The sequence below is a fragment of the Mesoplodon bidens genome (assembly GCF_964165515.1).
Source record: "Mesoplodon bidens genome assembly, chromosome: 10".
In the NCBI taxonomy this organism is placed as follows: Eukaryota; Metazoa; Chordata; class Mammalia; order Artiodactyla; family Ziphiidae; genus Mesoplodon; species Mesoplodon bidens.
Genome location: NC_138172.1, coordinates 104121067 through 105215916, shown reverse-complemented (window position 1 = coordinate 105215916; position 1094850 = coordinate 104121067). Strand labels below are relative to the sequence as shown.

The 1094850-nt window shown below is 48.0% G+C and overlaps 4 protein-coding genes, 1 long non-coding RNA gene and 1 pseudogene across 11 annotated transcripts; 3 read left to right on the top strand and 3 right to left on the bottom strand.

Moving 5' to 3' along the window:
• Positions 1-306024: 306024 nt before the first annotated feature.
• LOC308624519 lies at positions 306025-373800 on the bottom strand. The gene is made up of 4 exons (XR_014016977.1): positions 373583-373800; positions 368900-369014; positions 361998-363169; positions 306025-306292 (listed from the first exon to the last, which is right to left on the bottom strand). It is a non-coding gene; the product is annotated as an uncharacterized lncRNA (long non-coding RNA).
• An 11443-nt stretch (positions 373801-385243) lies between these two features.
• On the top strand, positions 385244-387315 carry FOXQ1 (forkhead box Q1). Its single transcript, XM_081247799.1, has one exon. It carries the CDS (start codon positions 385341-385343, stop codon positions 386475-386477), a length of 1137 nt encoding a protein of 378 aa, XP_081103925.1. The 5' UTR covers positions 385244-385340; the 3' UTR covers positions 386478-387315.
• A 48608-nt stretch (positions 387316-435923) lies between these two features.
• FOXF2 (forkhead box F2) lies at positions 435924-441038 on the top strand. Its single transcript, XM_081246201.1, has 2 exons — positions 435924-437180; positions 440154-441038. Exons 1-2 carry the CDS (start codon positions 436028-436030, stop codon positions 440318-440320), a joined length of 1320 nt encoding a protein of 439 aa, XP_081102327.1. The 5' UTR covers positions 435924-436027; the 3' UTR covers positions 440321-441038.
• A 123416-nt stretch (positions 441039-564454) lies between these two features.
• FOXC1 (forkhead box C1) lies at positions 564455-567950 on the top strand. Its single transcript, XM_081246250.1, has one exon. It carries the CDS (start codon positions 564552-564554, stop codon positions 566181-566183), a length of 1632 nt encoding a protein of 543 aa, XP_081102376.1. The 5' UTR covers positions 564455-564551; the 3' UTR covers positions 566184-567950.
• Positions 567951-576638: 8688 nt separating this feature from the next.
• GMDS (GDP-mannose 4,6-dehydratase) lies at positions 576639-1071329 on the bottom strand. Of its 6 annotated transcripts, none has more exons than XM_081247795.1 (11): positions 1071101-1071329; positions 982450-982494; positions 973938-974025; positions 972330-972439; positions 859498-859690; positions 858507-858611; positions 833677-833804; positions 670064-670182; positions 644184-644280; positions 577129-577197; positions 576639-576947 (listed from the first exon to the last, which is right to left on the bottom strand). In XM_081247795.1, exons 1-11 carry the CDS (start codon positions 1071200-1071202, stop codon positions 576885-576887), a joined length of 1119 nt encoding a protein of 372 aa, XP_081103921.1. In that variant the 5' UTR covers positions 1071203-1071329; the 3' UTR covers positions 576639-576884. The 6 variants fall into 6 exon arrangements, with proteins under 6 accessions (XP_081103921.1, XP_081103920.1, XP_081103919.1 ...); XM_081247793.1 differs by lacking the exons at positions 576639-576947; positions 577129-577197 and adding exons at positions 630611-631070; positions 631359-631545; XM_081247794.1 differs by lacking the exons at positions 576639-576947; positions 577129-577197; positions 858507-858611 and adding exons at positions 630606-631070; positions 631359-631545.
• Positions 728698-730619, bottom strand: LOC308623633 (small ribosomal subunit protein uS2-like; annotated as a pseudogene). The gene has a single exon. The product of its transcript is annotated as a small ribosomal subunit protein uS2-like (transcript).
• Positions 1071330-1094850: the final 23521 nt, after the last annotated feature.

The following is a 1094850-nucleotide window of genomic DNA, read 5'->3' as shown; positions in this document are numbered from 1 at the left end:
AACAGCTTTTCAAACTGTAGACTTGTGAGGCTCCCTAACAAAGTTTTGTTTGAGAACTAGTGGAGACCTATCTCTCTAATGCTGTAATTATAATTTTATCCTAGAAATTTATATGCTCTGCTTGCTGATTTCAAATTGTGGAAGAAAACTTCAGTGACTCCTGTTAGCCCTTTCATGCCATTTGTGTTTTGGATGTGTTTAAATGTCATTGTCACTGCTGTTAACTGGCCTTCTCTTTGTAAGCTTGTATTTGTCAGAACACATTTAGAAGGAGGTTTTCATTCTTTACGAAAATCAGTTTTGAACCAGAATTTACAGACCATATTTTCCTTGGTTACAGTGCTGGCTTGCTCTGAAGAGCCAGTTCTCTTCCACTGTCTAATGGAAGAGCGACCAGCCATGGTGTGACAAGACACAACATGGGTTAATAGCCAGGAAAAAAATTAAACACCATCCAGTTTAATAGTTTTTGCATAAACATGCTGCTAACTACTGACTCTAAATTTGGCAGCAATTTTTCTAGTAAATATAATTTCAGACCAGAAACTGTAGTGTAAAGTAAAACATCATCCAAATAAAGGAGATGCAACGCATTGCTGTACAGCCCTGGCCGCCTCCGACCCCATGGGTTTTGGCATGCTTTAAGAGAAATAAGAGTTAAATTAATTCTCAGAGAATTGAGAATGTTCTTCCTGAACAAGACCAGGCAGCTTCCCACATCAAACAGAGGGGCAAGCTTTTTGCATTTTTAGTTGATTTCCTATACTTACAGAATTTTCACATTGCTTTCCTTTCTTGGTTTACACACCGTGATTCTTTCCTTTCAAGATGTCTAATTTCCAAACTCACCAAATTGTATATATTAAATGTGTGCAATTTTTGTATTCAATCCTACCTCAATAGAGCTGGTAGTCATTTTTTAATGTCTAAGATATCTGTTTAACTGGTGCTAGAGGCAGTTGAATTCTAACAAGCACTTTCAAAAAGAGGTTTGTTTTCTGCACAAAACTAATCATCTAGCCACTAATTCAGAGAGGTCCTCTGTACATGCATTTTGCAGCAATCCGAGCTTGCTTTTCAAATCAACAAGTATAGGCACAGTGCCTCATAGTCTGGGCATTGCTCTTTTTCCCTACACGTCCTCTCTTTGTTTCTATAAATTAAGCTTATCTGCCATTAAATACATTCTAATTATTTGTTCACAATATTTATTTTCCAAAAGTAAAATAAGAACAACATATTTTGGATTGTGGAAGGTGATGATGATAAATGAAAAATCCTGTTTTGTCTTTTTATTTTTTTGCATGCAGGTCTTGTTTCATAAATATTTACAATTAGGGCTGAAGCAAATTCATTGTCTGAGAGAATCTTTGGGGGAAAGATTTTAACAAATAAGAAAATAAGAGCTAAAATTCTGAAGAATCTGTCTTTCCTGCTTGTTTTTCAAACATACTCTAACATATTTAAATCAGCAAATTTTGAGCAGAACCATGTAAAGGACTGGGGTGTTGGTTAGGTTTGAGTTAACACAATTATGTAAGCAGAGTTAGGGGTGGAAATAATCCCAGGCACAAGGCTATTGACACAACTAATCTTGTTACAGTGCTAGCCCAGATAAACACTGCTTTAAAGTGAGCGACCTGTACACTATTAACCTTTGAATTTTTTAATGTGAACTTATTCGTGTAGGAAGAAGTATATGTGTTATAATTCACATTATATGCACACACATTCACATTATTGTGATCTCTATTGGAGATATAGAAATATAGGCCATTTGTAAGCTTCATACGAGAATACAATTAAATACACATTATTAAATATACATTATCACCACTTTTTTTTTGTAAAAGGACAATAACAAATCAAATGTACTTTGAAACTATATGCCCATCCTGATTAGGAATCTAATAACTGCATGTTAAACATTTTAAAATTACCATAAATGTTATATATTTCATGACATTTAATGAACCTAAATAACTAACTTAGAATACTGACCTTGCTTATAAAATATAATTAGAGGATGCAGGTAGCTCTTTTATGGAATCAAAGCGTTCTCCTTTATCCAGTGAGATTTCATGTTGTCTTAGCATATATACAGCAACAGCAAATTAACTTTTACAAACTTGAGAGACCTTACATTTTTTAAAGAGGGAATTAGAATAGTTCTCATTGTAGAAGCATTTAATGAACTGCACTTCTAAGAAGACTAAGCAAGCAGCTTATTTAAAGATGAAAAAATTAAAAATTAAAAATTTTAGAAACTCTGATATATGAATTTAGGCTGACTTATCTTTTCAGCATATCTGTAATAGTTATAATAAAATTAATATTGCTAACAATATTTACAATTAATAGTAGTCTGCAATTGCTGAGAAACACCTAGAGACAAAAACCTTCTTTCATGTACAAAATCTGTGGGAGTCTGAGGTATAAACATCTCCATCCAGTTTTGGAGTTCTTTTCAGGCCATCGTGAACATAATCATACGGAGGGCCTGACGGCCAGCCCAGGGGGCACCGCACCCTGGGGGGCAGGAGGTGGTGGCCGCTGGAACATTCCAGAAGCCTGAAGCAAGCACTTGGACCTGCCAGAGATGGTAGCAACAGGTGTCAACTTCTTATCCCTTTTGCATAAATAATTTGTCTTAGATTCACGGGGGTTGATTATATCCTGTGGCTTTTTATTCCTGAAAATCACACTTTCGTAGTGAAGAGAAAAACTGTAGAAAACCAGAAGAGGCAGCCGCAGGCAGGCGAGGACTCTCAGCTGACAAGTCAGGGTGCCTGGGGGAGAACTGAGTAGGAGGGGACGGGGACGCGAGGGCACAGACCAGGGCCCCTTCCCTCCTGCCATCCCCCTCCCTTCCCTCCTTCCATTTCCACTTCCCAACAGAACAAATGCTTCTCAGAGAATTGGAAGGAAGAGTAGCAAGTGACTGCACGGACTTACTGGTGCTTTCGGCTTTCACCTTGTAAAAGCCACGGGAGGCGGCGGGTGAAGGCAGCCAACCCAAGGGCAGGGCTGTGCCCTGCGCAGGGGCCCCACCTCGTCTTCGGGCAAAGACTCACCTGGCAGGTAGACAAGGGGGCTTGCTGAGCTTAGGCCGGCAGTGGACACCGTGGGCCACTGCCCGCCCCACACACCCACGCATATGTGCACGCACACATGCACACGCACCCACACCCTCTAAGAAACGAATGAAAAGTTAAACCGAGCTTGGAGGTACCAGCTGCTGGGAAGGGCTGCAGGGGTGAGGGGCGGCCCCTGGGGGTCGCAGTCCCACGGACGGCGGGTATGAGGACCGGGGGCCACCATGGGGGCTGCAGGCTTCGGATGTTCAGACTCCACGTGTCCTAACCCGCCTCAGCCCACCTGCCTCATCCTGTCCTTCAGTCACAGTTCAAAGACTTGTTGTCCTCGCAGCTCTTTCATCTTTTCTGTAAATTGAGGCCTTCCGCAGAATGCTATGTGAAAGGAAAGCTGACGGCAACATTCTGATGTTTAAAACATTCTCCGATCGACACACTTCTCTTTTGTGGCTGGCCTCCTCATCACAGGAGGGTTGTAAACTGTGCTTTGCTTTCAATGGCTCTTGAGATTGTCTGAGGCCGTGTAACTGGAGAATCGAGTTTGGGAGGGTCTGGGCTCCACTCCCCGACTTGAAGGGAGTGGACGGTCTACACTGGCAGATCTTGGCCTGGAAGTCTGTTAGGTGCCTTGTTCTCTTAGTTATGCACCGCTTCTTGCCTCTATTACAAGAAAGTGTTCAGAAGAACCAGCTTATTTTCTCAGGAAAAAGAAATCAGGACCTGGTTTATTTTGCCTGTGCTTTGGATAAACTAATCCAAATCAGGTAAGTTGTCAGTTGTATACAGTTGGATGTCAGATGCAGAAAACCGATACATAGATCCAACGAGTCTGTTCTCCAACACTGTCCATGTACCTCATTTGCTGTCCAAGTCGTTAAGTTTCCAGAGAAAGCACAGATGAGAAGATGTTCGTACTCAGGCTTTCGGTTTTCTGTTCTGTGCAGTCCCCACAGCAGCCTGTTCCCCTGCAGGTAACGGCCCACCCCTGTCATGGAAATAATCCTCCAGCCCAGACTTGGCGGTTTTATTAGGAGTAGTTTCGACATTTTAGGAATTAATTTCTGTTGGGCAATTCCTAAATTCGGCTGTGAATTATGTCTACGCACAAGTTGTAAAATATACTCTGGAGTCATCCTGCATCCCTACCCAAGGAAGCGGCAGCTCCGCCAGACGCAGGGAAGGGCTGGTCACGAGAAGTGGTTTGGTTCTTGTTTGTTCTGTGAAGTACATTTCTTTTAAAAAATATTTTGCTATTTCACATCTAGGGAAGAAATCGTCAGCCATGCTCAAATGTATTGTTAATTCCAGCAAAGTGGAAATGATACTGGGAAATATTAGAAATATGTAATTTTTATTTTTGACACTTTGTACGAGTATATCTTTCCCCATATCTGTTCTGACTCAACTACAAACGGCGAGTCTCCTAATGGACTGTATCTCAGATGGCATTTATTTTCCTAAGGTGTAACTTAACGTAACAAGACAGACATAAGAAGAGGCCCACTACTGGAAAAAATGATGTGAATGTGCATAATGCGGTATTTCCTTTTATCGTTTTATTAAAGTCAGTGAAATGAAAGGAAAAATACTACATAAAATATATTTGAATTTACCAAGCTAGTGAAGTTCTGCTAGCTTGTTTTCTAAGCTGTTCAGAAGGTCAGAAGAGCTGCACTGGATCAAACATTTGACACGGCCATCCAAGGCCAAGCATCTTCTTTATTTAAACTGTAAAATTTTTGTGTTTTTCATGCTTGGTTCTATTCCTATGTCTATGTTTTTAATAAACATACACTTACTTTCCTTTAATACCTTTTCTTAAAGCACAAAATTTAATGTGCTTTTTAAGCAAGCGAGCCTCAAAGAATTATTATGAACCTAAATTACATATGTTGAAAAATACTTTTGAAGTTTATGAAGAGCTATGTAAACGTGAAGTGTTACCATTACTATGTGCACAGCATTTCTTATAGAGTGAGTTTCAAATACATAATCAGTAGCACATGAAAAACTATAATTATGTTATTCAGCTCACATCTGTATATTCAAAATCGGTACTTCAGCAGTATTTGCATAGTCCAACAGATTTTTTTTCCCTCTTTAACACCCTTAACTTTAAGACAAAATGTGTGTGGAAAAGAAATCCTATTTATGAATTATAGTGAAGCTTTAATAAGTTTGTTCACCTGAGAAGCCAGATACCTTTATGTACTTATTTTTATGGGAAGATATGTGCCATTGTCATTGATTCTTGGACAATTTAGCACTATTTCCAATTTTTAAAAAGTAACTCAGAATAGCAACTTAATATTATTAATTGTTTGATTTAAATGAACAGATGCAATTTCTTTATTTCCCAAATCATCTGCCCAAACTAGTTCAGACGTTTTTGAACATTTTACTTTCAGTTCATAGCCATGGCAACTTTGCTCCATGAAAAGGTCTCATCAGTGTCCCATTCTGAGGTGAATTGATGTACCGTTAGTGTGCCCATCAATTACACCAATGGCAGAAGTGCATACAAACCGAGGGGAGGTAGCTCTCAAGATTAAGAAAATGGCCTAGACTCAGCCCTATTTAAGAAACAACACTGGAAATGTACTTGCCCCTCAACTGGCACTTTTTCAGGGAGTTTTATTAAAGTGATTGTCTTTGGTAAATAAGTTTATTTAACATGTGCATATATTTTCAACCATTCTAAATTTTTCTTTTAAAATATTTCATGCAAAATGTATCAGATATTAAAAATTCACTCTCTATATACTGTTATTTCAGAAATGAAAGATGCACACATTCAGGATGAAATCAAAAGGCAGTTTTAAGGTGTAAACTCTCTAAGCCACGTGTATAAATTCAATTTTTGCCAAAATTGTGTTTTTACACAACTTCATTGAAATAGAGTCCTCTTTAAATATTAAGCAATACAAAACTTACAGCAGTGGTAGATTATTAGAATAACATGGGATAACATCTTGATAAAATTAAAAGTTCCACCGTTAGCCTTCATATTGCTGAAGAGAAATGCCCATGCAAACCAGGATGTGATTTGTACAAAACTCCAGTGCCACTGTGAAGCTTTCTTACATGCACAAATCCAACAGAAAATTCGAGCCAGTGCATCTTATGAAGATGTAGACGTGGACAGTGAATTGCTGAATTTTACCAAATAGTTTTGAATGTTACCTTCTATTTATCTTTCATTTTTTGTGGTAACTGAGCCCATCACCATGTTTTGTTTTGGTTTTTTTTTTTGGTTTTTTGGGGGGGTTTTTGGGGTTTTTTTTTTAGGGAGAAAGTCAACTTGTCTTTTTAGTTTCCTGGAAAAAGCAAGCATTTGTGATGGTTTACATTTAGTCACAATTTATAAACGCCATCCTGCAAATCCAAATTGGGTACAGTCGTCTTTTGCTGATGGGAACTGGCTTTTCTTCTCATTGTCCTAGTTTGAAATTGAAATGCTGCACTGCTGAGAAAATGCCATGAAAATATAACCCACTGCATTCCAGGAAAATAAATAAGCAAGGCCACCCAAATTTTCAATTAGTGCTTGTGCAGAATGCAGGAAATGGCAAGAGATCCGTCCCAGGCGCCCCAGGCAGGGTCGTGGACACAGAGCAGTGGCAGGAGGGCTGGAAGGGGATGCAGGCGCAGTGTGAAGATGGCCCGTCTCCAAGGAAAACTGCAGACCAACGGGGGGATGTGACGCCAGAGGCAGGCGGCGGGCATCACGTCCTGCCCACGGAGCTGCCAGGCTCCATGATTCGGGGGTTTAGTGGTGAAGTAGCCCTTGAAAGTTCTGCTAACGTTATATATTTAAAGCCTAAGCTTCCCGAACGTTCTCAGTATCGCCTACGTACAGAGTTTTAGCCTCTGGAAACAGAAATACTCCAGACAGTTGGTGAAAAGTATAAAATGCTCATGAGTTAGAAGTGTCAGGCTTAAGGGTGGGTTGTCTCCCACTTGGTGGGTGGCACGGCTTGTAGCCAGTGGGTGTGTCATGAGGTAGGGAGACGGGGTGCCTTCCCTCCCCAAAGCAAGGGCCAGTGTCTCCTGAGTACAGATTTCTGAGGGAGGAAAAAAGTTATGCTGTAAATGTGTTTTTCTGAAATGCTCAAATCACTGATTTGAAGGTAATACTTGAAAGCCACAAAAGGAAAGCTGGAAAACAAAGGACTCTTCAAGGTTTGTGCGTTCGTACCCGACTCCTGCGTTGTTCCTTCACTTGCTTTCTGTTTCACTTCTCAGATTTCACTACAGCATGTGGAGTTTTACAGCTCATCATGTTGGAGTTAGTTAAGGAAAAAGGAAAAAGGGTTGGTTTTCCAGCTGCATGATGTTGGTTGAGCTTACAGAACAGCCCCTATTATTCTGATGGATTTTATCTGTGTTGTGGGTCAACTGGTATTTAATTTCAAACCACACAAAGCCTTGATGAAAAGTGAATCTACACATCCGATTTATGCTTACAACCCAAGGAGTGCAATGACTGAGGAGTTACTGTGGGCTACAATCGTTAGAACAAGGAGTGAGGCTCGCAGGTGACCTCGCCAAGCTGCACCGCGGGGCGGGACCGGCAGGGCTGAGCGGAAGACAGTGCCCATCACTCACTCCAGCTGAAGATAAAATGTGAAACCCAAATCATGCTTTGTAATTATTGAAATAAGAATGCTGTGTATTTGTCATAAATATAGGAGAGCTTTAAAAAATGATTATTCATCACCTTACAAAAACAGAGTAAATGGGACCCAAGCACTGACTATTTTTCTTCCTGGTGGATTCCTTCTAGCTGAGAGCATTTTCTTGGCAAACCAGCTATTTTGTTAGGTTCGAAAGGCTATCATTTCCTTTTCACAGTAAAAATCAGGAATTTCATTTTTGCATAATACTGCAGCGTTTCCTATAATTGAATTCTAATGATTTGGGAGTGTGCTCTTTACCTACTTTCCTTGCACAAAACACGGAACAGGGAAAAAAAGAAAGAAACCTCTTTCCATTCGCAATAGTTTCAAAATACTTATGCCTTTAGATTTAGTAAGTTAAGCAGTTTTCAGCCAAGGAGAGATCCAGAGCCGAGTCCCGTGGTGACGGAGCTGCCCTCAAGGGGACGTCCCAGGAGCCGGGAATCCCCAGGCTGCGTTGTCGGGCCTGCCCTCCCCAGGCCCTCTCGTGCTGCGTTTTTGTTTCTTCTCCTTCTTCTCTTCCTTCTCCACCAAGGCGGGGGGCCATGAACCTGCTTCCAGGAAATCATCTATTGAATTCCCACTAAAGCGTAAGCTATTCATTAGGTTTAACTTATTTATTCAGCCAATGTTCTCACGCACTGCACTTGGTGAGAAATAGAGAAATGATACTGGCGCTTGTCCTTTGGATAAGATAGCAAAACAGATAACCATGAGGCACGGCTTCGGGCTCACCGCAGAGTTGGAAGAGACCTTGACACCACGTGGACCAAACCTCGGATTTTATAGGTGAAAATGTTAAAGTCTAGACCCAGACAATTGGAGGAACTGTATTTCCAGTAAAACTCAGTCGGAACCTGCTCGTCCAGCGTTCTTTCTGGACTGCTTCAATAGCACATCTTTCTCACAGGTTGTGGCGGGTGACATTACTGTTTAGGACAGTCCCTGCCCCTCCTACAGGCTTCCCGTCCCCCTGGGGTCCCTCTCGGCCCCGGGCTTCTTTCCATGGTGGAGCAGCAGCAGCAGCAGAGGACGCCTGAAAAGCAATCAGGGGACGTGTCACCTTCTTTCCCTCTTGGAGAATGTCTGCATCATTCTGGATGAAGACTGCTTCTTCAGCCAAGGTCCTGGGAGAAAGACCGGGTGGGGCAGAGCCGCGGCCAGGACGGGGTCACCGGAGTGAGAGAGAAGCGCTGTTGTCTTCACTCCTGAGGGTTCAGTGTTGTTTGTTTGGGCAGCAAAGCACAGCTCAGCCGACGTGGTGTTGCTGCGAAGGCAGCATGGTTCCCTGCCTTCAGCACGGCTTCACCGTGATCGGGGGCCCTTCTGTACATCACCGTCCTGATTTTTTGCACTAAGCTCAAAAAGTGGGCTCCTGGAAGGCAGACACCCATGTGCTCAGCTCCAGGGCTCCATGGACGGGCCCACAGGGCTCCCCGAGAAAGCACGGGTCCTGCTGCCCAGCAGCAGCAGGGGCCCCCTGCACCATGGGGTGCTCTCCTTTGACCAATTGTCAGAAGCATCAGCTGGGCTGCCGTGACAGGACGGTCTCGCAGGAGAGCTTTCTCTCTTTGGTAACTTCAGGTGGCCTCTACCTGGGCCACGTGTTCCCGCAGGCAAAAGGCAGAAACAGTCACCATAGCGGGCTAGAGAATTATCTGTTTCTAAGACAGCAGTAGAGCCGGCAACAGAGTGTACTCAGGGGATCCAGAGGGCCCTTTTGGAGGAGGCGGCTTTTCGGAATGAGCAGGAGCTCAGCATTCAGAGAGCAGGAAATGGCCACTGGCCCCACGAGTCCTCTGTGATGGGGAGCCACGGAGGAAGGCCTGGAGAGCTTCATAAAGTGTGTTGCATCTTCCGGAACGACTCTTTGACTCAGAGAGTTAGTAGTTACTACATTGGGGCAAGCGTTCGCTTATTTCGTTTTTGTTTCGATAGGAGAGGAGGTTCTGAAACGTGATCTCTCCCAGCGTTTCGCTGATAGTTTGGCTCGAGTCCTGCACTCGGCTGTTTGCTCTCACTCCTGCGTCCCACCCACCATTGGGCATCAGCACAGGGCAGCGTCTGGCTGAGCTGCGACCCTGAAACCGAGTACAGCTCTTGATACAGGCCCTCAGTGAAGCACAGCCCAATCCACGCTGTTGGCCTCCCTCACTTCTACATAACACTTTATGAAGTGAGGGAAATCCAGGCCCGTCTTTAGCATGTAGAAAAAACATCAGAATCACCGTCAAGGTTCTCCCAACATTTATGATGACTTTTCCTGAACAGCAAGTCAAGTGTCTTCTTTCCTTGAAGGTCACAGCTAAGCCGCACATCTTCTTATTTTATACATAATTGCCTGCGCCTTTACAAATTCATCGGTGACTAAAATAAAAAAAAATAACTGGAAAAAACAATGTCTGATTGTCCTTTGGAACTGACTGACAAACCATGGCTTTATTTCAGCTCAGTGTTCTAAAACGATCTTCTCAACAATCTGAATTTCTCGTCCTGTCTCAGCTCCTGGAGGGTCCGTGTACGTCCCTGAGTCCAGAGGTAGAGCCTTAGCATCCAGGGAAAGCTAGTCCTTGGAGGGACTGCTCATCTGAGAACATCTGTCTGCTGGCCGGTGCGCAGCTGGTGGGAATTGCCAGGGTAACATGGAAAGAAGCACAAAGACTATGTAGTCTAATACAGATTTTCAAGAGGTAACAAATTTATGAGCATAAAAATGGCCAGAATGGGGCTTCCCTGGTGGCGCAGTGGTTGAGAGTCCGCCTGCTGATGCAGGGGACACGGGTTCGTGCCCCGGTCCGGGAAGATCCCACATGCCGCGGAGCGGCTGGGCCCGTGAGCCATGGCCGCTGAGCCTGCGCATCCGGAGCCTGTGCTCCGCAACGGGAGAGGCCACAACAGTGAGAGGCCCGCGTACCGCAAAAAAAAAAAAAAAAAAAAAAAAAAATGGCCAGAGTGATTTACGTAGACAAAATAGGCGCTGCAGAAATCAGGGTCTGTTGCTGCTCTCCTCATTGGTGGCTGTGTGGATAAACGTACAGAGATGGAAAATGGGCTTTGGAGCTGAAGCCCTGGTTCTGCCCGGTGTTGCTTTGGGCAACGGGACCCCTCCAAGCTGCAGTTTTCTGAGGAGCTGCATGGAGACCACGTCTTCTGTTTCCCAGCATCGTGGTGTCTGGCACAAAGCAGATGCTCCTGAAGGATTTGTCTCCTTCTCTTTTTCCATCATAAGTAAGCACCTACCGTGAACCTGGTAAATACAAAATACTTAACAAGTTCCTTCTTGCGCGAGGCGGTTGGCTCAGGGCACCGCACCCAGTACTTCTTCTTTTCCTGCCCTTCAGTCTCCCCCTCCCCGCCCCCGCTGAAAGACAAACCCAAACCAGAGCCTGTTTAGAGGTCATGGCACAGGGCCACCTCCAAGAGAGCAGGCCACTCTGAATTTAAATTTGTCACCGTTTCCCTTAGAGGGAAGGAGGGAGAAAATGAATTTAATTTAGTATAAAAAATAAACATCTCTGGGTGCTGGAAACGTCTGTGGGGTTTTAGAGCTGTTATCATTAATCAGTCAAGCGTGTTTACCCGGAGTCCTGACGGCTGTGAAGCTGAGCCGCTCGCCCGAGCCCTTCAACGGAGACGCCACTGCGGCCGGGACACAGGGACACATGTGTCCCCAGCCACCACCTGGTGCCTACTGGCTCACGGACGTGGTCCCTTTCCATGACTCGAGGGGGAGGGACAGGCGGGAGGGTGGTCTGGCTGCAAAGCCCGGCTGCCCTGGGCTTGCCTGCGGGTCTCTACCTGCGGCTAAAGCCTTTCCTCGCGTTGTGTTTTTAATAGTGTCTCCTGCTGCAGTTTCGAGAGGCAGTGTCTTCTGTGAGCTCTCTGTTCCCTGGGTGTAAAGGAGCGTGGTAGTTGTTACCATCGGCTCACCCTCCCTAGGAAGGGGAGCACGGCATTCCGGGGGCGGGGCGGGGTTGCTCAGGTGCAGACTTGCAGCGTCCGTGGTCCAGCATGGGTGGGTGAGGGCTGCAGCGGGAGGGGAGCTCTGATCTTGTCCCGTGGCTGTGCTCCTACCGTGTACAGAAGAAACCTTCCAAGGAAGCTCAGTGCAGAAAATGGGAAGCCTTAAAAATGAGCAGGTTTCCTGCTGAGAACAGAATTTGGCCTCCAGTAGACACACGTGCGTTAGCAAGTATTATTCTCACTATTATCAGTGACTTCAGCAGCTCGGTGGGTTCGGTGCCCACGGCTGCGACGAGAAGGTGGAAGGAAACATCGGGAACTCCGCTTCGGAGGTGTTGCGTGGAAGACGGTGAGCTGGGCAAGGGCAGAGCTAGAGACATGGATGTGATCTTTCAAGCAGGGGAAGGAGATCGTGAGCGTCGAGAGGCTGGGGAAGGGACAAGGAGCCGGAAGGAGGGCCCCGTGTGCCGGAGGGAGATCACACATTTTCTGAGGGAAATGGTGCTTTGAGCCAGAGGCGTGTTCAGCTGTGTTGCTTGTCCTTCAGCAGTCGGTGAAGTGGGCTCGAGGCTTGACCGTGGAGTGCAGTGCATGGCAGTCCTGGCTCTGGGACAAGAGGGGCTCCTGTAAGGTCGGAAGCCCACGTGGCGTGTGTGCAGAGCAGGAGGTGACAAGGTGCAGGTGGCCCAGCGGGGACAGCACCCCGGCTCCGTCCTTCATGCCCTCCCGCCTGGGGTATGCAAGCTTCACTCTTCAAACCCTCAGCCTTCAGGGGGCACCTCTGTAGGGACCACAGTGTCCTCGGCTCCTTCCCAATCTTTTCAAGAAGAATTGAGAAGCAGCAGTGATGGTTCAGGTGCTGAAAACGAGTGAAGCCCCCTGACACACTCAGCTGAATGATGCAGAAATTGGCTCAGGGATTTGTGGGTGTAATTTGGAAGTTGAGGGGTCCTGTGTCCTGAAACCAATCTATAGATGGTGCTCTGCAAGCAGCAGAAGGTTTTCCTGCCCTTCAAAATGATCATAATATGCTTAATATATAAAATAAATAAGACATAAGTAATAGCAACGAAGAACAATCAAGCAATTCATATAATTTTGGAAGTCATTATAGATGCTTCCTAACCTAAACAGGTCTTCCTCTTCTTATGGACCGAATCTTGTTCTCCACAAATTAACATGTTGAAGCTTAATTCCCAATGTGACTGTATTTGGAGATGGGCCTTTAAGGAGGTAATTAAGGTTAAATGGGGTCATAGGGTGGGGCCCTAATCCCCTAGGACTGGTGTCCTTATAGGAAGAGAGACACACACACTGTAAGGACATAGCCACCAGCAAGTCAAGGAGAGAAGGAGGCCTCAGAAGGAAGCAGCCCTGCCGACACCCTGGCCTCAGGCTTCCAGCCTGCAGAACTGGGAGAAATAAACGTCGGTTGTTTAAGCTGTGCCCCATCTGTGGAATTTTGTTGCAGCCCCAGCAGACGAGAACACTTCCAACCCACTTACCTAGAGAGTCGATTCTACTGCTACAGTATTTCTCGAGCTTATTCACTCTTCGCCTTCCCCTGCGGGGGCCTTGGTTCAGCTACTTATCTCTTTCCTGGACCACTGAAATTGCCTCCGTGTTGGTCTGATGTCTGCCGTGATCCACTCATCCTTTGTCTGTCTCGGGTACCAGAGCCAGGAATAGAAATGGAGTTGGAGTCTCCCTTTGAGGCTCTCCTGGTGTTGGGGCATGGAGGACGTGGGAGGGGGACGCTCACCCGGCCCAGGCCCTGAACACAAGTGGTCTAGCGGGGAGGAAATCAGTACAGCCCGGGACATGCCCGGGAAGGGGCAACTCACAGCACCACTGATGCATTCGTTGATTTGTTCAGTAAGTAGGCCGCGTCCTGAGTACTTGGCGTGCAAACCCAGTGGTGGCTGAGCAAGAGGAGATCCCTGACTCGGCCGTGCTTACGTTCTGGTGGTGGAGACACCACACACAGGAACCGACGAGACGATTCAAGACAGGGAAGGTGCCGTGCAGGCTGAGAAAGGTGATGGGGTGGGGGCTGCTTTGACGGGGTGGTCAGAGGAGGAGACGCGTGCGGGGGACCACGTGCGTGCAGGGGGAGCAGACGGTGCAGGGGCACAAGGGCGGGCGTGGGGAGACAGGTGTGGAGGTCTGGCGAGACTGGATGATGCAGTACCTTGTTGGCCTTGGGGGGGAGCTGTATTTCCTTCTGATTGGAGCGGGCAGCCGCTGGAGGGTCATGAGCTGGGAGGCCAGAGGGGTCCAGTTCCCCTTAGGAAGTAGGAAGGAAACCCGAGGGACCACTGGATGTGGGCAGAGGAAAACGGTGGGTGCATTTGACCAGTGCCGGTCCAGTCGATCATGGGATGGAAGCTGCCCTAAACTAGCGTGTCTTAAAGAGAGCAGCGGAGGGTGAGGACGGAGGAAGAGGGGAACGAGGGCAGGGCAGTGGCGGGGATGGGGTGCAGGAGGTGACGTTTGCGATGAGCAGGATGGGCTTGCTCGCCCCCGAGTGGGCTGGACCGCGAGGGACTTGGAGCATAAGTACTTGCGCCCAAGTCGGAGAATTGACGTCGGAGAATTAAAGTTTTCTCCCAATTTTAAATGTTTTAAACCTATGCAAAGATATAAAGTTTCTGTCTTATTAATTTTTGTAGAACAGACAATTCATAATTAAAGAAATAGCTTTTGTCTTTCTGCACCGTGAATGTTAAACACTGTCTCTGATAGGGACGTATATAAATGACTTATAAGTATTAACATTAACGTTATAATTTTAAGGAATAATTTAAAGAATTTAAGACTATTCAAATATTGCACTAGAGTTTGCCACAAAGTAAAACCCTCTCCCGGTATTTCTAGCGAATTAAGGAAAAGGTACTTTTGTTTTGGGGGCAGGTGGGCATTAGCAATGGGGCAGCTTTTGGATTTGAAATTTCACATGAAATTCTACTGTGCAGAGTTCTCACTCAGATGCCTGTTCTCTCCAGCTCCAAAGGAGCTGCCACCAGAGGGAGTCTAAGGGCTCCTCCAGGAGAAACGTCAAACGAAATCTGAACAAATCTCCATCCTAACAGTTACCACTCACTCACCTATCTCCTAGGTGGCTGATTTGATAGTGATGGTCAAATGCTGAAGTTGGAGAAGTGAAGTTTTCTCCTTATTTGAATATTCCTCTTGTAAAAGCATGTCTGTTATAGAAGTTTCAGTATTTTTCAACATTTGCAGAGACATATACATTCCTAATGTCTGTAGAGATTTTAAAATGCAACCAAAATACAAAGTGAAACAATGACATATTCTGAAATAACTCCTCTGTTGTATTATGTTCTTAACCAGCCTTAATAAGAAGTAAAAATATAGGCTTTCACTGCTGTTTCTTTGTGGAATTCAAGCCAAGGAGATCCCCTTCCCCTTCTTAGCAGTCTGTTCCCTGACTTTAAACATTCAGTAAGGTCTCAGCCAAGGAATGCGCTTTTTCCCCTTTTGATACTTTTCTGTGGTTCCTTATTATCCTTTGCAGAGTGTGCTGTGGTTCTGTCTACCTCTGCCGCCGTTTCCAGACCGTTGTGGTTTCCTCTACAGCTGTGGCTCTTTCCCACGTGAAACCACAGGTCAGTCCAGAACCACAGAACTGATCCTGGCAATTAGAATTTTAGCCACTGTCCTGTGGGGTTTTTAGAGCCACAACTGTCTCCATACTTAAATCCAGATCTTAAATGACTACCATCTGCTGCCTGAAATAATCACAATTCCTCCAGGGGGCCTGGGTCAGCCTTTCTTAATTTTGTTGCACATTGCTGGGTGCCCCTCTCCAGCTGGAGCTGTCTCGGACAGGAGACCCACAGGAATGAGGATTCCACCTCCTCCGAGCACTCCGTCACCTACCTGGTCACCCCGGGCCTCGTCTCTGCAGCAGGAAAGTGCCCTGCGTAGGGTCTCCGTCTGAGCAGTGGGTCTCAAACGTGTGTCATCACCCCAGAACCCACCGAGGGCTGGATAAAACCTGGGTGCCACGCCCCACTCTCAGAGTTTCTGCTTCACTAGGTCTAGGGAGTTTGTTAGAGAAAACAGCGATTCTGCTGCTTGTTGAGGACGGTAAGGAAGGCGTCACTCAAGGGGGCACTTCCACAGGCCCTGTAGCTGGGGGGAGAGGTGGGGCTCAGTCAGAGCGCCACAAGGGGAGTGAGGGTTCACAGCCAAGGAGCAGGGGCTGGGGAAGGAGGGTTACTCGGAGGAAACCTCGCGGTGGGGTGGCGGGGCACAATGACTGAACTGACCCCACGGGATCGCCACCGAGGGCGATCGGACAGCCCGGGGGCTCTGGGGCTGAGGAGACCAGTCAGATGGCGGCCGTGAGCAGATGTGGGTGGTAGGGCTCTGGCTAAGCCCACCTGACAGGCTTCTTGCTAGAACTGGACAGCGCGGAGAACACAGGAGCCCAAGTGAGGGCCCAGCTGAGAAGAGGGCTCGGAAGCCAGAGCTGGTCCAGGAGAGTCTTGGTCTCCGTCACGGTCACGGTCATGGTCACGGGGGGAGAACTTGTTCCAGGTGATGCGGATGCTCTGGGCCCAGGAACCCAGTAGGAGCCCCGCGGGTCTGGGACATTGTGAGCTCCGTGGGGAAGCAGAAATGCACGCGTTGTGGGTTCCTCCGTTCCCCCTGAAAGCGCTGGCGTCTCTGTGACACCTTGGGGTGGAGCCCCGCACTGATAGGACAAGAGCCCCCTGTGTGTCAGGGCCCGTGTCAGGCGTGGGGAGGGGGCGTGGAGCCGTCAGACGGTCAGTCTGGAGGTGGGTGGTCCCTTGTGCTATTAACACTGTATGAGCTATTAACTACATGTGCTGTTTGACACAGGAGTGTTTGCTCGACCTCCCCATCCATCTTTGCGAGGGGCGGGTTTGGCCCTGGCCCTGGAGCCGCCAGTACAGGAGGCAGGAGAATGGCCACGTGGCCCCGCATCTGTCTGGGCCGCAGCCCGGGCTCCCGGGCTCTGCACGGAGGCCGCTCGGCCCTCATCCCCGTATCAGACTCCACTAACGGCCTGGGGTCCTTTCAACCTGCTTATCTGTTTGTTTCAAGGCACCTAGACTCACAACATCCAAGGCCACGCTCCTCCAGCAGGTGTGAGTGGTCCCTTCCAGGCTGGGCGATGAGAAAGCGCGGCGCCGCCCCAACCGAGCAGGACCCTTGGCGGAGCCGGGAGGCTGTCTGACTCCCCTGGGGGGGCGGGTGCCCCATGCTCCCTCCCCACCGAACCCCTTCTCCTCCGGCTCCTCTGCCCGGGTCCCTCCAACACAGTTGAACCCCGGGAAGTGCAGGAGGGGTAAGGCCCCTGGGGGCGATGCCCGGTGTATGTGCTGGGGGCACTAGTGCACACTCCCCCGGCCCCAGGTCTTGGAGAGGAGGGTCTGCGGTGGGTCCTCAGCAGATCCCACTGGAACTGGCTCCGTCCCCAGAGGGGCAGCCCGCTCAGCTACCCCTGCCCACCTTCCCTCCTTCCCTGTCTCTCCCTCTGCTCTCTCACTGCACCCAAATCTTTTCTCAGGCTCTGCACTGCAGGAGATTCAAAACTAGAACACAGACTACTCCACATCACTCAACTGCAAAATAAGTAGAGTGCAAAACTGACACAACAATTTGGGGTACACAATAGCACTTAAAGAATTGAGGGTGGAGCTGTAATGACGTAGCAGGCGTTCACTTTTCCTTCCACGAGGGAAAAAAATGGAGAACAGTTGCTCTAAATTCTGCAGAAGATTCTCTGCTGTCCCTTTTCCTGCTGCACATTCACCCCTCAAACCCTGCACTTTGCCTCAGACCCACCTCGTAGCCGAAGCTCCTAATCAGTGACTTCTGATGAGCCGCTGCCTTTGACAGCGATGCCGCCGTCTCCTTCTGGAAACTCGCTCCCCCTGTTCTGGACACAGACTCTGTGGTCTCTGCACCTCGTTCTTCCTTGTGTTGCTCACGTTTCTCAAGTATGGCTTTTCTGTCACTTTGTCTGGTAAATAAAAGCTGCTCCCCCCCACCCCATGTTCCACTTATTTGGGCTGTTTATTCTAGAATGTAAACTAAAAAGCAAACCATTTAAAAATAAGTTCCCTTGATTCATATTGTTTTCATTGGTATAGGGATAGAAATAGGGTTGGAACAACTCGAAAATTCATACTTGACCCCAGACATGCGGAACTTGCAACATCCCAGGTGCAGAGTGATTAACGTGTCAACTGGTGTGATTTGTCATCTTTGAACCATGTGTAAATAGTGATCTGTTAGACACCTAGTAAACTTCATAGAAGATGATTGTATCGTGTCATCCTGTGTAAGAGACCATGGTGACGTGTATTTAATCATGAGAATAATGATGGAAAAAAACTGACACTCAAGAAATAAGATTTAGATGTCTGAATAAACACAATATGGTTCTTCTGAAAAGTATCTGATATGATAAGCGAATGCATCTTCAATAGAGTTATTTTTATGTGAGAAGATTGAAAAACGTGTTTTAGCATAATACTGCCAAGCAGGCTGTCATTTTCGGGCCAGAGATGCCTAGAGTTGACAAGGCATCAAAATACGGGTGTTTTATTTTTTATTTTTTTTTATTTTTTAAATGTTGAGCCTTCTTTTAATTAATTTATTTCTATTTTTGGCTGTGTTGGGTCTTCGTTTCTGTGCGAGGGCTTTCTCTAGTTGTGGCAAGCGGGGGCCACTCTTCATCGTGGTGCGCGGGCCTCTCACTGTCATGGCCTCTCTTGTTGCGGAGCACAGGCTCCAGACGCGCAGGCTCAGTAGTTGTGGCTCACGGGCCTAGTTGCTCCGCGGCATGTGGGATATTCCCAGACCAGGGCTCGAACCCGTGTCCCCTGCATTAGCAGGCAGACTCTCAACCACTGCGCCACCAGGGAAGCCCAATACGGGTGTTTTAAAGATAAGAGGGAAGAGTCTCAACCCGGACATGAAAAAAGAACTTGCCCCCATGACCATAAAAGTGCTGATGAAACCCAAAAAGTGTAGACTGAGAGGTTATTGCTTTATTGGAACATATCGTATTCCAAGGATCTGTTTTAATAATCATTTAAAATTTTTGTTCAAAGTTAGTAGAAACATCCTGTCTTCTCCAGCAATAACTGATCTGTCGTAGGAAGGGTGTTCTTCCTCGCACAGAAACGAGGTCACGCCTCAGTCACTCAGCCTGCGTCTGCTCTCCACTCCTCCGCCCCCTCCTCTTCTTCACACTCAGATGTTCGCACCGGTGGACCGTGCTGGTCCCTCTTCATAAACATCATGCTCTTCTCTTTAGCTCATAACTGAGTTCCCCGGCCAAGCGCTTTATGGGCGTCAGGCAGGGAGTGGGAATGTCACATAAAGCAGATTGGGTTGTGAAAATAGGCAGTTCCCATCTCTCCCAAGACACGCAAATCTCTGAACAACCTCCCGGGAGGAGAGAACCAAGGGCATATTCCGATTTTATAGCATGGGGCTCAGGATATTGAATGAAATACAGTTATGACATGATTGAAAATGAAATGCATTTCAGAAAGACTTTAAATGTCCAGGGGCGCTGAGATAAGTTTTACTGTATTCATGATTATTCCTTTCGCTCTTTCTCTTCCCATGTGAACCGCATGGCAGAATGAAACAAAGCACTATTCCTGCTTTCCAAAGGGTTCAGTCAATACATTCAAAGCTGTTGTCATTTTCCTCATCAAAGGTGGCATTGTTGGAGGGAGCATGTATAAACTTTCCTTCCCGCTGAGTAGACCACGTGGAAAAACGCTTATTTTATTTTTTCTTTTAGGAATAAAATTGCAGTCTTTCAACAGAACATGTTGATTATGCCATCTGGCACATAATTTCCATGCTTAAATTAAGCTGAGAAATCAATTCAGCGTTGAAAGATATTATCCGTTTAACATTTTTCACCCCCAAGCAATTCGAGAAAGTAGGGCAAAAATAAGTTGTTTTCATTTCTAAGTATGTGAATGATACAGGTCTTGAATATTTTCTTCCACACAGAGGAAAATTATAATTTATAAGTGGATCTCTGTGATCTACTGGGATTTCTCGTCCTGCAGCTACGCTCGGCTCCGCTGTGCTGCTAACCGGAGCCCAGCCTGCAGGTTCCGGTGACGGTCGCAGGGGCAGCTCCAGTGAGTGGATGTGAAATGATCCAGTTTGTGTGAGGACCTGTCCTAAGAGTCGTTCACATTTTGTTCAGACTTTTCTTAGTTAGGCAGTTTGTGAGTCCGGGTTGTTGCCAAAAGTAAAGCACAATAAACAGAGTATAATACGCAAATAAGGGCTATTAGTGAAGCTAAGTAACTAAGGGGTGGTGGAAACTCAAAACAAAAGGAGTGAAAATGGCCACTTTCTACCTGGGGATGGAGCGTCCTTCATCAGGATCTCCTGAGGATGTAAGCCACTGCCCAGGCACCTGAGAACTTCCCAGCCAAGAGCTGAAGCCACAGTAACCTTTGCCCAGTGCCCTGAGCGGTGGAACTGGGCAGCCCAAACAGTTGCCACAAACTGCCAGGAAGAAAGAGCTTTGAAACTGAAGGTGTGGATTCATATGGTAGAAAAATGGGGGAAAGGTAACGATTGGTTAGAATATCCTCTTTCATTTCTTGGAGTGATTTTAAAAAGTCATCTTTAAAATAATGGTTAAACTTTAAGTTTTGCTATTTAGATAAAGAATAATTTTTTTAATTAAGAAAGGAAGAATGAGCAGTTCACATTTATGGGGGAGGAAGAGTTACACAGCTTTAACCATCTAGTGTCACCCTGTCCCTAGTCTTTGACTCCCACCTGCCTGTCGCGGTTAGGGTGCACCTGCCCACTGCCCAGGGGCCCCAGGAGAACAGAAGGTTTAAGTGTTTTCACACCGAAGGGAGCTTATGAAGACGCTGCAAGTGGGCAAACGGAGTTTTTCAGGAAGTATAGAGTCTAGCTCTAGTTCAGCGATAGATTCACAGTCTATCTGGAAAACAGATACTGAAAATTTTGCTACAGGGACTTTGCATAATAATAATAGTTCCAATGGCCCTTGACATTACTGTGAAGTAACTGGCTGTGAGCTAATGCAGCCCAGGGACACTGACTGGAGCGGGAGCCAGGGTTTGGAGCTGAGGTGGGAGTCCTGGGTCCGCTGTCTACTGGGCACACGTGCTCGGGAGAAGCTCTCTCACTGTGGTCCTGATTTAAAATCATGGGGAATTTCTTGCATTTATGAAAACAAGGGCAGCGTGTCCAGGAGTCTGGCCGGGGAGGTTCTCAGGCAGTGCTCCGTGTGTGATTGAGCCTGAGGCACGAGGACCAAGAAGCAGGCAGACAGAAGCCCCTTCCCGCCGGCGGCTCCTGGCGAGGTCTTTGCACTGCCTTACATTCCTCCCGGACACAGTCTGTACGTCGTGGGAACTGGACACCAATCTTTTGGCCCTCGGCTATCAAGAGAGATGGAGATGGAGAGTCAGAGACAGAGAGACTAAGAGAGACAGAGGGACACATAGACAGAGAGACAGAGAGAGATGGAGAGAGAGGGGTGCCAGGCAAGAAGCTAGAAGAGACACAGGAGCATTGGCAAGGACAAGCACAACCCAGCTTTCTGGCCAGAAAGCTCCAGCAGAGGCCACGCTCTGGAAGGACCGGCACAGAAGTGTGCCTCGGAAAGAACCTCTCTGCTTGATGCCTTCACTCTGGGAGGCTTGTAGCAGTGGATCAGGCCCCACCTGTGGAAAGAAGAAAGCAAGTGATGGAATGATGCAAGCTGGGGGCTTAGGAGCCAGACCGCCTCCCTGCCCTCGTCCAGGGTCAGGGTCAGTGGAGCCACCGGGGGCTCCTCCAGTTTTCCTGTTGGTTCAAGAAATTAATGTAAAAGTGGATTAGAAGACTATTAAGTTCAAACTCATCTGGTTCACCTCTTCACCATATTTCACAGCCCAGCAACGTCTCCCAGCTTGCTGACCAGTTTGTCAGCTGCCACCAAACTCTCCGAGTTACAAAGCGTGATCGAAATGAATTGCCTACATTTTCAAGGCCAGGAAAAGGCGTGAATCAAAGAAATACTAATAAAATTCTGAGTCTCGTACAACTTGAACTTTCCACCTTTGCAAATATGAAATGCATGTTTTATACACAATTTCCGTGGCCATTTATAGGTGTTAGATCAGAAGCAGGAATTGGGACAGACAGGGGATAATCTAATAGAACAGCTACACGGTTCAAACAGAGTTTGTTTCCTTTTTATATTATCATCTGGGTGCCTGCGAAATTTCATGCAAATCAATCTGAATTTACCACGTGTTTTGGGTCTTTCATAAAATATTCTGACTACGGTATTTCTACATTTCAGCTGTAAAATCCTCCATAAATGGGGGCACTTATTACATTTTTTAATATGTGGAATGATTCAGTTAGTACAGAATCCAGAAGAAGAAATACTTACCCCAGGTAGAGAAATGAGCTTTTCACCAATTCCCAAGAGAATGGCTAACAGACTCGGGGGGAAGGCAGTGTTGGAAGGTGCCGCCCCTCATAACTCCCTAGTATATTTTTCTACCACAGTTGAGGTTACCTGTGGCCCAGCTCTGCAGATGGACAAGTTGTGAAACTAAGTGAGCACTTTGCAAGAACACTAAGGTAAGTTTGGGCTGAACAGAAAGGTTTTGTTGGTCACCTTGGTCACCCATTCCCGCGTTTCAGTGAGCCTGGGCTTGGCTGTCCTGAGATTCACCAGATCACATTCATTTTGGAGGCTGGTGAGGAGAGGCCGCCACAGTTTACGGTTAGAAGAAAATAAAGTATGAAGCTGGGAGGTTATTCTCAGATGGGGGTTGATTAAGCCGGTCAAGTAAGTATCAAGTTAGGACAGCACAGCAAAGCCCAACATTTGGTGTTACTTAGGGGAAGTTTGGAAAGTCAGAGGGCTCTTCAACTTTAGTTGGAAGGATTGGGGGCGGCACAGAGATTCTGCAGAAGGCCTCCTCGAGGGGTCTTTTAAGCATGTGTGTGTGTGTGCAGGCCCTTGTTCTCACAGGAGAATCATCCTGCAGACCACCCGCCCGTCTCAAGCAGGCAAGCTCGTCGTAGTCCCATCTTCCAGGAGGGAGGGGAACATCGTGGGGCTTCTGCTCTGGTGCTGACCTGGGAGGAACAGATCAGCGTGGGGATGTTTGGATTTAGTACGCTCAAACTCATTGCTTTTCCACATTCCAAGAGGATTTCTTCCCTGAAGAAAAGGGGGCACAGGAAAGCAAGCTCCAGTGTTTTTATTCAAACATAATCCCAATATCCTTTCTGCACACTCCCCAAAAGGACTGTTGTTTTTAAAAGGAAAATATCAGTTAAGACAGACCGTGTCAGTAAAGGGACCTTTAAAGAGTCATTGGGTCTCTTGGCAGGACCACACTCAACGCAGAGATCACAATCTCTCCCTTTCTTGAAAATCTCCAAGGTGGTTTTGAAACAGTTAATAATAATAAACGCGATAAGGGAAGCCAGGTGGCCCGGCAGGTGTCAGCCGATGTGTGTTCTGAGAACCGAGGGTTACGTCCCTTTCAGAACACGTGCTTCTATTCATTCTTCGGGGGCGGCTGGGGCACTTGGGTCAGCTTTGCGCCACTGCACTCGGACTCCTGGAGGAGGAGGAGAACTCTGGTCGTCCCAGCTGTGATTTCCCCTGTGGGAGCACAGGAGCAAAAGCCTCCTGGGACTTTGAAGCCCTGAACTTATTTGGAAAACACCCCCTATATTTGGAAAGTATTACTGCTGTTTATTAAATGCCCAATTAAAAAACAACGTGGCTCTTCGTAAGGGTAATAACAGCAGCAAATAAAAATGAGCGTGCAGTTCGTGTGGTGGCGGGTTATCATCACCGTGGGAAGAGCAGGGCTGGGTCCCGTGTTGCACATGGACACTGGGGCAGTCCTTGCTGATTATCCGGCAGGAACGCGCTGAGCAGGGCCATGCCCATCTCGCTGATACCTCCGGGGACCCTGGGAGACAGCTCTCGGCATGCTTGTTATCCAGACAAAGAAGGAGAAACCTGCAAAAGATGTGCCAGGCAGGAACTCGGGCAGCGGGCTGGACCCCAGGCAGCCTCTCTTCCCAGCCTGTGGTGGGGCCTCCCGACGGCCGGACCCAGAAGCCCTGTGAGATGCATCCACACAGAACGTGGAGGAGCCGTAAACCTCCCCTAGTAGTCGCGTGTTCATTTTGATGTGTCTCAGAGAGAAGAATAAAGCTAGCTGGCTCATCCATCCGCTCCCCCGCCCCCATCACCATGGGAACCTTGAGTGGTGCCCAGAACTGCTCCCCAAGGTCTGTTCTTCCCGCAGGAGCCCCAGTGATGACGATAATGGAACCCCCAGTTACCCACAAAGGAAACCCGAGCTCCTCCCCGGGGCCTGTGAGGCCCCCAGCCTGGCCCCTGATCCCGGTCCCCAGGCTCTGCCCCCGACCCCACCTCCGCTGTCCCCTGGGAGCATCTTCCCTCGTCTCCCACTCGGAGGCCACCTGGGCTCGCACTCAGGTCTCCGCTGAGCTGTCCCCCCTTCAGAGTCTCACTCACCCCACTTCTCTTTTCCCCTCACCTTCCTTTAGTTTTCTTTATCTCACGCAGCTGACATGGTGTTTCTGGAACACCCTGTAAGTATTTGTTTACTGACTCTCTCCTCCATCAGAATGTAACCTCCCTGAGAGGGGGTCTTGGTCCCTCTTCATCACAGCTATATTACCAGCTCCCAAAAATGTGTCACAAGGTACACGCTCAGTAAATATTTATTAGATGAAAGCATGAACCAAACCAATGATTTGGTAGCTACTGTTACTTGGAATGAAGGTAAAGGTGGGTTTGTAAAGAAAATTATTCAGGAAATTTAAAGAGTGTCATAGAAATGAAGTACATTGGAGATGACACAAGTTCTGAAAGCAGAATGAGAATGCCTGAAGTTTGGACAACACTGGGTATGCTGTATTCCACATAATTAGCTAAAAACGAGGTTTTTCCTTTTTCTGTAAACTCTAAGTAATGAATAAGATTCATAGACAAAATTATCCCCACCAGTTAAAGATCTGCACCTGCCTATGTAGATGACTAGATTTCTGTAGAAGGCCAGGTTTGCATCTGGACTTTGAGTGACTGACTAACTAGCATTATTAAATCGGTGGAGAAATTGTGTTATACTCCCTTCAGAATTCCCCAGGACAGGTGACAATAAAAGACTGGCAGATGAATAAATAAATTTCCGTCTGCCTTAAAGACGGAGCAGTGGCTACTTGGTGACATCTTTTTGTTTCCACTGTGGACAAATGCCACCTGACTTCACTCTACAAACTAGGTCAATTGTGCTGAATTAATAGATAGATGGAACCAGTTAGGAACCAGTGTGCTGATTATCCTATTCTTACTCATTTTCCTGTTGAGCCAGCCATGGAAAGTGGACTGAAGCCAGAGCGCAGGGAAAGGCTTTTCAGTCTGAGACACCCTGCACGGCTCTATTTCTCCAGAAGGAGTACATGGAGGAGACCCATGCAAATTACCATTTAGTTCTCATGCTGAGATTGCTCTAGGATTTTACAATTGAGCGTGTAAGGAAAGGACTGACTCTGTCGGGCTTTGAGCTGATTTGCGGGGGGGCGGGGGGCCCCGGTCCTGGTGGGTCTGTCACCGTCACTCAGGGCTCATGGTCACCATGGCAGGACTCAGCCCTCTCAGTCCCGATCCTAATCGCTTTCATCATTCCTGTAGTGAACATGCACCACTGAAAATACCAATAATTAAATCTCTCACCAGGAGAAATGAGCAGATCCTGAAGGTTTAAGAATGAGGAGAAAAACACGGCGTGGAAAGTTCCTGAGAAAGGCAGCGGCTGACTGACTGCAGGCTCATTCCCTGCACTTGGTTCCTGCCGGTGGGGAGCTGGCTCTGGAGCATTGTTTGGAGAGTTATGGCAAAACCTACTGGAAATAAAGGATGTTTCTATAATGTTCATTGGATTCGAAAAGTGGGCAAAGAGAGAAAAATCTCTGGTGCGTGTGCCCTGCTCTGCAATCCTGATTTGGCCGTGAGGCTCAGAGCCCAGAGGATTTCTGCCCCGGGAGACTCTGCCGACCTCGGTGACTGAAGACCCGGCCTCTCCCGAAGGTCCATAGGTGGGAGTCTTCCTCTCGTCGTTATTTGAAACAAGTGAACGTGGGTGGCTGCCTTCCATTCATTCACTTGGGAATATTTCCTGCCCTTCTGCTAAGTACTCGGCCCTCCCCCACCCCAGTGCTGGGGACACAGCAGGAACAAAAGGACAAAAATCCGTGCACCCACAGGACTTACACTCTAGCGGGGAACGCAGACAATAAAAACACTTAAAAAGTGTGTAAGACAATAGATGTGACAAAGACTGTGGAGGAATAAAGGGGTGAGGACTTTAAGCCAAAGACTGTAAGAAGAGACAAAAAAGTTATTATATGACAATAAAGGGTCAGTCCAACAAGAGGATGTAACATTTGTAAATATTCATGCACCCAACATAGCAGCACCTAGATAGGTAAGCAAGTGTTAAGAGGCCTGAGGAGAGACTTCTAGGGAGGGTTGGGTACAAGGGCATAGCCCTTCAGCTGTAAGATGAGAAGGTCTGAGGATCTCATGTAAAACATGGTGACAAAACCGTAACGTATAGTTGAAATTTGCTGAGAGAGTAGCACCTAAATAGTCTCACCAAGAAAAAGAAGAAGAAGAAGAAGAGAAGAAAAGAAAAAAAGGTGAGTGTAAGTATGTGAGGTGACGGACATGTTAGTTAACTCAATGGGGCAAATCCGTTCACAACATATATATATTAACTCATTATGATGAGTGCTTTAAAGGTCTTACAATTTTATTTGGCAACTGAGTCCATAAAGCTGAAATTAAGAAGAAGAAAAGGAAGAAGGAAGAAGGGATGGGGGCAGGGAATGCTGGGGGAGGGGCTCACAGAAAAAGATGACATGTGAGGAGAGACCCAGAGACCTGAACAGAAGCCACGTGGGCCTCTGGCTGGAGATGCTTCTGTGGAAGGAACAGCAGGTGCAGAGGTGCTGAGGTGGGAATGCCCTGTGCGTGTGGGGTGTAACCAGGCGGCTGACGTGACCGGCCTGGAGTCCTGCCTCTAAAGGCAGTGCTGGGAGAGAGGGGCATTTACTCCTGGCCTACAGCTGTCCTCAGGATGCTAGGTCTGAAGGCTAGGGCCATATTTCAAGTGAATCTAATTAAAATTACAAATCGCAACATCTCTTTTGATTTCTTCAAATACTTAACAGAGAAAAGATTAACTTTAATATTTCAACAGCTGGTATTTTCTATAAGTGGTTTGTGGGCTGTCAGAAACATCTCCCCATTAATAAAGCATTATTTGGGTATAATATAAATTAAGGAAATTGATTCTTTAAAAACATAACACAAAGTTTTTGACTTTTGAGTGAATGTTGGCCTCTTCAGGGTTGTTGTTTGGGAAGCTGGACACATATTCTGGTGAGTGGCCAGTCCTCAAAATGCTTCTCATTTCCTATTTGGGACTGTTTTCAAATATTGGAAAATTAAAATAAAACCTTATTTTTGGTCATTCTTTGTTTGGGGTGTATGAATTTGATTTTTGAAAACTTGCAAGTCATTCTTAGCAATCCTGGTGATTACAGAGGGTCATCTGTTACAATCTGACAGCAAAATGAGTATAGTGGATTTGGTGACAGAGTTGAGCTTCAGCTAATTGGACAAACCAAGGTTTGGTATTCCTCTGATTCGCCAAATGCAGGATAAAGCAGAGGAGGTGGGTTATCGCAAAACTGTTACAAAAGCATGTCCTCTGGGGTGACTATATTCACAGGTATTTTTAACATATTAGCTGTCCTTTTTGTGGGCAACAAAGGTCATTTTCTAAATTGAAATTGCCCTTGATATTTTGACATGGATTTGACTTTAGCAAAGTTGTTTCACATCAAACTGAAACAACCTGATGGAAAGAATGCGTGTATAATTTGGGGAATAAAAAGAAAGTGAGTCCCTGGGTACCCACCACTAAGGTAAGAGTCAAGTGTGCACATGCAGTGGGGTCTCCTCTGTTCCTGTGTTTCTCCCCTCCCCAACCTCCTGACCGGAGCAACCCCCCTCCTCCAGCACTCTTCTAGTCTCTCAGCGAAACTTCCAGCTGTGCAGGTCCTGGCTTCCTCTCTCTCCCCCAGGGTACAGTCCCCTGAGACCCAGAATCGAGGCACCAGGACTGAGTGCAGACCCAAAGGCCCCCCGGGCTTCAGAGCCTGCTTCTGTCCGCGGACAAGGGGCCCTGCTCTCTGCCAGGCAGGCAGGCGTGCATCCCCCAAGACCCTCCCACTTCCCTGGTACCGCCTGCTCCCTTAGGACTGGTTTCTGCAGACATCCAGTCGACCGGGTCTTATATTAGACTTACACTTTAAGAATAATAACTAGTTCTAAAAGATGATCTTGCAATAACTTCGGCTTCTTTTTATTCGATGTACACTTTTTGGATTACGTGACTCCAATAATTTCATGACGGAGGAAAAACAAGCTTCAGGGCACTGACATCAGTTGAATGCTCTGTAACAAGGGAAAACAGTAGTTTTTAAAGAAAAATCCTAGAATGTGGCAAGGGGAATAAGAGCAAGTAGAATTTAAGTGCCACTAAGGTCAAATACTTTCAAAAGTAATACTTTTCTTTCTAGGACTGATTTAGTGCCGGCATCAAAGCAAGATACCGAGTCCTCTGGTTTTCCTGATGCATCAAATTAGAGAGTCTGGGAACGTTTCCAGTGGGAAAGTCCTGTGCTCACTTCATGTTAGAGCTCTAGCAGTTTTCAAGTATGTCACCAGCTTACAAAGCTTCACTGATGGAGAACATGCTTCTTACATGGGAGGAGACTTAAACCTGGGAAAGTGAGTCAATTCACATAATTCCATCACTGTGTTCGAAGTTCTGGCAGAAGGGCATTGAATGCCGCCTTCAATTAGAATTCGTTTGACAAGATGCAGGGCAGTCAAGCTAAGTTCTTGATTTAAAATTGTAATTTGCAAAGAAATGACCTAACAAAGTATTCACCCCACATCAGCATGTAGAAACCAGGTGAGGAGAAAAGCGTAGTAACCACCATGAGTATGTAGAAACAGGGAAATGCTTGGTTTCTGGAACACGGCTCATGGGGCATTTGCTTTCACTAATTAATTCCTTATCTAAATATAAGTTGGACTATTCTTGCGAATTCCTCGCTTAATTTTTAGTGAACTCCTCTATATCCTGAACATTTTTTCAATGTTTTTCCTACTACTTCATCTGAAGCCTGGCTTTCCCTCCGTGCTTCCCCCACAAACCCTCCCAAAAGGGGGCTGGCCCTTCTCTTCCCCCAGGCTCTTTCTTTATCTACATCTCTCCTGTTTTCATTTCAGGGGACTGTCCTGGCATCTCTCCTTCCATACGTGCCTTGTTCACTTCTCCAACTTTCACGCTGTCAGAACTGACGCCCTGGGCACCCTCCCAACAGCTAAGCAACTTGTCTTCCTCCCTGACCTCTTGTTACTGAACTGAACTTGGGTCTTCTCACCTGGCAAAACTGCTCTACAGACACGGGGGTGTGGCAAGCCCAGCATTAATTGCAGGGTTGCCAGCAAGAAGAATGGGTGGCTCGTGCTCAAAAGACCAGAACTTCCTGAGGGCTGTCAGGGAAAGGATTTTAAAGACAGGGTGAGGGAGCGGGTTTCAGGGAGTGGGACCAGCTCGTGAACCTTATTCTGCTTGGCTGGTGCTGAGGTGACAGGGTGGTATTTCAGAAGTCAGCATCGTCAACCTGGTCCCAACCCATCTGGGGTCTACAGGCTTGTGGTCAGCAGTTTCCATCTGGTGGGAGTCTGGTTTATGTAAAACAAGTTAGGGGTGAGCGTCAGACATTGTTATCTGTGCCCTTCAGGGAGGAGCTAAGGGTCCTAGGACTCTGCTGATCTGTCATTTAAATTGTCACCGGTTTCCAACCCAGCAGCTCTTCTTTGTTTCTACACGTTCACATTTTCTTCATCATTAACTTCTGAGCCAGGCTTTTGAGACTCAGGGGAGGCCTGATGCAAGTCCTTTGAGTTCATGAGATGGAGACATGGGTGTGGGGCTCTTACACCCAAGAGGGTCCTGAGGGTCCTGCTCCGGTTCACTCCCTGCTGCTGAGACTCAGCCCCATTTCTCAGCCTTCTAAGCCCCAGCCGTCACCTGCATGTCGCCCCACAGACATGGCCTCACAGTCTCTTAGACCATGTTCCCCTGGGCCCCCTCCTGCACCTCCTGGCCTATCCTACCTCCCCAGCCCTCAGTAATAGGGGACGAAGGGCATTTGAGTGCACACGTTCTCTATCGAGATCTTGGTGGTGATTACACGAGTCTATTACGGTACACGTGAGAAGTCATCTAGTTGTGCACTTCATGTGAGGCACACCTCTGCACAAAAGAAAACTTCGGGCTGGTTTGGAAAGAGCCTGGAGTGTGTACGTTCTACATAGGTGAGAGGTGCCTGTGGACTTTCATTCTTGCCTCAAAGAGGTTCCACCTCGTTGTGGAAGTTAGCTGTAGAGTTGACCAAAGACAGAGCCAGCTTTTTCTCAAAGGAAGTTTGGATTTGCTCATGTATGGGGCGATTATTACTTGAGATCATAGAATTCCATCCATAGGCAACAGAAGATTAAAGGGGCAGGTGTTTACAGGTAGTTGTGTTAACAGTGGATGAGCCCAAGGCTGTGAGGCTCTGGGTACTGTTTTCTAATGGGCCTGCTGGGACAGGCGAGCTGCAGAGATATTCCCGTGGACCTGAAGACTGGATTTGGTTGATATGAATGTTATTTCGATTCTAGTACAGTGAACACTGAGCTTTTCCTTCTCGTGGTAGTTCAGTTTCTAAAGGTCGTTTTCTGTTCATGACAGTCAGACTACATCCTGTATACAGTTTAGTTTTACTTTTAAGTGCATTTTATTATATGATAAATCTTTGAAAATTTATGCTTCACATTGTGAACTAGATGGCAATTATCATTCAGGACATTTAACTATTGAATCTATATATCCAGCCCCATTGCAGATCTTATGTTTTACACTTTGCTGATTTTCCTAAATTTTCTGAAACAAGCTTCTGTTACTTTTAAATCAGGAGAATAATTCTATATATAATACATATTTATATATTTTAGTTATTGTGTGTATATGTGTATATATATATATTTTTTTTATATATATATATATATACATACATATACACACATATATACATATTTGCTCCAGTGATCCTTCCCGAATTCCATACCCATCTACTGGGGATTCAGCTACAATGTGTTTTTTTGTTTGTTTTATAAATTTATTTATTTATTTTTGTCTGCGTTGGGTCTTCATTGCTGCATTCCGGCTTTCTCTAGTTACGGTACGTGGGCTTCGCATTGCGGTGGCTTCTCTTGTTGCGGAGCACGGGCTCTAGGCGTGCAGGATGCAGTAGCTGTAGCTCACGGGCTCTAGGACGCAGGCTCAGTAGTTGTGGCGCACAGATTTAGTTGCTCCACGGCATGGGGGATCTTCCCGGACCAGGGCTCGAACCCGTGTCCCCTGCACTGGCAGGCGGATTCTTAACCACTGTGCCTCCAGGGAAGCCCTATACAATGTGTTTGTTTTTTGTTTTTGGCAGCGGTGAGCCGCTTCTAGCATCTTAGGTCCTGATTGAACCCGGGTCCTCCACGGTGGAAGTGCAGAGTCCTAACCACAGGACTGCCAGGGAATTCCCTCAGCTTCAATGCTTAACAAGCACCTCTCTAGACTACCCTGTCTCAAACCAAACTCCTACTTCTCCCTCATATCTAAGAGGAGCACCTTCATGGAGACAGTGACCCAAACCATCTTCCTCACCTTTCTCGTGCCGCCTAACAAGGAGGCCTGCCTGCTCCACCTTTTTAGAATTTCTCCTCCCACTTCATGTCTTCTTTCCTATATTACTGTCCCTCCAGCCCACCCTCCATAAAGTCATGGGGGTGATCATTCTGAAACACAAACTCACCAAAAATACCGATGCCTCTTGGATTAAATTCAAAGCCCTCAGCATGCCTGGGGACTCGATTACCTGACTCCTGCTGGTGTGAACCGGTCCCCACCCACACCCAGAGCTTACGATCCGGCTGGCCAGACCTCTGGGAATTACTTCACCTCCTGGGCTAATTTAACTGTCCTGCCTGTTCTCTTTAATGTTCTCACCATCCACCGACCACCATCCACCTACACATCTTTCAAGACTGAAAGTAACCTCCTACTCTTAATAGTTCAGCCCACTCACTTTTCACCACATAGGCCCTATGGTTTTCAGTGCCTATGCTTGTGACGGACTTAAATGCCTTTATCAATTCTCCTCACATTTCTAGGCCTACCATATTCAAGACTATTTTAAGAGCTAGTAGAGATAATTCTGCTCAAGAACCTGTTCTGGGACTGAAGGATTGGGATCGCCCATTTGGTTTGGGCCATCCTAGCACCTGATATAAGCAGCCCTGCTGACGAACAGGAGAGTGGGGGCCAGATCTTTGGTCACGTTGTTAAGCCTTGACTGTGCAGGAATATGCTTTAAAGTAAAGTAAAGCAAACAGGATGCTGAGAAATTGGCCAACTGGAGACTTTCCTGATAGTCATTCTGGATATTTAAGATGAATAAATGCCTTCAGACTTGGGCTTGGATTAAGGGAGTCAGTTTGTCAACTGCTGCCTTATTGTGTGGATACAGCTGGTGCTAGACATTCGCATTTGATTATATTTGACTTACTCTGATGTCTAAATCTATTTTTTGACAGGGAGACCTAAAAGAAAAAAAATCTGCCTTGAAGATTCTTTGTGAAACATTCAGGGCTATATTCAACTTCTTTCTTCCACACAAATCAGAATTGTGCCTTTAAATGAATAAGGAGTTCTAAGGTCACCCTCTGTTACACAGTGGGAAACAGGACAGAGAAGAAAGGAATGTGTCGGAACACAGCGGGCAGACCTTGCCACTGATCCTCTTCCTGTGGCCTAATTACAGCTGCTTTGTGGAGGGCCAATCATATAACAGACAAAATTGAGAGATTTTTACACTAGAACATTCTGCGTAGAGAAAAAAGTCTGCAGCAAACTGACGATTCCATCTGGAAATTAGTTTTGTCATTTGCTGTGGTGTCTTGAGTCCTAATAAACATGTTTTACAAAACATTAAGCTTCTGGCAATGTTATAATGAATGATGATTATATTATGTCTATTTTAAAAATCCTTTTTTCCTTTTTACTATCACAATAATTTGAAATGAATCAAGCAGCTGCCCCATTGTTTGAGAAGCAGCTGTTTCAGGGCTAAATCAACCCCAACTCCAGCAGCTCCCTAGGGATTTACTTTGACTGTTTCAATGGTAAGTGACAAAGTCCTCATGTTTAAGTATATTCTGATATGAGTCACACCCAGAGAACTTGGGGAAAAGGGAGAAATAACACAAATAGTCAAGCTTTTTGTTTGTTTGTTTCAACTGCACAGTAAGGTTACTGACAGAAGGCATGTTCATTTCTCCTGACCAAAAACCTTCATTCAAAAATGTCAATATCATTTAACAGCAAAAGCAATATAATTACTCAATTCAATAAACAGTTAACAAGACACAGACATTTTCAGCTAAAAGAGGACTTACAAGAGTGTACCTTTTAGTAATTTAGTAGTTAATTAGTAAAAAAAAAAAAAAAAAAAAACTTTTTTTTAACAACATCTGGTGAACAGTCAGTCTCTAATTTCTGAAGTTTGGGGATGAAAAGCCACTGCACAAATTAATTGCTATGAACAGTCTGCCAGTTGTTTACCTTTATGCCAATCTCATCCCCTACCAGACAAATATATTTCAAGTGTGTTTCTGTATTAAAAACCAAAACAAAACAGAAAGCAATTTCAGATTTCTGGGTATGATTTAATGCCATTCAGTTTACTAACTGCGCTCCATGGGTTACGATGCCTTCATGGCTTTGGTAGTAAAATCAGCCATGTTGTACAGAAAAAGGGTGAATGGCGATCCCTTCAATTTGCTGCATCCTCCAGACAGGCCATGCCCAGGAGCGGGGTGGGCAGAAGTGGCGCCGGATCACCTGCCTCACCTCAGCTGGTACCTCCCATGCCCTCTTTCCCCTGTGAGAGGGGTTAGTGTGAACGATCTTATGAACAGATTGGGACAAATCTACCTCTCACAAGAGCCAGTGGTCTGTGCCACGCTGTCAATGCCGCAGCAGTAATGGACAGGATGGCAGTGGGTAGCACCAACATCCTGAAATACTTATATTGTTCTGTAGTTTAATGACTTGACAAAGCCCGTCTCTTTTAAAATTTTTAAGAAGTTTTTACGGCTGAGTTAATTTACATGGCTGGTTTACCCAGACAATATCGGGCTACATTTTGCTTCGAAATGCATGACATCAGTCACTGACATGCAACCGAGGTCAAAACTTGATCTTAGTTAGAGCAACACCTTGTATTGATTAGGTCTCTTTCTTCTAAGAAACACACAGTATGTTCACATTCATAATATGCGTCCTCATAGAAGCCACTTGAATTTTCAAGGATAAGGCGTAGCTTCAGTTTATAGATGAGAAAATAAAGATGAAGGACCCATTTCAAGCAGAAAGTTTGTCCTTACTGGGAGGCACTCTTTAGTGGTAAGAAAGTTGGGCTATAAGTCAAAGGATAGGGTGACCTTCCACAGTTTGCCATAAGCTTTGAGAAATTGGACAGGCCACCTGTTCTTCCACTGCCCTGCCTTCTCCATCTCTGAGCGAAGGTAAGTTCAGTTCATTTTTGTATCTTCAGAACTATAGATTCGGAGTGGCAGTGGGTAGCTAGCTATATGATTTCTATAAAAACCCTTTCGAAAAAGTACAATTTAGACACTGTATGGGAAAAGGTCTTCTAAGAGAGCAAACCTGGGTCTTGTATTTCCGGAGGCACGCTGTGGCAGCTGCCTGTCCTGGGAGGTGAGGTCCCTCGGGGAAGGGTGGATTGTCACCACGAGGCTCTGAGTGGGTTCTGCAAAGTGAGGGTAGGCACACCATGTGTGGATTAGGGGGAAGCAATTGTCGCAGGTCTTCTAGGGAAAGAGGTGGCGAGAACTGATCTCGTCCTCAGGGAAGGGAACTGAGGGAAAGAACAAAGCTGCTTCACGGGAACTTTATTTACCTCCTTTGGGGTGTGTGCAGCTTGATGCTTCATCCATGTGCCCGGGTCCTGAGCGGACAACCCGGTGTCACCCACATGGGTCTGGCTGGACTGCCATGAAGCTGAGGAGAGGGGCTGGCACGCGGGGTTTCCGGGGGAGTTGCCCCCAGGGGCTTGCTTACACCCAGGTGGCAAATTTTTCAGGGAGGAAGGAACATCTGACCAGAAACCTGCAGATTAGCTGCAAAATGTGTCCCATCACTGCAGCAGAAGGAAAGGTGATTTTTAAAATATTTGAGTCATGCATTTAAGTTCTTCATAATTTAGGCTTCGTGAACAGGGACCAAAAGAAACAGTCATGCAGATTCGTCCTCTTGTAGGGTGCGGACAAGTGTGATGCTTTGATTTTGTCTCCAGTTTAAGTCTAACCAAGTTTTCTTGAACAGAAGAGAAAGTGGCTCTGCACGAAGGAGCTGAGGGCAGTTACAGACGAAGAGGTTGAAGTTTTACTGTTACATAGTACAAGCAGTACAAGTGTTAGCCTTTACTATTATTATGCCAAAGGCTACTTGTCAAAAATATGAAATAGGAGAAACGCATCTTCCAGTCAGAGAGAATTACCTCTTAAACTAAACTCAGAATTGTCTAAGGATTCTGATTTCATTGGCCTGGACATTTTTAGAGCTCCCAGGTGAGAGAATGCACAAAGTTGAGAACCACTGCCTTCAATAGACCCAAAGCTGAATTCTTTCAGTGAGAGAGGGGGGAAGAGAGAAAAAATATATAAGAGATGGAAACAGCTCTACTTGTACAAAGTTTTCACTATGATAGTGCTGGTTGAGGGATGGGGCATTGATAATATTTAACAGGAAATATGACAGTTAAAGTTAGTTTTGGGCGTTAAGTATTTTATTTCCTCTGATTAGTACTCATGCGGGTCTTTGGCTGTCTTGCGGTCTAGTTGGTTTGTCTGTTTTCTAGTTTGGTTCAGGTTCTATCATAGCAGACAAAAGATTCACTCCCCTGGCTGGCAACAATCGAATCAAAGTGCAAATCTATGTTTATTCCACAGGTAAATGATAGAAATCTCAGTGTCACTATTCTAATTGTGTGACATTCTCATAGTTGTGTGAGGAATCTCACTGTTATTTTAATGTGTGATTCCCTAACCCTACGATGTTGAGGATCTTTTCATGTGCTTATTTGCCTTCTGTACATCTTGTTTGGTGAGGTGTCTGTTCAGACCCCATTTTGTAATTGGGGTGTTTGTTTCCTTTTTTCCTATTACTTTTGTCATTTATTTACATAGTTTTTGATAAAATTGTATATATTTAAGGTGCACAACACGACTGATACATATACACAGAGTGAAATGATTCTTATAGCCCAGCTAATTAACATATTACCTCCTCACATAGACCATGTTTTTGGTGTGATGAGTGCACCTAAAATCTACCCTCTTAGCATATTTCCAGCATTCACTGCAGTATTATTTAGCCATCATGCCGTACACTAGGTCTCTAGACTTATTCTACATACTGTAACTTGGTGCCCTCTGACCAACGTCTGCCCCCTGCCCACCCTGCGAGCCAGCCCGTGGTAACCACCTTCTACTCTCTGCTTCTATGAGTTTGATGTTTGTTTTCTTCTTATTTTTTTTAATTAGTGCATCTTTTATTTTCTATCTCTATTTCTACTTTGAGGTTTATTTAGAAAGCAACCTTTTGAAACCTCACCCTGATGAGACAAAATGTGATCTCTTTTTTTGCCATCCACAGCCTTTTATTTATTTATTTGTTTGTTTGTTTGTTTTTATTTTTTGGCTGTGTCAGGTTTTAGTTGTGGCATGTAGAGGCATGCGGGATCTTTTGTTGCAGTGCACAGGCTACAGGATGCGTGGGCTCTGTAGTTTGTGGCCCACGGGCTCAGGAGTTATGGTGCACGGGCTCAGCTGCCTTGCGGCTAGTGGGATCTTAGTTCCCTGGCCAGGGATTGAACCTGAGTCCCCTGTATTGGAAGGTGGATTCTTTACCACTGGACCACCAAGGAAGTCCCTGTTTTCTTATTATTGAGTTTTAAGAGAAATTTGTATATTTTGTATACCAGTCCTTTATCAGATATGAGTTTTACAAATATTTTCTCCCAATCTGTGCTTTGTCTTCTCAATCTCCTGAGTGTCTTAAGCAGAAGATTTTAGTTTTAATGAAATTCCACTTACCAACTTTTTCTTTCATGATCCTGCTTTTGGTGTTTTACCTAAAAAGTTATCACCAAACCCAAACTCAAAGTCTCCTAGATTTTCTCCTATGTTATCTTCTGGGAGCTTTATAGTTTTGCATTTTCATCAGGTCTATGACCCATTTTGAGTTAATTATTATGAAGGGTGTGAGGTCTGTGTCTGGATTCTGTGTTTTGCCTGTGGGTCCCAGTTTCTCCAGAACCATGTTTTAGAAAGACTGCCCTTCCTTTATTGAGTTGCCTTCACCCCTTTGCCAAAGGTCAGTTCACTGCATCTGTGCTGGTCTGTCTCTGGGCTCGCCATCCTGCTCCACGGATCTATGCGTCTTACTTTTCCACCAGTGCCACACCGTCCTGATCACTGTAGCTTTGTAGAAAGTCTTGAAGTCGGGTAATGCCACTTCTCCAACTTTGTTCTTCTTCCGTGTTTTGTTGACTATTCTGGGTCTTTTGTCTCTCCACGTAAACTTTAGAACCAGATCGTCAATATCCATAAAATAACTTGCTGAGATTTAGATTGGGATTGCAGTGAACCTATGGGTCAAGTTGGGAAGAACTGACATCTTAATTTTATGTCTTCCTGTCCATGAAGATACTATCTCTCCATTTATTTAGATCTTTGATTTCTTTAATTAGTTTTGTTGTTTTCCTTATATAGATTTTGTACATATTTTGTTAGGTTTATACCTAAGTTTTAATTATTTGGTGTTAAATGATGTGTTTTTAATATCAAATTTCAGTTATTTACTGCTGATATCTGAGAAATCAATTAAATTTTGTATATTAACCTTGTATCCTGCAACCTTAATATACATGCTTATTAGTTCCAAGAGGTTTTTGGGGTTTTTTTAATCAATTCTTTTGGATTGTCTACATAGACAATGATATTATCTGCAAAAAAAGATAGTTTATTTCTCCCTTCTAAACTTGTAAACTTTTTATTTCCTTTTCATATTTTATTGCATTAGCTAGGACTTCTAATACAATGTTCAACATGAGTGGTAAAAGGGCAAATCTTTGCTTGTTCCTGATCTTAGGAGCAAAGCATCTAGTTTCTCATCATTATGTATGATGCTAGCTGTGGATTTTTTTATAGATGATCTTTATCAAGTTGAGGCTGTTCCCCTCTATAAATTTTTAATTAGAAAATATCATACAAATTATATACATGAACACATTCTCAGTGCAAAGACCTTAGTAAAGAACCATATATGATAAAACATTTATTTTACTCTCTCGTCATCCCTGGTCTCCATTCCCAGTCATACTTATATTCTCAGAGGTGATGTTAATAGTTTTATGTATATTATTCCACATAACTTTCTGTGCACACACACATTTATATCTACTCAGCAGTTTGGGGTTACTGCTTGGTTTTGCTTCTCACGTATGGAATCATGCTATGTGGCAAGAACATCTGTTGTCTGGCCATTATGTGCTAGGCACCATTCCACACAAACTCATTCATGCAATCTTCACAACACTGCCTTTGAAGTAGATGCTATTATTATTCTTATTTTATGATTAATGAACAGACAGCAAAGTTAACTAGTCTCTGTTCAACTGAAACTACTCCTTCCAAGGTCAGCTATGGCCTCCCCGCTTGCTAAATCCAGTCCTCGTCTTTTTGATCCAGCAGCTGGTGATCCCTCCTTCCTCTGCGATGTGCGTTTACACTTGGGTTCCAAGAAGTCGCTCTTGCTCAGTTTTTCTTCTATCACACTGGTCGCTCTTTTTCTATCTCCATTGCTGCTTCCGCCTATTATCACTGAGTGAATGAATGTTGGAGACCACAGGGCTCAGACTTCAGTTCTTTCCTCTGTTTATCCACATGTATTCCCTTGGGATCTCATCTAGTCTCTCGACTTTGAAGACCAGCTATGTGCTGACAGCTTCCAAACCTCTGGCTCTGAGCACTCTTCCAAATTCACATTTGTAAATCCAGTTGCCTATTCAGTGCATCCAGTTGACATTTAAAAGACAATTGAAACTCAACCAGTCTAAAATTGAACTCCTGATATTTTCCCCCTATGGGCTCTACCTATGCTTCCCTCTGAGACTTTCTAAATCTCATGCAAATGTGTCTCATTGGTGGACTCTGCTACATACACCAGATTCCCATGTTCAGGGGAGTATGGGAAATGTTGTACTTTATTTTATATCCTGTCCAAACAGAAAGGGGGTCAAAGAGGGTTAAACGAGCCATGTCAAGTGTTTACCACTGTCAGTTTACTTATTTATTTTTCAAGAAATAAAATCATTTGAAAATTTTATAATTTATTTATTAATGCCTTTATTTTAATTTTTCTTTGCTTTCCTTAAGTTTATTATAATGTTCTTTTTCTAAATTTTTGAATTGGATGCTTAATTTATAGATTTTCATCCTTCTTATTCTGGTATATATATTTAGGGCTATATATTTTCCTCTGAGCAGTACTTTCTTGTATCTTATAGGCCTGATATTTAGTGTTTCCATGAAAACTTACAGTAATTTCTATAGTTTCATGAAAAGTTTATAGCTATTCTTTGTTTAAATGAGAGTTCTAAAATTTTCAAGTGACGGATTTTTTGTTTCCTGTATTATTATTAATGTATAGTTTTATTTCATTTTGTTCTGAGAATGGAGCCTGTGTTATACTTTTTAGAATTTATTGAGAGATTTTTATGACCTAGTATAGGGTCAATTTTATGAATGTTCCATGTTTATGTGAAAATAAGATATATTCTTTCCTTTAGGGCACAGAGTTCAATGTACATCCATATATATGTATCTCGTTATATTAATTAGATCTTTTTTGATCACTTGATCTGTCTTGGGTTGAGGCAATGTGAAATAAAGTTTCCTGAAAGTAATGTACCTCTGTATATTTCTTCTTATAGTAATTATATAATTTGATCTATGAATGTAGGTACTGTATTATTTGGTTTATAGAATTTAATAAATTTACCTTATTTACTTGACTTAATACTTTTGCTCTGGGACTTCCGTAGTGGCGCAGTGGTTAAGAATCCGCTTGCCAATGCAGGGGACACGGTTTGATCCCTGGTCCAGGGAGATCCCACATGCCGTGGAGCAACTAAGTCTGTGCACCACAACTACTGAGACTGTGCTCTAGAGCCCGCGAGCCACAACTACTGAGCCTGCATGCTGCAACTACTGAAACCTGCGTGCCTAGAGCCTGTGCTCTGCAACAAGAGAAGCCACCGCAATGAGAAGCCTGCGCACCGCAATGAAGAGTAGCCCCCGGGCTTCCCTGGTGGCGCAGTGGTTGAGAGTCTGTCTGCTGATGCAGGGGACACGGGTTTGTGCCCCGGTCCGGGAAGATTCCACATGCCGCGGAGCGGCTGGGCCAGTGAGCCGTGGCCGCTGAGCCTGCGGGTCCGGAGCCTGTGCTCCACAATGGGAGAGGCCACAACAGTGAGAGGCCCACGTACCACAAAAAAAAAAAAAAAAAAGATTACAAGAAAAGAAAAATAAATATACCAATATATTGGGGGCAGGAAAAGAGAGTCAGGGGGACACATGACTACAGCAGGTCAGAGAGATGGGACATGGCTAGCTTTGAAGATGAGGAAGGAGGCCCTGAGCCCAGCACGTGGGGCCTCTAAGAGCTGGAAAAGAAGAGAAAACAGATTCTCCCCTAAAATCTCAGAAGTGACCCAGCCCTGTCAAATGTGTGATTTTAGCCCGATGAGACTGTCAGACTCCACGCCTACTGACTGTAAGAGAATCTGTGCTGTTATCAGCACTAGTTGTGGTCATTAGTTACGGCAGCAGTAGGAGCCTAAAGCATCACATCTGGAAAGGAGAGAGAAGGACACTGCAGGCAAAGGGCGCGTTTGCACAGGAGGGGAAAGTGGGGGGAGGGGGGAGGGCGCTGGGGGAGAGCCCGTCAGAAACAGCTGACAGGTAGCCGTGGGCTGGAGCCAGATCTGGAAGGACCTCAGGTACTGTGCCCGGGTTTGGCCTTTACCTTTAGAACAGGAAAAGTCAGTGAAGTGTCTGAGCACTGCCGTGAAATTCTTGGTTTTGTCTTCTAACAAGAAAAAGTGGTGTTTTCAAGCCAGAGCGGACCTCAGGGGGTCATTGGGAAAGGCAGACGGACGTTTCTGTCTTGAGGGTGTCTTCACAGTGAGGCTTTACGTTCTGTTGAATTCCCAACATGAAGCCATGCATGCTGGTTTGTAAAGCCAAGGTGGGGACGGGGAAGGTGCCGCCACTGCTCTCACTCAGGAGGCCCCTGGATCACCAGGTTGTTGGGCCCATTCTGCCTCCCTTATCACATGTCAGTGTGAGTACAGCTCACTCCAAAGCTAATTCCTTGTTATTTTGTTGACAGTCTACAGCTTTGGATTATCTCTGTGTCTAGTTCCTGTCATTGGTGTAAATAAGTACAAACTTTGATTAACCAAGTTGATTGTGAAGGAATCGGCCATTAAAACAGCAAAATATAAAAGAAAGTAAAATAAATCTCCACCCTTCTCTCTCCCTGGCTGTGCACGTTTCAAGACAAGTTCCTGGCCCACAATACCCAGGTTGTGGGCCTCTAGGTTCTGTGACGACGTAAGTTTGGAAAATGCTGGTTAAATACAGTTATTTAATTGTGAATCTCTGTGTGATAAATCTGCCATAGAACCCAATACGTTCCTAAACTTATTTTGTGATAAAATTCTTTTGCTTGGAGTGTATTTTGTGTTCCTCCCAACACACTCTGGGAAAGGAGGCAAGGAAAAGAACCGTGTGTTGTGAGACTGAGTTTCTAGACCAGGGGCGAGGCCAGGAAACCTGAGTGAGAGCCCTTACATTCTGGATCCTCGGTCTCTCAGCTCTGCTAAATTAGCTTATTACCTTTGATTCTGTGATTCCTTGGAGTAACTAGGAATGATCTTGTTTCACATATTATTTCATAATCAACAGTAGATTTCTTTTCTTTTTTTTTTTTTTTTTTTTGGCTGCGTTAGGTCTTCGTTGCTGCCCACGGGCTTTCTCTAGTTGCGGCGAGCAGGGGCTGCTCTTCGTTGTGGTGCGCAGGCTTCTCATTGCGGTGGCTTCTCTTGTTGCGGAACATGGGCTCTAGGCACATGGGCTTCAGTAGTTGTGGCTCGCAGGCTCTAGAGCGCAGGCTCAGTAGTTGTGGCACACGGGCTTAGTTGCTCCACGGCATGTGGGATCTTCCCAGACTAGGGCTTGAACCCATGTCCCCTGCATTGGCAGGCGTATTCTTAACCACTGCACCACCAGGGAAGCCCCAAGAGTAGATTTTTTAATCAGGTCTTCTTGTAACCCATCATTATGGTTCAGTAATTTTAGTGCTGTATATAATTGCTGGACAACAGAAGGGGTATCCCCAAACTGATGTCTGTAGTAGGAGTGCGGACATTCAAAGGGGAAAATGACCTCACTGGTGAAAACTAAGGAGTTTCATGAGATGTCTTCCTGCATGTGTTTTTTTCTTTTTCTTTCTTTTTTTTTTTTTTGCGGTACACGGGCCTCTCACTGTTGTGGCCTCTCCCATTGCGGAGCACAGGCTCCGGACGCGCAGGAGCAGCGGCCATGGCTCACGGGCCTAGCCGCTCTGCGGCACGTGGGATCTTCCCGGACCAGGACACGAACCCATGTCCCCTGCATCGGCAGGCAGACTCTCAACCACTGCGCCACCAGGGAAGCCACCCTGCATGTGTTTTAATCCTGGTATCAAACTTGTGCTGTCGGAAGTGCAGGAAATGTGCCCACATCATACTCAGGTTACTACCTGCTGAAGTTGTATCTAGATCTGCTGGTCAGACTGTGACATCCTGCCACTTTGGGTGGAAAGTAGGTTATCATTGCATAGTCTCCAAACATCTGTTCTAGGCTGTAAGTTTTGATACACTCTGGATGTTTTTGAAGGGTCTAATTTGACCACAAATTAATAGAGATAATTGCTGGGGAGGAAAAGGGGACTTATAAACCAGAAATGCGAAAATATAAAGTGTCATGATGTTTTGAATTTTATATGTATATATATGTATATCTGTATCTCCATGTGTGTGCATGTGTGTGTGTGTGTGTGTGTACACACGTTTCTGGATTATACATGTGTATGTTAATGTATGTAGGCGTATATGGCAAAGCGTGTTTGAGGAAATACACTAAAATGTTGAGAGGATACCTCTGAAGTGGAATTATATATGATTTCTTTTCTTTACTTCTTTGCATTTTACAAATTATCTAGAGTGAACATGTATTATTTTTGTAACCAGGAGAAATAAAGATTCTTTTTAAAAGTAAAAAAAAAAAAAAAATCAAGTGTGCTTTCCTATGATATATGTGTAAGGTCGGATCTTAACAAACAGCATCGTGAAACAGAGGAAAGCTTCAAGTGAGCTTTATTAGGGGGCACTCCCAGGTGAGGTTCACTGGTCCGAGAGAAAGGGGCCAGAGAAGTCGCCCCCGGGCGAGGGCTGGGCAAGATTTTATAGGGGAAGAAGGGAAAGGGGTGTGGTGAATCTGGGAGGGCGCAGGGAATTCCTTATTTAGTGGTCTCTTCAGGTGTCGTGGCACTATCTGGTGCCGGTTCCATCAGTCTTGGGACCGCTAGTCCCGTCCCTCGAAAGGCGGGAAGGCTGGGCCGGGTGGAAAGCCCCCAGGTCAGTTCCTGGAACTGGGTGGTCCGGAATGTCTCCAGGTCAGTTTCTGGAACTGGGTGGTCCGGAGAGTTTCGGTCTGATGCAACCTGTGAATCTGATTGCGTTCCCCTGCCTCGGGCCAGTTGGCCTTACAATATGCAAGGCTTTTTTTTGATGTGGTACAAACGTTATACATTTGCAGGTTGGGTAGGAATACCTTTGTCTCCCACGTTTTCAATCCATTTACATCTTTAAGCTGTAAGAACTGAGACAGGTCAGCTGGTTTTCCTTTATCTCTGAACTTTGATTGGAAAAAATGGTGCTGTTGCCCCTAAAAGTCACATAATAATTTCATCTTAGGCCAATTGAATCTTAAAATAAGTGAAATAGTGACCAATCAAATATGGACAAATGATTTTAAATCTTGGGGTCTCATTACATTAGGAATGTGCAATGTTTAATTTCATGTGTCAGTTTGGCTCGTACCCAGTTACCTAATTAAATGCCATGAAGAGATTTTGTAGATGTGGTTAACATCTACCATCAGTTGACTTTAAAAAGGAAAATGGAAAACGTAGGTAGGTGTCACCCTATCAGGCAAAGGCTGTAAGAGCAAAACTGAGGTGTCCCGGAGAATTTATGCACCAAGACTATGGCACCGACTCCTGCTTGCCAGCCCCACACATGTTGGACCAGCTGAGTGCCACAGCCGTGTGAGCCAATTCCTTCAAAGCAGTCAATCTCTCTGTCTCCTACTTTTCTATCTATCTATCTATCTATCATCTACCTACTATCTATCTATCTACCTACCTATCTATAACTAATCTATGTATCTATCATCTGTCTATCTGTCTAATCTATCTACGTATCTTATCTATCATCTATGTATCTGTCTACCTACCCATCTATCTGTCATCCATCTATCTCTCCTATTGAATGATTCCATTTCTCTAGAGGACCCTCACTGATACAGATTTGGGTACTGGGAAGAGGGGTTCTACTGTAACAAACATCTAAAACTGTGGAAGTTTCTTCTGTCTTAGGGAATATAGATTGTCTTGATCAGAACGTTGCTAGAGATGTGAACCTTCAAGGTACCTCCGGTGAGACTTGAGAAGGAAATGAGAAAAATGTTATTGGACACTGGAGGTGAGACTTGTTATATGGTGGTAGGGAATTTGGCTGAATTACGTTCTATGTTGGGTGGAAAGTGATGAACTTGGATATTTAGCTGAGGAGATTTCCAAGCAAGGTGTGACGGAGGGAGTGGCCCGATTGCTCCTTGCTGTTTACAGTAAAATGCATGAGGAAGGAGATAAACTGCAGAGGGGACTGGAAAACAAAAAGAACAAGCATTCGATGATTTGGAAGATTCTCAACCTGTCCATATGGCCGAAGATGCCAAGGTGTGCTCTGGAGAAAGGGCTGGGGGTGAGGCTGGACAAGCTTTGGTGGAGAGATTAGGTTTAACCCTTGTGGGTCCCTGAACCATTGCAGCAGGAGTAAGGGACAGGGATCGGTTGGTCCAGGAAAAACCCATGGAGGACCCTTGTGTCTGGTGACATTGGAACCTGTGATATCCATGGAAGACCAACCGGATTTATGAGAACGTCATTCCAGCAGAAACACTGCCAGCTTGGACTGGAGTGGACAGACACAGGATGAGATGAGGGAAGCGTGTCAGGCTTCTGGGCTCCACGGGCAGGAACGCATTGCCCAGAGAGCAGGGCTGATCGGACTTTTCCTGGGGCCTCCGTGGGCCTGGAGGTCAAAGCGTGGAGACCCATGGGATTATTCCCAGGCCTTGAAACCTGGCGGAATTTGCCTTGCTGTGTTCTGAACTTGCTCGAGACAAGTGGCCCCTTTGTACCCCATCTAGGACTAGGAAAGCCTATCCCCTGCCTGTCCCACCTTTGCATTTTGGAAGCAGTTAACTTGTTTTCTAGTTTCACGGGTCCCCAGAGGGAGAGGAATTTTGTCCCAGGAAGGCTCATACCCAGGGCCTCATCCATATCTGGTTTAGACAGTGAGACTGGGACTTTTTGAGTAGATGGTATTTATTTGAAATTTTGGACTTAGAGATGATGCTGAGATAAGACCTTTGGGGAAGTTGGGATGGGGTGAACGTACATCTCGGGGCCAGCAGGGGGCGTCTCCAGGGTCGAAGGGCATCGTTCCAAAAGTCACGTCCACCTGAGATCTCGGAACGTGATCCTATTTGGAAGTAGGGTCTTTGCCGGTGTCAGTAGTTACGGTAAGATGTGTTCACACTTGAGTAGGGTGGACCCTAAGTCCAAAACGTCTGGTGTCAGAGAGGACACCGGGTGACCGCAGAGATGGAGAGTCCAGCTTCCAGAATCGCGGGAGAGAGACTGAACACACTGCTGCCGTTTGAAGTTACCCAGTGTGTGATGGTTTGTTCTGGCAGCTGTGGGGAGCTAACCCAGAGTGGTCACGCATTTCCTTACGTCCACAACAGGACGCAGTAGGAGGACGGGGGGCTCACCTTGTTTTCTCTAGCCCGGGGCGCATGTTCCCCAGCAGGGCCAGTTAAAGGGGAAGTGAAGTGTTGAGGGTGAGACCATCCAGATGGTCATCGTAGCCACACGCCGCCCGACTCATGCGCTGAGTTGTGCAGCCAAAGCAGCCTGGGGAGGAAGCGCGGCACCCTCATCCCGGAAACTCCCGAGATTCCGAGAAACACGTCTTCTCTGGTCATCACTGGTTTTGGACCCAGAAGAAGAACAAGTTCTTTGCTGGTATTTAAGCTTCTGATTTTCATTTTGTTGCTTTCTAATGCTAATTGCCTTGATCAAGATTTCCCCTGGGGATTCACACACGTGAACTGTGGGCAGCCGCTCGCGGGGCCGGCACCCCGCACTCAGGCCAGAGTGTTTACTCTGGGCAAAATGCAACTTCCTGTTTCAGAGAAAAAGGATTTAAAAAGGATTTTAAATGGGCTCCCAAGGCTCCTTGAATAGCAAATAGCTTTTAAAAGACAACGCTTTAATGGGATATGGGTAACCAGTTCAACAACAAAAGTATTGAATATCCCTTTAAATGTACATGGGTTTAAAACACAGGAAGGGAATAGATTTGGCCGTTTCTTCTGGATTTTACAGAATTCAAAATGCTTGAAAAATTTCTACACATACGCCCAAACACAACCGCAAAGTCTTTCTCAACGACCTGGGGAGGTAGCAAAAGTGATGGGTGCAAATCCAAGCAGCTTGTGGGCGGCCGTGCCGGATGGAAATGGTTATCTCTCCTGGGACCCCCTCCTCGGAGGGTGAGGGGCACCGCCGAGCGAGCCGGGGCGGAGGGGGAGAAGCAGCCCCGTGCACCGCCGACCTGGCTGATCTCAGTCCTGCGGGGCCATCTGCGGGGCCATCCACTACACATTTTATTTGCTCACATTTGGAAGATAGAGGCCGACGGATCTTCACGTCAACTGTGGATTTTGTGACAGCGAATTCGCACGTTCATTCGGCAGAAAGTAAGCAAAGCTTAGTGCAGGGCTGGTCCATTGTAGAACCTCCCTTTGTGCTGCTCACTGAAGTGGTGCTGATGAAGCCCAAACAAAGAGCTTTGTGCTCTGTACGCCCGGGGAACATACTTCTGGGTTGAATCCCCGTGGGCAGTGACAGCTGGGTACCTGGCGGGACCACAGGCTTCTGAGTGTGCAGCAGCCGCTCCTGGGTCTTGAACTAACAAGTTACTACACTGGCTTTAGGACAGAGAAGAAAAAAGTAGATACAGTCAGTTCTGACAAAGCCCAACCTCTGTTAAGTGCCTACTGTGTGCCAGACCACGATGATGCGAAGGAAGCAGGTGAGCCGCCGGAACTCCAGGGAGAGCGGGAAGGCGGGGCCTGCTTGTCTCGGTTTGGGCCCCAGAAGCAGATGCTGACATGAGGGTTCGAGGACCACGGGTGTATCTAGTGTGATCCCAGGAAGCACAGGCAGAAAGGTGGAACACGTGAGACCAGCTGTGCGGTGCGCGCCTGCTGGTTCCACCAGGATTCCGACGGGATGCAGCCTGAGGCTGGTCCACCCAGAGCGAGGGAGACGGGGCAGCGCACCCGCCATGGCTGCTTCGGGAGCACCACCGGCCTGGGGGTCCAGCTCTCCCGAGCAGCCGGGGCGGGAGCCAGGGGCTGCTCGGCAGGTGCTGAGGGCCGAGCATGGGGTGAAGGGTGCCCGACAGGTGCAGGAGTCCAGAGGAGGGAGCGCGTCATGGGATGTGGCGAGGGGGACCTTTACGGGCAGGGTGGGGACGGAGGGTGCAGAGAGTCAGGGAGGTGGGGGGGGGGGTCTCAGGGTCTCCCGAAAGCCTGAGCTGATGGTGGAAGTTTGATTGAGGTGCATCTGCTCGGGGTGCCCTGCAGGGCACCCAGCTGGCCGATCATGGACCGTGTTGCAGGACTGCAGATATTCAGCGTGAAATTTGAGCAGAGACACGTGAAGAAGAACTTGGGTATGGAGACGCTCCTGCTTGTCTCCCAGTATCCATCCTCTCGCCTCCCAGAGCAGTAGGGTTTTCAGCTGGGTCCATAGCTGGCTGGACACACACAGACGTCATCCCAGCCTCTCTGGCAGCCAGGTGTGGCCAGATGCCTAAGTTCTGGTGGAGGTGTGTTGGGGGGCTGTGTGAAAGGAAGGCGTGGAAGCCACACCTGGGCTTTGCCCCTGCTGGACAGCTCCCCCCTTCCTCTCCCCTCCTGCCTCGTGGCTGGAGTGTGCGCTCGGTGGGGGAGCATCAGGCAGATGAAGGTAGCACTTTGGGTAGAGCAGAGAATCAGGGCAGGGGGACCCTGAGCCCCTGGAAACTTTATGGAGCAGGAGCACCCGTCAGCCAGGCTACACCTGTGTTCAAAAGTTAGGGAAATCAACCCAGCAGGAATATTCAGAGCAAGCCTGGGAGGGAAGGAGGCAGGAGGACCACACGTGCTTCTCAGTCCTGATCCTGCGGCTGGTGTTATCTGTTAACGCCGAGCTTTTGCATGGTTCTGATGCTTAAATCTTCGATTGTTACTCCTTTTAGACCTCAATTTGCATATTTGCAAACTGACATTATGGTGACAAGAGTCCCTAAAGTATTGGAAGGGGGGTCAGGACTGAGAGCCTGATGGAGAGGAGAGGAGAGGAGAGGAGGTTGACGGAGGGTCTCAGCCTGAGGGAGAGAAGACGCTGAAGACCACGTCCTGGGGAAGGTTGAAGGAGGAGAGTCAGTGGGGCGGGACTCTCAGCCCGCTGGGCCCACATCTGTGTGTGCGTGCGTGGGAACGTCTGTGAAGGAGGGGCGTCTGGTTGAGAAAATGGATGGGGTCGGGGTGTCTTGGTAGGCCCTGCAGTAGCAATCATCTTAAACGAATTAAGCTGACATTTGGCAATTAACAAATTGTAATATTGCCCATGTACAATCTAATCGAGTAAAATAGCCCAGATTTGTGTAATACAGCACATCAGAGATGAAAATCGAATGTGCCTTTACTCTCAGTGGCTTTGTGATGCTTATGCTAATGTGAGATTAGAATTTAAGAGCAGGCGGCTGTGTTTAGGGCTCACCTCTTGGCCAGAGGCATCAAAATAGCATCATCTGCCTGCATCCTCGGGACGCCCCAGGCAGTGAGCAGTAGGGGTTCCCTGGGAGTCACCCCCTGAAGACATGGGAACTGAGTCTTCCCCTTCGGGTGCCCCATGTGGGCACACGTCCGTGGAGCATTCAGAGCAGGGGCCTCAGTGCTGTCAGTTGAGCTACCTTGTGTCAAGTCTTGTGCCTTTGGGAACTTTGCGCCTAAACCCCAAAAAGAGCTTCCCAGGGATTGTGATACCGGCACAGGGTAGAGACTCAGGAAATGTGTGGAATAAGTCAGGCCATGGATGGAACACAGGCTTGGTGAACCGTCAGGGCCTGTGTGATGGATCGCTGAACAGCCCAGGCCTTCAGGAAATGCGTGCTTGCTAGAACCTCTGTTCCTGGGGGCGGGGGGAGGGTGGTGTACATCCCAGCTTTTGTTCAAGCTTCTTTTCTCTGTTGAGGGTTCAGAGAGACCCTGTGCCCTGTCCCTTGCCTAATCAGCCTCTTTCTGTAGATCAATACGTACGTTCATGTCTTTAACTTTTATTGGGCAGTAATTTTGCAACCCATATGTACTTCATTAGTATGTAAAATGCTCTGCTATTTGAGCCAAAATAATATCCAGCCTGTCTGAAAAGTCTGGCAACAGAGGATAAACTTATTTCAAATAGTTTATTAGTTACTTTTTCAAAGGATAGACTTAATACGTTTCCCCTCAACCTCCAGACACCTTTTTAGGTAAAGTAACTCAATTTAAAACAAGAAGTCTGATCTTTAGCCTGAAAAAATACAATAAATATACTATTTTCCCCATGTTTCCAGAATATTTGGAGTGTACTTATTGCAATTTTGTTTCAGATGTTTCAGGATCATTGCTTTAAATTTAGAGGTACTTCACTGAAAAGCTGTCTGGAGGTTGAAAAAAACATATTGAAGATTTTTTTTATAATGTAAATAACATGTTTAAAAGTAAGATTTTCATGTGTTTGTGGAATTTTTGTACATCGTGTAATTGATAAGCGTCTCGGAAAGTTTATTTTAAATTCTTTGTTATTGGTTTGGTTAAAAGAGACCAAGTGCTTCGACATGTATTTTCAACTGTCTACTCATAGTATGTTCAGAAATAAAATATAAAGATTGAGGTTTTGGCTTGACCCAAACTTTACACTCTGCAAAAAAATATTTTAAAAGGAGAAAATAATAAATTCGAAGTAGGAAATAGGGAAAAGTGCCTGACGTTCTCCATCAACAATCTGTCTTTGCGATAGAGCTCCACATGCTCTGTAAACCTTTACGAGGACTTCATGCGTGGGGCCTGCAGGGGGGTGAGATGAGATTTTTTTAAACTGATGCAGTGTTCACAGGCCAGTGCCCTTCACTGAGCGAAACCATCTTGTTTGCAGATTGGGGCACATTTCACTGTCAGCGTGGGTCAGGTGACCCCTCAGATCCCTGGGTTGGGTGGTGTCGTAAACAAATCCCAGTTTTGTTCCCACAGCTTATCAGGATCTCATCCAACCTTTGATGTATTTATGTCCAAGTTCAAGGATTCTGGGAGAAGCTCTGCCACGCTCTCTGCACAGCGACGGTGGCTCAGGCTAGACCTGTGTCCGGGAGCCCCTTCGGATAAAAGTTTGTCTTTGTGTGTAAACCCGTCCCAGGGAGCCAGACCGAGCGGGGCTGCCCACGCTGGGTTCATGGTCATCAACCACAGACCCGAAAACTGCCACGGTTGGCAGATTTGAAGTCCCAGCAAGAAGTAGGGATTAGAGAAAATCAGTAGAATAGTAATAACCCATTAAGACATTCTGGAAGAAATTTGCTTCCAAAACAAACTGGGTTTGTTAATCTAAACCCTGCTCGCGGATTTGACCCTTCCCGAGTCCTCCCCGGCTTCAGGGGCAGAGCTGGGCAGACTCGCTCCCAAGCTTACTTGTGCAGCCGCACCTCTTTAAATCTTTTTGAACCAGCGCTTACTGGCTTGAAATGTAATATATTTTATACTTGCATTTTCCTCTAGTTTTGTCTATATATGCCTCAGGGGGAAAAGGCTTATATATCCCCTTGACCTTTTAATAAATTACTGCTGGGCTTAGAGACACGTTTTTCTCTGCACCTAGTTTTCCTGCCCTGTGGATTGAGATTCTCTTTGCCAGCGTGTCCGAGACCCACCTCCCACACGGGTGGAGGGGCCACGCCACCGGGGTGCTTGGTGTTTTAAGGGGCACATCCGTGTGGACTGAGAACTGTCAGTCGACAAGCACAAGCCTGACTCTCTCAAGGCGGGTGGGATTAACTGTCATGTTGGTGCAGAGCTTTATAGTCTCATACCTGACGCCAGCATCCTGGACTGTGTGACATGTGACTGACTGTCTGAAGCCCCTCCTCCTGGGAGTTGTGGGGCCCATTCTGGCCACTGGGTCCTCCTTCCCTCCCTCCTTCCCCATAATAGGAATAGGCTTATATGACAAATGTAAACCCTATGTAAAAATACAGTTATAGCCTCAGCTGCCTACAGAGTTGTTCAGAAGCCATAAAATGTAATAAAGGGTCTCAGACAAGACCCTCTCTGATGATGCAGCTGAGAGTCACCAGGACCCCGAGCCGCGGCATCCATGGCCAGAGGCAGCAGGATCATCTCCTTGTGAGAAGAGGAGAGCCAGGCAGGGAAGGCGGGATTTGAACTTGGCCTTGAAATGAGTAGGTTGTCAAGTTCTTAAAGCTGGAATGCGGGAGAGACCTCATTACGGGGAAGCAGTGCTTGTCGGTGTGGCCAGCGTCTGGGCAGCGGGGAAGGACGAGGGGAAGCGGCAGGCGTGGGGCAGGGCGGCAGGCGGGGCCCGGGACGGCCTGTCTGACACGTGTGCCGAGCGGCCAGGGCTTCTAGGGACCCGTGATGGGGACTCAGTGCTTCTAGCCATGGCTTCCTCTGTTTATCTCTTTGAAGCAGTTGTAACTCATCCTCAAGCTTTTCTCCCAAGCTGGTCGCTATCTGCACTGGGACTGTGTAATTATTTGTGAGACTCTGAAATCAGAATTTTATATTTTTTCAACTTTTATCTCTAATAAATTGATCTGTTTGTTCTTCGCTCCTTGCTCAAGGCCTGAAGATCGTTCTGATGTAGATTCCGTCACCTGGCATGTCAGCCACCTGCACAAGCCTGGCCTTACGAGGCTCTCCTCCAGGCCACTGTCACCTGAGGGTCCACACCCGTGGGTCATGGGAGCCCCTCAATTACAGACACATGTGATAACACTTCCTTCACCACCAAATCCTCAGTCGCTTCACGTGGTTGGATGCATTGTTTATTCCTCTTCAAGTGCAATCAAGCTATCAATAAACTGACTATTCCATTAACGTTCTTCTGTATCTGAGTCCCATATGCCAGTTGAGAACCTGAGATGCGTCTAGTTCTTTCTTACACAAAGTTGGCGCTTTTGTCATTCTCCAGTATTCACGCACCTCTCTTTGTTCAGCGTGATTCCTCAGATGTGACTAAACGTGGTCAGTTTAAGATTTCCGGAAGAGGATTATATCCAGATGCGCAATAAAACGTGCCCGGGGAGGGATTTCCAGGACACGAAGGAGGTGGCTGGCCAATGAGGCCCTCAGGTTGCACCCTGCATCTCACCTGCCCCGCCGGTGCCCCCGGGGCTCAGGTGAGGTCCCCGGCCCCCCACACTGTTCCCAGGAGACCAGGGCGCAGTGATTGGAGGAGTCACCCTGGCGGGAAGGTTTCAATAAATTCAGCCACTCTCTCCAGGATGGCCTAAGAGAAGCAGGGTCTGGAATCAATTTGCAGCTTTTCCCTGACTCCACTCTGACTGACTTCTTTGATAGGCAGTTTTATGGAATACTTGCCCTGCTCTGCTGCAGGCCCTGATCCTGGGGGGCTGTGCGCCCGCCGAGAAATCTTGGTGTCTCTGGGCTCCAGGCCCTCCAATGCTGAACTCAGGCCCACAACATCCGTGTTTGTGGTGAGAGCAGCTTTATCTGGGTGCTAATTGTGCTCCGTGATGCATATCCCTTGGAGAAGATGCGGGGCCAGATCAGTTCTCTTTCTGAGGGATGTGGACCGTATAACATTATCCCATCAGTGGATGCCCAAGGAATTTAGGAAAACACACCTACCAGGCTGTTATGCTACATCCAAATAATGAGATCATTTCTCTTTTTCCTTTTTTTTTTTTTTCTGTTTGAATGCTGATTCTCTTTTGTCCAGCTTTTCACACGCATTTGAACTGGCTTTTCTTGGTGTGTGTCCTCTTTTGTTTAACCACCGGAAATTGGAGTGCTTCAGGGCCTTTGTTCTCACATAAAACCTTGGCTGCTTTTTCTCCCAATATTTGGAAAAGTCGAGGTGCCACGTGGGCTGCCCACACACAGGGTGGGGCGTGCAGTTCCTCTCCCGCCCGCTGGGAACTTCTGTGTTGTCTTCCAAGGTCGGTAAAATTCCCTGTAAACTTCCATCCTTTACACACTTTCCCTCAAAGAGGCTAATTCCAGAATTACCCGCTAATCTGGACTAGATTAGCAGTCAGCTGTGTAGACAGACTGGCAGGGAAGCTCCTGGAAATCACCACCTCCTTGGCAGGGGTGCTGGACACGGACCTTAGCGGGCTGGCTGTTGGGTGAAGGCTGAGACCCAGTTTCCTTTTGATTTAATGGGAACAGGTCAAAGGGCCCCTGAACAGTATACAACACTCCAGTTCAAAGTAGATCTTGGAAGACACTGAAAGAAGAAGGAAGAATGTGGGAATGCAGTGGGACAGGGTTCTTTCATCCTAACCCAGTCAGGCTTTTGATTAGCTGTAGATGTTAAGACCAAAAAGAGGGCACCCCCTAGAGCAGGCTTCCCCGAGCGAAATGGAAGTTCCGAGGAATGATGGACTTGTCCCGTTTCCAGCTGAATCCGTCATGAAATTCCGGGAGACTCTGAATGAGAAACCTTCCTTGTTTCCATGTATTTTGAATAACTAAAGTTGTTGGTGATTCAGAAGTTGTCTTTACAACAGCGAGGATTGTTAGCTATGAATTCTCTGCTGTCTGTTACACACACACACCACGTAATGGGGAGAACTGCCCATCCTCTCTCCCTCCCCTGCCCTCCCCCAGGTCCGCCCGAGAGCTCTGGGTAAGAGCACTGTCGAGGAGCGGCTTCAGGAAAGAACCCGGGACCTTCCAGCCCTCGGAGGTGGAGCCGGACTGGCACAGGTGCCTAAGGCAGCAGCCGGGAAGGCGGAAGGCGGCGCAGAGGTGGGCCCCACCTGGAGACAGCACGCTAGAGGCGCTGGGCCGAGGCCGCCGAGAAGCGGGGTCAGGCGAAGCCAGGAAACTGCAAGAAGGAGGCCCTTGCTGAGCTGGACAGGAGTGACCTCTGTCAACTCCATTCGACAGGCTTTACATAAAGGAGTTCAGTTATTCAAGAAATAGGCATGTGCGTTGTTTGCAATGACGACAGATTTAGGAAAAAAATCCGATGTGACCTCCAAGTCCCCCCCACCCCCGGGACAGGATCTCTGGTCCTAATTCCCACCCTCCGGCCCGGGGGGGCTGTGGCCATTACAGAGCATCCCAAAGCCCGGGTCCAAACTCTGAGATGTTTAGGAGACGAGGTGACACAGATGAAGGAAACGTGGGGCAGGTCGGTACTGCTGGGGGAGGGAGGTGCTGCCGCCCACGCAAAGCTGGGCTTTATGGGAGGATGCGAGGGAGGGGGGCCCCCACCAAGGACTGCATGTCAGTTCCTCTGTGTGACTTGTCCCAACTCTTCCTTTCATTCCTTCCTTTATTCAGACAACATTTTGGTCTCTCGTTATTGCCACTATAAGAGATAGATGCTGGGGAGGAAAGTAACCCACAGACCTGCCAAAGTCTCTGCCTTCACCTGTCATTACTCCCATAGAGATACCTGTGTCCTGTGCCCATACGTAGGATGTGTGACAGGAGGGCCAGCTCAGGCACGGGGTACCCGAGGGAGTCATTTGAGTGCTCAGGCCCCTCCCCGATGGACTGAATCATTATGTCTCGGGGAGCCCCAGGCACGAGCAGTAGTCTCCCCAGGTGATGTCCAGGTGCAGCCAGAGCTGGGGCCGCCGCGTAGGGCAGTGTCCCTCCAAGTGTGGCCCTGGACCAGCAGCAGTAGCCCCTGGGACTGCAGAGGTGCCGTCCCACCCAGACCTGTGGGATCGGTGTCACCGAGCCCTCTGGGGGTTCTGACATGCACTAACGTCAACTCCAGGAGTCAGACGGGGAGAGGCTGGTGCAGAGCTGTCACAGGGCACATATACTTACAACCACTCCACACAGGGTGGAGTGCCTCCTATGAGCCAGGTCTACGAAGAGCAAAAGAGAAACATTCTTGCCCTCCAGGGATTTACAATCCGTACTGGGAAACATGCAGAGCAATTGGACATCAGTAACAGGATAGACTAACATGTAAATAATCGCAGACTTTTGGATGGTTTTCTGGTGACATGGGTGACGTTCAGAGACTATTTTTTAAACTCCAATCACAAGCTGACTGTGTGTACTAGTCCACAGTTACACTTCCTTTCCTACTGAGTTTTGTGGACTTTTTTCCCTTGGTCTTTGGCATTGCTTGTTGGAAAACTGAGCCTAAAAGGAATTTTCCCCTTGGTAGATGACTTCCTTTTTCTGCTTGTATGTTGGGAAAAAATGTTCATGATCCTTGCAATTTGATAGAAATTCAGTAACCTAACCAGGATGTGTCTCAGTGACTGGCCTCTATTTTTTTGTTTCTGAACAAAGATATGCTGTTTTCATCTGCAGATTCAGTACTTCACTCATTTCAGAATGATTTTTGTGTTGTATCTCTGATTTTTTAAAACACGACTCAACAATTCTTATGTGGCTAGACCTAGCCCTTCATGGCTATTAAAAGTTGCTAGAGGTGTTTAGAGTGGGATATTCTCATAGGCTGGCATTGTTTTCTCACATATCACACCAAAAGCACTAGCAACAAAAGAAATAAACAGATATATTGGACTTGACCAAAGTTAAAAACTTCTGTGTTTCAAAGGACATTATCGTGAAAGTGTAGTGACAAACCACGGAATGGAAGAAATATTTGTAAATCACAATATGATAAGGGTTTAATGTCCATAATATATAAAGAACTCTTACAATTCAACAATAAAAAGGCAACCCACTTTAAAAATGGGCAAAGGATTTGAATAGACATTTTTTCAAAGAAGGGGTGCAAAGAAGGTTTACAGGAAAAGATATTCAACATACTCATCAAATGCAAGTCAAAACCACAATGAGATATCACTTCACAGCCACTCGGACAGCCACGATGAAAAGGTGAACAATAGCTGGTGTTGCACAGGGCGGGAGATGTTGGGACCTGATACAGTGCTGGTGGGAGGGCAAGGCGGTGCAGCCACTTTAGGAAACAGTCTGGCAGCTACTCAAAGCTAAGCTGAGTTACCACGTGACCCCGCAATTCCACTCCTAGGTATATACCCCCCAAACTGAAAACACATGTGTACGCAAAAACTTGTGTACATGGATCTTCACAGCAGCATTATACACAAAAGGCAAGAAGTGGGAAAAACCCAAATGACTATGACCTGATAAACGGATTAACAAGATGTGGTGTAGCAGTACAGCGAAAAGTTATTCAGCCTTAAAAAGAAGACTACATAGAAAGGAAGGTTACAACATGGATGAGACTCGGAAACGTTGTGCCACATGATTGCAGCCAAACACAGAAGACCCCATATTGTATGATTCCTCACATGTGAAGCTTCCAGAACAGGCAAATCTACAGAGATGTTAAATAGATCAGGGATGGCCTGGGAGAGGGCTGGGGGCAGGGGAGGAAGTGGGAGTAACCCCCAGTGGGTGAGTAAAGTGCCCAAAATCAATTGTGGTGAGGACTGCGCCACTCTGCGACTGCGCTAAAAGCCACTGAATTGTATACACTAAATGGGTGACTCTTGTAGTCAGGGAAGTATATCTCAATAAGGCTATTAAAAACTTCGTAGGTTTCTGACCTACGTGCTTCTGGTCACTTCCATATGCCACTAGCCACACCCAGAGGATATTTCAAGAATAATTCTCAAAGTTGCTTACTTTCTTCGCTTTCCTGCCCTCAGGACCCTGGCTCCTCCACCCCTCATTCTTGCTGGGCTTCCTCCACTCCCCAACCCCCGCCCCGCCCCTGGCCAGTTTCATCCCGGAAATAACTGTGGAGGCCACACCTCCGCGTGCTCTTAGTCATGTTACCAAATGGGCAGGGGTTACGCCTTTTGCTCTCGAAGGCTCTCCTGGTTGCCTCTGTTCCTGCTTGGATCTGGAATCACTTGGCTTTTCCTTTCCTTAAGGCTCCACATTTCTGGACTTTCTCCATCCACTTTCATATCTGCTTGCTGTGTTCTGTACCAGTCTTTCCTGAGACCAGTTCTTTCTTGAAACACCTTGATGAGTGCAGCCAATGCGGCCAACACGCAGCACTCACCTAGCTCTTTTAAGGTCTTTAAAACTTTTCTACTTTGAAAAAAGAAGCAGAAACAGTACGATTCAACTCCCATAAGCCTAAAACCAGGTTCACCATTTCCTAACATTTTGGCCCTAATTGTTGTAGTACTATAAATTGTGGCCTTACGGAAAGACGAGGGTACAGTAATTTCATACTAGGAAAGCTCACTAACAACATAAACCTACCAAACCATCAATCAGCCAGTCAATACTTGGTTCCAATTTTGTGCTCAACGTTCTGAGGATACAAAAGGAAAATGAAATAGGCACCCACCCCCTGAATTCTAGGTGGAGAGGCCTGATAACTTACCTGAAACCAGTGTGGAAAGGAAGAGACTGTAAAAGTAATAGAAGTTCATAGAAGGCTGGAAGAATTCTAAAATTATCATTGTGAGGAAACTTAGAAATTGTCCTCCAAACTCCTATTCTGTGGACAAATCCTCTCTACATCTTTTCTTACCAGTGACCCTACAGTCTTGGCTAAAATATTTTCAGTGTTGAAACCCACAACCTAGCAGTGCAGTCCATTCTGCCTGCTGTGTCAGCGATTTTCCTCATTCTCAATCAGAAAGGGCTTTGCTCTAAGCTTCACCTCTTGGCCACAGGTTAGTCCCAGCAAGTGGCTCCTGGCAGATTCCATCCCTGGGTGGAGCTTGAACGCAAAAGGCAGGGCAAGCACAGACTCCGCACTGCACCTGTAGCCAGCTGAGATGGTCTCCACCCCCCATCCCAGCGGGACATTCTGGATTCTCCCTGTCAGGCCCCAGTGGGCTTCTTGACCATCCCCAGCATCCATGGTGAGGACCAAGAGCTCCGTGTGCTACAGGGCGAGACCGCCGTCTTCCTCAGCCATCTCCCCTCCCTCGGCCATAGGGATCGGGGCTTTGGGGTTTGGAACAGAGCCCTAACACCCCGTAACTGAAACCCCTCCTCTTCCGGCCCCGTATCACCCTGTCGGGTGAAGGGGTGTGGGACTCAGTGTCCTCCAGTCCCCATGGCCAAATACTACCTCCGGGTTTGCCTCAGACCACCAGGCTCTTCATCCCACTCACATTGTCTCCATGAGAACCCAGGGCTCTGGGGTCACCCCACACACACGGCTTTGTGCATCCTCTCTTCCCACAACTGTTTCCCTTCTCCCCTCAACTCCTGAGGCCATGACACTAACCAAGCTTGGTTTCAGGGCCCTCAGGTTGTGTGTCCCGTCCAAGGCTGGGACCTTCGTCCCCAAGGCAGGGTGCTGGAGGCCTGACAGTTGTCCGCCTGGGGGCCCTCTGAGTCCCAGAAGTGGGGACAGGGTGGTCTCGAGCCTTTGCAAAGGGTGATGCAGGACAAGGCCCCTCTAGGACCTCCTGGTGGTGGGGTGACCTCAATAACTTAGCCAAGACTGCAGTGTCAAACCAATTGCTGCTTTTTTTTTTTAAGGTAGAATTTTAGTTATTCCCTTCACATTTTAGTTTTTTATTTAATTGGTATCATAAGCCATGGCTCAAAAGTAACGGAGGCATTGCTATAATATTAAGTAGATACTCCATATTAATGATTTAGTAAAATGAATTAGAAACAACGTTTTCTGAGGGGCATTTTGCCCACTGAAACCTGAATAAATAATAAGGATTCTAGAAATCAGAACGAGAAGCAAGAAGCTAGTGGATCTATCAACATAATAAGAACAAACAAAATAATCTCCACAGTGGCCACAATCACAACATTTTAGAAACTTGAGTATTAGATAAAGGAAAACTGAAGAGTTTAGTAACCATTGACATGAAAATGTACTAACAACAACTGGTAACAATGTACAGATGGATCAATTCTTATGTGTTCAGATTAACAAGGAAAATTGAGTTATTTCGAGCATAAACTATGCCAGCTACATATTAGTTTACATAAATTTGGATGCTAGCAGGAAAGCTAATTTTTGCCTTTTATAGATAGCAAGTATGGCCAAGTCTTTTGATATTTATTGTGCTTCCCAAAAAGAAAAAAAAAAAAAGGTGGACTCCTCTTTTAACGGGTTATAACTTTCCAACATGAGAGAGAAGTCAGAGCTGTGTGAGCATGCTGTCAATGTCATGAATGGCCAATGTGTCGATCACAAGAAGAAATGTTGTACCAGAAGAAAGCATCTCAAGTGAAGTTTATATTTGTGTCCATGAAAATGGCAGATGAATGAGGATGGCGTGGAGCCGTCCACAGACAAAGGGAGGTGTGGGCAGCCAGTCCTGTTGGCTTTCAAAAGCCCCGGCTGAATTCCTTGGTGCCAAGTGTCTGGAGGACACACTGATTTAGCCGTAATTCCGGATGGGCTACGGCCAGCTGTGAGCTGCAGATGGAACTCAGTGTGTGACTTAGAGGACTCAGGAAGGAGGAGAGGAACAGGTGGGCGCAAGACTGGGCTTCCCTGGAGGGGAAGGAAGTGGCCCCGGGGACCAGCGTGGGAGTCGAGGCTTCATGCGAGGCTGAATATCAAGAGGCAGTGGTCTAATCCCTTAAACACGTGGCATTAGCGGTGCCTTCCACTCTGTGGAGCATGATTTATTGCCTGAAGACAGTGATGGCTGGGTGTCCAACAGCCAAAGCCGGCGATGATGAGAGGCTCACCTGGGTTTCCTCGAGGGTGGGGCTCTGCTTTTGAAGATGAGAGGTTTCTAGTCTTTGAGGATGAAGATTGAAATTTGATGCTCTTTTTTCACACTTATTCTGCTCGTGACATATTTGCAAATGATAATTCTGAAATACCAGTTTGTATTGAAATGTGTTATTTTTTATTTCCTCTTCCTACTTGTATTAGTAGTGGGGCTGGATCTGCTTTCAGTCATGTGCAGCATGACATTATACTTCCTCCAAAATTATTTTTTTCTGTATTCTTCGTAACTTAAAAAATTTGGTCTACATACACTCTAACTACTTGTTTAGGAATTCATTCAAAGTTTTATTTTGCTGCCTTTTTGAATAAATTTTTATTGCTATATTTGCCTCTCATGTGTTCTATTAAATGTCAGTCAAATTATTTTATCATGTGGCTTTTTAGTTCCTCATATTCACTAGATACAGTAACACTATTTGCCCTTGCAATAGCCATGGATACCGTGAGACAATTTTCCAGCAAATATGCTCTGTTTTGTTACCTAGTATATGTCCGTACTAACCATGAGACACAGTTTCTTTAGCGTTGTGATGTGATATTTTCCTTTCAGAGTTAATGGATTAGGTTGCATTCCCAGAACTTTAAAATTGTTCTCAGTACAAGTTACATTTTTTCAGAGTATTTTCTTATAAATTTGGGGTGCGTTTTATACATTTTGTGTGAAGTAAATATGATGTTTATAGCAAGTAATCAATACTCTGAGTATCAATTTCCCTGTGACCTGAAATTGTCTCATTAATGCAAAAGCATAAATATACTGAATTGTATTTATCTTAATGTGATTTTCATCTTGATGTAGTTGGTTTGACAATGAAGAGACAGGCAATAGAGAATTTGAGGAATTATGGACATTTTGTATCTTATAATAGATGATGTAGAAAACCAAAATATTAATTAAGTAGCAAACACTACTTTGTGATTTCTGAATTCTTTCTTCTTTTTTCCAGGGAGGAAATATTCAAGTTATTAACAAATTTAGGCATAGAAAAATAAAATACATATCTGATTTAAAATTTTCTAAGTTAAAAACCTCTCAGGAAATCTTAAATTTCTTGTTTTAATATTTTATTATCTTTTGCTGCCTTTTCTATCGGAAAAACAAAACATACAAGTACTGAAAATAATGTAACAAAAACTCAGGTTCTCACCTTTCAAGATGAACAAATGCTATGTCTTAAAATATTTGCTTCAGTCCAATCTTTGTACAAGATAAACAAAGTATGTAGGTAAAAGCAGAGTCTCTGGGTCGCTTTGCTACTAACCTGTCATAACTGGAGGCGAAAGGGACAGAGGGAGCCCCTGCTGTGGGCTTTTCCTTCTCCAAACGGAGCCACTGGCGGCTCCACAGAGTTCGGTGCCATCCGAAGCTCTCCCTCAGGCCTCCTGCACTTAAACTTTGCAGGCTGTTGGGAAAAAGCACAATAACAACCAAAAGGACGGGTGAGGGCTCGAGGACATAAAAGCCCGAGGTGCTTAGACTTTGGGGGCAAGTAATTTGGATCCAGGCCACTTTGTTGCTCACTCGCCCCGGGCAGGTTTGTTCAGGAGCCTCAAAGGCCCTGGCGGTCAGAGCCCTGAGCTCGAAATGCTGCTCATGAGGTCAGGGATTTGGAAATCAGGCCTGGGTTATGCCTGGGTTAAACCTCCCGCACTTCACAGGTGAGGACACTGTGGCCGGGGCAGAGCAGGCTCTTTGGGCTGCACCGTGAAGGTGACAGCGTGAGGCTGACCCCATCCTCCCCTCTCGGCCGCCTTCCTGTGAAGTCAGCTCTTCCCTAATCGATCTGAACCAGAGCCAGCAATTTTAACATTCAGTAGGTTTCTGGACCGTATTTCTTACACTGGGCTTAGAATGGAGGGGAAACAAGAAATGTATTATTCTGCCTACTATCTAATGGGGCTTGAGTGCTAAAAGGAGAAGCTGTATGAAACAGCAGAAAGGGCTTCTTCTTCCAAGTAAGTGTTGCATGATTAAATGGTTAACAGATCCAAACTTCCCAGAGGTCGTGGACTGCCTTCAAAATGCTCCTGGGGATGAAGTAGCGTTGGCTGCATACCCAGTGCTAGAAAAGGTTAGTGCTGTTTGCTAATTCTAGAAGGTCCCTGTGCCCACGGAGGGGTCTTTTATGTAGATCTTCTGAGAGAATCCTGTGCGTCGTCTTCACGCGTTTTTCATCAACTTTGCTTATCATTAATGTAGACTTAAATCCTGGTCCTCGTGGGAGGAGAGGTGTGCTCACCTGCCCACTTAATCATATGGGAGCCTCCAAGTGTGTGTTATTCAGCAGATTATAAGCATTTTACAGACAACAGCCTCAAGAGAGAGTTCCTTCCTTAAGAATGAGTACCCACAATGGGGTTACAGCTGTGCGTACCCCATACCCTCTGTAATTTTGGTTTCTGTGGTATAGATTTGGAAATAGTTTATGCCAGTGATCAATCTGGGGACCCCTTCCAATTCTACCACCTGGTGATGTGACATGGCTACAGTAAACAGGCTCAGAATATGACACAACTGGCACAGTTACAAGCTGGGGGAGCTGGAGTTTGTTCTGTACCTTCTCATCTGTAAAATGGGCACAGGGCATCTTGATTACCATGAAAATCAGAGCAGGAGCTGTTGTTGTTGTTATGCAAATATTAACACAAAGTGGGCCTCCGTGGAAAGATGCGTGAGTGTGTGCCAGGAGGAGACCCAGGTTAGACTCTAAATCTGGGCCTGATTCTCCACAAAAGGACACTGCTTTCTCCTAATTCTGCGTTTTCTGCTGAAAGGTCCTACTGACTGCACCTGCTGCTGAGACGAGATTTTCCTCTGGGTCTGCAGTTATCCCCATGGGAATGGCACTGTTGCCAGTGGTGCTGCTCAGAGAGGTCTTGGGGCTGATGCTGCAGCTCCCGGGCCGGTGACTCTGCTGGGGTCAGTCACTGCCTCCCGTGAGGTGACCGGAAATCCTGCGGGGTTTCAAACACTGGTGTAACCGGCAGGCTTTCTGGGAAAATAAGACGAATCCTCAAAGCTCTGCACAGAGGCTTGGTACCAGGCCGGCTTGGGGAGGATGGGTGTCTTCATCTCGGGAAGGACAGGCGTGGCCACCTTGTTCAATGTGTCCTCTTATCTCCTTGGAGGAAAGTAAATGATATGAAGATCTGCCCGTTCTCATGCACTGCAGCAAGTTTATCTCTTTATCTCTTAGTTAAGAAAAAAAATCACAGGAGCAATCCAGAATAATGACCATCCAAAAATTATGTGTATCTGGCTTTGGGTTTTGCTTTTGTAGGTACATGTGAACGTGTGCTTGAAGTTCTGTCTGAAATTTTGCCTTTTACCAAATAAAGACACTCCCCTCCCCATGAAGCTGCGGAAGAGCAGGAGAAGCCAAGATGCTGTCCCCCTTTTGCCACAGCTCGCCCTCCCCCCTGGCCAGCTCTGAGGGCCCAGCAGAACTGCCCTCCCTGCCCCCCAGACACACCTCTGCCCCCCCACCCCCACCCCCCAGGAGAGAGGAAGGGCAAACCCTGCGATGCGAGACCGGCGTAGCCGAGATGGGGCTGTGAGGAAATCTTCACATGAGAATTGCCCCCGGTCCAGGAGTCCACGTGGTGGAGGGTCAGGTCCACTGGTCACTGGAAACCTGCCTTTGTCCCTGGCCCCTCCGTGATCACCGGCTCCTCCAACCCCCCGACCTCACACTTCAGTTTTCCAGCACCATTAACGAGCCCCAGCAGGTGTACAATAAACACTGCTCTCTGATTCAATTTTGACTCAGCTTCTTAAATGGCATTAAATGTAACTAATGCAATCTCTTTCTAACCTCAGTTTTTTGTATTTCATTTGTAAGCTCTACCACGAAAAATGAGATTTTCTTAGATCATAGAAGCTAGGAATTAAAATGCAGTTTGAAAGACTTCTGTGGGTAATATTCACTAAAATATTTTACTTTTCATTCATACACTTAGATTTTTTAATAGAAATGTTATTCAGTGTTTTCACCAGAGTTTTCTGTAGAGTATTTCAAGACCCTAGACCCTAGTTATATTCTGCATAGGAAAAATGATTTTCTTTTAAAAGTGGTATTTATAAACTGTTTTCATACTTTTAGCAAAGTTTAAAGGAATTCATTATATCATTTTTTTCATATGTGTATATAAATACATACATCCATGTAACTTTTTATTGTGTTTGTAGGAAGCACTTATGTGTTCAAGATCAGCATGAGTTTGTGATGGGCGCCCTGATCTGGAATGTGTCACAGGGTGCAATGGTAAGTTTCAAGTTTAAATCCAGTAACGGGGCTTTTCCACAAACTAGCAGCCACTGTGGTCAGGTGCCTCCTTAACGCTGGACGTTCCTGCGTGATTTTTGTGATGGTGGCTTCACCCCTGTTCCTTGACTTGGCCGCTCTGTTGGGGGGCGGTGCGGGCCGGGCCCGGGGTAGCCCAGGTGACCTTGACGTCCAGTCTTGGGAGACGGCGCGTGGCTCTGCTGGAGAAGGTCGGTTTAACGGGAGCGGCCGCTCCAGGTGGAGCCCTTTCCGCTTCCTTCCCGTTTATGTGTCTGTTGAGGGGCGGGGAGCGCTTAGCACTGCCCCGGAGCCCTGGATCTTGTCAGGCCCCAGTCCTCAGGCGCAGAGAGCAAAGAGCAAGAGGGTGAAACTTTGACGTTATACTTTTACATGTTGTTGGGAAGTTAAAAAATAGGTTCATAGATATAATGGCACCTAGGGCTTTGTGTCCATGTACATGTAAGACACATTTAAAATATTCACAGAAGGTTTTCAGGGAACATCACGTTCACACACGTCACTGGTTCACAAGCAGATGCAAGTGTCTATCGTATAGAAGGAGGTGTGATTGTGGTCACTCGGAAATCTCCCCGTTTCCCCTGGGCCTCTGCCCCCAGGCTGGAGATGCTCCTGTCACCGCCGTCTGTTTCAATGTCCCCACTTGGATGCGCCCAGTGATGGATTCCTGCCCAAGACACAGAAGCAGGAACAAATCCAGGCTGGTAAGAGATGAAGGAGCTACAAGCAGGAAACCCCAGCACAGAAACAGGAGCCTCTGGCCACGTCTGGCCGTGCGTGCCCGTGACCTCGGCGGGGTCATCGGGAGGTGGCACCGGGTTCCCTGCCACAGTGAATTATGTTGGGGGGCTTGGCGGGGGCCACAAGAGGCCAGGTGTCCCCACCCAGGTCTGTGTCCTGGAGACTCACTTTACCCACACCCTCCAGCCAGGTTTCTGGTTTCTAACTTCTCCCTCGCTTTAAGAAACATCCTTGGAGACGGCTCCGAACTTGGCTGCTTCTGTCACCAGCCGTCTTTGTCTTTTGTCCTCAACCTCTGCATCTCAGGAGCCGATGGCAAGGGTCGGGTTTCAGCAGAACATGTGTTTCCCTGCACTGAAATGTGGGCTGCTCCCTGGCATAAACATCGGTGTATCTGAGGCCAGAGACAGACTCACCGATGGTTATCAAAGCCTGCTGGAACCGCAAAGCGTTACTGGTTGTTCTCTAAGGAAAGGTAGTTCCTGCAAGACAGGCCCCCCGTCCTCGGTAGGCCCTCATGACTAGAGCAAGCACCTAGCGTCACCGGCCAAGAGAAGAAAGCCTCCTCTAATTGCTAGTTCTTTTCTTTTGGTAGGAGGGATGGGCTGAGCTAGCTTCTTACCAAATGTAAAATAAATTAATTAACAAAAATTCCTAGGAAGTGTTTCTCTTTGACTTTTTGACAAAAGTAAAAGTAAAGGACCCAACAGCACAGAGATATTTGTTTTAAAACACCCACAAGAAATGAGGGAAGCTAATATTCTTTGTAGGCTTGAAATATAGGAGAAATGAAGGCTGCTTTATTTAAGAGGAAATGGGTTGTATCAGTCTTGTGGGCAGTGATACATAATAAAGAAGGCAAGGGGACCCATCCAGCATTATTTTCTATATTAAAATGTGTGAGTTTTGCCATGCTCAAGAGGAACCAGTAGTGAGTAGAGAAACATGCTTTAAATACGGTAAAAATCATCATTGTGAACACATTCTTCACATCCAGCTTTTCCTTTACACACAGGACGGGTAACCCTGAAATGACACGGCCTCCTCTGCGGTGACGGATGCTGAGGTCCCTGTGTTCAAAGCACTGGGATGGGTTTCCTGAGCCTCATCATGTTTGTCAACCTTCAGAAACCAAAGCTTTCTGTCTAAATGCAGATTTAATGCAAAATTCCTCTCTTCATTGTACTTTACATATACATAAGAACTCTGTATTTTTCAAAGGACGTAATTTATTATCCATATCTTATTTATACATTAAAATTTTTATTTTAAAAAAAGTACGGTAAACCCAATTTGCATCCTTCAACTCAAAAGTTTATTTATTTACACATAAACTGATTAAAAATTTCTTTGCCTTAGGTGGTACATGGACATGTTTTCAAATCTCCGTAAAATAGAATAAAGTACTCCCTGGGGAGCACTTTTACCTGGGGCACAAATAATAGTAAAATAACTGAAAGTCTAACAAATGTACTTATTCATCTGCCCCAAAGGAATTTTTGATGTTACTTCTTCTTTGTTTTAAAACCAGGAGAGAAATTCAGAGTAACATCCTAAATCAAACATTCACTTCTGAAAAATTCTTAAACTTTCTGCGAGGTTGGAGATAATGTTTTAAAAATGGCTAAGTGCCTACTGAGACTGCTAAGCATGGATTTTGAAGCACTAGTCCTAGGATTATGGAGTTTTAGTAACAAATCAGAAATAATTTTAATGTATACAAAGCTGAAGCACTAAACTATTACATTATGAAGACCACAGAAAGTGGTTTGTAAATTTTATTTTCTTTTGCTGTCCATTTAAATTTCAAAAAACCCCCAACTCTTAAGGTTAGGAAAAATATTCAGTAAATAGTAAAGTTTCCATTTTAAAACCACTTAAAAATTGAGAAATACTCAAAGAGCAATAGATAACGTTAAATAACTAAAAATATCTTTCACACGGTTCTAAGCCTTACAGGAACGTACTGTTATTTATGCATGTTTCGAATTTTTATATTTGTTTCTTCCATTTTTATTAGTAGTCTTCACACATGGTTTTAGTAAAATCTTTATCTCTCATGAGTTGTATTCATTTAAACAGTAAAGAAAGCTTTCCAAGTTTATGTTTTTATTAGGATTGAAATAAAATTCTTTAAGGTTCAGCATTTTCCTTGTGAAAAAAGAAAAATGTTAAGAAGACGACATTTTTGAACGAGGCTTTGATAAGAGTTTTAGGACTGAGTCAAAGCTTTCAAATTTCTAGGCGAAGAATAGGATACTTACATCCGAGCGACCACACTGACGTTTTACACCAGTGAATAGGCCTGTGCTCTGTTCAGTATTTTAAGACCTAGGAGGGCGAGGGGCGACTTGGGAACGTGCGGGGGCAGCGCCAGCAGGGGGCGGTGGGGAGCAGAGCCGGCGGCAGAAACCCGAGGATAAGACCGAAACCACGGGTCACGGCCGGGAAAACGAAGCTGAGCTCGCTTTGAAGGTCTGCATTACTGAAAAAGAGAGAAGAGGAGAGATTGAAAGAAGTGTTTCTGATCGTGAATTTCGGTAGGAATTTAAAAAATGGCTTTAATTAGTTTAAAGACTCCGTATGGTTTGGTTCCATTTACATGAAATGTCCTCAACGGGCAAATCTACAGACAACGCAGGTGGTCGCCTGGGGCTGGGATGGAGGTTTGGGGGATGCTGAGGGGAGGAGGGTTTCTGTGGCGTAGGCCCCAACCTAAAGTCGTGGAGGTAAGTTCAGAACTCTGTGAAATACTAACAGCCGTTGAACTGTACACTGTAAATGAAAGAATTATGTGGTGTAAGAATCGTATCTCGACAAAACTGTTGCTTTAAACTTATGGCACTTTAGAAATCTTAACGTGGAAATCTCCAAATGTATTTCTAACGAGTATTAATGTGCTCCTGGATAATAAATTATAATATGCCCTAGTGACTGAAATTTCTGTCAGCAGTTTCATTTCAAGCAGATAGAGATTAATTTCTGTCGTATCAGGTGAGCCCAGGCAGTTTCTCAGGAGCCCCGGGAGAGAGCAGGTCTGCGGCAGAGCTCCCTGGTGGTCTCTGCTCCCCTCCGGGCCCCCCCACCCCCCGCGGACTGACTGGGGCCTTTACCCCTCAGCTGTGGTTGTAACTCTGACATCACAGCACTTCCTCTTGCCTTCGCTCACTTGTGACTGAGTGGAAACTGAGAAGACCTTCCATTCATTTCCAGCAACTTCTGTACAACCTTCGCACATTTGAGTGAGGGGGGAGAAACGATTTTATTGTCGAAAATTTGCTAAGCCCACTTTGGAAGCAGATGTTTGAACCTTTTGTTAAATTGCTAGAGTTTGGACGTCTGAATAAAACATTACTTATACTTTAAAGTTTTAATAAAATTAGCTTTTTATTTAAAATATTTAATTAAAATTGTAAGAATTTCCAAAATTGGGATTTTATGTGTAATAAATGATAGAGCAGGCAGTCAGATTCATATATATTTAATAAATATATGTCTAACTCCTGACTTTTTAACTCAGCATTTTTAAACTTAGAAAAGTGGGGATATGTATTTTTCAGACACAGGACCATTTCTGGAGAAATGTTTTTTGAATCACAGAAAGAAAAATTCCAAATTGATTAACTGTATACTCCTTACTTTTTTCTTTACGAAGAAAGATCTTTTGTGTTCACTCTTGAATTCTTTCATTTCACTGGATCTCTATACATCCAGTAATTGGAACATACTAGCTTATTTGTTTTTTTTTCTTCTTCAGGATAAACACTTTAAAGACATCAAAACAAAAAGTCACCCATCTGGTTCTCCCAAACGGTGCTCCGTCTCACAGAGATGTCCCGCCCCCATGGCGTCCTGGAGATGAGATGGCAAAGCGGTGACATTTTTTTTTTAACATCTTTATTGGAGTCTAATTGCTTTACAGTGGTGTGTTACTTTCTGCTTTATAACAAAGTGAATCAGTTATACATATACATATGTTCCCATATCTCTTGCGTCTCCCTCCCTCCCACCCTCCCTATCCCACCCCTCTGGGTGGTCACAAACCACCGGGCGGTGACATTTTCCTTGACAGTTTTCACTTTGCAGGTTTACCCAGCTCCCCAGTCCTTTCCTTTTCTCTTCTTACTGGCCACCACCAGCAGCCAAATATGCAAAAAGAAGGTTGAACCCCCCCCGCAAAGTGTTGACGCAGAAGAGCTGCAGGAGCCTGGTGGAAGCAGCCTTCCGTGATGACGTGTTTACACGTGTGTCTTTGCTGAGCTCCAGTCCTCACAGTCTGACTGCAGTGGCCACGTCTGCCCCGTCTGTCTTGAGGCTTGTTTCTCTGTGTTGAACAGGTCACCTCTCGGACTGTGTAGAGCGGCTCCCATGTACGGGGAGAATCTTAGCATCTCAGAACTGGCGGAGTGGTCTGAGGCTGTCTGGTTCACCTCCCACCCCATAAGGCAAGTGATTTCATGAAACTCGTTCTGTGTGGAGGATGTGGTCTTATTTTTTCCGGGAACAGGCGGCCTCTACTTGCTTAGGCTAATGGACGGCTCTCATGGTGACACAGCGTGACCTTTCTTGTCACACAGGGGGTCTCTCCACTTGTCCATGGCTGCCTGTCACACTCAGGCCATCGAACCGCCCCCCCAAAGCAGAAAGAGGGTCACCATCTCAGAGCCAGGCTGTGTCGTCTTAGACCCGAGGTAAGGTCACCAGGGAGGATCCTTGCCGTCCAGGTACAAACCTGTGCTCCCTGAGCAGTGCTCCCCACTTACTCACATAATTTGTATTATAGTGTAATATACGACAGTAACCCTGCAGCTGAATATGCCTTCTGGCTTTAGGATTAGGAGCACAAACGCATCCGTGTACTTTTATCAGGAACAATTAACTTAAAATTTCTTTTTCATAATCAAAAGGCACTTCCTGAGCAGTGACAGGCTCGGTGCTGCTCTGTGGTTAAAACAGAGAATATTGCTTGATTTGCGTCCTGTCCTCTGGTCGAGTACAGTTTATACAGTCAGAAGACTTGGAATTACACTGTAATGATGCAGAGATGGCAAAATACAAGGTCAAAGCTGTGCATTATTAGACATTGATGTAAAGATCATCTCAGTGATATTAAGCCTCGCATCCTTTCTGCTTTCTAGTCTGCCCTCCAGATGCTTTGAAGGGGACGGAGCCTAAAGCATGAACTGAATGAATCTATGAGTGACGAATGAAGGAGAAGGCCTGTATGCACGTGGGTGGACACGCACACACTCACACGCACGTGCACGCATGCACACACAGATGCCCCCCTTCCCCAGGCACAGTTCCTGGGTGCTGCTGCAGATGAAGCCAGCCACGCACCTGATGTTGCAAGTGAAGAGGAAAAGCCAAGTCGTGGAGGCGTCGGGTTCACCTGCTGAGGTTTCCCGGGATCCCCTGGATGTCCCTGGCAGGGACACGTCTGGTGTCACAGAGAATCTGCACGCAGCAAGTGAAGGACGGGAACCCTGACCGACCCGTTAGAGTCGGGACTAGGGGTATCTTGGAGAAGTAGAGGTGATCTAACTATGTAAACAATTTTATGTAAATATTTGTAGTCGCTTTTGAAGTTAACACCAAAATAAATCCGTGAACTAGAGCTACAGAAGTAAGTTTTCTCACAGGATATTTACACAGTATGTTTATGTTGCAAATCGCAAAACAATGATAACTTTTAACCACATCTAATCATGCCTAATGTTCCCCCCCAGCTGCACTCAGACGGTGGGGTGTCGTCTGTTGTATTTATTTACCAATTCTACACGCTACAATTTGCTGTAATTTAACCCAATTTCAGAAATTATATGATATGCACAATTTTCTCTGAGGAAAGACAACTGAATTTGTTTTTAGAGTTGCCAGATGTCCAGTTTTAAACTAGGCCGTCTGGTATCTGAGCTTTTACCCTGTGAACAAATTGGGACCAGTCTGCACACAGCTCCACAAATGGGTTCTAGACGAGAAGACTCCGTGGCTCCAGGGCCCAGGGCATCACGGGCCCTGGGGACGGAGGGTGGCCGGCCCGACAGGTCCCCGCCAGGAGACGGGCAACCCGTGGAGGAGAAACATGTTCTCATTCTCAAGTTGTGATTCACTGGAGAAAGTTTTCATTTTAATGGAAAGAAGGAGGCATTTGAGAAATGGGCTGGTCAGTGATGACCACGCATCCCGAGCACACGGCACTCCGTGCAGCGAAACTTCAGCTGAAAACACAAAGCACAGGTACCCGCTTGGCGTCTGGGCCCGAGGCGGATGTGCCGCGTCCCGTTCGATCCCAGCTTCCAGTTTCTGGCCGAACTCAGCTTGCAGAAGCAGCGGCTGCTGGCAGTTGGAACGGTTTGTTGTATAGTGTTGTGGCGTCATTTCTGGGCACGTGCAGAGCCCAGTTCTGTTTTTACAACAATGGGCTTGTGCTCCGCCTCTTGCCCGGCACTTGGCTTTGTCTCTTACATGCACGCACGTGCTGTTATACACACACACACTGCTTACTGCCCCGTCCCCCTTTCTTTCCTTCCTGGACCCTGTTCGCTGGGAGCCGGGAGCCACTTTGAAACACGAGGCAATTAGCCCCACAGGGCTGCTCAGAGCCCCGCCTTCAGCTGCCAGTCTTCGTTAGCTGCGTTAGCATCTTTACAATGTCAGGGTTTTCCAGTGGTTCCCTTCCTTTCTGTGACCGTGGTGATGCCGTCCTCACTGTGAGGGGTGACAGACACTACCTATAAGAACACCTGGCTCTCACGTTTTCTACGTGGAATACTTTGAATTACAGATCCATTTTATTTCATTATTCTCGGATAATCGATGTTTTAATTTCTTCCTAAGTCAGTTTTGTCATTTTTCCCCTGTATAATACATTTCAAACGTATAGACAAAACTTGTTAGGAGAGTCTGTCTCCGATGAACTTTTAACACTTCTGCTCTCTCTGGAGCTCTGACTGCCAGAGGCCAAGGCCTGGAAGGGCCGGTCTGTGGCCTGAACTCCCAGGGAGGCTCCTGTCTCTCCCTGGAGCCCAGGATGAGCTGAGGAAGCTGCTGGCCTTCTGCTGGGCCTGGGCTCCTCCCCCAGGGCCAGCCTCTGGGGAGTCAGGCTTTCCGCTGGTTTCTTAACGTGAGTCCCCACCTCCCTCCTGCCAGCCCGTCAAGGTCAAGACCACCCGCAATGGTGGATCCCCTCCCCCCGAACCCCCAGGAGCCAGCGACTCCAGAGCTGTGCTTCCCATTCCCGGTCCCACTTCATTTCTGGCTACAGGAAGTTTCCTTACTCTCTTCACAGCTTATTCATACATCAGAAACAGTGCTTCGTGTATTTTACCCTTTTTTTTGTAATGAGGGTTTTCTGTGTTTGCCATGTAACCTGAAAGAGGGCTCTTTCTCCCAGCTCATAGGTGAGTTGGGATACAGAACTTTGTACCCATAGTAATTCCCGCCGGAAATCTGAGGATTCTCTTCCGTGGTTTCCTGGCCTCTTTGACGCTGAGAGATTGCTGCCATTCTACTGTGTGCCTCTGTGTGTTGTCTGTCTTTTCTCTCTGAAGCTCTAATAATTTTCTATTTACCTTGATGTCTTCAGCTCCACTGGGTTGTGTCTGTACGTGGGTTTAAAGGAAATCATCTATGTGGTCCTGGCTAGGGTTTCTTCCCTCATTCTTTCATGTTCTCACCCGTTACCTCTGAGTGTTGCTTCCCTGCCCTTCTCTCTATTCTGTCCCCGTGGAAATCCTTCTGGAAAGGAGTTTCTTTTTCCATATACCTCTCAATTTCTAATTTGTATTCCTCATCTCATAACTACAGTAAATCCTGCAACAGGCGCTCTGATTTATCTTCTAATTCCAGCTACATATAGGCTACTATTTAATCTAGCTGCAGAGATTCTTTCTGATTCCTTCAATATCTACTCAGTATTTTTTCTTTTTATTTCAATGGTATTCCTGCATGAATTTCTTTGACATGTATATTTAATTAAAATATGGAAAAGTACAAATGACACAGAAAGTCATTTCTGGGAAAGTGAAGCCTCACTTTGTGAATTGTCATGCCCATTCACGGGGATCACTTTGAGCATTTCCTCTCTATGTACATAATTCAGCTGTCAGTGATGTCTAGTTTACACACTGGTGTTTCTCATATATATTCTCATTATACAAGGGTTTCTTTTAGCTCTTAATACGTTTCATTAGATCTGAAATGCAAACATTTATTCAACAAATATTTATTTATTTACTAAGTACCAGGCACAGTGCAATGTATTCAATTTTATCTCCTAATTTTTACACTGTTTTATTGAGTCAGTCACCTGATTACTTTGCATCATATAATGCAGCTGTGGGGAATTTTCTTGTTTACTTGGTATGTGTGTGTGTGTCTGTGTTTGGAATTTTTATCTTTTGGTTGGTAAAGTCTTTCTTTTTAAAAGTAAATTCATTTTTTCTGATATATGTTACATAGTTGCCATGACATTTGGTAGCTCTGTCCTGACATTTTGGTCACGCTTCTGTGTGAAGGTAACTGTTACCACTCTCTTTCCATAAGGCTACTCGAACTTCTCTTCGCGAGGGCCTGGCAGTGGAGTGTTGGCTGGGAGGAGGGGGAGGCTCTGCCAGTCCTTCTTCTGAGGCACTGGTAAATGTACACACTGGGGTCTCACCCTCACCCAATTAAAAGTACGTTTTATTGTGGTAAGAACACTTAACACGAGGTCTGCCCTTTCAGCAGAGTTTGGAGTGCACACAACGTTGTTGACCGTAGGCATCTCTCTACAGTTCATTCATCGGCTGAACTGAAACTCTGTGCTCCATTTCCCTTCCCCCAGTCCTGGAAACCACCATCCCATAGTTTGATTCTATGAATTTGACTATATTAGATCCACTGTATAAGTGGAATCATGCATATTTGTCTTTGTGACTGGTTTTCTCATTGAGTGTGACCCTCTCAGGGTCCGTCCGTGTTGTAGCTTGTGTCAGAATTGTCTTCCTTTTAATGAATAGTATTTCATTGTGTGTATGGACCACTTTTATTTATCCATCATCTCTTGATGGACACTTAGGTTGTTCCTGCATCTTGGCTATTGTGAAGTGCTTCAGTGAACATGGGGTACCAATATCTCTTTAAGATCCTGATTTCAACTCTTTTGTATAAATACCTAGAAGTGGGACTGCTGGACCATATGATTGTTCTATTCTTAATTATTGAGGAACCTGCATACTGTATTCCATAGTGGCTGCACCATTTTGCATTCCCCCCAACAGTGCACAAGGATTTCAGTTTCTCCACATCCTCGCCAAAGCTTGTTGGCTCCTGTTTTTTTGATAATAACCATCTTGAAGTTGTGAGAGATGGTATCTCCTTGTGGTTCTGATATCTGGTGTCTCCTTTGCATTTCCTTGATGTTTAGTGACATGGAGCATTTTTCGTATACCTGTTGGCCATCTGTATGTTTTCTTTGAAGAAATGTCTATTCAAGTCCTTAGCCCATTTATTTATTTATTTATTTTTGAATTTTATTTATTTTTTTATAAGCAGGTTCTTATTAGTCATCCATTTTATACACATCAGTGTATACAAGTCAATCCCAATCTCCCAATTCATCACACCACCACCCCACACCCCCGCCACTTTCCCCACTTTGTGTCCATACGTTTGTTCTCTACATCTGTGTCTCTATTTCTGCCCTGCAAACCGGTTCATCTGTACCATTTTTCTAGGTTCCACATATATGCGTTAATATACGATATTTGTTTTTCTCTTTCTGACTTACTTCACTCTGTATGACAGTCTCTAGATCCATCCACGTCTCTACAGATGACCCCGTTTCATTCCTTTTATGCCTTAGCCCATTTTTAAAACCAGTTATTTGTTTTTTAGCTGTTGAGTTGTAGGAGTTCCTTATATATTCTGGATATTAACCCCTTATCAGCTATATGGTTTGGAAATATTTCCCCCATTCTGGAGGTTGCCTTTTCATTCTGTTGTTTTCCTTTACTGTGTAGAAGGTTTTTAGTTTGACAGAGTCTCATTTGTGCATTTTTGTTTTTATTGCCTTTGCTTTTATGTCATATCCAAGAAATCATTGCCAAGACCAGTGTCATAAAGATTTCTCTCTATGTTTTCTTCTAGAAGTTCCACTGTTTCAGGTCTAAAGTTTAAGTCTTTAATCTATTTTGAGTTGATTTTGTGTGTGTCATAAGATAAAAGTACAATTTGATTCTGTTGCACGTGGATATCTAGTTTTCCCAGCACTAGGGACAGGCCTTTCCCCCTTGAGTATTTTTGGTACCTTTGTTGAAGACCAGTTGACCTTATATGTATGGACTTATTTCTGGGCTGTCTATCTGTTCCATCAATCTATATATCTGTTTTCTGCCAGTACCAAACTATTTTGATTACTGTAGCTTTGTAATATGTTTTGAAGTCAGGAAGTGTGATGCCCCCAGCTTTGTTCTTCTTTCTTAGGATTGATTTGGCTATTCATGATCCTTTCTGGTTCCACATGAATTGTACAATTTATTTCTGTAAAAAATGCATTGGGATTTTGACAGCGATTGAATTGAATCTGTAGATAGCTTTGGATAGTGTGGACATTTCGACAATATTGTTTTCCAGTCCACAAACACAAGATGTATTTCCATTTGTTTGTGTCTTTAATTTTTTTTCATCAATGTTTTGTAGTTTTTAATATACAAGTCTTTCACCTCCTTAGTTTACTGTATACCTAAGTATTTTATTCTTTTTGGTGCTATTATAAATGGGATTGCTTTTATAATTTTCTTTTCAGAAAGTTTGTTTTTAGTATATAGAAATGGAACTGATTTTTGAATACTGATTTTATATCCTGCAACTTTACCGTATTTATGTAATAGTACTAACAGATTTTTTTAGTGGTGTCTTTAAAGTTTTCTGTATATGAGGTAATGTTATTTACAAAGAGGGACAGTTTTACTTCTTCCTTTCCAATTTGGATGCCTTTTATATCTTTTTCTAATTGCTCTGGCTGGAACCACTAGTATTTTGTTGAATAGAAGTGTTGAGATTGGGCATCCTTGCCTCATTCCTGATCATAGAGGAAAAGCTTACGGTTTTTCACCGTTGAGTGTGATGTTAGCTGTGAGCTTTTCATTTATGGTCTTCATTATGTTAAGGTACTTTTCTTCTATTCCTAGTTTTTGAGAGTTTTTATTCATGAAAGGGTGTTGAATTTCATCAAATCCCTTTTTTCTTTTATTGAAAAGATTGTGTGATTTGTATCCTTTATTCTGTTAATGTGGTATAGCACATTAATTGATTTTTTTTGTGTTAAACCATCCTTGCATCCCAGGGATAGATTCCACTTGGTCATGGCGTTTGATCGTTTTAATGTGCTATTGAATTCAGCACCTTTTGCTAGTATTCTGTTGAGGATTTTTGCATGTATTCATCAGGAATATTGGCCTGTACTTTTCTTTTCTTGTAATGTTTTTGTCTGACTTTGGTATCAGGGTAATGCTGGCCCCATAAAATGAGGTTGGAAGCATTCATGCCTTTTCAATGTTTCAAGAGAGTTTGAGAAGAATTGCCATAAATTCTTTAAATGTTTGGTAGAATTCACCAAAAGCCATCTGGTCCTGGGATTTTCTTTGCTGGGAGGTTTTTGTTTATTGATTCAATCTCCATACTAGCTATAGATCTGTTTAGAGTTTGTATTTCTTCATGATTCAGTCTGGAAAGGTTGTATATTTCTAGAAATTTATCCATTTCTTCTAGTTTGTTGGTGCACAATTGTTTATGGGAGTCTCTATGGCCCTTTGTATTTCTGTGACATCATTTGCAATGTCTCTTTTTTCATTTCTGGTTTTATTTATTTGTTTTCTCTCTTTTTTATTTCTTAGTTAGTCTAGTTAAGAGTTTGTCAATTTTATTTATCTTTTCAAAAAACCAACTCAGTTTCACTGATTTTTTTTCTATTGTCTTCCTATTTTCTATTTAATTTATTTCTGCTATAATCTTTGCTATCTTTTTCCTTCTACTAACTTTGGGCTTAGTTTGTTCTTTTTTATTTTTCCTAGCTCCCTGAAACGTCAGGTTCACACAATTTTTAGTATTTGTTCAGACGGGGAAAGGACAAGAAGTAAACTCCCCTACAGTTTACTTATCTTCTGATTCTGAGGTAGTACTGAACATTCTAAATAAATTTTTGATTCACCTATTTGGCTTCTTTCAAGGAGAGAGAAAAAGAGGTAGGTTAGGATTAGTTGCTGAGCTTTGATGCTTTATTCCACAGTTGCATGTTTCTTTTATTGGTTGCCAGATTTTGAAGTTTATAGGATTATATTATTCTGTGAATAGTTTTTTAAGTTGTGGTAATAACAGAGAACCTGAGACCTACCCTCTTATCAGATTTTTAAGTGTACACTATTACCAACTATAAGCTGAAATGTGGTCAGCCAGTCTCTAGAAATTGTTCGCCTTGTATGACTGAAATTTTGTCAGTCATACAAATTGCTGTTCAAATTGCTGTTGAACAGCCATTCCCCATTTCCCCCTCCTGCAGCCCCTGGAAACCACCATTCAACTTTCTTCTTCTATCGGTTTGACTATTTTAGATTCCTCCTTGAAGTGGAATCATGCAATGTTTGTTCTTCTGTAACTGGCTTATTTCACTGAGCATAATATCCTTAAAGTTCATCCGTGTTGTTGCAAATCGCAGGGTTTCCTTCTTTTTATTGGCTGAGTAATATTCCAATTTCATGTATCTACCACATTCTTTTTATCCATTCATTTGTTGATGGACATTTAGGTTGTAGGGAATTTTTTTGTAGGTATAGAATGGGGAGATTTTGCAATGTGATTTCAATTCACTAAATTGGCACCAGAAGCAAGGAGCCACCAGTACCCTGGGTGGAGCTTGAGTAGCCACGGCTGGTGGACAGAGAGATTCAGACTTGTGTCACAGACAGGCAGCACATCATGGGATTTTGGTTTCTCACGGACAGCCAGGTCTGCCTCTTGTTTAGGTCTGGGACCTGCTATTTTGACTCCTGTTGCTTGAGCCATTGTCAAAACCCCAACTCCTGTGATCCCCTGTGCACTGCAGCCTCAAATCCTACTTACTGCTATGTGTTCCTGCTTCCTTTAATGCTTTGTTCCATGCTTTAGAGATTGACTCTCAATACTTAATATTCTACCCGGCATTTCCATCTGTGCAGAGAGGAGCAGGGGGATTTCACTTTGTGCTTTATCTGCCATCTCAACCCCAGAATAAGCCTCACAGACATAAACTACCTGGAGTCACAAGACAGAACCAGGGCTGGGAAATAATCGATGTTAATCGATATATTACACTCAAACTATTCACGCATAAAATAAAACTTAGAGAATAAGGGAAATGTACAGATGAATACACAGGACAGGAAAATGAAGCACTGAGCCTCAAGTCTGGCCCTGCCACTAAGCCTGGATCAGAACCAGAATAATAATGAGAGAAAACAAGTCGAAAGGAATTGTTTTTCAGGCGAAAGGAAAAAACGTTCTGTAGCCCAAGTGGAGCGGATTTGTACCATCCCAGCACGAAGCACGGCAGGAGAAGAGAGGAACGACCATGAAACCACCTAAATTTTTACAAAAAGCCAGATGTTCTTGATGGAAATATTTACTTACTATAATTGGGCCTTTAGGATACATTTCTGCTCTTTGTTGGAAGAAACCGTACCTAAATGTGGTGAATAAATATCACACCACACCCTTCTTTGAAAAAGTACTTTTGTGATTTAAGGATGAGGCTTTAAAAGGACATGCATAAGCATCTCACAAATTTTAAAAGCACGCATGCATCTATCTTACTATGGTTTTTAAGCTTTTTAGACTTTGATTTGACTATTGCTTGAGACCTGGGAATGTTCATAAGAAAATTAGTGACTAAAAATCTTCTCGGTCCTACAGAATAAAGTTACGAAGGAGTCAGAGCAGACAGTTATACATCTTGAACATTTGTATTTAAAGTCATGAGAGCAAATTTGTTTACAACTTTGCTTAATGGGATGTACACAGGCATGGAGAGGTAGACATGACAGTCAAATGATTATTCGACTGAGTTAATTCACTTTACAGACAATAAACAGAGGCCCTGGAGGAACCACGTGATTTCTGTATGTTATGTGGTCAGTGAAAACATCAAGCTCTTCTGTAGGCAAACAACCTTGTTAATATGTTAATATTAATTTCTTTTTGCCCACTTTCATCCTTTATCTCATCATCATGGACGTTACTTTTAGCACTTAGGTATGTCAGAGAGCTCTCCGGGTCAGTGTCCGCATTCTCTCCTTGCAGGGTTTGAAGGCGCCACCCCTCTTGAGCTCTCTCTGCCCTTGGGTTCTGCGGTACCACGTTTTCTCGATTCTTCTCTGTTTCCAGCCACTCCTTGTATGTGTTTCAGCTGGGGCCCCTTCATAAGCTGTTCTGAAATACAGGCATCCCTAGGCTGTGTCTTTGCATTCTCCTTTTGTAACCCAGTTTCTTCTCGGGGAATATTCACTTCCACCTCCTACTGATCTGCTCTCTGCAGATGACTCACAGAGCTTCACATGCAGCTCCAGTAGGTGTTTGAGCTTAAATTCTGTGGAATCTCTGTGTGTGTGTGTGTCCCCCCCCCCCGCCCCGCCATCTAGTCTTCCTCAGGGACAGCTTCCTCTCCCGCCCTCGGGGCTTGATTAACGCCACCACCAGCGAGGGCAGAGACCCTCTGATCATATTCACCTCTTCCCTGTCCTTTGCAGAACTAGCCAATTTCTATTTATTTATTTAAATTTTATTGAAGTCTAGTTGATTTACAATATGTTGTGTTAACTTCTGCTGTACAGCAAAGCGATTCAGTTATATATATACATATATATATACACACACACATATATATATTCTTTTTCATATTCTTTTCCATTATGGTTTATCACAGGATATTGAATGTAGTTCCCTGTGCCATACAGTAGGACCTTGTTGTTTATTCACCCTATATAAAATAGTTTGCATCTGCTAATCCCAAACTATCCAGTTTCTTGATCTTTATCAGCTCCATTCATCAAATACACCTTATATCCTATCTTTAATCTACAATATTGCTTCCTTAGCCTGAATTTTTACTGGGCCTGATGGAATCACAATCTTCAGTCTCCCCTTTCCCAATCTATAGTCTTTATGTCACCAACGTTCTTTCTAAAATGCAGGTTGAAGCATCATTTCCATTGCTACACAGGGAAGAGCAGACACCTTACCATGGATCTCAAAGCTCTCTATACCATCAGCCCACCTGCAGTTCCAACCTAGTCTCCATTACCCACACCTTCTATAAGCACGCTATTCTAGAACTAAATATTTTCTTCCTTTCTTCCTTCATTAATTCATGCTAGTGTAATTTGGTAAGTACTATGAGCACAAAACTTATGCTTTCCTAAATATCCCAAAATTTCTCTGAACAAGTATTACTTTGATCATCATGAGAAACTGGTTAAAAGCCTGCATAAAATGGTGGAAACAGGCAAGAAAAGAGAGAATTAGGATATCGTCTGTTAGGTGTTAAGACAGAGGGACACGTGGGGCTGAGTCGAGATTCAGGCCCATTGATAGAGAAGGGGTTGGGATGCCAGAGGGTGAGATGCATTTAAAATGCACAGAGCATTTAATTAGAGGGGAGGAATTTCAAAACACCCATTTTTGTGACTTGAAATAAAGCAAATCAAAGCACTTGATTGCACTGAAACCCTTCTCTCTTTCAAATCTGTAGCAACGTGGACGAAGACTAACACTGAGAGGAGAGGGGATGCTTTCGGTCGTGCTTCCTCGGCCCTCGGCGGCTGCTTCTTAGCATGTGAGACAGAATAGTGAAATCTTTCTCCAGGAAACAATGCCAAGAGTTTCGAGCAAAGCATATTAGTCATATTTTTTAAAAGATTGTTGTGAAGTGCTTCCAAGTGGGGAAGATTTAAAATCTTATAACCAAACCCAGGTGTGCACTTATACAACCAATATTTTTTATTACAGTAAAGGGAAATAAGAATCACTGGAGTTCATAGTTGACCATAAAATCGCTAATTTTAGCTTTTATATAATTATCTTGCTTTCCAATATTTTGCAAGAATTATTGAATATCAGTGAACCAGAATTTGATGGATTTGACATTTTTCCTTTGACCCTGCATACCTTCTGTTTATAACCCATGGTGAAATGATGGCTCCAGAGGAGGCTCTACATGCTAAACTGTCTTTCTATTTGTCCATCCAACAGTCCATCTTCTACCTTCTGTCTCTCTTTACTTAGGGAGGCACTGAAGCTCAGAGCAGGCCTCAAGATCCAGAAAAAATCTGTCTTTAACCTTGGCTTGAGTCTCAGCCTTTAGAAGACAAAACAGAAAATGCACATCTAGTATCATTTCTGACCTTCTGTGTGGTCAGTGATACAGGTGATCGTCACACCTAGAGGCCTGACAAGGTCTGTAATACTTATGAGGCATTCAGGTTTATTGTTAGTGTCTGAATATTCACTCTCAGATAAAAGTGCCATTCGAAGATGTAACTCGGAGTAAACCAATATCCTTACAATGTCCTTTATAGGTTGAAACTGTAGGGCTCAGTAAAGCACAAATGCATGTTTATAACTGCAAAAGTAAACTGCTTTAACAATTAATGATTATTGTGTACAAGGCTGTTTGTCCCCTCATGCAAGCAATGGTCTCTGGTCCAGCTTCTACCAACATAAAAGTAGTCGTTCACGCCTGCATCTCTCTCCGTTGGTTCTGAACCCGGGGGTGTGTTGAATTCTTTTTTTTTTTTTTTTTTTTTTTTTTTTTTTTGCTGTACGCGGGCCTCTCACTGCTGTGGCCTCTCCCGTTGCGGAGCACAGGCTCCGGACACACAGGCTCCGCGGCCATGGCTCGCGGGCCCAGCCGCTGCGCGGCATGTGGGATCTTCCGGGATAGGGGCACGAACCCGTGTCCCCTGCATCGGCAGGCGGACTCTCAACCACTGCGCCACCAGGGAAGCCCTGTTGAATTCTTGACTAACAGCAGATGTGTTTGGTGGCCCCCAACCCCCAACTCCATGGGCTGAGATCTCGGTGGCCTCCTGACCTGTTACTTCAGTTTTGTTGCCCTTATATCATGGGATTTGTATCCACAAAACAAACGGTCATGTACCTGAGCTGATTTTACCCGGTGTCTGTTCCTGCACCTACACGTGAGACAGGAAGCCAAGTGCCTTTTATTTCATGCAGCAACTTTGGTTCTTCATGAGCTCTACTCAGTGGTGATGAGAATGGTGACTTCTGATGGATTGAAAAGGACTCTAAAACCTGGAAAAGGAAGTAACTTTACCAAGGTCACGTGAAGGAGCCTAGAAAAGGAGTCGAAAAGGGGGGGTCTGGAAAGAGGTGTATCTGACCCCAGTCACTGGCTGTGTGTGTGTGAGCCCACAGACAGTCCAGGGCCCACGGCTGCTGGGGCCATGGCCATGCACTCAGCTCGGGGCTGAAGCCTCTCAGTCTGAGGGTTAAAGGGACAGGTTTCAGGTTAAATAACTTAATTTCTTCACTTAGCTTTAAAAACCCTGATATATTTTGTGTAATGGCAATCCTTGTAGGAACTTAAAAACGTAAAGAGGGCTTTATGTTAGCTTTGTTACTCCAGGTGTCTTTACTTCAAGCGGTGGAGAGCTGGCAAGTTCCAGAATGAACTTTTATTTATTTCAGATGGACCTGTCCAGGATTTCTATTTCAAACTATTATAAGATAATGTGACCCTTGCTATAGCCGTGCAGTCTCGTAAAGGCAAACTCCAAGAGTCAGGTACTGAATGTATTTTTCTCGACTGGCTTATAACTATTAAGGTTTTGGGAGGGTCAAAAAAAATAGCACTTTTCCCCCTTCTGTGTTTGGAACCACGTGAGAGATAAGGCCCAGGAGATGCTCGAGTGGAAATCAAAATTCCAAGTGTGCTGCTGACAGTGCGGGAGAGGCCCCGGCCTGGACGGTGAGCACCTGCTCACCCCAGGCGGCTGGACGTGCGACAGGAGGATCTGACGGCTGCGGGACAGCGGAGCAAGCTCTTCCTCTGCTGGTCAGTTTCTCCTCGAACTCACCAGTCTGAGAACCGTTGGACAGGGGCAAGTGAGGGCCGGCAGCGCCCGGTCCCATCCGGCAGCACATCAGCACTGCTGAGCGGCTTCAGAAACCCGAATGCCCGGGACCACTCTGCATGAGTGACGTTTCTGCGGGTGAGACCCGGGCACGAGCACTTCCAAAAGCTGTGCCCTGAGCCCAGCGTCCAGCCAGGGCTGCGATGGACTCTCCCTGGGGGACACTGGCCGGGGGTACCCCACCTTGGCCTCACCCAGAGAGACTGACTGAGCCAGGGTTTCAGGGTCTGTCTTGGGTCCTGTCATCTTCCTTTTTGCTTTTAAGGTTTTCTCCTTAAATAAATCCAGTATTTTAAAACTTTTTATTTTGAGATAATTGTAGATTTACATGCAGTTGTAAGAAATAATGTGGAGAGATCCGGGCGCTTTCCCCCCAGTTCCCCTGGGTATGGGGCGGGGGACATCCTACAAGACCACAGCACGACACCCCAGCCAGGAAATGGACTCTGGTGCGACCCCAGGTCTCGCCCGCTGTCACCGGCTCTACCTGCTCTGTCCTGGGTGTGCACTGAGCCCCACCACGAGTGCAGGGTCCTGAGACACAGTCAGGACACAGAGCAGAGCGGTTCTGCCCCAGGACCTTTGTGCTGCTCTTCAGAGACGCAGCCAACTCCCAGCCACCTGTCCCGGACTCCTACGACCACGGACCTGCTCTCCATCTCTGTAATTTTGTTATTTCAAGGTGTTATATACATGGAATCACACAATATGTGATCTTCTGAGACTATTTCTCACTGAACATATTTCCTTTGAGATCCATCCGAACTGTTAAATGTATCAATACTTTGTTCCTCTCCATTGCTGAGTAGTGTTCCATGGTACGGATGTACCATCATTTGGTTTATTATACGCCCATTAAAGGACATCTGGGTTGTTTCCAATTTAAAAAGAAACATGTATTTGGCATCTGTATTAGTCAGCAAGACTCCACGTGGTTGCCTCAGACTTGCCCCTGTTTTGGTACTTTCTTATCCTCCGTGTCTGCCCTGTGACTTCCCTCTGTTCCTACCAGCATTGCTGGCCACTTTAAAGGAAGAATCTTTTTCTAAAATCCGAGGTAAAGCTCTTCTTTGACCTCAGGATAATTGCTCATTTTCTCTTTGCTCCATTTTCCCTTCTATATATGGGATGAGCGTTTCTACTTCTTGTGTTGAAAAGGTTAATGCAATCACCTCTGTTTACACAGCGGAGAAGAAAAGTGTGATAAAGATTATGCTGACATCCCGGCGTGAGCTGGGGTTCCAGGCACTGGAATCCAGCGCCCCCCGCGGCCCCTCCCTTCCTGGGATCACTTAGTTCCCAGAACCTTGTCTTTCCAGGACTTGGCGCTCACTTGGTTTGTGCAGGCACAGACCACTTAGTTCAAGTTGGCAGGTGCCCCAGATGGTTCATTATCAGCTACTTAAGAAGGAAGGAGCTGAACCTGCAAAGGCTTGGACTTGAAACTTGATTAAGATGTGAATTAGAGACGTGACTTGATAAAGTTCAGGCAGACCCCACACGCACGCTCTCTTCAGGCTTAAAGTTTGCCTTTTTCGTACACTCTGTGGTTAACGTGTCTTATTTTTGTTCATCCACGTGCCCGAAAGAGATGCTCGTGCATTTAGGGCCAGCATGCTAGAAGTTTGGAAATTCAGACTCAGTGGAATTCCAACCAGGCCTCAATCTGGATGAGGACAGAATGCCCCAGGTTGCAGGACCGCCATCTGGACACCCTGGTTCCGGGAGCCACAGCCCGGAGGGCACTCAGAGCCCTCCTCCTGGGCTTGCCGCTGGAAGCCCAGCACCGTCGCGCCAGGCCTGGGTTGTAGCAGGAGGCTGGTTTCTAAATTTCCCCAGTGATGGGGAACCTGTTCTAGGGGCATCGCAGGGAAGCGCCGTCCACATCTGTGCCTCGTCCTGGGAACATGCAGGGTCAGGAAATGATGCAGCGATGCAGAGACTGAGCCGGGATCAGAAGGAAGTGGAAGGTCGGTGTCTCAGAGGAGGCTGTGCGGCCCCAGGCAGGGTTGTTGGGCGCCAAGGCAGAGCCAGCGCCAGATCAGCCACTGATCCGTGGAGGATGTTGGGATGGATGCTCTCAGGTCACTTGTAGATCAAACGTCCTGCAGTCTGATTGGTACAGAGCTTCCTTGCACAGATCAGTGAGGACAGTGACCCTAGGACCCTGGGAGGCCGAGCAAAGTGATGTGAACACGTCACAGCTGGGCCATACACTGGGTGCCTGCAGGCCTGGCTGCATCAAAGGGCAGTTGCCTGAGAGGTCTGGGTGCTGTGACCACCCGACTCGAGGCTCACAGAGCCTCCCCGCCTCCGCCTCCTAGGACTGAGGTTGGGAGAGACGTAGGAAGTTTGCTGAGGTGGGGACTCCGCTCTGTCATTTCCATGCCGTCGAGGGGGATTCACTGATGATAAATCGACGAGTTTGTCCCCAGAACTCTGCAGTCCCATGTGTTGTCCTGCTGGTCCACAGAACCCCATCAATGCCTCTGTGAGGTCATCCTGCACAGCAGCCAGAGACTGTAAGGTTTCTGTGCCGTAAGCACTGGTGACAAAATCTCACTGAAGCTGTGCCCTGAGACCCTGAAGCACAGGGCATTTGGTTGTAAAAGTAGTAACTCGTGTCAACTTTCGAAGTGAAAATATCTGCCGTCCTGTGACGACCCCGGTCAGAGAGACTTCTGGTCCCAGAGACAGCTCTACACATAGTGGGGAGGGTCTGCTTAACTAAGGAACAGAAATCTTGCAAACGGGATGTGCCGAAGGGCTCATATGATGCTGGTACATAGCTCAGAGCGTCAACTATGATACTTAGAGCAGTACTAATGCATTAAACAGAACAGAAGTGCAGAGGAACCAGCGTTTTCACCTCTTGGTACCTAGTGTGGGAGCCTCCTTGTTGAAATTTTACAGTAATTGCTGTAGAAAATTATCATGGATTTGAAGGACATTAGGAGAGCTCTGATTTCTAGAAAATTAAAAGCAGGCAAAAGGAACTTTATTATAAAAGAGGAAAAGTTTTATGAACACTGACATGGAAATAATGCTAATCTGTGAAGCTCGTAGATTCAAGGTCAATTGCTGTTTGGCCCAGAGTCCAGATACCTTGGTTTATTTCTAAAAATCACATGGCAGGTAAATTTACAAGTTACATTTTTCAGATAATTATCAATCTGCTAACTTAATATACTTTTGAAATCTCCTTGCTTTTAAACAAGTAAAGATACAGGCCCGGTGTTTTCTGTAGCATCTGAAAATCGTGTGAGGTGTGGCTCATCTTGCTGTGCAGGCCAACCCTGCGTGGGTCTCACGTGCATTTCCAGTTTTGAAAATTTCAGGGGCTTGATATATACTTCTGAGTGGATGAGTCAATGGATAGGGTTGCCTGTCAACAATAAAAAAAAGTTGCTTGTGTTTATCTTGCTTTAAGGAGAATAGAATTACCTGAGAAGAATATAGATGACATCATACAGGCAATGGCAAAAGGAAGGACTTAACGGTCCCAAGCGTCTGACCACCTTGTCTGCACAAGTGCAAGCCAACAATGTATGTTTGATCAGTTAAAGTACAGATATTTTCGAATCATTCTTTACTCACTGTTTTAGGCTTTATTTTTCAAGTTCCACGGCTGTGATATGTGAGACCAGTGATATAGGGTCATGGCTGCCTTTTTGAAGTGGATTTCTCCAGCAGGCAGGAAATACAACATTTTGTTGTTCTCAATTCTCATTGTTATTCTAATTCTTTTACCAGAACTCTTTTCCTCCAGGACTAGAATGTTTTCTGGTGGGAAGGTGGGTCCTTAGGACAATGAAGTAGGACCGTGTCCCGTGGTGGGGGTGGGCATTAATAGCTGTTCCTCCCAATAAACCACGTCCTCCCAATAAAGCAGGTTGACAGTATTTCTTTGAAAATCTTTCTCTCTCATCTATCATATAACCATGTATCATCTCTGTTAGGAAAACTGTGCACATTTTTTCTTACTAAAATGTGACAAGCGGGCTTCCCTGGTGGCGCAGTGGTTGAGAGTCCGCCTGCCGATGCAGGGGACGTGGGTTCGTGCCCCGGTCCGGGAAGATCCCACATGCCGCGGAGCGGCTGGGCCCGTGAGCCATGGCCGCTGAGCTTGTGTGTCCGGAGCCTGTGCTCCGCAATGGGAGAGGCCACAACAGTGAGAGGCCCGCGTACCGCAAAAAAGAAAAAAAAAAAAAGTGACAAGCTTCTCTCCAGAAGCCAGAAAGAATGTATGCCGTGCTTTCTGGGCCCGGCTGCAGAAGTGGCCCTTACCAACCGGCCGTAGAAATACTCCTGGCCTTCCTGTAAGAGTCCCTGGAATGCAGGAAGCATTTTATCTTTAATTTTGTAACCCAGACATCTTCTGAGGCTTGTAAGGGTCTAGACACTATGACTTGCTCTGTGAATGAAGCTTGTCCCCAGGAAGCCACTTACACCAAGCGTGAATGAGTTCTGGTTCTTGCTTTGTTCACAAAAATCGATCATCTATCGGGTCCCAGAGATAAGTGTCAGAAAAAAGACATATTTCAGACGGCACTCTCTGGTCACAGTGCAATAAAACTAAATATAGTTAACTAAGAACAAAGCAGAAATGTCCTTCCACATGAAAATGTTAAAACCTTCTATTAAACAACTCAGGGAGAAGTATAAACACAAAGAGAAATTAACTAATTTTAAACAAATTAATGATAAGGAAAGTCTTGCAGATCAGTATCTATATCTACATTTACATAAGTGAAGGGGGAAGACTAGATCCTTTCGACCCACATAAATGGAAAAATTCTGCATCGTGGGCCTGAACTGGTCACACGAACCTGCCTGTGGGTGTGAACCTGTCATCCAGAGACGGTGGACTGGGGTGAGCCCGGGAGGTCCTCCCGCCTGCTTGTACATCCCGCTTTTGTTCAGCCTATGATGTAATTTCTCAAAATGGGTGTGTAGTATTTAAGAATATGGACTCCAGAACCATATCATCTGAGTAACTCAAGTTTTGCTACTTTCTAGCTGTGTGCCTTGGCTAAGCTACTGAGCATCTTGGAGTCTCAGTTATCTCATTTATAAAATGGGGATAATAATGAAACACAACCTTGAGAGGTTGTCGTGAGGCTTATGTTAATGGACGTATTCAAGGTCTTGTTAAGTTTTCAGCAGGTGTCAGTGTTATTCCTTAAAGTTGTTTTCTGGATGGACACCTATTGGTAGATAAACGGAAGAGTTGGAATAGAATTTTAAAATTTATTGTCCTTTGAATGTGGGCTGTTCTTTTTTTACATATTGCTGGAAACCTTTCCTACATGGTATCAACCCAAAGTCCACACTTCCTTCCTTCCTTTTCCTCTCTCTCTCTTTGTTTCTTCTCCCCCTCCTTCTTTCCCTCCCTCCCTCCCTCCCTTCCTTCCTTCCTTCCTTCCTCTCTTCCTCTTCCTCTCTTGGCCACACAGAGAAGACTGCAAGTGAGGCCTTAAGCAAAGTGACAGCTATAACACACCTGTTCTCATATTTGTCAGCATAAAAAGCAATGACACTGGACAGATTTGAAGATCTTTGGTTTTCGTGGGATTCCAGAGAAATTGATCTCCATGGTTCCCATTATTTTTAAATGAATTAGCTTAAAGTTCACTCATTTTCAAGACGATGTTTTAATCGGGATTCACGTGGAATTCGTTCTGTGTTTCCCGCCGCTTCCACCCCTCCTGAGAGTCTGTTATCGACAGACATTTGTGCTCTGGGGTCTGAATAAGACCCTCTCAGAGGGGCTAAGCTCTATCCCTCAGCACCATGTAAGGCAGAAATAATCTCCCTTTACTAATTGCCTTAAGATCTTCAGGTATAACGTTTCATTTGAAGGATTTTGTGGGGAAATATATACATGATCAGTGTTCCAGTGGATATTCTTGCCTAATTCTAGGGTTTTACAGTTGCTTTTGGTTATGCCTGTTACTAACTTACAAAATCTTTCATCCACTGCAAAATCCCAGGATGATTCTCACATGAAGGAAAACTTTTGAAGAATAAACTTTTGATTGTGAGTCCCTGCTAAGGCAAGGCTTCAGAAGAAAATGATTTCTTATGGTTGTCATCTTGTTTTTTAATCTAGATCCAACCGAGGAGATCTACGTGTACGTTATACGTTGGTCTGTGTGCATGCAGCCTGGGTGTTTGAGGGTCTGTACTAGCCCCCAAAGCTGTATTTACTCCAAGTTTAATCAGCATTAAGTAAAATTGCAAGGACAAAGCAAATTTACATGAAGTAGCATTGTAAATACAAATGCAATCCATAAAAAGAAGTGGGAAGTGCAGATAAAAAGAAATTGAGCAATGTAGGTAACTGCCCAATGTTTGCACCAAATAAGACGCATAGCAGCACTTAGAAATTTTACTAGAAAGACCAAAAGAAGCAACTCTAATTTTCACAAGAAGATTCAGGAGGAATGATGGGAGGTAAAACAGAAGTATTGTGGAGACAGGAAGAGAGGCACACGCGGGGCATGCCGAGAGGATCAGGACGTGGGTTGGCATTCAAGGAGCCCAGGGCCGTGACTCGGGCTGTTGGACGGACGCAGAGCAGTTGGAGAGCTCTGACTGCCGAGCGTCTGTGCCCTGCATCTGAGGCTCTGATCTCAGTTTTTATATGAGTGGTTTATGAATCTTAAAATAGCAGTATTTTTATTTTCTTCTAAACATTAGGCTTGACTATTCCAGATTCATTTCAAAGGCCCCTTGCAGGTGGGTGGAAACAAGCAAGAAAGCCATAGTTGTTTTTTTTTTTTTTTTTTTTTTTGGCGGTACGCAGGTCTCTCACTGCTGTGGCCTCTCCCGTTGCGGAGCACAGGCTCTGGACGCACAGGCTCAGCGGCCATGGCTCACGGGCCCAGCCGCTCCGCGGCATGCGGGATCTTTCCGGACCGGGGCACGAACCTGTGTCCCCTGCATCGGCAGGCGGACTCTCAACCACTGCTCCACCAGGGAAGCCCTAGCCATAGGTTTTTAAGCTGATTTAATGAACATTCTTTCATACTCCTGAGACTTCAGTTTTGCCCCAGTTTTCATGGGCAATGAACACAGTTAGGTTTGAGGGCTTCTGCCCTGTATCCCGGCACAGGCTGCCCTGAACCACCTGGTCCGTGACCATCCAGTTTCAAATAGTAAAGTAGCTCGGGAATCCCATCTGGGCTTAAGGTCGCCACCAGTTCCTTGGATGTGCTTCGTGGGCTGGTCGTTAAAAACACAGAGGCCGAAACTCTAGGCAGTTCCCTGCGACACGAGGGAATTCGACAACCTCGGGGATGTTTCCAGCTGTTTCTCCCCACACAGCAAAGATGTAGCCAGTCACCCCTTCACAGAAGGGAAGTGTCTTCACTCCGGGCTATGAGCTGACCCAAACTGGGTTGGTCGGGCCTGCTGGGAAGGGGGAGGTTTTGTGTGGAGACAAATCCCATTTCAGCACATTCATGGACCTTTTATTCAGGGGAGTGTTGTGACCGTCCCCGGGACTCGAGGTTGTTGGTAACTCACCCGGCACCTGCTCTCTCCTCTCTTTCCTGCTTATTTGCGCCAGGTCCTTTGGGGAGACACGGTCATCAAGGAAAGGACAGTCCCCGCCCTCAGAGAGCAGTGGGGCTGGAGAAACAAGGTCCTAACGATGCAGAGGATCAGGCCACAAGCAGGGGCCGGAGGGGCAGCATCTACATCCAACAGGAGGGTCAGGATGCCTGCCAGAGTGGGTGACATTTGAGGTGCATTTTGAAGGTCACGTTGCTTCTACGGAGAAGCCTAAGAAAGGGTGTTTCTGGCCAAGAGAAGAGCCTGGAGCGTGAAATGACGTCAGGCTGAAACGACAAGAGATCCCAGGTGATGAGATGCTGCCTGAGCCGTGTCTTGATGGCTGGGCCTCCGCTCACTGCTGCCTGGGGTCGGGGCTTCTGTGGTGGTGGTGATTGCGCCACTTAGACCACACTTGTCCCTGGATTCTCTGGTCCACCTTGTACCACCGCTGCCCCGCATCCAGGGGAATTCCTTGGGCAGAAACACCCACTTTTGGATCCTTGAGCACAGATTCCCAAACTCCCACCCTAGGGACAACTCGGCGGAGGGGTAGGGGGGTTTGTTAAATAGAGAGACTTGAGGGGTCGTCCCTGGAAATCCTGACTCAGTGGGTTGGGGGATAGCTGTGGGCTCTTTATTATGTTTTTAATAAGTGTCCAAGCGATTCCTATGGGCAGGCTGGTGAGGGAAACACAGTGTACTTAGCACATTACTGGAAACAATATTTCTTCCTACAGCATGCCAGGCATGTGTGATGCTGGTGGGGATGACACCGGGCATTTTACAGATTAAGACCTAAAGCTCCAAGAGGAAAACTTACATCAAAACACACCACTACCACTAGTAAGGGAATGACCTGGCCTCAGATCCAAAGCTTTTAGGTTCCCTTACATGATAGACTGAATGATAGACATAAACATGGCGAGATCCGAGGGTGACATATCAGAGCTTCAGAAGTTAACTTTTATTTTTTTTACTGGACTCCATTTTTTAAAAAGTTACACTACATCAGCTGTCCATAGTTTTTAATGTAGTGATTAAAAATAGTTGTTCAGAGCAAATCAAGCTAAGTTGAGTTCATTGGAATTGAAAATTTATGAGTCTAGAGATAGCTAAGTTAAAATAGTTTTCTTTCCAAAGAAGGTTATATATTGTTTAAAAAGTTAAAAAATGTAAGTTAAATATATGTGTTTGTCTCTTTTCAAAATTAAACAAACCAAAAATTAAAAAGTAAAACAAATCAACACACAAAAGTATACTAGAGAATTATCTGTCAATCAAATTACTTCCTGTCGCTTGTTATTTCCTACAAAACAGCTCTTTCTAATATTTGCTAAATAGTACTAAATAGTTAATTTAGTCCATCTTAATTCATGATAATTTTATAAGAACCAGATTGAAATTTGCCTCTGAATTACTCACTAGAAAACTGTTTGCTCAGCAGATTGGTATCATAAGGCTATGTAGGGAAAAAAATGCATTTTTTCCCAGCTGTTCCATACAAATGGACTTAAATACAAATCACTCAGCACAGACCCTGCAGAACTTGTATTTGGTAAGCAATGTTATGTACTCATATATATCATAACAATGTTTAGATTTTAAAAAGAATTCTCTAAGCTTTTACATTAAATTCTATGATGCATTCACTTTATTATATTTGTTTCTTTCTGATTAGCTCAACATAGAATGGTTTTACTAACCTCTACAGTGAAAGAGATTGCTTCCTGTAGGTACTGTATTTCAGTCACGTGTGATGCAGTGTTGGATTTTCTAGATTGTTTAAGGGACAATGTGATTATAATATTCATGGTGGTAGCTGCATTTGTGTATTTCAGTGAAGTGCATTTATTTATTTATTCATTCAGTAGCGATGGTTTACTAGGTTCCTTGCTGGGTGGTTGGAATGGAGACGAGCGAGTCACCGACGCCACATTTCAGGAGCTCCGCGTCCTGCAGGACGGCAGGCGTGATGCCCACCTTCACTCCCTGGTGGGTCGTGGGCGTGGTGGGATGCTCCCAGGTCAGAGAGGAAATAACTCCCTCCGCCGGGAAGGGCTGGGAGAGGATTTCCAGAGGAAGATGTTTTAAAGACACGTCGTTTGACCAGGTGGAAAGTTTGAACCCGGGAGCGGGGTGGGAGGTGCTGGCCGGCTCCCTACCACGTGGTGGGTTTTCTCTCACTCCTTTTGTGATTCATTATTATTGCCGCATAATCAAACTTTTATTTTCCCTTGTGGAAGCTTCTGTTTATCTTATGGTGGCATATGGATTTCATAATACTTAAAAATCCCCAGGATTATTTAAACATCACTGTCCTTGATTCTAGTATTACTGAAGTGTGATTTTATATTCTAATTAATTTCTCTTGAGAGTCACTTCTGCTAACTGGAGCTTTCCATTTATTCCAGATCTTTCAAAGTCAGAACTTTAATTTTCAGTGTTCCCCCCCGGCCCCGCTCCAATGTTTTATATCCTTTAAATAGAGAAAACTTTGGTGATTTTGGAGTATTACCTGTGGCAGTTTATTTTAGCGCTGGGGGATGAATTTTGGAGCTGGTCATGTTCGCTGACAATATTCATGATGCCAGTTAAGTCGTCCTGCTGCACATCAGTCAATTTTGAAAAACTTGACCTCGTTTCATTGCTCTGTGGGAGACCAGTGTGAGGTGTCCCAAGCAGGGGCTTGTGCTGCAGGGGAGCTGCCCTTACAGGTGGAGTTGAGGGAGAGCCTTTGCCTCGTCCTGCTCACGGGTTTTAGAGGCAAAGGTGGGGCTTTATGTTCAAGAACACATGTTGAGTCACAGGTCAAGCCCCTCAACTGACGTTTTTCCACTGCCACTGACCTCCAAACCATGCAGGAAATCCCTGTGTAAGCAAATTCCCACCCCGTCCCCTGGCTGTTTAGTCTATGCCGCGTTGAGCCTGGGCTTACTTACTCCTTTGATTGGCAAGCCCAGTACTAGGAAAAACAAATGCACCAGCAAGTCCCATGAAGCTCTCTGCCCTCCGCCTTCCCAATCTGCAAACTCTTTCAGATCTATTTGGACTGAAACTTGACAAGAGCTTCACAGGAAACACACCCCTCCTCCCGAAAACGCCACCGACCGGAGGACATAGTTTCTCACAGAAGCAGCTTCCAGGCTGCAGGGACCTGAGTTGCTCATGGCTTGGGAACTTTGACTCTTGTCAAAGAAGGAAATAGCTCTAATAGTTTATTTTCACTGAAGATGAAGTTAATTGTTTGATTAAAATCTACAGTTCCAGTGGCACATGAAACTGGTGATTAAGATGGGCAGAAACAGTAAGCAAATCACAAGACACATGAGGTTCAAGAAAAAAAAGAAAACGATTTGAAGATAAGAAAAATTAAGGAAAATTTTACTTTTTAAAAAGCACAAACAACAAAAGAAAAAATAGATAAATTAGACTTCCTCAAAACCATAAACTTTTGTGTTTGCAAAGGACACTATCAAAAATAAATAAATAAGCAGACAACCAACAAATGGGACAACATATTTGCAAATCATAATCTGACAAGAGACACGTATCTAGAATATATAAAGAGATCATACGGCTCAATGAAAAAAGAAACCTAGGGGCTTCCCTGGTGGCGCAGTGGTTGAGAGTCCGCCTGCCGATGCAGGGGACATGGGTTCGTGCCCCGGTCCGGGAAGATCCCACATACCGCGGAGCAGCTGGGCCCGTGAGCCATGGCCGCTGAGCCTGCGCGTCCAGAGCCTGTGCTCCGCAACGGGAGAGGCCGCGACAGTGAGAGGCCCGCGCACCTCAATGAAGAGTGGCCCCCGCTTGCCACAACTAGAGAAAGCCCTCGCACAGAAACGAAGACCCAACACAGCAAAAAAAAAAAAAAACCAAAAAAAACCCAAAAAAAAAACCTAACTAAAAGTGGGTGAAGGATCTGCTTGGTTCTTCAAGAACAACACACAAATGGCCAATGAGCACATGATAAAAAGATAATGAGGATGAGTCATTAGGGGGCACAAATCAAAACCACGTTGAGATACCACTTCCCACCACCAGGGTGGCCATAGCAACAAAGATGGACAAGAGCGGGTGTGAGTAGAGATGTGAGGCTGTGGAACCCTCATACATTGCTGGTAGGAATGTGAAACGGTGCAGCCACTTTGAAAAACAGCTTGAGTTTCTCAAAAACCTAAACATAAAATTACCAAAGGACTCAGCAATTCCAGTCTTTTTTTAAAAAATAAATTTATTTATTTAATTTTGGCTGTGTTGGGTCTTCGTTGCTGCGTGCGGGCTTTCTCGAGTTGTGGTGAGTGGGGGCTACTCTTCCTTGTGGTGTGCGGGCTTCTCATTACGGTGGCTTCTCTTGTTGTGGAGCACGGGCTCTATGCGCACGGGCTTCAGTAGTTGTGGCATGCGGGCTCAGTAGTTCTGGCTCACCGGCTTAGTTACTCCGCGGCATGTGGGATCTTCCCGGACCAGGGCTTGAACCTGTGTCCCCTGCACTGGCAAGTGGATTCTTAACCGCCACGCCACCAGGGAAGTCCCGGCAATTCCAGCCTTAGGTAGATGCCCAAGAGATTGAAAACATACACCCACACAAACACTTGCATGCATCAAATTATTGCTGTTTCATTAAAAAATTTTCCCCACTTTATTCTTTATTTTATTGTTTTCCAGTTTTATTGAGTGATAATTGACATATAACACTGTACAAGTTTAAGGTATACAACATAATGATTTGATATATGTATGTTTTGTGAAATGATCACCACAATAAATCAAGTTAGCATCCATCATCACACATAGTTACAATTTTTCCTGTGATGAGAACTTCTAAGAAATACTCTCTTAGCAACTTTCAAATAGACCATACAATGTTATTAATTGTAGTCACCACGCTGTGCATCACAACCCCAGGACTTACTTATTTTACAGCTGGAAGTTTGTACCTTTTGACCCCCCTTTGCCCATTTTGCCTGCCCCCCACCTCTGGGAACCACCAATCTGTTTTTTGTTTCTATGAGCTCAGCTTTTTGAGATCAGCTTTTTTAGATTCCACATATGAGTCAGATCATTCATGTCTTTCTCGGACTTATTTCACTTAGCCTATTACCCTCAAGGTCCATCCATGTTGTCACAAATAGCAGAATTACCTTCTTTTTTATGGCTGAATAATATTTCATTATATATATCATATATAGAATATTTCATTATATATATATATATATCACATTTTCTTTATCCATTCTTCTGTTCATGTATTAGGTTGTTTCCATATCTTGGATGTTGTAAATAATGCTGCAATGAACATGGGGCTACAGATATCTCTTCAGGATAGTAATTTCATTTCCTTTGGGGATATATACCCAGAGTTTAATTGTTGGATCATTTGGTAGTTCTATTTTTAATTTTTTGACAAATCTCCATGTTGTAATTGGCTGCACCAATTTACATCCCCACCAACAGTGCACAAGGGTTCCCTTTTCTCCACATCTTCACCAACACTTGTCTCTTATCTTTTTTTTTTTTTAAATAGCCCTGCTGACAGGTGTGAGGTGATATCTCATTGTGGTTTTGATTTGTATTTCTCCAGTGATGAGTGATTTTGAACATTTTTTCATAAATCTGTTGGCCATTTGTATTTCTTCTTTGGAAAAATATCTATTTGGATGCGTTGTCCATTTTTGGGGGAGGGGGCTTATTTATTTATTTTTTAAACATCTTTATTGGAGTATAATTGCTTTCCAACAGTGTGTTAATTTCTGCTGTATAACAAAGTGAATCAGCTATACATATACATATATCCCCATATCCCCTCCCTCTTGCGTCTCCCTCCCTCCCTCCCTATCCCATCCCCCTAGGGTTGCCCACTTTTTAATTGGATTTGTTGTTGTTGTTGTTATTGGGTTGTGTGAGTTCCTCATATATTTGGATAGTAACCCTTATCAGATGTGTGGCTTGCAAATATTTTATCCCATTCAATAGGTTGCCTTTTCATTTTGTCAGTTATTTGCTATGAATAAGCTCTTTAGCTTGATGTAGTCTCACTTGCTTTTTTAAATTTTGTTGCTTGTGCTTCAGGTGTCATATCCTGGAAATCACTACCAAGACCAATGTCAAGAAGCTTTACCCCTATGTTTTCTTCTAAGAGTTTTGTGGTTTCGTGTATTATACTTAAGTCTTTAAACATTCTGCATTAATTTGTGTGAGTGGTGTAAGAGAGGGGTCTAGTTTCATTCTTTTGCATGTGGATATCTAGTTTTCCCAGCACTATTTACCGAGGAGATTGTCTTTTCTCTATTGAGTATCCCTGGCTCCTTTGCCAAATATTAGTTGACTGTGTTTGCACAGGTTCATTTCTGGGCTCTGGATGCTGCGCCATTGGTCTATGTGTTTGTCGTATTGCTAGTACCACACTATTCTGATGACTGTAGCTTGAAGTCAGAAACTGTGATGCCTCCAACTTTGTCCTCCTTTCTCAAGATCGCTTTGACTATTTGGGGTCTTTTGTGATTCCATAAAAATTTTAATATTGTTTTTTCTATTTGTGTAAAAAATGCAGTTGGAATCTTGATGGATTTGGATAGTATGGATATTTTAACAATATTAATTCTTTCAATCCATGAACATGGATAACTTTCCATTTGTGTGTATCTTCTTCAATTTCTTTTATTATGTTTGCATGTTGACAAAATACTCTAATTATATATCCATTCCCTTATTGTAAGTTTATTAAAGGGCACTGCATGGAAAATATGAATTTACAGGACACATTAGCCTCAAGTATGTTGAAACCCATTTTCATGCAAATATGGGATTCCTCCTGGGCGTGGAAGATTAGATTCCCATCCTCACACAGCGATGAACCTAACACTTGGTCCCCAACGATGGATACAAAGTGTCTGACACTGAGCTCTTTTAGATGGACATGCCTTTTTCACAGTTAAATGGTGGCCTTGCATATAAAATTCATAAATAAGGAAAACATCTTTAAAAAGTTAAGCATGGACAGAATCCAGTCATTGGAAGTGTGCGCTCCGGATTTCTGAACTCTCTCAGCACTGGAGCACAGCACGGATCTGTGTTAGGTTCCTGGGCCCTGAGCTCGCTGCTCACAGACAGACCCCTGTTATCATCCTGTTTTGCTGACTGATGCCCTTGTGCTTCCCTGGAAGACAAGACGGGGAAGAAAACGCATCTATGCTTCTTCATGTCTCTGGCCATTTATTGTCAGAGGCTGAAATATAAACATAGTTCTGCTAAGAGAAAAGAAGCATTGGTTTTATTCCAACATGTTTTATTATGTGACGTGTGGACGGTTCTCTCGTCCGTACGAGCAGGGCCCCTGCTCTAGGCGTTTGACCGCCTTACTGGAGGCTCAGGTGAGGGTGGCCGGCAGCAGCACCCAGCTGATCACGGGCTGGAAAGAGGGGAGGAGCAGGTCCGAGACGGTCACCGTGCTCTCGTGCTCGGACTGCATTTTGCTTTGGCAACTGGGAGGCTTAGTTGTTAGAGCAGCAGATGTTTTTTAAAGACATAAAGGGAAAGAAGGTATCAGATTCCATGCCCGCGCCTGTCATGAGTCGCTTGCCGAGCAGGGGCATCTGAACAGAACACCCAGGACAGGGGACGCACCCCAAGGTCTTCAGGGAAGGCACTCGGAGATAAATATCTTCTGAACAAAAAAATGAAAGAGTTCTCAGGGCTGGTTCATTTTGATTTTAGCCATCAGGTTATGGTTTTATCTCCGTCTGTCCGGATGTGCTCTGGAGGCTGGGAAGGTCTACCTCCTTGCTGCCTGGGTCCCCAATTCATCCTCGCATTTGCCTGGAGCATCGCGGACACTCACGCTATACCCGGGCTGTACTGTTTCCCTAAGGGTACAGCAGGGTTAAAGCACTCGGAGATTCCCCAGTGTCCTCTGATTTGAACTCTACTTAAGCGAGTGGCAGTCTTCAGAAGAGGCAGACCGTACTACGACAAGCAGGATGAATTCAAAGGATGCACACTGCGGCGGCGGGCAGGCGAAGCGGCTGCGGGGTGAACAGCGCCGTGTTCAAGCTGCAGGTGGGCGGGGCAGCGCTGGACTGCTTCCTTTCTTGTCTCCCGTCACCACTGTACTGTCTTTGGTTGTTTTGGATTTCGGTGGTGCTGTGAGCTGAATTGCGTTCTCCCCAGATTCATATGTTGAAGTTCTAACCTCCAGCACCTCAGAATGTGACTGTGTTTGGAGATGAGACCTTTAAGAGATGATTAATTTAAAATGAGGCCATTGGGCTGGTCACCTCAGCCCCGCCCAGGATGAAAACCACCAGATTTTGGTGGATTGCTGTGCACGAAGACTAGCTGGTGCTTTCTGAGTCTGATTTCATTCAGAGGAACAGGCAAAAGCCAGGCTGAGGCTCACCAGTTTACACCATTTGTGTTTTTGTTAAAGGTGACTGTGTGTAACTGCCCACCAACCTTACAGCCCAGGTCAGAAAGGCACAGCAGGTGAAAAGAGAACCAGTTAAGTTCAAAAAAGCAGCACAATCGCTGCTTCAACTGCTTCATTTTGAATTTTTTCTCATAATTTGACCAAAGTGCATAAAAGAGGTCTTGCCCTCTGCTCCTCCACCTGAGAGGCCCCAAGCAGGTCCTGTGACTGTCAGTTGAGAACATTCTGTCCTGAGGCCAGGGCACCCTCCCTCCCGGCCTTCCGGTGCCTGCAGTGAAGGTGCTGCAAGAGGACACGAGTCATTCTTCCCCTTAAGTTACTTCCGAGATCCGCCTGTGACCGTTCCTCTCTCAGATCCCTATTGCCCCCTTCTATCCGGCGAGAAAGAGGGAAGCAGGTGGGCTGTTTGAGTGACACAGCTTGGTTCTCACCTTCTGCTTCAGCCTGGCTGCTTTCTGACTTTACAAGTTGTTTGCTGCCGGGAAGGAGACCATAGACCAGGGCAGTCAGGGGGCACGAGGTCCGTATCCACCAGGAGAGCCCAGCTCTGACAGAGGGAGCTGTGGGAGCGAGGCCGGCGTCCGCCCCGCCCTGGGCAGCCTCCTGGACACCGAGGCCCTGCCCTGCTGCTCTCGAGCAGGGCAGGCATCCCCGAGGGGGTGCTCTTTGAAGGATGAGGACGGTGAGGCGCGTGGAGATCATGTGTGGCTAACGGGCTCCTTGCCAGGCACAATCGCTGCTTCAACTGCTGTAGATCCATCATCTGAAAGGCATCTTGTGCATTTTCTGGGACAGGGCAGTAAAGGGATCCGCCCCAGGTCATCAAAGCCCCGTGCGTGGGAGGTCTGTGTGAGGGAGAGCTGCTGCATGTTTCACACGGCCGCTCCAGACCCCAAGCCCCTGGAAAAGCCCGAGGCATGGGGTTGTGGGAGTTTCCAAGTGTAAACGTTTCCTGATGATCTATATATTTTTAAAACTAAAACTAAACTGTATCTACAAAAGAACACATTAGTGTGTACACACACACACTCACCATCCAACCACTCCCCTCACCCCCGCCCAAATAAACACATTTCAAACGTTTTGGATCTGATTTCTTATTTCCTGAAAGCAGTTGTTAGCGCTCTTGTATGTGGAGAGGTTTGGTTGTAAGATGAGCAGATGCCCGTGAGCACTATCCGCTGTCGTGAGCCGGCAGTGATGCTCAGAGGCCGACGCCAATTTTCTTTCTGAGAGCGTAATCCCATAATGCAGAACAGAAGGGTTTTGCTCCTTTGAGTTAAAGCCTTAATACTACGCTGGATTTTTTTTGAGGGTTTTTCTTTTTTCTTTTGAGACAATTTAATCTGAAAATGTCAAGTAAAGTCAAACGTTCCTGCTCTGTTTTAAAGTGTGTTTCATCTTAAAACCATCCAGGAGGAAACCAGAAACAGTCGTGTTCTTGGGCAGGTGACAGCCCTCCTGACCCGACATCCGAGCACACGAGCGAGACCGTCTGTCAAGCTGCTGTCACTGCATAGAGTGACGATGTTTGCACGACATTGTACACTTTGCATCTCACATCCACTGAAATGATCTCCCAACGGGGCCACGAGATTGTCCGCTGACCCACCAGCAACAGCGGCAGGTGTGACCCCCAATCTGAGAGCAGCCCTTCTCTCCGAAGTGGCCCCCTCTGCCGCCCAGAGTTTATAGTTGCAAAGAGTCTGCACGCGAGGTGCACACACCACATCCCTAAGCCAGCTGACCGTCATTTCTGGATGAGGAAGGCGAGGTACAGAGAAGATAAGTGATGTAGAGAAAACCGCCCAGCAGACGAACCCCCAGCGCGGGTACAGGTGGGGACTTCGGAATCCAGATCCTGTGCTCTCCACAAAGAGGAAAACCAAGGCAGGGGCTTTCAGCTCCTGAACCCAAAGAATTTTGCAGGATGGAGTTCAAGTTAAGTCTACTTCCCAGAACAGAAAAAAGAATTATTTTCTTTCCATGAGTAGTCCGACTCAACAGTCAAGCATTTTCAGAGTCGAGTCCCAAGGCCACTGGAGTCCGACTGCTGGTGGCGAAGTCGGCAGGAGAGCCTCCTTCCTCGGTGCTTACTGCTTACTTACGACACGGCCCACGGGCATCTGGGTGTCTGTGGACAACGTGTCGTAAGCTCGGTCACAGCCTCGCTTGTCGAGTAGCAGATGTCTGTTTTTCCAATCTCTTTGGAAACCCGTTAGTGCTGTAGTAAACATTAGTGCTAAAGACGGAAATCCAAAGCTGTAGCTGGACCCCGGAGTCAGATACTCCAAAAACCTTCCAGCTGAAGAAGAGCATGGGGTTGAAAACTGGAAGTTTGCTAGTCTTCTGGAAAAACAAAGCCAGTTGTAGCCTTTCTTCTCTCATATTTAGAAAAAGACTGTGTATTTACACAAGTGAAAATGCCGACTGGAGCAGTATAGAAAAGATGATACTATGGCAACAGAGTGCACACATCCTGCTGAGGGCGTTCTAGCCTTCTTACCTCAGTCATATTAAAATGTGGCCAGATATTCAGGCTTACTGGACCATTCTTGTAATTTTCTGTAGGTTGGTTTCTTCAGATGAGAATGAGAAATTAAAATATTCTAGTTTGCTAGCAAAGCTCAAAGCTCAAAATTCAATATGCTGAGAGGTCTGATGAGGTAGACTGTGAAATGTGCTGATGAGAACACCAGCTCAGTGGGAAATCCACATCACTGCCATTCATCGATCCATCCATTGATTCATCCATCCATCCGTCCGTCCACCCATCCGTCTATCCACCAACCCACCCATCCATTGATTCATCCATCCACCATCTATCTATCCATCCATCCATCTCTCTATCCATCCACCCACCCATCTATCCATCCATCCATTGATCCATCCATCTATCCATCTATCAATCCATCCATTGATCCATCCATCCATCCATCCACCCACCCATCCATCCATCCATGCATCCATCCACTCATCCATCTATCTATCCATCCATCCATCTATTGATCCATCCATCCATCCACCCATCCTTCCATCCATCCATCCACCCATCCATCTGTCCATCCATGGACTAATAATTACTCAACACCTGCTATGTGTCCAGCACTGTTTTAGAAACTCAGGTAGCAGAACTGAATAAAATAGGCCTCTGGGGCTTCCCTGGTGGCGCAGTGGTTGAGCGTCCGCCTGCCGATGCAGGGGACGTGGGTTCGTGCCCCGGTCCGGGAAGATCCCACATGCCGCGGAGCGGCTGGGCCCGTGAGCCATGGCCGCTGAGCCTGCGCGTCCGGAGCCTGTGCTCCGCAATGGGAGAGGCCACAACAGTGAGAGGCCCACGTACCGAAAAAAAAAAAAAATAGGCCTCTGTTTAGAGCCTCTTGTAGTTGAGGCTGATGCACATTCTCATGTGGGGAGGTGTTGCTTGGTCTCTGCCTTCCCCCAAGGGTCAGTGTCCAGCAGGCCACCTGTTAGGATACCTCTAGGCGCACACATCAGGAGAGTAGTTTTCATCACAGGCCCGATTGATCTTTTGAAATTATTCTTTCTTGGAAGTGGGACTATTAAAGGAATTAAACAACAAAAGTCATGGCATCCCCCAAAGTGCAAAAAGAGCCATCACTGGCATGGAAATGAGGAACATTCAGCTGTCAGGACCCTTCTCTTCCCAGAGCACGTGATCGGTGCGGGGAGGAGGGGAGGGGGTGGCCTGGGTTTCCAGTCTCTCCAGGCGCATTACCTCTGGGTCCCCTCCATGGCCGTCCCATCAGAGGTCCACTTGTTTTCTCTGTGTCTGCACCAGAATTTTGGATTGGACACGAGGCTGCCTACCTACAAGGCTACACACTCAAACCCCCGATCCTGTGGAAACAGCCACGTGACTGAGATCTGCCTGTGAGGAGGGAGAAGCAGTTCTGGGGAGGAGATGGGAGAGTGGCCACCTCCATGCTGGCACTGGGATTCCATGAGCGCTGCGCTGGAGGGGAGCTCGGAGGAAACCCTTTCTCATGATGGGGTTCAGTAGTGATGTGCCTTGAACTCTCAGGAGACACGGCGTTTTCCAGACACTTAACCACAGGGTCTGGTGTGTGTGTGTGTGTGTGTGTGTGTGTGTGTGTGTGTGAATCGCACATTCACATTCGTGGCCTGTGCTCTGGAACACAGTCTGGGGATACGGGGCAGCAGGACTGAGGGACGGGCCCAGGGGGATGAGCTGTCCTGTCACCAGAGCCAAGCACATGCTAATGCAGCCTGCGGGGTCCCAGTGTCCCCACATTCCTGAGAAGGATGCCACGGGGCGTGGATGACACAGCACAGGTAATGAGCAGCTTAGGCTGGGAGCACCCAGCAGAAGCCCTGGCACGCCTCCTCCTGGCGGGCCACTGGGCCTGGCCGGCCTTCCTTCAGCCACTGCCTGTGGCCCAGCTCCTGGCCTCCACGTGGCCTGAGTCTCTGGGGTTGTTCTTGCATGAGTCTGGCCCCATTCCCCAGGTTCCCCATCACGTGCCCCTCCCCCAGGACCATCACGGCCACATCACATCCTCTGGCCGGAGGTCCAGGACAGGATCTCTGAGCAGCCGGGGCCGGCCTTGTCCTCCTGAGACCGAGGCTGCCTTGACCCGTGACCAAGAGTCTCATCATCCTGGACACCACCGCCTGGACCCAGAAGAAGAGATGTGGGAGCAGTACGTCCCTGTGGCGCACTGTTTCTGACCTGGACACAGAGCCTCTGACCGTCCAGCATGTGGCTGTGGCTGAGGACTGACCCGCCTGCTTCTGGGATAAGGGGCACCGTGGCCCCCATCAACTGGTCTGATTGCAGATCAAATCCTGTTAACGTGAACAGCTAACGTGGTGTCACACTCTTGCACTAGCAGGAGTCTTTGCTTCAGGTGACTGTGCACCTCTTCAAAATAATATTTATGTGAATTGGAATATTCCAGAACCATGAAATAATTTGGACAGTCCCCTGGGATACGTTAAAATGGGATTTTGCCAAAGGGTCAGAAGACAGTGGTTGTGAAGTCATATTAAAAACTGCGAGGGGGCTTCTCTGGTGGCGCACTGGTTGAGAGTCCGCCTGCCGATGCAGAGGACACGGGTTCGTGTCCCGGTCCAGGAAGATCCCACATGCCGCGGAGCGGCTGGGCCCGTGAGCCATGGCCGCTGGGTGCGCGCTTCCGGAGCCTGTGCTCCGCAATGGGAGAGGCCACAACAGTGAGAGGCCCGCGTACTGCAAAAACAACAACAACAACAACAACAACAAACTGCGAGGAATTTGCGGAAGAGCCTTTTGGGGTAGCTTGTTTCAATGAGAGCACAGGAGAAAAGTGGGGTACACCTGGTCTCTTCTGACCTCGGTTAGTGGAGCCATGTCTGAAGAGAGAAATAATCGTCCTGACCAGCTTCTTTTTCCACTTTAGGACCATTCCTCCACATCATTTCCACACAGTGGTCAGTGATTTGTATTATTGGTTTCAAAGTATATCTCATTTAAAATTTCAAATATAAAGAATATAAAATATGAATAGATTTTATTTAAATACTATAAAGTTGAACTTTTATCTTTCTAATTTAAAAAGATGATCTGTGTATGTATTTTGAGACACACAAATATTTCTAGTTACTGGAGAGAAGTGAAGTAAAACAGCAGGAGTAAATCATGTTGAGGGATTATTTAAGAAAATAATCCACATTAGCCAAAGTCCAGTTTTTTTTTTTGTTTGTCTTGTTTTTTTTAATATTTAGTAAGAGTTTCTTGTACATATAAAAACAGTTCACAAACTGGGAGCTTTCAAATTCAAAGCTTGGGAGCATGAAGTTATAGAATGACTTACAGAGTAAAAATGAGGAAGTTATTAAGTTTTACAATGATTGGTTATTACAGTGGAGGTTTCCAGATGGCAGGGGATTGGTCAAAAGTGATAATCTCATGCCATTTTTAGGAAGATGCAAAGTCCAGTTTTGTTTTTTTGGGGGGCGGGGGGCGGTGGAGCATTAAAACTTATTCCAAGTAAAATGGAGGCATTTACTTTTATGCACAAAATTGGGTCTCCTCTCCAGCTCCATCTTTCCTTTCCTTGCCTTCTGTTATGAATCTTTAGAATCAACTTACTTAATTCTAGAAATCATATCGATAAAGCAGTCCTTGTGCACAAGTCCATAAAATGTTAGTTCAGAGGACGTGCAGGCGTGTTAGAAACAACCCAGGACCTCGTTTAGAGTCAGTGTTGGCAGTTCTAAGACGCGGTTTACTTAACTACTACGTTTTCCTGACCTTTTTTTTATTTCCTAGAAAGTCAAGATAAGTTCTTGTCAAGGGCACGTTAGGCTGTCTGAGCTTTCGGCAGGGGTTTATATTCCGCATGCCACAACTTACCTTTTATTTTATTTTCCAAGTCATTCCAGGGTCTACAGGTATTTATTTTTTGCCCTCTGAGGGAAAGCACTTGTATGGGAAAAGGCAGGAAGGACCTGCGTGTTTCTTTGTGGGGAGTGTCATCGGTGTCTTTCCTGACTCGCCTTCTCTTGCTGCTGTTTTCAGGAAAGTGTACAGCATCCAGGCCTGGCACCAGCGCAAGTCTGGGGCGGTCATTGTACGTTTTCCCCAGGAAACCTTGTAAATATTTAAACCACATGCTTAGGAAGGCGTGTCGGTGGCCCGCCCTGCACATCAGTGTTTTGCTCTAACTTTCGGGTTGATGACAACGTTGGGGACTGTGAAGTGAGTGGCCTGTGCCTTGTTCCTCTGGCCTCTCCTGTGAGCCAGGCCCTGCACTAGGCCCTGAGGCATGGGCGCCTCAGAAAGCTCAGGGGTCTCGCTCCTCCAGATGCTCACTGCCTCCTGAGGGGTCCTCGTTCAGTAGGACAAGGTGTCCGGCCCCCAGAGGCCTTTGCATCCAGGAGGGCTTCCTGGAGGAGGTTCCGTGTCCAGCCGAGGCCCAGAGGGTAAGTGGACGTGAGGTGGAGACCCTAGATGGGGGTCCCTGGGGGCTTGGTGGGGGCTATGCCTGGACCAGCACCCAAGTACCAGGGGCCTGACCCCTGCACGGTGACCCTTGGCCCCTGTGAAGTTGTCGGGAAAGGGTCCGAGGGCGTCCAGGAAGGCATGGCAGGTCATTCCCCAGAGGCATCTCCTCCCCCTGCCCTGCCCCATGAGCCAGCAGGTCTCCTGGATGTGTGGTTCACAGTTTCAGAGACGTTTTTCTAGTTAATTCACAGTTTCCAAGGGCTAATCTCCGTGGGGTTTCTTGTGTTGACTATAAGTCAGTACACCCATTTCCATAATTCCTTTATCTTTTACCCAAATAAAGACAATAGATAGTGACTCCCTCACAAATTCACACCTTTCTTGACAGAAAAATGGTGATAATATTGAAAGGACCTGTTTATCAGCTCCTGTTTCCATACCAGCATTTGGAAAGATAAACAGTGATATAAACAGTTACTTAAGAGAAGGGCTCACTAGCCCTGAGGGCCAGGACGAGGCTGACCAGATCCACCAGGACAAGAAAGAAGACCAGGGAGGAAAAAACCCTGAGAAAGCGGAATCAAGTGAAACCCAAGGAAAGAAAGCTATAGTTGACTTTTAAAAGAATTCTTCCATTTTAGCTCTTTCGGCAGCCGAAGGGGACCGAGGTTTTCTTGGCTTGTCCAGGCAATGACTGCCCTCGGTCCCTCTGATCCGCCCCCTCCCCGACCCCAGCCAGCATCCTGCAGACCCCCGGGCAAGTGAGGGAGGCTGGAGGCCTTTCAGCTGGAGGTCGTCAGTGTTGGGCCAGCTACTTCCTGAAATTACTACGGTTTTTCTCCCAAAGAATCATCTATGTTGGAAATATCAAATATGGCAGATCTCCTCCCTAAAAAGGAATAAAGGGCAGGTTTAGCTGCGCATGTGTGATTTTTTTATTTTTTTCTCCTCTGGTGCCTGAAATAAAAGCAAGTTGCCCGAAGGAAGTGTAATGAGGGAGGGAAGGAGGGTGGGGAAAAGGTGCAGTCTAAATTCAGGCTTTAGATTACTTATCTTAAGAGACTACAGATAAATAGGCCAGCTTGCACCAGCAAATTAGCCAGTGGACTATTACTGTTTATTTAAATTTAAGAAAAACAGGCAGAAATGCTGATGACCCTTGAAGCCAGCCCCGACCTAGGGAGTAGGGTTAGAGTCGTAGATTCCAGAACTGAATGTTTCCTTAGAGATGATCTGTGTTCTCTCTCCACTTCCCTTTGATAGATTTGAAAACTGGCCTCTGCAGAGTGCCAACAGGACTCTCTAAGGAAGGTTTTTTGGCAATTAAATATAATCTCAAAATCTGTGATACATGCAGAAGATGGATAGTTTGCAGATCTGTCTGTGTTGGGCAAATTTATGTTTGCTGAGACAACTACCCCTAACAGCAAACACTGCTTGTGCTTGCCATCACTCCGGCTGAGCTAAGAGCAGCCTATAACATCTGAGCGGCTGTCGTCAGGGGCAGTGAACCCAGAAATTCAGAGGCTGAGCTGATGTGTGATGTGCTAATTACATGTTTCATGGACTTTGAACTGAAATTTGCTCTTATGACTATTAAATGAAATGACTTTTTGCTAAAGAGAACCAATCTTTAGGGTTGTGGGTCTATTCTTGAAGATGGCTGGGTTGGGTCTCTGGTTTTACGTTTGCTCCAAAATCAATAACATCAGACAACCTTGACCTTGACACTGAAGCCATTGACTCTTCATAGTCGGCTGTGACTTCAGGGCCGTTGGGCCCGACCCCACCTTAAGCAGAAACGTGTCAGGCTATTCCTGCCTCGCCAGCCAGCCTCCTTCTGGACCCTCATGAAGGAAGGTGCTGGGTAGACCCCGTTTTTCTGCAGATCTTTCTTATTTGAATAAATCCCCGCCTCCCCGCTTCTCCCCCCGCCCCGCCCCGCCCCTCTCCGAGCCTTTGATGTTGGCAGCCTTCGCCTGTGGGCCCAGCCTTTCCAAACCACCCCCTCTCCAGCTTGGCCGTGCCCGGCGTGCTCAGCTGTTTGTGCCTCGGCTGGTTCTCAGACCCTCTTCCCTGTGGGCCCCGGGGGAGGCCTCTGGAGCTAGTCTGACCCACGAAGAGCAAAGCAGAGGCCCCTACCTTACCTCCCGGGACCGAATTCTGCCATCTGGGCAATAGCTCTGACATTGAGAAAGGGTCGGGATGGTGAGTGCAACTGAGGCTTGAAATCATTTCGCCTTCCAGCTTTGAGGAAGCCCGGCTGTTTCCCCGCCCCGCTCCGTCTCACCTGTGGCTTAGCGCAGGCTGCCCGCAGCTGGGGGTTGAGGCCGCGGCCTCCCCGGCCCTGCACCCGCCCCGCGGCTTCCGGCAGCCTCACTTCTGTAAAGGTCGATGGTAGAATCCTCAGAACCTGAGCCAGGAGAGGGTTTTCCTTCTACTTTGCCCTCTCAAGGCCCCTGACCCACTCCGCCTTCTTCCCTCAGAGAAGGGACGACAAGTCACACACAGATGACAAACGAAGGGAATTCTCGGCTCCTGAATTTCAAAAGCCTGGACTCTGGCGTAAGACTAAGGACGAGCCTTGGCTGACTTGTCGAGCTTGGGGACACGATGGTGAGGACAGGTGGGCCCCCGCACCGGGGGGTCCCTTCTCAAGGGCCTCTGCTCTGGCCCTCGCTCGCGGGGCCGCTGGTGGTGGCGTGGACGGTTACAGAGAAAGTCCTGGTAAAGAACCTCAGGGGTCCCAGGACCGAGTGGGAACAGGAAGAACCCTACGGGGTGCTCTGGTCTGGAGCAAGCGGATGTTTGCTGGGCACCTGGACGTGGCGTGGGTGTGGCCCAGAGGGCAGATGCCAGGGGGTCACAATCTGGGGACAGCAGTGACCTTCCTGGACCAGTGACTGGAAAGGAGAGGAGCGTGTCTGCGGGACCGAGCGCGGACGGACCCGAGGCCAGGCAGCGCTTGGCTCCCTCCCTCCCCTCCTGCGCAGCTCTGGGGACCCTTCAGTTGGTCCAGCGGGTTCCCATCGCTCTGGAATGGGGCCCGCCAATGACGGCAGCTCACTTTCAAAACAAGAAAGTGGCTTCTTACGCACCAGTTTTTGAATGGAGATTAATGCCCACCATGTACTTGGTAATGGTAACAGCCTCTTGTTCTGAGTTAAAATGTCTATTGTGCAGACGAGTTAAATGGGAAATGCCATCACCCAACCAAGCAGCAGTCTGCGAACCGTTTCCACAGGGCTGAGTCCCGTATGTCACGGTGAATGACAGGTGATGAGAGACTGAGAACGAATACGTAATGTTCATTCATTCATTCATTTGACAGACACTTACCAGCATCCGCGATGCCAGGAAACATAGTCATGCGCAAAGCAGATGAGGTTGCTCCCCGGCAGGGCGTGGACACCTCGTCCTTTTAGAGTGTAACCACATACCCGGGAGGAAAGTCTACCCGACCACATGGTCAGTGGTGCCGAGGGAATAGGCCTAAGTGTTTCTGTCTGTGTTTACCAGGGACCTTTCACTGGGGTGTGCCCACACCCATCACTCCTAAGGAATGGGGTGGATCGCTGATTATACTTGATATTCTAAGCGTTTTTCTCGCATGGCTCCTGCCGTGGATTTCCTGCAGGTGTGTCGTATTTCCAACTGAGTTTACAAAAGCATTAACAATCATGTTTTCTCATGGGCAGGCCTAAAATATATATTGTCATTGTTTTTTAAAGGCTGTGGGAATAGGTACAGTGACATGTTAAATTGCCTTTATGTTAGGTGTGGCAGGGCTGAGCTTTTCTTGAAGCTTTGTTGAGACATAATTCACAAGCCCTACACTTCACCTATTTAAAGCGTACAATTCAATGCGCTTAGCACTTTCACAGTCGTGCAGCTGTCAACACAGTGGGTTTTAGAATGTGTCCATCACCCCAAAGCCGCTGGCATTCACTCTCATTTTCTCCCACCCACCTCCTGCCCTTGGCAACCACGGGTCTGCTTTCTGTCTCCATAGGTTTGCCTGTTCTGGACACTTCATGTAAACGGAATCGTACGAATAGATCTTGGGTGACTGGCTTCTCTCACTGAGCACATACTCTCTTCACGTTTCATCAGTACTTTATCCCTTTTTACAGCCAAATAGCATTTCACTCTATTGGATCGACCCCATTTCACTTATCCATTCAGCAGCTGATGGACATTTGGGTTGTTTCCACTCTGACTCTTGTGAATAACGCTGCTGTGAACGTTCGTCTACAAGTTTTTGTGGACACAGGTTTTCATTTCTCTTGGGTATATACCTAGGAATGGAATGGCTGGGTCACATGGTAATTCTATGTTTAACCTTTTGAGGAACTTCTAGACTATTTTTCAAAGCAGATGCACCATTTTACATTCCCACCAGCAAAGTACAATCTTCTAGCTTCTCCACATCCTCACCTCACCAGCACCTGCTGTCGTCTGCCATTGTGATCACAGCCATCTGACAGCGCATGAGGGGATCTCACTGTGCTTTGGGTTTGCATCTCCCTGATGACTAATGGTGTGGAGCACCTTTTCATGTGTTTATTGGCCATTTGTAAATCTTTGGAGAAATGTCTGTTCACATGCTTTGCCCATTTATAAATCGGGCTATTTACCTTTTTATTACTGAGTTGCAAGTGTTCTTTATATATTCTAGATGCAAGTCCTTCATCAGATAAATGCTTTGCAAATATTTTCTTTTATTCTGTGGGTGTCTTGTGAACCATAAAAGTTTTAAATTTTAATCAAGTCTAATTTACATATTTTCTCTTTCGGTGCTTCAGGACACAACTTCTTGATCTTGAACAAATAAACATTTTTGAATACCAGTTATCTCTAGAGGGACGACAGTAGGATTTTTGTTAATGTAATGTTGAACATGAAAGCACTTTTTAAGTTTTTAGCTTATAGGTGAAAGATTATGGTCATTTGAAAACAAAATGTTCATCGCATTACAGACACAAAATGATAGCTCTCTTTCTACTAAATATCAGACCTACCTTCACTGGCAGGAAATTTCATAAAAATCCTTTATGGCAAATGTATGCTCATGTGTGTTCGAATATTTCTGTCATGTTATCACGCAGGAAACGGTGGCTTCGGTATCCTTTATTGGTAAAGTTACAGTTTCTCTCTGTTATCTTTGTTTTGTGTCTGACCCTGGAGAGGGCCCAGGGCCCTGTGGACACACAGGAAATCTTCCTGGGCTGTTTGGAGACTATTTGCAAGGAGGTCTCAGGAAGTCAGCTTTCCTTTTCTGAACCGACCAAAGAATAAGGTAAAGCAAACTTTGAAAACCTTTCGGGGAGAAGAAAACCATAAAGCCTGTCAGCTCTGGACAGCCAAGTGCTCCCTGGCAGAGCTGGAGAAACAGGCCTGCCCCCGGGGCTGGGACTCAGCTGTGCCTGGGACTGGCTGGGGTGATGCTTCTTTTCTCCTTGGCAAGACCAAAGGTTCCGAGGCTTGGTACCTGTGGACATTGATCAAACTGCAGAACAAAGCAGGCCAGGCCAAAGTTCCCAGATTCACTAGTATCATCGTTCTTTTTTTTAATGGATCTGGTTATTAAGAGTGAAATGAGAAATGAGCAAGTTCAAATTCACAAGTGAAGCTTCTGTCTTATCCACCTGTTATGGGCTGAATTGTGTCCCCTCGAAGCTCGCGTGTTGAAGCCTGACCCCCCAGGACCGCATAAGGTGAGGTGATGTATTTGGAGAGAGGGTCTTTAAAGAGGTAATTAAGTTAAATGAGGTCACTGGGGTGGGCCCTAACTTAACCTGCCTGGGTCCTTATAAGAAGAGGAAATTAGGACACAGGCAGGCACAGAGAGGTGACCACATGAGGACACAGGGAGCAGGGAGCATCTACACGCCCAGGTGAGAGGCCTCAGGAGGGACCACCCTGCCGACACCTTGATCTCAGACTTCCAGCCTCCAGGACTGTGAGAAGATAAATTTCTGCGTTTAAGCCGCGCCTCTGTCTATGGCACTTGCTACAGCTGCCGGAGCAAACTAATGTACCATCTATTTTCACTAACTTCTTTGAAAGGTCTATTTTTTTTCCCCTTAGAAATGGGGAAAATGTAACAGTTAAGAGAATGCAAATTATCTTGTGTGGATGTGACCATTACTGGTTGCTTCAAGCAGATCTTTCCAGCTGACTTTTGCAAAGCAATGACAAATCGCTTTTCTTTTTGTCTTCATTGATGATCAATAAAACAGGCAGGTGAGGTCGCTATTATTATTACAGCTACAGTTCACACCGAGGAAGTGGAGATCCTTTCCTAAGAAATTCGGCCAGAAAGTAGCAGAGAAAGGGTAGCCCCCGTCCTGGGACCCCTTGCCCCTCGCCCGCGGGTCAAGACTATGTTCCTGGGACCAGGCTGGTTTGCTTCTGGGAAAGGCACTGCAAGTTGAAATGGTGTCAGTCCAGTCTAATTTATATTCTATGTATAAATATTTTACATTATTTATGTCATATGGAGGTTAGAATATGGACCAAATGCTGGCTTCTCAAATTATTACTCAAAAAACAAACATACCATATGTGGTCAGGGCTGAGTTAGGTCCTGTACATCATGCTGTGAAAATGGGTCTAGAGTACCTGCTCTAGTAAAACTTCATTTTTAATATAATCCCCAAGAGAGGGTCTGCCCAGAATAGGACGGTGGGCTGGAGGTTTTGTGCAAACAGCTGGAGGTGCCCTGGTTTCCAGAGGCTTTGCCTGAGGCTGAGGGCTGGAGCCACCCTTGGGAGAGGCTGGGGGCGGGGGATCATCTGACGTCTGGCCCCGGACTCTGTTCTCCCAGGGCTGTTGAGAGGCAGGCGTGCCGCCTGGGGCCCCCGGCAGAGCTGGGGCATGGGGGTCTCTGGCTGAAGCCGGGCTGGTGCGGGGAAGCCTCAGGTGTCCTTTGTTTTCAGGGCAGCCAAAGGGCCAGCAGCAGTCGCTGCTTTGGAGTCGGGAGCCACTCCCTGCGGAGACAGCCAGCGCCTGCCCCTGGGTGGCACCTGACACCTGGACGGAGCCGTGCGCAGCGGGGCCCCTGGGGGGGGACAAAGCGGCCACCCCAGACCAGATCCCCTTTGCCGAGAGGACAGGGATAGGCTCATGGGGGCCACTTCCCCACAGCCCTGCTGGAGGCGCCCCGTCTCCAGCAGGGAGACCCCGTCACACTGGACGTGAACCGAGAGCAGCCGCTGGGGTGTCTTTGGCCACCTGCGTCCAGCACCAGTGAAGCAGGAAGAGGTTTTTTGTCTTCTTAAGTCCCCGTCCTGAGCCTGCAGCTGGAGGGAAGGCTCCCTGGCGATTTCCGGGAGGAGCTGAGAGTGGGTGGGTGTGGACAGCGGCCGGGCCTGGGCTCTGCGGGTGGTCCCCATCACCGTCAGCGGTGTCGCCAGGAGGCCCAGCAACTCCTCTGGGCCCTCGAATGGGGAAGGTGAGCCCGTGCCATTGAGAAGACGGGATCAGATGGAGACGTGGTTGGTCACATCGCCCTTTCTGTGTCTTGACAGGAATCTCACAGCAGCCAAGTTAGAAGAGAAATTGAGGGCTTTTCAGTCAACCACAGGCTTCACTCTCTCCTACTCCATTTTAAATATAAGCAAACGAAAAGCAACCAGCAAACGAAAAGCTCCAAAAAACAAAATAGGCTACTTGGTCATTTTTCTAAATTTCCTCCTGCCTGCCTCTCTTATATGCTGCATTTGTCTATTTTTCTTTCTATCCATCACTTATCTATATCTATCATCTATCTATCAATCATCTATCTATCTATTCTATCATCTATCTATCATCTATCACCTATCTCTCTATCATCTATCTCTTTATCATCTATCATCTATCTATCTATCATCTATCATCTATCTATCTATCATCTATCATCTATCTATTTATCATCTATCTCTCTATCTCTCTATCATCTAACTTTCTATCATCTATCTATCTATCTATCTATCATCTATCTATCTATCACCTATCTATCTATCTCTCTATCTATCATCTCTCATCTGTCTATCATCTATCTATCTATCTGTCTATCTATCTATCTAGCTATCTAAATTTGAGAGGAAGCCAGAGAAGCACAGATGTCTCCCTCTCAACGCCACAATTTCAGTTGGAAAACGTGCTGTGAAATTTCCCTGCCTTGACCTTTGACAGGCCTCTGGGCCTGTGACGCATGGCCCAGTGTCTCCTATTTCTCGAGCCTCGATGGACCTGAAACGGGAGAAAGAATGACGGGTCCTGGGAGGCTGTTCACCTGGACTCCAGCTTCTCTGCGGAAAATGAGACCAACTACCCTGATAGATGAGTTTGTTCTGCCCTCGGGATTTCCTGGAGGAGGGGTCTCCCGCGGCGGCTCTAGCTTTCTGTTTCCCGGGGGTCAGATTCAGCACGTTTTGTCTGTTAGCTGTTTAGTGGCGGCGAGCTGGGACTGGGACGAGGGCCTCACGGGAGTGACTTCTGAGGCTCACCTTTTACAGTCTTGCTCTGGTCCGGAGGCTTCAGGAGTATCTGCCAGCCTGGGAGTTCACGCAAGGCCGGAGCTTGGTCTTGCTGGTTAGTGTTTGGTGCCTGCACCTAGTCCTCAGCGGACAGCCGGTGCCCCTGGCCGTCGGAAGCCGTCACAGACCCACAGTCTGACGCTGGATTCTCATGAGAAAACAGCAAAGGGGCAGGAAGTGGGACCTCGAGGGGCTGGTTCTCATGACACAGGGCTGGACAGACAATGGGACGGGCGCTCTTCCTCAGCCTGTCGGTCGCTCTCTTTGATGCTTTCTTTCTCCTGACCCTTCGGCCCCACCCTCTCCGAGGGGTGGGAAGCAAGATATTTGCACAAAGCCTTTGTTCCAGAGGAGCCCTTTCTCCTTCTCCAGACGAAATCCCCACCACCACCTCCAGCTCCTTGGGTGCTGGGGCCGTCCTGCGGGGAACCCTGGGGGCTGAGGCTTTCCTGCCCATGTGCCATCCCAAGGGGAGGAAAAAGAACCCCTTTAACTGATAAAGCCCTATTTGCTTAAAAATATCACAGCATAGAAGATGAAAACACCTATCGAAGTATCAGTCGTCTTTTCGAAGTTGGCGAGGACACCGACTCTCTGAACGGAAGGGGGCGCTTGGGGCACGAGCTGTGGTCTGGGGACTGCAGGGGGCTTGGCCCCAGGGCTCAGGGCCTGGTGGGAGCTGTCCTCTCCAGCTGGCTGAGCAGGGACTTCGGGGACGTGGCGGTTGTCTCCGTGCGGCTGGCGAGTGGGTCCTGGGCTCCCTGAGCCCCTCCTCTGCCCCTTGTCCTCCCAGCCCACGCGGCCCACAGAGGGACGGGCTGCCCCTCGTGGGGACCAGCTGGTCAGGTGGACTCAGCCAGCTTCCCGATGAGGAGGCAGCCGTGTCCCAAGCCCCAGTGCCTGGCCTTTTTCACCATGGCTGACACTTCTCTAGACTAAACAGTTCCCCTTTGGAGAAACCCCATTTTCCGCCCCGTTCCTTTCCAGACCTTCTTTGCAACGTCCTCTCAGCCCAGCCTTGAAGAATTACACAGGCCCTCAGCCCCTGGCCCCTCCTCAGGGTGGCCTTTTCTCTGGCAGATGTCCAAAGTCACAGTGGGTTAGTGAGACCCCATTCCAGGACCCTAGAACAGGGTTCTAAATACAAAGCTTCTTCCAGCTTAATTCTAATTGGTTCACACATAGCAGTTCCGGGGGAAATCCATCTCCCTTCTCCTTCCCGTCGAACGCGATTTCTGAAATGGGAGCAGCCTTCTCCCCCCACAGGCTGGTCTGTAGTCAGTGTCTGAAAAGTGGAGGAAAATGGAAAGTGTTCAGAGCACAGTCCACACACCATGTGACGTGGGCTCGGACACGAGCTTCAGGCTGGTCCATCCTGGGTCTCCTCCCCGGCCCCTCCCTTCCTATTGTTTAATCCCACACATCCATGGGGGGCACTTGCCCGCTGCAGGTGGTCCTGGGCCCACAACTGGGCACTCTGAGCTTGTGTACTGACGGTCCTAACCCGCCCCATGAGCACACCCACATCCTTATGTGACTTGTTGAGGTCGCTACCCGGTTTCCAGAGAAAGCCCTCTTTCCTGAAGGACCTCACTGTCGTCGTTACACGACGGGAAAATAAATAATGTGGGGCAGGACAGGAATAAAGACGTACACGTAGAGAATGGACTTGAGGACACGGGGAGGGGGAAGGGTAAGCTGGGACGAAGTGGGAGAGTGGCATGGACATATATACACTACCAAATGTAAAATAGCTAGTGGGAAGCAGCCGCATAGCACAGGGAGATCAGCTCAGTGCTTTGTGACCACCTAGCGGGGTGGGTGGGAGGGAGATGCAAGAGGGAGGGGATATGGGGATATATGTGTACGTATAGCTGATTCACTTTGTTATATAGCAGCAACTAACACAACAATGTAAAGCAATTATACTCCAATAAAGATGTTAAAAAAAAAAAAAAGAAAGAAATGTGGTGAACTTCCCTACAGCAGAGCAAGATTCTTCTCCTGCTCGAAGGCTCCACGGCCACTGGAAGACTGGAAAAGAGCCGTCTGACCCGCAGTGCAGGCCTCAACGCCGCCTGCCGCCCCTTCTCACCTGCAGGAACGTGCCCGCGAGGGTCATGTCGCTGCTGAACTATATGTTCAAGGCAAAGTTTACTCAAGTAGATAAACTGGTCGGCCGCAGGGCAGGATGCCTGATGTTGCTAATTTGTTTTAGGTTTATAACTGAATTTACAGCTCTGAGCTTATTGCTGTAGAAAAATCACTAATGGTTATGAACGGCTTTATCTCCTGTAAAACACTATTGATGGCGCTACAGGTGCAGAGCCGGTAAGCTGCAGCCACAAGCAAGAGATAAGCTTGGCAGAAACTCCTGCTGAAAGAATGTCCTCCACAGCAAACCCCTACAGAGCAGACACAGACTCACAGATTTCGAAAACAAACTTATGGTTACCAAAGGGGAAATGTTGAAGGGGACATAAATTAGGAGCTTGGGATGAACACAGACTCACGACTATATATAAAATAGTTAATCAGCAAAGACCTGCTGTACAGCGCAGGGACCTCTACTCAATACTCTGTGATAACCTAAAAGGGAAAAGAATCTGAAAAAGAATGAATATATGTATATGTACAACTAAATTCCTTTGCTGTACACCTGACACTAACACAACATTGTAAACCAACTATACTCCAATAAAATTAAAAAAGAAACACCTACATAAAAAAAAAATAAAGCAAATCCTGTCTCTCTTTCTCTGTTTCCTTTGTGCCTCTCCCCACTCCAGGCTCCAGAAGAGAGAGACAGAAAAGGAAGGCAATGTCTCAACTACGAAGGGTGCAATGTTGCAAAAGCAAAAATGTTTTACTTTCTACCAGGAAAAGAGAAATGCAAGTTAAGAAGCTTGTAGGACAAGAGACACTGATTTAAATATTTTCACCCAAACTAACAAGGGTCTGAAGAAAGGACTTCACCCTTTTCCTGGTGGAACCGTTCTACTCCCAGAGCAGAGGGCTTTGCTGTCCCAGTCCTATCCTGGGGGCGATGTCAGGGGTGGGGTGACTGGGTGGAGATGACAGGGGCGCGTCACACCTGGATGAGCCCAGGACAGAGGTGAGGGGTCCCCAGGCGCCCACCTCAGACCCCAGCACACGTGCAACACATTGTCGAAATGGGACCCGTTTCGATGAACTGGTGACATGGGCTGGGATGGATTCTGCCTCTAAAGGATCACCCTTTAGGTGATCACAAGGTCTTCAACACAGACGCACCCTGGCCTGGGTTCATAAAGCATTATCTTGTCCCGAGGACGTCACTAGACAAGGTGATGGACGAGTGGCTGCTTTGCCCGGGACTGAGGGGTTTGCAAGGGTGAGGGGCTTCCGGTGCTGAAACAGGGACGGTCCCAGGCGAGCCAGGGCGAGTTGGTCACCCTAAGAGGTCACTCATTCTGCTTACTGTAAACTTTCAGGTTATAAAAGTTAAGTGCTGGCTTAAACATCCTCGTACAGATCCTGTAGAAGGTGAGAGAGCCTGTGAGACACCCGGGGCCAGAACACAGGCGTGTCCACCTATTTTCGGCCAACATACTTACTTTCAGGTCCCCCTCCATCACTCAGTCTTTTATCCCAGTCCTGCATGGTTCGCCTGATGCCCGGTCGGTCACCTGGCGAGCAGAGCAGTCGGGCCCCGAACTCGGCCCCCAGGGAAGGGTTGTCTTCGCGAGTCTTGCTGTTTTTGTCACACCAGCGACTTTCTTAAATAAGTGGCCTTAGCAGACTTACCTTTACCTACTTGGTGTTGCTTGTTTGCTTTTTGCACCGTCTGTAGGCAGAGGAGAGGGATTTATTTTGCCAAATACAATCACGGAAGGCATCATCCACCCCGGCCCGACGAGGGACCCCAGGCCAGAGACGTGGTTCTAGCTGCTTCCGTGCGGTCACACCTCGACCCGTTGTCCCGTCAACAAAGTGGGGAGCGACCGTGTCCTCTTTCTGCTCCTGGACAGACTGTGGTTTTCGGAGAAACGACATCTGTGAGCACAGAAGTGCCTTTGGAGTTCTTGCATGCGCACGGCTGTTAAGATTTCATGGAGAGGCTGGAATACAAATTAGATGTTAAAGAATAGGTACGATTTTGTTAAAGATTACTTTTTCTTATAATGAGAATTTTGGAACGCTTATTTTAGAAATGACAGAAATATAAAAATAAAATCACCTTGTCACCAAACACAGCTGGTGGGAGAGGATTTATCCCTCTTACTCTTACTGAGACCAAAAGCTGGGCCCAGGACTGGTGGGCACGGCCACCCCTGAGTGGCCACCCTGGGGCTGTGGCCTCGGCCCTCTGCCAGCCCCGCACGCTTCCTCCAGGGGACCAGGCCCTTCAGTTAGCGGGCCGGGTCCTGGGCTGCCAGGGACAGAGCGGGGACTCAGGACAGACAAGACGAGCAGGGCTGTCAAGCCAGCAGGCGGGCAGCTGGGTGGGGAGCTCGGCCTCTGCCAGGGCATCGTGGGCAGTGGGCATCGCAGGCAGTGGGCACTGGACGAGGAGGGCCTGCCTCAGCTCGGAAGGCTCTGCTGGGGACCAGTCATCTTTTCCTTCAAGGTGATGTGACTTCAGTATTTCTGAACTCCGGGCCTTCGTCACCCTGAGGACAGAGCAGCTGCCGTTAGCCTCGTCTAATTAAAACCGTTCTGTGCCATTTCGCTCTGAGGGCTCCCTGTGCCCTCCCCACACAGGGGATGGTCACTGTGCCTCTCTCCAGCACGAAGCTTTCTCAATCGTAGCAGTAATGACAACTCCAAAGTCATGGCAGCATGAAACAAGGTCGAGTAAGCGCTGCAGAGGTGTTAGGGAGGAAAAGAACTACAGTCGTAGGAATATGGCTCATAGACTCACCTTAGGGGCTGGATGTCACGTAAGCCTTTCTAGAGGGTAGGAAATAAGAGTTGGGGACAGTGGACGGAGGTGGCCTGGCCAGGGGCTTGGGGCGGGGTGGTAAAGCGGAGCTGCCAACAGGCTCCCAGGACTTTTGCTTCAAGGTCTTGGGTTTAAAGCCACACAAGGGCAGGTGGTGGAGAATTTTCAGGAAGTCCTAAGTGAGGAAGCAAGGATACCTCCCGACACCATCCCCAGGGAGCTCTGTGAACACAGGCCCTGCTGGGGAGCAGAAACAACAGGAACAGAAGTCCAGATCATGAGCAAATCTAATCTGAGCTTCGGCTAATGCATTTGTGTAAGGAAAGGAAGTGGGGCGTGTTGACTTAGCCAACGCCTGCCCTTTCAGGTGGTGCTAATGTCCCAAGGCAAACTTCAGCCCACACCCTGGAAGGGCAAGAAAAGGTACGATTGCAGGGTCAAGCCCTGTTCCATTCTCTCCGGAACCCACAGAGTCCTGCTAGGGAGTTAGAGCCTCTCACTCAGGGGGTGTGGGGGGTGGGGGTGGGGGGGTTGGGTTGGTAGAATGGCTTGAAGTAGTTTCACCCCCAAGGAGGAGGCTGGCATTGACCTCCCTCCCTCTCTCCACCCTGCATGTCTACACTGACGGGTTCAGTACCACTTGGTGACACGTACGTGTGTGCACGTGCTGTGACTGTGTGGACACGTTTCTCTCTCTCTCTCTCTCTCTCTCTCACACACACACACACGCACACACACACGGCTGCCCATGCCAGCTCATGCTGGCATCGCAGACGAACGTGACGCAGCGCGGGGACCACATACGTTCGGTTTTTCTGCTACAACGGCTCCTCGGGAAATACTTTTAGGCCGTGAGAACAATTAACTTTATGTGTTCAAACAGGCTTCACGTGCATGGGGTGATTCTCGAGAATAAAATAATAACCTCCCCCGTTCCCCCCAAATAAGGCCTCTTTCTCTCTTATTATCTCTTCTGAACTTCTTGAAAATTTAAGTGATTTCATGACCGCGTCTCCTGTGTCTCCAGTGAAGCTGGGAACACGCGGCCCATATGCCCCCAGGCCCCGCCACTCCCCACGGGGTCGGTCCTGGGGAAGCACCAGGGCTTGTGCTGAGTGCAGACTTCTCCGCACAGGAGCGTGTTATCCTTCAGCAGCAGAGAGGACGTCCGTCTGCGTGTGTGTTTGCGATAAAAGACGCAGAACATAAAACTCACCCTCTGAATGCTATTTAAGTGCATGGCTCAGTGGCGTTAGGCACATTCCCGGTGTTGTGCGACCATCCCCGCCGTCGTCCCCGTCCTCCCAAATCGAACGTCCGTCCCCATTAAACACGGACTCCCCACCCCCTCCCCTGGCCCCGGCACCCACCCTCCTCTCTGTCTCTGTGAATCTGATTCCTCCAGGGACCTCATGTACGTGGAGCCACACAGTGTTTCTCCTTTTGTGTCTGGCTTAGGTCACTGAGCATCGGGCCCTCAAGGTTTCATCCATGTTGTCACACGTGTCAGAATTTCCTTCCTTTTCAAGGCTGAGTAATAGTCCACTGCAGGTGTGGCCACGTCTTGTTCATCTGTTCATCCGTCCACTGCCTGTTTTTGTAAAGGAAGTTCCTTTCGGAAAACAGTCATGCCCATTGGTTCACACATTGTCTGTGGCCAGCAGAGTTGAGAAGTTGTGGGAGAACTTTATGGACGCAAAGCCTAAAATGTTTACTCTCTGGCTTTTTAAAGAAAAAGAAATGTGAGTCCCAGTTACAGAGACTACTCTAGAATAAGAAATTGTTGGGGCTGGCAAAGGGGCCAATGTTCTGAGGCCTCAGACAGTCAGAACTGGCCCCTCCAGCACTGCCGTCCACACCTGCCCGGCTCAGCCAAGTGGCCGTTCTTTACCTTTGACCTGTGTCTGCCCCCTCCCCAGGGGGCCCTAGGTGACCTCCAGGTTGGGGTGCAGGCAGCAGCTGTCTGCTTGTAGTGGCTTGAAGAGTTCTTGGCAAGCCCCCTGGACCCTCGTTTGTCCCCACTGCTGTTTCAGAGCCACATGAGAGTGTGTGGCCGGCTACACAGCCATGCAGGAAGCCTAGATGGTGACCGGAGCAGAGGGCCGAGTGGGCGGTGTCTCCTTCCCCCCAGCACGTTCGATCATGGTCATGGTCGTCCTTGCTCTACACCTGCAACCCCCATGCCTCTGCCAGCGATGCTCCCAGACCTGGACCCAGAGCAAAGCGGGCTGTAAGGTGAGGGGGATGTGGCCGTTTGTCCTTGCCGTGCACAGGACTTCCTGTGTGATGGGTGACCCTCCCTGGCATTGCCCTGTCCTTATGCCCATCACAGGGTGCCCGTCTGAGAAACATTAGTGACAGGCATTCCTAAGCCCAGGTAGGCCCCTCTTATGCCTCTGAAAGAACCCCCAGAAGAAATTTCAGTGCTGACTGCCTTAAGGAAGGTTTGCTAGAAACGTGTATTTTTAAAGATACAATTCACGGACGAGGAGTTTTGGTGGAAGTTCCTGCCAATTCAGCCCACAGGACACTTCCTAGGTTAGAAGGAACTTGAACTAGACTCTGAAGGCCGGTGAGTTGCTCCATGGCCACTCATGAGGAAGTAAGTTTTCTGTGTCAGAGGAGAAAACGCCCTTGGGCTGGGAATGGCTGTTGGAAACAAGCTAAATTTCCTATGAAGGGTGTTACCTCTACCATCAATCAGTTCTGCAAGTAGCTGTTTCCTTGATGACAGGGCGGCACCATTTTTACGGCCCCAAGTGAGCTGGTTGCTTGCACATGGTGACACCTCCCTTGCCCGCAGCCTGTCTTCACTCTGCTCATAGGACCTCTGGGGACCTCCGTCTATGGACTGCACTGCTTTTTTTTTTTTTTTTTTTTTTTTTTTTGGTACACGGGCCTCTCACTGCTGTGGCCTCTCCCGTTGCGGAGCACAGGCTCCGGACGCGCAGGCTCAGCGGCCATGGCTCACGGGCCTAGCCGCTCCGCGGCATGTGGGATCCTCCCGGACCGGGGCACGAACCCGTGTCCCCTGCATCGGCAGGCGGACTCTCAACCACTGTGCCACCAGGGAAGCCCCTGCTCTGCTTTTTAAAAGTTTGTTCTCATTGTAGTTTTGCTGTGTACGAACTATCTACAAAGCAAACGCTGAAGCCGTGGCCCCCGATTCCCTCCCCCAGTGGGCGTTATGCTCCTGAGGGGCTGTGTACTGTCACCCGGGCACACTGGACGGGGGACCTGCTGCTTACAGTTGACCCGGGAATGCGCTGGATTTGCTGCCACAACTGCTAAGGTGCTGAGGCTGAGAAAAAGGAACGTTACTTCCCGTAAGAGGAACCTGCTTCTGCTCTTATCCAACTTTGGAAGCAAAAACCTGCTTCTGGCCATCCAGCATCTGTAACAGCTTACTCAGAGGTCCCTGCATTTCAGGCCATTTCCATGGGGCGCCAAGGTGTCGCGTGTCACTTGTGATCTCTGAGCCCAGGGCCCATCTGTGTGATTGGAAAGAGAAGTAGGACTTTATTACTTATCTTTACCTCTGTGACTCTGGTGAGCACGTCGGAAGCTCCAGGGTTTTATCAAGTGCACGAGCTAGACAACGGGCTGACAGAGGACGGCTCTCAGGCCAAACCCACCCTCCTGCTGTTTTGTAAATACTGAAACTGAGCCACTCTCATTTATTTACATGTTGTCCACACTGCTTTCCCTTTACCACGTTCCGCGTGACCTTATGACCTTACGATTCGAAAAGCTCCAAATACTCGCTGTCTGGCCATTTTGCCCCTCACGAAGCTCTGGTGCTTCAGACACACCCACCCTGTGCCGTGGCTGTGAGCTGGGCTTCCCGCCTGTCGATGGCTCCTCACTGGTTCTGACCAGGAGGGCGAGAGGGCAGCTGCGTGGCTGGACGAGGGCAGAGGGTCGTCTCCTCGCCAGGGCTGGAGCTCCTTCAGGAGCAAGGTGGAAAGCACCCCTCCCTGGCTGCACCCGACGCCTGGCTTGGGGACCTGTTGCACCCCAGCCTCCCCAGACCAGCTTCGCCATGCCTCCCGGACATGCCGCCCCTGCCCCCCAGGCAGCGTCCCCTCCTGGGCCTGAGTCCCACCTCTACAGCCCTTCCCCCTCCCTGAGCGCGGAGCCAGTACCTCAAACCTCTCTCCTCTGGTCACAGCCGTCACAGCCAGCGAGGAACTGCTTCCTGCAGTTACTACCTCTCGGTTACCAAGGTTGAGTCCAACACCATAGAACAAAGCCCCTGTGTTAAATCCCCACTGTCCAATGCACTAGTGTGTTTTCAGTTTTCCTGGCTGGACCCTGACAGACACAGCCGTACCCCAGCTGAAAGCACACACTGAATGGGGAGTCTTGTATTTTATTAGGTTTTTAAGAGCATCTGAGTAACCCAGGTTGCTGTCCACCCTGCAAAGTGCCGGTCAGTTCTGAAAACTACTTGTTTCTAAGCAAAAATATTTTGTTTCTATTTTAGCATATGAACTTGATTTATTAGAGTAAAACATAGCAAAACTGTCTAAGAAGAGTCAGTCAGAATGTTTACACTCATAAAATTGAGGTCAATTACTTGCTGAAGAAAGTATCTTTGGCATCATTTAGAAATGTCAGATACAAGGTTGCCTGTTCCTCCCTCCCTTGTTGGTTTGAAAACCAAAATCAGTTTTAACGTAAGTAATCTGATATTAATGATCTTTACAAACTAATGAGATCTTAGTGTGAACACAGACTCCTTATTCTACAGTTTAATCAGGTAACGATGACTGCATTCTGTGTGCTTATTTTATGCCACGTGGACAGTCACCGCGGTGGGTGTGGACGCACCCCTCCCCCCAAGTATGCAGTTACTCCACTTACGTATCCCCTCGGCTCCTATCTGCAGCTGCTGTGCCTTGTGTCTGCACATCCTCCCTGCTTCCTGGGCCGGGTTCCCCCCTTATTCCCATGACTGTGCTGCCCACACCTGTCAGGGCCCCTACCGGGCAGCACTGGGATGATTTGTCAGGAAACGTCTATCCCACAGGACCATGGACATCTTGAGGCCGGGATGTTAGTCAGTTGTCCGTGTAAATTGGGGGTCCTCAGAAGCCCCCTGAAGGTTTGTGGATGAAGCACTGGGCAGGGGGTCTTTAGCCAGGTCCCCCGCTCGTGTGGGAGGGCTAAGCCCCTGAGCTGTGCGTTGATGAGCCATGAGCTGACGGTCGGCTCTAGTCCACCCCCTTAAGCACACCTGGCGCCCGTGCACGGAGACCGCTGGGAGGGAGGCCGAGGATGGACCGACAGTGGCACCTAGTGTGTGAGCCCGGATGACCTCGTGCGGGGACTGGACATGGGGGGCGCTGGCGGGTGCCGGCTGGGGGGTTGAAGCAGCAAGAATGCGCTGGGTCGGCCTCTATTCGCGTCAAACTGGGAGGGTCCTTTTTCTATCCCCACCTGAGGGGCTCCCCAACCCACGGGTCCCCAGGAGCCCGCTGGGAGTCTGTCTGAGGGTCAGGAACTGGGGGAAGGACGCCCTTCTCTCTCCTTCAGCTTCAGTGACCGATTATGGGAAGTCCAGCCCTGCCCGGGGCTGTTTTTGAGCTGAGACACATGCCCTTTCTCGGGGTCCCTCTAGCAGCTCCCTTAATTGTCTCAAGTCTCAGATTCATAATAGAAACTGTTTCCGCAGCAGCTGTTCTGAGGGTCTCACACACTGTTTTAAGGGTTAAGGCTGGTTGAGACGGAGGCTGGTGTGACTGATATTTTTACTTATGTTAGCATTTAATTGAAATACTTAGTTTATTGGCACTAGTTAATCCAAGTTATTTTTTTCCCTAGTTAAGGAACATGCCAAAAGCTGTAACTTGATCATTTTTATACGAACCAAAATAGATTTTGGCTTCAGGATGGGAGGAGGGACAAATATTTTAACCCCTTTCAAAACTGGCCTGACAGTTTTACTACCAAAGTTAACAGAAATAAGAAGGAAGAAATTTCATAGGAAAAAAAAAAAGCTGTGAAAAGCCCGAGATGTTTTCATAGAAACCTGTCTGGGGCAGCCCATCGTGCTCTGCAGCTCCCTGCATGGACGGGACCCTCTCCAGACCACCTGATGGTCTCCCGGATGCAGGCGCCTGCACTTGATGGGGTTGCCACGGAGGGGTGGAAGCCCAGAGGTAGCCGGGTCAGCAGGGAGGGCGTGGCAGAGCCCCTCCTCCTGTGTCCCCGCCATGAGTCCTCCGAGGCTGGCGGGGCCTGGTGACATGCCTTTGCCCCCAGCATGTTCCAGACGGGGTGAGTGTTTGATGCCTCCCCCAGTGTGGCCCCCGAAACGGTGACCAGAACTTGCCCCTGAGCCGCAGGCATGGCCGGGTCCCTCTAACGGCGGCCCAGCTTTCAGTGCTTACCGACCACGTGGCACACGGGCACCGACCAGGCAGGAAGCAGTCAGTGGTGGGGAAAAAAAGACACAGTCCCTGCCGCCAAAATATTTACTGCCCAGCTGGACACACCATACACGCATGCATTAAAATTCAGAGAATGACGAGAGTTAAACGACAAACCAAGAGCGTCAGACAAAACATATCAGCGGGTGTTGCACAGTTGGCTCAGGTAAACGTCACAGACACAGTAGTAAGACTTGAAAGGCAGGAGGTACAAGGTTCTCGGAACCAAACAAGGCTTCGGTGCTAATTTGCGGGCATTTCAGGCTCATGGCGTCCATGCATCACCACCGTCATCACGGTCCCCGTCAGCGTCACCTCCCTGAATGTAATCATATCACCAGCAGCAGCCACCCCCCTTACCTGACGTTTCCCCAGATCCCCTCCACAGGCCTGTGCAGGGTGGGAGCAGGCTCAGCTGACGGCGGGCTCCCCACACCCACACGGAGGGACCGCACGTGGCCGGCATCCACACGCTGGCATGGGCTTCAGCTACATCGCCTTCAGAACAGACCCGAGTGTGTGAAGCGCTGCTGCCTGGGTTCAGATCCTGGCTGATTCCCGGTCCGTCCCATGTGGTCCCTGCACTTGGCAGTGATCAACTGTAAAGACCGCCAGCTTTCCTTCTTCCACTCCCGGGGATGTGGCTGATAATCATTATTAATGAAACAAAGTTGGTGAAGGGCTTGGAAAGCACTTTATAAACACAGAGCATCGTGATCTTTGTGGATCCTGGGACTTTATGACTTTTTTTACATGAGATACAGCAAAAGCTTTAATCAGAAAGCCTTCTTACTCTAATGAAAACCACTCAGAAAAAGAAGTGCTCCACTTTCCAATGACCATGGCTGTGAGTGGCAGGGGGGAGCGGCAGCGCTGGTGGGTGGTCCACACAGCTGCTCCCCACACCGGCGTTCAGGGGCCTGGAGTCGGCACTGGTTCCCAACCTGGCCCCTTTCTGCAGGAGGTTTGGGGGTGCGGGTGGACAGATGAGGGGGCCACGAGTGTCTGTGAAGAGCTAGCCCCCTGCTCAGCTTAGCTCCGAGCCCATGACGGCCGGCAGCGTCCCTGGGGGACTAGGAACATCTTGGCTGTTCCCGTTTCACTCCTCATACAGACACTTTTGGGGTCAGCAGTCTGCAGCAAATGTTTCTGCGAGACCAGATTTTTGAATTTTATGCAAAGATGTTTGGAGGTGTTTATGCTGAATTGTCTGAATAAAGCACTTGGACGCCCAGCATTGCCCGAATCTGGTATTATTTTGCTCTAATGTAGGTCCTGGCAGAGACCATGGTGATGTGATCTGGCCTCGCACTCCCTTGTTTCCCCCCCTGCCCTAGGGTTGTCAGCGTGTGCGCCTCCCTCCCCTGCATCCTGAGCTCCAGGGCCTCGCGGCTCAGGAAGGACGTGGCTGCTGCTTCTAGGTTTGCTCCGGCCTCTGCCCCGTCCGGTCTCTGCGGGGGGCTGCTCTCCAGGCTGGGCGTCCTCGGGCTCAGACAGGAGACCGGTGGGCGGGAAGGGGGAGCCGGCCTCTCTTCCCCCCGCCCCCGCCTGGGTCTCCCTTGAGGCTCCAGCTCCCTTCCCTTCACAGTGGGGAGGCACCCAGGCTGACCAGGCAGCCTCGGTCTGGGGGAGCTTGAGTTGGCCCCGGATTCTGGCTTCTGGCAAAGCACTTCCACCACCTCCTCCTTTGTCCTGTTTCTGCCTCTGTCTCTCCAGCGTGGCTCTCACAGGCCCGTCACCCCGAGCCAATTCCCTGCTTTTCTGTGACGTGAGCTTCGGGCAGCTTAGGGCCACCTCTGCCTTTTTTACCACGGTGTGTCCTGTGTGCAGCAACCTGACACAGTCCACTTGACGGCATCGCCCGTACCTGGGCTTCCGGGTGCTCCAGTCCACACAGGGGGTCTGGCTGCAGTTTCTGGTGGGGCTGCAGCCTTGCTGAGGACATGGGTGCTGCACACGCTGTACCTGTGGTCGTCACGTGCCTGAGTCCCTAGACCTCCCCCTCTCCCCAAGCAGGATAAATGGTGCGTCCTGGGCTCTTTCGCCCTCCTCACCCCAGAGGAGAAAAGGGCAGAGAGGAGCGTAGGGCAGGTTAGGGGGCCCTCAAGATGTACAGGAATGAGACTTTCCAGGCCCATCGTCCGCCAGCCTCGGCCCCCATAGTGGACGCCCAGGCTCCGTCCGCCAGCTGCTGTTCAGAGCCGTGCGGGCAGCCTTGCCAGAGGAGATCGGTGGACGTCTGGGGATCGAGGGGACCCTAAGGAGAGAGATGAGGTGTTTCTTGTACTGAAGATACAGCTTGTCTCCGCCCACTCCCATTTTGATCTCTCTGTAATTGAATTCATTCTTTAATGCATGTACGCAATGGAGAAGTTGCGGGTTTTTTTTCCTAAAGAGCTGTCATTGAATCAGTGATGCCTCTTAGGCTTGCTGTCCTTTAAAATCAGGGACATCTTACCTTGTGTCTTCCACACCCGACAGGTCTGCCTCAGGAAGTCTTACCTGGTCCCATCGAGATGCCCAGGAGCGGTAGGCACGAAGTCCTCTTGCTTTGTCAGGCTGCGAGGTCTGGTTGTTCGCGGGAAGCAAAGCCAGGCTCTCTGTCCTGTAGGCCCGCCTGGGCTCGGCAGGCAGGCTGGGGGGCATCTCGGCTGGCTGTCTGGATCCCGAGCCTCTGAGCACAGGGCTCATGCGCAGGGTCTGGGCAGGCAGGGTCGAGCACGTCACCCACACGCACGGTTCTTCCTTCCTGGGGGCCCCGCAGAGACAGCCGCTCACTTAGTTGTTACAAGTGGAGGCCAGACTTCAGACAGTGTAGTGAGGACCCTTTGTGCTCATGGGGGAAGCCTGGCGGCTGCACTGGCCCCATATCAGAGGGGCGGAGGGGGGATGGACTGGCCTTGGCAAAGCGGGGCTGACCGGGTTCTTTCCAGGCTCTGTCACTGAAGGCTGCCATGGCCTTTGGACGTTCAGCACATCTGAATCCCAGTGATATATTGAGTACAAATCGTATTTAACATGTGTATTAATAATACTATGTATGCACAGATTTTTAAAGCGCATACACGTGTATGCATGTATGTCTCAGCTCTACCTATGCTGGACAGGCCTGGGAACAGTGACACTCTGGCAGCAAGAGCATCCTGTGTCCAGAGCTTGGATTCCAAACGCGACCCTGCACTTCAAGGCACCGGGGCTCTTTGGAGAAACGGCTGAATCCAGGTTTGGGCAGAGAAAGTACAAGTTGAGTCTGGAGTGTTTATTTTGTGCCAGAAAGTATGGAAGTGTTCAAAAAATGATTCTGACGTGTTAAACCATCGTAAGAACAGGCTTGAAGGCACCCCCCGGCCCAATGGGACATTTGTGCATCAAAACACACAATGATAGTTTGTAACCGTTCAAGCATGAGTTCATACTGATACAAATGAACAAAAGGAGAGATGGGAAAAGGGAAAGCTACCAGTCTCGAACTTTCCCCACAAAATATCCATTAATTACTCATCAGCTAGCAAGCATAAGGTACTAAGTCACTAACTTTCCAGTGGAGAAATCTGGCCGATGCCATCTTAACCAGGGATAAAAGTAGTGTCCCCCCAAGGTTGGGGGCCCCCAGACATGGAGAACAGCACCACTTGAATGCACAAACAACAAGGAAATACCAGCCAAACCCAAATCAAGGAACATCTCTATCAAGTAAAGATCTGTACTTTTCAAACATGTCAAGATCATGAAAGGCAAAGAAAGGCTGAGAAACGTTTATGGTTTGAAGGGACCTGTGCTCTGAATCCGCACGCAGCCCCGGGCCTGTGTGGAGGGGGCCCAGGCCCTGGTCGGGCAGTGGCGGTACAACTGGGGAATCCGAGGGGGACTGGAGGTCTGATGGCACCACTGGATCAGTGGGAGCTCGACGTTGGTGGTTGCACTGTGGTTACGTAGAAAAATGTCATCATTCGTAGGAAATCCAGTCAAGTAATAAGCACCGGAGCATCGCTTGTGAGGCTCACTACCAGGCACGCACACGGAAGCCCCGGGTGGTGTGATGAAGCGTGACCGTCAGGGAGGCTGGATGCAGAGTGCACGGAAGCTCTCTGTCGCTTCTTCTCCAGTCCCTGAACACCACCAGCAGTGATCCCGCAGCGCCCGGGCCGGGCCCAGGGCCTCCTGGTGCAGGAGTCTGACCACCGAGCGCCCAGGATGGGGGACCCCGGGGTGGGAGGCCGGGAGTTGGGCTGCCCCCCCACAAGGCAAAGCCAATCCGTAAAGAGGTGACTATTGTTGAGTTGCTGGTGTCCCTTTTGTGTCGTCACCCGAAAGCAATAGTAACCATTTTATGGTGTTACCTGTGCGTCTTTCCTGTTACATTCTTCAGGAGCAGCTCTGCTTCGTGCAGGGCACCTGTCTCTGTGAGCGTGTGCTCTGTAAATGCTTTCCACGGACCTCCGAGCGGCTCTGGGCCCACAGCTGCCCAAACCCCGGTGCCGGGACAGCTGTTTGGCTGACAGATTTGGAACCAGCGCCGGACATGTGCGCGGCAGTAAACAGGAATGAATTTTCCCTAACCTTTATGAGTCAAATATTTATTTCTGGAATATTAACAAAATCAAAAGACTTACGGGGTTCTTTTAATTTTGAGTCGAAACACGCTGACGTGCAGCTTTTAAGAAATTTTATTTAATGGGTCATCTTAAATTGAAGCAGAAACAAATTCAGAAATACTGGGATTTCTTGGCCAGCGTATACAGCACTGAAGCAACATTTAAAAAAACCTTTAATGCTCTATAAAAGAGGTAATGAAATCCCTCTTTCCATAAACCGTCCATCAGATATTGATGACACCATTAAAACTCCCAAGTATACTGTGGATAGAAAGCTCTTGGTGTGTGTGTGTGTGTGTGTGTGTGTGGTGTGCACGTGTGTAAGCTCCCCTGCCCCCTTTCCCTCTCAGAAGCACATGCCCCCAGGTAGGAGAACGGAGGGGTCACTGTTTTAGTGGAACAGCATACGAGAAACAGCATGTGTTTTTAGTAACAGACAAAAGGAAACCCACTCTTTCTCTGGGGTGGGGATGAGATGAACGGCAAATCTTCCCAAACTTTGCAAAGAATTGTTTCTGCATGTGGATTGCAATTACAGAAAAGCAGAAGAACAACAAAACCCAAAATATCAGTCATATTGTCTAGAAACTCTTGACCTCTTCCTCTGGGTTCTGTTGTGGTCATGCATCTTGGAGAACTTTGTGTAAAGGTGACGACATACAAAATACCCAGCACCAGCTACATCATTTGCTGGCCCAGAGCAAAATGAAAATTCAGGTCCTCGTTCAAAAGGATTAAGGATTTCAGAACAGGGACATGAACTTTAAAACAAGCCCAGGGCCCATTGTGGCTGCCCAGGTCTCACGCCCGTGAGGTGGTGCTGAATGGTAAGCCTCCGAAGCAGAGAGTAAGTTAGAAAGCTGAGGTTTCCAGGGTAAATAACAGTCAGCGACCGAGTCCCTGCTGAGCATGAGTTTTAATTTGAGCCTGTTGCCAAGTTCAAGGAAAAATTATTGTCATTATTTTTAAACCAGTAGTTGGAAGTAAGACTTCACAGTTTGAATCAAAGGATTTTGTGGTAAGAAGTTTTCAGAACCTTAATAAGCTTCACAGCTTGTCAAATATAAACCTCTCTCCTCCTTTGTAAAATAGAATTACGGTATTTAAACATTTCAGAGCTGGTAGGGTCCTTAGAAGCTCTCCAAGTTAATGAAATCAGACCCATGTAAATAAAGTGACCAGGAATTTGAATCTGCCACTTTTGACCCAATACTTGACCCTTTCTTCTACATTAAATTCATTTCTGTATTTTTCTCTCACGAGTTGGGTACATGACTCCATAGGAAAAAATAAATCAGTTGAATGGATTGACAGACTCGGTTACAGGGGGCCTGGCTGGGTGTATAAATCACAGCGGCCTGGAAGCATTGCGAGGCTGAGCCACAGCTTTCCAGCGCCTGGCAGGCTGCACGTGGAAAAGGAAGGGAGTATTGGTGAGCTGTGGACACAGAAAGTCTTACACACTTATACACCCTGGTGTGAGTGTAAGTGCTCTTCCAGGATCCAGATGCAACTCTGCAACTTGGCAATTGTATTTCTAAATATTTATCTCATATAAAACTGTGTATATGAGCTTCAGTAAACATTTTAAAACACAGTCATGGTAATATTCTTTGTAAAGATCCCAGACTGGAAACAATAATCCAAACCTGTATAGAAAATGGATACATAAACTTGGGATATTCACACCCTTTCTCAGCAGTAAGGAAGAATGAAGCGCAGCTACCTGAACAGATGTGCATGACGGTGTGAAACATACGTGACATTGGCGGAAAAAGAATTAGGGAGAAATGCAAACAGCTGATGTCTCACCTATCAAGTTATACAAATTTGAACAATATTGCTTAAGGACACATACATGTAAAGAACACCAAGGAAATGATAAAGGTAAACTCCATGAGAGTGGGTACTTCAGGAGGAGGTTGCAATTCACGCGGTGGGGCTGGTGCTCGAGGCCATGGAGGGGAGCAGAGAGGTCTATTTCTGACGCTGCTGGTCGTGTGATTATTCGTTGTTTAGCCGCTGGTTTGATGACTCTTGGTGCCTCACTGTACCTCTGCTGCTCATGTCTACCATCTGTGTATTTATGTGTCTCATCTATCTCTCCATCCATCCAGCCAGCCAGGTATTCCTTTCTCAGTGGTGCATATTTCATAAAAAAACGGGTAAAGAGTAAACATGGAGGACATTGACTCAAGATGGCATGTACATACACGTCCTTTCCAGAACATATTTAATAATTATGAACAAGAAATGTGCAGTAAGAACACAATATTAATGTTCTTCTCATCTTTGCAGTTTATTCCTTATCTTACTTAACTATCAATTTGAACTTTGGTTTGGCTGTATTTAACTGAAAGTTCCACAATAAGTAGCTTATATGAGAAAGATGTTTATGTTTCTCTCACCTAACAAGAAAGTAGGTCACTGGGGACTTGAGCTCATTCTAAATCCCTGTTCCACCATCCACAGGGTGTGAGCTTTTTCTTCATGCTCACAAGATGGTTGCTGGTACTCATGCCATCACATCTGTGTTCCTGGTTCAAAGAAAGAACAGGGCAAAGGGCACAGAGACAAGCTTGTCAAATCTGTTCACTTGTAAAGAGCTTCCCCAGAAGTTTCACCCAATGGCTTTTGCTTAGATCTGGTTGGCCACTATAAGCTGCAAGGGAGGCTGGGAAATGCCCTTAATAAAATTGGTCTTGTGAGTAAGAAAAAAGAGGACGCATAACGGGCAGGCAATTAACAGTCCCTACCATGCACATTTATTGTTTCTGAATAAGAAAGCTTAAATGCAGCTGTAATTCTGAAATTAAAAAACGATTGTTTAGGCTGTTATTGACAAATATGGGGCTGGCATGGTCATAGCTGATTCTGCTCACCAATGTAGTGGAGAAACCATGCTTTTTGTTTTAAGCCTCTGAGATGTGTTTTTATTTTAATTCCTTTGTTTGTTATCAGAGCATTAATTTGACTACATTTAATTTGACTTACATATGAATATATTTGAATTATATTATATGGACATATATTTGAATATATGTGAATTTTATCGGTTTGACTGTATGTGTTGAGTTATATGTGACTGATACATTAAACTCCTATTTATCCAGAGTCAAAATGATCAGAAAGATCAAATACTCATTCAAGAAACATTACATTAGTATCATTTCTGGTTTTTCCCATTTGGTATATACATTTTACTGCACTCTATTTTTAAAATCTCATTCATTGATATACAGTTAGTACACAGTCTTAGTAAGCCAGAATACTTATTCAACTGGTATAAAATATAGTACCATTTTTAGCAGGGTGCTTATGTAATACTTTTAATATGAGAAAAAACATATTTCTTTCCAGCCACGTAAGCTCTCTCTTTCAGATATAGCTGAAAGAGTAAAGAAAATATTTGGAAAGCAAATTATTCTTCTCTTCTGTGAGTAAAAAAAAGAAAAATGACTTTTTGTATCAGGAATTGAAAAAAGAGATTTCTTTAATCCTCTGGATTATTTTTCAAAGTTTGGCAACGCAAAATTCCGTGAACACACTGAGAATTGGACGGCCAGATAAACAAAGATCTAACGCGGAACCCCGCCGCTGAGAACAAATTCTTCCAGACGGGAGCCGGCCCACGCCCCTCACAGCGGCATCAGCCTATTGTAAGCTCTCCGCAGTGTAGACAAAACACCCCCCCAGTCCCTCAGATCTGCCCGTGAGTCACCGCCCTGTGCCTGTGACTTCCTTTGAGACAAAACACGAGGGGCCGCCTTTGAACAGACGCCCCGAGTGCAGTCGACGGGGATGCCGAGCAGGTGGGACAGGAGCCCCTGCAGGGCCACGCCGCGTGTCCCCGCGGAGCCCAACCCTGCAGGCCGGTGCCACGCAGGGGCCTGCAGCCCACGTCACAGCTGAGCACGTGGCCACTTCTGTGGCCCCCATCTTTCTTCTTCCATCTTTCTACACATCTCTCCAGCTCCTGCTGGCTGCACAGATTTCCGCAACACTCTGAAAGCTGAGGATCGAGGTGCAGTTTCCTGACACCTTAAATGTTTCTTAAAGAGACAAATTAAAACAACAAAAACAAATTTAAAAACACACGCCTCTATCGGGCAGCCGAAATAGTTCTCTGAGTGCCCCAGTAATACTTAATGAACGAGGGAAACTTCTGTCTGCGTAACAGTCTGCTTTGCTCGCTCTCAGGCCTCTGACAGGCAAGAGGGCCGAGGTTTGGACCAGTTCCCCTGCCCACTGGTCACTTCCGAGAACTTGGGCAGATCACACGGCCTCTCCAGGCCTCAGCAAATCGGAAGTGTTACCTGCCCTACTTGTTACCCCACCATATGGGAGGGTCACTATTAAGTAAGAAAAAAGAAAAGCCTCTCGTAACCCTTTATACCAGCACCCTAGGTGACAAGAACACTCCTTTTGTGGGCATGGGGCAGGTCTGGAGGCGATGTGCGGAGGCGCCCCGTGGCCCTTCACCTCCAGGGACCCGGAGTTCCCACGCAGCGGCCAGGACCTCCCCAGGGCCTCCCCTCTGGCCTCGGAGGACCGCTTCCCTCTTTTGGACAAAGTGGAGAGTCTTTGGGAACTAAGGCTTCCGAGTAAAAGTCATTCACCCCCGGCAGGCGCTGGGGCCGCAGTCCGCCAGAGAGAGACGTGCTCCTGGCACCTCTGTGGAGAATCCCAGCGGAGCTGCCCTGTGGGCCTCACGTGGAGCCCAGACGCGCGAGCCTGCGCTGTGTTTGGGCGGCAGGTGGTGGAAATACGGGGGAGCGAGGTCTCGTGTTTAAAGATGTGACCTCCAGGAGGACAGGGACGTATCCGTCTGTTCAGTCCTCAGCCCCTCGGGAAGAGACTGGCACGTGGTAGGTGGTGGGCACGCAATACATATTCGTTAATTGAAGAACAAACAACAAAAGTGCATTTTGATGCACCAAAATAAAGGACTCACAGAACAAAAATTATGCATCATGGTGAGGGAGCCCAGCAGCTGCTGCCCTGAGCTCTGGAGTTTCAGGAGGGCAGAACCTGGGGTCCCAGAGGCTCAGCTACCGGCTCCTCTCCAGCCCTGTCCAGGGTAAGACACACTGTCACCGCCAGGCTGGGGGTCCTCGCATCACCCATGCTGTTCACTCCGCGCCCCACACCGCAGGCCTAGAACGCTCTTCAGCGGGACCCCAGCTCACCAGGCAGCTTCTCTCCTCATGGGCACAGCCATCTGCATCCTTTCATGACCCACCTCAGCAGGTGACACTCACCTGGCCAGGGTCACTAAGCAAGGATCTCCTCCTTAGTATCCATTCTCTGGAAAGTAAGCTCAATTCTGTCACAGCTCTTGGAGGCCCAGCATGCAGGACCTGGCGCTCTCCTCGCTGCCTGAGTTCATCCGAAAACCAGAAGCACATGGCCTGCCAGCAGAGGACAGCAGTGGTCCGAGATCCAGGTGCTGCCTGCCCCCTCCCTTTGGGTCCCACTGACGGCCTTCCCTGCGAGGTTTAAAGACTTGCTTTGTCCCCCTCCCAGGGTTCTAATGTGAAGAGATGCTTGTTTACTAGAACGTGCTGGGAAATCCCAGAGGCGATCAGTGTGGCCAAGCTGAAGCGGGGCTGTGTTTTCCATGCTTCCAGAATATTCTGGCATCACTGTTACTATCAGAGTCTCGCTGAGAAAATAAGTGAAACGATTTACCGAAAAGGCAGAGCAGAAGCAAGTGCTGTGGTGTCTGTGGCTCCGTCACCCAACTGCGCTCAGATTTGAGCTTTTTAGGGGAATCTGCTCCTTATCAAGAACTGTTATTTCTGTATCTTATATTACAACATGCCTTTATGCAGGGATCCAACAAGGCTTTATGGCTCTTATAAATTTTCTTCACTAAATAAATATTTTATTCAAAAAATTTATCGAACCCTTCCTACGTGCTGGGATTATGTAGGATGTGCTGGGAACACAGTTACGGCCGAGCCGCCACTCCACGTTGGGGGGCTGCTGGCCTGGCGGGTCAAGTGCAGGTTGTGAAAGGGCCGGGCTGGGGGAGAGCCTGGGGGGAGCCTGGCTCGGATCTCGGGGTATGTGCCCAGCGCTTCCGTGCCTGACCTCAGCCCTTCTCTGCACATCTGGGAGGAGGGTGTGGGGCCAGCACCCGGTACAGCTGCAGAGACCGAGGTTCGGAGGGTGAACCGAGCTGCCTGGGGTCCCGCACCCTGTCACCGGGTCGGGACGTGAGAGCTGCTGCTCTGGACCTCCGTCCTCTGCCTCTGGGTTCCATTCTGGACGCGGCCCCCCTCGCCCCCCATTAACACCTCGGCCCTTTTCCGGGCCCAGGGGTCCCTCCGCCTCCTGCTTTTCCCAGGTCAGACCCGGGAACTTCCCGCCGATTCGGGGATGCTGGCTGCCCATCCCCGCCCCTGCAGAGGTGGATGTGGCGCCCGGGTCAGTGGGCTCAGACCTGGGTGACCTTCTGCAGGCCTGTCCTCGGAGGGACAGCTTCGGCCTGACCACCACGACCCCGCTCGTCACCCTGATTCTAAGTGAAGGAGTTTCCGTGCTGAGCACAGGGCCTGGCGTGTCCACCAGGGATTCGCTGTGAGTAAACCAACAAGTGACTGGAAGGGACAAACGCTGCCCTTTAAGGGCAGAACTTCTGGTCCTAAATGTCCCTCTGCCGGTCACTCTGTGGGCGGGGCCTGCGATTGCTGCTCTGCCAGACGGAGCTTCTGGGAAGCTTCTACCTCCTCCAAGGCTCCTGGGTCACCATCCTTTACGCACTCAGCACGTGTTCACGTTTCTTGGGCGGCATTTTTACATCAATTGTTCTTTATTTTTGTTCTTTACTCTTCAGGCTATCTCCCTGGACAGGATTTTGATTAAGTTCAATGAAACCAAGTTACAGGACACGGTCACTGCTTTAGGGCAGGCTCTGAATTGAAACCATTCCTCATGTTCACTTTTGAAATGAAAGAAAACAAAGGAGTTCTACGTTTAATTTAAAGATGTTCAGTGGCCTCTATGAAGACAGGTGAGGAGAATGAGACTGACATTTGGACTCCTGTCCCCACCAGGACGTGGCCCGCGTGCCCCCAGGGGACATCTGCGTGCTTATCTCCCTTTTCCCGGAGCCCTTTCTACCCGTGTGTCACACTGCTGTTTGCTGGGCTGTGCCCGTGGCTGCCTGGGCCCCGACCTTGGCGGAAACTCAACTCTGTGACACAGGAGGTTGGGGCCTGGCCCAGGCAGTTTGGCTCTGGTCTCCATAGCAACGCAGTGGTCCAGCTGGATAAGGTGCTTCCCTCCAAGGACGCCTCACAGCCAGGTGAGGAGTGCAGACTAGGCCACAGGAGACTTCTCTGGTCCGGTGTCCCAGCCGCGTCCTGCTCCCCTGCATCCCCCATTTTGACCCAGGCTGGGCACCACAGGCCAAGCTGCCACCTTCCTGGGTCAGCCTAAGAGCACGGGCATGATACTATCCCAGGGTTTTCGAGTCATGAGTAACTTGTAAAGCAAAGACATTCTTAAAAGGTGTCATGAAGTTCCCGTCTCGCCAGCCTTTTCTGTGGTGTAGATAAAGGTGACACTTCTACCAGGAAACACACATTAGGTTCCTGTCCATCAACGAGTAAAACTTGGCCGCTTCTCATGTCCTCCCTCTTTGTGCTCCAAATTACTCAGAAAGAAATTGTCTCTAAGGTGTTATGGAGAAAGCACTGGATCACAATGAAAACCCTGTGCTCTTCGTCCGCCTCTAAGCTGCGTACGTCTCGGGACCTGCTGTCAGTCACGGATGCTCCTTGGCCCCGGGGCCTGCACTGCTCCGAGGGGAGACCGTGTTACTCCCAGGCCTCACGCCCTTCACAGGGATTCACCAGGAGCAGACAGTGTGCGCAGAGCCCACCCCGCCGATCACCGCCAACAGGCAACTCCGTCTTCCGCCCCTTCCAGCTCTTTTCTTCGGCCAACACGTTTGTGACTGCCTGGTGTCAAGGGCTCTGGCAGCCACGGGGGTGTCAAGGTCACTGCCGCATGGTCCCCGTCAAGCGTAGGAGACAGACTCTAACTGTCTCACGACCCTCCAGATTCGGCGATAAGATTGTTCACGGGACCGCGGGGCACGTGGGGGCACTGGCCACGCGCGGTCTGTGAGGGCACGATGCTTATGGTGACTCTTAAAGGTGGTGGAAACCCAAGTAAAGAGGGGGCAGGAGTGCATCCGGGCGGGAGGAGGCGTGTGTAAAGACGGCCTGAGAATCAGGAGCGCGGGGGCTGGGCCTGGGATGGGGCCCCGATGACCAGCATTAAAGGCGTAGGCTCACAAAAGAAGCGGCTGGGGGCTGGGCTGGGCTCGGGGGACACGGGCAGGAAAAAATAGAAAGACAGCCAGAACTCTGGTGTTGCAGAAGCCAAGGGAAGAGAACGCTTCATGAGGAGGTTCCTAATCTCTAAGGTGTTCACGCCTCGGGGGGCTCGGGAATCAGATGTTTTCCTTTAACTTTCCACAGAGATTAGAATGTGAAGATATGGGTTTGATTGAGGATTAAGGCAGAATATTTCGGGATATGGTAGGTTATGAAATAGTTTTATAAGGATCTTAGATGGGCTTGTGGGGAAAGCGAGGAGATGGACCCAGGAACGCGCGGCAGCGGCCGGACCCTGGCTCAGACCCGCCAACCTCTCGCGCAGTGCAGGGCTGCCCGCCGCCCCTGCCGGCTGGACAGGGAGACCACGCGTGGGCCTGAGGTTACAAGTGACCAGTTAGGGAATTAGGCAGGTTTAGAAGTGTCTCAGTCGTGACGCTTCACGCTGCCTCTCAGACCCGAAGGCTCAAGAATTAACTGCTGCCCATCTAATCAGATTCTTCACTCGTTGTTCACATCGATCAGGCTGTGTTTTCCACGGTCTCTAGACAGTGTTGCTGGGAGATGCATTGTCGTGGCTCAGGCAGGTGTACGGGGATAGTCTGTGGCTCTGTGTGCACTGATTTTTATTGTGTGCACTGATTTTTATTGTGTGCATATTATTGTAATGATACGGCTCAGGAATTATTAAACTGTGCACCTGGAAAGCCTAGAGTTTGCAAACCTCTCTTCTCTCTCCCTCCCTCCATCCCTCTCTGTCTCTCTGTCCCTGTCTCTCTGTCCCTGTCTTTCCCTGTCTGTCTCTCTCTCTGTACCTGTGCCGCGAGACCCACCATGATGAGTCACCCAGGACAGCGCTGCTCACCTGAGCCGGGAAGAGCTGCACTGCTCAGCCAGGCTCATCACAAAGGGAAAATGGGTATATGGAAGGTTTATTTTTCCAGAAGAGACGTTAGAAGTGAGTATGAAATCTCCCGTCTCCAGCACAGGAAAAGCTCTGTTTGGGAAAATCAGGATGTGTCCTTAAATGGACGAAGTGAGTCAGGTGGACATGCTCCCTGGTGCTGAGGAAAGAGACGGCCCCCCAGATGCTGGGAGAGGAAGTGGGACAGGGCAGTGGTTGGGCTGGGATTTTAAGCATAATAGTAATAAAAGCAGAGAGCTTTGTGGGGCTTAGGTACCCCTTTCCTAAAAGTGATTGTTTTGCTTAAGATCAGAAAACTTGAGCACTGCTTTTTACATTTTTAGCTTTTTTTCTTCCATCTTTTACTTTTATTATGTTTCATTTATGAGATGCCAAACTTGTTCAGACTCAAGGACACACTTAGGTCGCAAGTGGCCTCAGGTCAGGGTTGGGGAGGGGTTTGAGGTGAGCTGCTGACTCCCACTGCTTCTGCTGTGGCTTCTCTTAGGAGATCTCTCTTCTCTTTGAAGAGTGTTTTCTTACGTGGAATACAGATTTTGCTCTATAATGGGTTTGCAAAACAAACAAACAAAAAAAACCCCTAAACATTCTATGTGTTGCAGGACTTCTTGCTGGGCGTTTGGGTGGCGTTTATCATCCTGAAAGGGGTCATTTAGGTAACAAGACTCAGAATCCAAAACGCTGTGCAGACAGCAGTTGTACTTCTTCGGGGCTCCTTGGGGGAAGGGGCTCCCAGGGCCGTGCTCTTCTGCTATTTTTTACGCTAATGACACCATGGAAACTGCTGAGAAGTGGCAGCGGGTCTGTGCTCCGCCAAAGCCCCGTCCCCAAACCGCCGTGGCTCAGCACCACCTCTCCTGTTTTTTCAGGGGTGACCACGTGGGTTTTTTTTTGCAAGAACAAGGACAGAACTAACCAATGAATAGAAATAATCCTGCGGCGTTTTCTAAATAAAAGAATGCTAGAATAATTTGATAGTGGCACCAAAAAGGATGAAAATACTGAAGATATAAAGTCATTTGTGGATAAGAGTAATTCAGTGAACACGGAGCAACCTCTCTCTACATTTTCTGTAACACATTTTTGTAACTTAATGGACAGAGAACCATTATGTGGTTATAGAATTACTTTCAGGGCCTCTGGCTGGACTTTTTAAAATGCATGATCATGAGGCAAAATTTCACTATGATGAAGCTATTTAAATGTGGTCAGTTGCTTTAAGGGCATAAATCCCAATGGAAAATTTCCAGGTATTTAGTAATTGTTTCCAGTTCTAATTTCCCTCATAAGAAGGTCAAGGAGAAGCAGACATTTTAAGCTCTTTAGACAGTCCATTAGGATATAATGAGTTGGAAAAAACAGCTAATAGAAGGGTATTTTCAAGATAGAATTGCAGAAATTCCAAATATTTGCAAGGCAATATTTATCCCAGCAATGTCCTATTACCCAGTGTGACGTTGTAGACATACGGGAGCCCCTGTTAATTTTTACCTCTCCTTCCTTCCCTTAGACCCACAGAAACCACCTGGAATCGGGATCAGGTTGGATTTGGAGCTGGACTCACTGGCCGAGCCCCTCGCGGACCCCGAGGCTGAGAAAGCACAGCTCTGAGGCTCTCAGGAGCCTCGCTCTGGCTGCAGCTCGGTGCGGCCCACCTCCTCCCTTACATAGGATAGAGTTGCCTCCGCTCTCTTATTAATTAGTGCAAAGATAGCCACTGATGAGCACAGCACAGAGCTGGCCCTGAGGAGGTTGTAAAGAATTAGCACATTCTCGACTTTCAAGAAATTTCCCCTTTTGTTGGTTGGAGGCAAGGCCAGGGCAAGACCGACTTAAAAAGCTAAATAAAACCAGCGAAACTGTATCTCAGCCAGGTGACCAGGGTTGACATCACCAGTGACAACTCGTGCTGAGATCATGTGCTCTTTGTTTTTTTTTTTAGATGTTGGGGGTAGGAGTTTATTAATTAATTAATTTATTTTTGCTGTGTTGGGTCTTCGTTGCTGTGCGAGGGCTTTCTCTAGTTGTGGCAAGCGGGGGCCGCTCTTCATCGCGGTGCGTGGGCCTCTCACTATCGCGGCCTCTCTCGTTGCGGAGCACAGGCTCCAGACGCGCAGTAGTTGTGGCTCACAGGCCTAGTTGCTCTGCGGCATGTGGGATACTCCCGGACCAGGGCTCGAACCCGTGTCCCCTGCATTAGCAGGCAGACTCTCAACCACTGCGCCACCAGGGAAGCCCCGATCATGTGCTCTTGATGCGACGTGATGAGGGGTCCTTACCTCTGGGGTCTTCTTCCCAAAACTCCCGTCTGACCATGAGAATAACATCAGACAAGCCCACCGAGGAACACTCTGAAAAATGCCTGACCTGCCCTCCTGAGAACTGTGAGGGCCATCAACCCAAGGGAGGTCCGAGGAACCATCACAACCCAGAGGTGACCAGGAGACCTGGGGACTAACCATGCTGTGGGTCCCAGTGGGATCCTGGGACAGAGAAAGGCCACCTGACCCAAGTATGGGCTTAATAATAACGTATCAGTATTGGTTCATCAACTGTAACAAACAAACCACACTAATGTAAGACCCTTATAGAGAATTTCTTGTACTATTTTCACAGTTTTTCCATAAATCTAAAAATATTTTAAACAGGTATATTTGGAGAAGAGAGTACCAGGCAGCATGAATGACCACAGCTGACATCTACAGAGGTGGCGTCCTGTACATGGGGCTCTTCGAAGTGCTTTACAGAAAGCCATCTCCTCATTCCCACAGCATCCTGGGGGTAGAGGCTGCCACCTGGGCTGGGTCCTACGCCCATGTCCGGCCTGTGGTCAGAGGCTGGAGCCTCTGTGGCTGAGGTGATCCTGAGGCCTTCGTGGAGGAGGAGGGCCCTGAGCTTTGAGGACACCCCGGCAGGAGCAGAGTGCCAATTGGCCTGACTGCAGGGGCGGCTGAGGGAGGCCAGTGGCTGGTGGCTGTACACTCAGCCTGGCACCTTGGCCTTGATGGAGCCACCGTTACCAGCTGGACATGCAGAAGAAACTACAAAACTGGACAAAGCACAGGAGCCGCCGGACAGCAGGCAGTGTGGGGCCATGACTCTCAGAGGACAGGGCACAAGCCGTGAGCCTCATGCTCACCCTGGGGGTCTGCTGGGGGGCACCTCTGGGGCACAGCAAGGGGAGCACAGACAGAACCTGGCCTCCCCCCACACAGCCAAGGAGGGGTGGGGGACCGATAAAGAGAAGATTCTAAAAGCAGCCAGGGAAAAGCATGTACTTCCTAGAGGCTGCAGAGACCCAAATAGCGAGCGATTTCTTGTCAGCACCGATGAAGTTCCAGGAAGAGTGGAAAGATGCATTTAAAGCGCTAAAAAGGGAACTAAAACTGCCAACTCAGAATCAAATCCAGCAATGTCTTCTTTTTTGTTTGTTTGGTTTTTTTTGTGCTTCACGAACATAATTTTTTATTTGCTATGTGGAATAAAGACTGGGGAAGGGAGACACAAAAGTTAGAGACACCAGTTAAGAGGGTATTGTAATACAAGGGTACAAAATAATAGGAAAGGGCAATTACATACGTAATTAGGAGAGAAAGCCAATTCAGGAAATTGTGTTTCTTTCTAATTGATAGACGGCCAAGAATTTTTTCTTTTTTTTTCTTTTTTAGCATCTTCATTGGAGTATAATTTCTTTACAATGTTGTGTTAGTTTCTGCTGTATAACAAAGTGAATCAGCTATACATATACATATGTCCCCATATCCCCTCTCTCTTGCATCTCCCTCCCACCCTCCCTATCCCACCTCTAGGTGGTCACAAAGCACTGAGCTGATCTCCCTGTGCTATGCGGCTACTTCCCACTAGCTATCTGTTTTACATTTGGTAGTGTATATATGTCCATGCCACTCTCTCACTTTGTCACAGCTTACCCTTCCTCCTCCCCGTGTTCTCAAGTCCATTCTCTAGGTCTGCGTCTTTATTCCTGTCCTGCCCCTAGGTTCTTCAGACCCTTTTTTTTTTTAAATTTAGATTCCATATATATGTGTTAGCATATGGTATTTGTTTTTTGCTTTCTGACTTACTTCACTCTGTATGACAGACTCTAGGTCCATCTACCTCACTACAAATAACTCAATTTCGTTTCTTTTTATGGCTGAGTAATATTCCATTTTATATATGTGCCACATCTTCTTTATCCATTCAACTGGTGATGGACACTTAGGTTGCTTCCATGTCCTGGCTATTGTAAATAGGGCTGCAATGAACATTTTGGTACATGACTCTTTTTGAATTATGGTTTTCTCAGGGTATATGTCCCATAGTGGGATTGCTGGGTCATATGGTAGTTCTATTTTTGGTTTTTTAAGGAACCTCCATACTGTTCTCCATAGTGGCTGTATCAACTTATATTCCCACCAACATTGAAAGAGGGTTCCCTTTTCTCCACACCCTCTCCAGCATTTATTGCTTGTAGATTTGTTGATGATGGCTATTCTGACCGGTGTGAGGAGATACCTCATTGTAATTTTGATTTGCATTTTTCTAATGATTAGTGATGTTGAGCATCCTTTCATGTGTTTGTTGGCAATCTGTATATCTTCTTTGGAGAAATGTCTATTTAGGTCTTCTGCCCATTTTTGGATTGGGTTGTTTGTTTTTTTGATATTGAGCTGCATGAGCTGCTTGTAAATTTTGGAGATTAATCCTTTCAGTTGCTTCGTTTTGCAAATATTTTCTCCCAGTCTGAGGGTTGTCTTTTCATCTTTTTAATGGTTTCTTTTGCTGTGCAAAAGCTTTTAAGTTTCATTAGGTCTCATTTGTTTATTTTTGTTTTTATTTCCATTTCTCTAGGAGGTGGGTCCAAAGGATCTTGCTGTGATTTATGCCATAGAGTGTCCTGCCTATGTTTTCCTCTAAGAGTTTTATAGTGTCTGGCCTAACATTTAGGTCTTCAATCTATTTTGGGTTTATTTTTGTGTATGGTGTTAGGGAGTGTTCTAATTTCATTCTTTTACATGTGGATCTCCCGTTTTCCCAGCACCACTTTTTGAAGAGGCTCTCTTTTCTCCGTCGTATATTCTTGCCTCCTTTATCAAAGATAAGGTGACCATATGTGCATGGGTTTATCTCTGGGCTTTCTATCCTGTACCATTGATCTATATTTCTGTTTTTGTGCCAGTACCATACTGTCTTGATTACTGTAGCTTTGTAGTATAGTCTAAATTCTGGGAGCCAGATTCCTCCAGCTCCATTTTTCGTTCTCAAGATTGCTTTTGCTATTTGGGGTCTTTTGTGTTTCCATACAAATTGTGAAATTTTTTGTTCTATTTCTGTGAAAAATGCCATTGGTAGCTTGATAGGGATTGCATTGAATCTGTAGATTGCTCTGGGTAGTATAGTCATTTTCACAATGTTGATTCTTCCAATCCAAGAACATGGTATATCTCTCCATCTGTTGGTATCATCTTTAATTTTTTTCATCAGTGTCTTATAGTTTTTTGCATACAGGTCTTTTGTCTCCTTAGGTAGGTTTATTCCTAGGCATTTTACTCATTTTGTTGCAATGGTGAATGGGATTGTTTCCTTAATTTCTCTTTCTGATATTTTGTTGTTAGTGTATAGGAATGCAAGAGATTTCTGTGCATTAATTTGGTATCCTGCAACTTTGTCAAATTCATTGATTAGCTTTAGTAATTTTTTGGTGGCATCTTTAGGATTCTCTAGGTATAGTATCATGTCATCTGCAAACAGTGACAGTTTTACTTCTTCTCTTCCAAATTGCATTCCTTTTATTTCTTTTTCTTCTCTGATTGCTGTGGCTAAAACTTCCAAAACTATGTTGAATAATAGTGGTGAGAGTGGGCAACCTTGTCTTACTCCTGATCTTAGAGGAAATGGTTTCAGTTTTTCACCATTGAGGGCGATGTTGGCTGTGGGTTTGTCATATATGGCCTTTATTATGTTGAGGTAAGTTCCCTCTATGCCTTCTTTCTGGAGAGTTTTTATCATAAATGCGTGTTGAATTTTGTCAAAAGTTTTCTCTGCATCTACTGAGATTATCACATGGTTTTTATCCTTTAATTTGTTAATATTGTATACCACACTGATTGATTTGTGTATATTGATAAACCCCACTTGATCATGGTGTGTGATCCTTTTAATGTGTTGTTGGATTCTGTTTGCTAGTATTTTGTTGAGGATTTTTGCATCTATGTTCATCAGTGATATTGGCCTGTAGTTTTTTTTTTTGAGACATCTTTGTCTGGTTTTGGTATCAGGGTGATGGTGGCCTTGGAGAATGGGTTTGGGAGTGTTCCTCCCTCTGCTATACTTTGGAAGAGTTTGAGAAGGATGGGTGTTAGCTCTTCTCTAAATGTTTGATAGAATTCACCTGTGAAGCCATCTGGTCCTGGGCTTTTGTTTGTTGGAAGATTTTTAATCACAGTTTCAATTTCAGTCCTTGTGATTGGTCTGTTTGTATTTTCTATTTCTTCCTGGTTCAGTCTCGGAAGGTTGTGCTTTTCTAAGAATTTGTCCATTTCTTCCAGGTTGTCTATTTTATTGGCATATAGCTGCTTGTATTAATCTCTCATGATCCTTTGTATTTCTGCAGTGTCAGTTGTTACTTCTTTTTCATTCCTAATTCTGTTGATTTGAGTCTCCTCCCTTTTTTCTTGATGAGTCTGGCTAATGGTTTATCAATTTTGTTTATCTTCTCAAAGAACCAGCTTTTAGTTTTATTGACCTTTGCTATCATTTCCTTCATTCCTTTTTCATTTATTTCTGATCTGATCTTTGTGATTTCTTTCCTTCTGTTAACTTTGGAGGTTTTTTTTTGTTGTTGTTGTTCTTGTTTCTCTAATTGCCTTAGGTGTAAGGTTAGGTTGTTTATTTGAGATTTTTCTTGTTTCTTGAGGTAGGATTGTATTGCCATAAACTTCCCTCTTAGAACTGCTTTTGGGCATCCCATAGGTTTTGGGTCATTGTGTTTTCTTTGTCATTTGTTTCTGGGTATTTTTTGATTTTTTCTTTGATTTCTTCAGTGATCTCTTGGTTTTTTAGTAGCGTATTGTTTAGCTTCCATGTGTCTGTATTTTTTACAGTTTTTTTTTCCTGTAATTGATACCTAGTCTTGTAGCATTGTCATCAGTAAAGATACTTGATGCGATTTCAATTTTCTTAAATTTACCAAGGCTTGATTTGTGACCCAAGATATGATCTATCCTGGAGAAAGTTCCATGAGCACTTGAGAAGAAAGTGTATTCTGTTGTTTTGGGATGGAATGTCCTATAAATATCAATTAAGTCCATCTTGTTTAATGTGTCATTTAAAGCCTGTGTTCCCTTATTTATTTTCACTTTGGATGATCTGTCCATTGGTGAAAGTGGGGTGTTAAAGTCCCTTACTATGATTGTTTTACTGTCGATTTCCCCTTTCATGGTTGTTAGCATTGGCCTTATATATTTTTTTTTTTTTTTTTTTTTTTGGCTGTATGTGGGCCTCTCACTGTTGTGGCCTCTCCCGTTGCGGAGCACAGGCTCCGGACGCGCAGGCTCAGCGGCCATGGCTCACGGGCCCAGCCGCTCCGCGGCATGTGGGATCTTCCCGGACCGGGGCACGAACCCATGTCCCCTGCATCGGCAGGCGGACTCTCAACCACTGCGCCACCAGGGAAGCCCTGGCCTTATATATTGAGGTGCTTCTATGTTGGGTGCATAAATATTTAGAATTGTTATATCTTCTTCTTGGATTGATCCCTTGATCATTATGTAGTGTCCTTCTTTGTCTCTTGTAATAGTGTTTGTTTTAAAGTCTGTTTTGTCTGATATGCAAATTGCTACTGCAGCTTTCTTTTGATTCCCATTTGCATGGAATATCTTTTTGCATCCCCTCACTTTCAGTCTGTATGTGTCCTTAAGTCTGAAGTGGGTCTCTTGTAGACAGCATATATACGGGTCTTGTTTTTGTATCCATTCAGCCAGTTTATGTTTTTTGATTGGAACATTTAATCCATTTACATTTAAGGTAATTATCGATATGTATGGTCCTATTACCATTTTCTTAATTGTCTTGGGTTTGTTATTGTAGGTCTTTTCCTTCACTTGTGTTTCTTGCCTAGAGAAGTTCCTTTAGCATTTGTTGTAAAGCTGGTTTGGTGGTGCTGAATTTTCTTTCTTTTGCTTGTCTGTAAAGGTTTTAATTTCTCCATCGAATCTGAATGAGATCCTTGCTGGGTAGAGTAATCTTGGTTGTAGGTTTTTCCCTTTCATCACTTTAAATATGTCCTGCCACTCCCTTCTGGCTTGCAGAGTTTCTGCTGAAGATCAGCTGTTAACCTTATGGGGATTCCCTTGTATGTTATTTGTTGCTTTTCCCTTGCTGCTTTTAATATTTTTTCTTTATATTTAAGTTTTGATAGTTTGATTAATATGTGTCTTGGCATGTTTCTCCTTGGATTTATTCTGTATGGGACTCTCTGTGCTTCCTGGACTTGATTGACTATTTCCTTTCCCATGTTAGGGAAGTTTTCCACTGTAATCACTTCAAATATTTTCTCAGACCCTTTCCTTTTTGCTTCCTATTCCGGGACCCCTGTAATTCGAATGTTGGTGTGTTTGATGTTGTCCCGGAGGTCTCTGAGACTGTCCTCAATTCTTTTTTTTTTTTTTTTTTTTTTTTTCTTTTTGCGGTACGCGGGCCTCTCACTGTTGTGGCCTCTCCCGTTGCCGAGCACAGGCTCCGGACGCGCAGGCTCAGCGGCCATGGCTCACGGGCCCAGCCGCTCCGCGGCATGTGGGATCTTCCCAGACCGGGGCACGAACCCGTGTCCCCTGCATCGGCAGGCGGACTCTCAACCACTGCGCCACCAGGGAAGCCCCTGTCCTCAATTCTTTTCATTCTTTATTCTGCTCTGTTGTAGTTATTTCCACTATTTTATCTTCCAGGTCACTTATCCGTTCTTCTGCCTCAGTTAATCTGCTATTGATTCCTTCTGGAGAATTTTTAATTTCATTTATTGTGCTGTTCATCATTGTTTGTTTGCTCTTTGGTTCTTCTAGATCCTTGTTAAACGTTTCTTGTGTTTCCTCCATTCTATTTCCAAGATTTTGGATCATCTTTACTATCGTTACTCTGAATTCTTTTTCAGGTAGTCTGCCTATTTCCTCTTCATTTGTCTGGTCTGGTGGTTTTCACCTTGCTCCTTCATCTGCTGCGTGTTTCTCCGTCTTCTCGTTTTGTTTAACTTACTGTGTTGGTGTCTCCGTTTTGCAGGCCGCAGGTTTGTAGTTCCCGTTGATTTTGGTATCTGCCCCCAGTGGGTGAGGTTAGTTCAGTGGCTTGTGTGGGCTTCCTGGTGGAGGGGACTGGTGCCTGTGTTCTGGTGGGTGGGGCTGGATTTTGTCTTTCTGGTGGGCAGGGCCACGTCCCATCGTGTGTTTTGGGGTTTCTGTGAACTTAGTATGATTTTAGGCAGCCTCTCTGCTAATGGGTGGTGTTGTGTTCCTGTCTTGCTAGTTGATTGTCATGGGACATCCAGCACTGGAGCCTTCTGGCCGTTGGGTGGAGCTGGGTCGTAGTGTTGAGATGGAGATCTCTGGGAGAACTCTCACCGACTGATATCACCTGGGGCCGGGAGATCTCTGGTGGTCCAATGACCTGAACTCAGCTTTCCCACTTCAGAGGCTCAGGCCCGACACCAGGCCGGAGCACCAAGACCCTGTCAGCCACACGGCTCAATAAAGCTCGAAAAAAGCCATTTCCCTCCTGGGTATATATCAAGTAGGAGACAGCTAAATATGTAAGTATCTCACTGGCTTCTTAAGTGATGGGGAAGATGTGATTCATGAAGGACACCAACTCAAGTGTCACAGCTTAGCTCTGTGATCTTGGACCAGGCAGTTAACTTCTCTGTGCCTCAGATGTCCTTTCGTGCAGCACCTCCTCAATCCAGAGGCCCAGTCAGGTGCGAGGGAAGGGCTGTCGCTTGCAGGCTGTGCAGGGAGGGAGCCTGCAAGTCTGGCACAGGACACTGGCGCAGGCAGCAAGGTCTTTTTAAAAAAGATAATACAACGTGATCAAGTTGGGTTACTATACAAATTGTCTTCTTTAATATTCAAAACTCTACTGACACAATTCAAGACATTAACAGAATCAAAGAGAAGAATCATGTGATCATCTCAATAAATGTAGAGAAAAGGCATTTGATAGAATTAAAACCTGTTAATCCACACACTTTCAGCAAAACAGGATGTAATCGCTTCCTCTGTCCATTGAATGCTTTCTCCCCGAGATGAAGAAAAGGCAACTACATCTACCACCATCATTTCTAAGGCAGAGAAAGGATATAAAAGAAAATTTTGTAAAGAAAGAGCTAAAACCACCTTTTTTGTGTGTGTGTCTGGTACGCGGGCCTCTCACCGCTGTGGCCTCTCCTGCTGTGGAGCACAGGCTCCAGATGCGCAGCCCCAGTGGCCATGGCTCACGGGCCCAGCCGCTCCGTGGCACGTGGGATCCTCCCAGACTGGGGCACGAACCTGCGTCCCCTGCATCGGCAGGTGGACTCTCAACCACTGCGCCACCAGGGAAGCCCTAAAACCACCTTTTTACAGAACACAAAATTGTGTACATGAAACACCATAAAGGATTTACAAAAAGCACCTGGTCTAAGACATTTACTTAGCAAACTCATAGGATGAAGTTAAAAAGTAAAATTTGCAATAGCATCAAATATCTAGGAGTAAATCTAAGAAAAGCCGTGTACAACCACTCACTGGAAAACACAAAACGTTGCTGAGAGGAATTAAACAAGACCTATGAAGTGATGCAATAAATCGTACTCACTTTGAAAGACACAATGTTGTTAAGATGCCAGATCTCCCCAAATTTATCTGTAGATTCAGTACAATCCTTGATCAAATTTCCAGCTACTTTTTAGATATTGACAAGTAGATTCCCAAATTTACATGGAAATGCAAAAGAATAGATAAACTAATACTTTTTAATAGAAATTGGAAGAGTCGTTTCATCAGGGGGCAGGGAAGCAGATATGAACTTGGAAGGTGAAGGGGGAAACCTTCTGAATCCCTGGAAACTTGTGTACCTGAGCAGGGTGGTGGGGACACAGGCATTTATGGAAATAAAAACCCATCAGCCTGTACAATGGAGATCAATGCTCCTTAAACAACTGACATGCAACTCAAAAAGAAACAAGAGGAGAAGAAAGAAATCTGTCATAACGTCATTTAAAAATCTTTAGGATTGGTCCACAATGCATACACCACATAAAAACCTGTGATATAAAGCTATAGCAATACGTAAAGGAATATTTATAATCTTAAACGATTATATTTGAAAAAATAATTAATGAGCTCCTATTCCAAGTCCAGAAATTAGGACAAGAACAACCCAACCCATCCAGAGAAACCAGAAGGAAAGAAATCATAATAACAGAAATCACTGAACTAGCAATGGAATCTTTTATTTTAAGGATTAATGACTGAAGAGCTGTTGTTTTGAACAGGTTCCTGGGATAAATGAACCTTGGCACGTATGGTCAGGATGGGAGAGCGAAGACCCATAAAATATGTCAGGATAGATGACGGTGAGAGGTGCAAACACGTTGGAATTGAAACCATAAACAAATATAAACGAGTCTTGAACAAGTTTATGTGATAATGAAAAACAAATGAGAAAATTCCTACAAGAAACGATCAGTGTATTTCATAAACAGTGAACTAGAAAGTGGTCTCTGTCAAAGCACAGTGGACACAGCAGTCGGTGGGGAAACTTCAGAAGCACCTCTGTCAAGGCCAAGGGTGAGGCCAGGTTGCCCATGGTGACAGCTCACTTGTCACCTGGAATCCAGGTCCAGGCCAGAGTGTGCGTCACAAGAAACGGAAAGGAAGAAACATAGCTGACGTCATTCCCTGAGTTCACTCAATTTGCTGATGAACATACCAGCATTGAAAAAACAGTAAAATTTCTATTTATCACCGATTTCAATAAGAGAATTGGAAGAGCAAATCCCATTCACAATCACATCAAAAACTGTAATATACACACCCTTGTGGGGACACCTCTGTGCACATACACATGTGACACCACAGGGCGGGGGGATTGTAAAACATCAGTGGGCACATAAAGGAAGCCCCCAAATCCGTGTAAATGAATGGAAGTGTCACTATCAAAACGTAAGTGATTTCCCTCAAGTCAATCAACAAATTAAGTGCAAATTCAGCAAAATAAGCCTTCTCGTAGGAGGTAATTGGCTCAGCCTAAAATAAATATGGAAAAGCAAAAGACCAAGTAGACGTGACAGACAACTTTGAAAAATAGTGAGTGGGCCTTGTCTCAAGAGGTGTCCAGACTTACGAGGAAGCTGGACTATTTAAGACCAGGCGGTCCTGACATGGGGATGGGCAAAAAAACAGAGCAATAGGACCAGAACTGGATCCAGAGACGTGCAGACCTGGCTGTGATGGGAGTGGGATTGTAGAGCAATGGGTGAAAAGACGTGTAACCAAGGCCATAGGGCTGGTGGGTGGCTCTCCCTGTGGGTAATAATAAAGTTGATTTTTATCTCACACCAGCCATAGAAGTATATTTCATACATATCAAGACCTAAATTTAAGAAGTAAAAGTCTTAGAAGCTTCAGTGACTCTTCTGATGATACCATGTTGTGAAAAGATTAACAAGATGAGAACAGCACAAATATATAAAATAAAATGATATTAAAATTATATTTTACATTAAAAATAAAACCTGGACTTCCACTGCTGGGGGCCCAGGTTCAACCCCTGGTCAGGGAACTAAGATCTCACAAGCCGTGCAGCGTACCCCCTAAAAAAATCACAAATTACAAATTAAAAAATAAAATAAAATCTCTACACAGAGACTCTAGCAAAGCAAGAACAGAAGCCACAAGTGTTCAAAGTTATTTGTAAAAAATGAAACTGACAAATACCTAGAATATTTTTTAAATTTCCTCAAAGAGATAAGAAAAGGAAAAACAAATACAATAGAAAAATGACAAAAGATTTGAAAAGGGAACAAAAAGCCCAACAGCCAACGAGCACTGAGGAGAGGTTTCACGGTGTGAAGTCGGCGGCACGTCTGCACGCTGGAGGGGACTCGGGGCGCGAGGGCGGAATCGTGCGCTCAGGGCGAAGGTGAGGCGGCAGCTTTGAAGCTCCCAGGGCAGCATCTGGGGCCTGATGTTGCGAGTCCCTCGCCACCTTGAGGGCACACCTCCAGGTGCCGTGGAGAGAACCTTGCTCCCCTGCACCCGAGATTTGTCCAAGAATTGCAAACCCCCATGTTTTAGTGGGGGGCTGTAAACTGTAGTTTTGAAATAACCAGCTGTTAAAGTGGATGAACTAGGTCTACATGCATCAGCAAGGATAAATTTCAAGTGTTAAATTTTTGAAGCTGGTTATAGGATGTTATATGCCATGCGCTTAATTTATGTGATATTTAAATACACAGAAGAGTACATATTGTTTTTAAACACATGCACATGCAGTAAAAGTCTAAAACGCGTGGAGTAATACACACCAACTTGAGAAGAGGTGGTAGAGACAGAGGGTTTGTCTGTATTTAACTGTGTTCGTGATGCTTTATTTCAAAAAATGATGTCAGCAACAATATAGTAAACGTTAACTTCTGTTCAGTCTCCATGGAAGGTAGTAGCTGTCTGTTGCACTAAAATCTGCTTTTTTGTGTTTAACATGTTTCCCAATTCAAAATAAGGAAAATGTAAAGCAATAACCAAGTACTTTTATCAATAATTCAGGAAAAGGAAAGATCCTCGAAAGCAAAAGCCGCGGGCCAGGGGCTGGGGTCAGACCGCAGAAGCTTTGTTGCTGCACAGGGAGGGTTTCACCAAGGAGGTGTGAGCAGGGATGGGGGAGGGGGTGGGCAGGGCCCTGCTGAGACAGCTGGACTCCGAGCTCCTTGGATGGAGCCCCCTTCTGGGGCTCGGGGTCTGCTCTCAGCCACCCCCTCCCAGGGGACATTTCCCATCCACACTCCCCCTGGATCCCGGGAGGAGGACCGTCCAGAGAAGCCTGGATGGCTGGGTAACTCAGAGCAAGCAGGCTTCCACCCCACCTGTGACCCTCTCCAAACATGACCCCAGTGGCAGAGGTGGCCCCAGTGCTGTCCAGCCCGTCTGTGACCCCGTAAGCAGGTCCTGCCTTCCCCACACCGGGTAGAGGCGGCCTGAAGGCCAACTGTGGCCACATGGATTGAATGGGTGCACGGTGGCGCCCAGGCCTCTGAAATTGCCTGGACCGAGGCCGTGCGTTAGGGGGAAGCAGCCTCCTTTGTAAGGGCAAGCTAGGGGTCTGGGGAGGACAGGGTTTGGAGTCGGCAGAGGTGACTCAGCTCCACCCTGAAGGGCGGCTTGTACGGGTTTGTACCCTGGGAGCCTCATTTTCTCATCTGCAAAATGGGACCAGTATTTCTCTCACAAGGTTATTTTGAACATTTAAATCGATGATCAACAAGCAGTGCTCACCTCATGTTACTGAACACCTTCTAGAGCAACACCAGCAAGCGGCCTGGGCCTCGGAACCCCAGCTTCTCCGCTGCAGGATCCAGGTGGCAAGGCTGCTGGCGCCAGAGGAGAGGGTGCCGCCTGGGACTCTAGCGCAACTTGACTTTCTCCTCCCTGCAGCTTGCAGACCAGAGTAAATGAATAGCCTACCTATTAAGGGCCTCCAAGGTACACAGAAGAGAGTGCGGAAAAACCCCGGCCAGAAGGACCAGGAGATCGCGGTGTGGGGTGAGCCTGGCTCCCACGTCCCCACGCGTGAAATGCCCCCTCAGAGGCCTCACATCCTGAGGCCTGTGTGACCTGAACTCACGCGCTCTCCTCCGGGCACCGTTCTGGGTCTGGTCGTGCTTAGACTCACTTGACCCTGAGGACGGCCCCGAGGGGCAGGGGTCTGATTCCGCAGGCGAGGAGACTGAGGCACGGAGCTCACAGCCAGCGAGCGGCAGAGCGGGACCCAGGCCAGGTCCCCAACCGTGCGTGGCTCCACACCGATCGCCGGGCCAAGCCCAGTGCAAGGAAAGCAAAGTCAGGAGAGGCTGGCTGCCTGGACTGCGGGGACTCTGCCCTCTGCTCCCGGGAGAGACCTGCGTCTACCAGCTCCGCAGACAATTGCTCCTTCCTGGGTGGTTTTCCTCCCCCGGACGAGGATGTGGAGCAGAAAGCCCGTCCCGTGCCCCTTGGTCCCAGGACTCTGACTGTGCCTGAGACCCTGGGACACGGATTCAGTGGGAGGAGGACGAAGCTGGAAGAGGCCTGAGCCCCCACTCGGGACTCGGGGTGGGCAGAGCCCAAGGTCGTACAGTCGGGCTCCCCAGGCCCCAGAGCACAAAGGGATCAGTCAGGCATTGCCGGACTCAAGGCACGCAGTGGCGTGGAGGACAGCTGCTAGGGATCCCAGGAAGCTGGCTGCCAGGCGGCCCAGGTCCCTGAGCAGCTAGCCGGGTAGAAGTCAGCCCCAGGAGATCCATGGCCTGGTCAGCCGTGGGTGCAGCGCCTGCAACGTGCACAGACCAAGTACCCGTCTGTTGAGTGTGTGGACAGGAGGGCTGGTGGGACCTGGCTGGGATCCTAGGTACCAGCTATGCTTTGGGGTCCAGGGCAGGGCCCTGGGCCTACAGAAGGACCAAGGATGGAGGGAGGTACTGAGCTAGGACTCTGGACATTTGTGGCTCCTAGGCTACTTGGGCTCTGAGGATGCAGGAGAGGTGAGGCTGGGCCTCCGAACTCTGGGTCTCAGTGGATGACTCAACGCCCAGCCCCAACGGTGGGACTAATGTTTCCATCCACTTTCTTCTCCAGGAGCAGCCCAAGTACAGAGCATAAGGGAGCTGCACCAAGCAAGTCCCAGGGGCTAATTTAGGAAACTGCAGAGGACAGAGTGGAGGAAACCACACAGGACTGGCAGCGCCGAGCCTTCCCAGGTGGGGAGCAGGGGGTGGTAAGTTGATGGAACAGACACAGCACTTATCCTCACCTACTGGCGGTGGCAAAACACCTCCCCAGGAATCTGTGTCTGCCTTTGGTGAAAGACTGCTTTTCCATTGTCCCAATCCTAAATAAGCCAATTAACTGATCCCTGGCAGATGGGCTACTTCTATAATTTAAAAGTGAGTTCATTAATAAGTTCAAAATCAATGGAGTCTTGACCAATATTTATAAGGAATGAAATAGATAATAGGAATATCCACGCATTGCACGAAGCAAGATTGAATGCTTCTTCATGAAACTTGTTCGGATCTATGGAGAGAGGTGTCTGTGTGTCTGCTGAGTGCATTTGTGATGTGGATTTCAGTCAAAGGCTTGAGGGCCCCTCCTGGGAGCATTTGCTGAGACTCACACTGAGGCAGGTTCTGCGTGAGAGCTGGGGCTTTCAAAGGTCAGCTCTGGTCTAGGGGAGCTGGGGACACTGAGGGGCCCAGCGTCCTGTTGGGAGGAGGAAGTGACACAGAAGCTCGAGGAGCAGAATGATGGGCACTTCGGGTGGACAGCAGCGCGGGCCCAGCCCTAGCAGGAGCCCAGAGTGTGTGCACAGAGAGTTCACATGTCCGCCGCCCCCAGGCTGGTCCATCTTAGCTTTGTTCAGGGCACCGGCTCTCATGCTGCTGCTTCGGGCCGACTTCCAGTACGATCTTGTGGGGCCCAAGGGCTGAGCCATCTGGATTACACTGACACCTATGACATCACAGAAACAGATTCTTCGGGCTACAATAAAATTTTCTTATAAAAGGACATCAAGTATCTGCTTACACTTGAAGACGTTTAACCAAGACTCTTGCACGAAAGTAGTGTTTCTCTTTGGCCATTTTCCGTTCTGCAGTGCTGTTGAGAACCTTCCTCTGGCTGGAGTAACGTGGTGACATCATCATATCTTTGCTTCCAAATAAATATGTACCAGAAAGCAGCTGCTGCTCCACAAGCACCACTGCTCAGTCCTCGGCCGGGTCAAGACGACCCTCCCCAGACGAGCTCACCAACCAAGTTGTCTGGAAGTGGGTGTGGATGAAAATTGGGGCTGCCAACCCAGCTAAGAAAGATACCACAACGTCAGTGGGTCAGGGCCCGTGTGGTACTGAAGGCGAGGTTTCGGGGACCCTCCACAGGAGGTGGAGACTCACCCCCCCTCCCTAGGGACAGACGGCAACTTATAACTGGGAAATCATCGTCTTTGGTTTAGAATGTCCCTTAAAGGGTTTCTTCTTCAAAGGGAAGAAAGCAGCACAGGGATTTAAGGGAGTTCTGGTATATTTAGAGATCAATTAGTCCATAACCTTGAGTAAAATTATAAATTATTTTAAAATAGTCATTATAGTCTGCCTGAATTGTGATTTTCAGCCATGCTCTCTTCCCATGGTTGTCACTGTGGCACAATTGTGTCATTTGGTTTTAGTCAAGAGTTTTTTTGGAGCCATAAACTTTTCCCCAACTTGTTATTATGAAAAAATTCTAGGGCTTCCCTGGTGGCGCAGTGGTTGAGAGTCCGCCTGCTGATGCAGGGGACACGGGTTTGTGACCCGGTACGGGAGGATCCCACATGCTGCGGAGCGGCTGGACCCATGAGCCATGGCCGCTGAGCCTGCACATCAGGAGCCTGTGCTCCGCAACGGGAGAGGCCGTGGCAGTGAGAGGCCCGCGTACCGCAAAAAAGTAAAAAAAAAAGTCTAATGTATAGAATGACTGTTGAAAAAAGGACACAATGAATCCAATTTAACTTCCATCCAGATTCAACAATTGTTACATTTTGCTGTCTATGCAAACACACAGATATGTATACATATAATTGCATGTAAATATAAATGTATGTAAAATGTAAATATTCAATATACTGTATAATGCCTATGATGTTAATATAGTTAAAATATTTAAGTAAAATGTAAATATTATACTTATAAAATATTAAATTATAAAAATATACATCACTAAGTATTTGAAAGTAAGTTTAGCCAACACGATATTTCACCCCTAAATATTTTAGGGTGTTTGTTCTAAAAGTAAAAACAACCTCCTGTGTAACTATGATACCAGTATCACCACTAAGAAAATCAACAATTCCACATCTAGTATCCAGTCCACATTCAGATTTCTCTGATTGTTTCAAGGATGTTTTTATAGTCGTTTGGTGTTTTTTAAACAAGGATCCAGTCTAGGGTTACAGATTGCATTTTGTTATTTCTCTTCAGTCTTTTTTTAACCTAAACCAGCACTGTCCACATATGCAAATATAAATATTCTAGCAGCCACATTAAAAAGTAAAGAAACAGTTGAAATTAATCAATCATATATTTATTTATATGACTTGTATGGCTCTAAATCATGATGATGTGAACATATAATAAACATATTTTAAAAATTATACCTTTTTCCATGCTAAGTCTTCACAATTTGGTGTCTTTTACATCTGCCGTAGATCTTGATTGGGACTGGCATGGACACGGTGGTCTTCCCACTGGGAATCCCTGGATTTTCAGTGGTGTTTATTTTCTGCACTTTACTTTTCAAAACAAATTCAAGGTTCTCTTCAGTCAGACAACTGACAATCGTGCCGTAATTTCAGGATCTGAGGACGCTTTGTGCTGCTCCAGGCTGTCAGCGGTGGGGCCCTTGGTGTGAGCAAGTGTCTCTTGTCGACATTACCAGCCTCCTCTCGACCCCCCCGCCGCCGGGTGAGATCACGGCAAACAAAGGGAAAACGGCCTTGCTGCTTTCCAAAATCTCACCCCCAAATACGCACAGTAAACAAAGAGCAAGTTGATTAAGTAACTGATCTTTTTAAAGAAAAGCAAATTAGGGAACTTGAGGTCTCTCTTAAAACTTACTAAATAAGGGCACCCGGGGCACACCAGCAAGCACACTAAGACCGCGCTCCCGCTTAGTTTACATTTCAGTGGGTGTCAGGTGAGGGAGCGAACATAACCTGAACAATCTGAGTCTGTGCAAGAAGAGATACAGAGAGATTAAAGCTGGAGGGCGACCAGGGTGGCTAGGGGGTGGGGTGGGGCTTTGAGTATAAACAAGGCCTTCGGGAAGGCCTCATCCAGGGGGAGCATCTCCGCAGCAGTTGGAAGAAAGGAAGGGGAGGGCGTATGGAGTTCTGGGGACTGGGTCCCAGATAGAGGACCACGGGTGCAAAGGCCCTGAGCTGGAAAGGTGCCTGGAGTGAGCGAGGGTTAGAGAGGAAGGCGGGTGGGCGGACAAGGGGAGGAGGGGCCACTCCAGGGGCAGGACCAGCTGGACGCTTGGGGGACACAAACACACAGCCTGTTCTAGCAGCCGTGAGATCAGATGCGAGCACCAGGAGGTGATGCAGATGGAGAGGTGGAGACATCCAAAGACTGCGCCCTGGGTCTCCAATATCAGGGCCCAGGGGAGATGAGAGCCTAGTGAACGAGGCTGAAAAAGGATGGCTGGGGGAAGGAGACCCCAGGAGTGCGTGGTAACCCGGGAGCCACGTGAGGAAAGAGTTTCAGAAGGAGGGGATGGTTGACTGGGGCTTAAGGCTCTTCTATCTTTCCAGCAAAATAAGAAGCAAGGTCATGGTCTCAGCCCCAGGAAGGCAGAGGTGCCGTCAGAGGCCCGATGAGAGTAGAGGTAGAGCATCTCCAGCTGTCATTCCCTGTCTTTATCGGCATGGACACCACCCCAGGCCATGCCCTCCTCATCCCGACCTTACGTGGAGAGGTCGGGCTCCTCACTTTCTCCCCATCTGCCAACTCTTTTGGCCCCGATTCAGCTCCCTTCTGCCGAGTGCACCCTTAGCATCTTATTCCCTTGCTACAGAGCTTCCAAGAACTTTCCAATCACCTGCTTCTCAAGTCCAGAGTCCCGGCTTCCCGTCCAGATCACCTGTGAAGAGCTGGTTTATTCGTTCATGTTACCTGTCCTGCCCCCATCGTGACTCCCTGCCCCCGGGTTAGCTCTGCGCTGCTTTGTTACCTGTGTGACTTCTCACCTTTGCAAACGCTGCCCTACACCTGTCCTCTGCTGCTCCTTTGGCCTCTAGTCTGCCTCTCTTGTCTAACTTATTACACAAAACACCTATTTTTTGTGTCACCTATGTCGGTATTTGCATTCATTTACTCCTTCAACAAATGTTTACAGAGTATGCCTTCTGTAAAAGAAGAGAGATTTTTCTGAGCACCTGGCCAGTTTTATTTCACATAGTTCTCTAAGTGTTTACCATCCACATCTCGCCTCTTTAACTTGTCTATACATTCTTATAATAAGAATTACAAAATTTACTATGTAAATTACATATTTAGCTACTTGGATTATAAGGTTACAAGAAAACCCAAGAGGGAAGCAATTGCACAGGAACTATCAAAGAGGAGATACAATATCAAAGGTACCCTTACGGAGCATAGGAGAGCTGTCAGTGAAAATAAATCACTTCCTTCATTGTGTTGGCTCAGTTCCTGCTAATGTAGCCTGGCGCCACCGATAATAAAAGTAATCCGATTTTTTTAAGGTGGGGAGAGGGAAACTTTACCCAAATCCTAATGTTAAATTTCCACAGACCATTTCATTTTATGATATTTAGGCACTGGGATATTCTCAATTGATTTAGCAAACAGTGAGTGAGAATTTGCCAATATTTGGCCAGCAAATATTCACCAGTCTGGCAATCAATGTTGGTTAACTCCCAGGAGAAGACATCAGGTTGAGCCAGGAATCTGAGGATGGTGGCATTAGTGGTCTTCACTTTAACCCCCTTTTCTCTTTCTCTTTTTTTCCAAAACGGCAACTTGTAATTATGTAACTGAAAATAACTTCTGCAGACACGTGTGTTCTTTCCTGTGTAAGCTTCTCCTGGGATCTGCGTCTTTCTTCCACAACAAAATGTGCATCTTTTTACACTTGAGAAACGTCAGGGAAGAAGTCAGACCCCCATCTGGTTGCCGACCGACTGCTTTCTGTGCGTGTCTCTCTGTCTGCTGCGCTGTCCCTCAGCCCCTCATTTCTTCCCAGTGAATATGCACTTATAGCATTTTCCTCTGCCTCCTACTGTGTAACTACATATATACTTACATCTCACTCTGTTTATTTAAAAATTGTTTTTCTGTTCATGAAACTAGCTGTGCTTTTGGTGGAAGACGTAGACAATATATAAAATATAAAGAAGGAAATGAAAATTACCCATGATTCTGCTACCTTCTAACAGTTTCTAGACTTGAATAACATTATTACATAATAATATTATATAACAGGTCCGAAGTATCATGGCACACATTTTCATCATGAGGATTTTTCCATGGTAATAAGTATCCCTTACAAAACACGATTTTTAGCTATGGTGCAATGTTTCACTGTATGTACAGTTTAATCGTTCCTTTTGTCAAACCATCTACCTGCTTTCTGATATTTAGCTATCAAAATGTTTCAGAAAGAAAGTACAGCCCTGATCATATTCTTGGTTGTTCTCTAGGATAAAGTCTTATATGTGAAATTCCTAGAAGGTTCTTGATACATCTTGGAAATTTGCTTTCCTAAAACCTGTACTAAATTATTCCCTGAGAGTTCTGGGATGACGCTGTTTTTACTGCACTCCGCTCCTTCCTAGTATTAGACCAAGAAATACGAGAGCTGACAGAGCTATTTCTTTAACTTGTTTCTCATCTGCTTCTGTGGCTGCGGCTGCTTCTGGCGGATGCGTCCAGGTCCACACCTCCTCCTGCCTTCCCTACTCTGGCCATCGGCGTTCTGCGCGCCCAGTTTTCCTAACTAGGAACCTCGGAATTGTCCTTGACAACTGCACTCCCTCGTCCCCCCATGGTGACCCCACCGACCACGCTCTGGATACGGCCGTTTCTCTCGCCTGTTTCTCTGAATTCTGCCTTCCTAACTGGCTTTTCCATCACCGTCTAACCTTCCCTTCTTAGATTCCTCGGCGTACCCTTGAGAAGTAGGTACAGTTATGAGATTCTCCCGTTTGACGCTCAGGAGTACGACCAGGTACTTTAATATGTCACGGGGTCTTGTCAGCTTGCCATGAAGTCACGCCCCCTCACCCCTGCGCTCCAGCCACACGAGCCAAAGACTGCCCTCCCCTGCCCTCTCACTTTGTCCCTCCTCTGCCTTTGCTGGAATTCCCGTCCCTTTCCTCGCTGGGAAACTCGGTTCACATGTCCCGTCTTCCCGCAGCTGACCTGACTCCTTCAACCCCGAAAACCCGTAACTGAGCTTCCCGTTTGTTGTGTTCGCCGACGTGCAGTGTGATCGTCTTCTCCTTGGAGCTCTTGGAGGTCAGTAGCTGTGTCCCTTGTGCCAATAAGAGAGACTGGCACCTGCAGTGTGTGCTTCAGCGTCTGTTCGTTGCGTTGCTCTGTATGCTCGTGAGTATGCATAGTGCTCACGTCTTCACCTGGTCCCGTACGTGAGCCCATGTGCATTCATTGACCATGGTTTTAAACCATGCATAAACTTTAATTTAATCCTTAGCAGGTTATTTGGATTGCCTTAAGAATCATATCAGTTCCATTTCTGATCCACTGTTTAGAAATGAACGTTTTAAAGCCAGAAAAATCAGAAGCTTGCAGATGCTCTGTCCAGAGGACCCCAGACTGGGAACAGCCAGGGTTGCTTATAATTCATGGTCAGTTGACTGGATATTTTGTCTTGTCCTTAAAAATGTTCAACACTTAACGGGAATTCCCTGGCCGTCCAGCGGTTAGCACTTGGCGCTTTCACTGCCAGGGCCCAGGTTTGATCCCGGGTCGGGGAACCAGGATCCCACAGGCCACGCGGTGTGCCATCCCCCGACCCCCCACAAAAGCAGTTAAGTCATGAGAAACTGGAAAGACCTAGAGGTTGCAAAAGACAGCGACTTCTGGCGTAAAAATAAAGATTACAAATGGATCCAGTGAATAGTTTCCGTTATTCGTAAGATGTTATGTGGTCTTTGGAAGAGGACCATTCATTCTGTGGTCAATTCAGCTGTTTTCCATACGTTGGTTGTGGTTTTCCTCTTGAACTTGAACTTGCTTAGCAAATGCCAATCATAGCAGCTTTTCTTTTCTTTCCTTCCCCTTTGATCACAACCCTACGTGTTCTAGGATGGATGTGCTAATATGAAAGGTTTAATGGTTCTACAACAGGAAAACCAGCCTAAAATATTTTCCTTTGGCCAGAATTTCTCCTTCTCTTATCACCAGTTGCACCAAGGTTTCAGATTGCAGCATGTGGTTTACTGCGTGGAGCTGGGTTTCCATCAACTTTAATTCTGGTGAGCAGATCAATGTCTTCCTGGATACTAATACCCTTTTTTAGATTAATACTCTAAATGTATGAACCCGTCTTATCAGATAACTTAAACAAGCAGTCTCTGTGTGTTAATTGCTATTGAGGGTTAATGTTATTTTTAAAATGAAATCAATATAATCTCTATTGCTCATTAACTGAGATGTTCTGGGCTCAATTCTGTTTTGTTTTCCAATTAAGTTCTATTATTTTTTCTTATTGGCCCTTGAAAAATAGCTGTGGAAACAAACTTAATGGTTTTGAAAATGTCAGAGTCAGCCAAACACCCTAATGGAAAACTCTATATGTTTGAGTCTAAAAAGGATCCAATGTTCAATTATTAGAAATTGCAAGGTACTTTATTATCATATATACATCCTTTATTCTACACTTTTTAAAAAATTGAGTGACTTAATGTAAAAGTCAGGTAGAGGCTTTCTCTTGGTTCATTTCATTCTCTGAATAAAATCAAAAGCCTCCCAGCACTTTTGTTCTTGCTGGTACACTTGGGGCCAGCAGAAAGGCCAGCCCTCCGCAGTGAGGAAGGGCATTTCCCAGAGGACGTCGCCGCTGGAAGTTGGCTGCCCCAAGGATCTGCTCAAGACCCAGCCTGTGTCCCTCTCCTGTAGGCTCTTGGATGGCTGAGTAATGGTCCCCAGAGACATCCCCATCCTAATCCTTAGAACCCGAGACTTGTCACCTCATGCAGATGTGATGGAGGATTTTGAGATGGGGACAAGATTCTGGATTGTCCAGAGAAGGGCCCTGAATCCTACCACAGAGAAGCAGGAGGGTCAGACAGAGGACAGGTGACGGCAGATGTTGAGGTATCCAGGAAAGCAGGTGGCTTCCAGAAGCTGAGCAAGGCACAGAGTGGACCCCAGAGCCTCCTGAAGGAGCCTGCTCCACCATGGCTAGATTTTAACCCAGTGAGACCCATTTCAGATTTCTGACCTGTTAGATAATAAATGTGGGCTGTTTTAAGCCACCAAGTTGTGGTCATTTGTCACAGCAGCAACAGAAAACTAACACAGGCAGGAGGGCTCTTCAGTGTGTGACTCTGGACCATTGCTGGAGCTGGGCCGGGCCTTGAGTGGCCCATTCGGTGCCTTGAAAGAGATGACTGACCCGAGGAGGTGAGAAATTTCCTTCTAAGAATGTTTTTAATAACGTGGCTCACAGTTTTGGAAAAACGGGTAAAGCCCTGCCCCAGGACGTCTCTAGCTGAACGTTCTAGAACCTGCCTTTTCTCAGACACCACCCACCAGTAGCAGGCGAGGACGATGGTGTTTCAGGATCAGATTCACCTGGCCTCTTCCAGGAACACGGTTTGGACTTTCGGAGGGTGCAGGTAAGTGGAAGCGATGAGGTGTGATCTTCTGGGGATTGTTCTACTCCCCATCTTTACTTTTCTTAGGCTAGTAAGTTTTGTTTTGTCTATAAAGTAATAAAATCCAATGTTTGGGGGGCAGGTCTGCCATTCCCAACACGGCATCTTGGTGTGAAGCAGAGAATTGACAGCCATGTTTCTATTCACTCCAGAGCTTCTGGACCAGAAAGTCCTCAGGGAGAGAACTTTCTGGACCATTTTATCAAGAGGATAATCCAAATATCACAAGATTTAGCCCACGCAGCCTGGTAAAGTGGTGGCTGAGGCTGGTTTTCAGCTCATGTCCTGTGGAGACACGTCTTTTAGTCTCTAGAGGGAAGATCAATGTCAAAGAGGGACCACACTAAAACAACAAAAAAAGTGGGCCTTGGGGTGAACCCCCAGCCTCAGCTGAAAAGTCCCCCTCCTGCCGCAGATGAGGCCTCAGGCCCCCAGCTGCCAGGGACAATGCTCCCCCCAGGCCCTGTCCACATGCTGAATGGACGTGACGTGCTCGCGGCCCAAGTTGTCTGAACCATGAGCCAGGAGTGTGACTTTGGACAGGTCACCTAAACCTTGGGGGAACTCCACCAACAGGGACTCAGAGACAGCATGGTTCCTACAGCCTTGGGGATTCATTCAGGGATGCAGGAACAAGTCTTTACCCAGAAGCCTTCCATCTCCCGACAGGAGCTCACACAAGGTGCGTGTTTGCTGTACTTCAGGCCTAGTAATAAGCCCTTTGGTTCGTTCATTATGGCCCTGTCATGGTTCTGAGAGGAGAGGTGGGTGCGGCATCTGGTCACACCCTGCGTGGGAGCCCCTGCCTGCAGCCTTGTGGAGCAGCAGCTCAGACAAGAGATGAACCGGCCTGCAGAGCCCTGCCCAGCCCCACAAGCCCCTCACCAGCCTCCCCGTAGCCTCTGCACTCACACGCTCACTGCCATCCACAAGCTGGTCTTCTTTCCTAAAGGAAACCCCACAATCTTTCTCCCGGCAACCCAAGAAGAAATGGGGGGATGGCACAGCCCTGTAGTCGCTGCTGCATTTAAACTGCTCCCCCCCACTTCTCATAAAACAAGACAACTGATGGCTTCTGCTTCTGTGCTTGTTTGGGTGGAGGAACTGTACAGAAGGCTGAGGTGCTGAACGGCCAGGAGCAGTGACGAAATCCTGGAAGGGAAATCTGATGCCCTGACACACTTCAGCTGGTGTCCTCAGCAGGTGTCAGCTTGCTTCTCCGGGTAACAGCCCCAAGAAGCCAGGCCCTGCTCCCAGACATCTAAGGGCCTGGGAAATATCCCCATCATGCTGTCCAGTCACTCACCTTAGTTTGTCTGCAATTCCCACTGCCTAGACGTGGGAATGGCATCAGGATGTGCAGGACAGAGGTGCTGGGAAACTTCGGACAATAACCCGGGTGCAGACACTGCTCTGACTGCTCGTTCTGGCTGGTTTGCTTTTGTCTTGGTAAACGGTTTTACTGTGTATTTGTTTTAGTATGAAAATAACTTTTCAAACTCATTGGGTTAATTAATTAATTATTAATTGTTGCTGCCATTTATTGGCTGCTGGCTGTGCACCAGCTGTTGTATGAGATGTGCTACGCGTCTCATCTCTTTAATCCTGCTCACCCCTCCAAGGCGTAAATGTTATGATTTCTGTTATCTGGACTGGAAAACAGAGGCTCAGGTCCCACCAAAGCCAGAAGTTACACGATCGGGAAGTAGCAGGACTGGGATCTGAACCCAAGTCTGTTTGTACAAAGCGATGCTCATTCCTGGTCCCATTGTTACTGTGCCTCTTACACACGAGTTCTGTGTTCCTTGACATACTGAGGGTGGTGTCTCTGTGGAGCCCGAGGCAATCATTTCTTTTGCTTGCTTGCTCTTCAGAATATCAAACACGGTCATGTGATTGATAGGATTTTTTTCTTTTAGATTCAGTGATCTCCAGAAACATAACAATTTAAAATGCATACACGTATCCAGAGAGACCCAGGCTCTCCTTCCCCAAAGTACACACAGCCCAAGACACTTACCATCGTGTGCAGTGGGCTTCAGTGTTTCATCCCAGAGACTCTCTATGGGAAACAGATGGGAGGGTTGAGTGAGAGCTGAGTCAGCCTCTGGTTCTAAACAGTCTGTCACCACGGAGCCATTGCCACTGGTGAGGAGCCTGGGGACCAGATGGGGTGAAGCCGCCCTTCTCTGCTGTGGCAGGAGTCCTCCCCTAGACATGGCTCTTCTTACCGAAGGCCAGGGAGTCATGTCTTCACAACTCACCATTTACTATGTAAAATACAAATGGGGGCCCCTTGCATGGACAGTTCCCAGCACTGTTTCATTCATGTATTATTTGCGCTCATCACAGCCTTTAACTTTTCCCATGTGGACCCAGTGGTACATAGCTCTGCTCAAGGCTGTGTCTGACAGCCTGGATCAGGAGCATCTCACTCATGATTACAATTTTAGAAATCATGTCCCACTAAATTGTAGCTACCTTAAAACCAGATCAAATTGAAGCTTAAAAGAATACTGCTTACAAAGAACTCTGATCAGACGCTTCCTTGTATAATCCACCTGTTTTTGTATGAAAGGCAAGTGACAATAAACATTATCTCCAACAAATTATTTCTATTATTAGAACTTTCATAGTATGTTGTATTTCTAAATATGGCCGTTTTCTAAAGTAGTAGTTAAGTAAAAGATTTAGACTATGTTGAATCATATCAATCTCTCTTAATCTATTCTTCTTGTTTTCCCAGAATAAATTTCTTTAAAAAGTGAATCAATAATTTTAAGAGTTGATGTAATTTGTATTTTTTGTCTATTTTTGAGGGCAGATTGGTTGACCTCGAGCTAATTTGTCCAGTGTGGTAGCCACTCAGCTACATGTAGCGGGTGAACAGCTTAAAGGTGGCTGGCGCAGGTCGAGAAGTGCTCTGAATGTAAAACACAGACCAGATTCTGAATGTAAAACATATCAATGGTTTTTAAATGGACTGTTTGCTGAAATGATAGTATTTTGGATATGTTGGGTTACACATAATATATTATTCAAATTAATTTTACTTCTTTCCTTTAAAAAATGCAGCAACTAGAGAAAAAGCCCAGGTGCCTTACATTTGTGCTCTTGTTCTATTTCCATTAAACAGAGCTAATGCAGAGTCACCTAGAACACAGAGCCCCTTTCTGGGCTTTCAGCCATCTGAAAAAGCCAGAGTCATTCCTTTAACCCAGTTTCACTTTTAAGAATTCAGTGGAACCATCACTTACTAAGTTGTACCATTTAATTGTAAATCGTAGCCTAATGGCAAAAAGCATGTAATTCACCTTCCAAATAGGCTCTCTTTACAAGCAGGGAGTGACTTTCTCTGGGAAGGTTTGGCTTCATAAATTTTAATTGATAGCAACACTAATAAACTAAGGGGGATTAATTTACAATTATGGTTTATAAGGAATAAGCAGTAGAAAACTCTGCAAATGTGCCATAATATACGCTGCATATAAATTAATACTACACTGTTATAACATTAAATTGCATTATTATATATCTGTCTCCACGTTTGCCTTCTTGGCTTCTGGTAAATTGGCAGAGGTTTAAAATATGAAATTAGCTTCTTAACAACCAGGCATAATTAGTTATAACACTCTTCGATCAAATCATTAAACACGCACCCATGCAATGACTTGTAAGAATAATTCACTCTGGTTTCTTTGCAGGTCGGATCTCCTTGTCTCACAGTTTCCAGTTTAGCCCAGACGAGCAGGTGCCCTTTGAGATGGAGTGAGGTTCCCGCAGCCTCTCTGGCAGCCATGGAGGAGCTTGAAGGCCGGCAGGATGCAAGCGTGTGTCACCTGTGAACCTGTCATTTATGTGTGATGTTATTTTTGTTGTAACACTGCTGGCTCCTTTCCACACTTGTGCACACACACAGGTCATCCCTTCATGGGTTTCGCTGTCATTCTCCCTGCTCTCTGCACAAGGCTCCTCCTTCTTTTCCTCCTTTAAAGACAAAGGTCCAACTTCTCCATCCTCCTTGACAACAGTATGTTGAGAAAGAAGAGGAGGGGAAAGTTAGGTCAGTGTAGTAAGCAGGATCAGCTAAGAAAATGAGCATCAAGTGTAAAATATCCAGGGGTGGTTTGTTAAAAAGCAGCTTCATGAAATGACATGCTTTAATGTTTAGAAAAACCATAAATGCTCCATTAAACGGTAGCTGTCTCATTATAGACTCAAACATTATGGCAACAGATGAGGTTTATTTACAAACTTAGTTTTTTTTTCTTTTTTTGGTTCATTAAAAAATTAATGTCTGAAGAGATTGGTTCAAGATGGCGGAGTAGAAGGACGTGCACTCACTCCCTCTTGCGAGAGCACTGGAATCACAACTAACTGCTGAACAATCACCGTCAGGAAGACACTGGAACTCAATAAAAAAGATACCCCACATCCAAAGACAAAGAAGCCGCAATGAGATGGTAGGAGGGGCACAATCACAATAAACTCAAATCCCGTAACTGCTGGGTGGGTGACTCACAAACTGGAGAACACTTATACCACAGAAGTCCACCCACTGGAGTGAAGGTTCTGAGCCCCACATCAGGCTTCCTGACCTGGGGGTCCGGCAATGGGAGGAGGAATCCCTAGAGAATCAGACTTTGAAGGTTAGTGGATTTGATGGCAGGACTTCAACAGGACTGGGGGAAACAGAGACCTCATTCTTGGAGGGCACACACAAAGTAGTGTGTGCATTGGGACCCAGGGTAAGGAGCAGTGACCCCATAGGAGACTGAACCAGACTTACATGCTAGTGTTGGAGGGTCTCCTGCAGAGGCGGGGTGGGGGGTGCTGTGGCTCACCGTGGGGACAAGGACACTGGCAGCAGAAGTTCTGGGAAGTACTCCTTGGCTTGAGCCTTCCCAGAGTCCTCCATTAGCTCCACCAAAGAGCTGGGTAGGCTCCAGTGTTGGGTCCAGTGTTTGGCCTCAGGCCAAACAACAAACAGGGAGGGAACCCAGCTCCACCCATCAGGAAACAAGCGGATTAAAGTTTTACTGAGCTCTGCCCACCAGAGCAACACCCAGTTCTACCCACCACCAGTCCCTCCCATCAGGAAACTTGCACAAGCCTCTTAGATACCCTCATCCACCAGAGGGCAGACAGCAGAAGCAAGAAGAACTATAATCCTGCAGCCTGTGGAACAAAAACCACATTCACAGAAAGATAGACTAGATGAAAAGGCAGAGAGCTATGTACCAGATGAAGGAACAAGATAAACCTCCAGAAAAACAATTAAATGAAGTGGAAATAGGCAACCTTCCAGAAAAAGAATTCAGAATAATAGTAGTGAAAATGATCCAGGACCTCAGAAAAAGAACGGAAGCAAAGATCGAGAAGATGCAAGAAATGTTTAACAAAGACCTAGAAGAATTAAAGAACAAATAAACAGAGATGAACAATACAATAACTGAAATGAAAAATACACTCGAAGGAATCAACAGCAGAATAACTGAGACAGAAGAACAGATAAGTGACCTGCAAGAGAGAATGGTGGAATTCACCGCTGCAGAACAGAATAAAGCAAAAGAATGAAAAGAAATGAAGACAGCCTAAGAGACCTCTGGGACAACATTAAACACAACAACATTCACATTATAATGGTCCCAGAAGGAGAAGAGAGAGAGAAAGGACCCGAGAAAATATCTGAAGGGATTATAGTCGAAAATTTCCCTAACATGGGAAAGAAAATAGCCACCTCAGTTCAGGAAGTGCAGAGAGTCACAGGCAGGATAAACTCAAGGCAAAACATGCTGAGACACATAGTAATCAAATTGACAAAAATTAAAGACAAAGAAAAATTATTGAAAGCAACAAGAGAAAAATGACAAATAACATACAAGGGAACTCCCATAAGGTTAACAGCTGATTTCTCAGCAGAAACTCTACAAGCCAGAAGGGAGTAGCACGATATATTTAAAGTGATGAAAGGGAATAAAGTACAACCAAGATTACTACACCTGGCAAGGATCTCATTCAGATTCAATGGAGAAATCAAAAGCTTTACAGACAAGCAAAAGGTAAGAGAATTCAGCACCACCAAACCAGCTCTACAACAAATGCTAAAGGAACTTCTCTAAGGGGGAAACACAAGAGGAGAAAAGGATCTACAAAAACACACCCAAAAAAGTTAAGAAAATGGTCATAGGAACATACATATTGATAATTACCTTAAACATGAATGGATTAAATGCTCCAACCAAAAGACACAGGCTCGCTGAATGGATACAAAAATAAGACCCATATATATGCTGTCTACAAGAGACCCACTTCAGACCTAGGCATACATACAGACTGAAAGTGAAGGGATGGAAAAAGATATTCCATGCAAATGGAAATCAAAAGAAAGCTAGAGTAGCAATACGCATATCAGATAAACTAGACTTTAAAATAAAGAATGTTACAAGAGACAAGGAAGGACACTACATAATGATCAAGGGATCAATCCAAGAAGAAGATATAACAATTATAAATATATATGCACCCAACATAGAAGCACCTCAATATATAAGGCAACTGCTAACAGCTATAAAAGAAGAAATTGACAGTAACACAATAATAGTGGGAGACTTTAACACCTCACTTACACCAATGGACAGATCATCCAAACAGAAAATTAATAAGGAAACACAAGCTCTAAATGACACAATAGACCAGATAGATTTAATCGATATTTATAGGACATTCCATCCAAAAACAGCAGATCACACTTTCTTCTCAAGTGCACATGGAACATTCTCCAAGATAGATCACATCTTGGGTCACAAACCAAGCCTCAGTAAGTTTAAGAAAATTGAAATCATATCAAGCATCTTTTCTGACCAAAACTCTATGAGATTAGAAATCAATTACAGGGGAAAAAACGGAAAAAACACACACATGGAGGCTAAACAATACATTACTAAATAACCAAGAGATCACTGAAGAAATCAAAGAAGAAATTTAAAAATACCTAGAGGCAAATTACAATGAACACATGACCATCCAAAACCTATGGGATGCAGCAAGAGCAGTTCTAAGAGGGAAGTTTATAGCAATACAAGTCTACCTCAAGAAACAAGAAAAATCTCAAGTAAACAATCTAACATTACACCTAAAGGAACAAGAGAAAGAACAAACAAAACCCAAAGTTAGTAGAAGGAAAGAAATCATAAAGAACAGAGCAGAAATAAATGAAAGAGAAACAAAGAAAACAATAGCAAAGATCAATACAACTAAAAGCTGGTTCTTTGAGAAGATAAAATTGATAAACCATTAGCCAGACTCATCAAGAAAAAGAGGGAGAGGACTCAAATCAATAAAATTAGAAATGAAAAAGGAGAAGTTACAACAGACACCGCAGAAATACAAAGCATCTTAAGAGACTACTACAAGCAACCTATGCCAATAAAATGGACAACCTGGAAGAAATGGACAAGTTCTTAGAAAGGTATAACCTTCCAAAACTGAACCAGGAAGAAATGGAAAATATGAACAGACCAATCATAGTAATGAAATTGAAACTGTGATTAAAAATCTTCCAACAAACAAAAGTCCAGGACCAGATGGCTTCACAGGTGAATTTTATCAAACATTTGGAGAAGAGCTAACACCCATTCTTCTCAAATTATTCCAAAAAATTGCAGAGGAAGGTACACTGACAAACTCATTCTATGAGGCCACATCACCCTGATACCAAAACCAGACAAAGATACTACAAAAAAAGAAAATTACAAACCAATAGTACTGATGAATATAAATGCAAAAATTCTCAACAAAAGACTAGCAAACAGAATCCAACAACACATTAAAAGGATCATACACCATGATCAAGTGGGATTTATCCCAGGGATGCAGGGATTCTTCAATATATGCAAATCAATCAATGTGATACACCATATTAACAAATTGAAGAATAAAAACCATATGATCGTCTCAATAGATGCAGAAAAAGCTTTTTACAAAATTCAACACCCATTTATGATAAAAACTCCAGAAAGTGGGCATAGAAGGAACCTACCTCAACATAATAAAGGCCATATATGACAAACCCACATCAAACATCATTCTCAATGGTGAAAAACTGAAAGCATTTCCTCTAAGATCAGGAACAAGACAAGGATGTGCACTCTCGCCACTATTATTCAACAGTTTTGGAAGTCCTAGCCATGGCAATCAGAAAAGAAAAAGAAATAAAAGGAATACAAATTGGAAAAGAAGAAGTAAAACTGTCACTGTTTTCAGATGACACGATATTATACATAGAGAACCCTAAAGATGCCACCAGAAAACCTCTAGAGCTAATCAATGAATTTGGTAGAGTTGCAGGATACAAAATTAATGCACAGAAATCCCTTGCATTGCTATACACTAATGATGAAAATCTGAAAGAGAAATTAAGGAAACATTCCCATTTACCATTGCAACAAAAAGAATAAAATACCTAGGAATAAACCTACCTAGGGAGACAAAAGACCTGTATGCAGAAAGCTATGACACTGATGAAAGAAATTAAAGATGATACAAACAGATGGAGAGATATACCATGTTCTTGGACTGGAAAAATCAATATTGTGAAAATGACTATACTACCCAAAGCAATCTACAGATTCAATGCAATCCCTATCAAATTACCAATGGCAATTTTACAGAACTAGAACAAAAAATCTTAAAATTTGTATGGAGACACAAAAGACCCCAAATAGTCAAAGCAGTCTTGAGGGGAAAAAAATGGAGCTGGAGGAATCAAGCTCCCTGACTTCAGACTATACTACAAAGCTACAGTAATCAAGACAATACGGTACTGGCACAAAAACAGAAATATAGATCAATGGTACAGGATAGAAGGCCCAGAGATAAACCCACACACCTATGGTCAACTAATCTATGACAAAGGAGGCAAGGATATACAATGGAGAAAAGACAGTCTCTTCAATAAGTGGAGCTGGGGAAACAGGACAGCTACATATAAAAGACTGAAATTAGAACACTCCCTAACACCATACACACAAATAAACTCAAAATGGATTAGAGACCTAAATGTAAGACCAGACGCTATAAAACTCTTACAGGAAAACATAGGAAGAACACTCTTTGACATAAATCACAGCAAGATCCTTTTTGATCCACCTCCTAGAGTAATGGAAATAAAAACAAAAATAAACAAATGGGGCCTAATGAAACTTAAAAGCTTTTGCAAAACAAAGGAAACTAGAAACAAGACGAAAAGACAGCCCTCAGAATGGGAGAAAATATTTGCAAACAAATCAACAGACAAAGTATTAATCTACAAAATATACAAGCAGCTCATACAGCTCAATATCAAAAAAACAAACAGCCTAATCCAATAATGGGCAGAAGACCTAAATAGATATTTCTCCAAAGAAGATATACAGATTGCCAACAAACACATGAAAGGATGCTCAACATCACTAATCATTACAGAAATGCAAATCAAAATTACAATGAGGTATCATCTCACACCAGTCAGAATGGCCATCATCAAAACTCTACAAACAACAAATGCTGGAGTGGGTGTGGAGAAAAGGGAACCCTCTTGCACTGTTGGTGGGAATGTAAATTGATACAGCCACTATGGAGAACAGTATGGAGGTTCCTTAAAAAACAAAAATAGAACTACCATATGACCCAGCAATCCGACTACTGGGCATATACCCTGAGAAAACTGTAATTCAAAAAGAGTCGTGTACCACAATGTTCATTGCAGCACTGTTTACAATAGCCAGGACGTGGAAGCAACCTAAGTGTGCATCGCCAGATGAATGAATACAGAAGATGTGGTACATATATACAATGGAATATTAGCCATAAAAAGGAACGAAATTGGGTCATTTGTAGAGACGTGGATGGATCTAGAGATTGTCATACAGAGTGAAGTAAGTCAGAAAGAGTAAAACAAATATTGTATATTAACGCATATATGAGGAACCTAAAAAAATGGTACAGATGAACTGGTTTGCAGGGCAGAAATAGAGACACAGATGAAGGGAACAAACGTATGGACACCAAGGGGGGAAAGCGGCGGGGGGTGGTGGTGGTGGGATGAACTGGGAGATCGGGATTGACATGTATACACTAATATGTATTAAATGGATAACTAATAAGAACCTGCTGTATACAAAAATAAATAAACTAAAATTCAAAAATTTAAAAGAGAAAAATTAATGTCTGAAGCTGCTGGACAACTGTCTGTGGTTTACATGCCAGACTGTTTGCAGGAGAGGATGCTGTGGTTTAGGACAGTGAGATTTAGGGGCCCCGTGGCATTTTGTGTTTCCACTGGGAAGAGACAGCCACGGTCACGCAGCGTTTCCAGATGGAACCAAAGTGACAGCCTCCAGAAGTCTCCTGGCCTGGGCTCAGGACCCTCTGAAGTATCTCTCTGGACAGCAGCCCCACTAGCTTCACTGAAAAACTCCAGCCTGAGAAGAGCACATGGACCCGTGCCAGTGAGGTAGGGCCGGAGCTGAGCAGGGATCGGGGCAGGGCTTTCCCTCTGGTCCCCCGGGTTCAGGGCAGGAGGCTGGGCGATTCAGGGGCCCTTCATCTGCCAGGCGACCTCCCCTTTCTCCTCCTTCCCTTCTGGCTACTCTGCCTGTAGTGCATGTTCACAGAGAAGCCCCCCGAGGCTCGGCCGGGAGGTGCAGAACGCGGAACCCGAGGGGCTAAGGCCACCCCCGCGCCTCCCGCACACCCCGCCCCCGGCTCTGCCTGCACTGACCGCGCTGGCTCAGGGGCCTCTTTGTCGGGCTGTGGTGGGTCCTTCTAGCAGGAAATCCCTGATGGTTCCTTTGGGAGGGACAGGCTGGGAAGGCACTGCCATCTTGGGCCCTGACATCATTGCCGGTGTTTCGCTGACTTTACTTTCTCAGTTTTCAGACTCCGTGGCTGTGCACACTTATGTTCTGAGCAGGCCAGCACCTCGGTCACCAACGTCCTGCCCCAGCTTTCTGCCCCGCCTGCGCTCTTGTTCTGACCGGGGACGCAGTCTCTGTTCTTATCGCTCTTCTCCAGGAGGACCTCCGCCCCCTCCTTACTGTCTGCAGCCCCAGCTTCACGTCCAAGGGGACCTTCTCCCAATCGCTCAGGGTTTCCTTCCACTTCTCCTGTTTCCTCAGCCATCACTCCCTTGGATCCGGGCCCTGCCTTCCGAGGGGCCTCCTGGTCACCTGACCTTCCGAGGAGCCGAGGTCATCCTGACCCCCCATCCTACGGAATGAGCCCCGGCCTGACGTCGACTTCTCTCAGCAGGATGGTGGTCCCGTCTGTCTCCCTGGGTGGGGCCCACACGCTCCTGGCCCGGGCTTCCCGGGCTCTGTGAGCCCCTCGCCTCGCATTTCCTACAGAACCGTCTCCCCTGATGGTCAGCACCGCCCACTCGCAGGCTGTGGGGCCCACCTCCTCCATGAAGCCCCCCGGGTGGGCAACCCCAGCCCCCAGGCCACCTCTCACTCCTAACTCAGGGCTGTGAGTGATCAGACTTCTTTGGCAAATAACTGGGTCCTGCGTTTTGACACTGCTTCAGTTTCCGCCTTGAGAAATCAGTCTCCTACTGCTTACTTTTCACCCGTGTACATCTCTCTCCCCACAAGAATATACACTCATGGAAGGAATTCCTTGAGGCTCTCAGATTCAGGGATCTTTGTTTCAGTCCAGGCTCACCAACCAAGGCCCCAGTCTGTGTCCCTCGATTCATTTCTTTCCCCCGGACATCCGTCAGAGTCGGTTTATTAAACAGATTATTTGCATCATGTTCCAGTAAGGTAGTAAAATTTCTTCTAGTTTTTTGTTTTCTATGTAAAATTTTCTTTAAATGTTATTTTTTATTAGTTTTTGCTCCAGGATCTCAACTGTTATCTGAAGAGACTACTTTCCAATAACAGGAAGGGTCTGGGAGGGACCCCCTTGGTTGTCCTGGGGCAGGAACTGAGGGAGTGGGGTTGTTCCTGGGGACTCGGGGGCTGGAGGAGGGGAGGGTGGGGAGGGCCCGGTGAGGATGGGCAGCAAGACAGGACTCGGGACAGAAAAACTTTGAGAAAGACAAACTTTGAGACAGTTTGTCATGGGAGCAGGCAGCTCACCCTGCATGGCGAGGATCTTCAAAAGAGCCAACGGGTAGGTTATCCCGGGGATGTAGAGTTTGACACGTGGATCCACGGATATGGAGATGGGAGGGCTGATCCTGTCTCTGGGTCACGTGGATGGTCTCTCAGGGTTGACGTCTCCCGAGATCTCCCTGGTCTTTGGAAGAGAGACACGAGAACAGTTTACAGGGACAGGCCATATCACAACCCACAAAATCCTCTCATCATGTCGAAACCCCACGTGGCAAGGGGGATAGATTGTATCAACTCCACGTTCAACCTTAAAAATGGAAATTCAGACAAGGTAAGTCCTGTGTTAAAGAGCAAAGTGGCCAAGGTGTGGTCTTACACCTTTTATTTAAAACCCTGTGTTTTATCAACGGCATCCTCTCTCTCCTGTTTCTCTCTCTGCTGTCACTGAGCTGGGGGACAGCAGACTCTCCTGTCCTCAGAGCATTGCCTGGGGGCGTTGGCCAATCTGATTCTTCAGCTGCTAAAATTCTTCAGCTGCTAAAATTCTTCAGCTGGTCACCTCTGGGTTTCAGGATGTACGTCATCAATTGTGCGTCCAAAATTATCCACATAGGATAGTTCACATTCTGCCTTTGTTAAGGCTGTTCTGTGGTCCCTTATTACTCCACCATTTTCCATCATTTTTTTTTTTTTTTTTTTTTGCCGTACGCAGGCCTCTCACTGTTGTGGCCTCTCCCGTTGCGGAGCACAGGCTCCGGACGCGCAGGCTCAGCGGCCATGACTCACGGGCCCAGCCGCCCCACGGCACGTGAGATCTTCCCGGACCGGGGCACGAACGCGTGTCCCTTGCATCAGCAGGCGGACTCGCAACCACTGCGCCACCAGGGAAGCCCTCCATCATTATTTTTAAAAATATTTTGGGTCAAATATACAATTTATAAGCAATTATGATATCATCATTGTTACTACTATTTTAAAAATTCTATTCCACTAAATTGCCTTATAGACTGTTTCTTTTTACTGTGTCAGTTGCCTCCATATACCTGTAAATTTCCTCACTCTCACCAGCTCTTCTAATTCACACGCTGGTGGTCCCCAGACCCCTGTTTCCAGTTCCATCTTGAGATAATACTTAGATGAAGGCATTTAAAATTGTTTTCTTCAGATGATTTAATTTTGGCCTAATCCCTGTGGTTAATTTCCTATTGGAGAACATCACTTATCTTTAAAAATGCAAATTATTATTTCTCTTTTATTTTTCCTTAAATATACTAGAGAGAATCAGAAAATAGACACCATTTTATGCTCTATCTCTGATTAACATAAACTTTCTTTAAAATTAATACTTGTTATTTGTAGTAGGAAAAATTTGTAAGAGCCAATATGTCCAGCTTCTAAAGAAATTGTTAAATAAATTATTAATGTTCATATTATAAGGTTTTCAAACACATAATGAGCTTTATGAAGAGCAATTTGGCAACATTTACGCTCTTTATCACAGAAATCCAGTTCTAGGAATCTATTCTATGGAAATTCTCAGAAATATGGTGCAGGACCTACATACAAGGACGCCTCCTGAGCGTGATTTATATAAAGATAAAACACTGGAAACAGTTCAAAGAATAATTGTGTAATTAAATACTATCAAGCCATAAAATCATGTTTTTGCAGATTAGGTATAATAAAAGTGCTCATTATACAATGTTGAATGAAAAAAATTCACAATATAAAAATATACAGACAGGGCTTCCCTGGTGGTGCAGTGGTTGAGAGTCCACCTGCCAATGCAGGGGACATGGGTTCGAGCCCTGGTCTGGGAAGATCCCACATGCTGTGGAGCAACTAGGCCCGTGAGCCACAACTACTGAGCCTGTGCGTCTGGAGCCTGTGCTCTGCAACAGGAGAGGCCGCGACAGTGAGAGACCCGTGCACCGCGATGAAGAGTGGCCCCCGCTCGCCACAACTAGAGGAAGCCCTCGCACAGAAACAAAGACCCAACGCAGCCAAAAATTAATTAATTAATTAATTAGTTAAAAAAAAAAATATATATATATATATGTATGTATATACAGACAGTCTGGTCCCAAGCTCCTTGTATACTCACTAAAGGGAGCAAACTACGTTTTATATATGTGTGCTTATTTTGCTTAAAATGAGAATTGCATTACTGTTATATTCTTCTGGTTTTCATTTTTAATATAATAATATAAATGGCATGTATTTTTCTAGCATTTATTCAAACACAGAAGGTATATAGAAAAGAAGAGCTGCCTGAAATAAACCCCTGAGCACACAGAGCAGGTTAAGCTCGGGGAAAGCAGTGGGGATTGGAGTCAGTGATGCTCATCTGAGGGCCAGGCCCTCTGGACTCTTCGCCAATTAACATTGCACTGTGTGAGCTGGTGTGTGGGGTGTGAAGAAATGAGGAAACTTTCATCAAGAAAGATCTGGATTCTGCAGCCCCTTTTACTCTGAAGCACCAGGGAGGAGGGTGTGGACACCGGGCAGAAACTTGAAAGCCTTCTGCATTTAGTCACCAGCAGAGAGAGCTGTGAACAGCGAAGGCAGTGAAGCAGAAACAGATGGCTCTGATTTTCTTTGAAATGTAGACAGATTGAGGAGGAAGAAGTTTGGCAGAAATACACGGGGCTTTGGCCAAACTGGAAACATTTGAGAGACGTACGAAACGCTGGAGGAACATAAAAGCGCCCGCGCACTCCCACCGAGTGTGATGTGATGGGGGCCCGAGAGGACGGGGAGCTGGGGAAGGCGGGGCCGCGGTTCCCATCCTGGACGGATGGACACAGAAATCACCCCCAAAAGTGAAGGGACCTGTGTGACCTTGTCGTCTCCATGCTGGAAGCTGTGAGGAGGAGAGGGTCTCGTATTCAATGGCCCAGCTTCCCCACCCCGCCCTCAGACCCTCTCTCTGTGACGGGGACACGTTTAAGTTGCCTTTTGTCGAAAGCAAGGAACAAAAAAATTCTTCAGCGCTACTCTGAACAGCGAGCAGAACAACCAGACAGAAGACGAGGGAGGAAGTAGAGTCCTCGACACCACGATAAACCCAGAGAGACATGTGGGACCCCCCAGCCAACAGCAGACGCACGTGTCCCCAAGTGCGCACGATGGTGTCCAGAGCAGACCTTAAGTCTCCATAGATTTTAAAAGATAGACATCATACAAAGTAACTTCTATAGTCATGAAGGGGTGAAGTTAGCAATTAATAATAGAAGGAAAACCAGTGAAATCACAGACATGTGGAAATTAAGCAATACACTCTTAGTCAATGGATCAAAGAAAAGTATCACAAGGGAAATTAAAAAATACTTAGAGATGAATGAAAATGAAAGCACAACATGTGAAAATTTTCTAGAGATACTCATTTTAGCATATTAGGGCTTTATCAGTTTGGATGCTTTGTTGAATAGCAGATCTATTTCTGTTATAATAACAAAAGCTCAATTTGAGTGCCTTAAACAATAGATAAAAAATTATTTTGAAAAATCTAGAGATAGCTCCTCAGGTGAGATTTCATCTAGCAGCTCAACTGACAGGATCAGGATTCGGGACGCAGTTTCTCTCTGTTCCTCCAGTCAGCTCTGTCCAAGCAGGCATGCTGGGCCTCATGGTCACAAGATGGTTGCAGATGCTTCCTGGACTCCATGCTTCTAGGCTCAAATCTAGCAGAAAATCCAAACTCTTGTCAACTGAAAAAAAATGCACAACCTGAAAGTTGAGAATTATGTTTTGTTCACTACCCTTACTGAGGACTATAGCCTGACACACAGCCTCTCCAATCACCCTGAGGGACTGTCCCAAAGAGGTAAGGGAGGAGCCAGGATACAGGAGTTTTTGCTGAAAAAAAATGTAGTAGGACGTCGAAAGATGACTGCTAATCACAAAAACAGACATCTCAAGTTAGTGGCCTTAACTATGTAGAGCCAGCGTCCTGTTTTTCTCCATCCTGAATCCCCTATGGTGCGCTGTCAGGGGCTGCAGTGGCTGACGGCTTGAGGGCGGACAAAATCCGTTGTTTACTGAAATGGCAGGAGACAGGCCTTTGGTCATGTGTCCACCCCTCAACCAAGGTCTGTGGTCAGGACACTGATTGGTTCAAATCAATGAAGGACCCGTCTCTGAGCTGGGGGGAGGGGAGGGGGAGTTTCCGGTACCATGTGACCTGGGAAAGCTGGGCAGTGGCCAAGAATCTGAAGAGGGAGTGGGTGTGGGCAAAGAGGACCTGATCATTCCCCAGGTGTTTAGCCTTTTAGACTTTTTCTACATACAGAATATATTTTTTAAATGGATTACTATAAATATTATTTCTTTTGTGATCTTCTTTCCTAGTTCAAGGTTATATGGCAAACTTACTGGAAAATATTTTCAACCTGTTAATAATAAGATGTGATTTTCATTAGGAAATGTGTATTACATTCCATGGTAATGTCATACAGTGAAAACTTCTAAAGGTGACTGAATACTTTTTTTCCAGTTAGAAGCCACGTGGACAAAATAGCCAGATAAACTGTGTGACATGTATAAAGTAGCTTGCAAATAATCATGCAGTGTCCAAGAGGTAAACGTGACTGCAGCTAAGTCTGGACAGTTTGACACGGGGACAGTAATTTACAGAATTAACAGTGATTTACAGAAAGCTTGTTTTCTCATTTCTAAGTGACACAGATGGAAGTGAAGAATTTGAAAATTGAAAATGCAGTAATACATATGATACAGGTTCTGGAAAAGAAAAAGCAAAATGAAATATCTCCTTTCTGTTTAGGAAAGCATGTTCCAGAAATCATGTCCTCCAGAGAAGTAAGAAATTGTGTGCTCGTGAGAACAAACTGCTATTTCAGTAGGTGCTGGGTAAATGTTTGTTTACAGAAGAAAAGTTTTAAAGGAATGTGTATGGGTTTGCTAGGGCTGCTGGGACAAGTACCACTGATGCGGGCTGGGGGGATAAACAACAGAAGTGTGTGTCCCCGTGGTTCTGGGGGCTGAACGTCTGAGATCAGCTTTGCTTCCCCCAAGGCCTCTTCTTCCTCTGTCTTCACATGGACTTTCCTTCTGTGCATGTCAGGGTCCAAATGTCCACTTCTTATAAGGAGGTCAGTCATCTGTGTTAGGGTCCACTCTTGTGGCCTCATTTTAACTCCGTTTCCTCCTTAACGACTTCATATCCAAGTTATGGCCACCCTCTGAGATCCTGGGATGGGGCTTCCAACATATGAATGGGGGCACAGTTCAACTCAGAGCGGCGCAAATAACACATCAAACCACAGGAAAAGAGGGGAAGAAGGGATCCCCTAGGAAGGTGCTGAGAAACCTGGCCTTCCCTATAAAAGTGGTTTTGGAGCCCATGGTTTGATGGGAATAGGGCCAACCCTCTCGGGGGTGCAGACTGGGCTCGCCTGGGCCTTCCTGACACAAGGCTGGGCAGGGGTCTCTGTGACGCTCCTCAGCCCTCCCGTGTCTGTGTGTGGAGGGTCCACGAGGCCACAGGCACCATGAAACCCCGACTGCCCCCCCTCCCGGTCAGGGACATCATGCCTGGTGAGGCGAGCTCAATGGCCGTAGCCCCCCACATTTAGGTGACAGCAGAATGACTCTCCTGTCGTGTGGCCGTTGTGTCACAGAAAGCGCCCTTTATATGGATTTCCTCAATGTTGTTACCATCAACGGGGACAGACCTCTGACCCAGTGCCACTGTCCTTGGACTCGGCTGTGCCCTGGAATCTCCTCGGTGTCTACACTTCCTGCTGCTAGACCCCACCCACACACCCTGCTTCAATTAGTCTGGAATCGTGGCCTGGATAATGTTTTTGTGTTTTTTTTTTAAAGCTCCCCGGGTGATTCTAATGAGTTTGAGAACCCCTGTCCTTGATCAGTCCCCATAAAGTCTCTACTTCCTACTCTAGGGCGCCTGCTTTGTATCAGCCACTGCCTTTGCACTGGCCGTCCCCCTGCTAGGTTGTAAACTGGTCCAGGGCTGGGGTAAGCCTGGACTCTTCATCTGGAGAGTCTGGTGCTTAATGCACACCCATCACATGGTGGCTATGAGGCTGATGAGGACGAGGATGTCTTTCCAGACTCATTGTCTGTAGATGGTGGAGGTGGGTCTGAGGTCCAGGTGGCATGTCTGACACCTAAGACCAAACCTTCACACTGTGTCTTCACTCTCAGAAAACTCACTTAGACACATAAAGTTGCCTTTCTGGTGTTGGGGAGGGAAATGACATGAAATGGGGGAACTTTTAGATCCTCGGATAATTGGTGAAAATCTTAATCATCCCAGACTGTGGAACTCAATTCTAATGAATACTTTCTAGAAGGGCATCTGCATTCTACCTCAAAACTATGACCAAAACCTCTGCAGAATTAAGACCTTTCCCACTAGAATATTCATCTGGGTTTTCTTCATACAATAAACTTGTTTTTAAAAAGATTTTCTCCTTAAAAATTTCTGTCCCCACAATTTTGATGATGAAGTATAATTGTTTCCCTATGAATGAATATTTTCATTCATCCTGTGCCCTGGATGTCCTGATCAGCAAGAGGGAAAAATAATAGAATTTAAATAAATTCTTAAAACCAAGTTAGTTACCCAACTTCAAGAAAAGTTAGTTAACCAACTTCATAAAGCTACCATAATCAATATTGTGTTGTATTGGTGAAAAAGTAAAGAAATGCAATAATGGAGCAGAATAGAAGCCAGAAATAGACTCACACAAATATAGTCAAGTGATCATTGACAAATAACCAAAGACAATAAAATGGACAAATGATAGGTGTTTTCAAGAAATGGTGCTAGAACATCTGGACACCCACATGCAAAAAAATGAATCTAGACAGAAGCTTTACTCCTTTCACAAAAATTAATTCACAATGTATTATAGACTGAAAGGTGAGTACAGAACTGTAGGAATCTCAAAAGATGACAAAGGAGAAATGTAGGTGAAGTTGGGTTTGGTAATGATGTCTGAAAATGTAGGACATCAAAAGCTTGATCCATGAAAGAAAAAACTGATAAGTGGGACTTCATTAAAGTTAAAAACTTCTGCTCTACAAAAGAGATTGTTAAAAGCATGAAAATCCAAAATACGTAAAGAATTCTTAAAATCCAACAATAAGAAAACAAACAACCTGATTTAAAAATGGGCAAAAGAACTGGACAGACACCTCACCAAATAAGGTTTACAGATGGAAAATAAGCACGTGAAAAGATGCTCCACATCATACGTCGTTAGAGAATTACAACTAAAACAGTACACTCTCGTGAGAATGACTAAAATCAAAACACAGAAAACACCAAATGCTGACAAGGATGTGGAGTAGCAGGAACTCTCATTCACTGCCGGCGGGAATGTGAAGTGGTGCCATGATATGAGTACAGGATTTTACTGTACAACCCAGCAATCCCACTTGCAGTGTAAGTGCCTACATTAAGCTTTTGATTGCCGAGGGCCGAGGCATCCATTTCAAAGACATCCATCTGGAATAAACACTTTGGCAGCTGATGACACAGCCACTAGACAAACAACCAGCTAAGGAGCCAGGCCACCCCACCGGTGAAGTTCCCCTTTTAGAAAGCCAACGTAGATCTCTGACAGCTGAGTGACCCCACCTCTCCTTTCCTGTGCCCTAATTCCCACTGCAAAACCCTAGGCATCCCAACTAGACCCAGGTGAGTGCCCCAGGGCATTCCTAGCCAATAACATCACTAGCAACACACAGTTGGTATTCACCCAAATGAGTTGAAAACTTACGTCCACACAAAAACCAGCACATAGATGTTTACAGCAGCTTATTGATAAGTGACAAAATTTGGAAGCAAACAAGATGTCCTTTGGTAGATGAATGGATAAACAAAGAGCAGTACATCCAGACAACAGACTCCAATTCAAGAGTAAAAAGAAACAAGCTATCAAGCAATGAAAAGACATGGAAGAACCTTAAATGCATATTACTAGGTGAAAGAAGCCAGTTTTAGAAGGCTAGGCACTGTATGATTCCAACTACATGACATTCAGGAAAAGGCAAAACTATGGAGACAGTGAAAAGATCAGTGGTTCTCATGGGTTTGGGGCGAGGAGAAGGATGAACAGATGGGACACAGGGACTTTTAGGGCAGAGAAGTGATCCTTCTGTGTGATGCTGTGATGGGGTGATACATGGTACCATGCATTGGTCAAAACTCTTAGACTGTGCAACACAGAGCGAATCCCAGTGTATCAATATTGGTCCATCAACTGTGACAAACGTACCGTCTAATGCAAGATGTCCACAAACGGGGAGCTGTGGGGTGCGGGTCGATGAGAACCATCTGTACTTCCTTCTCAATTTTCTGTAAGTCTAAAACTCTTTAAAAATAAAGTCTAGGGGCTTCCCTGGTGGCGCAGTGGTTGAGAGTCCACCTGCCGATGCAGGGGACACGAGTTCGTGCCCCAGTCCAGGAAGATCCCACATGCCGCGGAGCGGCTAGGCCCGTGAACCATGGCCACTGAGCCTGCATGTCTGGAGCCTGCGCTCCGCAATGGAAGAGGCCACAACAGTGAGAGGCCCGCGTACCGCAATAAATAAATAAATAAATAAAGTCTATTAATTAAAAAAGTGAGCCCAATAAGTCATTTGCTTTTCTTTTCTGAAGTGTCGAGATAAATACTATACCTAAAAGTATTTTAATTTCCTGTTCTTATATATTTTTTAAAAAGAATGAAAGTCAGTATGTTCATTTGGGCTGTGAAATCAGAATGTTTTAACTTGAATCTTCAGTGTGAGTAGTTTGCTTCACACCATTTCAGCTCCAAGACCAAGAAATAGCATGTCTACTTTTATTTTCAACCCTCAGTTTATTTTTGGCATATAGATTAATTTCCCAGTAGAATTTATACATACATGAAAAGATGTACTAGAAATTTATATTAGAAACCTCACAGTTCATCAATTAAGATATCCTGAAGAATGTTGACTAGAAAGTAAACAGCCCCAAGATTGCAGCTGGGGTCACAAGAGTTCCTCTCCGAGACGTCCAGTGTGGATTAAAAGAGATGACGTGTGTGACCCAGTTAGCCTGGTGCCTAGTATGTGGGAAGAGTAAAAGGAAAACCACGCGACCCTGACCAGATGGTGCATGCGGTGAAATTCCCTGGCCCAGAGCGGCTTCTGGAAAACTCTTCTGTCCTCAGCTGCACCACCCAACACCCCTCCCAGAGGGCTCGGCAGGCACCTCTGTGTCCTTCAGACCTTGTGTATCTCATTTTGTGGCTCTGAGTTAGCAGGGCACGCGTCTTCTGCATCCTGTTGTGAAGGACCGCTGCTCTTTGGGGAATTAGCTCTTTTCTTTTGTGGTCTACTTAGAGTTTCTACTCTTCCGAGGTCAGTTTTGGTATTTTATATGTTCCAAGAAAACCATGCATTTCATTTCATTAAGTTTTTTGAATTTATTTGCATAGAGCTGAGCAAAATCACATTTTATAATTTTTTGAAAAATATTTATTTTTAAGAAGGTAATTACTAGGACATATCACACAATCTGAAAGGTATACAGTGATACACTGTACAAAAATAAATCTCCTTTCTACTTCTATACTTAGGAGCCCTCTCTGAGGGTCATCATTATAAGCAGCTTATTTTATCGACTTACAAAATTATTCTCTGTACTTGGCCTGCAATATCCCCATAAGTATAGCTGTAATGTCAAATCTTATGTCAGAGGTTTGAGTTCAGAGAATATACTCACTTCATTCCTCACTCTTAACGAAGTTGCTGATCCACAAGGCAATTGCCTGCCTACTTTGCCCTGCAAAACATTCCAGCATTATGCTAATTCCTTCATATTTCTCCCATCCTGTTCCCAAAGGTAACCAGCTCCTTAGAGGGCTTCCAATTTAAAGACTAAATCTCAGATGGCAGCTCAGGGAAATCAAGATAGTAGAGACCCAATGTTCTAAACTCATGCAGTTGTATTTAATCTGCTGAAATTTACCTTGTATTGAGAGTTCCAATAAAAACCAAAGTCTTTCCATGTTGTGTAATATTTTGGGGTTGTGTGTGAATCTTTTGAATGGCTTTGCTCAGTTAGGTAAACGGCCAGCATAGGGCACCTGTGATCGGGCACCTGAAGGAACACAGCAGGGGCGGTAAGTAGGGTGAGTAGCCAAAAGGAGCTTTGTTTGTTCCTTATTTTTTAGCATTTATAAAAAATACACAAATGGTATTTAAATGCACACAACAGTGATGAAAAGCTTTTTTTTTTTTTTAAGATTTGTAACCAGCAATATGGTGGAATTATTTGTTTTTGTTTATCCTTTAGTCAAACAAGTATGTAACAAAAGATTTAATATTGAAAGAAGAAGAAGAAATGAAACCAGAAGAAAGTTGTGCTAAAAGGATGTTCCCGAGCGTTAGTGAAAGTTAGGATGTAATATTTTCACCTAAGAATGCTTAGCACACATGGTTGTGTAAGCCATTCATCTGAACCAGAGATTCCAAACTGGGAGCATTCAGGAGGTTTGGGAGCCAAAGACTCAGGTGATAAATGGTTAAAACTGAACACACTGTAAGAATTCAGGCTGCAGCAGACGCAGAGGAGCCTGAAGACCAGAGCCGGGGGACCTCTCGCTCTGCTGAGCAGCTACAGGAGACCACAGAGCACTGACAGGGGTATTGGTCGTTTGAACTACTCAGAAGTACATTTCAAATTCTCAAAGCCTTGTTCAGTCTTTAGTTAATTGTTCAATACCTTGCTTGATTTTTTTACTGGATGTGTTCTGTGACAAATTAGGAAAAAATCACATTTTCTCTTCCCTTCTTAAAAAATTTTAAAAGGGTTTCATTTTTAGAGAATAGGGAGAACTTTGCTGTCACGTGCCAGTTTCAGTGATCAGCCCCTGGAAGTGATTTCTGAGTCTTTGTGAAAGCTCTTTCCCACCCTCTTACAAGCCTTCCTGGTGATGGGACCTGCCTTGGGGCTCCCACCCCTGCGACGAAGGGTTCAATAGCCCCCTGCACGCCCCCTGAAGCAGCAAACAGTTTGCCTTTTTACACAAAAGCTGCATAAAGAGTTTTCCATGTTAAGTGACATATGAACCAAACTCTGCAAAATGTTCCAGAATCCCTTGAAAATCTCGAATGCAGAAAAATGCCTTGAGCTCAGCTCTGCATACAACAAATCTCATGATTTTTGATGATCTCTTCTACACCAGTGAAATTTTCCAAAGCCCCACGTATGAAAATAGAAAAGGTCTGTTTTTAAATTTTAATCACTTATTTTAAAAATTCATTCATACAATTTAAAAAGTTGCAAAAGGATGTCACAATGGGAATTCTCCCTCCCAGTCCTGGCCCCTCTGCCAGGTGCCCTCCCGTGTGGGACTGAGCATTGTCCCTGAATGGTTTCCGAAGAGGCACTGAGATCCTTACAGCCATGACTCCCTGCATTGGAAACACCTGCACAGCTTGTAAAGCGCAGATACCCGGGCTGCACTGTGTAGGCTGAGACGGGCTGGGTGTGGGATTCAGAGCTTGAGGGGGTCAAAATCTCCTGCAATTCCAGAGCCTGCCACGGTGTAGACCATGCGGTACACTGGAGGTTCAGGCCTGGCTCCAGAGCGGGGCTCTCGGCGTGTCCAGGGCGACCACACACGGTGCACACCTGGAGGGCTGCTGACCAGGATCTTGCCAATAATACAAACTGTGTCTCAGAGAACCAACTGGAAATCTTTGCTGGGCAACGACTGAGTCAGGCATCATTTAGTTATGCCCCCACTTGGTAGCACACGTGCGTGGCCAGGGGCTGTACAGGCTTCATGTTGTATCCTCACAAGCACCCCATGGATTGGGTACCATTGGGACCATTGTCATTATTTCAGAAGTGAGGGCACCGAGGCCGAGAGAGAGAGAAAGTCACTTGCTCCGTTTCCCATGGCTTAGAAATGATAGAAGTCGGGTTTGAACGCTAATCTCTCTGTTCAATGTCTGTCCTCTGCGTTTCACAGGCTGCCCGCCTCGCATTGAAAGGTACAGTGGAGAAAAATCAAGCCTCAAGGCTTAGGAAGCAGTAGTTGTAATGAAGACGACAGAAATTGGGAACCTTCAGTCAAGGCCGCAAAATGAAAGTCTTAAGTGAAATGTTTTACGTCAGATGGTGACCAGCCAGCTTCAGTCCCTCCGAGGACAGAGCAGGATTAAAGGAGAGGGGATTCAGAACGGCCCCGAGAAGACGCTCCTCCGGCGGGCAGTGGATGCTGCTTCCTTTGTGACCACGAGGAACCGGCCAGGTGTCGCACGGGGAGTGGTGGCTCCCACAGCAAAGAATCCATTTTTAATCTTACTGGAAATAGGACTCTGGGCTTGGTTTGTTAGGTCTCAATTTTGTCATCTGGAAAGTGCATAAAAATGTCCAAAGGAGGGGAAATTACCATCTTGAGGAGACAATGAAGTCACAAATGTGAGTGACAGGCACGTGACAGGTGCTCCGTAAGTGTGAGCTCTGTTTTCCCATTTTGTTGAATAACTTACAGAACTTCTCCAGAGGTTCAATCTTTTTGTTTGCTCTTCGAGCTAGCTCTAAGATTGTATGGCGAGAGAATGAGATTTTGGCAAAAAAGAACTTTGAACAAGAGCTTATGGCTCTGAACTGCGTGTCAGTGCAGGTTCTGGGGGACGCTGATGACACAGAGGCTCTCAGGGGGCCGTTTATGGGACCCGCTGTGTTTTCTGCTCCTTTTTGCCGTGAACCTAAAACTGCTTAAGAAGCAAAGTCTAGTTTTTTTTTTTAAAAAGAGAGAATTTAACCATAAAGAAAAGCTGAGGGAAAGGGTTTCTAACAAGCCTGTGGTATCTGGCCACAGACCACAGACCCTCGCTCCCTCCGGCAGGTTGGGGGCAGACTCACGTGACTTACCAGCAGAAAAGCCCACAACTGAGGGTCTTGCCCCCACTCGCCCTGCGCTTTTGCCTGTGTGCGCAGGTACCTGCGTGCATTTTAACCCGAAATCTGGGCAGGACTTTTTGGTGCCCCCTCCATATCTCGGTCTCCCTCTGTCTGTGAGAGTTTGCCTGGCTCTTCCCAAGTTACAGTCACCCTAGTAGCTTTGCTTAATTCAATATTTTGATGTTTTTTAAACACACAAAACATGTTCAAACACTGAAGAATCATGATTCAGTGACTGCCCCGAAGCCTTAGGCAAACTTCTGCAGGTAACACGAGCTTATGAAGACAACTTGGGTGTGGCGTGGGGCTGGCAGGGGAAATCTAATTAGATGTGCCGTGCAGCTTCACTTCGTTTTAAGGAGAGCGGCACCTCGGGGCCAGGTGGGAATGACAGCAATCGCCTCACCTTATGGAGGAGGGCGTTCCATAGACCTCAGCATCGTTCACGTTTTATAGCTGGCATCCAGCTCCCTGTGGAGACAACACCCATGGCTGAGACTTCACGCTGCTCCTCTAGTCCCTCCTGGGTCAAAAACACAACGACCCAGGGCTTCACATACACTTGGCATCAGGGTCTGGGCGTCCTGAATGTTTGTACTCCCGGCAGCGTGTTGGTGTTTCTCGGGGTTTTAATTGTTTGACTCTTTGCAGAGCTGAATACGCTCGAGCTGGCTCATCAGGTGCGGAGTTAAATGCAGCCGCAGCCTCGGGTCAGGTTCCCACTTGTGCCCGGCCAGCACCAGAAGCGGTGTGAGTGACCTGTGGACAGGAGTTCTAGGTTTCCTAGTGAAGATGTAAAAAGTGCCCACCTCCCCACCTGGCAAGAGCAGATAAAGCTCAAACCAGCTGCCAACCCTCAGTCTCCTGCTAACCACCCGCTCCATCTGCTTTTCGTGACATTGACTCACACAGTTTTATCAGCCCCGGCCCGCCCCGCTCCTTCTAAAGTTACCAGGTGAAGGGCCCTGCAGCGGAGGTGACAGTGGGGTGGCTGGGACCTGTCTCTCCATGTCGGGCCTCAGATCCTTTCTTGGACGGATGGGGGTCTGGGCCCCATCTCTGCCTTTTCCACAAGCTCTCACCTCCTGAGCACCTGGCCCAAGGGAGAGCAGTGATCCTTTCTTCCAGGAGCTCATCACTTTCCATCTGTTCTGAGGCTTCAGCTATCACCACTCTCTGTAGTGTCCTTTCCCCTGGCTCCTTCTTTCCTGCCTAGACACATTCCACAGCCTCTTCCATCAGAACAATTTTGGTTTTGGCTTTCTCTCTTCTTAAGATACTGCCCTCATCCGTCCACTGTCAAGCTTCTAGCAGGAGTAATACACACTATCTCAAGTCTCCATCATCCTTTTTTTGTTGGTAAACCGCTTTTCTGAGATCTAATTCACATACTATACAATTCGTCCATTTCAAGTGTGTGACTTCAGTGGTTTTTAATGTATCCACAGACACATAGTCAATTTCTGAACATTTTCATCACCTCAGAAAGGAACCCTACACCCCTCAGTTATACTCTTTTAGCCCCTCATGCCTCCCCTACAGCCCTAACAATCATTTTTACTCTGTAGATTTCTGAGTCCATAAACTTCCATATTCTGGACATTCTTGTGAATGTATCGTATAATATGTGGTCTTTTGTGACTCACTTCTTCACTCAGCATAATGTTCTTGAGGTTCACCCATGTTGTAGAAAGTCCCAGTACTTTATTCCTTTGTATGGTAAAGTAACATTTCATCTTGTGGATATGCCACAGGTTGTTCATCTATTCATCAGTTTTGGGACATTTTAGGTTATTTCCACCTTTTGGCTATTATGAATAATGCTATTATAAACATTTAAATAATTTTAAAAGGATGACACTCTCCCCCTTTGTTCTTCCCTTTTCCCCCTTTTGGGAGCCAGACATAAAAGATTAGTACATTAAAAAGCAAGAGCATACATGGGGAAAATTAAATAGTGACCACACATGTCTAGGAAAGGCTCAGAAGATACTTGAGAAGAACTTTTTACACCTCAGCTTGGTCCGCAGCATAAAGACAGCCTGCACAGACACACACACACACACACACACACACACACACACACACACCATAAAACAATAAACAAAATGATAACAAAACCCAGCAATCCCCAAGGCAGGGAGTAGGGTCCAATTTACAGTTACCACAACATTCAATTCAAATGGCCAGTCTTCAACAAAAAATCACAAGGCATACAAAGAAGTAGGAAAGTATGGCTGATATAAAGCAAAAAATAAATCAACAGAAATGATCTCTGAGAAACAAAAATGGGAGATACACTAGATAAAAACTTAAAACAACTGGCATAAAGATGCTCAAAGAACTAATGGAAGATATGGGGAAAGTCGAGGAAATAATGTCTGAACAAAATGAAAACATCAATAAAGAAATTGAAATCCTAAATAGATATCAAAAGGCTCTGAAATTGTAAAGTACAATAATGGAAATGAAAAATTCACCACAGAATTTCAAAAGCAGATCTGAGAGAGCAGAAGAAAGACTCAGCAAACTTGAAGATAGGACAATGGAAATTATTGAGTCTGAGGAATAGAAAGAAAAAAATAGTGAAGAAAAGTGAACAGAGCCTAACGCACCTGAGGAAACCATCAAAAGGACAAACACACTCATCGTGGGAACTCCAGGAGGAGGAGGGAGAGAGAAAGTGCCAGGTAAGAATTACATCTGAAGGCACACAAGCAAGAAGAGAGAGAAGTGAAACATTTAAAGTGTTCAGAGAAACCAAAAGCACAGGAAACAAAAGAAAAAAATAGGCAAATTAAGTAATTTTGTATATTAAAGGACATTATCAGCAAAGTGAAAAGACAACCTACAGAGTGGGAGGGAAATTTTGCAGATCATACATCTGACCAGGGTTTACTATCCAGCATATACAAAGAGCTCCACAACTCAACAACAAAAAGACAACCAACCCAATTCAGAAATGGGCAGAGGACTCGAGGAGTTTTTCTCCATTGATTCAACATCACCCATGTCCCATCTCTCAGAGAAGCTGCTCCACACAGGCAGGGGTGAGGGAGGGAGGGAGAGCGGGCAGCTGTGCAGGGAGGGGAGGACCGGGCACTGAGGACCGGGAGGGGCCCCACCCCTGCCCAAGGAGGCCTCTCACAGGACATTTGGATGGAGTCTCGGGGAGAAAACAGACATTTGCAGGATGAGGATGGGGGATAAGGCAGGACATTCGGTGCAAAGGGGTGGCACACGCACCTGACGAGGGGAAAGCTCGTGCTGGGTCAGAGGAGGGTCTCAGGAAGTTCGTGGTAGGCTTGGCTTCCTGGGTCCTGACTGTGTAAATGTCTTTATTGTATTTTTATTCTCAAATGGCAGTCACACTGGGCACAGAGTCTGGAGTCAAAGCCGTTCCTCCTCAGTGTTTTGAAGTCCATCTAATTCTCATTTCTTTGTATTAATTTTCTTTCTGGAAACCTAAGGGATTTTCTTTACAGTGAGCAGATTAGAACCTGCTGCTTTAAGACACTCTACTGAGGGGACTGTTCCAGGGGTGTGAGCTGCATGCCCGTCCACAGACAACTGATAACACACATCACAGATACAAACAACGCAGAGTCCAACGTGGAAATAAAGGGACTCCACTTACGACAGCGCTAAAGAAAGCAAAATGCCAAGGAGTAATCCCAGCAAGAGATGTGCAAAACCTACTTGAGGAAAACAGTATAACGGTTCTGAAAGTACAAAAAAAGCTGAGCAAATGGTAAGAGATGCCGTGATCGTGGGTGAAAAACGTGTCATTGTGAGGATGTCGATTTTCCCTGAGTTAATGTAGAAGTCAAAGAAAGACCTCAATGGAACGCGAGGAGGATGGTTTTTATCTAAGGTCCGGGAGCCTGGGCGGCGGGTCCCATGGCGGTTCTCCTGCTCCAGTGTCCCCACAAGTCCTCACATGAAGCTGGACCTGGGGAGCCCCGTGCCGCTGGGTGCTGAGCTCTGCCGTCTGGAACAGGCAGGTCCGTCTGTCTGGAGCTGTCATGTTGCTTGGGGTCGGGTGCGGTGGGTCCAGAACCTTCCGTGTTTCGGGCTGACGTGGGCCCGTCCTCAACTCGGCATCCTCTGGAGCTTCACCCAGCTGCGTGGATGGTGTGTCCCCGCCTGGCGGGAGCCCAGCACCCACCCTGTGCAGGCTAGAGTGGCTCACTGCCCATGTCCTGAGCAGCCTGACCTCGCGGGTGGTGTTTCCTCCCGGCGACGTGCAGGCGCTGTTAGGTCTCGCGGGTTTCTGGAGTTCACCCTCCTTCTTTCTGGCCTTTGGCTCTGCGAAGCCCAGGGCCTTGGGTGGGATTGAACCTGGCCCTGCCCCACCCCCGCAGGCTTGCCCCCTACAACACAGCAGTTCCGACAGAGAAGGGGACCCTCTCCAGCTCTGCCACTAATTTTCAGAAAGCAGACTCATGAGAGCTGTGCTAAGAAGGAAAAATGGGAGTGTATATTCAGGGTTTCTTGTGTTTACATAAAGATGTCCTGGCGTTTACAGGAGAATCACCAAGAGTGGTCTCTCTAGGGTGTGGAGGTGAAGCGGCTGTTGAGGGAACGCATCGTTTCAGTCCTTCCATCCACGTCAGTGATTATCAAGTCCGACCAAAGCTGAAAAGACAGTGCTGCTGGTTATCCATATGGAAAAGAATGAAAGTGAATTTCTATATCACACCATTTGAAAAATCAGTTCCAGGTAGAACAAATAAATATGAAAGACAAGCATATACATTGTTTAGATGATTATATAGGAAAATACCTTTGCAAACCTAGAACAGGGACAGATTTATTATAAAAGACAAAAATGCACAAATGTTAAAGAAAACACTTGATGAATTGGATCACATTAAAATTTAAGAATTTAATTTTAACTTAATTGATTAAATTATGAATGTTGCTCAAAAGACACAATAAAAAGGATGAAAAGAAAGACAAAAACTGGGAGAAAATTAAATTATTTTTATACATAAAAATAATAAAGAATTTGTGTACAGAACACACAAAGAATTTACAATAAAAAGACAAACAACCCAATAAAAAATTGGGCAAAAGCCTGGACGAAACACATAACAGAGGAGGAGGAAACATGTATAGCCTACCATCATGAGAAAGATGCTTCATCTGGTTGGCAAAGGCCGGGCAAATGGCCACCAGAGAACCCACTGCGCTTTGGCCAGACTGGCCAGAGCTGAGTCAGGTGGGGCCAGGGGCAGAGGGAGGGTGTGTGGGCCCAGCTCCGTGCACCATGTGCAGGGTGTGAAAAGGCAGGCGCTTGGAAAAGATCTGGGATGACCTGGTGGACTTGAACGTGCTTACCCCCCGTGCGGCAGCAACTCTATTCCCAGAGGAACCGTGGCTGATGAACCAAGACACATTAGCACCCACACCCACACAGCTCTGGAACAGCTGGGGACCTGCGGTTTACAGACGCAGCACAGTCAGCAAGAGGCTGGGACCTGCCGCAACGACGGTCGACACTGAGCTGCTTGGTGAATGCAACACGGATGCGTTTCATAGCACTTCAGTCAAAAAGAAAGTCACGGAAAGATGCACAACATAAAATTCCAGTTAAATAAAGTGCAGAGGAAAAACAAACAAAAACGTAGAGCTATACTATGTGTATGTACATGTTCATATGTAATATCTATATTACACCTATCTATCTATCTAACCATCTACCTATCCAACTATCTATCAGGAAAGCAAGGAAATGATCATCAAAATATTTCGGATGGCAGTTAATTGGGTTGGAGGGTAGTATGAAAAGAGAAAGTTCAAAGAAGCTTCATCTACATCACTGGGGATATTCCATTTCTTAAGTCCTTTGGAAGATACATGGGTATTTTTATTACTATTTAAATAGATCATGGATATTATATTTACTATTTTATGTAAAAGATACATCTCACAAAGACAGTTAATGGCGTAAAGTCTCAAGTTTTCTTAGCAGTTTTCTTTTCTTTTCCTTTTCAGGGCTTACGTCACTATCTTATGGGGAGAGATTGAAATTAAACATTTACGTATCCACAAATTTAGATAAATTGGAATGTTAAAAAAAAGATTAATTTGATGCCCAACAGTATCAGTGATGGATCCCCTCCTGTTCCGCTGCATCCGTCCCGCTGCATCCTTCCCGCTTCACCTGGAGTCGGCTCTGGGCGCAGGTGAGACAACGTCCGCAAAACCCGCACTCGCGGATGCGCGGGTCTGCAGGCCTCCGAGCCCCCTGCAGCCTCGTCCTGTTGGCTCGGAATCCGGCCACATGTCCGCCTCTAGTCACAGTTGACGGGTGACGCGTGGACGGCAGTGCCTCCTGGGACACGCCCGATGTGCCGTGTGGACACCAGCACTGTCTGCGTTTGGTCACCAGGCGACAGCGCCAAGGAGACTGGGTGGAAGCCAAACAATTCAAGCGACGACGTCCGCGGTGGAGAGACGAGATTGTTTCCACGGTGAGACCTCAGCTTCTCACACTGCGTGTATTTCTTGAAGCAGAAACCCAGGAGATGCCCCGATGCACCCTTTGGTGAAGCCCTGGCCCTGGAACACGAGCCTGGGCCGGCGACCCAGACCTGGTGCACAGCTGAGGCGGAAACGTTTGTTCGCAGGAGTTTTTGAAGTCTGTTTGGAGTAAAGCTGAGCTGAATGTCCTTTGTGCTGTGCTTTCTGGACTAGTTTACACTGTCTTTCTGGGAAGCCCTCCACTGACAATGGGATTGCTTTAGAGAAACGATCAAAGAAAGTATCTCTAATCGTATGGTCTTGATTTCTGTGCAGCAGTAATGAGCCTGCCAGCCCCTGCCATTGTAGGAAACTATAAATAATGCTGCATCCCTTTGATCACCAGCTCTTAACTCTCATCTTATTTACTTTCCAGAAACAAGCACTTGCCAGTAACGGTAGAGATTCTAAGCCACTTACATTGGGAGACTGCATGGGTCTACATGTTTGCCCCTGAACTGAACAGTTACACTTTTCAAAAACATGTGAATGTTTTCAGAGCTGTGCCCACGAGGGCCCTGGAGGGAAGGGGCCACACCTGGCAGGTCTGCCGGGGCCCCCGGGACACACAAACCCCCATCCTGTGCCCTCCTGGTTGGTCCCCACATTTCTGTCAATGTGTCTCTGTTTGACAGAAATTTATTTTTGAAATTATTAAAAATAATTTTCATCAATTGCTGCTCCCAAAGGAGACTTTGTGACGACTGGGCTGCTTGGTCTACTATGCATCGGACGTGGGGGGTTGTCAGGCGTGTCGTTTACCTGTCCTCTGACCCCTGAGGGCATCCTGCTCCCATCCTCTTATAAAACAAACAAGCGAAACCCAAACCACCTCTCATCTAGAAAGTGTGTGGTTTTGATCGCATGTCTTTTTGGGAGTGTAGTCTCTGTGTGGTTCTGAGGAAACCCCGTGGGAGAGATGACTGGTCTCCACTCTGGGCTGGATGTGGTCAGGTCCTGTGTGGCCGCTCTAGACCAAGAGCCGACCCCCTGCAGGGGAGGTGCGCCTGGCAGTCAGGCTCCCGAGAGGCCCCTTCTGGGTCTGTGTGAAAGGACCGAGGCCCAGCCTGCATTTCCACAGCCTCCTGTCGGCCCCAGACATCTGCCCACCCAGCTCCTGTCCGCCCAGGTGTCTGCCCTCCCAGCTCTGTGTCTCTGAGCCTCTCTCGCTGAGCAATCCAGGTTCTCTCCTTACCTTCTCACTGATTCCCACCCCAGCCTATCATTGGTTTTATCGGGGAAGGAATTCCAAAACAGTTCTTAACAACAAAAACCACAGACATTCTTCTCAACCAAAGACGAATATATCCCATAGGACTAGGGCTGGGAATAGAGAAAGTGGAATTCGGGTGGGGGACAGGTGCTCAGGTCATTGCTCTGCAGAGCTGGGGACTGCATCTCACCTGGAGGGTGGCAGTGTCACTTAGGAACCCTCCCAGGGCTGTTCAGATTCTTTGCTGCCCTGAAATTTGGTTGTGCAAAAATCTGATTCAAGTAACTAGACTCCTGGAGGTGGGGAGAGGCCTTTTGCTAGAAGCAGACTCGGTTTCATTCACTGCACTGGACTTGATCACAGGGCCCTACGCCACGTTCCTGGCAGGGAAGATGCTTCGGGAAGGACCACCAGGGTTTCCTGAAAGTTCTGGTGTTCAGGGGTCACTTGAAGCTTTGAAAACACACAGACTTCTGAGGTCACCACCCTCTGAGGTGGTCTCTACTGCTGAAAATCTTGAAAAAACTTGGGAAGGAGAAATCCTGTCTTCATGTGAGGTTTCCAGTCAGTTCGGTTCCAGACCAATGACACTCTCATAAGCATCTGAGAGGCAGCTGGTTGGCGGGGCCGGTCCCACATCCCTCAGAATCTTCTGATGTTCACTGGGACCCCCACTATGCATGCCATGGAATGTTCTAGCATAAACTCCACTGTGAAACCCAAACAAGCAGTGATCGGGTCTAGGGACCAGGACACGTGGCCAAGAATTTAAAGGGCGAGCTGTGTCCTCAATAATCCAGGAGTTATTGAAGAGACTTCATCTGTAAGAGGACAGTGAAACCTGAAACCCAGCAACCGTGGTCACGGAGCCCACATCACTTTCAGAAAAGTGGGGGGTCTCCCCCATGTCGATGGAATTTGAGTTCAACTCCTGAGCATTCCAAGACACAGTGATTCTATAGGCCACGAATATTCGTTATTTCCAAGTTCACCCCAAAGTTTGCCTTACATAACCCACGTTAGAGAACTTGCTCTAAATTGTGGGAAAATGTGATAAACATCTCACTTAGCCCCAGGCGGGATTTCCAGCCGTGGAAGTAAATACAAGCTCTGAGTCAGAATAAAATCACGCACAGGATCGGAGACAAATCTGACAGGCTTGATTTTCTCTACGTGCCTTGATTCTGTGAAAATGAATGAATAGAGGAAGATGCATGGTACGGCACCTTGAACTGCGTATTCTTTTGGGTCAGGGATGTGATTAGCAGATACAAGATGACCGGGAGGAAGGGGGCTTTTGAGCAAAACTCAGCCACGACTACATGCTGGATGAGAGGCTCCACCTTGAAAAATGTCACTGAAAGAGAGAAAGCCTTGAACTTTGTCACTTTGCCTGTCAAGTTAAACAAGGAGAAGGGAGACCCAAAGATGGGGAAGGACAAAGAAAGAAGAAAAAATCAAGAGTAGAAGAGCCACTAGGTCCCTGGGCTCCCAGCGCTCGTCACCAGCCTTCTGCCCACCAGCCAGCTCACCCCTTACCCCTCACCTAAGCTGCTGCCTAAAAGGCAAAGTTTTCTGTAAAACAATGCCTCCAGGCCAAAGGAAGAAACTAGAAAGGTAGAACTACTGAAACTTATGTATTTATTTTTCCAATCGTACGAGGTCTTTGGTACTTTTCTCTGCCACTGGCCAAGACTAACTTGCAAAACCTTTGACTCTGCAAGAGAGACATAATATTTTTTTTTAATTTTATTGAAGTATAGTTGATTTACTATTGTGTTAGTCTCAGGTGTATAGCAGTATATATATATATACTTTTTCAGATTAATTTCCATTAAAGTTATTATAAGATATTGAATATAATTCTCTGTACTATACAGAGTAAGTCCTTTTTGTTTATTTTACGTATAGCAGTATGCATCTGTTAATCCCATGCTCCTAATTAGTCCCTCCTCACCTCCCCTTTGGTAACTATAATTTTGTTTTCTATGTCTGTGAGTCTGTTCCTGTTTTGTATTATTTTTTAGACTCCATATAAAAGTGATATCATTTAATATTTGTCTTGAGAGAAATAATATTTTTTAAAATTTACTAGGCACCCATTATATCAAAAACATTATTTCAGGTGTTATTTTTTTGCCTTAGATTTTTTTTTTTTTTTTTTTTTTTTTTTGCGGTAGGCGGGCCTCTCACTGCTGTGGCCTCTACGGCTGCGGAGCACAGGCTCCAGACACTCAGGCTCAGCGGCCATGTCTCACGGGCCCAGCCGCTCCGCGGCATATGGGATCTTCCTGGATTGGGGCAAGAACCCATGTCCCCTGCATCGGCAGCCGTACTCCCAACCACTGCGCCAACAGGGAAGCCCTTGCCTTAGATTTTAAATTTTGTATATTTTTTAACTTTCTACTTTGAAACTATTTCAGATTTACAAAAAAGTTGCAGAGGTGGGATGAAGACCCTCTGATGTCCATCCTCCAGGGTCCCCAAATAACGACACCCTCCCCAACCTTGGAACTGTGTCAATGCCCTGTGCCCCCCTGTGGCTGTGGACCCCTGGCCAGAGGGGACTTGTGAGAGGCCAGAATTCAGCTCAGCCTCCAGACCCGAGGGATCCGTCCTCCCCTCCAAGTTCTTGGCCAGGACCCCACCCGACTGTACGGAATGCTGAGCACAAGGCTGGGTGTTCCCCCGTCTCAAGTCTCCCCTTCAACTGCAGGGGGCGTAGGCTCAGAAGTGCTCCCTGGGGTCTCACACCAACCTGGGTGAAACCAGATGTATCGTGTAGAGCTCTGGTCACAGTGAGAGAAACACATCCACCGACCAAGGAAGAAAGTTTGCAAGGAGATTTGGGTGTCTGCTTACTCGTGGGGAGGGTTGGGGTCAGGACCCTTGAGCACAGGCAAGACTCCCTCTCTCCCCCTACTCCTAAATGAGCTAAATGGGAAGGAAATCCACAAAAGAGGGACTATATGTATATGTATAGCAGATTCATTTTACTGTACAGTAGAAACTAACACAACATTGTAAAACAACTATACCTCAATTTAAAAAAAGGGGGGGGCTTTAACAAGAGCCTAGTGAATAAATAAATAAATAAATAAATAAATAAATAAATAAGACCCCAGAGAGCTCCCTGTTCCTTTCACCATGTGAGAACACAGCAAAGAGATGGCCATTTATGAACCAGGCAGTGGGCTCTCACCAGACACTGAATTCGTCAGTGCCTTAAACTTGGACTTCTCATCCTCTAGAACTGTGAGAAATAAAATTATCTTGTTTATAAGCCAAAAAAAAAGAAAAAGATTTTATTTTTAAGGGCAGTTTTAGGTTCACAGCAAAACGAGATTTTGTTTTAGAAATTTAGAAGAAGACCACTGTGTAACAGTATTTGAAATTCTTGCATATGCTCAAAACAGTTAAATTAATCAGAAGAAAGATTGGTTTCTTAAAGAAATACCTCTGCTAGGGCTTCCCTGGTGGCGCAGTGGTTGAGAGTCCGCCTGCCGATGCAGGGGACATGGGTTCGTGCCCCGGTCCAGGAGGATCCCACGTGCCGCAGAGCGGCTGGGCCGGTGAGCTGTGGCCGCTGAGCCTGCGCGTCCGGAGCCTGTGCTCCACAGCGGGAGGGGCCGCAGCGGTGAGAGGCCTGCGTACCGCAAAAAAAAAAAAGAAAAGAAAAAAGAAATACCTCTGCTAGAAATAACTCTCCATTTTGCAATTCTTATTTGTGCTTCACAGCAGTTTGAGTTAATTTCTTTTTACAATAGTGAGTCATCATTCAGAAGGGAAAAAGGAATTGAAAAGAGAGCCTTATACCTTGATCTTCATGACATGATACTATACATAGAGAATCCTAAAGATGCTACCAGAAAATTACTAGAGCTAATCAATGAATTTGGTAAAGTAGCAGATGCAAAATTAATGCACAGAAATCTCTTGCATTCCTATACACTAATGATGAAAAATCTGAAAGAAATTAAGGAAACACTCCCATTCACCATTGCAGCAAAAAGAATAAAATACCTAGGAATAAACCTACCTAAGGAGACAAAAGACTTACATGCAGAAAATTATAAGACACTGATGAAAAAAATTAAAGATGATACAAACAGATGGAGAGATATACCATGTTCTTGGATTGGAAGAATCAACATTGTGAAAATGACTCTACTACCCAAAGCAATCTATAGATTCAATGCACTCCCTATCAAGCTACCAATGGCATTTTTCACAGAACTAGAACAAAAAATTTCACAATTTGTATGGAAACACAAAAGATCCGAATAGCCAGAGCAATCTTTTTTTTTTTTTTTTTTTTTTTGGCAGTACGTGGGACTCTCTTTGTTGTGGCCTCCCCATTGCGGAGCACAGGCTCCGGACACGCAGGCTCAGCGGCCATGGCTCACGGGCCCAGCCGCTCCCCGGCATGTGGGATCTTCCTGGACCGGGGCATGAACCCGTGTCCCCTTCATCGGCAGGCGGACTCTCAACCACTGCACCACCAGGGAAGCCCAGCCAGAGCAATCTTGAGAAAGAAAAACGGAGCTGGCAGAATCAGGCTCCCTGACTTCAGATTATACTATAAAGCTATAGTAATCAAGACAGTATGGTACTGGCACAAAAACAGAAATATAAATCAATGGAACAGGATAGAAAGCCCAGAGATAAACCCATGCACATATGGTCACCTTATTTTTGATAAAGGAGGCAAGAATATACAATGGAGAAAAGACAGCCTCTTCAATAATTGGTGCTGGGAAAACTGGACAGCTACAGGTAGAAGAATGAAATTAGAACACTCCTTAACACCATACACAAAAATAAACTCAAAATGGATTAAAGAACTAAATGTAAAGCCAGACACTATAAAACTCTTAGAGGAAAACATAGGCAGAACACTCCATGACGTAAATCACAGAAAGATCCTTTTTGACCCACTTCCTAGAGAAATGGAAATAAAACCAAAAATAAACAAATGGTACCTAATGAAACTTAAAAGCTTTTGCACAGCAAAGGAAACCATAAACAAGATGAAAAGACAACCCTCAGAATGGGAGAAAATATTTGCAAATGAAGCAATTGACAAAGGATTAATCTCCAAAATATAAAAGCAGCTCATATAGCTCAATATGAAAAAAAAAACAAACAACCTAATCCAAAAATGGGCAGAAGACCTAAATAGACATTTCTCCAAAGAAGATATACAGATTGCCAACAAACACTTGAAAGGATGCTCAACATCACTAATCATTACAGAAATGCAAATCAAAATTACAATGAGGTATTACCTCACACCAGTCAGAATGACCATCATCAAAAAATCTACAAACAGTAAATGCTAGAGAGGGTGTGGAGAAAAGGGAACCCTCTTTCACTGTTGGTGGGAATGTAAATTGATACAGCCACTATGGAGAACAGTATGGAGGTTCCTAAAAATAGAACTACCATATGACCCAGCAATCCCACTATTGGGCATATACCCTGAGAAAATCATAATTCAAAAAGAGTCAGGTACCACAATGTTCATTGTAGCTCTATTTACAATAGCCAGGACATGGAAGCAACCTAAGTGTCCATCGCTAGATGAATGGATAAAGAAGATGTGGCACATATATACAATGGGATATTACTCAGCCATAAAAAGAAACGAAATTGAGTTATCTGTAGTGAGGTGGATGGACCTAGAGTCTGTCATACAGAGTGAAGTAAGTCAGAAAGAGAAAAACAAATACCGTATGCTAACACATATATATGGAATCTAAAAAAAAAAAGGGTTCTGAAGAACCTAGGGGCAGCACAGGACTAAAGACACAGGCTAGAGAATGGACTTGAGGACATGGGGAGGGGGAAGGGTAAGCTGGGACAAAGTGAGAGAGTGGCATGGACATATTTACACAACCAAACGTAAAACAGATAGCTAGTGGGAAGCAGCCGCATAGCACAGGGAGATCAGCTCGGTGCTTTGTGACCACCTAGAGGGGTGGGATAGGGAGGGTGGGAGGGAGATGGGAGAGGGAGGAGATACGGGGATATATGTATATGTATAGCTGATTCACTTTGTTATGCAGCAGAAACTAACACAACATTGTAAAGCAACTATACTCCATAAAGATGTTAAAAGAAATAAAAAATAAAAATGAGCTGTATCTTTAAAAAAAAACTTGATCTTCAAATTTGGGAAGAGGGAGGGGATTGATGACATGATAGCCTCTCCAGGTGGTGGTTAGGGAGCCTCGAAGTGTGGTCAAAGGTTTAGTCCCTGGTGATTTTGGATCAGTTTTCAGCTTGCTGTAGGGAGGGTCCAAGAGAACCTTGTTGTGAGAGGCAGGGAAGCCGGGAGCTGGAAGCGGTGACGGCTGACCCATCCTTCAAGACAGTTGATGCCTCAAGGGACAGGAACATTCCAATCTACTACAAACCAGCAAACGTTTACGACAGAGGGAGCCGAGTTCTGCCCTAACTGCTAATTGCTGTGTGTGCAATAGCCCATGAGTCCTCCAGTTACCCCACCCTCACTCTGTGCCCGCGGCGGGTGTGGAATCTCCCAGCCAGTGGAGGAGCTGGGATTTACACAGGGCATTGGTGCTGCAGGGGCTTCTCCCAGCCACGTCCCAGCCTGATTCCAGCAGCTGCCAGGGACCAGCCCCCTGCTCAGCATCCTCACAGTGTCGTCCAGCCATGGATGCTGGGACTCATTACAGCTGAGGACAGGTTGCTGTTTGCCTTGGGACACAGAAACCTACACTTATGATTGTTTAATTGGACCTTAGTATAGGTGATTTATCTAGGCCCATTCATCCTCTTAAATCTTACTTCATTTAGCATTTCTACATTGTTCATTTTACAGAATAATGACTCAGTCATTATTCTCCCCACGTTCCACTTTGTGGTAAACAGAGTCCAAGTGATTTTCTTCATATTAAAGAAGCTAATGGATTTGGTAAAGTTACCCTTAAGGGACCAAATATGAACTTTCTTTGCTTTTGTAAGGAAAAGGTTGGGAGCACTTATTTGGGGACATGGTTAATTTGCCATGCTGTATTCATAGTTATTTGTTGTTGAATAAGTATAATCCTCAGTTTGATTATGGGAATATCATTGATCCATGTGTAAAATAGATTATCCTATTAGATCTGTTATTGGCCTAATCTAACTGCTGGCAGCCATCAGAAACCTTCACCGGCAGAGGAGGAAAGAACCAGGAATTGGGGAAGCTGGCGTTGACCTTGGGAGGGGCTGCTGTGACAAGCCATGGCAACCGCACATCCTGCCCCTTGCCCAGAAAAGGACCGAAGGTTTGCAGACTGTTTCGGAGGGTTCATGACTGTCTAAACCAGCTTTAATAAACCATTTTGGATTTATATAGTACATTTCTGTCTCTAAAACATTCTATTCCAATTAAAATCCAAATTTCTAAGCTATGGAAACAGATGCGTGAAGAAGTGAAATGATTTAACTGATGTAATAGGATGAAAATATTAACAGGAGAAAATGCAGAGACTCCTTGTCGCCTTCAGAAGACAGAAGTCCTTGAATTCAGTTCCAGCCCGCTTCCCCTTCCCTGACACCCCAGAGAGGAAACCTTGATGGAAAAGAGCCTGAGGGAGCTCAGTGAGCAGCCGTGGGGTAGGGGTGTGGGCTGGATAGCTGCAGTCCGCGGTGAGCAAGCCACGGCTCACTCCGAGGTGCCCTGGACTGCTCAGTCCTTCGCGGCCGCTGGGATGGGCTGGGAATGCGACACGATGCTCATATGCAATCACGCGACGCCCAGGGCATCAGGGCTGCAGCCCTGCGTGAGCTAGAATACTGGTTCAGTAGCTCTGACGGTGGGTCAGCCTCAAACGGGCCCCGCTGGCCACGGTTTTCTTTCTCTTTTTCCTTCACAAGCCGAACAGACAAACAAACCTTAGGTTATGAACTTCTGCTCTAGTGTTAAACCCAGAAATGCCCATGAGAACCAATATCTAACCTGTTAGGTGGTTCCTCACTTCCTGAATTCTCTTTCCGCTGCATCTTTTTTTTTTAATTAATTAATTTATTTATTTATTTTGGGCTGTGTTGGATCTTTGTTTCTGTGCGAGGGCTTTCTCTAGTTGTGGCAAGTGGGGGCCACTCCTCATTGCGGTGCGCGGGCCTCTCACTATGGCAGCCTCTCTTGTTGCAGAGCACAGGCTCCAGACACGCTGGCTCAGTAGTTGTGGCTCACGGGCCTAGTTGCTCCGTGGCATGTGGGATCTTCCCAGACCAGGGCTCGAACCCGTGTCCCCTGCATTAGCAGGCAGATTCTCAACCACTGCAACACCAGGGAAGCCCTTTCTGCTGCATCTTTTCTCACACACGCCCCTGTCCCAGGCCCCGATGAGGGTATGATGATTCCTCTTTGGAGGCGCGTGTTTTGGCCAACCGCAGGGTCTCGTTTGGAGGCGTGAGGGTGGGCCTGGGCTGCTCAGCACACCGGGACCCCAGCCTCTTGGGACGTAGAAGTAACACCCTCGCCCTTGTCCAGGGAAATGACACAGGAACCTGACAGGCCACCGTCTTCCACGTGTGGGTGAGATAGAGGCTTACGCTCAGAGCAGCGACTGTGGCCACCAGCCCACAGTGCTGCAAACAGGCTCCGGTGTAGACTGGTACACCGGGGGCAGCGGGAAGCCTGTGCCCATTGTCACCACATCAGCCTGGCCACAGACCGTCTCTGAAACACACAGCATCAGAATTGGAAAGGGTCTCAGGGATGGTGTAGTCCAAAAAAAGGAAACTGAGGGTCAGAGAGGTGCAGGGCTTCGTGCCCAAGTTAGGTCGTGAGTCGAGAGGTGAGACAGGCTGGACTTCAGACCTGCTGGTTTTCAGCTGGGTTATCTGTCAGCAGCATGTGGTTGCCACCCTATTTATGGCGAAACAAATGTCTCCCTGAGAAACGAGTGTGCTGTACTTTCAAATGCATCTTAGCCTCTTTTATTTATTTATTTTTATTGTGGCAAGATGCACATCACATAAAATTCACTGCTTTGATCATATTTAAATGGTGTTAAGTACATTCACAGTGTTGTGAAAGCAGCATCGCCGTCCATCCCCGGAACGCTTCCCGTCCTCCTCAGCTGAAACTCGGGCCCCATTAAACACTAACTCCCCAGCCCCTGGTATCGTCTGTTCTGCTTTCTGCCTCTATGAATCTGATGCCTCTAGGGACCTCATGTAAGTGAAATCATATGGTGTTTATCCTTTGTCTGGCTTGTTTCACTTAGGATAATGTCTTCAAGTTTCATCTATATCATAACGTGTTGTGGAATGTCCTTCCTTTTTAAGGCTGAATAGTATTCCACTGTGTGTATGGTCCACATTTTGTTTATCCTTCATCCATCCATGGACACACAGGTTGCTTCCACCTTTTGGCTGCTGTGAATAACGCTGCTGTGAACATTATTTTATAAATATCTGTTCAAGACCCTGCTTTCATTTCTTTTGGGTACACACCCAGATGTGGAATTGCTGGCCCATATGGGAGTTCTCTGCTTAAGTTTTTGAGGACCTCCTTCCAGTTTTGCGTGGAGGCTGCACAATTTACTTTCCCACCAACTGTGCACGAGGGCCCCAGTTTCTCCACACCCCACCAACGCCTGTTTCTTTTGTGGATAACAGCCGTCCTAACCGCTGGGGTTTTGATTTGCATTCCCCTGATGACTAGTGACGTTGAGCCCTCTGCAGGGGCTTAGCCTGGGTGTATAATCTGTTGTCCTACGGCGTCCCCCGCCCCCCTGCACACAGCGGGGGACACGTGACGTCATGGCTCGGCGCGTCCCCGGCTGTGAATGTTCTGACAGGTAGTCTGAAGTTGGAAAGTCAGTCCCCTGTGGCAGAGAGGTGAGAGGGCTGGGTTGGGGGGCACGGGCCAGCCGGCCTGGTCCATTCCTCTCCTTGCCTGGCTGCAGACGCCGGTCAAAGCCGCTGGCTCCCTCACCTGCACCCTGATCTCCATGCTCGCAGCCACCTGCCTATGTGTTCCTCCTTTCAGGCACATCCTGGGCCCCTGAAGTCCTCGGAGCTGCTTCCCAGCCTGGGGCTCCTGGAGGCGGCCCCCCTCCCACTGTTGGTTTGGTTTTGCTTTGACAGCTGCTCCAGGCCCCCACTCGCCCCAAGTTGCAGGAAACCCATCTCCTGGGGCCCTGGGGTCCCGGTCCCTCTGCTGTGTGCTCAAGGGGGAGCCACCAAGCGTCATCGCCACCATCACAGTCGGTTCCTGCTCGACACCTGTGGGCTTTTCTCCCGGGTGTGGCACCAGCTTCATGAGCCGGCATCAGTGGATGAGCTTCTGGGCCTCTGTGCTCCCAGGCTTCGACGCACACACGGTCACACCAGCCCCAAAGCTCTCCCAGCCAAGCCGAGGCCCAACACCCAAGCATGATTTATATGTGTCTCTGTCCTACAAGTAACCCCAGTTTCTGCAGCTTAGAGCAAATGAGCTGCAATTTGCGTATTTAGTACACAGTAAACATTCAGATCAAAGGAGCATATGCTTCCCAGGGAAAACCAGGGCATTTGGTCCCATCTTTATATGTGCAGGCACTGTGAAAAGATTCCTCCTTTAAATGAGTTGAATGGGTGGCATTAAAAAAAATCCAGTGAATTAGTTTTAGTGACCTGAAAATAGCCCAGTTCCACTCTATTTTCCTACTTTATTCTAATTTCTTTTCTTGCAAAGAATATACTTTCCTCTTAAACAACTTCCCCTCAGTAATTGGCTCAATTCCTAAAGAGATGCTAGAGTTACCACTTGGGAGCCCTTTTGTTGGGCAGACTTCCTACAGGCCGCTCTTAAGGCCACTTGTCAGATGGCCTTTCCGCTTTCTGCGATTATCGGCGATTCTGGCCCCCACCCCTCCCTGGTCTTCTGAATTCATTCTGTGAAGACTCCAGTCCTCAGGGGCCCGGACACCTTTCACGAGGCCCCTGGGCCTTAGCAGTTCGAGTGCTCCACACAGCAAAGAAAGTTCTGGGCGTCCTTGGCCCCAAGGACCAGGCCAAGCACTGTCCTCAAGAGTCAGTTCCCCCAGCTCCCCAGCTGGTGATGCAGGTGGGGTGAAGGCTTTTATCTGTTTCCTATTGTTACCGTAACAAAACACCAAAACCTAAGTGGCTGAAGACAACACAAACCTATTATCTTAGAGTTCAGTGGGTCACAGGTCCAGGTGGTGTCACTGGGTCAAAATCACTATGTCAGCAGGGCTGGACTCCTTTGTGGAGGCTCCGGGGAGGATCCACGCTTTGCCTTTTCCAGCTCCTAGAGGCGCCCACAGTCCTCGGCTTGTGGCCCCCTTCTCCAAAGCTGGCAACGTCATCTCTGTCTCTGAGAACAGCCAAGAAAGGGTTCTGCTGTTAAGGACCCAGGTGACCACACTGGGCCTGCCTGGATAATCAAGAATAATCTCCCATTCCACCTGCAAAGTTCCTCTTTCCTCATAAAGTAGCATCATGGGTTCCAGGGATGAGGGTGTGAACACCTTCGTGGACCAGCACCCCACCTGGAGGAGGCGAGGTGAGCCAGGCTGCCCGTCGCTGCTCCTGTTGGGAGCGGTTCTCAGCCGGACGCCTGTACTTTGTACTTGTATCCAGCTCTGCCCCGTCCCACATCTGCCCTCTGTCCCAAGGCTCCTTCCTTGCTGTTATTGCTGTCTACGTTTTTCTTTAAAAAACTCGTTTGCCTTCGGGTGTGATTTTCTCTCTGCTAGATGCTTCAGAGCCCATCTCTCTGAGCCTGCAGTCCCCCAAGGAGAGCTCTCGGCGGTGTCTGGGGCCAGTTTTCAGTGGTTGTTCCCACACAAGGCAGAGCCCAGCCGGCTCTCCAAGCCCATTTCCCGTTATGAGGAGAGGAAGGAGATCGCTGCCTCTGGGATGTTATGCTCTGGAGCACATGCTCACAACCAGTGTGAGTTTAACACCTTTGCTTTTAAAGCCCAGAAAGTTCAGGGACGTCTTCCTATGTGTGTATCTGTAACTTTCAGAATGTGTTGATTGTTTAATGCATGACTCTAAGTTATTGTGACTTTAATCATAATTATATGAGTTTGGACTTTATGAGTCACGAGGGCATCTATATAATTTGAAAGACGGGACAGGTAAGAGATGTTATTTATTTGATCTGGGGACTCTGCTTGCTGTGAAGGTGGCTCTGTGGGCACCAAAGATGAATCCAGTTGGCAAGATTTTCCTTGAGGGTGGCAGGCAGTGTCCCTGGGCTTATTCATTTTCCTGCGTGCCTCATGAAATGACCCCAATAGTACAGTCTCCCCCAGGTCCTCTCTAAGGAAAAGGTTTCCAAGCTCCCTCCACGGGAACAGTTGAGACAGGGTAGCTGTGTGATCTTGCCCCTAAGGCTGTGTGGTGTGGCACAAGGCCGCCCACCCAAGAGGCGCAGGCCTCTTCCTTGGTGGTCATGTTGGGGGAAGAGGATCTGCACTTCCAGGATACTCACATGCCCAACAAGAGGTGTGTGCCCTGGCCTCCCATACAAAGCCAACCTCTCTCAGCCTCTCAGGCGGTGGGACCCACATAAAAGTGATGTGTTCCTGGTGAGGCAGCCCCTGCTCCATCTCACTGTGACCTCTGGTCTCACTTTCCAAATCCTACTTCTCTGGTCTGACTTTGAACTTTTTCCTTTCATTTGTGCAATTGTCAGCTCAAGGTGCTTTCCGTGAACGGAGATTTTCAAGAGCCCTGCAAGAACTGTCCCTCTCCTCCCTTTTTGTGTCTTGGTAAATGTAGACCTTTCTTTCCTCTTGAAATTTCACCTCCACCCATTCTCTTCTGAGAACACATTATGGGCTTGACATGAAAAATGGACTTCAGTTAAAGCTTATGAAATCATACTATATTTATGATTTTTTCCCTTTGATATATTTAACCATTAGGCCATGTAAAGCTGTAACAGACTCGCAACCTGCTTTATAAAAACATTTCCTCGCAAGATCATGTTTGCCTGAGATGGTCTTCCTGCCTCTACAAGACAGATCTTTTACAGGCCTTCACATTGTGTAATAAATATTCTTCACTCAGTGTTTTCGCTTCCACGTGTGGTACTGACTCCAGGGGGTGTTTTCCAGTTAAGTGTGCTTCAGAGCCTTTATTCTCATGTTTCCCATTAGACTTACCATGCTTCTCCTGGCAGCTCATCCTGCATGTTTTTAACAAGAGGGGTGTTGGTGGAAGCTGATCAGTGAAGTAAACCCATCCAGAGATCAATTCATCTGCCTGCTTTTACTTACTTAGCACCACAAACCTAAACAAAGGAGACACGAATTTCAGATTTTCTGGCCTCATTTTAAGAGTGTTCGTGGTACTCTGCACTCGGATGTCAGACCTTGGAGACAGTGCCACTCACTGGAGGTCATTCAGAAGGTTTGTGATTATAGAGATGTTTCAGCAGGGGACAGCCAAGATTTGGGGTCTGCTTGGAGCTTTCAGCTCCTAAAATAATCCTGTGAAGTAAGTAGAAAACAGATCTAACAAGGCTAAGTGATTTGCCAAGAGTACAATAAATTAACACGAGCCGGGGCAAGGTGTGTCTTCTGGAAACGAGTTCAGGCCCCTCAACCATCTGAGGTGTGGCCCCAGGGCCTTCCTGGACCTCCCAACTAGGTGTCTCCAATGAGGACTTGATGATAGCATAGACTTCTCGGCTGAGAGGCCCACAGGGCACAAAACCAGCCTTTTGCCTCTGGAGTGGATTCTGGGTCTGCGCACTCGACGTGGAATCTGAGTTGCTTTGGCCGTGATCCCCTGACCCCCTTCAAGAGCACGGGGGAGGGAGGACAGAGAAGTGAGCAAACCAGCATCTGACCCCGGTGAGCTAGACCCCGGTGAGCTGGACTCTCCCGAGGACGGTCTGTAACTGCAACATGAAACCCAAGGGACATGTTGCAAGATGGAGTGTCCGTGACTGTTCGGTGTTTAGAACCGTGGGGAACCTTGTTTGTTGTTTATGTGATTAAATTCTTTCTCTTCAGCTTACCAACAGGGAAAGTGCACACACACACATACACACACACTCACACATACGCACACACAAGCACATGCACGCACATGCACATGCTTAATTAAAGACCAGCACAACCACTGCCTCCACCGCTTCTGATGTGGAAATTAATCTAAAGACAGAAGACAGAACATAAATAAAGGGACCAAACAGATGCACAGTTGTCACATTTGTTTGCCTCTTTCCTACTTATTCCCTGTTTATGACTGGCCTGGAAAATTGCTCTAATCAAAAGGCTATCAGGACAAACCATCGTTATAGTGACTGAGTTTTCAAGTTTCCTTTGAATAAAAGTCCTGGAGGATACCATGTGCAACAACCTGGACAACCTAGAAGAAATGGATAAAATCCTAGAAATATACACTATTTTAAGACTGAATCAGGAAGAAATAGAGAATCTGAATAGACTGATTACTGAGTCAGTAATCAAAAAACTCCCAACAAACAAAAGTCCAGGATTGGATGGCTTCACAGGGGAATTCTACCAAACATTTAAAGAAGAGTTAGTATTGCTCCTTCTTAAATTATTCCAGAAAACTGAAGAGGAAGGAACACCCCCAAACTCATTCTAGAAGGCCAGCATTACCCTGATACCAAAACCAAAGACACGACAAAAAAAGAAAATTTAGGCTAATATCTCCGATGAATATAGATGCAAAAATCCTCAACAAAATATTAGCAAACCGAATGCAACAATACATAAAAACGATCATACATCATGATCAAGTGGGATTTATCCCAGGGATGCAAGGATGGTTCAATAGCCACAAATCAATCATCCACAAATCAAATGTGATACACCATATTAGTAAAACAAAGAATAAAATACCACATGATCATCTCATAGATCATATCGTGATTTAAAAAACTCAACAAAGTGGGCATAGAGGGAACATACATCAGTATAATAAAGGCCTTTTATGACAAGTCCACAGTGAACATCATTCTCAATGGTGAAAAGCTGAAATCTTTTCTTCTAAGATCAGAAACAAGACAAGGATGCCCACTCTCACCATTTCTTTTTAACATAGCATTGGGAGTTCTAGTTACAGCAATCAGATAAGAAAAATAATAATAAAAGGCATCCAAATTGGAATGGAAGAAGTAAAACTGTCACTACTTGCAGATGACATGATACTGTATAGTCATACAGTTATATAGTTATACAAAAAACTAATAGAACTGGGCTTCCCTGGTGGCGCAGTGGTTAAGAATCTGCCTGCCAATGTAGGGGACACAGGTTTGAGCCCTGGTCCAGGAAGATCCCACATGCTGCGGAGCAACTAAGCCTGTGCTCCACAACTACGGGGCCTGCGCTCTAGAGCTCGCGAGCCACAACTACTGAAGCCCACGTGCCACAACTACTGAATCCTGTGTGCCTAGAGCCCATGCTCAACAACAAGAGAAGCCACCACAATGAGAAGCCCACGCACCTCAATGAAGAGTAGCCCCTGCTCACGGCAACTAGAGAAAGTCCATGTGCAGCAAAAGTCCAATGCAGCCAAAAATAAATAAAATTAAAATAAATTTAAAAAAACTAATAGAACTAATAAATGAATTCAGTAAATTTGCAGAATATAAGACTAATATATAGATATACGTTGCATTCCTTACACTAATAAAGAACTCTCAGAAAGAGAAATCCAGAAACCAATCTCATTTACAATCAAATCAAAAAGAATAAAATACCTAGGAATAAATTTAACCAAGGAGATGAAAAACCTATACTTTTTTTTTTTTTTTTTTTTTTTTTTTTTTTTTTTGCGGTAGGCGGGCCTCTCACTGTTGTGGCCTCTCCCCTTGCAGAGCACAGGCTCCGGATGCGCAGGCTCAGCAGCCATGGCTCACGGGCCTAGCCGCTCTGCGGCATGTGGGATCTTCCCAGACCGGGGCACGAACCCGTGTCCCCTGCATCGGCAGGCGGACTCTCAACCACTGCGCCACCAGGGAAGCCCGAAAAACCTATACTTTTAAAATTCCAAGACATAGTCAAAAGAAATTAAAGATGATATGAACAAGTGGAAAAATATACTGTGCTCATGGATTGGAAGAATTAATATTGTTAAAATTTCCATACCACCTGCAGCAATTACATCAGGGAAATGAAAATCAAAACCACAATGAGATACCACCTCACACCTGTCAGAATTGCTACTGTCAAAAAGATAAGAAAAAACAAATGCTGGTGAGGGTGGGGGGAAAAGGAAGCCCTCATGCACTATTGGCGGGAGTGTAAATTGATGCAGCCACTATGGAAAACAGTTCGGAGGTTCCTCAAAAAATTAAAAATAGAACTACCATATGACCCCGCAATTCCACTCCTGGGTATATATCCAAAGAAAACAAAAACACTAATTCAAAAAGATACATGCACCCATGTGTTCACTGCAGCATTATTTACAATAGCCAAGATAGGGAAGCAACCTAAGTGCCCATCATCAGATGAATGGATAAAGAAGATGTGATGTATATATACAATGGAATGTTACTCAGCCATAAAAAAGAATAACATTCTGCCATTTGCAACAACAAGGGTGGACTTGGAGGGTATTATGCTTAGTGATACAAGTCAGAGAAAGACAAATGCTGTATGATATCACTTATATGTGGAATCTAAAACTAAAACAAATGAATGAATATAACAAAACAGAAACAGACTCACAGATACAGAGAACAAACTAGCGGTTACCAGTGGGGAGAGGGATGAGGGGAGGGGCAAGATAGGGGTAAGTGATTAAGAGGTACAAACTACTAGGTATAAAGTGAATGATACAAAGACGTACTATAGCCCAGGGAATAAAGCGAATATTTTATAATAACTTTATATGGAGTATGTTCTATAAAATATTAAATCACTATGTTGTACACCTGAAACAAATATAATTTTGTAAATCAACTGTACTACAATAAAAAAAGAAAAAAAATAGTGGGTAGAGAAATGACTGGTGATTTTTTTCTCACCGCTCGCCTGACTTTCTAATTTTGTGGCAGGTGTAGAAACGTGTGGTGTATTCCTTCCCCTGGGCGGGGGTGGGGGGTGGGGTCTGGACACAACTACAGCCTCTGGGGCCCGCTGATCTGGGTTTGAATCCCGCTCCGCTCACCACGCTTGCTGTGTGACCTGTACCCAATCACTGTGTGCCTCGGCCTCCCCATCTGTAAGGTGGGGGCATCAGGAGACGCGGTGGCTGTGAAGATGGTGAATGAACACCGGGGTCTGTGGAGCAGGGCCTGGCACACAGGGAGCTCTGCCCCCGTCACTCTCTCTGCAGGAGGGTAGGACCCGGCGAAACTTAGATCAAGACGCGGGTTGACTACGGAACGATTTCATCAGCACAAGTCACTGGCTCCGGTTCTCAGGCCAGGTTGTCGCCCAGAGGGCAGGGCCCGTGGGCATCCGGGACCCCCCTCGATGGCAAGCGGGACCTGTGATGAGCACTCAACACACTCACAGGCGGAAGTGAGCACTGTGGTTCTGGTTCAGAAAAGGGGGCACGTTACCTGGGATGTGGGTTTGAAATGCCTGAGGAGCAGACAAGCTGGGTAGTTGGTCTGAGTCACAAAGTCCGGGGAGGGCGGTGCCCAGTGAGTGGATGCCCGCATCTCGGGGGACCTGCAGGTCCAGCAGTGGGCTCTCCCATGTGTGCGTGCACCAGGGTGGTGCACAGGGCTGGGCAACCGTTTCCTTCCCCGGGAGGTTCCATGCAGCCAGGGTGAGAATCAGAGAACACGGCCCCTGTGAACCTGAACCCTAGGGTTACTACTCACTGGTTCTGGAAGCTCAGGGAAATCCCTCAACTTCCTGGAGACCTCGGGTCTCATTTGAAAACGAAGGAAGCAGAGGGAAGACGTTTACCCACAGGCTGTTGTGAGGACTTAATGGGATCACAAGGGAAGATGCCCAGCACGCTCTCTGTGTGCACTTAGTGCTCACTGAGTGCTAAATGCTAAAATGCTGGCATCATTTTACTGTTAACTTGAAAGTCAGTGGGTTGTGGGGGAACGGGGCCCGAGCCTGTAACTCTTTCCTCTGGTTTTCAAAAACAAGTAGAGGGCTTCCCTGGTGGCGCAGTGGTTGAGAATCTGCCTGCCAATGCAGGGGACACGGGTTCGAGCCCTGGTCCGGGAAGATCCCACATGCCGTGGAGCAACTGGACCCGTGAGCCACAACTACTGAGCCTGCGCGTCTGGAGCCTGTGCTCCGCAACAACAGAGGCCGCGACAGTGAGAGGCCCGCGCACCGCGATGAAGAGTGACCCCCGCTCACCGCAACTAGAGAAAGCCCTCGCACAGAAACGAAGACCCAACACAGCCAAAAAATAAATTAATTAATTTTTAAAAATGTTAAAAAAAAAAAAAGTAGAAATCATCAACTAAGCAGAAAAGAGCAAGAAAAGACATCTCAGAATGAAGCAAATCTCCTACCATATCCTGGAAGAATTACAGTCGCAGTGAAGGCGCACACTGTTTCATTTAAGGGAAACGTATATTAACTGAACTCTGCGAAGTTTAGACTAGGAACAGTGAACACTGTGGCCAAAAGCGATTCTGAGTTTCTTATTCAAAGTCAGAGTCGCTGGTACCGGCCTTGATGGGATAGGAGCTTACGGCTTCTGCTTTCAGGACAAGTTGGGAGGGCCCGTCCCATGTGCAGCCCTTCTGCCGGGAAGCTCAGAACCCCCCTGGAGGTAGCCCTCGGGCAGACCCCTCAGTCACAGGGAGGGTCCAGGGAGTACCCCACCCCAACTAGAGATGTCTGGCTTTGCTTTGTGGGTAAAATCTAAAGGCCCTTTATCCTTTGGTGAGCGTTCTCATCTCTCCCTCAGGATGCGTGTGTGAGAGGGGATAGGGTTCCCTCTAAGTGTTTCCACCTGCACGTCCCAGAGCTCAACCCATCCTGTTTCAGTTACGGCCTCAAATAATACACATAAACACTTGATACATCAGGGTAATTTATGTGGTCTGCTTGTCTGGATTTCCCCAAGAAATTCCACTCAAAATTCTCCCACATTTAGAGCGGGGAGAACAAATCTGTTCTTTGGGTTACCATGAAAGTATGCTATTCATCAAAGAAATTCATATTCTCTGAAAGTATGGTGATTCACGTCTGTGTGTACATCACACTAACATCCACATTTTCGAGAACAGTCAGAATGTTCCTGAGTGAGCCCTGCATTGACTTCTCACGGTCACCTGGATTCCTGTGTGTGATCAATGCTTCTCAGACTTTGCCAGAATGTTCGGTGCCTGTCTGTAAATTGCATATGTAAATTTCTACAAAACATTTCCATTTTCCAGTTTATTCCTAAAGTAGTTCCCATACTGACATTTATATTCAAAGCGTTAAATTTAGTAGCGTTAACTATTACCTTAAACTCTGAATCAGGAAAAGATTAATTTCTTATTCTTTACTGTGCACACGAGTACATGATTTTAAGCTTTCAAAGCATACATGTATTATTTAGCATTACAGGTCTTTACACCTGGAAAGGAACTCAAACATTATTTAGTTGGACCCAACAGTAGAGTGTTAACCGTCTTCCTCAGACTGGGGAATCTCACGTTCCTGCCTCAGTGCCAGGGGGTCCCTCCCTCAGAGGACAATTGCCTCTAGACAATGGGGCTCAAATACGAAAATTCGGGGGTCTGGGAACTGAGAAGACGGACTTTCTGCCGGGGAGACTGTCCTCAGCCCCTGTTCCTTGCTCCCTTCTTTTCAAGGTTGTTGTAGATGCTGAGCTGCACCCTGTCAGTGCACATCGTTTCCCATCCTACGAGCATTCTGCTCTAAGAGTCTCTAAAACTCCCTGCGGGCCAGGTCCCTTGAGCTGTGGCTCCAAACCCACCATTCGTCACGGGAGTTGTGACCTCCTGCTTTCTAGTCTCCACGGCTTTGGGTGATATTTCTGAGGGTGCTTTGACTAAATCATGACATCAACTCCATTCCCATTTAACTCATTATCAGTTGTGTTTTTGTTGATTTGATTTGGCCTCTCCCATTTTCAGATTTTTAAAAAAATCTAATTTTATTTCTCTATGGATTTTATTTTTAATAATAAGTTCATAGCATTTTCCCAAAACCAACAATGCCACATAGAAAACATGCTTTAGACTAAGAAAAAAATAAACATATTTTTCAGTCCTAAAAACAGAAGAGTTTATAACGGCAGCAGAACGCCTGTGATCCCTGATTGCCAAGGTTGACTGGAGAATCTTCCGTTGCCATCGATGTGTCCTGTGTAAATGGATAATTAAACCGCACCTTCTCCATCAGAGCTCCCTTACTGCTTCAACAGTAACTAAGACAGCCCCTCTCTTCCTAGCCTGCCCCCCCGGTACGGTGCTGGGAAGCCAGCCCTCCCATCAGAGGAGTCCGACCAGTGGCACTTGCTGGTTCCTGAGGATGCGCGCCCCACCGCCTGCTTCCCAGCATGATGGGGGATGTGGACAGGAGGAGTGACTGGGCTGCACCTCACGAGCGGGTACCTGCCGCCCCCAGGATCCTACTGCTGCCAGACCACCATCAGCCGCCCCCGCCCCAGCTGAGTGTTCAGATGGGCAGCCCCCTGACCCGCCCCTTGACCCAACGGCTCAGACCCAATGCAAACGCGCCATGTCCTCCGACGCTAGACACCAACACCAGCGTTTGGACGAGGTTGTGGCTACAAGGCGTCTCGTGTCCACTTTCAGCCGTCCCCTCTGCCCTGTGGAGTCACTGTCACTCCTTCCTGTCTTCTTTGAAAGCTCAGGGGCCTCAGGGTCACCCAGGTGACCCCACAGGGCAGGCTCATCCCTAAGGGCTGGGGACCGAGGCTGAGAGGGGTACAGGGAGGGGCGGAACGGACTTGGGTCCTTCTCAGGGATAAGTCGGCTCCCTTCCTGGAATACTTGTTCGTAAACCTCCGTTTGGTGGATGGCGAAGGACTCGGTGGCTCTCTGTGAGAAAGGACGAGCCCCGCAGACACCTGGGCGGGACCTGAGCGCCCACACGGGCGCCCCCGCAGCCGTGGCCCCCAGGAGCTCCTGCCCGGAAGGACACGGCTCTAAGGCCCTCTCTTTGTTCGTCTTTGCACAGCTGAGAAAGCTTGGGATTTTCAAAAGAAATTTCACTAAAACCTCACAGGAGAACAAACAACGAATGAACAAAGAAGAGACAAAGAGCATAAAAACAGCCTTCAAAATTCCGCCGTGGAGGCCTCAGGGCTCACCTCCCGCCAAGCTCGCCCGCCGTGCGGCAGGCAGAGCCCTTCCCGAGCGAGTCCCTGCCTCTGCCCCAGCCGCTGTGTCGCAGGACAGGGTCCTGCTGCCAAAGAGAGCGGGCATGAGACGAACGGTCAGGGCCACAGCTGCAAAATGCAGCCGCCCCCCGTCACCTCTGGCGGGCCCAGGACCACGCCTGGGAAGTGATGCACTCGGACCAGCCCCAGGGCCTTGGTCAGTAAGATGGAAATAAGCGTAGTGCCTGCTGACGGGGGACGTGAGGACGGAGTGTAGGGACACATGGGCGGTGCTGGGCACAGCACTGACCCCTGGTCAGCCCTCCTGCAGGTGGGCTCTCACTGTCACCAGCAGCCAGCGTGAGCCTGATTTTCCTGATGCCCCAGCCTGGCTCCTAACGGGCATGGCAGTGGCATATCAGGTGTGTGATGGGTTCTGGGCCCTGGCCTGGGCTCTGTTCCAGCCGCCAGTGACCAGCCGGCCCTCCCGCAGCTCATGGAGCCCCCTCAGCCAAAGTTATTTGTTCAGGAACAGGCACGGGACCCAAGTGAGATCCACCAGGACCCAGTAGACTCAACCCTAGCACTTTGGTTGGTCTGTTGGAAGGAAGTTTCTTTTTTCTTTCTGCTGGGGTAAATGAGACTTATGTGGCCGGAAGATTCAGCCAGCCCCTTGAGACCACCAAGGGAGGACCCACCTGACAAGTGAGCACCAGCAAAGATGCAAAGCCGAGAAACAGAGACAATGGTTGGTGGTCACATTGAAGCTGGGTTTGCCCTTGGGCTCGGCAGCTCTGGGAGACAGTTGGCTGTTTAGATTTTGGGCCCCCTCAGCTGCAAGCAAGTCTGGAGTGAGCTCCCCAGAGCGAGGTATGCTGTCTGGGCCTGCAGTCTCCCTGGAAGCAAGTGGCCCCCGGGGCTTGATGATCCTCTATTGAAGGCAAAGGGTGAGCCCATAGATGTATGAGATAAGCAGCGGGGCCTGGGCTTCTCCATCTGGAGAAACAGCCAGAAATCAGAAATTTCTAACCATTGTCATGTGAACAGAGAAAAGTCACAAACATGACACTGAACTATGAGGCATCTCTGGGCCCCGCTGCCCAGCTACTGCCTGGGGACAATTTTACCTCAATAAAGTGAAGTCCCCAAATGTCAGAAAGGACCTGTGTCCCTAAGCGGTAGGTTTTGTAGAAAAGTATTTGGTGACAATAGAGCTGATTGGTAGCTGGTGGCTACTCCAGCTAACACTCTGCCCTCTCCACCCTGTGTTCAAGGAAATAGCGGATCCAGATAAAATCATCCCAATAAAATATGAGTAATAAGCCAAAAGAATACGAAAGGACCATGTGCCTAAACATGACAAATTTTTAAGTAGAAGGAAAGGAAAATTAGAAGCAAAGAGCAAAGAAGAATACACTTAAGAAGAAGAATCATTGCAGGAATAAAAGAAAATTTTAGGAAAATACTTCTCCATTCTCTCAAATAAATTGAAGAATAAATAGATTTGGGGGGCAGTTAGTGGAGAAATACCTTAAAAAGGAGATACAGAGAATATAAAAGGAGATTGCAGAACCCAAAAAGGCAACTGAGGATAACAATATAACTGTTAATGGGAAAAAATGGATAGTTTAGAAAACACTGGAATATACACCCCTGAACACAGTCAGTAGTATGAGAAAATCACCCAGACTAAGGGAAATAAAAAGAGCTAGTGAAAAAAGATAAAATGAAAACTATATAAAGCCGGACAGAAAAGAACTAAACTGAGTATAATTGGTGTTCTTGAAGACTGAAGAGAATAAACAGGAAAGTAAAACTCTCAAATATAATAGAACGAAACATTTCTAAAAGAAATGTAAGACCTGAAACTGAAGGTGAAAAGGGCACACGTTGTACCAGGAAAAAGTAATGACACTGAATTATAAACACTGAGTCATATCTTGGTAAAGTTATGGAGACTTAAGGATAAAGAGTAAACATCCAGCAAAAAGCAAGGCACTTGTGAAGATGAACCTCAAACTTCTCTTACAGGAACACTTGATGCTTCAAGAGGAAGTGAAAATGCTCTAGGATTCCAAAGGGGAAAAGCGTGGCCTAAGTGTGACTGGTAATTTCTACACAGTTAAATTTTAATTCATCATATAAAAACTTAGGCATGTAATAGCCCAAAACATTTTTGGAAAATTACTTGGTGATTGTATTTACTGAGAGAGGAATTAAAGTAAAAAACGCAGGGGTTCAGAAGGAGCAAAATGAAAGAACACGTGTGGATGTTATATATAATTACAAGGAGAATCAAATGTACCTATTTAATAGGATCAGACCAACTGTCAATTTTCCAAACTGTACTTTTTAGAACAGTTTTAGGCTCAGAAGAAATCAAGAAGAAGGCTCAGAAACTTCCTACAGGTGCTTGCCTCCAGCCCATGCAGTCTCCCTGCTGTCAACATTTTCACCAAGAATGAGCTATATCGACCACAGTCACCCAAACCCGTACTTTACCTAAGGTCCACTCTTGGGGTTCTACGTTGTACGGCCTTGGATGCATGTCTAATGACAGGTGTGCATTATTGTAATATCACACACAGCAGTCTCACTGCCCTAAAAACCCTCTGTGCTCCCCCATTCACCCCTCCCTCTTCTCCACCCCCAACCCCTGGCAGCCCCTGGTCTTTCTACTGGCTCCATAGTGTGACTTTTTTGGGACTGTCATATAGTTGAGATCATACAGTCTGGAGCCTTCTCAGATTGGCTTCTTTCGTTTAGTCATATGCATTTAAGTTTCCTCCACGGCTTTTCATGACTTGATAGCTCATTGGTCTTTGGTGCTGAGTAACGTTCCATTGTCTGGATGGACCACAGTTCATTGATCCATTTACCTGCTGAAGGACACCTTGGTTGCTACCAAGTTTGGGCCATTGCGAATAACACTGCTATCAATATCCACGTGCAGGATTTTGTGTGGACATGAGATTTCAACTCCTTTGGATAAATACCAAGAAGCGTGACTGGTGCGTCACCTGGTAAGAGCATGTTTAGTTTCGTGAGAACCCACCAACTTGTCTTCCAGAGTTGCTGTGCCGTTTCACACTCCCATCAGCAAAAATGCGTCCCTGCCGCTCCATTGTCCTCCCCAGCATTTGGTGCTGCCGGGTGTCCGGATTTTGGTGGTTCTCCTAGGAGTGTAGCGGTGTCGCATTGTTTTAATTAACTCTGTCAGTGTTTAAAACTTAATAGCAAGTCTGGTGACAAACAAATTATCAAGGAATGAGGAAAAATAAGGTGAAAAACTGAGAGAATTAAAGTGACACAGGAGAACATAAGTATTATAATTCTTCATACAGTAAAAGTAATTCTAATGTAGCCTAAATATCTGGAAATGCAGCTGGAAAGAGCCGGGAGGAAACGTCAGTGCTCTTATGTCTTCATATGTAATATCGGGGAATCTATAAAATTACATTTGTTTTTTAAATCCAAAGTTTTAAAAAAATTTACTGAAAGAGTAAATGAACGACAAGGAGGATGATTTTGGGGGCCAGAAAATTTGAAATCGGGGTGGATGGATTTTTTACAGTTTTATGTCAACTTTAGCCTCCAGCTTATAGCCTATTTCTGTATTTATTTTGGTTTCACAGAACCGAGAAGCTCCTGTTACATACAGATAATTCCCTACAATCGAATCCTTTTTTTAAAATTTAACAGCTAGGCTTAGACTCTCACGGAACTCGGATCAACCTGGTCTGGAAGCTTGAAGTCCAAGTACTGAACGTCTGTGTCAGGCTGAGCAACTACATTCCCAAGTGGACAAACTCAGCTGAGAAGGAAACCCTGAGCAGATGGCCCTGCCAGTTACCCAGTGTCATTTGATCGAAAAATGCCTTTCAAATATGCCCAGTCAGCTTGGGCTGTCATAAAAAAAACCCCATGGATGGCACAGATTAAACGACAGGCATACTTGTTTTTTGCAGTCCTGGAGACGAAGCCCAAGGTCAAGGAGGGCCGCTGGCGTCCGGTGTGGCCCCTCTGCTCGCCGTGCGGCCGCTGCCTCCTCACCAGGTGCCCACGCGGCCCAAAGCATCCTCGCCGTCACCCCTTCACCCTCTACGTAAATCATACTGAGCTGCTTGTTTTCACCTGTCAGACTGGCAAACGTCGGGAAGCCTGAAAACGTTCCCTGTATTGTGCATGTGGACACAGGAGAGGTCTGCTGCAGGTGGGCACGCGGTCCGGGACAGCCTCGACAGTGGGCACCTGAAACCCCATCACAGCTGTAACTCACCCGCCCTCTGACCCAGCAACTCCACTGCTGCAGATTCACCCCACAGGAATCCTCGTCCCTGTGTTCCATGAGGTCTGTACAAGCTTATTATTCGTTGCATCATTGTCTGGCAGCAAATGTTTGGAGAAAATATGCATGTCCCATGTGAGAGCGGTTAAATAAATGGGTGCTCGCAGAGGACATGGACCGTGAAATAAACAGGGAGAAACCTCACACGGACAGACATGGAGCCACACCCCAAACCCACTGCAAAGGTTCCTAAAAGAGCATGATTTAACAGTGTGTATCATTTATTTTTTTAAAGAGAGGGAAACATGCATAAAATATCTCTGAAAGGATACACACTTCAAAGGGGTTATCAAGGAGAGGCTTGTCTCTCGATACATTTCTGGGTCAATTTTATTGTCATAATGTTTACTTTTTAAAATAATTTTTGTTCCTTATTTCAAAGTTAGTTTTAAAATGTATGAAATGAAGCAAATAAAAAATATTCCTTCGTAAGACTGGCAGACCCTGTGGGCTCTGGGAGGTTTGGATCCACCATCAGTGTGGTGACTTCTGTGCTTCTTTGAGCCACCAATTTAGCTGTCAGGCCATGGGACTTTACATCTACTGGGTTTATCTGATGCTCTATTAAAAATGATCTAATACATGAAAAGTTCTCCGTCTCTTGTCTTTGTTTACAAAATAATAAAAATCCCTTTCATGTACTACATGAGAATCCCACATGCAAATTAAATTTTCGCTGCCTGAGTCTTCACTATTTCAAAGAATAACTGAAAGTTTTGCCAAACCTGTCATCTTAACCAGCTGAGCTATAAAGATTTTATATAATCCCGTCATCCAAACAAATCAAGAACAGTGAACATTTTTTCTATAGTTTGCATTGCATCCCGTTTTCAAATGCCATGTTGGGACCCATTGGTGAGTTACAAAGCTTGTTGGGTCACAAATAGCTTTTTGAGAAAATGAAGTACAACAGAACACAATAGAATAGAAAATGTCCACGAATCACACATAATAAAAGTGTATGTTCTGGGCTGTGGTGAAAATTGTATTTCTTACATTCCAGGTGCTGAGGGTTCTGAGGACACCGTGATAAACGAGACTAACCCTTTTCCAGCCCTAATAGGGTTTACAGTCCATGGGGGAGAGGCAGGCAATACGGAAGCAAGAAATAAATAAGCCAGAGCAGATTATAAACAGTGCCTGGAAGGAATCAAGGAGATGCTGGGCGGAGGTACCGGGGTGGTAACGTCTTACTTACATACAGGACCCACAGACGGCCGCTTTGGGAGGTGATCTTTAGTTCCAAGGGGAGGATGCAGGGAAGCTATGCGTGAAGGTCCTGGAGAAGCAGCCCCAGGCACAGGGCACGCAACTGTGGACCTCAGGCCGAGGAAGAGTAAGGGGTGTTCTAGGGATGGAGGCCTTGGGAATGTAGCAGGACAAGGCAGGAGAGAGATGAGCTGGACCAGGCCAGGTGTCCCGGGCCAGGGGAAAGGATTCAGTTCTAAGTTCAGCGTGAGGCTATGGAAGGACTTTCAGTTTAAAAATATCATCCTGGCTTCTCAGCCTAGGATGAACTGGAAATAGGTCAAGGTGGCTTCTCTAGGGGGCTTCAGGGGGGCGGAGAAGAGGGGTGGAGGAATCTGCCCTTGATTTGGAGGCGGGCTGGCAGGGTGTCAATGCAGGGTAAGCACCAGGGAAATGTAAGATGACCAGCCTCACGGCTTTGACAGCTGGTGACACCAGTGCCATTGGCTGCATTTTTGTAGCCATCTGCTTGTCAACCGACTTGATAAAACATCAGTGGCGTGACGGCGTGACATGCGATTAGCTTTGGCCTCAAGGATTGTGCTTCATACATGATGTGCTAACTTCACTTCAGGTGACATTCTAAGCATATGTTCACTGTCACATTTAAATATCGTGTATACGGTTGGCCTTTGAACAGCACAACTTTGAACTGTCCCCTTACGCATGGATTTTCTTCAGTAAATACATGTACATACTGTAAATGTATTTTCTCTTCCTTATAATTTTCTTAACATTTTCTTTGTTGTAAGAACACAGTAGATAATGCATATAACACAAAATATGTGCTAACCGACTGTTTATGTGATCAGTAAGGCTCAGGCCAACAGTGGGTTATTAGCAGTTAAGTTTGGGCGGGGTCAAAGTTACAGGCAGATTTTCGGCTGCACAGAGGTGAGTGCCTCTGACCCCAACATGGCTCAAGGGTCAATTGTTCATGGATTTCGTATGACTTTGAGTTATTCGATTTATGCTGAAAAAACTTAGAGCCTTCTATGTGTAGAGTTTTCTTGTGACCTAATAGCTTCAAATGATGTTTCATGTTGGCAGGACCCATAGAGCTGTTTTCTAAAACTCCATAAAATAGTAAGAACTTGAGCGATCTGATCGTCTTGGAAGGTGACTCCTCATGAAAAATACATTGTAGCTTATTCCTCATTTCTCGTCACGTTGGTTTTACGTCCTGCTCTGGCAGGGTGGACACAGCTGGAACATCAGTGCTATGTGGTGTGATGTGTTATTGATCTGGAGCCTGGTTCATCTTTCACATTCATTTTCAATTTAAAAAAAATATGTTTAGCTTTTAATAATAATCTGTTTCTAATTTTAAGGAAAATTTTTTAATATTTTAAAAATAAGAAATGATGAAAAAGTACCACTTATAAATATTAGAATGGAAATATCCCAGTCTCTCTATGTTTATAATAATTCTGTCTTATATATCATAGTGAAACAAAAAAACATTCCAAACTGCACTTAAATGGTACCTTATACCAGGACCTCAGGAGAACACGTGGTGCTGGGTTCAGTTATTATCAGGGAACGATTATGAACTGAAGAATTCCTGCCCGAGCAGGTGTCCTGGGCTTATCTGGCCTTTAGTAGAGAGGATGCCCATGGGCCACCCAGGCTGAGGCATCCACGGGCCTCCACTTAAAACAAGATCGATGCACTTGTTAATCACCAATCTGTAGATACCAAGTTCAATTGTAAATACAGGTATTGGGAGAAAGCAACTTTTAAAAGTCTTTTTTTTAAAAAAGGACTTAAGCTAGAAGCCCAAGCCATTACATCCGAGGACTCTTGCTCCTTCCTTTGGCTTTCAAACAGTTAAAAATCTATTTTTCAAAATTAAATTGGAAGACGATGTTTGCAGAACCACTGAAGCACATCTCACAGCCCAAATGTTCTAGGGACATGGTTCAAAAACCACAGAAACACACAGTGCCTAGAAATCAAGATACTGATAAGTTAGGAGGGCAGAGGGCACATAAGAAGCTGCTCTGATGACCCCCTCCCAGGCTAGGAGCCAAATCATGTCTGCAATTTCTGTGCGATTTCATAAGGGCAAGCAAAAGAGGGGGCGGCCCAGATGTTGCCTCACTCTGACTGCTGGCCCTTGGGCAGATAGAGTCCCGCCGAGCTCAGTTTCCTCATCTGCTAACACCAGTCCCGCAGGGCAGTTCTGAGCAGAAAATGAGGAAAATTGTGTAACTGGCCCCGGACGCCGCCTGGCTTGTAGGAAGTAGTCACTGACTAGCAGATGTGTTAATCAATCATTCGGCAGGGAGTACTCTGTGTCCCCTGATGCAATGTCGAGTATAAGAGCTGGAGCAACACACCAGGGGGCCCGCAGAGGCCTGGCTACCAGGAAGTCACATCCACAACGGGGGAGGGTGGGGAACGCAAAGGAGAGGATGGCGGTCCTGAGGCCAGGCTGTGCGGGGCTCAGGGTCGAGGGTTTTGTCTAAAGAACAAAGCACTGAAACTCGTATTCCAATGTCATGTGCTTGGTCCACTACTTCATTTCTGAGCCGTTAGTTTCTTGGGGCAGAGCTGGGCTGTGGTTCTCAGTTAAGGAGGGTCGGAGTTGGCAGTTGGGAGCTGGGCTCAGATGTACCTGGGGGACATGCCTGGTCTGTCTGTATGTGAACTGAGCCCAATGTCAGTGCGGTTCTGAAGGAAGAGACCATGGCCGGTGACCAAGATGCGAAAAGGGACTGGAGAACCTCCCTCACAACGTGCACAGACAGCCCTGAGCTGAGGCCCAGCTGCCCCTGACTGGACCCTGGAGGTCTCTGGTTTTAACTGTTTCCTGTTCAGTTAGTTCGTTCACAAGAGTGTTTTCTTAAGTGCTTTTCACCCATGAGTTTCAACATAGCTTTTTCCAGTGATATTTAACCAACTGACTAAACAATTGTTTTCCTGAATTCAAACTTAGGTTTTAAGAGCTATAAACAACACCTGATATCTACTAGTCCTCGAAGCATCTATGTAGGTATGTGTGTATGCATGCAGGTATATGAATATATGTGCAAATACGCATGTGTGTATTATGTGTAGTGTAGGTGTGTGTATATATGTACCTATGTGTGTATGTACATGTGTATAGATGTATGCATGCAAATGTGTATATGTGTATACATGTATTTGTATTATGTACATATGTGTGTGTATGTGTGTGCACGTGTGTGTGCATGCACACACGTATGCCTTGCATGCATTGCATTGCATGTGTGCATGTGTGTACACACATGTGTGCGTGTGCATATATGTATGGGCGTGAGTGCGTGTATTTGTATGTGTGTGTGCGTGTGTCTATGTGTATGCATGTACACATATATGTGCGTGTGTATGTGTGTATATGTGTATGCATGTGCATATAAAGCACTCTCCCCCCCCACCCCGAGACATACATGGTTCCCTTTCACCCGCATGAGAAACCCCTAGGCCCCAGACTCTGAACCCGTTCTTCAGCACAGCTGTCAGCATCCCCGCTCCCTTCCCGGGAGGCTTAACGTTTGTGGAAGAAGCTAAACTGCTTTCACACCTAGGGAAACAGGTAAAGCAGACCTCCTTGTCTGAATTCCTCCTGGAGAGAATAGAAGTTAAGTGCCCAACATCCAGGCCTGCCTAGGACTCGGGGTGATGGGCCTTGTGCCGTCCACATGGGGGACAGGTGGGTTACCTGCAGTTGGCATCTGACCTACTGGACGCCTGTGTGCATAACCCGAGTTCCAGGAAGAAAAAAAAATCCCCGGGAAACCAAGCCAAGGGGTGGGGATGAGGAACAGAGGACGGGCGTGGACCCGGGCAGCAGAGCTCGCGGCCCCGTGAACCGCCAGCCACGCGGCCTGTGCTGCTGTGTTTGCTCAGCGCTCTGGCCACAGGAGATGCTGGATTCCTGAGGGCGGCTCCACCCGGCCTGCTGAAAGTCATCCCGTCCCCTGGGAGGCACGACCCCCGCCCAGCCGCTCTCACTGCCTGGCAGCCGGGCGGGCAGTGCGGGCACCCCCGCCCCACACACCCTCGTGCCGCAGGTCCTAGCCCCTCACCTTCAGGACAGCTGCTGCTCCTGGCTTCACTCGGCATTTCTCAAGCCGCAGGGGGACTCTAAGTGGTCTGTCTGCAGGGAAGGTGCTGTGATCAAAAGGACAGGATGACTAAAAGAAGAGAGAGAGAGAGAGATGGCTGGAATCCAGCTCGGAACGGTCTCCTCTCAACCATTTTTAAGTGTGCAGGTTAGTGGCATCAAGTACATTCGGGGTATTGTGAACCGTCACCACCATCATCCTCAGAACTCTTCTCACCTTGTAAAACTGAAACTCTGTCCCCATGAAACACTAACCCCCATTCCTCTCCCCCAGCCCCGGAAACCACCCTGTCTCTGAATTTGATGATTCTAGGGACCTCGTATAAGTGGAATCATACGATACAGGCCTGTTTGTGATTGGTTATGTCACTGAGCATGATGCTCTCAAGGGTCATCCATGCTGTAGCCTGTGTCTGAATTTCCTTCCTTTTCAAGGAAAAATAGTATTATATTCCATTGTGTGGATAGACCACATTTTGTTTATCCATTCACCCACTGATGGACACATCCCAGCCTTTGGATATTGTAAATAATGCTGCTGTGAACATGGATATGGAAATAACTTCTTGCTTTGTAAATTCCATCACTACTGGACAAATCTCACCATGTGACATTCAGCTGCCTTGTCAGGGTCCTCAGAGCCATGGTCAGGTCTTGTCTGTTGTTTCTTTTTACGATGACTGTGGTAGGTGATCCTCATTGAAGATGGTTTTGATTATTCTTTCCGAGTTTCCGGAAGTTAGGATGTGGGTCATTAACTGGGGCTTTTCTTGAGAATTGTCTTTCCAATTCCTTGAAGGTTTACACCAAAGTTCTGACTCGTATCAGGGATGAAAATCTTGATTGAAAATGAGTTAAAGTGATGTGTCTAAATGAAAAAAAAAATAAGAGTTTGAATATGGTGTAAGACAATGATGCTTTCTTGGCTTAGCTGAAATGGGTCTGAAAGCCTAAATAATCAAAGATCTGGGCAAACAAATGTAGGAAGGAAGGCTTATATGGGAAATCAGCAGCAGGGGAACACAAGACCAGACAGGAACTTTCAACCTAGCAAGAAATGTAACAGGATATTTATGTAATTTCTTAAAAGCACACTTTGTTATTTTTTTAAAAAAAACATGAAATATGTATCAAAGTATAAATAACCCACGACGATTTCAGAGTTGGTATAGTTTTTCCTTGTGGTGATGAACAAAAGCTTTATAGGCCCAACATTTACCTGATAATAGGAAAGCAGGTAATCATTGCATCCTGGGCAAAGCGTGGCTGGATTTGGATGCTGGGGGACAGGGTTTAAATACCTATGTGCTGCTGGGGTCAACTACTTCCCCTTCCTGAATCTATTTCCATTACTGTAAAATGGAGAAAATGATTTTTTAAAAAGCTCACAAAGATATTTTGAGCATTAAACAGCACGTGTTTTAAAGCGTCTGGCCCACGGCCTCTCCTTCCCATCCCTGAGAGGTGGGTTTCACTGGTCAGGCAATGACGCCTGTGTCGTCAGCGTTGAAAAAAGTCATTTCGTCTGAGTCAAACTAGTTCAGTTGCTAAGTAAGAAAAAAGATACTTTCACAAATGAATGATTCAAGAAAGAGGTCCGGCCTCAGCAGATGTGCCTTTGCTTTTCCATCAAAGGTCTCCTTCTGCTGGGCAGGTCAGCACGTTGAGGCCAACTATGTGAAGGGAACTGTGTGAGGATTTGTTTTTTCCTCTGGGTTCTTTGGCATTTGGCCTTTTACCAAAACACTTGTGTCTCTGGGGCATCTTTTGGTCCCAGCTGCATTTAAGCGAACTCCTCCCACGCTGTGTGGTTCTCTTGGGGACGTAGCTGTCCCGTGATACTCACAGCTGTGTCGGCATTTTGCTTTCTCATGCCGCTTACAGCTCTTTGTACTGTGTACACAGCGAGGAAATGCAGGATGCTGTTTAGAAACGCTCTGGTTCATCCACTTCTTCGTATGATAACCTGGAGACGTGTCTGGTTGCCAGTGCTAAGCCGTGAAGCAGGTACCTTCCTCGGGAGAGAACTGCTAGGTGTGGAACATGGGGAGGATTAGCCCAGAAAACTGGGACAGGAATCCCGAAACCTGCGTCCTAAACTCATCTCTTACCCCTGGCCGCTTGCCGAATGACAAACAGCAACCGTGAGCAAACCGTCCTGAGCGTGTAACACCGTTTCTAATGTCATTTATTCAGTGTAAATTGAGTACAACTGAGCGTCTGGTACAGGGATGCCAAGGACGGACCAGGGCGAGACCCTCCCTTCCCCGACATCTGTCTGGGAAGATGGATAGTAAACAGTGGATCACAAGTGCATCAGCGTCCCGACAGGGTGAAGCCAAGGTGCTACAGGACCACGGCTTCAGTCTTATCAACTGGGAGGTGGACAGAGTGGGCCAGCCTCACGGAGGATCACTGCTCTGAACCCATCTTGTCCAAACAGCTAAAGCCCACTGGAGACAATTCCTTGGGGACCCAGTCAGCACACCTCCTGTGCAGGGTGGTCTTGGGTCCCGGGCCGGGACAGGGTGGTGGGGTCTTGGGGGATGCTCCTCGGGCCAGCCGTGTCCTCCACTCCGAGGTTCCCAGACTGGGAGACCAGTGGTCCCTGTGATCCAGGCAGGGAGGTGCAGCCCAGACCTGCCTGCTCCCTCCCGGGGTGGGTCTACAGGGGAAAGAAGGTACCAGGTGTCCCATTAGCATATTTTTAGAACAACTGCCGGCACCCCAGGCTTTGATCTGCTAGGCTTTCTTGTCTCAGAATGCCCGCCGTCCTGGCAGGAAGTCAGCGGGCTGTTGACTTTACTGGCAGATAAACAAGCCTCCTTTGACCCACAGAATATGGCAGAAACTGATTTCCTTCCCACCGCCCGCGGCGTGAGGCCGCCCGAGATGGAGGAAGCACGGGGCTGAGCGTCGCGTGGATTCAGAGCAAGAGTCAGGGCTAAGTATCTGGCGAAACGCTCCCCGTGGAGGCAGGAAGGAGTGGTGGGCGACAGAGGCTCTGCACGACTCCTCAAGCGAGGCCGGGGGACAGTCCAGTAGGAGAGAGGGATGGACCCGCTCCTCTGGACGCGTGCCTTGCAAGCACTGACGGCCCTTTCCCCGGTGGGTTTTCACTCTGCATCTGCTCCATCTTATTTAGTGAAATGATTGTAAATGAACTTGAAAGACAAAGAAGCATTTTCGGTGACGGTGTGCCCATCTGTGCAACCTGGTGACACCACGCGGGGCCCACGGTCTGTCCTGCTGGGTGGGGTGGGCAGAGCTCGTGCAGGGCAGCCCCCAACGCCAGGAGCGCTCCCAGGAAGAGCAGACCGACCCTGGGCTTCCCGCGGGCGGCGCGCTCCGGAGCGTTCTCTGAGGTAACCCTGATCGCAGAGGCCTGGGACCGAAGGGCCAGGATTTGTGACGTGTGTTTGTCTGGGGTGCAGCCCCCTCCCCTGTCTCCTTGTCAGTTATGTCACCCGCCTGTCCCCCCAGCAGCTGTCCGTGTGCCAGGCAGCCCCACCCCAGTCTGGGGCCCCTGCCTCTCTCCCTTCTGTTTTCCCATCGGAAGCCGGTGACCGTGGAATGCGGTCTGTTCAGCCTCAGTTGTGTCAAGTGGAGTCACTGCCATCGAGCCGGTGTCACCGGGAGCGTCCTTCTCTACCACTGCAAACCCCTGTGGACTTGCAAGTGTGTCCGCTGTTTCCTGACAGCTCTTCTCATAGAGAAGCGGGACGGGTGTCTGCCTGGGGCTGAGGGAAGGGACGGGAGCCAGGGAGCCGAGCTCTGGGACGTCCCGTCTCCAGTTTCCCAGCCACTCGATAGAGACGGGACCTGGGGAGGGGGCCTGGCAGGCGTGACGCCCACGGGGCGCCCTGCACCTCCACAACTGCCTCCTGGCAGAGTTTCCATCCAGCTTGTTCAGCAACCACTTTAATCATTTTGCTAAAATCTTGACAGTTGCTCTCACGAGCAAGTTGTTACAACAGGTTTCCATTTCTGCCTTCCCTTGTTTCGTGTACACACACATATACACATGCACACACACGGCACACACAGGCACACATGCACACACATACACATGCACACACAAGGCACACACGCACACACATACACAGGCACACATGCACATGTGCACACACCTGCACACACAAGGCACACACACACACATACACAGGCACACACAGACACACATGCACACGTGCACACACGTGCACACACATACACATGCGCACACACAGGCGCACACACAGACACACTGGCACACAGGCATACATGCATACGCATGCACACACATGCACACATGCACACATTACACAGGCACACACACGTACACAGGCACACATGCACATACACAGGCACACACACGCACACATGCACACACATACACGGGCACACACAGGCACACGGGCACACACATACACAGGCACACACAGGCACACACACATACACAGGCACACGCAGGCACACACACAGGCACACACATGCACACACATACACAGGCACACACACACGGCTCCTCCCTGAAGCCAGCCAGGCTGCACACTGACTATGCCAGCCCCTCCTGCGGGACAGCCCTGTCTTTGCTCGGCCCGCCCCGTCCCCCTCCACCTGGAAGAGGGCACAAGGCAGCCATGGCCTTTCTCCAGCACCCCCCTTTCCCCCACCCAGCCGGCAGCTCCGAGGGGCTCGGCTTCTCCGAGGGGCTGTGGCGTCGCCTCCAGGCACCAAAATAGCAAGTCCCCTCCTGCCCTCCCACAAAAGAAAGAAAACATCCTTGCGCCCTGGCCCTCTGCCAGCTTTCCAAAATAATTAAACTTCCCTCACGTTCAAAGAGACTGTTCTCCAAGCCCGCAGGGCCTCTGCGGCTGTGACCGGCCTGCCCTCTAGACCCTCCGATGACACGGCCGGAGACCCGCAGGCTGACGAACAAGCCTCCCGTGACCCGTTTCCTGTTGTCCGGGTGGCTGAGGCCTGTGGGTCCAGGGACGGGGGCGGGGCCGCTGCTGAGGCCAGAGGTGCGTCCAGGGTCATCGGTCCCTCGGAATGGGCTCAGCGCATCTCCAGGGCAGCCTCTCTGGGCTGCTCTGCCTGGCGCCCCCTCAAGTCTGATGCTCAGCATCTTCTCCCCGTTTCCTCCTCCTGGGCCTCTGGCCTGTTGACAAACACCACCGAGCAGAAGCCCCATTAGACATGGGAGCCCGGCTCTCTCACCCACTGCTGGGGTCGGAAGGTGTCGGTGCGGGAAGAAGAACAAGGTCTTTGCGGCCCACTTGCCGGCTCAGGTGGCAGTTGGCGCTGACCACGCGGGCTCTGGGCAAATACCGGCCTCCTGGAAATAGGAAGGAAGCTATATGCAAATACTGGAAGCTCAGTTTCTCCACCTGTAAAACTGAGGTGACGTACATGATCGTTTTGTTTTGCTTTTTCAAATTACAGATCATCTGTGCCAAAGTCCTTGTGCTGTGCTTGCTACAAAATGTCATCAATACAGTATTAGTGTTATTATTGTGAAAAGCATGTTTTCCTTGCTTTTTGTAAATTTGCGTGAACTGGATCACAAAAGGAACTCAGGACAGCGACAAAATGGTAGACAAGGGTTGATCTTTCATTTTTCAAAACCCTGGAAAATATACTTCAATTAAAAAAAGATTAAAACCTTGGGGGACTGTGAAAGAAAATGAATGTTGACTTCTGTTGGTGCTTGGGAGCACCAGGTGTTTGTGTTGGGTACCTAGCAGCTGAGTAGACTTGAAACTTTTAGGCCTTCGAGTCAAGGAATTGAAAGCTAAGGACAGGGGCTTCCCTGGTGGCGCAGTGGTTGAGAGTCCGCCTGCCGATGCAGGGGACGTGGGTTCGTGCCCCGGTCGGGGAAGATCCCACACGCCACGGGGCGGCTGGGCCCGTGAGCCGTGACCGCTGAGCCTGCGCGTCCGGAGTCAGTGCTCCGCAAGGGGAGAGGCCACAACAGGGAGAGGCCCGCGTACCGCAAAAAAGGAAAAAAAAAAAAAAAAAAAACTAAGGACAGGAAAATATGTAGAGGATTTGACTAAAATTCCACCATTTTGAGCCCCACATGCTCAGTTCTAGGGTTTGGCACAAGAAGCATTATCTTTACTCTCCATCCCAAGGCTGTGTACAGTTTCATTTGCAGTGTTCACTTGATCAGCTTGTACTGAGCGCCTGCTCTGTGCTCTGGAGACTCAGCGGTGAACAGAGCTGACTGTCCCCGCGCGCCCTCGGTGCTTAGAGACCGTGACTGCGGGGCCTGGCTGCTGGAAATGGTGACTCAGCTGTGGTCGGAGCCAGGCTTCATTGTTCCTGAAAGCCCTTCAGGTGCTCTCACCTGCAGCCAAGACTGAGTGAGCATCTCCGAGGAAAGGCCCTTCCTTGTTGGTCCTGTAAGGCTGTTGGCGTTTGTGCTGGTGAGAAGGCAGGATGTGGAAGGTTTTGAGCAGAGGGAGGGGCGCCGTGGTCTGATCCGCGTTCTGACCGACGGGGGTGGGCTGGAACCAAGACAGTACTCTCCAGACAGTAACTCCTAAGAGTTCTCAGCACAAGGAAAGATGCGCATTGTTTTCTATGTCTTTGACTTTGCATCTACGTGAGATGACGGATGTCCCTAAACATACCGTGATGATCACTCCACGATGTGGGTAAGTCAGACCGTCACACTCTACACCTTATTCAGAGCTGTCTGTCAGTCATATCCCAATAAAACTGGATGAAAAAATAAAGTGTCTCTTTGGTGAATAGAAAAAAAGAAATACCTAAATGCCTGACTTCACGTCCCTGAGGGATGATTGCACGCCCGGGTGACGCCCGAGCCCCACACCCACCCCCCTCACCTCCGGGCCGGGACGCTGTGAACCCCGCGGCACTCTGTGCTGAAGCTCGGACTCTATTCATGCCTCTGCACTTGGCTGTGAAACCTATCTTTTCATAGTTGTTTTTTTTTTTTTAAGATTTTCTTTTGATGTGGACCATTTTTAAAGTCTTTTTGAATTTGTTACGACATTGCTTCTGTTTCATGTTTTGTTTTTTTGGCCACAAGGCATGTGGGATCTTAGCTCCCCGATCAGGGATTGAACCCTCACCCACTGCATTGGAAGGTGAAGTCCCTAACCACTGGACCGCCAGAGAAGTCCCTTTTCATAGATTCTTAAGTTGAGAGATTTTATGTCTGTGACATGCAACTCATATTTTTGGGGGGGTGGGTTTCCAGAAGATTCTTCCTTTTTTTTTTTAACTTTGTATTTTATATTGGAGTGTAGCTGGTTAACAGTGTTGTGATCGTTTCAGGTGCACAGCAGAGGGACTCAGCCGTACATATGCATGTATCCATTCTCCCCCAAACTCCCCTCCCATGTTTTTAATGGGGTCCTTTTGCAATATCCTTGCTGTTCATGCTCCCTAGCCTTCTGTGACAAGGGATGATGGAATTTCATGGACATTTTGAAAGAAGAAAGAGACAAAGAAAGTGAGAAACCAAGTGACCGCTCAGCCTGCGAGGAGAGGAGCAACTGGTTCCAGTCGCCCGAGCGCTGATCTGGGCGACCCACCCGGGGCGTCTGTGCTGTTGGGGGCCCAGGTGGTCATGGTGAGTGCCCGGAGCAGACAGAGGCAATCATTCACGACTGTCTGGTCGGTCAAACCAGGCTTTCAGTGTATTGTTTTAGGCCGGGCATCGGGAAGTCTTGGCCTTCCTTTGCTCCTAAGTGAGGCCTCCGTCTGAAAACACAGACACAGACTCAGTCACTGCCACGGCCACACACTCCCATCAGTGTCCTTGGTCGGCCATGGCCACGTGCAAGCAAAGGAGATGGAGCTTTCCCCTCCCTCAGCCTCCTGGTCGCTTCCGGCGACTCCCTACCACCGCCATGCCCGGATGCTGGCGGGAGCTGGTGGTGCCTTCTGAGAGCACATGGATGGCCCAGTCCACACCCACCTGGACACTGTGCACCATGCCTGTGCTGTTGCCGCGTGACCCCTTCGTGTTGGGAGAAGAATGAAGGCCTTTGTGGACTTGAGGTGAGGTCGAGCTCAGACAGTTCCCAAACACGGGGCGTTGTGTTGGGTTTCAGAACATTCTCTCGTGGGTGTGTCGCTTTTGTGTATGAACGTCATCACTGATGGACAAATCCACCCCTTCACACGCATGTGTCTCAAACCTGTGCTGCCTCTGTCTCCACAAACTGGCACATCCTGGGCTGTGAGCTCAATTATAACCCAGATGTTCATTCTTTTTTTTTTTTTTTTTTTTTTTTTTTGGCGGTACGCGGGCCTCTCACTGTCGTGGCCTCTCCCGTTGCGGAGCACAGGCTCCGGACGCGCAGGCTCAGCGGCCATGGCTCACGGGCCCAGCCGCTCCGCGGCACGGGGGATCCTCCCGGACCGAGGCACGAACCCGTATCCCCTGCATCGGCAGGCGGACTCTCAACCACTGCGCCACCAGGGAAGCCCAGATGTTCATTCTTTTGAAACCCGCCCCTGACCTGAGCGCTGCAGTCTTCATGGAGTCCTTCGTGGTGACTTTACTGATGGAATTGAGAGAACCTCACACAAATCCTTACTCACTTTCTGAGTTTTTACAACTTTACATTTTTGCCCCAAATTTAAATAGTTATTCACAACTTTCCAGTGACATGTGATCCTGAGAGAAACCTCTCCCCTCCCCGCTCAAGGAATCAAGTCTCAATTGTGGCAAAAAGTCCCTTTGCCCTTGGTGGCCTTACATGGAAAGTGATTTGATTGCTGACTTAGCAGCAACAAGAAAAGTAAAATGTCTCCTACTGCAGTCAGTCACCCACCAAAGCTGTGATCATGTGATGCTTAATTTTAGATATGAGTCTTACATTCCCTGCTCCAGCCGGGACATTCCTCTCAACTCTGTTTCGGGAGCCTGGGGTGTTTTATTGTGAGTTTGGGTTTGATTTCTAATCATAAGGAGCAGAAGAAAAATGAGAAAATAAGTGACAGAATTTATAGAGGGAAAGTGAGATCAGACGGAAGAGAAAAACATAGATCATGGAGGTAATAAAGGAAGAATAAAGACATAGGAGATGTAAAGCCCCGTAAGAAGGCTTGTAAGAGACTCAGGAGATGCTTCTGAGGCCCTGGGAGACTCAGTGTAGAGTGTGGGGTGGTGAACGTGATGGTGAAACCCCCCAGAGGCGCCAGCAAACAGCAAAACTTCTCAGAAGACACATCAGGGACACGAATACTGCTCTTCTGATTCCTTCCATGGAGGGACGCTCGGCTGGCATTGGGACACTTTGAGCCCCGTGATTCTCCACCATGGGGACTGCCCGTGCCCTGCAGGATGCTGAGCTGAACCCACTGGCAGCAGTAACCCCTCCTCCCACTGTGATGATCGAGCCTGTCCCCAGATGTGGCCGGTGTCAACTGCCAACCTTGCCCCCAGTTGACGAGGGCTGGCCTGTGAGATGGGGGTGGGGGGGCAGTAGGGGACAGACATGGCGGGGAGGTTCAGGTAGTTCTCTTCCATGTCCCTGCCATGTCAGGGTGCCTGGCGGTGGGTAAGGGGTTATCCTGATAGGACTTAATTTTAACTTGGCTTTGCCCCCCCACCCCCGCCCCCTGGGACGTGCATCTTCCCCTGTTCCCGCAGCTGGAGGAGGCCTTCAAATCAAGCTCATTTGCCTTTGACAATCAGCCCTTTGATCCCGCGGATCGGGGTGCTGCCCTGCCCTTTTGTGAAGGGCTCCAGCTCTGTGGTCTCCTCAGTGCCCAGGTTGCAAAACCCAGGTATAGACAAGGACTCAGACAAGAGGAAGACTCATTAGCAGCCCTTTGAAGTGTGCAGACAAGGCCCAGATGCGGCCTCCTTCTTCTCTCACCCCAGCCCCATCCAGTGGGAGCTGGAACAGTTGGGGAAGAGCCCGTCTCCATGCCAACCTTCATTTCAACACTGGGTCCAAAATTCGATTTAACGTCTCCAGCCCCCCTTCCTCTCCGCCCTGAGGAGCTGCCCCTCCTGGGCTGGTGCGCCCAGCCCACCGGGGCCCTGCTCACTGGCATCCAGGATTCCTGACATCTTGCCCTCGCTCTGGGAAAGGGAAGTGTGTAGATGTGCATCCTGTAGTGTGACGGCCCAGAGAGGCTGCTTCCGTGACCTCACGTACTCAATACGGGAAGGCAGGCGGTTATGGGGTAAGAGGAGAGGCCAGAAATCCCATGTCGGCTGCAGAGGGTCATTGGGGAGCACAAGGCTGATGTGGAGTCCACCTCGATAGCCTTTAAAGTCAAGGGCCAAGCAGCAGGGTCTCCTGGGGCCCCAGGACACGGCTCTGTGATGTCTCAGCAGGTGCCTAGTGTCTTCAGTCTCACAGCCGACACTTCCTTAGGAAACACTTTCAAATGTCATCCCAGCAAACACTCCCTGGGGAGGGGCTGGCAAGGAGGTTGGGACCACGACCTCCCTCGGGTCACCCGGGAGGTCACGGCCAAATCTGGAAGCAGGGGCCCCGCCACGCTTGGGGTCCTCACCTGGTGTTTAGGGTGGTGAGCCCACCGTTCTCGCACACGGGTCAATACGAGGGTTAGGGGGCATGCATACCCGACTGCAGGGGACCCATATCACGCTGGTCCCTCCAGATCCTAGGGTGACGCTCCTGGCTTCAAATGACATGGTCTCTCCTTCGTGAGCAAATCTGAAATTACTTATTCATAAGTATTATTTTTATTCCCAATGACTAGAGGTTCACTGCTGAGGAGCTTTTGAAAATATAAAGAAGCAAAAACAAAACAAAAGAAAACCAACCGCCAGCCCACACTGTTATGTAAAGATCACTCTTGCTAACGTTTTATCGGTATTCATCCAGTTCTGTCATTGCAAAGATGTACATTTTTTAAGGAAAAGTCATTTACTACTTTTCCTTAAAAATTTCCTGAAAATCACAGCACACCTTGGAAGGCATCACCAGGTGGTATGTGATTGCAGTCTCAGAGCAACGACCCTTAGACCGCCATGTGCATTCACTCACTCTGGAGTTTTCAAAAATATGGATGCCTGGGTTCTGAGCTCAGAGATCCTTTTTTTTTTTTTTTTAAATTGGTCTTGAGTGTGGCCTGGAAATCTGAATACTTGAAAGCGCCAGACAATCACATCGTGCAACCAACCTCCGCTGAAAGCCTGCTCCTGGGCCTTCCTGCTAATGGCCGCTTTCGCAGGCCAGCACTGGCCTTGTTGGACCTGACCTCCACCGACACCCCCGCCATGTGAGGAACTACGCCAAATATCCAGCCAGCAGGAACTCAACTGCTTTCAGCAACATTGGCACGTAGGCCCACGAGTAGAGCAGCAACTTGAAGAATGAAAACGTAGGCTGCGCCCATCCCGGCCCAGCCTCCATCCCCATGTCCCCTGGGAGGAGGTAGGCTTCAAGGACAGGCCAGCAGGTGGGAAGGCAGAGCGGAAGGGGCCCTATGCCTGAGACCCGTGGGCTCGAGTCTGCAGGGTATGCGGCTGCCCACTCCTCCCGGGGTGCCACGAGGGGATGACTGGCGCTCCTCGGACTTCCCCAAGTGCTGGGTTCAGGGTGGGGCTCTCTCATTTGCCATCAGAAAACGCTAATTCCCATTGCTAGAGTATTAAGTCTCCTGGCAGTTTGTGCTTTTGTTTTTTTAATAAACAAGATGGAGATTTTCTTTTTTTTTAAATAAATTTATTTATTTATTCATTTATTTAATTTTTGGCTGCATTGGGTCTTCGCTGCTGCACGCGGGCTTTCTCTAGTTGCAGTGAGCGGGGGGCTACTCTTTGTTGCGGGGCGCAGGCTTCTCATTGTGGTGGCTTCTCTTCTTGCAGAGCCCAGGATCTAGGCGCGCAGGCTTCAGTAGTTGTGGCTCGCGGGCTCTAGAGCGCAGGCTCAGTAGTTGTGGCACACGGGCTTAGTTGCTCCGCGGCATGTGGGATCTTCCCGGACCCGGGCTCGAACCCGTGTCCCCTGGATTGGCAGGTGGATTCTTAACCACTGCGCCTCCACCAGGGAAGCCCAAGATGGAGATTTTCTTGATGTGCTTTCTTTCCTTTTCTGTTTGTCTGAGGCACGTGCAGTCCCGAAGGGGCCCACGGTCGTTGGTGCCCCAGCATCTTGCAAGTCACTGTGAGGTCCCCTCGCCTGCAGGTCCCTCACAGGCAGTGCCGAGGTCTGAGGCCGGGGCCTCTTTACTGTCCTCCTTCCTCCTGGGTCTCCGTCCAGCTCACACTCTGAGGCTCCTGTCTGCAGAGGAAGATGCTGTGTGGTGAGCACATCCGAGCAGGAGGCCTAACCGTGGGGCTGCCCAGCAGTGCGGGGCGCAGACAGAGCACAGCCTGACGACAGTACACACAGCCTCTTGGTTTGAATAACGTGAGGGCAGAGGGTTTACCCCCCTGAGCTGCTGACCCAGGGGACAAGAAACAGATAAAGCTAAAGCCCTTTGGAACCTGGTGCACGGACGGTGGGAAGTGAGACAGTGCAGCTGCTGTGGAAACCGTCTGGTGGTTTCTCAGAAACGTAGAAGCACCACATGATACGGCGATCCCACTCCTGGGCAAAGACCCAAAAGAACTGAAAGCAGGGTCTTGAGGAGATATTTGTGCACCTGGGTTCACAGCATCTAAAAGTGGAAACTACCCAAGTGTCCAACAACAGATGACGGATTAACAAAACGTGGTCCATCCACACAATAGAATATTACTCAGCCTTAAAAAGGAAGGAAATCCTGGCAGAAGCTACAACAAGGGTGAACCTTGAGGACATGATGCTCATGAACTAATCCAGTCACAGAAGGACAAATCGTCCAGAAAAGCAGGACTCCACTAATATGAGGTCCATGAAGGAGTCAGAGTCACAGAGGCAGAAAGTAGGACTGTGGTTTCCAGGGGCTGGTGAGGGTGGGGACTTTGTGTTTAATGGGGTTAGAGTTTCAGCTTCGCAAGACGAAAAACTTTGGAGACGGATGGTGGGGATGGCTGCACCACATTATGAATGCACTTAACGCCACTGAACTGTCGCCTTAAAATGGTTAAAATGTGTATCTGACCATAATTTAAAAAAAACCCAAAACCTTGCTTTTGTGAACCATACACAAAAAACAACACAAAATCTCCTCGATGCAGCAGAGAATTGCTTTTGTTGCTATAAGTGTTCAAAGAAGGAAAGGCCAGTCCAGGCACGACCCATCGTAATAGAAAGAAAGGTGTTTTCCTCCCGATACTTTGGTGGGCGGAGGTGACACTGGTTTCTCTCTCTTCGTTTCCTGTTCAGTTTTCCCATTTCACTACTCAGTGGAGACACGCTTTTTTCTTTTCTTTTTCTCCAGAGGCCCAGACTCAGAAAGGGCTAAAGAGAAAGAGGTTCCGTGTTGGCCCCAGGAAGGCCGTGGGTCTGGGGGTGGCTGAGAAGGACCCCTGCTACCTCTTCCCCTGTGACTCCACCAGCCCCACTTCATCAGTTCTTTTATCAGTTCTTTTATATTTCTATACCTATATCTTTATCTGTAATTAGATGCCTTTACCTTTAAAATACATATTTTTCCACTGAGAAAGCTAATATTAAGTCTGAAACATTTTATAATCATTATAAAAGCTAATATGAAACATTTTATAATCATTGTCATAGAATTCCTGAGACATAAATTCTGTTTATTTTAGTTTCAATGGTAAATGGGAAACTCTTGAAAGCAGTGATTGTTCTAGAGAAGGGTTGTCAGTTGGGGGTGGGGATGGCTTACCGACAAACCCCCCACCCAGATCCCCACCCTAACCCTCTCACCCTCCAGATGTGGATGTAAAACCAATGACCTCGTGGGCTGAGGAGCAAGTGTCCTGACCCCACCACACTGGCTGCCTCCTTGGCCCCCTCCAGGGCATATTTTCACATAAACTCAAAAATGGAAGCAAACGGAAGGGCAGAAGCTTTCATCTGGACACTATCCTGATGTTAACACAATACTTTCCTCTCCAATCTGTGGTCCTCAAAAGCATGTAGAAAAATTCTCTTTACCTTAAATGTGTGTATTAGATAGGACTAACTCAGCTATGCTGCAGTAACAAATAAGCCCCCAAGTCTTACCAACAGCAGTTGGTAAGCAGTTTATTCCTTTTCCACATCACAGTTCCTTCCTCTGACGGTGATGCTACCTGGAGGGCACGACCCCCGAGGTCACAGGAGAGGAGATGAAGGGCTGGCCCAGGAGCCTGAGCTGCCTCAGCCTGGAAAGGACCCAGGGCATGTTTGCTCCCATTTTCCGGGCCCAGGACACCTGCACGGTGGCTGGGAAATGCATTCAGTGAGCACCAGCCACCTCTCAGACGGTGCTGTTCCAGACGTAACTCAAACGTGTTAGATGGGCGGGTGAAACATGACTTGCAATTAAGGAAATGAGTTATCGCTAAAACCTTTAACTCAAAGAGAAGTTACAAACATTAGTTTCAATTAGAAATTTAGCAAATTGTGCTGCATTTTTAAACTTAAGAACTTTAAAAACTTTTTTTGCACATACGTCACATGATTTTATTTTCTTCAGCCGACATTTGACTCCTAAACTGATACACGCATGCTCAGAGACACTTCATGCTGGACTTTTTCTCAAGGACCTTGTGTGCTCGTGGTGATGTAGCTGCCTTTTCACCAACAAATGTTCCCGTTTGCAGGAGTTCCAGCTCTGCAGGGACTGTCTCCAGACCACGTGTGTGTGTTTTTGTCAAGTGTGCTGTCATAATGACTCCCGTGTAAAGGGCTTGCCTTATAAAGGAGCCATAGAATCACCTAATACTTTTTTTTTTTTTTTTTTTTTTTTTGCGGTACGCGGGCCTCTCACTGTTGTGGCCTCTCCCGTTGCGGAGCACAGGCTCCGGACGCGCAGGCTCAGCGGCCATGGCCCACGGGCCCAGCCGCTCCGCGGCATGTGGGATCCTCCCGGACCGGGGCACGAACCCGAGTCCCCTGCATCGGCAGGCGGACTCTCAACTACTGCGCCACCAGGGAAGCCCTAGAATCACCTAATTCTAATGGAATTTATCTGACTTAGGAAACAAAGGCAGGATTTAGCTAGAAATTGGCACGAGTGGCTCCCACAGAAATCAACAAGAGGATGGGACCCACACGTGGTCTGGCAGAAGCCCCCAGGTCACTGGCCCTCACCCGCGTCTGACCTTCCCCTGCACCGCTCGCCCGTCCTGAGTCACCGCCTGGGCAGCTCTCCAGGAACTCTGTGCAGACACGGAGAGCAGATAACACACTTTATAAGTCAGTGAATCAATGTCAGTTGTAGCTTAGGGCATGTCAGGGCTGTAGGAACAGTATAAAATTATACAGGGTGTGAACGAGGCACAGAACAACAGAGACAGAGGCCGTGTGTTTTCATATCGGTGATTAACAAGGCAAACGCACCCTCTGTTGATGCTGGGGCCGTGCCAGCTGCAGCGGCATGTGGGTGTGGGAGTCCCTTTGCAGTGGGAGCTGGCGGCAAGGGCCGACGTGCAGGAGCCACCCGCGAGCCCTGTGGCAGGAAAGCTGGTCCTTCGGGGGCCTCACCCTCCTCCCAGCGGGCCACCCGCCCAGCAAGAGTGGCTCGGCCTCCAAGACCCGTGAGCAGAGTTGTGACACGCAGGGGTCAGAGGAGGGGGCGTAAGGACAGACGCTGGTGTGACCACGCGGGGACTCACAAGGGCGGCTCACGTCACCAAGCACTTCTGTCCGCGCTCCGGCCACTTGCTCTCAGTCGCCCCGTAAAGGAAGCGGGTCCAGGCTGGGGGCCGGTGCGCAGTCAGGCAGCGCTCACGCTCCGAACCCAGCCTGAGCTTCTCCACCTTCACGCTCAGCTTTCCTCACTCTGTCACAGAGCTGATGCTTCCAGGTCCTGGGCAGGGAGGCCCACGTCGGGTGGTGGCGGCTGGAGAGCCGGCCACACCTGCCAATGCCACCTCCACTCCCTCCCTCCGTCCCGCCCTCAATACAGACCCCGAGCGGCCTGGCCTCTGGCTTCCAGGAGAGCCAGCTGCCCGAGTCCTGGACGTTCTCTGGCCTTAAGTGTGTTGGCAGCTTATCTGACTTGTCTTTTCAGTCGCGCACTGTGAGCTGATGTTGGTTTACAGGTGGCAGCCACTGCCCTGGAGTGTCTCTGGGCAGAGAGTCAGACGGAGGATGGGTGGGAGGCCAAAGGGGGAGCAAAGGAAGTGACGAAGCACAGACGTCTGCTGGGAGACTCGAAGATCGGAAAACAGGTTCAAACCAAGGAGAGGATCAAACGGGAGCCGTGCCCATTTGTGGTGTCCCTGCAGAAGAGGGAGCAAGGAAGGCTGCGGGCAGAGCCCCGTGAGAGGAGGCTGCTCCCTGGCTCGACGGATGGGAACAAGCTGCTAGAGGTGAAGGCAGATAAACGGAGAAGAAATTGCTGGGTAGGACTGTGTAAACAGCCTCCAGAATAAAAAAAGAAAGAGAAGGTGGGGTGGCAGGATGACAACCCTACAACTCCCAGCATCCAGTGCACCCGCTTCGGGCCGGGCCCTGGGGAGGCACTTCCCACGGTTACGCCCGGGTTAGGATGGGGAGAAGGGTCGCCAGATGGTGAGACACTAGCCTGAGGCCCCCGCGAGGTCGGGCAGCCACTAGAGTCTGACTCTGAGTCCGTCCTTAATTGAGGAGTGACCAGAGCATGTGGGAATCCCAGCCCCCTGGTGGCTTCCCACCCAGGGGTGATTCCACATCTGCACTGAGTGGACAAAGTCTTGACCAGAATCACAAAGATATGGATTTTATCGATGTCTGGTCGCCCATCGATTCACCACGGAGCACCTTCAGAGGACTCGCTAAACAATCCACAAGAGTTCCTCATGACTCTTACCCTCAAGGAAACTGGGGAGATAAGATTGACACCAAAGGGACAGGAGCAAACAGTGACACCACTGGGTCAGGACCACCCGAGGTGGTGGCCAGGGGGCCACCAGCCCCATTCACACAGCGAGGGTGCAGGGAGCCACCCCGTCAACTTTCTCAAGGAAATTGCAAATTCCGGGTTCAGAGGAGCCGCTCTCACCGCCACCATCACCTGGATCAACAGGGAGCCAGGGGACGGCGGTGTATTCTCAGACTGCAGACGTGGCCTCTGCTTCCCGGTCCTGGGCGCCCCCCAGCATTTCAGGTGGAGTGGAACCAACTACAGGGCAAAGGGGAGTTTGAAGCAAATACATGTTCCAAAGGCACCTCTTCACGCCTCCTAATCTGATGCTTCCCAGGCAGGCAGTTAGTTCCAAGGGGACAGGCCTGGGCCTGCCATCCCAGCAGAGGCCAGCCTCCTTCCAGAGCCGTTAAATGATAACTTACAATGATTTATCTCCCTTAATTTATACAGCCACCCTCAGAAAGCTCTCTAAATGCAGGCTAGCCTGTTATCTGAAAAATGCATTCAGCGGTAAAAAGCACAAAAGCCCTTAAAGCCATAAGCTAACAGGGTAAGTTCCTCCCAGGTGACCAGGGAGAGCCCGCCCTGAGTACTGAGTCTGGTCCTGGCCAAGGCCAAGCACCGGTCACGGACATGGACACAGCAGGGCATCTCCCGGCCACTGTTCCCGGAGGTGGATTCGGTCAGGACGGTGATGTGTGCAGTGCTGTACTGCGGGGACAGGGCAGGCAGAGCATGAGAGCCCTGCGAGGTTCCCAAGTGCCAGGGAAGTAAAGACGCTACACAGACAGCAGCTGGACCCTCACACTGGCACCTCACTTCGTAGCTTAAATAAGCGATTTCCCCTTCGCTTAGCGGCATGCTGTAAGATGCTGGGGCAGGAGTCCGATTCCAGGGTCCCATCCACGTGGGAGACACACACTCGGCCGCAGAGGGCAGGCAGGCTGGCCTCCTCTGGCAGGAGGCTCAAGGCTGGTCCAGAGCAATGTCGGCCTAAAGCCCCTGCTCGTCCAGCCGGAGGGCAGAGGAGACAGACGTGTCGTCTACAGCCAGAAGGACAGACAAGCGTGGGGTTGTGGAAGATGCAGCAACTTTGGGGAAAGTCCCTCACTACCCACGGCGTGTGCATCCAGTTTTGGGGTGTGTGTGTGTGTGTGTGTGTGTGTGTTTCTGTGTGTGTGTGTGGCTGACTCTCTATCATCTGTCCGTCAGGGTTAGTAGCTGGTGAAGCTGACGCGCAGAAGGAAAACGTCCTGAAGGTGAAACAAAGACAGACAGACAGACTCACAGAGGGAGGTGTCTCCATCATAACTTCCTTGAAAACACAACTAACTTGAGCTGACAGTGAAACCCAGGAGCACCAAAGTCGGCCCTTTGGGACAGGACGTGCCTTCCTGCATTCTCCTGTTTACTTAGCCATAGTGGTCTGTGTGCGGAACGCTCTGGAAAGGGCTCCACCTGGTCCTGAGGAGGCGTCCCACCCGCCTCCCCAACCCAGAGCATGGACGCATCAGACGTGAGGACAGGAGGGAGCAAGCAGACAGCCCACCCCGCCCGAGGGCCTGGCAGTCACGGTCCCTCCCTGTGGGGGCACGCGTGTGTCCACGTGCTCAGTCAGACCGCAGCCCACCTCCTATCTGGGCACAGAGTTTCTCAAAGGTGAATGAAGGTGCTTGCACTGCATTTCCCAACATCCAGCGCTGAACGGAAGGGCTAGTTTCTGGGTGTTTATGTGGCGCTTTGCAGGGAATTTTAAATGCCGTGTCCTGATAGGAGCCTCTAGACGCGGCCTCCTTCCCTTCGGTGGCCGATGTTCTTAGGCGGTGACACTGACCTGTCTCTGGTCCCAGAAAGATGACAGCAGGACTCTCCCCAGACAACTGTCACGCAGGACCTGGACGCCGACCTGGTGGATCCTCGGTGGCCCCGTCTGTGATGATAAACCAGAGACAACGTAACGAGCTCCAATGTCCCTGTGTCCAGTGGCAGTGACTTGCGTTTTCCCTCTTTTCCATTTTTCAAAAGATAAATCGCTCGGATCTGTTGGCTCAAGCCCCGCAGTCACATGTCACATGGAGGGGCCAGTGTGGACAGTGACGGGGACGGGGACCTCAGCCCCGGGACACCCCCTCACAGCTGGGCCTCCCAGGGACCCGCTCAGAAGTTTGGGAGCCGGGGTGGGGCGTGGTCTGTAGGGTCCCGGGGCATCTGCTCTGCCGTCCAAAGGGCGCGTCGAGCCAAGGCCTCCCGCCTGCAGGGTCTCCTCTCTGGGGTCCCCGCCTCGCCTCCCGGGGCCCACACGGCCTGATGAAACTGGTCCCCAGGGCCCCGCCCTCGCTCTGGGCTTACCCTTCTGATGCTGGCAGCCACGCAGGGTGCTCAGGATGGCCCCCCAGGACTGTGCCACCTTTGCACTGGGAGTCCACACCCCGACACCCCTGGCCCCAAAGCCCCCCAGACAGCCCAGGGGCAGCGGGCAGCAGCCGGGCTCCAGAGAGCACCAGGCTTAGGGGCAAGAGCCAGACCCGGAGCTGGAATGCAGCCGCCGCCTGGTCCACCTGACGGGCACCAACCAGGCCTCAGACTCCGCGGGAACAGCGGCCCAGCCCCCAGGACTTTCCCCCTTCCTGGGCGCCCGCCCCCACCCCGCCCCGGGCTCAGGAAGCCTGTTCACCATAACATTTCTGTTTCTTTCTCTAAAAAGGGCAAAGGAAGCCCGAGCAAACAGATGTGCTCTGGGGCCGTGTGCTCCGTCAGAGCCGCCAGAGGCCACCCGCCGGGTCCCGCACGTGGGCTCCTGGGCACATCCGCGAGCAGCGTGGACAGGCACCTCGGGTTTCGGAGGGGCCGGGCTCTTTCCCAGCTGGGAAGCGATGTGAGCTGGGCCTTGACCAGAAGGCTGTCAATGGGCTCGTGGGGTCCAGGCGACATCTCAGGGCTCAGACGGCCTGCACACAGCAGGTGCTCGGTAACCTGTGTGCTGGGAAGGGGGAGTAGCCGAGGCTGTCAGCAGGTGTCACCGTCGGAGCCCCCAGCTTCAGGCAGCGGAGGGCATGGAGCAGAAAAGCAGGGTGTCACCCGGAAGCCGCGTCTAAGCCTCCCAGTCGGAGTGGACCCGCAGAGCAGTGCTTTCAGGCACCTCTCCCCTGGGCTTTCCAAGAGGAGGGCACTGCCGTCCCCTGGCAGGACATTCTGGAGTCACCCTGGGCCAGAGGCAGGAGAGTCACGACCCCAAGAGCCCTGCAGACGCGGGCTTGCCCTCCAGTCACCAGGGGGCTGGGACGGGCCTGGACGGACTAGGACCCTCTAGCCCATCTGCCCCCACTCATTAAGAGCGTCCTAAGTGCTACTCACTGTTCTTGGCCCTGAGAATACACCCATTTATTAAAAGAAAGACAAGTCCTGTGTCTCGGGATACGCGCTTTCCCTGGAGGGGGAAATGAGTACATTTTCTTATAAAACCAGGTCCCGGGGGTGTCCCCATATGGTGACGTCTGTGGTGGAGGCTGTGACCCCAGTATCCCCTCCAGGCCCGCAGGAGCCTCTGGGGGTCGGCTGGCTGTTTGGGGCAGCACCCCAGTTCGAACCCCGGCAGGGGGGTCCTGTGAGCACCAGTGCCCTGCCGGGGGGCAGACCTCAGGCCTGGTGCCCAGAATCTAAGTCCTTGCAGGGCCTGGCCTCTGGGAAGTAGAGAAGGAGCTGCCCCTGCTGAGGAAAGAGGCAGGGGGATAGCCAGCCCCCTTCGGGAGCCTGTAGCCCTGAGGCTGCTTCCAGGATCGCACTTGGCACCGGTTCTCACACCTGGAGGAGAAGCGGACCGGCCACTCACAGCTACACTGTGTGTGGCTGAGGCTGGATGTAGGTAGGGTGACCAGCCGTCCGGCTTGCCCCTGACGTGGGGCTCTTAGTGCTAAAGCTGGGATGGTCCCTGGCACACAGGACAGAGGGTCACCCAGGGCAGGGTGGAGCCCTGAGGGCCGAAGTGTTTCTTTCTGGCCGAGCTTTCTGGTGGAGAAGGTGATTATGGCAATGTTTAAACTTACATGATAGGAGCAGGCAAATTATCTTCAGCCAGTCAAAGCCCCACCCTGCACCTTTGTGACTCAGTGACAGAGCACGGGTGTCGGGTTGAGCTGGACCTGGAGGGGCCCAGAGCGCCCCACCCCCTGCTGGGACAGCACCCAGCACACGGGGTCCGAGGATCCCTCCCCTTGAACGGAACCAGGGACCCAGTACGTTGTACAGGCTCTGACATGACTGAGGTCACTAGTTACCTGGATACCTTGTTGTTTCAGGACCCGGGTGTATAGGCGAGAGGATACTCTGGAGAGGCACGGTTTGGGGTGCCCAGACCTCCTCTGAAAACAGCCCCACTGATCTCAGGATGGTCCCCACGGTTCCCACACCAGCTGGATGATGGTGGATGCCGGCTCAGGACCGGCCAATTCCTTTCTCCCCCCAGAACGTGACATGTGGCCACAGACCCCGTAGTTCCATCCAGGGGCTGGTTAATAACAACTTATTAGGGCCTTCCTGAGATGCGGGGATGCTGGGATGAGCCGCTTTTCCAGGGATGCCACTGGGAACCACCACACTGACAGGTAAGCAGAGGAGGCTGGTTTGCAAAGAACGTGGACACTGTGGGCACGTCCAGGTCAGATGGGAGGTAACAGGCCAGCGCGGGAGGGAGGGGAGAGGAGCCTGCCGGCTTCCTGCTGGTCCCGGAGGATGCCCACCCCCGCCCAGTGTCTGCAGTTCATACACGTCCCCTCACACGGGACGCACCCCACAGAGGAGGAACTTGGATGTTGCTTGTTCCGAGCGTCTCTCTTCATTAGTTCTCCCGAGGCTGCTACATGGCGGAGGGGGCTTCCCTCTGCTCCCCTGTCGGGAGGACACGTACAGAGTCAGAGTTCGTGTCCCTTTGCCTCCTGGTGTCCTGAACATGCGATAGAGCAAAGGTGGTGTGAAAACGATGTCAACTTCCAAACACATCGCTTACCAACTAACAACATGCCTGCAGATAATCATCCTGAGCTGAAGTTTAGAATCAGTTAGTAACTATTTATCTTTCCCATGCATCCCTAATTCAGATCACTGCATTAGCACATTTGTGTAAGCTTCGAGTATGCTCATCGGTACCCGGGAGACCTGGGATCTGGTTTGTGGAGGGCATGCCTCATGTTTCAGAAGTCCATCCCGTGAAATCTAGGCTTGGAGGAGAATAGGGGCATTTCAGTGACTAGTTCAGCCACTCGGGTCACCCGAAAGACTGGGCCCTTCTGTGGACATGGAGCCCGGCCCGGCCTGGCCAGCCCACCCGTGCTCTGAGGACCCCGGGGAAAGAGTAGCAGTGGATTCAGTGTGGAGGAGTGTGGGCAGGGGCTGGGAAAGGGCAGAGGGCGGGCCTCCCCTGCCTGTCCTGTCCAGGAATCTGGCTGGGGGGTCAAGTGCCCGGGAAGAGGCAGACCCCCTAGTACTCTGGCCCTCCTGGACCGGGAGCCGGCCAGCCACGGCCCCGGGCCAGATGCGGCCCCACAGCCACTGCTTCTGTAACGTTTTCACAGAACACCCACGCGGTGTGTCTGTGTCTTGTCTGCGGCTGCTCTGCTGCAGCAAAGGGATGAGCAGCCTCAACAGAGAAAAGACGAAGGTGTTTGCTCTCAGGTCCTTCTCAGAGGAAAGGTCGCAGGCCCTGTTCTCCACCCACGCCGAGTCAAAGCATCGGGACGCCTGCAAGTGTTCTGGAACTTTCTTCTTTGCGACCAAGCCTGCTGCAGGCTGGATGTTTACGGGAGTGGCGGGTTTGGAGTTAAGAAACTGTTATCAGAGCCCTTCCCTTGATCAACACTGACGGCTTTCTCAGATAAGCCGTGAGTTTATTTCCAGGCCCCCCTCGGGATCTCGTGCTTTTCTGGGGCGGGTGCAGCGTCCGCTCAACTCTGCCACAGTGGCCGAGGCCAGGAGAGGGGGGACGCCGGGACCACCTCGCCACAACCTCCCAACGGCCCCCTTCTCTGCTCTGCGCAGGACGTGAAACCAAAATGTCACAAAGGTCACCCCTTCCCCCCGTCCCAGGAGCTTGCGGTCGTACTAATGCTCCTGGTAACTCTACAAAGGCAGTTACAGGTCCCCTTCCAAAGGGCGGGAGCCGAGCAGAACATGGCGTTGTGAGCAGATCTGAAACAGAGATGAGTAATGGAGCAATTAGAAAACAGGGAAAAGAAAGCCTTTCGCTTTCAGCTCTTGGGAGGACGCTTCTTCAAGGGATCAGGAGATATTTTAGCCAAATTTTAAAATGTTCCAACAAGACATCAGTGCAATTGAGAGGACCACTTAATTAACACATTCGGCGATGGAACGAAATCTGCTGACAGCGGAGGGTGGGGGTGCTTGGCAGATACACACGGGGACGTGCCCGAGGTCTGTCACTCCTGTGTCCCTCGGGAGCGGCACCTGCAGCCTCCACTGAGGAGGCAGCTGGGGACAGAAGTTGTAGAAAGCTACAGTTCCCTGAGAGAAACACTTGAGAAAAATTTTGAAGGCAGCGAGGTGGCCCTCAAGGGAGGTCTGGGTAAAACACTTCCTGCTAAAGGCACACAGCCCTGGGCAGGGTCGGGGGGTGGGATCGTCACTGAGTCTGAACAAGACTTGGAGGCAGGAAGATGCAGGGTCTGGGCAGCAGGTCAGAGCGCGTCTGTGGCAACAAGTGGCCCGTGGCCCAGCCGCCGCACCTCAGGACCCTCAGCCGCAGCATCTCCCAGGAAGCCGCCCAGCGTGGCCCCTGAGCTGTGAAAGGTCATTGCCTTGAGTTTCTGCTTCAGACTTTCCAGACCGTGAAACTCTAGGGGACCAGGGCAGAGGGAACGGAGCAAAAGGGGAAAAGGGACAATATTTGCCTCTACTATCGTGAGAGATTACCGGCCGAACCCTCAGACATGGTGATTGCTCAAGTGTTTAACTATTTTTGTAAATAGCAGATACCAGTGTGAACCGGTTTGGAGAAAGAGTTGGCCTGATAACAGCTCTGCCATTTGCAAACTCTGAGGGAGAGACTCCCAGCTCCTCAGCCGGTGCTGAGAAGCCTGAGCTCAGGGTATTGGGAGGGTGAGTCTCTGTGAGCCCCCAGCACTTAGCACCACCAAGCACACCCACACAGCAGCTGGTTCACCACCACCCCCTCGCCCCCCGGGGGTGCAGGCAGCCCTGAGCCTCTCTCTACAGCTGGGGTACACGAGGCAGACTTGGCAGCTTAGGCTGCCCTGGGCGCCGGTGCAGACGCTCTGCGAGCAGAACCAAGATCCCCGAACACCTTCCCTCTGTGGCGCTGGCTCCTGCCAGATGTTATTTCCCGATGGACCTCGGTTAAAGCATTTCACATTTGGACTTGGAGAGATTTCAAATCTTTTCCTAAATGTGACTGTTTCTGACACAGATACTTTCAAACCAAGGGGGTCCAAACTGATTAAAGTTGCAACAAATTGGGACTCTGGAAAGTCCATGTCATCAGCCAAGGAAAGAGATTAATCTGATTGAATAATGAGTTTCATCTGGATTTGCCTTGCCATCTGCTACAAATGTTTTCCAAGTTGTGTAGTGTGAGGGCAGGGCTTCATGGAGGGGAGTATCAGCTATTGTAACAAAAGTAACATGTTCTTATCCTTCCAAAGAAGGTAAATCTTTCCCCCAACGTCCACATCATGTAAAACAAACACATGGAGACATGACAGAGCAAGACTTAGAAAGTTGGAGGTGCCTCTGAGCAGTAAATCCCCCAAGTCAGCCTGTAGACTTTTTGAGCACTGACACTAGTTCTGTTAACACCTGACTGTCTCTGAAACTGTCGACACCCACAGGTTCTGATAAAGAGAACATCAGACCAGGAGGCGAACCTGGAGATCGCTGGCTTCAGTCCACCAAGATGGCAGGTCAGATAAACGAAGCCACGGGAGCTGGGTCTCCAGGTCTCCTACCACAGGGCCTGTCATCGTGCAGGTGGCGACAGAGGCCAGGAGCAGAACCAGGGGCCGCGACCCACAGCTCGTCGGTCCTCCTGCTGTCACGTGTGGCTTTGCAATTCCTTCCACTCTGTTTTATTTTGGTTTATTTTATTCTATCTAGTGCATTTTTCATTTCATTTCCATTCGTGTTTTGCCTTCGTCTGTGTCCCAAAACACCACCACAGTAAATCATTGCAAGGTGGATAATATTTTCTCATGGGAACAATGATAAAATCGAGGGCCGTGTTTCTAATCAGGAATGTAACATCAAGCAGATGGCATACATGAGCAACAGCATTCATAAGGCAAAGATTAAACAACCACAACCTTTAAAACGATTTTCATGTCTCCAAGCCTCAATTACCTCACCTGTAAAATAGTTATAATAGTGGGGTCATCTCGTAACACTGAGGGTTAGTGGAGATCATGTAAACAAAGGACTTGACGGCGCCCTTGAAGTCCAGGGACACCCTTTGTTAACTGTCAGGTGCCTGCAGGCACTCAGCACATTCGTTGGCCGTGATCCCCGCAACAGTGTTAGGAGGTGGGCGCCATTATTATTCCCGTTTTAAGCATGATAAAATAGACGCCCAAAGACACAAAGCAAGTGTGCAAGGCACGGGGCCAGTAAGCGACCCAGCCGGCATTTCAACCCAGATGATGTGACTTCACAGTCTAAAGGCTCTGCCCCTGTTCTGCAAGCAGAGCTGACATGTAAGAAGTAATGTTAATATTTTTATTTCATTTAAATACAAGAGTTATTATCCATATCATACAGAGCAGGGTACGTGTGCTGTGAACATCGTTTCGTAAAAGGCCTCATCAACTCTCGAGGTAGTGAAACAGCAAAATATAAACCTCTTGATCATGGCATTGGCCCCAAACTAATAGGGGATACATGTCCAGTCATTTAGGAGCACTTTTTACGTTATATGAATATATGACCCATATTATCATAAAATGTGGTCCAGCAAAATATGAGCTCATGTTTCCTTTTTTCTGAATAAATTTCAGACTCGACATAAATTGTCTGAAAGTATTGTGTGGGCTTGGTGTCCCACACCCGTTGCTGTTGTTAAGGGCATCTGAGCTGCTGTTTTCTGTGAAAAGCATGTTTTTTAAATTATGAAAGATGTGAGTTGTCCTGAAAAGGATAGAGAATGAAGTAACATCTCCTCACACCTCCACCCAGCATCTCAGACCCCAACGCTGGATAAATTTCAACACTGTTTCATTAAAACTCTTAGGAAAATAGGAATCAAGGGGAAGCTCTTTAACCTGGAAAGCGTAGCCCTGAATATCCACGATTAACCACACGTCTCGAGCACTGTTCCCTTTAAAGGTGGAAATGTCGAGACAAGAGTGTCCACTTTGCCTCCTGTGTCCTGCGACGCTTGGACCTGTGGGACCAGCCACGACGGAAAGAGCCAGAAGAAAGCACAGTCTGGACTGCCCCCACGTGGTGGTGGACGTGGGCTTTGCCGTGGTCAGTTCCTAGTTGATGGGGCGTTTGCTGGAGAATGTGGCTTGTGTGGCAACAGTTCTTCACTTTGGTTGCCGTCTGCACTCGGGGCTGCGGCCACGTGGTCAGTGTCAGGCCATGTCCCATGGGTGTTGGGCCAGAACGGGCTTCTCCAACTTGGGGATGCAGAATCCCCAGATACAGTGGAGGGGCCGACTCCGCTCAGCGCGTGGGCAGGCCCCACGTGGACACCGTGTCACTGCGCTCTCTGCCACGCCACATGGGGCCCGCAAGGCCCAAATTGTCCCTAACTGTCCCTGAATTGCGTGTAGGGCATCGCCAAGGATTATCCCAAACTCGGCTAAGCCACAGAACCATAGCATTACTGGCACCTTCGGGTACTTCAGTTTCCTGAACAAAGATCCCACTTGCGGCAGGAACCCCGGGACGGGGTGCTCGGCCTCTGGGGATGAGCCCGTGATCTGCCGGCTCCCACCCACGGGGAGGTGTCTGCAGGGAAGCTGGAGGCCTGACTTTTTTCAGCATCACTTACCAATTCCTTCAACAAAGACCAGTCTGGTGCTGCTGTTCGAGCCCCTTGGGGTGAGCCGGGAACTGCTGTGAAGCACCTGCCCCAGAGCCTGTAACCAGGGGTGGTGGGAGCTGGGGGCTTCCACTTTCTCCTTGGAAGCCCGTCAGCTTCTGCTTTATAGAAATGACATGATGTTACTGGCCTGACCCCATCTCAGAATTGAGTATTTCCCTGTTATTTAGCGACTTAAAAAAAAATCTCTGATAGCACTTCTTTACCCTGATGTCAAGTTTGTCTTTCCTAATGCCTCGATTCCAGCTTCTGTGTCTTTGGAATCTACCTGGGCCTCCTCCCCAGGGTGCGGGGCCCCTGCCGGGAATTCCCAGGGGAGACCCAGGCCCAGGCGCTGCCTCTCTCTACGGGGAGGACAGACCCCGTCATAGCTCCTGCTCTTTGGGGTCCATCCTTCCTGGTCTCACGAAGGTGGTTTGCAGTCAGAGCCCCTCAATTACTCTGTGGCCCCAGGCCCTTGCCCAGGATCCCAGATGCCCCTGCCAGCCCCCCACCCAGCCCCCTCTGATCCCTGGAAGCACCCCAGCCTTTCTCACAAGCTCAGCTCCCCGTTTAAGAGAACGTTTGCTAACGTGTTCCTAGCACTTCGAGATAGTTGCAGCTGGACAGATTTCAGATGATTTATCCACCACGTTTCTGGAACCAGAGAGCTTTCCTGAGACTCGTGCTCGAAGCCAGGAATGACTCAGCTCTCTCCACCTTCAGCCGCTCTTCTCTCTAAAATGTATCCAAGGACCGACTCAACCCCCCACCAAAATGCGTAGCCATCTGAGCACTTCCCGCGCGGTGGGAAAGTCATAGAAACGGGGAGGAGCCCGCGGTCCCTGCACAGCTGCTGACGGGGGAGCAGCTTCCCCAGGAAGATGCAGAAGATGCAGGTGCCTCGGGGGGTCACCTCTGCCCCACAGCGCCCCGGGTCTCGCAGGAGGAGGCAGGACTTAAATCCATACAGGCTAAACTCCCAGGCCGCACTAGGTCCACAGCCTGAAGATTTACGGCCCTTTTAGACCAGAACCAACCCCAGTGCCTCCTGTCAGGCCTTCTCTTCTCTCTTCTTCCCAAAGTAAATATTTTGGCATTACAACAAGTGATTTTACGGATGGTTTCTCCCCAGAGCCCAGAGCCAGCTGATAGCAGGATCAGCTTTTCACACGTCTTTCAACAAAGCCCTTCGTCAACGGTCCCACCCTTGCTTCTCTCCCCACGCGTGTGCAGTGTGAGCACAGACACGCGAGTGTAACACACGCACACACCAGACACACAAATACACACCGCACAGCCGCTGCACACACGTGCACACACACGTGAACATGCACGTCTGCCTGACCCCGTGACCCAGGACCTCGAAGGACACCTGGCTTCTTGCACCTGCTACTTTCTTTGCTGTTGTGTCTTCCCTCATGAAGTCATTATAAATGTATCTATCAAGGGCCCCTGTTCAGGCGCATCGGGGATGGGAACGTGAGTGAAGTCATCTGTTGAGCACCTGCTGTGTGCTAAGCTGTGTCCTGGCCGCCCCCCTCCTTGGGAGGTGGATTATGATCCCATTTGACAGGCAAAGGAGTTGAGTCTCGCAGAGAACAGTGAACCTGTGAGCGACTCACAGCCCCTGACACAAAGTCTGCTCTTTTCGTGCCAGGGGCAAATCCTCCACATGAACCAGATGGAGAGCTGGCTCATCTGTGGAGCCATCACTGACCCCCTGCCCCGAGCCCCTGGCTCGGCTCTGGATGGCTCAGGCTCCTGAGACGGGCACTTGCCGACACACCTCTGCGTCCAGGTATGGACCACATTCCGTTCATCACGGCGTGGTCAGTGCTCCGCACAGCTCCAGATCCCTCTGGCCATGCCGGGTCCTCAAGCCTTTCACCGAAGCCGCCTGCCCCGGGCAGGGCTGACGGCTCAAGATCGTACAAACAGAGGCTGGGACGTCTCCCTCTGAGCTGTTCTCCTCTCACCTTCACGCTTCGCAGGAAGCACCTAAAACGCTGCGCCACGCCTTGGGCAGGGACATCCCAGCCACAGCCTCATCAGGGAGGTTGTCCTCCTTGTCTGAGGCACAGCCGTTGTACCTGGAATGCAACAGTTATCCATATACTTCCTCTGTAAAGTCACAGCTAAAGTTTAGTTCTCAAAATCAAGATTAATTCTGCTCAATAAAATCCACTTCTAAAGCCTTTTCAAAACCTAATGACCGGGGCCTCCCTGGTGGCGCAGTGGTTGAGAGTCCGCCTGCCGATGCAGGGGATACGGGTTCGTGCCCCGGTCTGGGAGGATCCCATATGCCGCGGAGCGGCTGGGCCCGTGAGCCATGGCCGCTGGGCCTGCGCATCCGGAGCCTGTGCTCCGCAACGGGAGAGGCCACAACAGTGAGAGGCCCGCATACCGCAAAAAGAAAAAAAAAAAAAAAAAAAAAAAAAAAAAAAAAACCTAATGACCGGTGTTCTAAACCCTCATCTTCTCAGAATGCACGTTTCCTTCAAACCACTGCCCTCTTGCAGTGAACCACTGGGTAAGAGACAATCACGGCAAACGCGTACAATATGCTACACGTGCCAGGCACCCGCACCAGTGCTTTCCAAGTACTTTCTGCTTCTAATCATAACCTATGGATTAGGTGCTACTATCCTCATCCCCATTTTACACGTGAGGAAATGCATCACAGGAAGCCTACGTTGCCAAGGCCACATGTCTGCTAACTCTGGAGTTCATGCTTTATTTCTTTAATTTCTCATTTACATAGGTAATATATTCACCCGGCTCAAAAATCAAAACCATCTAAAAAGGTCAAGTCTACCCCCACCCCCAGTCTCCTGCTTTCTCTCTGACCACCCTGGACCCCAACTCCTACCTGCAGGCGCAACTTCTACTAGTTTCTGGAGCATCCTTTTTGAGCTGTAGATGTCAATGCAAGAGCGTGCAAATATGTTCCTAGGTTCCTCCCCTTGTTACACAAACCGCATGTGCTGTGCACGCCTGTGTCCCCGGTTAGTGATCTCCCTGCCGGAACTTCTCCCTCGGTTCATAAATGTTTCTCATCTTTTACGCATGCGCATGCGCCCGATGGACCTGCCCCAACCCGGGTAACCAGTCCATCCACGGAACCTTGGTTGTTGCAGTTTTTGCTACATGCACAACGTTGCCAAGAATAACCCTGATGCCCATCTTTTCCTGTGTGTTGGTTTATCTGTAGAACAAATTTCCAGAAGAGCATTTCTGCATCAAAAGATAAGCATTTTTATGATGTTCTTAGTATTGACGAATCCCCTCTATATTAACTGACCAGTTTGCACCCTTTCCTGCAATTTGAGTAAATGCAGGAAAATAAGTAATTTTCTTACAGTCTCACCAACAGAACGTGTTGTTAAATGTTCTTGAATCTTTGCCCATTTCACAGGTGAGTCTGTGTTCCTTGTGTTGCCATGAGGATGAGCAGGTTCTCATGATTTCTTTCCCACGAGCCGTACTGTTCACATCCCCTGCCCATTTTTCAGTTGGTTTGTTGGTCTTTTTCTTGATGAAATCTGGGATTTCTTTTTTTTTTTTTAAGGGCTCTTTATTTATTTATTATTTTTTATTATTTTTTTTTAGTAATTTATTTATTTATTTTTGCTGTGTTGGGTCTTCGTTTCTGTGCGAGGGCTTTCTCTAGTTGTGGCAAGCGGGGACCACTCTTCATCACGGTGCGCGGGCCTTTCACTATCGCGGCCTCTCTTGTTGCGGAGCACAGGCTCCAGACGCGCAGGCTCAGTAGCTGTGGCTCACGGGCCTAGTTGCTCCGTGGCATGTGGGATCCTCCCAGACCAGGGCTCGAACCCGTGTCCCCTGCATTAGCAGGCAGACTCTCAACCGCTGCGCCACCAGGGAAGCCCCCGGGATTTCTTTAACCATTTTCTTATAGTAACTCCCAGGAAAAATGGAGATAATATTAATAAAGGGAATTACCATAAATATGATATTTTATCATAACTGTTTTAGGTAAAAGTTTAAAAATCTCCCTGATTACCTTTTTTTTTTTTTTTTTTTTTTTTTTTGCGGTACGCGGGCCTCTCACTGTTGTGGCCTCTCCTGTTGCGGAGCACAGGCTCCGGACACGCAGGCCCAGAGGCCATGGCTCACGGGCCCAGCCGCTCCGCGGCATGTGGGACCCTCCTGGACCGGGTCACAAACCCGTGTCCCCTGAATCGGAAGGCAGACTCTCAACCACTGCACCACCAGGGAAGCCCCCCCAATTACTTTTAACATTAAACTCTATTCATCAAATAAAGTAATTCATATTAAATGCTCTACAAATTCCAGCCTATTGGTTATTCATTAATATAATAGGAAAAAAAACATTTAGAGAAGATAATGTAAAAATGTAAATAATGAGATTAAGATTCAGACCCTGAGAATTTCACAAACAACAGGTGATTAATTTGTTCCAAGAAGCTTTCATCTGTACTCAGCTCATCCATGGCCTTTTCAATAACGAGGAAATAAAGGAAAATTTAAAGCTTTTTCTTCTGTCACCTTTCTGAAGCACAGTGCCAATTATATTTAGTGTCTGGATTTCTCGGGATTTCTAAAATACTGTGTAGTTTTTTATTTTTGAAGCATTCGCAAACTCATCATCCATTGCAGACCATCTCCTTAGAGACATGACTGAGGGGTTGCCCGTAGCAACCATCCTAACCCTCCGGACTATTTTTATCTGCAGCCCTCAGATCTCAGGCAACTGGTTGTCTTGGGCTGTAGGTGCGCAGAGCTGTAGGAAACACTTTTGAGTTCCTACCCCTTGGAGTACTGTGAATGCCGGAGCTAACTTACGGCCCCTCTGCTTTCCCCGGCCTGGGAAGGAGGGGCGGAGGGCAGGGTCTGGGGCACTGGCCTGGAGCCAGAGCACTGTCAATGGCCCTGAGCCTCAGAGGCAGACGTGCCGGCTCAGGCCCTCGACCAGGTCAGTGTGCGTGAGCCTCTGGGATCACTTGGTCGTAAAAAGCTGGCAGAGCCAGGACACTGCTCCGAAAAGGATACACTCGCAGTGACGTGTGTCGCCAGGCCGGATGTACTGAACGCTTATAGGGCACGGGCTTTGGGGAGAAATTCTGGAGCCCGCAGGAGCCACCCGCAGAACAAAACCCAATGTCACCAGGTGATCGGGGCCCTGGTCAACCTAGTCCCAGCAGGACTCGGGCGGCCGCTTCCCTGCTGGAGGATTTGCAAGTGAGGGTCAGCCGACTGAGTTTACTGACCAATGTGGCTCAGCCACAGGACCTTAGACAGAAGGCGGGTGTGCGGTCCTGTGATTCTGCTGTGTTAGAGCAGACCCAAGCCCCCAACTCCTCTCTGTCGGGAGCTGAGGCCTCTGCACGCGCTCTGGAATCCCCGACGGGCCCATCTATGCACGGGGGGGTCCAGGACCGGGTCCTCTGTCCTGTAGCCACAAACACACTCCCGCGTGGGTCAATACGAACACGTAGTCGGGCTGGTTCTGGTTCTGGTTCAGACGGGAATTGGTCTGTAACGAGTGGAGGGTGACGGGGACCCTGCCGCCTCAGAACTGAGTGGAAGTGCAGGGCCCTTTACAAAAGCACGAGCAGCACAACGGCGGCAAACTACAAACACTCGCTCCTTTTCACACTTCGCTTTCATGGCTCATTCATCCCTTTAAACCCGAAATGCAAAGCTAGCCTTTCAGGAAGACTGCCCTGTGCTCGCCGTGAGGGGCCTGGAAGGCCAGGCGAGGACAGGGGTTCCCGGGCATCCGGACGGCCATCCTGGTGTGTCCCTCGAGGACACTCATCCCCGAGGCCCGGGGACAGAGGCTCACCTTCTGGAGGAGAGCTTTGATCTCGGCTCGGAGGGAACAAGGCCTGACCTGCCAGACTCCCCTGGGCAGCCCAGCCTCCCTTCCAGGCCCTTCTGCCAGCTCTGTCCTCACCTTGGCCGGCCGTCGAGGCTACTTCATTCTCAGGGTCCCCGGCCCCGACTCGGGGCTGCGGGGCCTGGGGTCCCCCTCCTTCCCACAGCCTCTGCTCCGCTGCGACAGCCCAGGTGCCAGGTCACTTTCTCTGAAACTCCCCCGTCCACCCCAGATTTCTCCTGGTGGCACATGGGGTCTGAGCTCCCTGCTGGGACATGGGCTCTGTGGGCGCAGAGACTCATGCCCCCTGACCCCGTCCTGCCCCTGTGGCCGCGGATGAGGAGACTGAGCCACATGTGCTGCGTGGGGACCCTGAACAAATTGCTGGGTGAACGGGTGAGTGAACCCGGGACTGTCCACACGCACACAGCTCAGCATCAGATCAGTGACCGCCAACATCGACTACACTGCTCCTTACCGTCTGTTACCTTTGGGGTGTTTTCCTTCCACCCAGGTTCTTGGAAATTCTATTGTGGAAGCAGTGGTTCTGAAAACTCCCAGGCAGTTACCTCTTGTCCTGCGACCAGGGCCTTTGTGGAGTGACTCATCCTCCCAAGATCAGAGGAGCGTCTCACACGGTCTGCCTTCTGACCCATTTCTGAACATCTGTGTTGATTTTCCTTTCTTTCATTTTTAAAACTCTGTTTGGCCTACAGTGTAGCGAAATGAGAGGTTTTGCATTGTGTCCCGAGGCTGATGGACTCGCTGTACCCACTGCAGCTGCAAAAGGCCCCGGCACTGTGGCTGCTCCTAAGAAAACGTCCTTCGTCCTGTGGCCCGAGGACCATAGGAAGCAGGGAGTGAACCTCAGTGTCAGCACAGTGTAAAGGGGGGAGCATCTCACACCCTCCCAGAAACAGGCCTACACCCCACAAGCACACACACCTGACACCGGTGTACGTCCGACATGCACACACCCCCCCGATGGGGACCTGAGTCTTCCTGACCCTGAGCAAGGGTCTCCTGGGGGCCCCCTCTCCTCCTTGCCTTCCCCCTCCATCCCCCCATTCGCACCCCTCATTCGACGCTATCTGCTCTCCGACACCCAGACTCTCCGTCACTGGGCTTCAGTCAGAATTTTCTGGGTTCCAGACACGGGGCCAGGGGCCACGATGTGGCTGCCACCCACCTCACACTGAGATCACGGGGACCGGGACCCCCAGAAGCGCCTCTGAGCTGCCGCTGGTCCTGGAACTCATGTCCCCCTGGCTCCCGACAGGGGTCCCGATGATTTCAGTGTCCTATCACCCAGGGCCCTCAGGGATCCCATTCTCTAACCAGCCCTCAGCCACTCTCAGCCCTGGGCAACAGGGAACAGTCCCCCCGAGTTCCAGTAGGTGAAGGCTCTCTGGGGTCTCCTGCAGGACAGAGCTGGTCGGGGCATTTTCCAGCCTTACCTGTGAAGACCCAATTCTGTGGTTTCTCAGACCCTGTCTGCGCTACCCACCGTGCTGGTCTGGCACCTCTACTGGACCTTAATTATCGGCCTGGTCACCAGGAAGTGTGGTGTCCCAAGGGGGATAAAGGGTGTCTTGCAAGCAACAGGCCTGGGGACTGTCTTCAAGCAAATGACAGGGTGCTGACCACCCACAGGGAAAGCAGGTGAGCCCTGCAGACCCAGCGGGTCAGGGAGTCCGGGGTCGTCCACCCAGAGGTCTCCGCTCCACATCAGGGCCGCGCCTTCTTCCTGACTACCGGGCACGATTTCCTGTTTCTTTGTATGCCTTGCCACTTCTTGTTGCCTCTTGGACATTTTACGTAACCTGGTGCAGGAATTCGGGGTTGTGGCTTTTCCCTAGGGAACTGTTGTTGTTATTGTTCCGTGTTTATTTGTTTAGTCACTCTCATTGTGTGGCACTGACGTCTCTGCTGAGGTTTTTTCCTTTCTTTTGACTTTTTTAAAGCCCGGCCGCCTAGGAGCTGACTGATCAGAGGAGGACCGGTCAGCACAGGTGGTGACTCACCTCACACCGGCACCCCCAGGGCTGACGCCTGGGGCGGGGGCCGGAGGCACCTTCACCATCTTGGCGGCTTCACAGCTGCCCAGCGGCTGCCTCTGCGGGCCTCCCCTTTCTCCTGTGTCCCCTGCTCCATCGACCAGGTGTGCGTGGTGGCTCAAGGCCCCTCTGGTCTCCACACGTGCGCATGGCCTCTGGGCGACAGGAGTTGTGGGGTCTTATTAAGGCCCCGTGGCCGGTCCACCTCCTGGAGTCCCCGGTAAACACCAGCTAGTCCCCCGCCCACTGCCCGCCCTGTCTCCCTGGAGGCCACTGCCTGGAGGGACAGCGCTCCGGGCGCAGCCAGCCCTCCAGCGGCGCCCGCTCCCAGCTTGAAGCCCCCTCGGACAGAGCTCAGTTTCTGGAGCACTCAGGCGACCAGGGCAGTTGGTCCAGCATAATCGTGGCTTTGGGGGAAGAGGATTTGTCGCCTCAGGCGACCAGGGCAGTTGGTCCAGCATAATCGTGGCTTTGGGGGAAGAGGATTTGTCGCCCTCCCATGTTGCTGGAAGTGATTCTTCACGAGTGTTTTAATCATCCTCTCACGGTGACGCCCACTCCCAGCAGAACAGACAAGCAGAGCCCAACTCCGGCTCGTCCACTGCACGGTTCACAGCTCCCCGGCCCCCAAACACACCTGGCAACGGAAGCAAAGACCTGTCGCGTTTGGTGGTTTGAAGGCCAGCGGGGTCTCCACTCCACATCGGTACCTGGCCTGGTGGCTGCTTCCCCTGCGGGTAGATGTGTCTGACGGCAGGGGCCCGGCGGGGGCTCTTGGGTCAGCGGGGACCTTTCCTTCTTTCCTGAAGCCAGACTGTGCCTGGCCTTGCTCTAGGGGGCAGACGCCACCCAGCCTCTTCTCCATACAAAGATTTTCAAATACAGACTGAGGGTCACCTTTTTAATCCCAAACCCCAAAGTAAGCTAATCATAACTAAAAATGTTTTAACTTTTATAGACACAGAGAATATATTGGTAGTTCTCAATGTAGCTCAGTTCATTAAAGGCCTCCTGAATTTTTATGTTAAAAAATATTTATTAATTTACATTATCACTTACTATCTTATTTAAAACATCTTTAAAATCGCTCAATAGTTTTACACTTTTACCCAGCAGAACTCTGTAGCTTATAATTGTTTGCCAATTCTTTTTTGTTAGAGTTAAACAGATACCAGGGAGGGTCATAAAGCAAACATCGTTCTAAATGTTTATTTAAACTTATCTTTTGTTTATTAACAATACCTGTGAAGTTCCTAATTAATACAAACAGGCTCTAACTAACAATGGATCAAGAGTTTAACTATTACATTAGGTGCTTTTTCACTGTGTAAAAATAGCATTTTATAGTTTAAATGGAACAATTAAGACATTTTCCTTTTGATGTTGATTGCGACTTTCAAGAATTCTAATGTACTAATGTAATCCATTTAAATAGATTTGATGTACCTTTTTTGAAATGCTACACTCTGTGCAGCAGTGCACAGGACCCGTACCTCTCCTGCGAGCCCAGCTGTTCCCCTTGGGCCCGTAAGCTACCTCGGTTGTCCCTGGCCTGTGAGCAGCGATGCAGGGCAAGGCCCTGACTGGGTCGGGTCAAGGGACGGGGTGGGGCATGAGCCGCTGGGAGACAATGTGGGGTGGGTGTAGGAGCTGCCCAATCCACTAGATCCAGACGCAGTGCCTGAAGATCGGCTTAAACCCCAGTTTCAAGTCTGCTTTCCACATGTCAAACCCCGTGTCTCTCAAGCTAAAGAATCATAATACACTTGTGCTGGGGGGCAAGTTTAGGAATCGTTCAGTGAATGCTATTCTTTTCACAGATGAGGAAACTGAAGGCCCAGAGAGGTGGCCTCGTTGGCCTGAAGACACACAGAGTCAGCGGCAGAATGAGACTGGTGCCCAGGTCTGCTCCTGTCTAACCAGGACCTCTTTCTGCTCCGCCAAGGCCTCCGAGTCAGGCCCTCTGCTCTCTGCACCTCTGATTTTCTGGAAAACTCACAGCTGGAAGGTGATTGCCTGGTGCAGTATCCCCAGCTCCCTGGACAGAGCAAGGCCCCTGCCTTTCAGCCACAGACCGGAGAGGCAGCTGGAATAAAGGACTAATTGCACAGCCCCAGCTGCCCCGGAACCAGAAGGAGGAAGCAGGACAGGAGACCCCACGTGAGTAGGTGGGGAACACGTTCCAAAGGGGGAAAGCTTTGCAGGGAGTGGCTGGTCCCCTCCGCTCACCTGCTTGACAAACACAGAAGGTTTATACAGAGAAGCCGCGAACAGCTGGTGCGGTGATGAGCCCTCACAGCCCTCACACACGCTCTGGAAATGCACGGAGGTCTCGAGAGGTTGCACACACACGGGCAGCAGGCGGAAGGGAGTCTGGGTCTCAGATATTCCACAGAATTGCACAGACACCTGAAGTCAGGCCACGCGAGGCCAAGAGTAACCTGGGCTCCCTGCTCCCTGTGCAAGTAGTTTAAACGGTGGCGCTTGATGCAGGACCATGTGAAGACCTGGCCGAGAAGGGTCCCCATGAAGCGGGGCCGGCGCCTTGGGCCCTGGTAGGTCCACACGGCTGGCTCCTTCGGGGTGACTCCAGCAGGTCCGGTCTCTACTTCTGGTTCCTGGAACCCAGAGAGGTGCTTCCCCGGGGCCGCATGCTCATCCAGCTGCTTGCAGACTGAGAATTAGCTCTGTGTTATGAGATCAACAAACACAGAGATTTGAAGATATTCCTGCCTGACGACACCCCCGACTCAAAGAGGGCCTGACAACCGCCCCCTGGGGTCAAAGCCCCTGGTTGATTGTTTCTTCCCCAGTGGACCTATTGGAAGATACATTACAGGCGATAAAACAAGACCTCGTCCTCAGCGGATGGTTCTTTGCTGAAGGACCCCATGCCTTTCAACACTCCTGTTAGGACACAGCTTTCTGCCTGGGTCCCCTCCTGCTGTCCCAAGGTAGCTCCACACCTTTGAAAGCAAAGCCCACGGTATCACAGACCCAGAAATGTTATTTTCTTTTAGCCAACAGTACATGCTCGGGCTTATGCCGACTCTATACTAGAGTCACACGGGTCATGATGGCAGGAAGCTCAGGACCACAGACTGTGGACCAGGATGCCTGCCCCCTCACCAGCCCGGTTCTTTGACAAAGGAGGGCCCTGGCCCAGCGAGGTTAGGGGTCACTGCAAGACGTCCTGGCTGGAGGAAGGCAGAGGAAGCCTTTGAAGCCACGTCTTCTAAGCCCCAACCTTCCAGTCTGTGGCCTTGATGTCATACGACATCGAGGCCAGAAGTAGGGACTTATGAACAGACATAAAAGCAGGAAAAAAAGTACAATACTGCCCTCTGACAAATGCTCACGTTTTCTTTGGGCCAATCTTCTTTGCAATTATCCTTAAGTAAATATCCAGAAATAAATTTTAAATACAGCCCCGTGGTTCTTCCAAGGAACTGATTAAAGGAATATTCTGTAAGCGAGAAGGAACATCTTATTGGACGTTTTTTGGAAAACACAAATGTGATATGAAACCGTAAAACTACACTTCATCGTGTATCTTTCCTGCTTGAAAAACCTTAGTGACGGAAAAAAGGGGCCTCTTGAGGGATGAGGGCGGAAACCCATCTCATCTTCGGGGAGCAGCTGCCCTCAGTGGCGGGGGAGACGTGAGCTGCAGAACAAAGAGAAAGGCGCGGGGCTGGAGCCGAAGCGGGGCCGTCTCTTCCCCGGGGTGTTGTCCCCGACCCCGCTGGGGCATCACCTCTCGGGGGCCACGTGTGACTGTTCAGGGCTCGCCTGGGAGGCCTGGACAAAAAGGGGAATTTAAATGTGGTCGTTTGGGTGCCAAGATGCGTGACAATGCGGTCGGTTCCCGAGCTCAGCCTGGTGTTTGGGGGGCCATGTGGGGCTCCGGTGAGGCCTGTTTCCTGCGAAGTGACACAGGGACCACCGGCAGACGGTGTTTATAAATGCAGCAGCGAGGCCGACTGATCTCACAATGGGCCGGGTCACACAAACAGTTCATTATTCTACAAACAGACACGCACAAGCCTCCTCCGCCAAGAGCGCTGGGCGGTGACCATGGGAAACGCCCCACCCAGGGGGAGCCCGCCCTGCAAGCAACTCGAATGTGGCTCTATCCACATAAACACGGCATTTAACTCAAGGCTTGTTTGTAACTGCTCCAGATAGCTGAGATAAAATTAGGACTGAACGCAGAGCTCTGAACTTTTTTAATTTGGGGGTTAATCTATTTCAGCAGGCTCTTGGCACGCACGTGAACACGTGTGTCCCTGAGTGTGTGTGTGTGCGTGTGCGTGCGTGCACCCCTTTGAGGTTTACTTACTTGGTAGCATTAATTCTAAAAGGACACGCCCAGGGGGATGTTATGAGGTAACATGTTAGAATGTAGACATTATAAACGGAATTTCTGTTTTCCCAGTAATTGCAAGCAGGTGAAATTAAATATGAGGAAAGAGAGAGAGAGAGAGAAACAGAAATAAGGAAAAAGAGCTCTGGTTATCTGAGATGAGCACCAATAAATACCATTGTTTCACACCCCTGGCAGCGTTTTTGGGGGAGCAGAGGGGATCAGTAGCTTTTAACCCAGTACAATCCATTCAGTGCTCATTTGGCACAGATGCAGTTTGGAAACGGTGACGACTTCGAAGCTAAGTAGACGTAAGGAAATGAGTTTTAGGTCAGTTGAGAGCTGAGTGACTGCTCGAAGGGCCAGGACAGCTGGCAAGCCCTTCGCTTGTGTCCAGACATCTTGTGGGGAGGCGCCATGAGCAGTGCAGAGGGGGTGGGTCCAGGGCATCGGAATCGCCCCGTGTTTGGGGTAAACCAAGTGCTCAGGGAACAGGATCTATGAGGCTGTGCTCAGGTGATCGAAGCACAGCCCTGCTGTGGCCATAACACAACACTTCAGGTAACAGCACAGCGGCACTCTGCAAAGTAAACGACTCACAAGGCCTCACATCTGGCAGCATCCAAGGCTCCAGAGGGGCACTCAGAGCAGGCCCCAGGGGTGGGTAAGCTGGGGACCGGCTCACCGCAAAAAAAAAAAGATCAGTGTAAAAGGAGAGAGGGACCTCTTACTTGGCCCCAAAGTATAGATTTTGGAGTCAATTTCAGTCTGAGACCAGATTTTTCAAAATGCATTTAGTTTTAAGCAGGCAGGTAACTTATGGAACGTGTTTTGGGGACTCTGAGACCTGGACCCGGCGGCTGCGTGGGGAGAGCTGAGCCCAGCAGGCCTTGTGCATCGCCCAGGCCCAGGGTGCTCAGCACCCACGTTGATGCCTGTGGGACCAGAGCAGAAAGAACAGTGGACCCTCAGGAGATTCAGACAAAGCCCGGTGAGAGCCCGTGGCCTTGAGATCCTGCGCTGGCGTCCCTGAGACTCAGGCTCATCCCAGGATCACTGCGCAGAGGGAAGGGGGGCTGCGAGGGAGGGATGTGGTCCTCTCTGGCCCCAGGTCCTGTGCGAGGACCGATGTGTACAGAGAGTCACTGAGTATTTGTCGCACAAATGATCGAATGTCCAAACAAGGGGACGCGGGAGCCCAGGGCCAGGCTGCAGAGAAGCCACGGGCGTCGGTGCCCTCGGGGGAGCAGGGACAGTGCAGAGGCTGCTGGCCCCCCGCCCCTGAGGTCTCCTCATCCAGCCCCCTGCTGCAGGCTCCGCAGTGGGTTTGGGCAACGGGAGGCCTTGTTGGGGCCTGGAAGCAGGAGGAAGGGAAAAGCTAGGGTATTTCTTCCTCTCTTTCTGTTATAATTCTTTAGAAAGCAGGCGGTTGGAATCAAAGCTTGTTAAACACCCCGAGCTGGTGAGAGTGTGGGACAGACCCTCGTGACTGCTCTGGTGGGGATGCAGGTGGCACCAGTGTTTTGAGGGGCAGCAAGTGGCATCCATCATTGTTTAGGACATGCAGACCTTTGACCCCAGCAATTAGAAATCTGGAGATTGAGAGTCTAGGAACCTAAGAATCTGTGAATTTATCTAGAGTCTAGGCATCTATCTCACCAGAAGCTGTTTTATACACACAGGCATTCAGGGTTGTCAGAGTGAGATTAGAAACAATCCAGCTCTCCGTCAGTAGGGGCAATCTGAAATGAATTACAGTCTGTCCAGACTACGTTACATTTGAATCCTCCCCAAAGCATGAGGTAGATCACCTGTACTGACCCGGCAAGGAGCCGCCGGCCTGAGAAGGTGATGCTCCCAGGGGAGTGAGTACAGGCCCCCGGCCCCGTCCACTCAGGAGGCGAGTGTTTGTCAGCTCACCTCTGTCTCGGCAGCAGTGGCGTTTTCTGCTTTGAAAATCATCTAGGATGTGAAGCATGGGGGTCCTTCTACCTACATCTTAGTCGTGGAAACTCCAGTTTCAGTAAATGCTCTTGGGTAGCAGAAGAGGAGGCCCCTCCTTTTTTGTGCATCTTCTTAGTCAGAGTTTAAACGGCTGCTGACTCTCACCAAGTATCTTACCTGAAGGAAAAAGTCATCATTTCAAAAAGCAAAGCTCAGATCTACATTCAGTTGCTACAAAAGGAATGAAATAAACCAGCTGAATTCAAACAAGGGTCCCTGAGCTGGTGCCTCCGAAGGGTGGTTCACACAACACAGAGACGGGCAGGGCCAGACCCTGGATTGGGATCTGGGTACAACTCAAGGTCTTCGTTTGCATAAAATCATAAACTCATAGAGATGGCAGATATTATGAGATTTTTTTAAGCAGTTTGTTTGTGGATCTCTTTTACTGCCGTCTTGCATCGGTGGGCCTCCGTGATGGGATTGAAGAAAACTTACACTTTGCCCAGGAACCTGTTTCACTTCCAAAAGCACCTGGAACAGGGGGTTCTCCCAAGCTGCCCCAGCTTCTCATCTGAGACCTAAAAGGACGTTGAAAGCTCACCATTCGTACAGTCAGAAGGTAACTGAGCAACGACTCACCAAATCTCTTCGCTTGTCAATTTATCATCAGAGTTGATGGGGCTGCTCGTCTGCAGCAGGGACTGTGCCCAGCTGAGGAGGAAGGGCTGTCCCGCCCCCGAGGGGCTCTGGGAGCTGGCGGGAGTGGAGAGTGGAGGACAGGGGTCACCCCTCAGCCCCGGGGGCGGGGGCTTTGGCTGGAGTCTTGGCTGGGAAGGCTTCTGTCTTGACTGAGCCATGAAGAATAAACATTCTGCACTGAACAATCTACCTCACTGGGCCATCATCCAGCACCCTTTTCCAGGCAGGCCTGTTTTCCACCCCTGACCAGAGCTGTTCTCCAGGACGGCTAGGCCTCCCTGAGCTTTTGTTACCGATTTGCAGGCATGAGTCTTGCTCCCCAATAGGTTGTCAGCTTCCCGAGGACGGGAACCGTGTCATCCGTTGCTTTGCAACCTTCACGGCTCTCGGCTGAGTGTAAAGCCCACGGCCGGTGCTGAGGAGGTGCTGACTGGGGGTGATGGTCCTCACGGGCCACCCCCCAGCTCTCCCTGCCCCGGTGCATCTGTGAAAACCTGTATCACACATCACGGCTGCTGTTAAATGTACCCGCCAAGCGCAGCTCAAACACATCCACCAGGGCAGGGGCTTCAAACTTGCTTTACCACACCCCACGGTAAGAAAGATGTTTCCACCAGCCATCACGCATGCAGAGAAGAGAAACTCCCTCTGTGTGATGCATATGTTCTCACTTAATCTGTCTTTCTGTTCTGACCTATAACTCCTATTCTGTCCTATTTCATTTTCAAAATGCCAGAAGTAGGTCCACCGAAAGGATGTCACAACCCACTAGTGATTTCAAAACCCTGCTCTCAGGGTCCCTGACATCTTGGAGCTCCGTGAGAACCTTGGGTTGCAAACCTGAGCAGGACACAGACCCAGCCCCCAGGAAGCCGCCTTCCCAGGGAGTGAGGCAACACATTAAAAGTAACTCACACACATTCCCATTAGCATTTCCAGAACTAGCATGTTTATGCAATTGATGTTTCTTTTTTTCCAGAAAAGCTATTATTAAATTAGCGGTGCACATCACCCCGTGCTTTGGGGATGAAACTGTCCCATAACTGCTGTGCAGCACATCCGAGACTCTGAATATGCCACGTGGCACCTCGGCTAATTGCAGAAGCAGCTTGTTACGCTCTGCCGGCAGCTGCAGTGACCCCCCTGCCCGGTGGCCCATTCACTGGAATCTAAAAGGAGAACTTCAACCCCAAGCCTCCTGTGCTGTTACTACCAAAGACTGGAGCCGGGGTCACCCGCTAAGCTAGGGGTCGCCAAGCGTTTTCAGGAAAGAGCCAGAGAGTAAATCCTTAGGCGTTGAGGGTCCTACGTCTCCATCACAACTACTGAATTCTGCTCCTGTGGCCCAGATACGCAAAGGAGGGGGTGGTTTTGTTCCCACGAAACTGTATGTATGGACACCGAAGCTTGAATTTCATATCATTTTCACACGTCATGAAACCTTCTTTTGACTTTTCTTCAGCATTTGAAAATATGGAAACCATCCTTAGCTTGAGGGCTGTAACCAAACAGGCTGGAAGCTGGATGTGTCTCCAGGGCCTGTGGTCTCCAGACTCTGAGGATGGAAAATATTCCATCTCCACTGTGAGCCTCTCCACCTTAGGCCCCCGGGAACCCTGGATCAGAGGCACCAGGCAATTTTCTCTTGATGTCTGTGCCGAGGACAGTCACGTGGAGAGAATAAAGAATTGTTTATAAAGAGGCGGTCGCTGGGGGCAAGAAGCCTTAAAACAACTATAACTATTCACAGAGGAGGGAGAGGTTATAAACGGAAGGCTGGCAGGGGTGTTCCCCCACTGGCGCTGTGGGCACAGCTTCTTTCAGGATGAAAGGCTAAATCCACCTTTGAAAACAATCAGGCTCGGCCCATCATGTGGTTTACCAGCGCCAGCTTCCCGGGACAAACCGTCACCTGCTATCACAGTGCTAGTCCCGTCTTCATGTGGACGGGAGGCTCAGGACCCAATAGGCGGGGAGTGGGATGAAGGCTTCCGTGACCAGATAGCTCTGATCAGTGCTGCCGGGTGGTCAGGGCCCACGGGACACAGCTGGGCCTTCTCCCCAGCAGGTGCCGATGACTCAGCCACACCTCCCCACTTTCTTCATCTTTGCTCTTTATTTTACCAAATTAATACATGCAGATTTTAGAAACAAATCCAGCCAGTTCCGAGCTAAGTGGACAGAAGACCAGCCACGTCCCCTCCTCAGCCGTTCCCCTCCCGGCCCAAAACCCGCTGTGGCCGCGAGCGGCGTCCTATGTAATCCAGAACCCATGTACGTACATTGTGTCCATGTTTGTGCCATTTTTGATGTGTTTTGTCCGTTTTTCATTCTTTGTTCTTTCGCCTTCACGAGGTTCCGAGGCCAAGCGCCCATGCGCGTAGATCCACCTGCGTCGTCTGCAGGGCACGTTGTCCTGACCTGCCGCCAGGTGAGCCTGGAGCTTGTACCTTGGAAAATTCCCAGCTCTTCTCTCCAGAAGCAGCCAATAGGGTAGTTGATCTTAACTGTGTGTTTGGTTGTGGTCCACACGCTCTGTGTCAGCCACACCTTCAGACCAGAGGGCATGTCACCCAAAGGCAAATTCCCACCGGCTAACAAAGAGAGCCTTGCTCCCAGGGGGTCCTCCTGTGGGGCGCTTTTGGTTTTAATGCTTCTGAGATGTGTGTTAACATAAGGCCCCTGGTCCTGTGATATCTGTGGTATTTGGGGCAAATTTGACTTGAGGGGATTCCTTCAGAGTCAAAAACCCTTGACTGTGTCTGCAGAGACAGCCCCAGAGATGCTTTTAAAAAAGCTTTATTGAGGTCTAATGTGTATGCCTGTATACAGAATTAACTCTCTTGAGTACACATGGAATTGTTTTCAGTAAATGTATAGAATTGTGCAGCCTTCACTCCAACCTACTTTCGGAACCTTTCCATCCCCCAGAAAGGAGCCTCGCACCCACTTGCGACCACTCCCCTTCCCATCCCAGGCCCAGGAACCACCAATCTACTTCTGTGTCTGCAGATTTGCCTTTTCTAGAAATTTCATAAAACGGCACCATACACTACATGGTCTTTAGTGAGTGGCTTCTCCCACTTAGCATAATGTGCTTGTGGCCCATCCAGGTTGTAGCGGTGTCAGTACTTCATTCCTTTTCGTGGCTGAATAATGTTCCACTGAGGAGATATGGAACAGCGTGTGGATCAGTTCACCCGTGACAGACGTTTTGATCATCTCCACTTTTCTGGCCATTATGCATAAGTCTACTATGTACATTTACATACAAGTCTTTGGGTGGAGAGGTGATTTGGATGTTTTTATTTATCTTGGGTAGACACCTAAGAGTGGAATTGCTGGGTCATATAGTACATCTATCTATAGTACATCTAACATTTTGGGAAACTGCCAAACTGTTTTCCAAATTGACTGCACCAAATGTCAAGTCTGTATCTTTGCTACTTGCTTTTAAGAAAGACCTTGGGTCACAGGACCTAACGGGAAAGGAGTCGGTCAAGCCCACAGCAGGCCAGCTGGGGACAGAGTCCTGATACCTTCCGTCCTTTCTGTCCCCCCTGTTGCCCCTCATTCCTGCCCCTGGGGCTTCTCCTGGACTGAGTCAGAAGAGCAGTGTTCCTGCTGGCCAGGACTCTGTGCACCGTCTCGACCCCGGCCAACAAAGGGGGTTTCTAAGGGTTAAGGGATCTACGGATGCACACCGGGGCCCCCCTTCTCCCCAGGAGCAGTGACGACCACCGGGAGATCTGAGGAGGGCGTATTCGACGCGTCTGCGTCTGTCTCCCTGGGGAGACCCCGGCAGCGTCACTTTCCCGCTGCCTCTTCACTAGGATGACTCCAGCGCCCCCCGTCATGGCTTAGATCCTGGGGTGCAGCCCTTCAAAGAGTAGGTGCCCCTTCTCTGGGGAGGGGATGAGTCAGGACGAACCCTCCTTGAGGGTCTCCCCAGACTGCCACAGCGAGTGCAAATTTCTCTACCCTGAGAATCAGACAAGGTCAAGAGAGAACTCTGTAGGCGGGCAAGTTCCCATTTGTGGTGAACGTGGACTTACAGCAAGGAGCCCGCTGCTGCTTCCCTGGACTCCTAACCCAGGGCTCCTACTGTCCGGGGAGCCCATCTCCCCAGGAAACCCCTTCACACCCCGTCTGAAACATCACCCCTGCTCTCAGGCGCAGATGGCTCTCTCCCCGGACCCCTGCAAGGCCCCGGCGTGTGGGCTCCACGGGTTCCCGGCTTCAGCCGGGCAGGAAGTCGAGTCCAGGCTGAACCCCTCACACAGCGGGGAGCGGGGGGTCTCCAGTTCAAGGCACTTTCCCACAGCGCGACTGTGTGTTTTGGCTCTGCTGAAACTCTCAATTGAGTTCACACTGAAACACTAACATTCAAAGATGCTATGTGCAGCCATGTAGGAAGTTCAACTTTAAAAATAAGCTTGTCTCTCAAGTCCAAACATAATGTTTTGGGGTCATTGTGGTTCAAACCCGTGAGAAAGAAGGAGTCCCTCAGTGTAGAGGCAGCTCTGCCTGGGTGGGAGGGGTGGCCTCGGGGTCCCCGCGATGGCTCAGAAGCCTGGGAGATCCGCTCCCGCCTGGATCCCTCTCGGGGACCCCTCAGGATGCCGGTCCAGGTGCCAGGCTTCCGTGCGGCGTCTGTAGCAACAGAAGGAGGGAGGAGAAGCCAGGGCAGCCCCAGGACAGGGCAGTGTGTGGAGAGGGGCTTCCCGCATGCAGAAGGGACGTCTGGAGGTCACAGGCTCATCACACTTGATAAAAGAGGCTGTGACGACTCGGGCCCCTTGTCCGCACGAGCCGTAGCATCTAACACCGGTTCTCACCCAGGGCAAGGGAGCAGCCGGCGGCTCAGACATGTCCACACAGCAGCTGCGGAGCCGGATCCCTGCTAGACGGTTCCGCTGGAACTTGAATGGGCGACGCGTGACCTTCTGAAGGCCGGAAACCCTCTGAGAATCTAAGGCTGGGAACGCTCTCTCCAGAAAAACCTACACCAGCTCCACATTTTCACAAACAAGTCTGGGGGCTTCACACATGCTGAAGCCACGCGAGAGCTCTTTCTCAGAGTCGTGTTTTACACTCTTTTAACAATAGTCCACTTTGGGGAAATGAAAAATCTCCTACACTCCTTTTAAAGTTGATTGCAAAGCAGTCCACATCGTGTAGCTAACAAAGGAGCGGAGCGGTGAGACGAAGCCTCTCCGGATCACAGGAGCCCCTCCCCACTCTCCGCAAGCCTCTGCCCTGCAGGAGCGGCGTGGAGGGGGCGGAGGGCAGAGACCACGCCTGGGGCAGTAGGAGTGGCTCCGGGCACAGGGCCACTGTGCTTCATTCTCGGTATGTGATCAGGGCTGACCTCCCACAACCTGTAAGGACGGAATTGCATGCGTGCATTTTGTATTTGAACTTGCCGTGTTCACACTTAGAAGGACCTGACCTGTCTTCTGACCACTTTTTTTCCTCCCGGTTTCCCTGATCTTGCTGTATTTTACAGAGTCTGCAATACACACAAAGTAAAGAATTCATATGTAGCCAGTAGTTCATTCCACCTCTGGAAAGAGACGGGACAGGATGAGGAAGTTAGTGGGTCAACTGTCAATAAAACTTTTTCCAAAAAAGACCTTTAAATAATTTTGCCATTTTCTCAAGCAAAATAAACCTTTCCCTTTCCTAAGAAATACTGATTGCGGAGAACTGTAGCAGTTCATTCGATGAGTATGGTTATCAGTTATTAGGTAAGCATTAGTCATTCGAACTATAAACAAGAGGAGGACACTATCTTCCTCTCCCACCTTGGAACTGGGGGCATCCCTGCTGGGAGCGGTGGTCCATGGTGCAGGCAGAACGGGAGGGAGGGAAGGCAGAGGAGACACGAGTGGACTCGGGGCAGGTGCGCTCAGGTATACCTGCCAGAGCTGCCATCACACACACAGCTGAGGAGGGACTTGGAGATCCAAGATCTTGGGGCTTATGTTCAATTGACCTGCATTACTTTATCGATCCTATGAATTAAGAATTTAATTTTTCTATCTTTCACTGATAAAAGCACTAGGAAATCAAGAGGCAAAATTATTTTTCTAGGATTTCACTGTTGTTGGAGCCTGAACCAGGGTTACTGTTCATAATGTTGGCTCCTAACCTTAGAATCCTACTCCCAGGAATCCAACCTAGAGAAATAATCACACACACAAAGAGCCACGTCAGAGCTGTTCATGTAGCAAAACACCGGAAACTGCTGATGGGTCCATCAAGAGCCTCACATCCCAGACTTCAGACCCTCAGTTTTCTACACCGTCATCAACTACCTGTATTTCTACTCACTTTAACACTTTTCTTTACATCTACTTTAAACAAACTATCCTTCTTTTTACTTAGCTTCATTCTAAGTAATAATATCCAAGACATAATAGGAATATGCAGTATTCCTACATATTTTTCTCTGATATACATTAACATTTAAAAATTTTTCCTGTAGAATTCATTGCAGTTACCATGTTATGATAACAAAAGCAGGTCATTCTTAATGTGTCAAATTCATTTATTAATTTGAATTAAAACATATAATCCCCATCAAACAAACAGAAATTCTAAATCTACTTTGAAGTTGAATCGATCAAGAAGTATCTATTTGGAAGCTATGTACCTACGATCATATTGTACCAAAGATAAGGCTGCTGTCTTCACAGAATAGTTGGATCATTGGTAATCAATCATTAACCTATAGTGAATGTTCCAGTATTGGGGGAAATACTGGAAAACTAACAAATTTCTCTGGATATGGTTTATCTTATAGATCTAGATGACATTAGTTTGGAAAAGGGGCCTCACGTAGTTCAGAAAATCTTCAGAGTCCAGTATAGTTCTGGGCTAATCAGAGACTAAAGAAAGTTTTTAAGGAGAAGTAAGCTTGGAAGTCAAGCAGTCTTATTTTGAATTAGCATATTTTTTAAAAAGATATGGAATTAATGATCAGGTATCAGTTCGGAATTTCTGGACTTCACTCCAAGCCCGAGTGACCACTTTATCTCCTACCGTGATGACCCCTTGATGAGAGGCGAAAGGCATGAGGAACACTGCCAGCTATAAGATAAATTGTACTTCAATGTCTATGCTCTCTAAAGATAAAACTTTTTTTAATATAAGAAACTCACTGAAACAAATGAACGCTAATTAACATTGCTATTAGAATAAAAATGTTTACCTGTATGCTAGCTAAAATAATCTTATATACCACTAATGATACGTGTACCCTAGGTTTGATAGCTTAAGGAAATCATCCATATAGCAAAATATTATTCAGCCATTAAAATTAGCTTTTTGGATATGGGAAAATGTTTGCTATGATGTTAAATGGGGTTCAAAATACAGCATAAACTAAATTGTATAAAAATACATATATGAAAAATTGAATGTAAATACACACAAATGATATGGTTGATTATCTCTAGGTGGTGAGATTAATTACTTTTTTAAAAAATTTTTACAACAGTGAGTTTGCATTACTTTTAAATGGGCGTTTATTTTCAAGCCTTTTATGAAGCGTCCATTTGATGAGTCTGTGAGCTGGATGTTGCCCAGGGCCCCTGTGATACAGAGAAATGGACCAGGAGTGAGTGAAGTGCGGACACTCCCCAAACGCTGTATCTTCCCCTCGGTTTAGAGCACTTCCTGTCCCCCATTAGGGTCCTCTGGTTTCCCAGTGACTGAAGTTGGGAGAAACAGAATAAGCCCTTCTGAGGACTAACAGATGTCCAGTAAGACTGCATGATTTGATTGGATCGTCAATAGCTAAGCTGCCTTGAAAGCGAGCCCCGGGGCGTTTCACAGGGTTCTCCACTTTTACAGATGGGCCCCGCCTGGCCTCCTAAGACCCACGAGAATCAGAAACAGATGAGGAGTCAGGCCTGTCCTCACACATGAGAACCGCGGACTCACCGAAATCTCACAGTCCTCTCTGGGAAAAAGGCCGTCAACCTGTGCTCATAACAAATCACCTCGATGGTGACGCGAGTGATGATGTGTATGACGGTGCAGGAAAATACGGTCACGTTCATAAACTGGCAGTCTGCTGACAAAGATGACAAGAATCTACCTCTGGGGAGCCAGAGTCTGTGCTGGACGTAAACACTGGCCACCAGGGCTGCAGCAGCCTGGCCCAGCCCCGGGGATGGAGGATAAAGGACAGAGCGTCCCGGCCTCGGGGGCTCTGGCGGAAGCTGGCACACTCAGATCGGAACACTGGGGCTAAAAAGGGCAATTGTTTTTTTATAATCAAATTTTACCACGTAACAGATTTTTCTCATTCTTCTGTGGGTTTAGTTCTTCCTTTTCCCAAAGTCATAATTACCAGTTTCACATCCTAACACTGAATAGCTGGAAAGCCCAGTCTGAGTAAACCATCTCTACATGGGAAAACACAAGATGCTAATAAGGGATGATTTGGATTTAATTCATTGTTTCGCTTCCATAACAATCACAGAGACCAATAATCTTTCCTGAGATTTTAATGGGAAACAATGGTATTTTTAAATTTCAGTTATGATTTTAGAACCAGACTCAGAAAGTTGAAATGTCCAAAGAAACTATCTAGATCTAAGCCAGAGTCTCCTCAAAAGCTCACTTTGACTGAGGAAGCTGCAGGATCCCTGAGGAGGAATCTAAGGAAAGGTAAAGGGAGGTGCCCAGGCTCACGTCCCCGCCTCCTGAAATACAGACACAGACACCAGCGAGCACGCATGCACACACAGCACACCCCACGAAAACGCACCACCCCCAGGTCGTGTGAATCACTGTCAACACGACTGCAAAGGCGCGAGATGCCGAGAGCTCCGAGGGCCCAAGGGGATGGCCCAGGCCTGGCCTCTAGGCCAAGGGGTGTCAGTTCTCAGAAGGTAAGAATCGGGGTACTTTCTCGGCAGGAAGGGTGCCTGGGAGGAGGTGCAGATGCTGTCCTGTTCTTGGACTCGGCCCGAACGCTGGCCTCCGGCTTAACCAGCCTCAACAGCTACAGCTGGACTTAACCCCTGTTGCTGCCCGTGGGGCCTCCGGCTGGTCAAGGGGGCACCATTCTCTCCCAGGCGACAGCACAAGCAGGGCAGGGAGGGGAGACCCTAACCCCGGTCGCTGAGGGTCCTCCACTCAAGCTTAGCTCAGGGCGCCGCATCTAGCTCCCCGCGGCCTAGGAATGTGGATTCCCCGTGTCCCACAGATGACGGCCCCCGTGTGCTAAGTGCTGGGCACACGATGACCACAAGACGTTTTTGTTTCTTGAGAGTGTGAAAGGCGTCTCAATCACTTTTACAACCTAGAAGTCCTTTCTGTACAGAATATCTGAAGCCTGTACCCCGAACCTGGAGAATTGTGGCCGGAGTGGGAGAAAGGTCTTTGCGACACGGCTGGGCCCTGGCTCCCCGGTGTGTGATCGGCCTCATAGCCTCATCAGAGCTGACGGACGCCCGCATCCAGAAGGCCATCTGGGCTGTGCAGGTTGTGTTGGGAACTTCGCCTCCGGCAGTGGATTTGGGTTCCCAGCAGAGAAGGGAGGCCCTGCTGACTCAGGGACTCTCCACCATAGTCTCCAACACAGACAGCCCCCGGCAGGAGCCCCTGGACAGGGCAAGGGCTGCACCCTCCTTCAGCCTGGGTTTCCCATTTTGTCACTTGCATAGAGAAAGGCCTGGGAACTCTTTGCTAAAACAGCAAATCAGAGGACAAGTTGTATAGGAACCTGGTGACACAAAGGTTCTAAAGAGCGTGTCAGACACTGGCAGGTGAGGAAGGCCCACGGCCTCTGCCCCAGGGAGTGGGCTCCCCTGCACCTGCGATATCCCCCGAGGTGGGCTCACTGAGGCCCGGGGGAGGCACTGACCAGGGGGCCTGCATCTCCTGGCTGTCATCCTGGGAGCAGCCTTTGTGGAACAGAGAGACTCTGAAGGAACTTGGTTGTGGATATCTGGGGACAGACAGGTGCACCCAGATCTAGACGTGAGCCCTCCCGGCGGGACGGTCTCCAGAAAGGAGGATCAAGTGCTGGGGACCCGCTCGCGCAGTGTCCCTAAGGCACCTCCTGGACCCGTTCAGCTAGGCTGCCACCTGCCTGCGGGTCAGCCCTGTCCGCTCCCTCCTCGTCCTGGTCGCTCCCCCAGTGTTCCAGGTCAGCTGGGAGGCTGGTCTCAGATGGACATGATTCAACAGCCTTCCCTGGCTCACTGACAGATCCTGGCACCAGGGATGCCCCAGAGGAGCGCAGACCACGAGTGGGGCGTTCCCAGCTCCAACATGGAAGGCACAGCACCCAGCACCCCGCAAAGCTGGGAAGGCTTGCGGAGCAGCCCTATGTGTAGGATGCTGCAGCCTCTGGACCAGAATAATCACAGGCTGAATTTTGAGTGCAGTTCACATGTAGAATTTAGAGGGGACTTAATGCTCCACCTAAGAATGTCTGTGTTCAGTGTGGACCTTGGGCTTAGACTCAGGGATGTGTGTGTGTGTGTGTGTGTGCGTGTGTGTGTCTACTTCTGCGTGCACCTGACACCCTAGGGGCCTACGAGACCTGCCTGTCCTCTAAAATAGTCTCACCTGAACCCCAAATATATATCTGCTTTTGTAATTGGAGGTTCATCCCTTGGGCTTAAACATTAAAGATGGGGTTTAGGGTGGGAAGAAGAGCTGACCTCTGTCAAATGTAAACAGCCCTGTCTGCTTCATCAGTTTCTTTCTTTCTCAGGATACAAGCGTCCCGTTGGTCTTTCACGGAGAAATAGTGACCTTCCGGCTGGCACACTTTGTGGGAGAGAAAACTGATCCCTAAAGGGAGTGAGCATTTACGATCGGCAGGTCTGGAAGGAAAACCAGCCCTCCTGGCACACAGTGGGGCCTTTGTCTTCCCACCCGTAGCATCTGCCCTTTAGCCCAAAATACAGGGTCAAATCAAGTCAGTTCTCCCCTGATTCCCCAGCCCTGGGAAGCGTCTTCCTTAACTCGGAGTCAGGAAAATGACGCTGCCCTGGGGCATCCACCACATTCAAGGGGCAGGAAAGGAAGCGTCCTTCACGGGGTGGGTGTGGGAGCGTGAGACACAGACCTCACAGGTGACCTCAGGACTTCAAGGCGGCTAAGTCCAGTTCTGTGCTGAGTAAAACCACTCAGCACCTGGAGCTTGGCATCTCCACGCTGGTTCCCAAACAAGGCTCATCCCCACTTCTACTTCCAGTGTTTTCCAGGACCTACGAGAAGACTGTACTTTGAGGTCATTCTGTTTTACTTTATTCCAATAAGATTTGTATGAACAAGATTTGTTCTCTCTTTTTTCTCTTCTCTTATACACAGAAGAGTGAGAAATCACTGAAATGTAGGCTCTGTAAAGGAGAGACTGTGCTTGTTGGATTCTCAATTTCACCCCCATCTCATGACATGGTGCCTGGCACATTCTGAGCCTTCAGTAAATATTCACTTATTTAATGAATGGAAAGTATGGGCAAATAAAATATATTATATTTATGGGGATCCAGTTTGTATCAGAATTCTGTTATGAGATATGAGTATGTTATGGGGTTTGACAGCTCAATAAAAACATACCAGAGAAAAGATACAATTTATGAATCGTTATTTCTAGAAATAGAGTCCTTAGGTAGGAATGCTTCCAAAATCTGATAGTTCAAAAGAATACAGGACATCAAGCTTTCTGTAGTGGAGCAGTAGCTCCTTGGACTAACCCTCCCTGGACAACAATTATAAACACCGGTCAAGAAAAGAGAATGAAGACACAAATATTCTATGCTCGTGTACTGGAAGAATTAATATTGTCAAAAATGCCCACACTACCCAAAGTAATCTACAGATTCAATGCAAAACCACATTAGAGAAAGACATTTATTACAAATAAAATGGAAATTCCAGTTCTAAAAAGTAGAATATCAAAGTCCCGGTGACATTTTTCATGGAAATAGAACAATCCTAAAATTTGTATGGAACCACAAAAGACCCCAAATCATCAAGGCATTCTTGAGAAAGAACAAAGCTGGAGGCATCACGCTTCCTAATTTCAAACTATATTTAAAAGCTATAGTAATCAAAACAGTATAGAATTGGCATAAAATCAGACACATAGATCAATGGAACAGAATAGAAAGCCTAGAAATAAACCCACAAATATAGTAAATTAACTTATGACAAAGGAACCAAGAATATACAATGGGGAAAGTATAATGTCTTCATTAAATGGTGCAGGGACAATTGGACAATCACATGCAAAACAATAAAACTGTACCACTATCTACGCCATACACAAAAATCAACTCAAAATAGATTAAAGACTTGAACATAAGACTTGAAATCTTAACACTCCTAGAAGAAAATATAGGCAGTAAGCTCCTTGATATCAGTCTTGGTGATGATTTTTTTGGATTTGACATCAAAAGTAAAGATAATCAAAGTGAAAATAAACAAGTGGACTACATCATACTAAAAAGCATTTTCACAGCAAAGGAAACCATCAACAAATGAAAAGGCAACCTCTTCATATGAGAGAAAATATTTGCAAATCATATATCTGATAAGGGATTAATATCCAAAATATATAAAGAACTCATACAACTCAATAGCCAAAAATCAAACAATCTGATTAAAAAATGGGAAGAGGATCTGAATAGACATTTTTCCAAAGAATACATACAGATGGCCGACAGGCACAGGAAAAGGTGCTCAACATCACTAATCATCAAGGAAATGCAAGTCAAAACCACAATGAGATATCCCCTCACACTTGTCAGAAAGGCCATCATCAAAAAGAACACGAGGGCTTCCCTGGTGGCGCAGTGGTTGAGAGTCCGCCTGCCGATGCAGGGGACACGGGTTCGTGCCCCGGTCCGGGAAGATCCCACATGCCGCGGAGCGGCTGGGCCCGTGAGCCATGGCCGCTGAGCCTGTGCGTCCGGAGCCTGTGCTCCGCAAGGGGAGAGGCCACAACAGTGAGAGGCCCGCGTAACAAAAAATAAAAAAAAATAAAAAAAAATAAAAATAAAAAATAAAAAAAAGAACACGAATAACAAATGTTGGTGAAGACGTGGAGAAAAGGGAGCCCTCTTGCACTCTTGGTGGGAATGTAAATTGGTGCAGCCACTATGGAAAACAGTACAGAGGTTCCTCAAAAAATTAAAAATAGAACTACCATAATATGCAGGAATTCCACTTCTGCGTATTTATCTGAAGAAAATAAAGTCACTATCTCTCAAAAAATATCTGTACCCCATGTTCATTATGGAGTTACTTACAAGAGCCAAGACATGGAAAGAACATAGGTTGTTGGAGGAGTGCATAAAGAAAATGTGAGATATATATAATATATATATGAATATTATTCAGCCATAAAACACAGGAGATCCTCCCGTTTGCAACAACATGGATGGACCTTGAGGGCATTACGCTGAGTGAGATAAGTCAGACAGAGAAAGACAAACACTATATGACCTCACTTAAAGGTAGAATATTAAAACAAATATACAAACCCCAGACTCATAGCTACAGAGGACAGATTGTTGGTTACCAGAGGCAGAGGGTGGGGAGTGGGCAAAATGAGTGAAGAGGGGGTAAAAGGGCACAAATTTCCAGTTTTAAAACAAATAAGTCCTGGGGTTGTGATGTACAGCATGGTGACTATAGTTAACAATCCTGTATTGTATATTTAAAAGTTGCTAAGAGAGTATTTCTTAGAAGTTCTCATCCCAAGAAATGAGTAACTATGTGAGGTGATGGATGTTAACTAAAGTTACTGTAGTGATCCTTTACCAATATAGACAAATATCAAACCATTATGTACACACTTAAAACTAATATAATGTTATATCAATTATATCTCAATTGTTTCAATGGTGTGTTTGCAGAGAAAGAAAATACTCTCTTAGATCCCAGCTTCCTTTGTGTAAGAAGCACACTTTTTTTTCCTGGAGGAGCAGGTTCTTCTGAGATGCACACAAACCTGTTCGTGTCCCTTCATCTATTCCTCTAGCAACCTGAAACATCACCTGAGGGAATTCCATGTTTCTGCCCTCCACAAACATCGTTACCATGAACAGCTTCACCCTGTCTGAGCCCCATGTGACAGGAGCATGTGGAGCCCTTTCCCTTCCTACGTATGCTGCTGTCTTGACCACATACTACAACAGAAAAGAAATGTCAGTGGAGGCCTCCACTGTGCTCTTCAATTCTTTCTATATTTTACCAAGACTTCTATCTGAACAGCCAACAGCATCAATTACTCACCCTGTAGTATTACCATACTCTCAAATCTCCTTAGGAAGAAAAAGAAAAACTCCTGTCAAAAATATAACAACAACAGCAACATGAAAGCACTGGAGAGAAACCAAAAGAAGGCAGAAGTGTGGGGGAGTCCACAGTTGGGAGAGGGAACCACTCCAGGGAGATGGCGCCTGGTGTTTCAGTCAGTCAGGTCAACCACGTGCTGAAGTAAAAATCCACCACTCTTAAGAAGAACGTACCACAACTGAGTCCCTACAACAAATCAACCGCAATTTCCAAAACAGGATTTAAAAACTAGACATTTGAAACTCAAGAGGTTCAATGGAGACTGACCCAAGATGACCCGGATGTTGTAATTAGCAGATAAGGACTTTTAAGTTTTACTCTAGGACCTAAAGGGAATCAACCAGGAAAACTCATCAGAGAAACAAACATTTTTAAAAAATCAAATCAAAATTCTAGATCAAAAAATAGAATATCTAAAAAGAAAAGGGTACCAAATGAACATAACCAGAGAGTGGAAATGACAAAAGAAAGATTCAGCAAAGGTGAACATCAATCTATAGAAATCAACCAATCTGAAGAACAGAGAGCAAAAAGAAGAAAAATGAACAAGGTCTCAGTGACAAAAATGAGAAGATCTAAAATACACACAATTAGTGTAAATAGAGTCCTGGAAAGAAAGGAGAGAGGGGGGTTGGCACAGAATGTTTGAAAAATTAATGGCCAAAAAATTTCCAAATTTGGTGAAAGACATAAATGTACATATTCAAGAAGCTCAAAAGAGTCCAAACACTTTAGAGTGATAATATACAGAACATCTCTACTCAAATACTTATCAACATTCTTTCCTGCTTTGTGTATCATTAAAACAGATGAGCCTATGACTGTTGAAATGTCTTTTTGTTCTGATCACCTTGAGGTTGTCATGGAAACCATCTTTCTCTTACATCATCCTTGTTCTCATAGAATATGATCAGAATACTTGTTCCTTTTAGGGTTTACCTGTTCCTAAATTATTTTAACATATAAGAAATTTTTAACTCTAAAACAAACATTTGAATTTGAAATACTATTGAACTTAAAAAGCATGGCATGGATTTCAAAGGAAGCAGGAATTTTATTTTTTATTTTTATTTTTTTATACATCTTTATTGGAGTATAATTGCTTCACAATGCTGTGTTAGTTTCTGCTTTATAACAAAGTGAATCAGTTATACATATACATATGTTCCCATATCTCTTCCCTCTTGCCTCTCCCTCCCTCCCACCCTCCCTTTCCCACCCGTCTAGGTGGTCACAGACCACCAAGCTGATCTCCCTGTGCTATGCGGTTGCTTCCCACTACCTATCTATTTTACGTTTGGTAGTGTATATATGTCCATGCCACTCTCTCGCTTTGTCACAGCTTACCCTTCCCCCTCCCCATATCCTCAAGTCCATTCTCTAGTAGGTCTGTGTCTTTATTCCCGTCTTGCCCCTAGGTTCTTCATGACCTTTCTTTTTTCTTAAATTCCATTTATATGTGTTAGCGTATGGTATTTGTTTTTCTCTTTCTGACTTACTTCACTCTGTATGACAGACTCTATGTCCATCCACCTCACTACAAATAACTCGATCTCGTTTCTTTTTATTGCTGAGTAATATTCCATTGTATATATGTGCCACATCATCTTTATCCATTCATCCGATGATGGACACTTAGGTTGCTTCCATGTCCTGGCTATTGTAAATAGAGCTGCAATGAACATTTTGGTTCATGACTCTTTGAATTATGGTTTTCTCAGGGTATATGCCCAGTAGTGGGATTGCTGGGTCGTATGGTAGTTCTATTTTTAGTTTTTTAAGGAACCTCCACACTGTTCTCCATAGTAGCTGTATCGATTTACATTCCCACCAACAGTGCAAGAGGGTTCCCTTTTCTCCACACCCTCTCCAGCATTTATTGTTTCTAGATTTTTTTGATGATGGCCATTCTGACTGGTGTGAGATGATATCTCATTGTAGTTTTGATTTGCATTTCTCTAATGATTTGCATTTCTCTAATGATTAATGATGTTGAGCATTCTTTCATGTGTTTGTTGGCAATCTGTATATCTTCTTTGGAGAAATGTCTATTTAAGTCTTCTGCCCATTTTTGGATTGGGTTGTTTGTTTTTTTGTTATTGAGCTGCATGAGCTGCTTGTAAATTTTGGAGATTAATCCTTTGTCAGTTTCTTCATTTGCAAATATTTTCTCCCATTCTGAGGGTTGTCTTTTGGTCTTGTTTATGGTTTCCTTTGCTGTGCAAAAGCTTTGAAGTTCCATTAGGTCCCATTTGTTTATTTTTGTTTTTATTTCCATTTCTCTAGGAGGTGGGTCAAAAAGGATCTTGCTGTGATTTATGTCATAGAGTGTTCTGCCTATGTTTTCCTCTGAGAGTTTGATACTGTCTGGCCTTACATTTAGGTCTTTAATCCATTTTGAGATTATTTTTGTGTATGGTGTAAGGGAGTGTTCTAATCTCATACTTTTACATGTACCTGTCCAGTTTTCCCAGCACCACTTATTGAAGAGGCTGTCTTTTCTCCACTGTATATTCTTGCCTCCTTTATCAAAGATAAGGTGACCGTATATGCATGGGTTTATCTCTGGGCTTTCTATCCTGTTCCATTTATCTATATTTCTGTTTTTGTACCAGTACCATACTGTCTTGATTACTGTAGCTTTGTAGTATAGTCTGAAGTCAGGGAGCCTGATTCCTCCAGCTCCATTTTTCGTTCTCAAGATTGCTTTCGCTATTCGGGGTCTTTTGTGTTTCCATACAAATTGTGAAATTTTTTGTTCTAGTTCTGTGAAAAATGCCAGTGGTAGTTTGATAGGGATTGCATTGAATCTGTAGATTGCTTTGGGTAGTAGAGTCATTTTCACAATGTTGATTCTTCCAATCCAAGAACATGGTACATCTCTCCATCTATTTGTATCATCTTTAATTTTTTTCATCAGTGTCTTATAATTTTCTGCATACAGATCTTTTGTCTCCTTAGGTAGGTTTATTCCTAGATATTTTATTCTTTTTGTTGCAATGGTAAATGGGAGTGTTTTCTTAATTTCACTCTCAGATTTTTCATCATTAGTGTATAGGAAGGTAAGAGATTTCTGTGCATTAATTTTGCATCTGCTACTTTACCAAATTCATTGATTAGCTCTAGTAGTTTTCTAGTGGCATCTTTAGGATTCTCTATGTATAGTATCATGTCATGTGCACACAGTGACAGCTTTACTTCTTCTTTTCTGATTTGGATTCCTTTTATTTCTTTTTCTTCTCTGATTGCTGTGGCTAAAACTTCCAAAACTGTGTTGAATAATACTGGTGAGAGTGGGCAACCTTGTCTTCTTCCTGATCTTAGTGGAAATGGTTTCAGTTTTTCACCATTGAGTATGATGTTGGCTGTGGGTTTGTCATATATGGCCTTTATTATGTTGAGGAAAGTTCCCTCTATGCCTACTTTCTGCAGGGTTTTTTTCGTAAATGGGTGTTGAATTTTGTCAAAAGTTTTCTCTGCATCTATTGAGATGATCACATGTTTTTTTTCCTTCAATTTGTTAATATGGTGTATCACATGGATTGATTTGTGTATATTGAAGAATCCTTGCATTCCTGGGATAAACCCCACTTGATCATGGTGTATGATCTTTTTAATGTGCTGTTGGATTCTGTTTGCTAGTATTTTGTTGAGGATTTTTGCATCTATGTTCATCAGTGATATTGGCCTGTAGTTTTCTTTCTCTGTGACATCTTTGTCTGGTTTTGGTATCAGGGTGATGGTGGCCTCGTAGAAGGAGTTTGGGAGTGTTCCTCCCTCTGCTATATTTTGGAAGAGTTTGAGAAGGAAAGGTGTTAGCTCTTCTCTAAATGTTTGATAGAATTCGCCTGTGAAGCCATCTGGTCCTGGGCTTTTGTTTGTTGGAAGATTTTTAATCACAGTTTCAATTTCAGTGCTTGTGATTGGTCTGTTCATATTTTCTATTTCTTCCTGGTTCAGCCTCGGCAGGTTGTTCATTTCTAAGAATTTGTCCATTTCTTCCACATTGTCCATTTTATTGGCATAGAGTTGCTTGTAGTAATCTCTCATGATCTTTTGTATTTCTGCAGTGTCAGTTGTTACTTCTCCTTTTTCATTTCTAATTCTATTGATTTGAGTCTTCTCCCTTTTTTTCTTGATGAGTCTGGCTAATGGTTTATCAATTTTGTTTATCTTCTCAAAGAACCAACTTTTAGTTTTATTGATCTTTGCTATCGTTTCCTTCATTTCTTTTTCATTTATTTCTGATCTGATCTTTATGATTTCTTTCCTTCTGCTAACTTTGGGGTTTTTTGGTTCTTCTTTCTCTAGTTGTTTTAGGTGCAAGGTTAGATTTTTTTATTTGAGATGTTTCCTGTTTCTTAAGGTAGGATTGTATTGCTATAAACTTCCCCTTTAGAACTGCTTTTGCTGCATCCCATAGGCTTTGCGCCTTCGTGTCTCCATTGTCATTTGTTTCTAGGTATTTTTTGATTTCCCCTTTGATTTCTTCAGTTATCACTTGGTTATTATGTAGTGTATTGTTTAGCCTCCTTGTGTTTGTATTTTTTACAGATCTTTTCCTGTAATTGATATCTAGTCTCATAGTGTTGTGGTCGGAAAGATACTTGATATGATTTCAATTTTCTTAAATTTACTAAGGCTAGATTTGTGACCCAAGATATGATCTATCCTGGAGAATGTTCCATGAGCACTTGAGAAAAATGTGTATTCTGTTGTTTTTGGGTGGAATGTCCTATAAATATCAATTAAGTCCATCTTGTTTAATGTATCACTTAAAGCTTGTGTTTCCTTATTTACTTTCATTTTGGATGATCTGTCCATTGGTGAAAGTGGGGTGTTAAAGTCCCCTACTACTATGATTGTGTTACTCCCTCTGCTGTATTTTATCGATTTCCCCTTTTATAGACAGCCCTCAGAATGGGAGAAAATATTTGCAAATGAAGAAACTGACAAAGGATTAATCTCCAAAATTTACAAGCAGCTCATGCAGCTCAATAACAAAAAAACAAACAACCCAATCCAAAAATGGGCAGAAGACCTAAATAGACATTTCTCCAAAGAAGATATACAGATTGCCAACAAACACATGAAAGAATGTTCAACATCATTAATCATTAGAGAAATGCAAATCATTAGAGAAATGCAAATCAAAACTACAATGAGATATCATCTCACACCAGTCAGAATGGCCATCATCAAAAAAATCTAGAAACAATAAATGCTGGAGAGGGTGTGGAGAAAAGGGAACCCTCTTGCACTGTTGGTGGGAATGTAAATTGATAGAGCCACTATGGAGAACAGTATGGAGGTTCCTTAAAAAACTAAAAATAGAACTACCATACAACCCAGCAATCCCACTACTGGGCATATACCCTGAGAAAACCATAATTCAAAGAGTCATGAACCAAAATGTTCATTGCAGCTCTATTTACAATAGCCAGGACATGGAAGCAACCTAAGTGTCCATCGCCAGATGAATGGATAAAGAAGATGTGGCACATATATACAATGGAATATTACTCAGCAATAAAAAGAAACGAGATTGAGTTATTTGTAGTGAGGTGGATGGACATAGAGTCTGTCATACAGAGTGAAGTAAGTCAGAAAGAGAAAAACAAGTACCTTATGCTAACACATATATATGGAATCTAAAAAAAAAAAAAAAGGTCATGAAGAACCTAGGGGCAAGATGGGAATAAAGATGCAGACTTACTAGAGAATGGACTTGAGGATATGGGGAGGGGGAAGGGTAATCTGTGACAAAGCGAGAGAGTGGCATGGACATATATACGCTACCAAACGTAAAATAGATAGGTAGTGGGGAGCAGCCACATAGCACAGGGAGTTCAGCTCGGTGGTCTGTGACCACCTAGATGGGTGGGAAAGGGAGGGTGGGAGGGAGGGAGAGGCAAGAGGGAAGAGATATGGGAACATATGTATATGTATAACTGATTCACTTTGTTATAAAGCAGAAACTAACACAGCATTGTGAAGCAATTATACTCCAATAAAGATGTTTTTAAAAAAAAGAGAGAAAAAGGATCAGAACATTAGCAAAGAGTAAAAAATAAAACTAGTCTAGGAAATTAACAGATATGTTAGAAAGAATATAAAAATAAAATATAGACGAAACACAACCAGAAGGTAAAGCAGAACCACAATAGTAAAAAAGAGAAGAAGAAAAAAAAAAATGCAGAAAAGACCTTGGCTGTGGGGGGCGGGGCTTAGGCAGGGGTGGGGTTTAGGTAGTGGGCGGGGCCTATGCTTGGGATCCACAGGGCTGGAAAAGGCCACAGGGAGCGGCTTAGGCTCAACGCAACAGAAGGGGCCCAGGTGTGCCTCTGGTCTCGAAGAGCGGGGGACTCGGCCTGGGAGCCCAGCAGGCTTCACGGTCCCAGGCTGGGGGGGCAAAGGCCCTCAGTTCCTCTCCTGCTCCTCCGGTCTTGGAGGGTCGCTCCCGCCTGCTTATCCTGTTCTCCCTTTGCCTCCCTCCTTTCTATTCTCCCAGGACCCACAAGGCCCCGGGGTGGGGGCGGGGGGGTTGGAGGTAAAGGAAGCAGGAATTTTAGATGGTATCAGAGAAAGAGCCTATCTTTTGCTTCCCTAACTTTCCGTTTATCCCACAAGATAATCCCACAAGGTAATAGTTAGAATGAGCCCTGAAACTTCGGTGGCTTCTTCCTTACCAAGGGAGATCTTCATTTTGCAACAGAGATTGTAGAGTTGCACAATCACATGAGTGCTTTGGATGGTATTCCTTGGAAAAGGCATGTCTATCTACTAAACAAATGGAAACCAGAACCAGCTCTGCAGACATTTCTCCAGAACAAAGAGGCTCCATTCTCACTGCCTGATCCTTCTCAGCAGACTAGAAATCAGCCTTTCAACACAGACCAGCAACACGGAAGGTGGAGTGTGGCCCAGGCTCTTGGGAATCATCTACACTGACGGGCAACCCTAAGTCATCGCCACCTACGCGGATTCCCAGAGCAGGTTCCATACTGAGACTATGGACCCCAGTCTCCCCACCTCTCACTAAGTGTCTATTATTATCGTCATTATTTGCAGGAATTTGAAAAACGTGCTGTGTTTTGTAGACGGGGGCGATTGCCCAGGCCATGCATGGCCTGGAGAGCGAGTCAGAGGCTCTACCTTCTCCCCTCCCGGGCTTTGGCAGCAGGTCCCTTTCTGCAGGGAGGGGTCAGCGTGGCGTCGGGGACGTGTGATCTTTCCCAGCAGCACTGCCAGTGCCAACTCGTAGTAGGTCAGGCCTCTGACTCATTGATAGTGACGAGTCCATTAGAGCTGGCGGGCGCCCGGATTAACTGCAAGCAGCCTGGGTCCTGTCGGTGAGCAAGCACAAGCTGGGGGGCGATGGGGGTGCCGCCTCTGCCTGGGCTGTCCCAGAAGGGAGCACAGGAACCAGAGAAAACGTGTACAGTGATGCCGGGGGGAAGGGTCTGAGCTAAAATTATAAATATTTATGGCTTGGCACAAACCTTAAATTGCTGTAAAAACAGGACATTAACACACACACACACACACGCCTCTCCACGGCATAATTGGACTCTCCCTCCTTGTTTCAAATGCTTTTCCTTAATGGCACGTAGCATTCAACAAGAAATGCCAGAATCCCACCCCTGGGCTCGTCCGCCTGCTGGCAGTGTGCCCACCTGCTTTGAAATCTAGTTTATTGAAATTACCGCACAAATACTTGAAGGATTTTGAAAAGTGATTAATGTGTTTCAACCCACACACATACACTTAAAGAAAGGCAATGCCTGCCATTTGGACAGGCCCAAATGCGCCTTGAGGTGGGCATGAGCGGGTCTGTGCAGACATTGACAAGTAGGTATCTGAGCAGAGGCTCCAAAGGCACTTCTGTTGGGTAAACACAGCAGCTAGAACCTGGCTGAGCTGGACATAGGTTCTGTAACGCGATGTGGCATTTGGTGATTATCTTAAATCATATGACTTGCTTTATATACAGTGGATGGAATTTTTTAAAATAGCCTACTTCCCTGTAAGATCAAGTGAATTGCAAAAATCCTTCAGAGAGACGTTACCCAGTTGCGGTTTCAAGAATTCCAATGGCTCCTGGCGGGTCTATTTTAAATCCTGGTATCACTCACCCTTGGTATACTCAGATCTGAGATTACAGAATTTGTAACACAGGAGGGTAATTCATTGTAAATGATCCAAAACTAGAAACAAGATGTTTTACGTTGTAGGGCTGTGTGTAAACTTTTAGTTAACTTTAGTGAGTTAAGCATAGCATTTCAGTCCTGTCCTATCAAGCGCTGGAAGTACCCAACAGAGGAGGCCGTGTTAGGGAGGAAAGGTGAAGTGATCATGGACTCAATACATTCCCAGACTTGAAAACATTTGTTAGAGAAGGGCTACTTGGAATCAGGAGAGATGTCTTCTGAAGCGCTAAACAGCTAAGTGGTCATCGCTTTGAACTGTAAAATCCAACACACTACAACGCCAACCTTGTTACACCAAAGAGAGAGTCATGGCCTGAAAACCAGATTTGATCAGGTCACTTCCACTGCTTGAATACACACCTTACCTTGTCGCTAACCTGCTACTTCTTCTGCCGGGGGTCTCACCGAGCCCTGAGTCCCCCCATCCACTAATAGCACCTTCCATCACTGTGTTCCGGGTGTGGGTCTTCCTTCCCCAGAGCTTCTTGAGGGCGGGGACCGCATCTGTTCTGTCCACCTGCCATCACACATATTTGTGGGAAGAGTAAATGGCATCTCCTAAAGATGGAGGCCAACAGAGTTTTAATAAACGCTTTTAGCTGATGCTTCTGTTTGGGCTGGTGAATCCTGAGACTTGTGAGTGGGCCTTATTTCCATTTTCTGAGTTTCCTATCCCAACTCCAGCCTGCTCTAAATTATATGGCTTCTAACAGGAACAAAATCTTCATAGGACTGATAAGGGTCAAGTTGATTTTTGATGTATAAATACAATCAACCTAGGAACTAAAATTTGAAGATAAAACAAACTATGTGATGTATGGGTATGACTTGTGCTATCCGTAGAGTTTCTGATAATTTTAAACCTATTACTTTTCCTACTTGAGAAATTCATTTAACTGTCTGACTATTGACAGATGATACAAATGTGCCTAACACGGCCTCTGTAGGTCAGCTCCTGCTTTATTTCTTCACTGCACAAGACCGCATTAGCTCAAAAGCCTGTCGACACCAAACTCAAATTTTTACACATCCAATTATTTTAAAAATAGCCCAGGGCTTCCCTGGTGGTGCAGTGGTTGAGAGTCCACCGGCCGATGCAGGGGACACGGGTTCGTGCCCCGATCCGGGAAGATCCCACATGCCGCGGAGCGGCTGGGCCCGTGAGCCATGGCCGCTGAGCCTGCATGTCCGGAGCCTGTGCTCTGTGGCGGGAGAGGCCACAGCAGTGAGAGACCCGCGTACCACAAAAAAAAAAAAAAAAAAAAAAAAGCCCAAACAAGTAGGTTTTTGGCCATTTAGAGTCTGTTTGCTTTGCATCCCCACAAAGCATCACCTGATAGTTGGTTAGAAGTAAAAGGAAGGAAACAGAGGTGCTCACACTAGTCAAAGAAGCTGCGGTGATGATTTTAATATCAGACAAGAGTAGCCTTCAAAGCAAAGGGCATCCCCAGAGCAATCAGGTCACTTTGCAGTGATAAAGGGGTCCAACAATCCTAAAGGTGTATTCCCTTAATAACAGGGTTTCAAATATAGGGAGTGAAAATGATAGAACTGCAATGAAAAATAAATAAGTTCACAATTACAGCTGGAGATTCCTAAAACTTCTTTTCGAAAATTGGTAAAACAAATAGACAGGAAATCAGCAAAAATATATAAGACTTGAGCCAAAAAATATCAACCAAACTGACCTAATTGACATTGACAGAACATTCCACCCAGGATAGCAGAATATATGTCCTGTTCCAGTACCCTTTCCAAGATCAGCCATATTCTGGGTCACAAAACAAACCTTAATAAATTTAAAAGCATTCCGGTTGTACAAATTATGTTCTCTGATCCCGATGGAATTAAGTTAGAAATCTCTAGCAGAAAGATATCTGGAAAATCCTCAAACATTTAGAAACTAGATAACACACTTCTAAGTAATACATGGGCCAAAGAAGAAATTTAAAGGGAAATTAGAAAATATGTTGACCTCCTAACAAGGGAGTTCATTATCCTTTGATGGTGTGAAATGATGACATTTGCATTTTCAAGTCACTCTGTGTGGGTCACTGGTGTCATCAAGAAGAGCAATTTGAAGCTTGATGGTAAACGGAAGGCACGTAAGGTCATAGCTGGAGGGGAAGTTGGGGTCCTGAAAAAGGTTTTGTGTATATGAAAAAAATGTATATAAAATTTTCACCACTTTCATTGAAACTTAGCTCCCATTTCTGAAACTTCAGCCATGTCACACTCTCCCCACCACCATCTCCTCTTAAACTCACTTGCTCAGGTTTGCCCTTGGTCTTGATTCTTTGTCGGGATCCACACTTCAGTCCAACGATGGTACCCGTTTCCTCTCCATCAGCCCCTCCAGCTGTGCTTCCATCCTGCTCTAACCACATGCACGACTATCGTTGTAACCGACCTCCCGCAAATGCTGCACTGACATCCGTTGTCTCCCTCTCAGAAGCCCACCCTATGCCTGACCTCGAGCTGGCACACAGGGGACATCACACAGAGCTGCCTGGTCTCACTCCAAATGCCTGACCTGCAACCCCACAGAGCCCCACTGAGCAGTGGTCCCACTGCGTGTCTCAGGAAGGCTCGTCCCCTAACTGTTCTTTCTGCCCCACACCCCCATTCTCCAGCCAAGTGACCTTAAAATGTTGACAGGATCAAGTTACGTACTATTAAAACCTGCCCATAGCTTCCAAACACACTTGGGATAAAATCCGCCTTCTTTACTGGGGCCTTTGGGGCTGACCTCTGTGGCCTCAGCTCTCCAGCTCACCGTCTGCCCTCCCTCGCTCCCCACGCTCAGGCCACACTTTGGGGGATCCTATGGGGATGTTAACATCTTACTTGTTGTTCAGAGTCCGTGGGGTCCCCTTCTTCTGGGAAGTCTTCTCTCTTTAACTGCCCCTGCTTTGTTGCTCTCTGCCTTCCCTAAATTTCCATTCCCTTTAGAGTCTATCCCACATCATTCTGAGCTCTGATTGCTACTCACGTTGATTTTTTGTTGTTTTTTTTTCACACTTGGACTCTAACCTTGTAGGTAAAAGACCTGTGTCTGTTAATTCCCGGCTACAGTTCTGACCACAAAATGGGCCTCAAACACTGAGTTTAGTGACTGCTAGGAAGCAGGTGAGGTGGGGAGCCTCTCCTGGGATGGATGTGGGGAGGGGCTCTGCCGTGGACACACACAGGCTCCGGTTCTCCCCTTTCTGGCTCTGGGACCTACGGCAACTTATGTAACCTGTCAGCATCAGTTTCCTCATCCGTAAAATGGGAACAATAGTAGTACCTGCCTAATAAAACTGTAGTAAGGATAAGATGAGATAATTTGAAAAGAACGTACCCTAGTACCTAGCACGTGGAAGGTATTCTATAAATGTTATCTGTTATTATATACTCTTTTTTTTTTTTTCTGTACGCGGGCCTCTCACTGTTGTGCCCCGCCCCTTTGCAGAGCACAGGCTCCGGACATGCAGGCTCAGTGGCCATGGCTCATGGGCCCAACCCCTCTGTGGCATATGGGATCTTCCCGGACCAGGGCAAACACCCGCACTTTAAAGCTCTGAGTGAAAAGCTCATTTAAGTCCTTATTGTGAGATGTGCATGTGGAATCTGTCCCCAGGTGGCCTCCTCACCCCTCCTCCGGCCATTCCTCCTGCACCTTCTGGGGCCTTTTTGTTCTGACGACGGGTGGGCTTGACCCCCAGCAGCGCGGCCGCCAGTGGTGAAGCAGGAGCCTCCTGCGGGGATCGTGCGCTGCAAGGCGGCTGCACAGAATTCAGGTGGCAATGCGGATTATCTTTGGTGGCATAATAATTCATAACTTGTGTTCACACATTTATCGGGCGTATCTGTGAACAGTAGACTCGTGACACAGGTATTTGTTGCGTGTGTGATGATACACAGCTGACCACACACATCGTATTTCCCTTCAAGAGACGACTGCAGTTGCCTGTGTACGGCAGGGTCCCACAGACGCTTTCTGTAAAGGGCCAGAAAGTAAATATGTGGTCTTCATGGGCCGTCCACGAAGCCACTGCAGCAACTACTCCCCCACCTTTGTAGCCCAAGAGCAGCCGTGGAAGTGCGGACAGGAGCCGGCAGGGGCACGGCCTGGCCTGCGGCCGAGTCTACAGACTTGGATCTTCAGAAACTTCCCTCCTTCAGCAACCTTGGCTCTTGAACTAAGACTCGAGAAATAAGAGGAGAAAAGCAAAAGCCTCTAAGCATCCGAAGGAAACATCAACAGTTTGTGACCCAAAGTTCCCCGCCTTGTACATCAAACAGCCGCCCAGCCCGTGGTCCCCACGGACTGACTTCCATTTTCTGAAATGTTCTTATAATCTCTTGGACGACTGGCCGGTTTTTGTAATGTTTTATTGGTGCACAGCCCCGCCCCTGTCAGGCAGCCTCTGTGACCAGCCTCCCCTGAGCCTGGTTTACAAAGCCCGAAGCAGTTGCTCTTTGGCCTTTTAGAGAAAAGGTGAGCCAAGCCCTGCTCAGCTCATCACTTTAGGACCAGACTTTGGGATCCAGGACCTGGCACCTGGCTGTCGGTTGTATCTCTCCCTCAACATACTTAATAAAGAGCCATTGTCTACATGCTTATAAATACAAAGCCCCAGAAGGGAACAAACATGAGTCTAATAATTAAAATGAAGTTAATTAAAGCAGCTCAAGTAGGTACCATCAACAGTAACATCTTATGCAACAATTATTTGCCCAACATATTGACTCTGAGTCTCCTAAAATGCCGATTCCAGCTTTATCGCTAATTAGGCCAATTATTATATTTGCTTGGGTAATAGCTGCTCTTTTCCCCCAAGTAAATTAAACGCGTATGCAAATATGCATCAAATGCCAAGATGGTTTTCATCCTCTGACCTTCTGAAACTTATCAGAGCCTTTATAAGGGTGGGGTTCTTCGGGAGAAGCAGCAAAGGCCAGGTTATTGCGACACGCCCACCAAAGAGAGACAGCAACCAGATGATGATTAAGGAAGTTAGCCTCAGGCCGCTGCACGAAAGCAGTGCTGAATGGTGAAATAAAACCCAGGCAGATATGAACTGGCATTAGGAGCAATAATAGAATGTAAGGGCGAATGGAAACCAAGAAGCAAATCTACCTGGTTCTGAGGCTGGGACCTAACAGGTGAGTGGCCACAGCAGGTGACACGCAGCCTGCACGGGGGGTGTCTCATGACCTCCATGGATAAGGTAGGAATGGATAATTGCTCAAAGAAGTTTTCAGGAGCCTGAATCCGGAGACCACGCACCAGTGTGGTCCCTCGGCTGGCCCCTGGCCCCTGCCCTGCCCTCCTCTGTCCCCTACTTCCCCTGCTCTCCTTCCTCTGTTTCTGTCCCCTCTCATACCTGCCGAACCCCTCCTTGCCTTTGGGTCCTCATCTTGGTAGGGCTGGAGGTCGGCCCCTTCAGGCGTGAGGGGGATGGGTGGGAATCCAGCTCTCCCTTCCCTAAAATCACAGAGAGTATGCCACCACGCTCATCGAGCTTCATCCAGGATCAGATGTGCCCTGGTACCGAAAGTGTGTCATTTTAGGCAACAAACACGCCCTGCTTCCCGTTTAAATGTTGCCTGGCCAATGGGTGTTCAACTGCATGTACTGTACCTTGTTTAGTCAAAGTGGTTGTCGTGTCATCTAAGTCCCCTGTCCCTTCCTTCAAGGAGCTTACACTGTAATCGCAGAGACAAAGCTGAGGCAAACACTTTAGAAAACAGTGAGTATTTCAAAAGCCCTAAGGGCAGGGCAGCAGGAAGAACACAGCAGCAGCCCGCGTCCCATCAGGCGTGAGCCTCTCCCAAGTGAAAATTCCCGGCAGGGACTGCTGACCTGGGGTCCGTGGACCCTCGACTGGACCAGGAGCCCTCTGTCTGTCCCCACACGTGTGTGTGCACGGTGACCTCAGAGGAGAGCCCCAGCTTCCCACCAGTTCCCACAAAGGCCACGCCCACCCCACGGACACACACGCGCCCGTGAAGGGTCTGCTCTAGGGTTGTAGCAAGTCAGACAAGAGGGCAGCTTAGAGCAAGGCAGGCAGCGGTCCCTGAGGAGAAGGGAGGTCCCTGCGTGAGAAGTGCTGAGACCGCGGGGGAACCGAGGAGAGGAAGGCAGGGACCATGCTAGGCGCCCGGACAACCTCAGGGCAGAAGAAACCCTGGAGGAGAGAGTGGGGGGCTCGGGAGTCAGGACGCACACGGCCTTGGGGGGACCATCCCCAGGCTGCCGAGCCCCCTGCCACCCGAAGATGCTGGAGCAAAGCAGGAGGGCCGAGCCCTACCAGGTGGCCAAGGACACACAAAAAACTAACTTTTAATACAAACACCAAAACATTTGTTTGATCAATGTGTTCAAAGACAGTTTTGGCTTGGGCCACGTCAAAGCTGAAATTGATCATCGTGGTGGGAATTCTTATTCTTAATAGAACATGACACGGTCGTGTGGATCTTCAAGCAAGTTCACCAATAGTGCAAGCCTGTCGTGTCTTACTTCCAGATCCTTTTCTTGAACCTCCTTCAACTACTCGGTTCTAACATCAATGTCTTTAATTGCTGTGAAGGAAAAGCAGTTATACTGGAAAGATGATGTCAGGGGCTCACCGGGGTCCAAATGTAAGACAGCTTAGCACCAAGGAATAATGGTGGAAAATGTAGTTGGGCGTTTGGGTTATTTTAAAAAGTCCCAGGTGGATGACTGCAAGATGATTAAGGTCCTACAGTCACAGCAGCCACCGAAGTGAGGATGATTTTAATATCAGAATCTTCTACAGCTGTAGAAACATTTTCTTCTCTTGAATTGACTTAGATAAAATTGAAGAAACTCATTTAATGCTTGGAAAATTAGGTACACATCTCTCTTTTCTGGTTCAGAGATAAACACGAAGACAGGGAAGTGGAGTTAACAACAATTCATCACTCTCTGTTTCCACCTTGACTGGGAAGAAAGCCCATTTGAGATTTATTTTAAATGATTCAATGTAACGTTTAGAAACATGAAGCAGATTAAAAATCCATGTGTTGTTTTTACAAAAATAAACATGGGGAAAACATACAGAATATGTAAGCCTGCTGCTTTGACTTGAGCAAAGCAATTTAAGTGTGTATGATTTAACTATGATGGCGCCCATCCTTCTAATAAGCACAGGGCGTAAAAATATCCTCTCCAATCCATGATTAATATGTTTAGTGAGAGACATTTCACCTTGTAATAACTTGACAAGTATCCACTTCAATTAGTAACGGTACACACACAAACCAAATCAATGTCGTGCTTCCTCATTTAATGGAAAAATTAATCTGAAAAGCATAATTAAATAAGCACTATTTTAAAATAGCATGCCTCATTCTTCTTTTTCTCTCCCTCCTCCCTCCCTCCCCCACCTCTTTCTCCTTCTTCCTAAATGAAATTGGATTTAACAGAATCAAAAGGCTTTAAATCAAATCTGCCTAAGATCACTCATGAGTAAAAGTAAACTAGTGTCTAAACCTTGGCAATAAACGACTTAGAGAAACGTTTGCACTGGTTCCTAGGAAAGCCTGATGGATGAGATAGGAGCTTTCGTGCTTGGAGGCAAAGCTCTGACCTAGATAAACCCGGGGTGTCTGGAGCACCTTGCCTCTGGGACTCTGTCAGCCTAAAGGACATCCTCAGACCTTTGAGAAACTATGTTGAAGTGTGGACCCCAGAAATGCTCACTTTGCACTGAAAACAAAACAAAGCTCTGTTAATGGTTTAGTGTAACACAAAATTGTTAATATACACAAAGTTCAGCAACTGAAACATTTTTCTAGAGACCAATTCTTTGATTCAAGAAGCAAAATGGAAAGAAAGTACCTGGGTTGATTTCAAGGCAAGCCTTTTAAAGCTGCAGTTCTGAGGGTATTGGAGTTGCCTCCAGAACAGGTAGTGGGAAGGTCCTCTGAGATATTTCTGGATGGTGCCTGGGAGACCCCTACGTCGTCCTACAGCTGAGACGGACCTGGGGAGGGCTCGGTCCTCTTGGGGTCTTGCATGAGTGTGTCAGCAGGGGTGGAGTGGACAAGGCTGGTCCACAGGGGGCATCTGTGACCCTTTCCCTTGAGTTCCTCCTCCCTCTACAAAGCCCTCCCCTTATCTGCCACCCACCCACCCATAAAGAAGCCCTTCTTTAGCCAAACCCACCCCTCAGCTGAAAGAAGAAAGGAGGCACTTTTCAGTCTGCACGTCAGGCCGTAAGTCTTTCCTGCGTGGGGCTGGCAACCTCCCACCCCCAAATAAGGAAAGTGAGCTGGGTGCAGATGCTCCAGCCCCACCTGTGCGTGATTGCCCCAATCCTGCAGGTCCAGGCTGTGAAGGAGGCTGATGAGGACGCCCCAGGCAAGGAGGAATCCTGTGTTTTTTTACAAAGACTAACCACCCTTTCCACCAAAATGGTGGTTCTCAAACTCTGGTGTGGGTCAGAATTACCTGTGCATCGGAAACATGGTAACAGTGATAACAGCACCTAGGTTCCACTGGGCACTTACGGCCAGGCACTATTAGAATTGCTTTATTTTGATTTCTCTGCAAGGTGATGAGGAGTAAAGCAGAGATGTGCAGCTAAGTATGTAATCACTGGTTCTGTGGAAACCCACAACCCCTGATCCATAGCATTTGCCAGTTTCTCTGATGGAAATACTCCAGTTATGGCCAACTCCAGCTGCCAATGTGACATCACCAGACGGCGTGGGGAAGAGCTGGCCACAGGCTCTCACCCCATCTTACTGATGGAGAACCAAAGGCACCAAAGGTGCCAGACGTTCCAAACCAGCATCCCCTACCAGTAAACCCTGAGGGCGGGTGTGTGGACTCCACCAGCTCCACTGGTGGGTGTGAAGTTCCCCAAGAGAAGTAACTCTGCCCCGGGCCATGCTGGGGTGCAGCCACCACATCGGCTCAGAGATAGAGGGACCCAGGCCCACGTGTGTGTGTGTGTGTTCTTGGCTGAGCCAGTTTCAGCCAAATGTTATGGAGAGAATTTGGAGGAAATGGCAGCTGTAATACTCGGGCCCATAGGAATAGCAAACTCCACCCGGATGACAAAGTGGAAATCATATTTTAGTGTCCAGCCACCCCTCTTCCCAGCCACCAGAGGAAGAAAGAGAACTAGGAGGCCCCCAAGAGTCCTCTACCAATCTCCTCGACCATCATTCTCAAACTTCTTGGGGGCTTCCCTGGTGGTGCAGTGGTTGAGAGTCCACCTGCCGATGCAGGGGGCGCAGGTTCGTGCCCCGGTCTGGGAGGATCCCACATGCCACGGAGCGGCTGGACCCGTGAGGCTGGGACCGTGAGCCATGGTCGCTAAGCCTGCGCGTCCGGAGCCTGTGCTCCGCAACAGGAGAGGCCGCAACAGGAGAGGCCACAACAGTGAGAGGCCCGCGTACCGCAAAAAAAAAACAAAAACAAAAACAAAACAAAAAAAAAAACTTCTTGGACTCAGGACTCCTTTACACACTTACAAATTATTAAGGGTCCCCTAAATAGCTTTTATAAATATATACGTATATAAATATGTGTATATACATGTGTCTAGATAGATAGATAGGTTTTTAAATATTTATTAACTCATTCATTTAAAATAAGATAGTAAATTTATTACATGCTAATGTACATATCCTTATCAGGAAAAACTATGTTTTCAAAAAAAAATTAAATTCAAAAAAGTTTTTTAATAAGAAAATTTTCTCAGAAAAGAAAAGGGGGACTATTTTCATTGTTGCAAATCTCTTTCATGTCCAGCTTAATAGGAAGTTGTTGGACTCATATCAGCTTTGCATTCAACCTTTTGCAATAGTGTGGTTTTGGGTTCAAATTAATATTATCTCTGATCTTATTAGAAAAATCTTGAAGTTTGGGGTAGCTGCAAAGCTTAGAGTGGTGAATAAAAGTTTTCCAAAATTCTAGTTTTCACTTCAAAACTCAGTTTATCATTGGCAAATAAATACCTTTAGTTTTCTTCCTTAAAGAAACAGGCTCATTTCCTGCATTTTGGAGAAAGTATCTGTCACTGGGTCAAGTCTAGATAAGCACGATTTTCTGCCCCTCTTTCTGGCAGGCAATGACGCTGTCCTGCGAACCGGGACCAGTCCAGTGGGGGCCCCCGCCCAAGGCCTCTCCTGGGGCTGACGGGCACCCGGGAGAGCCTGGCGGGGCCCCAATCCCTCTCCCAGACGTGCCCAGGGCCTGTCCTCCAGGGTCAAGACGAGACACCATCACACTGCTGCGCACTTGCTTTTCACAGGGCGTGTGGAGAAGCACGGCCAAAGCCAGCGCTTCGCCCACCACTGCTTTGGTGCCATCAGAGCAACAGTGAAAGGGGCCCAGCTACCAGGAAGCCATGAGAACCTCAGCCACCGGGACCAGGAGTGGTGTTGGGGGGAAAACAGACACCACAGCAAACTCAGCCCCTGGTACCACCTGTGCTGACGGGAGCCAGGAGAGCTGGACCGCGGTGGCTGCTTACACTGGATGGATCACACTCTTCTCTTTCCAGTGGAGAAAACTGGAAAAAATGAATCCTGCAGGTCATGACCCTTTGCCTCCCAGCCACCATGTTGAAAATTCAGTGGTTCCACCATCCTAAAGCCAAGTGCCTCCATCAGTGACCACGTGTTCCTGACCTGAGCCAGAACCTCTCAAAACCCCAGACGAGTGGGGTCTGGACTATGGTCCACCTCTCTCTGGAGATACTGCCACACAGACACCGTTCAGGGCACAGACCCCGAACTCCAGCACTTTGCAGCCCTTTTTTTTCTCATCTATCTGGTGTGGGTAATTCTGACCCACACCAGAGTTTGAGAACCACCATTTTGGTGGAAAGGGTGGTTAGTCTTTGTAAAAAAAGACTGGGGGTGTAGGACCCACCCCCAGGGAATCTTACAACAATTAAATGGGATAATTTGAGGAGGATGCTGGCCCCGCGACAGCCCTTTCAAAGCAAGGTTTACCACCAGCTCACTGCTGAAAATGTCGTGCAGAAGAAACAGTCACAGCTTCTGCCTTCACACACTAACAAACAGAAGGAAAATTCCACCTGGAGGGGTGTGAGCCACGTAATCGGGTTGACTGGCGCCCAGCGTAAACTGCCGACTGTGGGTTATGTAAACTCTGCTAATTTATTAGCGAGGGAGTGGCAGTGGAGGATCAAGGTTGATTTGTTCATGTCTGGAACAAGGAAAAAGTCATGATTTTCAAGTCTGACCATGTCAGACTCTGACGGTTAAATGGGCAGCCCTCACGCTAATCCGCACAAGAGCGGGCAGGGTGCGAGGAGGGCGAGGCTGAGCAGGAAGCACGGGGCAGGCCCCGAGCTGAGCCTTTTCCTGCACACCAGCCCCTCCATAACCGGCCTTCCTTGCCAGCCCTGGCCACTCTCGGCTGCAGCACCAGCTCCTCTGCAGGCTCTGAGGGCGGCGACCCCACCAATCCTCCAACCAAGCACGTTCTGACCCATGTGAACCTGGGTGGGCTTCGACAGATACACAGATTTCCAGAAATACTGTTTAAAACAAATGGATAGAAGTATGTGTTTGTGTCTGCAATAGGAGGAAGAGCAGAGAGTGGGCCTTGATTCAATTCACTTGTAATAAAAATATTTGAGAGGTTCTCAGTTCTCAGCTTAGCTGCACAGAAACCTGAACCATAGTAGCTTTAAAAGAAGGGCTCAATTTTCAACTTCATAAGTTTCAATGTAAGCAGCTGCTAGTGTTGGTACAGTCGCTGAGTATTGCCAGGACTCACATCTCTGCACCTCTTTTACCCTCTCCCTCATGGTTGCAAGACAGTTGCTGCAGCTCCAACCGTCACATTCACATTCAAGCCAGGACCAAAAGACCACATCAGCCACATCTGCCCCCTTTTATCAGGAAAGAAGCAGCATTCCTAGAGATCCACAGCAGCTTTGGGCTTATCATCTGTCACTGCAACCAGTATGTCATCCCTGGTCACAAGGGAGGCTAGAAAGGTAAGTACCTGGGTCTCTTCCTCCCCGTCACTTCTTGTGGTTCCTCTAGCGAGGATGTGGGGAGGAATACAGCGTAGGTAACAGGTTCCAGGTAAATGTCAGTGTCACTGCCTTCACTGAACACACTTGCTCTCTCTGTGCTCAGCAAGTGAAGTTAGTTTGGAGGGGTGGCTGTGAAGCTGCTGGCTTTTCCAGTGTTGACCGTGATAAATCCTTGTTATTCTGAAGACACCAGGGTCATCATTTTCCTCCCCTGGAGGACGTCTGTTGCCAGAGGCCCTTGGATATTAGCAAAGAATGGCCAAGAGCAAAGGAAAAGTGAAGCAGCATCTGTCATGTGCTCTACGCACTGGAAATGCTGAGCCTCAGGCGAAAAAATGGAAATAAATGGTTAAAATGAGGAGGCGCAATCATCCCCCTGTGCTGATGTCCCCTGTTTAGCTGAAAAGAACAACTTGAAGAAAAGTGAGTGTCGGGCATTCACTGTAAGATAGAGAGCCTGTTATGAAGTCAAACCTGGGATGCGACACTTTTATTTTGCTGGGTCGCCTCCGCTTTTAGGGTCTCTGTGTTCAGGGCCAAACTTCGGAAAAATTCAACTTTGGGCAAAACAGGTGGAGAAATGTTTGCATTTGAGAGACTTCATCAGTCCTGGGGTTTCCACAGTGCCCGGGCAAAAAGAGAAATACCCCCTCCCCAGCCCCTCAGAGGCCTCATTAAGGTTTTACACTCAAACAAGCTCATTGTATGCTCTTAAGAGTTAAGAATTTAATAAAGTTTAAGATAATTTTCCAAAATGAAGGAAGAAGAACCATGTGTTCAGAAAGTGTTCGGGTGAATGGGCTTCAGACGTGCATGTCACCTGGGGATTAAGGAGGCTCAGTCTTCATTCCTCTTGCTTGGGGACTGGTTCCTGGAAGGCACAGCAGAAACCCCACAGCAGATCGTCGGCCCGGGAACGAGGAGGGGATGAACCGGACGGACAGAGCCAAGACACGAGGAAGAGTTGGGGGAGCATCGCTCCTGAAATGGGCAAGCAGAACAGAGGGAAGGCAGTGACTTGTCTAGTAAAAGCCCCTCACCCACGGGGGCTGAAACCGAGGTCGGAAAGGTCAGAGGCTGTCCCAGAGTCCGAACAAGGCAGAAACCAGAGCAACGCCAAGCCCTCGGGGACGGGGTGGACCAGCCAAGGGAGCCAGGGTAGGGGGCTGGGTGTCCGGGAACCAGAAACAGTGCAGAGCTGAGTGGGGACCCTTCGAGGCTAGTGCCCAGCGCTCGGGGCTCCGGGTCCCTCTGCGTCCAGAACCCCAGCCTGTAGCTTCACGTTCTCATACCTCAGGCTACCCCGCAGCCATAAATCCATCCCAATGTCCTATAATTCAGCCCACATTTCTTCATACACAAAACGCCATCAAATTCCACGCCAAAAATAACTCAGTTACTGTCACTGGCAATACGTCACTTGTTATTCGGGTTTGGAAGCCTCTCAATGGGGTCCTACCAGTCCTGCCCCTTTGGGTTTACGGTCACCTCCCCGGAGGAGAAAGCAGGTGTAAGTTCAGGATGAAAGAGCTCTGATTTCCCTTAGCATCTTGCCGCCTGCCTCAGGCTCAGGGGCCCACGAGCCACAGACCTGTCAGCTGGGATGTGAGCCTGTCTGTCTGTCCATGAGGAGAAATCCCTCCCATCTCACAGTTTGACTTTCGGCTCGTAATCCACGCTAGCAAGGTTTCTCCTTACTGCATCTGTGCCTTTATTACGGGACCTTGATCGGTTCTGCAGTAGGCGGGGTATGAACAAATGAAGCCAGGGAGCACCCCGAGCTGCTCAGACCGCGGTGTGCACTGCCGAGATGGGGATAAGCCGCCAGAGCGACGGGCCTCACGCGGGGACAGTGCCAGCCTGGCATGCGCGAGGCAGGAGGGGCCGGGCCATGTGTCCATCCAGCTCCAGAGGACGGGAGGGCAGCCCAGGTTGGTGCAGGGCCCAGTCTCCAACATTCCACTTCTGGCCTGGAAACTCAGCACTTCCAGAGGATTAGTTGAGAGACGGGCACAGACCGGTGCCTGAGGATAGGAAGCAACATTTCGGAATCTTCCACATCATCCCCAGGCAGGAACGGTGCAGCCTGGGCTTCCACGGAGGCACTGGGAAACCCAGGTGGTCACGGCTCCCAGACGGCTGAGGTCCCTCCAGCTCCAGCCTCGGGGGCACCCTTAGCTTGTTCCCAGCGATCCGTCCTGTGCACCAGAGAAACAGTGGGAAGCACAGCCTGCGTCTGTTTCTTGCTTCTGCATTCATGGCCCCGTCCTACTCCCCCTACTTTCTGAGGGAGGACGTCCCGCAGACACAAGTCTGATCCCAGGGACTTGCCGGCCTGCCAAGCCGTGGGTCACAATCTGACATTTCCTTCTGCCCACATGTGTTGGAACTTCACCTTAAGAAGAAGAGAAAGAAAGCTGTGGACCACAGACAGATGCTTCATGTATACTTGAGAAGGCATGGGAACTTTTAACCCATATTGATTATAAGAGTATGGGGAAACCTGAAATACACTTTGGAAATAGATATATACACCCCTCCATACACAAATATTCCACATATACTTTTTCATATCATGATACTTGGATTTACAATAAGAAATACATACTTGGTTTTCATCCTGATTCTGGAACAGAGCTCCTAAACCTGAATTTCCTGAGTGTTGAGTTGGTGACGGTGCCTTTTGTCTTGTTAAAGAGGTGACTTTGGAAGCATCTGAGGAGGGGGCCGGTGGCCAGGAGAACCCACCATCATTAGAGCGATAGAAGTTTCAGTCTCACCTGCTGACCCCGGGGACAGGGGAGGGGCCGGAGGTTGAATCAGTCGCCAATGGCCAGTGATCTAATCAATCGTGCCCATCTAAGGAAGCCTCCATAAACCCCAAAAGGACAGGTCTGGAGAGCTCCCGGGTTGGGGAACTTGAGGTCACCTGGGGACAGCGGTACCTGGGCAGAGCAGGGAAGCTTGCCCCCTCCCTTCCCCATACCTCTCCTACTTCCTGAGATACATCCTTTATAATAAACGGGTGATCTAGTTAATAGCATGTTTCTCTGAGCTCTGTGAGCTGCTCTAACAAACTGGCTGAACCCGAGGTGGGGGGTCCGGGGAGCCCCTGATCTACAGCCAGCTGGTCAGGAGCACAGGTGACGACCTGGGCTTGTGACCGGCGTCTGGGTTGGGGCCGTCCTGTGCGGCCGAGCCCATACCCTGCAGGCTGTGATGCTCTCACAGGGCAGAGGGTGTCAGAACTGTGAGGACCCGCCGGACCCCAGGAAGCTCGCACATTCGGTCGGAAGAACGCACGCCGGTGCCCACGCGCAAGCTAGAGCATCAGAGCATCTGAGATCAGACATCTCATGGGTCAGACACTCTTTAAAACAGTCTGCTGAGCTGTCTGTGCATTCGCATTTTTCTGAGAAGTCTGTATCTTTCATCCGATTCTCAGAGGGGTTCACGTCCTTGGAATGTTTACATCAACCAACTCAACACCTTTATCTGAGCCATTCTGTTGATACTAGTAACGCAATAAAAAGGTGAAAATGGGGCTTCCCTGGTGGCGCAGTGGTTGAGAATCTGCCTGCCAATGCAGGAGACACGGGTTCGAGCCCTGATCTGGGAAGATCCCACATGCCGCAGAGCAACTGGGCCCGTGAGCCACAACTACTGAGCCTGCGTGTCTGGAGCCTGTGCTCTGCAACAAGAGAGACCGCGACAGTGAGAGGCCCGCGCACCGCGATGAAGAGTGGACCCCGCTCGCCGCAACTAGAGAAAGCATCTCGCAAGAAATGAAGACCCAACACAGCAAAAATAAATTAATTAATTAATTTTAAAAAAGGTTAAAATGACCCTAACTTTTACACTATTTGATGTGATTTGGTAAAAATCTTATTTATAGACTTTTAACAATAATTTCCGTTTGAACTTTAAATAATAGAACTAGACTTTGATACTTATGTCTAGCTATTTAGGAAAATGTACAAAATAATATTTTTATTCTTTTGAAAGTGAATGGATACTTAACGGGGTCTTAAGACAATTAGCTCTCTTTAAAAGTCATAAGCAAATGCCTGTATTTTTTCTTAACTTAAATTACCAAATCCTTTCTTCTGCTGGTAGTTCAAGGTGAATCCATTCAACTTCTGTCTAAATCCCTACACTGTCAACTGTAAGACCTTAAGCCAATCGGTTTATTGTACAAATGCAGACAGTTAACCAGATGCCAGGGACCAAACCAGGTAACAGCTGATGTTGAAGACAGTTGATATCAATGCTGGATAATCTTATCGTCAAAAATAGGGCAAGGGGAAGGATGTGTCCTGTAGACCAGACGGAGGACACCGTCTGCTGTGCTGGCGGTTGGAGGAGCGTAGCTGCCTGAGTGCAGGTGAACGGGCCCAGGTGACCGCGAGTCCAGGACCCTGACACGGTCATACGCTCGTGCCCACTCCCATCCTTCTGTTCCTTGACGTCTCTGCAGGAAGCCCTCCTCACTCCCCACCCCACCGTCCCCGCTAAGGGCCAGGGTGTAATTTACAGCATCCCCTGTCACCGCACCTTTGATGCTGCTCTGTAATTATCTCTCACTTGCTTCCAATCCTGGCTGCAAGCCCCTGCTCGGAGGATTCTGACACAAGTTTGGAGCTCAAGAGATGCTCTTGTCTGAAGGAAAGGAGGGTCCATTCATAAATCATGAGCAAATAGAAAAATATAGGGAACCAAGCATGCATTTGAAAACTGCCTCATCTATCTTGAATTGAAGCCCCAATTCAAGGATTTTTAAGTGCTTTCCATGAACACAGCAGAGATGCCCGAGCCCCGTCTCTGCACCCACGAGCGACCAGACGCCCATCACTCATCCCCGTCGGGCCCCAGCCCTGGGCGACAGATGTGCCCCTGCAGCCTGCGGGTTCCTCTGTGCTTGTCGACAGGGAGCCTTGCCCAACAAGTGATTTGTACACTTTTCAACTTCCTTGACAATTCAAGCCCCTGTGTGGCATGTTTGCATCTCAGGGGACAGGTTTCGGGCACCAGGAGACAGTCACCCTTTAGCATCATCAGCTAATCAGCCGGCAGTGTTTCCAAAGGGCCTTTGAAGCCTCTGAGGCAGAGGCAGTTAAGAACAGCAAGGTCCAAGTCTCTGTTAATCAAACAAAAGCAACACTGCCCGGAGCCGTCAGCTCCTGGGCTTCCCCGCCAGGACAGCGGACCCACCGAGAGGGGCCACCACTCAAGGTCACCAGAGGGCGGCCTGGAAGAGCGTCCCGACCTGGAGACGGCGAGATGCCCCAAAGCGCCGAATACAGAGGTTCAGAGTTTTCAACGAGCCCACGAGAAGCTCTGCTGTCCAGTGGCGAGTCCAGCTCCCCGCGTCGCCCCGGCCCACGAGCGGGCTGTCTTCGACCTCGGCCTCCAATCCCCCCGCCCCAGCCTGTCCCTGGCGTCCCCCTGCTGCCCGGCCCCATGCACCCTCCTCTCTCTCCTCTCACGTCGCGATCAGATCAAAGGCTGCGCTGAGATCAATAAATCACGTCTAATGGGAAAAGCGGTCCGTCGTGTCGCTGCTTTGGCTGGACTGCAGGGCGGGGAGGGTGTGTACTGGGGGAGGAGGGCACGGGGCTCCTGCTGGGACCCAAGGCCTCTTGGTTCAGCCCGGCACCTCCGCCGCGCCCTCGGGGTCAGGCTCTGCGCAAGGCGCTGAGGACGAGGAGGGGGCCGCACCCAGCTGCTCTCAGGCTGCGGGCGAGCCTCTGGGTCTCGCTGTGCAAATTCAGGGCAGCGGTCGGTTGAGGAAAGGAGACTCCCGTCTCCCCTGGCTCTCGGGGCGGGGGAGGGGGAGGGCCTGGCCTGTAGCAACCTCTGTTCCAGGCTCCCTCACCCATACCCAGCCGCTTGGAGGCCTCCCCTCCGTCCCCAGGGCTCAGGGTCCCTCCTCACCCGGCCCCCTCCTGCCTCAGCCTCTGCCCCCGTCAGGAGTCCAGAATCTATTTTCCCGGGTTTGCTTCCAACTCAGATCTTCCAGGGCCCACGTGGTGACGGGGTTTCTTCATGCTCAGTCGGGTCACAGCAGCTTCTTGAGCTACAGAGATTTCTCCTAGCAGATTTTCTTCCTAATTTTGTTTCACTTTGGTCAGTAAAACAGGAGGAATCTGTTTAACGTTTTCCTGAAATCCCATTGACCAGAGGTTCCCAGACGTGTTAGACAATATTGTCAGGGCCTTAAGTGTGCCACCACTAATTCACCAGGTGCACACGGTTTACTGGCAAATACACAAGATTTGCCTGAAAGAGATCAGACAAATTTAAAAGCATGGGTGGGAAACTGTCCCCCAAAGAGCAAGGCATTAGTTGTCCGTCCCATCTAAGCTGACAACATTTATTCAAGACCGACGTGGAGAATCACGGTGAACTTGACGCAGGAGGAGGGATGGGGGCTTTCTAATCGTCCTTCTGTTTGTTCGTTGAATGTTTACAAGAGTCTGGGGTTGAATCTGATTGATGCACAACGTCAAAGCACAGAATTCTTGCTTCTGACGCACAGACTGCCCCCCTCCATGCAGGGGGTCTCAACTGAGAGTGACCATGGCCTCAGGGGACAGTTTTGTCCTCACAACTTGCGGCTGGGGGCAGGGGTGTTACCGCGTCTAGTGAGCAGAGGCCGGGGGCATCCTAGACGTCCCGCAGCACACAGGACCGCCCACCAGGAAGGGTTCCCCCGCCCCTAATGCCGGCAGAGCACAGCCTGCTCCAAGGAACCGCCAACCTGCACAGTGCCCTGTGTTTCGCTTGTCCTGTCCCACAACCTCATCGCCTCCATGTCACCCGGATGCATTCACTTGTCCCCACGGGAAGACCATCCTGACTTCTGTCCACGCTGGGGCCCAACGGCTCCCCGCCTCCTCTTCTGGGCCAGCAGAGTCCCCGGACCGCTCTAGCCCATGCTGCTGGCACGAGAGGACCGTCCAGACTTGGACAAGATGTTTCATTTCATTGTGAGGCTCAGAGAAGTGAGTTGAATGGTTCCATCTAGCAACACGAGTATGGCTCCACAGCCCCTGGACGGGCAGACTCATCACCCTGGACCAGCCACAGAACGTGTAGACAACCTCTTTCTGAAGGACACCTGCACCTGCCACACTCAGGGCCTCCTGGCGAGAGTCATCTCCTGTGTAGACTATGACACACAGACCACCTTGCTGCCCTGGCCACGCTGACTGGCCCAAAGGTGACCCAGAAGAAAGCCTGGAATAAGAGGTCTGCTCACAAGAGTTCTCAGTACAGTGATGGACTGGACTGTTTGTGCTGCGTGTGGACAAGGACCCGCACAGCAGAGAAGCATGGAGCAGGTGGTGGGCAGGGTCCACAGATGCACGGATATCGGGGGCAGAAACATGATGCAGAAGGAAGACAGCTCTGCTGTGTACGCTTGCGCATCCCCCGGATGGAGAACCCTCACTGGCTCCCAGCAGGTGTGTAAAGACTGACTTAGGAACAGGGTGCTGTGCGTCAGCAGAGAGGGAGGCCCAGGGCAGCGTCTGGCGTGTGTGCAAGTCCTAGTCCAGGAACTGCTGGCCCTGCCGCTGAGCGGATGACGGGGGGACCGGTCCCTGGAGGCCTCACATCCTTCCCAGCATCCTTGCTTCCCTGAGGCCGAGCTGGGCCTCTGTAGGGGCTGCTTCCTGCTCTTTGCTTCTTACCTATGCAATTTCAAAACAAAATGACAGTACTTCGGGTCCTCTGAGAGTCTCTTGAAATGCAAAACAATGCATCAAAGAGAGAAGGCCTGATCCTCAAGCTGCAGAGATTTTACGATGAGAGGAGGCCCCCACTGCATGGCCGCCCTGGGTTAATCTCCAGGACGTCCTGGCTTTCCTTCTAGTTGATGACTTGGATTAACAATGGGACAAAATCTCCTAGTGGGACTAGAAGAAAGAAAAAATATTTTAAAATGGTTTTTCCCTCCCCTGCTCCAGCCACAGGGTGCGTCTTGCCAGATGGAATACAAGAATTTCTGTAGCTCCCCCTGCGCGATATAAACAAGACTGAGGATTCGATGAGCCCTGCCCCAGCCGAGACCCGGGACAGACCACAGCTCTGTGCCAGCCCATCCCGAATGAGTCAGAGGACTTGAAGCAGCCTATCATCAAAGCATGATTTATTCTGAGGTCCTGAGCCCACAGCAAAACACTGGATAATATCTAGCTTATTAATAAGAGATGAAAGTGTTATTTTTAAATTAGGTTAACCTAGAAAAATGTTGACTCAGTTTTGGCTTACTAAGATGACCAGGACTGTACACACTGACCACTCACCTGTGTGTGTGCTCAGCTGTGCTCAAGCCAACAGGCACAGACCTACTCTCCTAACTCCTGCTGGTGGCTGAATGGACACACATGATGTAGGTCAGAGTCTCCTCTGGGAACAAAATGCATTTCTCTTTCCTCTTAGAAAACATCGAAATCCACTCCCAACACTGTGCAAACCATGGCCCGTAAGGATGTTACAGGATATTAACAGGTTGGGCTCTGACTGCAGCTTCACATGGAGTTAACATCTGCTCACGCCCCTCTTCAGTTTCCTTTGATGGGAGGATGGATGGTGAACAAAGGCACGACACAGAAGGATTGCTGTTAGTTGTTGCAGCAGGATCTTACTTAGGAATTCAGTTCTCTGTTCCCACACAGGACTAACTTAGAGTGAGGCAGATTACCAAGAAAATCTTTTTTCAGAAAAAATTCCCTCTACTTCCTTTAAATAATTTCAGCAGCCTTGACAATTAAATAGACAAGAGAGTATTATCTGTCCACATTGCAGATGGGGAATTGGGGTGAGAAGAGCCATCACCACAGAACACTTTCCTGTGGATTCTGGGAACCCAATTTCCTCATTCTAATTTCAGTGCAATGACCCAGGTAACATGTATTTCATTATCTGAGTGGGTTAAAAGAGACCAGAGAAAAGAAATAAAACTTCTAATTCAAAATTTTTGCTATAGGACTTTCACTTCTGGCTCTAGTGGAGGAGCCTGTGTCAATCCAACCATCTTGCTAAGAACAAGCATAAAATCTGGACAAAGTGCAAAACAAGTTGTTGAAAGACAATGAACAGCAACTGAGTCAGCCAGGACTTGAGAGACCAAGAGCTCAGAGAAGAGGAAACCACAGCAGAGCACCACGTTCTTCCTTGCTTTTCCTACTGAAGCATTCGCTATATCCTAAGTGGAGAAAGCAGAGACTCGGTGCATTCACAGGGTGTCAGATCAGAGTCCTGGGTTCCCAAGGCAACAGCACTGGAGAAGCCAAGAATTTGGAAAAATGGAAACCACAGGGAAGTGAGCACAGCATCCTGCGGTGCGCTTCACCTCCAAGCCTTTGCCAATTCCTAATCTGTGTACAATCAGAGTCCAAGGAACCAACAGGAGAATGTCAGCTAAGAGGCCACAAAACTGAGCAGAGCTGCCATAAAACTCATGGTACTAGAGAGAAAAGAGAGACCTCTGAGGGCTGGGCCCCGGAGGCAAGGGGAGACTAGGAATGGTGCTGTCCACAGGAACCTGGACTGTCTCAGTCCCTGATGGGACCAAGGTGATCTGAGCCCATAGAACTCCCTGTTAGAAGGAAAGTAAATCCCATGAAAAATAAAGATAACATCATTCAGAGACTATACAATTTTTATCCACAATATCTAGCATCCAATCATAAATTATCAGGAGTGCTAGTAAATAGGGCCAAATAAATGAAAACTAGGAGAAACTTGTAGACAATAGAAACAGCCCCTTGGGTGATCTAGGTGTTGCTGTTATCCGGCAGAATGTTTAAATAGCTCTGGTTAATAGCTAAGAGAATAGGTGGCAAAGACACAGAACTGATATTTTTTAAAAAGCTATAAAAAATAAAATGCTAGAAATGAAATATATAATTACCACAGTGAAGAATGCAGAGATGTGCTCAGCAGGGAACTCAGCAGAGCAGTGGAGAGAATGAGTGGAAACAGGTTCATAGAAAGACTGACCAAAGAGAAAAAAATGATGGAAAATATATATGAGAGCATAAGAAACACATGACACTGTGGGAAGGTGTAACATACATGTAACTGGAGTTCCAGGGGGAGGGACAGAGAAAAGGAGCAGAAGCAATATTTGAAGACGAATTGGCCAAGAAGTTCCCCAAAATGGTCCAAACATGAACCCACAGATTTAAGAAGCTCTACAAAATTGAAGCAGGATAAATACAAAAGGAGAGAAACACACTTAGATGCATCTGAGTTACATTGGGCTAAAAACATCACAGGTCAACATGTCAAAAACCAAAACCAAAAAGAATCTTCAAAATAGCCAGGGGTGAGAGCAACATGCAAGGGAGCAAAACTTGTACTTACAACTCACTTAAAAAAAAAAAAAAAAAAAAAAAGGAATCCATAAGATGGTGAAATAACATCTTTAAAACGCAGAAAGAAAATGGTTGCCAAGTTCCAGACGTAGAAAAATATCTTTTAAATGAAGGCCAAATAAGGTATTTAGTTAAATCTGTCCATGTGTAACATAGCAGACAAAGCTGTAAATATGCATTAAAAACACTGTTTGTGCCATACAGTCCTCTGCTAACACCCATGCTCCTTCCCGCCAGCCTACAAGCCTACAAGGAAACAGACGAGGTAGGAAACCACGAGTTATTTTTAAGAGCAACCAACCAATTCCTCTCCTGTTCTTGCTCCAGTTTACAACTGCCAGCCAACTTTTACCTTTGTCTTTAAATATATAAAATGCTTGGGGGCTTCCCTGGCGGCGCAGTGGTTGAGAGTCCGCCTGCCAATGCAGGGGCCACGGGTTCGTGCCCTGGTCCGGGAAGATCCCACATGCTGCGGAGCGGCTGGGCCCGTGAGCCATGGCTGCTGAGCCTGCACGTCCGGAGCCTGTGCTCCTCAGCGGGAGAGGCCACAACAGTGAGAGGCCCGCGTGAGAGGTACCGCAAAAAAAAAAAAAAAAAAAAAAAAAAAAAAAAAAAATATATATATATATATATATATATATATATATATATATAAAATGCTGTGCTTAAGAAACTATGTCCCTATATAAGTAAACTTCTGTGGTGGTTCAAAAACATGAGAAAAATGAATTTAACTCTTTCACCTGGCACTACCTAGTCGCTGAGGCGGGCAGCAGTGCCTTGCCCCCTCTCTCTACATGACCTTCCTAATGTTCCGGACACAGAAAGCTCAGGAGTGAGGTGTGGCCCTGAATAAAGGCATAAATCGTTTTCTGGAGATGCATTGCCCGTTGAGGGCTATGTGGAGACCGTCTGAAAACCTTTCCCTAATAAAGTCCACAGGGCGCGAGGGAATGATCACGGGCTTTGGCGGCAACCAGATCTTTTAGACGACTCTCCACGTTAACCACTTCCCAGCTGAATGACCCAAGCACTGAGCCTCTCTGAGCCTTGTTTTCTCCATCTTCTAAATGGGAATATGAATACCCACCTCAAAGAGTTGGGGAGATTAAATTAGATCAGGAATCTGAAGTCCTGAGTGCAGTGCATGAGCTGTACTTGGCCCCCAAATAGCGGGTATCGTTTTTACTACGCAGGTGTGTCGGTGTGTCCAGTGGGAGGAAAGTGCTGAATGACAAAGCACTGAGTGGGAAAAACGAGAGCTAAGTCCGTCCTCACTGGAGAATGGTGAGGAGTGGGGCTGGGCGCGAACAAAGGAATGTGGTATTTTCACGGCGAGTTCCCTCTTCGGCGGGCTGTGAAGTTTGGTTGCCTTAGAGATGGTGCAGTCATTAGCCACCAACAAAAATAAGCACGCTGTGGAGAATTTAGAGGAAAATGCATTTAATTAAGTACCATCTGAGCCACCCACGCTGTGAACAAGGAATCTGGCAACAAGAGTGTCTTGGTTGCCAAGTTCCTGCCAAACGTTGTTTTCCTAAGTTCGTGTGTTGGTTTTTTCCTGACCAAGACCTGAACAAAGAACTCCAGATGGCAACATGGAGAGAGGAAGCCCGTCCCCACAGACCAGAAGTCTCCCAGAGCCCCGAGAAGATTGGAAAAAACTTTAACAATATTTCCCCTGGATGGAGGAAGGGCGTGGGTACCACAGCAAGCGCAAAGTACGGAATGATGACTAAACTCTAGGGCGAATCCCCTGAGGATGCCAGTCGTGTTTTTTCATTTTGAATGTGCCCTTCCCCCTTCCCCGCCCCGAGGGGCCTCTGCAAAGCGCAAGTTCTCACCAAGTGCTGGTGAGGCCTGGACAGGTCACTCAGAAAGCTCGGAGCACACGTGGCAGTGTAAAGCATGAGGACTGAGCACTTCACGTGTGTGTAAACTTTAGTCCTTGCAACGGAGCCATGGCAACCGATTATCACCCTCAGGTTTTAGCAGAAGCTCCATCTCAGAGAATTTCAAGAGTTTGCCTGTGAACACAGAGCTGGCCTCCAAACAAGGCCTGTCTGAAGTCAAAGGTCATATTCTAGCACTGCACTGAGAAACTGGGCAAAGTTCTAAAAAGTCCACCTTGACATGAATTGGTAACTAAGAAAACAATGCATAAGATTAAGCCCGGCCAATAGGGAAAGACAGGCCAGTATGAGAACATAGGTCAAGAAACTCAAAAACCTACTGTGTTGGGAAATCACAGGACATTCTGTGTAACGAAGAAATTTGGTGTCATGGGGTCAGAAGTAAAAACATTCCAAAACGTCACGGAGGGCCCAGTGTTTGACGCAGCCCTGTCCACCAGGGGAGCAGTTTCCCTACATGCGGTTTTAAAGCCTCGTGCAGCCTCATGCAGGGCTGTGGTTTGTACAGACTTCTTTCTCCTTAGCTGATAGAAAATGTGGGTGTGAAAGTTGCAAGTATAAATGTGGAATCTGTTTAGTCCCTTGTTAAATTTTCTCCTAGGTGTCGGGTGGAATGCCAAAGAGAGACAATGACAGAAATCTTGTTTTTGTAAGTCTTTGGAGATAGACGATACTGGAGTGTAGATGTGGAAAGTACTTCCGAGGGAGCTGCCCGTGCATTTCTGTCCCATCGGGGTGACTCACCTCCACTCCAGGGTCCCCACCATCATCTAGACCCACCATTCATGAACTGAAGGCTCCCACTTCTCTCCCAAATGTCTCTACTGAGCTGCAAAGCCTGTACTAAGTTAGCTTCCAAACAACTCCCATTATATGTAGCAAAGAGTTCAAGTTCAATAGATCCAAAGTCAAGCTCATCATCGTGTAAACGTCCAAATGTCCAAATATGTTCTCACTTGGGTGTCCCCCCCTCCACATTCAGGTCCTCTAACAGCCGTGGGAGCTGGAGACACAAGGGTCATCTTTCATACGTCTCTCTGTCTCCCTCCAAATCCAATCAGCCCCTAGTTCCGCCGGGTCCATCTTTGGATACTTCCTGATTTCTCTCCGTTTCCAGGACCACTCTTAGTTCATCTTTATTCCTCACCTGAAATAAACCAAGACTCCCCATCGTCCTCCCTGCGGTGTTGTTCCGACAAAATCCACTCTCCACACTGCATCCAGAGGGGTCTTCATGAAACTGAATCTGGTCCTATTACTTCAATGTTAAAAAGCTTTAACGTTTTCTCCAGACACTTCTATATAAAATCCAAGTCTTCACATGCCATGCAAGATCCTTCATGATCTGCCATCTCCTTATCTCTCCATTTTTGACCCTTGTCATTCCTACATTGTTATTTCAAATGGTCTACAATAGATAGAAAGACAGGTAGATAGAGGAAAGATAGATAGATTGATAGATAATAAATAGATGATAGATGATAAGTAGAAAAGTAGGTGATAGATGAATAGATAACTACACAGATGATTGCTGATAGATAGGAAGGGAGGGAGAAAGAGAGGGAGGAAGACAGCATGTCTGCTGGTGAAGCTGCAGCAGTGGAGCTCTGTGCACCCACAGACGCAGGCAAACAGTGTGGACAACGGGAAGGTCAGAGCCAACACACGGCCAGCAGAGTCGGTCCATCTTGAGAAGAAAGTTCTGGTCTGATCCCATGGATGGTGAGGTCTGAAGAAGCCCAGCCTCCTGGTGCAAATGCTGAGAAGAGTGAAAGGAAAGCAAGAGAAGAACTAAATAAGGGAGAGAAGAACACAAGATGGGAAACATGAGAGCAACAGCTGCAGAGCAGAGAGAAAAGATGCATTCACAATGAACCTGGAGAAGAAGATGCATCAGTTACTAAAGACACAGGAGTGAGAACAGCCCAGAATCCAGGATACACACTCCTGGTTGGGATGGACTAACAGGGACCAGAGTCACCCTCCTGCCTTAAACAACAACAGCCACAAAAAGGAAAATATGCTTTTCAGACACTGACAACAGGTAGCACAAGAGAGTGATTCCTGAGAGAAGAGAAGCAAACGGAGTGAGCCCTGAGGGGGCTCCAGTGTGCTCCAGAGAAGGAACAGTGCAGGAAGGAAGCACCTAAACAAAGCCTGCCAGTCTCCCCAAGTCGAGCTGACATGGCTGAAAACTCAGGGATGTCGAGGTGGCCAAGTTTGCCAAGGAGAGTAACAGAAAAGAGAGAGCTTCCCAGGAGAGAGAGACCCACCCAGAGGGCACGCTCCAGCGATCGGAGGGCAGGTCCCCTCTCCTCTCCAATGGAGGACTGACCATGAGGAAGGAAGGGAGGTGGGAGGGAGAGCATCAGGATGAGCGACCAAATGATCCCCGAGCTTACACAGGGCAAGGAAGCGTTGACGTTCCTACAACCAGACTGAAAAAGCCTTGTAACACGCAGTGCATTGGGTGTGCTCAGAAGGCAAGAATATCCCTGAAACCAAGGTTGCTCTGGTGCCTCCCAACAGAGATTGAAAGCAAGCTTCCAAAGGACTGACTGTTTCCAAGTAACTTACTGTGTCCCAGAACAAAGCCCAAGCATATTTAAAGGAATATACAAAAATACCCAACACCCCGCAGGATAAAAAAAATACAGCGTCTGACATCCACTCAAAAATCATCAGACATGCAAGTGGCAAGAAAATACATTCCATAATGAGGGGGAAGGGTGAAATCTATCAACATAATCAGACCCAGAGATAATACAGATGAAATAAATAGTAGACAAAGACATTAAGACAGTTGTAACTACGTTCCATACATTCAAGAAGGTAGAGAAAAGGATGAGAATACAAGAGCCACATGGAAGATATAAAAAGCAGCCCTAAACTTGGGAGAGGAATGCCTCAAAGCTTGAGGTATCTCTTTGGTATATGAGAGGGACATAGCAATATCCACTTGCATTATCTAGAATGATCATACCATTCGTTGTCCAAACAAGTATGCTTTTGAGAATGGAAGGGCACAATTGGTCATTACTTGGAACCACAAGCAGGAACTACCCAGGATAACTGTGACATGTGACGAGGGGAATATTCCCCGCCGAAACTCAGCAAGATTAAACCAGGGGGCAAGAACCTGTGTAGTACATGACCATCAAAAGCAGTCAGCGTTATAAAATTCCTGTATTTAAAGAAATGCTTTCAGCCTTTTTGGAAACCTCAGCCACCCGTACTAATGTGTGCCATAAATCTGCCTGAGATGAGTGTTTCTCCTGCTCCCCGCACCCCCCCCACTCTGCTCCAGGACCACCCTGGACCTCGCTTTACTGTTGGGTCTGACTCTTCCACTGAGCGTCTCAGGCTTAGATTCTATGGTCCCTCCCCTATCAAAGTTTCTCTGCCCCACAGGACCCCACCGTCAACAGAGCTAAGATAAAGAGTGTGAATGAGTGAATGAGCTCTTTGGTGAGATAGTTACATCATGTTACTCCCTGGAGGCAATGCCTCAGACCAGGGACTCCAGGAGTGGAGATGTCAGGTGCCCTCTGAGGGCAGGTGAAGCTGGCTTTTCAGGCTGGCCCTCAGTCACACAGGTAGCTCCCTTTTGACTAAGTGTTGGCAAATCCCCTGCCAGCCGACATCCCTCAATACTCTAAATTATTTGCCCAAGTGAGCCAAAATACTGATGGCTGCCAGAGAGGAAGAGAATCTCTTGCAAGGTGAGAAACAAGTTCTCGTGAAGCTGTCAAGTTTCAACCTGCTGGTGACAAACTCCAGTCCAGGGGTCCAGCACGGAAAGACCCTGGTGTGTTGGTGACCAGAGCATCTCCCTCTGTTCTTGTGAATAATGAGATTATCACAGATCCCAGCGTCATGTTATGACCCGATTGAAATCTGGACCTAAACCCTTCCTGGAACACATGACGAACCAGAGGAGCTCAGAGAACTGTGGTCACCACCTCTTCGAATAATTAAGGCATTTAATTAAAAAATTATAAGCTAGACTTCTTGCCAGGGACTCAGATAAAACATCAAGAGGGGGGGAAACGGTGTCTCTGTTTGAGTTAAAGCGCAGGTTCAAGGTTGGGGGATGGGGCGAGAGTCACCAGAGGAGGCTCCCAAGACCTGGGGCAAGGACGGACCTGGGGGAGCCCCCACGCACTGGTGACTGCATGCCAAACAAGACGCTTCCCTCCCTCCCGAAGCTCGTCTTGGAAAACAGGCCTGTCCCAGCTTGTGGGGAAAATACACAAAGCATGTTGAGCTCAGATACGAATCTGAATGCCATGGAAGACAGCCAAGAAAGCAGCATCTTCTCAGCCACTGACAGTCTTTAGCTGCCTCTGCTCCTTTCAGGTGAGTGAGAGCTGGGACACAGCCTGGCTCCCAGCAGACAACAGCTGAATGCGGGGAGCCCCTGCTAATAGACCAGGGAAGTACGATTTGCTTGTGCCAGATGCAGTCTTGGGGGGACAAAACTGGTCAGGAGAAAAACATGCCTCTGCAGTCTTACACGGACAGTGATCGGACCGTCTGCAAGCGTTTGGGCACGTAAATAAGCGGGTTTTTGTAAATGTCTAACTAAAAGCTAAAGGCTGGAACACCGAGAAGACAAATGGCCGGATTTTGTTTCTCATCAGTGTCTTCAATTTTTATGTGCTCTGGCTTTGGCTGTAGAAGGACCACATCCTGGGAACTTAAGCAAACCAGAGCAGAACTGCACTCACACCCAGGCTTCCTGTCACCTTGGTCCCAGAATCAGGTCTTTTCAGAGATTCAAACAGGTGACTCTGGGCGCCCACAGGTCCCCACACTTGATTGCTGACAGGGTGCAGAGCAGGACGGTGAGAAAAGTCAGGCTGAGGGTTCTCCCCTAGGTTCCCTGGGCCAGCAGGCAGCAGGGCCCGCAGGCACCGCATAGCCCAGAGGGTGACACGGCCTCTGCGGACCGGCCGCTGGCCACGCAGGACCCAGGTCTGCCCCAGGGATCCCACCGCTCCTCCAGCACCCACCTGCTCCCCAGGCCCCCGCCAGTCCACCTGGGACCACACTGTGACCCAGGAGCATGGTAGAAAGGACGCCTCTTGCTTACACCCCCTCTCCCCTCTTATCTACCTCCTCTTGTTACTCCCTTTCTTGGTTTCTGTCCAAAATCTGTTTCTTTGGGTATAAATCCAGAAAGAACAAATGGTACCATGTAACGATGAGAAATCAACATGCGAATCCCCTTGTTTGGTTCGGGGAGGAGCCTGAAGCGTCGGGTGCCCCCATGTCCCATCATCTCGCACACAAGGGTCCACGTGTCTGTAATCTCTCCATCGCCTGCTGTAAATGGCATACACAGCAGTCTCCCCTCTGCTGACCGACGCCCAGGGGGGCCCAGGTGCCACGCTGCTAGGGAGGGTCGGTCAGACCTTCAACTACATAGGTCCTCAATTCTACCTGCAGGGAATGGGGAGGCTCACGACCTTTCTCAGAAAACACCCAAAGGACTCTGAGTGGCCAACCAAATACCAGGCAATTTGTTGATAGGCAGGGAAAGTACAGTGGGACTCGCCAGAGCCTGGGGTTAAGTCCACTCAGAATGAGCCCTGATTAAAGAAAAATAGCAGGAGCACTTGGGCCAAAGAAAAAAGAGAGAGTTTGCCTTATCAGACACCAGCACGTGATATGAGAGTGCAGTGATCAAGACAGCAAGACATTGGTGACAAATCAACTGAACAGAATAAAGCGTAAGTCAGACGCATACATATATATGACCGTTTCACATCGGATAAAAATTGGATTTTAAAATCAGAAGGGAAAATGGAGTATTTAGCAAAGAAATTTATTCCTAACTCACATCATACACCAAAACAAATTTCAAATGGATTACAGACTTACATCCAGAAAATTCCCAATAAAAAAACTAGAAAGCAATAAAGCTAAATTCTGATCTAACCCCTAGTAGGGACAGTGCTCCTCAGCATATTCACAAAAAAGATTGATATGTAGGACTATATGAAATTCTCTACATAAAAAGAGAATTGATTAAATTAAAAGATGGACAATGAACCAGAAGGCGAGAACTTAAAACAATATGATAGGCAAGTGGTTAAAATTCTGAGCAAAGCTCTTAGTAAATGAGACTGGATTACTAGCTGTGTGAGTTTGGATGGATCGTTTAACCTTCATAAACTTGTATGATTTTAATGGGGATAATAATTGATTAGATCTCATAGGATTGTGAGGATTAAAAGAGATAAAACAGCATTAGCGGGACTTCCCTGGTGGCACAGCGGTTAAGAATCTGCCTGCCAATGCAGGGGACACGGGTTCAAGCCCTGGTCTGGAAAGATCCCACATGCCGCGGAGCAACTAAGCCCATGCGCCACAACTACTGAGCCTGCGCTCTGGAGTCCACGAGCCACAACTACTGAAGCCTGCTCGCCTAGAGCCCATGCTCTACAACAAGAGAAGTCACTGCAATGAGAAGCCCGTGCACCGCAACGAAGAGGAGCCCCCACTCGCCGCAACTAGAGAAAGCCAGCGTGCAGCAACGAAGACCCAATGCAGCCAAAGGGAAAAAAGAAAACAGCATTAGCATAGCAAAAGGCACTTAGTGAAGGCTTCCTAAATGTTTGTTGTAATTATTACTATTGTTAAATTATTTTATAATAATATTAAATATTTACATTCATAAGTACTGAATTTTATTATTAAATATTTCAATAGAATTATGAGTAAAGACTTGAGAAGGTAATTCAAACCAGAAGAGTACAAATGGGACACCGTGAAAGCCGCTCATCAGTATCAAAGCAGCAATCAGAACAGCAGCGCGTCTAAGCCGCAACTCGGGGAGTGCTGTGAATTCTTAAGCCTCGTTGGTATTATCTTCCCGGAGGGCAACTCATCAGAACGTATCAAAATGATATAAAATTATGTTTATATCAATTCATCTAATAATTCTACTTCCAGAATTTTATCTAAGGAAACAGTCAGATATGTGCAAAAGAAACAAGTGTATCAAGGTTATTAATCATAATAGCAAAATATCAGAAACAACATAAGGTCCAACAAAGGAGTGTTCTCCCATCAGGCAATGGAATTCCATACAGCCATTGAAAATCAAATTGTAGAAAAATATTTAGAAGCATGTGAGAATGTTCACAAGTACTTCTTCAATGAATAAAAGTAAGGTACAATTCTGTTCTATATTTTATTTCAACTTTTTAAAAATTATATATTTTAAGTACATAGACTATAAATAAATATATGTATATATGTGTTCATGTATATATCTGAAACAGAAATAAATACACTGTTTAGGTCTGGATGGTAGAAATGCTAGTGATTTTTCTATTTTTTATATTTTCTTTGTGTCTTTGTCTATTTTCTACAATTTCTACTTTATTTATGTGGATCACTTTTTTCTTATTAGCAAAAATGCAACAAATTTTATTTTAACAGCCCCTGTGATTATTTTCATCCTTATCTCATATTACTTTCCAAGCTACTATTTTTATCTCAAATTGGAAATGGAGAAGGCCAGTCAATCACTCATTTAAGGGTCTTGTTTCTTCTACCCAGTCTGTGGTGTGAGTGCCTCTCCAAAGAGCCTCCCCGTGCAGGTTATTGCTCAACCAACACAACCGTGCGGGACACCTCCCCCGCTTCCTGTCCCCTTTTGGGGAAATAGAGGCAAATGCAAAGAGCTCTGGATTTGGAGCTCATGGTCCTGGTTGATTTCCTCCTACTCTTCTTCTCCCTCTAGTTCCCTATTCTTTGGTATTAATATATATTTTAATTTGTAATTTTATAGTTATTGCTTTGTTTAATATTTCTCTCTCTCATACTCTAGACTCCAGTAGGGCAGGAAACCGTATCTGGTTTTCTCAGCACTATATACACAACACCTAGAACAGCTTTTAAAACATAGTAGGTGTTCAATAAATATTTGGGAAATCAATGACAGGAGAGTGATTGTCAGTGGTGAGAGCTGTGACAATGGTGATGAACAGTGACAATGATGAGGATGAGGAATGAACATGCACAGACCAAAATAAGGCCAAAAAGAGGGTCAGCCTTTTCTACCCTTTCAAAGTGGGTAATCGAGAAGAAAGATTTTCTGCAAGAGGTGAGGGTTGATTGTCCTTAAAATATGAATTGATGAATGCAAGTAGATGGAATGAGAAATGGGGGAGAGAATCTCATTAAACAGAACAATATAAGGAAAGTGAAAGAGGTGTAAAAGAGAAAGACCTGGGGCTTCCCTGGTGGCGCAGTGGTTGAGAATCCGCCTGCCGATGCAAGGGACACGGGTTCGTGCCCCGGTCTGGGAGGATCCCACATGCCGCGGAGCGGCTGGGCCCATGAGCCATGGCCGCTGGGCCTGCGCGTCCGGAGCCTGTGCTCCGCAACGGGAGAGGCCACAACAGTGACAGGCCCGCGTAACACGGGAAAAAAAAAAAAAAAAAAAAAAGAGAAAGACCTGGGGGGTACCTGCTCGGAGCTGGGCGTGGCCAGAGCACAGGACGCAGGGAGAGAAGAGTAAGAGAATAACCAAGAACCAGACCAGGAAGAGCCTTCTGATTCGGGAGGGTTCGATGGGGACGCCGTGATTGGCAGGTGCCCAGCTGAGGAGGCATATATGCCATAAACGTCCATCAGGGTTTTTTAGAATCATCCCTTTCATATCCTGATCTCTTCACTATGTAGTTCAGACGTCACAGAAAGACATTTCAAGCTAATATTCCTATTTGGATGATGGAAGTTTCTCCCAGTATAACAGCCTCATTGGCCCTGCAGCCACAGAAATTAACTCCTATTAAAATCTGGTAAATACAGTGAGAGAACTGGACAGATTCAGAAAGTGCTAACTCAGATCACAACCAGCCATCGCCCTTGGGCCTCTTGCTTCCCCTCTACAGCTGAACCATACGAACGAGGACGGGGGTTAAATCACCGAGCCTCCCAGCACTGAAATCCGAATTCTCTGCAGTGTCGGGACGTGCAGACTGTTCGGCCCTGTGTTTGTGAAGAAGAGACAGTTGATAAAGCAGAGAATGCACACGGGAGAGACTGCCTACATCAAGATCACATTGCTTTTAAAAATAAAAACAAAATCCTGTAATTAGACATTGAAAGCAGTGACTAAATCACTAAAAGCAACGGCAGACCACAGGAATGCGTCTGTGGAACTCATCGTGGAGTATCATGCCCACATCCAGCGATGCCCCGGGGCCAGCGAGGTTGGCTGCGCGTGTGAACAAGCGTCCAGCTTCTTCCCGAAACTCATGCTGGGGAACAAAATACACTGAACCTTCGGATGCAGCAGTGTGTTCCCAACTCTGTGGTCGGGTCACCATGTTAGCAACTGGAAGTCGAACAGCAAAAATTACAAATCAGAGAAATCAGCAAAAAGGCAAATCAGAGCCTGTTAGCTCGACGCAAGCTGGTGGTTAAGCATTTACCAGTACTCCTTATAGATGTTTAATTTGGTCCAACTAAACCACAAAATTTCAAGCCAAAAACTAGAACCTATCTTGAATTGGTCTTCTTATTAACGGGACTCTTTACAGAGACAGATCATTAAAGTGAAATAGTATTTATTCTGTTTTTATTTTTTTAATATATGTATATATGTGTCTGTGTGTATTTGAAATTAATAAATATTTTTATGGGAGAAGAGTAGCCTGGTCCAAAGTGAGAGGAGCCAGGATAAATAAATAAGTGATGCTTACTTCAGAGCATCTTCCTTATTGTATTCATTGCCTGGCCTTATGGTTAAATCTCCAAGTTTCTCTTTTTTTAGTGATCGATTCATTTTCTTTCTTTCTCATTCACTCCCCTCCTTGCTCTGGTAAGGATTTATGATGATATCTGCATGTTAAATTGTTACAAATTGATGTACAAGGCTAGCCTTTAAAGGTGGACAGAATCCATGAGTGAAGGGACAGCGGAAGCAGAGAGAGATGTTAGGGGAAGGCAAACAGGATGAAAACAGGGGTCACAATAGTCATACAAAAAGATGTAATTTAAAGGTACATAAAGATTTCTCTAAATCGTTAAGATAAAAAATATATAATAGTCACAGACATGTATTCACCAAAAAAACAATTACAGCAGAATTTGTTAATACACTCCTTTCAGAATTAGATCTAACAGAAAAATGGAAGTTAGGATATTCTGATCATAATCCAATAAAATTAGAAAATATAATAAAAAAGCTTTCTTAGAAACTAAAGTATATCTTTCTAAATAATCCATTTCATAACATTGAAAATCAAATTTTAAATTAAATCTCTCTCAAAAGCAATCAAAAAAATACTTTATACCAAAACAGATGCAGCTAAAGCAGTACTAACTGCTCTATCTAAAGATATTAGAGGGAAAAAAAGTGTAAGAAAAACTTAGTAGGAAAGGGCTTCCCTGGTGGCGCAATGGTTGAGAGTCCGCCTGCCGATGCAGGGGACACGGGTTCGGGACACAGGTTCGTGCCCCGGTCCGGGAAGATCCCACATGCCATGGAGTGGCTAGGTCCGTGAGCCATGGCCGCTGAGCCTGCACGTCCAGAGCCTGTGTTCCACAACGGGAGAGGCCACAGCAGTGAGAGGCCCAAGTAACGCAAAAAAAAAAAAAAAAAAAAAAATTAGTAGGAAGAATCAATAAAGATATAAGCTGGAATTAAGAAAAATAAGAAAAAAAAACGTAGAAAAGATAAATAAATCCTAAAGCTGATTACTTGGAAAGACCATTAAAATAAATAATGTCTTCATGGGCCTGATTAAGAAAAAGAAAAGTAAAAGAAATATACAAAACTAGGGAGAAAGAATACAGATACAAAAGGAATTATAAGAATAAAAAGTAAATAGTATGTGTAACTCTGGGGCAATGAAGTTAAAATCTAGGAAAAACTTAGTGATTTTTCTAACAAATAGAAAAAGGCAAAATTTCCCCATGAAGAAGAAAAAAATGTGAGTATACTATAGGAGACACTCAAAGAGTGATTAAAGGTGTACCATCAAAAAAGATCCCAGAGGGGGCTTCCCTGGTGGCGCAGTGGTTGAGAGTCCGCCCGCCGATGCAGGGGACACGGGTTCGTGCCCCAGTCTGGGAGGATCCCACATGCCGCAGAGCGGCTAGGCCCGTGAGCCATGGCCGCTGAGCCTGCACGTCCAGAGACTGTGCTCCTCAACGGGAGAGGCCACAACAGTGAGAGGCCCGCGTACCGAAAAAAAAAAAAAAAATCCCAGGGCAGCTGGTTTCAGAGCTGAGTCTTGTCTAGTATTTCTGTAAGGTGAATATTAATGTCGTATGTATTTGCCTATGGCATATAAAAAGATGAAAAATTTCCTAATTTACTCTCTAAAGCTAGTCTATCCTTAATAACAGAGCTTGATAAGATTACCACAGTACTCCCAAAACCCTATAGAAAAATATTATTTATGAATTAAAAATTTTAAAGTTCTGAATAAAAGATTAATGAATGAGATCTGAAGTGTCCCAAAAGAATATAACAGAATATGATCAAATCAGCTTTAACCCAAGAATGAACATGGATTTACTATTTGAAGACAGCAACATCACACAAGCACACCGCTGATGCTGAAGAAAGAGACCTTTTGTGAAAATCCCACGGCTGTTCTACCAACACTTCGGTTAAGTGGTAATAGAAATTGAATACATGCTATATAACAGAGGACCAAAATACAACAAACCTCCTTGTAAATGAAGACACTCTAAGTCACCTGCACTAAAAGCAGGAAGAAGCAGGGATGTCCACTCTCACCGGGACTATTCAGTGCGGCTTTAGCCATCTGGCAAAGGAAATGAGAAAAGAAAACAGCCCCTATAAGCCTTGGCAGAGTGAAGGCAAACCTTCTTTCCTTGCTGGTGATGTGATTCTATACGTATCAAATTCAAGACACTTGGAGAATAAAAAAGCGTTAGAATTAATCAAAGAATTTAATAAAGTGTCTGTGCACAAGATAAACACAGAAAAATTCATAACTGTTTTTCTATACTGGTATTAAATAGCTAAAAATGGATATTGGGGAAATGTTTAATTCTTAACAGAGATGTCTATAAAATAGGAAAACATTCCATAAGAAATATTGTTCAGGTCATTTGAAGAATACCATAGAATCTTATCAAAAGACATAAAACAAGGTCTGAACAAAGCAGAAAATCTATCAGGTTCTTGGATGAGAAGATTCAGTATGATAAATCTTTAATCATCCAAAAATTAATAAATAATATAAAAACTGCAATTTTAATCCTATTAGGTTTGAGAGAAATGTGGATTTAAGTTATCTTAAAGTTCCTATGGAAAAATAAATGACCAGAGATAGCAAAGAAAAAGCTGTTTTTTGTGTTGGAGGGCTGCAGTGGGCTGGGAGGGACTTGCCTTACCAGCTGCTAAGACACACCATAAAATCCCTCTAACACGATAAACAAAATGAAATGACATTGGCATAAAGACAGACAAATAGGTTAATGAAACAAAACAGAATTCTAGAAACAGATCTTAATTTATTGGAGAATGTAATAAATGACACGGTTGGTATTTCAGTTTGGTGGGTGGAAGTGGGTTTATTAAATAAATGAGGTTGGCCACATGGCGTTCCATCTGTGGAGGGAAAGGAAATTGGGACGGTGCCTCACACCTCACGTGAAACTAACGCTGAACGAGGGAAGGACCTAAATGCAAAAATAAACTTGCAGTAATTTACAGTAAATTTCAGGACAATACGTAAGTGACCTAGAGCATAGGAAGATCTTTTAACAAACAAGAAAAAAAGGGGGGAAAAAGGAAGGGGGCTCAGAATGTATCCACACATATATACACACCACGCAAACATACATACAGACTCACACATACATAGCACATACACATGCCTATGACTACAGAAAAAAATTTAAACATGTAAGGCAAAAATACAGTATACATAAACTCAATAGGTAAATGACATGCTGGGGCAAATACCTGCAAGGCATATAATGAAAGGAATGGTTTGTAGGTAAAGCCAATTTTCCATCACAGGCACAGTGCTTTCCCAAATTGTTAAGATAAGGAAAAGACCTACAACCCAAAGTAAAGTGGCCCAAGGAAATGAGGCAATTCACAGAAATATACAAGCAGTACCATGTGTATGAAAAGAAGTTCAGCCCCACGGGTGGCCAAGAAAAGGAAAGACGGTGACACCAACATGGTCTCGGTAGGGACAATCCTTCTGACATGGTGACACCCACCAGCAGGGAGGTCGGCAAAGAAACTCACAGGCTGGTGGTGGAAATGTGAGGGGCTGCAGCTGACACTCTATTAAAAAAGCATAGGGCTTCCCTGGTGGCGCAAGTGGTTGAGAGTCCGCCTGCCGATTCAGGGGACACGGGTTCGTGCCCCAGTCTGGGAGGATCCCACATGCCGCGGAGCAGCTGCGCCCGTGAGCCATGGCCGCTGAGCCTGCGCGTCCGGAGCCTGTGCGCCGCAACGGGAGAGGCCACAACAGTGAGAAGCCCGCGTACCGCAAAAAAAAAAAAAAAAAAGCATAAAGAAGCACACATCCCTCAGCCCAGCCAGCCCGCTTCCAGGGATTTAGCCGACGGAAGTGAAAGCTTCGGTAGATGGAAGACCTTTTCAGGTCAACCACTGCCGTGTTCATGGTGGTCGCAAGTCAGAGAGAGAACTAAATAGCTATTCACTGAGAACTGTGTGAGGACACGCATGTGAACGGGCACAGTGAAACTTCACAGCCATTCAGAAGAATGGGCTGCGTGGCAGTTTCTAGACAACAGCCCCGGTGTCACCCAGCAAGAGGATGAACCCGCTGAGAGGGGTGCTTCCAAAGTGGGGCTCCTGGCGGGACACACAAGGCAGAGTCGGGGACATGGTCCGGCTGCTGCCGTGATCTGGGTGGACTCCGTGTGAAGGAAGCCACAGGGGAGCAGGGCCAGGTGAGAGGTTCTGGAGAAGGTGGGACAAACCCACAGGGGGAATCAGATGGGATTGGCTGGAAGGGACCTGGTTACACAGGTGTGTACCTTTGCCAAAGCCCATCACACAATACCCCCAAGGTTAGGGCTGTAGATTCTAAGTAGGTTTATCTCAGAAGAAAGAGAAAAGGAATGAACACTAGCTAAGTATGTAGCTAGACACAGGCATAGCATTTAGGGGCAAGTACACTGATGCCTGAAACTTGCTTTGAAATACATTTTTAAACATAAAATAAGATGGAATGATGGGTGTTTAGAGCGATGGATAGATGGAAAATCAAGATTAACCATGGAAAGATTAATGGTAGACTCTAGGTAGCAGGTATAAGGGCGTTTTTCTAAATAAGATTCTTCCTACTTTTCTGTGTGTTTAAAAGGCTTCTTAATACAATGTCGGGAAAGAAAGATCGACACCAATGGCTACAGGGGGCTAAGCGAGATACAGCAAAAGCGTACATAGGAAGATTCTATTTTAGCAAAATAAACAATGACAAAAATATATCCATGTATGTGTGATTCAACCCAAGTAATCAGATACAGTAATGTGAACATGAAGACAATTCTGCAAAATCACTCAGTCCCCAGGGGACGGAGGTGGAGAGTTGAGCGAGGTGGAGGTGAGGGAGCAAAACAGAAAGAGGAGAGAGGCCCTCAGTATGTGAAGGATGCAGGGTGGGTGGACACAGCACACGGGGTAAAATTCCAGATAATGTTGACTTTCCTACATTTTCTATACTGTTTTTCTACATGATCATTTGTTATATATGCAATTTAAAAGCTATTTTTATTTTGAATAATCATAAAACCAAACAAACACACAAAAAGGAGAATTTTGTCATCTGAACCTTAAAGACGCCCCCAAATCGTAGCCTCGGGTCCCCAGAAACTCGGGACCTGCAGGATTCGAACAAGTTTACGGTCCCTTCTCAGCCCCGAGCTGCAACCAGCACAAATCCCCCTCGGGACGCGGAACATCCCCCAGCAAAGTGTCCTGCCCCGTCTCAGCCCCCGGGGCACCTGAGAGCCCAGCGTTCTCGAACTCGGCCTGCGGGGCTCGAGCTGCAGACTTGGCCTGTGCGCCTCCGACTTGGGGCACACGAAGTGCCCCCTCTCCGCTGAAAGCAGCTGCCCCCCACACTTGTGACTGTCCCCAGCTGCGTCCCAGGGCCCTGCAGACAGAGCAGGAGCTACAGCGGAGGCCAGGAGGACAGAGCTCCGAAGGACGGCTTGGGGCTCAGCCGCACGGGGAGCGCTGCTGCGTGGGGCCCAGGGCAGGGCTTGCGGGTCCCCAGCTGGTGACAGATGGAAGCAGCCCCTCCGACCCCTCCGGGAGAGAGGCTGTCCCCTCCCTCGGGGTCACCCCTTGCCCTGGGCACCAAGTGTGGTGGGAAGGGCCGCCGGAGGGGCCCAGGGAGGCCCCTGGGGTCCTAGTTTTCTAGAATTGACACCAAGGGCCGAGCCTTCCCTCCGCCAGTGACTAACCTGCTGACCACCGCACCTCGATTGATTGCTGCCAGGAGGACCGTGCTGTTCACAGCTTGGACCGTTGGATGGGATGTGTTCAGGTGTGAGAGAAAAAAATAATAAATGCGACAAACAACATAACCATCTAAAGAAAATAGAATTTCTTAAAAGAAAATGGTATTTACAGCAACTTAGGTTTTTTTTAAACTATACCAGCTAAGAGCAAGAATGTGAAAAACAGAAGGCCCCTTTCTAGCAGGAGCTGCATCGTCTTGTCACTAATTAACTGTCCCCTTTTCCAAACACGGGCCTCTGAACCTGGACCACCATCTGCCCTTGGGGTCGAAGACCTGACCCAGCTGTCCCAGCAGCTGCCCCGGGGACCACGTCTCATTCCATCCCTCACTCCAAAACCAATAGGGTTCCTGACACAGTGAATGTCTGCCAATTTTACACCAAAATGCCCCGTGCGCTCTTGGTGTGTCCCTCATTGCACAGCCGTCTGGCACCTGAGCCTCTGAGGCCACCTCCCTGGGCACTTACAGGCTGACTTCATCACCTCCCTTCACAGGAGCCAGCTGAGGGGCCAGGGCTTGCTTCGTACAGGTTGGCAGGCATGCACACCACATGCTGTTCTGCCACAGCCTAGCGGGCAGGGCGGGGAACACTCGCAGGGGCCAGGACTCGGAAGCAGCCCATCGCAGGGCTGGGGAGCGGTGGCCAGGGGGAGGCACCCACCTGTCCCGTAGGCAGGTTCCGGGGCTGAGCTTTGGGGCCACAGTTCTCACACCGACAAAGGTAAGCCTCAAACCTAAAGCTGTCTGGGCCCTAGGAAGATTCTCAAGATGGACTGGGACCTAGAGACCAAGAGCCAATCCTGTTCTTAGAACTAGGGTCAGTGGGGCTAAGGAGTCAGCCTGCTCTTCAGCGCTGGCCTGTGAGGTCATGTCCACCCCAGATGTGGCCTCCCCTTGACTGACAGGGTCTTGACGCCTCTGCCAGACACCCCAGCGCAAGCTTCACACTTGATGAAAATCTTCCCAACTGTTTTTGCGTGATGTAGTAACAGAAAAATCGTTTTTATTGAAAAGAGTTATGCACGCACACGCAGTGCTGGGCAGATCGTAAAGTGGTTTATTTAATCTCTGCAGACACTCAGAGAGATACTATTGCCGGATAAAGAGCTGGAAGGAGGTAAAGCTGAAATTTACATGCAGGTTTTCTCTGACCCCAGGGCTCACGTGGGGTGAGCCTTGAGGGCGGGACCTGAAGCCGACTCTTCCCCTGCACGGCAGGCCTCTCTTGGCTGGTATTTTCATCTCCAAGAGGGCAGATTGTGCATTAAACTGAACAGTACTCCTGCAGCACCCAGGCTAATTTTGATGATAAAGTAGGTTTATAAACGTGATGTAACTAATGTGTGAATCCGTGGCCGTCAGCCTTCAGGACCCACAGAGCCCAATCCCACTCCAGTCCGCGTGGGGTCTCGGGGAGGGCTTTGCTCCGTCTGAGAAAAACGGTGTTGCACCCACACGGAAACTGCCACCCAAACAATTCACAGCTTGGGATGCTGTGTGTGCAAGTGGCTTCATCCTAACAGCCACGAGACAGAGTTGACCTCAGCCAGGGATGCAGCCAGGAGTAACCCCCAGGGAACCGGGCGGCCAGGTGGACAGGGCTGGGCCTCCGCGGGAAGGGTGAGCTTTGGTCCAGACCTCCCACCCAACTCCAACCACAGCAATCCCGCCGCCTGTTTCGGCCAAGAGCTCACCTTGCTCTGTTGTTCCATGTGCCAGGCACTGTGTCCAGGCTTTACAAGCATTTCATTTACCACTTACAACAGGGCTATGAAATAGGTACAATTACTCTCATTTTTAGAAATAAGAAAAGCATGCTTCTCGGAACAAGCAAAGTGCTGGCCCTGGGCTTTGAGCCCAAGAAGGCATTCTGTACTCTGCACTGCATTTGTAAATAAAATGTCTTCCAATTTCCACGGGGCAAAGCTCTTTCTCTGGTGCCTCTTAATTCCTTACCATGTTAAGTCCTCTAACCAGAAGCCACAGATAAGGGCTTTTCCAAACAATTTCTTCATCCGGTCTTTTTTTAGAAAAATAAATGCAGGTAGACAATGCAGGCTGAATATTATAATATTACTTACAGAACACTGAATTATTTGTAAAGACATTGTCAGCAGTGCCAAGGCTGAGAAGCCCTGAGAGAGAAATAGAGATTTAGGTGCGTCAGTTCATAGGTAAGTAAGTAGGTAAGTTGGTAGGTGGATGGAGGGATGGATGGATGGATGGATGGATGGATGGATGGGTGGGTGGATAAGACTATGCCCTAGAAGTTAACTTTGAGTCAAAAGGCTGACTCAAAGCATCGTGATTATCCTTCCAGTTTTGGTATGATCTCGTCCTGTGGCTACTGGTCAGATCATTCAAATTTAAGATGTCTTTCTAAGCAGGTAATCATGCTATCAGTTGTACTTAGGAATAACTTACCAGTAATTCTGAGGAGTAATGTGGAAACTGACAGAAACAGCCTGTGCCTATCATCATCTACAAAGTAGTTATATAAGAAGAGAGAAAAAAGAAAATACAAAAGATTATGTCAAGATTCTGAGACTATTTAATTAGAAGAGTAGTGACACGGTTCATGGAAATAAAGGACATGGAAAAGGAAACCAGTTGTGTTGCCGTGGCTTCAGACACGCTGAGTGTGAGATGACCATGACACGTCAGAGCAAAGATGCTTTGGAAAACAGTCCAAGACACGGGGATGGAGACAGAGTAGATCCAGGGATGCGTGTCTCAGCTGTGAAGTAATAGTTGAAGTCGTGACACAAACATGTTTACCTGGGACAAGAAAGCAGGAGCACTGATGAGAACCCGAGCCTTGGAGAGCGGCCCCCCGGGGAAGAGCCCAGAGGAGAGGAGTAGGTCAGAAGACAGAGGACCAGGGGCTTTGATGTCGCAAAGCCTCAGGAGGAGAGAGTTGGAAGGACAGAGCGTGGCCCTCGTGCAAAGTGCCGCAAGCAGATGAAGAGAAAGAAGGTGGAGGAAAGATCAGGTATCTGAAAAGTGCCTGGAAGCCTCTGGAAGGACGACAGATGCAGGTAATTAAGGGACAGGTGGTCGTTACAATGGAGACTTTCTGGGGAGGCCGGTTGTTTGAGGCACAGACCGTAGGATGAAACCTAGGCAGCAGCTGGTTGAGCAAAACGCTCTTCTCTAAAATGAGCGCTACTTAAATACGTCCTTTAAAAGTGCGGGGGAGGGAGCAGTTGATAAAAAGTGGTCTCAGTTGAATCAATTGCTCTTCTCTGAATATAAGGGAAAAGGAGAGAATAATTATAACTATTTGAAATGTGAAAGTAAGAGGGGAAATTTACTTTATCAATCAATGCATATTAGCCAAGAGGGATCAAATACTTAAATTCATTTCCTGACTTGCGTGAAACAATCAGAATCATTGGGGTCTATTTCCAATTACAAAAAAAAAAAAGCTACAGAGGTAACTGGATGGCAACGAAGAAAACTCTCAGTGTGTGTTATACTAACGTCTGTAAAAGTTGTTCCTACTTTCCTTTTCAGATTAGATTTTACAGTTTCCAGGAAAAACTTACGTAAGATGTTTGGAATAAACTTGCTAATCAATGCTTATATTTCAAAAGCAAGAGTCATGAATTAGCTCAGTAAACTTGTTTGAAGGCCAAGGGGGAGAATATGGTAAGAGAGACCTGAAGAGGTTCCAGTGACTATGGTCTATATAAAGAAAAGTGATGCAACGCGGGGTTGTAATAAGCGCTGGCGCTAAGAACAGCAGAGCGACTTGTTTGCTGCTTTGGTGAGGCTGGGCCCTGAGTTCAATTACATAAACATCCTTTTTCAAGCTCGTTACAGAGTCAAGAAGCCCAAATCCAACCCCTGTAATTGCAAAAGTATTTTCCACACTCTTAGCAAAATACAGAAACTGGGTCAAGGATAATCATCACTCAAATTTATCCTGTCTCCTTGAAATAAAACTTTGTAGCTATTCAGTTTTTAAACCTACCTTGCTCCAAAAGGTATTTAACCTTAAATTTATTTTCTGTATAGATAGATAGCCTGTCTTCACATTCATGGGAGAATATACAACCAAAACATGAGTACACGTGGCACAAATAAAGAACATGAAAGGTTCCCAGACACACAGCCTCTTGGGGAAGATCACGTGAGGAAGAGCCACGTTTGAGGACTTGAGCTCATCTAGTCCGATGCCCCCAAGAACTCACATGAGCTTTGCAAACGCGCCAACGTCGGCGAAGTGAACTGCCTGAAACAGTCCTTTAACTCTGATCATAGAAGAACTAGGACTAGAGTCTTGGTTATTTTCTCTTTGGCACAATTTTAGAGCTACCCTGACGGCTGTCACAGATTTTGTTAATGACAACAATAAATAAATAATAACAAGAATAAGAATAACAAATCTTGGGTTGGTCGCTGTTCGCCTCAAATCACTTTTGGAAAGAATAGCAATAATTTTCAAAACTCTTCAATTCTAGCGTGAGCTCATCAGAGGAAGAATAAGGTCACTTCCCTTGTCCAGCACCCCCTGAAGGAGAGAAAAGAGCCTCCGGATTCCTTTCCAGTAGAACTTTAATGTTGCATCTCCCAGAGGTGTCTGCATTTTAACAGAGCAAACAAGTCAACCCTTAGGGAAGGATATGGAAATTTAAGACAAAGTTCATGGCCCAAGACCACACAACAAACAGAGACGGCATCGGACAAGCAATCAGAGAGTCCAACACCTGAGGCCAGTTTTCCACACTCCTGGTTACCCTCCTCCTAAGAATTTTAGAGAAAAAGAGGAATTCCTGACTAACCTGCTCCACCTACTTTTAAGACCGATGGAAAAAGACCCCACGATATACCACTGCTCTCGGGACTGCGGGAACCAAAGCTTCTGGCTCAGGCTCTCTTGGTCCGTCTCAGGGGAGAGGACCTCACAGGCATCCAGCCAGTGTCCACTCTGTTCCCGTCACTGTTCCAGGCACCAGAGATGTATTGTGAATAAAAGAGATGAAATCCCTGCCTGGGGGGCCCGATAGTCTAACAGGGAAGACAGAGTAAATAGGCACGTAGAATGTGCAGTGTCGGGTGATCAAGGCCAGGCAGGAAATAAAACAAGAAAAAGGCAGAGTGGAGGTCACCTCCTGAGCACAGCAGTGGGCAAGGCCTGCCCGAGGAGGTGAAATTTAATAAGCCCCGGGTTATACAAGCAGCACATGGAAAGGCCCTGGGGAAGAAGGTCCCAGCCAGAGGGAACAGGGAGGGTAAAGGGGCTGAGGCCCGACCCCAAAGGGTGAGCATGGGAGTGGCCGGTCTGCAGAGGAGCCAGGCCCGGGCCCTGAGGGCAGGGGACCAAGATGAGGGGCCTGACCGGATCCTAAGGACGAGCGAGCCCTTGGAGGGCCCTGGTCAGGAGAGGGGCCTGCTTTTTTTTTTTTTTTTTTTTTTTGCGGTACGCGGGCCTCTCACTGTTGTGGCCTCTCCCGTTGCGGAGCACAGGCTCCGGACGCACAGGCTCAGCGGCCGTGGCTCACGGGCCTAGTCGCTTCGCAGCATGTGGGATCTTCCCGGACCGGGGCACGAACCCGTATCCCCTGCATCGGCAGGCGGACTCTCAACCACTGCACCACCAGGGAAGCCCGAGGGGCCTGCTTTTAATGCACATGTTAAAGGTCACTCTGGCGGCTGCTGAAGAGATCAGACTGGGGGAGAGGCCGGGGCCAGGGCCAGGGCCAGGGGTGCAGGGGACAGGGGAGCAGCAAGGTCCTCGCAGAAGACCAGCCGGGGGCCTCGGCCACACCAGCCACTGGCTTTCCAGGTAGGGTGGATGGGACGTGGTCGAGTTTAGACCACGAGGGTGAGGAAAATGAAAGAATCAAGGCTCCAACTATCATGTGTCAAGGCAACAAACGAGATGGGGAAGACCCAGTTCTAACGTCGACAATTTAAAATCCGCGGAGCCTCAGACCCGTCTAAGGAGAGAGGCCACACAGACAGCACGGTGCTCTCCCAGGGCTCAGGGAGAGACCGTGTGGGAATCAGCGGAGGACACTTAATCGACGGCATTTAGAGTCCCAGGAAGAGGACGGTGCAGCCCAGGCCTGTGTCAGGGAGCACAGGACAGCGGACGGAAGAGAGGCGCCAGCCAAGGACGCTGGCAGGCAGCTGCCTGTGAGGCCAAAAATAAATAAAAACAGACAAACAACCAAACAAGTCTTTATATTCCAGAAGCCCTGGGGGACAGAGGGCACGATCACTGTGCATTTGTCAGCTGCTACTGACAAAAGTAGCACGAGATGGGCCCTTGACCATGTGACTGGCCACACAGAATGTGCTGGAGAAGATGCTAAGATCGGAGGAAATAGGCCAGATTAGTGGTCTGTAAAGAGTTTTGCTGTGAAAGGGGAGGGAGAAGTAAGGCAGTAGCCGGGAGGCCGGTGGGTCAGGAAGGGCTTTTTAGGTGGAAGAGTCTGGAATGTCTGTACGCTGTTTGGGATGAAGCAAAGGGGAGGAGAGTCAGTGATGCCGGTGGAGGCTCTGTGCGGAGGGGCAAGCGGAGGGGCCCCCACACAGCAGGAGGGCGTCTTGGGAGCGGAGCAGAGACGGCCATCACCGCGACGAGACGACAGAGACGCCAGGACCGGGCGCAGGCGGGGCGACTTCTAGTTTCTCAAGAAGAACCCAGATGGTCAGCCGAGCGCGGACAGAGAGAGACAGGAAGGGCGGGAGCAGACGGCGCGGCGTGGGGTGGGGGGAAGAGCCTGCGGGGCAAGTCCAGACGCCGGAGGCGAGGGGCGCATGTCCCCTCCACGTAGAGGGGCCAGCAGCCCGGGGTCTACAGGGACCAGGGTCAGGGGGAAACGGCCCAAGGAACACAGAGAAGGGCGCCGCCTGCAGGTGTGTGATTCGAAGGAGGTGGTAGCCCCGCTCCCGTGGGCTGCAGCTTCCAGGTAAGTGAAGAGCGAGTGAGGAACGGGGCCGGGGCTCTGGAAGGCACTGTCTCACTGCCACGTCCCCCAGCGTCTGTCCCCTGGGCACGGTGCACCTCGGGCTGGGCACGCTGTGCGCTGAGGGGCCACCTGTGCTCGGGGGACGTTTAGCAGCAGCCCAAGGCTCCGCCCACTCGATGCCAGGAGCACACCCACCACCCACCCAAACCGACAAACGAAAACGTCTCCAGCCGTTGGCAAATGTCCTCTGGGGGCACAGTCACCCCAGCTGGGAACCTCTGACCCTCCGCTGACCCCCCTGGGGCCGTTCCCCTTTCCCTATTCAGCACGTGAATAGGGACGTGGGGTCCCTATTCAGACCCCATGAAGGACCAGCTTCATCCAAGAACATACACTGTGTTCCCCTGGGGCCAGTGCGATCCCTGCTTCAGAAACAACCTAAAGAAACCACTATTGCCCACATTTTCCGCTGGCCCTTGGGCAGAATTATTTTACAGTGTATCTCGCGAGCATATTTGGTACTTACAGCTAAAACTTCCAGGAGGCGAAACATAAGCCACAGAAATTGATATCCAGGTCTCCACAAGGTCATATGAAAACCTGCCCCGGGGGCTCCCAGAAAGGACCAGCCTCACCAACCCCCCCCGCCCCGAGTTGCTCCTTGGATTCTGTGTGGAGCAGTGTGCTCGCCGCCACCCAGCAGTGACAGGAGGACCAGCACGCGGGTCTCTGCAAGCAGCCCACGTCGGGCCACGGGCTGGCGGAGAGCCCGGTGGTACCGTCACTGTGTGCCCGGCCCTCCTCCTGTGGGTGTGCTAGCCCCATCTAGACTCACCGATTTCTAAATAACAGCGCAATCACCCTGTAATCTATGTGTTTAAAAAGGAGAAGCCACACACATACAAACAATCACACGCCACTTCCTTGAAGTAAGCAGAAGGGCAACATCTAAAGCAAACAGTCTCTTTGGAAAGCTCACTTGGCCACGGTGGACCACTGATGGGCCAGGTGACTTCTTCCTACCCAGGATCAACACTCAAAGCCGAGAACGGAAACCCATGGAGGAGTCGTCTGGGAGGTCGCACCTCGGGCCCTGCTCAAGGAGACAGGAACTCGCGGCGGGGACCTCCTTTATGGGGAAAGCTACTCCCGCCCTTCTCAGCGCCAGGGTCCACCCCGCCGTCAGGTTTCATTTGTGATCGCAGTTCGGGCGCGGAGGATCAGTGTCCACAAAGACCATAATCATGCAGACGTGGGCACTCAGCCCGAGCGTCCCGCCCGCACCCCGCAACCCCGTCTCGCACTTTTGTCTGCTGTCCTGGTGGACGGCCAACGGAACCGGCTCTTTCAAAGGGCAGGTGAGAGAAGGTCTGGTCTCAGTGAGACCAGAGGTTAATGATCCTCCCTTCAAAGGGGCGCGTGGGCGACGACATCCGGCTGAAGCCACCCTGCGATGACCTGTGGCCTTCGCGGAGCTAGGCCTCGACACTGCCCGCACCCCCAGCGGACGCCTGATGGGTTTCTGAACTTTTCCAGCCTGGAGTCGCCCAGTTTTCTCAGGGGGCGCCGAGCCTCCAGGCGACAGTTTTGGGGACCAAGCAGGATTTCTTGCCTCATCTCTCTTTCAAGACGCATACTTTCCAGATGAGCCCAGAGCGATGCTTATCCAAACACTTCACTCCTCGCGGCCGGAGGGAGGAGGCCCCGCTGCTTCCTTTCACTCAGCAGCCCAGCACCCCGTCCTTTCTTACTTTCTTTCCCCACGTGGGAACCACGGGGCTGGAAAGGAGATGTTTTCTGGGCAAAACAATTCTGGGCCAAAAAAAGGAACTTTTCATCTGAAACTAGGCCTGCCCCGAAGGAAGTGAACTGGGCAGGAGACCGGAGAAGGTGACAGGGCTCCGGGGGATGCTCGTCACCAGGTGAAGAGCAGGAGCATTTCTTTCACTCACCTCTTCAGTTAAACAGTTTATCAACACTGGCTCCTGGCACCACTATGAACCCAGCTCCAGCTGTGGGTTTGGGAGAAGAGATAAAAGAAATGGACGACATTCATTCGTCTGAAAAGATTTGGGTGCCTCCTGTGTGTCGGGCCCTGCTGACGAGAACTCCATCTGAGAGGAAAGGACTCTGTGTGACCAGGCTTCTTAGCCTCAGCACTGCTGGCCTTCGGGGCCAGATGGTCCTTTGTTGTGGGTCTGTCCTGTGTTGTAAGATGTTTTGCAGCACCCTGACCTCTACCCCTGGACCCCAAGTCGTGACAACCAAAAACGTCTCCAGACATTGACAAATGCTTTCTGGAGAACAAAATCTCTGCCACCAGCCCACCACGTCCCCACTATTGAGGACATGGACAAATATTTGCAATAGAATATAAAAAGTTTAGCAGCAGAGTTACATAAAACTAAGAGTGTTGCACAAAAGCAAGTCTAAGCATCTTTGCCTGAGAGTGATCACCCCCAAGGGGGTGATGCTGGAACAGGGCCCTGCTAAGAAAGTAGGCGTCCAATGGGTGACAAGAAAGACCAGGGGTGGGACATGCAGTCCAGGCAAGAAACAGTGCACAAAAGGCAGAAGGCAAGAAACAGGCAGCACACGTGGGGCATAGATGAGAGATGGCCGGGGAGCCCGAGAGAGAAGCACAGCCGGATTCCTGAAGGATCAAGACCCTGGCTTCTTTTCCTCTGAAAAAATGGATATAGGTGCATGGGTGTTATTAAACTCAACAAAGTTTTAAACATTTTTTGGATCATTGTCAAGAGTCCCCTTATTTTCAAAGTGAATGTCTCACGTAAAGGGAACAGCAAATGCCAAGCTCTACGCTGGAATCTTGATGGAAAATCTGAATTCACATATAAAGAAGGCTGTGACTCTACTGTGAGTAATTCACTCCTTAAGATGCTGGAAGCTTGTTCTTCAGAGAACATCTATTCATTGCCCACTGACTTCATAAAATGCATGGTATTATCCCTTGTAGTTCTACAATTAACCTTTAGTCATACCATTTTCTCACATAAGAATTACTTAGACTGAATGTGAAACTCGTGTGTAGACGCAGGGCCTTTGATCTGGAGCACCGTCCACACAGGACGGATGATGTGCTGTTGTGAAATTCTAAGAAGGGCTGAAATTCTCTGTGATGTTGGAGACAAAAAAAAATCATTAAGTTTTGCTGTGTTAGTCTGAGTGGTAGTGCTTTCGGTTTAAGTATCAGTGGTAAATCTCTTAGCTGAGCGATTCTTTTAAGGATGACTTATGTTAGGACAAATGGATTTATTCCTAGGCCTGGTAAGTACCGTACAGTATGTAAAAGGCCTGAACATTTGATCAAATTGTATGGTTAATCCCCTAATTGCCCATTGAGAAAGGGTTTCAGGAATAATTACAGAATCTGGTCCTATTCACACACACGGCTAATCCTTTCTAAAATCTTACGAAGCTCTCTGCTCAACAATGTCCTGAGGCTGAAGTTGCTGCAGGTGCATTTGAAGTAAGCGGCGTTGACTCAGGAATTTTTGACTGAGCTCCTCGTGTGTGTAACAAAGCCCTTTTTTCTTGGGGGTGAGGGGTGAACACTTGTGAAGGTCAGACAGACTGATGTACCTTAGATGTCAGTTCCTCCGGGAAGTCGTTGCTGAAGACCTAGTCGAGGTCAGACAGCCTCCCTTCTGCTCCCCTTGAGTCCTGGGCCTCCCTCCTCCATGCACGTGCCGGATGCCTGTGTTTTAGAGCACAAAATAAGGCACCAGCTGGTAAATAACTAGAAAACAGTGAGGTCTCTGCTGATCTTGACACAAGGGAGGCCAGAGAAGTCTGGGAGGGCTTCAGGGAAAGGGTGAGCAAAAGCAGGAATAACTGAGGCCACTTTCCAAAGAATCTCCATGGGCCGCCTACTGGGACAGGCAAAAACTGGAGCAGCCCACAGCGGTGACTAGCCCTAGAATGAACAAGTACAGAGTGAAAATTACACGAGTCTTTAACACAAAAAAAGGCAGACCAGTCAACTCCAGTAAAAACCTGTGGCATTTTCTGTGGACCCTCCACCCCCGACTTCTCTTTTTTGCTTCTTTCCATCCAAAGTTCTTTCTCCTCCAAACCCCATCCAATCAGGTGGGTGACTACAGACTCGCTCATTTTGAGGGGAAACTAACCGGAAGGGGCTAAAATAGTAACCGGTGGCGTAAGGCTTCCCGAAAGGATGCTCTCACTAAAAAGAGTGCAGAAAAGAACTTCAGGCAGAGCCGTGATGGACATCTGTCATTCTTTTTTTTTTTTGTGGTACGTGGGCCTCTCACTGGCCTCTCCCGTTGCGGAGCACAGGCTCCGGATGCACAGGCTCAGCGGCCATGGCTCACGGGCCCAGCCGCTCCGTGGCATGTGGGATCTTCCCGGACCGGGGCATGAACCCGTGTCCCCTGCATCAGCAGGCGGACTCTCAACCACTGCGCCACCAGGGAAGCCCGACATCTGTCATTCTTGTTGGGTCATCTTCCATCTTCACTTCTTTTCTCAGCTTCGGGATGTTCTGCAGGTCATGATGGGGGGACAGGCTGCCCCCTCTGTGGAAGCCGACCTTGTCTCCCCAGCCTCCCTTGCAGCTGGCACACAGGCAGGGGACGTAGGCTCAGGATCCAGGGATGCAAAGCAGGGGTGATGCATGGACCCCCTTCTGGCAGTAGCTCCCTCTGGTCTGCAGAGTTGGCAACCAGTGTCCCCTCAGAGGGTGGCCTCAGTGATGCCAGCGTCACAGGCACCAGTGGTCTGGTCGGGGGAACTGGCTCCCAGTCTGTGATGTCATCATAGGAATTTCCTGGCTCTGCACGATGGGAAGATGGATTAGACAGATTGTCCAGGCCTCCCGGAGGGTCAGCACACTTTATTTTTAACACATTCTTTTTCTTCCAAAATTGGCCCAAGTTGGTTTCTGCTGCAGCTGAGAACTTCGACCGGAGCGGGTGGATGGAGCCTCGGAAAGTGGCCCCAGGACGGCTTCTCCCAGGTGACCTCAGATGTGGGAGCCCAGGATGAGTCTGTGATGGATGCTAATGCAAGGAAGGTCACAGCTCCCTACCTCACAGCTCAAACACCTGCTTCATCGTCACGTGTCCTTTAGCCCAGGGCGCCAGGCGGGATGGGGGCTGAGGGTGAGTCGGGAAGGACAGAGGTCCAGCGTCTTTCAGGCATTCTCCAGTTCTCAGCTCACACACCGCTCCTTTCCCTGAAAAACCCCGGTGTCCTAAGGTCCAAGTGCCAGCCCAGTGTAGGAGCCCCAAAGGGTCGGGGAGTCCAGTGGGGACAAGGGCCCTGGTTGTCCTGAGACACAGGTCAGACATGAAGCACTAATCTGTGCTGCACACGCCTGACCTCGTCACGTCATGAAGACCTAACATTGATCCCAGACTGGGCCCCCCTGCGGCCTGCGGCATCCGGGGCTCTGTCCAGGAGAGCAGGGGTGGCGGGAAGGCGATGGGCTCGAGCCTGAAGTCCTGGGCTGAGTCTCAGCTCCACTTGTGACCTCCCAGCGCTATGACCCAGTTCCTTACTCAGCCTCCACCTGCTCTCCTGTAAAATGGCTCCCTCTCTCCCATGCACGGGACATTCAGGCCAGTCACTCTTGTAGCATCTCTTGTTCTTCAAATGAGGACCAGTAACAAATGCTGCCATGTTCTGCCTGGTGCTTTGAAGATCTGTTTTATGGCCGTTTCTCTTATCTTCCCAGAGTGAGGAGTTACATAGAAAAGATTGTTTTCCAAAAAATAATAAGGCCTTGTTATACTACCTATAATGATTCAGTTATGAAATGTAACATTATCATGGCTGTGTTGCTGGATAGAAAATTGCTACTTAAAGCTAATGAAATAGAGAAACATCTGTATATTAGGTACATCACCAACGTGCCCAGTTCTACAGTAGGAACTCACCTGTGATACCACCTGTGATACCACCTCCCAGGCTGCACCAGAGTTAGTCTGTATAACAAACTGGAACACAGCGCCAGTGATGGGGGCTGAGACTGTACCACATGAATTGGGGTCAGGCCCATCCACCCTTCTCTATCCTGAATCAACAGCTCTGGGGGAAGCAGCTGCCATCCTGGGGATACTCAGGCAACTTTGGGGCAAAGAACTGAGATCCCAGCCGACAGGCACTGAGAACAGAGGTCCACTCACAAACATGTGAGGTGGACACTCCCTCCCCTGAGCCTCTGGATGACCACAGCGCTGGCCGACGATGGGACCTGAGCTGGAACCACCTGGCTGAGTGCTCCCCGTTGCCCCGCCCACAGAAACTGTGATATAATAATTCTTTGTTGTCTTAGGGTGCTAAGTTTGGGGTAATTTATTACTCAGCATTAGGTAGTTAATACATTACCTAATTGATACATACAATCACCCACACACATGCACACACACACTCATTACAAATCCTTGGCACACAATTTCAACTAGATAATTCTACTGCATCCTGGAGTCCTGCCCTCAAGTTGGCCACACAGGGGGATCATCCCATCCTGATGTCCTTTAGCTCTTCAGCCAAGACACTTGAGTCCCTGGAGCCCAAGATGTACTCACCTCACATCAAATTTCATCATACACCAAAGGTATGTTCTAGGTCGAAGAAAAGAGACCCTCTTGGTCTCCATGTTTGTATCAAGGAAAGAAATATATAAATAAAAGTATCTGCCCTGCTAAAGAGAAAAGCCCTCATTAGACTCTCCTAATAGAATGAAAGGAGATTCCCAATTTTATAAGCTGTGGAAAGTCTGCTAAGCAGGGTAAGGGTGATGGATGTTTGGTGCATTGTCTGTTGGTTGAAGAGATTCTTCTGAGGAATTTATACTATGGGCTATTATCAAAAACAAATCAAAGAACCAAAATGAATGAACAGTTTATGCATATTATGAATTCTTAAGCTTTGACATATATGGGAGATTTTATGAGTCCAAAGATACTGACTATTTAGTATTTAAGTAAAACACAATATATAAACATATTCACAAGGATTTAAAAGATTATGCCTCAGATCTGTCATGACTTATTAAGTTCAACATCCATCATTTAGTTAATCCCCAAATTCTTTGCCATCATCATGAGATGAAACACCCTTGCTCCACAAAATGATTTGTTTACTTACATAAAATGAGTTATGAAATAAAACTTTATTTCCGGTTCAGACTATAAAATCCAATAACTGAGTAATGCTGTCATGAAACAAAGTGCTCTAAATACTAATAGTAAAGATACTAGCTAAAAATATTGGAGATGAGTTAAGAAAAATAAGTAGGCAGAAACTAGAATATGTAGGTGTGCCATAACTGATTTAATTGTGGGGTGGTGGTCTGCGATTTGAGTTACTGAAATGGTTTTCAAACAAGTTTGGCATGCTGTATTCTAGACCTTGATCTATTACATAACGAAAATCTTCATCATAATGCTGTTCAGAAACGAGAAAGGGAGCCTGTGGGCCTTTGAGAAGGACAAGTGGACTTGAAAAAAGATGGCCTTGCTCTTCAGACCCTGTAAAAAAACAGATCAAACAAATGGTACATCGGTGTGGGAAAAATACACTTTGATCCTTATTTTACACCATCCACCAGAATTAATTTGAGATGTTCATAGACTAAAATGTAAAAGCTAAAACCATGAAGCTTTTAAAGGAGAGCACAGGAATATCTTTGTGACTTTGGGTAAGCAAAGATTTTTTTCAGGCAAGATATGGAGAACAGTAATCATAAAGTAAAAACAATTAGCCTTTATCAAAATTTTAAACTGCTGGTCATTAACAAACACCATTAAGAAAATGATTAGGGGCTTCTCTGGTGGCGCAGTGGTTGAGAGTCTGCCTGCCGATGCAGGGGACACGGGTTCGTGCCCCGGTCCGGGAGGATCCCACGTGCCACGGAGCGGCTGGGCCCGTGAGCCATGGCCGCTGAGCCTGCGCGTCCGGAGCCTGTGCTCCGCAACGGGAGAGGCCACAACAGTGAGAGGCCCACGTACCGCAAAAAAAAAAAGAAAGAAAGAAAGAAAGAAAATGATTAGGCAAGACACAGACTGGAAGAAATTATTTGCAAAAGAAATATTCACATTATAGAAAGGACACCTGAAACTCAATAAAAATAAAAGCAAGATGGGCTTCCCTGGTGGCGCAGTGGTTGAGGGTCCCCCTGCTGATGCAGGGGACGCGGGTTCGTGCCCTGGTCTGGGAAGATCCCACATGCCGTGGAGCGGCTGGGCCCATGAGCCATGGCTGCTGAGCCTGCGCGTCCAGAGCCTGTGCTCCGCAATGGGAGAGGACACAACAGTGAGAGGCCCGCGTACCGCAAAAAATAATAAATAAATAAATAAATAAATAAAAGCAAGAGATTTCAACACTTTACAAAAGAAGGGATGCATGTGAAAAATGTTCAACATCACCAGTGATTAGGGAATTGCAAATTAAAACTACAATGAGGTACCACTAGGCACCAAATAGAGGATCTAAAATGAAGAAGGCTTTTTTTTTTTTTCTGGCTGCGCTATGCAGCTTGTGGGATTTCAGTTCCCCAACCAGGGATTGAACCAGGGCCCTCAGCAGTAAAAGTGCAGAGTCCTAAGCACTGGACCGCCAGGGAATTCCCTAAAATGAAGAAAGATTGACAAGACTTAATACTGGTGAGGATTTAAAGCAATCAGGTGGAGGTATAAAACGGTACAATTACTTTGGGAAAAGATCTTGTAGTTTCTTAAAAACTAAACATATATCTACCCTATGATCTAGCAATTACTAGTAGGTATTTGCCCAAGAGACATGAAAGTGTATTGCTACAAAAGATCTGCATAAGAATGTTTGCAATGGCTTTATTTACAATAGCCAAAAGGTGGAAACAGCCCTGGGGTCCGTCTGTTGGAGAATGGGTAAGTTACCTGCAGTGCACTCCTCCAGTGAGCTGCAGTTTAGCCATGAAACACAGCGAGCTGCTCATATGCACAACGACACACATGAATCCTAAGAGCATTTTGCTAAGTGAAAGAGTACACAGAGTGCATGTCATGTGAGTCTATCTGTATCAAATTCTACAAGAAAAGTTAATCTGAGGATGGTGGGGATGGAGCTTGATAGACATCGTGGAGCTGGGTTGATGGTCATATTCAACATCTTGATGTGGGTTTGGGTTACATAAACACCTCGCTCAAAACCCAAAGGATAGGACACTTAAGATTTGCATTTCACTTTGAGTCAAGTTTACCTCAAAAGAGAAAAACTGTGAGTAAATATCAAACTCACTCAAGGCTAAGTATTTATGGAGAGGAGGACATTCTTGAAATGTACTTAAAAATAAGATGCGTTGGCAGCCGGATGCAGGAACAGGTAGCTGGTAGGCAAACGTAAGTAAGGCAGGTGTGGCGAGCTTGCTCAGCCATGGAGGTGGACTCTGGTGGAGACCCCAGTCCTCACTGTGAAACATGCTGGGACAAAATTTCTCCAAGGCTACGAGTTCCTAACAACTACATTTCTTTAGTGTCAAACTCTCATACAGGGTTTGGTTTCTTCTTTCTTCCGCCTACAGAGTTCTAACCAGAACGACGGCCGGTAAGGCCTGACGCTGTGTGCCTGCCCAGCTGGACAGCCCACGTAGCCAGCGAGCTCAGGCCCCGTGAAACTTGTAGAGGCCTTTCGAGCTCTCTGTTCATCAGGAGACAAGCTGCCTATCTGACCTGTAATTCACAGCTAGGACATACATGAGAGCCCACGGAATTTATAACTTAATGTTCAAATATAATTCGGAAACGATTGAGATAAAATCATGAATATCTGAGGCAACCGACAAAACTTTAAGTTATCACAAGTCTGAGTAAGTTAAGAAATTTTAAAGTTTTATAAGAAATATGTTGAAGAGACTTCTAAGTGTGCTGGTTAGGAAAGGATGCAGAGGCAAAAAGTCTGATTTCTTTGCAAAGAACGTACGATGTGGTAACAGACATAAAACAAACTCACAGAAAACAAGCAGGTGACACTGAAATGCTGACCTGTGCGACAGATTCAGAGTGCGTCAGACAGGAAAGCTCCGTGTGGACAGGAGCTAACAACCGCAGCTCACATATACGGCACAGCACAGTACGCTTTTCTAAGTGCCTCCAGACATTTCCTCTTGACATAGCATTGCTGTGAGATGAACAAGGCTGAATATGGTCTCGATTTCATGGAGGAGCCTGAGATCACGTAGCTGGAAAGTGGCTCTCCAGGCGGGAGGGGAAGGGCTGCGTAAGCAGATCTGTGGGGCCGGTGGTTCCAGGGCGCAGAGGGGAACACTGTAAGGTTAGACCAGTAAACCAAACTGGGCGAGTCGGGCAGAGACTGCTGGTAGCAAACTCGGGAAAGGCAGCTCAGTGGGGTAGAGCGCAGATCTGGGTGCCAGGCTCGGGGGTCTGACCTCACACCCAGCGCTAACGTGTGACCTTGTGCAGGCTACAGCCCCTCATCCAAAAAGTCGGAGGCCACTCAGCACACCAGCTTCTCATGCTTTCCTTAAAGAGCCTCCCTGACTTGTCTGAGCCTGAAGCCCACGGGAATCCGGCTCTTTCTCTCTGCTCCAAGATATTAGCTACTCTTGTAATTTCACAAGACATATCGTGGGGTCTCGTCACCCTGGACAGGGTCACAAGGGGGACAAGCTTCCTCCACATGGCCAGCAGGGCTGGCTTCAGAGGCAGAAGCCCAGGTCGCACGCCCACCACGAAACACCCTGCCCTGTGGCCTTTCCCAACAGCAAGAATGTCGACAGGTGATGACAGCTGTAATCAATACCCACAGATACTTGCAGACCCCACCAAGGTTCTCAGAGCTCAGTGGGCAGCGCTCAGATGCACTTCAAGGGAGGAACCTTCTGAAACTTTAGATGCCAGGTTTCCCCCGAATTGAAACAAATCTCACCGTGAGGCCCAGAGAGGTTAAGAACCTCAGACAGGTCACACAGCATCTGGGTGTCGGTTCTGGGATGTGAATGCCAGCGTCCAGCCTGCAGTCGGCGCTCCGAGCACCACCCGCTCTGCCTTCTAAGTGGGGTAGAACTGCAGCCCCCGAGGTGATGGTGAGCACTCGGCCAACCCCAGACCGGCGTCCGAGACTTTATATGAACCAGCGGACAGCGTCAGAACCAGAGTTACAGGAGAAGGAGAGACCCGACACTCAGACGCAAGGGGCTGGGAAGTCATCCCTCACCTCCCTTCGCTGGGCCAGAAGGTGCCTTCCTCCCAGCCCACCCGTGCTGACGGGGTCGGGCACCACCTGGTCACGTCACGGGGCAGGCCCATGCCATCCCTTGACCCAAAGTGACCGCAGGCACGTCTGCGGAGCCCCGCAGAAGGGTTGTTTATGTAGATGTCGGTCTGGAACAACACAGTGGGCACAGGCGAGGAAGGTCAAAACCATAACAGACGCCCTGCGTTTGAGCCCGTGGCGACTGCCCTATGACACAGTGCAGGGTGCACGGGCGCTAGGGCTGCAGCCTCCTGCCTCCTGGAACCTCCAGCTCCAGGCTGTGGGGGGGCCCACGGACCCGGCCTCTGGCTGACGCTCTCTGTGGTGTGGATGCCAAGCCTCCGGCCTGGACGACGGGTACCTGACAGTGGAGGCGCCAGAATGAGTGCAGAACCCAGAGGAGCCTCAGCGCGGGTGACGTCACACCTTGTCCATAAAACAGCACTTTCTTTTGTTTGCTTCCTAAACAAAAAAATGATTTCTTCTGTGCTGCTTGGTTGCTCAACAAGGAAAGAGGAACTGTTTCTGTTCTTTATCATCTGCTATTTATTCAGCACAAGAGGCAGAGCCCGGCGCCCTGGAAAGTCCCGCGAACAAACTGGAAATTCTGGCTCCCTAGATGATCTGGTCACAGAATCGTAGTTTCACCGGTTGTCGAGAGCATATTTAATATTGCCTAGACTTTGCAGTTTTGGGTTTTTATGTTTCGTAGGTTTTTTGGTCTTTAAAAGAACTGCAAAGTTGTGTTAGAGCAGTTAGATTAAGGTAAATTGTCCTTTTTTTCTGTTTCCTTCCTTAGTTTAGAAAGCAAAATATGCTAAGGGAAACTGAGTACAAGAATAAAAAAGAAAATAAATTTTAATTTAAAAATACACATTTTTAAAATAAAAAATGTGTCAGTGGGGTCGGGTGTTTTGGGGCAAACTTGTTAGGTATGTCACTAAAAGGAAAATGAAGAAAAAAGAAACAGCACTTCAAAAAATTTGAAATTGTACTGTTAGTTGGTCCTAGACTTTTTAATGTACATTCTCTAGAAGGCTCACCATGGCACGGAGGAAGAGCCCTCTTTGTTTGTTTGTATTCATGGATGAAGAATAAAATAAGAATTAAAAAACACTCAGTAGAAAAAATGAGAGCACCCTCAAATTATATACCAGGAAGAAATACCCTAAAGCTTTACTTTACTGAGAATTAACCTCGTGGCAGAATGCGTAATTGAGATTCTGAAGCTGCCCAATTTCTGAGTGAGAAGTACATGGTTTAGACCCAAGGAGAATTAGGAAACCCAGCTTTGTCAAGACAGGCTGCTATGAAGGATGAAATTCCCCCAGATGATGAAGCTCTGGTCCACAGGGTTTCAGAAAAGTGTTGGGCCCGCAGTGGAGGCTCTGGTTCGTTTCCACTTCTCCAACAACTCAAGGGGCTGCTTTAGCCTCGAAGCGTCTGCACTTGAGTTTTCTCATCTGTAAAAAGGGCAGCTCAACAGGGCAGTCTCCAAGGCCACGTGTAAAAACAAGGATCTGTGGTCATTCACATTTTCATCAACCTCAGTTTACTTTTTGCTTGCCTTTTATTTAACCCTTTAATGTTCAAGAGTATGTCCAGTTGAGGTTCAAATATATATATATCGGTTCACACACATCTCCAGAACACTCTTCATTAGCTCAGCACACGTCCCATTTTCTGGTGTTGGCTGAGACCATTCTGTGCTGCAGGCTGGAAACTTCCCTCCAGGTCTGGGAGCTATACAACTCTTCCCCCCAAGGGCCCTTCCTGCTAAAAGCATCTTGTTCACCTCAGTGTCCCAACAGCCCTTAAAAGAAATGTTTTAGGCCAGAAGAAAACACCCCACATAGAAGGAACGGACTCTGAGGCCAGGGTGACAGGTGCCGTAACTCAGCACAAAGCCCTTGCTGGTTATGGGGCCACATCCTTCCTTGGGGGGCATTCCTGCAGCCCGCAGAATGGCTCTGCTCTCCTTCCATCAAGACCCAGGCTGTTGGACATTTCTCTAGCCCCCACCCCACCCTAGACTCACGGGTCGGGTCACCCCTGCACTCCCTCCCGCCGGCTGTCTCTCTCTGAGTGGCCCCTGCCCAGTGCCATAGCCAGAGCTGAACTGGCATGGGGATGCTGAGGGACAGAGGAGATGGGGTCGGGGGGCCTTCAAGACAGGTCAGATAAGCACTCTGCATTAACAAATACCAGATTCCTAGCTGGGATTGTGACAGGCTGCACGGGGCCTGACCCCCATTCATGTGGTACAGTCTCAGCCCCCAGCACCTCGGAGTGTGACCTTATCTGGGGGTAGAGGTCTTTAAAGAGGTGGTTAAGGTAAAATGAGGCCACTAGGATGGGTGCTGATCCCAGAGGACCAGTGTCCTTATACGAAGAGGAGATGAGGACACAGACGCACACAGAGGGACGACCACATGAGGACACGGGGAGAAGGCGGCACCTCCAAGCCAAGCAGGGAGGCCTCGGGGGAAACCAGCCCTGCCCACACCTTGATCTTGGACTTCTAGCCCCCAGATCATGAGAAAACACATGTCTGTTGTTTCAGCCTACGGTACTTTGTTATGGCGGCCCCAGGACATTAATATACTTGTCGAATACGCGTCTCCGTGGGCACCGGGGTGCGGCTGCAGGAGCACACGTGGGGGACCCGGGAGCCCTCACTGCTCACCCGCCGGCTGGCTCACTGGGTACCACCCTCCCTGCATCTGGATCCGGCTGGGTCAAGTCAGAGCCAAGGCCGTGGACTTCCTTCTAAGACGGCTTTTCTTTAGGAGATGGGAGGGGTGTCAGCACATAACCGGCGCCCAGTAAATGCTGTTCACTCCCGGTTCCCACGCGGCTACTGTTCGAAAGATGGGGCCGTGCACTGCTGACGTGTGCGTCTCCAATCTCATTCACACAGCGTCTCACCAGCTGAACCCTCGCCCGCAGGGTCAGACCTGGCCCAGCGTCCCACGTGGACACCGCCCAGCCAAGGAGCACGTGGGCTCACACAAAACCACGCAGGAGCACCACTCCCAATACACACACATGCACATACACACAGGCACACATGTACACACATGCACACACGTGTGCACACAGGCACACGTGGGCACATACACACAGGCACGTGTGTGCACACACGCACACATGTGCTCACACACCGGCACACACGTGCACGGGGCACACAGGCGCACACATGCACAGGCACACATGTGCACAGGCACACGCGCATACGCACATACACAGCCGGATGCCTCCTGTCTGCCCATCCTAATGGGCTCTTCATCTTGTGCAAGGACACCATCAGGAGAGACTCTGCCACCTGCCGACCACAAGGCAGTAGCCACACTTCTTTGACCCCTGGTCGATGGCCCCGCGACCCTGGACTTGAGCATCTGCCCAGGCCCCGAGAGTCAGCTCTGCCCCGGGAAAGCGTGCAGGGCACTTGGGGGGACAGGGGGAGGGTGGGGAGGTCCAGGGCTGCTGCCCACTCCCGGTCCGGGAGGCCGGCCAGGCCCCTGCTCCAGGCAAGGGCCCTCAGACTGTCCCCTCCTCGGGATGCCTTCCTGGCTCCCCTGCAACGGGCCACGCGCTGCCTCGGGTGTAGCCCCCGCCGCCTACAGGCCCGTCCCACCTCCCCTGACGCTCTCGGGTCTGTCTGGATGGGTTTATGGATTCACATTGCAAGAGGACCCCATCCCGGTAACAGAGCAAAGCATCCCAATCAAGCTAAAGATAAGCATTTCTGGGGCCTGTGGTCCTGCTTCACACCGAGAAATATGCCTCTTGTCGGGTTGGATCCCAGAGGAAAATGCTTCTCCCCGATGATGGTGAGGTCAGAACCCTCCGTGCTAGTGAAGCCACAGGCCTTCCTGGTCCGAACGCCCTTGAGGACCGTCACAAGCGGCTCAGGACTTCATGCCTCCGCCACAGAGGTGCTCCTGTCTCGTTTTTTCAGTGGTTTGCTGCATAAACGGTATTTTTGCCCTCACTCTTCATGTGTAGTGGATCTCCGGTGAGCAGGGGTGGTGATGAACAGGCTCTTGGGAGCTCCTTCAACAAGCGTCGTGAGGAGGAAGCTGTCTGCAGAGGCAGCTGGTAGGGAGGCTCCTCCGCAGAGGACCCCGGCTTGGAGTCCAGGACGTGCTCTCAAGCAGCCCAAGCATCACGCCCGTGGGTCGAGTGGAGCTGAACCTGGTCCCACCAATTTCCTGCCTTCCCGCCAACTCACACGTGAGGGTCGGGACACGATAGTGCTGCCCACACGGGGCCGCCCCCCCTCGCAAGGCAAACCACGCACCACTCAGCATGCGGCGAGCGCGGACCTTAACTCTTCCTAACTATTTACAGACGTGACCTCCGGGAATCTGCAGGCCTTGGTCAAGACGGCCAGGCTGGTGAGCGGAAAGGTCAGGACAAGGACGCACAGCAACAGGAGATGGAAGAACCATGCATTTGGACCCAAACAGACTGGACTCCACTCCCAGCTCCTTCCTGCCAGCCGGGCTTGGGGCTCGTCATGAAGGATTCTGGGCCCCCATCCTCCCACCTGGAAAATGGGGGCATTTCTGGCTCTGGACGGTCGTGAGGATGGAGACGGCACGTGTGACCTGCAGGGCAGGTACAGCTGCTACCGTGACCCCCGGGTTCCTGCTCACCTCAATCTTCCTCAGAGGCAGCTATGTTTTCCAAGGGGCACCCACAAACCCGCGAGCCAGCAAAGGTCCTGGAGGAGGGTCTCCTTGGTAAGTGTGTCTGGGGACCTGACCCACCCCGTCTCCCTTCCCAGGGCCTGACACAAGGCCTGGCACACGGGGACCGTCCAGTGGAAGTGCAAAATGCACGAGTGGGTGAAAGATGGAGAGAAGCCCCTTTAACTCTGCAGAACTCGGCATTTCCAAACTTGTGTCGGAGGCCATTTCCCTCCAAATACCTGGGAGCTGCCATCCCAGAGGGGCGAGTGCATCCCTGGCCCCTCCCGCTGGGGGGCCCTGCTGCTGGGAGGTGGTGATGGAGGACCCAGCGCGGCCTCCGCTCCAGCCGCGGCCAGTTTTATAAACAGCCCAGATGTCTGAGGATGTGGCTCACGGCCTTTCTCCACCCACCATTCACTCAGAAAATGCTAATCTCACTGCTGGTCTATGAGAAAAAATAATAAGGAAGGTTAGAACAGCGCAAATCTGCAGTGTATTCCAAGAGGAAATAAGCAATTTCTCCCAGAGGCGTTAATGAATTAACTGAGCCCCGACTGCCACCAGTCAGCCTATGACACTATTTAAATTTCTCCCTAAGAGTGAGAAAAGGATTGTGCATTTCGACAATCACAAAGACATTCCAAATGAAGTCACCGTATTTGCACAGAAGTCTTGATCAATGGGACCCAGCCCTTGGCAGTGAGGGAGGGGGTGGCAGGCCCGGGGCTGTGGGTCCTCAGGACTCACAGCTTCCAGCCTCCTCGTCGAGGTTGCGTGCATGACTGAAGGACACGCAGCGGCCTCCCACCTGCAGCCTCTCGCCCAGGTCACTAACTGTCCCAGCTGCTAGGGCCACCAGAGCTAAATATTCCAGACCGGGCAGCTTAAACAACAGAAATTTAATTCTCCCAGTCCTGGAGGCTGGACATCCAGGAGGAAGGTGCCAGCTGATGCCATCCCTGGTGACAGCCGTCCCGCCACCGTGTCCGCACATGGTGGAGAGAAAGCCAGGGCGTCTCTTCCTCTTCTTGCAGGAGCTGCAGCCCTGCCGGACGAGGGCTCTGTCCTCAGGACCGTGTTTACTTTTACCATCTCCTCACGGACACTGCTTCTGAATCAGCCACACTGGAGTGAGGGCTTCAACGTGTAGATCTGGGGGACATAAATGTTCAGTCCACAGCACTGACCTCGTGCGGAGACCAGCGTCACAGCTCAGTTGTCCTGCAGCCGTGACGCAGCCCGGGTGGAACAGACTTGACGTAATGGACGGGCAGGATTCCTACAGGCAGCGCCGTCCACAGAGGACTGAGCTCCACAGTGAGGTGTCGGGAGCACATCTCACTCTGCCGGCCCCTGCCTGACACGCATGACGTGCATGACACACATGGCATGCTGATACATCTTGCCCGCCTGACATGCCTGACACACATGACATGTCTGGTTCCAGAAGCGGCATTAAAGTTAAGAAAAACAGGAATACAGATGTCCCCCAGACAACCCCAGTGTGTATCCACAGATGATGGATAAACACAATGTGGAGTACGACTCACCCTGAAAAAGGAAGGAAATCCTGACACAGGTCACACCATGGATGAAACCTTGAGGACACGATGCTCAGTGAAATAAAGCAGTCAGGAAAAGACAAACACTGTGTGGTTCCACGTATATGAGGTCCCTGGAGGAATCAGATTCACAGAGACAGAGAGCAGGAGGGTGGGTGCCGGGGCTGGGGGAGGGGGTGGGGAGTCCGTGTTTAATGGGGACGGAGGTTCAGTTTGGGAGAATGGGGATGACGGCGGGGATGGTCGCACAACACCGGGAATGCACGTAACATGACTGAACTGTGAACCTAAAAACGGTTGAGATGATAAATTTTATGTTATGTGTATTTTACCATAATTTTTAAAAATAGCATCAGCTATTATTAAAGACTAGAAACTTCCTGCAAAGAGGTCATGGGCACCATCATCCTGGCCTCCTGACACTGTACCTGATGGTGCTGGTGAAAGGCGTGGGCCCTGGTGAGGGGTCCTGGGGGCTGCGCGGAGGCCACAGGGGTGGAAGCCTCGTCTCGAGCCAGGAAGTCATCACCTCTTGACAGAGGTTTTCTGTGGCTGGCATCTTGCACAATTCTTGCTCTCCCAAGGGTTTCCTTAGAGTCTCTGCCTATGGATGCAGCACAAACACACTGGCTGCGAGTCGCGGGCCTGGAGCAGCGCAGGCCCATGCGGGCCTTTATGTAATTTGCTCCTTAGTCATTGTCTGGCCAGGAGGTCAGCCTGCAGCGCAGTGCCTCTGGAATATGGGCCTCTGCAGGGGCTGCACCGTGGGCGCAGTGGGCAGTAAGCCTCCGCGGCGAGCTCCACCAAAGGGAACTTTGAGGGATAAGAGCCGAGTTGTCTGGAAGTCATTCGGCTGAGAAAGCAAAGAGGGTTTCCCCGAGCCTGCCCAGGCACCAGTGGCTTCTAAACTTGGGGGGACATCACGACATCCTGTGTGAGCGCAGGGCCACGGTAGCCCCTGCCGGGAAAGGGTGGCATCCGTGGGGGATCCAGCCTGAGCCACCACCTCCTGCCCAGGCCACCGGCCTTCCCGCCCCGGCGGCAGGGGATCCCCACTGAGCCCACGGCGAGAGTCAGCGACGGGGTCTGCACTCGCACAGGGTGTGGACAGAGGGCCACGCCAGCCCGACACCCTTTGTTCACGGCTCTTTTCCTCATAAATACAATGGAGAGAGTCCAGGTTCCCAAAGCAGAGTGGGATTTGGTGAGAAAGGTCCCGGGGCGGGCGCGGGAGAAACAGGCGTGGACACCAACACTCGACACACTCATACACTCATATACACACATTCACTCGCACATATACACACACACTCAGACACATGTACACACATGTACACTCAGGCACCCACATACACACTCACACATGTACATACCCACATTCACTCACAAATATACACTCACATACACACATTCACACTTATACACACGTACACTCAAACATACATACACTCACACACATACACACACGTTCACATGAACATATACACACATATACTCACATACATACTCACACTCACTCACACTTATATACACGTACACTCACACACACACACTCACACACACACACACACTTACTCTCAGGCAGGCCCAGCGTCGGTGAGTACAGGGCCCAGCCCACCCCCACCCGCCCCCCAGCTGGGCAGGCTGCGAGGGACCGCGATAGCGCACTGGGCCTTCAGGTCCAGACACGGCTCTCGGCCCCGCTCAGCCCCATGGCAGCATCTACACATCCAACCAGCCTGCACCTTCCCAGGAACCTGTCTGCTCTCCCAGAGCTAAGCTTCTTCATTCTTGAATCCAGAAATCTTAGAAGATCCAGTCATTCCTATGAGTGGATAGGAATTCCTATGAGTGGAATGAAATTCATTTCTTGCATATGTGTCTGGAGGGAAAGATGTATGACTGTAAAGAATAAGCTACCAGACAGCTTAAATGTCACCCTGGTTTTTCTCGATGGCTTACTATTTACTGATGGCATCACCCTGAAATATCCCCAGAAGTGGACGTGGCAGAGGAACGCACCACCAGGGGCTCTGACTTGGCGTCCCAGAACCAGGACACATCCGCCCCAGCATCGGCCCCGGCACAGATGCTGGGCCAGGACCTCTAGCTCCTCGGCCGGGTCCTTCGGGGACAGAAGCGCTGCGGGAGCACGTGGTAAAGGGGAGCACTGACCCCCGCACACCTGCGCAGGACTCAGGACCCCGGAGATAAGGCTGGGCCTGGCTCCGCAGGGGGCTCCCAGCCCCGCCCCCTTCAGGGAGGAGCCAGGGTCACCGCAGCCCCCAGGGCCGACCCCGTGCCTCCCCCACGTCACCGCTAGCCCTGCACTCGGGTCCTCGGACCCCACACTTCAGCACACGTGAGGTGAAGGAAACCGTCGTTCGGGCTGAGACGCGGTTCGCGGTGAGCCCACTGGGCAGGCCAGGCACCAGGGCCCCACGTGCACGGGTGCGGTGCCCCTCCCGGGGACGAACCCCGGCACGACGGCTGGTCCGGTCGGGTCGAGCTTCTCAGTGGGTGCCGCCCGGAGCCCCTCCCCTCGGCGCCGAGGCCCCTCCCCCCGTGGTGCTGGTCCCTTGGCCCAGTGGGTGCTGGTCGGTTGCTCGCTCCACCGGGTGGGGAGTTCCGTGAAGGAGGGGCCGCTGGGCGCCCATGTCTGGAGATGCTGGGCGCAGAGCCCACCCATCCAGAGCTTGCGGAGGCCCCGTCTTCCGGCTCCACCCGAGCTGGGGAGCAGAGCGAGCAGGGCCACCCCCCTCCGCTTGCCTCCCCACGGGGGCCTCGCCGGTGGCTGGAAAGGAGGCCCTTGGATGACGAGGTGCTCGCTAAGGACACGTTTCTAAAGCGACCGAGGGGCGGATGACGGCGCAGGCAGCCACACCGAGGCAGACCGGGGTCCTGGGCCGGCTCGAGCCGAGCGGAGGTGACAGGGCGGAGGGCGAGCTGAGAGGAGCGGGGCGCAGGGCGGCTGGGCAGCAGCCTGAGTCCCCTGGACGCCCCCTGCCTCAGTTTTCTCTGCAAAACGGGAAGATAACAGCAACCTCTAGTCTCGGGTACCACCTCCTCCGGCTGTTCGCTCACAGGTTGAGAATTCCCCGAGTTTGTGGAATAAGCAAGTCGTACATAAATGATGGGAGGGAAAGAACACCCCGCAGGCGGGGCGTGCGCAGGTATTTAGGGCCAACTCTAAAGAAACTCAACTCGCCTCACTTTTCCACACATTCTGTTTTGAGCTTTTGGAAAATTTGCACCTGGATGCAAAGCGTTCCTGCCAGCTGCTTGGCTAACTGGGGGGGCCAGGAGCCAGCCTGCTCACAATTAGGTAATTGCCGCTGTAACTCCTTAACTGGCAGCAGCGGTGATCTCTAGACAGCACTTACAGTTTTCCAAGGACTTTACAAGGCTTCGTTCTCCCCAGGAATCTCGCACACCACACCCGTTTCAGGATGGAGAGTGGTAGAGGGGCCGGCCAGGGCAAGGATGGAGAGTGGTAGAGGGGCCGGCCAGGGCAAAGTCTCTCCGGCTGTGACGGGGGAGAAGCTGCACCACCTCAAAGAGGCAAGCAGCACGTGTCGCTCCTGAGCTCAAAACCAGGGCCCGCCCCCAGTGTCCACCACACACAGGCCTCTCCTCGGGGGCCCCGTCCATCTCCCCCGCCGCGCCCCACCTCCCCGGACGCACCCCCGCCTCTGCCCCCCGCCCTGCGCTGGGCCCCGTGCGCAGCATCCTCACTGCCGGCTCCCTGTCTCTCACTCGGAACGTGGCCCCCGATCGAGCTCACAGGCAGCCCCCCAAGGAGCCTCCCTCAACACCCCCCGGGCACGAGGGGTCACTGCGACGCGGGCCCTGGAGGGCAAAACTGCCCCCACGCAGGAACCCCGCCCTGGGCCAGGCCCCGCGCCTGTCTCGCATCAGAAGATGAACTTGCCCAGGGCGGGAATGGGTCCTCCCCCGCCTCGACTTCTGGACCTGCCCCAGGACCCAGGTGTGCTCAGTGGTGCCCGGGGTGGGGGAAAGCATCAAGGGTCCTGCCCGGGGAGGCTCTGTTGTGGGCGCTCAGCTCTGGGGATGAGGTCTCGGGCCTCGGGCCAGGAGGGGAGGGGGTCTGATGAGGGTGCGGGACCACCCGCAGGCCGCCCATCGGAGGGGAAGCCCGCCCCCATGTGGGCGGGCAGAGTGAGGATGGACCTCACGTCCCGGGAGGCCCCTGACGCTGCCTGCGTCATCTCTGCCTTGAAAGCAAAATATCCGCTGGCAAACAGCGAGGTTGCCATCCAAAAGCAGCTGGATGTATGTTCCCACGAAATCACTTTGCATCCTGAGGTTTTCTCTCCTGACTCAACACGCCCGCTATTGGCCCAGCTGCCCAACCAGTGTGGACCTCCCGGCGCTAAGCCTGATCGCGTCACCCCTGAATGCCCCCCGTGTCCCTCCCCTTGTCACTCACCTGGTCACTGCCACCACCTCCAGCCTTCCTCCTGGTCACCACCCCCAGCTCCCTGCACTCAGTCCAGAAGCTTCAGCTTCCTCCCCTTTCTGTGCAAAACAAAGTCCAGATCCCGGCGGCCTGGCACTGACAGACCCCGTGACCGACCTTTGTCCTAACCTGCTCACCAGCCCCATGGGCTGTTTAGATGCACGTTTGAAGTGACGTGAAATGAAAGTAGATGCTCTCAGCCACATCGGCTGCACTTCACGCACCCAGGAACCACCTAAGGCTTGCAGCTGCTTACAGGGCAGTACAATTCTGGAACATTCCGTGCCTAGACGGGCCTGGAGGGAGAGGACGGGAAGCTGCTCTGGGCCGTCCTCCACCCAGGGAGGCACACTCAGCCTTCCTTGCGTCCCAGCAGGCTTATAAATTCATCACAACTAGTTCCCAGGTGTCCCTTTTCTGAGGACAAAGAAGACTCTGCTTGAGAAACCCTGGAAGCAGCACCCTTGTGCAGGGGACCCAGGAAACTTGAGGACCCAGAACTTCCCTGGCATGAAATGGGGGCACTGGGGTGGGTGTGCTCAACGATGACCCTCAGCAGCGCCAGGGGAGGGGTGTGATGACTCGATGGTTTCACCTCGTGGTCCCCAAGCCTGGTGACGCACGGAAACCCTTTGGTGAGAACCAGGCCCCCTCCCAGACCCACTGGCTCAGAAGCCCGGAGCTGGGTCCCCCATGTCGACAACTGGCAGGGCCCCTGGGACTCCAGTGAGTGCGCTGGACTGAGAACAGGATTCTCCTCTTCCCTCCCGCGTTCCCCAAAGGCACAGGTTCCTAACAGAATGAGGGAAGCATCAGAACTCCTTTCTCCCAGCTGGATACAAACCCTCAGTTGGGGCTATTAATACAAAACTGGTGCTGGGGATGATGATTAAATCGCTCTCAGAAACACGCTGTTGACGTTTCCACAGCAACTGTCTCCTGAGAGTCCTGGCATCCAAGGGAAGCCGGGCACAGCCTCTCCCTATCCTGACCCGCCCCACCTCTCACTTCCGGGTGCCCGTGTTGCTCGCTGTGTCGCGTCCAGCCTGAGTCCACTGTGTGCCCGCGATGTGCAGTCTGAACAGGTGATAGATTCCATCACAGAAACTTACCTGCGAGCACTTGTCAGTATTTACTGAAGCCTGAAACGCAAGTAAAACACAATTTGTTTTCTCTCTGTTTATGGAAACTGTTTTTAAAATAACTGAATTGTGTCAGCATCAAAAACACTGCCTGGTGCAGCTGTGCTAGGCCGACCGGCATTGAATGAGGAGTCCAAGGAGTTTGGGGCTTGCAGGGACCCTGCAAACCATGAGCCAACGGCTTCCAACGCCAGGGGACCCGCACAGGAGCTGAGACCAGACGGCAGATCCCGCTCCCGGCCCTTCCTTCCCCACAGCCCACAGCTCAGCTCGGCCCAGGCTGATGGCGACCCTTCCAGGTGTCAGGCCCACCTTTGCTCCCAGGTGGCCAGCTGTAAAAACGGACACCGTTTCCTGAACACCTACATCCACCTCACCCCACGTTACACCCCTCAGCCCCACTCACAGCCCTGGGGTGGATATAAGGCCCCCCACAGGGCTGATGAAGACATGGAAGCTTCCAGAGATTGGCGACTTCCCAAGATCACACAGCAGCTCTGGGACCTGAGTCCAAGTTTAGAGTGACTCCAGAACATTTGCTTAACCACCGAAGACGGCTTCCCCAGACGCCGTCTCCCTGGAGTCCTGTCCCTCCCTCTCCCCGTCTTCCAGATCGGTTCCAGTGCAGTGGCCCAGCCCACCAGTCAGTCACCCGGGTTTTCAGCTCTGCAACACGGAGCCCAGGTTACTGAAATCTACCATCCAGGGCTTCATGTGGGACCCTCCAAGCCCCCCTCTGCCTAAGCCATCAAGTCCCTGCAGCAGCGTGGCAGAAACTGATGCTGGACCCCTGTAGAGGTTCTCCCCGTTCCTTAAATGCTAGGACTCCCTGGCCTTTGCCCCTGCTGCCCTGAGTAAGGACTTCGTTTCCCAGCCTCCTTGTCTATGTGTGGCCACGTGAGTGCATTCTGGTCAATGGGGTTCAAGCAGAGTGTTGTATGCACCTCCTGGGAAATCCTGCACGCAAAGAAGAGAGGCCCCCTTCCTTGCCCTTTTCTCCTTCCTGTTGGCTGGAATGTGAGTGTGATGGCAGGAGCACAAGCATCCACTGTGGATGATGAAGCCTAGGGAGTGACAGAACAGACAGCAGGAAGGAACCTGGGCCTCTGAGGACCTAGTGGAATAGCGGTGCTAGCCCCGGACTGCCCATCTTCCAGTATTTTAGGGGCACATCAAGCATTTTGGGTTTGAATCACTGTTAATTTGAGTTTTGTAGCACTGATAACTCATCTTATTCCTAATGGATATGGGCAACAAAATTGTGAGGAAACTATTGCTACTTCCCCTGTTTTCTCTAAATTAAACTTTTGTCACCTGATGAGTGACTCATGCTGACTCTTTTAAAGCAGAAAAGGCTGCCTATGCTTTGGGGGACATATATATCACTCTCCCTCCTGCATTTGGTCTGTGATGGTGGGAGGGGGGAGGGGGCAGTGGGGGTGGGGGCACAGAGAATGACCAGAATAGAAAACAGCACCTTCTGCAACCCAATCACTCATGCTCTGATTCCTCATAGCCTGTCTGTGGCTTTTGTTCTGTGTCATTAAATACTGACCAAAACCCACCAATCTTCTGACCGGCAGGAAGCCAGGAGCCCTTGACCAGCCGTACATCTCACGCCTCAGACACTTCACCCCAATGACAGGCACCTGTTGTGATCTAGAACCTTCCTCCACCAAAGCACTGACTGTAGCGGTTAGTTTTCTCCTTCCTGCTGACTATTCCCAAAGCACATCTTTTAGACAAGAAGAGAGGCCGTATTTTGGGGAGGCCCTCGGTGGACAGGGACCAGCTGCCCTGCAAGTCCTGAGGCTTTGGCCCCCTTGACCTGGCTGCTCTGCCTTTTAAATTCAGGTGTTCATCACTTGGCCACCACTTCATACAAACTGGGAGTTGGTCCTTTTCTAAGTGCCTTAGGCATTTATTGTCTACTCTGCATCTAAACTGCCCTAGGATCTAAGAAGACACAGAAGGCACACACAGCGATTTCTGCTCTCAAGCTCCCAGACAACAGCCACGCACGTTTTCTTATGAGTCTATGGAAAGCACATAATTTTTAAATGAAAACATGGATTTTTGCCGTGTCTTAAACCAGAAACCAGAATCAGAAGTGATAAATCTGTTTAAGTGTAAATTATTATGTAACAATACTAAGAGTCTACAACTGTCCTCATCCATCAAAGGAGCTTTTTCACTCATTGCAACAAAAAATAAGGCTACAAGGGACCAATTTAACAATGAGGTTGAAGCAGCTCAGATTTACTGCGAGTGCTCAGAAAGACTCATGTAAAACCATAAATTTTAGATCAAATGGCCCTTCCTCTAAAAGCAGAACTGAAGGCAGCCCAGCAATACAGCAGGAAGGGCGCCAGCTCGGACACGAGACTCCAGCAGCTCGGCAGTTGCGAGCATCCTCATCGCAGTCCCAGGGCAGCAGCCCTACCTCTGGTGCTGCTCTGAGCCTGACGTGGGACCACACGAGAGAGATGCCAGCCGGTTCTCAGTATGGGGGGACCACAGTGCTTGAGTCCAAGTCTAACGCTGTGGTTAGAAACGCAAACACACGCCCTCAACGCTTAACCACACACACCAGAAATCTGAAGGAAGGGGAAAGCCTGACACTGATGCGGACGAAGTGACCCAGCTCACGCAGAGTCCCAAAGTGACGGCAGTGGCCAATGATCACAGGCTGCATTTACTGAGCACTTCCTGGGTGCTACACATCATGCTGAATGCTTTATATGAACAGTCTCGTTTCATTCCTACAGTAACTTTCTGGGAGGGTATTCTTACCCCGTTGGACAGATCCAGATCCAGATCGAGAGCTAGTGGGGGTGACGTAGCAAAAGAGGAAGAAGAGCTGGAGCCCTTGGACCAAGACAGGGCCTGGCCAGCTCCAGGCAGCCTTCCTGGAGGCAGCTCTTCCTGCAGCGTGGATGGGGGATAATCGGGTGCCAGCATAAATGATACACAGCCTAACATACGAGGAAAGCTTGCTAGAAATTTAGGGAAGAGTATGGAAAAGAAGAGGGCTGATTTTGTGAAGCCCAAAGCCAACAGACAGTGAGATTCATCGGAAAATCTAGATAAAATTGAGCTGGCAAGGAAGAATTTTCCTTGTGAATTCACTTTCTAGCACCACCTTCGTTGAATTTCAGCCTTTAGGACCCTCTGGGTCCACAGCCCTTTCCTGGCTTTGGACAGGTACTGACTTCTGCATCTGTGAAACACGAGACATTTTACCCCCAGTTTTCTCATGTGTGTGCGTTTGTGTGTTTTGTAAGGTTCATCAGAGCTCGGAATGATCTCCAACCAGGAAAGATGAAGAGCCTGGCTACAGGCTTCCCGTCCCGGGACGGGTGGGGTCTCTGTCGGGGTGCAGCTCAAGGGCACCCTGACCCGAAGTCTGCTGAAGGCCCACGGCAACTCCAGGGAGACCCTGGTCTAGTCACCAGGGGACGCGGCTGCAGTGAGGACCCTCAGCAGCTGGTGACGTGGCCGTGATGCCCTGACCAGGCAGTGGGGTGGGAAAGCTGCATTTCCTGCCCAGTCCTCCCCAGAGAGGCTGCCTGTCCCAAAACTGGAAAGGAGACAGGGCCGAGAGGCCTCCAGGCAACCAGGAAGATCCTCGTGCAAAGAAAGACAGGGGGCAGGAAAATGAAGCAGACCTTTCAGCCCTAGAGGTGCACCGTCCACACCTGCCCGCCTCCGTCTGCACCCACCCTGCCCAGCCCCTCTTTCCGTCCTGCAGAGACGGCGAGCTCAGCCCTTCCCCTCTGGCTCCACCGACCCCGACCCGGGAGCCCACCCTACGGAGCTGCTCACAGGAATCCCAAATCTGCCTCACTGGGCAGCCAGAGGACCGTCCCCAGGGGTCACAAAATCAAGTTACTGAGTCTTTTTCCTATTTGGAAAAAGAATAGGATGGAATGGAATGAAAAGACTAGAAAACAGCTGAGTCATGGAGTACATGGGATGGAAAGGTTAAGCTTTGTTTCTTGAAACTTCTGTTTCTGTGTGTGTGTGTGTGTGCGTGCGTGCGCGCGCGTGCAGGATCACAGTTTAAAACTGTGTGTCTCAGTCAGGAAACGGAAGGGCAGATCTCGGGTGGTCCCCAGAGCATGATAGCAATGGCTTTCTGAAGAGCCGTGAAGTCACAGGGAGGAAAACAAAACCAGTGGGGACAGAGAACCCAGTCAGTTCTGGCCGTGCTGTGTGTCCCCAGACAAGCCCCAGATCTCTTTGGGCTCCTTCCTCATTTGCAAAATGATGATGGCGACTCCTGCCCTGCCTGCCCCCGGGGCTCTGGGCAGCTCAAGTGGAGCAACGGTTGCGAAACATTGTACACGGCACAGAACAAGGCTGACTGGGGCACCATGAACGTCCGGTTTACGGTGGGAAGTTCAAGCCAGGAGGGGAAGAGATGGGTGAGGGGATTGTCTGGGAGCCATGGTGGTGCATCCTCCCAGGCCCCTCAGTGTCCAGCTGGGTAACAGGCCGGCGGACACCTCAGGGATACTTCTGCTGCAGTGATTCTCAGCAGCACCAGCAAAGGAGGTTTGCAGTTTGTCTCATTACTACCATCAGCCCCAGGGCTGCTGTGTGTGATGGCAGCCGAATGTCTGATGCCGGCGGATCGTGCCAGCTCACCCCAGCCCCGCAGAGCCGCATCACTACGAGGGTGGAGAGGCAAGGCCACGTGCCTGCCTTTTACTGGCGCCAAGGCTGAGGTTCTCTCCATTGCACGGAAAGATCTTGCCAAACACTGGTTCTCACGTCTTCCTGCATGAGTCATAGACTAAAGAATGAAGAAACGCTTCTGAATGACAAACAAGGAAAAAAGAAGAGGAAGAAAGCTAGGATGATGTGTTCTTGCACCACAACTCCTAGTCAGTTTACATGAGCAAAATCAACATGCAGATCTCTGTTTATAGAGCAAGCTGTTAAAGGGCAAAAAAAAAAATCCATTCCTTTCTTCTTTTCTAAGTGAAAGATAATAGACACACAAAAATCAAATCATAAACTTAGTTCCCGAGAAGAAAGGAATGTCAGCATCTTCAAGTGGGTGCGTCCTTCCAGACTTGTTTCTGAACTAACAGGTGGATGGACACAAATGGAGACACAGGAAGATGTTACTTTACAACCCACTTTGTTTATCCATCAGTGTCAGAGAGCTTCACCCATGATGGCCAGTGGAGGGCTAGGACACTTCATTATGCTGTTAGAGGTCGTGTAGGATTCCCTCGTACGGAGGAAGCGCAATTTATTAATCAACCTCGCTAAGGGACGTTTAAGTTGCTTCTGAATTTTTTTTTTGAGATAGAGTTGACACATAATATTGTGTAAATCTAAGGTGTAAAACATGTTAATTTGATCCATTTACAGTTGCTTCTGAATTGTTGCTCGTACAAACAACGCAGGATAAATATCTTTACACATTCATCACTGTGCACTGGTCCCATTACCTCCATGGGGTTCATTTCTAGCAGAATAAAGAGCCAAAACCTGTCTGCGGTTCCGGCGTTAGTGCAAACCAGCAAACCGCTCCGTGGAGGGGGGGTGCCGGGTCCCACTGTCTCAGCACCTCACCCACAGGGGCTGTCACCAATCCTTCCACCTTGTTCCCCACCTGATAGGTAACAAATAACATTCCACTGCTGTTTCCGTCGCCTGTCTCTGATTTCAGTGAGGTGTGAACTTACGAACACGGCTCGTTCGTTATCAACGCACCTGTACCGTGAGCAGTGATGAAGAAAGCGTGCTGTGCACTGAGCACTGTGCTAGGCTCCTCACGGAATCCTCTCTTTCACCCTCACGATAGCCCTGCAGGCAGGTACCGCTGCCCCTGTTTCACAGAGAAGAACAAAGACTTAGCGAGCTTCACTTGCCGAAGGTCAAGGAGCCGATAAATAGTGACCCCAGAACTCAGTCCAGGTAGACCTGCCTCTACAGCCATGTCCTTGAGCGGGGCTGTCCTTCCACTTACCTCCAGATGCCAGTAGGCTGGTTCTGTGTTTCTTCTAGGGATGTTTCTAGCTGGGGCTGTTATGTGTTTATGCCCTTTGCCCATTTTACAATTGGAGTGTTCATCATTTTCTTATTAATTAGCAATGACTCATCGTATATTAAGAATAATAAACTCTTTGTCATTTTTGGCTACTGACTTTTACTCTGTGGAATGTATTTACACCCAATTTACAACTTTCACTTCTGTTTACACTCAGTGTAGGGGTTTGAGCGAGGGCTGGAATGAGCCTGATGTAGGACCCCTGACGCACAGAGGATCACAAGCAGGCAGGCTGAGCTGATGTTACATTTCACTGGTGACTCAGTCACCGAGCCAGGGGCTCGGCAGTGAGCAGGGGGAGGGAGGAAGAAAGAGACGGACTGAGTCGCCGGAGCAGCGGTTCCTGCTCTGTTGGGTCTCTTGCTGAGTTGCCCCTCCAGGACTTTTTCTGTCCCTTCTGCCACCCCCCATCCCACCCCCCCAAGAAGTGGCTTTTGTCACTTGGGATGGTTCCAGAGGAGCTAACCCTCTTCTTCTCATTCCCAAACTTAAATCTCCCTTTATTGAAGCAGAGACTAAGCTTTGTTGACAGACCATCCTCCAGAAAGCAGGGCACATGCCAAGGGGGGTGGGGGGGCGGTCAGAGGCCAGGCCTCAGGGCACCACCCGGGCGTCTGGCCGCGTGGCAAGTTGCCCCAGGCTCTTGGCCTCAGGGTCCTCATCAGCAAGATGGGGAAACGATGACGACGTCACACGGTGGCTTGGAAACGCTCATCGAGCGTTGTGCCTCATGGGACCCGAGCCTCAGCAGATGGCCCGCTGCCCACCCCCCCTCACCCCCGGGGCCCTTAGAGATGGAGCTCGTGGAGCAGAGAGGAGGCCTCGTGGGCGCCCGGAGGAGGGTGAAGCTGCTGTGACCTGGCTGCCCTGCTAGGAACCTAGAACTTCAGCTTGTGTGTCTCCAAAATCGCCCCGCAGGACAGCGCCTGAGCTCAACGACCCAGCTGGAGGGCTGCAGGCTGCCTCTGTCTGCTGCCCACAGCTGTAGGCCCCAGGGGCTGGTCCAGAGCCATCCCGTGGCCATAGAAGCCTCTGCCTTTGCCTTTTATTATACAGGGTGGCAGAGTTAAACTTTACAAAGCAGATCCCAGATACATCAGAACTCCTTGGAAGACAGATGAGAAAGGCGATCCGCTTAATTCACTATCGGGACCAAAACAACCCCCTCGCCAGCTGATATCTGATCCATCAATACTGGTCAATTCCCAGCCGCCCCTCCTGGCTCGCCCTCACCCCGCCTCTGGCCTCGGCTCCACCGACCCTAGTGCTGCTCTTGCTCCCAAAGCTCTTCAGACTGGAAGGCGTGTTCCCACCACACCTGGAGCCCGAGTAGTTGCAAAGGACGAAACGCACAGTTGACCGAAGTGCAATGCAGCCCAGGTGCGTCTGGCCAGAGCCTGGCCGCCGTGCCCTTGGCCGCGCGCTTGCCAAGCCCTTCTGCACTCGTCATGTCCTTGGTCTCCCCCAAACCCTCCAAGCAGCACAGCTCCTGGTCCCCACTTCCTGACGGGAGCCAGGCATCAGCTCTCAACCCCCTGGCAGCGTCCCATTTCGGCAGCTCTAAGTCAGGGTTGAGCGCTCGCTGGGCAGCCTGGAGGCCCAGGCTCTGGGTGCCCACGGTCCTCCCCAGGGCGGTCACATTGGTGTCAACAAGCGGGTGCTGGCCCCCGCCCTCCAGCCCGTCCCCGGGGCTGTCCCATAGCTCAGCTCACCTGTGAACTGGGTGGCACCACAGCCCTCGGGGCCGCACGATAGGAGGTAAAACCCATCACGGCTCTTAGGAGGAAGCTGGGAAACGCAGCCAAAACCAGCATTGCCCAGATGGAGAACAAACCTACAAGAAGGGCTGGCACGCGAACCACACACACCCCAAGTTCAAGGGCACAGATGCCAAGGAAGGCTCATCCCGGAGAGAAGCCACAGGCAAGGCCAGCTCGAGACTGCTCTGAGCTGCCCTCCACCAGGAATCACCGAGGCTTCTTTGGGAAAATCCAGTCCAATCCCTGTGTTTAACCGTTGACGGAACTAACCTCCAAACAGTTTAGTTAAGGGACTGGATGAGCTGGTCAATGGCAGGAAAGTGGCCAGAAGTCAGGCGGCTCCAGTAACGCCTCACGCACGCTTCCAAGCACTTGGACTTCCCTCCAGTCCTTCACGTACATACACTCACCCGCACGCACGCCTACACACATGCACGCACATGGGCACACATGCATACACAAACACACTCACACACCTACGTGCATACATACACGTACACACATGCATACATTCATGTGCACACGCATCTAAGGCACATGTGCTCATACGCACATATACATGCACACGTGTGCTTGTACACACGCATGCACACGTGTGCACACTTGCACACACACATCCGTGCCTCTCCTCCTCAGGCAGGAACATCGCCCCGGTGACACGCTGACCAGGAAGCTCTCAGAGGGGACCCTGTGCGCTGGAGGGGCCTGATTTACTTTCAGCTTTGCGTTTGCACCTGGCGATCGGCCGACACGCAGGCCAGCGGCAGCATGGAGCTGTGAAGTGACCATGGGTAAAAATGCTCAGGGGGGGCCCATGCTGGCGCCTGGTGCACAGACCCGGCCGTGTCCCGGCGGGTGTCGGGCAAGAGACGTTGGTGTAAAGCTTGGGGGCTCTGTGGTCAGCCGGGGCCAAGACCCCCCCCCACCCCCTTGACTTTGGGCAGCTGGCCATCCTCACACGCTGAGCCCAGGCCCACAGGGGCGTCGCTAGAGTGAATGAGATGCTGCACGTTGGCTGCTGACTCCCTAACCAAAACAGCCAAACAGACAGCAAGGCACTGGGTTGGTCACCGCCCGCGGTGGAGAAAAGCGTGTCCTGCCCGTTCTTTTCCCAAACTCCAGGTCTGCAGCTGCCCCCGCGGGTGAGGGCGGTAGCAAAGTTTCCCAAAACCCTCTCAAAACTCACCCGATCGAGAGGCCCTTTCCCGGTGGACACTGGGCCCCCGGCCTCTATGACACTGTCCTCCACATGCTGCCGTCCGAGCACCCTCAAGCCACGTCCTCTGGGTGTGCACGTCCCCACAAGATCACAGCTTCCAGAGGGCAACGGTGACCCCACATCAGCTGAGAACCTGACCCAGGAGGCGCCCAGACCGGAGCAGGAGAGCTTTCCTTCCACCCTGGCTGAGCGTGTGGTGAGCTCGTGAGAGAGTCTGTGAAGTGGCTGTTTCCCGAGGACTCGGTCCAGCCGGTGGGGGAAGGTCAGAAGCCTGCCCCTCTTCACGCCTCTGACCCCCAGCCTCGCGGGGGCCTAGCGTGCGCAGGACCACGGTGCACCAGAGCAGAGAGGCGGACACGTCCCCGACGGCCTGGTCTCAGAACCCACTCAGACACTCTGGGGCCACGAGCGGGGAGCACCACATGCCGGCCAGGGTTGGCATCCAAAGGCGCCTCGGCTCACACACGTCCCTGGCTCACGAGGACAGTCTGGGCAGCCCCTTGGCCCAGAAAGCGTCTCCAAGCTCCCTGTAACCGTCCTGGCAGCAGCCTAAACTTGCTCAAGGCCTTGGGGGTGGGCAGGTCAAGCTCCCTGACTCACAACCTCCTCAGGGAAAAATGCAGGAACCGGCCAGGGCCTGGGAGGCACTGCGTGCTGACCCGCTGCACTCTCGTCGCTCACCAAGCAATCGTGCTAAGCTGACTGTCTCCAAGCAGGCTCGTGTTTAATCCTCCCCATGACTCTTACTCCCCCAGTGAGGAAAGAGCTGCCGAGACAGGAGGCAACTGGACAGGATTACGGGGCCAGAAAGGGTGGGGGCCTCGGCCAGACCCACACCCCAGGGTCCCCCACCCGCCCCGTCCGCACAGACTGTGATGAGCGTCCACTGTATTCAAGTGGACAGACAGCGTCCCACACTGGCAGGCACGTCTAAGCAGAGAGAGGAGGGCGCGGCCCCGACCTCCAGCCCCGCACGGGACTCCAAGCAGACAGGGCAGCCTCCCCTTCCCCAGCCCCGCGCCCGCTCCTGTCCGGATGACAACCGCCCGGTCTCCGTGGCAACATGAAATTGTCCTTCTCTGTGAGTCAGGACGCCCTGAGGCCTCACGGCTACAGGCTCGTGGTTACAACCAGCTGAATACATTCCCATTCGCAGGAGGCCCTGCGCACAATTCTGGTGACCAATCCTTCAATGCCCTTTAAGATAATAAAAGATGAAGAGAATACTGAAAAGCACGCATGATTTGCTTGAACTGACGTGGGCCTGGTAAACGACAGGCCCTCAGAACTGTGCTGGTTTAAATGCACCTTCTAAAAACAAATAAAAATAAAAATAAATAATAATAATAATAAAGAAAGAAACGTACCTTCTTCACAGTGAGCCACCTTTTCCCCTCCAGGGCAGGGGGACACTGGAAACGGGACGCAGACCGACGCCTCAGGAGGGGCCGTGGGCAGCTGCATAAGGGCAGGCGCTGTCTCTCACCGTGACTCACGTCTCAACGCGGATGGAGATCTGGTAAACAATGAAGAAGGTACTTTCATGTAAAGGTACCTGTGGGGCGTCTGTTTCCCTCTGCCCCAGTAAAACATCCAACCCCACTGGCGGGCACCGCTGGAGCCCCCCCAGCCCACCTCCCCTTCCAGCCACTGTTGCCACCAGCTCTGAGCAGGCAGCTTGGCCAGGTCTCTCGGGTGCCTGCTGGGACCTCTGGGCACCGGCACAGGAAGAGACCCCACTGGGCCGCCGCCGACCAGCGGGAGACAGAGCCACGGAGGAAGGCTCCAGCCTTCGTGGGTAAAGGCAGGCATTTCCAAGACGCCTTCCTCCAGGCACCCGGGGAGGCCTCTGGGGGCCGGTCTCCCGCCGTAAGGCAGCTTGTAGGATCTTCCCTTCCTTTCCTCCCTTCTCCTGCTCCCCAGCGTCATTTCCCAAACAAACCGCCTGCCTACAAGCCTCTCTTCCAGCCTCGGTCTCAGGGTAACCCAGACTAGAAAAATAATTTCCTGCGGTAAAATCCAACCACAATAGTTTTCAAATCAACAGGAGATGAGACCTTACAAAAGATGTTTCTGTCCATTTCTACCTTCAAGGAGGCAGCCCAGGAGACACAGATTCAACATGGAAATATACAGAATTCCCAACAGCATCTCAACGATTTGTGTGGACCATTAGTCAGAAGAGTTGAAATCGGGCTTTTGCCCAAATCTGGGATGTCTGGTGGCTGCAGCTCTATAAGAACAGTGAAGATAAAGTTTAACTTTACTTCCCTGAGGAGCATGAGACAAAGAGGCCAAGAATATCAGGTCCGGTGTGGCAGGAAAAAATGTCAGTCACGTCGACGCTAAGCGGCTGTCAGCACACCTGAGCTGAAATGGCTGAAGCATCCTTTAAAACGTACCTTCCAGAAAGTCGAAACCAAACATCCCACACCAAACAAATATTTTAGAGAGGAGGAGGTCACCCTCTAAGGGGTATCTGGAGTGTGATGGGTGAAGGACACTAACACGGCAATGCTCCCAAGATAAACACATGGAGCCTGGGAAACCAATATTGTGCTTCACCAAATGTACAAATCATCCTGGGAGCACTCCAGAAGGACAGGGGTTGGCTGCAGACGGACTGCTGTGTGGCTTGGCCCACTCTGGGAGCACACCTGCACGCTCTGCTTGTCGAGCTTACTGATGACGATCAACCAACACCTGGAAAGATGCTCCGGAGAGTCAGAGACACCATGGAGAAAGGAAGTTCAAAACAAGACACCACACGCACACCTGACCTGCGATCACTATCCCAAAAGCTATAGGGAAATGCCGGCCTTGGTTCTTCTGCACAGGAGTGCTGAGTGGGGAGACTGGAGAACCTTCTGGCTGTGTTCCAGGGCATGGGGTGGGGCAGGTGGGAGGGTGTCAACCACAGCGGAGGCCAGGAGCTGAACGAGCTTCTCCCAGTCCCGGGTCTTCTGTGCCCCAGTTTCCATGTCTTACAAAAGTAGGTTGCTAATATCGAGAAAAATCTTGAGGAAGAAGAAATGAAAGAGCATAGTGGAAAGTGCTTTGTAAAAATAAACAGTATCATGTCAACTAGTATCTGAGCTAGGACAGATATTCAACTTCACCTAGAAAATCCTACGTTCATAGCTAATATGTCATCCCCACAAACTACCAGGAAAGGACATATTTAAACAAATTTACACTTGAAAAAGCTTTAACATGCCCTTAAGCACCACAGAAGCATCCTTGTCTTATGACTGATCCGGAAAGTCATTCTTGCCTCACATTGCAGAGAAAGGGTGCCTTCCCCCTGGCAGCACTGCTTGAGCCCAGCTTTAATTAGAGCACAACTTTGAAAGTCACATGTATAGATTGATATAATTCAGGCTGGCCTCCTTCCACTTTGTAAAAATGGGTCAAGTTTTCTTTGAGCAAGTTTAAAAACATTCCACTTTTTACTGGAGCTCCAATTTGTCACTGTAATTGATATTTTGAAAGCAAGTACACGGCTAGAAATAATAGTCCCATTTGCTCAGTCTAGAAATTCATCCTTGCTGAGGCCCAGTCTCTATGATAGATCAACAAATTAAATGAAATGTCCTAGTCTAGTTACTGAGCATCAGTGGCTGCTAACACAACAAAAAGGCATGTGCCGCTTGATGGAAAAGCAACCAACATCTTTAAAGTCATCTTGAAAAAAAAACTAATCTGAATCTGATCGAGTCTCTCAATTCAATCACCAGTTACCAGGGAATGTGTATGGAGGAATAAGTTAAACGACACCATGGGAACACAGTCAGTGAAACCCAGAATGATGCGTGAAACTCAACATACGAATTTTCCCAGTTTTTCAACAAAAGAAAAGGGAAGAAAAAAGAGAGAGCGAGGAAGGTGAAGGATGGACTTAATTATTTAAAAAGGCAAAAAGACACACCAGCCAATCAAATTGTGTGAATTTTACTTGAATCCCAATTCAAGTATACAAACTGCTTTTTAAAATTACAACTTAAATTCCTGGCCATGAAGGAGAAACCAGTACAGATTATTTTTCTCCCCCAAACAAATAGAAAATTGTACAAAACATAAATAAAAACGTTTTTAGACATAAGATATCAAACAATATGACTCTGATCCTGGAGAAAAACAAACAAAGAAGCTGAGTTTTACGATCTCCTGGATTTCTGCCTGAAAGCAAATTTAAAACAACAGCAAAGGGACAGGAGCATCCAAGAGGAACTCCACATCTGAGTTGAGGGAAACAGATCAGAGTTCAGGGAGGCTGTACCAGAGAGAACTGAACTGTGCAAAGAAGGGCTCCAGAAATCTGCATGGGGGCCCTTGAGCCTTTGGCTGAATCCAAATCTGTGCATTCACAGGGGAAATTTCTACAAGGCTGGACAAAGAACTGAAGAAGAAGTATAATCAGAACAGTTCCCAGAGCTTTCACAGGGCTGGGAGGGATGCGGATTCTAACCAGCCATAGTGGACACTCCTGCTTGAACACCCAGAGCAATATGTAGAGATGCCAGAAGTGGCACACCTTAGTAATAGGGTTAACTTAGCCCTAAAGTACAGACTAGTCTAGAACTGCCCTAAAAAGGGCTTAAATACAAACCTGGTAAGGATTAATCAGAAATATGTAACTTAATTTTCTAGCAAAACAAATTCCAAGACACTTTAAGAAAACAAAATCCAAACACTCAACGACCTAAACCTCATAACGCCCCACATCCAATCAAAAATTACTAGACATGCAAAAAAGCAGCAAATTATGACCCATAACAAGAAGTAAAGTCCATCAAAAGAAACAGATCCATAAATGACAGAGATGTTAGAAACAGCAGACAAGGACTTCTAAAAAGCTCTTATATGTATACTTAAAATCTCAAAGGAAAACATGCACATAATGAAGAGACATAAGAAAAATATTTTTTAAAAGAATCAAATGGAACTTTTAGAGAAGAAAAGTACATTATTTGTTGGGAAAATTTAATTGGACAATTGTACCATCAGATCCGATGCTACAAAAGAAAGGTCAGTGAACAGGAAGACACTGAAATGGAAAATATTCAAATAATAAATAGAAAGGAAAAAAGACAAAACACACACACACAAACTCAGCAACCTGTGGGACAATGTCAAGTAGTCAAATACACATGTAACTGGAGTCCAGGAAGAAGAAGACAGAGAGTCAGTGGCAAAAACAAATCATTTGCAGAATAAGGATTGGAAATTTTCCATCTCTGATGCAAACAACAAATCCGTAGGTCTAAGAAGCTCAGTGATACACAAGATGGATAAACACAAACCATAGCAAGGAACATCATAATCAAATGCTGAGAACCAATTGTTAGCAGTAAATGTTTTAAGTGGCCAGAAAAAGATAGATATGTATCTATATTCCTATATTTCTATGCCCATATACATGTGAAAGCAAGCAGATTAGCTGTTGCCTGGGGCTGAGGATGGGAAGAGGAGGTGAAATTGACTGCAGGGGGCATGAAAGAACTTCCTGTGGTGGTGAAAATGTTCTATAACTTGACTATGATGGTGGTTACAGGAGTGTGTACATTTGTCAAGACTCATTTAACTGCACCCTTAATATAGGTACATTTTATTACATGAAAAATGCACCTCAATAAAAATGACTTTAAAGTAATATGACATCTTTAAGATAATTGAAAATTTAATACCTACTGAGTATTTAATGATATTAAAAATTACTGTTAATTTTGTAGGTATGATAATGGTATTATATTTTTAAATGAGTTCTTATCTTTAGAAGTACATAGCGAAATACAGATGAAATTATATGATATCTGAGATTTGTCTTTTAAACAATGTAGGTGGCAGGGGAATGGAAGAAGTAAGGATAAAACAATATTGGCCACCAGTTGGTAGTTGTTGAAGTGGGATATTGGGTACATGGGCGTTCATTACACTATTTTCTCTACCTTTTAAAATAATCGTTTGGAACTTTCCATAACAAAAAGCTTTTTGAAGTGCTTTAAACACATGAATGAGGTCATGTGTTTATTCATTTAAAAATATAAACTGATCAACTATTTTGAGTGGCAGATACTCTGAGGCATAAAACTAGTAGAATAATATTGTCTTAATATTTCTTATTGCTCCGTAGTCAATACTCAGTTTAATTTAGCCAAGATTAAGGAGTTAGATGGGGGTCTGGTGGAATGTTTTTTGTTTGTTTGTTTTGCGGTATACGGGCCTCTCACTGCTGTGGCCTCTCCCGTTGCGGAGCACAGGCTCCGGACGCGCAGGCTCAGTGGCCATGGCTCACGGGCCCAGCCGCTCCGCGGCATGTGGGATCTTCCCGGACCGGGACACGAACCCATGTCCCCTGCATCGGCAGGCGGACCCTCAACCACTGCGCCACCAGGGAAGCCCCGGTCTGGTGGAATTTTAAAGGGAACTTTTGAACACTCCTCAAGACGCCCGTAGTCTCCATTCAGTGCAACTGCCCATCATAACTTGTACACGCTTCTCTTTAATATGGTAGCACTAGCGCTAGGCTGCTGGCTATTGACCATGATCAGGATAATTTCTAATTCACAGATAAAGAGCTTAAATGAGAAGGAAGGAGGAAAAGAAATAATCTAAACTCCCTGATGGGGAATTTAAAATGGAGAAATTATATATCGGTTACAATATAGGGCACTATAAATTCAACAGAGAATAGCTTGATTCCAGTCTGGCCTGAGAACAAAGTCAGCCCATAGACTGTAAGTGCACTTGAAGGCAGTGTGCAAAGCAGCTGACACGGAAGACTCTGAAAGTGAAGACCATAACTCGAGGTACATGAAAACAGCAGTAATATGGAGAGATGGCTCTCTTTCTATAACTTGGGAAGAACTTGGTAGAGAAGCTGTAGGAACCCTCCAAACTCAAAAGGGAGAATTGGGGCCGATCACTGTCAGCACTACACAGGACACAGTATTTTCATTTTTGCAAAAGCAAATATGCTGATTAAGTCTGATTCAGTCTGCATTGCCAGCATGCTTTCTGAACATTATACCCAGTGTTTAAATTCTGCACAACATGTTGTGATGCAGCCTTATACAATCCTGCCCACCCTTTCCAGGTGGGCAGCATATGCCAACAGACTGGTATGCAGCCTACTTCAGGTAACAGCACAGACTCCATCCTGGGAGGAGGAATTAATTAGAAAGTAGCTGACCACTTCTTGAATGTACCAGCCTAGGCTGGGAAAGACCAGGACAAGGCTCTTCCCAGCTAAAGCTGAACCCCAAAGTCGAAGGCTCATGGGATCATTTACGAAAAGGATGGAGGAGACCTTAGAACAGGCTGAGTCTGGCTTAGCACCGGAATCTGCCAAGAAACTAACTGGGAATAATGTAGAGCTCAGACTTCAAGCCAGGACTAGAAAATGATAGCCCTAACATTTTTAACACGGAGACCATCAGTTTTATTATTATTTATTGGACCTCCAAAACTAGGGTGCCCATAGAATTTACTGTCCAAAACTGGAACACTTTTAAGAGGAAGGGGGACCCTATAATAATAACATGGGGACAAAAAGCAGAAAATGGGAATGTTCTGGGCAGTGAATATATGGTCAGACCACCTAAAAACAGCATGTTCTGATAGACAATCGAGCCCCAACACATGCCACCAATTATGTACCTTCCATCCTCACTGGCCAAGTTCATGGTGCTGTGATGCTGTCTGCAAACCAAGGAGATGCCTCAGAAGAAACCAGCCCTGCTGACACCTTGATCTTGAATGTCCAGCCTCCAGAGCCATGAGAAATATATATTCTTTTGTTTAAGCCACCCAGTCTGTGTTATCCTGTTATGGCAGCCCTAGCAAACTAATGCAAAGGGTAATTTTTAAACTTTTATCAAATGGTTACCTACAGAGTAGAGAAGAAGGCAAGGTGGAAAAAGCAGGGATGAAAATTAAACTTTCCTGATTACAACTCAGGTTACAGCTTTGATTCTGAAGCCAGATAAGTATTACATAATTATGGAAAAACTAAAACAATGAAGGAAACAAAAAGCAAAATGCACCAAATGATGTTAACCTGATATCAAGGGTCCAATTATCTCAAGTAACTTTAAAACTCAGTAATGTGACTGTGTAGCTAGTGAGCTATATCCCCGTAGAGAAAAAAAAAACAGCAAGTAAAACTCAAATTGTTTTCAGTGATCACAATGTTAATAATAAAAATTGAAAGTGACATTCCGAAACAGGAATAGGTAGAGAGACACACACACAGGAATGATAAAGCAAATGAGTAGCTATGTTGATGTGATATTCAGCATAAGAGAAAATAGATATAGACACAAAATTTTAAAAAACCTAAGTGAAAACCCTGTAATCCCATAGTGGAATTGGAAATATCATATATTTTAAGAAAAAATTTCCCCTAGTACTGTCCATTGTAAAGTCCTAGAAACAATGACCAACCCAGGAGCAATGAACAGGTCTAGAGCTCAGACTTTGGTCCCTCAGTACTATTTCTATCTAGAAAGAACCAGGGATACTTTGGATAAATAGATAACTCCAGGTATGAGGCAGGAAATAGAAAGTGACTCTGGAATATCTTGTCACAGTAGAAGTCTAGGAAGCCATGAATGGATTTAAACAAGTCACATATGTGAAAGACCTATTTGTTAACTATGATATTTATATAAATGTGTGTGTGTCTTTCGATGGATTCTAGAGGAACTATCAAATTATTTGAAAAGAAGTAAATAAAAGGAATCAGGCATTTAACCTTCTTTTCTGCACAGACGGTATTTCCAAGTGACAAAAAGCTGATGAGGAACTGTTTTTCTTCCAATACGTTTAGAGCTTGCAAATAAAGGAGAGAATGTCGCCATCTTGCCACCCCTGATGGTGACGGGCACTTGTCAGGGCACTTGTCAGCAATGGCTGCAAAGACCAGGAGGTGAGAAGCTGATGGGGAGCTTTGAAGTGGACGAGTCAAGCTTACGTTTGAATTCACTGATTAGTCTTAAGTCACAAAAAGAGCAACACCCTGTCATAATGAGCCACCTGACAGAAATCCCCAACATCGTCAGTATTCTTGACAAAAACATCGAAAGTGAGTGTGTTCAAGCCTCCGGATCTGTCAATTCTCCGGAAACACAGCAAAAGCAGAAGACGGTGTAAACCGACAGGGCACAGTCAGCAAAATCCGACTGATAGGAAATATCTACAGGACCGACAACCTGCTTATTTAACAATTAAACTAAAAACAGGGAAAAAAGATCTATAGATTCAAGAAACTTAGAAGACTTATCAATCAAATGCAAGAGGACCTTATTTGAACCCTGGATTCATTAAACTATTCGTTAAAAATGAAAGCATTGGGGCTTCCCTGGTGGCGCAGTGGTTGAGAGTCCGCCTGCCGATGCAGGGGACGCGGGTTCGTGCCCCGGTCCGGGAGGATCCCACATGCCATGGAGCAGCTGGGCCCGTGAGCCATGGCCGCTGGGCCTGCACGTCCGGAGCCTGTGCTCCGCAACGGGAGAGGCCACAGCGGTGAGAGGCCCGTGTACCGTCAAAAAAAAAAAAAAAAAAGAAAAGAAAGCATTGGGAAAATTTAATTATGCTGTTATTTGGTAACATTATGGAAATATTGGCAATTTTTCAACATTTGACAATGGTGATGGGGTTACACTGTTTTTTGTTTTTTGGACAAAGAATTAGGGAGCATTTATCTCCAAGCGAGCATTTATCTCTAGGGAATCTGTGAACTAACACGCACGTGAAATGTCTGCAGTGTCTGAGCTCGTAACCTGCACTGGTGTTGAGGGCATCGTGGACAGAGATGCAGAGGAGGGATGCCCTTCTCCATCCATTTCTGTTTTCTTATATCTGCAGCAGGGGAAGGACTTCCTGGGTGTAAAAGAACAGTTAAAGGTAACAGAGCAAAGTCAATCACAAGGGAAACTGAACACGAATGCATTTTTCCTCAGCGAATGGCACAGCGTTCATGACGTGTCCCTCTCAAGGCAAGGATTGGGGACACAGCAGTGACAAAAAAAGACAGAACTCCTGGCCTACTGGGGGCCTGCATTTTAGCACCTGGGGGTCTTTTTAACCTTCCAGGTGGCCCACTGCCCCCCATTCTCAGTGGGGTCTTCCTTTCCAAAGCCCACTCCCCACCTCCCAAAGTTCTAAGTCACTCTGAAAATAGAAAAGGTTTTCTTGGCGAGAATTTTCCCACCTCCACGCCACCCCCTTCCCCGAAACCTGCAGCCTGCGGCCCACCAGTGGCCCAGCCCCAGGCAAGGGAAGGCCGGCCCCCCAGGAGTGACTGGCTGGTCCTTTCCCCACCAGGATGCTGGGATGGGGGAAGGAGAGCTTGCTGCTGCGGGCAGAGGGGGTCTACTTCGCTGGAGGGGAGAGGCAAGGAGAGCAAGCACACATCAGTGCCCCCCTCCCACCAGGCCAGGCTCGAGCAGCCTGGAGCACAGCCGAGGGGAGGGGCAGGACTCTCTCGGGGCGCTGAAAATTCACCCAAAGACCCCTCCAAGGCCCCAGCGGGGTTAATGCAGCTGCTGTAATTCACCCCGAGAAAGGAGCGGCGCCAAAGACCTATCTGGGGCAGGAGTCCCTCCTCACGGGCGTCATTTTACTGGCGGAGGAGGGAGGAATGCAGCCCCAGGGTCACACAGTCACATGTGAGTGGCAACGGGGCCCGGGGAGCGCGATCCTCTTCTCTCTTCTCTGAACAAAATCCCCGTCAACACGCCCAGCTCACTGGCACTTCCCAGACTAACCCGAGGGCCCTGAGCCCGGCTGCGGGGCCTGGAGGGCGATCCCGAGATAGGCGGGGCTTCGGATGGGGAAGGAGGCGGGGAGGGAACTGCCCGCCAGGTGAGTGCTGGTGCAAAGCAGAGGCGCTGGGCTGCTTGGGGGCAGCGGTGTGGCGGCCGGGTGGCCGGGCCTGCAGGGCTGCTCACGTAGGCGCCTCTAAGATGGAACTGTCCCCGTGCCACCCAGGCCCTGGCGTGGGTCAGCGGCCAACCTGGCCCACACCTCAACCTGCCGGCCTATCTCCCGCAAAAAACAGGCCTTCGTCCGCCTGCCCCCAGAGGTCAAACCAGGACAGCACTCACTCTGAATGGCTTTTACCCTGGCTCTTTACCTGGCGGCTTTCTTGTCCCGGCCCACTGCCCGCTCCAGGTCCTGGGGACCACAAACTCCCCGGCCCGGAGCTGAGCCCTCTGGGGCGGCTGGCTCCGGAAGAAAGCCATTCCCCGCCCGCTCCCCACTCGCGCAGGCACGCAAGAAAGTCAGTCTGAACTCTGCGAACGAGAGCTTTTCCTCCAACACCAAAAACAACAGAGCCCTCGATGGGCCCGTCATTTTTCGGGCCCCATGCTGAATGCCTTTAAAACTGCCTGAATGAAGATAAGACAAGGTTGTGTACGTTTTCTGCACAAATGGTGGAAAGTAATAAAATAAACATCGGGGGCGGGGGTCCCGCCTACTCGCAGCTCCGTCGCTATTTGCAACAAAGGCCGGAAAAGGACGAAACCTCGGCGTGGAAGGGCAGCGGGTTAGAAATGCGCCCTCGGGGGGCGGGCGCCCCTCCCGGCAGCATCCACGCCACCTGGGCGTCAGGCCCCGACGCCCCGCCGCGGAGAGATGGTCCTGTCTCCCCACGGTCAGTCGCCGGTGCCACAGAAACCACAGCGAACGTCCCGGAGGAGGACTGCGCCCGCCCTCGTCCTCCGGAACCGCCCTCCCGGGGGTGGGAGCCGCGCAGGCAGAACCGCACAGCGCGGGCGCAGGGGACCCGCCGCTCCTCGCAGGGGCCACCAGCCACGTAAAGGAAGAGGCAAAGGAAGACAAAAGAAAATCTGAGGCCAACATGGGAGCGAGTCAAGGTCATCTCAGAAAGCGTAACCAATTTCAAGTCCACTAGTTTATTCATTAAAGAAGGAAACAAGACAGAGACGGTCCTCAAACTGAAGTCCCAAGAAGGACACACCATGCGGCTCCGGTGGGCGGCCACTGCAGAGTGTGTCCTGAGCGTTCTCCGCTGTTCGTCCCCCCCCCAACCCCGGCCGCGACGAGAGGGGTTGGCACTAGGAAGCAGCATCGTTTTAACGCCCAGAGAAGCCAACACACCGCGTGTAGCTGAGGGAGGCCGCGGGCCCCAACCCCGCCAGGTGCCCCTACAGGTGCCCCCCGGCCTTGCCCACTTGCCCAAATCGCTTCCGTGAGCTCCAGGGTGCAGGGGCCCCTCCCGGGCGGGCGGATTCGCGGACACGCACACTCGCGCGCGCACGCGCGCACCGCTGCCGCGCGCGCGCTTCCCATTGGCGGGAGGCGGAGGGCGGGGCCGGGCGGACCCAAAACAAACAACCTGCTGCCGCGCCGCCGCGTGGCCCCCGCCTGGTGCGCGCCCGCTCCGGAGCTGCGGCCACCTGGGCCACCTCGCTCCCCACCCCTCTCGGTTTGCGCCCAGGCCCCGCCCCCGCGGGGCGCCGCGGGGTTATATTGGGCCGGGCCGAAGGTGGAAGCGAGACGGAGCCGCGGCTGGCCGGCGTGGAGATGCTGCTCCGGAGACCGGGGGCGGGAAGGCGGCTGCGGGCGCCACGGCCTCGGGGACTGCTCCGTGGGCGCTAGAGCCTGAAGGCCGGACCCTCCCCCCCCCCGGCGTGGGTGGCACGCACAGCAGCCGGCACCGTCTCGGCCCGCGAGGACGCCTGCCCGGGACCGGGGACTTGCAGAGAAGAAACCCCCGTCTCGGGAACGGAAAGCAGATGCGCACGCTTCCTCCTCCAGCAGGAACTCCAAGCCCCACGCGCTCGGGCACCCGAGGCTGGAACCGCGGCCCTGCACGCCTCCCCCGAAGTCTCCACTCCTCTAACTGAAGGCAACACGCCCGCGCAACTGCTCCCTCTCCGCCTCTCTCGGTTCACCCAATAAGCACAACCCCTCCAAAGAAGGATTCCAGTGGAAGGGGACTCCTGTCCGGAAAGCGACTGTCTCTCCAAGAGGAAGGCGAGCTCCGGAAGAGAGAGGCCAGGACTCCGACCCCGGATCGCCACCCCGCCCCCGGAGCCCGCTGCCCAGGACCAAGCGGAGAAAAAGGGTACGCGCCGGGCGGGGACGGGCGCGGGCATGAAGCTGGAGGTGTTCGGGCCCCGCGAGGGCCTCGGGGACAAGCCGGGGAGTGACCTGGAGGGGGCGGGCGGCCGCGACGCGCCGTCTCCGCTGTCGGCCGCGGGCGACGACTCCCTGGGTTCGGACGGGGACTGCGCGGCCAACAGCCCGGCGGCGGGCGGCGGCGCCGTGGCGCTGGCGGGCGGCGGTGAGCGGAGCGCGGGCGGAGGGCCGGGAGCGGCGGAGGTGGGCGCGGCGGCGGCGGGGGGCGCGGGCGGCGGCGCGGGCGCGCGCGGCAAGCCGTACACGCGGCGGCCCAAGCCCCCGTACTCGTACATCGCGCTCATCGCCATGGCCATCCGCGACTCGGCGGGCGGGCGCCTGACGCTGGCCGAGATCAACGAGTACCTCATGGGCAAGTTCCCGTTCTTCCGCGGCAGCTACACTGGCTGGCGCAACTCCGTGCGTCACAACCTCTCGCTCAACGACTGCTTCGTCAAGGTGCTGCGCGACCCTTCGCGGCCCTGGGGCAAGGACAACTACTGGATGCTTAACCCCAGCAGCGAGTACACCTTCGCCGATGGGGTCTTCCGCCGCCGCCGCAAGCGCCTCAGCCACCGGGCGACGGCCCCGGGCCCCGGGCCGCGGCCCCCAGACGCCGCGCCTCCGCCGCCCGCGCCCGCCGCCCCGGGGCCGACCACGCCCCGCGCGCGCTCGCCCGCTCGGTCCGAGGGGCGCGCCAGTCCGGCGGGCAGGTTCTCCGGCCCCTTCGCCATCGACAGCATCCTCAGCAAGCCCTTCCGCAGCCGCCGCGCCGGGTACGCGGGCCCCGGGACGCGCCCGCCGTGGGGCGCGCCGCCCTGCCCGCAGCCGCCCGCCTATCCCGCGCTGCTTCCGGGCGCGCCCGCCGGGGCCCTGCTGCCGCTCGGCGCGTTCGGCGCGGCCGAGCCGCCGCGGCTGGGCGCGCGCGGGGCCGAGGCGCCGCCCCTCCTGCTCGCGCCCCTGGCCGCCCCGGCCCCCGCCAAGCAGCTCCGGGGCCCGGCCGCCTGCGCGCACCTGTACTGCCCCGTGCGGCTGCCCGACGCCCTGCACACGGCCTCGGCCCGCGCGCCGGGCCCTCACCTGCCCGGCCCGCCCGAGACGCTCCTGGCCTGAGCGCGACGGAGCCGGCCGGGAACGCGGGCTCGGGCAGGGTGGGGGTGAGCTTTCCACCCAGAGGACGGAGACCGTCAAAGAAAACATCTCCACCAAACGTGCCTTAGAGCTAACGCCTTCTGACGCCAGTGTCCCAACTCGGTCCCGGACATTTCCCTTCGTCCTTTATAACTAACGTCACAGCGGAGCAAAGCAGCGCTTCACAACGGCCTCGGTTCTTGACCAAGCCTGCCCCTGCCCCCTCCACGGAGACTTCTCCCTTCCTAGTGTCCAGGCTCCGCTTTGCTCCTCCTGTTTTCGTTGCACCGTCCAGTGATTTGTCCCTTAAAAAGCAAAACAAAAACAAAAAAGCACGTCAGGGAACCATTCCATGGGATCCATGATACGACTACTGCGGGGGTAGCGGCCCCGCTCCTTGCACGCGTGTGGCTTCTACAGGTGTGGCTGAGGGCGGGAGGGGCCAGAGAAGTTCCAGCCATCCCTCTGCTCTTGACCCACGTCTCACTGTGCCAAAAATGAAAAATATATATATTGTTGGGATTTGTAGTTAAATTATTTATATATTTTTGAAACCCAAATTGAAAATGTTGCAGGCAACGGTTAGGGCTTTATTCGCGGTTGGGTTCTCTCATAACTGTGGTCTCCTTGGGCCAAACGGTTTCTTCCAAGGACAAGTTAACATTATGCATGTGGGGTGCCAGGACCACTGCCACGTGAAAGCAAGTGTGATTTTTATTTTTAATATTATTTTATTTGTGTCTGTGTACATGTTCATGTATGAATGTTATGAAACCCAGGCATAGTGCTTATTTTTTAATAAAACTCACAATCGACCTCAGCACTTTGTGGTGATGGGTTGGAGATGGAGAGCTTTTTACACCCACCCCCGCCACCCCCCACCTCCAAATGGGTTCAGGTTTGACTCTTAAGAAACTCTCTGTGGAGTTCCAAATATTTTCCTGAATAATTCAATGAAGGTAGAGGCTGCAGGTTTCCTTACCCGACAAATTGCTGCACAATTCCCCGGGGTGGAACGTCCATCAGTGGGACTTCTTAAACATCAAACCAGTGGCCTCTCTAAGAATTCACTTAATAGTTACCAGAGCAAGATAAGGTGTGGGCCCCTCTTCCCCAAGAATCCTTTAGTAGACAAGTTCAGCTATTAACAATCTTAGCATCGAGCAGACATTGTCAGGTAAAGTGGTTCTTCTGATGCTCAAAAAGCTGGAAACCATCTTGGCAAGGGGCTTTCTTAACACACTGAAGATTTCTTCAGGGCAGTTTTAAGAGCAATTCGAAAGTCAGTGTTTTTTTGTCAAAACAAAACCATCCACCTTTTGAGGCGTGCCCCGTCCACCCGGGTGTGAGCCCATCAGTAGGAATTTGTCACTCTCTCCTTTTGTAGGAGGATAAGGTTTGCAGACGTGGGGCTGCCAGGCCTATTTCAGTTGTGATCTGAGGAGAGAGGCCACCTCCGATGGGGCAGAGATGATTACCCATATTAAAAATGAAAGGTTTCCATCAGCAGAAGTACCAGGAAGCAGTGTGCACATCAGTTTCTCAAATTCAAAGGCAGTAGAGCGCTAACAATTCATGGATTGCAGTCTTCGAAAAGTAGTACAAAGACGGAAAAATTCAGAGGCTGTAAGTGCTGGCCCCATTGTTGTTCCTGCCGCTGGGCAGATGTCATCTTATCCAAGACAAGAGGAGGATTTGGGGTCTACGCATGGTGAAGTGGGGAAAGAAAGTGGCGTTCATTTCAGGATGCTGTGTTTTGGCAGGAATGGGAGGGAAAAAAGCCCATCCCTAAGTCTAGTTAACAAGAAACAAGTCTTGACCGATCTGGTTATATCTACTTAGTAGTCATGAAGAAGGATAATAACAGGGTTGAATTATGACAAAAAGCACCCGTTTAAGCAGAGAGTTGCACCCACACGACCAGTAATTAGAACAGAAAATAAAACTGAAGCGGGGGCCGGGGGGAGCGGGGGGGTGGTCCAGGCTCAGCGGGTTGAAATGGTGGGGATCCATCCGCTCAGTTTTTTGCGCTCCTGAAGCCACACCCAACGCCTGGGGAGCCCCCGCCCCCATCGCTGACTCCCGCGGACGGACCCCTCCCCTCCGACTCTGCCCCCTCCTGAGGCCAGCTGCCGCCTACCTCCACGTCGGGTTTGTAAGCCCACTGTTTTCATTTCTACATCGACACACCGGGACAGTTCTGCAAATGGACAGAAACAGCAACGTAAAAAAGGATGTTTTCTCAATCACAGTTCTTCTCCCCTCCCCTCAAAGGTCCTTCCTTCCTAATGAACACTCCGGACTTCAGGTGAGTGAGGGGTCCCCTTCGCCGTGTCACCGGGGACCACCAGGTTTTCTAGAGAAAGGCCAGGGTCACGGGACCTTTGCGCCCCGGTCCGGCGCCACGACCACTGCCGAGCTTCCGCTCCCATCATTCCCGGTGGACCCAGGCGGGAGGCGACGGAGGGTCGGGGTCCGGCCGCTGCTCCACAGCCCCAGCCCTGGGAGCTTCGGCCTCTTTGCGGCAGGTCCCCTGCGAGACCCCGCGGAGGTCCACCCTTCCTGCATCTGCCCAGAAAGTCCGGTTCCTCCTCCGCGCTCCGGTGGGCAAAGGGCAGGGCGCGCCCCTCCCCCAGCGCCTGCCCATCCTCCTCCTCCAGCCCCCCAGCCTATTCCCTCCCCTTTCCCCGCCTATGACCCTCCCCCAGCCCCAGCCCATCCTCCTCCTCCGGCCCCCAGCCCATCCCCTCCCCTCTCCTCCAGCCCATCCCCTTCCCCCAGCCCACCCCATCCTCCAACCTGCCTCACCCCTCTCCCCAGCCTCCAGGCCCAGGGGCCAAGGCCCACCTGTGCAAACACCAGGCTGCCGCGGGCAGCTGACCCTAGGCCGAGGAGGGGGCTCAGGACCGCGGGGTGAGGGCGGGTCTGTTTGGTTTGGGCAACGCCCTTTGATACCTGGGAGTCTGGGCCGTGGGCCAGGGTGCCCTGGGTCAGTTTTCAAAGAGCCCCCCAGCCCCCGGGTGCTTTGCAGTCCCCTTTCCTGACCCCCGATCCCCGGAAGAACGCTCGAGGTGGCCTGAGAGAGAAACGCACGCACACACCCCTTCCTGGAACCTTGGCCTGCAGGGCCCAGACCTGCCCCAGTGCCCCGGCCAGGCCCCAGGCCACCAGGAGCCGGTCTGCGGCCTTTGGGGGCTGAAAACCTGAGCAGCAAACCGCTTCCTAAGGGAGAGGGGGAGTCTCCCGAATACAGGAAGCGGGGCACTGTGCCCTGGCGGCGGCCCTGGCCCTGCCACCCCTGCAGTAACTTGGCCACCCCTGGAGACGGCCACTCCAGGCCCTGGGTTCCTGGCTCACAGCCTCACGCGGGCTGCCTCCAGGTTCTCGGTCCCACGTGGACTCTGCAGAAAAGAAGAGAAACGGAGAGAGTCTCCCCCTGGCAGGGGAGAAGGGTCTCATGGTGCGCGGGGGCTCCCCAGGCCGGCGGGGGGCAGCAGCCTAAGGAGAGTCCTCAGGCCACCCTGTTCCACTGCCACACAGCGTCACAGACGTGACACTTCCCTTTCTCGGGGAATGGTGTTCACACACAAGTACACAGATGACTCATTGACTCTCTGATAGACCCTAATGTTACAGACGAGGAAACGGGGTCCAGCGAGTAGCTTAAACACTCCTTCCTGACAGACCCAGCTGGAAACCAAGATCCAACTCCAGTTCAGAATTCTCTCCACCATAACACAATTATCAGCATAATTCAGACCAAAACATACTGCGGCCCGAACTTGGTTGAACTACTCAGGTAATCGTCTCGGTTCATTTCATTAAATGGTAGGCGAGCTTCCCAAACTGGAAAATGGTTTCTTTCGTTATTGAGAGCTGTACCCTCACCTCACACAACTGTCCCCTCCTCTGCCTGGGAGGCCAGGCGCGGGGGTCACAGACCCTCAAGTGTCACTGTTAAGCGGTGCTCCTGGCACCCTTCCTGTCACTCTGCAGAGCGCCAGCCCCACCCCTACGAGGGGGGCAGCCAGGATTCTGTGCTGAGAGGGTCTCAGGGCCCCCTCCACGGGCCCTGGTCTCTGGTGCCACAAGCGGGTGGGCACTCTCCCCACAACCTTTCCTACTTTCCCCAAACGACAAAAAACAGCCCCTTCCCCACCCTGGAAAGAAGGAACTTCTTACAATAACCTGCCTTGCAATTCTACCTTCTAAAAACAATGCCAACGCCGTGGACTCACATGACTGACAGCTTTCTCAGGTGGTCAGGGGCTTTGTTGGCATCACACATACAAAGGTATTGCTCCTCTGGTTTACTGTTTTTTTAATTCTTTACATCATAATAGCTAAGCTTTGCCTGGGTTCTAGAAATTAGACCCCAAAGAGTCCAGTAAATATTTCCCGCTTTCTAAAACCACAATAGTTCTCTCTTAAGTAACAGACTTTATAGTTCTCTAAGGAAACCATTAAACTTTTGTCATGCTTTAACAACGTAATTTGTTAATTCTTAATGCTGTCAACAAATGGCCCTAATAAGCGTCTTCTAATTTCGTGATCAAAACCATAAAACTGTAACTGCCCCCGATTCCAAGTCCTCTTTCAAATTTGCAGAGGCTCCGACGTCACAGGGTGCTGTTGTGTGGACCTCTCTGCTCGGCGTTCAGACGGATTGGTGACTAGAAGCAAATGCTGTTCCTGTCATTCGCCAGCTTACACACGGGGCTTACACCCTCCTCCTTGGTGGACTACAGCCCAACATACATATTAACATAATACCACACGTCCCGTACCACTCCTGGACCCTCTTTGCCAGTCTTTTCAGGAAAAGTTTAACTTAGAAGATTTGCCGTAACTGATCCTTTCTATCACATCTGTTTGGAGCCCAAAATAACATACGTATTCAACAGCCTTGACATGGATTTGTTGTTTCTGATCACCAAGTTCTAACTGTTAAGGGAAAAGGTAGAAAAGTTTGGCAACCTGTGGCTGCCTAGGCTCACTGCAGTTAGATGTCTGGTAACGCTCAAAACCACAAAAGTGGTGCAGTCAAGGGAGAGCTCAGAATGGGAACTCGAAGACAAGACTGAGCTCTGGCCAGGTCTCTCGAAGCTGGGCGACCTTAGGGGAGGGGGCCACCTGCCAGCCTCAGCAGGACAAGAGGATTGAGCCAGCACCTGTCTCAGCTCATGGGATGTCACAGATGTCATGCTGACAGGTGCTTTTTCTTTCCCTTAAACTCAATCAACTTGGGAGCAAATGTGTATTTCAGGGACAAGCTTCCTTAGTGCATTAGTCAACATAATTAAAGTTCTCATAGACACAGCAAAACATACTGGAGACCGCCAGGGCTCAGCAGACATATATAGCTTGTCATTCTAGTGGATCATAACATGTAGCTCCAATAAACATTTGCCCCCAGGGTGTTCTCAACAACTTATCCCAGCTTTCAGAATTAGGTGTAAAACACCAACATGCTTATTTCACAGACAGGAAACCAAGGCTTCGAGAGGCTGGGCTATTTTCCTGCGGTTTCATGATAAGCAAGGCATCCAGGCCTGGTTCCCGCTCCAGCGACAGCTCCAGGCCCGTGCTCAGACCCTGGGATGAGGGGATCAGACCAGCCCTTCGTTTGTTTATTGAGGAACAAAGTCCAAATATGCCAACGGCGCTTCTCTGGGTAGCAGAGTCGATACAACCTGAACACACACTAGCACCCAGGACTCGGGGCTGGAAACGGACGTGTGTCTGTGTGTGCACACATGGAGCACAGAGATACTAATACTAAATACTGAAATCAAGTCAATGTGGGCCGTCAGAAGGAGGACAAACCTGGAAACTAGAGAAAAGCCCTGGAAATACCAACTCCTACAGTAACGGGTATTATTTAATAAAGTGAACTGCAGACACAGCCTCAGGCCCGGGGAAAGAGGAGTGACAAGGGCCACACGAAGCTGCAGAGACCAACCCTCTTTGATGGGGAGCAAACATCTGTTCTGCCCCCTGACTTCCTCAGGCCCTGCTCACACGGTGGTCTGCTCTGTGGGTCCCGGCCTGGGGCCGGACAGCGGCCTCTCTCCCCAGGGCTCTGGACCTGGGGCAGCGGGACTCAAGCCCAAACGGAGGGGGTCTGACTTGTCCCTGGGACCCCAGGGAAGTGGTCCGTCAGGCTCAGCTGTGGGAGCCCTGGCTTGTCTCCTTTTGGGGAAAATCCTCCCAAATGGCCCTGCTTCAGTCACACTTGTTCATCCACGTTTCTGTCGCCAGCACCCTCAGCGCCACCTGTGGGGTCAGCCCAGGCGCAGTGCCAGCCAGGCCTTTGCTGTGTGAACTTCCTCCCCCTGCTGGCCCTCGGAGGACACCCACAGTGCCCATGGGAGGACGTGGGGATGAGGAAGCTGGGCTGTGGGCAGTGGGGGTCAGGCCGGCAGTGCAGGCAGCGGCTCTGTCCCCCGCCCCCCAGGGGACGACAGCAAGTACAGGGGGCCTCGCACAAGGGAAGAAGCTTCCCTCTGGATGAGGCCACGTGCGTGGCACTGAAACAGGCAAAAGGGACGGAAATCAGATCCTTGCCAGGGGCTGAGATGGGGGCTCTCAGGGGGACAAGGGGACTTTCGGGTGATGGAAACAGTCTTCTTCTTGATGGCGAGAGTGGTTTCAGGACCGTGTACGTTGACCCAAACTCAGGACTGTGCACCGAAATGCATATGCTGCTGTTTGTAGATTAACTTCAATCACCCGCATCTGACAAACACTCACAGAGAATGAGCCCTAAGACATACTGTACTGCCCAAGCCAGGATGTTTCCCAATCCCAGCTGAAGCTGAAGGAAATAAAGCTTTACTTATGGAAGTCTGGCTATAACTGGAGGTCGGCAGGGGAGTATTTTCGAAGGAAAGGTAAGCATCCCGATGCCTCTGAAATCATACGCAGGGGTCAGCTGCCCCCTCCTCTCTGAGCCAGGCAGCCCCTGGCCCTGGCACCCATGGCACTCCACACAGGAAATGTCTCCAGACCACCCAACAAACCGGACCCCTCCAGCATGTACCCACGTGTTCCTCCTACATTCAGAAACACTGTTCTCTCTAGCTGACCAGTTGGCCGAGAACAGACCAAGGGGCCGAGCGCCCAAGAGGAAGAGAAGCAGCCTTGCTGTGGTCCCACCTGACGCCCGGATTAGTTCCCAGAGCAGATCCGCGGGCTGCTGCCCGTCTAGGGCCTACATCAGGGTCCAGCACCCCTGCAAGGAAAGGTCACCAAAAGAGGGGCCCCAGGTGGAGCCACCAGGACCAGGTGACACAGCCCCAGCCTGTCCACCACGCTCAGACCCAGTAGCAAAGAGATCCCTGCTCCCTGATCCCTGACCCCGGCCTGCACCCTGGTTCTGTACCCATAAGTGTCGGGGTTCCGGGAAGTTGAGCAAACAGGACATTGTTGACCCCGACAGCAGTTACACAAGTCAGCGCTCTGAACCAAGATAATTATTAGTTCTGTGTTTATTAGCTGAACCCCTTTTGACTAATAGCCTCTGGGTACATTTATAAATGCAATAAAAGGCCGCATCATTGTGTCGTGCAGAATGATGAGGCTCTTTCTGGATTCTGGCTGAAGCAAGTCCTCGGGCCGTGCAGTGCAGCTGCCCAGATTCGGGAAAGGTGAGAGCTGGGCCCCCGTCCCCTCGTGCACCCCTCCACCTCTACTTCCTACAGCGTCGGCAGGAGCCGTCTGCCAACTGGGATCCAGTAAAAATAAGCCTGAACCCAAGTTTCCAGTTCGTAACCCCAGAATGACTTGTGACAGAAAAAAGATGCCTGGTGGCCCCAGGCACCCCTTCAAGCCATGCCCTTCAGCCGTCAGAGGGCCTTGGGAACAGCTTGCCCAGTGGGGCTTTCTTACCGAATCGCAGGAGATTAAAACCAGCCCATTTTTTAGTCACAGTTGATTCCACAGCATCAGCCCACATCTGGGCCAGCAGTGGCTGCTTGCAGAGTGATTCGCAAAGGGACCCGCAGGGCCCTGCTGGCGACGTGTCCCCCACTCCCCTCTGCCCACCCCGTCCCCTCCTGTCTCAAATGTCTCGAGTCGCTCTGTCAAGTCACATAGCGAACACGGGGCATAAATTCTCCAAAAGGAGAAAAGAGAAAACAGGCACAGGGAGACCAAGGCAATCATGTTCCATCGCAAACACAACTCCCGTCCTCGTGCTGTGACTACAGGGCCCATGTACAGGCTTGCTGGCCTCTGAGGACTCACCGTGCACATACAAACGCGCCCATCCACAGACCAACACCAACGGCAGAGTCTTCAGAAAACATTCCTGCTGCCAATCTTAAGCTTTTGCCTGCCATACATCACTAGTGGAGACATTAGGTATGAAGGAAACACCTCTGGTGACCAGCAGTGAATCCAGGGGACCGGCTGTGAGTCCAGGGAACCGGCAGAGAGTACAGTCCATACAGTGAAGACGTTCTGCTGCCCACAGGCCACAAGCAGCTTTCCCTCCTAGGGGTCCCTTTTCCTTTGTCCAAGGATGTGAGTCATACATTCAAACGCATTGTTCAAGTGCGCTGGAATAAATCTGCTTTTGAATTCCTTCGACTGCTGAGTATCCACGTTAGAAAGCAAATTCAGGACTTAACAAAGCCCACAACCCACATTTAGCATCAGGCTCCGGGGAGATGGGAGTGACGGGGCACAAAGCGGCATGAGGACGGCGACCCGGCAAAGGGCCACAGCCCTGCCCGCCCCTCCAGCCTGGCTCTCGGTCCAGACGCTGCTCCCAGGCCTGGCTCCCTGACGCCTGCCTGCGTGTCCCCTCCTTGCCCTTGTGGAGAATAAAGCCGTGTTGCTGGCGCTGAGCACGCCCATAGCAGAGGCAGGCTCTGGCCCTGAAGAGAAGCTGCCTGAAGGATGCACACACGGGGTCATGTAACCACGCACAGCCGCCCGCCAGACCCGGGGACAGACCCGTTCAGAGAGACCCCCTCCCCACACGTCCCACATATGCTGTCTGCTGCTGCCGTCCCAGCACACTGGTGAACTGGGGGACTCCTCCAGCAAAGCTCACGTTGCCCTCCTGGATGGAGGCCCAGGCGGTACCCAACCTGGGCTCGGTGGGAGCACCTCTCTGCTTGCGCCAGAAGGATGACAACAAGCCCGTGTCACTCCTCCCAGTGAGAGAAATTCACTTAGACTCTGCAGGTCCTCCCTGGAGAGGTGGACACTCCCTGGGCAGCGAGGGGTGGCCGGCCCACGGCGAACCCCGAACCCCGACAGCAACGGAGTCTCTGAAATGCAGGACAAGAGGCCAGTGTGAGTGTGTAGTTGTTCCCCCTTTAATACAAATAAAGGGGTGCTGTTCACATCACAGTCCTAATAATTCCGTGTGTCAAGTACGACTTTTGCCCAACGGCACTGAAGTGTTTTGAGGAAAGTACTCTTTTCTAATGTGTTCAAAGGCACCATCTGAGCGTGGCCCTGAGTGCACGGGGCAGACTCTGTAGGTGACTGAGTTTGGTTCCGTGTAGGGCACCCCAGTGTCTGAAGTTCGGGAAGTACGGGCTGGAGGTGTGATGGGGCACCGTGCAAACGTGGACAGTGTCTACCACCAAGGACATGATGACGTCATCCAGGGCAGTGTGTAACGGGCTTCGGTGGAAATCAGTTGACAAAAATATATAAAAACAGCAAATTAAGGTTATGTCCAAAATGGGGGTGAGTGGTCTGAGCAGAGGGGAGGGTGGGGAGCCAGGATGTGAGACACACAGGGGGGCTCGAGGGAAGGAGCCGCAAGAGGTGGGGAGGAGGAGAGAGCGAATCACGAAGCCTAGAAGAGCCACGTTTGCGGGGGGCAGGGGCCAGGGAGCCACCGGCAGTAGGGCTGTCACGGATGGTGGGGCTGATGGCTGCAGAGTGGCGCTGGGGGCCATCACCCCAGGCACCAGGCCTGGACATGGGCCGTCGTGGCGGGTCCTGGTCCAGCAGGCGGAAGCCGCCCCGGGTCCTGGTCCAGCCCTTCCTCAGCCGGAAGGCCTGCCCCCAGGGCTCCCTGTGGACCCTCTTGGTAGAGTTGGAACGCTGGCCAGGGTCAGGGGTGGGCGCCCTTTGGCCCTTTGAGGAAAGACTTCCTCAGTAAATGGCAGAAGGGCTGGAGGGGGAGAGTGTGATTGATCCTGATCCTTAAGGTGACGTGCAATTAACCTACCCCTGGGAAGGGTCCTGCCTCTCCCGGGGCCGTCTCACCTGCAGGGGAGGGCACAGTAAGAAATCCCGGGAAGAACACAGAGCCTGGGGTCACGCGGTCCTGCAGGTCCTGGCTCTGCATCGGGGGCTGTGTGATCTCAGTCAGCCGAGCCTCTGAACCTGCGTCCGTAGAGCAGGCATCACAGAACAGGTCCTGTAGGGCTCACGGGGCAGTGGGATGAAGTCAGAGCACACACTCGCATCTGCGCGTGGAGCATGGAGGCGTGAGTGGTGATCGGTGCTGATGGTAGTGATGCGCCTCAGTCCCTAACGCTGACATCATATTCTCACCGATCACCTTATAATTATTATACAAATTACACAGTTTACCACGAGGCAGACACTTGGGGGGGGTGGGGGAAGAGTTCTTCTATACCTTTCAGCTAAATTACCTGGAACTTGATCTATAGGATTATATCATTTATGTTGCAAATCAGAGTTTGTAGGTCTTTGCCAACAGGAATATCATATCACTCGTGCCAAGAAATAGAAATCGCTGATGCTACTGATTGTGCAATTAACGTATCTGGTCTTTACAGAAAAAATATCCCACCTACTTATGAACTGTGGGAGGAATACTGAAAACCTTGGCCATAATGTGACCTCTTGAACTTTCCATAAGAAGTTTTATCTGTTCAACCAGGAAAAGTCACTGCAGAGATACTGTTAAAACGAGAGTAACAAATAAATTGTATATTCCTTCTCTCTTTCTTGAGCAGAGTTGAACAAACAAACGGTAAACAGAATTCATCTGCTCAGCTGTTCTTTCAGCCCAGTGGTTGTGTTTGTTGTTCATGCTGTTTAAGTGAAAATGGGGCCTCTTAGCTCTGTGGCTTATGCACATAAGTGATTTTGTCATTTTAAATTGGTGTTTTTCTCTTCGCACCAGAAGCCTGTTTTCCATTTTTCTCTCAATCTTCCCGTTGCATTTACTCCTTGAGGCCTCCTTCAAAATACAGCCCAGGGTCCCCCCCACCCCCGACTGGGAAAAGGGCCGAATCTTTGATCCAAGAAGAAGGGAATGAGGCAAGTTCCTGCCTGGATCCTCCAAAAGCTGAATCCTTTTATTTCCAAAGGAGCAGAGAGCCCTGTTCTGGCAGCGCGTCAGTAGAGCCAGTAGGCTGATGAGCAAGACTACAGCAGAACCTCCTCCAGCTGAATCCCTATCTCACCCCACACACCAGAACACAGATCTGAAGTAGCAAAGATGCACATGTGAAAGCAAACCCTTGGCAGTACAAGAGGAAAGCAAGGAGAGGTTAAGTCTTCTCTACGTAGGCAGGGCCCACGTGAGCCTAGTGGAAACCCTAAATGCTCTCCAGGAAAAGCAGATAAATTGTATTCCATAAATATTGTAAACTGCTATGTGCTTAAATAATAGGCAAACAGGGCATGTATTTGTGACCTAGTTGGCAAATAAAGGCTAATGATAAATAAAAGCTTTTATAGATCAATTTTTAAAACCACTAAAAACCTAATGGAAATCAACAGTAGTCAAGACCACCATGTTTCATCCAATAAAGGCAAATACTCCATAAACACTCTTCATAATACAAATGCAAATTTAAGAAAATAATGACTCGCCCTTTTTTGTCTATTGGCAAAGACTTATAAGTTTGATAGAATGTGAATTTGGTGAAGTTCTGAGGAAACTGGCTGTTCATACAGCGTTAACGGGGCTATAAATTGGCACAAACTTTTTGCAGGGCAATTGGGCAGCGCCCATTAAAATGTAAAATGCACATAACCTTTGACCCAGCAATTCCACTGCTAGGAATTTATCACAAGGGCACACTCTCTCGACTGTGCACAAGTGCACGTGTAAGGGTGTGTAGGGCGGCACTGTTTGTCATCCCCCAAAACCGGGGAAAACTTTTATATACCATTTATGGATCAAGTTTCAATTAACTGGGTTACAGCCTCACAGTGGACCGCTCAGCAATTAGGACGTCAGTGTTATGGAAGCATGTGTGTTTTGCATTCTGACAGAGGCCCCGTTCTCAGCACAGAGCTCTGCATGTGTCTCCACCCGCAAAAGTGCTGGTCCAGGAAATGTTCAGAAAGATTGTACCAAATGCTTACATTGTACAGTCACCTCTGGGTAGCTGATGGGGCTGCGGGGATGGGGTGTGCTGAAAGTATTTTCTCTTTCATCTTGGATGCTTTTATTCTGGTTGGAAGAACTATTTTTTACCATTATTGTTCGTTGCTCTACAATTTAAAGAAGCCTATTTCACTAAAAGGGAGTGAAAACCAAGGGGGCGAGGGGGAAGGAAGAAGAGGGAGGGTGGCAGGTAAGCTGGGGCAGAAACTTTCTCATTCTTTGGGGTAGATGAGCCCTTTGCCTCTTGGGATGCAGACAGACACCAGCACATCTGAAGCTTCAGCAATTTTACCAAACTTCACAAGCACGATACCCTCTAACTTCTTCTATACATGAAACAAGGAAGTGCCAGGCTGCTGGGTCTGCCCGCTTTCCCTGGTCCCTGCAAACCACGCTGGGATAAAGTCCTTAGGGCTCCCGGAAGGCAGATGCGCCCTCCTCCTGTGACACACAAACTTGTGTTTTGCCTGATGTTCTGGACCGCCCAGCGACTGGCGCCATGGAGCACAACGCAGGGAGCTCGCCTGTTTCTGCAGAGATGAGACAGACGAGGTCAGGAGGCTGGCTTGCTTTCTCAGGCCTGGGCCATCCTGGAGGCAGGAGGAGGGCTTCCCGGGGGCGGCCTCTGCAGCTAGTGCACTTGAGGTTTTACCAAATACAGTAGCTTTGTCTCTTCCCCTTTTAGATTCTGGTAGCTGATGGGAAGCTCGATTGATTTTTTTCACTTATTTCTCAACGTTAAAATCATATTTGAGGTCTATTTTAGAAGATAATGGGTTGGTGCAGAGGATTATGTTTTAAGAACTCTGTAAAAATTGAGAGATTTTCAGAAGGCTTTAAAAATGACTTTTATGGAAAAGGAGGAGAGGTCAGCCCTGCCACGGGGCCAACCCTGCAGAAGGACAAACCCTGCAGGAAGAGCCATGGGCCCATCTCCTACAGCCCAGCCCCACACCGAACTCCACAGCCATGCGCGGAGCTGGCAAAATACTCTCCTGTACTCGGAGGATTCAACATTAACGAGCCTGTCAAGGAGCTGGGGCTGGGAGCGGGGCTGGGAGCCGGCCTGACGGGGAGCCAGCAAGCCTCGGCTGGACCCCTAATTGCTTCTTGCGCAACTGCAGGCCCGGCTCCCAGATCACAGGCTCCCGGGTCGGGCGCGAGGGCCAGGCTCTGCCAGGTTGCATAAGCCTTTGCATAGCAGCATCATTAGTCATGAAGACGCAGAACAAAGGGCCATTCTGACCAGGGCGGCACCGACGCTGCACGGATCCGCTCTCTGGAAAAGAGACAGTGCTGGCACCTTCTACCCGGAAGGGGGTCCCCGGGGTTGAGGAGGAGGGTCAGAGTGTTTGCCGCCTGCGGACTCCGTGGGCATCTTCTGGTCCTGCCGACGGCTTCTTGCTGCTGTTGCCGCTGTTTAATCTCCCACCAGGTCAAGACGCTCCGTCCCAGCCCCTTGGCCTTGCTCACCGACTGGGGCCACACCTCCCGTTGGGCCTCCGAGCCTCCCGCGTCCCGGCCTGGCCTGGCCTGGCTCCTCCTGGCCTGCACGAGGCTGTCCCCCGGCCACATGGGTCTTCCTCCGTCAGAATTAGTATGTGTGAAATCAGGTTCTAAAGTGTGGCAGCCCGGGTTGCTTCTAATAAAACGAATACACAGAACCTGAATTTCAGGGATAGAGAACTGTCTTTAGAAATAATCTGGTCTAGTCCCCTCATGTTACAGATGGAGAAACCGAAGCCAGAGGAGCCGAGGAGAGTTGGCTTCACCACAGCTGGGCCCTGACGCAGGCCCTGCACTGCCTTGATGCTCGGGGTGCACGGTGATCTCGCGTGCTCTCTGTCTCCCATGTGACTTCCGTGTCTGCCCGAAACCTCCCCCCCCGCCACCCCCCCACCGCCGCCTGTCTGTTCACCTGGAGAGCCCAGCCCTGCGTGTGGCTGAGGAGATAGTCATGGCAACACTGCAGCCTGCAGGTTAGTCTGAAGATAACACCTGGTCACCTGCACGGAGCCTCCTGACAGCACAGGGGCAGGGCCAAAGTTTCCCGAGTAAAACCTTGAATTTCCCATGATTTTGCCCAGAAAACTTGGTCTTTCCACCTGGGGTTTATAAGTGAGGCCCATGAGGATGGAGAACGGCCAGAGTCGCCCCTCCCCGCCCTCTGCCCACAGCGGCTGCTGCTGCTCGATCAGGCGACGGGGGGAAAACTGTCCTTCACATTAAACTCACTTCCCTGAGGTGAGAGTTGGACCAGCCGGGATCGGGGAAGAGCCATGGATGCTAAGAACCCAGGTTTTCACACTCCTCAAATATCTTTAAGACCAACTTAGAGAACACAGGCTGGATACTTAATCACAGAGCACGTAAGTGGATTCATCTGCTGTACCCCAAAGGTGCCAGTTCATGGATTAACGTCCACCTATAGGGAGGCCTCTAGTGACAGATCAAAGCATTCTTTTTCACCATATTGGCCAATGAACTGGATAGAAACATCTTCAGACCTCTGCTCAGACGTCACGTTTGTGTGAGGTTTCCTCTTGCCACCCTGCCCGTCTCTCTTTGTTTTATTTTCCTCCTGGGCACCTGCCATCAGCAAACCATCCATGGAACTTATTTATCTTTGTTTAGTGTCTGTCCTCCCTACTGGAATGTAAGTCCAGGAGAACACAGATTACTTTCTGTTTTGTTCACCACGGTGCACACCCCAGAGCTTAGCACAAAGCTTGCATAGCGTGGGGCGCTCTGGAGACAGTCACTGGGTAGGTGGATGGATGGACAGACGGATGGACAGATGGATGGACAGATGGATGGAGATATCAAATGTGAAGATGAAATAACCCAGGAGAGCGAGGGTAAACGTTAGATTGTAGTCAACGACCACAATCATCTCGGCAGGTGAGAACGACAGTCTAAAGCTAGCAAATGGAATTTAGCAGGCTGTGGAAAGCAGTCCCACACTTAGACTTCAGGGAACAGTTGCACAGCACAAGGTGGGAAAGATAATGGGGCTGAATAGCAGCACATGCAAAACTGACAGCATCTCGGAAGACGGCCAGCTCGACCTGAGTCAAAATGACACCAGACTGCCAGAAAGACTAACCCCTGGTGTCCCCGCTAATTAGAATAATCATAGTTTTCAGTGTACAAGTGACTCCATACGTTTTCCTTCATTTGAACTCACATCTTTTCACACAAACGTGAAATATTCATGTGAGCAAGACTGTTCCTTGCAGTCTGGCTTGTAAGAACAAAGATGAGAAAGAATCTAAAAAAGAATGAATATGTATATATGCGTAACTGAATCACTTTGCTGTACACCTGAAACTAACACAACGTTGTAAATCAACTATACACCACTGAAATTAAGATTTTTTTTTTTAAACGAACAAAGATGAGAAACCACCTAAATGTCCACCAATACGAACTGACATGCCATGGACACAAAAGAGTCTTTTAATGAAGACTCTTTTTTGTTTTAAATAAATTTATTTATTTTATTTTTGGCTGCGTTGGGTCTTCGTTACTGCACGCGGGCTTTCTCTAGTTGCGGTGAGCGGGCGCTGCTCTTCATTGCGGTGCGCAGGCTTCTCATTGCGGTGGCTTCTCTTGCTGTGGAGCACGGGCTCTAGGCACACAGGCTTCAGTAGTTGTTTGTAGCACGTGGGCTCAGGAGTTGTGGCTCCCAGTTCTAGAGCGCAGGCTCAGTAGTTGTGGTGCACAGGCTTAGTTGCTTCGCGGCATGTGGGATCTTCCCGGACCAGGGCTCGAACCCGTATCCCCTGCATTGGCAGGTGGGTTCTTAACCACTGCACCACCAGGGAAGGCCTTAATGAAAACTCTTAATGTACTTATTTGGAGCAGTATCACAGGCAGGTCGGTAAGTGGAGGAGATCTAAGAAAAAAGAAAATAAAAGCCGATTTTTGTTTAGCTTTCAGTAAAGCCTTGTGACTCGGGTGATCTTTGACCATTCGCTTGGGCATCATCTGAGTGCTCATTAGAACTGCAGAGTAGCCGGCCTGATCCCAGACCCATTGCAACACGGTCTGCATTTTCGTAAGATTCCCAAATGATTTCCACACACCTTAACTTTTGAGAAGTGCTGTTTTAGAGAAGGAATGTCACCCAGCTTCCTCACCTCATCCACACCCCGAGAAGGGCTGCCGCCCTCTCCCGTCAGCCTCCCTTCTCCAGCCCTTGTCCCGGGGGCCAGGGAGCCCATGCATCCCAGTGGCCTTGGGTCCCCCCTGAAAGGCTCACCGGGACACGCTCACGAGCTCTGGATTCTGCAGGATCCTCCCTGACCAGCTCCGAGGTGCCCAGGGCTGAGCTGACACCAGTGGCTGGTGACTTTGCCCGGCGACTCTGCTTCCCACGTCCTGCTTCCCGCAGGGGCGTCCGTAGGTGGACGTGATTGGCTCTTGTTGGTCGCACTGCTCAGGTCAGGACACCGGCTGGTGGCATGGTCATTTCTAGTTGTCACCATCCAAGTGTCCAGGACTGACGTCAGAGGGAACCCATCCTGGCGTTGTCAGCTCCTGCGGCCCATCTCTTCCTCCCGGAACCGACGGCATCTCCCTCAGCCAGGCAGCCAGGCTCACGCCATCTTCCTTCTCTGCAGCGATGGGCAGCCTGTGGCCCTCACCCCGTCAGGATCGCAGAGCCAGAAGCAAAGCGTGCACACCACCATTGTGCGGCTTGGAGCAGGGTGGGCTTGCTTCCTGTGTTGCAGTCACAGTGAGATGCACACTGGCCTCGGGTTGCCTTGGCTCCCAGAGGTCCAACTAACTAGGATGCTAACTGGGCAGCATCTACAGGATCTGTACCCCAAAAAGTCCCCACTCTGGAGGTCAGATCAGTCCAAGAAAAAAATGTAAAAGTCTTTCTGATTCATTTCAGAGTGAATCAATGTCTGTGAGACTGAGCTATGGAAAGTGCTGACCTCTGGGAGAGGTCAAATCACCAGCTTACAGAACTTGGGGAGCCGCAGGCAGACGTCCCATCAGGATGACGTACAGCCTGGCTGTCGAGCCCAACTGAGGCTGTTCAAGCTCATCATCTCCACCTACTGCACTGCTTCCTGCACGAGAATCACTTTGTCTTCCCATACGAATTTTCATGTTCTAAAATTGGGGTGTCTTACAGCGGAAGTACATATTTATCGTGTAGTGTTTCCTTTCTTTCCAAAAGGCTATAATTAAATTGAAGATGCAGGGGCTTCCCTGGTGGCGCAGTGGTTGAGAGTCCGCCTGCCGATGCAGGGGACACGGGTTCGTGCCCCGGTCTGGGAGGATCCCACATGCCGCGGAGCGGCTGGGCCCGTGAGCCATAGCTGTTGAGCCTGCGCGTCCGGAGCCTGTGCTCCGCAACGGGAGAGGCCACAACAGTGAGAGGCCCGCATACCGCAAAAAAAAATAAAATAAAATAAAATAAATTGAAGATGCATCCTTCCCCCCAAAAAAGGGAAGCCCCACCCCCACACTTCGCACCCACGGCAGCTGCACACACCACATGCTCCCAGCTATCAAGCCACCAAAGGCCATGGAGGAACCTTAAACATGTATCACTAAGTGAAAGAAGCCAATCTGAAAAGCCTCCACACTGCCTGATTCCAACTGTAGGACATCCTGGAAAAGGCAACACTATGGAGACAGTGAAAAGATCAGTGGGTCCCAGGGATTTGTAAGGAGGAGAGCAGGGGATTTTAAGGCAGTGAAATCATACTGTGGTAAACTGTGGACTTTGTAAATAATAATGTACCGGTATTGCTTCATCAGCTGTAAAAAATGCATCACACTAATGCAAACAATTAATAATAGGAGAAACCGCGGGAGGGAGGGAGGGGTAATCGGGAACACTCTGTACTTTCCACTTAATTTTCTGTAAACCTAAAACTGCTCAAAAAATAAAGTCCATTAAAAAATAATGAGTCCTGGGGCTTCCCCGGTGGCGCAGTGGTTGAGAGTCCGCCTGCTGACGCAGGAGACACGGGTTCGAGCCCTGGTCTGGGAAGATCCCACATGCCACGGAGCGGCTGGGCCCGTGAGCCATGGCCACTGGGCCTGCGTGTCCGGAGCCTGTGCTCCACAACGGGAGAGGCCACAACAGTGAGAGGCCCGCGAACCGCAAAAAAAAGAAAAATAAATAATGAGTCCTTTAAAAATTAAAAATAGAATTAACATATGATCAAGTAATTCTATTTCTAGGAATATATGGGCGAAGAACTAAAAGCAAAGGCTCACAGAGATATTTGCACACCCATGTTCACAGCAGCCCTATTCACAACAGCCAAAAGGTGAAGGCAGCCCAAGTGCCCATCGATGGAGGATGGATAAACACAATGTGGTCCATCCAAATAATGGAACGTTATTCAGCCTTAAAAAGCAAGGACATTCTCACACCTGCCACAGCGTGGAGGAACCTTGGGGACATGATGCTCAGTGACATAAGCCAGTCACAAAAGACAGATGCTGTATGATTCCACTTATATGAGGTCTCTGGAGTCATCAAATTCACAGAAACAGAAATTAGGAGAGTGGGTGCCGGGGGGCTGGGGGAGGGGGAATGGGACATTATTGTTTAATGGGGACAGAGTTCCCGTTTTGCAAGACAAAAAAATTCTGGAGATTATGTGCTCAACGATGAAAATACACTTAGCACTACTAGCCTGTGTACATGAAAATGATTAAGACGGTAAATTTTATCCTATGTGTATCTTACCACAGTCAAAAATTAAAAATAATGAAGAGATAAGTAAATATCTGGCCTAAATTTGCTCACGCACAGATTATTCCTAGAGGAAAACGCAAAAACTGACAATGTAGTTACTTCAGGGCAGAAGGATCAGGCGACTGAACCAGGAAGTTCACATTTTGAACTTTTAGCATTTGCTTACCATGTACATTTCTTAGCTTTTCAGTTTAAGAGAAGAAGTCTGGCCGACAACCCTACATCCCCTTCTATGGAAGCAGGTGGTTTGGAACTAGAGACCTGGTTTGGGGTTTCTTCCCCACATACAGTTGTCAATTTTTAAACGGAGACTTTACATTTGCGGCTCCATTATCTCAGTACTTGCAGCTTCATGAGTGAACCTTTCTGAAAAATCTGGGAAGCCGTTTATTCGCAGGAGCCCAAATTTGCAGTCTTTGGTACCTAAGAGAACAAAACATGTCAATCGACGGTATTGCTTCTGTTGTTTTAATAGCAGTGGTGGGTTTCTGAGAATTCATCTCTACCCTGTCCTGCGCTTGTGTCCACTAAGAGCCCTGCCTGGTATGATCCGGGGTGCATTGTGTGTCAGCACAGGCCTGAGTTCTCACATGTATTATGTCATTTAATGGCCTGATAACCTTAGACTCACCACTACCCTTCTCTCCCTTTTACATATAAGGGGACTGTACATAGGACGGCTAGATAACTTTCCCAAGGCCTTGCTTGCTGCCTTAGAGACCGATTTTGCACCAACTTTGCCCTATGGTTCCAAAGCCTGTGTGTTACCATGACCCCATGCTGCCTGGGACGGCCCTTCAGTGCAGGCCTGGAGTGCAGCCTGTTGCTGTGAAGCCACGGGACACTACACTGCAGGCAAGCTTCCCCCCTAGGACCCAGAGTTAGTCCCCCGAGAGTGCAAGTAAGTGGGCAAGCTCCCAAGTCTCTGAGTCTGCAAATCCCTGTGACGGCTGATGAGCAGACAGGACCCTGGGGAGCAGGTGGTGGTGGAGGGTCAGCCGTCCACTGTCCAGCCCCAGATCCCTGTCCCACCAGCAGCGCGTCTGGCTCTGCTGAGACCTGCACCACCCAGACGCTACCTTTAAAGGATTCTCTTATCACCAGCAGCACCAGGGAGCAATCGCTAACCACCAGCCCTCACATGAAGCCAAGAGGCTCCGTAAAGCAGATGCTCAAGATTTCAGCAAATGCTGTGGGCTCAGCGTGTTTGAAAACGTCATGCGAGTGTCTGCGAGGGCTCGTCCTGGCCCCACGGGAAGCTCCAAAGTGGGACCTTCAGGGAACGTGGAGGCTGCAGCGACACCCTAGGCCCATCCACTGCGTCCTGAGGCAGGGGAGCTGGCTCCCCGCCCTGAGCTCGCTCTGACCACCCTCCACCCACCCACCCCCTACCCGGCCCTTTAACGCCTTTAGAGCAAAATCCCCAACAGGAAATCAAACATGACAAGCGCAGCAGGGGCACCGGAGGGAACCACACATTTGTGAAGGCCCCAAGCTTAGAATCAATTTTTACACTATCGTTATTAACCCCAGGGGCAGCTGTGCTCAGAAGGAGTGTGTACCTGGGTGCCCCTCGACACTACGGGACAGGATCACTGCCGTGGGGGAAACACCTCACAAGGAAAACCCATGCAGCTGGGGCTCAGACGCTGCCCTGTCTGGCCGAGACGCCAGCGCCCTGCCAGACCTGGAGATGGCCAGTGGGCAGGTGTGTCGTGCTCTGGGCCCTCCAGGTGAGTGGGCGTCCGGGACCACCGGCCTCTCCATTGCGGACCCCACGTCTGCGACGCCGTCCTAAGCTTCTCCAGAGCAGCGCTGGTGGGAGCGGGGTCTTTGCTCCATCCTGTGCTCAGCAGGGTGGCAGCCGCCCAGCCCCAGCCCACGGCTCCCCCGACCTCCACAGGGTCACAGTGGTGTCGCGATGAGGTGCGAGTTCTGGGCAACACGAGACGGCGTCATGGTCCAAATGTAGCACCGTTTACACAGTAACTCTGCTGTGACCAAAAGAAAGGAGATGTGTGACGTGGAGGGATAAGAGACAGGAGAAAGTGGCAAGAGAAGCAGCATTAGAGAGTGACGCGTGGACGGGGCCACGGAGGCTGCGGTGGCGCCTGGGGGGCGAGCGCTGCGCGGGCTCGTGCCGAGACCCCTGAGGGGTAACAAACGGGTGGAGGGGCTGCCGCGGAGCCCAGCCAAGCCGGGGAGGCCCTGCTCTGCTGACCGTCGCGGGTGTCGGGAGAGTGGAGGGTCCCCAGCCCCCAACCCCTCCCTCGGGCTCCTTGAACCTGGCGTCAGCCGGTGGGAGGGGCCCCGTGGGGTGGGGGCGAGGCATTGGAGAATACTGGGCATCCCCTGCGACCTCCTCTCGAGTCAAGAGCAGCCCTCAGAGGTCTTGGTGACTAAAGATTCTGGACCGGGCACTTGAGGACCGAGAACAGATGTTCTGTGAGATTCCGAGGACGCCTCCTCCGCAAGACGGGCCAAGCCTGCCCGCACAGCTCCCTCTGCTTCCATCCTGAACATGCTAAGTGGCTGGCAGGCGGCAGGGGGCTGCAGGGGCCCTGCCAGCTGTCTTCGGAGGGTAACTGCTTCACCGGAGGCACAGCTGGGAATTCTGGCATAAGCTGAACTGCCCATCACTCAAGGCTAGAAACCAAACATGGGGAGTCAGTGCAGTACTTAATGTTTTGAACTGTGCGGTCTTTCGGTGTGCATGAACAAGAATGACACAAGCTTATCTATGCTACGACTCTGGAAATGTATTGATATGGATATAGAAAGCGGAGAAAAAAGAGAAAACTGTACACGTAAAACCCTTCAGGATCGTACAGTAACGTATAGCTTTGTCCTCATAAATATTTCTTGAGATAATGTTATCTTCAGAAATAACAAATGTAACACATGCTCCTCACAATCTCTGAAAGAATGCAAAGATAATAAACAGCTGATAAGCTATCACACAAGCCCTTCCATTTACTCCCCAAATCTCACCACAGCCAATCTTGACATCCCACTATTATCCTTACATACGTGCACACACACATGAACTCATTCTCTCTCTCTCCAACTTTTCTAATTTAAAACATCATGACACCCCTCCAGCTCAAGAGACATAACTCATTCTTTTGAGTCGTTTTACAATATCCCATGGTACAGACGTTCCAGGGCATAGTAAACTCTCTTGCTGTTGGACTGTCAGGTTGTTTGCAGGTTTTTGCTGTTAAAACAGTGTAGACGGGGCTTCCCTGGTGGCACAGTGGTTGAGAGTCCACCTGCCGATGCAGGGGACGTGGGTTCGTGCCCCGGTCGGGGAAGACCCCACATGCCGCGGAGCGGCTGGGCCCGTGAGCCATGGCCGCTGAGCCTGTGCGTCCAGAGCCTGTGCTCCGCAACGGGAGAGGCCACAACAGTGAGAGGCCCTCGTACCGCAAAAAACAAAAAAACAAAAAAACAAAAAACAGTGTAGACATCATTGTGAATGGCAGAGGAATGACCTCCAAAAATCCTCTCCTCCATAAAAGCAACAAAAGCACTGGCAAAAATGGTCATCATCAACTTTCTTTGACCTCTGGAAATTAACCAAGGCTTGCAATAACCCGAGGATCTTTTATTCAGGAAAAAACAGCTGAACCTCAGAACAGAGAGGGCTTTGTGGCCTTTTAACTCCCCTACTGCCATCTCCTCCTCCCTCTCTCCTTGGAGCCTTGAAAACCCACAGCCTGAAATCCCACTGAAAACCAGGAGCCTGGCAGCCACCAAAGGGGAAGGATGAGTTGGAACTTCTTCAAGGCTCCTTCCCCAGTGAATTCTCATTATATGGCTTCTAGGTGGTTCTATGAAAGACCCCACTTTCTCAAATGACCTGACTCAAATAAAGTGCAAACAACGTTTCCCCCAGGGTTGTTTGTGAAAAACATATCAGTAGCAGTTGTGTAACATCATGACTGCCTGAAACAGTGGCAAAAATTAGGCTAACCAAAAAGCTTAAAAGGAAAAGCTGAGGAATGAGATGTCCAGAGAGGGCCTTGAAAAGCTCTGACATATTCCTGGGATTCTACAAGGTCACACGCATGTGCATGGCTCGCACATCCCAGCAAAGTCAGCGCCTGGCTTGCCTCTTCTCTGTGCTGTTGTGTGCCAGTCTCCAGCAAGACCATCGCCTACTCCGTAAGATGTTTCTGTGGCTTTTTCATTTCTCGTTTGATAAGTTTTATCAAGTAATTTTTGGTTTTTAAAAGAACTCATAATATCTATGTTTAAAATGTTCTATTTCTCTTCCTTTAAACTCTGAATGATAGGTCCAAAAATTATGTCACAGTTTAACTGGTACCTTAATATAATCTGATTTTTTCTGTTGCATTAAACACAAGGTACATTCTTAATCTATAAAGCGGAGGGGGAAATAGCTTTCATCATATTTCCATTTCTTACTTGCAGTTTCAACCAGTTTCTTTGAATTAGACTTATTTCTTAAGAGAAGGCCCTGATGCATGCATTTATCCTTTGCAGCATCTTTCTACGCAGACAGTGCAGCTGTGCACTGAGAAAGCAAGCCTTCTAATCTCCCATTTTAAAGCCAATGAGTCATCCTTAAATATAACAAAATATATTTTTGTTAATTAATTTATTTTTTATTTATTTTTGGCTGCGTTGGGTCTTCTCTTGCTATGCGCGGGCTTTCTCTAGTTGCAGCGAGTGGGGGCTACTCTCCGTTGCGGTGCGTGAGCTTCTCATTGCGGTAGCTTCTCTTGCTGCAGAGCACGGGCTGTAGGTGCACAGGCTTCCGTAGTTGTGGCTCACGGGCTCTAGAGCGCAGGCTCAGTAGTTGCGGCGCACAGGCTTAGTTGCTCCACGGCATGTGGGATCTTCCCGGACCAGGGCTGGAACCCATGTCCCCTGCACTGGCAGGTGGATTCTTAACCACTGTGCCACCAGGGAAACCCAACAAAAAATATTATAAATAAATTCCATTTTATTTTAGAATAAGATATTAAATTCTAAAATAGTAATAGTTTCAGACACAATTATAAAATTTAGAAATGTTTTTCCATAAAGTTGAAATATTAACAAAAACAAGATGAAAAGGTATAGTTACTTTTGGTTGTATTTCTGCATAAGAAACTTGAAATTACTTTTCTTTCTTATTTTCCCAAATGTTATGTTATTTTTCCCTATTAGTGACATTGAACATTTTTTATATATAGTTTTTCATATTTTCTCTTCAGTGATCTCCTTATTTATATAATTTGTTCATTTAAAAAACTAGGTTACCTTTTTCTTAATAACATAGAATTTACCCCATTATAATTAATATTATTATCTTTGACTTTGTGGTTTTTCCCCTTTAAAAATAAAGCTTTTTAATATTTATATAATCAAATCTGTGCATTTTATCCTTTATAGCTATGCATTTCCTACATAGTTCGGATGGTCATCTTTATCACAATATTACAAAACTATTCTCTAATATTTTCTTCTAGTATTTCATTTTACTTTTACATTTATATATTTAAACTGTCTGAAGTTGATGATTATTTATGGTGTTATGTATGATTTTTTTTCTTCCACATGAATAGACAATTTTTCCAGCACTATTTATTGAAGAATTCTTTCTCCACCAATGAAATAACATGCCAAATTTATCATAAATGAAGTTCTTCCATACACGTGGATTGTTTCTCAACGTTTGAATTTGTTCTACTAATGTATTTGTCCATCCTGTGCTCATACCTCTCTGTAGTTTCACAGGTAAATTCTAATAATATATAAGTATATACCCCTGGTCACTAATCTTCATTATCAAAAATGTCTTGTCAGACTTCATGCCTTTACTTTTCCATACAAATGTTAGACACATTTTGTCTAGCTAAAAAAAGCTAATGGGATTTTGTTTAAAATTGCATTAAATTTATGTATTAATTTGGGAAGAATTATTGTTTTCTTTATTCATGTATTTATTATTGCCTTATTAATCAGGTTTTACATTCTGTTCTTTGATAAAATATTATGATATTTTAAAAATATAGGTTATTTTGATTTTGCTTATCCTTTGGTGTATTATGATGTTTGTTGCTGTGAATAAAATTTTCACCTTACTTTTATACTAAAAGTCCTGTTAACCGGCTTGGTATTGAGTCTCTTGGATTTTCTATGTACAGAAGCATTTCATTTGTAAAAAAAATTTCTCTTGGATTTTCTATGTACATAAGCACCTCATTTGTAAAAAAATAATTCTACTTTCTTTTTCATTAGTATATCTTGTAAAATGCTGAATACTAGAAATTACAAAAGATATCTCTAATTCCTGCTTCTAGGGGAGATGTTCTTAGTATTTCTCAACATAAGTAATTTTAATGATAGCTAAGGGAATTTGAGATTTTCAAAAAAAACGTTTATGGAAATTATAGTAGGTATAAAGGAAGATAACTAGTAAGAACAGAGAAGTAATGAAAGCTGTTAACCTCTGAAAATGCACATACGTACAACTTAACCCTACTTAGTTAGAACATTCTAGAGAACACAAGAATAGTGAGCTCACAGCCTCTGGAAAACCCTACTGCACGCTTGTGGGAGAGGCAGGGGAGAAGAGTATTTAGTATTATTAGCAAAGTGGTTTTGACCTCGAAACCTCTGAAAGGGTCCCAGAGACCCCAGGGGCCCACAGACCACGTTTTGAGAACTCTGTTGTAGGTGACTCCCGTCAAAAACTTCAGAGATGCTGGACTGAACTGGTCCTGAAGGTGGAGTCCAGGGCAAAGAAGAAAGAAGATCATGACACAGGTCACCTGGGCTTTCCTACGGCCTTTGGGGCTTCCAACCAGGCTTAGGAGGCTTGATCCTTTGAGAGGAAGAGCCTCATAAACACTCACGTGCAGCTGGCCTTCTCCCGCAGCTGCAAGCTCCGAAAGAGAAAAGACACCCGCGGGCAGCCCGCACGCCGTTCTTGTTTTCCTGCAGCTTTTCCTCGGTTCCCAGGGATGTGATTAACTGCGCCGCCAGCTTCGCACATATGCAGACCATTCTGGAGACGGTCGTAAACATTCGGACTAGACTGACTCAGTAATGGGGACGTTCTGGCTGCAGCTTGTGCTGAACTTTGCCCATTCCAGAAATATCCCGTAAGACATTCCCAAGGCCCTGAGTGATGCAAACCACATTTCTCCACTTACCAGAGACAAAAATGAGATCGAGAACAGGACTTCGGCTTCTTCCCGATAACGGAGCCGTGTGAACAGAGTCCAGCGTACAGGGCTGGTCTCCTCCCCGCGCTCAGAACAGACCCCTCGGCATTGAGGGTGATCCTCCTCAGAGCTGACACCACGCAGCACCCTCTCTCCTGCCCGCGGCCGTGGCTCCAGGGCCTCAGACGTTCTGCAAAGAGAGTGCTGGTGATGCCACGCGCTTACCATGTGTCCCCGCGTCAGCCCGGCCCCGCAGGCAGGATGAGGCCTTCTTCACTCATGCTTGGGGCACAGCATTGTGTTAGCCCACACGAGATGAGCTGACATGCGGCCCACTGTCCTGACGCACAATCTGCCCTTCTGTTTCATGAGCGAGTTTTCTGTCTGTGTTGGTCTCCTCGGGCTGTGCTTAAACCGCAGACATTTAGTCCCTCACAGTTTGGAGGCTGGATATCCAAGATCAAGGTGTGGGCAGGGCTGGTTTCACCCGAGGCCTCCCTGCTTGGCTTGGAGATGCCGCCTTCTCCCCATGTCCTCACGTGGTCGTCCCTCTGTGTGCGTCTGTGTCCTCATCTCCTCTTCGTATAAGGACACTGGTCCTGTGGAATTAAGGCCCATCCTAGTGGCCTCATTTTAACTTAGTCACCACGGTAAAGGTTCCCACCTCCAAATACAGTCATCCAGTCCTGGGGGTTAGGGCCCAAACATGATTTGGGGGAACACGATTCAGGCCAGAACACTGTTTCTCCTGTTACCCCCTTGCGCTCCCTTAATTTCCCACGTGTGCCAGGCAGCCAGGTCCACCTCATGCACCTCTGACTCTGTGGTGCTTAGAAAGGTTCCCAGCCTGTGACAAGGGTTAAATATGTATTTGTTGAAAATATGAAAATTTTGCAAATAGTCACAGGTAGATACACCAGCAACACAAAGATGAAAAGTAATAAAACAAACCAAAATCCTATTTTGAAGTGGCTCGGTTCTATAATTTCATATTAACACATGATAATTTATTCCCATACAAAGTACCCCAAAGGATTCCCAGTGATGCCAAAATAATTCTATGGATTTACTTAGTGTCTTTACACTAGTTTAAAGATAAGGGAACTAAATAAACTTCTATAGTATCCTTTTCAGAAAGAGGTTTAGGACCCGTTTATAAAGCTGCTCACTGAGTAGAGTGCATTTTACACTGTGCCTTCCAGGAAAGACTGCCACCCTGATAAGTGACAGCATTTTCACGATCCACAGCACCTGCAGATTAAAGGAAAATGGGTTTCAGGCAAAATTTCCCCACAAATACTATCACATGATTCAATTTCACATGTAAATGAACTCTAAAGCATAAGTGTTTAAAGCAGGAAATGAAGCAAATCTGGTGTGTTTTTCCCTCTCTCAGGGCACATGGCAAAGCCAGGACATTTATATCTTCCCTTCCGTGAACTTGCAGACATCTGGACCTGCATCTGGAGTTAGGAGCCTGCGTCTCTGGCTGCAAGTCATCGCACACTGGATCTGGAAAATGATTCATCCAAAGGAAAAGTGCCGCAAAATGCAGCCAGCTTCTCGAAAGTCATGGAAAAAAGGTCTTGAAAAACGAAGTTGTTCTGAACTCCACAAAATTGGCCGGAACCTTCAGAAGTCCAGGATTTTTCTCTGCTGATTTTAGGCCCCTCAAACACCAGAGATCCCTAAAATGCCCCCACGGGGAGCAGCAGAAACAGAAAGAACACCTTCGTGACTGCTTCCATGGGCTGTCCTGTTTCACAGAGCCGGCCGCAAACAATCTCTTGTGCCACATTCAGCGAAAAGCACAATTTTAGGAAATGCAATCAACCTGGGGTCCCACTGACCTGCAGATAACCTAGTCCACAACAATGAAACCTGAAAAAAGATTTCACTTGAAACAAGGACAAGGGAAAAGAAACTTGTAAAAATAAAATAGTTCCCCATTTCAGGAACCAAGTCAATGAATTCTCGGCGATTTTGGGTCCCTGCCTTCGTGGGTCTGCCCTGGGTCCGAAGCTGTGTGGAGGTAGTTTTCCCAGGGCTCAGGGAGCACCCCCCAGGCCCCAGCACGCGGAGAGCAGGAGTTATATTTCACCTCGGAGGCCCCATCGTAATCGTCTGCTAAGTGGCCCTCGTAAGAAATGACACCAGGAAACCTGAGACACATTCTTTTTTTTTTTTTTTAACATCTTTATTGGAGTATAATTGCTTTACAATGGTGTGTTAGTTTCTGCTTTATAACAAAGTGAATCTGTTATACATATACATATGTTCCCATATCTCTTCCCTCTTGCGTCTCCCTCCCTCTCACCCTCCCTATCCCACCCCTCTAGGTGGTCACAAAGCACTGAGCTGATCTCCCTGTGCATTGCAGTTCTATTTACAATAGCCAGGACATGGAAGCAACCTAAGTGTCCATCAACGGATGAATGGATAAAGACGATGTGGCACATATATACAGTGGAATATTACTCAGCCATAAAAAGAAATGAAATTGAGTTATTTGTAGTGAGGTGGATGGACCTAGAGTCTGTCATACAGAGTGAAGTAAGTCAGAAAGAGAAAAACAAATACCGTATGCTAACACATATATATGGAATCTAAGAAAAAAAGAGGTCATGAAGAACCTGGGGTAAGACGGGAATAAAGACACAGACCTACTAGAGAATGGACTTGAGGATATGGGGAAGGGGAAGGGGAAGCTGTGGCAAAGTGAGAGAGTGGCTTGGACATATATACACTACCAAATGTAAAATGGATAGCTAGTGGGAAGCAGCCGCGTAGCACAGGGAGACACATTCTTAAAGAGGACAGCACAACCTCATAGGAGCCACCGAGCCACCCAGAGACTCAGAGGCAGGCAAAAGAGGGGAAGGCAGTTCAAAGGCTATGGAGCTCTCCTCCAGCCCTCCCCCTGCTTCAGGGACAGGCCGGCGGCCAGGGGACCATACATCTGAATTTCATTCAAAGCAAAAAGGATTTGGAAATCTTATTTTCACGTTCAAATGGTGATAAACCTAGAAAAGCAGGAAACCTTTGATTTTTTTGCTTGTTTGGATTTTTTTTCCTCTTTGTCCCCAGGACAAAGGAAATTCTTTTAAAAATAAGGAATTTAGCAAACTTTCATCAAGGTATTAAAAACAAAGTGAGGAGGGCAGCTCTGGGTCTTGGAATAACAGCCTTGAAGAATCGGTGTTCTCTCAAAATCAAAATGGGAAAGCACAAGAATGTTGAAGTCACGTTTTTTGCACAAGAAGAATTTGAAGTAAAAATGAGGTCGAGAGAACAGAGAGGGCGCTGGACGAACCAGCACTGGCTGTGCCTTCAAGCAGTCAAACAAGGTAGGACAAAACTGGAGAGCTCCTGCCCCGCTGTCCCTTGTGTGTGACCCTCCACCCCTCACCAGGGGTCTGCCTCTGGAGGAATGACGTGGCAGCCACGACCCCGCTCGGCAGCCCAGCGCGGGGGGACCCGGGGCTCAGGGGCCATTGCTCCCCCAGACTCTGGGGAAGGGGTCTTGAACCAGCCTCCCTGCATCCACACATCACAAAGGCATTGTCTGACAGCCTCCTTAAGGATGGACCCTTGAGCATACATTTTCTATCTTAAAAGGAAGACAACAGACCATTTTATAATCTAGGAATTGCAAAGCAGAGACTTTACAGGTAACATTTTAAATGAGAAGAGCTACCCATCAGGAAGGAGAAGCAAGAAGTTATGCTGACTGCAGGAAACCGACTATACTGATATCCTAAGTGGTTTCTATGCACTCGTTGGACATTGTGTGATCAATACTTCATAGATACTAATAAGACTCACTGTTACAAACTCCAACCCATCATTCCAACTCTTCATCACGCACCGAGCGTCCAGGGACGGGAAAGCAAAGCTGACGGCAGAAAATCTGATCACTTCAACGCCCTCTGCCCTTTCACTACCATCAGTTCTGAAACGAGCGTTCCTCCACTCACAGGAAAAATTCTTAGTTTTCAGTCCTAGTCTCTTCGAAAACGTTTTGACCTCACCAAAAAAAAAAAAAAGACTCATGAAGACTAAGCATTAATACTTCTTCCCTAACTCCCAGCCCTTCCTCCTTCACCTAGCTTTCAACTTACATTCTCTTCGCTCATTCAAAATCTCCAGAATTTCACAGGTCCCACGTTGGGGACAAATAGCAGGAGGGAAGATGGAAGTCACCTCACTTTGTCACAGACCTGAATGAACTGTCACCCTCTTAGGTCAGGATTACACAGCAGTTCTTGAAAACCGCTTTGTACCCACAGCCGAGATGGAAGACGTGTGTCTGCGTCAGGTACTGAGTAACCGGACTGCATCTCATCCCAACAGTCCTGGCGGCGGGAGGACGCAGGAAATGACTTGGACTCTGAAAAAGTGGCCTCATTGAGACAGTGTGGTTCATAACAGAATAAGGGGGCTGGGAAGGGCTGGCTGTGCAGCCTCAGGGCACGTTGCTAATAAAAGTGCTGGTGAAACGCTGTTTTAAATGCCCAGACCTATGATGTCAGCGTTCATTTTGCACACAGGGGCTATTTACTACCCCATAAGCTGGAAGATGGGGAGATTATGGGTGAGAAAAATGGTTCCCAAACCAAAATGCAATCACTCACTCACCAGCGCCCCAAGGACTCTGAGTCCATCTCCAAGTCCTCTCCAGCCAAAAGCAAAGTCCTGTGTCCTAAGTGGTCGAAAGCTTCCTGCCCTGATTCTATCCTCAATATTTATGCCACATCTGAGCCAGGACTGGGTCAGCCTGTGTATCTCTAGGGAAAAGATGCTTGTCCGTGTCCCACTGCCTGCAGCCAAGGTGAGAAGGCGGGGGGGGCGGAGAGGAGGGGAAGAGGGGGAGGGGGCCTGAGAAGAAACCCCCGACATCTTAGGTCCCGTTGGCGTGGGGTGCAGACAGCCGACATCAAAGCCAACTCTTCACACCTCACCTTACGTGGACCGTGTTTATGCGCCCCCTCCCCGCACGGGCTAAATGCTGTGCTTAGAGACACAGAGCCAACTGTGCCTGACCCACAGGAGGTCCTCAGAAAACATCTGCCGACTAAGCAAGTTAGGTGCACTCCCCCTTCTCCAGCCCACGGTAAAGGTGAGAAAGCCACATGCTGCCTCCGGGAGAAAATGTATGTGCCTTCCCCCAGCCCAGGGCAGGAGCTGCGTTACTCAGGAACACGGGGAAGGGTGCCCTGTCCATCAAACACATTGTCCACTTGATGAATACACACTGAAGTTCCCCCCTTTGTATGAGAAGCTGATGCATTCATATTCAACATCCATTTCTGGTTCTACACGCCGGAAGAGAAGGTAATAAAGACTATATCTCTCTTAAACTCATGGCCAACATAATACTTAGTGATGAAATTCTAGAAACATTCTCATTAAATCAGTGCGGGGGTGGGGGGGATAGGGAATAAAATAGCCACTCCCTCCAATATCATTTACCATTGTCTAGATGTTGTAGCCAATGCAATAAAACATGACACAGAAAAACGAGGTACCATGTTTGGCAGCATTTCCCAAACATGTTCCTTGGAACATTACTTCCCTGAAATGTTAAACAGTTTCTTTGGTGCAAGACTGCTCAATGCCTTAAAAATCCTGACATTTGCTAGGAGTCTCCAAGAAGGGACACATTATCCAGCATTTCCCAAAGTTTTAAATATTGAATTGTTTTTTCCCTCTGAGAATTTGAGAAGTCTTGTGTTCCTTGGAACACTCTTTGGGAAACTCTGACTACATTTGTTTCTAGTCCTCATATACTTTAATTTGTATATTTAGTCAAATATATCCATTTCTCTGAACTAAAACAGTAGTTAAGAATAAGAGCTTTAGAGTAAAAAACCTTAGGTTTGAATCCCACATCCTGGACTGACTGAGGGACTGAGGGGATGTTCCTTCATCTTCTTTGACCTTCAGTTTTCTCATCTGTAAAACAAAGATCATGACATCTCTCTTACAAAATATTGTACATATTAGACATATAATGCATGTAAAGTTGCCTACCCTCAGGTATAATTAAAAATTCCAATTAAAACATCCATGAGATATCACCTCCATTATGAAATAATCAAAACTAGGAAAGATGAAGTGAGGTGCACCCTCTTTTATCACAGCTGGTGAGGCTGTAAAATGTTGCAACTGTTAGAGACAGTAATTTGACAGTTTAATCAAAAGCCATAAAATTATTCGTATCTTTTGATTTAGTAATTTCACTTCTAGGATAAACTTATGACAAAGATGTCTGTTGAAGCTTTTTTATAGTAATGAAATTTTGTTAAGAATATCAACGTCCATCAATAGGGAACTAATGCAATAACTCACAGCACAGGGGCTACACATTTGTCATTTGTTGGCTGCCCCTCTGGGGTGTTTCCTATTGTGCATAATCCTGTTGGGAGGAAGTACCTGCCAACATAGAAATCAGGGGCCTGAACCTCTCTTCTCTCCACACGCCCAGGGCAGGCATCTGAGTCTGACTTGTCCAATGATCACCTCTCTCAGGACTTTGAATCTCAAGCTGATGAAGTATTATTCGTTTATAAATTGTAAATACTCTACCTTAGGTATTTCCTGATGTGTGCGTATGTGTGCATGTGTGTGCATGTGTGTGACTGTGTGCGCGTGTAAGACTGTGCATGTGTAACATCAATGTTTTTCTAAGTCTCATCAGAGGTGTGTCTATCTTATTATTCTTTTCCAAGAAACATCTTTGGTCTGTAAATTATCTCAATATTGCTGAGGTAGGTTGTCCATTTTATTTATATCTGCCATGATCCTTATGATTCCCTTCCTTCTTGAATGCAGAAGGTATTTGCCATGTACCCGCCGACCCCACATCTTTTGACTTTCCTCCATAATGAGTTCTGTCTCCCAAGGTGGCAGCCAGAAACTCGCCGTCCCAGCCTCCCTGTACTGGGTTCACACCTGAGATTTAGACTCTGCCAATCAGACCCTCCCACGTGAGACCCGCTCTGAGACGGAGCACTGCGAGGAAGCAGGCAGCAGGCCTGGGACGGAGAAAAGCCCTTCTGGCCAGGTGGCTTCAGGGGCGTGAGTTCGTCGAGGAGACTCTGATGTCCAGCGGTCAGTGTTAGCAGTGCCAACAGTGGCAGCAACTACAGGGGGTCCTTCCACACCTGTTTTGGGGTGGAGTTCAATGCCATTCTGGTGGTGCAGCCTCCACAACAGGCTCTTCAGCCCTCCCAAACCAGAGAGCCTTTAAGTGTGCTTTAATAAGTGTATTTTCTACTGAAAGCAGCCAGAGTGGGTGCTGTTGTTTCTCAGTAAGAATTCAGACTAATGTGCTGTTTCTTTGGATGGTTTGTATTCACTATACGTTAAAAACTCAACAAACCACTTTTGATTTTCAAAGTATGAACCTTTCATCTACTTAACGACCACAAGTAAACTCCCCCTTCAGCCTTCTCAAAACCCTGCACTCGACTCTCATCTTTGCACCATGACTGTCACCTTCATCCCTTTAGTCAGAGTGACACTCCTCCACTCCTCCCCCAGCATCCTGAGCTCCAGACCTGCACGTGTTGCCTGCCACAGTCGGAAGAGTGCTGAACTTGATAAGAATCTCCTCCAGTCGGTCACTTACCCATACCAATCCCACAGCCAGACTTGAGTGCCTACAGCATTTAGGAATAATGTGCCTCTGTGACCAAAATGAGAAGAAAAACAGCATATCTGCAAACATACACCACTAAAATGTGAGCGCCTCATGGAAAAATGGGGAAAGAGGACAGCCAAAAGCTTTGTAACCTACTGGGTTATATTGTAAAAAATCTGGCGATGTCATGTGACCGTAACAGGACAGTGGCTATTTATGGGGTGACAGCCTACAAGGAGAAGAGCCCCGAAAGCAGACTTGATGGCCGTCTGTCTGTTAGTGCTGCATCTCTCATCCCACACAGCTGCCCCTGGAGTGGGGCACCCTGGTCCTCCGTACCCTCGACATCCCGAGATCACTCCTTAGGGTCTTGTCTCTGCCGCTCCATCTGCGCGATCCTCCCATAGCCAGCTCCTCTGGGTCATCAGATCCCAGATCAACGATACCCCCAGGTCCTCCATGGCCGAGCACCTACCCGACACCCATGTCTCAGCTGCTTCACCCTGTTATATTATCACCTCCGATACCGAAGGGGGCGGAAGGCCCTTGCAGCAAAAGGATTATTTTGATCTGAGTATCTTTAAGAAAAGGCAGACACAGGAGAAGCTCTGAAAACCTGGCAGAGGTCACCCTCAGGAAGGGCTTTGCATTTATCAGGGAATCTCCATTTGTCAGTGTCTCCCTCTCTGTACCAGAGAGCCGCCGAGGATTCAAAACCACGGGAGACTCTAATCGCCTGAGAGAGCAGGGACTTCAACCTCCATGACAAGCTCATCCGCGTGCGCCCGCTTCTCCTGATGACCCCCCGTAACTGACTCCTCCAAACCTCAACATCTTTCTTTGGTTTTTAGCTGAAGATGGTGTTAAAGTGGAGGCTTGGCCGTTTCAGGGAGCGACTCTGTTTTCCTGGGTCTCTCCCATGTATACAGGACAGGATGTAGACACACTGTTAAATTTGTGCTTGTTTTTTCTCTTGTTAATTTGTCTTTTATCGCAGGGAGGTTTCAGCCACAGAACCCAGAAAGGTAGAGGGAAAACCATTTCTCCTCTCCTTCATTACCACCAGAACTGTTCCCTTATATTAATTAGCTTGTGGTCTGTCTTCAAACACTTCTCTCTGTCTGAAAGGTTGTTTGGTACATTTGTTTGTTGTCTGTCTCCCCAAACTTAAGCTTTGAAAGCAGAGACCTTGACTGTCCTCCCCTGAATGCTTCCCCAGCACCTGCGAAAGTGCCTTGCACAGAGCAGCACTCAAAACTGATTTCGGAACCGAGGAATGAAATGAGCTCTAGGGCCTGGCCGCCCCCCACCTCCTCTTCTCTCCTGGGGTCATCCTCTTCTATTGTGAGTGCGCTTCTGACAAGGAGCCAGGGAAGTCACGAGACGGTCACGGGGGCTCCAAGCAGGCACCCTTATTTATCATCTTTACTAAGCATCCCAGGGAAGGGCTCCAGGTGCCCGAGGCTGACCCCATGCCTGCACGGGGCCAAGCACAGGGGACAAGTGATACAAACAGGCCTGGGCCTGGGGGTCCCAGCTGTGTGGCTGCCCTGGGCCAGCACCACGTGGAAGGAGCAGGATGCCTCAGGGATATGGAGATGCTGTCACGAGTAGGTAGAAGGGGGGACAAGACGCCTGGCAAACAGGGAAACAGATCTAGACAATTCTCTAGATTACGCAAAGGTTTGAAAACACACTTTTCTCCCCTTCTCCAACGTACTGCTGCCTTTTGAAACCCTCAGTTATTAATGGAAGTGTCAACCTGTTTGACCTCAGGGTTTACTTTTCATCTTCCAATGACTCCATTTTCCTAGTTTCAAAGGGCAAAGAAGTGTTTACCTCTCTCCCACTCTAAAGGATTAATGGGGGGTTAATAGACATTAACCTAAGTTGTTCACCTTCTCTAGAAAAGACAAAGTGCAAGGAAATACAATGCAAAAGGGAAATTTAGAATCTTTGAAAATCATGTAAATTTTCAAAATTTAAACCTTTTCTTAAAGTAGTATTTAAAGCTTTAGGAAGCAGTTTACGTGAAGATGACTTTAATGACGCAAATGAGCGTCTCATAATCAGAAGTAACAGAAATTACGTATCAACTGAAATTCCACTTTTAACTCAAGATATGAAAGTAAGGTGCCCTATGTCCTCTCATCAGAAACGTGAACGGAAACTAGAAAACTGCAAATGGCATAGGCCAGGAAAAATATTTCCAAGGGGTGTTACCTACATTGCCCAGCTCTGATCTCTCCGCTGTAGTGACACCCAAACTCCAGACATCAATCAAATTGTGGCCTCGAAACAATTTCTTAGTTAGAACGGGGTCGAGAATACATTTAATGAATTCAAGATACCCCAAATTACCTATAATTTTCACATTACTACAGACTTATATTTGCTGCTGTTGGAAAATAAAAGCCCCCCAAAAACAAAACAAAACAAACTTCCTTCCCAGCCATACTTACCTGCTAGATGCATCTACATTCTTTCCTTTTCCTTTCTGTTAAATCCCTACATCCATAAAACGCACAACAAAGCTTTTTTTTGTAACTGGCTTACAAATGGAAATGTCTTCAGGCTCAGCCCTTTTCTAAGAGCCCTCTGTCCACAGCCCTTTTCCACAGGTAGAAGCCACAAAAGGAAAAGACGTTTACTACATTTGGTCCTCACTGGGCTCAGCAGGGCCCACTCCCTCTGCCGGATGCCAACACACACCCTCCACCTGACCAGCAACTGACCGGGACCAGTGAGGCTTGACCCTGCCCCCCTTGAAAGTGCTCTCCACAGAGATCCGCCAGCCCTGCCCCCTCCACTGCATCCCTCCCCGACACTAGCCCAGACCCCCCAGTGCATTCTGTCCCCCGACTCAGATGGGCTCACAGAGGCCCCGTCACGCCCAGCCTCCACCCCAAATCCTGTCTTCCCAGTGGGCCTGCTTAACTGCCCACAACCATTTCGTCCTAAGACCTGGGTTCTGGAGTTTGGTTTGTATTTCCACGTCCCAAACAGCGTTTCCTTTCCCTAGAGAGAGCGGTGGGCGTTCAGAGCTCCTTTTGCTGAATGAAAAGTTGACAAATGGAAACAACTCACTGTTTTTCAGATTCTTAGCATATTTTAACTCCAGAGACTTGAGGATGGAATAAGTAACTCGGACCCATCAAGTGGGTCGTCTCTTTCAAAGCCCAGAACTGCGCGCAGCTGGGTCTCTTTCTGCCGCGCGGCCGACACCCCACCCCATTCTCACTCACTGGATAAAACCAAAGGGGCAGGGCCTCCCTGGTGGCGCAGTGGTTGAGAGTCCGCCTGCCGATGCAGGGGATACGGGTTCGTGCCCCGGTCTGGGAGGATCCCACATGCCGCGGAGCGGCTGGGCCCGTGAGCCATGGCCGCTGGGCCTGCGCGTCCGGAGCCTGTGCTCCGCAACGGGAGAGGCCACAACAGTGAGAGGCCCGCATACCGCAAAAAAAGAAAAAAAAAAAAAAAAAAAAAAAAAAAAAACCAAAGGGGCATTTGCTTTCTCCAAAAATATACCATCCCTCCAGTGGAAAACAAAGTTCTGAATCTATCCTGGGCCTGCGTTGACGAGGAAAGTCATGTGAGCCTTACAATAGAACAGACAGCAGGGTGGTGTGTGAAAAGGCGGCAAAGCCACCAACCTGGAGATGAAACTTTAGCTGTGAAAGCCAGTAACGAAAAGAAGGAAGAAAACGACCCCCGGGAAAGAAAAGCTATTTTGTGCCAGATCGTTTTAAGAGTAAGAGTTTACCTGCATGATTTATTTAAGTGGCTATTCAGCTGCGAAGGTGTTTATATATGTAAAATATGCATATTGGAAGAAGTCAGCTGGTAGCTTCACCCTCCAGAGGGAAAACCCAAAGTTCATTACCAGCCGTGGGTCTACCGCAGAGAAGCCTGCACACCCCAGGGGCCAGGGATTCTTAAAAGGCCATTCAAGCCACAGGTGGACCCCGCGCTTCTCCATTTCCCTGTCCTTCCGCTTTTCTTCCCTTAAAAAAAATTCTTACAGAATTTGCATTTGATGAGGTTCAAGAGGTCACTTCCCCTCCCCTCTCGGCTCGGTCAGTGCAGCAGCCACGTCCGGGCCACCCTCAGCGCCGACAGGAGGAGGCTTTGCGCTCGGACCGGCCGCCCTGCGGGCCGCTGTGCCCCCGGAGAGGCCACGCTGGTCCCGAGCACAGGCCGACAGCCAAAGAGCGGCCCAGTCCTGTCCGCCTTTTCCAGGCAGTATCTGGAGACGGTCCGACACGAAGGCGAGGCCGAGCATCCGACGGGGACACTTGCAAGGTGCGAAAACGAAAACGCTGTCTCCGCTCCCCATCCCGGGCTGGGCTGCTACACTTGTCGCCCTCCGTGCCCCGCGATGCTGTGGCGCTCCCACCCGAGGAGGCTCCCTCCCCTCTGGGGCCGCAGCGGCGCACCGCCCGGAGCTCTGGCCGCCCTGAGCGGCCGAGGCGGGGACAGGCGATGCCCCTCGAGCCCGACGCGGCCGCGGCCCCGGATCGATTGTGGAGCTGGGCCCGCCGCACCTGCTCCGCGCGCCGGGCTCCGGGCTCCGGCCTCGCGCCCGCGGGTCGCGCGCGGGCCTCTGCGTCCCTCTTCTCCTGGCTCCAACTCTTCATTCTGACTCCACCTCGAAAGCTAAAACGAAGCGCCGGAGTTGGGGCGGTGCTGGGACAGACGCAGGGGCCCAATCGTCCCTGGGCTCCGCGGGCCGCGACGGGAGGTCGCCGGGAAAGCAGGGGGACCCGCGGCCACACGCGGCCAAGGTCAGCGGGTCTGCGCCGCGCATCCCAGGCCCGAGGCCCGCTGCGCGCCCTCCGCGTGCGGCGCGCTGTTCTTCTAGGCGCTCGACTGTCTGAACTCGTTTGACCCTCCCCGAAGCCCTGTGGGGCAGCTGTTATTCCATCCCAGTTCTAGAACTGACGAAACTGAAGTGCACAAGAAAAAGTAACTTGCTCAAGGTCGCATAACTAGTAAGTGCAAAGCTGTATGGGGAGGGGGGAGATACACACGTAAAATTAAATGGGCAAAATAGCGTTTGCGACCTTAGTATATATTTAATATTAGTTTTTCAAACTGCAGGTTACATTTTCCGAGTCAGCTGCGAGAGCCTAACGGGGTAGCGCGGCGTAACCGGGGCGAGAGACCCCTCACACCCGCCGCCGGGCGCTTGGTTAGGCTGGACGGAGAGGGCTCTTTGCCCGCCTCGCCGCCTCCCACTGGACTGGCCAGAGCCTGCGCCTCTTGCAAACGGGAAATGGGGCGGAATGGAGAAAATTTCCGCGTAAAACAGCAAATGCGGCCGGCGGTTTGCGGTAGACCCTGGCCGGCGAGGAGCCCTTGCCGCCCGTGCAGCAGCGTGCTGGTTAGCTTTCTTTCCGCTCTTCCCCGTTTCTCCGTGGGCTCTCGAACCCGAGGGAGTGCACATCAACCGTCTGAGGTTCCGCCGACCCCCGGTGAGCGAGTCCAGGTCCCACACACCCGGGCTGCCGCGCGCCTGGCGTTATTACTCGGACGCTTTGCGTTTCTGCGAGGCACACTTTCCTGGGGACAAATGATGCTCTACCCTCCTCGATCGAGTGAGCTCCTCTGCCAGAGCTCAGACACACACACACACACACACACACACACACACACACACCGCGCCCTGGTCTCCTCAGTGCCCCGCTCCAGCCCCCAGACACCCACCCACCGTGCTGCAAGGGCGCTCGCCAGCCCGGGTGCTGCGAAAGTGTAGGATCCCTCCAGGAGCCGCATGATCTGGTGCCCAGGAAACATCCCCCCACCCGGGGAGAATTCGCCCTCGTTGGTGAAGACACGGAACCCCAGCCACAGCCGGAACACGCCGGAGAACAGAGACCCCAGCCCGCAGAGGCGGGCTTAAACTGGTAGACAAAGACCCACCTTTTCCTTATTAAGGACCCAACCAAACGTGCATGTAAGAGATCGCTCAGGGAAGGAAAGATCCCAAGGACGCGTGAGGCTTACAAAGTACCTTCACACAGAGTTTTGTTGGGTGGGGCCAAAAATAACAGTATAAATGTGTATATTTCAAATTGTTAAATTTTTTTACAATTTGTATTTCATCTTTATAGTCACTGTGGGAGGAGGCCCTTTTAAAATTATTTTTATTATTCCCATTTTAGGAAGGAAGGAAGGAAGGAAGGAAGGAAGGAAGGAAAGAAAGAAAGAAAGAAAGAAAGAAAGAAAGAAAGAAAGAAAGAAAGAAAGAAAGAAAGAAAGAAAGAAAAGGAAGAAAGGGAAGGAGGAAAGAAAGAAAGGAAGGAAGGCAGAAAGGAAGAAATTGAAACTCATAGACTTACCCAAGGTCACCTGGAGCAGGTACAATTGTCAAACAAAATCTAGGGCCACCTATGACACCACATCGCTGCTCCGGCTACATTGGGGGTTGCTAAGAACAAAGGTAACGTGTATGGTTTGGGGGAGCAGGAAAAATCAGACAAATCAACTAACAAAGATTTATGAAATATTTGTACAGAGTCCTGGTACCGACTGGGCGTTGGGGATAGGGGCCAACCAGGGCCTCCTGGTTCACTCCCCACCCCCGACCCCTGGATCCAGTCACACCCCAGCCTAGTTCAAAATCCTCCACAGGCACTTTCAAACCATACGACAAAGTCTTTCCAGGCTGGCCACTGTCTGGGTAAATGACTGGGAAGTACTGTATGGTCCACAAGGATAAACATACACACACATCACACACATACCTCACACACATACATCACACACATACCTCACACACATACATCACACACATACATAACACACCTACATCACACACCTACGTAGAGATACATTCAAAGGACACGTGTGACCTTGCCATAAAATGAATTGTGTATGTAGGAGCTGGTGAACGTGTGGATGCAGCGTGGGGGTGACGCTGGTGACTGCACAGACGAGTGCCCCTGCCACAGCTTGCTGCCAAAGCACACACCCAGCCCCAGTGATGGAGGGAATGTCTGTCTCCTCCTGGCAGCTCCAGCAGGCAGGGAAAAGCCAAGAAACTTGGGGCTGGAAGTCACTTGGGGGGAGTGGGCACCAGGATAAAGAGTTCTGCTTATAAAATACACAACCAGACACAACGTCCCGGCCCTATGTCCAGCTTCCCTAAGGAACTGTGCTTGTCTGCACTAAAATGTAATTTTAGGTATGAGAGAGCCAGAGCCGGAGGGCGTGGGGAGGAGTAATAAGGTGCCTTTTAAAAACACAACATCTGTATTTGCCCTGAAACATTTCAGCAAGAAATGAAAATAGAGGGGCAGAGAAGAGATCAATGAAGCAAGTGTGGCAAAATCTTGGTAACTGTTAAATCCAGGTGATGGGTATACAGCCCTCCACTTCTGTGCGCTATGAAACTTTTAGTACAAAGAAAAAATATAAAAAGAACAATAAAAACTCAACCTCTTCATTTTGTTGTATATAAGGTACACCTGAATACCGTTAATTTTTAGGAGTTTTAAAATAAAAGTCAGACTACATGGAGAATGCCTTCTTATCTCCTAAAAAGATAAAGTGCAGCTCCTGAGTCGGTGTCGCAGAGGAAAGGCCAGTAGGGGACATCTTGGTCTCCGGTTCCAAATCCAGCAGCCCTGGCCTTTCCACTCCCAAGCCCACCACTACCCTGCCTGTTACCCGGCCTGGGTATGCAGCCTGCCCCAAAGGACCCCCAAAGTTCCCTTCTATGTTGCAGACTTTCGCCAGGACAAGTATAGGGTGCTTCCCTTAGTTAAAAGGAATGAGAAATAATAAAGGCAAAAAGTTGTCTTTCTGTCACTGTAGACCCAGAAGACAAGAGATGGTCTTGCAGCCTCTTCGCGGCGGTCCAGAGCGTAAAGCGCTTCCCTGAACCAGGAGGCTGGCTTGTCCGGGTGCCCGGCCGTCTGTCTGTCGTCTGTTTTATGCTAGACCTCGGCTCCCAGAGCTCCAGGCGGGCTGCAGACAAAGACGCCGCCCCGGCCCCTTGCTGGCTGTGGGAAACCAGAAGGGCCAAACCGAAGCCAGACTTTCTTCAGCAAGACCCAAGCATGTTTGCAAAGGAGGGCGCATTTCCGTGGAGGGGTCCCAAGCACGCGACTGGCCTCCTTCTATTTTAAGGGCTGGAGGGGTCGGGAAAGCAGGGTGTGTCCTAAGGTGGCCAACCGAGTCCGAGGTGAGCGAGTATATCTGCAGGACTCAGTCCGCCTGGAGCCGGGCTGCGGGGACGGGCGCGCGAGGAGGGTTAGGGACCCGCGGGGACCGCGATTCCCGAGGGCCTGGCGCCACCCAGCGGAAGCGAGAGGAACTCCCGTTCTTTCCACGCGGGCGCCCGGGAGGAGGGGAGGCCAGCCCGGGACGGAGACACCAGGGACTTTCTCAGACGGCTGGAGGGTGACACTCACTGACGGCTCCAGAAAACCATGCCTGGCCTTCCCGGCTCACCCCTCTCACCAGCAAGGACACCGAGGCCCGCCAGGCCGGGACTCCGTTTGCCCTGAACCCCGAGATGAAAAGCGCTTTCCCCTAAAATGCGAACCACCCACAGAGACGCGCTCAGGTGGACGCGCCTTGGAGCCGGGTGTGCGCTGGCCTTGCGCCGCCGGCACAGGGCACAGTCCACGTGGAGGGAGGGACGATCAGGCCGCGTAAATCATCTGGAGGGGTTTTTGGCCTGAGTCCCTGTTTCCGAAAGGTTGCGGGATGGCTTGGACGTTGATTATATAGCGTTCCCTTTTCAAGTGCGCGCCCCTCCCCATCGCAGCCCGTCTGGTGTGCGAGGATTGTTTGAAAGGAAGGAAGCATTCTTGAAGTGGCGGGTGATGGATCGTCTAAACCCTTCTGGGGCATTTGGGGCAGGGGTTTGGAGGCAGCTCATCAATAAAGACCCCCCTGGAGAGACGGGGGGCTGGAGAACAGCCCCCAACCACGCAGCCTGGAGCCCTAGGCCTGGACCAGAACCTCCTGGCCAAGGGGGAGGCGGGGAGGGGGTCCCGGGCAGGTGGAGACGCCTCGCCTGGACCGGCCGCCACCGAAGGCCTTCAGGTTGCACGGCGGGGGCGCTGCAGGGTGATTTATTGGGGGCGGGGGGGGTGACGGCAAAAAGGCTGGTGGGCTCCCAACACCAGGGTGTCAGGGCACAGGGTGAAAAGTGGACCCTGGGATGCTCTGCTTTGACTCCTTGGGCTCCTACGCCAGCTCCTCCGGTGCCCTGCTACATGCGCCTTCCATTGGTAGAGATTTCTTTTCGAACCCCAACCCAAAACTGTCCTTCCACCTTTCCCAAACTGGAGGAGGGAGATGGGGGGGACGCGTAAAGATGACTCGGGTCAAATCATTCAAGGCTGGATGGGCTAGGAACCCCTGGGACCAAGCCTCAGCCAGGCCGCAGCCTCTTCCCTCCCGTGGGGCTGCAGCCCTCAGAGATGTCCGTCTCAGCGCCCTCTGCGCCTGCCTGGAAGAGAAGACTGCCCTGGGGTTGCTACGGGGAACCTGCAGCCACTCCCTCCTTGGGAAGACGCGAACTTTGACAGCAAGGTGGGCCTGGGGAGGCGGCCTTGGGGCCTGTCTAGGCGCGGCCTTGGGTGCTTTCCCGGCCCCTCAGTCCCAGCACCAGCGAGCACTCCATCCCCCTCCTGCGGGCTTCCCGGGCGACAGAGGGTCAGGCCGCCTCCGCAAAGGACCGACCACCAGGCACGGGGGGCGGGGTGGGGGGGAATGGGGGATGGGTTGGAGGGAAGGCTCCCGTCCCGAAAGGCAGCTCCTCCAAGGCGGCGTCTGGGCGCCCCGAGGTCCCGAGTCGGGCTCTGGGCGCCGAGCACGTTTTATTTATCCCTGCAGAGGATGCTGGAGGACAAAAGAAATATTTGGACGTCAGAGCTGATTTATATTTTTGGAAGAGCTACGTTTCCTTTTCTGAAGAGAAGCAAGCGCGCCCCATATCCTGAGCGCAGCGGGGAGACAGGAGGGGAGTTTTGATGCTCCAGGAAGTTCATCCATCGCGGCTCGGGCCCCGCGGGGTTCGCTGCCCCGGGGGATATTTATTTATTGGAGGGGGTAGGGCAGGAGGGGAGGAGGCGAGCCAGACGCGAGAAGAAAGCCCGACTTGGCCGGGTTGGGACCCCCCAGGGCGCCTCCAGGCCCGCGGACCCGCAGCCGGCCGGTCTGGCCTCTCCGTCGTGGCGGGGTGCGTCCGAGGCGCGTCCTTGCGACCTCCGAGCGCGAGCGTTTGGTCGGTGCCTCCGCAGCCCTGGGCGCGCACCCTCCTTCCTTCTGCGCCCGCCAGCCGGGCCTGCCCAGCGTGCCATCCACTTTCTTCCCGAGCCTGGGGAAGCAGAAGCGGGTCACTGGGCCTCCCAAGGGGGGGCTGCAGAGCAGGGGCCCAGAAGGGTGGGCGCAGGGGAAGGGACTTCGAGCTCAGGGTGCCTTCGGGCTCACTCCTAAGACACAGCCTGGCTCCACGGTTTCTGTGTCATCAGCGGGGTTCCCTTCCAGCAACCCAAGCCGCCTCACGGTGGTCCTGCGGAGGGGCACCCCACCCACACTTGTTCCGCTTTTTTTCTCCCAAGACTGGGAACGGGTGGGACAGGCTTCCCTAATTTTCCTTCGCCGCTGGAAGCTGCCTGTTAAGGGTGGCCATCCCGGCCATAGAAACGCTCCTCGCAAGCCCCGGCCTTCCCCACATAAACGCAGAAGGCTGTCCGCGAGGCCCAAGGCCGGTCCACTGCAGAGCCGAACCGGGCAGACGGGCCGGCTCCCGGGACCACCCCCCAAAACGCGTCTCCCAGGGTAGGAAGCTGGGCCTTGAAGCCCGGACAGCGCAGAGGTGGGAAGAGGTGCGGCCTCTTGGGAAGGGGCTCTGGCAGGCTGGACCCCTTTCCGCCTCTCCAGGCACCGCCGATCCCGCCAAGAGGGTGATCAAGTCTGCCCACCGCCAGGCACTGAGGATCTGGGGCCCATCCGCGGATCTCTCAGGAAGGTGGCTATAAAAAGAGCCCTGCCCGGAACACAGGCGTTGGAGAGCGGAAGAATCTATCTAAATAAACATTTGGAATTGGGTGGCTGCTTTCAAACCCGGAGGTCTGGGGCCTCTGGACCGAGGAAGGTGAGCAGACGTCCACAAGGGTGTAAAATTCCCGCCTTTACCGCTCTGGCCCAGGTGCCCTCTCCAAGCCCGCCCTGGCGCCTCCTCCTGGCCTCGCGGCCGCGGACGCATTTTCTGTTATAAATAAGCGTCTCTAGTAGCTTGGCCTCTGGGGCGCTTCCCCACACAGGCTCACCCCCTAGGCCTCAGCATGCAGTGCCCACCGCTGTCTGCAAAGGCCTCTCGACACACACGTTAACTTTGTACCAAAGCACAGACTGGACAGGGTGGCCGCTTTGCGTCGGAGTTCTGCTGGGCTGGGGAAGGGAGGGCGGCCGCGGGGCCAGAGGTGCCCGCGAGGGGAGGCTTCAGAGGGCCGCCAACAGGGTGGGTCTCTCCGGTGGGTAGCTGGTTTAGTCTAAGCCATTTCGTGTAAAACCCACGCGGCAGGGGAAGCACGCTAAGAACATAAAACGTAAACCGCAATAATGAAGAGATTTCCTAGAATAAAACGCCGATTACAGGACAAAATCAGAGAAACCCAGGCTTCCTGAAGTTTACATTCCCCTGCGCTGGAGCAGGGGCGGGACCTTGGGGTTTGCAGCAGAAAGGAATCCGCGGCCCAGATGGAGACAGTCTATACCCGAGGGGTCAGCTCAGGGTATTTCTGAGAAATACAGGGGCACCCCTGGTATTTCTGGTTAACTGAGGAGCGCCTGGCCAGATCTGCAGTCATTTTAAGGAACCATACCTTTCCTTCCCATAAGAAAGAAGTCAAGACTTTTGTTGTTTATAAGACAGTGAAAGTCAATCAGGAAGAGCTCCGAGACGGCAGCCTCCTGAGCAAAGCTATTTCAGAGACAAGCACAACTTTCCTTTTCAACCGTCTCCCACGCAGAAATTCAGGTATTCCTGCCAGGGACAGAGAGTTTGACATAATCGGTTATCTCACCCAGGAGATCTGTATAAATCAGTAATTAAAACAAACTTCTGAGACTTTGTTTTGCTGCCCCATAGTGGAAGCAGCACTGGATGGAGACCCCAGACCTGAGCTGCAGGCCAGCTCTGTCACGTGCCCACGTGTGACTTTTGGCAAATCGTCTGACCTTTCTGAGCCTCAGTGTCCTTATCCCTAAAGGGGAAGGTACTGAGACCACGTGGCGGTCACATGATATGAATGTAAAGGCTTTATGCCTGTGAAATCTACAAGGAACAAATTTCTAGACTTGAGGGGTCTCTGCCAGGGGAACAGTTTCCACAGGCAGAATGGGGGTCTCCAAGAAAGTGGTCTGAGGAAGGGCCCCTTCCTGCTCAGATAACCAAGAAGGGCACCGACCTCCGGACAGCCCTGGAGTACAGGAGAGGGGCTCCAGGTCTGCAGACCTGCTCTCCAAAGCCTACTGCCTTTCCAGGACCTGCCTGGCCTTCTGGAAGACTGCCCAAACTATAAGTGGGCATTTCTTGCAAGTTCAGAGGGTTTAGGTAAAATGGATACCACTGTCACTTGGATGGGAAGGGAGATTTTTAAAATCCTTCATCACTGAACCAGATAAACTGGTAGAAAGTAAAAATGTGTAGAGTTTTTGGTTTTTAATGAGTATCTGTGGACCCCTAAAATCCCAGGCAAATTGAGAATTTTTTTTTTTCTGGAGGAAGGCTCCATAGCTTCCATCATATTCTCAAAAAGACTGGGAACTACTGGTGTGTAAGGTTATTACTAGCCCTGCCTGGATTTTAGGGTCAGTGCTTTTTATTCTTCACTCTCTGGATCCTAAAACTTTTTAGGGCCTGAGATCCAGGCCCTAGAATTCCCAGGTGCAGAAAATCAGAGAGGGTCCAGTGCCAGCGATATGTCCACTTGCTGGATTTTTCCCAGATCCAGTGCCCACCACCCCCATCTCCAAATGAGATGATTGCCTTCCTGGTCCCTCTGCTTCTCAGCTGGGCCAGTTCTCTTCCCACTGCTTGCACACAAACACAAAACGCACACACACACACACACACACACACACACACAGAAGTCTGTGTCAGGGCAGCTCCTTTCAGATATTCTGTTCTCCTCACTCCAGTTTCTATTGTACTTCATTATTTTTCAGACACTTAAAACATTGATTTAGTGAACACACTCTATTTATTGAATAATTCCACTTCACTTATAATTAAGTTATTCCCTGTAAAATGACAAAAGGGGTAAGAGAAAAAAATACCATGAAATTAATGGGGCCCTATCAAAAAGAAAAAAAAAAAGCTCACCAGTCACTCAGAAAGGAATTCTTAGAAGTGGAAACAACTGCAAACCCCCTTCCCCAACTCAACCAAAACATCCCATCCGGAAAAGAGCGGCTTGTTTCTTTTTTCTATTGGAAATGAGCAGTAAACTGAGTTCATTTGGGCCGTGTTTTCTTAGCTGACTCGCAACTACAATCAAGCCATTTTGGGACACATTCCCATGTAGGTACCAGGGGTGCTCTGGAGGAAGCTGTCGACGCCTGTTCAGCTAATTTAGGTTTTCTTTGTCTAATTACAGTGGAGCTTAGGGAAAAGGAGCCGGGCTCAGGGCAGTAAACTGACACTCGGTCTCTGTGTGTGGTATCCAGGCAGGGTTTGATGGAAAAAGCCTGCTTCCACTCAACTTCAGGTCACTGTCTGGGGCCAGCCCAACCCAGCCCCCAGCCTCCCCCTCGCACCCCTTGCACCCCTCCCTCTCCTGCCCCACCGGCACACCCGGCCAGAAGCAACCCCAGCAGTCCTGGGCACGCAGAGCGGGTGCAGCCCCAGGGCCTGCCCCGGGGCCTGTTCCACCCGGGGGCTCTGGCTGCCCCCCTCTCCAGGCCTGGCGCCCTCTCCCTTTCTCCCCGCCCCCGCCCCGACTCCCCAGCCTGCCCAGAGCCCGCGCTTGCACCCCGGTCCTTTCTGAGCAGCCGCAGAGGGGCGCCCGGCCCCGCAGCCCCTGTGGTCCGAGGTCCGCAGCACCTCCCTGGGGGCCTCCCCCATCAGCCCCGTGCGGCCCCGGAGGCTCCCAGGCCTCCTGTTCTCCTCCCACTTCCAGCCCCGTCCCTGGTCAGACGACGTTTCCTTGCACGTGTAATCCAATAACTAACTGTCCGGTCTCAATGGGAGTGATTCCTCCGAGGGCACATCCTCTCTCCCAGCCCGACTCTTACTTAGATGGAGAGCACCCAGCCACACTGGGTGGGGTGTCGTCCCACGGAAGCCAGCCTCGAGATGGCAGGCACGCTGGGGTGGGCGGCATAGGGCCTGGGGGTGTAAATCCCGTGACAGCTGCACACCCCTTCAGAACTGAGTACAAATACAGCTATCTCACTCCTGTCACTCAGCGCGGCCTTCTTTCTGCATTTCGTACAAAACATCAAATAGCAAACGGAAGGAAGTGGAAACAAACGCAAACAGGAGTCCTATTCGACCACGTTTCCAGGGTCTCTAAAAAGGAGAGTCGTTAAGGAGCCTGGCCTCTGCCCTCTGCTAACAGCGGTGGGAGCCCGCAGGCCCGTCACAGGAGAGAGGGTTGGCACGTTACCTTTGGGCGTCACGGGCACCCCGGCGTGTGGCGGAGGCGGCAATGTCTAAATGAGCTGACAGACGGTGTCAGTGCGGGCGCAGGGGCAGCGGCTAAGGAGGTCTGGCGGCGGCACCCGCGGCAGCACCACTCGGCCGGCCCAGGACCGGCCGGGAGGAGGAGGGGGAGGAGGAGGGAGAGGGGGAGGGGGAGGAGGGGGAGGGGAGGGAGGAGGGGGAAGCGGGGAGGAGAAGGGGTGGGTCCGCTCCGCCAGCGGCGGCCGGCTTTGGGATGGGGGGCAGGGGTGCTGTCCGGGACTAAGAGAAGGACGATTTCCTAAAGTCTAGGGGGCCGAGTTTTGCGGGGCGTGGTGGGCGTCTTCCCGGCACAATGTGAGTCGGCCTGCGATCCCGCGGTTTGAAAGGGGGTGGGTGGGGGAGACGGAGAGCATCCGAGAGAGGAATTAAAAGGCCGAGAGGGACCCCGGAGAGCGAGGAGAGAGAGAAGCGAGGGAGCGGGCGGCCGGCCGGGGGGGGGAGGAGTGAGCGCCGGCCCAGCGCGCCCTCCCCGGGGCGGCGGCGGAGGAGGGGGCAGGGCGGGGGGGGGGGAGGAGGGCGGCGGGGGACGGCGCGGGAGGGAGGAAGTCCGAGAGACAGAGCGAGCCGCGCTCCTGAGGGGAGACGTCGGGCTCGTCCCCGGGGTCCCGGCCGCGGTCCCCGCTCGCTCGCGCAGCCGCCCGGCGCCCGGCGGCTCCGGCTCCGCGGCCCGGAGGCCGCCGCGCAGGCCGGGCCCGAGGCCCGGGGAGGGATGCGCGGGGCGTCGCCTCCGGCCCGCGGCCGCCGCCAGAAGCCCCGGCGGAGCTGAGGGAGGCGACGGCGGAGCGCTGGCTCGGAGCGGCCGCGGCTGCAGCCCGGGCGGCGGGCTAGGGCGCCCGCCGGGCCTCTGGGTCGACCGCGCTCCCGCGCCTTCGCGCCCGGCCCCGGGCGCGCCCCCGCCGCCGGGTCCCGCTCCCGGACCCCCGATGACCTCCGAGGGCGGGCCGCCGCCGGCCCCGCTCCGCCGCGCCCGCAGCCCGGGCCCCGGCGCGCTCCAGGCCGCCCTGATGAGCCCGCCGCCCGCCGCCGCCGCCGCCGCCGCCGCCCTGGAGGCCGCCTCGTCTTCGTCGTCGTCCGCCTCCTCCTCCGGCGCGGCCGGCGCGGCCCCGAACGCCTGCAAGAGCGCGGGCGGCGGCGGGGGCGCGGGCGGCGGCGGTGCGGGCGCCAAGAAGGCGAGCTCGGGGCTGCGGCGGCCCGAGAAGCCGCCCTACTCGTACATCGCGCTCATCGTCATGGCCATCCAGAGCTCGCCCGCCAAGCGCCTGACGCTCAGCGAGATCTACCAGTTCCTGCAGGCGCGCTTCCCCTTCTTCCGCGGCGCCTACCAGGGCTGGAAGAACTCTGTGCGCCACAACCTCTCGCTCAATGAGTGCTTCATCAAGCTGCCCAAGGGCCTCGGGCGGCCGGGCAAGGGCCACTACTGGACCATCGACCCGGCCAGCGAGTTCATGTTCGAGGAGGGCTCGTTCCGCCGCCGGCCGCGCGGCTTCAGGCGGAAGTGCCAGGCGCTCAAGCCCATGTACCACCGCGTGGTGAGCGGCCTGGGCTTCGGGGCCTCGCTGCTGCCGCAGGGCTTCGACTTCCAGGCGCCCCCATCGGCGCCGCTCGGCTGCCACGGGCAGGGCGGCTACGGCGGCCTCGACATGATGCCCGCGGGCTACGACGCGGGCGCCGGCGCCCCGGGCCACGCGCACCCGCATCACCACCACCACCACCACGTCCCGCACATGTCGCCCAACCCGGGCTCCACCTACATGGCCAGCTGCCCGGTGCCCGCCGGGCCGGGGGGCGTCGGCGCGGCCGGGGGCGGCGGCGGCGGCGGCGGGGACTACGGCCCGGACAGCAGCAGCAGCCCCGTGCCCTCGTCCCCGGCTGTGGCGAGCGCCATCGAGTGCCACTCGCCCTACACCAGCCCCGCGGCGCACTGGAGCTCGCCCGGCGCCTCGCCTTACCTCAAGCAGCCGCCCGCCCTGACGCCGGGCGGCACCCCCGCGGCCCCGGCCGGCCTGCACACCAGCATGTCCACCTACTCGCTGGAGCAGAGCTACCTGCACCAGAACGCCCGCGAGGACCTCCCAGGTAACAAGGGGCCTGGCCGGCCGGCGCGTCGCCTCTAGGCCTCCCCGCTCTGGGTGGCCGAGGCCCAGGGGGAGCTGGCACCCTATGGGGGGTGGGGTCGGGGTCACTGGGCCTTCCCCGACAGGCTTGGCCCCTGCCGGGCCTCCAGAATTTTCACCCCTAGGAGGATGGAGTCAAGTGCCTGCGTCCTCGGGCTCTCCGAGTGTCCTCACGGACTGCAGGGCTCAAATCTCAGGCCTGACTTAGCTGAGGGAGAAGACTTGTGGCCTTAGGGGACCTTGGCCAAGGCACTGTGGCTGCTTTCTTGTGTCGTTTTTTCAAATTGGTTTTGCTGTGCTTTCACCCAAAAGTACATGTCCAGAAGGGTACCTGCCGTGTGCGTGGGGAGGGGCTCCGCTGGGCGAGGGTTGAGAGGAGGGGAAATGAGGGAGGGACGCCAGGAGAGCAGAGGGCTTCCAGGACCCCGCACAAAAGGGGAATGTTGCCAGGGAGGAGAGGCGCCAAGCGGTGGAGGACTCTCCTGCCTGCCCCCACGGTGGACCCAAGTTGATGACACATGGGTCCGGCCTAGGCCAGCAGGACCTGGGGCCCGCAGCGAGGCTCCCCTGAGAAACGCCTGCCCCTTGGGCGCCCCGTGTCGTGTTGATGGTGTAAATTGTGTTGGTTGCAGATTATGAAAATTTATTGACTCGCCCAAGGCGGTGAAAGGTGGGAGGGGACAGAGGGGGGTGGAGGAGGGAATTTGAATATTTAGCCAGGTTTATGGGGACGGTGGAGATAAACCCTTACATTAACCCCTCGGAGGCAGGCTGGTCTGCCCGGCAAGCGGGGGCTCTAGCTGACACTCACCCGCCCCGATTAGAAAAGGGTTCGCAGGTCGACGACACCTACATGACCTGTTCGTGCATCGGTGTGGGGCAGAGCGTCAGGGAGAAAGGAAGTCCAGAAATGGGCGAAAGATGTTGGTTCCCTGGACGGTGAAATTTCCCAAATAGGCCTTTTAAATGCGGGTCTCAGAGGTTAACTAAACAAAGACAGTCTGGGCAGGACCACACCGGAGAGGATTTTAGCCTGACTTAACCCACTGAGAGCGGAGTCTTGTTCAGTTTTATGGGAATTTCAACAAGTAACCAACACAGACGACCCTCCCCTCTTATTGTTTTTTTATCCCCCTGGGACGGGCTGTCAATCACCTCTGAGCCCTGGCGGCGCGCTCTGCGCTCTCCCGCCCACCCGCTCCCCTCCCGGCTCCCCGCTCCGCGCTCCCGCCGCCCTGCTCAGCCGCAACCCGGACTCCGAGGCGGGTCCGTGAAACTTCCGCGGCTGCCGTGAAACACTTCCCTCAACGTTCAGAATCGCGCAGAAAGAGCCTTCTGACCGTTCTGTGAGGCCGCCCTCGCCCCACGCCACACACCGGGCGCACGCACGGGTCCCAGAAGCGCGGGGACCCGGGAGCACGACTCTGTGTAGAGGAGAAGGGACACTGCCTCGCTGTCCCCCCGGGAGCTCGCGCGCCCTCCGGGCCGAGTCTGGGAGCCCCGAGGAGGCCATGGCCCGGCCGGGACGCTCTGCTTCTCCCCACCCCCCAGCCGTGCTCTGGCTCCCGCCCCCTCGAACGCTCTTCCCCGCGGGGCTAGCTGGCGTCTCCCAGGCCGGGCCGCGGCCGACCGAGAGCCCAGGGCCCCTCGAGGAGCGGGGAGGCCGAGGAGGTGCCCCGAGCGCGCGCTCCCAGCACTACGCCCGGGCGGCCCAGGCCCGCTTGCTCGGGGAGGCCCCTCGGCCTCTCTGCCTCCTGAGAACCTTTCAAGAAGGAGGCGGGCTCTTAGGTCCTTCGATCCCATCAAAGCGCCGGGCCCGCCGGCTAGAGATGCGGGAAGCCGCACCGCGAGGTGCTTTAACGCGGGGGCAAGCGCACCTGAGCGGCAGCGACGGCTTACGTCGGGGCGCGCGTTTGGCCACAGTCGGTGTTGCCGGGCGCTGATCGCGGGGCCGCCCGGTGGCTCAGCGAGCGCTGGATGAGGCCGGGCGAGGCGCCGCGGGCCGCCGGGTAAGGTCTTCGCGCGCGCAGAACAACCCGGCCCTGCACCCGCGTGGGCGGGCGGTCCCCGCCGCTCACACGAGACTAGAAAGGCCTCGGGGAAAAGGGCGCAGCCCAGCCCGGCCCCGAGAGAGGCCCGGGCCAGGAGAAGCGCGGGGCCCAGCGAGCCGGAAGCCCAGCCAACTGCGCCCCCGGGCCGGAGGCGCCGAGAAAGCAAAAGCAAAAGTCGGCGCCCGGAGGCCTGGCTCAGGCCCGGGGAGAGGCTGCGGGACAGCCCGGCTCTCCCAAAGTCTCCCCGCGCGGAAAAGGGGCCGCAGCCGAGCTCTCACCCAAGGGCAGGCGCTGCTTCGGGGGTCCCGCTTCCCTCGAGGCGCGACCCGCAGAGATGCGCGCGTTTGTTCTCGGCCCTTCTCTGGCCGTGGGATTGTTTTCTGTCACCCGCCCTGGCGCGCAGGGCCTGCTCCTAGGAGCCGGCTTGTTGGTTGGGAAATAAGGCAGGGGGGCTGGAAACCAGAAGCGAGGGAGACCGTGGTGTTTCGGGGGCAGGGGCTGGGCCTCCGCAACACAGGCTGGAGCCCTGCGGGCAGGGACCGGGCCCAGGGCCTGGGGCCAGGGGCTGTTAGAGCCCCGCCCAGCCTCTGGGAGTAACAGACACCCGGGCACAGAGAGCCTGGCTTCGCGGGGACTGTGCTCTGCGGCCCCGTGGAAACCAAAGGAGACCCCAAACCGGGATTCCAGAGTCGTCCTGTGGCCTACAGTTTGAAACTCTGAGAAGCTTCTGGGGCCGGGTTTCCTCTCCCAGCTTTACCGCAATAGGCAAAAAGGCAGGCCAACCCCCTTGGAGTCAAAAGTTGAATTAAGTTTTCAAACATTACGTGCCCTGTCCTCAGCGGAAGAAACGTTTCTGAAAAGTTTTCTTTTCTCCCTCCTTGCAGTGGGGCTGCCCCGGTACCAGCACCACTCCACGCCGGTGTGCGACAGGAAGGACTTCGTCCTCAACTTCAACAGCATCTCCTCCTTCCACCCCTCGGCCAGCGGCCCCTACTACCACCACCACCACCACCAGAGCGTCTGCCAGGACATTAAGCCCTGTGTCATGTGAGCGGAGGGAGGGGCCGGGCCAGGCCCTCTCGCGCCTGGGGCGAGGCTGAGGTGGACTCCCAGAGCAGCGTGGCTGCAAGTAGCACACCAGTCACTTAGCCAGAGTCCCCAGGCCAGGCAGGCATCCTGCGCTGATGTTTGTCTGCCGTTGGCAGAAGGACAGCCCCAAGGTAATGCCCCGAATCCGTGCAGGCTCCCAGAGAAGGGAGAACTGCGCTCCTTAGCCGAGATGGTGAGGACTCACCACGCGGAAAACACAAGCATGGAACTCTGGGGGCTCCCTTGCCTTCAGTAATCAGGGTCTGAAACACGCAGAGGGGCTGTGTGTGTGTGTGTTTCTTTGTCTATGGAAAATGTGTGTGCTTTTCTAAAAGGCAGTGCCGAGCACAAGATTTCAAGAAAGCCTCATCTTGTTGCCTGGCTCAGTGGGAGAGCTGTGTTTTACTAAACACTACCTTTAGATACAGGTGCCAAAGAACATTATCAAGGAAGTATTTAGCAACAATGTGTCTAGTTTAAGAAAGTGGTCTTCAGTATTGTGACAATACAACGTTTTTTACAAGGTTGTTTTCTACCATCATAGTTTAAAGATATTTTTATGACCTTCGTGTATACTCACACTTTGCTTGTATTTTAAAAGGAGGATATATTTGCACTTACGTATACTTTTACAGTTTGCCAAACTATTTTGATGTAAAATTTTTTCAATAAAATGTATATAACAAATAGTTGCTGGGGAATCTCTTTCCTCCACGGGCATCCGCTCGCCAGGTCTCCTCACCAGCGGGCAGTGCAACTCTACACTGGGCGGGCTTTTTTTTTCTAAGTCATGTAATTGACGTGGTGTGGGGTCTGTGCCTTGAGCAGCACAGGCCGGGTTCTGATTGTGGGTCTTCTCAGGAGAGAAAGAGAAGAAGAAACACTTTCTATTATTTCTTTCCTTCACCCTCGCTCTTTCTGGCTAAACAAAAAACAGAAGGTGAAAGGAGCTTAAAAGAAAACCAGGCAAGATAAAGGCTTGAGGAAACCAAGTTGCGTACCCCCTTTGTTGTCTTTCTTGTGCGCACCACGAGTTCTGCCCTGTGCTCTTCCCTTTCGCCACCAGCACAGGGTGGAGTGACGGGGGGCAGAACATCACCCGGGGGTGCCCTCAGCCCGGCCGGGCTCCGAGCAAGGGGTAGGTGCCCAGTGCAAGGGCCCGGCTCCTTGGGTGGCCGTCAGATCTCCTCGTCCAGAGGGGGAAGCCCACGGAGGGTGTGGGCAGTCCCAGAGCATCAGGGACAGAAGCAGGACAAGATGTCTGCCGCCCTCCGGTTCCGGCACAGCGGCCGCGGCCCCCACTTGTCTCCCTGTTAGTCACTCTGCTCCCTCCTCTCCCTCGCGAGGGAGTGATGCTTTCCCTCGGGATTCCCTCCGAGCCCTTTCCTTTCTCGCCTGGTTTCCTGAGGCTTCCCAATCACAGATGCTACAGGCAGAGCTGCTGAAGCTCTGGACAAAAAAGAAAGGAAACAGGCCGATGGGCATCTGCCCCGCCTGGTCTGACCAGCCCCGCAGACTCACGGGCAGCCCTGGCAACTATGGACCCGAGAGCGAGCAGAGAGGTTCTCCAGGTCTTGCTTTTGCTCTTGAGAACTCGCCTTCGAGTCTCATTCCCTGCAAGCACGGTCTCTCGGTCAGTCACCAGGAGCGGATACCACTGGGTGGGCATCTCCCACACTGGGATTTTGTATTCTGAGTTTCAGTCCAAAGACCGTCTCAGTCAAACATCTTGTTTTGAAAAGTCCTAACCATCTGCCTAATCTTTAGGCTTCCTTTCTATATTTTCCAAAATTAAGCAGGGATTTAAACATTTGTTGTGTCCCATTATCACATTTGCAGTTAAATAGGGATTTTTTTTCTTTTATTCGGGGCTACTTGGGGGCTGCTATAAATTATGAAGTCAGTCTCAGAGTTTGCTCTGACCACAGTGCTGTGTTTACATTCCTTCCGAGGCAGCCGGCATGGTCGTAATTTATATCCTAAACACTTGCACGTAACTTGTTTATACAGAGAATGACAGGACCTGGGAGGGAAGGCCGTGGCCGCCGGCCTCGGCGAGCTCAGCGCGCCCCCTAGTGGTGCGAGGAGGCCCTGCGCATGGAGATGCAGGGTCCTTTATCCTATGCAGGAACTTTCCCAAAATGACCTGTTTTGTGGTGCTTTTTCCTACTCCTCCGACATGGGGACGCCAGTCTGCTTTACAGATCCGCACAGGCGGACCTCGGAGATACTGTGGGCTTGGCTTGAGACCACCACAATAAATACTACAATAAAGTGGGTCACACAAATTTTTGGTTTCCCCAGACATATAAAAGTTATGGATACACTATGCTGGAGTCTATTAAGTGTGCAATAGCATTATGTCTAAAAAAACATGTGCAGACCTTAATATTAAAATACTTTACTGCTAAAAAATGCTAAACTTCGTCTGAGCCTTCAGCGAGTCACAGTAGTAATATCAAAGATCCTCATCGCAGATCACCATAATAAATATAATAATAATATAGCTTGAAATATTGCAAGAATTACCAAAATGTGACACAGAGACACAGAGTGAGCAAACGCAATTGGAAAAAAATGATAACTTTTGCATGGCTCTATGCAGGGTCGCCACACATCTCCACTTTGTAAAAAACGCTCACTATCTGGGAAGCCCACTAAAGTGAAGCCCAGTAAGAAGAAGTGTGCCTGCACTAGGTCCTGGCTGCAGGGGTCCAAGCCACGGTCCCTGATTCTGGTCCCTTTCACACGTGCTCCCCAACAACACATACAAGACCTTTGCATCTGGAGTGGCAGACACAGGTGCGGTGGCCCCAGTATATCGGAATCACCTGGAGGACTAGTGGAGCACAGGCTGCTGGGTCCACCCCTCCACCACCCCATTTCTCATAAGTGCATCTGGGGCGGGGCTCCAGAGTCTGCATTCCCAGTAAGCTCCCAGTTGACGCTGACAGTGTTGGTCCAGGAACCACACTTTGAAAACCACAGGTCCAGGAGGGCAGTTTGAATTATGGGTATTTTACAGGTTCAGATGGGTGGGTGTTAAGGCTTGTGCATTCATTAGTTAAGCAAAGATCTGAAAAGGTTTTTCAAAAATAGTTTGTCCACAGAAAAACTATGATGGATTCCTCTGTGATGGATTACTGACCCCTGGGAAACATAAGGCCTAATTTTGAGCCCTGCACCAAGAAGTAGAAACTCCCCATTTTTATTCAAAACAATGATATGTCTTGTTTTATTCTAGTAAACTTTGCAAAGAAAAGTCAGGTGGAATCACTAAAGTCTATCCACCTCGGTACTGTGAGTCTGGGTACATACACAGCAGTGATGTCACAGTTCTCCAGATGGAGGGAGGTGGTGATTGGAGCAGGCGGGAAAAGGAATTCCTTTATTGGTGATAAAATCTTTAGAGGGTGGAACAGAGAGAAAGCGAAGGGCGGCTGCGACCTCAGTGACCCCCAGATACAGATGGGTCAGGCAGGACCCAGGGTGGGGGGGCGGGGAGAGGGAGAGACGGAAAGAGAGAGAGGAGAGATCTGCAGAGGAGTGTCTGAAAATATCTCAGGAGTTCCCGTCCCGACGTGAGCAGAGAAGCCTTTGAAGCTGGGCTGCCATCCTGTGAGGCCACCGCCATCTCCCCAGGCCTCCAGGGCCAAGGCATTGGTTGTAAAGCCCACGGACTTCTGTTTTCCTTGGCTTCTGCCTGGATTCTGGGGAAGTAAGTGAATTCTCTAGCTGTGCGTGCTCAAATTTTCTGAACTGCTGCAGCAGCATCCAGAGCATTTGGGGAGAATCATCTCGACTTACATTTTAGAAAGTGGAAGTCTGATTTCTGGGGGAAATCTTCAGGTATTAGATGGAATTAGCGCCTCCTTCCCCAAAGAAAAACCCCTTTGTAGATTCCTGTCTACCTAATTACTGTGCATCATGGTGATTAATTCAAAACAGGCACTGGCTTATTTAGCATGGAAATATATTTTAATATATTTGATCAGAACGGAAATACATTTTACCAAACCTGTCTCCATGAAACCCTATCTGAGCAAGGACAAACACCCCAGATGCAGACACCGGGCCAGGGAAGGCCACAGCTCACGGACGTCAAGCTTAGTTGGGAAAAAATGAAAGTGCTGGAAGTTCTTCTGGAGTTCAGAGCGCCCTGGGTCCGCAGCAATTGTCTCTCGGGTCCCCGGGGGACGCGAGGGTCCCAGGGCTGGACCGCCAGTCCTCTCGGCCGGAGCGTGTGGGAGAGAAGCAGGGGCCCGGGGGCAGCAGGGAGGCTGGTGCCCTCCAGGCATTCCCTCCGGAAGGGCCCCCCCAGCCCAGGAGCTGCTCACAGGCAAAGAGACATGGAGGGCAGCCTTGGCCAGGGCCAGGCAGGGACTCTGTCCCCTGATGGCACTACGCCACCCAGAACGGGCGGAGCTCCCCGGAATCACAAGCTGTTCCCATTTTGGTGAGTCTAGGGGGCCTCTGTTTTCCATTTCATCTTCGATCCCCAAAGGCAGCCCTCAGCTACATCACTGGGACTTTGTCCAGGACCTCTTTGTCCACCAGGCGGTGTCCCCTCACTGGGGGCTCCTCTCCCCTGCATGACCCCTGTCACGGGTTTCCCTCACTCCGTCCACCCCAGCAATGACCAAACAGGTAGAAGCAGCAGTAAGTCATGTGGGGTGAGTGGCTGAACCACAGGACGGCCCCTGCTAACGGCTGTTCTTCAAGAAGGAAAAGAACCTCCATCAGGAAAGAATCACTTTACTGGGTTGAAATTCCAGGTGACCAGGCTGGTCTTTGGTCCAGAAGGAGCAAGTCAGTGGCTGTGACTCGGTGATTTGTACACACAGCGGTGGGTCACAGCCCCAGAGCCTGGCAGGGGGACCTGGGGAGCTTTAAAAACCACCCCCAAGTCCCCCCTGGCCAGCAAAGTTGGCTCCCCGGGGGGCCCGGCCTCGGCGGTGCCCAGAAGGCCCCCAGCTGCCTCGGCTGTTCAGGCGGGATTGACAACCGCTAATGAACGCTGTCTTGTTTATGTTTCACAGAAATCCTTTAAGGAAGGCCTTATCGTCACGGGTTTGCAGAAGAGAAAAGGCTGCCCAGCTGTGTTTAGCTGGGGTCCACACCAGTGCCCTGTCTGTAAAGCAAGGGTCCCCCACCCTGGCACACCGCCTGCCACCTGGGCAGCTTCGGCAGATCTGTGCCCAGACCCCCGCGTGGGCACGCAGAATCTCCGACGGGCGGACAGGGCGACACTGGCCCCTGATCCCCGCAGGGAAAGGGGACACTGCCCCGTGGCCGCCAGGTGTAACTTCACATTAATCAGTTACTGCAGTTCTTCCTGAGTCGGGGTGGGAGAGGCACAGACGGGAGGAGGGGAGGATGGGCAGGGGGTGACACGGGGAAGGAACAGCCAGGAGAGACTGAGGCCCTCGCCCTCCCCTGGGCTGTCTGGGCTGGCAGAACCAGGCTGTGCCGACCCACGGCATCAGTAAGGACGCAGGGTCCCCGGCCCCTGTGCACCAGCAATACTCCAGCAATAGGGGCCAAGTAGGGGATCCCCCCACTGACCAGGAGAGCCAAACAAAGGCTGCCTGGTGCCCAGGCCAGGAGCATCAGAGCCAATGCTTAAAGAGCGCACATGGGCAGACGGGCACACACACATATACATGTAGACGTACAGACGCACCCATAGACACACATGGAGACATATAGACACCTACACAGTCTTCTGTTCAGTTGGGGTCCCAACCCCAAGTACTGAGATGCTGACATTTAATTACACCTGCCATCTTTCCAAATCTCCAAATTGTCCGCAATAGTTTAATAATCACCTTCTGAGGTTTCCTTTTCTAAAGGCAGGAGTTTCCCCCTCCTCTACTTCTAGAAGCATAAAAACAGCCTCTTTTCAATTGTTGCTTTTGCTTTCAAAGGCTAAGCTGAGCCCCCTGCCAAAGGCAAGTCCACAGGCTGGAACCACGGCGCAGGGCAAAGTTGTTTAAGACACGAATGGCACTTAGAGGGGCCCTGGCCGCTCCTCGGAGGGCCGAGGTCCACGTGGGCTCTGCACCGTCCTCCTGGGAGCACTTGGCGTCCCCTGTGGGGATGAGAACAGGTCTGGGCGGGGCGGGGAGACCTCTTTCTTTTGGATGATGCTTCTTCACAGCAGGCCCCAAGCCCCGAGAGGAACCGGGCAGGTGGCGGGCAGGGGGACTTCCGTCTAGGTATGAATCAACCCGTGGACTTCTGACACCAGCTAAAGATGCTGCCCCAGCCTCGGGGGTTCCCTGTAGAGACAGCTGGCCTGCCGACAAACAGAAGCCCCCAGACAGTCCCCTCCCGACAGCAGGACGAAACCCTGTTCCTTTGCCTGCCCTGGAACTCACTCCTGGAGAAAGTTCACACAGTAAGGAAAACATCCCCAGAGGTCTTCAGACGGCCTCTCCCACTGGCGTCCGGGAGGCCCTCCCCTGAGCAGCAGCCTGACTCCCTGCACAGAGAAAGACAGACAGACAGAGCTCACTGGACCCTAGTCCCACTGCTGTGGCATCGCTTACATTGTCTGGGCCTCCGTTGCCTGACCTGGACAACAGGGTACTGGTGCCCGCCTCCAGTGTTGATGATTACAGGGGCTACAGAGCAGCTAGGTCCTGGCACACGGTGCAGAGAGGCAGGGCCTGGTACAGGTGCAGAAGGCCCAGCCTTCTCCGTGGGGACAGTCCTGAGAAGGGACAAAGGATGGCTGTGTCCAGTGCCTGCGCAGGGCGGGTTATAAGGCTACTGTCTTAGTTTGCTGGGGCTGCCGTAACAAAGTGCCACGAATCAGATGGTTTAAACAACAGGAATTTATTTTCTCACAGTCCTGGGCCAGAAGTCCAAAACCAAGATGTTTCGAGGGGCTGGTTCCTCTGAGGCCTCCCCTTGGCTTGTAGACGCCGCCTTCTCCCTGTGTCTTCATGTGCGTGTCTGTCTCTGTGTCCAGATGTCCTCATGTTATAAGGACCCAAGTCATATTGGATCATGGCCCACCTACGTGCCCTTACTGTGACTTGATTACCTCTGTAGAGACTCCATCTCCCAATAAGGTCACCAGGGGATTAGGACTCCAACGTGACATTGGGGACACAATTCATCCTGTAACAGCTGTAAACCAACCTCACAGCTGAACAGAAACACACTTGATTTCTTACGGTTCCCACCGCCTCCACTGTCCAGGCAGCTCCAGGCTGAGCCAGCTCTCTGAAGGATGCTGAGGGCAGCTGGGCCATCCAAGCGTGGCCTTCCCCTCCATCTACCCGCTGAGTGGCCAGAAGCTAGGTTTTGTTTCCTCTGGGGAGCAGAGTCCCCCCAGCCCTGCCAGCCAGCCTGCATGCTTCGGGCAGAGCCTCCCAGATATGACCCCACCACTCCCTGGGGGCGTGCTAGCCCTGAAGCTGCGTCAGACACAGGCCCTGCATCCAGGGTCACACCTCCCAAAAGAGAAAGGCTGGGGAAAAGGATCTTTCCCTTTCTGAACTGGGGAAGAGCTAGTGTCATTAGCACAGTGTCATGAAGATGGAGTGTTAGGAAAAGCAGCTGACGGGCCCCAGACGCATGGTCTGTGGTCCTCAAGATAGTCTTTGAGGTTCAAGTTACTAAACCCGTTTCCTAGATGACCACCTTGCTCGCCATTATACCGGGAACTGGGAGGGCTGAACTCCCAACCTGGATCCACCTGGCTCCACACATCTGACTTGGGGGGTCGGCAAAGAATGGGGGAGGGGGGCAGCCACAGGGGAGGGGGCTCACTGGAGGGCAGGCAGGCCCAGCGTGCCAGGGCATCTGGCAATCCACAAGGTTCCCATGGTGCATCAGGGCATGTGCCCAGGAAACTCCAGGGCACAGCCCAGACCGTGCAGACACCCCATTCTCATCACATAAGAAGGAATGGACCCCGAGAGGGCCTCCAGGGCTCCCTGCACCCGGCCCAAGCTCCCGTGAGAACCAGCACACATCAGCCCCAGACGTCCCACTGTCGGCACGATGGCTATCTGGGATCTGAGCTGAGCGGGTTCTGACCCAGCCGCAAGCCAGCTTCTCACCCAGCGCCAGGGTATCGGCAGGACTCCCAGGCCTGGTGGGAGGGGAGGTGGGAGCCGGCCCATCTGAAAGCTGCTCCCGGGGAGAGGAGAACCGGCCCCACGTGCGGGGTCTGGCCCAGACTCGCAAGGACTCAGACTCTGCTCCCCACGTTTCCTCTGAGAGCTGCAACGTCCCCACAGGCTCAGGGACGAGACTTTCTCTTGGAGGGACCCCGGGAGGGGGCCCAGCCGATGCCCCCCGGGAACGAGCCCTCCTCCTGCCCGTCCTCCGCCAAAGCCCAGCGGCAGCTCCACCAGCCTCCCTGCCGCCCTTCCAGGACCAGAGCGGAGGCTGAGTCATCGAGGGCTTTAATTTGGAAAACAAGATCACAAAAGCAAGAAAGAAACCGCAGTTCTATTAACAATCACATGCAGAACGAGGTCAAAGTTACAACTTTCATTTTTCTTCCCCAAATTCAGTGCTGGCATCAGATGAGGCTTTTCAGAGTTTCCAAGGGAAGGAGAGGTACTGGCAGGGAAACGCGGAAGGTTTGTTCTGGGACATTGTTCCCTTTACCATCAAAGCGCAGATGAAAGAGTCAAATCTGATTTAACTGTTGGGGGCAGGACAGGTTTTTAGAACAGATTAGGGTACAGGGATGCTCTCTCAGGCCCTGAGAGACTGAAAGCCAGCGGGTCCTGGTGGGAAAGAGCTCAAGGTGGGAACGAAGCCCTGCAGGCCGCCGGGCTGGCTACCTGGGTCCTGGAGGGAGGGTGTGAGACCGGGACCCTCGTGGAGCCATGCCTTGAAGACCACCCGGTTCTTGCAGTTTTTAACAGCAGCCCCTGACCCTCCGGCAGAAGCCCAGCACGGGGCGGCGGCCGGCTTTGTTGTCCTGCCTTCCTGCTGCCCTCTTCCGCAGGCCGCCTCTGTCACTGCGTTGTTTGATATTTTCAGATCCGGCCTGAGGCAGATGATGGGGCCACAGGAGAATCCTTCAGGGTGTCTTGTTTGGTTTGGAAATATTTAAATGTCTGCTGCATTTCCTCTGAGAGGGGAAGAGCCAGGGCCTGGGGGAGAGCCCTGCCCTCTGGCCTAGCCTGCCCAGCGCCCTCCGCCTGCACCCACCCTTGGCACCCAGGGACACTGCAGCCCGCCCAGACGCCACCCACGACCTCTTTGCAGGCAGCTGACCCAGCTCGTCACTCTTTTTAAGCCAACGTAGCAATCGTTCATGATTACAGAAACCTCCTCGGCTCCTGGAAAAATCACCCGCACGGTATTAAGCTCCGTGGTGAGACACATGTTTTCCATAGATTTTAAATGCTAGTGGCCACTGCAGATGAACAGAGCCTTTGAGAACGAAAAGCGTGTAATTAAGACATAATCTCTCCTGCTTTGTAACATATGAAGCAGTAAATGGCTACGGAGACTGATTCACCTCTCCCCTTCCCCTTGGCACGTGAGTGCCACGCACGCCACGGGAAGCCACAGGTTCTAAGGCCTCGGTGACCGTCACCACGTCCCAGCCCACGGCCAGGCCGATTGCAGCCCAGGGCACGCCCCTCCCGGCTCTGAGATTGACACGAAGGCCCCCGTCCAAGCCCCGTCTGGCTAGACGGACAGAGGGGTGTGGGGGAGCAGGATCTGAGGCTGATTGACTGAGATGGAGCGAAGTAGTGATGGAAGCAGCGGCTGGTGGTGAAGGAGGCCTGGCTGCAGACACCCGCGGGTCACCACCCCCCACCCGCCTCAGGAACAGGCCTGCCTTTGGGGGGAAGCGCAGCGTGGTTTTCCCACGTTCTGCTTTTGTCGCGTTAAAGGCTCTTCACTCTGTGCCTCTCCAGGTGGAGGGCATCCCATCATTTCCCGTTTCTCCAGGCGGAGGGGCTACCCGGGCCGTAGCTGATCTCCAAGCCCCTGGCTTCGCCCCCATGGCCCATGCAGAGCCTCTGCACTGAGGTTCGTGCCGGAGGCTGTAACCTTAATCTTGCTGTTGATGTCTGAGCAGAAGCCCTCTCTACAAAGCGACGTTCAGGAGAGATTTCCAAGATGTGCAGCTCATCTGGCCCACGTTCCACCCTCCCCACGCCAGCCCACCCGAGAGCTGAGGGCCTGGGAAAGACGCGTTCACACGTGTGGAGTCGCCGCGCTGAGTGGTGCCTGGGCCGAGGGACGCTGCAGGGACGACGCGCTCGGCGGACGGGGGGCGGTTGGTAAGGACAGGACGCGTCCCCCTCCACTGGGCAGCCCGCCAGCACTGCTTTGCTTCTAACCCGTGGACTTGGGATCACACGAGCGGCGGGCACATCTAGCTACGGCCACAGGAAGACTCCCGAGCTGCCCCCCTCTGGCCGCCAGCCCCACTTGGTCTGCCGCTCGCAGGCCCTAGCGCCCTCCCTCCCCCAACTTCCTCTCTCCTGTTAAATTCATCTCTGCAAGCGGCCTCAACCTTTCTTTCTTTGTTTTTTCTCCTTATCTTGGAATGCTTCTGTTTTAATTTTTAGCTTTCTGACTCGTTATCGTATGTTTTAAATCATACTCCAGTTCTTCATGGACACACTCACATCCCGGACGGGCAGGGGGTCTGCTGGTACAGAGAGTGACAACTAAGCCCCTCTGGCCCTGCCCGACCCTCACCCCCAGCAGGCGGTCACAGGGCCAAACTGCACTCGTATAAGCATAAAGGTGTGAATGAATTTTTATGATTTCGGTGTGCACCAAAACTAAGTAAAGTTTTCTCCAGCTTCCCAGCTGGTTATTTCCTTCTCATTCTCGTGCACTTGCCGATAAGACCTTAGAGGTCTTCCTGAAAAGAGCTGTGAGCGTTCTGTAAAAGCACACATATGCCCACAAAATTGCTTTCCTAGCGTGCAGAAGTAGACCGCATCTTTTCTGCCTGAACGGTTACCAGACAGCTCAGATTCAACATCCAGAAAGAGAGCAGAAGCCGTGGAGCCCGCTGCAGGGGAGGTGGGTCCCAGAGAGCCCGGCCAGAGGAGGGGACGTTGGCTGCGGCCTGTCCCTCTCGGCCTGCTAGGATCTGTGGGCCACAGGGAGGATGCTGTATGAGGGAAGCTAGGATTTACACAGTAAGAGGGTGAAGCTTCATATGGACACAGATGCCAGGGGCAGGGTCTGCACCAGCGGGACGAGGAAGGAGAGGACGGGCTGCCCCACCCCCGACGCCCACTCCTCTAGGCAGCAGGCGCTCCGGGTGCAACAAGCATCCGAGTCTGAACACGCCAAGACCTCGGATGACAGCGACCTCGCGGACTCTTGATGAAACGATCCCCCGAGTCCCCACTGACCACCGACATGAGCACCCCGCTCCACGGCAGCCACTGACCACGGACATGAGCACCCCGTCTCCATGGCAGCCACTGACCACGGACATGAGCATCCCGTCTCCATGGCAACCAGGTTATCGTCATCCCACTCAGCGCTGGCTCACCCTCCCCGTTGAAAAGGGAGATGTTTGCCCCAGGGCTGTTGCCACCGCCGCCCGCCAAGGCATCGCTGCCTCTGCAAGGCCAGAGCCACAAGGCCGAGGAGCTCAGCTAGCTGACAAAGCAGCCGGGACGCCGTGTGGCTTAAACTCCATCACCTCCTTTCTCTTGTCGTCACTTTTCCAATCTAAAAGGTTCACTGCTTCTGGGAGTCCCATGTGACTAGGAGGAGTACACACAGACGAATTCTTAAGCCCATAACTTCAGCTCCTCAAAAAGCTACTGTTTTCACTCATCGTTACAAAATTTTTTGAAACATTAATTAAAGTTTGAAAAAAAGAAAACGAATCACCTAGAACCCACACTTTCAGCGATTTAAACAATGGGCACAGAAGGAACAAGAAGGGGCCGGAGGGACTCAGCAGGAGCCCTGCCCGCAGCAGCCGGTGGTGGATGGGCCACAAATCCAAACTATCATGTAAAATCTCCCACTTTTTTTTTTTTTTTTTGTGGTACGCGAACCTCTCACTGTTGTGGCCTCTCCCGTTGCGGAGCACAGGCTCCGGACACACAGGTTCGGTGGCCATGGCTCACGGGCCTAGCCGCTCCGCGGCATGTGGGATCTTCCCGGACCGGGGCACGAACCCGTGTCCCCTGCATCGGCAGGTGGACTCTCAACCACTGCGCCACCAGGGAAGCCAACATATTTTTGCAATTTTAATAATCAGAACATATTTGAAGAAATATTCTCCATAATATGAATGGGTCTTAGACCTCCGAACTTATTAAGAGGACATTGAAATAATGATGTATCTAAAGAAAAGATGGGGGTGAATCTCCTCATCATACGTTTCTACCAGGAAGACACCACTGTCTCATGCATATAATTTAGAACCCATCTTTACCATGAGACGTCTACTTGCAGAATAAGTGCACATGGATGGAGGATGAAATGGAGACCATTCTTGGACAAACAATGAAGTCACGATGACATCATAGGCCAGGACTCCTGGGCCCACACCACTGGAAGAACAGCTTTGAAGGAGCAGTCAGTTATAAGGGAAAAAGTCCCCTTTCAATGCTGCAGCTGAAGGAAGTAAGCTGTGGCTCATGTCATAAGTGAATATCACCGCGCTGTGTCGCCAAGAGATGTCCGTCTTGACAGTGAGGGGAGGAGATGGCCGAGCCGAGCACAGACAGCAGCGGGTGTCGCTGTGACTTGGAGCCGGGGGTTAGTTTATTCACAGGTCGAGCTCACTCAGGTGCTGGAGTTTATCTGTTCCTGACTCCGTGGTATCTTAGACCCTGGGCATATGGAGACAAGCAGAACTGGTGTGGGCTTCACCCCCATAGAGCACGTGGCCTGATGGAAGCTGTGAAATAAACCCAGTATCCAAACACCTACCTAACTGTAAAAAAGTGATGAGTGCCGCACAGGCATTGGGCAGCCCATGGAAATGCCGCGGGTCCTGCCTGAAAATAAATGGGAAAAACCCAGACAACCAACCACAGGGGCTGTGACTGGCACCCAATTCGCAGCCCAGGACTCTTGCCTGAGGCTATTAAGGCATAAAGGTCCTTCAGGGGAAAACCTGAAAGCTGAAGGTGGAAGTATCATGTGAATATTGAGATGTCATCGAAAGCAATTATACCCAAGACAGAGTTAGGATGCCCCAAACAGATCACACCAAGGAAGATCATTTTTTACAGCAATGACCTTGTACGTGGGGCCACCCTCACCGTCGTAAACCCAAGCTGGACGGGATTTTGTAATTGACTCTGGAGACCGTCCCCCACCCGCAGGATGAGGAAGCCTCTGTCCACCCCCAAACAATTTATGAGGTACCTGCCTTCCATCCTGAGCTTACGATCTACCGTCACCAAACATGACTTGCTATTGAGACAGACAACCTGTAAAACAGGAGCTGAATAAAGATTTGTTTTGTTTCCTGCCATGCAGGCTTGAGTAAGGGATGAAGTGCTAGAGAGTGTGAAGCCGGTAGAGCATCCTCAGGCTGACTCCAGGCACGGGGTCCTCTCTGGATTCCCCTCTGCCTGCGTTACGGGTGGACGTGAGATCAGGCTGTGTGACGCTCACGTCAACTCCGATCGGCAGACAGGTCTCTGGCTCTGTTCCCTCCCTAGGCCGTTCCATTGCCAATCACAATATGGTTCTAGCAAAGGTGCCAGAAAATATGCAGGTTAGTGCTTCTTAGAGTTTCTTCTCAAGATCCGCAGTCCAACCACTGAAGTCGCGGGAAAGCCCAGGCCGAGCCTGTCGACCCTGACGGCCAGCAAGTCCCTCCACGAGGCCCTAGAGGTGTCGGGAGGTGGGAAACATGGACCTTAAAGACCACAGACTTGATGCTCTTAATCCTCATCAGTATGAGGAGAGGAAACAGGTTATTGTGCTGATTAAATACAGGGATTCAGGTCGAGTGGTGCCAACAGTTCCAGGCACATAGTATATGCTCAGTAAGCTCTGCCTGGGTCATAATTCCCTGCTCCCTGTTGGCTGGCAAGTCCTGAACTTTTCTGGCCTTTCCTCATCAAAAGCTAAGGGAGGGGGCCAGGCGGTCTCTGAATGTCTTCCTGGCTCTAAACCTCTAGAACTAGGGGACAAGAGCCTGTCTCAAGGGCTTTCAGACAGAAACCTCTTCTGCGGTTATAGGCCCCACGTAAAGATCTCAATTTCCAGGACAAAATAGGGAGTGTGGCTCCACCGGCCTCGTTTGATGCCAAGATCTGGTGCAACCCCGAGGCTAGTGTGGGATCATAGGCGCCTTGGCCAGTGCAGGTGACAGGAAGCACCCCCAGTCCTACCCTCAACAGGACGAAAAGTGAGTAACTCCTAAGTTGTCACGTCTGTGTAGGTAACAGTTTTTATCTTTGTAGTAGTTACCACTGTCAAACGCCTGCATGTGCTAAATACCATAACCGCTGTTGTATAACATTTTCTTTAATCTTCCCAATAACTCTTCAGGTAGACTTGTATTGATAGGAAACAAGGCTCAGAGTGGGCAAGCAACTCGCCCGAGGACACAGGGCTATGACCTCCGCACCCAGTGGTATGGCTGGAATTACGCCCAAGTCTCTGGGGCTGCAAAAGCCCCTCTCTTTTCCCATCTCAGGCCCCAGATACTTGTTAAGTGTTTTCACAGGAGCGACTTTCACTAATGTGCCTGAAACAGCAGCACCTCGACCACAGCCACTGGCGACCCCAGGCAGCAGGTGCAGGGAGAGGGGACACTGTGGGCAGTGGTCTGCTCAGAGCAGGTCACAGTGCAGCAGCAGGGCCCAGCTGGGACGCGAGGCCCTCTAGGGGGTGCTCGCCCTCAGTGGTAAACAGAGAGGCCTAGGATGCTGGCTGCACGGGGAGAACAGCCACGTCTCAAACTCCTTCCCCCGGTGGCTTCTCATGGCTGGAAAGACAAGCCTGCCAGTGTCATCCACCCCCAACGCGAAAGGAGCCCCGAGCCCTGGAGGATGGACCACCCCGGAGAAGCCTAATCAGGATCAGGCTTCCCAGCACCGAGGAGGACCAGGCACTCCACGCTGAGAAAGACTCCACCGTGAAAGGCTTTCCCAACCCCCCATGGCCCGAGCAGAAGCTTCGCCACCCCGGGAGCCGGGAGAGGCACTCTGGGGACACCCACCCGCCTGCCCCCCAGCGGGCCTGTCCTCCTCCCTCAAAATCTGTTTCCCTTCCCATCCCCCCTCGAGCCCTGCACCACCCTTCCTCACCCCCCGGCCCGGGTCGACGTGCACTCTGCCGCCGACACCTCAGGACGCGCGGAACACGGGCTGTGTGTGTAGCAGACCCTGCTTCCATCCAGGGGCGGTGTCGACAGCTGGTTTTCACAGATGAGATGAGTGAGGCTCGGGGGTCCCTGACTTGACTGTGGCCACAGAGCAGGTGACGGCGGAATCGGGCTTCCAGGTCATGACAGGGGGCCCCACCTGGCTGGAGAATAGATATAAACCTAGGACAAGCTCAGTGATGGAAAGGACCGTCCAAAAGCAAAGATGTGCTCACGCGTGGCCCTGAGCTTCTCTGAAATTCCCATGAGGCCAGGCCCCCAGCAGCAGATAGGATTTGGGAACCAACGGCCGTACGACCATTTGAAGGGTTTCCTTCCGGAAGAGGGTCTGAACTCTTCCCCACGCCCGCCAGCTCACACTGAGCCTCAGTTTCCTCATCTTCAAAATTGGCACAATCATCACTCCTTTGGGGGTGTTTGTGTGTGTTATATAATTCACGTGAAAACTTCCATTGCAGAGCCAGGTAGCTGGCGTGAAGTACACGCCCACTGAAAAGGCGTTCAGTAAGACCGTTACTGAGATCATTCACCTACCGCTCGAAGAGCACAGCCCAGTAGCTTTTAGGATATTCACAGAGTTGTGCAACCATCACCACAACAGACTTTACAGCATTGTCATCACCCCCAAAGAGAACCTCTGTACCCCTCAGCCCTCACTCCCATTCTGTCCCAACACCCCTACCCCAGCCCGAGGCAACCACTAATCCACCTCCTATCTCTGAGTTTGTCTAGTCCGGACCATTTCCTGAAAATGGGATCGTACAATATATGTCTTCTTCCACTTAGCATCATGTTTTCAAGATTCATCCATGTTGTCTCAGTTTATTTGTTATATTGTTGAATCATTTCACTTTATGAATATACTATATATTATTTATCCATTCATCATTTGTTGGGTATTTGGGTTATTCCCATTTATTGGCTATTATGAACAATGCTGCTATGAATATTCACGTGTAAGATTTTGTGTGGACATATATTTTCCTTTCTTTTGTGTACATATCTAGGAGTGGAATGTCTGCAACATATGGTCACTCTACGTTTAAGCTTTTGAGGAACCACCAAAACGTTTCCAAAAGAGGCTGCTTCACTTTACATTCTCACCAGAGATATATAAGTGTTGCAATTTCTCCGCATCCCTGTCAACACTTGTCATCGTTTGTCTTTTCATGTATAGCCATCCTTCTGGATGCGAAGTGGTACCTTATTGTGCTTTTTTTTTTTTTTTTTGCGGCACGCGGGCCTCTCACTGTTGTGGCCTCTCCCGTTGCGGAACACAGGCTCCGGACACGCAGGCTCAGCGGCCATGGCTCACGCGCCCGGCCGCTCCGCAGCATGTGGGATCCTCCCGGACCGGGGCACAAACCAGTGTCCCCTGCATCAGCAGGCAGACTCTCAACCACTGCGCCACCAGGGAAGCCCTCATTGTGCTTTTTATTTGCATTTTTCTGATGGCTAATGATGTTGAGCATCTTCTCATGTGCTTATTGTCCGTTTGTACATCTTCTTTGAGAATTGTCCTTTCTGATCCTTTGTCCATTTTTAATTGAGTTATCTTTTCATTATTAACTTGTTCTTTATATTGGCTATAAGATCCTTATCAGATACACTGTTTCAAAATATTTTCTCCTATTCTGTGGGTTGCCTTTTCACTTTCTTAGAGGTATCATTTGCAGCACAAATGTTTTTAATTTTAATGAAGTCCAAATCATCAATTTTATCTCTTCTCACTTGTGCTGTGTGTGCTATATCTAAGAAGAGTTTGCCTGACTCCAAAGTCACAAGATTTACACCTATGTTTTCTTCTAAGGGTTTTATAGTTTTAGTCTTATATTTAGGTCTTTGGTTCATTTTTATTTCATTTTTTATATGGTGCGAAGTACAAAGGGGTCCAGCCTTCATTCTTTTGCACAATTTGATAAAAAGACCATCTTTCCCTCATTGAATCACCTTGGCGCTCTTGTCAACAATCAACTGACCATAGATGTTGGTCTGATTTATAGACCTCGAACCCTGTTCCACTGGCCTATATGTTTGCCCTTATGCCAGCACCACACTGCCTGATAATTATAACTTTGTAGTAAATTTGAAATCAGGAAGTATGAATTCTCCAACTTTGTTCTTTTTCAAGCATGTTTAACCACCCCGAGTCAGTCCTTGCATTTCCATATGAGTTTTACGATCAGCTTGTCAATTTCTGTAACAAAGCCAGCTGCAATTCTGATAGGGATTGCATTGAATCTGCAGATCAATGTGGGTAGTATTGCCATCTTATCAATATTAAATCTTCTAATCCATAAACATGGGATGTCTTTCTATTGATTTAGGTCTTCCTCGATCTCTTTTACCCGTGTTTCGTGGTTTTCAGAGGATAAGTCTTACATTCTTTTGTTAAATTTATTCCTAAATTCTTTTGGATGTGAAAATCTGGATTCTTGTAAATGAAATTGTTTTATTAATCTCATTTTCAGATTGTTAATTTCTAGTGCATAGAAATATAATTGATTTTGCATATTGCTCTTGTACCCTGCAATCTTGCTTGAATTTCAACTGAAAAAAAGCCCAAAGGAAAGTAGACTATGATACCAGGAGGCTGAGGGGCAACAGCCCCTTTTTATCGAAGACAGAAGGGCTACTGGGAGGAATCACTCAGATTCCTGCACCAAGGCAGCCCTGCTTCCGCAGAAGAGTTAGGAAATGTGTTTGCTTGTTTATTCATTAAACAGGTATTTACTGAGGACCTTCTATGAGCCAGTCTGCCTGGGTTTAAATGCCAGGTCTGCCACTGGGCAGAACTGCCCTGCCCATGGCTCAGCTCCCCTCCTATAAAATGTGGGGACTAGCCCCTGGAATAACGGTAAGACCTTTGTGAGGGGTAAATGAAGGCCCTAGACAGTGCCTGCCTTTGCAGATCTTAGCTCGTGTTTTTATTACGCCCAGACACTAGACTCAAAAGTGAACAAAGACAACATTCCTGCACTCACGGAGCTTATATTTTAATGGCAGGGATGGGTGAGCAGGAAGGGAAACAGACAAAGAGATAGAGCAACAAAGATGTCCAGCGGTGACAAATGCAGTAAAGAAGAGTAAAGTGTGGGGAGAGGGGGAGACACCTCAGGTGGGGCAGGTTGGACATCCCAGGTGAAGGACGTAGCAGTAGGGACCTGGAAAGGGCAAGGGAGCCAGTCCAGAGCAGAACATTCCAGAGAAAGTGACAGTCAGTGCAAAGCCCTTGAGCAGGGACGGGATGCCATGGGGCGGGGTCTGAGGTGTCCTGGGTGCAGAGGTGGGACAGGGAACAGCCGGGCCAGGGCGAAGGTGTGAGGGAGTGCGGCCAAGGGCCCCATGGGGCAGGAAGGAAGTCCATCTCCTCACACAGGGCTCCCCACTAGGGAGACGGACCGGCCATCTCGCTGGGTGATGGACCACAGCGAAAGGACGGCAGCTGTGCAGTGTTTCCCACAGCCCTGGAGATGGCCCAGCTCTGGCTCCCAAGGCTGTGCTTGGCAGGTGGCCGGCCAGGCAGGCCTAAGGCCGCACTCAGGCCTGGTGCCCTGTGCTGGGCCCCCTCCTTGCCAGCTCTCGTGACGGGTCTGTCTAAGCCAAGGCTTCCTTCCGGGGTGGCAGGAGCGGTCGGGTGGGTCCCGGAGGCCTCGTTTTCAACTCTGAACAGCATCACTTGTGCTGCAATCCATCCATCATCACAGCAAACCCCGGGGCCGGCCGGAGCGAGGATGGGGATGAGGAGAGGCGTCTCTGCAAGAGGCGTGTCGGGCATCAGAGGAGGCTGATGGGACCACTGCCCCCCAAAGCAGAGAGAGCAGATGCGGGTCCGCCCACCTCTTCACCTCGAGACCAATAAGGATGCGTACCTTCTACTGCAGTTCCTGCCAGGGACTTCTTTTCAGCCTTTCCCGGATCAAGAAGGCACGCCTTGGCCAGGGCTCCTTGAAGAACCAGCGTTTTCCTAAACCCAGTCTTTCCTTTAGAGGTTTTGACATCTTGCATTCTGCTCTTTTCCCCCTGAGCCTGGTGACCTGGGCGGTGCCATCAAGTGATTCTGAATGCTTGGGCTGAAGCGTGGAAAGGTCCTCACTGCAGGCGGGCATCAGGGCCAAGTGATTTCTGGAAGGTTCTGCACTGAGACCTGGCCTGGTCCTGACCACCGTCCAGCGCTAGTGCCTGCAGGCAGTGGGGTTACATTTAATCGGTAGATTCCAAATTAGAATACGGAGGTCAGGGCTAGAATTTTAATTTAGAGACTGAAATTAGGCTCTAAATTAGTGGTTGAGGATGTGGGCTCGAGTCTGACCGCTGGGCTTGAGTCCCGGTTCTGACACCACCGCCGCCGTGTGACCTGAGGACAGAACTGAACCTCGCTGGGCCTCCGTGTTCTTGCCTGTGAGGTGGGTGTGTAACAGCACCTGCTTCATGGGTGTTTGCACAGGTTAATGACTCAATACGAGGTAAAGCATTGGAACACGCATGCACATGGCTACACCAGCGCCGGCCGTGACCGTGAACAGTCCTAAAAGGGCAAACAAGCTTCCAGGTCAGACCCTAAGCTTGGGCACTCGGAGATGGTGAATCGGGGTGAGGGGCACAGGGAAGGCATCTGGGCGGTAATAGCTGGACCCAGGCCCATCGCATCTGGGGTGACAAGGGGCAGAACAAAGACTGGATCACGCAGGACAAGGGTGAGCCCCGCTTGTGTGCTGGGCCTTCAAAACCCTCTTAGGACATCACGGCCATTAGTGAAGAGGAGACAAAAGAAGTGACGAAGGCGGATCCCAGCTGAAATGCCCGTTTCCTGGGTGTCTTCCCTTCCCTACAGGATGGCCGTGTGCGAGCTGCTGGATTTGTCAAGCCTAGGGGACACACGTGTGTGTCACACTGTTAGGGACCCTATAGCCACTGACCTTGTGTGCCCAGGGAAGGGCAGGTGGTGTGTGATCCCAAAGCTTCAAAGCTAAGCGAGCCGACCTGTGTGAACCCACCTCACTCCGCACCTCATTATCTACTCCACTCCTTTGTATAAGGAAACAAACAAACTCACATAGTTTTAATTGTACACAGGTCGTTGTTATTTTTAGGGCTATGTTTCTTCAAATGGCTGTAGATATAAGATCAGCTTTTCTCTTTTGGGCCAAAACACTGGTTCTACTACAGTTAAAGCAAAGTAGAGGTCTTTTGTGTGGGAACGAGATAAACCCACTGTGTTTCTTTCAGCCAGGTCCGCTCTTCAGAGCACGTTCATCTGAAGTCGTGCTGTCTCTGACTTAATTACGCAATGTGTCTCTACCTTTTAAACAGCTACGGAATAGATCTGTGGAAAACTGGCTGGAATCACCCACCCCTGGGCACAGGCGTCCTCGGGGGGCAGGGGGACCACGATGGGGAGCTTTTCTCTGCCCACGTGACCAAGACCCACGGCCCTTGCTTTCATCAACCTCAGAACCTCAGTAAGAGTGGCTGTGGTTCTTTGCATAGAACCCACCCCAAAGGGATTCTCTGCTCCTGGGAGAGCGGGCAGCATGCCTCTGGCCCCAACCTGTCCCCACATCGCCCTTCCTCTCAGAACCCGCCAAGAGACAGCCCTGACCACTCTAGTGACGAACGTTCTGGAAACTGTGGAGACCAGAGGACCTGTGCATTTGTCTCCCGCCAGAGTCATTCACTTCAGGACTTGGGGAATTGATGACTGTGTCCCCAAATCCAGCCCCACCTGGTGCTCGGGGACAGCCATGCCCTGCACTCTGGGGGTACCGATGGAACATTACCTACGTTCTGTCACCGAGACTCTGCACACGCGACTTCACGTCATCTTCACCTCACGTCTTTCCGCTTAAAGCGCGGAGCTTCGGCACGTCTAAGGCTGCACGACGGGTGAGAGGCAGGGTCAGGGCTGCAAGGCCTTGGAGCGTTTAGGAAACGTTGGGAAGAAGTGGCTCCGAATCCCCGGCAGGTAAAGGGATGGCCTGTTGTGGGGAGATGCTCCTCCTCCCCCCAAGCATCTTCAGGAGCACAGGCAGCTGCCCGGCTCCCGCTGGATGGCGCCCTCTCCGCCCATCTCCACCGGAGCCCAGTGTCATGGGCTCAGACCCCCCTTCAGGAGAGAAATTCCGAGAAATCGAGGCCAGGGCTGCATATCCAGGTACAAAATTCCTACTCACCTGTGTGTGGTCACACACAGCTCACGGAATCACCTGTTCTATATGCTGCACAGATAGGAGAAGACGTCCTTTAAAATGACAGATTTGAACTTGGAACTTAAGAAGGACACTATTATACCCCGACTTCCCACTATCCTTATGGACAAAGCCAGCAGAGTTTATGCCAGCATGCCTATTTTAATGACGCATCATAATGTTATTTTAAATAATTTAAATTTTATTTTAAATAATCTCATTTTAAATAATGTGTTGCTTGGTGTCTTCTCTGGGTGCTCATATACAAAGAATCAGATGCCGAGATAGAGTCCGCTGAGAGCAAGGGCACTGTGCAAGGCAGGGCCCTGCCAGGCACACTGCAGGGCCTCTCCCTCTGGACACGCTCTCCGCCCCGTGAGGGGCTTCCTGAATCCCAAGGAGAGCAGCTGGGATCATTCCAGAAACATCTATCATTCCAGAAATGCTATTTCTTCCCCACAGAACTATTGTGGTGAGGGAAGAAAACAAAACTTAAGTAAAAATTCAGAGCATGGCTTTTTTGATAATATAGACGAACCACCATCTATATCAATCTTCCGTGACTCACATTTGGTACTTAGTAAAATTTAAGACATGGACATTCGGGATAAACCTCTGCATAATACACCGTGGACAGTGGGGGGCCTGGGAGTTGCCTACTGCATTCGAGCCCCACTCTGCTGCCTGCAGGTCCGAGACCACCTGCCCTCACCCACCCGACCCTCTCCTCCTCATCCGAAGACCTGGAGCTCTGATCCTCATGCACCATCTGGCTAGAGAACCAAGAAGACAACATCCTGAAGCTATTCCTTTCACACACCTCCTCTGCTTTCAAGGATAATCCTAAACAGCTCTGCAGTGTTTTCCCAACAAGAAAAAGTTAGTGTAGTTTTATCTTAAATGACCATCTCGGAAAGAGGGAAGTAGAAGGCAAATTGACTAAAAGAAATAATGTGCAAACTGTCTGGAAAATAGAAGGCGGGTGTCCTGATAGAAACACCCATCAGTAGTTCTGAGCAAGGCACTGTTAGGAAATTCACTCTTTTACGTTAGGTCAGGTGTGCGCGCCCAGTAGTGCTTTAAAAATGACCTGAACAAGCGTTAGGGGGAATGTGGAGAAATGGGAATCCTTGTGTGTTGCCTGTGGGAATGTATAATTGTGCAGCTGCTGTGGAGAACTGCATAGTGGTTCCTCAAAAAGCTAGAAGTAGAATTACCCTATGATCCAGGAATTCCACTTCTGGGTATCTATCCAAAAGAATTGAAAGGAGAATCTCAAAGATATTTGCACACCCATGTTCACGGCAGCATTATTCACAACAGCCAAAAGGTGGAAACAACCAAACGTCCATCCACAGATGATGGATAAACAAAAGCTGGTCTCTCCACACAGTGGAATATTATTCAGCCTTAAAAAGAAGGAAATTCTGACACAGGCTACAATATGGATAAACCTTGAAGACATTATGCCCAGTGAAATAAGCCAGACACAAAAACCATACACTGTATGATTCCACTCATATGAGTCGTCAAATTCACAGAGACAGAGTGTAGAGAGGAGGCTGGCGGGGAGGCTAGAATTTAGTGGGAACAGAGCTTCAGTCTGGGGAGATCAGGAGGTCCTGGAAGAGGGTGGGGCGGGGGGTAGCACAGCACTGTGAATGCACTGAGTGCCACAGCACTGCAGACTCGAAAATGGTGCAGATGTGCAATTTTATGTTTTACCACAATAAAAAAAGGGGGGGAAAAGATGATCTGTACTGCAGGAGAGGGAATGGCCCCCTTCTCGGCCCTACAGTTCTCAGCTCCTGCTTGGCCCTGAGGACGACCCTCTGCGCTGTCAGGGGGGCCGGCCCTCAGCCATGGGGGACGGGGTGCAGCTCTCGACACCAGGGCAAAGCCTCCTTCTCCTCCCCATCACTCGGGGGTTACTTCCAGGAGGGCAGACAGACAAGATTAGCCTCAGAAACAAAACAGATAAGACACTGAGAAAATGGTAGGAACACACACTCTGCAAACAACTGGATTCAAGAACATGTGCAGTGTAAACACGGGAAGAAAGCCATCTGCCTGCTGGAAACCGGGGCTAGAGGATGGAGGACGCTGCCTCCTGGTTTCACCGACAAGCTTGGGCGAGGGGAGACGTAGTTGACAGGTGACGGGGTGTGAGTTTGGGGGCATGGTGTGTTGACCCGATACACTTGCATGTTGTGAAACGCAGGTTGTCACATAATTGCCATCTCTTTTCTGTGGCGAGAACATTTATCATCTACTCTGTTAGCAACGTTCAAGTATGTGATACAATACGATTAACTATAATCACCATGTTGTACGTTAGAGCCCTAGAAATGATTCATCTTATGACTGGGATCTCCCTTTCTAAAATTGTTCTTGGGGTTTTCAGACCAAGAGGTTTCCTTTTGTGGCACAACAGCGCCATCTCATGGACGAAGCTCATATGACACAAGGTTTCCTAAAAGCTGCCGTCCAGACAGCTGGACTCTCAGGGCGGGCAGAGAGGACGATGCTATTTTTACAGGTCAAATAGGTGGGGCACAGATCAGAATCTCACGTTGCCTCCACTTTGCTCTTAAGATTTAAAAGTCTTTTTGGCACTTGAATTTGAGATGAGAGTCTGATCGCTAGCTTAGTTTCCCACTGAAAACCCTCACAGAAGAACACGCCACAAAAACGTGCAATCCTGCTCGTTGGGAAAAGAAAAGGAAACCTTACCATGGCCGTCAGGATGAAACTCTGCAAATAAAAATACCCCTTCCATCCTCATCACCCTTACACGGCAGATCTGAGCTCTCTCATTCCCCAATTTTAAATTGTATTAGGACGTGTCCCATAATCTCTGCTGTTGCTTTTCTGTGCTGTATTTTTAAATAAATGTGTGAACATTTATTCTGGATGTGTGGGATATCTTGGATGTGTTTGTCAAGGCTTAAATGGGGAAGTATTTTTTAGTAAACATTGTTTATATTTAAGGTGTGCAACATAATGATTTGATATCTGTGTACACAGTGAAGTGCTTACTGCAGTCAAGCTGACTATCCCTCTCCTCAGAGTTTCCGTGTGTGTGAGCGTGTGTGTGTAAAATGAGAGCTCCCGACATCCACTCGCTCCTAGTATTTCTGTGATCAGTGCCGTGTTATTAAGTTCAGTCGTCACCCTGCACGCACACTGGGTCTCTACTCAATCATCCGACAGACGGCAACGTTGTGCCCTTTGACCCCATTTCCCCTCCTCCCCCACATCCCCGGCTCCTACTTTCTGCTTCTGTGAGTTGACTATTTCCGATTCCACGGGTAAGTTAGATCGCGCAGTATTTGTCTGTGTCTGGCTCATTTTACTTCATAATGTCTTCCAGGTTCATCCGTGTTGTTGCAAATCACAGGATTTCCCTCTTTAAAAAAAAAATAGAGACATAGATATAGGTATAGATATAGGTAGAGATATAGATATAGGTATAGATATAGGTATAGATATAGATATAGGTGTAGATATAGATATAGCTATAGATATAGATATAGGTATAGATATAGGTATAGGTATAGATATAGGTAAAGATATAGGTATAGATATAGGTATAGGTATAGATATAGGTAAAGATATAGGTATAGATATAGGTATAGATATAGACATAGGTATAGTTATAGGTATAGATATAGGTATAGGTATAGATATAGGTATAGTTATAGGTATAGATATAGGTATAGGTATAGGTATAGATATAGATATAGGTATAAGTATAGGTATAGATATAGATATAGGTATAGATATAGATATAGGTATAGGTATAGATATAGGTATAGATATAGATATAGGTATAGTTATAGGTACAGATATAGATATAGGTATAGATATAGGCATAGATATAGCTATAGATATAGGCATAGATATAGATATAGGTATAGATATAGATATAGGCATAGATATAGGTATAGATATAGATATAGGCATAGATATAGGTATAGATATAGATATATCACATTTTCTTTATTCATCCGTCCATGGATGGACACCTAGGTTGTGTGCATGCCTTGTACATCATGCTGCAATGAACATAGGGATACAGATGTCTCCTCAAGATAGTGATTTCATTTCCTTCAGATACAAACAGTTCTTGAGGGTTCCCTTTTCTCCACATCCTTGTCAACCCTTATTATTTGTAGTTTTTGACGACAGGCATTCTGACAGGTGTGAGGTGATACCTCATTGTGGTTTTGATTTGCATTGGAGAAGGTAGGTTTTCATAGTGACTCTCAGCATTCATTTGACAAAGATTCTTGAGTCCCTGCTCTGTACCAGCCATAAGCAAGCTTCTAGGGACACAACGACAATAGCCCAGGCGGAAACACCGTGTCCTGACTGGTCTTGCAGGACCTCGGAAGTGCGGGCTCCAGGTGGACGGGGCAGAATTCTCTGAGCTCCTGGAGGATGACTCAGGTCCTGGAATTTCTTCAGTGTTTCCCATATTCCTGCTGGTTCTGTGTCCAGTCCTTCACTGTGCGGCCTTTTTGGGCTTCGAGAGCGAGTGCAGGTCGGGAGGAATTGTGTTGTTCCTGCCTCTGTGGAGGTTGAACTAGCAGAAGCTCGGGGTCTCCATCAGGCTCCCTTGGGGATCATCAACGCTCCCTCTCTGGGGATCGTCCCATCAACGTACAAACATGCCGTCTCTTCTCTCGTTAAGAAGAAGGCGGGTCTCTCTCTTGACCCCATTTTCCTCGTCTCCTGCTCCAATCCTCAGCTCACCTCTGGGGCAGAATCCTCAGCTGAGTCCGTGTCCGCCTCTGTCCCCTTGTTCTCTGGACTCAGTCCAGTGTGGCCCACCCCCCACTCCCCGCTCCAGTCCACCCCCTGACGGACCTCAGTCTCCCCCTCTCTGAACCCCTTCCTCGCGGCCTCCAGGACTCCACCCTGGGGTCTCCTCTGTGGATTCTTGTCTTCCTAACACCTGTACCAGAGAGCATCCGGGCTGCCGCCCCCTCACCGGCCAGGGCTGTAAGCACAGTCTGTATGCTAATGACCCCCCGCTGCTGTCCTGAGCCCAAGTCCCACCCCACCGGAGGACCCCAGCCGCTGTCCCCAGAGCCTGCTGCCGCAGAGCTGCCCCCAGGCTCCCTGCTCGCCAGCCCGACAGCCTTGGGTCCACGTCCTCTTCTCTCTCTCACCCGCCACATCTCATCTATCAGAAAATTTTTATGACTGTGTCTGCAAAATAGATCCAAACCCAACCGCTTTTCCCCATCTCCACCTGGCCCCTGTGGCCTCTCACCTGGATTCTCACCAGGACCCTCCTCCTGGTTGCCCCCCTTCGATTCTCAGCACAGCAGCCAGGTCACGTCACCTCCCCACCAAACCCCGCAAACCTCGAGTCCCTGCTTTGCCTACAAGGTCCGACATGAGACCTCCCCCGACTTCACCTCTCTGACCTCAGCAGAGAAGGAAACAGGCCGTTTTTTCTAGGCTCACGAGATAAAACCACACTAATTTGCGCTAAAGCACTGCTTTTCCAAGGTTCTAAGAAAGCCCACAGACACGTCTCCCGCAGGTCCTCGGGCAGGGCTGCCCTGGGCTGGATGAGCTTCTCGGTGCCATGCTGACGTCAGCCTCCATGCCCCTCTTCCCTCCAGCATTTCCCAGAGAAATCAGCCCAGGGAGGCCATCCCTCCGGCACCCACGCCTCTCCGAGGTCAGAGTCCCGAAGCCCAGAGATGCTCTGCTGATTGCCTGTTGCCCCGCCCCCCAGGGGATGTGTTAGGGGAGGAGGGGGCCAGCGATGGAAGCTGGAGGGGGGAGGTGAGGAGAGGAGAGGAGAGCCACCCCCCCCCCGTAGATTTAAGGTAAAATGTGTCAGCTGGTTATTCGATGGTTTGGGAAGGTCTCCGAGGAAGCCCTGCGGACGCGGGACTAGGGGACTCCCGACGAGGGACTCGGAGCCTCCACCCCTTCAGGTGCCCTACCCCACCCCTGGGCATCCCTGCCCCGGGCCCACCTGGCCACAGGCTGGAGCTGGCTCCCCTCGGCCCCCTTACCAACACCCACAGGTAGGACTTGTTGACCACGCTTTTGAGATCGGGGCGGCAGGGTCCGAGGCTCTAACCAACAGCGAGAAGCTGAGGGGATCCGGTTTAATGAGGCTCTGGGGTGACACGCCGGGCTGGACCCCGAGGGTCTGCTGGTGTGGATTCACTCCGTTCATCACAGCTCTTAATAATCTGGAACGTTCCCCAGCAGGGCCGGCCAGCCTCCAGGTGTGACACCCACGCCGTCACTCAGGGCCCCGGGCTTACAAGGGGCCGTCGACAATGGAAAATTCTCCCGAATTTTGTACACGGGGGCCTACGTTTTCATCTTGCACCGGCCGCCACAGATGGTGCAGCGGGGCTGCCTTGCAGGGCGCTCCCCAGGGTTCATTCCTGTTAACTGGTGGTGTGAAAAAGCAGTGGTTTAGGAAACTTCTAGTTCAACAAAGTTAGATAACTTCCTTTTCTGAACCACAACTTGTAGCAACAGTTTAGATCAGAAACTCCTATTTAGTTATCTTCCTGCCAATAGAAAAGCTCTATTTATCACCACACAGATGTAAACGTACAGCCAGACCTCGGGGATACTCTGGGGTCGGGTCCAAGCCACCACTATGGAGCAAGTCACACGAATTTTCTGGTTTCCCAGAAAGTTATGAAAGTTATGTTTACACTAAATTGTAGTCTATTAGGTGTGCAAAGGCATCATGTCTAAAGAAACAACATACTTAACTTTAATTAGAAAAATAATGTTCCTAGAAAAACGGCGTCTATAGGCTTGCTTGTCGCAGGTTTGCCACAAACTTTCAATTTGTAAAAAACACAATATTTGCGAAGTGCAGTAAAATGAGGTCTGTCTGTTCTGTAGATTAGACTCTGTCCCCAAAATAATGCTCCTCAAGCATTGATGTGCAGTGGATCCCTTGGTGGGGGAGTTCGTCTTGGTATCATTAGTTCAGGCCCAGACAAGGCATTTCTTGGGCAGCCCCGATGCTGCTTGTCCACAGACCACACTTTGAGTAACAAGGTTCTAAAATGCACCTGCGGGCAGGGGGCTTAGCCCTGACGGTTAGTTCTGTCTCCAGTTTGTATGTTGCTTCATTATTTAGTGACAGGGTGATTCAGGAGAAAGGGAATCTCTCAGAGCCTCAAATGCTTCAAGTACTGGTAACTTTTCCTACAATGACTTCAAGGATCGATGATTTCACTTATGATCATTTCAAAGCTGAGTTGTTTTGCAATAATTGTCTCATTTTAACAAGCACCTTGTGAGTGAGGCAAGGCAGACAGCATGACTCCAGTTTTACAGGTGAGGGAACGAAGGCTTAGGGGGTTGGCTGCCCTGCCCAGGGCTACAAGCAGGTGCCACGGCGAGGCCTGGACTGTCCTCCTTGGACTCGGGGCCTCTAGGACGTAGGCACGCATGAACATGCCAGCGCCCCTTACGTACAGGCCTCCTGTCTTTAAGTCAATCTTATTTACAAAGAGGTTTGCTTTACAGTGAAGTTTTAAGTTACTCTTCTTTTGTAATCACTGGATCCTTTTTCTTCCTTCTGAAAACAGTTGATTATTCTTTTTTTATCAAAACGGTAAATGTTCATTGTTTAAAGAATTCAAGCAAGACAGAAGAGTACAAAGAAGTCAGTAAAATCTCACCATGTCGGATGGGACCTCTGTTAACATTTTAAGGACCATTCTTCCAGTCGCCTCCTTATGACCTGAGGGTGACCCATTGGGGGAAAGAAAGAGCAGGGGTTTCCTCTGGTCAAATAATTTTGAGAACCTTATGTATATTATATTCCCCACCTGAAGGTCACAGAGAACATTAGTATTTTAAAGGCTCACAAAACCACGGCAGCAAAAAACGTTGGCATTATAAACAGTGCTGCAAGAAATATCCTGAATTAGATAGATTTTTTTTTCAGTTGTGTTATTATTTCCTTAAGGGAACAAGGCATTCACATTGCCCTACCCAAAGGCTATGGGCGTTTACACGCCCACAAATTGCTCATAGATTTCCCATTTTCCAAACACTGCCACTAGCAGATTTTATCAATCCCTTTGCCCTTTGTTGGCCTGATATGCAAACAAAACTAACTATTGTTTTTATTTCTTCCTTTGATCGCTAAGGAGGTTGAACATCTTTCCTTGTGTTCATTGGTTATTTTGTAAACTGCTTGTTCATGTTCTTTCCAAATTTTTATTTGAGTTTCTTTTATATTTTTTTCTTTTTTGAGTTCTTTGCCTCACAAGAAAATTAATCTGTTACCATGTGACTTGCAAATGATTTCACCAATTTAGTTTTCAACATGCCTCTTTTATTTCATTTTGCTACCCAGTTGTTTTAAATTAGTACACCATCACATACATGGGTTTGGGGATTTCTGACATGCTTATTTGAAAGACCTCCCCCAACCAAGATTATAAAACTGTTCACCCCTGTTTTCTTGTAACAAAATTTTATAATTTCTGTGTTTCAATTAAAGCCTCAATCCATCTGGACTTTATTTTCTCGTGGGGACTGAGGAAAGCGTCTACCTCTACGTTTGTCTAAATCACTAGCCTGGAATCACACCCCATGTATCAGATAATTAATTTTTTACTCTAAGATGACATGATGTTCTTTAAAATTTATTTTATATTTGATACTCATCATCACTCACTTTTGGTGCATAGCTGCATGCGTTTTGAGAAATGTAGAGAGTTGTGTAAACAGCACCGCAAACAAGATACAGAACAGTCCCAACACCCCCCAAATTCCTTCTCACTGCCCCTTTGGAGTCAAGCCGCACCCCGTCCCTAACCCACGGCAGCCCACTGACCTCCCCAGTCCCTGGCGCATGGCCTCTCCCATGACGTCATGGGGATAGAATGACGCTGTGGCTCTGACTGTGGCCCCTTCTGCATCAGGTCGTCCTGGGTGTGTCAGTGGTTCACTGTTTCTACTGCTGAGCAGGATTCTACACATCTTGTTTATGCGTTTGCCAGCTGAAGGACACGTGGAATGTTCTGGGCTTCCAGTGATTGTGAATAATGTTGTTATTATGGACTGAATGTTTGCGCCTCCCCCTGCCCCCTGCAGATCGACCCTAACCTCCAGTGTAATGGAATCAGGAGGTGATCAGGGAGGGAGGCTGGAGCCCCCAGGATGGGATCAGTGCCCTTAAAGAAGAGGGCCCTGAGAGCCCCCTTCTGCCACATGCAGACACAGAGAGAAAACAGCCGTCTCTGAGGAAGCAGGCCCTCAGCAGACACTGGACCTGCTGGCACCGTGACCTTGGACGTCCAGCCTCCAGACTGTGAGAAGTGAAGGTCTGTGGTATGAGCCCCCAGCCTGTGGTTTCTGTTACAACAGCCCAGATGGACTAAAACAGTTGTCTACAGGTTTCTGAGAAAACACACATTTTCATTTCTCTCAGATAAACACCCAGGACGGGGAGCACTGGGTCACGTGGTAGGTGTTTCTTACTTGATAAGAGGCTGCCTTGCTGTATCTTCCAAAGGGGCTGCACAGGTTTGCATTCCCCCCAGCAGGATGAGTGTTCCAGGTGTCCTGAATTCTCATCAGCACTTTGCCTTCTTAATTTTGGTTTTTAATCCATTCTAATAGGTGCATAATGGTAACTCACTGCAGTTTTAACGGCTCTAGTGGTTAATCATGTGTTTATTTGCCATCCGTGTATCTTCTTGGGTGAAATGCCCGTTCCAACCTTGGGTCCAATTTTTACTGGGTTGTTTGTTTTCTTGTTTGTGAGTTGACGTGGCAACTGACTGACTCGCTGCATTTCATATCTGTGTGAGCCTCTTTCTGGATTCTCTGTTCCAGTTCATTAACCTACCTGTCTGTTCCCAGGCCAGGACCACACGGTTTTATTACTATAACTGTTTTATTGCTGTAAGAATGCATTTCATTCATGTAAGACAAATCTTTCTTCATTATTCTTTTCAAAATATTCTCAGTTATTTTCAAATATTTATTGCCAGATTAACTTTAGAATAATTTTGTCACGTTCTCCCCAAATTCTGTTGAGGTGTTTACCTGAAATGATATTGAATTAAAGTCAATAATTTAGGGAAAATGACCCCTTGTGCTACTGTCTTCCAATCCAAGAAAAGACAAATCTTTCCTGTTAGTAAGATCTTCACTTGTGTCTGATGGCTCGGGGATTTTTTTTTTTTTCAGATATTTGTATTTAGTCTGTTTTCACATTCAGCAGGACCAGAGTCAGGGGTAAAATCAGAAATGAAAACAGGACACTTCTTGGCAGGGTTCTGCTTCAGTCCCGACCTGGACAGGCTGGAGGCTGGACCAAGACAATGCTGGTTTTTACATCTGTCCTATTTTAGCTATTTGTAAAACCTGCAGCATTAAATCTGAGGGTTAGAAAAGCAAACAGCCACAGGCAGACTGAAGGCCCCATCTCTTCCTACAGCCCATAACTCTCCCAGTGAATGAAAACGCTCTCAGTTCACGCTCCACCCGAGGGAGAGCTGACCTCTCCCGAGGCTTCCAGAGGAGCCCACGTGGCCACTGCGGCCCACAGAGGCTCCTACACGGGACACATTTGTGACACGTGAAGAATGCCACTTTCTTAGCTTTAGTCTAAACATAATCCCACATGATTCTTTTTCTCTTGAAAGGAGCAATTTAGCCTGATGTACAAAAGAATTCTTGTGAATACGGATGCAGTTTGTGAGCCTGCCTGACAAGTACCTGAACTCTCTCCCTTTTAGTGATCAGTTGGTCACAGCGATCAATGCCATTCCCAGATCTGGTGTTCCCAAATCTAGCCTTCGTTTCGCTTTCGAGAAACACATTTCTATCATCTACGGTTTTAAAGGAAGAAAATAGCTCGTGTGCATCTGACTTCACGTCTCTCAATAAACTTTCAATAACACGAGTGTCTCAGCTCCTGTGAAGGAGCTTTGGTCCCAATTCACTTTGCTCCCTGGAACTTTCCCATCCTGCAGAATTCAAGTAGGTGTTTTCGTCATGATAGAGGCTCAGCGTCCTTATAAGAGACCCCAAATCTCAGTGGCTTAAACAGAAAGAAGCTTATTTCTCTTTACATAAAAGTCGGAGCTGGCTGGACAGTTCAGCTCCATGAAGTTGGGGGGAGCGGGGGCGGGGCCAGGCTCCTGCCCTCATGCTTCATCGTCACGCTTCGGATGTGCCCCATCTGTGCCTGGCCCTTGACCGAGACAGGGAAGCGGACGGAGAGGACAGGCCCCCTCCCTTTAACAGCGAGAATCAGAGACTGGACCTGTCCCTCCCATGCATGGCCCTCTGACCCGTGTGTCAGTTATCTGTTGTCGCATAGCAAACCGCCCCAAGACGTAGTGGCTTAAAACAACAAACGTCTATCATTTCACAGTTTCGACGGGTCAGGAGCCTGGGCGCCTCCACCCCTCGGTCTCCCATGACGCTGCCGTTGAGCTGTCAGCTGGGACTGAAGCCTCATCCTAATGTGGGCAGGACAGGGTCCCTGTGGGCTGCTCCTTCCCACACAGGCCCCTCCAGAGGGCAGCTCCCAGACGGCAGCTGCTTCCCTCAGAGCAAGTGGGCGAGAGGGCGACGGGGCCCCCGAGGTGGAAGACACGGTCTTCCAGCACCTGATCTTGGAAGTGAGGCTTCCTTAGAGCACAGATGGGGACAACCCAGCTTCCCAGATTCAGGTTTGCTTTTGCTCGGATAAAACAATGAATAAGAAAGACAGAAACCAGGGTTACACGACAGCCACCACAGTGGGTCTCAGTTCCGAGGCCAGACCCTAGCTGTGCGCACGTGGGGTAACGTCCTGTTTAGTTAAGCATCTATATGCCCAGCTCAGAGTTCCCCATCCACCTGAGAAAGAAGAGGGGAACAGATCCAGAGGGGTGAACAGCAGCCTCTGCCCCCGTCCGCGTTAGGAGCCGTTTCACAGGGATTTCATCAGGACGGCCGAGGTCACGTGGTGACTAAACCCCCGAGTCCCCGCCACTGACGGAACGAGAGGTGAGAGCTGGTGAGTGCGGAGCAGGTTTGGGCACATCCTCAGACACAGCCTCCCTGGGGCAGCTCGTCCTCCCGGGCTGCGTCACGTACCCCAACTCGTGCTGCACCGCCGCAGCACCAGGGAAGGGATAGCAGACGAGCAAGGGTCGCCCCCCAAGGCTTCCGCTCGGAAGGGGCTCCCCATCCTAGCATGTCTGACCCGCCAGGCTTCAAGGGGGCAGGAAAGCTCGGTGTCCTCTGAGCTCAGAAGGACAAGAGGGCCCACAGGATGGAAGATGTATCGGGGGCTCGAGCTGGCCTCGGCGCACAGAACGGTGCTCGGAGGCAGCGGGATGGCTTGGTGGCTGCGACGGCTCCGGACCTGGGCTCCCACCCCAGCCTGCACACGGCGCCAGGGATCCCAGGTTTGGATGGCAGACCGTTAACTCATTTGTGGCCAAGAGCAGTTTGGGGCTTAGCTCGGAGTCAACTCGTGAACTTGGAGCTCATTCCAACAGCAGGAACTGTAAGGACCCCAGAAAAGTCACTGGTCCCTGGTTGTCCCAGGGCACCACCTCTCAGTCACTCAGTGCCCTGGTGACTTGTTAAATTACTTAGTCCCAAAACAGTTCACACAGCACACTCAACATGAATGGCCCCGAAGGGGAAGCCACACAAGCATGAAAGGTCTGTATTTTCTCCCACAACTATTGTTTATTGCAGGGACCTATCATTTTTCTAAATGGGAATCCTCACCCCAGGTTTCTGGTCCCAGATCACGGCATCTTTCATGGCTGCACGTGGCTTCAGCACAAGCTCCCTCGCAGCCCCAGGACCATCTGGTGATGGATGAGGAGTCCAGGCTGCGTGAACCCACCTCTTGCAGATCATCCCCAAGCGCTCTGCTGAGGAGGACCAGGCCTCCTCCCAGGACGGAGGCTCGTTCCCAGGTGGGACATCTGTGCCCCTTCAGTGACTTTGAAGATTTCTCCATTTGGGGAGGGTGTTTCTACTGTTGTAATGGATAGGCCTCACAATCTCATGCCCTCACACGATGCAACTTTATCTCTCATTCACTTAAAATCTCGAATGTTGCAAGTAGCCAGCTCCAATCCACAGAGGTATTCAGAGACAGGACAACGGAGGGTCCACCATCATCAACCATGCTCCCAGGTGTGCCGTCGGCACCCGCATCCCACCCACAAAGATGGGAAGGAAGAGAGCAGAGAAAGCGCACTGACTCTACCAGTCTGTTTGGGTGGCTGTATCTAAGCACCGCAGATGGGCAGCTTAAACAACAGAAATGGATTTTCTTATGGTTCTGGAGGCTGGAAGTCCAAGATCAAGGTGTCAGCAGGGCTGGTTTCCTCTGAGGTCTCTCTCCTTGGTGTGTAGATGGCCGTCCTCTCCCCGTGTCCTCGTACAACCTTCCCCCTGCGCATGTCTGTGTCCTAATTCCCCTTCTGATAAGGACACCAGTCCTCTGAGGTTAGGGCCCACCCACATGTCATTTTACCTTAATCACCTCTCTAAAGACTTTCTCCAAACACAGTCGCATTCTGAGGTCCTGGGCATTAGGACTTCAACATATGAATTTGGGGGGACACCGTTCAGCCCAGGACACATTCTGAATCACATTAGATCACAAAGTCACTGCCGAAGTCCATGACATGGCCCATCCAAGGCAAGCTGGCTGGGAAGCACCCACATCTGCAGCCATATCCACCAGGCATGGGGAGCAGGGTTGCAGGGGCTAGCGAGCCAGCTCTGCCTGGCAGGGATCCTTGCCTCGAGGTCTCTTTCTCCTAATTGCCCCAAACCATCATATTCAGATTGTCCAGAGCAGCGAATTAAAAGCCCTAGAGGCTCTCACAGGACAAACACTAAAGGAAGTCAGCTCACTGCTACATTTCTTTACTTTGTATTGTGATGAAGACCAGACACAGGTTCCCAGTGTTTTGCAGCACGTGCTTAATGTAGAATCTACCTTCAGAATTTTAGCTACACCCGGAGACAATCATTACTGTCCTCACGGTCATCATCTAAAGAGTAAACAGTGTAGCTAAGAGAGACCTGGGGGAGTGGAGATGCCAAGGACCACCCATGACCCACACAGGGGCCAGGGAGGAATGTCCCACATACCTGCCGTAATCCCAATCCTTACATTCAACCCCACAAAAATGTCAGTCCTCCCAGAGTGCTGACTTTCCAGATGTGTGTGAAACTCTAGCTGGGGCCAGGATCAGCCCTGATGAACCGCAGCTTAAATGCCAGCTGATGGGGCTCAAATACACATAAGCTTCTATTCGAGCCAGCGGCTAATTCATGGAGAACAAGTCTCAGCAAAATCATCAGCACACGTTTCAATGGCTGAGACGGGCTTCCTAACCATCAGTTCATCCTGAACTCGGGTCATTAGATATTCCTGCCTGGGCCGTGAACTTCACAATCACCCGTGAACCATAACATGGAACGATCTTGGCAAGAGAGGGGCATCCATCAGGACAAATGATCACCTGTCCCCACAGGAGCCTTTAATGAACTCCGAGGGCTGTTTTATCTTCAGGCCTCAGGATCTCATGCAGTGGCTTCTTTCAGGGCAGATGGTCGGATAGTGAGCGAAACTTTTCCACGTGCCTCAAAAGGCTTCTGGTCTGTGGCAGAGGATGAAGGTATAGTAAGGAAACAGGCACTCTTCCTAAAAACCTGACAAAGGTGTGTCCACACTTTCTCCTTCTTATAAACAGACGCAAATATCTGTATAAATATAGAGAGATGTGGTGTTTGTTTTTATGCACTAGATTCATCGTGTACAAATCACACTTCACTCCCCACGGAAATCACTCCCAGCTTGGGGCAGGAATCAGCGTTCTGTTTTCTAGAGGCTGCATAATCCTTTGTGTTGGGGATGCATCACCATCTATTGAACTTTCTCTTTGCTGACGGGCGTTTACTTTGTATACATTCTTGCCAAAGGGAACAAAGCTACTGAATTGTCTTTAGGAAGTTAGCTAGTGCAAGTTATACAATATATGTGCATATGCATGCCCATTCACTGTAACAAATAAGGTGGAGATTCCATCCAGCAACTGAGAAACTTCCCTCACCTCAGGACTTAGCACTCCCCCACCCCGGGCTCCCTCGGGTGCTGTAAACGTGGGGCCCCCTGGACTGTAAGCTCCAAGCATCCGTGCTGGACCCCAACCGCCACTGTTTTCCTTCCTTTCTCCTTTGAATGTCTTCAAGTTTCCCAGTTTCTAAGCTTCCCAAGTAAAAATCATTTTTCCTCCTCTGATCCCAGATATTTCCATTACTGAATTGTAACAGAATTATTGGGTTCCAAAAAGCATCTGGAACGGTGATTCTGAAAGTGCCTGGGGGACTCTGGGAAAGCTCATATCCCTCACAAACCAGGCCCTTGAGGAGGGGGTCGGGGTTACAGCAGAGCCGTGAGTGCAGGAGGGGGCACCGTCTGAACGGGCTTGTGATCGTGGACGACCCCCCAAGAAAACCCAGAGAGGTTCACAATTACAAGAATGTTCCTTGCACCCACCCAGAATAATCTCCCCTTTGATTAACTCAAAGTCAACGGTAGTGACCTAATCACAGGAGTGAAATCCTGCCACATGAACAGTCCCGCCCACACTCAAGGGAGGGGACTCTCTGGGGGCACCGCCAGGGCGGGGAGCCGCCTTGGGACTCTGCGGGGACAGAGGGGCTGGCAGGCTCGGGAAACGCTGATCTAACGCCCTGATGATACCTAACGACACCCTGACGTTTGCTAAGCATCTGGCACAGCCTGGACAGGTCCTGTTATGGGGCCCATTTTACAAATGAGGACATTGAGATTAGAGGATGCAATGGCTTCCAAAGGTCCTGCTATCATGGGAGCACCAGGGACCCAACTGGGACCCGTCCTCCACCCGAGGTCCCTGGCTTAAGAGAGCGGTGGTGGGGACACTGGAGGTTAGTCCACAGCCGGGCTTTCAAGGGGACAGTCAGTCTCGGCAGATCACACGGGAGACCCCCAAGTCACAGCCCACCCTCCGCACTGCCCTCTCCCCATGCTGCCCTCTCCATGGGTCCCTCACCCTTCAATCTCCGTCTCCTGCCGTGTCTCTGGACTCAACCGCCCTTTGTCACCTGTCCCCAGCACAGGCCTCCTCTTCCCCCAGGTCACATGACAGCGCTAAAAGGCCCTCCCTGGCGGCCAGGTCCTTTCAAACACAGCTGGACAAGGAATCTCTCTGATGGCTGCTCACCCCCTTTCCCTCCACTAGGCTCACCTGCCCTCGGGCCCCCAGGCCGCCCCCTCCAGGTGGCCCCTCCTTCCCGCTGCCCCGTCTCCCCTCGGCCACGCCATCTCTGCCGATTCCAGACCCTGCACAGAGAGATGTTAGAGGGCCGGACGTACCCCGGAGAGGCCCCCCGAAGGCGCGCAGATGCCCCCGCCCCCAGGATGCTCCCTCCAGGGGCCGCCGAGGGGCCCCCAGCTCCTGGTGTCCCCGGCCTGCAAAATCCCCGGGTTTGAAGACACCAGGCCTTCCAACCCCCGAAAGAGAGCTCATCCCAAAGTGTCACTCACAGCTAATGCCCTCCTGCCAGGAACTTGGGTGGGGTGCGGAGAGTTAGGGTTTCGTGGGGACAGAGGCTCCGCTAGAAGGACAAGAAAGTTCTGGAGGCGGACGGTGGTGACAGCCGCACACCGTCGGGAATGTACCTAACGCCACGGAGCCGCTCGCCTGAAAACAGTTAACACGGTGAAGTTCAGGTCACGGAAACTGTACCACCATTTTCCAATAAATAAACACCGGCCTCCGGGTCCAGCCTCCAGGCCCCCTCTCAGTGACCCCCTCCCACCCATGCCATCTCTCACCAGCTGCCCAGCCCCTCCCAGTCCATCCAGACAGATCCTGGGTCCAGACCTGACACCAGGTCCCTCAGACACTTCTGGTGGGAAGGTAGATGGTGCAGCCGGTCTGAGAAACAGTTTCCTACAACATGAAACATACATGCACCATAGAGCGCAGGACTTGTCTTCCTCAGCCTTTATCCCAGAGAAGCAAGGGCCAGTCCACCCAAAAACCTGCACACAGGTGTTCACGGCAGTTTTGCTTGTAATCACCAGGACCTGGAAACAACCTGAGCATCCTTCGAAGGGTGGATCGCTAAGCTGTGGGACGTCCACACAAAGGAATCGTACTCAGCACTAAAAAGGACTGTACACTGATGCGTGCAAGTCCGTGATCGGACCACACGGCTGTTCGCCAAAAGAAAAAAGCCAGGCCTGGGAGATTACATTGCACGCTACATAATCTCATTTATACAATATTAAGGAAATGGCAGGATTATAGAGATGGAGAAAAACCAGTGGTTTCTAGGGAACAGGGATGGGGACGGGAGGTGACTCTGAAGAGGTAGGATGAGCAGCTCACTTTGTGGGGACAGGACAGTTCAGAATTCGCTTGTGCTGGTTATACATGAATCTACGCGTGGGATAAAATGGCATAGAATTACACACACACACACACACACACACACACACACACAGATGAGTCCAGGTAAAAGCTGGTGTCACCTGCTTAAGGTCTGAAGTCTCGTTAACAGTGTGATGCTGATGTCCTGGCTTTGATAGCACTGCAGTGATGCGACGGGTTCCTGCCGGGGGAGGTGGGAGAAGGGTGTTAGGACTCTGTACGGTTTGTGCCATTGCTGTGGGCCGATAATTATTTCAAAGTAAAAAGTTAAATTATTTCCTGAAAAAAGTCTAGACTCTAATTGCTAGATAATCAAGAACCTATAACGTGTACCCGGCCCCTCTGAGTCAAGGCCTATCTCATGAAGGAGCAACACGACCTCCAGGACTCCTCGCAGCCCCCCCATCAACTCCTGCTGAAGCTGCGGGCCAGCAACGCCCCCTGAGCTGGTCCAAAGTCCTCCCACTGGAGTGGCAACTTTCTACCCCCCAATCCTACTGCTGGCAGGAGTCGTGGAGGATGGGCCTCGGGAGGCCGGGAGAGAGGAGGGGAAGACCTTGAGATGTGTGTGTGGGCATGTGGCTGGTTAAGTGTGTGTGCTGTGTGTGCATGTGTGCACACGTGTGTGCTAAGTGTGTGTGCACACGTGTGGCAAGTGGCTGCACACATGTGCACGTGTGTGCAGGCGTGTGTACACGTGTAGGGGGTATGGGGGAGGGGTGGCTGAGAACAGAGTTGCCAGTTACCTATTTTCCCAGAACTGGCTCCAGGTAGACAATGGTGTTACTTGCACTGGTCCAACATTCCAAGTTCAGTCCCTTGGGGCCACCTTAACTTAGTTCCAAAACCATGGAACGTCCTCTCACCCCACTGGTCCCCAAGGGGCCTGGGATAAGGGAATGGAATACAGGGGGGTCAATACTGGTCCTCTGATAACCCTCAGTGTGGGTATGGGAGCTACTATCTCAGGGTATATTCCAGGTGAGCAGAATGGGCTTCAGAGTCAGTGCACTTGAGTTCTCACTAGCTGCCTTCGCACTCACCAGCTGTGGGGCCAGGAGCACGTGATTGAACTTCTCTGGGCCAGGGCATTCTAACAGTTAAAACCAGTGGTTCACATTTTTTCAACACTTTCTGTGTGTCAGGTACTGTGCAAAGCTCTTGCCTACCTCACAACTTTCTTTAACAAGTAAATGAGCTTATGAATCTCACATGGCCTGGCAGAATACCTATATCAAGAATACAATCGATAAGCTCTGCACTTAAATAGTATCCTTATTACCATAGTGACCGAGAGGAAAGAGGAAGCACACTTCTCAGATGGCACAAGGATCTCTGAAAATAGACCCAGATGCTGAAGTTTTTCAAGCGCTGAAACAATGCAGCTAACTCTGATGTGACTTCTCGTCGTCAGGTGTGCGCTACCCGGGACGTTAGCCATGCTCCCTGAGAACTTCAGCACGAGGGGTCCATGTGTTTGCTGTCACGTGTCTTGAAGTTGGATTTCTCCTCCGAAGGTTAAGTGCTCCCCTTAGCGTTAGCAACTCAGAAGACACAGGGCTATTTCCTCTCATCTAACTGCAATGATGAATCAGCCAAAGTAAATACAAAGAACAGAGTTAGGTAAAATTGCTATAAGAACTTCAATGAGATGTAGACTTGAAATAAGTTAAATAACTTAGCAAGGGTTTGGCTGAATTGTGGAAAGAAAGGCCAGATAACATCTGACACAGGAGAAGGGCTGGTTTAGAGAAGTTCTGTAACAGATGGCTGTTAAATTAGGACTTTAATCCTCTTAAGCAGACTCCGTAAATATAAATCCAGGGTAGGCTGACCTCTGCATACTAACGCTTTATCCTTGCTTTTAGCCTGGGGTGTCCTGCCTTCAAACACTGAGGGGGGTGTGGTAGGGGGAGGGTGGTGGTGTATGTGTGCGTGTGTTTGGTGTGCGTATTAGTTACGATCAGCACCTCAGAGTAAGAAAAAGGACATGCCCAACCCCCATCACAAGGGACCCCTATAGGCAACTACACAAGTAAAACATCAAGTTAAACAGACAAAATTCAGAGATTTTCAAGTAGATTTTCCCTCAAATGTTTGATTCTTTCCCTACCTCTCGCACTTTCTTCTTCCTTGGAGCTCAATGAAATCTCTGGTTCTCCAAGTTTAATTCTGCATTTCACTTTTTATGGAACCCAGCATGTGCTTTCAAAAGCCAGTTGCGGGCTTCCCTGGTGGCGCAGTGGTTGAGAGTCCGCCTGCCGATGCCGGGGACACAGCTTCGTGCCCCGGTCCGGAAGGATCCCACGTGCCGCAGAGCGGCTGGGCCCGTGAGCCATGGCCGCTGAGCCTGCGTGTCTGGAGCCTGTGCTCCGCAACGGGAGAGGCCACAACAGTGAGAGGCCAGTGTACCGCCAAAAAAAAAAAAAAAAAAAAGCCAGTTGCGACCACCATGACTTGAGTTTGCCCCTTTCTCCACCTGGAGTGAAATAAGATAAACGTGCGATCGCACAAGGGCCCCGCTTTCCACTGCACCGTGTGTCACTTTGCCCTGTGGAGGTGCAGACGTGGTCTTTTGGGAGAGCATTTGGAATCAAACACATCTGTTTGGATTTATTGTGAACACAGAGGTTCCAAGCCCTAAGTAAAATGGAAAAACGATTTTGTGTGGTTTTCAGAGCAAGTAAAATGGCCCAAATCACTTACATTTCCTAATCCTTGGTACAATCGCTAGGATTCCCCATCTTCCTTGTGAGTTGTTTTCAAATCAGTTACGTCCATACTTTGGTCTCTTTAATCTTCCTCCTTGGCTTTCCCTTCAGGGTAGTTGCAGGGTTTCAAATCTCTGATCCAAACTAAGTCTCTTGGCAAGTACATGCCTCGCAATTTGTTTTTTAAATTACATTTTAGACCCTTAGACCCAAAGAGAAAACACCTGGAAAACAGGCATAGAAATTCATTGAGCGGCTTTAAAAATAATTCAAATGAGCTTCATTCCCGAGCTGAGGTTTTTATTAGCTGATGCTAATTCTCAAAAAAGTAGATTCCAACAGTCCAGAGCACAGGCTTTTAGAGGTTTACCTGTCAAATGCATAAGAGAAACTTTGAACTACAGCTGCTTTTCCCTCTCTACTTTTAGGAGAGACCCCAAATATCAGAATAAATTAGCTAACGTTGGTGATTTTGTGAGGGGAATTAGCAATAAAAAAAGGAAATATCTTCCCATGGAATTTTTCTAGAAGCCACACATGATAAGCACAATCTCCCGTTCCATTAACAGGGCTTTAAAAGGGAGCTGCTGCTCAGAACTAGAGTCACTGGGGCATCACAGAATCTTCAACCATGAAACAGAAGTCTGCTGCTGTGCAGCAAATCAATCTTCATTCTTTATTTAATGTATGATGTTAGGTGGTTACTATGTTCCAGGCCATGGGCTGGGTGCTCAGGATGGAGATGTCCTTTTCTTCGTGGTCCCACATGTCACTAAGGCTCTCGTCTGCCTGAGGCTCCACCTGGTACCACTACCTCAGCCTGTTTATAGCTGAAATCATCACCTCCTAGATATGTCCCTCTTCCTTTGCCTTGCAAGTAACAGAAATGCATTAAAAGCCAACTGTGAGGGACTTCCCTGGAGGTCCAGTGGTTAGGACTTTGCCTCCCAATGCAGGGGTGGCTGGTTCGATCCCTGGTGGGGGAGCTAAGATCCCACGTGCTTCACGGCCAAAAATCCAAAACATGAAACAGAAGCAATATTGTAACAAATTCAATGAAGACTTTAAAAATGGTCCACATCAAAAAAAATCTTAAAAAAAAAATAGTCGACTGTGAAAAAATGGGTTACGGAGATAGAGGGAACCTCGTCGCCCGCAAGGACAAGAAGTACAGTCAAGCCCCAAGAGGGACAAGAACCGGGACATGGAAATCACGTGCAGCCATGGCAGGGCAGCTCTTCTGCCACCTCCATGTCTCCGTTTGCGCTTCTCTTCACTTCTCTGTCTGTCTGTCTGTCTCTCTGTCTCTTCCTCTGTTTCTCAACAATGGGGCAAAGATGGCTGCTCCTCCGTTCCCAAGGGTTTATGTCCTCCCAGTTCAAGTTCTAATCGAGGCTGCTTAGTGACTCCAATTTTAATTCCAAAGGCCTAGGAGAGAACATCTTAGTGATACAGTTCAGCTATGAAGTTAAATATAAATAGACAGACCTCCTAGGGTGCCATGTCCTGGACCCCACAGGCTATATCACACAGTGGTTGTAGCGCTGACTAGTTGTAGTTGTAGACCAACCCTCCTACACTGGTGGTGGGAATGTGAATGGATACAGCCACTATGGAGAACAGTATGGAGGTTCCTTAAAAAACTACAAATAGAACTACCATATGACCCAGCAATCCCACTACTGGGCATATACCCTGAGAAAACCATAATTCAAAAAGAGTCATGTACCAAAATGTTCACTGCAGCTCTATTTACAATAGCCCAGAGATGGAAACAACCTAAGTGTCCATCATCAGTTGAATGGATAAAGAAGACGTGACACATATATACAATGGAATATTACTCAGCCATAAGAAAAAATGAAATTGAGTTATTTGTAGTGAGGTGGATGGACCTAGAGTCTGTCATACAGAGTGAAGTAAGTCAGAAAGAGAAAAACAAATACCTTATGCTAACACATATATGTGGAATCTAAAAAAAAAAAGGTCATGAAGAACCTAGGGGCAAGACGGGAATAAAGACGTAGACCTACTAGAGCATGGACTTGAGGACACGGGGAGGGGGAAGGGTAAGCTGGGACAAAGCGAGAGAGTGGCATGGACATATATACAGTACCGAATGTAAAATAGATGGCTAGTGGGAAGCAGCCGCATAGCGCAGGGAGATCAGCTCAGTGCTTTGTGACCACCTAGAGGGGTAGGATAGGGAGGGTGGGAGGGAGGGAGATGCAAGAGGGAATAGATATGGGGATATACGTATACGTATAACTGATTCACTTTGTTATAAAGCAGAAACTAACACACCATTGTGAAGCAATTATACTCCAATAAAGATGTTAAAAAATATAAAAATAAAAAATAAAATAGGTTCAATAACAGTACCTATCACAGAGTTACTGCGAGGATTAAATGAGATAATGCGGATACGAAATTCATCACAGCCCGGACACAGAACACGCCCCAATTAGATGTTACCTATTACTGCTATCCTAAGGTTATTTTGAGTCCATCGTCTGGCAGTTGCCCAAACACGTTTTCTCGAGGAAACATTGAACATGGCTGTTGGGTTCCCAGTTACACCTGGTCAGATCTTGGAAACCCACGAGCCCATTCATGTCAATAGTCTGTCCAGCGCAGGGTCCCATCTGCACACTTGCATCACCTTACAGCTCTAATACGTTCTCTCTAAACTCTCCCCCAGCGTACCTTCTTGGGAATTTCCAGAAAACTGACTCACCAACACCACTCTCTTGCTCATCCACTCAGGTCCTGATCTGATGCTTTCTCACTGTCAATGCATTTGTAGCCCAAAGAGGTGCCTTGTCATCGCCCTGCAGTGAGGACCCTCATGAAGGACACTGTCTTTTTGAGGATGACACCTCTCCACGTCCCCACAGGACTGATGTGCCTCCCACCCCAGGTGCTCGTGGCTCTTATTCCCGGCCCCCTCCAGGCTCACTGCTTTGGAGGCACACAGGTTTTCACACATGCATGGACAGATGCATATAATGCCTGTGGGACTGGCTGTGGAATCGGTTGTCCAGCTGGAATCCTTCCCATCACTGACCCGCTGGTGGTGGTTGGTAAGTTACTCAATCTCCCTGAGCTTCAGTGTCTTCTGCAAAACCATCCTGACCCCCGTAGAGATGTGGTAAAGATTAAATGAGATGGCGTATTTAGAGTCTTGGAGATTTCCAGCTCCTAGAAATGGCAAAGCAGTTTATACCACACTAACCTTCCTGTCAGCATCAATTATAAACTTTGAACGAAAGATAGGATACAGCTATTCTGAGGCACTAGAGAGCAAAGAACAGAGGCAGAAACTGGAGAAGATTCAACTCTTGAAAGAAAAGACGCAGACAGAGTGAAGACCCCCATTTACCCAATATGTCCTCCTCGGGCACTTCTTCACAGGCCCCAGGGGGCTCGAGACCAAGCAAAAGCAGTAGTCACTGGGTGCTCAGATGGCAGAGGCCAGAGATTGGGGCCACCACGGTGGCTAGAAGAGGAGGAAAGAATCCCAGAAAGAACGGAATCACAGAGGGATTAATTGCCTGCTAGCATTTTCCATGCCGACATTTTTCATAGGAATGTAAAAGCCAATCTAGAATTTCTACAGCATGTCACCCACAGTGCCCAGTATACAACAATTACATGAAAAGAAGCAGGAAACTATGGCCCAGAGTCGAGAGAAAAAGCAGTCAACAGGGCAGATTCACAGATGACCCCAAATTCCTAAATAACAGATACGTTAAAAAAGTTTGCAAGAAAAGATATACAGATAAAGAGTTAGAGGATTTTAGGAGAGAAACAGAAATTCTAAATAAATAAATCTCCTAGAATTAAATATTAAATATCTGAAACTTTAAAGAAACCTGCACAATGCTGAATATTTCAAGGTCGATGACCTTGAAGACAGATAATTTCAATAGAAATTATCCAAACCGAAGACCTGGAAAAAATTATTCAAAAAACAATGAATAGCGCCAGAGTCACACGTGAGACAGTGTCCAGCAATGTAACCTGTGTGTAGTTGGGGTCCTAGCAGGAAAGGAAAGAGAACACGGGACAGAAAAAAGATTTGAAAAACTGTTGGCCAAAATTCTTCCTAATTTGATTAAAAACAATCCCCAGACATTTAAGATGATCACATCCTAAGAGGGATAAATACAGATAAAACCACACCTGAGCACCTCATCCTCAAGTTGTTAAAAACTCATGAGAAAGAGAAAAATCATAAAATAACCAGAGAAAAAAAGACACATTAATACTGCTGCCTTCTTATCAGAAATACTGGAGACCAAAACAAAGTGAAATGACCTCTTTAAAGTGCTGAAAGAAAAATATAAATTCTAAATGTCTCTGTCCCATGAAAACATTTTCAAAAATGAAGGCAAAATAAAGACTTCACCCTACGGGCACAAGAGTGTCGTGCTGCAGGGACATTTTAGAACCGTCTCACTGGTGGTCGTGTGGAAGAGGTGTAGGAACAGAAGTTACTGAGGAAACCCTCCCAGTGGGCAGGTCAGAAAGGAGGGGAGAGAGGTGAGGGGCGTCCAGTCGGCAGAGTCTGCAGAACTTGGCCAGAGAGGCAGGTGGCCTGCAGCTGCCCAGCGTAGGAAGCAGAGGTTTCACAAGAGAAGCAGGGTTTTGTTTTAATTTTATTTTTATTCTAATAAGATGGACTGAAAGCACTGGGTCATGTTTGATTTGATTTGAAAGGAAATAGAAAAGTGACATTCCTTTCCTATCTGTGTTTGTATTGTTGGATTCACACTTGTTACAAAAATAAAGCTGCCAACAGACGTTCCTGATCTTGTCCCTCTCCACCCAGGACCCTCCCCCCTTGTCTGAACCACTCTCGTCGCTCCTCCTCCGCAGGGATGGGGCGGGGCAGGGTGAGAGGCAGGGAGGGAGGAAGGGTATCTTTTTCACTCATTACATCGTGTTATTTTCTACTGGTTGGTTTCTACTGAGGCCTCTCTCCTTGGCTTGCAGACAGCCGTCTTCTCCCTGTGTGTCTGTTTCCGAATCTCTTCTTCTTATAAGGACACCAGTCGTATTGGATTAGGATCCACCCTGAAGACCTCACTTTAGATTAATCACCTCTGTGAAGACCCTGTGCCAAGTAGAGTCACATATGAGGCCCTGAGTGTTAGGACTTCACCATATGGCAGCTGGGGGTAGGGACAGTCCAGCCCAGAACACAAAGAGAAAGGCAGCTCATCCAGGGCCCAGAGAGCCTGTCCCTCCACGTAAGACAGATCCCAGCCCATCAAAGCTCATGCCAGCTCAGTCTCTCAAGTTCAAGCCTCCTGATCTTGTTCCCCAGACTTTTGCACAATGGAGGGGCCTCTTCAAAACTCATGGCATATTCAAAACTAAACTCTTTCTAGTTTTCCCAGTGAAACGCCCGCAGTTCGAAGGCTGATCTTATCAAAGGCTGTGTCAGCACAAAGCCTCTGGATTTACACACGGACCTCAGGAGAAAGCCACATGGTGTCAAGAAGCAGCTGGGCCACAGCCTCCTCTTTTAGTACCAGACTGATACCCAACACCCTTTATAGTCTTGTTTTGCAGCTTGAATTGTAGATTCCCCAAGTCCCCGTCTGAATAAATAAACTGAATTAGGGATGGGGGTGTGCAACTCTGAATAATGCTGGCTCTGGTCTGTGAAATTCTATATGGCTTTGTCGGGCACCTAGACAGTTTTTCTTGCCCCAGAATGACGGTTCGATTCTCACATTAAACTTTTAGTTTGATACAGGGCCAAAGAGTGCAGACTCAAGAATCCAAAATGACCATTTTCCTAAGCAAGCCCCTGGCGAAGCCAGTGATCTGTGGGGGATGGAAGGGGCCCGGCCCCAGCATCTGTGGTCTCCCCGAGGAGCAGGGGTTGTTTTTACGCACACTTTGATGTGGAAATACGAGAGAACCTCGAAACCATTGATGCTTTCGCGTGGACATTTCACAGGGGACATCTGCCCAGGTGTTCCCAGGCTGTGATGCCTTATGGGTCAGGGACAAAGGGACCAGCACAAGTGGGCAGATCAGCCAGAGGCAGTGCTGCCTGGCAGCAATGTGTCACACAGACAGGACTCCTTAGCTGGGCGTCTACGAGCACAGAGGCTGAGACAGACCCTCCGGGAAACAGGAAGGATGTCTTCGCTGTGAACCGCAGGCCTGAGCCTCCTCGGGGTCCCCACCGATGCATTTCAGTGACTTAAGATGGGACCTTGGGGAAGGGACGGAAAGCGGCACCGTTTGCTTGCAGGGGATCAGCGCTGGGTGCCACCGTCCGGCCTCGGCCTGGAGAGGACAGAGGGCGGCGGGGAGCGGGGTGCAGGGCAGGACTGGGGGGGTGCTCAGGCCTCCCCCGTCCCGAGCCTCCCCGCGGGGACACTTCCCCTCATGCCCCTCCCTCCCTGGGGATCAGCCCCTGCACACAGGTGACCAGCCTCGTCCCCTCTCTGCCGGTGGCTGGCTGCGGGGTCTTGGACAGCACGCACTGTACCTGCCCCGTCTATAAAGTGGGCACAGCTTGTATCCCAGGGCGGACAGCTGGGGCTCTCAACGTGGTGGCCCCAGAATTGGAGGTCCTTTCCCTGTAAAAACCCAGACAAAGCAACAGGATATTAACCTGTCAGAGACCATCCTCCCTGTCCTACAAAGGAAGGTCTATTTCCCAAAGTAATGCCCAGGGAACCCCAAGGCAGTTCAGTCTTGAACTGGTCCTCATCCCCCAGCCTGCGAGCTCCTTCAGGAGAGACTGTGGTTACTGACTGCCTCAGCATCTGGCAGTGCCTTGTCCCTCGTAACCATAGTAACGGTGCATCCAATGTCGTTGAAGGAAGGAATAAATACCCATGTACGTAAGTCTCAGCTTCTTGGAACTCATTTCTCTAAGCAATGTTGACAACCCTGGAAGCTATTACACATCAAAGCCTGAATTTTCTTATAAAATGAGGATGAAACATGCCTGAAAGTTAGGATTGACTCCAGAATTCAACCTACGAGAATGGGGTTTTTCAAACTAAGGGTCTCACCCCATTCGTGGGTCATGAAATCCTTTTAGTGGGCTGTGACCAGCATTGTTTTATAACAAAATAGAGGTAGAACATGAATGAACATAACAGAAAACATGATTGGGAATATCAGAGCAGGGAGTAAAAGTAAGCACTATTCTGTGAGACCTCTGTTTAGTTACGTACACGGGGGAGTGCTGGCTGGGAGTATAAGCCCTATTTCTGGTGCACACGTGGCACAGGGGCCTGACAGGCCCACGGCTCCACAGGGGTGGCTGACCTGCCGTGGGTTCACCCCGGATGAAGCAGGGGAGGGTGCCCAGGCCAGTGCAGTGGCTACTGCTGTGTTTGCAAAACCCTGTGGGATGTGCTTACTTTACCTCACTGCAAAGAACAAGTTTTTGAGTGAAAATCCCAGACCCATGCAAGTCTGGTGTTTGCTATTTGAAGGTAAAGGAACACTTAGGACTAAATTGGCCTCTTCTCAAGGGAAAAACAAGCACTTGCTCCAGGACGTTTTAGAAGGAACTGCAGGCAGGGCCTGTGGTGCCCACGTGAAGTCTTGGATCCAAAGGCTTATTTTAGGAGGAGGGTATCTAAGGCTTGGAACTACAGATTCTTGGACTCTCAGAGTAAGAAAGGGCCCGAAGTCAAGGGACCGGCTGGCAACACCAGGGCCCAGGGTCCACCCAGCGCTGGGCTCCAGCAGCTCTGTCGCTCCACGTCAGAGCTTCCCCAGGTGTAGAGAGCTTCTGCCGGAGTTGCTGGGCCCACCTGAGGGCCCCCCAGGGGCTTAGTGATTGTTCTAAGGAGGACGAATTAGTCAGCACCACCCAGCGAGATGAGTCGTCACCCCCGTCCTTACTTAGAGGCCACCGCCACCCCTCGGCATCTCCCCAGCCCAGCCTGGCAGCCTAAAGGGCACTGGGTCACCCCGACTACTTGTTCTGGGCCTCACTTTGGCCCCCGTGCTGTGTCCAGCACCCAGACATTCTGGCGGTGGCAGGGACGGGTTGTCCTCTTACGCACGTGGGGCCTCCAGAGCCAGAGGGGACCAGACGGCAGAGCCTGCCTGGAATCCAGTTCTTGTCCCTCTTTCAACCACAAACACAAGGCACGTTCTGCTCCCGACCCCCTCGGGACGTTTCGTGCACAGGGAGAGCAGGGTATGCCTCCCTGGACGTGAGGGTGAGACAAGAGAAGCCTCGGAGCCCAGTAGGCTTGGGGCCTCGGTGACCCCAGGCTCCTTCGCGGCTGCCTTCGTCGGAGGGGAGAGCCGAGCCCACCGGCTTTTCAGGCACCGACACCAAGGGTCCCGCTGGGCCGACCCCGGGACGTAGGGCCCCAGTCTGCGCCCCGACCTGTGCAGGTGCGCGCAGGTGGGCGGGCACAGGCCGGCCCCCAGCCCCCCACCCCTCCAGGGCCTGGGCTCGCATGCAGACGTGCGCCTGCACCCGGAGCCCGAGCCCAGGTGTGTGCAGGAGGCAGCTGCTGGGCCGCAGGACGTGGCGCGGGCCCGGGCCGGGGTGCTGGGGGTCCTCCCCCGGGGAGGCGTGGTTCCCCGGGGAGGCGTGGTTCCCCGCGGCAGAACCGGAGCGCAGCCTCAGCTCTGCTCTGCTGCCTGGGCCCTCCCGGCAGCCGCCCCCCCCGCCCCGCCGAGCAGTGTCCCCTTCGTGGGGGGGCCGCTCACGCGGGGACAGGCCGCCCTGCACGGCGCAACCCTGCGACTGGCACTGAGCTCGCCGGCCCCGCCCTCAGCTCCGGGCCGCGTCCGGGCCTCAGGTCCTTGGGCCGCTGGTCCCACCTCGGGGCCTGGAGACTCGGCCGCCACTAGGATCGGGCGCCGGGGCCGCCCCTCCCAGCGGGGCAGCATCCGCCTGAGGGGCTCTCCTGTGCCCGGGCCATGCCCCCCACCCCGGGAGTGGGCCGGAGCAGGCACACTCCGGTTCACCCTGGGAGAGGTGACGACCCCGCCAGCGGCCGCGCTGCAGCTCGCACCCGCCCCCTCGCGCTCTCACTTGGCCCAACGGGTCCCTGGGACTTGGCAGAACAGAGCGCCCCTCAGTTTACGGAATCACGTGTTTGGCTGCTCCAAGGTCACTGAACTGGACGTGGGGTGGCCAGCGCGGCCCACACAGCCCATCCGGGCAGCTGAGCCTCACGCTCCTTCGTGGTGGGAATCCGCCCTCCCACCAAGGGCCCAGGCACTCACAGCCCTCCCCCTCCATGACACAGCCTCAGCAGAAAGCAGAGCAGGACACCTAGGCACCTGTGAATCACCTGGGCTCCTTGGCAACGCATCCAGGGCTCCAAGCTCTCCCCCATGAACCAGCCGTGACGAGGAAGCTGCTACATCGTTTCCTCTGCCAGCAGCACAGTGTCGGGCTTTGTCATGAGAGGGCCCTGCAGAGACATTCCAGAAGGAAGGGCTCCTTCCTGCCCCAGCGGGCTCTCCCGTCAGCCCCCGGCCCACTCGGCATTTCTACAGCAGCAGGTGGAGCCCTTCCAGCCCCTCAGCAGAGCAACACTGCTGCGACGCCTCCTGGGAGGAGCTTCCTCTGGCTGTTCTAGGCGTGTGGCTCTCACACTCAGGGAGCCCTGTCTGCGACCTTCCCAACAAGGCCAGCCCCCAGGTCAGGGACCAGGACCCCTTTCTTGGGCTCTGTGTCTCAGCCAGGAGTGGCCACTCCGTAGAGTTCACTTCACTTCTAACCAGCCGACCCGTCAAGACTCCAACCTCCTCTTAGTTAAGAATTCTTTACATTAAACTTTCCCCCTTCAATTTACTCCGTGGTTTCTGCCTCGTGATTGGATCCTGGCTGATACATTGCCCAAGCGGCTATCATTTTCCCCGGAAAAACAGCATTGGCTTTCTAGACCCAGAGGAGGGAGATCAAGCCAGCTGAGGATGTAGAAATCATGCCACATGAGAGACAGTTGTGTAGAATCAAGGGCAGGGAAGGAAGTGTTGCCAGTATGACCTGCTGCCTTTGAGTCCCTGATGCACTGGCCATGGAGATGGGCTTGGACCTGCTCGGCTGGACTCAGAACTCAGACAGAGATAAACAGACAAAAGCTCTGGGCAGGAGGGGGGCAGGTTCCAACTCAACCTGCATAAGAACATTCTAGTCCTTCCAGCTGCTCGGATGAACATGCTCTGCTTCCAGTGGCCTGAGGCTGGCCTGAGTGAGGGGACCAGGCTGGACAGTCACCTGGGGAGGAGTCTCAGAGGGCGCTGGCGTACAATGGAGAGGATTTCTAATAATTTTTGAGTGATTTCAGCAAACAGAATGGAGAGCAGAGCTTTGCAAAGATAAAACAATAAGAAGCTAAATAAGAACATTAGGTTTCTTTGAATGAAAACCTGGGTCTTCATGTCATTCTAACATGGTTGTAACTAATAATGTCATTGTAAACAAGTTTCTCACCAGTTTTTAATGTTTTGGTATGGAATATATATATGGTTAAAAGCAATGTATCAATAATACTGCTAAAAACACAGTCATGCTGGGACTCTACATGCATTTACCCATATGAGCAAAATACACTTTGAGCTAAGGTAAAAATAGTACTGCCAGCATGTATATATTGTATAGTTCTATATTTAATTTTTAATTTGATCGTAAAATCTCATTTACCATTTTCTATCTTAGGAACCCAAGGGCTATTTAACACAGACATTTATGATGAACTGAAGTTACTGTGAGACTGTTTAAGTAGTGAACGTTAAGTGCACATGAAGTTATAATTCTATAAACATCCTCTTGAGCTGCGTGTGACACAGTTCTCCTGCTATAGCCGAGCGGAGAAAGTCAAGCCTCGTTTCCTCCTTATTTCCCAATCAAGAAGCAATGATTTTATCTTCACCAATTTAAGTTAACAAGCCTGACCATTATACAAAACAGGTCTGGCTAATCAATCTGGTAATTTAACAAATACTTATTACTGTCTTTTGCCGGGCATTCTGAATACAGCAGTGAGAAAGACAAATATGGCCCCTGCCCTCACAGAGTGAAGAAATCACGTTTCATTATATTAGTGGCACAGACTCTGAAGGTTGCTGGGGTGCACAGCAGCCCAGGCTGAGGCCTGGGGAGAAGGCGTGCCGGGCAAGGCCGCCCTGGAGAAGGGACACTTGGGCTGAGCCTCAAGGTTGGGCAGGGGGCATGGGTGCTGGTCCAGGCGGAGGCAACCGTGCACTTGTCATAGGATTGCACACCAGATTCAAGGACCTGAAAACCCTGCAGACCTGCAGTAGCTGAGGCCAGGGTGGGTGAGGGGCACAAGAGATGGGAAGAGATGTATGCAGGCGGGGAGGTGGGGCAGGAGCCAGATCCTGGGGCCTCACAAGCCACGTACAGATTTGGAGCTTTATTCTCCACCTTACTTAACTTTACCCCATTTATCTTTATTCTCCATCTTAGCATCATAATCCATTAAAGCGCGTGTGTGTGTGTCTGCATGTGTGTGTGTTTACATGCACGCATGCATGAGTGTGTGTGGTTACTGGTCTAGACGTAAGAAGTATTTCTTACCACTCATCATAGTCAAAAAAAGTGGAAAAAAGTGCTCGTCGTCTGTATACTGGGAAATCACTGAAGGCCTTTCAGTCACAATGACAGGACCAGATTACATTTCAGAGTTCCTCCTCGTTGCAGAGAAGAAAGTGGCTGGTGGGGACTGAGCATGGGGCCGGGAGAGATGTCAGGTTGCCTTGGGCCTGGGCGGTACCAGCAGGGATGGAGACAAACCTGAGAAATATTCAGGGAAGAGAAACCATGATTAAATGTGCGAAGTGAGGTGATGGGACGAGTCCTGTCTGCCTTCCAGGATGCCGGCTGAAGAATGGCCTGTATAGTGGGACCATTTTCTACAAGAGGGAATCATCAGAGGAAGGACGTTGGCCTGAGGAACGAGAGGCCCCTGTGAGAGACATCAAGTTTCTGCAAGATGTCCACTCGGAGATGTTGGGTGAGCTGCGTGAGACACAGGTCCGGAGCTCAGGAGGGAGGTCGGGACCGGAAACAAGCCTGAGTGATTCGCTCATTGGGCAGATAGTTCCCGCCCTCCTCCCATGTACCAGGCGCTGTACATTACATCCTAGACACACATTAGTGAAGAGACATGATCACTGCCCCCTTGGAACTTGGAGCAACTGCCTTTTAAATGAAAACATAAGTCGCAGGAGTGGATACACTTGCAAAGGGGTTAGAGTTTTAGAGTGAAATGGGCTTAAGACTGAAATACAAGAAGAGGCGCTGGCGGAACAGACCAAGACAGAGACAAATTAACCTCTTCTACCCTAAAGAGCGGAGAAGAAAAACAGCTGCAAAGAGTGGGGTGTAGGGTCAGAGTCGGTGCAAATCTACCTGGGATGACAAAGTCATGCCCTGCTGGACAGCAGGGCTCAGCTTTCTGACTCCCAGGGGTCACTCTTAGAATGAACACGGGAAGGGATATGGGAACCTGTGAGCTCCAGGAAGCAAAGTACCAGCTTCCACCATCATCATTGTAACAGTGGTGTCCAAGGCCAGGGCCAGAAACCACAGCTGCAAAAAGTTAACCTGTCACCCTCCCGAATTATCTTTGTTTCAGAGATTAGAAACTGGACAGGGCTATCCAAAAAAGACCAAACAGAAAAGACAGTAACATTTGAAAAAGGAGGAAACTGAAAAATAAAGCAGATGCGTGTTTCCTGGCATTCCTAGTCAACGGCAGAAGCTACTTGTTGATGTGTTGATTTATTCTCTAATCTCTGTATGAAGATGCATACACAGAATTATGCATTTAGTGCTTTTCTGATATTAAATAACCTCACAAGTTGGAGAAATCCCACTCCCTCCAGATTAACAGCAAGTCTCACTAACGAGGGGAGATTGTCAAAGAGCTTCACGCCTGAGCTTTGGCTTCTGACGTGACGGAGCCCCGCCTCCCTGGGATGAAGGATTGTGAAGCACCCTGGGAACGTAAAGATCAGCTCTGCGTTGTTATTGATGTTATAATTGAAGGAGAAATGAAAACAGCAATATGGGACCCCAGTTGCATTCCAGAACAAAAAGGAAAATGGACATTAATGGAAAAACAAATAAGGTCTGTACTTTAGTTGACAGTACTGGACCGATGTCAATTCCCTGCTTTTGAGCATTGAAATGCAGATGTGTCCGAAGAGAACGTTAGTGGAAGCTGGATGAATGGTACACAGGCATTCTCTCGACTTTTTTTTTTTCAACAACTTTTCTCTAAGTCTAAAATTATTTCAGAATGAGCAGTTTCTGTTCAAATGCAAAGAACGCTAAATAAAACTCTAGTTAATTAAGACTCTCTGAATCCTCAAAGCAGATTTCAGAGTCCGAATTGCTCGTAACTATTTTCTAATGGATTTTCTTTGTTTTGGTTCATGTGACAAGTTTAGCTGAGGTAACATCACGTCCACATCAGTGTAAGTCTTCAAAATATTTTGACACTTTGTTTCTGCAAGTTCTTCTGCACCTAAACATAACAAATCACCCCGTTTAGATCTGCCTCTCTAGAAGGACCCTGGATTCCACACGTAAGTGTGTAAGAGCAAGCAGAATAGCTTCAGTGGCTCCAAAACCACATGTCTACCTTTTTATTTCATTATTTTAAATTTCATTTCTATTACTCCAATAAAATAATTTTGTTTACTTGATTTTTAATATCGACGTCAAAGTATTCTCGGCCCTTCACCACTTTCTTTCTAACCATTTTCAAACGGTCCAGTTTAGTCTGCAAACCATGGCAACTAACGAAGCATTTATAAAGCACAGACCCACCCCCATGTAGCACCCACCCCCCAGGTGCTACTGATTCACTCGGCAAAAACATGTTGAAACAAAGCACGGTGTGCAAAACATTGGATGGTCTCTGACTGTGGTGATGCCTTCAACAATGAAATCTGACTGTATCATCAGGAAACACTTGCCCTCCTGTCCCAATTCATTCTATTATTTGTAAATGCACCAAGTGTTACTAGTAGAAGAGTTTGCCAAGATCAGCAAAGTCAGCTTAAAAAAAAAGCCTGGCTCTTTGGCTCTGGACATCTTTTCTGGCGCGGCCTTATGTCTCTTTCCCAGCTCAGGACACGGATGCTGACCGCAGAGGCCCTGTGTGAAGCCTGTGTCTGAGGCCCCCCAGCAGGAAAGACCTTTCATCTCGTCCCTCTTCATGTAAATGCAGGTCGTTGACGCATAATGCACGTCAGCATCTCGCTGAGATACGGAGAGAGGAAGTCCACACGGAAAGGGTTATTCGGAGTGCCCTTGATTCAACAAGAATTATCTCACTGAATGCGCGCCAAGCCATCTGCTAAAGGACGATTTGCTCAAAGTATCCACCAATAAAGAGCTGCTCCAACCAAAACACAGTGAAGCAGAGAGGAGACCCTTGTATGGGACCACAAGAGCGCAGGGCCGGGACGATTCTGGGAGCCCACGCCATCCCCCCTGTCCTGATGATAGATGTGGCCTTGACACGGTAGCATGGCCGCGCCAGACACAAGGACGGCCTCCTAGACTTCTGACACAGGGTCTCCTTTACCAGTTTTTCCACTGCTGAATCCTCAGCTTTCTACTCTGCAGAAGTGTCCCTGCTGGGTGCGTCACTGAGCCTTAAAAGAGAGAGTCGCTCTGAGCCAGAGCCCCTGTCACCGTGCCCTCCTCCACGTGCAGGCAAAGTGCCTGGGGTCGCTGGGGAAAAGCACCAAGGAAGGTGGTGTCACCCACTGAAAGGTGATGGTGTTGAAGCATGTTGTGGAGAAGCTCTTAAACAAGTCACCCATATTTGCATCCCTGGAAGGATTCATTCAGTTCTGCTAGCTGTAGAAGGATAGTCCCTTCAGAGGACAAGCGCATGGTATTGGTCAAAAATAACACCAACAGAATGGATTGTCAGAAATGGGAAAATGGGGCACTAACTTCATCTCATCCCCCCAGACGTCCAGCCCTGCTGCACGTGAAGAAGGGTTGTTCCTTGGGCCCCTACGATCGGACCTGGGGCGCAAGTCTGGGCAGCACTGGATAGCAGGGGGCGATGCTGGCATACATTGGTGGACAGCCCGCGACCTGCTGAGGGAGAGACAGACCCACTAAAAGTGGGTACAGTGTCCCCAAAGGGATGGAGGGGACACACCCCACTGCCCCTGAACAGTTTGCTTTTGCTCAGACTGAACAAAGAGGAAAAATGGACACAATAGTCACCCTGGACAAACGCGGGCCTTTCAGCTGTCCAGGGTCACACACAGACCCCATCAGTGGTCAGTCCAATGAGATTTAGGGACAGAGAAGGCCCTGGGACAGGGGCCCCACCCCAAGCCCCTACTCCAACCCCAATCAGAGCTTTCCTTTTCTTTATTTTTAATTTTTCGGAATCGACCTGGACTCCTGGTCTTCAGAGGCTGTTTCAGTGTCCCTGTGTCCCTCCGCCCACAGCGGTGGAATCTGACGGGATGGGACACAGCTGGGCGCCTGAGTGTGCGGTCGGTCCCATCCCGTCTCCAGCTTCTCGCTACCACACCCACTCCATCAGCAACCCTGCCGGTTCCACCTTCAAATCAGACCCCAACGCAGCCCCAGCTCCGGGTTCCACTGCTGCCGCCGAGGTCTGGCCCCCCTCTTCTTGCAGCTGAACCGCCACGAAAGCTTCCTCATCGGTCTCCCGATCCGTCCTCGCCCCCTTCAGTCTAATCTCCCCGGAGCAGCCAGAGCCATCCTGCTACACGTGTGCCAGCCCAGGCCACCCGCTGCTGGAAACTTCCAAGGGCTTCTCATGTCACTCAGAGTGACAGCCAAGCCCTTACAAGGCCCTGTATAAAGCACACATATATATGTAAAACCCTGTATGAGCCAATCTGCTCTCCCTCCAATTACTGTCCCTCTTGCTCAACCCACCCCAGCCATCCTGCCCTTCTTGCTGCTCCTCGAGCCTTCAGGGCACGACCACGACCACCACAGGGCCTTTGCACTTGCCCTTCCCACGTGTTTCCATGGCCTGGCCCTTGCCTCTCTCAGACCTGTGCTCAGAGCCCCATCCCCTGCCTTTATTTTACTTCATAGCACTTACCGCCCTCCATCAGGCTGTGCATTTCACTCATCTCTCTTGTTTAGTACCGGCTTCCCTTGCCCAGAACATGAGGACCAGGAGGGAGGGAGTTTGTTTAGGTTACTCAGTGGTGTCTCCCCAGAGCCTAGACCATGTCTGGTATACAGCCGGTGCTCAACAAATCACTGATTCCTTCACTCCCTGGTGGGATGGATGAACATTGCAAGGACCATGCAGCTCAGGCAGGAGATCAGAGGAGGCGGAGGTGCTGAGGACCCACCGGTGCCCCCAGGTGCTCTGTGCCCTGGGTGAGGGGTGAGGGGTTTTCTCACCCAGCAGGCTACCCATCCGAGGGTCATGGGATCAGTCCAGGGGGCCATGACCATCCATATTCAAAAAATGAAAGAAATAATAGAAGTTCTTAAAGTAGAGTCAATTGTGTACAATAAGGATAAGTGTTACCTCATGAAACTTGTTTCTAGTGCATCTGTGCACTTACGTGTTCAGTTACCACAGCGTTGTAAGACGTGTTGCTTATCACAGTTCTCAGTCGAAAAACCTTGAAACACCTGTCACAGGTAACATGCCCAGAGTGGCTAAAATGACCCTGTTTTAACAGTTCTGCAGAGAAAGGTCTTCCCCAGAGACGACCTCTGGGCCGTGCTACATGCACGCTGCTCACATGTCCAGACCTGCTCCGAGGCGCCCTTCACTTCTCTTTGTTCCTTTTCTTTCGGCTCTTCTGGTCGCATAACTTCCATCTGCCTTCAGAGTTTGCTGATTCTTTCCGCTGCCAGTTCAGACCTGCTGTTGACCCATTAGTGAATTTTTCACTTTTGCTTTTGCGCTTTTCGACTCCAGAACACCCCTTTGGGTCTTGTTTTATAGTTTCTATCTCTTTAGTGATGTTCTGTATTTACGAGTCATTTCATCGCACCCTCTTGCAATTCTTTAGGCATGGCTGCCTTAGTTCTTTGGACACACGGTAAAACCTGCTTTGAAGTGTGCACCTTCCTGACCCGACATCTGGGCCCCCAAGGTCGTCTCTATGGACTGTTTTTCCCTGTGTATTGGCCACACTTTCCTGTTTCTCTGCATGGCTCAGGATATTCTGTTGAAAACTGGATTTGCACAGTGTAGTGTAGTAACTCTGGACATTGACCCCCACTTGGGGGCTCGATTTTCTTGTGAATTGAGTAGTTTGTTCGCTTGGTGAGTGAGTTGGCTGTGAAGCTTGTCTCCACGCCTGTGCAGCCTCTGACATCCCTCAGATGGTTTCCTTGCTTGCATCCTTTAACCTGGCTTCCTGGGGTCATCCTGGACCCCACTCAACCACCCGGCAAGCCGGATGGAGCGCCAGAGCTGCAGCCACGTGTCTCCCCCAAACGGCAGGGCTACTCCTTGATGGAGATGCTCCTGCCCTCTGTCGTTCTGACCTGGGTGTCCCCCTGTCAGAGGGGGGAGGTGGGTGAGAGCTGTTCTGCCTCTGTCCCAGGAGATGGGGGGTGGTGAGGTATGAACATGTCCATCGTATCTTTAAAAGAGTCGTTGAGGGCTTCCCTGGTGGTGCAGTGGTTGGGAGTCCGCCTGCTGATGCAGGGGGTGCGGGTTCGTGCCCCGGTCTGGAAGGATCCCACGTGCCGCGGAGCGGCTGGGCCCGTGAGCCATGGCTGCTGGGCCTGCGCGTCCGGAGCCTGTGCTCCACGGCGGGAGAGGCCACAGCAGTGAGAGGCCCGCGTACCGTAAAAAAAAAAAAAAAAAAAAAAAAAGAGTCGTTGGGAAATACATTCCGCGTCACAGGCATCAGCTGAACCGCAGAAGTGTTCCCTGTGTGTGAGCTCACCTAAGGCTCACTGCCGTCCCGAAGGTATGGAACACCCGCGCATTCGCAAGGTGAGCAGATGAGGCTCGGGGCGGGGGGGCAATTTCAGTGTCACGTGACCAACGAGCGGAGACCCAGGCTCGGAATCCAGGTACGTGTGACGCCGAAGCCCGTGTTCTTTCTGCTGTATAGGCTGCATCTTCCAGTAAGAAGAAGGCAGTTTAAAATGTCCTGAAGGTCCTCACAGCTGGAAAGGACCCGACGGGTCATCCAGGAGAAGCCCCTATCTTTGTGCATCAGATCATATAAACTCTTAATTTAAACTGGATCACGGCTTTGTCATGTTGACTGGAAACGTGACCCATCGTGTGTTCTGAGGTGATACAGAGATCCTTGTCACTTGACTGAGCAGCGGGTGGCTGGTCCCTCTCGTAGCCCCACACCCACCTCTAATCACCACGTGTCCCTGTACTTACCTCATGGGTCTCTTCCTTTACAAATTGTAATCACTTAGTATCTCCTTATGACAGATGCTCAACAGTACTCATCTGAAGCCTGACATGCATTGTTATCGTTTAATACTATCGCTAGTAATGCTATCGCTAGTAATACTATCGCTAGTAATGATATCACTGGTAACACTATACTAGCAATATCAATACTATCACTAGTAGTACTATCACTAGTAATACTATACTAGTAATATCACTCCTACACTAGTAATACTGTCGCTAGTAATGCTATCACTGGTAACACTATACTAGCAATATCAATACTATCACTAGTAGTACTATCACTAGTAATACTATACTAGTAATACTATCACTCCTACACTAGTAATACTATCGCTAGTAATGCTATCACTGGTAGTACTATCACTAATTAAACTATCACTGGAAAAGTTAGAAGCTGTTCTTTTTCGCTCAGATGATTAGGATGTAAACGTCAGATTCCCCTTTGCTCGGAGCTCTGCTGAAGTAGATGACATGTTAAGTAGTCCATTGTTAAATGACCGTTGACCTGGCCATTCCCCATCAAGGACAGATTTTTTGTTCTCTATGTTTAAAGTATTTCAACGTGATTTGCCAAAAACGAGCCCCTGGGAGGCTCCTGAGGACTGAGCTCCGGCTGAGCAGGAGGGGCTGTAACCGCTGGGCATGTCTTTTTGTTTGACTGATTTTTGTTGGGTTTTGTCTTTGTGTTTGTTTTTGTTTTTGATGGCATGAAGTTACTTTGACAATTCTCCATTGAGCTTATTTCTGAAGAGTTGATTCAGGCTCTATTTATCTACACAACTGTGCTTTAACTACACTGGGTGCCTCTCATGTATGTTCACATGCATCTCAGGCCATTTCTAATATGACTTAGTTTCTAAAAAATAAATATATTCTATATTTACTGTGTCTGTGTCATTATTTCTTAGGGGTTGTAAGGTATCAAGAGTACAGATTCTTCGTCAGAGAAACGTGTCATTCTAGAACTGTCTCTGCCTCTTACTAACTAAGGTCCCTGAATGAGTGACAATCTCCCAAAACATCAGTTTTCTTATCTACGAAATAAAGACGGTACTGGGACTTTCCTCACAGGACTGCTCTAGGGATTCAATGAGGCAACACAGCGTAAGTGCCGGCACGACCGTCAGTCACTAAATGTCAGCTACTATTCAAATCAGAAGAGTGTGACTTTTCTAAGACAGACGGTACATATCACAGCCAGACTAAGGGGGCAACAATCAGAAACAGTCGCGTGGCATGTGTGGGCCAGCATCCCATGCCCTGCCCCACGTGAGCCCCTTGGCCTTCTGGGATTGACAGAAAGGAGGGGCTCTGCCCACCGAGCATGACCCCAGGGGCGGCCCCTCTGCTCGGCCAGGACCCCGCTCCCCGCAGCCTCCTGCACAGGAGCAGCAGAGCCACGTTGAAGTGCTCAGGTCTGGTGCTCTGGCCAAAGCAGAGGCCCCCAACCACACTGCGCCGTCCCTGAATTAAGTAGGAGTTTTTCCAGGGGGACAGCAATGCCCCCAGGGCCAGCTTGAGGGCCCGGGGTTTACTGAGCTCCAGCCGGGGTCACTGCCCCACGGTGACACCAGCGCTTCCAGCAGGAGACACGCGCAAGGAAAGCAGGGGGACGGCACGGCTGGGGCCGGCACAGCTGGGGACGGCCCGGTGACGGACGGCGGCAGGTAGCGGGGATCCGAAGGTGGAAGCCGCCTTCATCAGGAAAACCAGGAACAGTGGGATTTTACTTCCACTGTCTTCTGGGGACAAGATGGGCCAACAGGGGTGTGATAATTAAACTTGGTTTCAAGAAAAAGAGGACCAGCGTCAGTCACCTGTCTCAGAGTACCATGAACTCCAACCCTCCGTCAGCTGGATAAGCCGAGAGAGTCAGGGATACATGATGCCACCTGCTGAAGGGGGCCGCTCACTCCCATCACCCACGTCTGGTTTTGGGGAATGTTTCTGGACGTGGATTTTAAGACACCGCTCAGACGGGAGGTGCGAGAGCTCGGTGTCGCGGCCCTTAGAGGGCACCACCCTGCTCTGGCCCCGCCCCCGGAAACAGCAAGACCTGCAGCTTCTCTGGGACGCGGGTATACGGACCACACACTCTCCAATTACCTCTGCCAAGTGGCAGATCTCCTGGTCACTGTGCTCCCTGATGACCAGGCTGGCTTTGAACCGCAGACTGTATGTCCCCAAGCCACAGTCTCTTTCTCAGCCTTGATTGGTCCAAGGCAATGAATGGGTCACGGTCTTGGAATTAGATGAACAGTATTTAGATCCCAGCTCTGTGACCTTGAGTATCTTAACTTCTCCAAACATTCACAACATGGTTATACAGACAAGCAGAGTAAACTGCTGGAACAGAGAGAGGGACAAAATCCAGGAGCTTAAAGAACAGAGGAGTCTCCTGCTCTCCCACATAACGGCTCCAAGCGGGCGCCCCAGTTTGCAGGGGTCAGACCCAGGCTGAGGGCGCCGCCGCCTCTTCTGCCCATGGCGTCCATGGCAGCTGTGGTCGCCCCCATTCTCGCCACTACAGAGCAGGCGGCCAGCGCAGACGGCGCACCTCGGGGGTCGCCTGCAGGCCCTTCGCGGATGCTGTCCCAGTGCTGGGGTCCACAGGGACGTCCAGCAGACATGCCCTGCAAGGCCTGCCGCTAAGTGAGCATACAACTATTTTCTCTAAAAGACGTAATGTTAAATCATGAAAAACCCAGAAAATAGGCTGAAAGCCGCACCAGCTCTCTGAATCGGACAAGAGGGTGTGGGCGTCCCGGCCCTCGAGCGTGCTCCCTTCACTGGCCCCGATTCCAAGGTCTCCTTCCTGTGTGAATCCAGTAAAGCAGGAAAGCCGAGGGCAGGCGTAGGGCCGACCCCTCCCCGGATCAAAGACCTCAGGAGCCCCGCTCCAGGGTACCCCAGCTGCCCCACGCAGAGACCCCGGCCCAGCAAGCCCACTGCTGCTGTGAGAACTGAGCCTGGGCGCTGCGGAGAAAAGAGAAGGCCTTCAGCACGTGTGCAGCTCACACTCGAATGGGATCCCGGCTGCATCAGGGGTGGGCGTTGAAGTCATGGCACTCAGCGACATCAGCTGGTCACAGAAGGACAGATGCCGGTCGCCAAACTCACAGACAGGAAGCAGAGCAGATGTTACGGGGAGGGTGGGGCTCGCGTTTAGGGGACAGAGGCTGGGTTTGGGAGGACGAAAGGAGCTCTGAGCTGGGTGGAGCTGTGGCCGCACGACCTGCGAACGCACTCAAACCACTGAGCTGACATAAAGAATGGCCACGGCTGAGAAACGGGAAGGGGCTAATTCCGAACGTCCCTGCCCAACCGCAGGGGACACATGGGCACAGACGGGGTGCAGGGGCTCCACTGCCCTCCAGGCCTTTGGCCCCCAAGCTCCACCCAGCCCCACACTCGGCCACCTTCCGGGCCACGGGACGGGGCACGTGCGGGCCGGCCGTCCTCCGGGCCCTCCAGGCTGTCCCTGTGGCTGGGGCCAGCCCAAGCCATCTTCCCCATCGGTGAGAAGCACGTGGACTCTGGGAGCCGGTGAGCGGAAGCAGCGGTAAAGGCCTCAGGACCCGGGGGGCTGGGCCCGAGCTTAGCTCCGGGGCCGTGTCCATCCACCCCCAGGTTGAGAGCGCATTTCCTCTTCTCAGGACGCGAGCCTGTCGCCTGCTCAGGACCGGACTGGGCAGCCATTCCAAGGCCCACCTCCAGCCGCCGCCAAGCCCAGGGCCACAGGCTCACCACCCTCGGGACCATGCGCCCCGGCAGCATGCGCACACGCATGCGTGGACCTGTGCCCAGGGCGTGCACACGTGTTAATCTGTGCCCGCAGCCCGGGCTCAGGGGGCGCAGGCCCTCCATGGTCACAGGATGGAAAAACCCTCACGTTTATGGTGCACCCTTGTGCATGTGTAAAATCTGCACACTTTGAATGTGTGCAGATTTTTCAAGGTAGTGGGCCCCTTGGGGTTTGTACCGTTGGCTCTGGGCCAGACGGCATCTGCCGCGTTGAAAGGGACCATTCTTTCCCCTGGCCCCTCCCCAGGCGCCTCCTCCAGGGAAACCTGAGCAAACGGGGCCTTTCCCGGAAGGCGGGCCAGCCCCGCATCCTCAGAAGCCCGCGCTCAGCTCGCAGGCCCAGGCAGCCCACGTGACTCCTGAACTGTGACCCCGAGCCCCAGGGTGCAGCCCGTTTGTCAGCACCCCCATATTTATGATCAGAGACTGCTGGTCTCGCCTGCAAAGCCATTGTTCAGACTGCAAGTCAAGTCCAGGAGTCCCCAGCTCTCTGCATTTCCTCCCCACCCATCTCCTCAGCTTTGAAGAAATGTCATTTCTTCCCCCCAGGTCTCTTATCTGATGACCACTCCGATTTGGGGACCTAGTGAGGAGAGGACACGGCCACATTCTCTCTGCTAGAGAAGGCACCCGCCAGGAGCCCAGGAGGAGACGGGTCAGTTCTCACCACGTGACCTGATGCTGGACACAGGCCTCTGGTCGACGGGCCAGTCCCTTAGCTTCTCCAGGACACCACGGGCTGTATTTCCTAAAACACAGCTTCTCAATCTTCGTTTTCACCGTAAAACGATTTAGCATCGTGTGTAACTCACAATACGGCTTTGTCAACCCCGTGATTTTCGTATGTTGATATTTTCCAATCCTGACTATATGAATGTTTCACGGGGCAGCCAGTATTTTCACCTAATATATTGTTCAAAGCCACCTCCACTGGTGACAGAGTCCGCACCATCATGACCTTCCTGCCCAGCCCCCGTCCCATTCAGAGGGTGCATGCGGTTCATTCCCATCACTGGACACTCAAACGCAGCTTATTTCTTCCACGGAATTGTTTCCCTGAGATGAATTTCCATGAGTGACGCGAGCCTGCCCACTGGTATAACCATTTTCCAACTTGCTTTCGGAAAAGCTTTTAACAACTTACAACAACTCAAGTGAGCATTTTGTTGTTTTTTTTTACTGCAACCTTGCCAGGAATTAAATTAGTTTTTGCTGACTTAGTAGCTAAAAAAAAAAAAAAAAGATAAACTCAAAAGGTTATTTTAATTTCCATTTCTTTGATGATTAGTAAAGTTTTTGCTTCCCTTAAACTTCATGCATTTTTAAAACAGCCCAGGGCTACACCTTCATCCACTTTCTCTAGATTCTGCTTCAAAGCAAAGAATGCAAACAAGGCCCGAGGGGGAAAAGGGAGCTGAGATCATGTGAACGGCCTGGAAACTGACTTTCCAGAGCAAGTCACACACTTCCATCTCTCCGGAGATTGAGCTGGGAGCAAAGAAGTCATCTCCAGGGAGAGAGAAGATTGGGCAGCATCTCCCTCCCTTTCCTGGGTGATGGGGGTTTCTGTGCTGACACCTGCTCCCTCCCTGGGGCCGGATCCTCCTGCGGGCTCTCACGGTCCTGCCAGCCTCATCCCCTTTCCTCAACACCTGCCTCCAAATGTAAGCTCACCCTACACAGCTGTTTTGTCCTCAAAGGCCATGCTCTGGCACACACGTTCCAGCTCCTCTACAGGAGTTCTTCAGGCTTGCAGTCTTTCTTTTTTCCAGCTTTACTGAGATATAGATGACATGTGACACTGTGTAAGTTTAAGGTGCACAACATGATAATTTGATGCACTTGTATATTGCCTGTGATTCCCATCATAGCTCCTGCAGGAAGTTCCATCTGGAGCCGATGGGGACACTGGTGCCTGACCACAGGCCATCAGGGACTTCCAAGGGGGGGAAAAGAGAAAGGTTGAGGGGGAGGGAGATGCTTCTAGGTTAAAAGAGGCTTAAAAGACATCTACCAGTTCCAATGTGTGGGACTCACCTGGATCCTGATCCAAACAAACAGCTACCAAAAATTATGACATTCATGAGACGACAAGAAATTGCAACACTTGCTGGATACTTGATGGCATTGAGGAAGTATCACTCATTTTTTTGGTGTGATAATGGCATTAGGGTTGTTTTTGAATCCTCACCTTTAATGGATAAGTACTAAATACGAATGGATGAAATGATATGACGTCTGGGGTTTGGTTCAAAATAACATAAGAGAGAGGGAAGTCCTTGGGGTACAGACGCAACAAGAGTAGTCATAGTTGGTACACATTAAATATATACGATTTTGTCAATTATACCTCAATAAAACTTGAAAAAAAGAAAATAGCGCCCATAGGTGAAGCTGTGTGGTGGGGACATGGGGGTTCGTTAGACCATTCTGTCTACTCTTGCAGTTTTTTAAACAAAGCTTAAAAAAAGAATGGTGCCCTTTTATAAATACCTTTTTAGACACTGTGGAATGACTGGGTTATTTTTCTCTTGTGTTCTGTCTGTATATTGTATATCATCAATTTCTAATTACTGAGCCAACCCTGCCATCCTGGACAAAAAGCCACTCTGTCAGGGTCCCTTGTTCTCCTAATGGCCTTTGTAATACATATGTATAAATATATGAAAAAAAAGACTAGAAAGGAAAAACACAAAAACATTAACAGTAGTTATACCTGGATGGTGGATTATGGGTGATTTTTTTGTTTGTTTTTTGCAAATATTTGCCAATAAACACGTCTTAATTTTTTTAAACTATCATTTAAAATAAACGACATCATGGTATCCCACAGGCAGTGGCAGGACTTCGACGAATCCTATTCTATTGGAATTTTGGCCTGTTTAATTATTCCAGAAACACAATCGGTTGGCGATTAATAGATGCACACAGGTAAAAAGTGTGAGATCACCCTGCCCTGTTATTTTTAAAGCCTTACTCAGTATCGGACTCAGACATTTCCCCACATGGCCAGTATTTTCTGTTCTCATTCTTCTCACTGCTCACCCCGTGATCTAAGACTCCTTTAAAAATAAAAAGCAAAACTATTCAGGAAACTTGAGAGCGGCTGGGACCAGGGGCCCCGTCAGCCCTCACACCTCTCGTTTCTACCGCTACCCCGCGTTTCCAAGATGCTCCAGCGCTGACGCGGTTGACACGCGCCAGAAACTGGCACACACCCCGAATGCTGCTCTGAAAGCTGTGAAGCAGGTCGGCCAAATGCAGTCACAACCATCGTTATAGCTGTCAGAGGAGCACCTGAGTTCTCAGATGCTTCCAGAGAAGCATCTTCCCACCCTCAATCACCCCGGGTCAAACAAACCGTAAAGAGGGGCTCGCAGGCTTCCTTCCTGCAGGTGTGTTTATTACCTGGCCCAGCCCCGGCTCCCCAAGGACACCTTGAATCCATCCTGTCCTCTATTGTTTCAAGCACAGTGATGTCAAGATCAAATTCCAGAGCCACCTTATGATCTAAAGAGAGCCCAGACCTTCCAGGTAGGGGAGGTTGGCCTACATGAGCCCCTTACACACCAATTAAAAATAAACAAACCACCATATAACAGATACTGCCAAATAAATAACCCTCCTTTAAAGAACAGCTTTCAGTGGCCCAAAGGGAATGAAGGTTTGCCCAAGAGAGGAAGGAATAAAATGACTTGGCTCTGCTCTCAGTAACAACGGTGCCATTTGTAAAAGCAACACAGACCTCAGAATCCTCCAGGGTCCATTCCCCTGGCTGCAGAGGCAGGATCCCAGGCAGCTGGGTGGTCGGCATCCCGTGAGGGGAGGAACATGACCCTAGGGAAACTGTGGGAGGAGGTACTTCGCCCAAGGGGATCCCATTCGGGAACATTATTAGGGGTCACAAGGGGACAGAGGTTGCATTCAAATGAGGCCACGTTCTTGGGGAATTCAAGTATCCTCTGAAGAAGCTCATCGAGTTTTAATATAAAGCAAGTAAGTATTTTTGGATCCATTTTATAGCAGAAGTTACAAATTTTCCCACTGTCTGCAAAAGCACAGAATAGTTTTGGCATTTATCTGTTTTGCTTGATTAGTCTGTAGTTGCGAGACTGTTCATTTGGATAAAATCTACTTGTCGTCTAATGGATCCAAATAATTGGCTGATCTCTGCCAAGTCTGCTTTTGTGTTGTTTTTCGTTTTTTACTTTATGCTCAGTGGTCCTGGCTTTGGAGAACTCCTTTCTTTGTGTCTACTCAGTAATCGAGAAGAATCATTTTTAAACCAAAAATAGATAAATAATAGACCTTAGCAATTCCTTTGATTTGCAAAAGCAATAAATAGACAAAGAGCAGCGGGAAAGCAAGGGCGGAGGTGGAGTGTGCAGAGAGCCCCTCGTGCCCACCCTCACCTCGATGTCCTGCCTGCCTGTCCTCACTGCTGACCTGGCCTCACCTGCGGCCTCAGTCCCCTGAGGGCAGAGGGCAGCTCGCAGCAGGACCTCAGCAGATGGCGGCAGCTAATTTCCTAGCCGAGGTTCCCTTCGTTGGTGCAACGCTTTAAAGCAAATGCCCGGGATGTCTCCCAGCCTCCAGCCTCGGGTCCCGCGGGCGCAGCTCTGAGGCCCCTCGAGACTGCTTTCAAGTGGGTGACCTTTCAGAGACCCTTGGGGGGTGGGGGGGTCGCACAGATTGCGTGGGGTCTGGGCCGGCCTGGGGACGTTTTTGCTGATGCTCAAAACACCACCCTCATTATTTCAGGGCCCCGGGACAAGATCCTTGCCAGAGCCGGGGCTCAGAACCAGTGAGCCCGAAGGCCGTCGGGGCCCCCCTTCCAGAGGGGAGGCCGGGCTCCAATGACGACAGGCGAGGAGACAGACCGTCTTTCCTTAAGTGAGGCCGAGGGTGCCGGCAGCCCACGGGGCCTCGGCTCCTGGCTGACGAGTGTCGGACCAGACAGACGGCCGGTGAGAGCTCTGACCAGCCGGCGGGGAAAGGAGGCCTCTCACCCCCCAACCTGGAACCTTCTCCAAGGCCTGAAGAGCTCCAGACACGTGGGTAACACACGGCCTCGTCGCCGTGCGCAGCCCCCGCCGACGCGCGTGTGCTCGCAGGGCGATCCGGGCGCGGACCCATCCGTCCCACAGCTCGGCTGCTGCGTAGGAGGGGAGGACCCGCCGGGCTCGTCCCACTGGAGCGACAGCCGCAGCTGCACGGCCGCGGGGCTCGCGGGGACGGAGCGTCCCGGCCCCTGCGGGACCCCAGGCATTCCCTCCGCCTCCCTGCGGCCGGCCTCCCCGCCAGCGCCATCCCCCGACGTCCCGGTGCGAGGTTTAAGCTCTGCCGGCCCAGCGCACCCTCAGCTTCCAGGCGGTCCGCTGTACTGAGAATATAGTGCTGAAAACGGAACTTACGGCTTGTTTCAGAGTTTCGGGCACTGTCTGTTGAAGACCTGCTAAGTTCCGAGACCTGTGCCGAGGCTCTGCTTGGGCAGTACTTCCACCCTTTGCAGCCACGCTGTCTCCATTTCTCTTGTCCTTTTCCTACGGCAGGTCCCACAGCATTTTGGAGACAAGACTGAACTCAGGAGGGCAGGCCACTCGCCAGACGCTTGCCGGGCGCGAGCCCTGGAGCCTCCGCTCTGCCCAGCTCCCAAATGCCCCCCAGAACCTGCTTCCTCACGAGGGCCATGGTGGTAATGCCATCTCTGCAAGCGTGTTAAGAAAATAAAATAACCCACGTACACTAGAAGGCCATCAACTCAAGGCCCCCCCCCCGGCCAGTCTACAGGGGTGGGTTTAATTTGACCAGCGCAGTGCTTGAATACATTTTAAAACGAGTCCCAGAGGCGGGATGGTCTCTTGGCTCAGCACAAATCCCTCTGTGCCCCGTTGTCCCCGGCCAGCTGACTCGCTAACCGGCTTCCCCAGCAGGGCCCCCGGGGGTGGGGGGCAGGGGAGACGTTGAGAGGTCACATGCTCCGCAGTGACCCAGGAGAAGCAAGAAACACCTGTGGATGGCGGGGACCAGGAGGGGCTCCCGCCCACGTCCTCACCTCTCACCTGTGCGCACCTGCTCCAAGAACACACCCGAGCTGAGAGTTCACAAAAGAGGATGGTCCTCCCCCCCTCCCCCATGACCCCCGGGAGCCACGCGGGGCCTCGCTAAGGATGAAACGGGTGCAGGGCCGCCCAGCTCATTCCCTGCCTGAGGACGGGGAAGCTGCCCAGACAAATGAGGGTCTGGGCCCGTGTCGGAGGGTCCTGCGTTCAGATATGTGATGGAGGAGGGTGAGGACTTTTCTAATAACTTCACTTCTTACGTTTTCAGCTACCGTCATTGGAGGCATTGGTGGAGGAGAGTCCTCAGGGGCAACTCCCCAGATGGACCAGGACCAGGGCAGCTGGAGCACAGGTAAGCCCGAGGCGAGGCGGGGGGAGGGACAGTTGGGGGAAGCCTGCTCCCTCCCCTGGTGCATCGACCCCTACTTTCCAAGTTCCCAAAGCTCTGGCCCCTTGAGGTGAGAAACTGCCCCTCCCGCGTAGCCAACTCTTAGAGATGGCAAAGGGCTCACCTGCCAGCCTGCCTTCCCACCAGTCCCCAGCCCACAGCCCCACCTCCTAATGGGCCCCCATGCTCTGGTCCACTTTCCCTCAAGGCCAGGGGCTGGACAAGCAGGGACAGGCCCCATGCCCCAGAACACACGGGCAATATCCAAAATAGCCAGTCCTAGACCTGCTTCCCCTGCCTTGTCTATTCCTTCACATGGAAACCACAGTAAAAGCTCTGGCCGTTTCCCACACCTTGTGCCTTCTGACGGACCCCGGCGTTTCCCTGCGCGGGCCTCCCTGGCACGGCACACCCTGCCTCTTGGAACTTGTACTAATAAACTGTCTTCCCAGTGGCAATCCTCTGTGAATCTGTTGGCTTTACCTATCTGAATAATAATAATAATACCTACATTTTAAAGCACATAGGATCCAATCTATCTTTGATAATAAGGAAGAAATTCTCTATTTCTGGGTCTTCAGTTAGATGATCACAAATCACCCAGTTAAATGAGACACTCCCAACCCAGGGCATTGTAACCTACAAGGGCAGCTCAGAAAGTGTGGTCCCTGGAGCAGTCATCTAGGGAATGCTCAGGGGAAATATTGCAGTCCAGTGTTTGGGGTAACCACTGTTTCTGAGAGTCACAGAGCACTTTAGTATGTTAGAGTGCTGGGAGAAATCAGTTTAAAATGTATTTGTTGCTGAAAGCGTTTTTCAGATTGCATCCATGACAGCTATGGATGGCCCATGACTAGTTGTTGTGAGAACACATTTGGGAAACACCAGCCTACAACAAACAGCTACTTAAGAACTGTTCCTTAACTAAGTTATATGAGAAATTTCAGAATTTAGGGCCAATGCACCATTTTCTCAACTGATAGGTTAATATGCTTTATTATTTCTGAATCTATAACTGATCCCAGTAACTGTCTCACAGACAAAAGTTGGAAAAACAACGTGGCAGAAGCTGTTAGTCACCTCACAATTTCCCTTCTCCCCAATTTAGTCCCAGAGCCCTGGTTTTCCTTAGGAGGGGCCACGTGCCCACCTGACAGGCTGCATTGCCCAGCCTTCCTGACAAGTATCACCAGCTGACTACATTCACAGTGTGGCGGGACTTCTGGGCAGATTTCTTTTTTTTTTTTTTTTTTTTTTTTTTTGCGGTACACGGGCCTCTCACTGTTGTGTCCTCTCCCGTTGCGGAGCACAGGCTCCGGACGCGCAGGCTCAGCGGCCATGGCTCACGGGCCCAGCCGCTCCGCGGCATGTGGGATCTTCCCGGACCGGGGCACGAACCCGTGTCCCCTGCATCGGCAGGCAGACTCTCAACCTCTGCGCCACCAAGGAAGCCCCTGGGCAGATTTCTTCATGAGACAACTCTGTTGGGTAGTGAACCCATTTTGCCCATTCATGGCTCTTTTTTTTCCTGCTCTGGAATACAGATGTGATGGCAGGAGGCTCATTGATTATTTTGGACCATGAGGTTTCCCTGAAAATGCACCTGGGAACAGAGAGTCAGAAGAGGCCTGGGTCCCTGCTGACACCGATGCTGCTGCGTCACCCAGGAATGCCTAGATGTGGACCTGCTTTCCATCACAGAGTAAACTCCTATATGTGGAAGTCACTGCTATTTGAGGTTTTCCTTTACATGCAATGGAACCAAATCTTAACCAAAGGAAAGAGAGAAGCTACTTGGGAGAGTTTATTGATGCTTCTGGTGCAGGAGTTTACCTGATAGCCAGTGGCAAAATTCCCTTTGCACCTAAGGGTGCCTCCTCACCCCAGAATCTCAGCCTGTGGCCCTTTCTCCTTTCTTCAGGATGGGAGTCACGTTTCCCTTGCCAGATCCCTTACAGAATCACACAGCAGGACTTGGCGAGCGTTGCTTTCACGATGTAAATTTCTCCTGTAAATCTTATTCTCGTTTTCTTGCTGTTGTCCCCCTTTTGCATGGAGCCTCTCACCACAAGGTTGCCATGTCACTTCGTTGTGTTATTTGCTTCAGGTGCCTACCCCCCCCCCCTTTTTCTCCATCTGTCAGGAATTGAGTTTCCAGTAAGAGGAAGTTTCTTTTTGATTCAGTGATTTGATGTAAGAAGAGGGGCAAAGCTATTTTGATTAGGGTGTGTTTGTTTAGATGCCTTTTCCAGCTGTGAAATTCAAGAGCTCCTTTTTGAATTCTCTCTGTCTGCAGGGCTCTCCCAAGAAACAAAAGTCTTGTTCAAAGCAAAAACGCATAACTCTTCTTCATCTCACAAATAATGGCATCTAAGGGAAAGTCCGTGACAGGGTTTGCTCCCTTCTTTTAAGCTTGCTTTTACACAGAATGGTAAGTGGAATTTAAGATTTGAATTTTGTGAAAATTGTCTTAGTCCTTTTGAGATGCTCTAACAAAATGCCACAGACTAAGCAGCTTAGAAGCAACAGATATTTCTTCCTCGCAGTTCTGGAGGCTGGAAGGCCGAGTGCAGGGTGCCAGTACGGTCGGGTGAGGGCCCCATCTGAGATGCAGACGGGTGGCTTCTCCCTGGGTCCTCACGAGGCGGAAGGGGTGAGGGAGCTCTGTGGGGCCTCTTTTGTAAGAGCACTAATCGCTTTCATGAGGGCTCCATCCTCGGACCTAATCACCCCCAAAGGCCTCACTTCCTACCACCATCACACTGGGAATGAGGTTTCCAACATATGAAATTTGGTGGACATAAACATTCAGACCATAGCAAAAATATTATGGTTTACTTAGTCATTCACCTTAGTCTCTAGACTAAGGATGGACAGATGGACAGTTACAGATAAATAGATAGATAATAGATGGATAAATGATAGATGAGTAAGTGATAAAAGAGAGACAGAGAGACACACAGAGAGAGACACTAATGGACTCATAAAACGACTGAGAGAAAGTCTAGTTCAATTTCCTTCATTTACTGATGAGGAAATTAAGACCCAGAGAAAACCAGCCTCGGTTTCCCAGTAACACCTGACACCTGGGGTCCTGACGCCCAGTGCCTATCGTGGCCACCCTGCTTCACCCCCAGTGGAAGTGGTCAGGTTACACTAAGTCACACCGCAGGGGAGCAGCCCCAAGTCTCCAGGCTCCCAACAGCAAAGGCTGGCCTCTGGCTCCCACCTTGCCCACAGCTGGTCCACGGGAGGGCCTCCTGCTCGCCACAGCCATTGGGCACCAGCCACCACCTTGCGTCCCAGCATCTCAGCGCAGCCCCGAGTTCGCGGCTGCCAGGAAGGACGCACGCAGGCCTTCCAGCACTCTTCACGCCTCCGTAGGGAAGCAGCCTGCGTTGCTGCCTCTTGCTGCGGGGAGCGTCCACACCTGCTTCGCCAGGTATTACAAAGAGGGGGGCTGGGGGGCAAAGGAAGATGCACCTGCCAAACCTTTCTCAAGATGACACAAAATTCACCTCCAACGGAGCCTTGGGAAATCACAGCCCCAAGTCCCAAGGAGCTCTTGGCATCTCTAGCTCTGCTTCTTTATCTTTAGATCTGAGACTTTACGATCTTAAACCCTTAATGCTGTGGCCACGAAGAAAACTGTTTCTGGAGTGTGCCGTGCTGTCAGCTAGATGTTCCGCGGAGAATGTGAGACCTGCAAGGAACGTCGTCTCCTTTAGCTGTCCCCGCAAGGCTGTCTGGAAGATGCTATTATCACCATTTCACAGCTGATCATACCGAGGCTCGGAGGATTAAAGCCAGTGGACCAAGTGCATCAGTCAGAACGAGCCAGGTTCTCCTGCGGTGACAACACGTCCTAAGACCCCAGTGTCTTAACATGCATGTGTTCTTGCTTCTGGGGTGTGGCCGACATGGTGTTCACTTTAAAAATATTTTCAAATGCCTCTTCTTGGACATTTGAAAATTTTGGTTTTTCTTTTAACTCTTTGAACATATGTCAACAAAAATCTCACCTTTCTTGGATGTTATCATGCAGCATTTTAAAATTTATAGTGGTCTGTGATCTGTTTTAACTATCTACACCTATCAGAAAAGTGTGAGCTGTCGAGTTAAACGTGTGAGATGTAAACTGTTTTTCAAAATTCCTTTGGGGAGGGCTTCCCTGGTGGCGCAGTGGTTGGGAGTCCACCTGCCGGTGCAGGGGACTCGGGTTCGAGCCCTGGTCCAGGAGGATCCCACATGCCGCAGAGCAACTAAGCCTGTGTGCCACAACTGCTGAGCCTGCGCTCTAGAGCTCGTGAGCCACAACTACTGAGCCTGCATGCCACAACTATTGAAGCCCACACACCTAGAGCCCGTGCTCTGCAACAAGAGAAGCCACCGCAATGAGAAGAGAGGCCTGTGCACAGCGGTGAGGGTAGCCCCCGATCGCCGCAACTAGAGAGGGCCCGTACGCGGCAACGGAGACCCAACACAGCCATCAATCAATCAATCAATCAATCAATTAATTAATTAAATTCCTTTGGGGAGTCTATGAGGAAAACGCATGCAGACCACTAAGTAATCTGACGTAGTGGAGTTTTAAGCAGGAAAGATCCCATTAGCATCAGAAGACAGGCCACTGACGCCCTGTGGCCAAAGTGGCAGGACGGTCATACAGTAGGGGCCACGGGGGCCAAGGGATAAATGGAGCTTGGGCTCAAGTCCTTCTCACTGTGAACCTTGTGGATCTATAAACTTACCCTCTGGTTATTTTTCCAGCTGCTGAACACAGAGTTGGAATAGAGGACCCTCAACACTGAACTCCATGCCCCTCCTCACCTAAGGAGGCAGGAGTGTTAAGGTGAGAAGGACCAAGCTGAAGACCCTGGGCCACTTCTCCCCACCAGAGGAGCCCATCAAAAGCGATGTCATGCCCCTGGGTGAACTGCCAAAGAACTGAAGATGTAAGGATGCTCCGTGACTCCCACTTAACTCCCCTGCTGGACCAGCGTGGACTACAGAGGGTCCTGGGGGTGACAGGTTCACTGTTAATTCCATCATCTGATGACCCCACATGCACCTGTTGTTCTACTGTAGTTTCATTACTAGAACGACTCAGCACAGCCCTGGGCACCCGATAGGCAGCTATCAATTTGGGAAATGCTTTTTTCTGTTTCCCAATAAAACCACCAGAAGCAATCTTATTTTACCTGCTAGGAACAGCAGGGCAGCTTCAGTCCAACCCTGTGCCAGGCCCCATCTTCTCCTTGATTCCACCTGCAGGGGACCGTGTTCACTTCCCCGTCCCAAGGGCATCATGCAGGCCCGCCACCTTGGTGCTCGCATTCTTCCCAAGCCTGGTGAGAAGAAACAAGTACGCCTGACACCTGGATGTGTGCCAGAGGGTGGATGTTGCCCCCCAAGAATCAACTTGCTCCCTCAGCAGAACTGCTGTGTCCAGGGCCGGGGAGTGATGGGCATCTCTCCCTGCGCAAAGCCAGAGGCAAGAGAGCACGTGCACCCCTGCTGCCACCAAAGAGCCACAGCACTTTGACAGGACTCTGTTTAGAAACTAATATGAACTACACGTGAGCCACAGCCGGCCCCCTTTCCCAAATCACCCATTAGCCTGCCAGCTTTGAGAGGAAGCCAGGGCATCACTCGGGCCACGTGCAAGAAGCTCTACCACTTGGGGCTGTGACAGGTCTGATAGTGTCTCTGTGAAGTGTCTCTGCACATCAGGATACTAATGGTGCCCAGGAAATCATGGCTGAGGCTGGGTGTCCAGTCATGGAAGTTAGCATCGTGGAGACAACAGCATCTCAGTAGCAGAAAGACCACCCGGAAACAGGAGCTCTCAGGGACAAGGGCGTCGACCTCCCCAGCAGACACAGAGCCCTACCCAGCAGAGGCCAAGGATGAGGGCGAGAGAACAACGGGTGATCGGGAGAAAGAAAGGCTGTTCAAGAGTCCAACTTCAGACTCAAAAGTCTTGAAAGAATGAGGACTGTAATCACATTTTTCCTTCTTTTCTCTATTACATCCAAGTTACTTCCTTCTTCCTCCGATAGCCCCTAATATTTCATACAGGATATGTTTTATAACGTGTTCTATGGGTTATGAGATATCAAGAAAGGATTATGACTGAACTAGACTAGGACATAGAGGAGAATGTAGACCTTCCATGAGAAACGAATACAGTGGCTGATGGGACTTAGGTTTCCCCTTTGGAGAAGGAAATGAGTGCTTTTACTTTTCTAGCATTATTGAGATAAAATTGACATATAACACTGGATAAGGTTAAGGTGTACAATGCTGATTAGATACACTTATATATTGCAAAGTGATTCCAGCCATAGCATTAGCTAACACCTGCCTCACATAATCCATTTCTTTTTTGTGTTGAGAACATTTAACAGGTACTCTCCTGGCAATTCAAGTATGTAATACAGTGTCGTTAATTACAATCACCACGCTGTACCTTAGATCCCAGGAACTTATTCAGCTTCTAACTGGAAGGTTGTAATCTTTGACCAACATCTCCCCTTTTCTTCCACCCCCTAGCCCCTGGTTGCCACCATTCCAGTCTGCTCCCTCGAGTTCAGCCTTTTTAGCTTCCATATATAAGTGATATCATACAGTATTTGTCTTTCTCTGTCTGATTTATTTCACTTAGCACAATGCCCTCAAGGCCGTCCATGTTGTCACAAACAGCAGGATGTCCTTCTTGCTCATGGCTGAATAATGTTCCATTTTATACATATTCACCACATCCTTTTGATCATCCACTGATGAACACTTAAGTTGTTTCCATATCTTGGCTATTGTGAATAATGCTGCAAAAAATGTGGGAGTGCAGAATCTCTTCGAGATCCTGTTTTCATTTCCTTTGGATATATGCCCAGAAGTGGGATCATTAGATCAAACGGTAGTTCTATTTTTAATTTTTTGAGGAGCTTCTATACTGTTGTCCATAATGGCCGCACCATTTTATATTCCCACCAACGGTGCACAAGAGTTCCAATTTCTCTACACCCTCACCGGCACTTGTTATTTTCTGGATTTTTTGATAGTGGCCATCCTAATGGGTCTGAGGTGATACTTCATTGTGGTTTTTTTTTTTTTTTTTTTAATTTATTTATTTTATATTTTATTTTTGGCTGTGTTGGGTCTTCGTTTCTGTGCAACAGCTTTCTCCAGTTGCGGCGAGCTGGGGCCACTCTTCATCGCGGTGCGCGGGCCTCTCACTGTCGCGGCCTCTCCCCTTGTGGAGCACAGGCCCCAGACGCGCAGGCTCAGTAGTTGTGGCTCACGGGCTTAGTTGCTCCGCGGCATGTGGGGTCTTCCCAGACCAGGGCTCGAACCCGTGTCCCCTGCATTGGCAGGCAGATTCTTAACCACTGCGCCACCAGGGAAGCCCCTTCATTGTGGTTTTGACTTGCATTTCTCTGATAATTAGCAATGTTGAGCACCTTTTCATATGCTCATTTAGCCATTTGTACATCTTCTTTGAAGAAATATCTATTCAACTCCTTTGCTCATTATTTTGTTGTTGAACTATAGGAGTTCTTTATATTATTCTGGATAGTAACCCCTTATTAGATATATGATTTGCAAATATTTTTCTCATTCCATAGGTTGCCCTTTAACTCTGTTGATCATTTCCTTTGATGTACAGAATCTTTTTAATTTGATATAGTTCCATTTGTTTATTTTTGCTTTTGGTATCAAATCCAAAACAAACAAACAAACAAAAATTGCCAAGACTGATATCAAGGAACTTACCCCCTCTTTTCTACTAGGAGTTCCACCGTTTCAAGTCTTACGTTCAAGTCTTTCATCCATTTCGTGTTGATTTTTATGTATGGTGTAATAGAGGGGCCAGTTTCATTCTTTTGCATGTGGCTATAAAGTTTTCCCAACACCGTTTATTGAAGAAACTGTCCTTTCCCCCTTGTGTATTCTTGGCTCCTTTGTCATAACTTAATTGACCATATATACATGGATTCATTTCTGGTCTCTCTATTCTGTTCCACTGATCTATGCATCTGTGTTTATTCCAAGACCATACTCTTCTGATTACTGTAGCTTTTAGTTTAGTTTGAAATCAGATAGGGGGAATGCCTCCTTCTTCTTTTTTAAGATTGCTTTGACTATCTGGGGTCTTCTGTGGTTCCATACTAACTTTAGGATTGTTTTTTCAATTTCTGCAAAAAATGCCATTGGAATTTTGACAGAATTACATTTAATCTGTAAATCACTTTGGATAGCATAGACATTTTAATATTAATTCTTCCAGTCCATGAGCAAAAAAATATCTTTCCATTTATTTGTGCCTTCTTCAATTTCTTTCAGCAGTCTCTTTTTAGCATACAAATCTTTCACCTCTTTGGTTAAATTTACTTTTAGGAGCTTTTTTTTTTTGGTGCTATTGTATATGATTGTTTTCTTAATTGCTCTTTCTGACAGTTCATTGTTCGTGTAGAGGAATGCAACTGATGGTTGCATATTAATTTTGTAACCTGAAACTTTACTGAATTCATTGATTAGTTCTAACAGTTTTTTGGTGGAGTCATTTTAGAGTTTTATATATAATATCAAGTCATCTGCAAACAGAGATAATTTCACGTCTTCCTTTCTGACTTGGATGCCTTTTATTTATTTTTCTTGCTTAATTGCTCTGACTTCCAGTACTATGTTGAATAAAAGTGGCAAGAGTGGGCATCCTTGTCTTTTTCCCAATATTAGAGAAAAAGCTTTTAGGTTTTCACTGCTGAGTATGACGTTAGCTGTGGGTTTGTCATATTTAGTCTTTATTATGTGCATAAATATTTACAGATGTTATATCCTCTTAATGAGTTAACCCCTTTATCATATATAATGACCTTCTTTGTCTCTTGTTATAGTCTTTGGCTTAAAGCCCATTTTGTCTCATATAAGTATAGCTACTGCTTTCTTTTCGTTTCCATAGGCATGCAATATCTTTTTCCATTCCTTCACTTTCAGTATGTTTGTGTCCTTAAAGTTGAAATGAGTCTCTTGTAGGCATCACATAAATGGGTCTTTTCTTTCATTCAGCCACACTATGTCTTTTGATTTGAGAATTTAGTCCACTTACATTTAAAGTAAGTATTGATAGGTGTGGACTTATAATTGTCTATTTGTCAATAGTTTTCTGGTTGTTTTGTGATCCTTTCTTCCTCTCTCATTCTCTTCGTGATTTGATAATTTTCTGTAGTGGTATCCTTAGATTTCTTTCTTTTTCTCTTTTGTGTGTCTACTATAGGTTTTTGTTTGTAGTTACCATGGGGCTTTTATAAAACATCTTTCATTTGTAACAATTTTAGCTGCTAACAACTTAACTTCAAACATATACAGAAGCTCTGTATGTATACACTTTCCTTCCCATGCATTTTACATTTTTGGTGTCACAATTTACATCTGTTTACATTGTGTATCCATTAACAAATTATTATAGTTATAGTTATTTTAATATTTTATAATTTTTATCTTTGTATTACAAATATAAGTGATTTACATACCACCATTAAAACATCAGAGCATTCTGAATTTAACTCTATATTTACCTTTACCAGTGAGTTTTATTCTTTGATATGTTTTATTTTACTAATTAGCACCTTTTCATTTCACCATGAAGAACTGCCTGTAACATTTCTTGTAAGGCTGCTCTAGTGGTGATGAACTCCTTCAGCTTTTCCTTATCTGGAAAACTCTTTACCTCTCCTTCAATTCTGAAGGACAACTTTGCCATGTAGAATATTCTCTATTGACAGGTTATTTTTTTCCTTTCAGCACTTTGAATATATCATGAGACTCACTTCTGGCCTGCAAAGTTTCTGCTAGAAAATCTGCTAATAGTCTTATGGGGTTTCCCTTGTATCTATCAAGATGCTTTTCTCTTGCTGCTTTTAAGATTCTCTCTTTGTCTTTAACTTGTGACCATTTACTTATAATGTGCCTCAGTATGGGTCTCTTTGGATTCATCTTGTTTGGAACTCCCTAGGATTCCTGGATCTGGATGCCTGTTTCTTTCCCCAGGATAGGGCAGTGTTCAGCCATTAGTTCTTTGAATAAGCTTTCTGACCCCTCTCTCTGTCCTCCTTTTGAGACCCCTATAGTGCATGTAATGGTCTGTTTGATGGTGTCTCATAAGTCCCTTAAGCTGTCTTCACTCTTCTTTGTTATTTTTTTTAAAATTTTTGCTCCTCTTATTGGACGAATTCCACTGCCCTGTCCTTGAGTTCACTGTTTCCTTCCGACACCTGACCTAGTCTGCTGTTGAATTACTCTATTGTATGTTTCAGTGCAGGTATTATAGTGTCCAGCTCAGTGATTTCTGTTTGGTGCTTTTTAATATTTTCCATCTCTTTGTTGAAATTCTCATTTTGTTCATCATTGTTCTCCTGACCTCAGTGAGCATCTTCATGACTGTTATTTTGAACTCTCTATCAGGTAAGTCAGTAATTTCCATTTTATTAAGGTCTGTTTCTAGAGTTTTATCTTGTTCTTTTGTTTGGAATATATTCCTGTTTCTTCATTTTCCTTGGTTCTCTCTGTTGGTTTCTGCACATTTGATAAAACAGCTACCTCTTCCAGTCTGGATGGAATGGTCTCATGTAGGAGAACCTCATCAGTCAGCCCAGCCTGAGGTCTTGTTTGTCTCTCAAACCTTTGTAACTGTCCAAGCCATCTTCTTTGTTCCTGGTGCTTCCCAGTAGTAGAGGGGGTGCCAAGGCCCATCAGTGTCTCAAAGGGGAGCACTACAGTCAGCACCTAGATGCAGGTTGATTGGAAGCTGGACTGTCAGACAGTACCTAGGAAAATATATAGTTAGGGCACTTCTAGGGAAAAACTGGGAGATGAGCATTTTTGCCTGCTCTCTGTACTTGGCCTGGGTCTATAGCAGTAGGGGGTGCTCTTGCACCTATTAAGAACTGTTTCTGTGTTTGCTACAATCCTGCAGGACTTATGAATGCAAGCCCTGTGGGCTATCAGAGCTGGGAGATGCGGGGACCCATCCCTCGGGTGACGGCTGCTAATGCTGGAGTGCCGATGTATGTACGCACTCCTTTGAGGGAGATACTGACAATTTGGAGTGGGTTAGAAGGATACTGAGGAGGCATCCACTGATTCCCTAGTCTTGGGGGAGGACAGTAGGCAGCCTCTAGCCTCTGGATGTGTGCTACAGTAGAAGCCTGGGCCTCAGGCTTGTAGTGTATGCAAATAGACCCTTTTCAGGGAAAAACTGGGATGTAGGGCTTTTTGTCTGTTTCTTGGGCCTCTGGCAGAAAGCCACAAAGTGCTCTCTCTAGAGACTGTTAAAAAGTGTTTCTTTGTTTGCTGTATATAGTCTTGTGGGTTTCATAGACACAAATCCCATTGGCTTCCAGAGCTGGATTTTGGGGGGCTTGTCCCTCATTTGAGAGTCTTAGAAGTGGGTGTGCTTTGCCGTGGGGTCCAAATTCTTCTCTCCTCCTTACTGGACAGAGATGTGCCAGGAGTGGGGTTTATGGCGAGAGTGTGTCTCAGCCTTTCCCACCAGTTCAAGGTGGGTATTTCCTCATTCGCCCAATGTGTAGGAGTCACTCAGCTGGTTTTTGAACTTCTTCCACCCACAGAGATGGAATTGCTCTGTGGATAGCTGTGCAGTGAGTCCACAGCGGGAGGAGATCTTAGGAGCCTCCTCTGTCGCCATCTTGGACTAGAACCCAAAACGAGTTCTGTTTTTTACTGCATGATGAATTGCTGATGTTCAAAAGCTTAAATGTGGGAAGAAGGGCATGATGGGAGGTGAGTGACCAAAGCGGAGGACCGTGCTGTGCACGTGAACGGAGTCACCCGGCATCCCCGCTGACACCCTTCCTACGTGCTGCCCTGTATCTCAGGAGCTGGAAAACTAGAGCTTTCACTGCATTTCCCCAGTTCTTCTGCATCTAGGGTTCGATAGCACTTTAGGTCCCACTATTTAGAAACATTAATGCAAGTTTGGAAAGTCTGTTTCTAATATTTCTGCTGACAGCACCATCCTGGAGGTGTCACCTCTCTGTAAGCAGTGTCCATTTACTGGCTTGTGGGACATTGAAAAGCACTGCCCAGGGCAAGTATTTAGCCCACGTAGATTGCACCAGGCACAGCATGGTTCTGGATCCAGCAGCACGAGCAGGACCTACCCAGGGGGGTTTCCTGATGGTGCCAACTCCCTGTCAGGGTAGCTTCCCGATCATGGCAGGTGGTATGTCTCTGGAGCCTGCAGCTGTGGCTGCCGTCTCCCTGTATGGTTGAGGTCTGCTGAATCAGAGAAGAGGCAGCCACTTCTTTAGTTCTGCGGGGTGGCTTTGGGCAGTGATCTTAAAAGATCAATCTGGAATCTGTTTCTTCAGTCTCCCCGAAGAGTCTGTAAACCATGTAATATCCTGGAATAAATCCCCTTCTACTTTAACTAGATTGAATCCTGTTGTCTGCAAGTGGATCCAGGCAATACACCATGTAGCCCTTTGCTATTCCTTTCCCTGCATATCCTTTTTTTCACTAAACCAAGTCACTACACGTGGATCTAGAATATATTATTCATTCTCCTTGGCCAAACCACAGGCTTCCCTTTTTAAAAATGCAACTTGAGATTTACCCTCCATGAAGCCGTTTTAGATGAGTTCAGAAACACATCCCATTTCCTCTGAAACTGTAACTTAGACACTTAGTAACGGCTCTTTGGGGACTCCAAGAACATTAATCAGTTTCAGAACCAGAGTCAGAATACTTCCCCTGGGAGGCATTTTTCACGTGAAGTAAAAAGTACTTTGACCTTAGCAGAGCAGATGAAGACTTAAAAGAAAAGCTAGCGTTGAAGGCTGGGATGGTGAAAGACGTGAAAACTCGCTCCTCTAGTCTTTCAAGCTATTCCTCTTTCCGTTTCCTTATCTCTCTCCTTCCCACAACACTGGGCAATTGGCAGCAAAACCAGATGCAAGTTAATCATACCAATGACGGCACTCCTTCCAAAAAAATAGTCCAAATCTGTCAGCAAAGCATTTCCACCTTTCAGGAGGCCCTGGAGCCCAGAGCCACCTCCAGTGTGCCTGCGACTTCTCTGAGCTGCAGGTGCTGGGTGCTGAGGGGGGCAGGCAGCTCCCGGCGGGCACACACCAGCCAGAGCACTGCCCTCTGCTTTCCCAGGGGGTCTCCCAGCCGCAGACTTTCCACCTGGCCCAGAGCAGGGGCAGATAGGGGCGCAGAAGCAAACTCGCCAGCAGCTGTAAAGAGAAACTTGCAAAGGAAAACTAAACGAGGAGACCTCATTCCAACAACTTTGTGAGAAACAATTTAAAATGCATACATTGTATTTCTCTTTAACTGTGATTCCCAAAGTCTCTGCTTTTTTTCTTTTAACCTATAGTTGCCTCACTCAGAGTGGTGTCATGATCCCTCGAATAACCACATCGTCAGGGTTTGGTAGCAGCACCAGCAATTTTGAAAATTAAAAGAGATGATAACTGGCAATTAACAATCAGCTACATTTCGATGTATTTTACGGTACTAAAGAAAAGTGCAAAGTGAGCTGGTGTGTTAATCCTATGTGTTTATGGGTCGTTTCCAAAGCTCAGTGTTCTTTTTTTTTTTTTTTTTTTTGCGGTACACGGGCCTCTCACTGTTGTGGCCTCCCCCGTTGCGGAGCACAGGCTCCGGACGCGCAGGCTCAGCGGCCATGGCTCACGGGCCCAGCCGCTCCGTGGCATGTGGGATCCTCCCAGACCGGGGCACGAACCTGTGTCCCCTGCATCGGCAGGCAGACTCTCAACCACTGCGCCACCAGGGAAGCCTTGCATCCTCTTTTTTTAAAACTGTAGACCACTTTATTAAAACTAAAATTTGGTAACAAACACAAACATGTGTTACTAAAAGTGTCATAATTGCTTTGGAAAATGTGCAAGCACATACATGTTTGGAATCTCTTCTTTTCATCATTTAGACAACGTTTAATTTCCTGCTCTGAAACATGTGGAATATCACTGTAAACAAAAGTCTCCTCTGACGGGCTTTCAGGCTTGGGGTCGCTCTTGGGTGCTGAGAACGCACGGACTTCGGTTTCTCACTCTCCGCGCAGGAGACAAGACACAGCAGCACACGCAGGAATCACTCCTCTTCAGCTAGGTGACAAACCAGGGTGACGATCGTCCCCCTCCCGGAGCCCGGTGCCTACATGACCTTTTCTCTCCACAGTGTGATCCCAGGAATTAACCACAAGAGCTGGTAGCTGCAGGGCTCGCCGGGCGTTCCAGGCCTGCGTTATCACATGGGCCTCTCGCACTGTCCCTGGGAGGCGGGCCCGTCATCACCCCCATGTCCCGCTGACCACACTGAGGCTCAGGGACAGTTAACCTGCCCAAGGTAAAGCAGCCCAGGACCAGCCCAGGTCTCCGGTGCCGGCCCCCTGTGCTCAGCCATCACATTGCTGCCTTTAACGCCTGCTTCTGCTTAATTAATCGGCCACATTTCCCTTTCATCAGGCCTAATGCAGTCGGCACTCTGAAATGCGAAATCAGAATGATGATTACAAAGCCAAATAACACCAACATGCAAAATAAGAGTTTTTAACACTCAGCTCACACTTGAGACTTTTCTACAGTGCATTTCCTCTAAAGACCTCCACAATTTACTTCTAAATTAAGACTGTTTATCAACTTGACTGATAATCAAACACATTTCAGCATTTATTTCAGGTCAAGTTAAGTCTAAATGTGTCATAAAATATTTAAGCTTCCCCCATAAATAAAAAAAAATGGAGCTACTTAATTTTACACTTGAAAGATTTAAGCTTTACAAGGCCGTATATTAAAAAGATTTCCCAGGCCAAGACAGGACCACCAAGAAAATTAAACTTTCCCTTCTTCATCATAAGTATTTACAAAAAAAAAAAAAAAGGCACTGAACACTGAAGACGAAATAGGTTAAAAAGAATGGATGAATTCACATTTTTTTTTTGTAGCTGACATTACACATGAAGAGGCTTCAAGCATCAGCAAGAAAATTAGACAAGGTCATCTCTATTGCCTCCCTATTTTTCTGACTTTTATTGGAAATATATTAAATATACACAGAAAGTATCCTCACTCAGTTCAACAATCATCAATACATATCTTATTTATATAAATATTTATATAAAACCCACCCAATACTCAGTTCCTTCAATTACTTTGAAGTAAATACAAGGTATATCATTTCACCTAAAAATATTTCTGTAGGCATTTCTAAAATATAACTACTCTTTTGGGGGGAAAAATAACTGCACTATAATTATCACAACTAAAACAATATGACAGTAATTCTCTAGCATCATCCGATACCCATTCAGTGTTCACATTTCTCTAATCATTTCATGATTTCCTTTCATGGTCTGTTCAGTAGGGTCTGAAGTCCACACACTGTACCCGGCTGATATGTCTCTCAGGTCCTTTTTCATCTATAGTTTCCCTCTCTTTTTCCTTGAAATGTATTTGTTGAAGAAACCAGGTCATTTGCCTTACAGCACTGTCTGTGTTCTGAGTTTGCTGATTGCATACTGCAGTGTCATTTAAATGTCCCCTGAAAGTTGTGTAATTGGTAGTTCATTTTAGATCCTTTCTGAGATTCAGCATTGCCTCTTCTGAGATTGGTCAGCTGTATGATTTTTCCTTCCTTTCGAAAAGAACAAATCTATACCATGACCTCAATACTATACAGTGAACAGCTACGGCGGATGAGGATTTTTTCTGGGAAATTCTTTGGTAGGGAGGATACGTAAGGTCCTTACATGGTCTAAAGGAAAAAGCACGTACAAACTTTAGAGCCCAACAGACCTCGCGGAAGAGCCACACCCCCTACGAGTTATGTGACCTTGAGCCCAATAGTTACACCTTGGTTATTTCACTTGGAACAATAATACCTTCCTTAAAAAGCCATTGTAAAGATTAGAAAGAGTGACACATATAAAGCATCAAGCACACCCTAAGTTTCTAATCATGGATGCTATTGCTCTAGTACTCTGGAGCTCTCAAGCATGGCTCTGCCCTCTGCCTGGTTCTTTCCCGCTCTGTCTGCTGACCTACATCCCTTTCCAAGCTCCAGTCGCCCACTCTTCCCAGGAGGTGCTCCCAAACCCCCAGGCTGAATTACCAGTAGCTCCTCTGTGTAGCCACTGTCTCTAGAGTGATCAGCATTTATCAAACCACTAAAATGTGAGCTACCTACAGATAATGCCTCTGTGTCTTTAATTAAAGTTGTTTTAATTATAAAACATTTCACACATTAAAATGCAGGAAATATTATACATATATATATAAATATAAACAGCTTATATATATATATAAACTGTTACTTATTTACCCTCTACCAAATTTAGGCAAGTATTAATATTTTATCTAATTGGCTTCATCCTTCTCTCTTTTAAAAAAATATAATATTACTGACCTAGATAAAGCCTACCCTTACACTTCATCCATTTGCTCCTTCCCAGAGGAAATGTCCACCTTAAGCATATTTTTGTAGTTTTATTTCATAAATACGAATTCCTAGTCAAGGTATACCATTGCACGTATTGGGTCTTTAAGGTTTACATACATAGTATCAGGCTGTATGTATTCTTTTGCTATTTGCCTTTTTTTTTTTTTACTAATTTTTATGCTTTTGAGATTTGTCTATGGTGTAATACATACCTCTTCTCATTCACTTTAATTGCTGTGTAGTATTCCATTGTACAAATGAATTAAAATCCACTTAGCCATTTCCCTACTGAGGGGCAGCTGGGTTGGCTCCAACCTTTTGTTACTACAAACTGTGCTCCAGTGGCCAGCTGGGGACATCTGTTCACATGTTAGCATTTCTGGCAGGGGGTGGGGGGTGGGGCGGGGCGTGTCCTATCTCCATATCCCAAATCCTACAGCACAGTGCCTGAAATATTAAGTGCTCAATCGGTGTTTAGTGAAGGAAGACATAAAAATATGAAATTTTTCATTCTTCCAAGCGTGAAATGCTGGTGGGCATAAAACCAAAGCATCACTGGGGCCCAATTATTAAAGATACAAAGTTCTCCAGGAGCATTTATAAATGTGAATAGACTGATATGTCTTGGCTGAGCCACAGAAATTCCTGTTCAAATGAATTACAGGGGAAATGAAAACATAATGCCAGAGAAAAGCCACCATTCCCCAGGTTGACTTTAGCTGTGTATCTAGTTCAGTTCTGAGGACAGACTGTCAGTTGTTACCATGGATGAAACTGAAGGCCAAGTCAACCACAGCTCTGATTTAAGGCCATGAGTTGCCAAGGGGTCTAATACCCCACATCATTATGAGGTCTTATTCACTTTCATGGGAATGATCAAAACTGGGTCAGAGCATAAACAAATACACTTTGCCCCTAAGTGGCTATTGGGACATATTATGCCACATGTTAGAAGCCAACATCAAGATCACCAGACTACTTTAAAAACCTGATAATTGATGCTATTTTAGGGAAAAAATACACTATCAGCTTCTGATACTGCTTAGGAAACTAAATTAGAAAACCTCTCAACTTTGTCATTTTCCAACTTTCCCAGCTGTGAGCCTCCCACATGCAAAGGCAATACCAAGGATCCATCAACCCAAATTATGAAACCACCTATATCTTCCTTAACCAAATGTTTGGCAGTAAAGACGAGATGATCCTTAGACCACTTAGATCCACTCCCTGGAGCTGAAGATGAAATTAACCTTCCCTGAGGCACAGGCTGCACATGGGAAGGTGGATGCCTGAATGAATTTAAAGTCCTGTTACAAGGAAAGAAGGAGGAAATAGATCTTGGGTAGAAAACCAACAGTGTCAGCAACAGTCCACCCCTTTAACTTCCCCATATCCCTATGCACACCTCTTGTCCTGATTTAAGATGCTCATGCCTACATGAAGTATACTCACTCCTGCTCCAAATCTAGGATCTCTGAGTGATGTGCAGGCTTCATCTTCAAGTTCCTTCTCATACTCAAACAATGCACAGAAAAAACCAAGAGTGTTGCAATTAAAAAACAAAAGCCATTTGAATATATAATATAGGCCGGCTTTCCCCACTAGTCATTGGCTGAGTGATGGGATGGTGTAGAAGGTTGAGGGGCTTGGCCAGAAGAGCAGGGCAAAATCTCCAACAGTCTCAGAGTGCTTTGAGGATAAAGCCCCACTAGAAAGAAGGAGTCTAAAACAAACAGGTCTCCAGCTCAAGACATTTGTCAGATTTTGAAGCTGCAGGTAGCAACAGGGGGGAAGAACTCAGATACAACCTCTACATGGCAAAACAGTTAGAATTCAAAGCTGAGAAAGGCCACACTCAAAGGACAAGGATAAACCAGAGCTGAACCAAGTTTTCCAGAAACCTTGGAAACCAACCCAGCCTCAACCCAGCTCAATCTCTGCTTTCATTGAAGTAATCATCCCTTTATTCTTCATGCTACATGGAAGAAAATAAAGACCTTTGCTGATGAAAGGTATTATACGGAGTGACTGAGGTTCTTTTATAAACATTCAGGCACACAACAAAGATCCAGGAAGATGTGACCAACAACCAAGAGAATATGAACAATAAAAGCAGATGACAGAATATCCAGAATTTGGAGATAGCAGAGAATAATATTAAAATAATTAAAATATTAAAGAAATCAGTGGAAAAGATGGATAAAAATCAATGAAAAATGGTTAATTCAACCATTAGAGTTAGAATATATACAAAACAATCAAAGGGACATTCTAAAATTAAAACACACAATACCTAAAATTAAGAACCCACTGGGTGGGGATAACGGTAAGCTGGAAACAAGAGAAGTGAAATTGAAGACAAGTAAATAGAAAAATTTATTAACTGAAACATAGAGAGGAAAAATAATACTATAAAGAGACACATGGGGTACATAATCAAAAAACATAATATCATGTGATCAAAGTCCCAGAAGGAGAGGAAAGAGAGATTGGAGCAGAAGCAATATATGAAGCAGAAGAAATAACAGCCAAGGAAGTTCCAAAATTGGTGAAAAGACATCAAACCACAGGTTTGAAAATCTCAGGAACCCCAGCAGGGTAAATCAAAGAAAACCATACCTAGGCATATCATAGTCAAAGTACTGAAAAACCTGAGAAAAGTGAAAATCAGATAAATAGCCACAGTAAAAAAGACATGTTATCGCCAAAGAAGCAATAATAAAACTGATGGCTAACTTTTCAACAGAAGCTATGGAAACCAGAACACAATAGAATGATGTCTTCAAAGTGCTGAAAACCAACCTAGAATTTTATACTCAGTAAAACTGTTCTTTGAAAGTTAAAATAAAGACACTTTACAGACAAAGGCTGAGGGAAATAATCACCAGCATACTGACAGTATAAGAAATACTAAAGGAAGTTCTTTGGGTTGAAGGAAATTTATCATAGATGGAAACATGAAACTGCAGTAGGGAATAAAGACCACTGGAAATGATGACAGCTACTCGCTGTCTTGATTACTGAAGCATTGTGGTGAGTTCTAAAGTGTGAGCCCTCTAACACTGTTCTTTTCCAGGAATGCTTTGGTTATTCTGGGCCCTTCAAATTTTCATATGAATTTGAGATCAGGTTGCCAATTTCTTGAAACAATGCAGCTGGGATTATGATACAAACTGTTTTGAGTCTATATGTCTGTTTGGTGGATATTGTCATTTTAACAATGTCTTCCAATTCATAAACATCGGATGTCCTTCTATTTATTCAGTTCTTTTAAAATATTTTAACAATGTCTTGTAGTTTCAGCATACTGTATAAGTTTTTCACTTCTTTTGTTGTATTTATTCGTAAGTATTTATTCTTTTTGAGGCTACTGTAAATGGAATTGTTCTCTGAATTTCATTTTGATTGCTTCTAGCATATAGAAGTGCAATTAACTTTGTATATTGATCTTGTATTCTGCAACTTAGCTGAACTTGCTTATTAGTTCTAATAGGTTTTTAGTGGAGTCCCTAGGATTTTCTATATATAAAATCATGCCATCTACAAACAGACATAGTTTCATTCTTCATTTTCAATATGTATGCCTTTGATCTTTTTTCTTGCCTAATTTCCCTGGCTAAATTCCCAGTATAAGGTCAAATAGAACTGGCAACAGCAAATATCTTTGCCTTATTTCTGATCTTAGGTGGAAAGCACTCAGTCTTTTACATTAAGTATGGTATACTTAGCTGTGTGCTCTTCACAGATGTCCTTTATCAGATTGAGAAAATTCCCTTCAATTCCTAATTTTTGAGTGTTTCTATCATGAAAGGGTATTGACTTTTGTCAAATACTTTTTCTGAATTGATTAAGATGATGATGTGGCTTTTGTCCTTCATTCTATTGATATACTGTACTACATTAATTTTTTTATGTTAAACCAAAAATTCTGGGATAAATCCCACTTGGCTATGGTGTACAATCCTCCTTTATATGTAGCTGGATTCAGTCTGTAAGGATTTTTGCATCTATATTCATAGGAAATATTGGATTGTAGTTTTCTTGTGATGTCTTTGATTTTGGTATCAGGATAATACTGACCTCATAGAATGAGTTGTTAACTGTGCCTTCGTTTTTTTTTTTTTTTTAATTTGTTTTAAATCTATTTTTAGGGAGTTCAAAAGTAAAGCCTTCTGGACCTGGGCTTTTCTTTGTTGGAAATTTATTTATTTATTTATTTATTTATTTATTTATTTGGTTGTGCCGGGTCTTAGTTGCAGCCCGTGGGCTCCTTAGTTGCGGCTCGATGGCTCCTTAGTTGTGGCATGTGACTTTTTTTTTTTTTTTTAATTTTATTTTTATTTTTTTAATTTTTTTAATTAGTTTCTGCTTTATAACAAAGTGAGTCAGTCATACATATACATCTGTTCCCACATCCCTTCCCTCATGCATCTCCCTCCCTCCCACCCTCCGCATCCCACCCCTCCAGGCGGTCACAAAGCACCGAGCTGATCTCCCTGTGCTCTGTGGCTGCTTCCCACTATCTATCTACCTTACGTTTGGTAGTGTATATATGTCCATGCCTCTCTTTCGCTTTGTCACAGCTTACCCTTCCCCCTCCCCATATCCTCAAGTCCATTCTCAAGTAGGTCTGTGTCTTTATTCCCGTTTTGCCCCTAGGTCCTTCATGACTTTTTTTTTTTTTTTTAAATTCCGTATATATGTGTTAGCATACGGTATTTGTCTTTCTCTTTCTGACTTACTTCACTCTGTATGACAGACTCTAGGTCTATCCACCTCATTACAAATAGCTCAGTTTCGTTTCTTTTTGGCACGTGACTTTTAGTTGTGACATGCGACTCTTAGTTGCGACATGCATGTGGGATCTAGTTCCTTGACCAGGGATTGAACCCAGGCCCCCTGCATTGGGAACGTGGAGTCTTATCTACTGCTCCATCAGGGAAGTTCCATTTGTGGGAATTTTTTAAATTACTAATTCAATCTCTTTACCGGCAGTTTTTGGACGGAAGTACAGTGAGAGCATCACGGCCACCCTTGTTCTAGGTAGTGTGGTGTGGAAGTTGGAGAGTGATCAGGAGCTGTCTGGTGGCTGAAGGATCAACAAGTGGTATTTCATGGGGATTAGATTTGAACAGGCTGGCGGACCCGGCTCCACACGGAGGCAAAGGCGACCTGAGCGGAACGGCCACTTCCAGGCACTGCCAAGGACTGCCCACTTCTGACTTCTGTGTTGCTACCTTCCCTCGGGCAACAGGGGCTCCCCAGCCCGCCTGTCAAGCAGAATGCAGGTGCAGTACCACATCTTCTACCTCTTTGGAGGAAAAGCCAGACTTTTAATTTTTAAATTCCTGATTTTTCAAAAGAATGACTTAGCATGTTGGGAAACAGCATGTGAATCCAACAAAACATAGCTGCAGAATGCATCTGAGCCGCGGTGACAGGTTGCAACCTCTGGGTGACAAGGCATTTGTCCTTACGACGTGTGGCCACGGCCAGGCCCGCTCTTAGGAAGCCCCTTGCAGATGGAGTGGGCTGCTGGGCCCGGCACCCCACGGGTCACCCCAGCGCCCCTCGTCCCAGGCGTGGGGGACGTGCTCCCTGAGGAGCTGAACTGTCACCTTCTGTGGTCCTGTCTGCCGTTCCTGGCGCTGATGAGCTGGAAACGGAGACGGCAGTGAGCGCCCAGGTGGTCGCTCATCCAGGCTGGCAGACAACCCACGCGAGAGTCTGTCCAGGACAGGAACTCGCGAGGCGACCCGCAGGGGCCTCAGAGCCGCCGCCGTCTGCCTCCGTCAAGTTCCTATTCTTTTCACGGCTTATTCCCCCCTGCAAGAGTGAAGCAGAGTAAAGCAAGCTCGCGCTAACTAAGCCCTGGTGCCGATTCCTGCCCACCTCAAGCCTGGGCCTGATGCGACGTCCGGGAACAGGGAGGGAGACTTTGCATAATCCTCATCAGGCTGTTTCCCCTGCACCCACCACGGTGCAAGTCACCCACTCCCAGTAGACACACGACAGGCCTCACACGCGGTGGGTCCGGCAGCACAACCCGTAGCCGTGGAGGGTGACCCAGGCCCTCTCCTTCTCTCCTGATGAGCTGATGACCACAGCCAGTCGGGGGCCGCGGGCAGCTCAGCGGAGGGGGAAGAGCCCCTGACTGATGCTCTCACAGGGGACAGCATTTCTACCTGGGAAACTGGGGGGTGGGCAGCGCTTCTGTTCCATCGGGAAGAGAGCCAAAGCCCCAAAGCATCCCGACCCTGGGAGCCGCCCTGCCCTAACACTGACTCCCCCGCAGGCCCGGGAGGCCAGGGTCTCAGAGCTTTAGTCCGCACGTGCTCACCTGCAAAAAGGAAGGGATTCCAGGTACACAAAGAGTTGTCTTTCCAAAAACAGCAAGCCCCGATGCTAATTCCGAAAACTTTCTTCACACCCAGAGCTCAGCCTTCCCCATCCAGCGCAGGCTGCGGGGTGCCGGCCGGGCTCTGGTGGGAAGCGGGCTGCGCTCCCCACCTGGAAGGGGCTAAGGTGTTGATGAGGCACGTGTGCGTTTCCATGGGCTCTGAGAAGGCGTTTCTGGGCGGGGCCAGAGAAGGAGGCTGCCGGGAGCCCTCTACCAGTCTTGTTTTCTCTGAACTTCTGGCCCCAGTGGGAAAGGATATTGAAACTTCACTTTTTTTTTTTTTTTAGAAGATGTTGGGGGTAGGAGTTTATTTATTTATTTATTTATTTTTCTGTGTTGGGTCTTCGTTTCTGTGTGAGGGCTTTCTCTAGTTGTGGCAGGCGGGGGCCACTCTTCATCACGGTGCGTGGGCCTCTCACTATCGCGGCCTCTCTTGTTGTGGAGCACAGGCTCCAGACGCGCAGGCTCAGTAGTCGTGGCTCATGGGCCCAGTTGCTCCGCGGCATGTGGGATCTTCCCAGACCAGGGCTTGAACCTGTGTCCCCTGCATCAGCAGGCAGATTCCCAGCCACTGAGTCACCAGGGAAGCCCGAAACTTCATTTTTAATTTTCAGTTACGGTCCACGTGCTGAAGGGTTAGAGCCTGGGATTTAGAAAACCAAGCCGTGAAAAAGACCTGAAATGCTATGTTCAAGGCTGGTCTGCCAGCCTATGATTCCTTCCAGGACACAAGCCCAAAGGCACAACCTGGGACGGTGATATATTATTCTATGCGACAGTGACATCGTACAGTTAGGACAACCCTGTTCACATCCCCAAAGTTGTGAGTTTGTATCAATACTTCAGTCTGCAGGTTACCTAGTGATTTCTACAGGGCTTTCCCACTTGGACTTGATGGACCCTCATCTCTCAGCTTTCCCCACGCTATTATTTGAGGAGTCAGCCTGGGGCTTTGACTGTATTTCTTTGAGGCCAGTTTTTGAAATGATGTGTAGACCAACCAGTCCTGGCAATAATCGAAGAGGGGAAGTTGGAGAGAGACACAGCCAGGCTCAGAGTCAACCACTGCTCAGCGGACAACTTCCCCACCAGTAACTTAAGAAAGCAAAGCTCCTCAAGAACGAGCAGCTCGTGTCTCTCGCTGGCACCACTGAGGGATTCCAGAGAAACACTGGCGACCACAGGGAAGCTACCGGATCCCACAGGGTCTTGTCTGATGCTCAGTGCTTTTCTTTTCTCTAAATTTGAGTCATCAGGTTCATAGAGACAGGAAGCAGATGGGAGTTCCCAGGGCTGCAGGGACGGGGAGGTGGTTAGTGTTTAATGCGGACAGAGTTGCAGTCTCACGAGGAGCCCCTGGAGATCTCTTGTGGAACAACGTAGACTTAACACTACTGAACAGTTACGAATAGCTAAGGTGGTCATTTTTATATTATGTATATTTTGTTATTAAAAAATGAGAAAAAAAGAAGAAGAAGAGTTGAATTAGTTGCCAACATACACAAGTCAAGACACCATCTTACAAATCTCGGTTCCCCACTGCCCTTCTGTGCGGCCAGATCACGTGATACGGCGGGCTGCCCGCCTGGGGGGCTGTGAGTGACACCCCCAGGTCAGGTGCGTGGCTCCCTGTCACATCCCAAGCTCCTGGGTCTCAGACTCCTGTGCTGGAGCAAACGGAACGCACTCTCCATACCTGCCCCACAGCAATTAAGATGCAAAAGTTTAAACATGCTTTAGATCCCCGTTAGAAAAGTTCTTTACAGCACACTCTTAGCTATGCTTAACAAATAAATTAGGCAAATAGCAAATGTGGTCCCACGGGAGGGCAGCACCGGCTGGCTGGGCCGCACTCAGAGGGCCTTCTGTGTCGCCCCTGCAGCCGAGGTCCCCCTCTGCCGCTGCTCCGGGCCAGCCGCCCTGCCTGCTTCTGCAGACTTGGGGCCACTCAACAGGTCCTGAGGGACAAAGGGCACTGGTCCTTCTTCCAGGACACTGCCTCCCGGGGCCCCCAGGCCTGCGGCCAGGGCCCTGAATGGGGACAGTGTATGATCTCAGAGGGTCCATTCGTCCGCTCACGGGCAGCAGCAGCCCAGCCCACCGAGGGCCAACTTTGGGGAAGATCTGTGGTGTGGAATCTGTGCCCTGGAAGCAAACGTGAGTCCCCTGACTGGTCGCTGCCAGCAATCACAGGCTACCGAGCCGCCCCTGGCGGTGACAGCCAGGGGCCACCAGCCCCCGGCCCCGCCCGGAGCAGCCGTGCACAGTCACCCCTCTCTGGGGTCCAGAACGTTCCTCCCTGTGCAGTGTTTGCAGGATCCAAGGACGGGTCCCAAGTCCCAAATAAGGAAGAATATCTGAAAACGGGCACCAGAGGAAAAGGAATAAATGGTTGTGACATTGAGTTTTGCCGTCAAAGCACTTGGAAAGGCCCCCAAGCCTGACATTATTTTTCCAAGTTGTGGTCCTTAAGGTGTTGTCCGAAAAGTGTCAGAAGGACCCAGGGAAGGACAGAGAGGCCTCGGTACCGTCTGTGTCAAGATGTCCCTGGAAGAACGAGCAGTGAGTCCTAAGGGCAAAAGCAGGAATTAGCACAGGGAGACTTGGGCCCGGGGGTCTGGATGCCCACATTTGACAGTGGCAGTGACCTTTAGAAGTGAAGCCGGCACGTGGCACAGAGCAACCCGACTTTAAAAGCCATCAGTGGGACTTATGTTTTCATTTATGTTTTATTATTTTATGCAGAAATTCCTGGTTCTGGACAGCTCACAGAGGGAACCACAAGAGGAAATGGGTGAGCTCTGAGAGGCAGAGGATTGAAAACCCTGTGTTTTCAAGAAGAAAACCTACCACTGTTTCCTGCATTTCTTCGTTGGAATTTATTACTCATCCAAGCACAACAGATAATTGAGTGGGGGGTATTCTGCCACCTCTCCAAAAACAATATGGCCACATGTCCAGAAGTCCACCGTTTCCAAAACCTCATATCCATCTATAAAGGGTCCCTCTATGGTAACCATCTCGTACCAAATAAATCCTGTTGTTGTCACTGAACAGGCACGGTTCTTCCCATTTCTTATGTGGGCTTTGAACAGACCATAAATCCATTGACGAATTCGTCAGATTTTGACCACATTTCTTTCCACGAAGGCGAGGTGAGCTACGAGGAATTTAAGCCTAGAGGCCTGCACAGGACAATCCTACAAACTCCCTCTTCATAAATTAAGGATGAGACGTGTGGAGGATGCCCAGCAAGTTCTTGCTTACCCCCAGGTTCCCAGGTCATGTATTAGCTCTTTGGACGAATGGCTGGGAAAGCTCATCCTTCCTTGGTTCTGGTCCAGCGTACCAGCAACCGCCCACGGCTGTGGCTGAGCCACTACCCTTCCAGGGCTCAGATGCCTGGTCCCTAAAATTAGGCTCTGTAGGTTTCCTGACCTAAGACTCCATGATTTTGTCTTTAATTTGCAGGCGGCAGGGAAAAAAGGTCAGATAATATCTTGGAGAAATGGGCAAACAAGTTGGAAGAGAAATCGTTGCTGGGGGTGATAGCAACCAGCTCTACCTGCCATAACCCAAGGGAAGAGGGATCCCTCTTTGCTTTGAGATCAGAGCTCAGCCTTTCTAGTTCCCAGAGAGATGCTGCAGCCTGAATCTCGCAGCCCCAGTGGGCAAAGAGAACTTGGCCTGAAGTGCGTCATCCCCCCAGCTGCAAAGAGCCCCGTGTTAGGCGTGTCTTCACCTGGGAGGAGGGCACCTTATCACCACATTCAAGGGGAGAGGAGGGGAGAGAGGCCACGTTATCATTGGTTAATTTCTGCTCTTGTGACAGGTACAGAGAAACAACGGGAAGATGACGTGGGGAAAGCAAAGGTTCCAGGAAAGGTCTGGGTGTATCACTGAACAGTGAAGTACTTATAAATAAATGATGTCATATAGTCACAAAGGGGTTTTTAAACAACCTTATGCTACACCAGGCGCACACAAAGAGACCAAACACTGCGTGCCTGACAAGGCTGTCTTTATTCCGTGGATCCCAACCCTCCCTTCAGCCTCTAAGGAGACCGCAGACGGCTTGGAGCACCCCAAGTTCAGAGGAACATCGGGACACTGGAAAGCTTCCAGGAAAGAGCTGCCAAGTGAGTTACAGGCTGCAAAGGGCAGCGTGACAGGAGAGGGCCGGCAGCACGGAAGCCCAGGTAAGCGCAGCAGCTCTGAGCCCACCAGCGCCAGCACAACCTGCAAATAATCACAGGACCCCCGTGAAGGTTTCCCTTCTCCCCAGAACTGGGGCCGGGCAGCTGCAGACCACACCTGGGCTCTCGGCCAAAGAGCCAACAACATATTTATAACCTGCAGATCCAGGGGCCGCGGCTGCTGGCCTGAGGGACGGGGATTAGCTGTCGGCTGCCAGAGACACGGGCCCACGGAGGGCGATCAGCCAGGCAGGGTGGTGTCCGGGTCAGTGCAAGGCACGCACCGGTGCTCTCGCCTGTGTCCCCTCCTCCCACCCAGCCCTTCCCCTCGCTCTCCTTCCCTCCCTTCCCCCTCCCACCGCCACAGCGATGCCCGCTCGCTGGCCTCCCGTTTCATTTGCTGCTTCAGTCCGGGGAGTAATGAGATGTTACAACAGACCGCCCTCGAGGCCTCAGTGACCCTGCAGACCAGCCTCCAAGACCACAGGGTCTGCAAAGACGCGCAGCCAGCACACCGCCAGGGTCACGGGACAGACCGCGGAGGCCACTGCACTGCCTCGGTCCTGCCCACCTGCCGCCCAGCCTGCATCTCGGACCGCAGTGGGGGTCAGAGGTCAAGGATGCAGTCTTCTGGAATCCTGAGTCTGTGCTCTTCCACTTAAGCAGCCTGAACCTGTCTTTCCCTCAAATGCACAACCTCTTACCCTAAATTTAATTTTTAAAAAAACCCAGAGGCAGGAAGATGTGGGAGAGTTACTTCATCTTCTATGTTTGAAATCAGTGGTCTGAAAACACAAGGCTTTTAGGTGCACTAACGTGGCCTCTACCTGGGGCAGTTTACAGATGAGTTACTCACGCTTCAGGAGAAGATCTCCCGAGTCTTTTCTTTCCTTTTTTTAACAATCCTGTGTTGACTGAGAACAAGCAAGCAAACCAGCATGGAGAACGCCGTTGGCCAGCCCGCCTGGAGGGAGAGGTGCATGGCTCCAGCTGGCCTGGGGGGCAGCCCTGGAAGCTTTGCCATTACAGGCCCCTTACACCTGGGAAGCTAAGGTTCTATCAGGGTCTTCCTAACCCGTGTCCACTCTTCTTCCTCAGAAAGAAACCTCATAAACGTGACAACCATCCTATAGTTCAGATGTGGTCAGGGTTCCGGGTCCACCTGTGATCCTATGATCGGCGGTTGTCTGTGATGTAAGGACACAGGACAGAACGTCTGCTGACCCCCAGACATGGAGAGTGGACAGGTGGACAGAAAGGCAAGCAGTGCGGCCAGAATTCAGCGCTGACTTGGGGTCGGAGCTGCCTCTACTTCTTTGCTTCCTTCCATCTGTTCTGCAGATTCCCCAAGACCCCCGGAGTCCAGGCCTCCTCCTGCCACCTAAGCCCCCGTCTTGCAGGCTCTGGAGCTGCAGTGTGAGGTTCCACAGGGCCCCCTGCTCACCCTGTGTCACAGGAGCAGTTGGGCAAAGCTGGAGGGATTCAGGCCCAGGTGGATGAAGGCCAATGTCCTACGAGACAGTGGAGAGGAGACAAAGGGCCCGGGACCAAGAGGGCCCCGAGGAGGTGAAGCTCAGACAGCTCGTGGGGCCAGGGTCCCAGAGAGCCCAGGCTGAAGACCATGGCAGAGCATGAATGGATGAATGGATAAACAGAATGGGTTCTGTCCACACAGTGGAATAGTATTCAGTCTTGAAAAGGAAGGAAACGCTGACACAGGCTACAACGTGGATGGACCTTGAGGGCATCATGCTCAGTGAAATAAGCCAGTCACAAAAGGGACAAATAGGGTAGGATTCCACTCATATGAGGCACCCAGAGTAGCCAAATTCATAGAGACAGAGAATAGAATGATGGGTGTCAGGGGCTGGGGGAGGGAAAATATGAGAGGTAAGCATGTAATGAGTACAGGTTTCAGTTTTGCAACGTGAAAATGTTCTAGAGACAATGGTGGTGATGTTGCACGACAGTGTGGACGTGCTGAATGTTACTGAGCTGTGCACTTAGAAATTGTTAAAGTGGAGCTTCCCTGGTGGCGCAGTGGTTGAGAGTCCGCCTGCCGATGCAGGGGACGTGGGTTCGTGCCCCGGTCCGGGAAGATTCCACATGCTGCAGAGCGGCTGAGCCCGTGAGCCATGGCCGCTGAGCCTGCATGTCCGGAGCCTGTGCTCCACAACGGGAGAGGCCACAACAGTGAGAGGCCCGTGTACCGCAAAAAAAAAAAAAAAAAAAAGTGAACCTGGGGAAACCCCAGAGGTATTCTTGCTAACATCAGTAGGATGTCCACCATCATCACAACCATTAACACAGTACTGGTGATGCCAGCCCAAACAGTTAGATACGACAAAGAAATGAGATGCATAAAAAGTGAAAGGAGGTGAGCCTATTACTGTTGACTCATGGTATTACTACAACCAGGAAACCATAAGAGAATTAACCAAAACTACTACTATAAACAAGACTTCTACAAGAGGAAGGTAGAAACAAGGTCAACATTAGACTCTACCATGCCTTTGTTCAGCTTAGGAAAATGTGTCCCATCCGGTAGAAAAGGCACCTCTTTCTGGTCACGGGGTCATAGCCCCATGAGCCTGCTGCCTGGCCAGGAAAAGGCAAGCTGAGTTCCAGCCCCATGCCCCCCTCAGCTGGAGGCCTTGTGCAATGACACAGGTACACAAATGCACACTCTCAGTAGTAAGACAGAAAATTAACACGCTTCACACAAACAACTCTCCTTCAAAAGATGGGGAAGGCGGGCTTCCCTGGTGGCACAGTGGTTGAGAGTCCGCCTGCCGATGCAGGGGACACGGGTTCGTGCCCCGGTCGGGGAAGATCCCACATGCCGCGCAGCGGCTGGGCCCGTGAGCCATGGCCGCTGAGCCTGCACGTCCGGAGCCTGTGCTCCGCAACAGGAGAGGCCACAACAGCGAGAGGCCCGCGTACCGCCAAAAAAAAAAAACAACAAACAAACAAACAGATGGGGAAGGCAACACCATTTATAAGATCAGTAAAAGAGACAAAACCTCTAGGAAAAACTTAACAAGAAATGTGTAAACCTTCAGAATAAAACTTCAAAATGCTCCAAAGGTAGAATTTTTAAATGGAAGGACATACCACATTCTTGACAGGAAGACTCAACATCAAAAGATGCCAACTCTCTCTACATTCATTTAATTAAATATGAATACCATCTCAATTTTTTAAAGGGCATTTTTCTGGAACTAGACAAGAAATTCTAAAGTCTATATGAAAAAAAGGAAAGAGAACCAAGAAAATTCTGAGAAGAAAAATGAGGGAATTATTATTAATTTTCTTGGATGTGGTAACGACGTGATGATTATGTAAGAAAACGTCCTCCTTTCGGGAGTGGCATGCTGACGTGCTGTCTGCACCTCCTGTGTGTATGCACAGGCTCACACACATCTGTACTCACACATGCACATGCACACACACACACACACACAGCTAGGGCAAAGGTGGTAACTGCTATCAATTGTTGAATTTAGAGGGTGGATACATAGGTGATCATGAGTAAATAAATAGGTGATTTATTTATTCATAATAAAAAGTTGAAAAAAGGTACACCATAAACAAAGTCAAAAGACAAATGACAAACTGGGAAAAACTATTCGTAACTCATATCATGGACAAGGGTTCGTCTTCCTCAAAACCCCCAAGATCGACAACACAGAGGCTGGGATGGCAGGGGTGGGGATTCCACACCCATCAAAATTACAGATGTGCCTACTTTTGGCCTGACTACCTGACGTCTGGGAATTTAGCCTGTGGATGCTCCTCACACACACAGCGACAGATTCCAAGTCGATCCACTGAATCATTGTTTGTTCTAGTAAAAGGCTGACAACACCACAAGCATCCCTCCGTGCGGGGTTAAATGACCTCAGCACGTCCACCCACAGAACAGCAGGCGCCTCTGGAAGAGAAGCTCCCTGGGCACTAAGCAGAGATCTGCAGGATACAATATTAGGGGAAAACTGAGGTGTTTGGGGGTTAAAAAGGAAGAAAAATAAGAACATATTTTTATTTGTTTATATTTCCACAGTGACATACCAGAAGTACACGGCATGCACATCCTCCCCCAGATACACACACAGAACTAATCAAAGGAGCTGCACTACAGCTGGGGTTTGGGAACGGGAGGCCAGTGACCCAGGTGGGAGGAAGATGTCTCAACGTCTGCCCTTTTACATCTTTTTTCTACGTAAACCATGTGCATGGATCACCTATTCCAACAATAAAATTCAAAAGAAAAAGAAAAACATCCTCAAGAACTTCTGATTTCTAGATAAGGACTTCCTAACTATTGGTGAGACAATTTGAAGATTCTTCTATGAGTCATCTGGTCAACACCTTGATTCCTGACTGCCTCTGTGACCTCGGTCACCTCCTTTAAATTGTGCTAAATAGGGAGCCCGATGCTCAGCTGGTGAGTCAGGTCCCTGTGGAGAACTAACCTCAACAATCCAGAGCAAAAAAACCCCTTCCTTCAGTGACCAGAAGCGTGGCATTTGCTCTAAACTCTTCATCAGCTCTCCCCCAGGCTCTGCTTGTATAGACACAGCCCGGCTTCTCCCAGGGGCCTCGGGTCCTTTCCAGATAATTCCTAAACAAATATGGAGGCAAGACAATCAAAGAGCAAGAGTACTGGTGGCGATCAGGGAGGGTGGGGAGAAGCACTGCCCCTTGTGGTCTCGTCCAAGACACCAACACGAAACACGTTGCCACCCTGCTGAGCCACCAGGATGCCAGGAGGCCACACGTGCTGATCCTGTCCATTCCAGTCTCTTCGTAAGGGAGAAAAGCCAGAGAATGTGAAGGGCCCGTGCTACGGGCGTGGAGCGCGGGCCCACCGGAAAGCCTAACCCTGTCCCTGAAGCTCATGGTGAAGACAGAATATTTTGCAGAGCGTAGCTGCCTGTCGGGAGGACGTCCCTGGGCTGCCCAGGAGGCGATGGGGGACAGAGGCTCAGGCAGCACCCCCATCCTGACACCCCACGGGGGCTCCCCTGCAGGTAAGGTCAGCGCACCCCCATCCTGACACCCCACGGGGGCTCCCCTGCAGGTAAGGTCAGCTCGGAAGAAGAGGAAAGCACTCACTAAAAAGCCCACGCAGCCCGAAGGTCCGGGCGAGGGAGGCGGTGCATTTCGTGGGCCACCTGCAGGGGGACGGCCCGGGGTTTAGAGCCGCCAGGAAAGATCTCGGGTCTCCCCGACAGTCGACCAGCAGGACAGGCCCAGCGCCCGATGAGTGCCCTGTGTCCCCAGCGCCCTACTCACCTACCCAGGGCCAGGCCAGCTGAGGGTGACAGCCACCGTCACAGCCTGGCGCCCCCAGGGACAAAGCCACCTTGGTTTATCTTCCTAAATCCTCGGCCTTTCTCCACCTCCCAACAACTTTAGCTCTTTCTGTTTTCGTTGTATGCAATAAAATTATACAGGGCAATAGGATATTTAAATACAGAAAATCAGAGATTTGGGGTTTTCCCAAGTAAGGTAATGTCAGTGTCAACTCATCACTCAGAGCCCCTCTGGAGAGAGCTGCAGGCTGCAAGGGGGGCCCTCCCAGCCCAGCGCCCTCCTGACCAGTGCTCACCTAATCCATCAAGGCCCTAGATTTTTCTCCTGGAAACTTGGAGAGAACAGTGCCGCTGGCTCTAGCTAGTCACGGCAGCAGCAAACCCACAGAAGCAGGCGGGTGGGTGAGCTCGGCCCCGGGCCTTGGCTCAGGCCACAGCGTCTGCGCCCTCCCTCCCCGGGTGTCCCAGAGCGAGCGCTTTCTCCCAGGACGTGTCAATGCAGCTCTTTGTGACCGGAGAGGGATGACGAGTTCAGGACCAGGGAGAGACGCACCCAGAGCGTCCTTGACAAAAGAGCAAACCTCGGGGGCCCAGGGGTGTGCACGTCTCCCCAGCACCGTGGAGGGGCTCACCCTCCTTCCTGCTGTGGCTGCAGCGCCCTCAGAGTCCCCTTCTGATTCCCAGTTCGTATTCCTAAGTTTGAAGTGTAGCAGCCACGCGAGTCTGTGCTTCAGAATTACCGAGTTCCGACACGTCTGCCCCTCAGTTTCCCTTCCTTTCCTGACACGTAAAGCGGGAGAGTCTCTGGGGACGCCCTGGTTCAGGATTTGCATCAGCCAGACTGAGTGAGGGTGTGCATGCCGCGTGTGTCGGTGGGTGGTGTGTGTGTGTGTGTGAGTGTGCTGAGCGGGGGGTGAGCACGTGTGTGGTGTGTGGGTGTGCATGTGCATATGTACTGGGTGTGTGTGAGCATGTGTGGGGGTCAGAGACGGAGACGGAGCCTCTCTTGGGTGGCTGGGTCACATTTTGAATCACTGGTGAACTGAAGCCAAACAATTCAAATGAAGAATTTCTTTTTTCATTGACTCACGAAAGGCTTAATAGCTCTGGCAGAAACTCCCCCAAATTTTTACCTTTGGGCAGACATGGCCCAGCACCAGACAAGAGGTTTCAGCCCCAAAGTGTCTGGCAGGAAGTCAGGAGCAAGGAAGTCAAGTGACTGAGACCGTCGCCTGGCCTCGTGGTGGCCAGCCTCTGCTCCCGTGGGAGCCGGATGCAGTCTCTGTGTCCCCGGCCGCAGGGCTCGGCTCACCTGGCCGCAGGGTTACGTCCCAGGAAGGGATTTGTGAGCTAGTGTAAAGCCACCTTTGCGGAAACAGCATGTGCTGTAGACTTCACAGAAAACTCCACACACATACCTTAGACCTACCTCCTCTGTAGAGAACCTTCCGTGCTCGGAACACCCTGATAACCCTTCCTGTGAGATACTGGCGCACAGAGCGTGTCTTGTCATTAAGTTCAGAGGACAGGTGTGTAATTTTCCAGAGCACCTGCCAATACACAACGTGAAATGGAGAAGGGAGGCCCTTTCCAGACATGTGCCCCCGAAGGATGCGTGCCTGAATCATCTGGATAAAGCGCAGACACACGTGCCACTCGACGAAGGTGACGAACAGACGGAATTCACCACCTCAATCTGCACGTGTCATTAGTTCCCCGAATGATCGAAAACAAAAATTCTTCCAAAAACTAAGCGTACAAATGGGAGCTACCTACTGTTTGCTGAATAGCCACCTGTCACTTCTTCTTCATGGCCTGAGGAGACAGGCAACCACGAGGCCGAACCTGCCCTGTGACGATGACAATGGGTGACAGAGGCCACCTGTCCTACGCTCCTGCCACAAGCAGACACTGTCCCACGTGCTTTATCACCACTTTCATGTAATTCCCAGCAACCGAATTACAGTCAACTCCATTCAGACCCCTCTGTCCCAAACACTGCCAGCAATCCCAGCCACTGGTCAGGGCGAACCTGGGCTCCGAGGGCACATTTGAGACCTGGGGGCTGAACCATCACCATTTCCTCATAAGTGCAGGAGCCTCTTTCAATAGGGACAGAAGCTCGTCACACTTATGCTGTTGCCTTGTGGCTGGCACAGCGCCTGGCACAGCACCTGGCACAGCGCCTGGCACAGGCTACGTGCCAAATGATAATGTTTTCGCTCTTTCCTTCTGTGTGGAGATGGCCAGTACCAAGCCTTGAGTCACACCAAGTCCAAGAGGGGCCACCCCTCCCTCGAAAGCCCACTTCGGGGCACCGTTTTAGAGTCACTGCCGTTATCCACCTGTGCAGGTGACACTGTCTCATGAGAAATGCACAGGGGAGAGAAAAGCCACAGTATTTCAACCACAGTAATTAACAGACGGCCCAAATTCCACTGTGCTCAGCGGGGTTCAAAGAGCCTGAAATACCTGTGTTTGGTAACTGAGGTTGAGATGATTATCAATGCTGGGTGAAAAGCAACATCAAAGGAGTCCCCAGAGTTTCTCTCGTCTTTTGGCAACTCTCAGCCCCATTTTTCTTTGCATTGCCCACCCTCGGTGCCCGTTCACAGTCAGGGCTTGACAAACGTTTCTTGCAAAATCACAGGGCACAGCACGTCCATCTCGGCACCTAAACACCAGGAAACCATCCCCCAGCAGAATAGACAGACGACAGGAAAGAGGGCTCTGGTCCCATTGCGGGCGGCCTCTTTCCACGTGGAAGCAGCACCAGAGCCCACGCACCGGCTGCCCCGTATCCACCCCAGATGCACCCCGTGTAGTCTGGGCCCGGTCCAGCCTCTACAGAAGTGTTTCCCAAGAGGGAACCCAGAGAACAGTGGTCTGGGAGATAATTCCACGGTCAACCTGTGTGGGGCACACACACACTTCATGGGATTTCAAAATGTGCTTTAGCAGCTAAAGGTTCTGAGAAGGGCTGCGGAGGAGAAACAAGCTTGACTCTGCACAGAATTTCCCAAGTCGACCCAACCGCACGATCCAGATGACTAGTGACCTGTGGAACTCACTCTAGGGACGGTGCCCCATGGGAACAGCTTCATCATCTCACTCTGGAGAAGGGACAGGACAAGCCGTCCTTGTCATGCAAATGTGAAAAGGACACCAGAAAGGGATCCCTTACTTGAAGTGTTTTCTCCCAACATGGCTCCAAAGGCCAAAAACACCATCTCCAAGTGAAACAATTCACTGCTTCTAGAACTCTGAAGACCCTCTTGTTCAACAGCTGAACGCGGACAACCTTCGTCCTTTGGTTCATGCCAACATACTGCCACTGGTAACAGCAGGTGAGGTTGACACCAGTGCCAGTCGTAGCCAGAAACGTGGGGGGCTTCACAAGCAACTTTCCTGACAGCAGTAGGAAGACGAGACAGAAGAGAGATTGCCGCTTCATGGGAGAGAAGGGAAGAGAGCTGTTTTCAAAGTCTGGCGTCTTTATTAAGAAAACATTATAGGGGCTTCCCTGGTGGCGCAGTGGCTGAGAGTCTGCCTGCCGATGCAGGGGACACGGGTTCGTGCCCCAGTCCGGGAAGATCCCACATGCCACGGAGCGGCTGGGCCCGTGAGCCATGGCCACTGAGCCTGCGCGTCCAGAGCCTGTGCTCCGCAACGGGAGAGGCCACAACAGTGAGAGGCCCGCGTACCGCACACAAAAAAATAATAAATAAAAAAGAAAATAAAAAAAGAAACCATTATATAAATGCAGATCATTTTTAAAATATGAATTATCTTTGCTTTGATAAGACCAAAAATTAAATGACTAGACCATAGTCATTACCCAGAATCAACAGATCTTAAAAATGCCTGTTGGTTTTACCAATACACAGTCGATCCTCATTATTCACAGTCCATATTTGCGAATTCTCCTACTCACTAAAATTTATTTGTGATCCCAAATCAATACTCTCAGCGTTTCCACTGCCATTCCTGGACATGCACAGGGCAGTAAAGAACTTGAGTTGTCTTTTCGTGGCCTCTTTAGTGGCCCATTTCTGCTTTTCTGTGCTGCTTCTAGTGGCCCCAAGCAGGGCGATGAATGCCGTTCTCGTCCTCCTAAGGGCAAGAAGGCCGTGACGTTCCTCAACTGCATGTATTGGATGAATTTCATCCAGGTCTGAGTCACGGTGCTGTGGGCTGTGAGCTCAGTGTTAAAGAATCAACAATAAGTATTAAATAAGGTGTCTCTGAATAGCAGCTCACATAAAACAAGGTCCTGTGTTAATCAGTTGATGAAAATGTTGTGACCAGAGGCTCACAGAAACCTGACCCTGTGTTTCCCCAGGAGCCCTGGTCAGTGTCTCTAATTCAGAGTCCATGGCGGCAACGTTCCAGAGCTGAATGTGACCAATGATGAGAATGGACTCCGATATATTTGGGGAGCAGGGAGAAAAGTTTCCTTCAAGAAAAGGTCTCAGAGGGTGAGCAGGATTACTTCCGAAGGTGAGCAAGCTGCCAGGAGCCCACCTCCAGCCTGGTGGTGAGCCCTGGATGAAGCCAGAGCCCCTGGGTCAGCAGCTGGGGGCCCTCTGGTCCTTGCCGGCAGGGGCCGCAGGGCAGCGTGCTGTCTGAGTGCGGTCCGCGGCCAGCCCGCTGACTCAGCCCCAAGCGAGACTCTCTCGTACCTTCAGAGCTTTCTCTTGATTCCTGGCAGAAGCCCTAAAAGGCAAAACTTCATTCACGTCTCAGGTCTGCTGCTCTAAACTGTCGTTCTTGTCTGGGCTCATTTTAAGTTGAGATCTACTGAATTTGAAACATCATGATGATCAAGGGCAACTGTGACTTCAAACAGCCTTAAAAGATCTGATGATGTCATCAGACTGGTTTTCAGACATTGTAACCTCGCCCTTTTCTCTAAACGAGAATCCAGGAGGTCGTCGCTTGATGGGGCCGTGTTACTATGTCTGCAGCCGTCGTGGCTGCCTTGACTGCACTGAGCGCCTGCTGACCTAGAGGAGCCATTTGGTCCACAGGAAGAAGCTCAAGGTCAGAGCAGCTGACTTCTGAGGCCGCCATGTGGGCCAGGCTTGGTTCTGAAGGAAGAAAAGTTCTAGTCTCTACTCCTGCTTCCTTCTAGCCCCAGTGCCCTCTCTCCCCACACACACCAACACACACACACACCAACACTCACACCAACACACACACACCAACACTCACACACACACTCACACCAACACACACACACCAACATACACACCAACACACGCACACACACCAACACACACCAACACATGCACACACACCAACATACACGCCAACACACACGCACAACACACACGCACAACACACACACAACCCTCAGCAAGATTCATTTTGCTCAGTCTTTTAAAAACTACATGCTTCTAGACTCAGCCCATGAATAGAAGTTTATAGTCAAAGAAGGCTGATTTAAAGTACGTTCAGTGGAAAATCCTACCCAAAAAAGCCCTTTACGGTCAGGCACCTCCAGCCCCGAGGTACCGCGTGCTTCCTCCACGGCGCGATGATTCTACAGCTACAAAGAGATACGGTCCGAGTCTGAAATAGCACATTTCTTCTTTGAACGGATGGAAAGCCACTTGGGCGGCTTTGAGAGCGGGTCTCAGGGTTTGCGAGGAGCGAAGTGATTCAGGACAGCTTCCGCTCGGCTTGTCAGACACACAAGGGGCTCTAGAGAGACAGGCCCAGATCCGCTTCCTCAGCCTCATCGGCCTCAGGAGGAGCTTTTCCGCCTCGCACGAATTTTCTGGAAGCCCGGCGAGGCTGCTGCAACCCCATGAACAATACCCGAGGCGCCTGTGGCCACCTCTGTGTCGGCGTGCACCTCGGTCCCAAGCCAAAGGACGCCCAGGCTGACGGCGCATCCGTCCCGAGGAGCTGGCCCTGAGTCCTGCTCCCTGGGGAAGAAGCCCCGGTAGGTAGGTCCCTTCACCAGCCTGCGGTCCCACCGGCCACACACGCTGCTGCTGCTCCGGAGGCGAAGGGGGAGACGTGACCGAGAAAACAAAAAGGCTTTGCTCGGGGGAAGAAGCAGTGAGGGGGCAGCGGAGGGCTTGCTTTCTTCCTTTGGAGCTTCAACAGAGGCAGATTCCGGGGTCCTGGGATCCCGCGGTAGGAAGAGGCATCTCCTGACTTGACAGGCCTTCATTTTGCTGTGCCCTGAACCTGCTTGGTAGCTGAGGGCCACGAAGTATGTGTCACAGGCGAATCCAGGGGTGTGTGTGTGTGTGTGTGTGTGTGTGTGTGTGTGTGATACGATTTTTTTTTTTTTTCGCTACACGGGCCTCTCACCGTTGTGGCCTCTCCCGTTGAGGAGCACAGGCTCCGGACGCGCAGGCTCAGCGGCCATGGCTCACGGGCCCAGCCGTTCCATGGCATGTGGGATCTTCCCGGACTGGGGCACGAACCCGTGTCCCCTGCATCGGCAGGCGGACTCTCAACCACTGCGCCACCAGGGAAGCCCATGATTTTTTTAATGTTTCTGTTTTGCTGTCTTCTAAAAAAGCAAAAAGCCTCATGAAGGCACCAAAAATGACTGTCAGGCCACGAAAGAGAGCGCTGCAGGTCCAGTTAACCAGCTATGAGCTTTCTCGTGGCTGCCCGACCTGCGCCCTGAGCACTCTGCCCACGAGAAGGGCCTGCTGGGAACCCCCACCGCGAGATGCCGGCTGATTGTGCCCCCGGCTCCCCGGCCAGTCTCAGGTCCGTGAGCCCAAGAGGACGGGGACGAGGCGGGGCCTGCACTTAGGGCGGCGCCTGAACGTGACCTAAGGCTTCTGGGTAAAAACTATGTGTGTATGAATTCTATACGAGCCGCCATGCCAAGGAAACTTGTCAAGTGTTAGTCCTTCATTAAACCCCTTTTTGAAAATCACAGGAAGGAGGGAAAGCCCTATTTTCCCTTTCGTTTCTGCAGGACGAGAGTTCCGTGGTCTGGAAGCTTCTTCCCGAAGCCCGCGGAAGTCAGAGCAGGAGCGAGCGTTCCCAGGAGATGGACGGGGCTGAGAGCAGCCCGCAGCCGAGGGAAAACAATGAGCTTTATGTTCTTCCAGAACAAATGACACACTTTCCCCGGCTCATAAAGGCTTTTTATGCAACCTCGCTCGGGCAGTGCCCGGGCAGGGAGCGCCTGCCGGGAGGTAACCGCGGCCCCGGGGTGCCAGGTGCCCTTAGAGGCAGTTCACCCAGCTCCCGGCACTCAGGGGCGTCTCCACCTGCCGTGGCCACCGGGCTTGTCCCCGCTGCGAATCCAGCCTTCGCGCCCGCGGGGGGCGCATCGGGGCCTTGGGCGGAGGGAAAGACAGATGGCCGGGGACCCCCGTGCCTGGGATGGTGAGGGCAGCCCGAACGGGCCAGGGACCCAGGAGATGCTTCCTGAACGGTCGTGACCCATGCGTGCTTCTGCAGTCACGATCGTCTAGGCCACCACACCCACGTCCTCGCCACCTCTGATACCAAAGCACGTCCTGGGACTTAGAAGTGAACATTCAGAATGTGCGCCCTGAAAATCTTGGGCAGAAGCCCCCCTTCTCTCGGGAGACGTTCAATTAGCGACTCCCTCCTCCTCTCGGTCCATGCAGCTGTGCTGCCCACCAACACCCAGGCCGCCCCACGAGGCAGACAGTCCCCCGGCAGAGCCCCTGCACCGGGCAAAGAGGAGGAGGCAAGGAAGGACCGGCGGAGGAGGGCGGTGAGCTGAGAAGCATCATCGAGGATGCTCTGAACCGGCGTCCGGGAAAGACGGACTCGTGGACGCAGAGGTGCCTCACGGAATTCCAGGAACCCTTCCAGACAGCTATGGACGCCTGTGTTATTTAACTTCATTGTTATTCATGTTAATATAGCAATATTAGTGGTTGAGCGTCCGCCTGCCGATGCAGGGGACGCGGGTTCGTGCCCCGGTCCGGGAAGATCCCACATGCCGCGGAGCGGCTGGGCCTGTGAGCCATGGCCGCTGAGCCTGCGCGTCCAGAGCCTGTGCTCCGCAACGGGAGAGGCCACGGCTGTGAGAGGCCCGCGTACCACAAAAAAAAAAAAAAAATATATATATATATATATACAATATAGCAATACTATTATTATCATCAAATATTAATCATCATATTAAAATCCTTATTTGAATTAACTAACCTGGCCACCCATGGCCCCTCGTGGTTGAGGTTTCCCAAGGGCTGGATTTTTAGGTAGGTGACACGTCCGACTCCTCAGCTGCCCAGATGGCTGGATCGGGGGGATCCCCAGGGAGCAACCCCTGCCAGGGTAAAGGGCCCCCACTGGGTCATTCCCTGGTGCCCCAGGTCCGCCCTGAATTCAGAAAGAAGTGCTGCATCGGTTGAGAGGAGGACGGCAACGTGCCCCTCAGATGCCCCCGGACAGCCCGGTGTGGTGAGCGCTGGCCCCCAGGCAAGGACTTGGCAGCGGGTGCCTGGGGATGGAGGGGTTTGGGGGGCACACTCACCCCTCCTCTAACACAAGTCTGCCTGGACCGGCCCACAGGCTCCCACTCGCCACACTCGTCCCCCAGTGCACAGGAACAGCCTGCTTTAGGGGCGCCGTGCGGCACGGCGCACACTTTGAGCCTGTCCGGCCTCGGCCGCCTCTCGCAGGTACTCTCGGATTTGCAGGTGGAAGGAGGAAAGTAGAAAGCAAGGGGATTCCGGCTCACTTCCGGCTTTTCTGCCCGCCCTACGGAAACAGACCCACCAACACAGACCCCAGTGTGACTTGAAATTCAGTGGCTGCTTCTCCCTAACGAGGGGACTACTGCCTTCCGCCTCCCTTAGGGGAGGCCCTTGACCCGCAAATATTCAGCCTTAAACCCAGACTCAGCCGGGCGGTGAGTCCTGCCTGCAGTCTCCCCGCCTGCCGCGCGATGGCGCCAGAGCTCCACCCGGCCCCGCGGCCGCGTCGGGAACGTCGGAAGCCCCGCCTGGAACGCGTCCCTCTGCAGCCAGGAAGGGGTTAAGACCCGTGGGTTCCCAGCTTGCAAACTGAGTTTATGGAGCTACGAGAGAACACTTGGCATCAATACACAAAACCCCGTAACAGCTAAATTTGCAAAAAATAAACACAAAATATGGAACCGACCTTTAACTCTTAACTCCAGCTCTAGCATCAGTTATTGCACTGGGTGTGTCTAAAACAAGCTGGTCCCGGACTTTTTAACGACCTCTCTTCCCTGAATGCTGGAAGGGCAGCAGAACTGTACTGGCTGCCTTGCGGCAAACTTCCAGGTCCCCAGCCTCTGCTGTCCTCAGAACCTCTCTTCTGTCTCAGGATGACATCACACAAGAACCCGGGCTCTTCTTCCCAGGAAACAGCCCTGGGGGATGCTCCACAGCCCGCCGCCTGCCCGGAGCCAGGTGTCCGACCCACACCCCCCCAAACCCTGCGCTCCCTGGGAAGCCAGAGCCATTTGCCCTGGAGCCTCCCAGGCAGAGACAGACAGACAGACACACACACACACACACACACACACACACACCAGCCCAGGAAAACCAGAAGAACAGCCCAGGAGCAGTCAGCCCTCCCCTCAGCATCCCCCTTTCCCACAGGCCCCCCACAAGCTCAGAGATTAGATTCAGGCAGAACCAGAGGGAAATCAATACCCTCAAGCTTTCCCCCACTGCCCCCACTTGTCTTCACGTTAACTCGCAGCCCCTTCATTTCAGGAATCAGCAAACGTTATATAAACGATTTACCACTTTAAAGGTGAGATAACATCAGAGCAGAGGGAGATAAAGGGCTTTACTGAAACTCAATGCCCTGGTGGTGGGAGCAGCTGAGGCTCTTTCCCGCCTTCCCAGGGCGTTGGGCCCCTTGTTTATCTCTTCCTCTCACCAAATTACTTCGGGCCATTTACACCTCTCAGGACACCCACTTCCCCCTCTTCCCACACCCCCGGGAGGCCCTCTGCCTGCCCCATACTTGTTCCCCGGGGATTTCCAGGCACGGCCGCCAGCAGCTTCCGGAGAAGCTCCTCTTGATGTGATTATATTGATCTGAAATCGCAAACGATGCTTTGCTAGATTCCATTTTCCCACTTCATAATTTAAAACCTGTATCATCAGACATCAAAGAAAGGTTTAGACGGAAGAAAGCATCACCCCACTACCCTAACCACCATTTCCATTTTGCATTTTCTTTGACATTCTTTGTCCAGAGGAACCATCCGTGGCTTCACCATTTCATATCTGCACGGTTCCCCTAATGAGGATGTTTCGTGACCCTGTTGACGTTCTCATCCACGGGCATCTAGTGTCCTTCCGAAGGTTTTGCTTCAGAGTTTGCGTTGTTAAAAACCTCACTTGTGTTTAAACTCAACTCACACTGCAGTGGACTGTGTCATTTATGGATATTTACACTCGAATATCTACTGCACTATATAAAGGGCTTTCCCCCTAGATTTCGTAGCTCCCTCTGTTTCCTCTAAAGCTCAGTGAGGTGGCTCATACACACTCCATCACCAGCACTGACGTGCAGACCCCTCTGCTGTGACAATCCTCTGAGAGGTGGCCAGTCCGGCTCTTCATTTGCAGAATCACACTTGAACAGACAACTCCCGTCAGCGTGTGCTGGTCGGAGCTGAAACCTGAAAGTCCAGTGGCCTTAACTGGAAGCTCAGAGACCCAACCCGCTCTTTCATTTCCTATTTATAATCACCGTTCTTTCATGTCCTATACTTACAGTTGACTTTCTCAAAGGCATTGCAAAGGTTCTCCATTGAGATCATTTTATAAAAGTCTCTTTTAAGTTAAAAGAGACGTATTATTCTCTCCTTTGAAAACAAAGTAAACCGAGGCACGGCTCAGCACTGGTGCTGGCCACCTGCCTGCCTGCCTGGAGCTGCTGGGGCTCGAGGCACGTGGCCGGTGATCTGGTGGCCCCGCCAGCAGGGTCCCCTGGGCTCCCCTCTGCGGCTGATGCCTCAACTTGAAGAGGGGAAGGTTCCCTCCTCCGTCAGATGTTGCCTGCAGGGCTCAGCCATTCGTTCCACTGAAATAATTGGGAGAAGTTCCCTTTTTCCACAGGCATCCTGCCTGCACTTCATCATGTGTATTATTTTGGATCTGTTTCAAAAAGAAAAATGGCCTTTCATGGTGTACACCGAATGTGGGCAGAAATTGGACCAGGCAGACGTTTAACTCCACACTGAGATGGAAACTATTCGCAGAGAACACCCACACTCGATGCAGGGGAGGGTGTGGGCCCCGCAGACACAGCGCCTAAGGGTGACCCCTGCCCAGCGCCTGCTCTAGGTGGACCCCGTCCGCCAGGTGGGCTGCAGGCCCCTGCCCCGCAGCAGATGGCACGGCCTTTCACCCGGCAGGAAGGCCCCAGAAGGTTCCCGACTTTGGTACAAACGCCACCTTCTGCCAGGCGTAAGTATTTGCTCTGAGCCTGTGTGTGGCTGGCTGGCTGGGTGGCTGGGTGGGGAGCCCTCATTCCCCTCGGAGTCTCCCCACAAGGGCCTGGGTTCTTGCTGCACTCAGCTCCCCAGACGCTCAGTTCCAGGATGTCAGATGCCAGGGCGCTGATCTTGCTGCCCCAGACCAGACCAGACCTGCCGTAGGAGGGGGCGAGGGGGAGCCCTTCCATCACCACTGCCCCCCAGATCCCTGCCCCTCCCCAGGGCACAGAGGAAAATGGATGCTATAGAAGCAATTTGCACTGAAGTGTTAGAGTTCATGTATCTTTTAAAAAAGAAAAAAGAGGAGGCATCCTTGAACAAAAATACCCTACCCCCTCCCGAAAAGAAAAAAGTCCAGCCAGCGCACAGAGGACCCACCCTGCATCTCCGGCACAGCCTGGCCCCCAGTGGGGCTCAGACTGAGTCACATAACCACAGTCATTCTGCTTTTTAACAGAAGGTGGTATCCACGAAAGACCCATCAAACCTCTTCTTCAAAATTTTGGTCCCCAGTTTGATTTCTTTTCTGAGCTCACCTCCATTCTCTCCTGCCATTCCCCCACCCCAGCTAATCTTCAATTTTAAATATAATATAAAATGGCCAGAAGTGGGGCACAGTGGAGGAGGATGAATTGAATCTACCAAGACATATATTCGAGTGAACTGTTCACAATTCAAACTTTTCCTAAGACAAAGAACAAATCGCGTACCCATCCCCTTTTTTCTCTGCCTATTGTAGACACTTGCAATAGTTGTTTGTCTGGTGGATAAAACTGAAAGTTATGCTGATATTGGAAAACCAGATCCAGACGCATCAGAGAAATTTGTTTTTCAAGGGACATGACCAAGAACTTTGAATCCAGCACTTGACCTGTATTTAATATTACTCTGACCTGCTAGGGGATGCGTTCTGGTTAGCTACTTGGAAAATGTTTGGCACAGCTGGAAAGTAACACAGCTCTTTCATGAGATCCACAACAGGCTGTCAACACCATCTGATAATTGAACCTCCCTGAAATCCGCAAAGGTGTAGAGATATCATCAGGAAAGCTGACTTACCAAAGTGAGAGGAGGAAAAAGAGAGTGAGAAGAACTTGTTTACTTCGTTTAATGCATAATCGAGGAAAATTCAAACTCTGCCAAACTAAGGAGAAATATGAAACACAGATTTTTCGAAATTCATTTAAAAGTAAAAGGAAATGTGATTGCAACGCACTAGCCCTCTCTTTTAAAATATCCAAAGGCAAGCTAACATGGACCAAGCATCACAATCTGGGTAAGTCTGAGCCCATTGCAGAAAGAACAGTTGACGCTGATAACAGTGATGTTTACTAGAAAACTAACCTACTTCCAGCAGACAGTGGACACTGTGACTGATATTAGACAAAATGTGCGGCTGTATTTGCCTTGATGTGAGGAGGGTGGGCCCGTTTGTTTTCCTATTATGTAAAACCCCTGCCAGACTCCTGCCAAAACATTTTCCTGGTGACATGTCTGCCTGCCTTTGGACGGGTTCCTTTACTAAAACAAATACACCAACCAAATCATCTTTGATAGCAAGGACTCATAACGGCAAACAATGAAAACTACTAGGGGGTGTTTCTTAGGAAGGCAGCAGGCACCACGCGGAACTACCGCGCAAAGCAGGGCAGCTCCTCCTGGCTAACCGGGCGGCTCCCAAGAGGCAGCAACTGTGAGCGACTGGCTCTTTCTTGGCGAGTAACTGATGTCCCCGCTTTGGGCAGCGAGTGGTCCTCTCCCTAATGAGTCACAGTGCGTATATATGTTGTCTGCTTTAGAGCAGAGATAAGTATAAAAACAAACTATTATTACAAGCGCACACTCCAATAAAAAGAGAATGTCTCCTAAGACGATACTGGCACCTTATAAAAGTGTAATTTAACCTTATCTAATCTGGAGCCTGTTTCATCACAGGGATGGCCAATAATGTAAACCTTTGTGAGAAAGGGCGCAGGGGAGGCCCAGGCCGGCAGGTGGGCAGTGGCAGCCTCTCCTGGGACGCGGCCGCTGCCGGTGCGAGGCCGTCAGTGCAGACTGGGTCGTCCGGGACGGTAGGTGAGAAAATGATGGATGAGTCGGGTACAGCGAAGCAAAAATGGCCGAGAGAAGCGTTTCCTCTTCCCATGTGTTCAGGAAGGACGTCAGCAAGACAGACTAAACAAGGGCCCCGGTGCGGGGTTTCGCGCGCGCCTGTGTGGACAGCACAGCCCGGCCTCTAAAAGGACCTTCCTCCGCACGCAGCGGGGACGGGCAGGGAGGCCAGACGCCCACGCTGGCTGCTCTTGAAGAGAAGCAGGACAGTCCCAGGCTGTCGCCACAGCGGGCCGGCGGGGGCCGGGGTCCCCGGGGAGTCTGGCCCAAGGTGCCCACTGCCTACTGTGGCTGCCAGCAGAGGGGACGCACCGGCCAGGGCCAGGACTCCAGGCTCTTTCTGGGAAGATAGAGGAATTCCTGGCCTGGAGGGCCCCTGGGTGGGGTCCAGCACACCTCGCTGCCCTGTTCCCCGGGAGAGCAGAGCCCCTGCTCTGGAAAGGGTCGGCCCCCCCCCCCCGCCCCTGCAGGCCTGGCTGAAGTGGGCGTGCCTCCTCTGGCTCCGCCCCTGGCTCTTCCTACCCCACTACTGGCCTTTGGGTCAATCTTCCAGGCCCAGACCGAGTCCCAGGTGGGCAGAGGAAGGACCCTTTCCCGCAAAGGGAAAAGGCCCTGCCCCTCTGTTCACCCTCGCTCCCACCCACCTCCCGCCTTCCCCCTCCCCCGCCTCCCCCCTCCTCCTCTCCTCCCCCTCTCCCCCTCCTCCTCTCCCCCTCCCCCTCCCCCCCCCCACCGTCCCCAGTCTCCTGAGGGCAGAGCTAAGTGCTGGTGTTTCCAGCAGGGTCCTGAGCTCTCCTTGCCTGCAAGGCCCTGCCTGGCTGGTCCCCCTGAGCGTATAAGGACAGGCCATGAAGGTGGGCGGGCGTTAAAGATCAGGTCATCCTTCCTTCACTGGTTTCCAGGAGAGTCGTCCTGGGGGCAACCGGATGGAAGGGAAATCCAGGAGAGGAGCCCGGCTCACACTCAGGAGCGAACGTGCCAGCAGGGCCTCTAGTAGAGCGTCTCTAGAACACGTGTGTGGCTCCGCCAGGCCAGCACAAGTGCATTTGCACACACAGCAGACTCGGGCACTTCGGAGGACGGACATCCTCCCTGTAGTTACCAGTATTTACCTCCACAAAGGTGTCCCGCCCAGGGCGACGCATCCCACTGCTGGGATAACGCTGAACAAGGAAACCGCCATACATTTGTCGATTAAGTGGATTAGTCCCCGTACCATCGATCTGAAATGCACATTTCTACATCTGACATTGAGGTCAGACTTACCACCGACTAGGTTTAATAGTTTAACGTTTTCTTCTCTTGGTGGCACATAAGCAATGTAACTTATCATAAAGGGCATCTTAGGACGAGGACACAGCAGAGTAAAATCGTGAGGGATGGTGCGCGGCCTCGGGCAAGTCCCTCACTCTCTCTAAGCCCAGTTTCCTCCCGTGTACGATGCAGATAACAGCGTCCACGCCAGGGTTAAATGAAAGGACTACTCTCAACGCTGGGCAGGACGACCAGTGAAGTCACTGCCGTCCGAGGGGCTGCGGCGAAAACCCGAGCGCTGTCCCATCAACAAGTTCACCTTCACCAGGATCCACGCGCTGCCCCGAGCACGGGTCTGCGCGAAGAGGCCCGCTTTGGGGCGTGGAGAGATGTTCTCATTCCGCTGGGGTCTCTGTGACCCCAGCCAAAGGGGACCTCGGAAAAGTAAGCTCCGGGTTTGTTTGTCTCTCGCCCTTAATTTAGAGTTTAACCCAACTCCACTATTGGCCTTGAAAAACACGGGAGCGACCACAGTGAACACGACGCACGTGGCTCCTTCCCTTTCATACATTTATTCCTACTTATTCTGTGGAAATTTGCCTCCCTATTCGCCATAGTTTATCTTTTCTTATATCTTCGTTTCCAAACTAAATAGCGCTGACCCGAGCACACCCCTCTCCCGCGCCAGCCGGCGATGCTCCGCGGCGGTCAGTCCGGTGCGTCGCGCGTCGTGCGGGGCTTGGAATAGAAACGCGCGTGGGGATGAGGACCGATCCGCGGCCGCCAGCTCCGCCTCCCCCGCCCTGTTCTCCAAACCGGTTCTTTGGAGGTTCAGTTTTTCATAATTAAGACTAAGGAGCGGTTAAAAAACAAGTACTTTTTCCTGGAAACGAGCGGTCTTAATTTGCAGCTTTTATTGGCAAACCTGGCTGCCAGTAAATACATTCCTTGGCATCTCCCAGAATGTAAATTACTTGATGAGGAGGCCTCGCTTTTTCTGTAACATGCACACCAATTAAAGGGGCCGCTAGGAAGGAATGTGGCCGGTGGCTGCAAGCATCCTAGGTCATCTAGGGTCCCGGGAACAAAAGCGCCCAGGCCTGTGCCTGGGTGTCCCAGCCGGTCCCTCCAAGGGGCTTCCCGACCGGACTCTTCCCGCCGGGGGGCTGGTTAGGTTGCAGGGTGCGAAGGCCAGGAGCCAGGCGGGGCCCTCCGGCGGCGAGGCCTCCCCCGAGTCCCCTTCCTCAGAGCCCCCTCCCGGGGGCCGCTCGGAGGGGCTGGACCGGCGGGAGGTGGGGCGTCGGGTCGCACACAGGCGGCCGCAGACGGCAGGGGGCGCTCGGGGCGCGTGCAGGGCCGGCCAGGGCCGGAGCCCACCGCGGCGCTCGGGTTGGCCGGGGACCTGCGCCCCGGAGTTCCAGCCTCGGGGGTGGCCCTACGGCTCCCCTGCTTCCCCTCCCGGCGCTCACGGGGGCGAGGCGGGAAGCCTGCGGGGGCCACCGGGCCGCGCTCCCAGGTGCAGAGGCACGCGAGGACCCGGGAGGCAGGCGGGACGGAGCCAGGTGCCGGCGGCCCCGGCCGGGGGCCCCGCGGCCGCCCCAGGGCCTGGGGGGAAGGCCAGCCGCTCCCTACGCGCACGGACTGGGCGGGCGGCGCGTCCCAGGGCCCGGGGCGTCCGACCTCAGGCTCCTCAGGCCGCTTCTGGGCGGGAGGGGGCACAGCCCCGCGCATGGGGCCCCCGTGCTGGGCTAGAGAGCCGGAAGCCTGCCGCCCGCGGGACCAGGCCCCGCCGCCTCAAGGTGCGGCCGACCCCTCCCCGCCCGTGGGGGCCGGCCTGTCTGCGGGTCTGTCCGCGCACCAAGGCCTTTCCTCCGACACCCGGAGCCCACGCGTGGATGCAGAAGGCGCCCTCGCGCCGCATCCGGCGATGCCCGCACCGCGCACCCCGGGGCCCCGCGGGTCGTCGGCCACGCCCGGGATGTGCCCCAGTCGTGGAAGCTGGAGTGGCGGGGCCTCTCCCCTTCCAGGCCAGGCTGGCTGCGCCCCAGTCTAATGGGGACCCGGATGGGAAGAAACCGAGGCGCGCGACTAGTCCTTCATGTTCATCCACCCTTAACAAATTTTATTTTTGTCCTTGACGGTTAACGACAGGGGACAGTTCGCATCTGCATCTAACTCTTCCTGGACAAAGGAAGCCCCAGTCATGCGTAGCCAGGCACCGAGGTTAAAGCTTCCCGCGAGTCCTGTAGCCCTTTCTTGGTGCTCAGCTCGCGCTGGGTCCCAGAAACGCTCTGGGAGACCGGGCTTTCCTGCAGAAGGGCGACAGGTGGTCCGACCAGGGGGACCCCGAGCAGGTGCTGGCACACGCCCTCCCGTGAGAGTAATTAGTGGGACGGCCCGTCGTGGGGACTTGGGGGGCATTAAATTACCCCATCCTATAAACTTCCTGTGGAGGCTGCCCTTAGGAGGGCAACTGTACAATTCGTTCAATCATGGACATCACTTTGTCTTTAAAACAATCAAAAAACAAACGCTCTTTTCATTTATCGTAGGAATTATTTTTCTCCTAAGGAGGGGGCTGAATCAGGAAGACTGCATTAACAGAACCTGTACTCAGAAACCCCCCCAGCTAAGAGAGAAGTCGATCTGCCCGGAGTCTTGGCCACTCCGACGTGGGGTCCCTGTCCCTCCCTCCGCGGATGACCAGCACTTCCTGCCCGGCGGAGGGTTTGATAACGAAAAACGGCCACTGACACCCGCGTATCGTCTCCCACCCTAGGGCTTCAGGTCTTCGTAAACGAGGCCACGTGGAGAACTTCGACAAAAACCTTAATAGCTCAAAGACACCTCGAAACAGACGTGGCTACAAATGCTTGCGACTTCAGTCTAGCGGGGAGCCTTCAGGTCGCACTGTCAGATACCACGCGTCTCCCGACAGCGAAGGGCGAGGGGGTGGGAAGGCTGCGGGCTTGCAGATCGCCCCCCGCCCCCCGGCTGCCCCGTCTAAAGGGGCGGCCCGCCTTTCTGGACTCCCAAAGCTCCCGGTCAGACCGGCCCTAACCCCCCGACGGGCCAGCTTCCCGAGCCTAGAGCCGGGGCGCGGATAAGCCCGGACTGCGGGCGGTGAGGGCCTGCGGGTGTCCGGGGAGAGTCGCTGGCCAGGGCTGGGGGGACGCTGGAAAGTTCCCGAGGTGTCTCTGACAGGAGGGCAATCCTTGCACCTTGGGCTGGGCTCACCGCCCCTCCGGAACCGCTTTCTGGACTCGCGGGGCCCCCTCCCCAACTCCTATCCCGTTTTTTCTTGAACTGAAAAGAAAAAGAGCTCCTCCGCTGCTGGTGGCCAGCTTAAGGCACCACCCCTCCCCCTCTTCCCGTGGTGTCACCAGGCCGCGAATCGGGCATTTCCTGGACTGCTCGCCACCTCTCCCTTCCTGGTGCTTTTCCAGCTAAGGCCCCGGAGGCCTGTTTTGCGTATCGCTGTGACGTCACGCCCCTCCCCAGAGCTGAGACCCCTCGGGGGCCCCGGGAATTGTGACCCCGGCTGGCGGGTCAGGGAGGGGACGGGGCGGAGAGGGCAAGCGACAGTGCCACCAAACATCCATTACCGCTGTCGCCTGCGGGACCTTCAGGCCGCAGCCGCGAGGTGTCAGAAAAGCAGCCGAAGGCTTCCTTTGGGGGCATTTCTGCCAATTGATTTAAGGGTTGCAGGGAGATAGTGATTGAACCACCCGCGGAGCAGCAGAAGGGGGCATCAGAAACTCCAACCTGAAAATAAAAACCGTAACCTACTCCCCAAAGACTTCATTTCTGCGCCTTCATGTTCAAATAACACCACCGACAACAATAATAACATAAGTCGAGTACTTGAAATACAATCAAGCCGTTTAGTGGAGGTTTGTTTCCGAGGAAGCTTATAAAACACAAACGCAAAGATCTTTTCCTGGCGAATATCCTGAGCTCGACCAGGAGAAAGATGATCTTCGTAAACTGCACCCCGCCTTTTTCCCGCGCGCCAGACACTCATTTCACAACGGCCACTTTTACACCCGAAGCGGGGCCCAGCACAGCCGGCTGTCGGATTTGCAGTTTACTAAGGAGCCCTTTCCACCTCTCGGGCCACGGAGCCGGGAGCAGGGGAGGACGCGCGGGGACCGGGGCAGCGCGGCACCACGTCTCGCACACGAGCCGGGCGCGGCCCGTGCTGGGAAAACGGCCGAGTCGCCATCGCCGCGTAGGTGCCCGCGCACCGTGAGCGGTGGAGACGCGGTTCAAAGGCCGAAGTCGCCAAATGCCGAGGCGTTCGCGGCGACCACTGACTTCCTTAGCCTCCAGGCTGAAGCCGGGGAGCCCACAAGGCCTCGACCAAAGGGGCAGATTCCGTCCGGGTGTGGGGCGGGTGCTGGACACGAATGCACTTTTCGTGTCGCGGGGCTTCTCCCCCCTCCCTTCCCCCACAAGTGTTTAGGAGTCTCCGGACGATAAATCAGTGTTTTCCTCCAGCCGCGGAGATGGGGCCTTGCGGACGCCCAGGAAAGGAGGCTGGAGCGGCCCAGGCGCGGAGCAGGCCAGGCAGCGCCTGGGAGCCAGGCTTCCGGGCACCCGGGTGGCTCAGAAAGAGCGGGTCCTCGCGTCTCTCCATGTCAGGGTCCACTCCGAAATGCAACATTTAAAAACTTCACAGGCCTGCGCCCTAACTCCTAAACTGCAGCTGTAGCTCAAATTGTGCAGAGGAGGAAGCCGGATTCAAGCCGGGAAGCCAAAAGGGTTCCCAACACGTCCTCGCAGTTAAAGATTGTCAGGAACTGGAGGGTGGAGGTGTGAGATGCGCCACGCTGCTCATCTTCACAGCCCCTAGACGCGCCAGTTCCTCCAGCTCGCAGGAAAGGGCCCGGAGGGGCAGTTCCAGATTTGCCCAAGTGCAGAAGCGCGCTGCAGGGGAGGAGGCCCATCTCCTTCCTGCCCGTGGTTTCTCTCCCTTTCCTTCTTCTTCTTCCCATTCCATCCCAGACACCCCCGGAAACTGCAAGTCTCAGGCGCCTGCACAGGGATTAGCCTCTGTGCTCACCCCCAGGACCCTCGAACCGCCCTGCAGGTGCGATTCCGAACGTTCCCCCAACCACACCCGTTATCTCTGCGAGCCGGTAGCCACGCGCGTGCAGAGAAGAAGGTGGGACGTATTGACTTGCTTCTTGTCATCACACCTGCTATTGTCACTGAGCCCGCAGGCTGACCCCTGCTCTGAGCCGAAAGGTGCCGGACTCGACAAGAGGGGGCGGTCGCGGCGAATCCCGAAGAGGAATTCGGGGTAGCCTCCAGGCTCCAGCAGCGCGCGCCGAAGACACCCCCGCCGCCAACCACGGCCTCAAGCTCCTGGCAAGGCCCCATATCCCCCTCCCTTATTTCTACTAGGGAGGGGTCGCGGGGACGGTGAGGTGGGGGCAACAACTCCACCCCCACCGGGAACGGAGCTCGGCTGTGACTGAGCCCTTAAAAGAGTGCCCTTTATAACCCAGCTCAGGACTGGAGAACTTCCAGGTGGGGAAAACTGGAGACCTCTGGGAGCCCGGGAGCCTGGCGATCGGGGAAGGGAGGAGAAGAGAAGGGAGGGGAGGGAAGGGGAGGGGGAGGGGGAGGGGGAGGGGAGGAGGGGAGGGGAGGGGAGGGAGGGGAGGGGAGGGGAGGGGAGGGGAGGGGGGGAGGGGAGGCCAGGGAAATCCCGGTGCTGGAGTTGGCCAGGCCGGCCAAGGAATGGGAGAGAGCCAGCGCGAGTTGGGGCCCGAGGACGCGGTGACATCTGGGAGCAGCGGACGGAGGAAGGGTCTGCGGGAGGCCCGGAGGACCCGGCAAGTCTGCGGGAACAATGGACGTCCAGCGGAGGGCCCGTGGTGGGGAACAGGGCCTGGCGCGGGCGGCGGGGCCCGGGGGCGCACGGCTGCGGGCGCGGCCGGGGCGCCGGCGGGGGCGCACGCAGGGGCGCGGGCCGGCGCGCGTGTGGTCAGCCCCGCGGTCCTCCGCGGCGGGGCGCGGGCCGGCGCGGCTCGGCCTCCGGCTCCTTCGGAGGCGTTCCCGCCTCCCATTGGCTGCCGCCGCCGTGACGGGGCGGGGCTCCGCTGCCCGGAAAAAATGTAACTGCGTAAAAAAGTCCTCGCCTGGGTGACGGATGCTCAAAAGTTCAGAAGTTTTCCCAATGCTTCCTTAAGCGGCCGGCGCGCGAGAGACTGAAAAAAAGGTGACGCGGGCCCGGGCAGGCAGCCGGCGCGCTGCCCCCCGCCCTGGTTATCTGGCCGCCTTCGCCGGCGGCTGGGGCAGAGCCTCCTGGAAGCGCAGGCGGCGCGGCGAGCCGGACGTCTGCTTGTTTTCTAGTTCGGGCTCCTTTTTCCCGTTCCCGCCTGGAATCTGCCGCGCGCGTTCTAGGCCGTCGGCCGCGTCCGCGTCCGGCCCTCTCCGCCGCCCCAAGCCTCCTCGGCGGCCGGAGGCGCCCCGGAGGCGGGCAAGCGCAGGGGAGGCGGCGGCCCGGCACCAGCCCGCAGGCCCGGACTCGGACTGGGCGGCCGGCCCAGCGAGGGCGGGGGGCGGCGGCGGCGGCGGCGAGCGGGGCCATGCAGGCGCGCTACTCCGTTTCCAGCCCCAACTCCCTGGGAGTGGTGCCCTACCTCGGCGGCGAGCAGAGCTACTACCGCGCGGCGGCGGCGGCCGGGGGCGGCTACACCGCCATGCCTGCCCCCATGAGCGTGTACTCGCACCCGGCGCACGCCGAGCAGTACCCGGGCGGCATGGCCCGCGCCTACGGGCCCTACACGCCGCAGCCGCAGCCCAAGGACATGGTGAAGCCGCCCTACAGCTACATCGCGCTCATAACCATGGCGATCCAGAACGCGCCGGACAAGAAGATCACCCTGAACGGCATCTACCAGTTCATCATGGACCGCTTCCCCTTCTACCGGGACAACAAGCAGGGCTGGCAGAATAGCATCCGCCACAACCTCTCGCTCAACGAGTGCTTCGTCAAGGTGCCGCGCGACGACAAGAAGCCAGGCAAGGGCAGTTACTGGACGCTGGACCCGGACTCCTACAACATGTTCGAGAACGGCAGCTTCCTGCGGCGGCGGCGGCGCTTCAAGAAGAAGGACGCCGTGAAGGACAAGGAGGAGAAGGACCGGCTGCACCTCAAGGAGCCGCCGCCGCCGCAGCAGCAGCAGCCCGGCCGCCAGCCCGCGCCCGCGCCGCCCGAGCAGGCAGACGGCGCGGCGCCCGGAGCGCAGCCGCCGCCCGTGCGCATCCAGGACATCAAGACCGAGAACGGTACGTGCCCCTCGCCGCCCCAGCCCCTGTCCCCGGCCGCCGCCCTGGGCAGCGGCAGCGCCGGCGCCGCCGCGGTGCCCAAAATCGAAAGCCCCGACAGCAGCAGCAGCAGCCTGTCCAGCGGGGGCAGCCCCCCGGGCGGCCTGCCGGCGGCGCGGCCGCTGAGCCTGGACGGCGCGGAGCCCGGCCAGCCGCCCGCGCCCGCGCCCGCGCCGCCGCACAGCCAGGGCTTCAGCGTGGACAACATCATGACGTCGCTGCGGGGGTCGCCGCAGGGCGCAGCCGCCGAGCTGGGCTCTGGCCTCCTGGCCCCGGCCGCCGCGTCCTCGCGCGCGGGCCTGGCGCCCCCGCTGGCGCTGGGCGCCTACTCGCCGGGCCAGAGCTCCCTGTACGGCTCCCCCTGCAGCCAGAGCCCCGGCGCGGGCGGCTCGGGCGGGGGCGGCGGGGCCGGGGGCGCCGGGACCTACCACTGCAATCTGCAGGCCATGAGCCTGTACGCGGCCGGGGAGCGCGGCGGCCACGTGCAGGGCGCGCCCGCGGGCGCCGGCGGCTCCTCGGTGGACGACCCCCTGCCCGACTACTCCCTGCCCCCGGCCACCAGCAGCAGCTCCTCGTCACTGGGCCACGGCGGCGGCGGCGGCCAGGAGGCCGGCCATCACCCTGCGGCCCACCAAGGCCGCCTGGCCTCGTGGTACCTGAACCAGGCGGGCGGGGACCTGGGCCACCTGGCGAGCGCGGCGGCGGCGGCCGCGGGCTACCCGGGCCAGCAGCAGAACTTCCACTCGGTGCGGGGGATGTTTGAGTCGCAGCGGATCGGCCTGAGCAACTCCCCGGTGAATGGGAACAGCAGCTGTCAGATGGCCTTCCCCTCCGGCCAGTCCCTGTACCGCACGTCAGGGGCCTTCGTCTACGACTGCAGCAAGTTCTGACCCCTCCGCCCTGCCCGCCTCCCAGCCGAACTGAACCGGACCCCAGAGCAGGAGCAGCCAAAAGAACCCTCGATGCAAAACCGAAACCAAAAACCCAATTTGTGAAACGTTCACCAAACCAGCGAACAGAATCTCTCCAAACTTTCAACTCACCAGCACGAAGAAGAGTATTTTCTTAAAAGATGGATTCGGAGCCACCTCCACTTTGCCTTAACTAAATAAACAAAACCGTAAACTGTTTCGTACAGAGACAGCAGAGTCATGGTTTGTTAAAGGACAGTGTTACTCCAGATAACACGTAAGTTTCTTCTTCTTTTCAGAGAGCACGCTTTCCTCCTCCTGTCCTGTCCCTTCCCCTGCCGCCTCCTGCCTTCACGTCTCACCTGTAAGATACTATTTTATCCTCTGTTGAAAGGAGGTAGGAAGGCCCCGTATATGAAACTCGCTTTCTTTTTATCCATGGACTTGTTTTAAAATGTAAATTGCAATATAGTAATTTATTTTTAATTTGTAGTTGGATGTCGTGGACCAAACGCCAGAAAGTGTTTCCAAAACCTGACGTTAAATTGCCTGAAACTTTAAATTGTGCTCTTTTTTTCATTATAAAAAGGGAAACTGTATTAATCTTATTCTATCATCTTTTCTTTCTTTTTGTTGAACATACCCATTGTTTGTTTATTAATAAATTACCATTCAGTTTGAATGAGACCTATATGTCTGGATACTTTCATACAGCCTTAATTATTATAAGAAAAAAAGATTTCAGAGATTAAAACACTAGAAATTATCAATTCTCCTCCTAAATCTCTGAAAAAAATGGAGACACCCTGTGACTATTCCTTGTCAAATTTCACATAAAAGTCTCTTTTTGTTTAGATTTTTTTTTCCCTGCAGCATCTTCTGCAAAACGTACTGTATAGGCAGCTTGCTTTGTGGCTAGTAAAAAGAGATTTTCCTTAACAGATCTGAGTTGGCATATACACAAATTCATTTCCTCAGTAATGACTGAACATGATTTGGAAATTTTAAGCCCATGAATCAGCAGCGGTCTTACCGCAGTGATACCTGTGTGTGGAGAGAGGTGGCTGTGCCTCCAGATACACATATGAAGATTTGGCTTGTGTATCACATTAAAAAACCGCGACGTGTATTAGACGTCCCTGTGAGCCAAATGCTGGATGATTTTCTTCCTATTAATTTCACTCCTTTTTAAGAGGAAAAAAACCCAGCTTTTAAATGTATGTACATAACTCATCCACATCTAGTCCTTCATGTCTAACGCAGAAGGATTGATTTAAAAACAAAACATGTATGGCGGGTTGGAAAGGGATATTTAATCTTTGGGAAACTATTTTAGAAGATATGTTTGTTGAACAATTATTTTTTGAAAAAGATTTAAAACAATAACAAGAAAGAAGGAGCAAAGAGCAGGGCCTTTTAGTCCAGGTGGTTTCTTTTCAATCCCATTTTTTCTTGTTAATTTACAGTTAAACCTAGGGGGCAATCCGGATCGGCCCTCCCCCTTTGTAAATAACCCAGGAAATGTAATAAATTCATTATCTTAGGGGGATCTGCCCTGTCAATCAGACTTTGGGGAGATGGCGGTTTGATTACAGTCATTCAGGGCCTTTCCGTTTGTTTTCGAGATAATACAGTTTCCTGCTATCTGCCGCTCCGATCTAGAGGCAACACTTAGCAGTAATTGCTGTTGCTTGTTGTCAAAATTTGATCATTGTTAAAGGATTGCTTCAAATAAATACACTCTACTTCCAGTCAAAAACTGCTTTACGTGGCCTCTGATTTGCTGGGTCCCTGGCTCAGAGTCGCAGCCCAGCGGCCGGGGAGGCGCGCAGTGCGCGGCGTCCCCCGGGGCAGGCGGCCGGGGCAGGCGGCCGGGACCGGCCTTCCCGCCGCGCGACCCGCTCCGATTCGCAGCCCTGGGCCTGGGCGGCCTCGCGCTTCCCAGGGCCTCCACCCCACCCCTTTGGGTGGTGAAGGGGAAAAATCTGCGGACAAATCTCGTCGTTCCCGCGTCGGCCCATTCGTGGGAGCCGAGCGCGGAGCGGGGCGGGCGGACAAAGGGACCGTGGCCGGAGCGGGACTGTCCGGGCGCGGAAGGGAAGCGGACGCAGGTGACCGGCGGCCCTGTCCCCTCAGACGGGCACCGCTCCCCCCCCACACACACACCCCACGAGGCGGGCAGCGCGGGCGGCGGGAGCCTGACCTTTCCGGCTTGGCTGTCCACTTCTCCGAGTCGGGGACGGCGGTGTGGACCCGGACCCGCCCGGGGTTTCCGGCCGGGGTGCGTCTCCGCGGCCCCGACGCCGGCCTCTGGGACCGGACGCTCCTCGTCTAATTAGAGTAGAGACGCGTCCCGGCCGCTCGCCGCCCACGCCCGCGCCCAGTCCTCCCGGACCGGGAGGGTCGGGGCGGCCGCGCCGAGGGGAAGGTAGCCGGAGCCGGGGCGGAGGGCCGGAGGGACTCACCGCGCGTCTCAGCCGGGCGCGGGGCTCTGGCTCCGCGCCGGCTCGCCGCCTTTGTCTGGAGGACGCACGTGTGTTCGTTCGGAGCGCGGCGGGCGGAGGGGCCACGGGCGGGTCGCGCTCCCGGCGCCCGTGCGCCCTCCCCTCGCCGGCCTGACGGCCCCGGCCCGGCCCGGACGACCTGCCCGGCGGCGCCGGGCCCGGGCGGCCTCCCCGCGGGCTGCGTCCTCGCGCGGCGTGCGCGGCCGGTCTGCGGAGGCCTCGGGACACCTGGAGCGGCCGCGCGGGTGGGCGGCGGGGCCCGCGACCCCCTGCGTCCCCGCGGCCTCGGCTGCCGACCCAGGCCCGGCCCTCGGAGCGCGGGCGCCGCGGTGAGGGTGGGAGAGGGCCGGCTGGGCCCGGCGGCGCTTCCGACCCCGGCTCGTCCTTTCTGGGCCCCGAGTCCGGCGGCTGGAGAGGGAGCCGGGCGCGCGGCGCTCGACTCCTAGGAAAGGCCGGTGAGAAGCTCTGGCCGCAGCCGGGGAGTGTTTCTGCGCTCGCCGTGGGAGCCTCTTAGCAATCATTTCTGCCTTCTTCATTCCCAACGTTTGGAAGTTAGGCCTTATAAGAAATGCGTCGAGGAAGGCAAGGTGTTTGAGTTACACGTATGCAGAGAAAGTCGTTATTTCTACGCGAGTTGCCCACGTCGTTGTTCAGAAGCTGTGTTTGAGCTGAAGGGCACAAGTCCTGCTCCTTAAGCTGATTCTTAGGACACTTATGTGATGTTTTCTACTCTCAGTACATTTGCTGTGGGCTTCTTAAACCAACTTCTGCCACCTGAGCCCTGGGAAGCTGGGGCCTCCTTATTCGGAAGTGAGCACTCCTTGTACCTTAGTGCGTTGCACTTTTGATTTGTACCTTTTTCATAACAAGGATAATTTTGCTGTAAAATATTCTAAGAAGAACTCCTTGATACTTTAACAAATAGCACAGTTTGAAATTAGCCTGGGACACCAGGTGGGACCCAGCGGGGAACTTGGCTCATTTGGGAGTCAGCCTCTGTAGAGAGTTTTAGGGGAATAAGGACTTTTGTCCTGCGTGTGACAGTGGGCACTCCTTAGCAGTTTTTACCATGAGCAGGTAAACGTCAGCGCGCCACATGCCATACACAAGCTTGCATTTGGGGTATTGTACGCGTGGTGGGCACTGTTCTCCAGGGTTTTGTGTTGGCAGCCCCTTTCCACCAGACTGCATGCAGACAAGCACACACTTTACAATTTATCATGCCATGCAGTTTGTGTCATTAATAATAGACATTTTCAGGGGAATAAGGCTCAATTGTGCTGGTGGGCCGTAAGCCCTTGGCTGTTTCCTGCGGGGTCAGAAACAGGGTCAGGAAATAAGAGTGCCTTACAGCCCTATGGCTCCCCCGAACTTTGATAGGTGGAAGAGAGACATAGGACCTTTTCTCTCAGCCCTGTTCCCTCTGGAGGGATCCTGGTTTTTTAAGGTGGAGAGCCATTAGTTTTGTTGTTAATGGTACAAAACCCCAGAGAGGCCTGGACCCTGTGCTGGTCCGGGCTGCCTGGCCAGGCTGCCCGGCCAGGCTGCCCAGGAGGGACAGGAGGCATCCCTAGCGGATCCAGGCCCTGACTCCCTTAGCAGGGTTGTCCCCTGCTGTTGGTGGCAGTTGGAGTGACAGTTTCTACCCCGCCCCACATCTTGGAGCTTCTGGAGAGGGGCTCCATTTGCTTCTGAGCCCCGTTCCCGCCGCGGGGTCCGGCCTGGTGTCTCGATGCCATCTCTTTGGACTCCTGTCGACTCGTTTTGTAGAGCCATTAGCCCTTCCCACCCGGTCGTAAACAAATGTCGCTTTAGGGGCAAGATTGATGGTGGCCATGTAATGAAGCTGGCCAGGCGGGACCGAGCCGACTCTGCGTGAGCGGCTCCTCAGCCGGGCAGGGAGCTCTGGGGGGAGTCGGGGAGAAAAGGGACCAAGAGACTGTCAGAGTGTTCACCCCAGGAGTTGTGGGGGCAGCGGAGCAGAGGCCCGAGGCTCCAGGCGGCACAGCCCGACGGCTTCAGGCAGTGGCCACTGCGAAAAAGCCCGCTGAAGGGTGCCAGGGGCCGAAACGCCAGTTTCAAAACCCCCCACTCTTCTGAAAGCTCCTATTTCAATTGAGGAGGCCCAGAGGTCCCTGGCAAAGAGCTTTTTATTAGTGGCCCTTCGGTGGCACCTGAACACAGTCCTCCTTTGCTGTCGGGCCGCGTCGGCAGCTGGAACTCGGTGGCCCGCTGCCCCTGTGCTCCACGTCCCCGCGTTTGACTGTGAATCCATCATCAGCACTAAGTTCTAAGTGTCTCTGTGTCTCTGCCCCCCGCCCCCCTTTCTGTTCTCTCCTTCTCCCACCCTCTTCCTCCCAGGCCCCCACAGAAGGCCTTGGGGCCGAAGCCCCTCTAGGACGTCCCCGCGCCAGCCTGGACCGCCTCCCGAGGGGCGCGTGCCCACCGTGCATAGGGCCCAGGCCGGATGCGGCAGCCGGAGCGCGCACTCAGGCCCCAGACAGACCAGGACAGACCGGGCCACACGGAGCGGGACTGGCAGGTTTCAGGTCCGAGCCCGGGTGGGAAAGGGGCAATCCTAATGCAAGGAATTCCAGCTCCAAAATCCATTCAGGAGAATGAAAGCCGCTTCTCCACGATGTTCTCCACGGGATTAGGAGTGGAAAATTGAGCAAAATGGACCATGTCCGCCTTATTGGAAACCAAAATATGGTGTAGGGAGCATAAGGGCAACCTAGGACCTTTGCTGTGCCCTTTCCTATCTTACCCTGGCTCCAAAGAAGCCCTCTGCCTTACATTATCTTGTTGTTGTTGACTTTTTTCCCTCACTGATTTCAAATTTGCAGCATATTGAGCATATTAGAGGGGATACTGTACGATCTGGGATTTCCTTGCCTTGAGGCCCGTGCGTCTTCAGACAGGAGAGAAAGGTGGGGCTCCCAGAGGAGACACAGGACAGGGGAGGCCGGTCCAGCGGTCCTGAGAGAGGGCCTGGCGATCATACCTGCTCAGAGTGGTCGGCTGGTGACCCTGCAGGATTCAGGGGTGCTTCCCCAGGCCTCTCACTTTTCCACGTGGCACCTCCCTCTCTTCTACCAAAGAGCATCTTCTCTCTCTGGTTTGCCTTTGGGTTCCTCCGAGCCACTGGCTGTCCCCTTCCCCTAGCCGTCCCTCACGTCACTCCCAGGAAGGACCCTGGGTGGGCTGCTCCTTTGCCCCCGAAGTCAACACAGCTTGGTGCTACTTGGGTGGCCCTGGGAGTGCAGTTTGCGAACCCAGGGAGTGAGCATCAGGCAGGCGGCCAAAGCCGGGCGGCGGGGCGTCTGCACTGACCTGGGTGGTGGGACCCCAGGCGTGGCCTAGGAAGCAGAGGAGGACCTCTCCAGGGGCTCCACCGGGGCTCAGGACTGGAGGTTGGGGGACGAAGGGGTTTGTTGTAGGGCTTTGGGGATGAGCTAGATCAGAGATGGGAGAGGGAGAGAGAGAGGAGACAGACACCTTCCCTCCTCCGTTACCTACCCCAGGGAAAAGGCAGGAAAACCAACACATTTAGCGCCATTAACTCTTAAGGCCTCTGCATTTCCTTCAGTATAAAAGCAGGTCATTGGGCCCGGAGGCTGTGCTGGGTCTCCTTAATAGCTACAGATGTGCAAACCAGACAGGAGAGGGGACCATGTGCTTAGGCGGCAGCGATCGGATTCTTAAAAATCTGCGACTGGAGGAAAAACGAGAACTCTGTCCTCTGAGTTGAGCGAGCTCGGCGTCCCCCGCGGTGCACCGGGTCCCTGAGACCGCGGAGGCCACACCCGAGCCCGGTGCGCAGCGCCTGGGTCCAGCCCCGGTTGGAGCCGCCCCGGGGCCTTCCGTGCGGTCCCGAAGAGGATTTTTATCATTGTCACCCCGCAGGACACATGGGGACAGCGGCCGGGCCTCGCAGCTGGCCGATCGGGTCCCGGCGAGAGGAGGCGGAGGGGCCGTCGGGAAGAACACAGGAGGCCCCACCGCGGCTCCCACGGCCCGGGCTGACTGGGTGCCAGACATTCCCGGAGGGACCTCGGCCCCGGGGCCCCGCGGGAGCTTCCTGCGCGGAGCCTCGGGAAGTGCCGAGCAGTGGTTTCCAGTGTTTAGTGACCGAGAACCAGCCCAACGCAGCTCGGCTTTGCGGGCCGTCCCCGGGTGGGTCGGTGGAGCCGGGGCCGCGGGGCGCCGTCGGGGACAGGCGGCGCGACGGGAAGGCCTAGCCGGATGGCCCTTGCCTGGAGGCTTCCTCGCCATTAAAAGCCAAACTCCAGCCGAGGTCCTGCCCCCTTCCAAATAGACACTTCCGCGCCCGAGCCGCCGCTCCAGCTCCAGTCGGGCCTCACGGCCGGCCCGGGCCCAGCGCCTCCCGTCGGAGCGGGCGTCGCCAGAACCCCTGCTGCAGCCGCCTCCCCCGGCTCACCCACCCTCCTGTTGGGAGTCAGGCCTTCTGAGCGCTGTCTCCTCGCGCGCCCTGGGCGCACCGGCGCCTGGGCGAGGCCGAGGCTGAGCCGTGTGGGACTTTCTGCTTCTTAACTGCAGCTCTCTGTCGCGTCTTAGCCCGCGCTCGGGCTCAGGGCGCCGGGACACGTGCGCGGGGTCCCGCTGCCAGGGCTGGGGGAGGGGCGCGCGGCCGGCGCATGCGCCTGCATGGTCCCCCTTGCGGTCCTTGTCCTGGGATCCGGGCCCCTCGGTGAGGCCGCGGCTCGGAAGCGGTGGGTGGCGGAGCCGGGGGCCCCGCATCCGCGTCGGGGCTCCTCCTAGCAGTGGCTTCCGCGCCGGGAGCCCCAGTCCCCGAATCTAGAGATCAAAGGGGGCGTCCGCTGCGTGCGACCCCTGACCCTGGAGGCAGGGCGGGAACCGGGGTCTGGGGTCAGGCCGCGGTCGTCGGCCTCCCAGCAGGGACGCTCCAGCGGAGGAAAAGGGTGAGGGTGGGTGGTGCTCGGAACGGGGCCTGCGGATGGCCTCCTGCGGCCGGTGGGACAACCCGTCGCGGGCCTCGCGGGCCGCGACCGGAAACGGCTGGAGAGGCACTCTCGGGCTAATCGCAGTGGCACAGCCCCCGGGTGTGCGCGGGCGGCCTGGCCTCGGGGCAGCGGCGCCAGACCCTGGGGAAGGGGACACTGGACGGTGGGGTAGGACCCAGAGCGGCTGTGTGGCCCGGCTGTCGCTGCTGTGCGTGAAAAATTAAAGCTCGCCATTTTTGGAGAGGTGCGGGGTGGCATGTTGGGGCGTGGAGCTGTTTGAAAGAGCCGTGTCCACACACACACACACACACACACACACACACGATTTTTGGGTAAATCTCCCGGCTCCTCCACCCCCATCCCCCCAACGCCATCCAGGGACCCGCCCGGCTGCGGGTTGTGAAAAACAGTCGACTTGTGAACTTGGACTTACTGGCACACATCTTAAAACTCAGAGTACCCGGCTGGGATTCCCAGTACACACAAGGTGCCTGGGGTGCTTTGAGGCTTTTTCTTGGGCTTCAAAAGTTTTTTGTAAACAGTGTATCTATGGCTATTTTGAATCGAAATTTTGAGATGTTGCCTCCTGCAATGAGCTTTAATAACGAAGGTCTCATTCCCCAGCAGCCAACCAACCGACCAACCGACCGGGGTTTCTGTGCATTTTGGGGGTTGGTGTTGGTACAGGCGATTAAGGGAGACTGAGAGGAACCTGCAGCAGTGTCTGTACTGGTTTCCTGGCGCAGTCACAGACCTGGAATCCAGTTTCCGAAGGCGCCGTCTTGCGTGGAGGTTACCCTCAAAGCACTTGAGCCCCGCCCTCAAAGGGCGGCAGCCTGCACTGCCCACGTTCGCCCCTGCAAGCTGTAGAAGTGGGTCAGGTTTTCAGGGCTGGGCCCCAGTCTCTCCTCCAGCAGGCAGCACACAGCCCACCACCAACTGGCAGGCAGGTGTGACGCGAGCTGCGGCCCCCGCTGCCCAGGTACCCACGCGCCGTGCTGCCCACGTAGGGCATAAGCGTGGGGCCTCACTGCTTCGCTCTCATATTTGAGTGTAAAGTTTCACTTTCTTAGCTTTTACTTAAAAGAAATCAAGGTGGAAGATATTTTATCACATCTAAAATGAACAGTCAAAGCTGGCAGAGCAGGGAAAAAGGGGAAAAAGTTCGCTGAAATTGAAGTGAGATTTGAGGTAGAAGAAACACTTTAGTAAGAATTGTCTTCAAGGATGTCCAAATGAAATTCACGGCCCAGAAAGAAAGCACAGAAATAAGCAAATCTGTTCTCTTTTCCTCCTTTTAAGCACACAGGGAGGCCAGGAAGCCAAATTACCCCTCACCCACCATCGAAGGTGCAGGAAGAGAGAGAAGGTTGCAACGAAAAATACTTCTTGTGTCCTTCAGACCCGCTGCTCCAGGCCATTCTGAGAATAATTTAACACCAAGGCACCACTGGAGCCCCATTCACCCCCTGCCTGGACCCTCTCCAGTCCTCACTGAGGAGCCTTTGGGTGACAAGCCACGGAGTACCGGAGCCCGGGTGTAGGATGAAGTTGGGGGCTCGGGGTGCCTTCCATTGGGTCAAGGCTAAGGGGCATGTGTGTGAATGTGTTTATTTGTGAGCCTTGTGTTTGTGACGGCGGGTTTGCTTTGTGTCTCCAAGTGTCTGTAAGTGACGCTGTGTAAGATGGCATGCTTGCAGGTGTGTATTTGTATGTGTAAGTGTTTGCATGTCTGTGAATCTGTGTGTGACTGTGTGTATGTGAGTGTGTGTGTGCCCACCAGCCCCCAGCCCTGGAGGCCCCGCCTTCCAGGGCCCATCTGTTTCCCATTAGCAGCATCACGATTGGGAGGAGGCCTGTCCTGGGGCAGCTCCCGAGCCCCGGGTGGGCCAGCTCAGGCCCCCAGTTCTGCTCCATCGGAGCCCAGGCCGCCGCGGCCAGCATGCATTCATAGCAACTGGGGCAGCCACACAACGAGCCCTCTTTCCTGCCACCGGCTGCTGGAGCCTGGGTCCCCCCCAGGTCATAAACCTGCCCATGAAGACATTCACAGATAGTTCAGCTGCACTCACACAAGCATGTGCAAAGGCTGGAATTCCATTCGCTGTGAAGTTCTATTTTATATTCCTTGGAGGGGGAGTGAGGGGGAGAGGAGTCCTGACCCAATTTGTTCTGGGGCGAAATATGGCATTTCACGCAGAGGTTTCCACCTGTACACAAACCCTTGCTTAATGCTGGTGGATTCCACACGCGTGTGTCCACCTGCCTGAACCTGCACAGATATGCCCTACACGGCTTGGGAGCACACGCGGTTAAAGCCAGGCCCCCAAATGCTCCTCTCAATGAAACCGGATTTCTAATTAACCTGATGTAGTTCATGTGCACGCTATCTAGCATATATTAGGCACTTAATATAAACTGGTTGAATGACTAAATCAAAATTAGATTTAAAAAGTGATCTAGTACTGAGAAGAGGTTGGAAATAAGTAGTGTGTGTAAGATTCTAGACCACAAGCAAAGGCACGGGCTCAGAGACCTCTGGGTAACCCGGGGGTCTGGCATGGAATGTTCCAGCAATATTTGCCCTCCTTCAAGTTTCTTCTTCTAACCACCTCCCCGTTTCTCAAGCCTTCTTTTGAGATGGTGGGAGCCCTCTGGGTTCTAATTATAGTCGCTGAGACCAGAGCTGGTGTGAATGCCGCCTTTCTGCAGGACCTGGGCTTCCAGATCGGCTGCATAGAGCGGCTTTACCGTGGGGAAAGCAGGTGGGGAAGGCAAGGTCGGGGCAGAGACTCGGGAGGACGCTCGGCCAGGCCGCGGCTCTCTCAGAAGGAAGCTATTTCACTCCAAGGCATGGATTTGGGTATTTTTGTTCTGGGGTCCTTATATAGCTGCTTTTGTAACTTGGAGACAATATCCACAGGGACTATGTTAATGCAGGTTAAGAGAAAGGATCTTTTTAATAATAAAAGAGAAAAACCATTTGAAAGCCCCACAATTTCAGCTGTCTAGCGACATAATTTCAAGTAAAGTGAATATGTGATTAAAACATCTTGATTACCAAAACGGATCAGAGGAGGCCTGGACAAAAGTAGAGTGGGCGCCGCCGGAGCCCATCCCGGCTGCTGCAAACCTCGGCGGCCCGGGCGCGGGCGCGGGTCCGGGGGCGGGGCGCGGGCACCGCTGGGCGCTCAGGCGTTGGGGTTGGTCCTCATGAGCTCCACGTCGGCGTCCACCATCTCCCTCACCAGCTCCTGCGGGGAGAACGCGAGCGCTGGTGAGCCGGGAGCGTCTGGCCCCCTCCCGGGGCGCCCCCTCCACCGCAGCGCCTGCAGCGGCCGGCGCACCCTCCCCGGCCCTCCTCGCCCTCCTGCCCAGGGCGCTTACCCACCGCGTCCCCTCCCCGGGCCCGGACCGGACGGGAAACGCACTCACATCAAAGGCGACCCGGGGCTTCCAGCTGAGCTTCTGCTTGGCTTTGGTGCAGTCTCCCTGCAGAAAGTCCTGCGGGGCGGGGACGGAGCACACGGGCGGGCGGTCGGCGGCGACGAACAGGCTCCTTCCCGGGTCCCCCGCCGCCCCGCGAGGACGGCGTCTCGGTACCCGACGCTGGGCCCGGGGTCCCTGCCCGCCGCCGCCACCGCGTCCCGCCGGCCTCGGTGACCTTCTTTTCCGCCTCGTGTTGTCAGGGACGCCTCCCCGAGAGCCGTGTCGGATTCGCGCTCGTCTCACGGGAGCGGAGAGGGGGATGCGCCCTCCGCCCCTCCCCTATGGTGCGCGCCCTCCCCCCCCCCGTCTCTCCCCCTCCCCTCCCGGGCGCCCCTCTCTCGCTCCCGCGCAGCCCCGCGCCCTGCACACCCACGCGCGCGGGAAGAGGCGCGTCTCTCCGAGCGGCCCCTCCTTGCCGACCAGGCGCTGCCAGCCCTCGGCTGTCTGCTCCGTCCGTTCTCTCCCTTCCTCAGAAATGCTGATCTGGACCCCCGCACCCCATCCCCCGCGAGGGAGCGGCCCCCCGCACTCGCACTCGGGGCTCCTCTGCCCCCGCAGCCCCTGCCCCGCCGCCCGGCTCCGACGGCGGCGCCCATGTGCTCACTCGTGAGTTTCTCATCCCAGCTGACACGACCTTATCAAAACATAAAAACACATAAAAAAGGACGAGATGACTCAAGTAGTAGCCGCTAGGCCTCCCAGAGCAGGGAGGGAACTGCAAACCGCCAAGGCCTCCCGGTTTCCCTCCATTGAAGAGACTTCCTGGGAAGGAAACCAGAGGAGCGTCAAGTATTGCCGCATCCCAGCCCTGCTGCTCGAACAGGTCCTGAGGACGCGTGGATGCAAGATGGATGAGAATTTCAAGATGATCCAAATAGAAAGGGAGACGAGAAGGAGGAAGGAAAGAAAGAAGAGAAAGGAAAGAAACAGACTTTGAAATAGACCACGTTGGGGCTAAGATGAACAGTTAGCCCCTCCAGATGCAAACGTGTTCCTCCAACGGTACACGAGACAGGAGCCCTCAAACGGAGGCCAGTGAAGGCTGCCTGGACACAGGCAGGACTCTGCGCACCACATATACCCCAGGAAGACACTATCTTAGCCACAAGGAATACTGAAGAACAGCCTAAAAACCATGGCAACAAGGAAAGTAACATATTCAAGCTGTAACTGAAGGCTTCTGTCCCATGTCCTCCCCAGGCTCCCGGAAGGGAGCAAAGGCGCAGGGGCGGGCGGGACCCGCTCTGCCCACGCGGCCCCGGCCCAGCCCCCGGCTCACGTCCACGAAGGCGTCTGGATCCACTTCTGCACCGTTTGCCTGAAATCTGCTCCAACACGGCCCATCCAGCTGCTCTCCTCCGCCACCCAGCCTCACATTTTAGGCTGGAGTAAATCAAGTTCCCAAAGGCACTGCGTTTCACTGAAGGGCTGACTTCCTTTCCAGCATTAATAATAGTCAAACAAGTTATTTCTGCTGGCCTTAAAAGTCCATATGCAGAGTCTTCAGGAAAAGTAAGATGCAAATATTCCTAATTAGCAGTTTAACACAGTGCTACGTGGAGCTGGAAATACAAGTGGAAAAACAAATGTATTTACTTCCCTCTCCTTTCCCTAAATAAACTTGTGTAGACTTCAACGATACCTCTGTTCAACTCTGAGAGCCACACAAAGATATGCATTCTTTTTCCCCAGAGGGAGCTGTGAAACGTGGCATGAGGAAGCAACAGGGCCCCTCAGTTCCACAGCGGTCACGGTCACGGTCACGGCTGGGAGGAGCAGGGCTGCTGTTCCCGTCCCACACCTGCCGTGAGGTCGCCGGTTCTGCAGAGGGTGTGAGCCGGGCTCTAAACTCCTGGTTAGCAGAACCCGAAGAACCGGTGCCATTTCGAATGGCCTCAGCAGGCTTGGAAAGGGTGCTTTGCATTGTAACTTGGTTTCCTGTATTTTTCTACAAGCAGCTCTTAATCTAAAAACAAGTAGGGAACTATAATTAAGGAAGAAGAAAAATGGCTTTCAAAAGCTCAGAAACAGACGTTGCTACTGTGCAAGGATTTCATTGAAACCAGAGATGCACCAGTGAAACCTCCCAGTGCAGTTCTGAGCCCAGCTCCTACATTCCAGCTGAGCAGCTACCTTCCACCTTCTACCGAGGCCTCAAATTTGATTACACCGAGGGATCCTGTGAAGGAAAAGGATGAGGTTCCATTAAAACGAAACGGTGGCTCTGGACGCCAGCTGCTCCAAGCTGACATCCAGCCCAGCCTCTGGGCTTGTGCCCCAATCCACGTGTAGGGAAAGATGAAGGACGTCCCAGCTTGTTTTACCCTTAACCCCTCCCGAAGGGCTTTCGTATTTCTCCCCAGTGTGTCCTTTAGGGAAACGGTTTGGGATGCAGCAGTGGAGGCGCACGTGGCCGGCCTGCGGGGGAAGGAGGCCGGGAGCTGTGCTTCCTGTCACTCTTCACAAACCCTCTCCACTAGGGTGTGATCAGCTCCAAGGACGGCGAGCAAGACGTTCATCTGTTTTGTTCTTTTCTTCTCTTCTGACCGTTCAGTTCCTTCTTTATTTATAGGCTTAAAGCCTCGGTATGACAACAGGGGCCAAAGCTGAATGAAAGTGATGATTTTATGTACAGTTTCCCAAACGCACGTCGTGCACTGGGTGGTCTGGACCTTTCCTTTAAAAGAGAGACGACAAAGCCCTGGGGAAAATATGAAGCATTTCTACGTGAAGATGACGTTTCCCGAACTCTGGCTCCTGGTGGCCTCCCCGTTTCCACAGGTGTTCCTTAGGTGAGTTTCACCCTGTGATTTATTCTTGTCAGATTCAATTAGGGTTAGCTGAGCATTTTACAGCAGCAAAGCAGCACGAGCAGGAAGACGTGTGTGTCCAGACACCCTGGCCCTTCGTGGTCCGAGGGCTCCAGGGCGCCTGCTGACTCGGGTGGCCTTTAGGGCTTGTCCAGCCAGGAACCCCGAAGCCCGGGTGCCGGTGGTCAGAGTGGCAAACCCCAGCAGGTAGGAAGGCGTGTTTTGCTGCAGTCATCTTTCCGGCTTTCCTGGCTTCTGTTCTTGTTATAGTGAAGTGATAAAGGGCCAGACCAGATCCTGGAAAAGTCATTAGGCCAGTTCCTGAGCCCACAGTAGTTAACGCAAAACCCAGGAAAGCAGGGCCCATGCTGTGTCATTGTCTTACACTCTCACTACAGTCTTCTGGGCACCATTTCATCCTCATCAAGATGACAACACACCTTTAATACACCGGTTAGACTTCCTCCCTTCCCCCAATCTTACTTTCCTTTGGTCATTATTTAGCACATTAAATCCCTTTGATACTCAGCCACTTTCCTGAAAATCACTGTGGTGAAAGCTGTTAAGCAGATTCTATCACATTTCTTTTCAGAGTTCATAGTCTCATTTCTTTTTCTCACTCTTTCACTGAGGTTACATTAGGAAAATTTTAATTTTTTTTTTTTTTTTTTTTTTTTTGCCACACTGCACGGCTTACAGAATCTTAGTTCCCTGACCAGGGATTGAACCCTCACCCTCAGCAATGAAAGCGTGGAGTCCTAACCACTGGACCACCAGAGAATTCCCAGGAAAATGTTAATACTAATATTAACATTAATATTAATTTCAAGTGATGTGTTTCCTCAACAGGCCTGCCTGTAAGTTTTGCAAAGGGCATCTGTTTAGGTGGAGAAACACTCTGAGAGCGTGAGCTCTTTTGGCAGGAAGTTGTTAAATTTCTGAAGTGCATACTGAAAGATCTGGACTCGAGTGACATAAATAAGGAGAAGGGCACAGACAGCCAGGACGATAGAAGCCCTGCTTAAACGTCTTCCAGGATTTCAGACTCGGATTGTGAGCGCTGCTCCATGTTCATCGCTTTCCTTCCACTTTTCTTAAAAAGCAAAATTGAGGAATAGCTGAGCTTCCAAGGGAATAAAAGAATGCCAGTGAATTTGGTTCTTGATGTCACCTGATGCTAATGCCTTCCTCTGGGGGGAGATGCTCCTTTTTAGAAAGACAGAACTGCTGACAGCATAGTCGAGGGGAGAACCTGTAAAGCCGCACGGACCGTCCCGGTCACGGGTGGAGCTGCGCAGCTGACCGTCGGTAAGAACGGGAAAGAACAAACAACAAAGTCTGGATGTTCCCCCAGAAGGTCTGCAGGAGAGTGTGTCTCTGCCGGGCAGGTTAAGCTCTTCCTGTTCACATTTATGTCCTTTGATTGAAACCTTCCCAGAGAGGCAGGGGGCCCAGAGCGGTTCGCCCCGCGGCAGCCTGAGTGAGGGTGCCCGGCGCGGCCCCTCCCCCCGCCCGCTGCACACCAGCACCAGGGAAGCTGAAGCCCGGCCTTTCCTCTAATGACAGGGGCGATAAGAGACAAGAAGAAAACGGCCGTCTGGTCTGCTCAGGAAGCGGCCTCAGAGGGGCTGTCTGTCAGCGGGGCTGCCGTCGGGAGAACAATGCTGGGCTCTCCCTCGGGGAAATGCAGTCCGTCAGCACCGGCTCCACTGGCCACTGACCATGGAGATAGAGTGGCAGAGGGACCAGAGTGAGCAGCCCGTGCCAGGCGGCCGGGATGCGGGCAGAACAGGCGCACTGTGCCCTGGATGCTGGCACCGCTGCCAGTGGCCTCACAAGGGAGCCTCGGGACGTGCTGTCCTGACCCAGGGGGTGGAGGTGCCCGAAGGGACCTCCAGGATGCTTCCACCACCCATCCCCCGCCCCGCTGATCCCATGTTTCTGGGCTGGGGACCACTCACTTCCAATTGGTAGAATTTGTCATTTGGAACCAGCTGCTATTAAGAGCTACCAAACCAAGGGGGGAGAAATACATCCGCCTCCGAGCGTACCCCAGACACGGATGAAGTCTATCCGGCACAGCAGAGCTTTCCGAAAGAGTGAATGAGAACACTGTCTTCCTTAGGTGTCCACTTGTAAATCTGTAAATAAAGCCTATGGTGGTTAAAAAAAAAAAAAAAAAAAAAAAGCATTCACTTTATAAAGGGAGAACCCAATTAACGGCATTTATAGTGCAGCCTACATAGAGATGCATCTTTTTTCATTTGTATTTCGAAAATATGATTAGCAGAAAAAGACAAACGTAGTTAGGGAAAAGGGAAGAAATACAGACACACAATTATACAGGGAAATACAGGACAAAATACACCAATTTCCTTTTAAATAGAGCTTTAAAAATATCCTGGAAAAAGTCCTTTCAGGCAGACGTGCTCGGGAGGAGGGGAGATGAGGACTGGGTGCTCTCCCGCGTGGAGCGGGCACGTGCCCCACACCCAGGCCGGCTTCTGTCCCTGGATCTCAGCCCCAGGCTCCCGTCCCCGTTCCCGGGACACAGAAGCAGGCTCAGCCTGAGTGGACTGGGTGGAGGAAAGTGTTTCTCGAAGCTGCCCCAGGAGGTTTGGGGGCTGTGGATGCACAGGTGGGTGCCTCATGGGTTACGCTAAATAAAGTAAGCCAATAAGGTTTGGGGGTGCAGCCTCGCAGCACACATATGTCCGACGTGCCACCTTCCTGCGCCTGGCCTGTGTCTATAACTGAACCGCAGAGCTCATTTCTCTGTTAGCTTTATTCTTTGATCTGCGGTGTTCATGGGCGCATCAGCCCAGGGAAAGCTCGATTAAGTCCTGTAACTGGAGCCTCTGGATTCTGATTCCTTCCCTGATGGTCACTCTGACCAGCTGATGCGGGGCTGACTTGCAGTGGCAATGCAGGGCCAGTTAATGAAAGGGAGATAAGATTGTTGGTGACCTCAGCATCCCGGGCTTCAAAGCCAGCACCATCTTTGTCGGAAATTACTGGTTACTGTTAATAACTGGATCTAGGGTGTAAATATTACCCAGGCTAGTAGGAGGTGACACAAACCCTGTGGAAAGGAGATAAAGCTCCTTTAAGTGGACCGATTAAAGAGGGTTGTCACCCAGCTGGCTGGTGGCCCTCCAGAGCACGAGGCCGGGCCGCTCTTCCTTTGCCACTTAGTGCTTTCTACCCTCCAAGCACTGCACATCCATCAGCTCATTAAACCTCCAGACAATCAAAATGCAACTCAAGAGATCTTGTATCTGCTTCAGGTGGCCTCTTTCCTAGGGATGAAAGCACCTGCAAAGCACCTGCAAAGCACCTGTGGGGCGAAGGCACGGCTCCGTGTTCACTCACCTCTAGCCTGACGCCCCCTCACCCGGGGGGCCGACTCAGGCCACCCGTGACCGCCACGCGCACAAGGGGAAGGCGATTTCCTTTCCAGCTGTTAGATTGCTCGGCCCCTTAGAAATGTGCCCGCACCCTCACCCCCGCCTTTGAACACTAGTACTAAAGAGTATTGTAAGTAATATGGACGCTCCTATGACACGGATGGGATATGTTTTCCTTTGGGGTTTTTCTCAGCTTGTATAGTACATCAGGTTACTCAGACTCAAGAAACCTCACTTCAATGATCCATCCATCCATCCATCCTCCCTCCCTCCCTTCCTTTTCCCCAACGAAAACAGAAATGACAGAAGTGACGGTCATTTAAACATACATTCCCTCAGTAACTTCTTTTTTGTTTGTTTTTTGCGGTACGCGGGCCTCTCACTGTTGTGGCTTCTCCTGTTGCGGAGCACAGGCTCCGGACGCGCAGGCTCAGCGGCCTTGGCTCACGGGCCCAGCCGCTCCGCGGAATGTGGGATCTTCCCGGACCGGGGCACGAACCCGCGTCCCCTGCATCGGCAGGCGGACTCTCAACCACTGCGCCACCAGGGTAGCCCCCCCTCAGTAACTTCTTAAGGCATGCTAAGGCTAACCAGGCCACTGACAGCATCCAAATTCTTGCTTTTTGGTTGTTTCTCTGGGGAGTTTTGTATTTGAGGAAAAATTAAGACGACAGCTATGACGTTTCTTAGTAAGGTTTTTGAGAGACATGGGGAAAGATGAGTATGAAGACGAATCTTCAGGTTTTCTATGATTCTATTTGTCCATTCATTTGGTTTCCTGTCAATAGTGGGTTTACCAGGCTGTGGCGTAGCTACACTGCCCGGTCACCGGGTGTATTTGCTTTTCTATCTCTGTAAGAGAGGCAGAATCCCATTCCCGAACACGGCTATAGGGATACTTAAACCAAACAACTTGACGAACGTCGCAAAGCTATCTAGTGGCCGTGTGCTGGACCAGAAGCCAGCACTCACAACGCCCAGTAGGACAAGCCCTCCCCAGAAACCACTGTAAGCAACATGCTTTGTGGACATTCATTTGAGTGGCAAAGAGGCCTCTGAAGACTAAACCAAGTGGAAACATCAACGCGTTTCAGTGCTGGGTGACAAGACGGGCAGGGCAGAGGAACACTTATGGTCCATTGTGCGTGAGGCTTCTGGACCCGGCAAGCTAACTGAAGGTGGTGGAAATGAGATTGTTGGTTACCGGGGAAAGGGGATGACAGGGAAGGTGCTGCAGGACCCTGGGGGGGGGCCCTTACACGGAGGGTGTGTCCGGTACGTGAGGGTGTGCATTTGTCAAAGTGGGTTCAGATCTGCGCATTTCACCACACACATTTTATGTCAATAACAGAAGCTCCTTAGACGCTGACAGCACAGACACCACTGGGGAGACCTGGCTTCCTCTGTGGCTCAACCACTGAGCTGTGTGGCCTTGGGGGAGTTCTCAATGCTTCTGAGCCTCAGGTTTTCAATCTGTGAAATGGGGAAACACGGCCCACCAGGCAAGGTTGCTGTGAGGATTCACGGTTACACGTGGAAAGCAGCTGGCACCATTTCTAGTTCATCATGACAACAGGCTGGCTAGTGTTGCTTTGATCACCAAGGTGGAGGGAAAGCAATTCTTTTCATATCTTCTAGTAACACCAAGGATGAAAATGTAATCTTCTAAAGTGGGTTGTCTTACAGTTTTTCTTTTATAGTTATGTCGCTTTTACCTTGCATCCTAACCTAACTTCTGTTTCTAGATCATCATTTTTTGAATAATGGTAACAGACTTGGTATTGTTTTTCCACCATTACTGTAATCATTTCACATGCTCTTGACCGTTGTCATACCTTTACAGCCTTAGACGCTGGGGAAGCAGCACTGGACTAGACAAGGCCTTGTCATGAGCTTCTGTTTCAGCAGGAGGGACAGTCCAGAGGACAGGAGACATGAATAAGCCCGTCTCAGCCACAGGGAGTTCAGGGCAGAGGGCTGAAGGGGAGGGGCAGGCCCTTCGGGAAGCGGTGACGTTTATCAGAGATTTGACTGATGAGAAAAAGCGTCACGTGAAGCTTTGGGGTAGCAGGGTCTTTCGGGGACGGAGGGAAGGCCACTGAGTCTGGACAGGGTGACAAGGTGGTTGGAGCCCAGAGGAGCTTGGCGATCACACTGGCCCCCGGGGTAATTCCCATCACAGGACCCAGGACCTTTGCAGCAAAGCCATGTTGTCACACGACTTTATTCTGTAGTCACTGATGGTCCCTTAGAGCACCTGTAGCCCGTGGGCCACAGCTATAAACTGGCCACCTCAGCCTGATGTAGTGTGAAAGTCTGATTTTCTGACGCCAACATAGTTTTTGAAAGCAAGTGTGGGATTGGCTTCTAGCTGCGCGTTTTACAAGGTGGGGGAGTCACTTGGCCCGGACGCTCCAACTCACACACACAACCCCTTCCCTCCTAAAGGTCTGCCGCTCTTTGTTGTGCTCGGGTCATTCAGCCTGGAAACATCTGGCCGCTCTTGAAGGGATGAGGTCTGGGCACCCGCCCTTGAGAGGCAGGGCTGTGCCCAGCGGGCCTGCAGGACACAGTGCCCACAGGGCCTCCCGGGGCAGAGGGCAGGGCCTGGTGCTGCGCCAGCGCCTGCTGTGTGCGCAAGGAAGGGCTGACCGTCTCCTGGTCCAGCGAGGACACCGCGGACCTCCTGAGGGCCGCCTGCCCTGCGAGAGTCCATCCCTGCCGGTGCTGGCGCAGCGCGAGCTCCCCTGCGGCCACAGCCCCTCTTCTGCCCCATAAGGTCTCGAGAAGGTGGGACACAGCACCTAAACCTGCTTGAGTTTAATTTTTTTTATATTTACAAAATCCTGTGTGTGTGCGTGTGTGTGCGTGTGTGTGTGTCACGTAAAGGTCCACACACACCTGCAGAGAAAGAACCTGCTTTACTTTTAAGATCTGTGGACCTTATCAGCCTCCGACTGAGTCCAGAGTCTGGCTTTGCTCGGAGCCCCGGGAGGCTTTGAGCACGGGCTCGGCTGGGTGTCTCCGACCTCACCGTGGCCGCCGAGCGGGGTGAGAGCAGCTGGAGGCCAGGGGAGGCCCGGGGACGGTGGCCACGCAGGTGGCGGGGGACGGTGGCAGCCGGGACCAGGCGTAGCGGTGAGGACGCAGGAAGTGGGTGAAGCGGGGCCCGCGCTGGAGGAGGCAGAGGACCGGCCGGGGGACGGAGCTGGGGGAGAGCATGCACGGAGAACGCCGGGACCGGGGCCCCAGTGAGAGCCTCTTCGCGGCGTTCGGAGACTCGTGGGAACTGAGCGCTGCCAGCAAAGTACGAGAGTCACATTTTATCGCGACCCCTCGGCCGTTAGATGTTGTCCTCTTTTCAGGGAAACCTCTCGTTTTCATGATTATGAGACAGAGACCCTTCCAAAGGATTCCTTCTGTGGAATTACCTGCGGTCTCCTCTGTCATTCTGTGGACACACTGTCTTGTTTTGAATCTTGATTTGACGCCAAACCTCTCAGCGGAGGAAGTCTGGTGAACCCCATGTGGGAGGGAGGCCCCTCAGCTCCATCCACGCCCCACAGCGGGCAGCCTGGCCGTGCCTGACCGAGCGGGGAAAGGGTTAAGCCAGCTGCATCCACGGTGTCCTGCCAACCGGACCCCTTCAGCCTGTGGCTGCTGCACAAGAAAGCACAAGGGGGCCTTTCACGTGACGTCATAAAAGCCTGATTTATCGCCAGCCACCAAACAACTAGAAAATCATAACATCCTTTCAGGAAAATGCAGTGGAAAATAATCAGGCTGACTTGATGGAAGCTTTGGAGGGGACTCCAAGTGTGATAGGCCGCCCAGCAACCCTTGGCAGGTGCCGTGCTTGTGGCCAGAGCGGCTGATGCCATCGAGGCTGGGGTCCAAACTGTGCGCTGCCCATGACTGAGCGTGGCTTTCGTGTCCACAGATACAACAAGAGCTTGGGTCACACTCTGCCAGCTTGGCTGAGGTAACAGTCCAGTGCGTGTGAAAGTCTTCTGGAAATGGCAGCCGTGCGCAGACATGAGGAGTTACTGGTCACAGAAATGTAGGCACCGCCCCGCGTCACGTGACCCCCACCTGCTCCTTCCCAGGACGCTGCCCGTCGTTCCGTGTCATGTTTGCAGAGTGTGTGCCCGTCTAAGATGCGCCATCATCCTTAACAACCCAGGGGCCAAGAGACGACGCCGAGGAGACACTGGAAGCGCCCCGGGCCTCCTGCCACCAGGATTTGGTCCCAGGGACGTCGCGCCTCCGAGCGGTGCCTCGTGCTCAGAAATTGGATGAAACCACCGAGCAGGAGCGCGGCTTCTCTGACGGGCATGATGTGTCTGCAGATAAACGCCGGAAAGGGGGCAGAGGCCGACGAAAGCCTCAGGTGGTTCTAGGACTGCGGCCACGGCAATTCCACACGGCCCGCTGGCACCAACAGGGGCCCACCTCGGCCAGGAGATGCCAACTCTGAAGGCCCCGGGCCTCTGGGGTGAGGGGGGACCCACAGGGCCAGTCTGGGGAGGACGCTGGGCAGGAACGCAGCCCTGGACTCGGTTCAGAGTGACTTTCACTGGGTTTTGCTGCTTCCCCTCAGGTGTGCAGTGAGGACTCTTTGCAGGATCACAGGTGCCCCGAGCAGATGCCCAGAGAAGGTTCCTGAAAGGCTAGGGCTCCGTGCGGCCCCGCGAAGGGGAGAGGCCCTGGGCGGGAGGTGCTCAGCCCGGCCCCAACCCATCAGCCTGCAGAGGGGCCTCTGGACACCTGGGGCCGCCCTGGCCCGACGGCCGCCCACCCTGGCCCGAGCCCCCAGGGCCTGCAGCGAATGGGGATGCCGTGGACGTGGACGGTGCAGAGGAAGGCCAGCCAAAGCCGGCCCTGCGCCCAGTTCTGGGACCGGAGCCCCCCTCCGTGAAGGAGGCAATGGTGGGACAGGAGTGTCAAGGCCCCGTCCGAGCCCCTGCTCACGTCCCAGGGATGGCCGGCGCCCGCCCGGTACTACGGGCCACCCTGCACCTCCTTGCTGCAGCCCTCCCCGTGAACGGCGGCCTCGGCGGAGCGCCGAGCTCTGCCCTGGAGTGGAGCCGCGCGCGGGGCAGGGGACGTGGCGCAGGGGATGACCGTGCTGGGGCGGGAACCGGGCTCCAGATGGTCCCCAGGAGAGCACCCTGGACGCCGGGGAGCCCGTCCAGCACAGCTGGCTTGGCCCGGCGCCAGCTGCCCCGACTGCAGCGCGGGTGCTCGGGGACCGCATCGCGCCCCGCCTCTGCGGCCACATGTGGGCATTTACCCCAGGACCCCCGCGCCCCACCCCCCCGAGCCCCCATCCACCACAGCACGACCTCTCGGGCTCAGCCTAGGCTGCAGAGCCCCGTTCCGCAGACCAGGAAACCGAGGCTTGGTCACAAAGTTAGTGAGTAGGGGTCGGGGGCGAGCTTCAGACTCTGGCTGCTTTGCTCCCCAACCCTTGATCACAACCCTAAATCGAGTGAAAGCCCCACGGGGGCAGAAACTGGATCTTGGCCACGGGCGGGACCGCGCAGCGCATGGCGGGGGCTTCCCGGACACGGGCCTCCCCACCCCGAGGTCTCCTGCACGGCTCTGCTTTTCTCCGTCGGGGTCCCTGCAGCGGACCCGAAGTCTGTAAGGACTCTACCGTCCGCCCCCAAGGGTGTGAACGCCCGGACGGCCAGCACGCAGTAGGCGCTCAGCAAGGATCTGTTTCATGGGTCAGTAATGTTTACAACCAAGGTCAGTACTTTCCCCCATTTCCCCCAAGAAACACACCTGCCCCCCTCCCCACTGCGTTGTCACCATCACCCCTGCTGCCCCCGTTTTAAAGTCACGGCAACTGTGACTGCCTCTTCCGCCCACACGTTTCTTCCCCAAACCTCTCCCAGAACTTCGAGCTCGGGTCCTCCTTTCTCAGCCCTCAGGCCACTTGTGTGACGACACTTGTGTGACGCACTTGTGTGATGACAGCCCTCCACAGACGCGCCCCACCCCACTCCAGGGCCCCCTCTCCCTGGGGTGCTGCTCCTTCCCCCAGACAGAAATCTCCATTGTTTGCCAAGCCATTCCTTCTTAGGAGGCGCGGCTCTCCACGTGGACCTACCCCGACACCGTCCCCCAAGGACACGCACCCTCCCAGAGCGCCCCATCCAAAGTGCCGCATCCTGGGAGCGCAGGGGTTGGACACCTGTCGTGCTCCCCAGGGAAAGGAACTCTGTCTAGTCTCTTCCGACCCCGATCACAGCCTGGTACGGATGCTGCTCACAGCGACTGCGCAAGAGAGAGGTGCTGACAGGGTGACTGGGCTCCGTGTTTTAAGCTCTCTCGCCCCATTGGATGAGAACGGGCCTGGAGCTCTGTAATGTGGGCGATGCTTGAGCATAGCCTCTCTTTTCAGGACTTCCCTGGACTGTTCTTTAGACGTGACAACGTAAGCAGTGTGGTTATTCCAGGGAGAAGAGGAAGGGGGGAGCTGTTTTAGGTGGAATCTCACGTCTCTGACGTGTCTGCACATTTCAGCGTCCACCCCGACCGGAAGAAAACCTTTCTCTGCAATGCGGTGCTTCTGAGTCGCTTAACATATTTCAAGCTGCCTATGGAGTGGCATTCAGCAACGTGGGAGGTTCCGTGGGTTATTTTATGTCACTGTTGAGGGCTGCTCCACGATGTCCGGCTTAAGTTCACAGCTAGCAACGCAATGTTACTGATTTTATACGGCAAAAGCCTAGAACAAGCATCTGTGTGGCTAAACCCGTATTCCTTGCTATTCCAGCGAAGAACAGCTTCGAACACATGCTACGAGTTTACAATTGAATTATCCTCTCTTCCTTTATTGCCTCCTCAATGAAAAGGCAGAGTTGTTTTGCATGGAGAATCGTCAGGTCTTTTAGTTTCGCAATACCTTAATTCATGGGTAGTCGAGCTAATCACCACTCCCAAATGATGAAACATCGAAACCATCAACAATTTTACATGAAAGCGTTTTCATAAAATAGCTGCATTTTACAGGTCTACGTGTAGAAATACTGTGGAAATCGCTGGCTGTTGCCTGTGTGTTGAATTTTCCTGCTGGCCCTGATGAAGACCTTGCTGATAAAGGACCTAAAATATGAACAGTCTTCTCAGAGCTCTTCTCTGAATTTACTGCTCTAAATTTCCAGCTATAAGGGCTGTAAAGGCAACACTCTACAAAATCAGAAATAAAGAGGTCATACGCTTAATTTTAAGGCATCCTCTTAAAATGCAGAAATGTAAATACAATTCTTATTTTGCTTCAAGTGTTGACTTAAGATACTGTCTACAAAATACCATTCATATGCCAGGTTTCAGGTTTTGCCACAGGGCTGGGCCTCCCGGTGTGGGAGGTGTGCACCCTTCAACCCTCCGGGTCCTGACCCAGTGTGAGCCTGTGACAGCCCCTCAGGAACAGGTGTAGGAGGAGAGAGAGGAGCCTGCCGCTCCGTGGGCCTTGAACCCTCGTATGACTCACCTCAGCCCAGGTCCCAAGGATGCATCGTTGGCTTCTTAACAGACGGGAGAACTCAGTCTCAGAGGTCAATTCAGGGGTCAGAATAGCTGATCATTCTCAGTCTCTAAATTTAACAATTATGCCCCCAACGTGGAACCCGGTGGGACGCTGTGCACGCGGCCTCCCATGGAACATGGTCAATAACACTTTTCAGTTTTCCTCATAACACAGCCCTTCAGCTACGATTCCCAGAGGATTGAAATCCTGTCACTGCACCTTGTAACACGAAAGCACATTGCACAAGGTGCAGATGCAACCAACCCAGAAGTTCCTGCCTCAGTGACCACATTTCCCTGGTGCGCAGCCAAAGGGCATCTCTTCCTTTGGCCTCATCCCCACCCGGTCTCAGACAAAGCCCACTTACCCGGGTGATTCTCCCCAACCACTTCTTCTTGAAAAGTTTATTGCATCCTTCTCTATAAAGACATTTTCACGTTGTTTCAAAGATACCCCGTAGATACCATGGTCCTAACGGCCCTTTAAGAAAATAGTTCTAACGTGTCTTGTTTATTTGCACGGGTATCTGGTTTCATAAGAGTTTTCCAAGCTCATCTTTCAGAGAGCCCTAAAGCACAGAATGGCCTTTCCAGCCTGTCTCCTGGCCCGTGACCCTGACCCTCATCTTATGGAAAGGGCCCTGCTGTCTGGACCCTTCCCCGCGCCCTGCCCAGCAATGGCTCCCATGGCCCCAGCGTCCGCGGGGCTGCAGGGGGGCTCTGAGGCTGCAGCCTCTGCCCCACGCCCCGGCTCACTCTGCGGACACTGGTGTCACCCACGTCGGGACCACACTCGCAGCACTGAGGGCGCTAACCGTGGCCGTGGCCCCTCGCCCAGCACAGGCACGAAGGCCGGACCCCACTCTGGCCCCTCAGCTCTCCTCTGCGGCACTCAAGGGTCCCGCCCGTGCCGAGGACACCACCAGTGACACACGTTAGTCTCTTTCTTTAAATGGAAGAGGCTCCTTGAGGCGCTGGCCCTTCCGAGTGTCCGCCCAGACGGCCTGTTCCAGTGGCACCCAGGACACGGGCAACGTGCCCCCGGCATCGTGACCAGGCAGAGCCAGGAATACTCTGGAGACTCTGGACACTTTTTGTTGCATTTTAATTACCAAGTAGGATAAAATGTACATCCAGAGGGGAAAGTCCTCTTAACTCATTGTCTCTTGACTGTTTTAAAGAACTGCGAGAGTCTTGTTACACTGGAAAAATAAAAAAAGGAACACACGAACGGAACAGAAAAATGCCCCATGGCTGTGCCGTGCCCTCAGGGGCAGACCCAGCTGCACCGCCTGGGCAGGGCGAGGTCAGCAGCGGGGGCTGGGAGCCACTTGCCTGGGCCCCTCGTGGATGCAATCCAGGCTTGGCCCGGCAGGGCACGGTCCCCTCAGAGCAGCATTTGAATAGTTCTGGCCATGCTGGGTTCCACCACCTTTCACAGCGCTCACGCCCCTAGATCTGGTCAGGCAGGGAGCCTGCCCCAGCACGTAGGCAGCGGCCCACACTCACCCCTGGCCTGTTCCCGCCACTTCTGAGCTCACACCTGTCCTGCAGGTTAGGGCGCTCGGTGACAGGTTCAGGAGGCCAGACTGACGGAGGCCCCTGAGCACCGCTCACCACTCTCACACCCACACAGCCCCGGGGTGGCACTTCCAGTCCTTGCAGTTGAGGGACCAAAAAGGGAAAGAGATGTTCTCCTGAGATGCTCCGCGAGCTCAATTCCTGGTTCCTGGGTCACCAAGGCTCTAACTATGACATGTGCACACTGCTTTAAGTGCAAGGACCGACCTGGGCGCCTGGGGCCACAGACTACAGCACACTGGGGTCTCACCCGAGGTCACCCATCCCCCATCTCTGACCTTGCAGAGCATGGACACAGACGTGGGCCTTTCGTCAGGGTCACACGAGCGTGACTGTCAGCGTCCACATTTCCGGGGTGACCCCTTGGGGCCTACGGACTGGTGTTTAGTGGGCAGCCCTGCTGTGCCTCACGACGCCGGGGCTGCGGCGGGGGACTGGGTGAGATACGGAGTGAGCGTCAGGAAGTCTGCAGACCTGGCCACCCGGTAACCAAAGTGTCCATCCTTCTCCCCGTCCTGCACACGTCACTGCACAGATGCCCTTTCTCCCAAGCACACATCAGCGAAACCCTAGGCTCTACACCTCACGCTCACCTGCTGTCCTCTGCACGGGACTTGTTACCTTCTCCTTGCTGACAGCGCCCCAGAGCCCAGAAACATCTGTCAGCTCAGACACCACTGAGGGCCTCCTTCTGACCACGTTCCACTGCTTGTCCTTGCCCTGCGTGTTGGATGTGCACAGGCTCTCTCTCTCACACACACACACACACACACGTGCGTGCACGTGCTGCCCTGGCCTTCTCCCCATACTTGGCTAGGTCACTCGTTCTGGCTAAGCATCCCCTTGATCTCTCGGGCTTGTGTGTCTTACTCTGTAGGCTTCCAGTCCACCTCCGGTCATCCAGGTCACAAACCCACTGAGTTCTTGGCTCCCCTGCCTCTCCTGTGCCTTCAGGTGGGTCTCCCGGGGGGTCCTAGTGCTCGTCAGGTGTGGTTTCCTCCTCTGACCCTCAAGGCATCACCCCGATGCCCTCAACTGGTGTCAGTTCTCATCTCTGTTCTGACTCATTCATATAATTTGTTTATCATTCAGGTTGGACTGTAGTCCACTCTAGGAAGAAAGATTAATTTTTCCTTTTCTCCATGATCAAAGGTGGTGCTGTGCTTACAACAGGGCTTCAAAAACAAGTGCAGGGACTCCCTGGTGGCACAGTAGTTAAGAATCCACCTGCCAATGCGGGGACACGGGTTCAAGCCCTGGTCCGGGAAGATCCCACATGCTGCGGAGCAACTAAGCCCGTGCACCGCAACTACTGAACCTGAGCTCTAGAGCTCATGAGCCACAACTACTGAGCCCACGAGCCACAACACTGAAGCCCGTGTGCCTAGAGCCTGTGCTCCTCAACAAGAGAAGCCACCGCAATGAGAAGCCTGCGCACCGCAATGAAGAGTAGCCCCCCGCCTCGCCACAACTAGAGAAAGCCCACACGCAGCAACGAAGACCCAACGCAGCCAAAAAAATAAATAAATAAAAATTAAAAAAATATTTTTTAAAAAAGTGCAGAATATACACGTATATGGAAGAACATCCCATGTTCATGGATTGGAAGAGTTACTGTGCTCAGAGGACAAGGCTACCCACAGTCATCTACGCACCCGGAGCAACCCCTAGTAAAACCCCAGTAGATTTTTTTTTTCTTTGCAGAAATAAGAATTCATCCTAAAATTCATATGAAATCTCAAGGGCCTGGGAATAGACAACAGAATCTTAAAAAAGAAAAAGTTGGAAAAAGTTTGAAATCACTTCCTGATTTCAAAACCTATTACTAAAGCTATGATGGTAAAAGCTGCGTGTTTCTGGCATAAAGACAGATGAATAAACCAATGGGATAGAACACAGATCCCAGAAATAAACCCTTCTATACACGGTCAAAAGATAAAACTGCTAGAAGAAAACATGAGGGAAAAGTTTTATGACATTGGATCTGGCAATAATTTCTTGATATATCACCAGAAACACAAACAATAATATTAATAACAGATAAACTGGACTACATCAAAAACTAAAACTTCTGTATATCAAAGGACACAATGAACAGGGTGAAAATACAACCTACTGAATGGGAGAAAATATGTGAAAATGATATATCTGATAAGGGATTAATATCCAGAATAAAGAACTCCCAAAACTTAATAACAATAAAACAAACATCCCGACTGAAAAATGGACAAAGGACTTGAATAGACATTTCTTCAAAGAAGACATAAAAATAGGCAATAAGCAAATGCAAAGATGCTCAACATTGCTAACAAATATGGAAACACAGACCAAAACCACAACAAGATACCACTTCACACTCATTCGGATGGTTACTTTAAAAAAAATAAACAGCAAACAACAAGAGTTGGCAAGGATGTGGGGAAACTGGAACCCTTGCACCCCGTTGGTGGCAACGTAAAACGGTGCAATCAGTATGGAGACTCCTCGAAAAACACAGAATTAATATATGATCCAGCAATTCTACTTCTGGGTACCTATCCAAAAGAATTGAAAGCAAGGTCTTGAACAGGCATTTGGACACCTATGTTCTCAGTAGCATTATTCACAATAGGCAAAAGGTGGAAGCAACCCAAGTGTCCATCGACAGATGATGGATGAACAAAACATGGTCCATACACAAAATGGAACATTATTCAGTCTTAAACAGGAAGGAAATCCTGACACAGGCTATACAACATGGATGGACTCTGAGGACATTGTGCTCGGTGAAATAAGCCAGACACAAAAGGAAAAATATTACATGATTCCACCCACATGAGGTCCCTCAAGGAATCAGATTCATAGAGACAGAAAGTAGGAGGGGGGGGCCCAGGGACTGGGGGAGGGGAGTGAGGAATTACTGTTTAATGGAGACAGGGTTTCGGTTTTGAGAGAGTAGAGTTCTAGAGAGGATGGAGGGATGGTTGTACAACACTGTGAATGAAGTTAATGCCACTGACCTGTACACCTGAAAATGGTTAACGTGGCAAATTTACTGTATATTTTACCACAATAAAAAACTCCATGAGTACTCAACTTGAAAATAAATACATCACTTCTATACTGAACAACTCTCCTTTATCTTTGGAAAGGGGTCACGCCAGAGCCAGTTCTCTAGGTGGAATCTGAGCCTTAATTTTTGTGTGCTTAGCATCCAGTACAGTACTGTTTACATCACGAGACTCAATACAATGAATTTAGAAAAAGGAGCAGAGATGAATTATAAGGATTCTGGTTATTCTTTCAAATTTCTAAAGCTACTCATCCAACTATTTCCTGTTCAACTGACATATATAGGTATCCTTTTTTTTTTTTTTTTTTTTTGCGGTACGCGGGCCTCTCACTGTTGTGGCCTCTCCCCCCACAGAGCACAGGCTCCGGACGCGCAGGCTCAGCGGCCATGGCTCACGGGCCCAGCCGCTCCGCAGCACGTAGGATCTTCCTGGACCGGGGCACGAACCCGTGTCCCCTGCATCGGCAGGCGGACTCTCAACCACTGCGCCACCAGGGAAGCCCTATAGGTATCCTTTTTAAGTGAAGAATTTTCCCATTTAAGTAAAATATTTACACTATTATTATTTTTTTTTAAGGTTGAAAGCCCTTAACATTTTAAATTACATGATGTCCGTTTATATGGCCCCAGAGCTTTCTATCTGGCCATGTGTATAAGGTCTCGGTGAACTACAATTTTGGAGTCAGGGTCACATCTTCATGTCCAGCCACGGGTTCCCTGGTGAGGGGGCAATCTGTCCAATCATGATCACAGCCACCAGGGAGGTTTGGAGTCTGTGCTGAGGCTCCTCAGAAGAAACAGGTATGGGGGTGCCGTGAAGGGACCATGTGACGGGGCACAACATGTGCCTCCTTGAAGCCACACTGACATCCTGCACCAGGCCCATCACAGAGAAGCCTCTGGTTTCCGTGGGTGTGAGCATCTTCGATCTATGAGAGCCTCGGGTCACCCACCATGGGACTGCGGGAGACTGAATGGTTAAAAATGCAGAATTCATTCTTTCATCCAGTGGCAGCTGTCATCATGTAAAGGTGGACAGGCTGGCATGGCCTCCCCCGCCATGGAGCGTGTGACAGCTGTCCCAGCCTGTGCGGACTTCCTGCATCACTGGTCCTCCTCAACCCTGTGTCAGACTTCCCGTTTGCCATGGTGAACTTGGGCCAGCCTTGGGGAGTGCGCAGGCACTTGAAAAATGCATTGTTACGCAGGAAACCAAAGCAAAACAAATGATTGTAACTGTAATGTCCATTTTTTAAAAACAGTAACCCACCCCCTTTCCCTATGGGTTAGCATGGGTGCAGTCCCCCTTAAACCCAGGCTGTATGTGGTGCGCCCGGATAAGCTGAGAGGGCGGTGTGCACTGGGACCCAGGCTGCCACGTGGGTGGGTGGCGCTGTCCCTGCCCCAGGGGCCCGCCGTGCCCCTAACACAGGTCTTAACTAGCAACTCGGAGGACATGCAAAGCCACCAACCCGCGTGCTGACAGGCTCAGGGGGGTCCTGACGGGACTGGAATGACTTTTTTACAGTAAAGCCTAGGACTTGAGCTACAGGAGTTTGAAAATCTTCGTACGAAACTGGAAAGAGTGGGGCTCATGGAGAGTTAGGCTTACGGCCCCCAACACCCAGGAAAACGAAACCGTCCCCCACTGCCCAGAAGAGGAAGGGCCGCCGCAGCCTCCGGGGCCCTGAACACACCTCGGATAGTGTGTGTTTCTCCAGAAAAGCAGAGGACGCAGGCAGGGGCGATGAGGGGCACATCTGGCAGAAGAAAGGGCGGGTGAGAGAGACCGGTGGGAATCACCCCTTGGTAAGAGTTGCCGGTGGGGGGGCGTGCAGAGGCTGGCCACGGAGTCCTCCTGTTCCGGTGCTTGGCCACTGGCTACCTGAGTTCCACCCACCTGTTGGCTTGGTCTGTGAGATGCAGGCAACACAACATCACAGAAGATGACAGCAAATCTAAAACCCAGAGCCGGCTGTAAAGTCTTTTTAAAACAGACACAACCACAAAAGACACAAAAGACGCACGTTCACGCGCAGTGCCCGCAGCTGTTAGCTGCCTGAGACACAGGTGTGAGGGGCACATCCTCTCCAGGCGGGTCCCAGGGGTTTGTGTGTGATCAGCGCTGGTCACACCACATGGCCCCCTTTCTCCCATCCCGATCTTGAGCTACGGCCCGAAGAGACTGCAAGCCCAGCAGGCAGTTTTCAATCGGCACCTGAAGCATCGCCACACCAGAGGGGCAGGCGACCCCAACAGTACCCCGGCTTCTGGAAAAGTGCCGGGAGCCCTGGGACGGCCAGTGCTCAGCACAGACCTCGCCAACATCCTTTAAACCTGTAAATCCACTGGGGGCTGCATTCTTAGACCCGAGTGGCCTGCACAGCGGGGGCTATTGGAACTGCTCGTCGCCAGGGAGCGTCGTCTGGCTCATCGCCAGGAGGTTGGGAGGGTCCAATAATCTGTGAGGATGGTCATCAGGCACTTAAACAGGTGCTCAGCTTCGCATCTTCAAAGTGCCGCACGAGCGTTAATTACTGAAGTTCACGACACCCTGAGACGTGGGTCAGTGTTCTCTCCACTGGACGTACAGGAGGAAACAGAACGGCTGACTGGCCGCCCAGGGGCCACACGATAAGCCGGGAGTGGGTCTGGGACATAAATCAGAGGCACCTGATCCAAACGGCACAGGTGTGCTGGTGGCGCAGCCAGCGGCTCACCGCGCCTGGGCCCCTGCCGCCGGGCCGGGGGGGATGTGCAGAGACGCGTCCCCTCCGCCCCCGGGGCCCGTGGCTGCAGCAGACGCTGACCAGCCAGGCGAGCCCCAGGCTGTCTGCCCTGTCGGGCCTTCCTCGGGTGATGCTATTCCTCCATCACCCCCAACCCAGGACACTGGGTAGGAGTGACCGCGAAGCCAGCACACGTGCCTGGTGCTCCGGCCAGTCCGGCTGCAGGGGCGGGGGAAAGACGGCCCCTGCCGCGCATCCCTCACCGCCTGGGAAGTGGCCTGGCGTCCGCCTAGAGGCAGGTGGCCGGAGGAGCTGGGGTCACACCTACAGCTCGGGGGGCTGAGGGAGGAGAGACAGAGATGGAGGAAACGAGGAAGGCCCAGGGCCATCAGAACAGCAGCCAGACCCACACTGGGGAAACGGAGGAGATGACGGCCGGGAACCAGCGACAAGCGGGGGCTCGGGGCGCAGCGCACGCGAGAGGCCAGGGCCTGGGGGCTGTGGAAGGAGAGCAGAGCCGGGCCGCAGCCGTTCGGGAAGCACCCGGCGGGGAAGGGCTTCAGCTGAGCCCGTCACCCCCGGGAGGCCCAGGAGCGGCCTCTGTCCCGGGGAAGAGGGGCCGGGCCGGGAGAGGGAGGGCCCAGCCCTCGGGGATGCTGGTGGCACGTTCTCAGGCCACTTGCGGGAGTACTGGAAGGTAAACATTCGCGTGGATGACAAATGTCACCTCCACAGCTGATGGTAACTTAGGTGCTGTCATGAAACCCAGGAAAATGCCTCGATTTAAGAAAAGACGAAGTGAAAAAAAGGGAGTTCCCTGGCGGTCCAGTGGTTGGGACTCGGTGCTTTTACCGTGGGCCCCGGGTTCAGTCCCTGGTTGGGAACAAAGATCCTACAAGCCTCTCGGTGCAGCAAAAAAAAAGAAAGAGGAACTGAAAGAAATCATCCCAATATTTCCCCCGTTGACTGATGACAGTGCAAGTTTGGGGATCACTCCCGAGGAGTGTTTTGTGCCCTGAGCTGGCAGATGAGGAGGCAGCGGCCGGGAGGAACGACGCTGTTGAACAACTGGTCACGAGGATTCAGAAGCACACCTTTCAGAGCTGACGAATCCTCGGGAGCGGGTGGACAGGATGAGGCTGTAGATTTGCATCTGTTTACTTTACGACATCGTAAGAGGTACCACCGTGTCCCTTCATAGGACGCTTCCTTCTAGGATACCCTTTGGGGAGGTGTAAAACCTAAAGTAACACTTTTTATGCCACAGAACCCTCTGCTCAGAGTTGGTTTTCAAGGCCAGATGGTAGCTTCTCTGGAGCGTGCCCTGGCGGAGGAGAGCGAGGGAAGCCCACGTGGGCGCCTCTGAAATCTGCTGGGAAGCCTGGGGAGCGAGAGGCTCGGGCGTGGAGGCGTGCAGGTGGGGCACGGGGAAGCACCGCGTCGGCCCAGAAAAGGCGGCCCTTTAGGAACCCAGCCCGGTCTAAACTGGGGACCCCTCACAGCACCCCATCTTGTTTGCCGCATCTGAAGCCCTCAGAGCTTCCTGGGGCGGCAGGAAGCCACGCTGCTCTCCCTGCAGCCACACGGCCCCGCACAGTCTGTTCAGCAGCCAGACGATGCTTCTGGGCGCGGTGGTTGCTGGGGCCCCTCCCCGTGGGAACCACCGGGACCCCTCGGCTCCGACAACGGCCTGCAGGGCCTGAGGGGACCGCCGTGGCCTTGTCCCCACTCCCCCTGCGCCAGGCCACCAGCCCCCCGCTGCTCCTTCAGCTGGCCGAGCACACACCTGCCTCAGGGCCTGGGCCCCTCGGACGCCCTTCCTCCAGAGGTCACCTCCCCCAAGGCCCGCGCAGACCCTCAGTACTGCAGAGGCCTCCCGGCCGTATCTCCTGCTTTATCCTTCACGGCACACATGTCCCCGGCCTGTCCTCCGTCACAGGCTGTGTCGCCCATCAGGACGCAAGTGCCCCCGAGCCTGGAGCAGAGCTGCGCACACTGCCAGCACCCAGAGAGAATTTGGGGGATAAACGCTCAGTATCCGCACGTACCGCCTGTTATAGCTTCTTTGACAATAATAAGGCCAAATGCTGCTTACAAAAAAAAAAAAGGAACCCAGTACAGTTTTTACTTTGGTGATTCTTTCTATCAAATTAACTCTGAAATGTTACCCATTCTTACTCCAAAAAACCAACTTTGGATCTTAACAATTTGTTTTTAAGATCAAGAATCTGCTCTTTGCTACTTGAATCTTCTATCAACCTTTGGTCAAAACCAAGAGAGCCTGGGCCGGCCTGTGGGACACAGAGATTTCTGAGTCCTATGTGCACCTCCTTTCTTCCCAGGCGCCCCCCAAGCTCCCCCTGACATCCTTCACTCATGCAGAGCCTGGGGTCTTCTCCCCACTGGAAAGGGGTCAGCTCCCCTGAGAAGAACCTTAGATGAACAAGTGTCTCCTCCTCCCTAGGAGGCTCCACCCACCGTGTCTGACGCAACCTCTGCATTTACGACCCGGACCGTCAGTGGTTGACAGCGATCCTCGCTTGAGTCTGCGCAGAAGGGCCAGAGGGGATGTGACGTGTGGCTCGGCCGGTGCTGAAGGTCTGAGCCTCACGTAGCTACTCCCCGGTCAGCTGCAGGCCTGGCCTAACCGTTAGGAGAATGTTGCTAATGTTTAGTGTGTAAGCATAATATTTAATTTGAAAAATCCGAGTGTAGCAGTGAAAAGCTGCACGTACGGGTGGAGATGTCTTTACCTCACTGATATGGAAGGTACAGGGCTGTAAAAACACTGTGAACTTGAAGTTAGAATCGTCCTAACTTTAGCCCTGACATGTCACTCCAGTGGGGTTCACCAGAATCGCTGACACACGACACGTGTGCTGCATAAATACGTATGTCTGTCCACGGACAGCTGGCGTTCCACGCCTGTAACTCGCAGAGTCCGTAGTTGGGACTTTATCTTTTCCCACGGTGTTCAAAGGTGGCTTGTGCTTTTAAGGACGCACAGCGTATAATCACGATTACTTTAAAGGGTTTCAATTCCATGTGCAGCAGAAGTAATGGGCCAGCCTAGGGATTGAGGATGACAATGACAATTAATATAAAGGGGAAAGGGACGCAGACCCTGGGCTCGTTAGCGCAAGTGGGAGAGGCTTATCTTAGGCTCACTTCATACACTCTTTCTCCCAGTTTTCTTCTCGGGTCAGAACGAGTCCCTGATAGGGATGGTACGGGACAGTTTTGCTGCGGTTCTGGGGTCCTGCCTGGTCTTCCTCTTTCCCTGGGGCCAGAGCAGAGGGCCCCCTGTCCTCTCCTGGGCTTTACGGATGGTCACTGGGTTGCGATGGCCACTGGGGAAGAGGGAAGCGACAGGTGATGAAGGGGGTGGAGCCTGTACCTGTGCCTGCCCCACCTGAGAAGAGCAGAACTTTTGTACATTTAATCATGTGTTAAGTGTGATGAGGAAGCATGCTGCCTGAGAAAGCTCCCACTGAGCTAAAAGCAGCTCATAAATACCATCCTTATCCAGCTGTTTGGTATGTTCGGGCTTGTTATACCAAGTTGAGTTAGATAATGGGTAGAATATTTCCTTCTGGGGAGCTTGTTTCGAATTTCAGTGACATAGAGGATCTAATCTTGACCCCGTCACATTAACAGGTGTCAGCCAAATGGACCACAGACAGCGGTGACAGAGACCCTTCCATTCAGGTGGGCTTGGGTCCATGTGGATCCCTTCTGACCTCGTAGGATGCAGGGGTGAGGATGTGGCAGGTAAGTGGCTCGGCACCTGTCCCATATTATGGCTGAAGAAACAAAGGCTCTGGGAGCCCCCGAAGGCCAGGCAGCTGTGAGGCCCTGGAACTGGGAGCCTGCACGCCTGCATCTCCTCCCGCAGCCCCTGTGTTTTGTGCTGTGCAGCTGCTGGGCTCCTCTCCTGTTGGTCCTGCAGCTGCACCAAGACCAAGAACACCATCCACAATTGTGGAGAAATAGGGCAAAAGTGAAGCGTCAGAGAGCCGCCCCTTCTCCCGCTCTTCGGCCTGACTGCAGTGGGAGGGGACCCTCCGCCATCACTTACCTGAGTGTGGCCTACCCACCTGTCGACGTTGAAAAGAGGTTCTTGCAAATTTAAGAAGTTATACAGACACTCAGAGACCCAAAGGCTAAGTGAAGAGGACTTTGAAAGACCCCGAGCGGCACGAGTTTATCCCCACACCGCCAGCTTTTCATGTGGGGCTGGGACCGCTGAGCAGTCACAGAATGCCAGGACCCTGGGGCTGGGGTCCCATCTGAGTTGGACCCTCGCCGGAGGAGCGGTGGAGGAGTCACCCCTGTAGCGTCTACAGCTCCCCGAGGTCACAGTGTCCTGGTACCTTGGCACGAAGTGAGCTCACGGGATGACGGCGGAATCAGGAACTAAGCTCACCTCTGACACCGTGAGCCTGGCCGGTGCACAGCCGTTCGGGGAGCACCCGGCGGCGAAGGGCTTCAGCTGAGCCCGTCACCCTCGGGGTCCAGCAGGTCAGAGCCCAGCCGGACGGGGACGCACCGGAGCCCGGGCGCGGCTGTGCCCAAAGGGGCCCTGCCGTTGGCTCGGCAAGGATGCTGGCCATGTGGGGGGGCGGCGGCATGTGGAGGCAGAGTGCAGGAAGCCCGTCTGCTCCACAGACTGCTCGGTGGCCCAACCCAGAGCGCTCGGCCTGCCACTCCGCCTAGTCTATCTGGAACCATAATTCAAGAATGAGATTGCCCTGGGTTTTCTCCTCCCACCATTAAATGCCATTCAATCATAAGAGGCAAAATGCAGTCACGCTCAAGAGCCAGATGTTATCACTACAGACCTTCCTTTATAAACCGCCGTGAAACCTGAGCGCTTGATGAGCCCAGCTAAGCAGCTGCCCCTCTGACCCGACTGCATTACACTGGCCCCATCAATTCAGGCTTCAGTGTAAACACCGCTTCCCAGGGCCCCTCGAGAAGCTGGCGAGAAGCAGCTGACAGAGCCTAGACACTTTTTAACAGCAATCTTGTCCTACAACACCAGGGGGATTTGCCGGGCATCTGGGGCTTTATAAAACCATATGGACATGCTGAAAGAATTAAAACCCTTTAAAGATGAAAAATTGATGGTGACAGTCCTTTCTGAAGACCAGTGGGTGTGACTGGGTAGGAGAGTTGTTCTGACACACTTTTGTAGTTTGTCAAGTGCCACACTTATATTACTTTTTTCTTCTTTCTCAGATATTTACTCTAAGGTGGCCATTTCAATAAAAAATGAAAAAATGCGCCCCAATGATCAGTCACTTGGACAGTTTAAGAGGATCGAACATACTCATTGTCCTGCTTAGGCTTCTCCTGATGAAGGTTGGGGTCCTTTCCCCATTCAGACCCCGAGGTAATGTTCCCGAATCTCCCCGACTCCGCTCGAGGCTGATGCTCTAGGGAAGCCGGGTCCCTGTGTGAGCCCCAGACACACGAGGCAGTGCCCACGACCCTGTCATTTATTTACTAACATTACAAATGGACGAAACTTGGATTTCTGTAAGATGCAAGAATATATTTATGATTTGTAAGTAAATATGCTTCCATGTAAGGTTATTTCAAAAGAGAAGACCAACCTTGGAAACAGCTAATTTCTTTTTCACTCTGTATAAAAACAGTACTTGGTCACTTTTTGGCTCAACTTCCAAATAAGGAGGATACTGCCACTTTTTGTTAAAATACTAAAATAGTATGTTGGTAAGCAAATAAATGTATAAGATTTCTAAACCCTAATAGAGTACTTTCAAAAATATGTTATCAAAAAGATTTAACAACATCTTTAAATCATAAATTGGAAAAAAACAAAGGCAGAAAATGTGAATATTTTCAGACATGGGGGGAAGAAAAGGGAACATAAACATCAAAACAGAACATTTTCCACTAAGGTAAAAAAATACTGTCGATTTAGAAATAGGTGTTTTGGAATATATGTTGCTTTTCACAACACATCATCCGAGTTTTGCCAAATCACAAGCACTGAGGTGTCTCTCAGGACAACAAAGCCTGAGAGGTACCAGGGATTCTCATGCTGAACTTCACGTCCACCGGGATTAGTGACGCAGCACGTGTGTGTCTAACTCTGTGAAGGAGAGTCTCCTCCTGAAAACCCAACGCCAAGGCCTAAGGAAACGTCCGGCATGGAGGGTGGGCTGGCAGCTGCCCAAGCCTCTCCAGGGCGGCCCGCTCATCTCAGTGTCACCTTAGTGTCACCTCGGAGACGGCGGCCCAGGCCCTGCAGGCTCCAGGGGTCTGGTCCTGTGCTTCCCAGGTGCAGGCTCTCTCTGAGACACAGAGTCTATGACCTTTAAGGCTCTTCCCATCTTTCCGATCAGCATTTGTTTCGAGAGAAAAATGACTCTGTGAGTTAATACCTTAATAATAATACTTAAGGGACCTTTTGTCCCTTAAGTAAAAAGAAACAACGTGCGTTGTGTGTTTTGCTGTTTAAATGACCTCAGTGAGCTCAGGAAGCCTCCACATAGAAGCTCCGCCAAAGGCCATCACAGCCTGTCCAGTGACGGCAGGTGGTCGCCAGGAGGCTGGCCCCCGAGAGGCCTGGGGGCTCCTCAGGAGTGCCCGCCCAGCACTACAAAGCCTCTTCAGACCCATCAAGCCCCTGGAGGATCACACGTCCACCCATCGGGGTTGGGGGGCTGAGAGAGGGAGTGCAAGGCTGTCGTGAGGCCCAGAGGCAAGAAGCAGGCTCTGCGCTCAACTCCCAGGACCACACTTTCCTCGCTTCGACTTGAAAAAGCGATTTCAGAAAGGGCTTCTGTGGGCTCTTCCCACCCAAACTGGGGCTTTGGGAAACTTGCTGGTAGTCACAGGAGCCTTTCCCACTTCACGTAACACACTGGAAGGTGGGATCTGTCAGTTATTGAGGCATCACGGCTGGTAACTGATGGGGTGTTTCCCTTAATTAATGAGCAGGTCAGTCATCTAAATGGAACTGGTTTATCCTGGCAGGGACAAGACAGAGAAAAAGTACATCAATATGAAAAGCCAGAATATTCTCCGAGTTGGTTTTATAATTAAAAGGACGTTTACAACGAGGAAAACTAAGTAGACACAGATTCTGGAAACATAATCTTCCCAAGGTAACAACAGCTCAGGAGCAGTGCAGAGATAATCATCTCCTGACGTCTTCTGTCTTCAGCTGCATTTTTAGTTTTCACTCTGCATTCCATGGTTCCAAAAGCCGAAGTCATCTGCAGGTCAAACCATGGCCTGGGGTGAGTACCTCACACTTCTTAACAAAATGCATCTTCGTTCTGAAACAGAAAACTCTTGCTCTGAGGCTGGATTCAAGGAGCCACGCCTCTTACAAGCTCTCCACCTCCCCTCCTTGCTGCGGGGCGCCGGGCGGCACACTTCGCTCAGCTTTCCTGTCACCGCGTAGCTGCAGGGCTTTTCGAAATTCTAGACAACGAAGCTCATTTCCATGCTGCTCACCTCCCAGCAAGCGCAGGCCTCCGGGAGGCTGGAGTGCACAGACGGGGCAAAGATCCGATGGCCGCACCCTGCAAACCACAGGCCGTGCTGTCACCAGGGCCCTGAACTGACCCCTTCCCAGCCCCCCAGGCCCTGTGGAGAGGCCAGGCCTGGCGGGGGCTCCCCCAGTCCTGCAGGAGACGTGGCCACGCCAGTGCCTTGTGGGAGGCTACCCCGGCCTCCGCGCCCTGCTCAGAGGAAGCACCAGCCGAAGGCAGGTTTCCCGCCCACGGCTCTTCAGTGAAGCAACAGGGTGACCAGGAGGATCAGGCCGAGATCACCGCCAGCAGCCCAAGCTCCCCAGAAGGCGGCTCCAGGGCTGGGCTCACGGTCACCGATGTAAGCCACTGAGAAGGTAAACGGAAACTCGGGATGAATGGCATCGTCCCGATGACTTAAGAGGCGAGCATGTCATGCCTTCCCAAATACGTACAGATTAAAAATAGGCAAAATCACACATCCAACGCCAGCACACACTTCCTCTTTGTATTTCTTTTTTAAAATAAATTGATTGATTGACTGATTGATTTTTGGCTGCGTTGGGTCTTCGTTGCTGTGCGCGGGCTTCTCACTGCGGTGGCGCCTCTTGTCGCGGAGCACGGGCTCCAGATGCGAGGGCTTCAGTAGTTGTGGCTCGCGGGCTCAGTAGTTGTGGCTCGTGGACTCTAGAGCGCAGGCTCAGTAGTTGTGGCGCGTGAGCTTAGTTGCTCTGCGGCCCGTGGGAGCTTCCTGGATCAGGGCTCGAACCCGTGTCCCCTGCATCGGCAGGCGGATTCTTAACCCCTGCGCACCAGGGAAGCCCCCCTCTTTGTATTTCTCCAGGAGTGTTCTGTCCTGGGTTAGCCGACGCCCAGTACAATCACACCCGGATCTGGCTTCAGGAACGACGGGTGTCAGAGGTGCTGGCCCTCTGAAGCCATTGCTGTGTTATGTCTTCCGACATGATAAAGCCGTGTGGTGCCCACGTCACGCTGAATGGATAGGACAGCAGACGGGAGGGGCAGGGGCTGGGCAGGCCTGGGGGCGGTGGGGGAGGGGGTGGAGTGGTCCCAGGGCACCGATGGGGGCCTGGGCGTGCGTGCACGTCCGTGTGCCTGTGCGGGTCCACGCGTGTGCACACGCACAGACATAAAGAGATCTAGAGTTTTGCGGGATTCTTTCAGTAGGGAGATAATTCTCAGGAATGAGAGTCTCTCTGAAATGGCCAGTTTCATGTCTAGCATTCTCTGTCACTATTTCAGTCTTTAAAATTGATGTAAAATTAGACATTTCCCAACGACTAGTCTCCTTAGTCAGCAAAATCAGGCGGGGAGAGAGAATTCAGAGATTGGTCTCGAGGGTCCCGGGAAACAGCGGACGCAAAGGTTGCACCTGGGAGTAGAGAGAGGACCTATCTGGCCACCAGACTGAGCATCTCCCAGACGGACCAGGCCCCTCACCGGGCACGGAACGGCGGCTGGATTTCTTCACGGTCTCCACCCTGTCTCACGCATGTTCTTCGGCCCCACCTCTCATCCTGCCGGTGGGAAGCCGGGGGTCTCTCGGGCTGGCGTGCCACCTGGGCATGTCGGGAAGACAGCTGAGTGCTGGCTCTGCAGCCCCCCATGCAGGGCTGGACACCTCAGCGAGATTCGGAACGCACCACCCCGTCCCTAATTCCCATTTTAAACACAGCATGAAACAAACCGTCGATCAGCCCACAGCAGCTGGCACAGGATCGAGCAGGCCCGCGGTGGCGTGAGCTTTGGCAGAAACAGATGAGGTGTGGGATTCGGAGGGCCTCTCCGGTTTCAGGCCGTGGCCAGCATCCTGGCATCGATGCCGTCCCAGGCGTTCGGGCTGCTCCCCTCGGGGGGTGCACAGCTCCACAGCTCCCGAGACGGCAGGGCGGGTGCCAGGGCCGTGCCGGGTCCCCTCTCCCCGCCCCACCGCCTTCTCGGTTCGATAAAGATCCACGTTTCTTCCTTTGACTTCTCTTCAGCTGCGTGTCCAAAGACCTTTCTTAAAGTAGGCTTTCTCTTTTTAGAGCCGTTTTATCTTCACAGGAAAATGACACAGGAGGTAGAGGGAGCTCCCGTGAGCCCCACTCACCAGGCCCTGTGCAACCCACCCCGCTAACACGAGCTCAGAGCAGCATCCTTGCGGCAACAGGTGGACCAAACCAATACACTGACTCAAGTCCATACTTGACACCGGGGTCCGCTCTGTTGTACCATCTTCTGGGTTCTGACAAACGTACAATGTCACACGTGCACCATCACAGGACGGTACAGAATAGTTCTGCTGCCTTGAAAACAACCTGTACTCCACCTATGATACCCCCCTCTCTCCCCTTTAATCCCTGGGAACCACTGATCTTTTCACCGTCTCTGTAGTTTTTGCCTTTTCTAGGATGTCATATAGTTGGAATGGTACAGTGCGTAGCCGTTTCAGATTGGCTTCTTTCACTGCATATATGCATTTAAGGTTCCTCCTTGATGGTGACTTGTGGCTTGAGAGCTCATTTCTTCTTGGCGCTCAATAATATTCCGTTGTCTGGGGGGACCATGATTTATCCATTCACCTTCTGGAGGACGTCTTGCTTCTAGTTTTTGATGATGATTAATACATTTGCTATAAACAGTCACATGCAGCTTTTATGTGGACAAAAGGTAAATACCTAGCAGTGGGACTGCTGGATTCTATGCTAAGATTATGTTTAGCTTTTTAAGAAGCTGCAAACATTCCTCCAAAGTGGCTGCACCATTTTCTTTTCCCAGCAGCAATGAAAGAGGGACCCTGTTGCTCCACATCCTTGTCAGCATTTGGTGTTCTGCATTTTCAATATTCTAACAGGTGTGCAGTGGTGCCTCATTATGGTTTTAACTTCCCTAATGACATAAGACATGGAGCATCTTTTCATGTGCTTATTGGCCATCTGTGTATCCTCTTTGGGAAGGTGTCTGTTTAGATCTTTTACCCATTTTTAAATTGGGTTTTTCATTTTCTTATTGTTGAATTTTCAAAGTTCTTTGTATATTTTGGATACCAGTCCTTTATCAGATATGAGTTTTGCAAACATTCTTCTCAAAGCTTGTGGCTTCTTTTTTCCTTAACAGTGCCTTTCACAAAGCAGAAGTTTTTAATCCTAATGATGTCTCACTTATGAACTGTTTTTTTCATGGGCTGTGCTTTTGGTGTTTTAACTAAAAACTCCAAAGTCACTAGATAATCTAGACTTTCTCCTATATTATCTTCCAAAAGTTTCTCAGTTTTCCATTTTACATTTAGGTCTATGATCCATTTTGACCTAATTTTTGTGAAGGGTGTAAGGTCTGTGTCTAGATTCTTTTTTTTTTTTTTTGCATGTGGACATCCAGTTGTTTCCATACCATCTGCTGAAAAGACTGTCCTTTCTCCACTGAAACGCCTTTGCTCCTTTGTCAAAGACTATCTGACGTGTTTGGGAGGGTCTGTTCCACAGGTCTGTTTGTCTGTTCTTTTGCTGACATCACATGCCGTCTTGATCACTGAAGTAGTGACAGCTCTCTGACTTTGCTCTTCTTCAGTGTCGTGGTAGCTTTTCTGGGGAGTTTGCCTTTCCATATAAACTTTAGAATCACTTTGTCAACATCCACAAATATATCCTATAATATTTTCCTTCTTTATGAAGAACTTGTTCTAACTTCATTTTTTTACAAGGTAAGTCTACTGGTGATAAATTTCCTTAATTTCTATTTGTTTGAGAAAGTCTTTATTTCTCCTTTGCTTTTGAAGGATAATTTCACTACATACAAAATTCTGTTTTTTTTTTTTCTTTCAACCCTTTAAAAATTTCACTTCACTCTCTTATTGCTTGCATGGTTGCTAAAGAGAAGTCTGATATAATTCTTACCCTTGTTCCTGTATAAATATGGTGGGTCTTTTCCCTCTGGCTTCTTTCAAGACTTTTTCGGTGTCTTTTACTTTCGGTACTTTCAATATGACACACCCAACCATAAATGTTTTGGTATTTATTTTGCTTGGAGTTCTCTGAGCTTCCTGGATCAGTGGTTTGGTGTCTATCATTAATTGTGGAAACTTCTCAGCCATTTTTACTTCAAATATTTCTTCTATTCTTTTCTCTCTTCCTTCTCATCCTGGTATTTCCATTATGTGTATGTGACACCTTTCGTAATTGTCCCACAATTCTTAGATATTCTGTTCCAGTTTTTTTCATTCTTCTTTCTCATTCTTTTCAGTTTTGGAAGTTTCTATTGACATATCTTCAGGCTCACTGATTCTTTCCTCAGGCGTGTCTAGTCTCCTGATGAGCCCATCAAAGGCATTCTTCATTTCTGTTATATAGAGTTTTTGATTTCTAGCATTTCCTTTTGATTCTTTCTTAGAATTCCCATCTCTCTGCTTGCACTACCCATCTGTTTTTGCATGGTGTCCACTTTTTTCCATTAGAGCCCTTGGCATGTTAATCATAGCTATTTTAAAGTCTGGTAATTCCCAAATCTCTTCCATATCTGAGACTGGTCTGATGCTTGCTTTGTCTCTTCAGACTGTGTTTTTCACCTTTTAGCACGTCTTGTAGCTGAAAGCTGGGCTTGATATATTGGATAAAAGGAACTAAGGTAAAAGGGTCTTCAGTGTGACGTCTTGTATTTACCTGGCTAGGAGGTAGGCTGTGTTTATTGTCTGATGTAGCTGTAGGTGCCAGAGGCCAAAATTTCCTCCAGGGTCCTTGTGTTTTTGTTTCCCTGCTTCTCTTTGGGTTTCCCTAGCGACTCCTTCTTAAATAGGGTCTGAACCTTGCAGTTTCTTATGTAACTACACAGGAGGCTGCTGATGCAGTGTAAGTGTGAGAGAAGGGAAATACTGCATAATCCTACGATTACTTCTCATTCTGTTTCTGGGTCTGTGTCCCTGGCTGTGACCTTCACGGCTGCTTCTCAGTTTTCTGCTCCATCTTCAGGGAGATGAGGGGGCGCAAGGGGATGGAGGTTTGCTTCCCCCACATCGGTCAGGCCTGGGGACAGAGCTTCCCTGGAGGGAAGGGACCAGAGGGCTCTGGACACATTCCAGACTGGTTACTTTCCTCATCCCCCAGCAAAGGCGTGAGGTGACTGACTTCTCTCCTCCTTCACCCCGGGAACCAGCAGGGCTCCTGCAGATAAAAGTCATGGATGCGGGGCCCTGAATGCTGGGCCCTAAGAGTTCTGACCTCTCAAGAGTCCATGCTCAGCCTCTAGCAACCAGCCAATCACCCGCTGTGCGTGAGGCCAGCTCAGTGGGAGGTTCTACTCATGCTAGCTCTGCATTCACCTCTCTCTCCAATCTGGGGGCAGCGTTTTTCCCTCAGTGCTCTGATGGGTCTAAGAAGACCTGGGGACTTACAGCTGGTTCAGCTTGTTTTCTTCTCGTGAGGACACGTGTACACGTTGGAGGGAAACCAGAAGTGAGTTCAATGGACTTTCATTTTTCTCCCCAACTAAATGCAACTCAGATCAAACATGGGACGGTAACACATAAGGCAGGGACAGTGGTAAAAACCAGACAGGTAGAACATTTTAACAGAAGACTCATTCAGAGGTGAGAAGATTAAAATAGATTTTATAATTATTTTCCCACATGACATATTTATGAATTCCTGTAAGGAGGGATTTCCCTGTGCCAAAATACATTTCCAGGCATCCCTTTTGGTTATTTAAACTTATCATAAAAAATCACTTAAAATATTTTCATTTACACAAGCAGTGGAACACAGCCCAGTCACCGTGTCACTAAAGACTACGAGGGTTTCATTATTTGTTTAAAACAAGAATCCACTGCAGCACTTTCTAACACCTGGAACGCGGCGGCCAAGTAACACGTTCTCTTAGTGAGAGCTGTTTACCACCCTAGACAAAACTGCCTTCCAAAAGATGTACACAGCTCCAAGGTGTGCATGCGCACACACTCACTGCACACTGGCTGGGGCTCTCATGTCCGGAGCAGCTGGACCTCTGTCCTGACACCAGGACATGTGCATCTCAGAGGAGCAGCGCCTGAGCGAAGCACCCCTTTGCACTGGGTCCAAAGCCGCAGGTGAGAGCCTGGGACACCCTCCTCCACTGAAGCTCACGGACCGCTCCCAGCCGTGGGTGGGTGGGAAAGAACTTTTAAGTATAAATAGAGCCCCAAACAATGACTATAGTACCTTAGAGGTGACAATAGCATGACACAACTGAGGTCAGCTGGTGCAGGAGCTGAGAGGCTGAACCTTGACACCGACGGTCGCCAGGGCAGGCCAGGTGCCCTCGGTATGGCTGCTGGTCTGTTCCGGTTTGCTCTTTGCTCCCCAGACTTGCTGATATGGGCCCTACAGGGAGTTTAAGGCCCATGAATGGCCCTCGGGGTAATGACGGACCCTATGGATGGACCCTCGTCTGCATGTGCCGTGCTCTCCAGGCCTGCAGGGCACCTCCGGGGGTGAGTCTGGCCATTGCGTGTTGCTACAGTTCACTGTGTCCCATATTTTGATAACGCACAGAGTGTTTTATTGCAGTCAAATAATATCTTGAGCTCTCACAACAGCAAACTGCAGGAACTTCAAAGGGATTCCAGTCCAACTGGAACCATCACCACAAGACAAATTTTAGCTTTATTGTTAGCCAGACCGCAAAGGGGCAGAGATGGTGCCAAAGTAAATGCTCTTGAAATCTCCTCTATATATTATCTTTGAACAATTAATTGGTCTCCTGGAGACAAGGGGAAAAAAAGGAAAGAAAACAAAATAAAAGATTGACAATGGAATATATTGTTATTGGATGTGTGGTGTGGATAAACCGTAGTCGTGATGCACAAATACCTGTTGAATTGATCACTCATTTCAGCTAGTCTGTAACCGCACGCATGAGGCCAGCGCTGTGGACTGAAATCAGACTCACTTTGCAGATTACATCTTCGGCGGGTTGCAGAGCAGAGGTCCTCCTGCCTATGAGACCCTAGTGTCCCTCATCACAGGCTGTTCATCAGACCATTGTCACCGTCACCAGGTCACCAGAGGTGACCTTCACTCACGAAGCGTTTCTCTGTGGCGAATTCCCAACTTGTGGGCCCTTCGCCACCCTGACTTCTTCCCGAAGCCTCCAAAGTGACAAGACGTGGCGCTGGGCGGCCAGCTGTGTGGGCAGGACACGAAGGCACTGAGCTGCAGTGACCACACGGGGGCCTGGCCCGTATCAGGACTGAAGTGCTGGGGATCCAAACCCCAGATACTGGAGTCCCTCGGTCTGCGATAGGCATTGTCTTCTTAAAGCTTCTGTCTTCCGAGGTGCTGTATAGCCCGAGGCTGGGCAGACGCCAGCTCTGATTCTGACTGTGGCTCTGTTTCTTCTGTTGGGAACGGCACCTGTCTTCTGTCCCTATGTCCCCCGCCCCCCAGGAGCTGAGCCAGAACGAAATGTCACCTCGATAAGGTCCGCTGAGGTCGTCACGTTAAAGGCATAGTGAATTCCAGGGGCAACACCGGAGCCGTCAGAAGCACCAAATAGTCGCCCACAACCGGCCTTGCTCAGAGAGCTCCTGTCCCCAAACTATGGAACTCGGTCTGCAGGGACGTCTGCTGTGGGGAGCCCAGGAATGCTTGTCACTCTGACACCGATACAAGTGACCTGAAAGGCTGCTTCTCATGACAATCGCACTGGGTGAGGTTTCCCGGAGAAAAGTCCCACAAGTGGGCTGGACACCATTTAACGCTTGGTCTGTTCCGACAGGTCACACTCACTGCTGCCTCTTGAGGGGGGACAGGGGGTTGAAAAGGAGAGAAGCAAGACACACACAGACACACACATGCACAGACATACACACGCACACACACACAGACACAGACACATGCACACACACATGCACACAAGCAGACACACATGCACACACACCCCCTGGGGAGGTGATGGGCCCAGGGCGTGTGTCAACGCCGGCAGGAATGTGTGCGCGCTTGCCTCATGGCCGTGTCCTGCCACGCGGACAGGCCAGCACTTGTCGCAAAGTGACAAGGCTTCTGCTTGACAGACACGCGTGACGGCACACTGCAGGGTCTGTCACATTGTTGGAAGAATCCCTCAGTCTGCAGGCAGCTGTGTTGGAGCACGCAGGGCTCTGACGGGGCTGGGTTCAGAAAACAGCCCTGTGCGTGCGGAATCGAGGGTCCCGGGTCCCCACTCAGGAGCAAGGCCGTGGCTCTGAGGGTGGCGGGAGGTGCCCTGTCCGGCTGGCGGGGCTTCCTACAGCCTCGGGGACCAGTCAGGCCCGCCGCCTTCTTGGTCTTCCTGGACATCTCAATAAAGGGCTGCAGTTGAGTGAAGAATGCTATGAATCTGAGTTTCAAGAATCAATTCAGCATATTCACGTGCAAGTGTCTTCTTCTGATTTTAATGGAAAGATTGTGGGATGTAAACTTGGAAGAGCCAGCTCCACATCCTGGACCCTCACGTACGAGGGCCCAGCCTTCACTATTTGTTATGGGCTTATGACAGTTCTGGGCTTATGAAATGGTCTCTTCCCACACTGCGATGCTTTCTAAACACAGACAAGTCACCTTCCCAAGCACGCGCAGTTGTGAGAAATTTGATGGGATTCATTTATTTATTTGCTCATTTATTCTAAGACAAATACAAACAAAAGAGAAAACGGAGTCGATGTCCAGAACGATCTTGGTGCCTTTGTGACGTTACCCACTTAGGACGACGCCAGCACTGGCTCAGGGCCCAGCCCGGCCTCCTCCCCTGCCCCCAAGGACGGGGGAAGCACATGGGAACGTCACGATGAGCTGCGGCCTTGGCGCGTAAAAGCGTTGGGCGTGAGAAGTGTTTTAATCTCACCTGTGCTCCCCCAAATTCGTCTTCATTTAACCAAAAAGCTCCTTTGCACAGTCCAACGTTGTGTTCACAGCCCGCTAGATGAAGTCCTAGGCTCTTGGCTTCTGAAGCCTAACTGGTCATATTTCACCTGTCCTAAAATCCCCTAGATTAGCAACCCAAGTTCTTCTAGCTTTAGCAACGGTACATTTAAGAACAGCTGCAACAGACCTGGCTCCGTGTAAATAGAGTCCACCATCTCTTAGCTACACGCTTCACACAAGGCACGCGATCTCATCACGCCTCAGTTTCCTCATTTGTAAAATGAGAATAGTAACCATAACACCCAATGTATAGTGTCACTGAGGAGTGACGGAAACAACATATGAACAGCAGGGTGTGGAGCAACTGGAACTCTCGGACACCTTGCTGGGAAGGCAAAAGGGCAGAGCATCCTTGGAAAACAGTTCAGCAGTGTCTTCAAAAGTGAAAAATACACTTCCCACAGGAGCCAGCAACCCCATTCACAAGTATTTACCCGACAGAAATAAACACGTGTCCACACAGACCTTGTACGTGAACGTTTGTAGCAGCAACATTCACATCTGTCCCAAAGGAAACATCCTGGTGACCTTCAGCTGCTGATGTACCCACAGGACGGGGTGCGACCCAGTGACACACGGACCACAGACACGGAGAACGTGGTGGATCTCGGCCGCTGTCGTGTGAAAGAAGCCAAACACAAGACTCCAAATGAAAGACTCCCTTTCTATGACATTCAAAAAAGAAAAGGCTAAAGTGTCCCAAAAAAGTGGGCAATGGGGCAGGAGAGAACTAGCTCTCCCGGGTGACAGAACCGCTCTTGGTGACGGGCACACAGCTATGTCTGACGCCAAAACTCATCAAATTGGAACTGAGAGTGAGTGATTTTTACTTCTAATAAAGTGCACCTCATTAAAGCTGGGAGGAGGGCAAGTGTCGTACCTGCCCCCAAGCAAACTGTTATGTCTCCCCCTTTAGTTGTCACTTAGAATTACAACCCCGTCCTAGCTGTGTTAATGCTGCCTGCCACCCAAGCCACGCTGACCTGACCTCAGGCTTAAGTGCTGCTTTTCCCCTTCAAGTCCTTCTGACAGAGATTGCCCCCTTTTTACTACTTACCTACCCACCCCCGGCCAAAAGGCAGTGAGATTGTAAATAGCATGCAGGAGTGCCAAGCGTTATTACTCTTCTTTTCAACTAGGACCACGGCGCTACAGGAGCACCCCTGGCCCGCCGAGGTTCAATCGCGGATGCAGAGCCGTGGGTGCAGGAACCGCGAAGATGGGGACGGACTCTAAGTTATGCTCGATTTCCGACTGCACAGGGGCTTGGCGCCCTTAGCCCCAGTGTTGTTCAAGGGTCAACAGTATACAGATAGTACAGTTCTTTGTTTGCTAAGTGACTAGTAATAAAGTAAAAAAAAAAAAAAAAAAACTCCAGAAACCTATTTAATCTTAAAAAGTAGTTAAAAGGCCAGTGACGCTATATCCCTACCCTCTCCTTATGTTCACAGAGCACACAGATGCTCGCGCTTCCATGCTCAGGAGACAGGTTCCCTCCCCAGGGCCTCGGTCCTCTGCCAGTGGGACTCTCCCCAGTGTCTGGAATGGGGCAGGTGCCGGGCACCCACGTCCAACAGGAGGAACCAACCAAAGAAGGTGGAGAGAAGCAGAGGGCACACAAGTGGGGACCTGAGGCTCAGGGTGAAGAAAAACTGTGGTTGTTTCACTCAACATTTCTTGGGGTTACTAATTAATAGTGTTTTGTAACGTCACATGCCTACGCCTTCTTCTGTACACACCCGAAGCCTAATTTCTCTTTCCCGTTCTGGGTGATGGAGCCATAAGGCAGAGGGCAGAGTCAGGCTCTGAGACACAGTGCTGGCTGCACCCTGGGCATTGGGCTGGTTCTTGATGATGGTGGGCTGGTCAGTGGCGGGGGGAGGGGGCCTGGTGGCAGAATGGGGGCCTGTCACTCTAATCCCGAGCCTGTTCTGGCTGGGGCCACGGCTCGAGGTGGTGAGCAGAGCCCAGCGCCCTCAGCCCCGCGCTCTGAAACCCAAGACGACGCCGTTCTTCCCTGCACAGCGGCGTGGAGCGTTCGGTGGGTGTTATGACTTGTCTGGTTCCCAGAGAAGGAGGAATCCTGCCAAATATTTGTAATCTATGCTGCTGTGTGCAGGCAGGGAAGCCACACCCAGAAGCCAGTGCATGGCTGCAGAATGAAAGCGTTCCTGCTTGAAGGCCAGATGGAAACGTCGGTCCAGGGGAGGAAGCTGGGGAGCCTGGGCCTTGGTTCTCTGCGAGACGTTTTCTCCTTAGGCTCTAGTAGACGCGCACCTTTCTCCAGCCTCTCTGAATAATCACTGTATTCTTCTCTGTGAGTGTGGTCATTGCAGACAATATTTGCATCTCTTCAAAGCATCTAGGTAGATCGGTCCTGATTCATTTGTATTTATGTCAAGAGCCAAAATGGACTGCACTTATCTGCGAATGGTCTTCTCTCTCCCTCTGAGTAAAGCACTTTGTCGTGTTTTCTAAGGCAGCACTGGGTGAACGCTGGGAGGTATGATCGGAGTCAACCTTGGGGCTGGGCTCCTCTGCATTTCAGGGCTGGCTTCACCATCCAGAAGGGTTAAAACCACTCACCATCTGAGGAATCAGTAAGGTAAGGACTAAACACATTAATGGATCATCCCAGGATGCAAGCCAGTTTTTTTAATGAGGTTTTTCTAAAGTTAGTAAAGCTGAAATTTATTTTTTTATAGTCAGATAATAGCTACCAGCAGCGCCATCTGTTGAAACACTGCAAAACTTCATTTCCTCTGTCCCAGTGAATATCTATTTTAAGTAAAGAAAGAGAAAAATGTTTGGGATCAAGGGTAGAAATGGAAGTTTATGGGGTTTAGTCCATTTAGTCCCCAGTTTCAGGCAAAATCACAACTATGATTACTTCCCAGACGAGAGGAAAAGGCTGCGTGGAAAGCCCTCACCTCACCAGCACCCTCCCCGCCTGCTTCAGGACACAGTCCCTCCCACCATGGAGAATCACGTGCTCAAGCCTCGCCCCCAGGCCTGCTCGGCTGGGGACAGCAGGAACAGGCAGACACAGTCTCTCGCTTCTCAGGATGACTGGGTGTCAGGGCTGGAATGGCCCAGGTGCCCACCCTGCAGGAAAGGGGACAGGGCCCGGGCTCCAGGTCTGGACCTTGCCCAAGGTCAGACAGGCGGTGAGTATCAAGGTCATGACCAGAATTCAGGCCCCAGGTGTTCTGAATTTCAGCCCACACCTCCTTGCATTGCGCTGCAGGCCTGTCCCTCCATGGTGAGCAGGGGCTGGAATCAACTCATCCGTTCGCCAGGCAGTCTGGGGGCAACTGGGTCAGGTGCTGGCCAGGCGCTTGGGAGAGAGGTAGTGGACGGGGCCACAGTGTGGGCTGCTGCTTAGTCGAGGTTCCTGGGACAGAGCGACACGGACACGGGGACCGAGGGCGGGAGGGAGCCAGTCCTGCTCTCCAGCTCCCTGGTGGCCTGGTCTGTGTGTCCCTGGGGAGCCTGAAGGGTCAGGAGGTGAAGGGCTGGGAGGGCCAGGGGCCTAGCTCAGTGAGGCGGGGGAGGGCGGATCACGGGGAGCCTTAGGGGCTATGGGCGGACTTGGGGTTCCCGTCTGAGCAGGTGGAGCCCCAGGGAGGGCTCAAGGGAGCAGTCACATGACCTCGCTTCGTATCAAGTGTCGCTCAGGCTGTTGTCCTGAGACTGAGCCGGAGGGCAGGGGTGGTGTGCCTGAGGATGCTGCAGGGGTCCCGGCAGAGAGCTCGCGGCTCGGCGGGAGAAGATGGCGGGGTTGGATCCTGGGTGCACACGTCCACGGAAAGGAGACTGAACAGCCTTTGTTGATGCAGGAGAAGTGGGTGCGAGAGAATGAGAGGCTTCAGCACAGACAACCACCACGTTTGTTGACACCCACCACGTGTCAGCCGTACTACACCTCATTTCGGAGGTGTACACAGATTTGGGGGGTAGTGTTTCTTCCAACTTCGGGTATCCACCCAAGGAACATGAATTTATTTTAAAAAAAACAACTCAGCTCTCGACATACACACATGACAGGACGTCATGATAGGACTTTGACAAACTGTCACTTGCCCTGGAGATCACCTACAGCCAGCGCTGGAGAACCCGTATTTTCACGGTTGCTGCGGTTAGATGACTTTCTTGCTCTGAGGGCTGCATAGAGAAATGAGGCTCTCTCGTCAGCGCCAGGGGCCGTCACAGGCTGAAGAGCTCACGCCAGATACGTGTCTGGAACCACTGAGGACACCCAGGAGGAAAGGCTGGCGTGGGCCCGCGTGTCACCTGGGCTGGGCTGGCTGCAAACACAGGCAGGTGTGCCTCTCACGGGGTTGTGCCCTACGCCCAGCCTCTGCACACATGAGCGAGAGCCCGTAATCACCTCAGTGCAGGCCTCTGACACGACTCTGCGATGAGCTCTTGAAAGCTTTCACTGGTGATGAGAAAGTGGTTTCTACCGTCTGAATGAACTGTCTCTTGACTAACACCATCCGGCAGTGGAGCAGTCAGGGACGTGCCCCCTGAGTCACAGCTGGCGTGGAACGGAAGGGAAGCAGGACTGAACAACTACACCCACCACTCTGAATCAGAGACGTTAGCGTCTTGTGATATGGACACTGGGTATTGGGAGTAAACATGTTTCTGGCAACCTGGGCAGGTGAACTTGTAAGTCCCGCATCCAGCCCTGCACCGCCGCCATGCAAATCTCCTTCCTTTTCCTCTTCTATTCCATTCCTGGGGTTTCTGTCCCTTGTGCCTTTCCACTGCCTACAAGCTACCGGAACACGGGATCTGTACGCTCCAGTGTCCTGCCACTAGGGGCTTCCTAAATACCTTCTGAAAAACGAATATAGTTAAATTAGAGCCAGGATCTCCTTAAGTCAGGTGGACCTTACCTGGCCTAATGAATGAATACTCAAGGCTTCAAACTGCACAGAGAGCAGAGGGAAAATGGGCAGGAATGAACAGAACAAGACCAGAAGGGAGACGGCTTTTGTTAAGCAAAGTGAAACAGTTGCACATTTACATATACAAAAGCTTCTTCTAAAGGAATCACCTTGAAGCCTCCGGTTGCTTATGCAGGCCTTGGTTCAAAATATTCCTGGAATGTCTACAGGGCAGGTCAGGGAACCCAATTTACGTGCTTTGCTTTAACAACTTTCTAAGGCTCATAATTCACAGTACAAAGACCTGCATCCTTATCTCTGTCCCATGTGTGTCACATGTCCTATAACACGTTCTCCTTGTCCCTGGTTTGTGCTATTTGATTATGAGGCCCCCCCACTGTGATGTTTTCTCCCTGTTTCTTGTGCTTGGGGTTTGCTGAGCTTTTTGGATCTGTGTGTTTATAGTTTTCATGAAATTTGGAAAAATTTTATCCATCATCTCTTCACGCACCTCTTCTGTTCTCCCCTCTTTGCCGGGTCCCCGATTACGTGTACATTTGGGGACCTGAAGGTGTCGCACAGAACTGACACTCTGTTCATTTTCTGGAAAATTCTTTTTTTGTGTCTCGTCTCACATGGTCTCCAGGGGCACTGAGCTCTTCCTTCGCAGTGCAGTCAACCCTTTATTCCATCGGATGTAATTTTTGTGTTGGACACGGCAGATATCATCTCTACGCGTCCAACCGTCTTCTTCATATCTTCCCTCTAACTTTTTTAACATATGGAGCAGTGTTCTAAAAATGGGCTTAATGCTCCCTGCCACTAATTTCAACATCTGGGTCAGTTCTAGGTTGGTGTTGATAGATTCTTTTCCTCTTCATTATAGGACATATTTTCCTGCTTCTTTGCAAACTTGGTGATTTTTGGTTGGATTCCATCCATTGTGAAATTCACCTTGCTGAGGCGGTTAATATTTCTGCGTTGTTACAAATACTCCTGAACTTTATTCTGGGACACAGTTAACTTACCTGGAAACAGGGTGGTCCTTTTGGATCTTCCTTTTAAGATCTGTTAGGCAGGTCTGGAGCAGCGCCCACGGCAGGGCCAATAAATCCCCACTACAGAGGCAAGACCCTCGGACACTCCAGCCAACGTCTGTGGACAGTGCCCTTCTCCAGCCCGGCTGGAGGCGGCAGGCTCTGTGCCCGGCCCCGTGTGAACGTCTGGTGCGCCAACCCTTTTGGGTGGTTCTTCCCAGCCTCGGGTCGTTTCCTCACACGCGTGTGCTGGTCAGTTCTCCCCTGCACACGCCGGGGGCCGTCTGAGCAGCTCTGTCCTGAGTCCTCCTGCCGGCCGGCCTCCCTGAGTTCTTCTCTCTGTCCTCGAGACCCAGGGAGTCTGCCGGCCTCTACCGACCCTGTCCCCTTGCTGTGTCTTGGAAGCCCTCGCAGGGCAGTGAGCCGGGCACGTAAGGGGCTCACTTCACTTGTTTCCCGTTCCTCGGGGCAGTGTCCTTGCTGCCTGACGTCCGGTGCCCCGAGAACCATTTTCCCATGTTTTGTGTTTTTGTTTTGCTTGTTCTGGACAGGAGGGAAAGTCTGGTCCCTGTTGCTCCATCTGGTCCGGATGTGGGCACCCCCCGTGCCTAGTTTTATTACCACTTGGCATGGCCATCAGCTGGACAAGGGTGGCTCTGGATGGCTTCTGACCGCTTCAGAGAAAATCCCGTAAAACTGCGGTGGATAAAGTTCTGACAGCAGCAAGCACAGCCACGGTCGGCTTCCCGCTCATCATTAACGGAGCAGGTACTACATGCCCCACAAGTGGGCTGTGTTTATGTCCGCGGTCTCATTTTAATCTTTGTAACAACTTTACACAGTGAATACTATGGTTCCCCTTTTAAGTATAAAAAAACCGAGACTTGCCCGAGGCAATGTAGCTGGTTAGCGACACGGGGGCGGGGGGTGGGGGTGGGATGCTGAAAGCCAGCTCGTCTGAAGCCCAAGCCTGTGCTCTGCTCACTGATCTCCCACATGTACTAACAAGAAGGCCACGGGCCACCAGAAATGTCCGGGAACAAGGACGGGATCATGAAAACAAGTAAGTGTGCATGATGGCCTGAAAATGCAGAATGACAACAATTACCCTGTTTCACTGATTCTAAGGGGTCGCTGGCTGTAAGGGGCACCATTACATCCCCGAGAAAGAAAAAACCTGCCCATTAAACTATGACATAGTGTTTTAAATGTTCAAATTACATTTTAAATGTTAAAAAAATCATTTTAAGATTGTTAAAATTAAAATTTTAACAAAAAATTGAATTTAAATAAAACTGAAGGACTCAGATTTAATGTTCTTTAGGGTCACATACAGTCATCTGGATCTCAATATTAGAGTTGTTAAAGTTTTACAAAATGCATGTTAAAATCCCTTAATTAGTGCAATGTCAGTTACTGGTACCTGCTACCTGCCATTGCTGCATTGACCCAACAACACTAAGAGGGCGGCCTCGCAGTCTGCACTGTGAGGAAACTGAGGCTCAGAGACATCAGTAGCACATCCAAGGTCACACAGCTGGTAAACGGTGGTGTCGGGTTTTGTTATTTCTACCTGACATGCTTGTTTGAAATAAATCCATCTTACTACATTATGTGTTTTCCTGCTGACGCGTCAGCCCTGTGTATGTGTGCATGGGTGTGTCAACACACAGGGGTCCCCAGGGGGCCGAGGGAGGGAGCCAGGTGTAGAGATGGACAGCAGTGGAGACAGGGTCAGTGAGCGTGGGCAGGGTGAAATGTCTCATCTGCCCACAACCCAGTGAGTGAGCAACTATGCCACAGATGTTACATATACTCAGAGAACGCCTGAAGATTATTTACTGTGGCAGTAAACCAGCTTTTAAATGAGAACATACATCCGTTCAAATGAAAAACATCTACTGCCTCTGTAGACTCCCACTTAGTTTGAGTGTGTTAAAGACACACAAGCTCTGCTTGGTGAGCACAAGTGTCGAAGCTGCTGGATTAGAGGACGCCCCTTTAACCACCCTGCAGGGAGGATCCACTCCGGGGCACCACTTCTTTTGGTTCCCTTGTTACTTCTGTCCATAGAAAGATTCACACTTCTTTCTATGAATAAATTAAAAAACCCCAAACTGGACTTCCCTCGTGGCACAGTGGTTAAGAATCCACCTGCCAATGCAGGGGACACGGGTTCGAGCCCTGGTCTGAGAAGATCCCACATGCCGTGGGGCAACTAAGCCCATGTGCCACAACTACTGAGCCTGCGCTCTAGAGCCGGTGCGCCAAAACTACTGAGCCCACATGCCACAACTACTGAAGCCCGCGCGCCTAGAGCCCATGCTCCATAACAAGAAGCCACCGCAATGAGAAGCCCACGCACCGCAACAAAGAGTAGCCCCCGCTCGCCGCAACTAGAGAAAGCCCGCGTGTAGCAATGAAGACCCAATGCAGCCATAAACAAATAAATAACTAAATAAATGTATTTTAAAAACCCCAAACTTTCCTGAAGGTAAAAGTGAGGGGTTGGTCACTCACTGTGAAGGACAGTGGTAGTGACCACGAAGCCTCCAGAGACCACCAGTCCGTGGGAGAAGAGCAGGAAGGTGGGCCGCTGTGTGGCAGCCTCGCTTCTGCTACGGGCTACAACTTCTACAGGGAGTTACCTCCGACACCAACGGATCTCTGAGCCTCCTGCAAAAACGCTGAACCCACGAAGGCTTTGAAATAGAACAGAACATAACTCCCTTTGGGAACTCACATCAATAATATTCTCCCCTAAATCACAGATGTGTTGATGCAGAGACTGCTAAAATCCCAGCCCAGCAGTGGGACGTTTTTAGTACGAACGTCTCAATTACGTTTCCTATTTCAGAAGAATAAGAGGCTGAGCTTTGCAGGCAGGTATCACTCAAGTCCCAAGAGCCCCTGCTTCTCCCATGTGGCCCAGAAACATAGGGTAGCACGTGCACAGCCCTTCCTGTGGAAGGACGTACCGGAGCCACCCTGGACGCGTCTGGGAAGCCGAGTCAATGTCCGAGGCGGCTAGGTACCCCCAGTCTCCCCAGAATGTCCCGTTTCAGCATTACAAGAACCCCCTCAGTTCTGTACCAACTAGGATGGCTGGTCACCCTATCAATCAGACTCAACTAGGAATAAAACAGAAAACCTAAAACCGACTTCTTAGAAGTTATTCCTAAACACAAAACAATGCAACAACCGGGATCTCTGCAGCCCTGCATTCTAAGCCAGTGGTTCTCAAAGTGTGGTCCCCAGACGAACAGCACCAGTAGCACCTACGAGCATGTTAGAGAAACAAGGGTGGAGACCCCAGGCCAGAGCTGGTGTGTCACACTTTGGGGATGACAAGGCCCAGGAATCTGGGTTTTAAGAAGCCCTCTGTGTGCTTCTGATGCGCCCGCAAGTTTGAGAGCGTCTGGTCTAGACCGTAAGTAGGCGGCAGATGAGATGCCAAGTAAGACGAAAACAGGAAAGCTCACCAGAGAGCTCTTCTCTCGGAAGTTATCACTAATGTCCACTTCTGATGACTCAAGGTGACCTGGGAAAACACTGCGACCCCACGTCTCCAAAAAGTAACACACTGAGAAGGGCGGCTTCAGGGGCAGTTCACACGTGTCACACCTTCCATGGCCACGTGTGAATCTTTCTTACGCTCGAAAAAGGAAAGGGTGCAGGAGAGAGGCTTCTTCCGGGCCCAGTGCACCAGAGCCCAGCCCCCTCTCCCCGGCTGGTGCTCCGGGCATGGCTCCAGTCACGGCAGCCTCCCGGGACCTCAGAGCCCTGGCCGGCGCCTGGACCTAGGAAACTGCGTCCTGCCGCTCTGCGTCTGCATGTGCGTGCACGCACGTATGGGCACTGCAGGGTCTGCACCAGACACGCGTGTGCAGTCCCTGGAGCGGGTGGGCAACCCCTGGGCAGTCAGAACTCAGATCGCCTCGGTGCAAACTCGCTTCCCCAAGATGCCCCCCGCCTTTGCGTGCGTCAGGAGGGGACCCTCCCTGCAAGCAAGTTCAGCAGAGGCTCTCTGCGGTTTCCAGAAAGAGCTGAGTATTCTGTGGTGGCTTCTTTTATCTCTGGGGACCTGGCTCATTAGAAAAGTGCACAAAATCACTGACCTCCTGACGGTCAGGAGGTGAGCAGACTCAGGACTGCTGCTCTGAGGCCAGCGGACGGCTCCGGATGGACGAGGAGGTGCCACCAGCACGCACGCGCGGCGGGGGAAGGGCAGGGGCTGCACTCCAGGCCCGGGACACGTGGGCGCGGCCTGGGGACGCGGGGAGGGGCCCCGGCTTCCTCCGCCGCAGGGGTGCCTATTTCCTCAGGAAGAGCTGGAGAGGTTACTCCTCAGGATGGTGAAAGCTGTCTTGTCACCTGGCCAAAGGGAAATTCCAAGAGCCACTGGGAATCGCGGGCACACACCCATCACAGCTGCGGACACGGAGGGTGACGACTCCCAACCTCCATTTTCACACAAAACCGCGTGTGCAGCTCAGCGGCAGGGCCTTTAAAACCATTAATCCCATGTGCTCCACAGGCTCCACCAACTGTAACTTAATCTCCACGTGTAACTAAAAAGCACACACCCAGGCTGTGTTGGTGAGAGAAGGATGGACACCTCCATTGAGGAATCAGCTGGGGAAGAAACGAACAGGAGACTGTATCAGGCTGGAAAAACGAGCTTGGGAGTTTATGTTTTAAGAATGGAAAGAAAAATAAAGGAAATGGGAGCAGGGGAAAGGACAGGACGCCAGAGGCATGGGGTGAAAGGACCCAGGGAGGGCCCGGGTCAGCCGGGAGGGTCTCCGGGAAGGGCTGGAGCCGGGAGGTGGGCTGGAGGGGCCGCAGAACAAACCCCCCCGAGGCCGGGCTCCACACAGCCCGAGGGCCCTCTCAGGGCTCCGGGGCGCGGTCTCAGGGCTCCGGGGCGCGGGGCTGGCTGCTCCCGGAGGCCTCCGACGGCGTCCCCGCCGTTTCCAGCTTCTGGAGCCGCCCGCGTTCCCGGGCTGCTGGCCCTTCCTCACATCGCGGGGACCCACCGCCTCCATCTTCAGGTCCCTCGTGATGATAGTTGGGGGCCACCCAGAGGTCCAGGGGCACCTCCTGTCTCACGACCCTGAACTTGATCACCTTCAAAGTGCCTTTGCCGCCACAGGTCCCAGGACTGGTACAGGGACGTGTTCAGGAGACCCCATTCTGTCTGCTGCACAGACTGGGGGCAACGCAGCTTCAGCACAGGGTCCTCTGCTGATGGAAAACCGGCCCCAAGTTAGATCCTTCTGCGTGCTTTTCTACAAGGGAGGCCATCAAATGTATAAACTTCCCCCGAAACTGGATCTCCTGGTTTATCTATTTTGTCCATCTCTTCAAGACTCTCCTTGGGAAGCTAGCGTTTAATTTGAAATACTTTGTATTTGACCATGTGGCAGAAGTTTTACCACGTACAGAAGTGCAGGAAAGAGAGTATTTCTTTAAGGAAACGTCTTCCTGCTCCTGCTGATTTATCTGAATATGACATTCCTTTCATTATGTAAGAAAACTTTTCTTTTATTCTCAACTACTCTTGAAAGGTTTTATTTTTATTTTGAATTTAATTGCTCTGTTTGCTGGAAAACATCAGCAATCCTTTCATTTCCTTTTCATATATTCAGAAAAGTCATCAGAAGAAAATTGAAAACTAAGAATTTGATGTTCAGAGCAAACGTAGCTCCCAGTGTCACTAACAACAGCTCCAGGTGGAGCTGGTGGGGGGCGGGGGGCGTTGGGGGGGAGTCTGGAGTAAGCGGCATAAACTACCAATTATTAGTTTGTGCCTCCGAGGGGGGTGCGGATCTATAATCGTTTGGCTCCTACGCACGCTGAACAGAGTCAGAAGCTGCACAGGAAGGACCCTGCAGCACATTTTTAATTCTCATGTGTGGCTAGGAAAGGCTGAGTTAAAGACACTCAGTATCAGGGACACGGATTCGAGGAGGAAAACTGCAGCGTCACAGGACAGCAGCCTCTCTGTTCGGCGCTCTGCAGATTTGAGCCCCTCTGTGTGACTAACAGTTGGCATGGCAGGCAGAGGTGCTGGCGGGAAACTCGCCGCAGCCCCTCCTGTCCACCTGTGGTCACTGGACTCCAGGCACCTACGTGTCCTGGACACAAAACTCCATCCCAGCCCTGTCTGAAATCTGAGACCATTTCTGTACTTTAAAGATGACTGAGAGGGCTTCCCTGGTGGCTCAGTGGTTGAGAGTCCGCCTGCCGATGCAGGGGACACGGGTTCGTGCCCCGGTCTGGGAGGATCCCACATGCTGCGGAGCGGCTGGGCCCGTGAGCCATGACCGCTGAGCCTGCGCCTCCAGAGCCTGTGCTCCGCAACGGGAGAGGCCACAACAGAGAGAGGCCCGCGTACCGCAAAAAAAAAAAAAAAAAAAAAAATGACTGAGACACAGTGACAGGAGACAAGGAGAGGGGTCGGCCTCACCTTCTCCTGTCCAGAAGTCAGAACAGCCAAGTACCCCGCCAGGAAAACCGGCCGCGGCCCTGTACAGGTAGGGCACACGCGGGAGGGGCCCAGGGGAGCCTGCTTTGGGAAGCTCCATGGGACCGACGGTGCAGCAACTGCGGCACCCCTCCCCACACTCACTGTCCCCTTCCTCGTCCCCCCAATCCCCCCTCTCCCCATCCTGGACAGCGGGCCCATTGTTCTACCCAAAAGGGCCAACGATGCCACGCTCCGGGTTAGAATTACCCAACGCACCCAATTCACATAGATTGTGTGTTATTCAAAAGCACAGGTGACCCTCGTTTCGTTTTGAATGTCTCGGTGTTTTCGTCCCACGGAGGATGACGTACACGGGAGGGCAGTCCCGTCCTCCAGACTCTCAGGCCCAAACAGCACTGCTGGCTGCAGCGTCCCCAGGCACTGAGGTGACTTCCAAACCTAAAGATAGGCCCGTGCCATTTAAGGATAAATATTCAAATTTAGGAGAAATGAATCATATGTCATTTTCTCATACGTTCTTTGTGATGACAAAACTAAAAATAGAATAATTTATTCCATTCTATTTTCTTACATTAGGCCATCAAAGCTAAGGGGCTGGGCAGAAGTCTTCTCATTTAAAAATTATACATAAATACTAATTATAAGTAACGAATAAATTTATTGATAAATAAATGTCTTCCTTTCCATATCTCTATAAACGTTTCTTCCTTTTCTGTAAGTTTAAAGTAAATTCCTTAAAGTGAGTTATTTTTGCTTGCTGATGACGGGCATGACAAGTAACTGTATTTGCGGCAAAATGTGTTCCGATTCTAAGAGAAACAGTTCTTCCAAAGCGGCTAAAAGCTGATTCCCAACATAGGAGTTGGCGTTTTTGTGGGATGTGATGTTATGAGACCTCAGGTGCCCAGATGCTGAGATGGGGCGTGACAGGCCCTTCTTCCTGGACACGGCTCTCTGGGCGTCGCGGGAACTGAACCCCACATGGGACCGGGGAGATTCTGGAGAAAGCTGTCACGGTCCACGTGGTCACAGCCGTTTCTCAGCAGTGACCGACACAAGCCCAGATTCCGTCCACCAGAGGAGCCCGGCCTGACTCTGTCAGACAGCCGAGCGCTGGGGCTTCCCCACGGGCAGTGCTGTTGGGTCAGGTCTGCTCCGGAACTTGGTTTTCAGGTCCACGTTAAGGACTCGGAGTATCACAGTTCTCTTCTCCTTTTCTTCACCTTTGACACAGGCTTCTGGTACAAATGCGTTTAAGCCCACAGTCATCCCACACAAGAGATGCGTTTCTGGATGTCACTGTGCCTGACGTCCTAAGGCCCCGTCGACCGCCCTGATCACCTGTCATTCATCTGCAACGGTGACAGGACTCGGCAGACACGACCGCAAGACCAGACACGGCTTTCGACTCTAACAAGGGGACACATCTGCCAAGGGGACAAGTTCAGCTCTGACACCCAGGCTTCCCACCCCTCGTTCTCACTGGAGGCCCTGTGGGAACACTGGCCTCTTTCCTGTGAGGTCTGTGGCAATCATGCTCCTTTTTTCCCACTTTCAGGTGAAGAATGCCCGTCAGTGAACACTGGGGGAAGCCCCCCCTGCAGGCCGGCCGTCAGAGCACAGCCGAGGTCAACCTCTGGGCTGCACGAGCCTGGGACTTCCACCCGCTGCTCTCTCACCTGTGTGGCTGCGATCATCCTGCTTGTACATTGTTCAGTACTGCTTCTTTCACTCAGCATTTCAGCTCAAACTTTTTCCTTGGTTATTCCACGGTCTGAATGAAGCTAGCCTTCAACGGCTCCATTGCGTTGTGTCCACTTGAAGCTTTGTGCACAATTATTCTGCATGACTGGACACTAGAGTCTACAGTCTCTGAACCCTGAGAACGTAACGTTAGAGGCAAACACTCAGGTCCGTAGCTCAGGGAGGGCGAGAAGGCATTTGGCATCTCTTACTAGTTCCTGGCTCGTAACCTTCCAAAGTCTCTTGCTGTCAACTGAACTGGGCATGGAAACGTTTATAACTGGTGGTTTGTGGATAAGAGAGTAGTATTTTAGCAGTTAAGTGGATCTCAAGTTTCAGTCCCTCTCAAATGCTGTTTACCCAAAATTTCAATATTATTACTGGCTGGGAAGAGGAGGAATTACAAGCACAGCCCCACGTGCCACCAGAACCACATCTCTGCTAGCCATGCTTTTACGTGACTTGAAGAAAGCAAAGCCCAGTCATAAGGTTTCGAGGCCAAAACGCGGGCTGAACAGACTGTGATCTGAAAAAGCACCTGTCTTCCTGCCCACCTGCTGCGTCAAGGATCCTGGGTCTCAGAAGCGGGGGAAGATGCTTGAGGACACGTAGCCGAGAGGAGTCAGGCGCGGACGGCTTCCCGGGGCCTCTCTTCCTGGCCTCCCAGGAGGCCCCGCACGCCGGCCACACACGGCCGCCTCTGTCCTTCCCCACTGCCCGCTCGAAGCGCCCGGATCTGGGACTCAGAACGTGCACCTCCACCGAGAAACAACTCTACCTGCAGTCACGAGGTGTGGCTAAAGTATTTTGATTTGCATTTTAGACGTGTTACTGGGAAAACAGGCTTTGGTTGGTCGGGGCTGGTCCCCCATATCACTTAAAACATGCTTTCTGGGAGGAAGATCCGTTACCGCACTGAGGACATCCTAAGACAGGCCGCACCCTCCCTACGCACACAGGTAAGTACACTTCTTACACATTTCCTGGAGTCAGGAAATGTATAAGCAACTGAAGTGAGAATAAACAAATCCATTCTCATCCGCTTTTAATGGCAGTGAGGAACTGTCCAGAAGCCCCGAGGGGGAAGGCCCGGTGCTCACCCGTCAGGCCTGGAGGCCACGGCCATGAGCCACTGGCCCACCAGGCCTGGACACATGGGGACAGAGGTGGCACCTTGTAAGCCTCCAGGCCAGGAAGCCTGTAGCTGCAGATGCCAGGTGTCCCCAGCGAGCGTCCAGGCTGCTCAGAGAAGGAAAGGCAGGTAAAGAGGGGGAGTCTGAGGAGGGGGCCTGCAGCGGGGACCCCTGTGGTCCACACAGCGACAGGGTGCAGGCTGGGCAGAGCTGAAGTGAAGTGTGACCTTAATAGCAAGGCAGTTTAGGTGTAAAGACCGTTCTCCATGGGAGGAAGCCCCATGGCATCAGATACGGCGATAACGGGGCTCCGACTGTGGGAAAAGCAGGCTTGGTTTTCCCTCAAACTATGCCTGCTGTAAACTCCGCTAGAATATACTCCTGTTCAGTTAAATCTAGTAACTACTCTAAGAATCCCGAGGGCATGCTGAAGAAGGACCGGGCGGCCAGGTGGGCCCGTGGGGCCTTGAGAACATCCCTGGAGCCCAGGGAAGAGCCCGGGTACCCGAGAGAGCAAGAGGCCACGGCACTTACCTCCTCCTGGGCTGCATCTCACAGCTGGGAGGACCAGCAGGTCTGCTCAGAAAGACTTGTCTACAAGGTAAGTACAACGTGGGCCAGCCCCGCCCGGAAAGGACAGGTGACAGGGTGGGCGACGCGCTCCAGCAGGGCCACCGCGACCCCTGGGCGGCCCGTACGCGGCTCACAGGCTCAGCCCTGCAGTGGATGGTCAGGTCTGTGTCCTCTGATCCCCCCCCTTCCCCTGCCCCCATAAGCTGCCCTCGCAGAGGCTTGAGCTGCTGCTTCCATCAGAGGAAAAAGGAGAAGGAGGGACTGATCAGGAATCTGTGTTGCAACCAGGCTTTAGAGCTGGGACGGAGGGTTTGCAGTCTGGGGGGAAGGAAAGAGTCGCTCCTCTCAGCGGAAGTGGTCTTTCGCTGAAACCTGCCCAGCTCGACGGGGGCCAGGCCCTCCAGAGTGAGATGGCACATCACACAACAGCTTCTGGCTCCCCCGTGGAATTATCCCTGGAAATAGTCAGTAAACTTACCTGCGTATATAAAACGATAACCTAAAACCCATACAAGCTCACAAGGTAAATGACTTCCGATCTTAAAAGATCATTTTCACGTTGCCTGAGTCCCCAGAGTCTGAGCCCGTGCTCAGCGGCAGGTATCCCAGGACTCACCACCTGTCAACACGTCCCTGTGGCGGCCGGGCTCTCACCTCCTCGCCTTCAAGTCGACTTTGTCTCTAAACCCTGCTGATACCCCGCCCCTCCCGCAACACAGGGAGAGACGTGTGCGTGCACAGACCTGACAAGCTGATCCACATCACGGCTGAGACCACAGCAGACACATCACCACCCGGGAGAGGCAATCCATCAAGCTGACTGATCCAGTCCCTGAAGCGGCGAGCTGATGCCTGAGTTCCTCCTCCGCATCTATCTGTGGGGTTCCCTCGCTCAGTCATCAGACACTCAGTGGCCACGTGCTCTGTACCCTGCACGGAATCAACGGGTCGTGGTCCCACAGACCTTCAGCCACCAGAGAACTGAGCATCCACCACAAAGCATCAAAAACATACGACTGCATAGACATGGCCCACGTAGACCCAGAGCTTCTTGAAGATGGGTCGGAAGGCCAAGGCTATCTGGGCACAGAATCTTGACTTTCAAACTTCCACTGTCAATTTAACTTTAATTGATTGGTAAACGATCTTTTGAAATTGCCAAGTTCGGTGTGTGGGTCCTATGAATCTCCCCCCTGGAGGGTGAGAGCTCCCCATGGTCTGTGGGGTAGGGAAAGCCGTCTCGCTTTTCCAAAGCGCCCACTGAATTTGTGGGGGGCTTAGCTACAGATGCGTGAGGGGACGGCTACACATCATCAGTTCGTATAAAGTTCTAATCACTCAAAATGGGCATTTAGAAAATAAAACCCTATAAAGAATACTGGAGCCAAGCGAAAACTTGGGACCAGAGAGGAAAGGGCAGACTGGGCCGTTCAGTTTGACTTTCTCAGCGTGAAGACTGGAAAGGATCGATGCTTCCCTAAAATTACATTAAAGAAATGATGTATTCGAGCATTTTTCCCCTGGGGAGAACCAGCTTCCATGTGCTTCTCCACGAGGCTGAAGCGGGCATGGGGGACACAGCCTCCAAGTGCAGACCAGGCGCGCGGCTGCCCGGTCCCTGCAGGTCCAGAGCCCCCAGGCCACTCGCAGCTGCTCTGAGATGAGCCCTCGCAGACAGTTAGCTTCTGAGCAGCCTTCTGGAGACTGCAGGGCCCCCGGCCTGAGCCCTGCAGGCCAGGCGGCCCCCAGCCGCGCACGCCTGCCACTCTTGCCTGAGCACAGACCTCACTGTCACGTGGTCTCCGGCCACTTCTCTAAGGACACACGGACGCTCGCACACCCACGACGGCGCTGACCTTTATCCCAAAAGGAGAGCTTCGCTGGGAAGTAAGTGGAGAAAACCATTCGGCCACTGCTTGCACTGAACCCGCCCCATACGCAGCCTGCACGTTTGGGGGTATTCCTCGCCATTTCCACACATTCAGTCCACCTCGCTTATCTCTGTGCATTGGGTCTGTCTTCACCCGAGACTTTGGCCACCAACGCACCCCGGTCTCCACCCCTTAGGTGCCTTGGGGAAGTTGGAAAGTTCTGCAGCGGGACTCTATGCAGTGTGCCGGCCGCACAGGACCAGCTGGGTGGAGGGGTTGCTAACAGGGCTTCACAAACGCCATCGTGAGTGGCCAGGGTGATAGGATGTGCCAGCCGGCAGGCATCCGTCACCCACAGCAGGTGCCCTGCAAACCTGCGCCCGTCCCTCCCCCGCCTGAGTGCCGGCGGACACCTGACACGTGTCCTCTGTTTTAACTTCCAGGGCCGTGACCGACTCTGATTCTTTCCGACACCCAGAAATGGACTGTAGGACCGAGACAGGCACCTCCAAGAGGGGAGAGGCTCGGGGCTCCCGGCGGACGCAGGGGCTGCTGACTAACGCAGGCAGGTGAATCCAGAGTCCGGTCTGAGGAGTCTCCTTTGATAAAAATTGCAGCAGTTTACACTAATACGGTATCTTTGATCGTGCGATCTCAGGCTGCTTCACACACGCTCATTTCCCTTCCCAGTAGTCATCCTTCATTCAGAAGACGGGGAAACGGATGCTGAGTCAGGGGAACGTGAAGATGAAGCCAAAGGCGCCACTTTCAAATGCCGCCTTCTATCTTAACGCCTACGTATCTGACCCCAGTGTTTCCCCTCGCTGTTTCCTTTTGATGGATAAACTAAAACCACTGCCAGTGGTTTACATGAACAATACCTGTAAAAACCACACCCTGACCTAACTGTCTACGTGATGGTCAGGGCACAAAATGTCACACAGACAGAAGATGCAGGAGAAATAATGATATCGTCGACTCACGTTTAAAATAAATACACACTTTACTTTTGAGCCTGGGATACAGACCATAAAGTATAAGGGTATCAGAAATGAAGTCCAGCTGCCTGGAAAAATTATAAAGATGAGGGAGGAAGACAGAAAAGAGGTTGAATTACTTAAAAATATAGAGCAACATCATGAAAAATGCAGACAAGGAAAGGAGAGTATTTCTAGTAGGCAGTGGATGGTCTGGTTTGGGTTTCAGCAGAGGTTGGGGACACAACAACCTAAACGTCATTTAGCCAGGGTCGGGGAGGGCAGGCGAGGAGTGGGGCACCTGAGTCAGGAAGACTGACGTCAACCTAAGCATGTGTGCAAAGGTGTTCCTGCTGAAGAAAGCCGGAAGCCACGGCCGTGGCGTCTGTGTTTGCCCCAGAGCGATGAAGCTGTGAACACAAGACTGTGTAGGATCCAGACTCGGATGTGAGGCAGCTGGACGGGAAGAAACGTGACCTCGGTGGACGCGCTCACTGGACAGGCAAAGGCTTTGTTTCATGTTTAGCCAGACAAACCCAATGTCAGGGGGGAAGTGCCGGCCTTTTGCTAAATATGTTAAAGACACCAAGAGTTAGCCCCGTGGCCTTGGCCACCACTGTCCTGATGGGACAAGCCGTCCTGGTTTCACTCCAGTGGGTGCTGAGCTGTCCTCACTCCCTCGGGGCCAGGGTGTGGTCGCCCAGCACCACGCAGTGACTGGGCCAGGCTCTCGCCGCCCATCCCAGGGCTGTTTGTTCCTGTCCCCACCCCTGGCTGCTCAGCCTCCCTGAGCAGCCGGGGGAGGAGATGATGCCAAGGGACCAGCAGCCACCCCACCTGTAGGGCAGCTGGGAGGGGCTGGTGCACGAAGAGAGTATGTCATATTCACCAACCCGAGGACAGACCACATCCACGGGCATGCACGCCACGTCCACGGGCCCCAGAACAGGCCCCACGTCCATGGGCATGTACGCCACATCCACTGGCCCCAGAACAGGCCCCACGTCCACGGGCATGTACGCCACGTCCACGGATGAGCCAGACTGTGAAAACGGCTCCTCTCTCACCTCAGCGGGCGGCACTCAGCACAAGGGCCTCATAGGAAAATCACAACTGTTCTCACCCACATTCTCTCTCTTTTGTTTTTCCTATTGATCTGATCCACAAGCCGTTAGAATTCTGATTTCTTCACACTGTCACTGTACGCTGACATTATTAGCAAGAGAGCCATCCTCAGTGAGGTCAGTCCTCTTCATCTGGGAAATGTAGTAGTAATAAAAACGGTATTTTGGTTACCTGTTTTGGACAGCATATCCAAAGCCTACTTCAATACATCTGACTGAAATTTTCACCAAAACAGGTGCGCAAAGAGGAAGACACTGCAAGCCTAACCTTCCAAAGCTAAAACTAAATCGAATATTTCTCTTCAACATCTTAACGTGCCTTAGAGAAAACTCGACATATTCCCCCAAGTTCAACTGTGGTTTTAGAGGATCACAGTTGCCTCATTTCCTCCGCTGAACTATTTTCCAAAAATAATAGAAACAATCTGAACTTAAAATGTACCGTGCCTTCCTAATATCACTCTGCATAGAATTAATTTCATTCTCAACAAAAATCCCTGAAAAATAGGGAGACATTTCATTATAAAGTTGAAGAATATGTAAAAAAAATGAATAAAAGTGTATTTAGATTGATCTTCTTGGAACGAGTGTTAAGGACCCATGTTTATGAGATTAACAAATCCCTGTCTTAGGAGAGAAGGGTCCTCCCCCGTTCCCGACATTGCCCGTGAATCACAAAAGCTGCAAACTGTTTAAGAGTCAGTCTCCACCAAGAACCTTGTTTAACTTAACGGAACTGGTTAAGGGGACGCCTCAGAGTGTGACCGGTCAGTGGTCAGAAGACACCTGTCAAAGGACAGGTGGGTGATCTCGGAGGCAGAGGGACTCTGTAGGGCTTAAGGATGATTCCTGGTTGGTTGTGAGACTAACAGCAAGAGCAGGAAGGAAGGAAAAGAGGTCAAAATGCAGGAAGAAGAAGAGGGTGAGAAGAGAGGGGAGGAGGGCCGAGCGCTGCCCAGACAGCGGAAGATGCACCGCGGGGGAGCCTGGGAGGGGCCCTGGCGCCAGCACCCCCATAGGGCCGGCGTCTCCACGGGAGACCACGTGGTCCCTGCACCACGTCTCTGTGGTGCCACTGCTTCATCCCCAACCCAGAACGCTCTCTGGGTCTCTTTTTAAGCCACAAATCTCCCCCAGATCCTACTGTTCTCGTGCCCTCGCCTGGTGCTCCCTCAGACGTATGCGTGGTTGGACCTTGTCTGCAGTGGCCCAGGTGCACGTTCACTGTGTTTTTTGAGGGTGTGTCTGAAACTTTAAACTGACAGTTAACTAGAATCTTCCAACTCTTCCTCCTCCTCAAGGTGATTGATAATGCGTTTTCCACACAGCAGGAGACACTGTGGTCCAGTTGGCAACGGGTCAAAGTGATTAATTCAGTGTTTTCTTCCAGTAGAGCCCTCTCCAGAAGGAGCACAGCTCTGTCAATGCCTTGATTTTAGTCCCGTGAAACTCAGTTCAGCTTCCGTCCTCTGCAACCGTAAGATAACGCGTTTGTGCAGTTTTCAGCTGCTTTGTGACCGTTTGTTGCAGCAGCAATGGGAAACCAACATAGATTTTCAGCTGTAAAAGTGATGTCCAGCTGCCTCTGAGAAGCAAGCACAGAGACGGGTTTTCGCAGGAAGATTTCCGCGGGAGGAAGACGGTGAGGGGGCAGGGAAGTGACGGAGGGCGGCTGGTCCCCCAGCCCATCAGCGATACCGAAGTTCCAGGGGTCGCCCCGGAACGTGCTGGATCCCGGGGCCTGGGACAGCCTCTGGGAACAGACTTTTGCAGAATCTGAGGGGAAACCCACCTCCTCACTTTCACCAGGACCATCGGCTCCACCATAGGATCAAGAAGCAGAGCTGGCCGCGCTCAACAGCAAATGACCTTTTCTGCCCGAAGCTGTGGGGGCCAAAAACCAAAGACATATTGAAAAACACGAAAACTGAAGAGCTCGAAGGAGGCCTTCAGATGTCTCCTGCTAACTAATGATTTCACAGGCCTGTATGAGGCTGCTGACGGCGATAATTACAATGATGACAGTGATAAAAGCACCTTATACTCAGACGAGCCTTCCATCCTTACGAACCAAGATGCTTCGCATCCCGCCCTCCGGGGCACATCAGTTTGGAATTAGGTCTCTGCTTACCTCTGAAATGCAGTTTGCCTGAACTGAGGCAGGAATCACCTTCCAGTTCACGTCAGCTCTTTGGCATCAGCCGTTGAAACCTCTGAGGAGCCTCGAAGGCAGGGGCTCATGATGGGGGTCGGGGAGCCCTTCAGTCCGGCCCCGTGGCTCTTGGACACAAATGCTTCATACATGAATTCTTAACCAGTCTCCTCAGCCCGAGTTTCTGAGACTGACCTCCTGCATCCAAACCTGCCTGGCCGGGGACCAGTTCCTGCTCACGACCCCCTGGCCCCAAATGCCCCTCTCAGGGCCTCAACTCACCTCACGTACACGTAGCCCCAAACCCGACTGCCTTCCTCTACACCAGGCCACCAGCGCCCCGAGGCCCTGAGGCCCCTGCCCCGCGAAGGGAGTCCTGTCCCCGGGTCCCCGACGGGGTGACGGCACCCCAGTTCCCACCACCTGTGCGTCACCATCCGATCTGGTCCCTGACCCTGAGCTCTCCATCTCTGCAGCGTCCTGTCGCCTGTTACTGTTCTGGCCGCCACCGCCTGGTCCAGTGAGCGCCCCACTGCTCCTGCCCCAGCCCAGCCTGCAGCTGCCGAGCCGTCCCCCCACCTGGGGGAGACTCACTGCCAGCTGAGGGCCTTCCCTCACCCACCTGCTACGAGGACTCACTTCCACAGTAGGAATTCAATAAACATTCCTTCTGAATTAAATCTCTAAGGCCTCAACCCTATAGGGCTACTCTATATGTGCTGATATACCTTCTGAGAAGCTGAAGGTAAATAAGAATTATATTTTAAATGTATGTGATGAATGCACTAAAGGATTCCTGTAACGAATCCTAAAAACTGCAGAATCTTTTAGTACCTGGGCACTGGTCCGTTTCTTAGTTTAGGACTGCATTACAAAATGCACAAACCGGATCTGGCTATTAGGTATAGGGCCTGCTTTGAACAGCGGCTGAGTGGAGCTGGGTGTTCACCAGCAGGCCAAGCACATCACGTGTGATTGTGCAGGAGGCCAAGCAGAGCTGCCGAGTTAGGAAGCAAGACCATCAGCTGTGGGGAGAAGCTCGGAGGCTTCCGACCACGGCAGTCAAGTGAGCGCTCAACTGTGCCAGCAGGTGTGACGGTGAGTGAACAGACCAGTCTGCCCTGAGCCAGGGTGTGGAAGCGAAGCCAGAGGAGGCCTCGAGGGAAGAGAAAGGCCGGTGCAGACAGACAGAGACGGAGCTCTGGGGAACCCACAATAGCTAGTGTCCACAAGTGAACACTGTGCTAGGAAAAACAATTAAACTTGCTAAGGAATTATGAGCCTTGTCGGACGCATAGAGCAGAACAGGTGGAAGAAGGAAACACAGATAGTGTTATCTATGAAATCTCCATGAAAAGGTTTCTGAATTACAGTTATTTCAGAAGATAATTATGGCTTGATAGAACGGGAACAGCACCGCTGATTTAAGAAACAAACAAACAGCAAATGGGGATTCCTAAAATTCTGGAATACAGATGCCAGTGGCCGGAGATGAGAGTGAAGAGGGAGTGGCTGGTCGCATCTCCCGGAGGAATTCTTTCCTGCGAGTGACCAGAGCCCCTGCAGGTAGCGGCTGAGCTGGGGAACAGATGGCTCTTCCTAAAGAAAGTAGCTGCAGAGTCTACAACACATTTCCAAGATGTTGGAATTTATGTTGTAGATGTCAAGAGGTCATTACTATGATTACAAATGAGGGTAGTCATTACCTGCTCAGCTTTTATGGAACAAAGGTACAGATTTTAGAGGAATTCCCTGTTGGTACAAGGAATGAAAGCATCTACATTAAGGCCGCCAGGGAGATTTCTGGATGCAAACAAAAAAATTTTTGTTTAATAAAAAAGTTAAAAAATAATTTTTTAATATAAGGGAAGGTATATAGTTATGTATATTCACCGAGATATTTAAGTCTTTAATGGCATCCTTCTAATCTGGATCTAATCATAAACCCTTCAAGGAAAAACAGGAGGAAGTCGGGGGCATTATGGTCGGGACACAATTATTATTTCATTAGACGTAAACGCTCTTGAGGGGACAGGAGCCGAGGGAAGAGCCCAGGCTTTAGGAGGAATGTCACCCACCCTGGGGGTTCTGTACGGGGTCCTGTGAAGCACGGAGGCCACAATGTGGAATAGCTGAGCCTCAACTGGAGAGACTGAAACTACAGCTCTCCCGGTTAAGTTCAAGGAAGGAGAAGCGCAGGAAAGGCCAGCGTGACTTAAGGAGGGATAGAAAGATTAGTATGAGGAACCGAAGAAGGAGGCTTCCAGCACATGCACAGTGACGCAGAGATATAAACTATCTGTGAAATACAGGCAGTAAGAAGTTCAGAGAATAATTACGAACGAGGAGGCACTGTGACACAGCACTGCGGGCCGCTGCGCTCCGGCAGTTATGAAGGCGGAGCGCGCGGGGCCTGCGAGTGGACGCTTACAGAACAAGGAGCCCGGCCTCTCCTCTTCCAGGTCCCAGGGCAGCGAGAGGGGCTCGCCCTTCACTGCTGTGTCTGCTCCCTCTCCGCCTGGCCCCCACCATCCAGACGAGGAACAAAGGAAAGCAGGGGCGTAGGGGTGGGATTAGAGCCCTGGAGGTCAGAAGGATGAGGACCCGGAGAGATGGGCGCTTCTGGCAGAGCCGGAGGAGGCAGATCGTGGCGAAGGGAGGGTCCAGTTTCCTGCTAAGGGCAGGGACATGTGCGAGGGGGTGAGAACAGCTACGGGGGAAGAAGGGGCCGTTTCAAGACCCCCAGTGTCCAGGGATGGCGCTGGGCGAAGCTCTAACTGGTATTTATACAAGTCTTCTGCTGACAGATCAGATTCCTGAGGTCTGGAAAGTGTTACCAGCATTATTCTAAACAGGGTTATGAGATAGAACAAGCAATTATGGGCCATTTAACTTAACATCATTTACAGAAAAATATTAGGAAAAGTTTGCAGAGGGGACAACTCAACGAGCATATGGTAATCTGATTAGAAACAGGCCACATGTTTTTACTGAAGGAAGGTGTTGCTTTAACTAGCCTCTTGGCCTTCTTTGAAGTTACTGCTTTCCCAGCTCTAGATTTTAACTCAGGAATTTTTTCTAGTATCTATAAAGAATGCGAATAAACATTAAGTAAGCAAAGAAAGCAAAAACCAATCACAGCTGAGGACATTAGAAATACAATGGCAAGAAAAGCGAATGTTAAAGACAAATAATACAGCAAGGAAAAACTTAGCTCCATCACCCAGTAGAGCTTAAATCAAGACATTTTTCGTGGAAAATAGGTGATTTCAATTTCGGTCTATTAATGTGTTTCCCATGCCATTTCCTAAAATGCTCCGCAGAAAAAAGGCAATTTTTTTGTTTGTTTCACTGAAAAAAACAAAATCTTAGTTTTTTTTTTTTTTTTTTTAAGTGAACTGAACATCTGGTGTCATCAAAATTTGGCACATTAGGATGAATACTTCCTAATCCAACCTTTGTGAATTTTCCAAGTGAAAAATTCTCAAACAAAAAGAAGACATCTTTGTTATTATTTTAAATTAAGTAATATAGGTCAGTGTTAATTTTCTCCTATTTATATGACAATTCCATACCACTGAATAGCTATTGAATCTTCAGAAAGAGGGTCAGAAAGGATAAAAATCAAGATAAAACAAGAATAAAAAAATCAGAGTACCTATTAGCGTTTGCTAGAAGCCCTGATTATACCATGTTATTGACTTTTTAGTGGTTAATACGTACACTTCACCAGTGATGTCCTTCTGCTTTTCAAAAGGCACTCAACTTGAGTAACTGACCTATTCCTCTCTACATCCTCCATGAGGGCCGCATGTGTCTGTCTCGTCCATGCTGAATTCTTAGGGTCTAACACAGGGCGTGGTAAACATTTGCTGAATGAATTAATAACTAACAATAACAGCATCAATATTGGTATCTTACCATGTGCCAGACACTGCTCTAATGAGCACTTGGTGTACGTGACTCTCTTAATTCTCCAGCAATTCTTTGAAAGAAGTTTGACTATTAATCCCATCTTTAAAGCCAGCCAAACAGAGGCACTGCGAAGTAACACGCCTGAGTTCACACATCTGGTAACTCAGGCCGTCTGGCCTTAAGCCCAACCCCGCTTCTTCCCCGCACACAAATGCACGATGCCAGGGCTCTGCATACGTGTACAGGCAGAGGAAACGCCCGAGGAGACAGAGGTACAGAACCCAAGTATTCGTGTCGCCATCACCGATGCTGGGATTCAGAGGCAAGGGGGAATGTAAAGTCCAGTTTCTAGGATGAAGCTTCCCACAGCAGTAGAACTCCTAAACATGCAAGGGAAGCCCAGAGGTGTCCAGAGAAGGAACCGGAAAATAGGATTCCGCTCAGCTCAACTGGACGCCAGAGTCCTAAGCTCAGAACAAAAACTTTCAGGACTTTCCACTCTGGAGCAGAAGCAGGACCAAAGATTTTGCGGTGACAAAACCAACGAGGGAAAGGTTTTCAGCTGGGAGGTCTGCTCTGTACAGAATCACTGGCGGCCTCTTTGGGGTCAATGCCGGCCTGTGCTGCGTAAACAGCCTGCCTTGGTCTGAATCTCATTCAGAAAACAATGTAAATCTTTATCTCCCTTTAGTCTTGCGTTAGGATACCGGTGTTCTATGACCTGCTTTTTCCCCCCAAATTTTCTTTACGGCATTTTTTTTCTTTCGATCATTCTGGACCCACTGGACTCTAGGAAGATCTAGTTTATGCATTCGTCTCCGGGGTGTCCTAGGTGCTGAAGACACAGGATGAAAGCTGATCAGGAGAACAGCTTTTCTAGAAAGCGAGGAAGGATGAGAAGCAGGCTCTGGTACTTGGAAGATGGACTTGACCTCAGAATAGGGAAGGACACAACTGGACACTGAGAATTACACGTCTCCCCACATCAAGGGCTTCTCAGGCCTCGTGCCAGCGCCCCCCCGGGTGTGTTGTGTACGGCACAGGCCCAAGTGCAAGCTCGCAGGCGGGCTCCAGTTCTCATCCCCTTTCACCTGGAGGAACACTGTCAGCCCCGAGGCAACTCCTTGTAAGGCTGTCAAGCTGATCCAAGTGCTGGGAAAACTGCTGTTCTGAGGAATGAGGTGAAAAGTTTAGCCTCACCACACAAGAAGGCTTGCCCGACAGAGCCCTGTGCTGAGTGGAGTGGACAAAATTACCGCAGCCTTCAAAATCCAAGACCAGAGGCAGTAAAGGGGACCCGGGTGGTGGAGAGAGCTAGATGGGTGAGAGAAGAGCCTGGGAAATGGGAGGGCGCCCTCACGTTCAAACGTCTTTTGTGCAAACAGAGTTGCAGAACAGGTACGACAGGGACACTGGCCAGAACAAGAGGACGGACGTGGAGCCTCGGCAGGAAAGAGCGTCCACAGGGACTTCAAGAACTGTCCTGTGAGCCCAAGGGTCCTTATCAACCCCACACAGAGACCAAGTAAGTTTGACAGACAAGCTGTTCTTAACGACCTCCTAGCTTTGGAAACGGGAAGGGCCACGGTGAGGTTGTTACAGGGGCTGAGGGTTGGCTCCGTCCGTTTTCCACTGAGATGAGTTTTCATTCGCGAGCACAGAAAGAAAGCTGCCTGTTTATGTCCCAGAGAAACGAGAGCCTGTGGCCCATCTCTGGGCCCGGTGGGAGGCTCCACAGCCGGGTCTCCTTGCTGTGTCAGCAGGAGCATGCTGGTGTCCCCTCCCTGGGACCAGCACATCCTCTGCTGGCCACACCCACCCCCATCAGCACTGGCACCATTGTTCACTGTGTGTCAAAGACCGGCCCCGCCCGGGCCAGGACAATGCAGACTCCACAGCCCCAGTCGCCAAGCACTGCTGATTTCCTTTCCTTTTTATTCGCTCCTGTGTGTATGAGTGCATGAAATGAAGTGTTTTCCTTTGTTTGAAACAAGACAGTTTGAAGGGTGATTACCGGTGACAGGTTCACTTTCGATCCTTCTTCACCGTGGCTTTCCTGATCTCGGAAAGTTGTACAACAGATAGGAATTTGGTTCAAGCACAGGTAAAACAGGTTCCAGGATTCTATTTTCACGGTTAATATACATTTCGTCCGGGAACCACCACGTTTGAACATTTCTCTCTGAAGCTGCTGCTTTCTATCACCTTTAGGTACCTTTAAAACGTTGAGTTTTGTCACCACAGTGAACGTGGCCCACATTTAAGTGACAACACCAAGCTAGAAGTTCTTATAAATCTAGGAAAGGAGCATGTTATGCTCAAACAACCTGTAGGTCATTTCTTAATATAGGAGCTTCTTTTTATATTTTTGTATTTTAAAATTTAGTATTTGATAAAGTATTATTACAGATTAGGAGGGTATGAAACATTAGTAATTAGTGACTAGTCATGTTTTTAAAAATACTAAAGTAAATATCAGGTGGAGAAAGAACCATCAATAAAATTGGAAGACCAACGGCAAATTGCGGGGTGAGGGGTAGAGAAAAGCTTATATAAACAAGGGGGATTCTTTCACCTATCAAATTAATAGATAATGCGTGTTCACTCATTCAGTAAAAGTTTGAATACATACAGGAACTTCTGTATTCAGAAATTTACGCGTTTATCCACTCATCCACCAATAATCATTAAGCACTGAATTTATCATCTAAGATAGCAAAAAAAAGTCCTTCTCCTCAAAGAGTTTGGAGAAACTCTTTGGAGAAGAACACGTAACCAAATGAGTATAGTAAATTATAATAGGTGTTATAATATAGTTATGTATAGCATATAATGTATCAACAGATACAAAGGAAAAAGTAGAAAGTTCAGTGGTGGTAGTATATCGGCCAGAAAAGGATTCACAACCAGGACAGTACTTGAGCTGAGGCTTAAAAAGTGTGCACGGCTTAACACCGCTCAGGTTTGTGCGTGTGTATGTGAGTGCATGTGTGTGCATGTGTGAGCGTGAGTATGTGTATGTGAGTACATGTGAGTATGTGTATGAGTACATGTGTGTTTAAGTATATGTGAGTGTGCATGTGAGTGTATGTGAGCATGTGTGAGTGCATATGAGTGTGTTTATGTGGGTGTGTATGAGTGCGTGTCTGTGTGTACGTGAGCGTGTGCACCGTGATCTCCAGACCCTGTGGGTCAGGGGGGGCCTTGGAAGGCAGACGACCTGCAGGTACCGGGGCTCAGCCATCAGTCAGGCCACTACCTTGATGGGATCCGCCTTTGATCTGAGCCTCCATTTCGGAAACCAGCTCTTTCCCTGGGTGTGTGTTACCCCGTTTTCCTTTACACAGCAATGCATTTTGTGGCGAGAATAACACCCCAAATGCAATTCCCTGGACTCTGGTTTGGGGAACGCGCACTGAGGGACGACAGAGAGCCCGGGGCAGAGGTGGGAAGCCTGGCTGCAGCGACCAGTTAGTATTTCCCAGCCAGCGGCTGGGTGTGGCCCTGCCGCCAGGGCCGAGACTCTTACCACTTCAGTTGGTCGGTAGTACTTGAGATCCACGGTCACGTGAACTTTGCCGGTCTCTTGGCACCTGCCCACTTCATTTTCATTCTCTCCTTCCCACCTGGAAAGAAGAAAAAGAGTTGATCAGCCCCAACCTGCTTGGGAGCATCAGGCCAGGCTGCCGGGCAGCGTGGCTTCTCCCTGTAAGGAGCCAGAAGCTCATTAACTCAGGAAACACAGGCCGGTGCTTAACCGTGTTATGAGGGCAACAGTGGTTCTAAAGCCTTTCCAGATCTATGTCAAAAGGGCAGGGCTTTTCCTTCCTCTTTAAGGAAAATCATGGTATGTTCAGAAGTGAGACCTCAGAAATGAACAGATTAGCCAGAATAAGGAATTGGGCAACTTTCAGGGATTTCAAAGATTCTGTGCCTCTTTAGACTATTCTTGATAAAGTCAATTATTATGAATTAATCTCTCCTGTCTCTCCCTTCCTTATTTTTTTTTATTTTTGTAGTTTTAGGAGTATTTATTGTAAATTGAATGCATTCCATTTTAGAATAAGTTTCATACCCTAATTAACCATTCATTTCATCCCCGTATTCCACACAAGTGCCCTTGCTGTACCCAGGCAGCAGTTGGCCCCATTGATAAAGCCCACATGATTAAACCTCCAAAAAGTGCGTAATGAATCAGCTGATTTCCTGCTAAGCGACAGCCTTTCAGCGTCTCTTCTTTCTCTGATTCAGCCACGATGCTATTTGGACAAGTCTTCTTCCTTAAACATCCACAGTCGACAACAGTTCAGGATCCCACAAGCAGCCCCCTCTTCTCATAAGCTGAGGGGCAAGTTCACAAGTTTCAAGACCAGCTTCTTGCCGGTGTTCCATTTTATGTTCTCACTTTTACAGAAATGAAGCCACTGGCTTAAAGCTGACCTCTGGATTTCTACAAACTAATATCCAAAGAACAAAAAATACTATATAATTTGACTTATTTCTACAAATGGAACTTTTCAGCAAAGAAAGAAAAGAAGTTACCAAGTAATGTCTGACTTCAATGCTTATCCTCAGACCTAGTTTGCTTTATCAGCTGGTGATGAATCCTGTGACAGGACAATTCTGTCACAGTGGAGATCAAAGGAAAGAATAGAGCATTAAGTTGGTTACTTGACTGTGTGAATTACAGGTGCCATTGAAGATGGACATTAAAAGTTGATTGTGGTTGTATTTTGGACATAGATTGGGTATCAGAGACTTAAACTGGCCTCACAAGCTTTATTTGTGATCAACCCCTCAAATGTTCTACCCTCAATTTACTTTTTGAGAGCATAAGGATAATATTTCATCGTTGGAGGAATAATCAGTTTATGAGTATGCTGGATTTGCCAATGTACTAAAGGCAAATATGAAAAACATCCCACAACACAGAGAGAATTATAGCATAATATGTTGAACAATAAAAAAATGTACAACTGGCATTTTCCATGACTTTTATATTAATGACTCAAAAAAGGGTGTTTGGTAATTTACTTATTTGGTTTAATTTCTTACCCTTGCCTAGACTTACTTGGCAGGATCAGAGCTAAGTTTCTGGAACATTCACCTGGATATGGTAGGTGGACGCTTTAGAGTATGCCGAGTAAAACTGCTGTAAAACGGGAAAAGCTGAGGGGCTGGTGAGCCCTGTCATCTCTGATGGATGAAGACCAAACCTTGGCCAATGTCCACAGTAAGGGAGAATGTTTGGTAAAGTCACGATTTAAAAAAATTACCTATCTAATTCTAAACTTGGTTGTTTTAGTGGAACCTCTCTCTGGTGACGCTTTCGTCAACAGTAAATGAAAGGATATTTGTTTCTCAGGAGTGCGTTTTAGTTTTATTTTTGTTCACATTTCACGCTCGCGAAGAGAAACAAGCTCCGCACATGCCTTCCTGATGGCATCTGCATGGAGCCAGGGGGTCCAGAAGCACGTTTTGCTGTTTCTTCCAGCTGCGGCTCGGCATGTAATCTGTGATGGTCACGGACACACGTGACACCGCCCATCGTGGTGGTGAATCCGAACGGAGGCCACAAGCTGGAGGAATGGTGATTCAGACCCATGTATTTACAATGAATCTTTCTGAAACCACACACGTAGCCACATACATATTTAAGTCGACGAGGCGTAAGGAAAGGTGTCCCCTGACCGGGGTCATGTGTGGCCCAGGGAACTTGGCAAAGCTGGCCACATCTCCAGACCAGGGGCTGGCAAACTGTTTCTGTAAAGAGCCAGAAACTGACTAGTTCCGCTTTGCCATCACATAAGAGGCTCTGTGACGTATTCTTCCTCATTCTCTTCCTCCTTCTTCTCTTCCTCATTATCATCTTTCTTTAAAAATTTTAACTACCCTTTAAAACAGTAAAAACATCCTTAGAGGACAGTAAAAAACAAGCCTTGGCTGGGGTCTGGCCTGCAGACTGTGGTTGCCCCCCTGCTTTAGGGGATGAGTTACTGACACATCCTCACCCTTAACCCCAGGAAAGCATCCGGTTCCGGTCCACACCAGCAGGCTGATGGCCAGCTCAGCGGGACCTTCCCCGACTGCTATGGACTCTCTTGGGCTGCCCTGCAGCCTTGGGCCACACTGGCATTGGTAACAGCAGCTGAAGTGGGAAAAGACGGGGAAGAACCTGCACATTAGAAGTGAGTTGACACCATGCAGGCACCTGCAGGGTGGGCTGCCCACATGCAGGCCTCTCTGCCTCTGCCTGATGCTGCTAGGCAGCCTGCACATGTGTCCACGGCCACGGCCGTCTCTCAGGGCATGGTGTTGCCCTACGATGAATATGGCTGCGCTGAACAGCCAACTGTCACCAAGGGAAGGGCGCAGAGCAGAACAGAGGTGGCAGAAACCACTTTCTAACTTGCACTAGGTCTGCGAGAGGGCAATAAGCAAAAGTTTCAGCCAAGGGCCAGAAAGCATCGTTACAACAACACACAGAACACTGGTGTTAACCAGTAAAAGCTAAGAGCTAACTTGTCCTAACAGGTAATGTGATGACTCAAAGCAGAGCTGCAATGTTCATGAAATGACAGTGGCCTGACAGGGGGTAGGGGATTCAGCTAATTAACAGGAGTTACTAGCCACTAATTTAGATCAACAGCTCACTGAGCAAGGGGTCCTGTATAATCCAAATTTGAAAAGAAACTGCTGGCTCCTAATAAGCATTAAATAGCAATAGAAAGCACCGAAGAATCTAGCACAGTAAGTCAAGATGAGGCGCTATTAAACTCTCCCCAACAAGGAATCCCTCTAAGGAGCAAGCAAAGCCAAGTGAGCAGCCGAGGTCAAGTCGGGGACATCACAAAAGCTTGCAGGGGTTATTTTAAGGAGCGCTACTTGACTAGGGTGCACACGTGGAGACAGGGGGTCACCAGCAGCTATGATTTACTGGTGCAGGGTATGGGGCGCCCTGGGAGTGTCAGCAGGTCCTGGGCAAGGACGGTGTTTGCACACACTTCTGTTCCTTCCCCGGACCCCCTGCAAAAACGAACACACTGACAAGGGGTGAACAACAGGAGAGACGAGAAGACCCAAGTTCTGGGAGCCGGAGAGGAGACGGACGAGTGTTAAAGGACTGGGCAGAGGCCCCCATAAACAGACCCGCAAGCTGGCAGCGGGGAAGATGAGCATGGGCCCACTTGGCCCCCGGGGAAGCCCAGATACTCCGGACAGGGGGTTGATTAAACTCCCCCGGAAGCAGCCCGATGTCCAATCCCCTCCCAGGGTTGGCATCACTGGGCAATGGCCTCACCCTCCGTCCTGAAGAAGGTGGCAGGACTGAAGGCCATTGGGCCCTGTGAGCGTGCGGCCACCACACGGAGAAGAGGAAAGGTAAGTGGACTGTACGCTGAACGCCCAGCATCCTCTGCCCTGAGGGGGTGCTGGGGTCAGGCTGGTCCACTTCCAGGGAGGAGGCTGGGAACTCTCCTCTGGGCTCAGATTCTCCAACTAAACGGCCTCCAGAGCACCCAGAGCACCCAAGAGCCCCCAAGCTCTATGTCCTCAAAAACCCCAATCAGCTTTTTAGGCCCCCACTTGTAAACATGAGAAAACTGAGGATTACCAGACACACATGAGGAAAACCACACATACGAAGACAGAAATCATAGCAGACAAACTGAAAAACAGCAACTTGGAGGAAACAGAACAAACAGGGAAGATAATTAAAAACAGAACACAACAACAAAAAACTCACACACATCACTGCTAATATCTTCAGAGAGACAAGGAAAGATATCAAAGAAACAACAAAAAAAAGATACTAAATAAAAAAGGACAATTTGAAAAAAAAGATTTAGAAATTGAAAAAATTCAGAAATTAAGAATTCAAGAGAAGATTTTGAAGACAGAAATGAGGAAACCTCCCAGAAAGTAGAGCAAAAAGATGTAGATATGAAAAAGGAAGATAAGAAAATCAGAAGATGGCCTCAAGAGGTCAGTATAATAGGATTTCCGAAAGAGAGTAAAGAAAATAATTATCTTAAAATATATGAAGAAAATTGATCAGAGCAGATGAACATGCATTTCCAGACTGAAAGGGTCCCACAGAGCACGCAGATACCACCTCACAGAGTTTCAGAACACAGGGAGGGACGGGGAGGAGGTCCCCGGGAGCTCAAGGGGATGAGAGTGGCCCAGAGTGGCCCCTGGGCTGCCACGGCAACACTCAAAAGTAAAGGCAATGGAGCAACGCCTTCAAGGTTCTGAAGGAAAGTTATTTCCAACCAAGAAATGTACATTGGCCACCTTGTTAATTGAGAGCAGGATAGAGATATTTTCAGGTAAGCTTTGGTCAAAAACTATTGGCTTCCCATGCACCATTCTCAGGAAACTAATTAAGGTTTGGCTTCACCAAACCACAGAATTTTAAAAAGATGTCAGAAAATAGGGGATGACAACCATCCAGCGGTCCAGGTGGGATCAGGCCAGAAGGATCTAGAGGGGGGCTGCAGGGGACGTGCCCGAGGGTAAGCCACCGGCCTGAGCACCTTCAGGGCAGACTGAGGGGAAGTGAGTGACAAACGCATGGAGAATGAAGCAAACGGAGAAAGACAATTGTTAGGTCTATGGTAAGTAAGCAAGGGACACCTGCTCAGAAAGGAAGAAGGAAGTGTTGTTTCCCGGAGTGAACGCGTTGGTCCGTCCTGACGACGTAACGCGGGAGGACAGCTCTGGGGGGGGGCGGAGACACGGGGTCACAAGGGACACAGCCCTCCTTTGGAATAAGAGGTGCCAGGAGAGAAGCCTCAGGGGGAAGGTCGAGGACCAGCAATCCAAGCACGTTATTTAGTCACATGGATGCAAATGCCAAAGTGAGGAGCTGACTGATACAGTGAACAGGACTTCCACAGAGAGACGCCAGAAAACCACAGGGGCGGAGCAGACCTTGAGGTGACCCAAGACGAGGTTCCAGCGCAGAAGAGCGCGCGTCTCTTGTGTCGCTGAAGGGCCGCAGGATGGGCAAAGAGTGGGGGGACCAGCTGGGAAAATGGCGGTGCGGGGCGGGAGGTCGCTGGGGGTGGGACACCGCCTGCAGATGCTCAGACGTCACATGATGTGCCGGAGTAACTGGAAACGGACAAACAGCAACGAAGGAAAAAAACCACCGTGAACGTGAGCTTCGCGGGCCGACCAGCGAGGCCCCGGGGAGGCCGTGCGCCCGGCCAGGTGCCCACCGCCCCGGCCCCCTGGACGCGGAGCTGCGGACGCTTGCGGGGCCTCGGAAGAGCGGCTCCGACGCAGTGAAGGGCGGGGATGGAAGGGGGGCAGCGGAGCCGGGCACCTTCTGGAGGGAGGGGGGCCCTTCTTCAAGACTGGAGGGCCTGGGGCCGGCAAGATGCTGACGGCGGTGGAGGGAGGGACGACGGGTTTCTGCAGAAGGCTGGCGGCCGAGGCCCAGACCCGGGTGGGGGGCACGTGCCCAGGGGCAGGAGGAGGGGGGCTCCGGGGCCGCTGGTTTAATCACCAAACCTGCTCTCGCACCTGAAGGGCAGCACGGGGGGCGTGGGCGCGTGGGCGGGTGCGCGCAGGGAGGGGGCCGCGGGCGCAGGCGCTGACCCTGTGCGGGTTTGAAACGCAGACTGCTGGTCTCCAGGCTCTCGGTGTCCCACTTCGCTTCACTTAATAAGGATCATTGTTACTAAATAAGCGGCTCCAGCTGTTACGCTGAATGAATGAATAACCAATTACAACAAAAGGTGAAATTTAAATCCCTGTTCCCGCGGTTCCGGAAGAAGGCCGTTCCCGTGACTCGCTGGAGCGCAGGCTTCCGCACCAGGACCCCCTCCTCGCGCAGCCCACCGATGCGGCCCAGTCTGCGCCTTCATCGGGAAGCGGTCTGGGAGCTGAGCGGGTGGCAGAAGGCCACGTGGTCGGAGAGAGCGGGCTGCGTCCACTGACAAGGACGCTGCATCCTACGGGGCCCCTCCCAAACGTGGCTTTCAATAAGAAAGTCGATTGGTCAATATTTCCTCTGCTTTCTTCTTTTTCACCAGTATCACTGGAAACTGATAAATGGAGAAGCTCTCCTTTCAAACTGTCCTCTCTCACGCTTTATCTGTAGGAAATCCAACGGGTGTGATTAACTCAATGGACAGAGCCTTGTGGCGTCGAGCCTAATGAGGCCTAATGAGACTGGCTCAAGAGATCAAATGAAAGACCAGAGACTACGGTCCTCAGCTGTGCGGTGACAGTGGCTTCTAAGTCAGCCTCCGCGTTCCTGCGCTGCCTTTACGCGGCTCTTATCTGCCTGTTTTATTTGTATTTATTTTAACTCAGCTGGGGTGTCCTATCCACCCCCAAAGAATGTGGGTGGAGTTTCTCCTGCTTTACAGCATGAAGCAAACTGTACGGTGGCCTGACCGGGGGCCCGCGGTGGGGAGGTGGTGATTTCGGGACCAGAGCCCCACTGTGTCTGAGCCCCAGCACAGTTCAGGGCTGTCTGCCCCCTGCACCTCCCACAAATCCTCAGCTAGCGCCTAAAAGTGCCAGGCGCTGAGCCAAGCTGGGTGCTGAGGACGGGGGTCTCTGTCCTTAAAGGGCTCGAGGCCTGGCGGCCACACAGGATGCATGTGAATGGCAGTAGAAGGCAGACGGGGCTGTCAGAGGACCAGGCGGGCACCTGGCAGGGTGGGGGCCTCAGGGAGGCCTCTAAGCTGAGACCCGATGGGTGAGTGGGTGGTAGGTGTGCGTGTCTCTCGCTGCGCCCGAGGTGGCCAGGCTGTCCCAGCCCAGCTTTCGGCCTGCCCACTGCCCACAGCCAGGTTACTAATGCTCCTCTGTGCCTGTTCTCATGCCGCTCCACCCACTTGGAAGGCTCTCCCTCCCCTGAACTCCCAGCCACAGCTCCCGCTTGGGCCAAAGGCCCACTTAACTCCACCTTCCTGCCCACATCACTCCAAACCTCCATCACCGGGCTGTTCTTTCAGAACTGATGTGATAAATTTGCACAATACCATCACCTATTTGTATACATTTGTACATAATGAGTTCTTATTATCACCTAATTAGAACCTACACTTCTCAAGGTCAAGGAAGTGTCTTGGTTCTCTTAGATGATTTTGGCTCTGAGAAAAAAAAGAAAAACAATGTGCAGAGAGCGCGTTTATGGAGCGTCTGCTCTGTCTTCAGTACAACGCCCCCCCCCCCCATTCCATTCGGTCACTCACAGAGGCAGCAGTTATCCTGCGGATCTAACGGACCCTCAGTTAGAGGACGTAACTGACCTGCTACCCAGTGAGCTGCATCAACCGGACGGCTCCAAGACACAAATAGCATCAGGGCTCACATCAGACCTACACACACTGCTAACACAAAAACCTGTCGCTTGAATTAAAGTTCGCATCCCTTTAGGCTGTTATACTTTGGGGTTTTTTAATGGGTTAAAACCCCAAGTATCTTAGAAGTTCATCAATTTAAAATGATAGTAGGGGGACTTCCCTGGTGGCGCAGTGGTTGAGAATCTGCCTGCCAATGCAGGGGACACAGGTTCGAGCCCTGGTCCGGGAAGATCCCACATGCCGCGGAGCAACTAAGCCCGTGCGCCACAACTACTGAGCCTGCGCTCTAGAGCCCGCGCGCCACAACTACTGAGCCTGCGAGCCACAACTACTGAGCCCGCGAGCCACAACTACTGAAGCCCGCGTGCCTAGAGCCCGTGCTCCACAACAAGAGAAGCCACCACAATGAGAGGCACATGCACCGCAACAAAGAGCAGCCCCCGCTCGCCACAACTAGGGAAAGCCCACGCACAGCAATGAAGACCCAACACAGCCAAAAGTAAATAACTAAATACACAAACAATAAATAAATAAATTTATTTTTAAGAAATGATAGTAGGGCTTAGACTTCCCAGTGGCGGGAGAGATTCTGTCTCAGCGGTGAGTGGAAGCTGGTAGGGAGAGTCCAGTCTCTACACAGACATTTCTGAAGGCCTGCGTCTGGTCAGAGCATCTCCACCAAGTGCTCAGGGTGCTGACACCCAGCTTCTGAAGAGAACTGATTCTCCCAGCTCCACGGAAGATACAAGTGATGATATTTCTACCCCTCCGTGTCAGAGGTTCCACTCAACTTGCTTAGACAGTATGGGCATCAGACAAGTAGTAATAAGCAAGCTGTCAGGTGGGGCTGCAGCTCCGGGGGCTCAGAGGGGGTGAGTCTGAAGAGACGCAGCCGAGGATGGCGCACCTAAACACGTGTAAACGCACAGAATCTTCCCAGAGGAAAAAACGCAGAGCCATGGGGATTTCCCTTCTCCCGACTCCCGCCTAGCCCAAGCAGAGCTGCAAAGTACGTCCTGGGGAAATCTGTTCGTCAAAAACGACTGATCAGAAGGATGTGCTTTTCTCCAAAAGCAACTGGACATAGTCAAGGCTCAGCACATTCTCCGGGATGGCCTCACAGCAGACACGCCAGCCATGGGACACAGGCTCACACCCAGGGCCTCGACACCCAGCCTCGGGACACAGGCTCATGACCTCATGACCAGGGTGTAGACGCCCAGCCAAGGGACACGGGCTCACGCCCAGGGCGTAGACACCCAACCATGGGACACGGGCTCACACCCAGACCCCCCCCCCCCCCCCCGCCCACTTACGGTCCCCTCCGGGCATCCTCCAGGCCCAAGGGCCAGAAATCCCACCCACCAGGAAACAATCCCCAATTAGGGGAAGAATGTGCACCAACAAAAAATGCTTGTTATCTCAGCCAGGAGGCGTTTAGAAATGGGTTTCTTTTTCAACGTATAATAATGTTTGCCCTTGTTGTTTTGACTGAAAATGTAGATACGATACCACAAACTATGATAAATATTTCCATTGGCTAAACATCTCCCTAGCAGCAGACGGTGGCTCTCACATGGTTGCAGGCTATTTCTACAACTCTCTTCTCAAAATTTAACAAGATTAATGACAAAAAATTAGTCAAGACAAGTATTAGCCTGTTTGGTTTATGCATCACTTCAACTATAGGAGAAAAGCACTTCCTTTTCACATTACTTAGTGATAAGTTGATGGGAAAGTGAAAAGCAAAGCCTAACACTGACAACAACCCTGACAACACAAACTCCTCCAAAAACACACGTGCACACACACACAGATACACATACACACACACGTACACATACACACATATACATACACACATACACACACGTACACAGATACACACACGTACACACACATATACACACACACATACACACAGAGATACACACACACGTACACATACACGTACACAAACACACACATACACACATACATACACACACGTACACAGATATGCATACACATACACACACACACACAGATACACACACACAGATACATACACCGGGATGTTCTGGGAAGAAAGTATTTGTTGTCACAAGGGTGCCTTCTCAATGTAAACAACCAAATGGGAACTTTATTGCCAAACGTGACCTTAAATTTTATCAGGACTGCATGTGGTACTGACCTGCTCCTCTCAGTATCTTCTACTGACCCAAAGTCACATGAATGTGCTGTTTTCCAACAAATTGAAAGCAAAAAATCACTCGGTGATGTCAAAAACTTCAAGAGCAGGCACTTGTGCCAGTTCTAAATGCCGAGACGTCAGCCCATTTCCCAAGTCTTTTCAGTGAAACTTTCAACAGACATTTTCAAACACAGCAGAAGAAGTGGAACGTGGTAGCAGATTGTAAGCAGCTCAAGAGAGAACCGTACAGATACTGACCGGTGTGCCGGGACAGGGAAGCCATAGCACAGGAGGCTACAGAGAAAATGATACCTACAACCTTCCTTTGAGCTCACAAAGCAGAGCGGGCAGGAACTCCGGGAGGGCAGAGGCCCTCCTGTCTTCACGGACGGCACTGCGGTCGCCGACCCCGTGGACATGCAGGCCCGCCCCAGGCCCCTCTGGCTCCGTGGGGTAGGAAGACGGTGGCGCCCCTTCAACTGTCACCACCCTGGGAGCACGGTCCCTGCTACCCCGACATGGGGGACTTAGGGTGACCAGGGGCCTTCCGGGGAGGACTCAGCGGACAGGCTGGCTGTGGACACCCACTGGGTCTCAGTGATCAGGACTGAGGACCCCAGACTGCAGACCCTGAAGGACGGGGAGGGGATTTGCTCCCGGTGACAGAGCAGAGGCCCGAACTGCACGGAGGGAAAATTATCCTGGAAGGATCCTCCCACCTCGCTTTTTCATCACAACCTGGGCTCTCGAACGCTCAAGAGCCGGGCCTTGGCTTCTCCTGTCTCTGTGTTCTGGTCGGGCTTCCTTCCACGGGCTCGCAGGCCTCAGCCCAATTCGGTAAGTTGTTTGCTTCTGACACACAACCGTCATGTCACGAAGAAAGGATACACGTGAACAGGATGGAAAATGCAGTATGAAGCTTAGACCCGGACCCCCCTCATCAGCGGACCCCCTAGCCCACTTCTCGCCTTTCTTCTAGAAGTAACATCCCGAGTGGTTGGAGGCCCCGCCCACCCCCCCACCCCCCTGCTCAAATCGTGAAATTCTGTGGAGTCGCCGAGCACAGAGGCCTCCTCCCCCGACAACAGGACCAGGCCCAGGAGAAGCCGGGCCACACTCTGGCCTCAGTGCCTGGTCTGCAGGTGGTCACGGGCCCAGCCGAACTGGCCAGGGTCCTTCGTGTCCTCCAGGCTACGCCAAGGTCAACTGTAGTCCCTTAAAGACAAAAGAACTCTGACTACTAGAAATGCTCATTCGCTTCTCTCCCCTTCCTAATATAGACACTTTGATTATGCTTACAAGGCTTTGTTTTATTAGCATGGATAACTCACGCATTAAAAAACAATATAAGAATTTATATATATCATCCCTCACAACTTTTGGAGCTTAAGAGAATGACAAAATGTCATGCTTTATTCCTTAACACAAACAAAAAGTGTACTTATTTTCAGAAAATAAGATGTGAAATTGCCTCTACTGTAGAGTGAAGGATATTCACTTCCCCTTCCCCTGCAGCCTTCATTCTAATAAAAATGTTGGGGGATTATTTAAAAGCAACATGAATTCTATATAAAAAGATATTTATCTATATAAAAAAGATATTTAAAAAGAACTCAATCCCGACACAAGCAATCCACAATACATTTGTAAATCCACAAAAGAATATGAATAATTTTCTTTAAACATGAAATATCTTCTTTAAAAATGAAACAGAGGGGGCTTCCCTGGTGGCGCAGTGGTTGAGAGTCCACCTGGGCATGGGTTCGTGCCCTGGTCCAGGAAGATCCCACATGCTGCCGAGCGGCTAGGCCCGTGAGCCATGGCCGCTGAGCCTGCGCGTCCGGAGCCTGTGCTCCGCAACGGGAGAGGCCACAACAGTGAGAGGCCCGCGTACCGCAAAAACAAAAACAAAAACTAAAACAAAAACAAAAAAAATGAAATAGAGGGCATAGAGATATTCTAGATGGCTAAATTGCCTTGCAAAGATTATTTTATATCCTCCTGCTTTTTGTTTTTACTTAATGTGCCAACTCCCAGCATTGCATTTAAAATGAAAATGCCTCTGTGTTTGCCTTCCTATTCTTTATCTCCTCTAATGAATATAATTAGTCTCCTTCACAATGTTTTTATGCAAAACAAGTAAGTCAGGTAGTTAAGTGAAGGAAGAAAATGCAGGTAAATGAAACATGACATAAGAGGTGATTCTAATTGAAATTTTGCTCCTCACGTTGCAATTTGGAAGCAAAATCACCTAAAGGCTACTACAAACAAGGACACTGGTCTTGGGTTTACGGACGTCCACCTTCCCTTGGGACTTAAGCATCAAATGTTTTAAAATGCCACGTGTTACAGGAAAGCATGTGAAATGTTTCCCAAAAGATGAACTCTTGGACCTTCTCCAATTTCCAATGCTATTTTTGACAGACTGCTATTATAATTTTTGAAGTAAACGAACTACTGTATAAATTAAGTTGTTGGAAGAACTTGACTCCTGCAGAACTGGTGGGACTGAGTCGCCATCGATTCTGGGATGACCCACGTGCTCCTGAGGCTCAGAGGGGACTGATGTCATCAAAGCCTGGGCTCTCACCTCATATTAGAGACTGGGGCTCCAGACACCCTAGCTGTGCACCTTGGAGATCCCCATCATCTCCTGGTCGATCCTTTCAGACCGTAGGGAAGAAGAATGGGAGGTACTCCTCCAGCTTTTCAGACCTCTACATCTCCCCGAGAGCATTCCCAAAGTCACTGATGGCAGGAGTGGGGCGTCCACAGAACTTCTTTTTATCTCAGTTTATCAGATGATAAGTTAGGTCCAATTTCTATTAAATTCAACTAGCATTTAAGCAATTCCTGGAGGCGTGAGGGCAGAAGGAAAGAGGAGGGAAGGAACTAAATCAGCCGCAGGTGCTCACTGGATGACAGTTCTCATGGGAAAACCTGGAAATTTTAGGTTTTTTCATTTTCCAGCAATCTGCCCCTACTCCCATCCTGCATGCCCACACACAGACACACACACACTAAAATCAAACTCTCAACTTCTAAAATTTCTTTTTCCATTATTGATTCATGTAAATGTTGATTCATTTAGCAAATGTCTGCCACTGTGCTGGGCAGAATGCAAGGTTCAGAAAGGACCCAACGCAGATTCTGCCTTAAGGAGGGAACTGGCCGGTCCACCACGGAAGGCAAAGTCCCAGGTGACTATGATCAAGGTCCCAAGGGGGAAGGGCTTGGGCGTGGTGACTGTCAGGCTCATTTGGAACTTGAGGTCCTGTGACTGTCCCAGGCTTTGCTACTCAGAGTGCGGTCCAGGCACCAGCAGCCCCTGCATCACTGGGTATCCTGTTAGAAATTAGGAACCTCAGGCCCCGCCCAGACCTACTGATTCCAAATCTGCATTTTAACAAGATCCCCAAGTGATTCACAGCACCTTAGCGTTTGAGAACTTCTGCTCAACAGGAGACAGACGCAGCCAAAAGGTGTCGTAATTCTGACAAAACTGCGGATTACTTCCCAGAGAGGAGGAGAGGTCTCTATGCAACCAGAGCAGGGCACCTGGGCCGTTCCCCCCTCAACTGCCTCTCTCCTAAGCGTCTCCCTTACGTTCCTTCTGGTCACATAAGCATGAGATGCTGGTGTGACTTTACTTTTTTGGGTCCCCCAACATATATCATCAGTTGCCCAATCTTACTGTTTTCACATTTTACTTGTCCCTTGTATTCACTGTTGACAAATGTCATTTTCCATCAATTACCCATTTCATCATGAATAGCAAACACACAGAGCTTACGAGGCACCAGGCCCTGCTTTAGGTGCTTCACGAATGTTAACCCATTTAACCTTCACCCCGACCCTGTGTGGCAGGGACCCTTATTATCCCCCTTTTACAGATGAGAAAATGGAGGCACTGAGGGTAACTAACTCCCCGGGAAAGCTGCAGAGCTGGGATTCAAACCCAGGGAATGTGGCACTGCGGCTGTGCTTTTATACCTCACACGATATTATGCCACACTGTGTGCAGAGAAGGACATGACCGAGTCATGAAAGGGAGAAATTAAATCGGCATCCTTGGGGAAAGAGGTGCGTGCCCCAAAGGCCTAGAGGCTCAATACTATCCTTGGCCTTCCAGGCTTTGCTCCACCTCAGTGTGTTTTCTTTGCTCGTTTCTGCCTGGTGTCTGACTGTGCAGAAACCGTTCCCAAGAAGGACTTGCCGGCCCTGTCAAAAGTCACAGCTGCAACGGGGACGGTGGGGACGGGACCCGGGAGCAGCCGTGACTACCCTGCTTGTCCTCCAGCTGAGATCGGTATGCGGCTCATGGGGCCCAGAGAAGATCCAGGGGAAGGAAATTGGAAAAAAAACAAACAACAGAACATGACTTGCAGACAGCATTCATAAAGCCATCATGATTTCATTATCTGGCCCTGAGAAGGAATTCTGCATTTTCAGACACACTGTGAGGAACATGCAATGTAAGCATTCTGTTCCCACAAGCCCAGCGATGCAGGTACGGGGCACGCAGGTGGGAACTGCCACCAACAGAAGACGCAGACAAGAGGGGCAAAGCAAGACCTTTAGTTCATCTGGGACCTCAGCACCTCACGCCTGTGTCTCTTTTTGGAAGAATTCAGGAAAAGGGTTCAATTTCACCAAAATTTTATATAGCACTCAAAGGCAATGTTTAATATACCACTAAAAGCTTGACTTGTGGTTTAGTCTGTCATCTGAAACAAAATGAAGGTCACTGCCTAAAATCTGCAGTAGATTTTAGTGAAACTGACTCCAGGGCTTTACTGCACCTTCCCTTCGGATGGAGAAGAGGGAAGAGGGGAGGGCTCAGACCCGCCCGGAAGCTGCTCCTCAGTTTTGAGGGACAGAACGACACTCCCAGCGGGTAATCCACACAACCCGGTTGTTTGTGTAGGATTCTAATATAAAGTAAGCTTGGAAAGTGCTGGGCTAGACAATGTTAAACAGATTCCTTACTGGGGTTCTCTAAGAGGGGTTAAAGTATTCAATATTCTCCAAATGAACTAGACATGGAATGCCTTTCCAAGACATTTCCTTTTTAAAGAATTCTCAGTTTGGGGCTTCCCTGGTGGCGCAGTGGTTGGGAGTCCGCCTGCCGATGCAGGGGACGCAGGTTTGTGCTCCGGTCCGGGAGGATCCCATGTGCCGCGGAGCGGCTGGGCCCGTGAGCCATGGCCGCTGAGCCTGCACGTCCGGAGCCTGTGCTCCGCGGCGGGAGAGGCCACAGCAGTGAGAGGCCCGCGTACCGCAAAAACAAAAACAACAAAAAACAACAAAAAAAGAATTCTCAGTTTGTGAAAGACTGTGCTAGGTATTTAAAAAACAAAAAAAAGAAAAAGGGTATTAGCCCATGGGACTACCTACGGACAGAAGGACAGGAGGATGACCTGGTGACTGAAAACGACACATCGTCTCCAAAGTGGGAGAATGACCAAGTTTCATACTTTTATCAAAAGAGAGCCTTGTTTGGGGATTCATTTGTAAGACTACCCCTAACTTCAAAAAACTGTGTGTAAGTTGACTTCTTACTACAAAAGCATGTAAGTTCATTATAGAACATTTGGATATAGAGAAATGTATTCAGTAGAACACTAAAGGTCACGCATAATTCTGCCATGTAGAAATTGCCATTTGAAAAATTTTGTGTGTTTTCTTCTAATTCTTTGTAGGCATATTTTTAGGGATTTTAGATCAGCCAACAGATCATAATCATATTTCATGTTATTCAAATTCCTCTTCAGCATTATTTTTAATAGCTGTATGATAACAGTTGATCAAACTCACTTGAATATCCTTGATGATGGGCACCTAAGTTCTTTTTTAAATTCCTTTTACTGAAAAATCAACTACATTGAGGAATAATTTACAAACAAAATGTGTCACAAGTGCATAATTTGATGAGTGAAAGATGCATGCATTCATGCAGACACCACTGCGATCCAGATATCAGACATTCCCCCACCCCCCGCCACAGATTCCCGCTCCTTCTCCCAGTCGCTCTCCCGTCACGCTCAGATTCCTATCAGCACCAGTCACCCTTTCCTAGAGCATCACACGCTCTTCCTCCAAGTGTGCCAGGTGTCCACTCCTTTTCATGAGTGAGCAGTATTCCTCATGCGGACACATCATCTGCCAGCTGATTAGACATGGGGGGAGCTAACACTTTATTAGGACTAAAGCTGTTACACATATTCATGGATAAGTCTCTATGTGGACATACATCTTCATTTTTCTTTGGTAAATGTCTAGGAAAATCATTGGTCACATAGTAAATATAGACTTGGTTTTATGAGAAAGCCAAAGTGTTTTTTGAACTATTCATACTTCCATTAATAATGCATGAGCGTTCCAGTTGTCCCAGCATCCTCAGTAATACTTGGCTCTGTTGAGTTTTTCCGTTTTGCCATTCCAAAGGGAGTGCCATGGTGTCACACTGTCGTTTTAACGTGCATTTCCTAGATGATGATCACACTGAGCATCTTTTCATGTGCTAAGTGGCCATTTGTGGAATTTCTTGTGTGAAGTATCTGTTCAGACATCTGGCCCATTTTTTAAATTGAATTATTTGTCTTCTTTCTTTTGAGTTACAGGAGATCTTTGTATGTCCTAGATATAAGTCCTTTGTCAGATGCAAATTATTACATTCATTTTCTCCCAGACCAGTGTTTGCCTTTTCCTTTTCTTAGTGGTCACTTTCAAAGAATAGAGGTTTTTAATCATGACATTCATTTTGTCATTTTTTCTTTTATGGTTCTTGCTTTTGGTGTCCTAAGAAATCCTTGCCTTTGCCCCCAATTAATCTAAACATTTAAGGCAAACACACACAAAACAAAAAGCCATAGAGAATGATAAATTGAACTTCATGAAAATGTAAAACTTTGGTATTTGCAAGGCACTGTTAAGAAACTGAAAAGGCAAGTCATGGGCTGAGAGAGTATATCTGCAAAACCTAAAAACTCTCGGGGCTTCCCTGGTGGCGCAGTGGTTGAAAGTGCGCCTGCCAATGTAGGGGACGCGGGTTCGTGCCCCGGTCCGGGAAGATCCCACATGCCGCAGAGCGGCTGGGCCCGTGAGCCATGGCCGCTGAGCCTGTGCATCCGGAGCCTGTGCTCCGCAATGGGAGAGGCCACAACAGTGAGAGGCCCTTGTACCACAAAAAAAAAAAAAAAAAAAAAGAAAAAAAAAGAAAAATTCTCATAACTCAGGAACAGAAAACAACCTCAGACGTTTTTCCCTGCCCCAAGGTTGCAAAGCTTTTCTCCCATGTCTTCATCTAACAGTTTTTGATTTCCACTCTTGCATTTCTACCTCTGCTCCAGTTCAACTAATTTTGTGTGCGGTATGACTTTTGGGTTGAGATTCACTTTTTTACCCCATACGGTTATTCCTGATTCCAGCACCATCTGTTGTAAAGACTATCCTTCTCCAATTAATTACCTTGACAAGTTTGTAAAAATTCAATTGTCTATATAAGTGTGTGTCTATTTCTGGGCTTTATATTCTGTTCCCTCGATCTATAAATCTGTCCTTACGTCAATATCATGCAGATTAAGCATTAAAAGAAATCTTAAAATCCGAGAGTAAGTGTTCTCCAGCTTTGATCTTTTTTTTCAAAATGATTCTAGATCCTTTGCATTTCCACATAAATTTTAGAATCAGCCTGTCAATTTCTACCAAAAAAAAAAAGCTTGTGATTTTGTTCAGTAATGTACTGAATCTACAGATTAATTTGAAGAGAACTGGCATCTTATCAAGTCCTCCAATCCAAGAACATGGTGTATCTCTCCATTTATTTAGGGCTTTTTTGATTTCTCTCATCTAAGTCTTTCAGATTGTGGTATACAGATCTTTTGTGTATTTTATTAAGTTCACCTCTATTTCATTTTCTGATTCTATTGTAAGTGGTAATGTGCTTTTTTACAAATTTCAATTTCCAGTTGTTTAATGGCAGTACATAGAAGTACAACTGACTTCTATATATAGACCTTGTATCATGTGATGTTGCTAAATGCACTTGTTAGTTTTAGTAGCTTTTTGGGTAGATTACTTAGGTTTTCTATTACTACATCATGCTATCTGTGAATAAGACAGATATACATCTTCCTTTCATTTCTTTTTGTTTTTTTCTTTTGGCTCAGATCCAGGACAATGTTGAAAAGGTTTGATAAAAGCAGACATCCTTGCCCTGAGCCTCATTTTTAGGAGGAAATTATTCAGTCTCTCAACATTAAGTATAATGTTAACTGTTGGTTTTTCCCAGAGGCCATTTATCAGCTTGAGGAAATTTCCTTCTATTCCTAGTGTGTTGAAAGTTTTATTTTATATTATTTTATTTTTTAATAATAGTTGTTAAGTTTTTTCAAATGCCTTTTTCTGCCTCTGTTGAAAAAAATCATATGGCTTCTCTTTTGTTTTCTTAATATGGTGAATTACATTGATTTTCAAATGTTAAACCAACCTTGCATTTCTAGAATACATCCCACCTGGTCATGGTGTACCAACTCTGTATATATTGATAGATTCAATTTGCTAATATTTTGTTAGTACTTTTATGTTTCTTTGCTTTCGTGGAATACTAGTCAGTATCTTTCTTTTCATGTAACATTTTTATTTTTAGCATCAGGGTAATGTTGGCCTCATCAAATGAGTTAGGAAGTGTTCTCTCTTCTGAGTGAGTATAGAAAGGGTATTACTTTCTTCCTTAAACGTATAAAATTCAGTTTCTTTTAACAGACATAGAACTACTAAGATTTATACATACTTTGAAGTCAGTTTTGGCAATTTGTGTCTTTCATGAAATTTGCCAATTTCCTCTAACTTGAAAAAGTCATTGGCAAAAGCTGTTCATAATGTTTTCTTACTATTCTATTCATGTCTGGAGGATCAGTAGTGATGTTCCCTCTTTTATTTCTACTACATATAATTTCTGTCTTCTCTTTTTTTCCTGGATAAAGGTTTATCCAGGTTTTGGTTGCACTGATTCTCTCCATTGTTTTTTTGTTTTCTACTTCACTGATCTCTGTTTTTATTATTTCATTCTTTCTATTTGCATTGGGATTAATTTGTTCTTCTTTGTCTAGCTCTTAAGATGGAAGCTTGGATAACTGGTTTGGGCTCTTTCTTCTTTTTTAATGTTAGTATTCAAAGCCACAAATTTCTCTTCAAGCATTGCTTTGGCAGTATCCCACACACTTTGATATGCTGTTTTAATTTTCATTGAATTCAAAATATATTCTAATTTCCCTTGTGATTTCTTTTTAAACCTGTGAGTTATTTAGAAGTGTGCTGGGTGGTAAGCTCTAGAAATGTCAATTAGGTCCGTAAGTTTACTGTGTTGTTCAGGTCTTCTGTATCCTCAGTTATTCTCTGTCTACTCGTTTTGCCAGTTACGAAGAAAGGAGTGTTGAAGTACACGAGCATAAAGTTCATTTGTCTTTTTTTCCTATCAGTTCTGTCAGTATTTTGAAGTATCTATAACTGGGTGTAGATACGTTAAAAAAGTATTACATTTAAAAGTATTATGTGTTCATGAAGAATCGACCCCTTTAAAATTATGAAATGACTCTTTATTCCTTCTAATTAAATGAAGTCTATTTTGTCCCATATAGATATAGCCACTCCAGTTTCGTTATGGTTAGTGTTTGGACATTTTATTTTTTCATCTTTTTACTTTTAAACTATCTATGTGTTTATATATAAAGTGTGTCTCTTGTAGACAGCATATTGCTTTTTTTTAAATCAAGTCCAACTATATCACCCTTTTAATTAGAGTATTTAGAGCATTCAAATGGATATAATTATCAGTATAGTTATTATTTGTTTTCTATCTGTCCCATCTGTTATTTGTTCACACTCCCTCTTCTCCTGCTTTCTTTTAGGTGAGTATTTTTTAGGATTGCATTTTGACTCCACTATTGGCTTATGGCTATTTTTCATTTTGTTTTGTTTTAGTAGTGTGCAGTACATACTTTAACTAATTGCAGTCTGTCTTCAAATCATATCATACTAATTCCCATCTGGTGTAAGAATCTTTACAGTAATGATGCATTGCTTCCATCCTGTCCCCACTCTTTGTGCTACTGTTGTTATACAATTTATTTACATATGTAGTAGAAACCTCATAATGTATTTTCATTATTTTTACTTTCAACAGTCAATTACCTTTCAAAGAAATTTTAAAACGAGGGGAAAACTTTTATATTTTCCCACATTTTGGCTATTTCTCTTGCTCTTCATTCTTCCATATAGATCCAAGCTTCAAACTAGTATCATTTTCCTTCCACCTAAATGATTGCTGGCGATGAACCATCTCAGCCTTTGTTTGTCTGGCAAGTCTTTAATTCGCCTCCATTTCTGAGGTGGTTTCCTCAGGTACAGAACTCGAGGTTCAGGTTGCTTCCCGCAGTTTAAAGATGTTGCTCCAAGGTCTTCTTGCCTTGCATAGTTTCTGATAACAAAACTTTCCTATATTTGTTCCTCTGTAAATAATTCTATTTTTTCTCTGGCTGCTTTAAATTTTTTTTCTCTTTAGCATTTATTTTCAGTAATTTGGGAAATTTTTGGCTGTTACTTAATTCTTTTCCTGTGCCCTCCCTGCTTTTTCCCTGATACTCTGATTACACATATATTAGATTGGCTGATTTTGTCTCACAGGTTAATCAAATCAAACTCTGTTCTCTTTTTTTTTTTTCCTCCAGTCTTTTTCTTCCTGTGCTTCATCTTGGGTCCTTTCTAGTATTATGTCTCTAAGTTTACTAGTTTTTCTTCTGTAGTATCTAATCTATTCTCAATGCCAACAGTGATACTTAATTTTTCATTTCTAAAAGTTCCATTTGGCTCTTCAAAAAATAAACATATTTCCTTATCTCTCCTCACTATACTCATCTTTTTCTTAAAATACTTGACATAGTTATAATAGCTATTTTACCTTCTTTATGCACTCATACCATCATCTTTTTTATTCCTCAGTCTGTTTTTACTGATGGATTTTTCCCCTTGGTTTTTGGTCACATTGTCCTGCTTCATGACAGTCCTACTAATTTTTGGTTGAATGCTGAACATTAAGAACTAAGGAAACAATCCCATTTACCACTGCAACAAAAAGAATAAAATAACTAGAAATAAACCTACCTAAGGAGGCAAAAGACTTGTATGCAGAAAACTATAAGAAAGTGACAAAAGAAATCAAAGGCGACACAAACAGATGGAGAGATATACCATGTTCTTGGATTGGAAGAATCAATATTGTGAAAATGACAAAACTACCCAAAGCAATCTACAGATTCAATGCAATCTATCAAATTACCAAAGGCATTTTTCACGGAACTGGAACAAAAAATTTTACAATTTGTATGGAAAACACAAAAGACCTTGAATAGTAAAAGCAATCTTGAAAAGAAAAATGGAGCTGGAGGAATCAGGCTCCCCAACTTCAAACTATACTACAAAGCTACAGTAATCAAGACAGTGTGGTACTGACACAAAAAGAGAAATACAGATCAATGGAACAGGATAGAAAGCCCAGAGATAAGGTGACCATATGTGCATGGGTTTATCTTTGACAAAGGAGGCAAGAATATACAATGGAGAAAAGACAGCCTCTTCAATAAGTGGTGCTGGGAAAACTGGACAGCTACATGTAAAAGAATGAAATTAGAACACTCCCTAACACCATATACAAAAATAAACTCAAAATGGATTAAAGACTTAAATGTAAGGCCAGTCACTATAAAACTCTTAGAGGAAAACATAGGCAGAACACTCTTTGACATAAGTCGCAGCAAGGGCTTTTTTGACCCACTGCCTAGAGTAATGAGAATAAAAACAAAAATAAACAATGGGAGCTAATTAAACTTAAAAACTTTTACACAGCAAAGTAAACCATAAACAAGAAGAAAAGACAACCCTCAGAATAGGAGAAAATATTTGCAAATGAAGCAACTGACAAAGGATTAATCTCCAAAATATACAAACAGCTCACGCAGCTCAATATCAAAAAAACAAACCACGCAATCAAAACATGGGCAGAAGACATAAATAGACATTTCTCCAAAGAAGACATACAGATGGCCAACAAACAGATGAAAAGACTCAACATCACTAATTATTAGAGAAATGCAAATCAAAACTACAATGAGGTATCACCTCACACCAGTCAGAATGGCCATCATCAAAAAAATCCACAAACAGGACTTCGTGGTGGTGCAGTGGTTAAGAACGTGCCTGCCAATGCAGGGGACACGGGTTCAAGCCCTGGTCTGGGAAGATCCCACATGCTGTGGAGCAGCTAAGCCCATGCACCACAACTACTGAGCCTGCGCTCTAGAGCCCACGAGCCACAACTACTGAGCCTATAGGCCACAATTACTGAAGCCCATGTGCCTAGAGCCTGTGCTCTGCAACAAGAGAAGCCACCGCAATGAGAAGCCCATGCACTGCAACGAAGAGTAGCCCCCGCTCACCACAACTAGAGAAAGCCCATGTACAGCAGCGAAGACCCAGTGTAGCCAAAAATCAATCAATCAATCAATCAATCAATCAATCAATTTATTTTAAAAAATCCACAAACAAATGCTGGAGAGGGTGTGGAGAAAAGGGAACCCTCATGCATTGTTGGTGGCAATGTAAATTGATACAGCTGCTATGGAGAACAGTATGGAGGTTCCTTAAAAAACTAAAGATAGAACTACCATATGACCCAGCAATCCCACTACTGGGCATATACACGGAGAAAACCATGATTCAAAAAGAGTCATGTACCACAGTGTTCACTGCAGCTCTATTTACAATAGCCAGGACATGGAAGCAACTTAAATGTCTAACAACAGAGGAATGGATAAAGAAGATGCGGCACACATATACAGTGGAATATTACTCAGCCATAAAAAGGAATGAAACTGGGTCATTTGTAGAGATGTGGATGGACCTAGAGACTGTCATACAGAGTGAAGTAAGTCAGAAAGAGAAAAAGAAATACCGTATGTTAATGCAGGGGTCCCTAATCCCTGGGCTGTGGACTGCTACCAGTCCGTGGCCTGTCAGGAACCGGGCTGTGCAGCAGGAGGTGAGTGGCGGGCGAGCGAGCCAACCTTCATCTGTAATTACAGCCGCTCCCCATCTCCCGCATTACTGCCTCAACCATCCCCCCCTCCCCCTGTGGAAAAACTGTCTTCCACAAAACCGGTCCCTGGTGCCAACAAGGTTAGGGACTGCTGTATTAACACATATATGTGGAATCTGAAAAAACTGGTATAGACAATCTTACTTACAAAGCAGAAACAGAGACACAGACGTAGAGAACAAACGTATGGATACCAATGGGGAAGGGCGGGGGGGTGGGATGAACTGGAAGATTGGGATTGACATATATACACTACTGATACTCTGTATAAAAGAGATAACTAATGAGAACCTACTGTATAGTACAGGGTACTCTACTCAATGCTCTGTGGTGACCTAAATGAGAAGGAAATCCAAAAAAAGGGGACATATGTATACGTATGGCTGACTCACTTTGCTGTACAGTAGAAACTAACACAACACTGTAAAGCAACTTATACGCCAATAAAAATCAAAAGAAAAAAAAGTTATGCTTTTGAGTCTAGATTTTACTGTATTCCTTTGAAGAACACTGGGCTTTGCAATGCTCGAAGGCTAAGTTATTTGTATCCAGTTTGATCCCTTTGAAGTTAGTGTTTAAGCTTTGTTAGCCTGGGTCTAGAGCAGCCTTTACTCTGGGAATCAGTCTCATCACTGAGGCACAGCCCTTCTGGAATCTTACTTCATCCCCTGAGTGAGGATAGTCACTGAGTGAGAACGAGGTCTCTCCATTATGGCTGAAGCTCATGTGCCTCCCAAGCTTGGGAACACTCTAAGAAACCTTCAATTCCACCTTCCAGGCACTTCCTCATCCAAGCTTGTGGAATGTCTTCTTAATATTCAATAAGGACTCAGTGGGATCCTAATGCACGTTTTGGGAACTCTTTTTTTTTTGGCAGTACGTGGGCCTCTCACTGTTGTGGCCTCTCCCGTTGCGGAGCACAGGCTCCGGACGCGCAGGCTCAGCGGCCATGGCTCACGGGCCCAGCCGCTCAGCGGCATGTGGGATCTTCCCGGACCGGGGCACGAACCCGTGTCCCCTGCATCGGCAGGCGGACTCTCAACCACTGCGCCACCAGGGAGGCCCTGGGAACTCTTTTTCTTTGCAGATCGTCACACCTTTCCAGAACTCGGCCCCACAACATCCAGGTGCCTCAGACTCTCTGAATTCTGACCTCTACCTCCTCAGCTCTCAGCAGACGGTTGTTCTCTGTTGAAGTTCCTCTTCCACGCTCCCTGGTGGAGACCATGTCTCCAGGAAAGCCGGGTGATTGCAGGGCTCATCTCATCTGTTCCTTTTCTACCAGGGATCACGGTCCTGCACTGCCCGTTGCCCAAACGGTGTTTTACGTATTTCATATAGTTTCCTAGTTTTTCAAGATAGAAGGTTTAATCTGATTTCTGTTATTCCATCATAGCTAGAAATGGAAGTCCTTTCTTATATTTTAAAAGTGAATCTTGGAAAAATGTTTGAAAGATCTTCAAAAAGTTAAACACAGAATTACCATATGACCCAGAAATTCCACTCCTAAGTTTATAACCCAAAGAACTGAAAGCAGGGAGGGACTGAAACAGATATTTGTATACGTGTGTTCACAGCAGCATCATTCACAACAGCCAAAAGGTGGGGGCCACCCAGGTGCTAACAGATGATGGATAAGCAACACGTGGTCCATCCACACAATGGAATATTTTACTCAGCCTTAAAAAGGAGTGAAATGCTAACACAGGATATAACAGGGATGGAACCTGAGGACATCAGGCTCAGCGAAATAAGCCAGTCGCAGAGGGACAGATATTGTGTGATTCCATTGATACATGAGGTCCCTGGAGTCATCAAATTCAGAGACAGAAAGTAGAATGGTGGCTGCCAGGGGCTGGGGGAGGGGAGTTAGGGTTTAATGGGAACAGAGTTTCAGTTTGGGGAGAAGAAAGAGTTCTGTGGACGGATGGTGGTGATGGTTGCCCAACACTGTGAATATCCTTAATGCCACTGAACTGTATGCCTAAAAATTATTAAAATGGTAAATTTTATGTTATATATATTTTATCTCAATAAAACAATCACCAAAAAAGAATCTTCCATCTGTAGTGAAGGATTTCCCCCAAATCTTTCGAATATTCCAATAAAAATCTGACTTCAAAATTTGTGTAATGCAACAAGTAGATGTAGTGTGTGGATCATTTTGGTATAAAGTGGAGCACTGGCCCAACTGCAAGACTCAAGTGAGATCTGCAGATTAGACAGTACTCACTTAGCAGTGCGATTTCCTGACTCTGATGGCTGCATTGCATTCATGTTCGACAATGTCTCTGTTTATAGCAAATACACACAAAAGTCAGGGGGACGGGGCCTACTCTCAATGGTTCAGAGAAAAGAATTATGCTGGTCAGGTATCTGAAACTTTTCTGTAAGTTTCTATGGTTTCAAAAATTTTAAATATAAAGTGAAATATTGAAAAAAGTTTGTGTAACTTTTATGTTATCACATTGATCTGTTAAGAGCAATTAGCAACAGTAAAATCCTAGTAAACTGAGTGTAAACCATGATACAAAATTTCAAGTTAAAAAGGTAAAAACCTTAAAAACATATTTAAAAATTAAGAAGAGGAAAGAAATTTCTAAAAAACTGAGTTTAGATGGTGACAAACATTTGACTTTCACTAGAACTGGGACCAAGTCCCATCTTCATGCTTTACAAGAGCAAAGAGGGAAAAAGACAAAATGCAGGCAGAATAGCAAGTAAATGTCTGACCGACGTCCACCAGTCATACTCACACGATGGTTTTTCCGATGTGCAGAAACGACTTCTCCACGAATTCCCGGACGCTGTGGACCTCCCCCGTGGCTATGACAAAGTCCTCGGGTTCATCATTCTGCAGCATCAGCCACATGGCCTAGACAGAGAGGCAGAGCCACGTGAGAGCTGTACCCAGCTGCCCCTCGGGAACTATCATGTCCCCAAAGCACATCATGGGACAGGGACAGTGCTAACAGGTAAACCAAGGCATACAAAAACTCTCAGGAGTTTATCTGAGCACACGTCGATTCCAAAGGCGTTCAGGAGGCTCCCCACGCAGGGACGGGGGGGCAAGGCTTTTACAGAGTAGAAGTGAAGCGAAACAGAGCAAAGCAATTATTTGATTATCTGGGAAGCCGGGTGAGCTACTGGTGAAGTTTCACTTCCTCGGATTCTGGTGCGGGGACTCTGGCTACCAAGGGCTAACGGCCTCCTTGTTTAGATGCTTTAACCTGTGTAGCCAGACGGTGACGACGAATCTAGTCCACTACCCTAACCACGGCACAGTTGTGGTTCTCAAACTCTAACGTGCGACAGAATCATCTGGGGACCTCTGGGTACAGCCCAGGTGCACAGGCCGGGCAGCTGTTGCAGCACCTCTGTCTGCAGCAGCCCAGGTGAGATTCACGCAGCAGGACCTTGGACTACAGTTCACAGGTATGAGATGTTGAAGAGCGTCTGCACCGAATAACCTTTTCATAGGATATTTAAGAATCATGGAAGGAAGGCAAGAAAACATCATTTAAGGACAGGTGTTTATCCTCCAAAGTAGGATCAAATTTCTTACCAGTAAAGTTGGAAATTTACCACTGCGGTGACACGGTAAAGCAAAATATTCAACAATCCTTAATGGAAAAACAATCATATAACGAACAGCACTTTTAACAAGTTATCTGGCAGTGAAGACATCTGCTCAGAGTTAAGGTTTCAGTAGCTGTGTTTGAAGGTCAGGGGCTCGGTGGGTGCACCTCGCAGACAGGCTTTTTCAAGGAGAGCCAGAAGTCTAGCTGCATGTGAAAGACCCAAAACAGGGCCCCAAAACTCAGCTCAGATGGCTCTCACCATAGCAGCCAGGCCTAGAGTTCCTATAGCTTGGAGCCACACACTGATTTTAAAGATTTTGTTTACACAGACAGAAGATGAAGATTTTACAAAATTAAGTATAGCTGGTATCTGATAGCAGTCTCTTTAAGAAAAAAATCTAAGACAAAAAAAAAACAAACAAACAAGAACTCAATGTAATAACCTATAATGAAAAGGAATCTGAAAAAGAATATACATATGTATATACACATATATATGTATAACTGAATCACTTTGCTGTACATCTAAAACTAACACATTATAAATCAACTATACTTCAATAAAAACTTTTTAAAAAATCAATTTTTTTCATCACTCACACCCACTTTTCAAAATAAAATAGGTGAAAGCAATAGTCACCTCATTAGAACACGGTCCTCAATATTATGTGCATTGAACTCTTGTTGTAACATTTATAGAAAACTATTGGTTGGTGTCTCCCTAGCTGCTGTTGGATAAGCTGAAAAATAGGTTTCTGAGATCAATGGAGCAGCTTATTTTCTTTTAGAAAACACAATCAGCAAAGTTTTTGCTGATTTAGTTTAAATAAAGTTTAATTCTTCTTTATTCATTTCAATTTATGGCAGCCCTCTAAAAAATAAAAACGTGCACATTTCTCCTGTACTCAAAGTTTCTTTTGTGTGAATATTTTGTATTTTGGTCTATTTCCAGATTGTTTTAAATTGTATTTTTGTCCTACAGAAGACAAGGCTTTCGGCAATTTCACACGCCTTGGAGATGCGGCCCACGGGTGGGACGCTGGAAGCAGACGCAGGTCAGGGACATGCTGAGAAGCATCAGATGAAATCGTCCTGGCAGGAGAGGGGTTTGTTCACATTCGTGAAAGATCTGAAGTTTTGTTTTGCACTAAGAGATTATAGTTGATGAATTTCTTTATAACACTTTAAAATTTTTACATGAATTATATTAATAATAAAGCTTGCTCAGTTCTAAAAAGGCACAAAATGCAAGCTGTCCTCTTCATCGGGATGGTGCGTGCGGCCCCGAGTTTCAGACCCTGGGCCAGCGCCCTTGGCTGTTCAGCCCCTTGAAGGTGCCCTGGTCGTGGGCACCACAGAGGCGAGAGGCCCCTTTTGGTGTCCGCATCTTGCAGGTGTCCACCCAGCCTGGAATACCCTCCTCCTCTGCCTGGGAACCCTCCAGCCTGGGCCCTGGCATGGCCTGTGTCTCTCTGGGTTTCCCTGGGACGATGGCATAGCACACTGGCTATACTGGCCCGAGCTGCCCTTTGGGCACCTCCCCAACTAAGTTGACCCGCTCACGTGCTGTGTGCACACACACACACGTGCGCGTGCACACACACACAGAGACACACACAGAGACACACACACAGACACACACACACATTTTGGCTTTTTCAAAATGCTTCCAAAGTTTTTAGGAAAAATTAAATTATGCTTCTGGCTAGAATTTCTAGCTGAACGTTTTTCTGAGGGATTAGTGTATGTACTTAAGGGTGTTTTACTTGAATTTCCATTCTAAAAATAACATTTCAAATAGGTCTTTCAGGACTGCTCAGCTTATTTTATTTCTTTTAAACACTATGTTGGGCTGGAATGGTTTTGAAAAAATCATATTTTTAATCATGTGAAAGAAAGCAAGGGCTGCTAAAAATAAAAGGAGAAAGTATGATGACTGGTTGAGGGTGGATTACTTGAGACACCGGCACCAGCTCCCTGGTGCTCATTCCATCCCCACCGGGAATCTGGGCACACAGGAGGCCCTCACTTTCACCACAGTTGAGTGCCAAGAATCTGCCCTTTTCTTTTCCAACCGACCATCCGCGGCCTCTGACCTACCAATTTCTAGGCATTTCCTTTAAAGTTCATACTGTCCCAGACTCCAGCCTGGGAATGGGAGGGAAAGGATATACAGCTCCAGATTTATTTGTTATTACTGAATAGTTTACAGGTTTTAAAACGCAGAGGGAAAGGCTTTGTTTGAATTTCCACTGAGCATAATGAATCATCTCTGACTGGTAAATGAAGACCGGTGACACTCCAGATGAGAAGATGAACAAGTTTGTGCTCTGCGGTGATCGTGGGTTAGTAATTTGCCACCGAGCCGGGGCCGCGCAGCCCATCGCGATGCTCAGGCGTGTCCAGCACAAAGGCCCCTGTGTGGGAAGCGCCCAGGCCTGCACGTCCTCACACAGCTGCACACGCTGATCTGGTCCATTTCTTCCCTGATGGATGGCACGGCCGAGGCAAAGGTTCACCTCTCCTCACCTTCCTGTTCACATGCGGGACATGTGACCCATGACTCGGCCGGCCGCCCCTAAGCTCAAGTCCCCACCCAGCTCCGGCTTCCGGTGCAGAAACGCTCCTGAGGTGACGGGTTTCAGGCGTCTGCACTCTGGGCCCGTCACTCCCGGAATGAGGGGCCCCATAAGGATACGACTGACTTACCCACCTCCTCACACACTTATTTACCTCTGCCCTGACCTGATCACCAGTGCAAACGAAAACATCGCCTGCTTTTTATTTTTTAATCCATCCCACAGGGAGGAAAGACAATCAGTTAAGGAATGTACCAAGACTTGGGATTCTTCAACATCAAAATGTCCCTTGATGGCAAATGAACAGCACAGTTCTCCAACCATGTCCCATATTCATCTTGCTTTTAAGGCATATAAAGTCCAGGGGGAACCTGACTCCATGTCACTGACGCTTGAAGGCCAAGTCTAGGTGGTTATAAGTATCCGCTCCATTTGGACATGTGCTCTCTTGTAACTATACAGTGAATCTATCTGTTTTACAAATCTAATTTAGAGAAGTCAAAATAAAACTTTCATTTAAAAAATCCCCCCCCCACCAAAAAAAAATACTCCTCTCCCACACCTGCTCTTTGGCTGTACAGATCATGAACGCGGAAGTCACGGCGGAGGGGCCTCCTCTTTCCTGGATTCAGGAGCTTGCAGTGGCTCCCAGCTGGACCAGTGGTGGAGAACAGCCAAAGTGCATCACCACAGCCGACTAGCTAGCCTTGATTCCACGCGTGCCTTTCGGGCTGTGATGTGTGTTTGTCTTGAAAACCTGGATTCGACAATTGCTTCCACCTTGCCATTAACCTCCGGCTCAGTATCCAAGCCACGGACACTTATTAACTGAGCTGTCATCCATGAATAACAAGATTTGTTAATCAAGGTTATGTTTAACTGTGTTCATTTGACCGCTGCCTTTTCAGCCCTGTGCTTTGTGCTTTACGGGTTACTGTCATAAAAATAATCTAAACATATACACGTACGTAAATATATATACTTATATACAGACATATATATATATGTATACAAATAGGGGAGAAATTCTATGGAATATTTCTAATAAAAATCAGAGGCATTTGAACAAATGGAGATTAAAATTCCCCATAAAGGATTCTAAGTGTGGAACCGTTCACATACATTTTCTTTCAGCTCTGTTCAGTAGCTGTTTTCATCATGATAGCCTGGTGTTTTCAGTTTGAATCAGGACTTCAAGGAGTCCTGGGCTAGGCTGGGCCTTATGCTTTGTGGGACGCACATAGTTCGGGCGGGTTAGCCGGGGCGGGGAGTACCCCTTACTCTGACATAATTGGGAAACAGGTACTAAATGACTAACAAACACAACTGTAGTGAGAAAATCATCTAGCATAAAATCAAAACCTCAGTCTATTAATTTCTTCACAGGTAAAAATACTGTTGTTTGTGGATTCCTTTGATTAAGGGTCTTTTAGACATTTTAAAAGCACAAAGTTACTGGACAGGAAACAAATCATTAGATGGTACTTTTTTTTTTTTTTTTTTTTTTTTTTTTTGCGTTACGTGGGCCTCTCACTGTTGTGGCCTCTCCCGTTGCGGAGCACAGGCTCCGGACACGCAGGCTCAGCGGCCATGGCTCACGGGCCCAGCCGCTCCGCGGCATGTGGGATCTTCCCGGACCGGGGCATGAACCCGTGTCCCCTGCATCGGCAGGCGGACTCTCAACCACTGCGCCACCAGGGAAGCCCGGTACATTTTTAAATACACCAAAAATAATAAAACAAATTTAGAAGGCTATCTAGCTCTTGCTATTAACATATCATTCAACATTGATACCAATGCACTGAAAGAGGCCAGACCGACATTTGCGCTGCCCTGCACTTTTGTTCCAGCCAGGTCCACCAAGCTACGAAGTCCAAGGCTGGGGGTAACAACGTACAGCCTGCAAGCTCTAGTCCTCTGGGAATCACTCTGACCCAGTTTTCTGGAACACCATCTGCTCTCTCTGTATGCAGAGTCAGGTAACGTAGTTATTTATTGATCTCTGAGTACACTTTATCTCTTCCATGCTTCCACGCGCTCCTTTTCTTTTCCAGGCACGCCAATTATGCATGTGTTGTATCTCTTTTCTTCTGTGTTCAGGTCTGTTACTTGCTGCCCCGTCATATTTATCCTCGTTCTCTTCCATATTATTTTATGTGATTTCCTCCTGCTTGTTCACCTGACTGTTTCTAATAACACTTATTTAAATTTTTCTTGCTAATGTGACTTCAACCTCTGGAATGATTTTCTCTCTCTTGTCCGTGTCTTTACTGACTACTTCTAGCTTAACTCCTTCGTTTATTTCCTTTAAGTCCGGGGTCTGCAAACGTTTTCTTAAAGCGCCAGAGAGTAAATACTTTAGGCTTTCGAGCCACACACTGTAACACAGCCACTCAGCTCTGCCGCTGGAGCACAAAGCGGCCACAGACAACACAGGAAGAGGTGGGTGCAGCCGTGCTATTTACAAAACCCGCGACTGTCCCACGGGCTCTAATCTGCCCACCTCGGCTTCTGGCAAATGGAACCAAACTGCGCTGCCTGTAAGCTTCTTTGAATCCGTGGTATTTGCCTTCGCTGCTACTCCTTATGACCCGTATGTGCTGTTGGTCTGTCTCGTTTTGGTCCTTGTCCCCCCCTTGCAGCCCTCTCCCCGGGCCCACTCAGCTTTCCCATCACTCTTCCTGTTTGAACGAGGCTGCGTATTTGCTGTGGAATGGTGTGAGGAAGAGCAGGAAAGTGCAGGGCGGGCTGCAGCTCCACTTCAAAGTCCTCCCAAAACCCTCTCTCCAAAATCACGACACTCTCTGCCCCGGGACACGGCTGCCCTCACTTCCCGGCACTGATCTGGTGAGTGTGGCCCCCAAGCAGCCCGACCCCGATCAGTCTGCACTGCCCCTCAGCCAGGAGGCCAGGCCCCGACAGTGAAACCGGGGTCCCTCCTGCCGTCCTGCAGGAAAGGGTGGGCATCGACAAAGACATCGTCCAGCCCTAGGGAACGTCATTTTATGGGGCTTTAGGACTGGAAATTAATTTGAGCAAATTCCACAGCCAGACAGGTATGCCCAGCACAACATGCTCTGAGTGAGCACATGAAGCATGGTATGTACCCAAGGTTATGTGACCACATAGACAATGTAGGAAAGAACCATAAGGGAAAATGCACATACAGACAAAGGATGCTGCTTAATGAGCCATCCCGAAACTCTGGCTTAAGGCTTTTTACTGCTCAGGACCCTGAGTTCAGAACCCAGGAGGACGGCTCCTCCTTGCTTCCCGGGCTGCTGGCCGAGATGGCCTCCCGCACAGGCCTGGGTCCTCCGTGCTGGACCGCCCCCCAGCCCTCCTCCTTGTGTCCTGTCCCCACAGCCTCTCACCCAGTCTGGCCCAGCTTCCTTAGAAAACAGAAACTGCAAGGCCTCCTAAAGCCTCGGGAGGCCCCGCCGTGCCCCTCCGTGGACTACTGTGGCAGGCACAGCCCAAATCCAGACAAAGGGGAACACCTCCCCCCCACCCCCATGAGAAAAGCAGTAAAGTCACACTGTGACAGGGCATTTAGGATGGGCGGGCAGTCCTGTGATGACTGTGATTTCAGCTGACTGTTTCAATAGAGCAATGAAATCCTTACGTTTGCCTTTAATGTAAGCATTGTTGCCTCTGCTGTAGTGTCCCTGCACAGCTCTGCCTACCTTACACGGTGCAGTGATGGTCAGCTTGACACTAGCTCAGGGACTCACACCTGGCATACGGGCCCGACACCATGACCGTCGCAACGCACTTCCCAGAAGTGCTGTTTCCTGGAGCCCAGCCGCCTACCCCTTCCAGGTGCTTCCAATACCTGCTCCCACTCGCATGCCCTGCAAGCCACCCAGACTTCGCTGCTGGTTCAGCTGCACAGCAGGAAGTGACTCCACGCCCACGGCCGGCCACCTGCCCGCCACTCCCGGCTCGTGGCTCCTGGCCCAGGGCTGTCTCAACTCACCCTTGGGAAGCAGCTCTGACTTCGCTGTGACCTTCCCCTCAAAGCCGTCCTGAGCACCCGGTTCTGCCTCTCGTCTGACTCTGACCCGAGGGGCCCAACTTCTGGGCTGGTCCTGGGCTCCCTTGAGTGACAGGCCTGAGCCTCGCCACGGACCTCTGGGTTCCAGTGCTGACGGCCATCGTTACCGGTAACTAACCCTGATAAACACATCACGTTATGTGCATTAAGGGAAACACAGACGGGACTTTACAAGCTAAGGCTCCCTAAAACGGTGCTGCCCCACAGAAATGCAGTGCAAGCCACATACATAACTTAACGTTGTCTATCAGCCACATTAAAAAAGGAAAAGGAAAAGGTAGAGCTAATTTTAATGCTTTATAAGCCAATGTATGCAGTACATTGTCGTTTCAATGGAGAATATTATCAAGGTATTTTACGCCGTTTTCCTATGCACTGAGCCTTGGAAGCCCCGTGCACGTCCTGTGCTCACAGCACATCTCAGCTCACCTGGGCATCCCTTGCGTGCCCACGAATGCAGGAGGCTGGCAGGCACTCATGGGGCAGCCGGGCCACGGAGCTGCCCCGCAGAGGGAGAAGGGCCCCCCTCTCGTGTGTGCGCCGCCCTCACGCCGCGGCTCAGCCTGCAGGGCTTCGTGGAGACGGCCTGCCCACCCCGGGACACGGCTGCGGGATCATCCCCTCCCCTCCCTCCTTCCTCGTTGTCTCCACCACCTGACCTTTCCTGCAGTGACTTCATCGGTGATGCCAACTAGAAGACAGACCTTGAAAAGTGGTCTAACTAGCTCCCAGACCGTCTGACTTTTGAATGCCTGTCTCATTCGTGTACAAATGGGCAGTGATTCGTGTACAAATGGGCAGTGACACCACACCCCTGCCTCCCAGTGGGAACAGTGGGGAGCAAAGACCCAGAGAGACACTTACGGGCACGATGACAGCCAGTGCTCAGAGAGCAGGCAGGGGCACTGGAGTCTGTGTGCATCAGAGTCTCCTGGGACGTTAGCACACAGATCGCGGGCCTCCTCCAGCCCCAGTGAGGCCGACTCAGTAGGCCTGGGTGAGGCCTGAAAATCTGCACTTCTAGCAGGTTCCAGGGCAAAGCTGATGGCTGCTGGTCTGGGGACCACACCGAGAACCAGCGCTTGCTGTGGGGCCTCAGACCTGGAGTCAGACCACCCGCGTTAAACCTCAGCTCCAGGAGTCACTGGGTAACTTCTGGAAAGCTCCTTAATCTTCCAGGGCCTCAGAAAAATGAGAATAATGGCACCAACTTCATAGGGTCGTTTTTAGGATTAAATTAGCTAATATATGAAAAGTGCCTGGAACAGTGCCTGGGACAGAGTAAGTGCTCAAGGACTATTATTTATCATGATGATGATGGCCGTGATTACGCAGCTGGAGAGGGTTCCTGGCACCTGGGAGAACCTAGTTCATCTCCAGGACCAAAGTCCTGCGTCCATACATGGCATGCAGAGTGAAAGGGGGGAGCGAATTTAATCCCCATTCTGTTCAGAGCCACAGACTTTCATAGTTGGAAGGGACCTCAGAGATGCTGTCTTTCAATTCGACTCATAAAAAGGAGGGGAACCAGCCGAAACCAGAGAGGTTATGTGATCTGGGTGAAGTCACACAGCTAGTTTGGCCGGAGGTGGGACGAGAGCCTCAATGGCCTGTTTTGTTTTCTTTTCGCTGCATTACACTCCCATGCATTTTCCTGTGGAAATTCTGCTATTATAAATGGTCGTTAGGAACAGCTGAGTGGACTTGTGCGGACCAGCCCGGGGACCTGACCTGTCGGTCAGCAAGTATTTACGGAAGCCCGCGAAGTGCCAGGCAGTGGGAGGATGCCAGGTGGGGGCAGACACGGGGGCTGCTGAGCCTGGCTCAGGGACATCCACCCTTTACATGGGAAAAAGGCTCTAACAGCCCAGCATTTGACTTCAGGAGGAACTTCTGAGACAGGAACTCCAGCGAGCTTCCAGGAGACATCAGGCGTGGGAGCTCCTGACAACCTCCGTCCCAAGCAGCCCCCCCACCCCCCGCCCCCCCAATTGAGCTGGAGGCGTGCGGCCAGGGCTACGCTCAGCCAGGGGTCCGTCCCAGTGCCTCCCCCACTCCCAGTCCCATATCAAGGATGGACACAGAGATATTCTGGGCCAATCAGGGTCTCAAAAAAGCCTGTGATCAGAGGCCCAGAGCCTGAATGCACAGGATGGCACTGGGCACCGGAGACGCCTGACTGTCCCGGCGGGGGGGTCAGTGCCCTGCTGAGGCTGGGGGGAGGCCTGAGGTAGAAGGAGCACCTCAGAGCCAGGGCAGGACACCTGCTGGGCGAGCGGTAGGGAGGGCGGGACCCCAGGCCTGGCGGGAGCGCGGGGCAGGCGCCCGGAGCACGGCAAGCGACTCCACCGCCCCGGCCTGGGACGTGCCCCAGCGCCCCCTGGGATGACTCCTTTTCCACCTGAACTTCTTCGAGCTGGTTTCTGCTCCCTGTGCCACAAGCTCGGAGGAGGCCAGCTGGGGACCAGTCCCTGCATGGTGGGGGGGGGCGGCCATGCATCAGCGCCGAGAAGGCAGGTCCAAGGGGGGAGGCAGCACCCGGGCCCCAGAGTCCTCAGGGAGGAGGGAGGGATGCCACACCCCCAAGCCACCTGGGACCGAGGGGTGACCGTCAACCGCTGGCAGGAGCGGGAGGCGGCGGGCACACCTCGCGGCGGGAGGGCCCCGAGGCTCCTCATCCGTCTGCTCCTTGACGCACGAGCGTGGCGCCTGCCCGTCCAGCGTCCCTGAGGACCTCGGCCCGACACACGCAGCATCCTCGTCACCAGGGAGCTGGTGCCCATTCAACGCGTTCATTGAAACTCATTTCAAACGTGTTTCACCACAGCATCCTGATTCACAGAAATCAGGATTTCGATTTAAAAGTCACTCTACCCTCCACACTCTCAAAACTACGCTCGAATAGATTTAGATTTAATCGTTCTGCCTTTAATTTCTGGTTGCTAAATACAAGAACACCCCAACATAAACACACGTAAGCTTTGATCTTCTGGGAGGTTAAGTTGCTCTTTTTAACCTGGTCTTGCCCATGAGTGTAATGTTTCTGTTATCATAATTATTTCCTAGATGCTGACTCAGCAGTGTCCTTGATTGAGAGAGATGGGAAGGGAAGCTAGTTCTATTTAAGAAAACATTTCTTGTAGCAGTAATATTTGAGCCTAGTGACACGGGAGGAGAGAAATTCCACTACATATAAAAACCCCAGTAATTTACAGACTATATCCCCCCACACTGCTGGAAATTAAATCAAAAGCTCCTTTATGTTCTTCAAATAAAAAAATCAAGAGAGCTCCTAAAAGTTTGATTATTTTAAAAACACATAGTGACAGGAGATTTTTTTTTGAGTCTTTATAACTTTAGATGAAATTTAGAAAATCAGGCCTTTGATAAATTGAATATTTTCAAAATAGTTAACATATCATGTCTTTAAATATTCTAAAATGCCCCCCCACCCAATAAAAGAAAAAAACAACCAAACAAAAACTTGAGAGAAGCTTAACTCAAATTGCTAGACTCTGCAGAATAAACCTTTATTTTTTGCTGACTAAAATTTTCTGTAGTCTGACAAGTACCAACGACTGCTCAAGTCCCATGATTAAGAATAAAAAGCTGTCTAATCCTGTGAAAAACCAGAAGCGGTTCTCCCGGCAAATGCTGACGGTCAAGGGCTGAGGGGCATCTTTTCTGTTAACACAACACAACACTTTCACATGCATCTCATACGAATGAACAACGTCTTCACTGTCCTCCTGAACACTAATTTAGGGCTGTATTTTTTTGCTGTGTCTATGAGTGTCAAAATATTGTTCTTCTAATACATGAAAGTATTTGCATGGAGCTTTATGACTGATCTTTAGATGTTAGCCAGAGGCAAAATAAAACAGAGACACTCCAGTTGGGAAATCTCCCTAGCAATGAAAAGCAAGAGTCTTTAACATATTCTGCCTTTCTGCCAATTTTTTTTTCCCAACCGCACAATGGTTTATTTACCCCGCAATTGGTGAAATTAAAAGTAATATCGGACACAACAAAACTATACTTCAACAGTAAGACCCAAAGGATTCCATTTCCCTGAAAATGAAACAGAAAGTTTTCAAGGAGGAAGACAGAAACTCCAAGAGGAAATTCTAAGAGCCTGACATGAATTAATATACAAACCATATCAACCGATTACCGAAAAGCCAAGAAACACTGTGCATTTCGACTATGAATGGAGAAACTTTTTCTAAGTCATGCATTTCTGCATCATCTCATCCTTAGATGCTCAATGGCCTACAACTATCTGCATTTATCCCAGTTATTAAGAAAAGCAGGGCCACCACAGTTTCTGTCTCTCCAGAGTTGAAGAGCCCACAACCAGGCATCCGATGGGTTTTCCATTCTGTTCTTTCCCTCCTTCCTACTAACTAATGGGCCACGGTGGTTCTGACGGAAAAGACACCGTGTCCTCTCACAGAGGCGCTGGTCCGGCGGATGGGTTACTCGCTATGAAATGAGGGCTGGGCCCAGCCGCTGCCCGGGCAGAGCAGCCCCGGAGCTCGGTGCCAGGACAGGCCCAGCGAAGGCCACACTTGCACCACAGAAACCAGACCAGCCTTTTGAGTCAAGTGTCGGCTTGCAGACAAGTAACTTCATCAGCTCTGAAACAACCGCCACAATGCTCTTATTGATCCCGAAGGCTCGTGACGCAAGGCTTGGCAGGGAGGGGATCTGCGCTGGTGCCCTCGGCCCAACCTTCCGAGAAGGAGGGCGCTTGGGGTGGTGTTTGCGGAAGACAGATGTTACGCCGTGATTGATGTGAACCTTCCTGGGAAGGCGTGAAACGTGCCGTGCCGGGTCTTCGGGATGAACCGAGCCTGCCCGACGCTCACGGACGTGCTAGTGTTTTCACGGCACTGCACTTACCAAGGGTGACGCGTGCCTAGAAAGACGGCTGATAACACCTCAAAGCTAAATCCGACGTGATCCGCTAGGTGTTCTTCCTGTCTGTGAGACACTAGGTAATGCTGATAATTTTGTTTTTAAATCAACGCTGTTGATTTAAGAACAGTTATTGAACATTTGCTCCAAAAATCATCAATTAAGAGGCTAGTAAGTTTCAGGCGGGAGTATGTGTGCAGGCAGAATATTTAGTGTCCTTTTACTGCTCTTGCAAATAAGCCAGTGTGACGATCACACTTTGTTCAATCCACACCGAATCTCCAGTTCCCATTTCTACGAAATTCCTTCTAAAATCACAGAGGGACAGATAAGGTGGCAAGGGGACACACAGGGAGGTGCTGCTGGACCAGAGCCACCGGGCCGACCCCAGACCGACAGCAGATAAGGAACCCTTCCCACCCGGCCCTCCACCGTCAGCCAGAGAAAAGCCTCATAAGAAAAATGAAGAAGAACAAATTCAGTTCAGAGTCCAGTGAAAGGATCACACAAGTGGGCTGAAGCATCAGTGAACTAAGTCTCCAAGGAAGTCAGCTCTCCCCGGACAGGGAGAGAAATCCCGCGTCTCCCCACGGGTAGCCCCACAGGACTGGTGGGCAGGGGACGAGCCCGGGGTTGGGGGGCTCCGATGGCAGCTGCCCCACTGCCCCTGCCCCCGGCACCTGTGCCTCGGCATGACGGACTCCAGGACACAAAGGGCGGAAAGAGAAGCAAGCTCATGCCTCTCATGGAAGCTTTGGGCTGGGGACAGCGTGGCATCCCAGCCGGGATGGGGCAGGGCCACCTACCAGGCGACCAGAATGAGCATCTCAGTCCTAAGAGTCACCTTTGTCTCTGACTCCGTGTTAGGCTAGGACCTCTGAGAAAAGGGATGAGTTTGGGGCGTTTGCCTCTTAAGAGCGAACGGTGTCACCAAGTTGGGGAAACCGCGTCACCTGCTGGGCCCCTGACCTGCTTTAGCGGAGACGCCCCTCTTGGTGGCCCATCCGGAGGGTCCAGGGGGAGCAGGGCCAGCACCCAGCTGACGCCAACTCGTCCTGCTGCTAGAAGTGGAGGGTGAGGATGAAGGGGCAAAGGAAAAAGAGTGAAAACACCGACCTTGTTCCCAGCAGCACCGGGCGCTGGCAGGCGAGGGAGCTTTCTGTGATCAGCCGTCACCTTTTTACAAGGTGGGGCAACTCCATAAGCTGAGCCTGTGGTGTGAGACCCACACACCCACCGCCCTCAGACAGCAGGACCAGAAGGCCTCGCACAGTGATGCGTCTTCCCAAGTGAAGTGTTTTAGAGGAAAATGGGCCATCGAGGACAGTCTCAAGGTTATGTAGTGAAAAGAACGCAGACAGAAGCCCTAAGACTCTGGGCCTATCATGCCAGGCAAATCACTTACTTCACGCTTGGTTTTCTCGCACGTCACAGGGTTTAGGGATCCTATTAGAGCGTCTCTTGAAAGCGCTTTGTGATCTACAAAACATTACTGCTATTACAAGGGCTAATATTATTAGAGAAAATGCCTGGCTAATGCTGAAGGGATCAGAGATCCATAACGATCACCAAGATACGTGATAATTCCACAGCCTGTTATCACTCTTAACACGAAAACACAGCATTTTTCAGAGCACTAATTCTTTTAAAAAAAAATGTGTTTTAGAATGGAAATCTGCAATTTCAACATTTCCATCCTTAAGAATTTCTGATTCCTTGCCCAAAGCAGGTCGGTTATATGCAAGTTTTGAAAGAGTATAAAAATCCTGGTAGGGATTTCCCTGGTGGCACAGTAGTTAAGAATCCGCCTGCCAATGCAGGGGACACGGGTTCGAGCCCTGGTCCAGGAAGATCCCACATGCCGCGGAGCAACTAAGCCCGTGCGCCACAACTACTGAGCCTGTGAGCCACAACTACTGAGCCTGCGCTCTAGAGCCCGTGCTCCGCAACAGGAGAAGCCACCGCAACGAGAAGCCCGTGCACCACAACGAAGAGTAGCCCCCGCTCACCACAACTAGAGAAAGCCCATGTGCTACGAAGACCCAACGCAGCCCAAAATAAATAAATAAAATAAAACATTTTTTAAAATCCTGATAATTTATATATTTGTCTTATATGTGGGTTTCTGCTATTTCAGGAAAATAAATCTGTGCTAAACAGGTAGATATTTCAGGGGAGCTTGAACTCATTTCTTCTAGATAGTTAGCTTCATTCATGATTGTTCGTGTTCCTTGGTGTTACACTGTTCCCAAATAGTCAACAGTTGTTGATAGAAAAACAGATGTTTTTCCAACATTTCTCAAGGAAGTAGAAAAGCCCATAAATAGAGCCTGAACTGAGGCGTGATCAGAAGATCTCAACTAATGAAATCTTGAAACAAACAAACAAACCTTTTAAAACAAATCAGTTAACTGGAGAGTGTGCTTTTTGGGACCGGATTCTAACTTAAGTACAACAAGAAGTCTAATGCCACCTTTCATTCAACAGCATTGTCCTAATTATTTTGGTCTAAGTGTCTCCAAACTTTACTGTTTATTTTGGCGTAAGGAGCTCCTGCCTCCACCACCTGTCCTCCTGGGGGGTGAGGCATCACCAGGGAGGTCATAGGTGGGAACAGAACCCACGAACAGGCAGCTCGAAGGCGGGGCTCTGAGAAACCCTCCAACCAGAGACGAGGGCCCTAGACAGTGTGCCAGAGAGGGGGTCAAGGTGGAGCCCCAAGAAATGTTCATCGGCCATAGTTTTCATGGAAATAATCAGAAGGATTTCCCTAATGTTTCTTATAAAGCACATTAATTTCACCGTCTTATTTTATGGATGGAGAACCTGAGAAGGGCTGGGGAATGACCTTCCAAAGGTCACGGCTGCAGAACGAGGAACAGAAGGCAGATTTCCTGACCCTGGGGCCGGCTTCCACCCGGTCCACCCCGTCTGGATGAAATGGCAGGAGCTGAGGCTTGATAAGCGGCTGCCTGAAGACAACCCCTGTGCCAGCCTCTCCAGCACCCATGACACCCCCGGGGTGGGGAGGCGCAGGCCCTGCACCCCCCAGGCACACGCCGGCCTAGGACACGGCCAGGACACGAGGGGCTCGCGCAGCCACGTCCCAGGCTCAACATGGGACCCTCCTCCTTTCCCAGTTTCCAGCCTGAATGTCAAGGGGTCCTCCGAGATGCACCCAAGGTCTCCTCTCTCCGGACGTCCAGTGCACACGTCCTCCGTCACAGGGGTCAGATCGGCCCACAGACTTGCTGCACTTTATGAAGATGATGGAGATGGGGGCAGGGTGATTATCTGAAGGATCCTTGTCTTTACAAAGGGAACCTCTACACAGAACCTGAGGGTCTGTGACACACAGCCCCTCTGAGGGCAGCAACATGTTTGATTCCATGATTAATTCTGTTTGACAGAGACACCAGGTTAAGTTAGGAAACCTAAGCTACTATGTCTTGAATCACTGGAAACTGAAAAGTAGCAAAGATCACAGAACTTTCGAGAGTTGGGAAATTTGTTTCAGGTTTTGGAGATAAGGAAACTGGGCTCCATCGAGACACTCCAGATGGCGAGAGACGGGCCTGGTGCTGGGGCCCACGTCCATCTTCCAGGCCAGCCGCCTCTCCAGGTCTCCATGTAGGAGACAAAGGGCCCTGAGAATCACAATGTAGGTCAATGAAGAAATGAGTGTAATATTTAAGTATCTGCTCTTACACAAAAAGCAGGAAGGACTTTCCGGTGAGCAAGGTACTTTACTTTGAAAAGTGATTTCTCTTTTTTAACCCAGCACTGGAGAAAGAGTCCAAGACAGCTTCACAACTCCAGTGCCTTCAGGGGCGCAGGCTGGGTTTACCCCTGATGGCCCGCAGAGGACATTCCCTTGCAGAAGGGGCTGTGAGCACTTGCGGGCAGAAGACGGTCCCCATACGGGGATGAGGAAGGAGCCTCGCCAGGTCTTCTGGTTATATCAGAGAAGTTGTACATCTGAAATGCTGAAAGCTGAGAGTTTTGTTTAAAAAAAAAAAAAAACTCTCAAATTTTAACTGTTAGCTAAAAAAGAAAAGAAAATTTTAAATATTGCCTGGACTAAACAAAGCATAGCCGTGGCCCAGCTCTGATGCAGGCGGTAAGGACCCCAGTAGGAAGATCTGTTCTTGAGGAGGATCCCACTTGGGTGTCAGGTCGAGCAGGACCTTCAGACTCTCCTCACGTGGCCGCTACCAGGCACGCTGAACTTCACTCACTTCACAGGAAAACAAGGGACGAGACAGGAAATGTGGCTTCTCGGTTTGTTTACAGTATAGAATACTCTTCTTTCCCACTTCTTCTGAAATCCTTCATATAGGAAATGTAAACCACAAAGAGGATATAATTTTAAAACCAGAAAGATATTTTCCAACACCCCCTTGCCCCAAATTTCATTAAATGCACAAGAGAAAACATCCTTTGTACGACAGCTAATATCATTACAAAGTAATTAGTGGCAGAGGTCCTATAAAAAACCCACCACCCACCACCCTTCAATTTCAGTCACCGAAAATCAGGGAATTCATTATTTGGGGACTAAGAATACCAATTCATTTAATTTAAATTGGCGGTTAAGAAAAAAGAAAAAAAAAAAGACAAGCAAAATCCGGCCCTGCTTCCCCAGGCTCTTCCCGCCTTTGTGGACGTACTTCAGACAGCAAACGACAAAGACGGACAGTCCTGTCCTGGGCCTCCCCCGGCCCCAGGACTGGCCTTCCCGTGCAGCCAGACGGGCTGACAGAGACGTCAGGCAAGTGCTGAAAAGGGACTCGAGCATCTGGCGGCAAGTCTGGAGCAAGTTTCGCTGCAAACTCTCTGGGGGCTGCCGCACTCCAGTTTCTCAGGAATGCTTCATGCCCCTCGTCCCTCTTGGAGAGGTCAGGGAAGCCTGTGACACCCCCGAGGGCACGGCCGGACTAAATTAGCATGAGATAACTTGGACTCTCTTCCAAACATGAAAATACAAGGGACGGAATTTCATTAAAAGCAGAAGACGACATGATCCAAGTTAATCCCGGCTCTAAGCTGCTGTAGAAACCGGTGTTTACGTTCCACGCTCCTCCCTGGGGCAGAGGTCACCGGCCACCACACCGGCCACGCCAAGCGTCCAACGTGACCTCGGCTGATGGAACCTTCGTTTCACAATGAAGCTAAAAAGTGGGTTTGGGGACGTTAAAATGAGTATTCAGCCTATTTATGTGTGACTCTATGAAGCAGTAAGATCCTGAGGTCAAAAATAAACATTTCAGTACTTCAACCTTTCAATATCTTTTAAATCAGGAAACAGGAAACTTTAATAGGTAACATGAGTCATTAACCATATGTAAGTGTGTAAACACGGGACTATCTAGTGTCAATTTAGTAAGGCATATAATGTCAGAGACGTGCTTTCTATTATATCTACAAATATTTGAAAGAACACATTGTAAATATTTAGAATGATAGTATAATTAATGAGATATGTGCAAAAAGTGCAAGGATGACACTTCATCATTTGCTTCTAAAAAATTTAATTGGAAGGACAGCTCTAAAAAAAGTATCAATGAATCCTGTCAATAATATATGACCAAAAAAGTATTAAAAAATTCAAACCTGGATGCTTATTTTGGAGCCCTTCTACTTCGGCCAAGGAAGGGCTATGTTTACTAATTCTTTGATGAATAAATGTTTCTCATTAGCTACTATACCATAATGTAAGGTATTTGCTTTGATTTAAAAACACTTTTGTTTCTTTCAAATAGTCATAATTTGTGAAAATTGGCACTTTATTATAAACTATTATTCATCTATTGACATTTTACAGACTAAAAGTTATGCTGTGCACTTTTAAACATTTTTTGTGCACTTTTAGACATTTTTTACTTCACACTCCTTCTGACATTCCTTGACTTTATTGTAAAAGATGAAAGGTGTACAAGGATAAGCCCTGGATGAGGGACAGTGGCTTACTTTGTTTGATTCTACTACATGTTACAGCAAAGTACTCAGTGATAAAAATTATTTGCTAGAACATTATACTTTACATTAGCTTATGTACTGGTGTGAGTAGTCCTAGGAGAGTCCTCTGTTTTGACGTTGTGACTCTCTGTAACCTGCCCCCAATGACTTCACAATGACAGATGCTAACAGGACACACACAACAGTTACAGAGGCGGAGAGGAAGCAGCCAGTGGGGCAGCAGATGGGGGTGTCACTCGTGAGAAAATAACACTCCTGGATGTAAAAGTTGGGTTGAGAAACTCTCTCCGAGCTGGAGGAAACAAAATATTTTAACCTGTGAAGGAGGAGCCGTATTCACACTGAAGCATGAACAAACAGCACAGGGAACACAGAGATGGACCAACGGACACGGTAATTCCCTGCGGTTTTTCACCCATCATGGATGGGCCTTTTCAAGATGCCTGGTGGGGCTCAGTGAAATCTGCAGCCCCAGGACTGAGCTGTGATTTAGCCAATTGGAAGACTGAAACCCAAGCGTCAACCTCATTAGTTTTAAGCTCTAACAAACCAAATTTGATTAGCTCAGACTTGAAATGTTGATATCCTTTAGGTAACACAGAGTTTAAGCCTAACTTTCTAAACTATTTCTATCTTTTGTTATGAAGGCTAAATAAAATCTTAAGATGTGGGGCTGTTTAATTTTTGAAGGCAGTGATTATTAACTTTATTGGGGTCATGAACCCCACTGAGGATCTGATGAAAAATGAGGAGGCTGCCTTCCTTCCCTGAAAAGCACACACATGTGAGCCTGCACATGGCATGTTTTTGCCCAAGGTTTTAAGAGATTCACAGACATCCTGGAAAGGCTGTCTTTGGACACTGGGTTAGACATTTTTTTTTTTTCATTTATTTTTGGTTGTGTTGGGTCTTCGTTGCTGCGCACAGGCTTTCTCTAGTTGTGGCTCGTGGGCTCTAGAGCACCGGCTCAGTAGTTGTGGTGCACGGGCTTAGTCGCTCCGCGGCATGTGTGATCTTCCCGGACCAGGGCTCGAACCTGTGTCCCCCGTATTGGCAGGCGGATTCTTAACCACTGAACCACCAGGGAAGTCCCTGGGTTAGACATTTCTGATTCACAGAGATAACACTGAAATCCTCACTCATCTTCCACTCGCTCGTGCTTCTGTGTAGGCCACGTTTGCGGAAGGCCAACTTAAGGCCTGTGCTAAAAGCTGAGTGGGACGCCAGGAAAGACAGGGTGCAGTCCCTGCAGCAGAGGCTCTGGTGCAAAGCGAAGCAGACCCAGGTGAGACTGTCCCACTGTCAGCACGGTCACCCACAGCTCTCCCAGGACTGCAGCTTCCTTGTCTGGGGCTCGAGCCCTCGGACAGTGACCCCAGTTCTGGGACCGAGACAATGGAGTGGACAGTGCTTTCTTTGTCAATGGCAAACACTGTACAAGTGTTAGCTGTTGGTTTTATGAAGTCCAACTTGCCTTCCTGTTTTGAGAGGCAGCCACTGGGCAGGAAAGCAAAAATTATACCAGGAAAGTGAAAGTGAGGAGGAGGAGAATTAATCGTAAGAAGTGTCCATAATGGTCTTCTTAATGAGGGGAGAAGATCATTTAATGAACAGCATCCAATCAACGGTTTTGAAAAGTTTTCTAAATGATGATCCTTTAAAAAATAAAGCTGCCAAGGTAATAAAGGAAGAAGTGCTGGCTAGAGCTTGTAGCATAGGGCTCTGACTTACTTAATGCATTCTTTATTGGTTCACAAGATAAATAAAATACATAAATAAAATACACTGAAATTAAATAAATATAATAAATACAAGGTTTATAAGACAGTTACTTTTTTTTGTTTGTTTGTTTTTTTTTCCCATGCCGCTCTTTCGCTTTGTCACAGCGTACCCTTCCCCCTCCCCATGTCCTCAGTTACTTTTGAAACTCACTGATTTCTTATACCTTACGTGCTAAAACACCTGCCCTCCCCTGGGACTCAAACACTCTGCTTTCGGAGCTAAGATATCTAAGCTTGAAAACACCATTGCTCAAGAGCCCATCAGCTGCAAGACAGTCAGACCCCATATCCCACGGAGGATGGCGCCTCTTTCTCCCAACTTAGGATGGAGAGACGGTAAGGAGAGCCTGGACACTGGACAGACCCGGGCTAGAACCCCAGCTCTGCTACCTAATGCCTGGGATGACGGGCAAGTCACTTCAACTGTAAAATGAGGGTAACAAGGCCTCTTTTGTAGGTTTTAAACAAACAAATGAGAAAATGAGTATAAAGTGCCTATAACGATGGTTGGCACAAAGGAGTAGGTCAATAAAATGGGAGCTGCCATTAATTCGCACTAATGATGCCGTTCACTAAGTAAATGAGGTGCAAATGTGCCCCAGTTACAGCACTACATGCTCTGTAAAACACCCTCACAATCTGTCATCCGATCCTCACAATAAACTTGGAGTTAATCAGCGCGCACCATGGTTTCCCTTTCACCCACGAGAGCACAACGGATGAAAGATGTTAACTGATTTGCCAGTCACGCAGTGGCAGACACGAAGTGGCCCAGTAGAGACTGTCCATCCTCCAGCACCTGGTGTGTCCAGCCAGTAGGGCATCCTGTGTCATCAGCATCCACTGGTCCAGCACAAGCTATTAACACTGTAGATATTCAAGAAAGGAAAAAGAGAAGCACTGCCTGGGGGGTGTGAACATATAATCAGGAGGCAACCAACCAGTCTCAGGAGAAACTGGAGAGCGTAGGAAAGAAACGGGTGATAGGGTGAAGCCTGTGGTCCTCCTGAGGGTGGGTCACACGGACCAGAAGAGTGACGTCTGTGAAAGCAGCACGACAGTGTGTCAAGGACACACAGCCCTTGGTAATCTCCAGCATCCCAGCTATTTTCAGTTACCGCTACAAAGAAAATACAGTGGAAAATGACAACAAACCGAAGACCACAACCAAAACCCATGCTCTCTCTCTTTTTTTTTTTACTCCTCAGTGTGGGGCAAGGAAGGACCAAGCTAAGGAAAGAGTGAAGTCTGTTCCTCACAAGCGGGAAGCGCTTAGTGCACGCAGGGCGGTTCCGGTGGACACAACTGCCCCAGTCCTTTCGTTCCACCTCCAGCGAGAAAACAAGGCCTCCAAGTTGAACCTCTGAATCTGCGTGTCAATAAGAGAAGACGCCTTTCCAATATGAAGAGGTCTTCGAAGAATTTCAGTGCACGAGTACTGGGACTGCATCCTCAGAGGCAAACACTTTACAGATTATATTTGGCTCTTAAATGAAAACAGCTCGAGCAGAGACTCAGAGGACAGAGGCGTCGCTGGGTGCAGCAGAACCTGCCAGCATGTGCACGGTCGGTCGCCCAGGCTGACTTCCCGAAGGACGGTCCATCACTGGGATTTGTTTACAGCAACTTTGAAAATAGGGTGGTGACTGAGGGGAGAGACTGATGGGGGAGAATCGGCCGGGGATTATTATGCTGCCAGAGAGAAAACCGAAAATGCAAAGACGCAAAGATTCTTTATTTCTTCTCAACTTCTCTGCAGGTGGCAGCTTGTTAGCAACTGGTTTCTGGAAGGAGGCTTTACTGGAAACATTACCCCTATGTTCTGTTGGATATTCCTCCTGTTTAAGCTGGGATGTATGTCTCAGAGCAAAATATAAGGTAAAGAGATCACATAGGGACGCTTTGATCATCACTAACTGGGGCTTCTTGGTGAATGGCAGTGACTGCAAGCCCCCATGTGCAAACATGAGGCTCACGGGCAGGGTTAAAGCAGATGGTGGAGAGGATTTCGGCTGTCTCTCTGGGTGATGGAGAAATGCAGGGGAAGTTCAAGGGGAAAAACAGAGCATGGACTTGAAAGTTTACATACAGTCAGGGCAGTTAGAAAACACTGAGGGTCCACTCTTTCAGCTTCAAGATAAGTATCCTATTTGAGAGAAAATCTAAGTTACTTGGGTTAACCAAGGACTTTCTCAACACTTACGGTGGTCCTTGGAAAGTATTAGTTAGCATCTACTGAACTAATAATTCCTCAGATGGAACTCCGTGCTTTTAACAAGATGATGAAGACAGGCTTGTCCGTGGCTCAGAATGGTTAGGGCTCCGCTGAGCCAGACGTGGGACGTCACATGCCAGTTGGTGCTAAGCCATCTCACAGAAGGGTTCTGGGTGCCTCAGGACCACACAGGTGAAGACGGGGCCGCCTCTCGGCCGAGTGTGTGACCGCAGAGGCCAGTCTGAGTTACTTAACGCGACAGCTTACAGCTTCACGGGCGGGAGAACAAGCACTGCACTCGGGGTGGCCGGCCGCGGCCTGGGAACTTGTGGTCAGCAGGTGACGCTGCTGGGGGCTGGTCTCAGCTCCTGGTGTCTGAGGTGTGAGTTCTAAGTGGCCAATTCCTCTTGAGAGAGTGTGGGAAAGAAACTCCACTGAGGCAGTCACAGACTGTTCCAAACATGTCAAGATTTTAGTCTCCGTGGAATGGATCTAGAAGATCTTAACATGTAAGGGTGCAGCTTGTTCTTATGAAATATCAAATCCATTAAGAGCTTACCTGTATCTTACAGTTCAAATGTTTATGATTAGGTCAAAAGTTCAAACCACTCTACTACATGACGTGTGTTTGAAAAACAGGAACTAAGCTGAGTTTTTGAACAGTAGCTTCAATTTAAAGCACAGAAATGCCTACCACTGTTCAAAAATCAACATCAGAATAACGTAAAAATTAATGAAAAGAAATCTCGAAAGAAGAAAGTCATGGCCATTGTTGGTTCTTGCACAATTCCCAAGGGGCACTGGATATATCAGAGGCAAGGCCTTATAAATGTATGAATCAAAAACATAAGAATTCCACCTCCCTATCTCTCTCTGAGCTGCACTGTGAATACAGATATGGCTGCAGAATAAAGGACAGTGATCTGGCGTGCAGAGATAGAGCGTCTCCTAACCGGCTTGTGCCCCATCACTCCGGTGTCACAGCGTGCACCGCCCTGTCTCGGGGAAATCGCATCCTTGCTGTACAGCATCTGTCACGAGGGCTTTCTGGGCACGAGGAGGATACAGAGTAATGAGCTGATGTGGGAAACGGGGCAGATCCCACGAGCCGGACAGGCAGGCTCGCAGATGAATTATGAGGCCGATTCCTTCACAGCTGCAGAGGGTTTTCAGATTTTGTAAAACAAAACATGATGCAATCTCTCACTAGGCTATTAAAGCGGATTAGGGCCCATCAGCATCCCCGCATGATGACTGCGTGTAAATGTGCCGACACAGAAAAACACGGGCATAAAAACACACACTCTGTCCTCCTGTCTCACCAGAAGTCTAGGAAAGATGTCTCAAACCACAGCTCACATTGAAAACATATGTGCAGCAAGTTACAGTTCAGAAAAGCCTGGTAACTCATGTCAGGGTAGAAACCACTTGACCCAAACTAGAAAAGGAAAAGCTTCCGAAGTCTTCCTTTGTGCTTATAAAGAAGCACATTTTCCTATTTAATTATTGTAGTTACCTTTACCTTTACTCTGACTGAATCACAGATGTACAGAATTTTAGAGCCGCACAAGACCCTCGATGACCTTCAATGACGGAAAGGGAACCAAGTTTCAGAGTTGAAGTTAGAGCCGCGAGCCAGAGGCAAAGTCAGGACTTACTAAGGAGGGATATCCGGAAGCCGGCAGGTGCCTGCCCATCCCTGGAGGCGGGGGCAGGGCCCCGGGGACGTCCACTCAGTGGCCTCTTGCCTTTGGCTTCTTTCCCAGAACACATCTTGTGGAGATAACTACTTAATTAAAACCCATAACACCTAATGTGATTATGAAAATAAATAAGACAACTCAGGGACCCAAGCCTTCAAAAGACGAGGTGGAGAGTCTGCTCGCAGGTGGGGGGCGGGGTGGGGTGTGCGGGCAGCCTTGGGAGGACCCCGGGGCCATGTTGGCGTCTGCATCTTCTCCTGTCACACAAGGGCCTCCTGCCCGCCCAAGTTCACCTCTGGAGACGCTGGGAGGGCCAAGACTGCGTAAGTGCTGACGACACAACACGAGAGTGACAACACGAGCCGGCCCTCTCCTGCCGCCGCTAGATACCATCCTAACGCCTACGCGAATCAAAGCATCTATGAGCGCGGCGCCCACGCTGGACGGGAGGGACTCGAACCCGCCACGCTCCAAAGCCTCCTCCGCCTCCTGGCCCACAGGCCCCAGACACACCCTTCTTTGAAGCCTGCAGCTACAGAGCCATTCACAGGCCAGCCCAACGCCCTGCTGGGAACCCAGGGACAGGAGAAGGGGGGCCTGGTCAGTAGTCTCCCTGTGGCCCAGGTCTCCTTCCTGTAGAAACGTGTGTCACTCTTCTCCAGGATACAGAGACGCTCTGATACAATTTTCAACGACAGATGCTTGTTTCTAAGTGTCGGGTATTTTTTTCTTCAAATTTTCTGTTTTCTAAAGTGGATGTTTACTCTTTTCTGTCTTCACAGTAATATAGAAAAGGGGACCTGGGAGACTGGAGGGGGGTTTACAGCCGTTTTACTGCACGATGCAGCGTGTGTTTCGCCACCTCCCTCGCCAGGTGTGTCCAGGCCTCTGCGCAGCCACCATCCTGGAACCACAGGGGCAGCCAGGGAAGCAAACGGCTGGACTCAGAGGCCAGAAGCTCCATCAGTCTGTGAACTGACAACCAGGCACAATCTGGACTTGACAACACAGCACGATCAAGAAGATACAGTCACGGGAGGGCAGTGAAGAAGCCCCGTTTCTCTGTTTCCCTGAGTTTTAAAGTCACGGGGCAGCCACTGCCCTTCTTTAAGCCAATTTTGTTAAAACGGGTGAATTCCCATTGAAACCTGAGGTGCTGCTGCAGGCACGGGGGCCGTACACCCCACAAGGCACTGAGCAGTCTCAGGTCCTGACGCTCACGTGTGACCTGTGGCCTCGGCATCACCTGGGAGTCACCTGGCTCTCAGGCTCCAGCTCAGACCCACGATCACAGGCTGCATTGACCCAGATCCCCGGAGTGCTGCTCTAGCTCTTTTCTACCTGGGCATTCAACGCCCACCTCCCCCCATCCGCCACCCTGGAGCCTGTCATGACGGGAAACCATCCAGGAGAGGGCGGAGACAGGCACTCTGCTTCATCAAGGGCTCCCAGGCTCGGGGGGCGCGGCTCGAGCTCATCAGCCGAGGAAGCAGCAACACCGAGCATGTGCAGGTGGCCACCTGGCAGGCGCCAGACAACCACCAGTGCGAAAACAGCGGTTGAGACACAGGATCTGGTCACCCCTCACCCAGGACGGCCTGACGATAGCAAAGCCCATCACTGGTGAGCCCCCAGCAGGGGCCAGGCCCCGTGCGGTCCACAGCCGTCCCGGCCCGCACGGGGCGTCCTCACAGGATGCTCCGCTCCCCTCTGACAGCAGGAGCGAGGTTGGACGCGCCCCTGTACTAGCACCGCACGACTCCTGAGGGGCCTGGGCACCAGCCTGCGGTCTGCCCACCACTCCACACTGCTTCCTACGGCGCAGGCTGCTAGGGACACGGTAAAGCTTTAGAAGCACTCTGATGCAGCAATTCTAGGAAGAAAAATAATCTGCGTGCTTTTCTATTTTCTATTATTTCTATATTTCTTTTTGATGTAGTTCCAAACTTACTGCTGAAGGCTGAGGTCGCCTTGTTTGGGGAAATGTAAATACACACACACACAAGCGCACACACATCTACATACACACGCACACGTGAACACACACACACATATGCACACGCACAAATACACATAGTAGCAACTCCACGTGCGAGACCTTACTTCAACAGCGGGTGTTACACCATCAGTCTCAGGGATTTTCTAAGATCGCAGTAACATGAATATTTCTAGGAAAGGGGCACGTACAGCAAGTATGTGCTCCCTAAATGCAGGGGGAGCTCCAGCAGCCCTGCAGAGGGGACAGGACTGGAGCTGAATGAGGTGTTCCCTGGGTGAAGGTCACAGTGTAGCACATTCTCTCTCTGTGGGGGCAGGGGAGGGTGGCACGGACAGCAGGAAGGTATAAAATGCCTTCCTCATTCAAAACACAAACTGGTCTCTTCAGGCAGCTCACCGTGAATAACGAACCAGGGAATTAAAAGCTTTAAACCTGTTAAAGAAGCAATATTAAATTTGGTATAAATATAGCTGAAATAATCCAGACAGTTTTATGACCTTACACCCCAAATAAAGGTGAAATGCTGAATTCTTTCCCTGGACATAGAGGTAAACACAGCTAACAGATGGAAGAGCTGAATGGAAATTTCAATAAAGAAGGCCACAAAGAAGCATTTGTAAGCTCAGGGGTGCACGCTTTAAAAAAAGAAGCTGAAAAATGGAACTTTGTTTTATTTTGATAGAGTGCCAACACAGTACTGCATTCCTTAAAGAGCGAATAAAGGCTTGAGTTAGACTGGCCTTCTCAACACCTCTTGAAAAGCCCCCTTGGGTCTCATTTTGCTGGGATGACTATTTATATGACAGGTAAGGGAATAATTTTGCTGGATTCAGTTACAGCCGGGCCTCTGTGACCCCCGGGTCAGAAGAGCAGAGGCAGAAGTGACAACGCAGATAATTGCCTGTTTAGGGTGATGGAGCCGTGACTGAAGCCCAGATTATAACACCTGAAAGATACATGATCTGCGTGAGGTGCAGGGGGGCAGAGGCGAGGGGCCGGGCAGCGCAGTGCCCAGCGGCCGGACTCTGGACTCTGTGGGGAGGGGCACGTTTCCTGACCTGGAACTCACTCCAGCCTGACCGCTCCAGCATCTCCAATAGGTTAGTTTGTAAGACGTGCCATAAAACAGAAACCCAGCCCAACGTCCCAAACTGCAGGATTAGAGTAACATTAGTTAACGGGGCCCTCCATTAATTTTCACCGTAACCTCTGAAGGCCGAGACCTGCCCCAGATCCATTATTTTTGCCTGTCACTGGAGGGAACTTTCCCTTCCTGCCAGCCAGGAAAAAGCCTGCTGACGCCCGCAGTTCAGACCTCGGCGCGCGGACCGCGGCCTGACCGCTGTGGGCCAGGCCTGCACCAGCTCCTCCGACAGGACTTGGCCCCGTAGATTTTCTTTACTTTATTTTTTTTCCTCTAAGGCAGAAAAATGCCTGGAAATGTTTTCCAAGCCCGACAGCCCCTGCCCTCCCGGTTCAGGTTGCCTATTGCCGCGCCTGCCCCTTCCTTCTCGAGGGGTTGCTGAGGCCGCCCAGGCTACTCCCTGGACCAGGCCTGGCCACCCCACAGTCACAGGCCGGGCCAGCCCTTCTCTGGCCGATCTCCCTGGCGGCCACCGCCGGGAGCCTTTCTGACCTGGTCCCACGATGCCACCCAACGGGAAACTTCAGGATGGGTGTCTCCTGTCCAGGGCTCCCCTCTGACCCGGGGCCCCACTCCTCAGCCCCGGGGACAGCCTCCTGACCGATGGACCCCTGCTCCGGAGCCGGACAGCTACCTCTAGGTGAATCCACGTGTCCGGTGGGCTAGGGCCTGCGACTCTCCCCAGACCGTCTTCCTCCAACTCCCTCCAAAATCGACCGAAGAGCCATGAGCGACTTGAGAAGATTATGACTTGGAAGGAAACTTGGTGACCCAGGCCACAATTCTCCAGGAGAGACGGTGCACTTGACGCTCGCTATGGGGACACCGTGTGATGATGTGCACTGTCTTGTGAAGTGTCCTGTGACCGCAGGTGTCCTGGAGATGCTCCCCCAGCCCCCCGGGAAGAGTCCTGTATCAGGATCAGCACACGCGCAGTTCCATCCCGTGTGCCAGCCCGTCCCTCGAATTGACAGAGGGAAAATACGTTACTGAGCGTCGCAGGTGAATCAGACTGACAGAGCCCCCGTCGCGACTGCTGCTCCGGTTCTGGGTTCGGTCTCCCGAGGACCCTTCTCACCCAAGGGCCCCCCGAGCCACACGCGGACCCCCGCCTCTGCGGGACAGCTGGCGATGGGCTCTGGGGAGGGCACGCTGAACACGCCCCTCCCCTTGTAGCTGACCGCTGACATGGGTGAAAAGAGACATTCTGGGAACTGCACCTGAGGATATAAAGCTTTGTTTTCTAAGCCATCACTTCCGACCCTCTGGGAATCTGTGACACTGGGCGAATCCCTTCCTTCTCTGAGGCCCAGTTTCCTCGTCTGTAAAATGAGGGTGAGACACGGGGTAGCACAGGGGTCTCATCAGGATTCAGCCCGGTGGGACACACAGACTAGATCCCACGTGTGGCAACACCTGCTGCTAGTCGAATAGCTTCCATGGGGGGAAAGGTGGCCCCGCGGCTCCCTGGGGATGGTCGGCACCGGCCGGGCACGCGGTGCACAGAGGCCTGTGCCCCTCTGCCTCCGAGCTCCTGTGACACTCAGCCTACCCGCCTCCCCCAGGCACCGGGAGCCTGATCCGTCACACAGACCATCCTGCCTTCCTTCCTGTTCCCCAGCCTGTGGGCCAGGGGCCTCTCCACCCACCTGCTTGGCAAGAGGGGGCAATGTTGGACGCCAGACCCAGGGAGTGGGCAGCCTCCCACCCCAGGAAGCTCTGCCCACTTCCTCTTCCGCGAGGCTCAACACGGCTCACCACCTCTCCAGGACACACGTCGCCCGTGTGTTCCAACAGCTCCAGTGTCTGAGGGATGTCAGACTCAGAGAAGGACCTGCCTTTTCCTTCTGCCTTATTCTACACCAAGGGGACTTTTCTTTTAACTGGGGCGGCTGGATTGCACCCCGAGATTTACAAGTCCAAGTCCACGCAGAGGTCGGACGTGGTACGGACATGATGGTGCAGCACCTTTTTTTTTTATGTATAAATTGAATACCATGATATGAAGCAACCAAGATTTGTCTTCTTCTTCTTTCAGATCTCATTACACACACAATTGGAGTCTGAAGAATTGCCTGTGGGAAGTGAGTTTTGCTCTGTGAGTGCTGCACTTGGACAAACCTGCCCTGTGCTGCGGATCCCTGAGTCTGTAAGCACGGACCCAGAGTGGGAGGCCCCCGCTTCGTGGAGGTGGCACAGGACACCTTGCTGGTCGGAGTAGGCTCTTGGCTGTGCTTAGGGGACGGCCCTCACAAAGGAGCCCGCCTGCCAGGTCCCTCCGCAGGCATCCGAGCCAGCCCTGACCCTGCTGCTAGTGGCCCTGGCCTTCTGCTGTCCCGTCACCCTCATCCCAGCCCAGGTCACCCCGTGTGAGACCTGGCTGCACCGTCGGTTCGGGGAACACAGCGTGCTGTGGACGTCCTCTGGAACAGACAGACTCTGCTGGCCATAACTGCCTTTCCTTTCAACTTAGCCCTGAAAGATGAGTCACTGGCTTCCAATACTCTTAATGGTTTATGGAGCCTTTTACAATTTTATAGTATTGTAGGAATAATAATTTAGGAGTAGCATGATCCTCTCAAACCAGCAATTTTTTTTTTTTTTTTTTTTTTTTTTTTTTGGCAAAAGTTGATTTTCAGAGAATCCCAGCTGTCCTGAAATACTGATGAGCAGGGTAGAAGGGGCCAACTTCAAACACGATCCCGTCCCCACCCCTTGCCGCCAAGGTCAACAGGCTGCACAGCACAGGCTGTTGTACTTGGATCAAAAGTCCCCAGAGCTGGAGGCCTGAAATGCAGCCGATTTTATTACAAGCAAAATTAATTCAATGGAATTCTATTGAAACTGCATGGGAGGGAAGGGAGTTTGGCCTGGTGTAGTCCAGACTCACAGAATTTGGTCCAACTCTCTCATTTATTTCCTTACTCCAGTCTAGCCCCAAAGAAATTTCTAGCAACAGACCTAGTTACATGTATTCAAAAAGCAAGAAGGAAAAACAAAACACCCAAACCTAAGTATGTTCTAAGGGTCACTGTCTCTCCACGCACAGAACCAAACTCAATCATCTTCAACTGAAGCTTCATTATCTTGAGTAAGGTCGGTGAGATAACTTCTTTATCTCACTAGAGGCCACAAAATGCTCCCAAGCCTTAATCTTCTAATGACCTCTTTCAAAGTCTTTGTTAGGACCAATAAAAATCTGAATCTAGAGCAAAAGGGACTGTCATGAAACACCAGCACGGTACCGCCCACAGAAGGAAGTGCCTCGTGGCCAAATGCCTGATTCTCAAAGCTTGCTGATTTGAACTCAATCTTGGTGAAGAGAAATCTTAGGCATTGCTAGGAAGTCATGAATATGGGCAAAATTGCACTGTTGATCAAAATGAAATAAAATATTTACAAAACAACGTCACTAAATGCTTACACCGTGCCAGGCGCCACGGACACCCACCCGCTTACCTGATTCCCAGAACCCTGTGGCCTGCCCCTCAGAAAGCCGAGGTCAGAGAGGTGACGAGGCTGGGCCATGTGGCTCAGTCTCCCCGACAGCCCCTCCTGCTGGGAGGTTGGCCCCTGAGGCCAGACAGGCACAGCCTCCCCGGACCCTGATGTTTTAGGTGGGGCCCTTGTGTGTCCCAGGGGCGAAGGGTGCCTCTCTCCCCGCGCACCCCTGGGCTTGACTCGATAGACGTCAGCAGACACTACGTGCTGAGGTCAGGAAGCAAGCGTCTGAAATGACCCGGGAAGAGGGCACGGTCCCCCAACTCTTCGGAATACAAAATCCGAAGCCAGGTGTGAAACGGATCAAGATGCGTGTTGCATAAAGCTAACGTGTCCTCTTTCCTTACGAAGCACCGGGATGTTTCACACTGGTGATGGCAATCCTGCTGGAAGAGGTACAACTCTGGCATCTTAAGAGGTAGCAATTGTGTTACTACTGAAACTACGCAAAAGACACAGATGTGAAAACATGAGTACACGTGACGTGACACTGCGGCTCGCTCACTCACGTTACTGAGCGTCAAACACACACACTGAGAGGACCCCAGCCTCTTGGTTCTTAGTGGCAGAAAAGATGTTAACACGTGAAGATTAGCTTGGGTGACTTACAAGGTCCCGCCCCTTGCCCCTGGGTCTCCGGCCAGCCCTGGATTTGTGATAATCAGGTAGCTGGCCAGTCTTTAAAAAACAAAAACCACCAGTAAAATATTCAGAGGTTCAATCTGCTGTGATAAAAGTTATTCCTTGCATGTTACAGGTGGGCTATTTATGATCGCCAATTAAAAAAAAATTCTAAGCGTAATGATACGAAACGGAGACCAGAAAAGTTCATTTCTAAGTTTTCACAAACCTCCTCCCTCTCCCGGGCCTGAGGCTGTCCAGCATCTGTTTGACTTCAAGGCCGTCTGGTCCTGGCTACAGCAGATGGAGAGGCTGGGAGAGAAGGAAAGGTGGGGGGCCAGAGGTGGTGGAGGTTTAGAGCCGAGTCTGGGGCCAAGAGCACGGAGACGTCAGGGGCCTTTGGGCAGAGGGTACTAGGCACTCCTGGACGCACGGCTTTGCGTCACGTGACTGGTACCCTCTGCCACCTCTTCTACAGGCTGCAGCGAAGAATAAAGCAACTTTCCAGTGCGTCTGTGGGGTTGGACCTTTACTTCTTTTGGATGTAACTGACCATAGGGCAGCCTAGTTTCCTCCACATGACACGCAAAACAAACTGATTTCATTCTCTGGTCCATCACAGATAGGCCTTTCAGATCTGAAAAACAGACCGCGGCAACACACAGATTAAAATGCTGCAACTCTATTTTAAACATCACTACTCAGAAAACATGCAGAAAGAGAAAGACAGTTTTCCAGAGTAGTTTTGCCATAGACATAATCTGTGTTACAGCATAAATTGTTTTTCTAATAAAGCATAAACAGTGACTTTTTAGTGTAACAAGGCAAGGATCAAAATAAAAATGTGCCCCAAGAGTACCCCAAAGTCCTAAGAAGCTGATGCATTATCTTCTAGCAGAGACTTATATTAGCCAAACAGGATTAGGAATGTAATTCACGAAGTTCTTTGGCCATAACAAATCCAGATGGTTTAGAGTTGAAAAACAGGATTAGAAACATGTTTTTATTTGTACTCAATAAATCTTCAGTATGAAGTATAAAAGAATAAAACTGGAGCTATATATAGATGGTGGGTTAAGAAAAATTCTAACAAGTAGCAAGAAAAATGGTTTTATCCGATGAAAGTCATGATGTTATACGGTATACAATTGTAACAGGTTGCATCATTAGGCCTCATTTCCTGGAACGGAGTAATTTAACCGTGACCATGGCAACTGAATGCCCTGGTGGTATTTGGTAGACCTTTCCTATTCCTGAAGGATAGCACAGGACAACTACACGACACTCAGAAACGCTTCATTTGAAGTTTTAACAAGGTAGATAACACCTCATTCTGGAGACATCAATTTCTCAGAGAATGGCAGAGTATCACTGCAGGGACAGGGCCCGCGATGGGTCTGGAAGGCCAGCCACAGGGCCCCGTGACGGCTCCAGGGCCCAGGCTCAGGGGAGGTACTGCAGACAAACGTGTGGTCGCAATGTCTCAGGACGGCCCTGTGCGCCAGAGAAGCACTGTCACCACAAAGGTCTCCAAAAGCTTCTAGTAGCCGCAGTAAAAAAAGAAATAGGTGAAATGAATTTTAATAATATATTACTTAATCTAATATATCCGAAGTATTATTATCTTGACTTGTAATTTATATAAACAACTGCTGAGATATTTTACGTTCTGTTGTGTGCTCTTGGAAACCTCGCGTCCAGTTTACATCTACAACAATCTCGGGTCAGACCAGCCCTGCTCTAGGTGCTCAGCAGCCTCGGGTGGCGGGCGGCCGCAGTCCTGGATGACAAAGTCCAGCACAAAAGAATCCCCTCTCATCCCTGCATTGATTCAGGGACCAAGATCCTTCCACCCCGCAGATCCTTCCATCCCAAGGGGCTCAGAGACCTTTGTTTCCAGTTGGTAGACAGGAAAGCCCGGAAGTGACGGGTCATTCTGCTCTGAAACAGGCTCTGGCCTCCTGGACGCACAGGGCACCCAGAGACGTCGTTTTGGCCCTAGCAGCCACCTCCGGGCAACAACTCAAGGGAGGACCTCAGATCTGCAGAAAGCTGGCAGGGTCTCCACCCGCATTGTTTTCTCACGGGCAAAGCAAACCCCGTGTTCCCAACATTCCAGGACTGACTGGGGTCACCAGAGAGGAGGAGACAAAGCACGCCTTGGTTTGGGGTCAGTGGCCGGGCGTGAGTGGCTGCAAGGCCAGCACCTTCCCTGCTGGTGGGCGGCCACAGGCTCCCAGCCTGATGGCCCTGGATGAGTCCCGAGCGAGGTGTGAGCCCCAGCTGAGCTCCACGCGGCTGCTGTGTCTGACCTAGGCCTCCGGTGGATATATGGTCACTCTGGCTGAGTAACATGGGCCCCCAAACCTTAGTGGCCTAAACCCGCCACCTCTTACGCTCATGAGTTCTCTGGGTCAGCCACGCGGACAGAGCTGCTGTCTGTGGCCTGCGCTGGACGACGCCCAGGCTGGGGCTGGCCACTGTGTCCAGGGCAGGTGCTGATTCGTCCCTGCGAGCACTCAGGCCAACTCAGGCTTCCTCCTCGGCGGACAGCTGGACCCCAGGGTCAAGCAGGTCAGCTGGGACCTGTGTTCCATCTCGGCCACTCTGCTCACTGAGCTCTCACGAAGCCCACCCAGCCGGCGAGGGTCTGGGACAGCAAGCACGGCCGTGACCTGCCACACGGGGGACGTGCTGAGCTCCAGAAGGGCTGCCGTCTGCTCAGGACCCGGTCACTGCCACCAAGAGGTAACAACTAACCCCCTTTTGTAGAACACGTTCCTAGAAATAAAGCCCGGAAGGGTGCCGGTGAAGGCGGTGAAGGGGCCCAGCAGAGACGGTTCTCGGCCAGGACGCTGAAATATCAGATTAACACGACAGTGGTTAAGGGGTAAATGCACCCAAACGAGCCACAATTTCAGCGTGACGTTACAGTGTGTCCCAGAGGTCAGTCTAAGGATGTTCAAGGTCGCACTCCATACCCCGCACAGGATGGTACTTTAATAACTCTACAGAAATGGTAAAATAGTGAAGCATCAATACAGTTCAACTCAGTTCACCAAAGTTCGTTAAATCAGAGCGCTCAATGAGCTTGATGAGTACGATGCAGAAAGAGGGAAGTGGCGATGCACTTAGCCGAGAAGCGGGGTGAGGATCAGGCGTGTGGGAAGGGGGGTCGGCTGGGGGAGGGGAGCAGGGCTGGGCTCTGGGCCAGACTCTCAAGACAGCAGAGTCCAGAGGCAGAGGCTTCGGGGCAGGAGGTGAGCTCGGCACCCCAGGCTCGGGGTCCATGCACCGGGCTTCAGGCTACAAACCGAGCCCAGCCCTCGCTGGCAGGTGGGTGCACGAGGGCCCAGGTGCTGCCCACAGCCTGAGCCCGGGGGCCGAGAGCCCTCAGGGCAGTGCCACCCACCCTCCCAGGGGACTGGCTTTTGCTGTGAGTGCAGCAGGTCTGGCGCCTCCCAAACAAGACAGCTGGAAATGACATGACCACAATTAAGGAAATCTGTCTGTAATTTGTGGCATTTTCATCATTCTGAAAATCATAATTACTTCAGAAAGAAAGAACAAAAGAGTGACTACCAATTACTCAAAAAAAAAAAAGAAAAAACAAAGAAGAGAGAAAGAAAGAAATTGAGTAAATTGAGTGTCATGTAGGGTGACCAACTACAGATGCCCTGAGATGTCACCAGCTCAGGGACCCACGGCCGTGTGCCCCAGCAAACACAATCCTGCAGTCACTCAGGACTCTCCAAACTCATTTGTGTCAAAACAAAAGTTTCCCACTTAATAAAATGAAAGGCTGACAGACTCAAACATTTACGGCATGTTTTTTTGGGTATGTCTTAATCTCCCCCTTGGCTACGTTGCCATCATATAAATCAGGCCCTTAAGTTATCATTGTTATAGTAGCAATAAAAATAATAATAAAAGTACTGTGAGGTCAGAAAATGTCAAGAACAGTCAGAAAAATGAGAGAGACATAAAACAAAGTACAAAAGACTAGCTAGAATTCGAAAAACTCAGGTACTGTACCTCCAAGTGTATTCCAGCAGGAGGTGGCTGCCACTGCTGTTTTATTTAATGAGTCTCCACATAAATCCCAGCTGCTAACCATGTGATAAGTCCATCTCTGCAAACAAGGGGCCCCATTCTCCATCCGTGCTCAGGCCTGGCTGCCACTAATGGGAATTTCACTTCCAATAAGGGAAAAAACAGATCTCAAGATGTTCTTTTGGATTTATGGGGTTTCTTTTAATCTAAATGTTAATTGGCTTAACTCTGTCTTGTACAACAAAATTAACATGTAGAGTCTCTAGGCCCGAATATATAAAAAAGGCAGGAGAGGAAGCCCCAGATGCCTGAAACACTTTTAATGTGGAGAAGGTAGAAAGATTTTCCTGAGTTACCAAAGAGAGAACTTTGACTCTAAGGTAGCAATAAAGCATAAGTCAACTTCACAAGTTTGGGATATTTTTTGTAGGACACGCACTTCTGTAGACCTGGTGACTGAGGTTTCTGTGCTGATGCACTGCTGTAAAAGCGGGGTGTGCCCAGGGCCCCCGGGGAGCCCAGCCTGGCCGCGCTCGCCTGTGACCTTGGCGGGTCCTTACACTCTCCCAGGCTCAGCTGCCCAGATGTCAAATTGGAATATTAATGCCCAGAGGTTAGAACGGGCAACAAGAGAAGGCTGGGCCAGCTGGCCCAACACAGGCACAGAGGAACCATGAGTCACGAGGCGGGGACCAGGTGGCCACCAGGGCCATAGTCGGGGGGAGGGGAGGCACACAGGTGCAGCGTGTGTCACTGTGGACACCCCCAGCCCTTCAAGGTCTTCACAACCAAAAAGCAGGGTGGGGGCGGGAGCACAGAAATGGGTTCCTTCCTGGGGCTTTTTTGTGGGTTCCTGAGAGGTGTGGGTCAGTTCATTCACAGACATGGGGTCAGCAGAAACGCCTAGAAAATCTGATGGACACGGTAGGGGAAGAAAGGCCGTTTCTGACACTCATCATCAATGGCGAGGGCGGCGGCGAGGACGGACAGCAGGGCTGCAGGGGACGGTACCACTTCTTCAGGGAGGAGGATTCCACAGACCCCTCCTCTCGGACCACACGTCAGGAGTCTGGAAGCCCTACTTGGCTCCAAGGCTCCTGATTCAACTCAGCATCTGTATTTTAGGTCAAATCACGTTCAAACACCGTATGCTTGATTTAATTCACTGCCAGAGCCCTGGATTTTCTTTGCCCCCCTCCCCAGTCTGTTAGTGCAACATTATGACGTCATCCTGACGCCACCCACCCGGATTCAAGGTCACGGCCCCAACATGACTGCCCTCCCCTCAACACCAGCCACAGTGTGGGATCCCTCGGCCACTGTAATCCTGACCAACCAGCTACAAATTCAGGGGTTCCCATGACCCTCTCAGGTTTGATACTTCATTAGGATGACTCACAAAACTCAGGAAAGCACACAGTATGTGAAGGACACAAACCAGGACCAGGCAGGTGGAGGGACACATCAGGGACCCCGGGAGGATTCAAACATGAAGCTTCCACGTCCTCAGGACACAAAACCCTCCCACACACGTGTACAGTCACCAACCAGGCAGCTCCACTGAGCCTTGGTACCCAGAGTTATGACTAGGGGCTCATTACGCACTTGATTAACGGAATTCTTTTTTTTTTTTTTTGCGGTACGCGGGCCTCTCACTGTTGTGGCCTCTCCCATTGCGGAGCACAGGCTCTGGACACACAGGCTCAGCGGCCATGGCTCACGGGCCCAGCCGCTCCGCAGCATGTGGGATCTTCCCAGACTGGGGCACAAACCCGTGTCCCCTGCATCGGCAGGTGGACTCTCAACCACTGCGCCACCAGGGAAGCCCTGATTAACTGAATTCTTGGCAATGAGGTTGAACTTGATCTCTAGCCCCCTCTTCCCTAGAGGCCAGGAGGTGGGCTGCCCTTGTGTGGCTCAGAGCTCCAGCTCTCTAACCCGGTGCGTGGCCAGCCCCATCCTACTAGTTAGTAGCCCACGAAGAATAACCAAGATGCCCCTGCACTTAGGAAATTCCAAGGGTTTAGAGCCTCGGTTCCAGCCGTGAGGGACAAAGGCCAGTCAAATTCTCTATTATACAAGTCAAATATAACTGGGTAACAAAATGTCCTTAATACAACTTGCTGTCAGTTACATAGCTAAACTGTGCTTGCATTTAAGAGTGGCATATAATCTCACTCCTGTTTAAATAATAATACTTACATTTATTAGCTCCTACAATTAAAATGATTTTTGATTCACTCTGATATCTTTTATTATTTTTCCCCTTCTCATGTCCATAAAGATACATTTTTTTGTCCCTAAGTACATGACATTGCATTTATTGCTGTTGAAGTTCTTATTATTTTTCATGAAATGTTCCCCCCTCACTCTTTCCACGAACAACCTTACCAATCCTATTACTTGTTGACAAATCCAGACATAAACAGCATCACTACAGCACGACAGCTCAGGAATAATCTCTCAGGGCTCAGGGGATGTCAGACAAGCCCCTTCATCAAGAAGATGAACCATCAATTAATAATAACGGCAAGAGCCCACACTCACGGTGTCCTCAGTGTGTCAGGCACAGCCTGGCAACAACCCAATGGGGTAGAGACTCCGGTTTTCTCTGTTGCACAAACGAGGAAATCGAGATTTAGAGAGATTCCGTGACTGATCCAAACTCATGAGGAAAGAGGTGGAAGTGGGTTTTAAACTCAGTTGTTTGACACAAGCATTCAACTCTTAACTGCCATTGACTTATTTACCTGTTTTAATGGAGACAAGGCAAATTATCCATGAAATTTCCAAGTTTTTCAAAACATCAAGGTTTTCAGTAGTTATAGTTAGAACTGAAATTACATTTGAGTTTTCTTCTATATCTGAATATAACCAGGAACACGTACATGGTTTTAAACAAACGTCAATTAGCTGACAACCGTCTTGACGCTTGGGGATTAAGCGTGAGGAAGGCTGTTTGCTCACACCCGCTGGCTCCCTCACCTCTAGTGGTTGCTGAATAACGTCCCCAAAGATGTCCACGCCCCAATCCCCTAACCTGTGAGCGTGCGACCTGACACAGCTCAAGTGATGCAGATGTGCATAAGGGTCCTGAGGAGGGGAGGCTGTGCTGGTCACCTGGGCGACCAGTGTGAGCGCGAGGTCCTCGTAAGGGAAGCAGAGGGATCAGAGAAGGCACAGGATGCAGTGATGTGAGGTGACGGGGCGAAGGGGCACAAGGAATGCGGGGGCCTCCAGGAGCTGGAAAGGCAGGGCACAGCGCCTCCCAGAGCCCCCAGAGGAACACCACTCGGCGGGCTCCTTGATTTTAGCCTGCGCGACCCATCCAGATGCTTGACCTGAACTATCAGGTAAGTTTGTGTTTGTCTTAGTCCGCTTGGGCTGCCACAACAAAATACCGCAGACTCGGTGTTAAACAACAGACAGTGATTTTCGTACAGGTCTAGGGGCTAGAAGTCTGAGGTCAGAGCATGTTCAGCTGCTGGACTGCAGACAGCCACCTTCTCACTTCTTATACTAACCCCATCATGAGGGGCCCACCTCATGACCTTCTCTAAATCCAATTATCTCCCAAAGGCGCCACCTCTAAATGTCACTTCGCTGGCTGGGGGTGGGGGTGGGTCACAGTCTTGTCCACAGCAGTGCCGTTCTCAGCCATGAAGTCTGGTAATCTGTATCAACAGCTGCAAGAAACTAATATACTTCTTTCCCTGATAAATGATACTAACATCTTACTATACTAACTACAGTTAATAATACCGTATTGTCTATTTGAAAGTTGTTAAGAGATCTTAAAAATTCTCATCACAAGAAAAAAACTGTAACTATGTGTCACGATGGTCGCTAACTAGACTTAGTGTAATCATTCTGCAATATATGCAAATATCAAACCATTATGTTGTACACCTGAAACGAATACAGTGTTATATGTCGATTATATCACAATTCAAAACAAGAACAACGAAAGTTTTACTTCCTGCTTCTAGAATGTAGGGAGCAGTGGTATAGTTAGTAAAGATGAAAACTGAATATGTTTTTTAACTTTAATGCTGTGTACGTCATATAATCAAATTATATTTATTTTAAAATTAGTATTTATTTATTGATTGATTGATTGATTGACTGATTGACTGCGGTACGCGGGCCTCTCACTGCTGTGGCCTCTCCCGTTGCGGAGCACAGGCTCCGGACGCGCAGGCTCAGTGGCCATGGCTCACGGGCCCAGCCGCTCCGCGGCATGTGGGATCTTCCCGGACCGGGGCACGAACCCACGTCCCCTGCATCGGCAGGCGGACTCTCAACCACTGCGCCACCAGGGAAGCCCTAAAATTAGTTTTTAAACTAAGCAAAATATTACATGTAGATAATGTAAGAAATTAAAAAGTGCTGAAAGACTTATAATAAAAACCAGTGCCCTCGTTCCCTGCCCCTCCCAACTTGTCAGGCTCTAGGGCCCTTTTCAACACTTGTAACCACTTGGTAAATGATGTGCTTTATTCTTTTATCACCTGATGAATCCATTTTAGGCCTTAACTATTGCCTAGTATAGCAACAGGGGATGTTTAGTACATTTACACACTTGTTTACCCTAATTTCCATCTATAATTACTTCTCAATTTTTGGTTAAATCTATATTCATAGCAGCCATTATTAATTTCTAAATAAATTTTTCACTCCTGAATCAACTAGTGGATCATGATTTCAGTTTCTTAAAACTCCCTTCCCTCTGCCATACTTAGTAACTCTTGGGTTTTTTTCATTTGATTAGTTTTGCTTGTATATCTGAGTTCTCTCACACCCTTCAACTCTCTGTAAAAGTGTAATTCTCCACACCCTCAAGCCTGCCAGAGAACTTACTGGTTCCTTTTCATTTTCCTCCTGGAGACACACCTCCTGAAACCTCCACCTTTCATCACTGACTGTTTGCTCTCGACCTTCCCCTGCTGTCACCCTGAGAATGTCCTTCTCCTCTCTTTGTGTTGCGTCCCCTACCTCCTGAATCCAATGCCTTCCTCTTTCTTGGTTTACCCCCTTGTTTTGGTGGAGAATGTTCTCCAGTAGCTTTCTCAGGGCAGTGCATGGAAGATAATTTCTTTAAAATGATGCATGTTTGAAAATGTCTCTAATATTTTGTATAGGTTTAGAATCCCAGGATTAAACATCATTTCCAAAACTTAGAAGGTGCTGCTCCTTTGGCTTCTCATTTCTGTGCTGGAACGTAATACAATGGCACATTTACTCCTGCTTTTACTCTGGATCATTTGTAAGAACCCTGTTTGTACTCCTGGAAATTTTAGGATCTTCTCTTTAATCCCAATGTTGAAATTTCACAGTAATGGTCTTTGGTGTGGGTCTTTGTTCATTCACTGAGCTGGACACTCATAAAGCTTTTGCAATCTCAAGATTCACATGCTTCAGTTCTGGGAAATTTTCTTCAAATAGTCCTTTGATAATTTCCCTCTACTCCCATAATGAAATTCTTATTAGAGGGTTTCACTTCTCAGTGCCTTCTCTAGTTCTCGTATATTTCATCTTCATGTGGCTCCAGGGCTAGGTTCTTGATCCCCTTTTTCTGTCTACAATTACCCACCAACAGTGATCTTTTCCAGACTCAACAAATGACCTCCTAAGGTTTCCTCGGGGGGGCACATTTTCCTGGGTCATTTTAAATTCCCTGACGTCCCATGTTCAGTGGTAGTCTCAGAACCCATGATAACATGACTATGCATTTGTGATGCATTTCTCTACTCTAGAACGGTTTTAGGAACTTATGAGGCTGTCCTAGGTGTATAGATATGGGTTAAGGAGAGCCTAAGAGTTCCAGCTGCCTTCAGAACAGTTACAAGAAATTCAGATACACATAAATTACTATGCTCCTTTAAAGTAGGTCTGAATCAGCATGCGAAATTATGAATGACCTCTTTCCAGAAGTTCATGAAATGAAAACTTGATGTATGCCCTTAAGACGTCCAAGAACTTGGAGTCTGCTCTTGTGTTAACAAGGGAATGTAGGCAAGTCCAGGAGACCTGGATGCTCCTGAACTAACCTAGGTGAAGGCTGCGGACGCCTCACATGCACAGGTGACAGATGGAGAATATCGTGAAGGCAGCTCATCTTCTTACTTTAAAATGCCAAAGGGAGTTCAAAGACCCCTGGGGGATAATTCCTGTCCCTTCCCTGCCTGCTCTGTAGTTACACGGTCACCTGGAACTCTGGGCCTCTCATTCGGCTGAGTGTTCCTAAATGCACACAAACTCTCCGTCTCAAGTCTCAGAGCTTCTCCCAGATACTCCAGACTTAAAAGAACAGAAGATGTGACGGTTAGAAAGGTCTGCGCCCAGCATGAGGCATAACATGCTCAGGTCTGTACCCAGCATGAGGCATAACATGCTCAGGTCTGCGCCCAGCATGAGGCATAACATGCTCAGGTCTGTACCCAGCATGAGGCATAACATGCTCAGGTCTGTACCCAGCATGAGGCATAACATGCTCAGGTCTGCACCCAGCATGAGGCATAACATGCTCAGGTCTGCACCCAGCATGAGGCATAACATGCTCAGGTCTGCACCCAGCATGAGGCATAACATGCTCAGGTCTGCGCCCAGCATGAGGCATAACATGCTCAGGTCTGCGCCCAGCATGAGGCATAACATGCTCAGGTCTGCGCCCAGCATGAGGCATAACATGCTCAGGTCTGTGCCCAGCATGAGGCATAACATGCTCAGGTCTGTACCCAGCATGAGGCATAACATGCTCAGGTCTGTACCCAGCATGAGGCATAACATGCTCAGGTCTGCACCCAGCATGAGGCATAACATGCTCAGGTCTGTATCCAGCATGAGGCATAACATGCTCAGGTCTGTACCCAGCATGAGGTATAACATGCTCAGGTCTGTACCCAGCATGAGGCATAACATGCTCAGGTCTGCGCCCAGCATGAGGCATAACATGCTCAGGTCTGCGCCCAGCATGAGGCATAACATGCTCAGGTCTGCGCCCAGCATGAGGCATAACATGCTCAGGTCTGCGCCCAGCATGAGGTATAACATGCTCAGGTCTGCGCCCAGCATGAGGCATAACATGCTCAGGTCTGCGCCCAGCATGAGGCATAACATGCTCAGGTCTGCGCCCAGCATGAGGCATAACATGCTCAGGTCTGTACCCAGCATGAGGCATAACATGCTCAGGTCTGTACCCAGCATGAGGCATAACATGCTCAGGTCTGCGCCCAGCATGAGGCATAACATGCTCAGGTCTGCGCCCAGCATGAGGTATAACATGCTCAGGTCTGTGCCCAGCATGAGGTATAACATGCTCAGGTCTGTGCCCAGCATAAGGTATAACATGCTCAGGTCTGTACCCAGCATGAGGCATAACATGCTCAGGTCTGGCAGGACGAGGGGTCCCCAAGGGCAGCAGGAAGTGAAATGATGGAAAGTGCTTGACTGCTGATGTAGGAGTGACTTCGTTTTAAGTGGACAGGAGGTGGAAATGGACCCTTCGAAATAAAGGGTGGGGAAGTGAATGGTGATCCCATGTGGATGTGTTTTAATGGGAAGGAAAATGAAAGAAAACAACAAAACCAACAAAATACGGCATTTAGATCTTTATGAGAAATTTATCGACACCTTTTGAAGTGAATTTACAAGCCACTTTTTCAATACCATAACCAACACCTACTGAGTTCTTTCTTCTTTTACGATAAACCCACGGAAATTCCCACAGTTCGATAATTACATTCCAAATCCTTTTCCTTCGTATTTATTTCAACTCTAGTTTGAACATTTCTCAACCTAAGATATTCTCTAAAAAACCAGTTAATTGAGACAAAACTTGGAAAAGTGCAACACCGCGTAAACTGCTGAGGTCGTGCAAACATTGGGGTGAACAGACACCCATCTATCGCAAAACTAACGGAGAGGGAATCGTGGTGTTTTGTGGAGGCATATTGTGCGACGTGAGCGCTCGGAGTTTGCTGGTTGAAAGCCTGGGGGGCAGCTGTGGTGCCGAGGGCAGAAGCAGAGTCAGCTGCTGGGAGCACGGCAGCCCTGGCAGATGTGGCCTCGGCCTGACCTCAGAAAGAACAGGGTCGATACGCTGTCTGAAGATGATGGAATGAGTGATATCGCCTTCCAAAGTCTATCTATCAAGCTCTGGACACTAATAGTGGTGTCCAAATCACTTTATAGAGTGATCAAAAGCTACATGTATGTAGTGAAAGGACCCTCGTATGTGTAGATACTGGACATATTTGTCATTCTTACCCCAAGGACATAAAATTCATTTGGAACCTTTGAAAAGGAGATAGACATGTCCTATTCCAGACTAAATGTAGTTAGATGTTAATAATATCCTAAATGTTCTAAATGAATGCAGTTTATATGCTACCGAAGACTCCGAGGTAGTGACTTTTTTGTTTTTTAGGGAACTCTCAGTTACACCGAAAACCCATGGGGCATCAAAATTACACAAATGCACACAATGTTGGTCTCACTGCTTTCATGATCGTGTGGAATCTAACCTTCCAAATGGCCCAATCTCTTTTTTCTGTATTTATCTTTTAAATCAGCTATTAGAAAGAGGACCTATATTTCCTCACTGGAGAACAATTAAAAACTGCAGAAAACTTTCAGCCTTAAAAATAATAACCATGGGGCTTCCCTGGTGGTGCAGTGGTTGAGAGTCCGCCTGCCGATGCAGGGGACACAGATTTGTGCCCTGGTCCGGGAAGATCCCACATGCCGTGGAGCGGCTGGGCCTGTGAGCCATGGCCGCTGAGCCTGCGCGTCCAGAGCCTGTGCTCTGCAACGGGACAGGCCACGACAGTGAGAGGCCCGGGTACCGCAAAAAAAATAAAAATAATAATAACCATGAAGTAACAAATGGGAAAGTTAGTAGGAACCAAGCCTTGAATTCAAATAAAAGTTGAAGATGATTACATGTAGACATGAAGTCCACGTGAAATCCTTCAAGAGTAGAATGAGCTTTGCAATACAAGGATACTGTAAATAGATGTTCATCCATGTTAATAGTCATTCACATTGTATTACACCCAATTTAAACAGCTCTTTGCTCTAAAGATATGTAGGAAACATTTGCAATATGACCCTGAAGAAACACTCAGATGAGTGTTGATAATTCATCATAAGTACATCACGTGCATTTACGGTGGCCAGTGAAGCCAGGACAGGAGGAAGTCAGGGCCTGGCCAGTTCCCTTCTTTCCACCAGAAGTTAGCAGGAGGTCTACAGGCGAAGAGAAAGCGTAACCAGTGCTGTGACCTCAGGTGGGAGGTGTTCTTCTTCCAGTGTAAGCACAGGGTGTGTGCACACGTCTCCCAGAGAGGGCTCAGCAGCCGTGCACGGTGGGCCCCTGCCACATGGGGGCAGGAAGTGCACCCAGCCTCAAAACTTCTCCCTGAGGCTTACAGAGAACTGGGGTCCCTGGTCATTTTATCTCCAGTATAACATTTGTTATTTTTCATTAAGATAGTGCTCCAAAAAAGAGGATGAAAAAATACGGATGGTCCAGGTTATAAACGATACTTTTTTTTTTATGTGTATTTTGAATCACTTGGGGTGCTTTAAAAAAATACAAATTCTCAAGGCTGACTTCTACAGATTGCAATTAGGTAAGTTGGTGTGGGGCCTGGGAGATTCTAATTTTATAAAGCTCCCTGAGTGCTCTTAACGATCAAGCCATGTTTAGGATTTCAGATTTGATGCTATTTTGGAAAGTTTCCTTGGGATACTAACTTCTCAAATCATAACATTCAAATTTCATGTAAATTTGGAATACTGAACTATGTATATTTGCTCTTTCAGCAACATAAAAATCCACTGATTTGCTTCCTCATTTCAATTAAAAATAATGAACACAAAATATTAATTGGCTGCATTTTCCATCTAAACACTTACTTTGTTTTAGTAGTAAAAAAACTCGAGGAAGCAGAGAATAAGGCTTTCCCTTCCTTGGCACTTAGTAAAACTCTCATTCCTCAAACCACAGTGATTTTCACTCATTTGATATGTTTGTAGGGGTCCTTTTCCCATTCACTAATAAGAAGTTGGGGAAATGTTATTTCACTTTCGATGAGAAATATTTATTCAAAAGGCTCAAGAAAGCAGGAAGAATGGTGTCCTATACCCACATCAAATGGTCACTAACTCGTAATTCTGCTGTGATAAAAAGGAGATTTTAAATCTTAGAGCTGGCAGGATAAAAGTACAGGTGGACCTGGTAAAAAGAATCCTCTCACATCTCTCTTTAGTTTAGGTAATGGATGTCGTAATAGACTTGTTTCTACCTATGTGACTTTCTATCAGATTACTTTGCAATGTTCTGATTTGGGTGATGATGCAAAGCATGCTGGCAAGTACCTGTCAACACCATCACCACCAGCGTCATCATCAGAGTTGCCAATATCTAAACATATTCGCAGTCTGGAGAACTGTAGGTACACTGTGTTTAATCCCCCGCTGGAGTCCTATAAGGTAAGTACTAGTACGACGTTCGTTTTACAACTGGAGATACTGAAGCACAAAGGAGTTAAGCGACGGTCCCAGGACGTGGCAGGGCCAGGCTCTGAACCCAGGGGTCTGGCTCCCATGCTGACGCCCCGGCACCACGTGTGCATCATGGACATGGCTCCCGTGGACCACAAGGAAGGCTGTGCCCCAATCCTTTGTGTGATGAGGACAGGCTTGGTCACGGGTCAGACCCCTGTGCTTTGATGACAGGCAGGGCACTCTAGCTTTGTTCCAACTCTGTTTCTGACTCATTGGGGGGTATTAACGCTATGAATGCCACAGAGTTATTTCCTGGTTTTACACACATTCAGCAGGACTCCTGGAAAACGCCCTCTTGCAATTCTTTTACCAAGCAGTGAAGGGACATGAGGTTTTCACACTTTCCCAGTTTTGGTTTCAATCCATTTGTACCAGTTTCAGAAGAACACTCATCCTGTAATTCTAGAAATTTCAACTGTGGCTGTATATGGAAGGGGCCAGTCATGCCCAAATTCTGATTTGAGTTTACTTCTAATTATACAGCCATCAGGCACACACACACACATACACACACGCCTTAAGAGAAAACTTGTAAGGTTTTAGAAGCTATTATTGAAAAATGCAACCCCACACCACTGTGTTATCATTTTCAAGTATGTGACTGTAACGGGCGACTCTGAAAGAAACCAGACTTTTAAGGATGTATTAAGTCAACTTTCCTGTACTCAGTTCTTCTCAGGAAACAGCAGAACCTGTAGAACCACTGGGCCTTGTGCAAGCCCATGTGGGAGGTTCTGGAACAACGCCGGCTTTCTGGAAGTTGATCTGTGCGGGAGGAGCGGGGCTGGGGGAGCAGGAGTCTCCTTCTGATCGGAAGGGCTTCAGGCTCTCCCCGCAGCCAAGCAGCCCACTGACTCTCCAGGAGCAAGCATCCCTCCTGGCGGGGTATGTGTCTGGGAGCCGTCCAAGCGCCGGTCCCGGAGATGCCAAACAGAGCCAGCACTCTGAGCCCCAGCGCCCGCCTTGCCATCAGGTCCCCTTTCTGGTCGGGCCCTGCAAGGCTTAGAGAGTAAGATCCGGCCCTGCTGACACCCACAATGGGGTGTGAGATGCAGGCCGCGACACAGACCTGCTGGCTTGAAGACAGGCTCCTGGCTCATGGGAAGCAGCCTCAGGAATCCAGCGGGGCAGCAGCTAGACGCAAACAGCTCAGAAAGCCCTGATGTGACTTCTGTCCCCTGGATGGGGTGCTGGACCTAGCGAGCACTTCCCAAGCCAGTAAAGAGACATTTCAATCACCACTGCTTATTTTTAAATATGAACTTTCAAAACCTTTACTCCCAACAATTCCTAGGACATTGTTTAGTTCAAAGATGAGCAAGGGAAGGAACCTGGAGCCAGAGGACGAGGGGGAGGGGGAGGGGAGGGGGAAGGGGAGGGGAGGGGGAGGGGGAAGGGAGGGGGAAGGGGAGGGGGGAGGGAGGGGGAGAGGGGGGAAGAGGGGAGGGGGAGACGGAGTGGGAAACAGGGAGTGGGGAGGGAGGGGTAGCCCTCGCCGGGTCCAGGCCCAGAGCCTCCTGGCAGGAGAGTCAAGTCCCTTCCTTCTTGCCCTCAATGTTCAGATAATAAAACAGAGGTTCCCTTTAAAGTGCCGAGTTTCCCAGGATTTAATCCCCAGTGACTGCACGTGCTGACCAGACCCTGGGCTCCAGCTGGGCAGAGTCTTCACCCAGGATGGGCCTTGACGTGTGACTCCAAGGTACTTACACTAAGCTCCTTCCCTCCAATTTTCATTTTCAAATCTGAGAACTCTGATGGGTATATTTTTAAACAGGAAAACAATAATCAACATATACCCTTATTTTAAGTCTGAAGGTCTTCATTATTGTCCGAGGAGGCGAAGGAAGGCAGGAAAAGAAGATCCTGGCTCTCCTTCCTTCCTTGGTCACGTTCTAGAGCAGAGAGGTGTCACGGAGCCTCACACGGAGAGGAAAAGAACGCAAAGGGGGTCAAGAGAAATGGGGGGGCAGGAGACTGGAAAAGGCAAGTCTCGAATATGTGTGTGTGCTCTTCATTTAATGCTGTTAGTGTCATTAATGCACAACAGATCTGAAACGGCCGACTTCAGCATGACATCCCAATAAACTAGACAAACCATCTGGGGGCTCCCTCACTGAACAGACAGGACAACTCACCCCTTGCTGCACACACCTCCCACGTGCTTACGTCAGAGAAAGAATGATTTAATGAACTCTCCAAGGGTTAAAGCTAGTGGGTCATTCACACCTTGGTGTCCCATTTTCTTTAATAATTAAAATCACTACTATTCAGGGCTTGTCTTTGGGAAGGAGAGCAGGAGGTGGGGATGCATCACCTGCTCAGGGCCGGCCTTGACCTCTCCCTGTGGCCACCTGCCTGCCCTCCACCCACCCTGACCGGGCTGCTGGACGACGCCCACATGGGGCCGCCATCTGAAAACCATTCATGCTGAACGCACCAGGTTTTCAAAGTAAAGAAGGTCCAGCTCACGTATATGTGATACAGGGGACTAAAAAGGCTTCAGATTCCCAGAGCCCTACATGTGAATCCCAGCAGCTCCACACACCAGGTGTACTGATGCTGGTGAATTCCTCACGGGCTCTAAGCTTCTGTGCACTCATCTGTAAAAGTGGATGATAACACAGCCCATCTCAGGAGGGCTGCTATGAGGCTTCAAGTAGGCGACACCACGACGGGTGAGCCGGTGTGCTGACAGGCCTGCTAACACCCACCTCATCACAGTACCGCCCGGCAAGCATCGGCCTTGGGACACAGGGCTGCAGCGAGGCATCCACTTCTGCATCTGAATGCACAGGGGCGGCTTGAGCCTCCAAGAACAGTCACCAGAAGATGTGGAAGCACCAGAGCAAACCTCCATGGAGAACTTCTGCAGGACAGAGCTCTGGAATTCCTGAAAGGGGCTGTCCAGTTCAGGGCTGTGGGTGCCACAGACCGTGGCCACGGGCAGCCACCTCATCCTTGCTCTGAGGCCAGTCCACTTCCAGGCACTCTTCAGGACACTCAACCCTGAACCTGGGACCCAGCAATCAGCACAGCCTGCCTGAGGCCAGAGTTCTCTGTATAATGCCCCCATTCTTGGAGACCACATTGGAATGACCTTTCAGGAAGGGAGAAATATACTTTCTGGGAGGAAGCTAAGCCCCGTGGCCTTGATGGGGGACGCAGGTATGCATTTCTAGTTTGCTCCTTCAAGTTTGAAAAAGGCAAGCCATGCTATTTGTACGAACAAGAATGTTCCCTTGTTGGAGAATACTACATTCCTGGATTATTGCTGTTCAAGCTGCCAGCCCTGGTAGCTATTCAGTAGATAAGTAATTAGTAACAGTTTTGTTGGACCACGAATATCAGAGATTCATTCCCTTTGAATAGAACCTTAATACAGCAGTAAAGGTTTATAGCTACATAAAGCTGTCCAGCTGGAGTGGAAGCAACCCGCAACATTTTCCATGCAAACCCACACCCATGATGTATTTATTCCCCACCCCACCTTGCTCCCGTGGCAGAGGCAGGGAGAACGAAACAGATGTTTGCACGAGAATTTTCCCAGGCTCAATTCAAGAAGCTGAACCAGTGTGCCCACCGAGCGGATGGGGAGGCCCACACTCCCCCAGAACGATGGTTTAGGGACCCAGGGAGCCTCAGAGAGACCTTTAAAGTTGGGATGCTACCCGTCTGTGACACTAACACTGACCGCCACCAGCTTTCAAGAGGGGACAGGGCAGAGCGATCGTATTTTTAGCTCGTTGGCGTTTTCAGTGTGTTTATATACATCTCGGAGAGAATACCTCACCCAAGGACGCTCCCCACCCCCACAAATAAACGACACTGGATGCTATCGGGCTGAAACAGGCACTGCCCTTAAAAAGCAATGTCACAGTCACTGCTAGTAACGAACTTTGAATTTGGATATTTAAGCAAACTCTGTTAAACAAAGACCCATATTCGCTTAAATAGAAAAACTGAGACACAGTAGCACATAAGGAAAGTGAAAACAAAAATGCTGCAACAGATTCAGTTGATTATTACAATGTAAAACAAAATCTACTACCTTAAGATATTTTAACAAAGTAGCACAAGTCCTCACTGAGAATCTGAATTATACATATGCTAAAATACATATGCTAAGATCACCTTAGTGAACATACACATGCCAGAGTCTCCAGTTAGTCTGGGGGCCTTGTATACAGTCGGCACTCAATCCCTGTTACTTGACTTGAACTGGAGGATGAGACAGAATTCTGTGAGATTAAAAAGAAGAAAGAAGGCTTCTACAAAGCAAGCATTTTCTAAAATAGGCATATCTCAAACTAATAGGCAGGAAGCGTATTTAAAAAAATGTTTTTGCTTTAGGTCTGAAAGGTTTTCCTTTCCAACTATAAAACAGCTGAAATCCTGTATCCTCAGCCCAACGTAATTTCACGCCTAATTTATGGAAATGGAAAACCAAAGGACTCTGGGAGGGTGAGGACAGGCAGGAGGGACGGATGGTGTGACATGAGCGGGAGGGCAGGGGGTGGGCTGGGGACGACCCTTGTAGGGGCCGGCACAGTTAGGGTCCAGCAGAAACACGTGTTAGGAGGGGAACGGGGGGTCGGCTGAATGAACTTACTGTTACCCTTTTCCCCTCCCGTAAGTCTTCTTTTCCCCGATACTGTCTGAATTTGAAACATCTAATTTAATCCGTCGGAGGGCCAGTGTTCCTTTTATTTCCTGTCTGTGCTGAAGCAGTCGCCTGTTTCAATTACGACTTTCCCCGCTCCTCTGTCTTCCGCGCTCCAGCTGGCTCAAGTGCACTTCCTTGGAAGGTAAAATGCACTAACTGTGCTGATCACAGACTGATAGCCTGAGAGCCACAGTATTTAATAGCTGCACCGATAAGTAGGTTTAAAAAAATCCATTTTTGAGCCTAAACAAAAGGATATTATGTAGCTGTATGTTCAATTACGATCCAGTTAAATTCTTTTTCCCATTAGGTGGAACTTCACGCAAGCAGCCGACATAATTCAGTGTTAAGCAAATGTCACCAGCACCGTAGGCTTGAGAAATGCTCCCTCCTGCCTCTCCGTTAGTGCTGCTGATTTGGGACCAGCTTGGTGCAATTATTTCAAAGAACAGCACTGTGGGATTGATATGGCCTTCTTGCAAAACCTTGACTGGCTAAAAATAGGACTGTTTTGTAGTCGAGATGGCAAAAAAACATCTCTGGGCTGTAAACACCACTCAATGTATTTCTTTTCTGCCTTATGAAACCACATTTTTTTTTTCTTCTTTTTTCCGTCCCTCCTTACTCATAGTGGAGTTTAATTACAGTTTAATCTCTTTCAGGGAGCAGTCCTGGAGCCCTTACTGTTCAACCACGGGATCTATCAAGGCCACAGCTACAATTTATGGCAGAAGGTAGAGGCTCCCCTTAGAAAACCCCTGATTCCCCCACCCCCGAATACATACATACATACATACATAAATACATAAATAAACACACAGTGACTTTATTACCGACTCACACTGCACATTTTTATGAGGCCCTAGAGATGCCAGCCCAATAATTAAAGAAATACCTGCGAGGCGTGGATCAACACTCACCCTGTTCAACTCTGCTGGGTCAATAAATCTGAAGGAAAACTTTTAAGTTAACAAGACTGTTTGGGCCTCCAGTTGCCAAAGTGTTGGGTTACACTGAGGGGAAATGAGGGGGGGAGACAGGGGGCGAGGTTCTCGGGAGAGAGCCAGCTCTGCACCCCGAGGTGCAGGCAACGCGGTGGGAACTCCACTGTAAGGCCAGGGGGCACACGGTCGGAGTTGATTTTTGCTGCTTGAAGCTCACAGGTGTCTGATTTTGCGTGCATATCTTGAGAGAGTTGCTGCAATGCCAGGGCTCCCAGGAAAGAAAAGGATACTGACTTGACCATTCACCAGGAGAACAAAGCCGATGACAAGATAAAGCCAGGACTCAAGGGTGAGATGGAACGGTCACCAGTACTTGGTTTCCTTTACTGCCTTCGTTCTGTAATTGCTTTAAGGCCAGTGGATTAATCAGCTCATTTTCTGTGAGGAAGCAGGAACAATAAGAGTCTTTTATTCAGCTCACAGAGAAAGCTGGCTACCTGGAGGGTTTGCTTTCGCGCGTGAACGTGGCTCTAATGGAAGCCTTTCCAACCCCATGTCCTTCTCTCCAGTCTTTTAAATCGCGCCCAGTGGGGCCACGGAGGCCTCTGGGGCTGCACCCAGACCCCCTCAACCATCCCAGAGGCTGGTCCCCGAAACAGCAACCGTGCCTCGGCCACCTACATTTCTGGGGCCATTCTGCTTTTCTGTTACTTCAGGGATTTGGGGTAAAAAGCGCTGCTTTGTGCTAACCCTGCCAGTGAATCAGAACTTCAGGGCCAGCTGATCACACCACCCTGAGTCACTAGCTCCCCCACTACCAGAGGACAGATGTATCTCTTATTTATCATGAATTGTATACACTTTCACTGGAAATTATAGAACGTCAAAATGTGCTAAAGTAAAACACAAAGCCAATAAACAGAAAATTCTAAAAACTTACTAGAGATTCACTTCTAAGCCTTATCATTACACATTTTTACATGACAGTAATGTGCTTATTCTATTTTGTGCTTCCCCCAAGCTCTTTACTATCATACGCTCACTTCCATTGGCAGCTGAAATGCATTGCTCTTGATATTTTCTAGGCTAAGGTCATCTCTGCAAATTGAAAGGCAGAGAACTCCAGGACCTCAGTGGAATATTTTTCCAAGTGCTTCAACAAAATTAAAACTTTTGTTTGAGAAAAAAAAAAAAAGGTTGCCAAGTATCCTGTAGCCAACCTTCTAAAGAAGTTGAGTGGCTTTCTATTTCAAAGAGAAATTAAGACAGACATCTTACTGTCTGTATTAGAGTATCAACTTTCCTCCTTTTTTATCTCATTTTAGGAACTGATGGGTCCCTTTCCTGTCACATAGAACTTATAGCTCCATCTTGACATTCTTAGATTTCCATAAGGTAGCTTATTGGTTTAGCCCTTTGAGATGGTTCAATGTCATGCTGTTTGATTTTATGAAGTACTGATATAGGAGGTGATCTGAAATGTATGCTTTATCTTTCTTTTTTCTGTCATGCTCAATATGCACTTAAGTATTCTAAGATATACTGTTTGTTTTCTAAGTAGGGGGAGCATGTATTATTAAACATATGTTCCTGTGTATTGAAAGGGTACACATCCATGCCATTTTGTAAGGCTGTATGGTATTGTGCTGTATGGCTCTGATGTCGCCCATAAGCATTCCAGAGCCGTAGTTCTCAAACTGTGATCCGGGGACTCTGGAGGTCCCTGCCTGAGATCCTGTAATTCGGTCTCCAGGGCAAAATTATTTTTCTAATAACACGAGGATGTCGTGCCTTTGCCATTATCCTTCTCTCATGAGTGTGCAGGGGTCCTCCAGAGGCCACCTGAGTTGTGACACTGTAAGAGTGTCAGAGCAGATTAGAGAATCCAACTGTCATCTATTCATCAGACATTAATGAGATTTTTTTCAAATGTGAAATAATGCTACTCTTCTTACTAATTTTTTTTTTTTTTTTTTTTTTTTTTTTTTTTTTTTGCGGTACGCAGGCCTCTCACTGTTGTGTTCTCTCCCGTTGTGGAGCACAGGCTCCGGACACGCAGGCTCAGCGGCAATGGCTCACGGGCCCAGGCGCTCTGCGGCACGTGGGATCTTCCTGGACCGGGGCATGAACCCGTGTCCCCTGCATCGGCAGGCAGACTCTCAACCACTGCACCACCAGGGAAGCCCAATATTTTGTTTTTAAAAACAGTTATTCTTCGGGCCTCCCTGGTGGCGCAGTGGTTGAGAGTCCGCCTGCCGATGCAGGGGATACGGGTTCGTGCCCTGGTCTGGGAGGATCCCATATGCCGCGGAGCGGCTGGGCCCGTGAGCCGTGGCCGCTGGGCCTGTGCGTCCGGAGCCTGTGCTCCGCAACGGGAGAGGCCACAACAGTGAGAGGCCCGCATACCACAAAAAGAAAAAAAAAAAAAAAAAAAAAAACAGTTATTCTTCATAAAATATATCTACCATGTTATTTTTAAAAAAGAATTAATAAATATCTCTTAAATATCACTGTTTTATTTTCTAATATGGTAAGTATTGGTAGATAGAAGCCACAAAAGCAAAAGTAGCTTGAGATCCTCAATAATTTTTACAAGGGTGTTAAGGGGAGGCGATGGGGCTCTGAGATGAAAACAGTTCGCAAAACTCTGGTCCAGGGCACTTACGCGGTTTCCAGTTTGGGGCTCCTCTACTGCACGGTTTCAGTTTACATGAAAATGTGGATATTTGTAATTGTGATCTGTGTGTGAAAATGTATCTAGATAACCAATTTTGTTCCAAGTCCAAATTAGTCCCCTACTTTGGAAGAAGTATTTAGCCACTCAAAACTCAACCTCAGAGCCTGGAAGAGAGTTATCCCCACTAGCAAAACAGGTCTTAGTATTTGTTTATTTGGGCTACTTAAAATACTGAATACTGCACTAAAAGTTCTTATACATTTAAAACTCTGTTCTTATAAACTGAGATCTTAGTTTTGGATTCAAGAAGCAGATTCCTTTGGATCAGGGCTTATATTGTCAAAGCAATTCAAGTCATTAAAAGTCTCTGAATTTGGGCCAGGTGCCCCATCCACTGTCAAAGGAAACTGTGCGGGCACCACGGTCATCAGAGACCCTGGTCTGTGGGCCCGTTTGTAACTTAAATAGGGCTGTGGAAACACCTTTTCAACTTGACCCATTTTGGATTTTGGTACAAAAGGCTTCTGTTATTACAGCCATTAGTATGTGTCAGTGACGTATAATGGATTTGAATTTGCCCAGGTTAGGATTTAGGACTCTTACATTTCAAAACAGGAAAAAGGTTCTGTTGATATTTTCACACACTAATACCTATAATCGAAACCTAAGGTTTTATTTAAGCAGTAGTTATCTTTCAAAAATAGAAGCATAATAGATACCACTCTAATTCACAAATCAGCTAATGTTTCCCTCAGAGTGGAAAGCCACAGTTCACTCTATGTATCTGTCACTGTGCCGCCATCAGGCCTCACCAAGTGCTGACATGTCCAGTCCTAATGACAAATGTCATCTGCATACATGGTCTCCATTTAGACCCGAGAATCTCAATATTGGGAGTTGGGGGCAGAGGTAGTCTGTGTGCTTTGGAAAAGCATGTTCAGTATTTTAGTTGTGTGTGGTTTTTTGGGTTTTTTTTAAATAATATTTAATTTTATAATTCAAAGAACAGATTAGAGAAAGTGAGATTTACTGACAGGGATCTTGTACTTACAATGACAGATTTTTACTCTCTTATAAAATCCCTTCCTTGCTTCAATCTACCCCCAAAGGGTAGAACCATGGACTGTAAACCCCACAAGAGCAGGAACATGTGTGTGTTTCATGCTGTTTGGGCAATGACCATAATGTGAACCCAGTTAAAATTCACTGGAATAATTATGGATGAAAGAATGAATTTCAAAAACTGAAATATTGTTCTAATTTTCAACAAAGATACCAAAACAATTCTATGGGGGAAAGGTAAGGTGTTTTCAATAAAGCTCTAGAACAACTGGGTATCGTACAGAAAAGAATGACTCTCCACCCCTACCTCACACCATACACAAAAGTAGTTGTAGGTGGATCACAGATCTTGAGATGAAAGCTAACACTACAAAGCTCCCTGAAGAAACATGACCACGGAGACAAGCAGATTCTGGAGGAAGGGAACCTTGAAGGGAAAATGATAAACCAAACTTGACGACGATCAAAGACTGCACATCAGAGGAAACCACGAACAAAGTGAAAAGGCAACCAGAGACCGGGAGAAAATACTCCCATTGCACACGGCTGACAGAGGACTTGAGTCTACACAATATAAAGAACTCCGACAAATTAACAATGCAGGAAAGCCAGGAGCCCGAGAATTTTCAGACTGAGCACCATCATCTGTCCAGGGAAGCAGAGTCACAGCAGCCAGGAGGGAGGAAGCCTGGGCTCAGCCAAGCAGCCCTCCTACCTGGCCCCCATAGGAGTGGTGCCCTGTTGGTAAAGGAAATGGCAAGAGGCTTCCAGTTTAACCAGGGAGGCAGAAAAGTAAGTGGGAAATTATAACGGAGCGCGAGACGGCGCAGTGAGAGCCTCGAGGGGGCGTGGCTTAGCACAAGGGCAGCCCTCAAGGTCACACACCTGGTTTCATCTCCTTCCAGTCTTATTTGCATTAGTGCCTCTTCCACATACACACTTGGGTCTCACTTGCCCATCTCTGTTCTATGCAGAGATACACAGCAATGACCACAGCGAGGTCTAGTTAATTCTGTGTAGAACGGACAGGTAGGTGTAACACCCAGAACTTACTTTCAAATGAAAGGAACATTCTTGGAATTTTCTTGTTGATCAGTATTTGGAGTTTGGCTTTTGAAACAAGTTCTCGAGAGTGTTTCATGCTGTTAAGTAGGTAACTGAGTTTCTCTAGCCCTGGAATTTGTCAGACATACACATATAACAATTGCATCAAAAGGAAGCATGTTTCCAGCTTAAAATGAAAACAACAAAAAATAAGTACTGCCTGATGTAGCAATTTTGAAAAAGATCCGTTTCCTTTGTTGAGAATTTCAAGATTACCTTTTTCTCCAAACATATTAAAAGGTAAGGATGGTTGGAATTAAACCGAAGTTAACATTACAAAATACTACTGATAAAAATGGATATTTGAAAAAAAAGAAATCCTAAGCTCTCACTGACACCACTTGCACTAGCGTATGCTGTGTGTGTGTGTGTGTGTGGGTCTGTGTCTGTGTGTGTGGTGTGCATGCATATACAGACCTACCTACCTCTGTGTCCACTTCTGTATCTCTCCCTCGGGTATATGTAATTAAGTTGAAGGTCCTTGTCTTTTTCAAAGATGATTTTACATCAGTTATTTTCCATGAACACATCTGGAGTTTCTTTAAAGCCTGAATTTACTAATGAAAGAAGGATTTGTGCTTTTTCAACATAAATCCATTTTATTTTCTCCAGGCTCCTCCTTCTCTACTCAAAGCTGATGACTTCTTAAACCAAAATGGTTGGTTAGAATCCAATCAAGAATATAAAGGCAACTGAATAAATAAACCCATGAAGTAAGTGTAAAATATTAGTGTCCAGACATCCAAGATGTATGTGGCTACTATGAAACTTCCACAGCTGTACCGGCCTGGAGCCCATGTGGTCCCCCAGATTTAACAGGACCATTACCAGTAAGAGTTTTATTTGCTTAATAAATTACATTCTAAAGCACAATAGCCTAGGTTCATAGCTGTAAAATTGCCAAATATTGTCAATGACCACTCTCTGGTCATAAATAACAAAATAATCTATGACTCATTGGATTTTTGATTCCCAGGGCAATTCTTTCTCACCATTACTCAAAAATGTAAAAAAGTGCCTCTACGTGGCATTTTATGGAGGTTATAAATTACTCAGAGGAGACGACACAGGACAGATTTGTTGGCCAAGTAACAGGAACCAGCCAACCAAGTGTGTAAATTAAAGAGCCAGTGACAAAGAAGAGGGCTAGTGAAAGAATTCTGCAATCCAGGAATAGATCAGGATTAACTACGAAAAGAGAGGAGAGAGTGGGAGGAAAGTGATGCACAAACCACTCCCGGAGCATTTACGCGGCCGCTGGGGGCGAGGTATGAAAATGGTCGGACCATGGCCTCAAAGAACAAAGCTCAGTTATCCTTGAAATACAGTTTATGTTCACAGTCTTAGGGTGGACGTTAAGATCTAACAGGTGCCACAGAGATAAACCTGGGACGGTTATTTTTTTTTTAACTAATATCAATTTTCAAACTGATTCAGTTGATTAATAGTTCTTCCATTTATTCAAAGAACAGATACTGAGCAGGTGCTGTCTGCCCACCCGGAGGCCGGGGGCCGGGGCGCGGACATCAATCAGGCACAGCCCTGCCAGCCTGGAGGCTGGGACGCGGAGCGGCCCCGGCCTGGGATGGTGCAGTCTGAAGGCTCCTAAGCTAACCCAGCCAGAGTGGGAAGGCCAGCTCAGGAGTGGCCGTGCTGGGAGGACCAGTGGGAGGACAGCGGGGAGGCAGGATGGAGACAGTTTTCGGGCAGATGGACCAGAGTACATAAAGGCGGCCTGGAGAGCCTGGTCTGTCCGGGGAACAGACAGGGCGATGAGGGGGAGGGAAGGGGGGCCATCGCAGGGGTCTCCTCTGCCCCAGGGGGTGAGGACAAGGTCAGCTCGGCTTTAGGAAGGTCACTTTCCCTCAGCGCCGTGGCTCAGGGCATCAGGACACTGATGGTCGACGTCAAGCGTTTTTAAACAGAACCATCTTGGAAACTAAAAATTTATCTTGGTGGCAGTTAATTATGAAAACTAGAACAGACTTGGCTGTCTTCTTTTTACACGCACTGAACACGTGAGAGCCCGGTGCTTTTCCTGGGAATCGGAGGTGGCAGCCGCAGCAGGGTGACTCGGGCGGGTGCTGAGATGGGCTGCCTTGTACTGGGCTCACCGGCCCCTCCTTTCTTCGTGGGGCTCTTTCTCCTCGTGTTCTCAGGACAACTGGCAATGGTTTAGGGCAGTCTGACAACGTGAAGTAGAATCTTGTTGATTAGTTTGTCCCACGCTACGAGGACAGAGTCTAAAAGCTTCTTTTAGTCTCTTATGACTTAGAGGGACTGCTATGCTGGGTAAATTCTCAGGCCCACTGAGGCTGAAATGATGAAATAATTCTTTAAAAACTTTCACGTTGTCCGTGAAAATACATCCTGTTTCATAGGAGTCAACCAAGAACAGAGTCCTGAGGTTTTTCTGGTATTCACTATGCAGCTATGAAGTTTGAACTGCTCTGAACAGACATTTGGACCAACAAGTGATGCAAGTTTACTATCAGCTAAGTTTCATTCATCTTTATGTCCCCCACAACTCCCACGGGTATTCTGCACTTGGTAGGTGATTAAATACATCTTGCATAAATGAAAGAAATGCGTGCTGCTTTTAATTATTAGTAGACTATTACATTTTACTATATCTTCAACATATAAAATTTTCTATGTATGATCACTACCAGTATTTTGATTGTACGCAAATTTTTTTAAACTAGAGACCTCCATAATGCTTTGGGGGACTTAATGGCGAAGGAGGCATCTTGCCTCTTGCATGGGAACACCCACAGGCGTGACCTCTGTGCCCTGCTGAAGGGAGCAGTACTGCTCATCCCCCATCGCCGTGGCAGGAGGAGCTCCACCTGTGATAACAGTGACCGCTGGTTTGTAGGCCCATTTCGTTCTCCACCGTTCTCCGAATAAGTTGGATGGTCCATTTTCTTTTTTTTTTTTTTTAGAAACTGTTTATTTTCCGTCCACCTATTTCCATTTTAAGAGTTTGCAGAAGAACAGTTTAAGACCACTCAGTGGCTGTTCCTACCCACTCAGGGGCCTGAACAGTGGCAGCTGCAGACCAGTGTTCAGTGGCAGGCCGAGCACTCCAGTCTCCAGCGGGGAACCACTGAACAGGCATGGGGGCACCTGCACGCCTTCGGGCCAGTCCGCCACCTCCGGCTGAGCAGCAGGGAACTCAGGAGGTCGGCGGTCCCTTCACCCTGGAGCTCCTCCTCGGCCACAGGCTCCTCAGCTGCCACCTGCTCGTCCTTCTCAACCTCTTCAGGGCCTCTGCAGAAGCAGAGGTCAGGCGTGACCTCCCAGGGGTGTTCACGGGAGATGGTGCCACGCGTGCGCAGAACTTCCCGGGCAAGCATCCACCACATCAGACCCCCTGAGTGAGCTCCCCTGTCGTTGAACGGGATGGCAATGTCCACACAGCACAGACGAGAGTCTGTGTCACAACAGTAGGCAGGTTAGCATAAGAGGCCTCTGTGAGAGGCAGGTGGTCAGCCCTGGGATCAGTAGCCACCGGAAGTCTTGGCTCCCGGAAGGCTGCCTGGATCTGGTTAGTGAAGGTCCCAGGAGTGAAGCGGCCAGAGACAGAAGTGGCTCCAGCGGCAGCAGCAAACTTCAGCCCAGCTCGCTGGCCAGTCCTCCTGGAGGATACGACACGGACACCAGCTGGGTTTTCAATGGCAACCGTGGCATGAGCTGCCAACAGAAGCTTCTCTCAGGTTCTCTTCAGATTTATGATGCAGATGCCATCACTGTTCCTTTTGTAGACGTGCTGTTCCATTTGGAAGTCAAGGTTGGTGCCACCTAAGTGGGTTCCTGCTGCAAGGAATGTGAGGACATCCTCCTCCTTCATTCGCAGGACATCAAGGGCTCCGGACATTGTGAGAGCTTCCCTTTAAGTTACAACAGGAATCCAGAACAACGCCGTACGGACCGCTGCCTGACTGGCGCGGAAAGAAGCTCGATGGTCCTTTAAAACAAGGACTATGTTCACATAATCCTCTTTCAACACCTAACACAAATCCACTGAAATTAAATACCCAATTTTAAAATGTTTTGCGTCCATAATTTTAGAATTAGAAGCTCTGGTGTTCATTCATCTTATTCATCTAACTAATGTTTACTGAGCAGCTACTATGCTCCTGGTACAGCGCTGGATATATAAAAATAATGACACCTCCTTACTGTCACGGAAATCACAGTCAAGGAGGAGAAGGGAATTAGGGTTAAGAGATGGGAAATGCTAAAATACAGCTCTGTATACAATGCCACAGGAGCACAGTGGAGGGAGGAGCTGTTCTGCATGGGATGAAAGCTGGGCTGGAGCAATGCTTACAGAGGTCAGACCTCAGGTGAGGACCCAGTAGGATGCAGGCAGCTCACAGCCCAAGAGAGGCTGTGTAGCCTGGGCCAGGTGACGGGAAGAGCAGGGTCACAGGCCTGGCTGCGTGGGCTGTGGGATGCCTGGCTCTCCCGGCCACTCATGTGAAGAGCTCACGAAAGGGAGGCCGAAGGCAGCAAACGGGGACCAGGTGAATCTTACTGAGGACTGTAGACTTTCGGTAGCTCAGGTTGCATTGAGAGATGCAGAGGGAACCAGAGGTTCCCAGTGGAGCAGCTGTAGGATCTTCCAGGAAATTCAGGAGGAGGATGTGCGGGAGGCGAAGAAGAAAAGGGAAGGGCAGGGGGAGAGGGAAAGGAGGATGAGGAGTGAGGGGAGGACACAGAGGGGAAGGAAGGGGGGAGAGGGAGGGGGAGGGGAGAGGGAGGGGGAGGGGAAGGGAGGGGGAGGGAGGGGGAGGGAGGGGGAGGGGGAGGGAGGGGGAGGGAGGGGGAGGGAGGGGGAGGGGAAGGGAGGGGAAGGGAGGGGAAGGGAGGGGAAGGGAGGGGAAGGGAGGGGGAGGGAAATTATTTTAGGAACGACTATTCCTAAGTCATTCCTATTTTCATCTGATTTATGAAAAAGAAGGAATTCTTATGGGCTTCCATTTTCATCTGAAAACTTTACATGATGTCCCAGGAGACAGAGGGAATCATAAAATCCCTAAAGAGGTGCCTTGGGGGTAATTAGTTCTAGATAGCTAATAATGGATGGTTGAGAAAACAGAGAAAGCTCCAGAGCTTTTAATAAGAGCATCTTTCCAAGGATTACAACATCCCCACGAGACCCTTAAGAGCTTCAAGTGTAAGAGAAAAAGCAATTCACTGGCCTTCCTTTAGAAAAGAAGTCTGTACTAACTTATGCTCTTCAAATATGATTTAAAGCAAAAACTTCTTAAATATGTTTCTTAGCACAGTCAACTAAACATAGAATTGTCCCATCCTAGTGTTCTCTAGTTGGAAACTGAAATATTGGGGGAAAGTCACGGAATAAACTCCACCCATTGTTTAATACAATTAGTAATACTTGGTTTCATACAAAGAAATGTAGGGACTGGAGTATAAACCATACTTGCTTCTTGCGAGCACATTTTGAAAATCTGGCGTCACAAACATGGTGCATTGGTGCAGCTCCTGGCTCCGGGGCGATCTGAAGCCTGTCCCCCTTCTCGTGTTTCCATTTTCATGTCAGCAGATCTCACCTGTTGATAAGAACTAATACTGACCACAGAATTTTAAACCCAATCAGAATATCAGTTCCAGGGTAAGAGTCTGACTAAATCTACCTTGGCTACCAAGAGCTTCCAGCTCCCCAGGCCGGAGGTTTCATTCCCTTCCTCACAGAGACAGGAATCTTCTCACAAAGGATAAGAACCTACTTCCAAAGGACCATGGCTAGAAGGGCTTTTTCTTCCTTCTAAAAGAAGGGTAACTTTTGGGACCAGAAAGACTATCAGAACTTTATGACAAGTCTTGCAATGTTTTCAACATTAAGACCCAAGATAACGGTACCTGGGAAAAAAAAGTGCAGCTGCCTTTGGAACATTCAGGGACCACCCAGGCTGCTCTCTCAAAGTCTGTCCATGTGCCACAGGGCTATTATGAAGACTTAAATGGTGTAAGACTCAACAATATAAAAGCTACTTAATGTCTATAGTTTTAAAGAACTCTCAAGTGGAAGATGAGCAGATTTAACTTGAAGGTATTTAATGTTTTCACCAAGAAATCTGTGTGTGTGTGTGTGTGTGTGTGTGTGTGTATTTCAAAGTTCACATATTGAAACAGTTCTGCTTTATAATTAGAATTATAATTCTAAATTTCATTATACAGAACCCATTAAACAACTGGTATTTATTTTATGATTTTGTAAAATTTCTTGACATTTCAGTTTCTGGATATTTCAGTTTCCAATGAAAAATGATAGGATGAACAGTTCTGTGTTTAGTTGACTTGTACTAAGAAAAAGAAAGGTGTTTATTTTAAATCAAATGTGAAAAAACGAGTCACATTTGGGGACAATAGGACACATTCAATAAAACATCATAAATTCTAAGACAAAACATACGTGATCATGCTACGAAACACCCGTCTGCAAGATGAAATGAATTCTGCTGTGGGTTAGACCCCCCCCAAGTGTGTACTACATCTCTTTCAACATAAAGAGCTGGGACTTGCTCTATCTTGAAATGCTTTAGGATCATTTAAGACATTTTTCCCCACTGCATATACTGCCTGCAGTAAAAAAGCAAGTCATCTAGTTAAAAATTTCCACAATTCACCTCAGGTTTGAGGCATGTTTAGAGTGTTAGTCCACCCATAAATAAGATGTTTAACCCACCAAGTGATCATGTGCAAATATAGACAGAAAAAGTGATATTTTCACAAAGTAAACATTAGATAACTATTTTTGGGAAAAAAAGTTATGGTAGAAAATCTCAGTGCCTTTGTTTTTGCTATTAAATTCTCAAAGGAGGCCACTCGTGGTCTGGACTTATTGATCACACGTGAGAAGGAACCTGGACAGAGGTGGCAGCCCTGCCCCCGGGCTCGAGAGGGGACATTCACTCCACTCGGTGAGTAACACCAGGGAATAATCCATTTCTTGGAAAACTAGGAGTAAATCAGCCTGAATTTTTGTTTGTTTTTCTCCTTTGTGATGACTCACATGCTTTGAACCCTGCTTTATTAAAAAGAGTCAGTAAGTTGCTCAAGTGAGATTTAAAAAAATAAACCCACTCCCATTCATACAAGGTAAGGAACAAGCCTTTCGATTCCTTTCTTTCCTTCTTTCCTTTCTTTCTTTCCTTTCTTTCTTTTTCTTCATCTTTCTTTCTTTCCTCCCTTCCTCCCTTCCTTCCTTTTCTTTTTCTTTCTTTCTTTCTTCCTTTCCTTTTTTCTTTCCAATGAAAGAGAACAGGAGCAGTAAAAGGCCAGGATGCGTGTGCAGATAACTTCCTATTTAGTTATTCAGCTCTTTGGATGGCCCCTTATTCTGATGTCCTCTCTCGCTTTTACTCTTGCAAATTTCACTCACGAGAAAATCCAGACTGGTAGAATATTGCAAAGCAGAGAGAAAAAGGAAGCACTTCAACTGGTAAAAGCAGTCTGTATGATACAATACATTTCTGATCTCTGATATGTGGTGTCTGCTAGTAACACCTCTGTCTGCAAAGGAGAAGTCGCTGAGCAGAGGGCCCGCTGCCCCACGGGTATGGGCGCTGAGCTGAGCGGAGGCCTGGCCTCCATAGGACCCTGACCCTGACCTGACCGGTGAGGTGGCCAGGCAGGGCTGGCACTAGCAGAGAAGTAATCACTTACTCCCTGATCCTAACCCATCCCATAGTTCCGAGCACCTACCGTGTGCTCAGCTATGTTCTCGGCGGCATTTACAGGAATTCTGCCACATATGTTAGCAGCTTTAATCATCTCCACTCATTGCTACCATCTTAACAGAAATGGTATTTTTATGACGTCCTTCTAGATGAGGAAAGTGAGGTCCAAAGAGCTTATTTAGCTGTCCTAAATTGCATCAACTAAGGACCAGGCTAGGGCTGCATCTCAGTTCTGTCTCATTTCAAAGCTCAGGAACTCCTAATGGCAATATTACAGGGATTCCACAAAGTATCACTGTTAGATTTATTCAGGTACATTAACCCTCTTCTAAAATACAGGTATCCGGGACTTCTCTGGTGGTGCAGTGGTTAAGAATCCGCCAGCCAATGCAGGGGACACGGATTCAAGCCCTGATCTGGGAAGATCCCACATGCTGCAGAGCAACTAAGCCCGTGCGCCACAACTACTGAGCCTGCACTCTAGAGCCCACGAGCCACAACTACTGAGCCCACGTGCCACAACTCTGAGCCCGCACACCTAGAGCCCGTGCTCCACAACAAGAGAAGCCACCACAATGAGAAGCCTGCACACCGCAATGGAGAGTAGCCTCTGCTCGCCACAACTAGAGAAAGCCTGTGCGCAGCAACGAAGACCCAACGCAGCCAAAAAAATTAATTAATTAATTAATTAATTAATTAAAAAAATAAAAGACCCCCCCCAAAATACAGGTATCCAGAGAGGGAGGATGTCAGAGTGCTATTGGTAATTCAAAACATCTGGCTGTGTTTTCTACTTTTTTTTTATAACTTCTAATAGAAAAGTAATACATTCTCATTGTAACAAATCAAAGAACACAGAAGTATATGAAGACTTTCTCCACCTCTTTCAAACAAAGTTGAATTCAACCCATTGACCAAGTTCAAAGTTTGGCACTTTTCTTTTCATACCGTTTTCTCTGCTCATGCTAACTGCAGCAAATAGATACACACCGACACTTTTCTTTTTTTTTTTTTTTTAAGTTGTGGCAGCTTTTCTTTTTGTCTTTTGACCACAGGACGCTGCTTCCATGGGAGTTTCAATGGAGGAGTGGCAATAGGGTTTCGTGAGACCAGGGAAACTGCCCGAGGAAAGCAGGTCTGGTAAGATTATCAGAGTCACCAAGAGAGTCATTAAGAGAACATCCTTCTCCTTCCTTCTGGAGCAGGATCTAGAAAGCCAGTCACTAGTGAATTAGCCATGACCGCACTTAAGAGCAGCAGCAGGGCTATATACACGCTGGTGTCCACACACACCTATGTCATCCACCACTGCCCTGCACACACACACACACACACACACACACGATGCTGCTGACGGCCTGCGATCTGCAACATGCCTTCCTGTTCCAGCACCAATGGGTCTGCATTTTCTTTCAACTTGGCAAGGTTAAAAAACAGACTCGTCATAAGTGTGTAATGTCTTGAACCAAAATAGACTTCCTTAATGATTTGTTTTCTCCAATTTCACCACAAAATGTAATGCAGCCAACAAAAGAACTATTCTTCCCCGCGTATAATAACATGTTATTCAACAATCATGTAAGAAAGCCTATACATGAGACTGCCAAGGATCTGAAATGGAGTTTCTAACTAAAATGTTTGGGAAGAAATCTTTTTTTTAATTTTTCAAGTCTCACTCCAAGGCTTTGAGTGAAGTGATATAAATATCTAGGAATATACAGTTTTGCTTTACTACTGCAATGTGTTTACAGAAGTAGTTATGGCTTACTTTATAACATGGGCCACTGAAAACATCAACCATAAAAACATATACAAATACAAACAAGTTCTCAGCAGGCCATTTACTTTGTAGCAGAACCAAGCACATTAACTGCTTCTGTCCTTGTGAGGGCAGACAGCTCCCCGTGAGGCTGCCTTGGGAGTACCGCTCGGCTTTCTGGGGAGCTCACAGCCTGCAGGCCATTCGCTGGGCGAAGAGAAGGGGGAGGGGAAAGGCCTGGTGGATCCTAAAGGAGGTTATAATAAAATGAAGTCACAGGTTTCTTCCTTTTTTTTTTTAAGGAGAATACAAAAGAGAGAAAAATTATAATGCCGTAAAGAGCTAAGAAAAAGGGGAAAAAGTGAAATCACTTTATTAAGTTTCCTGAAATATATAGTTGGTCTTAAAATATGCCTCCTAGTCACTAGCCCAACAGAGAACTACAGAAGACGGGAAAACGTAAAATCCCCATCTGAATGCACGTTAATGCAAATTCATGGTATAAATATGACAAATGGATAACAATATTACCAAAAATCTTCTGGATCTGTTACATTTCTGGGAAACTTAACTGAGTATATGAAAATGTATTAGCCAAGAGAAAGTAGAGCTAATGAATTTTAAAAACTAGAATATCAAGGACAGATTACTGTAATGACTTAACTTTGAAATGACTCAAAGTTAGGGTTTCTCTAAGTGAAAGTTTTCTCCCAAGTGAGAGAAGAAATGCTACCTGGGTGGTGGTGGTGGTGGGGAAATAGTACAAGCACACACACGCATACACACACACATATACCCACAGACACACATAGATACACACATGCACACACATATACCCATAGACACACACACATGCACACACATATACACACACATAAACACACACATATACCCATAGACACACATATACACATACATATATACACAAACATATACCCAGACACACACACATGCACACACATATACACATACATATATACACACACATATACCCATACACACACACACATGCACACACATATACACATCCATATATACACACATGTACCCAGACACACATAGATACACACACATATATACCCACATATATAAACACATGCATACACACTCTATACACACATATACACAGATATACCCACATATACAAACACATGCACACACTCTATACACACACATACACATGCACATACACACATATACACATACATACATACATATACCAATACACACATACACACACATATACACATACATATATACACACATATATACCAACAGACACACACACGCACATACACAGACATACCCACATACACACACACACTCTATACACACATATGCACACACACATACACACATGCACACACTTACACATATGCACACACATATACACACACAAATACCAATAGACACACATAGATCCACACACACATATACATAGACATACCCACATATATAAACAAATGCATACACACACTATGCACACACATATAAACACGCATATACACACATATACACACATGCACACGCATATACCCACATATATAAACACATGCACACACACACTGTATACACATACACATGCATAGACACACATACACACACGTATATACACATGCACACACATATATACAAATGTATACACATACACACCCATATGTACACACACACGTATACCCATAGACACACAGATACACACACATATATACCCCCATATATAAACACATGCATACCCACACTCTATACCCACACATATACACATGCATAGACACACATATACACACGTATATATATACACACACATGCATATATGCACACACATATACACATGCATATATACAAATGTGTACACATACATATATACACACACACATATACACACAGATATACGTACACACGTATTGTATATATATATATGTAATACACAGGTGTATATACACACATATGCCCGTACACATATATATACACACATATTCACATCATGTATGTAGCACGCACATATACATAAACACTAGATTATAAAAATCAGTGCACTCTGCGTTTTAGATTTCGGTGGGGAGCCTGGGTTTAAATCCCAGATCTACTATTTGCCCCCCTTGGGATCCTGGGTGAGCCATTTCACCCTCCTCTGCCTCAGACTAAGGAGAGCACCACTCACCCACAGGGCTACTGAGAGACATAAAAAGTGAACACAGGCAAGGCCCAGGTGTCCTACCATGTCCGTAGCAGGTGCTTGTGCTAATAAACTCAAGAGAGGGCTAAACTCAATGGGCTTCAGCATTTCTTGCGGAAACTACTGGCTGTAACTTGTCACATCAGGAAAGCTTCATGGAAGAGGCCTGTTCATCGAAGGATACTTCTTTCTAGCCGTTTAAAAATCTGCATGTTGGGTCAGCTTTCTCCACCAAGACAAGAAGATGACAGGCAGAAGCTGCGGGGCTCAGGCTAACCTCACTGCTCCCTTGGGATCATGAAAACCTACAGGAGAGTGACATGGTGCATGCGGGCAATCTTCCTGCTCGGCAGAAACTACGCCTGCAATCTAGTGTTTCCTCTGGCGACCTGCACAACAATAACTACGTACATCAGACAAAAACTTCCGTCTGGTACTAATATAAAATCCCTCTGACAATATAACCATTATTTAACGAAACTGTGTATTTCCTAATCTGTTGTTATCGTTTATAAGCTATCTTGACTCAGCAGTAATGAAATGAGACTCACATGCTCGAAAACATATTTAGCATAAATTTTAAGTGGGGAGAAAGAACTCAGGGTGATATTTGCTATTCATGCATTACTGAAAGATGTATGAACTTTATTATGAAAAAATAAAAGGTGGATAAAGAATCCCTTGGTAATAAAAATGTACACATAGAAAGTATTGGATTTCACAATCAAAATCCAATGAAAAATTTTCCCCCTTTGGCAGTCAAACAAAAATTCCAGGAAAATAGTTTAAACTCCCTTCACAAAGTTCAAATGTAGCTATTGGTTATTAACTTGCTAATGTAAGGGATATTTTGGAATAGATACCTGACCAATAATTGCTTATATGCCCTATAAAGTTTAGAATTTTTTTTGCATTAAATATATTTAATATGCAATTATTATAACAGTCCAACATCTATTTACTGTACATAATTCTATTCAGATGTATTATAATCTCCTAGAATTCTGCATATTTAAATTTTAAGGTAAACCATTCACACAGAGGGATAAGAGGTGCTCATAATTATTTTTAAGAGAGAAGAATGTTTTAAAGAAGCGGAAAACAACGTATACATTGAAGAATACGTTCATTTAGTTTCTAAAATTCTGATAAGCACTGTAATTTACACGATGCTCTGTAACATAAAGTCTCAGTTTTAAAAAACTATCACGCATGTGCCTAAATTCATCTTTTACAGATTCAAAGTATCAAGGAGGATTTCAAGCCTGTAAGCCTGAAGAACACTCTGGCTGGTCACTAAGCTGCTCAGCACACGTGGGTGAGGGCCTCAGCTGGGGACCTGGCCCTGGGATCCTAGCTCAGACCCCACGGTCATTAAGTTGCTTTGTGATTTCAGTGAAGTCCCAGAGCCATAGCTTCCAAATAGGAATTTACCAGAACAGTCATGGAAAGTACTGGCAGAATGGTCCTCCTGTGTCTTCTGTACGTAGGCTCTGCACATGGACACACATATTACACCCAATTACAGCATCCCAGAGTGAGGGGGAGTCTAGAGAGAGGCAATTATTACAGCAAACGAGACAGGAAACATCCTCTTTCATCGCTCAAGGAAACAGAAATTGTTCCTTGTCTCCCAGCAGACATGGGGAAACTCTCTGTAGCATTTCAGCAGTTAGTGGGTCTCCCCGGAGGTGTGGAGAAGGCCACGTTAAATCTTGCTGAGCTGGCAGCCCTTGGGGCTCCTTCTTAGTGGGGCTGCCAGGAGCCACTGCCGGGGGACGGGCCAGGGACAGGATGGGACAGTGGCCTGGGGCGGGCCCTTCCCGGAGTGTGCCTGGCAAGGGCAGGACGGGCGGGGGAGAACGGGGGGCGGGTGGGGGGGGGACTGACGTTTCTTTGGTAATAAAAATGCAATTTATATAAACTATAGGAGACTTGGTGGGAAAGTAAAGGAGGTAATTGTCCGCATTCCAAACGTTTTGATACATAAACTGTGTAACCATCACTCAGGAGCAGCGCAGCTGCTAACAATTTCTTTTTTTTTTTTTTTTTTCCCCAGGATAGAATTCATGCTGAAGCCAAGAGATGTTTCTCTAGTGAATGATATTTTGAAACTCGGGTCAAAACAGAACTGTGACATAATAAATTTTTAAGAAGTCAGGAAAGCTTGTAGTCTGAAATGTGAAGGAAGCCCCAGTTTTTACCCCAATTAGGAAGGACCCTGTCTCAGCGCCCAGGACAGCGCGGGCTCAGTCCGGAGGGAGGGGCTGCTCCCTGCACACATCTGTTTCCAGCGCGAGGCTGGTATGCAAACTATTGTCCATTGGAAGTGTGTGGGGTAACGTCTGCCAGGGTTAAAGGCTGGGTCAATCTGATCAAGAAGCTAAAATTAGCTTCTGTGTGTTTTCCTGAAAAGAAAAAAAAAAATACTGTAAAGCTCTTTGTTTTCCTTCAAGGGCTGTTCTCAGATTTCAGTTTCTGGTGTGTAAACTACCAGGAAACAGACGGCTCTGACAAGTGACTTCTTGTTTGCTGCCTTATGCGTTATGAAACCCTGTGACAGGTTACCTGAGCTGAAGGACGCTTGCAAAAAGTAAGCCTTCCGACCCAATTCACATTTTCCCATTTAAAAGTATTAGTGTTATGAAATTATTCAAAGTGAATGCATTTGGAAATTCAAAACCAGAACTATATTTTAAAATATGTGATGGTTTGGCAAAGCCCAAACATATTAAGAAACTCATCATTCTGAGAAGTATTGGGGTGAGTTCTAGGTCACAGATTACTGGTAGTCTTGACAGTGCTCTGATTATTTTCATAGGAAGTGAGTTCCTTAAGACAAAAAAGAGGGGGAAACATTCACATCAGAACCCCATGCCAGCAATAATTTGACAAACTCAAAGAGCAGAAAGGAATCATAGAGACAAAACAGGCAGTCATGAGATAACTCAAGAAAAATATCAATATGCTTTTAGGCTTAATAGTTAATGTTCACATACATGGGAGACAGGAAAAAAGGAGAAAGAGAATTCTTGGTTATGTTTCAGACTTTGTGATGAAGGCAGAAATAAACCAAAAGCAGAAGCATGTCTGAGATTCATTTACACCCTCAGAGATTTGTTTTTTCTTATAATGGGTAAGTTAGATTACAATGATCTATTTTTGCTTCAGCAAAATATCTCTTTAATATTTTAACTACTTAAGTATTATTAATTAAAAAATAATACAATGAAATGTGATTTTAAAAAGAGCTATAATGTAACCAGTATTTTTGGGTGTATGTGTTTTACTACAGTTAAACACTTTCCTGATAAAGCGACGTCTGAGAGAAGACATAAACAGCTTTTCCCCCAAACACAAAATGTTATAAAAAATACCTCAACCAACATGAAAATACTTTGTATTTGGGTCATTTACACCACAGGATTTCCTTTTTTCTAAACATCCTCTCAATTTCAGTGACTCTTTAAATTTAGAGCTCATTAAAAAGATTTGGATGGCATACCAGAAGTATGTAAAATATCTGGCAAAACTCACTTATATATAAAATTTACTTATTTGTAAAATATATATAAAATTACCTAATTTTTATATTTAAATGCCCTCTAGAACTCTATGTAGAATGACAGGTACCCACTAAATGTTTTATTATTTTTCTTGGGTCAGAAATTACTGGGGAAAACACCCATTATACATTTTGACATTAATAAAATTCTATATTATCCCTATTTTCTCACCACCCACACTTCAGTTTAAAATCAACCCTCTTTTCACAGTTCTGTTTTTTAACGGGAATCGTAATATTAAACTGTACACAATAGCTGTCTGTCGATCCATCAAACCCTGAAGTTTCTGGATAAGCCTTCCTAACTGTATCATCTTAAGCATAGCTGACGCCGCCTGGTCTTCAGGGTCCCTAAGTCATCTCACGGCCTCGCCTTCCGTCTGCTCCACCCCCTGGGGATTCCCCTCCCCCCCCTCACCCCCGGATTTGGCATCTCCTGAAGTTATGACCTGATCTTCCTTCCTTTCCTTTTCCATACTGCTTTTCAGGAAACTCATCACAGATTCGGCTTCAGACAGCCCTGTTTTAGCGAAGGTGCGTGGATGGCCATCGAGGGTGCGTTAGCCTCCGTGATCAGGTTAGGATGTGTGATACAGCGACTCCACGCTGAGGCAAACCCAAGCGCCGCTCCCATGCCAGCACAGCCATGCCCAGCAGCATCGCCAGCGCCTCAAACCCAAGCCCACCTGGTCACCTGCTGTCTCCTGGAAAGCTGCTTCTCCTACGTGCCTCAAGCGCTGATGCTACCAAACCCCGTGCCTCTGAGAACCCCTCCTTCCAACGGTGTCAATTAGCTGCCCATCCAAGACGGCCTGTCGCACGAGCCCGGGGGCTTGCGGGACCCGTCCTCTTCCACTCAAAGGCAGCAACATGCAGGAGGCCCCGGGGCTGCGCCCGCGGCCAAGACAGGAGGCCGAGTTCAACAGCCAGGATGTGAGGATTAAATGGAATAATGTATGTCACACACCTGGTACATTGTAATGCTCAGTCTTTGCAGCTATTATGAGAACATCCTCGCACTGATGTAGTGCTTTTGTTCTCCTCCACCTTCTGCCTTGGACTCTGGGGCTGTGCATTTGCTGCCTTCTCACCTCCTAAACGAGATTTCAGAAGGAGGGGGCAGTCATTATTGCATTAAATCACCTCCAGCACGTAGCACAGTGCCTTACATATCCTAGGTGTTTACTAAATACTTTATTGTCTTTCTGAAGTCACTTTTTCTTGGGCCAGAAATTACAGAGGTGGAGGAGGAAGGAGGGAGGGGAAGCACACAGGATTTTTTTAAACTTGTTTTAAACATCTAAATCCTTTACAGTAAGTCCCCTACATACGAACAAGTTCCATTCCAAGAGCACGTTTGTAAGTCCAATTTGTTCGTAAGTCCAACAAAGTTAGCCTAGGTGCCCAACTAACATAACTGGCTATATGGTACCGTACTATAATAGGCTTATAATACTTCTCACACAAATAATATGTACATAAAAACAAACACAAAAAATTAAAAAAGCATTTTTAATCTTACAGTACAGCACCTTGAAAAGTTCACTAGTACAGTACAACAGCTGGCGTCCAGGGGCTGGCATGCACGTTCGCATGTTTGAAAGTTCACAACTGGAAGGTTCGTATGTAGGGGACGTACTGGGCTTGCTAAGAAACCAATCCCCTGTTAGGAGTCAGCCGCATTCAGGCTGCACTGGGGCACAGCGCCTGAGGATGCAAGACCCACAGCTAAGAACATTCCTGACGAAGTTTAACGTACAGAGTGTCCTTCAAAATATCAGACTCTGTGAGAATATATCTATAGCAGACACAGAAAACTTAAACATGTCACAAAACGTAACTTTAAAAAATGTACTAGACCAAATGTATTACAAAACTTAAGGTTCACAAAATAGCAGACAAATAAATTACAAGTTGGCTTAATTAAGTTATGTTGAATAAGTATAGCCAGTCTAGTTTGAAGAACTAGTTCAAATATCTGCAGTCAGAGGACCGCGGTGTATTTCTCAGCAGAAAGCCTAAGGGGTCTAATGTATATATAGATACAACTTTGTGTGTGTGTGTGTGGTACGCGGGCCTCTCACTGTTGTGGCCTCTCCCGTTGCGGAGCACAGGCTCTGGATACGCAGGCTCAGCGGCCATGGCTCACGGGCCCAGCCGCTCCGCGGCCTGTGGGATCTTCCCGGACTGGGGCACGAACCCGCGTCCCCTGCATCGGCAGGCGGACTCTCAACCACTGCACCACCAGGGAAGCCCGAGATACAACATTTGAATCAGCAAATTGTTTCTGTACAAGTAGAGGCTCCTAAAATTAGGTTAAATGCTTAAAAGTTTGGTGTAGGTAGCATCATTTTCAGTTTGCTTAAACTGTTGATATGCTAAGCAAATCCTTGCTGTAGGTATTGTAAAGGTATAGTTATGAGTCCAAATTGATGAGGCAAGTTAAAACAGCCTGACTTTAATTACACGTACCTGGTTACTTTTCAATTCCGAAATCTTATCAAACATGACCTACGCCCCCTTATGAGCTTCAAATTGCTATGTGAAATTATTTCACGTTAGGAACCCTTGAACAGTGCTGGAGTTAGGGGCACTGTGCCGTCCGACATGCACGTGTACCTTTACAGCTGGCCTTCTGGACCACAGGTACTCTGTACAGGCGGTTCCTCGCCTGCAGGTTCAGTCATCCTTGGATGGAGCAGCACTGGAGTGTTTACGAAGAGACCCGTAGAAGAAGTGGCCGTGGGCTTCCCTGGTGGCGCAGTGGTGGAGAGTCTGCCTGCCGATGCAGGGGACGCGGGTTCGAGCCCTGGGCTGGGAGGATCCCACATGCCCCGGGGCAACTGGGCCCGTGAGCCACAACGACTGAGCCTGCGCGTCTGGAGCCTGTGCTCTGCAACAAGAGAGGCTGCCATAGTGAGAGGCCCGCGCACCGTGATGAAGAGTGGCCCCCGCTTGCCACAACTGGAGAAAGCCCTCTCACAGAAACGAAGACACAACACAGCAAATATAAATTAATTAATTAATAAACTCCTGCCCCCAACATCTTAAAAAAAAAAAAAAAAAAAAAGAAGTGGCCGTTTCGTTCGAGGGTCAACTGCATGTATACAGTGAAGAACGTGTACAACGAGTATTCCTTATAATGTAACAAACAGCTACTGAAGACACAGGAACTTCAAGGCACTACCTCGTATGTTTGGAAAAGAGTCTTAAGGCAGAATCTCTGACTTGAACAATCTGTACATCAGTTTTATTAAGAGATAAGGATTTGTTCCATGGCTTCAACCCCCACTGGCTGAAATGGCTTCCAGGGCATCCAAAGGAACTGCCTCTGTGTTTTCGGCTATTCAGAGACAACCACATGTTCAGGAATTGAGAAAGCCACTGGGCTTGCTCAGGCTAAGACACAGGCTCAGGAAAGACCTGAGAAGACCTTAATCTGTTTCACCTTAGGATGATGCCTGGCACAGATGCACCCAACAACAATAAAAACAAAACAAAACAAAAGCAAACCCTGGGAAGCAGGAGAATCTGATTTCCAGAGTTAACTTTTATCCAATTCGAATGTCAAGTTTTCGACCACAAAAAAAGAAATAGGAAAGTATGACCTGCTCAAAGGAATGAAATAAATCGAGAGAAAACACACCTAAGGAGGCTTAGACTGCGGACTTACCAAACAACTGTATAAAAAACATGCTCAAAGGGCTACACAACAAAGTCAGGAAAATGACAGAGGATCGATAAAGAGACAGAAACTATAAGAAGGAACTATAAAGAAATTTTGGAGCTGAGAAGTAAAGAAAATGAAAAATACAACAGAAGGGTTCAAAAGCAGATTTGGGCAAGCAGAAGAATCAGCAAACTTGAAGATAAGAAATGTGAAATTATTGAGTCTAAGGAACAGAAAGGAAAAAAAGGAAGAAAAGTGAACAGGGCCTAAGGGACAAGTGGGACAACATTAAGCAGATGAACATACACATTGTGGGAGTTCCAAGAGGAGCAGAGAGAGGAAAGGGCAGAGAGAGTACTTGAAGAACTGATGGCTGACAACGTCCAAATTTGATAAAAGACAGGATTCTTTCTACAAATCAAAGAAGCTAGACAAACAAGTGGGAAAAACTCAAAGAGATCTACACTAAGACCATGTAATCAAACTGTCAAAAAATTAAGACAAAGAGAGAATCTTTGAGAGATAAATTAGTTTAGGATTAATATATACACACTACTATATATAAAACAGGTAAACAACAGTACCTACTGTACAGCACAGGGAACCATATTCAGTATCTTGTAATAACCTGCAATGGAAAATAATCTGAAAAAGAGTGTATATATACGTGTGTGATTTTATATTTATATATATATATATATATATACACACACACATACACATATCACTTTGCTGTACACTTGAAACACAACATTGCAAATTAACTATACTTCAATTTAAAAAATTGAACAGATGAAAATAGCAATACAATTTCAAATTATCAAAATCTATCAGCTTTCAAATCATTAAAAAGAGAGAGAGAGAGTCTTGAAAGCAGCCAGAGAGAAGAATCTCATCAGACACAAGGGGTCCTCAAAGAAGATGTCAGCCAATTTCTCAACAGAAATCTTAGAGGCCAGAGGAGCCACTGGTTGATATATTCAAAGTGCTGAAAGAAAAACTGTCAAATGAGAATTCTATATCCATCAAAACTGTCCTTCAAAAAATGAGGAAGAAATTAAGATTTCCCAGATAAAAGCTAAGAAAGGTAAAGGAAGCTAGACAGTAACTCAAAGCCATATGAAGACATGAAGATCCCCAATAAAGGTGGCCACAGAGACGTTATAAAGCTAGTGTTGTCGTAATTTTGCTTGGTAACTCTGCCTTTCATTTTCTACATTATTTAAAAGGCAAGTGTATGAAAAACTACTTAGTAATCTATGGTATTGGCCACACAAAGTATAAAGATGTAATCCGTGACATCAATAACAGCAAGAGCTGTATTAAAGTTAAGTTGGTATCCATTCAATCAGATTATTGTAACTTTAGGATTTTAAGTGTAATCCACATGGTAACTACAAAGAAAGAATCTATAGAAGGTACACAAAAGGCAATGAGAAGGGAAAAGGTGAGGATCTGGTTCCAGTTCTGCCATTTACTAACCATGTAGCCCTAGGCTGGCCACTTAACCTTTTGGAATCTTAGTTTCGTTATTTATAATCGGGGCTAATACCACGTGCCCTGACTATTTCAGAGTCAGAGTGAGGAACAAATGATCTAATATAAGTAAAACACTGGAGTAAACGAACTTTCCATAAAGAATCTGGGTGACTGATGAGAACATACACTTTATGTGAACTGACATTGTTCTGCCTGAACTTGCATTTCTGACGTAATATCTATGGTCCTGACCCCCACTGTCTTTATATATAAAAGAGGATGATGTGGGCCCCTGGCCATTTTCCGCTTCATCTACAAAGAGCAGTATTTCATGAGTGGAAGGATATTCTCATGTTCTAATTAGTAATGACACATCAATTTTTAGTTATGTGGACCTCATGGTAGTAGCCCAGGAATCTCCATGTACCATTTGAATGTATATCTTAAAAGAGGATAAAGTATTAATTCACCGCCTTGGTCCAGCCTTTGGCGCAGCTGTGTAATAATGAGGTACCCCTCAGAAGGACCACTTTTGACCAAGGAGTTACATATCTCCAGTGGGACGCAGTTAGTTCTTAGACGACCCACAAGAAATTGGTTACCATTAATACCACTGAAGTTTACAAATGATTAAAAACCCAAACCTGGGGCTTCCCTGGTGGCGCAGTGGTTGAGAGTCCGCCTGCCGATGCAGGGGACACGGGTTCGTGCCCCGGTCCGGGAGGATCCCACATGCCGTGGAGCGGCTGGGCCCGTGAGCCATGGCCGCTGAGCCTGCGCGTCCGGAGCCTGTGCTCCACAACGGGAGAGGCCGCAGCAGTGAGAGGCCCGCGTACCGCAAAAAAAAAAACAAAAACAAAAACCTGAATATATTCGGGGCCATCTGCACACCCAGATACAGTCTCTTGAGCCCAGGAGGAAGCAGATGCCCCCTAACCTTGCCTGTAGGGGTGCCCTTCCTGAGATGCCTTTAGAGATCTATACAGGACCCCACATCACAACGACCAGGTGAATAAAGGGCCCAAATGACTGACAGCCTCCAGTATAATGAAAACAGCTGCAAGTGAGTCAGGGATCTGTAGCAAAATTAAAAACATTTTAGTGAAACCAACGTAATGATACAAATAACTAAGCTTTTTTTCTTTTTTCCAGATGAGTACAAAACACCAAGGTCTCGGGTAGGAGAGATGGGGACCAAAACCTCCAGTGCAGGTGAGCATCGCCTTCAGCACATCTAACGACAGACGCCATGCTCTCCTGTCCACTCGCACCTGTGAGTTCTCACCATCAAGGCAGGAACATCTGTTCCCGTTCCACCCTCACAGATGTCACCCGTGGTTTGTCACAGCGTCACCCTAAACACTGGCAGCCAAACATCCAGCTTGCATCGTAACAGCCGTGCGGACAGCGGTGCTCTGTGCAGAGCCAGGGGTGTGCCCTGAGTACACTTCCTCCGCTAAGTCTCCAGGGCGGCACATGAGGTCTGAGCCTCTCAAGACGAACCCTGCTAGCATTAAAGCAAAAGGGAGTATCATGCCTGGAGTTTGCTTAAGAATAAGACAGGTTGGGAGCAGTGGGTCAGAGTATAGATTAAACAAGATGGAGCCCAACTTGATAAACGGCGGCGGCTGGCTGAGGGGTACTTATGTCATACTGCCTAATGTTATATGTTTAAAATTGTCTCAAATGAAAAGTTTTAAAAAGTGAATTCTCTTTTAGTCTGGTACATATTTGGACCACGGCTATCTGAGCTTTCTGTTTTTCCAACAGGTTTTATTTAGAAAGTGATAACCCTTATAGCCTCCGTCGTCTTACTCCTTTTATCTGTCGTTTGAAGGATTCTTCTTACAACCGACTGAGTCTGTTCTCGTCTGTACTGGTCACGGCTAAGACCAGGCCTCTCTCCACTGGATGCCTGTGTTGGGTCCACCACTTACTGAATCACAGTTTCTCTCTGGGGCTCTCTCTCATCTCGCAGGAGTTGCAGGAGAGGGATGTCTCAGAATGGACCTTAGTCTTACTAATGATTGACACCGTGTCTGGGTAAGAAAACCTTGATTAGGAAGAACTGTCCTCAGAGTTTTGAAGGTCTTGCTCATCTCTGCTTCAGTGCCCACTGTTGCTGACAGGACATCCAATGTGAGTCTGATTCTCGTTAGGTTGTGGGTGTCCTGTATTTATTTCTCTAGAAGCATCTTAGATCTTCTCTTTATCCTTGGTCTTCGGGAACCTGACAACGATGAGTGTGTGTGACAGTCCTTCTTCCTGATCATCCTTCTATGGGCCTCTCAACCCAAAGGCTCTCTTAAAGTTCTGGGAATTTTTCTCTATTGAATTTTGGTCGGAAATTGGACCTCCCAGAATTATCCCTTAGGCCTTTTGCTTGTTTTCCCATATTTTCTGTTTCTTCATCTTTTTGTATTATACCCTGGAATAGTTTTAGTTTTCTCTACCCACCTTTTATTGAAAAAATTATTTTAGCAATTATATTTTTAATATCCAAGCACTCTCTCTTGTCCTCTGATTGTTGCTTTTTCTGTAGATTCAAGTCTCATTTTGCGAAGGTGGTGTCTTCCTGAGTCTCTGTGGATACTAAGTAGAAATGAAGAAAGGGGAAAGCCAAAAGTTAGGTCTGTAAATGAAGCTGGGCCTACTGACTGGTGAACTTTGCTTCGAGGGGAGTCAGCTATTATACTGAGCGTCCCCAAAGACCAGAAATAAGGTTTAGGGAACCCAGACTACCTCAGCTATGCTGGTTCTACCCAGAGAGCTTGTTCAGGTCCTGCAGAGGAAAGTGTTCTGATTTTACAGGGTACAAGCAGGCACGTCCAGGCGTTGCATATATGGACCCTTAGTTAAGCCCCAGGCCCGTCAGTGTCTGAGACACGTGTCAACTCTACCGCAGAGATTCTCCCAGCTTGCTGGGCAGACAGGCTCTCCCCATGTTCTTCGAGGCCCTTGATCCTCAACCTGTGGTCCTCAGATCAGCAGCGTCTGTGTCACCTGTGAACCTGGTCAGAAACGCAGACTCTCAGCCCCACCTGAGAGCAGGTGCAGGACAGAGCTCAGAGGATTCACACGCAGGTCAGAGTCCAGCAGTGCTGTTTAAACCACAATCTCTTCTCCACTTGGTTCTCGGTCTGGTCCGTATTCCGAAATCAGGTAAAACCCCTCATCTGCTCTTCCTTTTGCTGTTACAAGTATGTAAATCTTTCCTCCTTTTACTATCTTTCTAATGGGGCCTAAGGTGGCGGTAGAAACAAGCCCACATGTTCACTCCACTTTCAGAAATGTAATAAATTTGTGAAAACTAACGTGTGACATGGTTTTGCTGGAGCTGAGTGAAGCCTGGGTGTATAACAGAGAAACTCCTTAGAAGGTACTTTTTATTTGCAGCAGTTTGCCCCTAGGGTTGAAGTGATGACCTTTTTGTCCTGGAGGACATGCAAATGCTACCAAGGCTGTCCGCACAGAAGACCAGCACCACCTGCCAGGACTCACTGGCTGCAGGGGATGGAGACATTGGGGGTGGGAAAGGAAGGCAGGTGGCCCTTAAAGCCCGCCGGCCACGCAGACGTCAGCTTGACTGTGAACATCCAGTAAGAAGAAGACTAACAAAGGGGCTTTGCCCTGAGAAAGGGCACTTACGAACCCCTCTAAGGCAACGTTCACTTTTCATTTCTCCCTTTAAGCTGCATTTACTTGAATGCGGGTCGAAGCAGGTGTGGCTGTGTGAAGCCCGCGGTGCATTGCTGAGCTGGGCCCCTGCGGCCACTTCCAAGTCCCACGTTCACCCGCAGGATGCTCGGCCACTGGAGGAAGGAAGTCTTGGGCTCCTGGAGACCAGCAGCCCCGAGTGAAGCACTGTCGGCCCTGGGCCTCTGATCACCCACACAAAGGATGGAAAACTGCCGTCCCGCTGGCCCTCTGTCCAGCTCGGCCGCAGTGCAGCCCGCGGAGGCCCCCTTCTCTGCAGCTGGCGCCCTAAGGGGCAGGGGTGGCAGGGACCTTCAGGCACATTAATCAGCGGGGCAGTCGGCCCAGGGTCGCCTCCCTCCGGGCTTCCCGGCCCAAACTGCACGTGTCAGCGACCCCAGAGAAGGGGAGACCCCGGATCCCACTGCAGGCATCAGGCCTCCTCCGCCCTCGCAAGGAAAGCTCATCTCGGGGGTGTCAGGATACAACACGACGAGCACCAGAGAACACCGCTTCACGGCACAGTGAGAGGGGGACGCCATCATAGGGACTTTATAAGGTGAAACCTGCATCCTGAAGGCCACACTGAAACCACTTGTTTTTCGCGTTTTCTTCCTCTCCCTCTCCTCCCCTTCCTGAGGGAACATAACACAATGTAATTAAACAGTAAATTACTTGAGAGAGAAATGTTTAGGCTCATGACAAATCTGGGCGGAAAACAAACTTTACACCCCACACATATTTTGGATGACCTCGTTCTGGCAGCAAAAGGAGAAAACTGTAACCAAGGTTGTTTACAGTTTTCAGATGGAAGGGCATTGGGCTGAAGACTCTTCATTATTCAAGAGTAAAAGGTCATTTATGGAGGCAGAAGTTAGCACGAGCCCAAGTTGCTCATTAAATAAACAAAGTGAATTAAGAGGTAGTTGGTTAGCTTTTCTGTATTCCTAGTCAACATCCACATGGGAAATATGCTCTCCTTCAAGTCATTCTGTGTCCATTCCTGCAGAATCCCAGTAATCCTGCTGGTCAGAAAACAGAGACCTGTGCATACACGCACGATGGGAGCATCAGGCCGGGCTTAGGTTTCAGAGAAAATTTATTACAAATTTAAAGACATTATTAAGGGTTAATATTTTAAAATCAAGTAGTTAAAGTTGAAAAGGGAAAAGTTACTGATTTGCAGGTTAAAATGTTTGGCATGCTTTGAAATGAAACCAGCTGCCCCCTAATTGCATCAAGTAGCAAGAAAAAGAAAGATACTGAAAAAGGTTTCATTAGGGGTCCACTGAAGGTTTAAAAACATTTAAACCTAAGGCTTAAAAGGCTTGAAAACCTAAAAGAGAGTCCATTTAAAATGTTTGCGTTCGTGGAAAAAAGTTGGGTGATTTCAAGACACTAATTTCCATCAGCAGAAGGGCCAGGACCCAGGGTGCCACACTGCCCCGAGCGGTGGGTGTCCAGGGCACCACCATCTGTCCCCTGCCCGTGGCCCAGTTGGAACCCATCTTTTCCTGGAGCGTGACATCTGTGTGGAGAGTCAGCGACTCCCTCTTTCGTTAAACACTAAAACACAACAAACCCTTTATGCACAGGGCTTTTGGGAGATTTGGTTTAAACACTGGCCTGCATTCGGTTTTTAATACGCTTGTAATTGGAATACAAGATCCCACTGCCCCTACAGAGAATGACTGAAAGGCAACTTCCTGTTAAGCTGTCTCATCCGCAGTAATCCCAGAGTGACTCATTTATTTTTGGCAGATACCGCATTCCTACGGTGAGGATCTCAGGCTTAACAAGGCGTATCCTGAGCTGCCCTCGCCCAGTCCTGACCCTCCCACGCCGTCCCCACCTCCCCCAACCGGGCAGCCATGGGGAATTTCTCCTGCCCTCACCTGCCTGGCCAAGACTACACTGTGCACGCTGCTCTGACCTTGCTCCTTCATCTGAACACATCTTAAGAGGTGTTTCCACTTCATGGAGAACGTTATTGCTCTTTGCTACAGCTGCAAGCCAACCACATTGTAGATTTATCGTAATTCGTTTAACTGTTTAAAGTTAGGTATTAATTAGTTCTCTATGGATGGGCCTAGGCTTCCCCACATGCCTGCTCCTTAAAAGACAATTGTTTTTGGATTTTAAAATCTTGTCTTGATTCTTTTCTACGGCTCTAACTAGGTATAGTGGATCACTTGAGTCATCTTTCGGTCCTTGAGTTTGATCCAAAATCAGTGTCTGTCGTCTATCTATTGTCAACAATGCTGTACTCTATTTTTAATTTTTATATTTTCAGCACGCATTTACTGAACATCTACTAGTGTATGTCTAGCCCTTGGTATCCCCTAGGTATCAAGTGGAGGGGGGGTGAGGCTGCGAGGAAGTGATTTTAAAACATCACCAGAGGGCTTCCCTGGTGGCGCAGTGGTTGAGAGTCCGCCTGCCGACGCAGGGGACACGGGTTCGTGCCCCGGTCTGGGAAGATCCCACATGCTGCGGAGCGGCTGGGCCCGTGAGCCGTGGCCACTGAGCCTGTGCGTCCGGAGCCTGTGCTCCGCAACGGGAGAGGCCACAGCAGTGAGAGGCCCGCATACCGCAAAAAAAAAAAAAAAAACCCCAACATCACCAGTGTGCCTTAGGGGCTTATAATGCCGTTACTGAGACAAGCCACAGAGACAGCTCAGAAAGGGCATAAAGCAGTATATGCCCAGGTGTCAAAATAGCAGTTGCGTGAGTTTAGATGTTTCTAGGTAAGTCAGTAAAAAAACTTTTTAAATTATTTAAGATAGCAGGTGTTTTAGCCAGAAATATCTGTGTTCCCATGTAGACTCTGTCACTGACTGCATGGCCTGGGGCAGCTGCTCCGAGCCTGTTTCTTTGCGTACACGGAGAGGTCTTCCTCCTGCTTCACGGGACGGCTAAGAAGGGTGAACGAGACCACACACGTCAGCGCCCCAGAGATGATGCCCCGGGCGGGGCCGGGGGAGGACAGAGCCCTTCCTGGCCTCTGCCAGAAGGACGGCCTACTGCCCAGGAGGAGAGAGAAGGAGGTGACCCGGGGGTGGGCAGGCAGAGCCCAGAACTGGTGCCGGGTCGGGGAGACTGGCAGGGAAGGGTCTCCCTGGGGACAGGACGCATGGAGCCAGCCTGGTGGACAGCACACGGGGACAGGCCGGTCTGAGTCCAGAGCAGCGGCAGAGGGAAACTGCGGAGGCGAATTACGGTTGCGTTCTCTGGGGGAGGCAGTGTGGGGTTGTTATGTCAAACTCTGGGAATCTTTACCCTGCTTTACAGAAAATTACGTGAAACAAAGGTGAAATCAAAGGAGATATGTTCCTATGAAATAATCATCATCTGAGTAGTGTTCACATTTAAATCGCTAAATTACATTTATGTCTTTTTAGGTTTGATGAATCAACTACTTGATAAGTTCTTAGACTTTCTGTATTTCTAATTCAAATAGTAAGTGCAGGTAAATGGGCATAAATATTAACGGAATTATTCATTGTATTAAGCCATGAATAAAATTACACGTAGCAGGTACTTCTCGATTACAATTCCCTTTTTTTTTTTTCTTTTTTTTTTGGCCACGCCGTACGGCATGCGGAATCTTAGTTCCCTGACCAGGGATCAAACCGGTGCCCCCTGTACTGGAAGCACCGAGTCTTATTCACTGGACTGCCAGGGAAGACACAACACTTCTTAAAGATACCAATTTGGTAAGAGTAACAAATAACTCTCACTTTCATGTTCCAGAGGGTCACTAGGGGTTTTTTTTCATTTGCTTTATGTGTTTGTACATATTTCTTGAGTCCCTGGTGTCTTATCACCTCTAACAGACACACGTCTCTTTTCCCAGTGGTTCTGTCGTATTGCTGAAAGAAAAATGCCCAACCCTGGGCTCAGATCCTGACATATGAAATCCAGCAGAGACCAGGCTGAAGGCTCACAGATCGATGAGTGTAAGGAACCACAACTCCACAACTTAACAACGGTTACACTGTTTCACTAAACTCAGAGGGGCATCTGCATTGCTGCTTCCAATCTGCATTTACCGTCAGATGTCTGTCAGTATTTTCTATGATGCTACTGAGTAAAGACAGTTTGTTTCACTGATTTGAAAGGATCTGAAGAGCGCTGCTGGGTATTGTATGATGAAGTAGCGAATGGCCTGCGTTAGTAAAATAACACTTACTACTTCAGTTTTCAGGAAAATACCCTTAATATGAAAAGAACCTATAAAAGGGAGATTGGTAAAAGTGGTCAGTACAGAGGTCACGTTAACCTGTGTCTCCTTGAGAATTCTGTCAAGTTCTGCCTCTTCTTATAAAATTCTATGGATGCTTGCAAATCCCTTTCTTCTGCAGCCAAGGGCTCATTCAGCAGAGAGGACACCTGAATTACATAAATCTCATGACAAAGTTACATTTCTGTGCAGAGCGAGGCTTGTCAGGAAAAAGGTAATGAAGAAGAATAGCTCAGACGGAGGGCTTTAATGATATCCAGCTGCTACTCTATGTTGCTTGCTGATAAGACTTTGTTTTAAGTTTACAATAGAGAAAGTTTGGGAAAAGGCTAAAACTTCATCTACAGGAAGTGCAAGTCTTTATATTTCGCTTGTTCAATTTCCCCTAACCCTTGCAGTTATGTTCATACAAGGTTTAATTTTCAGAATGTTCAAATGTGTCACCCAAGGCTTTACAAATAAAATTTAAATTGCATCCAAAAGTGTAGAATACTGCACCTTAGGGAAAAAAGACACTTAACCTATCTGGGCTCACCACATGTTCAGATGATAAGATAAAACCTGAGAAAGCACAGATTGTTAAATGTTTACTACAATTGTCCTTAACAATTGTACTGATTTTTCTGCACTTACACAAGGGCAGGGGGTGGGTGAAGAGGGATTGCTCTTTCCCAAGGTGGGGGGGGGGACGCAGCCATTTCTTCATAACATAGAGTAAGTTACCATAAAATGTGACAAATGCAATCTCTGAAGAATGTTAAAACCTAAGCCAACTGCATTATATTGAGGATTCAAATTCCAACACGATGTGACGATCTGGCTTCCTGATCTATTAGGAGTGCTGACCGGTGTGCTGGTCACCCCGCTCCTAAAGCCTGAACTTTCTATGAGCAGGAATGCATTAGGATGAATCGTCGCCTGGTAAAGGAAGTTCGCAGGAAAATTCTCTGTGGGAGCAGGGCAATTATGACTCTCCAAAGAAAGAGCTTCATATCTGAAGTGTGAGCAATACCCTCCTGGCTTTACTGCTGCAGGAGCCTAAGAGGGGAAGGAAGGCGGGATGTTCTTTTAGGCTAATGAGACCTTCCTGCCTGCCGGGAGTTCCTTCCCCAGCGGGTGGGACGGACGGTGGGAAGAGCGGGCTCTGGGCGCTTTCCCACAGGTCTGGACAGGATCTCCTGCCCGGGTCCAGCGCTGAGAGGAAGCCTGCGTGGAGGGCGCCCTGGGAGCAGCCCCCAGGGCGGAGGAGAAGGGAGGAGGAGAGACCCGACAAAGGAAAGCACTGCTGTGTTTTAAAGGGCAAAGGTACCCGAAGGTCAGCAGCAGGTACCTGTCTGGAGGCATTTGATGCTATTGGGGCAAACCTCCCACGAGCTGAACTCACAGGAATGCTCCATCCTTGCAGGAAGCCTCCAGATACAGGAAAAGCTAATAAAATGAAAAGGGAGGGGCTCTGCTTTCCTTCCCGAACTCAGCTCCCACAACGTCCGTCTCACATTACAGATTTGCAAACTAATTACTTCGAGCCAGACATATTAAAAAATTTCCCTTTACAACTAAGTGAACACAGAGAGAGTCAAAATAGAGAACTTGGCTCCAGACTGAGATAGGGCTCTGAATTTAAAAGTCTAATTAAGGCGAATCCTGTTTGCGATGTAGTTCTCTCAAACACTAGCATTATTGAAATTACTCCTAACGACTTAATTGATTTAACCAATACCTCACATAAAGACTAGGGAGTAATTAGTTCAGCCTGCAGAAGCTGGAGCATTAATACTAATGAGGTTTGCTATAATGGTTTTGGCTATTTTTTTTCTACATAAATTTATCTCTGTGAAATTTTGGGTTAGACAATTTTACTCTAAACAGACGTATGAATGTCAGTCAATATCGAAAACAGCTAAATGGGATGATTTCTTGAGTAGCATTAAGATGAGCGTGGGGAGTGGAGGGATGCCTCTTCCTTCCCTTGAGCTCCCTTTTGAAAGGAGAAAGGGAAGTGGCCATATTCTGTGACTCATTGTCCCTCGGCGTAGCAGTCCAAGTGTGATTTACTTAATATAGCCTATAAATCACCTACGGCGGAAATAATCTCAAGATCTGCATGTAAACAAAGCTATTAAAATATTGCAATCACTCTGTTTGCTTAGTGTTCATACGGCTTGTCTCACCTCAAGGTAAACAGCTTTTTCCTGAGCTGAGGCATCTAACACAGCGTCCAAATTACCTGCCCATCGAAGAGTGCTGAACTCAGGTAACATATCGTATCATCTAAGTACCACAAGTGTGTGACCAGGAGAGGGACCATTACACCCTAGCTGACGTTTTTCTGCTTTCAATTTGCCGTCCTGGTTTGTAAATCAAAGTCATCTCATTTCATAGTTGGCCGTGACACTCACTGGTAACTATTAATCGCAGAAAAAAAATTTCAGCTCAGGAAGAAATAGCGAGCGTGTTCTCTCACTACATTTGTTTTAGGGATTTGCTCTGCAGCAGCCACAGGGCATTCGTTTTTAAACAAAACGTGAGTCGGGGACCCAGACGGATATGCCTTTTGGTAACACTTCTGGCTCACAAGACTGTGTTTCACGCAGCGATCTGTAACTGTAAGCGAGCATCCTCTGATGACTGCTGGGTTAGAAACTGTAAACCATCTGCAATTACTAGCATGGTCCCTAACCTCTGTAAGGTGGTAATCCAGTATTGGTTGTTAGCTGTCAAATTTATTTCCCTTTGGTGAAATACACCCTGGATTTAATTAGCAGTCATTCTTGATACTTTATGGAGCTGAGCCCAAGCGCTGTGGCTTTGACATTTAACCCCTGACCCTTAAATATTTACCAGCTTTTAAACTGGTTGTGTACAATTATCCCTTCAAGTATATCTCAGATCCATCATCCTGCCCACTCCAGTCAATTCCAAGTCGGATGTGCTGTTCCAAATGATGTTGTGATTTCACCCTGAAACTGGAAACAAAACCCCGCTGCTCCACCACGAGCCCTGCCAGGCACGGCGGAAAGCACTCCTGCTAGAAGCTTCCCACAGAAGAGCGGGATGGGCTCCCGCTACCAGTCCCACCACAACTGGGACCAGCGGGCAGCAGGCTGAGGGGCCGGGGGCCGCCCTGGGCCCCGAGCCTGGGTGAGGATGTTTGAGAACCATTCACCTTTAGCTCACAGTCAGGAAGGGAATACTCTGGGAACCGCTTCCGTTTGTTCGTTTTGTTTGAAATCAACATTACGGAGGCATGATGTGGGAAGTGTGTGTTTTAAACCCCTCCCAAGTTTCCGGGGCAGCAGCCGCCTGGACGGAGGCCCTGTGCGGCAGGGGCCCCGCGCTTTCCCTGCCCTCCTGTGACACGCCCGCAGCATCCCATACACAAAACAAGCGCGCTTCAGATGCTAGGATTTTAGAAACACAGGCTAATCCCAAAGACCGGGGAAGAAAAGGCCCTCAGCGGGCAACACCAAGTGTTATAAGACAGACGGATGCTCTTCTACTGTGACATCTCAAGACCTCGCCGCCGGAAGGCGCAGACAGGCAGGCCCCGCAGGAAGGACGAGGTCACCGGCTCTCCCTGACCCGGCCGAGCCCAGCTCATAGTAGGTTCTCAATTCCCTCCTGACTGGGCAGTAAACACACAACAGCAGCTTCATGCAGGCAAGCACGCCGACCAGAGATGCCAGCAAGGTTTGTGCAAGTGTTCAGCAGAAAGAATGCTGCTGGGAGTGAGAGTCAGAGCCGGAAAAGCAGGGGCACAAGGTGCAAGCCCCCAACCCCATGCCCCACCGAGCGAGAGGAGTGGGCGCAGCTTGGGGGGCCCCGCATGCTGAGTCTAAGTTAGGGCCGGACGCTGGGTTCTGGCCACTTTCAGAAACCAACGTCTGGGCCACCTCCACAGGGGGCTCTGCGTGGAGACCACCAGCGCTGCAGCGGCCAGCCCACGGCGGGCTGGGAGCGGACCAGGCATGTGGCAGCCCTAGCGTGCGGTCCTCAGGGCGGGGGATGCCTCGGTGACACGCTGGTGCTCACGGCCGGGCAGCCACCTCCGTGGGTGGGGGGGGCTCACTGCTGCAGGATCAGGGCCCACAGGACTCATCGCCCAAACTAACATACACACGGGGCCTGGGATTTAAGCGACACGCGGCTCCGCATCTCCCCGAGGCCACGCGCGGACGACGGCAGACACTGAACAAGCTCTACATTTTCAATTCTCTGGAATTTTTCCCAGGCTTGGTTAACTAATGTTTCAGCGATGCAAGTAGATCCTAAGTAGGAAAAGAAGGCCGGTTAAGTCTTGAGCGCTCATCCACCCTCAGGGAGCACGGGAGAGCGGCCCCGCTCCGCCAGCCCAGCCTCAGAACACCCCCCACCCCTCAGGGCACGCCTTGTCTTCAGTCTGCTCTTAGTTCAAAGGTGAACTTCATGCAGGGAGGAGGATGACGAAGCATATTTCAGTCACTGGTAAGAAACAGGACACTGGAAAATCGGAGGTTTCCTTCCCAACACGCCTGCAAAATGACATGTACGTGGAACCCAACAATTCACAAGGAGCTGATACCCACACAACTGAGGTTTTTGAAATGAATGATTCCTTCTGAAGACCCATGTCATGGCTTATTAGAAGTCACCAAATCTTTTTTAAAAGAGTCACTTTTTTGCATCCTCAAACAAGTACAATTGTTCATTTAAAATATTTTGGAAAATTGGGAAGGGTAAGCTGTTAATATTAGAACGAGGAAGAGAACAAATGAAAACTTAGTATTTTGCACACACGTCACTGCTTTCGTTGCAATGTCACTGCCACAGAAATGTGTGTGTGTGTGTGAGAGACACACATTGTGAGGAGCGATGCTGACGCAGGGTCCAGAGGCTGGAGGGCCCAGGACTTGCCCCGTCTGCTCTCTCCTCATTCCCCACTGTCCAGGAAGCCCTGCAGCCCTACCTCCAAAGGATCCTCTAAGGTCACTTCCTCCCCATCCTCCCCACGCGGTCCTGGTCCAGAGCCTTCCTCGTGTCTGGTCGGGACACTCCTGAAGTTCCGAGTGGCCGTGACACCACGCCCTCCTCCTGGGGCCACCCCATTACTCTCAAACTCTGCGCTCACGCACGTTGGGTTCCCTCCACGAGATCCTGCTATTTCAGACTTCAGAACTTTCTGTACAGGCCACTCCCTCTACTTGAAATCTCCTCTGTAACTTCTAACTCTACTTTTTTTTTCAGGACTCAGCACAAAGGTCCCCTCCTCCAGGAAGTCTTCCATGGTGTGATTTCCTACCTGCTCTCCTCCTGAGCGAAGCCCGGTACACACTGAGTGGTCACCGCACCCTTGAGGCTCAGGGAAGCTGACCAACCACAGCACTCGTCTGGGACAGTCAGAGCTGTCCCCTCGCCAGACCAGCAAGGGGTCCAGGAGGGGCCGGCCTGTGGCTCTACCCGTGGGACCTCCAGGAAAGCTGTGGGCGTCACTGCTTTTTTCCTGATGGGAGGAGAAGCAGCCTGACTGCTCTTGGCAGCTGGTCAACAGCCTCTCGGGGACCGGCCTGGGGAGCGTGTGGACATGGGGACAGCAGAGAGGGGCAGCTGGGCCCTGGACGCCACTGGAGCAGCCGGGTGAAGCCCGCCCACCTCTGGACGTCAGGTCATCTGCGACAACATATTTTTTTATAGTTAAGGCCAATCTGATTCAAATTTTCTGTTACTTGAAGATAAAAATACCCTAATTTGGGGACGGGGGAGGGAGGAAGGACATAAGCTGCCTGGTGGTCCTCGCCTTCCAAGGCTGCCTTGAGACAGAGGCTCAGATTGTGTATTTGTCGTCAGAAAGTACCCAGGCTCTCTGCACGGCTGGGCTCTGCCTGGGTGGTAGCCGTGGGCGGCGTGGACTACGAGCCACATGCCAACGTGGCAGCACCACTGCCCACACCCAAGTGGGTGGCCCTCCGAGCGGCAGGGGCTGTGGCCTCGGGCAGGCAGGTCCCTTCACGCCCTGGGCAGGCCGTGGCCCCATGGGGCAGAGGAGGTGAACACCGGCCCTCCTGGGCCTCCCGACTCCTGGGTTAGAAGCAGAGAGCCCACATCAACGTATGGTGAAAATCGCAATGACCAGGACCTTCCGTCGCAGGACCAGGCTGTGAAGCCAGCAAGCACGGGCCTCCCACGGGCCCCCTGAAGACAGTGGGTGGGACGGGGCACCACGGTCACAACCGTCTGAGGCGCTGGCTGGCGGCAATGCCAGCTGCCTGTCCAGACTTGCTCATGCAGCAGCGTCCTCACTCTCACCGTCAAGGCGATCTCAGCAGGGACCGTGGCTGCAGGGACACCCACCGCGGCTGGGCAGCGAGGCCACCGCTGGCGGGCCCAGAGCTGGGGTCTGCATGCAAGTTCCTCTCTAAACCTTATATGTCTCCACGTGTGGTGTGTGGCCAAAATAAAAGGCCAGAAGAAAAAAACCCACCACCAACTCCCAGCAGAACGATTTGTTCTCTAGCCAGAGGCCGAGGTGGCGGTACTGAAGGCCGGACGGTGCATCTGGTGCGCGCTCCACTGTGGGCCTTAAGACACTTCACGCTACAGAAGACCACCCCAAAAGGTTTCTGCCCACTTCCGGATTCAACATAAAATTCTTGCCATACCACACTTTTTGCATTTACCTTGAATTTTAAACTCAAAAGTACTTGGCCTATTTTTTTAATGTTTAGTTTAAATTTCCCCAAATCACTGACAGATAATCTTCATTATCAGAGGAAATCTTTCAAAACTTTGCACCAAGAAACAGAACGACCTACACCTTCTTTTATTTATTTATTTATTTTTCCTGGAGGGAACTGAAAAAATCAGATTTCAGCAGCATTTTTTTGTTTGTTTTGTTTAGAATATTTTGGTTGGCAATTATGGCAAAGATAATGAATGTACAAGCTTCCCCAACTGTATCTATCCAGCAAATTTTAGTAGCAGTACTACACGAAAGTACATTTCAAAATAACTTTTGGCTGAAGACCAAACACATACTTTTTTTTTTATAAGCAGGCTAACTTCTCTCTTAGATAATTTCATGCAAGTACAAGAATTAATAACAGAATTATTAAGTTATTTGTAATCTTAAGGTAACATCTCTTAATATGAATTGATGATGATTAAATTAAGTGGCCTCTTTAAACAGAACGGAAAGTGGGCCTGAGAAGAGAACTTTGGGCTGCACTGTCCTAGTCAGTAAATGCTGCTAACCCTCAACACGCTTAAATCACATTTTCCTAGTATCTTCCTCATGTTCCAACTGAGTACGAAATGTCACTCTGGTTATCGATGACAAGTGGGAACACTTGAAATGATGGCAGACAAATAGTTTTCACATCGCGCGGCATTTTACCTCTGAGACGGGGTCACCTGTCAGAGCCACCATCTGACTCCGATGACCTCGCTGTACCTCACAGACAGACCTCGTTTCACCGTGCCTGGCTTTACTGCAGTTCAAAGATACTGTGTTTTTTACAAATTGAAGGTCCGTGGCAACCCTGCATTGTCGGATAATGGTTAGCATTTTTTAGCAATAAAGTATGCTTTAATTAAGGTATGTACGTTTTTTGGATGTAATGCCAATGCACATGTAATAGACTACAGTGTAGTGTAAACTTTACATGTCCTGAGAAACCAAAATAGTCGTGTGACTTGCTTTATTGCGATGTTTGCTTTATTGCAGAGGTCTGGAACCGAGCTTGCAATATCTCTGAGGTGCGCCTGTATTAAAAATAAAGTAAGTGGCTTCCCTGGTGGTGCAGTGGTTGAGATCCGCCTGCCGATGCAGGGGACATGCGTTCGTGCCCCGGTCCGGGAAGATCCCACATGCCGCAGAGCGGCTGGGCCCGTGAGCCATGGCCACTGAACCTGCGCGTCCGGAGCCTGTGCTCCGCCACGGGAGAGGCCACAACACTGAGAGGCCCACGTACCGCAAAAAAAATAAATAAATAAAATAAAGTAAGTGGCTTATATAAGGTCACAGACTGAGTTAATGGCAGAAAGCGTGATAAATTTCATATTCACAGTTTACTATCCCACATTCAGATTGTATTTATGCTTTTAGTGGAAGAAAAGTATGTCAAGAATCTCTCTGCAGCACTTCTTGATGACAAACACAGATGCACACACATACACACACAGCACATGTACACATAAACACAGCTCTCCCAGAAAAGGCACATTGATTAGAGCAGAATGATACACCAGTCCATAATCTTATTTATTAGCCAGCCACTTCACTGCTCACAGATATTGAGTGGATATTCTAAGTGAGACCTTCTCCAGTGGCTCTTGACGATGCTCGTCTATTCACAGGGCACCCTTCTAAGTCCTCACAGGATATTCGTGCAGGACGCACAGCAGGCAGGCGTGAAGCCCAGGCCTGCCGGGTGAGCCCGGGAAGGCGCTCCCCGGGCCCCCTTGATAATATGAAGAGGGGAGGGGAAGGAGCGTCCTAGAAACCACGGCTTCTAATGGCTTTTTATCTCTCAAATTCTCAAAACCAAGAAAAGGAAACACAACTACTCCAACATAAAGTGAACCATAATTAAAAAAATAATAATAATAATAATGAAGTTTCTCTCCAGAGAGTAGGAAAGATGGGAAAACTGAGTCTGGGAGGAGAAAGAGCGTCTGGAAGGCACGGGACACAGAGCAGGAGGGCTGTCTCACACCTCCTGACATCCTGCATTACAAACCTCGGTGTCCTCCACTGAAGTCTTAAACTTGTCATCTGTATTCCGGAGAACTCGGGCCAGGCAGAGCAGGAGGTGAAAGCTGCAGGGGTGACCAGAGCCGAGGTGGCCCAGCTGTGGAGCGCAGCCCAGGGGGGCGTCTGGACAGGTCTCTGAAGTCAGTGTTCACCACGTCTACGTCGTAGGAGGTGGCAGACCTTGCTGTGACCCGAGGAGGCGGGAAGTCTGGCAAAAGAAGTGATTGTGGCGGAAAAGACTCCTGGGGAAGAAACGCAGCTGACATCCCTCCTGGCTCCTCGGATGTGTTTAATATGCATCACTGGGCGCCTTTTATTCAAGAGGGGCAAATGTTCCAAAGAAGTCTAGAAGGTGGCTAGAAGGATGAGAGCAGCAGCAGGACACTCCCCCCAGCCAGCGCGAGAGACTGAAACAGAGACGCCTGTCCGGGCTGTCTTCTGGTTGAAGTCCACGCCTGCACACGGCTCTCACATCTCGGTCCAGACGCACCCCGCGTTCTCGGCCCCATCTCCCAGGCCTGAGCAATCTCTCCACCCTAAACTAACCAGCGCTCTGATCCCAGCTTTCCCTCTGCTGGATGTGCATCAACCCATGTTTCTGGCCCATTACAGCATCATACGCCCCCGGAGGGAGGGCTTACAGCCCTGGAGTCAGCTGGATTCATTCCTCCCCTCTGCCCCGATGTTAATCAGTTGGTAGAGTGCACATATCTGCCCGGGCAGCATCTCCGTCAGCCGGGGCTGAAGTTCTGATTTGTGCTGCTCTGAGCCTTCACAGGCAGCAAGACAGACGTGGCCCCTGACTCGAGAGTTTGCAGTCGAAGGGGAGCTAAGCCCTGTGGGCAGAGGGAAGTGCACAAGACACACGGCAGCGAAGTCCAGAGTACTGGGGGAGTCCACGGCCAGGGCATCGAGCCGGGCGTTGGGAGCTGGGGAGGGTTCTGGGGACGGGACATTGAAAGGGACACTCGGAGGACGCGAAGTGAAGGAGGCAGGAGGACCCGGCACTGCTGTTGCTTCCTCTGCCTGAAATCCACCTCAAATCCCAGCCCTGCCAATCCACCCGGCTCCCCACTGCCTATGGAACGAAGCGCAGACTCCTCAGCTTTGCCCTTGGATTCTCCACGATCCGGCACCAATCCATCTTCCCTGAAGCAGGCATCCCAGCACATGTCCCCCGGTCACAGTCCTGCTCCCAGCCTCTGGACCTGTGCCTGCGTCCCCTCCACCCAGAATCCCAGGCCTCCAGATGCAACGAAGCTTTCGGTGCCCAGCGCCAGCAGCACCTTCCCCATGAAACATCCGGGGGCCCCTGAGCTACCCACCCAAGTCCAGGTCCTCCCTGCCCTCAAAGCAGAAGCACTTGACATTCGCTACTTTCTGCCTTGGGTCACTTAACGTGCTTTCTTTCCCGAGTGCCAGCCGTGTGCCTACCAGAGGAGGAAAGACAGCGAGTTCCCTCTGGAAGGCTGTGCTTGGGCCAGCCTCTGAGACACCAGGGAGGGGACGTCTACAAGGCAGGCTGTACTGGGCCGGGAGCAGGGAGAGGGCTGCACTGGAGACAAAAATGTGGACTGAGAGTGCACGTGGCCGCGGGGCCGGGAGCCAAGGAGTCACCGGGCAAGGCGGGCAGAGCATCAACCCTCCGGGCTGGAGAGTCCCCAGTGGGGGGCTGTCCTGAGCACTACGGTGCTCCATCCCCCAGGTGCTGGGAGTACTGTGCCCAGCCACAACAATCCAGACTGTCCCCAGACATTGTGACATGTCCCCTGCGGGGGGCACAGTCACCACCGCCCAAGAGCCACTGGCCTAGACCTGTGAGCGCAGGTCCCAAATATGTTTCTTTCTTCCCGTGATTTAGTCACTCACTGATTAGACTAATTGTAAAGCAAGCACTTGGTGAGCGGCTATGACGTATAAGGCACTCATGCCAGCACTGGAGGCTGTGCCACATGCTGAATACCTCTTTACAGAATATCTGGGAAAATGCTACATTTCAGGGGGAAATCTGGTAACAGGTGTTCATAAAGGGATATGAACACTGGAAGCATACAGATCAAAGGCTCCGCATTCAGGCACCCACAGGCTACATGCACAGCGAGGGGCCTGACGTGTCTGACCACCTTCCCTGAAGCAGACGACGCAGGTGAAGACGCACATGATGCTGTTGTTTCCTTTCCTTGCCAGATGCAAAAGTGCTTGTTGACTTGTGAATAAGCGCGAAACGTGAAGCCTTCTGATTTGTAACTTGTGAACACACAGTAAATGTCCTCAGCTGCCATGGAGTGAGATAGTTTTGTCACTGAAAAAACAAATCCTAGAATTGCTGTGGCTGCAGCTTTTCCCTGAATTTGACTTTCTTAAATCCTTGTTATAACCTCCTCACTCTAAAAAGACTAAATGGTAAGAAGGACCCTGTTGCGCCCAAAGCCAGCCCTTCAGTGGATGCTCTTCTCTGTGGCCCCTAAAACAGCAACACTGTCGGAACTACGACGGCCGAGTTTTGCGATCCCTTCTCTCTAACAAAGAACTTTTCAAAATCCTTTTCGTGGAGCCAGAATGGCTCAGAAAAAGTAGGTGTTCTTTGCAAAATATGAAGTTTGCTTTTCACAATAAGGAAGTTATAGGCTTTAAACAGCTTTTGTATCTGAAGACACATGACGTAAACTTCCATTTGTTTCCCTGTAAACGGTCCTTATGTTCCCATGGAGGACGCCAGACACATCCTATTTCTTCCTAACTCTCCCCATTCGCACACACGCAGGCTCCTGGGCCTTCTGCTCCAAATAAAGGCACAAACTGGCAGCAAACAGATGGCAAAAAACCTCTGAACAGTTTCTTCCTCGTGCCAGGCTGCTCTCGGATGTAAATACATTCCCAGACTGTGTTAAAAATGGGGCCCTGGGCCTCCCTGGTGGCGCAGTGGTTGAGAGTCCGCCTGCCGATGCAGGGGATACGGGTTCGTGCCCCGGTCTGGGAGGATCCCATATGCCGCGGAGCGGCTGGGCCCGTGAGCCATGGCCGCTGGGCCTGCGCGTCCGGAGCCTGTGCTCCGCAACGGGAGAGGCCACAACAGTGAGAGGCCCGCATACCGCAAAAAGAAAAAAAAAAAAAAAAAAAAAAAAATGGGGCCCTTTCTGGTTCCGATTCGGTTTCTGTCACCCGAGTTCTGTTCCCGAGAAAGTCCTTGCTGTGGACACGGGCGTGGAGGCCCCTCCACAGGGATGCAGTGAAGCCTCATCCAGGGCCCTGAGCTACGCCTGTTGCCTGGTCGGTTTTCAATGAACTGACAACGCCGGCCTGTTTATCGGAACTGCAACCGGGCTGGCCTCCGCGGGGTGGGCCGGCTCCCAATAACCCTGAATGCACCTGTTAATTTTGCCTCTGGGTAAACAGTTGAAAACTCCTCAGCTATTTCCTCAAATTGGGTGGAAACAAAGAAACATGAGATTAAAAAAAAATGTCTAGATTAGGGAATTGGAGATGCATTAATTTAAAAAGGGAACAGGGTCAAACTAGGGGCTGGGAGGCTAATAAGTACAGAGCACACAGCAGGGTAAGAGTTCACTTAATTTACCCCGAGATCTATTCCAGACGCGGCCAATGAGAGATTATTGGATCCAGACCTGTGACTGCTTCCTAAGGCCAACCTCACTTAAGTGTCACCGCCCGCCCTTCAGAAATACTGCTAGTCCCCCAACCTGTTCACGGGAGGGGGGCTTACTCAGCTGGCAGCCCCCTAACTTTTGTTCTCTGTGCTGCTCCCCCTAATTCCCTCCTCTGCTGTGGGAATCAGGCAGAACAGCTGCCATGCAAACCGCAGGACACCCAAGTTGATCCTACTCAATGAGATTTTTAGTGCTTTATTACACGGAAAGCCAACCCCAAGGATAACAGACTATAGACAACAGCAAACGCTCTATCAGGCCGGCGGTATGCGGTTAAGGGCTCGGAGATTTACCGGAAGGGCTGTGGGAAGGGATGCCCATCAGTCAAACGCTCTTTCTTACACATCGGATTTAAAAAGGAGGAGAAGAAGGATGGAACCTAAGACAGCTCAGTTAAGATATTCAGAACGCATGTGCTTGTTCCAAGCAAGAGGGGAGAGCTGAGGGACCAGCTGTAAGACTGTCTTCTAACCTTTTAGTTATTATTAATGTGGAGACTTACAAGGCTGAGAAAATGTATATGTTTTATTGCAGAAGGAAATCAGTTCTAGGTATTTGCTGATGTCACTTAAATATTTAAGTGCATTTGGTGAGCAATGATATAATAGTATACTCACATTAAAGGGGTCCACTGGAAATAACAGACTTTGTTAAAGTTAGGAGCTTCAGGGCAGGAATGCACTTCTTGCCTGTGCAATTTCAACTGTCTGAAAACACACAGCCGTGCGGCAGGATACAGGCACCTAATGGGAAAGGCTTTTTTGGGGCGGTGATCCAGGCAAACCAGTAAGGAAGTGATCACCAACACTAAGCCACCAGGAGCTTTCCCTCACCTGGTGTTTATACTACTAAACACCACATTTAAAAAAATAATAATGAAAAACAAGAAAAGCTGGACTGGAGAACTACCCACAGAACATGAAATAAATGCTCTAATGAAAATCCGAGGTGACTGGACTGGCTGTAATGCGAGCATCTCCCAATCTGACACCCCTCTTCTGTTTCTTATTCAGAACAAGCACCTTTTATTTGCAGAGATGCACTCTTTCAAATGAGAAGAAAGTGGCAGGCCACTGGCAGACACCGCCGAGCAGTGGCCACACGCGTGCGCGGTCCCCGCCCGTGTGTGTCTGAAATTGACCACCACACTGGGTCCTGGCCCCACGGGCAGCAGACAGGAAGGAGGCCGTGCAGGGCCCCTGCCTGTACCACGCGGGGCCCCTGGCACCACTGCTCTTCCGTGGCCCCAGTGACCGATGCTCTCCCATGATTGTCCCTCCAACCACTGGGTCGCAGTGGCAGCAGCTGATGAAGACTCAGGGCATCTGCTCGCCCTGGGATGAAGGCAGGGACGACGCGTGCAGGGGGTGTGCCCAGAACTGAAAGTCAAACAACAGGTTCGACTTGCTGGTGCTTCCTTAGGGTCAAATCTTCCAAGTACATTTTCTATAACAAGGAAAGATTTTGCCTAATGAGTTGACTCAGAAATGAAGTCAAGATGTCCGTTCTAGATGCAGAGATACATCTGCTGCTTTGTGCTACACAGCAGCGTTTCACTATTTATCTTCCACAAGCCTGACCCTTCCTGAAAGGATGCTTTTCCTCGTAATTCACGCTTTGATGATTTTGCACTTATCTTTCTCATTCTCACTTTTTCCTCTGGACTTCCATTGCTAACAACCCTCGACTACTTTTCTTTTTTTTTTTTAAACATCTTTATTGGAGTATAATTGCTTTACAATGGTGTGTTAGTTTCTGCTTTATAACACAGTGAATCAGTTATACATATACATATGTCCCCATATCTCTTCCCTCTTGCGTCTCCCTCCCTCCCACCCTCCCTATCCCACCCCTCTAGGTGGTCACAAAGCACCGAGCTGATCTCCCTGTGCTATGCGGCTGCTTCCCACTAGCTATCTATTTTACATTTGGTAGTGGATATGTGTCCATACCACTCTCTCACTTTGTCCCAGCGTATCCTTCCCCCTCCCCATGTCCTCAAGTCCATTCTCTACATCTGTGTCTTTGCTCCTGTCCTGCCCCTAGGTTCTTCAGAGCCTTTTTTTTTTCTTTTTCTTAGATTCCATATATATGTGTTAGCGAAAAAGAATAACAAGTATCGACTACTTTTCTGTTCCTGGGGGCGGCGGAAGGAGGCAGGTCTGCTCACCACTTAGACAGTGTCCTCACTTCTGTCCTTGTTGGAAGAGGGGAAATGCAGGGGGGCCGTGGCAGAGTCTCTTCCATTTCCTTTCTTTCCTCCTCACCAAGTGCACACAGGAAAACTTCTGAAAACGGCCCGAGACATGCAACACCGCCACACGGAGCACAAAGCATCGGGTCTTTCTGTAAAAGGTTGTCTCAAGGCTACGCGGGAGATAACAGGACGTGTGTGTGCACACGCGGACAGCCATGGACATGGGGCTGGACAAGCTGTCCAGGTCTGCCACAGAGCAGGAGGCTGCCAGGACATCAACATGTGAAGTGATGAGTTAACTAAAGAGAACACTCATCATTGGGCAATCATTCCAGCAGTTCAAGGCTAGGTTAAGATGGCCTGGGAGAGGTAACCATTTACTGTGGGTGGTGAAACACGCAAATCCTTCGTGGATCAGACCGAGTTATTCATTTTAGAAATCCCCTGAGTCGAATGAATGAGTCATGCACGTAAGGTGTATTTTGTGTTTTATTTCCTCCACTCCGACACCAGTGCCAAACCCCCCCACTCCCCTGCCCCACCCCAGCCTCTAGCACCGTTCAGAGGCAGACAATGCCACCACTGTTTCCAGAACACAGACACGGTCAAGAGTGGAATAACATCATGATGCCCTGGGGGGCAGGACAGCTGAGGCTGTGTCAGCATTTCCATTATAAAAATCTCTTTTCAAGGACTAATATCTCAGTTGTAAAAATTCACACCCAGGTAAAATTTGTTAGCAGAAACTATTTCGTTCTGTAAAACGGGAAAATGTACGTGTTCAAAAAGTCATACTTTGAACGCACACCAATTTCTCCTACACAGACATGGGGCAAGAGGCCTCGGGGAAAGGTGAGTCCCGTCTGTGGTGGGGGGCATGGCCTCGAGCGACGACAGGCACCTCGGTGGCTTCATTTTACCGAAATCAAGGGCAAAGAGACCACATGCTGAATTGGGATTTCAGTTTTCAAAACTCAGATTTTGTCGTTGTCAAAACCGAAAGACAGTAAGACTCATGACCACCTTCTCTCCTCCGACAGCATCCATCCTTATACAACAGTGGTTCTCATCCACGGGGGGGGGTTCCCCCCCAGGGGGCCGTGGCCACGTCTGGGACGCCTGTGGCTGACACCCCAGCTGGTGTTGCGCTACCGGGGCCGAAGCCGGGGGGCTGCTCCCAGGGTGCCGGACAGCAGGGGTGGCGAGGTCGGGACTGCTGGTTAGTTACCCGGAGCCCCGCAGGCCGCCCCCCCACCCCCGGGGGAGACCCGCAGGAGGCAGGCCTTGCGCACAGAGCCCCTCCTGGGGGCCTGAAAGGTTCGCCTGTGTTTTCTTCACGCATCTACTGGACAGGAGGCATGTCGACGTCCCACGTCCACTGCTCGGCCTCTTCCCCTGGTCATACTTTCCTGCTAAGGGTGACTTTTTCTAAAGCACAGAGACAACCAGGAAAAAGAAAGAAAAGGAAGATGAGAAGTAAGTGGCCCTGTGCGAGGCCCTGATGCCTATTTTCTGTTTTCATTAGAGGGAGGCGGCCGCGCTGCGGGGCCACAGCGTGTAGTCTAGGCTCACGGGCACCAAAAACCTTCCGCTCGCCTTGTTCATCCATGACGAACGCCATCGCCAGCGCCCGCATTTTGTCTACTATCCATCAATCATCTCCACACCGCGGGTCAGGGAAGACACGAGGGGCCGTGTGTGCCCTGATGACCCGCGATGGGAAACGGGCGAGGAGGCACAGACGAGGCTCAAAGCAGAAGGTCCCAGGCCCGGCCTCAGCACGAGCCTCAGCATCTTCTCCAGGTGCCACCCGTTTGCTAAAACCATCAAAGTAACGTATTCTGGTAATTCAAATGTCAAGTCCTTTTCTTCCTTATTTCTCCCATCGAGGGGAAGACGCACTTATTAAAGAAAGAGAACAAGGGCAAGAGGCGGAAGGTAGAGTCCCATCTAGAGGAGAGACACAGCCCTGGAGAGTGTGGTCGCCCCAAGTGCAGGGACGGCCGACAGCACCCCGCAAAATGCCACTGCCCGGAGAGGGTGTGACTTCCCTCATCGGTTATCTTGGTAGCTGTCACAAGGGCGAGGCAAACAATGTCAAACAGCAGAGGAGAAAGAACGGAAGGATAACATGTTAAGCAAAGTAGTCAACTGGACGAAGCAATATAAGTCGTACTTTTGTTACCAAAATATAGCATGACCAACTAGTAGCATGACAGGGAAATAATATTCACCAGGGAAAAGTATACACAAACTCAACCTTCCAGAATTTGAAACATTTAAAATGGAATTTAAATTTACTTTGCCAACAAATTATAGGCATCGTATCATATTCTTTCTCTCCACTGCTACTACTGTTACTGCTACAACACACACACACACACACACACACACACACACACGTGTAACGAGGCATGTATGCACATCCTGGGGAGATTCTGGCATCGTGAGGTTGGATTAATAAACATTCATATACACTGTGTGTCTGTGTATCCATCTCTCAACCCCAAAACCTCCCACAAGAGTCCCACATCCTCCGGAATCTGAAGCAGGCCGCACAACGAACACTCACCAAGGTGCAGGCGGAGGAGAGGTAAACCTCCCTATGGGCGCACAGGCAGCCTCGAGGGGCAGGTCCTGCATTTCGGGGTGTGGCCAGCGAGGGCAAATGTGTTAGCTGCTGGAGGTGACAGTGATAACACAATGGTGTCCGTGTGTTTAAAATGCCTCAACCGTTTTCATCTCCTGATCCTGGTGAATAAAGTCACTGAACAGGAGAACCATCTCTGTAATTCACTTGGCCCTGGCGCTTCTTCACAGAAAGCTGCGCTCTAACCCACCTGCGGGGACGGGCCACATTCATTCCTACTTACAACTCTGGGCCTACACTCTCTCTCTTTACTTCCGTAAGTCAGAGAAGTCCTCCTGGCCCTAAAAACATCCCTGGCTACCGTATGGTGCCAGACTGCCCCACCGATTAGACAGGAGCTCTCCCCATGGCTGGGAGCTAACGTGTTTGCACTCTTTGCATTTCACAGTCCGCGGCTGCACAGACTCCCCCACTGGGACGGGGACGTCCCTGCTTTGCTCAGGATAGGTGACACGAGCAGCTGCCCATCTGGACAAAACGCAACAAAGCAGAGTGAGCCCCTTACCCCCAACGGGGTTCCACACGCAGGGCCGCTCCACCCGGGCTGCGACGTGCAGCTTCAAGAGCCAGACTCAGAGGGGCCCCTCGTTCTGCTGTGTGCTTTTGATACCTCGCCCCTGGGACCAACCACTTTACTGCCAACAGGGCCTCGCGGAAGTGACCACTCATTCCCTAAGTCTGTCTCGAGCTGAAGGACAGCAGTTCTCCCATGCGATGGAGAGCGCGCGCGAAAATATTCAAGACCACTCGTGAGTTTTTAATCACACCCATAGTCTAAGAAATTAAACAAATGAAACTAGTCCCAGGATGCAGACAGCTGTACCACATACTAAGGGAATGAACAGGCCCATCCACAGGGCAACACCAGCACCCAGCGGGCGAATCCAACCTCTGCAGACACGCCCGAGGCTTCTGATTAGAAAATTACCATTACCAGGTGACGAAGCAAGAGGAGGACCAGGCCTTAGACAGATGGAGGGAACCACACCAGGACATTCACTGCAGGGAACCGGGCTGGGCCTTGCTGCTCGCCCCTCTCAGGAGATGGCCAGCCGCCAGGAGCACAGGGTTCCTGGAGCTCCTCTTAGGAGATAAGGCCTGTGGACACACGGGGGCCGCAGGTCTGGGTCAGCTCACGCTGGACCCGGGCTGGAGAGGGATGTCCAGTCCACGATCTCAGCTCCTTACACTTGGGAAACTGCGGTTCGGCTCCAGCTAATGGTTGGTGGATGCAGGGTCACCGCGGGGCTCATTTGGAAAGTGTTCCTAAACTTCCTTTTATCAGGAGTGGCCTCTTAAAATGGAATATACTGGCCTCCCGTTTGTGGGTCTGAGAACCAACAGCAGAATGCAGATGCCCAAAGCCTGAGAAGAGGGACGGCCTTGTCTTTTTGGCATCATCAGGAATATAATGAAATGCATCTGTATTATTCTTTACATCTTGTAGCAGGACTGATCCATGGACCATGTGCAGACTTGGTTTTGTTTACGAATTAAGGTGAAATATTCTGACAGTCTAGTGGTTGCCACTGTTAGAAATTGCATTTCCGTGATTATAAGCAAAGGACACCGAGGTCAGCATCCTGGAAAATTCACCAGGTTGATTTTAGGATAAATTCTGCCATGTCCACCCCCGGCCTGTGTTACACGTATGAACACGTGTCTCACCACATCAGAGCCCCGTGTGTATTACGTTCATGAAGATCTACGCCCTTGACGTACGAGAAAAGTCACAGAGCTGAGAGGTGGGAGCCTTACATCTCATTAGTCTGCGACTCCAAACATCTCAGCACATTGAATAAAACATATAAAATCAGACTAAAAGGATCCATAATGTTAAATCTTCAAACAAGAATGAAGCCTGGAGAAAACTGCTTAGACGTTACCCCTCATTTCTTGCAAAGTAAGCTCATATTTAAGTTCAGATGGACCGGGTTAACAATGACTATTTTTACTGTTAAAATGCCCCAGGGAAGTTATAAACGCACCAAATATGCTATTAACCTTCCTTTATATTGTGTGCAGCTGTATGGCTTTGTACCAGGGACCAAACTTCCCAACCAGGCCAGCAACGTGAAAGAGGCTTTTTTCCCAAAACCTTTCAATAACAATGCTTTGCTTGTCACTAGATTTCCATTTCTTTTTTTCTACTACTTCACACTACTATTTGGTTTAGATTTTACTTATTCCAATTACTTTTCGCTGAGGAATGCATTATGTATTACCGAACAGGAATAAAAACAGGCGAAGAAATGTCACGAACAGAGGTGAGTAAATTCAGATGTTTATTTCTGATGCCCAGAGTCAACGCTTTCTTAACTCTCAAAGTCATTCTCCCCGACCAGTGTAAAGAGGCATTTTTAACGTTTCTGTAGGCCCTCCTCAGCATCAGTGATATTAAGGATGGTCAATCGATCTTATGAGAATTCACCAAAGGTGATGATGTTTAGTCTCTTTTCCTTACCGTCCACATGGGAGGCTAAAATCTATTCCGTTTCTAAAAGGGAACTGTAATGGCTTTCGATCGTTTACAAGCGCTGGCAGGCTCCATTAAAGGAGAAACGTCAGCCACATTTCTGGGCCTTTTTTTTTTTTTCATAGGACTAAGATAGAAGCAGAGGCCCTGAGGTCGGCTTCTCAGGTCTGAGGGGACACACCCTGTCCTCTGTCCTACTATTTACACTTTATGAACTTTGTACTCAGACCTGCACAAAATGATGATTCAGCCGAGGCCCTCACAGCTGTTAACTGACCAGTGTATTGTCGCATGATTTCTTTTTGACATCCAACCACAGCACCTACACAGGAGACAAACAGTGGACACGGCAGAAGTCCCACCAGGACCCTCGTGCCGTGTCTGCTCTGCTGACGGAAGTGCTTTCCTCGAATTCTCCCACTCACAGAAAGGCCGTCGACAAAGTAATCACTGAGATGGTTCTCATGAGAGAGACGAGAACAGAAACTTCCTCAGGCAGAAGGTGAGACTAGGCTACACTGCAGGGCCCTGGGTGAGACTTCAACACAAAAAGTCAGCTCCATTGGGTGTAAAGTGGCAAACCCTTAGCGGTACCGGCCACCAAGAGCGCGGTGAGACAAGTGTAACAGCCTTAACGTGTCCCCTCCTCCCGAGACTGGAGTCCAAGCTCTGCCCCTCCTCATATGGGGCTGAGCTTCCCATCTGGCTTCTGCTTTTGCTTTATGAGTCAGGAAAGGCGACACCAAAGCCCTTGCTTCTGAGCGACCTGTCCAGAGACCACAGGCCGTGGACGGGCAGCTGAAGTGTCTGGGGTCGGGCATCCCCGCCCTCGATGGCACGGACGGCTCGTGAGCCCAGCGCCCTCTGAGGTTCCCTGTGCACAGTCGGGGGCAGCACAGACGATGCCACAGCCCTTGTGACGGTCACGTTCAAATCGTAAATCATGACACTTGACTGCATCCAAAGAACAATATCATAATTTACTTATTAAATGCCTTCAAATATATTCATCCTTATTTTAAGAAAACAGTACTAAGTCCAAACTTTACGAAACTAGAGAATCTTGCTGAATGACCGAACTAGAATAGAAGCCGACATACAGACTGTCCTCCTCTCCTCAGATTCTAGTGAGGAAGAGAGACTAAGCAAATAACCAGTTAAAACCCCACAAAACATCTATATCATAATTTGTTTTAAAAAAAAGAGGAAGAGATGATATCCTGTAATAACCTATAGTGGAAAAGAATCTAGAAAAGTATATATGTATATGTATATGTAATATATATATATATATATATATATGTATAACTGAATCGCTTTTCTGTACACCTGAAACACAACACTGTAAATTAACTATACTTCAATTTTAAAAAAAAGATAATCAATGAGGAAAAAAAAGGAAGAGAGAAATTCAAAATAAAGCACTGACCTGACTTTAATAATACCTATTTTTAAATACTGGGAGTACACAAATTAGATATTCAGTTAAAACATTATAATAAATCCTGTAATTTTTTTTCAGTTAAAAGAAGTCGCTCCATATAATGGGCTACTACTCAACAATAAACTACTCAACAATAAAAAAATATACACAACAACAGGGGTGAATCTCAAACGCCCAGGCTAAGTGACAGAAGCCAGACTTTCCGATGCTACTGCTGTAGAATGACCTTTGTATGTTGCTCTGTAACAGGGGGAACTATGGGGTGGAGCATTCCGTGATTCCAAGGGGTGAGACGTGGGAGAGGAGGACGCGGACTACGGAGGTATGGGGCAGGCGCGACTTGCTGAGGGATGGGCTGTCCTCAATCCTGACTATGGTGGAGGTTACAGGACCACATGCAGTTACAAAACCCGCAGAGCTACAGACCACAAAGGATGAACTTCACTGTGTGGAAGTCACACCTCAATAAACCTGACTCAAAACCAAACAGCTGATATTGTTCACTAATATATGGAGAGTGCCCCAAAACAGACGAAAAAGAGTCTTAAGATCGTATGTTGCCAGCCATGAAAGGGAGCCTTGTCCACAGGTTTGGGTTTTTAGGAACTTGGTTCAGAAGGTAAAGGCATGCGTTTAGAAGCTTCAGTAAGTCAAGTTCTCCAACTCACTGAGTCGCATACGACCAAATGCTGATGCGAGGGAGGTAAGAATCCCAGGTTCCCGCTCCTCCCGGGGTCAACCTGCCGTCTCCCCTGGTGCCGTCCACATCTGCTCCACCAGTTCTGGCCAGCGGGCAGCATCTGGGCCAGGGCTCACCCTCCCGTCGGGGCAGGAAACACCAGGCCTCCCCATTCAAGAGCGTAATTTACAGAAACCAGCTCTGTCTTTCCTCTGTCTTCCAGTTAGTTAGTGCCCTGCTTTTGAGCCAGGTGCCGGGTCACCTGCAGGCACGCTGCTCACAGAGGATGTTCTGTGAGGCATGATGCTCCGTCCAGAGACGGAGGGCTCTGCTCTCAGGATGCGCAGGACAGAAAGCTGGACCGACAGCTCCCAAGTTCCGGGCTGACAACGTTCATTCCAGATGGACAGGTGTGCAGTCAAAGTGGGGAGGATGATGGGATGCGGTTCAAGACCACAGTCTGCGCGATGAACTAACACAGGGAGCTAACTAACTAGCACAGGGAGCCCAGGGGTTCTAGAACTAGGCGGTTAGCGTGAGGCTGCTGTCTGCCCTGCACCGGAGTTAGCCACTGCCAACGTTAACAACTCTGGTCGGTAACGGTCTGTCTTACGTTAAGCTGAACTCTTTCTTGTAAAATGTGGTTCTGACCTTTGGAACAATATAGACGATTTCTATTCCCTCAACTAAATAACAGCCTCTCAAGTGCGAAAACGAAGCTTTCAAGTTTCCACTTTAGGCCAAAGCATATACTGAAGTAGTTTCTAAGAAATATTTACAATGGCCAACTAAATGATGTTAATTCGCTGATCGCAGTCACCAGAAGTGTCATTCTCTCTCCACCATTCTCTGGTGGCCAGCAAGTCAGCCTTGGGTCATCCAGAAGCCCTCGCAGCTGAAAGGTCATATAATCTCAAAAAGCAGATGCCAGAAGGCTCTGAATGTTACACCAGGCGACGGTTGGTGGGGGGGACGGGCGGGGCACTCCAGCTTCGGATACCTGGGGCACAGCCAGCGGTTAGTTTTACCCCAGAGCCAATGGGGTAAGCAGCTTGGTCCTGCCTTCCAGAGGGAAATCAGGAGAGCCTGGCTCCTGTGAAAAGAGCAGCCTCCAGGGCTGGATGCCAGCGCTACACAGCCTGATCCAATTCCCCTGATTTCAGGGCATGAAGCAGAAATGTCAGTGGCTAAAGGTCATCTCTGCAATCTCTCCCCTCCAAGAGTGACAGACCGAGAGGCACCCACAGGTCACAGAGAAGCTGGCCAGCTGGCAGAGCCCTGTCCTACGGCAGATGCACTTCCTTCCCCGACCACAGCGAGTCCAGGGGCTTATGAACACGCTTGGTCCCATTCAACTTTTCTTCTGAGAAAGTTCGTGTAGGTTACAAAGACAAAATATATTTTATCTCTTAGACCTAAATTTAGTTACAATTCAAACTGAAGAGCAGATTATTATTGACTATGTTTAAGAACAGAGACATTCCACAAACCTTAAAATAATAAAAGAGCCTCAGAGAGGACATTTGTTTCAACCCCTTTCCCAACCATCGAAGTTTTAGTTACTTTAAACCTTGGAGTATGTGACTAGGATTTACAGAAAATAACTCGAACAGGAAGGGAGATGATGATGAAAGAACAGATATTTCTGCGCTAGAACTCCTCATTCTTCACAAACCAGACCAATAAAAATAATGTTTGGTTTGATGAGTTAAGCTCATTTATTTATTTTAGAGGCTGTGGGTGATCCCTCGGTACTGAAAGAGAAATAAAAACTATTTTGTTTAATATTTCAAACTGAAAGAGTGGTTCTCCCTTTACATGAACATACCTTGGACAGGAGAGATGGGAAAAGACAAGGGCTCCTGCTGGCACAGCATCGGGTGGCCAGGGAACAGCATCGCCAGAGCCTGTCAACAACACTCACCAGTGTATCAGGTGCTGGGACAGCACAGCAAGCTACTGAAAAGACTTGGCTGCATATTTCAAATGTGTAGCCCAGACAAGTTCTTTGCATTAGCTAGAATAAGGTTAACAATATTAAAATCCTTCATAGAAAGAGCCTATGATTTATACAGCCCCACATCTTGCCATAGCTCATGCTGATCTGTCTTTGCCAAAGAATGCTCCCCAGTTGCACCCAGCAAGCCTCAGATTAACTTGAAAACATCTAACGTCTTATTCATGTACTATTTTCCTTGGTAAAAAATTGTGGATTTATTATCTGGTACTGTTGAGTGATATTTTTCTTCAGGTTAAAATAATGGGCATAATTGAAAAGTTGGTGGAGAAGAGAAATAATTTCTATGCACACGATGATTATAACATTGCTAAGAAAAGTCTTTCCATGCAGCATTCTCTCTTCCAAATGTAAAATCTGCATCAGCTTACACCAAATGCTGAGCAAACATCCCTAAATTAGAGAAGTTAAATATTGAAGTTATACATAATTGATTAGAAGTAGCAACTGCTTAGAAGCTAAACTAAGTACATTATTCTACTTTCTAACGTGTAAGGAAGGATGCTTGTATTTTCACTCCACAGAACAGGAAGAAAAATTTCTCAGGGAATGTGACTTTAGACATGAAATTCAAAAGCATCTGCCTTTGTCTGTTGCCTCAGTGGCCTTTGTCACCTGTGACTGGAGGAGTTGGTAAAGCCATCGAGAGGGAGGGGGATTTATGAACGAGCTGCAGCCGGCGGGTCACACTCACAACCGCTAGTTTCTCGGAACACACAGGAAAACTCGCCACAGGAAAAACTCTAGCAAGTCAAAAAGAAAATGTGTTAGGATTTCACCTTAGAGGGTATATTTTTCCTATTTGTTTTAGTACATTTTTGTGTGTAGGATGAGTGGACCGGAAACAGCACCCACAAACGCTTGGCTGTAAACCCTGAAGTGTTATGTAATGTGTCCACATAGTAATTCCTCATATCACACTTCCAAACACAGGAAAACACGTGCGTGTGTGTGTATGTGTGCGTGTGTGTGTGTCTTCCAATATAATTGGGGTGGGAGGGGAAGTCTCCTGGTGATTTTATTCAACACCTCTAAATTTACATGAAGTATCTGGGTAGCTTTTTTTAAAAAGAACTTTTATGTAGCATGAGAATGGGCTATTTTATACTAGTGATTTAAAGATTCTGACACCTCCTAGAAGCTTTTAAAACGTCGTATACATTAAAATCCCTCCTAAGTAAAGATTTAGACGTGCTCACCTTTGCTTCAGCTCATGCAGTGAGGACACCTGCACGTGTACGTCTAAACAGCACAGAAGGTACACAGTGTGTAAATCCCTCTACCTTTGGCATTATTGTAAAGCACACACTTATCAATAAAACGCAATCATGTCACATGCATGTGACTCCCTTCATATCTGTGTCTTGTAAGAACTTCACAAATCACCAACCTTTAAAGTTATGAAAAAATAAAAAACAGGGCTTCCCTGGTGGCGCAGTGGTTGAGAGTCTGCCTACCGATGCAGGGGACACGGGTTCGTGCCCCGGTCCAGAGCCTGTGCTCCGCAACGGGAGAGGCCACAACAGTGAGAGGCCCGCGTACCGCCAAAAAAAAAATAAATAACTAAAAATAAAAAACAAGTTGGGTAACATATTTTCTAGTGTGTAGCCTTAAAAAGACATTAACCAATTTCAAACAAATTAGCCAATAAACCAACAGGAAAAAAGTGGTCATTTTCAACTGATAAGATTAAATCATCTAAGAGAGGCAGGTCATACATTTTATTTATGAAAAAAATTTTAAGTCACTTTTTACAAAAATAAGAAATATGTTCCCTAGTTTATTATCAGTTCAAAAACAATCTGAAGAAGATAAAACATGTAGATATGAAAGAGTTATTTATAAAACTTTTCTTATTCATTGGTCTTACTGCATAGGAATGGCACTTTAATTAATCTTTCAAAGCAGGGATTTGGGAAGCTATAGTTAACCTCTGTGTTAGAAAAAAAAAAAAAAGATAGGGAACTTCGATACAATGTATCTACATAAGGTAGCTCCTAACAGCATTTTTAAAAATAGAAGTATAAATTTAAAGAACCGTGACAATGGAAAAACGATGAATTAATAAAATAGCATTCCACTCTTATTTTCTAAGATTAGAAATAGTAAATTATCTATTTTTACTACAAATAAGAACATTTTAATGATCAGACAACTGGGCAAAGCTATGAAGCAGTGGGTCAGTCTATGGCGACACGGATTTTTCTTTTTACACAGTGGACATGAGCGTGTAGCAGGGAGTGGGAACAACCCTACGATCCCCATTCCCGGTCTTCATCCATTTAGGAGTGTTTACTACATGTGGCAAAGGTAGATTTTCTGGTGATGAACTCAGGATAAAATGGAAAAAATGTGAACCTTGACCTTCTTAACACCACTTAAAAATCAGAACCAGGCCCCTCCGTACACCACCCCACGGCCTTCAGCTCGACACATTGGAAACCTGACCCCTCGTCCGAGCAGAAAGGATGCTTGTCAAACTCCAGCTAAGCGGCAACCCCGCGGCGTCCCCCACTCTGTGGCCTCGCCCCCGCCACCAGAAGACAGAGAGATTCTTCTAACTAAAGTCCAATTTCATATGGATTCTAGAGTTTACAACAATGTCTGACATAAGAACTATTTTTGCCTTGTTTTCAAAGTTCATTTGCAAAACCTATCACAGAGGATATAAATCTGGACTCAACAAGAAAGAATGTTTACATTTTTATTGCTGGAGCATAGAAACTCCGCCGTCTGTGTTCACTGGGTCCCTCTTCACAGCGTTATCACCTAAACCCACCGAAGTATCCTAACTTCATCGGCCCTCACTTCAGACATCAATTGCTTTCTGTAAGAAATATTTCTCAACTAAGTTTCTTTATAACCTTTCTTCCCTGTTTTGTCCTTGATTATAGAAACTTTTATTTTTATACCTCCTCTCTCACTTCTTCAACCTGGTAGATTTGCAATAGTCGAAAGAGCAGTAGCAGAGGACAACAATTCTGTAAAATGTAGCACATGCACAACTGATTTGTGTTTATTTCCAAGAAAAACAGAGATGCCCGAAAAGGCCTGTTGTCCTCTATTTTTCCAAACTCAAAAACCTGAAACTAGGCAAAAATGAGGTGAAATCTCGCAACAAATTGAGCTAAGGTGATAAAATCCATGGGGGAAGAGGAGGAGAAGGAGATTAAATGACATTAAAAAATATCCAAGTCTTCATTTGATTAACTTTAATCTAATTAGAAAAAGTCACTGCTCGGTTCCCAACCAAACAAGGAGGCCTCAGAAGGTTTATGTAAAAAGAAAAAAAAACAAGGTTAGAGCAGCAAAAATAATGCTGAATTAAAGCACTCGGAGGCCGACGGCTTTGAACCTGGGCTCCACCAGCCCTGTAGCCAGCGAGGCCGTCTGCAGAGGCCCGGCTCCTGCTAACAGAGCCCCCATTGTTTCCAGAGGCAGTGAGAAAAATGCTGCTTTATATCTGCTCACACCACAGCCCCAAGAAAGGCGGCCGAGGGTGTGCAATCCCCGGGAAGGAGAAAAATGCGGGGTTACACACAGCCCCTCCCCCCTCCCCGCCATCCCCACTCACACAGAAAAACACACCTTTCTGCTAGAAACTACCCGAGCTCCACTCCTGGCACGCAGACTGCGGTAAAGGATGTTATGGTGGCGCATAATGTATACCTGGAAATTTCTGATTCATGTGGCATTGGGCATTTCTTTGCCCTCTACCCACCGCCCCTCCGCCTGCACCTCAAGCTCATGCCTCGGCCGGTGCTGCCTGGCAGCCCGGAGAAGAGCCTGCACTTGGGGGAGTGCAGTGCTTCCACACCTGTTCAAAATGTCTATGCAGTAATTAACGGTGAATGCTTACTCCAGACCAGACAAATATTAGACAGTGCAAGTGTGGATATACATATATGAATGGGAAATGTGGCCGGGAACAAAGGGTTTATTGTGTGAGCTGAATCAGTGCAGGGGACACGCTTTAAAAAAGCTGGAGCTTCACAGAGTTTACATTACAGACGGGAAAAGAGGCTTAAAAATGTTAAGTGCTTGGAGCTACTGCGGCCACGCAGAAGGCAGGTCATCGGGCGCGAGCAGGACCCAGTTTTCAGTGAGGGGCAGCCCTCAGCCACCAGACCAGCAAGTCCACGGCCACTTGGACTGGCCTCTCGAAGCTCAACAACAAAACCTGCCGAGATCACAGCGAGGAACACATCTGAGAGCTTTTTAAAATCGTTCCCTATAATATACGGGTTTTATTCCTAACTTTGGAAAAGGCAGAGCTGGGAGGTGTCTGGTTGGCAGCTGGGGCCGTAGGCTGGGGACTCAGGCGGCCGGCCGCCCTGCTGCCCGGGCAGGACAGCCTGCTCGGGTCCTTTCCGGGAAGAAAAACCACCCAGCACAGCAAACTCACAGGATGATAACAGAAATGCATTTTTTGGTTTATAATACATTAATAGTTTTGGTAACTTTTGAATTAGCACCACCCCCCAAAAAAACAGTTAACAAAGCATCAGTGTTGTCCTTCAGTTTCTGCAAAACGCTGCTTCGGACAAGTCGCACGGATACATTCAGCCATGTTTCTCAATTTACTTACAATAATTTTACAGAGTCTATGTGTTTCCTTCTGATGATTTTAATTCGGGTGAATTCTTTAATACATGGAAAAATGACTTGGAACTCAAAAGCATAAATTGTAACAATTTTTAAAGTTGAAATATCCACACATTGCATTTTTAAAGGGCATGCTAATACAGTCAAAATAAGGGAGACTTTAAAACAGTGGTTAAATCAGCATCATAAAACAAGCCTTACAGGTTTTCTACAAAGGAAAGTTTTTTCCTCTCTGAAGTGTCAATGAAGACATATCTTATTTATACTATTATAGGGTAATACCAGCAATTAGGCACGAGTCTGAAGAGGTTACAGCAAGGTTACGTCTGGCAGATTTGATCGGGTTTGTGGGCAAATACAGACAGAAACAATTTTGACAAATCTAGAATCCATCCATCTGGATCTTACAACACAACTCTGTGCACTCAGACCACCAGAACACTTTACATCCTAAGGCCCACTCAGCCTAAAAACGGAAACCTCAAAGCCTTCCCTAATTATTACACGAGAAGGTCTCCACCACAAAGACCCTTAGAAACAAGTGGACACGCATCTTAGATACAGATAAAGGTATAAGAGGAAATTTCCCTTTACTGCTTGAGTAACTTTGAATTATTCATAAGTATGACTTAAAGATGTTTAATAAAAATAAGTCAGTAAATCAGAAGAAAATTCTGAGAAAACCAACCAGAATAAAAGTTAAAACTGGTGAGAGGTGAAACTAAAAGAAAACCCATGTTCAGGAGCCCTGACAAGGGAAGGCAGAACGTCTGCAGGTGGAAGAAACATCCTGTTATTTCGTAGGTGTTTTCTCCCCAGTGAGGCCGCTCTAGGAGTGCAGGGCCCCGAGAGTCCACCTCATCTCCCAACAGCTGTTCTGCGATCAGGAGCTGTTCACCCATAAATGCACCCACCAGTCTATGCTAGGTGGGTAACCAGGTCACCTGGGAAACACTTTCCTGCACCGATGGGGTGAGAGTATACAGATGAGCATGGGGGCAAGTGGGAATCTGGGCTGAAAGCACTTAGTGTCATAAACCGAGTGCATTCCCGTCACGAGATCGCCTCAACCCCAGGGAACGAGAACGATGGGAGGAAACTGAGAACACGGCTTTGCAGGGCACTGAGGTGGGCGTTTTTACATCCCTTCCTTCATTTAATAGTTTGAAAGGCTCTTTGAGTTAAAGAACTTTACACATGATGAAATTTATCTCAGAGGTGTCACACGGGACAGAGCTGGGGGTCACTCCTAAATCTCTGACTTTAGTTGAGGGCTCTTTCCGGACCCTCTGGTACAAAGGCTGTAAGTAGATGTTGAGTAGCTGTAGAATGTACAGGAATACATGACATAGACCGTGTATCCAGATACTTAATATCCAGGAAAGTAGCCCTGTAACCAGAATCTTAGAAAGCAGTGATTGTGTGTTACTGGAAGTCAGGAGTACAAAGGTACAAACCTCGAGTTATAAGATAAGCAAGCACTGGGATGCGACGCACAGCACAGTGACTACAGGCGACAGGGCTGGTGGCACATCTGAGAGCTGCTAGGAGAGCGGACCCCAGACGTCTTCACCACAGGGAGAGAAGGGCTTTTCTTGGTATCTATGTGAGGTGATGGGCGTTAACTTTCTGTGGTGACCATCTCACAACGGATGTGATCAAGTCATCGCACTCTGTACACTTTAAACTTACACAGGGCTGTGTGTCAGGGACATCTCAACAAAACTGGGGAAAAAGGAATCAAGAGGAGATTCCGTATGAATATTTAAAATTTAAAATGTTCGTTTAAAATTAATTATGCATAATTCACATGCGCTTTCCTTCTAAAAGTGATTTAAGGACATCTTGTAACGTGAATACCCACAACTGAAACAATATCATGAGGAGGAGATATTGAGAAAGGGATCTGACACCACGTTGTGACAGCGGGATGGACGTCGGGCCCCTCTCGGTCCCCAGCAGATGGGCAGCTGCCGCCAGGAGGGGCCCGGGTGGCGCGGTTCCCAGGATGCTCTGCTCTGACACGGGCACAACCGGGAATGTTTCAAAGGTGCCTCTGTAGATGCTCACGTGTTCCTTTGGTTTCTGTCCTTTGTGTTTTAAGGGCACCCTAAGAGAAGGCAAAGGACCAGAGAGATCAGCCCAGCGCAGGCACACGTGGTTCAGGTCCGCGCTCATCGGCCAGCTAACCCGAGGCTGCAAAGAAGAGCCGGGCAGGGGTCTTTTTTTTCACAGCAATGATTTCAGACTCTCTCTGCTCTTGGCAGAGGCTGGAGGGCTGCGCAGATCTCGCAGGTGGGGTACGTGGGTGTCCTGAACCGGCCATCCGAGCCCTGGCCACGGCCATTAGGTGTTTACCCAGGAACGTCTCTGACATTGTTAGGAACTGAAAATCCCTGGACCATCTTACTAGCAGGGGAAGAAAGTGGATGGAAATGTTTACAGGCAGAAAAGAAAGCACTGAGGGTCCGAAGGAAGAGCCCACAGAACCCCCAACCAGGAGTGCCGTTCAGGAAAGAGGCAATTCTGTCCCGGGGCATTGGGTGGGCTCTCTCCCCGTCACTCTGGAGGACACCTGGTAAGGACAGGAGCGGTCGCCCCCAAACACAGCCCGGCCCTCCTCCTGGGGGCGACGGTCATTAAGCCCGGTAGGCTGGCTCCTCGGGACGTTCCCCCCGACCCCAGAAAGGGGAGGCAGCCTGTGTCCCCGGAGGAGGTGACCCTAACAGGGCAGGGGGCTGCAGGCGGAGGGGGTCTCTGACCATGTCTGCCGCCCCAGAGGGAGGGGCCGCCCTCTCACTGTAGGAGGAGCAGGTCACACGGCGCCTGTGCCCTGGGCAGAGTGGGGACAAGGCCGTGACAGGCGGCTTCTGCCCACGGGCCGCTCGGGCACCTGTGATGACGTCTCCAGCTCGAGGGTGTAAGTGGAGAAATCGGTGCTGGTTTCTCCCAGTCGCTCCTGCTCTGGTGCCGGTGACAACCGTGGGACTGCTGTGACCGGCTTTAGGAAGAAGTGTGCTTTGTGGTCCCTGCTGTATCGCTGGACCATGAGGAAGCCAGGACATGCCTCCCACTGCCCCCAGTTGGGAAGCTCAAAGAAGGGTGCATCGTCCAGCTTGGACTTTCAGGCCCATCATGCCCTTGACTCGCAGAAGGAGAACACGTGCCCATCAATCCGCAACTCCACTCTCTCTCCCCTCCCCCAAACAGCCCCCACGCGTGTTCAGAGCACGGCTGCGCCGCTCCAGGTCAAACCATCACCGAGGCTCCTGCCCGCGAGGTGGAAGTCTCGGATGGGCCGGGTGCGCCCCACCCCAGCACATTTGGTCTTTTCAGAGGAGGAAGCGCGCTACAGTGCTGGCCACTGGGAGATAAACAACTTTAAACACTCTTCTGTCCACATACTCCTCTTAATAGAACCCTTACTGTGGCTACACCCAAGACACACCTATGAAGCTTAAAAAGTCATTCAGGAGTAGTACACAAAACACACTATTAGTTAAATGAAGCCATATGATTAGCTTTATTTTTCTTGATATCACTTCTCATAGACAGCAGACATGATAAATTTGACCGAGTAACTGATTTCTGTAAGCAAACAAATGCGCACGGGCCCCGGGGCTGAGTGCCACCTGCCCCAGGTGCTGGGTGCACGGCATCCCCCGGCCACAGATAAAACACATCCAGGCTTGGGTGGCTTCCCCTCGTGTCCTCCAAACTGAACACAGCCATGCGCGCCCCATCCCTACCGCCCACCGCCGCCCACCCCCTGCACGCTCAGATGTTATCGTTATCTAACTACGCTGTGAACATCCAGACGAGAGGCCCGAGTGCCGTGGGCTGAGAAAGGGCCGGCCGGGGCACAGGCGGGAAACCCTCCAGCTGGGGCCTGCTCCTGACTTCTTGGCCTCACTGTTTGAGACTTTCTGGCATTTTTATTGCCTGTTGTCTCAGTGATAATGTGCAAGCATAGAGATATATTAAAACACTAAGTAAATATATTCAAAGAGAGAGAAAGAATAGGTCATTCGAGAAAACAGCACAAGCACATTAATTCTGAAGTAGCACATACAGAGAATGCAGTATTTTAATTTTTTAAATTGCCATAAAAGTGTTACTTAAGGCCGTTATTATTTCAGTTGAGTGCTTCGGGGAGCACAGACAAATAAATAAATTATAAGTGACATTCCATGAAATGAAAAGCTGAAAGCAAGCCCTGGTGAGCTGGACTTCTCCTGTCCCTTTTTGTTCTGGAAATACTTCGTGAAATTGTGAACGCACTAATCTACAAAAGAAAAGCATAACTACCTTCACTTCAGATTCATCTGTTCCACGCTAATACAATAAAATTGCTGTATGAAGCTGCCATTGCTAATAATAAGGAGAGACAATTATGATGTATTCTTGTAAGGATTTTTTAAAAAGTTACAAACAGCTCAATTCTTTCCTTATAAATCACATACTTTCTGCATGAACATAGTCCAGACTAAGATTAACATCATGGGACTTCCCTGGTGGTGCAGTGGTTAAGAGTCCGCCTGCCAATGCAGGGGACATGGGTTCGAGCCCTGGTCCGGGAAGATCCCACATGCCGCGGAGCAACTAAGCCCGTGCGCCACAACTAGTGAGCCTGTGCTCTAGAGCCCGTGAGCCACAACTACAGAAGTCCGTGCGCCTAGAGCCCATGTTCTGCAACAAGAGAAGCCCCCACTCGCCGCAACTAGAGAAAGCCCATGTGCAGCAACAAAGACCCAATGCAGCCAAAAATAAAATATAAATAAATAAAAAAATTTTAAGGAAAGAAAAAGATTAACATGGCAAGAAACTTGCCCTTTTTTCCTTTTTTTTTTTTTTCTGAATGTGAACAAATACACGACACTGATCTCAAAGCCAAGGGGCCCAGAAGTGCTGGGACATTGTGCTTCTGGTGACGTGGGAGCATCTCTGGGCTCCAGACTGTTTCCCGGGCAAATGAAGTATGAACTCTAAGTGCGAGCAAAGCATGCTCCCTCCTACGACTGGACGGTTAGGTTCCCAGATCCCTTTTTACAAATGAATCTCTCCCTGGCCCATATACTATCTCCTGCCCTTACTGTCCTCTGTCTTTACCCGTGGACAGACCTCCACACCCACAGCAGCAACGTGGCCCGAATGCAGTGCTGCGGGGACAGAGGACGCCCACCAGGCTACCAGCAGGGACAGCTTCCTTCCCACAAGGGGGTCGGATGATATTTTAACTGTAATAACTTGATCCATATTAACGATAACAATTCAATACTTACTATTTCTATTCTTTTGCCTATGACTTGCATGATGTGTGATATATATGCCTAATAAGCAAGAAAAATGATGATTAATGCTTCACGGAAAGGCTGAAGTAGAAATGAACACATTTGTTTGTAACTAGACTCTTCTAACTTCTTTTCCCCAATTGCTGTCAGAACGTACTCTCTTTGCAGGGAAAAGATAGCCCTTTGGATGAAACAGCCCCCATTTGCTAGCTACGTGTGACAACATCCAAAAGGGGTACAATATATCACCCAAACAGCTCACAAACCGGCTGGTCACATTATTTATTACGAGCCACACATGTGACAAATTATTTAACTCAGTTGATCCTAATAAGTCAAAGAGCAAGCAATTAGCTAGCGCAGTCAGAGGGCTGTTTGTGGAATTTATGGAAGCGCTCAAGCGGCCCGGCACTTCAAAGCCCCATTAAGGGGAACCTTTTAATGACTCACTGGAGATGACAAGCATTACACAGCACATATGGCAGCTGAGAAGCTGGCGGCCGATTCTGTTACACTGGCCTCCGCGGCCGCCCCTCCCCAGCTGTTTACGTGTCTTCAGCGGGGGCTGGGCTGCGTCAGCATCTTGGTGCTGGTGCCGCAGACCCGGGCTCTGGGAACCGCTGGAACCCCACACTTTTCTGGGTCTGGGCGAGGAAAGACAGAAAACCCAGCCAGCCAGGGGCAGGTCGGGACGTCCGACGAGCAGCCCTTCCCGCTCTGTCTCCGTACTTTATAGAGGCAACGTGACAGTGAGAACCCACCTTCCAGGCTGTCGGGAGGGTAAGGGGGTGCTACGGGGATGAGGAGGGTCTCGAGGAGAGCCCCAGGGATGCCAGGCGAGCGTGCGTGCCACTCGGCGTCGTGCACTTCCACCTCCTCCCAGCACTTGCCCTTCAGGCGGCTGGCTGTCACTCGGGCCGGGGGCACGGCCACCCTGCTTTGGGGACAGCTCGAGGCCAGGGCCCCACTGCTCAGGGGGAGAAGGGCATCTGGGGCAACGGCTCTGACAGCAGGGCCACGGTGTCTCTGGAGACGGGCACACACGGGTTTCGACCCTCGGCATCCGGGCGGCACCAGGGCAGAGGAGGGAGAGAGACCCGGCCTGAGACGCCTGCCTGGCAGCTGAGAGGCCCAAACCTGAGCGCTTGCATGTTTGTAAGTGATGACGATCCCAGCTCTTTATCAGGGGTGTCGGGTGCCTCGGTAAGGCCAGCTGGGTGGGTGGGAGGAGCTGGTGACAGCAGCCAACCAACCCCCGCCCAGGCCCCTCGCTGGGAGGGAGAGGCGAGCGTCCAGCCACACCGGGGAGCCCACCCCTGCCCACCCCTCACCTCCTGCATGAAACCCCCAGGGCCACAGCAGCACAGCTTGTGAGAGGCGGCAGCCCAGGAGGGCACCGCCGTCTATCATGGGACTCGTCCCGCGATGGCCCCCGGGGACAGCACTGCCGCCCAGCCTCCGGGCTGCCAGTGCCAGCAGTCACTCTGTTCCTGACTCGAGTGTTTCACTCTGGCCTGATGGAATTTCAAATTGATTACCTTGCTTATATGCAAAAGCTGATGGAAGAAACGTGAAATTTGAGAGGTGACACAGAAAGACGTGGACGTTTCTTCCACAGTGTGGTTTAAATGCTGACCCTCCCTCCCAGTGCACCTTCTATCCAAGTCCTGACAGAGGACTGGGGACCATGGGCAGACTCTCGATTATCCTGTTTTGAACAACTAAATACCATGGCAGGGTGGCAGGGCGAGAGGGAAGACACACTCGTTTGAAATAACATCTATCAGTCCCCGTTTCCATGATTCAAGGGGCCACGTGAAAGAATCTGTTTAAGAAAGAGGTAAAAAAATGAGCTGTAATTATTGTGAGCATGACCTCACAATTCTGTGTTCGATGTCAGTGCAGACGTAGAATTCTATCCCTTTAGAAAGCCAGACTTCTGGGTGGGGAGCACCCAGAAGCATGGCCTGTCCACGCCACGAAGGAAGCAGCAGCCCGTTCTCCCACCAGGGGCCGAGGTCCCTTGGGATGGATGTCCCCTAGTGGGACCAGCAGTGGATTAAGAGCCCTGGGAGGAGTGAGGGACTCTAGGAAAACGACAACTCGAAAAGATGCCAAAGACGCGTTTGAGGATATTAGATAAAATTGTTTTATAAAATGCAAGAAGAAAAATTCCAATATTTCTAAGTATCCTAATGTTATTTAAAATATGAATATGTACTTAATTTAGCAAATTAAATATTTATTTAGTCACTTAACCATTTTGTCCACATTCCTTAAGGTTTAAATATTCGGTTGGCTCAGAGTATTTTTTGTTTCTTCCCTTTGGAAAATATGGGACGGCCTCATATTTGAGGTTACCTATTCCTGGGCATGTATAATTCAAAATAAAAAGAATACAAAACTGTAAAATACTGTAAGAATATCCAAAAAAGTTCTATTCCAAAAAAACTCTTTCAAATGAATGAATTTGAACTAATGTAAAAGAACATCAATCTTGATGTTTGTGATTCAGATTTTATAGACAATATTCGAATAACTTTTATTTAACTGAATATATTTTATTTTCAATCTTTTTTCCATTTACATACTACATAAATACATATACACATAACACACACACAAAGACTGGAAAAGTATGTGCCAACACAATCTCTGTTAGGATTAAAAAGATGTTTTTAAAGTATATAAATGCTAAAAGATACATTATAAAAATATTTTAGTCATTTAATTAACACACACATGCACACAAAATAAAACCCATGGCACTCTATTATCATCTCAAAACTGTTACACACCAGAATTACACAGGTAGATTAGGAATCAAAAGAGATTTTAAGACTATGGAATCTTGACAACTAAAGTCACTGAAGTACTGTATATCAAGACGTTCTCAATGGGTTTTTTTTTTTTTTTAAGATTTTTTTTTTAATTAATTAATTTATTTATTTATTTATTTATTTTTGCTGTGTTGGGTCTTCGTTTCTGTGCTAGGGCCTTCTCTAGTTGTGGCAAGCGGGGGCCACTCTTCATCGCAGTGCGCAGGCCTCTTACTATCGCGGCCTCTCTTGTTGCGGAGCACAGGCTCCAGACGCGCAGGCTCAGCCGTTGTGGCTCACGGGCCCAGTTGCTCCGCGGCATGTGGGATCCTCCCAGCCCAGGGCTCGAACCCGTGTCCCCTGCATTAGCAGGCAGATTCTCAACCACTGCGCCACCAGGGAAGCCCTCAATGGGTTTTTTATCTTGGAGTATTGCCAAATATTTTCACAATTTCTATTTGCCAAATATTATGCCAAAGTAAACTTGACAAAGTAAAATGTGCTCAGAATAAGAATTAAGATTGTTAATCTCATGTTTTAAAATATGCAGGAAAAATGATTTTGTGTGCATGTGTGTGTTAATTAAATGAGTAAAATATTTTTATAATGTATCCTGGATTGCATCTTCATTAAACAAAGAGATAATTCAGGGCTTCCCTGGTGGCTCAGTGGTTGAGGGTCCCCCTGCCGATACAGGGGACGCGGGTTCGTGCCCCGGTCCGGGAAGATCCCACGTGCTGCGGAGCGGCTGGGCCCGTGAGCCATGGCCGCTGAGCCTGCGCGTCCGGAGCCCGTGCTCCGCAACGGGAGAGGCCACAACAGTGAGAGGCCCGCGTACCGCAAAATAAAAAAAAAAAAAAGATAATTCAATGTTGGTAACACTAGAAGTATGACCTGCGTTTGGGGTTATGCTGAGGAGCTGAAGGTGATGAGAAAAGAAAAGGCTTTGAAGTGAAACGTAAAAGAGATCATTTATTGATTTATATAATCCTTCACCTTTAAGCAAAGGATGTAATCCTCATGATGCAATGAACAGACTCCGAAAATAAATGTGAAGATTCCTTAAGGAAACAAAGCTCTGCCCAGGTTCCTGGGAGGCTGCGGGGTGAGGCTGAAGAAGGTGGAAGGGCTGGGAGCAGAAGACCCAGGTTCGTGGGCGGCTTTCAGGCAATTCCTGAACTCCTGTGCTGTGACGCTCCCTCACCTAACAGGGGACAACCACACTACCCAGTGCCATCGTGAGCACTGATTAAATGAGGGGACGTTTTCTGAAAACTCTGACGCACGACACAAACGTTAGGTATTAATATGGACCTTTCCGTTTGTTTCTGCAATGAACTTTTACCTAGAATGTACCATGAAGTAAAACTCTCCCCTTCCGTCCTGATTTATAGTGAAAAATAAGATCATTAATTCTCCCACGTAGAGCGTTCTCTGACCACCTTTACCTCTTCCCTTGGCGGGCAAGCCAGGAGGACTGACCTTGCAGGAAAAACTTCCTCAGGTAACAGTTATGGTTAAACTGCCCAAGTGAAACCACTTCCTGCTACGACTCAGTATCAGAGTCCCCGTCCTTCTGGGGACAACAGCAGAGAGTTTCTCACGGGTTGACGGACAGCAGTCCCCGCAAGGTCACCTCAGGGATGCTGTGCTGCCGGAACTCTCACTTCCAGCCCCCAAGGTCGGAGAGCGTTCCAGAAGTCTCAGGGTCAGACCCACAGGAGAGTGGTCTCAGTTTGCTGCGGATGACCCGGTAGCCAGCAGAACCACTGACGGAAACGGTTAAGGGGCCTCAGCGGGGAAGGGATGGGAGGCGGACGCGCTCACCAAGCGGTTGCACCCTCGTCACACCCGGGACACTCTACGTAAGAGCAATCCAGACACGGCCAAGACGGCCACTGAAAAACACCGGGAGAGACTGAAAGACCATCCTGGAAGGTGCACTGTGTCCTGGGCCACCTGGCCCAGCGGCCTTTTACAGTCTGCAGCTCAGGAGGTGGGGGTAGAGGAAGGTCACGTTGTCTGAGGGATGCTTCCTTTGGGGAGTAACTTTATACAACCTGTAAGACCTGGAAGCAAAATGCTCTCTGAGGCAAGCGCCCAGGATTTAGAGGTCAGCCACACCTGTCTGCCTTCTCCAGCTCACCCGAGCATGTGACTGGCTACGTCCTGGTCCAGCGGTGATGCGTAACTGCACAGAGAAATATCATCTCTTGAGAAAGGCCTCCAGTCAGCTGTGCAAACCCATCTGCATTAGTTAATACCCCAGGGACATCCTTCCACTGTTACAACCATGGGTGTTCTAAGGGATGATGCGATGTGTTTACCCTCAAAATTGTAACCTGCGACCCCTGGGGAGCCCCTGGCTCTACAGCTGTGCTCTGGAGCGTGTCCACATAGACGGCTGACTCGCAGTCCTGTGGGTCTAGGCTCTAACATTTCCACTGGTCACGTTTACAGAAGGGTGACAAGCATGGAAATGAGCAATGCCCATCGACGTACATGTTAATGCTCTGGACAGGTATTATTTAATCCCTAGAAATAGGAACTGAAGTATAAATGAACCCAGTGTACTTTCGGCAGAATCTAGTGGAGAACCAGGTCAATGATTAGATATTTGGAAAATAGCACTTAGAAATAAAACTTAAAAGACTCCAATAAAAGGGTATTTTCCCAATAGAAATGCACTCAAGAGAGCAAACGGTAGAAAGTAGGGTTTGAGGCAGCCCTCACCTTTCTACATTTTCCTGGGCCAGAGAGATCATCATGCTCCCCCATCAGGTATGGGGACTGATTTCAGTGAGCTTGCTGCTCCGCTACAGGGTGGACCCGCTGAAGTCAGAGGCTGTGTCGTATTCACTGCGTCATCGGTCACCAGTGCAAAACTGGTAAGTCGCAATAAATGCTAGTACTCAAAAAATATTCCCTATCTAAATTATTATTAAAAATTGTGAATAAATAAAGAGCGAGCCAAAAGAATTCACGGATTATTTCTAAAATTTAGTTATGAACATGGAAAAGAAAATAATTTACTGGTGATTTTCTATTTAAACAGATAGTGGGTGCAAAACGTAGAAAAATATTTAGACTTAGGTGAGAAGGACAACCTGGCTGCAAGAGGAACAATCTCGAAAGTCCACCCCGGCAGGCGGCAGAGCCCTCAGAAATCTTTGAGGTGCAACTCTGGATGGTGTGGGTGCTGACCTGCTAAGGAAGCCAGCTGGCCGGGTGAGTAAACGCAAGGTGACCTCAAAATTATGAGCTGATACAGGCATTCTTATGTTAAATAAAAGACTATTCCTTGAAGAGAGAAATGTTTTCTTATTTCTTAGCACACTACCCCAGTTTTTATACTGAGATAATAACAGGCAAGTTCTTTTCACTATAGATTTTCTGTCCTTTTTACTTCTCTGTGTTTAAGCAGCAGAAAATCTAGTACTGGAAGTAAACATCCTGACAGATGATCCACTAACTACCAGGTCAGGGGCAGGACAGACGCCTCTGTGGGTTGGTCCGGAAATGTGCTGTGGTTCTAAGACATCTCTTAAAAGACATCTCACCACCTTCAGGTAGTGAGTTCTGATCTGGACACAGTGCAGGAGACCCGAGAGGGTCCTGAGGGGCAGCTGGTCCCTCCCGGCCTGGGCAGCTCAGCCTTTCCAGGTGACAACCCTGTCGACCGTGGCTCTGGACTGGAGGGGCTCGGGGGCACTGCTCGTTTTGCTTCGAGAACAGATGACCTCGCTCTCCCCATCTGTGGTGTACAGAGCGCCCTGGTGAGCAGGAGGAGAGAGACCACGGATTGCTTGTACTCTCCAGCAAGCAACCGGTGTGTTATTTGCTCGTATGTGAAGAGTGGTGAGGGCTGCTGTGTGTTCTAAGTGGAGGTGGTCGCAGGCAGGAAGGCAGAGCGAGACAGCAAGAGGGGAGGGAAGGAACCCTTGCACAGGTATTTTACTGTTACAAGAAGGCCTTCAGAGCGGTGCCGGGCTAAAGTGCGACCTAACTACCCTCGTCGTACCCAGCCCTGTAAGTGCGCTCTTTGGATCCTAGCCATTCAGTGAACGTGCAAGCGGCTGCTAGAGTTGCTCTCTCTGCCAGGATAGTCAGAAAGTGTGCACTTACGCAGCATCTTTCAATGCAAAGGTAGCAGCAATACGACTGGTTCAGCATTTTCCCAATTCCAACCAAATTCCATTAATATATTCAGATGATCATCAGAAGCAAAGATAACTTCCGGCAGCGGAAACGATGCCCCACATCCAGCTGTAAATCTCAGTCACTGCGCACCCACGGCAGGCCTCTGCCTGTCTGCTGGGGAACACTGAAATCAGCAGTTACATCGACACCCTGCTTAGGCAGCGTTAGGTATTATTCAGCAGAAGAACTAAGCTCGAAATAAGGATATGATAGTAGGAATCAAGGATGAAGGAACGAGAAAAAGAGCATCTTGTTACCTTGAAACGTTTAGATGGACCAAAGGCAAAGTACTTCCCGAAGTATATCCTCTAGATGGAAGAAGAAGAAATTATAGAGAAGAATATTCTTCTCTTCTCCGTAAAGGAGACATCCGTCTATTAGAAAACAGGCAGGAGAAACAGAAGGCAGAGAGGGAGCCAAGCGACCAAAGAGGGTGGAAAAGAAGGTTTTTCCTGCAGAAGTGGAACCTGCGACACAGGTGATCAACCTGGACGTACATCCGAAACATGGAGGATATGAATAAGGAGATGAAACAATGAAGGAAAGCTACATCATATAGATTATATGTTTATACTATATATTTATTTTTATATATTATATAGATTGTATATATATAAAATACCCCGCACGACACTGTAACCAATTTGCAACCAAGCCCTTGGGCTTGACGATCAAACCTGTAAGACCAAACTTTTTAAAAAATCATTAAGCAATTTAAAAAAACCCAAACAACTGAGATTAGAAATGAACTTGGCTTACTTTTTAGGAAAAGAGAAGGCTGAATATAGGTTTAAGGAAAGTGATTTTGTAGTACACCATCATCAATCTTTCCCGGGCAGCCTTACCAGGGCAATACTGATGAAGTCACAAGAAGCGGATCTGAAGAAATAACATGCTCTTAAAACTGCAAAGATGTGATTAAAAAAAGAGCCGCGTAAATGAGACAAATTTATCTACCCCACAACGTCTGCTCTGCTTTTCACTAAACTACCCATCTCTCATCTCAGTGTTTCAGCAGGACTGCTCCAACTCCCATCCCAGAAATCCTACTGAGTTTACTGGAAATAACGGGATTCAGATTACTCAAATGATGAAGAGCATCTGCTTTCCTGCAAGATGCACAACGGGAGGAAGCAGGAGACATCACTCAAGATGCGGTGCGTGGAGCTGCCGTCAGAGGAGCTCAGGCAGAGTCACAAGAGGAAGGAGCCAACACAACTTCGGAGGAGCACAGAGAGAGCAGGGCTGCCAAACCGTGCAGCTACAGAAAAAGTTAATAGAGTCTTTTCCCAGCTAACGTCCTATGTCAAGGAACCTTTGTCCACAAAAGAGAGTCAAACTGATTACTTCTGAACGCACGTAGAAGTAGGTTTATTTGTGGTAAGTATTTCATCTTTAGAACTTCTTTTCTAAATCAACCAAGGAAGGCACTGGCTTAAAAACATGGTGTGGCATTTCCAAACTGGAACATCCAGTTCACTGCTGTCTAAATTGAGCATCTTTACCAGGCAGCAGGGCTCTGAGAATTATTTGCAGCCCTTGGTCCTGCAGAACTGGAGACAGAGAAAATTCATGCCCAGGGCTCTCAGTGGGGCTGACCAAAGGGCTATTTAATTGGCTTTTCAAATGAAGATAAAATATTACTTAGAAATAGAAATATTGGTTATAGTTAAAATCACCATTTAGTTAAGCACACGTGAGGATGTACATGTGCATATGTGTGCACGCGAGCACACACACATGCACCCAAGACACACGACAGGCTGGAATGAAATAAACCAGCCTGTGATCTGAAGTGCTCTTAGGACAGGAGAACAAGTTGACCAAAAAATTCCCTATTTTGCAATTAACTTAGGATCACTTAAAAAGAAGAGAGAGAAATAATGAAGAAACTCTACACGTAGACTTAGGAGGGGAAAAAAAACCCTCTAAAATTAATCTTAACACCATTAGCAATAGCCAGCACGTGACCTATAGTCATAGAAAGTCAGTGACCAAGAGACTCCTAACACTTTTTGTTGCTGATTCTTACAAGCACCAGCATGGCTATAGGTGGGACCTTTCAGTTCTCTGGCTCTTGAACTCATTATGTGATGATGTCCAAGCATGGACTTACACGGGTGCGGCCACATGACGTAAGAGAAGAGAATTCCCAGCTCTCTAGTTACAAACCCTTGGGCTCAGCTCCAGTTTTTCCACCTGTAAAACAGAGCTACTAAGGCCTACCGTGCGTATTTCGTGAGGATGAGAGCAAGAGGGTGTGTCGTTCAGCCTGGTCAGAGCAGCTCCGGAAACGGGGCTGCCTAGAGAGAAGGACCACTCACCTGATGTGTGGCATGAAAGATAAAAACAAACTTTAGACTATTTATTAAAAAAATAATTCTATAGCATTAATCACAACTGTCCACTGATCTGTTTTTTTATGTACTGATCAATGGATATTAAAAGTTACTAATAAAGATGAAAATTAAACACAAATTAAATATGTTAAAGACTATTTTAAAAAATATCTTTCCACATATATTACAAAACAGATTTTGATATTTAGAAGGGCCCTCAGATATAACATCTCTCTATTCTAAAACCCTGTATTGCTGAAAAAAATTTATGTGAATCAACGACTTGCAGAGATACACACAGATTAAAGAGCAGATATGGGACTAAAGTCAGCACCCCTGGTACCTAGATACCTTCCTTCTACCTAAATATCTACTAATTATTCTGTATATTAAGCTGAGTGATTTAAAAGTTTCATTATCAAAATATTAACATTTAAATGTTAATGTTAATTTAAATATAAAATATACCAAAAAGGAACTCGTGTTTTGTTTCCTTATCATAAGAATACATACAAATACACTGTTAACATGTTTATTTAATCAAATCTAAGTATTCTTTAATTATTACAAAATTTATTACCTAGTTCTAGGTCATTTAGAATTGATGGGTGGAACACAGCCACCCAAGTAATATTTAGCATGTAATTTTCAACTGGCCAAGACTTTGCTATAATGGAATTATAATTAGAGCAAGAGCCAGAATTTAAGGAAAAGGGCATAATCACCCCACATGTGGGGACAATGACCTGACAAGGGGTCACTGTCCTTCGACCCCTTGTATCTCACTTTTCTCACCCACTGGTCCTAAGCACCCAGACAAACATCCACGTGAAAAACAGATCAATTCAACCATTCGTTAAACGTATACATTTAAGGACTTTATGAAAACTATCCAAAGATCAAAAACACTGCCGATGAAGGAAAACACAAGCTAGAAGGGCGATTTACATATAACTCGAATCATCCTATTTAATAAAAAGCACAAATCCCAGAGTTCTGGGGAGGAAAGGATGCAGGTTCAACTACAGAAAGCCTACAAACAAGACTGGTGGTCAGTTATGTCTTCACCAAAGTGGCATTTTTTGCCAACGAGACTCTTGGCAGCCCTTAGGGGCTCAGCTAGTACGACTGACCAAATATGGTGGGGAATGTGAAAACACCGCAGATCTTAGCATTTATTTTTGAGGCTAACATAATGCAGTCCACAGGCTTGCCATCGGAGCCCGCAGCCACTAAGTGATAAGTGAGGCAGTGGAATTCAAATAATCCATTGGTTCACATCAGTGTCATGCTCATTTGTAAATGTTCCCAGTCCCCTCTGGCCCTAAGGGTACCTCACTTGCTTTTTAGGGGCATAACTCACGGGCAGTGGATTAAAGAGGGAGTTAAATTATGAGAGCACCAGTTAGCGATGATTTACTCATTAAAAAGTGCATTCAGCTCGTGCCCTGAGCCCCTCGACCTTGCAGCTGATAGCTCCTAAATGGCTTGAATAGAAGTGAGTTATTTACCTACTGGCAGGGGCCCAAGATTTATCTATTTAAGCCACAGAGTTCTCTCATTTATCTGTAAGCTCCCTGCTCGATGTTAAATTTTGAAACGCTATTTTAATTATAGGAGGAAACCAGGCTGAAACAAGTGAAAAGAAATATAGAACTCTGATAAAACAGGAAATATTTAAGCAACCTGGCACCTCTCTCCTGAGAAGTTAAAAGGATGCTTCAAATAATTTATGGATTTAAGGGGATAACGCCCTTGTGATAAAGAAACAGGGGCAGGAGGCCCGGACGTTTCAGGGGCACCTGACCCAGAAATGTCCTCTTGGACTTCTGATTCTGGAAAAGAGCAAAACTCTGTAATTTATTAGAAAAGCCTGCATGGAAATTAATTTACAGCCTCGTTATCTCCATGCTACAGAGATAAATATAATTATTTCTCATTTTGAAGTTAAAAAAGAAAAGCTATCTGAGAATAAGTGGATTCCCCCACTCATCCTCTTTCTGCGTGTTTATCTTCATCATATATCAAATTAATGTGTCTGCGATCCAAGTAAAGAAGTCAAGTGTTTAATCTGAACTTCATGTCACTTTCTCAGACCAAGGAAAAGCAGGAGAAGTGGGGGAATATGTCTAACCTGACACTGGCTGGAGACTACAAAGGCACAGGGACACAGCAGTGATTTCAGGGTGCTGAAAACGCCCCATATTTTTGGTTTATAAAAATTGCTGTGGAAAGGCACGAAGTGACATCATGGTTGTTCCTTGGCCGCTGAGGTGCCCGAGCTGTCACGGGGCAGACAGGGTCCATCTCAGCGGGCTGCCCAGTCTGCGGGCCGCCCACCTCCCTCCAGCATTTCCATCCTTTCCACCTCCTGTGTTACTGCCCACCTGCCATCCCCACAGGACACGGCCCTTCGGTCTGGAGGATGAAGCCTGCAGACTTTTTTTATACCAGTTGGCTGGCAGGCCAGCCTGGGGCGCAGCATGGCCATCTAGCCTCAGGCAGAGGCCAGCTTTGCCCTTTCCTCATGTTCTACACCCCAAAACAGAGAAGACTTCTGAACTCACTGGCTGCCCTGATGAATCAGGGTGTGCGTGGTCCTCAGGCCGCTTTGAGGACTGCTGTCTGCAGAAATGCCAAGGATGGGGGACCAAAGGGACTGAGCCGGGAATCACAGCACGCTCTGCAAAGTGAATGTTTCTGTAACTTACAAAAAACTTCCTGCTTGGTCATTTGTCTGAGAAAATAAGAAAAGTTATGATATTTCTCCTCCCCTCCTCCCAAAAGGTAAAAGCAATGCCAAGAATGTCCTCTAAAAATATAACATTAATTTCCAACTTCAAGAACTTAACATACTGCCATCAAGTTCAATCTCCATCAGAAATCCATTAGGGTATATACTTTTAGGACCTATCAAATCCTTCTTTCTCAGTTGTGTAATTCTGTTGGAATTTTACTGTAACAAGCACTAAAATATCAATGGGAAAAGGATAATGACCAGAAATGGCACAGATTTTATTCTGTGATAAATCTAATAACCTCACCACATCTCAGAGAAAGAAAGGGGAACATAATTACAGGCCCTGTTGTGTGGACACAAGTGAGCTCCACATTATTAGGACACTGCATTTACGGCAGCCTGCAGACCCGACAGCGACTTGGTTAATAGCCTCCTAGATGAGAGAACGCCCATTAGCGAGACCTGCGAGGGCACCTTCCTCTGACCTGGGGGTTTTGCAGTGAACAATGGCTACCTGACATTGTGTTTTATCTACTTCACTTCAATTAATTATACTTTTTAAAAATCAAGAACAAAAACAGCATTTATTTTATTACATTCATCTACACCAACGACTGAGGGTGAAAACGACTGACGTTTGCAGGTCCGAGGTGGCACTGTTTGGTTATTGTAATAAGAGATTAGATCTGACTCTTAGGAGATGGTAAACTTACCCCAGCAGCTTCAGGCTGTAATTTGCATAAACGATTAAACCAGCAGAGGTCCTTCTTATTGGTTAGCTCTCACTAACAACTGGAGAAAATGTTTCTTATTTTCTTCTGTTTGTTCTTAGATTTTTACTCTGAGTGGTGGTGTTAGCAGTGGCCGCTGCTACCACTTTAAATTACTGACCACTTCCGCCATGCCAGGCTCTGCACAGACACCCACTTTCGCGTTTATTCATCATAACAAGCACATGAGATTAGTAACTCTGTTATGCCCATCCCACAGATGAGAAAACAGAGGCACAGAGAGGGCAAGGAACTTGCCCTAAATTGGAACCCATGACAGTCTATTCTAGGGCTTTATTCTTTACCAATTATTTAGCAGCTATATTTTCAATGATACTTTAAAAATAATATTAACGGAAACCTTGCAAGTAGACATCATTACCATTTTGGCGCAGGGACCACACACTTGGGGAGGTTTACCAAGTTGTGCCACTTCCACAAATCCTTTCCACTTGTCCTCCCTCCACACCTCAGTGACACTGTCCCAAGGCAAATGCTCACGACCGCGGGCCTCAGGACAGCTGAGCGGTGTCATCTCCAAACTGGCAGCCTGACCTTTCCAAGCCCAAGCGACCATCCCTCTGCAGGTCAAAGCGAGGCATCCAACGTATGGGGCAGGGAACAAACGGGGCCTGTGAATGGCTGTGTCGTCCACTCATATCCTTGGCCTGTCTCTCAACGTCCAGAAAAGATTATGCTAATTTGGAAAAATGTTAGGGGTAGTCCTGGATGATTAGAAAACTTCTGATTATTTTAAAGAAATGGTCAACTTCGCAGAAATATTTGAGCTCCTAATTTAGCCAGACAGGCTAATTTTTTCCCGTTTTGTTGGGGGTATAACTGACAAAAGTTATATACATTTAAGGCACACACTTGATATTCTGATGTATGTAAACACTGTGAAATGACCCCAAAACCAAGCTAATTAATATTTCCATCACCTCACAGGTAACCTTTCTCTTTCTTCTTTCATTGTGACATCACTGAAGATCTACCCTCTCTGCAAGTTTCACGTACATGGTACAGTATGAACGATGGTCACCACGCTTTTCATTAGGTCTCCAGAACTGCTGATTCTTAAACCTGGGCTACCACTCCCTCACTGCTGGGTCACGACAGGGGTGAGTGGCTGGTACAGCAGCGGTACCAGGCACGGCGGCAGGAGCACCTGGGAAGTCGTTTCAAAATGCATATTCTTGGGACCCACGCAGACTCGCTGCGTGAGACTCGGGGGGGCAGGGCCCCCAAGTCTGTGCTTTAACAACAACTTCCAAGCCATCCTCCTGCAGCCAGAGGGCTGAGAACCTTTGAGCGAGGACAGCAGAGAGGAGGAGCCTGAACCTGGGAAACGGTACTGGTGTCAGAGGTTACATGATGGCGCCAGTATCTCGTCTAGATGCTGAAACGACCCGTGAAACCAAAGAGCTCCAGAGTCAACTGACTATCAACATGCAATAGTTACGTCTAAGCGATATAGCTAAATATATAGATTGTTATGGGCAATGTTTAACTTCTGAAGGTATTAGGCTTTTGAACTTATTCAAAATCCAGTGTTCTCTGCAGGAAAAACTATGAATAATAAACGCGCTTATTCTGACCTCACAAATTCCACACAGCAGAAGCAATAAAGTAGAGCTTAAGCAGCACCTACTATTAGGCTACACTCATATTTAAATGCGATATTTCTTTTCTTTGGGGAGAGACTGAAGTTTACACCCACAGAGAAAAGCAACGACACACACTGTTTCCTGGAAGTGGTCCTCCCCAGCCTCTGACAGCAGCCAGCCTTCCGAACCTAGAATCTGCCTGTGTGCATTTCGATCACATATCTTTTACCAAAGCCCACAGTAAATCCACTTTTAATTAACCTTTTAACACCCCATATGAATTACTTACAAATAACTTTTGGATCTAACAGACAGAGCCACAGTTAGCAGGTGGCTTAAGTTCAACGGCGTTTGGGACAGGGCAGTGTTAGTCTTGCGCCGCGCGTGTAAACATGGGCGTCCACCGCACGCCTCGGCCCGCTCTGCTGAGACCTGGGGCTCGCTCGCAGCTGCACGGGCGTCCCCACCGCAGGCCACGCCCGGGCGACACACATGACTGTGCCCCGTGCTGAGCCTCCTGCTGGCACCACTGCCAGGCCCCTCCGCCTTGTTTACACCAGAGCTGCACTTAGACCCGAGCCAAAGAGAGGAGGCCGGGGAGAGAGACACGAGTGCAATGCCAGACCCTGACTTTCACCACCCCCCATCCTACCCCAGTGCAAGAAGGTGGACCCGGCCCAGGAGGTGCTCCTGGAGAGGCCAGGGCGTCGGGGCGCGTGTGGCAGGGGCCCCCCGTCCCCCTCCCGCCGGTCCCAGCCCCGCTTCCCAGTTCAGTTGCCATTATGGGCCGTCCTCACAAATTGAACCCTGTTTTCCAAATTGGCTGGAGAAACGTTTTCGCCATGCTGAAATCATTTCCAGAGCTATATCGGGAAACCTGAGGCAGCCGGGCAGCCGGACAGCTGGCCTGTGAATAAGGTGCATTGAGGCGAAATTGGATTCATGTGAAGGGCCGTTTATGCGGAGGGGGTGGAGGTGGTCGGAGAGGAATTGATGAATATAAGAAATTAAATTAGCTCAAGCAGCCCTTTAGAAAACATACTGGAGAATATGTGACCTGCCGTGAACCTCGTACAAACCTGAGACCTCTGGGTCTCGAGCGGGGAAGCTGGGCGGGGAGCCCTGGGCAAGGAAGGGGCTCCCCAGCCTGGGGGGTTGCGGAGAGTCAGAGGGTGGAAGGGGGTTGTGAAAGCCAACCTGTAGCAGGAGATGAGGAGTCAGCACAGCAATGAAAACCATTCATTAACCCATCACGGAATACCTGACACAAAAAGAAACATGGCTTTTCATCTTAGCTATCACGGTTTTCTTCAATGAAATGAAATCAGGACCTATCATGTTCTTGGAAACTTACTGATCGATTTTGGAGCCTAATGCTTTAACTGACTGCAATAATATTTGCTCACACTTCTAATCTGATCTTCCTGCCCCTCCGAGAAAAGCCATGGGGACTCCCCGGGAAGAACGACCCCAGTCACAAGTCAAGGGTTTTACAGACGTTTACTCCTGTCCTGTGAAAACCGCCTGCTGTGGAAAACTGGCCCTTCCTTAAACAATCATCTAATTTTAATATCAAGACATTTAATAATATTAAAACATTAATAGAAGGGAATATATTACATTTCTTAAATACTGCTTAGTGCTTTCTTTACAGTTTCAAAGTGAAAACACATATTTATCTCATTTTCACCTACATCTTTCTTATTGTGTAGGAAGTAAGATGTTACATCTACTATTTTGCTTCCACAAAACAATCTAGTAAAATTGTTCCTATCTAGTAAGGGAATAAACATATACCAGATACTACAGGCTACTTTGCCGAAAGCTTTAGAGAGAAACAGTATGGGAATGAAAAAAATCACGTTTTTAGGGGCTTCCCTGGTGGCGCAGTGATTAAGACTCCACCTGCCAATGCAGGGGACACAGGTTTGAGCCCTGGTCTGGGAAGATCCCACATGCCGCGGAGCAGCTAAGCCCGTGCACCACAACTACTGAGCCTGCGCTCTAGAGCCCGCGAGCCACAACTACTGAAGCCCACACGCCTAAGAGCCCGTGCTCCGCAGCAAGAGAAGCCACCGCAATGAGAAGACCGCGCACCGCAACGAAGAGTAGCCCCCGCTCGCCGCAACTAGAGAAAGTCCACACACAGCAACAAAGACCCAACACAGCCAAAAATAAATAAATGAAATAAATAAATTTAAAAATAAAAAAATTAAAATCCCATGTTTATGGGAAAGATTTCGAGCTCCACAGAGTTTGGGGATGATGTCTTACACTCTCCCCAAATATGCTCCCAGTGCCCACGGATACTGGGGTTGTAGCAACAGGTATTTGAAATATATTTGCTGGGAGGGCTATGGGATTTTACTTATTAACAATCACAAAACATTTAAAAAATCACATCCCCTCAGTATCTTCCAAACAAAAGACATTGTTTTCTCTCCATCAGGCTCCATAATTGAGAAACTGATTTGGCGTCTTCTACTAGAATTCATTTGAAGGTGCTCTAAGGCCAGGGAGGCCCCAGGGCCCATACAGCGGTTTCTGGGGGTTTCAGCCCAGGGGCTGCGAGTGCGGGAGTGTCGTCCGAGGGCAGTGCCTGGCCAAGCCTGCCTTCTATCTGCGCACAGAACTCGGCCTCCGGAAAGAGGAGCTGTCTCTCCAGTCACTGCATTGTTTTGCCTTTTTGAGAACTCTGTTACTTAGCATGGATGGGGTTTTTGGCTCTAGACAAAATATTTATGCCGTATCTAGTATACCTTAAAGGAAGGAATTAACATAAACATGCAAAGTGTTGACGGTAGTTGACTTTTTGAAAAAAGCACGTATAGAAGAAACGTGATTTAGCGAAGAAAGCTTTCTCTTTGACTTGCCTGCTTTATGTTTAGAATTTTCACAAAAATTGTATGCATTACATATAATACATTCACTTTAAAACAGTATCTGACTTGAATGCACTTGACTTCAGCCTTCCTGATCCACGGTGAAAATCACAGCCTATCCAGGCTCAAAGGGGAACTGTACTCAGAATACGATGAGGGAATGTGCTCTACTTGTTTTAAAAAAAAAGTAAAACCAGTATCAGCATTAAAAGTGGAAGTCTTAGAAAAAACTAATTTCTAAACACTCCAGCATAGATGGAAAGCTGCTTGAATCATGTACCATGTACCTGTATTACTGATTAAATGACTTTTTCTAAAGGAAGTGACTATGTATGTGGGGACTTCTAATTTTTAACTAGTGTGACTTATCAAAATCACTCATCTAAAAAAATTATATATAACCAAACCTCCTTTATGGTCCCAATTTTGCATCTTTAATGCTTATCTTCTGATGAGCATTAAAGAAACATAAATTTTCAGGAATTCACTGGGAGGTGCCTTAAGGTTGTTAGAATGAGGCTGCCTTCCCCATCATGTGATTGTAGAGTGAGAATTTAGCTGCATTTTTTTCTGCGGGACAAAAACGGCACATGTTACAAAAAACTAAACAAAAGGCAGATTGCTAGTAGGGGCATGACTGCAGGAGACAAGGGTTCAGGAGGTCAGCTGAATTCCAGCTCCAGCTTTAATGCGCCAGCGAAGAAGCAGAGAGCATCTGTGCTGCTCCAGGAGCAGGGTTGCGGCCACCACCATCCACAGGGCACAAAGCCTGCAGCACGGGGGCTGGTGTGGTGCGCACAGGTGAGTGTCTGCGGCAGGTCCGCTGGAGTCTCATCAGGGCGGTGAGCCCCTCGTTTCCGAAGAGGGATGCCTTCTGCCAACCACCCCACTGCCAAGCAATTCCCATGCCGCGGTGCTTCCTCTTCTTAGGCAATTAGACGTTTTTACATCAGAATGGGGTGCTCTCGATTTCGTGAAGTTCTCACACATCATAGGAGGCAAAGGATGTGTGCTTGCAAAATGTGTATAAATCAGAAAGGTACTGCTTTACGCTTTTACTGCACTGGGAGAGCTCACGATTTCAAAGCACCCTGTGGGGTGTCCTTCTGTGAAATGAACTTCGACTCCTGATGCTTTCGATGTCCTCATTTTTATAAATTATGTTGCTCTGATTTTTCTTCACTCTCACCCAAGACCGTTTTCAGGCTCTACAAGTAATTCACATAGCCTAAAAGGAAAGATTTTTTTTTGAAGTTTTCATTCAAATGTGAATAGACAGTGCTGCCAAGTGCCAACCTCCAGCTTCTTGATGAAAAAGGGCCGGCGAGCTAGTGGGGCCCAAGCTCACCGCTACCAGAGATGGACGGGGACCACGGGCAGGACAGCTGTTCTCCATCTAATGCTCAGTGAGTCCCAGACAGCCTTTCTCCGGAAAGCAACCCCTTCATACCTGAGCATATCTGACACTGTGTGCAGGGCGGACCCTACCCAGGCAGTGGCCCTCTGTCTCCCTTCCTGCTTGGGGCTCACAGCCAGCCCTGCCCCACGAGGAGAGCCTCGGAGCCTGCCCTCTTGCTTCCGGGCACAAGAAGACTTCGAAAGGAAAGAAACCTTCTGAATTAAATTGCTCGTGTTTCAAAAAAATTCAAGGCGCGAGATGGTTTAGAAACGACCCGGTTCAGTCTCTGTGCGGACACCATCACCTCCGTCCCCAAGGGGCTCAGCCACGGTCAGTGTCGGGGAGGGAAGGAGGGAGCGGACGGCCGCTGCCCGGGCCTTGAGCAGCAGCGGCGGGTGAGCGGGCGCGGGACGTGAGCAAAGGGCTCTCTCCTCCCTGGGAGCCCCTCTCCCTGCTCTCCTCTGTCTGTGATGCTTACTGGTCACGCGGGTTCACAGCAGCCGGGGAGCAGGGCCCCAAGGAGCCTTGAGGGAGAAGGCGTCCCTGAGGCGGGCGGACAGGGAAGTGGGCACAACGGCCTCACCCAAGGAGAGCAGAGCGGCTGCCCTCCACCTCCTGGGGCCACTGCACGCGGGACCCCCTGCCGGGCGCCAGGCCCCTGCGGGTCCCAAGGTCAGGTGCTCCTCGAGGACAGCCTGGAGCAGCGTGCCAGCCTGGGAGCTCCGGGGATCCGGAACGATACCATAACCAGAAGCTGCATTTTCCTCCCAGTGACAACACACATGCAGGTCAAGGGCGTTAACGTACCCTTTGTCCCTCAGTTGAATTTCGTTTAGAATATGACCACGTTAGGTCAGTTAAGTATACGGGGTACGCCCCGTTGAGACAGACAGGCAGTTCGCACATCAGCAGGTCTTTGTCCTGTGTGGGCCCCATCCTCTCTTCTTCACTACACATCTGGGAAGGGCCTGGTCCAGAGAGCAGCCAAGAGGCGGGCCGCACCCCAGGAGCTGGGCTGGAGAGATGGGGCACAAAGCTGGGGCCCGGGCCGGCCACCCCGCCACCACCTGCCCCCCACCTGCCCGTCCACTCTGAGGCCCAGCTCCCTGTCCTGTGCATGGAGCAGAACAACAGTGTCCTCCCTCCTCATCTGGAGGGTGCTGGCTTGTCTGTTCCTTCAGGAAACGTGGACCAGGCGTAAACACGCGCTGGTGCCACGCCAGGTCTGAGGGACCAGTGACAATCACTCACGAGCCTGGAAGAAAGACGGCACCCCCTACTCAAGGTAAATGAAGAACAGGACACAAGGCAGCCTGCAAACGGGTTCTCAGACTGGAGATGGGGGCAGCCTCGTGGAAGGTGAGGGTGTCGGAAGCGTCACATCGCGTCAGCCGCCCTCTGAATAACTCACGCTGTCCGCGATGGGCCAGGAGGTGGGTCGGGGCTGGGGGTTTAGGAGTGAGCGGAGCCTCAGAGCACAGAGGGGGAGGAAGATGAACACAGATCACAAGCTAGCGGACCGCAACCGAGACAGACGCCATGAAGGAAGGCACAGAACGGAGATGACGGCCGTCAAGGTGCCTGTCAGCTATCGCACCCTTCCTCCATGCCGGTCTCTGCTGAGAAGACTGAAGTGGAGGTCGGGGAAGAAATCAGGAGGCTTCCTTTGCCCCCCGCCCCATCCAGCCAGCCTGTGGAGCTGGTGACACGTCTACCGGAAAGAACACGTACAGTGTCGGATTCAAATGTTACCGGTGCTACTGCTTTTCTGAATGCTTTGATCTAATACTTACGAGCTAGTATATTTAACAATATCTAACTTCGTTACTAAGAGGATATTTAAAACCATGGTTCCCGTGAATCAGGGTTACGTGGAGAGAGAGAAAGGGAGCAGTGGCTGCAATTCTCCATGCGGCAAAGAGTAAGGTGACCTGAGAGGTCTGTATAGAATTGGCTCCACCAGAGAGAGAAGACCTTCACTAAGAAAGCCCAGTACGAAGGCTGCAAGGAAGCAAGAGGAAAACCCCTTCGGCCATTCCAGGAAATGATGGAAAAAAGCAGAAGTTTTACTAAGTTTACTATAAAAAAATATTAAATTTCAAAGCCAAAGAACAACCTCCTAAGGCTGCAGAAGAACCTCAGCTCAGACTGTTTTGTAAAGATGACCTCATCTTAATAGAAGACACATTGGCTGGACCCTGGCAGCAGAGACGCTGGCCGAAGAGAACACCGTCACCTGTGACAGGATGCCCGCACAGGCTCCCATACCGTCTGGGCTAACGTTTAAGGTGTGAACCACTTGCTTTCCACACAGGAAGGGGGAGAGCGAGGAGCAGGGGGCCCCACAGGTGCCAGAGGAGGGGCTGTGGGAGAGGGGGACCCCCAGCCCCGGGCAGGTGGTTCCCAAGCAGATGCGGTGGGTACCCGCTCACCCGAGCCAGCCGATGCCTGCGCCACACGTGGCTTTACAAGCAACACTGCTGGCCGCCTTAGATGCGACACAGCAGAGACCCCCCGCCCATCTTTTTATAACTAGGCCCTTGAATTTAAGAGCTAAGCATTTACTGTCGTTAAAAAGACGTTCAGAAGGAACCCACGCTGGTAAGTATGATATCAGACTTACAGATAATTTATGCTGAAGTATATACTATACAGATAGAAAGGACACGTTATGAGCACGTGGATAAATGTGCTTTCAGAAACTAATCATGAAGTTTTATGATCACCTTCTACCAAGCTTTAAAATAACGTAACAATATGAGACAACAGTGGAAAGAAGAACTGTAGCCAAAAGGGCTAACAGCTCTGGCCGGAGGACACAGGGTACGTCGCTGACTTCTTCTGGTTTTCATTTCCACGTCTAATCAAAGCAGACAATTTCTAAGTGAACCTTCGAGTCTAAAATGTTATACATTGAAAACAGAGGCTGCCTAACTTCCAAACAGTGCTTCTGGTTGCCATCACTTCCAGAGTGTTGCAGACAACTCGTTCACGCCAAGCTGCTGTATACTCCTCCTATCCGAGGGAGACGGGCCACGCTGTGGCTTTTTCTTCCTTCCTTGGCCATTTCCCCAACACATTTAACTAGCAAGGAATCAAAATCAGAGCGAGGCCGAGGGCAAGCAGGCCCTGGGAGCCGACACAGTTTCCAGGTGAGCTGGAGGCCCCTGGGCCTCGGCTCCCAGCTCCGGCCCCAGGCCCAGAGGGCGGGCAGGCCTGGAGTCCACCCACTGCCCAGCACCTGGGCTGCAGACGGCCTGTGTTAAATAAGGTACACTGTGGAACAGAATTCTGATTTTTGACCACGGCAAGTTCTTAGTGCATCTATTCTGAATTTTCATAGTGTTAATACTTGGGCTCAGTAATGAGATGTCCTTGCTGGCACTGGTGGTGTGACTGTAACAGTGCACATGCTCCCACCTCTCGGAACTACACAGCGTTTGTTCCATTAGCTGTTCGCCTCAATACAATTAGAAATGCAGAAGGAAAAATGCATAATGAATGAGATTAGCCTAGGAGCCAGGCCACCTAATCTGGGGAATTGCAGTAACTCTTTCAGATCAAGTTGAAGTTACTGTTTCCAAAAACTACGTCATCCAAACAGAAAGCGCTGCTGCATCTTCCCCAAATACTTTGTGTACCAGGAGAATCTGTGCTCTTCCCCTCAGGGTGGGGCATTTTCAGACAGTAGTTTTTGAAGGGCGGTCAAGAAATGTGCTGTGGTCTCTGGTACGTGTGGCAACCACATATCAAGTGTCCCTGAAAAGACACATGCCCACCCCCTTCTATTCCATCATCACCATAAACCACGTGCTTGCCACTTAGACACTGCAGAAACCAAAGGAAACACGCCATTCTCACCCTCCAGGAATTCGAATCTGCCTAGATGGACAGACACACAAACAACTAAGTAACAAATCACTGCCACAGAGGCTTAGACAGGGGGGAAAGCCTACTGTGGGTAGGAAGACTACCGTCCAAAGGTAAAAGGGTACATACAGTTTTATACAAAGGTGAAAATACTCCAAACTGAAACATAAAAGAATAGCCTAATGGACTGGAAGATCTGGAGGGAAACTCCTTTACGATGTCACGTGCTATGTCATATACAATTGCCAATTGACTCAAAGTTCCAGAAGCGTGTAGTTAGTCTGCATGCTGAGTGTTGAGGATGTGGGAGTATGTAAGATGGCCAAAAGGGAAGGTTTATTTCTCTAAATTTCCTGACTCTTAAAACCCAGTTTTGGGCTTCCCTGGTGGCACAGTGGTTGAGAGTCCGCCTGCCGATGCAGAGGACACGGGTTCGTGCCCCGGTCCGGGAAGATCCACATGCCGCGGCGCGGCTGGGCCCGTGAGCCATGGCCACTGGGCCTGCACGTCTGGAGCCTGTGCTCCGCAATGGGAGAGGCCACAGCAGTGAGAGGCCCGCGTACCGCAAAAAAACAAAGCAAAACAAAAACCCAGTTTTCACTCTAGAGGCACTGACTGGGGCCTTTCAACCTTGCACAGAGCTAGTGAAATTTACATGCAGGACCAGAAGCAATGGTAAACGTGAAAGTTACTCACAGACTAAGCACGAAAGCATGAAATGGCAGTCCTTCCGAAAATGTCAATTATCTGGACCAATGGAAATGTAAGTTTACAGTAAACTATTTTTTCCCAGATAATTGACTAAAATAAGCCAAGGGTCCTTGAGGAAAGCCTTAGAAAACCAAGTATCATGCGGCTAGAGACATAATAACCCCAAATGACCTAACAGTCCCCAATAACCTCAACAGAAATTCAGAGCTTGATCATCTGGAAAATAGCTGAAATTGTTATTTCTGAAAAATTGCACAGGTATGCTTTAAAAAAGTCTATTTAAATTGCTACTTCAGCCACAATAATCAGATTATAGAATAAAAATACTAAGAAGCCATATATGACCACTTATAATGTGTCTATTAAAAATTCATTAGATTAAAAAATATCTTTACAATTGGATATGGTTGTATATTTAAATACCTGGGTCAAATAACAGATATAAAAACATGCAGATCATTTCAGTTGAAATCACAATGTTTCTCTGGAATTGGTTTAACATATATGCCATTTCATTATTTAAGTTCATGGAAAACAAGATATTCAGTCCAGAAAGTAAACATCAATAGAGCAATGTGAGAAAATCCAGCATACTGGGAAAAGCTGAACTTTCCATTGATAAAAACTTAATGTTAACGTAAAGATATGCTATAAAAACAGCAAGCTCTCCTCATCGCAAAGAGCCTCACTTCTTCCTATGAAAGTATTTATTATAGACTGTACGACCATCGGGAGATTCACTGTTTTGTTTATGAAGTTTCTAAATAGCTAATTTTCAGATATTCAAGTAAGGAAAGCGAACACATTACCACAGGAGAGGATGGTTAATTATTATTAGTCTTTGATGGTGTCTTTTTTTCCAACTTCAGAATCAAATTTCTACAGTGGTTAATATCAAGTTTAAATTTTTACCTTACAAGCTACTTCCTGTTTTCTGTTTCCAATGCAGTATTTTGTTTGTACACATGGAGAACTGGTTCATGCCACACGTTCCCTCTCATGCAGACTGCTCAGTGGGGCTTTAATCTAGCACCCTTTTTTGTTCGGTTCCATGGAGTCGCGCAGGACTGAAGGGAGGGCTGGGAGCAACTTCTAAGCCCAAAGCTCCTTCCGGCGAGTCCAGCCCTCTGTGAGCACAAGCATCTCGGACGTGCTTATCCTCCAGTTTCTTTGGTCTAAAACACTTACAAGGGCAATGCGAACCAGGCACTAATGTCACTACAATTTTTTTTTTTAAACATTGAAAGCACCTTCACTTGTTCCATTTTCTTTTGTCTTCCTCAATTAAAATACAGCTTCTGAGCTATTGCATTTTCCTTCCATTTAAAGCCTGTACACACAGAGCCTGACACGGAGAGAATGTGCTCCTTGTTGGAAAGCTCGTTCTGTTTCCTCCAAACCAGATAAAGTCCACTCAGATGTGCTGATGGGCACCTCCCCCCTCCGTGCCCTCCCAACCTCGGATGCCTTTCCCGTCCTCCTCCAGCGTGTTCTTGGGTGGGCAGAAACCTGGGGAGACGCAGCCACCAGGCAGCTCACTGCTCTCCTGAAGCACATCTGGGCTTTATATCAGGCCTTTAATTAATCCTCAGTGAAAGCCAAGCTATGACATTTTGACTGGGCAGGCTCCAGCTCTGGACAGGCCTTGATTTATTGCGACTGAGTCTCCACCAACTTTGATTTATTTCAGCTTTGGGGAGGAGGGCAAGCTCAGAACAGAAAAGCGCTGTTGAGCGTAGAGCACGTGACATGAGGACAGGACCTCCAGACTTCCGAGGGCCGCAGGACAAACGGTGCAGAAGAGAACGGCCTCTGAGAAGGCTATTTTCAAAAAATCTAAGATTCAAATAACATGAAGCTGTACAAAACGAAACAATCTTGGATGAGAGAAAAGGGCTCCTGAAATAGCCGGCCGACGGCAGCAGCACAGGGGGCCCAGGCCTTACCTCTGGGAAGAGGGGGGCTCCCCGCGGGCCGCCCTGGCTGGGGACCAGCCCGCCTGGCCCTCCCTCGCTCCCACCTGCGGGAGAAGCCCCGGATGACACCCCTGGTCAGCTTTTGGCTGATGAAGGAAGGGCAGATTTCCCGCGCTGGTTTTTTCAGGCAGACAGAGTAAGTCAAAGAAGGCGCAGTCATTTGATGAGACAGAGACAAAGGCGTCAGCAATTTTAACGACTAAATGTGTATCTGTCCTGGGAAGGCCTCTCCTGGCTGAGGCCGCAACACTCTGCTGTGGGCACGGCCCACACGTCAGGACGGTGACCCAAGTGCCAAGTAAGGGTGCGCAGATGCCGGCCCCGGCCCCGGCCCCGGGCGGAGCCTCTGACTGCTGGGGGCTCGGCTCCCTCCCTGGAGGGTGACAGCCCCGGAGCTCGTCCTGGCCGATGTCACACGGAACGCGCGGCTAACAAAGCAAGAGTGTCAGAAACCCATCAGAGGCAAAGCCACGCTCCCCGAGGGGGACAACAGTAGGAAACCGGGTTGGAAGCAGAGGAAAGGGGACAAGGGCACGAGAGGTTAGCAGGCCCGCACGTGCCCCGCCCTCGGCGTCCAGGGCGGCGTCTCCACGCGCTCCGGGCAAGTTGCTCGGCCAAACCGCGCGCCGCTGCTTCATCGGCCAAACGGGGACGAGACGCTTATTCTGCAGGGCTGCGTCCAGCTCGCCCCACGTTGCACCTGGGCCACCTGGTGCTGAAGACGCAGGTGCGGCGCTGCCGGACACGGGACGCAGGAGGACAGTCGCTCACCTGAGCACCTGCCCACAGCAACGGCACACGGCTCTGGGTGTGAGTGGCGGGATGGGCCCGCCGGGGTGTCTGGGTGCCCGTGTGCAGGAGCGGGAACCCTGCGGTTACATGTGCGCCTCCGCCCCCCTCACCGGGCATGGAAAGCACGCATCGCCTTGTCCTCACTGCGCGCCTGGAGATGCTGAGCCCAGAGACACAGCGCTCTTCTCCGGGAACCCCTGGTGACTGACACCGCGACAATGGGTGTGCATGGCCACAGCGCTGGGGCTGGACTCGGGGTGAAGCTGACGGACAGCGCTGTGCAGCGAGCAGCACGCATGGGAGGAGGGTCCTCTGGGCGCCCGGGCACTGGGAAGTCCGCGAACCCCTCAGCGTCCTAGGTACGACTTAGGTCAAACCAGAACCCAAACTGCTGTCAGTTAAACAGCCAGAGATGCCTTTGTTTTGTCCCTGAAGCCTATTCTAAGTTTTATGACTTTAAAAAAGAAATCTAAAGTCAAAGTTAGCTGAATACATCTGTTCACTGCTCTTGGAATCTAAGCCTTCACATCTCTATGACATTCTAGTTTCTCGGAGATTCTGAGGAAGCTGGGGATTGCGGAGCCCAGCTGAGCAATGCTGCACGTCCTCCAGGCCCGCGAGCTGCAGCCGCCGGGGATGCGTGCGTCCCGGGTGTACACAACCCGGGTGCACACGTCCTGGCTATACACACCCCGGGTATACACATCCCGGGTGTACACCACCCGCGTGAGCACGTCCCAGGTGTACATGTCCCGGGTGTACACAACCCGGGTATACACGCCCCAGGTGCACACGTCCCAGGTGCGCATGAGCTGGTGTACACGTCCTGGGTGTACGCGTCCCGGGTATACACATCCCGGGTGTACACGACCTGGGTTTACACATCCCAGGTGTGCACAACCTGGGTGTACACAACCTGGGTATACACGTCCCAGATGTGCACGACCTGGGTGTACACGTCCTGGGTGTACATGACCTGGGTATACACGTCCCGGGTGCGCACATCCCAGGTACGCACGTCCCAGGGCTCCTGCCCCCTACCCGCCCCAACCAGTGCTGGGGAGCAGGAGACTTGGCCCTCCGGCAGCCGCCTCCTAATTTCAGCAGGCCCGTGGGCTCCGGGGATCCAAGGCTCCCTGAAGTGTAGCCACAAGGCCCCTGTCACTCGTCACCCGTGTGCCCAGCCCCCCGCGGGCGGGGACCAGCAAGCACCTGAGGTGGGGCCCACGCACACACACTGCGGCCACACCTGGGGGAGCAGGCAGGGCGGGGCACAGCGACCCTCGGCCTGACCCAGACATGGGGGCTTGGCCGCACAGAAAAGCTGTCAGGAGCCATCCCTGCCCCTGTCACTTGTGAGCAGGAAGATGAGGCTGGGTCGCTCCATCCGCGGGTCTGGGCCACGAGCCCACCCAGCAGCATCTCCTGGTGTGCATGTGGTTTCTCTCAGGTTTGACCGTGGGCTTCTGGGGAAGATGCTGCACGCAACTGCATTAACTTTAACTGCCCCCCTCCCAAGCACCCAGACGACCTAAAGCTCCATATGACTGGGGGGTGTGGGGAGATGGCAAGCCAAGGGCCACACCGTCCCACGTACCAGTTTCCAAAACTGAATTTTAGGAGAATTTAACAAAGAAACAAATCTGGCAAAAGTGATATATAGTGACCTATGAATAGACAGAACTTTCTAAAAATATTTTAAAAGTTTTGTTTAAGAAACCAAAAACTGTGGATAAACAACAAGGCCCTACTGTATAGCACAGGGAACTATATTCGATATCCTGTGATAAACCATAACAGAAAAGAATATGAAAAAGAATATATATATGTATAACTGAGTCACTTTGCTGTACAGCAGAAATTAACACAACATTGTAAATCAACTATACTTCAAAAAAATAAATTAAAAAAAAAATCAAAGACTGAATACATACTTTGGGCCATATAGTGGTGAAATAAGGGAAGTAAAACAAACCCTTCTAGGAATGGTCTACCTTAAAGGGGGCTTTTAACTAAACTAGGAGAACACTTTTCTTACAGGACGTGGAGTCTTTATTTTCCCAGATGAACAGGCCAGTCATCTCATAGAGCAAATGTCCACGACTTGCTCCCGTGTACAAAGCAGGGCAGTCACAGGATGAACGTGAAAGCCACCCTCCCCGGTGAGCCAGCGTGGCCTCGGGGGGGAGTACACTTACAAAAACACAAACAAAATTTTAAATCAACATGGAGTTATAAATAATATGTTGTATGCCTGTATATTAGAGACACCACCCATCAATAAGAGGATGATACCGTTTTTTATACATTTCGTTTCTTATATTTTTCACTTACAAGTTTCATCTAAGGCTTCCCTTTGCCAAGTAGTTGATGAGTTGACCAGTTTTGTTCTGATTTTCTTTTGGTAGAAGATATTTATTGGAATGAAAAGTCTTCTGTGAGATACATGTAATTTGAGTTATGACATCAACTTCAATAAAGACTGTGTCATTCTGATATCATCACCCAGCAGACACAACTACCCAGAAAGCAGCAAGGGTCCTGGAAGGGGAACCTTCTGTTCAGCCGCGTCTCCTGCTTCCTGACCCGCTGCTCCTGGTCACCACCCTGACCCTCCCGTAAGCACCTGGCAAAGCATGAAGTGTCTGCCCCTCGGTTCTGAGGCTGCAGGGGGGGCACGGAGAAGGTGGGCTTTGCGGTGGCTATTTGCTCACACATGGTGGGCGTGTATTAGAATGAGCTGCAGGATCCTGTCTCTTCATATTTTTAAATAACTAAAATTCAGAGCAGAAATCCAAGAATCAGGAGTCCTGGGTTAAAATCCCGGATTTGCCCCCAGACTCCTGGCTGACCCTAAAGGCAAGCCATTTTCGCCCCAGGGGAGTTAAAACATCCACATCTCTGTAATTAGGAAAACTGTACCAACGTCTTCCAAAAAATGGTTTGAGATCCTTACCAAAAAAGATGTTGTGTAAATGGAAAGAATGACATGGATTCACTGAAAACCTAGGACGTTAGTCACACCAGTAACGTTACAAGTGTTTAATTTATGCTGCCCCTAAGAACAAAGAGAGCACACCATGAGCTTATGACGCTCCTTTTAAACAACATTTGGAGCCTGTAACTAGCAAAGTTCGGCAGTCTTCAAAACCATACAGAAAGGTGCAGCTAAAACGTTCTCCAACGTTAAATGGATCCTTACTGTGAAGTTAAAGCACTTGTAAAGTAAATGAAGTTATAGCCCAGAATTCCACTTGACAACTGGGATTCCTCCTCCCTCTGAATTACCTGGCTGAAAGAACAGAGTCACAGTGAACCTGTCTGGCCTAAATCGAAGACCCAAAGATATATACTCCTTTCTTACAGTTCATCCTGTGTCAACAACTACATCCTTTCTAAGGTCCTTTAGGTAAAAAAACTCCGGGATTCTCTGGGTTGCAAAAGGATCTGCTCTAAGGCTTGAGCTGCCTTCCTCGTTACTGGTGCCCTTGGTGTCACGGCCATTCTTGTGTGGCTGCTGCCCCCAGGAAGGTTGAAGTCGTGCACTTGTGGCCTTGCCGGTGCTGGGAAAAGACTGGGAAGAGAGTCCTGCGCCTGCCCCCTCTTGCAGCAGGGACAGCCTGGCCGTGGCCCCATCTGCTCCTCAGTGCGACAAGGACAGGCCACCGACGGTCAAGTCACACGATTACTACAGAGAAAAAGTACAAACTGCTCATCCCAAACGACGGCCTTATACGAGCATCCAGGTTTTCTTTTCCCATGGATGCCCTTCTTCAGGATTCCACCCACGTAAGAGCTGGTTTTAAAATATGAAGCTCTGCGTGAGAAGGCAGACTCTAAGCCCACAAATCTACAGAGTCCCGGTGCCGCGCTCACTATGGCGGCGTTAGCTCGAGGTATGACCTGAATGTGGCCAATCCGTACAGTGTAAAATATATACCGGGTTGTGAAGACTCAGTACAGAAGAAAATAAAGAGTGTAAAATGTCTTGATAACATTGTGCAGTTTTAACACACTTAAATGGTATTTTGGATATAATGGGTTAGATAAACTATTAAAATTAACTTCACCTGTTTCTTTTTACTTAAATGTGGCTGCTAGAAAATTTTAAATTATATAAAATGAAATGGCTTGCATGTGTGGCTTGAATTATTATTATTATCCAATTATTTCTATTGGATAGTCATGCTCTATATCATCTCTTATCCTGGTATGGAAAAAGAAATAAATGTTAGCTTAAATTAGTCTAGACTAGCTCACGAAAATTGAAAAAGAAAAAAGATGACATTGGGCTGTGTAAATTATTTGTTTCATTTAGGGATTTCACAATGTCAAAACACCAAAGCATACTCTGCACCATTAAAAACAATATGAATTTTATACTAGATGGTCATTAGACTTTTATGGAAAAAGTGCTTCTCAAGCTGGAACCTGACTCTCAGATTCTGAATCTTACAGCGCACACGGCTCTAGCCCCTCACTGTGCAGATGAGAAAGGCAAGACTTGGAGTGACAGAGGGAGTGTTTCAGGCTCCATAGTTCAAGGCAGCAGCACAAGGCTGGGGACACAAGACCGGGTGGCGGGGCTGCTCTTGACAGCACACGACCCCTCTGAGTCAGGCCACACAGGCCGAGAAAACGCTAGGTAGAGACCCACAAGACTTCACGCTCCAGTTAGAGATAAGTTCCACACGCACCCATTTTATTTTAATAAAACAGCTCATGAGGTTACTGCCCTCTAGGAAATAGGATAGAATATTTTTCTGAATAATTGAGTTTTAGCTTTAAAAAAACTGCTATGGAAAAATTGGTACTGTGTTTTTAAGGAAAATCACTTGATAACTCTGGAGGAAGGGCAACAGATTAATTTTACCACAAAAAAGCTCACTACATGAACCAGTACCTAGAACTGTTCCACATTTATGACTGTCGTGGTGACTGATCCCTGTGTGAAGATGCTCTGCCTTATTTATCCATCCCAGGGACAGAAGCGCCTCCTTCAAGGTGGTCCAGTGCACGATGTGCTCCCAGAGCCTGGGCTCTGCAGGAGGGTACAGTGAAGGTCTAGTTCACGTCTGACACAGAGAGAACAGCAGTGCACGTCACATATTGGATCTGGGTAATGGACGGGCCATCCGAGACTAACGTTTCTAAACGTCATAAGCTTTCCCTACATACAGATTTGACTAACCAGAGCTGGGAAGCCGTCTCCAGGGACATGCTAATGTCTCCCAAGGAAGGCCCATCAGAAAGTTCAGCTGCTCTGTCTTTGGACCATTAACACTGGATGTGGAGTGCGGCTGCAACCCCGAACACCGACCGTGGACAAGTAATTCTTCTCAAATGAACACTGGCATGGTAAGTGTACCCTCTGGGGTTGGGGCATGTGTCCCATCCCCAAATAAAATTTTAAGCACAAAGAGACAGAAATGGGGCTTCCCTGGTGGCGCAGTGGTTGAGAGTCCACCTGCCGATGCAGGGGGCACGGGTTCGTGCCCCGGTCCGGGAAGATCCCACATGCTGAGGAGCGGCCGGGCCGTGAGCCATGGCCGCTGAGCCTGTGTGTCCAGAGCCCGTGCTCCGCAATGGGAGAGGCCACAACAGTGAGAGGCCCGCGTACTGCAAATTAAAAAAAAAAAAAAAAAAAAAAAAAAAGAGAGAAATGCTCTCTCCTGCTGCTAACTGTTTTATTCAGTCATCTGTCAAATAAGGGAAAATGGCAAAAAAAAACCCCAAACCCAAACCTTTATATTTTCATTTCCTTGTGCCTGTTCTTTCCGCCATTAAAAAACAAAACAAAACCGTGGAGCTCGTCAGAAGAACAAGCCATGGTCAGGAGAGGGACACGCCTTCCCCGTCGCACTGGCTCATTTTCCAGGGAACAGAGTTACCACAGAGAAAGGACGATGTCGCACGTGTACAGTATCAGCAGTAGCCCCTCTGACTCGCGACATAAAGTGACCCATTAAAAGACTTAAATGTTCCTCATTAACTTTTATCGGCCTCAATTTTTAACTTTTCTCCTCCTCTTGAAATTAACAATGAGCATTCCCTCCACCTGTGTGCCCCTTCAAGCGGCCGCATTCAGGCTCAGCGAGGTCTGGGGCAAACACCACAAACAACGAACTCCCTGGGCTGAGTTTCCTTGAACGTCTCCAAACCCTTCCTAAAAAGTCCTAAGTCTGAGGCTACATGGTTTAAACTGAGGGGAAGGATCAGAGATTTCATAGTCCTATTCTTCCAGGGTTTACCGTTCCTAATCACTAAAAAGAAGCAACGAAAAGTTAAGTGCTGGGCATTATGCTAAGCACTTTAAATTTACCTTATGTAGTAAAATTTGTGAAAAGTAGTGCTCACGCATTAGTAAACATGATACCTACAGAGAAAGAGAAAAAGATGCCCCGAGGGTGTTCCTCTCTCCACAGCTTGTGTCTCTGAGCTGCACTGTGATATTGGCGGGGGTGGGAGGGGGGCAGAGGGAGGGATGAACAAAACCTTTTGATTTGTTTCTAGAAACAATGATGTTATATTAAAAAGCAGCATTTCAGAAAATGAAAAGTAAGTGCACATTTGGTCGGAACATTTTCGAAATATAGGAATGTTACAACAAAAAAATACAGAATTTCACCTCCATATGCACATTCACCTGTTGAAATATATTCAATGCCAGGTGATCTCTGCCTGCACTGAAAGAAATCACCTTTTAGAAGCAGATTTACCTTCTCTCCTGTCACACAAAAATAGGAACTGAGTAGAGAGACTCCTTCAGTTATAAAACTTACTGTTATTATTTATTGTTAATTTGGTTATTATTGCTATATGATCCTTTTTGAAAACTGGTTAATATATATACTATAGCTCATATACAGATATGGACAAAAAACGGAATCTTTTTCAGCCACAAAAGGAAGGAAATCTTTCCATTTGCAGTGACGTGAATGGACTTGGAGGGCATTATCCTAACTGAATAAATCAGACAAAGAAAGACAAATACTGTCTGACCTCACTCATATGTGAGAAACCTAAGAAATGCAGCAAGCAGAAAACGGAGCTCATCAAAACAGAGCACAGGTTGGTGGGTGCCGGCGTGGGGGAGGAGCGGTAGTAAAAGGCGAGCGGAGGGGGTGAAGGGGGTCAAAAGGTACAACCGTCCAGTTCCGGGGATGTGACGCACCGCAGGGTGACTACAGTTAACAGCATTGTGTTGCATACTTGAAAGCTGCTAAGAGTAGAGCTCAGAAGCTCTCATCAGAAGAAAAAAAATTGTAACTATACAAGGTGACAGGTGTTACCTAAACTTATCGTGGTGATCACCTTGCAGGATAAACAAACATCAAATCTTTACGCTGTACATCTGAAATTCACGCAACGTTATATGCCAACTAGATCTCAATGAAAAAAAGCTATTGTTAGCTGACCCGAATTTAAGAAAACTTGTATTGCTGTGAACATGTCGATTCCATTCACAGTCACCTCAGGTGGCTGGCATGCAAACTTGGTAGCCCACTATGTACAAGAAATTGTACAAGCAAGTTTCCCTGCTCGAAGAACAAAATGGTGTAATTCTTTTTAAAAGACTATATTTCAGTTGCAGAGAAAAATACTACTACTACGTCAAAAATGACAATAATACTATGCTTTTCCTCACCTTGGAAACTGTACACTTGAAAGCAGCCTCTCGTGCAGCTCTCCCGTCGCCCCAGCTGAGGTCTGAGGCCACCAGTGCAGCAGCAGCGCTCAGAAACCGCAGGGCCGGCTGGCTACGGCGCGCACGCGGCTGCTCAGGGTCAGGAGCCCTAGCCAGGTGGTTCCGCTGAGGGACGCCCCGTTTCTTGATAAAACCCGGAGAAGCAGGGACGAGCGAGCCCAAGTGCAGGTACGGCAAGACGGAGAGCTCACAGGAGATTCACGTGGGTACGCCAAGCATGGCTCCGCATAGTGTCCCATCGACACCAACACGAGGTGGCAGGGAGCACGAGAGAGGGCAAACGACACAGGGGGTGCAGACCGAGGTCCGCACGGTCGCCTGACGGCCGCGACCTGCCAGCAGCTCCTCACAGGCGGTGCTACAGGGTGAGAAGCCCCCGCACGCTATCGTGTTGGGCTGAGCGCCCACGAGCTACCACAAAACACAACAGGGAGCCTGTAAAGCCAAGGCCGAAGGAGCTACACACGCTCTGCACCCCGACCACTGGCTGTCCACTTTACACCACTGTCACGACCACACGAAGCCCACGTGGGGCGGCACCGGACACGGGTCCTGGGAGGGGGTGAGACCGCGCCGGACGCGGGTCAGGGGCCCGGCGGGCCGAGAGCCTCGTGCCCGGGGCCAGTGCAGAGCCAGGCCCCCTGCGACGCCACGTGGGGCGGGCAGGTACCCCCTGCAGCGTCCCTTCCCATCTCCGACCAGAGAGTCTTTGGGAGTGAAAACCTGGCCCTACGAGCCCCTTCCCTTGCAGAGCAGAGCGGCCACAGGCCAGGACTCACCAGAGGTCCACGGCTTTCTCTTCTTCCCAGCGAGGGCACAGGCCACAGGGGTGCCCAGTGCTGCTGCCGCCATGGGTCACAGGAGACGCGAGGGCCGCAGCGTGGACTCCCGGCCGTGAGGAGAGAGGAGCCCCCGCGGGCCCCCGTCACTTGCGGCTGAGTGTGGCTCCTAAGTGACAGGGAAGCACCTGGGTGACCGTCTCCGCGTGGATGGCTAAGGCGTCACGCAGCACTCTCGTTGGCTACGTGATCCGCTGGAAGCCACAGCGGAAAGACCACAGGGGCCTGGAGCCGTGCTGAGACTGAACTGTTTCAAGTCAGTGAACGTCTCTGAGGAACGAAGGGCTTCACCTGCCAGAGGAAGGGGCTGCATCAGTTGCTTCTGTTTAAACTAGAAGGACCAACGGGGCTGCTCTGGTCTGAGTCCATCCCGTCTCGGTGCCCCGGCTTCAGGTGCTCTGAAGGCTCCGCGGGCTGCAAGCAACGGTGAACGTAGAGGCCAAACATGGAGGGGGTGTGCGTGCGCGTGCGCGCGTGCGCGCGTATGCGTATTGTGCGTGCGCGCGTATGCGTATTGTGCGTGCGCGCGCATGCGTGCGCGCGTGTGAAGGCGGCCCAGCCAGCCCAGGGAAGGCCCCTGCGGGGGCCAGGTGAGGTTAAGCCCCCGACCCGACGGAGCAGGCGCGGCAGCCTCAGGCGGGACAGGACCTCGAGTGCCACGCTCCGGTCACCAGCCTTGGCTCCGCAGTGGAGACGCTGCTGCTGGCCGTAAGGAAAAGGACGATTGTCTCTGTGTTTCAGAGGCGGCCGGCCGGCAGCAGAGCCGAGGTGGGAGCCCGTCCAAGCGCCGGCACAAGGCAGGCTCTCAGCCCTCGGGTGCTGGTCAGAGACAAACTGAGCTATTCTCTCTCCAAGTCTTATTTTGGAGGAAGAAGGATAATAGCATCTATCTCACGAGACTGCTGTGAAAGCTTGTAAAAAGTGTTAAGTAGTTTATACATTCAGTACTCAGTAAGGTCTTAAACTTGGAAATAAAGGCTAAACGTATATTTGAATGAATGGCATTTCAGATTCAGAGAAAGGTCTTTTCTTTAAAACAACAACAACTGACACATAGAGCAGGTTAAAAATAAAGGGCCGTCCTGGAGATTATGGTTTCCCAGTTATTCCCACACAGGCTGGCCGCTCCTCCAACCCACTACGGAGATGGGAAATGAGCTGCAGACACCGTCCTTTCACCTGCTGAACGCGAGCTCACGTGATTATCATGGTTTCCGCAAACGGCAGCCCTTCCCGATCAGATCAGGAGGCATTAGCTACTGCAGGAAGGAGGGGAGGCCGGCAGCCACCTCTTGGCGGGAGAAGGCGGTTCACGCGTGCCCAGCGCGGTCAAGCGCCGGCCGGGACCCTGGAGGCTCCCGCTGCTGCAAGAGGCCTTGGGGCGCAGAGCCAGGGCTTCCCACTCCAGATGCTGGTGACCCATCAGAGACGCTCTTGGCGGGGGTTTAGATCCCCCCACCTGAGAGAAGGGGAAGGGCGGGGCCCAGGGGAGGAGGGAGGGAAGGAGGGGAGGGCCAGCGCCCTGCAAGCCAGGAAAGACCCCACGGGAATGTCACCTAAGCCTCCGCAGCCTCTTTCAGCCCACGAGCCTCCCGAGGTCCCACACCGGGACCTCGTTAGGGCTCATTTTAGCAGGTGACTCACTTGGCTCAGCCATTGACTGATGCTTTGGTTTCCCAGAGCCTCAGGCAGGCAGTTCTCGACAATGAGGCTTTCAGCCGCCGCTCACAGCAGGCGGTGGTATTCAAGCCACCTAAGTCCTTTCTTCCAACTTCTCACTTCAGGGTTTTTTGAAGATAAGGATCAAATGAGATGATTTCTGTTAAACCTGTATTTCCTGTACAGAGTTGATACCTTCTCCAAATTACTTGATTGTACAACTATTAAACTAATACTCAACTGCAGCGGAAGTCTCTGCTCAGAACGTGGAGCTATAGCCTTTTAACTCTGGCTCCTCAGATGTTGCAGCTTCTTCCTAACCCAGTTCCTCGGGCCTGGGCTCCATCTCACAGGGCAGGGGAGGCCCTAAAGCCAGCGGCACAAATGCTGGTTTATCCCTAATTCCTGGTGAGGGTCAACGCTGGAGGCCAGTGAAAACAATAGCCGTCACATCTCACAAGAAGGACTAAAGGTACCAAGAACCAACCCTGAAACGCAGTGCAGATCACAGTCAGGGGCCCGGCTGGAACCTGCCATTCGAAGGCCAGGCCTGCAGTCCAGGGCACCTCCGTTCAAAGCCAGCCTTTTTCCTGTAAAAAATGCAAATAATAATTCCTGCTCTCCTAACCGTGGTCTGACATCTGTCAGGAGAATCAAATCCAAAGATGTAAATGATAAAGCACTACACCAACACAAGAGGATAACCTTCAGGGCTTTAAAAAAAAAAAAAAAAAAAAAGGTCCCGTGAAAGCGCTTTGTATTTTGCTTTCAAACTTGAAATTTAAGATCCAGTGAAAATCAGCAAGTAATTCTTGACCCAAAGGAGGCACTATAAGAAAAAGCATATGAAACCATGAAGCCCGGGATTCTGATTTCTGCCCCTGCGCAGGTGAGCAGGACGGAGGTGCCACTGCCACGCTCGGGGGGAGCGTGGGGACTGTGTGGACCTGCCAGGAATGCAACCTGCCTCCCAGGCTCCGCCCAGGCAACCCTCACCCGGCAGCGGGGCTGCCGCACTCCACCCACAGGTGAGCCAGCAGCTGAGGGCAGACCGGACACCTGCATCCGTGCTCTGAACGTGGGCAGGAAAGGACGTGGCACTTGGAGAACATCAAGATCCCGCAGGACCTCCTTCCTGCACAGAGATCTCCCACAGCTACTATCAAAACACTCTGCCTACGAATCTTTAAGTCAACTTTTACACGTATTTAAAAACAAAGATGGATCATTAGAAAGTGAGCTGCTACTGATGAGTGTGTGAGTGTGTGTGTGTGTGTGTGTGTGTGTGTGTCTGGGGGTCGGGGGAGGAGAAGGAATGGAGAGAGAAAGTTTCCAAAACAACAGAATCTATGATGGAAATCTTGCTCTATCAAGAAGAATCCTGCATCAAATGACACTCTTGAAACCTGAGAGGAAACACAGGGAGGGTCTCACAAATACAGAGGTTTCTGAAGGAGCAGCTGTCGACGTTATCAGTCACACAAAGGGCATGTGACCTTGTGAACTAAAGCTACTCCTGCGGTTTCTAAATGTCGTCTTGTCAATCAGAGCCAATGTATCATCCTTTCTTTCTATGTTTTCCATCTGCTCAGACATCCTTCTTTTAAAAACAGGAATAAAGGGCTTCCCTGGTGGCGCAGTGGTTGAGAGTCCGCCTGCTGATGCAGGGGACGCGGGTTCGTGCCCCGGTCCGGGAAGATCCCACATGCCGCGGAGCGGCTGGGCCCGTGAGCCATGGCTGCTGAGCCTGCGCGTCCGGAGCCTGTGCTCCGCAACGGGAGAGGCCACAACAGTGAGAGGCCCGCCTACCGCAAAAAAAAAAAAAAAAAAAACAGGAATAAAAATAAATAAAAATAAAAATAGGACTAAAGTCTAATAATAGTAGAATCTAGAGATCATCGGGAAACTTACCACAGAATGAGAACGTATAAGCACTGCTCAGTGTTCCTTCACGGCAGCATGCAACAAGAGAGAAAACTGCTTAAACACATTTTGCTGGAATCAAGTAAATCCAACATAACTGAAACCTAAATGTGGTAAGAGCATATTCACATTTGCTCATGAGTGGAAAATGTCTTATGCTAAGTATAGGAAACAATATGTTAATAGTAAGGGGAATAAAACATCTCATATTTTCTATAAATTCGTTTTTATAAATTTTATAAAGAGCTGATCAGATAGGGAGATTCCATTCATTTCAAGTATTTATGCAGCATCTGTTCTGTACCAGGCAGGCTGTGAGGCACAATTAAAAGAAGAACAAAATCCAGTCGTGCCTTCAAGCAGCTGAGAGGGAACAGACACAAGATAACCAGCCACATCCCTTCCTGTGTTTGTGGAGGAGTGATTTTATTCTCCGAGATTTCAGATCTTAGATTCTGCAGGAAGTAATGAACAATGATTTAAGCTCGACCATTTTCTTTAGAATATGAGAAAATATAGCAAAAGTGATCTCAAATATTTTACATAACTCACAGATAGCGGGGGACTGCAGAATAATTTCGTCTCTTTCTTTAGGATCTTTACTAATAATTTCCAAATGAGGCTTCAGTCAACAGCGCAGACTGTTTCACAGATGGTTTCTCAGTTTTGCCTTCAGATAATTCTGCTTCTGTAAAACTTCACTTGTGAATTATTTGGGTTTCGTGGAAGCCCCATCCATGATCTTCTTTGCTAAAATGAGAGGGGATCTTCACTCAACAGTCCCCCAGGTTCATCCACTCGGGCATATTGAGATTGCAGGCAGAATACAACCACGGCCTCTAGAACGACTCGAAAGGCTACGTGGGAAAACCCTTTGGAAATTTGGTCCCAAGAGATGGTGGCTTTTGAAGATTCTTTACAATAAGGCATCAAGAACATGGAACAAAGTCAATATCCTATTTTGAAGCTATTTAACTAGCAAGTCAAGGTGTCAAACACTTCATTCCTGCACAATATCTATTCCAAACAAGAGCCCGGAGCATTGCCTGCTCCTGCAAATCATCACTAAGCGTAGGTGACGTCATACTTTCTGAGAGGCAGTTACATCCATATCACATGAGGAGTCTTGTCACTACAATTAAAGAGCCAGTTTTCACTGTGGGAGGAAGCAGACAGGAAGCGGGCGCCAGCAGGGACAGGAGGGAGGGCGGAGGGGCAGAGAAAGGACAGGGCCAGCCAGTGAGGAGGGGATGGCAGCCGAGGGACCCCTGCCAGGCACCTGAGACAAGAGCGAATGAGTTCCACCACTTACACGGTCATGTTCAGGAACTGAGCTGTGACTTGCTTGGGTACGAGTGGTTGCTTGGTGGCCTGCAGGGTGTGCTGACACAGCATCGGGGAGGGGGGTGACGGGGGGGGGCAGGCTGCTGCTCATTGCGGCTAACTGCTGCCCCTGAAAAGGTGAGTGGCGTCTACACACCAGGCGCTGCATCTCCTGAGAGGGCAGCCCACCACCCTACACTCACTTCTTCCTCTCTCCACACAGACACACACACACACCTTTGCCAAGAACCACTTTTCTAATTTAAAGTCAGATGCTCAATTCTACCTTTTTAAAACACACTGAAAATCTGATCTCACAATGTACCCACCTCCATGTTTCTAACTTATCTGTGGATGAAAACTTGAGGAATATCCATCCTAGAAGCTTCATTCGTTAACACCACGAAGTAAACAGGGCCTGCAGTTTATAGGGTGTGGGGCATGGCCGCTCCTGTGGTGTCACCCCCAACCCGTGAAGACCTGGCCATGGAAATATGGCAACTACGACTTCCTGCACGTCTGCTGGGTGCAGTCTGACTGGAGAACGGGGTCAGGTACCGTTGACTCTTAGAGACGCAAACCCAGCAGGAAATCAAACTCCTCTCCTGAGTGTGAAGAAGAGATGTCCCAACAAGCAAGCTTCCCCTTAAATAAAATCTCAGGAAGTTTAAATGCATCCTTTCCTTCCAGATCTGTGTGAATTAATGCCAGATGCAAAATGCCAGCAGCAGCCTGCACAAGGAGAGGGGGACTGGGACACAGCAGTCACCTCCCCAGCTCTGTCACCAGGCCCCCGTCCCCGCCAGAGGCTCCCTGCCCGCCCCCACCCCCCGCCCAGGTCTCTGTCACCTGCTGAGACCAAAGCTGTCCTGAAGGTCAACTCACTTGGCGGCCAAGGAACAGGGAGGGTGGGTGGTTCCCAGCTCATTTCCCCAAACACACCCTGAGCATCTGGGCCTCATCCAGCCAGTGGGAGGGGTGCAGGGAGAGCCGACAGCCAGCTCAGCGGCTCTGAACTGCCAGATACTCCTCCTCCCCTGGGACCACAAGTGGCAGAAAGAGAAAAGGACAGAAGGTAACTTTCTGTCTCTCTGGGAAACGGAAAGTCACCCGGATCCCACTGTTGCCCTCACTTCAGCCTAAGTCAGGGGTGTGGCTCGGGCATCAGGCCTGGGCTGGGGACCAGGCGGCCTTCACCTCCGTGGTCACCTCGGCTTCGAGCAATCGCGTCCCCTCAGCTCCCTCGTCTGTAAGAGGAGGACGGACTCACCCTGTCTGGAGCGTTGTGCACATTACAGAAGACGATGGATATGAAGTTTCTGGCATGTAATACGTGCCTAACATTTGGCAATTATTCTTATTTTTATTTCTGAAAGTAGCTTTTTATTACTAATCTGGGCTCCCTGACCAAAAAGAAAAAAAAATTAAAGGAATATATTAAAATTCAGATGAGTCTCAAAACTTCTCCCCTAATAATGTGGAAGTCCCCGGATTGCCTCTAGGCCAGGTTTCTCTTCAGGAGCATCTGTCCTGTCAGCGGTGCGCAGTAGAGCCTCATGATATGTTTAAATGGCTTTTTGCAGAGTCCTGAAAAGAGCTCAGACTCGGGTCTCTTGATTACCTGTGCATCCCAAGAGCAAAGGACCATCCTGTAGGTGGAAAAGCTTGAAGACTCCTGTGGCCTAGCCCTTAACAATAACTTATCTCTCAATCTTTTCTGGCTAATTCTATCAAGGTGCAACCACAGTGGGACCTCATTAGCCAAACGGCTACTGTTCATTTTATTTAAGCTCAGGGCGCCATTTCCCAAGTCCGCACTGCTAGACGTTAATGTCCACTTTTCACTAGAAGGGGGGCAAGGTAAGATGTGTTTGGAAAACCCTCTACTACTCCCAGCAGGCCTAGTGCAGGCTCACATATGCTAAGTTCTGAGAAGGTGGTCTTATAGTAAAGAAATCTGCTGACCTTTATGCAATATAGCATTGTTTTGTCAGGAGGGGTTGGCTTTGGGCAGGGTCATTTGTAGCAACTAGAACCACGGCCATGGGAGATAGTCCACAGAGGTGCTGAAGGAACAATGTTCCAGGCACTGCCGGTGCAATGCTGGTGCAATGCTGGCACAATGCTGGTGCAGTGTTGCTGCAATGCTGGTGCAGTGTTGCTGCACTGCTGGTGCACTGCTGCTGCAATACTGGCTGCCTGAGCTCACCCGGACGTGGCACACAGCGCTGCGTGCTCTCATGAATACGAGCCGATGCTCCGAGTTCATGACCAGCTCATGACGGGAGTCAAGCGTGAGAACAGGTTGCGGTCGGGGCACAGAAATATTTAAGAAGATGAAGATATTTTAAAAGTTTGAATTGTCAACTGACCTTATCCCATAAGAAATGCAGAGTTTTGAAAACCTGTGTTTGTGTAAATTGTGTATTTATGGCCCCGAGCCATTAGCGCTACAGCAATTTTTAAATAGTCATTTTTTTCTCAAGACACAACAATAACTGCAGATGTTAATTACAGGACCTGGGTGGTGGGTATATGGCTGCTCACCGTAAAATTCATGCAACAATTCTGCATCTTTAACAATGTTTCCAATAAAATAATATAAAAGATGTAACTGCACATGACTTGTTTATTCTAAAGTACCATATAATTTAATATAGTTTTTATATTCTTCATTTCAAGTTGAAATACCTCTTACCCACTTAAATAATTTTTAAATCATTTTGATCTAGGAAACAAGACTAAGAACAGAAGTTAGTGAATCTGAATCAGCAACAGGAAATGGCTTTCTATAAATTGTTGGAAAAATGTTTACAAGGAAGAGATAGATTCTCATCAGGGATGTATAGCACATTAATGCTGATTTTTAACAGGACGGCTATTATGTCCTTTTCACAGATGGATAAATTGATGTATAAAACCTTGTTAAGACTCAGGCTCACTGACCCAGCTGGGATCACCTACACCCAGTCTGGCAAACGCTCTCTACTCTTCATCGTTAAAATTCATCCATAAATAAGAACGTATTAGTCACTTAATCTAAAGACTTACAAATACAGCACGTTTGCGTATAAATGAGAGGGATTACATAATTAAAGCGCATGTAAATGAGATGCTATTATAACTTGTTTGATCTGTGCTGGCCAAGGCTTCTTTACTCTAAAGCGCCAGGATGCAGATGTGTTTTAAGCAAACAATGCTCCTCATTTTTCATGCTTAGACTTGTTGATTTTAATTTTGGCCACATCTACTTTTACTCCTAAGTCTGTGAAGTCACCTCATTTTAATATATTTAGAAATGCAAAGGATGGTAACATTTCTTAAAATGGAGATAGCGAAATATGGATTCTTAGTTAATGATGACACTTCTTCAGAAATCATGAAACGTCAACTTCTTTCAGAACCCATAAGTGAGCAAATGCTTTTTAGAGCATCAACATGGGTTACTGGCGGAGCCAAGGGAATCCTCAGTATGCAAAACCCACCTGTATTAATGGAACAAATCAGGCTTTGAACGCCAGCGAGAATGACTTAACTTTGTATGTGTGTCTGTGAAATCTGAACATGTGACACTCTTGCTGAAAAGCCAGAACCTCTCAACCCTCACGTCTTACTCTCCCGGATATCTTGGCTCCTGCGGTTGCTGTACTGACGCATCTCGGCAAGGAATCTTCGAAATGACATCATTTGGGAAGACCTTTTTGAGGTCTTTGAGCCACAGTGTTTCTGGAGTACTTTCCTGTTAAACAAATACAAATGTGGGCCCTCTGTGCCACGGCGGTGCGACCCCCAGGAGCAGGGCTGCCCTGGGCATCTGGGGATGGGATGACAGCCCGGTCCTTCCCGCGGACCCACAAGAAGGTTCCTTGTTCCTTGTGTGTGTGTAACGGTCTCACGCCTTTTCGTTGAACGTTTCTGGCCTGTTTTCAAAATGTCATGTATCGTTTTCCCTGATTGAAGAAGTTTATACATATTCATTTCAATATATGGAAAATACCGAAGTATACAGAAGAAAATAAACATAACCAAAAATAAGTATTACCAACATTTTGATATACTGTTTCTCACACTATCAAAATCTATTTCTGAGTTCCAATAACAAACTTCTTTTGTACCCCCGTGCAAAAATATAAAATAAAATAGAATGAAATTTGATCTCTTTGGTTCCCGAAACTGAAGAACAAGACTTTGGATGAAGATGGATACCGACAGAGCCTTCTGTGTAGCTCGAAGTAAATGCAGAAGCTAAAGGTTATACACCAAAATGATATTATTGAAAATATAATGTACTTATTTTTACAAAACTTGCCTCATATTTTTAAGAAGGTAAGACCATAGGTCAGACAAAAGAAAGTTTCAGCTTCTCTTGTTAACATCTCCTTTCTCCCACTTTCTTATTACTTCTGAAAGTATGGTCTTACATATTTTTAACGAATGTTCTTAAAATATATCCAAGGGCGACTATCATAAAATGCTTCATTGTATTTACAGTTTAGAAGAACACATTTAAATGATCTAAATGTTACGTTGTTCAAAATTTTAAATCAGAAAAATTTTTTGTCTGTAATATAAGTCAGAATTAGGTGTTTAAGTATGCAACATTTTAAAGTATTACACACAAAAATAATAACACTCTGAAACTGACCTCTGGGTTAGCAAGGGAACTGCTTGTTTGCTTAGGAAACCAGATCCGGTTTCCCAGAGAGGCATCGTTGAGGACAGAAATAGTCTCCCGAGCACAGGAAATCTGTAAAAGCACCTAAACAAGGACCGGCAGACTCCGGGACAAACACAGTGTCACCAACATGCTCCTTCACATCTGGCCACAGAGTCACCATGGATCTCTAAAAGCATACGAATGCCGGCAAGGTAAGAGGTAGTAATTTGTTTAAAGAAAAATCATATTACTTATATATGTAACATACGTAACCCAAAGCAAAACCTAATATGCACATAAATGCCAAGACTGAAAGTTTGAATTTCCCTCTAACTACACCCGTTGTTCTGCAATAGCGGTGTTACCAGCATCTCCCTCTTTGCTCTTTATTTAATGGACACAATCACGGGTGTGAGTCACAGGCTACCACGCGCACAGGGTAATAACCAGAGTCTGAACCAAGCACTCTGTAAGAACAGCACTCTGGGAGTGATTAGTAGAATAATGTAAATCTGAAGGTCTTAGATTATACAGATTGAGATCAGGCAGTACTTCCTGCAGGTCTGAGGACGAGTTCTGTTATAACGAGATGCTCTCACGGTCAGTTACGTGTGTCTTGGGCAGGGATGAGGGAGTGGCACGAGGAAGACGCTTTAGAAAGGAAAGAACACCATTTACTTTTTATCCATCATCCAGACCACTGACCGGCACCTTCATTTTGAATGATTAGAAGAAGGGTCCTGAGAGGTTTCCCCTTTCCAGGGGGGTGTGGGACGGCCTGCACACACCGCCGACCATCCAGCCGGGAGGGGGCACAGTGGGAGCTTCAACACATCTGCATTAGCACCAGCGTACCTGCCGCCACCCCCAGGAGAGCTCTCCCCGAGGCCTGGCATCCGGATGCCAGTGGATACAGGCACTTAAAGACCAAAACGCGAGGGTCCCTACCTCCACATAGTCCTTGGCGTGGCCCCAATCTCGTTTGGCATCCAGATTCCCCAAGCTGAAGCATTCCAGTTGTCCAAGGTAAATCTTAGCTACTGACCGGCTAATTTTTCGAGTAACAAAATTAGCTCCTAAAAGAGACAAAAGATGCATTATCAAGTCGAGTGAATTTGACATTTAACAGTTTGGTGAACCAAACACAATCTCAGCCTCTGGGCATTTCTTTCATTCTTTCCCCCCCTTTAAAATAATAATAAAAGAAAAGAAAATGAAAAAGACCATTAACTGTCATTCAGACAAGCTAAGGAGCTCTCACTCTGAGTGTCACGTCAGCTCCACTGCCATAACAAACATTTGTCTTTGGGGGACGTCTTGGCATTCCTCATTTGCTGCTGTAACATGCGATCCAGGCACCCAGCCAGAGAAAAGCTCTCGGAATGCCAGTTTTTAAACAGAAAATTCAACAGGGTTGGATGAAGGGAAATGCCAGAATCAGACCACCCTGATTTTTTCAAGAACATAAACATCATATACTCCTATTAATAAAACTATTTTGGGGTTCACGGGGAGAGAGAGAGGAGAGCAACTTAGCTCCCAGGGTGTAACTAAAGAAAACGAAGAAGAAATGCATAAGTGGTGATCACCCTAATTTAGAAACCTGCACAGCCATCCAGTGCTAAGTCATAAGTTTCTAGACTATCTGTATTTACTACAGTGCCACCTTCTAATTTCATCCAAGTGTCAGCTTCAGGATAGGATTCCTGAATTCTGTATAAATATTTTGATATGATTGGATGAAAGGTGTCATAAACTAAAGGAGTGAAATTGTTTTAAAGTTCTCTGGTCTTCAATGAAAGCTTCTGTCCACTTTTAAAAGATCACAGAGAAGGACAAAATCACAAGGCACTTCTGAGATACGTTTATCTATAACCCCTGTATCTAGGTAAGGTTATCACAAAGCACCAGGTAATGCCAAAATCTCAAGGCACTTAACAGGCACATGAGCTAGTCAATAATGGCTTCAAACAGTTTAGACACATTACCATCATAATTTATCACACAGCAATAACTTTAGCTTTGTTCTTTTGCATAAGAAACAGGGAGGTGAATGTTATGAGAAAGCTTGGGCTTCTAGAGAAACTGGCACAGAGATAAGGGGAATTTTCTAAATTGGTTTTCTCAGTTTTGGCAAGAAGATAGCCCCGTACAAGTTCAAACACGTACTAGACTCACTTACTACACAAACTCAGTAGACACATTTCAATGCCCTATCATTAAAAGTGACAATAAGACTTCCATGGAAATCCAAATTTTCAGTTTCTCTTCGCATCTGATAGAGTACTTGAAGAAGTCCAGTTTCAAATTTGCAGGGCAGCTTATAAAACACAAGCGCTCCTTCAAAAAAGAGCCTTTGAAAATGAAGTATTTATCAGGCACAATCCTTCTCCATCTATTACCGACTAGCAACTTTTTATTTTCTATTAATTTAAATTTATAATTAAATTTAGACTTGATGCCTATCTTTGTATTTTAATGTCAGGACTAAACCATCATGCCAAAATTTACTAGATAAATTTGTGATGCCAAATCATCAGATGAAGCTCCCAACATCAAATAGCTCAGATTATTCTATTTACCAGTAAAGTAATGCTTAGGGACGCAGTGGAAGCACTGACATTGTTCCAACATTCTACTCCGGCCTGCTGTTTATTCCCTCAACCAGCACTAAGTGAGCACCAAGCAGAAAGCCCCGAGCAGGGGCAGCAGGGAGTAAAGAGGAGGCCCCCCTGCTAAAGTAGCCCAGAGAGGGAGAGATGGACAAAGCAATCCCTGCTGCCAGAAGTGAGATGGCAGGTCTGCAGGGACGAAAAGAGTCAGGGCCCCGTATATGATGCCGCACTGACCACAACCCCACCCCTCTGATGAGCAACCCACGAGCTAAGAATTATTACCCGCATTTTGTAGATGATGAAGCTGAGATTCAGAGAAGCTGTGCAAACTGGCCCTTCTAACCCAGTTGTCCAATTTGGTCTGTGTGGCTGCAAAGCCCAGGCTCTCACCTCCCAGCACTTGGAACGGCATGCTAGGGGGTATGGAGCATTTCTTCTCTAGATCCAAAGTGATCTTGGATACCTAGTCAGTTACTTGAAATTTCTAGTTCTTAGAACTTAATTTTAATGTTTTTATTTATAGCAGCTTGATTGAGATGTAATTCACATACCATACAATTCATCCATTTAAAGTGTACAATTCCATGGCTTTTAGTGCATTCAGACTGTGCAGCCAGCCCAACAATCAACTTTAGAACATCCTCATCACCCCCAAAAGAAACCTGTACCCTTTAGCCACCCCGCCCCATCCTCCCCCAGCCCCCTGGCCCTGGGCAACCAGTCATTTAGTTTTTTTTGTTTTTTTTTTTTTTCTTTTTGCGGTATGCGGGCCTCTCACTCTTGTGGCCTCTCCCGTTGCGGAGCACAGGCTCCGGATGCGCAGGCCCAGCGGCCATGGCTCACGGGCCCAGCCGCTCCGCGGCATATGGGATCCTCCCAGACCGGGGCACGAACCCGTATCCCCTGCATCGGCAGGCGGACTCTCAACCACTGCGCCACCAGGGAGGCCCCAAGTCATTTAGTTTTTCGTCACTGAAGATTTGCCTATTCTGAACACTTCCCATACATGGAATCATATAATATGTGGTCTTTTGTGACTGGCTTCTTTCACTTAGCCTAACATTTTCCAGGTTCATCTATGTCACATGAATCAACCCCTCCTCCCTTCTTTATGGTTGAATACGATCCCATTATGTGGATACAGCACATTTCATTTATCCATTCATCAGTAAATGGACATTTGGGTTGTTTCCATTTCTGGCTATTGTGAATATTGCTGCAGTGAACACGGATGCACAAGTTTCTGTGTGGCGATTATGTTTTAATTTCTCTTGGGTTAGACAGCTACAGATGGAATCACGGGGTCACAGGGCAGCTCTACAGTTAACCTATTAAGGAACTGCCAGACTGCTCTTCACAGCAGATGCAGCAGGTCACAGCCCCGCCAGCGGTGGACTGGGCCAACAGTCCCAGTTATACTTCCATCTTTTTGATGACAGTCATCCTTACGGGTACTAAGTCTCATTGTGGTTCTGATTTGCATTTCTCTGATGGCTAATGACTTTAACCCTCTATGTTCTCATGTACTCATGGGTCACTGGTACATCTTCTTTGGAGAGATGTCTATTTGGATTCTTTGTCCAATTTTTAAAGTGTGTTACTTGTCTTCTTAATACTGAATTGTAAGAGTTCTTCATACGTTCTGGATCCAAGCCCTTTATCAGATATATGATTTACAAACATTTTCTCTCATTGTATAGGTTATATTTTCATTTTCTTAATGGTGTCCTTTGACACACACAAGTTTTTTTTTAGTTATTATGAAGTTCAATTTGCCTATTTTTTTTTTTTTTGGTTGTATGAGCTTTTGGTGTCATATCCAAAAGGGCTTCGCCTAGCCCAAGGAAGGTCTTGAAGAGTTTATCCTATATTTTTTAATGAATGGTATCGATTTTGTTCTTACCTGTAGGTATTTGACCCAATTGTAGTTAATTTGTGCGTGTGGTTAAGATGTAAGGGCCCAACTTCATTCACTTGCATGTGGATACAGGGCTGTCCTGGCACTATGTGTTTGCTGAAAAGGTTATTCTTTCTCCTGTTTGAGTTGCCTTATACCTTTTGTCGAAAAGCAATTAACCACAGACGCATGGGTTTATTTCTGACTTTCAGTCCTATTCCAATGACTGAAACACCTATGTTTAGGACAGTACCACACCTTCTTGATTACTATAGGTCTCTGGTAAGGGTTCAAATCAAGAAGTGTGAGTCTTCCAACTGTGTTCTTCCTTCAGACTGTTTTAGCTATCCTCAGGCTCTTGAATTTCCATACGAATTTTAGCATCAGCTTGTTAGTTTCTGCAAAAAAGCAACCCGGGATTTTGTAGGGATGATGCTGGATCTGTAGGTGAGTGTGGGGAGAGCTGCCCGTCTCAGCAACAGTTCGTCTTCCAGCTCATCAGCACACGGGGTCTTTCCAGCGATCTGTGTCTTCTCAAACTGCTTTCAGCGATGCTCAGTAGTTTCTAGGGAACACGTTTTGCACTGCTTTTGTTAAATTTGTTCCTAAGTACTTTATTCCCTCTGATGTTATTATAACTGTAACTTTCCTCAATTTCATTTTCAGATTCATTTTAAACATTATTACTGCCACCATATGCTTCGTTCACTCCTGGGAGAGGCTTAAAACGATTTTTTTCTCAATGTGTTCTCCTCCTTTTCACTCCTTATCACACAAGACTGCTGTTTTTTGGAGAGAACTATAAGCACAACATGACACGAGGGCTGGGGCCGTAGCAGTCACTGTGCCCGGCCAGCAGCCTGACCCGAGCCGCCTCCCTCACCTGCCCGCCTGTGCTGTCACCAACCCACCTGCAACGCAGGAGGCGTCCCTCCCCAGACTGGATCACCTGCGTGGTTTTGCTGTTCCAGCACACTCCAATCATGGAACTCCCATAATTATGTACATAGATACTTGATCTCTAAGAGCATTTTACTACAAGCCTGTAGCCAGGAAGAAGACCGAGAAATGCAAAGTCAGCCCAGCGAAACGACCGAAGGCTGCTGGTCACTGGCTCTGCTACACAAACCATGTAACAGTCTCTGCACACCACAGGACAGGAACACCTGCCAGGCCACGTCACAGGGACACCCAATCAGAGGTCAGGGCGCTGCGGACCACGAATCACTACAGACACAGACGGAATTAATATCATCACGTCCTTGTTTGTAAAACAAGGATAGTAACAGTACTTACCATGTAGATATGATGTTTAACTGAGAAAATCTAGGTAATGTGATGAGCAAGTTCTCAATAAATGTTACCTATTATTACAATTATTACATTACAATGTTAATGGTACCTGTAATTAAGCCTCAATGAAAAGTTCAGATTTCTTAGTTCTTTTATGACTAAGTCTCTTAATTCTCTGATTTTGAATGTCTGAGATTGAAAACAGATCTAAATAAACAGCCAGAGGCAGGCGTGTGGACTTACTTACACACGCAAAGCACTAATAAACATTTCTAACCTCATAGTAGGTTACTTTTTCAAGGTAAACTCATTAACCAAGGAAAATAGAATATCCATATAAATGTATACTAATAAGAAAGAGACCTGGACTTCCCTGGTGGCACAGTGGTTAAGAATCTGCCTGCCAATGCAGGGGACACGGGTTCGAGCCCTGGTCCGGGAAGATCCCACATACCGCGGAGCAACTAAGCCTGTGCGCCACAACTACTGAGCCTGCACTCTAGAGCCCACGAGCCACAACTACTGAATCCTGTGCACCTGGAGCCCGTGCTCTGCAGCAAGAGAAGCCACTGCAATGAGAAGCCCACGCACCGCAACAAAGAGTAGCCCCCGCTCGCCACAACTAGAGAAAGCCCGCGCGCGGCAACGAAGACCCAACGCAGCCAAAAATAAATAAAATAAAATAAATATATATAAAAAAAGAAAGAGACCAATTAAAACGGGTTTTAGGGCTTCCCTGGTGGCGCAGTGGTTGAGAGTCCGCCTGCTGATGCGGAGGACACGGGATCGTGCCCCGGTCCGGTAAGATCCCACATACCGTGGAGCGGCTGGGCCCATGAGCCATGGCTGCTGAGCCTGCGCGTCCGGAGCCTGTGCTCCACAACGGGAGAGGCCACAACAGTGAGAGGCCCGCTTACCGCAAAAACAAAAAACAAAACAAAAAAAACAGGTTTTAGTCCAAATATTGGCTCTAAGATTGAGATCATGAGTTTTGCTAGCGTTGACAGAATGAAAAACACAGAACTTCTGTTTTGGCAATACAGCAAACAAGAAAAACTGCCACATTAAAAAACACCAAACTACGCTGGATAAAATACTATTATTATTTATTTAAATTCAAAGCTGAGTCTCCAAGACTGCCCAAGTCATGGTGGGCCCAGAGGGGTCAGGGCTGGTAGCAGGGCGGAAATGCCATCTGAGGACCTGGAAACAGCTTCATCTTTCATTTCCAATCTGAGGCAAAGGGTGAGGGCATTCAGGTAGATTCTGGAAGTAGGGTTACACGCCCTGTGACTCATTTTTAATTCTGTTACTTGTATCAGTGCTATGACCTTAAATGTCTTAACGTCTCAGTTGTCTTATCTATAAAATGGGATAATAATCAATACTAAGGATCAAATGAGATACTAAATTAAAAGGCTGTAGAATACTGTATCTATCAGTCATAAATGTGTATTGTCTTGGATATTTTTACTGTGATAAATCTTTTAAAATAGTAAAGCTTTTTTCTCATGAAGCTCTCTTTATGTGACATTCTCCACCGTTAACCCAAGGCTGGGGAAAGGTGAGAAGAGCTACACCAGACAGTGAAAAGGACCCAGGTAATACTCATCCCTATCATTCAAAATAGGATTCTGGAACAAGACAGCAAGTGTGAAAGCAAGGCTTCATGGGAAAGTAATTTTCTAGGTAACTTTAGTGTAGCAGAGACCAGTGTGGTCATGGCCCAAAGTCCCTCCCATGGGTGATGCCCTCCGGCTCTGGGGCAGGGCCTGACCTGTGTCCAGGCGGGAAGGACAGGAGGGGCGGCTCCAGGGCTCGTGGGGAAGGACAGCAGAGGCAGGAGAGTCTCCAGGTGAATGTAGCCTCTGGGCTGCGATACCAAGCAGAGCAGATTGAGGACATGGCCAAGGAGAAGTCTGTGCCATGCGTCCTGTGGAGTCTGGGGAGCCCTCCGAGGAGGCCACCTGGGCCTGACCAGCCTGGGGCGGCTGCACCAGGGACACTAACGAGATGAGCAGGGGTGGAGGCCCTCCGCCTTCACCGGTGAGCCCAGGCAAGGTGGACGTCAGACCACCCGGAGGGGACCACGAGTCAGACGAGGCAGTGGGTCTGCAGTCCACAGAGCCAGACACGGGCACAGCAAGGAGCCCAGGAAAGAGAAGGCCCTGGACCGACGGGCGGCAGACACAGGAAGGGCCCGGCGGAGGCCACGCCACCTGCTCGGCCACCAGGCGAGGAAGCAGCTGAGACCAGCAGGCCTGCGGGCAGAGAGCTGAACCCGGGCCTGAGGACACCAGGGGCCCCCGCCAACACGAGGTCCAACTGGCCACATCCGTGTCCCACAGAACTGGACACCACCTCCCAGAGACCCAGGGGAGGACGGCAGGCCAGAAAACCCGGCTTCAGAGTCATACTAGGGTAAACAGAACTACAGAAAGTATAAATTTAACGGTGACTGCACTAACTTCCTCTGGCTGCCATAACAAATCACAAAAACCAGGCGGCTTCCGTAACTTCTCACAGTCTGCAGGCCGTAAGCCTGAGATTCCGCGGGGCCACGTTCCCTCTGGGCAACCCAGGGAGGAAGCCTTTCTCTGCCTTCTGTGTCGGGGCTCCTGGTCCCCCTGGGCCGTGGCTGCATCCCTGCGTCTGCACACCACCTCCTCTTCCAGGGTCTGTGTCGTCGCCTCTTCTGTTTCTTATAAGGACACCAGTCATGTAACCGAGCGGGACCCCATGGGGCCCTCCCGGGACACACGCCCCCCGCACATGCTCTGCTGCAGCTTCTCTCCGAAGTACCCAGATCATAGTATCTCAGGCATATTTCCTGAGGTTTTCAGATGGTGAAACCACCACCAAGTGGAAGAAATTAACTACTTGTTGATCCTGAGCAGAGCCCGGACGCTGCGGCTCCTAAGGGTTGATCACCATCAACCAATCAGAGAATCGTGCACGAGCTGATCACACACGCTGGACGCCCCTCCCTCACCTGTCCTTTAAGCATGCTGGAGCCCTCGGGGAGTTCGGAGTTTTCTGGGCACAAGCCACTCGCTCTCCTCGCTCGGCCCTGCAATAAACCTTTCCCTGCTCCAGACTCCGATGTTTCGGCGTGTTTGGTCTCACTGTGTGTCGGGCACAGGAACTTCGTCCAATGACAGTCACTGGATTCAGGATCCACCCGTGCCATCCAGGATGATCTCTCTTTGTCTCTAGACCCCTCACTTGATCACATCTGCAAAGACCTTTTTCTAAATAAGGTCACATTCCCAAGTTCTGGGAATTAGGATGTGGGCATATCTTTTTGGGGCCACCACTCCACCTGCTGTAAGAATTAAGGATTAGAACATTTGAAAAAATACGATGAAACGTGAATCAGGCATTGTTAGATTATTTTTTTAATATAAATTTATTTTTATTTATTTTTAGCTGCGTTGGCTCTTCGTTGTGGTGTGCGGGCTTCTCATTGCGGTGGCTTCTCTTGTTGAGGAGCACGGGCTCTAGGCACGCGGCTTCGGTAGTTGAGGCGCATGGGCTCAGTAGTTGTGGCTCACAGGCTCAGTAGTTGTGGGGCACGGGCTTAGTTGCTCCACGGCACGTGGGATCTTCCCGGACCAGGGCTCGAACCCGTGTCCCCTGCATTGGCAGGCGGATTCTTAACCACTGCGCCACCAGGGAAGTCCCAGATTATTTTAATGTCATCTTAAGGGTAATTATATATCTTTCATGAGCAAAACTGTCAAACAGAGACTCTAGCTGTAATAGATTAAAGGTGATAAAATAAGCTTCCTCTCAGTTTTAACTCTGCTAGTTCACTTCGGTTACTTTGAATAGCTCCCCGCTCTCTTTTTTTTCAGAGAATACACATTTATTTATAATTTTGGATTGGAAATGCTGTGCATATTCCCATATTTACCAATTTCCTTTCTCATCCTACCTTCTTGAATCTTTCTTCTGACATAATTTCCTTTCTTCTTAAAACGCATTCTTTAGAAGTTCCTTTAAAGCAGAGAAATTGGCTTGATTTTGAAAGATAGTTTTGATAATTATACAATGCCAGGTTGAAAATTATTTTCTCTTAGCATTTGGAGGTACTAATACACTACCTTCTGGGTTCCATTTTTTTGCTCCGGATAAGAGTGTAGCCAGTGTAACTGTCATTCACCTTTTTTCCTCTCGTGAGATTAAAGACGCTTCATTGTCTTCTGCATCCTGGAGTTCCAGGTCCACGTATCTAGCTGTGGTTTTCCGCTTGGGGTACACGTGTTCCTGTATCCGCGCAGTACACGTACCTCTTCACATACCGCTTCTTCTTCGCTCTGTTTTCGTCTTTCTATTTCCTCCTGGGAAAGAACGTTAGACCTTCCCACTTTACCTGCCAGTCTGTTAATTTCTTTTTTTTATAATTTCCCTCTCTTTGTCTTCTCTGCAATACACTGGGTCCTTAGATCCATCTAACTTTCTTTTAGCAGCCTAATATTTAAGTCATGCATAGAATTCTTTATTTCAATAATTTTTCATATGTAAAGTTCTCTCTGCTTCTCTTTCAGAGCTGCCTATTTTTTACATTCTGTTGTTGCTTATTTTTTATGATTTTTAATTTTATTTATTTAAACATATCCTAGTAATTGTATCTTCTAATTTGATAATCCTAATACTTAAAGTCCTTAGGGGACTGATTTCTTGTTTTATCTGCTGACTCTGAGTGACGGTGACACTGCGAGTTCAAGGTTAGTCACCTCAGTCTGCTGGAAACCAGGGGACACGTCTGAGAAGAACAGTCTCCTCCCGAGAGGGTCTGGCTTGTTTCTGGTGGGGACACAGAGACACTGCCACCTACTACAGCCCCAAGGTAACACGTTCTGCTCCCCACTTCCACACTAAGGCCCCAAGCTGAACCTTCCAACTAGAGAGGCCGCGCGGCCAAGAGGCCCATTCAGGTCACTGCTTCCCACTAAGCCAAAAGAACTGTGCAGCACTTTGGTGTCCCTAGTGGTCCCCGCCTACCAGTGGGCAGGGCTGCCAGGAAGACAAAGACAGACCTAAAGAAATAAAGAAACTTGTTTCCTCTGCACATCTGGATATAATGTGAACAACTGTGCCACCCTGGACATATTTATTTTTATTTTCATGTTAGACATTCAGAAAAATTTGATTCTTACGTTTTCTTTTCTATGGAGTACGTCTGTACAATGAATGCATGTATATAAAAATATACGTAAAAACCTGAAATTTGTCTCACTGTTTTGCTCACACTATTTCTCTGACTCAAATACAACTATTTGTAATGATTTTTTTCACACACCAGGCAAACTATACTTATGAAATTCTGACCCACAAGATCACCCTGTTTTTGTGGACCTTCCCCCTGGGCCTCACCTCCCCTGAGGCCCGATGACCAGGACCCACTGAGAAGCCAGGCAGCACGACACACAGGCTCAGAGGAGCCAGAGCCAGATCCTAATACCCTGGCTTTGTTCCCAAGTCTAATCCTCATCGTGTACATGTGTATATATACACATGTTCCTTTTCTGTTAAACTTTCTACTCTAATATCACAAAGCACCCACATAATTCCCCTAAGTCAAATGTCTTCTAAAACAAAAATTGAAGGAAAAGGTGAACTGACAAATTTTACAAAACATATACCTTAAATTACCAGCATTAAACTTTAAGATGTGAATAGTAGCACACTTACTAAAATTAAAGAATTAGATCATCTGTTAAAACACAATCTCTGCCACAATGTTATCACTTTTAACAGACTTTTTTTTTTTTAATACAAAATTCAACACTGGACAGTGGCACCAAGGGCAGAAACGCCGAGGGAGACCCAGTGAGCCCCCCCGGGGAAAACTCTTCTGCTCGTCCCATTAGACAAAGCGACTTCTTTTCAGACGTGTGTTTCACACTGGTCCTGCAGTCACACTGTCCAACTCCTAAGAGGCAAAGAAGCGCTGAGCGTGGGGCGACTTTAGTCGGGACGTGTGCCCATGCGTGCACGCGGCTGCGTGTGAGCAAACACGCAAACCTGCGTAACACCATCCCTTCAGCACCAGACAGCATGTGAAGTGACCACAATTCCTCTAATAAAATTTCTATTCCACTGCCCAGCACTTCATCCAAAAGCTTTCGATTTAAAGATGTTTTGGAATTAGATAAAGTACAAAGATAGTTGGATGATCTTCACTGGCAAACAGAAATCGTTCCAATGTACCCTGAACCCCACACGACCTCCGCCTGGGGCCCCGGGTCCCACCCCGCAGCGATCTCGGCCGCCCCGCCGGGCAGTGCCTGGGCCGGGGCTTGGTACAGACGGGGTGGGGAAAGAAGAGACACGGGGAAGGTCACGGCTGCCGGCGCAGACCGTGGAGATCAGAGGACCTGCACCTCGCCTGCTGCTAAGCCCTGCCAAAAGCAACAGCGTTTAACTGCAGGTACTCAGGCCCCACCAGGAGCGCCTGCAGAGACCCCGGGCTGACAAGAGGCCCATTCATGACGCGAGCTACCACTTCCCGGCAACCAGTCATAAATATGGGTTTAAAGAGAGAGGTTCAAGCTCCTTTGCTGTTTGCATCAAATGCTCATTGCCTTTCCCGGGGGAGCTGGATCATTCCAGGTCCTACATCCTCACTCCAGGGCTGGTCCTGGCTCGGCACTTGGCACTGGGCTGCAGGATGCCCTCCTGTCCTGGGTGCAGCTTCTACAGCCCGGGGCCAGGAGCTCCCCCGACCCACTGCGACACCCAAACGTGTCTGCAGGCTCCACAACTTCGCCAGGAGAACACAAAGTGTCCCCACTGAGGCCTCCGCCTCACTCAAACCAACCCTGACAGAGACAAACTCCCACCAAATTACAACAGGCTTCTGTGTAGCACTGACCTTGCCACAGAAACACTGTGATCCTGTCTCTCTATTCACGTGATGTGCTGAGCAAACCATCAGGGAAGGAAGGAACAAAACACTGAGCTCCGGATGAGACTGGGCCAAGGGGACGCCAGGTCCAGCCTTGGGAGGGCCGAGGGGAGAGCACACATTTGGGACCCACTTATGACATTTCAAGTCCCGAGGCCAAGGCTGGATGACACCCAGAGAGGGAGGTGGGCAAGAGAACAGAAATGTCCAAGAACCAAACCTACTGACTGCATGTAGAGGGGCCGGGGAGGAGGAGGAAGTGGCGGTGACAGAAAAGGAGAGAGCGGCGGGGCCGAAGCAGCAGGAAGGCCGGGAGGCAGGGAGGCCGGGAGGCGGCGAGGCCGCGAGGCCCAGAGACCAGCAGGGATATGGCTGAGGGAGAGAAGGAGGCGAGCCGGAGCAGCGGCAGCAGCTCCGCAGCAGAAGGGACAAGGGACGGCCCCCCACGCCCAAGTCCCCCCAAGGCCCCACGTCCCCTGCCCTCCAGGCCCGGGGGCTGGTCACTCAGGCCCCGGATGCCCTCACTGCCCGTAGCCCCACTGGTGCACGCTGGCCCCAGCCCTGGACCTGCAGGTCCACATCGGGCCTCCGGTGACCCCAGGGGACACGCCCTGACCTCTGCTGACCTGACTTCTGGGTGTCACTGCCTGGCACCCAGCTCGCCACCCACTGGCAGCCCTTCCTCACCCACCCTCCAGCCGATGGCTCCGGTCCCATGAGTCTGCTTCTCTGACTTTCCTAAATGACCACTCCCCACCCCGACACAGTCGAGCCTCTGGCAGCCCATGCTTGGGGGCACCCTAACATGCTGGCACCCCCAGCGGGCACCCCCGAGGCTCCAGTGCCCTAGCCGCAGGGCCCCAGCGAGGTGACAGGGAGTGCCTTCCCCAGACCCTCACGAGGTGGGGGGCAGTGAGACCGAGGCTGCTGTGTCCTCAGTTCTGGCTGCAGAGAAGAAAGGGGTTTGAAAAGGTAAATTCAAGACAGAAAGACAGAGGGAGGCACCTTCAGGGTCAGAGTCTCAGCTGCAGCGGCCCTGGCCACACACGCCCTGGCCGTTCCCACGCACGGGTACCATGCACCGTCTGTTTTAGTTTTGCTGAAGGTTAGTGGGAGTTTTGCCGTTTCTAAACCCAGATTCCCACAGATGCACAGGTCCCAGTTCAGGGACGGATTCCTCTGGGGGGGTGACTGCCGTGGCCGCCGGATGCTCTGAACGCTCTGAGTCTCTCTTCCCTCTAATCTGCTTTGAAATTTACAGAGCAAAGAGACGGAGAGATGAGGGACATGGTGCAGGAGGGTCAGACTTTCTGTCCCCAGAGAACACATTCCGCTCACACAGGGCAGAGCACACCTGGGAATAACACAGACACATGTATATCATCCTTTGAAATCAACTCCTTTTTATAGAAATGATTTATTAACTTTAAAAAATGACTTATCCCACATTGTTCTGGGTCATGTTTGGGCCGCACCTCAGAACTGAGACACGGCGCTGCATCAGAAATGACAGTGCTTCTCCCTGACGACGCTCGGACGGAAACCGTGTGGATTCAGCTCCTTCTTCAGCCTCCATCTCGACTCAGAACAGTCCTGATACCTGAGAAGCAGAGCGGGGCCACTTCACAGAAATTCCACGTTCACAGTAACTTTACAAAAACAGTATCGGCTTATAGCCATTCCAGTGGAGAGACTGCAAAGTAAGAACATCTTCCAAAGGCCTTGCTTCCGATTCTTCATCTGATAGAAAACGGGGACAAGACAAAGGTCTACGAGAGGTGGCAGCCGTGTCTCCTTCCGCCATCAGCTCACTTACTCTCCTGATCCGGCTCCTGTTCCTCTCCTGTCACAGAAAAGGAAGCGAACGCGCTACCCGAAAACAGAGGAGTGCAATGGTATCTTTCCACTGCAGGCGAGGCTGCAAGGCGGAGGGTGACCAGCCCTGAGGTCAGGGAGCCCTGACCTCCCTCCACACCTGAGGATGTGGGTCCCTCCACTCCTAAAAGCAATTTCACGTTCATAACCATCCATCTTAATTACTCAGCAGTATTCAGCTGTGTCTACCAAGGTCTCCTGTCTACCTGTTAGAGAGGCGTATACGTGTCACTTTTTCACATACAGTGTATTAGCTCATTACAGTGCTGGGCACAGTAGAAGATACTCATTTTTAAAAGGATTTTCAGTTCCTGCCTTATACTTATTTCCGATAAGGAAACCCTTTGTTTGCAGGTTAGGAAACACTCCTCAGTGTTTAGCACTTCAGATGAGACGTCCATCACCATCTTCTGAGAGCACTGGCCTGAGGCCATCCCCAGGGGCACAGATCGGCACCGAGGCTCTGAGCCGTATTCACTGGGTCTTCCTCCAACAGAATTGCTCAGAGCGCCTCTGAGAATCTCCTTCCTCTTCCTTACAAAGAGGTTTGCTGCTTCTGTACAAATTCATTGTTGGGATTTTAAGAGGCACCTGGGGCCAGGCCGAGACATTTCCTGTGAACTTCACTGTGGCCGCTTCGGCGTCTTGTGGGCACTGGGGTTTCCCCTCTTCCACCGATAAAATTATGCAGAACACCTACCTTCCTCACGGCCAGGAAGTGTTTCTTTGCGATCAGACTGTATTTTCACTTCCTTAATTGCATCCCATTATGGGCTACTTATCCTCACGTACATCCTGCTTTGGTGCCTTTTAAGAAACCTGAAACTTACTAGACATTTAAAAAATTGTACTGTAATGATACACCTATTCTGGCAGAAATAAGCCTTCTTTACCATCAACAACCCTGCTCACTCCGGGAGTGTTTAAGTGACCCATCGCTAGGGTCCATCGAGACCAGGAATGTCTGTGTAACAACAGCTGGAAGTGTCCATTCCACCAGAGATGTAGGAAGACGGCAAAGGGTCTGTTGAGAGGTTGAGCCCAAACTCTAACTTACTGAAGGTAGGCAGAGGACTGAGTGCCCCAGGGGTCCATCAGCCGGTACCACCAAGGTCAGAGCAGCATTCAAGGCCCAATTCTGCTGACCCAGCGGGAAATGCTGAATATGCTCAAAACCACCTGTCTGAAGTTCTCACCCTCCTGGCATCAAACCACTCGAAGGAGGAACCACAGTCATGGCCCCTGCACGAGAGCTCGGCTGGCCACGGGGCCCCTGACCCAAGAGTCCACGGTCCTGAGGCTCCAGGGGCAACGCATCCTCCCCCTGGGCAGTGCTCCCCACGTACGTGGGAGAGAGGCCCCCTTCCCGATTCGTGGTCTCAGTATGTAATCTGATACCCAAAGGACTGCTCCTTGCGTCCTTAGGTCCTGAGTCTCACAAATTTCTTAATTTTTTAAGAAGACGAAGCCAGTGCTGCCCTCACTTGGCCTCACCCCTCCTCTATCAGACCAGTTGTGTCTCAGCTACAAGAGCTGCCAATCCCACTCTGGATCTGGGCTCAGGCTAAGCTTACACGCACATATGTGTGTGTGCAAGTGTCTAACCAACTAGAAAGGATGCTCAGCGGTCTGGCAAAACCTCCAGCGTCCCTCACCCCAGCACACCACGACCGCAACCTACGGGGCTGAGCTGTTCCCGCAGACTCTCTCTACCGCGCCCCTGACAGGCACGTCTGCCTAGCCGGGTCTGTCCCCAGCTTGTCACGATGCTTTAGGACCTGCTTGTGCCCTGGCCAGAAGCAGCCTTCAAGCACGGAGTCATTGTCAGCTGGATTGTAAGCAAGGCTCTGGATCCTCCACTGAGCTTATATCATGGCTCTTCTCCCATCTTCCTCTTCTTTCTTTACAACCAGTATTTTCTACAGAAGAAGTTTTCTTCTACAAAGGATGACCACAGCAGAGTAAGATGGGTTTAAATCCTTTCTCTAGAAGAATCTTTTCTGCTCAGAGTTTACTCTCTAACTGAGCTCTGGGAATTAAACACAGACAAGTGCAGGGCACCGTTCTCACCAACAGCTGGTGCCTAGTGCTCAGGGGGTTACTTCGTCCCATCTTGTCTACCTGGGTCACCAGTTATCAAGCTCTGAAATCAACTTGTTCAGGAAAGACAAGTCACCTATCCCTTTATGAATTCCCCCCTTTATCATTCCTGTCATGATTGTCACATTTTATTATCTTTTAAATATTTATTTATTTTTATTTATTCATTTGGTTGCACTGGGTCTTAGTTGCAGCAGAGGGCTCCCCAGTTGTGGCTCGCGTGTGGGATCTCATTCCCTGACCAGGGATCGAACCCGGGAGCGAGGAGTCTTAACCACTGTGCCACCAGGGAAGTCCCTATGGTCACATTTTAAGTTGTGAGGTGGCCACAGGTGGAGCCCCTTTCTCCAGATGCAACTTCAGCAGTGGTGGCGACAGCAGGATGTACTAATCACCCTGCGCACATTATTTCCTTTAATGCTCACGGCCTCCTAAGTGAAGACCCTTATCACCCCATTTCACAAATGAGAAAAGCAACCCAAGGCTCAGAGAGATGAAGAAACTTACCGAAGTCCCTCACTTCGTCAGTGGAGGAGGCTGGCTCCACATCAAGACTCCCGTGTCCTCACCTGAACCAGAGCCAACTAAAAGTGGGAACAAAACCCCGTAATAAACAGGGAAAAGAAAGCTTTGGCTCAAACTAAATTTTGGGGAAAATGCCATTTTGATAAAACATGTAATTTATCTTATAATTAATAAAATTTAAATGATAATTGTACTTGTGGGTTTTTTCTTAGTATTGCCAAAAAGTAAAGCAGGTTTCTTTTCCGGTTTGTAATTTCTTTGACAAAACATTTTGCACTTCACAGGACCATTAATAAAAATATGTGAATCATTTTTAAAAATACTTGAAGGTTTCATTAATTTTCTCAAGGGTCTCTCACAGGCCTTTGGTGTTTATCCATAATCCTTCCATATTCATCATCATCTTTTTCTGGCTTCGCTAATTCAAACGTTCGCTGGCTTAACTGCCAGAATCTCACTTGCAAATGGCTTTTCCCGTGGTTCCAGCAGTTGTCCAGCAGCACTTACATCTCTTCTTCTGGCAATTCAGGGGTGTCTCAGCGACTACTCTAAGCAAACATCATGACATTCTCAGCGTTCTGTTCAGGCGCACCTCCAGCGGACAGGCCCCGCTGGGCGCACGCCTCAGGCCACAGCCGGAATCCCACTCGGAGGGCTGCTCCGCAGAGCCCAGCACCTCAGACGGGGAGGGTCCAGAAACCAGTCTCTAGGACTCAGCCCTGCCGCTACAGGAGGAGGGGAGAGGAGGGACAAAGAAACACGAATGTTCTCAACCCGCCAGGAACCGTGCTCATCCTTCTCACACCTGCTCCCTGCTTCTGCTTCACAAGGAGCCCACAGGTAAGCAGCGTATCCTGTCGGCTCACTGATCCTCACGACAGTCCCGTGAGGTAGACGTCGTCATCAACACAGAAGGGGACTGAGGGCTGCCGAAGTCCTCTGGCCAAGCTGCCTCGGCCCAGTCCTGGCTCTGTGAAGCCTGAGGCACTCTTAGCCCCGGCGGACACTGCCTGCCTATACGTGAGGCCAGACAGTTGTCAGCTTGGTTTCAAATGTAAATGCCAAAGAAATTGCAAAACATTAAAAAAACCAATATAGCAATCCCAGAAGCCTCATCTCAGCCGGTGGGAAAGGACTTGACTTTATTTAGTGGTAAAAACCGCCTCAGTTAGACCAAATATTGCTTCAAGAGTCTTTCACGTTTAAGCAATTACACCTCCTCTCTCTACAGAGAATAACAGAGGCAGACAGCTCTGTGATCTCCAAGTGTCACCATCCACAAAGGTGACAGTGAAACAGATGATGTCACTTCGTGCCCAACCAGAGGCCACCTCGACCTTGGTGGGTCCAAGGTGAGTGGCCAGTGATCTAACCGTGAAACTCAGACAAAATGGTTCTGTGTCGAGCCTGCAGGGCTCTGCTGAGCTCTCACGTGAGATTACTCACGCCCTGATTTCACAATGGGTAACTAAATTGTTTCCAAACCACAAAGCACCTTTAATAGACAGAAATACAAAAAAAACATCGGGCTGTTTGATACTGGTTTGCGTGTTTCTTGATATTTCTATAGCACCACAATTTAAATTTGCTAGCCAGACTGACAAATACTTAGTCATGTTTTGTTTTGTTTTGTTTTTTTGCGGTACGTGGGCCTCCCACCGCCACGGCCTCTCCCATTGCAGAGCACAGGCTCTGGACACGCAGGCTCAGCGGCCATGGCCCACAGGCCCAGCCACTCCGCGGCATGTGGGATCTTCCCGGACCGGGGCACGAACACGTGTCCCCTGCATCGGCAGGCGGACTCTCAACCACTGCGCCACCAGGGAAGCCCCTTAGTCATGTTTTAAAAGATTATTTTATTTACAAACAGACATACATACACATACAGGAAGAGGAGTGCTTTCTGCCCATAGGATTAAATAAAAGCAAGTTCCAGGTATTTAGTTTATATCATGCATTCTACTGTCCCCTAAAGCCCTAAAATACTGTGAATTTGAATAATTTTAAAGGAAAATTCTTATACAGTGAACCTCTCACAGTAACACTACTGTAATCCTACGTATGCACTGAGAGATGATCTCAAATCCATTTTAACGGTGGTCTTATACCATAGCCAGGACATGGAATCTAGGGTTTATTCCCAAAGGAAAGCTTTGTCCCTGTCATAACTTATAACAAAAGATAAAAATGCTCATTTATTTTGGAGGTGGAGGGAGGGTCATGGACCCAACTTGACGTGGGTCTGTGTGGACCAGTGGGTCACTATAAAGTGAGAATTCAGCCCCAGATGGTTAGAAGAGCCCTGAAAAAACAACTCTGTTCTCTGGGCTTCCCTGACTTGGGTCTGACCTGCAGTTACCAGAAGACCTAAGACCTAAATATGGTTTCACATGGAGCTATTTAAATCAGATTTCTTTTCTCCTATGTTTAGGTAAGTGTTTGCTAAAGGTCTAGGAAGGATTTACTGCAAAGTAAAAGTGATACATAAAGAAAAAGAAGATCCTGGTCTTAGAGATGACATTCGTCTAGATTTGGTGGTAACATCTGGGGCGAGTAGGGCTTGTCACCTTCAGCACGACTGACACTCGGGCTGTGGGATGTTTAGGAGCATCCCTGCCCCCCCCCAAGATGCTGGTGACAACCAAAAAAGTCTTCAGATATTATCACACGTCCTCTGGGGGCAGGTCATATTCTCCCCACCTCACCCCACCCCCAGTTGAGAACCTCTAACCTGGATTATTAATCTTATCTTTACAGCAATGAATAAAGGACAATCTTTAGAAAAATAAAGGGGAAAATTACCCAGATTTTTATTATGACTTAGGTAGTTAATTTTTACAGGAATTATAGTTTTAAAAAATCTGAAGATTAACTTATGATAATAAATATAGTTAGACATTTTAAGAAGCAAAATACTTGGTAGTTTAAAAAAAAAAAAAGCTCACATCTAAAACTTAAAACCACAAGTTCATGAACCTTAAAATACCAGATTCTCCCAGTCAAGTGAATACTGTGTTTAGACTGATATATATGATTTCTTATGAAGCCCCTATTTAGAGGAATGTGCTATAGCATCTAAAAATGGCTTGATACCTAAACAGTAGCAGTGCACCATCCATTTGCGGGAGTCTTAAACTGTTAATTACGGGTATATTTAAAGTACTTTATCACTTCTCGCTGCCACGATTTTAATGTATTTTGTATTAGCTCTGTTTTTTCTCCTGGCCAACTCTTGGTGATACTCAAGATCGTTTTCTGCTTCACATCACATTTGTATTTTAATCTCATAAAACTGATGTTGTACTGTGATTATCTCTACTAAACATCTGAAAGGCACACTGCACTCAGCCAGGTGACTTCATGTCTTTGACCACAGACATGAGCCGTCGCTTCACTCCATAGCGAGGCCCCAGCTCTGTTCCAGCGCCAACTCCAGAAGGTGTACACGTGCTCCTCCCACAGACACGAGCAAGGTTCCTGTCGTTCCTCCCATCCCCATGACTATCTCTAGCCTCAGCGCTGACAGCTGTTAGTGCTGCTCCTCAGACAACTCATTCTCATGCTGCTTCAGCTTCTTCACTGATGAGACAAATGGAATGGAAAGATCTCTGAATTCCTTTCTATCTCATAAATTCTGAGGGTATTTGGGGAGAACACATACAGGCGGATGTCCACTGTTTTCCCCCTAAAAGCTCTTTCAAAGAAAGGATATCATCTCATGGGCTAATATATATTTTTAAATTAAAAAATTTAAAAAACTAGAAGTATGTGTGAATTTCCATATACACATAAAGAAATGTGTAAGTTATACCAGTTTGTGAACATATTTCTAGAAGTACCTTTAGAGTATTAAAAATGCAACAAAACAGCTCATGGGTACAATAACTTTCCTAATAGGCTTGCTTTTAATGTTCCGCTTTGTAGAATAATCTCAGATTTTATTAGGATAAACAATGTATTTGAAAAGAAGCTACTTTCTTTACATGAGCTACTTTCAAGTAATTTAAAAATTTCTCAGTATTTTTTACATAGTTTAATTTATATAGTTAACAACTTTGTGACTTCAGTCTTGTTAACTGATTAGCTTTTCAAAGAAACAGCAATAAAAGCAAAACGATTTTTGCATATGACGTTTTCCTCACAGAAAAAAATGTAAGAGTTCTAGACAATAAACACAGCCTTTATTTCCTAAGTAGAGAATATATAAATCTGGATTTTCAGCAGAAAGGTGGCACCACTGCCACATTTGTGGCTAACAGAATGCTACATGTAGATATAGAAATACATAAGTTAAACAGATAAAGAAGTTCAAGTTTGGTTCTATCAGACTATCTTGCGGCCTCGGGAGAAACCCATACTAAACCCAAGCGAACCTGCTGTTGAGGAGCTAACTATTCCCCTGGGGGGAGGGGGCAGCAGACGTTTCCTTAGAGGGCAGACAGTCAACATCTGGGGCTTTGCAGGCCTCCGGCCTCCACTGTGGAAGCAGCCACGGATACAGTGTAACACCTGGACGAGACCGGGCTCCAAGGACACTTCACTTACAAAAATAACCAGGTGGGCTGGACTGGGCCCACCAGCCATAGTTCGCCAAGCTCTGGTCTAGAATATCTTTGTGTTAAAAAATACTTCTCCCATACCTTTTAAAGTCAGAAATTCTCATGAAATGTTCTTCATGCAGTCAAAATGGGCCTTGCCAATTGTTTTTTGTTAGAGAAAAAGTACATGTCCCAAAAAAGTAGCATCCGTTTGGGCTCTACTTAATCGGGTGTTTGTGATGATGTACCTTAGACGAGACTGAGGTTTACCACTGCACCAACTAGAAAAAAGTGCTCCCCGAGATAACAGGGTGAAAGGGCTGAGGTGCAGACAAATGCTCAACCTACTTAAGAAAATAAACTCACTCAAAGTACTAGAGCAATCATAGGCGTACAACCTAGCAGCAATTAAAAGTGAATTCTGGGTATTTACTAAAGTATATCAGACAGAATCTTTACTTCAAAACAGTTTGCTACCAACTACTATGTATAAATTAAATAAGCTAGAAGAATATATGGCAAAGCACAGGGAATATAGCCAATATTTTATAATAACTACAATGGAGTATTACCTTTAAAAACTGTGAATCACTATGTTGTACACCTGAAACTTATATAATATTTATTGAATGCTTATTAGCAGGTAGGCACTGTTTTAGATGCTGCTGACTTAAGAACATAATGTAGTCCCTACCATGAAGAAATTCTCAGTCTGGCAAAGAACTTCCTTAAAAAATAACAATTAACTGTGACAAAACACCACCACTACTATCAGATTAATTTAATATGAAAATTAATTTTCACGTTTCAAGAAATGCTGTAAGTATTAACTATTAGATATCAGATAAGTATCACATCGGTTTCACAAGTACTCTATTTTAATTATTTTCCATTATTCGATTATATAAATGAAATAAAAAATGAGATATCATTGGTTCTAGATATATAATAAAACAAAACAAAGTGGTGTGTGCTACAGGTCATGTTTTTAAGAAACAGTTAGCCCTGGACGCAGAACATTATGTATGGAACTACCTACTGTTATGTAGGTGGAGACCTACTGTTACGTTTGAGGTGGAGACGCCGGCACCACTTCTGAAGGCAAGTCAACAGGGGGCCTGAGGATGGGGCTGGGAGTCGGTGTGAGGGAGGGAACTCTTTTCTCCTTATACTCTCCTGTACTGTTTACTTTGCTTTAAAATAAAAAAAGAAGCATTACTTTCAGTTTTGACTTGCATTCCTCTAATAATTAACAATGTTGAGCATCTTTTCATGTGCCTGTTGGCCATCTGTATGTCTTCTTTGGAGAAATGTCTATTTAGAGTTTCTGCCCATTTTTTGATTGGGTTGTTTGTTTTTTGATATTGAGCTATATGAGCTGTTTGTATATTTTGGAGATTAATCCCTTGTCAGCTGCATCATTTGCAAATATTTTCTCCCATCCTGTACCTTGTCTTTTCATTTTGTTTACAGTTTCCTTTGCTGTACAAAAGCTTTTAAGTTTAATTAGGTCCCATTTGGTATCACCTCACACCAGTCAGAATGGCTACCATCAAAAAGCCTACAAATAATAAATGCTGGAGAGAGTGTGGAGAAAAGGGAACCCTCCTACACTGTTGGTGGGAATGTAAATTGGTGCAGCCACTATGGAGAATAGTATGGAGGTTCCTTAAAAAAGTAAAAGTAGGGCTTCCCTGGTGGCGCAGGGGTTGAGAGTCCGCCTGCCGATGCAGGGGACACGAGTTCGTGCCCCGGTCCGGGAAGATCCCACATGCCGCGGAGCGGCTGGGCCCGTGAGCCATGGCCGCTGAGCCTGTGCGTCAGGAGCCTGTGCTCCGCAAGGGGAGAGGCCACAACAGTGAGAGGCCCATGTAAAAAAAAAAAAAAAAAAGTAAAAGTAGAACTACCATATGACCCTAGAATCCCACTCCTGGGCATATATCCAGACAAAACTATGATTCAAAAAGATACATGCGTCCCAATGTTCGTTGCAGCACTATTTACAATAGCCAAGACATGGAGGCAACCTAAATGTCCGTTGACAGATGAATGGATAAAGAAGATGTGGTACCTATATATACAATGGAATATTACTCGGCCATAAAACAGAATGAAATAATGCCATTTGCAGCAACATGGATGATAATGCCATTTGCAGCAACATGGATGGACCTAGAGATTATCATACTAAGTGCAGTAAGTCAGACAAAGGTAAATATCATATGATATCAGTTATATGTGGAATCTAAAAAAAATGATACAAATGAACGTATTTACAGAACAGAAACAGACTTACAGACATAGAAAACAAACTTATGGTTACCAAAGGGGAAAGGTGGGAGGGGAGGGATTAATTAGGAATTTGGGATTGACACACACACTACTATACATAAAATGGATAAACAACAAGGCCCTACTGTACAGCACAGGGAATTGTACTCAATATTTTGTAATAACCTATATGGGAAAGGAATCTGAAAATTTTATATATACCTATATCTGAATCACTTTGCTGTACACCTGAAACTAACACCTGAATCAGCCATACTTCAATAAAAGAATTAATTTTTAAAAGGAAATATTACTTTTAAAATAATTTTTTTAAAAAAGTGATTAACATCAACAAAGAGAAAGAACAGTTCTCCTTAGGAGGTGTGCAAACAGAGGATGGGGGTTACATTTAACTGTATCTTCTTCTTCTACAACTCAATGTTTTTCCCTATCCTAACCTAACCCGAAACAATTGAGCTGTACTTCTTTTTTGCCAGTGGAAAAGTTGAGGGGGGAAGCACAGAAACCCAGACAAAATGCACCAACATGTCTGCACCTGAGGAGGCCTGACGGTCGATGCCCAGCACCGCCACCCAGTCTGGAGGCAAAAGGACAGCTGAGGCCTTCCTTCTCCTCCCCTCTAGTCAGGACACCCAGAACCATGGAGCTGAGTGAAAGAAACATTCCTGGCTGCCCGGTCACTCACTTTCCTTTCCAACAACAGCTTCCACAGCCCATCGTGGGAACTTTTAACTTACGCAATTATGAAATAAAAATGTATTGCCACTAAACACACCTGTATAAATGTCACTTTAATCTTTCCTCATGACTTGCTGGTTTAATTACGTGGCTCCACAGTCATATAAAATTTCATTGACGGAGTTATAAGCATTACTAATTGTTGGGCATGAAACAACTTACGATGTTGGATTTCTCATTCATTCTCAAGCTAAAAGGCTAAATGATAGTGAAATTTAATAAAACTTCTTAGCATTAGATTATACAGATAACTTTTACTTTGTAGAGTGCACATGTTTGGTAAAGATTTCTCAGGCTTCAGTAAGTCAGAAGTAATGAAAGGAGTACACATTTTCTTACTTAAAACCTAATATCTGCAGCAGGAGAGCTGGCATGTTGCTAATAGTCTCAATGACAACCACGAAAAGGAAACAAGCCAATGCAAACAAATATGATTTTCTGAAAAAAAAAAAAACAATAATGAGTCTAAATATAAGAAGTGATTTCAAATGTATCTTAAGACATACTCTAGAAGCACAGAAACTTCTGGATGTCTGTTTAAATGGAATGTAAAATAAGAATACTGAATATCCAACTGATTCAAGGTAAAAAACAGAAAGATGCCACAGGTAGAGCCTTCATGAGTGACAGTGACTTGGGGAACAAGCCCTGGTTCCTGCTCAGCTCCCTGCATTCCAAGGACACTTCCTGACACTCGGGTTAAAACTCACTTGATGCAACCTACCAAAGGAAATGGCAAAAGTGGGACACTGCTCAGCATCACGTTGAATAAAAACTCTAACAAAGTTAATAGGTGATTAAGGTTGGATTTACATTTCCTCATTTACCACTTTTGACATTCACATAGTTAAAAACAGATGTGAAACATTCCCAGTCTGTACAGCACACGTGCAGAACACACACACACACACACACACACACACACACACACACACACACGACCTTCCTGCTGTGGAGCCTGACACTCTCTTCCCATCAGGACCTATACCAACCTCTCCTGGGGCTCTCATGATTGAAGAGGATGCCATTCACTGCAAACAGATTATACGCCTCCCGGAAGTTCACCACAATCCAATAGGCATAGAGCTTTGCTGCCCCTGTTGGAATAATTTTTTAAAAGCAAATAAAAGACAGTGATTGTTATAAAAGATAGTGTCTTATTATAAAAGACAGCCATTTTCACTTAAACAAGTGACAACGTGCAATATTTACAATATGTAATGTATCAAGATAGGGGAAAAAATGAATCAAAAGCCAAAGACAAAATAAAGGTTTCTTTGCCGGTTAATCACGTGACAAGGAAATACTTAAGAATGTCGTCCTTCTGTAATCATCACGGCTCGTTCCTTCACAATCTAATTCACTCAGCTGTAGTGTGTGCAGTGTATCAAACTGACCTTTCTTAGGTCTCATCCCCTTTTTCTTAGTTTTGAAGAATTAGGAAGTGAAAAATACGGGCGCTTAATATTCTAGCAGCTTTCAAATTTTATCATTTTTGTTTGTTTGTCTGTTTAAAGGTTTGAGCTCAGGGAGAATTTCATCAGGGAAATGGAATCAAAAACACCAGGCCGTATCACTTCAGCACAACCTCCACGGTTCAGTGAAAAGAACCTTGCTGGACCTAATTTCCCTTTTAAAGCGGCCCGTCTGGAAGGGCGAAGCGGTGCGGAGGCGGCAGCGAGAACCTGCGGTGACGTCACAGAACAGACACTGACACACCATTGTGAAGCAATTGTACTCCAACAGAGGTGTTAAAAAGGAAGAAAGAAAGAAAAGACTCAACACAGCCAAAAATAAATAAATTTATACCTAAAAAAAAAACCTGCGGCGAGCACAACACAAAGGTGTCTGACCAGCAAGTCCGGCCCCTTTAGGTTGCTTCAATGTTGCTCTCACACCACGTGACCTCAGCCACGAGACACGAACAGTGTCCAGGCGGAAGCACCCAGGAGCACAGAGAACCCAGCCCATGCGCATCCTCACCGTATGGCGAGCGCGGGTAGAAAGGAGTGGTCTCCTTCTGCGGTATTTCCTGCACTTTCCCATAAAGCTCGCTTGTTGAGGCTTGGTAGAACTTCACAGAGTTGATAAGGCCACAGGTCTTCACTGCATCCAGAAGCCGTAAGGTGCCGACCCCATCGACGTCCGCAGTATATTCAGCCAGGTCAAAAGAAATCTGCAAAGAGCAGGTGAAGACGGGACCACATGAATGGGCTCAGCAACAAAGACGCCTCAGGGGTGACAGACTCCTACTTTGAAACATTATGCTTGTGAGGAAATATTATTCTCTCGCAGCAGAATCAGAATATGATGTCATCTGTTTCTGACATCAAGTGGCTGCAAAATACCTTAAGAACTAGGTATTAATTACCTACGGTAACATGAGGTACATCACCTCCTAACTCCAGGCTGAAGTCCCCAGGGCCGTGCTTTTCAAAGTGCACACCTGTGCTCCTCAGCATGACCTGGGTGCTCCTGAAACATTCAGGTGGAACCAATCTCTTGGGGAGCCTAGGGAACCCACATTTTTAATGAGTCCCAGTTGACTTTTATGCACAGGTAAGTTTGACAACATGTGATTAGAACAGAGTTGATTTTTAAAAGAATTGTTTTATTTTCTATTTTTAATTAAGCTACAAGATTGACTTTTTAGTATACTATATACATAATATATCTTTTAATTATAAAACACACTGAATACAGAAAGATGCTAATGCATATTGAGTTGACTGACTTTTAAGAAGAGTGTGTTAAGGAATAATTCAGTGTTTTGCAGTTCTCGAATGTTTTCTTTAAAAATAAATGTGACTGATGTGCTTTTTTCTTAAATCATTTCTAAGCACAATAAACAAATTAACCAAGTATTCAAATCTCCTAAACTAGTAACGCTGAAATTCTCCGTCTCTGGTTTATTCGCAGGCCAAACACAGCTGGACACGCGGCCACACTCCCCCATCGTCTGCTGAGGCCTCAGTTTCCCCTGGAAGCCCCTCTCTGGGCCGAGTGTCCCCCGATTCCTTCTGCCACCTTGTCCTTGGCTCAGGGCATTCAGGGAACTTCCGGGCCTGCCCATCAGGGACCCGACTCAGGTCACAGAACTCACCCCTGTTCTCTAGGTCAGTAAAGCTCACAGGCAGCCATGAGACAAAACAGAAAAAAGTATGTTTCATCCACAATCTTTCAAAGCCAAGAAAGCAAGATTTGGGGCTATTTTATTCTTTTTACATACAGTTTATGGCAATAAAATTTACATACCATAAATTCACCCTTTTAAAGTTTACAACTCAGTGGTTTCTAGTATATTCACAGCGTTCTACAATCATCACCACCATCTAATTCCAGAACATTTTCCTCATCCCCAAAAGAAAGTCTGTACCGATCAGCACTCATTTCCCATCCATCCATCCCCAGCCTGACAGCTACTAACCTACTTTCTGTCTCTATGCATTTACCTATTCTGACATTTCATCTAAAGGGAGTCACATCTAATATGTGGCCTGTAGTGACTGGCTTCTTTCACACATCATATTTTCATTTCTCTTGGATCTATACCTAGAGTCATGTGTGTTAACATTTCGAGGACCTGCCATACTGTTTCCCAAACTGGCTGCACCACTTCACAGTCTCCCCAGCAGTGATAAGGGCTTCAATTTTTCCACGCCCACCTGTACCTCTCGTGGTCTGGCTTTTTGATTATGGACATCCTAGTGGGTGTGAAATGGTATGTCATTGTGGGTTTTTTTTTCATTAAGATATAATTAACATACAACATTACATTAGTTTCAGGTGTACAACATAATGATTTGATATACATATATATCACAAAATAATCACAATAAGTCTAGTTAATATCCATCACCACAGTTACAAAAATTCTTTTTTTCTGATGAGAACTGTTAGACTCTATTTTCTTAGTAACTTTCAAATATACAATACAGCATTGTTAACTCTAGTCACCATGCTGCTCTTACATCCTCACTACTTATTTATTGCATGACTAGACGTTTGTACCTTTTGACCCCCTTCACCCATTTTGCCCAGTCCCCAGTTCTAGTTAATTTTTATATGTGATATGTTTGCATATGGATGTCCAGTTGTCTCAGCAACATTTGCCGAAAAGGCTATTCTTTCCCCATCAAATGGTCTTGGTACTGGCCCATTTTGTTCTCAGGAAAAGCTGTGGCCCAGGTTGAGGGGACAGCGCACTGAGCAGGCCTCAGGGGATGGGGTGTCAGGGCTCTGGGACCACCTGCTGAGACCACCCTCCCCCCAGCTCACTCCAACCACTCAACTGCTCTCCCTGGATGCAGTGTTCTCGTGGTATAACGCCACAGACAAACACTTATAGGACACTTTACAATTCAAAAGTGCTTCTTTTGGAGCTTTACAATTCTAGGAGAAAGAGAAAGCAGGCCCTGAGGTTCAGAGAAACTGACTTGATAAAGTCACACAAACGTCAGGAGCAGCAGGGCTGGGGTGAAGACAGGCAAGGCGCTCGCTGAGAAAGCAGGGCGCCGCCGTCCCGAGGGGTGGACTCTGCGAGGGTCTCACGACAACTTCGGACACTGGGACAAGACACAGAAACGCACGTGGGTGCACGCGTGCACCCACGTGCACACACACGCACACGCACACGCAGTGTGGCCTACAGCTTCCAGGGGCTCACGGGCTGCAGGTGAAGACCCCCTGCACCAGGAGCTCCTTTCTCACACTAGGAACCAGTCAAGCCAGGACCTAAATATTTTTACATATAAATTCATACCCAGTAATATTTTTCATCCTTTGGGTGGGATCACCCAAGTTTGAACAGCAAAGAGAACATTGTTTTTTCTCTTTCTTTAGCTATTTTTTCATTTGTATACACGCTACCTAAACAGCTACATGAAGGGAACGGCTAGTGGTACATACGCTGCGTAGAGCCTATGTTATGTTCACGCTGATCCTCAACCACTGGAACACAGATTAAGAAGACTTTGTACGCCTTAAAAGCTTTTACATATGCCAGGGAATCCAGTTTAGATAATTAATAGGTTCTTCTTCAGAGAACATAAATCATGGAAAAGAATTAAAAGCACTTAGGCTGAAAAAAGTAACTGAGGCAGGGGGATGGGGTGGGGTGTGGCTCCATGTATATACAGATTTTTCGGTAACTCCATCAAGACTTAAGCGTATGTTTGATATTTAAAATGCTGGGGAATAGGATTAGCTGATTAAATCCAACTGTCCACAAAGTGTTTTACAATACAGAGTAACAAATTAAGTGGCTTCCTTTAAAAGAAAAACATGAGAATAGTACTTTCAGCTTGATAAACCCCTAACAGTTACAAGTGTCATTCTGAAAGACACCAAAGCATCGGGGGTCTGGAAAGTCACATACAGCCCGTGGGCCAAACCTGGCTCTGTCCTGTTTTTGTCCTAAAGGCGTCTAGGAATACAGACACACTCATTGGCTGATGTGTTTTCTATGACTGCTTTCACACTGTAACAGCAGTGAAAATATTTACTATCTGGCCCTTTACAGAAAAAGCTTTCTGACCCCTGAACTGAACCACAGTTACATTCCGAGCCAAGACTGAGTAGTTTTCAAAATTGTTATCATTATTTTCCACGTTTTCTCAAAACTACAGGATGGCTCTGGAGTGTGTTTCCATACCGACACAGGCCACCCCTTCAGAGGCCTGAGGACTTGGACAACAGCAGGCGCTGACCTCACCCAGCAGGGAGAACAAAAAACGGACGGATCAAAACACCAAGCCTACAAGTACCGTCCTGCCCTGCCCTGGTAGCAACACTTTCTGGAGTGGCTTCTGGAACCCCGCATCCTCCTAGCTCTCCCCCCACTCGTTGGGGGCAGCTTCCTGGGCTCTTGTGCCACCCAGCCACCCCCTCTCCAGCCCCGGGCTCAGCACTGCTTCTGCTCCCCTCCCTCACCAGCTGTCCAGAATCAAAGTCCCGTCTGCAGGCCTGCCCGGCCCTGAGCAGCGGCCTCACGCCTCGTCCCACCTGAAGACGTCATCTCACCCTCACCTGCCCCAACGGGATTCTGGATGCTGCCACCAAAGCACGTCTTCGCTTGTCCCCTCTCCCTCTGCTGAGATGGCACCTACTCCCCTGATGCTCCCAAGGGAACCCGAGGGAGCCTGGACGACCCGTCCGCCCTCAGGGTTCACGGACCCTAAGCGTGTCTGCCCACTTCGCTGCCCGGCCCCCTTTCACAGGAAGCACCCCGGGAGCCCTAGCAAGTCCAACTGCGGCCCCTCCCTACCGACCGCGGCCTCAGCCTTGGACTTGCGTCCCCTCCGTGTGCAGTGCTGGTCCATCTCCCCCCCATCTCTGTGCAAACGCCCCCCCCCTCCACAAGGGCCTGCCCTGCCTTCCTGTCTACCTAAAAAGCCCAAAGCCCCTCATCTGTGTTTATCCAGCCTTCACGCTGATCTGATTACTTACTCACCATCTCCTCCATTAAAACGAAGCTCCCGAGAGTAGGTATGTTCTCTCGTTCTACAGGACCCCCGTGCCTGAAACACTGCTTGTCCAGTATTTGTTGGATGGATGAAGACAGCATGGTAACTACTGAGATTTAAATGTCAAAGGTACAAATATCAAAATAAAACTACAAAAACTAGTAGAAAAAAATGGGCTATCAGAATGACAGAAGAAGGTTGATAATTTAATCGTACTGAAATAGGTAAAATTTCAAGGAGCAAGGTACGTGAAATTCTACATAAACTTCAAAACTTTAGCATAACAAATGTGACGAAGGCTTAACGGTTCCACCACATGGCGATGTACGATTCAGAGCAAAGGAGACCATCTTAGGCCACAGCTGGGAACCGGGTGTGGAGGAAGCAGGTTGGTGATATAACCAAAGACCTGGTCGCCGACACGTTCGCCTGCCAGGCACTGTCAGGGCAGTCACAGAGCCTCCAAGAACCAGGGCATCTGAAGCCATGGGAAAACAGCAAATTTAAGTTCAAATATAAAGCAGATTGCCCTTATCCACATTCAAAGATACACACAGATATCCCCAGAATTATCCTCATTCAGAGAGAGGTGGTAAATCACAGCCTTTCCTGAAACAACGACAACAACGATTTAGGAACGGTCCCCCGAGGGCTGTGGGGACCCAGATGCAGGAACTGAAGGTCTGCCCTGCACTTCCGCACAGCCTGCAGACTGGAACGTAAATTCTGGAAGTGTTTTCACTGTAGCAGGCTGCGGTCCCGGCAGGCCTGGCTCAGAGCGCGAGGCCTCACACCAAAGGAAGCAAAGAACAATGATGATTCCACCGTCCGGAGCAGACGGCCTGCTTCACCCCTCCCTGAGGGGGTCTCGCCAGGGCAGTCGCCTTGTGACCCTCAAGTCGTCAACTGCCTGGAAGCCCCCCAGCACAGGAGCCTTGCTTGTTTGTGTGTGTGTCTGTCTGTCTGTTCTGTTCTCCCACCAGTGAGAAGCCTGCCCGTCTCAACAGAGGTGCTCCAGAAACAGACCCTGAATGAACGCGATGGCCCGAAGCCTGAAGCGTGGACACGTACTTTCTCAATGACCCTATCATACAGTTAATAACGCAGTGAAGTTCACATAGGCAGCAAATTTGAGTTATAAAACCCCAACGAAGGAGCCCCAGTTTCCTGACTAGAGATGTCGCCTCAGAAAAAGAGAAGATCGTTGCTACAGAAGAACTGTATGTGGGAAAAGACACGCCCCAGAGGCCAGGGCGCCCCTGCAGCATCTGACTCCCAGAAACACGGGAGCTGGAGACGCTGGGGCCGCACAGGCAGCAGCGCCGGTCGCTGCTCCTCGGGGCTTGGAATCTGCAAGTGAAAGTTATTAATCAAGGAGAACAACAACAAAACATCCCTTTCCACGTGAATCAGGCTCTCGGCGAGCAGCCGCCCTCCAGAGGCGCCGGTTCCTCAGCAGCTGGGCCGAGACACAAAACTGTGTTAGCGGAAGGGCAATCAGCGCAAGGCAGGCGCGGCCCGGAGGGACACCGAGGGCTTCCCCGAGGGGTCTGGGGATGGCGCGTCCCCGTCTAGGGGCGGCCACCTGGAGCAGCAGGGCACCGTGCCCTGAGTACACGGAGTGCAAAGGTGAAGTCCTGCTCACCTGCCTGCCGGGAACAGGTCAGAAAGGGGAGTGAAGGGGCCACAAGGCGGTAGCACAGGGATTGCGGAGCGGGGACAGCACCCTAGAGGAGAGGAGAGCAGGACAGAGGAAAGAAGGGCTCGGGGAGCAGGCGGCCCACGTGAGCAGGGGGAGGTGGGGGGCGTCCTCGGGGGGGGCGGCATGAGCCAAAGCATAGACAAGTGCCCTGCCCACGCGGGGAGGTCAGGGGTCTCCAGTTCAGATGGGGAAAAGGGACGGAAACAGAAGGACCTGATCAGTAAACATCAGGAGAGGCCACTCTGGAGGAGGCCCTGGATGCAGTCTGCAGCCCGTTCAGCAGCCTGTGGTTCCAGAACAGAGGAGGGGCATCAACCGGCCTCCTCCCTGGGGACGCACACCCGGCCTCAGCTCTCTGTGCCTCAGCCCCGCCAAGGCCCAGCGCAGAATCTTTCACTCCCGACATTCGTAAGCCCAATTTTATATGATTTTTCCTGGTTTTACCACCATTATATTTTTTGTTCAAAAACATTTACAATGATAATTTGAAACATCTCACAATCATAAGGTTATTAGCCCACCGGAGTGATGAATTCTAGGCAGACTAAACAAAGGAGACGCCTCTGTGAGCCTTCCTCTGCCCAGCGTAAATTCATACGTAGTTTCCATAAGTTTTTGAAATACTTCAAGGTGACTAACAACTCCCACGGGGAATCGGAACGTTCACCGTGTTTGGACAAGACACCACCCCAGGCTCCTGAGGACTCTGACCCGGCGAGAGCCATCCGCCCACGGCCCACGCGGGGCCAGGGCTCTCCACTCTCACCCGACTGCTCAGCACACGGCAGGACAAGAGACTTGTGGAACAGACGAAGGGCACGTTTCTTCACAAGTTTACTTCTTATCCATTAAGACAAACTGAAACGTTGGTTAATCCGTCTCCCTAGTCTCAGGGTTGCCTAAAGAGCAGCTTTCTTTAAGAGCAGGATTCTGCCCTGAGGCCCACACTGTATTGCTTCCCAAACCTGCCAGCTCCTCCGTCCACTGACATGGAAAGGATGGTCTCAAGGACAGTCCTTCAGTTTGAGAATGTCCACTGCTGCCAATATTGGGCTCTCCCCCCACTTCAGTGATCCAGTTCCTCGCCATTTGCTGTAACCTCCAAGAACCTCTGATCCCATTCTTGCTTTCTCAGTGAAGATAGGCTATAACTCAAGAACAAAGATAACAATTAAACTAAACTCCTGGTTTCACAGAAAATCGTAACTTACAAATACTGTGACTCCACCTATCACAAATGAGCCACATCAGACATCTTTTCCTGCCCACTTTATAGAGGCTTATCAGCTGGTGAAAAACAAAAACCTGCCATGATTTTCACATGGGACAAGGGCACCGAGAGTAGTGATCTAGTTTTTCTAGAGATTCCTTATAGGCAAGCAGAAGTAAGAAGCAAGGCTACCTGTGAAATTAATCACACTGGGACAGTTGGCCAAGGGTCCACAGGGTCCCCGGATAGAACTGAAGGGGGCAAGGCGGTTGGGCTGAGAAACCAGACGTCTTCATTTTCACTAAAGTCTTCCTGAGGTTTAGAACTTCCTTCAGGTTTGAGTGCAGGCAGTGATCCCCAGAGTAACAGCACCAGGCGGCACTCCCACTGTCTGTCACGGGGGCAGGGTTGCTGGGAGCCTCTCAGTGTCACTCTGCCCGTCGCTGCTTTGGAGGCTCAGGGGTTATCGGACCCACCTCAGGCTTTGCTCTACCACTGTGCCACACTGTCACATTGCTGGATCACCCCTGGCTTTTAAATACTGTGATGTTAACATATGAATCGAGTCAGTTTCCTCTGTAATCTTCAGCGTTATGCTTTGTGTTACAGCACTTGTAACGAACGTATCCTGAGAATATCCACAGGCTTCGTCAGACTGCGGAAGTCGACAGCCTAAGAAAGGGCAAGGGTGTCTCTATTGGTGGGGGTGACAGATTCCAGTATTTTAGAATGTGCTTTGAGAAGAAAAGCCCCCAGTCTCGCTCAGAACCCCTCCCCCATTAACAAGCTCCCTTCGCCATGTCGGGGTCTGATGCACTTAACCTCAAGGCACATGGTTACATCTTTGATTAGTCTATGGTCTGAATCATCGATAGATTCCTGACCTCCAAGACTAAGTACCAAAACCACACAAGTACACTAAAGCATTCATATGACATATGATCAAAAAGTGAATAATCAAACTAGCTTTGAGCCCTAGTTTATAATGTTTACAACTTTAATCTTCTGAATTATTTTGATCACACATATAGGAAATGATCTAACTGCCCTGAAGCCCACTGCTGGCAAGGGCACAGGAGTGGATAGAGGGATTATCTAAATCAGGGGGACTTAGCCTTAACACATTTAACTAAGGGATTAAAACTATTTGTTAAGGATACTCCAGAGATGACTACAGGATTTAATTTTCGTTGCACACTACCACTCAGGCGATGGGGATCTGGGGAGCCCTCAGTACCGACAACACCTGAGCAGTTGTTCAGGCCGCGCACAGGAGGACCAGAACCGCGTCCACTATTATTATCAAGCGTCACTGCTGTCGCTACAGTCGGAGTGGCCACTCCCATAACACTGAAGTAGGAATTCAGCACGTACCTTTGCATCTAAATAGCTAATCATTCTTTAGTCCACAGACCATCAGAACAGCAACAACAACAAAACAATAAGAATGCCCTGAAATGGTTCAGAGGGTCTGGGAAGCTACAACGTGCGCAGGTGCAGTAATGCAGGTCACTGTTTTCCGCGGGAAGAGAATCTCGTTAAGATGAAGCAGAGGGTTTCCCTGGTGGCGCCGATGCAGGGGACAAGGGTTCGTGCCCCGGTCCGGGAGGATCCCACATACTGCGGAGCGGCTGGGCCCGTGAGCCATGGCCGCTGAGCCTGCGCGTCCGGAACCTGTGCTCCACAACGGGAGAGGCCACAACAGTGAGAGGCCCGCGTACCGCAAATAAAAAAAAAAAAAGACAAAGCAGAGCGAGAACTTCTGGCAGGGAAGCAGCTCAGGGAGCTGTATCCCCACAGAGACGGTCGTGTCCGAGTGTCTGTCAGTCATCACAGCTTAAGAGTGGCCACGAAAACAGCCTGTCACGTGGGACAAACTGTTTTCTCTTCTTTTTGCCTCCATTTCTCTCGACCTACTTTTTCTTCCAAAAATAGCATATAGTGTATCAATTTTAGAAGGAATAATACAGAATTACTATCTAAGCCATGGGGCGGGGTGGGGGCGGGAAATGTACAAAAGGCTTGTTTCCCTAAGTAATGGAACCAAGCAGAACCCTGCAGGGCCCCCCAGGTATGAAACTAAGCTGTTAATGATGAGGACAACAGACTCACAGACTCACTCTGATGCACAGTCCTGAGCTGTCTGACAGATACTGTAACTGCCACCAGAGAGAAAAGCTAAGTGCGTGATGACCAGACTGTAGTCACGACATAAACTGCTCCATCTCGAGCAGACCTGAGTCCATGGTCAGCACAATTCCAAGAACTGGCCTCGAGAGAATGGGATTAACACTCTTGCTCATAATCGTCTATATCTTTGTGGGCATCAAAATAACTGTAGCTTGCTCTGCCCGTATATGTAAGCGGGCAACTAAAATCGTCAGCAAAGAGATGCTACAGACCCATGTCGTCATCTTCCACTCTGAGAACACGGCACCTATGTCAGCAAGAGGAAGGTACAGGAGACGCACTTCGCCCCTAATCGTGTAGAAATGGAATGATGTCTGACAGCGGGGAAACGAAAGCAGCTCTTTTGCCCCTTTCCTGTTTGCCCATTTCTGTTTCCCTCTAGCCCTGAAAGAACCTAAGCGGCCTGTTGATTCTCTTCCTAGATCAAAAGAAGAACAAAGAATTAAGCAGTTAAAGGATGACGAGCTCTGTACCCCAGCAGTCCCCTTAGCAACTCTGCAGGCATACCACTCCGTCAAGATAACATCTGAAGAGAGTCAGGGTCTGCACACCATGGAGAAGGATGCAGAACCCAACCTCCTGCCTCGACGAGTCACTGAGATTCTTCCCTTTAAAAACTGCCAAGTCTGAGCAGAATCTTCAGAGTTGGTCTTGGGACCTGAGCCCACCTTCTCTCTCTCCTTCTCTGCCGGTTTTCCTGATGAAAGCACCTTTCCTTTTTACTGACACTTGCCTCTGGAATTAGGCTTTTGAGCAGCAAGCAGCCGAACCTGAGTTCGGTAACAGTAACATCTCACAAGAGACCTAGATGTTCTGTTGAAAATACTTCGTTGAAAGCCCTGGAAAGAAGACCCAGAAGCTCAAGACAAACAAGAACTGTGTGGCAAACTGGCAACCGAAATAGGGAAAGCGGGGGGAAAGGTGCATTCATTAAACTAGAATAATTTAAAATAATGCCCAAGAAAGAATAAGGTGGGGTCCAAGGACAAGGATCTAAAGTCAATGAGAAGTGCAGTGGGGTTTAGAGAAGGCTGCTGGGGGAACCAGGCGGCAGGGGGCAGGGGCCTGGGAAGGAGGCAGTGGGAGTCTGCCCTCTGCTTGCTGGGGAGAACAAGGGCCTTCCATTCCCAAACTGCTACTTGAAGCAGGTGGGTGGAACAGTGGTAAATACCAAGCTGCCCTCTGTCTCAGAGAAAAACTAAAATGCAGACAAGTCACGGAGACGGACGGGCACGCGTGATACTGTAAAAGTCCACGCACTCTGATGAAGGTGCCAGCAGATCCATAAAAAGGTAACTGACAGTCCCCCTGGAGGGGACCTCAAACGAGGGTGGTCACTTTCATGGTGAAAAATCTAGCAAAGTGTACAGTAATGAGCAGAACCAGTGAGCGGCTGAAGATGGGTCAGAGCAAAAATAAAGCTGGCCTTGCGAGAGTTGATGTTGCCTCGTTACTTTTGCAGAATTCTTTAAGAGCGAAATAAGCACACGGGCAAGGAAGAGCAAGGAGGAAATCAAATCGTGGATATGATTCACCTAGATTGTCAAAGGCCTTGACACATGCCTTTGACGAAGTAATGACAATAAGTCCGCCGGTGAGAGAAAAATTCCATCTCATCTGCCGACAGGGGCTCCCCGTCCCTTCCCAGCAGCCCCACCCCAGCAGATTGAGGACTTACAGACGGAAAACTAAAGTAGGAACAAAACATATACGCCGAGAGAGCAAATACAAAAAGCAGATCCTGTCCGTGGCTCGTTTAGGGACTGTCTTTATTTTGAAAACAATCTGGGAGAGGAGGTCGACTACAAAAATCTCCCAACGTTCATTGTTTTTCCAAAAAGTGAGTCACGTCAGAAATAGTTCATTGTAAGATATCACGGAGCTGCCGAAAAGGCTGGAAAAATGGCAAGACCCCTTCCAGTTGGACCAGGGAGACACAGTGCACTCAAGACAGGAGAGAAAGAGACAGAACGGCAGGAGCCACGTCCTCAGGGTTGCACGTATTTTCCGAAGATCTCGGGCGTTGGTTTGATGCTGAGAAACCAAGACACTGTGGAGTCTCCCGGCAAAGAGCAGAGAAACAGAAGAGAAAGCAGTGTCCCACCGCCCATGCACGGGGGGGCCGTGAAGTCCTGGTCATCACGCTTTAATAAGAACGTCCTCTGGAATGCAGAGTTCCAGAGAATCTAAAGAGAGCCCAGAGCACGAGGACGATGCTCAAGGAGGCGGAGCAGCTATCGCACACAGACAGGGTTACAAAGAGTGCGATTGCTTCGGCGGTGAGCTCTAAGCCAGGAAGTGGCTTTGTGAAATAATAAAGGAGATGAAAAGAAAGATCACACACCAGACCATTAGGAGTCCAGAAGACCTGAAGGAGGCACGCCCTTCGCTGAAGTCTGATTAAGCACTAAATTAACAAAACAGAAGTCTGTCTTCCACTGAGTGGTGTCTGAAAAGCAATTTGCTTACTATGCTCCCTCTGGAGCAGTTCATGCTCTTGAGAAGCAGATTATGCATAAAAGAAACCGTGAATTTTAGAGGCAGGGACTAACTCCCATCCTGTTCGCCACCGTGTGCCTGGCCCGGTGCCTGGCACACGGTGCTATTTCTTGAGGGAACGAATAAAAAAGAGCAAAGTGTTTCAGTATCACCGAACATGGCACATCTCCTCAGAAAGGATGGTGACTTCGAAACCGCTCCTTCCTCTCCAGGCGCTTTTTCCTAAATCCCATCTGTTAGTCCTACGCAGGAACCATTCCCACAACAACAAAATGATGTGAAAACCTGATGTAAACGTACGATTAAGGCAATTCAGCAAAATGTACTAAAGTAGTCTCTAACAGGAAAACATCATTAACGATAGCATTACTGTTATTAGTGTTTTTAGCATGTGTTTAGTGGTATGAAATATTATTTTTAAAGTAGTATACTTCTATAATAAAAAAGTGTATAAGAAGATATTAGCCACATAGTTTCAAAATGTGAAAAAAATGCTGTGTTTTCATGGGTTTTTTCCACATTGAAACTGCTGTGTCGTACAAATTTTAGATTTTACAGGAAAACAAAGGTCACGTTGGACAGGATATATGTCTTATTTTCTTTTGAATATTGTCCAATTTGATACCTGCTGCACTGCAGGTCAATATCTGTTCCCCTGAGGTCTCTGAGCTGATGTGAGCAAGTAGGTACACGAGGATGGGAGGGGAGGAGGGACAATGGCTGCACCTACGTACTGCACGTCAGGGAAGCAGACACATGAAACCAAGAGGAAACTGATTTCAGAGTAAAAGGGGAAAATAATCGGAATCCAAGTCAAAGTTTAGTGGGGAAAAAAAAGAACTAGAACTTGTGAGTCCTCAGAAGTAGAAAAATACTAACTTGTTATGACAGAAATTCCCTTGGGTAAGGAAAAGGTGCTTATGGATGTGTGATAGATAAATGAGAACAAGAAGAAGTGACACAGGAAGTTACTGATAATAATTAAAGTGCTAGGGCTCTACGCCTTATTTTGTCACTAACCAATAAATGTGTCTCTCTAAGCCTCAGTTTCTTTCCCCGAAATAAAGCCCCTTCCAGCCCTTACTCTCCTGTGCGTTTGAGGGTACCACACATGTATCTAACAAACATCCATTTGACTGATTTGAGGATCAGTGGAAACAAGGGAAACAAAGGCTCAACCTTCTATTCCAAAGAGCCAGTGAGTAACGTAACCAGAGGTGCAGTCAGGAGAGAGGGCTGGCCTTGAAGGTGAAGGACATCCAGGCATCACTGGGAACCCTGCCCAGTAGACTGAAACTGCTCCTGGTGACCCCGGGGTCTTCTGTGAATCTACCCCCCTCAACATTGGGTCTCCCATGACCTTTACACAGAGGCAATATTCTCCAGACAGGTCTCCTAGCCTCCTATCTGGCCTTTCTAAACTCCACCCTCCATCCTACCGGAACTATCTTCCCAAAACGTAATACCTAATTAGGTCACATTCTTCTAAAAGTATAATGGCTTCCCACAGCTTTCCGATGAAGTTCAAACACCTTAGCTTAAATAATTCAAAAGTAATTATTTACTCATCCCTTCAAGAAATACCACTGAATACCTGTCATGTGCCTTCAACACAGTAAAATGTGTGACCATGTTTTAAGGCCACAACCCCCATCCATGCCACTCTAAGCAGAGCAACGAGGAAATTTAAAGGAAGAAAATTTCAAATACATAGCTGCGTAGTCCTAACTCAACACGGAAGCTACTGAAACACAAAGCCGTAGGTGAGGCTCAGCTGTGGACCTGCTGGAGATCAAGGCTGGAACCAGGCAGGGGTGGATTTCAGCTCTCGTGAGCAACAGGGCTAACAGCACCGACAGAGCCATAGTTGCTATTTAAGACCAAGGACTGGGGCATAATTATGCAGCCCATGAAAGGAAGATGAAAAAAGCTGCTTCTGTCAGCCTGAAACTGTAAATTTTTGTTTGTTTTAATAGAAGGCTAAGTTGTCTAAAATGAGAGGCACACAGCAGCAGACACATCTTCATAGGAGGATCTGCCAGATAGGTTTGCCACTGACTGGACCAATTTGATTTCCGGCGTCAGAGCTAGATGGAAACTCTGAGCCACAATATGGTTCTGGACTAGAATATTTTAGAGGCTGGGTGGTGGCAACCACAAAGTCATTAACAACAGGGGTAAGATAGAAGGGGAGGGGAGGTTCCTATTTAATAGGAGCCTGCAAATCAAATTTTTAAAAAAGAACATTAATGTTAAAGAGAGAACCAATGAGATCTACAATTCAAGAAAGAATTTACTCCAGAGGAAATGAAAATAATACCGCATTCTGAAAATGACCTTAAAATACTTCCCCTTTAATATCTCTTTAAAGTTGACTTTAAAATATGTCTCAAAGAGACCAAGAAAAAAAAACATCAGCTAAAAATAAGAAATAATTTTTGCAAAAAGGCAAAATGAAACAAGAACAGAGTTGGAAAAAACTCAAAATTCTGCAAATAAAACAGTGAAATCCAAACTATGAAGATTGAAGACAGGCCCAAGTCTTTAGAAAATACACCTAGAAACATCACAGCCAGAGTAGATGCCAAAAGAATGGGTACATTTTGTGCAGACTTGGGTCTTCCTTCAATCCTCAGCATCTAGCACAGTGTCAGGAATGTAGCCGGAAAACACACGGATTCAGCGAAAAGAGGGAGAGAGGCAGGGAAGGGTGATGGGCAAGGAAACAAGGAAGAGCTGGACTACAAAACCAGGGCCTTCAAGAGCCGAAAGGTGGCACAAGCTTGCCGGTCTTGAACCTGCCTTGGAGGAAGTCGGGCGGGTCAGCATGTGCACACGGCTCGGGGCTGCCTGGTGTCGCGGGTGCAGGGCCTTTATTCTGAGCAGGACCACTTAGTTTCTGGATGCACAAAGCTTAGGCATATTTACGATGGTTGGCAAAGTGGACGACCTAGAAAACTAGTGAGTGCCAATAATTTCAAGTTTTAGCATTTCTGTTATTCAAAAGAACATCCCTTTCCTTTAAGATTTATTACAGTAAGACAAGGTCTTGAATCATACGTCATCTGTAAATGACGTTCTTTGTGTTCTTAAAAACGTCTGAGGAAGTCACCTTCCCTGGGAGTTCTCTAAAGTGCAATGAGGGGTCGGTACCTGCTCTATCTCCCTGAAGTCATCATGGCTGCTCTGGAGATTAGCTACCCGAGAAGCGCAAGTGCCGTCTGGGCAGGTCTGACGTAAGCAGAGGTGCCCCCCTCCATGCCGAGAGCGCAGCACTGGGACACTTCTAAACTGCCCACCCTCAGCTGTCCAGAGCGTCCATCTGTGAAAAGCTCCAACCATCTCCCCCACGAAACCTAGTCTTTCACCACCTTAAAGAGAGCAGAAAACATATTAAGACTTAAATAACAAAGAAAGTTGCATCAAGTTCATAAGGATGAGGTGCCGCGTGATCACAAAGGTTTATTAACAGCTTATCTGCAGACTTCTACACGAAGGTAGAACTTACATAAAGGAAAACTGCAACATGAAAACGACACGAGGGGTGAAGGAGTGGTCTCCTGAGACCCTGAGAAGCACAAAGATTCTAACCCCCGGCATGAAACTTGAATCTAGCATTAGTTTTACTTATCTCTCCATTCACTGCTATTAATTTAGTGATCTGGGGAGCTGTCAGGGATATTCAGTAAAAGCAATTTATCTTTCAGGATAATCTCCAAATCACTCTCCAAAAATGTTCAGCTTTAAACGACATGGAACTTGAGAGTGAGGGCCTGGGTGGTGATGGAAGGTGAGAATAAGCAAAGAAGCAACAGGCCACGCGTTTTCAGTGGCAACGCTGAAAGCACCACTCTCTCTGCTTCACGTGGTAGAAGCACCGTCGCCAACAGCTGAGCCCAAAACAGTCCTGCTGTTGGAAACAACGCCCGCCCTCCGCAGTGAGAGACATGCAGGGCCCTGGGTGGCTGCCTACACAGCCCAGACCCGGCTGTGCCAGAAGCTTCATGCTACTCGAGAGGCAGGAAAGGGGCTTGGGAAACGGCCAGGGAGCCCAAGTGGGAAGGCGTGAGAAGATAGCCCATCCAACTCCCTCACTCGTGTCAAGGGGAAAGAAGGCTGAGACTAAATGTGGGAAGGGAAGTTTTCAAACCTTTTTCAACTGTTTTCTGTTCTTTTCTATTTATATACATCCACGTAAAATACACTCAAAGTTTAAAACCCCCCGAAACTTGTCTCTTTGACATGCAAGTGTCTCTCATTTTATTTTACTTTCACTTTTTGCTTCAGATACACTGAGTCATAATATTTGCAAAACTGGCATTTGATCGATCTTAAGTACTCTTAGTTTTTATTCAATAAACATTTACAGAGCAACTTCAAGACCCTGGCATGTTCTAGGCACCCAGCAAGGATCCCTGCCCTCGTGGGGCTTACCTCCTAGCGACGGGAGAAGAGGACATTGTAAAGAAGGAAAATCTAGGGCAAGTCCAATGAGATGAGCGGTACAGAGGGGAAAAGAGCAGGGCGTGGAGATGGGGCATGTCGGCGAGCCTTCCCTGAGCAAAGGAGTAAACACAGGAACAGAAACAGAGCAGCCACAGAAGCTCAGCTGCGCGAGACTCTCAGGAATAGCAAGTGTCCGGGACCAGCCGTGGGCCGGGCACCCACCCAGTGCCTTTCCAGTACTCGGTCATTTAAGCATCGTGACAAGTCTATGAGTCAGAAACTACTAGTATATCTATTTTACATCTGGAAAAAATGAGGCTCAGCACAGTTAAGGAGGCTGCCTAGGTCACAGTCGGTAAGTAGTAGAGATGGGCTTAACACCAGGGAAAAAGTAATAATACACAGGAAGCAACCAAACCACCACCAACACACCTCACCACATGCTCCTTTACATCAGTATTCTCTCTACCCACAAGCTAGACACAGAGCTGGCAACCTGATTTTTCTGTGCAATTTAATACCAGGATGATGCTTCATTTTTTCTAAAAACAGGCTGGCTGTGATTTAAATCAGGTTGCCTATGATAGAATATTTTTAGGTCATTTTCCATAATCCAGAATATATTTTCCCATAGATGCACTATTGTAAACAGTGACTTAGTTTTCACACAAGCCTATTTGATTCAGAACGCAGCTAAATAATACACAAATTAAATTTTAAAAAGGAGGGAGTAATTCGTACTTAGTGTTTCGGTCTTCCCATGAGGGAAATGATACACTATATTCCATAACTTGTAGCTTGTAATTTTCACAAAGCATCAAGAAGGCAAACCAAAAATAACTCTTCAACAAGCATGGAGAGCACATTACCAGGCCCTGGCACGGTGCAGAGTCTGGGAACAGAAAGATGAATGAAGCACAGTCTCTGTGGTCAAGGAGCCCACAGTATCTCAGGACACATACACGCAAGGACATCTTTAATGTCAGTCAGAGCTTCGGCAGGTGGTGACAGCATGCAAGAGGGAGGGAGTGAATAAAGAGGCCCGAGGAGCCCGGGTGAGCCAGGGCAGAGGGCGGGTCCTCGCTGGACAGATGGGGAGGGCACAGAGGGGAAACCAAGGCTCAAGGCACAGGAGGACTTCCCCTTAAAGAAATCACCAAAGCAACGTAAAGTTAAGAAGAATATCCACTGCAGTCCTAGAACACAGAGAAGGGTTCATCTGACAAAAGAAAACGAAAGAATTTTTGAGCACCATAAAGCACGTATGATCAGGTTGATCGGGCAAAAATAATCAGTGCTGAGTTACTAGTAACACGACACAGAAGCCACATCCTTAGACGAAGTCCCTCACGGTCCCAAGGGACCTGTAAGCCCATAAGAGCAGCCACCTGGCTGTAAGACACGGTCCGGAGGAAACAGGCCACAGAAGCTGCCACAGTGATGCCCCCAGGCTTCTCCTGGAGAGGACAACCCACTCTGCAATGGGGGGGGGCCACGGACAGCTCAGAGTGGGAGACGCGGAAGCGCCCCCCTCGCCGAGATTCTGAGGGACAAGGCGGCCCACCCCAGTCCCGGGTCCCACCAACGGCGGGGAGGAGCTGGGGACAAGGGGCTCCACCAGAAACCCCAAACACAGAGCGGCCAAAGCATTCACTGCTGCCCCAGCTGGGGGAGGACAGGAAAAAGGCAACTCCCACCCCCATCAACCTCCCCACAGAGACCTCCACACCTGGTTCATGGAAGACTGTGCACCTGGGAAGACGCAAACGGGGGCGCATCACTGCTCTCCCACCACTGCCCCGACTGTGCCGGGGCGGACGCTGCTCCTTGCTCAGCAGAGCTCTCGGACACACAGGGGCGGGTACTGGGACATGCCGGTGACTTGTGACACCACCACACCCATGTCTTCACTGCTGCTCCAAGCAGCCGGTCCACGGCACAGGGCACAGGGCGCGGAGGCCACGCTCTGCTCTGACCCTCCCCAAACCCAGCTCCTCTGCCTGGAAAGCAGAGCCCTGCCTGGGGCAGGGACACCCCCTCCCAGGCCTGCTCAACTGCCTATAGTACGTATCATTCCTACTTGAAAGTAATTTCATAGAATGCAGTCACGTGCCCACACCTAGCTACAAAGGGAGCTGGAAATGTAATTATTATAGAAGTCTATGGACTCAGATAAAAATTCAGAATTCTAGCCCCAAGACGGAGAGAACAGAAACTGGATGACAGCCAAGTGCCTCTGCCATACCCCCCAAACGGATTTCCAGCCAAGGAACAAGATGCCAGTCTTCCCTGGAGCTCCAGCAAGTTCCCCGCTGAGCCAGGAAGGAGGAGAGACGGTCACAGCACCCCGGGAAGCGGGCGTTCACACCCAACGCTCCCCGCTTCCTGCTCCGTCCGCTCTGAAGGCTGGGGAGAGGCAGTTAAGGGGTAGAGGGAAGAAGTGCTGGGAGAGAGCAAAGCTGGTGCTGAGGCTGCTTCCTAAGCCCTGAGGAAGGAACGGGGAGAAGCTGCTGATGCTCTAAGAATGGGAGGCTGTGTCGCACCAGGATCTGTGCTTCAGGTGCAAATCACCCGCTGTGCAGAAAGAGAACATGACCCCCTCAGCATCCTGGGCGGGTGGGGGGGGTGTCTTCCTATTAGGGGCCGTGGCCTTCTGGTCTGTTCCCAGGCAGCACACCTGGAGGGGAAGGCCCCCTTTTGGCCTGAGACCCCCCGGAGTTTATCCCCACTGACCATTTGGTGGTCAGAGGCCCCCTGGGAGAGCAAAGAGACCCACAGCCGCTGAGGGGGTCTCTCCAACCACCAACGCTGATTGGTTCACACCTGCCTTCATAAAAAGAACGGGTGATGGAGCATCACAGACACTGCAGGAGGGTCAGAATCCAAACCAGGAGGGCGGGGAGCAAGCTGGGCGAGGCCAGGGAAGGGCCCTTCATCAGTACGTTCAGGGAGATCTGAGGATGCGTCACCTCAGAAGCAGGAGAAGATCTCTATGGAAAAACAGAGAACAACCAAGGACCAAGAAAGAGCACAGGAAATTAAAAACACAGCTGCTCAGCTAAGATGCTCAGCGGAGAGAAAACCAAATTGCTGATTTGAACACCAACTCAGTAATCTTCCCGAATGTAGGGAAAGATGATGAGAACACAGGAGAAACATAACCGTGACGGCCAGGGGCTCCTACCAACACGAGGCTGAGAAGGAGAGAGCACGAACCAGGTCCGTGGAAATGTCCCCGAGGATCAAGGCCCTGAGTGCTGACCGCGGACACCCAGACCCTGGGGGGTTTCTAAATGTGAAAACAAAGAGAAAGTCGCCACGAGTCCCCCAGTAAGAGTAAGGGAGATAGGGAAGGAGAAGATCCAAGGGGGCGGGGGGAGGGAAAGACAATTCTGAATGCTAAAAGCAGTAGAGCAATACAGGTACAAACCCGAGGGAAAGGATTATGACCCCAGAGCTGAAACAAGATGTAATATTAAATGTGGAAACAAAAGAAAACCATTGTTTTTAATGAAAAGACTTGGAAAGCACCCCAACGCATTCTTCTCGGGCAAAATATTATTTGAGGAAGTACTTCAAAAATAATCATAGTAAATAATTCAAGCAATGGGCAGCAAACTATGAAGATAATAAATCTTAATTAGCCAAACCCTGTTTAATAATGCAGTTGTGGAATTAACTGTAATAGTTCAGAAAGATAGTAAAATAAAAAAAGATATAATAAAAGAATCTGACCTAGTATTTAAAATATAGATTGCTTCTAAAAACCTAGGATTCAAGTAGGAAAGAGGAGATAAGCAAAAAGCATGCACAAGATTTCCTTTTATCCTTGGCAAGGATGCAGTGAGATGCAGATACTATTAAATTCTTGGAATTCATAGTTTCAAATATTCTTATGAGAAACAACCAGCCAAGTATAGTTGGAATGCAGAACTCCAAAACAGCTGGGGGTGGACTATAGCTTAAATAAAATTAGATAAATAAGAGACATCAGAAACAGAAGAAAAGAAAGAGAAAGCATAACAAGTTTAAAAAAAAAACATACAATACAATGGCAGGGATTTGGACAAATTAGGACAAATAAATCAATAATCAAAATAGATGTGAATGCCTTGAATCTTCCTACTGACACTCAAAAGTTCTTTGAGCATTTAAAAAAATTAGATACTATTTTCAAGACACCTACTCAAAACATGAAGCAGAAAGATTGAAAACTAGAGATAAACAAATGTTAATAAAAATAAAGTAAAAGTGGTAATACTAACATCAAATAAAGTGTAATTCCAGAAAATAGCATGAATCAGGAGAAGGATATTTTATACGATTTTTTAAAGTAGGCTATAAAAAGAGAAAACATTGTCAACACAAAGCAACATACTAGTTGCCAACTATATAAAGTGAAAATAATTAGGAATGCAACAGAATTAGACAATACAATTGTATTTGGGGGATTTCTATATGTCCTAGAAGTTGAAAGATGAAGTAGTCAAAATTAATAAATGAAGGGAGCTGGGGAGGGAGGGAGGGAGGGAGGAGGGAGTGGAGAAGTGGGAGAGCCAGGCGATCAGGACAGGACACAAGGGTGTCACTGGGCAGGTGGAGAGCACAGCGCCCTGGGGTGGACTGAGAGGCGAGGGGCTTGGGAGGCTGGCCGGGACCAGATAAAACAGCCCGGGTGCTCAGGAGCAGCGGGGCGGGTCTTTCCTAGCAGAGGGGAGGCGCAGAGGTCTCTGCTGGATGCACTTGACTCCCTAGGTGCACGGGGAACGGGCGCAAGAGGGAGGGGACCCAGGGGACTCCAGGAAGGGGCACTGCCCGGCTCCACCTCTACTTGCACAGCAACAGAGGACTCTCCAGGCCTCCAGGAACAGCGGCCGTGGGGCTGGAGCAGAGACGCCTGCTGAGCCAGCAGCGCCAGGAGCACGCGTGTCACTCGTCTTCAGGCCCCGCCAGGCCACCACAAAGACACAGGGTTCTAGTGAAAGGACACAGCAGGCTTAGGAGGGAAAACCAGTGGTGCTTTTTGTATATGCACGCGGAAATGAAATGCTTTCCGATGTGCATTAACAATTTAATATTTTGGTATAGATATTTTATGAGCAGGACAATGTATTCGTAAGTGTTTAAACCTGTTATTAAATCCTGTAATGTGTGTGCCTCTCTCTGAAGTCCACCTGCCCCTCATCTCTGCTTGCCCCCAGCCTCAGTCACTCAAGATCCCTCAAAGGCTCCCCAGAGCTGCTGGATGCACTTCAAGGGACTTCTCAACGCCTTCCGGCCTCAGTCTCTGACTTGACTTTTCCACCTATTTCCTGCCACCGCGCCTGCGTATGCCCATGACCATCGCTACAGGCCCCTTTTATGGCCCACACCCCAGAAGACTGTCAGTCTTTTTCTCCCTTAAAGCAGCATCTCCTCTCCGGTCTGTATTAGTCATAACTCTCATCATAGGAACAGCCGTATAAGGAGCTACAGCTCAAAGCCGGGCTGCAGTCATCAGCTCCTAACACAGAGCAGCAGGTGAGCGCCCGGTACCCGCTGGGACCACAAACACCTCTCGCTGACCCAGCACGACAGTCAAGTCCACAGCACCTTTCATCCAGGAGGCTCCCACAGGTCAGAGAGTTGAAGAACTCGTCCGAGATCGCAGCATCGATAAGCCGGCGTGCCAGGATTCAAACTTAAATCGCACCCCACCACGTGCTTTTGTGGAACCCAGAAATCCAGAACAGTGAAATTACACATAGGATAGGTAGAGGTGATGTTCGACAAAGTCATTCGGTCAGAAAGTACCAGAAACAGAAAAGGAGGGAGGAATCGCCCGGCCTGCCTTCAGTAAGAATCCCCCTCTGCTTGACGGTTCCTCTGGGTAATTTTCCATCCACCGACCCCTCCGCTCCGTGACTCCACACCCCACTGTCCTTCTTGGACTTGGACTTTCTCTCCAGTTGCAATTCCCCTATTGCTGGTCTTGAACAGTCTTCCTTACCATTGTAACAAGGGTTGTAATTAATTTTCTCTTCAACAATGTTTCATACTAAGAACGTGAATTCAATGAAGTAAGAGTTCAATGATAAGGCGATGAAACAAAATCCATGTGTTTAACAGGTTTTATCGTGAGTCTCCTCCATTCCCGTCACTGCTCCAGGCGTGGGGACCCTGCAGTGAACGGGACGTATGAAGTCCTGGCCCTCGAGGAGCTTAGATTCAGTTGAGAGGGGTGGACAGAGCACGTTCAGTGTGTCGGGCGGTCACAGTCACAGACGAAGCTTCACAGAACAGCACGCTGACCACAGCCAGGCATCATTCTAGAAGCTTTGCTGTGTGAACTCAGCTGCGCCCTGTGAAGACGCTATGAAGGTGGCAGTTACAGCCCTAAGTTACATACGAGGCAGCTGGCACAGAGAGGTTGAGCTATTTGCCCCGCGTCCCAGCACGCTGATGAACGGCAGAGCCGGGGGTCAAGCTGTGGCTCCAAGACTGTGCTCTGCACAGCACAACACTGACCCTGCAAGGCCAGGAGGACACAGTGGCCAGGGAGGCCTGCAAGGTGGCATCCCTGGAATGGAGACCTCAAAGCCATGAGAAAACGGGCCACATGAGGATCTGGGGAAAGAACGCTTCGCCTGGAGGGGACAGAAGCACCAAGGCTTTGGCGAGTCACGGTCACAGCGGAGAAGTTAACGTGGACGAGTGAACACGGAGGGACCTGACGGAAACCAGGTGCATGCGGCAGGGGCCAGCGCAGTCACAGAAGAAGGTCGCCCCTCCCAATTCTGCTACATAACACTACCACTTGACATAGTTTACACTGACATTCTGTTCTGTAGCCATAGTCACACAGCTGGTCAGACTTACTGTTTTTTTAAACCAGCAGCTTTATTAAAATAAAATCCGCACTCATAATTTGAGATATAATTCACAATTCTGCATTTTAAATGTATGATTCCATGGCTTTTACTATATTCTCAGATATGCGCGACTATTGCCACCGTCAATTTTAGAACATTTTAGCGATCTCAATCAGTCCCACTATCAGTCCCCTCCCTAAAACCACTCTCCCCACCTTAAACGACCACTAATCCATTTCACGTCGCTATTGCCTATTTTGGATATTTCATGTAAATGTGGACTTTTGTGATTTGCATCCTTTACTTAGCGTACTGTTTTCAAGGTTCATCCACGTTACAGAATCGTCAGTACTTCATCATTCCATTTTACGGCCAAATAATATTCCACTGTATGCGTATATCACATTTTGTTTATCCATTCACCAGCTGGAAATATTTGGATTGATCCCAACTTTTGGCAACTGTAAGTGATTCTGCTATCAACATTCTTGCACAAGGTGTTGTGTGGACATATGTTTTCATTTCTCTTGCGTTGACACGTAGGAGTAGAACTGCTGGAGGGTATGGTAACGGTATGCTTACCCGCTGGAGGAGGTGCAGACTCTTTCCAACGTGGCCACGCCATTTTACATCCCATCCGTGCTGTATGAGGGCTCCAGCTTCCAATTTCTGCACCAACACTCATCATTATCGGGCTTCTGGATTGAAGACATCCTAACGCGCATACAGTGGTATCTCACTGTGGTTTTGATTTTCATTTCCCTGATGACTACTGATGCGGAGCATCTTCTCACGTGCTTATTGGCCATTTGTATATCTTTTTTGGAGAAGTATCTATTCAGATCCTTTGCCCATTTTTTAATTGGGTTATCTGTGTTTTTATTATTGAGTTCTAGGAGTTTTTATATTTTCTAGATATATATTCCGTGTCAGATACACGATCTGCAAATATTTCCTCCAATTATGTGAGTTTCTGTTCACTTTCTTGAAGGCATCCTTTGAAACACAAAATTTTAAATTCTGATGAAGTCCAATTTACCTATTTTTTCTTTTGCTACTTGTGCTTTTGGTGTCAGACCTAAATATCCATTGACAAATTCAAGGTTATGAAGATTTACTCCTATGTTTTCTTCTAAGAGTTTTATAGTTTTCACTTTTACATTTAGGTATTTGAAATTGATAAGCTGATTCTAAAATTTATATGAAGTTACAATGGATCCAGAAAAGTTAAAACCATCTTGAAAAAGAACAAAGTTGGAGGATTCACACTTCCCAAATTCTAAATTTACAAGCAACAGTAACCAAGAAAATGCTGTATTGGTGTAAGGATAGACATATAAATCAATGGAATGAAATTTAGAGCCCAGAACTAAACACAGGGGTCTATGATCAACTAATTTTCAACAGGTATGCCAAGACCATTCAAAGGGGAAAGAACAGTCTTTTCAACAAATGATGCTGAGACAACTAGATAACCACATGCACAAGAATGGAGTCGGACCCTTATCTCACACCACATACAAAACAAGTTAAAATGGATTAAAGACCTAAATGTAGCAGCCTTAGTTTTACAGTTAAATTGATTCATTCTTTACCACCAATTTATTTTACTATGGTTTCACCATTCCAATGTTCTTTTTTGGTTCATCAATTTGTTGGTCAAACTGTATTCTCAAATGGTTTTCCAAGGAGTGCCTAGGTGCTATATAACCCATCTTCTGTTTAAAATTTGTTTTTAAAAGTTTGCCTAAAAAATAATCTTAAAGGAAAAACTGGATTTATAAACTATAAACAAAAGTTCGGTATCAGTTGGTGACAAACGTTATAGAGATAAGGCAGGATGGATGAGGGATATACTTAGAGATTGAATTTTAAATGGAAACATACTGTCAAAAAGTTGTTCCCACTTCAATGTTTTTCATAATCTTTCTTTCACCTCAGAGGGTTCTTTTGGAGCTAATATTGAGTAAAATGAAAAAGCATTAATCTGAAGATTAACAGTTCTTTCAATGTCACTATTATTTATCCCTTAAACTGAAAATATCTTGTTATGAAATCCTACCCTCTACTAAGATGAGGGACTTAAATGTTGAAGACAGTTTGAGGCCATACAGCTTTGTTTCATAATAGGTTCAAAGAACCTCAGAAACAGACATCAGAGACTTATGACCCCAACATCTCCATGAGGAAAATTTTTAAATGCTCTAGCAGAAATCACAAGTATGACATGTAAAGAACACACCTGGATTCAACAGCTATGTGGTGAGTGCCTGGCACCTTCAAAGCACTGTCCCTAAAAAGGAATCCAAACTCAATGGAGTATTCCTGTCTTCACAGATTAGATGATATTTTAAACTAATGCCAGAAAAATCTATTAATCTTGCCTGGTTATGGAAAAGCTCTTGATGTGCAGGTTATTTTGAAAAGATGGAATTTTTTGAAACATGCTTTCCAACTAAAAAAAGTCATGAAAAAAATAAGAATACATCTAACATGCAGGGTCTCTGTCTGAATATGCAGAATCTGGGCTGACATAAGACCATCTTCTACCATAGTTTGATAATAAAGTGCATGCTTCCTAAGCTAAGATACTTGTAAAGGAGTATCAGAATGAAAATCAGAGCCCATCCACGGCATGACTGACCGCTGGGCCATAATTCATCTCTGCAAAGAGAAAGCACGATGGTAAGGTTGCTGTTCTCAGCTGGTGATGGTACCATTTATTTCTCTGGCTGCATCAGGACCCCACAGGGGTTTTAGGTATTATCTTATTAATATCCCTTACGTATCTTTGAGGTAAGGAGAGAACACATATCACTTCCATTCTGCAAACTGGGAAAATATAAATAAACCACTTTACTTAAAATTCCAAAGAGTCCAAGCACTGTCAAGCTACATGACCAGCAAGCATTCTGCTCACCGAGCCATAAATTTAGAAAGCATTTGTCATTGATAAGCCGCCTGTTCTCCAAAGAGTCTGCAACAGACGTTAAAACAAACCTTTGCAAGGGGTAGCAGCAGCGACTTCCAAGGGCACTTCTTGGAGGACGCCCGGCCAGGAACGAGGAGCTGCAACAGGGACTGACAGTGTGCTCCACTGTGACACTCCAGTCAAACTGGGCTACAGTGGAATGGAGCGCGTTCTTCAATTTCAAAACCTGCCTCGCAGTACGAAGGGATAAAATCATCTCAGGACTAAGCTGATACCTTGCAAAGGTAAGAGAAAACACAGCCCCGGATTAGGGCCAGAGCCATTATTCTAAGCTGCAATTGCACCCAAATCCTGTTTACTGTGACTCCCTTTCCAACGCTATGTTTGCCCAAGATTATTTTGCCCTAAATTTCTGGTAAAGATCTAATGTAGGTATTTACATGTTGACAATGAAACATCTATAGCATATGTGAAATTAAGCCCTGATGATACATTCATGGGAGGCCCTGTACTATATACCATGTAATTAAATCTCCTATGGTTACAAGTCAGCTTGGGACAAAAAGGCCCTTCTTCTCTAAAGAGTGCAAAACATTCAGAAGTCACTGAAATAAAAATTCACCTAGGTGTACATCTCTACATTTTAAACTATTTATTAGCCCTTTTTAGAGAATGATGCCAAAAGGCTACAGGGCAACCTTTAGAGAACAACAATTTAAAAAGGATTTATTAGTTGTACCACACCTACTGCCAAAAGGCGCAGAAGTACATTTAAAGCAGCAAAATTCCCAAAGCACTTTCTCTGGGTACAGGGCTCGGCGGGAAGCAGCAGCAAAAGGGAGGCCGCGGAGAAGCCACTTTTCATTCTCCCTTTGTTACAACTTCAGAACAACTCAAAACTTGTCATTTAGCAATTTACTATAATATTAACTAATTTAAAAAATTAAAGTTTTCTTTCATCTTAAGTCCTTCCAAATGAAAAAGATAGGCTGGGGAGTTGCGACAGCCTATGAGCTGCTAGACACAGAGGACTTGATACAAAGACCCCACCCTCTGCGGTTGGTTGGATATTGTCATTGACTGAGGCTTTCTGAACTATCACTGGGCCTCACAGCTGCTACTGAAGCTCTAGACTTCTGGTACCGTGAGGCAGGATGCAGGAAAAGAACTCCTGAACACTCCATCCACTCACATTTCTTACAGTTGTACGGGGAGAGGTCAGGACTAATGGAAATAAGGGCTGTGGGATAAAATACCATGGACACACCCTGATTTTCAGCAAGTTTCAAATGGGTTTCTGGTGTTTGGATTTAATACTGCTCTTTAGAAAATTATTTGAGCTAATGTTTGACATTAGCTGCTGAAAACTGTCTATAAAACACAGCAACTAGAATTAAACTAATAAAATCTTACCCAGTATCAATCCATAGATTTAATCACTAGATAAGGGTGATTTGCAATGAGTATAGATAGTTTATAAGTGAGAGCCTCTAAAGGACTTAAGAAGTACTTATGGGTACTTATAAACAAAGTCCTGCTTTAAGTAGTTTGAGCATTCTTGCTAAAATCTTGTTTGCACTATTAGTTTGCTTAGTGGAACCCTTTTTCAGAGACTGTTACGGTGCGTTTTAATAAGCCTGTGTCTGGAATTGCTCAAACCCTGACTCAATGGGGCCTGGATTAATAGGGTTTTAAATTACCACAAAACACAAGGCCTTGTGCAAGATGTTAAGCGTCGCTAGGATTCAGGAGGTTCAACCGTTATGGTCCACCTTCGGGGCGAGAAGACTGTCAGTCAGTCCCCCAGGGATAATTCACCCACAGAAAACAACTGCCCTCTACGATTTCAACTCTGAAAAGGAATCACGTGGCTTGGGGTGGACAGACACAGGGTTCACACCCTAAATCAGCTGGCATCTTAACATGTGAACTCAAGTGCAACAGTTTTCATTTCTGTCAGCTTACTGCCCATCAGAAATTGCGGGGAGACTGAGGAAGCCTCAATCCCACAGCCCATTCCTCAACTCAGTCTATCAGGACCAACGCCTCACCTTCTTGATCTTCCATTAATGTATTTACAACCCAACCATCTGTCTTCTCCATTCCAAACCCAGAGTGTTCAAACTCATGGAAAAAATCACAGAGACAGACAAATCGGCCCACGTATGGCTTCCAAACTCACAGCATCCCTACCACCCAGCAAGCCTTTGGAACACATATCCCTCGAGGACACCGTTCCGTGTGCCTCAAAATACACTCCTTTCCTTGGTTTCCAAACACTACCAACTCCTAATTCTTCTACTTCTCTCATCACTCTTCACCAGGCCCTTGTCACCCAGGACACCCTTGACTCTCAGCGTTCCCAAAGATCAGCTTTAATCCCCACAGAACTCACTCCATCGGACTGAAACGCTCATCACCTCTAAATCCTCATCTCTAACTCGATTTTCTGAGCTCCAGAAAAGCACGTCCAGCTGCCGCTAGAACAGCTTTGCCTGGACACCACCCCCCTCCCCAGCACCTTCGCCCAGCTGCACCAACAGAAATGCAGAAATCATCCAATCCTTTGGTTTCGGGGTGAAGGAGAAGAACTGGGTGCTGAATCTTTGTTCACAGCAGTTCATTTTTAACAACTGCCTCAAAATGGCTTTTTATTTATTAATAGGTAAACCTAAAAATGAATATTTTACATATTGTTTTTGTTCTGTCTTATGTATATTCTCTATATTAACTAAAAACACACTTTTCAACATCAATCTACTAAGTCTGCCCACCAATTTTTCATCACCTTTTCCACTCTGTAACCAAAAAGCTAGCAAGGTATTTAACTTTCCCCCCAAATAAATCAATCATCACAAAATTACTTTACATCAATTTGACCTTTAAATTCATTTACATGAATCCAAAGTGCATAAAGTTTTCAATCACAGTGTTCAAAGCAGTTAGGGGAGCAATTTCCAAAGCATATTGCAAATATTTTGCCCTCAAATGTAGAAGTGTTTTGAGTAATATACTTAGTGTAAGCTCTAAGTAAGAGGAGAATACCAATCTGCTGTAATGTAATTTCCTGTCATAATTTTTCCTAGAGGTAGATAAAAAGTGACAGAAAAGAGAGTTTCATATAGAATTGTCTTTGTACTCTTTAAAATATAATAGAAAATAATGAATTACTTTAAAAACACCTAGACTGATGTGAGCACGTTTTGATGGGGTGGAATCACTGTGTGAAAGCCTCATCCTTCGACAGCCTCAAGTATGAAATTCGGTGTCTCTGATTCCCTCAGTGGAGCACTCATCCCAGGAAACCACACCCTCAAGGTTTCTTTTTATTTTCTGTGGCAAATAAAAAGCATGCAGCTCACTGAAGGAACACTGGACCAAAAGCAAATGATACCATTATATAATGCACCATGAGCTTTCCCCTAATTAAAAAAAAATGATATTCTTTTATAATTCTAAGCATATGCACCTCCAGAGAACATTATCTTCCTGGTTATTTATAATGAAAAATTCTATGAGAAATTTACCCTTTAGGTTAATTAATGTCCTCTTGCTACTTCTCTTTTTTTTGTTCACATTCTCTTGAAGGTGAGATTATATAGCTTAGTACTCTGTTTACTCACTATGTTCTCAAATTTACTTGGTTTTCTCATAAAAGGGCCTAAACTTTTCGTTTCTTGGTGTTTGAAGTTTAAAGCCATCTGCACTGTTGAAAACATCCTCTAGCTCTTCAAAGTTAAGTTGATGACATTTCAGAGGAAAAATTGTTCAAATAACTGTAGGGTTCTCAGGAAAGCAGTTAATTCAGCTGTGCCAATGGGTATATTCTCATTTCTTGTGTACCTGGTTACAAAAATCTTTTCTGGTTCATCTGTAAATGAAATATCAAAACTTAAATGCTTATTACCATGTTTGATAAAGAAAGTATACTGTGGCTTCATTTTATTATTTTGTTTAATTTCAGAATATTTTAAAAATTATAATTTCTACCCCATTTACTTCTGAAATACAAACTCCAACATTTGGAATTCACACCCTATTTACATCTAAAAATGCTTTAGAAATAAAAGGTAATAACTAAATTAGAAACCACATCATCCTTCCTCATTGTTTGATTAAGAGGACGTACATCAGCTCTTCATCAGGCAGAAACATTTTCTTGGCACTAAATCTCAGAGGAAGACTATTTTCAACATCATTTTTACTGAATACAGAAGATTCGTATTGCTTCTTCTATTCATTCTTGATTAAAAATTAAAAGTACAGTTTGCTTTGTAACTGTTTACGCCCACACTTCTCACACTTGCTTACGACACGGTCCTTCTTCAACGCTTGTGGGGTCGATATGTTATGGGATGGACTCAAACACGCTCCTCCTGGCCGCCTCCGTAAAACAATGCTCAGCTCATCTACTACTGACAAGAGCTCTGTAACTAACAGTTCACTTCTGAGCTTGCGGATAAGTGAACGACATACTCGTATTCTACACTGCTGGACAAAAAGAGCAGCATATCTTACAGATACTGGACTAAAAATTAAGAAACTTAGCTTACTTTTTCCTCAAGGCACATCTGTAGGCCATGATATTAGAAAAAAGGCTAAAATATTTTAGATCTTGAATGAGTCTTAGACCAACTAGTGTTTCCTGCTCTTCCCATGAACCCTGCCAAAGTCCTCCCGCTCCCAAAATGCTCTCAGGATGTGCTCCAAGGCAGACACACCGAGTCCCTCTGTCCACGGCGCTCAGCTTAGCTTGGCAGACACCCTCACAGGCCACTCATTTTCTGGTTTGTGTGTCAGCTCCTGCTTTCTATCTCATCTGTTTCACCAGAAAAACAAGTTGCTGGATTGGTAACTGAGTTTATAAAAATGAAAACAGGAAGCGAGGTCAAAGTGCTGGCTTACTATTTTTTTTTAATTTTTAAAAACTTTATTTATTTTATTAGTTTTTGGCTGCGTTGGGTCCTCTTTGCTCCACACAGGCTTTCTCTAGTTGCGGCAAGTGGGGGCTACTCTTCGTTGCAGTGTGCAGGTGACTCATTGCGGTGGCTTCTCTTGTTGTGGAGCACAGGCTCTAGGCGCGTGGGCTGCCGTAGCTGTGGCTTGCAGGCTCAGTAGTTGTGGCACACAGGCTTAGTTGCTCCGCGGCATGTGGGATCTTCCCGGACCAGGGCTTGAACCCGTTTCCCCTGCATTGGCAGGCAGATTCTTAACCACTGTGCCACCAGGGAAGCCCCAGAAGTGCTGGCTTACTATTCTTATCATATATTCAGTATTTCATTTAATCTTTATAACAATCCAAAGAAATGGGTATTATTTTCTAATTTAATGAATAAGTTTGTATCTAGTTCCACTTCTTGATGGACACTGTCACATTTGAGAACACATTTTGGGTCCTCTGTTCCCAGACAAATTCCCCACGTGGACATTCAAACACGCTGAAGGCTCTCCACTCTGTATCTGCTGACACTTATGCAATGAAGCCATCGATGAGAAGCGGCCAGCCCACCTCCCCACAGGGAAAAAGTGCTCCTTAGGTGGCTTCATGTGTATATGCCTCCCACGTCCTACACTAAGACCCATGAAAGTAGCAACTGGAGGGGTGGGGAGCATTATCTTTAGATGTGCAATGAGATTTAGGAACCAGTGGTTTGGAAGACTGTACTTCAGAGATCTTAGGACCCATAGCTGACTGCTGGCAAAGCCAGAATAGGATCCAAGACTCCCAACTTGAAGCCCTGGGCACTTTCCACAAGGCCACAGAGACGAGGATTTTATTTATTTATTATTTTTTTTTAGTTATTTCTGAGATACACATTTTAAAGTAAGAACTAGAATTCTGACTTATAACATTATACCAGAACATATAAGATTTTTAGAAATTTCATGTAATGTCTGAAACATTTATATTAACATATTTCCATACAAATAACCCAAAGAAAGTTTAGTATTAGTTGTTTTTTGTTTGTTTGTTTGCTTGTCTTTTTATACTGCAGGTTCTTATTAGTCATCAATTTTATACATATCAGTGTATACATGTCAATCCCAATCGCCCAATTCAGCACACCACCATCCCCACTCCACCGCAGTTTTCCCCCCTTGGTGTCCATACGTTTGTTGTCTACATCTGTGTCTCAACTTCTGCCCTGCAAACTGGTTCATCTGTACCATTTTTCTAGGTTCCACATACATGCGTTAATATACAATATTTGTTTTTCTCTTTCTGACTTACTTCACTCTGTATGACAGTCTTTAGATCCATCCATGTCTCAAGAAATGACTCAATTTCGTTCTTTTTTATGTCTGAGTAATATTCCATTGTATATATGTACCACATCTTTTTTTTTTGTTGGGGGGGAGAAAGTAAACAAAGAGATTTATTAAGGCATTAATTTCCAGAGGTAAACTGATTTTGCGTATATATTGAGTTGGTTTTTTTTTTGCTGTGCATAGTTTTTTTTTGTTTTTTGTTTTTTTTAATTAGTTTCTGCTTTATAACAAAGTGAATCAGTCATACATATACATCTGTTCCCACATTCCTTCCCTCTTGCATCTCCCTTCCTCCCACCCTCCCTATCCCACCTCTCTAGGAGGTCACAAACCACCGAGCTGATCTCCCTGTGCTATGCGGCTGCTTCCCACTAGCTATATATTTTACGTTTGGCAGTGTATATATGTCCATGCCACTCTCTCACTTTGTCCAAGCTTACCCTTCCCCCTCTGCATATCCTCAAGTCCATTCTCTAGTAGATCTGTGTCTTTATTCCCATCTTACCCCTAGGTTCTTCATGAACTTTTTTTTTTCTTAGATTCCATATATATGTGTTAGCATACGGTATTTGTTTTTCTCTTTCTGACTTACTTCACTCAATATGACAGACTCTACGTCCATCCACCTCACTACAAATAACTCAATTTCGTTTCTTTTTATGGCTGAGTAATATTCCACTGTATATATGTGCCACATCTCCTTTATCCATTCATCTGTCAATAGGCATTTAGGTTGCTTCCACGACCTACCTATTGTAAATAGTGCTGCAATGAACATTGGGGTGCATGTGTCTTTTTGAATTATGGTTTTCTCTGGGTATATGCCCAGCAGTGGGATTCCTGGATCATATGGTAATTCTATTTTTAGTTTTTTAAGGAACCTCCATACTGTTCTCCACAGTAGCTGTATCAATTTATATTCCCACCAACAGTGCAAGAGGGTTCCCTTTTCTCCACACCCTCTCCAGCATTTGTTGTTTGTAGATTTTCTGATGATGCCCATTCTAACTGGTGTGAGGTGATACCTCATTGTAGTTTTGATTTGCATTTCTCTAATAATTAGTGAAGTTGAGCAGCTTTTCATGTGCTTCTTGGCCATCTGCATGTCTTCTTTGGAGAAATGTCTATTTAAGTCTTCTGCCCATTTTTGGATTGAGTTGTTTGTTTCTTTAATATTGAGCTGCATGAGCTGTTTATACATTTTGGAGATTAATCCACTGTCCATTTATTTGTTTGCAAATATTTTCTCCCATTCTGAGGGTTGTCTTTTCATCCTGTTTATGGTTTCCTTTGCTGTGCAAAAGCTTTGAAGTTTCATTAGGTCCCATTTGTTTATTTTTGTTTTTATTTCCATTACTCTAGGAGGTGGATCAGAAAAGATCTTGCTGTGATTTATGTCAAAGAGTGTTCTGCTTAGGTTTTCCTCTAAGAGTTTTATAGTGTCCGGTCTTACATTTAGGTCTCGAATACATTTTGAGTTTATTTTTGTGTATGGTGTTAGGGAGTGTTCTAATTTCATTCTTTTACATATAGCTGTCCAGTTTTCCCAGCACCACTTACTGAAGAGACTGTCTTTTCTCCATTGTATATCTTTGCCTCCTCTGTCATAAATTAGTTGACGATAGGTGCATAGGTTTATCTCTGGGCTTTCTATCTTGTTCCATTGATCTATATTTCTGTTTTTGTGCCAGTACCATATTGTCTTGATTACTGTAGCTTTGTAGTATAGTCTGAAGTCGGAGAGTCTGATTCCTCCAGCTCCGTTTTTTTCCCTCAAGACTGCTTTGGCTATTCGCGGTCTTTTGTGTCTCCATACAAATTTTAAGATGATTTGTCCTAGTTCCGTAAAAAATGCCATTGGTAATTTGATAGGGATTGCATTGAATCTGTAGATTGCTTTCGGTAGTAGAGTCATTTTCACAATATTGATTCTTCCAATCCAAGAACATGGTATATCTATCCATCTGTTGGTATCATCTTTAATTTCTTTCATCAGTGTCTTATAAGTTTTCTGCATACAGGTCTTTTGTCTCCCTAGGTAGGCTTTTTCCTAGGTATTTTATTCTTTTTGTTGCAATGGTAAATGGGAGTGTTTCCCTAATTTCTCTTTCAGATTTGTCATCATTAGTGTATAGGAATGCAAGAGATTTCTGTGCATTAATTTTGTATCCTGCAACTTTACCAAATTCATTGATTAGCTCTAGTAGTTTTCTGGTGGCATTTTTAGGATTCTCTATGTATAGTATCATGTCATCTGCAAACAGTGACAGTTTTACTACTTCTTTTCCAATTTGTATTCCTTTTATTTCTTTTTCTTCTCTGATTGCCGTGGCTAGGACTTCCAAAACTATGTTGAATAATAGTGGTGAGAGGGCCTCCCTGGTGGCGCAGTGGTTGAGAGTCCGCCTGCCGATGCAGGGGATACGGGTTCGTGGCCCGGTCTGGGAGGATCCCATATGCCGCGGAGCGGCTGGGCCCGTGAGCCATGGCCGCTGGGCCTGCGCATCCGGAGCCTGTGCTCCACAATGGGAGAGGCCACAACAGTGAGAGGCCCGCATACCGAAAAAAAAAAAAAATAGTGGTGAGAGTGAACATCCTTGTCTCGTTGCTGATCTTAGAGGAAATGCTTTCAGTTTTTCACCATTGAGAATGATGTTTGCTGTGGGTTTGTCATATATGGCCTTTATTATGTTGAGGTAGGTTCCCTCTATGCCCACTTTCTGGAGAGTTTTTATCATAAATGGGTGTTGAATTTTGTCAAAAGCTTTTTCTGCCTGTATTGAGATGATCATATGGTTTTTTTTCTTCAATTTCTTAATATGGTATATCACATTGATTGATTTGCATATATTGAAGAATCCTTGCAGAGACAAGGTTTTTAAAAGGCAGGGAACCTGTTCCACAAACGCATTAGGTCTGAGCCCAGGGAAACCTTTCAGCCATGTCTGTATCATTCGTTTTAAACAGAACTCCTAGAGTCTGTTATGTTGATAGCTAAGAGAGCTCATTAATCACCTAAAAGCTGGTGTCTGGGTAAACATACAAGTTGAATAATAGATGGCATTTTTCCCCCCTCAAGTGTCTGGTTTTCCACCTTTAACTTTTTTATAGAATTTGTTTTTAAAAAACTATTTCATTCTGTTTTCCATAGTGACTTTAACATCATCTCTGCTATAAAAACCTGCAGCTCTAGAAAATATATCATGGAGATATATATATATATATATATATATATATATATATATATATATATATATATATATATATATATATATATAATAGATATATAGATAGATGATAGATAGATAGATAATCATGGATGCATATAAACACAGAACATCACAATTTAACACAAGAAGGTAATCAACAGACTCCAAGGACAAATAAGATACAGGAAAAAGTCTGTGTCACCTCAGTGGGGTTTTCAAAATGTCCTGAATGATTTTAAGAAACATACTGAAGGTATATTCATTCTATTAAGAGATGAGGTGAAGGTAAATATATGTATTAATCAAGGCCTGCAGTAGAAGAAAATCATGAGCAGGACATTTCAAATTGGAATAATTACTGGCCCACATCCAAGTAAGTGACATCACACAGACATCAAATAGAAAGAGGGGTGTCTGCCACTGAGTATGGGAAGTTTTGTCTCTTGAAATAACAACATGACAAAAGTTATTTTGCTATCTTTCATATTTCAAGAAAAGGAGACATAACTCACAACTATGGAAGGTTCAGGGGAATTTTTGGCTCTAATTTTCCAAAAGGATTTTGAATTTTTGTCTTCTTGAAAAAAGAATAATCAATGAAGGAAATAGGCCCCATAATGGAGCTTGAAAGGCAGAAGAAAAAGAAACTCTACCCAAAGCCTCTTCTCTTTTAGTAGAAGTGTCAACTCTGAACCAAGTAAGGGACCCTAAAGAAAGAAAGAAAGCAGTGGAGAGAAGAAGGGTAGGAGAGGAGGGTAAAAACAAAAATATAATAAAAGGGATTTTAAAAGAACCATAAATTAAGCCTGAAAAGTCTTGGATTTTATTCAAAGGACACAGAAGTTCTTGTAAAAGGCACTGACACATTCAAAGCAGCAGACACAGGTCAACATGGGATAAAGCAGGTCTAAGAGAAGGATATATCCAGCAGTGAAAATTCAATCTGTACCAAAAAATCAGAGATGAAAAAGATGAAAATTGGTGAAGAAAAGATACTACAAATGGAAAGGGAAAATAGATATTAAAATATGATCAAAGTTACTAATCTCAATTAGGAATAGAAAATGAAGAAAGCTGTCTCCGTATCTTAATCAGCAAAATTCCACAAAGAATCAAAAAATATGTTATGCTACTCATCAAAAGACATCATTTAAGATGAACACAGCCTCAATGGCCAAAGGAAAAATATTAAATGGTCTAATACATATGTAATTAAAATACAGGCAAATATCTCTAGATATGATAGCTGAAATCATCATAATTTAATGAAGAACCATAATTTGAACCCTTCAGATCCAAGAAACCTGATGAACTCCAAGAAGGATAAACACTTACAAAACCACAAACCTTAGGACACACTATAATGACATTACTGTAAACTAGTGATATAGAGAAAATGTTAAAAGCAGAAGAAAAAAGATCTACCAGGAAACAAAGACAAAAATGGCTGGAGGGCTTCCCTGGTGGCGCAGTGGTTGAGAATCCGCCTGCCGATGCAGGGGACACGGGTTCCTGCCCCGGTCCACGAAGATCCCACATGCCGTGGAGCGGATAGGCCCGTGAGCCATGGTCGCTAGGCCTGCACGACCGGAGCCTGTGCTCTGCAACGGGAGAGGCCACATCAGTGAGAGGTCCGCGTACCGCAAAAAAAAAAAAAAAAGGCTGGAGATTTACTTGTCAGACGATATAAAACAGAGTACAAAGGAAGGAAGATTTTAAAAGGGCTGAAAGTTACTGGAATTCTATGTCCAGTAAAAGTAACCATCAAAAAAGAAGGTGGAATAAAGCATTTGTTTCAGGAAAAACAGTAGCTGAGAAAATTTATTGAGAGCAGACAGGTACTTCATAAAATGTAACTGGAAGTTCTTCAAGTTGAACAAAAACTATATCAAATGGAAATTTGTATCTAGGCAAAGAACTGAAGAATGTCAAAAATAATAAAGATATGGGTAAATAAGACTTTTTTACTCTTTTAAAAATTTCTTTAAAGTTGTTTAAACCAAAAATAACAATATATTGTAAGGTTAAAAAGATATGTCAAAAGAAAATCTATGGAAATAACTATAGCACAAAAACCAGAATGAGAAAATGGAAGTATACTGTTGTCAGCTTCTTACATTCCATGGGAAGTGGTCTAGTACCACCTAAATGTACAGGTAGAGAATGATAAGAAAACAGCGCTACAGCACTCTCTAAACAATGTAAACCAAGATGTACAGTACAGACAAATACGGTGGAAAGTTGATTGTTTAAATGTTGTAAAATACCCAATTCAACCCAAATACAGCAAAAAAAGATACGGCCAAGAACACATGACAAGTAAAAACCAAAAGATTAAACTATAGCACTCACACCTCACCATAAAAATATACAGATGGTAAATAAGCACATGAAAAGATGCTCCACATGTTATCAAGGAAATGCAAATTACAACAAGGAGATACCCACACAGGCCTATAGAATGACCCAAACTACAACACTGACAATACCAAATGCTGGTGAAGATGTGAAGTGACTGGAATTCTCATTCACTGCTGGTGGTGTAGTAATATCAGAGATAAGATACAGAGTACTAAGCAGCAAGACTTAGAAACTAAACTAATAGAGAAATTTTAATTTTTAATAATTTCTCAGTTCTACTCTTTAAATTAGGTTTGCTGGAATGCTTCCAATTTTTAAAAATTTCTTTTTAGGGAGGTAGAGTTTTAGCTTAACTTCATAAACATATTAAAATAACTATAGATAACATTTTGCAATGCCTTAATAACCATGAGAAAATACTACAATGAACCCAGATGTATACATTTTTTTAAAAATCAAAATCATCAGAGAACCCCATAATGGGAAACACTTAAAAAAACTGAAATTCAATGGGGAGAATCACTAACACTTAATGTAAGTGAAGAAGAGCGACTGTTTTAATAGCCACCATAAATGCCTAAAAAGAAGATTTGCACAGAAGTATCTGAAAATAACACATCTACTTGCACAGGAAGACATTTGCTTAAACCACATAGATTCATTTTCCTTAAATCAGAGACGGAATGTTACTTTTAAAAATGTAAAGCTTGAAACTGTGCTTATCTACGATGCATATCTGGAAAAGTAAACCAAATGTAGAAGGTTCTTGAACCTCATTTTCCTCTGACTGTCTTCAGCTCCTGTGCCCCCGGCTGAGACGGTCGGTCTCGTGCTTCCTCCCTGGCCTGCTGTCGCTGGTGCGTTTGGCTTCAATCGGGTGCAGGGCAGGAACCCCACACCCTGCTGCCCCTCTCTGATCAGGAGGGGTCAAATTCTACAAACTGGCGGGTTCTGCTGTTAGTGACTCTATTTGATGAATCATTTGCTTTTAAGTATTTGAAAAGGGCATCAGTGAAGCAGGAGCCCCCCCCTTGTTGTTAGTTTCCGGTCTATTTATAACCAGACACTCCAAGGAGCCCAATGCTGACCCTCTTTACCTACTAAACCTAAAATTGAGAAAGAAGAACGGATAAACTGCCTAATATCGAAATAACAGTAGTGATCAAAGCTGAGGTGCTTGTTGTAGAGGTCTTGGGACCATTAAAATATTAAATGAGCACACTAAGAGACCAAGGTGCCCTTTTCTAACAACCAAGAGAGATAAAATGAGTACTTAAAGGCTGAGCACAGAAACTCAAGGAAGGATTCAATCTCTAGAAACAGTAAATACAGAATTAAAGACATAAAAAGAGAAAAAGAGCCAAAAATTAATATAATAAGCAAAATATTTATGACTCAGTCTCCAGATCTTGCCTGAACGGATTCCTAAAGCTCTCGTCCAGATGTAGGATATTACAGGTACTAGCATCTTGGAGTGGTGGGACGTAGCCGTCACATCCACTGACGACCAAGTTCCAAACAAGCTTCCATCCCACACATGCACGGCGACGGCTCCCCACCAGGCCACGCACGCACAGCCCGCTCTCTCCAGCTCCAGCCAGCCTGCAAGATGACACTAAGGACACATGTACCCCCAGCGGGGAAGGTGGCAAGGAGCCAGGCTTCCTCAGCTGTACCGCTTTGATTCCGAGGTTACTACAAAAGGGCAGAGTCTCATTAACACTAAGCCAACTGTCTCTCAACATCATTAAAATGCTAACGCAGCAGGCCCGACATCAAATGGCCTTGGTGTTATCCTATGAAGCCAAAGGATGAGAAAAGCTGGACTTGAGGACCAAGGAATGCTTTCCACTGAAACCTGAATTTCACATCTATTTTATGACCGACAGACTCCCTACACCTAGCAAGGCAACAGGAGCATGGAACAGCACAGATGACACATGCGAGTCACACCATAACCAGGAAGACGTAGTGCCAAAGAGATGGGGAACAGGGTCCAAAGAAACCAGAGTGGAGCAAAAACCTTTTTTAATTTCTTGGGGTGAGGCGGGGGTCTGAAGAAGAACAGAACCAACAGACGAGCTGGAGTATGAAGGGAAAACCTTCAAGGTATGAAATGTAAATGGATGGATGTTTGACACGTGCATAGAAAGAACAGCTCCTGATCACTAACTGGCAGCAACTCATGTTCTGAAATCCAAGGGATGATTTTGTAGCATTCTTCTGGTATCTCTTTACATCTGTGAGGTTCGTGAGGTAAAAAGAAGTATGGTGAGGCTACACATTATTCAAAATATCAGAGATTCCATCATTTTTAAAAGTTAAACTTTAAAAGGAGGGGGAAAATCACAAATGAAATCACTTGTTAAATCTTCTGGTAATTATGCAGATTACAAAAATGAAAATCACCACCACATTTAACACAGTACGATACTGAGCTTCTTAGAAACACCGTATGTGTTATTATGTATATACCACAGGTGCGCAAAACACTTTAGACTGCAATGTGTATCTTTGAATTTCACTGTCTATTTGGCTATACATGAGGACAGCATTCCTAAAAAAGGTAAGGTTTTGCTTTACATATATGTAAGTAATTTGGAAATCAGTCAATTAGAGCATCCCAGGCAAACAATTCTGAAGCTTTAGAACACACTAAGAAAACCCCCTTAAAACTCTAATCAGCTTTCCTTCTGAAGAATAATACAACTATTCAGTTACTTGTCTTTTAAGAAACTGGGTGTTCTCAACACATAATTAAGAATTTTTAAAATTATTTATAATTGACTTCTATAATTTATTTCCTTAAATACACAGATCCTGGGCCTACTTAGCAAGCCATGTCAGGCAATATTGAGGTAGGTCCTAGAATCTAGGTGAATGATTGGCAAACTGTATTCCCAGAGGCATTTCAGGCATTTTTTAAATAGCCAACTTGAATCTCATTTTAAATTATTTTGAGAACTATACTCATGTAAATTACACTAACATTTAAAATAGTGGCAACTACCTCAATATGTATTTATGCTGTCAAGTTAAACTCATTTTTATCTAGACTTTAGCATAAAGCTTCTCCTGTCGTATTTACATGCACTTGAAACACTTTTCAATGTGTCATTAATTAGGAAGGTTACAAGCTACAAAAGGACAGGACATATGTCGCTTCCTCATAATAATTATGTGTTGGATGAACAAACTGTTCTGTGCTACAATTTTCGGAATTCAAAACATAAAAACTTGGTTGGGGGACTTCCCTGGTGGTCCAGTGGTAAAGAATCCGCCTTACAATGCAGGGAATGCGGGTTCGATCACTGGTCAGGGAAGTAAGGTCCCACAGGCCGTGGGGCAACTAAGCCCACGTGCCACAACTACTCAGCTCGCGCGCCTCAATGAGAGAGCCCGTGTACCACAAACTGCAGAGCTCACATGCTCTGGAACCCATGTGCCACAACTAGAGAGAAGCCCGAGCAGACTGCGCACCGTAATGAAAAGATCCTGCATGCCTCAACAAGGATCCCGTGTGTCACAACAAAGGCCCAACGCAGCCAAAAAAAAAAATAAGGAAAATAAATAAATAAAATATTTTTAAAAAACAACTTGGTTGCAACTGGGAAACCTGAAGAGCGGGCCGCACAGAGGTGAAGCCCCTCCCCAGGGAGCCTTCCACAGCCCGGGTCCCACAGACCCTCCACAGAAAGCAAGGATGCAACAGCCAGCAGAGTCTTCACTCCAAGAATGAAAAATAAGAGAATGTGAAAGAATCTCTAAAATAAGTGTATCTGAAATATTCAAAGAGATAAAAGAAGTAAAGCCACAAAGTAAGAAGAGGTGGATTTGAAGAAAGCACTAAACAGAAGTTCCATACAGTTGGTTAAATAATAACAAAAGGCATCAACGGATAGGCTGAATAGTACACAAAACTGTTCAAAAACTAGCCGAACTACCATTCAAGAATACAGGCAAAATTAAGATATTTTCAGACAAAGGTAGAGCGTTTGTAACTCACACACCTTCACTGAAACACCGCTAAAGGACCTACCTAAACAAGAAGGAACTCAGACTCAAAGAGCAGGAGCAGTATGGAAGGGGTAAGAGTCAGTAAGTTAACCATGAACATACAGATAAGTCAAAAAAATTACAAGCTACATTGACAAAGAATAGAATAATAAAAATGACTAATTGGAAAGATAGGCAGACAGGGTAGAATTCAATTACTGGACAGCAGTCCATGGCCCTGAGAAACAGCAGATCAATTAGTGCTCTGAGTAGGCAGTGAGCATTATGATTTGGATTCAGGGTTTATAAAGTACATGTGTTAACAGTAAGCATAACAGCAAAAAGAATACAAATTGAAGCAGGAGCTGAGGAAAAAGAAATTAAAACAAAATCAAAGTAACCAGAGGCAAGAAAGAAGAAAAAGAGAGAGACAAAGAAAAAGTAGAAAACATACACTAGTCAGATAGAAATAAGCACCTATATATCAGCTGTAAGAATAAATGTAAACACTTTAAATTCTCTATAAAAGAGATGAACAATATAACTGAAGTTACAAAAAAGGAATGCCTAGTTCTCTTTTATAAGTATATACTAAAGCAAAGAGGACAATGAATGGTTGAAAATAAAAGGAATAGAAAAAGAAATCCCAGGCAAGTACTTACAAAAAGAAAGTTGATTCAGTAATATGAATGCTTTTTTTTGCTTTGAATCAGAGCGTTAACAAGAATGATGAGGCACACTACATACTGGTGAAGCCATCCCCCCAAAAGATGTGATAATCATAGACAAGGAAAAACAGATAAACCCACAACGATAGCGACAGATATTAATATTGATACTTTGTGGGACTGCATCTTCAATGCAATCGTTCAGAAAAAAAAAAGACGAAAATAAATGAGCTTAACATTAAATGGAAGAAGAAACAGAACAAAGTACCCAAAGAAAGCAGACAATACTAAAACTGAATTTTTTGTTTTCATTTTGAAAAGAAATCTAATTTATTTCCATTTGTATCCACATGTTGCTAAACCTATAAACTAAGGTCTAACATTAAAAGATACTGAAAGGGCTTCCCTGGTGGCGCAGTGGTTGAGAGTCCGCCTGCCGATGCAGGGGACACGGGTTCGTGCCCCTATCCCGGAAGATCCCACATGCCGCGCAGCGGCTGGGCCCGCGAGCCATGGCCGCAGAGCCTGTGTGTCCGGAGCCTGTGCTCCGCAACGGGAGAGGCCACAGTAGTGAGAGGCCCGCGTACAGCAAAATAAAAAAAAAAAAAAAAAAAAAAAAGATACTGAAAGAATTCAAAACTTAAACGATTAGCTAAAATCTGATGAGGTGTGTGTGTGTGTGTGTCTGTGTGTGTGATAAATATTTAATGAGTACCTACTAAATGGCCAGGATAAAAATGGCCATTTAGTGAGCTTAGAGCCTATTGATATAAATATTTACAATTCTTAATGTGGGCATGTGCACGTACACACACACAATGAAAATGTCTTTCCTTTTGAACTTGAAAAAAATTTCAAATCAAGCATTTATTGACTTCATACATGCTGTTATTAGCCAAGTAAATTCAACTCACGTGCTGCATGAATAAAGACTATGCCAGCTCAAAAGAAAGTACTTTCTACCTTGTAGCTTAACCTTTGGGTCTATAAACGAACGAATGATCATTCAGAATGAATGAGGATGCTCTTCATGTAGCTAGTTGCCAGGTCAAGATGCTCCTTGGCAATCTGAACACGTTTCAAGCTGAAGTCAGTATTTGGAAAATGAAAACTGAAAAAAAAATGGGCAAGTTCTTTCTCAATGCTAACTAACCTACATAGGAAATAATGCTTGCTTGACTGAATAATCAACTCTGTAAAGAAGATTCACTAGTCACATGGTAACTTATCAAGTCTCCCTCACTTGGAGATGTTATCGTTTAAAAGAAAAATAAAAAGGTTTTTTGCTAGATGGCCCTTAGAGTTTTTCACATGACAAAAAAACTTTTTAAATTAATTTTAAGATTGCTTAGCACATTTTGCTCACATGCACAAGTTTTATTATTATATTTTTAATGTAAAAGTTTAACACTCAGAACAATCACTGTAGTTCAAGTAGCACCACTTGGCTGCCAAATAAAAACAGTGCTCCACAGGCAGAGGGCGGTCAAAGGGCCACCACCTGGTCCTGGGCCACAGACCCCCTGGGCTCTCTGGCCATGTGGCTGTCTTTATGTCAGGGTGCGGAAAACCTCCCAGCTTCTCTCAAGTCAAAGTCAGGAGGCTCCGCCCGGGCCCCCGTGCACACGCCTTCACTCCGTGGTCACCGGCTCCATTTGTCACCCTGCTGATTGCGGGCATGGCCTGTCCAGCCTGATGCAAACATCTTCTGTATGCATCGTGGGTTTAAGGAAGTGGCACACAGGACAATAAGGACTTTCCAAACACAAAGGCATGCGAAAAGACCTTTGCAATTTATACATGAAACATAAAAAGATTTAATATTAATACACAACCATTTTTCTTGGCAAATGAGAAAATGCTATTCAAAACCAGCATCAAAACCATCTGGAGTTGTCGTTTTTATTTTCTACATCACTGGCTACAGGTGCAACCTTGTCAAGAAAGTCAGTTTTGTCCTTTGTATGATCTGCGCACGTTCGCAGCAGGACGTTTAATCTCAGCATTAACATTTCCTAAACTGCTCGCAACCGCTCTCAGGATTTCCTGGGAATTCTTCCCCAGGGCTGGTTTTGATGATGCCGATGGAGCCTGCAAAGGGGACTCACGGAGCCCGCTGCGGGTGGGCGAGGCGTGGACAACGGGCCACCAGATTCACGGGGATGCTGGTGCGCAGTGACCAAGTCTAAAGTAACTACTCTACCAAATGAATGTTACAGCTTCGTTAGTTTACTGAACGTTGCCTATGGAAGAGCTCTGTACTAATTCTGAGATGTTATCAAGAAACAGGAAATGAGTCAAAAATGTTTTTCCAGAGAAGGATATGGATCATATAAGAAATAAGACAATAATAAGGTCAAAGAAAAACAGAACAAAAATTAAAATAAAAATCCAAGAAACTATGAAATACATATTAATACGCATATAAGCAAAAATATGATGGTAAAAACTAGGAGCTGAACCCAGAGGATGACGGCACCAAACAAGAGCGTTTAGTCTCAAACGGCCTCAGGACGACGCAGTCCCTGTGGGTCCTTTTGAAGCTGGTGTTCTGACCTGACCCAGAGAAGAGCATGGCCACGGGCATGGCTGAGGCACGGGGGGCAAGTGTGGTGGAGAAGGCCACCCGGGACTGTCTGGGAGGACACAAAGGCGGCCAACAGGAGGAGCGGCGCAGGCAGACATCTCTGACACCCAGGGCCACCCCCTGTGCCCTTTCCTTTGATTTCCGGTTTGCTCAGAAGGGGGTTTCGGTGCTTTTCCTTAAGGTGGGAGATTGAGAAAGGTGGTTTTTATTTGAATGTATCAGATATACAGACATAGAGGGGGGAATTCTTATAAGAAAAAATAAGTGCAGGAGAAAAAAGTGTTAGGGTCTGGAATAAGAACAGGAGTGACCAACACAGTGATAAGTATATTTCGTGTATATATACCAACAACAGACCCAACAACAGAACTCACTGAAGTCTGCATAGCAAATAAGAGACAGGATTCTTCCAGAAGCAAATGTAAGGAAATCAGAGGACAGCAGACTACATTATAGTTATTGGACATAAAGGTAAATGGCATGTCATAACACAGGCTTAACAAGAAGTCATAAATTTATGTTTCATAAAGTTTATGAAAAGTTCTTTTATTAAAAACAGATCATAAATGAAAAGTGAAAACTTTAGGAAATTATGTGCATAATCAAATTGGCTTTCTAAACTTTCAATACAATTCATACATTTATTACCACATCACAGTCCTTTTCTTCTGCACTGTTAGACTAAAAAAAAATTCTAGCGTCTACAGTTCTTTGAACAAAGGTTTAAAAAAACTTTAGAATAGTTAAAGGAAAACAAAAAATTCTTGGCAAAAGAACAGCCTTAAAGATAGCAACTATAAAAGGGTCTAATGAATGGTCTTATGTATAAAAAGGCCTCTTACCTATTCAATAAGCTCTGCTGTGGATCTCTATTTTAGCTCCCCTTAACAAATATCTTTTAGTGTAAAAAGAATACTTTCATTCAAGCAGAGTTTCATTCTGTTTAGTATAACTAGTAAGGATAAGTTTGCTCAGCATGACATGCATATAAACACCGTTATGAGTGGAAAGAAACGCAGACAAGAAGATAATTTAATTGAAGTTAAATATGTTTCAAGTTTCTCTCAGTGGAGAAAAGGTACACATATTTTTAAATCCTAAATCATTTACCCTCTGCAATTATCTCATTCCCCAGAACTCCAAAATCAATTTGACTGGACTTTCATTTCTGCTTTATAATAGGAAAAAATGACACATTTCCAAATTTAATTAACCAAAACAAAGATTCCTAGGACACCCCATGTAATTCTGAGTGGACTAAACAATACATCTTAGCTGCTCAGGACAAAAGGTCATTTGGAAGGGATGTGCCTTTAAGGGTTTACAAAGGCTTGGTCTTCAGTCCTGTAATAAAAGAGGAAGCACATCTCAGTAAAGGAAGGATGCCCACTTTAAATAAGGAAATGGGTTTGCAGGATGCACACAGGCTGCTTTCTATTAATGATAAGGACAGTCTACAAAAAGAGCTCAGACTGCTTTAACTTTCATGTAGAACGCCTGCAGAGAACACCTAACGTAAACAGAACGACAAGTAAAGTGTCCACTAGCCATTTTATTAAATGATTTATGTGTTCATAATAAAGGCTAGTAAATACTGACAACTATATTCCTTTTAAGACCTGTAATTACTGGTGTGATGATTGTATGCCAGGATCAACACCAATAATGTCTGGGGAGAGAAGCATACTTTAGAGGTTTATGAGGATAATTATACAAGATAGATGGCTTTGCTATGTGACTTTTTTTTAAACCGGGGGAATGAGGAAGTAGAGATTTCTTAAGACCTTTACCATAACTTTAAAAAATATGTTATATTGTATTGTATATGTTTAAGGAATGTAAAGCATTATGTTAAAGTTTGATCTCCTTCAAGACAGAAAATAAATCCAAGCAACATCCTAACAAATACTAATTTAAATTTAAGTTTGGCCATCACTATTTGGCTTCTTCCATCTCTCTCTGTCTGTCTCCCCTCTGCCCTTGTCTCACACACACATCCTAATCAGATGTTTTTCAACTACAATAAAATAATTTACAGCCTTGTTTAATGACTCAGCTGATGACGGTCCAATTGTCGACTTGCCCTGCCTCTGACCCCTCATCTTCCTTCTCACCATTGGGTGTGCAAAAGCAGATAAATTACTGACCCAGCAAAAACCCATTACAATTGTCCAGGGCACTGGGGCTTCCAAGAGTGGCCCCGATGACGAAGGAAGACCGGGTTACAAACTGCACCTATGGTCCAGCCCACCGTCTGCCCACAAGGGCAGTGGTGGATTTCACAGTGCCAGGAAGCATGTGCTCGTTCTACAGGACCGTGTCAACCATCAGTTCTACTCTGAACTATTCCTGATTGTGTTCTGGCAGGATCGGGGCTGACCCCCTGCTGGATCACACAATAGGCTGAATAAGTGTATATGCCTGGGGTTCCACATGGCACCCCAAAAGAGAAAAAGTGTATCTGCAATAAGGTCATCTAGAATTTTGACATCAAAATATTTCAAAGAAATATTTCAAAGAAGCTACTTTAAGCATGAATATAAATTTTGTGTCGTCTTGAATTACATATCGGAGTGTGTAAAGGCAGCATGAAATACTATTTTCCATGCTCTGGGTTCCTTCAGGATTTCAATCTGGTCCTGAGCAAACCTCTATTGTAAAAGAGATGACATGCATTTCATCTGTTGAGCTGTTTCTCCCCAAGAGATGAGCACCTTAAGGACAGTCCAGAAAGTGGATGGGGCAAAGGAGGAGGGAAAGGGGGTGCCCACACGTTGACTCCCCACAGCAGGTCCTGCACTGCAGGCCCTGGCTCCCGGTCACTGCTGGTCACTGTCTCTTTCCTCCACAAGAGCCGGTGCCTTTTGTCTGGGCTTTTTAAAAGGTGATTTCAAAATAGAAAGTGAACAAGAATACATGTGTGCCCACATTTTCTTAGGGTACTTCCAGGGATGGTGCATGTGACTGCCTGCATCAAATTTGTGAAGTTGTGGGGCTTCCCTGGTGGTGCAGTGGTTGAGAGTCCGCCTGCCGATGCAGGGGACACGGGTTTGTGCCCTGGTCCGGGAAGATCCCACATGCCGTGGAGCGGCTGGGCCCGTGAGCCATGGCCGCTGAGCCTGCGCGTCCGGAGCCTGTGCTCCGCAGCGGGAGAGGCCACAACAGTGAGAGGCCCGCGTACCGCCAAAAAAAAAAAAAAAAAAAAAAAAGTTTGTGAAGTTGTAAAGCCAGGGAAAAGAGGACTAAGACAAACTTTAATTTCGTGTTTGTAAAGCACCTGAAGGATATTTTTTGCTCTTTTTATTTCAGCATCTGAGAATTTGCAGGGAGAGGAAACACAACTTCAAATGTTGCCTCACTTTCTATTTTACATGGACCTGGTTCCATATATAAAATGCTTATAAAATGCTTTCTTATCTAAAAGTTCCCCAAGGGTTTGCAGCAAGCAGAGTTTGTACAACAGATTTGACCACAGCAAGTCTGAAAGGCTCTAGTACTCTCCAGGGGTCAAGGACATGTGTACAGAGAAGAATTTTTAAGACTCACTATAACAGTTCCCTTGGAACTATTACTTTCTGGTGGGGAAAGTAATAGATATTTTTAAAAAGTAGCGCACTTGCCAAAATATGTACTGGCTCCAAACAAGGCCGTGTGCATTGGACAAACAGTAAAACGGTTGTAAAGTGCTTCACTAAATGTGGGCACACTGTAGGTCAACACACATTGCTTGGAAACCATGATGTGTAGCCCACGTTTCACTAAAATGTGAAATGTGTATTATCCTCGGGACTCAATACCAATACAACGGCAAGGCTTCTCTCCAATTCCTTTATTATAAACAATATCAATTATTACCGTGTCAAATCTCTCACACGTAAACATGATCGTATTACTCTCCACCAGGGTCACAAATGCCCACGGGGCGAGCACGTCACACCAGTAAATGAGGCAGGCCAGGTGCGGCTGCAGTGACCTTGTGCGGTGTTTCTAAGACTTGCACAGGCCTAAAGGAGTCACCTTGGTTAAGTGCAAGGGTTCTGGGCTGGCGCCGAAGACTCCCTGATCTAACAAGCTCCTTGAGAAGCAATGGCCTGGAGACCTCTTTGCCCTTCCTGCTACTTTGCCTCGGATGACAGTCTCCACACAGAAATACAACCAGGCTCAGTGCTAACGGATTTCTCCAAAGAAGCCGGAAATCCATCCATTCAACAAGTACGCCAGCCTGGTCTGTGTTCCAGGTATTCCAGGCATAGAAGGTACAGCAGTGAGCAGACAGACAAGGATGTGTCAGGACAGACACCCAACAAGATAAACGAGTGCAGTGTACAAGCCAGTAGCAGGTGCTGAGGAAAAAAAGAGTGAAAGGGGTAGAGTGTGTGTGCACGTGTGAGTGTGTGTGTACAGTTTTAGGCAGGGTGACCAGGGATGGTCTCACTGCGAACAGGGCATGTGAGACCCTTGAAGAAGATGCAGGAGAAGTTCTGAGGATCTCTGGGGAAAGAGCAAAATCTAGCTGTGAAAACTGAGCTGGAGTGTCCAGGGTCTGTTAAACTGGGCCCACATGGGCTCCAGGTGGCTGAGAAGCAGAGACCTGGGAAAGACAGGCATCGTAAACCCTAAAGCTTCTCTTCTGATTTTAAATGTGAAAAATCTAGTTATATGTTTAGGAAATATTAAGCTCCTGGCCATCACTTTCTGGCCTCTATAGTGGTAAGACTTTGCAAATACAATTAACATTTTAGTAAAATGCTTTATGAAAAAAATAATAAGCCGTTTTTCTCAGGGCCTCCTTTCTCCTTTCTCCTTCAACCATATTGAAAGTGTATCATCTTACGATCAGAACTTTTTGAAACTGCATGCACACAAAGATCCACAAGGAACAGGGGCAGGTGTGGGAGTCCCTCAATGATCGCAGCGTGGAATAAAATCCCACCAGAAGAGAACACTCTGCTGGCCTCCATCTAGGGATCTGCTGCCCCTCGTCGGTCAGCGGGAAGATACATACACGCTGTGAACCGCATTTCGGGCCGCGGTGCTGGGCCTACCCTGGACACACGCATCTATCCTCCGGTCTCTCTGTGACCAACGTCAAGCATCTGAAGGGAGAGTGGTCAGGTCAAGGATGCCTGCAGAGACAGTAAATCTAACTTGCCCTTTATCCTCCTGATACAGAATCCTGTGCAGCTGGGAATCTCAGTGTCAAGTGCACAGGCCTCTCTGGGATGTCTACAGAATGTCATGTCTGTAATCTGGATACTGATCTCATTCTTAGAACTGTCTTACTTTGCCACCTATACTTTCCCAGTGTCTAATTCCTTCCTTAGCAAGATTAAGCGTATTTTCTCTTGGCATACTGTATGTATCATCACACTTGCCAATATTCCTGAAATCCTTTTTTTCAAACTAAGCTCTGGAGTCCATTCATTCATCAAATATTTACTGAGTGATAGATATTATCAGATGCTCGGCATATACCAGAGAACAAAGATCCCTGCCCTTAGGGAGCTTACAAAAGTTATATATATATATATGAAGAGGAGGGGGGAGAGAGGGAGAGAGGGAGAGAGAGAGACAGAGAGGAGACAAAAAGTAACTTGCTCACAAGGAGTCTGATTTAATCAACAACATAATTAGTAGTAAGATCTCCACTCATTATTGTAACACTGCTAATCCACTGCTAGCTGAAATGCCTTGCACAAGGTCACAGGAAAAACACTGCCAACGTCTGGAATATAACTCATCTTGACAGACACAAAATAGCTCCTCCTCGTGATCTGCTATATATCTCCCTGACTCCCAAGAAGAAGAGAGTGCAAAGAAAAATTTTAAGAACAATTTGGGATTTTCCAAATCTCATTAAAAATTTTTTTTAAGTCACAAAAATGAAAGTAAAATAAATAAAACCCATGTAACATGTGGTTAAACTAAGTTACTGGTATTTACTCAAAGGAAAGAATATATTAAATCTTGCAATCAGCTGAATGAATAATCACACAGGAAGAGAAAGACTGAGGTCCTTGGAATTCCAGTCATTTCCTTTCCTGGATTATTTTAAATTGATATTTTCTTCATTTGTAATTTGAGCCAAACCATATGACCAGTGGAATAATAATTGAATAATCATTGAATCATGGATTCATTCATCAATGAATAACCATTGCTGACAGAAGCCATAAACCCCATCATGCAGTTAATAGTAAAGAGCTCTGTGAAAAGTTCCCAAAGCATCATGTTATTCTGCTCTTGCATCGATAAACTAGAATATTTATTTTCCTCAAAAATTATCATATGGTTTGGTGGGAGGTGGGAGGGAGGGTCTCCATTATTTTTGTCCAAGGAAACCTTTACAGACGTTCTGGAAAAGATGGACATTGAAACAGGTCAAGTGTGGGACAAATTCTTCATTCTATCACTGGCACAAATGTTGTTCTCTCTTCTTAAGCCTCCTTTAGAGTACATCCCAAGGAGAAAGTGGCAACTGTTTTGATTCCTAAGAAGAAATTTATTTCTTTAAAGGAAGCTCTCATGATATAAAAGCCTTCTGGAAATTTACTTTCTAAAGGAGTTAAATTTCCAAGGTTCCATGCCGTGGCCTTTTGCTGCACCATTTTCCCTGCGACGTGCCTGTACCTGGTGCCTTAGAGCAGGGGTCCCCAACTCCCGGGCTGCGGACCGGTACCGGTGTGTGTCTTGTTAGGAACTGGGCCGCACAGCATGAGGTGAGCGGAGGGCGAGTGAGCGAAGCTTCACCTGCCACTCCCCGTCGCTCCCCGTCTCTCCCCAATGTTCCCCGTCTCTCCCCGTCGCTCCCCATCGCTCCCCATCTCTCCCCGTCACTCCCCAATGCTCCCCGTCGCTCCCCGTCACTCCCCGTCTCTCCCCGTTGCTCCCCAATGCTCCCCGTCTCTTCCCGTCTCTCCCCGTCGCTCCCCGTCTCTCACCAATGTTCCCCGTCTCTCCCCAATGCTCCCCGTCTCTCCCCGTCGCTCCCCAATGTTCCCCGTTGCTCCCCGTCTCTCCCCGTCGCTCCCCATCTCACCCCGTCGCTCCCCGCCACTCCCCGTCTCTCCCCAATGCTCCCCGTCGCTCCCCATCGCTCCCCAATGCTCCCCATCGCTCCCCAATGCTCCCCGTCACTCCCCGTCTCTCCCCAATGCTCCCCGTCGCTCCCCGTCTCTCACCAATGTTCCCCGTCTCTCCCCGTCGCTCCCCAATGTTCCCCGTTGCTCCCCGTCGCTCCCCGTCTCTCCCTGTCTCTCCCCGTCGCTCCCCATCTCTCCCCGTCGCTCCCCGTCACTCCCCGTCTCTCCCCAATGCTCCCCGTCGCTCCCCATCGCTCCCCAATGCTCCCCATCGCTCCCCAATGCTCCCCGTCACTCCCCGTCTCTCCCCAATGCTCCCCGTCGCTCCCCGTCTCTCCCCAATGCTCCCCGTCGCTCCCCATCACTCCGTCGCTCCCCATCGTTCCCCGTTGCTCCCCATCACTCCCCATCGCTCCCCGTCGCTCCCCGTCACTCGCATTACCACCTGAACCATCCCCTATCCTCCATCCGTGGAAAAACTGTCTTCCAGGAAAACGGTCCCTGGTGCCAAAAAGGTTGGGAACCGCTGCCTTAGAGCCTAAAGGCACAGAGCAGTAGTGCCTGACCCAGGCCACCCATCAGAATCACTGGGGGTTCATATCAAAACGCAGGTTCCTGGGTTCAACTTTTAAAGAGTCTGTTTCAGTAGCTCTGAGGCTGAGGCCTAGCAATTGTATTTTTGATAAATGCCAGCATGTTCCTAATGCAGTCTACTTATAAATAAATATTTTGGCATCACCAACCCTGAGCAGAGTATGTACCCCTTGAGAGGCATATATAATGGTTTGCAGAGATACAAAAAAACAGTTAAACTTTTATATCTATTTTTATCTTTCAATTTTTGAGTTGAATGATTTATAACATACAAATATATGGTACAGGATTAAGCATATACAATTTATAAACATGTATCTGTGCAAACGCATGTATGTGTCTATATAGGGGATTCATGTTCAAAAATATCTTTCTGATCAAAAATGTGCACTGCTCTGTAACAGGGGTCAGCAGGCTTTCCTGTTAAAGGTCAGACAGTAAACATTTTGAACTTTGTGGGCCACAGACAATCTCTATCGTATATTCTGTGTTCTTCTTTTACAACCTTTTAAAAATGCAAGGACTGCCAGCTACAAAAGATTGCATACTGTATGATATGATCCGTTTCTTTGAAACGTCCAGAGCGTGCAAATCTAGAGAGACAGAAGAGATGCTGGGAGTTGCCAGGGGTTTGAGGGTCTTGGGGAAAACGGAGAGTGACCCTAACAGGTATGGGGGTTCCTTCTGGGGTGACAACCACATTCTAAAACCGACGGTGGTGAGGGCCCCGCAACTCTGTGAATGTAATAAAACCACTGAACGTGCACTTTAAACAGGTAAATGCACAGGAAGCGAATTCTCTCACTGAAGCTCTTAGAGGAAACCTTAACAGCTGCTCCCATCTTGGGGCTGCACCTGACCCCCAGGTTACAGTCTGCAACCATGTACCTAGAGCAGCAGTTCTCAAAGTGCCACCTGGGGGCCCCTGCCCAAGTGAGGCGACCACCCTGAGGCCACGAGGAGCGGGGTGCAGGGCAAGGGCGGCCGAGGGGGGACAGAGAAGCCGCCCACCCGCCGCAGCGGCGCTGGGAACGGCTACAGCATCACTGGTCTCGTTTTTCCAAACCTCCTGCCACATGAGAAAAGTACACTTATGTAAGCGGTTTTCCAGGATTCCGTAACTTGCAGCTGAACAAAATTCTTTCCGAGCTCAGCGTCCCATCGTCCCGAATTCACACCCAGAACCCGGTCTGGTCCCGGCTGGCCTCGCCAGGTCACTCGCCGTGGAGGGCAGGCCTAGCTGTGGAACGGCAGAGGGCAGGTCCGCTGTTCTCCCTCCTGTGCTTCTGAGCCCGTGCTTTGATCTGAATATCCCTGCTCCTCATCTTCCAAAGTTCAAAGGCCCTCCATCCTTCAAGGCCAACCCCACAAATGAGTCACCCTTCAACGTGTGTCTTCCTGTATTTCCCCAGGGATCACCCACTATTCTCTCCTCCCCACTCTGTGCCTCCAAAGGCACTCAACACTTTCCCTTTTACCATCTACTCGTTGCGCTCGACTTTCTTACTCATTTCTGTCCCGCCCGCCACATACTTATCACAGGACTTTGTACTGAATAAAAGCTCAACTTGTCAGTTATATCAATACTACTGGCCACAATCAAGTTCTTAAGGAAACAGAAAACACGAGAGGACAGAGCAGGAGTACTCGAAACCCCCTTCCACAGGTGACCCCATGTCTTTGGCCCGTGGGGTCCCGTGGGGCCTCAGGCTCCAATTTATCCCACTACTAACAGGGAAAAGACCGTGCTTTCCTTCCACCCAACTCAGCTTAATATGTGTATTTGTTACCTAATGAAAATCAACAAACCCTTAACTCCTTTTAAGGTCAATGAAGAAAATCAGGGAGACTTAATTAGAGGGTGAAATAAAGCCCTTTTAAAGAGGATTTATGACCCTTCTGTGTAAAGTATTTAAGATAACGAGGTGTTGATAAATTAGGCTCTGGCCGGATAAAGATCTAAATACACCAGTGACACAGATTATGAAGTTGTCTTTTATAAACACACATTACATGAATAAACCAGCTTATTGATTCCTTAATATGTTTGCTAACTGGAAACAAAACCATTGCTTTTCAGTGCCCTACTGCGGAAGGCCAGGTTGGCTAGCTATTGGTACCGAGAAATCCAAACGATGTCCAGTGTGGGCAGGTCTGTCTCAGGGATCCCTCAGCACTTCTACTGTCCTAGGCTTTGCCATCCACACTATGCATACAGACATTCCCGGCGTTACCCAGTATAGTATTTGTCTGTTCCAAATAAGCAGGGCTCCAGGCAAAATGCCAAGAGAGTTTTAAACAATAGAATCATATATGCTGATTGATGATAATTTTCTTCCTATAAACGTCAGGAAGTAAATAGGATATACTGAGGGTTAGCAGTTTTCCCCATGAAGAGTATTCTATGGGAAAAATAAGCTGTAGAAAAACCTGCTTTGCGGACAGGCTTGAGAGCCTTGGGGATGCTGCCCTATCATACGAAACGTACTAAGCAGTGTTCCCCCAAATTAATGTGGACACGGATCCTCCTGTGGCACCCTGAGACACAATACACTCTCAGCAGTAAGGTTTAAAATAAATACTCACGACATGCCTCGGTCTCTACTTATGTTCTACCTGGAATTATTTTCTGGAGGCAGAAAGGAGGTACAAACTTGAACTCAGGAGATAAAGGAACCCTCAGTAGCACCATGAGCACGGACATCATTTCTCTAATACGAGGCATCTCCGCCTACAGAGCACTTAGTGGGAAACGGTGCAATGACACCGTCTGGTGACGACACTTCGTAGGCTTGCAGCTCTCACAGCACCCCCGAGCCTGGCACACACCTTCTGAGTGCTGGCTTTTGTGAAAAGAAGAGAAGAGGAGGGGAGAGGAGAGGAGAGAGACAAAAATCCTAGCAGAGATTTACACATGGTCCAAAAGGAAGGCAAAGCAGACTCATTTCCAGTCCGTGGAATCAAAGAGTTACATCGTCCTGCAGTAACAAAAGCCTTCAAGTAAACATTCCCACTGAAACATGCTCCTCGCATCTCAGGCCCCTCAAGGGCCCACGCGCCGCGGGGGGTCTGCTCCTCCTGGACTCCCAGGAACAAAGGGGCTGCATCCTGGCAGTGTTTCCAGAACGGGGTTGGGGGAGGGGCAGCAAAGGAAACTGACCGTTAAAGTCAGAGACCAAATGGGCGAGAGGCTGCATCCTGCGTCCAGAAGAAGAAAACCGAACATCTGTGACGGCCTCACTGTCCAACCACATTTTAAAGCCACTTCTGCAGAGGAGGCTGCGACAGGAGAGCGTCTGGGGTCCCGAGCAGGAGAATCTGCCGTCTCGGGACCTGGCTCTGCTGCTCCCTAGTGTTTACCAACTTCCTGACCACCAAGAGCTGCAAGCTGCTAACCTGCATCATTCCTCAAGTAGCCTGAAATGAAGACAGACGGATAACGAGTGAACGAAGACAGGCAAGTGGGGGCAGGGGGCCAAGAAGCAGGAAGAGGGGCAGAGAAGACGGTGCCACAGCAGTACAAACCGGTCACAAAGGCCCACGTTCCACCCGCTCTCTGCCACAACCTACCTACAGTATACCTGCCTCGGCCCCGTGCTTTTACAGTTAACCTTGAACCCTGAAACAAAGAAGGGGAAAGACCTGCTCACCAAAGAAGCCCTTAGGAAGCAGAGCCTGCAGCGGAGCTCGGCCATGCTCCCCGAAGCCTGCCCCTCCCCGCCCCTCCGGACGGGACACAAAGCGGGTTTTGTCCCCAGCCCGGCACTGGCGGGCAGCACGGGGCGCGCTTGTTGAAAAGCAGCTGTTGCTGACAGACTGGGAGCCTGGAAGCCAGAGCTAAGTGAAGTGGTTAACCCACATCCCCTCCCCAGCGATAAAGTGCTTTGATAAGCAAGCTACGAAGGCAGATGCTGGAAAACCGGCCAGCACGGCCCCCGGGGTGAATGCAGGCCTGTCTGCTGGACCCTCGACGCTTCCCGAACTCAGCATCCACCCCTGGCCCCGACCCCGCTGTCCTCCCCGCTGGCAGCAAGTCCTAGTCTTTGATATGTCAGAGCAATATCCTGTTCGCACAGGGAAAACAGACATAAAAAATAAAAACCCTGCAAGGAAACACCTCTTCACGTAGCTTTTTCTCCAAAGTGTTATCCTAATTCAAACCCCTCCTAGAAGCACAGCATCAAAGCAAACACTCTCCCAGAAATGCACTCATCCCCATCAATGGCTGCTCAGAAACACAGGAACATAAAATTTTCTCCAACTTTTATTAACAAAATGAAATGTGAAGTTAAATAGTGTGGTTAACTTAGAGTCTCAGCTACTAAGCACCTCTGGTCATGGAGGTGCCACCTAAACACAGAGACCCAGGGAGCCTGGACACCACGCTGAGCTCAGAGAACGCCTTCCTCTGACATGAGAGCGTGGCCCTCACCTAAGGGTGCAGACTGGAATCCCGTGCGCATACTTCCTCTATGTCAAATGGCTCCTTCTACCGGAGTCAGAGGACTCGCTCATCACACTTCTCTCTCTCTCCACAGAAGGAGAAAAAACACAGATGAGGGTGGGGCCTGGCCGCCAGGTCACAAGAAGGATGTAATCAAAGGCTCGGTAGTGATGCTGGTCCCGTGTGAGCATTTATCAACATTAATTAGTATCAAGTCATGGGATATTGTCCATTTGGCTGAAATCCTTCTGAAGTAAATATAATTTTATAAGCATGGTGTTTAGAGAGAGAATCGACACTGAGTGTGTGAACAGAGACCAGTTACTATTCAAAGCACACGTGTTAGGAAACCGTGATACGATCTACTGGACTTACCTGCACCACAAAGGACAGCACTTCACAGCAAACACGTTAGCAAAGTTATCCCGTAGTCCTTATTTATTTGTGAAGTAAAACATACCAGCTTTAAGAGCTGCAGAGGACACCGTGAGGTGGAACCAAAGGTGACAGAAGCATGTTTACTTGCAGAATCCGGGCTCTAAGGTGGGAAGTGACAAATGCTCAAAAGGGTACCGTACTGCGTACAATGCACATAACTTAGATCCAAAAAGTGCATACATGTGTGTGCCTATACAAACGGAATTTCTCAACTGCAAAGCCTTCCAGAAAAGGTGGGAAAAAAATGAGAAATAATAAGATAAAGCAGTTGAATAAAGCAGCACTAGCCAACTCTTTTTCTGACACTTTTTTCATACTTGTCAGGGGAGGGAGATAAGGAAGTTTGGGCAGTGATTACAATACCAAAAGTGTCCCCCAAATCCATCGTATTCCTTATACTAATGGTGGTCTGAGGAGTCAGTTTCACACGCAAGCAAAAATATTTTTCTAGTGTGCATACTCAGGGCTGCATGCGGCACAGAAGCATGCTCGTACACATGCAGGAACTACAAGAAACTCTATGTTGAGTACAAATTTCACTTTTTAGTTATGCTTGGATAAATTCCAGGCACTAAAAAATCAGAAGCAGCCTGAATATATACTAAAACCAATACCCAATTCACACACTAGATTATAGTCTCATTGTAATGGACATCTGATATAATCCACTAGAACACAAATCTTCTGGCAATTCTCTTTAGAGGATCTTGCATAGTTTGAGTTGTATTAAAATTTGAGCACAAAGCTCCTTGCAAGCATAAACCACCAATCTAACTTCACGAAACAATGAACTGGAGGAATGGGGAAGAGGGCATGACTGCTGGAGTCCCAGAGGGATCTTTGCTTTTGGAAAGCAAATTCAGCATAGAATTCTTCCAAAGGAGCAAGTTGTCTGGCATGATTATTTTTTAACTGAATTATATCCAAGTCATTCACAAAATTTTTAAGAATAAAATCACATAAAGTAAGATTATACATAGTGAATGTTTTTAAAGTGCACTGTCACCCTGTAAAGACTGTTCCACCTGGGTCCTCACGATGGGATATGCGGCCTCAGAGAACAGACCTCACAAAGCTTGCGTGTCCTCACACTCCTCCCTGCCCCAGCCCGCGTCGCGGGCACCACCTCGGGAGGACACAGAGAAACGTCAGCCGTTTACGAGCAGAACGAGAGCTGGCACCTTGATCTTGGATTTCCAGCCTTCAGAACTTTGAGAAAATAAATTTCTGCTGTTTAAGCCACCCAGACTATGGTATTTTGTTATGAGAGGCCAAGCTAAGTCAACTTCTAAAATTAGTTATTAATTCTAATTTTTCTATAGATGCTTTTGGATTTTCCTCTGCCCACAATCATAATCACCTGCAAATAACAAGGGAGATTTCCTCCTTCCCAAACTTCTATTTTAACTGTTTGGTTTCTGATTTACTTATTTGCCTAACTGCACTGGATCTGTCCTCCATTAGAATGTCAAATAGACATGGTGTTGAGGGCAGCCTCAACTGCTGATCTTCATAATTAAGCACAACATTCTTGGTACACTTTTTTTTTTAGCTACACTGGCAAGGCAGACTAATGCTCCCCCACAAAAGACGTCCATGTCCTAAGACTAGGAACCTGTGACTATGTTATATGCTAGAGCAAAAGGTTTTTGCACGTGTGATTTAAGTTCAGGATCTTGAAATGGGAAGAGGGTCCTGGATTAGCCAGGTGGGCCCAATGTAAGCACCAAGGGCCCTTTTCAGGGAAAGAAGAGGCGGGGATCAGAGTCGGAGGAGATGTGATGACAGAGCAGAGGGTGGAGGGAAGCAGGGCCACAAGCCCGGGAACACGGGCGTCTCTGGAAGCTGGAAGACTAGAAGACAAGTCCTCCCCTGGCGCCTGCAGAAGAAACACAGCTCTGATGACCCGCTGTGGACTTCTGACCGCCAGGACTATAAGACACTACACTTGCTATTCTTGTTACTATTACTCTTATGTTGTGATACTTTCTGACAGCAGCCCTAGGACGCTAACACACGCGCCACAGCACATTGTAAACGTCCCATGAGGACCCAAGAAGCTTCTGCTTCTCGTAAGAAAATACATAATCTTTTTCCCATTATTTAAGTAATGTGATAAAATAGAGATTGATATTAAAATGCTAAATACTTAGATTCCTGGAATGAATCTCAACTGGCTAACAATGCATTATCCTTATTATACATTGCTGGCTTTGGTTTGCCATTATTTTGTTTACAAATTGTTGTATGAAAGTTCATAAGTGAGATTGCTCTGTAATGCTCCTTTCTCTTTATATTCTTGTTAACTTATACTATCAAAATTATACTGCTTGGGGCTTCCCTGGTGGCGCAGTGGTTGAGAGTCTGCCTGCTGATGCAGGGGACACGGGTTCGTGCCCCGGTCCGGGAAGATCCCACGTGCCGCGGAGCGGCTGGGCCCGTGAGCCATGGCCGCTGAGCCTGCGTGTCCAGAGCCTGTGCTCGCAACGGGAGAGGCCACAACAGGGAGAGGCCCGCGTACCGCAAAAAAAAGAAAAAAAAAAAAATTATACTGCTTCCTAAAATGAATTGGGGAGGACTGCTCTTTTTAAGTTGCCTGGAAGAGACTGATGCCGTGTGACGTGACCTAAGTGTATATCGAGCCACATGCTATATCACTCAGCTCAAGTGAGTTCATCATGTTGTTCAATTCTTCTGTATTTGTGTGTATATATATATATGTCTGCTTTTAGCAGTTATAAGGAAAGTAGGCTAAAATCTCCTACTATGGTTACAACTTGTCTACTTCCCCGTTTACTTGGTCAACTTCTGCTTTATATAGTTTGTCTTAGGTTGCTAAGTACAGACAAATTTACAATTGTTATCTCTTCTTGGGAACTGACACTTTATCATTATAAAGGTAATATATCTGTAACAGTGCTTTTGCCTTAAAGTCTCCTTTTTCTCTCATACTTACAAAGACTTCCCCAAAGAAGTTATATCTAAGCTGGGAGTTAAAAAGATGAGAAGAAATCTATTAGGTAGAGGGGGAAAAAAAATTCCAGACGGCAACGAGAAGGTCCTAGAAGCAAGAGAAAATATGGCTCTTTCAAGGAACTGAAAATCTTTGGTTATCTAAAATCTGTTTGTAAGAACAACAGTCTCTGCCTTACACCCCTTCCTTGCTGGCTGCCGAAGTCCTAATTTTGTTCTGCTGTATAATTCACTCTGCTGTGTGGTCAGGAAACACATGGTCTGACCTGAGAAGGTAAATCATGATTGTTGCAAACCAATTATGATAATTCTATTTCCCTGACCAAGGAGATATGAGGAAACACCAGGAAAAGGTTTTCCCCTCTAATAACACATTCATGGAAGGAAACGTGGATGTCTGGAGCTATAGCAACCCTTTTGTGACAATGAGGGGACTAGCCCTAAAACCAAGCTAATACGATAAGGCTGTCGGGCCAAAAAGATGGAAGGAGCTTCTGTCCACGTTGACACTACTGACCTGGCCCTGTGCCCAGACTTCCTGTTATGCAAGTTTAAAAACTTTTCATTGTTTAGGGGACTTTCAGTTGGGTTTTCTGCTCCTTGGAGCTAAAGCATCCTGTTATATCACCTCTTGATATTTTTATCCCCAGTTTTAAGTGACACAAGATTGCTGCAAAATAGTTAATTTCAAAATTGAATACCTTTGTAAAAGAATATTTTTTTCTTTTCCCCAAAACACTGATATACATATATATTCCATGATAGTCTAAAATATTCATAAATTTAATTTTTAAAACATTATCATAAAAAATATTACCATTCTATAATCCTTAAAAATTAATGGTCTTAGGGATTCTTTCTGAAAATAAAGTTTCCAGGTCTGGTCATGATAAAGTGAAAATACAAAGAATTAAGAAATAATACATATGGGCTTCCCTGGTGGCGCAGTGGTTGAGAGTCCGCCTGCCGATGCAGGGGACACGGGTTCGTGCCCCTATCCCGGAAGATCCCACATGCCGTGGAGCGGCTGGGCCTGCGAGCCATGGCCGCGGAGCCTGTGTGTCCGGAGCCTGTGCTCCGCAACGGGAGAGGCCACAGCAGTGAGAGGCCCGCGTACAGCAAAAAAAAAAAAAAAAAAAAAAAAAAGAAATAATACATAAAAAGAATATAATTAAATTCCAGGAACACACACACACATTCACACACAGATACAGGCTAGCATGAGACATTTCATAAGAGTTTGGGCTCTACTGGACTTTTCTGTGATTTTCAACAAATTAGGAAATATTGATACAAAAACAAATTTAAATTTTTTAAGTTTTCATGATAATTTTTCACATCCTCATTTATACCTATTAACCTTTTATAGTCGCCGGATCAAATACTTGTATCAAAATAGTTCAAATTTGAGAAAATTATAGAAGAGAGAGGCACACATTTCTAATCCAATAACATACTTACTCAACAGACTAAAATTTCACAGCACACAATTTTAAGAAATAAGAGGTTAGGGCTTCCCTGGTGGCGCAGTGGTTGAGAGTCCACCTGCCGATGCAGGGGACACGGGTTCGTGCCCCAGTCCAGGAAGATCCCACATGCCTCAGAGTGGCTGGGCCCGTGAGCCATGGCCGCTGAGCCTGCGCGTCCGGAGCCTGTGCTCCGCAATGGGAGAGGCCACAACAGTGAGAGGCCCGCGTACCACAAAAAAAAAAAAAAAGAAAAAAAAAAAAAAGAAGAGGTTAAATACATGGAGAAAATTAATTTTCAGCTTCAACGTGATCAAGCAAAAAAAAAATCTTGATTTTTGTATTATAACCATAGAATAACTCAAATTAAAATATTTCTATTGATGAATATACAAATAATCAGTTCATTTTTTCTATAATTATATATGCAATTTACACAAGAGTGAACTACTTATACTTATGCCCTCCATCCATGGAATTACTTCAACAATCAAAGCTTTTACACTTGATCTGTAAAGACCAGCATCTTCTTATTTATTAGCAAATCAAATGTTTCCATATATTAAGAAAAAATTTTAATTTCTACAAGAAACACATCAAACCTGCTCATTCAGAATTCAGAATAAATTATACTCATGAAAGAAACCAAAGGGTCAAAAGAGTACATTCAGTTCTCATGGAAAATGAAACAAGAGCTGCAAACCTCCATTCTGACCTGTTGAAAAGCAGAAATGTCATTGTTCTTCCAATGCAGAATGTAACGTTACACGTCTCCATGACAAGAAACATTTGCAAATATTAAAAAGTAAGCAGTCCAGAAGAATCCTCTTACAAAGGAAGAAAAAAATGCCTGATTTTTGAACTGTCTGCAGATAATAACTATAAACCTTGAACAACATCAACACAACACAACACAACAGCCAAGATAGTCCCGAGCATCCAAGCACAGATTCTGGAGGGGAGTTGACCCTTAAATAAAGGAATGACTCCAAGTGACTTTCCTGTTTTTCATGAATTTCAGCCTGAGGGCAGGCTCCCATTTGTACCAAGCAGAGGCAGCAAAACCTACAGAAAACCCACTGTTTTACTGACTCGAAGAACCAAAGGACAGAGTTTAGGGCAATGACAGCTACTGGAAATGAGGTTGTCAGGGATGGGTAACCCCAGTAAAGACAGAGACAGAGAAGATGATGCACATTCTGTGTGTAAACTCCGCCCAAATCTCTAGCTGACCTGTAAACCAGGATAAGACTAAATGAACTGTGATTTGAGCTACTGCCCAAACTCAAACCACTGTTTGCAGCTTGAGTCATCCAAATCAATTTTTTTGCAAAAACAGAAACAAACAAAAAACCCCAACATCATTAGGAGGAATGTACCAGAAGCCAGAAAGGAGAAACCGATGCATCTCAAAAGGTAAGATAATCAAGCAAGGTTGATGCTGAGATGGTCCTAGACGTTGGCATTAATAGCTACTGTAACCCTGATCAAGGACAGTTAGGAAAACATACTCAGGACGAATGAAGAGGAATCTCATCAGAGAGACAGAACTTACTAAAATAAAAATAAAAATTCTTGAACTTAGAAGCATCCTATTGAAATGAAATGAAATGGGCTTAGCACCAGATGGGTGATGACAAAGGAAAGAGTGGGTTAAGCTGAAGATGTAGCAAAAGCACTACAGGTCCTGAGGAGTGAAGGTACTGAACACAATGAGAAGCACGTAAGGACCTGTAGGACAATATTAAAACAGCCCTGTTACTGGGCTCCCGGAGAGAAAGGAAAAAAAAGAGGCCAGAACAAATAAATTTCCCCATTAGGGTAAAAGTCATTAGTTTACAGATTCATAAAGTTCAGCAAACACCAAGCGGGATAGATAAGAAGAAAAGCACACCGAGGTAGACAGTCTAACTACGGAAAACTAGTGAAAAGAGAGACTTGCCTGATTGTCAACTGGCTCATTGTTTGGGACACGCCCAGGCTTCCGGCTGCTAGCGCGTCTGGGTATGATCACTCTGGTATTTGCACTGCCCAGAGTCTTGCCTCAAGAATGTCAGAGTATTTTCTCTCCTCCTCAACCATCTCGTCCCTCAGCCTCATGTAGGGCTAAGCTGGTGAAGGACTGGGAACATGAGCTTGGATTTCCCTCAGTTCATGTGCTTCTCACCACATCACCTAAAAAGAACTAACCAACTCTGAGCATGATACACAGATCTGTAGATTAAATACTAGGACAGTCAATTTAGCACAGGGATTAAGTTAATAGGCTGGGCTTTGGAGTAAAACGTGTTTGTTCTTAATTTTATGATTTTCTAGCTGCCTCAAAATCATCATCTAAAAAAACCTTACTATTATTACACTGTGATGAAGATTAAACGCTTGGCTCCATCTCGCACATAGAAAGTGCCCAGTAATTGTTTGAAATAATAATCATTGTCACAATGAAGTTTAAACAAAAAACCAAAGTATTCCACTTTATTAAAACAAAACAGGAATCTAAAATAAGCTACAAATGAACCTATTTACAAAACAGAAACAGACTCACAGACATAGAGAACAGACTTGTGGTTGCCAAGGGGGAGGGGGGTGGGGGAGGGATGGACTGGGAGTCTGGGGTTAGTAGATGCAAACTATTACAAATAGAATGAATAAACACAAAGGTTCTACTGTAAAGCACAGGGAACTATATTCAATATCTCGGGATAAAGCATAACAGAAAAGTATATGAAAAAGGATGTATGTATGTGTATAACTGAGTCATTTTGCTGCACAACAGAAATTAACACAACACAACATTGTAAATCAACTATACTGCAATAAAGATAAATAAATAAAAAAGCATTAAAAAATAAAATGCTAAAAAAAACACAAAAATAAATAAAACAAAAATTATTGCAACTTACTATTTGCATTTCATAACATAACTGAATCTAAGACACCATAAATTGTAAGATCACTCTATTTCAAGTTGCACACAGAAAGAAATAATCTTCCCAAGGGAACAAGAGCATTCAACTGCTTGTATGTCACCTCCCAATTGATTTCAGAGGTGGTAACAGGTACATCTTAGGGTCAATGAAGTAAGGCATATGTATTATGTATGTGTGTGTGTATATATATATATATATATATATATATATATATATATATATATATATATATATACACACACACACCACATCTTCTTTGTCCATTTATCTGTCGATGGACACTTAGATTGCTTCCATGTCTTGCTGCTATGGACACTGAGGTGCATGTATCTTTTCGAATTAGAGTTTTCTCCAAATATATGCCCAGGAGTGGGGTTGCCTTTAAACTCTGAACAATATGACAGGGCTCAAATCTGCACACGCAGAATGCCAGGCTCTGACTGGTGTACAAGAGGCTCCATGTGACAGGAAGACACAAGGTGGCATCTATTATTACAAACTCACACATGGGAGACCAGTGGCGTCCAACGCCGGCTGCCCTTTGGAGTCACTTCAGGTGCTTACAAAGCCAGGATGCCAGGAAGTAACCCCAGACTAACCAAGCCAGACTCTCCATGGCTCAGGTCCAGGGACCTGCACTTCTGTTAAAGCCGCACACAGGGACCAGGAGGACACCCCACCTTACCGCTGGAGATTTCATTTCCCACCAGCACCCTCCGTGACTCTCACCACCAGTCACCTGTGCCCAGGTAAGAAAGCACTGACGGTAGGCCAGCCTAAAGTGTTCTGATTTAATTTAACCTCACTAGACTTTTAAAATTAAAAACGTATTCCATGTGCCTGCGGGGATGCTGAGAACAGGCGTGTCGGTCTCTGCGTGAAGGCAGCATCGCCGCAGGACACGCACATGCTGAGATGAGGCACACGCAGCAGCCCCAGGGTCCTGGCCAAGCCCCCCGAAGACTGTGCGACGCCTTGCCAGGCCAGCGGCCTCCTTCCTAAGGACATCGCCTGTGTCTCAGGCACAGCACGCAGCACCTGCCGCCACCTGCTCTGTCTGCGTGTCCCCACTGACCTGGGAGCCCCTCCAGGGCAGGGCTCCGTGACGGAGCCCCCAAGTGTTGAACTGTATCTGTATTGCCCAGTTTTCCCAAGAAACTGACAATTCCACTAATATCTACTATCAAAACCACAGTTATCCTTCAAAACACAAATTAAATTACATCTTTTCCATTAAAACCTGCCTGTTCCCCTCAAATAAAATGTCACCATAGTAATCCGCTACAGTAAAATTAAAGGCATCGGTGTGGGGAAATATGGGAAGATCATTCCCCTCCTTCTTTTCTGTTTCACGTGCTAGGGGATCAACATCGGTGTCGAGAAACACCGTCCAGCGACCCTTTCTGTGATGACAGAAATACTCTGTATCACTGTGTCCAACAGCCGTACGCGGGCCAGTGCGTGGGAACTAAATGTTTAATTTCATTAATTTTAATTAATTACAATTTAAATGAAAGCAGTCGTCATAGACACCACACTGGGCAGTCCAGGCTGGCGGTGCGCCTCGGCACCCCAGCACCGGCGCTTCCTTCAGTCTCGTCCTACTCCACCTTTATATTAAGCCCTGAGATCAAGTATGTCAGTGACAGAACGTGGAAAGAGAGGTTAATAAGCCAGGAGCAATAATACCCCTAAAAAAAAGACACTGAAGCACCGGTACCAGGATCTATATCTATCACGTTTGATGAAAATAAGTATAAGGCGACTAAAACACCAAACCGAAACCAGAGAAACAAAAACAAGAAGCTCATGAGGATGGGATGATAATGGTAGATTCACTGGTATACAAGCAGGAAAAAGAAAACAAAAGAGATTTTAATTAACTGAAACTCACCACGTCAACAGTATGACACTGACTTCTCCAAGAAGCTAATGTCATCATAGCTATATATAGGCAGAAGCAGTTTCCAGATAAAGGGGGGATGGCCCCTCCCCCCTCGAAAGGCTGGAGAGCTGCATCTGGGTTAAGGAGTAAGTCGGGGTCCATACCAAAAGCAGGGCTGGCCCCAAATGGAGCAGGTTTCACAGAGAAGGACCAGGAGGGCATTGGCTGGTTCAGAACCACACCTGGGGAAAGCTGTAAAAAAGGCCATGAGGAATTAACTGGGAATAAAGATAGACCACAATATGTCTGGAAAAACAGTCAAGTAGAAGAGAAATTTAATTTTTTCTTATTCCTGAGATAAAGGTTAAGGGCGGGCAGATTTACAATGAGCATAGGAAGAGCTTTCGAACGGAGCTGTCCGGAGGTAGAAGGAGTATCTTGAAAGGCAACCACCAGAGATATCCAGGAGCATCTCAACGCCACACCCAGTGTCACCAGAAAGGAATGGGGGAGGGGGTGGCATCAGAGTCCAGGCTCACACGTCCAAGGAGAGACCAACGCTCTCGAAAGGAAGGGGTCTGGTATTTTCCTAACACTGTTGTATGAGTCAAAGGTACACCTGGACATTCCAACCCTTGACCTGTTCTATCCATGAGAAGAGTGGCCGTCACCGGTTCTAAAGTGGCTTTAAAGGTTTTTCATCTCCCTGCTGGCACTGACCATCCATTACACACGCCCTCCTGCCCCCGTTTCTTTACAAGACTGACAGAGAGCTACACGTGAAAATGCATAATTATTAGAACTATTACTTTCTCTGAATTTGAGAGAGGTTGAAAAGCTGATCATTAATATAATAAATATTATTAAATATATCATAGTTTTATTTGTAAGTTCATTATCATTCCCTTCCTAGAAAATCATTCATTTATTTGTGGAAGCTTAAAAATTCACTACTGTTCAAATCCTCTGGGGGGGAAAGCTGTATTTTATCCTTGAATACTTTTTAAGTTTATCAACCCCAAATATATAATAAACAATTCTGAGAGAACAAAGCTCAGAAGCACTGACCTGAAAATTTTATAGAATAAAAAATATGAATTTAAAAAAAAATGGAAACAGAATTGCTCCATTTTCAGCACTAATATTAGAGTCTGTCTTTCGATTTTTTTTTTTTTTTTTTTTTTGCGGTACGCGGGCCTCTCACTGTTGTGGCCTCTCCCGTTGCGGAGCACAGGCTCCGGACGCACAGGCTCAGTGGCCATGGCTCACAGGCCCAGCCGCTCCGCAGCATGTGGGATCTTCCCGGACCGGGGCACGAACCCGCATCCCCTGCATCGGCAGGTGGACTCTCAACCACTGCGCCACGAGGGAAGCCCTCGAATTTTTTTAATTTATAAAATAAGCTTTATAGTTGAAATGACAATAAATAATACAACCACATTTTCAAAATAAAAGAACCAAAGATTATATCAGCAAACGCGAGCCTCGCTCGGTTTCTCACTGGACCACGTTCTCAACTTTCTAAATTGCTCTCCCTAGTCCACCAACCATAGAAGTGATTTTAGTGACATAAACACCCTCATTTCACAGATGAAAAATTAACTGAGGTCACAGAATCACCCCCAGAACAAGGGTGGCCCTTGGGCCTCCCGCCCCCAGACCCGACTTCCCTGGCCCTTGCCTGCCCATCACGACCGCCTCACAAACGCTGGGCAGGAGGGTTCCACGAGGATCGGCCTTCCCTTCAATTCCCAGCAGGAAGCATGTCTTAAGTATTTTTATCTTATTTTCAGGTTCTTGATAAACACAGGTGAAAAATGAAGAGCAAAACTAAAGGAAGCGAGTTTCTGAGTTCTGTGATTATTTAAAGCATCTTCATCAAGTCATCCAAAAAGTACGGATCGGGCAGCTACAATGGGCCACCACCACCCAAGGCTTCGTCCTGGTACAAGCCGTCCTAGAAGGTGCCACAGGGACAAAATCCCTGCCTTTGTGGAACTTGTACACAGAGTATGCTTGCTAATGGTAAGTGCCATGGAGAGAAACAACAGCAGAGAAGGGAGCTAGCACAGGGGACACCTCGCTGAGGAGGGACGTCTGAGAAAGGCCCCAAGGAAGGAGGCGAACCGCGAGGGCCGCTGAAGGGGAAGGGATGGCAGGAAGGGCGCGGCCGCCAGCGCGGCTGCAGGAGGGACGGGGGACGAGCGGGAAGGGGCCGCTCCTGCTTGGACACGGCGCTCACCGCGCAGCATGTACCCCTGGGCCCACAGGCCAGCATGGAAGACATGGCTATGGCATTCTGGAGACAGGACAACTTGTTCCTGCGGTTGGTAGTCTCCCCGAGTCCATCTTCGGTGTCTGGGGCTGTGACTCTGAAGAGTGCAAACGATGTCCTACAGGGGTCAGGGTTCCAGGCCTTACGAGGACGAGCCCACACTACTGAGCCACCTCCGGAGGGCGCTCTTCACAGCCCAGTGCAACGGCAGGAGACGGGAGGACAGAGGAGGGCCACATGCTGACTGACGTTCCAGCTCATGCGTCGGCCGGGACCTTCACGGCACGTCAGAAGCTTCCAGCGCGGCTATCGCTAGGAATTCCGACTTTCACACCGGGGACCCCCGGCCAGGGCAAGGCTGAGAGGCCGGCGGCGGCGAATGAAACTGACCACTCAGCGATGATCGTTCACCCAGTATTTTCTCGATCACAGTTATGCCTGGATCAGCACAAGAAACCAGTGAAAACACTTCCAGCAACATCCCCTGCAGCTGCCTGAGGCATTTTCACGACTGTAGTCGCCTCAAGCACAAGGGTGCTCGCAGAAGTGTCCAGAGAGCCCAAAAGAAGCCTCTGCCTCGTGCACTGAAAGGGCAGGAGCATCGGGGCGGGGCGGGGAAGACACTCTGAGAGCCTGAACGGTCATGGACAATAGTCATTCTTCGGGTGATTTTCTGCCTTCAATAAATATAATCTATATATTAGGAAATCTCATAGAACTATTCAAGTAGGTCCAATTCAAAAAACTACTGTGACTCTGTTGTCACTGCTTTGCTTTGCTGGGCTCGAACATTTGCTGCTTATGGCAAAATGAGGAGGAAGGATTCCCAGCTCAGGGTCCTGGGACCGACGTGGAGATGCACAGAGATCCCAAGAAGAACTGTGTGAGTCGTATCATGAGTCTGCATTAAAATAAGAAAAAATATGCTTTTGCTTTACTGAATACATACCTAAACCACGTTCAAAACTACGTGCCTGGTAAAATTTTAAGGCCAAACACTCTTCCTTCATGCATCTAAAAACTAAAAATCAAAGTACAAAAATAACCATTTTCTTTGTTAATGAGCCAGATCACCGAGTTTTAAATTGTAGTGCATGAATGTCATCTTCAGAACAAGTTCCGCGGACGAGTCTAAAACCTATACTGAAAGAGGAGTCCTGAAGGAAAGGATCAGCTGGGAACAGACAGACAGCAATTTAAATTCCCAACACCGATGTCCTGGAGCAAGTCAACAAGCTTTCTGAGCCTTCATTTTCTTACCTGTAACATGAAGGCGTGACTTGCTCCTCCTCACTTGTAGGGTAGAGATATCACACAAAGCCTACGCCAGCCAACACATGGTACTTGTTACCACCAGTTTGCTTCAGGGTCTGTTTTTGTTTTTTGTTTTGTTTGTTTTGTTAATATTTTATTTATTTATTTACTTTGGCCGCACCACGTGGCATGCAGGATCTCAGTTCCCCGACCAGGGATGGATCTCGCGCCCTCTGCAGTGGAAGCACAGAGTCTTAACCACTGGACCGCCAGGAAAGTCCCTTTAGGGTGTGTTTTTGGTCAGGTCCTACAAACACAGTGTGTGCCCCCATGAGCCACGGACACAAGCTGTTACACACAAGCCCAGGACCAAAGCGTCAGGAGGACAGAGATTCTGTCCGATCACTGCTACCTTCCCCACACAGAGCACAGTGCATGGAACTTAAAATACTGAATATGGGGCTTCCCTGGTGGCGCAGTGGTTGAGAGTCCGCCTGCCGATGCAGGGGACACGGGTTCGTGCCCCGGTCCGGGAAGATCCCACGTGCCACGGAGCGGCTGGGCCCGTGAGCCATGGCCGCTGAGCCTGTGCGTCCGGAGCCTGTGCTCCGCAACGGGAGAGGCCACAACAGTGAGAGGCCCAAGTACTGAAAAAAAAAAAAAAAAATACTGAATATGTATCTTTTTTGATTAGCAGGAAAAAAGGAAGAGTATTTTAATAAACCTCAAAGTTGGGATCAGTCTTAACTTTTGCATCAATTCCTGCTCTAATAATAGACTCTGGCAGTTCTGACCATAAAGATATCCAATAACCAATAAGGAAGATCTTTAATTTCTTAAAGAATTCATTTGCCAAAAGTGGTAGACATTTCTTGTAAATTTTTTCAATTTGCAAGTAAATACATATCCATCCTAGAAAGTTCAAAGGCCAAAAAGCACAAGTATTCACAACTATAAACACAAGGGGCTGGAAACTATGTAAAAACAAACAAAAAGAAACCATAATAAATGCTACGTATGATTCTAGTACTACAAATAAAACCAAACTATAAAAACTACTAATACATAAACTGTTTAAGAAAATGATGATCCTATAGCTAAAACGTGCATAGGGCTGGCTCTGGCAGGCACGTTCCAAATTCAGTCAGTAAAGGAGGCTGATGCCACAACGGCTGCCAGGAACATGCAAGTCGAACACAATCCCAAGGGAACAAAGCATGTGGAGCACGGCGTTTCAGCAGCCCTGAGTAATACCCCACCTGTCCTTAGGTCAAACAGTTTGGCCCACTTCCATAACGAGACAAAAGTCACTTTTGTTGCAGTCGGGGAAGCTGTTTGAAGGTTGGAAGTACTATGAGTGGTTTGAAAAGTACAGCAGTAAATAAAACTTGTTCAGGCCCCTAACATTACTGGTCAAAACTAGCCATGAATTGACAGACGTTACCAGCTGAGCTACACGCGCAGGTGATAGACAAATTGAGGTATATAAATAGGTGGCCTCCAAATAAAGACACCAAGAATGAATAATCAATGACAGACCGTGTGGAAAAGCTCTCTCACAAATTCAGAACATCAACAAACGGCCCCTAATGAAAGGGTTTTCAAAATACAAAGAGTAGGTCTCACAGTTTCCATCACCTGACAAGTAGATCTTGTCATAAATTATGTTTTCTCACATCACACTGATGTTAAAAGGTAACTCAAGCTCAGGGAACTACTTCAGTTTCTACATCTTTAAGAGTCAAACTGTTATTAGTTAATAATCACAGTTGTATAAATGTAATTACTGTATTTTCTCAGTCCGTGAAAGTTGAGTCAAAGTATTTTGGAAAGGAGAAGGAAAAATACCGACGTCAAGAAAAGGTTTAAAAGAAACTTGAGGGAGGGGAGGAGAGGCTGCCAGAGGTGCTCTGTGCACAGGCTACGTCTGTTTTCCTGTTTCCTGGGGTCCCAAGGCTCCTATTCCCACGCCCCCCAAACACCTCTCCTGGCCGCCTCACCCCTCCCCACTAAGGGACTCTGGTGGTCCGGCCCTGCTGCCTGCACCGCGGGGGCAGAGGGTTCCCGGCTGGGCAGAGCAGCTTCCAGAAAGGGCAGGCTGATTTCACTTCGAGTAATGCTCTAGGAATTCCACAATATGCCACTTACAGAGTGCTATTTTTTTTTTTGGAGGGGGGAGTCCTTCTAAGCCCTGCACTTATATTCCTATAAACTTCCCAGTAACCCTGTGAAGTCAGTCCTGTTATTATCTCTGTGTTATAGATAAGGAAACAGGCAGAGAAAGATTAAATGACCGGTCCAAAATCACAAAGGCCAGAAAGTGGCAGAGGCAGGGCCCAGGCCCCGAGCTTCAGACCCTGCTGCCCTGGATCCCGCTCCTCTGAAAGCCCGTTCGGAGCACATAAACGGCAAACCAAGTAAGAAAGTAAGACAAAAAACCGAAACTGTGGTGTAGACCACTTTCTATTAAAAGTCTTATGATATTGATTTAATTACAGACTGACACTGAAGGGGGGCAGGACATGCCACCCCCAAATACACCACTTTGGCTTAAGGGTTATTTTGAGCCAAAGGTACCAGAGAAAGCGCGGGAGTAGGGAGGGTGTCCTGACCTCTCCTTTCCTTTCTGAAAGCAGGAGAGAAACTCCCACGTGAAACACGCCCTCCCGACGCCTGGAAGCTCTCATCAGGAGACCAGGGTGGAGGCCAAGGAGCCTGGGAACACAACCCTCAGCATCCGTGTCTCTCCACGCGTTTCAGCTCCTTTTCCACAACTGCGCCTCTCTGTTCAACCTGGTCTATGAATACTGAGGCCTCGCACTTCTCTGGGTCTTCGTTGTCTTACGGGGGGGGAGCTCCCAGGACAGGTAAAAATCTGTACACTTCTCTCCTGCTCATCTGTCTTCTGTCAATTTAATTCTCAAGCCCAGCCGGAGACCCTAAGTGGGTAGAGGTAACGTTCTGCCTTCCCTACAGTGTAAACCTCATAACAAATAGATGACAGAAAAGCAAACCAAGTCAAAATAATAAAGTTATAAATTCATGAAAAATCGAGGCTCTTGGAGAGAAGATGGCTGTGGTGCCCTCAGCTCTCTGGGTTTCGGAGCAGCCAGGAAACCAACCAACCAGACAAACAACTTTACACAGCTTTTGGATCAAAATAAGGAAGAAAAAATGTAACATCTGACATTCACAATGATACACATGTCCATATCTAGGAGAGGAGAGGCATGATTTGAGAGCAGTTAAGCCGTTAATGTGTTAAAGACCAGAGAACTTAGCTCTTTTCAGGGTGGTGTAGAAATCTGAAAAGCTAAAAGGAGGTCAGGCCACACAAGTAGAGGAATACTTGCTGGATTAGGGGAGGCGTTTGCGCGGCTGGGTCCTCAGAACCCATCCTGCCTGAGCAGAACAATGGGGTCACCCAGAGAAGCCTGGGGAGCTAGCGGGTAAGGAGATCCTGAGACACCAGACGAGGGTAGGGGATCTGTCCACACGAAAAAGGAAGAACGACTTAAGTTAAAAGGAGAAAGGTTTTTCTCTGTCTCTCCAGAATTAAGACTTCTAAGTGTCTCATGCATGTCTCAACTTAATACATGCAAAAATTCTCCAAAATAAGAAGTAACTCACAGTATCAAAGGCTGCTCACACAGTCGAAAGCCTGTAACTGGAAAAGTCTATCATATTGTAGATAAAAATACTCAAAACTTACCAACATGTACCATATTCTAGGCACTGAAGAATCTTTGAGGATAGAAATTTATCTACTCAATTCACCTATAACAAGAAGCTCAAGAAGTTCTATTTTTTTAAATACATGATTTATAACCATCACAATATGACATTTTAATTGCTACACTCATGGTATAAACAACATGTTACAGGTACTCAAAGCAAGACTCATATAGGGCGCTGGTGTGTTAGGATGTAGCTGGAGCCAGGCGCTCGAGATGCTGTGGAAGGTCCTTTCCCACCACATCACCTCTGAAGAGGAGATTATGGTGAGAGTGAAGCACATTCACAGTCAACAGGCAGCAGACAAGTGTCCCCAGGCCACCACTTCACGCTTCTTCAAAATAAGATCAAGTCTAGCCAGTTAATCATAAAAGTTACGGGTTTCGCTCTATTACCTACAACCAGAGGCAGTCTTTTATACCTGACGTAGGTTTCTTTTTTTTTAATAATAGAAATAATTCTATTTGTATTTTTATGTTACTATCAGAATTGAATTTTATATATTATGTTACTAGCACTGAACCTAATATATTTTTACATAATATCATATAAAACTTGCTGTACTTTTTTTTTAACATTTTTATTGGAGTATAATTGCTTTACATCGGTGTATTAGTTTCTGCTTTATAACAAAGGGAATCAGTTATACATGTACACATGTTCCCATATCTCTTCCCTCTTGCGTCTCCCTCCCTCCCACCCTCCCTAGCCCACCCCTCTAGGTAGTCACAAAGCACCGAGCTGATCTACCTGTGCTATGCGGCTGCTTCCCACTAGCTATCTATTTTACGTTTGGTAGTGTATATATGTCCATGCCACTCTCTCACTTTGTCACAGCTTACCCTTCCCCCTCCCCATATCCTGACATAGGTTTTAATGTCATAAAACTAAGAGATTTTACAGAGAAATGGCAAGTAAAGAAAAAGTATTAATACATATTCTTACCCCTCCAAGCATCTTTAGTTTATTTCTAGTCATTTTTGCACAAGCATGTACCCTCATTGTAATGTGTCTACAAGTTTATCATCCTATCTTACAGAAAACTTAAGTCCAAAACGTTAATGATCGTGTCTACACACTCACATGGGAAGATGCCCCACCCTAGCCCTACAATGGCTCCACGGATGAGAAGAGCCGGCCACGCAGACCACCAGCTGGGTACTGGGACAGGGTCGGAACTGATGCTGAGACCCCAGCGGGGAGAAGGCTGGTCCACTGTCCCATCCTCGTCCCCAGACACCCACCCAAGGCCAGCGTGAAGTCGCTGCCCTGGGAACAGACCACAGGTCCTGCACTCCTGGGTACCCCAGCTGGGTACCATTTTTACACCGTGAATCTCTGGCAACCTAGGAAGCCGATGGATCCTTTCTCAGAATAATGCATTTAAGGATACAAAGTAAAATATGTAAAATTACAAAGGAAACAAGTTATATATGATATAGTAATATATGCCCTTTATTTATTAGGGCCTAGCAATTTGATGAAGGAAGACACTAGCACTGAGGCTGGAAAGGTAATAAAATATACTAACCCAAACTACATTTTTCTATACGCTTATAGGCATTACTAATACTGAGGACCCTTTAAAAGAGGCTAACAAAGGGAAGGAAACGCCATGACAAGTCAGACGACCTCAGAAGTGGCTCCGAGTGCACCCGTGGCCCCCAGCCCAGCAGTGTCCCTCGGTCCCAGCTCTCCTGACCGGGCTCCTGGCCCCCACCCACTGCACGTCCTCCCCCTCCTCTGCCCCCTCCACTCACTCCCCTTCCCACTTCTGACACCCCATGTGCACAGCACGCATCACAGATCCGTGCCTCGTGGACATGGCTCGGCAGCCTCGGGACCGGCCCTCCAGTGCAAGCCAAGCACCACCTTCCCCTAAGATAACAGACGCCCGCCCAGCAGAGGCCAAGTGCACTGTCTCTCCTCTAGCGCCTTCCTCTACCCCGGTCCACATACACAGCTTCTCTTCAGAATCTGCTTTTCCAGCAAGTGTACCCCAATATCCCCACATCCCAGGTGTTACCTGGGCCAAAACCAGAACCAAAAAAGCAAATCCTAAATCCCCATTCTAGCACCTACAATAGCCAAATTAGAAACTTCTGAGAGAGCGTGCTCAGAGCCTATGAGCTCTTTTGTTCCTGCATCTCTTTCTTACCCTGGTGAGTCAAACTTAGCTAAGAAACCTTGTTCCTTTAGTACAAGAGCAAGGGGTCAGGCCCAAGCAAGGCCCCTCATGATTCCTTTCCCTGAACCCATCTGCCCTGATAATGAATTTCCCGAGGACAAAAATAAGGCTGTGTTCTTTTACACACCCCACACAGCTGCCTCATACTTTATAAAAGGAGCTCAATAAATGTTGAATGAGCAAAAGAACAACAAAGTAAATACAGGAGACTGAAGATGGCCTAGAGGCTGGGTCTCCAAGCAAGAATAAGCGTTCCACATTCCTTCACAGCAAAACTAAAGACTAAAAAAGTGTGAAAAACAGATGGGATACTTAAAAGAAAGAGAGAAGGAACTAAAATTCTAAACCCTCAAACCCCAAACCCCCATCCAGCCACCTACGCTGCCATGTTCAAAATTTCCCAGACAGCAGAATGGCAAGCAATACGGTAACGACAGAACACCAGCCCCGACACGGTCCCGTTAGGCTGCTCGCGCCCATGTTCTGACTTTAATGTGACCCCGAGCAGCTCACACCACACACCCAGGCCTCAAGTTCTTAGCCACTGAACGCAAACACTACCATTAGGGCCTCAAAGGAAAAATGAGTAAAGACAATGGGAAAGGCTTCTGTCAATTTGTAGAACACCTCTTCATGAATGCAGAAATCCACACATGAGCCAGAGGGCTCATGCCAGGCTGGGGGGGGGGCGGGGAGGGGGGAAGGGGGGGAGGAGGTATGTTTGGCCATGAATATATCTTGCACGTTTCACTTTCCCTTTACACAAGAGGAAACACATGCCATAGGACAAAGCTGGTATTAACGTATTTAAAAAACAGCTTATTTTGTTTCTACAATTTAGATGCCCTAAAATGTTTCAGATCTGAGAGGAGGGGTAGGCCTCCTGTCCCCACCACTCAACACCGTGACCCCCCAGAGTTCCAAGGGCCGCTCTTCATGACACACGTGAAGAAAAGCAGGACATCTAGAAGGCTTTGGGATGTCCACCCTTTTTTTTTTAATAGAACTGGTCGAATGCGGAAGTATTTTTGCTCCAAAATAGGCTGGAATTTCCAATTCTCTCAAAGCTATGAGGCACATGAACTGTGGATCTGGGGTCCACAGCAGCAGGGAGTGGACTGTGGGAGTCGGGCTTTGTTTCTGAGCAACCAATTTCTGCAAACTCAAGTTTAAGGGAAGATACTGGAAGTCATCCAAGATCAATCTCCTCTCAATTTCATTATTTCAGGACAAGCAGCAGAGCCTTCACACTGCACGGAACAAAATCAGTAAAAGCCAAGAACAACAGGCATCACTCTTTCAAGATCAACTCATCAGGACTCAGCAGAGGCAAACACAATGAAGGATCTGTGAGCTGCTAGAATAACAACATTTTCACTTTGTTATTCACTGGGCCCTAATCTGAACCCTATCTTCCTGTTCCAAATGCCATTTCAATATTTGAAATCTCTATAGCTGGTAAAATCACAAACACATCTGTGAATTTCTATCCCCTTAAATTAGATGAGTGTGTGACCTTTCTCTATCTGGGGTTCAGATATTCTGCATTAACATACTGTTTTCTTTTTGCATATATTCTTTGTATCCATCTGAGGCTCAATGACCCTTCTCTGGAAATATCAACTCTCGGTTTTGTTTTCAACATTGGAATGTTTAGATTAGACAGTCAATGCACAGGGAAAACGAATACAGCTCCCACCTGCCACGACTCCTGTGAACGTATGCACAGGCCACCCCTGTGCTGACTGCGCCAGAGCATCTTGGGAGCAGCTCCGGGCCGGGGGGCACCTTTGCTAACCATATCTGGTTGCTCTCCGTCATCCTGCACCCTGGGGGAGTGGGGGCAGGAGACCCAGCTCCAGGGTGTGGAGAAGTCACTCAGCAGACACAAGGGAAAGGAGCACAGTTAGTCCTGCAGAGATGGCATTTCTGCCTCAGACTCCAGCCCAACAACAAAACACGCTCACCTTCAGGAAATAAAGGATCGTAGAAGTAATTGCCCTGGGGACCCTGCAATTGCCCTACCCGCCGAAACCCTTAACAGTGACTTACTCAAGACAACCGTGGACAAGACGTTCCTTCTGACCTTCCCAGTCCCACTTCCTGATGCCAACCTAGAACGTGCTTCGGGCTTTTTCATCACAATGGGACATCTTTTGGCTTTTATGCCATTCATTTAGTGAGTTTTTAACATGTGGTAAATTCCACACAGAATAGTAAGAAAAACTGAAGATGGGCATTGGGGTCATCAGAGCTGAAGTAGAACGCCACTTGCTGGGCATTTCATCTCTGGTAAGTTACAAGGCTGAACAATCTCACACTGCTGATCAGTCAACTCTTTGGGGGCCACAAAACGGCAATCTCATATAACTAAACTACATAACCAACAGGCGCCTCAACTTTCAGTAAAACTGAGATAATATCGCCTACAGTGTAGGAGTGCATCCAGCAGTCTCACAAAAAGCTATTTCAATGTTTTTACTAAAGCTCTGTTTGTAAAGTATATTAGTAAATGTTGGGTATCAGATTCTCGGTGAGAAACCCATGTTTTATTTTTTAAACTTCTGAAGCAAGAAAAAATGATTGTGGTAAAGCCACGGCTTTGTGCAAAGAACAACAAAACAGAACTCAGGACAGAGCGGTGCGCCTCAGCCCCGGCAACACGCAGAGTGCCTGCAAGGTGCCCTCCCGTACGGCTCGGGAGAACGGCGCTGCCCCTTCCCTGGATGCCCAGACCCGGCAGAGGGCCGCAAGAAGAGCCGCCGCAGGCACCAGGCCACCTCAGGCCTGTCTGCCCACGTCCTCCTGCCCTGGGCTGTCTCGGCCTTCAGTCCTCTCCTCACCTAAGCCTTTGGATCTACCAACCGGTTCTGGGCTCGCTCCTCCGACCCTGGCAGCCCTCGAGGGACAAAACGCTAGCATCTGCCTTTTATGGATAAGACAAACCACAATCCAGAGGCGCCCTCGGCTCCATGCAGCCATGATGCCGCCCCCACTGGCTCACGTGGGTCTCAGAAGGGCACAGGTTTGCACTGGAGCCTCTCTTCTTCTCTAGGGTATCCGCTACGGACACGCAGGGCAGGGCGGTGCCCGCATTCCCATGTGCCCTCACGGGGTTCTGGAACGCCGGGATAGACGTGCTCCTCCCCTGCAGGAGGGGGATATTCGCAAGGTGGGCCCTGAGACACAGCCCAGCCTCAAAGTGCCCGGTGCCCAGGAGGACACGCGAGCAGAACAGGGAGCAACCACGACCCCACGTCCAGCCCCCGCCTCCCCAGTGCCACAAATTTCAGGGGATTTAGCCACGCGGGGAAACCACCTCACTTTCTAACATGATTGACAACTATTTCTGCTGTTCACCCCACCTATGAAAATAATGACACGCACAGTATAACATTCAAACGGGAGACAAGAAGTAAGATCCAAAGACACACAATGCAATCCGTGTTTGCTCCGTGGAGCACACCCATCACACACAGACGCACGCTTTCCAAGGACCCACTGCTCAAACCCAAAGCATTTGCCGTAAGTTTCCTTCACCCGCCCCTCCCCCGATGCACCCCACCATCCGGGAAGGCAAAGCAGCGCGAGAGGCGAGGCCACACAGCCTCTTCTCTTGCCTGGCCAATCTGCTACTGCAATCTGGAGTCCCGAGTTCAGACGGCGATGGGCCAGTGGCAGCGCCAGCAGAGGGCGCTGCTGCAGGCGAGGACCAGAGCTGCTCACACAGTCCAGGGCACGGAGTCCCTACCACGTCCGTCCCCCCACGCTGTGGCGAGGTCACCGCTTGTCAGTGCCAAAAACCCACTCACACTTTTGGTCAAAAGTTGTAAAATTGATTCCTAAAGTTCAGTTTCAACCATGAAATTGGTAAGGCTAAGAGCATCTCATCCAGTGTTTTCCAAACTGGAAGTGACGGTGGAGGGTCATGAAGTTAATTTAAAACACACAGAGAAGGACACACTGCACCTTGCGAGGACGTGTGTCGCTCTGCATCACTTCTGTTTTCAACACACATACGCGTGCACACTCAGAACGTGTGCAGTAGAATTCTTTACAAACGTATTTCTTACTCTGGGCTCCAGTGGGCAAAAAGTTTGAAAACATTGATCTAACGTAATAGCCTTATTTGACAGTTAATAAAATTGAGCCCCAAATGGTTAAAAGACTTACCCACAATTACACAGCCCATTACTGGCAAGTACTCAACCCTAACTGTTCTGCATAAGACGTCTTTTTTATTTTACTTTATTTTTTTAAATTAATTAATTAATTTATTTGGTTGCACCGGGTCTTAGTTGCAGCAGGTGTGCTCCTTAGTTGCACCTCGCTGGCTCTTTAGTTGTGACATATGAATGCTTAGTTGTGGCATGCATGTGGGATCTAGTTCCCTGACCAGGGATCGAACCCAGGCCCCCTGCATTGGGAGCGCAGAGTCTTAACCACTGCACTACCAGGGAAGTCCCAAGATGTCTTTTTTAAAAAACATCTCGGGCTTCCCTGGTGGCGCAGTGGTTGAGAGTCCGCCTGCCGATGCAGGGGACACGGGTTCGTGCCCCGGTCTGGGAAGATCCCACATGCCGCGGAGCGGCTGGGCCCGTGAGCCGTGGCCGCTGAGCCTGCGTGTCCGGAGCCTGTGCTCCGCAACAGGAGAGGCCACAACAGTGAGAGGCCCGCGTACAGCAAAAAAAATAAAAATAAAAAAAAAATAAAAAACATCTCCATTTTCTGTAATTCTTCAAGCCTCATAAAAAAACCCCAGCATTTGTCTAAAACACAAAATGCAGGCATTCACAAATTTTTCAGAGAACTGAGCAAAAACCATTGAAACAATTTTTCCAAATGACTTGGAAAATCTGGGCTCTAAGGGTAAAATCACACAGAGGTTAGAAACCAGACACTGGTTTTTAATCCATACGAGATGCGACACACTTAACACAGGCAGATCCCACACAATACCAGGCACTTGATGAGAGCCAGCGTCCTCCTCGGTCACACCTCTTTACCTTCCCATCACACAGCCTGAGCCTAGATGGGTCCAGATCACCAAGACAACAGAAAATCTCCCAGGACATCTAAGCTAACTGCCCCAAAGCCATATTCTCATTAAATAATCATCAATAACAATTAAAGCATTATTAGATAATCTCTAACTCTGTAAGTATTTGTGACAGCCCTAAGAAAACACAAAAACCATAGGACATCTTGAGTTACTCTAATGGGTTATAAAATTAAATTAAATGGGCATAACAACTGTTTAGGAAGTAAGAGCAAATCAGAAATACTCGATCTGAAATGTCACTTCACAGGATGAGCCGGCTGCCTCTCTGACACTGTGGTTGCTTTGAGAGAGCCGGGCTGAAGGTCCCATCGATGCTCAGAAAGCATGTTTGCCTTGACTGACAACAAGGCCTCCACTTTCCCACCCGACTTCGAGCTCTCTGAGTATTCTTAAACGTGACCATAGTCTATTGGGCAAGCCCATCATCAAGTAATTTTAAAATTATCATGTAGTTATCATCTGCTGGTGATTCCTGACAGATATACCCTCGTGGAGGTCTATTTTTACCAAAACATTCCAGTTACTTGGGGGGCAGGCATTCTCATGTCCCACATTAACAGAAATTATTTCAACTTGAAGAGAGAGAAACAACTAATGCTAAAATAAACAGTAATCAAGATTCAATAAATTATAAGTCAGTTACTCAAAATTATATGTCTCGAGGACAGTTCTGGGTAGAGAAAACCAAATTAAGAAATACTTTATCAAATGCCCTCTAGATGTGAAATACTGTGCTAGACTCTATATTTTAGGTAAACGCAGGCAACCTACTTTTCCTGACTAAAGTCTCAGGCCATGTGATAAAAGTTACTCTCGATCACATAACCTCAGCCTCTCCCTTCATCCTTGTGGGTACTTTCCACACAAACCTATGTATTTCCAAGCACTGCTACTGGTGACATAGAGGTCCCTGCATTTCTGGGTCTGGAAGGTTTGAGGGAGGGAAAAGGTTTCCTAAATCACATAGGCCATAATAAACCAGTGAACCAGGGGCAGTCCTGTGCATATACACTGTTGGGAATGAACTGGTGGTCGAACACTGGAGAAGCCGCTTATTTGTTCGAGCGGCAGATGGAGACCCAATTTTCCAATCTCTAAAATTGCTCCCAGATCCTAGATTAGTCAATTACCCTTCATTTCACAGCAAGTAGCTATAATAAAATAATCCAAATAAAATTCTTGCATTCAGCTTTCCAGAAGCAAGAGTGTTGGTTTACATACAGATTGAGCAAACCAGAGTGGCTACCCCCCTTCATCAGAGACCTTCTAATGCGACTGAAGTGAAAGAACCAGACTTGCAATTAGTCACGTAAAACCATAACCAAATTCAGGAGTCAGTACAAAATCTAGCAACCCTATCATTTTTCAAGGTTTTACCAGTTTTTCCAGGCAAGCAAAGAAAGCCTAGGAAATATCCCAAACTAACATGTTCACACTTAGAAAAGTTTGCCTCTTCTACAATGTCAGGGGACCCTTAGACTTACGAACGTATTCTCTCTTCCTTAAAGAAAGCATAATCTGTTTTTCTTGCCTTAGACAACTGCAGTCCCACTCCCATATCCGCATCTTCCCCTCTTTCCCTCTACCCATCCCCCCAGATATCTGTAACAGGGGTCACAGTATTGTCATTTTTCTCTCACTTTTTTTTTCTTTCACTATAGCTCTTTAGCCTCACGAATCAATCAAGCTTGTTTTCTCACCAAATCAAGTAAATAACTGAAGGATGATGTTCCTAATTCAAGATGAAGTTAGGATGCCTCCGCGCCTACATCCTCAGCAGTCGGATGCTCTTCTAACTTCTCTCACTTCTGCACAGGTCCATCTCATCAGAGGAACAAAGTCTACCATGAACCTTAGACATTTACAGAAACACTCAAATCCAGGATCTGCCCTACCTAGCGGGGTGTGGTAGATACACCGGCTGAAAACACATCCTGTCCCAAAGGCAGGCTTCTCTTCTTGCAGAGTTGACAGCCAGAGGCCACCCCGCTGGCAGAGCCTAGAACCACCGGGGTCAGACGGTCCAGCCACCAACCCTGGGTCTTGAGGCGGTAGCTCTTTCTGTCTGAGCACTGGCCTTCCTGCCTGGGGGGCAGAATCTATAAAAAGCAACCTGGCTTCCCGTTGCTCTTTTCATCCCTCTACTAGAAGCAACACAGTTCAAAGAAGCACCTAGTCTCGCACAAAGAAAATCATGCCCCACGTAACTCGGTTCCGTCATTCTGACACAATAGAGACACTTGACTAAGATGCAGACCTTCCAAAGCACACGGGCAGGGCAGTGTCTCCACTGAGGTCTCCAGAAATAACCAACCCAGAGAAGCGGGGTTGCTGGTCCTCCGTAGCCCTCAGGGGCTGGGAAACTCCTTCCAGGAGCCCGTGTGGAGGGCCGCCTCCCAGCACTGGCATACTCCTCACTTCCTATACTAGACATTTTACAGAAAGCTGTGGATAGACTGTATTCTGCCTGCACACATCAGTGCAGTGTGCTTTATTTCCCTCTGGGCCGCAGGCTGGCCGAGAATCACTCGATGAAGAGGCAGCGGGACTTCCAGGCCCTTCGTGGTCGAGATTATGAAAGAAGGGCTTTGACGAAGAACGCGCAGGCTGCCTGTAATAGTTCTCCTTTTAGGACATTATTGTTGCCATGTGTTTGCTGCTGTCTGGAGCAATAAAAAAGCTCTGAAATATTTGTCTGTGTCCTTCATGGACTCAGGAGTTTCCATAAGAGAAATCACTTGGAAAATTACAATATTGCTCCAAATAAAATATTAACATAAAAAACCTGTTGAAATGTTGAGCTAAAATACTAAAGAATTATGACCACAGATGTAATTTATGAGGATCTGAGGGCCCCAGCCTCACAAAGGCTTTTCCACCCCTGCGAGGCCACGTCTGGGACGGTTCCCCACACAACACAGACCTGCCAGCCACTGAGAACTGGTCTCGGGATCCCCGGATGCTCGGACAGAAAAGATCAGGATGACAAGGGAGGGGCACTCTGTGATTACATCCTGAACAAAAGCACATTTAATAACCAAGAGCCAGCCCTTACAATTTTATCTATAGAAATTAAAATTATTTCTTTCTTCTGTATGAAAAATATAGGCACTATTCCCTTCTTTACATCATCCTAACTGTAGACTGACTTCCTCCAGTCGAAGGATTTTGGCCTTGCGACTATAACAAGTTACCAGAAGTAATAATTACCTACAGGAGAGGAGGTTAGAGCAACATTGGTGAAATAAATCATCTTTCGGTAGCTGTGAGTTCTCTTCAAACTTAACCTTAGTGGAAATCTTCTCACTAAGAAAATCTCCTACAGAAGACATTAACTTGCATTCAGACCCAGGATTTCATCTTTCAAATTTAAGGACAGATTACTGATCCTCAATACCCGGAAACTGCAGGCGCTCAATAACTGCTATGCATCAGCACTTAACCACGTGTTCCCTGAGTGGCACTGCCTCTCCTCTGGAACAGAAAACAAGCTCCATGTCTTGAACTTTTAATGATCCCAAGACCTATCACAGTTCAACTCTTTGTTCTAAAATATTATCAACATCAAAGAAGCTGTTATTTTTGCCAAAATTTTAGATTGAGTGAAGTCTCTATAATCAAGGTAGATTATCTATGTTGCCCAAGTTTTGTGTCCTAAGATTCTTGTTGGCATTTCTGTATATACTCTGTTGACATATTTTGTTTATACAAGTAAGGTCTTTGTTTTTCCTAACCCCAAGAGAGCTGAAAAAGGAACTTTGGACGTAACAATTAATTCAGTGTTTATCTGCTTTACTTGTCTGCAAAGTAATATAATCCATTCATATACCGGAATGGAGAAAAGAGAGGGGGTTAAAAAGGTCAAAAGGAGAAATAGAAGCTATAATAAAATGCTGTGACATGGAGTATTAATTTTACAGATGAAAATGCTATGGAATAAAAAGGCCAAGTGTCTTGCCAAGGTTACAAGGCTAAACTCGTGACAGTAGCGGGGTCAAAGGTTAAACAACCCTGCAGTCAAGAGCAGAATGTGGAGGATACGCTAAGTGTGTAGTTAATGCTTCTAGAAGTGAACTCAGTGACTCACCTGCAAAAAGAAAGTCTGGCTAGAAGTTAACTGTTCTGTAAAAATGGCAACAATAGGAATCTGCCTGCCTGCACCATAAGGTCTGCATAAAGATAAAGGGGGACAGATAATACATGGAAATGTCCTGCAAACCAAAGGCCACCAGTTGGGGGACTGTTCCCCCCATCAACCTGCCCCTGCGTAACACCTCAGGCCTTCTTGTAGCAAAGCCGTTATCTGCTTTCTCTTAGCCACCGATTCACTCGGTGAACGTTTATTGGATGACTGTATGCAGAAATCACTACATGAGGAGCCAGGGCCAATGGTAAAACAAAACAAAAGAACTCTCTCTTCAAAGAGCTTCTAGGGGGCTTCCCTGGTGGCGCAGTGGTTGAGAGTCCGCCTGCCGATGCAGGGGACATGGGCTCGTGCCCCGGTCTGGGAAGATCCCACATGCCGCGGAGCGGCTGGGCCCGTGAGCCATGGCTGCTAAGCCTGTGCGTCTGGAGCCTGTGCTCCGCAACGGGAGAGGCCACAACAGTGTGAGGCCCGTGTATCGAAGAAAAACAAAACAAAACAAAAAACCACCACCAACAACAAAGAGCTTCTAGGGGACTTCCCTGGTGGCGCAGCAGGTAAGACTCCATGCTCCCAATGCAGGGGGCCCGGGTTCGATCCCTGGTCAGGGAATTAGATCCCGCATGCATGCCGCAACTAAGAAGACCACGTGCTGCAACTAAGGAGCCCACCTGCTGCAACTAAGACCTGGTGCAACCAAATAAATAAATAAATATTAAAAAGAAAAAAACAAAGAGCTTCTAGGTTAGTCTGAGGAATAGTAGCCTAGGATGCAATGAACCATGGGAGTAAAGGGCTCTCAACCAGGCCCCAGTTCCCAAGACCTCAGCCACCTTCATACAAGGAAGAAAGGCCTAGCTGTGGCCAGACCACAGGGAACTCAGATGGAATTTTCATCCAGAAACTACTGAAGGGACTTAATTAGCCTGAACCTGGTTTACTATTGAATTTGGGAAGAAAAAATGAAATTAAAGTCAACTAGAAGGCTCTAACAACAGATTGTTTGTGAGATGGTAAGGAAGAACCTGTCCAGAGCAACAGCACCAGGAGCAAAAAGCTGATGCTCAGAGGGTGGTATCCAGTGAGAACACTCTGAGCCAGGACAGAAACAAGGAAGGGAGAGTGGGCAGCAAGGAAGAGAGAAGAGGAGGGGGGAAAGGAGAAGCGTGTACAAAGCACAGACAGAAGAGAAGATGCAGGAAGAAGGTCTCAGTAGAAATTACTTTTCCTTGAGTGCCTGGTTATTTTCCACTATGTGCTGCTCATTGCCTTTGTAAAGTCATTCGTGAGGCTGACTTGTGTGATCTTCCTCCAGAGAGGAATTTTGCTAGCTTCCGTCAGAAACCTAAGGGTTCTAAAAACTTGTGAATGCCTAAAACTAAATGCTGGGCTTACAGTTTTCTGGACGACCCAGGTGATGTGATTTCTGGATGACAATACACTCGAGGGCCTCCTTGGGGTTACACCTTCTCAGGAATTTCCCTCCACTCAGCTGTGCTGAGACCAAAGCAATTTTCCTGTGGAACCCTCTGGAGGTGGAACTAGGGTTTCCATCTCATTCATCCTAAGCCTAGCGATAGGCCCTTTGATTTCTGTCTCATCACATAAGACTGTCAAACTGAAGTTCCAGCTGGCCAAACAGGCAAATGCTCTCAGGATTAAAACAGCCTGAACATGTGGCTTACCTCTCCTACTTTTCTGATAACTGCTTACAATCTTGTTCACTCTTCAATTATTTTAAGGAAATTTAAGATATTCTTTATCCTGTACTTTTAGTTGTTTTCAAAAGAAGATTTAATCCAAATAGTCTAGCCTACCATATCACTGGATATAGAACAAAACAATGAATTCAAATCTCTACATACAGGAAGTACTGTAGTAAACTAAGAAAGTATCTGGTCCAAAATCTCCTAGAAGTAAGAAGGAAACAGTATAATAAATTCCTACACTCAGAAAAAAAATAAGTATTTACAAAACTGAGATTAACATAGCCACTTGATAGTTATAAACAAAATTATTTACCACTAAAAAACAAATTATTTTATTAGGCCAGCCACCAGCAAATAAAGAGAAAATACTTCTAACGATGTACATCCCAAATATCAACACATCTCTTAACTTTTCAATGCAGCATTCAACCTGAAGAAACAATAGATTTTAAAAACTCGTAAGTTTATAAAATGACCCGTTTTCATTGTTTTCTAGGATTTCAATCACAAGCTAGAACAACAAAATCAAAAATCCTTGTTTCTCTATCTTAATTATAGTGGCATAAAACCCAAAAGTTTTTGGAATAGCATTTTGATTTATACTGATACTAGTTCAAATTAAAACAAATATTTTAAAATATTTGAACTCTTCCTATAATGTTTATAATGGCATAAAATAATTTGAACAACTCCTCCACAACCAAAGTGGAATATATACTTTAGAGAATCAAAGAAGGAGTCAGCTGAAGTTTCAAGGTCTCATCACTTATTAGTTCAAACTATCAGCCTAACAGAACTAAAAGGAAAAATGACACTATGTTCATTATGTGATTTAAGTATAAAGCACTGCCATGATAAACATTTGGAAATTCCAAGCTTTTATAAAAGCACCCTTTATGTACAATATCAGCATTCATCCCTTTAGGGTGTACGATGTGAACTGCCTCAGGGGGATTTATCTCATTTCGTTCTCACTGTACTCTCCACTTCTGAGTTGCCAACTAAATTGCTTCTAGGTTTATAGTATAGGAGACTTCATCATGTTTAGCTGGAATTGCTTACTTTTAAAGTATGCTGATAGCCCAGTGTGCTCTGAAATATCCTCACCAGATGTTTGGATGGATGGGAAACCAACACATATCAAAAGGTGACCCCCAAATACCACTAACTGTATAATACATCCTCATACATTTAACAAGTTCAGCTGACCAAAACACATTAAAACACCTTCAGGGGAACTGAACTTAATTCTTACATTTTTCCATTGCTAGGTATTCAAATTCTATTCAGTTTTCCTTTTTCGCTTTTTTCCCCCCTTTCATGATCTCCATAAACGTCAAGTCATAATGAGCTACAAGTACAGCTTAAATACATTTAATATGACTGGACAATGGGACAGTTGGATATCGGTAGCAAAATAGGTTTCACAATCTTGGTCTGAAAACTGCAAGTTTAGTCACTAGAACAAAGAAAATCGTAGACACATTTCTTTCCACACCAGCCAGGCCAAACCTAGCATAGAATATTTAATTCCAAGCATTATACTTTAGGAAGGATAAAGACACATGGTAGATGCTGGACAGATGAGAATCAGGACAGTCCTGGGACCTTGACCCTGACAGGAAGAGTGGCTCCAGGAAGTGCGTTGTGGCCCCCAGGAGGGAAGGCTGGACCCAGCTGGGGGAGGGGGGTCCCCGCGGGAATAATCGCCCTTTCCAAATTAAGAGAGGAGAAATGTGACAAAATAATTGGATTTGTTTTCCATGATTCCTAAGGAAAAAACTAGAAACAACGGATGTAAAACCAGCTACAGGGAGAGAGATTCTCAAATAGAACTGTCTGAGGATGAAATGGATGAAACCACGCTCTCGGGGTACGTGTGTGCTTCTCACCGAGTCACCTGAGCTCCCCGTGCAGTCAGCCTCGGCTTGTGCTGCTCTCTCAGAACCAGTGCCCTTCTTGACCACCTGGAGGAATATGGCTTCAATCTTTCTAGCTCAAATGCGGCCCCCCTTCTGCAGTTTCCCCTGACACCCCCTTTCTTCCAAACCGCCATCATCTTTAGAATTAATCGTCCCTCATCCAAGATTACACACACTTTCCGCGTCCTTCTACAAAGGGATCACTCACACTGAAGTGTGGGAGCAGAGAGAGGGGCTACATCATCATCTTTTTCGGGGGGGCACCTGGGCAGGGCCTGGCATAGTTTTAGCGCCTGTCATGTTGTCAGCAATAGATGTGTTTTGAAATGCAGAGAAGAGTCAAATACCAGACGCAGACTCAGGCTAGATGACTTTTTTTTAAGACACTGAGAGTCTATAGTTGTAGGAAATGTAGTAGAGACATGGTTACAGCCTCTTCCCAGTGAACACAGAAGATGTTCTACCACTGATACCCCTATCGGTGAGCACGGAAGAAAGAGATTCTGCAAACGTTCCCTTAAAATGAAATAGACTCAGAACCTGGTGCATTCCTCTGGAGAGTAAAAACAAAAAGGTCACCAAGAACTCCGTAGGTAGAAGTTGGGAATTTTAGACATTCCAGAAAAAAGAACAACTTTTAATTTAATGGCAATATAAGTGATATTCTAAATGAAGCAGAATGTTTGATGGATAAGGAAAGATACTGGAAGGCTGTCAGGAAATACAGACAGGTGTGAGTATTAAGCCAATCCTTATGATTATACAAATTTATAGAAAAAAAATTATTTATTATTCCACTTTCTGGGCTGTATTTTGAACTTGCCCATTGAAACATGCCAAAACTATGAAAGTAGGGCAAAGCAGGCAATCTATAGTCTCACCACCAACTCTGTTTCCAATGTTACCAGTCTTTCCAGATGTAACCAAATGGACTGAGAATTAAGTTCAAGCATATTTAGTCTCTGCTAGTCCTGTCGGGCATTTAGAAATCTCTAATTTAAAAAGAAAATAGGTCTACAAGACCACAAAACATTATTTTTGGATTTAAAAGACAAAAAAAAACTTGAAAAATACAAATAAACAGACCAAAAACCTGTTTTTTGCATTATGTACTCTAGTTTTTGTAAAATAAGAAAGAAAAAATGATGAGAAAAGAAAATCGTAGATTTGTCTTAAAACATAATGTCAAAGGTGTTTCATCTGGTCAGGACAGATTCAACTAGTCCCCTAACAAGAGGGAGTAGTTAACGACTATAGTAGTACCTATTAGAGATAGTCAGGGAAAAGATCCAAACAAATAAGAAAAATGCATGAGAAAGCACTTTAATTATAATGTCCAATATAAATGTAAAGTTACAAAGTCATTCTGCATGATTTTTCAAATTGAAAGACACATAAGATTACAGTCATTGAAATGCTGCTTATTATTTTAAAAAGAATTATTTTATAACATTTTAATTCTAAAAATGACACAAAATTGAATGCATATTATGAGTCCATGGAATTCAACAGACTAGAAAGAAAAACATTTAAGAAACACAGTAAAACATAGGTGCCAGTGTTAAGATTTTAAATAATTTTTTTTGATTTTCCAAACTTTCTCTGATGTTGTTGCTTTTGTAACTTAAAAACAAGATTTTATTTAAAAAATTTAAATGACCTGGTATAATGGAAAAAAAGTGCTTAAGGGAGAAGACATTTCTCAAGAAACAATCCTGTGCTAATTCCCAACGATCTTCTGGCCTAGATAAAGTTCTTCATGATACCTTGTCAACAGGATAATCAAAGGCAGGCCCTTTGAGAAAACAGGGAGATTCTAAATTGTCTAACTGACCCTCCCAAGGGGGCTAAAGGCCAACACTGACGTTCATCTCTGGGGAACCTCCTGCTGGATGCACCAAGGGCTGTGCTCAAGTCTGTTCTGTTCAACATACATGTCAGGGAAGTGGGCACAGGCTTGGAAGACACCCTGAGCACATTAGAAAGTGATAAAGCTAGAGGTTGCAGCTATACTGAACACTGTATCACTGAATAAAGCTTTCAATTTGTTTAATCACTACAGATTGGAGAAATTTAACTTAGATCTATAAGATGGCAACTTAAATCTGAAGCCCTCCGAGAGGTCCAAATATTAAATTATAAAAGTAGGGCAGAGGGAGACACAGTTAATGGGCCAGACATCTGAGAGAAACGTGGGCATTTTGATTGTCACTCAAAAGCAGAGTACAACGGCCAATAAAGCAAGTAAGAGTTCAGTCTGCACAGAAGAGAAGATGGTGGCCCTGGGGTGCCATCTGCTTTACTAAACCCCCATTTTACAAGGGACTTGAATGAAATAAGCACTCAGAGAAAACGGGGCAGATTTAAGGCTATATTCAACATTTTCAGCGCAAGTTATGTAAGAAGAGGGGTGAACACCTCGGTGTAGTTTGGTGTCTGGGGACAGCAAGCACCAGTGGCACAGCGGATGAAAGAAGCAGATCTGGGTTTAAGACGGCGACGTTTCTGCCAAGCCTGGTGAAGACGGTCAGCTCAAGGCTGAGAGTCCCGACAGAAGCGTGGCGCTCACACCCAGTCGGGGAGACAACAGCAAAGACCGCTGCCCCACACAAGAGACGAGAAGGGCTGCCTGTAAACGCCCATGAGTCGTTCAGCCAACGAAGGCACAGGACAGGCACAACTAGGCCAACCCTGAAGACAGATTTCTGCGTGGAGTTGTCTCACTGAAAAGAAGACAATTGGTCATTTCCCCTGGTTTGGAGTTCTGACGCCGTGGACCAGCTGGCACGCTCCCTCAAAGCACTGTACTCAGGCATCCAGCTTTACAAGGCAGCACAGACGGCCACACGTCGCACAGGGTACGCTCCGCCCCGAGGTCCCTTCACCCCAGGCTGCACCTTTCAGGGGCCGCATCACACAGCCGCGGTGTCAGCGCCCTGACGCAAGCACACCTGGTCCTGGCCACGCTACCACCCTCCGTCAGACAGTGTGTACCGCGCCGGGCATCACACGTTCACCCAGCGTGAAAACAAAAGTCATTGTACAAAGGAAAGAGCTCAAATACCCAGCGGGCCACAAATCTGGCATCAACCTCAGCAGATACTGTCACAGGAAGAATGTCTACAAGTCCATATTTTATTTCACTTAGATTTTGATATGTGCACAAGAGTAAAACACGACACAGACCTACGTCTCAATACATCTAAATGAACTTTTCAATAAGTAAAAAATAGAAGAATTTTAAGTGGTAGGAAAGAATTGTGTCATAGTTTTTAGTTAGAAAAGCTTAGCCTTTCCCAATGGTACATAAAATAAATAATAACGCCTCTGAAAATCAGTGGTGTCTTGGATTCAATGAAATACAACGTGTTTCTTACAAATTTGGTGTGTATGTAAGACTACATAGCCCTTTATTTTTACTCTATCTGTAACAGAATGGAATTCTAGAATTGTGGAGTTGGAAGGAACCTTGGCGGTCACTTGGTCTAACTCAATCTAGTATGTGAATCCTTTCAACAATATATAGTGGATGACAACTTCCAAAGAAGCTGAAAGATTCTCATCAATTCTGGAACCTATCAGAGAAAGCATGCAATCCACAAGAGGATTTCTCAAGCAAATCACATAAAGCACCCCCCAAAAAAGGTCTGACCTAAGAAAATTAAGATTTACGTTCAGTGAAGGACACCACAAAGTTAGCACAGAAGTGACAAACTGGAATAATGTATTTGCAACATATTTAACTGATAAAAGATTTATAGGAATTCCTATAAATCAGCAGTAAAAATGGTAGAAGAACCGAATGGACAAAGAATAGGAAAAGGCATTTCACAGAAAGGAACACCAGAATATCTAATGGCTACATAAAGAGTTCATCCCTGTTATCAATCAGAGATCCAGCTATGACATTATATAATTGTCCTCTAATTTACAGGATAAAAGTATAGACTTTAGTATTTAGTAAAGTGGCATAGAAAGTCTATTAAAAAGAATCCCACATGAATCATTTTATAAAGTAAAATTTCATTTTATAGTTTAAAGTGGTAATCCCATTTTTTTCTAAATTAAGGTTTATACACATCAGCTTGTTTTGAAGCAGCATAATACCTTTACAGAGAAATAAAATATATTTTATGATTTCCAAATAGATATACATATATATCTCGTTTCTTTTATTACTAGACTTTCCTTATGTTTTAGAAAACACAACAAACTTGTAAACTTGAGCACAGTTTAAGCACAACCCAGTAGGGGAAATATTCACTGTGTCTGTTTCAGAAATAAAAATCTTAATGTTAACTGATGCAGTGCAAATCACTACATCAACGGTTTACCATTTTAAGGAATATGACAAGTTGGGTGACAGGTATTACTAGGTCAAGTGCAATTCAAATCACTAAGGACAACATATGGTTAGTTCTAGAAAATATTTCAGTAGGCTCTCAGGCTATGAAGGTCGCGTATTGCTCACTGCTTCCAGGACTAAGCAAAAGAAAGGGGGAAAAATAATTCTCACCAGCCTGGGAAAAGTAAAAACATCTTCGACCTGCGTCAAACAAGGAGGTTCCCAATTCAAACAGATGGATATCAGTTCTGAAGTACAGTTATGTCATGAAAATCCCAAGCAAGTCACATGATACTGCCAAAAAAGCCAACATCCGCGTATACTTTAGTTGTGTGTATACACACATCGAGAGACCACTTTAGTTAGTGATTGTAGGTTTCATATTTTAAAATATCCATATATTTAAGAGTCAAAGAATAAGTTTTTTGTCTTTTTTTAAAAAGACAGTTTCTGAAGAAAGATATATATTGTGTGTATACTGACGGGCAATATGAATCTACTTTACAGGTTTCATCTTAATGTTACCACGCAGTGCACAATACACAGAAAATAATGCTATCTGAAAGGAAAAGGAAAAATAAACTATGCAAGTTTGCAAGTTGAAGGTAATAAATGAGCGAAAGAATTGCAAGAATATCCAGAAGTCCAAAAGAGGCTGTTCCAGAACACGGGATTTTCAGAATCTGAAAATTTTGTGTTTTCCTACTTTATTATTATAGGTAAGTGTACACACAACTCTCCAGAGAATAACGTCTGGCCTATTGCTTTTGAGGGCGCGCAAAACAGATGGTTCCAGTCAAAGTGCTTCCCTAGCCCCCGCCTCACCCGCTATCTGCTGAGGGTGGTGGCACGGCGGTGGCCGGAGGGAGATGGATGTTGCTGGGGAGGGAAGGGGGTTTAAATCAAAACGGACAGGTAGAGCAGTGAGGGGGGGTGGAATGTAAATTATGTGTGGCTTTAAATATCAGAGTCTTACGGTTTTATTAGTACTAAATCCACCTTCTCCCCCCTTAAACTGTTGTCCCGACATGTGTCAGTGGCCCCTGACAAATGCCTGAAATCTCTGCCATCATTATTGCATGGGAAAGGCTTTGAAAGAATTCCAAGCAATCCATCCATGTCGTACTTTGACAAAGCAAGTGAAAGGCAATGGGTAGAGAAGATTGAGCTCCGGAGAAGGAGTAAGAAAGCCTTAACCCTAGCCCTGGTTCTGCCCCTCAAAACCTAGCGGGCGGACCCAAGGCGAGGAGCTGAATTTCTTTGATATTCAGTTATCTGGTACGTAAAATGAAGGAATTAGATCCTCCAGTTATATAAGAAGGTAGCCAGCGGTCTAGATGGCTAGGGTGGCGACAACGAAAGAACTGTCAAATAGATACAATGTTGCCAATAACTACACTCCATAATTAATTTTCAAGTATTTTCTAATTCGTGCCACAACTTGAAAAGAAAAAAATCCTTCAACAAGCTACCAAAAGATGAGAAAACACTGTATAAAGCTGATTAAATATTTTCTTGTGTTAGTAAAACCAAATAAGCTACGATGATATTTTTTAAATTACACATAAGTTATTTTAATAATTGCTCTTCAGATAATGAAAATTTAGGCACAAAGAAAGTAATCTATTTAAACATTTTAAAGCTTTTATTGCAGCTAGCAAAAGACAAGGAACAATCTAAGAATTTGTATGTAATTTATAACTTCAACTAGAAACAAATTCTTAAATACTTACAGCAATTGCACAGAAGAAAGGTGGGGAAAAGTATTTACATGATTATTTGAGTTACACTTACAGCAATCCCTGCACAAAACTTTTAAGATTTCCACAAGTCATATAAGGAAACTTATAAAAAGCTCAGAGTAATTATTTTAGGAATGCCCTAATTGGGGTTAAAATATTAATAAGATGGAATAATAAGCTTCAAAAACCAACCTAAAAACAAGTTTGCCACCTCGAACACATGAAACGTCACTAAATGGAAAAGGAATCTGGATGACTTAAAAATAATTGAACCTCTGCTAGTTATAATGTTGGAATCTTTCACTTGAGAATACAATAAATACAATCACAGCTAAGAGGAAAAGACGTGTTTTTATTATTATGAGGTATCTTTCTCTGACGTTTATAAACCCTAGGAATAAATGACAGTTCCTTTCCAAATAAAATATGAACAACAAAAAAATCTTGGAAATTAAAACATTTAATTTTTTTTTCTGCCAGATGATGAATTCAGGCAGTGCCAGTAAAATTATAATGTTGGCTTTTAAAGATATATTTTTTAAACTTTCACTTTTTGTTTTCTAAAATCATTGTCTGTATTTAACCACTACATTTCTCATTATAAACTCCCACTTAGCGTATATTTAGTAGAGTTGCCAATACGGATGTGACAAACTCATTATCCCACAAATCAAACATCTAGTTTCCACTCTTCTGCATTACATTTTTTAAAAGGTAGAAGTCTACTCTGGATTAGGATTTCAAATATTTCTTGAGAAAACCATTTATACTAAAATCTGTCCACTGATTCTTCCCCAAAAGTATGGTCTTGAAAAGAGACTGTTTGAACTTTTCATCCTTAGCTTTTACTACACTTATGTTTACATTACACAAGACACACAATTTACATTGATAAGCATAACACTACTGCAAAAACAAATCATATCATCATTGAATTTTAGGGTGGAAAAGATCTCAGAGAGCAGCTGACCTAACCCTTCCTTCCCAAAGCCTCACCCCCCGTTTTACAGATGTGGAAACTGAGGCCCAGAGAAGCTGCACGTTTGGTTCATGAGTTTTGCTTTATAAGACTAAAAGGGCTCTGGCTAGTCTAATTCCTTCTATTTCTTCTCATGAAGAAAAAACACCCTGTGCTAGTATTTAGAATGCTTTACATTTCAATATACTGATCACACACATAAGATCAATGAGGCTTAAATCATAAAATAATTATATAATTAAAACTGGGTTAAATAAATACTATCTATAAATTTTTCAATACAGTGAAATCCTTAGTTATCTTTTAGATTTATCACAAATTTCTAAGAGATAAACAGCTCACAAATTTTCAGACATTAGCCACATTTAAATATGTGTTTTCTTAATGTCTTAATTGTTCCAACAATCAATATTTTCATCATTATAGTGATGTTTCATGAACATATCTGTATACGCAACAAACTATCTTACTTAATTTTATGAAGCTCTGTTCATAAAGGTCTAAAGTCACAATACAATTTAAGTAAAGTACAGACTATTCACAAGGGATTTGACAGGTGACAACAAAACATATGTCTTTAGTTTAACACAGATGGAAGACTGCAAATAAGAAGTCAATAACAGCAACAAAATCTGCATAACTGAGAAATCATGATACTACAGAGCGCGTCAGGTCACAGAGCGAATATTAAACAAACAAACATGTGATTGGAACACTACACGAATATCGTGTGCCAACATCTGGAATCAAGATCTACTGCAGTGGAGAAAATGAGGTGCCCCTGAAAGTAAAGGCAAGCATTAAATCTCTGCACTTCGGTGTTGTTGTTTTACACGGAGAAATGTAATTCTTATCTCACTAAAAATTCCCATTTGTATTAGTAATTGCAAGATAATGAGTAAGCTGAGTCAAAACTCTTTGTAAACTTATATTTTATTATTAAAGAAGACAAAATTAACCTGCAGTGTTTCTATTAAATATTTCATGAGCACATGAGCTGACATTGAGTTTTTTTTTAATGTGACACTGTTCGTGTCAAAATTTTACTGAAATGTTTTTACTGAAAGCACTAAATATAATTTATGCTATATTGTAAAGAACAAATTTTCACGGTTTGCAATTTAAAATCTCTGACCAGATAACTGTGAAACCAGGATATTTATGTTGTCAGTTAAAATACATCTTTTCCCAAATGATATATCTATAAATTCTTTCAGAATTAGGATGGCAGAACACATATGAAAAAAAGAAAAAGAAAATTCAACGAAGCTTTGTCAAAAGAGAAAACTTGAGAAAAAATGACAAGCTAATATTTCACACTTTAGAGACTTTTTAAACTGTGTTTTATGTATTAGTCTCTGGACCCTGTGCCAATAAAGCTGCACCACCAAGACTCATCACCATAAAAGATGTTCAGCTTGAGAAGTAGAATCCTCAAGAGGAAACCGAGAGAATGAAGCAGGCAGAGAGAGACAGAGAACTAGAGACATCAAATCCATGTGGAATCATTCCCCAAAGAATACAAACGATGGGCAATACAATTATGAACGTAAGTAAGTGTTCAATCCAAAAATAAAGATGCAACCTGTAAAGAAGAAAAAAGGAATTTTTAAAAGGATAAATTTGCGGCCGAAGTTGGACTTCAGGCATTTATATTAAATTAACTAAATTTTCTCCTGATTATTAATACTTCACGAAAAACAATGGTCACATGAGAAAGTAGGCTTTGGGATCATAGTCCCTCCTGTCTAACATACAAATAATTTTAGAATATTTACATATTTTAAAATATTTTTATCAAATTTTTTTAAAGCACAATTTGGGCATAGTTAGAATGAAAAGCTAAGAATGAAAAGAAGAAATATTTTGACAGTATAATCCTAAATATTAGAGTGCACTCTATTTTACTGGTCAACTAGAATGCTACCTAATTAATTACATGGAAGGTAACAGAATTAAAAAAAAGAAATACTCAAGAGAAGCATTACATAAGCTATCATTATATTATAGTCCAAATTTTCAAATATCTAAGATTTTGTAAGATTTATTTTACAAATGTAAAGCCATCACAAATCACAATTAGTTATAAGATGCCAATAAAATCTTGAAAGACCTCTATAACTCACATAAAATGTTTCTCAGTTTTAAAGTGCATTAAAAATTATTTATAAAGTGCATCCTTCCTAAAATCCATTTAAAAGGTTGTAAGCAAACTGAAAATGTTTTAATTATTCTACATTTAATTATTTATGTAAAATAGTCACAACATTTTATCAAGGAAAACTGATGTGTTGATGCTAACACGAAGAAAATCAGTATATTAGTTTGAAAACAATGTCCTTCTGTGAAATTTGCCTACTCTAGACATGATTCTTTCAAATCGAGCAGTTGGAGGAAGTGGTGTTGCAATATTGTCCTTTTTTTTGAAAAAGGTCACATAAATAATCTGCAAGGTACTCTTCCACTAAGAAAAAAGCGCATGGTCTAAACCTAATGATGACCAAAGAGGGACAAAAAGTATAAAAGAAAAAGTATACAGGCACCTGCAAAACATACTATGTTCTGGCTAAAAGTTGTTTTCAAACAGCACATGTCAACCTAAAACAAATGATATATATTTCATTCTAAATCTAAAATACATATAATTGATATTTCGATAATGCTGTATGAAGAAATTTATATATAATTGTCACTAATTCAAACAACATAGGCTTTGATTTTAAGAACTATATGATGGTGAAAGTTTGTCTTATAAAATGCCGTTTAATTAATTAAAGTGAAAGCTCACAAAATTATAAAATAATTACATGTTTAGGATCAAAGTCAAATTTGGATTATTTCAAACCTTTCTTAGTTCTTGTATTTACACAGCCCACACTACTAAAAAAATGAGAGTAACACAGACCTAGCTGTGCAGACAAACTGAGGTTAACACAATAGCTTACTTAAACCAGAAAAACAGCACACGTGTAAGTATGTATCTTCTTTTCTACTGATCTGTGACAGGGCAGACCCACTCCATCACTAACACGTAACCCACGGCAGCAGGGATATGTCTCCTGCCTCGTTAAACGACACAGAGGCCCAGGGCAGCGTGCAGCAGTGGGACTGGCCCTGGCAGCCCCGGCCCTCCCCGCGGTGCAGCAGCTACAGTCAAGTAAGCCTTTGTGAAGTCTGAGAAATAAATAATATTTGGTGTTATTTTTTGAACCCAGAAATGAGGTAAGGGGCTGTTAAGATATCAAATTTACTAAGAAAATAATTATGTGAGAAATAGGTTTGCTGTCACAAGAGAGACTTGCCAGGCGCTGCATTTGAGCAAGTGGGTAGACACACCTTTGGAATCAGTTTTGTGACACAGAGGTTGGTCTGCGGTACTAAAGCGCCTTAGAGCAGATCGGAAAAAGCTGAAGAGCAGGGGAGCGTCTTCCTGAACAACCTCGCGGTCACTTCGAGGAAGTAAGAAGCCTTACGAGGCTCCCACGGAGTAGACGCTGACCTGATCCTCCAGCTCAGGACACGCTGCAAACGGCTCTTGTATAACCTGCTTCCATACCTCACGTTTCTAACAAACATGATTTTACTTTATTAGATCCTCATGCCTGTGCTCCCACCAAATTCAAACCTGAAACGTGAAAACTACCTTGGCTATTTGTGGGCAGCCACACAAGGGCCCTCAGAAGCAGACGCATATTAAGTATTAATTATAATGATGACTGCCACCTTTTACGGTGATGATGTCATTATCTAGGAATGCTAATTAAGACATTAAATGACTTGTTAATTGCAAACGCATTCTGAAGGAATCTCTTTGTCCTTGTACGTTGAATAGCAAATCCAGTGTGGGGACCAGACCATAACAGACCGCAGTTCTATTTTCTAAAATGCTGACATTTGAGCAAATGTTCCCATGGAATGTTTGCCTGCTTCGTGGACTGACATTTCCTCCTGGTAACTGGCTTAAGTGAGAAGGCGGCATCCAGGCCAAGCCCCACAGCCTGCAGGCAGCGGGCCATCACTCGCCGCCGCAACTGTGTCCGGTTTCTCTTTTGCTTCCCCCTTGCCCCTCCGCCCCCCGGCCCTCTGTCGCCTCTGGATTTTGACACGCATATTATCTTAGCTGATTTCTATCATCTTACGGGACTGGGTGACATACCTTCAAAGATTAAGCTTTCCCACCTGGGATTTGTCCAGAAATTCAGTGCATTACAGCTTCTCACAGCCTTCTTCATTCTCCTACACTCTTGTGTTATCAACAGTGGCTTTCTTTCCTATTTTATGTTTAACTACAGGACACAGGCGGCCACGCTGATAGAAGTCGGTTTACACTGTCACTCATCTCTGTTCTAACTGCCAGGCTGACTTCCGCCGTCTGTAACGCTCTGCTGCCATCTATACGTAGAAAAGGGCACAACGCTCTTCCACCACCCCTCACCCCCGAAACTCCCCCTGTTCCAAAAAGAATCCTGTCTCTGATGACAAGGGAAGCTTCAGGAATAATTTGCTTCCCCACAAAAAAGCTTCCCTGGAAGCTTAGAAGGAATTTCTATTTATTTCTCTGTGAAGCAACTTTCGGAAGAGTACTGAAGATGCGTTATTTAACATAAACCAAAACCAACAGTCCATTATTGCTGTTGATAAATTTTAGCGAATATGGCCACTTCTACAGACTTATGATTGAAAAAGAAGAGGCAACAAGATGTTAAAGTTCTAAGTCACTTAAATAATTACAATAAAAATAATTTTGCAAAACTGCAATCTAAATATCTTGCCAAATGATATGATCAAATGATCACTTTCATAATATTTAATATAAAGTAAATGTAAAGAAACCAGATTTAAAAAAATATCTACTCACAATATTTAAACTGCCAAAAACTCAAATACTGTGGTTTGATAATCACCTAGTCTCTGTCAAACGCCCAAATGCTGCCTTTCTAGGGAAGACAGAGAAACGTGTCAGAACCCTAGAGCCCTCAGCCTTCCCTGTGGTGCAGATTACGCTGAACCGTGCGGACAAACGTCAGCGTCCAAAAAGCACACAAACAAGAAAAACACTCCAGGGTGGGCCATATAGGAACCTTAAGCAAAACAAACCCCAAAACAACCACAGAAAACTTCTCCTCTTTGCTCTGCTAAAACCGCTGAACAATAATTAATAATTAATCTACTTGGTAAAGCCAGAGATTGATATTTCCAATCTGGACTAATCAGGTGTGTCAACAGTCCTAGAGAACACTCCTTAAAGGTTTATTTTGTCAACACTACTAATTTCTAAAAGACTTTTTACTGTTAAAATAACTGGCACCAATGAGATGTACGGGGGTGGGAGGGGAAAGGACTCGGGAGAGGCTGTACCCTGATACAGCGAACAAAATGAAGAGCGCACCCTGGGTGTTCCCCTCCACCGACCTGCCATTCACAGAAAGTTCACGACTGCTATCAGTGCAACGCTTGCCACCCAGCAAACACCCTATTTTAATCATCGACACTATGACTGTATACAAGTTGAGCTCATCATTGAAAATTCAACATTTTCTAAGGAACTGTCAGTCCAAGTGATTCTGATGACAAACTTAACATAGTTTAACAAGCCAAACCAAGCCTTTATGCATATTTATTTATAAATAGAGCAAATTTAAATTCATCATGAATGATTTTTTAATTAACACCCCTAAACAACATATACTTCATGTGAATATTACTAGAAGGCTATCATAATGAAACCTACTAATCTTTGATGCTAGACATTTTTCAAAACTGGAAATCTAAATTAAATAAATCTTCATACAATTTATTATTTGCTGGCACTGGTAAGGTATCCAATTAATGAGTTACAGTAGAAATATACAAAAAAGATATTACACATTAAATTTCTTTGAAATAGAAAAGGTTCCACTTTATCTTACTATACGTACCAACTTCAAAGATGCAACTTTAACAAAGAGAATTCTATAAATTTCATTTGTACTAAAAGGATAAAGTAGAAATCTTGTTTGATACCAAGCTCTATGTGATGTTTTAAAGGAACAGTTAAGTTTAAATTCTTAATTTTACATACTCTTCTTTTTGGGGGCAGGGGGACAGATACATTATCTATGGTATTAAACTAGGTATTATTTATGTCTACATCTTAATTTATGCAAATTATGTATTCTAATCTAATTGGGAATCCAAAAACAGTTCTCCATTCATCATTAAAAGTCCAAAACAAAATGTTTCACTCATAGTACCTTCACTGACTTACTACCGGTTTACTATTTGTGTTTTTAGATACATCTAGAAATTAATATTAAGATAAACATGTACATTTAGCGATTTGCATTAATTTTGGCTTAATTGTGCAAAGCTAAAATAATACTTTGGATTTTATTTAGTAAACAAGTCACTATTGTAAGTGAATTAAGAGTACCAAACCCAACAAGCATACTTTTGTGTGGTCCACTAATTATAAGAAAAATTTCAAACACTATTAGCTGTTATTAAAATCACAATACCACCTAGAGCTAATAAAACAGAACAATCTGTTTGAACAGGAGAGGAGAGCTTTCATAGTGTTCTCTCTCATATAAATTCTTAATAGAGTTGGAAGGACTTTTAAGTGGCTTTAAATTTGAATTCGATTGCTCAAATCTGTAACAGGCTTCCAAGGAGAATCTGAGAGGATGACACACAGGGACCCGCCCGCAGTGCGCCGTCCGGCTCGACCCTCATGAATAGAAGATAAAGATGCTCAGTGTCTTCCTAAGAACCACAGGAACCCATCAGCCATATTCACATTAGTGGGGTTCATGCACTACCAGCACAAACATTAACTCGTAAAGTGAAAAAGGCTTTTTCTGTGTGCTGCGACTTCACCTTGTAACAAACCAAAGAGGTTTGCAAATGTATTAAATATCACAGGAACTAAGCCGCACAGGTGACGGACAACAGGATCCATCAGAAAGAAATGAAGACTGGAGAACGAAAGCAGAAAAACGCAACTTCACTGGAGCCCAGGGGTGATCGCCCAGGCCACCGCTCTGTTCATCTAACCCTCTTCCCCTGTCGAGGAGCTCTTCTCACTTTTCCAGAAACAGACGCCCTATATGTAGTCCACGTGGGTGCCAGGCCTACCTGCAAACACACCGTAACCATCCCCGGGTTCCAACAGCCGCACTCACTGCTCTTTACCAAGTAAAGCCCTCCTGCCCGGCAGGTACCTCCACAACTTCAATGTTAACAATTTGGTAACACACTAGAGTGATTTTATGTTGCTCTAAGCACATATGAGAATTATATACGAATATATAAAAATTAATTTTAGACCTCATAAAATACATATGGCTGTATCAATTTACACATCTACCAAGCAAAATAAGTTATCTTCAGAGACCCAACATGGAGTTATAATTTGTGTATGCTAAAATGTGGAGAAAAATGTATTTGCAGTATTAAAACAGAAGTATTTATTTTTCAATCCCAGAAAATAGGTTAATTGACAGTAAACTGATTTGGCAATTGTTTGTTTGTTTTAGGAACACATGACTCTAGTTATCAAGCTATCGATCGGTTCTTCTGATTCCATAGGAGCAAGCGTCGTTAGTGTCCCGTAGCCTGTAGGGAAATGTACATACCAGCACAGCACTCAGTATAAGAACTGTGTATCGAACTGAACTATCGTGACCAAAAAGACTGTGGTTATCCCTGAGGAGTCAGGCCTGTGGGTTTCGTTTTAGCATCGCTGACAGGCCACCATCACACCCTGCGGGGCTAGATTTGGGGACCTTCCAGCTACACAAACACTGGTCCTCTGGGTTCGTCTTAACCGGGTCCCTCCGGAAAGAAAACACAAAGCTCTTAACTCAGACCTCCTGCTCTGTGCTCAGTGGTGGGAGTGACAAGAGAGGTGAGCCTGGGCCCACCAGGGTCCTGTGCTGCCTGCCCCGCCCCGCCCTGGTCTTCTCAGACCAGCCCTCTGACAGGCACAAGGCACCGTCTGACAAGGTCCCGTCTGGCCTCCCCCGTCACCAAATGCAGGTTCCGGGCGGCACTTTGTGAAACAGGGGCTGGGCAGGCCCATCGACCTCTTCCACCTCAGAATTCTGTGGCCCATTTAGTAAAAAACAAGGGTCTGAAACTTCGTTTTTCTCTTCATAACATGTCATAACAGGTGAACATTTCCATGGCAGGAACTACAGACACCTGAACGAGCAAGACCTTCTTGCACAGAGTTCCCAGCAGCAGTGTGGCAAAGGGCAGGCCCCTCACGGGCAGCAGTGACGGTGCCCTGCAGCCGCTCGCTGCCACCTTGGCCTCACGTCAGCCTCGGCGAGGAACAGAGAGCACCTGGATTGGAGGGCAGAGCAGCCCACGTGCGCCCCCGACCCCCGGCAGCACTGCCGCCCTCGGGCTGGACTGGCCCCCTTCCCGGGGGGTGACTGCTGCACACAGCACAGTAGGAGGGCCTTACTGAGGAGCTGACACCTGAGCACAGGCAGGGAGCAGTTAGGGACCAAGACCATGAATATCGAGGACAGAGCAGCACCATGGAAGCAAGTGCAGAGGCCCATAGGGAAGCGTGTCTTGGGACCCGCAAGACAAGGTGCCCGCCCGTCTCACAGGTGACGAATGGGGCCTGCAGGTGACGCGATCTGAAGCCAGCAGCGTGGGGCCTGGGCTCTGGGCTGGGCCTGGGTCTGCGTTCTGGGCATACTAATGTGGGAGGTCCTGCCTGTGCTCCAGTGCTCACGGACACCTCCTTCCCTCTGGCACCAGGACACAAGCTTCTGCTCTGAAGCTCTTCACACAGCAGTTTGCACACGTGAGCTGCCGCACAGAGTGCAGGGGGTACGACGGGCTCCGGTGCAACCAGGCGGGACGGGCTGGGCCTGACCCAGCCTAAGGTCGCCCTGACAGCCCCTCCCTGACGGCAAGAACGATGCCCCCAGCCCCTCCTCACTGCCCTGCTCTTCTCACACTCCCTGCCGGCTCTCCAGGCTCCGAAATAAATACATGGGGGAGCAAGGCCCAGGAGAACAGTCCCCCGTGCTGTCTGTGGGTCCTGACCCACCTGCGCCTGCACAGCAAAGGCCACACGGGTGCTTCTGTTCTGTTCCAGAACCGGGTGAGTCAGGCACCAAGTACCCGTCCCCCCAGGCACCCGCCCTACCCCGCAACGCAGTCCTCCCAGTGCACCCCATCACCCCCTGGGTTAGAGCAGCCCCAGGAGGTGTGGGCTTCCTCCCCATAAATAGGAGACAAACGGCGGGGGGGCTAGGAGCAGCCAGGAAAAAGCCACTGGAGAGGGCGCTTCTGTCTCTCAGATTAAACTGCACGGTCCCCTCCCCGGGTCCCCGTTTCTTCCCCAGCTTCACTCCCTGCACTGGCTTCTCTGTCTCCCGGATGCTGAGGCGCTGCCTGGCCACCCCGCCAGCCACTTGGCTCACAATCAGCTCCGCTTCCTGCCCTGCTTCCTGGGCTGGAAGTCCCACCAGGAAGACAATCAGACTCGGCCCCTTTGCTCCCATACTCAGATCTGTTAGCCGGTCCCGCACAGCTGGACAAGGAAATCCTGCCCCGCACGCTGCCTGCCCCAGGTACCTTCTGGGCACGTAGGCCTCCTGGCTGTCATGAGACAAAATCAAACAAATGACCGACAGAGAGTCGAAAAGGAGATAATGAAGAGAATTCAAGAGTAGAAAACAAATGACACGGAGGGAGTTCTTCAGTTCCAATCAGAGAAAGTCAAAGACAGACTTAATAACGGTCTTGAACACTGAGAAGGGATTTGAAGATCGTCCTCAAAACTAAAAAACGAAGAGCAAATGACTTTCTGTCTCCACAAAAGACACAGGAAAAGAAAAAAGCTTAAGAAGAAACTTAGGTATGTGGGGAAAATTCTTAAGGTGAGGACTATTTTACATTAGAATTATTACTAATGGAGATCATCATTTTCTTTGCTGGTCTTTAAAATAAGCTGTCGAATACACAGATCTGAGTTTTGTTCCTGGATTGGCCGGTCACCGGATGTGTGACTTAGAGCAGCAGGTAGCTTCACTCATAAAATGAAAATCATACTAAATTATTTCTAAGGCTCCTTTTAGCTCTAACATTTCATGATTGCATCATTTTCATTTTTAAAAAATAATAAAGGCAATTCCAACATGACATTGTGAGACCAAAGGGTCATACTGGGCTAGATTTCCTGTAGACAGATCTCATCCAACAGTATGACTTCAAGAATGAAGTATGATTATCAAAGAAGCTGTGAGGAATGGTGGAAAACTCCAAAGTCATGACAGTAATGAATGTTGAACAGATAAGAAATTTAGGACAGAAATTAATGAAAAATATTATTTACACAGTAAAAATTTAAAAAGAACAATAAAGCAGGCTCCTAAAACATTTCCTCATCAAAATGGGCAAGACTATGGATATTGGATAATTTGTTCCTACTTGGGTGATGTCACCATGCTAGGTTTAACTACTTCTAATAACTAGTACATTTCGGTCGTCTCTCACTTTCTCCTACATAAGATCAAATCAGCCTCTCAGTGACCTACACTTCATGAGTCATAATTTTTCTGTTTATGATTCAGAAAAATGTCTTCAGTCAGTATTTCCCAGACTGCTGTGGGTTTATTCCAAGAACCAATTTCTTCTTCATTGGTTTCCTACAGGAAACCAGACCAACTTCCTATTATTTTATTTTCCTTACTTTTAGCATACCATAGCCCACATCAAATCAACTGGAAGTGAGAGTGATAGGAGGCTCTGTTCTGCACACAGAGAGGCCAACACAAACAATGCCCGGTCTAGAAGTCACGGATTCAAAATGAAAGGCAACGTGTGCTAATATTAGAGCTTTCTTTCAAAAGAGCTCCAAACCAAATAAGAAGAAACATATTTTAATTAACTTCTTACAAACATTCCACTGTCAGAAAGAACTTTTGTTTAAAAACTACTGTCTATGAATACAATAAATCCTACAAAGCTGATTAATACGGAGAAATTAATTATAAGGAACACAATATGTGTTTTCCATCCTAACCCCCTAACAAGCTGCTAGGAGAACAGGCAGGCAGCTGAAGGCCAACACACAGAGCTGTGGAGGGGGGGGGGGGGGCACAGCAACATCCCCCGAGCCAGCCGCAGTCTGTTGTCACCAGCTGTCCTTCCCAGCCAGCCCCTCCCCACACCCACTCTTCCCACCACTAAGAATCCATCTGACATTAGATCACACAGGGAAGAGGGGCATGGAACACAGGCTTTCCAAAGACATTCTGACAGCGGCTTGCACTCCTACTGCTCCTCCAAAGCACCAGGAGTACCCGGGAAGTACGCGTTCTCACTGACTACACGCTGCTCGGAAAAAGATTTCTGAATGTGGAGAATTCCGGTATAAACATGTATCAAATTCTTCTTAGATTCTTTCCACTCTCAGCTTTACAAGCTCACATGGTCATTAGCTGGCAAGGAATTTATACCAAATTCAAAAGCTGATGCATTGAAGGAAGAATGCATTTAAGGCACATATTACACACAGATAAACCAAGAAACCAGAAACATTAGCACAGCGGTTCTCAAACTGAAGCCCCCAGACCAGGGTCAGCATCACCTGGACACATCCTGGGAAAGGAAGACCTCACGAATCAGACAGGTTGCTGGGCAAGGCAGGACTTTCCTAGAAAAGAATCCACTCAATTTACAACCCCTCATAACCCTTGACTTCTACGCCCTCCGCCTTCCGGATCATTCCTCTACCGCATCGCTAAAGTGCTCTTCCTAAAAGCCCCAAACCACCCCCACCCTAACCACAAAGGCCACGACGCCCGCCTGCTCGTCACTCCTGCGCACGCCTCTGAGGCCCTAGCGCGGCAGACACCACCTCCTGCCTGAACCGCCTGGTCTCTTGGCTCCCTCACACAATTCCACCCTCCTGCCTCTTTGACCCTACCTCCCTGTCACCCATGACGCCCCCTGCAAACGCTCCCAGGCCCCAAGGCTCCATCTTCATCCACTCCTCTGTTTCCATCTGCTGCCTTGGCTTCGGCCTCTCAAGAACTCCCAGGACTGAACTCCAAATCTCTCTCAAACCTCACAGCATACTTTAAATTGCCTTCAACCCGCATTACCTGAATGTCCTTCAAGTACCGTTGGTAGGAAGAGTCCAAGAGGGAGCCTCTCACGCACCCCCCAACTCAGCAGTCCCTCCTCGGACGCCTGCTTCTAGCACCGGGACCATCAGTCATCTGGCCCCAGTGCCCTGGAGTGGCGCTTCCCTTCCTCCCCAGCCCCGTATCTTGTCAGCAGAGGGTCAGCCCTACAGACCCCCTGTTCCATCCTCCTCATGCCCACTTCGACTGCCACCACCTTCACCCAACAACTTCCTACTCTTCTGAAGCCCCACCTGTAGACTCACCTCTGAATCTATTTGTCTCCTGTTCAAAAACAAGACCAGGATGCCCACCCTCACCACTTTCATTCAACGTAAGTCCCATAAGCCACAGCAATCAAAGAAGAAAAAGAAATAAAAGGAATCCAAATTGGAAACGAACAAGTAAAACTATCACTGTCTGCAGATGTCATGATGCTATACATAGAAAATCCTAAAGATGCTACCAGAAAACTACTAGAGCTTGTCAATGAATTCAGTGAAGTTGCTGGATACAAAATTAATACACAGAAATCTGTTGCATTTCTGTACACTAACAATGAAAGATCAGAAAGAGAAATTAAGGAAACAATCCCATTTATTATCACACCAAAAAAATACCTAGGAATGAACCTACCTATGGAGGCAAAAGACCTGTACTCTGAAAACTATACAATAGTGATGAAAGAAACCGAAGACGACACAAACAAATGGAAAGATATACCATGTTCTTGGATTGGAAGAATCAATATTATCAAAATGGCTATACTACCCAAGGCAATCTACACATTCAATGCAACCCCTATCAAATTACCAATGGCATTTTTCAAAAAACTGAAAAAATTTTTTAAAATTTGTATGGAAACACAAAAGACCCCGAATAGCCACAGCAATCTTGAGAAACAAGAACAGAGCTGGAAGAATCCCATTGAGCAAAAGATGCTAAACATCACTAAATATTAGACATGCAAACACCAGTCAGAATGGCCATCATCAAAAAGTCTACAAATAATAAACGCTGGAGAGGGTGTGGAGAAAAAGAAACCCTCCTACACTGTCATGGGAATGTAAACTGGTGCAGCCACTATGGAGAACAGTATGGAGGTTCCTTAAAAAACTAAAAAGAGGGTTATCACGTGATCCAGCAATCCCACTCCTGGGCATATATCAGGAAAAGACAAAAACTCTAATTTGAAAAGATACATGCACCCCAACGTTCGCTGCAGCACTATTTACAATAGTCAAGACATGGAATCAAGCTAAGTGTCCATCGACAGATAAATGGATGACGAAGATGTGGTACATATATACAATGGAATATTACTTAGCCATAAAAGAGAAATAACGCCATCTGCAGCAACATAGATGGTCCTAGAGATGATCATATGAAGTGAAGATGGCCAAAGACAAATATCATATGTTATCACTTATACGTGGAATCTAAAAAAATGATACAAATAAACTTATTTACAAAAAAATAGACTCACAGACACAGAAAACAAATTTATGGCTACCAAAGGGGATAGCAGGGCGGCAGGGGGAAAGATAAATTAGGAGTTAGGGATTAACATACACACACTACTATATATAAAATAGATGAACAGGAAGAAACTGCTGTATAGCACAGGGAACCATATGTCTTACAGTAAACTATAATGGAAAAGAATCTGAAAAAGAACATCTGTACAATTGAATCACTTTGTTGTACACCTGAAACTAACACAACATTGTAAATTAACTACTTCAATTAAAAAAATGGCTAACTTAAAAAGAAACACGTGGAGACTGCCCAAACACAGCCCACCTCCCTACCGGCCCACCTCCCATTTCTCCCACCAGACTTCCTGCTTAGGACCTAGGCAAGACCTAAGCAACCTAGGACGCTCATCGTGTTGCAAACACATCCCAAGTCTTCTCTCTTCTGACTCTCAGCCTCGTACGGTCACCTCAATTTCAACTACCCGTTCCCACTAACGACGTCTGTAAACTTCCACCCCGAACCCACTCCCTGACACCATGCACGATCTCGTGGGAGTGCAGTTCTCTCACCCCATCTCTAAAGACCCAAAGACATCAGCGCCAGCCTCTGTCACCCCTGGGAAAGGAGTCCCTCCACGACAGAGGTGGGTTTCACGCATCCCTGGGTCCTCCACTCCACCATGCACGCAAATATCGTTGAAGGGATAAACTGTCTTACAAGCCAAAATTCATCTTCGAGTAAGTACCATTTCTGCCAATTAACAGGCCTTTAGGCAAAGCAGGTAAAACACAATAAAACCAGGTAAACTTCACATACAGAGCCACTTAGAAGGAACCGGCTCAACCTCCTGTGCTTTCTGTACTCACGGTACAGCCACCCTAGGGTAATAACCAGACACACTCAGCACCACTTCATGTACGGAAAGCGTATCAGACTTTTTGAACTACAAAACGTCTTGGAAAAAGGAGACGACTGACTCAGTTAATACTAACATGACAGGGGAAGGCCTTCTATACATAAATCTTTATAAAATTTCCTGCATCTTCCCACTATGCCGGTATAGGACTTCTAGAGGTGATAAACTATCTACCATCACAAAGGAAACGTCTTAATCTAAAGGAAACTGAGTAACAGAGCCCTCATTCCAAAACATTCTATTTTGCCTGGAGATACCAAGAAGCAGCTAGACAAATTAAAACGTGGAAGATGGACTAACTGCTTCAGCCCAGGATAAAGTTGTCATGCCTGGAGTGACAGTTATTGCTTCTCTATATGAAAGGGGGGACAGCTGCTCAAGGCATGGCACACAGGAAATACCCTTTCAGATGGAAAATACATTTAGAATCACTTAGAAAAATAGCCCTATTTTTCTAACCTAAAGCCCCTGACGCCTTCCACAGCCCAAAGCTTAAGCTTGGATACAGAACGGAATCGTCGGAGATTAAGAAAGGAAAAAATTACCTTCCAAGACAGCAGAGGCAGATAAGTATCGTTACTGGCTGATCTGCTGCCATCCTCCAAAGTTACCATCTTAGAGGAAAATGCACTGTGAGGGTTTACGCTCAAATTTTAAATTTGGTATCAATTACAAGACTGAGCTTTCCACTTGCTTCTCTTACTATGTTCTACCTTTGGTTTCATTTGATCTAGTTTATAATTTCTCCCTTAAACTAGCAGAGATATAAAATAGGCATATAGCTTCCATTCCACCCAAAGTTGGAGATGTGGAGAAATAGCCCATCACCTCAAATACTTTCTGCAGTAAGAGTGCTGAATTCACTCATTAAACAGCAAAAAATGCTGCTAGATTTTCTGTTCCTTTTTTTTGGTGGCAGGGGGCAGGTGCTGTTTTAACTTAGAGTCATTTGCTTTTATTTCTATGCTCCACTAACGATCCTAATTGAATAAGTATCTAAATAGAACTCATATCATCCCCGGCTTCAGTTCACTCACTAAGCTATCACTATGATACAGCAACAAAAACTTGAATTAAGCAGATTGCCAGAACCCTGGGGATTGGCTTCTCAGGTTTACTGCGATTTGTTCTAGAAAGAGAAACTAAGGAGAGGTAGATAGACCACCAGAGAATCTGTCTGAATAAAGGGAAAGAAATCAACATGAGCTGTGTCATACTGAGACAAGAGGTTAAGAAGAGTTTTTCTTCCAATAATTTTTACTACTCACAAGAAAAAGTTAATTCCATTAATTTTGACATATTGGCACTCAAAAATACTATTTTCTCAGCCAGTAATATCATCACTACCAAAAATTAATATTAAAATAGAAGTTTTATTGACTTAATTTTCCAACATTTGAACAAAACACTTCATTCACAATGTGAGTTGAAATGGCAGAAAATACATCCAAGGGAGGTTCGTGACTGTAAGATCAACCCCAAATAAATAAATACTTTTACTCTAATGTCGGCAGTAAGATTTTATTACATTGTTCAATAACAGAAGATACACTTTTAAAAAAATGTATTAGCATTCCTATAAGGACTCATTAATACCCAAACTAATACCAAGAATCAAACTTGAGGACTAGGATTAGTGGTTGTCGTATTGTGTTAAGAAGCAACGGACAAAAGTGAAATACAGAACTCAGGAACACAGCCAGAGAAACCATGATAAGGAAAACGGCTCACCTTGACGTGGCTCTGGGCTCCGAGGTTGTAGATCTCGGTCGGCTTCACTTCATTGATGATCTTTACGAGGCAGGTACTGTCGGTGAGGTCACCATAGTGCAGCTTCATGTCTTTAGGATTGAAACACATACTATTAGATAGAAGGAAACAACGTAGGCCCAATTTTTTAACATAGCAACACTGAAATGTATATTCTGAAAGTCTGAAAACCAGATTGGTTCTGGAGTAGCAGTCTGTAACTGTCATCTGTAGAGAAACTAAATAGTAGAAAGAGATTCCCATTTGTTGCTATGTCTATAAAGGATTTGTAAAAACTCAGATGAGTTTTTTAAAAAAACATAATATCACGACAGATGTTACACAATCAGTGTATCTTACGGCGCCCCGGTGGCTGTAAGACATGTCACATAAGAATGAGATTCAGACAAAGAAAATCTGGAAATAATGCGTATACCCTCGAACGAAATACGTTAACACGCTAATAGTGGTGAAGACAGCTCTATCCAGACACTCTTATCCAGCGATTTTTCAGTCCTTCGTAATCATCAGTCCTTAAACCATCCGTGACGTGCCTGACGTATACATAACTGATTAAAGGACAACTAGCTTATTCTGACCCCAGATCTAAGCAGATCCTCACACTGACTTCACTAGTGTAAGAAGGTGACACAGGCAGATGGGCAACCTGCTAACTGGATACTTTCATTAATTTTACACAATACTGATCTACATCTAGGTCCAATGGCAGTACCATTCTACACTTTGCACAAAATGATGATAATTTTCAAGGAGGATTCACTGAACAACCTAAATATTAAGGTGGAAAGTGTACTAGTAGGTCATCTTCCTGAAGACATCACTACCTGTACAACTAACCCAAACCTTCCAATGTTCAGGGCCCTGAGGTGAATACAAGCCACCTGGATCATCCCTGCTGGCGGGAAACACCCTGTGTCCTCGTCCCAGCTCTGTCTTTCGCGTGCTATGGAGACTTGATAAAGTCACACCCTCTCTCTGCTTCCATCTGTAAAATGGTCTCATTCACCACCTCAGGAACTGCTGTCAAGGTCAAATGAGAAAACACCGCAACTGCGTGATGGACTCCCTGCAACTGTGTTACCAAAAGTAACAAACAACTGCAAATACCGACAACCGCCTGTAAAGCAGTTTAAATATATTTTTGACTGCCATCTGCTTTTGGACCTGTCTTCACCAATTATTTCTAAAATTAAATAAATGTACAAAGGCTGCTTGACTTGATTAAATTAGACCAAACGTGAAAAGCAGAGGAGGGCTCTGAGTGTGGAGCTGATCTGACTCGAGGGCACAGGGACACCTGGAGATGGGTGATCAAAGGCTTGTCTGCTCTGGCCTCTCGAGCAGCATCACCTGATGGTACCCTCGTAACGGCCTAACCGCGGTGACACCATGGCCCAGGGCAGCAGGCAGGGAAGGGTTTTCAAAGCGTGCAGATAGCATTCAATGCAGGTAACTCATGGGTGAATAACTGCGATTTGATGGGCTTTGAGAAAAATGACATTTGAAAATACCTTATCATAATACAGGAAGTTACACAGAAAGAGAGTTTAGAAAAAGAAAATGACTTACTTCCTTCAATATGAGCCTGGGGGTTCTTATACAGATGTTCAATTCGACCAGTATTGAATGAACTGGATCGCCGTACAATTCCATGGACCTGCATTTTTATCGTGTGGAAGGATAAGAATAAGTTATAAATATGCAGTGAGGATTCGTAAGCAACGTTATTCTGCTAATGTCTAGCTTCGTGAAAAAACATATAACTGTCATTTAAAGACCTTATTTTAAATTAGCAGAAGGAGTTCGGCGGCTCACTCCCCCACCCCGCCCCCGCCCACAGGAGCTGCCTCCAGCCCTCTCCAGTGTTTCTACTGCCAATCCCGACGAAAGTAATTAGATAATGACGTGACTTCACAGTGAGTGCTTAGTTGTAGATACTCAAATGTCTCCTTTTCCAAACACACACACACTTATGGTCCTACTGCTGACAAAAATATCTCTTCAATTTGAAACCGAAGACAGACCAGGCGAGGCCGTATCGGTCACACAGCCTGGACCGCTCTTCAACCCAGAGCACGAGGAGAGGGCTCTGATGCCTCCAGCCCTGCCCAGTGCCCTCCGAGCTTTGCATCTGGCACTGATTCTTTAAATAAATATGTATCTGGGTCCACAAGAGAATCGGGGAGCCGTTGCTTTTTATGCAGCTGTGTGGAAAAGCTAAGAAAGCTAAATAGCATAGGTTAGGGACAAGACTTATGTCCTATGAGATTTAAGGCATGAAGGAAACTCAAATGAAGGGAGGATTTTTTTTTTTAATTTTTATCTTTGACTTAACCGTGACAAGTGTGAGGGAAAAAAGTCATTGGAACCAGAACACATACCTGTCCGATGCTAAAGAAAAGACTATTTGTGTCTGATACATTAGAGACATTGTTCAGGACCTGGTCTCACTCCCTTCTTTGTGCTGCCAGTGCTAATACCAGCTTATGTCACCGGCTGCCCATGTCCCAGTGCTGCTGGTGTCAGTTTTAGTCCTTCTCTTATTTTAGAAGCATTCCTTCTAATGCTGGGTAGTTTCATTTGCAGCTGAATACACTTCTATATTTTAACTCAATCGTTTTCTGTCTATTTCGAACAAAAATTAATCCTTGGCATGACTCAAATATTCCAAGTGCAGGGGGGAAATTATAAGCACATATGACTTTCCTTCAAATAGAAAGAAATGTCATCGTCACTTTACATGGCATACATGAGAAACTGACTTCAGCAAAGGATACAACACACCCACAATTAATAATTCTGTTGGTTAGATACTTTAGCCAAAGAGCTAAAACCACATTATTTTCCAAAAGAACTAAACCCAAGAAAATTTTGTAAACATGAAAATATTTTAAGACAGGAACATCACAAACTTGGTTGACATTTCGGGAGGCAAACAGTAAAATCTAGGAAACATTAAATTGCAATTTGGGTTTACGTATCCATTACGTAATTTAAAAGAGTAGAGAGAATAATACTTACATTAAGCTTAGAATTAATTCAACTTCATGGTCTCCAATTTTTCAAGCTGTTAATTATAAAGTTCAACTACTCTGTAAACTTAATAAACTTTAATAAAAACCAAGTTCACATATATACCTATACATATCAAAACTGGTGTTTACCACCAAAGTAATTTCTGAAATACACAGATCTCAGATGTAAGCTGAGCTTGATTTCATTGGATAGAGAGGAATTCATATGTTCTAAAAACAGATAATTTAGCTTTGACAATGAAAAAAATAATAATATGATTTAGTCTATTTTTTTCTCTTGATTGCTGGCTTCTGGATAAGTCACATGTCCCAACAGCCCAAAACAAAGAGAAATGCTATATACATACACATTTTATATCAACATAAAGGACTGATAAAAATATTCAATGACATTGATGGATGCGGTATGAAAATCAGACAATTACCCAAAGTCACAGCAAATAAATAACACAGGACTTCACTGTCACACTTATAACCAAACACATTAAGCGCTACTTTTGGGTCTTTTTTTTAATACAAAAAAAAAAAAAAAAAGCTGTGCTTTAATTTCCCCTCACTCCCAACTTTTGGTATGTGTATACAGGGAAAGAAAGACCTGCCAAATGCTTAATCCATGACAGCAAGTATTATTCTAAGAACTAATGAAAGCTGAGTCTGTCTACTTCTGAGACAGGTGAAATACAAACTTTAAGACAAGCCAAAATGTGTGCAAACTGGATAATCTAGTTAAGAATTAGAGATTAGCAGCTTTTTCTTTACAGAAGGGAGGTAGGCAGGATTTTTTGTTTGTTTTTATAAGGATTTTTGGAGAAAAAGAAACGAGTTAGGAAACCAAAGTGAAAAGATGAATGAGCTAAATTTGATTCCCGATAAAATTAATTAAAATCGTTATTAAATTACAGCAGTTCAAAAACAAAATTTCTGAAAAACTAAGGTGTTAAACAGAAGTGAGCATTTTTGACAAAAAAATTTCAAGTCCCATTTAACTAAGTGATGAAAAGGAAAATTTCAAGTTCTCACGATGTCAGAACCAAGTTGGTTTGACTTCAAAACCGAGAGTCAGATTAGGAAGTATAAATGCACAGCAATGCTGACTGATTGACCGATGGATTGATTGATTACAGTCAAGAAGACAGAAAATTATTACCACTGGATTTTAAATTCTTCAGTGTCTAGATTTCTCTTGGAGGCAAGGATGCCTCCCAGGGATGTTTAATGCAACCTGCTTCTGAAAAGTCTAGATGACGTCGGTCACATCAGCACACACACGGGCACAGACACTGTTCTCTGTGGACATTAAATCACTGAACCTTCACAACCACCTTCGTATCGTGACTCCCATCGCACAGGTGAGGACGCTGCCTGAGACCACGCCACCAGCACGTGGTTCTGTTAAAGGTGGACGTGGCCCATCGTGCCAACATTCAGTATGGTTTCAGAGCGAAAGCCACAAAAAGCTTTGACTTTTTCGCACCCAGGCTTCTATCAATAGGATTACCAACAACTCAGAAAAAAGGATCCACAGATCAAGAACGGAAGCACAGGAACTCCAGTTCTAACAGTCTCCCAGGGATGACTGCACAGTCCGTACACCCCATTTCTTTTCTGCTCTCCTGAGGCCCCCTGGTTACAGTTCCTCTCCTGGAAGGGAAACCCACGATTTACCTATTCTCTAATTTTACATTCTGATTTGCTGTGTTGTCATTGTTACCAAGTTAATTAATATAGATTTCTCACATATTCCCAGATGCATTCTAGCTTTTAAAGGGTTTGACTTTGTCTTTCATTTTTCTGGTTTCTCTTTGTATTTTGCACAAAATAAGTACAAAAGTATATTGTTGGCTTATCTGCTAACAGTGATGCTAGGAAGGCACCTGAAACCAGAGGCACCTCGCAGGAAGCTTCACTCCTGTGGTTTTCCTCTTTCCCTGGCGACGAGAAGGAGCACGCACAGAGCCGGGACCCGGGCAACGTCACACACCCGTCCTTCCCTGATGCCAAGTAACAGACTGGACCGAGGGCCTCCTACAAAATCTGCGTCCCTCGGCCGGTCAGCACCAAGCACTTGCCACCCGCCTGTCCTGTAAGACTAAGCTCCACAGGCCCACAGAGCTCCTCTGGACTGCTGTCCACGTGCGTCTCACCTGACCTTGGTGGCGACCTTGGGGACACGTGCACTCGTCATCTAAGTCTCCGAGAGGCCGCGGAGCCAGCAAGTGGCGGGAAAGGATAAGGACGCAGTCCAGCACCCAGCTCAGGGGCTGCCTCGCCACCGCGAGCTGGATGGCCTCGCTCACCTCCCTGCTCTGAGCGGCCTGACACGGTACAAAGGAGAATTACCCTCTGCATTTCAACAATGTGTATAATTAAATCTATAAAGCTTTAAAGGATGGTTTTCTATAAACGCTGAGAATTCTTGGCTCTCCTCATCATGAGATGATACCTACAGACATTCTATAAATAATGAACACGTGTTAGATCCATTCTCTTTATCTTTATGCCCCCCCCCAATGTTTAATCTGGAGCAAAATTCAAGAAACCAGCAGCATTAAAAACTTTAAACCTTTAAAGGGTCTCCCTTCTCAGTGAGGAGTGGACCCGGGATGAAGCAATCCATCTTTTTCACGTTACACTGTTCATTCAGAACATGATCAGACGGGACCTCCCTGGCGGTCCAGTGGTTAAGGCTCCGTGCTCCCCGTGCAGGGGACAAGGGTCTGATCCCTGGTCAGGGAGCTAAGATCCCGCATGCCGCATGGCACGGCCAAAAAATGAAGTAGTCCTATGCCTTGACGTGGAATGACGTTCATAATATATCGTGAATTGAAGGAAAAAAAAAAAAAAAAACATGATCAGATGCATGGATTTCAGAGGACACATCAGGTGACCAGGCCCCGCAGCTTCGGAAATCTATGGTGTGTGGTCAGACGAGGTATTTAACCATAACTAGTTCATCTATAACATATGAGACTCCCTTTCAAGGCATACACAAACATCTCCCTCTGCTTCGAGGTTAGCCAGGCTTTTGGCACCTTTACTTTGCTTCTGTGACTAACTGCGCGACGTCACCTCCACGCACAGGCCTGTGCTTGCCTTTGCTGCTCCATCGTCACGCCAGCCAGCCTGGTTCTGCTCCTCAAACTGCTTCCCTCCAGCTGACTGTCCACGGGGTCCACGGCCCCCCGTGCTCATCATGAAGGCTGACCTCACCCCTGCCGGCCAGGGAAGCCTGCCCCTTTCTTATGCAGGAAGATCTCAGCCTCAGGGTCAAGCCTGTCCTCAGAAGCGGCAGCTCTTCCTCCTAGGGTTCATTTGTTCCCAGCGACACTTTGCTACCCCAAAGTATGTTGTTTGCAGTTATTTCTGGGCCTTGGGATACTCCTTCTACAAAGACTAGATTCAAAATAATATGAGAGCTCAGAGAACCAAGGTACCGCAAATTAAGATATCTTAAGAAATGCTGTTCATCTTCACCTTGGCATTGAAAGAGCTCATTTGAACCTCTAGTTGCAGTGGTTCTCACACCATAGGACCCAGGAAAGCAGCCACCGCAACAGCTGGGGGCTGTTAGAAAGGCCGGTCTAAGGCCCCGGACTGAGCCGCCTCGTCTTCGGTGGGGCCCGGGTGGCTCTGAGGCTGAACGCTGGGAACCCTCGGACTTAGAAGGAGGTGCTCGTCCAAAATGGCTGACGTTGGCCCTCTGGATTCAGGTGTGGACAGGGGTGTCCCCTTCTCATCTCACGGGAGGCAATTTTCTAACCCTGTTATTTATTTTGCTCATGTTCTGGAGCCACCAGGGGCTGCGGGTGGTAATTCTGGAAATTGTCCAATGCAGCCTCTTCAAAAACTCACTCTCCCGTCTGCTTTGAGCGAAAGATAAAGCCTGTGCTGTCCAGGGAGATCAGCTCGGTGCTCTGTGACCGCCTGGAGGGGTGGGATGGGGAGGGTGGGAGGGAGGGAGATGCATGAGGGAAGGGATGTGGGAACAGATGTATATGTATGACTGATTCACTTTGTTACGAAGCAGAAACTAATAAAAAATAATAATATTAAAAAAAAAAAAAAAAAAGCCTGTGCTGTCATCAGAGCCCAGGGGAAACGCTGTCACCCTCCAATTACATCCATCTCATAAAAGGGAAGGCAGCGGCCCAGGAAGACGGAAGACAGGACAGATAAACACCCTCTCACGGCCCCCATTCCTACAAAGCTCACACTCCATTGTGCTCCAAGGAGGACTCACTCCCGGTCACGCCGTGCAGCTCCGAACCCTCCACCTGCACTGCAGGGAGCATCTCCTCCTGCCCTCTCGTCTCCTGCCAATCACTGTTTCAATGACTCATCCCTCCCACGAACTGGGATTTGCCGAGTGGGCCTTCTATGGTCTTTCTCTATCAGAATCCAACCTGCTCTTACAGTTTCAGATGCCAACGGAAGAAAACACACGAAGCGCACCTGGCTGGCCTAGATTCTGATTTATTCCTGAGTCTCTGGTCCACTTAGGAGCAGGACGACCCGTCTTCAGGCGTCCGGCGGTTCCTGAACAGGCCGCCTACGTGGAGCTCTGCCTCCTGGGCACGCCCTCCTCCGGGCCCTTCCCAGTAACACTGACATCGCCATCCTGCTGCCCGAGGAAGCTGACCGCCTACCGCGTCCGGACAGACGCCCGCTCCCATTCCTCCCGGGCGCCTCACACCTCCTCGCCAGCTCCCTCTCCCCTGGGGCCAGCCACATCCGCATCTGATGCCTCAGTGCCCCGCGTCCACTTCGGAAGTGCATCTCGGGACCCACACAGCTCGAGCACTCCTGCTGACACACCGCCTCTCTCTTCCCGAGCTGCGGCGACTGTGGGGGGCTCAGCCAGGGCATGGTGTCTGGGCACACTGCCTATTTTAAGCTGAACAAGTCTGCGAAAATGACAGAAGCGGGAAGGTCACCCTGACTTTCCCCCCGCCCTTCTCCCCTGAAGCAGCCAGGTGGGAGGTGCCCTCCCCATACCTGGAGGAAAGGAGCATCTTCACGTCCCAAGACAAGGGGATGCTGGGAAGAATCCCACCCAACAGACCTGGCTGAGCCACCCCCAGCCCTACACTGGCTGCAGAGCCCTGGACCTCATTTCTCCACCGCCGTCCCTCCTCACCTAACCTAACACACAAGTACTCAGGCTTACCCGCCTCTTCGGATCCTCATTTTCTCAGGAAGGGTCCCATGTCACACAAAACTTACATTAAATACATCTGTATGCTTTCCGTTTAATTTTCAGACCCAGCCAGGGACCCTTAAGAGGGTCGAGGAAAACGTTCCCCTCCTCTACACTAAACGGACAAAAACAAATAAACAGGAGAAACTTCTGCTGTTTTTTCAAACTCTGTCAGCTTAAAATATTCACATACCCAGGGCCACGTTTGGGGCTAAGGTGTCCTGACCCGTCCCCATTGCTCAGGTAGCTCCTCCTCTCGGCTCGCTCGGCACACAGCCAAATCACTCACCCCGCTCCAGCCACCAAAGGACTCTTAGCCTGTCCCAACATCTGAAACAAGGTAAGTACGTCTCTCTCACTAACCTTTCCTTGAAGAATTATTAAAGCATCAAGTTAGTCCAGCCTGAATAAGTAACAGTCCTCACCTAACACCAATGCTTCTATTCTACATACAACTCTCAAATCCTCTGCACTGCAGAACATGAACTGATTGCTCAATTATTACAGGAATCTATGTATATGAACATATGTGCACATGCCTATTTCCACAGTTACATTTGCCTTTTTTTTATTAATTTATATTTATTTTTGCTGTGTTGGGTCTTCGTTTCTATGCAAGGGCCTTCTCCAGCCGTGGCAAGCGGGGGCCACTCTTCATCGCGGTGCACAGGCCCCTCACTATCGCGGCCTCTCCCATTGCGGAGCACAAGCTCCAGACGCGCAGGCTCAGTAGCTGTGGCCCACGGGCCTAGTTGCTCCGCGGCATGTGGGATCATCCCAGACCAGGGCTCGAACCCGTGTCCCCTGCACCAGCAGGCAGACTCTCAACCACTGCGCCACCAGAGAAGCCCCCATTTGCCTTTTTTTGATATCATTACAAGATGCAGAAGTAGCCATTATTAGATAAAGGCACAGAAGGTCTAATCATATCTGCTATTAATCAAAGTCTAAAAGTCAAAGTTCACAGAAAAGATTATGCGTTACAGTAAGAAAACTAGATTCCTTTTCTTCAAATCCTGTTGGTGCTTAAATGCCAAATTCCTTGCTATTGTTTTTGCGTTTGTCTACGGTGCGCATTTTTTAAACAATGTACCTGCGACTGGAAAAAACATGGCATCCAAAATTATTAAGGTAAACACCCCCCAAATCAGGCCAGAGAACATGTGCCACTGCGTAGGCTTCTGTCCTCTGAAGAGCACAGAGATTTCTAGAGATGTGCATATCTGAAAACAGTTCTTAAAAAGTGTAAGATGTACACACTAAGATACATCCATTTAATATGTAAAACCGTTGTTTCTTTCAGGGAAAGCAGAAAACGTGTCAGGAGGAGGACGAGGAGGAGAAAAGGAAGACAAGGGCAAGAGCAGCCAACGCAGAAGCTCCAGCTTCCACGAAACACTGGCTGCCGACCGGAAAGCAAGCATCTCTAAGTGTCAGCTTCGCACTCAGGCTTGCCAGGGACCAGCTTAGTGTTTACTGCTCTGTGCAATTTCCGAATTAAGTGACTTCGCTGTGAGTGGGACTTTTTTATGTAACACATGACATCATAAATTAACCCTAAGGACGGTACAGCGTTCAGCTCACCCGGTTGCTGGTTTAGCTGAGAACGCGGGAAGCGTGCAAAGCAGGGAAACAGCAGGAATGGGGGGCGGGGGGCTGCCAGCGCGCCAGCAGATAAAGAGCACAATGAGCTGGCGCTGTGACCGGCCAAGAGGCACATTCTTCCCCTGATCTGGACTTGTTATCAGAGCTTCCGTGGAAACACACACAGAAGGACAGCAGAGAGGAAGCGGGAGGCCACAGTGTCCGCGGTATCCCGTCGGCCTGTGCCGGCTCACAGGGGACTCACCTCGTAGCCCTTCTCCAGCAGGAACTCGGCCAAGTAGGAGCCGTCCTGGAAGACAAGGAACATCAACAACCGTCAGACCCATCGTGGCCAAGACCAAGGGTTTTGAGAACAGCATTTCAGAGGCTCTAGGAACTTAAATAAGGCTCCTGGCAACCGACACGAAGATAATAGAGACAACACCTGACACCAGCACGGAGTGGTGCTCCACCGTCCACGAAGCCTCCCACAGACGGGCGTTCGCCGGTGCCCACGGGAGCGTGGGAAGGCGTTGGCATCACCACGTGCATAGGGAAAGAAACTGAAATCTGGGGACACGTGGGGGCAACAGCGAGAACAGGAAGCTTCAAAAGCTGATGGATCTGCTTCAGGTTTTGCTGCTTACTAGCCCTGTGCGGCCAAGCAGAAGGCCTTGGTGCTCCTGGGACATAAAACAGGCATCTACTTCTGGGGGTGCTGTACAGGAGGAGACGCTGGAGCAGGGATGAGACAGGAGCTGTGGGGCCTGGGGAGGGGGCAGGGTGAGTGCGGGGAGGAGGCTGAGGGCACAGCGGTGTTGACACCACTCACTGGAAAGAGCCGCCACGGGGAGAGGAGGAGGTGTGGGCCCTCAGGGGAGGCCCTCCAGGCACTGGTGGCCTTGGCTTAGAGCCCAAGGGTCTGGAAAGTCACCCCAGAAAGGGTCTGGGGTTTGAAGGTGGGGTGGGGGCGGGCTGTAGACATGATGGCGCTGGTGTTAGCCCTGAATACACGTGCAGGCGCACACGCACGCGGAGTTCAGTAAAAGCGAGGTGCTTACTTTTTATGAAATAACGGGAACTTCATTTGTACGCATCTTAAATCATGCAGTTAATCTCTACGTTAAGATGTCGGTGTCTGACTAAACACAGAAGATTCTCAGCTCGTTTTTTAAATTCTTTAAAAATGTCTAGGTGAGGGTGGAGGTCCTAGGTAAAATACCTCATGCGCCACTTTTAGGGAAAGAAAGTATGAGAGCCATCTAATTAAACTGTTAAGAGGCCACAAGGCACAAGATCAGAGTTCTAGAGATACGGTAGAACATCACCAGCCCTGCTCAGAAAATGAGCTGGGTGGATACTTCACACTCAATCCTGTAACTGCCCTTCTGCTTTCAGCCCGGGCAGGTCCCCTCCATCCCATCCAGACCTAACAGAAAAATGAGAGGCTCCAACTACTGGAAACTTGTGTGCTCAAAACTGGTTGGGAATATTTGGATTTTCTTTGGTTTCCTCAGTTTGTAAAAGCTTAAAATATCCCTTTGAGCTTCAAAAGTTCCTACCAGATATTCCAGGAAAAAGAAAAATAAAGCAGGTTTTATTCCTATCACGGCTTGACTTAGAGCTGGAACTGGAGACACCCTATGGGTCCTGAAAATGAGAGGGCTGCCGCAAGGGTGCTTACTGCATTAATGCAGAAGTCACGCGTGAATTCAGGTAGAACGACAAGGCGAGGGCGACAAGGGACACATTTTGTGGTTCATTAAAACCCCCGTCAAATTTTCTTCTGACTTGTTGACATAAATATTCTGGTTTACAGACTCATGTGGAGAAGAAGAGAAATGGTCTGGCACATTCCTTTTCCTCTCAATCTTACGATATACACACAATTGTGTGGTTTTACACACCCAGCATGCAAAGTAAATCAGATAAGAGAGCTGAACAACTCACACCCTGACAAGCCAGGTCGATCTACAGGACCATCAGAAACTTGAGGATAATCAATAGTCTTATAATTAATTCTGAAAACAGCTTAACAGGAAAAGCATTTACAACAATAATAATAATCTTACAGTAGGTCGGACAGCCCTAGAAAGTACATTTTGTTTTGCTCTTGGTGGTGGCGGTGTCATTTTGAAGCAGGCAACACTGTACTTTTCACGTTTTTACTTTCTCTTGGGATAAAAAGTTAAAATGCTCTGTGCTCCACCACGGTTGCCGAGAATGTTTAAAAACAAAAAGGCAGAGGTGAGACCGAGGGGAGGGGCTGTGACTATTCAGAGGCTGATGTGAAACAGGCCTGTCCAGGGCTGAGCCCTGTCAATAGGTCTTGCTCTTCTCACCCAGGCCCTCCTCAAACTTTCCAGCCAGGCTGGAACATTCTGCCCCAGCAGTGGCACCTGCTTCCTCCTCACTTCCTTGCCAGGTCTCCCAAGTGATAGGGCCGCCGCACGATGTGGGAACCGCGGCAGCGCGAGGCCCTGGTCCCCCCTCCCCCGGCCCCCAGACCCCTGCACCGAAGCCCCTCTAGGAGGACGGGCCGACCGCACAGCACCTCCCCCTGACGGAAAACCACAACGTCACGGCAACTGAGAGCCACAGCCAACACGACATCTGACTCTCAACTCCTGGAACCCGAGGAGCTGACGGACTGCATGTCCGACTCACAATGAACACAACTCATCTGGGACAGACTCCAGCCCGGGCTCACGCCTCGTGACAGAAGACGCTTTCACTGGAGAGCCAGCACCCCATCCGGGACTCTTTTCAATTCAGTTTTGTACATGGTTATGAAGACAGTCTCCATTTCACATTACATGTTGTACAGCTGGAAGTAAGCACCACAGCTTTAACATTTTCAAGACACAGAAATACTTTGTCTTATTTTTCCAGGAACTCACCGGGAAGGCAGGCAGGCAGCCCCTTGGCATGGGAGTTAGGGAGGCCAGTGGAGGTTAGGGGCCCGCCTGGTGGCACCCACGAGAGGGGAAGCCAGGACCAGAACCCGGGGCCCCCACGACTGTGCCCTGGGAAACCACTTCCTCCACCTGGGGCCCACCAGCGCGTGTCAGAGCCCAGCAAAGCAATAAAAAGACCATAACAGACTCATTTTTAAACCAAATTGATTTAGTCGCTTTGCATGACAGAGTATCTTACAGATTAAACAGTCCTTCTAGTTTTAACCAAGTGACCCAAATGCAGAAGGTCCTGTAACTTGAGGACAGCCCAGAGCTCGGTGGGGAGGCAGGACACAGGGCCGGGGCCTTCTCCAGCCTCATGTGGGCACCGCTGCCTCTTGGAAGCAGTGTCTGGAGATGGACTTGGGATGTACGTTTCAGGCTGTCGAGCCAGGCGGCAGGGCCACTGCTGAGGGTCCAAAACGGGAGGATTCCGGTGTGCCTGGTGCCTGCAGCCCCCGTCCTTGTGCTTCACCTTTCATGGAATGTTCCAGATACACCCCTATACAATTCACAGTAATTCCAGAAATTGAATCCTATCTTGACTGTAAGATAAAAATTACCGAAAATTTCACATCTATAAAAAGCTGAAGGGAGCGCAGAAAGTTTCCCTCTTCTCCCGAAGGCCACAGACGGCTGAAACAGCCCTGACCGAGCCTCATACCCACCCATGTCCACACACGTATGGCCTCATACCCACCCATGTCCTCAAACGTATGGCCACCTACCTTCTTGCAGAGAGGAGAGAGCATTCCTCTTCTCTCTCCAAACATGGATTCACTTCTAGCCCACAGGACAAGTGAAAAGGACAGCTTCTCAGATGCAACTTGAGAACCGGCCCCTCTGAGCTGCGCCTAAATCAGACTATGTTTCTGCCGAAGCACCACTGGGCAGCTTCTTTGAAGAGGGTAAGATAATGAGCAGTGCTGGGCTGAAGAAATCAGGCCTCTAATAAAATGAATTCCCTTGTTTAGATCACCTCAAGCACTGGGAAGTAAAATACCCCTCCTGTAAGGAGAGAAAGCACTCGTCCACACTGCCTGCCACGCGCTTTAAGTCTGTATGCCCTAATTACTCTAAAATAAACATTTTCAGCTAATTGCAATTACAATATCAAAGTAATCTGTACGTCCAATGAGAGGAGTACAGACACCTCAAAGATTAACAGAAGATGCTGCTTTGAATTAGAATGAAGACTTCAGATGGGAAGATTAGCCGCTGCAGTGCCAAGATTCCAGAAGCAGAATGCACGGGAAAAGTATTTTCACCTGGCTCACACTTGCAGCACAAAGCACTGGATAAAATCTCTGTCACACTCACAGAACTCAAACGACCATAGGGATTATTAATCCCACTGTCTCGTTTTGCAGCTCAGGAAACTGAGACTGAAAACATTAAATGTTTAGTGGCCAGTCACAGAGTTAGGAAGGAGCAGAACATGAAAAAAAAAAAAAAAAAAAAGGAAAGAAAGTAAGAAAAGTAAAAACAGATCTCTCAGACCTCAGCATTTTTAACTAAAAACTACTGTGAAAAGAGCTAAAACGAACAGACTGGACTAATGGGTACAGTTGAGAACCAGAGGGAAGAACAAGAACAGGGCCAACAAGTGTCAGGAGAGCGAGCAGTGACTGGCTGGACACGAGGACCCATCAATATGCAAAACATATAAACAACCTCGTCTCCTGGAGTCTGTAAAGCTGAAGATTATTTCCCCGTAAAAATTGAGGTCGCCCCCAATCCCCAAGAACTGCCTTTCACTCCCTTTGATTTACCTCCCAGTAGAAGGAGTGATCAACAACCCCTGCATAGCAAAGACCGATGGATACTCCTTTCTAACAGCCCCTTCCTGCAGACCCACTGGTGGGGAACGAGCCCCCAAGGAGGTGCTCAGCGGCTGTACACACACCTCACACGCGCACATGGCACATGGATAAGTGACACTGGCTCTGCTGCAAACCAGGACCTCCCAGGAAACTGTGATGAGCTGAAGCTTAAAGGCAACATTTTAGAAAGAGGCTGGATACCCCCCATCAGACTACATCAGGGCTCTACCATTGCCCTGATATCTTTCCCCCAAGTATTTTCAAAATGTTTCTAATACTAATTTCAAATTAACATTCAATTTCAAAAGATTCTAATGTTAAGTCTTATGGCCAACTGTAAACTAAAAATAAAATATCATAGAGGGAAGAAATGAACTAAAAGGCTAATTTTAGAAAAAAAATTTTTCAGTTTGCTAGGTTAAAAAATGCTGTTTTTCTTTTCATTTTTTGATTACTATAAAGACTGAAAAGGTTTTTGTGTTTATGACTGTGTGTACTATTTCTCCTGGGAATTATTTACTCTTATCTTTTATATTTCTTATACAGTTTTCTAGTAGGCTGTATTTCTCCAGTTGGTTTTTTCTTCTAAGCACCTAGAACATATATAAAATTGACTCATTTTTATCTCTTAAAAGCCACTCAAAAACTATTTGGAAACAGGTTAGCAGATTTTTAGTGGTAGAACTCCCATGATAACCTGGTTTAAAATCCACGTTCCTTTCAAACTGCAAATGATTATTGTAAACTCTTAGTTTAATGAGCAAAGAAGAACGAAAACACCAAAACCGAACTCCAGGGACATCTGTGCAACCCAGCACTTGAAGCACCACCGACCTCATCACAGCAAAACACATTTCTGTGATTTAGGCAAGTGCTGTAAGAAAAGTGGGATTAGAGGGAAGAGCTGCTAATAAGGTATAGAAAGATAATTTCTAATTACACTCTTAGAAGAAGGACAACACACACATTCCAACACCGTCCCAGAGATGTTTAAAAACCCTCAAAAGTAAACCCTAAGGCATTCATCAAGTGCATACGCGTGTGCCAGCCTGTCCATCTCCACACACATACAAGTGCCCCCAGAGAACGGCCTCCTGCCCACGTGCTCGCCTCTTTAAAATGTAAGCTCCTTCAGTTTGAACCCCTGTGCTTTTTCTCTCTCCCACTCGCCCTTTCTTGACACTCAGGCTAAAATGTCTACCCTTCAGAGAGAAACAAAAGTCCTCACGTGACCTGGAATTACTACAAATGATGATGATAATAGTATTAAAAACAAGAGTAAGCACTTATTTAGCGCTTAGGCTGTGTCAGCCACGCTCTCAATGTTTTACGATCATTAACTTTTCAGTCTTCACAGTAACCCTATGTAGTTAGCACTATTATCTCTATTTCACAAAAGAGCAAACTGAAGTGAACTGAGACCAAGTAACCTGCCCGATCTCCCAGCTAGTAAACAGAGCAAGGATCTGCACCACATATATATTTCTAATGAATGATTTACATGGCAATCTGCTCCACTAATAGGATCAATCACTCCATAATGATGGGCCTACAGATGTTTTAACATAAAATTTGGTCTCTATAGAATTTATTAACAAAGCAAAGCGTCACAGATTAGTGAGTTTCAAACATTCCCTTGGCCATAGGTGTCAGGGAATAGAGGGCAGAAAGGAAGGAAGAGATTTAGCCCCCGCACTCTTGCTCTGAGAATATCTGGGAAGCCAGGCACTTCCTGGCCAAGATAGGATTAGACTTCAACGCTGGTTTCACACGGATCAGCATACCCACATGTGGACAGGATGAGAAGAGCAGCCAGGTAACCTGCACAGCTAAGCAAAGTGTTCTGCTATCAGGGAGCACCAGCAGATGCATGAGTCACGGACAGAGGCAGGGATGGGGGAGAAAAGGAAAGCTCTGAACTACTTCCCCACCGACCTCGTCCATACTGGATGGCATGGTGCCCTGGGGAAATCAGTCACCACCCTCGAGCATGAAATCAAGGTGGGAAAAACAGAGGAGATACAAGAAGCATATCCCTGTCAAAACCCTTTTAAAGATCTGCTAACTGACCAGTCCAGTGCTGCTGTGAATGACTCCTTTCAAGTTTAGAACAATATACTCACTGAAAGTCTGTATAACTCAGGGCTCCAAATACATTGATAAAGACTTGTTCAGATCTAGAGAGAAGTTAATAATAAATTACCAGTAAACTTCGTGCTTAAAATAATCTCTTTGTAGTAAATATATACATGAATTAAAACTGTCCAAAAATGGAAAATAGAGCTTCTCTTTTTCCCTTTCCCATTATCTCTCAAAGTGACAGTCCATACAATTAATTAAAGGCTGTTTCTTTGCAAAGTACATACTTGCATAGTTCTAATCGCCCAAATGATGTATAGAGGAAATGATTTTTTGCAGGTACTCTAAAACAGAGCTGCACTTTGTCCACAGTTCAAGGCCATGCTTAATGAAAAACTTTAAACTTGGAAGAAAAAACTGCAGTACTGAAAAGAAGAAATATTAAATTTTAGCATTTACCTGATTTATTAGCATTTCCTTGTGCCTTTCTTTGTAGAGTTTGTGCCCTGGCTAATGGAGAAAGACAAAGCAAATGCTCTTTTGTTGACCGACTTTAAAAAGGTCCTAAGAATAACAAAAAGACACACAGATATTGATGACTATATCTTTCTGCATTCTACTACTGCACATTTGGTTGTTACTTCAGTGTCACTGTTGGTGACAAGTAGAGCCTAACTATTTGCAAATATTCTTGCTCTTTTTAACCCAATTTCTTTCAGGGATATAAACAGTTAAGACCATTCCTATCACAGGCACACGCCATGACAGAATGTCAGTTATGGGCACCCTGAGCCATTTCAGACCTGATCTGCAACAATGGAGTCCCCACCAAGCTGGAGACATTGCAAATCACAGAAGAAAGATACAAAATGAGAGCTGTGATTTGTATAAGTTAAAGTCACTGAAAGGCAGATGAAATTCAAGCATATGCACACAGGTGTCCATGGAGAAGTCTGTAAGCATCTATCCAGAAAGCTGCGTATCATCAAACTAATAAAGCTGACGCTCAGAGCAGAGGACAGGTAAAGAACAGAGCGTCTGCAGGCAGGTTCACCCGTAAAACACGATTCTGGGGACCAGGGAATCTCCGTGTTTATTGTTGGGTTGTGCTGTATAATGCACGAAGGTTCTACCACTCAGAGAAGGTATCGAAAAACACTTTGGGGGAAAATCCCACATCGAAGAGCATGGGTCTCCACCTTGCTGACAGCGGTCTCTCCAGTCCCTGCCTCATAGGCCGTACAGCCTGGGCGCGTTTCCACCAGCTTAGCGCAACACAGTGCCTACGACAGTGGAACTTCTGCAGGCTCACCCTTTTGGTCGTTTTCATCTTGCCACTGTGCCCTCTTTCACCAACAGCAATGGGGCTTAGCTCCTACTCAACCAGGACCTTTTGTTTTCAAGGAGCTTCAAAGCTGTATTTTTAAATGTGTATCCAGTATAAGGACATGTCAACCATGTACTTCTTAAATCTCGACTTAATAGGACAGCAGGAAAACAGGATCCAGACTCGACTCTACTGAAGACCAGAGTCTTGTAAGGGTGTTGAGGGGTGGGTGTGGTCCTTCAGGTGAGAAGTAATGTCCACGCCAATAGGGACTGTATACAACTCCCCATCCTGGTCTCAGGAGCACCAGCTCCAAATTCCCAATCTTGCCAGGGGCTCAGACTGAAAGCCTGGTGTCCCTAATTCTGTCCAACCAGATCCATCCACCTGTGGTACAGGCTTCTAATACTAACGTGCCACACAGTGGTTTGCTTCTCAGCTATTCCCTCCCCTAATACGTATGACTTATTCAGGATACTTGACTACGTTTGGTAGATCTGGATCATCCATTTAGAAAAACTGAGTATTTTTTTTTCTATCAAAACACCAGGCTTGGGCTTCCCTGGTGGCGCAGTGGTTGAGAGTCCGCCTGCCGATGCAGGGGACACGGGTTCGTGCCCTGGTCCAGGAAGATCCCACATGCCGCGGAGTGGCTAGGCCCATGAGCCACGGCCGCTGAGCCTGCACGTCCGGAGCCTGTGCTCCGCAACGGGAGAGGCCACAGCAGTGAGAGGCCCGCGTACCGCAAATAAATAAATAAATAAATAAAAATAAAACACCAGGCTTAAAATTTGGGTAAGTCATCACCTTACACTACACCTTTTAGTAGATATAGCTAACGCAATCTTACTTATTGCACATATGTTCCTCAAAGTATTTATTATTTCTATCAAATTAATAACATCTTACATTTCTCTAATTCTTTATGGTTGCTAAGTTCTCTAAGATATTTCTCCCATTTATATCCCACAACATCCTGGTGAGATAGCTGATATTATCCCCATTTTTCCAGATCAGATCACAGATTAGAAAGCTTAAATCCTTTACTCAAGGTCATAGAGCTAGTGAGAGAACTTGGCAGAAGATGAAACCAATTTGTCTAGTCCTAACTACAGTGTTATTTCCATATTACTTCTCCTTCAATCAAAATAAAAATGTTTCCATCAAAACAAGATGCCACAGAAGTTTTTCAAAGCTTTTCAATTAACTAATAAATGTATATAAAAACTCATATAAAGTTTAGTAAAAAAATTTTTTAAATAAGTATCATCAATTACTTTTGTAATAATCCATTATTAAGAATGATTGCTTAAAATAAACCCCCTTCAAGTGTACAGAACAAAATGCTCGTGCGCGCGCGTGTGTGCTCACTCAAAGGGATTACTGATGATTGCCATTATCCCGAGGATAAAAGAAAGTAGGTCTGTACTCTGAATGACAAAAGCAGATCTTGAAATAATCAGTGAACGGATAAACATCTATTAATGTCTAGAGGATAATGCAATGTGATACGGCAAATGAAAAAAAGGATAAGTTGCGTTTCCTACCCTTTAGGAATTTAGAATCTACTGAGAGGACTAGGAATCAACACATCACCATCATCACCATCTCACCAGCTGCCGTATCAGTGCCAACATTCATTCACTGTGTCCTTGCGATGCATTAGGCTGGTGCAGGCCAACAGAAACACCGTGAGCACAGGTGCCATTCAAAATTTTGTGGGCTTCCCTGGTGGCGCAGTGGTTGAGAATCTGCCTGCCAATGCAGCGGACACGGGTTCGAGCCCTGGTCCGGGAAGATCCCACATACCGCAGAGCAACTAGGCCCGTGAGCCACAACTACTGAGCCTGCGCGTCTGGAGCCTGTGCTCCGCAACAAGAGAGGCCGCAACAGTGAGAGGCCCGCGCACCGCGATGAAGAGTGGCCCCCGCTCGCCGCAACTAGAGAAAGCCCTCGCACAGAGACAAAGACCCAACACAGCCCAACATACATGAATAAATAAATAAATAATTTATTTATTTATTAAAATTTTTTTTCCGGTAGCCAGTTTTAAAAAGGTAAAAATAAAAAAAGTTAATTTTAATAATATGTTTATTTAACTCAATATATCCAGAATGTTATCATACCAATATGTTAATGAAAATTATTAATGAGATATTTTACATTCTTTTTTGCATTAGTCTTTGAAATCTGTTATTTTGCACTTACAGTACATCTCGAGTCAGATCTAAATTTTCTTCAGAAATACTTTTTCAGAGATCTATATTTAGATTTCATAATATCTGTATTTAGAGTTCATAAACTTGACAGTTGAAAAAGTAAATTCACATACCTAGGTTTTATCAAATACATATACTTAAAATTTTTCCAAAAACTGAACTAAATACCAAAAAATCATTTCCCTTTAATATTCATATACACATTGGCAAAACTGGTTCACTCTTTTTTTTTAAGAAACCCTGACTTGACTTCAGGGAGCACGTCAGTTTAAAATCCACGTCTGCTCAGTTGACTCACTAGCTCTGGGTCAAGAGCGAACAATGACTCCAAGGAATCTGCACAATCGGAAGCACCTCCAGCACTGCTCCCAATTCTTTCTAGTTTTTACAGCCAGTTTATGTAATGCTATTAATAACTGCAACTAATAATATATATTGATCCATGTCAGAAAAATGTGTAAAATCATTATTATTGATTTGTATTGTGAAAACCTTTAATTTCTACATAAATTCTCAGACGTCCCCAGTTGATCACAAACAAGCTGTCCTTTCCTCAGAGCTTCAAATTTAGCTCATTCAAAAGCAGTGTGACGTCAGTGAGAAAACCTAAGTCACACCGTCACGTTTTCTTCCTTTTGTTTCAAGACAGAAAAGAAAACCTTATACTGGAGCAAATATTACAGAAATGTTGTAACCCTCACCCCAACTCTACTGCTAAGAGTCAGCAAAGACCCAAGATCACCTGCCTTCTCGGTCCTCTGTTTCCTTCCACAGGTCTATAAACCGGCGGTGACTCACAGCTTTTCATGTATGGGTGGAACAATTTTTATATGGCATCTATGACACTTTTGACAGAGCTTGCTTCTGAATGTAGTGGAATGAGGCATAAGCTCATTCCACAAGAGGCTAAACAAGGTTAGCCTCTTGTTTTAAAATTCTAATGAAAAGATTTGACGTGACATAGCTAGAGTAGTGTCATGATAGAAATTAATTTTTTCACATCCATCTGAAATTCCCCTTTGACATATGTAAAACATTCAGAAATTTGGTATTTCTAGCCAAAAATTTACGACATTTCTTTGTAAATCTTTAAATCCTTTGAGAAAAAGGGTAAACAACATATTACCAGACAGTGATTTGTATGTCGCAGTACAGCTTGTGTTAAGGTAAAAAAAAAAAAAGTACCTGAAATTTTAAGTCAATTGATCTTTGACATTGTTAGGGAGACCTTGTATTCTACAGGCAATTGTTTGATGATTTAACTAAATATCTTTAGGTTTTTGTAAAATATCTTTTTGTCTTTTCTCCTAATTTTCTACTAAAACTTCAATAACTGAAATGTCTTTGCCAACTCTCCATCTAAAAATGGTTTCCTCTTTTGTGCATTAATCCAAACCATTTTATAGGTGGCCAAAGTTACAAGTTCATGTCCTGTTAAAACTTTTTTAATTTGTTAGATATTTAATTCAGATTTCAGGCAAGTAAGCGCATTAATTTCTTTTCTGAGCTTTGAGAGGAAACTTCTAATCAAATCCACTACAGATTTGTTGAAAATATCCCATAATATTTCCCACCCTATTTTCTTTAAATTTTTTTTAATTTGCTAGATATTTAATTCAGATTTCAGGCAAGTAAGTGCATTAATTTCTTTTCTGAGCTTTGAGAGGAAACTTCTAATCAAATCCACTACAGATTTGTTGAAAATATCCCATAATATTTCCCACCCTATTTTCTTTAAATTTTTTTTTACACAACAAACAGCTTTTCTGTTTCACTCTGGCACAGGAAACTGCAAACGCCATTCGCTGTGGAGTCTCCCAGTCTCTTCTTGTCCTCACAGCTCTGATCATAATGCCAGCTTCTGCATCTGCACTCAATTCTTCAGCAGCAGGTGAGCCTTCGGTTTAAATTTTAAAATTGGTCTATACTTAACTAGAAAAACAGTGTAGTTATATCTTAAAATTATAAACATCTCAATTCATCTACCAACGCTGTTGTGCATGTATCACTGCAAGTCATGCTGTCTGTAAAAAATACTCAAATAAATACATTACAATGTCATATAGAAAACAGAAAAAAACATCTGAAGTGAATAAATCAGCTGATACCAACAAGAACTGTGGGAAAGAATCAGTTAAAGCGAATGTCCTAACAAAACAAGGAAGTGTGTTGAACAGAAATATATTTTACATTGCTTCCATTGTAAAGATCCCATGCCTCAAGCCACGACAGGCACATCTTACTTGCTCAGCAGCAGCATATGGCTTCTGTCTCCGATTCTGGGCAGCGTGGTGACGGGCTGTGTCCTCAGCAGTTTGCGTTTGGTAACTTACTGATTCTCACAGCTGTTTAAAGTATTTACCCTAACTGCCACCCTATTACAGACAGTGAAACTTAGGCAGAAGCAAGTAAGTGACTTACCCAAAGTTACACAGCTGCTAACCGGGGAGCCTGGGATTTAGACCCAGAGAGTCTGACTCCAGACCCGTCCCTGCCCCACACTGTCCTCAGATGGACAAGGGCACCGAGCTGAGTGAGAGAGGACACAAGAGGTGCCAGGTGCCTTACAAATATAAACCAAGCTGCCTTGCGACCAGAAGTAGGGAGCCAAGACCGATAGGAAGGCGTCATTAGGAGGAGAAGAGCTCAGAGACACATACTGGGGATGAAAAGGGAGAGCGATCAGGGCGAGGGGTGGATGCAGGGTGCAAGCCAAGTCTCCTAGGTCCTGGAGGAGGAAAGATGACCCGCTGACCAGTGACCGTACAGGCCAGAGAATGGCCCCCAAAGACGCAGGAATGTCATCTTCCACCGGAAAACAGTTCTGCAGATGTGATTCAGTTAAGGATCCTGAGCTGGAGAGACCATCCTGGATTACCCGGGTGGGCCCTGAATCCAACCACAGGTGTCCTTGTAAGAGGGAGGCATGGAGGCATCTCAGGCAGGTAGAGCAGCAGGAGATCACATGGCCACGGAGACAGAGACTGTAGTGGTGGGGCCACAAGCCAAGGGATGCTCGTGGCCACGGGAGGCTGGAAGAGCCGGCGTCAACTCTCCCCCAGCCTCCAACGGGAGTGCCGCCATCCCACGCTTGGCCTTCGCAACTGTGAGAGGATGTATCTGTCTTCTAAGTCCCCAGTTTGTTACACTTGGTTACAGCAGCCTGAGGAAACCCATACGGTTACTACAGGACCGCTCAGAAAATTCAGGATGCAAACGTACCTCATACATGAGCACGGAGCATGTAGGAGGCAGGGTTTCCCAGTGTACCTAATGACAGAATGCCCAGGCCCCTGGAGTGGGAGGGCTGGCGGTCACAGAGCACCTGTGAACACCGGGCAGCCCTCGTGGGCCCCCAGCAAAGCCCAGAAATCCCGACCCAAGGCACATCCGGGAAGGCATGTAGTTCAGGCAGAGAAGTCTGAACTGTATTCAAACAAACAACACAGAAGGTTTCTGAGAAAGGCTGCAAGAAGTTAACCGCTTGGGTGAGGAGACCTAGGACGACATGAACCTGGATCCCGGTGATGTCACCATGGCAGAAAATAGTGCTTTCGAAGATGCAACGTGACAACACAGCAACCTTCACTGCAGCCACCCTGATAAAACCACCACCTCCAGGAAGTGATCTGAGTCTCCTGAGGGACACTGACAAGCTGAAGTAGCTTTGGAGGGTGACAAATGAGAAATGGCATGAAAGAAGGAAAGAAGCATTCTTCTCAAGAAAATGTTCAACGGGGAACAAAACAGCAGTGCCTGCAAGTAACTGAAGGACTAAAATAAAACAGAAGAAATGCGCTCTGAAGGATTCCATAAAAGCCAGCAATGAAATACCCCGGGGGGTGGAGCCAGGCCCACAGAAGGGCCCCCAGGGTCCCTGCAGGAAGAAGCCCGGGCCACTCGGAGACTCCCTGGGGAACGGATGACCTCACGGGAGGAGAAGACCCACACTGGGGAGGAAGTGGGCCCACAAAACCCACCAGCTTCCTCCAACTCTAAGACCCTGCACCCCGACCTGGTCACAGGCCTGTCTGTCATAGCCACATGCGTAGCTGCAGTAATCACTGAATGAAAACTACTGTGCTCAACCAGGGGTAAAATTCAAAGCATTTAACAAGCTGTGTAGCACAGGCACTAACCCACTAGAATGGTTGCCAGTTCATGTGTCCACGGGTGGGAACCCACCAATGAATTCACCTTCATAAAACTGTTGACATGACCCACAGCTGAAAATGAATTCAGAAAAGACAGGAGAAGAGGGAGGAGGAAAAAACTAACACCACTTAAACACTGTTCCTTTGAACTGACAATAGGACCCCAGGCGTGGGAAACCACATGATGGCAAGGAAGGATGAGCAGGTAGGCTGAGAGCCGCTTTCTACGCACTGGCCAACTGACCACAGCCTGCCGGCAGCTACACTCAGCACCCAGTGGCCACAACTGGGCACCTTCTGCAAATGCTAATTACAGGCCAGGAAGTCTGGGTTTAGCTCTGGTTGCGTCCCTGTCTCCGTCTCCGTCTCCGTCTCCGTCTCCCTCTCCCGCCCTCCCCACCCTCCTAGAGCATAAATGCGGGTCCCACTGGTTTCAGGCTGACAGTATCCACCTGGCAGCAACCGTCTAACAGGTTAATGCCCAATAATGGGCACTTGTATTTTCTTATAAGGTGCAGGTGAATTATGGCACTTGAACAGAGACCCCATTATGTAATTTTTACAGCATGTTTACTACAAGCCAGTTTCAATTTTATGTTTTTGTCTCTAGGCCTTAAACAAAGGGAAGAGAAAGTTCATATACACATATGAAGGGGCTATTTTCTAAAAACAACATCAGGCTAAAAATAGGACCTGGGACTTCCCTGGTGGCACAGTGGTTGAGAGTCCACCTGCCGATGCAGGGGACACGGGTTCGTGCCCCGGTCTGGGAAGATCCCACATACCGCGGAGCGGCTGGGCCCGTGAGCCATGGCCGCTGAGCCTGCACGTCCGGAGCCTGTGCTCCGCAACGGGAGAGGCCACAGCAGTAAGAGGCCCAAGTACCGCAAAAAAAGAAAAAAAATAGGACCTGTTATGGGTTAAATGGTGTCCCCCTGAAAATTCATATATTGAAGTCCTAACTCCCAGGCCCTCACACGGTGACCTTATGTGGAAATAGGGTCATTACGGATGCAACCAGTTAAGATGAGGTCACGCTAGAACAAGGCGGACCCTATTCTGACATGCCCAGTGTCCTGACAAAGAGGGGACATTTGGACGCAGACACACATGGGGAGACAGCGTGTGAAGATGGAGGCAGAGACTGAGGCAATGCTTACAGAAGCCAAAGGTACCAGATGCTGCCAACACGTCACACAGAGGGGAGAGGCCAGGACGGATGCTCCCTCGAGGCTGGAGAAGGAGCCAACCTGCAGACACCTTGATCCTGGGCTTCCAGAGGCGGGAGAAAATAAATCCTGTTCTTTAAGTCCCCTGGTCTGTGATGCTGTGTTACGGCAGCCCCAGGACACTAATACAGGACTCGAAAAGGAGGCGCAGCCAAGAAGAGCCAGGCAGGGCTGGGGGTTCAGCAGGGAGACACCCGAACCCCACCTCCGCCTGTACCCCCACCTGCACCCGCACCCACACCTGCACCAGCACCTGGAGTCGGCGTCGGGAAGCAGAGGCCCGAGCCTGCCATTCCTGCCCTCGGGGCCCCACCTTCGGGCCCCGCAGACCTGCTCTGGCCCCGAGCTCCTCCCTCCCCAAGCGCCCCTCCTCCCTGACCCTCCGGACACCCCGGCCCCCATGCGTCCACCACTTCTTCAGGAAGTCCTTCCCAGCTCCCTCCGCCCCGGCGGAGTCAGAGCCCTGCCCCGTCACCACACAGCTCTTTTCTTCACAGCTGCAGTCACCTCCCCAGTGTGGCAGTGTGGATGGCCCGCGGGCCACCCACTGGACGGCAGGACCCGGGAGGATGGGACCATGACGCAGGGGCTCTGGGACCCAGCACGCTGTCTGTCGGGCACTCCGAGCGCTACTCACAATTTGCTCAGTAAAGTAAAACTCCACGTCTGCAGGTTTCTCATCTCCCAGGTCCTATTCACCAGCAAACACGCGATGCCCTGTCCGCACCATATGCACCAAAGCCGTCTGACAGGCCGTCTGGCCTCCCTGCCCTAACACACAACACCCAAAGGGCTCCCAGCCCCCCACTGCCTGCCTGTCCCGACAGCGCCGCCCCCTCGCCTGCCTCATTGGGCCTCAAGCAGCCCCACCACCAAACGCCCAGCACACGGCGGAAACGGCTGGGCTACTCCTGCCACCAAGCTCAGGGAAACTTAAGCAGAAGTCTCTGGTTCCAAGGCAGGGGAGCCACAGGAGACGTGGAAAAGGGAGGGTCCCTCCATGCACTCGGCTTCCCCCGGCATCAGTGTCACAGCCCCACCGCCGGCCCCGCAGTCAAATGTGAGGCACCTCCAGGCAACCAGGGGCTCTTCAGTCCACACTTTAGAAACCACCAGCCCGTCTAGTGAAACCTCAACTTTCTCGTGAAGAAGTCAAAGCTCTCAATTAACTATCAGCTCCATTCCCAACAGCCTAACCAAATAAAAATGAACATTTCAATGTGCACATTCCTTATTCTGACTCCAACGTGCCCTGCCGTGGGTGTGTTTTCACTCAGCCATTCGTATGACAAGTATCGGTCGATGTTCCAGATGGAGTGTGTCAGAGACAAGCCTTGCCTTTGGAAAAGTGAAAATGTAGATGACAGCTGTGTCAGTCAATACATGTACAAAAGATAACGGGAGACATTTACCGCGGGCAGAGCTGGCAGAAGTATTCTCTGAGCATTAGCCTCGTGAACAGCCCTACAGGTGGGGTCGATTGTTACCCCAGTTTTAAGGGTGAGACAGAGAGTCCTGAGGAGGTGAGGGCAGGTCCCGGCTACAGAGGCACACAGATTCAGAATCAGATGTCCTGACTGCTCAGCGCAGCGCTATTTCCAACAGCCACACATGGAAACAACCTGCGTCTGCTGACGGATGATGGACAAACAGGTGGTATACACACACGATGGGATATTGCTCAGCCATAAAAAAGTAGGAGATCCTGCCATTTTCAACAGCATGGATGGACTTGGAGGACAGTGTGCTGAGTGAGATAAGTCAGACAGAGACAGACACTGTGTGATCTCACTTATATATGGAATCTAAAAAATCCCCAGAAAAAGAGATCAGACTTATGGATTGTCGGTCACCAGAGGCAGAGGGGGAGGGGGAGGGGGCCTGGAGGAAAGGGGTCAAAAGCTACAAACTTCCAGTTATAAGACAAATACTAGGGATGTGAGGCACAGCATGGTGACTGTAGTGAACACTGCTCTTGATTGGGGCTTCCCTGGTGGCGCAGTGGTTGAGAGTCCGCCTGCCGATGCAGGCGACACGGGTTCGTGCCCCGGTCCGGGAAGATCCCACATGCCGCGGAGCGGCTGGGCCCGTGAGCCATGGCTGCTGAGCCTGCGCGTCCAGAGCCTATGCTCCGCAACGGGAGAGGCCACAACAGTGAGAGGCCCTCGTACCGCAAAAAAAAAACAAAACACTGCTCTTGATATATAGGATAGTTGTTAAAGAGAAGAGAACCTAAGAGTTCTTACCACAAAGGAAAAATAAATTTTTTTGTATGTATATGAAATGATGGATGTTCACAGAACTTACTGTGGCAATCATTTCACAACATACGTGAGTCAAGCCATTCTGCTGCACACCTTAAACTTACACAGTGCTGTGTGTCAATTATATCTCAATAAAACTGGAAAAAAATCAGATGTTTTGTAATCTTTTATCTCATAAAAGTCTGTTAGGTGCAGACACAATACACACTATGATATGGTTTTTATAAACTAAGAAACACAAAAAACTACACAGCATAGTGTTTAGTAACTATTCGTGTATGATGACACTATACAGAAAAGAGAACACGCAAATGTCATGATGCTGGTCACCTCCGGACTTTGGCAGGTAGAATACTCAGAGAGCTTTCGCCGTGATTCTACTATGTTTTTAAGCTGGGGGTAGATGAACCCAAGTTTTCATTTTATCATTATGCTCCATAAATTACATAGATATCACATATTAATGTTCATATATCAAATATTTTCTAATTAAAAATAAAGTGCATGGCAGGAAACAGGCCCTTAATAAACGGTGAAAATTATTCCTTCAAGTGGAAGGGATTAGAGCATGTCAGCAGGCTGGGGAGGGGAGCCGACGAGAGAGGTGGATGGACAGACAGAAAGGAAGAGTAGCTGCCGCGACCGGGAAGGGAAGGGGCCCAAGAGAAAAGGGAAAAGGCCTGGTCTGAGCAGGATGGACCAGGTCTCCCCAAAGCCGGGAGAAGGACGAGTGTAGATGGAGACAACTTGGCAGTGGGAAGAGAGGAGGGGGTATGTTTCAAGAACTGAAACGCAAGATTATTTGCTCAGGACCAGAAGCTCAAGACTGGCTAGGGAGCTTGAGGAAAGAGGCTGACTTAGAATATTTACCGTCAGGAAAGTGGAAGAAGACCCATCACATAAGGTGACCACTGAGAACCCAAAAGAGACTGGAAACTATGAGTAAAAAGGGGACCATAGGGCTTCCCTGGTGGCGCAGTGGTTGAGAGTCCACCTGCCAATGCAGGGGACCCGGGTTCGTGCCCCGGTCCGGGAGGATCCCACATGCCGCGGAGTGGCTGGGCCCGTGAGCCATGGCCGCTGGGCCTGCGCGTCCGGAGCCTGTGCTCCGCAACGGGAGAGGCCACAACAGTGAGAGGCCCACGTACCGCAAAAAAAAAAAAAAAAAAAAAAAGCACACACACACACACACACACAAAGGGGACCATATATGTATTTGGGTTATTTTTTTTAATTTCGGCACAAGTACAGGTTAAAAAAAAGAAGAAGAAAAAGAAAAAACAAGAATACTCCAAGACTGATTTAGGGTTGGGAGTTTGCAGAGAGGTAAAAAAGAAAGACCAGGACCAAGGAGTTAAGAGTTCTAGTCCAAGAATAATTCAAGTCCTTGGCCATTGGATGCAGACCTGGGGAGGGCAGAATGGAGCCCAGACCGGATGGCGACCAAGGAGAAAACGGAGCATGTGGAGGCTCGGCCACTTACGAACCTCGAGAACAGGAGGAAATAGTGCCGATGAGCCCAGGGTGCCCAAGCTGTCCACGGGCAAGGAAGAAGGGTCCCCAGTGATCAGGTCGGAGGTGCCAGCATCTGTGCACACATCACCGTGCCACCTCCCACCACCCGGAGGTGCCCTCTGGGCACACCACCTCTCTCCACAAAGCTCTCGGTGGTCACCGCCAATCCACAGGTGCTGTCACCTGACTGAAACTGGCCTTTAGTCCCTGCAGCAATCCCTAAGATGTTCCCCCAACTTTTAATCCTGAAAAGTTTTAGATCTACATGATAGTTGATGGAACACCACCCATCTTTCACCTAGATTCACCGGTTAAGAGTCCTTCACGTTTGCCTCGTCTCTCTCCATGTTTACACACACCTGCACTCACTTTTGCGGTGGCTGTCATCGTCGTTGGCGGGAGAACCATGTGCAAGTAAGCTGCAGACATGATGATACTCACCCTTAATGACGCTTCCTTGGCATTTATGCGGCTTCTCAGGATCTACAAGTTCTCCTGTGACCTCAGTACCATCGATATAGTCCATTTTTAAGTTTCCCAACTTCCCTCAAAGTGTTTTAATAACTGCTTATTTTCTAATCCAAGACCCAGTCATGGTCTGTACATTGCACAAAATGGTTAAATGAGTAAATTTTACAGCTGTGGAAAAGCAGTGCTTCAGCGTCTGCAGCGGTAAGCAGGACCGACCGGAAGCCAGAGGAGCAGAAAAGGAGGGAGACAAAGCCACAAACTCCCTCGAGAGTCCAGAAAAGGTGGGGGGAGCGTGAGTTCCCAAATAAGGGTGGTGATAATGAACATGTAAAAGATGGGCAAGGTCAGCAGTTACAGGGCAAAAGAAAGGAAGAGTCAAGTTAACTGGGAGAACGGTACATACTGGGTGGGGTGGGGTGGTGGGAAAAGATGATTTCATTTTAGGCATTTTGAGTTTCAGGCAATAACAAAATATTCAAATGGACACATCCAGCAGGCAACCTATGGCTATGTAATACTGAAATTTAATTAAATTATATAATCTCTAATAGTCCTTGCAGCTCTTAAAGAGCTAGGATTCTATGACAGTATCAGAAAAAGCCAGGCTTCGTGGCTCCTTCAGGTATTTGACTGTAAGTAACTTCTTCTCCCGCTCTGGCATTCTTGCGCACTCAAACCTGCTGTTTAACCACTCCCTGCAAGAGGGGAAAAAACTGTCTTTAAGATGTGGATGTCCAGTGTCCATCATCCGATGAATGGATAAAGAAGATGTGGCACATATATACAATGGAATATTACTCAGCCATAAAAAGAAACGAAATTGAGCTATCTGTAATGAGGTGGATAGACCTAGAGTCTGTCATACAGTGAAGTAAGTCAGAAAGAGAAAGACAAATACTGTATGCTGACACATATATATGGAATTTAAGAAAAAAAAAGTCATGAAGAACCTAGGGGTAAAACAGGAATAAAGACACAGACCTACTTGAGAATGGACTTGAGGATATGGGGAGGGGGAAGGGTAAGCTGTGACAAAGCGAGAGAGTGGCATGGACATATATACACTACCAAACGTAAGGTAGATAGCTAGTGGGAAGCAGCCGCATAGCACAGGGAGATCAGCTCGGTGCTTTGACCGACTGGAGGGGTGGGATAGGGAGGGTGGGAGATGCAAGAGGGAAGGGATATGGGAACAGATGTATATGTATAACTGATTCACCTTGTTATAAAGCAGAAACTAATACACCATTGTGAAGCAATTATACTCCAATAAAGTTGTAAAAAAAAAAAAAAAGATGTGGATGTCCAATTTTTTTTTCTTGCTTCTTCAACTAGACAGTAGGTTCCTACAAGGGAACCGAAGCTGCAGGACCAAAAGGCAAAAGCAAATAGGGTTCCATTTTGACTGACGCTTATCCAGTTCATTCTTAAATTTAGAATGCCTACCTTCTTTTGATGTTAGTCAAAGACAGTATTTTGGAGCAAAAAGAAAAATAAAACATTCAGAAAACTATTCAGTTTCGATGAAACCTAAAAAACGTTACAAGTTGGGCAAATTGCAAAAGTGATGCTCTGAAACAAATCGTGAGGATAATCGAGACAGAAATCCTTAACTTCTGGCCCAGCAGACTCTGCTGAGACTTGAAAACCAACCTCACACACACACGTTCAAAGCCCTTCATTTCAGTGCTATGTGACATGGGCTGTTAGCCGAGATGCATGCATGAGATTCTGAACCTAAACTTTCCAGCAACTTACTCCACGAGCATAGGATATTTTGATAATATTCCAAAGGGGGAGGAAAGACCTAGACTCAGATTGCTATAACTTTGAAGCCCTGGAATGAAATATCTCTCATCTGGCGTTAGGACACTGGAAACCTCTGCATCATTCTAGGCCCTTGCTCTGGTGTCCGTATGTTCACCAACGTAGCCCAGCCCTGCCACATCTATGCGTGCCACCACCACCTACCACGGAGAATAGCAACAGTCTCACACTTTTCACAGAGATTCAGTTCTTAATGAGATGCTTACAAAGCAGATCATTCTACAAATCAGGACTTTTTCTAAGATTCTCAAAAAAATATAAAGATGTCTCCAAGCCTAGAAAAATGCTTTAGAGAAATTCCCCTGAGCTTACTAGATAATTCAGCAGCTTAGAAACTAAAAGTAGTTAGATTTTATGCATAACGAAATAGATGTGTTGCTGACAAGATGTCTTAACAAAATATTTATATATTGACTCACATTTAAAATATGTTAGGAGTATCCCTATTTAAAAGACTCCTGTGTAAAAGCCTCTCTAAAGGTGGCACATTAGACATTCTCAAAGTGGGGCACCCACACCCTAGAACTAAGCCCCCTGTTTCAGTCCAGTGTTTTGAAACACATTTTTACTATTCCTGGAAGCACTTTCACATTTTTGTCAGACGTTGAGTGAGCAACAGGGTAAATAACATTTCAAAAGCATTTTTAGGGCAGTAAAACCTTAAGTTCCCTGCTAAAGGGGCTGATCCAAAATAAATTAAATGCTGGTGTGACTCAGCCGAGTGTGGTCGGTTCTGATGCGTAGTGTGAAAACCTCCAGTTAAAAGATCTATTCAGGGACTCAACACGCACTTGGGAGTCATAAACTGGACCGCCGAGCGTAAACACCAGCCTGGGTGCCTGCCCACATCTGAAGCATTGGCAGTAGAGAGCAGGGAGCCTCAGAGACCCGCTGTCACCCTGTGCTGTATCCTATCAGTCCTGTGAAAGAGGTGGAGTCAAGGGGGCGGGGCCTCATGAAAATCCCAAGGCAGAGGGTGTCCGAGGCGTGGAAACCAGGAAGGAGAGAAGAGAAGAAACTGCTCCTGTGGACTCTACTGGAAGCCCTCAGATGCAACCCAAAGGCACTGCTGGCTTGCTGGGCTCCCAAAGCACCACTGAAACAGTTATCAATCACGAATTAGACTTGGAGAGGGCCTCAGAGGTCAATTAAATCTAACTACTCCACCAGGGAGGAAACCAAGACCTTGACAATAAAAAATACAGAAAGATTAAAAAAAACAGAAACTGTTTTTTTGCTTGCCCAAGGTTGCCTCAGACAGCTTAAGGAGGTTACAGGTTTTATCTTAGAGTAATTAACTCACAGGGAAAAGGTAGACAATGATTTTTTTATTAATTGGGAAAGATCATTGAAGAGCCAGTAGTCGGGTTTGAAGAGACAATCAGTTCAGTGGACGCCATTAAAAGGGACGTAAGGACAACAAGATGGGTTACCTTCTGACTCATTAACCAGACTGCTACCAATACGGGGTCATTTATGTGTTTCCTTCTCTTTGGAAACCTAACAGGTGGACAACATAAAACTCTGACAAACAGGCATATTCGATGAACGTGCACGTAAGGATTATACAAGCTGTGTATCACAGGTTGGCTTTTCAGGCACTTGAATGCGGGTCCACTAAAAAACAGTTAAAAATGTGCAGAGTAGAGTCGAGCAGCTGTCCCAGCGTAAGCAGCCCCAGAGCTGGAAACATTCCCACGCCAGTTCCCCTGAATCCAGGCTGGTTCATGGTCTTGCGTGGATCCAAGGAAACAGAACTACTATTTAAAAGTGCCTTGACAAAGAAGCCTTTAAGAAGCGTCAAAATAAATTACTTTGAAGTGTTTTTCACCAACACGCCTCCAGCTTTCCCTTCTTTTCCTATTTGCTGTTCCACAGAACCCAACTGTGGCTATATTTAACTGACTTTACAAGCTGTGGGCAGACTGAGCTCAAGCACATCCCAACCCAAGCTGTGTGCATTCACTGAGCCCCAGGCTCTTCGGTTTAGGAGTTTTCTTTTTCTTTTTTTCCTTCTTTTTTTTTTTTTTGTTTTAAGTGTCTTAAAAGTACCTTATATATCCTGGAAACAAGAAAAAATACTTAGAAGACCCTCCATGTCAGTTTGCTATGTAGGTTGGCCCTGAAATTTATTTTTCATCAATAACAACACGGCCTCAAGGCTAATACTGCCATGATACAGGATTCTTGGTTACAGTTCGTACTTTATTATTTCTGCTAGAAAATGCTCATTCCACCTAGGACATATTACTGGGGAAGAATCAGCACTTGTCACTGATTTTCTTTTAGGGACAGGTATACAGAGGTGAACAGTACTAGGAACTGACTACAATGACAACAAAATCAAAACTTCCTACAGAGTGAGATACACTCCTGACCTCACCGAGTGGGAGCCAGCTGGCTCTAAAGCCTGCTTCTCCCACTAACACAAAACTATCTCCCTGGAATTCCAGGGCATGGACTCCAACACCCAACTGGCTTTGTCATTTATTATGTCGTCCTGTGGGAAAATCACTGCTTTTGGCTTTAGTTTTCTCATCTATAAATTAGAACTTGAACTCTAAAATAATCTCTGGAATTATTTCTACCTATAAGAAGCAATTGTTTCCAATTAATAATGCACAATAATTAAAACAAAATAACATTCACTAGACTGGATGTTTCTGCAAACTTTAATACTGGCCATATATTGACTTCTAATCACTCAATAAATTTAAAAGTATTATGGTTAGCTAATATTTCGAAGTGTATCAATACTTTTAATTGTTATGTGATACCAAATATGTTACCTCTTTCCATTCCACAAAAAATTATACAGACCACAGTTAAAGTTCACAGTTTCCAACTAGTTTGAATATTTAGCAATTTTGAATATAAATGATTGAACTGCTTTTACACTGGCAAATTTCCCTTAGAGATGCCTGAATTATTAGTGATATACTAGGATGTACCACAAAATGTATTTTTATGATTTTTGTCTACAAGGTAAATTCACCTAAAAATATTTAATCTTATTTTTAAGAGTAAATGAAGATTCTTAAATTAAAATTGAAGATTCCCCAAAGGGAAGTATAATTTTCAAAAATAATTGCCACATAAATATGAATGAGTCAGAGTGAATTCAGTAAAGTTTACAACAAATGTGTAAGACAGCCATTTGCTAGTTATATAATCTTGTGCAAGTAAGCTGCATTATTTCCTTGAGACTATAAAACTAGGAAGATAAATTCTTATAATCAGTATATGATAATGTATAAAAGCTCTTAGTGTAATCTCTGGCTCACAATAATATCAGTATTATTACCCTTTTATTATTATTTATTAAGCACTGCTACCAACAAAATGCATAGAAAACTGCTCTTGATCTCTAAAAAGGTATGTACAATATTATTAATCTCAAATTCAATTTACCAAATTTCAACCTCTCTCACCCTTTAAGAGCTTTTTGACATTTATGTACTATTTTACTTTTTCTCTAGATCATTTTGCTTTGTCTTTAACCTCATTCTAAGCAAATGTCAACCATGAAAACACATGCTACAAATGGAATAAATACTTTTTTCCTAAGATAAAATAATTATCTGATTATTAATTTAAAATGTACTCCTTAAATGTTTCATGTTGTCTTACCAACAGTTTTCAGAAACACTGATCTAAACTGGCATCTGCTCATCTGTGCTGGTTTCCAAATTAAAGTTTGCATCTTCTGGTACAAAGTCCACCATACTTATAGGCCATACACAAGCTGACAGGTCTATGTCAGAAACAGACATTTCTCTAATATGAAAATATTAATGTTGTAAACAAATACCTAAGTTCATATTTTTATCTCCTTATAATTTGGCTTTATTTCTTTATAAATAGTATTTAAATTTCCTTTATTAAACAGAAAACTAAATTCAAGAGTACCTTCCTTAAAAGGCTATTAATAAGCAAACTAAATCCACTCCAAGTATTTTATTGGTCAATTTGGAAAGTATTTAAAAGAGTAAGAATTTCTTCCTGCTACTAGTGACTGCAATTAGATGAGAAAGAACTTAAAAATTATCATTTTGCAGATGATGCAACTGTATACCTAAAAAACAAGAATCTATTAAATTGGCTGGTTACAAAATTATTCAAAATCAAGAGTCTTCCAAGTTATAAACAATAAAGTTATACTGGAGGAAAATATCCTACTTATACTAGCAAGAAAATTTGAATACCTAAAAATGGAGTTAACAAGATATTAACAGGAATCATATAAAGAAAACTTTAAACTCTTCAAAGATGCATAAATAGAGGTATTTAAAAATATTCAAGGACAATCTTTGCTCTTGGATTAGAAGATTCAACATTACAAAGATATACACTGCACCCCAATTAACCTTAAATTTGATTCAATGCCAGATTATACGGTTTGGGACATAAAGTGGCAAAATTATATGCTAGAGTCAAATAAACATGCAAGAATAACCTGGAAATCCTGAAAAAGATTAGTAGGAGGGCTAGACTCCTGTTAGTCATGAAAATTATGTATTATGAAAACATAATAAAGGTGACAGCCGTCAATGATGCAATCAAAGCCTAGATTCAGTCCCAAACTCATACAAGAATGTAGTATAAGATACAGGTAGCATATTTCACCCAATGGAGAAAACATGGATTATTAAACAAATGATGCTGGGAAATAGCAGTATTTTAGGAAAAAAATAAAGTTACAGCCCTACCCCAGTCCTTACACTGAACTATATTTCAGGCACAACAAAGCTTAAAAACGAAATCATAAAAATACTAGAATGGATAAATGTATTTATAACCCTAGAGCAAGGAACATGGTAAGCAGGACACAATATCCAGATCATAAAGGAAAAGACTGATGACTGACTACAGAAAAATTAAAAATTTCTTTAGGGCCAAAAAATACCAAATAGTTAAAAAGCAAATGAGAAAATGGCGGGGAAAAATTATCTTCAACATGATACAAAGAGCTAAAGTCCACATATAGAAAAAGCATGTCTAAGAAGAAAAACGAATAGTTCAGTAGGAAAAAAGACATAGCTATGAACAGGTAGTTAACAGAAAACATACATATAAATAGATAATAAATACATATGCAGAGATATTGACCCCTACTCAAAATGAAATACATATAAATCAAAATGAGATATCAACATCATACTTTTTATCCAGTTTTATACATGTATATGAACAAGAATGTTTAGTCCAGCAAGGGGCAGATTTCTATGTAGAATATAACATTTATGCAAATTTTAAAGGATGCGCACTGGTATATGCATCAATATATTTCTGAAAAGATGCGCCAAACCCTGAGTTCTGAGGGGAGAAGAGTGCACTGGGGATGAATGTGATGACAGAGACTTTCTACAGTTTGATTTCTGCCTCATCCATATAATACTTCTGTATAAAAGGTAAGAAAAGTATTTATTAAGGCTGCTTTTATGTTCTCATATGTAAGTGTTCTCTGTTCTTCCCAATGACACATACAAATCCAAGTCATAATCACATTTACTAAAAATTCAAATAAAAAGATTTGATATTTCATGGTAGATTTTAGACACAAAAGTGGAAATTAAAACATACAGGATATTTAGTCTTTCCTCTTGAGATGTTGGCCCAGTCCACATTTCTCTGGACTTAAAAAGGAAATGGTTGTGAATACATACAATGATCCTATTTGGGAAATCTTTTACTTCTGTTTCAGAAATTCTATTCAATATCAAAATGGCATATTAAATAAATTTTCTGTTCTGTTCAGATTTCTGTTAATGATTTTCATTAACTAACACACAAAAACAAGGCTTGAAAAGCACTCTTATACTCAAAATTAAATTAAGATACTAGGAAGTGGTTAGAATCTATAATTCTGATTTTGGCACATAAAATAGGAAAGAAAGTCAAGGACCACAAGTATGTACCAACTCTTTTCCAACTCAAATTCAGTAAAAGATTTTTTCCACCTAAACCTAGGCCATTCAACATCCATGCCACTTAAAACTTTTTCTTTCAACTAATTCTAAGTTTATAGTATTAGACAAATAGCATATCAATAAATGCATGCATTAACATGTAATTACATGAATGAAGAGGGTAAAAACTGAATTTTTCAAACTATTTATCACTAAGGACCTGAACTTCTGGCCATACCCAACCCTAAGTTGCATTTTATCTCGCTAAAGGCAAGTTCAATAAAAACCTCTTATTGAGGAGATGCAAAAAAAAATTTTTGTTTTAATTCTTTTTAAAGTTTAGCTTCGACCAAACCAGGCAGTTCCAAAGAGCACTGTAATAAGTTGAACCATATGAAATGTATTCAACAGTTTACCTACAGTTTTTTACCTATTTCATGTGGTTCAACCTCATAGTAAACCTTAAAGAGACGGATTACTTTAAGCGATTCTCATAGCATTTCTTTTTTTTCAAGTCATAATGTATGTAACCATACTTCATTTTTTAAATACTTTCCCAAACCAGAGGTGAGGCTCTTCCTCAAGAGGTGCTCATTCTCTGGTCCTCCCACAATACTGGCAGAAGCACTCCATAAATGTTGACAAAGAAACAAACTTCTTTAAATGAGGCTTTATGTGCCCAACATGATATATAATGCAGTTGATTCAAATCATAGGGATATGTTATCACCCATTAAAAGTTTATGTATAACCAGGTTTATCTCTACTATTTCTTAATAATTATACTTAACAGACAAAACACAAAAGGAGACGAGGAAGTACGAAAAACACAGTTTTTTTTTCTCTTAGTTTTGACAATTGAGAAATCAAAAACTTGGACAGGTTCCAAAAAGTAAGTAGCTTCATAGACTGACTTGAAAGGTAATTATCCTCTGGGTATATATCTTTTGTGGCCAAACCTTGTGACCAAATGCCCCAAATTGATTCTGGACATCTCTCACGTAAAAGGAAGCACTTCACTTCCTTACCACCAATAGATGACAGCTCAGCATTTCAGCCTAATGGCATCTGGCCGACAGGAGAAGACTAGTGTGTCCCAAGCAGAAGATAAGAAGAACACAATTGCTTTAAATTTTTCAAATTCAGGCACCATGTGCACAGGAGTTGCTATTAATGAAGCACTTGGGAAACCCATATCCTTAAGAAAAATGAAGTGTGAGGAAGAGCCCTGATGCCAGTTTCCTCCTAAGCGACAGCTCCATCGAACTGCTCTCTCCCATAGTGGAGGGTGAGGATCTATGTTTTTGCTGAAAGGTGTTTTTGTGAAGATTGTACAAATGTGAGCTGAAACTGAGGTATACGAAACCAAATGCAACAGACCAACCTACTTACAAAATCAAAGAGCTAGGGCTTCCCTGGTGGCGCAGTGGTTGAGAGTCCGCCTGCCGATGCAGGGGACATGGGTTCGTGCCCCGGTCCGGGAAGATCCCACATGCCGCGGAGCAGCTGGGCCCGTGAGCCATGGCCGCTGAGCCTGCGCGTCCGGAGCCTGTGCTCCGCAACGGGAGAGGCCACAACAGTGAGAGGCCCGCATACCGCAAAAACAAAAACAAAAACAAAAACAAAAAAAAAAAATCAAAGAGCTATAAAGAATAAACCAATCACAAAAGAAAATTGCAAGTTTTTTGGCATTTATTAGAAGTGAGTATTAGGATTTTTTTTTCTTTAAGATTCAAGGAAGGTAGGATACTTACAAGTTGTTGCTAAATGTTAAGAAAAAGCTAAATAGATGGTATAGTGTTTTTTCTTTAAATCTTCTCAGTTGCTACTACTTTCTGCCAGAGGGCTTAGAAGATCAAATATATGGTTTAGTACCTTAAAAACTGCTTCCCCCATAACACAACATATAGTTGTGTTACAACTTACAACTCTCAGTTTCAAGGCAAAGTGTGAAAGATAAATACTAGGGGCAGAGAAATCACTCAAAATGAATTCTGAGGTAATTTATTTATATGTATGTTCCTATTACTGCAACCTGAAAAAATGCTCTTACTAATAAAATGGTATTGATCTTTTTTTATTAAGAAACTGTAATGAAGACTTCTAAGTCCTAGAAGAGAGAGGGCCATGCCTCACAGCATTATCCCAGGGCATATGCCCAATAAATAAATGATGAAATAAACATATGAACTAATAAGAATTAGGCACACAACCAAAACTGATTTTCACAATAAAATAAAAAGTCTTTGGTTTTTTAAAACATACTCTTAGAACATGTCTTTGATAACTATTAAAATAAGATTGTATTGATACTTCGGTTTTTTCTTAACCAAAAAATTTTAAGTTTCATAATGTGACCAGCAAAATAAATTACCTTCTTCTTATCCTAAAATCAGGTAAGGAACAGAGAATACGATTCAAAACATCACTGTTAAAAAAAAAAAAAAAGATAGATAGATTTAGAAGTAGATATTATTTTGTCTCTCTGCATGAGAGCTTTCTAATTTCTACACCGAATATGCTTCTGTTTTCCTTTCACACACCAAATAGCAACCCATACTTTCTTCAATGTCCTATTAAAATGAGAAGAAAGCAAAAAGCACTCAGAGTTTTAAATAAGAGCCAAACGCCCGAGTTTTGCCCACGTTGCTAAACTTGCCAAAGAGAACATAAAACTATCCCCAAATTGTTATTATTAAAGAAAAATACAGAATTAATTCAGATTTTTTCCCTACCTATGCACACAATAACCCTTTATTCCTTTGTATTTCAGAGGGATTTTGCTGTTGTGTAAAGTGCAGAAATGAGTGATGAACCACTAACAACTCTTATCTGTAATAGCAGGAGAGCACAGGTTGTCTTCAGAGCCTCAAGACGTTCCAGAGCAGAGCTTGTCAAACTTTACTGTGCATCCAAATAATATGACATCTTGTTCAAAAGCCAGTTCTGATCCCACGGGGCTGGGCGGGGCCGAGACTCTGCACAGCTGTGAACCAGGCTCCGGGCAGCAAGGTTCTGGAGAGAACTCCCCTAAGACAAAGTGCTCAGGGGCGCAAGCATGTTTACATTCTTTGCCTTCTTTCTGGACAAGGACACTATGGTAGGGTCATTTCTGTGGTGGAATGGGAGCTGTCAGTCTCAGGTTCGTTTCAAGTGAGCCAAGAAACAAGCACGTGGTCAAACTCCACGTCTCAGCCCACTGACCGAGGACAGCTGATCTGGTGCCCTGGATATGAAAGATCACCCGTCCCACGGTGAATCTCAGCACACAAATGCTGGCTCGACCGAAGGTGCCAGTGCTCATCTTGTCATGTGAGCAAATCTTTTTGCTGCCAAAAGGAAATCTACAGACAGAGGACAGACTTGCCAAAGAAATTAGGGCTTCAGTAATTAGGAAACCACAAGCCACTACGCATCTTGCTTCAGTCAGAGATGAACGGGAACACTTGCAAAAGTATTTCACCACTAGCCTGCTTTGTGAAAGAGAGCCACAGGGGGAAAAAAAAAAGGAATTTTAAAATTCCTCTATTACCCAATACAATTATGTGTTTCAGCCTAAACCGATGCTGGCACCGATCGGCAGGATTCCTTCGTTCGGCAAGGGTAAAATGAGAAGCAGAACAAACAGACCGCCTGTGTTGGCCTGGCCCTGTGTATCTAGGAGAGACATCTCTGTTTGGAAATGCACATTGAAACCTGCCTGCCTGATACAGTTCTGATTCACTATTGTCTCTAAAGTGATCACTGAAACGAAAATGAACCTCAGCCCCCAAACCACATCCACGCCTCCCTCCTCCTGAAAGCACCTTCTTTCAGGTTCAGCTCCCACAGTGGCCTCTTCATCACCTTGCTGGTTCCAAATCCTTTCTTCCCTTCATAGTACTAGGAATGTTAAAAAAACAAACAAAAAACATACATGACTTAGATGGAAACAGAAACCAAAAGGCTGTCTCAGTTCACATTCAAGTAACTCCTGAGAGGGAGCCTTAATTTATACGAAGAAAACATTTCCTAGGGTCTGGTGAGAACAGAACACAAAAGTAAAGCACAAATGTCCTTGTGACAATTGTTTGGGTTTTTTCTTCCCCTGAAAAATGAAGAAGAAATAGGAAGCAAAATTTCCAATCAACCTCAAATCCATACCACCTTGATGCCAAAATAAAATGGTGCTCCCCATGTGATAATGCCTCAGAGGACCTCAACGTAGGAAACTGCAGCCTCGGGAAAAATCACAGATCACAGCTGGTCACTCTTCAGCAAAAATCCCCATTGGCCACCTGCTGACCACGTGACTGTACTAAGACCACTGCCCTGCCTTTCCTTCACTGGGAGGGGAAAACGGCGAGGCTGAGGGCTTAGCAGGATCCCTTCCGATGACTCCCTAACCTTCCCTCAAACCAGTACATCCAGGTTCGGTCGCTGCGGCTCTCCCTTCTCCAACTGGCACAAATAGAGAAGTCTTTCCCTCGGTGTGTCCACCTTCATCAACTCCCTAGACTGCCCAGGGAGTGAAGCGGTCCTTCCCAAGTCCTGAGTTATTTGTGACAAACCCGGCCACTGATATCAAGAATCTTCTAAGTTAACCCTATAGGAAAAGAAGTCATCGAAAACAAGAATAGGGACAGAGAGAGGATCAATAATTAAATGCTCTGGATGAGCAACCACAAACAAAGGTACTTGGCCATACTAAAAAAAAACTGATTGCACTTTCCCTTAATATTTTAGAATTCTGACACTTTACAAAATACAACCAAAATCTCTCTACCATCTATTAAGTTAAACAAAGCCCAACTTTGAGGATATATATATTAAATGTAGGCCAAAAAGTTATTTTTTTAAAGTCTTTGTAAGTAATATGTACAAACATGCAGTTTTACAGTCACAGTATATTAGAACCACGCATAGGAGTGTAAATGAACAAGGAAGCCAACAAAAAATGATTTAACCACAAATATAATTCAATCCTTTTCAGGTTAATAGGAGGCAATTATGATCTATTTAAGCCTAAAATTAACATATTTTAAAATAAATTTTAAAAGGCAAATGTAAATTTACCTATTAAAAAACAGGTAGTACTGTATTTTCTGAAAGATTTTACAGTCGTTTTTATCCTTATAAATTGCAACTTATGCCACATACCACATCTGAACTACAAGAAGGGTGAATTTTGGACAGTGACTCTGCACCAGGAGAATGACGACAGTGGCCGACATGGACGGCCAGCGTCCAGCTGCTGCTCCTGTGTCACCACAGTTTCCCTCCTTAACCTTCAGGAAGCCCTGAGGGTGACCACCGTGATGACCCCACTTGATTTACACGGAAACCATCTCAGATAGAAGGAGCCCAACTCCAAATTAACTAATTTAGATATGTATTTTTTATTTTTATTTATTTATTTATTTATTTCAGTACGTGGGCCTCTCCGTGTTGTGGCCTCTCCCGTTGTGGAAGCACAGGCTCCGGACGCGCAGGCTCAGCGGCCATGGCTCACGGGCCCAGCCGCTCCATGGCATGTGGGATCTTCCCGGACCGGGGCACGAACCCGTGTCCCCTGCATCGGCAGGCGGACTCTCAACCACTGCGCCACCAGGGAAGCCCTAGATATGTATTTTTAAATTAATTCTGTAAAGACAACTCAGTTTACTAAGCCAACACAGATAACAAATATTCTAATAAATGTCACTTCCCTAAATCTCTACTGTGATTCTTGCAAAACACACTCCCCGCCTCTTTGAGACATTTTTAAGAAACTTTGTCCAAAACATTATGCTAAGATAATTTCAGAGTACAGTCTCTAATTCTGTGTGTGAGTCTCACTCACAGACTGAAGCTATTTCCACAGTGATGAGCATGAGTTGCCAGCAGGTGCTCACAGAGCACCTCACCAGCCTGAACGTTCCCAGCACTGGGACGGGATTTACCAACCGGGCAGAGGACAGGATCCAGGAAAGCTGCAGGGAGCTTCCACGTGTTTCTTTGAGGATTTTGTTTCCCTTCAGGGGTACCTGAGGATCTGGAAATTCATTTTCAACATCATAACAAAGCTGTGCCGTGAAGTGCTGACCCAGAGGAGGTGGGGAGACCGTGGGTCACCCCCATGCCCTGTGGACAACTTCTCTTGGACAGAACAAGATCTCACATCAGGCAAGTGAAAAAATGAAGGGACTCGACGGAGAAACCAAAGCACCCTTTTAAGCAGAGTTACCATTTCCCGAACTCTCCCTGAAACACAAATAAGGGTTTGGTTTCAAAGGACTTCCTGGCTGTGACTCAGGCTGCAAAAAAAGGCAGAATAAAAAGAAAGCCAAGACCTCAAGCAAGCAAGTCACTAATGACAGGAGTCACTGTCAATAAACTTAAAAGCGAGATCTGCCACAGATAAGCTACAATACAGCTAATTCACTCAGGAAAACAGAGAGCTGGCTCTGTGTGCGTGTTTTACACCACAGTATATTCACCAAGAAAAATAATATACTGCCAAGGAACATCTTAATGACACAGGAAATGGTCTATGCCTGATAAGGTCACTGCTTTCAGAGGCAAAACCTCCTGAGACTATACTGGCCCCAGAGCCACACCAGGATATATATTCTAGTGCTGATTTTAAAAAGAAAAAAGAGAAGCAGCCCATTTTCCAAAGATGGAAAGCACACCTGACAGTGTGGGCATCTGAGCTGTAGTCATGGTTCTGCCTGCAGCTACGTGACCTTGAAATCTTGAGTAAGACACAGTGTACAGAGGCCAAGTTTTGCTCTGGTGAAAAGGAACCGATCAGACAAGTTTTTAGTGGTTCTCAAATTCTCCTCCCACGGAACACCAGTGTTCCACAAATTAAGACTGTGGTTTTCTGCAGCCAAAACCAAATAATAGACATCTGTTCACAAAGTTCTTTCCCATAATTTTTTTTCTTATACCTCTGGGGCTTAAAACTATGTGTCTTCCATGAGCAAGCAGAAACTGCTTCACAGAAAAGAGTAAATTTGTTTTTGTGTTTCTGTGTTAGAAGAGCTTTAAACTTCATACTTAAAATAGTCACGTGTATTGCTAGTAAAATTATTCCTGGTACAACTGACAGAATCAAAGGTACTAGGTTTTCATGTTACACACACACACACACACACACACACACACACACAGAGCCCTTCCTGGTGCTTTGCGACGTGGCCAGACTTGAGACCCACTGGATCAGTTACATCTAAAACGTGGCCCTGGGCTGAGGAGGCGATGTACACGCCCCCCCTCGCTTCCCAGGAGCACGGAACTCCGCCCTGGTCTCTGGGTTCTGGGGCCACTGCAGTCTCACTCCATCCCTGCCACTCCGTGTGTCCACGGCCACCTTCTCTACCACCCTACCTGCTCTGTGATCATCTAAGAATAAAGATTAGATGAGGAACAGCCCGTTGACTGAGAAAACGCTCTTTCTCACTTTTCTCCAGCACTACAGCACTGATGTGAAGCTGTCATAAGGAGAGTTTGGGAAAGCTCTTAAGATGTCCAGTCAAGACTGATGTCATGCCTTGGAGGCTCAGCTGGTGATACTGAATGATGGTGATACTGATGTGCGGCTCATAGGACAATAAGAAACTATCCCAACAATGAACAGGGACCAGAAAGACGCCAGGGGAAGGGTATAAAGTCATGTATCTGCCTTCTCAGATGACACCTGAGAAAACATCTGATGCCTGACATTTCAGGGAGAAAAAGAATCACCAATGAAAAGTCAGAGGCCCAAACCGAGTCACATCAGACGGAATTCTCAAGCATAGGAGAGGCAAGAACTAGACAGCCTGTAGCAGCCAGAGCACTCCAGACAAACGGAACCAGCTGGAGGGGTGTGTGAGTGTGTGTGTGTGTGTGTGTGTGTGTGCGTGTGAATGGAGAGATTTATTACAAGGAAACAGCTCACGTAATTAAGGAGGTTGAGAAGTTCCAAGGTGGGCAGCCCAAAAGCTGGAGGCCCAGGAGGGCCGATGGGTAGTTCCAGTCCAAAAGCCACTAGGCTTGAGACCCAGGAAGAGCCCATGCTTCAGGCTGAGTCTGAAGTTAGGACAAGACTGCTGTCCCAGCCCAAGGCCACCTGTTCCCTCTGACTTGCAGGAGGGTCAGCCTTTCTGTTCCACTCAGTCCTTCCACTGATGGGACGGGACCCACCGCATCGGGGAGGGTCACCTGCTTTCCTCAGCCTACACGGTCAATGTTCACCTCATCCAGAAACACCCAGAATCACGTTTGACCAAATGTCGGAGCACCCTTGGTCCAGTCAAGTTGACACATAAGATTCACGATCACAAGTGCAGCCTTTGTCAAGAGGGTGCCCACAGGCATCACCTCTCCTTAAACCAGAATTAATCTCCTAATACAGATAATAATAAAGTCATAATCCAGCCTAACACGATACAACTATCCTACGTACAACTGAAAATGATCTAGCCTTTCCCCGGGAGAGGAGGTAAAGTACTTGAGCGACGTTCTCCTCCTTGATGTCCCATAAGCAAAATACTATGATATAAAACTAATAACCCTTAACTACTATGATATCAAGTCAGCACATCTTAAGCTACAAGATAAGGGAATCAGAAAGGGAAGAAAAGATAGACGATAGTAAGGAGGAAATGTTCACGACAGTCGCAGTCCTTGTTCTGTGACTGGTCACAGGGTTGCAGCCGGTACTTTTAACTATCTTCTCTCACTGCCCATCCATATTCCTTTGTCTTCAACAAGCACCTCAGCCTGTCGTGGTTCTTCACCTGGTGGGGTGACCCAAACCTTCACTCCTGAAGGGTCTGGGACATGAACAGTCCTGCCTGCGTGGCTTTGCTGTGGTTTTCCACTCTTCCACTGCGGAGCAGCTGTTCAGCCCGGTGGTCAGGATCAATCACTCCGCCAACCCCGTGACTCCCTTCTTGGCCTGTTGACTCAGAGGCCTGAGGAGCTCAAAGTGGCCAGTGAGTCTTAACTTCAGTTCAGTGGGGTCACTGCTGTGTCTCCTGCTGGAAGCATCCCTCTCTCTGGAACTGAGACCTCTAGGCAGAAAAGCATAAGGTCACAGGAAAAGAAAAAAAAAAATTGCTGATGGGTCACCAGGGGTAACAGTGAGGGGTGCCACTATCATTTCTCCCCCTTGATTCCTGGACCCATGAATCCTCACTGTGGAATAAACAGCACCGCAAGGTAGAGCAGATTCAGAGTAGACAGGGCCTCCTGGGGAACCGAGCCCCAGCTCTGCAGGGGACAGCCGGCTCTGTGACCAAGCCTTGGACAGACCATTCCACTGTTCTGTCAAGTCGGCTGCTCAGGAGGGTGGGGAACATGGTGAGAGCAGTGGCGTCCATGAGCCTGGCCACTGTGGCACCTCGTGTGCTGTGAAGGGGGTGCCCTGAGCAGAAGCGATGCCACAGGGAAAGCCATGACGAGAGAGAGGAACTCTGTACATCCATGGACAGCGGTGCGGGCTCGGAGGGAAGGCAAATCTGTATCCCGAGAGTTTAAGTAGTAGATAGAAAGAGTGTTTGAAAAAGACACTGAGCGTCAAAGGGAATTTGTGGATTTCATTTTAGATTCCACCATCAACTTTATGGGAAAAACTAAAAATCATTCACTTTCTTAATATCTGGGATAACTTCAAACACAGGCAGTGTTACAGTCACCAGACATAAACCGGGGACAAGTTAGGAACTGCAAGGCACTCTGAGGAACTGAAGAGTAAACCACATTTCTATAAAGGTGCTTCCAGCCAAGGTCCAGTTTATAGAAAAGCGGCTTAAAAATCCTCACAAGAGGGGCTTCCCTAGTGGCGCAGTGGTTAAGAATCCGCCTGCCAATGCAGGGGACACGGGTTCAAGCCCTGGGCCGGGAAGATCCCACGTGCCGCGGAGCAACTAAGCCCATGCGCCACAACTACTGAAGCCCGCGTGCCTAGAGCCTGTGCTCCGCAGCAAGAGAAGCCACCGCAGTGAGAAGCCCGCGCACCGCAATGAAGACCCAATACAGCAGAAAAAAGAACCACCAAAATAAATAATTTATTTTTTAAAAAAACTCCTCACAAGAAACAGCTCGCTCAACAATAGTACACCTAACAGTTTAAAGCAACTCCCGCACACCCCAAAAAAGGGCAACATAGTTTTAAATCTGCTGGAAAAACAAAGGCACCAAGAAGTTTATGATCCCAACTGCAACTGGATGAGTCCATTGAGAGTAACTTACTTTTCCCCTTAGTTTCATGAAATAGTTGCCAGGACCTGGGATCTTTAACTCACACCCCTGCTGCAGCAGAACAGCATCCCCAGATACAGACTCAGAGGGAGACAGGCAGAGAGAGAGCTCAGTCACGTTGAAGACGGCAATTCTGGACTCCCGCTCAGGGCCGGGACAGAACGTGCTATACGATGGTATAACAGAGGCTAGTGGACCCCATCTTCTCGGTGTAACTGTACGAAAACCGTGCTGCTTCCAGATTGCTCTAAGTCCTTTATCCTTGTTACTGCATATTCTAAACTAACCAAAAAAAAAAATTTTTTAAGCATAATTACATTAAAGACTCACCCATTTGTCCAGTTACTTTTTTTGGAAGACTTAAAACTCTAAAAACCAATACACATCAGACTAGCAGAAATTACTACTTGTAAGTATCTATCAATCAAAATGATAGCATTACAAGTTACAAATCCACAATGGTAAGGGAATTCAGGAACTCATGAACCTGAGTTCAGGAGTCTGTGTTCTTAATCTGAGGAGTAAAGTATGAAACTGTCACACAAGTTTCAAGGGTCTCATGAGCTTAATAAATAACGGGACGATGAGCTCTTACCCACATTCAAATGACAATAAGTGTAACAACAGAAGAGGAAGAGGGGAGGAAGAAAGAATTTAATTTGTTCAACATGGAGCCCCTCTGCCAAAACAAAATGACTTGTGCAACACTCGAAAGGGGACGGGGAACGGGGAGAAAGGGAAGGGAAGGGAAGAGAAGGAAAAGGAATGGTGGGAGGGAGAGAGAGAGAGACAAAGAGAGAGAGAGAGAGAGACAGAGACAGAGACAGAGAGAGAGAGGGAAAGGAAGGAAGGAAGAGGGGGGAGGAGGGGAGGAAGGGAGGAGTGGGCATGCTCACTACTCGCCACAAAGACCAAAACACAGCACAGAGAGGATTACTGCAGAGGAAAGGGCTGTGATTTAACACACACACACACACACACACACACGCACACACACACACACACACAGCTTAAAATTAATAAGCAATCAAAATTAACAAGTAAAATTATGATGAAAGTTCCAGAAACCACAAAATACACATCCAGGAATCTTGGAACAAAAGATGGAAAGACAAAGATTAAATAAGGATGAGATTAAGGCAACAAGAAGAAATCTTTTTATGTTCAGGCTGGGAAATGACCAAAGGTAACCATCATCAATACCATCATGACCAGCACTTCCTGACTACACCTATCAGTGCTATTTGCTGGGCAGCAATTCTCCACGGGTCTCTCGCGTTTTTACACATCTCACAAGCAGAAACACTGCATGTCCTGTTGTCCCAAACTGTTTTTTCAAGGATGTCTGCACGGTGAACAGCTTTAGAAGATAAAGTATCCCCTCCAGAATAAGCTTCCTTGCTGTCCATCATAAAAGACTCAGGTTCCCTAAGCTCGGGGCTGCTTTCCTTTAAGTAGCCCACTGCACATTTGGACCTCGCCCTCCGTCTTCATGTCCCCTGCAAAAATAGGGGCTCAGGCAAGGAGAGCAGGAAAATGTGACACCTTGGTGACTGCTATTGCTGTGGGTAATAAAGCCTTTTGTCTCTGACCCGCGAGTCTTAAGTCTTCTGCCAGCTCCCAGGAAACCGGCCAACTAACATGTCAGCTTGTAAAGAGGTGAAATCTCAGACCCTGCACAGTGCTGGAGAGCAGTGAGCATTTTAGAAACATGATCTCCTAAGCATCCCATTACCATATAAGAGAGTACTCCCATCATTTCCATTCATAGATATATTCACTGAACAAATATTTATCAAGTGCCAGCTATGTGCCAGGCCCTGTTCTAGGTGCTCAAAATAGAGTTGTGGAAAACTCTGAGGAAGTCCTTAACTTCCCGGAACACAGACCACCAATGACGATGAAATCAGGTACAGAGAACTTAGGGGCCTCTCCGGGGTCAAGTGAGCAATGCCTGTGGGTGGTGGAGCGAGGATGCCCTGGGCCACGAAGTTTCCGAAGATCAGGGCACCTAGGATCATCTGGCACTACCTCCCACTAAAAAAAACAGGACTCCTGGAAGAAATATTTGATGGTAGGTCTGGGCAGCAGATTGTTCCAGAAGGGTGGAGAAAACAAGAAAGTATCCAAGAGTACTGGAGCTGCCTGAAGACTGAAGAGTGCCTGAAGAGTGCCTGAAGGACTCTGGAGTAACCTAAATATACCCCCAAAGAGGCCAAATTTCACATCGTTGGTGATCACCGTGATGGATGGAAACACACAACATGTGTCCATAATATTGTACTTTTTAAAATTCCACCTTAATAGGACGTTAGGTGTTATGAGATAAACTGTGTCCCCCCAAAATTCATATGTTGAAGTCCTAACCCCCAGTACCTCAGAATGTGGCTGGATTTGAAAACAGGGCCTTTAAAGAGGTACTTGAAGTAAAATGAGGTCACAAAGTTGGCCTTAATCCAATATGACTGGTGTCCTTATAAGAAAGCATTAGGGTACAGACAACACAGACCAAGGGAAAACCACGTGAAGGCAAAGGGAGAAGACAGCCATCCACGGCGAGATGAGTGGGTGAGAGAGTCCTGGGAATGAAGTCAACCCTGGCAACCCCGATCTCAGACTTCTAGCCTCCAGAACTGTGAGAAAAGCAGCGAAGGGCAAAAACGACACAAGAAAGGGCAGAAAAACAACTCAAATGGCAGACAAACTTGAGCTGTTTTCTCAGACTGTAGAATTAAAAACAGATATCTTCCCAACGCCGTAGAGACCACAAAGAAGAGACGGGTCTACATGACAAAACACAAACCTCTTAAGCCCCACGTGAGGCAAGGATACATTAAAAATAAAAACTAAGAAGGCAGAAGTATATCCAAACTCACCTGCTATGCTGGCCATTACAAATGAATTTAACTTCCCTCTATTAAAGATAAAGTCTCTCAGATTAAGGGAAAAAATAAGATACCACCTCTCAAAATAACCCGATCTGGTATATATCCAACAAATAAAAATAAAGGAAAGAGGGAGTAGCAATATTAATATAAGACAAAGTAGATTTCAAGGCCAAAGCATTAAGTGGAACAATGATTAAGATGTAACAGTCACGAGTTTCTATGTCTCAAATATCACTGAATTGAAAGAATAAGAGGCAAAAGTTATGAGACGTGCATGGAAAATAGTCCCACAAAACCTAAAAGCGCTAGAAGAGCACACACCTCTCCATCTGGTGTACTCTGTAGGAAAAACTGTAAAAGCACGGAAGATTGGAATTATATAATTGATCAAGTTAATGGGTTTGCATCAGACCTTGTAACTCATATATGTCTTCCTTTTAAGCATTAATGGAACATTTACAAAAACTGATGATATATCAAGACACAAAGAAAACCTCAGAAAGTTCCTAACAAATATAAATAGCACAAAGCCACAGTCTCAATTACCAAAGCAATAAAATTAGTAACCAATTTTAAATTTAAAATATTAGAATTTTTAAAATACTACACTAAGTAATTCATGGAACAAAAAGAAAACCAAACATGCAATTCCACGTTATTTTTTTTAAAAACAAAGTACTACTTATCAACACTTAGGAAATATAATCAGATATACTCCAAAGAAAATGTATGGCCCTATAGCCTCTTATTATCAAACAAACAAACAAAAATCTTCCTGCCCACTTGCTGATACCTACAGTTTCTTCCCAGGAAAGGGAGTGGGGGGGGGGCGTATTTTTCATTTACACTAAGAAATGAAACAAGTTAAAGCACAAGTCTATAGTTTAAGATAACACACGTCAGAATGAACCAGTTTTAGGCCACCTGCACCAATGGCTGGATTGATAAAAGTAACCCCAGATGCTGCCAGGTTGTTACAGGGCGTGAGGTAAAGAGGGCAGGAACGCAGGGAGTCCCAAGTTTAGAAGGGTTCAAGTAAAGGCTGAGGACAGAGCAGAGAGTTTAATACGGATTCATTTTCCTCAGTGTTAAGTGCTCTAATCCTAACCCAGGGGGCGTAAACTGAAGCCACACAGGCAGGCAGTGCAAACAGGAAGGTCTATTTCACATCAGTTATGCAGGGAAAATGAAGTCACCTGAAGGCCTGTGCAGGCTGTGGCCGCTGGTAGTTCTGATGATCGAGAGCAAAAGGAAGTTTCTAGGTTTGGAACCGCTGCAGTAGCAGTTTCCGTAAGGGAAATAAACCCTGTTTCTGAGATTACAAAATGGACACTTCCATACCCACCGAGTATTCGGCTGACACTGCATTCGGTCAGTGTTAGGAGCAGCTAGAATACCTCAAGCTAACTGGGTGTGTCAGGAACTGGGTAACCCCCCTCATCCTAAGGACCGGAAGGGGAGGGTGGGCATCGCCAGATTCCCCAGGGGCAAAGTGAGCTCCACCAGTGGCCAAAGGCCATGTAACTAGCAAGGGCGCAAGTCAGATTCCAACCCCAGATGTCGATACATCCAGACTATTAAGTAGAACTGTGAGGCTTCGTAGCAGGTTCTAGAGAATTACAGCCTTCTTGCAAACACTAACTAGTCGTGGACCTTGGACACTTTCCCTCGTTCAATAAATACTTGTTGAGTATCTTCTGTGTTGCTGAAGGTTCTGTGCTTAGATGCTGGAAGCGCAGAGTTCTCAAATCTCCAAAAATGTGAACAAATGTACTACCCACTTCAAAAAGTTTAGGGGATTAAATGAGTAAACGCTTGCAAACATACTTTTAAAAAAGGACAAAGCAGTTTCTCCCATTCCTTCCTGTTAGGGTATCTTCAGGTCTTACATACAAAAACGTAGAAATCCATGTTCAAACCCACCCATTTCATTTTTTTAAAACTATGCCTGGGGCTTCCCTGGTGGCACAGTGGTTGAGAATCTGCCTGCCAATGCAGGGGACAAGGGTTCGAGCCCTGGTCTGGGAAGATCCCACATGCTGCGGAGCAACTGGGCCCATGAGCCACAACTACTGAGCCTGCGCGTCTGGAGCCTGTGCTCCGCAACAAGAGAGGCCGCGATAGTGAGAGGCCCGCGCACCACGATGAAGAGTGGCCCCCACTCGCCGCAACTAGAGAAAGCCCTCGCACAGAAATGAAGACCCAACACAGCAAAAATAAATTAATAAATTAATATATTTAAAAAAAAAAACTATGCCTGCAGAATAGTTCACATTTTTCTAGATGAAGCTTCTTCTGTTTTAAGGGTATGATCGTCCTACTTTTTTTTTTATTTCATTTTCATCTCAAATACTGTTCACATGGTCAAAGAACAGTATAACAAATGGGAATAGAATTGAAAGGCACCCACTTTTTAAAGGCTCCACAACATATTCAAAATACAGGAAACAGAAAAGACCTGCAGCTGGGGAGCAAGAACCCTGTGCCTCCCGCCCGTCCTCCCTTGCAGAACAGGGAAGAGTCTCTGCCCACCCAACCACACCACCCAGAGAACCCGGTTCGTGGTCACAGTCACCTGGGGACTGGCAACGGGAACCACAGCAGAATATAATCATTTCAAAGCCTCCCTCCCCACCACTTAGGATTCTCATGGTTGGCCAGATTTGGAAACCTAATAAATCATCACATTTTTGCTTCTTGAAAAAGATGTTTTAGTTATTAACATTAGTTAACTTAAAAAGCACTAATTCAAAAAGAGAACAACACATCTTCAGCAGTGTAAGAATGGCAATACCTTTAAATACTAAATTTTATTATGAATTTCTTCCCTGAGTTAAAAACAAATAAGTTAAAATCAATTCCATAACAAAATATAGAAATGGCTCAACTGAATGTGTGCAAGCTAGGGAGCAAACTAGGCACAGTCTGTATTATACATTGCTCAATGAAATAGAAATGGACAATAAACTGAATAAAAGAAATATACAAGCAAAGATGGAATACAGCCAAAGAGCTGGTAAAGGAATGGCAAGTTTAAGGTGACTAGAGTATCATTAGCCTTTACGAAGACTCAGCCAATTTAAGCAGTTTAAGAATAACAAAAACATGGTTCCTGGGCTTGACGGAACTAAGTCGGAGTATTATAGAACTCCAGGAGGAAAGTCACTGCCAAGAATGTCCGCCACCTTGGCCTTGAGGAAGATCCGTCAGTTCCACGGCCCTGCAGATCTTCCTGAGGGAACCAAGGCGGGTCAAAAAGGAGGGCAGCCCGGCACCCTCAGGCTCCACGAAATACAGCGACAGCAGCTACGTCACTGCATCAAACTCGACCCCCCATCACACTCCCACTGTGACACCCAAGCCTCGAGGACCAGAGCTGCTGAGAAACGACCCTGTTGTGTTTCCACACACACACACACACACACACACACACAGAGGAACAGGCACAGGCCGCCTCAATCTGCCATAAATCGAGTAGCCACTGGGTCTCTATGAACAATAACAGTAATGATTATTTTACATCCAACACTTACACGGCCCTTGAAACACTCTCTAAGCTCTGTATACTCATTAAATACTCGGAGGCCACGTGCACAAGCTGTATCGTCTCCACCTGATACGGCAGTGCTATTTCTACCCCCACCTTACAGATGAGGAAACAGGGGCAACAACAGAGCAATGTTCCCACCAAGCCGCCCGTAGACATAACCGCATCCCACATAAGTTCCTCAGGGTAAAGATGCTCCAATTTGTTCTCACGCAGCTGATGACATCAGACGTGGCCTCCAGGCAAAAGCTGACCCTGGCAACCTTGGACCCTGAGGTCCCAGGCTTCCCCATCTACACCCAGAGCTGATGGCCTCCCCACATCAGCCACCCAGGATACCAAGTCCATTTCTGCTAATTAAAAAATAGCATCAGAACAGATTCTGCTTCACTGTATCTGCTGAAGAATTACATATTAGCAGTGTTCTTAAACATGTTATCCAAATTTTTTGTCTAAAAATTTTATCTCACTGTTTAAAGAATTTTAAGTGCTAGGAAGCTACAATAGGGCAATGCAACAATGTTTAAAAACACAGATTTTTGAGGTCAAAGGCTTGGGCTTTTAACAGCTGTGTGACTTCAGCTAAATCAGTTCTTTTCTGCCCCTCATCTGTGAAGTGGGTACAAGTCCTCATGAAGTGGGGCACGAAGCTCCTAACAGCAGCTGGTGAACAAGCTAGTCTGGAGGGGACGATGGTGGGCGGGGAACAGACCAGCGAAGAAGCAGAGGATGTCTGCAGAAACCAAAGGGCAATGGGTCACCTCGGGACCAGGTGCAGAGACAGCCCAGGTCTGCCAGTTCCGGGTGGGGAGAGGGGACCATAAGAGCCCCAACGAATTCAGGAGACCGGGGGCAGGGGGGACAACATGACAATCTAAGGGGAGATCCTTCTCTCACCGCCCTCCTCAGAAGCCCACCCCTGCAAGCCCAGGGAATGAGGCGGGGGATTTGTCTAGAAGTGATGGCTGAAGCCCCTCCCCCAGGGCTGGCCCCTCCCACCAGGCTCCACACAGCTCTGCACACAGGCCAGGAGTGGGCATCAGGCCAAAGGCCAGGCATGGAGGGGACGCTCTGAAAAGCTGTGGCCATCGAGGCACACAGAGGAGTAGGAAAGCAACCTGAGCAGCTAGAGGGCCAAAGGAAGAGATCTCTGATTTCAGAAAGTCTGTGGGCAGTTGGCAGAAAGAACAAGAGGAAAGGGTACAAACTAAACGGAGCTGGACCCAGAAGGGCAGCTGCGGGAGGAAGAGGCACGTGTTCCTCCTCAGAGACTGAAGAGGGGAGGAACCATCCAAGCACAGTGAGGCCGTGAAGGGATGGAGGTGTGGGATGGGCTTGATCTCAGTAGAGCAGGAAAAGGACATTTTGCTAAAAGGGACGGGCCTGTGTGAAACCCAGAAAGATGAGGAGGGCACAACAGATCTGGAGCGGAGGCTATGAAGACTAAAACAACTGGACAATGACACAAGCACAGCAGGCACTGTAAGTCCGGATTTAATAGAATTTCCCTGTGATTCCCCTTCCAATGTCTGAACGTCCATATGCTGACTTTTCCCCACGAACAAGGATGTTCTGATGCCAAAACACACCCTTGGAAACACATTGCAAGGATACAAGATAATCCACACCATGACTAGGCACAGAAGAAGAGGGACGTGATTGTCAGGAGAGAGCAATTTGAAGTCTCTCCGCGTCCTTTCATTGAGGAGCTGCCTTGTGCCGGGCAGTGGGGGGGAGCTCTGCTCTCTTTGTGGGCATAACAACGAGTAACAATGTTGCTTGTCTGCAGGAGCACCGCCAGTTAGCCCAAGAGGGGAGAATAAACGCAGACCACCACAGTGCACAGAAAAGCATCACGACAGCACAACACACAGACATATCCTACTTAACTGTAAGACAACTCCTTTATTTAAAAAAGGCAATCGGTCTTCATAATAAAAAGTTTAAAAGTATCTTTAAAACTTGATTTCAAGAAGTTGTAGTATCAATCCACAGGAGTACAAAAGGGTTATTAAAAAAACAATCATTCTAAGGTTCTCCGTTTTGAAATTTGGACTGACTGCCAAAACCAGTAAGATCAATTAAATTCTCACTTAAAACTAGAAATGAAATTTCAGATGGTACACCCATCCGATTACACTAAAGACGAAAAAAATCCTACACAGGAGTGGCACAATTTCTTGACAAGGGCCAATCATGAAATACAAGTTCTCTGCAGGTAGATTAACTCAGTAATTCTCAGTCTGTGGTCTGAATGGCAGCACCTGGGCATGTGAGGACCACTCAGGGGTACGGGCCTGAACCAACGACGGCCAGAGAATGGTCAAAGCTGGCCACCAGCACAGGCAGAGATGCCAGAGGCTAGGCAGCATCAAGGCATATTTCAAAATATCAAAGGCCCTCTCTTTCTGGGAGAAAGAAAGGAAAAAGAGGGTCAGGATCTCTCACCTTACAGAGCCCAAAGCAAAGACCCCTGGGTCCTTCCGCAAAGACTCGAAGGCTGCAGAGAGAGGTACACACCAGAACTAATCGGTTTTCTCAGCTGTCCTCCGGACCGGGGATACGGCCAGAGTGGTAATCACAAATTTCATAATGAATTTTGATCTTTTTCATCATTTGAATTTACTAAGGAAAAACAAGGGGGTATAAGCAAACACAAATGGTTTGGAAAATAAAGTTTAGGAGCTAAAAGCCAGTATGAAAGTTGCGTTCTTCCTTTCCTTTTTCTCATTGCCTTAAGGAAAGGACACTGTGTGAGATCCAGCTGGAGGGCTGCCCACACACTACACTTCACCACTTGAGGAACTTGTTCCTTTGTGGGACGAGTTGAGACACAGCACATGCCGATTAAAATACAGAGCAGGATGCCCCTCTGGAATAAATCACAGCTCACGTGGACAAATCCTCCCAGTCATTCCAAAGAAATTTTCTGAGAGTTTCCAAAATATTTCATAAACAAAAACATTTCTTTCTCCAATGTTCCGAAGGCATGAGAACCAACTGGAGACTCCCAGGAGCCTCCTTCATGAGGTATTTCCTCTCCAAGTCATCTGTAGCAATATTATGTAAGTCAGATCTATGAAATTCCACTTTTAAAAGGACTTATCAAAAGGTTCATAGGAGCAAGAAAGATAGCACTTCTCAGTTCTCAATTCCCACCCACCCCTCTCTTCAAGCCATGTCTCTCCTGTCCCTAAATGGCATCTGCATTCATCCAAATGATCAAACACACACTCAGGGCTCATCCCTGCCTCCCTGCTCTTCACTCCCCACATCCCATCCATCAGCAAACCCTATCAATCCAACTTCAAAACGTCACACGCATCAGTCTCTCCACCTCCCGGCCAAGACTCCTGTCCACTCCACCATCTCCTCCTGCCTGGACCACTGCACCAACCTCCTAACTGGCACCTTCTCTCCCACTCTTGAACCCTCATATCCATGCGGCACAAGTGATCTTCTTCAACTACGAAGGAGATCACGCCACTGTCTTGGTCAAGTACATTGGCCAAGAGCGCAAGGCAAAACCAGGATGTGAATTCCAGTGTGACTCCAAGGCGTTTCCCAGGTCCTGAAAAGTGCGCATCAGTTAGCTCCTCAGTGACGTGTGCGAGGATACAGCCCAGCGAGGGAGGAGAGAATGAACGTCCAGCCACGCTACAGAACAGCCTGAAGTTTGTTAAGTCGATGTCAAGAATAACAATATCCTCCTGCAACACGTGATCGCTGCCAGTGCAGGACTGCACAGATCTGCATCGGCACGGCGCTCTCATGTCCACACACATCACTATCTGTTCCTGAAAACACTGCACTCTTGTAATCGCATATTCTTTATATTATACAATAGTCAAACATTTTGATCAAAATCACTACTTCTAAATGTGTGTCCATCCAGGCATCTACTTGGGGGATCCAACAATGTGGAAGAATTAAACTACACCTTCGACCGCTGTCTGGAGCCAACAATAATGATACTCTAACAGCCGTTTTATTCATTTCCACAACTGTACTACGTCTTTATATCTTCCTTTATATCAGGGCTGCTTTTACTGATTTTGCAATGGCATCATCTAGGGCCGAGATATTCTTCATTCCAAGCCAAGTTCATAAAATAAACGGATGAGTAAGTTGGGTTGAGCCGGCCCTTTCTGTGCTGGCGCAGGAGAGGACGTGCCTCCAGCTGGTCAGCCGACTCGGGCCAAGGAGGGAACTGTACACCTCTTCAGATCCCGCTCCAGCGCCGCCCTGCTGGTCTGGAACGAAGTCACAGAGCCCAGCCGGATCTACAGCACGCTTGGGAAAGAAGTTCCGTTCTTTGATTCATCGCCCGACAAGCATTCCCAGTTCTCTGGATTTGATCCACCTGTGGCCCCATCAGTTGCAGTCACAGGCCTGACTCTCATCACAGGAGACCTGAGCCACTCCTTGGAAAGGTACCAAGCTCTTAGATGAAATACAGAATGGAAGCACAAAAATGCCTTGCAGTGTTCCATGGAGAAAACACTCATATCACGAGAGAGACGCCGTTAAGTGCTTGCCATCCATCAACTCACCTCATTTTACCCACCCACAAGCCTACAAGGGAGGTACCAACACTCTTCCTATTTTTGGAAGAGAACACTGAGGTTTAAACTGAAATTAACGAAGTCTGCCGAAGATGACATGCCAAGTAGTAAAACAGTAAAGATTAATACCCTGGGCTGTGACTTCACCTGCCTTTCTTTCCCTGTAAGGGATCACATAAAATGGCGTCACATCACAAGGGAACAGCGATGGTTTTCAAGTGGAAACTGCTTCATTTACAGGGATGGTTATTTTTAAATGCCTTCAATATAGTCAATTACTAAAGAGCAGAAAATTACGACTTTAAACCAGCACTCCTGTTTCAGCATCAATGAATTCAATTCTTGCCTCTAAGCCACTAGAAGACAACACCCACGGGTCATCTCCCCAGAGGCACGGAAGTCGAGGCTCCAAGCTCCTGCAGAGCTGTGAGCTCCGTAAGGACACCAGCAGCTTTCACCCAGGCCCCTGGACAGCGGACAAATCACCTACCTACGACTCAGGCGGCCAGGAGGCCCCACTCTTGGCAGCAAGATGCCGGTTTCCCCCGAGGAGGGAGGATTTAGAGTCAGGGAGTGATGGGGGCACAGGGGCTCCTGCACAAAACGAGACTGTGGATTTGACTATTTTACCCAAATGCTCAGGATTCTCTCCTCAGACACAAAGTTCAATTTAGCTAAAACTCATCAGTGGTCAAACAGAAGTAATTTTAGCTTTTCCACATTTAATACTTCACTTCCAAAACCAAAGGTAACGCTGCTACAAAACTAGTATCAAGCGCTCTCGTTTAGTCTCTGCAGCCGCCTCACTGAAATGTCTGAACCTCAACAGTCACAGCATCAACCTCCTCCCGGAGCTCCCCAAATGCTCTCCTTTGATATGGACCGGGGTCACTACTGAAGTAGGAAAAGGTCATAAGAGGTTTCCATTCTTACTCTTTGCAGCAATGGAACACTTCCCAGGTAATTTCAACTTTAAAGAATCCAACAAATAGCTATTGCCTCTCCTACAATGTTTAAGATTCTTTACCAAATGCTGCAGGGATATCAAGAAGAGCAAGTCTCGGGCTTCCCTCGTGGCGCAGTGGTTGAGAATCTGCCTGCTAATGCAGGGGACACGGGTTCGAACCCTGGTCTGGGAGGATCCCACATGCCGCGGAGCAACTAGGTCCGTGAGCCACAACTACTGAGCCTGCGCGTCTGGAGCCTGTGCTCCGCAACAAGAGAGGCCGCGATAGTGAGAGGCCCGCGCACCGCAATGAAGAGTGGCCCCCGCTTGCCACAACTAGGGAAAGCCCTCGCACAGAAATGAAGACCCAACACAGCAAAAATAAATTAATTAATTAATAAACTCCTACCCCCAACATCTTTAAAAAAAAAAGAATGTAGATTTAAAAAAAAAAAAAAAAGAAGAGCAAGTCTCGGTTCTCAAGGAGCTTCATGTGCAAAATAAGGGTAAGCGGATAACCCCTTAACTCTAACACACTGCAGAGGATCAGACGGAGATGAGGGCGCGTCTGGGAAAGGAGGGACCAGGAAGCTGTCCTCAAGTACCTGACACCTGAGCTCCGTCAGGACGGATAACAGTAGGGGGAGCAGCAGGGAGAGGCCCCCCCCGGGAAGATACCCCCCCCCAGCAACGATGTGGGCGGTGAGGACGGTGAGGGAGAGTGAGAGCACAGCCCACGATCCACTGTGGCCAAACCTGTGATGACCTTGTGGAAGGGCTAGAATGCCAGGCCTGTGACCCAACTCACAGTATCAGCAACAACACTCTAAGAAAACAGACCTCAGACTTCTGTGACCTGGGGGAGAGTGACCCCAGGAAAAGGAATGGCATGGCAAATCCCCGGTGAGGGTTGATGAAAACAGACAGGAACAGTGGTGCTGAGAAGGGACAAGGACAGACCAGAAAAATGAGAGGGACAGAACATATGGTAATAAACTGGTCTGGGAAAAGGGAACAGAAAACCACTCAAAAGGAAGAGATGTTTTGAGCTTGAGTAAAAGGAAGACAAACCAAGCTAATAGGAGAACTAGGAGCTGGCGGGGGAGGAGGGGCGGTCGGGAGTGTAGATGTTTCTTCCCGTGCTGACTTCAAGGTTTAGGGAGAACAGCCGGTAGAGATGTCAAACGAACAACCATTAACACAGGCTAATGCGATCTCTGGAGCATCAATTTTCCAATCTATAATGGTGACTCCCAAAACTACATGATTCTATTGTCAGAATCAACTGGGGAGCCTATTCCAAGCAAAGACCCTTGGGAGCTTCCTGGTGGCCTAGTGGTTAGGATTCTGGGCTTTCACTGCCATGGTCCCAGGCTCAATCCCTGGTCAGGGAACTGAGATCCCATAAGCAGTGTGGCACGGCCAGGGGCGGGGTGCAGGGGCGGGAAGCAAAGACCCCAGACCCCACCCTGAGAAGCCCTGACTAACTAGATCTGGACAAGGCCCGGGGACCTGTATTACTCAGAAGCCAAGAATGGGGTCCTTGCTCACTCTGCAGTTCATCACCTCCTGCCTCTGTGGTTCTGAGGATACTTCCAGAACATACTCACTTCGATGGCATGTGCCGAATGAGAAGGTCGTCCACCTCTCCAAGGGCTGGAAACACACTTCCACAACTGAAACCGTTATTTCTCGGTCTATACTGTACTGGTCATGGGGATGGTCTTCGCTGTTCCACCACAGAACTGATGGTTTAGGACCACAAGTACCAACCCCTGCAACTCAAAGGTCAATTCTGCTCAAACGTTCTGTGACCAAGATACCTCGCGACTCCACGACTACTAGGCTGATGACACATACAGCAAGCCGTCCTCTTTCTCCGTATGATGGAGTTCGCTTATATCACAGGATGACCTGCACGATCAACATAAACCTTCCACAAACTTCAGTAACTTTAACGTATATTTCAATAAACGTCTTTCTACTTCAAACCCTCCCACTCCTACCTCTTCTCCTTTTCGCCTCAGTTTCAAGACAGAGGTGACGTCACTAAGTCAAGAAGGCCCCTCAGCCAACTGAACATGAGACAGGAGGGAAGGGGGCAGGGCACAACCCGTAAAGAATGATGTAGCCGTTGAGGACACGACATAAACTGGTGAGAACTGATTAGGTCCAAGATGGTAGAAGATTCAGCTTCCACTAAACCTTGAGCCTCATTATATGCTCACTGTAATACATCAGCTAAATGACACACCCACAGGTGCCATGTCAGTTCTGAGGCTGACCATCAAACACCAAAAAGTGGGCAGTGGTCCAGTTCGTGGAAATCCCCACCCCTTCTCCAAAACAGTTGGAATAATCTTCCCACTCATTAGCCTATGAAATTACCCAGCCTATAAACACTAACCACTCCATATTTCAGGGCCGCTCTCGCTTTCCGAGATGGCCCACGCTCTGCCCATGGAGTGTGTATCTCCCAAAACAAACCCGCTTTCCCACTTAGTTCCTGGGGTAGGGTCCCTTGCCTACCTGCTTGTGTCCCACACAAGTGTCCTATAGTAATAAATCTACTTCTTGCCTATCACTTTGCCTCTCACTGAATTCCTTCTGCGCTGAGACATAAAGAACCTGAGCTTCAGTAAGTCTTGACACCAGGTGAGTGATTTTAACTAAAAGACAGTGGGTTCAAGTCCCAGCTCGCGGGTTCGAGTCCCAGTCTGGGTTTTGGCTGGGTTCATGTCCCATCTGAGGTACAACTGGGTTCTAGTTCCATCTGAGGTGTGTGGTTTCAAAAACATTCAACTTGCAACTTTTATGAAAAGCACAAAAAGCTTTTTTCTTTTATTTTATATTTTATTTCTAAAGAAAATAATCAGGAAGGGAGAAAAAGAGGAAGTGTGGGATGAAAAGCTGATATTACAAACCATGGGAATTTTTTTTTTAATGTTTGCAGTAAAAGAGCAAACACAGTTAGTATTAGAGTAGGCTTATTAGCCCCATCTGCTGCCGGTTTTCTCTTGTTAAAAAAAAAATTAGTAAAAGACAATCTTTGACACACTCACTGCACTCTCTTTTCACAACACTTCTGTCTTAATTCTTACAGTTATCTTATCTTACTATGCAGCTAATCTCATTATCCTCATTCCTACAAATGAGGAAGCCAACCCTTGGACAAGTTCAGTTTGGGTTCCAGGTCTCACTTCCCGTATGGGGCAGAGCTGGAATTCCCGCCCAGAGCTTCCTCAGGGCAGTGTCCTTGGCCACGGTCCTACAGGCATGCCACAGTCCAGGAGAGGACGTAAAGGTGGGAGGAAACCAGCTTATCTTGGATCCCACCTATGCCCGAGTTCCCTCACGTTCCCTTACATGGCATCTATTTCTGTTTTCCTGCAGAGACCGGGCTCCCTCAGGAAAGAGACAAGTGTCACTCATTCCTGACGCAGCACTCATCACTGCCTGCCACAAAGCTGGCTGTTAACAGTGCTGTGAAGGAACATGGCCAAGCAGTCGGCTAGGGCTTTACCACGGGCTCTCGTGGCCCATGTGCCTACGGCCTGAAGGGGGCTGTGGAAATGAACAGAGGCGTGCTGGTTGACACAATCACTGGGGTGCTGCTGGCACTTAGGGGGTAGAGACCAGGAATGCTAGAAGCACTGCAACGCCCAGGACAGCCCGCACGGCTGAAGGCTGCCCTGTGTCCCTCACAACTTTCAGAAGTCCTGCTAGATGTTCCTGGGCAGAAAAACAACAATTGTTTATAATTATCTGAACGCAGAACCTAACTGGGTTTTTGCATAAGCACAAAGTATGTGCTACAAAGTATGTTAAGGAAAACTACTACTTTATGCCAAAGTTAACCAAATTAGACCATTTCAAAAAACTGGTGACGCCAACATCATGGCCGCTAGTGCTTGCTGAGCTGCCACTACCACCCACAGATGTCGCAGCCGGCACCTGTGGCCATCAAGCCGGGACTCCCGCTCGGGGCAGGCGGCTGAGCGCCTCCTCGTGTGTTCCCATGCGGCGGTGTCTCACATTTATCCGCAGAAACACAGATCCTCCCGACAGACTACTCACTTCCCTTTTTTTCTCTTGGTTATAGTAAAAACATTGTACGGACTTAAAAAAACATAATGTGTGTCGTTAAGATACGTTATCTTATCCATGAATTTCACTTTAAGATTGTAAAGGCGTCAAATATACATGAAATGGCCATAGGAACCCCTGAAATAGTGGAAGCTTAGTGAAAGTGTTATTAAAAAAGGCATATAAATATTACCTGTCTTTCTCAATTCAGTGTGATGCAAGTCAAGCCAGGTAGTTCCCACACCTCAGGAAGTCCTGACTTAATCTCAGCTCTGTCAGCAGGTTGGACAGTGTGCATGAGGTGAGGCACCCAGTGATCAATGCACTTTTGTATTCTACACACACCAGAGTTTAATTCTTAAATTCACTGTCATTTCTGAAGCAACGTACAAAATAAAACTAATTTAAAACGATTTTAAAGTAGGAGGAAATGGCATTAAAATACTCACGGTGCAAATTTTTTTTTAACTTTATAAGGAAATATGAAAAATAAAGTTGGGGAAAATGCGCTTCACTATTCTTAAAGGTCAATTCCTTACGGAATATTTTTTAAACACACACATACACAGAAAGTTGTTTAAACCCAATAAGTAAACATTGCATCTAAAAGTATTATAACACTAAATTATATCTTTAAGCACTTTCTACCAATTTTCACTTCCTTACTTTATCAACTTGCTTTATCATTACAACGAAAGATTCCATTTATCATCATGACAAAAGAAATTCCATTTTCATACCAAGCCACCAAAATAAATGAAAGATAAGTAGAATTAAAAAGTGCTACCCACACATACTTTTTTGTTTTCCTAATCATGGGGGAGGGGCAACACCCATACAACTTTGTCTATACTCTTCACACACAGCAATAGTTTTTAAAAGTCACATCAATTTCCTGGACAGAAATTAATACCTCAACAAAGACCCATTGTTGAAGACTCCTGGCTACCACATGGCTACCCGCATACAGAAGCAGAAAATCAGCACAGTCGATGGAACATATATCAAGACCATCCGCCACAGTAACACTGCTCCTGACCAAGCACAGCAGAGCGATGTTCAGTAAAGGCTATTCTGTTAGTCCCAACCGCTCCTTAAACTTTAGCCCTTGGAATTGATCACTGGGTCACGAGGCCTCGCCTCACGCACACCGTCCAAACTGCTGACAGAGCCTCTGCTTCACAAAAAAGGACAAGAAAACATTATGTTTAACAATCTCAATTAAGACTTTGGCTTCCTTTCTGAGGTAATTATACTCACACGAAGTTAACAAGAGTAAATAAAACCATGGTAATTTTAAAACATGTTTATCAAAATTTATTTCATCTTTTCTCCAGCAAAAGTGTTAACCAGAATTAGCAGAAAGGAAAAAAACCTGATTTGAATTTCACCTTCTTTTCCCTTTTCCTACTGTGTAAGAGAAGGGACTCCGTCCAAAACTGACTAATGACTCTGCCCAAAAACGTTGAAGCAAAAAGAAAAGGACCCACATAAATAGGAAACTGGACATTAAATTTTTGAATAGATGTTTTATATTCTAATATACCTTAAGCTTATCAGAACAAGAATCCTAATTCCAGGAAATCTGTGATTGAAAAACAAAACGAACCAAAATTAAGATGCTATGTCGTGACCTGCTTAAAAAAAAAAAAAAAAAAAAAACCAAATATCCCAAGGGTTAATTTTACTTGAACTTTATTGCACATATATTCCAAAATAAAGCAAATATTTTGGCATTTTAATGCTTTTTGTCTAATGTTGGTGGGAAGCTACAGAGTAAATTCCTTCTCATGGAATAAAGTAGGTTTTTAAATTCTTCTTGGGAAATAATAAGTCCACAAAAATTACGTGTTGATTTTTTAGGTACTGTGTGTCTCTTCATTTTCCAAAGAACAGAAGCATAAAATAAAACAATATGAACCATGCTGACAGTATAAATTTCTGTATCTATTAATTTTATTTGTAACTATGGAAAGTATGTCCATCTAAAATGACAACTGGGGGGACTTACTTCAGCCAAAAAGGTAAACAATGTTCAAGCTTTTATATAAATCTCAACAAAACACAGTATATGGGTCCAAAAGCTTGTAAATACGAGTCAGTGACACAATTTAAAAAGGCAATCTTTGGCGTTAACATTCTAAGGTTGTGTTTAAAAAAAAATCAATTCTCAGAATGGTTTTTATGAACTGGTCTCTCTGAAGTGAAAACAGCTGCGAAACAGCGTAATCGTCACGGACTGAAAACGCAGATGCCACCAGACTTGAGCCACCTGGTGGCTTGCTCCCCTCACTGCACTGGGAAGCACCTGGTGCCTGCGCACAGGCCCTGAACTGCACTCGGGTTCTGTCTCACTGCTGGTGCCAAGACCAAAGAGAACGTACACTCCCCAGAAGTCAGGAGCACTCTCGGTTGTCACTCCACCAAGAAGCACTTCATAAAAGGAACTGTCGCTAGGCATGGAGCCCACTGCTGAAAACTGACCATGACAGGTCTCTGTCATTGTTTTCATGTCTTTTCAACAGTGATGCCTACACTGAGTGTTGAATCCAAAACAAATTCAAAGTCACTGCAGATCACACAGAGGCCTGCCTGCGGTTTACTGACCTCTCGCCTGGGTCTGGGCAGCTCAGAACAGAGCAAACGTAACTCCTAACAGGACAGTCTTAACTGTCAGCAAGGCAGCAAGAGGTGCTCAGAGACATGGATAAAGAAACACAGAAAAAAGTTAAAGAGGTAGAATCTGTCAATAAGAGGAAAGTTGCAGAATGTCAATCTTTATGTCCCTGCTTGACATTAAATTGCGTCCACCCAAAGAATTCCCAAAGAGATCCTCAAGGTGCTCAAATTTCTATAAAAGCAACATGTTCATCTTAAAACAGAAAATCCTAGGAGCTAAAGGGCATCACAGCCGCTGCCGCCACGGCCGATTCTACTGGGAGGGGCCCTAGGCACCCCCTGTCAGAGCGCCCCGCACTCCTGACTCATCCCCGTGGTTAAAGGCCACACGGCTCGCCCAGTGGAAACACGGAAAGGACAGAAGCTCTCCGAGGATGCCTCTGTTCACCCTCCTGCTCAGGTTCTTGGTGGAGGCTAGGCTGCTATAAAAAGACTAGCTTCCTGAGGAAGGTGGACAGTTTTGGGAAAATAATTTGGCTGGAAGGCGGGGGCTCCTTCGCCAGCTGTTTCTCCAGCTCCTTGTGTGGTCCTCAGTAAGCTGCTAACCTCGACCACGTCAATGGTCAGCTCTATAAAGTGATCACACTTTCCGTCAAACGCCTGCCTGCACCGTCCGCCTTCACAGGGAGCCCGTGGCTGGAGAGGTCTGGCCTCACCGTGAACATATCAACAAGGGAGGCTCAGGACATTGTCACAGGACGGCTTCCTCGGTGCAAATCAATGGGTCTCATTTCCTTGGAAGGCTCTAGCAAGATAAAATGGCTTTAATTTTCCAAGCTTCCCAAGTCTAGGCTGCCGTGAAACAAACAGCACCGTGAGCAACAAGGGCCCTGCGTCCCTAGGAGGCCACAGCAAGGCGGGGCGACAAAGGGAAACACTCCCGAAGAAGCCAGCCTTCCTGAGCCCCTCCCAGTCTGCAGGGCCAAAGGGGAGACTGAGTGCCAGCCCTTCAGTCACTCCTTTAAGAAATCACCACTAGGAAACGACAAGGCTATCAGTGGGAGGATGTGAGCATTAGTCAGAAGGTCTGGGTTCAGATCCCAGCTCGGTCATTCCCACCCCACGTGTGGCAAGGAAGCAGTGCACGGCGCCCACGGCAGGTGAGGAGAGTGAGGTGAGCCTGCTGGCGGAAGGGACAGAGCAGGCAGGCCTTGGCCGGGCGCCGGACGGCCACCTCCCTCGACCACCACCAGCAATCGGGCACGTGGACACACGCACACGCGTGTACAACTCCACGCGACCCCCAGGACTCCACGTCTCCTCAAGAGGGGGCTACCCTGTCAACAGCTGTCCCCTCACTGCCCGCCTCATAGCAGGAAAAAGTACTTGTTAGGAAATGAAATGTGTCCAAGATACTGAGAGGCTTTGCGGGCCCTGCTCTAAACCGATGTACTTTGTTTCTCCTTCAGTGACACAGCTTTCAATCTGTTTATTTTCCTTTTCCACAATGTGAAAGCACGCTAGGACTCTTCAATGACTGGGAGGTCCAAGGTTATATCAATAATTTTTAATCATGCCCCAGAGATCACTGGATTAGAAACAGAAAACAAGGGAATTGAGCAATAAAGAAAAGTAGAGCTGCAGACAGAACTGAGAAAGGGGATTTTTATTTTCCTGAGATAAGGTATTTTACAGAATCAGAAAGTTATGACTGTGCAACTGGAAAAGGTGAGAAGTGTTGTAACTTGAACACCACATCAGATTTCTCACCAAGTTCGAGAAAAAACAAGCATTGTGCACGTCCTGGTATCTGGAATACAAGCAGCAGAGATCACGGAGCCTAACCAGCAGAATTCTACTAGTTTACAAGGTGCTCCCAGCCTACCCCTAAGACCACTCTTCATCAGAATGGGAAGAAACAGAAGTCGACAATTCAGGTGAGGCAAACACCTGCCCCTGCTACCCCACAGAGAGAACGTAGTGTCCTTATTCATAAAGCTGAGTCCCTAATTTCTAACAATCTATTCATTTGAAATGCAATTTCAATATTGGAAATATTCAAAAATGCAATTCTAAAATGCAATTTCCTATTTCATCATATGAAAGACTTTATAATCCTATATTGTTCATTTTTTATTTGTCATAATGGTATAAATATTCAGCCTAATTTACTTTGTATTTTTAACTCTCTCTCTGCCTTTGACAGATAAAATTTTCTCTGACATTGGTGTGCCTGAATTTCTGATTTCAACTCAAATGTTTTTTTGACGATGTCGTACTTCTCTCTGTGCCCTTTAACTGGGGGGAGGGGGCTGGCTGCACGTTTGGGAAAGGAGTTGACTCATGAAAACCAGGTAAGGGGGAACAGTCCTGACGGTCCACAGGCTCAGAGACTAGACTGTGACCTGCATCCTGGCAAAGGAAGGGAGGCCCAGAGGAGTGACTGAATTTAACATGGCACCAGGTTTCTTGTGGTTTATCTCGATAGAATACACTGCTTCTGACCTGAAATTCCTCTCAGTCCAATAAAGATGAGCTGTGCCTTTGGCTCTGGATCACAATGGACAGTGCTTGAAGCAGAGGAGGAAATATAGAAGGTCCCAGATCATGGGCACAGGCCTGGAGAAGCAGTCCCGGTCTTTTCTACTTGACAGGTTCTACAGAAAGTCAGCCTGAGTCATTAGCAAAGGCCCTGGATGGGGGCTGTGCACCCCCTTTGCCTAGATTATTCTGCTGCCTTTTCATCTGAAAGGTTTCTAAGAACTTTTCTTGGTGTGTCTTGAATGGTTCATACTTGTTAGTTTTATAGGAATGTGTGTTCATAGGAAGCCTGTTAATCAAATTGCCAACATAAATTACTTTTCCTCATTTTTGAAGCCCTGTCCAATTAATAAAAGGCTGATGCTTATGTGCTCAAGTTATTTGAGGCCACCGGGGGGCTGGAGGGAGTTCCATTTATTGATTCAATGCAGTCTTTCCTGTCACTTTGAGGACATTTACTCAATTTTGAAATGAAAAATGATGGTAAAATTGGAAAAGAATATGTAAGAAAAGAGATTTCTGAAAAACAATTCCCCAATTTAAAAATAATACAGGCTTCCCTGTCAGGCTTTGCTGCCAGCTGTTATTCAAACGTGTGCTCCTGCCAGCACAAGGCGGCCGCGGGGAGGCCGACACCAGCAGGAAACCAGGGCATTTATGATGGAGTTCCTGTTATTGACCTACTCGTAGACACAATGCCAAGTTTCTTAGACACAGTCCAGTAGTCCCACCATGGAAGCCTTGTGTGTGTACCGCTGTGACACTTAGGCTGCAATTTTTGTTTCATGTGTCAATATTTTTTTAAATGACTTTTAAAACGTCCCTCCAATATTTCCTGTAATGGTTTAGAGAAAGTGGTTGACTCTAAAATGAATTCTCTGTGTTTTTTAAATAGTGTCTAACTAGTATACCAAAATAATGTATGTAGTTAAGGTGGATCCCAATGTTTTCTTCCTCGATGGTACATTTTGATAGACAACGTTCAGTGGCCCTTTTAGGTGGGTGGGGGAAGGTGGGGGAAACATCTTCACAGCAGTACAAGAAATGGTCATACACTACCAAACGTAAGGTAGATAGATAGTGGGAAGCAGCCGCAGAGCACAGGGAGATCAGCTCGGTGCTTTGTGACCGCCTGGAGGGGTGGGATGGGGAGGGTGGGAGGGAGGGAGATGCATGAGGGAAGGGATGTGGGAACAGATGTATATGTATGACTGATTCACTTTGTTATAAAGCAGAAACTAATAAAAAAAATAATAAAATAAAATAAAATGGGGGGATTTCACATAGGAAAAAAAATGGTCACATAATTTTTTAGGAAAACTAATGCATTTTGAACAAATAAAAATTACCAGTAAGATAATATCAGCATGGACCAAAATATATCAGCATTTAACGTTTTTCGTAGGAAGGGGGGTGGGGCGAGGGTTTGGTTTCGCCTGAGGTGAGGCTGAGGTATCTCTGAACAACCTGACTTTCAAATGTCCTTACTTCGGTAACACGCATCCCTAAAGAAAGCTGTTTTGGGCAGTGACAAGACCAGGGCCTCGCGTGTCTTTGCTTCAGTGGTGCCAAGTACACATCACGTGTGAAGTTCCTATCACCAGGCCACAGACGTTAAATAGTGTCTAACTACTGCAGAGGCCATTACCTCATCATCTTTGTTGGCCTGACGCAGGAGGGGTAATGTCTGCGCTGCCGGTGTGGGACCCAGTGAGAAAACCAGGGATCATTACATCATCTGTCGTTACGTCACTGCGAACATGTGGCAAAGCACTTGGCCACAGCACTCCTCCTCGGCCCCGCCCCTCGTGCGTCAGGAGCCGCCTGTCGGCTGTCTCCTACACTTACTTCCAAGGCCAAAGGCTAAGATAACCATTGTTTCCATAACAAAAATCAATCTACAGTATGTGTGTCTTGACAAAGGTTTTCCTAACACTGACATTTTTTATGTGAAAAGTTTCACAAAGGAACATAGTAACGACTGATACGTACTGACCATTGACTATCTGACAGGTATTATTCTCAACACTTGAACATACATTTTCTCACTTAATTCTCCAAGTAATCTCCAAGGTGGACAGATCTCCACTTTGCAAATGAGGAAGTTGAAGAACCAGCATAAGCTGGCCAGAGTCACACTGGTAAGAAGTGGCAGAGCTGACGTATCCAACACCAAGCAGCACGGTCTGTGGTCTAAAACGCTAGATTCCTCATCCTCTGCTCAAGACACCATTCGTTGCGTACAAAACTTCCTCATTGAAAAGGCCATCTCCTCAAGTCCAATCCTGTAGAAAACTCCATACATTCTGCCTCCAAAATACATTCCAAATCTGACCTCTTCTCACCATGCCTTCCCACCCGAGTCACAATTTCCTTCTGTCCAAACCACGCTAAGGGCGTCCAGCTGATCTCCCTTCCCCCGCTGCTGCCCTCTACCGTCCACCCTCCACACAGCAGCCAGAAAGAGGCTTGTCGACGGTCAAATCAGAACGTAACACTCTTCTGGTTGACACCCTGTTTGTTTCCAGTTTCATGAGGATAAAACCCAAACACTCCGCCAAGTTCTAATAGGTCCTGAATGACGTGGTCTCTGGACACATCAGAGGCCTCGCCAGGGAGCTCTGGCGTCAGAGCCCGAGCACCTGCTGCTCGCGCCTCCTGCGAGCTGCTCCCCCAGATGGCTACACGGCTGACTCCTTTTCACTGCTCCGTCCAAGCCCTGAGGGCCTTTTGTTTGTTTTGCAGGGCTTCTCCGTGTGTATGAGAGAGAGAAGCGTTTGGTAATACCATCGATCTCCTTAATAGATACACTATCATGGTGCGCTCTGTTTCATCATGGGGCAGTTGTCACAGACAGTTTTTTCCAAGCAATGTGTCCATTTTTCATTGAAATAGTTCGATAGCAGAACAGACAACATAACAAAAAGCACAGATATCCAAATCTGAACTCAGACGTCCCACTCAAAGTGCTGTTTCCTCTGCCCCTGGGTGGCTCTGGGGTCTTACCGCAGGTGGGCTGCACTGGATGGCAAACCCCAGGGGTGCCCCTGGGGAGCACTAGAAGGCACCAGAAGCTTGCCTATACGTATCTCTTGCATGAACTCATGCATCTCTTTAAGGGCTCCTTTGTCAATTCCATAGTAAACAAGGGAAAACAACGTGAGCAGAATCCAAATGGCCATTACATCAACTTCAGACCCAACCAGCCCACTGTCGCCCACCCAACCTCATATGCATATGCTACTTTGTCTGAGTGACAAGATGCAGATCATAAAGCAATGATTCTCAAACTTTCATCTGCATCTGAATCACTCATTAAAACACAGATTGCTGGGCCCCTCCCTCCAGAGTTCCATTAAGAAGGTCTAGCATGTGGCCTGGAGATTTCAAACAAATTCCCAGTTGATGCCACTGCGGCTAATCTGGGAGCATACTTTGAGAACCTCCGTGTAAAGATTTTCCAGGCATATTTGTTCAGGAACAATGCAATTAATATTCCTTAATCTGAGGATTTCCTTACTTGCAATCTGGAATGGCTGCTTCCAGGGGCCACGAAGATAGGATAAGCACATTGGTGAACCCCCAGAAATCTGCTCAGTGTGATGTTCACAATAATGCCACTGACGTTGAGGATGCCCATGAAAACCTAAGTTACTCAAAATTAGTTGCAGCTGCAAGTAAGTTAAAACCTAACACATGTCACATAAAAAAAGTCTGGCAGAAGTCAGTCCAGGGATGGTGTGGCTGTGGATTACTAGGTCAACAATAATCGGGGACCTAGGCTCCTTCTACCTTTCTACTGTCGGAGATCCAGACATTACATCCCCAAGCCAGGTAGCAGGAAGGAGGAAGGTGAAGGCTAGGGGGCACTTCTCCCAACTCCTTTTAAGCAGCCCTTCCAGAAGCCCCACAAAGCATTTCCACTTACATTCCTTAGCCAGAATTCAGTACAGAGTCAGAGTGACTCTAAGGAAGCTGGAAAATGCCATCTTTTAACTAAGCACAGAGCTGATCCAAATAACAGAGGAAATGTGTTTGTAAGGCAGAAGAGAAGAATAGTAACCAACTAACTGGCTGTCTATGCCACAATGAAAACAAAATATTGAGGTTACACAAAGTTTGGAACTGTAATCAAACCTAGAAAATTTGTATCAAATTGTCCATTAGCTTCTTTGTCTACATTGCTCCTAGAAGTCTTCTGTTCCTAGAAGATGCTCAGTAAGTATTTGTTGAAGGAATGAACACCATCCATGAGAGCAACTTACACACCACCATTAAATAAAAATAAACATGGTTCTCCTATTAGACCCCTCCTTCTCTTCCGCCGTGGAAGGCCTTCCCATCTGAAGGTTATCCCGGGAAAACTGGGAATATGAACACTGCCAGAGCAATTTTCTTAAGGACTAAGGGGTTACACAAGGGAATGCCTCTGGGTCGGAAAAACTGAGATCATTTCTCTAAAATAGCATCTCGGGAACCAAGAAGTTAAGTGCATATATATATCTATATATAGATAGATAGATAGATAGATAGGTATCTCCTTACCCTTCCCTCACCGCTTTGCGGGACCTCAAAGAGGTCCTGCTCAGCCCACGCATCTTAAATGCTCACAGGGAACTGTCCACGTGGTTGTTCAAAACACTCAGACTGTGGACGAGCTCAGTGCCACTGAAATTCCCAAAGGGGAGTGAAAGCACCTAACATGCCCAACATGCGGCAGCTTGAGAGCCCACAGTTTTGAAAGACCATTGTTTACCGTTTTCTCCAAGTAAAACATGCAAATGTTTGTTAAATAACTGAATTCTAAGGCCTGCGGAGTGGACTACGTTAAGAAAGCTATGAAGCCTCCATCTCAACACTGCTCACTATCACCATCCTTATTTAAGGAAAAATAAGGATGCCTCGGGTTCAGGTGCTCTAACCTTCTCAGCGGCACTGACGCTTACCTGACCTGCAGCTCTGTCCAAGCACAGAGCAGGGACCTGACTGAACAGACGCCCGAGCTCAGCTCCAGACACCCCCTCCAGCACACGGAGATCGCCACCTCTTTGATCTCTGCATCACCGTACCTGTTAATGAGGGTCCTGCCCCCAACAGTGCGGGCCCCTGAGTCAGTGTTCACCAGGCCATTGCAAAGAAAGAAGGATTTAAGATAAGGTCAGAGGGCTTCCCTGGTGGCGCAGTGGTTGAGAGTCTGCCTGCCGATGCAGGGGACACGGGTTCGTACCCCGGTCTGGCAAGATCCCACATGCCACAGAGCGGCTGGGCCCGTGAGCCATGGCCGCTGAGCCTGCGCGTCCGGAGCCTGTGCTCCGCAACGGGAGAGGCCACAACAGTGAGAGGCCCGCGTACCGCAAAAAAAAAAAAAAAAAAAGATAAGGTCAGAGAAGCCCACAGCTCAACACCCAGACCTCTTACAAAACCTCTACTCTTGAGGTTACTTCCTAACTACTCTGCTGTTAACTACCCTTTATTGTAAATGATGGCAATACTCAGTATTAGTATATGACAGGGTTTGTGTTTGTCTGTGTTATTTTAAAATCCCTAGGAGACAAAATAAGAGCACTGGTAGCCCCGCACGGGACCCAGAATTAACACACAGTGGAGGGTAGACGCTGCTGAAGACTCCCTCCCAGCGGGTCCCTCAGTCAGGCTGGCTTCTGAGAGCCTCCCCTCTAGGGGCGCAGTCCCCGCACAACACACACGTGTCCTCGGCCAAGGCCTCCTCTCCAACAGGCAGGCCCCAACACCTGCCGTCTGCGACTTCGCAAGCGCCGAGTGAAAAAAATAAAAACCACGCTCAAATCATGAAGTATGAACTAGCTTGAACACACACACACAACTGAAGAAATGAATCTGAGAACTTCTACTGCTTATATTCCGTATACTTAGCATTATCAAACATATGCATTTACTAAAACCTCTGAAAATCAGGTAAGTGGTCCTAAAAAAGGACAGAGTAGGATACATTAATTCTTAAATTAAAGGGAAAACCTATCTTGGGGGTTTTAGCACGTGACTTATCACAATGGTTAACACGAGGCTTAAGACTGAGCTGATTATGTCTGAGCAAGGCAGCCTGGGCATGCGCAGAGGGACACAGTGCTGTGTACAGTTCTCTGTACACCCCAGAGAAACAAGGGGCGTCCCATAAATGGAGCTTCCTAGCTACTGAAGCTTGACCAGTTTAGATTTTTTATTCTAGTTAACAAGGGTGTCTAGAATAGCTCAGAAACACACCCATCTTCCACAGGTGGCACTGTGGGAACGTGAGGCCAGGGCCAGCCCAGCTCCCCTTTGCACGCAGCTCGGCCGCTGGGAGAAGGCGTGAGTAAAATACGCGCACACGGTACCAAGAACACCTGGCCTGCACACGCGAGATACACTTTAGCTGCTGCCACACAAAACTGCTCTGGCCGGGGTCTGCTCACCACCCAGGGGCCTAACGAAACCCCAGACGTGTTTATCCATCCCTCCCAGTGCAAGTCAGCCCTGGGAGGGAGCCGAGGGTGGATCAGGAGTGCACATGAGGGTCAGCACTGACGCCGAGACATGAGAGGACGTCAGCTGGCGGCTTCCTCCCCGCAGTGGATTTCTTACTCCGAAGAGAGAAAGAGTCAGACAGAAAGCGGCAGGGCAGGGAGTCTCCTCCTAAGCCTTGGCCTCTGGACACCGTACCTGGAGGTGCTTCAGCCACCCTGCACCCTCTCAAATCACACGGGGCTCATCACTTCTGAAGCGTGTGATGACTTCCTAACAGCAGCCTTATCTGTTTACTTGCCTATAACGTCTGCCCTCCCGCCACGATCCCAGAAGCAGAGGAAAGCTGTTCGGGGGGTGCCTGTGTAAGGTCCTTTACGTGGGTTCTTAACTACTGAGGCCGAGCCTCCCTCTGGCTGCCACCCCTGTTCTTAGCCCTGGGCCAGAGCCCAGAGGATGCTCACCAAACACTTGTTGAAGAAGTAATTACCTTATTCCCAGGGAGAATCTTTGACAAGTATCTGTTTTTCAAATAACATATGATTATTTTCAACGTGTTCTGATAGCATTTTCAATGATTCTTTCTCCTATAATCCCCAAATTTGCCTTTTAAGCTTCAGATAAGACCAGGACAGTAGTGCTATCTGTCCTACATGTTTAAGTAGGGCTTATGTCCAAAGATGCTCCTTTCTGGGGACTTCCCTGCTGGCGCAGCGGGTAAGACTCCGCGCTCCCAATGCAGGAGGCCCAGGTTCAATCCCTGGTCAGGGAACTAGATCTCACATGCATGCCGCAACTAAGAGTTCCCATGTCACAACTAAGGAGCAGGCGAGACGCAACTAAGGAGCCCACCTGCCACAACTAAGGAGCCCACCTGCCATAACCAAGACCCGGCACAACCAAATAAATAAATAAATAAAATAAACATTAAAAAAAAAACCCAAAGAGGCTCCTTTTTAGTGAAATTCCTCCCTGAAAAAAGCAGTAGGCATTTTTTTTAAACTCCCAAAGGACCTGTAAGGCAAAAAAAACAATAATTTTTTTCATGTTAGTATTATTAAAATCTTCTATACTACAGGATCAGAAAACATTAGTGAAAATGAGTCCAGAAAACTACTACAGAATTCTAAATTCCCATAAATATTTATTCCACTTGGAAACAAGACTTCTCATCTGTCAGGTAAGCCAAAATGGGAATTAAAATTAAGTACTCTTGTAAGATAATACATCAGCAACTTTCCCACCACTTTTCCAGTTCAGTCACCCAAAATTTAATTAAACTTTCAACAACTGATAATTTAACCCATCCCTTCTGAATTATAGTTCATTCAATTAAATAAATACAGTAGAATTGTGTGGAGAATTTTATAGTACCTACTTGTTTTTCATTTAGAACCTGTGTTAAGTTTCTCTGTAATTCAATTGATTAAAAAGTCAACTAGATGTGATATTTTGTGATGTGATAAAGAAAAGTTACACCACCTCTGACATGAACTTTTTTTAACATCTGGATTTAATTATAAAATAGCAATACCTCAACTAACTCCTTAAGTGGCCTGAATGTTATTTTCTACTTGGGAAAGTTAAGAGTTCAAGAAGGTCTTTCTCAATGACTTAAAGAGGCAAGCACACGAACATGTTAATGATTTAGAATTTTCCCAAACTTAGACAAAACATTACTTCAGCAGGAGCATTTCCACGACTACGATTTCAAAGAATATGTATGACAGGAAAAGAAACGAAAAAATCAAAGGCACAAAATTGCAAGAACATTACAACAATTTTTAGAACATAATTTTAGTTACAGGATACTCCTTATACAGTTAAAACTTAAACACACAAATTCTCTGAAAATTGCACAATCCCGAACTCAGGTTTCTATAAAATTCCTATAAAGAGTGTAGCTGCTGGAGAAAACATCCTAGGTAGGCTGTGCATTAGAAAGGGCCTGCTTACTCTTTTCCTTTTAGTTATCTTTTTCAGTATATGAAAGTTACATTAACTTTTTGAAAAATTAGAAACACTGAGTTTACTACTTGAGAGTGACCTTAAGATAATCTTACATTTGGTGTGCAGCCCAACACAGACTCTAAACTCAGACTGTAGGGCACATTGTTATCTTCCTAAAAAGTAAAAAGAGCAGTTATTTTCTGAATAGATAGTTTTGCTTTTTTTAAAAAAAAAATCACTTTAAAATTTTAAAAAGAAAAGCACTATCTTTTCCTATCATTTCTTCTGGGTGCTCTTGTCCTTTTCACTTCTCTTCTCTAGGTTACTCCCTCTCCAGGTGACATAAGAACCTCAGGGTCACAGAGGTAAAAAAAAATACTCCCCACTATACCTTATTTCCCAGTATTTTTTAACTCATTAAAGGGAGCACAGGCTCTCCCTGCAAGTATCTGTTCACAGTATGTATTAGAAATCATAAAACCCTGATGCAAAGAAAAAGTTCAACATCAGGGAGCAATATCTCTCAGGAAAGCCACTTGAGACCACCGTGACTCAAGAGCGGCTCCACTCTTTTGCACGGAGGAGCCCCCTGATTTGCGGCCATCGGACCGGCCCGAGGCAACCTCTGCAGCGCTGAGTCCTGATTCCCGCTGCTCCTCAATCTGTCAGGTACTAACGGGGGACCCGAGGCCCAGGAAGCTTTCTGCCTTCCATTTTCTTCATTCGTAAAACGAGAATAACAATACCGACCCACCGGTCTGGAAAAGCAGCTTTGGGAATTAAATGAGAGTCTGACGTGAACTCACTTTGAAAAGAGAGCAGATAAGATACAAATTTATTTTGTCATAAAGGTACAGGAAATAATTCTATTATTGGGGGGTGGGGGGCACAGGTAAACAACACGATGAAACCACGCAGGCCTGGAAGGGCAGAAGCACCACCAAACGAGCAGGCCTACGGCACAGCTGGTCGCAATGCCACCAAGGAGGCCACCGGAGGCCACCAGCCAGGGGCTGCGTCCCAGTGCGCCCAGAGCCGCAGGAGCAGGCCTGTCCCGCGGGGACGCGGGAGGACAGGCAGCAAGGGGTTGCGGAGGCGGCCAGAGGAAGGGGTGGCAGGCTGGCTCGGGGAGACGCAGGCAGAGCCACGGGGTGCGGGAGCTGCAGGCCCACTCGCAGCGCGAGGCACACGCGACGCCGCCAAGCCACCGGTGAGGGCAGCGGGACCCGCCCTCGAAGGCGGAGAAGGACAGAGCTACCACTGCCCAGGGGCTTCTGATCGAATAAAACATTCGGTACAACAACGTGGCCAACACGTATTCAGCCCCTATCACGTGCAAAGCACTGCACCAGCTGCCCGACCAAGGGGTGCCAGGACTCTCCGGATGCTGCGGACGTTCAACAAAATCAGTGCTTTAGCAGCAGCAGCAGCAGCAGCAGAATAAACACGGTAAAGACTGTTCATTTTTTACTTAAAGACTTTCAAAATTAAAATAAACCTGCCCTTGAGCTCCTTGGAAAAATAACGGATTCCAGATTCGGAGCAGAAAAACACATGGATTGTCCTGTCCCCTTAGAGAGCAACGGAAGCCGAGACCACCAAGGCTGCACCAGAGGGCTGCAGAGGCCGAATGCAAAGGCTCCCCAGGCCACAAATGAGGCCAGGGACCATCAACAAGACACAGGGACTGGAATACACAGAAAATATTTAATTCCGTGAGTTCATAAAGATCCAAAAAAAAAAAGTTGGTCATTAGAGGATGGTATGGAAGAACGCATTAATAACTGATAAAGAGGGCTTCCCTGGTGGCGCAGTGGTTGAGAGTCCGCCTGCCGATGCAGGGGACACAGGTTCGTGCCCAGGTCCGGGAAGATCCCACATGCTGCGGAGCGGCTGGGCCCGTGAGCCATGGCCACTGAGCCTGCGCATCTGGAGCCTGTGCTCCGCAACGGGAGAGGCCACGACAGTGAGAGGCCAACGTACCACAAAAAAAAAAAAAAAAAAAAAGAAAACTGATAAACAAAAAGAATTGATTATTTGTTTTGCCTTTCCTATATCTCAGGGTAACCCAATACTTGCAAGCTTCTCTTTTTAGAAGTATTTCAGCTAATTAGTGAAGAACGAATTACAGAATTCAATTATCACCACTCTGCAACCTCTAATAAAATAATGGATCTTGATGATGACCCTCAATGGCTGCTGACACTCCAAGAAGAAAAACAAGACAGTACGCGCCTCCTAACAGGAGTACACAAGACCAGGTGCGAGTTACTCTTGCCCTCACCCACCCCCAAACCAAGACTGAACTTGATCAAGCCTTTAACCCTAAATACCAAATCATAGGAAATGCCAGGAATGAAAGGAAGAGCACCACGGAATGAACCAGCCGAAGTCAAACTATGGAAACAGGACACAGAAAACAGCCCGGTATCTTCAACCAAGAGGTGTGACAGAGAGCCAGAGAGAGAGAGAGACACACGGAGAGACAGAGAGACAGAGAGACAGAGACCGAGGGGAGAAGGGAGAGAAGGGAGGAAAGGAGGGAAGTGGTTTAAGGAGGAGATTCTAAGAGTTAAGAGACATCAGCACGGACCTTATTAGGACCCTGGGGCAAACAAACAAGTTACTAAAAACAATTATAAGACAACTGGGGACATTTGAATACTGACAAATATCTGATTATGTTAATTATCATTAAGTTAGTAAATACAATAACGGCAATATAGTTATTTTGTAAGAGGATCATCGCTAGACTTGCCTGCTGAAGTAGATACACTTCCACACCACTGCAAGTTTTTTTTTTTGTTTTTTTTTTGCGGTACGCGGGCCTCTCACTGTTGTGGCCTCTCCCGTTGCGGAGCACAGGCTCCAGACGCGCAGGCCCAGCGGCCATGGCTCACGGGCCCAGCCGCTCCGCGGCATGTGGGATCTTCCCGGACCGGGGCACGAACCCGCGTCCCCTGCATCGGCAGGCGGACTCTCAACCACTGCGCCACCAGGGAAGCCCCCTGTAAGAGGATCATTTACAGATAAATACTATACTAAATACAGCCGTAATAATGTGCCCAGAATTTACTGTTAAAAATTTGGGATGGGGGGTCATGGAAAAATGTAGAGCTACACCTGAAATAAATTTTGTTGCAAGCTAATAATTGTTGTATCTAAGTGGCAGGTATGTAGAGGCCCATTCTGCTATGATTTCTACTCTAGTATATCTTTGAAGATTTCCTTAATGAAAAGTTTAAACTAACAAATAAAATTGCCTTAAATCATTTTCAGGATAAGGCAGAATAGAAATGAAAACGTTTAGTATTGGGGATTAAAATGTTTTTTTAAAGAGGAAAATATATACCACTTTAAAGGACTCATATCATGAAATAATTTTAATTTCTAATTTTAGAGTATTTAAGGTTCGGAAATATGCGCCTAAGGTTAAACTCTGTGAAGTGAATAAGAGCCCATCTCATTTCGTAATTCCTAGATTTATGACAAATTAAACGCGAACGTTTTTAGAGAAGCTTGCTCTCCATTGGCTCAAGTTCGTCCAAAACCGACTGTGACTTAGAGGAAGACGCACGTGCTCCAGGAGGCCCGCAGGGCTGTGTGTGTGTGCGCGTGCGTGAGCGCGTAAGTATACATGTGCACGCACTTACTGCACTCATGCTTTTCTGCGGAGAAAGATCCAGGCTTTAGTCAAAACGGTCCGTAATCCAAGAAGGGTTAATAAAAAGAAAACCCCAAAGAACCCCGCCTCACTTAGACGCGCTCCTGTCAGTCCTCCTACGTGGGAGCGTCGTTTCCGAGGACGAACGGGGTCACCGCGGCCAGGCGCGCCCCTCCACACGGCCCTGCACACGCGCGCTCGCAGGGCACACCGCGACCTCCCGCCAGCAGCTGCCCCCTGCCCGGCGGGACCCCACCCACTCGGTCCTCCTGGAAGAACCTGGACTCGGCCCTCCCCCGCTGGGGGCCTCCTCCCACCGCGCCCCTGGGCCCAAGCCCAGCATTTACCACCTGGCACTGTGCGCAGGGGCCCACGGGGCGCCCTGCCCCGCGCACCCCGACGGGGGCCCAGGGCCAGCCCAGGGAGGGGGGCTGCGGCTGCCGCTCCCAGCACTTGGGGGGCAGCTCAGCGGGAGGGAGGGCCCGAGCACCAGAGCCGTTTCTCTAAGCCCGGGCTGTGACACCTCGGAATCCGCTTAAAACCTCCTGCGCCCCTCTGCGCCCGCCAGCGTCCCGCTGCCCCCGCCCTCTGCCTCCTTCCCACCTCCCTTCCGTTCCCACCGACCACCCCAACCCATCGCTAGGAAGACTGCCCTTCCCCCTGGGCTTCCTCTTCTCGCTGGAGGCTTCACTCCCCCGCCTTACTCTCCTGAGTAAGGAGAGCTGGGGAGCTGTTACACGTGTTTTCCTGTAATACAGGCCTGCAGTATATTTTTAATATACTGTAATGTTGCTACAATACAATATTTATATAATAAAACGTAATAGCGCATGGTATATAATACAGTATTTTACTATTAGGAGAAGGTTTATATTTGTGGTTTGTTGTTTAATTTTAAAGGAGATCTATAATTTCACCAACTTTCTTTTGAACTAAGTCTTTTACTGGGGTATAAGGTGGGAAAAAGGTCCCCCAACGCTTTGTTATACCCTATGTTTAAACAGTAGATATCAAACAATGCTTATAATAATTTTGTAAATGACTTATAAAGCAATGGTACCCTTGTGAAGATTAAAGATGCAAAGATCTTAGCACACGGGGCTTGGCGCATGTAAGCCCTGGACATGTTTTTGCTGCTGTTCATAATCCTAGTACTACCTAGATTATAAGTAAAATGTCTCTTGATGTGAGTAGCTGAGTTCAGGGCATTTTGATACAAGTAAGTGAGCTCCTTGAGGGCAAGGTGGCTCTTCCTCTTCTCTACCTTCCCAGCCCCACCAGGACCCTGTGCACACAGCCTGTGGGAGAAGCACAGCCTGCAGGGGGAACACTCGGGATGAACCCGAGCCGAAGCCCATCAAGAAACAACAGACCTTCTTTGAAAGAAGGAAAGACAAGATGGGCTTTGCTCCAGATGATAAAAAAAAGCCACGCAACATTTTAATCAAGTTCATTTAGGCTCTGGAAGTATTCCAGCTGTGTCTGAAAGACAAACTGACTGAAAACAGATGCTCTCTGGTTGCAAAGTTGGTGAGAGAGGGCTGGCACTGCTAACAGCCAGCATTACATGACGCGTGGCCCGTGGGTGTGCCCTGAGGTCACACCTTACCCCACAGCAGCGCCCTTCTCGCTGGCACAGCAATCACCCCATCCCAAGCCTGATAAGTCATTTTCTCACTCACCCCTTTTCTAAAAACATCTGCAGAGTTGTAACAAAAACCTCAGGGAACAAGAGGAAAAGAAAGCTGAAGGGTTACAAAAAATTCATCTGAATACCAAGATGCCCAGAACCCACCCTCTGGAAATTGGGAGGTCAAAGGAAAGGAATAAAAAACAAAACGAACCCCATCCTTCTGTGCCGCCAACCAACCAAAGTCCCCTCTCCTCCCAGACACAGAGGAAAACCAAAGGATGGAAACATCTCCGCCCCCAAGAAGTGCAAGACAAAGGCAAAGCAGTAGATCAGATCTCGGGAATTACTAAACATTTGCGTTTATACACTGTTTCTTGAATTAAGAGCCTGTCTCTGCCAGAAATTAAGGGATTCATTTTTGCAACATACTTTCACACCCCAGAATGGAAAGCAGGTGCTTACTTTATCCACCTCAGAGAGCACAGGACATTAACATTACCTTAGTTTTTATCCTTCCCATCTGATAAAGCTTCAATAATCTTAAATATGTACATCTGTAATTTTGGATACTTTATATATTTTAATGTGTGTACATTTTAAAGTGTTTCAGATTATAACTGCCATACCACTTACTATAAACTATCCTATGGGCCAAAAACCCTGCAATTAAGGGTTAATTATCCTCATGCGATAGATTAAGAAACCGAGGTCCCCAGAGGGTAAAGTTTGTTGCGGGTCGCAAAGTCCCAAAACCGGACCCAGAGCCTCCCAGGGGCCCCTCTAAGCTGGGTGAAGGCCCTGCCCCTACCCGGCTCTCGCTCGCGCAGCCCATCCTGGCCCGTCAGGCTGCTCTGTGTGAGTGGTGAGTCATCACCAGCCCTCAGACTTTCTGGTTTGCATGCAGATCAGTGTGTTTGCTATAGACGAACACTGATGATCAATAACGCAGCAAAAAGGAAGCAGAAAAGCACCTGTAATTACACACTAAGCTGGGGATCAGAAGGGAATGATTGCAAAGCACTAACAGAGTAGAATAAGGAAATGCTTCAAGGGTGAAAGGAGAGGGGTGGATTCAGGCCAGTGCCAGCTTCCATCTGGACCAAGACCTGCAAACATCCTTAATGACGCTTCCAGGGCTGTTTAAATAAGAACCCACTGTTTGCTTCCTCAACTTCTCCTAAGGCACGATTACCACCCACAAAGTCCTGCCCCTACAGCTCTGCCATTTGGGCAGGAACTCTGTCCCCATGATAAGCTGCTCCCACCCCAAGCCCTAAGGCCTCACCTGAAGAACTGGGGAAAAGTTCGTGTGTGCAGGGGGGAGGGGCTAGACGGCTGTAAAAAAGAAAATCAGCTCATATAGGAGAAGCGACCTGTGTGGTTCAAAAAGCCCAGCAGGAATGTCAGGTTTCCTGGACCCGACCCTAAGCCTCTACTAAGCGCAGTGCCCCATACGGAGGGTCTTCTAAGACCTCCAGCTGGGCTCCCAATCAATGGCCTTGTCTCCACGAAACAATTCCTTCTAAAACACGCCCTTATTTTTAGGAATTAAACCCAAAATTCCCATAATAACAGTCCGGCAATAGTATAAACTTTTGGTTATGCTTAAATAGCTTAAAATCTATATGCTCAAACATTAGTAAACATTAAAAGACAACTCAATGGAAAGAAAATACTGTATAGAAGCTGAAATAATTCAAAACTTCCTAAATTAGTCAAAATAGCAAAATGGATGAGGGGGTGAAATGAAAAACCACTAGAGTCCACAAAACAGCTGAAAGAAAAAAAAACAACAATAGAAACAGTTCAGTATTTGTTCTAACTTCTATGTCTCCTTTCCAAGGTTTATATTTAAATGCAGAAAAGCAAAACTCTCTGAAAAATCCATTATCTTTATCACCTCTCCTCAAAAACAACCCCCCCAAAAATCTTCCTATTCACCCTTGAGAAATTCACTTAATACGCGCTGCCCACATACCCGGGGGGTTGACCAACCTCACAAAACCAGGTCAAAACCACTCAGAAGCTCCCCAAACTTGATTTCAGTTTCAGGTTCCCAAGTTAAACTTGAAACACAGCAGTAATTTGCATATTCCTTGCAAGCACACTCAAAGGACAGCCCCAGGACCAGAGCTGTCAGGATGAACTGGGATCCTGGCTCTACCGGCTGCTGCTGGTCTTCTCTGGGAGGTGGGAGTCTGCCCAGAGCACCAAAGAACAGGGCAAAAAATGAAATCTCAAACCACCAGCTCACTAATGCTCACCAGGCACCTTGCAAGGTGCTCAGTACTCTATGGACAGTAACTCCACACTCTTTCCGATGCCCCCGGGTTTCCAGTGTTCAGCCCGCTCTAGGGCATATAGTCAGGGAGGTATCTTACCCTGGGGTCCAGAAAACATGGTCACCGCAGGCCAGGAGACTTATATTTGAGTCCTGAGAATCAGACAAGTGAATAACTTTTCTTTAATAAAACAATATTCAACGGTGTCCCAAACGTAGTCAATAGACCAAGGCCAATCCATGACACATTTGTAACCCATTCCTTTACAAAATGAGAAAAATGGACATACTAAAGTAGGTCACAAGCCAAGAGTGTGTAATTTGGTGACTGCTCTTTATTCTGACAACACATCCTTGTTACATTTTAGTGGTACTGGTAGCAGACAGGAATTTGCTGTTCTGAAGGTTCTTACTTTAAAGATAAAAATGTGGCCACCGTATGTATCATTCTCAAGTTTTTAACAGTCTGTGAAATCTGGGACCTGCTGATATTCAGGTCCTCCTCGCTCATCCCCCTAGACGCAAAACAGGGCCCGGCAAGAGCATCTTCTCCTCATTCCCAGTGGACTTCCAAAACATCAAACCGCAAAACTGCTTCTCAGCACTTCTCACTGTGAAAGGCACTGACACCACGGGAGTCGAATCACAGCAGCCCCACTGACTGTCCTGCTCACATGCACTCTCGTGCGGATGACCACAGCACGCCTTTACACTGCTCAAGCGGCTGGGACGCTCTCTGAGCCGCTTCTGCACGTGCTGTGCGAGGTCAGGGCGCAGATCCGTCATCCACTGCTGCAGAACCCTGTTACCACAAACTCGGCAGCTTCAATCTCCCCACACCGACGAGCACGCATTTTCTATGGATCTGGAGCCTGGCATGCTTAGCCAGGTCATCTCTAGGTTACAAGCCAGGTGTCAAGTCTCATCCAACGCCCGAGTGGATCTAAGGGTTCACTCCATTTGTCAACAGAATTCAATCACGGTGGCTCTAGGACCAAAGGCCTTACCTTCCTGCTGGCTGTCACCCAGAGACCACCCTAGCTCCTAGGTGTCATCCACAGTTCCCTGCCAACAAGGCCACTTGCTTCCTCAAAGCCAACAAAGGAGGAGTCTGTGGAGGTTTTTTTTTTTTTTTGGTATTTTTGGTGTTGACTTGCAATATTATATTAGTTTCAGGTGTCCAACATAGTAATTTGATATTTTTACAGATTATACTCTAGACAAAGTTATTATAAAGTACTGGATATATCCCCTGTACTGTACATTACATCCTTATAACTTATTAATTTTATACCTAGTAGTCTGTACCTCAACCTCCTTCATCTATTCTGCTCCTACCCCCAGCCCTCTCCCCTCTGATCACCACTAATCTGTTCTCTGTATCTGTGAGTCTGTCTCTGCTGTTTTCACTTACATGTGGAATCTAAAAAATAAGCAAACAAACAAAACAGGAGAACTTTGTATTTATATAACAATAATGATGGTGATGATAGAACAGCTTTTTTATTAGGAACAAATTGGCCTAAATTCCAGTGGCTATTAAAGTGCCTACGACAGAGCTCAGTGTTAAATAAATATTTGTTGAAATGATCCATTAATGCTCCTCATTAGATGAGGTTCCTTGAAAACAGGGACAATGGGTGTTCTCCATAATACCAAAGGAAGGAACATCTTGCTTACCAGCAGAAGGCACGCAAAAATATTTGCGGGATAACTTAAAATGTGCAAAGAATTCCAAGATGAAGGAAATGAATGAGGGCTGGAATGTGAAGGAAGCTAGAATCTGAAGACAAATACATTTGAACAGGCCAAAGCAAGAGAGAATTCCCAGTAAGTGCAAAGTGGGAACAAGCATATCATCTGCCTACCAGTCTCTCTTTGCTGCTCTAACAAATTTCCATAAATGTAACAAATGACCATAAACCACAGTGGCTTAAAACAGCTCCCATTCACTACTTCACAATTCAGCAGATCGGAAGTCTGAAATCTGCCTTGTCAGCCAGCCTCGGTTGCTTTCTGGAGGCTCCAGGGAGGATCCTATGGCCTCTCCCAGCTTTCGGAAACCGCCCGTGCGGCTTGGCTGTGGCCCCTTCTGTCTGCAAAGCCAGCCCTGGCCGGATGAACCTTCCTCACAAGGCCGTCTTTCCTGACACCTCTGTCTCCCTCCTCCCCACTGAAGGACCCCCACGATGCCAGACCCCACAGATAAGCCAGGATCATCTCTCATCTCAAGATCCTGATTTTAACCACATCTGCAAAGTCCCTTTTGCCACGAGAGGTAACACATTCACAGGTTCCAGGGACGAGGACGTGGACACCTTGGGGTGGGGTGGGAGCATTACTCTGCCTAGCATAGTCTGTTTATGAAACAGTAAAGAAAAACACCAGCCTGGAGTATAACACTGCTGAGGGAATGCAGAAGAAAGCTAAATTGAATTAACCCTAGCAGACTGTGAGATCCGGAAGAAGGAACGAAAGCTTGGCATTACTGTGCGGACAGCCGCCAGCGCCAAGACTCAGGTTACTTGATCACTCTGGATGCTGGTCATCTCTAGAATGAAGCAATCCCTGCCCTGCCTGCATCCCAGAATACCATGTAGAACAATGGAAATGCTTTTTACATGCTTTGAGAACTACAAATTAATATACAAATGTAAGATATTATGGCTAATATCACAGTGAAGCAAAGTCACACATCAGCAGTGTGGGATCCTAAACCACACTGCTTCATCCCAAAAGCCCTTTGATCTTGTTGCGCAGAGTCCTGAGGCTTGACTTCCCTAGAAAAAAGCATTCCTTGAGTGCAAAAATCAGACTCTGCTTAACAAAATATCCACGTTGCTAGAATATATTCTTGCAATAACATCAAAACTCATAAAAATCTAAGATAATAAATATAAAGAAAGAAAGAAAGGGGGGAGAATTGAAGTATAACTGAAGTAACCTGGTTAACTTCAATCATGAAACTAAAGGGGAAAATGTTCGTTTTAATACCAGGAGGCAGGTAACACAGCACATTCCGGGCGGCGGGCAAGCAGAGCAGAATACAGGGCTTCCCCACCCACAGCTGCATCCAGGCCTAGACGGGACACTGTGTGGCCGGGATCTCTCACCTGCACTCCAAGCTGACATTTTAAATGGCTTACAGGTTGTTAGAACTTGAACGTCATGCTCTCATCTCACACTCAAGAGGAACAGAACTGAATTCACTCCCTTCCCCAAGCACTGCTGTTCCTTCCCAGGGGCAGCATTTCTGGCCATGGTGATACCAGCCAGCCAGCCAGCCTCCAAAATCAAAACAACCTCGAGATCTCCAACTCTTCCCTTCCTCACCACCCACCCCCGTACCTAACTAATCACAAAGTCCCGTTGTCCCTTTGATTCTCTTTCCTTGTCCACAACCAACGTCGCCTGCACCTACATCCTTATAATCTAGCAGGTCTTCCTGGCTCTCCTACTCAAATTCACTCTGCGCCTACACCACGCTGCCCTCTCCTCTCACTCTCCCCCATGCTGGGGAACGCACCACACATAAGTCATGTACTATACATGATAAATATAAGCACCAGAATTTCATAAGCAGCGTGTGTCAGGCACCTCACTAGGCATTATTAAAATCATCCTATCTAATCTGCACACCACCTTGTGATGTGGGTATAATTAACTGCATTTTAAAGAAAAGGGAATTAGGGTTCAAGATGATTAAGTAACTCCCGGAAGGACGTTTCTTAAAGCAGGATTTGGGCCCAGGTTGCAGACTCAACCGAGGCCGAGCTCCACTCATACCCCTGCTTATTTAGTCAAACCCACACCCCTCAACCTGCTCTTCCAGGCCTCCCCGGACCCGCACGTCTGGACTTTGAATATGCTATTTGCCATACTCCATCCACACACCGCCCTCTCAGGGAGCTCAGTCCCTCGCCGCCCCCCAATCTGACCGCGCTTTGAGGCCAGCCCCCGGAGCCCTCCCAACTGCACTAGTGCCCACCGCCCTCCTTTCCCTGCTACTGTCTGCAAAGCCACTCCTCCCTACACTGACGGCCACAGGCGCACCCTCACCTCGGCACCTACACGTCTGCTTCCTTCCCTACCTACTCCGAGTCCCGTACCATGTCTTACACTCTGCACTTTACACGCTGGGGATACTACAGGGAACAAAACACTTAAAAGTATATGCTGGTTCAAATAATCATACACCTAATATTCTAGTACAAAACAAAATTATCTGATTTTAACCTCTTATGTCTCTGTCTACAACACTGGCTCAAAAATTAGCTATCAAACCCTAAAACAAATATCAATTGTCTGGCTGACACTAACTCACCATTAGGAACTATACTGGGAGTATTCTGTTAAACTCAAATTTGATCAGCCAAAAAGAAAAATCTGACCTGCCCCCTATGTTATGTCATCACACGATGACAGTTCATAAATGCTTCCTCACTTGGTCTGTGATTCCCCGGTGTATACATAAATATATGATCAAATAATTGGCAAGGTCTCCAAATGGAATAAATGTTAAAGGCTGGAAATACAGCTTTTGAGATAGAAAAATGAGAATGAAAATAGGAACATCCTTCATGAAATACTAGACTATGAGGATCTCTACATCAAAAAGAAGAAAAAAGGAGCATATAGGGGATCCTTCAGCAGCTCAGCTTCCTACAGAAAGGCCTCACAGTTAACCCTTTTAATGCAATGGCATTCATAACCAGAAACTTCCAAGCTAAGTGATGCTCAATAAATCTGCTGAATTAATGATACTATGGATCATTTTTATTTAAGGGAAGATCTCCTTGTGATTCAGTGACTCTCTTATTATTATCATAGCAATTAACATGCTGTAAAATTACCTGTCACATTACTCATCCCCCTAGACTATCAGCCCCTTGAGAACAATATCATATCCATCTTGCTGGTGGCTATACGCCTAGCACCTAACTCAACACAGAATAAATCTCCGCAGCTGTTTACTGAATGAACAGACCCTCCACTATTAAACACTAACCTCAAAATACAGACTCTTTGGGCCTCCCTGGTGGCGCAGTGGTTGGGAGTCCGCCTGCCGATGCAGGGGATGCGGGTTCGTGCCCCGGTCTGGGAGGATCCCATATGCCGCGGAGCATCTGGGCCCGTGAGCCATGGCCGCTGGGCCTGCGCATCCGGAGCCTGTGCTCCGCAACGGGAGAGGCCACAGCAGTGAGAGGCCCGCGTACCGCAAAAAGAAAAAAAAAAAAAAAAAATACAGACTCTTTTTTAATATTTCAATCCAAAAAATAAATAACAGGAATTTTAAATCCTTCCTCACCAAAAAACCACTTCATTTGGTAAAATCTACCAGGGCAGACAGCTCAGAATTTCTGCTTTAACCTTATAAATTCTAGCAAAATACAACTCATATGTGAATTTCTTCCCAGTTTACACACTTAATTATAAATTCACTACAGTTAACAGTCACTGGTTTTATTTTTTTTTTAATTCTCCTATTGGCCTTAGCTTTGAAACTGATATTAAATGACTGCACTGCTTAAATACAAGACTTTTTTGCACACAATCAACTATAATTAGTGTTCAATCCTGAAGTTACAGCACGCTCCACTCTGAACAGACTTTAGCGATCGCCAGGTGATCCCTTCGTATTATGGATTAAGAAAAAATTAAGGCTATACAATTAATTGGTGTTAAAACCCAGCCTCTGATTCTCAGGTCCACACTCTTTCCCCAGTTAATCAATTAATTATGTGTAATGTAAAGACATAAAAACAGTTTCACCGCGTAACAGTCCTTGGCCAAAGCAGGACAGGACTGAAGACAGCCTTCTCATTCCCAGTTATGCCAGACCTTTCCTCCTGGACTGCAAATCACAGTAAGGAGGATTAGAGTCCAGTCCAAAGCCCACAATCCTCTCACACGGGAAGATAAGACCGGCCCCCAGATCTGCTTTGCACTGTAAGACACACCGGACGTCAAATCTGTTTATAGCCTGTGGCTGATTCCAAATCCCAGGGAACTTTCAGCCCTAGGCAACAGATTCCCCCCACGGAGCAAGGCTGACTTTGGAGGCCTCCACATTCAATGTCCTTGCCCCATACTGGAGTACTCTCACTATCTGGTTAGCACTGTGAAGAGAGGTCCATTCTAGTCATGGGGCAAACGCCCTATTCCATGCCAGACCTCTTTTCTATTCGGTAGGAATAACTCTTCCAACCTGACAGCAAAGGTAAATACCCGGCCCAAATCGATGCAGCTCCTAAGTAGCTAAGCAGTTAACTGAAACCCACGCTAGCCAAGAAATCCAACTCCTCTACCTCTTGTCCCAAGACAGAGTCCCAGCATTTAGGGAGTTCGCAAGATAAGTCATCAACAAATTAATTAACGGTATGACCTAAATGACAGCAAAGAAAATAAAATAAGGGACATATAATGTAGTGATTAATACAGGCCTATTTTACTACTATAATCCATATCTTTCCACAACTGCAAAAACAAAAAAAAAACTCTTGAATATGCTTTATTTTTCAAATTTGACACACCATCTATTTACCTCTCCTTAGAATTTATTTGTTAATTCTAGTAATAAACTTGATAGAAAATAAAATTACTGGGATTTACATTTCACCTCTGACTTTGCAAACAAGGACGGGAGTGACCTTTGGGCTATGTGTTTAACCTCTGCGTTCCTCAGGGGTGACAAGAAAACCGCCTCAGAGGAGGGCTCCCTTGCTCCAGACAGGAAACAGGTGTAAAGCCTGCTAAGCAGTGCCTGGCAGAGTGAATGCTCAACACACCTTAATTACTGTCATTCACCCACCATCACCGCCATCATCACCACCCAGAACATGAGTGTCACAGGAGGCTCATTTTTGTCTGTTCTGTTCACTGTCGTATCCCCAGTGCCTGACACATCGTTGGCACTCAAACATCCGTCGACCGAATTAATCATGAGCATTAGTACTTCTATTACTAAGTGGAGGATGATCTGCCCCCAAATGTAATTGCCTCCAAGAGAAAAGATTAATTAAGCAAAAAACAACAACAACAAAAAACCACCAAATTGCTACTGGAAATTTTGGGGATATGAAATAGAGAACCACTCTCAGCCCGAATGCAAGGCTTACTGGAAGAGAGAAGAGAGGAGGGTCCTCTCAAGTCAAGGAAGCATCTCTTCAGATTAAACTATCACCTGGAGAAAAGGCAAGTCCAAAGCATCCATTAAGGGCACTCTGCAGGCCAAAAGATTTTCCAGCTTACATGACGGCGTACAAGAGTCTAGAACAGGAGACTTCTTAGTCTCCTCAGGAATCTGGGCCTTGACAGCAAGGACAAACCGCACTCTGCAGAGAGGAAAGGAGCACAGCAAGTGAACCCGGAGCTGTAACTCCGGTCCACACGGAGGTGGAGAAGGGCCCTCGCCCGCCTCTCTCCACCACCCAGAGACCTCGCTGTCCCTGTGCACATTGGGCGGCGGGCAAGCTCTGCAGCCACAGGCTCCAACCAGACCGCCCTCACCCAAGCTGCAGCCCTGGCCCACTTCTGAGGGCCCACAAAGTGGCGGCCGGCTCTTGACCCTCCACCGGGAGGTCTGTGGGCAGGGGAAGCCACTCTGCTCCCCCGTCTCCCTTTCTTACCGTAAAACCCTCAGAGAACTGGGAAGAATGCTGGGGAAAGGAGCCACCAGGGGTCTTCAGCAGGCTTCAGAGAGCAGCCCTCCGCCCCCCGTCCCCACCCTCACCCCAGACTTCTACGACACACAGGCTAGTAATGTTAATATCACCTAACCAGCACGGTAAAGCACTAATCAAAAAACAGCCTTTAAAAACAACCTGCTGGGCTTCCCTGGTGGCGCAGTGGTTGAGAGTCCGCCTGCCGATGCAGGGGACGTGGGTTCGTGCTCCGGTCTGGGAAGATCCCACATGCCGCGGAGCGGCTGGGCCCGTGAGCCATGGCTGCTAAGCCTGCGCGTCCGGAGCCTGTGCTCCGCAATGGGAGAAGCCACAACAGTGAGAGGCCCGTGTACCACAAAAAAAAAAAAAAAAAAAAAAAAACAACCTGCTTCTCAAGAGCAGTGAACTTGTACAGTTTGTCAACAATCTGGCCAAAAGAGCTAGTCTGACCTGACACAGGAGAGAAGGTCCTGAGAAAAGACTAGTGCAAGAGGTTCTCAGGCAAGTCTGAAGTTCTCCAAATCTCAGTTTCCTTGCTTGGTATAGGGAGGACAGTAAATATACCTACCACCTGCAGTTAAATGAGATAATTTATATAAAATGCTGGGCACACTGCCTGGCACACAGCAATGTCAGTAAATTTTTTCTGTGCCCTCCCCCCAAATAATTATCTACCAAGTGTCCAGAATCATGGTTAAAGGCAAACATTTTGCCTCACTCCTTAAGCCTGATTCTTTACATGGAATCATAGCCAAATAATCCCAGTTTAGTGAAAACCTCTAACAAAAGCTGAGAAAAGGCTGCTTCAAAGGACAGGCAACTTGAGAACTCCACACCTCAAAGAAAGCCGTTCAAGACCACAAGGACAATTAGCAGTTCTTCTAGTTCATCTCAGCGATCAGGTGGTAACTAATAAAACTCCCCTCGATTTCAGCCCTGGAGTCCCGAAGCCCCACATGGAGACAGAAGCACTGGGCTTTCGCGCGTAATGGGGAGACAGGCCGTGCTCAAGAAGTCTGCAGGATCCGGAGGCAACTCTAGTTCAGGACAGCACATGCCTCCAATGAAGCGAGTGTCCGAGTTCTCTAAGGAACGGCCTAACGTGAACCCCCTTCTCTAGTCCCTGTATTTTATTAATTTTCCTTTGTAAGTTAAATACTAAAGACTCCTATTTAATTGCCTCTCAATCTTTTCAAACTGCAAATATTTTGTCAAAATAAGATGTTAAATGTTATAAAACTTAACGTAAAGTCACCTTTTCCTTAAACACTGAAATAGATTTGATTGCTTTTCAGGTGTAATTTATTATTATTCAACTTTACAGAACACCAGGCTACACATTTCACTACCATAGACTCCTTTGCTCCAATTTTTCTGGCTCAAAGCAGCCCCTTTGCCGTTGTCAGTGAAGGACAGTGTTGATCAGTCCTAGCTCCAGTGCTAACCGGCTGTATGACCTGGGAAATCACACCTTCTCAGCCTCCCTTCCTCCTCCACACAATGATGGTTATTTAACTCCAGTACTAAGATCTCAATGTGCACGCCAACGGAATTTTTTTTTTCGGAATATTTTTTTTAATTCAATGGTTAACATGAGTACAAAAACGGGAGGAAATCTGTCATACAAAACTGGATATGTTACTTTTTTTCCCTGAAATGGGTATTTTCTAAATCCTTTAAATCTGAAGTTACAACAAATCATTTTATCTCCTAAATTGCAACTATGTTGGGTATATACTGTCCAATTCCCCCACAGTACCCTGAAATGCCTTGCTTCTACCCAACCAACAACAACTGCATTCTGTTCTCATTTCTACAGACTTCTACAACTTCCAGGCAAGTTTTCTGCAAGATAATAAACATCAGTAAGTAAAGACTTAACTATGAAATATTTTGAGTACCTAACCCTTACCAGTTATGCTAGATATAGGGGATAAGTGATTAAGACACTTTTTTCCTAAACCCAAGGAGTCACAATCCTGTAAAGACATAGCACTGTGCCATCACTCCCAGCCCTTTCCCAGGCAGACATCACTAATCTATCATGGGCCTCTCCCTTGAACTGGACACAGCTTTGGCTCCGCGATTCCATGTAGCCATTACCAATCAAATAGGCTTATTTTAATAGACCTCATCACATTTCACTAAATCTCCATTTACACAAGTGATGATTCTGATGCCGATACTGGAATGCAGAAATTTGCGGGACACCAAATATGGATTAGAAAGTAAAACCAGAAGATGTAATATCCCCATCATCTATTATGATCCCACTGAAGCATTATTTAAAAGGGATAAGGAAAACTGTGGAAAGAATGGTACTTCCTGACAATTCTCAATTACCATTTTCCAGCATCTTAAATTAATTCTTAAATGAAGAAGATAAAGCCTGTGAGAGCCACCTAAGTCTAAGGAATCTGGGTATCTGTTTTAAACATGCTCTCTTTAAAGGCTATGGTTGTCTGATGGCAGCTAGAACATGCTCAAAAGAAAATAATTAAATTAGTGAAAATTAAAAATAAGGCCATAAAAATAAAATTCTGAAACAAAATATTATGGCTTAAATAATCTGCCTGACAGCTCAAAGGGTCCATCTCTTTCCTCTGTGCAAGACTTGGTAAAAATGTGTCGTCTTCCAACAGCAGACAAGTTAACTCCTCTTGACCAGGACTAACTTTCCAACCATTTAAAGATAAACGCTTTGCCTTCCATGTGTCATGGCGCAGAACTCTGGACTTGGTGCTTGCTTAGATGTCTGACCACATCTAAAGCGCTTCCTAAGGAAAACCTAGGCTACTTGCAGGTGTGGAGGACCTCAACGTGTCAGTTCTTCCATATGTAAAACACCAATATTAATTTCGTACCAAGGACACCTGACAAGGTGGTCTACAGTTCCAACTTGCCTATGCTCCTGGCAGACACTAGCTTGACATAACAGGTATCAGAAAGGGAAAAATCCACAAACGCTGACCATTCAGTTGTCTAAAGTCTCCACCTACTGAAAAATGTGCTCCCACAGTCCGTCGGGGTAACAAGAGCGTCCTGAGATGACTCTATCGAGCTCATTGGGCATCATGTTGTTCTGTGTCCCCCTGAGAGTTCAGTACTAACAAAGTTCCACGTGCCCACCCACTCTGTCTCGACGGTCAGGGAGCTCAAAGCTGAATTTCATGCCCACCTGGCAGCCGTCCTCAGTGCTGGGGACACTACCTCCATCTTTCTACAGCTTTCACTGCAGACTCCTATTTTTTTCATTCTTCTTAGGATGGTCCAACGCTGTGTTTTTTTATTGAAGCCACCTCAGAATCTTTTTGGAAATAAGCAAGGGGTAAAAAATGTAATAAATTCTCTTTCCTCCCATTATTACTATGTTTGGTCCTCATGGCCCCCCAAACTCTCCCATCTCTGCACTTCTGTACACGCTGTTCTCCCCAAACACAGCCCCTGCTACTGCCAGCATTCAGTGAGGTTGGATGAACCAAGCATGTGGGCACTAACATATTTGTAAAATACGGATTTTGACATGTGCATTAAGTCCCTCAAAAACTGTGAGATCCTGGAGGGCAGAGAGTACAGCTTACGTAGGCTCTGGCTCCCAGCAGCCACAAAGCAAGCCTTGCACCCTGCAGACACACAGTAGAGACAAGTTCTGTTCATGGGAAGAGGAAGTCAACATTTTGGAAGCCCACTAGGTGAAGCCACATGGGAGGTAGTAAGCTCAAAAGAAGGTTTCTACCCTAAAGGAGTTAACAAACCAAAGAACTAAGCTATGTAAACTATCCATGTAGCCAACATGGATTGCACATCTGTAAATACAAAGAATTGAAAATACAATGCCTGGAATGATTGCATTTGGCTGAGACTTTTAGCTGAGTTAAAAGGAGTAAGACTTGTGAGGGCATTCAGGCGCAAAATAATGACCCCACGGAGGTACAAGGCAGCAATATTCAGGGACCAGCAATAACATTTCCCCAGGTGTAGCAAAGAGCAAGCATAATTAGACCATGAGGTGAGCCCTGGGGATGGCTGGCGGAGGGCCTTGAAGCGGCAATGCAGAGCACAGCCTGGTTTTCTTCGAGGTGATTTAATAAGATAAAAAAAACTCCGGGAAATGATTCACAACTACTGTCAGGAAGAGACAGGAGGAAGAAAGCTGGAATGACTGCTGGCAGTGAGCACTAGAGATGCACAGCAGACAGACACCCTGGCCACCTGCACGCATTCTCAAGGGCGAACGTGGGACAATCCATGCAAGAGCCCATCTTAGCACAAAGGCCACGACAGCCCTAAGGGCCAGAGCAGCGGTTTCAACCTCACCTTGAATCTGAGACCTCTTCTTAGAGTAAAACAATCCCTCTCTCTCCCCCTGTCTCTGTCCCTCTCTGTCTCTCTCTGTCCCTCTGTCTCTGTCTCTCTCTCTCTCTCTCTCTCTCTCTCACACACACACACACACACACACACACACACACAGAGCTGTAACTTAATGTGGGTGGCTAACCACAGAGGCAGTATAACAAAATGGCTTAGAGCAAGTCTTGGGTTCAGATCTCAGCCCCAACACTCAGGAGATGTGCGCCCTCAGGGAACATACTTAACCTTACTTACTAAGCCAGGTGTAAAATGGGGACAAAAACTGTACCTGCCTCTTACATAGGAATATATAAAATGTTCAGCAGAGTGAGTAGCTCAGCAAGCTCTCACCCAACACGACTAAGAAACTGGACAGCAGGTATGGCTCTCCAGACCCCTTGCATTAACCTCACAGCACTCCGAGACCCATGGCGGGAGTCACTGTCCAGGGAGATAGATGTGAAGCAGAGCGGTAAACTCCACCAGCAGGGATTTACGTGGCAACCAGAGCTCAGCACTGTGCCAGGGGCTGCAGAAGCCAGCACAACACCCAACAAGTGAGGGGACAACGCACAGGGTGGGGTTGGAGGGAAGTGGGAGATACTGGTGCAGAGGTTAGAAGGAGCCTGACCCTCAAGCAGGGGTTTTAAGGTAGAAATGAAGTGGGGAGCCAAAACTGTCTGGCCAGGGAGTAGCTTAGGAAGACAGCCTGGAGGAGGCCACTCAGCACCAACCCAATCACTGCACTCCCGGCTCTAAATAAGGTTTCCCTTCTAACCTGCATGGATTCACGTTGCTGGCAATTCGGTAGGCATGAGCCATACCAACAGAGCTACAGGAAGAGCTTAACTAATTTCTCCATAATACTGACTGAATTTGAGGGTTCTCTTACTCAGCCTCAGATCCCTGTCCCTCCCCCCCACCCCTCCCACCAGTTTTCAAACCGGGGTTTACTGTAATTACCTTAAACACAGCACGATGCATGAGTAACTAGGAAGTAATCAGGTATCCAGCAGCTACAACTGTCTAACGCCCTTTCACTGTACCTCTAGACAGTTTCTACCTCTTTTCTCCCGCCAGAGAGTCTGAGAGCAGTGTGAATCCCAACTGGACACTTCCTAGCTCTTTGACCGCGGGCCTCGGTTTCCCCATCTGTGAAGTGGAGATCATAAGAGCACCGCCTCAAAGAGCAGCTGGGAAAACTAAATGAGGTCCTATCAGCCAAGTGACTGCGCGTAATAAGCACAGCCTGGGTGCGCATTAGGATTATCACCTTTATTCACCCCATCACTTCCTGAGCACCGGGTGTCGGCACCGCCACCGCCCGGGGGGACCCGAGAGGCCCGGCCCCGGCGCCGCCCGCCGCTCGCAGGCCGGGTTCCGGACACTCCTGAGGATCTGGGGCAGGGAGGGGACCCGGCCCGAGCCCGGACCAGCCTGCCCCACGTCCAGGTGCGGCCGCGGTCTCGGAAGTTCCTGCGAGGTGGGCTTTTAACGTGTAACACAAAACAGGAAAACATTTCCTCGTCTGTGACTGCACAGCACCGCTCCCTCTTACTTCCTCCGCGACCTGGGACCCGGGCGAGGGGACCGGGCAGCAAGGGAGCCCCCGCGCGCGGGCACCGGCCACCCCGCGGCCCGAGCTCCCGGCGCCCCCGCGGCCGCCCCGCCGGCGCCCCGAGCGCACACGTGCCCGCGGCCCCCGCCCCCGCTCACCTGGCCCGTGATGCCTGTGATGAGCGCCACCTTCCTGGGCTTTCCCGTCTCGCCGTCCCCAGAGCCGCGGGCGCTGGGGCAGTGCGCCGCTGCCTGGGCCATGTCCGCGCGCGCTGAAGAGAGGCGCCGACCAACGGGGGTGTGCCGCGCGAGCCTCCTCGCCAGCTGCAAAGACCAGCCCCGCGCCGCCCGCCGCCGCACTCTGACAGGGCCGCCTGGGAGGGCGGCGGGGCGGGCCGGGGGCGGGGCGGCCGGACTGCGGCCTGGCGGGCGCAGCGTCAGCCGCATCACCGCGCGACGCACCGCCGCGCCGGCGGCAGGCCCCGCCCTCCCCGCCGGCGGCCTCACAGCCAGAGCAGGCCCCGCCCACTGCCGGCCGCGCGCGCGCCAGGCGGGGCGGGGCTTGTAGGCGGTGCCTGCGCCTGAAGGGCGGGGCGCCGGGCGCGCCTGCGCGGGTTTATCCAGATCCTCAGGATAGGTTGAGATGCCGGGTCTTTGCGCCAGGCTTGTTCCTTGCAAGGGCTGGCAGTGGGCGGGGCGGGCCGTCGGCGGCCTGACTTCACCACCTCACGCTGCACGTCCTCCCCTCCACCCTCCTGAATATCCCAGGAATCGTCACACTCTCCGAGGATGCTGGGAAGAAGTAGGGGCAGACCTTTCCCTTAGGAGAAAGCCCTGAATCCTGTCCGAATCTAGGGGTCACGGCCCCTGGCTCATCGGCTTTGATAAGTAATTCCTGGAAACCTGCTGCAATGCCCTTTGAGGAGTCTGGTTCCCTGTTTCCTGAAGGGCACTAGCGTTACAAGGCCCCTGAATGGGGTCACGGATAGGGACAATGACCGGCCTCACGCCTAACCTGCTTTCTGGATCTTCTCGCGTTTTTCTGAGGCTTGGAACCAGGCACGAGATTCCAAGTAACTCGATTCAAAATGCTGTAGTCAGAGGACTGGCAGAGCAAGACGAAAGTTTCTGACCCCAACCATGTGCAGCAGAAGGAAATGTTGAAAAGACTGCACAGGTCAGTAAACCTGGACATGCCGAATTTCAAAAAGTAATTCAGATGCAAAGTGGCGTCCTAGCTTGACGTCTGTCGAATTTGGCTTACGTGTGGCAGCTGCACATAGGGCAGGGAGAGGAGAGGAGCTGACTCAGACGCTGGCAGGGTAGCAGGTGTGTGTACCTAAGCATTGGCCGGAACCAGGGAGGAGAGAGGAACTTCCTTGTCCCCACTGCTCTGCTTCTCTGCACTGTACGTATTCCTCTCCCCAACGGATCAGCACAGGCCAGCGCTTGAAATCACAAACTGAGTGACTAGGAGGTGCCCAACCTAACCTGCAAGACCCTTACAGACTTGGGACTTCCCTGGCGGTCCAGTGGTCAAGACTCCGCGGTTCCACTGCAGGCGGGGGCGCGGGTTTGATCCCTGGTCAGGGAACTAGGATCCTGCATGCTGGCAGGGCCCGTACAAAAAATGGGGGCTGGGGGGGGGAGACCCTTATACCCTTCAAATCCCAAAATAGAAAAGCTCAGGATTTCATTAAAAATCTCTCTGTCCCCTAAGCATGTCAGCAATATGCCTTAACTTTATGGATAGACTTGTCTCTGGATTCACTTGCCTCTCCCCTGTCCGTTCCATTCAGAGAATGACTAAAGGAAGGTCTGTTACTAGCCCCAGCAGAGGGCTGCATCACTGGTGAACAGAGAGGCCCTGAGGCAGAGGAGAGGAAACCCTCTCACTAGGGCAACTCGCTATAAGCAAGAAATGTCTTTGAAATCTACTAGATTCTATTAAAAACTTATGTTTGTTTTAATATAAATATACTTTGAATTAATTTTCAGATAAATTATTTAACATTCCCTCAAACTGCTGAAAAAATGGATCCTTAGGGAGGACGTGCCAAGTTTATCTGGCAGCTGAGACCTCCGATCACACTGCTGGCCTGTCCTGGTAAGAAGCATGACAGTGGAAGACCCATGGAAAAACAATCAATTATATTTTAGGGCCTGCAAATAAAATAATTACAAAATATTGAGGGAAATGGTAGTTCAGAGATACAGTGGGAGGTTTAAAAATAAGGATATTTCTCTAGAAAAATTCTCTGAAGAAAGGTGATGAGACAGGAAGACAGGAGTACAGCCGTTTTGGAAAAGGACCGGGGAATGGCCTTGAGTTAGTGGGCTTGACAGGCCCGGTAAAACAAAGCACCTAAAGCTTTGGCCTTCTGAGACAATAACCAGAGACCTACAGGGGTAGAAGATTACCTCTGTTCCACTGACGAATGTACATAGTTTCCAAAGAACAAAAGCAGGACTGTAAAACCGGCACCTAGCAGAACCACTGAACTGCCAATTCCCTGAAAGATATAGATTAAGGCCTGACACACATTCCTAAGTTGTTTTTGCAGGAAGCAGATGAAAACTGCTGACTACAAGCATGTGGACCCCAGACCTATTGAAACCAGATGGTTGATGATGCTCAAAACTTCACCTTGATGCCAACGAATCAGAGACCTGAGCACAGGCTCCTGCATCCCCTCCCTCACATGGCCTTTAAAACCCCTTCCCTGAAAGTCCTCGGGGAGCTGGCATTCTTTCATACCTTCTCCCTCGTGCACCAGCTCTCCTTCCAATAAAAAGCTTTGCTCGCCTAGGAGTCTTGTGGGAGCGACACTCATTTCTATGGTCTTGCTGTCCCAGAATCTGGAGAGGGCCCGAGAACAGTGGTAGAGCAGTATATTGGTTTGCTGAGGCTGCCACAGATTGAGAGCTTAAACAACAGAATTTTGTTTCCTCACAGTTCTGGAGGCTGGAAGTTCAAGATCAGGTGTTAGCAGGGTTGGTTCCTTCTGTAGCCTCTCTCCTTGGCTTAGAGGCAGCTACCTCCTGGTAACAAGTGTCAGAATTGAATTACTCTGGGACTTCCCTGGCGGTAGAGTGGTTAAGACACCACGCTTCCCCTGCAGGGGGCGTGGGGCCAATCCCTGGCCAAAAAAAAAAAAAATTGAGTTGCGTTGTTAGGACACACCCAGCTGATGTCGGAAGGTTGCTTCTTGGTGGTATGGGAAACCCTCCCCAAAACACATTGGAATTGTGTCCAGAACATTACATAACAAGTCATCTAAGAATGGTGATTGCAATTTGTAAAAAGCGTTGCCATGGTCACATAGCTAGTAGCTGGTTAGGGTAAGAACCATGATTGGCTCTTCTAACTCCATTCCATATTCTATTTGGAAAAACTGAAGTGCTAAAGCCCACATTTCCCAGGTTATGTTGCATCCAGAGTTTTGGAAATTGAGTTCCACCAGTCAGACTGTGACAGGTGAAAGGGAAACAGGCACCATCTTTCTCCTGCTGGTCACATAGTAGAAAAGTTTTTGGCAGCTAAGTTCCAAGTTTAGGTCTGTCACAAGTTGCATGAGTACCGGAGCCGGTCAGGGTGGCGGCGGCAGCAGCTTCCTGAATTCTGGCTTGGAGCTCTGGGGGTGTGCCCTTGACATCAGCAGCCCAGTGATAGCCTTCTAGCTTCTGTTCCTCCACTCCTTACAAAGTTTTTTTTTTTTTTCTAAACCAAGGTTTTTATTGAAATCATTGTAGATTAAAACGTATTTGTAAGAAATAATGCAGTGACATGCCATGTACCCTTTACCCAATTTCCCCCATGGTCACATGCTCACAAACTACAGTGCAACATCACAAGCAGGATATTGACATTGATACAATTTGCTGCTATTACGCAGATTTCCCCACTTTTACCTGTACTCATTTGTACATACGTGTGTTTAGCTTTATGCCATTTTATTACATGTATAGTTTCGTTTATCTACCACCAAGATCAAAATACAGAATATCTGGCAACACAAGGATGCCTCCTGCTGCCCTTTTACAGCCCCATCTCTCATCCCTGGAATCCACTAATCTGCCCTTTACTTCTCAAGTTTTGTCACTTCAAAAAGTATTATAAATGGACTCATACAGCTTGCAGTCTTTGGGAACTGGCTTTTTTCACCGAGCCTAAGTTTCCTGGGGGTCCATTCCAGTCCTGAGCCCATCCCTTTTTATTGTTGAGTAGCAATCCATGGTGTGGATGCCCCAGGTTTGTGCAGCCATTCACCCACTGAAGGGTATTTGGGTTGCTTCTAGTCCGGGGCTGCTACAGATAAAGCTTCTATGAACATTCATGTACAGGTTTTTGTGTGAGTATAGTTTTCGCTTAGCCCAAGAGTGTAATTGCTGGGCCATATAGTAATTGCATGTTTAGTTGGGGTTTTTTGTTTGTTTGTTTTGTTTTAAACTTCCAAATTGTTTTCTTGCAAAGAGTTTGTTAGAATATCTTGCCCTAGGGCTTCCCTGGTGGTGCAGTGGTTGAGAGTCCGCCTGCCGATGCAGGAGACGCGGGTTCGTGCCCTGGTCCGGGAAGATCCCACATGCCGCGGAGTGGCTGGGCCCGTGAGCCATGGACGCTGAGCCTGCGCATCCGGAGCCTGTGCTCCGCAGCGGGAGAGGCCACAACAGTGAGAGGCCCGTGTACCACAAAAAAAAAAAAAAAAAAAGAATATCTTGCCCTAAATCCCTTTCTACGTGAATTGCCTTCAGTGGTTTCTGTGGCCCACTCTAAACTCTGATGGACACAGCAGTACAGACAAGACAGAAACTCCAGACAGGTACCCTTAACCTCCATAGAAAGGCCAACGAAATAGTTGTGTGTGTGTGTGTGTGTGTGTGTGTAATTGAGAGAGAAGGGCTGTAGCAGGGAAAACATCCAGGGGGAAAGAAGAGACCATTTCCTTTTTATTTTCCCTCTATTTCAGGATTTATACCAGTTTTCCAGTAAATAAAGCAGGATAGAAGTAGAGAATTTTTTTTTTCTTTTTTTTTTTTGCGGTACGCGGGCCTCTCACTGTTGTGGCCTCTCCCGCTGCGGAGCACAGGCTCCGGATGCGCAGGCCCAGCGGCCATGGCTCACGGGCCCAGCCACTCCGCGGCATGTGGGATCTTCCCGGACCAGGGCACGAACCCACGTCCCCTGCATCGGCAGGCGGACTCTCCACCACTGAGCCACCAGGGAAACCCCGAAGTAGTGAATTTTTAAGTAAAATCTTATCAGCTCCAACTCCACTGGAGATGAGACAACTCAGACCTCTGTCTTCCACTGTTTTTCTCTTCAGAATAAAATTAACTTGTGTGAGTCTCCTGTCTTAGGATTTGTGGCAGAAACAGCAGAGTTTTAGAAACAGAACTGGAAGGTTTGTGAGGACTTCCTGAAATCCGTCACCTCCACTTTGGGGTTTCCCACTTGACAAATGAAATCACAATATGGAAAGTTTTTTAGACCATGATTTTACAAAAGGGAAAATGTATCCAAAACAATCAAAGACATGTACTTCTCACATCCTCACTCGTACAATTTCCCATCAGATAGCTCTCTGTCTTCAGGCAAACGTGTATTAGAAGGATGCTTTCTGAGCCCTGTTATACACACTCTATCTCTAGTGGAGCATGTGTGCCTGATGTCACCTTGCCCCTACCTCCTTTGTTTTTAAATTTTCAGTTTTTAGTTGGACTAATAGTTTTCAAGCTAGAAGAGCTATCCAGTGGGAAAGTTTTCCCCTCTGGTAATCTTAGTTTCTTAATTCACAAAAATCCCAGGGAGAACAGCCTCAGGGTCACTGCTGTACCGTCTCATTAGCATCTCCACTCAAGGCACACAACACTGTTTTTCCGTTACTGGCATCAAACTCAGGAGGAAAGCATGTGAAGCTTTAAGTGTCCCTTGGCTCTAATTTTCAGCATTCTCCTCTGTGGATTTTGGGACGCATATGTGCTCACTCCCCCTTTGTGAGATTTCCTAAAGCTGTGACCAATAAAAAGTGAATCTCCCATAACGCAAAACACTAGAGTAGGGGTAATACATCATTCCTTAAATTAGATGAGGTAATAAAACACCCTTGACCGCCTAGGAAACCTTCCAGTTCCTGGCTACTACTCTGACCCTTATAATATGTCAAAATTGCCTCAAGGTCAAGATACAGGTGTCTTTTTTTTTTTCTTTTTCGCGGTACGCGAGCCTCTCACTGCTGTGGCTTCTCCCGTTGCGGAGCACAGGCTCCGGACGCGCAGGCTCAGCAGCTATGGCTCACGGGCCCAGCCGCTCCACAGCATGTGGAATCCTCCCAGACCAGGGCACGAACCCATGTCCCCTGCATTAGCAGGCAGATTCTCAACCACTGCACCACCAGGGAAGCCCCAGGTGTCATTTTTAATTGTAAGAATTCTAATTCCAGAAAACTTTACCTTTCTGTACTAACATGTTGAGCATATTCAGGACGCTGTCATAAATTTCCAGTTTCTCCAGGCTGAGTCCACTTTGGCTTCCAATCTTCTCTCCAATACCTGTGTGCCCAGGAAGGTCTGGGCTAGGGGCCCAATGTGTGTAGGTAACAGAGGAACATTAGGATTATAAAGGCACGCACCACAAAGCCTATGCATTAGAGAATTTGCTAGACCTGTTGGGAGACATGGTAAGAATTTTGATGCTAATGAATTTTTTTAATGGCCCCTTCTTCCCTACCGAGAGAGCTTCCTTTGACCTCTGGGAGGCACGTCTTAAGGAATCTTCTCTAGGACTAGAAATGAGGTAGGCTGGGACCTGGGCCCCTTTGCTGCAGGGCTGCAGAGCTTGCACCTGGACAGATGTCTCCTGGAGCAACAAAATACAACGAAACTTCATGGGACGAAAAATCATTGCACGCATGCGCAGTGGGGGCAGATTACGGACAAAAAGCTACAAGACCAAAAAAACTCAGCTGCCACTTCTGAGGAGCTGAAGCAAAATCAGGGTACTGCACACATCCCCTGCACTCAACACCACCGAAGGGCTGGGCACACCACCTAATCCAAACCCCTGGACACACCCCTACCCTCCCCATATAAGGAACCAGCTCGCCTGCCCTCCAGGAGTGAGCAAGGGAACCCGTTACTTGTTCTCGCTCCCGCCTGCTGTAGCAGGGGCCCCACTAAAGCCTTGCCTGAATTTCTTGTCTGGCCTCTAGTCAATTTCTATTGGTTGGGGAAGGCCAAGAACCCTAGTCGGTAACAGGAGGAGGGCTGAAGTGTACCTGGGCTCTGTCCTTGATTGTGTCCCAATCATTCATAAAAGGATTCACTTTGGGGCTTCCCTGGTGGCGCAGTGGTTGAGAGTCCGCCTGCCGGTGCAGGGGACACGGGTTCGTGCCCCGGTCCGGGAAGATCCCACATGCCGCGGAGCGGCTGGGCCCGTGAGCCATGGCCGCCGAGCCTGCGCGTCCGGAGCCTGTGCTCCGCAACGGGAGAGGCCACAACAGTGAGAGGCCCGCGTACCACACACACACACACACACACACACAAAGATTCACTTTTGGTGTGACAGCGGGTGGAGCCACCAAGTAATCCTCAGGTGCAGCTCTGCCGTAATTCATCCCAAGTTCTTAAAGCTAACAGTAAGCCCCGAGAAAGCAAGCTGCCCCTCCAGGAACCTCACGGAAGAGCAGTGAGGATGGTGGGGACAGAAGCTTCAGCTGCCAGCGAACAGCACAGAGAGCTGGGGCCTAACCAGAGGCAGTGGCGGCGCCGGCACCATGACTGGCAGCAGACAGTCGTCCCGCAGACACTGAGGCTGGAGCCCCAACACGAGGACCTGTAGCCAGTGTGCAAGGAAAGCAGCACCTGTGTGAGTGTCAGTTCGTCCATCAGGGCCTGACGGACACGGAGCTGGGCCGTGAGACGCGATGGTGAGGTTGTTCTGCTGTCGTGTCCCCGCCCCCCGGGGAGACATCCTCCCCACTAGGCAGCATAGCAGAAAAGAACCTGGCAGCCCCAGAAGCACCTGAACGGACACTAAGAACGTACCACCCCCTGGCACGCTGCCTGGGAAACGTGGGGCTTTGGGGCTCCCTAGTCGGGGATCTACCCCTGAAACCATCTTTCCGGAGGCCAGGCAGCCTGAGAGCACTAGTTTGTTGCTTTGTTTCCTTAGAATTTTTTTTTTAACCCCTCTCATCCTTAAATATTCTCCCCTTTTCTAAGCCTGGCTTCATGTTGGAAAACCAAGATTATATTTTAGCGGATTTATCCAGAATTATCAAAACCTGGTGCCGCCTCCATCTGATCCACAGATGGTTACTAAGCCGAAAATCGGAGTCAAATGACCTTTTGCGGGCAGTGTGTTAGTCTCGTAGGACTGTCTCACCAAAGTACCGCAGACTCCGTAGAAGGAATTTAATCTCTCACAGTTCTGGAGCCTGGAAGTCTGGGACAAAGCGGTCAGCAGGCCTGTGTTCCCTCTGAGAGCTCTAGGAGAGGCTACTTCCTTGCCTCTTCCTGGCTCGTGGCGGTTACTAGCCGTCCTTGGGATCCTTTGGCTTGGAAGCGCCTCCCTCCACCCTTGGCCTCCATCATCACGTTGCGCTCTCCCAGCGTGCGCCTGCGCCTGAATTTCCTCTTTTTATAAGGACACCGAGTCACGTTGGGTTAGGGCCCGCTTTACTCCATCTTGACCTCGTCTTAACTTGATTATATCTGCAAAGAACTTATTTCCAAATAAGGTGACATTCCCAGGAGGCAGGGGTTAGGACTTGAACATATCTTTTGGGGGGGACACAACTCAACCCGCAAAAGGCAATGTTGGTGAGTCTGTTACAAGGCTGATGTGATGGTGGAAAATCATCCTTAACTGGAAGATTTGAATGAACTCCTGGCAGCATGAAAGAGAAGAGTCAAAGGGCAGATTTAGCATAGCTGGATTTAAACAGCGAGGTGCTTGGGTGACCAGGAAGGAGAATGTGAAAGGAGGCTGGGTAAACTTTTTTGAGCATATGGAATTCTCCTGGGTAGCCAGGGAAATCTTTGGGAGAGAATAGGGTCTTCCAATTTTCCAGCACATAAACTTGGCAGCCATAAGATGAAACCCTGCATACGTTGTTTCATTATTTGTCACAATTCTAATAGGAAGTAGCTCCATTTTCTAGAAAAGGAAGTTGGAGCATAAAGAAGTAAATTGCTTAAAGTTTACTTAGTAAATAAATGGCGGGGCCAGGAATAAAATTCAGCTCTGTCTGGTAGCAAAGTCCATGCTCTTTCCATTCACAAAAGTAATCTTGCATTAAGTCAACAGATAATTATCACATGCCTACCATATGCCACTTACCGGACCAGAGGGTCCACACTGCCTTCCACAAAGGTAATCATTGTTTACATTTCCACTAACAGTGCTTAAAAGTACCTGATTGTCCAGCCCATTCACCAAATTGTGTATTCAATATAGAATTCCTCAAAATCTGATGGTTTTAATCTCTTAAAATCTCTTGTTTTAATTTACATCTTTTTGATTATTAGTGAAGTTGACCATCTCTTCAAATGGTTATTTTACCATTTTAATTTATTTTTCTCTAAACCACTGTGTCATGCATTTTGACCCTTTTCTGTTGGATTGTTTGTCTTCTTACAGATTTGCTGAAGCTTTTAATGTATTGTATGTATCCAGTATGTATCCAACATGATGGATTGTAACACTGTTATTTTATATCTTACAAATATTACTTCCTTTAAGTTGCTTTTCATTTCCCTTTCTTTCTAGTACTTACTTAGAATGCTATTCCCCACAGCAAGATTGTAGAACTGTTACCTATTTTTTTCTGTATTTGTATTTTTATGTAAAATGTAATAAAATATTTTTTTCTCAAATGATAGCCATTATCTCAAAGACATCTACTGATTACTCTACTTGTCTTCCTTGTATCTTAAATTACAGTTTACATATGAATCATACTAGAATCTCATTTGTTTCAATTGATTTAATTATCTATTCCTTTTTCAATACCAAACTCTTTTAATATACCTTTATTAAAAACATATTTGTTATATCACTTTCCTCTTTATGTCTTCTTTTTCAGAATTTCTTTTCTACTTCTGTATTTTTCTCCTCTTGAAAAATATCAGAATCATCTCGTCAGATTCTTTCCACTGGGATTTTTAGAGGGGGATAACATTAAATGTACAGGTTAATATAAAATAATTATGGGACTTCCCTGGTGGCACAGTGGTTAAGACTCCACACTCCCAATGCAGGGAGCCCCGTCTTGATCCCTGGTACGGGAACTAGATCCCACATGCATGCCACAGCTAAGAGTTTGCATGCCACAACTAAGGAGCCGGCGAGCCACAACTAAGGAGCCTGCAAGCCACAACTAAGGAGCCCGACTGCCGCAACTAAGACCTGATGCAACCAAATAAATAAATAAATAAACATTTTTAAAAATGTATGTTTTTATAGAATTGTTTTCCACCCTTTAATTTAGGACTTTAAAGTTTTATAGTTTTTTGTCACGTAGCTCAAGCACTTTTCTTATTAGATTCATACCAAGGTTAGCTGGTGTCTGAGAGTTGCTCGGTGGTGGGGGGATGCCCTCCACATGTTGGACACAGTAACCAGAACCCTTAGTCGGTGTCAGAGAATAGGGGTTTGCTAGAGTGGCCCTGGCTCACACAAACACGTGGTTTGTTAAGAGAAAGGATAAAGGGTGAGGGATGAAGGCCGTTTGACCCCTGGAATGGCTACCTGGTCACCCATGGTATGAAGCTGCCATCAGTTACTAATCCAGTGAGTAAGTGGGTTCCCTGAGCTCTGGGAGCTGCTCTAGCAAACTAGTCAAACCCACAGAGAGAATCGTCAGTGTCCAATCTGTAGCCAGTCAGTCAGAAGCACAGGTAAAAACCTGGGCTTGTGCTTGGTGTCTGAAGTGGAGGGCAGTCTCGTGGGTCTGAGTCCCTGACCTGTGGGATCTGATGCCGTCTCCAGGTGGATAGTGTCAGAGTTGAGTTGAATTGTAGGACACCCAGCTGCTCCTTGGTGGTGTGGGAACTTCCCCCCACAAACACACATTGGAATTGGATCCAAAACCTTATAATGTGTTATCTAAGAATGGTTAATGCAACTTGTAAAAAGCTGTTGCCTATCTTTTAAAAAATCCCTGGAAAAAAATTTCACATAAAGGGCTAATTCACAGAGTTGTAAAGGGCATTGAGAATAAATAGAAGGAAAAGTTATAAAGCATTTACTCACAATAACACGCATTCCACTCTGCTATGCTGGGAATTCCATTTACATATGCAAAGTTTATATGAACTTCTTTGGGATACAGCAAAAACCTTTGACTGTATTTAGAAAAAAGAAGAAAAAAACACCATGAAATAGCAAAAAGGAAAGAGAAGTTTCAAAGATTCAAAGTGAATGGAAACTCTTGGCCAACTAAAAAATTTCACGCACACACCCCAACTCATTCTCTGCCTCCTGATGCAAAGCTCTAAGGCATGTAAACACTAGAAATTAGTGTTTCGTGCAAAAGCCTTCTCAGAGTATATAAAATCAGAACAGAGTTCTTAATGAATTAAGAAACTATTGAGAGAGCCCAGCACCTTTGAAGTTACCAGCTCCTCAAAGGCAGGACTGTGTATTTTATTTCTTTCAACCTGCCCAGAGCACATTGGAAAGATATTCAATAAACGCTAACTGAATTGAATCTTGATGAGAAGCAGATGACGCCATTCTTCGAACTATTAGTTCTATTTTATGGGGCTAGCTTAAAAATTAATCCATGTAGATGGTGACATTAAGGTCAAGAATATTCTCCTTCCTCTTCCTCACTCGATTTGTGATGCCTCCTCAGCTTATTGTATTCACTGTTCTTCCCTAAAATACAGAGACTGGTTATCCAAATTATCATAAAAAATTACAAACAAAATTGCAAAATTACAAAGTGCTCCTATTAAAAGTTTTAAAAAGTCATTTCATCAAGAGAAAAGACTTTAGTGTTCTCTTCAAGTCCAATAAAGGGCTTTGAGAAAAATACTGAGCAGTTTTCTTTGTTAAGGTCCAAGAAAGACAAAAGGGACCTAAAGTGAAACTCAGCTTGAACATTTTATTTATTCAACCTTCATCAGAAAATATTTCTAAGTGCCAACTGCATACCAGGCAATGTGACAACTAATTGTTCACACTGGGTTATCTGGGAAGTAGTATAATGTGAATCATTACAGATCTTTGATCTGCAGCAGCAAGATAGCTCTCTATCTTGGGGGGCTAACTGGAAAATAGCACACGGAAGTAGGTAAAACTCAAGGTGCCTCTGTCACTCTAACTCTCACCCCATGTTTATCATAAACCAAGAGGGAAAAATCTCAGACATTCTGACTTAGGAGGTGTTAACAGATCACAGTCTGATAGGGTGAAACAAGCCTTGGGCACCACTCTGTTACCTGAACTTCCAGTAATGAAATTAGGTGAAATGAAACTAAGCATTAGTGAAAAACTTAATTCAGTTCAGAAAAATCAGCTATTACAGTTACTCCAAAATCATAATGAACCAAATGGTGAAATTTTTCTGTCACTTGAAAACCCGTGATGTACAAAACTAGATCAAGTGTGTTGCATTCTTAAGCAACACTGAAAGTCTGGATGAAAGACATTTCTAGACCCACTGGTTTCCCTAAGGATCTCTAGATGTTTAGACTCTTTCAGAGCCGCCATGTGGACCACCAGGGCAGACCTGGAGGACCATTCTCAGGAATGAATCTAGGAGTTATACTAGGTAGGTGTAAATGGTTCCTTATCCTTTTTGCTACTCTGAATTTAATCTGGAATGACAGAATTAGCATCTAAAAGCTAACAAGCAAAATGACATCCAAAGATTAAACAAGGGATTGAACCTAACAAGGCAAGTTTGAAATGAGATTGGAGAAGAAAGCTGAAAATAGGCAGAGATGGGTCTTATTCGCCCCTATAGGGAGCCACACAGTTACTGACATTTTGGGAGGGACAGTTCATCATTGGGGCATTCAGGTTAGGGTTTTTAATGACAGTGTTAGGGATGAAGGCCGCAGGGGGCCCGATCAGCTTGTGGACCTTCTTCTGATTGGCTGGTGGAGGGGTAACAGGGTGATGTCTCAGGAATCTCAGTCATCAACCTTCTGGTTCCAACCAGTCTGGGGTCTAGATGCTCGTGGTCAGCATGTGGTCACCATCCTCCACCAGGTGGGAATGGTGGGAGGGTCTTAGTTTCTAAAGAACAACTCAAGATCTGCATCAGATTATTATCTCTATCCCTTCAGGAGGCACTAGGGGTCCTGTGACTCTACTGTTCCGTTCACTACTGGAGTCTGCTCTTTGGAACTGGGGAATGCCTAGGATATGAAAGCCTTTCTTCTACAAGCAAGAAACAGGGGGACACAGAGGGACATTTGTCCCCAGGAAGGCCCCTCAGTGTCCTGCTTGGTTTCAAGCCAAGTTCAATTTTCTCTTTAAAATTTTTAATCAGATTTTATTTGGGAATTTTAAACAGATTCAATACTTAACATTTTCCTGAATACTTACCATTTTATTTTTCTTTTAATCATCCAATGCAGACAAAATGCAGCGGTGTTTTCAGCAAGTCCATCCAAATGCTGCCTCCTCCTCCCCTGCCGGTGACCGGTGTGTAGATGACTGTGCTGCTTTCCACGACCACCAACCAGGACGTGAAAGGGCTGAGGAGCACAGATTTCCTTTGGTTGTTAGATAGAAACTTGACTGACGCATTCTGCTCCCAACCCTTCCATAAGGCAGGCCCCAACTCTACGCTGGAGATGCAACATGTGGCTGTCTTCCGGTCACGTATTTTTCAAGGGGTGATGGTTATTTTTGCCTGCAGACCCTCTACCCGTGCCCTCCTGGTCACTTCCACGTGACTGAGCTGCCTCACCCCAGGGCCCCTCCCTGGGAGAGCCTGAAGCAATGGCGTTTTGTATGAACCTCTCTGTGGATGTGATCCCTGCCTGGCAGCTGCTGACCTGTTCTTCTTCCAGCCCTGAAAGCAAGGGCCCAGGTTTCCGAGAACCTGCAGCTGTTGGGAAAATTAACTCCTCTTTTCCATGGTGCACACATGCCCTTACTGCGCCAGGAGTGGTAAAAAAACGAATTCCCCTAATTCTCCTCTTTGGCTAGGAATTTTCTCTTTCCTTTCCCACTGGGTCTCTGAAGGGAGGGGAGGTGGCAATGAATTTGCTTGTGTATTTATCACCAGTTGCAAGGCTGAGCTCTGTGTAAAGAACCGTTCATCTGGCAGGATGCCTACACGTTAGGATCACCTGGAGAGCTTAAAAACTTACCAATGCCTGGGCCAAACCCCAGACAAATGGGACTGGAATCACTGAGGGTGGAGTCGGGGCATTGGGAGATTTTAACAGCTCTCCTGGTGTTTCTAGTTTTCAGCCAAGGTTGAGATCCCCTGCTCTTAGCTCTACATTTGAAACTGGAAAATTAGTCTTTAGTTGACAAGAACTAACTTAGAAAGATCTAAATTTCAATCTCCATATCAGTGGCGTAAGATTACACGTTAGAATCCTCATCAAAAATGTTCAGAGAGGGGCTTCCCTGGTGTCGCAGTGGTTGAGAGTCCGCCTGCCGATTCAGGAGACGCTGGTTCATGCCCCAGTCTGGGAGGATCCCACATGCCGCAGAACGGTTGGGCCCGTGAGCCATGGCCGCTGAGCCTGCGCGTCTGGAGCCTGTGCTCCGCAAGGGGAGAGGCCACCACAGTGAGAGGCCCGCGTACCGCCAAAAAAAAAAAAAAAATGTTTAGAGAATTCCCCTTCTTGAGCACCGTGCCTTTTTTTTTTTTTTTTTTTTTTTGCGGTACGCGGGCCTCTCACTGTGGTGGCCTCTCCCGTTGCGGAGCACAGGCTCCGGACGCACAGGCTCAGCGGCCATGGCTCACGGGCCCAGCTGCTCCGCGGCATATGGGATCCTCCCAGACCGGGGCACGAACCCGTATCCCCTGCATCGGCAGGCGGACTCTCAACCACTGCGCCACCAGGGAGGCCCCACCGTGCCTTTTTAAAAAAAATAATTACTTAATTAATATTTATTTTTTGGCTGCGTTGGATCTCCATTGCTGCGTGTGGGCTTTCTCTAGTTGTGGCAAGTGGGGGCTACTCTTCGTTGCAGTGCGCAGGCTTCTCATTGCGGTGGCTTCTCTTGTTGCAGAGCACGGGCTCTAGGTGCACAGGCTTCAGTAGTTGCAGTTTGCGGGCTCTAGTAGTTGTGGCACATGGGCTTAGTTGCTCTGCAGCATGTGGGATCTTCCCGGACCAGGGCTCGAACCCATGTCCCCTGCATTGGCAGGAGGATTCATTAAACACTGCACCACCGGGGAAGTCCTGACTGTGTCTTTTTGTGTCTCTAAATCTTGTAGGGGATTTTTGCACGCCTCCCTTACCTTGTAGGCCTAGTCTTCTGAGATAGACACAAGGAATATAACTAACCTAAGTTAATGCCAGGGCAGTGTCAGACGGGTAAAGACATTCCCTTTTTCAATTCATTCATTCCCTTTTCCAATTTCACTCATTCCCCTTTTCAAATTTGTTATCAGTTTATTCCACGAATATCAAATTATGTGCAAGGAAGTATTCTCATCTAGTGTAGGATAAAAAAGACACTTGGGACACTTCTGTGGTCTTCAAGGGAGCTTTTGGTCCAGCTTTCTACAACTAGCTAAACCCACAGCAGTGTGTGATGGCTTGAGTGAGGTTCAAAAGTTTTCTTTTTTAGGAGTGATGGAGTGAAGCCCAAACCAGGCTGGGGCCGCATGGTGGAGGGTCTGTGCTGGGAGCCTGCTCTTCACAGGCCATGGGGAAATTATGAAATGGGGTGGGTGGTCTGGTGGCCTGACGACAAGGTGGCACTTCAGGAGATTATTTTAGCTTCTGGATGAGCAGTGAATTGTGACAGGAAAAAAGTAATTCTAGTTGAAGCAGGGATACTAATTAGAACACTACTTGAATAGTCCCGGTTGACATGAATTAATAATGGCCTGACAAAACTCATCTATGGTGCAGGAAAATCAGAACTGTGGTTGCTTTTGGGGGAAAACTGGGGAATGACTGGGAAGGGTATGAGGAAACTTTTGAGGGTGGTGGTAATATTTTACAATTTGATAGAGATTGGGTTAAAAGGATACACTCATTTGTAAAAATCAGTGAATGTACATGTAAGATTATCGCACAAGAAAAACTGTCAACAAATAGAGAAGTGTAGTTAATGACACACACACTATTAGAGGAAGTGTGCTAATGTCTGTAATTTATTTTGAAATGTCTCAAAAAATAAGATGGATTGGTGGATGGAAAGGTATGTAATAAAGCAGGTGTACAGTAACACGTTCACGGGAGAACCTAGATGGTGGGTATGGATGTTTGCTATAAAATTCTTTCAACTTTGCTATCTGTTCAACATTTTTCATAATAAAATGTGGGAGAAAAATGGTCTGAAGCAGAGAACAGGGGGCAGTGGTACTTTAGAATTTGACGACACAAACTTGACGTCCCATGAGCTTCGTCAGGACACCAAGCGGGTAAACGCACGACTTACAGGAAGCACTTCCTGAGCCCAACCAAGTGCCCAGATTCGTGGTAAGTGTTTTACATAGTGTGTTTCTCATCCTCACAGCAACTCACGTGGAAAAGAAGTCACCTTCATTTACAGGTGAGAAAACAAAAGCTCAGACTGGTTAGCAGCCAAAGGAACAGGGAAGCCAGGAGAAGTTGGAGGAGGAAGATGACACGTCTGAGAGGAAGGAAGGACATTAAGGTGGTTCTGTCATCAACCCTTTCCAGTCGGGTCCCAACAAGTTCCTCCTGCCCAGTGTCACTTGAGCCAATAGAACGAGAGCCGAGAGACGCAGTTCAGCTCAGAACAAAGGGAAGAGCTGTTTTCTCATCAGAGAACCGACCTGGAAGCACAGGCTCCACTCTAGAGCACGTGGTTTGCCGAGGCGGGGCGGGGCTGCTTTACCGGGTCTCGGCAGGGGGCGGGGCTCTCGCGGGGGCGGGGCTCTCGCGGGGCGGGAGCAGGTCTCTGCACACGGCTCGCCGCCGCCGCCATCTTGAATCGCGGGCTCTCAGGCGGCGCTTCCGACCCCGGCCGGAGCTGAGGTGTGCGCTGCGCCCTTCGCTGCGCCCTTTTCCACCAGCACCCGAGGCCTGACGGGTGGGGGGGCGAGGCCTCTGTACCGGCCCCCTGTGAGCCAGAGAAGCTGCACTGAGCACAGAGGAAAAGGAAAAAGCTTAGACTTTATTACCCACACTCTATTTTTATTTCCGGGGAACTGTTAATGGGCTTCACTGGCGACAGAACTGTCTAGGAGGAAGTTGGACGTGCGTGATTCTTGGTGCGGGAGAGGCTGGAGATGTGGGTTGGGCGATGGCGCAGACTCAAGGCCTCCTGCCGCAGAGTCGAGAGCAGGGGGGCGAGTGACCTGTGAGGAGGGGCGGAGGAAGGAGGACGCCCGGGGCCGGCGGGAGCGCCCCCAGACCCGGAGGGAGCCCCCCGCCCCATCCGAGCGCGGGGACGGATCCCGTGGGGCCGGGGGCTCCACGTGGCGCTTTGTCCCCCATCCCTCGTGACTCACCCCTGGGCGTTGTGACCTGCCTGCGGTTCAGGCTGTGATTTGTCGCTCAGCGCAGTGTCCCCTCATTCTTCTGATTCTTTTTTCTTCTCTAGCTCCATTTCCCAGTAATTTGGGTTCCACCTGTTAGGACTACCAAATGGACGCCAGGGATCTTCACTTAGTAACCGGGGGTAGTCAGGTCCTCAGCCCCTGTTCATGACTCTGTGACCGTCCCTGGGCTGCCGGCACACCTACGTGATCCGGCCATGGTGCCACCACCGCTGCAGTGTCATGGTCAAATTGCAGTGACACTTATCATTCAGCTGGTCACAGGCAATTGTATTTTGACCATTGTCCTCTTGAATTCTGTTTCAGTCCCACACAATTTCATGTCCGGAAGAAGTGGAGTCTTGTCACGAGCTGAGGAATGAGATTTGAAGATGGTGGTCAGCAGGCTGAGCTGATTCAGAGGAGGAGTAAAGGGATAGAACTAAGGTAAGACCTTGGAAGATGGCCTTCATTTGTTGTCTCACTAAGTGTAAGACCTTCTGAGTTAAGTGTCCACAAATTTTCTACTATCAATTTTTAACAGTCTATCAGAGAAACGGAGTATATACAAATGAAATTTTACATTAATTAATTTTAATTGAGGCATAATTGACATATCCCATGGTATTAGTTTTAGGCCTACAGTCTGATGACTTGGTATATGTATGTATTGCAAGATGATCATCACAGTAGGTATACTTAGCATCTTTCACCACACACATAGTTACATTTTTCTTGTGATGCAAACTGAACATATTTACACTCTTAGCAACTTTCAAAGAGACACTACAGTATTATGAACTAGTCACCATGCTGTGCATCACATCCCCAGCACTTACTTATAACTGGAAGTTTGTACCTTTTGACCCCCTTCACTCATTTTGCCCAGCCCGAGCCCCACTTCCAGCAGTCATCAATCTGTTCTGCATATCCTTGAGCTCAATTTTTTAAAAGTTGAAGTATTGTTGATTTATAATATTATATTAATTTCAGGTATACAGCATTGTGATTCAGTATTTTTACGGATTATACTCCATTAAAAGTTAATACAAAACAATGTCTGTATTCTCCTGTGCTGTACAACATATCCTTGTTGCTTATCTAGTTGATAGATAGTAGTTTGTATCTCTTAGTCCCGTATCCCTAATTTGCCCCTCCCCCTTCTCTCTCTCTTTCAAAACCACTAGTTTGTTTTCTATGTCTGTGAGTCTGTTTCTGTTTTGCATATACATTCATTGGTATTATTTTTTAGATCCCACGTGTGATATCACACAGGAGTTGTCTCTGTCTGACTTATTTCATTAAGCATAATATTCTCTAGGTCCATCCATGTTGCTGCAAATGGCAGAATTTCATTCCTTTTTTAATGGCTGAGTAATATTTCATTGTATATGTACCACGTCTTCTTTATCCATTCGTCTGTTGATGGGCACTTGGGTTGCTTCCATGTCTTGGCTATTGTAAATAGTGTTGTTATGAACATTGGGGTGCATGTATCTTTTCGAATTAGTGTTTTCATTTTTTCTGGATATACACCCAGAAGTGGAATTTTTTGATCATGTGGTAGTTATATTTTTAGTTTTTGGAGGAATCTCCATACTGTTTTACATAGTGGCTGTAGCAGTTTGCACCCTCCAAGGCTGCTGGACCCTGCCCTGCCCCCTCTAGGATTCAATTTTTAAAAAGATTTCACATATAAGTGAGATTATTCAGTATTTGTCTTTCTCTGTCTGATTTAATCTCAGCATAATGCCCTCAAGGTCCATCCATGTTGTCACAAATTGCAGGATTTCCTTGGGTTTTTTTATGGCTAAATAGCATTTCATGGTGTGTGTGTGTGTGTGTGTGTGTGTATTCCACATTTTTTTATCCATCTGTTGATGAACACAGGTTGTTTTCATGTGTTGTGAATAATGCTGCAGTGAATATGGGGGTGCAGATACCTTTTTTTTTTTTTTTTTTTTTTTTAAAGGATTCCATTTTAATTTTTTTTTTTAAACCCACATTTGTTTATTTATTTATTTTTGGCTATGTTGGTTCTTCACTTCTGTGCGAGGGCTTTGTCTAGTTGTGGCAAGCGGGGGATCACTCTTCATCGCGGTGCGCGGGCCTCTCACTATCGAGGCCTCTTTTGTTGCTGGAGCACAGGCTCCAGATGCGCAGGCTCAGTAGCCGTGGCTCACGGGCCCAGCTGCTCCGCGGCATGTGGGATCTTCCCAGACCAGGGCTCGAACTCGTGTCCCCTGCATTAGCAGGCAGACTCTCAACCACTGCGCCACCAGGGAAGCCCAGATACCTTTTTGAGTTAGTGATTTTGTTTCTTTTGGATAAATACCCAGAAGTGCAAATCATATGATAGTTCTGTTTTTAATTTTTTTTGGGAACTTCCCTAATGTTTTCCACAGTGGCTGTACCAGTTTACATTCCCACCAGTGGTGCACAGGGGTTCCCTTTTCTCCACATTCTCACCAACACTTGTTATTTCTTGTATTTTTGATAATAGGTGTGAGGTGATATCTCATTGTGGTTTTGATTTGCATTTCCCTGATGATTAGTGATAGTAAGCATCTTTTCATGTACCTGTTTGCTGCTTTTATATCTTGTATACAAATTATTTTAAAACAAATTATGTAATGAGAAGGAAATTATTAGAGGTTTCAAGAGTGTTGTTTCTATAAAGCAGTGAGGGCAATTGCCACATTTCAGTGGAGGAGGAAATACTGGATGATGTGGAAACTGAAGTAATTAATGTAGAGTTGGAGACCATTTCTCAGGGCTGAGAAGAGAAGTATTAGAGTTCAGGCCCCTCAGTTGGAACATCTGGAGGCTATGACTAGAGTGAGGGTTGACCTAGAAGTAGACCGAGCCTGTAGTGACCTCAGTTCCTATTTGGAACTGAGTATTAATTGCCCACTTTATCGACCAGCGAAGGAAAGAGTAAATCTTCCTTGAAGGAAGATAATATCTAGAACCTCTAAATATTTTTATAAATGATGTCCAACAGTCAATAAAAAATTACTAGGCATGGCGTATCTTATGATTGAAAAACAAGAGAAGAAAAAAAGGACAATAAAAACAGTCCCAAGGAAACCCAGATATTAGAATTATTGGAAAAGGAATTTAAGATAGCTATGATTAATATATCAAGACACTAGAGAAAAAATGGAGGATTTGACCAGAAAATTTGAATTCATAAAAAAGAAGCAAATAAAAATACTAGACCTGAAAAATACAATAACTGCAATTAAGAATTCAATAAATGTGTTTGAAAGAAGATTAGCTACACAAGACCAAAATATTAGTAAACTAGACGAAATATCAATACAAAATATGCAGACTGAAGTATAGTGAGTAAAAAGGGTGGATAATAGAGAAAAGAGTGTACATTGACCCTTGAACAACATGGGGGTTAGCGATGCCACCTCCCGCACAGTTGAAAGTCTGTGTATAACTTTATAGTTGGTCCTCCATGTCTGTGATTCCTGATTTGTGGATTCAGCCAACTCTGGATCATGTGGTACTGTAGTATTTATTGAAAAAATTTGCATGTAAGTGGACCCGCACAGTACAGACCCACGTTGTTCAGGGTCAACTGTATTATGTATTCTTGAAACTGAAGTATCCAAAAGAGGAAAGTACAAGATTGGGTCAGAAACAATATTTTAATAAATAATGGCTGCAAATTATCTGAAAATAATAAAAGACAACCAAGAAACCTTAGATTCAAGCCTAAAAATCCAAAGCAGGACAAATTTTAAAAAAAATACAACTAACCACATTATAGTCAAACTATTAAACCCAAAGACCAAGTGAAAAATCTTTAAAGCAACTAAATAAAAAAGGCACTTCACCTGCAAGGGCAACAGAAGACTAATAACTGACTTCTCAACGGAAATGATGCACGCCGAAAGGCTCGTGGAATAACATTTTAAAAGTGCTGAAGGAAAATAATTGCCAGTCTGGAACTCTACACTAAACAAAAATATTTTTCAAAAATGAAGGCAAATTTAAGGCATTTTCAGACAAAACTGAAAATACTCATCACTAAAAGACATGCACTAAAAGAAATACTAAAGGAACTTCTGCAGAAAGAAGAAAAATGGTCCCATACAGAAGCATGGATGCACAGGACAGTAATTAAAGAAAATGAAAAAGGATAATATGAGGGAAAATATAAGTATTGACCATATAATGCAATAATTTAGTGCCTTATGAGGATTAAAATGTATGCACAATTAAAAGGACTGAAATAAATAAAGAGCAGAGATTTATGAAACAAAAACCAAATATTCAATAGAGAAAATAAGCAAAACAAAAAGTGTCTTATTTGAAAATAATAAAATTGATAGAGCCTTCATGAAAAGAAGGCAAAGGCACAGATTGCCAATATGAAGGGGAAAAAAATGAGACAACCCTGAAGTGCTACAGATATTGAAAAGATAATAGGGAATATAGTGAATAATTAGATGCTATTTAAAGTTTTGGCAAAGTTCAGAAATCCGTAGGAAAACATAGCTTACAAAAAAGGACACAAGGAGAAATAAAAATTCATATATCTATTCTAAAATCTGAATCTTTAATTAAAAACTTCCACAAAAAAATCCCACCAGACTCAGTGGTTTCACTGGTGAATTCTTCTAATCATTTAATGAAGAAACAACAGCAGTCTTCTACAGATTGCCTCAGAGGGAAAACTTCTCAACTCTTCTGTAAGGCCAGTATAATCTTAATTCCAGAACATACAAGAAAGGAAAATTATAAGCCAAATTCTAGAAAAAAATCCTTAAAAAACTTGCAAATAGACTAATACAACATAAACAAGTGGGGTTGTCAGGAATGCAAGGTTAGTTTGCCACTTGAAAAATCAGTCAACATAAAATTGCCACATTAACAAAGAAAAGGTGAAAGAAATATTCACTCAACAAGATGTTGTACTTATAAAATGCAAAAGACTTCACAGAGAAACTATTAGAATTCATAAGTAAATTTAACAAGTTCATTAAATGAGGTCAACATACAAAAATGTATTTTTAATATTAGCAACAAACTAAAAGAAAAATGTAATTTAAAAGATTATGGATTACAGTAACTTTAAAAAATCTAATCAGCTTATACAGAAATAGTCCACCCAGTTCTAATATATATATGAAAATGAGTGGGCCAGTATAACAAAGGTTTTCTTTAAGAACACAGTTGGTGAATATTATTGCTACTTATTAAGACTTAAAGTGATAGTAATTAAGACAGTATTGGTACAAGGATAGACAAATGGACCGATAGAACAGAATACAAAGTCCGGAAACAGACTACCCTGACTTATTATAAAGATGATACTACAGTATAATGGGGTGGGGATGGTCTTTTCATAAATGCTGCTGTATGGACTAGATACCCACAAGTGAAATAAATGTGTCTGGAACCCTTCATGTCCTACACAAAAATCAATTCAGGAAAGACGGTAGGTCTAAATGTAAAAAATTAAGGTAACAAAGCTTCCCCCCGCCATATTTTATGGAGATCTAATTGACATATATCACTATGAGTTTCCGGTGTAAAGCATAAAGGTTTGACTTACACACATCATGAAATGATTTCCACAATAAGAAGAAGTGGAAAAGAAAAAGAAAAAAATTGTTCTTATATTGAGAACTCTTAGGATTTATTTTCGTAATTTTCGTGTGTAATGTACAGCAGTGTTAACTGTAGTCATCCTGTTGTACATTACATCCCTAGTACACATCTATCTTTTTTTAAAATTAATTAATTAATTTATTTATTTTTGGCTCTGTTGGGTCTTCGTTGCTGCGCGCGGGCTTTTTCTGGTTGAGGCAAGTGGGGGCTACTCTTCGCTGCGGTGCGTGGGCTTCTCATTGCGGTGGCTTCTCTTGTTGCAGAGCACGGGCTCTAGGTGCGTGGGCCTCAGTAGTTGTGGCACACGGGCTCTAGAGTGCAGGCTCAGCAGTGGTGCATGGGCTTAGTTGCTCCACTGCATGTGGGATCTTCCCAGACCAGGGATCGAACCCGTGTCCCCTGCATTGGCAGGAGGATTCTTAACCACTGAGCCACCAGGGAAGTCCCCATGTCTATCTTATAACTATGAGTTTGTATCTTTGACCACCTTACTCAGATTCCTTCTCTACCCCCACCCCAGGATTACCACAAATCTGATCTCTTTTTCTGTGAGTTCTGTTTTGTTTGTTTTTTTAAGATTCCACATAAAAGTGAGATCATACAGTGTATGTCTTTGTC

Excerpts from the sequence above, each read along its gene's own strand:
- FOXQ1 (XM_081247799.1), top strand. The coding sequence starts at position 385,341 with ATGAAGCTGGAGGTGTTCGGGCCCCGCGAGGGCCTCGGGGACAAGCCG.
- FOXF2 (XM_081246201.1), top strand. The coding sequence starts at position 436,028 with ATGACCTCCGAGGGCGGGCCGCCGCCGGCCCCGCTCCGCCGCGCCCGC. Across the intron at positions 437,181-440,153 it reads CGCCCGCGAGGACCTCCCAG|TGGGGCTGCCCCGGTACCAG; the intron begins GTAACAAGGGGC and ends CCCTCCTTGCAG.
- FOXC1 (XM_081246250.1), top strand. The coding sequence starts at position 564,552 with ATGCAGGCGCGCTACTCCGTTTCCAGCCCCAACTCCCTGGGAGTGGTG.
- GMDS (XM_081247793.1), bottom strand. The coding sequence starts at position 1,071,202 with ATGGCCCAGGCAGCGGCGCACTGCCCCAGCGCCCGCGGCTCTGGGGAC. Across the intron at positions 859,691-972,329 it reads GAGCCCAGAGCCACGTCAAG|ATTTCTTTTGACCTGGCTGA; the intron begins GTGAGCCGTTTT and ends TGCTCTTTGCAG. Across the intron at positions 858,612-859,497 it reads CTACCCGCGCTCGCCATACG|GGGCAGCAAAGCTCTATGCC; the intron begins GTGAGGATGCGC and ends TTATTCCAACAG.